The 1,153,433-nt window shown below is 44.8% G+C and overlaps 10 protein-coding genes, 5 long non-coding RNA genes and 1 pseudogene across 64 annotated transcripts; 8 read left to right on the forward strand and 8 right to left on the reverse strand.

Moving 5' to 3' along the window:
* The first annotated feature begins 372 nt into the window (after positions 1-372).
* Positions 373-5,276, forward strand: MED7 (mediator complex subunit 7). Its single transcript, XM_039483110.1, has 2 exons — positions 373-502; positions 2,676-5,276. Exon 2 carries the CDS (start codon positions 2,694-2,696, stop codon positions 3,384-3,386), a length of 693 nt encoding a protein of 230 aa, XP_039339044.1. The 5' UTR covers positions 373-502; positions 2,676-2,693; the 3' UTR covers positions 3,387-5,276.
* Positions 5,277-7,676: 2,400 nt separating this feature from the next.
* LOC120371176 (hepatitis A virus cellular receptor 1 homolog) lies at positions 7,677-33,759 on the forward strand. Of its 6 annotated transcripts, none has more exons than XM_039486765.1 (7): positions 7,677-7,923; positions 13,210-13,554; positions 28,538-28,588; positions 29,830-29,918; positions 30,536-30,662; positions 31,540-31,579; positions 32,065-33,759. In XM_039486765.1, exons 1-7 carry the CDS (start codon positions 7,842-7,844, stop codon positions 32,156-32,158), a joined length of 828 nt encoding a protein of 275 aa, XP_039342699.1. In that variant the 5' UTR covers positions 7,677-7,841; the 3' UTR covers positions 32,159-33,759. The 6 variants fall into 6 exon arrangements, with proteins under 6 accessions (XP_039342699.1, XP_039342703.1, XP_039342704.1 ...); XM_039486769.1 differs by lacking the exons at positions 28,538-28,588; positions 29,830-29,918; positions 30,536-30,662; positions 31,540-31,579; positions 32,065-33,759 and adding exons at positions 18,520-18,567; positions 19,862-19,941; positions 20,356-20,479; positions 20,889-20,928; positions 22,102-22,775; XM_039486768.1 differs by lacking the exon at positions 7,677-7,923 and adding an exon at positions 8,025-8,097.
* Positions 33,760-39,028: 5,269 nt separating this feature from the next.
* LOC120370695 (T-cell immunoglobulin and mucin domain-containing protein 4-like) lies at positions 39,029-61,472 on the forward strand. The gene is made up of 9 exons (XM_039485764.1): positions 39,029-39,153; positions 42,199-42,543; positions 45,841-46,068; positions 47,282-47,365; positions 51,096-51,215; positions 56,017-56,072; positions 57,852-57,942; positions 59,411-59,450; positions 60,751-61,472. The coding sequence occupies exons 1-9, from the start codon at positions 39,105-39,107 to the stop codon at positions 60,881-60,883; spliced, it is 1,146 nt and encodes a 381-aa protein (XP_039341698.1). The 5' UTR covers positions 39,029-39,104; the 3' UTR covers positions 60,884-61,472.
* A 72,031-nt stretch (positions 61,473-133,503) lies between these two features.
* Positions 133,504-645,376, reverse strand: SGCD (sarcoglycan delta). 14 transcript variants are annotated; one of them, XM_039484136.1, is made up of 11 exons: positions 645,298-645,376; positions 627,375-627,496; positions 412,767-412,935; positions 313,264-313,449; positions 232,726-232,827; positions 202,250-202,337; positions 198,987-199,106; positions 178,349-178,421; positions 173,573-173,641; positions 134,732-134,855; positions 133,505-133,823 (listed from the first exon to the last, which is right to left on the reverse strand). In XM_039484136.1, exons 4-11 carry the CDS (start codon positions 313,447-313,449, stop codon positions 133,650-133,652), a joined length of 936 nt encoding a protein of 311 aa, XP_039340070.1. In that variant the 5' UTR covers positions 412,767-412,935; positions 627,375-627,496; positions 645,298-645,376; the 3' UTR covers positions 133,505-133,649. The 14 variants fall into 14 exon arrangements, 13 of the variants coding, with proteins under 13 accessions (XP_039340075.1, XP_039340070.1, XP_039340068.1 ...); XM_039484134.1 differs by lacking the exons at positions 627,375-627,496; positions 645,298-645,376 and adding exons at positions 440,661-440,748; positions 525,331-525,644; XM_039484135.1 differs by lacking the exons at positions 627,375-627,496; positions 645,298-645,376 and adding exons at positions 440,661-440,748; positions 462,739-462,834.
* On the forward strand, positions 326,599-348,337 carry LOC120370068. 2 transcript variants are annotated; one of them, XR_005583593.1, is made up of 4 exons: positions 326,599-326,725; positions 334,591-334,642; positions 338,832-338,929; positions 348,109-348,337. It is a non-coding gene; the product is annotated as an uncharacterized LOC120370068 (long non-coding RNA). The 2 variants fall into 2 exon arrangements; XR_005583594.1 differs by lacking the exon at positions 338,832-338,929.
* LOC120370200 lies at positions 525,890-542,755 on the forward strand. The gene is made up of 5 exons (XM_039484532.1): positions 525,890-526,451; positions 526,805-526,865; positions 539,634-539,769; positions 542,455-542,592; positions 542,700-542,755. The coding sequence occupies exons 1-5, from the start codon at positions 526,225-526,227 to the stop codon at positions 542,753-542,755; spliced, it is 618 nt and encodes a 205-aa protein (XP_039340466.1). The 5' UTR covers positions 525,890-526,224.
* A 240,089-nt stretch (positions 645,377-885,465) lies between the features above and the next one.
* Positions 885,466-900,974, reverse strand: LOC120370320. Its single transcript, XR_005583702.1, has 4 exons — positions 900,866-900,974; positions 900,269-900,392; positions 887,624-887,715; positions 885,466-885,734 (listed from the first exon to the last, which is right to left on the reverse strand). It is a non-coding gene; the product is annotated as an uncharacterized LOC120370320 (long non-coding RNA).
* Positions 900,975-905,888: 4,914 nt separating this feature from the next.
* On the reverse strand, positions 905,889-914,753 carry MRPL22 (mitochondrial ribosomal protein L22). The gene is made up of 7 exons (XM_039484793.1): positions 914,636-914,753; positions 914,504-914,549; positions 912,040-912,175; positions 908,859-908,924; positions 908,320-908,397; positions 907,105-907,174; positions 905,889-906,173 (listed from the first exon to the last, which is right to left on the reverse strand). Exons 1-7 carry the CDS (start codon positions 914,661-914,663, stop codon positions 905,962-905,964), a joined length of 636 nt encoding a protein of 211 aa, XP_039340727.1. The 5' UTR covers positions 914,664-914,753; the 3' UTR covers positions 905,889-905,961.
* A 3-nt stretch (positions 914,754-914,756) lies between these two features.
* GEMIN5 (gem nuclear organelle associated protein 5) lies at positions 914,757-945,224 on the forward strand. Of its 3 annotated transcripts, none has more exons than XM_039484791.1 (28): positions 914,757-915,007; positions 915,833-915,987; positions 917,439-917,620; positions 918,806-918,957; positions 919,202-919,315; positions 919,917-920,049; positions 920,424-920,586; positions 921,225-921,437; positions 922,963-923,048; positions 923,752-923,846; positions 924,369-924,505; positions 926,176-926,249; positions 926,827-927,008; positions 927,834-927,973; positions 930,518-930,689; positions 930,961-931,179; positions 931,557-931,670; positions 932,171-932,299; positions 933,099-933,200; positions 933,500-933,637; positions 934,152-934,299; positions 935,153-935,272; positions 937,252-937,462; positions 938,440-938,697; positions 939,710-939,872; positions 940,771-941,329; positions 941,811-941,907; positions 944,573-945,224. In XM_039484791.1, exons 1-28 carry the CDS (start codon positions 914,863-914,865, stop codon positions 944,738-944,740), a joined length of 4,569 nt encoding a protein of 1,522 aa, XP_039340725.1. In that variant the 5' UTR covers positions 914,757-914,862; the 3' UTR covers positions 944,741-945,224. The 3 variants fall into 3 exon arrangements, with proteins under 3 accessions (XP_039340725.1, XP_039340724.1, XP_039340726.1); XM_039484790.1 differs by having other exon boundaries at positions 914,758-915,007; positions 919,199-919,315; XM_039484792.1 differs by having other exon boundaries at positions 914,759-915,007; positions 919,199-919,315; positions 933,105-933,200.
* A 1,677-nt stretch (positions 945,225-946,901) lies between these two features.
* Positions 946,902-957,691, reverse strand: CNOT8 (CCR4-NOT transcription complex subunit 8). Of its 9 annotated transcripts, none has more exons than XM_039485586.1 (8): positions 957,405-957,546; positions 956,864-957,014; positions 955,651-955,792; positions 952,141-952,334; positions 950,381-950,542; positions 949,393-949,537; positions 948,405-948,515; positions 946,902-948,108 (listed from the first exon to the last, which is right to left on the reverse strand). In XM_039485586.1, coding segments are annotated over exons 2-8 (906 nt in total). In that variant the 5' UTR covers positions 956,866-957,014; positions 957,405-957,546; the 3' UTR covers positions 946,902-947,958. The 9 variants fall into 9 exon arrangements, with proteins under 9 accessions (XP_039341520.1, XP_039341528.1, XP_039341525.1 ...); XM_039485594.1 differs by lacking the exon at positions 956,864-957,014 and adding an exon at positions 956,643-956,806 and having other exon boundaries at positions 955,651-955,777; positions 957,405-957,543; XM_039485591.1 differs by lacking the exon at positions 956,864-957,014 and adding an exon at positions 956,643-956,806 and having other exon boundaries at positions 957,405-957,543.
* A 107-nt stretch (positions 957,692-957,798) lies between these two features.
* Positions 957,799-982,348, forward strand: FAXDC2 (fatty acid hydroxylase domain containing 2). Of its 12 annotated transcripts, none has more exons than XM_039485576.1 (12): positions 959,032-959,184; positions 962,496-962,607; positions 968,894-968,957; positions 969,558-969,623; positions 971,721-971,768; positions 973,889-973,980; positions 974,082-974,185; positions 975,114-975,235; positions 977,573-977,778; positions 978,599-978,704; positions 979,484-979,650; positions 981,012-982,348. In XM_039485576.1, exons 5-12 carry the CDS (start codon positions 971,721-971,723, stop codon positions 981,166-981,168), a joined length of 1,002 nt encoding a protein of 333 aa, XP_039341510.1. In that variant the 5' UTR covers positions 959,032-959,184; positions 962,496-962,607; positions 968,894-968,957; positions 969,558-969,623; the 3' UTR covers positions 981,169-982,348. The 12 variants fall into 12 exon arrangements, with proteins under 12 accessions (XP_039341507.1, XP_039341517.1, XP_039341510.1 ...); XM_039485577.1 differs by having other exon boundaries at positions 968,897-968,957; XM_039485573.1 differs by lacking the exons at positions 962,496-962,607; positions 968,894-968,957 and adding an exon at positions 957,799-957,877 and having other exon boundaries at positions 959,028-959,184.
* Positions 959,781-965,452, forward strand: LOC120369779 (annotated as a pseudogene).
* On the reverse strand, positions 970,554-1,059,880 carry LARP1 (La ribonucleoprotein 1, translational regulator). 9 transcript variants are annotated; one of them, XM_039485564.1, is made up of 22 exons: positions 1,059,247-1,059,879; positions 1,014,211-1,014,272; positions 1,010,610-1,010,675; positions 1,007,198-1,007,369; positions 1,005,190-1,005,321; positions 1,004,478-1,004,630; positions 1,002,404-1,002,566; positions 1,001,336-1,001,480; positions 1,000,801-1,000,975; positions 1,000,065-1,000,234; positions 999,014-999,367; positions 997,531-997,623; positions 995,489-995,612; positions 993,527-993,732; positions 993,262-993,368; positions 992,463-992,614; positions 991,513-991,657; positions 991,060-991,169; positions 990,144-990,271; positions 980,955-981,051; positions 972,387-972,480; positions 970,554-970,676 (listed from the first exon to the last, which is right to left on the reverse strand). In XM_039485564.1, the coding sequence occupies exons 1-22, from the start codon at positions 1,059,713-1,059,715 to the stop codon at positions 970,640-970,642; spliced, it is 3,354 nt and encodes a 1,117-aa protein (XP_039341498.1). In that variant the 5' UTR covers positions 1,059,716-1,059,879; the 3' UTR covers positions 970,554-970,639. The 9 variants fall into 9 exon arrangements, 8 of the variants coding, with proteins under 8 accessions (XP_039341498.1, XP_039341499.1, XP_039341503.1 ...); XM_039485565.1 differs by having other exon boundaries at positions 970,559-970,676; positions 1,007,198-1,007,366; positions 1,059,247-1,059,880; XM_039485572.1 differs by lacking the exon at positions 1,059,247-1,059,879 and adding an exon at positions 1,057,837-1,058,052 and having other exon boundaries at positions 970,566-970,676.
* Positions 1,059,881-1,062,118: 2,238 nt separating this feature from the next.
* On the reverse strand, positions 1,062,119-1,068,538 carry LOC120370591. Its single transcript, XR_005583820.1, has 3 exons — positions 1,068,437-1,068,538; positions 1,064,624-1,064,758; positions 1,062,119-1,062,209 (listed from the first exon to the last, which is right to left on the reverse strand). It is a non-coding gene; the product is annotated as an uncharacterized LOC120370591 (long non-coding RNA).
* A 12,448-nt stretch (positions 1,068,539-1,080,986) lies between these two features.
* Positions 1,080,987-1,092,076, reverse strand: LOC120371144. 2 transcript variants are annotated; one of them, XR_005584162.1, is made up of 4 exons: positions 1,091,963-1,092,076; positions 1,091,334-1,091,476; positions 1,090,952-1,091,024; positions 1,080,987-1,081,061 (listed from the first exon to the last, which is right to left on the reverse strand). It is a non-coding gene; the product is annotated as an uncharacterized LOC120371144 (long non-coding RNA). The 2 variants fall into 2 exon arrangements; XR_005584161.1 differs by lacking the exon at positions 1,080,987-1,081,061 and having other exon boundaries at positions 1,089,859-1,091,024.
* A 33,229-nt stretch (positions 1,092,077-1,125,305) lies between these two features.
* On the reverse strand, positions 1,125,306-1,140,887 carry LOC120370818. Its single transcript, XR_005583964.1, has 4 exons — positions 1,140,765-1,140,887; positions 1,139,032-1,139,287; positions 1,136,702-1,136,904; positions 1,125,306-1,125,345 (listed from the first exon to the last, which is right to left on the reverse strand). It is a non-coding gene; the product is annotated as an uncharacterized LOC120370818 (long non-coding RNA).
* Between the last annotated feature and the right edge of the window lie 12,546 nt (positions 1,140,888-1,153,433).

The following is a 1,153,433-nucleotide window of genomic DNA, read 5'->3' on the forward strand; positions in this document are numbered from 1 at the left end:
GGCCACACGCATTCACCCCCCGCCGGCCAGGAGCAGGAGGTGCCCAGCTCTAGGAAGCTGCTAGGGCTCCTGAGGTGCAAGTGCAACTGGGGAGCAATGGGGGGCAGGGCTGGAGGGAGGATTAGCCCCTCCCCCCCCGTGTGACCCTGCCCTTTGCCCTGTGGAGATGGTCCCAGAGAGGGATACTGAGCCATAGACCCCGTGCGCATGCGCGCCAAGCACAGCTCCCTCCCTCGTTGGCATCCACTCCCAGCATGCTCCGCGCTGCCCCGGCGGAGCCTGCCACGGCCAAGGGGCGGGGCAGGTCTGTTACTGGCGTTGGGACGAGCCAGTCAAACGGCGACGTCTCCGCCCCACGTTGGTCCCTGCGAGCCAATGGGAGCAGGGAGGGCGCCGCGGTCGCCGGAAGTGAGGGCGGGACGGAGCGGTGGGGGCCGGCGGGAGGCTGCGCTCGTCTCTGCGGCCGGGCCGGGCAGGGGAGCAGCCGCTGCCGAGGCACCAGGTGAGCGCTGCGTCCGAGGGGCCTGCGCATGGAGAGGGCACCGCAGAGCCCCGCCGCCTTCCCCCCCCCGCTCCCCATGGGCACCCTGGAGCCCCCCCCGCCGGGCACCGCAGAGCCCCGCCGCCTTCCCCGCTCCCCATGGGCACCCTGGAGCCCCCCTCCCCGGCTCCCCTCCACCGCAGAGCCCCCGCCGGGCACCGCAGAGCCCCGCCGCCTTCCCCTGCTCCCCATGGGCACCCTGGAGAGCCCCCCTGCCTTCCCTCCGCCGGGCACCACAGAGCCCCTCCGCCGGGCACCGCAGAGCCCCGCCGCCTTCCCCTGCTCCCCATGGGCACCCTGGAGCCCGCCCCGCGGCTCTCCCCGTGCACCACAGAGCCCCGCCGCCTTCCCCCTCCGCCGGGCACCACAGAGCCCCGCCGCCTTCCCCCGCTCCCCATGGGCACCCTGGAGCCCGCCCCCCTCCCCCGGCTGCCCCCTCCACCGCAGAACCCAACCCCCCCAGTACCCCCCCGCACCACAGAGCCCCCTGCTGGGCACCGCAGAGCCCAAGCGCCTTCTCCCCCGGCTCCCCATGGGCATCCTGGAGCCCGCCCCCGCGGCTCTCCCTGGGCACCACAGAGCCGCCGCCGGCCCCCGCTCCCCATGGGCACCCTGGAGCCCGGCACCACAGAACCTAGCTGCCTTCTCACTTCCCACCCACACCCCGCTGGGCACCACAGAGCCCCTCCTTCCCCCCCGGGCACCCTAGAGCCCGCTCCCTCCCCTCTGCACCACAGAGCCCAGCCGCCCCCACCCACCCCTGGCCCCAGGAAGGTACCTGGCAGTTGTGTCTGGGGCCCACCTAAGATGTACAGGGCCTGGCACCTGAAGCACTGTGCAGCTCGCAGCCCCTAGTGGTTCCTCCTCACTCCCCTGCATGCAGCTGGGGACACAGAGCAGGGGGCAGTGACTTGCCTCAGGTCAGGCAGGAAATGAGTGGAGAGGTGGGCGATTACACCCGGGTGTTCTTGGTGCCAGGCAAGTGCCCTAACCCCTGCACCACCCTTCCCCTGGGCTCGGGCCTTGCTCCCTGCTGACAAGGACTGGGGGATGCTCTTTGGGGATGGGTGCGGCCTGTCACTGCCTGGGGCGACCATTTCAGGGTGGCGTGTTGTCAACTTAGTGCCCCAGCCTCACTCACAAGGATGAGAGTTGGGGATACTCCCTTATTTAGCAGCAAAGAGTCTTGTGGCCCCTTATAGACTAACAGACGTTTTGGAGCATGAGCTTTTGTGGGTGCCCACGAAAGCTCATGCTCCAAAACGTCTGTTAGTCTATAAGGGGCCACAAGACCCTTTGCTGCTTTTACAGATCCAGACTAACACGGCTCCCCCTCTGATACTTGACTCCCTTATTTAGGATCCTTATAAAGGAGGGTGTTTAAAGTTTGTGTATTTAAGTCTGATTTTTTTTTTTAAATTGATCCTTGGAGTGATTCCTCCAAAACTGGGGGCTGTGTGGTCAGGGGGATGGTAATGAACATGATGGAGCCTTTTATCTTAGTGACCAGTCTGATGTGGCTTAAGGTGGCAGGGATGGAAAGCGCCTACATCTGATAGCTGCTTACTGGCCTGTGTGAAATTTAGGAAGGTTTCTGCCTCGTTTGTAGTGGACAAGTATCTGACTCTCAAAAAACACCAAACATAAACACCTCATCTACAGTCCGAGCAGAGATCCCAAGCACTGAATGAGCGTCAAGCCTGAACCTACTTTCATCTCAAGAAGCCCTTTGAGACCTGGGTACATTAATTAGTGGGAGAAAAGCTTGCTCTGTTTCTAATGTTGCTATACCTGTTCTGTGGATAAACAGAGAACTTCAGATTGTAATTTTGATAGACCAGTCCCTACCATGATTGGTAAATACTAAATTTGGATCTAAAGAACATCCCTTGTTTTAAAAATATATCTTGTAGCATTTATAGTAGTCCATTTTCCTGTAGTTGCTAGCATAAGAAGTTATTAAAGAAATCACTGTTAGTATTGAAAGCCAAGAGATCTTGATGGGGTAGGAGATATCTTTCGAGCAGTGACCTTACATCACATTTGCTGAAAGGGGTAGCACACTATATTTAGATATGCTATAAAACTAATTTATAACTAACCTAATCCTACATTTTTATGGGGTATTCCACAGATACTTTCATCCGCCACAATGGGGGAACCTCAGCAAGTGAGTGCTCTCCCTCCACCTCCAATGCAGTATATAAAGGAATATACAGATGAAAATATTCGGAAAGGTCTAGCCCCTAAGCCTCCACCACCTGTGAAAGACAGCTACATGATGTTTGGTAACCAGTTCCAGTGTGACGATCTCATTATTCGACCCTTGGAAAGCCAAGGCATTGAACGATTGCATCCCATGCAGTTTGACCACAAGAAGGAACTAAGGAAACTCAATATGTCTATCCTGATAAACTTTTTGGACCTCTTGGATATCTTGATAAGGAGCCCAGGCAGCATAAAACGGGAGGAGAAACTGGAAGACTTAAAACTGCTTTTTGTCCATGTCCATCATCTTATAAATGAATATCGACCCCACCAAGCCAGGGAGACGCTAAGGGTTATGATGGAGGTGCAGAAACGTCAGCGTTTGGAGACTGCTGAGAGGTTTCAGAAGCATTTAGAGCGAGTTGTAGAAATGATCCAGAACTGCCTGGCCTCCTTACCTGACGATTTGCCTCATTCAGAGGGAGGGATGAGATTAAAAACTGAGCCCATGGATATTGATGACCACAACAATTGTATTGGACAGAATGAACAGCAGAGAGAGCGCTCTGGTTGCAAGAAAGATCAGGTTTTAGACAAAGATGCTGCTATGTGTAGCATTATTGATGAAATGACATGAAAAGACACTTTTGTAATTGTATAAAGTTCTTGGGGGCAAGAAGTGGACTTGATGCTAGAGGTCATATGGTGTGGGATTTTTTTGGTAATTTTTTTTTCCTTCTCCTTTTGGCGTCTATGGAAATAAACAATCACGGAATTTAGTGTATATAAAATAACCCAGAAGTCTTATTTTTGTAGTCCTAGGTAAGGATTTTGCAGGTGATCAAACAAACAGAAGCATTGCTTGATATTTTGTAGATGAAATTTGTATAGTGTACTGTTCAGAACAGAAAAGAATAAGTCTTATACTATTTTGTTGAAACAAGTGCATCACGTCAGTTGAAGTAAGCTTTATTCCATGGCTTCATTATATTTTCAGTCATTCATTTGCTGGTTTTATAGATGCACTTATTTTATTAATTTCCATGAAATATGGGATTGAGAAAAGATCAATCTCTGCAGGGAATCTGGAGTTGACAATTTCAAATAAGTTAAAGGTACCTTGTACAAATGTTATGGTAAATAACTATAAAACTATTCTGGTATAAAAGATGGGTTTATTATTATTACTGACAATGTTGGTAGGTCAAAATTTAATTCTCTCCTTTTTAGTTTTGTAAAGTCAATATAATTGTCTAAAGGAATGCTCACTTTGGTGGCTTAAAAATTCAGTGTTGGTAGCCTAACACTCATAAGTAACTCTACAATAAACTCTGTGCAGGAGACAATCTTGGTAACAAAATAGATTTATGTTTTCCAAGGACTAATGAGCAGTAATTCTTTTAAAACAGGAGATACCTAGATACTTACTCCTTTAAACATAACAGGAAATATTCTTTAAATGCTACTCTTTTTATTAAACGTGCACGTTCACTGAAAATACCTGAAGTGAGAGTACTCGCCACTTCCCTCTTAGCCAGGAACAAGACACAGAATCAAGCCCTGTGTAAAGACAGGAGGATTTAACCAATATTTTTTTAGTATTCATTATTTTCATCTTGAGAACACTAACAAATTAATCCCAGCAAAAATGCCGTTTTGTACAAAGACTTTACAACCTGTTTTGAATGAAACCTAATCTAATTCCTTTCAGTGACTGAGAGGTGAGTCAGGCCCTGGTACAGTACAATTGTTCAACAACAAAAAAAAACCTCTTTGTGCAGCTATTTTTCAGAATGTTGCAGCCTCTCTTTATCCCTCTCACATGCTAGATTCTGTGTGTGCACCAGTATATCCATGACCAATTTTTTTTCCTTGTTCCTTTTAGAAACATCATAGACTTTCAGGGAGTAATGTCAGTGCAATATCCATGCCCTTTGAAATGAAACATCATTGAGTACTATTTCCCAACTGAAACTAGAGAAACATACATGTTACTCCTACCCACCTATCCTCTAATAACATGCAGGTAGGAAAAACAGGAAGGTTCTAAAATCAAAACTTACATTTGCAAACAGATTAAAAGACTTTTCAGACTTCAAAACCCCTTGAGACTTGTCTCTGATTAAATGCTCTGTTTTTAAATATTTCACCCACCTTATCTTGGGCTTAATGACGGATTCAAGTCATAAAATATTTTTCATGCAAATTCTAGTGGATGCAAAAACTTCCTAGGTTGACAGACTGTTATAAAATGAAGACCTTCAACTATGATACTCCTCCCGTTGGAGTCATTGAGAAATGTTGACACCAAGTTCAGTAGGAGCAGGATCACACACTTCAATCACAAAAGTACACTGCTAGCAGTGCTGAAGTGCTTCAATTGCTGTAGTGAGTTGAGGCCCATGCCTGCCTCTGCCAGTCACCATGGTGATCTTTATCTTGTGGACAGTTGCTGAAATTAAACAATGCTTTTAATAAGTTTGTAGCAGATAGTGTTGAAATAAAGGTCATTCAACTGAAGAATCTATTAACCTGTGCTTTCTGTATAAAATGAATGTCTGGGTAAGCTCTTTATTTACTTCTTAACCCTGATTAGAGAGGTCTGGAAGTGTTTGGTCATAGCTAACAAGAATGACTAGATCCTGAACTTTGACATTTAAGGTTCAAAACCAAATGGTGTATGTCTAATCATACTTGCTCATTTATTAAAGTGCCCATTATCTCTTTTGGGTTTCAGAGGTTGTCTATGCTTTGTGGTTTCAAGGAAGCTGTAAATAACAATTTTGCACTACTCTAACTCCTTAGCTAAGAAAACGTTAAGATGGGTGGTTCAGAAATATGTTTTGTTGTTTTAAATCTATGGTCAAGGTTTAATTTAATTCTAAGAAATCTCGTATGCAGTCATGTAACATGATTACTGAAATTTTGGGGGGATAAAAAGTGATGTGTGTAATTTTAAGATCATACAATAAAGCTTCTCATCTAGTAACAGAAATTTTATATGGCCACTGCTGACCCTTTGAAGAGAGATTAGCAGAAAGCAGCATTTCCCATCAAGATTCCACCAGAAGAATGAAAAAAGTAAACCTTGGGCCAGCTTTACAAAGGTATTCAGGTGCATAAAGATCCAGACAGGCAGCTAGTAGGAATTTCAAAAGCACCTCCTAAGAAGGATACATGTTTAAGTCCTGTCGAAAAATTTGGCCCCTAGCCACATTTGGCTGGACAAAATGAAACAATTGAGCAATAACTGAAAACTACTGCTATTATCTGAGGTCAAGATGGCTTTCAGCTGATGCTGTGTAATTTAACCTTTTTAATGATGTGCCTTCTAAGTGCTAATGGGAAACATTTCCGGTTACTCTGCCTGAGTCCTAACGTTTCTAAAAATATAACACCACTCCTATGATCACATAATACACTATCAAATCTTTATATGGGCATCGAACAGTATAGATGGTTAGAGTCAACAGATTTATGGGATGGTTTGCATTGGTTACTGCCCCCGCCCATTCTTGATTTAAAAAAAAAAAACTTTTAAAGTCTTGCGCTCAAATACATTTAAAAATGCATTCTGGAAATACTGGACTCCTTGTACCCTGCTGAAGGGAAAGGTGCACTAGCAATGGTCCTGTGAAGTTGTCCAGTAGGCCAGTCACCTTACCCATTACTTGAGTGTTTTGTAATAACATACTGGATCTCCCTTTAGGCGACAGCGGTTTAGCAGGTGGAGTATTCCAGGTATTAATCATTCCTGGATGATTAATAATCTGCTGCAAAAATACTGTGACCAATCTATGTTCTACCACGTGGAAGTAGCCAAAATTACATTTGATCAAAAAATTAATAATTTGAGGTATGTTTGGGGGTAATTTAAATTATAAAACCTAGGGAATCGATTAACAAATACTGATTTTTCTCCTATCTTCTTTCCCTCTTCCATTCTGCAGTACATATTAGGATAATCACTTTTTTGATATCTATGCAGTGCAGCTAAGCAAAAGGAAAATGGGCAGAGAACTATCAATATTTTACCATCTGCCATTGTTTTGGAGCCAGTGCTGTCTCCTTCATATTATTTGATGTAATGTAATTATGTTTTCTTGTGAATTCAGTTTCCTTCTTATTTGTCAGAATGGGAAATTAAAAATAGTCATTTGTTGGGATGACAGAGTTGGAAAAGGGAATTTCTCCTGTTGGACAAAATTTTCATGCCCTCACTTAATTTAACAAACTGTTGCCTTTTCTTAATTTTGTAAAATTGTCCATTGTTGTTATTGGGTGTGAGGTTTGTCTATTTTAGGAAGAGAGGTCATGGTTAGGTCAGGATTACCCAATCTATGTTAGCCTTTTACTTAACCTTGATCTCCTTTTCCAGGTTAGACAAACCCTAATTTATACTGAAAATGGTTGGGAAAATTTTTTATTGGAAAGTGCACTACAGAGCATTCTGCCTCTGTGGCATCAGTAGGTGCTTGAGTGAGGAGTTTAAGCAATTGAAACATATTTCATTTCATAGGATGTTTATAGTACCAATTATGCCAAAAGTAGTTTCCTTTGAAATATAAGGCATTAATGAGTATCCAGAGCTCCCCGTATGCTGATGGTGTCCAGTGAAGGGTGGCTTTGGATCATCTGACCACCAATGACTTATTAAATCTTCTGTATAAAGAATGGTAATAAGTTTGAAGTGGAGTCTCCTATAGCAATTATAGTATGCTCGTTTCAATTACTGTTGTATCTTTGTCTGCAGGTCCTGCAGTATCAGGATCTCCACTGAGAGGAGTGGTGGGTCAGAATATCTTTTTGCCCTGTAAATACCACATTGTTGTGATGTTATTTTTGTTATCAATGTACTTGCCCAATCATAAGGGAAGCTATAGTTGCCTTCTGCAGTTACAGATGCTACTTTCGGTTGAAAGTTCCCCATCAAGATATATGCTTTAGTAACTCTTGGGTGAATTTGTCCCCTGAGGCTTTGAGGACCTGGGTTAAAATCTCCTGCGGTCAAGCAGGTTTTAACTAGGGTTTCTGAAATACTGCTGAACAGTTTGCTTTTGAAGTTAACCCATTTCGGCTGCAGCCATTGCTAATGTGGACAAGGAGAAATGAGCAGAGGGCTAACTATAGGAAAAGTCAACCCTCATTAGGACTATGCGAAAGTATTCAGTATGGTAAGTGTAACTGACATCATTTGGGAAGTGAAAATAGTAAGATTTTTTCAGAAATGAACATTTTTTTTCTTCAAGCCCTTAAAGTTTGAAGTAGAGCATTCTCTGCCACTTTTTCAGCTATCACCATGGCTCCTTGCTTCATCCTGAAGAGGATCCTAGTGGTCCTATTTACAGGTAACTAAGGTGAATAAGAGAATAACTGCTAGTGGATGGGGCTTCGATAGGCAACTACTGCATAATAGTTACTGAATTTTCCTGTAGAGAACTAAATATGGACTAAACTTGGTGTCTCCTAAATAAGGCTGGTGATGTGTCACAGTGTTGTAGTTTGCCACAGATTCTGCAATCTTCTGCAGTGTAAATAATAAGCCAGAGATGCTCAAAAGCCTTCTGTGGAGCTCCTCTAGCTTCCATTTTGTTTTATAAAAAATAAATTTCTGGGCATTATGATTGCAGAAATAATCATCCAAATGTGAACCATGAGCAGCAGGGTCTGAAAGTCCAACTGACAAACTTCATCTGCACAGAAATTTTTTTATATACTGTTTAGACTGGGTTCTGAGATCTGTATAGCCATGTCATTTAGAAATGTATTTAAAGACCTGATTTCACTTTTGTAAAGGTTTCATCAATATTCTGTCTGCATTATGCATTATTCCTATTGGAATGACTTTAACATTTGAGTGCCTTTTAAAAATGTACACTTAATATGTTAGGGAAAAAATGTGCACTGCAACTTTGCGTGGGGAGCCAAAATAGTGACGTTTTCTGTGTCTGTCATGACAAAGCTACGATTTCTGCAGTTCTACTCTACAGTAAACAATGAGCCTTACTCGGGGGGGGGGGGTGCTGGTGTAGCTGTGTTGGTCCCAGGATATTAGAGACACAAGGTGGCTGAGGTAATAGCTTTTATTAGACCAGTTTCTGTTCATGTGGGAGACAAGTTTTTGAGCCTCACAGTGCTCTTCCTCAGGTCTGGGAAAGATGCTTACAATTAGCATAAGTAGTTACCACATATTCTAGGGGACTATTCAAGGTGAAGTGGCCTGTTAACACTGAATAGTCAGCGGACAAAAATGTCTCCTGGCCAGGTCTACACTCACAAACTTAGGCAGCACAGCTGTAGTGAAGGAATTCCACCACTATAAGATCGCTCGTGTAGCCACTCTATGCCAATGGGAGAGAGCTCGCCCATTGACATAGTAAACCCACCTCAACGAGCAACGGTAGCTGTGTCAGCGAGAGAAGGTCTCCTGCCAACATAGCACTGTACACACGAGCACTTATGTCGGTGAAGCTTATGTCGCTCGGCGGGGTGGTTTTTTCACACCCCTGAGCGATATGAGTTTCGCCAACATAAGTGGTGGTGGAGTCATGGTGGACGAGCTCTCTGTAGATGAAAAGCTTGTCCTTCTCACCAACAGAACTTGGTTCAATAAAAGATACTATCTCAGCCACCTTGTCTTAATAGTAGGGAAATGGTGATGACATCAGTTGTGAAGATAGTGAGCCACATAATGCCATCAGTCCAGGGAGATCTGCTTTAAATTTACAAATAAAAATGGCAGGATGTGGTCCATATGCTGTAAAGTGAGATTTTTGTTTCAAAGCATTTCTTTTTGCTAAATAAGAGGTTGGATTCAAAAATGTTTCTTCATTAACTACAAATACAGTATGTTGTCAGAGCTGAGTTTCTCACAGGTTACTGTGGCAAAGTTGTAGTAGGAAACAGATTTATTACTGAAAAGGTCTTTTCCTGAAAAAAAGAAAAGAGGTTGATTAGCTAACACATCAATATTGCCCAGCTAAATCAAGGTTAAAGATGTTAGACTTTGTTTTCCCTGAGAAAAGGTCAGGATTAGCGTAACTAACCCCTACCTAATATTGATCTCCTTTCCCATACAAACCCTCATTTATATTGGACCAGTTTGGAAAAATTGCATTGGAAAGTATTAACGCCCACTGCAGAGCATTCTACTCCTGTAGCAGTTGCTTCAGTGAGGAATTTAGGGTATCAAAAGCCTTCTATTTTATTTGATAGGAAGCTTCCTTTTGAAATGTGAGGAGTTAGAATGAGTATTCAAAGCTCCCCTTTTGTGTGCCCGGTTAAGGGCTGGCTTTGATTGACATCTGGATCGTGTGACCAAGAATGACTTTAACACTCTTTGGGCAAAAGATTTAATGCATTGGAGGTGCAGTAAATACACAGTATCCTGGAACTGTTACAGAGAGAAACAGTCTAGCTGGCACAGAAATACTGCTGCTTCCTACAGCTCTTGTGTGCTGGTTTTATTTGTAAGTACACTAAACTTGCAGGGAAACCGAAAAGATTTTTACTACTGAATTAGGCGATTGGACAAAACTTCTTATACACAGAATGTGAATTAAATATAGAAATGAATGGGGAAGTTGTGTAATCTGGAGGGAGTGCAGAATGATAATCATGGTAATTCTAAAAGCAAATGCAGCCTGATGCCATGTATTCAAAGAGGAAGACGGTTATAAGGAGCACTGGGGATTTCCACAGCATTTTTAAAGTGAGTTCTGTGTTTTTTCCACTGTTCTATTGTCTCATGGAGGGTACACACATGTTCATACTCAATCAAGGAAGCAAGAGAGAGCTGGCTCACTAAAAGGTCTGTTACATTTTCAAAGGGTTTACACCACTTAACTGTCCACTTGCAAACACTTGTCTAACGTGCAAGTTCACCTGCCCGGCATTTTTCAAGGAAGGTGGAGCTGGAACTGAACATCTAGGATGAATCTGCTCCCTGTACATAGAACATAAGAATGGCCATGCTGGGTCAGACCAATGGTCCATCTAGCTCAGTATCCTGTCTTCCAACAGCGGCCAATGCCAGGTGCTTCAGAAGGAATGAATGGAACATGTAATCATCATGTGATCCATCCCCTGTCTCCCAATTCCAGCTTCTGGCAGAGGCTAGGGACACCCAGAGCATGCAGTTGCATCCCTGACCATCCTGGTTAATAGCCATTGATGGATCTATCCTCCGTGAACATCTCATTCTTTTTTGAACCCAGCAAAGAGTCCTGTGGCACCTTATAGACTAACAGACGTATTGGAGCATGAGCTTTCGTGGGTGAATACCCACTTCGTCAGATGCATGTCATCCATGCATCTGACGAAGTGGGTATTCACCCATGAAAGCTCATGCTCCAATACGTCTGTTAGTCTATAAGGTGCCACAGGACTCTTTGCTGCTTTTACAGATCGAGACTAACATGGCTACCCCTCTGATTTTTTTGAACTCAGTTATAGTTTTGGCCTGCACAACATCCCTTGGCAACAAGTTCCACAGGTTGACTGTGCACTGTGTGAAGAAATACTTCCTTTTAAACCTGCTGCCTATTAATTTCTTTGGGTGAAGGAGTAAATAACACTTCCTTAGTCACTTTCTCCACACCAGTCATGGTTTTATAGACCTCTATCATATCCCCTCGTAGTCGTCTTTTTTCCAAGCTGAACAGTCCCAGTCTTTTTATTGGATTCTCCTCACACAGAAGCTGTTATATACCCCTAATCATTTTTGTTGCCCTTCTCTGTACCTTTTCCAATTCTAATGTACCTTTTTGAGATGGTGTGACCAGAAGTGCACACAGTGTTCAAGATGTGGGAGTACCATGGATTTATATAGTGGCATTATATTTATTTTCTCTCTCCTTACCAGCCTGTAGTGGCCAGAATTGCCTCTGGAGCCTTTGTGTAAAAATTGGTGTTACATTATCTACCCTCCAGTCATCTGGCAGAGAAGCTGACTTAAATGCTAGGTTACATACCACAGTTAGTAGTTCTGCAATTTCATATTTGAGTTCCTTCAGAACTCTTGGGTGATACCATCTGAGCCTGGTGACTTATTACAGTTTAGTTTTACCACTTTGTTCCAAACCCACCTCTATTTACAACTCAACCTGGGACAGTTCCTCAGATTTGTCACCTAAAAAGAATGGCTCAGGTGTGGGAATCGGTGGCACATCCTTTTTAGTGAACACCAATGCAAAGAATTAATTTAGCTTCTCCGCTGCCTTCAGTGCTGCTTAGGTCCAGCACAAGTCGGCTCTTAAATGAGAGATGAGATTCAAACTGAGCAGGATGCAAGTGGTGCATATACTTTGTGCTGGATCTGTGCATAGGGGTGAATTTCACATGCCCCGAGGGCTATCTTGAGAGTCTAGCCCAGAATATGTGCCCACTAGGGAATTTTCAAACCACAGCATCTTCATGCAAGTGGAATTCAGCCGTCGAAGTCTGTCTCGCCAGTTTCTCCTAGTATTACCTCCACCAGGAGACCAGTGCATGCCAGCTGCCCTATGCTGGCTCATTAGACCAGCCGTGTTACCTTCTGCAGCCAGAGACAGACACTAATCTGGTTTGTGACCCTGCAGCAGTAACATGCTCCCACCTCACACTGCATCCAGACTCTGGCTCAGAAAGGACAGGGAAAGGGAGGGGAGGATCGTGGACTGAGTAAAAGCCAACCAGAGCCACTCATCAAGAACTACAAGGTATGAGTTTGCAGTTCCAGGTACTGCAGGAACAAGTCTTCCAAAGGTACTGGTGAGGCCCATGTTACTACACTGAACCCCTGTGAGTGAGGAGAGACAAGGGGTTCAGGAGAACTGCATGTGCACAAAAGCCGTATTATAGCTGTGGTGTTTATAGTCACTGCTGCCCGGTGATCTGTAACAGTTGTCTGTGGGAACCATCTAGGGACACCCCAGGTGTTGTAAGCCACTGTGCCTCATCTCTTCCATTAGCCTGGAGCAGTTTGAGAGCCACTGTCAGGAGGATTAGTCAGGATAGCTTCCCTCACAAACAAGCGACACCAACATCAACACAGACCTGTGTGCCTTTGTGTGGTACCCAAACTGTCCTGGGTTTTGACAACAGGACTCCCATTAGGTCAGGGAGTTGCTGAGAGAATCACCCGTCTGTAGGCTGGGAAGATCCAAGAACTGTTCTCCCTGCAGCTTCCTGGTTAGGGTCAGGAGGGTGAGGTTGTGAGGCTGCAGCATACATGAGTGCTTCCTGTGCTTGGACAGAACCACATCATGGGCAAACGCATCATGGCCGCACTATGTGTCCTGCTGTGATCCTCCCCTGTTGGGGGGAGGAGGGGAAACACACACACAAGTGGACCCACCTGCAATGGAGATATGTGGCGAGCTTACAGAGTCGGAGTTGTGACGGAGATGCCAGGCAGGTCCCATTAGCCTGTGCATTGTATCCTAGCCCTGTCTTAGTTACTCTTGTATCTTTGTCTGCAGGTCTCTCAGTGTCAGGCTCTCCAGTGAGAGGAGTGGTGGGTCAGAACGTCACTTTGCCCTGTAAATACCGAGTTAATCACCAAAATGACATCACAACAATGTGCTGGGGCCGGGGCAGCTGTCCTTCTTCTCAGTGTTCTCAGACAATTCTCTGGACAGATGGACGGAGGGTGACAGAGCGTCAGTCCAGCAGATACCGGTTAGAAGGGAATCTCGCTCAGGGGGATGTGTCCCTCACCATCGTGAATGCGGCAGAAGCAGACGGAGGGATGTACTGCTGCCGTGTGGAGATCCCTGGTTGGTTCAATGATCAGCTGAACAATCTGGAAGTTGTGATTGAGAAAGGTGAGCAGAGCTTTTGTATGAGTGTCCTTGAAGGGTAAAACTGCCATCTGGCTGACTTTCACGGCTTGTGACAGAAATAACGTAATAATGACCTGCAGTGTTACCCATTATGGCGCTGAAGCTGTACTGTTACCACTGCTGAAAGGAAGCAGCCTCTGCCATCGGGGTACCCCAGCAGAGCCAGTGCATGGGAATGGAGACTTCGGTCTTTTGAGCCAAGGCACATGACTCATCAGCATTCTTAGCCCTCGTCTACACTATGGAGTTAGGTTGAATTTAGCCGTGTTACGTTGATTTAAAAATGACTGTGTCCACACAACCAACCTCGTTCCGCCGACCTAAAGGGCTCTTAAAATCAACTTCTGTACTCCTCCCCGGTGAGGGGAGTAGCACTAAAATTGACTTTGATGGGTCGAATTTGGGGTAGTGCAGGCGCAAATTGACGGTATTGTCCTCTGGGATCTATCCCATAGTGCTCCATTATGACCACTCTGTACAGCACTTTGAACTCTGATGCACTAGCCAGGTACACAGGAAAAGCCCTGGGAACTTTTGAATTCCATTTCCTGTTTGGTCAGCGTGGCGAACTCAGCAGCACAGGTGACCGTGCAGTCCCCCCTGAATCATAGAGCGTAGAATGTTTCTGTGTTCCCCCTATCATCTCTGTCCCCGAGGTTCTCGCAGATTAGAAGGTGAAAAAAACGCACTCACAATGACATGTTTTCCAAGCTCATGCAGTCCTCCTGCACTGATGGGGCACAGCTTAATGCACGGAGGCATTCAGTGGCAGAGGCCAGGAAAGAATTAACTGAGCGTGAACAGGGCTGGCTCTAGGTTTTTTGCTGCCACAAGCTAAAAAATTTTTTGGCTGCCCCCAACCCCAGACCTGGGCTCCCCCTCCCCCCGGCCCCGCACTCCCCTGCTGCCCCAGCCCTGGGTCACTGGTAACTCGCTCCCAGGGCAGGTCATTCAGCAGGAATTTTGGATGTACACAGAACACAGATAGGATTGGTTCCCATATGGTTACAGAACTGCAGTAAAGTGGGACAATTTTCAGCTTGTGTGATTGGAGGATATCTGGATGCATATTATAAGACTCCTACATAAATGAGGAAAAGTTGAGGTGCCTTTATTATTCTTATGTTCCACTCTTTCTTTCTATGGGGAATTTGCCAGTGCAATATCACTGTCTTCCTTTTAAACAAATAAAACTAAAAAAAGGCAATGGCTGTTGAAAATAGCAATTCCAGTCCTAAAAACCACTGGGAAGCATTTCGTGCTCAATTTTATCCTACTTTTTCTAGAGCAAATTACAGTGGATAAGTATATTTGATTTGGGAGAAATGAAGTAACAGCTACCCAAATTGAGCTTGAGCACTCCTGAATTTTGAGAGTGTTCAAATCTGGAAGGCAGGTGCTCGATTCCCTTTCTGAATATTAGCTAAATCTGGAAAGGAAAAGTCAATTTCTGCTTCCATGGCTCAGAAGTGGAAAGCCTCCTAAGTGCCTGATACTGTATCTAAAGCTGCCCAGGTCCAGAGCCTCCCCTCCCTTACTTTTCATTTTAAATTCTAGTGGGATCCATGTACCTCCCTTGCTAGGCTTCAGATAGAGAGGGGCACTGTCCATTTAGACCACCCAATTCCTTCTTTGTGGGCTGCAAGGTGAGGTCACACCAGTATCCCTAATCCAGTCTGGGGAAGTCTTCTGAAGGGGATATCTGGGGCAAAGCCTTCTACTCCTTGGGCACACTTGTTCCCCATTCACAGTGCCCCCCCATTTTGACTCACAGCAAGCTGCAGCATGGCTCAGCTACCTCACTCCCTACCCCTCCCTTTCCTGTTGATAGCTGCCAAGGAAGTGCTGGGAAATGTAGTTCTTTACCTGCTCCAGGGCTGGCTCTATAGGCAGGGAGCTAGGCAAGGAACTACAGCTCCCAGAGTCCTGTGGGTTCTCAGCTCCCATGCTGGATCCCCAGCTGCTCCATAGCTCTGCTTCTGCAGGGTTGTGAGAGGGGAAGAAGTGAGTTAAAAAAGGAAAAAAAAGGATGGCCTGAATGCCGCCCCCTGCAAATGTGGTGCCCCGAGCACCTGCTTGTTTTGCTGGTGCCTAGAGCTGGCCCTGAGTGTGAAGAGCGGAGGCAGGACCCAATTCTGAGGCTAATTGGGGAGCAAACGGACATGATGAAGCATCTGTTGGAGCTGCAGGAAAGGCAACAAGAGCACAGACCCCACCTGCATCCACTGTATAACCGCCTTACCTCCTCACCTTACTTATATTCCATAGTCTCCTCACCCAGATGCCCAAGAACCCGGGGGGGAGGGAGGCTCTGGGCACCCAGCCACTCCACTCCAGAGGATGGCCCAAGCAGCAGAAGGCTGTCATTCAAACAGTCTGATTTTTAGTGTGGCTACAATAAGCAATGTGGCCTTGTCCTTCCCTCACCCCACCTGGGCTACCATGTCCATTATCTCTTTTTTATTTTATTTTAATTAATAAAGAAAGAATGCATTGTTTCAAAACAATAGTTATTTTATTTCAAAGCGGGGAGGGTGGTTGGCTTACAGGGAATTAAAATCAACCAAGGGGGCAGGTTTGCATCAAGGAGAAACACACACAACTGTCACACTGAAGCCTGGCCAGTCATGAAACTGGTTTTCAAAGCCTCTTTGATGCACAGTGCATCTTGCTGTGCTCTTCTAATCGCCCTGGTGTCTGATGCGAAATGATAGTCTGCCGTTGCTTTCATGGAGGAGGGGCGACTGATGACATGTACCCCAAACCACCCGCAACAATGTTTTTGCCCCATCAGGCATTGGGAGCTTAACCCAGAATTCCAATGGGTGGTGGAGACTGCGGGAACTGTGGGATAGCTTCCCACAGAGCACCGCTCCATAAGTCGATGCTAGCCACGGTAGCGAGGACACACTCCATCGACTTAATGCACTTAGTGTGGACATACGCAATCAACTGTATAAAATCAACTTCTATAAAATCGACCTAATTTCGTAGTGTAGACGTACCCTTAGCTGCTCCACATATTGCATCCAAGAGAGTGGGCCATGGAGTATATGTCTTTCATGGCTTATGCACAGTAATCTTCCCACTGATGCAGGGCATTTTTAGCAACTAGCCAGGTGCCCAAACCACTGCCAACTGCCAGTCCTGGAATATTGATTATTTAGCTTATTGCCAAGAGTAGCTATGTAGCAGGCCTTTGCAAGAACTTAACTAAGGCAAGCTGGGCAGGGGTTAGCAGCAACCCCATGGAGTAAACCTGACTCTCTCCTCTCTGATATGCTGGGGTAAGTGTCTGTGGGAAAACTGGAAGTCTGTCTATATTTGACTTTTTGGGGGGGGTGTTGGGGCCCATGAGACTGCAGACTCTGCAAAAACACATCTGTCTACCTAATGGATTAAAACGGGCTTCCTTAATGGTTTTTCTATGATTGGCACGTTGTTGAGGTAATCGTAGCAGTTACTAACACAAAAGGGGTAGACAGGTCTGAGGAATTTGGATTTGACCTTCTGGAATCTGGACATCTCTTGGAATCCCCAGGACAGGCGGATAGCTGGCCAGTTGAACAGTGTCATTTGACCACTCGAGACCCTTCCAGACTGTGGGTAACTATTGTTTGGGGGTGATCTATAATCTCTTGTGTTTGTATGTGCTTGAGACTAACTAAAGCAGAGACTCTGGGTAGAGGCATTCTGGTGAGAGTGCTGGAAAATAGTAAAGTGAAGGCTTTAAGTAAAAACACTTGATCTTGATTAATTTGTGCCAACCATGTAGCAAATGGAGGTGCTGCATCTCCCTGGGTTTATTTCCTGATACCGCCTCGCAGAGAGTAAAGTTAGCAGGAGCTTTGGGTTTGGGGAATCCCAGATAACACCACTAGGGCTGATCCAGTCTCCATTAAAGTCAATGGAAGGATTCCCATGGGCTTTAATGGTTCTGGATCAGGTCCTAATTCATACAAATGAAAAAGATGCTGCCTGGTGTCACAAGACGTGACAAAGTTCTGCAGGACTCCTGGCCCCCTAAACCGTTTGAGAGAGAGGTCCACCTTGCAGAATCTGCCCATCTTGGAATCCCAGGGATCAAAGATAACAAATCCTTACCCTGGTCCTGGGAAACCTGCTTGACTTACCTGCTGGCACCTGGAAACCTCGCTTAGTCTCTGCTCCATTCCACTGAACCTCTGTATCGTCTCCTATCGAGCATCATTTCCTTTCAAACTCGCTGCGCCAAATTCAGACCTAGCATAAATAGGTGCAGCCCCACTTTCACCAAGTCTGAATTTAGCCCTGTCTTGGCTGAGCACTTAAGTGGTGCATGAGCCTGGCGCTGGTTCTTCACAGGGGCGAATTCCGCCCCATGGCGACGGCTTACTCGTGCAAATAGTCCCGCTGGAGCCATGGCTCATCAACAGGAGCTACATTTGCACAACCTGGCCTTAAGTAATGACACATTTTCATGCTGGAAGTTTTATCTCAGCAGGGGATCTCTTAACATTTGGCAAGCTGCAGATCTAAAAGGCACAACCCCAGGCGTGGAAATCAGTAAAATCTAAAAGTAAAACTCTACCCCACCTGGGTTCTTTATCCCCAAAGGCAGAAATCCAGAGACTCCAGGAAGCCCAGTAGGGACTTTGTATCACTCCTGATTTTCTGTGGAAGCTGCTCAGATGCTCTGGCAGGATAAAACCCTAATATGGATGGGTGGATAGATATTGTAGCTGTGATTTTCATCCTGGTCCTTTGCATTGTATTTTCCTGAAAATACAGATGTTAGAATTTTTGTTTTACTTGAAAATATTCCAGGTGGTTAACAAGACACTTTTTTTGCTGCTTTTTATATCTTTCTATTATTAATAAAAAAAATTATTTCCTTCAGTTTGTGGGGTGTATCTTGCAGACTGTTGCGGTATATGTGGTTTTTGTTTTGTTTTTAACACCGGCTAGGATCTCCACCACAGCCCCCCACACTTCTACATTTGAACATAACCTCAGGTAATGTTTATCTAAGTATTCAGCCTCGCTGGTGTGTGTGAGCCTCTTTGTATGGAAAGGGAACAAAATTAGATATGGGACAAATGCAGTAGCTAAACTTTACCAAATGTCCCTTTTACAAAATCTTCTCCCTGTTATCTGGAAACCTGCCTCATCCAACCCCTACCTGACTTTCTTGCCTGCACATCATAACCTAGACTAGTCTCTGAGCTGTGTCACAGAATCTCCACCTTTTGCGCTCTAAAGCAGAATTTCCCTTTCAACCTTCTGGGTCCAATTCGTGCCTACCATAAACATTGCAAACACATACACACGAGTAACTTTACTCACAAATCGCAGGATTAAAATATATTTTATTGGTGTTCAAGTTAAGGTAACTTATTTTAAACGGTGTAGAAAATTATCTCCTCTGACCTGAGAATAAGCTCCTGGCAACAGAGGGGAGGTCTGTAGGGTTCTCCCAGATCTCTCTGCAAACAATTTCCGACACTCAAAAAATTACATGATTATGTTTGAATAAAATCTAATTCTTGATATTTAGCTTTGGAGACTTAAGTGCTTTGTCGGTTTTATCTTAATACCAGAAATGCCATTTACAGATTGTAATTGCTCTCAATTTCATCAGCTCAGTAACTTTAAAGTGTAACCACACAACTTACACTTTTCCCTTTCAGAAGAGGAAGTGAAAATTGGTGCAGTTGCAACAGAGGAGGCACCCGATCCTGGAATCCCCTTAATTTATACAGGAGGAGGCTCCATTTTCATTAGTTGTAGATCTTTGGGCTTGAGATTAGTGAGTTAGTTTCATATCTTTTGGGGTTATCCAATTATCAAATAGCAGAGCCATTGAACCATTGTACTAAAGATACTGCATTTTGTAGCCCCAGAGATTAAATGTTGTGAGGCTGGGCACTGGATCAAGATGCTGCAGCTGTGACTTTTGCAAGTTTTTTCACACTGCGTCCTGCCTAAATGTCACATAAATGTGATCTGGGCTGTATGACGTCCTGCTTGCATAAATTATGCAGCCTCCCTTGCCCTGGACAGTACTGCACTGCTTACTCTTTTAAACGTCTGACCCAAAACACATTGAAGGCATTGGGCAAACTCCCCTTTGACTTAGACGTGTGTTGGATAAGGCTCAAGTCTATTTAAATTGTGTTGTCCATCTCTTTGTGTATCATCAGGAGATGTTCATTTGCTTTAGATGCTCAGGGAAGTAGCGGATGACTAGCTGCAAACAAAGGAAGAACTGTCTTCTGTATTGAGTGATGTTTATTTTTTATTTGTGTAGTTGCTGCACATGCCACCCAGGTATCCTCTTCTGTCACACCAAGATGGCTATCGATTTCCAGTCCAGAAGCCCCCTGGGCTGTAAGTGTCTCTGTTGTCAATTAAATAGTGCATATATCTTCCCTACGGGCCACTATCCGCAGTGCTCTATTTTGATCGGAACAGAGAAATGTTCATAAGTAGTCCATTGGATCGACTTCTGTTGGGGAAAGAGACAGGCTTTTGAGCTATATAGAGCTATTCTTTAAGTCACCAGACCTTGAAAGCTTGTCTCTTGGTCCAGTGAACGATATTAGCTCACCCACCTCATCTATCTAATAGCCTGGGACCAACACAGGTACAACACGCTGCAAATCACATCTTTAGTCTGAACAGCTGCTGCCTGGGAAATAGTCCTCAAGCGTGTCTCTACCATATTTTTCCCAAGATGCCCAAATGGCTTTTGAATCATGTATATAATTAATACCCACTAATACCCGCATGTCTGTGTTTCAGTTGAATGTGTCTACATCAGTCCATCCACTGGAGGCTGAATCCAGGGGGACAGGGATGTATATTAAAATTGGCGTCATTCTGTCACTTCTAGTCCTCCTAATTTTGTCCCTGTTAATCTTCGCATGTAAGTAAATCAGAGAGAGACCAACTCAAGGGCATTAATAGTTTTATTTCTCTAACTCAACCAACAGCGACTTGTCGGGGGATGCATTGAATCAGCTCTTCCCCATGCTGCCCCGGAAATGGCCCTTCCCCGGTCACTGCTGTCCACTTTTCACACGTGCTGCGTGGCCAACCCAGTCACAAGGGGCGCTGCAGCTGCTTTCTGTAGCTACAGACATTACCTTCCCTGGGACGCTCCCCATCAGGGTGTACAGTGGAGTCACTCTTGGGTGAATTTGTCCCCTTATGCTTTGAAGACCTGGGTTTAAATCTCCCTCATTGAATTTCTCTCACTTGGCTCTTTTTCTTGTCCCTGCTGATTTTTTTAAAATTTTGTTGTAATAACCATGTGCTTCCCCCTCTCCCCCCAGGGTATTTGCACAATACATGAAAGTTGGAGAATTTGACCAGGTAAGTGCTATTCACTTTGTCTCTTCTGTAGCTATAAGAAGAAGCCAATATTGCTATACCTTTGTTAGGACGTGGTTGTTCAGAACAAATAGTCCCACACGCATGCTGGCTTCTCACACGTGCATTCGTTTAATTTGAGTGGCTTTTTCATATCAGGATAGATAAGCTTTCTTGCATTGTTATCTGCAATTTCATTCAATGAGGCATAATCACTGCTATTTGTTGTTAATAGGGCTGTCAAGTGATTAAAAAATTGTGATTAATCGTGTGAATAAAAAAATTAATTGCATGATTAATTGCGTTGCTAAATAGTCATGGAATAGCATTTATTTAAATATTTTTGGATTTTTCTACATTTTCAAATATATTAATTTCAATTACAACACAGAATACAATGTGTACAGTGCTCACTTTATATTTATTTTTATTACAAATATTTGCACTGTAAAAAAAACAAAAGAAATAGTATTTTTCTATTCACCCCATACAAGTACTGTAGCACAAACTCTTTATCATGAAACTTGAATTTACAAATGTAGAATTATGTATGAAAAATAACTGCATTGAAAAATAAAACAATGGCTCACACATACGTTGAAAAATAAAACAATGGCTTCTCACACGTGCATTCTTTTAACTTGAGTGGCTTTTTCATATCAGGATAGATAAGATTTCTTGCATTGTTATCTGAAATTTAATTCAATGAGGCATGATCATTGCTATGTGTTGTTAACCAGTAAACAAAATCTAAGCATAACTTTTTCCTTGCATTGTATTAAGAAGCAGAGCTTTAGGCTTGGAGTTCTTTATAAATACCCACGTATTAATTATAAGTATTGTTTGGCTCTGATTCCCATTTTCCTAGTGAGTTGATTGATTCCGCTACCCAGCCTGTTGTGTTACTCCCAAGACACTGTTGTTTAAAGGTCTGGGTTTATTACTCTTGCTCCAGCCCAATCTCCTTTTCTGGCACAAAACATGGAGGGATCTGAAGCACACTGGAAGCTGGGATCAGTGCAGAGGAAAATAAGTACAGGATGGATAGATAGATACTGCCTGTGACCTGGGAATGTGTCTGTCAGTTTATGCTCCTCATTTTGTTTTGTGACTATCATTTGTGGTTGTAAACCTGCATTCTGGGTTATAACCTCCATTTCGTGAATTATCCTACAGTGTGTCCTGGACAGAGAGCAGGTCTGGACTGGGGTGAGCTGGTGATCAGCGAGGAGGTGGTGGTTCTCACCTGACGCAGAACTAACACAGGATGGATCACCTGGATGTCAGCAAAGAATTATTGACTTGCTTATGACTCTTACCAGCTTCAGCCCCTCCCAACCATGGCTGGGACATGAGGTGTCACACTGGGGTTCAAGACCAAGTTTGTGTATATAAACGGGGGGGGGGGGGCTTCTGTGTAGAGGGAGCCACCCATCGCCAGCAGCAAGACAGATAAGGGAGTCTCCACCTCACCTGACCAGGCAGACCTCAGACCCAAAGGGAAGGAAGAGATCATCTGCGAGGTGGGGCCGTTGCATGCTAGGCCGGTGCCCACCTCTGCTGCCACTACCGGTAGAGTGGTCAGTCGCCATAGTGACTTTTATGTGGTGAATAGCTGCTAAAGTGAAACAAAGGTTTTAATTCGTGTGTTGCCAATGTCTGGTAGCAAACAGAATTAAATAAAGGTCACTTAACTGGGGAATCTATTAACTTGCGCTTTTGGTAGAAAATGAATGTCTGGATAGGCCCTTTATTTGGTTTTTAACCAGAGGTGAAAGTAAGCTGGTCCGAGCCAGTGTACCGGTAAGAAATTGGCTGCCGGTACGCAGCCGACCGTACTGGCAGGGCTGCTGTTGGGAGTAGGGGGGTGGGGGAGGTCGCAAGGCAGCTGCCCCGGGGCCCGGCGATTCAAAAGGGCCCGGGGCTCCCGGCAGTAACCAGAGTCCCGGGCCCTTTAAATCACCGCCTGAGTCCTGAGCGGCACGGGCTGGGCAGCGCCGAAGGGCTGGCTGGGGGAGTCTGGCTGCAGCCCCGCCCCTTCTCCGTGAGGTGACGCCCCCCCCAACGTTGCTCAGGACCACAGCTGTCCTGTGTACCGGTAAGTCATTTAAATTACTTTCACCCCTGTTTTTAACCCTCATTACAGAGATCGGCAACGGTTTGTGGTCACAGCTAACAAGAGCCTGATCTTTGACATTTAAGCTTCAAAGCCAAATGGCGCATGTCTAATCATACTGGCTCATTTATCACAATGCCTGATACCAGTGATGGGATTCACAGCCCCTCCCTGCATAGTGGTTTCAAAGTGGGTTGTAAATAGCAGAATTTTGCACCACTCTCACACCTCAGCTACAGAAATGTTGAGGGAGATGGTTCAGAAATATGTTTTTTGTTCATTTAAATCCATGGTCGGGGTTTAATTTAATTATGCACAATTTGTTGCAGAGTCGTCTAACCGATTACTGGAAAATTGGGGGAGGGGAGCTAATAGGTGCTAGATGTAGGTATTTTTAATTAAGATCATGCAATAATGCTTCTCTACTGATCATCCGGTAACAGCAACTCTATATGCCATTACTGACCCTGTGAGGAGAGAGAGTAGAAAAAAGCAGCATCTGCCTCCAAGATCCCACCGAAGAATGAGAAAGGGAAATCTGTTAAAGTCTTGGCCTCAAAGACACTTTTAAAGATGTTTTCTGGGAATTGTGCACTCCCTGTATCCAGCTGAAGGGCAAAGTAGGCAAGCAGTGGTCCTGAGAAGTCGTCCAATAGGCCAGTCATCTTTTCCCATCACTGGAGTGTTTTTAATGACAACATGCTGCAATCCGCTGTAGGCTACAGCAGTGGGACAGCGTGGGTCTTCCAATATTTTTTGGTGGTGGGTCCCACAGTCTTATCTGGGTGGTTGTTAATCTGGATGGTCAAGAGTATTTTTGCAACATCAGCCAGCCAGATAGAAATAGTCAGAAATACATTATTCCAAAGAATGAAGAAGTGTTAGGGTAGTCTGAATTGTGAACACTTGGGAATTCATTAATACCAATGTTTCTCCTAGGAGCTCCCTCCTCTGTGTCTCCTTTTCATCCATCTCTCTGCAGTACACATTCATGTGAACTCTTTTGCTATGTCTATGCAATGTGGCTAAACAAAGAGGGACAAGGGGGGGCAGGGAGAAACATCAAAAATATTCTGTACTTCACCACAGTCTGGGTGTAAGAAACAGGTCCAGCTGAACAGAGTTTAACTGCAAGTGGCAATAAGGAGAATCTGAGCTCAATGCTATTTCAGAAACTGTGGTCACGCAGGTTGTAACCAGGGCTTCTGAAATGCTTCTGAGCAGTTTGCTCTTTCAGTTAAAGCATGTGCACCCATTGGCAGCAACAGCTAATTGCTAGTGTGGACACGGAGAAAGAGAGCAAAAGGCTAACCACAGGAAAAGTCAACCCTGATTAGGCCTATGAGCAATATTCAGTGTGTTACGTGTGACATCATTTGTGACATTAGGGAAGTGAAAATAAAAGATTGTGTCAGAAAAGAACATTTTTTTCCCCCTCAAGTGCTTGAGAAGTTTAAAGAAGACTGTTCTCTGCCTTCTCTTCAGTTATCACCATGGCTCCTTATTTCATCTTGCAGTGGATCCTAATGGTCCTATTTACAGGTAACTAAGGTGAATAAGAGATTAACTGATAGTGGATGGGGCTTTGACAGGCAATTAGTGCATAATAGTTACTGAATTTTCCTGGAGAGAGAGTAAATATGGGCTAAACTTGGTGTCTCCTAACGAAGGCTGGGGATGTGTCACAGTGCTGTAGTTTGCCACAGACTCTGCAATTTGTGCAATGTAAATAATAAGCCAGGGCTGCTCAATAGCCTGCTGTGGAGCTCCTCTAGCTTCCATTTTGTTTTATAAAAAGGAAATTTCTGGGCATTACGGTTGCAGAAATAATCATCCAAATGTGAACCATGAGCAGCGGGGTCTGAAATACCTACTGGCAAACTACAGTTGCATAAAATTTATTTGTCTTTCTATCTTGTGATGGAAACAGTTGTGAAGATAATGGGCCACGTAATGCCGTCAGTACAGGGAGATCTGCTTTAAATTAAAAAATAAAAAATGGCAGGATATGGTCCATGTGCTGTAAAGTGAGATTACATGCTCTGTCTCCTTCCGTTTTTTATTTTAAAACTTTTTTTTTTTAAAAATAAGAGGTGGGATTCAAAAATGTTTCTTTATTAAGCACTAATACAGTATGTTGTCAGAGGTGAGTTTCTCACAGGTTACTGTGGCAAAGCTGCAGTAGGAAGCAGAGTTATTACTGAAAAGGTCTGTCTTTTTTCAGAAAAGAGGTTGATTAACTAACCTTATCAACCTTGCCCACCTAAATCAAGGTTAAAGGTGTTCAACTGTGTTTTCACTGGGAAAAAGTCAGGATTGGACCCGTTTGGAAAAATTGCATTGGAAAGTATTAACATCCACTGCAGAGCATTCTACGCCGGTAGCATTAGGAGTTACTTGATTGAGGAATTAAGGCTATTGGTACCCTACTAATCCATTTGATAGGAAGTTTATAATACCTGTTCTATCAAAAGCAGAGCTTCCTTTGAAATGTGAGGAGTTAGAATAGGTATTCAGAGTTCTCCTTTTGTGTGCTCAGTTAAGGGCTGGCTTTGATTGACATCTGGATCAACCGACCAGGAATGACTTTGATTAACACCCTTAACACAAAAGATTTAATGCATTGGAGGTGCAGTAAATACACAGGATCCTGGAACTGTTAGAGAGAGAAACAGTCCAGCTGGCACAGAAATACTGCTGCTTCCTACTGCTCTTGTGTGCTGGTTTTGAGTACATTCTATTTATAGGGAAACCAAAGGGATTTTTACTACTGAATTAGGTGACTGGAATTCAGCCGTCGAAGTCTGTCTCGCCAGTTTCTCCTAGTATTGCCTCCACCAGGAGACCAGCCCTTTCCAGCTGCCCTATGTTGGCTCATTAGACCAAACTCGTTACCCCCGCAGCCAGAGACAGACAGACACAGTAATCTGGCTTGTGACCCTGCAGCAGCAACATGCTCCCACCTCACACTGTCTCCGGGCTCTGGCTCAGAAAGGACAGGGAAAGGAAGGAGAGGATCCTGCACTGAGTAAAACCCAACCAGATCCTCCCGTTAAGAACTACAGGGTCTGAGTTATCAGTTCCAGGTACTGCAGGAACAAGCCTTGCACAGGTCCTGGTGAGGCTCATACTCTCCTGAACCCCTGTGAGTGAGGAGTCAAGAGGGGGGCTGGAGAACTGCATACGCGCAAAAGCCGAAGTATAGCTGAGGTGTTTATAGTCACCGCTGTCAGGGGATCTGTAACAGTTGCCTGTGGGAACCATCCAGGGACACAATAGGGGTCATGACCCACTGTCAGGAGGATTAGCAGGATAGCTTCCCTCACAAACCAACATGAAGATGGACTTGTGTGCCTTTGCACGGGTCCCAAACTGTCCTGGGTCCTGACAACTGACCTCCCGTTAGGTCAGGGAGCCGCACGCACAGCTGCTGGGAGAATTGCCCATATGTCGGTGGGGCGGATCCAAGAACTGTTCTCCCTGCATCGTCCTGGCCATGGTCAGGCGGGTGAGGCGGTGCAGCAGCTGGACACATCATTGCTTCCTGGGCTTGGACAGATCACATCATGGGCAAACGCACCATGGTCGCGCTGTGTGTCCTGCTGTCATCCTCCCCTGTTGGGGAAGGAGGGGAAACACACACAAGTGGACCCACCTGCAATGGAGATATGTGGCGAGCTTACAGAGTCGGTGTTGTGACTGAGATGCCAGGCAGGTCCCATTAGCCTGTGCATTGTATCCTAGCCCTGTCTCAGTTACTCTTGTATCTTTGTCTGCAGGTCTCACAGTGTCAGGCTCTCCAGTGAGAGGAGTGGTGGGTCAGAACGTCACTTTGCCCTGTAAATACCGAGTTAATCACCAAAATGACATCACAACAATGTGCTGGGGCCGGGGCAGCTGTCCTTCTTCTCAGTGTTCTCAGACAATTCTCTGGACAGATGGACGGAGGGTGATGGAGCGTCAGTCCAGCAGATACTGGTTAGAAGGGAATCTCGCTCAGGGGGATGTGTCCCTCACCATCGTGAATGTGGCAGAAGCAGACGGAGGGATGTACTGCTGCCGTGTGGAGATCACTGGTTGGTTCAATGATCAGAAGAACAATCTGGAAGTTGTGATTGAGAAAGGTGAACTGAGTTTTTGTATGAGTGTCTTTGAAGGGTAAAACTCCTGCCATCTGGCTGACTTTCACTGCTTGTGACAAAAACAATGTAATAATGTCCTGCAGTGTTACCCATTATGGCACTGAAGCTGTACTGTTACCACTGCTGAAAGGAAGCAGCCTCTGCCATCGGGGTACCCCAGCAGAGCCAGTGCATGGGAATGGTGGTTTTGTTCCCTGTGCCATGGCTTACCGCTCTTACTAGCAGTCTTAGCAGTACGGCATGTAGCATCCAGGAGAGTGGACAGCACAATATGCTTCTCTCGTTAGTTAGGCCCAATAATCCTCTCTTGTGGGTACATGTGTTCACATTCCTCCTTCTCAGGCAGATCCAGCGCCCATGATACTATTGTGCCTGCTGTGACAGAAATCACAAAGTTCTGCAGGGCTCCTGAGCCCTTGGTGACATGTTCTACTCAGAAAGCCTGGTCCTTTCTGATTTCTGGGATTTCAATGTTATAAATCCTCACATTGGTGCCAGGAAACCTGCCTGGTGCAGGCCCTGCCTGACTTTTGTTCCTGCCCCTAGAAACCTAGAGTAGTCTGTTCGCCATACCACAGAACCTCTATATCTTCCCCTACCAAGCCGCGTTTCCTTTCAAACTTGTGGGGCCAAATTGAGACCTGGCATCAGCAGGCGCAGCTCCATTGATCTCAGAGTTGTACTCTTGCTCCGGGTATGAATCTAGCCCTCTCTCTTGGCTGAGGAGGAGTTAAGTGGTGCCAGGGATCTCCAGATATAGGTGAATTCCAGCCTTTGGGGAGCACTCATGAAAGTACTTCTGTTGGAGCCAGTGCTCATCAACATAGGTCAAGTTTGTACAATCCAGCCTTAAGTAATGACTGATTTTTATACACGGAAGTTTAAGCTCAACAGGGGCTCCCCATCTGCTCTGTTGTCTGGCAAATAACAAATTTTAAAATGTACAACTCCAGTTGTGGCAACAAGCAAAATCAAAACCTCAAACTTTACCCCAAGCTGATTTTTTTTTTTCCCCAGAAAAGGCTGAAGTCCAGACACTCCAGAAAATCTGCTAGGCCTTTCATTATTGATTTTACATGGGAGGTGCTCAGAGGCGATGGTGACAGGTGGCAGGATAAACCCCAAGACAGATATGTCGATAGTGTAACTGTGATTTTCATTCTCTCTCCTTTTGCTGCACTGTATTGTCTTGCAAATAAAAGTTACAAAGTAATTTTCTTTTTGTAATAGACCAGATGGATAATGAGAGATGGTTTTATTGCTGGTGATATGTTGTTGTTAAAACATTTTATTTATTTCAGTTTGTTGGGCGCATCTTGCTGACTGTTGTTGTTTGTTTTGTTTTTAACACCAGCGAGGACCTCCACTGCAGGCCCTCACCCTTACACACCTGAACACACCTCAGGTAATGGTTAGCCAAGTATTCCACCTCTCTGGTGTGTGTGTGAGTCCCTTTGTAATGGGATCCCAGAAGGGGAACTAAATAACAAATAGTAGCTAAACTGACATGCTAGTGAGATCAGAACCGGGCCTGTAAACACTAACTGAAAATTATGAAATAAGGTCCCATTCTGCAAACACACACACACACACACACACACACACACACACACACAGAGTCGCTTTGCTCATAAATTGCAAAACTTTGCTTTAATATTAAAGATCTATTTTCATTGGTGTTGAAAATATTATTCCCTTGGACTTGTATATTATAAAATCTGAAGCCCTGTGATCTAACAATAATAATAATAATAACAATAAGCCCCAAGCAAAGGGGTCTTTTAAACAATTTGCAGCCCACTAAAACTGTTTTATGTAATATTTTTTCTTTATATTTTGCTTTTGAGCCTTCTGAGCTCAGCTTGAACTTGAAACCAGAAATGCCAGCTTCATTCATCCGGATTTTGTGAGCTCAGCAACTTTAACACGTTTCCACATAGTTCTGTTGCTCTCTCAGAAGAGGAAATGGAACCCTTTCTCAGCATGTGATGTGTCTCTAGCTGCAGTCTGTATACTGGACACATCCATGAAGGAGCCTCAAAAAGAGACAGACAGTTGTGTCACTTTGCGGTCAGGAAATGCCACCCTTTCCCAAGCAGAGACAGCAGCTGAAGCATTTAGAATCAGAGCATGCGGGAATGGATTTCAATTCCAACAGAGGAGGCACTTGACTCTGGGGTCCCCTTAATTTAAACAGGAGGGGACTCCGTTTTCACTAATTGTAGATCCTCAGATAGCACCTTTTCAGTCTTGGGATTGGTGGGTTGGGGTTACTGCTTGTGGGGTTATTCAGTAATCAAATGACAAATTCATTGAACCATATTCAGTGTAAAGATATTGCATTTTGTAGCCCTGTGTTTTAAACATTGTACGATGCCTTAAGCCAGGAAATAGGCAACACGCCAAGATGCTCTAGCTGTGGCTTTTGCAAGTTTGTCATGCTGTGGCCAGCCTCAATGCTACATAAATGTGTTCTCGGCTTTGTGAAGTCTTGTATGCAACACCACTTGCCCTCTACAGTGCCATCGAAAGCCCATCGATTCTCAGGAGATCTCAGTCAGAGAAGTAGGCGTTGTGTAGCTATGAAAAAGGAAAGAATTATTAGCTGTGCTAAGTGATATGTTGGTTTATCTTATCGTTGCTCAGCTGCTGCGAATGCCAGTGACACATCTTCCGCCATCTCCCCACAATGGCCATTGGTTTTCAGTTCAGAAGCCCCTGAGGATGTTTCAATAGTAAGTGGTCAGATCGGAATGGTGACTATATTGTCTCTGCAGATCATGTTCCATGATGCTCTCTTTTGGTTGGAAAAGAGAAATACTTATATTGAGTCTGTCCGCTTGGTGCCCGGGAAATAGAGCTGATGTGTTTTTACCAAAATGCAAACAAGCTCCAGTGACGTGCAGAAAGGGCTAATCCTGGAGTCATTACTCACGCCTTACTGAGCTGAAAGGGAGTTTTGTCTAATTAAAGACTGAAGTCAATAGGAATTGAAGGCACTTATCACTTCTCAGGATCAAGGCTTGAATAAGAACTGCAGGTGCTAAACGCAGGCTCTTGGAATGAAGAGCTGCTGCTTTAAACTATAAATAAAAATAATATGCACCCATTTTACGTAAATGAATGGGATTTGGACACCTCGCTCTGTTTAGGCACCTTTGGAAATCCCAACCGTAATCAGTGTCCAGTGTATGGAATCTTGGCAGTGTCTCCGTGGAAATCACGCACTGTCTCAAGTTGGGTGCATTATCTCAAGTGTGTGTTTACCATTTACCATGCAGCCGAATGATTTTTCAAGTTGTGTATATGATTTCTATTCCTGCCCCTCATACCCTCGTGTTTTGTGTTTCAGCAGACTATGCTGACATCAATCCATCAGCAAATGGGGCCAGAATCCACGCGGGCAGGGGTGCATGTTGGAATCAGCGTTTTTGTGGTACTTCTAGTCATCCTGGTTTTGGCACTAATTCTATCCAAAAGTAAGTGATTTGAGAGCGATGTAATCCAAGCACATGGATAGTTTTATTTCTCTGCTTCCCTAGGACCTCAGACGATCATGGCTATGCAGAGGATGCCCTATATTGGGGTGGCCAGACTGCAGCTCGGAATGGTGACTCTTTTACAGTTAAAATGCGGCTCCCAGAGCTCCCCCCATTCTCTGCCTCCCCAAATGGAGGGGGAGCTTGGGGCTTCTGCCCTGTGGCTGGGTGGAATCGATGGGGGCTTCTGCCCAACGGGGATGGGGGTCTCAGGACTTCAGCCCCACCGGAGGCACCTGTTGGGGCTTCAGCCCCAAACCATGGCAGGCACCTCCCTTGGGGCAGGATTTCAAGCCCACCACCCCGCTGCAGGGCAGGACTGGAGCGCTGGCAGGCGTGCCCCACAGGGCTGAAGCCTGAGCCCCAGCAGCCATGCCTGGCTCTCGAACTTGGGATCGTATCAGAGGGTCAGTACGTTTGGCCCCCCCTGCCCTGTATCAACCCATCTCAATGCTGCACTGGCCCTGCCGACACCCCAGGCAGTGCTGCCCAGTGGATACACTGCGCTCTCCTGGCCTTACCTCATCACAAGGGAAGCTGCAGCTGCTTTGTGCCACTACAGCCATGATGTTCCCTTTTGCAGACTGTCTCCCCTGGAGGCTCTCGGTCAGGGTATACACGTGAGTAGCCCTGGCCTGAGTTTGGCCTCATGTAAATAATGGGGGTTTCACATATTTAAAGGACCCACTTTAAAGCTCCCTTATTTCAGTTTTTGCACTTGACTTTTTCTCATTGAACCTGCTGCTTTTTAAAAAAATGATTTTAAAATTCATTTCTCCCCCCTCCCCCCACCTTTCCTATTTTGGATGCTCCTCAGGGTATTTCCCCAACAGACAGAAGCTGAAGACTTTGGCAAGGTAAATGCTATTCGCTATGCTATTTCTGCTGTAGCCGTAATCAAAAACTACCCCCCAAAATGTCTGCGCCACTGGTAGGACAGAAAGAAATGTGCCAAACAGACACTCCTGGACACCTGCTGACATTTCCAGAGCTGCTTTTGCTTTGATTGGCTTTGTCATATCAGGACAGATAATCAGACACCACAATGCAAAAAGAGAAATTCATTATCATTGTTATTCCTCATTGCTTAGTAAATGAAAATGAGCACAACAGTTCATCTGGCTCGTGGCTTGTATATCTTGATATCACATTAAGCAGCAGGCGATCTCAGGCCTGTGGTGCCTTATAAATACATAATGATTAATTATTACAGGTGTCTAATAGTAAATGCTACTATGGTTCATATTTTTCCAGTACATCGTCTGCTTTGGATATCGTGTTTCTTGTGTTTCTGTTTTGTTATTTATGTTTTAATGGTCAGGGTCTGTTCCTCTCTCTGCAGCTCAGTCTCATTTTCCAACGCAGAACATGGAGGCCTCCAGAGCACGTTGGAAGCTGGAGACCATGCAGAAGAGAATATTTATACGATGGGCTAAGGAATGATTGGATGCTTCCCTGTAGCAACTCTGTGGCTTTCGCCAGTTACTACAAAACCAGCACAGTTTATACAGCACTCTAAAGGATATGTTCTACTGACCACTTCTAACCCTTCTTTGATACAACTGAGGACAATGAAGAGGGGTGCTCCTGGTGGAGGGCACATGGACTCACAAACTGTTACTGGCATCATTCCAGTAAAGCAAGAAGTGTCTACAAATTCCAGGCTAAGACTTTGCCAGTCTATTGCAGACCCAAGACTCCCACCGTTTAGTGTCATTCTCAGAATCCATTCATCGAATGGGAGCGATATGCGTATTACATTTGTTATCAGATGCAAATTGCCACTTCTGATAGTGAATGAGAGCAACACCACAATGCCTAAGCAGCTGAGAAGAGAGAAGCGACAGTCCACTTTCCTATTTACCCGTGTCTCCAGCATTGTTGTCTCTCCCTTGACGCTGGATTTCCTGGGGCAGGATGGCACAGCCAGGAACCATGCTGTGCCATCTGCAGGGATGAGCAGGCTGTGGCACTTGTGATGATGTAGATGTAAAGAGGGATTTGTTTATGTGAATGTTTCAAGCAACAAAAGTTTAACTGCATTTCTGCTAAGGCAAAATATATTCATTCTTGGTTACCAGTGAGGGTTCAATCCTGCTGGGTCCTAAGTGCTTCCAGGAAGATGCTGAAACTCCTCAGCTTCTGAGAAGTCAATCGGAATGGAGAGTACTCAGCACTTCTCAGAAGGCACTCAGCACCTTGGCAGGTCAGGCTCTTAATACATAGAATATGGACATTTTGTTGGCTCAGTTAATTATGACTAAGCACGTTTTACTTTGGAAACAATACATCCGGTTCTTCCTCTGTGCTTTTTAAAAACCTGATATGATTCATACCATGAACCACATTAGTGACAGGCTCTCCCATTTCCAGAACTCTAGGAAACTAGAAAAAACACTAGCTACCCTGAAGAATGAATAATAAATTCCTCTCTCTGCTGTTACCAAGGGGAAACTGAGTCATGTTGGAAGGGTACGTCAGAGATCTTGGTAATGCAACAAATGTTGAGCTAAATTCTGCTCTCCACTTACATCAGTATAAATCCAAAATAACTCCCCTAACCAAACTGAAATTTGAATTGGATTTAAGCCGTGTAAGGAGACAGCAGGCTGAGACAAATTCTGCTTCCCGCATACACGGCTGTAACTGGCACCCCAGTTCATGGAACTGGTTTTGGACTTGTGGCCCCCATGCGTTTTGGTCGAGGGACACTGCAAAACAAAGAATGAGGATGTCCCATAATGAGCTGGATTGGGATGAGCCAGCATATTTCATTTTGTACGGTCATGCAGCAGAACACAACCTAACTGGTACAAATTCAGGTAGTTCTGGTGGGAAGAACAGTTTTGCTCAGCTGTTTTTTAAAACCCACTTTTTCACCAGCTATTTCTAGAAAACTAGAGCAGATTTCCTGAGACTGCAAAGACCTAGTATGTGCAAGAGAGAGCCAAATATCTCCTGATATAGATTCTAGGGCTGGAAGGGACCTTGAGAGGTCATCAAGTCCAATCCCCTGCCCTCGTGGCAGGACCAAATACTGTCTAGACCATCCCTGATAGACATTTATCTAACCTGCTCTTAAATATCTCCAGAGATGGAGATTCCACAACCTCCCTAGGCAATTTATTCCAGTGTTTAACCACCCTGACAGTTAGGAACTTTTCCCTAATGTCCAACCTAAACCTCCTTTGCTGCTGTTTAAGCCCATTCATATCAGTCAAGATAAACTTATTAGAGTTAGACGAGCTGGTGATGCAGAAAAGCCAATGTGGGGGGTACTTTTAAAGGAATGATTAGGAAAATTGAAGTAAGCAAACTTTCCATCCTCAGTCCTTGCTTTCAGTGGAGTTACACTAGGCATGGCCTTCATTCACTCTTATTGTCCACCAAGCCGTAGAGAGACAATAATGCGGAGCAATAAATATTATGGTGACAGTGTTGATTTTAATCACATCCTGCATGTGAGATTCGCTGGCTCAGAGAAAGTGTTTAGAATGAAAAGGAAATTGGGTCTGGAGTCCATCTCCCTAAACTCTGGGTTAAGAGAGAAGCATTATCTGTCAATGAGAAACAAAACACAGCACGAGACTGAGATTTAGAGAAACTTCACCTTCCTAGTGATTATTATTGTAATAGCCTAATTATTTTGCTATATCACTGGGATTGTCAGAAAACCAGTATGTGTTTTACTGAGACATTAGAATGAGCTTCTGGTCTCACACTTGCATTGCTCCTGCATTACACTGGTGCGAGTGAGGTCAGAATCTGTCTCTGAAAGTCAAAAAGTGAGATCCCATCCGTAGTCTGACAGCAGGTCTTACAGTAGCACTTCGGATCAGCTGTGTGTTGCACCAGACCGAGTCCTAACCAGTCACTCTTCCAATAGTTTAACAATCAAGTCTGCTCATCTCTTGCCAGAAATCACCTTGACTACCTGAAACCTCTTTGTGTTTGTTTGTTTTAAATCAAAATTACAAAATTTTCTATGAGAAGCACCTTCGAGGAACTTTGTACAAAATTATATACAGGTTATTTGATGATAAAAGTTATGGTTACAGCATCCTTCCTGTTTGTTTACTCCACACCTGTATCTCTAAAATGGATCTCTGTTAATGTTTGAGATTGTATAGTACGCTTATAAAAATGTGCACAGAGTTCATGGTTCCTTCTGCCTTTGCATGCCAACTGCAGGAAGTCTCTGAACCCCCCGATACCTGGAAGTTACCTGATAACAAGACAGGGTGGTTCCAACATTGGTCAGTAAACAATTAATGCTGCAAAAATTTAAATCGCTCCCCATCAAACATTGACGCTTGGCTCCGTGATACAGCTGGAACTCACAGCTAACGAACGACTGGCATTCCGCAGAAGAGGAATGCCTGGAAAATTTAAAGCAATATGGGCTGGCTTTTTAGAGGTCTATGATTAATGTAGATCCTGAACATAGAGATGTCACTTCCCCTCCCCTTCTTTTATCCTACCTCTCTTTGCTTACTCTGTGTATTATGATGAATCTGGTATTTGGATATATTTGTATTTGGAATAATAAAACATTATAAATATACAAAAAGGAAGGCCCTCATTCCAACTCCCCTGTAGTCATTGCAAACCTTTCAACTGATTTCAGTGGACTCTGGATCAGCCCCTTAGGGTATGTCTCCACAGCAAAAACACCCCAAACCCTACAGTGCTGAGTCTCAGAGCCCCAGTCAGCTGACTCAGGATTGCGGGGCTCAAACTGCAGGACTGAAAATAGCAGTCTATGTTTGGGTGAGGGGGCTGGGTCTCCGAGCGTAGGCTCCGAGGCTGGTTTTTTGTGGTGTAGACATACCCTTAGTGATCAACATCAGAGATGTCCAAATCTCCGAAGGAAGCTGTCTTCCTCTTAATTTAATGCGTGCTCTAAAAAAGAGACACGGTGGCAGTGAGCAAGAAGCACTGGGAACTGATCCTCAGGGAAGCTGGCGTTTCCTTGTCCATCTGCGAGAAGCCCCCACTAGGTAGCGGTGCGGAGGCAGACCACAATGCAGCAGTGTAGGGTTAGCTCTTCCCTGTGCTCCTATCAGATTGTCAGTTTCCAGTCTGCACAGCTGCTCTCCCTCATTCCGACAGTTTCTCAGGGCTGCTACAAAACACTGTGCTGAACTGCATCCTGTATTTGTTTTGCCCGATCCCACCATATACCGTTACTGATGAGTAACTGTCTGCTGTTTGCTATAAGGCAGACAGGAGCAGAGTGCCGTCTGCCCAGCCCTGCACATTCCTACATACTCTGTACTGCAGTGCATTAAAGATCTGCGACTCCAGCTGGTAGCCAAAGCAGGACCCTTTGAATACTTGGAGAAGGATCCAATGGTTTTGACTGGACTTTCTCTGCCCTGTGCTGACTGGCTGTTTGCTCCAACCCTCCTCTCCTCCTTCACAGTCCCGTCACCTATGTTTCACTACACTCCTGCCCTTCTTTTCCTTTTCTCCCCTGCCCTGTCCCTTTCATCCCCCTTTTCTTTCCATTTAGCTGACCCCCCCCCACCCCCCAACTCAAACCACCTGCCAGAACAACCCCGGACTAACGTGACGTGTGCTGTGTTCACATTGTTCGCTCTGCTTCCGTGTCTTCCCCCTTCCCCCACCCTGGGTCTGTCTGTAATTACCAGCTACAAAGCAACTCACTTGAAATGAAATGTGAATGAGCAGGTCAGGAATTGACAGACTGATTAAATGCTTTTTTTTCAGAGGTCTTTTTTGATCTCAAACCACATACTTTGCTAGACACAATTCTCATTTCAGCTGGACAAAAAGCTCTTACCTTAGGACCAAAAGAGAACAATTTACAAAGCATCCCACTGTCCAAGGAAAGCTAGATGAAAGAATGACGAAGCCAGTTATTTCCCTAGGGATTTGACTACAAATTAGTAACATAATGTTACCCCCTTTGACCCAAGCAGTTAACCAGTGTTCAGGGCCTTGTGGCTTCTTTCTCTTAGGGGGAGAAATTGATGATGGAGTCAGGTATTCTTTGATGCAATCTGGTTTGTTTGCAAAGAATGTACACAAAGGTCCTGTTTCCCTGAACACAGCATGTTCCGTTAGTCATTGGCTCCGGGGGTGTCCTCTCTGGGAGCTGCACTGGTTCTGGCCAGGTAGCCCGTACAGCAGGCTTGATCAAATTGCCCAACAAGACCACAAGACGTGGTTTAGTAGCAAAGCCACCTGGCCGAACGCAGTCCTAGCTCTCCGGATCAATGTCTACAGTTACGCTAGCACATGCATGTCCATTGCAATGGACCGAGCTCAGTGAATGGCAGGACTTTTCATTCCCAGCTCGGCTGGCCAAAGACCCCCCTCTGAGGCTCCTTTTTGTACACCGATACAAACAAGTTACGTGTTGCCTCGCTGACATGGTTAGTTACCACCCTTTACCTTGTACATATTGGTTTGATCAAAACTAGGGTGACCAGATATCCCGATTTTATAGGGACAGTCCCAATGTTTTAGTCTTTTTCTTATATAGGCTCCTATTACCTCCCCACCCCCTGTCCCGATTTTTCACATTTGCTATCTGGTCACCCTAATCAAAACATCTCTATCCATCACGCTGTCATCCGACCTTATCTGTAAGAGCGTGCCCTTGTATCATCTTTGGAGAGTGTGTTTGAATCATACTGAGTAGCAGGGTGTTCTGGTACCACCCTTCTGGAATGTGCTTGCATGAGTGTCCTGCGCTTCTCAGGAATGTGTGTTATTTTGCAATATCAGCCCTGTTCTTGCCAGTTTCTGTGAGCTTGCGCTCTGACTTCTGCCTACAGCCTGACTTTTGCTAACTTTGCTTTATATTAGCGAGGCTTGAACACTATCTTAGGCCTCATACCAGGCCTCTTATACAAGGCCTGATTTCTCATGCTCTCTCTTTCCACTACAGCATGAATCAAACAGCAGGAGGCAGATTGCTGGCAGTTCCAAGTCTCTCTTCAGCCAGCACTCTACCCAGAAGCTCTCTCTTTGGCTACATCTACATTACGAGCGAGGTGTGTGATTCTGGTTGTGTACACGTGCTAGGTGTGTGAGCTGGTTGTGGACACATGCTGACTCTCATTGGGTAGCCACGGTAGAATGGGTTGTGGCAGCAGAGGCATGGTGGGGCTGTGCTGAATACAGACCCACTTGTTTGAGGCAGGTTTGTACTTGTGGCTGCTACATGTGCTACCATAGCCACACTGTCGGTGAGGGCTAGCATGACTGTGTCCCCCCAAGCAAGGCAGCACCTGCCTCCCTCACAGTGCAAACATGGCCTTAGCTGCTTTCTCAGGATCATCCTACAAGTGTCTGGGGCTTCCTTGCTGCCTTCTCTGTCTGCTTCTGTCAACCTATCTGCTGCGCTGTCTCACACAACTCCCTCAAACAACAGCCAGTCCCCTGCATTTGCATTCAGCCCTCCGCCCACATAGCTAAGATTCCTGACAGGTCTTTCCTGTAGCCAGTATTTTGGGTGGTGGGTCTTACCGTGGCAGCATCTCTATTCCAGAAAGGAGCTTAATTGCTTTTTTTACATTTATCCTGAACGAAGAGCAGCTGCTCTGCCCCCCAGCCACAATGAGGTTTCACCCAAGCCGTGGCAGAGCAATAATTTCCAGCACACCAGGGTTGACAGAAATATGCCTGCTGTGCTTTTAACAGTCTGTGGTTGAGATTTGCAAAAGAGCTTAAGGGATTTAGGCACCCACATCCCATTGAAAGTTAATGGGAGTTGGGGGGCTATGAAACTCTGGAGGCTTTGAAAATCCTAGCCTGTAGTATTAAACAGGAAGGCTACACAATACATCCTCTTGTGAGACAAGTTCTGAGGTAAGTGAATCTCTGAGAATAAAGCCCAAAAACCAGAGCTCTGTCACCTGGTCCAAAAAAAAAAGCAAAAATGTTTCTTTTCATATGTGACCTGGCAAGAGTTTTGAGGAGGGATTTGAATCAGGTGAGGAAGTGCCTTGCTGAACAGGTTTTGAGAGGCCCTCCAGGCATGGAGAATGCCCTGGAAGAAGCATGGAGGCAGAAGGAGGAAATGAGGGGGTCATCAAACAGGAGGCAGCATTGGCCCAATGTAGGGGACCGGGAAACTCAGAAAGAGACAAGGTCAGAGGCATAGACTGGGTTGAGGAGTCGTGAATGCAAGGACAGGGAGCTCTGTTCTTCATACCCTGTGCAAAGGGGAGCTAGTGGAAGGACTTGAAGAGGAGGGTTACTTCCTACTGGAGAAGAGGAGGCTGCAGTATGTGAAGCCTAAAAAAAGAGAAATTACACTACAGCCAGGCTCACTCAGCATTTCTGAAAAGTGTACGGGCTGGTCCTCTGTCAGTTCTGATACATTCCTGGAGTTTCTAATCAGCCTAAATGGCCCATTCCCTGTTGCTTCGCTGGATCGTGCTACAGCTGTATATAGGTGAGTGTTTGCTTGCTTTTCCAGTGTATGTCTTCAGAAGACAAAGTGAGACTCATTTTCTTTTTGGAATGTTACAGAGCAAATGATATTCATTGTTTCTATTTGTACATACACCCCCTATCCACGTATAAGGTTGTAAACATGTATGTGACTCGCATTCATTGTTTCTGTATGTATATATACAGTATATCCCCATAGGCATATAAGATTGTAAATATATATGTGACCTCTTAGAAGACTGTAAAATTATTTGAATTAGTGCCAATGCAGAAGAATGTACTAGTTAATCAGTTTATTAATTATTCAGATGTACTATTTGGTTCCCCTTTATACGCAAAAGTTGTGTGTAGGTTCTGTTGGTTATTAAGATAGCTTTGTATAACTATAACAACAACATCAAAGTCATTTTTTTTTTTTTTGTAAATGTAACTTTTCCTGCCTGCCCTGAGCTGAGCTGCCAGCCCTAGGTTTAAATATTAATGGAGTAATGCTTTTATTAAATGAGACAAAGCATGGGATTTGGTAAAGCTCTCTGCCTTGGCTGCACTCTGTTCAGATGAACGTCAATGGTAAAATTCCCAATGAAAGTAAAGTGGGAGCAGAGTTATAGCAACACAGAGCATGTTCAGAAATCCCACCCAAAGTGTTTAATTATCTTCCATGTAAAATCTGGTGCAGAAGTACTACAAGAGATGCATGTTACAAGGAGAATTAGAAGAACTCGAGAGACTGGGTAGGATACTGGCCACAATTTCCAAACCTGGGTGCCTAGAGTTAGGCTCCTAAATCCATATTTGGGCATCTAGGGGGGAATTTTCAGAAGAGCCTATGTGCCTTAGGAGCACAAGTCTAACTTTCAGTGGGCTTTGTGCTCCTAAATCACTTAGGCACTTCTGAAAATTCTGTCCTAGGTGCCTAAATATGGACCGAGTAACCTAACCTTAGTCACCCAGGTTTGGAAATTTTGTCCATGGTGTATAGAGGTGTTAAAATGCCAAACAGGATGAAGTAGCCATTCTAATACTTACAGTAACTGCAATATTCTTAAATCACTATCTGACAACCAGGGAAAGATTTGGATATTGGTAGAAAACAGTGAGAGACCAGAATTGATTTTGCCCCTTCACCAATCCCATTGAGATTCAGCAGGCAAGATAACATAGCACCAGGGTGTCTGATGCTTTCTGTGGAGCCAGAATCACACTGGGATTTGCCACAGCCACAGAATATTTCTAACCCATTACCACGTCCATTATTGACCTAACTAGGAGGCCCCCATGAAGCTGGGGGTAGCATGGGCGGTTGCTCAGGCTACCATCCCGAATGCATCCTCGGGGTTCAGGCGGATTAGCACTCAGGCTAGGAACAAGGCCGGGTGCAGGGCAGGGTCTGGGCTGGAGCAGGGCAAGCACAGGGAGACATGCTCCTCCTCATGGCCCTTGTGCAGCACGCTGCTAGAAGTGACCAGGGACAGAATACAAGGAAGGTAGAAATAACAATTAAAACATCAGGGGACATGAGGCAGATCACACAGCCTGGAATAGACAGGAGGGGGCAGATCCTCCACTGGCTAATGTCCCCTCAAGTCAATGGAGTTAGGCCAGCAGAGAATTTGCCCCAGTATGTGAACTCTTCTTTTTTCTTATAGTGCCCTTAGCTAAAAGGACCATCCCTGGCAGAACCACCCCTGCCAGCTCTGATTTCAGAATCACACCCACTGCCCTCCAGCCGGGGGTGCTGTGTGGCAGGGAGACAAAGCCGGGGCTAACTGAGATGGGTTTGTCTATAAAGGCAAAGTAAAGCTGAACACACTGATAGCCCGAGCCTGCGCTTGCAGTGTCGCCCCAGTGGAGTCACTCCGGGTTTACAGTGGGCTCCGTGAGGAGCACCAGGGTCAGTGTGCTTGGTATTCAGGCAAATGCAGTGCCCAGGAAAGGTGCTGGCCCGTTTGATAACTGGGGGGTGGAGCCAGCTCTGCAGAATGAAGACCTCCCTTTATTTATTCTCCGAACAGGCACAGCATAAGCAATGGCAGAGCAAGCTTCCCGCACTGGCCTGCCAATGTACTTCAACCTTGAGTGGAGAGACCACCTCTAGACACACGTGGGTGATTTCTGGCCTTACTGCTGAGACAGGCATTTAGATCCAGTTGTAACACCTTTTTGGGGTGGGGGGGCAGGGATGGGGATGGAGTGAGACTGCCAAATTCATTTCACATCAGCTCACCAAACAGATGGCAACCACTTTCAGACCAATTTGGGCTGGGACTGAAATGGTGACCACAAGGTGAAAGACTTTTTCCTGAGTAACCTGGGTCCCATTTTCTCAGCTTCCCTGTGGAATCTGCGGTGCCCAAATACAAGTAAAATCATCTCCATTTCAATAGACGCCAATTGGTCAACCCACGGGTTTTAAAAGATGGTTGCTGTGTACTCCCTCCTCAGGCATCTCCTTTGCCAGGATGCCTGGAAAAAAATAAATAATAATAGTACTCTCCACAGCTCAGGAGAGATGGGAGCATTCCCTATCTTTGTCTCCCTCCCTTCCCTCAGGATACATGAGTATTGACCTGCCATCACCTTGTAACTCCTTCTCCTCCCACACTGGTGCCATTGGCTCCGTGTGCCTCACCTTGTTGGTTGAGTAGGGAGCAAGTCTGCTCATCCCACTGCACTGCACAGCTGCAGGACAATGAGAGCAAAGACTAATATACTACAAGCTGCAGGCCTCTGGTCAAGACTGGAAAGGCTGCCATCTTCTTTGCTAATAGCACTTGCTTATGTCCTTTCCCAGGGTATCTTAGAAGGTCTCTCAGGCAGGGCTCAGACGGGGATGACCCAAAGGGGTCACTATTCCACTATTAAAACAAAGTAACTAATGCAAGGTGCGTGGCGGAAAGGCAAAAGGAGCGTTCTCCCTTCTTACTTAAATATTTCCCTGACTGTCCTGTTCTCGGGATACGGTACTGCGTGAGATTGAGGAGTAGGGCTGTGTATCCATGGAGTAAAAGGTCTTGACTTTGCTTTTCCTGCTCTTCCTCCCCAGCACACAGCGTGTCTGACACGACAGTGAGAGCGAAGGTGGGGCAGTCCGTCAAGCTACCCTGCACCTACAGCGTTAGACAAGAGGGTGACCTCAATGTCATGTGCTGGGGCCGGGGCATCTGTCCGTCATCTAAATGCAGCAGTGAAATTGTTCGCACCGATGGGCAGAAAGTGATATCTAAACAGTCTGGCAGATACCAACTACAGGGTCCTATCACCAGAGGGGATGTGTCTCTGACTATAAGCAATGTGAACCACGAAGACAGAGGGGCATACTGTTGCCGCATAGAGATCCCTGGATGGTTCAACGATATGAAACGAAACCTGCATTTGCAGGTTTACAGAGGTGAGCAAAACTCTCTTCTCTGTCTGTAGAGAGAAATTCATTCTTCTGCCATTGAGGCTTAGACTCTGCACCTTAGAGAGTGGTAGCAAGGTGAAAAGACTTCCAAAGCCTAGAAAAAAACATATGGACCCACCTGTCACTTTATAGAGAAATGCCCCAATTAAAACTATGTGGGTGACACCAGCCGATCACTGTGATCTCGAAGGAACTTGCACAGAAAAATGATAAAAAAACAAAAACACTGTATCACCTGTGGGTGACCACTTTTCACAAACAAATTTATTTGGGGTTAAGCTTTATTTGGGGTTAAGCTAGAACCCACTTCATCAGACTCATGGAGTGGAAAATACAGGAACAGGTATAAATACATGAAAAGATGTGAATTGCCTTACCAAGTGGGAGGTTAGTCTAATGAGACAATTCAATTGACAGCAGGATACCAAGGGAGGAAAAATCACTTTTGTAGTGGTAATGAGAATGGCCCATTACAGACAGTTGACAAGAAGGTGTGAGTAATAGTAGGGGGAAAATAGTATTGGGGAAATTATGTTTAGGTTTTATAATGACCCAACCACTCCCAGTCTTTATTCAGGCCTAATGTGATGGTGTCCAGTTTGCAAATTAATTCCAGTTCTGCAGTTTCACACTGGAGTCTGTTTTTGAAGTTTTTTTGTTGAAGAATTGCCACTTTTAGGTCTGTTATTGAGTGACCAGGGAGGTTGAAGTGTTCTCCTACTGGTTTTTGAATGTTATAATTTCTGATGTCAGATTTGTGTTAGTTTATTCTTTGCGTAGAGACTGTCCAGTTTGGCCAATGTACATGGCAGAGGGGCATTGCTGGCACATGATGGCATATATCACCTTGGTAGATGTGCAGGTGAATGAGCTCCTGAAGATGTGGTTGATGTGGTTAGGTGCTATCATGGTGTCCCTTGAATAGATATGTGGACAGAGTTGGCACCGGGGTTTGTTGCAGGGTTTGGTTCCTGGGTTGGTGTTTTTGGTGTGTAATTGGTGGTGAGTATTTGCTTCAGGTTGGGGGACTGTCTGTAAGCAAGGACTGTCCTGTACTCCAAGGTCTGTGAGAGTGAGAGATCGTCCTTCAGGACAGGTTGTAGATCCTTGATGATGCGCTGAAGAGGTTTTAGTTGGGGGCTGTAGGTGACAGCTTCTTGTCAACTGTCTGTAATGGGTCACTCTCTTACCACTTCAAAAGTTATTTTTCCTCCCTTGGTATCCAGCTGTCAGTTGAATTGTCTCGTTAAACTGACCTCACACTTGGTAAGGCAACTCCCATCTTTTCATGTATTTATACCTGCTCCTGTATTTCCACTCCATACATCTGATGAAGTGAGTTCTAGCCCAGTGGTCTCCAAAGTGAGGTGCACGCACCCAAGGGGGTGCACAAGAGGAATCCTTGGGGGTTTGCAGCAGGAGGAGCTTTTTTTTTTTTTTGCTTCGGCAGTTCGGGCGGGAGTCTGATTTTTTTTTTGCTTCGGCGCGGCAGGGAGTGCGTGCTCAAAAAATTTTACTGATAGGGGTGCGCAATCAAAAAAGTTTGGAGACCACTGTTCTAGCTTATGCCCAAATAAATTTGTTAGTCTCTAAGGTGCCACAAGGACTCTTTGTTGTTTTTGCTGATACAGACTAACATGGCTACCACTCCGAAACTTTTCACAAAGCGATCACTCCAGATCTGACCTCTCAGTCCTCATCCTCAAAGAAACCTGCACAGCACTTTCAGAAGACAAGTCTGGGAGAATAAATTCATAACTTTGCTAGACACTAAAAATCATGGTCTTCATAAAGACACTGGATTTATGGCTTATTACAACGATCTGTAACCCACTCACCCTACTTTTTTTCCCGTGACTTCAGAAGTGTTAATGGGGCACTTCTTCTTGAATAGTCCCTTAGAGTAGGTGCTAACTACATATGTTAAACAAGCTGTTCCACCTTGACAGGTTTCAGAGTCTGTATCCACAAAAAGAACAGGAGTACTTGTGGCACCTTAGAGACTAACAAATGTATTTGAGCATAAGCTTTCGTGGGCTTTCATCGGAAGCATCAAATAAATTTGTTCTTCTCTAAGGTGCCACAAGTACTCCTGTTCTTGTTCCACCTTGTATCCAGCTGTGACACTCTGAGTGCCTTTCCCAGACCTGACAAAGAGCTCCATGTAGCTCAGAAGCATGTCTCTCTCATGGTCCAATAAAATATATTACTTCACCCTCCTTGTCTCTCTTTATAGAGAAACATGGGTGTGCTTGGTGACTACTACTGAACATTCAAGGCCAGTGATCTCTGCAGTGCTCTAAACTATGAGCTGACACATGTAGGCATACAGGAGTGAACAATCCTACCTCATCATGCAGGAGCTGAGTGGGAAATGGATTCTCATCCCATGAATGTTTTCAAGAATGAATTTTTTCCTTGTCTTGAATCAGGACAAAAAGTCAAAATCTTGAAAATAGTCACAAACCGAAAAATTCACAAACCAAAGAACTGTTCTTTTTTTTTCATTTCAGGTCAATCAAAACATTTTGCTATGCAAATTTTGAAATGTTTCTTTTTGGCTTTGACCTTTTAAAACCTTTTTCAGTCTAATTAGTCTAAATTTCAAAATGAAGAGTCATTCTGAACTGGAAGATTGGAATTTTTCATTTTGAAAAAAAAATCAAAATGTTTCCTTTTGACGCTTTTGAAATGTTCTTTTCTCAACCCTTTTTTTTTTAGTCGGGAAATTCATCAAACCCAATCCTGTTTCGTGAACAGTCTTGGTGTTCATGAATCAGCATTTTTCGACAAAAAAAATATTAAAAAATTCACAGCTGCCTCTAATCATGGGGAGGAACTAGTGAAGTCACAGCTCAACTCGGGATGATGGCTGGTCAAATATTATTTCTCAACATTTTTTTTTTTGACAGAAATTTTTTAAAACTTAACAAAAATATTCACAGAAAATGTCTGCTTTCCTTGAAAAAAATTGATTTTTCATCAAAAAACTGAAAATTCCAAACCCAGAAATGTTCGGCTTTAGGGATTTTGGCTGTAAATTTTCAGTTTTTGGATTGCCCATTTTTGGACCCAAAAAAATCAACATTGGCCATGCAAAAAAAAAGTTTTCCAACCAGCTCTATTTGAGACTCATTTCTTACCTAGTTAACTGGTCTTTTAAAGTACCTGTTCATCAGTCTCTCCTCAGATTGTTTGTTTAAGTTCAGTTGTGGTTTGGCTTTGTTTTACTTAAATTCTATTGAAGATGTTCTGATCTGGCTTCTCTTTATTTCATTTCAGCACACACTACTCCCAAAAAGACAACCACAACTGCCCTCCCAACACCCACAACTCCGCCCCTGATAACCAGTATTGCACTCCCAACATCCACTACTCCCGCAACGACAACCACAACTGCACTCCCAACAACCTTTCCTTCCCTGACAACCATTTTTCAGACAGCTTCTGTGTGCACTGAAGATGATGATTTCAATTTTTTCACAACAGAACATGTTCTCCCTACTGCAGGTATGAAAAGCAGACAGCTCTGAGCATCTCTCTCACTGTGCCATGGCGAGGTTGGCACAAAAAGGGCAGAAAAACATACCTTAATATGGAGCATTCCTGTTCCCCCAGCACAAGCTGATGAATTATCCGTTCTTTTATCTATTAAGTGAGGGATGCTTTCAGTCTACTTTGCCACCTATTTTAGACTGAAAGCTTTTATGTAACCTTGTTTCGTTTTGATGCTATTGAGCCATGTCCTTTCACTAATTCTGGTATAAATTTACAGTAACTCCATCAGCTTCAATCCTCTCCTGGAAGGCACTTTAAGAATTAATGTTGTAGGTTTCACTGTGCCCAGAGGTAGTGCTGACTCTTCTGTGTCATATACGCTTATCCCTGTTGCATTCATTCATCTCTCTCTGTGCTGTCTCCACTTCCCTGCTCCACAAGAGAAAGTCCAGTTCCACTTCCCTTCTGCTCTTTCTTGTTTTCCTCAAGCACCTTTGCGATGTGAACACCCATGCCACTTAGAGACTCTCCAGAGACTAGAGCCTCTTGTTTAGAGGCTGGTAGTGAGTGATGGTGGGACAACAGGGTGAAGAACCAAAGATCCATTTGGGCCCCAATTCAGGAAAACACCCCTGTTGAGGAAGGTTGCTTAAGCACCTGCTGTGCTTGATGAAGTCAATGGGATTCACGAACATACTTAAAATCAAACACATTCTTCAGGGCTTTCCTGCGTCAGGGCCTTGTTATTAATTAGTTGGCAGCACTGATAAACTACTTGCCCTTTCATTCATTAACGCTGATGTTGGTCTTGTTTATCTCCAATTTTATCTGTGTCAGTGACTTAATTTCCCCAGACTGATGTTTGCACACAATGCTGCTTGCAACTCTTTCCAGTTTTTATCTTGTTTGATACTCATTGTGACATGAACATTTTGGGACAGATTTTCACAAATGGCCTCCAGTACTGCATCCATAACTTTGTGCCCACAGTTAAAGACAGGCACAATTCATTATGCCCACAGCTGAATGCATTTCGATGGCTATGCACCAGAATTGCCAGTGAAGTAAGTTATCATAGTTAGGCACCTGAACTGCAGATATAAATGATGTCTACAAATTTTCACCCACATTTAGCTAGCAACTCAAAATTGCACTAGCAATTTGGAACATCTTGTTTTTAAAAAACGGTCTTTTTAAGCATCTGATTTTGTCTCCATGACTACAGAATCACCAGCTACAGTTCTGATCTCCGAGAGGACTGAAAATGTTGATTCTGCTTTCATTACAGAAGGTGGTGTCCTCAGTACAGGTATGTGTGATAATAATACAGGTGCAGAAGACATTTGATCACTGGGTTCAGAGCTCTGACAAGTCATCATAACCAGAAGTGTTGGCTGTTCTTGAATGTGTATCAAAGATTCATTTAAAGTTATTTAATCATCTGGAAACAATTTGTATCACATGTCCCTGTGGATGCTGACTCAGATCAAAATGCTACATCTGATAAGGAAATCAGTATGATGGGTGAATCCACATCACGGGTGAGAAAGGGGTAAAGGCCAGTTAGGCACATTCACTCCACCGGAGTGGTAATTAGATTGTTACTTGTCAGCCAGAGAGGGTGGGACTAAAGGACGATCAGCTGATGAACTCAACAGACACCTGGCCCTTATAAATAGGCTGAGGGAGTTCAGTATGGAGGGAGAACCTGGAGACTGGCTGGTTTCTGTGAAGGGGAAAAGTGCCAGAGACTAGAGGCCTCAGGAAAACTTGGGCTGGGTGGGCTGTGTTTGATATCTGACCTAGGAAAGGTGGGGAAACCCCTGGGAGGGGTTGAACAGGGGGCTCAGAGGATAGATTGATTCTCTGGGACTTTGGACTACACTTGCACATTTTGTTAGTCTGGAAGGGTTTGAACTAGCCGCTTCTCAGCCAGCGAGCGGGCTGACACACAAAGACAGATGGCCTGCAGGGGGTGCTGGAGATGCAAACCTCTGCAACACCGCACCCTGACACAAGGGGCACTCTTGAAGTGACGACGCACCATTACACACAGTTTCTAGTATCCCAATGGAAATTGGAGGCCGGTAGTTCTCTACCACAGGGTCTCTAATCCATGTCAATCTCTGTCAGGCTGTAACATTTCCCCACTTCACTAACTGGAACGGGCCTTGTTTGTTCCTGAGTCCTGTCCTGGTCCAAGGTACTGCTTTCCGAGATTTGAGCTGACATCAGTTCAAATGTGGCAGCCACCCTCTTGGCCAGCACACCAGGGACTGAACCAGGGACCTCCAGAACTAAAGGCATGAGCTGCTACAGCCTGAGTTAAAGAGCCAAGCCTCTGTAAGTGGGAGCTGCCACTGCCTGCATGGATCAGCCCAAAGGGCACCCTGCACCACACATGCACCAGTGGGTTGTGCAGGCGCATGGAGCATCTTACCCAAAGCCCATTGAAGTCAAAAGAAAAACACCCATTGACACTGGATCTAGCACAGAACATTCAGTGACATGCAGTATGTAGGCAACATCAGTCCCCTCCTATCTAAATTATTTAACTCATTATCGGGGCCGGCTCCAGCCACCAGCTTAGCAAGCAGGTGCTTGGGGTGGCCACTCCGGAGAGGGGCAGCACGTCCAGGTATTTGGCAGCAGTTCGGCGGAGGGTCCCTCACTCCCACTTGGAGCAAAAGACCTCCCACTGAATTGCCACAGATCACGATCGCGGCTTTTTTTGTTTGTTTGTTTGTTTTTTGGCTGCTTGGGGAGGCAAAACCCCTGGAGCTGGCCCTGCTCCTTATGATTACGGAAAGCAGCAGGGAATTACAACAACCCTCTAATAATGTCACCTCCAGTCCTCCTTCAAAGTAGAAATAATTGGGATGCAAAATAGACCCTTTGTCTCATAATTGAACAAACGAGGCCATATTAAGTCTGACCACGCTGGATCCTTCCTTCACCCTGGCCAATCATGCTTCAATGGGAGCTCTCACTGCTACGTTTATTTGCATATGAGCTCATTACTTTCTCATGAGGCACCATCAACTCTTTCCTATACTGCATATGATAACATAGAGGCTGCGATTTCAGTCCTGCAACACCACAGTTTCGCAGTTAAACTGATTTGAAACAAATGATGAAAGAAATTCAAACACTGGATTTTTTTTTTTCACAGAACAGTGAAAAATTCACAAGCTGCCAGAAAAGGTCAAATTAGAAGAATGACACTTAGAAAAGTGCCCTGTGTTTTTTCCCCAATGTCAATAGCCCACTTGTGGAAATGTCAGCAAATAAGGGCTTAAAAAAGAGGAAATCTGACCTTGGGAAAGCCATCGCTGTGGTCTTCAGCTAGCGCCATACTGTCTCCCAAGGCCCCAAGAACAACCGAGCTGAGAAATTCTCTTGGTTCATTCACTTCTTGTAGGCACATTTGCTTTCCTGTTTTTTCAGACACAGCTGATGCATGAGGAGGACGTGGGCTTTCCAAAAATGCTGTCTCACTTTTTGAGAGAAACATTTGTTCCGGCCTTGTAGCTCCCTCCCTGGTTAAGACACAAGTGAACAGGAGTTTGCTGGCCCTTGTGGATATTCATTCAAGCCCGTTAGCCCCCACTGGCAGGCTTTGTTCGGGAAAGGCTAAGAACTCGCGCAGCAGGAGGTGTTGCCAATCAGGACTGAGTAGCGATGGGTAGAGCTGTGAGGGAGAAGCTTACCCACGAAGTCAGCCCACACAGTTCCTAGCATTACACTGAGCTTTCAGCCCCTCATTCTTTCAGCGTCCGAAGTGGAGGCAAAGCACCATAGGTGTGTCCTGCACAGCCTTAGGTAGTCGGATCCTCAAGGGTCAGAGGTAGCAGGGTGAGGGGATGAAGTGTTTGAATCTAACCCTGATCTGAATTTTGTGGCTAGACTGAAATCCAGGGCTGGCTCCATACTCAGCTCTACATTTCACACTTTGGGCCCAGGCCTACATCCCGTCCCTTCCACTCTCCTTCCTTGTGCTCCATCAGCTGGGCATTGCTCTGCAGGGATGTTACTGGAGTAAAAAAATCATTTGTAAGCTGACTGCTGAAACATTGATTAGGTTACCTGGAGGAACCACTGAATAATATCTTCTCACATGCTGTAGCCTAAAGTGATTTATCTGATCGAGTGCAAAGAACATGTGAAAATGCTTAGCCTGTAAGTGGTAACCCATGTTCTAAATGGTCTGCAAAGCACATTGATGGAGTAGAAAAACATAGTAAAACATTGCAGCTTAAACTCCATAATCAGATCACTCAGTGTATGACTACACTGCAATAAAAACCTTTGGCGCCAAGTTTCAGAGCCCAGGTCAGTCTACATGGCTATTTTTAGCCCCGCAGTCTGAGTCCTGCGAGCCCAAGTCAGTTGACCTCAGCTCTGAGACTCATTGCTGTGGATCTTTTCATGCAGTGTAGACCTACCCTCTGTCTGTTTCCTTCTGCATTCCATGTCTGAGAAAGGCAGCAACAGGACAGATGAAATCACGTGTTGCCATCCTTCCTCTTCTGAGCTTCTGCATTCCCAAGCAGTGTTTACTCGAGGAACTGATTTTAGCTTGTTGTCTTCTTCTGCTTTGTTTCAGTGACTGCAGTTTCCACTGTCCAAACATCTACTGTGAGGACTGATGATGGTCACACATCCACAGACAATCCATTTGCTACATGGAGAGAGAATGTCACCATTAGCAAATATTCTGTTTACATGCTAGTGCCTTCCAGGGAATGAGCCAAATTGTCCTGTAAAGTGGCTAGATTTGATCTGGGTGTGGTCTGCCCTAGGGGGAATCAGTGGCTGGAAACAATACATTGTGGAAATGTGATCTGACAGTATTTGGACCTCTTCGTTACAGTGGCTCTGACTTCAGTTTGCTACACAGGCATACTGACAAAATGTGGCACGGCTTATTTCAGCAAAATAACAGGACAGGCCTACTGTCTTGTGCAAACTCTGAACTCTGGGGTGAACCCCAGGAGTCCTGGGACTCTGTTAGAAGTTTCTGTTTATTTTAATTCCAGGGACAGTTCCCCCGGTTACAGTCCAGACAGTCCCTGAGGCGAGTGAAGTGAATGCTATTTCTGACGCTACATTTCCCTTGACACCTGCAGGAGGCTCAGTGAAAGAGGGACTCGATGAAGGTCTGGAAAGTATAATTAATTTTTATATTTGCTGTAGCCTTGTAGGTGTGTATGGGTTTGCGGAGGACAGTGGAGTTGTCAGTGGAGATTCATTAAGTGGGATGGACATGCAGTTTAGGAAGAAAGCTGGAGAAGTACCATTTTTTTATATTATCCTGCACAGACAATAGAGAACCGGGACATGAGGAGAGGAGCCTGCTCTCAGGTGTACATGCGGGGTAACTCCACTGAAAGCTGTCTGACTGAGAGCAGAATATGACCCATGGAATTCAAATCTTTCTACTGCCCTTAGGAAAAGTACATTGCTTTATTCCTCATAAGGGCAGCCTGTGGCTGGGGCAGGAAATCCAATATATATGCATGGCCTGTACCATCTGCTGGTTAAATAGTTCATCTCTGCACTCCACAGCCTAATCTGTGGAGCACAGCACGGTTCTGCAGGTGGCTGCTGAGCAGTTCAGAGGCACATTTATTCTGTCTATGTTATTGTTGCAGTTTTAAATTCACAAGCCATTCATTTAGAGCAAAGGCCTGATTGCAATGAAGTAGGTGGCAAGCCCCGCCCGTCTCCCCGCCCCCCACGACTCCAGCGAAGCATCGTTTGTCCCTGAGTGTGTTGCTTCATCCTGCAGAAAGGAGAAGTGGGATTGTTGCTTCTGTAGGCTGTGCATTGCCCACACACCAGGGGCCCCTTGTACCCCCAACCCATGCCCATCTCCACAAGTTACCTGCACTCCCATCCCTCTCTATTTCAGGGACTCTCTGCACCCCCTGCCCCTCATGCCAAGGGCTATATGTACCCTCCATTTCCCCCTCCCCTCATACCAGAATCCCCATCCTCCCTCCCATGCCAGGGGCTCCGTGTGCCCCCACTCCCCAGTTCGCTCGGCCAGTACAGTAATCTCTTATTTCATACCATGAGGTTATTCCTAACTTAACTATGGAGCCTTAATTAGTGCCTGCCCAAAATTTAGAGACTCAGCCTGATAGCTAATTTGGATCTCTCTGGTTTAGTGAACACCCATAGTGCCTGCTCTTTGAATTGTCTTGTTGGTGTTATGAGAATGGAATATTTGAATTTAGTTCTAGGTTTTGGTGGCACATTTTGTATTTTTTTTAAACATCCGTTTTGTTTCAGTGACCATATTTTTTCCACCTGCTAGTCACAAGGATTGAATAAAAGTGCATCTATTTCTTATATACCCAACAAAGATCGCTCTATGGGTAGGGAGAACATTACTGAAATTAAATGCAGTGATCCAAGCCATTCTCATGACTACAACTGGTATTTATCATGTAGCAGGACTGCTGGAATTGAGACCTGCAGTATTCTGCCTACTGGGGTACTATGTCTCCTGATGGTTCTCATTTACTTTAGCAGGTCCTTGGATAATTGGACCTCTGCTGAAGGCAAAACTCTAACATGTTTTGTTAGAGCAGTCTCTTTAGTATAGCTAAGGAGGGATTTATGCCAGAAATCAGATGACTATTGCTTTTTGATCGGGATGGGAATCCAGCACAGATGGACCTGACCCAGCCCAGGAGGAAATGCAGTGAATGTGTTGTTGTGTTGAGTACATTATTCTACAAAAGGGCTGCCCTGCTGATGGTCTAGCTAGAACTCCAAATGGAACAGTGTGGTATCAAGAGCATCCACAGAGCCTGAACCAGCAAACAACACACCACTGTTTAAATGAGTCACTCTCTCACACACCCATGCAAAGGAATTATGACTTACCTCTCCCAAGAACAGAGTGAAGTAGATGTAAATCACAAAACGCTGAAGAGCAGCTGAATGATATCGAATAAAAAAAGAGAGGCCAATTTTTACCGCTGACTTTAATTCCATTTCTCATGCCATTGCATCAGGTCCTTTGTGAACAAATGTGTTCAACGCAATACATTGATTAAAAGCAAACTGCCCTTTAAGCATGGTATAAGTTAAGGCTAGTACATTGCTAGTGAAAGCGAGGATTGAAATTGACCTCTCTGTCTAAACAAAAATTTCAAATTCTGTGGGCTAAATGCTCACACCTAGCCAGTTGACCTGCATGCACAAGTCTAATATCCCCATCTAAATTCCCATGTAAAGCAGGCTACATTGGCATATGTAATTTAGGAGGCGGCAAACTGCTCCCTACTATTTTAATGACAAGCATCACACATCATTTCATTCACTGCTGTATATCCCTGCAAAAGCAGCACCTGGAGGAACATGCTTCTGGAATTGATGAACTCCAAGGTGGTGGAACGCAGTAGCCTGGAGCTGGATCAGACGAATGCTAGACGCAGGCCCCAACTGATAAAACCTTCTGTAGTAGGAGGTGCCCAGTCCGGAAGCAGTGGAGTTGTAAGTCAAGTCAGAATCGGGCCCCTTTTTATTAGCTACCTTTCCACTGCTCCACTCACATGTCTTTTTAAAAAAAATATTTTTGTTTCATTCAAGATAAATAAAAAGAGAAACAGCTCCAGGGGGAGCAAAGAGGACAGAATATTGTATCAGAAGTACAAGGAAAACTGTTGTCCACAATGGGGGATTTAATATACATAAAAACACAGCTTCATTTTTTAATATAACAAATTTAATTATATTTAGCACAGTAATTAAATTCTAAATAACAAACTTTCCCTCACATCCATCTAAATCTTCATTATAAATCGAAATACTGATGATATCTTGTTCACCACATCGATTGGCTTGAGTCTAGAATGGTAGTCAGTTAACTTACCATTTAGCGAAGTCCCACGCTCAAACACTTACCACACATGTGGTCTTAGGAAGTCTTTTGTATGTACGGGTGAATGTGCATGTGACTCATTCAGGCACCAGCATGTTTTTGCCAGTATAGGTTGTGTGGTTACTTTTATATCACACATTTGCCTTCCGAGCATGATCTGTAATGTCACTGCAGCAGTCTGTTTGAATATTAACATGCCCATCCCAGTACATTGAGTTCAGTGGGCTGCTCTTTAATCACAAGGGTCCCAATCCTGTGAGGCATTTAAGTGCCTCCTGTGAGGAGCTTACTGCTCTCAACTCTAAGACGTCAGCATCTTGCAGAACGGGGTCCATTATAAACTAAGGCCAGTCCATTGCTAGCACTATATCACCAGGGCATGATTTAAAGTTCACTGTGAACATGGTTTAAATAAGAAATGAGCAAACCAAGCTTTGCAGAGCGTTGCACCTTGTGATGCATCAGAAATTCACCGTGTCGGGACCACAGCTTCCTTATTTTACAAGTTAAAGAAAATACATAAGAACAGCCATATTGGATCAGATGAATGGTCCATCTAACCCAGAATCCTGTTTTCTGACAGTGGCCCATGCTAGATGCTGCTGGGGGAATAAATAGAACAGGGTAATTATCAAGTGATCCATCCCCTCTTGTCCAGTCCGGCTTCTGGCAGTCAGAGGTTTAGGGACACCCAGAGCATGAGGTTGCATCCCTGACCATGTTGGCTAATAGCCATTGGTGGAACTTATCTAATTTTTTCCACCCAGTTATAGGTTTGGCCTTTGCAACATCCCCTGGCAATGAGTTTCACAGGTTGATTGTGTGTTGCATAAAGAAGCACTTCCTTTTGTTTTCTTTTAACCTGCTGCCTATTAACTTCATTGGGGTGACCCCTGGTTCTTGCATTATGTGAAGGGGTAAATAACAGGTCCTTATTCACTTTCTCCACACCAGTCATGATTTTATAGACCTCTATCATATTCCCCCTCATTTGTCTCCTTTCTAAGCTGAACAGTCCCAGTCTTTAATCTCTCCTCATATGAAAGCTATTCCATGCCCTTAGTCATTTTTATTGCCCTTTTCTGTACCTTCTCCATTTCTGGTATATCTTTTTTGAGATGAGGTGACCAGAGCTGCGCACAGTATTCAAGGTGTGGGCGTACCATGGCTTTCTATAGAGGCATTATGATATTTTCTCTCTTTTTATCTATCCCTTTCTTAATGGTTCCTAAAATTGTTCACTTTTTACATTTTACAGCACTTTGCACTTTCTTGTTAGGCCCTCTTAACATTGTTTGGTTCTGTGTTGCTTAAGAGCAAGGGAGGAAAGCCCACCCAGTGCTTGGGATACTAACTTATGACTCAGGAATCCAGGGTTCAATTCCATACTCCACCAAAAACTTCTGTGGGACCTTGGGCAAGTCACTTAGTCTACCAGTGCCTGAATTTTACAGATGGGGATAATACCTCATTCCTATCTCACAGGGCGTATGTAGGCATAAATGCATTAAAGATTGTGAGATGCTCAGATACCCCAGTAATGAAAACCAGATAGACACCTCAGATAGACAGATCAAGCTGCAACATAATTGCAGGGGCATTTGTGGGAAAACACCTGACTCTACGGATTTTTCCTGTGATATTTTAAATCCTATTAGCATCTTTAAGTTACCGTGATAACACATAATTCTAACAGAAATTAAACGGAATGGTCTTATGCCTTATTCACTACATCTGATTTACTGGCATGCTCACCGGAGTGAAAATTTCATCACAGGAAGGTAAGTTTCTTTCTGCTTTTCTTCCCTGTTAGTTCTTGTGACTTCACCCTTTCCTGATGAATATCAACACATTTCCTGATGAATATCTGCCATTCCTTAGCTACAAATGAGATTCATCCTACAATTTAAAGTTTTTTTTTTTATTTGGGGCCAGATTCTGACATGCTTACTCACACTGAGTAGGACCTTCACAAATTTGACTTCATATATTTAGGTTCTGTTCGACAAGCGTATCAGACTTTGGTGCATGCTCATTTTATTTTCTGCTTTTTCTGTTGTCAGAGACTTCAACAGATTCAAAACTCCGGTCAGAGGAAAGTGTAGATAATCCAACACAGGTAAAAACTATTCTAAGTCTGAGAAGCAGAGCTGGGCAAAAATTTTCATGCAAACAGTTTTCCCACCAAATGCAAATTTGGTTTGACTGAAACCATTTGTGAATTTAGGCCACATTCGATGAAGCGTTTGAGCTGAAAAAAAAAGTTTAAAATCTATTTTTTGGAAATGTCAAAAACATTTTGCCTTTAGTTTCAGAAAGACATATTGTGCCAGAATGTAAAAAACTGAAAGTTTTAAAACCCTGGCAAACAAAACAAAACCTTCCAAAATGTATTTTGAGTTGAACAAAATTATTTCCTTTATTGTTATTTTTCAGCTCAACCACAGAACTCAAAAATCTGCTATTAGCCCAGCCCTGCTCAGAAATGTCTGATTAGCTAACAGCCTGCCTGACCTGTCAGTCATTTAAATAGTGTTTTATGTTAAGGTCACACTGTCTGCAAAGTAGCATGGTAGGTGGTTTAAAATTTTTACGTGGGAACATAGGAATTCCCAGACTGGATCAGTCCAGTATGCTGTCCTTGACAGTGGTCAGCACCAGATGGTTCCAAGGAAGGTGCAAGAAACATTGGCTGATGTGTTGTGCCCTTTTTCATGTCACCCACCTTTTGTCCTCTATTGTTCCATAGAGCAGCCTTTCTGCTAGTTTGTTCTTACAGATCAGTTGTGTGTGGATGACCTGTACCAGCTGAAATGAAAGGGGAGAGGGCTAGAGTAACTTAGTTAGATGTGTCATGCTGAGTCTGGCCAACTACAACATACAGATTTTTATAAGATCAGGTGCCAATGGCTGTGTGAGTGGCAAGGAAAAGTTCCCTTGCTTCCCCGGTCTCACACCCCGGAACTGTTCCAGATGTGCTGGGCATGGTGATTCTTTGCCACCTTCCCTCAGTTCCAGAATCAAGTTTTTCTCACTGTATAAAATATTAATGTACTTTGCAGATAAAATTCCTCAGATTCAAACCACGCTGTCTGGTGCCGTGGGAACAGGGCAGTGTTTGAAAGGGGCAAACATTAGGTAACCCATCTTTGAGGTTCAGCCAGTGGTGTTCACTGATGTCTTTGTGCCACAACCTGAGAATCGGACTTTTCCCCTTCTTGGCTAGTGAAGTCTAAAAATCGATAGTTGGTTGAGGTCATATATTTTATGGGCCCACCTTCTGTTGGTGAGAGAGACAAGCTTTCGAGCTACACAGATCTATACCTTCCCAGGCCTGCAGAAGAGCTCTGAGTAGCTTGAAAGCATGTCTCTCTCACCACCAGAAGTTGGTTCCATAAAAGCTATTACCTCACCACCTTGTCTCACTAATATCCTGGTACCGACATGGCTACAACAACACTTCATATTGTTGGTTGGGAGAGACGACCATTTCATAATGGGGGCCAGGATCTGGCCCTGTGGGTTCAGATAAACTGGGGCCTAGTTTGGGTTTGGGTTCTGCTTAACCAAAACCCACCCAAGGAGATTTTGCAAAAGCAACCTGTGGTTTTGCCAAATCTTCAATTTATGCAAAACAAAAATAAACTTGGAATTACCAGAATACACACTCCAACTACCTTTCAAAACATACCACAAAGTTGCAGGTAGAAGTCCTGATTTTTCTTCAGTATTAAGAAGGAAGGCTCAGAAAATCCATCCTGAAATTTACATTGCAAACTCCTGCTGATTGCAGACATTTCAGAGTACTCATCGGTTAGACCAACCAGACCTTAATTAAACTTACCAGAGAAAAAGCATAGTTTAAAAGTCTTTTCTGCTTTCTTCCCCGACCCATTAGCACCTACAGAATGAAATTCCAACAGTAACCATCAGTGTGGTAGTGACAGTCATTCTTCTCTTCACATTCCTGCTCGTAGTGTTTTTGACATGTAAGTATTTGAGGGTAGGTGTCCATCTTAATGTTCTGCATTGGCTGCTGGTCTGATGTGGATCCCTTTTGCATCTTTCTGTCCTCCAAATATTGAATTGAAATATTGAATTGCTGACACAAGGCAGATGTGAACTATACATTATATCTTGCTGTTCATTGCCTGAGTGCTTTTGATTCTTGCTGCCTGCAAATATGTGAGAACAGTTTGTTCTTGTTTAGTGAAGACTGGGCCAAAAGTGGGGCCTGGTCATAACCAACCCACTATGGAGAAGGAGCTTGAGTCTAACCTCATGCTAGTTTTACACAGATGTAACACCACTGACGTTAAAAGAGGAGAATCAGGTTGAAGGTATTTTGGAGCTGCATAACAGAAGGCAGATGTTGAATTGCAAATCCAAACATGGGGAAACTGATGCTTAAAACCTTATGCTTAATACATAAGTAACAGCACTACAAAACTGCAGAATTTATTCTTGGAAGCAGTTCAATATATAGATATGTACAATGGGCAAATTCTGCTCTCTGTTACAGTGGTTTAAATCTGGAGTGACTCAACTGAAGCAGAGTTTGGTGACTATACAGAACCTGTTTCTCCCAGCTGTGTTAATGGAGTAACACCTGTGTAACGGAAAAGCAATGTGAGAAGAGAATCAGGCTCACAGTACTTATTGCTTTTCAAAAGGATGATCTCTCCTGCAAGTGGCTAGGGGAATTAACCTTATCCCGGTGTTACCTTGATTCCACAAGTGAGGAGAATCCTGATGAATTGGCAGCCAGTAAAACCAGCACTGGTGAAGTTTTTCTTTACAAGTGCAGTGAACCTATTTCACTCCAGAACATTACTGGTTACACATACCCATGTGAGTTCACTCTGTTTAAGATGTTTTTAACCACTTCAGTGTACTTTATTCCCCCGGAGATCATACCACCCTGTTCGTTTGGTGGAGGTTTCCTTTCCTGACAGGCAGGACTGGAAGAGTGTAGGAGGAGTTCACTGCTGGCCGTGATGTGGTAGGAAGCAACCGCTAAGGACCCAAAGCCCGGTCATCACACTTGCATGTAACTGGCTTGATTCTGATCTGACCGACACAGGTTTAGCACTTGTGAAAATACATTGAGTTTACTGGAGTTACTCCTGACACAGGCCGGTATAACTGTGAGTACGTCTACACGGCAAAAACACCAGCAGCACCGAGTCTCAGAGCTTGGGGTAAACTGACTTAGGCTCATTTTTAGCCCTACAATGCAAGCTCAGCGACCCTGAGTCAGTTGACGCAGCTCTGAGGCTTGCCACCATGGGTCTTTATTTGCTGTGTAGATGCACCCTTAGATCAGGGCACCTGGTCCCTGCTCAGCTGCTATAAATTTTGCAACATTGTCTTTGTGTCCGAGTGCATTAGAATTTCATTAGAATTATGGGTTTGTTTTTCCTTGTCAGATTCTAATGAGCACTGCTTTGTTTCTAGATAAACGCTCGGGGAAGTATTGGCTGCTTATGAGAAAAAGGTAATCTGTTTTGTCATTTCCCAAGAAAGGGTCCAAGCTTGATCCTACTGAAGGCAATATGGGATTTGCCATTGATTGCAATGGGAGCAGGACAGATTGCACATGCTGTGTTAGAACACTGACCTCCAGACCCTTTACTCCAGACAATCAAGCATTGCTGCTTAGGAAGTGCACATAATGGAGTAACAAATAGACAACCAGAACAATGAAGAACTGCTAATGGTGGTGCTTGATGTCATGTAGTGACTTCAGTTCAGTGAACTAAATAGCCCACTTCAGGATTTGATCAAACACCTTGAGGAAATGGCACATAAGGACCCGACTTACCTGCCACGTGGGTGTAAATAAGGAATAATCCTTTTGGTGTTACACTGGGGTAAACTGGAGAGAGAAGAGAATCTGGTGTGCACAACTGGCCTGGTTCTCCTCTGACTTGCACAACTTTTACACTGGTATAACTCCATCTACTTCAATGGGGTGAGTTATGATTTACACCAGAGCAAGTGAAGGCAGAATCTGGCCCATTATTGTGCCCAACCAGGAAAACAGTTTCTTCTGCTGACACTTGACAACATAAGAGTTTCATATTCAGTCCACAGTGAAGAGGTGTTCATGCCAAGTAGGCAAAAGAGGATACTATGCGTGATGAAGGTCTCAACAGAGGAGTGAGGCAACTTGAATTCTTTCTTCGTAACGGGCTTATCTCACAGCCAACATATGGCTACTGTACAGTTTAGCATCCTCTTTGGATCCCATTGACATAAATAATTGATTCTTTTCTATGCATTTTAGGAGTTGAGATTTCTGATTGTTTCACCGTACTCTGAAATGTTTTGTTGCTTAGTCAGAATAGAAGATGGTCTGTAAACAATTTGACCACTAGCACATCAAGTGCAGATGTTTACCAGTAGTAAGTAGCTGAATTTTCAGTGGTAGACGGCCCCCAGCCATTTGCCTTATCGTGCACATAACCAATTCTACTGTGCTGAACATGGGAGAAGGGGAAATTCTTTTCCAATTCCCTATGGAGATCAGTTTACACCTACAAGCATGAGACTTCAAGCCCTGCACTTTAATGTAAATGGTCCAGCAGGTGTAAATCGTCATTACTCCATTAAAGACAATGCAGAGATGCCAATTAACATTAGCTGAAGATCTGGCTCAATGGTTTTCTCTTCCCCAAACTTCAATAGGAATTTGCCCAGGCAAAGTTTAAGTCAGGATCTCAGGATCTGGCCCACCATGATGGGCCCATGTATTTGTTTGCTACCCCAATAATAATCTGCACTTCTTGTTACAGCTCAGACTTATCTGGAGAACAAATTCCCAATGGAGTGGAAGAAGAGAATACCCTTTTCACTCTGCAGCAGATACCTGACAGCCATTCAGTATCACAGGGAACATGTCACGATCCTGTGGAATCCAGCATCTAAACGAGGCTCTTTCATGCTAGGCTGGAAAATAAGGATTAATTCCTTGCTAACCCTGGAAATAATGATGGGTACAAACCAAAACCCAGATCCAAACACCTGAACTGTGGGGAGTTTAAAACCTAGAAGCAGATTTTACTCAAAGGTTTTTAGGCATCTAACTTCCAGGGGATCCCCTGAGGATCTGGGCCTTTTCCTCTAGAGCCATGTTTAAAACTTCTGGATAAAGTGGCCTCTATTAGAAGATATTTTACCCATCGCTTGCATCTCAGAATTCTTAGTCTCTTAAACCCCAACCCTGGAACTGCTTGCTTATGAGTAACTTCAAAGCACATGAGTAATCTTGCTGAAGTCAACTGGACTACACATATCCTTAGGATCTGAGCCTTATTTACTAATAACAGCAGGGGCGCTGGAACAATTTGTATCATGAGGGTGCTCAGAGCCATTGAACCAAACTGTAAACCCTGTATGTGATGGAAACCACTTGAAGCCAGGGGGTGCTGTATTACCGCTGGAATAGATTTTACCTTTCCCTATATTCTCCTAACCCGACTGCCTGAATACATGCTGTGGCATGAGCAATAATAAAGAGAAGAACTAACCTGGATGATTAATAGTTTTGCAATGTCAAAAACCCAAAACATTAACTCTCATTCCTTTTGCAGAATCAAAGAAAAATTAAGAGATGAGGTGGCTCATGGTCTAAATCAGATGTGACCAAACTGTGGATCGGGGCCACTTGTGTTCCTTGGGCTGGACATCATGGCATTAAATGTGCCTGGGTTAATAACAATTTGTATTTGATTACAAATTGAAACTGTGTTCCCTGGGCCGTACCGTGAGACTTTAAAACGGAAGGGTGTGAATCAGTTACACCAGAGGTCTCCAAACTGTGGGGCGCACCCCCTGAGGGGGGCATTGAGGAACGTTTGGGGGGGACAGCAGGGCATGGACCAGCCCCCACAGCAGATCAGGAGGGAGGCCAGTTCTGCGCCAACCCCACCTCCAGCTGCTGCCCTGGCTCCCAGCACCATGCCTGGCCCCGCCCCCAGCCTCTGACCTGTGTCCTGGCTGTGGCCCCGCCCCCAGCCCCACCCCTACCATGTCCTGGCTGTGGCCCCGCCCCCATCCTCGTCCCCTGATGACCGTGTCGTGGCTGCAGCTCCACACCTGCTCTGGTCCCAGCCCCGTGCTTCCTCCGCTGGTGCCTGGAGCCGGCCCTGCCCCCAGCCTCGGACCCTGGCTAAGGCTCCAGCTCTGTCCTTACTCCCAGCCCACCCCCAGCTGCGGCCCCCTTACCCCATCCATGTTCCTCCCCCAACCCTGCTCCACAGACCTGACACACAATTATTTGTTGAATGCTCCGTTGCCCTGGAAAGAGTGGGATTAAAACCTGACCCAGGTGGAGGGCTGAGCGGCAAGAAGAGAGACCACCAGAGTGACTGTTGACAGTGGGAACGAGAGCAGAAAGGGCTGCTACACTGTGCCCTGCCATGAAGGGGCGCATCCATGGTGAGTCAACCCTTCTACAGGGTGAAACAACTAGTAAGACTTTGCATGTCCCTCGTGCATATCACCCTGTTGCCTTTTGTAGGTGTTCCCAGGGGACAGGCATGGCGATTGGGCCCTTTCAATGCCACTCAAACTCAGATCTGCTCTCTGAAGTTGTTCACTACTAAAGGATTGAGGCTGGGGGGGCTAATTTCCAGACTTAGTCTCCTGTGTATGAAAAGCCAGGGGGTGACTGTTTGCCATTAGGTGCCTCACACAAGTACTAGACATCTACAGTGCTAAAGAATGAAACACACACTTACCGTATTGCACTGGTATCTGCTCCCTGTGGTATTACATTATAAGACTAGGACAACATTGCACTGTATCATGACATGGTCAGTATTGGGATAAAGTTAAATTCTCCTTTGTGTAAATCCCTGAAAATGCTGTCTCTCCCTGGCCTGTAATGGAAGCGGTGCACTGTTAAACCTCTCTTCCAGTCAACTCATTGCAAGTGTAGCCCCTGTATCGCTCCAGGGCCATCTGATTGATACATTGCTGTAGAATGAAGTGCGTCATTTTTCTACAATAATCACCAGGCAGAGAACCTCTCTTCACACGGTGCTTTTGCCTGTCTGTCTTTCAACTAGAATTCATCTTCAGCTAAATTTGTACGTACTCTCATAATCAACTTGGTCGGGTGGCTGATACATTGGGATCCATTTTATACTCTCAGCTTGGAAGTGAAAGCAGGTCTGCAGTAGATAGGAAGGTTCTGCCTTTGACTATGATGTAAGTAGCATGGTTGTGTGGAAATGCAGGTGCAGGTTAATAGATTAGTCAATGAAACAGTTGAGCCTCGAAGGAAAGGATCATGAATTGAGGCTGGTACAGTGAGAAGTTCTTGGTTGTGTGAAAAGTTACATGTGTGGGGGTGTTTGTTTTTTTTAAGCTTCAGGTGGCAACTGTTTTAATGGAAAGTGATTTTCTGGAAATGCATTTGAGTGGAAGAAATGGCTTACTTGAATTGACAGGGCCTGATTTCCCCCCCAGTTGTTTATGCCAGTTTCATTGCTCTGTGTTCCACCTTCAGGGGCAGGACAGCGAGGTAGAACTGTAGTAACAGCGTGGGGAATGAGTCTCAAAGCTATTTAGGTGCCTGACTCCTGGATCAAAAGCCTCCATTCTGAGTCAGTCCTCATGGAAACCATTTTTGTGCCCTGGACTAGAATAGCTGGAGTATTGCAGCTGAGCTGTTCCTGGGGAGTTTACACAGCCCTGTCATGATATGCCTGGCTCCAGAAAGCGCTAGTGAGTATGACACGCTCTCATATGTTTAAAGGATAAGGGGGCACTCCTGGTTTTGAAGCAATTCATTAAACAACAAACATCTAAGAAAAAGTGACAGAGTTCTGTGGCACCTTATAGACTAACAGATGTTTTGGAGCATAAGCTTTCTTGGGTGAATACCCACTTCATCAGTCTCTGATGATGAAGTCAGTCAATTTTTCATTTCAACCAGAGACCAGTTAAGAGTTTGATCAGGTCCTCAGCTGGTATAAATCAGAATCTCTCATTTCAGTGGAGCACTCACTTCTGTGGAGTGAGACCAGTGTATACTAGCTGAGGATCTGGCACATGCTCTGTGATGACTGTTGCATTTATAACATTTTGGGGCACAGCACTAGAATTGAGGGATTTAACAGCCAACAAAGTCAGTTTGATCTAATCTGTCCCTGTGGAAGCAAATCCCAAAAATGCAACTGAGAAGCTATAAATAACTTGGGTTTCTAACAATTGTCCATCCCACCCACCCCCACTATTTACTCAGATTTGAACGTACAAAGGAAATGACAAGACAGAAAGGAACCTGGCTGGAATTTTAATGAAGTCAGGTGGGACATATTTAAATGGAAATGTGTTGAACTAATTCATGAGGAGCTGATACCAGCTGTCTGTGCATTTAATGAAAAGTTAAAGGGGATCTTTTGAGAGATGACTAAGGAAGCAGTGCTTTTCTCTAAAGAAAACAGAAACCTGAGGAATTCAATCCCAGAGTAGAATAGGGGGAAAAATCAGATCAAAGCAGCAGCTTTCAGAAAGGAAAGTGTTTAAAAAATGAGCCATAAGCATCTGGAAACTTTTTTTTTTTTTTTTAGAAAGCCTAGGAGAAGAGTCAAGATCAAAGGAAGGAGGATTAGGCATGAAGGTAATACAAAGCATTGCTGGCAGAGTTAACTTAAGGTGGTGCTTTAAAATCCTATGTGATGCAGTAGGAAACACTATTTACACTGTCCAATATTTGAGATTGCCATTAAGGAGTTAACTTGGAAAAGGCAGATTTCTGAGGAGGCCAGAAACTCTGTAAACTGATGGGGGTGGGGCGTTAATCTAATGTCTTTTCATTGAATAAGGGTCTTCCTGTGATATTCTGCTGGAGAGATCCCACTAGTCCATAGCTTCACTCCCTTTCAATCTCTTGCTCCTTCTAAGGTGTCTCTCGGCCTTTCCACACCCAACCCTCCAGGGTCTCTGCCCACTTGCCACTTCTGCTGGTGCCTGGCAAAAATGGGGCTCCGTGTTTCTCCCATGGGCATGCATGTGCCAGCCTGGCCAAACACCTTGCTTCTGTAACTGTTCCATGGACTGTCACAGGAACTGGGGGCCAAAAACATGCAGATGAGCTGTCAGATTCAGAGGAGCAGCCAGGTGCATTTTCCTACTTTGACAGCAGTGGGAAAACTCTTGCAGTGAAGGAGACTTGGCAGCTGGATCTCTGGTGATCAGCGCTTCTCCCCAACCCCCACTCTTGACTAGGCAGACAATGAAGAGGGGCAGGCAGTCAGTCCTCAACAGTAGAGCTGTTCAGGAACTGGGATTTCTGTTCCATGGGGACTTGGACACTTACAACGCCTTGTTCCAACCTGGAACACGCAGCCCATGTGGTGCTGGTCTGTATATAATTTTATATTAAAAACTAATATTTAATAGAATAGTTGAACAAAATGGAACATAACCCTGTTGAGACAGAACATTTTAGGCTTCTTTTCATCAAAAACAACCCATTCCTGCAGGAGGCTTTACTTTAGAGTAAACTGCATTTTTCAAAGAAAACTAGTCCATCAAAAATATTTGACCACCTCTACTCTGCAGCTGCTGCTGCAGGGCCACTGGAGGTGGCAATGATGCTTATCCATTCCATGCCCCTTCCTGCTCCTTCAGCTTCCCAAAAGTCAGCCAACCAACATACCCACTTTCTGCTTTAACAAAGAACAGTCCTGCTGTGATGCCAGCCACTGTGGTTTGGTCTTCTGAGCACGTTACCTTCCATCTCTGCACCTCCCCAGGCATCAGCATGCACAACCCTCATTGTGTTTTCTGCCTACTCCCAGGTGAGCCTAGTCTAGTGGAAGGAAAGGTAGAAGCCTGGAAGCTTTAAGAGACTCCTTCATCTCAGCTTGCCAGCAAGCCAAGCGGTTTGCTGCAACATTGGCATGTGTCTACCACGGAGCCCACGAGACTTTCTGCATCACCACCTTTTTAAATTAGAAAAGTATCCTCCAGCTTTAATGCTCCCCAACCAATCTGCATTGCTAAATTTACCGCAATAATGGTGGCATTACACTGGGAAGGTGCAGTTGGACCTAAGTGGGTTTTGATTTCTTTAGATTCAATGTCCGGACTAAATAGTATTTATATCTGGGAAGCCTAAAGGGAGGATGGCTCTGCTCCATGAAGTGATGTGGTTAATTAATCAAGGATTTACCATAGTAATCTTACATGGACTCAGCACTTGTGGGTGATTGGCTGTATCAAAATGACCAATTTTTACATTGGCTAAAAGAAGTCTGAAATGAGAAGATAATGTCTGAACTATACCAATTAGTATGGAGGAGGTATATTTAGGGATAGGACTGGGTAATCAGAAAACAGGAAAAAAACACTGCCTGGCTTTTCTGAATTTTAAGATAGGACTAAGAATCCCCCAAGAAGAAACCAGAGGAACAAATGAAAAGATTATTTTAAGATTAACAAGAGACCTCTCGTAATAGACTTATGGTTCCTTTCCATCTTAGTGGTGTATGTCATTACTTCCCTGTGCTTGGTTTCTGACTTTAATGTTCTCTTCTAGATGCTTAAATAAATAAATCTTTGTTTCAAAGCATGGTCTATAATTGCAGGTTAGGAAATAACACAAGAATGTTGCTGAGGGTGAGGGCATAGGGAATTAGGAGTAAAAATCAACACCATCCCAGGAGGTGAGGAAGGAACAAACAAATGCACGCAAGAAAGTGGAATATTTCAACCCTTGTTGAAATGAGTAGTTGGAGGATGTTTTCACAAGTGACAGCAGGTGGCACAAATGAGCCGTATAAACTTCACTGCGGAGCAGCAAGGATGACTAGGGTGGATGAGGCTGCTACTGTGCATTAGGAATTCACTGTGACTGAGCACAAGAAATGTGGACTTGCCCAAGTTAACTTGTGACACTGCTTAGGGTCGATGAGGTGCCATTAATGAGCCATAGAAAGCATAGCCTGATTCAAAGCCCATTGAATTAATCGTGAATCTTTTCAACTGACTTTGGTTCAGGGGCCTGCTCCTTTGGCTGTCTTAGTTCTACAAATACTTATAATTAAATATGTTCCTGCACCTGCACATCTCAGTGATGGAATTTCTTCCTGGAGCTCCTGGCTATGTCCTTGGGATTAGCGATGCATTGCATTATTCATTTTATTTCTCCTGATTTCTATCCTCCTTGAAGAGCAGCACCATCCATGGCTCTGGCTGCCCTAGACCAGTTAAAAAGAGTATGATTATTGATTCAGCATCTCATTGTGACAGGGTGTCTACTCCCCACACAGGAGGTGAAAAGATGAATGGGAACTGACAGGCCAGTTAACACACCTGGAGGGTGGGGCTTGCCCAAGTCAAAGATGAATCCCAATTGAGGGAGGACCTGGGTGGCTCCCATAAAGGGAGGAAGCCCAGAATAGAAGGTGCTACAGGGAAAGAGGGAAGAATGCTGCAGTCCCTCTAAGTACTGCAGAGCCCAGAGAAGCTACCTGGTGGAGCATGCTCCAGTGGTGAGCCCTGACAATGGGCTGGACCTCCAGAGAAGAGACCCAGGAAGGGTGCTCAACTGAAGAGGAGCTTTGGGAGGGAGTTTCCTCTCCCATCAGGGCCTGCACCACCAGGACGTATAGGAGGGGTGGACCATCCTATCAATGATCAGTGTTGCGTGGGACCCTCTTGGTATGGGACACAGATACCCCAGAAGGGAGAGATGTTAAAATTATCTGGCCAGAGGGCTGAGTGTGGGCGGGAGAGGGAGTGGGGGAAGAGGCCAGAGCTGCTCTCGGCAAGGGGCAATGAGGAAGGAGCTGCTATGCCAGGCCTAACCATTGGGGGCGCACCAGCAATGAGTCCATTCTACACTGGTGAAATCATTCCCCAGCTAGGAATAATCCAGTAGTGGCTGGAAAAAATGAACCTTTAACCATCCAATAGCTAGATTCCCATCCAATAGCCAGCCTCAAGATCTCCCCACTTTGTAAAAACCAGGGAGAAGGAGTGGCCTTATCAGCATACCCTTAATATTTGGGCCACTTCAGATCTGGGGGAAGAGTGACTTACAGAGCTGAGGCCTTTAAAGGACAGCTGAGCAAAAGAAAAACTTTTTTTTCCCAGTTTGGTGGCTGAACCAAAGAACAATTGTGTTCCACCCAAAATGTCTTTCATTTTGTTTAGTTTCCATGTGTTTGTTTTAAATAAACAAATAAAATGGAATCTAGCTACATTTCTAAACAATGTGACTTTGAAACTAAAGTAAAATCACTTTGTTTAGAAAATGTCTAAACAAAACATTTTGACTCTTTCACATGCAGTGTTGTAGCCATGTCGCCCCCAGGATATTAGAGAGACAAGGCGTGGGAGGTAAGTTCTGATATTTCTGAATGAAGATGTTGGTCCAATAAAAGAGAGTACCTCACCCACCTGGACTTTCGACATATTTCCCCTTTTATAGGTCAAAACCACTTACCCAGTTTGACCCAAATTCACAATAGTTGATCAACCTGAAAATGCTTGTGCAAATAAAATCTTAGTCTAAGAGTTTTCACCCAGCTCTGCCCCCCAAGGGAGTGCCTTGGCAGGAGTGTTCTGTCTCCTTCAGAGAGCACTCCAGCTGAAGGGTCCTTGCTGACTATAGCTACATCAGCATGGCACACAGAGAGATGGGGTCTCTCGGGAAGATTAGGGCTGGTCTACACTAAGGGGGAAAATCGATATAAGATACGCAACTTCAGCTACGTGAATAACGTAGCTGAAATCGAAGTATCTTATATCGATCACTTACCCGTCCTCACGGCGCGGGATCGATGTCCGGGGCTCTCCATGTCGACTCCGCCACCGCCGTTCGCGGTGGTGGAGTTCTGGAATCGACAGGAGCGCGTTCGGGGATCGCTATATCGCGTCTAGATGAGACGCGATATATCGATCCCTGAAAAATCGATCGCTACCCGCCGATACGGCGGGTAGTGAAGACGTCAGTTTAGTCCCAGAAAGAGTTACTCAAAAATTTGCCATAGTTTTTAAAATGCAACATGGGTATTGTCAATGAAACTTTTCTCCAAAAAAAAATCACTTTGTATTTTAAATCTCTCCCAAATTCCTGAAACTGCTGAGCAAAGAGTGAAAATCAGTATAGATTTTTGGCGGGGGGGTCTTGAAATGCTGGTAACATGACCAACTTCTGTGTCTAATTTTTTTCCCCCTTAGCGTTGTTTTTGTTTTCTTCCTCTCCAGTTGGAAACAGTCAAAGGGGTGGTGGGCATGGGAGGAGTAGCCTTTGGGTTTCCTTCTTTAAAACAAAAAGGGTCCTTGTGGCACCTTAGAGACTAACAGATTTATTTAAAGCTTATGCCCAAATAAATGTGTTAGTCTCAGAGGTGCCACAAGGACTCCTCTCTCTCTTTTTTTTTTTATACAGACTAACACGGCTACCACTGAAACCTGTCTTCTTTCTTAGCATTTTTAATTTTACCACAGTAAAACCAGTATTTCCCAAAGGGAATATTCCTATTGTCAGGCCAGCTCGAGTCCAGGGCCAGTTAGGTCCTGATCAGTAACAACCCCTTCTCTCTGCACCCCTTCCTCCTCCTCCTCCTTCCCCCCACAATTACCACCACCACCACCACACCTTAAAGTCAGCCTGGAAAGCAAGAGGCAGCCAGAAGCGATCATGGAGCACAGGTTTAATGTACTCAGGGCAAGATATGCTGCTTAATTCTTGAATTCTGAGCAGCCTCAGCACCACACTGGATCAGGCCCTTGTGGCAGGTACATAACAGTATCTTCCAGCCACATGAAGCTTACTGCACAGGGCAATATACAGCAGAACCAGTTAAAAAATGATGTATAGTCAGTTCTATGAAATTAAAACTCAGGGGGCCTGATTCTCCTCTTGCACATGCTGGTGCAAACAGGAAGTAATTCCCTTGAAAACAACGGAGTTACACCGGGGTAGAGTTGGAAGGAAAAGGGAATCAAGCTCAATATCTCTTTCACTGAGTAACTTTCGTGGTATGCCTTGAAATTAGCCTAGTGTTTCTCTTCACGCACACTCCCCCCGTTTGCTGCTAACACTGGAGCACAGCTCCCTGAAGGTAACCCCTTTTCATACCTTGATATACATCAAATCAGGATTAATGGCTTCAAAATTACTCCCAAGAACTCTGGAGCTGGTATCAATCTTAGCCAAGCTGTACAGTAGATAATACCCATCACACACACATATGCATATTTAATGCAAGGCAGAGAATTTCTATGGAGCAATCTATAGCTTTTAATCCAGTGATGAATCATTTATGGGATTTTGGATTATTCACTTTGCACTGAATTAAGTTGTCTTTCTTAGACAAAACAAGCCCCCCCTGACATGATCTGCGTCATAGACCTGGCTGAGCAACGATGGCTGTTGCCAGGATGAATTATTTATTGGAGTTTTGGATCACTCGCCTGGCAGTGAATTAAGCTGTTTAATTTTAAATCTGTTCAGATTCATTCCTAAATACATAAAAAGGATTTTGTGTACATGAAATCATCTCTGTTTTTTAAAAAAAAAATCTGCCATTGAATTATTCATGGAGTTCAGGCTGACCTAGCATTGCATCACGTCAAGTTTTCGTTTAGTGAAACAAAACCCATGTGCCTGACATTATTGCATGGCAGACCTAGCAATCCACCTTGCTTAGCGCTCGAGTGCTAAAGGCACACTTGTGAATTGCCTAAGCCTCGATTTTTTTTATTTTTATTTTTTTAACCTACTTCTAAAACTGTAGAATCTGAAGGGTAAAGACTGCTGGGCCAGATTGTCAATGTACATGAATTGAGCGAGCTCCACTACTGTACCAGTTTACACCAGTTGAGGACTTGGTCACTGGATCCACTTCTTAAATGTACAAAACTCTCACTGGCAGGGTCTCAACCATTTGCCCTTTTGACATTGAGCTCATCGGCCCAGAGACGAAAACTAAACTAGTGCCCCCTCGCTCTGTTAAATCCACTTCCAGGAAATGGGGAATCTCATTCTCAGCTGAGCTGGGAGTGGAATTCAAGCAGCATCCACTCAGTGTTTATGTCCTTGGTCCATTATCTATCTAATGTAGAAGCTGAGGAGGTAATTAGGGAAATGCACAAATCCAAGCCTCCTGAATACCAAAGAGATTCATGGTGATCCATGTTCTGAGAATACATAAGCACAATTAATTTGTCATGTGGGGAGCAGTTAAATATGAACAACTTTGTTATAGATCTTAGAATTGCCTCAAGCTGGGCTGAATTCTAACCCAAGGGCTTGGAAGAGGGTTTTAGGACCCCATCCTATAAACCCAAAAGGTCAAAGGGGGGATTGCATATGAATCAGGACTAATAGTATGAGGCCTTTCATTTAGCAACTGATTTGAAAATAAAATATCCTTGCTGGAACTCAGGGTGCTGCCGTACCTCCTGGCTTGCAGTGGTTTCCATCATATTCCAGGCTTGCCGTTTAGTTCAATGGCTTTCAGCACCCCCACTATACAAATTGTTCCAGCCCCCCTGATTGCTGGGGTTCTTGTTCCCACTGATAAAGCTTCTAAAACCATTGTTAGAAACACAATGTGCTCCAGCTACCTCCTCAGATCTGATCCCACTAACACTGACCTTGTTGGTAATTCTGCAGTTCTCTTTGGTGGTAGGACTCCCTGTTTTAGCTGTTGGACTAGATACTCCATCAGTTATGGCATCCCAGTTTTAAAAATAGGGTTGCCAACCTTCAAGGATTGACCTGGAGTCTCCAGGAATTAAAGATTAATCTTTCATTAAAGATTAATGCCAGTTGATGAAACCGCCAGGAACGCATCCAACCAAAACTGGCAACCCTATATAAAAAGGAAACCTCTTTAATAATGTGTAAGACTGCACTGTACATCATATAGCACTGTGTTGTTTTAACTGTTTCTTTATCTTTGGTAAAAGGTTAGTCTGCCAATCAGGGGCCCGCTGCCCAGCTGATGTCAATCCACACCACTCTCTTGGCCTCCAAATGTTCACGTTAAGGTCATTCACACTTTATTCCAAGATGCTGAAGAATTCCCAAGTATTCGTGGTAGTATCTGTCATCTGACTATCTTAAAGTGCTTTACAATCGTCCATTAAAGTTTCTCAAGAGTGTTGAGAGCCTAATGAATTATTGTCAAGCACGTTCAGTATTTTACAGAGCTCTCAGAACCCTAGCTGCTCTGACTTTGGGCAATCTGTTTATCACTGAATGACAAATGGTAAAACTGGCAGGAGAACCCAGGAATCCAGCCCTGACCTCTACATCATGGCTCCTCTCCTTTCTCCAGGTTAGCCAGTATCTAATTTAAAGCCCAAAGTGGGGGAGGATTATGAGGAGTCTGCTCTCCAGTGTTTGAGATTTATTGAGTGGGGTACTACTAAACTTCTCCATCTCTCTGGCAGTGGAGAATGTGAAGGCCAGAGATGTGCTCATTGGGGAGGGCGGCAGTGCAAATTGGTGCAGACTGAGTGTTGAAGCCTGGCCCTTGTCACAGGAGTGATGTATAGGGAGATTTCTGTGTCTTGAAATAGTGCTCAAACACAGGCAGCATTGTTCTTGGGTTTTGTAGGACCAATAAAACATCTTGTTCTGTGCACTGCAAATTGTTCCTTGTGTGCAAATCCTTAAAGCAGCTCTTAACAGCAGGTATTTATCAGAGGCTCTTGCTCTTAAATGTAGGCGTTTTCCTCCCTTACTAATTGTGAGTGATCACATGTGCCGTCCCAGTCTCTTTGTTTCTAGGTGCCAAGGGAATATACCTTGGCAGGCTACAATGTTTTCATTTCTATTTTCCCAGACAACTTGTAGCTCCAGCTGCCCCTCTCTCCATGGGTGGAAAAGAACACTCCCCACTCGTGGTCTTGTGCGGGGCCCATGGCTATGGCATGCTAGGAGAGACTGGGACATTACTTCAGTTCACTTCGGTTGCAAAAAAGGCTATGGGAGCTTAATGTAGTCGGGAATTTGAGAGAGAGAGAGAGAGCACCGCCAACAAACCAATTCCCACTGCCCATCTTACACCGTGCTGGGCCATTCGTTCTACAGTGAGTCACAACAGTGCCTATTGCAGCAACTTCCAATCCATGGAGTTGTCCCTTCCATCGCTTTGAAGACTGGACGCTCCAGTGCCAGTGATATCAATGGAACTGGCTTATAAGGTTTGAGCAGTTCTCATGAGAGGGACATAGTGATGAATGTAGAACCTGGGGAGGAGTAGACCACTTTCAGAGTCTGTGAAGGATATACTTTCTCATATCTGAGTGGTGTCAAATCTGTGAATTCATTAAGTCAATAAAACCATGTGGCCCATTAGCTGGAGAAGGCAAACAGAAAATTTGATCTTGCTTTACCTTCTACCAAGTGAGGGTTGCAAGTGGATAAGGACTAGCGAATAAGACCTTGTGAGGGTGGTGGTTGTGACAGTGACTCCAGGCTCATGTAGGGCAAAAATCCCTGGCCCACCTTTGGATGTCTCCCATGGATGTGTCTATATAATATTAAAAGAAGAGAATACTACTCTTCTGCGTCTCTCAGGTGCTAATGATGACCATATTAGTATTTCATATTGGCTCTCAGGCCCAGACCTTCAAAGGTATTTAGGTTCCTAATTCCCATTGACTTCAAGAGCAGTTAGATGCCCAGATACCATTTTTGGTTCTTGGACTCAGCCGAGGAAGCCTTTTTATGGAAAAAAAATCTATCACTTGCTGTATGATAAATCCTGTAGGAAGCACATGTGAATACAATGCAGGGAGATTCTGCCCCCACAAAACCCACTTACCAAAGCTTCTCCAAGCCCTTAATTAACTACTTTCCTCTGCACTTTGCCAAGCTTGGCTGGCTGAATATTATTCCATAGGGACAGCATTCACCAATTAACTTCCCCACTCCAGTTTTTCATCTATTTCCCCAGTAGAATTGAACTTTCAGGCAGTAATGACACTGTGTGGCACTTTTCAGTGTGACGTCTATACTTTCACAAATCTTGATGAAGAGAGGAACGTTCTGAGACAAAAATGAGAGTCACGATTTATTTGCATATAAACAACTCCCTGTATCTTATTATCAGCAGCGTGAGAGAGTGTGGAGATTTAGATTAAGCTTTATAATTCACATTGAAATTCATTGTATCTCATACCTCTTGTAAGAACCACATTTTGAATTATACACAGAACCCTATTAAACAGGTACACATTAAACTGCAACACCTTATAAATTCTTCCTGGGTTTTGGTGACAGTACACATCAAACACAAGCTGTTAAGAGCTGTTCATTTTCCTGGTAGCGTATGATCATAATGCATTACATGACAAAATAATGTGTTTACATGACAGATTTAATGCCTGATCTGCTGCAGGAAATGCCTTTGAGCACCAGAAGATAAGGGAAAAAAGTAACATACTTCCAAGTGTCTATTAATTCTTAACTAATAAATTACAGAGATAGGATACTGATAGAAAAGGATGCGAGAGCCCCATGAACAGTGGAGGAATTCACGAAGATTGCAATGAATACTAAATGCAGACCTAATAACTACAGCTAACATGAAGAGCTCTCCAGGTTGGGGGGAACTGCCAGACAAGCCCCCGACAGCTACTGCTGTTCACCCAATGGAGTTGGTTCTTCCTTGTCAGCCTGAAAGTCTCCATGGGACTTGGTGAAATGCATGTTGGGATAAACCTACCAAAAATGGTGCTGGCAAGAAATCCTGGCTGCTCCATTTACGGCAGCCAACAGACATGCTGAAAAGAAAGGTAATACTCGTAAGAGAATATCTGTGGTGGTTTCTTAGGGACAGTCAGTGGGCCTGGTTCTCAGCCATCCCATCTTGTCACATGCAATGACAGGGCAAAGCCACTTTTGAGCTCTCTGTATTCTGGGTCTGTGCCTAGACCCAAGTTAGAACAGCGCTGAGGTTGCTCTAATAAATTTATGCTCTGCTTCCATGGGCCCTGGGATGCAGAAAAGAGCTGTAATGTAGTACATGCTGGGTGCACATGGATGAGTCCTCAGCTTGCCTGTAAGCTTGGGACTGGGAGCATGGTCAGTGGAGAACCCTGGAGCCAACTCTGCACTGGCCTGGGGAGGGGGAGGTCCCCTCTGGGCAGGGCCAGCTCCAGGCACCAGCCCAGCAAGCAGCTGCTTGGGGCGGTCTATGGTGAGTGGCGGCACATCCGGGTCTTCCATGGCAATTCAGAGGTGGGTCCCTCAGTCCTTCTTGGAGTGAAGGACCAGCCGCCAAAGACTGAAGCGGCAGCGGTAGAGCTGCAGATCGCGATCAGGCTTTTTTTTTTCTTCTTCTTCTTTTTGCTGCTTGGGGCAGCAAAAACCCTGGAGCCAGCCCTGCCTCTGGGACTTAGAGAGCCATTTCCACCCACATTAAAGCCCACGTGGAAAGGGTTCATCTCCAGACTGTGTTCACCTTTAAATGCAGGGGAGTCAGCCTCTCTGGGGAAGGGGCATTTATTCCTGAGGCAGTTGCCATTTCAGTTCGGTTGCAGAACGTTGGCATTTCAGTTCAGTTGCAGAACGTTGGGCACCTTTTCTTTTCTTTTTGCTGCTTGGGGAGACAAAAACCCTGGAGCTGGCCCTGTCTGGCACTCTTCATATGAGGACAGGAAAGGAAAGGTATTAATTCCAGTTCTCTTCACCACATTCTACCTTCAGGAGCTACTTTAATTCTTTATGCGGTTACAACAGAAGTAACCGTTATGCAATGTTGCTCAGTGCTGTTAAACAGCTGCTGCCTTTCTCCTCAAAGGTGTCTGCATTTTGGTGATGGATTTAGTGATCTCATTATATAGTTGATATCTGTTTAGGTTTATAAGTGCTTTCACATCCCATGATAGACAGATATAAAATATGTATGTAATTATACATACAGAATAATATACTCCATAAGTAGCAACATTCCTCAAATGGTTATTGGACAAATATTTATGAAACTTACTCAGTACATCTGTTAATTTCTCTTACAAACTGTAACATCCAAGTGTATAATTAGCTGTTAATTCTCATTAATCATAGCCTCTGTGATAGTAAAGTATGGTGTAAATCCACCCTTTCTTCAGAGACATTGTGCATAAAGAGACAGTTATTACTGTGGTCCTTTTCTTTTCACCACCACAAGGAAAGTTTGGGATCACATTGGGTAGTATTGAACATTTATCAGAGTGATTAAAATTAGGGCTGTTGATTAATTGCAGTTAACTCATGTGATTAACTCAAATTAATCGTGATTTTAATCACACGGTTAAACAATAGAATACCAATTGGTATTCTATTAAATATTTTGGATATTTTTCTACATTTTCATATATCTTGTATTCTGTGATTTCAATTACAACAAAGTGTATATTTTTATTACAAATATTTACACTGTAAAAATGATAAAATAGTATTTTTCAGTTTCACCTCATACAAGTACTGTAGTGCAATCTTTGTTGTGAAAGTGCAACTTACAAATGTAGCATTTTTTTGTTACATAACTTCACTCAAACAAAACAATGTAAAACTTCAGCGCCTACAAATCCACTCAGTCCTGCTTCTTGTTCAGCCAATCGCTAAAAGAAACAAGTTTGTTTGCATTTACAGGAGATAATGCTGCCCTCTTTTTATATACAGTGTCAACAGAAAGTGAGAACAGGCATTTGCATGACACTTTTGTAGCCAGCATTACAAGGTATTTATGTGCCAGATATGCTGAACATTCGTATGCCCCTTCATGCTTCGGCCACCATTCCAGAGGACATGCTTCCATGCTAATGATGCTCATTTTTTTAAAAAAGAAGTGTTAATTAAATTTGTGACTGAACTCCTTGAGGAGATAATTGTATGTACCCTGCTCTATTTTACCTGCATTCTGCGATATGTTTCATGTTATAGCAGTCTGAGATGATGATCCAGCACATCTTGTTAATTTTAAGAACACTTTCACTGCAGGTTGAACAAAAAGCAAAGAAGGTACCAATGTGAGATTTCTATAGATAGCTACAGCACTAGACCCAAGGTTTAAGAATCTGAAGTGCCTTCCAAAATCTGAGAGGGATGAGGTATGGAGCATGCTTTCAGATGTCTTAAAAGATCAACACTCTGATGTGGAAACTACAGAATCCAACCAACCAAAAAAGAAAATTAACCTTCTGCTGGTGGCATCTGACTCAGATAATGAACATGCGCATGCATGGGTCCACACTGCTTTAGATTGTTATTGAGCAGAACCTGTCATCAGCATGGACGTATGTTCCCTGGAAGAGTGGTTGAAGCATGAAGGGACATATGAATCTTTAGCGAATCTGGCATGTAAATATCTTCCGACACTGGCTCCAATAGTCCCATGAGAATGCCTGTTGCCACCTGAAATTGAGATTGTAAACAAGAAACAGGCAGCATTATCTCCTGTAAATGTAAACAAACTTGCTTGTCTGAGCGATTGGCTGAGCAAGAAGTAGGACTGAGTGAACTTGCAGGCTCTAAAATTGTACATTGGTTTATTTTTAATGCAGGTTTTTGTACATAATTCTACATTTGTAAGTTAAACTTTCATGATAGAAATTGCACTACAGTACTTGTATTAGGTGAACTGAAATACTATTTCTTCTGTTTTTTACAGAGCAAATACTTGTCAAAATATAAAGTGGGCATTGTACACTTTGTATTTTGTGTTGTAATTGAAATCAATATATTTGAAAATGTAGAAAACATACAAAAATATTTAAGTAAATGATATTCTATTGTTAACAATGCAATTAATTGTGATTATTTTTTAAATTGCTTGACAGATCTAATTAAAATATTTGTAAGTGGCTCTTCTACTTCACCCTAGGGAATATCAGTGTAGAACTAGATTTGAAATATTGTATTGATCTGATAAGATCTGCTCTTTCAAGAAGTCTGTATCCTGGAAATAGGATGTAAATCTCTTAACGAGTGAAATAGTTCCTAAAACAAGAAGCAGGCTGTGCTAGTGAATCTATACAGGGATGACAGGGCTCGCTCTGGTGAGCTGATTAAAGATTTATGCTTATGGAGTACAGCAGCCTTTTTTGTGGGGGAAGGGGGGAGGGAAGCGACTACTCTTGTGTATGAAACATGCCTTTGTCCTCACCAATGCAAATTATAAATTCCTATTATCATATTATTTCATTTCCATTTTATACTGCAATGTTGGGTCACCTGTGCATTTCTGATAACACAAAACATTACTCACTTGTCTCATAGCACCTTTTGGTATTCCATTGTGTCCATTAGCACAGTCATCTACCCTCTGTCTGCTGATGTAGTGGTGATAGCTCTACTGTCCCTTAATAGGTCTTGCATCCCACTCATCCATTAAGCAGTCACATTCTGTCCGAACCTGAAATAGACTTTTTTCTGTGTGTTCCCTCGGTCTTGTTCTCATCAAATGCAAATGCCATTATCTCCTCTGGATTCCCATTCACAAGTAACACATTTGCAGGGTAAAAAGTGCCATCCCAGGTGGCTGGATCTGGGAAAGCTGAGGACAAATGCTCTTTTCTCCTCTTCTATTATGCTACCTTTCCTGACCCTCAGCCAAACTTCAGTGAGGTCTAAGGAATTTTCAAGAGGAGGGACCACACTGAGTCACTTCCAGGTGTACAGTACTTGGCCTACACTCTGAACTGCTCTCCTTTTGATTGTAAGCTCTTCAGGTCAGAGATTATCTCTTACCTGGTACAGTGCCTTGCACAATGGGGCCTTTATCTTGGTTGGGGTCTTTAGGCATTATTTTAATGCCAATAAATAATAGTACACTCCTCCTTTTCTAGCCTTAATTGGGGATGATTTCCTATTGACTATGGAACCTTCCACGCGTGTGGCCTGCGCTGGTATGGGAGCAAAGCCAAATAGTGAAATTGTTGAACTCACCCATGACCGTGTATAGTCTAAGGGGGACAAAGCCACTGCCCCAACAGCTGACTTGGGTACTTGGAGACACAATGCTCAAGAGTCTCTACCCGAGCGCAAAAAGGAAAGACCTCACTTTCTTAGTCATGCCCTAGTTCCAGATGGGTTGGATCAGGATTGCATGGTATGATGACAGGTATTACTGGTATAGGCAAGAATTGAGACTCAAACAAATGAGGCAGTCAGAGATCTCTTGGTTTTCAGCAGGCTGCCTCTTATAGGGCCTTAGTCTTTCTCAGTAGACCAGCTCAATCAGGTGAGGAATAAACCCAGGGAGATGAGGATTTTGTTTTACCCATTGCTTCCCCTCAAAGCTGAGCTAGATCCCCGATATGTTAAAATGCTTAACACTGGGGTGTCTTTCATATCAGGGGTATGACACAATCTTCCCTGGCCAATGCTTACTTCAGGTCCATGAAAATGGTATTGCATTAGCACGTGGATTATTTTTGCATGGTTTCCCATCAGAGAACAGCTGGGGTACATGCTCTTTTGAAGTCAAAGTAGCACTGACATGGGGACCCATTTTGCCAGCCCGTCTCCCTGGTCTCAGGTGCATCTCCTTTCAGGATGCCTTTCCTCCTATTTCAGCTTCCTGGACTAGACATGCAAGGATACTGCAGCACGACTGTCCTACATTGGCATTTCTCATTCTACTTTCAGACATCTACCAAGCATGCTCGCTAAACCAAAACCTTCCTTGGCTGGATTCACTGGGCAACAGTAGCCACATCTCCTCTTGTCTGGCTCTCCTTAAACCTTAGATGGGGCCAAACGACCCCTTCTTCCTCCCGCACTGCTTCTCTCCCTTTCTCTGTACACCTAATAATAAAAGTAAAGGAGCTGTTACACAGCACCTTCTACACTGTGGCAAAACAGCCTTCACTACCGCGGGATCGAGTTTAGTTTGTGGGAATATTTCTGTCAAAACCCAGGATCCTAATAATGCAACCACTCCAGCAGCTTCCTGAATTCTGCCACAGGACAGAAAAGAGTGAAATAGTGGAAGGACGTCTTGGTTTGGTTCAGAAATGAGTCTTCTGGCAGCTGTAAATAAGTCTTTTCCCTAGACACCTTGATGGGCTTTGTAAGTCTGGTAATGAGTGAGCACAAAAGCCTTGGAGATAATCCTCTTTATCTTTTTTAGGAGCACCAAGAACCCTCCAGTTTTTAATTATTTTGTTTTCCAGCTCATCAAGCATACTGGTCAGGTCTTTATTATCCTTATTTGGGCTGGAAATGAGGTCACGATGTCCTGAAACAGTATCCTCTGACTTTGCCATTCAGAATTCTGCCGCCTCCACTCTAGGTGTAAAGACAGCACCATTTCAGAAGGCATGCTTATTTCCTGTTGGGTGTTTTGTGCGCCAGTTCTAAGGTCCTGGAAGATAACACACTAATTTCTTGCATTTCAGTTTTCATCTGTGGTATCTCTGTTCTTACTCTCGACTTGCAATCATTTCTGCTGTGATGCTTTCACTGTGCTTCTCTACCTTGCCTTGTAATTAGTAATTATTGCTTTTATGACTGCTTAAAAATAAAGCTTTCCAGCTACTAATTTTCCTATATGACACTTTCTATGCAAATATGTTCAAGTAGAACCACAATACACCTCCCAGTTCACCATTATCAGCAGCATATCAGAATCTGAAACTGGACTAAATGGATCCAGAAATACTCCGGCACCTCTGAACTTAAGTGCAAGGAATTCCTAGGCTTCCTGAATTGCTGATGACGGTTGTCCATAGCAAATTTTAAATGTCATATCCAGATGATGTGGTGTGAAAACCATACCACTTGAAATAAAGCAGCTGTATTGGATACACAAATTGTCAGTGTGATACAGTTAGTGGTATCACTCCATTCAGACATTTTTAAAACCAGAAGGGACTGTTCTGATGGTCTAATCTGACCTACCGCGTAACACAGGCCGTAGAATTTCAACCAATGACTCTTGAATCAAACTCATAACTTCTGGCTGTGCTTGAGCACCTCTTGATTTAAAGACTTCAACTGATGAAGAAAAATTCCTTTCCTAAGGAAGTTGTTGGAATGGTTAATTGTCCTCTTTATTAAAAATAATAATCACATCTTATCAAGTCTTTTGCCCTTGTGGATACTTGAGCCACATCTTAACCTTCTCTTGGCTAAACTAAACAGATTTTGCTGCTTTAGTGTCTCTCTCAGTCTGTCTCTCTAAGGCAGGATTTCTGGAAGAAGGATGTTGATGGTTATGCCCAGTTGTACTTCATGAGTCTCCGTAGTCGAGGGAGCAGTAACAAGCAAGTATTTAAATTGTTGGCCCAGTTTCTGATATCAGAAAATAGATTTGCTGGAGGAAGGGAAGGGACCAGCAAGGGAACTAGAATCCAGCCTTCATCTTCTCAGGATGGATATGTTAAGTATGTTTCCTTCTCCCCTGGCTTCATGATTCAAATTAACAGGCAACTAATGGAAAAATTAATCAAAACTATTTCAGCCATCTCCTTCACAGAAAGGCAGGTGAACATTAAACTACCTTAAACATTAAATTTTTATGATCAAATTGAGATGCCGTAGAAATACATGTAATTAAAGTTTTAGAAGAGCATATCACTTCGATTTATATGGGAAGCTTGACTGACCATGGACTCTGAAGAGTTGGGGGTGTAAAGAGGAAAAGAACTTTAACTTGGCAGCCTTAATCTGTGCAAATGGGTTTCCTTTCATATACAGCTTTACAAATGCAGTTCACCATTCATGAAATAATTGTGCTGGAAAATGGGACCAAAGTAACTGATTAAAGAGGTTTTTTTTGAGACGTAGCACTAAACAGTCCTGGGGTGATGGGAACAGAGAGCCATTGTGAATAACCTACCAGAAAGGACTTTCCTGGAAATGACAGCAGATCACTAGGTTTGCACCCAAAATGAAATCTGAATTTTTTAACCCACTCCCAGGTCTCTTCCTCACTCTCACAGCTCCCAGCAAGCTTGGCTGTTTATATTGCACTAGAACCAAAGGACCACAATCAGGACCTTGTACCAGGTGTAACACAGGTATGCACAGGTGTAACAAAAAGATGGTCCTTTACACCCAAGAGCTTAAAACCTAAGTAAATCTGCTTGTCTGAAATGGCAGATATTTGGAACTCATTTGTACGAACTCTCATTCATGTGAGTGCGCTTACTCAACAGGGCTTTATGTGGCTCAGTAAAGGTAGTGCAACCTAGCTCTTAACTTTTAGGAGACTGGGTTTTTCTGGTGCGGCTGAGAGGATCCCATGATTTTAAGCAACCTCTAAGCAAGGACAAAAATGCCTCTTGCTGTGTGGCGTGTGTGTGGTTTTCGTTTAAAAAAAACAACAACAAGAGCTTTCTGTGGAAATGAGACACTCTGCACTTGAGTTAGTCATTCACTTTTTCTGGGCACTACAGCAACATTGTTTATACCCATTTTCCAGAAGGTTAGAATGTACATCTGCAAGTCTTTCTGCTATGAAATATTCATACAATAAATAGCAATGTTTCCGCCCCTTATGGAACTGATTTTTTTTCTCTTTGTGGAGGGCTGCTGAAGGATAACTAACTAACTGTATTTATATCTCTGGATATGTCTACATGAAAGTGTAAGCCCAGGGTTCAAAGTCAGGCTCAAGCCTAACCCAAGCTTCTGTCTACACACAAATTGCACTAACCCAGCTCCAACAAGGATGGAGGATCTGAGCCTGAGTCAAGCTGGGACTCAGGGTTCAATCCTTTTGCTTTGCAATGTAGACACAGCACGACTAGACTCATGCTCTGGGAGTCTGTTGAAAGTATCCCACAATTTTATGGACTAACTTTCTTTGTCCTCTGGACAGTCACGTTTTTCCACACTGCACCATGAACAAGGCCTAGAGCGGCCACATTTTGGGAGGCCGCTAGGAAGTCTGGGGTAGGAGTGGTTTGGACTTGGGCCCGCACAATGCAGTGAAGCTCCTGGTTAGGACCCAGGGGTCAACAATTCCTAACCTGTGGTTACAAACGAGTATAGATGCTCAAGCCCTAGGTTAGCAGACCATGGGTCTGCTAACTTGAGTTTTATTAACCCCGGGCTTACACTGCAGTGTAGACATAACTGTGTGTTTGTGAGAGAGAGAGAGAGAGAGAGAGAAAATAATCATGAGTAAGACTCTCCCCCTAAATACTGAGGGTATGTTAATCAGAGGTGGGTTTTTGTGGAATAGCTTAATTGTTCAGCCTCAGGCATGCAAAGCAAACAAACAGTTTATTCTGAGTTTACATTATGCAATAAGCATTACACTGAGTTATGGAGATGCATTTAGCTTTTGACTACAGTTGTATGGTACAATATAATTTGGTTTTCTGTAGTGTTTTTCATATATGAAGGGACCAGATCTCATGCTTCAGGCCTTAAACTACCTCTACCTAGTGGAGGTTAGGAAGAAAACCTGCCCCTAGGAAAGTTATCCCCAAACTGCCTACTGCATGGTTTTTTGTACTGGCTTCTGTCAGAGAGAGGTTGCTGGATTACTGTTTGATCAAGAACGGCAATTTTGGGTTCTCAGTTACACACGCCCAGGTACAGTTATTGAATAATGATCAATTTGCAAGCACATCTGACTCAACAGGTATCTAGCAAATTAGGTGCATGCACACAAATCACATGCCCATCTGTAGGTGCACGTGCAAAGTGTGCATACAGTTATACACACAAATGCAAGATAGTTTTATCTAGACCTTTTTGACCACTAGAAAATCAGAATGAGACCAGCAACACATTTCACGTTGTTATCACTTAAATGCTGTCCTGTTTTTTTGTTTTGTTTTTTGTCATTCTAAAGTGGTTTGATGGGCAAACTCTACACTGGCTGAGAAGGGGGTAAGTACAGTTTGAGAGCACTTTTAGCCCTACTTGTTCCAATAGGAGGGGGTGTCAGGCTCAAGGAAGAGTTAAAAAGGAGTTCAGTTTAGAGCAGGAGACCTAGGAAAGAGGGGATCTTGAGTTCCTCCTCTGTGGAGCAGGCCTGACAGGAACCTGGTGGAGGGGGAACCATGGGAAAAGTACAGGAGTGGAGTTAGCTCCTGTAATGGGTATTCCTGTGGGTTGGCGTTTGGCAGAAGGGCGGAGCACTGAGGAGAATTTAAGATGGAATCAAAGTTCTAGCCTGAGATGGGTGGAAGTTGCTTAATTTGTATTTTTGCCTGGTGGTTGGATTTTGCTGAGGGACTCTGAGCAGAATCTAGGGTGACCAGATGTCCCTATTATATAGGGACAGTCCCGATATTTGGGGCTTTGTGTTATATAGGCGTCTATTACCCCCACACCCCCATCCCAATTTTTTTCATACTTGCTGTCTGGTCACCGTAGCAGAATCCCTGTGAGCCACTGTCCTGGAAGAAGAAACTTGAGGGGAAGAGGGGGGGAAAGACACAGTGGTATCTGCCATTATTTTGTTGGATGTTGATGTTGATACCCTGAAAGGGGTCAAACTATCGTGTGATCTGGCCAGAGGGCCACCTCACCACAGTACCAGACCGCTGAAGTCCTGAGGAGGAGAGCAAGGTTGGGTTGCTACAATGCCATGTCACACCACAAGGGGGCTCTCCAAGGAGGTGTCGGAGGTGTGAAGACGGAATCCATGTTGTATGTGAAATGTCACAGCTAGGATACATATAACCACCCATAAGAAAATATCTAGTAGCAGGATTAACAAACCCCATATTATGAATACATGTAGACAGTATTTACACCGTATACATTCTTATTTTTCTCAGGAATGAGATGCATGAGATGGTTAGAAAACCATTGCCACCGTCTTTATCGAGTGAAAGAAAAGTTAGGGGTCTCTGAGGTAAGTGCTGTGGCTTGTATGTGTATGTGCAGGGCCTAGGACAGTAGGTCCTTAATCCTGATCAGAGCTACAATACAAAGTGTTAATTTAATAATAAGTAGAAAGATAAAGACGTTCTTTGGAAATACAGTATTCATTTGACCATTAGGTGCCACTATTTTCCAATATTTCAAACAGCAGATGCAGTGTCTTGCTTCATTTTGTTCATTACCACTTCCTCATTTTTCTGGGGTGCAAGAGTGTTCTCATCACAGCAGAGTGGTTTTGTGGATAGAGATAATGCCAATAAAATGAACTCCATCTTTTCTCCGTATCTTTGAGGAGAAAAACACTTACAGAACTTAAGGTAAAATATTTTTCTAACCAGACACACACGGCATTGTTTACCTTGAGTAAACCATGGATAAATGCTTCCTTGTGCTTTTATGTACATTGGGACTTCACAAGACATTTACCACTAAGAGCCTTCCACTTAATTCTGTCATGGGTTAATTTGCTCAAAACCTCATGAACCAAATAATTTGTATTAAAAATAATACAACTGCCAATTTATTCTAATCAGTTTTGATCTCTTTATGCAGGTATTCCACGATAATTCAATCATTGGTTCTAGAAGGTTATGATTTAATTTGAAAGGAAGGCTACATTTTTGAACTCAAAGAGCACAAGGAAATTGGAAGAGTAACTAAAGATTGTCACCACTCCAAAAAAAAAAAAACCAACAAAAAAACCACCTTTTAATTCAGACTCCTTATTCTGCCACTGACCTGTTCTGTGACCTTGGGCAAGTTACTTCACTTCTCTGTGGCTCTGTTTCCCCTCCCGCCTTTCATCTGCCTTGTCTGTTTAATCTGTAAGGTCTTTGCAGCAGGGACTCTCCTGCAAATTTGACACCATCAGCTCGGGATTAAACAAAGACTGTGAATGTCTTGCCAACTACGAAACCAGTTTCTCCTCTCTTGGTTTTCACACCTCAGCTGCTAGAACAGGGCCTCATCCTCCCTGATTGAACTAACCTCGTTATCTCTAGCCTGCTTCTTGCTTGCTTATATATACCTGCCCCTGGAAATTTCCACTACATGCATCCGACGAAGTGGGTATTCACCCACGAAAGCTCATGCTCCAAAATGTCGGTTAGTCTATAAGGTGCCACAAGACTCTTTGCTGCTTTCTCCTGCTTGTGTGTGTGTATATAGGGCCTAGCGCATGGGGTTTCCAGTTTGTTGCTACTGTAACTTATAATAAATAGGTACCACCCTGGGCCGTGCAAGCTGTGATGTGCACCCTTAGTTCCACCCAAGAGATGCATTCTAAAAAAGACTTGATCACGGTAATGAGGTGCTGTAGCAGCAGTGCAATACATGTACATAGCTCATTGTCTCCAAGAAACTTTTCCAGGTCACAGTTGGAATAAAAATCTTAAGAGTACCATGGAATCCAAAAAACCCCTGAGACATAGAAAGAAGCAGTTTGTTTGCAACGGACATATCCGTCCCTTCTTCAAGGGCTTGGCTCCTCCTGGCCAGTGCCCCAGGCTGGAGGGTCTTGGGCTTTCCAGGGTGCCAGCCCAGCCGGAGGCAGTGGGGGAAGGAAGGAGCTTGCTGCCCAGGCTGTTGGTGAACTGAGGGCTCTGACCAGAGGCTGGTTGTCCACACAGAACTGGGAGCACACCATGTCCCACTGGTGGCGATATGGAGGAGCAGTGGGTGTGAAGGGGCAAAGCAGGGAGAGGATAGTGAGAGGGGGAGCACATAAAGGGCTGATGACACCATCACCTCAGGAGTGCCTGCACTCACCAACCACCACAGCACGCACCGTCCAGAATGGGACAGGGGCCTTGCTGGCCAAGAGCTGGCATGCAGCGAGGGCTGTGCTGAGTGACCAGCATGGGGAGCAGCCGGCCCCATGCACTGTATCTTCACCCTGCCATCATAGAATATCAGGGTTGGAAGGGACCTCAGGAGGTATCTAGTCCAACCCTCTGCTCAAAGCAGGACCAATCCCCAGACAGATTTTTACCCCAGTTCCCTGCATGGCCCCCTCAAGGACTGAGCTCATGACCCTGGATTTAGCAGGCCAATGCTCAAGCCACTGAGCTATCCTTGCCCCCTTGCACCGCCACCCCCATCATTGGCCACTGGACCCCCCCACACACACATGCTGTTGGTGAGCGGGTGGCTGGTGAGCTGGGATCTGGCCAGCAGCAGGACCCACCCGTACTGATGGGGAGGAGATAGAGAAAATATGGGACAATTTGTTCGTTTTGAAGAAAAAGTTGGGACACTTGCAAGAGGGCTTAAAAATGGGACATCTGGTCACCCTAACAATAAAATGGTCACATTGTGACATTCCATAGTCATCGTCAGGTGAAGACTTTATTAGGCAGAATAGAACCACCTATGATAATCTCTTCACCATATTTTCTGATGGTCAATGCTACATATGTCCCCTCTTATGATTTAGAGCCAAACTGTCTCCACATGAGCTGTTTCTACATTGACATTCGACTTAGAATAAAAAAGTGGGTAAATAACTAGTCAGTTTTCTCACATAAGCTGCTGCTGAGCAGACATCTGCTCATGCTTTTGTGTCCTTGTTTGGTTTTTGATCAGTGTTATTGGGAAGGCTTTGGGTTTCTGCTCTGAAATGTATGGACAAAACCCTTCTTTTTTATATCTATTAATTGAGAGGGAATAGTTTGTGCCTTCTGGAAGCTGAGTCTCTATCCCACTTATACTCCAACCAGTTTTCAACCTTCTCTCTTACAACTATAATACATGCTTGGCTGTTTCACCAAAGAGCTGCTGTAGCTTCTCAGATTACATCCACATCGTAATCACACAATTGAGAATTATGATTTACATGCAAGTGGCAGTAGCATTAAATTCTTCTGCAGCATTTACAAGATTTGTAGCAAATTCACATCTCTGTTCCAGGGAATTAACTAGATTAGCACTAATTAAAGAATATATTTTAGGTTTTAAGAAACACATTCGCAGGGGAAGGGGGAGTCCTAGCTTTGTCAGTGCTTAATAAGGTTTTGTTAGTTGCTGGAGTCAGCAAATGGAAAATCTCATCTTTCTGCATCGTACCTTGCTGGGAAGAAAATTGTAAACATAAGTACTGAGAGAGCCTTGAGGGAAAGACATTATACATTCCTTTTTAATATCTACGTCTAAAGGACACTGCGCCCTGTGGTGACCCTCTCCCCTGCTGACTGAGTACATTTGCTGGAGGTCACTTATTTATTCCTGTATTTGTTTACTTTGAAGCCCACCTATCTTCTTGAATCATGCACAAGCACTCATGGGCCCAGGAACCCGCTTCAATTAGTTCAGAAAGCAGCCAGAGTTCAATGCTTTAATCAACTTCAAACTGCTGAAGTGTGGCACTCAGAGCCTGGTTCAGAGAGTCAGGGGTCCAGCACGTGTGATAACATTATTGTTCTTGCAGCAATTTACACTCAGTAAGAAGCAAACAAAGGATAAACTAACCACAGACTCCAGTGGGAAGCTGTCGGACCCCATCCCAATGTTTCTCTCTTCTTAATACCTTCAAGATAATTAAACCTGACAGAGCTGAGGCATATAGATCTAATTTCTGCTGGGAGGGCTTTTCTGTTCCTCTCAACTTTTTCAGAGCCGAGGCTGGATTCTGCCGTTCTTACTGTGGTGTAACTTACTCTGTGTGTAGTCCCTGCTCATGGAGTAAGGTGCTATTCAATGTGTGTAAGAGTGGCAGACTGCTGTATTGTTGCGCTCACGCCAATCTCTCTCGTATATAACTGGCTTATCCTATGATTTCTTTTCCAGTAGTGGGCCATATGCTTGGCATTCATAAACACATTTATTTATTGAGGAAAAACTGAATCCTTCTGCCCTTTACTTTTGCTTTATGTCAATATTATTGGTTACATGAGAAGGGAGATTAGGTTTACACATGATTCCTAGTGTGCCCTTAATTCTGCAGTGCGGTTCAAGAAAAGACCATATGAAAATATCCATGAATTTATGAATCACAACAGCTCTAGCCTCTCTGCTGTTCTAGTATCAAGCCCCTTCTATCAAAGATAAGTCAGTGATACTGTTTAACCACATTGACTCAGAAGAGAAACCACAGCTCCACATTCTTGTGTTAAGACACCCACACAGCCATCTATGAATTTCTGAGCTTTGAAATTCAACACCACAAAGATACTATTACTTTTTATGGATTTTCCACACAATCAAGACATTCATGTTCATTTTTTTTGGCAGGAATCTAGGTGGGTTTTTTCTATCCTTCTCTGCAAGTTCCACATTTAAAGTGAAGGACTGCAGCTATTTTGTAAAGGAGAATCCCTTTTTTTAGCGGTCGCCTTTGTTTTGTGGATTGCTTTTGGGTGTCTTTAAGAAAGTGGACATACCTGAAAGATTGGGGGAGAGGTGTGCATGAATAATGACCTGAAGGGTCATCTCAGGACCCATCTATGCAACCAGCAAGACTTTTAGTTGGTGTAAATTCCATGATTGGCCCACTGACGTCAATAGACCTATGATAACTTATATTAGCTGAGGTTCGAGCTCTAAACCTTCAACTGAATTTGTAACGAGTTACTGGTGTGGTTGATTATAAATGTGCTGGGTGTGTCCACAAAGTGCATTTAGAATCATCATACATGGTGGTCTTTGCTACCACTCTGGCTGGTAACAGGGCTTTGTCCCTGCAAATAGCATAGGTGGCTAGAGCTGTGTGGGAATCAGAATTTGTTTAGTTGAGAATTAAAAAATTTCAGAATATTGGAATGAAACCAAAGAATTTTGAAATTTCACGTTAAATGCTTACTTTAAACAAATGTTTTGGATCAATTGCAATGTTTCATTTCAATTTTTAAGTTTTTATTTTTTAGAATGTAAAATAAAATTTTGAAACCAAGTTGTTTCAAACCAAAAAAAAGGAATGTTCCATTCTGAAACTACTGATGATTTCAAAATGCTTTGTGTTGTGTTTTTTGGGGGTGTGTGTGTATGTGTGTTTTTTGTTTTTAAATTGTCAAAATGGACACATTCCAGTGGGAAAGTGTCAATTCATATGAAACATTTTCCGATGGAAAAATGTTCCATCTCAAACTTTTCCTCTAGCTCTAATGGTTTCTTACATTAGATCAGCATGCCATTTCTGTGCAGTAAATGGTATCCTCCTAACCAAGCCTGTGAGGCTTGGTCTGTGTTCCTTCTTCCCAGCTCTCTGACCACTGTGGTCTCCCAAAGGTCATTGTCCCACATGCTTCTAGTGTTGCTATATGCACATCCTCCATACGCTCTGTGCTTTGCTGAGGCACCATGGAGTAGCTGTCCAAATTTCCCAAAGGCGCACTAATTCAGAAATAGCTATGTTGCAAAGGACCCAGTTATAACACCTGTGCATTTGTATCTCTAGTGTAAACAGGGCCTACAGGAACATAAATGTTAACAGAGGCCTGGCCGAGAGCAGGTTCCAAGTTCAGGTGTTAGGACCAGGAGGGGAATTCCAGGAGTCATTTTCCTATGGAATATGCATGTCGTGGTGTAGACGGGTTCTGTGACACTACCCAGATCTAGCTGAAGAGTGCCCACAGAAGCATTGCTCCAAAACATGGAGATAGTTGGAGCACATGATACAGTAGAACATCAGAGTTACAAACACCTTGGGAATGGAGGTTGTTCGTAACTCTGAACAAAACACTATGGTTGTTCTTTCAAAAGTTTACAACTGAACATTGACTTAATACAGCTTTCACACTTTGCTATGCGGAAGAAAAATGCTGCTTTTAACCATCTTAATTTAAATGAAACAAGCACAGAAACAGCTTCCTTACCTTGTCAAATCTTTTTAAAGCTTTCCCTTTATTTGTTAGCAGTTTGCGTTTAACGCAGTACTGTACTCTATTTGCTGCTGCCTGATTGCATACTCCCGGTTCCAAATGAAGTGTGTGTTTGACCAGTCAGTTCATAACTGTGAGGTTCTACTGTAGTTTAGAAATACTCTGCACCATTGAAAAACCGGAACAAAGATACCTGGATAGTATTTGTATGTTTATGTAGCACATGGCCATCTTAGGCCTCATCCAAAGCCCACTGAAGTCAATGGGAGTCTTTCCATTGACTGCAATGGGCTTTGTATCCAGGGGAGGCTCCAGGCCCCAGCACGCCAAGCACGTGCTTGGGGCGGCACGCTGCGGGGGGCGCTCTGCTGGGAGGGCGGCAGGCGGCTCCGGTGGACCTCCCGCAGGCGTCCTTGCGGAGGGTCCGCTGGTCCCGCGGCTTCGGTGGAGCATCCGCAGGCACGCCTGCGGGAGGTCCACCGGAGCCGCGGGACCGGCGACCGGCAGAGCGCCCCCCGCGGCGTGCTGCCGTGCTTGGGGCGGCAAAATGGCTAGAGCCGCCCCTGTTTGTATCAGGCCCATTATGTATTGTGTGGTTATCCATTGCTTTAGATTTATTAAGGCTGTTATTGTACAGTAAATGCCAGTTGATAGTTAATCCTGAGCTATGTTTTAACAATGTAATTTATATATCTATTATATAGCTGTTAAATTGCAATGAATAATGGCTACATTTGTAAATTGGTATTTAACATACAGCAGTAAATGCCTTTATGAAATCTAAATTTAACCCTTGTTTGTTCCTCTGAGCTTATGCTCCAGAGACTGTGCCATGTATGTGAGGCAAGAGAAGATGTGGCTGTAGTGGCAGGATCAGAGTTGGGTATTTTGAGCTTAGTATCTCTCCAGATGGACAGGGAAGAGCATGCTGCTTCCACGGAGCTCAGAGACTTTGTTGGAGGAGGAATGGAGCATCTCATGCTGCTGTCTAGCTCAGTGTTTCTCAAACTGGGGTTGCCGCTAGTGTAGGGAAAGCCCCTGGCGGGCCGGGCCGGTTTGTTTACCTGCCGCGTCCGCAGGTCCGGCTGATCGTGGCTCCCAGTGGCTGCGGTTCACTGCTCCAGGCCAATGGGAGCTCCTGGAAGCAGCGTGGGCTGAGGGACTTACTTGCCGCTGCTTCCAGCAGCTCCCATTGGCCTGCAACGGCAAACCGCAGCCAGTGGGAGCTGCGATTGGCTGGACCTGCGGACAGGGCAGGTAAATAAACTGGCCCGGCCCACCAGGGGCTTTCCCAATGCAAGCAGCGACCCCTGTTTTTAGAAACCCTGGTCTAGTTGAACCCCAGCCAAAAACAGGTTCATTTCCCACCCCAGGCTGAAATCAATTAAATCTGGTGAACCTTCAGGGCAGGCTGCAAACCCCATCTCTTCTCTCTGGCGATTGGGGAGGGGAGAAGGGGAGGGCAGAGGGGGTGTACCCCTTTATGCCGTTGTTTATTGCTGAGCTATGGTGAGTCAGGGAGTGGTCGGGGAGGCTGTTGACTCGTATAACTGTATGTCTGAAACAGGATATCCAGGGTACCCAGCCGGAGCTGTGGCTGGGGGCTCTTATTGGCTGCAATATCTCAAAATAAATAACCACCAAATCAGTGCTGGCAGGATTTGGATGGAACTTGTGTCCTGCCTGTTTTGGGGAGTGAATACAAGGCAAGGGGGCTTTATATAGAAACAAGGAAGCAAGAGCTTGAATCCGATAAGGTTCTTTGTGCCCTTGACTCCTTGAGCTGGCAGGCAAGAGGGAGCCCAGCACTTGGCAGGCCCAGGCCCTAAAAGGGACTCGAGTGAACCCTGGAAGCTAGCATGTCATCACTGCTGTCTTCTGGCTTGTCCGTATTTAGCTCACACAAAGCCACTGAATAGCCTAGTGGGTGCTGTAGAAAATGAACCAATATATTTCAAAGGCCAGGAATTTTCCTATGACTTGGGTGGACAGTAGATATGGTGCTTACGTGCAGCCAGGTTATGGGCAGAAGAACAGCATGTGGATCAGCTGAGTTGAAATAGCTGACTACCCAGCTGACACAGGGTAGCTGGCCCCTGAGGGGATCAGGCAACCAACTTACCTATGACAGGCTCCGAGGATGAACCAGCCTGTTACTGGCCTAAGTAGCTGGGCAGCAGTTCATTAAGTAAGGAGCATCTGGACCTAATACAGGCTTATGAGGGGTCAGTCAGGAAGCCGTAGAGCAGAGGAAACTCTGCAGGAGAGGGACTCCACAGGGGAGCTGGTTAGGAAGCCGCTCCCAGTGGTGTCGCCTGGAGAGCAGGGGCTCACAGAGAAGTGTCCAGAGAAAGAATCCTCCCAGGCAAGGGACCAGAGCAGCCCAGGTACTAAACTGGGTCAAACCTCCTGGGGGTCACTAGGGACTGGCTCAGCAGAGAACGGCGTGCAGTCATGGGAAGAGTGGCATCTGGCTAAATGCCCAGCAGCGGCCTGAGTTCCAGGCAGGGAATTCAGCCTGAGGTTGCTTCATAATGTCCTTGTCTGTTAAATAAATGAGACCCTCTGAAGAGGGCACACAAGTCCAAGAAGACCTTTATAGGATTAGTTTATACCCTGGGTGAGGGGAAACTGAAGCAGGGGCTTATCTGCAGGGGACCTATGCAAGCTGTGCCTGAATGCATGCCAGGTCTAGACATCCACACAGGGAGCAACATGCAGATATAAAGCCAGATGAATGAAGGGGCTAATGTGCATTATTGTTTTTGGGCTGGAGATGGCACTGCAGTTCCTTTTCTCTGAACCACACCAAGACGGATGTCATGAGTGTTTGTCGTGGTCCAAAGGGCAGCAGAAAGGTCTGACCAAATTTAACTAAACAGAAGGGCACAAAAGGGATTTTGAACAAACGGTGAGTGGCTTATTTGCCCTGCCCACCCCTTCTCAGTTATGGAGAGCAAATAACTGGCAAGTAATGGATGTGGGGCAGATGTGGAGGGGAATCAAAGGTTCAGAGGCCAAGACTGTGAGCCTCGTCTGGAAAAGAACATGAATCCCGGATTATCTGTATAAATATGCTGTGCATACATTTGACACGTGACTCCAGAACAGGCCTAGCATCTGTGACACTGCTCATTGGCACATACTTCCGTATCTGGGGCCAGATCTTGGCGGGTACCTGAGTTGTACAGACCACAAAACAGAGGTGTTTGCAAAGGTGGTTTGAAGCTCCGCCTTACAGTCCACTGATCCTGCTCTCTGTAAGGGTCTCTTCCCCCCGCAATGTATTTGACAAGCCTGGGATTTGCGCCAACTCATGCTGGGCAAGACTGATGAAAAGGCAGCTGATGATGAGCATAGCAGAAGGTCATGCCAGCGCTGCTGCCTTTTCTCCAGCTATGCCCCTGTTCCTCTGCTATGCTGGCAGCTGGAAGGTGCATGGCATAAGTGCCCCTGTGCCTGCCAGAAGGATCAGGATGAGCTCCTTGCGATGGCTAAGTCCAGATTGCCCCAGTCTAACTTTAGGCACCCAAGTTGGACGACGTTCACACACATTTTAAAAAACGTAACTGTATCTAGTTGCCTTTATTTAAGCAAAGGTCACGGAAAAACCCAGTTGGTAGCCGAAGGAATGAATGCTATCTTTGGAAAGCTAAGCGGGGAAAAATATGTGGTGCAGTAGGCGAGGAGAGATCACCGCTCCTGGCTTGCTATTGCACTGCTGAATAACCCACTCTGGGAGTCGGTGCAGATCTGAGACGGTGAGTGGCCTGTTGCAGAAGGCAGGATCTTCCAGAATTCTTTAGCCTTCTCATAGTCATGCCCTGGCTCTCTGGCTTTCTTAGTGCAGTCTTGTGCCCAGTTTGCCCTGCACCTTGAGGCCACTGCCTAACCCAGCGTATTTATTTGGAGAATATCACTGGAGGCAAATAAGATTCTCCTCTGAATCAGACATGCCTCCGACTCAGTGTACAGAGCACTGTATTCCTGTAACACATGTGCGAGGCCAGTTTTCCATTAACAAGCCCTCTGCAGCTTACTGTGGTTGCATACAGTGCGGTCAAAGTATATGGACTGAGCTGATGGAAGTTTAGTTTAGATTGAAGCGCAAGTGATGTAAAGCATATGGATTGTTCTTACTATTACAAGATGGTAAATCTTCCAATTGTTAATTTTTTTACTATAAAAGAGCTGAATATGAAACAACTATTATATATAAAAGGCTTATTTCTCATACCCATGCAAGAATTGCAAGTATATTAATACTCAGAACAAACAGCTGGGCAGGACATCACTTTAGAAAGCGTAACATCAAAGTCATGTGCATCACTTAGCATAAAACCTAGGAACAAAACCACGGTAACTCAATTATCCAGTCGCAGGATACAAGAAGCTCCCATTGGCTTTGATAGGAGCTACCCATATCATTGGGTTGCAGGTATGAGTAATAAAAATAATAGTGCCTGTATCTTGTATAGCATTTTTCATGAGTAGCTCTCAAAGCACTTTACAAAAGATCAGATATTATCCTCATTTCATGATGGGGAAACTGAGGCATAGAGAGAAGTGACTTGCCTAAGGTCACAGAGCAGGTCAGTGGCAAAGATCCCAGATCTCCTGAGTGCTAATCTAGTGCTCTACCCACTAGACCACACAGCCTTGGGTGGTGGAAACCTACCCTATATTATATAGAAGGAGAGAAGTGAGCCGTAAAGCTGCCATGACCAACAGTATCCATGGAAACAGTAAGTAGTCAGCATCACTGTAGGTAAAAAATAAATGCTTTTTAAACACAGGGCATTGGACTACTTCATCTTGAATGACTTAATGTCACCCCGTGTGCTCCATCCATGGACTTCTCAGTGACCGCTGTCAGATTTGCTTAAAAAAATATGCAGGGAAAAAATCTTTGCCCTTTCCTGTTGCTCTGCAAAGGGACTGTAAAAATGTTTTAACCAGCTGCCCAGGTATTCCTCTAGTGTTGGGGGGATCACCAGTGGTGAGGAGCTGGTGTAATGGCTCTACACAACACTCCCCTCAGCTCCGGACATCAGGTGCAAGGGCTGAAAAAAGGCAGTGTGGCCAGGATGCTAGTGTGAGCTGACAATTCCCCATTGCTGGAATGGCCTGTTAGAGCAGCCGTGAGGCTGCCCCAAGTTGCACCAACCAGCTTCAGTGTGACCTCAGAGGCACAGAAATGTAAAGGTGGTATGAAGGTATCTGTGCCATCCTCTGCAGTCCTATGCTGGAGCACCCCGCCCCCCCGACCCACCAGCCCAGAGAATCCAGCTCTTGGGCAGAGGCTGAGCTGTTTTCTTTTTGCCAATACAGCCCTGAAAAACCCATTTCTCTTTATGGTTATGTATAAACAAACCAAAAACCCCTCTTTTTGACTGATAACATCAAGTATTGCTGACTTCAAGTTATATTAGAAATCTCACTGCAGGGCTAGGTTAGTCTGAATTATACCTTCTGTTCGGAAAGGAACGACCTGAGAGCATTTCCCTAGCATACGAATAAAGCTGCCTTTGCTAGCCCGACGTTTTCCGCGTACTCTTTAGGCAATAAGATCTTCGTGGGGGTCAATACTCTCTGTGCAGTAAACTCCTATCTGCCAAAACCTGTTTTCTAGGCCTCTTGCCCCTGGATTTTAGAATTGTTTGTGACAGAGCTTCAAGCTGCTGCTGGGGCAGGTAAAGAATTGCAACAACAGGCGTTGTCAGCGTTTGTGAGCTGGGGTTGGGATGCGGTTAGCTGTACCTGAGCCATGGATTTTGGAGTTGCTTGGATTGCCTGGTCTGGTTTGGCCTATGAAGCCTGAGTCATCCTGCCTGGAGCTGGGTGAGATATGAATCCCAAGTTCAGAATGTGGAGGGTTCGGTACTGGTGCTCCATCTTGATGGTGGTGTCCTCTCTGTGCACACAGTTCACTGGCAGAGACACAATTTGTGAGTGCCATTTAGAAGGCTCCTTCAGAAATGATGGTCCTATCCTCAGGCAGGCCTCTCGTCTTTCTCTAGGGAGTTCCCAGCTTCCCACTCCATCATTTCAGCATCCAAATGGCTCTTCACCTCCAGGGCTAGTAAGTGGGGCCCAGATCAACCAGAAGGATGGTTTTCCCCAAAGAAGGACCCCTTCTGAACACCCAGGAGAGGCTCTTCTTCCCAGACCTCCATGGAATAGACCGGGGTAGGCAACCTAAGGCACACGTGCCAAAGGCGGCACACGAGCTGATTTTCAGTGGCACTCACACTGCCCGGGTCCTGGCCACCGGTCCAGGGGGGCGCTGCATTTTAATTTAATTTTAAATGAAGCTTCTTAAACATTTTAAAAACCTTGTTTACTTTACATACAAGAATAGTTTAGTTATATATTATAGACTTATAGAAAGAGTCCATCTAAAAACATTAAAATGTATGACTGGCACGCGAAACCTTAAATTAGAGTGACTAAATGAAGACTCGGCACAGCACTTCTGAAAGGTTGCTGACCCCTGGAATAGACTATCCATTCTAGCTACTCTTGTCTTCCTCCCTCCATGGCGTCCTCAATCAGCTTCCCAGGTGCGACAACTTGCCCCCTGACACTACCCTGTCTGGGTGTCCTCTCAGCAAGGGGCCCATGCGCTGTCTGAATCTCCACCAGGGCAGCCTGTCCTTCCTCTCTCATACTCTTCACAACATGCCTTCTTTGGCGACCACTAGGATTCCCCCCGTGCACCTCCTCCACCAGAACACCCTGCCCCTGAGTTTCCCCTAACTTTTGGGGCTCCTCACAGACTTCCACAATCCTGGCAATGTGAGCTCTGTGGTCTCCCTGGCTAGGAGCATTTCTCAGTTTATTGTACACCTCTGACCAGGGCACTTCGGTGCAGCTGCAGTTGGAGAACGTGCTGGACCTGGCAAATATCTTCATCCAGAGCAGGGCAGCCCAGAGGAAGCCTGGGAATCCCATTGGGGAAATGTCAGGGAAAGAGGCGTGGGGGGAGGTGGGAGTGAGAGGATGGGTTGGGTGAGGCAATGAGATGAAGGAGAGACAGAGAATGGAGGGAAGGACAGACAAACCCTCTCCATGTTCAGAAAAGCCACTGAACTGAATCGCTGCACCTCCTGGAACTTGCCAGCACTGTTGTTTAATTGCTAGTTTTGTCAGTTGTGCAGCAACCCAGAGTAAATCTCCATGTGCTCAGGCTGCACTCAGCTCTGGAGACTAATGCTCATCCAGGCTTCCTAAGGATTGTTGTCTGCTGGTGTTGCTTATTTAGAATTGGTTTAGCTGCATAATGCAATGAAACCTCATTAAGAATGGGACCAACTCTCCCATAAAGGATAAATTCTGATGAGTGGGTCTTTGCTCTTCTCCCTGAGCAACCATAAGGGGGGTCTTGAATGAATTTCATTTAAGCAGCAACAAATACTGCTTAAGCAGCTATATGTTCTCCTTCTCCGAATGGCCATTTATCAGGACTTTGCTTTACTTCCTTATGTTTTACAGCAGAAAATTAACAAATGTTTTGCAGATACCATCTATCCAAGGTCTGCTGCAGTTGCAATTCACTCAGACTCGATGGCTATTTTCTTCATGCCTTTCTGATCCCAGGGACTTTTATCAGTGCCTGCGCATTTTTACAGTCACTGTTGGCATCCTTACAATATTATGACAATCATACTCCTCTATGATTGCTTCCAAACTGGAGGTGTCAGACCGAGAGACAACAAAGGACATGCCATACTTAGGGGAAAATCTAACCAGGGCACATGTCCATGTGTTGGAGACTTATGGCTCTTATGTCTTCTTTCCTGAGTACATCCCCTACTAGCACCACGTAAGAACAGTTTACCTGCTCACAAATGTTGAGGGTACCAGAGAGCTTGGCGGGATTGACAATGGGCTACAGAGACTCTCAGCAGCTGGTTCAAGTGAAGCCTGAGTTGGTAATGAGTAACTGCTTCCAACCTCTTGAGGTTGCTCAACAAACTGGTTTGCTGGTCTCACTCAACTTCGTAAGGAACAGGTGTTTCCATCAAATACTGTATTAGGGTGAAAGATCCTGGCCTTCTTGAAGTCAATGGCAAAACTCCCACTGACTTTAGTGGGGCCTGAATATACCCTTTGCCCTCACCACAGGCCCACTCCGCAAGGTGCTGAGTGCCTTCAAAACGGGAGTTGCGACTGCTCCGCATATTACAGGACAGAGCCCCTATATTTTGGACCCAATACTATGTTCCAGAAACTCTCCCATCAAAGCCAGTGAGTGGCTGTGTCATGCAGAGAATGAAATATTGGGTCTTTTACTGTGTTCCTGGCGTGCTATGCAACCCACCTAAGAGTCTACTGTTTGAGTCTACTACTGCTTCCGGCTGGTGGGCTTGGTCAGTTAGTCAAACTTTTTGGGCTCAGGAGCTATTTGTAAATGTTTATGGCCTGGCACAATCCAGGAAATAGTCTGAGGTGGAGGCCCTGGGGTGGTTTCAGTCAGATCCTGTCATGCCAGCTGGGCCACATCTGAGTGGTGCTGGGACCCCAGAGGTTGCAGTGCCTGGAGCCCAGCCAGCCATATGGGACAGGAGCTGCCATGCGACCCTTTGAAATAGTCTAGTGATTCAATTTTGGGTCCTAGGAAACCCTGATTTAGCCCAAGCCGTACAAGCTCATGCCTTTAGCTCAGTAGGTTCCAGGTTTCAAATCCCACCATTGATCTGAGAGGGGTTTACATTCAGACAGTTGTATTTTGTAGCGTTTAGCAGCTTTTCAATAAGCAACACAACTTTATTTTGTGACATACAAAATGGTGATAACACTGAGCCTCACTGTATATTTCTAGAAGTTATTATGGACCTCAACCGTGGATCTGCATTTGGGCCATGGGTCAAAACCAGACTCTTCCCCCTGCTTTTACTTTAAAAATCTCCACGAAGAAGACAGGCCCAGAACATAGAATCATAGACTATCAGGGCTGGAAGGGACCTCATTCTGGTACTACTTTCCACAATGCTATACAGTTACTCTTACGTCACCAGTGCTTTTATTCAAGGATCTCTAAGCAGTGTATACTCGTAACAGTGGCATTCAAAAGAGGGCCACAGCAAAGAGGGAGCGGTGCACGCTAAAATGGCTCTTTCAATGAGCACTGACAAAAATAATGATGATGGGGAATTTTAACTGTATTAGTGAAGGCGCAAGTGTATCTAGCACCATGAGGTAGCAAGTATGATTCGGATTAGCTGCCAGAAGGCTGGGATTTCATTTAAAATATCTGGTTTGGGGGAACATAACTCTGGGTAGCAGATGTGGATTATCCAGCTCAGAAGACAGGAGAAACACAAGAGCCGTTATGCCGAATGTGAGCTCCAGATGTGCCACTGTGGCCAAAACAGCTGCCTGATGTGATCCTGGGATGCATAAACAGGGGGATCTTGACTAGGATTCAGGGCCGCCCAGAGGATTCAGGGGGCCTGGGGTTGAGGGCTGGGTCTTTGGCGGCAATTCAGCAGTGGGTCCCTCTCAGAGAGAAGGACCCGCTGCCAAATTGCTGCCAAAGAATGAAGTGGCGGCGGTAGAGCTGCCGCCGATCGCGGCTTTTTTCTTTTCTTTTATTTTTTTTCCGCCACTTGCGGCGGTGCTTGTACTCACCGGGCGGCGCTCCGAGGCTTCGCCAGCACTTCAGTGGCGGATCCTTCACTCGCTCCGAGTCTTCCGCTGCATTGAAGGACCCGCCACTGAAGACCCGGAGCGAGTGAAAGACCCGCCGCTGAAGTGCCGCAGAAAACCCGGAGCGGCTGGCAGGGCCCCTGCAGGGCCTGGGGCAAATTGTCCCACTTGCCCCCCCCTCTGGGTGGCCCTGGTAGGATTAGAGGTTATTTTGCCTCTTTAGTAGGCCCTGGCGCGGCCGCTGCTGGAATCCTGTATCCAGTTCTGGTTCCCACAATTCAGGAAGCATGTGGATAAATTGGGGAGGGTTCAGAGAAGAGCCACGAGAAGGATTAGAAAACATGCGTTAGAGCGAGAGATTCAAGATAAATAGATTAAGCTCCTTAACAAAGAAAAGATTAAGGGGTGGCTTGGTTACCGTCTGAAAATATCCAAAATGAAGAACAAATACTTAATAATGGGATGACCTACTTCCACAGAGTCCCGAGACACAGCGTGCCCCTCAGAGGGTGACACTCTCTTATATGTGTTCTCTGTTGCTAGGCAGATTCTACTGCCACAAGGCACCAACTTTCCCACCTTTTCCTGGCTTTTGGCGCCAAACTTGAAAAAAGCGCACCAAAGAGCTGAAGGAGGAGTGCCAAGATGGAGGACAGGTTGTCCTTTTACCAATCCAAAATGGCAACTAGGTAACATAAGAATGGCCGTACTGGGTCAGACCAAAGGTCCATCCAGCCCAGTATCCTGTCTACCGACAGTGGCCAATGCCCAGAGGGAGTGAACCTAACAGGCAATGATCAAGTGATCTCTCCCCTGCCATCCATCACCACTCTTTTACAAACAGAGGCTAGGGACACCATTCCTTACCCATCCTGGCTAATAGCCATTAATGGACTTAACCTCCATGAATTTATCCAGTTCTCTTTTAAACCCTGTTATAGTCCTAGCCTTCACAACCTCCTCAGGCAAGGAGTTCCACTTGATAAATTGAACCTTTCCTACTCAATAGAGGAGGCAAACAAATGGGGTAGGAAGTGGGGGAGAAGGTAACAAAAATAAAGGTTGCCTGCACTGTTTAACCAACCAGGAAGCCCTGATCACAACTCACTACCTGTCTAGCCATTATGGAAATTTTCTGTAAGCATTACACCAGAGGGGTGTTTTGAGGAGGCACGCGAAGGAGGAAAAGGTGGCAGCTTTACAGATTTATTGAGATCAAACAGTGCCCAGTCCATGAACCTTCCCCCTAATTTAGAAACGTCCTAAACAGAACAATTTAATTGCATGCTTTCAGTCACTATTCCCAAGTTACCCTTGGTGTGAGGGAGAAATTGGATTTTCCCCAAGGATTCTGCATTCAGAAAGACCTGTCATGGAGTATCCGATACAAACAGAAGTAGTAAAACAGCAGCCACAGCATGTTTTAACAATAAATTGAGTACATTTAACAATTGCCATCTTATTAATTCTAAATGAAATGCTTGTTTCAAACACTTCATTTCAAGTGTTATCATGACACTTTCTGGATAACTTGAGTGTGTTATTTTTTCCCACTGTAAACTTGTAAGTGAACAGCTGGGCTGTGTCTGGAGATTTAGAACATGGCCATTTGCCTAATTATTAAAAAAAAAAAGAGAGAACATTGTGGTTTTTTTTCTAATAGAGTAACACTTTAAGGAGTTTCACAATTAGAATTGCTAATGTTCACATAGCGGAACAGCCAGGATACCATGGCATAGCCATTTGCCTTGGCACAACACGCTGAAGAATTATCAGGAATAAAAACAAATTCACTTTATTAAATTAGAACTGATGCCAGAGGCACTGGGAGTGTTAATAACCATGTAATTATGCAAAATATTTGGATTGTTATCAACAGAAAGCACTGCAAATATGCCAAGCATGAAAGCTAAAGGAAAACAGCCATAACCCAACCAAGGTACAGGGGTTAGCAGCATGTTAGCTCCCTTGTTTCCCTCCTGACAATGATGTTAACACTTTTGGTGATCAGTGAATGTGATTGGTGTTTAGGGATGCCTTATGTCGCACAGTGTGCCCTGTAGAAGAGAATGCAAAATCCAGGAATTAAGTCCTTAGTTCAGTGGTTCTCAACCAGGGGCACGTGTGCCCCTGAGGGTAAGCAGAGGTCTTCCAGAGCATACATCAAAATATCTAGATGAGTTGTTTAGTTCTACAACAGTCTACATAAAAAAAAGCACTAGCAAAGTCAGTACAAACTAAAATTTCATACAATGACTTGTTTATACTGCTCTATATTATACGCTGAAATGTAAGTAAAATTTTTATATTCCAGCTGATTTATTTTATAATTGCATGCTAGAAATGTGACCATAAGCCATTTTTCAGTGCTAGTGAGGCTGTGACACTTTTGTATTTGTCTGATTTTGTAAGCAGGTAGTTAAGTGAGGTGAAACTTGGGGGTGGGTGAGACAAATCAGACTCCTGAAACGGGCAAGGTAGTCTGGAAAGGTGGAGAGCCACTGCTCCAGTTGCTAAGGAGTATGGCTGAGCTGCTAGAGTGTAAGCCTCAGCGCTCTTATCAACTGACTAAGGCTCAGGGCTGCTGTCAATCAGCCAGCCACAATCAGTGCCCGCTGTCCCTCCTGGAGGAATAAGGCACTAGAGTAGCTGGGAAGCCCTGGCTAAGTGGACAGAGAAAATCAGATGTGACCCGGACGTCCATGAGACGCTGTGGTGCTAAACACATTTTCCCCTTTGTCTGACAGTGTCCTACTTCAGAGCTCTCATTGGCGACACTCAACATTTTTCAGGCTGAAATGTTGTCTTATTTTTGTCATCTCCCAGGTAAGGATAAACCTGAGTAGAGGCGAAGCATGTACAATGTTAAGGCCAGGGGTGAACAGTGATTAACCTTCACCACTCTCTGGCTTGACCCTTTTTAAAATCTGTGGTACTACCATACAGGATGAGACGGGGGAAAGGCGAATAAAGAGGAAGAAGATTGGGACGTTTCAGCCCAGCCAAATCGGACAAGGCTGAGCCCAGTGAAGGGGAAGGAACGTAATAGTATCTCCAGTTCTCTTTCCTGTTTTGTGTCGTGTATGTCAGTGGTAACGTGAAAAGCTTTGCAAGTAATAGACATTACTGCTCGATTTGTGTATTCTCTCTGTGACTTTAGGCAAGGGAATGTTATGGAACCATCTCAGGAGGCAATCTAACTTGAGACACCCCTCTGAGTCTTTCAAGAGTGGGTGGGGGTGGGGAGATGGTAATTTACCACAGCCACAAATTATTATTCCTCTCAGCCTTGTGCTGCAGCATCTACTCTGGCCAGTGAGTGGGGAGCCAAGTCTCCATCCTATTACTGCCCTTCCTGCTGTCCACCTGCTAAAAGGAGGAATTAAACAGACAAGTAGCCCTGCCTACCCCTGTGCACCTGCACCTATGGTCTGGGTAGTCTGCAAGGAAGGATTCTTACTCCCTCTCACTCCATTGCCTGGAGAGAGAGCCTCAGTCTCAATCTATCCTGCAGCTAGCCAGCTCCTGAAGCAGTAAAAGGAAAAACGGTGACAAAATGCCAGGCTTATGTCAAATCGACAGACCCTGGAAACTGGGACATGCCTGGTTCTTGGGGGAGATGTGGTGACCCTGTCCATTTGCTATATATCCAGGATAGCAAACCCCTGTTGGTAGCCCCGTTCCCTATTTTAGCCCAACTGCCAAGGTCTTGTGCTTCTTAGAAGCACATGGACAGGGATGGACTCTAATACTGACCTCTTCATTCCTTTGCTGATTTCACCCAAGGTGTCCTCCCCTTTGGATGCTGTTGCTTTGCTCACCTGTTAGGGTGAGGTGACCAAGCTGACGTTCACCAATCAGCAATTCTCTTTCTGTGGCACAGAAGGAAGAGGTGTGTTATGCCAGGCCTGCGGGCCAAGGTTTCCAAAAGCGTGACTAGTGAACCAGAGTGCAAAAACTGGACACCAATGCTTTTTTAATAACATGGCTGGCTTGTCCATTCATTCTGATTCTCATTTCTGTTGCCCTGGTTTACGCTGATTTAATTCCTTGACTTAAATGGAGTCACTCCTGATTCTTTATTTCTGTTTTAAGGATTCTCAGTGGAAATCAGACGTTTAGTCTCATTTTATCATGTATATTATTCTTTTGAGGAATTATGAAGATCCTTCATGTCATGTGGTCATTTTTAAAAGTCTTCCTCTGGCACATATGTCTTCTATATGTAAAAGTTATTTGGGTAGCAACTCCTTTTAAAGGGACAAACTATCTGCCATCAATAAACTGAGCATTTGTCTTGACGTGTGTGTGTGTGAACTGACCACAGCCCATGGTCCCAGGAAATATGCAATTTCCTTAACAGGCTTGAGAGATTAATGACATTTCATCAAAACTAACATGGTTCTGGAAGTCAAAACTCTCTTCCCTTGCCTCTCCCCCGATACTTTATATGCAATGCAATATGGGCAACAGAGTTTAATGAGACATCTCACAGCTATATAGAAAATATATTATTCTTCCATGTGATCAGTATTATGAGTAATTTTGACAGACTGTGTAGCTTGCCTTTTCTCTATGAATGGCACCCAGAGAAAACTACAACCTTTATGTGCAATCTTTTAAATATCCTAGGGGTCTTGTATGTTATGGGATTGTATATCCCCTCCTCTTACTGTTCTCAGCAAAGGGTTAGGATTCCCCCATAAACAAAGAGCGGAGTGATATTGACTGATGAGTAAAATAGCACCATCATGACATCTCACTGATCTGTTCCTTGTGCATCAAATCCTGGTCTGATTGAAATCAATGGGAGCTTTACTACTGACTTCAGTGGAACCCAGATTCAGCCCTGCTGCATTCCAAATAGCGTCTGCTTAGTCTGTTGAAAAACATTTGTATTATTGTTGGTCCCAAAGAGGCAGGCTAGTTGCTGACGTGTAAAAGCTGTATTCTAGCCTGTCTCCTACTTCACACCAACCAATTACCAGCTAATCCTGATTGCTGCTGGTGGTGATGCTGCACAAAGCTGAAAGAATACAGCTTAATTTCCAGCTACTGCATTAAACTGCGCTGGCTGTGCTGTAGGCAGCAAGACACAGGTTTTCTGTGACATTGTAAACCAGGCGAACTCAGCAAGGAAGGAGGTAGATGGAGAATAAATACGGAGCACTGAGATGCCATTTTGACAGTCACTCAGAGTGTTTATAAATTTCTTTCTCAAACCAAACAGTCCCACTTTGTAGCACTTCACGCAGGGCTTTGGAGCTGTAATGGTTTGACTGAAGTGTTCGCCATGTGACTGCCATTACAGCTAATAAGCCGAGTGCCAGCCACGTGATGTCTAACTCTGAAAATGTAAAAGTAAAGTAGCACCGGCCTTCACTGCTGCAGATGACAATTGTGTTCTTTAGTTTCAACCAGTTTGCCCGGTACTGAAGTCAGGCTTACTGGCCTGTAATTGCCAGGATCACCTCTGGAGCCCGTTTTAAAAATTGGTGTCACATTAGCTCTCCTCCAGTCATTTCATACAGAAGCTGATTTAAATGATAGGTTACAGTCTACAGTTAGTAGTCCTGCAATTTCACATCTGAGTTCCTTCAGAACTCTTGGGTGAATAACCATCTGGTGCTGGTGACTTTTTACTGTTTAGTTTTATCAATTTGTTCCAAAACTTCCTCTGACCCCTCAATCTGGGACAGTTCCTCAGATTTGTTGCCTAAAAAGAATGGCTCAGGTTTGGGAATCTTCCTCACATTCTCAACCGTGAAGACAGATGCAAAGAATTCATTTAGTTTCTCTGCAATGGCCTTATTGTCCTTGTGTAGACGAGTGGACTCACCCCTGCGGCACCTCCTGCTGGTGACTTCCAGGAATTAGCTCATTCCAGCTCCGGAGCACCCTCCGCAGGCCGGTGATCCACTTGTCTCTTAGCCCCTGTGTCCCTCCCAGGACCCGGTGCCCTGTTATCTGGGGCACTGCCCCCTGGCAGTAACCCCTCAGTCTTAGGGTCTCCCCTCCCCAGGGAACCCCCACCCACCTTGCCTCGGTGTACTGCTACTGCCAGTCATCATCTAGCCCCACGCCCTGGGGCAGGCTGCAGTATCAGCCACTCATCATAGGCAAGGTTGGGTTTGGACCTGCTGCCTTGGCCTACCTCTGGGCTGCCCCCTGCAACCCCTAGTACCCTTTGGCCTTCTGCTAGGCCACAGCCTGGGGCTTTCCAGGCAGGAGCTCCCCAGCTCCTCTGCCTGTCCCCAGCCCTGCTCCACTCAGGTACCCTGTGTCTAGCTCCCTGCAGCCAGGCCTGTCTCCCTCTACAGCCAGAGAGAGACTGCCTGGGCTTCTGGCTCACTGCCTCTTATAGGGGCCAGCTGGGCCTGATTGGGGCATGGCCCCAGCTGAGCCTGCTTTCCCCAATCAGCCCAGGCTTCTGGCCCCAGCCACAGCCCTCTCCTGGGCTGTTTCAAGCCCTTCAGGGCATGAGCAGGGGACCAGCCTGCTACACCGTGACTGCTCCTTTAGCATCTCGATTGTCCAGTGGCCTCACCGGTTGTTTAGCAGGCTTCCTGCTTCTGAGGTAATTCAAAATGTTTTTGCTATTACTTTTTGAGTCTTGAGTCTAGCTGTTCTTCAGACTCTTTTTGGGGCTTCCTAATTATATTGTTACACTTCATTTGCCAGAGTTTATGCTCCTTTCTATTTTCCTCACTAGGATTTAACTTCCACTTTTTAAAGGATGCCTTTTTGCCTCTCACTGCTTCTCTTACTGTGTTGTTTAGCCATGGTGGCTCTTTTTTGGTTCTCTTACTCTGCTTTTTAATTTGGGGTATACATTTAAGTGGAGCCTCTATTATGGTGTCTTTAAAAAGTTTCCACACAGCTTGCAGTGATTTTACTTTTGGTGCTGTACCTTTTTAATTTCTGTTTAACTAACCTCCTCATTTTTGTGTAGTTCCCTTTTCTAAAATTAAATGCTCCTGTGTTGGGCCGCTGTAGTATTTTTCCCCACCACAGGGATGTTAAATTTAATTATATTATAGTCTCTATTACCAAGTGGTCCAGCTATATTCACCTCTTGGACCTGATCCTGTGCTCCACTTAGGACTAAATCAAGAATTGCCTCTCCTCTTGCGGGTTCCTGTACCAGCTGCTCCAAGAAGCAAGCATTTAAGGTGTCAATTAACTTTCTCTTTGCATCCCATCCTGAGGTGACATGTGCCCAGTCAATATGGGGATAGTTGAGGTCCCCAATTATTACTGAGTTTTTAATTTTCATAGCCTCTCTAATCTCCCTGAGCATTTCACAGTCACTATCACCATCCTGGTCAGGTGGCTGGTAATATATCCATACTGTTATATTCTTATTATATGAGCACAGAATGACTATCCATACAGATTCCATGGTACAGTTTGGTTCATTTAAGATTTTTACTTCATTTGATTCTTTCACACATGGTGAATAATTATCAATAATTATATGGACGCTGATAAATTCATATATAAAGGGCTGTTTGAGATGACACGTCCCTCATTTTAGTCACAAATTTGGCTTTATGTAACACATGTATTGGGCAGCTCAATTTCATTATTGAAACTGTCGACTTCAGAACTGCTGAAGCAGAATAACAAGGTAGGTAGCGTAGCCTAGTGGAAAGAGCACTGTCTGGGGCATCGGAACACCAGGGCTCTGTAGGTCGCCTCCCTTTTCTTGTCTATTTATATTGTAAGCTCTTTCAGACTGAGACTGCCTATTGCTATCCATTTGTACAGCACTGAGCACCATGAGACACAACCTTGGCGTTTCTAGGCACCACTTTCATATAATATTTAAAAAAATTAATAATGTCCACACTATTTATGCCAGAGAAACTGACCCCATCAATTAAAAAACTATGTACAGTTGTGTTTTTATTTTATGGAGTACATTTGGGATGTGCGTGCCATCAGGTCAAGGGATTTGTGAGATAACTTTGAGAAACTTTTTTGGTGGGCAATGGATCCTTGCCTCAACAAATCAAGGTACTGAATGTATGTTGAATCATTACTAGAAATTGGGAGATGAGATTTCAAACCTGTTTCCTCAAGTGTCTATGGTTCTGCTCCTGCAATATTCAATTAATGTGTAATAGTACCATTTTTAGAAGAACTTATTTCCTTCATAGATTTTCCCTGGTATCAAACCAGCTCTCTTTGAGGCTTTGTAGAGACCACACTAATGGAGATGAAAAGATACTCCCTGACTTCAATGGTCACTGAATTGGGCCATAGCTTCTTAAACATTTTCTGTCTGCTTTGAGGACCATGTACTCCATTCCTACAAGGCTGGAAATATCCCAATGACTCTTGTGTTTTGACAGATCTAAAGTACTGATTTGTACATGGCTAAAAATGCCAGAAGAGTCTAGCATTAATGCCTCTTTGTAATTGCATCACATGATAACAGGATTCCATGCCTTGTGGTCTAGATCTTGAAAAATGACTAGGATTTTGTATGCTTCAGTTTGAGTGCTTAAGTTGAGGCCATTTAAGGAGTCTGGTTTTTTTTTTTAAAGAAGGTGCTGAGCTCTGAAAATCGGGACCTTTTAAGGCATCTCAAGTTAAGCATCCCAAAATCTGAGGCATCCAAAATCACTAGTTTCTTCTGAAAAATCTTGGCTTTTGTTTGAGCAGGTTAAGAAAGGGAGTGGTGTTTACCTCTATCTATAACATTGATTTATCTCCTTAGATTAATTTGTAGAGTAGTAGTCGTTTAAGGTATTGCTAGAGACATTAGTCCCCTCCCCGGCCCCGTCTTTCTCATTCTTTGGTTTATGGGTCTGCAAGGTAGAAGTAAAAGAACTAATTATTGTTTGGAAGAAGGTGCTTGGGAATAGCCTTATAAACCTAACTAATAATTATAATTAATGGAATAGGAGGGACACAATGGAAAAAGAATTGAACTCTTGAGTGCTGCATTCTTAACCAGGGACGTCCGATTTTTGTTTGTCAAAATAAAGGGACTTTCTAAGGGTGGGAATTATCTCCAAAGTTGCCTCAGTCTTTCTGATCCTCTGTGCTGTGACTGGGTCGTCAGCCATCTTGTCAGCCGTGAAGAAATCTAGTTGCGTTTGTTTATACTGCATGGACCAAGTGGAGAAAAAAATCTATTTGCAGCTCACGACAATATGGCAACTTGTTAACTCACAATGGCCTCTATGCTCTCAGAACATGCCACAAGAAGTTTGAGCTGATGGATATTCCGTTTTGAACAGCCACGCATAAGAAAATTACAGCCTGTGCCCCTCCCTCACTTTGGGTCAGCACAGTAGACACACACAAATTCAATTTGTGATGGATAATGCACATAAGCAGTGCTTGATTTTTACTGAGTATCATAAATGGCTTAAGTGCCAATGTATAATGCAGATGAGAGGCTGCCAAGTCGTGATGTCAATATTCTAGTGGGGAGAATAAAAGAAGAGGATAGAGTGACAACTGCGGACAGCAAATTCCTGAAAATAATCCCTCACAATGTGACTTTATACATTGTTAGACGAGAGAGTGAACAACTAATTGCAGCATTATTTTCTAGCACAGTGGCTCACGGTCTGTTCTCGGTTACATGTCTGCAACCCTACCAAACTAATTGGAATTGCACCTTTATGGCAGAAGGAGCTCGGATACCATGGTGATGAGTTACAGTCTAGGAACCTGGATAGATACACAGAGGACAGGGATTGGCTCAAATAAGTGCATTTTAAACCTTCTGGGGAGATTATCACCTGTGGCTCTTTTCCAGATCAGTCACTCAAACAATCTTTATCTAGCTGTTTTTATTGTTTGAAGAATTTCAATTTTGCTGAAAAATCCTGTTTTCTCGGAAGTCAGTGGAAGCTTTGCAATTATCAGTTGTGGTCTCATTTATTCTATCTCACTTATTACAAAAAAACCTAGACTGTATACAGCCCATCATTTGAAAACACCATAGCTGCTATATCAACCTGAAGAATATTTTTTTTAATGTAATGCCTTTAAGATGTGTAGGGTAGTAAGTGAATTTGAAAATTCAATTAATGGCACCTGGTTGCCAGGATTTGAAGTACAGATAAAAATGCTGTAGGTAAAGCTAACTAGCATGTGTGTATGGCTCACTGCTGGGAATGTCTGCTGAAGACCTGTTCCCCAGACACTGTCATTATAAAACACATATTTATTCATTCTCTTTCAAAATTACCTTTTTATATTTTTCTCCAGCTAACAGCTGAAACTCAAATAGGCTTAACAAAACTCTGCTTGTGTTGTGGTGTTTCCCTCCCTTCTTTGTGTATAACAGAGTGCCATTTGGAAGCGTCTATCTGGGAGTTTAAAATGACTGACTAAATTCACTGTTCTCTAATGGGCCACAGTTGCTACAGATTTTTTTTTCTGTTAATTCAAATGGATTGCACAAACAATCTCCAGCAGGTGAGATGCTGTGCCTCATATCTAGGTAGTCTGGCATTCTAAAAAAAAAACCAAATGATTTATGCCTCAAAAAAAGCATCCCCTAGAGCAGGGATCGGCAACCTTTGGCACACAGCGCACCAGGGTAAGCCCCCGGCGGGCCGGGCCAGTTTGTTTACCTGCCGCATCCGCAGGTTTGGCTGATCGCGGCTCCCACTGGCCGCAGTTTGCTGCTCCAGGCCAATGGGGGCTGCAGGAAGGGTGGCCAGCACATTCCTTGCCCCGTGCCGCTTCCCGCAGCCCCATTGGCCTGGAGCGGCGAACCACGGCCAGTGGGAGCCGCGATCAGCCGAACCTGCGGATGCGACAGGTAAACAAACTGGCCCGGCCCGCCAGGTGGCTTACCCTGGCGAGCCGCGTGCCAATGGTTGCTGATCCCTGCCCTAGAGCATCTGCCAAAATCTAGGGGAATAGAGTACTGATAGCCTGATCCAACTCCCATTTAAACCAATGGGAACTGGATTGGGCCTTCCTTAAGCAAAAGAAAAATAATAATTAAGAAGCAAAATGTTTCCTAAAGAAGGATGATACTCTTGGTGCATCTCCCAAGAAATTCATCAGGCTACAGAGAGAAAGGTATTTTCTTAATACATCACATAATTTGGATGTTCAACAGCTGCAGTTGTACCTGCAGTCACGGTAGTTTGTACATCCAGACTGACTGCAGGTACGACAGCAGCAGCTGGACACCCAAATTATGTACATGTATTTTTACATATGCAATTTCACAGTGTATGTTTGAATATCTGGACCATTGTTAATAACTTATGGAGTCCCACAGGGATGGATGGTGTTATACAGACATCTAAAAGACACAATCCTGAGGATCTTGCAATCCCTTGTCTTGCTGATTAAATATCATACACATTATGTACTGGTATATACTTACCCACTTGCAAGGATTTGCAGATTTAACTTACATAGATTAATTTAAAAGCAGTGCCTAAAAAACTGCTGCCTGAGAGCATGAATTTGTTTACACTTGCCTGTAGTCTCAGTTGTAGTATTAACATATCATTTGCATTGAAGCAGGAAAGTGCATTGAATTATAATGATCTTTAGCCACCACTTTAATCTGGAAACCTCCAGCACTGAGCTGCTTTGAGTTCATTTAGCCATATATTATATCAAAGCTCCTTTCAGTGCAAAGATACAGTGATGTTCGGCAACAAAATGAGACTATTGATACAATAGCGGCATGCATGAATATTTTTTAAAGTAGAATTGTAGACTTATAAAAGGATTATTAACCCCACAATCCATTATTAAAGGATAAGGTCATTGCTTGACAGGCTATCTCTGGCAGCTAAAACAGGGTGTTCTGATAGCACTCCCATAGTTAGAGAAGCTGACATTTTAATGTCATTAGATCATTCCTCCCATGCACACCTGGTTCCTCTACAGGCTATAAATCACCTCTGTCCTCGAGCTGCAGTTACCAGATTGAACAAGGGAGGCTAAGATTCCAATCAGAAATTGTATTCAGGATCTCAATTCAAAGGGGGCAGTAAATGTTGGGCAGTGCCTTTTATCCTTGGAAGGGACTTCAGGCTTGATTCAGGGTATATTGATTTTCTGCAAGTAATTACAATTTATGACATTTTCCTTTTGAAAGAAGCCAGAACTAATTGTCTCTGCCCTATCGGGCTCTGTTACTTCCTCTTCTTCCTTGCTTCTTTTTTTGACTCTTTGGAAATTTGAAATGGTCTACGTCTTTTGGGGAAGTAGAGAGATTATACTGCATAGGCATGTGGTGAGTAGCAGGGCTGTATCAGGCACCTGCATGAGTCTTGTGAAAGTACAGTTCCTGAAGGGCCAATATTGCAGAAGCACATGGCAGAGTTCTCTCTCTTTCTCTCTCTCTCTCTCACTCACACACAAACATTCCCCAAGGATAACAGGAACATACTGATCCCTCCTAAAAGATAAGGTCAGGATGACAGCATAATGAATATTTTCATCTATTTTGAAATTAATATTTTGATCAAACCAACATGTACAAGAAAATGGGTAATAACTAGCCATGTCAGGGGACCGTGACTAACTATATCAGAGGAGCAGTACGTAACTTGTTTGTATCAGGGTATAAAGAGGTATCTCTGAGAGCGCTTCTTGGTCCAGCTGAGGGGGGGAATGGAAAGTCCCGCCATTCACTGAGCTGTATCCATTGTCACGGGCCTACATGCCTTAGTATCCTCGTAGAGTCTGCCAGGGGCTATTACCGTGCTTTGTCGACAATAAACCTGGCCTGGTGCCTTTGTACCTTAACGGATCCTGTGATCATTGTGCGGTTCGCTTGAGGTCTGCTGTGTCGGCTGTCTGCACAGAGCTGGGGCAGCACACAGGGAGAACACGCACACTCAGCCAAACATCTAACCACAAACGGCAATAGTAAACCTGCACGATACCAGTGCACTGGTTAGCTTTGTTCTACAGCTGTTTCATTCTGCTGAATTTATTGTTTATGATTCTCAAAGCTGCCTTTTCTGGATGTTTTGCAGAATTATTCCTGATCAGCCTGCATTTCTCCCTCACAAACTGTGTACTGGTCCAGACTGTGAGGGCTAGCAGCAAACATAATTGGAGGGAAGTGGGCGTTTGACTTTACATAGTGATTTGCATGCCATGCAAGTTTATCGGAATGGGCTTTTACACCCTCAATTCTGCCAAGTACTTGGAGAAGCCCACTGTGAATAGTTCCATCGTCTGCATTGCATGGGTTCCTCAGAGCCTTCAAGGACTTGAAATTAGGCATGTGCTTAAGAACATTCGCAGGCACCTTATTTAACCTTGAGTGGGCCCTCCCTGCTCTGGCGGGACGTGAGTGTGCTCTCTGGAACAGGAACTGTAAGGACAGTGTCATCGGCAGCAAGTTTGTGGAATCCACGCTGTGCTTGGCTCCTCATAGGCTCGTTACACAATTTTTATGGTTTCCCAGCAGTGAGGCTTCCTAAATGAGCAAATAACACACTCGGCCGGAACGTCTCCAAACCTCTGCGCAAAGTGTGTGTGTGTGTGTGTGGGGAAACGGGCGACCTGCTGTTCAACTGCTTCGTACAGGCTTGGCTGCACTGATGTGATTTGCCACTCTCCGCACTTAGTGCCTGCAGCACTGTGGCACACTGTGGATTCTTAATACAGCTGGTTAGTAATCTGTGTGGGGTTTGGGCAGTGGGGGTTGTAGCAGCAGCTGCAAAGCTAATGTCGGTGTCCAGAAAAGAGCCAGCAGCCTCTCCCCAGGATGTGGTGCTATTTACCTAATGTACAAGTGCCAAATCCTATGATCAGAGTAGCGTTGGCGCTCTGTCTGACTCCAGGGTCTCTCCTCTGCAGAGTGGTAGCAGATGGCCGAGGCCATCAGGTCAGTTTCCTGGTGCAGGAGAAATCAGTGATGGGGAGTCTAGGTAAATTATAAGTGTAACTTGCTTTATTTACACCTGTGCACCAATCCGGAAATGAGATGGTCGACCTGCCTGCAGGACAATTCCTTCTCCCAGGAATCTAAGCCCATCATCAATGTCTGCTTTGCTGGGAACAACTCTGCCCCCAGAATTGATCCACTCAGAGGCCAAGGCAGAGATCAAACTCTCCTGCTGCTCCCCAAGCTCAATACTCTCCACAAATACTTTGCATACCCCTAAACTAACAAACACGTCATATCTCCCTATAAGTCGAAACTTGCATGCTGAGCCAAAGAACTTGAAAGACCATGTTCAAAAGGACTAGCTGGTGATGCCATAATATTATTTGGCTCTTCTGTAGCACCTTCCTTCTGGGGAACTCATAGACTCCTGGTTTAAGGCCAGAAGCGACCATCATGATCATCTCCTGCACATGGCGGGCCACAGAACCTCACCCCCCCCAGTCCGGTGAAAGGTCCATCACTTCTGGCTGCGTTAAGGAAGTCCTCATAGCTTGCTGTAAAGACTTCTCAAAGCACTTCAAATAGCTAAGAATACCTGTAGGAGTTAGGTAAGGATTACTGACTCCATTTTAAAGATAACTAAGGCAGAGAGCTGTTAAGTGACTTGCTTAAAGTCCCATACAAAGTTTTTGCCAGAGGCAGGGCTGCTTTACACAGGTTTCTTGATTCACTGTCCTATGCCTTAAACCACAAGACCATGCTTCCTATCAGGACTTAAAACTCTTCCTGTAAAATTGAGACTCGCTGGCTGTCCATAATGCCCTGGACTCTTGGTCACTTCCAGAGGGGACACTATTTGCCCTTGATCTTCTATCCTCTCCAGGTTTGACTGCTGGACTGGCTGCTACCCATTCAGCCCACACTACACTCAGCCAGGTTGAAACAGCACCCATGTGAAAGCTGCTTCCCGCTGCTCTAGCCTGGCTCTTTTCCCCATCAGCTCTTTCGCTGTGAGGGAAATCCCAGCGGGGAGGTGTCAAGATCCCAAGCCCCCCTTCCTACTGAGACCGTCCCCACTTCCTCTCAGAGACTGGGACACGAGCCATCCTATTTTCCAAAAGGACTGTCATCCTAGCACTGTTTGTTCAAGCATGGCCATGCTGCAATTAGAGCCAATCACTTTAAACAGCCACATGAAGTCACTGGCAGCACTGCTGCTGCTGCAGCGAACAAAGTGCCAGCACCACCTCTTCGATTTGCAAGCCCTGTTCCAACTAAATCATCAAAGTGCCAAAGAGTGGCTTTGAACCACTGATCTTTGATGGGAGAAGGGGCTAGCTCTGGCTTTTATGGATCTTCCTAGGCTATTCAAGGAGCCAATTCCCCCCCCTCAACCTGAGTCCAGTATGCCTATGCATATTTAAATTGATACATCTTTTATTGAACCTCATACCAGGAAAAAAAAAAGCCTTTAAATTCTCATTCCAGCCAAAACAATGCCAGACCTATTATTGAGAGAGCATGCGGGCTCAGGCACCACTTAGTGAGGGATTTTAATTCCACTGGAGGCTCCGGGTGCAACAAAAATATATGCTCCCAAATCTGCCTGTTGCTGGTTAACTAGAAAACATGTGCAAGGAAGGCACAGCTGTATCCATTTCTCACTATGATCCACCCCCCAGCCCATCTGACATGCTAGTTGCTGGCTCTCAAACCTGAGCTTAGCTGGAAGTATGGAAGCAGCCCACTGAAGTCAGTGCGATCACAGGCACTTGCCTGCTCAGACACAGGCTTAAGGAACTTGCTGAATCAGGGCCGCAGCAGAATCAATCTTTCATACTTTTTTTTTTTGGATTGCTTCCCCCTGCTTTTAATTTCTCCACTGACTGAAGAGGGTTAATGGTTAGAACAGAAGATTCCGGACTGTAATCCTGGCTGATACAATTGGGCCACTGTGCATCATGAGGGTGACCAGACGTCCTGATATTAGGGGCTTTGTCTTATATACACAACTACAACCCCTGAGAAAAGTGTCCTGATCTTTCCCACTTGATATCTGCTCACCCTCTGGGGCATCCCTTTCACAAATATGGTGTGCTGTTGTCGGCCATCCTGGCAGAAGGGAGTGACTGTAGCAGGAACTTCCTGTGTTCTGCAGCTGAACTGTGGTTTCCCAGAGGACTAAGATGCGGGAACAGTCTCCCCTTGACAGCAAGGGCTGGCTTTTGCAGTTATGTGGCACAAATGACGGCGTGCTTTATCAGCTAAACCACAGACATGCAGCGCTTGTTACATGCCATCCCCATTGGCACAGGACGTTACCCCTTAGCTAATGGAAGATCCTTCTAGGTGGCTGTGATATGAGGCAAGGGGAAACAGTTCTCATTTGGGGAATATGGAGTTTCATTTAGGTTAGTTTACCTGCTTCCAGTCAAGCGAGGACAAGAAAATCGTAACATCTGCATCCCTCCAGTGGGGGATGACACCAAGTGATCAGTACAGCACACGGCTTTTTGGTTGGAAAACCCAGGCTGTTCTTGTCAAAGGGGTGGCCCCTACAATCACGCATACTTCCCTGCATTCTCATATAGTGGCAGCCTCTGTCCTACTGAGGTCAATGGTCATTTTCCCAGTGTCTTCTGTGGCAGCAGATCAGAGCCATGATCATTACTGGCTATAGTGAATTCAAGTTGGATGTTGCCAACCCGACCAAGAACTCCAGGCTTTGGCAGACAAATTCCAAGTGGCTTTGCAATTTCTCAGCCCATCACTCACCTGTCTGCTTCCCAGCTCCAATTGTATTTCAAGTCCGCTGCCTGAGAGCAGGTACAATATGCTTCTGATCCTCTCAATAAATCAGTTTTTCTGCAATTCTGAAGTGTCACGGTACATTACATGCCACTGTGTAACCCACGGTAAGACCTCGCACGTGACACTGGGAGAGAGGTGCAAAGATGGCAGGATAAAAGTGAACCAAAACTAGGCGGGGGGAGGAGTACTGAGAGTGGCCTTCTGAAATCCAGCCCCCCCAAATGGGGAGATTTACATCCCCTTTCTGATTGATATGCATGTTATTCCATACCCTCAACTGTTTGCGCACGTAGTCACTGAGATGCAAGGGCCAAATCACCAGCTGGTATCAATTGGTGTAACTCCACTGAGTCAATAGTCAGGATCTTCAATGGAGCTGTGTTATTTACACCATCTGAGGATCTGACCCTAGCTATTTAGAAAGAAGCTCTTCCTTAGAGAGAAGCTGATCCTGTTTCATGCTGTGGTGCCTACCATAATACACCAACTAGCAAGATGGCTAATGTATATTTGAGGCTAAATATTTTTAAGGCATGTGCTTTGCTTTCTAAACTGTATCCCATGCAGCTTCTCAGAGTGCCTATCGTATTTAATCGTAGGCCGGGTGTGACTTGGCATGGCTCTATTGACATCAATGGAGCGTTGCCAGTTTACCCTAGGTGAAATTTTTGCCCACTCCATATTTTGGTACAGAACAATTGAACGTTCAGTGCTATAGTCTGACTGTAATGCCAGTGTGAGTTTGGATTCCTTATGTATGCATGAAAATTAGTTTGTCTGACTTCCGTGCTTAGCTTTACAGGAGAGTGGTTTTTTTTATAAGTGAAAACTGACAGGTATTAAGTGTTTCCTTCTTTAAGCAAAATCCCCTTGGGAGATTGCAAATGATCTCCTCTTGCAAGGAAAGCTTTGCATTAAGCAGGACTTACTGGCAACAGGCAGCCTGGACAATAATGTGACTGAATCTCTGCGATTGCTCAGCTGCCACGCAGAGGGGAAAGTCTGCGTCCCTGCAAAGCAGAACTAACATCAGATCCTGCTCCCCAGAACTAGCTGAGCTGTGGAGAGGGCGTCTCGCTGGACAGGCTACCAGCGCTGTGAGAAACTTTGCCAAAATACCCTGACACGGCATGCAGGGGAAGCTGGGATCCCCAGACTTCAGCATCTACTGTAGGGGTTCACATTCAAAACCTGGTGATCAGTTTCCAACCAATGGACATTTGACTTATGTGCAATCGGTAGCTGGCTGTGGTCCATTTCCTAGTATGTGGGTATGGACTGACCTTTCATCCCTACATGTGGTCCCCTCTAGGTCAGGAATGAGGGGTGATATGTGAAGATGCTGCTACTCTCCTCTCCTTGCGAGGTATCTTTCCCTGTGGGTAAAGAGAGGGCTTTGTTTTCCCTTGTCATTTGGTCACCTTTCACCAGTGCTGCTTTCCCTGTAGAAAGCGAAGGAGCAATATCATTGACTGCAAACTGCACTGCTGAATTATCAGCATAATTACATTTAGATCAGATAGAATTGTTTTCTAGAGTCCATTTAACGTCACAGCTGCCTGTCAGCAAAAGCAAATGTCTGCAACACATATGGCTGCTATACCATTTTAGAGTTTAGGCAGATCGAAAAGGGGGGTGGAGGAAAGCTGACCCATGGAAATGTTATATGAAGAGGTTCCTAGCAAGTTGCATTTTTAGTCTGCCTGGATACATTTTCAGCAACATTGGCTAGCACAACTGTTGACATCAAAAGCACCACAGTGTATGTATGAGTCTCAGCTCACTGTCTGTTGCCCAAATGATGGTCCAGTCTGAGTGACTCACTCTTCAGCTAATTAGTTTTTATGCACTGAAGGAAAAAAAAAGCACTTCTTTAATATGCAATTAGGGTCACTTCATACAGCTCTGCAACATTAACTGCATTTAACAGATCATAAATGTTATTTAATTGCAAATAATTCATTATAACCTATTGAATGCTTTTTTAAATCTTAAATAGCCTGCCTGTCTTCTTATAATCCTACCAATGCTTATCTTAAAGTCCTCCTTGCAGTCCCTATTCAAAGCAGGGAGGTAAATACTTTTATGAGCGTGGCAGCACAGTGAGTGACTCAGAGCTTATTCCTCTAGTTAACCATGCTCACAACAAGACTTTCCCCTCTGCCCCCAGCTGGGCTGTTTCCCCAGGGATTCGGATTCTCCGAAACACTGAGTGGAAAGCGTGTGAGTGGCAGAACGCTACTGCCCTCTGCAAAAGCAGGTCATCTTAGCGAGAGCCACACAGAGCGGGATTTGTCAGTTGCACTGAGCTAGCATCCCTGCATGCAAACACCTAGAGAAAAAGGCTGTTTCTGATCTTTCAGGAGTGCAGCTTTATCTTTAGCCTAGTCCTGCCGTTAAGCCGAGATGGTCCTTATTTTGTTCTGGTCCTAGGCCTGAACTGCAAAGACACTGAGCCAGACCCAAACCCAACCTCTAGATCCAAAGAAACGTGAAAGAATTTGGATCCCAGCTTTGCAGCTCAGGCTCAGGTCGACATTGGGTCTTTCACAGTAAGTTGGCTTCTCACTCCTATAAACGTTGGAGGGGCAATTCAGAGGTGGGCCCAGGCCCAGCTCCGCTGGACCTCAATGAGAGCAGCACATACTGAAACTGGGGATGAACGGGGGTTAAACTCTCTCTACCTCTGCTCATCTGTATCTTCCCCCAGTGGCTTAGCCAGACATTCATGTACCCTTCTAGGCCCCACCCCCTGCTTCATACAAGGGAGGGGCAAGGGCAGCAAACTTGACTCCAGCTTGACTGACATATGGGTGAGGGGGGTTCATTCTGCACGTTTGCTTCTGGATTCCATATTGGACTTTCCCTTGGGAGCCACTTTATAGAGATCCCAAAATCTAAATAAGGGAAGTAGTGCACTCAGGTAGGGGCAGCAGGGGGAATGGAAGTCTGGAAAACAGATTTTAAAGAAAAATATTAAAAAGTCCTTAATAGTTGTACGTCTCCGTACCCAAGGACTCGAGGGCTAGTAAAGGAGTATTTCCCCAATGAAAGGGGTACTATGAAATGAAAGATTTGTAGCAAAATCATTCCAGCTTTGCAAGGTCATGGATGTGGCCAATGTCAATGGCCATAGCTCACGGCTTTAGCAACAGGAAATGGTGCCAAACCAAATTAAGACACTTGTTAGATGTCATAGAGGCCTTTATTTGTACGCGGAAATAGCCAGCCAGTGAGAAGGGCCGTTAATCATTGCTGAAAGCAGGTGGCCGTGTCCCAAATATATGCTGCCTTTCTCGCTCCTGAGACTAATGTGCCTCACCCTGTCTTAATGTTATTTTACATTCTCCCGTGATACAAGATGCACATGCACATAAATCTGCAGTGTCCTTGGCCTGCACCTGCCAAAAAACATAAAGCTCTTGATAGGAGACAGGAAAGCTTTGCCTAACCCAGGAATCTTACTGGCTGAGCTGCACGACTCAGATGGCGAGTGCTGGATAAAGCAGGGGGAGCAAAAAGCAACATTTTTCTCAATTGGTTATCCTCACGCTCTCATGCGCTGCCTGCTGTATCCTTCAGCAGCTCTGAGCCGCTATGAAGCATGTTAAATGAGGGTGTGTATTTCCTGTGGCAGATTTCATACAGGGAGCTATCTGGCATCACATATGGGGGAACCTCATCTAGAAGCACTGAAGTCAAAGGGAATTTTTCCACCAACTTTACTGGGAGTAGGTGTAGGGTGGTAGTCAAGAGTAGCCCTCTTAAAAATGTTCATTTCCTTACTGCTTTTGGCCACTTCTCAGTGTTCACCGCAATGAAAAGGATCACTTTGTTGTAACAACTGAAGTTCAACAGCAAATAAGCTCAATGGGAGCTGGTAAAAAATAAATAAAGGGAAAAATAATAGTGCATAAAATTTTAAAATGTTGAAGCTGTTTCTATTCTCGCAGGGGTTGGAATGGTCCCACTTTTGGGTTTTCAGTTTTTTGTGACCTTTTCAAAAAGAACAGGACGGGGCTGTTTTTAATTGCCCCCCCTTTCTATTTCCCCCCATAGTTATTTTTTTAAAAAACTAATTTTTTCATAATTTATCTAGGGGAAAAGAAGGAGAAAACTTAGAAATGATTTAAGAAACGTAATATATAAAAAATTAAATGTGAAAACTGACCATTTTCTGTGGAAAAATTCTGATTTTCGGAGAAGTCAGGATTTTTTTGAGCAAACAGCTCCCTTTGCATTGAAGAAATGTTGACGTGCCATAGTCTTTACTAACTAGTAATTATCATAAGACATTGGATCATGTTGAGCTTTCAGGTTGAGGTAGCCTGTAGCATCCCATCCCATTAAAAACCCATCAGAGAGAGAGATGGGCAGGGGACTCTCTACAAAGATCCCCTTTCATATTCCCCCTCCGCCCCCAATCTCTTGTGGTGGGGCAGGGTTTCCCTTCCTCTGGAAAAAGCCTCACCCCTAGAACTGGCCACTTACTTTCCCAGCAGTTGTGGGGAGGGAGGTCTGTGGAAAAGATCATGTAGCCCCAGGCTGGAATTTGAAGGGGTTAAAATAGACTTTTCCTTTTACTGGGCTGACAGTTCAGGGGGAAATAATTTAATAGGGGGAAAAACAACTGAGCAAATGAGAGAGCCACGATCCAGACAAGAGTGTTCGACAGGCCAATCATGGGATTTCGTATGGTGGAATATGTTTATTTGTGGGGGGTGGAGACAAAAATCTGCAAATACACTTGTCTAAAATTTTGGCTGGACGACTTCCTGACTCCTTGGAAGGGGAAGATTATGGATAAGAGTTTCAGCATTGGTCCAGCTCTACTGCTATGCAAATCAATACTAAAACTCCCACTGACTTCAATAGCAGCAGAGTTAGGCCACCGCTGAGCCTACCCTGAACTGACAAAGTTGCTGACAAATTTTCCTTAGTTCTCGAGCTGCTGCAGGGCCTGATCGTGTGGCTTTTTCACCCAGTCTCCTCTTTACGCCAGTGGAGGTTGGCCTGATTAAGAGCTGCAGGACTGGGACTTGAATTTCTTTTGCTGGCATGTGCTTTACTGTTATATGAATCCTATTGTGTCTGGTGGACAATCAGATATTGATATTCCCTGGTATCATGCTGCCCTCTTTTGTCTAGTATCCAGAATATACTGCAGGAGTTACTCAAAATGTTTAGTTTATTATTTTTTTAAAAAGTGGTTTATTTTCAATGAGGCATTTTGCTGTCACTGAGTCTGTGATAGACTCTTTCAGCTAGTATGGCATTGTAACAACTGCATCGAACTATGCTACTGTTAGGGGTGAAATTCACCCCTGTGCCGAGGGCCGCAACACATCCTATTTGCCCCCGGGTTAATTTGCTGTGTTGATTTTTCAGTGGGCGTGGGGGCAGGTCCACTGACTTCAATTGAAGTTGTGGGCACTCCGCATCTAGCAGGATTGGGCCTGAGGCAGTCAGCCTATCAGATCTTCCTCACATATGTCATTCCTATGAAGTCACTGGGAGCACAGTCTTGAGTCAAAGTGAACCTAGAAATTATTCCTTTGCCGACTTGCTGAAAATTCTAAGCTGAGGGCAAGACCGTAGCTGCAGCTGCTGAAGTGGAAAAATCAACTCAACCACTGTTAACTAAAGACAGCGCATGAATGGGAGTAGGGAACGCCACTGATAGACGCCTGCAGAAGCCAATACAATTTGGTTAATAAACTGTGATAGCTTGTGAATTTTGGACATCTGGAGGCTGTGATTATTAGAGCTTGCATTTACTTTTAGTTTGGTAGGAATGCATGATTCGTCAGAGGGGCTGAATTCTAGCTATTGGTTTGGATAACAAACACCAATCAATCCTTTCATTTAATGGTGAAATTTATTGAAAACAAATTGACATTTAAAATGCAATCCCAAGCAGGATGATTTCTCTCACAAGTGTTTGCCTGGAATGGAGTCACCCATGAATAACTGATTAATTAGCCATTTAACATGACTGGCTGGATCGTTAAAACCATTGGATGAGTCCATCATTTCTCTATGACCAGGCTAAGAAGTGACTGGGGAAAGCTCAGGCAATTTCTCACAACGTGTAAGATTTCTAGAGCAGGCGAAGTTATTTCTCGTAGTCCAAAAAAAGGGGATTTTTTTTGGGGTGGGGGGGAAGAAAGCACACTCAAAAGGAATTTTTTTTTCAAATAATGCATAGTTGGCATGTGGAATATGTTGCCACCCGATACAATCAGCAAGACCCAGAAAAGGACTGGACATTTATATTGATAACAAGAACATCCAGACTTTTATAATAGTAAGGATTTAAAGACACCAAGAGTTTTAGAAGGAAGATAAACTCTCCTGCTTCAGGTCATAAGCCAAGCCCAGATAAAGGGGGTTAGGAGGAAACTTTCTCTGGAGACAGGTTTTCCCATAATTACCTACTGCAGGTTTTAACTTCCTCTGATGCATTTGGTGTTGGCCACTATCAGAGACAAGATATTGGACGCGATGGACCACTGGTCTCATCCCGTTTGGCAAACCCTAGGTACCTATAGAAGTTTAGGTTCACTGGTGACATGCTCCCACCCACTTTCCCCCAGCAAAAAAAGAACATTTCTTCCCTTCTTAACAATCATTATTTTATTAATATATTTTACAAGTTTGCAGTTGAAATCATTTAAATACAAATCTTTTTTATACAGAAAGTGTAATAAAGTTAAAATAGTTCCTTGTGTAATTCATAGCATTATTGCAATGCTTACAAAATTTTGCATAGAGTGTGCAAGGATTGATGTTATTTGATAAAAAAAAAAGCTTTTTATTTTCTCACACCACACACATACGTACATTTAAAAAAAGCGCCAAACAAATATGAATTTCTTAATGATAACCGTGATAAGAGTTTACACTCATTTTGTCATGTTTACACTATCAAGGTCATTGGTGGGTATTGGGATAGAGGTCAGAGAAAGCATTTTACTATCATAGATGAAAAACTGCTATAGCATATCGACATGCTGTCAAACACTAGAATTTGCATGAGGCAAGTTATTAAAATAAAGGGTGGGCAAGGTCAGAAAAAATGAATAAAAATAAAATAAAAATATGCATCTGAACTAGAACGTTGGATCCAAGCCCTCAAACTTCTGCAAACTCCAGATATGGATCCATATCTGGATATGAACGTTGGAGACCGGTTGCTGTTCTTTTGTGCCTTCCGAGTCCTAGATTCATTCTGTTGTTAGTAAATGAATTAATCCTCCTTTATGCTGAGTAGCATATGACCTCTTGAGTAGCCCCAGAGATGTGAATGGACAACAACCAAAATCAGTGCAACTGCTCATGTGAGTAAGAGCTCTTCACGGTAAATGCTGCAGAACTGGCCCTAAACTGAGTTCTTACCATAGTCAGCACAGCAGAGCCTAAATAGATGCAGAAGATCAAGCTGTATCCTCCCGTGCCTCATATGTTAGCTACTCAATTGCCAGCTAAATTCCGATTGTTGGTGATAAGGTGGAAAGCGGAATGAACATGCCTTGATTTTCAGATAGGGAGTTGAGGCAGCAGTTGAGAGGAAAGCTCGCCATTCCTCTTTAATTGGCCCAACATGATAGTGGGGACTCACTGATGGAGAAGGAATACAGAAATAAACCATTCTGCCACTTTGGTTTAATCTGATTTTTTTTTTCATTTCCACACCTCAATTAGCAGGCTGTAGTTTAGAGTAGGTGGCAAAAATCTCCTTTTCAACGTCATCAAAGGTGACAGGTTTTCTGGGCCAGATCCTCAGCTGGTGCAAATCAGCACAGCTCTGAAGTAACGGTGGAAGATGGCATTAGCTCCAGCTAAGAATCTGACCCTCTGCATGGGGCAGGACTTGGTAAACTGCTACCAAGCTAGAATCTAGTCACCCCATATCACCCTCATTCTTATTTCCATCTCAGACTGCGTGTCCAGCTAGCTCATGATGAGGCAAGTAAGAAAAAAAACAAACAAACCCAAAACTTCACGGGGTTCATGTTCATAGGTGAGTATTTGAAACATTTCATCTTTCCCTTTTCCTGAGCTTTCTGCACTTTTCTGTTTGTCCAAATAGAAGTATAATTAGAGCAGAAAGCAGAGTTAGTTTTAAGAACGGGCCCTGTTGGGCCTTCTGGCATTACTACAGATGCTTGAGGGATGTAGGGTGACCAGATGTCCCGATTTTATAAGGATAGTCCCGATTTTGGGGTCTTTTTCTTATATAGGCTCCTATTACCTCCCACCCCTGTCTAGATTTTCCCCACTTGCTATCTGGTCACCATAGAGGGGTGCAAGATGGCTAGCAAGACTAGGGTATAGTATTTCTGGTTGCTATTTATACCATTTAGGCTGTGTATACATAGAATCTGTAACATAGAATCATAGGGTTAAAAGAGACCGCAAGGATCATCTAGTCTCACCCCCATTATTAATACTGCCAAAAAGTCAAATTATAATAATAATAGTGTCCATATCTAGACCTGAAGAGGACCCCGATAAGGATGATTAGCAGGCGTGCCCACTCTCTTTCAAAATAAGATGCTAATTTCCCTACTCTGTAGGCACTACGGTATAAGAAATCTAGTTAAAAAGTTTAGGAGAAAAAATATCTGTAGCTAACAAGATGTGGGCGGCACCAGAACAGCAACATTTGATTTTTCAGCTCCTGTAATCCAATCATACATAAAAATGGGACCACCCATAAATAACTGGTTTTCTTGCTCTCCAATTCAAGCCTGCTTCAAGAGACTTCAAGGGTTCCATTATGAGAGATCTTTTGAAGGAATACAGAAATCACATTGCTTTAGAAAGTGATAATGCGTTTAGCAAGCAGCAGCAGGCTTCAAAATGCTTTCTTTCTTATCAGTGGTTAAGCCTTTTGGAGCGGGGGGAGGGAAATGCAAGAGCACAATACAATTTTAAATTCCTGTTACAAGCAAAGATGCACGTGAGACATGATTTGCGGTGGGCTTATTCCTATGATGGCTAATGTATTGGAAAGTTTCACCATTTCTGTTCCAGGAGAAGCTGATGAAAGGTCCCAAAGTGCCTTTTTAAAAATCTTTCTGATAAAGGATCTGTTTTCTAAGGCAGTATATCTCTATCCTAACTATTTGGGAGCAGAGCACAACGCAAATTTAATGGTTTTTTGCACAAATCTCTCCTTCCTATGCCCACGATCAATGGTGGAAAGACAAAGTGGAACTAACTGTAAGACAAAAACTTATATATAGCTCCTTAGGAGTCCTTTCCTTTTATTTATTTTTATCCTGATTAAAACTAACAATCTCACCTTTTCAAAAAGAGATGAGATGCTTCAGAGGAAACCCCAATCTCCTCTGAATAGGTAGCATGATGCTATTAACTTACCAGAAGGCTTGTGACAGAAAATCATAGGCATTGGATGACTCTGAGTGGCAACAATAAGATGAGACATTTCCTAAAAGTGACAATGATGCTGACTTTCGCACAGGAATTACACCTGTAGCAAAATTAAGTTTTCAGGCGCTCACACTTCTAGTTTAAAGTGAGGTGCCTGGGAAATCTCAGTGGAATTATGATTGAGGATTTTCCCCCTTTCTCTGTAGTTATATAAATATCCACCTTTTCTGCAAAAAGAGAGTGGCTTTTTTTTTAAAAAAAAAACAAGACTCAATAGAATGCAATTTGCAGATTAGGAAATTCTTAGCTTTAGAAAGCTTCAGGGCTGTGTATATATATATTGCCACATGCTTTTCAAATGTGACAATGTTTGTTTAAATACCAGTTAGTCCTATTTTTCTAACCCAATCCCAAACCATTGTGTTTAATGTGGATGGAAATTTGTCACCCTCATTAAACAAAAACTCCCCAACATTCTGACAAGAATGGGTCAGACAACAGCCTTTAAATGGGATCAGTAGCATTATCCCAGGTTGGTCCAAACAAGGATTGAATATAATCACAATCAGATCCATCCAAAATTTGTTGTTAATTCAAAGGTAATAGTGTAAACAGACAAAAGAGAATCACTTTATCAGTATCACTAAGGAGATATCTATTAACATGCTTTCTCCCTGCTTACTTCATCGCTGTGTGGGTAGGCCAATCTATGGTATCAATGCCATGCCAATTTCTAACACTCCCCGTGTCTCAACCATACACTCTGTTAGATCAGCTGTGAAAACAATGAGTCCTATGTAGATGGGTTTCTATAGAAGCATAGAGTGCAGAGAGGAAGGAAGAACGGAGTTTGAATCACACATCAATAGCGCTTTTTGCCTGCTTAAATATTCAGTGGTCATTGTTTAGAGATGGGCAGCAGGGAAAGGAGGGAGGGAAATTAAGATTTAAAAATGTTCTGTTTTGCAAAATTTTAAAATATTTTGAAATTTCCAGATTTGAAAATTTCCAACCGGCTGGTTGAAAATGCTTCACAAATCTATTACCAGCTTTTTTCCCATTTGTTTTTTGAATTATAAAATTTCAAACTTAAAAGTCAACAAAATTGTAGTCCAACAATAATTCTGTTTAACTGTACGTGGGTTAAAGATTGAGCAGTCACGGTGTAGATACTCTTCTGCACTGCAGGTGCAATTAGGTGTTCGTAGGTCCAACTTTCAGATGGCCTTTTGACAGCAAGCCAATCACTTGAACAGCTGAAGCATAAGCTTAGGGCTCTCCTTGATCTACACAGGCAAGTCTCACTAGCGCTGTCGGAGTTCCACACACATCAAGGCGAGAATGCACATGAGCAGCTAACAACATTCAGCTTATTTATCCCTCCGCACCAGAAATGTTGTGATATTAACAACCTTCTTCAATACTAATTTTTTCTTCTTTCAGTTTTTAGACCACTCTTTGCCTTTTGTACACAGCACAGAATATGACACTTTCTTTCCCCTATTAACTGAGTTTGTTTTCCTCTGTTCTAGTCTAGTGCACTGAAGCTATGCAATGAACTCTGGGTTTCCTGCCCAGTTCCAATAAGCACCATTAAGTTAACACAGTGGGTGCGGGGCAGCACTTCTAACAGTCTTTGGTCTGTGACTCACTCCCCTTTATGATACGAAACTTAAAGCCATAACAACAAATATTTAAAAAAAACACCCCTAACCCCCCATTTCAGACAAAAGCCAATTCCACTTAAGAGCCCTGCGCATTCAAGGAGTGCAACAATTACAGACCTGTTCATTCAGCTTTTGCATGGCTACGGGGCTCAAACGAACCTGACCTCTTCCCAAGAACCATAGGAATCTTCCTCTTTAACAATGGAGCAGTCTCGAAGACTGAATGGAGGCTTAGCCTTCTTTAGACATCACTTTGCTATGCTGAATGTTGCAGGTGGTCATTTAAGTTCATAATTTTTATTTTTTTGTACCATGTTGGTATTGAAGTTTAAAAAAAATTGAATTGAAAACACACGATTAAAGGAAACAAATGTAGACCACAGTTGCGCTACTTTAACCTTTCTAAAAATGTCTAGGGGAGTTGTAATATATCGCTTAGTAGTCCCTGGCTTTCCCTTTGCATGACAGTTCCTGTAGTGCTAACATCTCATTTGAACTCTCAGTGCAGTAATTATGCTGACTGCTGGATAATACATACTTTAAACAAATGAAATTTGGAGAGTGGATGCGGATATATAATCAGTTTTAGGAACTTTGTTACTAATGGCAAAGTCTTTTTGTTTTTAAAGACCGTCCTGACATACCTGTTATGGCAGGGAGTTCATACAGTAAATATGGATAAGGTATTGTGTAAAGACAAGCACTAATAGTCATTTTCTCTACTACTTAGTAACGGTGGCATTTAAAGCAAATGTAGCATGTTACTGAATCTCTATTAAAGTCAAGAGTTACAATACATAAAAGCATTTATCTTTAGCTTTAGTATTCATGGTTGCCTAAGGTATATTGACAATAACACAGTCCCTTGATTAGCAAGTATTTTGAATGCACATAGCTTCAGCGCAGAATTGTGTACACTTCTGAGTCTGGCCTCAATCCTGCAACAACTGACATAGACGGCAATGTTTCCATTGACTTCAGTGGCCTAAATCTGAACCCAGAAAGATCCTGGGCTGGATCCCGCAGGCACTGAAGTCAATGGTATATAACCCAATGACTTCAATAGAAGCCGGCTCCCTATCCCTCCCAGCCTGTCCTAAGTTGTGAGAGATAAAAGGAACCCTTATTTGAGATAACTATCAGCCCTTCATGGGCAAATGATGACAACTGAACCAAATTGTGGGTCCGATTCATAAAGAAATATATCAGTTTGTTGGCTGGCAATTTTCTTTTAACTTCTGTGGACAGTTTGTGTGTATAAAACTGAAACTAAGCAAGCCTTGAGTAGCGATCTCCTAGGAGATGAGTGAGCTATGGGCAGAAACAATCTTATACAGTGAAAATAATTATTCAAAGAAATATGCAAACTAAACCCACCAAATGACACACAGTGTTGTATGGTTAACAACTGCAGCACAGACTAGATCTCCATTTACTAAAGTACTACCGGCCACAGTGTACTGTTGTCTCCTAACAATAACCAACGGGCACCCTCAGAGTTTTGTATCATGTAACATTCCTTCCCTTTCTAAGCAAAGGTTTTCATTGTTTTCAGGCGAACAACAATCCTCCAGGGGAGTGGGAAGGGGATCCTTTTCTAGGAGATGAAGAGAGGGAAGAAATGAAATAGGTGATTTTTTTTGTGACCTGTCTTCCCATCAGCATTGAAATGGTAAAATTTAAGTCACTGCACAAGGGTTCTTTTAATCACGTGACTCCCATTAATACAGGAGCTGCTTGGCAACATAGCTGTGCTAAAAATGACCCCCCAAAAATGTACTGTACCTTGCATGAAGGTGCTTTATATATATATATATATGGATGGGACATACTATCCTCATTGGGCAAGGATGCTTTAGTTCAGTACATCACTTTTGTTGAACTTAAGTGTGTGCCTAGGGAGGTTGTGGAATCTCCATCTCTGGAGATATTTAAGAGTCGGTTAGATAAATGTCTATCAGGAATGGTCTAGACAGTATTTGGTCCTGCCATGAGGGCAGGGGACTGGACTCGATGACCTCTCGAGGTCCCTTCCAGTCCTAGAATCTATGAATCTATGAAACCGTACCTCAATCTTCGCCAAGCAAAGCGATTGCTCCTCAGAAGCTGCAGGAACTTACACACTCTGTTTAGTGAAGACCTTTTCTCTAACTGGGTGAAACTGACTACCGTGCAGGGGGACAACACAAGGTCTAGGAGACCATGTAAGCCCCAATGTGAGGATTTAAGTGGAAGTTAAGAGATGCATAAGTCTGCACAGGGGTGAATTTCACCCGATAGAGCAAAGAGATTTTTTTCTTTAACAGCACGTAATTTAACATTTTAAAAGCTAGAAACTCACTCTTTTCTATGTACTCATACGAAGTTGGGCTCTCCTCATTTATGCAAAACTAAGGTACTCTTTTTACCTGACAAAGAGGACCTGCACTAACAACAAGCTGTCATGGTGATAGGGACAGGTACTTTGGTCACCAGTTCAAATCCAGCCCAGACTGGTAAATGACAGAATGGCCTCAAGGCTCTCTCATGGCCTTTGTGAAATGAGCATGATGATCTCAGTTCAGTTTCCGGTAGAGAAGCATCTACATCACTAGAACTATCACTACACATGGCACTAAACTATCCAGCAGGGAGGGCAAAGACTGAATGAAGGTAAAGACTGAGCTTCCCTCCAACACAGGGGTGGGACCTGCTAGGCCAGGTTGAGGAATATTGGCAATGCAGTACAGGAAACTACACACTACCCCAGCCCTTCCCATGCCAGTTCTGGTGTTCTACCCAGCATCTTTCACCAGCACGAGAATCAGTCATTGGGGAGAAAAGTGAAATAAAAGCAGATCTTTGCACAATACACTCTTATTATTATATGACTTGAGAGAACAAAGCAGCAACCCGGGCATTCTGGCCAGTTATACCGTGATGTGTGCGTTGCTGAGTGGAAATCTTTGAAATTAGTGAGAAGAAGAGCTCTGTGTAGCTCGAAAGTGTGTCTCTTTCATCAACAGAAGTTGGGCCAGTAAAAAATTTTACCTCAGCGGAAACTTCATTATAACCTTGTGCACCCTTGACAAATAATTTTTTTTATGAATCGGCCCTTGCATATGATGTGAATTACTATCTAATACGAAATGAAATGAGAAAAAAAAAACACTACAGTAAATGTATTCCACGTGGGGCTATGGGTGGGACTTCAGCTATGGTCCGGAGCTAACATACATTGTCTTTTGTTATATTTAATATGGTAAAAGTCTATACTCACTCCAGCAGCCCTCAAAGCCTTTATGGATTTCACTTAAGTCTGCTCCATGTTGCACCATCGGCTCCCATTACATCTGTTGACAGCCGCCTCCCTCCCTTCCAACTGTCCCCCCATAAAATAAAGTAGTTTTAATAACAAGATAAATATGATGTGCTTCTCCTTGCTGAGTGCATTGACTTAAAGCATAGGCACAATTTCCCTCTTTGAACAGAGATGGTATAGTCCTATGTCCCAATACAACTGTTATCCTGGGTGACCCTTTGCATTAATTAACAAATAGTTTGAACTTGATAATTAACCTAACCGCATCACTAAGAAAATTGTAGAACTAATCGTTTTCAACCTCTGTCAAGTGTAAAATTTTATGGGTGTCCTCAAGTGTGCTTTGTTAGCGAGCAAAACAACCAGAAGGACAGGGGGGTTTTCTAACAGCCTGATCCAAGTTCCATACAAGTCAGTGGGAGTCTTTCCATTGACTTCAACTGGCTTTGGATTATGCCCTATATGTGCATTTAAAAAACCCCAGAAACCTGGCACTCTCGAGCCCCTAGGAAATACAAGTGACTCAGGTAGAAATTGGCCAAACTGTCTCTAAACATTTTGTTTTTGTGATATTTAATCTTGAAAATTGTTTGGGTGAAATCAATGTACTTTCAATATCACCAGAGGAATGCACAGGTTTGAGTATTTGTATAGGGGTAAAGTTTTCAAAAGCACTTAAATGACTTAGTAACTCAGGTCTCATTGAAAGTTAATAGGAGTTAGGCACTTTTGAAAAATTTACCATGTATGTTTTTCACAGGCTTCTGAAATGCCTGGGGGAGCCACTGATGGAGTTGAAAACCCAGTAACTATGAGATCTCCACACTGCTCATGGTATTCCCATTTTTGGATAATGGAAACAGTGTGACAAGATCAGATCTCACATTTTTCCTTTCCCATAAATGCCTCATGGAGGGAAAAACCTCCACTCATGAAAAACAGATTCAAATACTGAGTTATTTGGGTTCAAGTTCAAGATGACCCAGAGCCCAAGGCCTTACTTTTCCATGACCTTATTTGGTCATAATCTTTATAAAACATTTTTAAAAGTCCTGTTTCATAATCAGCATCTCTGATATTTGCAATCTCCATAAAAAGTGAGTGACCTCAGAGTGTCCTCCCTGTTTAAAAAAAAAATCCCTGCAGAGAATTTGGGTAATGCTTCTCTTTTGTGTGAGTTTCACTGTCTCTCAGACGCGTGCGTGCGTGCGTGTGTGTGTGTGAGAGAGAGAGAGAGAGAGGTGGTTTATTTTAAAAGCAGAATTACCCCAGACTCCTAGAGTGTAGGATTGAAAGCTCTAGGGTGAACTAGAACACCTGATGGCTATGTAGACCTGGTATTTTTGTAATTGCAACATTTTTCTCTCTCTTTTTTTTTTTAATTAAAGCGTTTTTTTTTGTTAACAGGGGATGTGGCAATCACACAGTTAGTTTTCCTGTTGATGCAAAGTAACGAAATAAAATGTCAGTTACACAAATAGGGATTACTATTGTAAACCCCAGGAAAACAGAATTAGCCTGAGTTTGAATTTTCTCCCAGAGGCAGTGACCCCCACGTACACGTCAAATTCCCTGATCTTTTATACCTCTATCTGCCAAGGAGGAATGAAAGGGGCCCCCTTCAGAGCCCATTAAACATCGCCCCTTCACTGGCTGAATGCATCACAGCTGAATGATGCATGCCATTCTCTACCTTCTCTGGGCCTGATCCAGCACCACTTAAGTCAATGGGAGTTTTGCCATTCACTCCGCTGAGAACAGAATTGGGGCCTATATTCCCTGTTTCCCAAGGCTAAGTGGTGGGAGACCAGCACTGGGAATCAAACCCAGTTTTCCTGGTGGCCAGTGTAGAGTCTCCTGATTAGCCTGCTCTACTTTAGATTTAAAATAGAGTGTAATTTAGTGACAAGCGTCTTGGAGTTCTTGAGGCCATTTGCTCTGTCTTGCCGGCCATTCTGTTGCCACTGATTTTTAATGGTGCAAAAATGATCAGAGTTGTTGTTCTCCTCTTGCCTGATGCTAGGAGTACGTCAGTCCATGTACTGAATCAGACATTGTTCCCATTGCTAGGAGGAGACGGTGAGTAATAAGGGAGGACCATTAGACTATATTAATACAGAAGAGTTCAGGGAGTAGTGAGTCCAATTTAACAGAATGTAATAGGGTCACCCTGGGATTCATTGTACTGAAACATCATTTTACACAGAGGATATATATATATTTTTATATATATATATTCATATATATATATATATATTCACACGCGCACACACACAAAAAAGTCTTTGATAGGCTTTCTGGGTTCTAGCAAAAATAGTTGGCAGCTGTTATCTGTGAGACCAGAACAGGGCCTTTGTGCTGCCTGCAATGCCTGCTGCGAACCGTCTCTTAAGAACAGATGCTTGTGTTTATCTGGCAGGTGGAGCTAGCTCCTGCCTGAGACAGGAATAACCTCCCATTGGAACACACACACAGCTCGTAGATTTTTTGCCTGGATCCGGTAGAGGAGTGGGATGCTAGAGGCAATCTAGGTAGTTTGATATTTGCAGCATTCAGCGTAATCTGAAGTGGGGTGTGGGGAGAGAGAGACAGAGAGAGAATTAGTGATGAGCTGTAATCTTTAATTGCTAAATAACGTTCATTGCAAAACTGAGATGTGAGCAATAGAATTTTTCATGCAGATGGGTCCAGAGTGGAAGCAGTGGCAGCTGTAATTACACATTTTAAAAAATAAATCTAGCTTACTTCAAAAGGAAACATCATTTCAAAATGAGAAGTTGAAATGTTTCACTTAGAAAATGTTGAAACAAAATGTTTCCGCTCTTTCAAAAAATATTTTCTTTTTTTGGGGGGGGGGGAGGGAGGGACAAAAGTATTTGCCAAGTTCAACCTGATTTTGCAGTTTCAATTTACCCAAAAGTGCATTTTGGGGGGAAAATAAACTATTATTCTGAAATTTTCCACCCAATTCTAGTTTTTCCCATTTTTTTAACCCTCTTTTTTCCTTCTGGTAGTTAACTGATGTAGCTGTCAAACTTTTCCTGACACTGTTCCCTCCAAAATCAAAACAGCCGGTTACAAAAGCTTTGCAGACCTATACAGGTGAATTAAGCTCCTCTCATTGCAAAATTCATGATCTAAGATTGAATTATGTTAGCCAAGTAAATCTCATTTAAACTGACAACCAAACAGAGAATTTAGGAGTATAGTGCAATTTTACAGCTGCATAAATCTCCTAGTACAACAGATGCTATTATCCAAGCACTTTAAAAATAATGAATCAGCTGAGCATTCTCCATGGAAGGAATCTAGTTTGCACACAATGTGTTCAGTCACTGCTATCGTATCTGGGCCAGCTTCACCATTGTTTTTAAACCACTGTGTGAAAGGGGGCTGCTAAGTGGATGAGGCAGTTATAAATCTGCAGGTGACGGTTGGTTTTGGTTTAGGGTTCCTTTTCCATTTCCTACCTCTCCATCTTTTGATTCCAGCCTCAGCTCCGTCCTGCATGTGGCTTCCATGTTGCCAGCCTCTGCGTTAATTTCAATTCCCTTTGGAGCCTCCATCACCAAAGAGCGTGTGGGTGACTCAAGTCTGTAATGCAGTAAAGATGGGATTATATCACTAGCTGCACTTGGATGGTCAAGCTGAGCGTTTCTTCTCACCCCGCTCAGTTCCCCAATGCCTTGCACCTTAGGTACTCATTGAGGGCCCGATTCAAAGCCCACTGAGGTTAGTGGCAAGACTCCATGTACAAGTGGGTATAAAACTTTACCATTCTAATGTGGTAGCATTTCGCACCTACTTTGCCCAGATGTAGATGAAGGAACAAGGTGCAAGGCACTGGAAATTCAGCTTCGCAGGCTGATCAGTTTGCTTGCTGTTCTCACAAGTTCAGACATCTGTTAAATAATCAATACCACAACCTGGGCATAATAGCAAAATGTTATCATTCTAATTCTTATCACTTGCATAGCACTTTGCATCCTCAAATCATCATACAAACATGAACAAGCCAATCCTCATGACATCTCTGTGAGGCAGGGAAGTGTTATGCTTATTTAAGTAATGGGAATACTGCAGTAGAAAGCTCTAAATGACTTGCCCGAGGCTGTGAACAAGGATTAGAAATCAGAAGGTCCTTGAAATGAAAACCTTTGGGGAAAGTTCAGCTGTTCGGAGCTAGGAAGAGATAAAGGGCTGCTTGTCCCCACTTGTCCAAACCCCACAGGGATGGGCGGACCTAGTGCTTTAACCACTCAATCGATGAAAGCTCCTGCAGGTTCAGAAGCATTCTAATCACAGAAGGGAGCCCGCTGCCTTGCACAGTGGGTACAGGGCATACACTTCAGTCTTGCATGGTGCTCCAGGCTCTCTGGAGAACTGTGGTGAGGGGCCCCTCTCCTGCTCCTCAGGCTGCCGGCTTTCACCTGACTGCATGGCTCACTAAGGCTCTGTCTCCATTGATGCAAAGGTGGATCTTTTACAGCAAGCTAACAAACCGGTGCTAGTTATCTCACTGTAAAATCCTAGTGTTCAGTCAGAGAGCTAGGCGAGGTTGGCACTATCCCTGCCCACCCTAAGCTGTGGTGGACCTTGCCTAGTTTTGCCCAGTAAAACTAAAGAGCTTTGTCTGAACTGTGTTTACACTGTGATAGCTACCATGGGTTAGTTACCTACAGTACAAATACACCTCTTTTGTCAGTGAAGCCATAGGCTCAGCAGTCTTCTTGCTGTTAGTTTCACCTGCCTCCCCAAGCGGGTGTGAAGGCACAGACATTAATGCTGCTGCAGTGCCAGGGAGAAAGCAACCCCAAATGGCTGTCCCCTGGCTTTGATTCACCCCAAAGCCCTGTGGAGCCCTCTCCCTCTCCCTCCCCACCCAGCACTGCTGTTAACAAGGAGATGCTGCCACAGGCAGGTCTGCAAAAAAACCAGCTGCTCCTTCTTCCCAACAGGCTGGTCTGCTTTTCCACGGGTTCTTTCTGCTCTGGTGCTCCCTGCTATGCTGCCCTAAGGCAGTTACTATGTATGTAGTTCTGTTCCTGAAAAATGTGACTTTAAGCAAATCCAATTTCCCCATAAGAATTAATGTAAATGAGGGGGTTAGGTTCCGGGGAAATTTTTTTCACCAGACAAAAGACATAGATACACACACACACAGAGTATAAGTTTTAAACAAACAATTTAATACTGGTACACAGTGATGATAATTGCGAAGCTTGGTTGAGGTGGAGGAGTCAGAGGGTGGGATATTTCCCTTACTGCTAAATGATGAACTAGCAACTGGCTGAGCCCTCAAGGGTTAACTCTCTCACTCTGCAAGGCAGCAGGAATGGAGGGAGATACGCGCATTTCCCCTTTAAGTACCCTGCCTTGTTAATTAGATCAGCTTGCTGAGACCCCAGCTACTGCAAGCTCTCTCCGTCCTGAGCCCTGGTGTGTCCCCCCTGCTCTATGGAAGATGTGGGGTGCAGGACCAGGGGGATGGGGACACTGCAGAAAAGGATCTAGGGGTTACAGTGAACGAGAAGCTGGATATGAGTCAACAGTGTGCCCTTGTTGCCAAGAAGGCTAACGGCATTTTGGGCTGTATAAGTACGGGCATTGCCAGCAGATCGAGGGACGTGATCATTCCCCTCTATTCGGCATTGGTGAGGCCTCATCTGGAGTAGTGTGTCCAGTTTTGGGCCCCACACTACAAGAAGGATGTGGAAAAACTGGAAAGAGTCCAGCGGAGGGCAACAAAAATGATCAGCAATGTAACAACGAAACAACGTTACCTGGGATGACTGTAAGTGAGGAGTTACCGTACTGCAATTAAACAGCCGCACCTGGCCCAGGTCACCCGACCCGGGCTTGCAGTACTGGGGCTCTGGGGCTGTTTAACTGCAGGGTAGATTTTCAGGCTCAGGGATGAGGGAGAGTCCCAGAGCCCGGGCTCCAGCCTGAGCCTGAATGTCTACAGTGCAATTAAACAGCCGTGGGCATTTCATTACAGTGCAGCCAGACCCCATGTCCTCTTAATCATTAGGAGAGACTGCGACCATCTTATTCCAGCTGCTCCGTGAACTCAGAGACATCCATTTAACTTTGTTTTTTAAAATCAGACTTAAGCCAAAGATATCGGAGACCCTTAAATCTGTGTAAATGAATGTGAGTGATGTCATTACAAACTGTGACTCTTTCAGTGAAAAGAAGACTCTGCTTCACGAATACACGTTTGTATTTATATTCTGGTCTCTGGGTCCAATTCTCCTCTCGCACCCATTTGATATTATTGGGACCATCCTGATATTAGGGGCTTTTGTCTTATATATGCAGCTATACCCCCTCCCCCGAAAAAAAGCGTTCCGATTTTTCACACTTGCTCTCTAGTCACCCTGCCCTCAGAGGACTTTATGCTGGTGGAAGTGAGAAAAGAATCACCCTACTAATTTTTGGCACTCAGGATTGCAGGAGGTTTATTGTATGATTTATTTTAGATCTCCTGAATGAATCCCTCAGACACCTGTCTTTAAACCAGCAGCAGAAAATCTATGCAAAGCCAAGCAGGGCAGCTGGGGATTTATGCACAAGAAGGGGTCTGAGTAATGTTTACAGAATACTTTCATTTGAAGCAATCGTTTAAGACACACACTGCTTTCCTCTGAGTTAAAACCTTATTGAGTCTCCCAGAGCAGAACCAATTTGGAGGCTAATAACGATAGGAGATGATTTAGCGATGAGCGGATCATTCAGAATCAACATTTGTTTTCCGGGGTGGCTCTGTGGAGCTTTCTGTGGGAGTCCAACCTGCCAGGCTGTGGGTAAGCCTGCACTTACAGCGGTGGAGACACTAGATCTCTTGTTTGCTCTTGCGCTTACGTTTTTCCATCCTAGTGACTGGCAGTTACGCCCTTTATTTTTTTTCTTTTGCTTTTGTGCTGAGGGCTCTTGAGGGCCTGATTCTGATCCTACTTACCCCAGTGTGAAGTGAGTGTGACTTCACTGAAGTTCATGCCGTTATCCTGGTGTAAAAGCAAGATCGGAAGCAGGCCTGGAGACTCTACTGCTTTTCCCAGACACCACTTCACTGGAGCTGCTTTTGCCCTAATGCAGGGGTTCTCAAACTGGGGGTTGCCAGGGGGTCGTGAACTGTCAGCTCAGTGGGGCTGACATCCCTGAGCCCCTATTAAATTAAATGAATCCCCCCATTTTTAATTATAAGTCAGAGGCTTGCTGTGTGAAAGGGGTCACAATACAAAAAGTTTGAAAACCACTGCCCTAAAGCATATGGGCTTAAAGGGCAACCCCCTTCCCGTTCTGCAAGACCTCTCCTCAAGGGCTTTCAGTGGGAATTAGATGCCTACGGGGCCTTTGAAAATCCCACGAAGCACCTTCTGCATCTTTAGGTACCTAAATACTTTAAACATTCTGGCCCCTGGTCAGTTCCCCACCTGGGATAACAGCGCTTCCCGGCTGCTCAGGGATGTTGTGAGGATAAATACAGTAACAAGTGAGATGCACTCAGATACTGCAATGATGGGGCCCAGGTAAGTGCCATGGATAGAAGATGGGCGTGGGGATACACCAATCTTTCTGCAAACAGCTGTTACCCTAATCAGCAGTACTGTCGAGGTCTTGTTATGAAGAAACAGAACATACTCTGCCTGCATAGAAATGCACGCCAGCATGTACATCAGTGACCTCCATCCTTCTCTGTCTCACTCATGCTTAATGGGCAGTGCTAAATGTGCTACTGAAACCCCTTCATTCAAATTTATCTCTAAGATGTCTCAGCATTAAAAATGAACAGGTGGCGGCAGTTGTGCGTCGCTCAGCAAAGCCTTCTTATGTTGGTGCTGGAAACTGTGCAGCCGTCAATCAACGAGAGTGCAAAACTTTAAACGCTATCCCAGGGCTTGCTTTCAAACTCCAGCAGTAACTGATGGGAGGTCAGCATATCCGTTTGTTCTGTAGTTCCAGTGAAATTCGTTCTCCTGGAGCGGTCATTGCTTACCCAGATTTCTACTTTTCATTTCCTTCATCATAAGCAGCCACATTAATCACTTCAGCAGCTTAGATCTTATTTTCTTCCCATATCCCCAGCACTCCCTACCGAATGAAGTGCTGCTTTTCTTACTATTATGAGCAACCTTCTGTATTCGGTGAGCAAGAAGAATTTGTTGCTGATGGTAAGGCCGGTTCTGCAGCAGTTGGAGGCTACCCTGCTACGGACCAGCAGTGCTTTTAATGCAATGGATGCTGTTCCCTAGAAGAATGCTTGATGTAACTCCTGCCTGGGGAATGTACTGGCATGCGGGCAGGTGTTGGATAAATACAGTACCGATGATTCGCTGACAGTGCAAGGGAAAGGTACTGCTCATCACTCTGAGCAACAGACTCCCTGTTACTGCTGAAACAAGGGAACTCGGATCTGTTATGTTCCAGACAGACACCAAGTTCAAGGGTGCAACCCTGCGGCACCTTTCCCCTCCTTATCACACAGAAGCCCCCCACCCAGTTGTACAGAGGGATCTGAGCAGGAAATCACCCAGAAAGATAATGGTGACAGCGAGAGCTTCATTTTACTAGCACTCTCCCTTCCTCATCGGTGGGAGCTTCTGGGGAGAGCCCGGCTCCTGTAGAAACAGGGCCGTCACTGTGGATAGGGGATCCAGAAAGTGTTTGGAGGACCTAGCATGCGACTGGAATGAATTTTAGGGAATACATGTGGTTAAGGGGCAACCCCTGACCCATTCTTTGAGCCCTCTCCCCAAAAGAAATGAACCAGCAGAAACTCCATGGGTGGGAACACAGTTTCCTGTTCCCCACATGTGACTTTCCTGCACAGGGAACAATCCCAGCTCTCTATATGGAAAAAGGATTAATTTACTTTTAATAGGTCATCGGCATATGATACTGTGCTGTAGCAACATGAGTTCATTTAATTTAATTGAGGAAACTGAGGATTGAGACTAGCCCATGTATTAGTGAAGCTGTGGGTCATTATTTCCAATGGTTCTAATTACTTTTTTTTTTTTTTTTAACAGTAACCCTTCTGGCCAGCTATAAGACTTCATGCTGGGCATAAAATTAGCCAATGTTAATATTGTACTTGCTTATGTCTCATACAATTGATAAATTATGCTAGTAAATAAATGAAGAGTCACATCCATTTGCCAGTAATGAACCAGTATTTTAGGATGAGAGTTTCTCTGTTTTGATTAGTTTGTTTCACTAAAAATCAATGGGATCACCCATTCATAATGACTTGTACCGTTACTTATGAGCCGTCTTCCAAAGGACCTATTTTTTCCCTTAAAAGAGAAAACAAGATTTTTTCCACTGATTAGATTAGAAGTTATTAGTTTTTGTTGAAACAGCAAGCAACCTATGGTTAATTTCAGTTTGTAGAAGGCCACATCTTTTTTTTTTTTCCCTCCTAAATTGTATTGTTTTAGTTCTGCTGGGTAATGGCACAGAACAGGTAAAAGCATCCCAACTAAGGAATGGGGGTTAAGAGATCCTTCCATGGGACAAACTATGACTGACTGTGAGGAAGACTTCACAGACTCTTCCTTTTGGAGTTTCCACCTAATTCTTGCAGCTAAAATGAGGCTAGGTGCAGGGTTTACACCCCACACTTCTCGCCAGTATGGAAAAAGCAGCTGGTTCAGTCGAAAACCTCACAACTTCCTAGAAGCTCAGGGCTGGGCCACTTCATTGGCTTCCGCCTCTGGCTGTCTAGCAGTGCCTCTGCATTGGTGATTCGTAAGAATGAAACTAACTAAAAACATAACACATATTTGGGATGGGGAGAGAGAAGGGAGGAGAGAGAAAAGATCCCAAGCTTAAATGGGGACAGAGACGGGGAAGAGTAAGTGATATTGGGACTGGAGAAGGTGGTTTGAAAGCTGACAGAGGGTGTGTATAAGGGAAGAAATTCTAGCAGTTTCTTATCCCTAATCATGATATTGTGACTTCCAGTGCATGTGATGTACAGTACTCAGCACAACACAAACACAGTAAGTACTTTAGAAGTTCACAGCTGACATCATGGCTAATAAAAACATTTATCAATGTTACTTTTTGCATGGCATTGATACAAATCTTGTTTTCAGTTATGTTCTAATGAAATGCATCAATTATTGTATGAGTAGCGACGTGCGATTGTAATCTCATTCAGTAGAGATAAATGTTATATATGCAAGGTTTCTTGAACTACATTAATTGCTGATGTAAACAAAATAGATTATCTTTGCATTCAACAATATTATTGCAACATATTCTTCTGTTTGGCAGCATTAATCACCATTCAATTTCCAACAGTTATGCTGCAAATCCATTATGCAAGTGACAACTCAGCTGCAGCTGCATTCTGTACTGTTTACTGTAGCTACATGTAATTCTTAGGGTAATCTGTAGAGGAGACTGCAAATGAAAATTCTTTCAGCTGTAATCTGCAAATCGTTGGCTAATTTCTAGGAAAAACCCAGTGAAGGTTGCTAGTTTACCTCTCAATACATGCTAAAGGCTACATTCTAATTATATTTGCTTGGAAGCATTCATATTGTGGAATAAGTCTAACTCAAACTGGGAAGGCTGCAAAAACTCTGCTACTTCTGTCCTGGGAGAGTGCAGAACCTAAAGGATTTTGTATCAAACTGAGCCAACAGAAAGAGACCAAGAATTGATAAAGGAATATGAATCTGCTCATGTGCTGAAAGTCACACATGTGCGTAGGTGCTTTGCTGGACTGGGGGCCTGCTGCACTTCTTAGGTGGAAAAAGGAATAAAACCTCATGTCTCAGACCGCATCTGAGTTATGTACCAATACCTACTAATACATGGCCTGTCACGGCTTATTGCTCAGTTCAACATTTTCACTGTAGTCTCTTCACCTCGCCTGTCCAGCCATCTTTCCTACCGCAGCGTCCTCTAATTTTAGCCTTCCTTCTGTTCCCAACCGCTGACCTCTCCGTAGAGTGCGTATGGAACAAGGTGCCAGACTGTGCGTTAAGTGCTGCCGCATCTGTCATAAATGTCAACCACTTCCCCCTGCTTCTGTGCCACTAAGTCAATCTCATTCCATGGTCTTCAATCTCACTCTAACATCTTCCTTTTCTCTTTCACTCACCATTGTCTTTTGCCACAGAGATGTCACAAACTGCAGATGCAAAGCAAAAGCAAAATGTATTTCATCCCAAGAAAGCATTATACATTTGCTGCTGTTTTTGCTAACTTTAGCTTAAGGTTGGAGTCAATTTTATGTTATTTCTTACCTTGAATTTCAGCCACTGTTTCTAGTGTACTTTCCCCAAGCATAGCTCATGTTAAAATAAAACTCTCCTGACCATACCCGGGAAACAACTTAAACTACTGCAGAGAGTAAATATATGAGAGAAGTGGTAATTGCCTGGCAGTTAACAGTTATAAACTATTATAACACAGGTTATAAATCATGATTAAAATAATGCTTAGTTGAAATTGATCTAAGGCCTGGGCGGTTCTAAACTAATGAGAGACTGGATTCGCATCCTGCTAGCAGGAACACGCCCCATGTGCACTAATGAGCTGGAGGAGCCCTTTGCTGGCTGTGCTAGGCAGGAGGGTCTCCGCTTTCATTTTAAAAAAGAGGAAACCTTTTATTAAACCTATTCTGGCGACCCACGAGGACCTGCCCTATTTTGAGTGACGCCTCATCCACCCCTCACCGTAGGGATGAAGTTCTTTATATATAGTTCGTGTTATGTCCCCAAACCTAAATACATGTCATGATTTTTATCCTCTAGGCACAGTTTACACATTCATAATGTTGCAGTAACTTACTCAGAGTGACCATAAAGTGCTACAAGCAGCAGAGTATACAGAAACAGAAGTGTACAGAATTTACTTCCACAGCCCTCCTTGTGATGGACTAATACACTGTGTTAGGGGAATTGCTGAAAAAGATGGAATCATGCAAAGTTGTCCAAAATGTTTTAGGGTTTTTTGAAATTTTTAATAACCTCTAGGGTGGTTTACATGAAGGCATATACCATACCTAAAAAGACACTAATCAAGATCAGACAGAAGATACCAAATGTAGCTAGTGAGGATATACTTTGAAAAACTACTGAGATATAGTTTTATTGTAAACTGGAGGACTGGCAGAAGGGTAGAGATTGTCTGAGAAAGAAAGTATGAAATTAATGTTTAACCAAGAGGAGATATGGATGTGAAAATTAAAATCATCCAGATAATTAAAAATCTTGATTGTAAATCAAGGAAGAAAGGAAATTCCCATAGAAACTGGGAGATAAGTCTAAAGTGATGTGTGATACATACTGATGTGGGTTGAAAAGATGGTCTGTTCAAATGGATGGGAAGGGATTTCCGAGCCAGAGTGACTTAGTTGTTGTTGTTGTTTTTAAATGTAAGGATGATGGCAATTCCACTTCCTCTTTGCCCAGTGGAATGTCTGCACATTGGTCTTGTTTAAAATCCCTACTGCGCCTCATGGACCTGAGCAGAGACTTTAAAAGATAGATTAGTTCCATTCTGTGGGGTTAATTCCTGCTGTCTTAAAGCTCTAACAGCCACATTTTGCACTGCAGTTTCATCAGAAATATTGGGGAGCCTTTATTTCACAGGACCCAGCTGTACCAGTGAGAGGAGGCCGACTCTCACGGCCCGAAACCTCAGCTGGTGTAACTCAGTTAACTCTGACTGAGCTATGCCACTATACACCAGCTAAGGATCTGGCCCCAAGTCTTTACCGGCTGACAAAACAGCAGTTTTGAGAACAGAGGAAGATGATGTAAGATACCATAGCAATTCCCCACGGGACAGAGAGGGAGGGCTTGGAGAGAAAACCGTGCCAGGTTATAAATCGCAGAAGGTACCGTGTGACACAACATGAGCGCACAGTAAGAGGAATCCCTGCTCTGGAGATCCTACGAGCTGGGAATGGAAGTGTGGACTGCTGGCACGTGTAGATTTGACAGATGCTAACTGACATTGACACATAGCAAGTACAATAATAGCTGCTAACTAAACTGCAGTCGTGTCATTGATACCGCTGTACAGAAGTTAAGAGCCTGTAAGTGTTCTGATTATAATTCCTTATCGTCAAATGTCTCTAACTTGGACTAAAATTGTAGTCCAGGCCAAAATTTGTCATGGAAGGTCTCAGCCTCCTGGTTATTTTGTGTGTGCGCTAATCAAAAGACTTGATGCTGTGACCTGCTCTGCCCCCTCAACTCCCACTGACTTCAGTTACTGTGTGTTTTTACAGACGCCACTGTTTCGCTACTTTATTTTCCCATATGCTCTCAGAATCACACACTGTACTTGCTGTCTTCATTTACCAATGACTTATTTTGGTTAAGGGTCACTGAATAGTTCCTGTCCAGCTTATCTACTGTACCTTGTTTATACAAATTTTTTAAAAAAATTCACCTTTTCTGGTATGTGAGTGCATTGATTTCACACATTAAGAAAATCAATTTATTAAATGCTACGTTACCACACCAAACCCCAAAGGCAGTCTTAGAAAGAAAGGTCGGGCTGTTGCTAATCGAACTTGGAAAGCTTTTCACTGAAAAGCGTAAATGGGAAGAGACCATGTCAGCCTGAATTCGGGAAGAAGCTGCTGTGGCTGGGTATTATTTTTGTGGGATGTTGTCAAGCTAGGAAGGAAACAAAGGAGGGTACAACACATTCTAGATCTTAAATGCCCCCCTCCACCCCTCATTCACAACAAGCTGTATCATGGTACAGCAGAAGTGACTACATCACAATGGGTACTGCAGACCCAACGGGAAGGCAACACATTTCATCCCAGCTATGAGAACATATAATGGGTGTGAGGAGGATAGCACTAAATAGCACTCTCCAAGTGGGCTTGTCCTTCTAGAACTTGGGAGAAATTCACCCCTGTGCGAAGGCACCACACACAGATTCCGTGCTACTTAAATTCCACTTAAGCCCTATTTTGAGGCTGGCTTTGTGTGAGCATTTTGTGTAGGGGTGAATTGCACTCGCTATCCCTCGTTACTGGTGAATTGCGGTGACTGAGCCATCCATGGCAGGATGGTCCTGGGTATATCATGCAGAATATCCTGGTTTCAACTTGGAAGCACCTCTACGTGATCGCCAAGGATTGGCCTAGTACGCTAACTCAGGCCAATCTACTATTGTTTTATTATTTTCTAGTCCCTTTCCATGGTGGAATACATGATGCATCTTCCATGTTTGTCATACAGTTCCTTGTTTGGGCGTGCCAAGTAATCTTGCTGACCAGACTAGAATTTTGTTGTTTATAGAGTTATTTATACTCAACGTCCCAAAGTAGAGCTGTTGGGTGACATTTTTCTAGGAAAATTTTTTTTGCCCAAAAAGTGCAGATTTGGGTCAACTGAAACAATCAGCAAATTCAGGTCAATTTGTGGATATGGTTTTGGCTGGGGGGAAAAAATCAAAATGAAATTTTTCAACTTTTTATTTTGGAATTTTCATCCATTTTGTTTATAAAACATCAAAAAAACCAAAACCACTTAAAATCAAAATAAAACCTTTTTGACATTTCGTTTTGCCAAAAAAATTGAAACCTTTTTTGTTTCAGATCTCTCACCAATGATTTCCCCCCAATTTTACGGTTTGGTCACCATACAGAAAAACCAGTTATTCGCAAAGCTCTAACCCAAATAATCCAGTCCTTTCGAAGTACTGAATTAAATGCTAGATGTGTAGTGCTTAGCAAATACAGCAGCCATTAGCCACAACCGTCTGCATGCAGACTTCAGCATCAGAACTGTTGCATCAGGAGAGGGAATGTTGACCCAAATAACCAGGTTCTCTTTTTGAAAACAATCATGGATTTTTAGTTGCCATTTGGACAGATGCAATGGAGGAGGTACAGGGTGTAGCTAGAGCTGTGTTGGTCCCAGGATATTAGAGACATGAGATGGGTGAGGTAATACCTTTTATATTACCTCATCCACCTTGCCTCACAGAGGAGAGTCATTTAAGTTAAAATCTCATGTGGATGATACAGAACAGTGATTTTTCAACCTTTTTTCATTTGGGGACCTTGAAAAAATTTCAAATGGAAGTGTGGACCCCTTTGGAAATCAGTCTGCAGACCCTGGGTTGAAAACCAGTTCTATGGTGGTAACAACCTTTTCGGGCCCTTTAGATATAGTCTGCGGACCCCCAGGGGTCTGTGGCCACAGGTTGAAAACCACTGATCTAGAATTTCAAAATACTGTATAATAATTCTGGGATAGTGTTTGTACTTTTCATTTTCTTCTGTTTTGTTACTTTTAAAGAGATGACAATTAATAAGAAATCACGAACAAGAAGCAAAGAGATACCAAAACCAGAATGGAGAAAATACTCTTCTGAAAGCTTAGAAATTTTAGGCTGCAAAACCGTTACAGAAAAGGGCTGTGTGTGCCTGTGCATGTACCACACGTTTGGGGGTGATATCCATATAGCAAATTGGAAAACTTGATTTGAAGAGCTTATTTAGCATGACCAAACGCCTACAGCCTGATGGCTATTTCTGCAAATGCACTTACAGACCTTACAGCGCAGGGATACTCCTGTGGTGTATATACATTGACTGCATAGTCCGTTTATAACGATAGCACTGAATTAAATCTGTATGAACAATCTTACTCATTTTGACCTTAGATTTTTTGTCCCCTTCTTAATTAACTTCAGTAATGAGCCAAGCACCATCTAGTACCATGAGCGACCAGATCTTTTGTTAGAGGCCTGTTGTTTATTTCATGCAACTTTACGAAAATGAAGGTTGAATTGTTATTTGCTAAATGTCAATTTTTACACTTCACTGGACCTTTTCTGAAGCTTGTCAAGAATGAATCTGTAGGAGTGAAGTCACTTTTTTACCTCTGATCAGAAATGTACAGAGGCTATAACAGCTTTTCAGTTAATTTTCATTTTTATGCAGAAGAAAATGCCATGTTCTAACCATACTGCACTTAGGCTTGCCACAATTTTATTTCTATTTTTTCATTATTTTGACAGATAATCTAGATGTCTATTTTTAAGCATTTTTTCAATTTTTGTCCATTTAAATTTTCACAGCTGCAGGAAATTATCAGTGGAGGGCAGACAATTATTTAATGACAGCAGGTGTTGAGATTCAAAAAGTTCAAGTTTTATAACTCTTAAAACACAAATTGTCACCATCCCATCAAAATAAACAAATTCAATATCTTTAAATCAAATTCTAGTAAGTTCTCAAGCAGCATTTTTCTTACTTTGCCTATATGTACATTTTGATTATTTATAGATGAGAAATATTGTTGTCAGTTTGTGTGTGTACAGTGAAATAAGCTTTTATCAACATTTACCAATAAAAATCTAATCCTTATAAGCCTTGCTATACTGCACAACGGGTCTGTAACTGCATCCATTCTGTAACTTAAAGGACACATATTTTCATGGAAGAAAATGTCATTTGCTATCCATACTATACTTCACAAAAGGGTTACTTGGGTGTAATTGTGGTTAGAATTTAGCTCAAAATTCATTTTATAAAACAAAAACATGTTAAAGAAAAATCTCAATATTCTTATATAATTTTTAAAAATCTATTTTACAGGCCAAGTGAATTAGACCATTAAATTGCCTATCAGCGTCATAGTTGGGTATGACACATGCAGGTTCTATGACTGCGTATTGAAACAGAGACCCTGATAAAATGTAAAACAATTCAGTGTTGAAAACAGTAGCTATGAGCTAGGGAAATCAAACTTGTTTTTTCTGATCATCAACCCAGTTAATTATCATGGGTTTGTCAATTCTTCTCAGATTTTAACTGTATTGTATTTTTGGAGTTATTGTGGAAATTAGGAAAGATACAGAGAAAAATCAGATGGCAAAATAAGGTAGATAATGCAGCAGAGAAGAAAACAGAGGGATTTTGAGGATCAATGAAGCCAAAAAAACATGTCTATAAGGCACCCCGATTGGACTAACTTGGCTTTATTTTTACATGCACTCACTCTTGAATAAACTTTGTGCTTTTTTAAAGTATAAGAAAATCTGTTCTCCAGCTCCAATCACTTTTGATAACATAAAAAAACATTGTGTAATGTTCCCCCGTTCCTCCAGCTCCATGTTGTTCCCCCAGACCTCCCTATTCAAGCAAAGCCATTTTTTGGTTTCTAAAGAGCTCCATTCAGTGATTTCTCAGCGGGTAGTGAAATGATGCAATTAAAGCAGCTAATGGGCAGGGGGCCGGGCACACTGAGGTGACCACGGGCAGTGGGTAGCATAGGCAGGGGGAGGCTGTGCCTCTCCCAACAGCCTGGCGTGACCTCTGCCCACAGGCCTCCTCCTGCCTGCTTTCTGTGCTTCTGTGGCCCAGAGGCTGAGGCAGGCAGGGTGGAGCCAGTGCACACAAGGCCTGAGGCTGGGAGTGCTGGGGCTGAGGCCACGTGTGCCACCTGTCAGTCCGCCCAGTGCTGGGCACGCTGGGACCGCGCTGCCCACCCAGCACTCCGGGGCTGGAGGCCGGGCTGTGGAGTGCTCCGTCCGTGCAGCCCGCCTGGGGCTGAGGGCGCTCCAGCCACACCGTCCACCCGCTGGGGCAGGGGGCGCTCTGGCCGCACTGCCCGCCCGGTGCACTCAGGCTGGGGGTGCGCGGGGGGGCTGGTGGCCGTGGGGGAGAGTGGGTGTGGGGGTAGAGGGGCTGGGAGCGGAGGGGTGGGGTCTCACGCAGCGGGGGAGGGAAGCCTCCCCCGATGGCTCGTTTACCCGCCACCCATGGAAGTGATGTCAAAAAAAATGGAACTGGTGTCACTACGTTCCAGCAACTCTCAGGGTACGTCTACCCTACCCGCCGGATTGGCGGGTAGCAATTGGTCTATCGGGGATCGATTTGTTGCGTATAGTGTCGAGGCAATAAATCGATTCCCCGATCACTCTCCCATCGACTGCCGAACTCCAGCTCGGTGAGAGGCGGAAGCAAAGTCGACTGGGGAGCCGCAGCGCCATGAGGACGTGAAGTAAGTAATTTTAATTCCATCTAAGATACGTCGACTTCAGCTATGCTATTCTCGTAGCTGAAGTTGCATATCTTAGATCGATTTCCCCCCTCCCAGTGTAGACCAGGCAGTGAGAGAAGCACAACAGCCAGCATGGGGCTTTAGCTAGGTTTCCATTTTACTTGTATTTTAAAAAAACAACCAATCAGATAAGAAGGATGGTCATGTAGTTAAGGAACTGGCAATCTGAGTTTAATTCCCTGTGTGACTGTGGGCACGCTGATTAATCTCTCCCTCTGTAAAATGGGTTGATAATAATAAGGCTTCCTTTCTCCTATGCTTTGTCTTCTTGTCTTGAATGTTGTGTGTGTCTTTTATATATTTATCCACATCACAGAGCAACTGAATGATTTGGCACCAGTCTCTGTTTGCTGGACGATTGGGAAGATTGGCCAGGGAGGTGGCAGATTGCCTCAAGCCCCATCAGTGACTTATTTTCATGAGCAGGGAGATGTGACCAAAAAGAAAAATAATTAAATAGTTCAAAGCCTGCTAGGTGCCAGCTGGACAGAGGAGGGGGTGCTGTTTCAGTCATACTTTCTATAACGCTCATGACCTTCCCCCACAGTGGGACATGGATGCATACCGGGGCAGGAGAATTCAGTCTGTAACAACTGTTAGGAATAGCCAGTTTGTGACTTACACCCTGTGTTGAGGGAAGCAGGAAATGCCGTAGCGCTCGGACTCCCAAGAGGCATTCTCACCCACTCAGCCAGAATTCTACCTGGGGCTCTGGAGTGGCACACAGTGGGAGCCGGTGCTCGTCCACCTTTTCTATCCCAATGCCCTCATCCCTTTTCTCCTGGTGCTCTTTGGGGTGGCTGCTGCTCACAGGCACAAGAGCCTGGGAAGGACTGCCGTTGTGGTGTGCTCCTGTTCTGCCCTCTCCCCCCAACCCTTAGGCAGAAAGAGGTGAATTGACTGTTGTGTGTTCTCTAGTCAGGACCCTAAATACCTGACTAGAGAACACACAACAGACCCGATATCATCAAGACAAAATGGCCATGTGCCTCCCATTCAGGGACGGTGCCGTTCCACACTGCCACCATTGCAGAGCTGTACTGATGTGGTACTTTGGAGCCCCGAGTCAGTAACCCACAATGGAACTGAACGGGAAGGAAGCTGTAAGGGTGTGCAGGTGCAGATGCAAGCCGTACTGACTTCAGGGGGAGAGCAGGACTATGAGCGGCCACACTGCATATTGTAACTGGGATTGGAATCTAGTCTTTAGAGTCAACCTGAATCCTTCCTTTGGCTGGTGCCCTCCACTCCTCCACAAATCAGTGGAGAAATACTGCAAGAGAAAACTTAAGGAGGGTTATGTTTAGAACCAGCCAGAAAACACACATTTCCATCCTGTGAACAACACTGAGATTTTGGGGAGGGAAAAATTGTCCCGAATCAGGAAGAAAAGGCTTTTTTTTTCATAAAGCAAAATTCCAAAATTTATTTTGGGTCAACTGAAATATTTACACCACCTCAGAATCTGGCAGGGGGCTGGACATTAGGAAAAACCAGACAGGTTGGCTTACCTCAGTGTTAGTGTAAGTTCGGGTAGTGATTGCCCTGGCTATGGAGGAACCCAGCATAACAGAACTGGTATAAGAGCTAGCTAAGTCTTTTTGCAGGTGGTTTCTCTAGGAACAGTGCAGTGCTAGAAGCCAATTAATTCCAATTCTGCCTTTGTTCTCTGAATCACTCTAAAATAGATAATGAACTTCCCTAACATGGATCAATCACAAATTTTCCCAGTGTTTCCTTTCATTTTTGGGATTAAGCATCAATGTTTCCCAAATGCCTAAACAAAACTTTTAAAGTGCTACCAGCATCACATTATGCATCTAGATTTGGCTGCTGTTTATAAAGTTAAAAAATACATCTTATGTCAGGGAAGTGTTGGAATCTCTAATCCCAAAGCTGCTGTTTGAAGAGTGATGGCTTCTTTCCAGTCTGCCTGGTGGTTATTTTTTTCAGGGGGTTTTTAGTTCCTGACTTTGACATTGAGCCATGCAGACAGGCTTTAGCAAAAGGGAGACAGTGAAGTTCTAGCAGCCACTTCACTATATGGTCTGAGTATTGAATTATAGACCATGAAGGAAACAGGTAAAAGCCTTGATTTCCTGTAAGCAGGGTACCATCTTCTCAAAGGACATTTTTCTCTACTTAGCAGCCTGTCTTGAGCAAGCAGTGTAGAGGCACTCACACTGATTTCTTCATGTAAAAGTCAGTGGTTCAGGACCCTTGTACGTAGAGTGTTAACTTCACTGACTTCTTTGCTTGCTAAATGCAAGCACCTAGACTGGTGTTTTTCATGATTACAATGTAACAATAAGTCTGAAAATCTTTCATCTGTGCTAACAGTTCTTTTCCATGACTGGTCATAGAAGGACCCTTGTGGTGTTGCATTACATGGATGAGATTGTCTTAGACAATCACAAATGTTACTGAAAAAAAACTAAAATTTAAGCTGCAGTCAGAATGTAATGCCTGTCATGAAGTCAGCAGAACAGTTTTATGTTGGACTATGGGCCAGTTTTTCAAAGGTATTTAAGCATCTAAAGATACAGATAGGTGCCTAATGGCTTTTCAAAAGCACCTAAGTAAGTTAGGAGCCAAACTCTCACTGATTCCAATGGGTATCTAATTTGCTAGGTGCCTAAATATCTGAAAATCTGGCCCTAGCTGGTAACATAATAGGTAACAGGGCCTTCTCACACCATCAGCTGTTTAGGGTTATCCATATCAGTTTTCATCCACTACCAAACGAACATTTTGGATGGTCTCTCTGGGAGAAATTCACCACTGTACAGAAGGCCAGTACAAAGCCGGGATTAGGTGGCTCCCAGGAGGTGCCTATTCCTTGAGCTCTGTAAAGGTTACATTTCACCATTTATGCAATGTCCCATCTTAATCCATACATCCAGGGATGTATTCTGGATTCTTCTACTTTATCTAAGGGCAGTAGTTTGCATGGCTCCCCCTTTTAATTAAAGGGAAAGCAGCACTGAACTGTACAATGCCACTGAGAGATGACTGAACAGTTTGGCAGGCAGCTTTGCAAACAGGCTGATCCTATTGGGATCCGGGAAGTGGGCAGGCGGAAGCCCACCCACTGTTAAAGGACCTCTCCTGGCCTAAGGGGAGGATCCACAAGGTCCGGGATCTCAGTTAATTACGGGGGACAACTAAAGATATAACAGGGACAGGAGTGAGGCCACAGGGCTAAATGAAGGGAACGTGATGGGGACACTGAGCAGAGAACCCCGGACAGCACCGACTGCTCCTCGAAGGTGTCAAGGGAGCCAGCGCCCAGAGGAACTCCACCCAGATGTGGGAGCAGATGGAGGATCAGAAATAGGCCCCTAAGTAGCAGGAAACCTCGTCAGCCAACCTCCTCTCCCTAGTCCTGGGCAGCTGTAATTCACTGAGGTCTCTCATAATCCGCTCCTTACCAACATAACCAGAAGACAGCATTCCAGCAACTGCTGCACCGAAGTTTGGAGCAAAAGCAGAGGCTCTTGTAAGATGCGTTGTGACAGCCTGGCATTCTTTGCTCCTGCAAACTGTGAAGGCTTCAAAAATGAGACTTTTTTTTGTTGTGAAAATTTGGCTGCCGTTCTCAGTCAACGCAATGTCCACAGGCCATATTTTATGATGGCAGGCAGGGAACCAGGTTTGTAATACAGTTTAGAACCATATTCAGAAACAGCTGAGAAGCAGTGTAGGCCACTCGATAGGACACTGGACTGGGGTTTAGGAAACCAGCATTCTATTTTTGGTCCACCTGTGTGACTTCAGACACGTCAATTCACCTCTTTCTGCCTAAGTTCCCCTCTTACCCTTCATCTGACTTGGTCTGTTTAGACTGCAAGGTCTGTGGGGCAGGGTTGTCTCTTACAATGTGTGTGTAAAGCACCTGGCACAATGGGACCCTGATCTCAACTAGGACCTCTAACTGAATATAATATAATTCATAACAGCACAATCTGGCCAACTTCACTCTCATCGGACAAAGGAGTTGGATGCTGATTTAGATGGGACCATAGCTGAAGTCATTTACTCAACCTATTTTGAACCATTAGTAAGACCTGAGTCTCTCCGTGCCCATTCCAAATGGAGATAATCTCAATGTCTTGTTTTAACACAGCCTGTTGTCCTAATGAATTTAGTTCTTGTGTAAGATACAAGATTAACGGCACAAGAGAAGGAAGCTCTTTTATCTACAGACTCGGTAAAGCACAGACATTAGCAATATGAATTTTGCAGTACTGCTTTGTCAATATAATTGGATCCTGGCCGAGAAGACCCACCTCCTCTGAGAAATGGGCAGTCCCTAGTTGGAATTATTATTCTAACCCATTGGATATAGGTTTGTACCCTTTGCTTCTACCCTTCTGTGACCCAGAGATCCCTCGGTGCCAACTGGGGTGCATAGGGATTTTCAGGGATCCTCTGGGGCTGATATCTACATACTAGTTACCCAAAGTGTGACACGTAAGATCTCTATAGAGAACGTGTAGACCACTGGTGGACATGGTAACTGCAAAATGTATGTAAGCATGTTATTTAAAATTTATATATCTATACTGAAAACTGTATTATTACAGCATGTAAGTTTAGATAGATCAGCAGACGGTGACAAGTAGGTTGTGGTCAAGCATGGGATCACAGACCAGGGCCGCCGGGGGGGGGGGAAATAGGGCAATTTGCCCCAGGCCCCAGGCTCTGCGCTCCGCAGGGGCCCCCAAAAGAACGGCTGAGGCTCCCACCCCGGCCCTGGTCTGACTCTGCCTCCAACCCTCTCCTGGAGCCTCAGCACATCCAGGAGCATCCCTGGACAGCTGCAGCCTGGCTCCGGGGGGGGCGGGGGGGGTGCCTGAGCTCCGCCCTGCTCAGAGCCCCATGGTAAGGGGGTGGGGCTGTGAGCTCCAGGCTGAGCAGAGGGAGCTCAGGCCCCGCTGGAGCTCGCACCCCAAAAGGCTTTGCTGTTCCCACTGTGATTGACAGGAGAAAAGCAGGCAAGCAGCAACTGGAATGTAATTCAGTTCAGAAACTCTGAGGACATTAATGGCGCTGCAGGCTGGGTGGCATGGAGAATAAACAGAGCTGAGCACTCAGAAAAATATATTTACATTTGCTTTCTGCTACGAGGGGCAGGGCACAGGGGGGGACTCAAGTCTGGAGGGGCAATGGACATGGCAAATAATGCCATGCACTCTTAGGGCCGAGTGGGTATCTTACCAGTCCCAACCTTGACTTCTCCGCTGAGGATGCCAATCAGGCACCAGTTATGCTGGTGATTTCTGTGATAAAACACCCGTCGGCTGGAAGTTGGCCCACCACCTTCGTTCTACATTGAAAATGTACAGTCATGTCTCCCTCATGCTAAATGACAAAGTCCACAATCTCTGCATGAGACAGGATTCCACCCTGCGAAAGGGAAAGCTCCGAGGCCTGACACCCGAGGGCAGGCACAGAGAGACCCCAAAAGGGGGGGCTGGAGGTGCAGCTAGCCCTGTGACTGTGGTGGCCCATTCACGGTGTTCTTATCATGTGTTGCATCGGGGTTATGGGAATAAGGGTCAGTGGCTCTAAAATAACTAATCCCAGTGCAAAAAAAAAAAAAAAAAAAAAAAGAGATGGAGGTTCAGTAAAATTTCTATGCTGATGGGCCGAGTGCATATTAGAGCAGCTCAGACTATTTATCTCTGAGAAACAGGAATGGCTCAACAGTGCTAATAGCAAAGCTGCCAGCGTGTCTCTGAGCGATTTCCCTTGTAGCAGAGGGTGGTATGCTAGTGGGCCATCTGTGGACATGACACTTAGTTGCATTCTATAGCTTCACTGACTATATGGCCATCGATACTCGTCGGCCGTGGAATGTAACTTTTCCATTGTCCAATCCTATCAATTCCTATAGATCACTCAAAGCTACTATCACTTTGTTATATACTACATTGTCACCGTCTCTCTGGGGGTATTAAAGTCTGAAATTGAAAAGACGGTATGTCACAGGGGTTGCTCTAATTTCCACCTCCAGAATGAAATGGTGACCGCTCAGATGATCAGTCATGCTGGAACAGTCACCAGCTTTAAATGCATTGAGTATTTCACTTGACTGTCGTGCTGCTCCAAGTCTCAAATTCACAGACATTAAACACACCAGACATTGGTATTTCTAATGAAGTCCAAGAGAAAAATGCCTGCTGCTGGGACACCCACCACCTGCAGCAGCACTCTCTACCCCAGCACCGCAACCCTCATCCTGACCTAGTGCAGAGGGGAGGCCCCAGAGGGAGGGAGAGCGAGCTCACCTTACACTCATCCTGCAGCAGCAGCTCCTGTCCTGTGGGGCTGGGCTCAGCTCCATCCCTTCACTCAGAAAAACGTCATCATTTCTCTCCTTACTGAGTGACAGTTGCAAGGCCTGGACTTGCTTAAAACACCCTTAAGCAAAGGTACTTGAGTGACGATTATTCCTGATGGTAACAAATATGCCATAGTTTTGCAAGCTTCTAGACTGCCCGAAGACCAAGTCCCTTCCAGAGCCTCTTCTAGACTCCCTTGGCTCACTTCAGCATTTGTCCGTATAAAATGCCCGAGCTGGCTGCGAGTTTGAAAAGCGACAAGTGATTTTGAGGGCCCACCTTGAGACCCCAAATATTTAGAAAGTGCTGAGCCACCCAGCTTCTTAAAGAGGCCTGATTTTCAGATGTCTTGAATTAGACACCCAGAAACCACTAGCTAAATAAACACCCTCACTAATAATAAGTAATACTAGATCCAGAGGTGACTTGTTGACTGATGTGACTCTAGGTTACATTGCTTTTTGCCTGCTCTGCTTTGTTTGTAATCTGTCTTCATACTTGATCATAGGGCACTTCTTTAACTCCATTATTCCAGTTTATGTCAGTTTTCAGGGGAATTTTGCATTTTCTGATGGCAATGAAACATAGCTAGTGTGGTTCTGATGGATAGCCTGTGTGCTAGGAGCTTCAGGACATTTATCTCTGAAAAACAGAACACAGAGTGGCAGTGGTTTGGATACATTAATAAATCACTGTCCCAGTTGTTAATTCATGACAGCTACTTGCAATCAAGGGAGGAAAGGGTCAGTTTTAAGGACTAGCCCTGCACACACCTCATAATCAAACTTTCTCAAGTGGGATAAACTTCAGCTATAGAAATTTCTCTCCTGCAAGACTTGACGATAAATTCTAGTTGGTTGCCATAACTAGTCAAAGGGATTGTTCAAAGGGTGACAAACACCCCTCCCGCCCACATACACACAGTCTACCTTAACGGGTTGTATATTTTTAAAGTTAATTTTATGCTCATGAAAGGGTCTAGTCTGACAGCGCTGAAAGCTTGAAAACATCACCTTCTCTATCCAGCAGGTAAATGGGCAGAAGCAAATGCACTGGTGTGCATCAGCTCTGTTTAAGAAGGGTGATCTCTGGGTGTGAAAGACTAGTTCACTCTCCAGCTCTCTTTAGCTCTTGGCGTAGTTGCTGGGACTGCCAGGTAGGGGCAGGAATCAGTAGTAATTGCAATGGTGGTTTTCTGTGCAATGTGGATACCTGCCCACTATGAACGGGACTGAAACCATCCAGCCATTTCACCGAGACCACTGAACAGCTGTCGGGTGGTAATTACTTTTGGTCACTACCCACTCGGTTTAGATTCAAAGTGGGGAGCTGGAGATGAAAGGGTCTGTATCCCATTACCAGCCCCCTGAGCCATCCACTCCATACATGGCACACACATCTAACAGCAAGGGTGGGAGGACTGGTTATGGCTCAGGGAATTGCTAATGTGATACAGAAGCCTTTCGTTTCTAGGTCACCAGTTTTGAATCCAGATCAGGTTGGTAGTGAATGAAAGTCATTACAACTGACAGCTGTTCTGTAGCCTCTATTTTGCTATTTATTATCCTAAGTAAAAGATGTGACAAAAAAGGATTTTTTTTTAAATTGAGTTTCCTTTGAAAATGTCAAACACTGAGTTATATTTGCTGTATGCTTGTATACATGCCTGCAAATCAGTAAATGCTGAAACCTGTAATAGTGTCTACAAGGTTTCTTAGAGAAAGGCCAAACGCTCACAAAATTATATTGTGTTTACTTGACTCTTTGCTCATAGCTGGAGATCAACCATCCATCTAAGGGAATGGTTCCTTGACGAGATGACTGAGGAAAAGAATGACATTCTCCGGTATCGCACAAATGCTGTAACATATGGCATGAATTGCAGGGGAAGTTATAATGTGCACTGTGGTAGGTCTTCACTCCTACGTGCAAAACTTCCTTCACATTGACACCATGGGTCCTCTCACATCACAGCAGTTGACAGGGTATATGATGTACTATTGTTGCATGTATCTATTAGAGGCTACTGCATAAAATATGGGAGTGTCTTGGAAATATATTTCAGGCGGGTGGCAGGCAGAGTGACTGGATGTGTGCCAGAGGTTTCTGATGAACTCCAAAGTGTCTTCATTTCAAAGGTGGCATCCCTTCTAATAGGCGTCCTTTATTGCTTGATTTGTTCTTTCTAGTTGTAACTAATCTTTTGACTCTTGTAGATTTAGATCCTTTTTGGATGTCACTTGAATAGGCAACCTCTGGTTTTGCAGAAGGTACTAATGAAGTCATGGTTTGAGTCAATTCCCTTATTTAAATCCATCCATCCATCCAGGTTTTTATGCTGGTGCTCATCACTGTAGTATCTGAGAATATATAAAGTCAACACATCTGTGGGCGTTCTAGAAAAGTTGGCAGGTGCACTGTAGTGTGAAAGACCTGGTACAGGGAGTAGAAAGCCAACAGAGTATCCATTTAGCTGCCATTAGCAGCTCCTTCTTTGGTATTTTCACAAGGAACACTGCTTGCTATGGATTAGGCTTGAACAGTCTCCTTTTCTGTTTTGTGAGGAAGCAAGGAGATGGAGACGTATGAAGATCAGTGTTAACGCTGTTGCCCAGAATCCATCTGGTTCCTGTGACAATGGAGGCTGAGTGTTTGTGGAAGTGTGCATTGCATGCATGGGTCCAAATCATGCCCTGTATAAGTGTGGGAACTGCAGGCCTGAATTCCAGGACCAAATTTGTACCTGTGTCTTCTGGATGAACAGTTCCTGCACAAATGTGCAGAGTGTGTTTAACCTGGTTTCTTGCAGTGAAGTCTATACGGATCAACAATAACCCACAAACCTCAGTTTTCCCTTCTGTAAAATGGGGTAACAATAATATATACTGGTCTATTCCACAGGGATCTTGTGAGGATTAATCATGTAGTGTCTGCAACTGTGCTTATAAGTGTAACCCCTCTGGAGGGGGTGCTCTTGAAATACCACACTGGGCTTCTAGGGGACTCACCTCCGGACTATACCCATAATTGTGGCAGAGGTTCAGGACTCTGCTTCCCAGATTGCCTGCGGTCCATGGCAGAGAGAGAACGGACTAGCAACCCTATTGGGACCAATGATAAGCCAGGAGAAAAGGGCCTGACTTTACTTTTTGTTGGCTGTGTTTGGAGTATAGCCAGGGAGGAACCTTTTACTCCACATTCCTGCCCGAGGGAAGATCCTTTTGGGATTTCTGGGACATTAAACAATGTCAGCTCAGAAAAGACAAGAAACAAGGAGCCTGAGATGAGAGTCAAGGTCAGGCTACCAAAAGCGAGCCTAATGTCACATGTGAATCCAGACCACAGAGCCACAAGGACAATCCGACCATCCTTTACTTTGCAAGAACACCCTTGTTTGTTTATTTTGATATTGTGTTCCACGCTGGCCACCCATTTTAGTGCTGCATCACCCATCAAAGACTGAACCTAAACTCGCCACTTGCCTAGGCAGGTGCTGGGAGGGAGCAGGCTGGCATGCATTGGCTGGGAGGGGGAAGAGTTTATGCATTGTTAATTTTCTCTTTCATTACCCTAATCCCTTTTTCCATTGTCCCCTATCCTGAGCTACCCATACCGAATATAGCCCCAGTTACTGTTCTGTTATTCTGGGAACTGAGATAACTATTTTATCTTTGTATGCTCTGATACTCATCTGTATGAGACTGGGTGTTGAGTATTTCCAAAGGGACAGGCCCTCTGTGTTCTCTGCACCAGCAGGGGTTTCTTTGGGGGGAGGCATCAGGCATCTTTATAGGTGAGCCCAGGACCCATACCCCTGAAGAGAAAAAGGAGAAGGCTGCAGACACACCTCAGAGCTGGGTTTCATAAGTGCTAAGGATTATGATGTTATGACTTCAAATGGGATCTTTCCTTGAGTAAGGATTAAAGACTACAGGACTTGGGCCAATAATACTAAAAATGTGCAGATGATTCCACATTACCAATGAAAATGGGGCATGAGAAAGTGCCAATTAATTAATTTATACTCCTGAGGGCATTCTGAGTACAATTCTGTGCACAATATTTTAAAATTCTGCAAGTTTCATTTGTCAGTAACTAAAATGCAGAGGCTCCAGCATGTGGTAGTGGAGAGCACGGGCCACTGGCCCCACAAACGTAGGAGATCACCCTGCAACCCCCTCACCCCAGGACACTGGCTCAGCGGTGAGGCTGCACCCGCCCCTGACACATCACATAGCCTGGACCTGACACAGAAACATCCTGCCCCTCTGTGCCAGGTACACCAGGTGTGGGGCAGGCAGACTCCAACTGTGGAGGGGCTCAGTGTGGGAGGATCCAGGTGTGGGGTGAGAGGATTCTGTGTGGGACAATGTGGGTGCAGGCAACTTAGGGGTTAGGGATGGGGGGATCTGGATGCACAGAGGTTTGTTGGGGGGGTTCCAGGTGCAGGGGCAATGGAACTCTGCAGGGGCTTCCAGGTGAAGGTGGTTGGGTCTCAGTGGGGGAGTCTGGGTGCAGCTAGTTGGGGGTCAGTGGCGTGGGGACTCAGGGGGGTGCAGGGAGTGGGCTCATCAGGGTGGGGGGTTGAGTAAAGAGAGCTCAGTGGGAGGTGGTCTGGGTGCAAGGGGGCTCCAGATGCAGGGGTGAGATTTGGTGGGGTTTGGGTATGGAGGGCTGGGGGGTTCTGGGTGTATGGGGTGAGGCTGTCTCGGTATGGGAGGTCCAGGATGCATGGGGCTTGGGGGGATGGTGGAGCAGCTCCCCACACAGTGATCCCTCCCTGTAGCTGAGGAGCAATGGGGGCAGGAAGCAGGGGAGGATGCTGAGCTTCCTGCAACTGGGGGAGGTTTCTGAGGGTGGGTCTGACACAGCCCCAGCCACTCCTTGCAGGGGGAAGAGGAAGTCCCATTCTCTCCTGCCTCCAGCCCAGCCACGACTGGAAGCTGATCCCGGCTCAGGGTAGGAGCCACTGGCTGGGGTGTCCCCAACCCTGTGGTGATTTACCTCTCGGCTGGCTGCCTGAAACAATGTACCTGCGCTGCTAGGGAGTGGTGCGTGACTGCTCTTGCAATTTTCTTTTGCTTCCCCATCAGAAAGTCATTTTTCTGCAGGGAAACAAAGAAATCTGCGGGGGACATGAATTCTGTGCACACGCAGTGGCGCAGAATTCCCTCTGGAATAAATTTATTACCTGCTGTATTATACAGTTCCGATCCTTTGGGTTTCATTATGAATAAATACAGACTACATGAATTAGCCTAGAACACCACTGCCAGGATTAACTTCTTCCATGGTGTTCCCAGCACAGTTCTTGGTGCCTTATAGGGGCAAGAGTTGGATAACTTGGTACAGGGTGGAGGCTTTAGCAGATAGAAATGCAGAGCAATTATGAGGGAACTCAAATATTTAGCCCAAAGGGGCAGTCAGAAATGTCATTTTTAATTGATTAGAAGGGTTTAAACCACATAGGACCTTGGCGCCTGTTCATGCAAGTAGATGTTACCCAGTGAAATCTACAATTGGCTTCTGGATCAGGACCTTACTGTTTCAGAACTTTGTCAGGTGTTCCCAGAGCTGGCGCTAGCAACTGCTTAGGGCCTCAGTTGACTCAAGGGGGTCCCCTATTTGCTTTTTATGATGTTATGTGTGGGGGTCCCACCAAATTATTCCTGCTTAGGGCTCCCCATGGGCTAGCACCACCTCTGGGTGTTCCTTCTAGCACACAGCTAAGGATTCCGCATGTAAAATCTTCGGGTTCTTGAAAAAAACTGCCGTCTTTACGAGTTATCTATACTCTATATGATATAAGCAGATTCTGGTAAGAGATCCTGTGTTCAGAAAGAGACTTTTACAGCAATTTGAATACATTACAAATTATTCCACACACACACAGACTCTATCTCTCTAATGTCTTGTGAGTCATAACACAAAGAATTTCACTTCAGAAACCTTATGATGCAGTAATAATCTTTACCCTCTGACATCTTTTGAGCAGATACTCCATTTCATCTATCAAAATGAACAGTTCTAGTAACATACCATTAACATCCATTTATATTTATTATGCCTTCATTACAGCTAGGACACCAAATCCTTAATAATAATAAAAAAAACCCATTTTATGTTCTTTCTTTCTCTTGTCTCTTAAAATGTTCTTGCTTAAGGAACCACGTAGGACATGCCACATTTTTATCCTTGTCAAGCAAAGTCCAGAGCTACAGGCATAAAAATGTTACCTCTTACTTTTTGGCCTTATTATATCAAATGTAAGCAGCTGTTCATTAAGTTCACTGGCAGAGAACATGTAATCCTAGCAGTAGTATCCCTTCATTACCCGAGCCCCTTTGTCGTACGGCTGGGGAAATGCCTTCCCTGCTTTATGACCTAATTCAGTACTTGGCTTGATGGCCGAAGACTTTTTTGTTTACTTTCTTAACTTACTCCTTACTTTTCTGACCTGTCAGACTGAGCCTTCCCCACCACTTCCATTAATTATAAGTGAAATTTTTGGTGGAGGAGAGGAGACTATTCACAAGTTAAAGTCGACTCAGTGTGACAGTAATGGAGGCAGACTCTGAGCCTGAGGTTGGAAACTTTTACTAGACTCCAGCTACCGTCTGATATGAATAAGAGGCAGCAGATAGCTGCTCCCACCCAGCAGAGGATGAACATTCGTTAATCCTCTCAACACCCCTGCAGGTGAGGGAGTGGTAAACTGAGGCACAAATGACAGCATGTATGTCTACACTGCCAACAGCAATGTGACTGCAGCACCCACAGCCATAGCCAAGCTAGGTTTGATCCAACTAGCTCCAATAACACCAGCAGTGAAGCTGTGACACCATAGGCAGCACGACGGGCTCTACAACCCCAGCCAGAGCCCTGCTGGCCCGTGCTGCCGCGGCTTCATTGCTAGTGGTGTCTGAGCTAGCGAGATCGGAGCTGGTTGGGTGTCACACCTCTGACTGCAGTGCAGACAAAGTCACAATTCTTCCCCTGCTCCCCTCCTGCACGGAGGGAGGAATGGCTTACCTTACCTCTTTCCATGGAGCAGGGGACCCCTCGCCCAGCACCCGAGGGACAGGCACGTGTGGTGGGCAGGGGCACGCTCAGGGCTCCTCTGTTTGCAGACAGCGCAGAGTACCGGGTGAGTAGCCTCCGCATGTCCCACTGGGGCTAGAGCCACAAGTAGGAGCGGTAATGACCAAGCCCCACGTGACTGCACAGCACCCAGCACACCTGGGCACCAGTCGGCTATGGCAATAGAAATACATGCATGCAAAACTCTACATTCAAAGAACAGTATTAAGGTTGCAAAGTCAAACACAGAAACATTAGGAAATGCCAGACCTAGGCATTCATTCAGCCCCTTATGCGTACGCACGGTGACACTGTCTTTTATTACATGATGACATAGCTGCTTTGCCACAGAGCCCCCTGCCTCCCTCAGTGCATAGGATGGATGGTGCCCAGTAGATGAGCAATTATTCAATATGAATAAGACTGGGACCTTTCAGCTTGGAAAAAAGATGACTGGGGGGGGATATGACAGAAGCCTATAAAATCATGCCTGGTGTGAAGGAAGAGTTATTTACTCCTCATAACACAAGAACTAGCGGGGATGGGGGTCACCAAATGAAATTAATAGGCAGCCAGTTTAAAACAAACAAAAGGAAGTATTTCTTCACCCAATGCACAGTCAACCTGTGGAACTCCTTGCCAGAGGATATTGTGAAGGCCAAGACTATAACAGGCTTCAAAAAGGAAGTAGATAAGCTCATGGAGGATAGGTCCATCAACGGCTATTAGCCAGGATGGGCAGGGATGGTGTCCCTAGTCTCTGTTTTCCAGAAGCTGGAATGGGCAACAGTGGATGGATCACTTGACGATTACCTGTTCTGTTCATTCCCTCTGGGGCACCTGGCACTGGCCACTGTTGAAAGACAGGATACTGAGCTAGATGGATCATTGGTCTGACTCAGTATGGTTCTTAATTTTGTTTTTGCCTCATTGGTCAATGGGTGGCTGTGGACCCTATTCACTGTACACTATTCAAACACTGCTCCAAAGACAGAATAATTAATTTCCTCATGGGCTTTTCTATGGAGCCCATCGCTATAGTATCTGAGTGCTTCAGACATTTATTAATCCCCTCTGCACCCTTCCAGGTGAGGGGTGGTAAACTGAGGCACAGATGAGCACACAGAAGAGATGATGGTCTCCCTGCTCTCAGTTCTGGAGCAGCAGCTCAGAGTTGCAATTGCAGGGAAAGTTCTCCTCAACCTTGGGCTGAATGAAATATGTGCAGTGAAGCTGGAATCTTTGCAGCTAATAGCTACAAAAATCTACCTAGTCTCTGCTGAGCATGAGTGAACTGTGATTTTTTTCAATGGCTTATAACTTGGCCGAATTTGTGCTGATTTTCACGTGGCCACCCTCTCTGCCAAAGGTCAAGTCCCTGCTCCAAAGCGAGAGCTTCTTGAAGGAACGGTCACCAGAATTTTTTAACGTGGGCAGAACAATGTACTTTACTCTAATCTTGTTAGAAAATGCTGAATCAGTTTGGTTGAAATTTTCAAAATCAAATATTTTTTTTTTAAAAATTCAGACTTTTGAAATGGAAAATTACTATCCAAATGGTGATAAAAAATTATGAGCAATTAAAAATGAGGGCAGCCATAATAACCACCCAGGAAGTCAAAATTAGTGGAGACAAATGCAAGGTGAAGCATTTTGGAAAGAATACGGTCAGTCGCACATTCACTTTAATAGGTTCTGAGTTAGTTGTAACGCATGAAAAAAGATCTGTGTCACTGCAGATGGTTCAATGTACAGTCATGAGAAAGGCAATCACAGCTTTCCAACATGCTGAGACTAGTTTTGAGGGCCTATCTTCATAAAATATCCTAAGTGTGGCACAGGCAGTACCCACATAATTCATGTTTATGGTAAAACAGGAGTTCCAATTATCTGCCATGCTGTATTTCCCTGTTCTGCTTGGACTACAGTCTGTTATTTACCTCGACATAAACTATAATTTGTGTTTTATGTAGTTTTTTTCCCTTCTCCTTTCAACTGAGCACGGCTGGCTGAAAAAATAATGACATTACATTTCAGCGCCTACATTGCCATTTGCCTTCTATGGTGGGAGGGCGGGAAGGGGTGAACATTAGGGTACAGCTGACTTCTGGGCTTGATCCTGCTGGGTGCTGATGTAGAAAGGTGGGAGGGGAGGCAAAGCAGAGGCACTTAGCGTTCGCTCAGAGGCTTCAGTATTGCACAGTGCTCAGTTACGTGTCTAAAAGCCGTACATCTACCATGTCTAATGGGCACGGGTGAGGAGGGAGGGAAGTGCGCATGTCAGGGAGTGGACAGGGCACAGTTGCTTAAATGCAATGCTAGGCATCAAGGGGATGCCCACGGCATCTTTTCATTAACTCAGCAAGACCCTGTTTGGGCGTGGAAGAGCTGCCCTTAAAAGGAAGTGAGACTCACATGGGCGCCAGCTCCAGAACTGCTGCCAATGGCTCCCAGGTAGCAGCATCCTCAGCGCTTCGTGACCTACGCTGGGTGCAGCATCCTGGACACCCCACTGATGCAGAGCCTGCTCCCCTCATTGGATGGCATGCTGCTCAGCGCCCCGGTCGATGGCTCAGCACTGCTCTCCCACTACCTCCACCTGTACGCCGCAGGTCAGAGCGCGCTCTCTGGAAGCCAAGCAGTCAAGCCTTGTTCCCTTTAATATTTTTTCAAATCTTCCCTATTTGTGGCTAACTCCACATCCTCACTGGACCTTAGAAACATCATGGTAATCGAAGAAGTCTGCTCAGACAAACCAACTCGATGGCCCAGATTCAGAGCCTGTCATGCAGAGGTGCAAATTACACCGCCCTGAACTAGCCTGGTGCCCCTGCATCCCAGGCACTCTGCTATATATGAACCTGAATATACTGCAGAATAGCCAGGGCACTTCCACCCCCTTCCTCCCTCTGTGTTTCTGCCTAGGGCAGGCAGCTTTGGTTTAGGGCCAGTGAGTGGAGCCTGTGTGTGCGTGCGCGTGCTGAACTGGCAATATCCTTGGTTGCACAGCTGTGCTTCTCACATCCCAACTAGCACAAACTAGAGTCTGTGAGCTGCTGGCCCCACCAGCCCAGCTACCTGATCTTTTAGGGAAAAAACTTCCAGTCTAGATTTATGGAGAAATCCACCATGATCCTTCTGCCACAGGGCTCACACTAGCAGATGCTGGCAGAGACCCAGGAGTGAACCCAGCCCAACCTTTTGTATTTGATGGTCTCCGCTGTTGTCTGACTAGCTTTGATAAGTGGGTCACACATTCAATAAACAAGTAAATAAGGCACCATATGAGAGGACTTTAGCAAGTAAACTAACAGTCAGTTCCCATAGACCTGACACCTTTTCATGGGGTAGCTCATACTCTGAATTACTCTAAGCAAGTGAGGGAGACGCCTTCTGAAGCTGCAGTCCACCCCCGTGAAATCTGCCCCTGTCCACAGTGAATCTAGCTGCATTTCAGAGCATGTTTTTCAGACTTTCTTGGAGCCACTCATCCACTTTCTGCCTATTACTGGGTTATAATTAAATTTCAGCTTTCATATCTTCTGCGTGGCCCTGAAGCCACATGACGCTATAAGAAATACGTGGCTATAATAGTCACTTGGCTTCTTCCATCCAAGGAGACATTGTCCTTGTGTAGCTAAAATGAAATGCATTGCCAACGAGGCAGTGTATGTGTACTTAGATATGTATTTATAACGGCCACTTTGGCTAATGGGAGAAGCAGCTGCTGCCACTTCACGTTTGAAGCTAATGAAGTTCAGCGTTTAACTGTTGCTTACACTTGTCTGACCGGAGAGAAGTTGGTCGCTCTTCTCAAGTAGTTGTCACTAAACTGGCACCTCCGGATACTGATTGCAGGGGTGTGTCAGTTTAGTAACCGGACTGTTAGCAGAGTTTGGAAATCAGACTGTTGACTCTTCAGAGGTGGGGTGATGCTGTCACATACTACGTGACCCGAGAGAGAGAGAGAGGAAGGAGTAAGGACTTCCCTTGCCGCAGGCTCCTCCACGGAGCAGGAAAGGGCCATTGGTTCCCCTTCCCTTTCTTCCTGGCCCATGCAGCTAAGCCACCTCGGGGCAGGGACTGATGTAATGTGTTACTGGCATAGGCCAGCAGTGAAATGCTGCACGCCCCCCCGAGAGCAGGGGAGGAATTGTGACTTAGAGGCACAATGCCTACCCGGGTCACTGCTGAGGCAATGCAACCGCTGCACCTTGCTGAGGTCTGTACCTAAAGGCACCATCCAGCCCTTAAACAAACCTTCCTAAATGCCAGGAATCCCAAGCACATTCACATTGGAAACCATAAGATTCAGCTCTGAGGTTTCACTATTTTTAAGGCTCAAATTTTGCTTTGCTACCCTGTGATGTGAAAACAAACCCCCACTTCGGGATGGGCCAATGCTACCACATTTGGCTTTGGGTCTGAAGGTCCCGAGGAGGAAGTGTGTTCGGGTCCAGGGTTTCTGGTTTAGTTCCAGCTCTCAAATATACCTGTGGAGAGTGAAAGGATCCATCTTCCCTGCCCATATCTGCTGATACATTTATAATCCGTGCCCATGGGATTTGTTCTGATGTGTGTAAAGAACCCACTCCATATACATTTTGAAATGACAGCTTCTTGGTTAATGTGCTCGCTCGAGCGTATTGAAACACCATGGTGATAAGACAGTCATTTCTGACACTGAGCTCATGTGGCGCAGGGCGGAAAAATAAACAAGCCACTGTTAGTTCAAAGCACTGTCCCTGAGCCTGATGGACACAGTCTGAGCCAGATTTAGAAATGGGTCCTCATTAGCTGTGCTGTCTCTGTGCTGCTAGGTAGACCCACCAAAACTGCTTTGAAAATTACAGAACGGGATTGCTCTTACATGACCATACGTGTCCCTATCTTAACAGAGATGCGAGAAAATTAACATGATGAAAAAGGCCAGGGCTCCCACAGTATCCTGTGGGTTAAATCTGCACAGGAATATATCTGAGAAGAACAGTTCAGGGGCAGCAGCCTGTTCTTAAAAGACAAAATCAATTCAAACCAGGTGAAAAATATGTAGTTATTCCTGCTTGATCTGGGAGGAAAAACAACAATAATTCATGCTATGTACAATTTAACTGAGGATAAAGACTTTGAACACATATTTATGATCCTTTGGCATGAATATACAAAACATGCCAGTTGAAAATAAAATAAAATAAAATCCCATTATAGTTTAACATGTACATTTTGCTTCTAGATATCACATAGTTATGAAATGGCTATTGTTTCCTGGCTGCAGTCTACAGTGCAAATAAAATCTCTATAAAATAGTTCTCTTTAACGTAATAAGAATGGACTGGGTACAACGCAAAGAAACATGCTCAATTATTAAGTATTTTTGCTTTGATAGAGTCTAAAACTAATTATGAATGGGAAAAAAAATTAAGAGAGGACATGGTGAGCACTGCTGGCTTGATCAGCAACACATTTTTGAGTTGCCTTTTGCAGTTTTGTGCCAGGTTAATTAGAAAGTCAGTTTTAAAGAGTTGGTTTTAAGGACCATGGCTGCTGCCCTTACTCAGGTGAATGTGGAAGTGCTTGCACTGAACTGTGTGTTGAAGTCAATGAGAGTTTTGCCTGATTAAAGTTTGCAAGACTGGGCCCTACATTTGCAGATTTTTCTGAACATGATTTTTTAAACCCCAGGAACCATGTCAGGTAAGCCCAAGACATTTATTATACCTGTTTTCCTCCACATTTTGAAACTGGCCTTTACAGGATCCTTCCAGATGAGATAAGACACATACTTCTGAGCACCTCTGATGGTTGAGGGAAGAGGGTACCCAGTTCATTCCCCATCCAAGTTAGAGAAGCCCCAGGGTTGCTCTATCTTGGGCTGAATGGAACAATCCCTCCCCTCCAATCCAAGATCACTGGACAGCCAGGTAGTCTGGCCAGGCCCATCTTTACCCCACCCTCTACACAGGGAGTGATCAGGAGCAGCTGTTGTAGAGCCATTTATGCCACTCAACAATTCCTCCATGCAAATCGAATCCCCAGTGCAAAAGGAAGTGAGCAGGTCTGAGCCTCTGACCCATGGAGTTGCCTCTCAAATATATTAGCGTGAGTGTATATGACACGCTCCTCTAGGGAGCGAAGATTCAGTTAATAAAAACAGACTGCCATTCTCACCAATTATCAATGAAATAATGTGTTTTTCTACACAAAACGCATGGTGCTTTCCATTCCTCGGGTTTAACTTCTAGCTGAAAGGTGCACTCAAAGTAAAATTTCCTCTTCCCTACAGGTGCCCTGACATGTGTCTCAGAATATTTCAGTCCCAAACAGAATACAAAGAAATCAAAGGATGTGCTGCGATTGTCATCACGGAACTGAGATGTGTGCATGCTATTTTCCACCCCACCCTTCACTTACTGTTTTATTCGAGGAATAGTTCTGCTCTTTGTGCAGGCAGCTATAATTTAAACATAAATGTCGTAGTGCTAATGATAGTGATTGGGAATCTCACAGTTTGTTAAAAATGTCACATCTCATACCGGTACAGGAACTGATTTACAGTACGTTACCTTTGGGCTCCCCAACGTAAATACGTCACTACAAATGCTCCATTGCAAAGGGGAACGAGGCACGCATCACAGAACTTGTACCGAAACAAACAAGCTGGCTTGCCTGCCCTCCACTCTAGGCAATTGTCTAATGATTGCTTTGTCACAACTGGGATGTGAGCTCTCTGGCCTAGCAGGACCAGGAGTCAGGCCTAGTGGTCAGTGGTCATCCAGTGTCCTGTTCACCTGGGTTCTAGTCCTCTGGATCCCCTTACATGCTCTTAGGATGTTTATGGTTTGAATTAGTCAATAACCTACAGATCCCATTATAGCTTGATGCCACAAAAATGGTGCTAAGACACCACAGATCAGATATTGCCCCTGGAGCATGAGTCATAAACTATTCTACGGCCACGCTTTCATGATCAACAAAATGTAAATGAAAAGAAACGCTTTCTATAAACATTTGCATTGCAGAAGCTGGAGGGTATTTTTATCATTTTCCATAGAACCTTCCAAAAAACACCACTTCAGGGAGTAGACTAAGCGAATAGACATATCCAGCACGTTAGAATGGGTGTCACCACATCCTTTTAATCAGTGCATCGTCAATATTCTGGATTATATGAATAACTAATTAGTTTCTCGATTTACTTCCCCAGTTGTTATTGAAAAATCTATCTGAGGAATGTCATCTGCACTTGAGGGAAGGACAAGCATGGTAATTAAGTATTAAACCATTTCACCAGTATGAGTCTGCCATGAAGTGTAAAATGGCTGTAATTCACATTTTCAAGGCTTGCATTTATTAGCATCTATTTTCTACTCAAGGTTAGTGGTGTGCAGCCCCAATAGTTTTTAAAAAAAAATCAAGCCTACTTCTGTAGAGAAGGGGTGTGTGCACATCTGTACAGATGTGGGGACTGAGAGAAGGAAGAACTGCATTAGATTCTACTGATGCATATGAATAAGTTTTTCTTATGTCTCAAAGGATCCACTGCTCAATCTTGTGAATCTAAACAAATGCTCAATCTGAGAGAGAGAGCAGGAATGAAGATTAATATCTCCAGAGAAACAGGCTTTTTTGGCTTATTGGAAACGTGTCTTCACTATAGAATGACTGCACAGACAGAGTTATGAAGTATTTTTTTATGGTGCAGCATCTTTGGGGCAACGTCATAGGTTAAGTATAACTCTACTGTGATTATGCTGCATGACTGGACACGTGAGGACAGTGGCTGGTGCATTTCATGACCAATTACCAAATCAGAGACCGATTTCCTTTGCGCACTGCATCATATCTGCCATATCATTTGGCACCAGTTCGATATGGAAAACCTCTAGTTAAACAGAATTGCCTGCCTCTCTTATTTCCTTATTCTCACTCCACACTATATTCAATAGGAATGGTCCCATAGCTATGGCGAAGCAGGCCTGTCCCCCCACCCAAGAACATACGCACACTATTGTGCTGAGGAAACAAGTGAATCTAAAGGCAGCTCAGTTGAGGCCAGTCTGACAGGAGCTTCTTAAATGCAAACTCTCACTACACTCGCATGGATGCAGGTGTTCGCTGTCCTTTATTCAATATGCTTAACTAGGTTCAAGCTAGCACCAGGGCTTCATCATCTACTTATAACAGCCTGAGGTTTAGCCTTTCTCCTTGACACAGACGTGTTACTACTAATTTAAATCAACATGGGGATGGGGATGACAGACAGCAACTCTGCACACCCTACACGGCACATTCAATGGGTTAATACACATTCAATGGGTTTATCTGGAGATTTGAGCCCTAAAATTCCACACTTTGCAGTGCGGCATTTTAGGGCTCAAATCTCCAGATAAAAACATCATCTTGTAGCTCCAAAAGCTGTCTACTTATACATTGTACATACTGAATTGATTAGAGAATCAGTCGGCTTTAGCATGTGTTTGTCTCTGATCTAGGAAGGATTACCATTAAAAATTCAGGGCTCCACTTGTGTGACTACAGCTGAAGGGGTGAGCAGTGAAGTAAAATTACAGCAGCAAAAAGCAACAAATCTTTTAAACTTGCGCCCTAATAAGGGAATTAACACAATTCTTGACCGATGAATTGCCAGGTCACTAACCTTTAACCTAAGTTGGTCTCATAAATTACACCGGTAAGGAATCATGTCATGTCTACTAGGGTTCGGGGTGAACAAAACAAAGTAATAGAGCAAAGCAGAAAAGTACTGAAACACGAGGGAAGCCCTCTGCAATGGGTCAAAATCTTTGACTATTGATTAAGTATCTTTAACTTTAAGATTACAGGGCCTTTAATTTGGTGTGGCTAAAACACAGCCCAGGAGTATCCTGACCCTGTCTGCTTTTCCCCTGCTACTTAGCTTCAAGAAGGGAATGTGGTGTAAGAGCCACCAAATTGGCTCTATGATCCTGTAAGTTCACCCTTCCATTGGACTGATAAGGGGTTCCTAGATTTTAAGGGCAGAAGGGACCATTGGATCATCTCACCTGACTTCCTGTATAACACAGGCTTTAGCATTTCACCCACTTATCCTTTCTTTGAGCCCAGTAACTTGTGTTTAATTAAAGCACATCTTCCAGAAAATGCAATGCCGGCTTACTCTAGTGATGCAGCACAAAAGCGGCATAAAAATGTGAGTCACAGGAGAGCTGGCAAGAACCACTTCTGCATTATTTCCAGACTCCAGTCATGTGACCTGAGTCAGCATTACAAAGCGCTAATACCCTAGTTATGTGATGGAAGCCAGTATCCCAGATAGATGCTGCAATTATGCTTTGTGTTTCTGAACCCATGTCTAGAGGCCTATCATCTGAGCAATTTTATCTGCACAGTCCCAATGAGTTTTTACGCTTAGAGGTGCCGGGGCTATCCTACTAGCAATCCATCTAGAATGACTCACTCAAGCTCTTGTAAGGTCGGGTCACTTTATTTTTCTCGTTAGAGCTTATCACATTTTATCTCAGAAACGTACTTGAGACACATTTGCTCCAAACGCCTCTTCCTGCAGTGCCTGCTTTCACTATTTATAGATGCTCTTGAAAGTTCTTACAGGAGGATCTGACCTTTTATGTGCAGACTTTGCGAACGAGGCCAGTGCTCTGATTTAAACATGGTGGGGCCAGTTTCTTAGATAAGCTCAATTGACTTCAGTGGCACATCACTGGCTTACACCATGGGAGAATTTGACCCCGTTATGTTTTTCCACTGCTAAAAATAGAGAAGAAAACTCCTTCATGGGCTAAATCCTGCCCTCGCCAGTCCTTAGAGGGAGAGGGGGGATGTAGGTGATTGTCAGCCAGGACAGGATTCCCTATAGCTACCTGCTGAAGGGAACACAATGCTTTCCCATGCAATGGGAGTAGGTTAAGAGAAACATGAATACCTCAGCAACTAGATCACTTTCACATTCAAAAGCCTGCCCGAAGATGTGCACCTTATACAGTGGACCTGATACAGAGCCCAATGACATCTCTGGGCTTTGGACCGGATCCCACAGCACACTGATAGTTGGCTTTGGAGAGCCACCGGGAGTGAGTTGAAGGCAAGGCGCTTCCACTGAGAAACCTCACTGCATGCTGGTCCTGGAAAACGCAGTCCAACTGCAAGACAGTCAAACTGCAAGAGCATCTCAACTAATCTAAGCTGTCATGAGGTGACTACTAAGCAAGATGTGGTCTCCTAGATAATTGGGCCTAAGAATAGGTTAGCATCCCTTTAAATAGTTTGAGAGTCCTGTAGTGGTGATACCTGTGTTCTGTGGTCTAGAAGCTTCCAGACACTAGAGTGTGTCTAGCACAGCCTGACATGATTGTGTCTATTTAGAAAATATGAGTATCTGGAACCCAGCTGTGCCCATGTGGCTTCTTCCTGTTGTGATAGTTGTGCGAGGGGCAAAAGCCGTAACAGCTTTGAAGATTATAACCAACAATACCAAAGAAAATGGCTAGCCATGCAGAGGTTTGAGGAAAGGTACAACGTGCTTACAAAAGCCTGCCCCACTCTCGCTGGAGCTGGCAGAGAAATATACAGTGATCCTCTGATGGTATCGTTTTAAACGTAAGAGTAATGGCACATCTTTCCTCACATCAACTCATATAATGTAACTTCCTACATCGTTTTTAAACTTAAGGGCCTAAAAGGTAAAATCAATGCCTTTCTCACGCTAGCCTTATATTAGGCTAATGTGTTGAGAGGCTGGAGGTGTCCCAGTTGTTAACAATGACTTACTGAAATACTGTATATAACTGAGAAAACAGCTCACATTACATGCAGTTTAGACAGTCTTGTTCCTCCTGTGATGATAACTTGTCCCTTGAGCCTGGAGAGTGCACTGGAATGGGTAAGAAACTTAAGAACTATACACTAAACTATGGTATTGATATAAATGACCAGATAACAGGGAGGATTCCAAAGGAATTCATCATTTGATTGGTCTTGCACTTAAACCAGGGGCTTGATTCTCCTCTGCCTTTACACCAGTTTGGCACCAGTGGAACTTCAGTGGTGTTAATGGCTGATTTATAGCAATGTAAGTGACGGGAATAAGGCGCCAACACAGGTTATGATGACAGAAGTAAAAGTCTCTCATAGGTCCAAATTCTGCTCTCAGTTAAATTGCTGCAATTCTACTATCATCGTCAGGGTTGCCTAGTGTAACTGAGAACAGAATCTGGCCCTTCGTGTTAAATGTATTAACATCTGCAAGGGCCAGACTCATACTTGGTGTCAATCACCCTACCTCCATTGACATCAGCTGAAGATTTAGCCTCATGTGTTTACTGCACACTTCTAAAATATGGCTTGGTATTACACCCTAATGAAGTGCTTCCATTTCCCACCAATTATTTCACCTTTCAGTACCATTTCTTAATCACATTTCCTCTTGGTTTTGACCTGTTAATCTTTATGAATGTGATGGATTTTAGACTGAGATATTATTTGTGTTCCCATTTATTGAAAATACCTATGCTGCCTAGTGAAACACAGATGAAACGAATCCTTAATTCACTGAGAATGATTATTTTACAAAATGAATATTGCCACATTAGCTGAACAATGTATTTAAATTGTTCTTTGGCACAATAGGTCTCACTTGGACTATTTAGATAGCTTAGTACTTTACATGGTACAGGAGAATTGTACTAATAAAATCATACTGTAAGCACATTTCATCTGCCATTTGGTATTTTTAGGGGTTCATAATTAACTTTGATTAAAATTACCTCTTCAGACACCAAGGGATTAATTTTCCCTTAACTGTGTTTGCATATTAAAGAAAGAGCAGTCGCCTAGGTTTGGTTGGCTTGTGCTGGATGTTTTTATGCTATAGCAATTGTGGATGAAATTCAGTCCTGTGCAAGGGACCACCAGAAGGCTTATGCAACTGTTAAGTCCCATTTAACTCCTTGTACTGCCCACTGCATGGATTGGATTTCACGCTGTATGACTTTTTCATACTTTGCTCTTAGCACTGAAGTACCTTAAACTCACGTGTCTTTGCCTAGCAGAAAGTTTTTGTGTTATGCAACATAAAAATGTGTGTGGCATCAGCATGGCTAATAAAACTATGGTATTTTGGTGTAGTTTTGTTCTAAGACAAGACCCACTTTGTTCTTAGTATCATCAATGGCTGATAATTAAATTCAACCCAGTATATGAGGAACTCATACTGCAATGCAAGGATGGGGTGAGGCATAGATAGAGGTTGTAGGTTGCCACAAGACATGTTTTTTGGAGGTGATCATGTGTGAAGGGTCCCAAAACAAATTTTGTTTCTTTTGGGGAGGGTGGTACGTGTATGCTAAGAAATGGCAACAGCACTACTAAATTTATGACATAATGATTGTGAGACAAACACTGCCCTACCGAGTCTCTTCCCATTCAGGTTTATCCATTTTCTGTTGCCTCTTTCCCCCCTCATTTCTTCTTCCTCATTCCTACGCTCCTAAGGCTTAGTCTACACTACCAATTTATGTCAGTATAACTACGTCACTCAGGGGTGTGGATTATAACATAGTTATACTAACTTCACCCTGGCATAGACAGCACTGTAGACAGGCATCTCCTGTCGAAATAGCTACCGCTTCTCAGAGAGATGAAGTACCTACACCAATGGAACAAGCTCTCCTGTCAACATAGATAGTGTCTTCATGAAGCGGTATAGTGGCGCAGCTCCACCAGTAAGTGTAAGTGTAGACAAGCCCTAAGAGTACATGAATGGCATGTGCCTCCACTGAGACTTCTGAACTTACGATTTCCAGACCACTCTGAATGACCATTTCAGGATATATGCAACTTCAGGCAAAGAAACAAAAACTAAAGGAAAGCGAGGTGATAGCTGTAGCTCTCAAGAAAAGGATCATTAATAGAGCAAATGTCAATCATTTGGGAATGGTTTAAAGACAACAGCTCCACAGAGAAAGGTGTTTCCTGTAATCAGCTGTGACGGGGTCTACCAGCCCCGCACTCGGCCAAAGGGGGCGGACCAATCAGTGTGGGCCCAGGAGGCCACGCCCCGACTCCCCTGCTGCACATGCTCCAGCTGGAAGAGCCAGATAAAAGGAGGCAGCCCAGCTCAGTCGGGGCTGGCTGCGGAGGACGTGTATTACTGGCTCCTCCAGAGGGGCCGGTGGTGCTCCAAGCGGTAGAGCCCGTGGACCGGGACTACGCTGTGGGTGACTTGCCGACTGTGCAGACTGACAGGGATGCCAAGCCACTGCCAGCCCAGGAGATCCCTGGGACGCAATTTGTGGTATGGGATGTAGTAGAAGCTGATGCCTAAACCCTCCGCGGGAAGGGCCGGGTTCCCCTACCACACCCTGCTAGGTGTGGCTGATGTTTGCTCTGAGTCCCAGCCCAGGGGCTCAAGGACCATAGACTGATTGTTGTTCTGGCCCACCCGGAACCCCAACTACTACTGCCACCTCCAGCCAGGAGGAGTGGGGGCCACAGACTATTTGTTTGCCCAACTCCGTCGGGGGGCTACAGACTGACCATTGTTCCATCCTACCCAGAAAGCCAGAACTCCAACTGTCGTTGTCAGCCCCAGCCCGGAGAGCCAGGGGCTACTGACTTTGTTCACTTGGCCCCATTTAGCAGAATATGTAGCATTAACAACAATCATCCTTGCGTTAGACAAAGCATTCATCATCTTTGGCATTCTCAACAAAATCAAAACTGATAATGGACCCATCAGGATTTCTGTTGGCTGATGGAGCATAAGCTTTTTTGCAGCATGGGCGAGATTAATCACAACTCATGTAAATAGATATAAAAAAAATAGCAATGTATCTCAGATGTATCTATGTGTACAGTACAACATCAATTCTTATGACCTTATGGATCTGCCGCACATAAAATGACAAATGCCACACCCATGTGTCTGATGTTTCAGAGGGATGCTATGAAACAATTTCTCTCCATCTAAGCCATCCCAGGCCAAAGACATCGTAAGATGAGAGTAAAAGATGACCAAGCAGAAGCTAAAGTTGATCAGCAAAGAACAGCTATATTGTCTATCTCTGGAAAGGTGACCAACCACTTGTAAAGCAGCCAGTGACTAATAACTGAAAAACCCTGTATGAACCAAGACTTTTCAGCAACAAGAAGGCGGCAGAAAGTCTGTTGAAAATGATGCTTATGTAATCATCTGGAACATATCATTCTGAGAGACAGACAGACACTAATAAAGGTAGCTTGGGGGATGGGTAGGGAAAAAGAAGGAAAGAGGGAGTGAGGGAGACTGACATTATGGGGTGTTGTCTATTTTAAGGAGAGAAATTGTTTTGTATTTGAAGCAGAGGGGAAAGAAACACAGATGGTCTGACTCCCCAGTGGTGACAAGAGCAGGTGGTCTCCTCTCTTTTTGGTAATGACAGTAGCTGTCACATTATTTTGAAGTCTCCTACAGGAAAAGTAGTGAAATCGATATAAAATCAAAAATAGCAAATTGATGTACTAGACAGTGAGTTTTAGTCATTTGGTCTGTGAAGAGTAAACAAAGCACATGGCACCTGGGATGCAAGAAGATAGGCCAACAACAGAATCATAGATTCCAAGGCCAGAAGGAACCATTGTGATAATCTAGTCTGACCTCCTGTAGAACACAGGCCAGAGAACTGTCCCAAAATAATTCCTTGAGCCGAGCTTTTAGAAAAACATCCAGTCTTGATTTGAAAATGGTGAGTGATGGAGAATCCACCAGAACCCTTGGAAAGTTGTTCCAATGGCTAATTACTCTCACCGTTAAATATTTGTCCCATATTTCCAGCCTAAATTTGTCTAGTTTCATTTTCCTGCCATTGGCTCATGTTATGCCTTTCTCTGCTAGATTGAAGAGCCTGTATTAAATATTTGGTCATCATACAGGTACCTACACACTGTAACAAAGTCACCCCTCAGTCTTCTCTTTGTTAAATATATTTTAAAAGTGTTTTTAATTGGAAAGGGGGGGGTGTCACACTCAGAGACTTGCTATGTGAAAGGGGTCACCAGTAAAAAAAGTTTGAGAGCCACTGCCTAGAGCAGTGCTATTTATTCCCCATAAATGTTGCTTTCTGTGGGTGGTATTTCTGTGCATGTCCGGGATAGTGGCATGCGTGTGCAGCTAGTCGCAGTTACCAGGTCAGAGAAGCGGTTCGCATCTCTATAAGGGAGAAAATTCTACTAGTGCATCATCCTTTTGCCTGCAGTCACTCTCCCTGATTGAATGTGGCCTCCAGTACCTTTAGTTGCTACAGCCAAGGAAATATTTCTATTTTCCTTTTTAAAGCCTGGCTAAGCAGAGGGTGTTACAGAGGAGAAAGGAAGCTCTCGTGACCCATGTTTTCTTTTGACTCAGTCAGAGATTTGCTTTACAGTGGCCTTTCATCTATTCCATGGCATTCACTCTGTGATGTTAGCGCCTGTAACCTCAGCTCAGGGCAGTCCAAAGGGAATTCCTTGACTGCTTGTGCAGGGCTAGAAATGCCGCCACTCAGGATGCAGAATTCCAACAAGGCGCCACTGAGTTATGTTTAAACCATATTCCAAAGTTTACCTTAGTTCCTTGAAGGGGTCTGCCCTGACACTGGGAGTTTCTATAGATTTAGGGAACACTGTGCCTTCTGCTCCTGAAATAACAAAACAGAACACAAGTTGTAGATGTTACAAACTGTAAGCAGGGGAGTGACTCTCAAATCACACTTGGCACAATTTACAGGTTATCTGACCCCCCTGCATGCCCCCACTCCATCCTCACAAGTAGCTGGGTTCAGAAGGCTGAGCTGAATTTTCAAAACTGGCTGGCTCGTTTGCCCCCAGAACCCGGATGCACTCTGCACAATGCAATCGCTTCTGTTCTGAGGATGGAAAGATTCAGACAGCCAGTTTGGAAAATCTGATCCTTCATTATGCATAAATGTCTCTAGTACAGATGCACACTTCATTAGCTAATACAGATGCATATCATGAAATGATTTATGTTTTCTTGCTGCAAGGGACTTAAAGGAGAGAACAAAATCCTGGGTTAATCCAAAAGGTTCGCAGTGACTTGCATGCTGAATAGGGAGGTGGTGCTGTCCAGTGAATAAGCTACAGGACAAGAAGGCAGGAGACCTGGGATCTAGTTCTAGTTCTGCCACTGATTTTGTTGTGTGACCTTACACAAGTCATCTGATCTCTCTCTGTTTCCCATTCCCATCTGTACAATGGGGATGATAATGGTTTACTTACCTTTTTCAGATCCCCAGATGCCCAGTACCAACTATGAGTCATAGATTTACAAATATTAAGACCAGAAAAGACCATAACGATAAATTAACATGACCTCCTGTATAATATAGACCATATAATTCCATCCAGTAATCTCTGCATCAAGTCGATATTTTGTGGTTGAACTATACTATAGCATATCTTTTAGGAAGATATAGAATTTTGATTTAAGTACTTAATGATGCAGAAATACCTTCACTGTTAAAAATCTGCACTTTATTTTAAGTCTGCCTTTATCTAGCTTCCATTTCCATGTTATGTCTTTGTTTGCTAGATTAAAAGCCCTCTACAATCAGAAATCTTCTCCCTTTGTAGGTACTTACAGAGTGGGATCAAGTCACCTCTTAATCTTCTCTTTGGTAAGCTAACTAGACTGAGTTTACTAAATCTTTCACTGAGGTCAGTTTACCAGACCTCAAATCATTCATGCTCTTTTCTGAGCCCTCTCCAGTTTCCAACATCCTTCTGAAGTGAAAACACCAGAACTAGACATGGATTTCAGTAATGGTGTCACCAATGCTTTATAGAGGTAAAGCTTATATATCCAAGAATCACATTGGCCCATTTACCCACAGCATCATATTGGGAGCTTATGTGTAGCTGATTATCAATCATGGTCTTTAAGGCCCTGATTTGTAAAGGTATTTAGGCATTGTGGGATTTTAAAAAGCGATGTAACACTTACAAGCCAAAATCCACAAGTGCCTAAATCCCTTAGGAAAATGAGATTTAGGCTCTTAAATCAGTTAGGTGTTGGAAGGCCAAGCACTGCAATGCCTAAAAACCTTTAAAAATCTGGGCCTAAGTCCTTTTCAGAGTCACTACTTTCCAATATACAATCACCTATCCTGTAAGTGTGACCTACATTCTTTGTTTCTAGATCCATGTCCTTGTATTTGACTGTATTAACACACATGTTCAAACGAATTCAGCTTAGCAAAAAGTCCAGAGAACTTTGCGTAACTATCCTGTATACCTATCACTATTCATCACCAGTTTTAATGGCATCTTGCAAACATTACCAGCAATGATTTCATATTTTCTTCCAGATGAATGATAAAAAAAGATATTGAATGGCATTGTGCCATGAACAGATTCCTAGGGGCCATGACTAGAAACCAATCCCTTTCCAATTACTTTGTGAGATCTATCAGTTAGCTGGTTTTTAATTCATGCAATACGTGCTACATACTGTGTTCCCCATGAGCTCCAGGAGCACTAACTTTGGGGCAGGAGGGAAGGCACCCTGTTCTTCAAGAACTTGTGAGAGTATCTGTCTTCTTATAAGGGGGTTTCTCTCTACTCTCTTCTTACTTCCCCTTAGTTGAGTCCTTGGGCCAGCTGGAGGATTCTGTAAGTGTTGTAGGAGCACTGGTTGGAGGCTCCGGTTGACCTGTTAGTGAGTGGGAGAGCCATGGATAGCTCCACCAGATGTCTGCAGAGTCTGAACTCCTGGGACTGCCTAGTGTGAGTGGGAAAGGAGCAGCAGGTTTCACTGATGGTATGTGTGATTCCCCAAGGACAGTGGAGGAAGCTCTAGTGTGGATTGCTTACCGGGAAGACCTGGGGGCAGACAAGACAAGGCTTGAAGCCTGGGATCTTGGGCGTGACTATTCTGAATGCTGGAGCAATAAAAGGCAGGTGGGAGCATTCTCTGCTAACTAGATATAAAACTACTAATTATCTAAAAGAGTCGTATGAGAATAAAAACTATTTGCAATAGTCACAAGTTAAAGATCGAGCAGCCTAGAAGGCTACAGATCCAGGAGTGGTCTGTGCCAGGGGTAGAAAGGACCTGAAGGGGCGGTCAGTCACAGCACCAGGAGGGCACAGGTGGGGACCAACGGACACTGCTGCTGAAGAAGTGCATGTGCACCCGCAATGAATACTACAGGGACCGGCACGCAAAGAAACACCTCAAGGTTACTATCCCCTGCTTTCTCCCCAGAAAAAACAACAACATGATGCTCCTTGCATTGAAACCAGCTTATAGCGGAAAAATTCCACTGGCTTCAATAGAGTTACATTTGGTTTACACCAGTATCTCTCACTCACTATGTTAAGGAAAAGTGAGAATTAAAACAAGTTTTCTATTATTAACACTACAAAACCAGACTCCTGCTTTTTAAAACACTGTAAATTCAAAGATAACGAGTAGTCTAAAGTTTGAAGCATTGAGAATTAAAATTGATCTTTATTGCTAGAAGTTGTCAAAAGTATCTGTAACTTGTGAACCCTGAAGGTTACTATTATCTGATTTGTCCTCTCCAAACTGTTTCCAACTAATGTACGTTTCAGTTTATCCTACATAATGGTACAAGTTATTAAGTTTGCAATGAAACTTAGCAAAAACAGATGCCTGCACATAACTGAATAATAAAATGAAGATTTTTGGGGTGGGGAGAGAGAGTGGGTATATTTGGGGGCTTGACAGTGGTGCACATAAATATTCTTGGTCATTTTCCACTTGTATTATTGTGTTTATGCTCACACTGTGACTGTTGTTTACAGTTATCATTTTCATTAGTTTGGGGTTTTTTTAATAATAAGTAAACTACACTAGTCAAAGTCATGAAGACCTGTCAATGGCCAGTGATGACTTGGGCCTGGCGGCTAAATTGTGGACTTTTATAATGGCCTGGAGTTTACCAGGGATTTGTTATTTAATTTGGGAGGGGGAAGCAGTTTTTGAAAAACAACCAGTGAAGTTTCTAATCCAAGGAGATTTTGGAAAGGCTCAAACTAAGAACATCTATCATACTTGAGTCAGACGTCCTTTCAGAAAACCAGCCATCTCCTTGTCTTCCTTCTCTGAGATTCATTGCTGCAATACCTTAAGCCCCACTTTTCCTCAATAGTGATACAGACACTTATACAGTGGGAACTGGAATGATCAAATCAATCCATGTCACACAGGCCACTGGCCTGGTCTCACACTGTTACAAATTGGGGTTAATTCCTGACCCGAGCGAGTTGGGAACAGATGACTCCATACTAAATGTGGAAAATCCTGTATCTCATAACCAGTCCCATAAGACGTGCACTCTTCCTAGAGCTCTGGCAGTGCCTGCTACTCCTGACTGGGCCACGGACAGGCTATGCTGGAAAGTGAGTAACCTGTGAACAGAGGTGGCCCAGAACAACTGGGCAAAAGGTGGGTAGTATTCAGAAGTTTATGCCCAGCCACAACCAGTTTGTTTCCCTTTGTTTCTGTTCCTTAACAATCTCAGTTATGGTTACAAATCGAAAAGAAAAAAACAAAACAAAACACGTATTGCACATACTTCTATTCCATACATTTTGTGCCTTCCTATTGTGAGAGTATCATTCTCCATTACTCCCTCCTGCAAGGTATCCTAATAACACTGCAACTTTCGATACATTTAACCACCAGGACTCCTCCTTGTTTTTGCTGACACATTTAACCAGACTGGGATTCCTGTAAAACTCTGGCCTGTTAGCTACTTTGGAATTCTGTTGCTAGAATTCAATAACACCATTGCAAACCTCTCAGTTCTTGTTTTCATTTTGCTTAAGTTGAGGAAAGCAGATTTTTGGCAAACGTGGCAAATGTACAATCTGAAAATTTTCACATGCATCCATCACCTCTCTCCCCAGTTAGAGGTATCTCAGTCTCCCTCCACTTTTATTGAATGAAAAGCAAAAGCAAAGTTAAGTGAAATTTACTACTAAATTGTTTTTGTCTCCTGGCTGATGTTATTAAAACAGTTCATATCTACTGTGAAAGATTTATAATATCAAATGCTGTTTCATTTTAAAGTATTGGAAGTATTTTTTCACCTTATAAGACTATTTAACATAGCACATCCTCATTTGTCTACAAACAGCCAGATAGAGTTAAGCAGACAAAAATCATATAATTTGTATCCGCATGTACTGTACGTCCCTAGATAATAAATTATTGTATTATTATTATTTCAGAAAGACTTCTATTAAAATCCATGCCTACCAATTCTTTCTTTCGACACTGTGTAATTTACCAGCGATAAATGTTCATAAACAGTTTGAGTGAAAAATCTATAAACCCATTTCAGCTTTATTTTAAATTCCATTTAATATCTCTCAAAAATGATTTCATCAATGTGTTTCCATTAGCTGGTTCTCTGTCCAATAACTTAATTCCACACAATCAATCAGGTGCTTATACAGCATGTGACAGGATCTATCTAAAGTGTTTTGAATGACCGTGAAGATCCACTCAAGAGTTATTTTTTTCTCTGAACTGGCATAAGTTGGTGGGGTAAAACCTGGCAAAATATTTTGCATATGCTGAGCTACTGCATTAGCAAGAAGCAAGACTTTGATGTTAAGGTAATGATTGCTGTTCAATTTCAGGTATTTTTTCTTCCATTTGAGACTGTATTCCAGGGGTGGGCAACCGACGGCCCGAGTGACGAAGGCAGCACATGAGCTGATTTTTGGTGGCACTCACACTGCCCAGGTCCTGGCCACCCGTCCGGGGGGCTCTGCATTTTAATTTAATTTTAAATGAAGCTTCTAAAACATTTTAAAAACCTTATTTACTTTACATACAACAATAGTTTAGTTATATATTATAGACTTATAGAAAGAGACCTAAAAACGTTAAACTGTATGACTGGCACGCGAGACCTTAAATTAGAGTGAATAAATGAAGACTCGGCACAGCACTTCTGAAAGGTTGCCGACCCCCTGCTGTATTCTATGGGGTAATTGATCTTATTCCCACACTGTATCAAGGGCCGACTTCCTGATACCAGCTCTGTTGGCTGGCTACCTTGTTACATCTGCTGCTGCACTGGTTTTCTCTCTACCCTTCACTCCACCACAGGAAAAACAAGCTGGGTGAGAATAATCTCAACAGCACACTTTAAAGAGGCAGCTGCTTGAGTTTAAATCGGGCTTCCAGATCCCATCAATCCCGGTCAAGAATTGAGTGCCACTGTCAGTTTCTATCCTTTCTGAATAGCTTCATCTGTTGCAGGTGGAATCAAAGAGTGGGCCCTTTATCCCACCGATGGAGGTAGGCAGTGGACCCAGAATTTGCTCTTACGCTTCAGAAGTGGAAGCAGCAAACGACCCAACATGCTGAGGCTCTGGCAGTTGACCTGCCCACTATGACATGAATCCAGGCTCCTGCACACAATGGGGCTGCTTCTTTTTTGCTCAGCACCATGTTGTGTGACATCTTATACTGTACCCTCGTAGACTATAAAAGAAGGCTCTATCCCTGATCTTTCATTTCAGAGTTGGCCGTTGGCACCTTTATCGGGTGAGAGTCAATGCTCATGCATTTCTTCCTCCATACAAAAATGGTGAAACCAGATTTCCACCTTTATTAATTTGCGTGTGCAGAGATGCCCAATTGAAGATGTTGCACTGGTAGGCAACTGGTGGATTATTCTGCTGACACTGCTTACTGGCAATCAGCTCATCAGCAGACAGGCCAAGATTTTCAAAACTGAATGACTAAAGTTGGACCTCTACATCTACACTTGGGCCTGTACACACTAGCACTTACATCGGTGTAACTTATGTTGCTCAGTGGTTTGAAAAAGGCACCCCCCTGAGTGACATAAGTTACACTGACCTAAGTGCCAGTGTGGACAGCGCTAGGTCAGTGGGAGAGCATCTGCTGCTGACATAGCTACTGCCTCTCACAGGTGGATTCATCATGCCGACGGGAGAGCTCTCTCCCGTCAGCATAGAGTGTCTGCAGTAGCCGTGCTGCAGCTGGCACTGCTTCGGCGATTCTAGTGTAGACTAGCCCTTAGACATCTTAAAAAGTAGCCAGTGGGAGCAGCAGGGTGCTCAGCACTTTTGAAGATGAGACCAATTATTTGCAGTGAGGCTAAATACAGAGTTAAGAGCCTAACTTTAGGCCAGTTTTGAAAATCTTGGCTATGAGAACTCAAAGTTGTGACTACAGTTCAATTGGTAGGCGCAAACTGCACGTGTACAAAGAGGAACAAGGTCACAGCCCAGATTAAAATAACCAGGGTGCATTTCCAAGTTATTTTCCACCCTTTTCTTTTTTGTGGTCAACATTTCTTTCTTGTTCCATTTGCTCTTCTATTAATAACTCTAAATCCATGGAGCACTTTTAGTATTGTACATCCCTGCTTTACAATAAAATAGGAGTCAAATTGTTCTATGAAGAGATTCTTAATTACTTTAAGCTTCTTTGAACTTCTCTTTAAAAAACTCCCTGTAGTTTCATGTAATCTGAAATTATTTTTTTTCAGATAGTCAGAGGAAAATGTGCACTGTGGTGATTTCCAAAAAGCTTCTGTGGTCACTATGATCGATCAGGGTGCATTCAGCAACTCACTCATTAAAATACCATGTAACTAGGTTCTCCTCTGTGGGTCCCAGCAGGTCAATATGCGAGACTCTTTAGAAAGTTAACAGCAGTGCCAACAGATCCAAGGGAAGTAAATCCAATACAATATAGTCAGTAATGATCTGTGCCTGCTTCTTTTAATTCAGAGCTACTTTAAAAGCCTTATTCATGCTTAATCTATGTTCTAAAATGGGTGAACACAGTAATAGTGATTGCTCTCCATGTAATCCCATCAAATCTGAAATCAATAGAAGTTCCATTCTGTGGCTCACCAATATAAAATGGTTAGGTTCAGCCAAGGAAGTGGAAAAAAGTCATAAATCTTCCTTTCTTTCTTTTGCAGACTAGCCATTGTTTTGGCATAACCAATATTGCTTCAACTCTGCTTTGTTCCCTTTGCTTTGCCACCATCTTTTTAAGACTTGTGTAAGAAAATTATTAGTACTCTTGACAATTGTGTTTATTTTTAATAAAAACATAAAATGAAATATTTTGAAAGGCCACAAAATCATTAAACAAGCCAAAATTCAGGATGATTACCTTGGTACCAAACAATTATTATCTGTATTAATTCTCTTTAAAGGGAAAAATGCCATAAATCTCATGGGCCTGATTATACAGAATTTTTTTACAAATCAGACAAATCAATTTTCTTATCTGGCACCAATCAAACGGATAGTGCAAATAAAACAATGCAATTTACATAGCAGTAAGTTATCTGAGACTGCCCTTTCTATGGGAAAGTCTCTTGGGCCCATGGATTTTGTTTTAACATACTGGCTTAAGGCAGCTGTTTTCTTGCTGTTGTCAGCTCCAGCCTTAGGGGTGAAGGACAAAGATGGCCACTGAGGGACAAAAACATTGAATATATTTCTTTCTACTTCTGTTCAAACTACTTAGGTAGATCCTAAAGTCCTTAGCCATGGCCAGATTGTGCCTCCATGGGAAAACCTATGGGAAGGAGGGAAAGGGGAGATCGCTGTGAGCCATTCCAGCCATTGTACTGGAAGGCAGGATCTGCTTCCTCACCACTTTCCCAATCACAAAGCCAGTGATGCCCTGAGGTCCCCACTGATGTCAGGGTATCAGCAGCAGGAGGCCAGGGGATCTGTGCTCTCATCTCAGCAGGCCCATGCAGTGCACTGTCTCAGGACTTCTGCAGCCCCTAGGGCACACCGTTAAAGGAGGATCCTCACTGCAGAAAGGGGTGCCAATGATATCAAAGCTGGCCTGACTATACTACCTTTGCGCTGTGAGCTCCACGGGGTAGAGGGGAGAGGATGTACCTTCTTCCTGCAGCCCACCCCCTCCTGTGAAGAGTCCCTGTAGCATCAAGGAACGCTGTTGCAAAAGTGGCTGAGGGTCCTCTCCATGCATGGAGCTCACGGCATGACTGGACCCTCGGTTTGTATTCAGTGCTGACTCAGGCAATATTTCTGAGTGTCACTTGGAGTTTGTCTGAGCAAACATCAAGACTTCAGGATTTGGTACTTAATCTGTTTTTACAGGTGCATGGCACATATGGAGGAGTTAAGTTTTAGCACATCTAGGTACTGTTTGAGTAAGGTTAGCTGAGTAACGGAACATCCAAGGATCTCAACTTTGTTGACTCTGCCAGTGAGGGAATGGGGAGGCCAGTTACCTAGTTTACCCCTTTAAGAAACACAGTGAGACACTGAAAGGATTGAACACATGTGAACATGGACCATTATCATTGTGTGGTGTGTATTTCTTCAGTTTCAACAGCCTTGCTGAATAGTTAGAAGCCTCCTATGAACCATAAGAGGAACAATAGAACTGAAAAGAACAGTTGTAAAAACTGAGAGAAGACTTCAACTTATCCTGACCTCAGGTTATTTCCAGCTTGGGTAGACTTGGGCTCCTTCAACAACTTCTCTGCAGTTCAACAATAGCAATGTTGTCACTGAGTTCTTTTGAAGCTATTCTTGGTGTTCTTGTCTAAAGTGCCAATGTCAGAGAGAAACTAAGGAGTGTGCCTACATAGGAGGAATATTCAGTGCAAATTTTATCAAGGAGAATGTTCTTCTGTCTTGGAACAGATTATATTATAAAGGATAAGGGAACTAAAGGAATGTAATATGCATCTGCTATGCTTTTAATCTTGATTTCAGTGTTTGGTAAATGTACAGTAAGTTTCTTTATTAATTCCTATGACCTTTAATCAATATTAATCTAATGCCGGTTGAACATATTTCAGCCTGGACAGTAAACCTGTATATGTATTACCTAAATGTTACCCTTTTTGTCTGGAATGTAGTACAATGTGAAAGCAAATACAAGAGAAACTTTAGCATTCTCCCCTCGGACATTATTTTGTCCTATAAATAGTTATGAGGCCAACTCCCTGATAAAATGCACTGAAAATAGTCTCCTGTGATTTAATATATATATATATTCAAAGCAGATGAAGAAGTATTTCTTCAAGAACAAAAAGACAGCTTAAGCTATTCATCACTGATCATTTGAATTTCCTGCCTAATAAAACTAGATACAGTCTGAGTTTGGAAAACAAAAAACTAGTTTCTTTCAATGTGTTGTCTCTTACCGATTCTAGATTTACTGATTTTTCACACCTGACTTTTCCTTTGATACAAATGTCTTCAAGGATTTATGATGTTGAAAATATTAAAGCACTTATTCAATAATTTTAAATGAATGGACCTGAGCATAGAGTATACATAATTTTAGTTGATTGAAACATTGTAGTTAGATCAATGTATATAGAAAGACTTATTTTCCTTGTCATCAATAAACTTTACAAACTCTACTTGATTCCTGTGAACCTGTTCCTACCACTTCTTCTCTAGCACTGGCAACCCTAGTGCTCACAAGTTTAGCTGCTTTTCATGTGAAAATGTGGAAAGTGGAAAGCTGTCCCATTCAAGTCAATGGAAGCTTTGCCATTGATTTTGGTGAGCATAGGATCAAGCCCCCAGAGATGGGCAAAGGGAACATAGGAATAGTCTTTATAATGAACAACAGAGTAGATATTATGGGCCAGATCTGCAGCTGATGTAAGTGAACTATGATAATTTACACCACTTGGGGATGTGGCCCATTTTATCTATGAAAGAGCAGAGCAATATTCGGTTTGCTAGTTCCTAACTTGTCACAGCATATCCATCATAGAATATCAGGGTTGGAAGGGACCTCAGGAGGTTCTAGTCCAACTCCCTGCTCAAAGCAGGACCAACCCCACCTAAAATCATCCCAGCCAGGGCTTTGTCAAGCCTGACCTTAAAAACCTCTAAGGAAGGAGATTCCACCACCTCCCTAGGGAACCCATTCCAGTGCTTCACCACCCTCCTAGTGAAAAAGTTTTTCCTAATATCCAACCTAAACCTCCCCCTCTGCAACTTGAGACCATTACTCCTTGTTCTGTCATCTGCCACCACTGAGAACAGCCTAGCTTCATCCTCTTTGGAACCCCCCTTCATATAGTTGAAGCTTCTATCAAATCCCTCATCATTCTTCTCTTCTGCAGACTAAACAATCCCAGTTCCCTCAGCCTCTCCTCATAAGTCATGTGCTCCAGCCCCCTAATCATTTTTGTTTCCCTCCACTGGACTCTTTCCAATTTTTCTACATCCTTCTTGTAGTGTGGGGCCCAAAACTGGACACAGTACTCCAGATGAGGCCTCGCCAGTGTCGAACAGAGGGGAATGATCATGTCCCTCGACCTGCTAGCAATGTCTTGGTGTTTGCCTCTACAGAACAAAATCTAAATAATGCAAGTGATTCAAGTAACTAGATTGTTTCTATACAATAGTGGAAGCAGAAAAGAGACTCTAAAATATACATAGCATTACCACCTATGGTGTCCAGGGACATTCACTAAACGTATCACTACAAGAAGTCTTAAGTCACAAAAGCACTTGCTGTAACACAGAGGACAGACACTGAGCTGCTGTATTTCAGTGTTACAGTGTGACAGGAGTCAGACACTGTATCTTTAATACCTATATGACAGGTGGATGTCCACTCGGGAATAATGACACATCTGCAGAACACAAGCTTGAGAAGTTGTGTTGTGTGAATTTGTGTGGGAGGAAAGAAGTAGGCTATGGTAACACTGAAAGAAAAAGGACCTAGAACTACTGTTCCCGTCTGGAAGCTATGCCCTGACATTCCGGCATCTGAAGTTCTGACTGTTCCCTGCTGGATATAACCATTCCATTAGCATAAGGGACATTGACTGCCCTAGTTTGGCTGAGACACATTTGTCAGAAAGCTAACAGCAGCAAAGGTATTCAGGACAGGAACCACTGTGTCTTTCAGACATTCTCTAAAACACCATCTATGTTTATGTCATTATGCTTATTACTGTAATTTGTGCTGCAGAACTGTATGTGAAAATATTTCAGAAGGGATAGAGGGAAAGATGAAAACCTTCAGCATATCCTATTCTTGGCTTTGCCTTAGTCTAAAATTTTCAGCCAGCCATGTCTTTTGTTGCTTTGAGTTTATGCTGATCAATTAAGCGGCTATTTTGCAGGGGAAAGCACCCTTCTTTCAAAGGGTGGCTGAATTGTTAGGTCATGGATCTAGACCAAAACCCATTGGAGCGGGCATTCCAATTTGTCCCTTAACCACCTCTGGGCATATAAATTTGTCCCTTAACCACCTCTTCCATCTACATATGGCGTTTCTCCCAGGTGTCTTACATCTGCCTACCATTCTAGTGTGAGACCCAGACTATTCTACCAGTACCATTAATAGGACAATGTGTAATTTTGCCTTAATTGCAAATTAGGGCCAGGTCCATCATACCCGTACTCACGTGACTACCACATCTGGGCCAGATCCAAAGTCCACTGAAGTCAATGGATAGACTCCACAGATGTCAACTGGGTTTGGATCAGGCGCTGTATGAGTAGTCTCACTGAAGCCAATAGGAGTACTTGCATGAATAGGGAATACGCTTGTGTATAAGTGTTGCAGGATCTGTCTCTTTCTTTGTGCCCCAGCCTCCACATTTGCCATTTTCAAATGCTCTGAAACATCATGTCATTGTGTTTGTTGATGGAGGCTGGACAGTTCCTAAATGGCAGTACGAAGATGTAATTTCCAAAAAAGGAATGCCCACTTGTGAGGGTGGAGACTCAAAGACGTACAGTGCAGGAGAATTCTCTTACTCAAGTCTATGTTAGCTGTTTTTAAATGCATGAACAAAATGCCAATGCTCTTGGAATGCTGGCTAACAAAAAAAAAAAACATAACATCCTCCCGCCCAACAAACAGCTAGAAGGATTTGAAGGCGAGGAAGAAACCTCATTTCCTCCCTCAACTCCACTGCAATTCATAGCCAAACAGTGCAAATGGATCACCTTTTCTCATGCCTCTAGTTATTGGCGGACAGTGTACTGATTTCTCATTGCATCCCTTTTTGCTTTATTAAATGTGAGTTTTTGCACCCTAGTGATGCAAAGAAAACACATTCGCGCTTTGATAAGGCTCCAGTCACATAGCTTTGTCTGACGAACAAAGGAAATGAAAACTATTTCCAGCCATAGTGCTGCCAAGGCTAAAATCTGTAATCTACACTTGTCACAATGTTTCATCAGTACCCTAATTTTTCTCTTTGTCCATTCTTCATCGCACTGATGGCAGAATGTGGCTCTCACTCCAAGGTGACATTATTAGTACTACTTAATGTCCTGAAGAGCTCAGTCAGAACTGAACAGAAACAGAGAATGAATGTTGCAGGCTCACAGCTGCCTCTTAAAGAAGTGGTCTTCCACCATCTACAGCAAAGTGCCTTGTTTTAATCAGACACAATCATTTTTAGAGCTAGCCGCTGGAACTGCGGCCGGGATGCTTCACCTCAGGAATACACACGCACAATCATCTCCATTTCAGCACTGGGACTCAAAATTGCTATTTGTCCACACACACAGCATTTCACTGGACATAACAGTGAGAGCACATGGTCCATTTCATTTTGACTTGTACCAGACTTGAAGCTTTGCCTCCAAAAGATAGGAAACTAGTGCGACTGCTCATAGTGCCATGCAGACTCCAGCCAAAAGCTGTTCTGAAAGCACAGTTACCACTGCAAAGGTTAATCGTAGAATATCAGGGTTGGAAGGGACCTCAGGAGAGTTAAGCAGAGGTCTTGACCCGAATATTTTAGATAGAAACAAACGGCCCTCAGAGAAGTGTATGAAATAAAAAATGACTATAACTCATAAGATTCTCCATCTCATTTTCCATCTCCACCTGAAAGGTCCTGAGTTTATCATTTACCTCTACTACAAAAGTAACTGACAAGCAAATAACTTTGTGACTAGTATTCATAACAACTCAGCTGTACTATTATACTCACTCTACTGTATAAATCTCAGCCAGCCCACTACGTAAAGGATATGCCAAGAATTTACTAAAAGTGCAACGTTAAAAGAATCAGGAAACTTCCTGGTTCTCTATCAGGCTTGGACAGTACTGTAGCACCTCTTTTGTTCCTCCCAGATCCCGGCAACACAAGACCTACTGAAAACGTTTGAGGATGCAAAGCTGTTGAGACAGCTGGGATGGTTTACACAGAGATATTAGTTCATCACATTCATATTAAATCATGTCCTCTTCCTGACCAAACTGAAAAGTGCTGAGGCCAATGCAAATTCCTTTTTCATCCTCTCTTGGGTAGTGACAGTCCAATATTTGTGAGCACAAGGTTGCAAATCCAAAACAGATTAAACCAAAAACAAACGTTTGGTTTCAAGTGATAGTTCTGTAAGGCCATTACGCAGAGAGTTCTTTAACCATAGACATGCTAGGTTATGTTGCTTTCCATTTGTATTGCTTATTAACTAAAACCTTTACGGTGTTAATACATTTCTCCTGTAAATAATGAAGTAGAAATGTGCTTTTGGAACAAATGACTACAGACCTATTAACAAATTGGCAATTACATTTCAGCACCTGAGACTCCACCTGAGTTACTAGACACATTAGTGAAATCAAACCTGCAGGAAAAACTGCTCCTAAGAACAATGATCCCAAAACAGAGAATGGTCGAGAAAGCAAGTGTGGTTAGCAACACCCCCAAATTCTGTATACTGATGCTGCACTTCATGGGCCACATGGAATTTAGCATGGGTCCCCCACTTAGGGCCACAGAAGGATGTGAGAACCGTAGAACCATTGCAGTTTTGCTACACAGACATGGCTACAGGAGAGGAGACAATGAAAGGGGTCAGCTCAGCAACAAAGGGGCTCTGACTTTCTGGTGTGTAGGGATGTACCGTGGGCAGACTGAGAGTTGGGTCAAACTCCCCTGCAGAAGAGCTACTGCAGTCATGAGCCTGGGAGGTTGAAGGGGCTGGATTCCGTCCCACCATAACCTCAGGAAAGCACAGACGCTTTCGCTGGGCTGTGCCATGGGGAGAAGGTTTGACCCAGTGTTTAGAAGTAGTAGCAATAGTAACTATTTATATTATGGTAGTCACATTTGGGACTCCATTGACCTGGGGACAATCTCTGCCCTGGAACTCGTATGTTTTATACAATAGGGGTCTTATGCAAAGCCCACTGAAATCAAAGGAAACTGTGAGATGTCTTATTAGTGAGCTTTGTCATACCACGAGAACCACCAAATATGGCATATGTGTACAGTGACTACGTCCCACTGCTCCTCCACCCGACTCCCACACATCTATATTGGTGCTTCCTCTACAATTCAAAACCAGAGACCAAAATGGGCAGTACACTGCATAAGCACGCTCCATATTGTCTCGTTTTAAGATCATCGCAATTCAGATGGATTTCCAGCAATAGTCAGTAAAAGAAAAACATCAATTCACTTTCCAGCATAAATATTAATCACCAGAGTTTGTTGGCAAGCTTTCCTGAAAACAAACTTTGAAATCTAACGTCCAAAAAGATGTCAAGGCCTTTGGGAGAACTGATTCTAGCGTGTCATCTGATGTTGTTTTAAAAGGCTAAATTAAGCATCTGACCACAGTTTAATTTCTGTAAAAACTCACACTAATTTAAATTGCTTTAGATTTAATTAAAAATGCTTTTGTACAGAGATAATAATGTAACTCTGGTAATTAGTATCAAGTGGCATCTAGAGGGCATATTTAAAAACTAATCTGGAGAATAAATAGAGCTAATTAACAGTTAGAATAATGCTTTATGATTATCCTTTGTTTATAAATGCTATAATGTTCAATGTGTTGCAAAACAAAATTGGTAATTAATGTATATCAAAGTTATTTTTCAATGTTCTTTACTGAAGCATCTCTCAGATGCAACATTTTTTAGATTATCATAATTTGTTTTATTTCAGAGGGGGGAAAAGGGGGATGTGAGACAGGGGAACTGGTTACAGCACTACATGTGAATTTAGTTAGCTCCAGTTTGTTTCTCCTTCCACTGTTCAGAGTGTGAGAGTTTATGAGCCCTTGGGAGAGACCCAAATCAGCTACAGATTGTCTTTTTGGTGCATGCCAAGCTGTACGGTGTGGGGGAGGATATAGGGAACCCTAAGCTAGCTCATGTGGAAGCCCCGACCAACCTAGAAGCCTTCCTCAGCCGCTCCATACGCATTGACAAAGATTGTGTGAGCGAAAGGAGGAAGGGGGCTGTGCTGCCCCCTCGCTGGCATTCCTCAATGCCCGTCTCCATTCCAGTCCCACAACCCATGCAAATCGATGCAGCCCATTGTCACATGAACCGCAAGGAAAAGGAGCGCCACCAACACCACGACGCCTGTTTCTACTGTGCAATCTGGCTATGCCCCCACTGTCTCTCCTTCGAGGCTCTCACACTGAAAAAGTCAGGAGATCACCAAGCCCAGTCCCAGTAAAGAGGGCTGGCTTGGGCAGGCCCCAGGGTATCCATCCCGCTGGCTGTCCCTACTTCTCACTGAAGCATGTCCAATGCACAGCAAGCCCAAACTGCATCACAAATCCTGATTTGCCTGCACGTTCCAGGGAAGCCCCAACAAATCCCCATGCAGTGGGTGCTCGTGAACTCCAGGGCTAAGGACAATTTTATAGATGTTGATATGGCACAGATGTTGGCTATCCCCATGCAGCAAAAACCAGCCTTGTGAAGACTACAGATGGCTCGCTCCTGTCTTTGGGCTGGGGAACAGTGCCTCTGGAAGTTGTTATCCACACCATAGAGAAATCCTATGGCTTGGAGTGATCCACTTGGCCCACTTCCCTCCGTGATGCTTGGTGTCTCGTGGCTGGCCACTCATGACCCACACGTCCTTTGGCATGAGTGGAAAGTCAGTTTCCACTCCGAATTCTGTGAGCCAGTTTGCTTGTGTGCACCACTGGATGAGTCTTGGCTTCAAAACACACCACTCTAGCTCGAGTCCAGGTCACCTGCACTCGGGCCCAGCTGAGACCACTGTCAGGGGTTGATTCCTGCTCTTCCCACCACCAAGTACCATGATTACATGGATGCTTTTGAGAAGAACGCAGATGGCCTACCAACACACCTCAACTAAGACCATCCGTCTGAGCTGCAACCTCAGACCAAGATACTGGTTCTTTTGCAAACTGGACTACCAGTGCCTTGGCCCATCCCTGATCAGGCAGGTGATCAACCCTGGGACCGTTCTGCCCAGATCCTTCAGGGTACACCCAGTGTTCCACTTATCTCTACGGAAGCCAGATGTGGACAACCCGTTTGTGAACTGAATCCAACTGCTTTCCCACACCTGTAGTTCAGGTCCAGGGTCATGGTGAACATTCAGTCCATGAAATACTGGACCCTAAAATAAAACATGGCTCCCTCTTGTTGACTGGGAAGGCTACGGTCCCAAGGAGCGATCCTGGGAGCCGGCGTCCCAGGTACATGCACCCAACTGCGTGGCGGCCTTCCATGCAGCCCAGCCAGCCAAAACCAGCTTTGTGGGGGCACCCCAAAAAGATGAGGGTGAAGTAAGGACCACTGGGACTTGCACCTGGGTCAGCAGGGCTGATAGGTAACCAATATTCACACACTGCCACCCCCCTGTGACCCACAATCCTCAGAGGCTGCGGTAAGAGGCTACTACGTTAAGTTCTGCCTCAAATGATCTGACTGCCAGTGGTGTTAGTGATCCCTGACTGGCTCCTAGAAGTGTCCAGGCAACAATGTGGATTCATAGAATCATAGAATATCAGGGTTGGAAGGGACCTCAGGAGGTCATCTAGTCCAACCCCCTGCTCAAAACAGGACCAATCCCCAGATATATTTTTGTCCCCGATCCCTAAATGGCCTCCTCAAGGATTGAACTCACAACCCTGGGTTTAGCAGGCCAATGCTCAAACCACTGAGCTCTCCCTCCCTTACTTAGCTGGCATGACTGTCCTGCTTCTCTGTCTTTGAACTCCTGGAATTGTCCTTGGCTCTGACTTAGATGCTGACTTCCATCGATCCTCGGAGCCCCAGCACTGATCCTGACCCCTGGTATTGACTCCCAGCCCAATTCTTGATCCTGTCTCTAGTTCTGTCTCTCGGCTTGACTCCCGACTCAGACTCAGACTTTGACCCTGCACTTGACTCCGACGCCAGCTCTGACCCCGGCTGCTGCTCCTGCCACTACTCCTGACTATCTTCACCCAGGATCCTGACCCTCAGGTCCTGACAAGAATATTGGAAGGAATACGAACATACAGTATAACATCTCCTGGTAGAGTAAGCAGCGGTGGCAACCACTTTTTGAGACACAGTTAGCTTACAGAAATGAAGGAGAAAAAAATCAAAGCCCAACACAAACTCTGAAAATGTTGTAGTTCAAGGTTACTGAAATACTGTATAGTATAACCTCAATTCTCCTGTCACAATATCTTTTCTTCTTTCATGTGTCTGCCTAAGCCTGATAAAACCTTGAGAGAGATTTTGCTGCAAACATAAATAAAAATGCATTCTAGCATTAGCAAGCTCCCCACTCCGTACGTTACAGTGACTAAAATGAGGCATAAACTCAAACTGATAAATCTAAAACTACTGCTGGTTCCTCCAGAGCAATTCAAGTAAATAATAGACAAATATTTTTCAAGCAATGTCATCTGAAAAGGAGTATTTGCAACCTGTGGAATACTTTTTATCAGCTAATTATCACTTTGTTTGACCAAGAAAAATGGTCTAAAATATCCTTCTATTCTGAGATCTCCAGGAGAATTCTTAGACTGATCATCTCCTGAATTCATAAGAATTGATTTGATCAAATATCTCTGAAAAATGCAGTGGAGGATAGGAGTCGTGTGTTCAGAGCCTAGCTTTGTGGGATATATTCTACTGCTCTAAAACTGCACGTTTGCTTTAATGGTCAATTTTTAAATTTTCTTATTAAAAAGACACACCATGAAGTCCGGAAAGCCTCAAATGACAAAATCCATATATATATATATATATATATATATATTTCATTCCATACAGAAAGTGATAGATATAGATAGGTATATTACAGAGATATGTAGGTTGTTTTCAGGGCCGGTGCAAGGAAGTTTCGCGCCCTAGACAAAACTTCCACCTTGCGCCCCCTCCAGCCCTGCGGCAGCTCCCCCCCCCGCCCTGAGGCACCCCCCCGTGGCAACTTCCCCCCCCCGGGAGCCGTACAGTACCTCCCCACCCCAGCTCACCTCTGCTCCGTGTCCTCCCCGCGCATGCCGCCCCATTCTAATTCTCCCAACTCCCAGCCCAAGCAGCAAGCCAGAGCAAGTCAGAGTGGGAGAAGGCGGCATGGGCGGGGACGGGAGAGAGAGGAGCTGAGGTGGGTGGGAGTGTGGAGAGCCTGAGCTCCCCTTCCCGCCCTGAGGCACCCCGCGCCGGGGGTGGCGGCTCTCTCCCCACCCCAGCTCACCTCTGCTCCGTGTCCTCCCCGAGCATGCCGCCCCCACCCTAATTCTCCTCCCAGGCTTGCTGCGCCAAACAGCTGATTGGCGCTGCAAACCTGGGAGGCGGGAGAAGTGGAGCAGCGACTGCGTGCTCGGGGAGGAACTGCTGTAAAAAAAAATTGGGGGCACTGCTTTTTGGCGCCCCCAAATCTTGGTTCCCTAGGCAACCGTCTAGTTTGCCTTAATGGTAGCACCGGCCCTGGTTGTTTTATTTTTTAAACAAACACTTAAATGCTCTTTTTTCTCAATTAAAAACATCCTCCACCCAACACTCCTTTGCAAGTCTACGATAACCAAACAGCAAGCACCGTACTGGAAGGCAACAGATTTAGGCTCATAGACTCTAAGGCGAGAAGGGACCATCATGATCATTTAGTCTGAGCTCCTGCACATTCCAGGCCACCGAACCTGCCTAACCTCTGGCTGAGTTACTGAAGTCTGCAAATCATGATTTAAAGACTTCAAGGTACAGAGAATCCACCATTTACACTAGTTTAAACCTGCAAGTGACCCAGACCTCATGCTGCAGAGGAAGGTGAAAAACCTTCATGCTTCTAAAGGGGTTACGATATAGAACTACGAGAAAAAAATGTTTAAAAATTATTAAAAACACCTCAACCGTCTCTCTCCCACCTAACTGAAATAAACACAAATGCTGCTCATACATTCCACCACTCGTACTCACAAGCTAATGCCAGTGTAAACTTTGACACAAGGACATGGTGCAGGTAACTCTGGAGAGCTAGCTGATCCAGGCTGCAGTGGCATAAAGAGACAAACCCTGGTTTATAGGGGAGGGGTTTTTCAGGACAAGCACAGCCCTCAAAGTAAATGAAGCTGGTCAAAAAGGAGCAACAGCAGAGGGATGCACCAATTCTGTGGCTTCCAACAGAGAATCCTGCCAGTAGGACTCCTATAGAGTCTGGTGGGAGTTCAAGTTACCCCGTTCTACCTTGAATTACTGAAGAACTCCAGTGGAGGACAACAGTGGAGAGGCTGGCTGCCTCTTATTGGGTCTAGCGGATTAAGCCACGCCAAAAAAAAATGCTGTACCGGGCTCCAAGACACACCAAACTCTCATATGGATATTAAGGAAAAATTAGGTAATATAAGATAAAGGCTCATAGAATATCAAGGAAATTAGTAAGGAGACTAAAAATACGATGTGGGCAGCAGTTCTTCTAAAAATCGTATTGCTTTGGAATGAGTGTAGGGTTGGTGAAAGGGACCAGATCAACAGGACCGGAGCCCTCTATTTATTCCCAGGACAGTGACTGTGGCCGTGAAAGCTCCTCCACACTGCCCCATCGTCATCCTTCATCTTGGACCCATAGGGTAGAGCGGGTAGCTCAGCCTCCAAAATCATCCAGTGTTTGGCCTCTCTGCTAAGACTGCCAAAACTAGTTATTTACTTCTCCAGTGAAACTGGATTGCAACCACCAGTAACTTATCATGAAGGCTAGCCAAGAGCCATCAGATGGCAGCAATGGTCACCACCAGCTTGAGGCACACTGAAAGCAAAGATGTAGGTACAAGGCAGTGAGTTCCCTTACCAATCCCATGAGCAGCCCAGTCTCCCAAGGCCTGATCCAACAACCCCCACTGATGTCAACAAGAGTTTTGGTGTTGACTTCAAACCGAGCTCGACCAAACTCTTAGAAAACTTTCAGGAAGTTTAAATCAGTTTTAAAACAGTTGATTTGTCTAAGAGCTGTTACCTAAAACTCTCAGTCTCTCTGCTCCCACGACCACTTCGTTGTCATCTGCAGAAAACAGCAATTTTCCAGAGAGGGATTTCACCTCGAATTTTTGGCTGTGTGCTTCCACTGCTTGGGGACCTAGAATGGGAGAAAAGATTTAGCCCATGTTTTCTGAAGAAAATCATACGGTACTTTTATGAATGCAATAAACTGATTGTTGAGATTATCCCAGTAACTCTGCATGTATGATCTACAATTTGATAGACCACAGGGAGATTTCTCCTCTTAAGAGTGTGACTTGTCCTTAGGAAAGGGCAATACAATGATGTTTAACCCGCCCTATAAAAATTACCATGATTTCTTCCTACGCCTTAATGAACATTTGTTGACATTACAAAATCACCAAGCAACTTGTCACAACTGGGAGTTTCTGCTAAAGAAAGACCCAGGCATGAAATAACAGAGAACGTTACCAGCCCTGATTTAAGTGCATTGGCACAGCTGTACCACGTACCAAGATTTTTGCAAGGCGTGAGTGTATGAAAAGGAGGAAAGGAAGCGAGTCCAACATCTGCCTTTTCTTTGCTTGGCTCTCACTTCCCTGTAAATCAAATTTACCCTGAATAAACTGATGCTGGTATCTGACACGCTCCAATCCAAAAGGAATATAAAAATCAGGAACAAGTGCTTCATTCTGAACTGTAGACTAATGGCCTGTTCCACTGAAATCAACAGGTGCAGATGAGGGACAGAACTAAGAGTCTGCTCCTGAGAAGTGATGAGCATTTTCAAATGAGCATCGTTCAGGATGAGGCCCCAGGTGACTGGCTTTCAAGTGTGTACAAGACAAAACGAAGGGCAGTCGCCTTTAACATTTCAGAAAGTTTTATATGCGTAATACTTCCCCAGTATTTAGCTCTTATCTTAACCCTACTGCTGTTTCCTGATACGCTCTGCACCTAGTGCTGAAAAGTCTCCGGTAATGCTTTTTGTTCCAAAGCCTGACAAACATTCCCTGCCCTCGTGGCCATTCCGTGCTGGTCTGTGGCTCAGCAGTGCAAAGAGCTGACCCTTCTGCCACCTGACCTGGACTCGACTTGTAAAAATCACCACTTCACGTTCCTCTCCTACCTATCCCACGCCACGCACAACAAAACCTCGTGGATTTGCCACTGCTCATGGCAGATGATCAGACCCAAGCGTTTCTCTCGCTGTCTCCCTGACTGGTCTCACTTCTCAGAAGAGAAAAGAAACGACTCTTGAAGGGCCAAGGTTTTTAAATGTGCGCTCACAATTGCTTGCCCATGCAGTTGTGTGCACTAGCATTTATGCACACCAATGCTGCCTGAGCACACAAACTATTGATTGTGTGCACAATGGTAGGCACAGAAGGTAGAAACTGTTTAATTCTGTGGGAACACTAAAGGAGCCTGCAAACCATTCTGAGAAAATCTCACAATTTTTGGCAGCTTTTAGGCTCAAATTTCTCTACCTACCCACGACTGCATCGTGCTCAATATGGGACTACATCTTAAGACCACTTGGAAACTGACACTGGTGCAGAATGCAGCACCCCTGCTTACTAATCAGAGTGTCACACTGAGATCTCACATCAGCAGCTTTCCATGAACTGGCAGCCTGGGAGTTCTCTGTGTGGAGTTCCCGATGTTGGTGTTAACCGGTAAAGCCCTATGTGGAAACCGGTTCCCTGAGAAGACAGCCTCACTCTTCATGCCACTCCACCTCAGCTAAGATTAGCAGAGTTGCTTAAACTGGAAATCCCTCAATTTAAAGAGATGGGAGCAGCTGGCAGGGTGTTTTCTATGAAGGCCTCGCAATTGTGGAATTCTCTTTCCCACTCCTCATTAAAGAATTTGTGTTTGAGACATGCTGTGTGATCCCAGCCTTCTTCTGAGGCATGTAAGGGGGATGTGGGCTGATGGACACACCGGATGCTACTATATTGGATTAAGATTACTGCTGTCATCAGCAGTTGGTTTCTAACCTATGGAGCAGGAGATTTTTAGAGTAGTTACATTTAGGTTCCGTTATATTATGTGGTATCATATAATTGACCATGACTTTTAAGTGTATTCAAAGATACCCAGAGCATGTGATGGTGTTGATTGCAGCCTTTATATATCAAAATAAAAGTATTTGGGTATTTATGTTGCACTGATCCCCGTGGTGAATAAGCATCTGACATTCCAAGCCAAAGAGGCAGGCAGCAGTAAGTTTATGATCTTTTCCAAAAGTCAGCCTCCAATACCTTCACTAGAGCGTGCATCTCTACTAGCCAGTTTGCTGTGTTGGGTCTCATGGTGTGTGACATGTTGGCATGGTGTGTGCATGTGTGTGTGTTACAGAGCTGCTGTAACTTCTACTAACAGCCCTCTAGACACTTCCAAGCTCTGGCAAAACAGAGTGAAACAAAGATTCCATGGGAAATAAATGGCAAATGACCAACAAAGTGAACAAGTTCCTTTTGAAGGGCAGAATCTGGGAGCTCAGGATTGAATTTATTTCCCTCCTCAAGGCAATTTTCACATGCGCCTTAAAGCATTGGTTACTGAAGCTGGTTAATTATTTAGCACTGTGACTGGAGGTCAGGTGTTACATAAGCCAGCCAGACAATCCAAACTCATGTAGAAACAACATGTTTATGGATTACTGGCTCCGCCACACAGCAATACTTCTCCCTGGCCGTAGACTGCTCTATTTGTATATTAAGCATTTTACATGCCGCTCTCTCGACACAAATCACACATGCTCTCAAAGACACACCCGTGCTGTGGGTTTCTGAAACATTGGTTTCCCCATCAAACATGAAGTGCTAATGCTCGCGAGAATAAGGGTTCTTTAGCAGCTTTGGGTTTGGAAAGCACTCAATTGCAGAGCATCTGTGCGCAGCTGCTGCTAACCAACAGAGTTCTAGAGGTCTTAGGCAAGTTGAAAGCATCTTGGGACAATCCTGTGTGAAATGTCAGGGTGAATATTTTCTTCCTGACCCTGAAGTCATATAACTAACCTTTTGTCTCTGGAGTGACTTTCAAATGACAATGATTTTCTGCTTCCTTATTAGATATGTGCAGCCAGCTTCTTCTCCGGCACAGCTCTAACCTTAACTTTTGTTTCTACAAAGCAGAGCTAACTTTTAACTTGTACTTTACTAGAAGCCTTAGCTACCCTCCTCCCTACTGTTTAATGATAGTAAATTATCCCACAGCACAGAGTCCTTTACATCTTCTTAATTCTTTCCTTGGGTGTTTTTTCTTCCTTACCTGTTACAAGACGAGTAAGGACTTTCGTCTTCTCATTGAGAATGTTCACTGTAACATTTCTGGCAGATTGGAAGTACAATGGATTGCCCTATAATAAGAGCACAAGAGAAAGCAAATAAGAAGAGAGCTTAAAGGAGGACACTCTTGAGAAAGCCTGTAGGATGTGTGCGCTCGGCCATGGTGCTTCTAGTTTTTCCTGATTTTTGAAAAATGGTCATAAAATTAGAAGCCTGTTTGAAGTGCAGGTAAGATACTCGTGTCTGTTAGTTTGTGTTTGGATTGCACCCTGCATCAGAACATGCACCAATGCAGTGACCGCGCAGTGGGTGTTACATATCCCCGCCAGTGTCCGGGGACAGGAGAATTCCGATCTGACAGCGTTTCACACCCACAGTGCATTCACTTTGCACAGGCCTAAATGATTAATCCCACTTCCCTCTTTACCCTGGATAGTGCACTGATGTCTAATCATGATTTAGGAACTGTCATGTTTATTACTGGTGTAATCTGACCAACCTCTTGTTTAAAAACATTTGTGCGAGGTGAGTCTGATTTGAACGTCCCAACGTTTTAGGGTGTTTGGATCTGGGGGTCGGGTTGGTCCTCTCCTTAGTTACTGCAGCATATTTGGTAATCAAAGCTATAACATCTGCATAAAACTCCAGATTAAATGAGCAGGTGTCATTTTGTGAGCGGGGTATGTGTGTTGTGTGAGTGTGTAAGGGGGGAACCTGAATGAGAGAGATTTTTGATAACATTTTAAAACAGCTTTTGTTCTCAATCCACTTCTGAAGCGAGCCGTGCATACCATTACACAGCATTTAAATACAGCCCGCAGTGCTGAGCACCCTGAGCCAGATTCAATGCATTGATTTCAATGGAGTTACACAGCTAGATTTGACCCTACTGCTTTACCTCACAGGCTTTTGGCCATTCTTAAATATTCCATTTTCAATTCATCAGCGAGAAAAATTAAATAAATAAATAAATAAATAAATAAGAGCAGCCACTGCAATGTGGGAACCCTATGGCTCCCCGGCATGGGCCTTTCCAGGTACCCAACCCACAGAAGGAAGCCAGTGGAAATTAGCTGGTTCCGTCTGTCTAAAAGCACATGCAGGACACACACTAGCCAGAGTTCTCCAACAGCTTCTCACTAACAGCAGCCACAAATCACACAGTCTTGATTTCTCAGTGGTTGCTGGTACCAAAGGCACCAGCAGGGTGACCATATCTGAACTTAATGCACATGGTGGAAACGATCTCTCCAGATGAGCAATCAGTATTCAGCTGCAGAGTGTCTGACTAGGTAACTGTGAGGGCTACTATTTCCAGAAGAGTGTAAGGGGGAAATTCATCAACTGCCTAAACCACACTAACAGTTAAAATTTGCACAAGAGCAAATCTGTGATTCCTTTTATCTAATGTACTTCCTTAGATGCCCAAATCTTTTCCCACTGAAGAGTGTTTCAAAGGCTTCCTTGACTTTAATGGGAGCAGAACAGGGACCCTGCCTATCATCATATATTTCCTTGTCCCCCGACCTTGCAGTCTGTAGCATACCTGACATTTAGATAGCACCTTTCATCCATAAGGCTCCCAAATCATGCTACAATGAACATACGGGATGGAACTTTCAACAGCGCTCTGGCTCTGCTCCCACTGAAGTCAGTGGGAGTTTTAGCACTGACTTTGACAAGAAGAGAGTAAAATCAATGTCAAACTGCTCATGGAAATCCCACCCACAGGGATCACTTAATCAACCACTGAAATGCAGTCACATCTTGGGTGGCAGGCTGCAGCCCCCTGCATTATTGGCATCCAGCACCCTGCACGGCAATGGGAGATGAGGGCACTCGGGCCAGCTCCTTTCCTTAAAAATATTGCCATGGGACTTCTAATGTCTATTAGAACTGTCAGTCCCCAGCTGGTGTCACCAAAGCTACAGCAACATACACCAGCTGAGTTCTGGCCCAATGTGCCAAGCTCAGGAGGAAGAAGGGCTCTCTTTGGCCATTATCTGATTAAAAAAACTATGGCCCTGGGGCAGAGTTGGGTGTAGAACCCAGAACTCCTTACTATCTATCCAGCATCTATGCACTAGGCCACACTGCTTCCCCTTTTATTTGGTGCAGTGGAAAACTGGGAAGCTCATGAAAGGATTCAGGGGGTGACGTGAACAGAGTTGTGTATGACTGGGCATGGGAGAGATAGGTGATAATGTACAAAAGATGTGCAGCTCATCTCTGTGCAGGATTATTTTGTGGATCAGAACCACTAAGTGTTTTGTCCAGGAGCTTAAGAGATGTGTCAGAGCAACTTTCAGACTGGTGGAAACTTGGATAAAGAAAGCACATCGTTATATGAAAAGTAATTTATTTTGCAAGACACGATCTGTATTTCTTTCACTCTTATTGCATGCATCTGTGCTGCATAACAGCTTTCTCCTTCACCACCCAGGCTAGCACTGAATTGGCAATGCAACAAATATTTCCATAAGCATTAAGGAAGACACTTTGGCCGTCTTTGCATCGCTTTCCATTCCCATTCTGCAAAGAGCACCTGCTGCAGGCAATGCTTGTGTGGAAAACGGGTCTTCGTCTGGGTGCAGGGATCTACCTATGGAGCTCTGTGCAGGACTGGGGTGTTAATGTGCACTTTTTGTGAACGCTGGAGTGGTCCAGTTTTCCCGACAACAATGTCTGCAGAAAGCCAATGCCAAACTCATGTGAACAAATATGCAGAGAACCACAAAATTAACTTTACAGACACAAGTACTGGCGCTACTTGTACCTATGTACTCAACCAATGCACAAACAGAAAAGAAAAGAATACCATGTGATTTATCTGACTGATCCTAATGAAGACACCCAGGTTAAATTTTGAAAATTCCCAATTCAGCTATAGAATAAAAAATGCAAAAGTATTAATGAAATAAACTTGAAAAATGCATGAACTGGAAGAAATTCTGATTTGATTAATGGATATTCCACAAGCATTAAAAGAGGTTACCTTTGTTGAATGAATTGTGAATTATTCGCTTTGTTCTAACCCAGAGTCTCATTTTGCTTGCCCTAGTAGTGGTTATAATTCTATGTAAATGATGTAGAAATAGCTACAGAAGTAAATGTGATGTCACAAATTCAGTATGGTAGCTTCCCTTCTGCCTCACGTAGAAAGAAGAAGGCTTGTAAAGGAATAAGCCCTTATTAAAACTCAGTGGGCCAGATCCTGAAATTCTTCCTCAGGCATAACTCCCAGTTAAATTGTTTTCCCAGAGTAAAGGACTTCTGGATTGGCCCATAACTTTGTAAATGAGCAAACAGGGTAAGAAGAATTACAGAAAACAAATGAAGTATAATAATAATCTGGAGACTTGAGCCGATTCCAGTCTTTACTGTCTGACCTTGGACAAAGCATTTACGTTCACTGTGTCTCATTTCACTCATCTGTCAGATGAGGACAAATCATTCTCATTCACCTTTGAGATGTGCTTGCAGATCCTTAGATGAAACGTGCAAAGTATGTAAGTACCAAGTATTATATTTTATTTCTAAGACAGCAACTGAACGAAAACCAGGGAACGTCTGAAAGTTTAAACAACGGAGCATCTCCAGCTAAACTCCCCCAGAAAGGAAAAGAGTAAAAGGGCACTGCCAATTCCTTTTTATTATTTTTTCCCATTTTACCCTGAATTATTTATGTTCCACTACCAAGGGCCTAGAAAGAAATATTGATTCTTTCTCCTGTATTTTTAATGGAACAGAAATAAACTCAGTGCTGCTTTATTATTTCCTTGTTTATGCATTAGCATCCTCAGTGACCTCAGCAGGGACCTGACCCAAACAGCTCTTGAAATCGTGTTTATTACTATTGCAAATTTAAATTTCACACTGACTGAAGGTTGGAGTTTTTAAAAAGACAGCTGTCTAGAATCCATACGAAATTATAGCCACCAATGACATCTTAACCATTATAACCACATTATAAACAAGGAAGGTCACATTTTTGACCTATCCCACTTGACTGTTGTTACTGGAGGGATGCAAATAGACTAAGCGTTTTGAAAAGGTTAGCATGCCTTTCAGTCTCCATTAAGGTAGGAAAATAGACAGAAGAACTACATGATAGGCTTGTTTTCAAACTCCGTTACTGATTTGCCTAATAACATGTTGTAGAGAACACAACTAGATAAGCTAAGAGGTTATGCCCACCCTCACCAGAGTACATTAGAGAATACAAATGCTGATCCCACTGCAGCTGTGTAGTTCACTGATTCAGATCTCTCTTCATGTGGCTTTCAGAAAACTAAATTTGCTTGATGGAAGAAGCATGCCTTTATTAGTCTATAGGGAAGGAATATTTCAAGCACTTAATGTAATGCCCGCTTACATTTCCATAACTCTCTTTCCATTTGGAAATGAATAAAAGGCTAGAAAAATATTCCCTGCTGCTGGAAATTGTGCACACTTTGCATCCTGTGTCTTTTACTTACACACACAATAACTCAATCATCTCTCAGACAAGGCCCTTTAAAAACTTCTTGTCCTCTTTCAGAAATTCAGGTAGGATCCCCCAGCTCCTTCATTAACTAAAGTAAAATCAAATGTTAGTGACTTACTTTTTTCCCATTCTTAAAACAAGTAATTAATCAGGAAATGGGATTAGGGAAAAATTCGTACATTTTTATTACTATTTCTTGTTAACATAGTCCAACATTAATTCCTCCGATGCACTAGAGCATATAGATCGATACAGTAGCATCACCTCAGTAAAAATAATTATACACAGTTTGGGCTTCAGAGCTTCAGTCCACACTAGAATAATGCTCACATACATGGTTTTGTAACCTACTGAATGTAAATTTAGAGTACAGGGGCCAGGTCTGACTATAGTCATAACAACGTAAGTATGAGACGCACCGAATCTCTAAAATACAGTATGAAACAGCTCTGGAAATGTGTATTTATGTCACAGCCCAGTTCTGTTCTTCCCAAGTGAATACTGATAAAGAGACAAGGGCCTGATCCAAAGAAAACTGAAGTAAATGGAAAGGTTCTCATTGACTTCAATGGGCTCCACATCTCTTTTGTATGTTGGGAAAAAACAGTGGGGAAAAAAGTCTCTCTGCATCTCCAAGATGCTTCATCTAGTTTTTTCAGAGCAGTCAAATTAAAGGTAAAATACACCTGGTGTTGCCATTCCCGTAGCATTATAATCTACACGATTTCAGTCTCTGGCTTTCCACTTTAGCTTCCTGCATAATGTCTGAGAGATTATGAAATCTCCAGCATTTCTCCCTTTTGTTCTTCCTACACACAATCAAACATGTAATGAAAGTTATCACCCAGGCCCCAGAACAACACTATGCCTTGACATTCAATCCATTTGCCAACATTAGTCCTATCTGTATGCCAAGACCTGGGCACTCTAACTTTTGTCTCCTTCCATCTACTGCCAGCTCACTTGGGTTATTGTGAAGATGTTGCCAAAAGCTGAAAATCTTTCATATCCTAATTATCCCGCAGCACTCACTGGATTGAACAATAGCCTTTGATTTAACTTTCTTTGCCCATTAAATCAGCATTCATCTCCCCAGCAGCACTATTTTACATTTTTGTTTCTTTTACGTGATTAATTCAATCAGACAGCTGGAGAATTGAAGGCCCGGGCTTGCACAAACCTCTCTGGGAGCAGGATGCCATCGCTTCCCCTATGCAGGTTTTCATGTCTGCTCCTGACGCATTTCAAGTATTCTCCTTGTAAAACGTTTAATGAAGGTTCCATGACATGCTGCTTCAGTTCCATTTCAGGGGGCAAGTCTAGGATGGGATTTTCAAAGCAAACTACGGAAGCAGGCTACCCACCTACCCATTTTAATGGAAACTAGGTACCTAATTCCTTAAACCCTTTGAAACCCCCAGTTCTAACCCTTTTCTCTAGCAAACATAAAAACTCCATCTCTGACTCCTGCTCTGCATTACCACCCCCCAATGGCATAGCACTAACGCAAATGTTCATGTATTAGTAGATGCCACAGATACTCAATTTATTAAACTATGGGGACATATGCTACAGGATATAGTATTTGAAAGGTGCAGCAAATATGCCAATACAATGTAGTTTGTTTCCTAACTAATCAGTGAGCTATCCACTAGAATATATGAGATTTTGCAAAAGGTATCGACTGATTGTTCAGAAGGCTCAATACATGGCAAAATGAATCATAACACTTTGCCAGGTGCCTTTCGCTGACTCACTTCAGACCAGATGCTAAAAGCTCCTTGATCAAAGATTACACCACCTTGACTGACAGCCTTGATGCACAGCCCATGCAATCCAAACCTATGCTCTCTTTAAGGGAATTAGATATTTTATAGAGATTTCCTTGGATTAGTTTTGGGGGATTATAAAAATAAGCAGGGAATCTTATTATTTTATTTTAAGAGGTAATTTAAAAGTAATACATCAACATCAATATTTTTACAGTCAGGAAGGTCAAAAAGGAGTACAGAAGCTCACCGACTTACGCAAGGCGTAACTTGCGTAAGTTGAATTTTGCATAAGTCGGGAACGTATCTCCAACAATTACGCAAAAAAAGGCTTACAGAACTTTTCCCATAAGTGCGGATTTCCGTAAATCGGGTTTGCGTAAGCCGGGGAGCGTCTGTAGTTTAAACTGGATCCAGTGGCACCCACGAATCTGAACACGAAGTTCTGGAACAAGTCAACGTGAAGAGGAGAGATAGCTGTTGTTACCTCCAGTCTTGCAGAACTCATGAGAAAAGTCCAACACAAAGCCATGAACCATAGTGGCAGCTGGCAGCCTGTAAGCAGTGCCTGTGTCACTACCATACCTCTCGCTGAAGTAGAGAAAGGAAATGACCTGCTATTAAAAACCATATCAGGATTACTGGACGGGAAAAGCTCATTTCAATAGCCTCCCACCTGCCTGGGGTGATCCACTCCCCCACCTGCAAGGGGAGAGCTCTAGAAGTCAGGAAGACTGGTCCTACTCTAGATCCAAAGATGTGGGGGGGGAATCCATTCACAAACAGACCACTCAGACCATCACCAGAGTGGTGCATATGACCCAACCTCCCCCACAGGGTGACCTACCTGTCCCCATTGCTACTGCTGTGAGGAACAGCTGACAGCTAAACGGCAGTTCTGCAGAAAAGGACCTGGGGATCACAGTGAACGAGAAGCTGGTTGAGAGTCAGCAATGTGCCCTTGTTGCCAAGAAGGCCAACGGCATATTGGGCTGCATTAGTAGGAGCATTGCCAGCAGATTGAGGGAAGCGATTATTCCCCTCTATTTGGCACTGGTGAGGCCACATCTGGAGTATTGTGTCCAGTTTTGGTCCCCCCACTACAGAAGGGATGTGGACAAATTGGAGAGAGTCCAGCGGAGGGCAACATAAATGATTAGGGGGCTGGAGCACATGACTTATGAGGAGAGGCTGAGGGAACTGGGCTTATTTAGTCTGCAGAAGAGAAGAATGAGGGGGAATTTGATAACTGCCTTCAACTACCTGAACGGGGGTTCCAAAGAGGATGGAGCTGGGCTGTTCTCAGTGGTGGCAGATGACAGAACAAGGAGCAATGGTCTCAAGTTGCAGTGGGGGAGGTCTAGGTTGGATATTAGGAAACACTATTGCACTAGGAGGGTGGTGAAGCACTGGAATGGGTTACCTAGGGAGGTGGTGGAATCTCCATCCTTAGAGGTTTTTAAGGCCCAGCTTGACAAAGCCCTGGCTGGGATGATTTAGTTGGTGTTGGTCCTGCTTTGAGCAGGGGGTTGGACTAGATGACCTCCTGAGGTCTCTTCCAACCCTAATATTCTATGATTCTATTCTATGACAGGGAGCAGGGAACATGATGGATAAAGAGGTATCTAGCTAAGGTTGGGGGGAGTGGAAGGACTGATGGTTTTGGATGTGTGGAGAGTGTGGAATTGATGGATTTTTTGGTGGTAGTCATGGCAGGGCAGAATGCAGCACTGCTGGGTAAGCATGCAAGAGAGAATGATGATACCACCTCACTCTTATATACAGCTTTTAATCCAGACATCTCATAGCACTTTACAGGAGAAGAGCATTTTACTCAGGAAATATTGCACCCTGACTGAGGCAGAAATTTTTTTGAAGGAGCCATATGTTGTAATTTTGGCAGCACATCACAGCTTATAATGTTCCTATGAACCAATGGTCGGACCAATGACATGTGTGAGCATCCACTGAGTCAGTACTGGGTGGAAGAAACACAGGGTAAGTAATATATGCCATACTCACATGTACGGTATATGCTGCTGTCTCTCTATCTACCAACTTCTCGCCTTGCCTGGGCACGCAAAAGAACAATGCCCTAGATGGCCACTGTTCCAATTCCATGCAAAATGTGATGAGTATTAATGCCATTCTGAATGAGGGGTGATTGTTCACACTTCTGCCTATTCTGAAGTGGCAAATAACCACTGCCTCTAAGTGGAAAGGAAAAGCAGTATTTTTAGAAACACTTTCACCTGCAACAAGAAGGGGAACCTTTTCCAGTGAAATCTCACAAAAACGTCACCTCTGTTCACTGCTCTGAATGCAACCAAGTCCACTGGTGGGTGCAGTATGGCGCACAGCATACGTTAGCAGAAGGGTGCTCGCTACTTCTTTTTGGATTCCCCATCCCCCCATAGCCATTCTGACCTACAGTGGAAGGCTGGCTTTGGAACCTGATTGTGGTCAATTTCTCACCTCCCTCCTGCCGTGACGCCAAACAGCACAGGTGGGAGTTTGCCCATAATACCCTTGGTGAACAAATTAATCATGTAGCTAAAACTGCAGATGTTACACTGAAAATACATCCCTTAATGTTACTAGAACACATATTTTGTTATTTAATCACTGAGCCTCTTCTGTTCTTGACTTTGTCCTTCAAACAGTTGAACATGACGTTCATGTAACTAAATGCGTTTTCTTAGCAAAATTTCCAACTTGACAATGTAAGCTTTTCAAAGAAGAATGAACATGATCTGTGACATGAATTGATAATACCAGCAGATTAAAACAAATTCTATTCAATGTCCCAGTACATGCCATATTTATGTCTGAAGATGGTTGCTTTTAGGAAGGAAGCAATAGGTTTAGCATAGAGGTAATAAAATGTATTCTCTATCCTTTTCCTACCATAAACAAATCTTTTTAGGAAGTGAAACACATCCATACCATGTAGCTGGGATCAGTGTGGAGCTGGTATACATTTTGACCTACAATTGCCACTGTTACGTCTAAGTAATTATGAGCCTTTTCTTATGTGAAGTATCTATTATGAGCTGACTCAACATGCAGCATGATAGCTTCATCCTTCCCCCCCACCCCCAACATCAGGTATTTCAATGTTTTAAAAAAAACACAATTCCCTCTTCCCCAGACAATAAAACTGCATATACGAAAGATACAGTAATTTTTACAGGAAGATACGTTTTAAAGTAGAATTATGGTCAGAAAAATTATTATGTAAAATAACATTGTATTAGAAAATAGAACCAATTCCTTTGTTTATAGCTGCTTACTTTATTTTAGTGACAAAAACAAATTATATACTACCTGTTACTCTTATAGCCAGTTTTCTGGTCCATGGCAGCACTTTACCTCTCAATCCATGACTACTTAGTTTCCTTGATAGCTTCTTGCTGGTCAAAGGCTTTGTGAAAGACCAAATACATTATGTCAACCAGTCCTCCTTTAGTCATACCTTGCTGACTTGCTTAAGGAATCCTAGTAGATTAGAGAAGCACAATTTTCTCTTACATACACAAGGCTGGTTTGCCCCATCAGTTTTTGGGGCTTCCCATATGTTTGAGCAGCAAATAGAACCACGGTACCTCAACCTTGATTGGAACTTTCGGACACTATTACAGTACAAATCACCATTATCCTAGCATATCCATGTAGGTGTTGACCCTTAGTTTCAAATGCAGAGCCAGATTCTGCCTTTAGTTATATCTGTGAAACCCCAAAGAGCTTACACCGGGAGCATTTGGCTAGTATGGTCTTTATTACTGTTGCCGGTGTAGATCCAGGAAGAACACAGTTTGACTGTCATATCCTAAGGAGAGTTTGCAGGGTTGGCAGATGGAAAATAAAAAAAATATTTTACTTATAAACTGAACATATTTGTTCTGAAAGTTATTGAAAGGCCCTAAACATGCAACCACCAGATGCCATTTTTACAGTCCCTTTTCAGAGCAGAATGGCAATTTAATTTTCCTGGAGTACAGTAGTGTTAATCCTGAAAGCATTTAATTGCAATCTTGAGGTTTAGGACAAATCTTTCTCAGCTCCTTCCTTAGCTGTATGTTTCCAGCTGTTAGAAACCTGAATTATAATTCAATATTCTGGGGTGAAATCATTATGGCCGTATGTATGTTGCTAATGGAAGGTGAGACTAGGTCGTTGTGTATATATTTTTTGCGCTGTTGAGATGACGATGGTGATTTGTACCAATGTCCCTACCACTGTGGTAACCAGGCTCTCTTTATCAGGGTTAAAAGAGAGGCCAACATCTTCTCCACAATGGAGATGATGCATTCTGTGTACCTCACCTGACAGCAACAGAACCGACTGCCCTTAAAGGACTGGAGATGACAAATATTTTATTGCGATGATTTAAATGTTAGTAAAAAGAATGAGATGATTTTTCTCTGGAAAAATATTACAACTATCTAATATTTCAGCTGCCTTTAACTCACTTCTCTGTTACTGTCTTACTCCTACACAGTATTGTGATCAGACGCTGACAGATAACGCAGAAACAAGAACTATTTTTGAAGGCTAGGATTTCAATAGCGTCTAGGAGTTAGGTACCTAACTCTCTTAAGCTCCTTTGAAAAATCTCAATGTAAATGTCTTTTTATGAATGCATTGCAGATTTTAAAGTGGAGTTTTTCAGAGAAGCTTCAACATAACATTTTCATAGAACAAAAAAACTCATGGATCTGGGAAATATGTTTACCATAGCCTGCAGAAAAATATAGGCTCCACCTCTAAGACAGTACAAAGGTGCCAACCACACACAGGGTAAGAAGAGTTCACTGAAACAAACCCATACTCTTCTGCAATGAACATACAGGAAGGAAAGGGAAAAGCAAGCATATCCAGAGACAACAGATTTAGCAAATACTTTGTAAATTGGGGATGGGGGGAATGGGGTGCAATTGCAGCTGTGTATTATATATGGACTGAAGAAGGCAGAATGGAAGCATACTAATGAGGACATTTCACTTCTATCACCCACAGCAAGACCGATATAGAGGAAAGGGGCCAGGGGTGTCATTACCATCCGGTCTCGAGCTAAGTGGCTGCAACAGGCTGTTAGCTCCAGAGGAGAGAATTAATGGAAGCAGTGAGCTCTTTGGGCTGAGAGAACAAGAGCTTGCTACTAACACATAGGGGCCAGCTACCAGTTTTTGACCCTCGTGACTAATTTCATAACCTGTGCCAGCGTGGCTGTTGGCAGCCCATGACTAAGGGGGGTTAGTTTAATGTATTTCATTGATTTTATGGGTGTCTTCTCCTGAGTTCTTAAATCAACAGCAACTGGCGGGGGAGGAGAGAAAGCTCAGTGGTTTGAGCAATGGCCTGCTAAACCCGGGGTTGTGAGTTCAATCCTTGAGGGGGCCACTTAGGGATCTGGGGCAAAAATCTGTCCGGGGATTGGTCCTGCTGTTGGACTAGATACCTCCTGAGGTCCCCTGCAACCCTGATATTCTGTGATTCTATAATTGCAACGTTTGGGCCAGGCCGTGCCCGACCCTTAAGCAGCTATGCAAGGAAGGGCATGGGGCAAAGAGCCTCCCCGACCCCAAATCCCTTCAAGCAGGGGACTGTCACAACCGCTGCCCTTGTGAGAAGAGCACCGGGATGAGTGCTAGCCATCCCAAAATGGGCCCTTGGCCTAGCCCCCACTCTGCACTGGCCAGCAGGTCTGGGCGACTGGGGAGGAAAGTGCATAACACAGCAAGCGTGCTCACCTTGCGCCCCAGGGAGCAGGATGTGGATGATGGCTATGAAGTATAATTAAAGCCATCATTGGCACATGTCTGGCATTGTGCGGATACTATGTTGACTGGATGTCCAGGTAGATGGGATAATCTCATCCCTCTAGACAGGAAGAAAGAGCAACCTGGGTTAACTGGTCCGGAGACACTGAATGTAATAAAAAGGTAGGGAAGGACAGCGGTATCTGCATATAGAAATACCACCGATAGAGGCTGGAGGTCTACATCAGCACACCTACACCTCAGCTGATACTTGCAGGGTCACCCAAAGTTTTGATCAGTTGTACTAATGACTGAGGAAATGAATGCAATACCGCCTACGCAAAAATGACACATTCCTTTTAGTCAGAATGACATACGTACAAGGAAATGGAATTTCTATTCTCAGAAATATTTGTATTAAATCCTTCACTTGTAAGTTCTAACAGAGAGAGAGACACACACACACATGATTCCAGGAATTAGTTAAAACTGAGTTAGGTAATGATATTTGACATTATTATTGATTCCTAGATACTACAGATATTGAAATTTTATATCTACTAAAAATCAGCTCTTTTTTTAAATTACATTTCTTGAGGGTTTTTTTAATAATGACAGAAACAAAAGATACATTAAAGCAATTATAATCAATGACTGTTTTTTTTAAAACTCAAAGAAGGCAGGTTTGTGATGTGAGATCTAAATGACTGGGCCATGCTTTTGGCTGGCAACCAGAGGGGCTTTGTATCCGTAGAAAAGATGTATTTCTGCAGTCTTGGGGTTTCCCTGTTTACAACGGTAGCTATAATATTACTAAATCTTGAACATAGTGCTTAGAGAAAGAGTCTGCTTCTTCTTCAAGATGCCTGATCAGCTGCTTTGTAGCGGAGATTTGCTAAAAATTAATTATATTTTGTCTGCTGATGTTAAAAACAAAACTAAAAAGCCCTGTTACATCTGGCTCAATTTCTTTGCCAAATTCTTAACTTAATTAGTCTGTAATTTGAAGAAAACCACAGCTGACAAGCTACAATGGATAGAAATATAAATAAAAATAGAATGTAACTGCTCATTTTGTAGTTCTAGTTCAGTAACCGTGTTGTTGGGGATCTGCATTTTTAACCTTTGAAGACTGCTGCATAGTTCACAAAATTTCCTTTATTGGTAAAAACTAAACTGCAGCACTGGTGGGTTTCCTGGACTGGAATCCAAAGCTGCAGGCACTTAAGCATGCTTGAAGCCAGGGTTCCACAAGCAAGCCACTCACAGACAATACATGCTCTGGAGACAGCAGCACCTCTGAAACTGAGTCAGGCTCTGATGTGATCTGTAGAATGACCAAGTCATTCCGAATATACTTCAAACACGTACATCATTCAGAACTCACCTGGGGACATTACAAGGAAACGGTTCAAATATACACTGACGACTAACTAAACTCATGACTGCATCACAGAGGATTTTTTCTTTTTTTGACACAAATTGAACAAAACAAACCCAAAGAGAACGAGGAGTACTTGTGGCACCTTAGAGACTAACAAATGTATTTGGGCATAAGCTTTCGTGGGCTAAAACCCACTTCAGAAGGGTAGTGCTTCCACATTCTCCAGAGCATGGTAACACTTTTAGGCAACCATCACTGTGTAGCAGAAACCAATCAAGAATTCCCTAAACATGCTGATTAAATTGAATTCTCCCTCAGGAATAACTAACTGCAATGGCTACTCTAGGACATGGTTTTATCCCACTATGTATATGGGGCTTACACTATGAGGACCAGGGATTTGTACTACTCAGATATAACCTATCCACTGCCTGAGGCAATGCTAGCTACATTCTGAGTCTAATGGTGACAGATCTCCCAATGAAATGAAGGCACTCTCAATGTGCATCAGAGAGAGAGAGAGAGAGAGAGAGCGCTAAGCTTTTCAAATATTCCAAATAGCTATTTCTATAGCTTCTACAGTGCTTAGATCTTTTACTCAAGGTGTGTGTGCAGACTGGGTGTTCATTTGTTTTCATTTTATGGTCTTTAGGCACAGTTATTTCCCTTCTTAAACATCTCTAAAGCTATTAATAAAACATACCCAACTCTCTCTCTTTCTCAAATATATTTAAAGACACTATTAAGACTACACGGAACTAGTAACGCTTCACTATCATGATGATTAGTATTAGTTATTGTTTGCATGATGATAGCATCTTGAGGCCCCAGAGAGGGATCAGTATCCCACTGCACTAGGTACTATTCACACGCATAACAAGACTATCCCCACCCAATCCCTCTCGGATGCCACTGAAATATAACTACTACTACTGCTACTAATAAGAACAGAAAACATTTCCATATGGTTAGATTCGGCAAGGGAATTCATGAGTGTCTGATTCATCTGCATCAATATGCTGCTAGGCATACAATACTTATGGACACACAGACATATGTGGCTTAGCCGGTAACAGAAATCAAATCAATCACTGATCACAGCATGCAACTTGCCTAATTATGACTAACACCTCACATTTTTCAACTACGCAAAGTTTTCTGTGAAAAAGCAGATGGTGTTGCTATGGGATTGTATCATCCTCAACAGTTGCAGATGTACAGCATTTATGAAGCATGCTGAAGACGGTCAGCATTCAACCTGCTTCCTAGGAGAGAGATCCAAATTAAATGCGTGTTGCCAAAGGAAAAATATTATTATTTACGTTTTGAATTTATATGATCCAACCTGCATGCTTACATCAAATATACGCACTAGCTTTGCCGGGATGGTATCTATATACCTTTAACGTCTCTAGGATGGAACTATTGTGTGCATAATCAACCCCAAAAAAGACTAAGATGCAGACCCAGCCTGCAGTCTTGTTCCAATACCCAAATGGTTTAAATCCACAAGTAGAATCAATAGGAAGAAGCCCTGCAAAGAAAGCAATTACATCACACAAGTAACTATTTTAAGCCTGGAAAGCAGGGAGACACAGAGGTAAGTATGGCCATCTTCACTTTTATGATTATCTACTGGAATTCTCACCTCTACCTATTGCTTCCATAATGTTAAGGCTCTATTGCTTCTGAACGTCCATTGACAGTAAACCCGATGGTAATTCCTATCATACTCCTTCACATCCCCCATCCCCGATCAGATTCAGCAGACAATGAGCAGAGCATGGGCCTCTAACTGGAAAACAGGTTTGAAGGGTTCAAAGTACTTCCCTTTCCCATTTTTCCATCACGTCCCTGCCAATGACCCAATGACCTAAAACTCTGGTCTTCACTCAACTTCTAGCTTTTATTAGTGGTGCTGAGCATCTGTAACTGGTATGTGCTGATCTAACAGACGTGGTGCTGCGCTGTAATAATTTATAAATACTGCATGTTGACCTGTATTATAAATACTGGTTATTGGGATGTTTATTGTATTCATGTTTCGGGATAACTCAATAGCGGGCTATGTGGGAAAGCAGGCAGAAAGGAAAAGAATGGGTCAAAACACGTCACCTCTTGGCAAACATTTAAGAATTAAGGAACAATAACAAAACTACCAGCTTTGACGACGTTGCCTCCTCTCCAGACAACCTACAAAAATGTTTTTGACGAGGAGAGGAAAAGACCTACAAACACAGGAGAACAAAATAATTCGGGGGGGGGGGGGGAAATGTTAAAAGGAACCTTCTCTCAAGAGCCTTATATAAGATAACTATGCATGTTAATGACTGCTTTAAAACCATTTTTCTCTAAATGCTTTGTGGCTATGGTTACAACAAACACTACTTTGGTTTAAGAAGGCCGTTTTGTCATTCTATTTACCACTTGGTCACAGTTCCGGAAAGGAAGAAACGCAGGTCCGAACTCAGTCAGACCTGCAGGATAATACTGATTAATATACAGAGGATGGTAGCCTTGGGGCCCGTCTAAGCATGGAAGACTTGCAAAATCCCACGCCTAACACTAGAGGGGATGCACTCCGAGAGCGCGGAAAGGGTCCTGTAGCCACAACAACTGGCTGCAGCACTTTAACCAGTGGATTCATCCAGGGTGCAGTGGCGAAATCGTGCTGGGCATTCTGACCCAGAAATCCCAAAGTTACCTGCAGAAATATTCTGAGAGCAAATAGTATGATGCACGTGCAGAGAAACGAGCAGTTAAGCAGTACAGGGGGAACTCTGGGGAGATCAGAAGTTGCATGTAGCTACTGCCAGTCAGCGTACTCTCAGTCTTCTCACAGATATCTGAACTGCTGTGGGGAAGGAAAGGAAATGGAAGCAAGATGTTCCTGAGATTGCATGGCTGAGGAGTGAACACAAAATATTCACCAACAGGCCAACAAGGCATTGGGGTTGGAGTGGTGGGTTTTTGTTTGTTTGTTGGTTTTTTTGTTTGGTTGGGTTTTTGGGGCGGGAGGGAGGGGGGTGCATCTGGTTTAGAAGAAGAGCTGCAGCTGTTCCTGGCCATGCAAAGCAGAGGAGGAAAGTGCGAGTTGCCAAGGCTGAGAGTGAGATGACGGGCAGGTGATTTGGGAGTAGGCGGCTGCATCACTAGCTAAGGAGATCAGGCCTGGGAAAGGATCACAGAGAGAGGATGGTGGGATTTGGGAGGGTTTTTGGGGAGGGGGGGTGTGGAGTGTTGCATATCCTCACCAGTCTCCTCTCCTTCATCCTCCTTATATGTCTCCAGTATGCTGCATAACTAAGGGGAGATCTGCAAAGAGAAAAGAGCCTGGGGCTTTCTCAAGTGAGTACTGACATCCAGGCCAGTAAGTTATAAAAACGGCCAAGCTCTTAAGGAAACATGTAGCGATGGTCAGTTAACAGTCAGCAAGTGGGAGCATGTGGGCAAAAGAGAGTTAAGCATCTTAGGTCTGCAGCATGGAACAAGATCAGTACCCTACTGAATTAGAAGAATAGATGCAATATCCTGGCTTTAAATGAAAGTAAACATGAAATGAAACAGCATTGACAATATAAGTGCCCTTGCACCATGTGGGGTCTCACTGGCGTTTACTTCAGTGTAGCAGCAAAGGATGCTCTGCAAAAATGAGAAGTGAAATGGACCAAACTAATGGGAGCCTGTTTAACAATAATCTTTGTAAGCCAGGAAGAAATGATTATGAAATCTTCTGATGAGCTGAGGATTGAATTTTGACCGCCGAGAAGGTCCAGCTGGAAAACATTAAGACAGATTCTCTGTCCAAACCTGACTCGCAGAGTAACCATCAGCCTAAAATACCTGAAGGTTAGATTCCTGCTGGCTCTGACACAAAGCTACGACTGATAGTCTGACAGACTGATCACAGGAGCTGCATTCTGAATACATCTACACCAGGAGCGCAGTGTATCGATATCTCAGGACACCAAGATATCAAAATAAATCCCCGCAAGTTCTGTGCTCAGTGGTCTTGAGAAGAGATCGCAAACAATCTCCCAAGAGCAGAATCTACGCCATTTCTGTGCTATCTGAACACCCGTACCACCTTGCAGCAACTCCTGGAGACTGCATATAAGAGACAACTCAGAGGGTTGATGAAATGCCATGTTGTTATAAGCTAGCAAAGTTTTATGAAGACTGAGGTCATTTCATCTTACAAACTGCCAAGGATGAAATCAACACAGGTTTCAGTTCAGGACATAACAACAACAAAACAGCTCAAACGAGCCACTATATTAAACTAAAGTAGTAAGAACTTCACTTTTCTTGCCTTTATTTACAGTATGATGACAGGCCCCTCTCAAACTGCCTACTAAAAAAAATTGCCTGGACACCAGTGGCTGTCTTAGTTCTATAGTGCCAGACGCTGATCCCTGCTTAGCCCTTTTGGAGTCAGCCAGGATGTCTTGGTATTTAAAGCAACTATTTTTTTAAGTGTATTATTTGGCCACCCACATGTGGTTTCACTTAAGTTTACAAGAGAGCAACGATTTTACTATAAAGAGAAGCTACATTATTTGCAGTTCTTCTAGGCCCTGAACAATTATACACCCATGCTTCTAAAACACCACAAACCCCCCCAAACCTGAAATATTAACTTTCACAAGAACGCTAAACCGTCAACAGACCCGAGTAGACACAATCAAAGGGAAGGAAAATAGAAAAAGAACTGGGAGTCCCAGGCGGGGAGTTATGCCTGTTCCCTCAGACAAATGCCACTATCTTATTCCCCAATCAATTTGATTGTCAGTAATTTTATTTATTTCTCTCCCTTAAGGTATTGATGTTTTACAAGGCTCCTCTTTACAAAAAACACATCTCAATCTCCAGGCGTACCACCTCAGGCTGGGATCTTGTCACATCTCATCAACGAGAAAGGGCTCAGCCTGCTTAGTATTTGGGTAGGAGACTTGCAAGGAAAAGCCAAGTGCTGCAAAGAAAGATGTGGGCGATTCAGAGAGGGACACTTTTCCCTCTGGCTCAGTTGCTAACCAGTTCTCCTTTTTAAATACAAGGGGTCTCTGTTCTGTTGGTGCTCCTGTGTTTCAGCCGAGGTACAGAACTGAGATCCTAACCGCTTGCGCTTATTAAATATATGATGACACAACCACTGTCATTTAAAACAGGGTATCCAGTAGGGTGCTCTATTCTCACCCAGGGAGTAAAAGAACTGCAGGCACAATATCAAAGCTCTAGGTGCCTAAGAAAGAACGAAAGAAAGAACGAAAACAAGATTTCTGGGATCCTTTGAAATGGAAGGTCATTTTCACTCTCACAGCTTTACTCTACAGACCTGAAGACTCTTGCAAATGGATTTATCTGTCATGTTAAAAGCCAATTTTAAAAAGTCAGTGTTTGAAATAAATGCCTTCAGTCAACCCTGTTGATGGGACAGCATAACAAAACGTTCTGAGGAAGGTTTCCACAGAGTGACTTTAAGGTTTGCAATAGTATTTAGGCAACATTTAACGATACAACAGGGAAAGATTGCTTTTGACGGCTAGCACTGGTGTCTCTGGAGAGAGGCCTCTTTTGAAATCTGTGGGAAGAATCTCTTCTGCTGGTTTCGCTTTATTATTCAGCTCCTCTCTTTATTACTCTATTTGCGTTGTCTTCTTTTCTGCATCTATTTCCCCTCCCAAATGAACAGGGTTAAAATCTCCCCGATGCATTAAGTGCCGGCAGCCTTTTGTAATTCAGAACCAGGCTTGTTTGCCCTCTGATCTGTTCTGTTACTTTTCTTCTCCTGTCCTTTTCGGGTTCTCTGTACCCAACCTTGCAGATTTAGCTCCTAATGCCCCGGGCCTTGGTTTGAGTCCCTTTCTTCCTCTCTATTGTTGAATTGTTTCCACACAGTCCGGTTATGGAGTTGTCACAACTTGTGGGTCTCTTGTCGCATTATCTCTAATCTGTTGATAATTAAATTATGGTGGTTTATTTTACACAGCAAAGTTCTAGACATACAAAGAAACCCAACGTTTGGAAAGGGGGTTGGTAAGGGAAGCCTAGAGAAGGGGTTCTACCAGGGACGGCTCTAGGCATTTTGCCGCCTGAAGCATGGCAGGCAGGTTGCCTTCAGCGGCTTGCCTGCGGGAGGTCCCCGGTCCCGCGGATTCGGTGGCACGCCTGCGGGAGGTCCGCTGAAGCCGCGGGACCAGCGGACCCTCCGCAAGCATGCCGCAGAAGGCAACCTGCCTGCCGCACCCGCGGCGACCGGCAGAGTGCCCCCCGTGGCTTGCCGCCCCAGGCACGCGCTTGGCGTGCTGATGCCTGGAGCCGCCCCTGGGTTCTACCACTGTGGCATGCTCCCTGGCTTCACCAAACCCCTCTAGGGAGGTCTGGCCGGCTCCTTTGGATTCTTGCCCCCAATCCCCAGGGGAAAGAAATGCAAATGAATTCAGCCCAAGGCTGCCTTCCTCTATGTGCTATGGTCCCCCAAACGATCTATGATACCTATATGGCATCCATCGCTGTAGTATCCGAGTGCCTCACAAGAGCTCTTTATATTTATCATCACAACACCCTGTGAGGTAGGGAAGTGCTGTTATCTCCATTTCACAGATGGGAACTGATATCCTGAGGGATGAAGTGACTTGCCCGAAGGTCACTTGAGGCGTCTGTGGCAGAGTGGGGAATTGACCCCAAGGCGCCACCAAGTACTCTAACCACTGCACCCTCCTTCCCTTTCTGATGCTTCCTTTCTGGTCTCTTTGGAGGAGGAGAAGTTCTGGGGACAAGGGTAGAGGTAGTCTGCACATGCCGTGCTACCTTGGGGAGCCCGGGGGAGGGATCTGGTGGCAGACGAAATTCAGGATACTTGGGAAGCCGTGGATTCAAATGGTGGCGCCTCCATCTTTTTCATGCAAGGCAAACAGTGTCCCTGCCCTGATGGAAGAATGTGAGTTGAAACACGTAGACTCTTCTCTCCCCTGTGTAGGTTATGCCCATGCAGAAGAGACACGGGGCCCTATCTCACTGCTAAGTATGGTTATTTGTCATCAGTCATGGAAAATCAACTAGCCCTTTAAGCATAAAGGTTACAAGCAAAATCAAATATAACCAGATATAGGACTGTAAACTAGTCAGAACAAATTAACAGGCTATATTTCGCCTCAAAAGTTTGCATATGAAGATCAAGAATGAAACAAACAAAAAATGGTTCAACGAAAACTGTCATTTTCCAAAAGAGCCATTTTTTGACTTAGACACTTTTTAATGTGTTATTTTTAATCAGTTTTACGCTAATGCTGCTCCCCATGTGAAGCAGTGTGGTCCAGCAGATGGAGCACTGATCTGCCATGTAATCCGGGGCAACCCACCTCACCTATCTGTGCCTCTGTTTCCCCTTCCATTTTTGTCAGTCTTATCTGCCTACTAGACCGTAAGCTCTTTGGGGCAGGAATCTCTCTTACTGCATGTTCATACTGAGCCCCACACAATGGGGCCTCAGTCTCGGTTGTGGCTTCTGGGTGCAGCTTTAACGTAAGTAATAATAATATTGCCTAGTCCAACAAAACACTTATACCTGTGCCTAACTATGCATGTGAGTAGTCTCATTGACTTCAGTGAAGCTACTCATATCCTTAAATTATGCACATGCTTAAGTGTGTAACTGCAGAGAGACTTAACTCACTGATTCACTTGCAGACCAGAGTCTATGCCCCTCTCCTGTTCCACCTGGACCCACAGTCTTGTCTTTTGACCACAGTACCATATAACATACAAACAGTGTCCAGATGCTGTGCATTTGCATTACAGCACTGTTCCTCTAAAACCAGAATAGAACAATGTTCCTTCCTGAGATGTGTTTCCAGATACAAGGACAGATGGGCCAGGAATATTCAGTAAAATTTCTAGACACTCTGAGATTCAGACCATTTGCTGACACTGAAAATAACTCTATTCCAGCCAGGACTAGGAAGCACAATGGAACACACAAGGTGCTTTTTCTTTCACAGACAGCTAGTCAAACTTTTCCAACTATCTCAAAAGGTTTTGTTCAAAGGAGTGAGAGTTCAAGATGGTTCTTATTTTATCCTAATTGCGCCCCTCATTTCTGAGCTCTGATTTCTATCCCTCAGGGATCAGCAAGACCTGTGTAATTTTTACTGCTGGCAAAGCAGTTGATAATGAGTGCCAGAAAAAGTCTGATTCTCTTTTCCTGTTACAAAGTAAAGCACTGAACTATCGGTGAATCTGGCCACATCTAGTTGAGTCTGGTAATGACAGCGCAGTTTGATGAAACTGATAACTCTCGTTTTGTAATATGTGCAACTCTGCTATTGAGACAGTTTTGATAGAAAGAACTGCTGGGGGAGCAGTCTTTGTCTTCTGAAAGGAGAGCAGGAGGTTTTGCTATGACAGCTTTCAAAAATATCACAGCCTAAGGAAAATCCATAGAAAATATGATTATATTTCTATCTAATCTCCGTCCCTATTTCTATTTGTCCAAATTTCCATTTGTCTACGTGTCTAACTTCTATCTATTCACATTCCTCTAAGCTCCATCACTCTTTAATGTTAAGTAATACAGCGGCTATTTTTATATTCAAGTATATCCAAAGCAACCAGCGTCCTGTTTGTCAATGTAGACGTCTAGACTTAATAAATCCTTAAACTCTCAGTTTTTGCCCTTGAGAGAAAGAAATGCAGCATATTGCAGCAGCACAGGTTGTCCTCTGAGCAGCTCTGAGTCTGACTCAACTCTTTGTAAGGATTGCTTCTCTGCGACTCTATGGTTTGGTGAGATGCACCCAAGCTACAAAATTCAAGACTTCATCTCAAAGTATAAGATTCAAGGGTTTGGTCCCATTCTGTCTCTACCCAACATCCAATCCAATTTCTCTCTTAACAGTCACTCCACCCAGTGCTACTAACTAAGCATTAGGCAGCCCAAATACTCATCTGTCCTATCTACAGACAAATCATATAGCCTAAGAGAAATAAATAGCTTTTGATAGGAAACTGAAGAGAGAAAATAGACAGAACTAGGAACGATGTATTGCCTCTACAAATTTGCTAAGGAAAAGGAATGAAAAGATAGCAGAGAAAAGTGATAGGCATGGCACCACCCCTGTTAATTTACAAAGGGGTTAACACATGATTGCCAGACACTAGACACGAATATCTAGTATTAAAATAAATAGCAGGCATTAAAATAAACTCCAAGTCCAAACCAGTCACTGAAATAGGATTCATTCTGTTCAGCAACTTTCTCATTTCTCATTAAATTACATCAAATATGTATTTACTTTTCAGGATCCCTACTGTGTCTCAGGACACACAACTCAAATGGCAACATGAGACTACCTGGTTTTCAACTTAGTTCCAGAGGAAACATAATACCATCACACACTTCCACACAGCTAATGGCCTCTCCCCGGTAGAGGCTCAGTAGCAGACCTGCTGAGAAGTTCATTGGGTGGAGGTTGAGACGCAATGCAAAAATCCATGAAGTAGTTAGCACCCAGTCCTAACTTAGCAGCTGGCCCTTAGGATGTGGTGAAAGTCCTTAATTTTATAACCACAAAGTTCAGCCCAAAAGAGAAACAAAACCAAAACCCAAGGTTGTTATATTTCACTATACTAGAAGAATATGAATCAGCAAAATTGTGGGAGTTGTTTAAGAAGTTTTCCTTCTGTCTCCTCCTCCCTGATGCTTGACTTTTGCGGATGTTAATTAACTCTCTTCAATGGAAAGAGAAGGCACTGACTAAAAGTGGTTTATTCAACTTATGAATTCAGATACTTCTGCAGTGGTCACAGCAGGTGTTTCCTTGCTGTACAACACACTAGCATTAACACAACAGAAGTACAAACACATTGTTCCAAGTGTTTGTTTAGAGGTGTGCCCACTATGAAAATAAAGACAGATGCCAAGGTAGATAGCCCAACTTGGCGCACTTGGTTGACTTTAATAGGTGCTGATTATGCTGCTCATATTGCATGAAATTAAAAAGCTTACAAATGTTATGAGCCGTTACCCTTCCATTTAAGGGAGCTTATGACATGTTAGCAACATTTAATGAAATTCTTTTCAAAATGCTTCAGTGAGACTTTACTTCGAAATGTAACCCATGGAATCATTTCAGAAAAGGATTTTATGGAAAAGCTTCTTCTCTGTGTCTTTTTTGGAGACTTGCACAGCATTAGAAAGAGGGACAAAGCCATGTAAGAAGTCCATTTTTCCCTTAGCACACGCATGTAACTGCCAGGGATGGCTGAGTCACTGCAGCAGTTGAATAAATGAAGAAAGGGGAATCTGCAAAACAAAGCTTAAGTCCAATGCCACGTTCAGAATTCCTTCAGCCAACATCTACGATTCTCTTGAACAATCAAATTTTGGAATGTTTTGACCAGCTCTGGTATCCATTTAGGACACCGTTTTCACTGTAGCTGTGAAAGCCATCTTAATCATCCAGCTCTTCAGCAGGTAGGGTGTCCCCGTGCCGCTAACTGTGTTCTTGCCCCAGCAAACAGACTGAAGTTCCATTTTGCGGACTTCAAACTACTTGAGAATGGAAATGGGTGAGGGGGGCATATACAGCTGACGGCTGAGCTGTCTTCTGCACAGCTGAACATGCTCCACACATCATGGCAATGAGGAGTCAGCATCAATTGCTGGTGCTTGTGCTGAGCCAACACTTCTTGCAATTCACTTTGCTGCTGGATTAAATGCTTCCGTCTGTCATGTTTGTGCTTCTGGTTGCCTGCTCTCTACCTCGCTGATAGCTAGTGGGCAAGCAGGACTCTGAAGTGACTGAACAAGAAGAGACAGTTGGAGTGGCTTTGAAGCAAACACACACACGACGATGCTGCGTATGTTTGATAGCCTCAGTCAGGGGAGTGGCTCTGAGAAGGACTCACTTTGTTAGAATTGGTAATTCGCCATTTTGTCTGTCAAGGTTTCTAAATAATATTCTGGCAACTTCTGCTACCTGACTTCTACTGAGACGGGCAGCAGTCGGTGGACTGTGTCATTGCAGGGGATACTGTACTTCAGACTCAGTTCCATGGCTTTGGGATTCATCATGAGAGTCCTGACTACCTAAGAGAATGTATTTCTTCTCATAAGCCACAATGGCTGCTGAGGTGCTTCTGCTGATGGCCCCTAGATTTAAAGATCAAGCATCTGACATGAAAGCGCTGTCAACAGAGGGCCCTCAGCACTTATGACTGACCTGTCAGAGTACAATGCAAGTTTCATTTGTTCTCTTAAGAGTTTGCTTCCCATGTCCATATTGGAGGAATTGCTCGCTTTAGTGTTGGCTGGGTGGTGGGGGAGTTCAGGGATTGGAAGTGGTGAGGGAATTGATGATTTAAGGGGGAGAAATTAACTTTTTTTTTTTTTTGCCTTGCATTGACTTCATTGGATTGTTCATGTGTTTAAATACTTTGCTGGATCAGGGCCTTAATCATTAGGAAACTAGATCAATATCTTTTTCTTGTCCTGTAAATACCGAGAAAGGAAGATGATACATTTTCTGCAAACACATTCCTCTTGTGTGAGCTATCTGAGCCTTAACTGAAAGGCTAAATTCTAACTCCACAGCTTGACTGCAGAAAGTTGCAATTATCTTGCCATCTGCACTTGCCTCTCATTGTGGGTGGACACTGCTTTTTAATCCAAATTAGTATTTTAGTGCTCATAAATATGTATTTTTGGCTCGGAGGCAGGTATGTCTCACTGTGGGTGCATGTCGCAGTTTAGTTCCACATGTATATTTTACTGTTTAAGAATGTGCAATTTTAACTTTGGAGCAGGTCTGACTGCAGAGCAAATAATATTAGTCAATGTCTGGATTATGGAGCTTAAACCACCTCCCCATTCCAAACATGTACACTATGAGACAAGTCATGTGCAAAATAATTATTTATCAGCCTGAAAAGCTTCCTTTATGGTCTGTATCATTGAAATGTTGGCCTAGGGAAGAGTGTTTACTAATGAAAACAGAATCGTTAATGGAAATGGAAAATGCATGAAATCACACTGTATGCAGCTGCTATTTGAGATATTGTATTGACAGCAACGGATTGAACTCTAGCAAAAAAGATAACCTTTGTCAGTTCCAATCCTACAACTGGATCTGCCATTGTGGACTCCCACACCATGCAGATTCCTATTGCCGGATCAGGCCCAGATGTTAATATTGGGTCTCATCCTGGTCCCACTGAAGGCAGTGGGAGTTTTGACAGTGTTATCTTCCATGGCCCTGACCCTGCAAGCTCCTCTGAACGGGCGGAATTCCACTGATGTGAACAGGACTATGCACAGGTAGATCAAGCCTCCCCCACTAATCAGCTTGCAGGATTAGGGCCCATAGCATCCTCTGAAAATAAAAATCAAGATCTCAGCACTAACCCTACTACTTTCAAAATCTGCAATTAACTTTTTAGGAACAGTTTAAAACGGTTCTAAAGATTGTTAAAAAAAAAAAAAAAAAAAAAGGAAAGAAAAGAACTGTGTTCCCAGGGCAGCGATGAAACTGATAAAATAGAATCTGTTAAATACTTCATAATACCAATCAAATTCTGCCATCATTTACACCAGTGCAACATCGTTATGTCTTAGGGTTGTCTGGGTGTCACTAAGGGGAGACAAATAGACACTTTTTTTTCCCTCCTGTGTGAGGGCTCAATCCTGTAATCCAACCTCTTGCCAGGTCCGATCCACCTGCACAGAGTCGCAGCGAAGCCCATGGGGCTCCGGGAGGGTATGAGAGTCGGCCTATATGGATATGATTGCAGGGTCAGGGCCAATACTTTTATAATGCATAAGTCCTGACCCTGCAAACACACACTTTGCTCATATGAGTACTCCTGTTGTATTCAAGGGTATTACTCGTGTAAGGAGAGTTATGCACATGCATAAATATTTGCAGGGCTGGCATCTAATTTTCTACATATTAACTAGAAATGATTACTGTAAAAGACAAAACCATCACTTGTTTTAAATAACATAAGCCGAATTGTCTTTACCTCTTGAATGAGGATTTGTGAATCCTAAATTCAGGACATGGGAAGATCTTTTCCTGTTTCCTAATGCTGAGATTATCATCTCTCTAGTTGTCAAATGGTTACTCAGCCAAGTCTAGACTTGTATTGTGTAACCTCAGCACACTATTTTATTTCTGTTATTATCAGGCAGAAAATAAACCACATTGCATACCAAACTCCCTTATATATTGCCTATAGACATGGAAGTAGCAAACCTCAAAACAAAACAAATAATTTGCATTGAAGAAGGCTAAAGCTTAGCTTAAAGGAAGTTTCAAGGAACCTGCCTATTAACAGCTCTTCTCAAAAGAGTTATGAAATTTTCACTTTTTAAAATTCTAGTCAAATCAAAACAACAGCAGATTGAGACCACAAAAAAACAACAAACAAAACAAAACAAAACAAAACAAAACAACCTGTTATCACTGCTTTCCAGCACATAAAATTAACACTTGTGATCTTATGTGCAACTTTCACTAGAAGTTTATTTGTCTTATTTTAAAAGGTAAGCAGATGGTTCACACAATTGTCCACAATAAATTACAACTGTTGGAAAGACAGTAACCTTTTGAGAGCAACAATGAATCTGGGCTGCAGATGGGCTTATAGATGACCCTTCCAATTTTTAATAATCTCCATAATTTATGTGCAAGTAAAGAAATGAAAAGATACCTAATGTGCCTTCTTGGCGAAGTACAAATCACTTTTATTTACTCAGGCAATACTTCATGGTCTAGTTAATTTCTTAATTAAAGGCAGCAAGATGCTCATGTTGCATGCAAGTGGCATGGAAAATACTGTTTTGTATACAATATGTTCAGCAGGGAGTTGAAGATGCTCTGCTCAATTCTGGAGAACCTGGGGCATCTATCATTTCCCTTTAAAACAAGGCTAAAGGATGCACTCATCACTGTAGCAAAATTAGTACTAGTTTCTCAAAATTACTACTAGAACAGCCTCGGTGTTCACGAAACTGCCCCTGATGCTCTGATGCCCAGTAATATACTGACAGTATTTCATAAAGGCTATCCCACAAAACATGTCTCCCTTTGATCATGATAAATCACATGCATCAGTGCTACATGTAGACTATGGACTATGCTTGGGTGCAATTTCACTGGCATGACCTCAATTGTGGGACACCTTTCCAGAGGCGATCAGATTGAACTCAACCACTCAGCACAAAGGGTGAAGGGCAGCAGGTAGCCAGTTACAGTTCCCTTATTCTGAAACCACCACAGCTGCTTCAGCTTCAGGGTAAATTAGAGCAGCCAAAGGGTTCCTGTACACCTTGTGGGGTTGTCCTTCTCCCTAACCCATGGCTTTTCCCCAAGAGGGGGCAATCTGGCCCCACCGTGAAAATTAAATGCATCTTTTAATGGAAAACTTCTGCTATCTTTAGCCTGGGGCTCTGATTTCTAAGGAAAATGTAGATGCTTTTAATCATGATCTATGATGGAATTAAAGATGCATCTGAGAAGGAAAGGAGTGGCTGATGAATAATAGAATCATAGAACCATAGAATATTAGGGTTGGAAGGGACCTCAAGAGGTCATCTAGTCCAGCCCCCTTCTCAAAGCATGAACTGAGGCTACCATCAGTTATCGAGATGCATTCCTAAGAAATTTCCACAGGGATTGCCCCGTTCTAACCACAGAGAGAGAGAGATTCGTAAGGATCGGGAGTTCTCTATGATTCACTCATGTGGTCAAGTGGAGAACTGGCACAACTTCACTGAGATCACGGGAGTGCAACTGCTCTCATCACGAGTCTGGCCCCATGATCTCTACTACAGACAGATAACACTGGATTGATTGCGTAACTATGCTACTAGATGAAATTACACTGAAATATCATTCTCTATCTTCTGCTGTACTTCGTCTACTATAAATAACCATAATTTGCAAGTCTGTTGAGCAATAAATAACACCATTAGCTAAGCTAGCAGACTGCACTCTTAGACTGTTTACTAAAACACATGAAAATATTATACATTAACATAGTCCTGGCATGTTTTATTATCTACCATTATTTAAAGTTCTTGTCTCTTACACTTTGTATTTTTAAAACCACATTTTGCACTAGCGAAAATCCTAAGTAACTCAATGGTAATGGAGTTATTATTGATTTTCAGAGATGCAACTGAGAACTGAGTTTAGCACTTAGTTTTTACTATATCCCTCAAGCTCAGTAATTGGTAATGCATTTCATTTTGAAAGAATGCTCTGGTTAGATCAGAAACAAGCTACTGCCAGTATATGGAAGATTATAGTTCTGGTAATTTAGAAGTACTTGCATATATTCCAAAAGGATCACCTTATGCAGCAAAGTCTCACTTGGACATGGTGAATCAAATTCAGAACCCTGGCATAAGAAAGCACAATTTCACTGAAACCAGAGTTGCACCTGCTGAACACCAGGTCTGAATGTGGTCTGAGAGTTGGAAAGATCTGGGTAATTTTTGCGCTGGCTCCCCCACATGCAACTCCACTGGGAAGTCAGTGGAGCTGTTCATGTGGGAAAGTTCCATACAGATTGTTAGGCTGATCCACCGCTCACTGAAGTCAGTGGAAAGACGCTCATTGATGTCACTGGGTTTTTGATCAGGCCCCTTGGATTCACAGCTAAAGTCTTCTCAGAACAGTGATATAATGGAAGGAGGGAAAAGTCCTCTATGGAAGTAACATTCCCACAGGGTTTGTATTACCTCCAGTCTGGCCTTCATAAAACCACCAATCATAGCCTGCAGTCTGGTATTATAGCCTCAACTAGCAGGAGAAGATATCTTTTGTCCTTCCACCATACTGACAGGTAGATTAAGATGATGAGGACTAAAGAATAAACTTCACAGTAGCAATAAATGCAGCTTGCTCTTTGTTTTCTTAAAATCAAATATTATTTCCAAAATCTAACAAAATAAATGTATTTATCTGATGCATTTCTTCATGTACTCCATGCTAAGTGAATGAATTTACACATATAGGGTTCTAAGGCTCTCCTTTAAATTCCACATGAAAACATTTATAGATATCAATATTTTTTCATTCGCTTCTCTTCCTAAACTAGAATGGTTGCACAAATCAATCAACGGCCATTCTAAAGGGGTTACAACCTTCAGTAATTACATTGAATATTGTATTGGATGTTGCACTGATTACTCCAAAAAGTTCCAATTCCTACAAGACCACTGAAATGTAGAGCTAAAGCGATGTTAATATTTAATTAGCTATCTGCCACTGTCATCAAGTGGGAAGTTGCTATCCAATTCAAATTAACATTTCTGAACAGGAAACGGGATGTATGATGCCTTCCATAAAGTATCAATAGGAAACAGAAGTTGAATATAACCTATTCAATCTTTCAAAGCTGCTTATGCCAAGCAAAGTTGCATGAGGATGGTCAGAAAGAGCTGACAGTAAATTAAATTTTACCATAAAGATACTGCTATTTTAATCACACTTGAGTTCCTCTGGATTTAGACTTTTATTAATTTTCCCACATTTGCTGTTAGTTTTAGCTGCATGTAATTACAAAAATTGCTGAGTCCTCAGCACCTTGCAGAATTGAGCCCACAGTAAGAAAGCGTTTACGGTGATTAATCATGGCTGAATCAGACCCGTATGTATTGATCACACATCTATGGTCTCAGGCAGTATTGATAAACTGCAGGGTGGATTTCACAACTATCTGCCATTTCTCTACCCATGAAAAGTGAGGAATTCTGCAATGAGGACTTAGTAACACATGTCCTACATCAAAAGGAGGAGAAAAGCCTATCTGAAATCTTAGATGTCCTGGAAGAACTTTATCTGCTCTTCAAACAACACTGCCTTCTCCTCATGCAAAAATACATGTAACTACACAACAGACATGCTACTGGCTCATTCCCCAAATTAGCCTTGCATAGTGTAGCCAAGCTAATGTATAGATGGGAAGTGGCTGGGTGCCATTGTTACGGATATATTTTCTAGTGTTTAGAGTACAGACGTGATCATTCTTTCGCTTTTCTGGATAACTTACTGGTCTGGACCGGATTTCTTTGGCGTAGAGAGGTTTCAAGAATTCTGAATCTCCTTCTAGCTTCAGACCTTTCTCTGTGATTCTCAGGTTTCCCATTCCATCCTGAAATACACACACACGCACACACAAAAAAAACCCTATTAGCTATGATTTCTAAACACCCGAGTGAGGCTGTCAAAAACCGAAACAAAGTTATGGTTGTTGTTTTTTCCTGTGCAGAAGAACATGTAAAACACTGGGAGGCATTGCATAATGCAATTACTTGCATTATCCTTTTAGCTCCATTTCAGAGAGGAAATTCTATTCCAAGCAATCTGCAATGCCCCCTGGTAAACCATTTACACCGATGAAAGATGCCCTTTTAGGCTAGTCATCTCTGCTCAGAGACAGAGAGATGATAAGGTGACATTCTGTGTTAACACGAAACTGCTCACTGTAATGTGTCCGTATGTTGATATTACCTTTCCACTCATGATGAGTTCACATATAGAACAAGTATCAGAGGTCTCTGTAAAAAAAAAAAAAAAAGCAAAGCATAGACTAACAGGCGTTTTGCAGCTTTTTGCAGAGAATTTTGCAGCACTTCCTTCTTACTTCATGAATACAAGACTCTTCACTGACACCACTTCTTGAGTTCCAACTCTTTTTTTTTTTTTTTTTTTTTTTTTTTTTTTTTTTGTTTTTTTTGCATTTAGTTTAAAAAAATTAAAAACAAAAATTGCCTCAGCCTGCAGCACCACAGTAAGAAGAAAGGTAATTACGGTGATTAATCAATCATGAATCAGACCCGTATGTATTGATCACACATCTATGTCAGCATTGATGTTTGATAAAACTGTGGATGGATTTCACACTTATCTGCCATTCTCTACCCATGAAAAGTGAGGAATTCTGCAATGAGGACTTAGTAACACATGTCCTACATCAAAAGGAGGAGAAAAGCCTATCTGAAATCTTAGATGTCCTGGAAGAACTTTATCTGCTCTTCAAACAACACTGCCTTCTCCTCATGCAAAAATACATGTAACATGTAACTTTACCTTGCATCCGTCTGTTAGTCTATAAGGTGCCACAGGATTCTTTGTTGCTTTTACATATAGAACAAAAAGACATTAATTCTTCAGTTATCAGACTAGTAAAAATGAGGTTTAACTTTATAAAAAACAATTTCAAATTGCAGTAGTTGTAGTTATGTGCTTATGTTACTTTTGTCACAGCACTGTAATTAAGTGCACTATGTAACTTAATCTCTCTCTTTCGTTTTATATATGGTTCAGCAAAGGCAATGCAATGCTTTGGCTCTTCCCTGAAATTATAAACAATAGTGAGAAAGAAAGCTATTTGAAAAGTTATGGAAAGTACTTTAACAGTGTCAAATTTTGTATGAGTTTTTCCTTATACCTTTTATATCGTACGACAGGAATACAGATGCATCAAAAGAAAGCAGAATAGGCTTACATTAACAATATTTCACCTTTACCTTTTGAAAGTCTTGTCATTTGTTCAGAGAGGTGTTCTAGTTTAGTTTAAGATGTAATTACCTGAAAAAAGTATGTGTGGGTGCGGGAGTTCGAATTGCAAAGATAAATGTATCAGCTAAGAAAATACACAAACGCTGAATGCCATTTTCAATATTCAGAACAATACTTAAGTTAGCAAGTAGCTGCTTTGGTTGCTGAGATAAAGCATATGGCTGAGATTTGCAAAGTTGCCTAAGAGATTTGAATGATTAATTCCTTTTTAAAAGTAATGGAAATTGCTGTCCAAATCTCCTAAGTGGCCTTGAAAATCTTAATTTAGGAGATCTATAAAGTTTCAAATATCTGACCATTGGTTAGTCCCCAGGTGTTTAAGCCAATTGGGAACTGGCAGTTTCCTGGGGTAGATAAAAGGTAGTGATGGTGGGGAATTCTGGGGGTTGCTCTACTGCTAGAAAGAAGAGTTTCTGGCTGCTGGGAGGTGTTGCCAGGTGAAGGCTTTTGCCTGGCATATGTTCTCCACTGATAGCACCTCTGTCTGGTGCTGGTTCTGCCTCCGCCTCCTCCCTCAGATGAGGCACAACAGAGGGATGGTGGCATCCTTTCGGTTCCTTCCACCTGGCTGGGACCAGCAGGGTGATATACAGCCCAGAGTTGTACTGAATTGGGAGAGGCAATTTTTTGCAGGTGGAGCTCACCTCTGTTTTTGCAAACCTGGCCCTGGGTCTTGCAAGGGATAATAAGACCAACCAAATTCCTTCCATAGGGGAAAAATGCAAATAATATGAACCTCTATTTCAACATATTCAGATTTGTTATTTGATCTGTGGGAGGCTCCTGCCTTTTCCACTAACCATCACAAAATCCCACTGATCAGGCATTAAACTACTGAAGTAATGCACATTTCACCCTCTGCCCGTTCAGATTTGATCTTCATAGCTATCAGTCCTCATCTTCTCTCCAGCATAGATTGTAATGTGCTCCCAGGCTCCAGGCCTACTCACATGATAGCTGCACACCGTCCCCAAAGCTCCTGGTGCTTAGATGTGAAAAATCTTTTTGACAAATGGTGTGAATTATTGGCTGAAGGCCTCCAGCAGATGACTGCAAATAGTCTGTTTCCCTTAGAAATTGTTTAGTTGTGTGTTTCCAAGATGTAATGAAATGTCTGACAAACTATAATAGCAAACAAAATATATGTCAAAATTCTGTATGAGGTTTTTCTTATGGCTTTTATACAATGAGACAGGTACACAGATGCATCACAACACAGTAGAAATGGCCAAAGTTAAAAACATTTCATCTGAGCTTGGGAGAGAAAGTCAGATCTTCTATTAAGACATGCTTTTTAGGCTCATTTAAGCTGTAATTACTTGAAGAAAAAAGATGTGTGGGGAGATTGTAAATATAAATGTATAATCAAATACCACATTTAAATGCAAAATGCCATTTCGGAAATTCAGAACGATTCTCAAGTTTGCAAAGCGCAAGGCAAGTAGGTTTACGTTGCTGAAGCCACGTTCTGAAGGCTATACAGACCCTTAAGACTGTTCCCCAGGTCCTCAGCTGGTATAAACTGTTCTAGCTCCATTGACGTCAACAGGCTATGACAATTTACACTAGCAGAGGATCTGTCTCCACATGTTTAATTTAAGAGAGAGAGTGAGAGAGTGAGTGTGTGTGTGTACATACATACATGTACTCCAATGGAAGGGAAAGTTTCTTTTCGTGTCCAGGTGAGTGCTCTCATTGGGAAGGAGTTTCCAATCGATCTCACCTCCATCTCATGTTGTTGTTTTTCCTACGCAAGGCAGTAACAGCACAGGGATGGTGGCATTCCACTGGGCTTTCAGGCTAGGGGCAGAAGGGAACAGAGCCTAAAGTTGCTCTGCCTAGGGCTGTCATCTACTACTCGGTGTAAGGGGAGGGTTGGGAGAGAACAGCTGGGGACAAGAACGGGGAGGGTGGTGGCATCTGTGCTGTGGGGAGAGAGGCCATGACAGACATTGAAGCGGAGGGTCCTGAGGGTTACAGGTGAGACTGGCCTCAGGAATTTGGGGATCAGGAAGGGTGGAAGAACTATACTGGTCTTTAAATATATCCATTGTCCTGGGTCCCCCTGGAATTCCCATGGCATCTTTGGGTCTCTTGGGACGGGGTGCTGATCTCTGAACCCTGCTAAGCAACTCCTCCAGGAGAGAAGATTTAGACAATCCAAGCAGGCAACATCTACTCTGAGCTGAATAGTGTCCTTCAATTAAGCTGCATGAAACAGAACACTGCTGTCCATTTCCCCCTTCTCCCGCAACTCCCAGCCATCTTCCTCCCAAGCAACGGATTGTGTATTCATCTGACAGCCCAAGAGGGGTGATTGCTACCAAAGAAGAAGGGATAATGCAAAATCCAAACAGATTTGTATGAATTATTAGCGCAAGGTGCAGAAGGAGACATGATTTTAGAGGGATAATATCAAACATATAGTACAAGCGCATAAATGTCCCAGCAATGCTGTTTGGAACAGCATAAACCAAGGTTGCCATTTGCCAGGTGTTTCTGTATTTCACTGAGGTGGCAATTAGAGCTTTTTCACATAGCTGCTGGATTTTGCAGTGGAATGGGGAAAGAGACTCTCTACCAGAATAGGATTTCTTCCGAACAAAGCCAAGCTCAGGGCTATGAAAATTAATGCCAGCATATCATTTAGAAAGGGAAATTGTACACCGCCTTTGAAAAGAGCCATATGCTGAGAACTGTACTGGTTGTTTGAAGGGAGGGATATGAGAAATGTAATAAAGTGCAAGTTCCTACATTCCTTGTCCCAGGTGAAAAATGCTGGCTTAGGGATGCTGAGTTGTTGTTGATGCAGAAGGGAGTACATTCATCTTAAGCAGAAGTATAAAGGAAAATGAGTGAAATATGATTAGGTTTGCACTGAAGAATTCAGATTAAATTTCGATAGTGGCATGCTCTGCTGTTCTGAGTGAGCAGGAATTATTACGGCTGTCTGCAGAATCTGCTGTGTTCAGGACTGGGAGAATTTGTGGTTTCTCCCCTGAAAATCCCCAACAAAGGAAGGGGGTGGTTATGAGACCTGGGCTGCAGGAAGGTGTATGGTCGGGTCTTACCAGCCACTTCTTGCTCTGCCTGTGGTAGACTCGGCCAGTCCTCTTTATGGTTTCCCTGCACTGGGCTGCTGCCCATTGACGTAACCAAGGGCCCTCTTCATTTTCCTGCCGTCCTTTGAGACATTTGCAGCCTGATTGTCAGACTCACCACAGGTGGGGAACCGGCCCCTCAGCTGGGGTCAGGTGGCCTAAGCGAAACCTTTCAGACCCGATGGATGAGGCAGCTGCAGTGCACGAAGCACAAAGTTCTCCTTCTGCAGCCTCTGGCAGGGACACAGAGCAGGAGGAACACAGCCTCACACCATCCCAAACTCTTTGGACCTTTCTCCGCCAGCCTCAGAACCTGTCATCTGAGCAGTCGGGAGGGGGTTGGGGGGAAGCCCCCTATAACTACAGACAGATGATAACCCACTCTGAGAATCTGCGGACCTCGCCTTGAGAGAGAACTGCCCTTTGTAAGGCTAAAAAAACTCTACAAAAACGTTCCTGAAATAGGTATTTCAGTGAGGTTACATGCTCTCAGGGGTTTCACAGTGCAGCCTCCTCTGTTTTCATTTGGAAAAGCTGCAGGACAAGCTGGTATCTTCCATGAGCTTTCTAGCTTAGCGCTGTAAGGTCAGTCATCTCCAACGAGACACAATCCTGAACTCCGCTGTCTAGTGCCTGACACGGTTATTCTACAGGCATTGACAGTGACACTCACTCCCATGGGATACGTTTTCTTACGTCTCTGTCCTCTTGTCTCCGTTTCTCTCTCCCTGCTATGTTTCTCTCGGCCCTTTTCACCCGAGTTCCCACCATGCGACGCTCATCGCCAATGTCATGCTTTGATACTTTCACCGAGCCCTGATTCAGTATTCTTCCTCTCTGCATCTCCCCCTCTCCTTGCTCCCAGCTCCACACCAAAACCCCTGCACATCAGATACCATGGGTATATCTATACTGCAATGTAAACCCCGGGTTAGTAGAACTCAAGTGAGCAGACCCTGGGTTTGCTGACCTATAGCTAGAGCGTCTACACTCATTTGAAACCCCAGGTTAGGAATTGTTGGACCGAGTCTCAGCCTGGGGCTCCAGTGCTTTATGCAGGCCCAGTCCAGCTACCAATATATCAGACTTCCTCACACCATCCCAAAATGTAGCTGCTCCTGCTCTTTGTTTGTGGTGCACTGTGGGAAAACCTGACTGTTCACCACACCTGACTGTCAAGAAAGTTGGCCTATGGGATTGTGGGATACTTTTGTGGGATTTTTGATAGGGCAGGAGTCCATTGGGGCTGAATCTACACTGCTAAGCAACAGGGCTTGAATCCTGGGGTCCTGGTTTGACTCAGGCTCGGACCTTCCACCTCTAGTGGGGTCCTGGGACGCTGGGTTCGAGCCCTGGGTTCCTGCGATTTGTGTATAGGCAGAAGGTGGGTTAGGCTTGAGGCTGAATTTGAACCCCGGGCTTACACTGCAGTGTAGACGTACCCCAGGTGGTCTAGGATCTGATCCAAATCCATTGAAGCCAATGGAAAGACACCTGTTAACGTCATTGGCCTTTGTACCCAGCCGTTAGTGTTTAACTCTAACGGTGTTACCATCCTTAACCATCTGATTCTAACAGTGGCACTCCCATTAAGGCTGGCTCTTTCTCATGGTGAAGTCATGGGATATGGCTAAAAATGCAAATGTCATCAGATCAGTTTCAACTAAAAAAGGCAAGTCCTGGCAGGCAGTAGCTTAATTAATATAAAGCCAAGTTTATGTTCCATTAGAAAAGAATTAAATAACTGTGACAATCATATAACGACATCAAAATACATATAAAATATAGTTAAATGTTTTTTGTGAAAGACTGGCTAGTGTGATGTGTTTTTAAAAAGCATGTTAATCATGGTTTAAAAGACACTTAAAATCCATACTCCACTATACTGAAGATATATAGAACCAACCCTATAAAAAATCATGGACCCTTGCTCAGTAGCAAGCTGGCCCGGATGGAAAAGACCTTGACTTCTCCATTAAAAGTTATGTCTGTAACAAGTATATATCCTTCTTTGCCCCCCAGGACACAAACAGTGTAACACTGAGTGACAGTGAGTGGCCGGGGCAGTCCCAAACATACATTCCAAGTCCCAGTCGGAAGGACTCCAGGAAAGCATTTGTTCTGGATTCCTTGAGGCACCGCTCTGCACCTGCCCAAGGCTCAGGGGCAGCCCCAGCCTCTTCCCAGTGGGTGGGTGGGGGGGCTGACCATGAGGCCCTACCTGCCCCCTGTTCCTCCTCTTCACCCCAGGCCAGACGCCAGAGCCAGGCAGTAGTAAGCGCTGCCCAGGGAGCCCGGGCTGCTGTGGGGAGCCCCAGACTCTCCACCTGCCCTGGGCCACGTACCTGCCCCCGGGGTGTGTGGCCCAGGGCTGCTCTTGAGCACCCTGTCCCGCCCCGCCTAGGGCAGGTGAAGGGTCCAGGGCTCCGAGCTCCCTGGGCGGCTCTTACCACTTGCCTGGCTCTGGCTTCTGGCCTGGCCAGGGGGCAGGGCCTCCAGGGGAAGAGGAGGAGCAAGAGGCAGGGCCACAGAGGGGGCGGGGCTCCTGCATGGGTCCTGTTTTTGCATTTCGAAAAGGTGCTCACGCTAGACAGGTGCTAGATTGGCTGGCAGTGATGACTATGTCTAAGTTTTCTTTGAAGATTTTCAGATGTAACCCGGGGGTGCCTGTTCGGTATACTTATTGCAATTGTGTCTTATGTCAAATTTTGTAATGAGCCAGGAGTGCGAGGACCTGATCAACTAAATTACCAAAGCACAGCTATAGTAGAACTGACCTCAAAGGGAATACTCAGATGCTTAAAGCTAAACACATGTAAAAGTGCTTTGCTGGATCAGAGCTTAAAGGCCCATTAAAGTCAAAAAATGTAGCAGCTGCACCTATCAGACTTCAGTTCAAGAAAGCATCTTAATATAGGATAGCACTTAAGCAGGTGCTTAAGTGACACTGAAGTCAATGGGACTTAAATATGTGCTTAACTTTAAGCACATATTTAAGTGCTGTCCTGTAGACGGTTGCTTGGCCGAACTGAGGTCTAAGATAGGAGAAACAAATGTATAAGCAATAGATACAGACATAAATGTATACAGCTATCTGGAAAACAGCAGGGAAAAGAAACTGCTTGGGCAGTTTCAGTTATCGTTTTGGGTTTTTTTGGTTTTCATAATATTTCCTAATTTTCAGTATGAATGAATGAACTATGCTGCTGGCACTTGTACAAGAGTTGCCTAGAACAATGGCTTTGTATTGAAATCTCATTTCACCATGCTGACCCTTGGCAAAAACGAGGTATTAGATCTTGGGTTACCTAGGGAGGTGGTGGAATCTCCTTCCTTAGAGATTTTTAAGGTCAGGCTTGACAAAGCCCTGGCTGGGATGATTTAGGTGGGGACTGGTCCTGCTTTGAGCAGGGGGTTGGACTAGATGACCTCCTGAGGTCCCTTCCAACCCTGATGTTCTATGATTCTATGATCTTTTCAACACCGCCCACTTTAAATTGTTCAGTTCTTCAGTAGGGTACAGTGAAACTTTCACATCAATGTTATCATCTAAACCACCTTTCTTTTTATATGATGCCTTCTAATGGGCAGGCATAAAAAAGTATGTGCTGCTGATGACTGCTATGTAGTAAAATGGGATGGTGATGGTAAAATCCTGAATTACAAAAATGTCAATTCAATGTTGCTGAATGAGAAAGGGTTTTTATTAGCTTGAAAGGAGCTCAGTTTAACAACCAATTACAAGATGATGGTGTTAGTGTAGGAGAAAGGCTCTATATTGCCCTGAATCATGTCTGCCTTGTCCATGCCCCTCCTCAGCCAGCCCCATCCACTTTTCAGACAGTGCTGACCTCCTACAAGCCCTTCCTGAAAAGGGGGCGGGCTGCCTTTTACCATTATCTACTCCTCTTGGTCGGCTTTCAGGAGCAAAACTGTCTACAAGGTTTTCCTCTGCATGGGAAAGCAGCTTTAGTTTTTCACGGGAATGAGCTGAAGTTAAGCTGGGTAATGTCTTGTGGGACAGAATTACCTTTGGAAGCTGTGATCTTGTCAGACTGCTGTAACATCTGATTATCATTGCTTGTATTATTGATCGTTGTGTTTGGCATTGCTTGCGGATATGTACAATTATTATACAGCTCAATAAAACCAAAGTTTACAGATAAGTTAATGCAGAACAGTTTTTCCATTGAAGGATTCCTGTGCTCCCCGTGGATCTTAGATCTGAGATTTAAAGCCTCCATAATCAATTCAGCTGCTCTACATTGTATCTAATACTCTTCTTCCTCTACCTGCCTACCCCCATTGCTCTCATGTAATTTCAGAATCAAATGCAGTGCAAGTATCTGGCTACCTATCTGCAGTATGATTTTACCATTGGGATCAAGAAGGCCTAAGCAGAGTCCAAAGCCCCAGATGTTTAAATTGAAGGGCCTAAAACACAGGCATCTCCAAAATAAGCAGAAGTCTGTGTGATTGCTTCTTCCTCTTTGACTGATCTAGGTGGCATCTTATTTTCAGAGCTAGCCACTTCTGGACTTGTCTTTGATGATCAAGTGCAGTTTAGAGAAGAGCGAAGCCAGCATGAATATCATAGTCACACTAGTCTTATGGATCCGTGTACATATGGTCTTTTTCTTTTGAGTACAGCTGAGTTCTGGCCACTCAGCTTTTGTTTTGGCCAGCACACCTACATCCAATGCCCAGACCAGAGTAGCTTTTTAAGTGCTAATTAAAGAAAACAAGACTCAACGGCAAAGTCAAATAAAAAACAACTGATTCCTTTAAATGCTAGAGACGTGTCATATGGAAAACTACCAGCTGCTTTGTTTTAACTAATACAAAATGCACGTTCACAGTGTTCATCACAGATGAACTGCAGGATGCTTTGCAATAAATTGCCATATCCTGAAATTTCTGAAGACAACTGAAGCAATGGCAACCAATTATTTATTTAATTTGGTTTCAAATGTGGAGACAGATTAGACACTGTGATTAGTAACAGTTCCACTCTCTGCTTTACTGTAACTCAATTTAATCTAACCTAACCTATGGTATTTCTAAGGCTGTTGTATCTCTGCCAATCAGGGACAGGCAAATGGCCCATCAGTTCCAACCTCCATAAGCAGATAGGGACATATGGTTTGGACCCATATCTTCAAAAGTATTCAGCTTTCTTGACTCTGTACAATCACACATCAGAATTGTGTGTCTATATGAGCACGTGCAAATCCTCAACTTGCACACACGAGCACTGGGAATTGCAAATGCAAGTCAAGCGAGCGCAATATAGTGGCTAAATACTCTGGTAGGTGCCATCTGAACTGACAATGTCATATAAAGCACCTTTGAAGTAGTATGATCTTAAAACAAAGGTGGTGCAGTTGAATAGTTCAGTGCATGTTAGAATAAGGGGTGCTGCACATTGTATCAGTTATATTCTGAGTTAATCAGAAACTCCGAGAAACAATGAATAATAGTCGTTGAGCTTTGAAAAGTCAGGGCATGCACTGCGGTTTTAAATGCCAGGACAGACTGCACACTGTGAGGAAAGAGAGAGATCCCTTCTGTTCACTGCCCTTGGGTTTCTGATTCAAATGCATCACAGATAAACAGGTAGAACTTCTAATTAATGGTGATTAATGTGGTATAGGATAGGGTGACACACCGTGGGCAAAAGCAGGGGAAGGGAGGAAGGTTTCCAAAATACTTAACCGGACTGCGAGGAGGTACATGTCCCATGTTTGGGGGAAGAGGGAGATTCAGACATGACATGTCCAGAATGCTAGCACCAAATCAACAGAGTAAAACAATACCATACATCAATGGCTGTTAGCCAGGATGGGCAGGGATGGTGTCCCTAGCCTCTGTTTGCCAGAAGCTGGGAATGGATCACTTGATGATTACCTGTTCTGTTAATTCCCTCTGGGGCATGTGGCACTGGTCACTGTTGGAAGGCAGGATACTGAGATAGATGGACCTTAAGTCTGACACAGTACGGTTGTTCTTATGAATCGTAACTACAACACTAACATGCAAATGGGAGAAACTGACTCACAGAAGGCTTTTCTCCATAAGCTGTTGCCAACCTGTGAGAGACCCCTCTGAATAATCTCTGCAGCTGAGGCAATCAGTCACAGGAAGGCTCAGAACTGAATTAATGAGCGAGCACCAGCTGTGTTAGTTATCCACTTCCCCACCCAAAAATGACCCATACAGGCTACTGTTGAAGCTTTATATGCTATGAAGTTATTGGGATAATGCAATGGACTTAAGGTGGCTGTTAGTAAACCAAAGAGTATTGTGTGAAAGGGAAATTGTTTGCATTGACTTTAGTGGGAGTTAGAATGGAAGGAATTTTAAAAAATTCCTTAAGCAAAGAAAAGAAAAATACCAAATGTACTTTCCAGTTACCTTTTCAATTAACTCACCATTGACAAAAGCAATTAAAAGTTTCCCAAATTAACACCAGAATAATTTTGAAATAAATCACTCTCCCAGTCCTTGAAGAACAATCAGTTCAGAAATACACTGCGTCATACTAGAGCTATTCTAGTGCATAATGTGTGTCTTTTAAAATCAGATCCCTAGTGAGATCACAGGGCTACGATGTATTGTATAGTAAAACCATTACTTCTATCAAATATGCCACCCAATTTGAGTGTAAGTTTTTACAGTAAAAAGGATTAGTTGACATGCTGGAAAACTGATTATAAATCCCAACATTGTTACTACAACAGAAAACCTATGCAGAATTTCTCTCTGGGGTAATAATTTCCTTTCCACTAATACTGTAGCAAATAGTTCACAATTTGTCATTCATGCATCCCAATTCCCTGCTATGGAACATTTTGCCACCAAAGCATTATAAAATGACCTATTTTCTCTTAAGCGTTTTTCTGCTTTTTTTCTCCAACAGCTGATAGTGAGGTTTCATACCCTAAATTCAACATTAATTCCAAACATGTCCATTAAATTCTCCAACTTTTTAGTCTGATTTATTACCATGCTCATGCTAATTAGAAGGAAGAAATTTCCACCCTACAGAAATTCGCTCTCTCTGAGGGAAAAAAAATTCTATTACTAGCAGGAACGTGCGCTGTACTTACTGTGCAGCAGTTTAATAACAAAACTACTAGCACATAAATTTGCCCCTAATGCACTAGGCATCTCAAAGACAAATTTGAGACATTATGTTCTTATAATCAGGAATTACAGCCACTGTCAATCACGGAGTGAAGGAAAGAGTAAACACATTTTTTTAAAAATGTGAATATATTGCGCCAAACTCATTCCTGGTGAGAGTCCTTGGGAGTCAAGAGCTTAACGCCAGCAATAAATTTAGCGCATATTGTTTTAAATCATGATCCTCTTTCTTTCTTTTTGTGGATGCATTTGTGGTTTGATCCAACTGCCTTTGAAATCAATGGGAGCCTTTCCATTGGTTAGATCGGACCATTAGCATTTCTCATGCCGCAGGGCTCTTTGCACTACCTGAAGACAGGTTTCAGAGTGGTAGACGTGTTAGTCTGTATCAGCAAAAAGAATGAGGAGTACAGTTAAAAGAACGAGGAGTACTCCTCGTTCTTTTAACTGAAGATAGACACAGTGCTAGTAGATGTGGTGTAAAACTCCCCTGGCTCCCACTCCCCAATACAAGTAGTTTTGCCAAAAGGTGGCAGTCCTGACATCGTACTTGCCAGATGTTCTAGTCCCTAGACCGCTTGTGAGTAAAGATGAAACAACTGTGACATATGATACACAATAGTTTTCTAACGTGTGCTAGGGCAGTGCCCGCTTCCCATCACTAATCTGGATAGGAGATGTCCCCCAGGATGCTGTGACCTTTTCTAGGGCATGCTGCTACAAGCTCAAGGAATAAGAAACGAAAGGAATACAGTACAATCCTCGTATAGTGGACCTTTTTTTCCTTCTCTCTCTTTTTTTTTTAAACAGAACAACTTCACTGTCAGCAGAGGGTCGGAACTGTACTTTGCCCACTGTGGCACACAGAAACAACCTGGAACTTTAATTCTACTGGAACATCACCATAAATGGATTTTTACTGTAGCCAAAAAACATGGGCTGTAATAGTGCATGTGTGTTTGTAACAAGACGACAAATAACAGGTTTTTTTGAGGGGAAATCTGCCTACCTACCTGAGCAATTAATGGTCAGTTAGTTCCACAGCAGGGTTAGTGGCACAGTCTGTGTGTAACGTCTAGTGCCAGTGATCAATGTAGTGATCCTACTACCATCATCACTGGCCACCAGCTAGCCTCGTTTAAGTGAAAAGGAGGGTGCATAAATCCTCCCTGATGGTACATAGCCTCTCCCCAGGCAAGCCCCTTGCAGCACCTCCTGAGCGGTACCAACCAGTAACTATGTCCTTGTGCGCCCAGGCAAATTCTGCAAGGGATCTCGGAGCAGAATGGGGCCCTAGAAGTGTAGTGAACAGGCCGACTGGTGTGTGGACGTGCCCTGACACTCACTAATCCATGCCCCTAGCTACTGGGTTGACAGTGAGGACCTCAATGGTTTCTATGGCAGACAAGGCATTACACTCTACAATGGCATAGCAAGTGGATGCAGGCAGAGACTACACCCTAACCCCTGCCAGTTGTCTTTTGAATGCAGGTCACTGGAGCACAGATGAACAGGCAAGACAGCATGGATGGCGTGACATAAGCCATCACACTAAAAACAATCCACGAGTGTGTTCTGATGATGGAAGAAAGTCTTACAGTGATGGGAAAGTGGCGAAGCAAAAGGCATGGTGACCCTGGCAGTCATAGTTGCAGATCTGCATATAACAGGCTCATGACACCAGTTAGCTTTGTGAAATGTGAAGACTTTACGCAGCAACCCTACCACCAGCTGACCTGAGAGAGGCACAGCACTTGTTGCAAGAGAACTGGCCATGTATAAGACTGACACTCCTGCACCCAGTAAAACCAGACTCCCTGACGAAGGACAACTCACAGGGATTGCTGCAGAGTCTATGTTCTTCTGGTGAGGTCATCCATCCTCAGAACCACAACTGGGCGTTGGTTTTGCCATTAGCAACTCCATTGCTTCCAAGCTTGAAAGTCTACCCAAAGACACAAGTTATGGTTCTGTGGTTGCCACTGAAACATAAGCAATATGTTAACCATCATCAGTGCTTATGCTTGTACCATGACAAATGCCGATGATGAGAAAGAAAAGTTCTTTAGTGGCTTAGACAAACTCTTCGTGTCTACATCGGTGTCAGATATACTGATTATCATGGTCGACTTTAATGCAGGGGTTGGAAGTAATGTGGTAATCTGGCAGCCTGCCATCAGACAGCCTGGGACTGGGAAAGAGAATAGCAATGGAACTCTCCTACTTAACGGGTGTATCAAGCAAATGATAGTATCTTATCGATGACATCATCAACCAGCGGCGAGATCTACAGGATATACAGATCGCTGTAAGCTATGCACGGGGCAAACTGCTGGATGAAGCACCACATGAGCCACCCTAAACTCTTATTAGTAATTTGGCCAGTGTGTTGCAAGTTATCAACTAAACCAATCAGACAGTTCACCAGAAAGTGATGACAAGATGAAGCTACCCAAGCACAGCTCTGTAGTAGCATTACAGCTGATTTGTCTCACCCTGCTGGCTTGGCTACTGGTGCTAATGTAAACAGTGAGTGGGCACTTTTTGTGACTGTATATCAAACTGCTCTCATCACTGTGGGTACAGCAAAATGACATCATCAAGATTGGTTTGACAAGAATGAGGCAGGAATTTGATAGCTACTCAATAAAAAACATGAGATGCATCATCAAATTCTTGTCTCCAGTATTCCTGTAGGCATAGTTATAACATACAGTTAGAACATACAGGTATGTGTGTCACGACATCCAATTGAAGCTTAGACATATTCAGGATCAACGGTGGAATGCCAAGGCAGATGAAATCCAGGGCTACACCGATTGTCATGAGACCAAAGACTTCTATGCTGCTTTGAAAGATGTATATTGTCCTACACATACCACTACAGCGCCTTTGAAAAGTGAGGTCGGCCTAACACTGGCAAAGGAAAAGTCCTTCAGAGGTGGCGACAACATTCGACACCACCATCCAACATCACAGATGAGAGACTAATATGAGTAGTGGATCAGCCAACATGTAACGACAACATGGATGTAACCCCGACCCTTGACGAAGTCAGCACCACAATCAGTGCCATGAACTTCAGGACTCTCGGATCTGATGGCATTCCTGCAGAAATATTTAAGTATGGAGGCGAGATCCAGGTAAGGTGACTGCACAGACTATTTCTCAATATATGGAGTACTGAAGATGTAACGTAAGACTTCAAAGACACCACCATTGTCACCATATACAAGAGGAAAGGCAAAAAATCCAATCGTGGTAACTATAATGGTATCTTGTTACTCTCCATCTCCAGAAAGGTTCTGACCAGAGTACTCTCTGATCATCTGCTACACAACATCGCTAACCACCTGCTACCGGAATCACAATGTGGTTTTAGACCAACACAAGGAACGCCAGTCCTGATATTTGTAGCCTGTCAGATGTAGAAGAAATGCAGAGAACAGCAACAGAACCTCTACACCGTCTTTACAGACCTGGGGCTAAAGGATTTGACACTGACAGCAGACCTAGGCTTTGACTATTATTGGGTAACTTGGACAACATTCTGAGGCTGTTTCATGATGGAGTGCTCAAACGAGCCTGCATAGTTAGAATTCTGTCTGACCCATTTCCTATCGGTATTAGTATTAAGCAGGACTGCGTAACTGGTCCACTCTTGTTCAATCTCTTCTATGCAGCAATGCTCGATGATGCTACAAGAGACATGGATGCAGGTATCCGGATACATTTCCAATCCTATGGAAAATTATTTAATTTGAATAGGCTGTGATCGTCAAGATCCTGAGTTTTTAAACATGCTAGAACCCAAACTGTCAATTGCTTTGTAGTCTCCATAGGTGCTGGAGGTGTAGCAGCACCCTCTGGCTTGAAAGTGGTTTCCATCATATCCAGGGTTTACAATTTGGTTCAATGTCTCTCAGCACCCCCACTATAAAAATTGTTCCACCTCAATCATTTCAGGGATTAATTTATTTTATTAATTTAATAGGTCCCACCCTATTCAATAAGCCTTAATGGGTAGAATTAACAGTTTATTTGTGTGTGATCGGTAGGAAGGAACTTGCCTTAAAATGAGATTCCCTGTGTTGAGAAGCAACCTTAGCTCCTTGATTAAGAAGCTGCCTTCTTGGTTAAGGAACAACCACAGAATTTTTATAGCTGTATTTGTCATGAAAAATATACAGTTTTGCTCTTTTACTATCAGAGTATACGAAAAAATAATTTAAACTGTCTCCCACCGTTATCTATAGTGTGTGTATGACATTGTTAGCAGGAAGGCTCTGGGGAAAGCATAGAAATGAGGGAACTGTAAAAGACTGTCCCAAAGAGTACATTGATTTCTATTTCTTTATGTACAAATGCCAACAAAGAATTACTGAAACAGGAAAAGTATATTATATATATTTGGAGTCCACTGTCACTATTTGTGGTAGCGGAGCAACAGACCAGATCCTTAGCTGGCATAAGATGGGGGAGCTCCACTGATTTGATTTCAATGGAGCTACACCAATTTACATCAGTCAAGGACCTGGCCCCTAGTTCAGTGAGAAACCAAACCAAGGAGTCTAGTTAGTGGGAGTTAAATGAAATGAGAAGAGACCGTTGAGTACTGACACATTAGATGTGGAAACTTCTGTGATTCAGTATAAAGAGGTATAAAGACGCTAAGTGATTTCCCCAAGGTCATGCAGGAATTCTGTGGCAGAACAGGAACTTGAACCCAGGTCTCTCACGCCCAAAGCTAGTGCTGTTATCACTGCATCATCCTTCCTCTCTTCCAGTGCTAGAGCTGGGAAACTCTGGGATTCCCGTTTGTGAGGAATAAAGGAAGAAATTAATAACTTTCAAACATGTGATAGACTGGAGAGCACACTGGACTGGCACTCAGGACACCTGGGTTCTATTCCCTGCCCTGCTACTGGTGACCTTGGGCAAGTCCCTTCAATTAGTCATGCCCCAGTTTCCCCACCAGTAAAATGGGGATAATGATACAGAACAGCGCTAGACAAGAGTCAGGTATTATTATTATTTGCTAAAACCTTGATTTGCATCTTTGAAATTTGTATAATGCTTATTTTCTGTGCCTTTATTAAAGTGAGCCCTAAAAAGTATTTGGTCAGAGCGATAAATAGGGATAAATTACACAGCAAGGAAATAGGTGCATTAATAGTCATCAAAAGCTGGAGTCCAGGCCCATAGTGCAAGATGCTGCCTCCTAACATAATTTCCAAGGTAGTTTAAACTTCCTAGAACTATGAAGCAAATGTAAGTCATGAGATAAGGACTTTTTCCTACTGTTTATTTTCTGAGAAAAAGGAAGGCAAAGAGTCACCTCTTTTCACACCAGCAAGCTATCTCTGCACTATTTTTAATTTCAGATAATTTATAGCAAGGGTGCTTCCTGAGTCATAGCAAGCTGACATACACTCCTGACAATCAGGAGTACAATATTACATGCATGAAAATCAGGCTGTTATATGAAACATACAAGAACCAAATGCAAAAATGTACAGGAGGATTTAGTTCCTATTGTACAGTAGGCCTGGGCTGCACATCACTCCCTTTCTTAATCACTTTTTCAAAGATTCTGGAAAGTGGTAGCCGGAGAGAGACATTTTGTTTTGGTTTTTCTTTTTTTTAACCTGAATCTGCCCCTAAAAAAGCACATTTCTGCATAGACTAGATGCAATAAATCGATCCCCGCTGGATTGTAGTGTAGACATACTCAAAGTGCCACCACAATTCAGTGACTGATAATAATAATGAATACTTATTGTAACAGGGTCTGGACCCGGTGCCCGCTATCTATGGGCAGACTGATCAGCCCACTCATCACAGGCCTCTGCAACCCTGTTGGCCCACTGCTGGCCTGGGGCTTCCCGGCTCCTCAGCCTATTCCCCAGCACTGCTTCACCCAGGTATCTAGTCTCAGCCTCTAAGCAGCCAGGCCCATCTCTCCTGGCTTCCCTGCCTTTTATAAGGCCCTGCACTTCCCAATCAGCCTAGCCTGAAGGCTGTCTTCTCAAGCCCTGCCAGGCCACTTTTTAAACCCCTTCGGGCAGGAGCAGAATCCACCCTGCTACACATATGAAAAACCTACACTGTGTATACTTGTATGTGTTCTCAGCCTTGCAAGGCTTAAGCAATTTAGACGGCTAAATCCCATTTTCAAAAGTGACGTAGCGCCAGATTTTTAAACATTTTTAAGGTGACTTAGTAACTAGTTTGCATGAACCAAGCAATTCTTACTTCTGCGTATTATGCTATATTAGTTGTGGGTTTCGTTCACCTAAAGTTGCCTGACTGGAATAGCCCTGATGCTTACATTTTTTCAGAGGATTTGTACATAGAGATTTGCACCCATTTTACATATGCATTGTTTCTCTGAATGCCTGCCTGTGTATTCAAAGACCAGCTTTTCAAGGCACAACAGCTGCACAATGCTTTGACTAACTGTAACAATGGCTGCTAACGGTAATAAATATCTCCTAAAAAGCAATGGGCTCAATATACAAGGGAACAAAAGGTGATTAGAGTCCAACCAGTCATACTTATATTAAAGTGATTGTGGCTTATAAAGGTGGAATAAATGCTTAATGGATGTTTTAATAGCAGTCAATTGTTACAGAGTGAGGTCGAGAGGTTGATTATTACCGTGGCTTATAAACATTAATAATGCCTTCTGCTGATGGGCTTATAATCATCTATAACATATTGTTATTAATTATTTGTATTAATGTAGCACCTCAGATCCCTAGTCATGGCCCAATTGTGCTGGGGTGATGGACAAGCTCAGAACAAAAGGATGATCCCTATCCTAAAGAGGTTACAATAAGAGTAAGACAAGAGACAACAGGCAGATAGAGACGGTCTGATGGGGGCATGGGGTGTAGAGGAAGCAACGAGACAATATTAGGCCATATGATAGGCAGTCGTCTCCTCTTATTTACACTTAATTATTTGTAAATAGAACCTTAATATAAAAGCGTGGACTGTCCAGTCTAATTATACAACTTCAAATACAAAGAAAGAAGCTTAAGGGAATCCTGGGTTTCCTTAATAACATTCTGTGATCCAAAGTATTGAATGGAGTGGTATATAAACTAAAAAGACGGCAGAAAAGAGTGCTCCCTAAAGCAGAGCAAATCGTTCCAAACCTCAAGCAGTGTCTGCACTACAGAAGAGATGAAATTCTCACTGAGATGAGTTATTAAAGCCTTGGGGCTTCAGATGTTCTTGAGGCTGAATGGTCATTGCTGTTTCTAGTGATCTCAGGTAGGTAAGGAAGGTTGCGATGATAATTGGCAATAATGTCCCTTGGTAAATTCAGCTTCTTCAGAACTGGAGTATTCACAGCAGATCTGAAACGTAGTGTGAGACTGTCAGTAGCTAAAGAAAGATTAGCTGTGTGAGTTAAAACTGGGCTGAGGAATTGGAAATAACCTTTCATGAACAATGGAAGTCAGAAATCAGGACTAAAACCAGTAGGCTGAAGGCTCAGGATAATCTTGTTTAACTCCACAGCATATAGCACATTAAAGTGAAGGAAATCTCAGCTGCTGGATTTACGTAGGCTAATATACACAGGAGGTGAAATCTAGTCAAACTGGACAAAATATATATGTGTGCATCCTCTGTCTTTTCAGCAAGACTGACGTTTTAGACAAAGCTCCACAGATGCTTTAAGTCAGACCTGACCCAATGGAGGGATCAAAGAGCATTAATAGCCTGAAACGGGGGGGGGGAGGTGGGGGGAAATGATTTCTAAGTTTCAAAAGCAAATGCAAGGAGATGGTGAGACTGGCCAACCTTGTCTGGGAAAGTTTGGGCCTGTCAGGAAGAACAGCCATGATGAGTGTTTTTCTTTCTCGTTTCTGACTTTCTTCCGAACTGAAACTCCTTAAAGTTCCCATTTGGCTGAAGAAAGTCTTGCTGTACTTTGACAGGAGTGTTAATCCACTCGTGTGAAACCACTCCAAGGACTGTCAGAACTAGGTCTCTGAATGGACGTTATCTGAGAATGATCTGCAGTGGAACCTTAGCCATCAGACTGGTGTTTATTATTGCATGGCTAGGACTTTTCCTTCCAAAGGAGGAATCACAGAAGGACAATGACAACATAATTGCTAATTAGAGTGCGTGGGTAGGGACCACAAATGCTAGCAAAGGAAGCTTTGCTCCTTAAAAGGACAAAACCCTTACTTCTACCTCTGAACAGAACTATCTGTGAGAATAACCATTCTCCAGGATGTACGCATTTCCAAGTTTAGCCCTTGTGATAAATGAAGGAGGGGGGAAGCTCCCTTTTATGGGCATCCAGAAGGGCTTCAGGGTACCACACAGAGAGGAATTCCCAAGTGCTCCTTCCTGGGTCCAAGGAGGCTTTTTTGCATTTGGGTGGTGGCAGTGTTTACCAAGCTAAGGTCAGAAAACAGCTGTAACCTTGGGAGTTTAATACAAGCCTGGAGTGGCCAGTATTAATTTTTAGAATCCTGCGGGCCCCCACCTTCTGCACTTGAAGTGCCAGAGTGAGGATTCAGCTGTGACAGCCCTAAACATACTTATTTTCTCCTCAACGTGAATGCACTTGCATTAGGCTCCAGTGATTGCATATTCTCTTCTGAAGTCATTTTGACCCTTTGGCTGTTTCTTCCCCTGCAGTTCTCTTATCACCATGGTTTTATTATGGGTTTATTATTATCATTATTATCCTATGAAACTGTACATTTAAAAAAACCGTAAAAAGAACAAACGCTGCCAAACTTCAGCATGTGCTTGGAGCTTCTGGTACATCAATGAAGTTTACAGGAAATCTTGCAACAGTTCCTCTTTCACAGATAATGAGCTGAACCTAAGTTTGCTACGCCATTAAAAGTAATTGCTATCCATGCATAGCAGCTACTTTTAAATGATTGATATTTCTGCTGAATCAAAAGCATATTTTCCCAAAGTATTAAAAATACCCGACCAGTCATGTTGTTTGTTTGCTGGAAAGGAAGAGATTTTCCAACAGCTAAAAAAAAAATCTCGTTTAATTATTTTAATTGTTGATCAGTCCGAACTGCAATGTTATACAATAAGTTATTTAAAGTCTCTGCTGCTCATCTCTGGCAGTACATTTGGAGAAGCCTATTTTCCTACATTATTAACTACTTGCAAAGTTTGCTATTGATTTTCAAAACTGGTTATTCTGAACTTTAAGCTTTCCAAGTTCTGGCTCCTAGCAATGTTTGGGACATTTCAAATGTCCTTATTATTCAAGCTCCACGTACCATTTTATCTGTCTCTAGAATCAATCAAGGAGGCGTTTTGGCACTAAACTGCCTTGTGTATTCTGAATCAGCCTTTCGGAAGAATTCAACAGAAGACATGTGACAGGCTCTTCTCCAGCTTATACATCTAGACTTCAGCCGACAGTTTAGTTATAGCATGCATTACAGACTTTCCCCATCTAGCACGTGGAGACCTGGTAGTAGAGGAACTCATGCAAGTTCCAATCGAAGTACTGGATTTTCTGAATTATTATTCAAGACTGCTTTCCACATCAGTTCACTTATGTAATATTAAGTTCTTCTTCACTCCTTTGCTTATATTGTTTTAAAAGTCTCTCAGGTCCATAGGTGACACAAGCTTGTCACCTAAAGCCTGGTCTACACCTAAAATTAGGTCAACCCAGCTACATTACTCAAGCTGTGAAAAAATTTGCAATCTGTGCAACATAGTGAGGTCGACCTAATGCCCACTCTAGACGCAACTAGGTCAACGGAAGAATTCTTCTGTCAACCTAGCTACTGTCTCTCAAGAGGGTGGATTTACTACAATGATGGAATAACACTTTCTGTGGCTTTAGTAAGTGCCTACACTACAGCGGCGTAGCGGTAGCTGTGTTGATGTAGGCGCTTGTAGTCTAGACATGACCTTAGTTAATATCAGTAGTTTGGGGGGAGGGATAGCTCAGTGGTTTGAGCATTGGCCTGCTAAACCCAGGGTTGAGAGTTCAATCCTTGAGGGGGCCACTTAGGGATCTGGGGCAAAAATTGGTCCTGCTAGTGAAGGCAGGGGGCTGGACTCAATGACCTTTCAAGGTCCCTTCCAGCTCTAGGAGATTGGTATATCTCCAATTACTTACTTTTTTTATTTACTTTTTTACTCTGAATATGCTTGTCATACACGCCAACAGCAACTTAGCTGGCCTAGACCTTATCTACACTATGGTTTCTAGTTATGCTGTAACTCAAGCTAACAGTTAACTCATGTTAGTGGACAAGCAAACATGACTGAATACACTAGTGTGGAGACTCTACAAAGGTTTGTTCCCGGAAACAAACGTGTTCCTGGTTGTGGTTCACTCTATGCTGAGCCCATTAAAATAGGTTTTCAGAGCATCTACACAAGAATTTAGTCATGTTCATTAACACTTGTTAATTGGTACTCAGTTAGCTTGATTTATAGCACAACCAAGAGTCTGCACTGCACATGCCACTCCCCTTGAGGAGAGGATGAGAGAACACATGACAGATGTTAGTCACGTTGTTTAATGCACTATTGGAAGGCATGCAGTTACTAGCATAGTATAAGAACCTAAATAGAATAGAATAGACCAAAAACTCTAGTGTAGACAGACCCCCAGAGAGTTAATTTCAACCAGTTAATTAAACCACGCAGCATACTGCTAGTAACTGTGCTGTCCAGATGTAAAATAAGAACTTCACCTATGATTACGTTTCTTTATATAAGGGATTTTTAAAAATTCTGCTTTGATAGGCAATTTGAATCGCAGAGCACCTCTTCAGTTTTTGTTATTACTGTTGCAGGGTTCACCCCAAGACTTTTCCTGCCAGACTGTTTTCATACAACTCATTTTGTGAAATTTGTGTGCCTCTGATTAAGCAAGCCTGAAGCCAGCATTACTGCAGATGCTCTGTAAACTTAAGTCTTCTTTTCTCCTCCTTTCAAAAGGGTAATATTTTATGTTTTCTAATGTTTATGCAGAGTCATCCTTATCTAAGGAGCAGAAGAAAAAAAAACCCTTTCCCATTTCATATCTGCTTTGATTTTATGATTCCCACTTGACTAAAAAAGTAGCATGGCCAAAGCCTATCTTTTTTGCAAAGTACAGCAATTTTGTTAAACAATAGTAGGAACAATTGTCAAAGATCTGAGACTGTCATCACAGCAAGGAGCAAAAGTATTTTAACAGAAAAGCACACAGAAGAACTGGTAATTCACTGCCTCCATCTGGATTGTTCAAATCTTATTTAAACCCTTCTGATCTGAGAATAAAAGGGGGTCAGTAAGTTAACAGTAGAGAAAAAGGCACACAGAGCTACCGCAGTAACTCTTTAGAATACAACTGCTCAAAAAAGGAACAAAAATCGGTTGCTTTCAATTTACTACAGTTCACAAAAATATCTGCAATAAATATTAATATGGGGACGTCCTTCACTACAAATGAAGACAAAGCAGTAACAACAGCTTTATATAAAGCTGGTACAACGACTATTTAACTAATTATTTTTATTTCATGCATAACATGAATACGTTCCTGTGAAACACATGGAACCCTCCTTGGTTACTGATGTTAAATAGGTAACTTAAAAATAATTAACACCTAAGAACTTTCAATGTGATTGTATCAAACTAACACACTTTAAAGCTCCTATCCACATGGATGGGGGGCATAAGTGTGGAATCCTTTAATGCAAATATAGATGATATTTCCCCAAATACATCTCTACCTTGATATAACACTGTCCTCGGGAGCCAAACAAATCTTACCACGTTATAGGTGAAACCGCGTTATATCGAACTTGCTTTGATCCACCGGAGTGCGCAGCCCGCCCCCCGCCCCAGCACTGCTTTACCACGTTATATCCAAATTTGTGTTATATCAGGTCGTGTTATATCAGGGTAGAGGTGTAACAATTCAGAGGGGCTTTGTTCTGTCCCTCTGCACAGGGGTGAATTTCACCCTACTGTGAACACAGGAAAGACATTGAAAACAGCCATTCACTAATATTCTTATTCCATCCACTCTAAAACAGCTGAGCTCCATTGCAAACTTGTTAATGAACCTACTCTAAAAAAGGAAACTGTCTTTTGGGTCTGTCTGGAAGCCTATCCACCTTCTGCCAGAGCAGCCTTCAAAGTTCCCAGATATAGTACTTGTCCATCAAAAAGGAAAACCATCCTATTTTTGGACTGTTCTATGTTGTAAAAAAAAAATAATAAAAGGCAATGTTAGGCCATCTCCAATATGAATGCACATCCGAGTAATAATGATTGCCTGACAGGCAGCAGGAATGTAAGAAATAAGAAGGGACTCAAATGAAGGGGAGGAATCCTCAGCATGGAGAGCATCAGAAATGGGCTGTCGAGCTCAGCTAGCTCTATCTAAAACAAGAAATGTATATAAATAGAGGGCCACATTAGCTTCTGTAAATCAGTGTAGCTCCATTGTCGTCCCTTTCAATGGTGCTAACTTGAACCAGCTGGGGACAGGCCAGAACTCAGCCAAGCACTGCACTGCTTGACCCCAGGGCCCCGGAATCCTCTGGGCGGCCCTGCCCCGTCCCCCACTCCCATTGCTGGAGGCTACAATGAGGAATAACAGAGATAGCTACTCTGGCTCTTCTCCACCTGGGGGTTCCATACTGCGGGGGAATTCTTAGCTACCCAGTTAGGCCAACTCCAAAACCCCTGTGAGCTGCCATACTGGAGCAAGGGATCTAGCCATTTGTCTTTATGTGGCTGGCCCACACATACCATTTTGCATCTTAGCATTCAATCATCTCGGCACAGCACTCTGCTTACTCTGAAATATTTTTTCCCTTCCTCCTCCTCCTCCTCTTCAGGCAAGCAAATGGTCAGGGATGATCTAGATAATACTTAGTCCTGCCATTAGTGCAGGGGACTGGACAGATGACCTTTCAAGTCCTATGATTCTATGAGATTCCCTAGAGAGTCCACATCATAGCTAAGATTGGCTGTAATATTGTTAGCACTGTTCAAGTAACCAAAAAGGCAAGAGCAATTTACAATGAGGTTTATATAGGTCTCCTGCCAGGATCAATTCACAGCCAATCTTAACAGCAGGGGAGATTTTTAAAGGCATAAATAGCTGAAAGGCATCTAACACCCAATGAGTTTCAATGGAGAGTTAGATACTTACCTAACATTTGTTTTTGAAAATCTACATCCATCCATATCTATTATTCCCAGAAGAAGAAAAATCCTTTCCCTGACTGTACAATAGCCACACAGGACAAGTATTTTTCCTCAGTACAAATGAACTGCGGTGTTGTTTGCTATGTTCAGTGGGAGGTTTGCCCAAAGAATGCAGAATCAGATCCTGAACGAAACACATGTAGGTAAGACTTCAATCTCCTTTTAATTCTCCTTTCCTCAAAACAGCAAACTTTCTGCCTCTCAGACAGTCTGTCAAGATTTTCAAAGGTGGCTAGGGATTTGGGGTATGCCACTTTTTTGGGTGCCCATTTTGAGACTGATTTTCAGAAATAGCTGAGCACCCACACTCAGAAAATTAGGTCCCTTTAATGTATCCAGGCTCTTGAAACTGCTAATCCATTTTTAAAATCTAAATCTTTCAGGATATTGAGCAAGAATCTCCTTGAAATGTTGTTTTAGACCCTTCTCTATAACTGTTCTGCTCATGTGTTCCAATTATATTGAATTTCTTGACTACTTATGATACAGCTGCACAGGAATTGATTCATAAACATTTTTTTAACAAGATCATACATTCCCAAGAAAAGTCACACATGCCATTCATTCATTTACCCCAAATTAGAAGACTCCATCTTTATCTCTCTCCCCCCAAATTTAACATTCACATTTTAATGGTTTCTTCCTTCGTTGTTAAATCAATATCAATCACCTCCTCCAGTTATCAGAACTCGCATCTTCCTGAAAATTATGTTAAATTTAGATGTTAATGAAAACTATTTATAGTTTAACCACAGAAATGAGGCCTCTATTTCAAACCATAAAAACTGTTAGTTATAATAAGAAACCTTAATTTCTTCCTCAATCTCCCTTCTACCATCTGCCACCCTATAAGATCCAACCAAGAAATCAGACTTAAAAACAAACAAACAATAACAAGGATAATTGTCAACTTCCTTTCATAACCCAGCTAACATTAAAAGAATTAAAATGAGTCCATGAACCATTACAATGAAAATTATGTTATAAAGGCAACTAATCCACATATGATAACATGCCAATATTCCTCCTCTCCAATCATCTTCCAAATAAAGAATCAGAAACTTACGGAACACTTCTTGTTGGCCTGGACCAATGATACCTAGTGGACCATGCTCTCTTCCTAATGTTAAAATCCATGGAAGTTAGGCAGCTAAATATCACGGAGGACCTGGGCCTGAGTGCTACAAGTGGTCATTAAGACCAATATTACGCGGTGACTTTTTGAAGTGGAGTATATTTTTTTCTCCTATGTAGAGATCTGCACAAGTTGCTACGTGTATTATTTTAATTTTGCTTTCTTCTGAAGCATCAGGTTCTAGCCACTCCCAAGAACTAAATATCTGTCTTATGTATTTGTAAGGTAGTTAAGTATCGTCTGGATGGACCAATATGGCGATTCCTATATTCCCAGTAACAGTAAATCAAGGAAGAAAAACGTCTTATGCAAAACTGTAGGAAAGCAAAGCCCTGGCTCAGAACACCAAACAAATTCCAAAAAGAAGTAACACACAGCTACTCAATGAATGCAAACCTGCACAATCAGAAAAAATGTTAGCATTCCTGTTTTGCTATTGGTACTTCACAATACGCAGAAACATGCACAAAGACCCATCATGATTCCCCATTTGGAAATGGCCTTAATACACATGTGAGAAAGTATTTATGTTTTTGAAAGGGCTTGAAGAAGGATTTTCTTGCTAAGGATGAGGTTTCCTATTCAAAGTGAGGTCAGTATTTGTGAATATTGCCAGAATGTCAGCCCTTAAGTCTGCAAAACAAATCTCGTCAAAACCAACACAGCTTGTGTGAAAAGGGTCCTCTATTGTAATTAATTACTATTATTTATTAATTGTACTACTTAGGAGCCCATGATTACCATGAAATTCTTGGAAAGCCATCTTACATTTTTTTCCATCAGACTTAGATGAGATACTTATCTGTTGTACTATATTTTTTGCTCCGTTACTGGTTGCAAATCTCTTTTTTCTTTTTCCAAATCCACTTCAGAAGAAGCATCTTTATATTTCTATTATAACAACACCACTAACAAAACGGTTCCAGTTGTGATTCACACATCAGTCATGTTCTAAGGACATTGCATGAAATCACACAAGCACAACCACATTATAACAGTGCTAAATAAAGTTCCATGAAGTAAGAAGCTAATAAACCCAGCTGAAAAATAATGCAGTACAGTGGTTTACACCATCTGGAATGTAGACTGAACATCTAGTTTACTCCTTGCTTCTTACTAAGTATTTAAAAGGAGAACGGAAAACATGTACCAATATGATCAGATGGCTCAAATTCATCCTTGGGAAAGCCCCAGTGACCTCCTCAGACTTACACTAGGGATATATTTGCATTAAATTTTGGAGGGGGGGTTGTTTTTGTTTTTTAGGAAATATGCCACACAAATGTGGTTACTTTTTAAATCTGGACAATTTAATCAGAAGCTATATTTTTTTTTACCTCTTGACTTAGTTAATTTTCTACTTCAGCTCTCCTACACACCTTCTCTAATGAATACGTGTTTCTTTGATTAAATTAACATTTTTGACTACCTAATTAGCCTGATAAACCTATGCAGAACTGATCTAGAAGCGACTTCATCACTGCTTATTGGTGCATGTTTGCTACCCATCACTGTCAAGTCAATCGGCTAAAGATTAGAAGAACATTAAGTCTGGCCAATTTGGCTTTCCATGGCAGTCTTCATGCTCTGACTGAGCAGCCAATCCAAGCACTGAATCGACCCTTTAGGACAGTGACAGATGGTTTAATCATGTGGTTTCATTCATTAGCACTCATCAGGCTGGTTGGCCAGGTTTGTGGCACAGAGTACGATTTGAAACAAAAACTAATTAAACGTAACCTTCCTAATTACCTTTTCACTTTCATCCTTTGACTGGTACAGTTCACGGGTAATGACAAATTGAAAATATAAATAAAGAACAGTCTATCCAGACTGATAAGTTAATAAATACAGTCACAAGAAGCTGCATCACTGCTTGTTTAGGAACAAAAGCACGAGTTGCTTAATATGCAATTAATGTACATTGGCTAATGAAATCATACCACAGCTAATGAAAATGTACAACTGGGTAGACAGCTGCCACTTATAAAAAAGTTACTAGAACCACCCTGCTCATTCATTTTGCAGAGACAATTGGAAAGGCCCTTTAAGACAACTGAATAGACTAAGCTATTTATTGTGAATATTATTTACATTATTTGCATGGTGCCATCAGTGTGCTAGTTGCACTACTCAGAGCAGTTTACTATCTAGATACCCCTTTAAACCTCTGTAAATTTGCTGGGATTACATAAAAGATGCAGTGATACAGACTCCCCTCGATTTAACAAAAATGCTATTTGTGTTAGAGACAGTTGCACGTGCACATGGGGATAAAGAAAGCCCATGTGCTGATAAGCTTTCTAGTGTATGATACAAATTTGGTACAACAGGCATGAACACATTGTCTCAATGAGGCTGCTGAGTGATTATATTCATTGCACCACTTTGGCTGTTTTGGTTTTGTGGTTTGGTTTGCTCATCGAAAGTCAGATCTCTTAACCTCTTGAATCATTAAATATTATTTTGCAATGAAGAGGAGTGGGCTGAGTTGGCTGGCAGGTCTTGCCCACATGTTCAGGGTTTATCTAGATGATCTACAGAATGGTGTGGACTGCACCCTAAGCAAGGTTGCAGATGACAATAAACTGGGAGGAGTGGTAGATACGCTGGAGGGTAGGGATACGATACAGAGAGACCTAGACAAATTAGAGGATTGGGCCAATAGAAATCGGATGAGGTTCAACAAGGACAAGTGCAGAGTCCTGCACTTAGGATGGAAGAATCCCATGCACTGCTACAGACTAGGGACCAAATGGCTAGGCAGCAGTTCTGCAGAAAAGGACCTAGGGGTTACAGTGGACGAGAAGCTGGATATGAGTCAACAGTGTGCCCTTGTTACCAAGAAGACTAACGGCATTTTGGGCTGTATAAGTGGGGGCATAGCCAGCAGATCGAGGGACATGATCATTCCCCTCTATTCGGCATTGGTGAGGCCTCATCTGGAGTACTGTGTCCAGTTTTGGGCCCCACACTACAAGAAGGATGTAGAAAAATTGGAAAGAGTCCAGTGGAGGGAAACAAAAATGATTAGGGGGCTGGAGCACATGACTTATGAGGAGAGGCTGAGGGAACTGGGATTGTTTAGTCTGCAGAAGAGAAGAATGAGGGGGGATTTGATAGCTGCTTTCAACTACTTGAAAGGAGGTTCCAAAGAGGATGGATCTAGACTGTACTCAGTGGTGGCAGATGACAGAACAAGGAGCAATGGTCTCAAGTTGCAGTGGGGGAGGTTTAGGTTGGATATTAGGAAAAACTTTTTCACTAGGAGGGTGGTGAAGCACTGGAATGGGTTACCTAGGGAGGTGGTGGAATCTCCTTCCTTAGAGGTTTTTAAGGTCAGGCTTGACAAAGCCCTGGCTGGGATGATTTAGTTGGGGATTAGTCCTGCTTTGAGCACTGGGTTGGACTAGACGACCTCCTGAGGTCCCTTCCAACCCTGATAGGCTATGATTCTATCTGATCGCCATATTTTGGGTCGGGAAGGAATTTTCCCTTGGGTCAGATTGGCAGAGACTCAGGTTTTTCGCCTTCCTCTGCAGCATGGGGCACAGGTCACTTGCAGGTTTAAACTAGTGTAAATGGTGGATTCTCTGTAACTTGCAGTCTTTAAATCATGATTTGAGGACTTCAAACACAGCCAAATGTTATGGGTCTATTACAGGAGTGGGTGGGTGAGGTATGGTGGCCTGCAATGTGCAGGAGGTCAGACTAGATGACCATTATGGTCCCTTCTGACCTCAAAAGTCTATGAGTTTGCAGGATGCCTTTGTGAAAAAGTGATTCACAGAAGGACAATGATTCTCTTGCAGAATAAGAGGTCAGGTGCCTTAGAGAAACATGGAGAATTTATTAAGCTGGCTTCATTTTCAAGAGATGGATAAGCACTAGCCAGTTAGAGTTCTGTATCCCTTGGCTCAGAGAAAAAAAATCTATACAGAGAAGCAGCATTAACTAGCACAGGGTGCAGAACTAGGAGTCAGAAGAGTTGGGTTCCGTTCCTGCCTCTGCCAATGACCAGCTGTATAACTTTGGGCAAGTCACTTCACCTCTCTGTTTCCCTCTCACACTCTTGTTTGTTTATTTAGAGTCTTCAAAGCTGGGATTATCTCTGATGTGTTTGTACAGCACCTAGCACAATGGGACCTGATCTTGGTGGTGGACTCTAGATGCCATGGTCACACAAATAATACAAATTTCCAAGGACACGATGATACTTTTGTCACGCTGTCTGGAGTGGCTCACGACTGTCAATGCCTGTCTCAGGGCAGAGTGTCAAAAACAGGGCAGACGCTCCAAACTGGGGGGCTATTCCATAATTATATTTCAACAAGGCAGTAACAAATGGGAACTCCTGGTTCACTGTAACAGTCTTATCATGGAGTCACAGACAGTCCACTTAGACTCTCCAGTCTATCTTGCCACCCAGACAAATTGGACTTAGTGATAAATGGTCACTTATGCCAAAAATCACATCACATTCAGGTTGCTTCCAATCCCAAGAGAACAGGTTGCTTCCAATCCCAAGAGACCAACCACATATCCCAGATCAATCAGTGCCAGGGGGATAGCTCAGTGGTTTGAGCATTGACCTGCTAAACCCAGGGTTGTGAGTTCAATCCTTGAGGGGGCCATTTAGGGATCGGGTTAAAAAAAATCCATCAGGGATGGTACGTGGCCCTGCTGTGACAGCAGAGGACTGGACTTGATGACCTTTCAAGGTCCCTTCCAGCTCTAAGAGATAGGTATAGCTCCATATTTAAATTAAAAAAAAGAAGGATCTTGCACCAAACACCACTTATAGCCATGTATTGTGATGTTCCTTGATGGCCCATCTGATTTAGTCAGTCTTTCTGGATGGGGAGGGAAGCGGGAGGACAATTCCCATGCCTGGCTTCACAAGTTCAGAGCAACCGTCTCAAAGTTATAAAGCAAAATGTATGTATTTTCTTACAGCATGGAATACTGACATTACAAGTGAGATTAAATGCACGCAGCAACTGACAAGCATTTCACAGAGTCTAAACACTAAGTACATTCTTACAAGATTAATACCTATTTTGAACAAAACTAACATACAGGTGAACTAGTCTGGTCTCCAGCTATGAGCTTGTTAGTTCTTAGCTTATGCCTGCAGCATGGGCAAGAGCTAGTATCTAGCCAGGCAGCATAACCATTTTTTTCTTTTTTTAGTATAACTTTTTTTAAATGCCCCCATGAATGGAAGACCTTTTCCTTGGCGGTATCACTACTGATCCCCCAAAAGCTATGGCAGTAGAAACAGGTGCTTAATAATATATGGTGGGGTTTTCAAAAGTGCATAAGTGAATTAGATGTTCAATCTCTGTTGTCTTTCAGTGGGAGCTGAGCATCTAACTCCCCGGAGTTCTTTTGAAAGTCCCTCCCATGATGGAGATATACAGCACCAAACATAATGGAAGTACCCAGAGTGTTGATAATCCCCACAGACATAGGTGCTCTCTGTTGGGGGACTTCTGTGCCAGTGCGCCTGAGCTTGCAGGGGTCTGTCCATATTATGCCCATTTCAAAAGCGGGGATTTTGCATCTTCCCAGAAGAAAAATTATAATGTGATGTCCCCTAATGAGCTCAATGGTGTGGTCTTAAATCTCCACCCCTCTTGTCTTTAGAAGAATTTGCACCTGTATTCAAGCCCTCTGTATCATAAGCAAGCAAACTTTCATCACCTGTGCTTATTAATGAACTTTTACAATCTTCTAGATAAATACGGGTATCTCCATTTTATACCATTCATTTGTTCACATCTTTTCACAGCGTTGTCTCCAAAATGTCCCAGTGAGACCATTTGGAGTTTGTTTTCATTTTCAGGCTCTGCTGAACTAAGCATTTGATTTAGAGAAAATAAGGAAAGGCACTGGGAAACTTAAGCATAACAGATGCTTATTCATCGACATCTGATTGAACTGAACTGAAACCCCTTGTCTAAATCCTAAATGCCATAAACATCAGCCAGCTAGAACAGAATAATAACCACGTATAAACCAATAGTTCCTGCCTCAAAATATTCAAATGACTCTTCTCATTTCACGGTTCCTACAGTCTCCAATAATTCTGGCCATATTGTATTTCACTTTTTGGTGTCACAAATGTATAGCCAACAGCTAATTGTTTTGTCAGTTGCATACGGACAATATCTGTACAATGATATCTGTGAACAATGATCTCTCTACAATATCCCAGTGAACAACGTAGGATCTGATCTCATACCCATTAAAGTCAATGGCAGTATTTCCATTCCATTTAATGGGTGAATCTCCTAGTCTGTTGCTGACCAGGCTTGTGGTAAGCCAACCTGTTGTAAAAAGCCTGTATATAGTTGGAGACTGGTGGTGGGGACTTGATCACAAATAAAGAGTACGGGTGTTGTGCCAGCCTGAAGCGTCCCTGAGTCTCTGAGAAGAGGAGGAGAAGAGCTGACCCAAAGGGGCACGGCGTGCGTCCCGTTACACAGAGATTTGGCTAAGATTTATATCTGAACTTCATGGCTCAGGCCCATCTGTAATGAAAGCCTTTACTTCCATGGATCAACTGTGCATACACAAAAATGTGGACACCTGAACAGCCCCCGATTTTTCATGACAATTGCAACATCTCAGCTAAGAAATAAGAATCAGGCCAGGTTGATTAGAACAGTAGTATCCCTGCTCTTTATAGCACCTTAGTTATCATTGGATAATTGATGAAATATTCATGCAATATACTTATACTTGTACCTAAGTTGGGTTGGTCTCTGAACTTGGTCCTGGTTGCACTTCAGGTAATAACTCCAACACAGATGTTCTCATGGGGTTCCTTGTGCTTTTCATACTATGCTGTGAAATCTCTTGGCCTCATGTACCAGATATGGAGAATTGCTGACTTTTTAAAATGAAGCTACAGGCTTAATCAGTGTTTTCCAGGACCCTAGCATTCCCAGGATGCTAACCCCACTACACTACATAGCTGTATCTATTTTCTTTAAGTTTTCAAACTTATAAGAGATCTCCCCTAAACAGACTCTCAGGCATTTGTCAGCCAGACACCTACTCTTCCTTAAAATCTTGGTTGTAAGCCCTATGGGACATATGTTTTAATTATACTATTTATTGGTCTAAAGTGGTCAGAGGTACTTGCACTAAGTCTGCTGTACAAAACGGGAATCTTTCCACTGATGTTAATGGGAGCTGGATTGGACCCTAAATCCATACCTGAGTCAAAAGGAGAGGTGATGGCTTGTTAAACGTGTAGCAGATTGGGTCTGGCTTGTGTGAGATGGGCTGCACATACTATATGAATGGTGGTGATTTTACAATGTAGTGTTCTAAAATTATGCTACAATAGACTGCCTGCATTTGCATGGTAATGAAGCATTCTCCCAAAGTTGAAGTCGTCAGCCAATGGTCTCAATGAGATTTTATATAAGCCTCTTAAGACAATATGCTGGTGTTGCACCCGTTAGATCAAAGTATTCATTGGAAGTGGGGAAAATCTTATTTAATACTCGCTGGTATCTACACCTAACATTAAAACAGGAAAAGAGGAGAATTTAGCATCAATCAATTTAAGGAAGAAATGATTAGCAAGGTAATATCTTTTACTGTACTAACTTCTGTTGGTGAAAGAGACAACCTGTTTTTCTTTCACTAACAAAAGTTGGCCCAATAAAAGGTATTACCTCGGCCACCTTGTTTCTCTCATATCTTGGGAAAAACATGGCTACGGCTACCCAGCAAAGAAGGAAGGAAATCAGTTTCATACAATGAAAGGTAACCTAACCAAGTTAGCAGTGTAACAGGAAGAAATGAACCACGCTCCTGTATCTTGAGTCATGAATTAGGTCATCCCACCATGGTGAATGGAGTGGGTTAGGCCATGGGAGAAAACAGAGTCAATGAGTGAGAGAGCAGAAAGAGGGAAAAGGAGGGACACCAACAGATAAGAGAGGAAGAGGAGCCATTAAAGGAGATACTGAAAGAGCAGTCAGCAAAGGAGGTGGAGAAACAAGACAGCAGTCAGAGAAGCCAAGAAAAGAGAGAAATATAACATTGACTAAGGGACATCTGACGAGCAGGGATGCAGTTTATAATGGTCAAATATCTTACAAACACCGGGTCAGATTTTGCCCTGTGCTACATCCCCTCTACACTACTCTGGCAGCACAGTGGGGATGGAACGCTATCTTAAAGGCAGGATCCATTGGGCGATGGAAGGGAGGACAGCCAGTCTACATCCTACCTGCGAGTGGTGTTATGGAGACAAGAGGGGCATAACACAAAGTTAGAGCAGCCCCAAGGATCATGCAGGAACAGTGGAAAGATGGCCAAAATCTACTTATCCCCATCAGAGATGTACCACACAGAGCACCAAGATTATCTGACCGCAAATACTGTTTGCTACTCCTAAAAAAGAACAGTAACTTGACGGGGTGGTTCTTGGAACACAGAGGAGAAGCCTGAGATCTTACATTTCAAGTTGGAGAAAGGAAACTTGTCGCACACTGATTGTGACCTCGTCAGCTGTAGCGACTGAATAGTCCTATTTGTAGGGAGGGATTTGACAGATTGGGTTCTCTCAGGTTTTGTGCCACTGATTGCATTCAAGGCAAGTTGCTGGCAGATTTCCTAACTTCTGCACGTGGACGTCTTCTCCTCAGTCACACACTTACAAATGCCAAACCTGCCACTGACATTCATCAGAAGAAGATGCAGCCAAGAAATAAAAACTACCTAAATCCTACATAGACAGCCCAACTAAACATCCCTGGCCCAAAGCAGTTAGCTTAGCAAGCCTATTAGAGGCAGGCAAAGCTAAGATATCCAGTGACAGGAGACAAACGGAGAAATTGTATCATCTTCCTTTTAAAATTTACATAAGGACTAGAAGGGACGATGGGTTACCAGAAAAGCATATGGTATGTAGCTGAAATATTACACATAAAACTATTGTAAGTTCAGCAAGAACACAAGGCTGTAACATTCTTTTTCCATTTGGGCTGTCAGTAGAAATATTCCTCAAGTCCCTGATAGGGCAAAGCCCTTCAACACATGCTTCACTTTAACTCTGTCCCACTGATTTCAGTGGGACTATGCACATGCTTAAATTTAGCATATGCTTAAATTGGATCACGTCTTAAGTGCTTGGCTAGATGGAGGCCTAAGAGTCAAACTCAGAGATGGCAAACAACTGTAACTCCTATTGACCTTTCAGTATCTGGCCCCAAATTCCCAGAAATACTTTTCTCACAGCCTTTGTCATGAACATACAGCTAAGAGTAGCATAAAATCCCTCCATTACCTGTAAAGGGTTAAGAAGCTCAAATAACCTGGTTGGCACCTGACCAAAGGGACCAATAAGGGGAGAAGATGCTTTCAAATCTGTGGGGGAAGTTTTTTGTTTTGTGCTCTCTTTGTTGTTCTCTCCGGGACAGAGAGGGACTTGGGCAGGAAAAATACATCTCCTAAAGCCATATCTGAAATAAGCAACTAAGATTACAAATTGTAAGTAATAGCAAGGAAATGCATTAGGTTATCTTTTGTTTTAGCTTGTGAATTGTCCCTATGCTAAGGGGGAGGTTTATTACTGTTTTTTTGTAACTTTAAGGTTTTGCCTAGAGGGGAATCCTCTGTGTTTTAAATCTTATTACCCTGTAAAATTACCTTCCATCCTGATTTTATAGAGGTGCTTCTTTTACCTTTTTTCTTTATAATAAAGTTCTGCTTTTAAGAACCTGATTGGTTTTTAGTGTCCTAAAAACCCAAGGGTCTGGTCTGTGCTCACCTTGTTTACCTATTTGGTTGGTATATTATTCTCAAGCCCTCCCCAGGAAAGAGGGTGAAGAGGCTTGGGGGGATATTTTGGGGAAACAGGAACTCCAAGTGGTCCTTTTCCTGAAGCTTTGTCTAACTCACTTGGTGGTGGCAGCAATACCATCCAAGGACAAGGAAGAATTTGTGCCTTGAGGAAGTTTTAACCTAAGCTGGTAGAAATAAGCTTAGGGGGTATTTCATGCGGGTCCCCACATCTGTACCCTAGAGTTCAAAGTGGGGAGGGAACCCTGAAAGCCTTAGATACAGCTACTTATACACAATAAATGATAGGGCACAGGATCAACAAGGCCAAACCATATGTGGTCTGCTGAGGCACGTGTTTCATTGTATCATAACACCTATCAGAACGATAATGCTAAAGAAGTAATTAAATAGTACTTTGGCTGTTCCACCACACTGATATTAATTTTCCCCTGCACTATAGTACCAGTGTATGACTTCTGAAGACAGTATCAAAAGTAATATCCCATTGCCACAGGGCAAAAACTTTCATTCTATAACGGTGTAATGTATGTTACTTTATGACAAGCATTACTGAAAAATCAGCTTCTGGAGGAGAATATCCTTAAAATTAATATTCTAAACTTTGTCTTAATATAGTGTCAATGAGGTTTTACCTTCAGAATTTATGAAATAAGAGGAGTGAGGCCTTTGAGGTGCAATAAAACCTTGGGGTTAAAACAGCAACAATAGTTCATTTTTTAAATTAGATTCTGCTTTCCCTGAGTCTCTTCTTTTGTCGCCTACTCATGGGCTGCTCAAGGTGAATGCCACTTTGAAAATAAAAACTAGAGTGTGATAGGTAGAGATGCCAACTGCACTAATGGTGTCTCCACCATGTAAAACCAAATACTTCAGTTCCCAGTTTACACAGAAAAAAATGGGTATCTTGTGTCATCTAAGGTGCTCGGCTAATGTGTTAGGACATTATTAATCAGTAGTAGTAGTAGTAGCATTTGCATTGTGGTAGTAGCCCAGAAATCCCAGGAACGGAGCAGGAGCCCATGGTGCCAGGTGTGGTACAAATGCAGAACAAAAGGACAGCCCCTGTCCCAACAAACTTACTATCATTATCACTTGGCAATCAATAGCTCAGAAAGAAAAAGGTTGAGACCCCTGGTTTAAATTACTGGACAGGAGAAGTAAAGCTTTGGCTTAGTGAATGTGTTTACTTCGCCAAGCACAGTAACGTCGTGGAGAATGTTTGGAACTTTACCTATGGTCACGAATGGCATCTGACTCATATTTTTGGTGCTGAAAGAAACAAACACCTTTCCACCCCAATGGCCTGTCAAACGCTACAAATATTGGAGGGATACCTAAGTATCATCCAGGTCTAAATCACGGATGGTGATCACGTGACTTACATTGTGTAAATATGTTCACTCAAGCTCATACCTCCTCGTCTACTTTCACGATTTCTTCATCTCTATATTTATTGTTTCAATCACATTGATGGAAAAAGCTAAAACAAAACACTCCACAGCAATAATTAGTCTGATTTTGCATCCATGCAGCCCACCCACAAGTATCTGGAGTCGCAGTATCAACCAGTTCTATATCTCAATAAGTAGGATATGAGGGCCGGATTCATGAAATTATTTGGGCACCAAAACTTGCAGATAGGTGCCATATAAGATTTTCAAAAGTGCCCAGCTCTTAATTCCCATTAATTTCACTATTAATATTAATAGACTCATACAAATTGAGGGTGAAAGCAAAACTCTATATTTACATACATAAACACAAGCAAATTAAATGGCTGTATTCCCATGCATAAATGCCTCTGCATACGTCTGTGCATGCTTGCATTTGCAAAAGCAGAGCATTAAATTTGGCCCTAACTATTTTTATTTAGACCAATGTTTTTGACACATTAAATCTTGTATTGCATATCATGAGAGAAAAAACTTCTTCAACACTGTACACGATAAGAGAGAAAATCTTTAGCCTATAATCTTTGCTTTTAGGCAATTGTTGGGAGCAGGTTTTCTCCCTCCATTTCTGTGCTTAGCTCACCAGATATAGGAAGGCCCTTTCCTTCCAAGAGAACATTTCTCTTTTCTTCAATAGTTCTCATGAAGCAATGCAGAGTACTTCAAACTGCCACAGGAATCTCTTACCTTCCTTACTTTATAAAATGCTGGATAATACTTAGAAGTTCTCAGCTCTCACTATAGCTATTTATCCTCTGGTGAACTTTACTTTTCTCTTGATGTTTCTCTTTCAAGTCCCCAAATTTCCAGGAATAAATATTGTTACTTTCATTGTTATTTTCTTTGTCATTAGCACATTGGATTCATTAGCTTGGAACGTATTAACTACTCACAGTTTTCAGGGCCTCATCCTGCAAAGGGCTGATCGTCTTCAACTTGGCACTGACGTCAATTTGAAAGTGTTCAGCCCCTTACAAAAGAGACACTCAGCACTTATCAGGATTTGACCCTTAGACTACAGAGCTGCTCTTCATGAAAAAACACACAGCATTAGAACTTCTGTTTCTTTTAGACAGTCCATTCCCAGGCACCCTCCCGGAGGACTTCTTCCTGTTACAGCTACCAGGAAAAGTTACTACCATTGGTGCAACTCCAAGCCCCAATTCAGCAAAACACTTAAGCCCATGTTTAAATTTAAGCACATGAGTAAATCCATTCTTACTTAGCAAAGCGCTGGAGTATGTGTTTAAATTGAATTCAACTGAGCTACTCTGGTAAGTGCTCATCAGCGTGACTGTGGGTTTCATCATTAGGCCCTGTATATTTGTGGACTCCTGTAAATAATCCTTTTTAGCTTTCACAGTGGAATGAGTAATTAAGCAGGTTAGTCGGACATACAATATACATGAGGAGAGCATTCTAACCCAAACCCCAAACCACCTACTTTAACAATTATTGAGAAGAAAGCACACTGAAAGAATGAAAATAAATGTAACAATACATAAACAAAAATGAAAGCATACAAAAGGTGCCAGGGTTTCTTGTTTGTTTGTGTTTTTTTCTTTTGTTCACTCCTTGAGCATTTCAGGATAAATTAAGAGATCAGGAGTAATTAACTGACACATGTTCTTGTCTGTATTTTAACATCGTAAGCTCATTGATTCTGGCAGACCTTTTTCCTCAAGGCTGCCAAAATCTGAAATCAATTTACAAAAGAAACAGTCATCAGTCATTAATTGATTTCTGATTCCATTTTCCCCACTGAATCAAATTAATAGCCTTTAGGTGTTCTCATATAATACAACTGCCGATCAGATACACTTCATAGTTTCCTCAGTCTCTTCCACCATCCAGTACACAAACATTTAAAGGAAAAATTGTCATTCCTTAGTTCACATGTGGTTGAACCAGCCAGACACAACTCCCACCTAAATGAAGCCAGTTAATTTTGCACACAGACTGTGTCAGGGGATTAAGGGTGTGTGTTTCAAGGACAGATACACACAACAGCATCTGCTGAATTTCCCCACGCTATAACCACAGTGGCACATGCAAATCAAATGGTAGTGACTACATATTCAGTTGTGCACTGTGTGGGTGACATTCACCCTGCACAAAGGCGAGCCCAAGACTTACATCCATCACCACTTTCTGGGACTTAAGTAGTACAGAAGCCATACAATAGCCCTCTGCACAGAAGGAATTTCATCGTCTTTCTCAGCATATGAATGTTGGCTAAATTACCATGATATGGGTGTATTTTCTAATAAAGTTGTGGCATATCTTTTTTTCCAAACAAGTACTGCATCTGTCCTCACTCAAGAATGCTTTTTGTAATTATGTTCAGTGTACCTTAACTATTATGAAGCAGATCCTCAGCTGGAGTAAATCAGGGCAGTTTAACTGATTTACAGTAGTTGAGGATTTGGTTTTTAATTCCACTCTCACTGTCTTCAGAAAGAAAACAAATACAAGTACGAATGCATTTCAGAGGCATCGGGCAAGCTGGGATTATGAATTCAGCAATCACTCTTAACCTTTACAATTAAGATTTCAGTCCAAACTGAGGGCTTGTAAGACACTAGTTTAGTAGTGCAGCTGTGTTGCTGGTGGGGAATAATCCACACCACCAACAGAAAATGCAACTGTCACAACACAACAGTTGTCATGATTTCAAAAGTTGAAAAATTTATTCCTGCACTGTGTAAGAATGGAGACCTAACTTCATCCCAAGGAGAACCGGGTGAAGTACAGGCAGTCCTCGCACTTATGACGTTCGACTTAAGTCGAATGACACTTACGACGCTTCTAGATTGACACCCTGATTCGACATACGACTATAGGTTTCGAGTTTACGATGCTCGTCCTGCAATGGAGTAGATTGCAGTTCCGAGTTCCAACGTTCCAACTTATGACACAATTGTAAGGAACCAATTGTCATAATTCCGAGGACCACCTGTACTCACTGCAAGCAATTTAATTGGCAAACATAGCCATTGTTTCTTGTTCACATGTCATGAACCATCACACTTCATGTTTTAGTAATGTAATTGTCATTTGCAAATGCAATTGTTTGACAAATACTTTACGCATGGATGCTTCAGCCAATGGGTTGATCATGAACTAAACACCTCATCAGAATTCAAACAAGTCCTTGTGACTATGGCTCCGCAGAATTTCCCCAGAATGTTAATACAGTCCTAAGAATGGTTAGAGTTGTTGCTATAGGTGTAGTTGCAAATGAAGTTTGTAAACTGTCTTCCCCATACTTGAGAGTAGCTAAGCAAAAAACATCATCTTAGTGCCCTTGTACTGGGAACTGTGCAAAACCCAAATACCAAAATCTCTCAACTACAATTTTCTTGAGATATTTTGCCTTTTTAAAAAAGATCCTAATGATGTTGTATTTCCTTCGTGCTGCTCAGCAAGCCATATATGCAAATGATATGTCTGATTTGATAAGGGGATGTCATGCATCAACATCTAAATCTTCATCTAAAACAGAGTTAGCAAAGAATATATTAGTTTAAGCTAGGCTGTTCCTATACTTTGGCTCTGCTCAAAGGTGCAATATATCATGACTGCAGGCCCTTTGGCATTAAAGTAACCTCCCATGTATAACTTGAATTAAAAAGGGATGACATTCATATTGCAATTAAAAATATCTTTAGTATTTCCTCAGGCAGCACTCTCCCCAATTATTTTAGCTCAGGATGCATTAATCTTCTTCCATGTGCAGCACCACAAAGACAACAGTTGTTTCTGTATCTAACATTTAAATTCTGAGTGTAGAGACTGAATGTGAATGTCACCACACATTGATTATACTTTTGCTTTAACACAGCATGCTCTTTTAAACAGAACCTTTAGAAGTCTTCACACATAAAAATACATCTTTTGGTACACTTTGGCTATATTACATTTCACAATGAAATGTGTGAAGCCATTTGCTACGGGAAATAAACAAGAGGAGAAAGGGGAATCATAAAGCTTGCAAAAAATAGTAGTGGTAACATTTTGTCTAGAAACAGAGATGAAACTGCAGTATGAAAGAAAGTAAGATGAAAACAGGGAATGAAGGAGAGACAAACGGTTTTGCACCGTACAAATAAACATTATACTGAACTCTGGACCTGCACTTTCTCCATGTGTGTCAAGGAATGCCATTATCTGCAGGTATTTTAACTTTGACTCTCTCACATCTCCAGGAAACTACATGCTTTAGAAGTCTAATTTTAGAGCTGCCCAATAAAATATTTTGACCTACAAATTGTTTTAATGAAAATGATCATTGTTGTTATTGTTGTTGCTTTTGTTTATTTTTATTACCTTTTTGTTTTTGTTTTTTTGGCAAAAAACATGCCCCGTCCTGTCCCCGCAAAAACCCTGCAAACGTTTGTTTCGTTTTCAGCATCTGAAAACTGATTTAAAAAAAAAAAAAGAAAACGGGTACTTTTTTGGTTTTCATCAAAATGCCATTTTTTGCTATCTTGATGAGAAGCGAATCATTTAATGTGAAAATCATTTCTTTTCGTGAAAACTTCCACTTAATCAAAAATCTGTTGAAAAATATGTTTCAAAGGAAAATTTTTAATCAAATCTACCTGATTTATTCATAAAAATCAGGCATCTTTTTTAAAAAAATCCACAAGCTTGTCTCAAAATAGTATTTAGATAAGATTAGGATTCCAGAAGCTACTGTACATAAATTACCCCCCAATATAACCATTGCCAACAAATACAGCAAATCCAGAATAAACTGACAGAAGTAAACATGGTAAGTATGGCCCAGATCATAGCCCTGTCAGAGAAAAACCTACTGGAAAGCCAAAGTCTGGCACAAATACTCAGTGGTTCAGAAAGTACAGAGCTTCCGCTCCATCATGCAGTTGGCAGAGTAGGGACCAGCCTTTTCCACTGGTCAGAGAGGCAGGGTTTCTGACCCTCCAAACCCATGCGATGCCCAGAGGCCATGAGGATTCCTGCAGATCTTGCATGAATTTTGGAGATCTGGGTATCTGTATGGTATCTGCAGTACTGCCAAGACCTCACACCTGGCCAAAACACCTCTTCTCAGGGAAATTTGAGGTTTTGGAGCAGCTATTCAGATACGCTTCAGTATCAATTTAGGAAAATCCTTTTTGACTTTCAGGGGAAAGTGACCGTGCCCTGGCTTCACCTCCCACCCTCAGCAACACTCCTATAGAATCTGCAGAAGCCCAACCACATACCGTTTGCAAAAAGGCCTTCTTCCAAGGTCCGAACAAATACTGCTATCTATCCTATCTATCTCATATTGTTCCCATCTCCATAATATCCGATGGCCTCAATCCCCTTTCTTTCAACAAATAATTGCCAAAAGAAACCTATTTTCTACTCCTTTCTTCCCTTCCATGGGGAATGTTAATGGGGGTGACCTGGCACTACATCATTGCCTTAACTGGAAGAGAGGGTCTGGCATCAGGAGAAAACTTATCTATTAATTCCTACCAAACTTTCCACTTGGATACTGGCTAAAACAGTACATGGATAAAAGAGAACCTGTTTGGTAGAGCAGTAAATGCCATATTCTGGTTAAACTCCACCTACTGTACAAGACAGCAAATGAATACCTCGGTTACAGGAATGCTCTGTGTTTGTATATGTGTAAATATTTAGTTAATAGGTAAGATGCCAGTAGCTGGCACTGATGAATATATAGTATAGTAGTTCCTGAGTTTTGTAGGACCAAAAACATCTTGTGAACTGCAAACAGCTTCCTTTGTGCAGCTCTTTGCATGGAGCTCTTAACACTTCCCTTAGTTACAACCTCATTCTGTAGTGATCTGGCATGCAGATACCATTCTCATACTGTACTGAATTCCATCACCCCAAGTAAAATTGACTTCCTAATGGAAGCTGTACAGTAAGAACTTGTTTAGTAATCTGCAGGCTTCGTTTGGGCTAGGTGGCACTCATGAAAGTCTATCTTCTGCAGAACAATCTCTAAAATATGTCTAGAAACTGATTTCTCCAACTGTATCTATCTTTGTTCCTCCTGTAAAATAATCAGTTACGCTAAACAGAATTATTTATACAGAATACTAAAGGAATTTTAGTACAAGAATTATGCTCTATCAACTGGATTAAGATCTAATAGGCTTTTCTCCCTAATAGTATAGTACTCTCTGATAGTCTATCAAACCTCTTATGTAAATTACCTTGCTCTTGACATCATAACTCAGATAAAACAAATATATTTCGTTTACAGGCTTTTTAATATATTTTAAATCTGTGGCATTACATCCAAATCTGAATTTATGGACTGATCTTACTTTTACTGCTTTTCCACAGCAAATCAAAGCCAGACTGAGTATGTTTTGTGTCGTGTATATATTTTTGTCTTTGCCCTGGAAAAATTAATACATATTTTTTCAACCAAAGGGGGGAAAATGAAAATTCTTTTCAGTCCCTGTGATGGGGGGATATTATTAGGGTAGGGCATGGACCAGGAAACCTGGGCATTCAGGGCTAGGCCTGTGGGATGGGAGGCAAGGGCTAATGGGCAGGGACTAGACGCAGCTAAAGCCTATTAGCCAGCCTCTCTGGAAAGCATCTTGGAGTCCAAAACAAACGTAAAAAGAAGTCAGACGTTGTCTGTTCATGGTGGGTGGATAAGTCAACAGATAAAGAGATGAAACTCAGACTATGGCTACACTTGCGCTTCAAAGCGCTGCAAAGCGCCAGCGCTGGGAGAGAGCGCTCCCAGCGCTGTCCGTACTCCACCTCCCTGTGGGGAATAACGTACAGCGCTGGGAGCCGCTCCCAGCGCTGGGGCTTTGACCACACTGGCGTTTTGCAGCGCTGCAATTTGCAGCACTGGAGAGGGTGTGTTTTCACACCCTGCTGCAGCGCTGCAAATTTGCAAGTGTAGCCATGGCCTCAGACTATCAATTTACAGGGCCCTGCAAATCCACGGATATTCACATCTATGAATAAGGATGCGGATATCCGTGGACCATATTCACAGATCAGATGTGGATACAAATTTTGTATTCGTGCAGGGCTTTATCTATTTAAGCCTTTCTGATGGAGGGTCACAGAACTACTGTACCTCTCCTGGAGTAAAAGGAAAAAAAGATGATTTTTAGGGCTCTACAAATAACTGATTTTTCAGTTTGATGACCTAACCTGGAGTGGGGGTGGGGGGGTGGGAGGGAAATCATTTCAGGTTGACCTGAATTGAAAATATTCTGAATTTTCAGCTAAACTAAAAAGTCCAAAACATTGTTTCATATCAAACAAAACATTTTGTTTCATTTTTGAGATTTTTTTTCCACCTGTAAATAAAACAAAACTCAAAACAAAAAGTTTTTGATGTCAAAAAATACAAATCTTTTGTTTTGAAACTTCTGAAATGAAGCATTTTGATTTTTTTTCCCAGAAATTGTGTGTACATGTATGATGTGTGAGAGAGATGGAGAGGTTTTTTTCCAGTCAGAACCATTAGGCAAATGTAACACAAATGTGCACAATGTTTTGGTTGCCCTGAATCTACATTTTTGGGCAAAAAAACCAAACCAAAAACGTTTCATCTGAAAATGTTTGTCCTGATCTACTATTTACCTCCTTTTTTCAGGAAGGCATCAGAAGTCGTGAGTCCATTCTCCATATTTACTTAATTACACAGAAATCTTTTTTCCTCCGACAGAAGGAGTGGTGCCAGGCTTATCCTAATAAGTATCACGTCAGTGACACGGCACTGAACCATCTCTAATTAATACTGAGTAAGTGATAGTTGTACTACAGCTTTGTTAAACAGAAAACAACAATACAGACCAAAAAGAAAAGTCCTAAACATTTAAAACAAAATCCGAATTATTTAAGAGAATTTTTGCTCAAAGAAAACAGAGTTTATTATTCCATGTAAAGGCTGATAACTACTTTTGTTGCCTGAGAAATAGGGTTGGGGGAGGCAAAAATGAAGCCTTAGCTTGATGATGAATCACTGTGGATATCAGTTTGCTACATCTTGGGACTAGAGTATCCTCTTATCTGTCTTTTTCCTCAGGACAGATTAAATGACAAGTAGAGTGTAGAGTTGCAGTTTACTTGCAGATAGGTAACGTTTTGTTCACTGAACAGCACTCATCACCTTATCTAGAGCCTCCCAGAATTGTTTGAAAGTTACAGGCACATACCAAGTAAATTATTTCCCTTCAACTCTTACAGTATCATCCAAATCCAGCGGATTTGACTCATGCAAAGTCAGTCACTGGGCTTCAGTGCCAAGAGCCAGCATATTTTAGTCAACAAGCCTATTTATGTGAAAGAGGCCCGAAGTATTTCACAGTTTCCAAGGATACCTGCTCAGCTCATTCTTCACTGGACCTGTACATGTATTTTGCTATTCTAAACAAATATTTTATTGTAGTTTACTGCTCATTTACTTGAGCCTCTTATACAGCAGAACACAATTCTCACCATACTATATGGCTTTGGTAAAAATATGTTGCTTTGAAACTGAAGCGAAGGGTAAACTGCAGCAAATGCTGAGCTAGATTTTAGTCACAGCTGTGCTTAGGTGGTGAGAAGGACCTGTACAACCCCAGGAGGATGCATCAGAGAGACTCTCTCTGCGAAAGACAGTCCCTCAAGGTACTGCTCTTTGCACACGAGTCTGAGCAATCTGCTCCATCCGTTAGCATATCCATTCCAGGAGAGGGAAGAAGTTTCAATTTTTGGCAGTACATGCTGAGGGTGGCAGGATAGTTTTAAGCCATAGGAGAACCTATATTCCTTGAACCCTATTTCAACAGTTTAAGTTAGATCTTTCTGAGCTCAGTGGTAACACGAGGAAAAGGTTTCTGTATGAGTCAGACTGTGTTTTTCCTTTTCCAAACAACACTGAGGATCTCTATGTTATCAGTGTCACAGGTCCCCTCTTGGACACTCATCAGACCGCTGTGAGGGGATCAGGTTTCTTGGATCCAGTGTGTTTTAAGCCTCCGGGGTCTGCACAGAGTCCAGTCACTGCCCCTGGCACGGGTCCCTAGGTACACTCTTGGAATGCAGATCTTCTATTGAAAACAGCCTCCTGAGTGTTTACACCACACAGACCACTGCCCAGTCCCTATGGCCAGCGCTGACCCCCTCAGACTCCCTCTGTTGCTTAACCACACCCTCTCCCAGAACTCCAGCTGTATGGGCGTTCTGGCTACAGTTTCACTGTCTTGGGGCACATGGCAAGGTGCTGCACATATAGACTTTGCACGAGATCCTAAACCACCAGCTGCTCTTTCTTTGATAGCGTGAGAAATACACAGATCCATACAGAAAGCATCAGCCCTACATACATTTCCCTGGCTCAGTTCCTGCCCCATGCCAGAGCATTCTTTGGGTTAGCATCAGGGTCGTCTGGGGCCATCCAGTATTCTGCTGCAGTGCAATGCTTGGGTTCTGACACATGGAGCCTTAGCCCCAAGCTCACCTCCTTTGACCTTGGCCAGTCCTCCCACTTCCCATCCCTCCTGCCCGAACTTAACTCTCTCCCTCTGGTAAAGTCCTTTTACAACCTACTGCTTGGTCCTAATTGGAAAGTTTCTACTCTTTCCACTCCCCCCTCTCTACAGACAAGAGGAGAATGTATCTTCTCCTACCCTGAGCAAACCCATTGTCCCAATGTGCTTCATCCTCAATAGATGGTTGTTGAGTTCTAATGACCCACCATTGTCCCTGGTCTGGCAGAGATGTAACCCAGCCCCCAAAAGGAGGCATCCACATTTCCATAGGGGCATGCAGTGAGGCAGTGACTTTCATAGTAACAACTTCATAATAATGTCACAACATCAACCCAAATTCACAAGTCATACATAAATTCCCCAAATCATCACAGTAAGTTAAAAATAAAGGCTCTAGGATGGGTGTACTCTGCATCGCATTGACTAGTCTGGTGGTGGACTCTTTCTATATCAGTCTGATTAACAATTGTGGGAATAGTGTTTTGAGAGCATCATACCAGACCAGGGCCCTCTGCCTCGTATGGAACAATGGCCCATCTTAAGGAATCTCATTTAGCTCCTAGTTTAGTGAAGTCTTGACTCTACAGGCTGAGCTTCACTTCTGTTCTCAAGAGCATCTCCACAGTTTTACACCATACAAACATCTTTGGAGACTGACTCTAAACTGCCAAAAGTTGTACCAAATGTATCTGATAGCAGGATTCAAGTGACAGGAGACTTTCAGAGCTGTCGGCATTCTTACTTCTGGCTGAAAGGACACTAACGTCTTCGGGGATTCTGCCCTACACTGCTTCCAATCTTCCTACTTCCTGGGAAGGTTTTGCATTGCTGCTTTTGTATTTCAAGTCATCTTGCCTTGGTTTGGAGGTATTGGTAATTGGGGACAGTACTGAATTTGGTAGCATTGTGTTAGGTTGATACATTGTGAAGAAAGCAAACTGGGGATTAACTGAATAAATTTATCTCAAATAATCCTCTTGGTGAGCTAGGCTGCCATGTTGGGGTAGGTTCTTTGTGAGCCCTTCTGTTAGGGATTGCTGAAACACACTTCTGTACACACAGCTGAGTAACAAGGAACCAAAAAGAGAACTGACAACCACTAATGTCGTGCTTGGATCTTGACTTGGTTAGTTTCAAGAAGAGTTTCTAGACTTCTGGATTAGAAGCGGTCACCTTACACATTAACTTGATAAAAACTACAGTGTTTTATGGAGGGTAACAGAAAACAAATACTGAGGTCACAGACCACTCAAGTGAGATGGTGAACAGATGTTTTCAGCGTCCGTTTGCATTTTGAAATGAAATTAAAGGGCACAACTCAAGAGTCTCTATTGCTTTAAAATTTCTGCCAACAACTTGAGAATGCTAACCAAGGACCTGGATGATTTTGCAAACTTGTCGTTTTGGGGAGTTAAGGTTTAAATAATTGAAGTAAACAGAAAAGAGAGAAGAAAAAAATATCCAATAACAACATTCATGAATTTTACAAACATGACCTTAAAACCCTAGCAGCAACAAAGTCTGACACCAGGCAAAAGTCCGGCAAGCAGATGGGTTTAATATTCTCTTGCAGGAGGAAACTCTACATCTAAATTTAATTTGATCAGATTTAGACTGATTTGCTGACTAAGGGCCAAGTGCACAGCTGGTGTAAACCAGTGTGGCTGCACTGACTTCTGTGCAGTTCTCCATTACAGTTTGCATCAGCTGAGAATTTTGCTCTAACTCTACTATTATTATTAGCTACTATTAGGGTCACAACTAGAGGCCCCAACTGAGGTCTGGGCCCTGGTGCACTGGATGCCATACAAACATGTAACGGCAACCCGTCCCTGCTCAAAACAAAGGTTATGGGGGGAGACAGAGGCACAGAAAGATGAAGTGATTTGCCCAAGGTCACACAGCAGGTCAGGGCCACAGCCGGGAACATAACGCAGGCCTCCTAAGCACTAGACCAACATTCTATCAGCTGGACCATGATACCTCTCCACTAGTCAAAAACCAATTGTGGGCCAATTTCATCCCATTGAATAGAGTGGAGATGCACCAGGGATGACTTTGGTGCTCTATCTTACCAAGGAGAGGCAGCTGCCCTGACTTCTTGAATTAGGAAACAACCCTCCGTCCCCAATATTTGGCATAACATTTTTTTTCCTTGTTCGTTGGATTTCTGCAGGTCCAGGTTTTGAGCCCTTACTGCTGGTTTCTAGCAGCCCAGAGACTGTTTTTTGTTCCTTCCTGGCTTGGTGTGGCTCAATTTTCCTTCTTCCATATCTGACACATATCTGTGCTGCTTTTTGAACTGTCCAGATATGGAAAACCACGACCCAGGTAAAAAACATTAAGAATAAAATCTCACTCTGGATGCACGAGAAGAGTAACACAGCAAAGGCAAACCTTGCTACATTTTGTAATAGTATCTTAACCATCAACCTTTTCAGAAAAACTCTACAGACAGATTGTCCCTGGTCCTAGTGGGCGTGCACAGCAAAAAGAAAAGACAGAGCACCTTTTGTCCTGATTCTCCAACATACTAATGCACTTGGCTAGAGAAGCAATCGGAGACCTCTTCCTCATGGTACCTGGATTCTCTGATGACCCAGCTGGTTGCTCAGATTCATTCCTCTCATTTATTCAGCTACATTATACACTGGAGATGGGCCCGAGTCAAAGTATGCACAGCCGCCAGAACTGAATGTGAACTTACCAAATGCTTGACGGTGTTCGGTTTACCAAAACCAAGTGAGTTCTCTTCGAGGGGCAGGGATGAATTGCAATGTTTGGAGCTGGACCTGAACTTCCCCAGCGTTTGAGGGATGGGGAGGCTGAATCTGGTGCAGACCTGTCTCTTCTGTATATCCTGTGGAGCAGGTGGACTTCTACTCTAATAGGCGTCAGTCCAGCAAAGTGGTTAAGCACATGCACAGCGCCACTGAAGCAAATGGGAATACTCACTTGGCCAAAGTAAAGCGCGTATTTCAGTGATTTGCTGGATCCAGGCCCTAAAACACATCTTGTTGGTTTTTCCTGGCTCTAAAACTTTCCATTTAATTCAGTTTTCTAAGGCACATGGCTTGGTTTTAAGAACAGAATGTTGCGTATTTAATGGTTCTCTGACAGTAACACGACAGAGTCACCCCTTGCTAAGTTTTGTAACAGTGTCTTATAGAGTGTGTGATGGGGCAAGGCCAGATGGCTACAGCAAAGTAGTAAGGAACAGGTATGTTAGCCCCAGGCTAAACAAATCCCTGGTACCATGGTAACCAAATGGCAGTTGCTCCAGGTTAATCAAGACACCTGGGGCCAATTAAGATCCTTCTAGAAGGCAGTGGAGATAGCGACATTGATTGGGACACTTGAAGCCAATCAAGGGTTGGCTGGAACTAGTTAAAAGCCTCCCAGTTAGTCAGTGAGGTGCGCGTGTGAGGAGCTGGGAGCAAGAGGCACAAGGAGCTGAGAGTGAGAGGATGTGCTGCTGGAGGACTGAGGAGTACAAGCGTTATCAGACACCAGGAGGAAGGTCCTGTGGTGAGGATAAAGAAGGTGTTTGGAGGAGGCCATGGGGAAGTAGCCCAGGGAGTTGTAGCTGTCATGCAGCTGTTACAGGAGGCACTATAGACAGCTGCAACCCACAGGGCCCTGGGCTGGAATCCGGAGTAGAGGGCGGGCCCGGGTCCCCCCCAAACCTCCCAACTCCTGATCAGACACAGGAGGAGTTGATCCCAGACTCTGGGTTCCACCAGAGGGGAAGATCTCTGAGGCGAGCAAATCCGCCAATAAGCGCAGGACCCACCAAGGTAGAGGAGGAGCCTTGTCACAAGTGCTATTGAGCAGAGCTGCCATTCCTCATTTTTGGCGAGATGGGTTATACTGTTTGTTTAAACAAAAGATCAAAGGAATTTGTTACAACAGACCACCTCAAACTTCTACATATATTTAAAAAGAGCTGTGCAATAGAAGCCAATAACATTTATTTTTCATTACTGAATATTATGCCACATCTTTTTCTGCTCCTGTCATAAGTGGGCCGACCAAGGATCCTGAACCCTTTGCTGGATTTATGTTGCTCTCTAAGAGAATGACTGAGAACTCTGTATGGACTGATCAAGCAACCCATTAATATTTCACAGCTGGGCTCAGGTTGGCTGGCAGTAATTACGCTACAGATTACTTTTTCATTTGTGGTGCAGCTGGTCATCCATTACTTTCTCCACAGCTTTGAAGGTCCAATAATTCCAATTATCGTTATCAACAGGAGACAGGTAAGCTGGCTCTGTAAAAATCTGCACTGACATGTGCACTGGGTTTTGGTAACCGGAAGCCACTTTCATTACAAAATCACTCTCTAGAGTTAAGATGCTTGGATATAACAACAAACTCCCTTATCACCTAATCTAGAACAGAGTATTTGTACGAATGTGAAATGCTGTCTCATCCCCAAAATGAGAAACAACCAGTGTGGTTCCTGTACATGTTGATCTACAATCCAGGCTATATCTGCTCTGCGGAATGTTATTTAAAAAAGTCTAGAGCAATAAAAGGAAGCTCACACTGCATTTATAGACTCTGCAGCCGCTTTTAACTCAGCGCCTTGTTCAGCACTGCAGATGCTGCCACAGGGTATAGGGTGCCTGAGGAACTAGCGTGCCTAGTGGAGGAACTGTACTGCAATATGTTTAGCTGTGTGAGGGCCAACATTACAGACTGGATTTCAGTAGAACCAGGGGTATACCAGGCATGCATTGTCTCACCCATGTTATTTAATGTTCTAATAGACTATCTGAAGAAAATGACGATTGAAGCCAAAGATTCATTTTTACAGGATCTCAAGAATGAGGATGACATTGCATTTTAGAGTTGAAACACGGTATATATTATTGTCCTCTGCTTAAGTACTTTGGTTAACAAGCTCTTTCTTCCTCCCAACTTGGTCTATGCACTAACATGGGCAGAGGTGAACTATCTAGCAGCGTTTCTACGTGCATATCCATTCACCAGAACCGAGACTGGCATGTTTATGAAAATAAGGCAACAAGATGACAAAGAACATGCAGAAGTTATGATGCATCTGCTGAGTCTGAATGTTAAAAGAAATGATGACGATGCACTGCAACATATTTTATGCAACGCTTGCATCATTTAAATGCAAAGATGATGCAACACAAAGCTCTCATTTTGGCATTCTCTCTGAAAATAATGCCATGCTTCCCTTGGGGAAATTGGAAACTCGCAGAGCAAAGGAACATGTCAAGAAGTGAGGAGGAAAAAAAACAACTACAAGACAAACAAGTCCAATGAATCAAGTTGCAGACATTGGGCCCTGAGTCTCAGTTACACTGGGAACTTACGCTGAGAATTACTCCTGACTGGCAGTGGAATGGGGCCATGAATCAGGCCTAGTCTGTGTTGGAAAACGTAGTTATGTACATTCCAGCTGAAGATAGGCAACTTTACCTTGCCTGTGTGGCATTCATGCAGAACAGCTTAGGAGTCCCTAACCCTCATGGTTATCACAGGGTCAAATTTCCATATGGACTAACTAGTCTCCAACAATTTCTCAGACTTTCATGTCTTCTGGCTCCAATTCTTCAGCAAGTGGGTATTTCGAACAATGCAAAGACACCTCTGCTCATCTATTCACACGGCTTCTGCTGTCTCTTTTGCAGTACTGCTGGATGGTGCTTCAGGCCAGGATTTTGTTCTAAACCTTTTATAAAAAAAGAAATCTGAAAATCTGTTTCTGAGACCAGTTCCACCAAACTGACAGTTCTGGTATGCACTGCTCTGCTTCAGCAGCAGCTCCATTTCTTTTATCCTTTTGATAGGAGTGAGATTGCTTATCTTCATCTCCGTGGGAGGGCACCTTCTGGATCATCTCATGCCACTGTCTAAGAGAGCACATGGGCAACAGCTTCTCATGCATTAGAAGTAACAAGATTTGTAACATTAACTGGGCGAAGATGTGCCGCTGCTTTACCACCCTTTCCTTATTAATCTAATCAAGTGCTTCTTGCCCAAGCACTGCCCACAGGTGAAGGCTGCTCTTTGTGACTGAACAGCAACAAGTTGCAAAACATTCATTGCTCATTATGGCTCCTGCTGTTCTTTTATACGGTAGTTACTAAAAAGGAACCCATGCTCTTATTAGAAATATAGCTTCAATGACGCTTCAGACAAACGATGTCCACAGGCCGATGCACAGAAGCATATTTCAGACAGTCTTCTTCATGGAATAGAGTCTAGTTGTTGTCACAATCCTGCCTTGCTGAAGAGCCTCAGCACAGGAGGATGTATAGGTTGGTATCAAGGCCTGCCCTGCAGTATTCCTTAACACATCTAGGGGGAGATTTTTAAAGGCAGTTAGACATCCAGGCAATGGTTGCTGGACACCTAACTTACCCTCTGTGTCTCTGAAAAATTCTCTTGAGCATAACTAAACATAATTTTAATTTCTCAGAATTTCCGATGATGGGTGGAGAAGAAAGAAACAGATTTATTTTCAGTAACAACTGTAGCAGGCAGGACTATGCCAATCAATGGCAACTGATGTTTGGTTTTTTTGCCCTGTTAATTCAAAACTGTCTCGTTATTTTCAGATGAGGTCACATAGCCCTCTCCTTCCACACAGTCCGACAGGCTTGGTCTTTATAGGCACACTTCGAGAGCCAAGCCTTCTTAACTCTAAAACATTAAGTGGCCATGTTCCAAATTCAGCTTGCTACAAGAAACGTAGGAATACTTTAGTGTGCGTAGATAACGAAAAGCGATCCGGTTTCTGCTATTTAACGCCTTTTCTGCTATCAGTTCAGGAAACATTAAAATTAAAATCAATTATTGATAAAAAATAGCTCCAACAGAAGTTGCTTCTTATGGAAAAGAGGAATATATAAATCATAGGTGGGAATAATTTCTAAAGCATGTTAAGACAAAACGGTAAACACGAAGGTATAATAAACCACTAAATACTATGGATACATGGACACAGGTCACAGAACAAAACCTATAGGTATGTTATAGCCCAAATTCTCTACTGTGGTTTAGAACTGCTCAGTCAAGGACAAGGAGGTTGTCAGGGAATCTGTTAAAACTCCCAGATTCTCATAGTGTATATGTGCTGTTCTTGGCATAGAATAGAATATCCTAGGAGCTGTTATGACGTATGCTACTTGGGAAGGGTCTCTAAAGCCAAAACGCCTGGGGTGAATACTATTTCATGGGTGCAGGTACCACAAGAGCATTAATCTGGAACCGGACCCTTCCTCGTGGAGTATGTCCCCACAAGGTTCTAGTAGATCCAGATTATCTGCTTAAATCCCGAGGCTGCCGCTCAGCAAACGGTAGCCTGGCGAAGAAGCCTGAGTTCCCATGGGGGACACATTACAAGCACAACACACGAACTGGCTGATGGTGAAGAAGCTATGTAGCTCCCTTCTTGATCCAGAGAAAGACGGAACTTAAATCAGTGTGATTGTTTGGGAGAGGTAAAAGGCTACACAAACTGCTGACTTACTGCAGCTCACTGAGGTTGAAGCTTCTAGCACTGAAATCCACATTCTGCTTTCCACTGATTTCAACAGACTTTGGATCAGGCCCATAATTCATCTATGATTGGGCCCTGCTGTACCTGAAAAGTCAGGGAAATCAAATATTTACCATATTGTCAGTGAACACACCCAGCTAAGAGGAATATGCAATTAAAGGCCTGCTGACTAATCAGACACCAAAGGGGAAGCGACCCAGTAAGGAATATGAGCATTCTGACACCGGACATCCGCAACACGCGAATCCAGGAATGCACATTAATGTCATCCTAAACGAACCTGGGACAACGTATGTGTAAAATACCCACTGAGAACATCTATTTCCAGGACATCAGCCTATACTGTCAGAAAAGGAGAGAAAGTTGGTTTGTTTTTTTTAAGTAAAGATACAACAGAAAGGGTGGGAGAGGGAGCACTTATGTCAGATGTCTGGTGGTCCCAGCTACAGAGAACCTGCAAATAAGGGATGATGTAGCTCTCTGGCATACTTAGAAAAAGGAATGTTCATTTCCTGCAGCCTTCTGTGCAAGTTTTCCTGCCTATGGATGTATGCATCAGACAAGCATTTCAGTTACCTTATTTCATTATGGGACTGACTCTAACATTTCCTACTCTAGCCAAACTCTTCAATGCCTGGAGGAAGGAATCCTGGGTAGGGTTCTCTCTTTGCACTGCGTGTTAGCCATCATTAGCTGAAGAGAGATGTGGGCTTGGCCACAGATATTGGGTTTTATGGGCATAACAATGATCTTGCCTGAGCAAAAGATAGTGTTTGTAATTGCTCAGCTGCCACGGTGATGAACGTGATATGATTAGATCAGATTGCTACATGAACACTCAGACAGATTAAGTGTGGGATTTCCAAAGACATCTATTCTTGCTAACACTCTTCTGCTCCTTTGACAATCCCAACCTAACCTTCCCGGGTGCGGATTTGGGATACACTAAACTAGTGGCTTCATGACTTTGTAGTAGCTGGTTACTTTCTGGTCAGACAGGGAAAAAGAGAACAAAGCAAAACTCCCTAACTTTGCATCATGTTCTATACCATGCAACTGTGCCACTGTCTGACACTGAAATTTCCTGAATTGCATTTTATAAAATGCAAGAATGCATCACAGTAGAAGACTTAAACATTAACGTCCAAATCCAAGCTGAGATTGTTAATCGCGCATTATACAATTGTACCAATTTATTATGTCATTGTCTATCTTCCTCCAAAGAATTTGTAAACACTGAAATTTGAGAAATACTCTATTCTTTATCAAAATGATAAAAGGTAAGCAATATCAAAAGAACCTACTAACACACAGATTGATCCAAAGCCAATTGGAGTCAACGGGTGTTTTCCATTAATTTCAGTGGCCTTTGGATCAGGCCCATATTTTGTAATTAAAAGGAAGAAAAAATTCAGTGAAGAATCTGGGTCACATTTCAAATTGGCCTCTGATATACCTCTCAATTTGAGCTATGTACCAAAATTAGTTGTCCAAAATTTGGATTTGCATGTGCAAAGCATGTAGCTGGGTAAATAAATACTCATCTGCAATGCTGCATGTGAATGGAAAAGTGCACTTTAAAAATGCATGTAATTTAAGACATACAAACGGAGAGGCTGACTTTGAAAACGTGGGTTCCCTGTGTTATAATATTAATGGCTAGTTCCTATGGCAAACTCTACTGCATGAATCCTCTGCATTATGGCATTTATGGATGAGGAAAAAGACAAAAAAAACATCGGTTTCCAACAAACTCCTCTGAACTGGAGGCAAAGTTACTCTCGGTCCTTATGATACTGTACATAGATCCTTAGACTTTTAAGACCAGAAGGGACCATTGTTATAATCCAGTCTGACTTCCTGCATAACACAGGCCATAGGACTTCCCTGAATTAATGCCTGCTTCAAGTCCAGTAGCTACAGAGATGGGTAAGTATCATCCTCTTTCTGTTTTTAAAGCAATGAGAAAACGGAGGTAGAGAGAGAACAAGTTCACACACAAGTCAATGGTATAGCAGAGAACAGGCCTCAGATCTGCTGACTCTCAGCTCCAAGCTTCACTCACTACATCACAGCTGAGCCTCTAACCACAGGCTGCTTTACTGCCAAAATAAAATTCTATTATCTCAGCTTCCAATTACATCTGCTTATGGGTTAATTCTACTTTTATATTTGTGCAGTTATGACTCCAGTAACACCATCATTTTTTTAGTTGTATACCCAACTACTACTATAAAATGGCTTTAATTTAACTGCATTTGGCTTATCCAACACCCATTGGGCTCCATTCCTGCAAACACTTATGCAAGTGTTTAAAATCAAGCACACACAGACATCTTTGCAGGAGTGGGGCCTTCCAGTGTAACATACCATCTCTTGGGTGAAGAAGTCCCCATGTCACCTTATGTATACTAAACAGGCCTATTTTTCCAAACTGCATAACATATGATTTGTGTAACTTTTCTGTAAATCACGCTGCTTCATAAACTACATCAGGCTAATTCTCTCCTCACTCAGCTCCATCACTTTACTGCATTTCCTTGCTCTTAAATTTTGCCAGGTGTACTGTCGGCACATCTCCATAACATTTAGTCTCCTGCAGAGACAATGTACTGGTTTTACCAGCTCAACAGCACAAGGTCACTCGAGAGTTAGTATTCCTCAGTTCAGGCACCCGTTTTTAAGTCTGTCTAACCTTTAAGAAAAATGCCCATTAAGTGCATATCACTTTAGACATAAAATACTTAATCATTAATGATTTAAAGCAGAAAGGAATTTAACTGAGTTAGACATCTTGTAACAGGCCTTTTGACTAGGGCCATCAGGAACATTTTCGTTCAATTCAGACATAATTTTTCCTCCTGAGTGGAATTCACCTGAAAAGTAGGCAGTTGCTTCTGCTCTTTTCTCCAATTTTTTTAAATATCCAGGCAGACTTTCAGATTTCCTTAATAGCTTGAGGTTATGAATGCCAGATAGCTTCCAGTTAGACATTTACTGCTGCTAAAACCCATCAGAACCCTCCTAAGGATAAATACAGGGCAGAGAGCAAAAGCAATAATTTTATATTCCAATCCCTGGTAGGTAAAGCCTGCTGAAATCACGTTAAATTAGCACAGGCATTTTCCCTTTCCATTTTTAACTCTACAATTAATTAGCATCACGGGCCAGATCCTCAGCTGTTACACAGCTCCACTGACTTCACGAGCTAAGAATCTGAACCAGAATCTCTGGAGTGGCATCTCCAAGAAATCTTAGATCGTTACAGCATGTGAAGAGAGAGTCTTATTTATATACATGATAAAAAGTTACACATGAAGCTATATAATGAGTCCTTTTGGCACCTATGAATGATTTTGCTGGTCTGGCATCAACTTATGCTGAAACTACTGTTAAACATACTGTTTGATTTAAACAAAAAACAGCTGTGTAACTTCCATTCTATAAAGACATCCACAATGGTCTCGATCCTGAAATCACTCATACGTCTTTTAAACTTTAAGCTAGAGCTAATCAAAAAAAAGAATTTCCATCCTGAGGGAAATTTCAAAATTTGTTTTTGTCCTGAATTGATACCAAAAAAAATATTTTTTTTAAATCAAATTGTCTCAATATTTAGTGGGACAAGCTCTTGTGAGTGTTTTGATTTTGACTAAATGACATTTTCTGATGGAGAACTGTTCCACCAAAAATTTTTGACCAGCTCTACTTTAATCCTTTGAATAAGTCCCGTTGAGCAAGTTAAGTATGTGCATAAGTGTCTGCAGGATTGGGACCAGAGTTTGCCAAAAAAACACCTCTGTGGGAAAGTCCTATAGAAATGAATAGAGAATGATATCCTTTCTAAAGGCCTTCTTGTAAATTCATGGAAAATTATACCCCTGCCATAGAACTGGGTAGGATGTTTTTTAAGAAGTCTACATAAGGCATATATTTATTGAAGTCTGTAGATTTTCTAGTGTTACTTCTAGAGCAGATGTGGACAAACTACGGCCCACGGGCCACGTCCGGCCCACGGGACGCCTTGCCCGGCCCTTGAGCCCCATCACATTGGAAAAAATAACCCCAACTATACATACAACATGATGGGGGCTAATTTAGCTACAACGAGTCAGGAAAAAGATCTTGGCGTCATCGTGGATAGTTCTCTAAAGATGTCCACACAGTGTGCAGAGGCGGTCAAAAAAGCAAACAGGATGTTAGGAATCATTAAAAAGGGGATAGAGAATAAGACTGAGAATATATTATTGCCCTTATATAAATCCATGGTACACCCACATCTCGAATACTGTGTACAGATGTGGTCTCCTCACCTCAAAAAAGATATTCTAGCACTAGAAAAGGTTCAGAAAAGGGCAACTAAAATGATTAGGGGTTTAGAGAGGGTCCCATACGAGGAAAGATTAAAGAGGCTAGGACTCTTCAGCTTGGAAAAGAGAAGACTAAGGGGGGACATGATAGAGGTATATAAAATCATGAGTGATGTTGAGAAAGTGGATAAGGAAAAGTTATTTACTTATTCCCATAATACAAGAACTAGGGGTCACCAAATGAAATTAATAGGCAGCAGGTTTAAAACAAATAAAAGGAAGTTCTTCACGCAGAGCAGTGTCAACTTGTGGAACTCCTTACCTGAGGAGGTTGTGAAGGCTAGGACTATAACAATGTTTAAAAGGGGACTGGATAAATTCATGGTGGCTAAGTCCATAAATGGCTATTAGCCAGGATGGGTAAGAATGGTGTCCCTAGCCTCTGTTTGTCAGAGGATGGAGATGGATGGCAGGAGAGAGATCACTTGATCATTGCCTGTTAGGTTCACTCCCTCTGGGGCACCAGGCATTGGCCACTGTCGGTAGACAGATACTGGGCTAGATGGACCTTTGGTCTGACCCGGTACGGCCGTTCTTATGTTCTTATGTCCGGGAAGCCTAGTCCCGAGCCCCTCCCCCGCTGTCCCCCCACAGCCACACCGCTGCACGGGCCACGCTCTGGCCCGCCGCTCCTGCTCGGCAGCGTGGGGAGCACAGCTGGCTCTGGCTGGCTGGCGCGGCTGTGAGCTCCTGCTGCTGGTAAGGGGGTGGGGAGCAGAGGGTCCTGGGGGGCAGTCAGGGAGCAGGGGGTGGTTGGATAGGGTGGAAATTCTGGGAGGTGGTCAGGGGATGGGGAACAGGGAGGGTTGGGATTGGGAATCCCGGGGCGGCTGTCAGGGGGTAGGGGTGGGGATAGGGGTCGGAAGGGCAGTCAGGGGACAGGGAGCAGGGGAGGTTGGATAGGGGAGTGGGATCCCAGGGCGCAGTTATGGGCGGGGGATCCCAGGAAGGGGGCAGCCAAGGGACAAGGAGAAGAAGGCTGTTGGATAGGGTGTGGGAGTCCTGGGGGCGCTGTCAGGGGGCGGGGGTGTGGATAGGGGTCGGGGCAGTCGGGACAGGGAGCAGGGGTGTTGGATGGGGGCAGAGGTCCCGGGAGGGGGCGGTCAGAGGACAAGGAGCAGGGGGCATTGGATGGGTTGCGAGTTCTGAGTGGGGAAGTCAGGGGGCCGGAAGTGGGAGAGGGTGGGGGCCAGGCTGTTTGGGGTGGCACAGCCTTCCCTACCCGGCCCGCCATATAATTGCGTAACCCCAATGCGGCCCTTGGGCCAAAAAGCTTGCCCACCCCTGTTCTAGGGCCTTATTGGTTTTATTCCTATTTATGTTTATAAGACTTTTCCATATGGCAAAACAGGGATGAAGACATATGGCAAAACAGGAAGGGAATAACGTTTCTGAATTAGACATTCCCAGTGTTCTGACGGGATGCTGCAAACACTGAAGAGTATATTGAAAAAACAAAAAACCTTATAAACATACTTGACCCGATGTCTTTTTTTATACAGCATATGGATCAGCACTGCACTTTGAGTCCAGAGAACTACAGTCCAATTAGGTTGATGGATGCCAATGGGGAAAAATGTATTTAAGTAGCAAAAAGTTAATTTATTTGATTATAACAAGAGAGTGTTTTAGCACCTCACTTGCTATGTCTGTGTCTTTTTGTAATGAGGGAACCCTCAGTAAAGACGGGATCTTATTAAAAATATAAACATTGGAAGACCTGTTATCTTACACTCAAACACAGATGAATTATGAAGACAAAGGGAATACAGGAGTGTGCTGATTCTAGAGACAATAATAAGTCCCTTAAACCTTTACTTTGCTGAGTGACTGCAAAGAGATGGAGACATCTATGAAGGGATTGCTTATAATTCTTGATCAGATCCAGAATAAAAAAGGGAGGTGCAAGAAAACCCTGATTCGGCCATTAGGACACAGGGATGAAGATTACTTGCCATTCACTAGAGGGCCGTTTGTGAGCCCTCTCAGATCTACATGGGGTGCTTGCAGGTAGCATCATGGCACTAAAATCTGGTGCAAGACAAAGGCTACACTACTGACTGTTTACATTTTAGTGGATTATTTTAGAAATTGGCACAGGAGGCTGGCAGCTTCAGTAAGTTGATTAGTGTGTATTACCAAGACATTTCACACAGCTTCTAAGGAGTCAGAATGAGTCACACTGGGAGATCTGCTTTCTACTCTATATATAGTAACACAAGAAGTGAAATCGAACTGGCAGGTTTTAGTGGGATTCTCCATGGTGAAACAGATTTTTCACATGCCTCATTACAGACTCTTGTTAAAACAATAGAAAGATCTAAAGATTAAGCCAGAGCACCCTGCAGGCTTTGCCACAGTATAAATTTCTATACATCTTGCCAACAATTTAAATGCAAAGGCTTTGGATAAATTTTAAAGATCAAACCGTGATGCATTTCATCATCTATACAAATTTGTTTTCAGTAAGGTTTTTAGCCAGATTATCCTTTATACGTACATCAATGATAATTGTAAAACCGAGCAGTGAATTAGCTTTTAACTTCACGTCTCTTATTAAAAGGAGTGGAAATGATATAGGTAAAAAAAGAAAATGATTACAACAATGATTTACTTCCATTTACTAGAATTCATGTGTTATTGCTCTATCGACGGCACATTCCCATGACATATGTTCTCCAAAACAGTGTGCTGGGAACCTTCTCCTATAAGCTTTTTGTGCATATAACTGTGGTTGATTTCAACAGGTGTCCCGTGCACAGAGGACTTCACGCTGAACCCTGCTATGTGCTATATGCTGCAGAGATTCCCACAACACATCTGTATTTCTTTTAGACTGGCAAAGTTAACAGGTGCTTAATGTGTTGCCACATTATTTATTGCTGACCCAAAGCAGCAATAACTTCTGTTCCTTATGGTAAAACAGCAGAGGTTTTTCTTTTCAATGGCATATATGCTGTATACCTTTCAAGGCATAAAACCCTTTCCTCTGGAATCTGCCTCAGCTTCTGGAAGTTGTTCATTATCTCACTGGATCAGCTTGATTCTCATCTCACTTAAACTGATGTAAATCAATGGAGTTGCTCCTGATTGACATCAGCCTGGGAGGAGAACTAAGTCGTGCGTCAGAGGAATGGTTGTTAAATAACCATTTAACACACTATGCAGGGAAAAAGAGAAATAAGAGACCCGTGTGCTTCACATACTGACCTTGTGCACACTGCATACATTTTTACAAAATCTGAACCTCACCATCTCACCATGGGCATAGTTTGGGGATAGCTTGGGGGGGGGCGTTGCCCCCCAAAGGGCAAGCCTTGGGCAGGCACGGAACTTTTCCTCAAACACACATGGTGCCATTGGTCTGACTGGAGCTAACCCCCTCTCCCCGCCAAATACAGAAGTCAAACTATGCCTATGCTTCTCACTCCTCCTTTGCTCCCAGGGGCAAGTCACTTACTGCGGCCCTTTTTAGTGGGTACAGATACATTCTGCCTGGTTGCACAGCCAGCTATGCTGGATGGTGCTCTAGTGGGCGGGGAAGAAATCCTAGGTTCCAACCCCGCCCCACCTACCTGCTTGGGGGAAGACAGTACTGTACTGAGTGCACGGCTCCTTTTCTCTTCCCACTGCTCCAGCTGCAATGTGGGAAGAGATAATGCAGCAGCATAGGTCGTAGTGGGATTCTTACTCTTCATTATTGGTGCAGTGTTAGGTAGGAAAACAATCCAGCCCTAACTGTTGAAGACTTAAACAACGAGGAGTTCGGTGGCACCTTAAAGACCAACAGATTTATTTGGGCATGAGATTTCGTGGGTAAAAACCCACTTCTTCAGATGCATGAGGGAAAATGACAGATGCAAGCATAAATATACTGGTACATGAAGAGAAGGGAACTAACAGAGCTACCCTTCTGTTGTTTAAGACTTGCATACTGCTCTTGTTTAAACAAAGGAAATGGCAAACCAGCACGACTTTTCCTCAGAGTTTCCTACTGGAATAGAGAATTTAAGAATAAATGCATCCCTTCTGTAAATAAGAGATGAATTATCCGGCACTGCCTTCAATTTCAGTTGACCTCTAACATCTATATTTCCCTCGGTCAATGCACAATACTGAGCGACCTTTAGGTCACTTACTAACTGAGACAAATATCTGTCTTCAATGCTTGCTGACAATTGCCTTCAAATTAAGATGAAATTTGCCAACCCCATTACACTGTTCTGCTTTCCTGACTATGCCTCATTCACTGTGTTAGGGGAACAAACAGCACATTTGGAACACAGACATTTCATTCCCATCCTTTCTGTATCCCAGCCACTCAGCTCAAGCTAAGTTTTTGCTTTTTTTTTTTTGCAAGAAGTAGAGTTATCCTGCACAATTTACTGTGTCATTTTCCCATTTGGTGAAACCCTTAATTCAGCAAATATATAAAGCACAAATTCCCTCTTTAGCCCATGGAAGAAATTCAGAATGTAAAAGGCGTTTATTCTTTTAGGCTTCCCAAAACAAATTGCTTTAATATTCTGTTTTGAAAGACTATTTGTTTCCAGACACCAAACCTTCCTGCTAAGTCATCTGAACCAGGATTAGCAAAACTGACCTCACCCACAACTATGCAGGACTAAAGGTATTTTTTAAAAGGCCTCTTAAGAAAAGCAGCCTTTTTACCATGAAGTGTGCCTGCTTCTTAAGCAAGAACACTGAAAGGTCACATCCCTTTGCAACTGCTAACCCAGAACAGCAGGATCAAGAGATCCCCTAGGATTTTCTATGTATGCAATTGGCAAGCAATGAAACTCATGTCTGAGCCAACTGCGGCACACTAAGCTGATTCTGAAAGGAGAACTCATTCCTGCTAAATATTTCATGTGTTTCATTATACATTTAACAAAATTGTATCCCTCAGGCTAATAATAAGACAGGCACAGGAAGCATGTTCCTGTTGAATTATATTACATTGTATGTTAATGAACCCTGCAAGAATACAGTCATGCAGAAGGCTTTTCAATATTCATACATATCTGACAGAGAATAAACAATGGGAAAAGGTGATTTATACTGCTTTAATTTATGGATTTTATTCATTTTTATTTGTATAGTACCTGTCTTTAGCTGTATAGTACAGGAATGGATTCTAATATGGTCAAAGGCCTTGTTTACAACTGCTGTGCCTCCAATGGAAGCAGCCAATGGTCATATGAAAGCAACAGTAGATGTAATTAGGAGAAAGTTGTAATTTAAGTGGGACTAAGCTGGTGGTTTTGTGTGTGATGTACTGTGATGACGTCTTTACCATATATAGTGACTTTCAAAGTGAAATCAAACCCTCTCAAAGCAAGAGGCATCGCTCCTTTCATAATGCCAAGTGGATGGTCTATAATCTCAGAGACAAATGAAACTAAAGTTTAAAATCCAGGCGCTCCCTTCTATTACGTGCCGCAGATGGGAACTGCACACGGTGACTTCGCATATGGGCGACAGCACACTCGCTGTGGAAGGAACGCTGTGAGAGGTAGCAGCACAGGACAACAGGAAGTATCAAAAAAGGGGGCATAGTAACAAGTAGGGTGGCAGGGGACTGGTCACCCACATCCATGTGACCTTGCTGACACCGATTCCCGAATCCAGGACATGATATGGGAAGGAACTGCCAGCTGTTAGCATTATCTCAGAACACTATTCTGTGCTTCTCTACCAGAAGCATGTCTCGGATGTGTGTCCTAATCACATGCCCACCGGCAGAGACTTTATGGTAGCAGGGTGAGACAGAGGCGTGCTGTACAAAAGCTCGAAGAGAGTCTATATGAGGTGTGTGCTCTGTAGGGTTTCCATGGCTCTATCTAGCTAGCCCAATGTAGGGATGTATATGGCTCCCATCACCAAAGTATCTGAGCGTCTTTCCCAAACTTAGTGCATCCTATGAGGGTTTTGGGTTTTTTTCCCCCCCAAGATGCTTCTCCACAGCCTTTTGCAGCAAATGGATTGGGATGAAAGTTGGTTACTGGATCAGGTTCTGATGAAAGAAGAAATAAATTTATGGCTATGTTCTCCAGGGCCATGGAAAGAAGCAACGGGCCCAGCCCAGCACGCTCTCCCACTGCAGCAGCTTCTCTACATCCACTCTGTCGGGTTAAGGATCCAGTGGATTTGCAGTTGAGATTGACAAGGGTGGGGAACAGCTGCTCTGTGCAGCACGCTTCCTTCACCACCCAGTGCATCCTGGAATCATAAAGGAAGCTAATGCGGCTCCTAGCGGCTCCACATGCAGGCCTGAGGGTGTTGTAAGAATTGGGCCCACATGTGTACCTCGCTTATTTATAAAAAGTGTTATAATAGCCTATAGCAATAAATATTGATGGGAAAAGGTGCAGAGGGGAGTCAGAAAGTCTGAATTAGTCCAAACAAAGAGGCCTCCTGATGTAATTAAAAGACGTGTTTAGATCATGTCTGGTAAACAAGAGAAGTGCAGGACTGAAAACTGGACATGTCGGAAGTTAGGCTTAATTGGTGGACAAAATAATGAGGGTGCAACGAACATGACAATATCCTGGATCAACCGTCCTGAATTAAATTAAATCTCACTGAATTAAGTTTAAGTACTTTAGGAGTTTATTGTATCACAAACGTTTATCCATTATCGTGGGATTGTATGGAATTTCTTTAGAAGGAGGAAGACACGATTAATGTTATCTCTGGGCAGCGTTATAAACGTCAGAGATCTGTTTGGGACAATCCACGTGAAGAGGATTTCCAAGGAGATCTTTCAAAGCTACACCCTGGGGAGAAAAACCCATTGTCTACTGATTACCTGCTCCTGGAAACTCCAGCTCAAGGACCCTGAACTGCAGAAAGGACGACCTACACTCTTCAAGTGTGTTCTTGTTCTGGGCTAAAGCATGTCGTGAGCTGAAACCACAGGAAAACCTCTGTGTGAGGGTCTGACAGACTGCTCATCTGCCAGAGATCATGCTAGAGTTACAGCCATGTCTGGTAAGCTTATTAGCATGCATGTAAGTTCTTTTATTCTTTTCAATACGTAGTCTATGTAATGCTTTTATTTTAAGCATAAAATGTTCTTGCTTAGAAAGAGCTCTGCGGTAACTTATAATTATGGCAGCGACATTGTGTACTGTCTCCGAAGAGAAGGCAAAAGAAGCCTGCTTAGGCATCCTGTCTTTTGCTGGGAATATCACCGTATAGTCAGGGAACTGTGCTGCCTGGAAATAGATCTGCTCTAGGAATTATTCTGGGGAGGTTCTCTGGCCGGTGCTATACAAGAAGTCAGACTAGATGTTCACAATGGTTCCTTTTGGAATCTAAATACCCCAGTCAGAAGGGAGAGAGATACTGAGGAGCCCTTGCTGGACCACAGAGGGGGAATACAGGTACAGCTACCCTGAACTGTGACAGAGAGGACAGGCTATTCTGCCCACCACACCCCTCTGGGGTCCTCAAAAAAAGACTTTGGAGGAAAATATGGTCTGACGAATGCCAACGCTGGCTGACTAAGAGACAAGGGAAGGAGAGCACTTCACCATCATGGCTGTCACCCCCACTGTCCCCTGGGACTCCGGACCTTCTTTGTCCTAATTCTAAGAGATGTCCTGACCATACCAGGCCAAAGAGGGACCCCAATGATATTGCCACCTCCACCCCTACAGGCTAAATCCGAGTCACCCCTTGAGATGTGTGACTCTCTCGCTTGCTCGCTCCTTTTTCTTCACCACTTTATTTCTTCTCTTTTCTATCCCTCTGCTTTTGCCAAATGCCGAACACAAGTCTGGCTTAGCCAGCCCAGGCTGCGTATTTTGAGACTGCTGTAAGCCTCCGACCAGAAACACAGCTAAAAGCAATGTGCAAAACAGCCCGACCCTGGTACAAGTTTGCCAGGTCTTGTGTGGCTGACGAGGCCTTGTGCCTTTCCAGCTGGAAAGTTGCAAGTCAGGGTCAACACCAGAGACAGAAGCTGTATTTTCTCTGTTATTCTTTTTTCTCTCTCTCCCACTTTTGTGCATGCTCATTTTGTTTTGTCTTAAAGGAAGCAGGGTCAGACATTTACAACTGATCCAGCCCATCTCAACTAACCTCTTTTCTTTTCCTCAAAAGAACAGCTTATTCCCATCTTTAATACCAACTAAGAGACTGTCAAACAAGGAATTTTTTTTCTTCTAAAGGTTCTCTCCAGCTAAAGGGAACAAGGGATGCTGTTAAAATGAAAACCCAACTTAATACTTCACTTTTCAATCGCTTTAAAGTGTTTTTCATTATTTTCTGTATCTTTAATAAAAGGTTTAAAGGATTTTTAATTATGTGTTTGGCATGGGACTAAGCAGGCTGAGCTCTCTGGATAACAAACCCCAAACCTTGTTTAAAATTGTTTCATGTTGCAGAGTTCCAGAGTCACATTAACAATGTTGACTCTCTGGACGCTTATATTCTGTCAAAATTAATACGGTATTCCTCAGATGGTGTAAATTAGCATCAGTGGAGTTAGACTGATTTTCCCAGCAAAGGATTTCAACCATTTTGTTGTTTTTACAGAATTAAGCTCCGGCTGTTTCTGCAATTACTCCTAGGAGAGAAAAATCAGCTGGCAAAGAGTCAGCAACAACTGCACAAAACTGTGTACATTTATAAAGGAAATGAAGCCCTTAACAGAGCTGCGGAAACAGATACATTTGCAACACTGTGCAACAGGAGGTCCCTGAATGGGCTACTGTGTAAATGGAATAACCATTTGGGCAATTAAAGAAGATTAAATATGCACATTTCAGAAACACACCACTGCCCTGGCTTTTGACTAATTAAACTTTAAATTAACTGGTTAAAACTATGCTAAAGAATCTTTTATCAAAATCCCCTGGTCATTTCTAATAGAAGAGTTTTCAGGGATCCATCTGAAGGAGTAAACTGGTTTTTGGGGAACTGAAAAGACTTCATTTAGAAGGAATTACTGGAGATGTAGAGGCTTACACTTTGAGGTTAAGCTGCCCTTCATTTTCTCAGGAGCAGCCTTTAATTAAATGCAAATAATCACAAATTCCATCCAGGAGATTGCTGTAATTTCACAAGTAGTTACTACAGTATCTCATTTAAAAAGGAAAAGATGAGGGCAGCGCTGTTGGGTGGATGAGAACATGGTGGGAATCCAAAAGGAAAAGGCTCAAATCCCTGCTAGGGTGGGCATACTTTAATCTGTTCCTCTTTTATAAATCTGTCCGTGCTCACCTCATTTTGCTGTTAACCAACCAGGTTGTCCCTTCATGACACTGCAATGGAGTGTGATCTCGCAGCTCTGAAAAAAGGAACTCTAGCGGGGGTAGGAACTCATCTGTCTCTAGAAGCAGACAGACCAGATTATTTTTAATTAATATTTTGCTGCCCGAGTTTCAAGCCAGGTACATATTTCAACAGAGATGATCTTTTACTGTGCTATTTGAGTCAAAGTCTACTTGTGATATTAACATCTCTTTCCTGGCCTCCCACTCCTTTTATTTAGACAACTGAAATCTAAAATCAGCTAGTCTGCAACAGTAAGGCACATAGATCGGTGCTTTGAGACAGGTGGCCTGGTTCTTCACTGCCTGCCTCCTTGCACCTCATGTAATAATTTAGACATACACAATGGTAGCATTTTCCATCCCCTTTGGCCAGCTGTACATGCAAGGAATAGGGTCCAAATGTCTAAGACGTAAATCTTCGCTCTTTTATACAAGTGAAATGAAATGGAGTTACTCCCCATTTACACCATTCTGAGATCTGAATCTGGTCCCAGTTCTCCTTCTCTCTCATCTTTCTTTGTGATCTCCGAAGCCCAGACAATGTTAAGCGGACTTCCCTAAATTCCATGCCATTCACTTAATACTGAGTTCACTGTACCCAGATGAAACAGGGCAGCAGAGTTGGAAGGAAAACAGTTTTCCTGTCCCACAAGAATTTGAAATTTCAGAAAAATTTCCCATTCCACATCAGGACAGAAAGTCAAAATCTCAAAAACTCTTGTAAAAAATAAAAATCAGGTCAACCGAAATGCTTTATTTTTATCATTTCTAAATGTTTTGTTTTCAACTTTTAAAAAAGTTTACTGTAAATTAATTTAAATTTCAAAACAAAGAATTGTTTCAACCCAAATGGAGGCCTATTACACCCAAACCCACTTCACGCTCAACTCTTCCAGTCAACAGGCACTGAAGGCCTGTTGCAAAAGGACAATTTTTGCTTTTTTTCAGTAGAGTTCTTTACAAGACGGCTCTGTACTTCTGGGCACATGGACACTGAGAGGGGAATGCTAATTGACCCAACCGGCAGGTTAGCCTTTAGGAAAGCCACATAGAAAAGGTACTCCAGAACAACTAAATTCTGCTTATAGCAATGCCTGTTAGGTGATTCATCCTAAAAACAAACAGGATATCGGAGGGACATCAAAAAGCACCAGATAGACCAGAAGTATCAAAACAACAGAGATTATCAAAACTAACTATCCAGATGATCAATTCTGTTAAGCAGTTCTTCTACACATTTCTAAATTAAGTCATTTCTTATACCAGAAGCCAAGAATATGAGGAAAATCAGATTATACATGATTCACAGAACAAGCCCATTGCCAGCATTTTACCAATGCTATACACCTTTCACAGGTTCTCTTAGATACAGATCTATCTCTACTTCAGACATTCTAGTCTGAAGATTGTCTTTTGCTGACACTTAGAAGAATGCGACTGTGAAGTCTCTTATTTCTTATGATGAGAGAGAAGTCCAGAACAAGACCCCAGACGTTTGGCAAAGGGGGATTTGGAACTGGAAGTTCATGCCTCATCCCTCTCTATAAAAATGGGCTGAACCAAGACTCTTGAAACTTTGGAGGAAATGAACGTTTGCATTCTTGGCCCATTTGTAGCAATGGTATTGATTCAAAGCGGCAAACTGTGGCCTTTCAGAACTGGCATAATGATCCCACACATTTTTTCATTCCCCCTCTCTTATGCTCCCTTTCTTTACGTCTCTCTTCCCTACCCTTCTAATTACTTAGATTACTGTCACACCTAGGAACCCTAGGGACGGACCAGGACCCCACTGTGATGGGTGCTGTACACACATAGAAAGCAAGATGATTCCTTCCCTCCTTCCTTGTCTTTTAGCCTTGTGTCCTAATGCTACTGCAGATGTAGCTCCTCCCCTTCTGACCACGCTCCACTCGGCTCCTCGCCCCACTGAAGCGCAGCAGGGAGAGGAGCACCAAAGGATCTTCCTTACGCAGACAGGAGTACTCATCAGCCGGCGCTCTCCGCCTGTAACTTGAGGGCAGAGCACAGAGGAGGGCACCGATTAGAGGGAGTGGTACGGGGCCTGCATGTCAGCAGCAGGAACGACGCTCCCAAAGTGCAAGAATTACTGTAAGGCAAGGGTGAACAGGGCCCAAGAAATTGTCAATGTGCAGGATCCTGGCACTGTTCTGAAGGGGTGAGAAGTCCAGTGTTCATGCCAGGTTAATCCTTGGCCTTTGTGATGGAGTGCAGAGGCCTAGAATGTGAGCCAGCTCTCTGGTCACTAGTAGTACTAACTCGGTTCCCCTGGAGAAGGCCTAACTGGAGAGAGGTGTACCAGATTACCAGGCCAGATTCAGGCTAGTCAGTCAATGAGCCAATCAGCCCAGTAACAGGGAAATTGTGTAAAAGGGCACAGGAAGGCATGCTCGGCGGGGGCGGGGAGGAGAGAAACAGAAGGCTAGTAGAGCCTCACAAAGGGAGTTCTCCAAGTAGGAACCTGAGATGGTGCTAGCCCACTGGGGCCCTAAACGGGAATATTTGTGTCCCCACAACACATCATAAAAAGCAAATAGGGGGCCCCTTGAGCTGCTCGGGGCCTCCCACCCCACCTCACCCCACATCTTTTAGAGAAGGGGTTAGAAAGCTGACCTACAGCATAAAGGTGTGGGGACACTGCTATGTATTGGTGGAGGGATTAAAACACTAAATCAGCAAGATGGCGGCGTTTACAAACAAGGAGGTCTCAGATCTGTCTGTGTTCCTGAAGGAGGTGGGGGCGTGACATGGCATACCACCCCATCTCCCTGGTCACTCAATAACAGACCTAAAAGTGGCAATTCTTCAACAACAAAAACTTCAAAACCAGACTCCAACGTGAAACTGCAGAATGGGAATTAATTTACAAACTGGACACCGTCACATTATGCCTGAATAAAGACTGGGAGTGGTTGGGTCACTACAAAACCTAAACCTAATTTCCCCCATACTAATTTCCCCCTACTGTTACTCACACCTTCTTGTCAACTGTCTGTAATGGGCCATTCTCATTACCACTACAAAAGTGATTTTTCCTCCCTTGGTATCCTACTCTTAATTGAATTGTCTCGTTAGACTGACCTCCCACTTTGCATGGCAACTCCCATCTTTTCATGTACTGTGTATTTCTACCTGCTCCTGTATTTTCCAAACCATGCATCTGATGAAGTGGGTTCTAGCCCACGAAAGCTTATGCCCAAATACATGTGTTAGTCTCTAAAGTGCCACAAGGACTCCTCGTTGTTTTCACCCATCAGTGTTCCTCTGGTGAACGTTGCAAAAAAGGATGACAGTTGTGATGCAGACACACCTCACTAGGAACTGTCCCTAGCTCATCAGATCCCTTCATCTACTGCAGGCCGCAGGATAGTTACTGGAGAACAACAACTTTTGGCTGGAAATGAACTTTTGAGTCAGAGTCCAAATGCTCCATATCACATTACAAATCTCCTGCTCCTCACCTCCCTTCCCATTCTATTTTTGTCTCTGTTCTTGGAGAAACTAAACAAAGCAGTAATGTATTTTTCATGTGGTGATGTATTTCCTTGCTGTGTAGATGTGCAGGAACCTGGCTGTTCTAACTCGATAGCTGGGCCTAGACACCAGATCTGCCAGACGACATTAAGTGTGTACGCATGCACTGAACTGCAAGCATATGTTGAAAGCACCACATGTTGCAGGTTTGTGATACTTTGCATTCTCTCATATGAAAATATACTGAGTGGGGGCGGTATATCTGCCCTTGTAATCTCTTTAAAGCACAGAAAAAAGTTCCACATATTTGATTACTGATCTCCTTTGTATTAGAAAAAATAGAAAATAGAAAAAAAAGAATATCAGGGTTGGAAGGGACTTAAGGAGACCATCTAGTCCAACCCCCTGCTCAAAGCAGGACCAACCCCCATGCAGATTTTTGCCCCAGATTCCTAAATGGCCCCCTCAGGGATTGAACTCACAACCCTGGGTATAGCAGGTCAATGCTCAAACCACTGAGCTATCTGCCCCCCAACTCCTGTGCCCTTTACATTTCAGCACTGGTGTAATCTGCTCTATCATTAAACTGACCGTTTTCATTCAATAGGTTGATCAGTGCAGCTCCCATCACAAAATCTCCCTTTATGTAGACCACCCTCCCCTCGAGTGATGGCAGAGGAGTTCGGACTGCTTGGGAATTCCAGTGAATGAGACATTTTTCTTTCAGTCTGAAACTTTTAAATTTAATTCGTGGAGTTAATTTTGGGATTAATAAAACTCAACTTTCTGAAGTCTGTGGGCCTGAGTCTCTCTGGCCTTATACTTTGCCTTATTTATATCAGTGCTACCAAATCAAACAGGAAAGATTGTAACTGAGTCGCTAAAAGGAGCAAAGTCCTTGTGCGTTATGCTGGAAATGTATAAACACAGAGCTGGCTAGAGAGGTCCCTAATCTTGTTCTCTGAGGCCTGCTCTACACACAAAACTGCATGACTTTAACTAAAAGGAGTGATTTTAAACCAATTTAGAAACGTGGGAGCAAGTCCGTGTGTGGACAATCCTTGATGGTTTTAGGAGTGTCTTAAATCACTCTAGTTTAAGCCTGTAATCGATTTAAGCTGAAATGATTTAAGAAGCTCTTGTACTGATTTAAGACCATCCAGTCACAAAGTAGTACCTACGTAATTAAATCGGCGGCCTAACCATATAAAGTCCAGAGAAGCTCTGGACAGAATGAGAAAGAGGCACTGACAGACAGCAGGGGAGTTGGGATGTAGTCATTAGTGAGAGTAAAATAAAGAAATCCTGTTAAATTAACAAACACAAATAACAATCAATCAAAAACCCCATCCCTTGTACATTTAAAGATAAAACCAAATTCAGCCTAGTAGCAAGGTTCAAGGAGCTATTCAAATCAATGAGGTACTCTTCAGAGGAGAGCAATTTAGCCCACAAAAGCAATAAAAAGAGCATAAACTATGGCAGGTGAAATGTAAGAAGGAAATTAGGAGCCCTAACAGGAGATTTGAAGAGCAAATAGCCAAAGGCAGGAAAACAAACAAGAAGTCATTATTTAAGTATATTGGAAGTAAGAAGGCTGCCAGTGAATCAATAGGGCCACTGGACCATCAGGGATAAAGGGAACAATTGAGGAGGATAAGGACACTGCTGACAAACTAAATGATTTCTTTGCAGTAATCGTCACAAGAGAGGAAGTTGGGGAGATGTGAATCCCAGAAGACGGGCTTTTTTGGTAATAAAGATGATGCAATGTCAGAGATTGAGGTGCCAAATGAAACAGATGAACTGAAGAGCAGCAGGTCCTCACGACTGGATGGTATACACCCCAGGGGACGGCAGAAACTTCGTAGTGAAAAGGTTGAGCTACTAACAAAAATGTGCACTCAAATCCCCTACTACACCAGATACCAAATGACTAGAGGCCATCAAGTATTGGATTTACCCTTAAAAAGCCTCTTTTTCATATGGGGTACAAGGAGATTTGATCTCTGATAATGGGGGGGGCGGGAATCATTTTTCATTCTACCAGGGCGTAAATGAAAACTTGGTGTGCAGAATTCCGAGGAAAAATCCATGGGGTGAAATCCTGACAAAACGCTCATTGACTTCAATGGGGTCCGGCTTTCAGCCATGGACTCTTTTGTTGTCTAGCACTGGAGCAAGGGCTCGCAAACGTCACTGCACCACAACCCCCTTCTGACAACAAAGTTACAACATGACCCCGGGAGGAGGGTGGAGACTGAGCCCCACTGCCCTGGGTGGGGGAAGCGGGGGCCACAGCTCGGATGCTGCCACCCTGGAGTGAGAACCACTGCACGAGAGATCCATACATTGCATTGCAGTCGCGGCTGGAGCCTGATAAAGATTAGGGCCTTTACATCGAGAGAAGCAGTTCTGTAGAACTTGGAGAGAGGTGAACTTGGAACAAGGTGAAATATACAAAGTGCCTGAGTGGAGTAGAAAATCTCAAAAAAATGTATTTCTCATCTTATAAAAGGAACAAAATGAATTAAGAGGGGGGAAATGTACAATTTTTGTGAGAGAGGGAGAAACGTGGCCCCTGCAGCAATAAAGCTGATGCAACTTTAAATCTAATTCCAAACCTAACCACTTTCAGCTGATTGATTACAGTAGCTGTAAAATATAGAGGAGAACTTTAAGCCGCAAGGCTGAGTATTTTTACTTCTAACGCTGGCAGAGCAAAATATCTTCTTACCTCTAGGGAGACCCCAGAGAAACCAGCGACAAGGGAGCCCAGACTGTAGGATCACATTTTATTCAGAAGAAATTTTTAATGAAAAAAATAATTAAAACAAACCCTATTACTTTAAACCATTAGTAAGAGAAGCCCGCCTATTAGCTGAGATGAGTTCTCCTAACTCTAATCCATCTTCACTGCTGTGTTATTACTCTACTGTTTTCATGTAATTAAAATGTGGCAGGTACTTTACACACCAGGGGGACTAATTGTATTAAAATAACTCTTTATAACCAACTTTACAAAGCTCTTTTTTTCTTATGGTCTTTTAATAAAGAAATCAGGATAGTATCACTACTCAGCCTTTATACCGCATACACAGCAACATTTAGCCTCTTTCTGTTGTTAACAATTCACTTGCAATATTTAAATACACATTTTCAGCTTTAAATGAGACTTCATTTATTTAAACAAAAACATCACACAGGCATTGGTCTGTTCCTCTGCAATGTTTAACTTTAAGAAATGCCAGACGCTGGAATTAAAGACCCCAAATCCTGTAAATCCTTGAGTGGCACAGGAAGGAGAATGGGGAGTTTCTGTGGGCTACGATTAGGGTAAATCTCTGACTGACAGGGGTTAGCAAGAATCTTTTGTGTGGGCAGATTACTTCAATTTCCTACAGCAGGATTCTAGTCGCTGTTGGAGATAGGCTATGGGACTAGATGGACCACTGGTCTGATGCAGTCTGGTAATTCCTATGTTCCATTTCCCAGAAGGTGAAGAACACAGAATGTAACATGGCAGGTATGGATTTGCAGAAATCAGGTCAGCCTGGACTTGCAGAAATCTCCACACAACACTCAAACTCCCTCTCTGCTCTTTGCATGTGATAAAGTCACACCCTCCTGTGCCGGGGGAAATGGAGGCAGGGTGTGGATGGAGCGTTAACGTGGCCGGGGAACCTAATCTCCCTATATTTGGGTTCTCCTACCCGTGTGAATGAGAGATGCTGGCACACATGCGTTTGGAAGGAGATACTGGCTTTACCCTGTGGTGCGGATTTGAAGGGCCAGCGGAACTTGGAAGTTACAAAATAGTTTCCTTGTAAATGATTTTATAGGATCTGCACTTTGCAGGAATTGTCATCTTGCAAGATGACTTAGGAACAAATACATGTATTACGATAATGTCTAGAGGCCTCAATCAGGGATCAAGGCCACTAGACACTGTACACAAATATGACAAGACAGCCCCTAACCACAGAGTTTACAATCTACAAATAGGATGAAATAACTGACTGCAGCTATAGCAAATAGGAGAACAGGGGGAAAATAAGCAAGCAGTGAGCCAATCCTGATTAGCTTTATGAGCAGAAGTGCAGTTTGGCATTTGGCATTTAATGAAGCTTATTGGCCATTATTCTCTTATCAACACTATTTAGCTGTCTTGCTGTTATCCAAGAGTCTCCACAGATGGGTCCCATGGGAAATGTTTTAAACTGTTACATTATTTGCAATAAAAGGCATCTGATTCTAGCTTTGTGGAAGGTGGCCAATGGTTTGTCATTCCTCATTCTATGAGCCTACCTGGCCTCATGTTATTTGAAATTAGGAACCTGTTTTCTTGTGTGCTTAAATAAGTACATCTTTTATTGTTATATTTGAAAATCTATACAACAGAACACTATTTAAAGATGGTCTAAATTGATTACAGTAATTGTCAAAACACAGGTCCTTAGCATCTAACTACCAAGCATATATGTACATAGGTATGTGTGTATTCATTAAAAGGTAGTTACCAGCAAGGTCCATTGTTAAAGAACTACCTTATTAGACATTATGAAAAGCGGAACTCAAATAGGAAGACAATTAGGAACTTGCGCTACAATCCTGCAATTGGAGCTCCAAGAATGAATCTTTGCCGATCCCACTGACATCATGCGGCTCTGCACAGGCATAAGAATACATGCCCACTGGACACCATGGGTCTGATTATCCTCTGCTTTGCATCTTGTGCAGCCATTCATTGCTGTGCAAACTGGGTGTCAAATCCTACACACAGGCGTGAATGACTTCCCCAGATGCAAGGCAATGGAGATGCAAGGCAAGGCTGCTTAAATCAGTCTGCAAAAAGAGAAGCGCAGATACTTCGTTTCTGTTTTAAACCTTCAAACATTTAACCTTACGAAATACCAAATTACATGAGTTAGGCATTCGTCATTCAATAGCACTGGTGTTCAAATGTCCCGCAGCCAAGACTCATTTGATAAAGGGCTGCACTGGGAAGAATGCCTCCGCAAGCCTGAATGGTGGAAAACGAGTAGGGTGGAATTAAAGAGGTGCAAAGGTATTTCACTTGATTTGGTGCAAATGGAGAAGATTGTTATCTCCATAGGCGCTGACTCTGGGGCTGGAACATCCACGGGGAAAAGTTGGTGGGTGCTCTGCACCCACCGGCAGCCCCCTGCCCCACCCCAGCTCACCTCCGCCTCCTCCCCTGAGCGCACCGCATCCCCGCTTCTCCTCCCAGCGCTTGCCGCCGTGAAACAGCTGTTTTGCAGCATAACAAGCTGTGGGAGGAACGGGGAGGAGAGGGAATGCAGCGCGCTCAGGGGAAGAGGCAGGGCCAAGGCAGGGATTCGGAGAAGGAGTCCAATAGGGGCAGGGAGAGGGGCAGAGACTTTGGGGAAGGGGTTGGGATGGGGATGGGGCAGGGGCGGGAGAAGTTGGTGCCTATGGTTATCTCCAGAAGAACAGCTCTGCTTTGGGAAGGGTTCCCCGCCCCCAACGCTGTCCTTTCCTCCTCCTTTCCCCAGTCTCCATTATCAGCATTCATTAAACTCCTGAGGTTTCCATAGCAGAAGGTTTGCTGTGCTTACTAACAGGCAATGAGCACACCTACTGGATATAATGTGCCCTTGTACTGCAAGGACCTCCCTGTGAAGCTCAACTCACTGGAGCTTTATGGGGTGAGCTGGGGGGTGGGAAGAGGACAGGGGGCAAAGTGTGACCTCATTCACTGCCTACCAGCCAAAGGCCAAAAAACCTCCTCCCCACTCAGCAGTGCTTCTTCCTTTTGCTGCAGATGACAAATCTCCTTCAACAAAGAGTTTTGTCTTTACAACAGAAGTACACAGTCCTTTTGGCAATTCCAGACATGTCATTATCATTCTGCATTCAGCGGAGAGACCTGGAACAAGTACACCAGAGGAGAAAGATCCAGGCAGGACTTCAAACCTCCTCCATCTCTAAAACACACTTCCTGACTTGTAGCAACCTTCATGGAACTTGGAGGGAAGATCATGGGTTGCAGGAGGGAAATGTCTGGAAAAGACACCAGGCATTCTGCGCTTCATGCATATGACAAGGGAAGTGTGGGGGGCGGGGGGTTAAACTGCAGTTTGAGCAGTTCCATACATAATTGATTCAATAGTGAGCCAGCTTAATTGAATAAAAATGGAATCCTTTCATGTTATTACCCTGGTTATTACCCAACCAGGCACATGAAACATGACTCACTGGCCCCACCCATTCAGAGATCAGGAGGAAAAGAGCATGGGGGTAAGGGGGAAGCATTCTAAAAATGTGTTTCTGGACCATCTCGGACAGTTGGGTAACAGAACTGATTATGCACGGATACCTAACAGTACTGAACTCTTTCCTCGGGGACTGATTCAGTCACTCTGAGTCACACACCCCTATAAGGGATTGCAATGCTTGGGAACAAAAGTAAAAATTGAAAGTACTGTGCCCACTGAAACACAGACTTCGCCTGGGTTTTGTGGCTCTGTGTCTGTGACAGAGTTTGGACATTGGTGTATATGTATATGTGCATTTCATTTCACGACGTGATTCAAATGTATTGGCTTATACCTGAGCATAGGTTTTACAAATCCCTACAGAACAGATCCCCTTTCAGGCTTCAGGATTTATAGCCTGAATTATTATCACCACAAACTGTTCACTGCCTACTAAACGTACACGTTATGAAAATGAATTAATTAAATACCTATTGGAATCTATTTTACCCTAGGACTGGTACAAAACCAGTCTCACAGAGTGGCCGGCCCTTTAAGGGGAATTGGACCCAGCCGTATCTGTGACCAATTAGCGGATGCTTTAAGGCCAGGGATCAGGTGATCGCTTGAAGATCACCTCTTCTTCATATAAGCCAGCAAGTAGCGCAGTTGAGCTGAACAGCTGCAGGCACTGCCAGGCAGGCTCCTGCAAGAGTCCCTGGGTCAGGAGGAAGAACCCAGTTTACATATCACTCAAGCAGAGTACAATCAAGAAGGAAGTAGAGGCTTGCCTGGGTTCACAGGGACATAATCCTGTAGGGCATAGATAGGCCCCTGCAGAAGACCTTGGCCAGGGAAGAAGGATACGATTGATGTGTTGAACGTATGTTATTTTGCAGAAATAAAGCTGAGTCTCTGAAGAAAACGGGACTGAAACCCAGTGGCTGGCGATTGTTCTTTGGTGCATAAGCTGGTGAGTTAGAACACTGGCTTACAACCAGGTATTAATAGCTGGGATAAGAGCAGTTTTCCAACACTGCAGCAATATTCATGTCCCAGCAGCTATTTTCTAAAATGTATTACTGTAAGAACACACAAGTTTTACTTAATAAGGGCACTAATCCCATCAAAGTAAATAACTGGTTTGGTAAAGCTTTAATCATTACTAATTTTCGCTCACCCCTTAGTTAACTATGGGTAATAGCTAATTTCTTCTAGATTACTGCTTTAAAAGGTTTTCCTCCCAAAGCACACATGCAGTACAACTGCATTGCCATTTACTGTACATCTTGAAAGTACAATTGTTAGAGCGCCACAAATTATAATGGCATAGTAAAAAGCAACAGAGTCCTGTGGCACCTTATAGACTAACAGAAGGTGCCACAGGACTCTGTCGCTTTTTACAGATCGAGACTAACACGGCTACCCCTCTGATAAATGGCATAGTAGTTAGTCTGTTGGACTCAACCTCTTCCGACTGTCAAAGAGATAACGTAGGTTAGGTCTGATCAGAGCTTGGACTGAATCAAGTGAAGAAAAGGGGGGAAAACAAAGACGAGATGCTTCAAAAGTGCTAATCTCATCAGGCCCCACAGATCTAAGAAACTGACCAGGTGGAATCTGATCTTACAGCTCTCTCAGGAGATAGCTCTGTGGTTACATTTTCAAAGTTAGCACCATCTAAAGACCCTGATGCTCCCAAGCAATTTCCACCTGACCAGCTTGACAAAGTTCTCTCTTCCTCAAGACGTAATCCTATCGTTATTACTCTGCTCAGCTCGCTTTCAAACTGGAGTCTGGTGAGTGGCTTTATAGCAGATCTTCCCGAGATGTGGATTTAGTGTGTCATGGTGCGATGTTTCACTGTACGCTGACTTTTAGTTTATCTCCATGTGTACTACAGGTGAACCTCACTCCCGTGTGGAGGGCCAACTAAAGGTCTATGCACAATTTAACTCCTCACAAAAGAGTGTAAATAGAATTGGCTCCAGAGGCTGGAATTGATTCCTGTGTAGTCTATCTCCCATTAGGTTTGACAGGAGTTTATCCATTGAACTTTGGTGGGAGTTGGATTGGGCCCTGTATCTGGGTCCCAGTCAGCAGGTGATTCCGGCTTGAAGTATTAACAGGAGAACCAGATGGACACTCCTGCATCCAGAGGACAGACTACGCTCTGCTAATTTTCATCTAAACGAGACACGCAATGTGACCAGCTCTTATGATTTTATCAGAAGTTACACAATTTTTTGGCTGTTTTTCATAAAGCCTCAGTTTCTGGAGACATGACATTACGTTAGAATCGCATCTTTCATTTTTTTAAAAAGCTTCTAGCTCTCATGAAGGAAAGCTGAAAAATGTAAAGCAAAAAGGCTCAAAAACAGAGACAAATAATAGGTAAAAAAACATGCCAAATTGAGCATGTTTTCAAATATGACTTTTCAGCCAATTTCATTATTTTGGGGGAGCTAACGCATGATTTTTGAATGCCTAGGCTTGATAAAACTGCATCCAGCCTTGAGAATCCTTCTCCAGGAGATTAAGTAGATTATTGAAGATCTTCACACTTGGCCCATAATATCTGGGAACCCAAACACCATGAAGCTGTATCTTAAATGATGCCTGAAGGAAATTTAATCGGCCTCCCCCAGGATTCACCCCCCGTTTTGAAAACCCCTACTTACAATTGTGAAATTCATAACCTTGAGAATCCAGATGGTCATGGCAAGGTTCACCAGGATTAAAATCATTAGGAGTAGCACAAAGAAATAGAGGCATCTCTTCCTCCAGCCGTAAATCCCCACTTTGTATACCTGCGGGCCTTCTGAGCTCTGCATGGCACTCCTGTGTGCGTACTGTTCCTGAGGCATCTGAAACAAGCACAGAAAAATAAGCATGACCGTTACGCTGCAGGACGAATCAGATGGTGAGAAATGGCTTGTGAGAATGACTTGTCTTGGAACATGGATCTATGCTGATTAGAGCATTTTTAAATTCAGAAATTACCAGCTGGACAGTGCCTCTCCCTGTGGCTTGTTTCTGTGTTGTTCCTCTCACAGCTCATTTTATATACATCATAATACAGTTTTTATAGAAGCGCACGCACTGTGTAAGGGCTTCCCATAGAGACCACTCTCCAGTGACTCTCTCAGCAGCTCCGTTTTTTGCAAGGCAGGCACTCCGGGCCCTCTCAAAATCTGGAGAGTAAAATTTTTGCATGCGCTTGGGCAAAAGAAGTTGAGTTCAGCAGTTTGGTTTGAAGACGCAATATTACTTCTCAGAGGCTTTCATTAAAAAAAAATCACCTCAAATAGAATTATTCTTGGTGGCCAAGAAAAAGGAGAAGTGGGGAGGAGTTTGGCTTCTTTATTTCTCCCTCCTCATCCCTACCCCCTGCCCCAGGGAAACTTAAAATGTGAAGTTCTCCAGCTGCGCATCCCAAATCAAATTACCGCTGAAAGATTTACACCGAACGGAGGTTTCTGTTATTGCTGGCTCTGCCACTTACACTTGCTTTGCTGAACAGGGAGGCACTGCGTGTTTGTGGCAGTGCACTGGGAAAGCCATGCAAGGGTCTTGGGGGTAAAAGAGGAGAGAGAGGAAAGGAAGTAGGTGTAGTTACTAAGGTGTCTCCAAACACCAGCTCTGTGGTGTTCCTGCAAAATGCACAGATTTTTTTTGATTCCACCAACAAGAGCCTGGTTGCGCAACCCGTAGTTTCTTACTCATGTGAACTCTCCCCTGGATTTCAGTGAGACTTCTAGCATGAGTAAAGGCTCCCATTCGTAAGGGGTGCACAATTTTGGTCACAGGAATAGACAGTAGCATATATGCCATAGTCCTGAGCAGGGAACCATGCAGAGCTGCACCCCGTCAGCTGGAGCACCAAGGAGTTTACGTTTGCCTGAGGCATGATCTCTTTTGGTGCTTTCCTGGGCACAGAGGGGGTGGGCATGTTGCATTAGTCATTGTCCACTCCAACATGCTGGCTTCCTGTGCCTCTTTGCACCCTTTTTCTGGCATCTTGCTCCCAAGAGAAGAAGGAGCCACTTCTGCACTTCCAAATCACAGGGGTTGGACGAGGCGCTGGCACAGCCCTTCGGGTGTAAGAGAAAGCTTGTGAGAGTGTGCGCGTGCAACACTCCTTGTACACCCCTTCTCCCCTGTGCACCCAATATAATGGTTGTCACAATCTGGCCCTTAACATCCTAACCACGGCGTGAGCACTACCTGCTGAACTAAACTACTGCTGTATAAAAGGTTCCCGACTCATTTTGCAACAATTTCATAGGATTTCCCCAGGGAACTGCTTCTTACGTTTGCAGGCCTGAAGGGACAAGCCGAAGATCAAAGAATCATGAAAATGTTGGAATGGAAGGGACCTCATCAGGTCCATTCCTCTGCACTGAGGCAGGACTAAGAATTATAACCATCCCTGGATAACTGAAAATTCCTAACACCAAGTAGTTTGCTGAATGTTTTGCAATTAGCCTGCTAGAGACAGATTAAGAGGTTACTGGGAGCTCTCTGGAGCTACAGACTCAAGGCCACTGCCTCCTTGCTCGCTACATTTTCCATCAGTCTTTGTTTTACATGAATTACAAAAGTTGCAACAGAGGATGAAGTGACATACGTCCTCCTCCATACAAGATGGTGAGAACAAAAACCTAATGGAAATGAGAAGTCATTTGGTAGCAACATCTTTATTACCACTATTAGAGTATTTGCCGGCTTTTAGGAGGAGTTTTGCTCAGAGCTTGTGTATTCCCTGGGCCAGGACTGTGCTATTAAGGCATAGTCCTCGGGAGATACTGGTGCAGAGCCTACCATGCGTCCCTGTGGGGCAAATTCCTCCTTCGTGTAACTCCATTTGCTTCAGGGCTGAAGTTCATGTTGCATCTTTGGCAACGGAACAACTCATTGCTCTTTGGCCATTTTGTGCTACCCGCCACAGCACAGGACACAGGTGATGGCAATTCTAGGAGGCAGTCTGAAAGCGTCTAGCTTAGGAATCACTACCAATCTCTGGCCTTTGTGCCAACTTTTGTGCTGAGATGGGAAACAGGACGGCTAAAGGGGAGCTTTTCATTCACAGAGTGAGAGGTCAGCAGGCGTTCCCTCCTCCTTCACTACACCTCACACCTGGGCTCTGAGTCACTCTACTCATCCATTTTGTGCCCCTCCAATTCATACCAATGACAGGTTCAGCCCCTGGCTCTGGTAAGGTGGCTTAGTGTCTGTACTGCCAACTCACGCATTCAAAATTCACAGGTCAGGCCCCCCAAAATGTGAGATTGGTTTAAAAATCACAAGATTTTGAAAATAATAAATGTTGGGGGGGGGGTGTTTATTTGTATTTTAGTTTTTAAGCTGAGAGTACACTTGGGTCACATTTTCAAACTTTTCTCCATAACCTGGAGGGCTAGACATTTGCTTAAAAAAAAAAAGAGAGAGCTGAGTCTCAAGTAATAACATGACTCCAGGAGGTGGGGCTTTATGTAAGACACCAACTATCACAAGAGTCCACAGTACAATCTCCTCTGCCTACTTTTGAGCCCTGCTCAGCGGCAAGATTGAGTTTACTATCTTTCAGACACGAGGGACTGTATTTCCTTGCAAAACTAAGCCTAGAATCATGTGAGGCACAGAAATGTCAGTCAGTAAGAATAGCCATTCCCAAGCAGGGATATCTAAGAGCAATCCAGAAGGTGGAATCTATGTCTCCAGAGATAAACCCAGAGACAAAGGGCCTGGGATTTCCCTTGCAAAAATACACTTAAATATAGTGTGAGGAGCCCCCTCCTGCACCCCAAGCCCCTCATCAGAGCCCTCACCCCCCTCCCTGCACCCCAACCTCCTGCCCCAGCCCGGAGCCCCCTCCAGCACCCTGAACCCCTCATTTCTGGCCCCACCCCAGAACCCGCACCCCCAGCCCAGAGCCCGTACCTCCGCCCACACCCCACACCCCTGCCTCAGCCCATACTCCAAACCCCTCGGCTCCACCCCCGAGCCTGGAGACCCCTCCTGCACCCCAAACTCCTCATCCCTGGCCCCATCTCAGAGCCCACACCCCTAGCCGGAGCCCTCCCCCCCTCCCGCGCTCCCACTCCCTGAGCCAGCCCAGTGAAAATGAGCGAGTGAGGGAGGGTGGGGAGAGCAAGCGACAGAGGGAGCAGGGATGGAGTGAGCGGGGCCTCAGCGGAGGGACAGGGCAGGGAGGCAGGGCAAGGGTGTTGGTTTTGTGCAAATAGAAAGCTGGCAACCCTAAGCAGGGTATCCTGGAAAGCACACACTAAATGCAACCTCTCCCTTGGAAAGCCTGAACTGTCTCTCTAATCTATTGAATCATGCTGCAGGCTCAGCCAGTCAATGAACCAAACACAAGTACCACATGACTTCAACACGTGACTTCAATCCAGCTCCAAACTCTGTGTACATTGCAAAAAAGTTTCCTCTTTTTTTTCCCTTCCCTGTGATTCAGAGAGTGGGGAAAATGTCATGTCCAACTTTGGTAAACGTGCAGACACCAAAAGATTTCTATGGGAACAGCACATAGCCACAGAAACAGGCTGATTGTGAGTATTTCTGTGGTTCACATTTTGTGCAGCTCTCTTCTGAACAGTGATGTATCACGTACAGTACTGCAGCATATATGGGGCCACCCTACGTTTATAACAAGAATATAACATAGGATTCATAGAGAAGGAACGTACTGCACTGACAACAAAAGAAAATGCTCAGACCAGGGCCGGCTCCAGACGCCAGCGCACCAAGCGTGCGCTTGGGGCGGCATGCAGCGGGGGGCGCTCTGCCTGTCGCCGGGGGGGCGGCAGGCGGCTCTGGTGGACCTCTCGCAGGCATGCCTGCGGATGCTCCACCAGAGCCGCGGGACCAGCGGACCCTCCGCAGGCACGTCTGCAGGAGGTCCACCGGAGCCGCGGGACCGGCGACCGCCAGAGCGCCCCCCTGCGGCGTGCCGCCCTGCTTGGGGCGGCGAAATTGCTAGAGCCGCCCCTGGCTCAGACTGTCCATTATCTAGAGGAAAAGAAAAACTGATGGACTTACAGTGCTGAGGGATATTAAACAAATGAGTAGAATGAAAAGCTTTGCAAGGCAACTGCAAAAGAAGCAAGAAGCATCTGCTATCAATATTCTACCCTATGTGTGAGAGAAAAATATGCTAGTTATAGTTTACATCTTGGCAATTTCTCCCAACTTAAACATGAAGCAGCAAACTAAGCACCACGAAGAAGAGTATTATCTGGAAAGAGTGTTTTGTTTTGCAAGGATTCTTCCTTTAGAACTGCATAATACTGGTTTGTAAAGGAACATTCAGAGGAGGGGTTATTTGTTGAGCTTTTAGGTTTTTGTTTCAAGACAGGATAGACATGCCTAGTGTTTGACTGTACGTTAGCGTGTGAAAAAGTTATATGCTAACAGAAGTGGTAAAACCAGAGAAGTAACATAGCCACTGAATACATCAGCATTGAAGCGTCCCACCTTTCCGCACGCTGGGTTTCAAGACACTTGCGTGGAGTATCAGACAGTCGCTGCCACTCTTGCAACCCTGCTCAAAATCCAGAACTGCAGAGGTTGCCCTTTACAACTTTCCGGTTTTGCGCCCGGCTGCCTCACTCCCAATATTAGCTGCTTACCCTAGAGACGCCTTATACCAGATACCACACACAGGGCCTGCTCTAAAGTCCATTGGAGCCATGGGAGCTTTTCCTCTGACTCAATGGGCTGAAGATCAGGCCCAGAAGGAGACAGCTTTATTTACTTCTCAGGCTAAGTTTACACTACAATCTAGAGATGTGACCCTGCAGCTCATGTCAGCTCTCATCTCTATTTATACTTCTGCTGGCTCTAGGGTGACCAGACAGTAAGTGTGAAAAATTGGGACAGGGGGTGAGGGGTAGTAAGAGCCTATATAAGAAAAAGCCCCAAATATCGGGACTGTCCCTATACAATCGGGACATCTGGTCACCCTAGCTGGCTCGCTGAGAGCTAGTGGGAGGATGCACACAGGAGCAGGGGATAGACATACCTTTAAAGGCCACTGGGACAGTGCCACACAGACTTCTCCCTGCAACTTTTTGCAGCAAGGCCTCGGTATCTGCAGAAGCCTTTGTAACAGTTGTTATGGGCTGAGGAGCGCCGAAAGCAGACTCGGCCGAAAGGGATCACAAATAAAAAAATTAATAGAAACCACTTTCTATAAATCACACCATGTCTCATTAGTTACAGTCTCACACGCGCCTTCTCGCTTTTATCAAGCCCTGCTTGCGTGGAAATAGCAGATTGTTGATTTCCTGTTTCATACAGCTGGAGCTAGTCTTGCTCAGGCTGCGTATCTGCATTATCAATTTATTGAACAGGAGTTGTTTTATCTTTACAGGGAAGGATTTAAAAAAAATCATCTAATAAGCAACATTTCCTCTGGAAACACCAGTGTCATCAGATTTCCCGCAGATTTACAAGCGGGCAAAGCTGTGTTGGCTAAATCAGGGCTCAGAGCAGAGTGAGTCCTAAGGAGGAGGAATCAATGCCATTCCTGTGCCTGGGGGGGTTTCTTTTATCTAAATCATTAATGTTTTGCACCAAAATGATTTCAAACTGAAGGGAAATACACTGGGAGCAGGGGAGTTCTGCCTCCGTTGGGAGGCCTGCATCTTTTGTCTCTGCAATGTCACCAGCGTTCTTGGAAATGACCCGCTCCGATACTGACCCACTCATCTGTTTGGAGCTGCAAAGAGCTGCTTGCTGAAGTGAAGAACTGAGGCAGACGCAGCTTCTCTTCTTACCCAATGCAGTCAGACCCCAGCCGAAGCTTTAATCTACTATACTGACATCATTCTACAGCACGTGTGTGTGTGTGTGTGTGTGTGTGTGTGTGTGTCTGTGTGTGTGTAAACAGCTGTACCTCTCTCTCTCCACAGCGCAAGACAATACAATTTTGGGTTTACTCTCCAGAGGGGGTGTGCACTTCAGTGCTGGGCAATTCCTAATTGAGCTCCCCCATGCAGAGCTGATCTCAGCATCTGTGTGAATATAGCTGCAGCTGGGTGAGTCTCTACCTGTGTGTGGTGCTGGAAGGGGGCTCGAGAGCCTGTCACAGCAGCACAGAGTATGGGGAACCCCGGCTGGTGGGGCAGGCGGGCTCAGTGGTATCCCAGTTGGAAGTGGCACCCGGGGGGGAACTCGTCACAAGAATCCGTGCTAAAAGGTGCTGACCCTCTTAGACACTCATCTGCAAGAGGGGCTCCTGATCTGGAACTCCATGGGATTTGAGAGAGGCAGCGTTTGTCCCTGCAGTTTCCCTGCGACAATCAAAGTGGGCAAAACAGCCATTTGAGCTTACAGGTAGTTGTTTGTTTGCACAAAACAAATGCATATGAATCAGAGGCTGGAGCTACAAAAATGGCTCAATACTTTTGCAGAATATTTATTTATTTGCCTGAGTTTGCATGAGCTAGTGGACTGATCAAGAAACTTTTAAATTCTAATCCCCAGCTGTTCTACTGATTCACAGAACGGGCTTGGGCACAGGGACATGGGAACTGCCATCCCAAAGACCATTATCAGAGGAAGGTGGAAAAATCCCCGTAATAGATAATTATTGCATAAATGCCCATAGGGGAAGCTCCTTTCTGACCCCCAGACAACTAATGGAGGGTTTATATCCTGAAGCATGAGGATTTATACCTCTTTTATAGCTCAACCTGTCTTATGTAACTATGGATACTCTCATTGTCTATACAAATGTCTAATCGCTTTTTTTCACTTCTCAATTCCTTTTCCCGCCCATGGCCCTGGTTTATAGGTCTTGGAGTTCCAGTCCTCTTCTCTTCAAACTTCTCTTGGCAGAGTCTTTCCATCATATCCACAGTCTTCTACGTCCTTTCTTCTGATCCTTTTCCTCCCATGCTTTCTTTGCTGGCCATTCTTCTCAAACGTCCAACTTACCTTAAATGTGTGCTCTCCAGCCTATCACTGAGAATCCCGAGTTCATCCTCCTGCTAATTTCTCCCATGCCTGCTCTGTTTAACCTCCACTTGCCTCCCAATCACCTTAGTATATTATTTGCTACTACCTGTATCTTCTTTTCTTCCATCTCTGCATGATCCACCATTTCCAAACCATACAGCAGGCAGGGACAAACACCCGCAGCACCCACATAAACATCTAATCCTTTTTAAAAAATCTTGTGAGTTCCACAGGTCAGCCATGCATTGTATAAAAACTGGGCCTCCACTCCTTCCCCTTTATGCCACTGCTGCATTCAAACACAGTGACCCATCCAGGCATGTCTCTTATGGTCAGAGGAAGTTTATTGTCTGACCTAAGAAAGTCTTAAGCAACTTGCAAAGGGAGCAAACTATGGCATCAAACCACATTCCTTACCTGTGTGAGAGCGTGTGGTTACATTTCTAAACACAACTACTTCCTTCTTGTTTTCCCCAGGTGACACCTGCAATAGTGCAAACTGTGCACAAGTGCAGGTTTCGTTAAGTTCCTACAGCTGCAAGTGCTGTACCATGATCAGCGGAAATGGAGTCAGGGGGCCCGTGTTTGCTGGAGTGACTGTTATTGCAGGACACCAGCAGAATAGGGAATGTGGGGAGTGACTCTGGAAGCAACTCATCCACATGGAAGGAGCCATGCACAGCGTTTAATAAAGTTCACTTGTTCAGCCTAACCTACATTCAGCTTCACTCTCTGTGAATGAAACAGGTGCCCCAAGAAAAGCAGTGAGCACAGGAGTCCGGTCCTCATACGTTGGTGCACGCCAACTATACATGGGAAGAGAGAGACGGGCACAGGGGATATAAAGAGGAGGGAGGGAGAATGGGGAGAGAAAAGTAGGGGACAGGATGAGAAGAAATAAGAGGACAAATAAAGGGGTAGGAGAGCGTGCTAGAGAAGGAATGAGACCAAAAGAGAGAAGAAGGATGAGTCACAACAGAGCAGTTTCAAAGCTGTTCCCTTTTCCCCACAAACCTTTAATGGATTTTCACACAGACAAAAAAATACAGTTCCAAACACTCTGGATCAAATGCCTCTCAGGTGTAATTCCAGCAAAGCTGCTCAAAGAAGTTAAACGGATGAATTTGGTACATTTCGCCACAACAGAACTATGCACTGGCAAAGGGTATACTATGCCAATGGTCCCTCCGAGCACTCGGACCTCCAACATTATTATGAGTGCAATGAAGACCTCTTTGGGACTTTACATTAAGACACCAGGCCATAATGTAGCTGTTTTCACTTGTCCCCAAAGGTTCTATTCAGAGGGAGGAGGCTTTAAAACCAAATTCTGTCCTAAATACATGTGGTCTAGGCTTTCAGATAGTGCTCATCACCACGGTGTTCAAAGCAATGTGAATTTCCTATGCACAGCTGAGAACAGAATTTGGTTCAGTTTTGAGCTACCAAGAAACCATGTTTTCTCTATCAATGGTATCCCTCTAGCCATGAAACACTCTCCCTCTTGTTGAGATGAGTTCCTGTCTGCATCCTGTAGAACTTGCCATACCAGTATTGCCCTGGCCTCTTCTTTTGTCATTCAGTGTATTCTATACCAATATGCATTTCCTCACCTTTTGCTCCCTACATGGTGTAAACTTTGCTTGTGTCAATCAGAAACACAAACAGGTTTTGCCTGCCATGTGCAGGCAGTGGTTTGTATTTGTAAGTATCAGTTATTACTAAATGCTGCATCTTTGTTTATAAATATTGTTAGTAGATATTTTAGTCATTGTGTGTTTTAAGTTTCATTAACTCTATTAGCTAATCATACACTTTGTAATTATCCCCAATAAAACTTTTAAATTGATTAAGTTTAGTGTGTGTGTGTGTGTCAGCCTGGTAAATAACAGGCCTGCATTTTCTTTCGCCCCTGCGAGTCCCCCTCCCCTCAGCTCATTAACCCATTAGTATCATTAGCCAAAACTATTTACAAAACCCATTCCAATTAACATACATTATTTATACCTGGGACAAACCACAGCACAAGCCGCCTCCACAAAGGATCTAGAAAGCAGCAATAAATTCCAGCCTCCAGCTTGCCTAACAAAGCCTGAACAACAAGAAGCAGATACAAGAGTGAAATATATACCAAGATATTTTACTCCTATGTCTGTTTTCTACAACACTGTCTAGTCCATTCTCTGCTCATCAGACATCTGCTTTTACACATAACTGTGAGGTGCATGGAGTGGTTTGGTGAAAGAACTGATTCTTATGGGAACCTTTTTTTTCTTTTTCAGTAACCCTTATCGGTGAGTTTCACTGTGAACAAAGGACATTATGCTCTTTCAAATACCCACCCTGATTCCGGCAAGTGTAAGGGTATCACTAATCCGCTTTCTGTCTCCACAGTCAGAAAACTTAATCTCTGATCTCCTTTGTACATTAACCTCTCTTCCTCCACGATCCTCTGAAATAAAACTGGTCAGGAATCTTTTGTCACAACTTTTTTTGGGGGGGAGGGGGGGAGGAAGGGGTATCAAAATATTCCAATTTGTCAAAACCAAAACTTTTCATGGGAGGTCAGTTTCAATGAATTTGTCGACTCAGAAAAAAACATTTTAAAACGTTTGAAATTGTCAAAACAGAACATTTTGAAATGTTCAGAATGAAGAATACTGTCTGTTCAAAATTACTTTTTGGTTCAAAAACTAAGCTTATTAGAATTTTTTAAAAGTTTAAAAAAATTAAAATGGTCAAAATCAAAACAACAGGTTTCAAAATTATCAAAAGAAACTTTTTGAATGTCTCAAACCATGAGTTTTTTTGTGGGGGGTGGTGGAGGAGGGAATTTTTCAAAAATTCCAAGATTCCGACTCTTTGACCCAATACGGAACAAGAATATTTTTTGAGACCTCAAAAATTTTCAAAGCCCCCCAAGCTCTATTTTGAAAACTCTTGATGTAAATGGACTCACTTAACACAGATTTAGCTCTTGATAGTCTCTGGAATCCAGCTCCTCCTCCCTTCCAGCCATCATCTTCTACAAACTTGCGTGTTAATGTAATTTCCATAGTAACTACAGGTGACTTTAAAGATGTGCTCTCCTTGCTCAGTGAACTGCACAAGCCTTTAAAGATGTGCTCTCCTTGCTCAGTGAACTGCACAAGCCTTTATTTTAAACCAATGTCTCGCTGCTAATGGACCAAATGAAAATCTGAACAATGCCACATGAATCTTTGCTCTCCAGCTGCTACGCCAGAATCCATGTTGGACATAGCTGTTGCTAATGGAGCTACAGTTTTCTGCATTTCCTTCTATCCTGGGATGTCACCTTCTCCAGAAAATGCAATATTTTATCCTCAGATGCCGCAGGAGTTTTATTTTACAAAATATGTTTCAAGCCCTCCTGGTGGCAAAGGAAATCTTGAAAACGTGACCTGGACATAACTTACGCACCAACGTCTGCCTGAGTCTGCAGACAGCCTCCAGCAAAGAAAGAAGCAGCAGCCAGTATAGCCAGTGAGGAAGCTGCCACACCTCCCCCATAAATCTGTCCCTCCCTGCCCCATTCTGAAGCTAGGGAGATACATGGGTGTGTTGGTTACATCTCTGTGAGACTGGCTCTCTCATGGTGCGATGCACCCCCCAGGGCTCCGCACCAATGCTGCCCAAAATTCATTCAAGGAACAAATCTACTTTACACCACTGCGTCTATCCACAGGTTCCTGACTATTCAGCCTTGCTCCGGCTTAGCCTACAAAGCAGTCCCTCATTGGCGACACAGAGAGAGGCTCCGGCCAATCCCACACTGGGCTTGATCGGCTCATTTTGTCACTGAGAATGGTGTGGGTCACCAAAGGGAATGGCCACTCGGCTACTGTGTGTTGGGTCCTGCTGGCCAACAGGAAGAGCAGGCTCTGGGTCTCTTTTCCTGTTGACTCAGCCCCCCGTTTGCCCCGTCCCTTTTGGTAATGCAGCGCTATCTTACCTTCCCTTCTTAACCCTACCCACATAGCCTGGCTCAAAAGCATCCTCGGCCCATCAAACGTCAGCTCGGCGAGTGTCTGAGGCGAGGCAGGCTGAAGCTAGGAAAGAGCCTGCCCTTCTGACATTTTCATTGGCCCTGGCAAACAAGCCATCCCCTAACTTCCAGACACTAACAGTGCATAGAAGGAGATGCTCTCACGGCAGAGGAAAGCCTCCAGCTTTAATGTTGCGACGGAGAGGATGAGGGAGTAAAGCACAAATCTGGCAGTCTGCTAACCAGGGAAATTAGTTGTCACTAATGTGTCTTAGTTATTCTTGGAAAGAAGCTTAATCCTAAGAAAATGTGCAACTAGAACAGAAACACAAGTTAAATTAAAGTCTTAGTTCTAATCTCCTAGACTGGGCTTTGTGTTGTCTAATGTGCTTTATTCGGCTGGTGCTCTACCAAACACAGAAGCAAGTGTTGGAAAAGAGAAAAACAATTGCTGAAAAATCATAAAGTGATGATTGGCATAGGACTACCTCCTGTTCTAACAATCTCGATATATTATTTGGTGAATCCGTAACAGGAACACTTAGTAATAGCCAATCCCTACACCCCCCAAGCCCATCAAAAACGCTACTTTCCATATGCATTTATTACCACTGCAGACAATGTGCTGTGTGTAATATCCACCGACTGCATTTCGACTACAGGACTTTTTGTCTTGTATTTTTGCTACACAGACACATGCTGATACCCTTAAAATGCTCTTTGGCTGCACTCAGACTTGTGTTAGAAAAACAAAAAGTTGGGAATCATTTGGTCAGTGTGTCTGCAAATATCTGCACACTCAGAGGCAAGAGCTGAATTGGCTGCAGGATTAGCGTGAAAGAAAAGTTAGAAAGAAACTGCCACCCAACCCAAAACTAGTGGGATTCTTTAGCAAACATGCCACAACCGCATAGTCCCAAATTCTTCCTCTCTAAACAATTTGCTGAAAGGAAACAGCTTCTCCTGCACCAGAACAAAAGAACAGCAAATCAAACCAATTGTACAGAGAAAGAACAATAGCCTTCTTACCTCTCTTTCAGTTCCCAGATGCAAAATATACAATCGTGGCGTGTGCTGGGGGTACACAAGAAGATGCTGCGTTGCTTTCAGAACAGCACGAGGCCTAGCCCGTGCCTGTGTTTAGAAGCTGCCCCTGTCAGATTTTCCACCAGCAGAATTGCAGCCAAGCCCCTGCCCATGCCTGAAGAATTTCCTGCACAGCATTCCCGTTCTTTTTCTAACTGCTTTGAAACTACACTCTGTCTGTACTTCAATAAGGCTTTGTCAGGCCAAGTTACAGCTACTGGTCTGGCTCCAGATATCAATTGAAAACACATGTGTTTTGCATTCAAGAACCCTTCCCCCTGACACACCCCTGCACTGAGCCTGGGGTGGGTGATTCTGCACATCTTGTGTTTGCAACTACAAAGCAAGCCATTTTGGCAACAAATTTGAATGTTAGAGTCATTTTCTTCACCAACTTTTCTTGAGAGTGGTAGGTTTTGCAGCTAATATCTCTACTGTTTCTTAACATTCTGCCAGTATCAACGCTCTAGGGCTGACCTGGGTTAGCAGGCAGCTTTTCCAGCCCCAACAAAAGCAAAGTAAGATAGGGATTCAAATTTCAATTCACCACCATGTTCCCCTTACCTTTGCCTCTGCCTCTAGTGAAATTTCAACTGCAAGAAAAGAAACGATATTTTTATCCCCTCTAGACTCAGCTCAGCGCATCAGAGCTGTACCCTAATCTTGACATACACTCCTATAGCTGCTTATACCAAAAATAATACAATTATTTTTCAAGCACTTTAATTCCTCCCTGCTCTCGAGCTGTGCTAACCCCTGAAAAATATTTAAAGCACTTTGAATCTCTTCTTCCAGGAAATTAACATTACTGTGGTCTTGGCTTAAACAAAAAACATAACGTTGTACCTTTAATCAGAATGGGTCCCAGTTCTTAGTATCTGTAATAATTTCCAGAGGACACCATAGGTCACCATAATGAACACGGCTTTCTGTTGCTTTAGATGCCCTGGAATTGACACGTGCCTGTGAAGGAGACTGGAGTAGATGTGGAAACATACATGGATGTCCCCCTCTTTCACCACAGTTAAGTCCCACCAAAGATGAAAAACAGCAGCAGAGTTGTCAAGGTAACAATACAGAAAAGAGACAGTTAAAGAGAGAGAGTAATATTTTTTCCCTTCACGTTCTCTTTCAAAACCATGTACACCAGTTTATTCTTTTCTGTGAGTTACTGAGGCGCGTAGTCCGGCTGGAGTGTTTATATGAGACTTAAACACAGTCAAGAGTCAAACGTATACAAACCTTGTAAGTGAGCGGTTTGTATACGGCCTGATCCAACGCCCATTGCAGCCAATGGAAAGTCCACTGACTTCAGTGGGCTTTGGATCAGGTCCACAGTAAGGACTTGTTCATCATTCAGGAAGGACCCTGTAAGCAGGATCTTGCAAAACCTCCCTGGGAGTTACCTGCAGGATCACATCTGTCCGCAGTGCTTTAAAAGACCGCTGACGTTACAATAACCGGGCCCGCTCCCAGTGTCTTGAGTGGAAGTGGGACTGGGCCCATGCTGTCACTTTCTGCAAGATGGCATCATTTGGCTCCAACGTTCCCATTAAGTAACTTCTCCAAACAAAGCAGTTTAAACCAGATATTGCATTTTCAAACGCGCTGTGCAGTCTACATACATAGAACAGATTCTGCAACCCTCGGTACCTTAATCCCACTGATTTCAACGGCACCACTTGTCTCTTAGCATGAGTAAGACCAGCAGGTTCTGGCCCAAAGTGAAAAAAATCCTTCAGTCTGCATGAACTTGCACAACACTAAGCTGAGCAAAAAGGATACAGCTGTCCTAAGTGTTACCGATAGCAATAGCATTTTATTCTTATTTGCACAGCTTGTAAGGATTCAACTCCTGATAGAGTATGAATCACAGTCTCTTCAATCCAAAATAGGAAGCACTATCATTCCAGCTAAAGGAGAGTCTCCTATAACTTTCTGCAATGGACACAATGATATCCTCTTTCAGGGCCTCCAGCCAATAACAAACCACCACCACCGCTGTAAAACCCCAGGTATCTGTTAGCATAAACAAACTAAAATAGAATAAAATGAACTGCAGATTCAGATAATGTAGATATTTTGTTATACTGGAATATCAGACACTTGAAAAAGTGATTGTCAGACTAAACCACTCCTTTGCCTTCTATCCTATCTCACCTGGACCCCCAGTAAACAACATACTTAAACATGGTGACTAACTTTCAATGGGACTTCTTATGTGCTTAAATTTAAGCATGCGCTTAAGTGCTTTGCTGGATCCGGGCCTCAGTGAATAGCAAGGCTCTAGCACAGAGGTCTCGAACTCCCGGCCCGCAAGCCTCCCCAATGTGGCCCGCGGGGCTCCAGCAGTTTTGGGGTCGGGTCTCTCCCTTGGGCCCACCTGCCACCCCCAGGCACTTGCCGCCCCACTCAGGGGCCTCGGCAGCGCAGCAAAGCTGAGTGAAGTCTCCCTGCTCGTTCCAGTGGCTGCCGGCCCCCCTCTGCGGCCCAGGGGCAGGGCGGGGTGGGGCTGTGCCTCTGTGCACTGCCCCTGCCCCAAGCACCCCTGCGGCCAATGGGACACTCCGGGGGCAGAAGCGCGTGGAGGCCCACCTTGCTTTGGAGCCCCAGGTAAGCGCTGCACCCCCGACCCCCTCCCAGAGCCTGCACCCCCGCACAGACCCCCTTCCTGCTCCCAAACACCCTCCCAGAGCCTGCACCCCATCCCCGCACTCCCTCAGCACCCAAATTCCCTCCCAGAGCCTGCACCCCATCCCCACACTCTCCGAGCCCCCAAACTCCCTCCCAGAGCCTGTGCCCTATCCCCACACTCCCCCAGCCCCAAATCGACCAGAGGAGCCAGTGAACAGGAACAGCTAATGGGAGTTTTGCGAGGCAGTGTGTGTGTGTGCGGGGGGAAGATACACTAAACATTTTTTAAAGCCATAAACACCCCCTGATTAAAAACAAAACATCAACAAAGCAATGAGCTGCAGGAGTAAAAAGAGAATGCAGTCTAAATAATAAGATCGATGAACTAGAGTGCCTCATATTAAATGAGGATATTGATATAATAGTAAATAAGGAAGCATTAGTTACTCCTTTTCATAAAACAAGAACTAGGGATCACCAAATGACATTAATAGGCAGCAGGTTAAAACAAACAAAAGGAAGTATTTTTTTCCACACAATGCACAGTCAACCTGTGGAACTCCTTGCCAGAGGATGTTGTGAAGGCCAAGACTATAACAAGATTCCAAAAAAAACTAGATAAGTTCATGGAGGATAGGTCCATCAATGGCTATTAGCCAGGATGGGCAGGGATGGTGTCCCTAGCCTCTGTTTGCCAGAAGCTGAGAATGGGCGATAGGATGGATCACTTGATGATTCCCTGTTCTGTTCATTCCCTCTGGGGCACCTGGCATTGGTCACTGTTGGAAGACAGGACACTGGGCTAGATGGACCTTTGGTCTGATCCAGTGTGGCCATTTTTATGTTCTAGAGACACGTGTTGCGCTCCCTCCTGATCAGGGTATCTCCACGCTGCACAGTTCCTTGACTATACTGTGATTTTCCCAGCAAAAGACAGGCTGCCTAAGCAGGCTTCTCTTTCCTTCTCCTCAGAGACTAACAACAGAGTAAAAGTCAGTGGTTATAAGTTACCACACAGCACTTCCTAGGCCATTATATTTATTCTTAGGGTATAAGCACTACAGAGAAAACATTAAAAACAATAAAAGAACCTACACGCATACTACTAAGCTTACTGGAAATTCCCCCCAAACCGTCTTCAGCCCGGGCCCTGGCAGGCAAGTCTCTTATACACCCAAAGAGGTTTCTTTTGTGGTCATAAGCTCATAACAGTCTCAGTTGAGAACTAGCACACACAGGAAAAGTGTAGTCCACCCTTTATACAGTTCCAGGATCTTTGATCTGAAGTTTCCAGGAGTACATAATTAGCAGACAATGAGTCTCTCCACAAAGCATAGTTTCCAAAGGCCTTACAAGCACCTCCCAAGAAACCCACTTCCTACATATTGTCCCAGTTCTTGCAAATTCCTAACATTTACATCAATCAAATCCCTAGAAAAGTTATAGATAATCCTACAATAACACAGAAGCAATTGCATTTTTAATACACTGGACACCAAAGGTGTTAAACCAAATACAATAATTCTGTAAAGCTTATCTTAATTTTGTAAGGTTAGTCCAGGATACGGTCAGTCTGTCACACCATAATTCCTAATTATAGCATATTTTCTGCGTTAATGGCATGATGGCAAGTATAGACATGGAGGGTTGACGGCATTAATATTGCCTCTCTTTTTTTTCCAATGGTATAATTAGTAGGCCAAGTGTATAAATATTGACATGAAAGCTGTGAGGCATCACACAAACCTCATTGGTACTTAAGGGCATCTGAATGTGAATTGCGTTTCCGTCTAACTATTTTGTCATCAAGAAACACATAAAAAGATCCTTGGAGCCCAGCCATTTTGCCGGAGTTGTTTTCATCCCTTCTCATTTGTACACATTATGTTCAAATGTTTTCAAGCCTCAGTACTGCGGCTTACAGGCACTTAGGTTTATAATTATTGAGCCGTCCTTTGTGTTCCCTCCAATGCTACCTAAGCTCTATGAACTGTGAAGCATAAACTTGAGATTATATTGACATAATTATCTACATACCTACCATTATTTCTCAGTGCTGACAGGGCTTGGAGGACTCAAAGAACACTGGAGATCTTTGAAATATCAGAAATAAATAAATAAATATAAAAGCTCCAGTATCCTAGAAATCAGAGATCAAAATGCGTCAGGATTTCCATTTTTTATGGCATAGCTTTGCTACCTGGCAATTCACAGAAGCTCTGGCTGCTGCACTAAAGTTATCCATGTAAGGTCCACAATAGTGTGTGTTACTGATAGGAGGCAAGAATATGCCTCCTTTATTCATACTGGGTAGCACCTTGCTCCACAAGTGGCACCTTTGTCTTCAATGGGACCATTTGTGTATTAAAATGTTCCTCAGTGTAAGGCCAAAATCAGGCACAAAATTGGCTGGAACCAGAACACAACAGGTTTAGAATACTCGTAAAAGGAGAAAGGAAATAGGAAACTTTTACTTAAAGTTTGTTGCATTTAAGCTTGACCTGTAGTCAGGCTCACAGTGTTATCCAGTGGTAGCTGAAACCACATTCTTCAGTACTTGCCACTGATATATAAGTACACAATTAATTCAGCTTAATGGATAATACCTATCTGCATACCACCACCACTACCCTGCCCCCTACACACACAGCTCTCGTGCTCTGACAGTTTCAAAGAGTGAGGTTTCCAATGCCTCATTGAGACATTCCAAAAGCTTTCATATAAAAACCACAACAAATCAGAAAGAAAGCACCTGCCAGCTGAGCTACAGTGTGTATGCACCTGAGGTGGAGGAAGAAATCAGCACAGCATTTTTAAATTTGGAATTAGATAATTCAGCAATCTCTAGTTTTTTCCCATCCTCTGAATATTCATAAGTATTAACCCATTAACTATTTCAAAATATGAGAATGAGGAGAAAAGGTAATTTCTCACACATTTTTATCTTGGTTTTAATGTCTTCATAAGCAGTTGCAGGCTTGGATCTTAGTTACAGATGTGTGACAATTATTCATACTTGATATATGAATTCATGTAGGATAAAAGTCTAGGATTGACAGAGCCCGGTCTCTTTAAATTCAGAGGTAATGTAGATGAGCTCTCTGATAAGATAACTCTTTTGGTCAGGGATAGCAACCAAAAGAAAGGAGATTATATTGGCTCTGTGAAAGGACTTCTCCCAGCAGTGCTCAGGGAGGAAGTAATCAGAAAAAAATACAGGGTCCCCATCCTTGTTTACCCAATGGCAATTATTACAATAGCAGGCCTTCATTAGTATTCTTTATTATTTGTATCACTGTAGCACTTAGGAGCCCTACTCATGGTCTGGGACTCTGCTGCGCTAGATGCTGTACAAACAGAACAAAAGAGATCATAGAATCATAGAATATCAGGGTTGGAAGGGACCTCAGGAGGTATCTAGCCCAACCCCCTGCTCAAGGGAGGACCAATCCCCAACAAAATCATCCCAGCCAGAGCTTTGTCAAGCCTGACCTTAAAAACCTCTAAGGAAGGAGATTCCACCACCTCCCTAGGGAACCCATTCCAGTGCTTCACCACCCTCCTAGTGTTGGAAAGCTTGAAGAACTCAATAGAACAAAGGATGTGTATCTACCTATTTCAGCTATTTGTTTATCAGCTTGTTTGGCTCCCCAAGTGTATGCAACTGTTTTCCCATGTATGTCTCCAAAGCATTTAGTACAAAGGGTCAACAGATGTATCTTGTTTCCCCCTTAGAATGATAAATGTATCCTGTGTATCCTATTATCCCCTACAGATACATTTACAGGTTTTATAGGTCAGCCAAATGACGTAGAAGGATGTAGGCTAAGTTGTTTGTTACTGGTTATAAAAGGGGCCTGTTCGGCCTTGTAAGGTGTCTCTCTCTTCTGGCACTAGCCGATGAGAGCACCCGCTCAGCTGACCGATCAATAAAGGGAGTGGTACTCGTCTTCCTGTATTCCGTGCCTCCTTGGTGCAATTAGGTAAGCTCCGGGGGGAACGAGCCCTTTTGGCTAACACTAGTGAAAAGATTTTTCCTACTATCCAGCCTAAACCTCCCCCACTGCAACTTGAGACCATTGAGATGGCAGTCCCTGCCCCAAAGAGCTTCTAATCTAAGTACAAGACAAGAGACAACAGGTGGTTACACACAGACAAGAAGGGGGAATACAAGACAATATTGGTCAGCATGACCAATGGGCAGTAGTCTGTAAAATATCCAGTGGATATTTCATAGGAGATAGAGAGAAACTCATCGGAGAAAAACCTGTATGTGTGATGGGGTTGGGGGACGAAGGAGGCGGGAAAGGATGCGATTTTATAACGAGTAAAGTGACTCCTGTGAGATCCAAGGGATCACAGGCTATAATTAAGTGAGGGCACAGGTCACCAGGGAACCAAAACCAGGGATTTGACTCTGCCTGGCTGGGCGGCCAAAAGGGTCAGAGGGGAGAAAAGGAGAAAGCACTCTCTAGAAATCTGAGGTACTGTTTATTCCCTGTAACTCAACCGCAGGGGAAGATACACAGGGGCTCGATCCCGGGCGGTGCGGAGCTTTCTGGCCCTGTGATAGCCACCTGGGCAGCCCCACTGTATCGGGATATGCACGTGACAGAAGATCCCCGTAGTGGAATGCTAAACTGTATTATACTATTCAGCCTCTCGGTGGTGGTGTGTACAACATGCCTTAGCGTTAAAGCACCTTGGGGTACCTCTACACTGAGATAAAAACCCTGGCATTGAGTCTCAGAGCCCTGGTCAGCTGGCTTGGGGAATACGGCTAACACCTTCAGTGTAGATGTTTGGGCTCGGGGTGGAGCCCGGGCTCTGAGACCCTCCCTGCCTTGCGGTGCCTCTCTCTCTCTCCTGGAAGGAAGCTCTGTTACCAGCCCATATCTGGTAAAGAAGCCTCACCTGCGAGTAGCAGCCCTGCAACCTGCCGTGTACAAGGCATACATGACAATCCCAGCCTTACCTATCCCCCGACTTCAAAGCATTCTGGATCTGGATCTGATTTTTGCAATTTGTCCCCATCTGTAGTTAACACACAGTAGCAGGCTGACAGCTAAACCGAGACAGGGTAAAAATGGGTCCACAGAATTAGACATCTTAAAAGCAGTGCTGACAGTAACGCTGAGTTCGTCCAGTAGTCTGAGTGGCTTCTATAATACTGTTAAAATAACAGACCCTCCAGCAGAGCCATTCTGAGAGGAACAAAAACTGAAATCTTAAAAGAGGACTGTGGGGCAGATTCTGCCCCCAGTTACACCTTGGTAAATCCAGAGTAACTCCAATGACCTCAACTTTGTTACTGGAGCCAATGGATTTCCCCCAGATTTAGATGGAAGCTGGCCCAGTATGCAGAGAGGTGAGGCTCTGAACGGCATGGTTTGCCCTAACGCCTGGGGACAACCCAGTGAAAGTGGATCCGAAAGGTACAAATCCTCCCATCTCTGATCTGTGATGAAGCACCACACCCTGCTGACACAAAACAAGCATCACGTTCCCAGGTGTTAGGCAGACAGAGATTTAGCGCATTGGCACTCAGCGTTTGGAGAATTATCAGGTCCTTGCCATTACTGCACACTTGCTGCCAAATGCCTGGATGTGACAGAGGACCCTTCTGCACTCCTGCTCCCACTGTCAGACAGGCACCCGAGGTGGATTAGAAGCCACGAGAGGAGGCAGTGGGTATGGTGAGGTATGTCTACATTGTAATGAAAAGCCACGGCTGGCCCATATCAGCTGACTTGGGCTCGCGGGGCTATAACATTGCAGTGTAAATGTTTGGGTTTGGGCTGGAGCCTGGGTTATGGGACCCCACATGGGGGAGGGTCCCAGAGCCCAGGCTCCAGCCTGACCCCAAATGTCTATACTGCAATGTGATCGCTCCGCTGCCTGAGCCCGCTGGAATGGGCCAGTCACGCTTGTTTTCTTGCAATATAGACACACCCACAGAGTTTTCATTTCCTGCATGGAGAAGGGCTGGAGGCAGGGGAGATTTCTGACTCGGCTTCCCAGGTGTAACCTGCCAATAACATGGACAATGTTCAGTGTTATACATGCTGACCCAAAGTACTTGTGTTAGGCGATTCTCCAGGTCGAGGACCTGTGAATTCCCTGAACTCATTTATAGATCATAGCTTCACTAATCAGAAAACCTCTGCATCATGTCTCACCATGGCTATTTCCCCAGTAGCTGACTGCCCCTTCAGCCAAACACAGATTGTCATGCAATACACTCCGCCCCCACCAACCCACACCTGCTAATTAGTCTGATGATTTCTATCATTTGCAGGTTCTTCATGGAAATAATTTAAGGCGTACAGACCAGCAGAGCTTGTTATTAGGTAATATGGAAAGTGTTCCTTTTCATTTCTCCAGCAACACTAATGTAATTACCCTGAATCATTCTCAGACTATGTAGGCTGTAATTTTCAAGGCAATATTACCATTAGAAAGTCCTGTTCCGTGCGATGGCATGGGACTTTCTTACATTCTAGATGACATCAATAGTATGAAATGTCTTCATTTACATTTTTAAACAGAAGGCATGTCCCCATACACAGACACACAACCTTACCCATCCCTCCCTCTATTCTTAGCAGGGCTGTCATGAGAAATGCAAAAAAAAGAGACCTTCAAGATTAATATTATACAGATGTAAGAGCAAATATTCTGTTGGCAAGGACAATAATTATTCTTCTATTAAAGTCTGAATGTTTCCCATACTTGTTACCCTTATCTGAGCAGCCCTGGCCTTTGTTCATTCAGAAATCAGGTTAAATGCATGCAGCTGCTCTACAAGCTTCATTCTGATATACTGCCCTGATGAAGAAAAATCTCCACCTTGGCCTGAAATAATTATCTTCCAGGGGTGAAAGGTTCGGTTTCCCTGCTGGTACCATCATGCTCCTCTTTCTGAGTACAGACATGTCATGCTACCTAAAAGTAATGCAGGTACAGTCGCTGGTCAAACTAGCAGTCTGTTTATAGCACAATCATTTCCCTTCCACTCCTCATTATTTTTATTCTGTTGGGAAAGAAAGCTCTGCTTGTTTCTGTTACTCTCTGTACTTGTATTATATCATGGGATAGGAGACCATCTGATGCAAGAGAATTTGGTTCTACAGAGCACCCTTCGTAAGCAGCATCTCTGTATTTTTACTAAGCAATTAGTGAGATATTGGTAGAACAGTAACTAGACAATCTGTTAGCCCACAGACTGCCTCGGACGCTGCCATCTAGTTTAATGAGCTCGGGTACATCATCCTGGAGGCCACGACTTGCAGATAATACCATGGAATCTTTCACTGCCTTCTTGATAGCTACTTGAGATGAGCAGAACTGACCGTGGTGCAGTGTGTCTAGTAGAAAGGGGAACACTCTGCTAAATGAGCATTGGCATCCCCCAAACCGTCTTCCCGCTGCAGTGTCAGCCACTGGCCATGAGGTCAGTACCCCACCAGGTGTGGGGTTTGTAATCCAGACCCTGCGGCAAGGAGACAACAGTGCCACTAACTGAGTGATACACACCTTTTGGCCAAATGTTGCAGATTCTTCTCCTCTGCCACCACCCCGCAACTCGTCAGTAAGAGGAGATTAGACACCTGCAGTGGTACATAGCACATCTCATGGCTCTATACAGGTATAGAGGAAAGGGCGGATACTGTGGTGCCTCTCAAGATAATATATCAAGTCTCAGTAAAAAGAGACTGAGAAGAAAGCCTTAAAAGGGCACTTGACAGGATCATCAAACTAGACCAATGTCCCCTGGGGCCCAGTGGAGAACAAAGGCAGTGCTCTAAGAAACCTTTCGATGACTGGCTGAGGGGAAATCTTGCCTGGTCTCGATGATTCCAGAACTCTGAATAGGGGCGAGGGATATATTCTCAGGGTGTTTACCTTGAAGGTCATGGAGACACCACTGGGCAAAAATTCCAGAATCTCACCAATCCTTACAGATCTGCATCAGCTCTGTTGATCCCTGAATCTGTGTTTAAAATCCAACCAAATGGAGGAGTGTTTTCCATTGGCACAATGTCCCATAGCATGGAAATCACTGGAATGGAGAATCCTTTTCTCTTCTGCTGTAACTGTTCTTTCTCAAACTCCAGGCAGATAAATTTTGCCTTCCAGGTTCTGGATGACCTACTGGCCCCCGAGTTAGGGGATCTTTTCTGTGTGGCAGAACCTTAGCAGTTCTGTCAATTAGAAGAGTCAGAATGGCAGCTTTTGGGGTTTGCTAGGAACAGAGACCCTTGAGACGGGCAAAGAAGATGCGTGTCTTGTGAATGATCTGGGGATTCAAAGAGGGTCTGTCTTCAGTTATCCATATCTTTCTGTTAAGAGGGATGATGCTATTGGATTGAGGCTCCACTTTGCTGCCGCTGAGTTTGCCCTTGATGTGGAGGGTGTGCAGGGATGGAAGCTTTCTCCCCCTACCAAGCTGGGGAGAGGATTGAGCTTTCCTGGAGTGGAGGATCAACCAGGACCCTCCCTGCCTAAGGAGATCTACCACAGCAACCAGACTCTTTGTTCTAATTCAAAGTCAGTCTCTGTCTTGTTTAAAAGTTATAAATAAAGCTGCCACAGCTCTTCCAGCCCACCGCACCAGACTGCTGCAGACTTTAGCTCCAGCGTGACACACGTTACACAGGGTCTTGCAGATGTAGTGTTATGGCAATGAGCTCCGGGCCCTTCCCAGGCAGAGGTGGAGGGGAAAAAACTCTCTCTCTCATCAGCGGGAGGGGCTTATGGCCAGATTTTTAAAAGGTATTCTGGCACCTGACTCCCATTGAAATCAATGGGAGTTAATCAACTAAATATCTTTAAAAATTCGACCGTTAGTCTTCACTCCAGTGATGGACAGGTCTGGTACTGCCCCAAATCTCTGTGTTAACTAAAGACCCCTGGTAAAGATCAATGGATCTGAATATGAAGAAGAATATATGGTTTCAAGCCAATAGTTGAAGTGGAATGTGTGTATTCCCTTCTCTTCCTCTAAAGATTTAAGATTCAATTCACTATTCAGTCCTTGCAATTTTCTTTTTCTTCTAAGCTTCTTTCTCGTAGGAGAGCCTATAATTATAATCATGGATTGTCTACGAGCACAGTGGTTCACACTCCAGCAACCTTCTCCTATACGAGACTGCAGAAATCTTTATTATGGCTCTGGAAGAACAGATGCACTTTAACTCCTTAACAAACTTCTGTGGATAAATACAAAGTTCATCTTTACATCTGGGCTTTATTCCTACTGTAACCAAATGCACAATACAGGTGGAAACCTCTCCAGGTTTGGCTGCTTTGCAATTTTCATCGCTGCCAACCACTGTGAACAGCAGTGACGCATGTCATGCCCTGCCCTTAATGCTAAAAATAACCCCCCAGGTGCTCCAGATACTCTCCAATGGGAGAAATAGGTGAGGAGAAGGCAAGCAGGGCTGGGGATAGCTGGGGGTTGGACTAGATGACCTCCTGAGGTCCCTTCCAACCCTGATATTCTATGAAGCACTGGCTCCTCCACCCAAGCACTCGTTGGGCAGAGTAGCAGGCGCAAAGGCAAGTAAGCCGTTCCTTTTCAAGAGTTAACATTACCTGCAGTATAACAGGGAGCAATGTCTCCTCAGGCTTCCCTGGGCTGGTGCCACTGACATACCACCCCTTGGAGCAGCGCTGTACCTAAAATCACAATCTAGCCCATAGAAATATTGCAGTTTTACCCTGGTAATTAAAAGTCCTGCATGGCATCCTCTAATCATTCGGAAATGCCTGTCCATCTCAGGTCACATCGTTTAAATGGTACGGTGGCTTGGGAGTAAACTTCCCGCACGCTCTAAGGAAATAAGATGCAGTTATATTCCAAAGTGTTAAACTAAATCCCTTTCCCACTAAACCACTTGCCAAATACAAAGTTAATCTAATGAATGGCTTAATGGTTTGCATCATTCTGCCTTACGGAAGAGATGCGTAGATGAAATCAATGTGGGGCATTTATTCACTATTGCTTATGAAACATTTTTTAAAGGACGCTGAAATTTAAGTAATAGGTAACCTACTGTGCCGCCACGATGCCATGTAACGTCTGCAGCAGCACCTACTGCTTGAGAAGGCCAGAGGTTGAGAGTTTCTCAATAGAGTAGTAAATGAGTATCTGAACTACTGGCCTGAAATAGCACTGGCCTGTTCTCACATCAGCCTCACTGACCATTCTCACTTAACTAGCACTCTGGCTATTCATCATCACAGAAATAAAAAAACCAAAACAGCACTGCATTGACTGTACAACTCCCGTCCGCACAACCACAGAGAGGTTAAATCCATTCACTGTAACAAAACAGCAAAGAGTTCCGCTGCCTTCACAGAAACCACACAGGCTGTTAGGCCTTCAAAAGAAAGGAAGTGGCGGGTGCAGGGAACACCACATTGAGTATTTTCTGGAACACTGCCAGAGTTTTGCAGGTTTTTCATCTGATACAAACTATCTGCCAGGCTTGTGCCCCCATTCACTTACCTGTTTTTATTATTTTACTGCAGAAACTCCACTGCAAATCTTTCAAAGGGTAACAGGCCTGTCCAGAAAGCATAAGAACCAGCCTTGATGGTCAGAATTTCCATGCCCTGCATTACCACAAGTGAGTTATTTCTATAACCGTTAGCAGCCCGCTATCACCAGCATCCCAGTAACTGTGTACGATATGACAGGGGCTGGTAAAGTTATAGTGCCTGACGACTCCAAAAACAAATCAATAGAAACAAACACATGCATTAGACGTGCTTTTGTGCGCTCAGGATTTATTTAATATGTCACGACATGTCCCAGAAACAGCAGGAGAAACCTACATGCTTCAAAGCAATAATTACTTTGCTGTGTCTCCTTATTCATAGCATCAGAGCACATAGTAAAATGAATACTTCATCCTGGTGGGCCTGTCATCTATGGATTCCTAAGCACTTTGCAAAGAGGTACCATCGCTGGGCCTGATTCTGACCTCACACCAATTCCACAGTGGTGAAACTCACCCTAAAGCTCTCTGACGTTTAACATGTTTGGCATGTGTACACTCCTGATATGGAATTAACCTCCTATAGCTGTCAAATTTAGCACGTAGCTATCAAGTACTTTTAAATGTGGGGAGTGGGAAATCTTCCATAAACAGATACATTCCTCTTCAGGGATATTTAGAATCATGTGTCTTTGCCCACAAAACAACTTTGGAATAATTTTGATTTGAAATCTGTTCATTCGTACAATTATTATTACATAATAATAGCGGCTAGAGGCTCCAACCAAGATCAAAGCCCCAGCGTGCTAGGTACTGTACAAACACACAGAGTAAGCCATCACTGCACAGGTAACTCGGGTCAGATTAGCCCAAGCGTGAGTGAACACCAAAGCCTTCCCCGTGTGACTGTATCCTCACTGTTTCTGCACTCATCTGTGTGTGTGTGTGTGGGGGGGGCATATCCCATAGTTCCTTGTGCTGAGATGCTCCAGGATTCTTCCCCAGTCAATTGTGTACATTGTGAGAGAATCTGTGTGTCCTCCTGGGCAGGGCGGGGCGGCGGATTGGGGAAAGACATGGGAGGATTATCAGTACTCACGGGATTTTAGCTGCATTCTCACTGCAAAATGGGCAAGTTCCAGTCTGAGTGAAAGCAGCGCTGAGGCTCTAACCAATGCTCCAGTCGGGTCAGCTAGCCCAGGCTTAAAGCACTGCTAACTCCATGTCAGAGGATGGTGTGTGTGGATGGCTTTAAGAGTCCCTGTAAAAGCCCAGGTTAACTGTGTAGTGAGGACATGGCTGAAGTGAAAGTGAATCCCTGTCCTTATTTACAGTCTAAATCAGGGGTTGGCAACCTTTTGGAAGTGCTGTGCCGAGTCTTCACTTATTCACTCTGATTTAAGGTTTCGCGTGCCAGTCATACATTTTAACGTTTTTAGAAGGTCTCGTTCTATAAGTCTATAATATATAACTAAACTATTGTTGTATGTAAAGTAAATAAGGTTTTTAAAATGTTGAAGAAGATTCATTTAAAACTAAATTAAAATGCAGAGCCCCCCAGACCAGTGGCCAGGACTCGGGCAGTGTGAGTGCCACTGAAAATCAGCTCGCATGCCGCCTTCGGCACCCGTGCCATAGGTCGCCTACCTCTGGTCTAAATAGACAAGACAGAAAAAGGGTGAGAGGGGCAAGAGATATGAAGTGACTTGCCCAAAGTCACAACAGCAGAAGCAGGATTAAAATCCAGGTCTCTAGACTCTGAGTCCAGCTCTATCCACCAGGCCATGCTGCTGCCAAAATTACCCATAAATCCCCAGTCTATTTGTTTAGGGTATTTTGCTAAACCAAATCACAAGGTCGGATCCTCAGCTGGTGTGACGCTGTGTTGATTTCAGTGGGACTATAGCCATTTACCCCTGCTGATGAGCTGATACTTGAACTTAATTAGTACAGTGACATCTATTGGTTCTATTTCATACCCTAAAGATAAAAGCTAAATATCTGCCTCAGTGATCCGTTTTTAATAACCATCCTGTTTGAATTTATTAACACTCGAAAAAATAACTGCATAAATCCTCCCATCTTCCTACATGCAAATTTGCATGATTAGCTGAAAAAAAATCCACACCTGTTCCTTTTAACAACAAATAGTGTTTATGATCAAACAAAAAATATCATTAAGTAAATTTAACTAATTTCAAAATAAACTAATTAGAAGGCAAGGATTGTCTCTTTATGGAACATAAAATGGGTCTACTCTTTCCAAAATACTATCAAGCTGTATATTTATGCCTAGGCTTTGCATGCCACATATTTACCTGAAGTTTATCACATCAGCCAACACATCCATAGTATTTTTGACATAAGACTGTAATTTCATAATAATTAAATGATAGAAGATGCTCTATGATTGTTGCTGAGTTCTCATCCTTGACAGCAATGCAGAGAGGAAGATTAAGTCAATAGGACTGCTTGTGTGTGTAAAGTTACACATAAGCTTAAGTCTGTGCAGGATCAGTGCCAAAATGTGTAGAAAAATGTAGCAGTCATGATGCCTTCAGTAATAGTCCATACGCAGCATTGGACACTGGAACCTGTGTTCCTCAGAGAGGGAGTTTCAATCCAATGAGATTTCACCCAGGTGAATAGTTTTTTAAGTACTTGTTAGGAAACTCCCCAAAGTAATCAAGCACACCAAATATCTTAGCAAAGAATCTAGACATGAATGCATTGGCAAAATACTTTTCTTCCTCCTGAGCTGATGCTTCAGAAGGACAGACATGAAATAAATTTAGCTAGCACTCTGTCTGCTTCTTCAATGCAAAGATTCAAATGATGAAGCTGTTCTGAATAGTCACTAATAAAGAAACTGCAGCAGTGCAAGAAGTTGCTATTGATTCAAAGTGAGAGAAATCACACTGGGTTTGAGTTAGCTGGCAAAGTGCTTTGAGAAGAATTTCCATGATGTCAAAAATCCTTTGCTGTCACTGATCTTGGCATTACTTCCTCTTGACTTGATAAGAAAAATGAGCTCTGATCATATTCCTCTGATGCCTTTTGTTGCTTCTTAGATGAATATTCTGCAAGTGCATATAAAATGTTTGACAGCAGCAATTTATTTTCTGTCTATTTCAAAAAAGGACTGCAGGTAGTAAGGGTTTGGTAGTGGGAGCTGGAAGCAAAGCCTCCCTTACAGCAATGAGTTTTCATTTTCCCCCCCTTTACCTTTTGCTACCAACAAGGAACAACAGGATGCACATTAAGAAGCTATTGGCTCTGACTCACAACCTCAGTGGCTACACCACCCCATACCACCCTCTCACTGGGCCAGGTTCTCAGCTTCACCTGGTTTGCACTGAACACTGCTTTGGAAGGGTTCCCCAAGCCAAATGGTCTGCTACACTAGCAGGCTGTGGCCCGAAGGCATAATACAACCACCAGGGAGGGATAGCTCAGTGGTTTGAGCATTGGCCTGCTAAACCCAGGGTTGTGAGCTCAATCCTTGAGGGGGCCACTTAGGGATCTGGGGCAAAAATTGGTCCTGCTAGTGAAGGCAGGGGGCGCTGGACTCAATGACCTTTCAAGGTCCCTTCCAGCTCTAGGAGATGGGTATATCTCCCTTTATTACTGGAGTGATGTGCGTTACATCCACAACCCCCTTCTCCTGCCACCCCCTGCCCCCCCGACACATCCTTTGGACCAGGGCTGGCCAAACTTACTGGCCTTCCAAGCCACATATGACACACTTCAGACGTCCGAGAGCCGGAGCACACCTGTTGGAATCGTGGGTTGGGGCTTCATCCCTGCTCCTGCTGAAGCCCCGAGCCCTGGCAGATGCGCCCTGCAGGGCTGAAGCCCCAAGAACCCCCTCCCAGCTAGGCAAAAGCCCCTACCGCACCACCCCGCTGCAACACAAGCAGCACTTTCAAAAGCACGTGGGTGCCTAATGCCCATTGCCTTCCATGGAAATTAGGTGCTGAGGAACTTCCATGAGGGGCCCATCTTTACTTTTAGACACCTAAATACCTTTAAAAATTGGGCCTCTAAGTGATTTGTCCACAGTTACCCAGAGAGTCTGTGTCAAAGCTGGGAACTGAGCCCAAGTCTCCAGAGACCCAGTTCAGCGCTTTAACCACAAGAGCACCCTTCCTGGGTACAGTCTGCAGACGCCTCAGTGTGTTGCTGCCCGTCCTTAGTATTGCACGTAAGGCAGAATTTGCAGCACTTGTGCACTGGGTGGGGTCAGAGTTGGCACATTCTCCCACACTCAGTGCACTCTGGAATAGCGGAGGCAGTTCTAGAAGGCCACAGCCACTACGAACTCTGATTTCAAGGGGAGACAGAGTAAGACTCCGACCAGAGAGAACTTGGCACGGGGTGTGGGTGCGTCCCATGAAGTTTTCAATGGGCTACCTATAAACTGAAGTCAAAAGGTTGCTTTGAAGCCCCACACAGACATGAGAGCAAATTCATCTCCACAGTGATGTCACTCAAGTAGGTAAGGGTACTGCAAGGATGAATGCAGCCTTTTCCCATATTGTGTATATTTTGCTGAGGGTTTTATTTTAGTATTTGACAAAATCATTTCTATTCTTAAAGTGGCTGCTCCTTGGAAGCAGGGAGATTGTGTCTGCCTTCCAACCTTCCTTATAGCTACAGATTTTTAAAGCCAGAAAGGACCACTGTGAACATCCACCCTGGCCTCCTGCATAACACAGAGCAAAGACCCTCACCCCATGCCCCATTCTTTTCAGGTGTACAACCAACTTAATAGGTGTATGGCTAGAGTGTCCCCCATCTATTCAGCTGCTGTATTCATGATGTTTAGTTCGCTTTTTTCTTTCATGCCCAATTATTGTTTTTAGGGGGCTGTTGGTCACTATCACTGGTCAAAGGTATGAAAGGAGGAAATGCAGATGCCCAAAATCCAGTCAGACCTGCAGGGTGATAATCGTCCACTATACACGGGGTACTGCAGCCGGGTCCTGGTCTAAGAGTGGAGAATTGCAGAATTCTACCCTGGGATAGATAAAGGCACACGGCCTGACACCTGAGGGGGCTGGGATCATTCAGAGAAAAGGCACAGAGGAAAAGCTAGCCCTGCAACCATGAATACCACATTTGAAAATCTAGCTCCAGTCATGAAATGATGAGCACTTTCAAATATCCAGCCTATAACTTCTTAATCATTCCCAATATTATAAAGCAGCTCTGAATATAATCTTCTTTCAACTGCATCATTCTCACAGCATAGCTCAGTTGACATGTCATCATATTTGACGTGGCATCTCTAGTTCGCATCTTTGAACTTTAATTACTTAAATGTAATAACGTACGGGGTGTGTGTATACATAGCTTTGTAATATTAAATTTAACCAACAGATTTTTCATTTTAGAGCTCAGTTTCTGCAGGAGTTCATGCTCGGATAATTAAAAATGTAGGAATAGCTAAAATCAGTATTAATTAAAACAAAAGTAGAAATTAATTCTACATCTAACCATTGTTTTTGCTTGAAAAAACTGACCTTGCAGACAGTATATCAAAAGCAAGTAGGTCATGCAGAGATGCATAGATACAAAAGGTACACACCACAGTAAAGGTGCTTTTAAACTGAACAAACATTAGTTTCAGAGCTCTTTTCCCTAACTCACTGGGATTCCATTTGATATCACAAAATTGCCAATCAAGCACCGAGAAGAAGACTGATTAAGGTGAAGTCAGGAGAACATAAAATACATAATGCTACTATTATGCTTATGATTGAATGTGGGATTAGAAGCACATGATTAACAAACTCAACTTTGTCTGTTTCCTGCTGCACAACAAAAGGAGCTTAGTAGTATAACTGAGAGACATTATTCTTCAGTCTCTCCAAAAAGTCTGAAATACAGGCATGCCTGAGCTGGGATTAAGTACTGTGCAATGAGATGCCAGTTGGCTACAACGGGCATGGAAGCAGAGGTGGTACATACACCTTAATTGCCTTAACTAAATTGAACCATGCTAAAAATTGAATTAAATCCTCAGTGTTAAAATAACAGCATGAACACTTGAAAGAATCTCACATTTTTCCACTGTTCGCCCCATGGGAAAATTATCGCTTCATATCACAAGAGTATGTGGGACTGGGACATGTGCAAAACGCCCGGAGTTCTCTACTTTCCAATGATTTGTATCTTGCTTTTGCTGCTTTGAAAATTCGAGGCTGGCAAAATCGATGGCACAGCAAATGAGACTAAGCAATCTACAATTGTGTCTGCCACATACTTCAGTCTAAATTTGCTGGAAAAGAAGAACCTTTTTCAAAACTGTAACGCCGCAGGAATCATTGGTTTTTTAAAATGTATTTTTATTATTATTATTATTTAATATTTATAGTGTGGTAGCACCAAGACACCTAATCCAGTTTGGACCCCATTGTGGTAGGTGCTGTTCAAACATATCAGGGCCCCATGTAGAGAGGGTTCAGAGAAGAGCCATGAGAATGATTAAAGGATTGGAGAACCTGCCTTATAGTGATAGACTAAAGCAGCTCAATCTATTTAGCTTAATAAAAAGAAGGGTAAGGGGTGACTTGGTTACAGGCTATAAGTACCTACATGGGGAACATATATTTAATAATGGGCTTTTCAGTCTAGCGGAGAAAGGAATAACATGGTCCAATGGGTGGAATTTCAAGCTAGGCAAATTCAGACTGAAAATTTGGCATACATTTTTAACGGTGAAAGTAATTAACCATTGGAACAATTTACCAAGGGTTGTGGTGGATTCTCCATCACTGGCAATTTTAAAATCTCTAAAAGATCTGTTCTAGGAATTATTTTAAGGATGTTCTATGGTCTGTGCTGTATAGAGCCAGACTAGATAATCACAATGGTGCCTTCTAGCCTTAAAATCTATGAATCTATACTAAGGGCTGGTCTACACTAGGGGTGGGGTTCGAACTAAGACACAACTTCAGCTATGCTATTTGCGTAGCTGAAGTCGAAGTATCTTAGTTCGACTTACCTGGCCGTCCTCACGGCGGCGAGTCGACTGCTGCAGCGCCCCCGTCAACTACACTTACTGCTCCTGCCAAGGTGGCGTACGGGCATCGATTCGAGGATCGATTTATCGCGTCCAGACGAGACGTCATAAACCGATCCCCGATATATCAAACACTACCTGCCAATCCGGCATGTAGAATAGATGTACCCTAAAGAAAACTAGTGGCCCTGAAAAATACCTATTAATTAAATGAAGGAAAGAATAAACAAATCTCTAATGGGAGTCTCAAGAATGTCTCTCTCTGCTGACGCATCATCAGCCACTTCCCAATAAAACACTGAAAATACCAGTGTGCCATCTCAGTGGAAACTTCAGTCTTTGGGAAAATGAGGCCAGCTAAATAGCGTAAGAGTTAAGCACTCACTAACTAAAACACTGAGAAACTTATACTGTAATGTTTGCAAACACTAAGAATGGATAACTGCAACTTTGGTCATGACTCATGTTCTAATTCAGTCTGGACAATGCTTCCACAGGAAACAAAACTGGTCCTCTGTCAAGATAACAATGCCAGCCCCTTTTTCAAATATCTCAAAAGTTCACAGGTTTGACCACAGGTCCCATCAAATTCAAATAACTGCTCTGCTCTATGTCACTCAGACCGGGATCCTCCAACACACTGTACTTCCATATGCCAGCAAACTGAAGAAGGAAGTCCATGTAATTTTCCCCGCAGCAAGCAACTCAGAGGAAATAGAAATGCTACGTTATATTTTAAATTCAGGACAGTTTTCCCTTGAAGACGTCAGGCAAATGACAAAGAATGATACTACTATAGCTAGTCCATCCTTCAAGACTTGCCTTTTCTGTGACAATAACACCACAATATTATTATTTTTCTCTGCTGCCACCAATAGCTCAGGCTGGAAAACAGACTCTTTGCTGGCTCAAGCCCACTTCCTATAGCCATTCACAGTCTTAACAGCTGGGTTTCATACTCACACAGGGTGAAATTCTCCTCTTGGTTACACTTGCACATTGAAGTTAACTGGGATACACCAGTGTAACTAAGATGAATTTTCCCCAGCGCTTCTGATCTTTGTTTAATATTATTCATGTTTTCAAAACACAAATGCAAAAAAGTACATCGAGGCAATACACGGTATTTTTGAACACGCAAAAAGTGAGCTAATACAAAGGCTCCCATGACAACCTTAATTACTAATATCATTTGCATTATAGCAGAACTTTTACAGTCGAACCAAGCGTGAGAGTTGGGGAAGGGGATATAAAAGAGGAAAGAAAATACAGAGAAAGAGAGACACAGGAGGAACCACTGGCAGACAAAGTAAGGGTGGTGGGCAGAGAGAAGACAAAAGCACGGGAGGAAGAGGTTTAAGATGACAACAGAGAAGAGAGAAAGGAGGAGGGTAAAAGAAATCGGAGCAGGGGAAATTAAAATAAGGAGCTGGGGTTCCAGGAACAAGGATTAATTTGTTTCCCTTAACTAGATTTATAACAGTATATAGCACATGATGGATATATTTAACAACAAGCAAGCAGAAGGCAAGGGAATGACCCTTGCATTCCTAGAATTTGAAGTAAGAGAGTTAGCATAAAATACATTTACCTCCTAGCTTTAGTTTGGGAGGAAGGCCGTTATGTGTGACGAAGTAAGATTGTAATGCATGTCTGCCTATAATTATTTTGGATACACTTTGTATTAAGGCTCCATTTATGAAACACTTACAAAGGGTTAATAGAGGTTACAAGCATATTAAAGATATGAATAGTATGCATGATAATAGGTTATGGGCACATGTACTAAGATGATGATAAGCAACACATTGACTTGTTGGACTCTAACACGATCAATTAACCATGTATTAAAACATCTGTTAATCGTTGTTAACCCTCTAAAAATTATTTATAAATGTATCCTAAGTAAAATTGTGACTGTTACTATGTTTTCTTACACATTTGTGTAATCTCAACTGGTTACTAAAAGGAAATGTTTTACTATAACTTGCAAAGCACAATAAAGAAATCAACTTAGGCAGTACATGGAAAACAGCAGGGGAATGAAGAAAAGATAAAACATTCTCTTTATTATGCTGCAGAATTTGTTTTCAAAGCCTGAAATGCCATATATTCTAGTTTATTCTAACCACAGCAACCTCTTATAACCTTCTACTTTCTTCACATAGAAACCAGAATTAGTACACTATTGACAAATACACCTGTCTGACACTACTACTCACACGAGAAGGAAAGGTTTTCCAGCAGAAAGGGTTTCACTCATGTTTTTTCTCTTTCACAGACACAGGAAAATGTATTCATGGATAACTCAGAGAAGCACTCAAACCCTTGGGCAACCAACACAGGCTTCCACAGACCATCTCCATAGACCTCTAGCTATCACGTAATGTTCTTCAGAGTTTGCCTGACTTTATGTGTTATGAACTACTCCTAAAGCTTCCATTCCCTAAAACTCAGCCCTCCAGCTGCTGCTGCAGTTATTGCACAGAATAAAATGGCTCAGCAACTACATACAAAAGCTTAAAAGAAAGTAGAGGTTATGTCTGAATCATTCTAATTCCAGAAGAAGAAAAAACATCTACGGGCCACAGATTATTCGGTGGCTGAATTTTCACATCACTGCAAGAGGAAATTAAAGAGATACTGTCAAATTTATATTTCTCTATCTGCCCTATGCTCATTGTTTTTTAGTGGGGTTTTTTTATGCATCTGACAGCTTGGGAAACAAATGTAGATAAAACAGATTCCCATTGTTAATAGTCTGTTTCTAGTCAATTTCACTTTCAGATTAGCAGGCACCTTCAAAACGATTGGGGAATGTTTTTAGGTTTGTGGGGGAAAAGTTCCCATTGGAATTTTTCTTTCTTTACTGGAAATATATCCAGTCAGCTTAGATTTCCAAAAGCTTGTTATTGCAAAACCTAAATTTGGGGCCAAATGTAACTTAACAGCATTACTTTAAGGTAGACAAGCTGGGTGGGGTAATATCTTTTGTTGGACCAAACTCTGTTGGTGAAAGAGAGAAGCTTTCAAGCTACACTGAGCTCTTCCTCAGGCCTGGGAAAGGTCGCAGCTAAAAGCTCGAACAGATAATTTAGCATAAGTTGTTAGCAAATATTCTAAGGGGCCATTCAAAGTGAAGTGGCCCATTTCTTTAAGGTAGAAAACTGGCAGTAAGTTATAACTGAACAGTAAAAAACATCATCAAATATTTTCCTAATACAGGCCAGTCAGAAGTGGCCTGTTAGTCTATAAGGTGCCACAGGACTCTCTGTTGCTTTTTCAGAAGTGACTGTGTGCCCCAAGATACACCTTAAAGGAGCCTGAGCAACAATCCTTTGAAAATCAAGTCCCTTTAAGGTGTCTCAAGTTGGTAACAGAAAATCACTTGGCACTTTTGAAAATCTTGGCCACAGTCACAGGGTTGCTCACCTCGGGCATTCAAAAAATCATGAGTCAAGTCACAAGAAAATCACGAGATTGGCCATTTTAAAATCTCATGATTTTTAAGCCAAACTGGAGTTATTTTTGTCTGACTTCTGAATGTTTGGACTACACTTGGGTTGCACTCACAAGCCACAAATGTGTGTCATGGGAGGGAGCGGGAACTGCTTGCACTCTACCCCTCCCCCATGCACTCTCAGAAACACCCGTCACAATCTACTTTAAAACCTCCACGAGAGGCTTTCCATCTGCAGTGATTGTAACGCACCATTTAAACTGACTGTGTAAATACTGTCAAACTAGATACATGGCATCACATTTAAGGTTGATTTTTTCCCCTCTTCTCTTAAAAAAAAAAATCTGAGCTTCTAGGCAAGGGAAAATAGAATGCGGAAGAGCAGATGGCTGGAAGGTAATTGGTACGTGGCTGGTGGGCTTGACACTGCTTGCTGGGTGAAAGCTGCTCATTAAAGAAAGGTGACTGTGTAATAATAGGAGATAATTGAACTGCATCTGAGCACATTTGATCCCGTGCTTGTCTCATGTGCACACCTGGGTGAGCAACACAGGCAGTGAGTACAGGCGCCGATTTCATGGGTGCTCCGGGGCTGGAGCAACCACGGGGAAAAATTAGCGGGTGCTCCAGACAAAATGGCGGATACATTTCCTTTTCAATAGAGCCTTATTATGTAATAACATGCGTGGACACCCAGTGCCCAGGCCTCTTATGTATCCATTAAGGACAAGATGTTAACACAGTCTGCTGGGCCAGGGGTTCTCAAACTTTTTCTTTCCGAGTGTGCCCAACATGCGATAAAAACTCCCTGGCCCACCCTGTGCCACAATAACTGGTTTTCGGCATATAAAAGCCTGGGCCGGCGTTAGGAAGCAAACAGGGCAATCGCCGGGGGCCCCACACCACAGGGGCTCCCATGAAGCTACATTGCTCAGGCTTTGGCTTCAGCCCCATGCCGTGGGGCTTTGGTTTTCTGCCTTCGGCCCCAGCGAGTCTAACACTGGCTCTGCTGGGCGACCCCCCTGAAACCTGCTCGTGGCCTCCTACGCTGCCATTAGTGGGAGCAAATTCCATCGTTAGGGTGCGGATCTAGGGATGGTCCACAGATGCATCCCAGCTGATCTCAGCAGTCACGGTGATGCATAGGAGAGAGCACAGTCTCGGTACACAGCCAATCTCCAAATATCGGTTGCTTTAGTATAGACTAAAATTCACACTTAGAATTGCACCCAGAAGCAAATGTGAAACCACTGCAGTCCACAAGTTTCAGGGATAGACTGCTTAGGTCAACTTGCTCCACTAATCAGTTCAGGCAGCTCTACTCTGCACTAGCTGAATCCTCAGTGTCTTAATTTTTCAGACATTTACGACAGCTGTCTATCCCAAGCACTCAAAAACCACAAGTACAGACCCGCCCCCAAAAAATCATGAGACTGAAGTAAAAATCATGAGATATTAAAATAATAAATAAATGTGGATTCTTTTTATTTGCCTCCAGGTTTCTTGGCTTTTGGGATGCACTCACTCTGCATTTTTCAAGCTTTTCTCCATAGCCATGAGGGCTAGAGAATTAATTATTTTTAAAGAAAGGCTGAGATTTCCATGCAATCTTTTGATACCAGCCACTAAGGTTGTAAGAAAAACAGAGAGCTGCAATCAAATCATGAAAGTTGGCAACACTTTACGCACTTAACACTTCTAAATATCCCAGCCCAAATGCACCTGAAATATTATTTTCTGCAGCTTGTAGAGAATGACAAGCAAGATACCAATTTTCACGTTGCAGGTGAAACTCATGAAATTCCCAAGCTCAGGAGTCAGAGTGGTAGCCGTGTTAGTCTGTATGAGCAAAAAGAACAGGAGTACTTGTGGCACCTTAGAGAAGTGGGTTCTAGCCCACGAAAGCTTATGCTCAAATAAATGTGTTAGTCTCTAAACTCAGGAGTGTAATTATAAACTAAGCAGCAGAATCCCGAATGGGCAGCTGCCACTTTTAAAATCCCCCCCTCATTAAAAAAAAAAACCCCAAACCCTGTAAAATGTTTTTTGTTCACTTTATTTTCAGTTAAAACTCTGATAACACAAAAATATGCTACTCTCCACACGCCTTATTGGCACATCAAGTGCTGCAGGAGAACTCCCCACTGAAACCAACAGGCGAGTTAGCTTGAAAAATTCAGTGTGCAATATGGCCCCATCTTAACGCATTTTTAAAACCTCAGTCCTGTGCCAGAGATCATGTCACAAAATGAGTTTAATACCAGATGCAATACAAATCTTTTCCACTTTGTTAGAATTTTTTTAACTTTATGGGCCAGTTTCAGCTGAGATTTGTGTCATTTTTTTGATGGCACAGATCCCGCTCCGTAACCTCTGGGGCAGAACGTGCACCAGAAAAGGGGACTGCAATGGTATAAAGCTGCCACAACCTCTTACTCCTATGAGGCCCACAAGGGACTTCCTCAGTGTAGCCCTGAAACTAGACAGCCCCTCAGTGACTCATCCATCTCAGAGACTTCCTCTCAGGTGAGCTTCGCAGTCTCTTGGAAGTAACAGTAGATAGTTAAGAGCTGATTGGGTCATGATCTATAGGTATCAATATGAGGAGCTCAAGCAGCATCTGGAAGCAGCAGCATGTCGCCCCTCCAGCTCCTACGCGAAGGTGCGGCCAGGCGGCTCTGCGCACTGCCCTGTCTGCAGGTGCTGCCCCTGTAGCTCCCATTGGCTGCGGTTCCCGGCCAATGGGAGCTGCGAGGGCGGCGCATGGGGCGGGAGCAGCATGTGGAGTGGAGCCCTCTGGCTGCCCCTACGCGTACGAGCTGGAGGGGGGACAGGCCACTGCTTCCGGGAGCCATGTGGAGCCATGGCACACGCAGAGTGGGACAAATCTCTGACCCCACTCCCCGGCTGGAGCTCGAGGGCCAGATTAAAACATCTGAATGGCCGGATGCGGCCCCTGGGCCATAGTTTGCCTGCTCCTGCTCCATTTGCTAGAAAAGTGCTGGGATAGTTTCAAAGCTTAGTGCAGACAAGGCCTTGGAGACTGGGAAGTTGCGGCTATCTAAAGAACAGCCAGAGTTTACAGGTTTTTATGATTGTATTCAGTAAAGTGAATGTCAATATCAAATACAATGCGATTGTTGAAAGACCTAAGTTTTGTACAGTCTCGTTGTCACTGTCGGCTTTGCGTACTATAGCATGTATACCCTGCTTATGCACCTATTAATACATAGCTCCTAATAATGAGATGCACCATTATGAAAGTGCTGTAACACAACCTATCCATGGGATATAACAATTACTTTGAGATCTGTTTATACAGTTAAAAAATAAAACACCCTTCTGCTTCCCAAGGAGGCAATTTTATCTATTGGTTGTCACATGGTGAATTTACCATCTCTTCTTAGACATTGGCCAAATCATTCAATCTCTGTGTGCTTCAGTTTCCACATCTAAAATAGGTATAATAATCCTGAGTGACCTCACAGGAGCATTGTGAGGCTTAATTAAATAATTAAAGTGCTTTTAGTTGCTTGGATGAAAACTGCTACATACATATCAAGTATTATTATTAGTGTAGGTGGCTATACATGGCGAGCTTTATGGGATCATTTGGTAACAGGCTAATTTTTATTCTGAAAGCAGTCGTTAAGTGCAATACAGCAGTGGTGTAATTATTATCATCAGATCCACTTTCTAAAATTAATGATGAAATGCTGTAAATGAAAAAAAATCATGTTATACAGCAACTGAACAGTGGCTCTGATTGGTGATTCTCTGTTGGGTATGTTAATTAAGAATGCTGTTGAAATGTTACTCAGTAATATTTCTTAGTGGAAATGCTCAGTGCTGGAAGATTAATTATGTGTTTCATGTCTAGAATGGTCATTACTAAGATATAAGCGGTAGATATTCATGGTATGGGTGCCTTCTTTTTCACAGCAATTTTATCTGAAGTCTGGAACTGGAAAACTGCCAGAACATGTAGAAACTTCTGCTAACGTAAACTACAGTGTATTGTACAGCTGATTTCCCACTACATCTTGCATCTACGAGCACGTTTCTTCCAAGTGCTAGCCATTCTTGTTACAGCGTCAAAGATCTAATTCAATTATGAATGTGACCAGAGGATGTTGGGGTTACCATCAGACAATGCACTATTTCCTCAGGCTACTGGCAGATGGTAGTGAGAACAAGCAGGCCAAATCCTCCCTGCTTTACTCAGATGAGTAGTCCCATTCTGCTCAGTAGGATTACTCTCCTGAGCAAGGCCATTAGGATTTGGGGCCAAGGGCCTAACTCACAGTGGGTCTGATTCTGATCCGACTCACGCTGCTGTATAATGCATTTGACTTCGATTGATTTTCTCCTGCTTTACACTGGCATGAGTGAAATCAGAACCAGGCCCACTGGATGGTTTACCTGAGTACAGCAGATTTGTCTGAGTAAATCATACTTGGGCCCTAAAAAATGTCAGTGGCTATGCTTCTGCAAAAGTGCACTGGTAACCAGATCCTCAGCTCCCATAAGTCAGTGAGCACCGCAGATTTCAATTAAGCGATGCCAATTTACAGTAGCTGAGGATCCAGCTCCAGACTGCTCTCAGTCATGGAAAGGTTCATAAAAGCTATGACATGATGCTGTGAAAGACTAAGAGGGCAATTCTCCCATCACTGTGTAGGGGCTTTTCATGCTTGCCACCAATTAGTATGAGTGAAAGTTAGCTGCATCAATTGCCTATACAGTGACAGAATAATAAACCCCTTAAGAATTTCATTTGCCTTCCCACAAGTGTTAATGGTCCACATAAGTATTTGGTAATTTAAAAATATATATAAGTAATATTTTTCCCTCACAGAAAATGTTCCCACCGCTATGTTCAATAAATATATGTGTGTGTGTGTGTGTATATATATATTTAAAATCTGTTCGTCCTCAGCTACCAGCTACTTGATTTGTTTCTATGATCCTGCTATAAAGCTAAGAGGAACATGTGCTTAGCTCATGCAACTCCAGCTGACTAGAGAGTACGCTCCATAAAAGAACAGGGAAGAAATACAAACAACATCAAATATTGATATCATAGGAAAACATCAAGAGATGCTTGTGTGGCTTGTTCTGTATATATTATGTATGTAAATTATGCTTAGTAGCTCCTCTTCATAACTTCAAGCTGCTGCTAATGTGTCAGATTTTTACGGCAGATTGAAATATTGGTGAAAGCAGTTATCACATTCATAGAAATGATTTATAGTTATATCTGAACTAAAAGTCTGATCTCTAATGCTCCGACGAGTGGCCTTTGACTCTGTCAATTGAGGATGAGTCTCAGAGTAATTTGTACCCCAAATTTAATGGCAGTTTCAATGTAAATCATCCTCTGTTTTAATGAAACCCAGCCACATTTGATATTAGAAATGAATGCATGGTATCAGCTGGTGGCTTGTGCAGCTCAGGTTTCACTTACACTAGGCTGGATACATGTTTCAAATGATTTTATTGAAAAATAAGATTTGCAATTAAATTATTATAAGTAAAACTGATGGAGTCTGGGGGAAAAAAATCGGAAAGTAGGATCTCTCTCTCCTCCCCTCCCCCTCCAAACAAAGTTCTCCGAGGTGGCCCCAATTAAAATATTTGATAGAGAAATGGATAAAGATAAAGACTTTTAAAGTGCTTAAGATGTTGGTTTGGTTCTGCCACTGTGCTGTTTCTACTCTAACGACGGAGTAGCTGTACGAGTGCATGGCCATCCCTCCCTGTCAATCTCGGAGGAAGGCCACACTCCTACGCTACAGTAGCATTGATACACGATATAAGGTAATAAGGATATAAGCACTTATTATGGTGATATGTTCTACAGGCAAAAACGGATGCTAATACTATAAGATATGGTATATGAAATAGAGGATCCTAAATACACACTCTCACCAACAGAATACAGTGGACTCTAGTACAAGTGGATGGTAAGCATCTGTATCTTTCAAACCTGTGCTCAGACCCTCATATCTGTGAGTATTCAGAAAACAGGAACAAATTCAGCAGATGAAAAATACAACTATTGTATCCAATAAACTCCATCATTAGATGTTTCCCATGCTCCCATAAACACCCCTGCTTGTGCTGATGAGAATATTTGAACCCAGGACAGTCACCACTAAGGCCCCAATTCAGCAGAGCACTTAAGCATGTACTTAACATTAGAGCATGCTTAAGCCCTATTGACTCCTCACTGAAATTCCAATGATGTGCCTAAAGTTAAGGACATGCTTAAGTGCTTTGCTGAACTGGGATGTACTCTACCGAGTGCTTAAATACTTCATTGCACTCAGAGCCTAAAACCATAAGCCTCTATTCCATGACCTAGAGGAGAAGAGCCTTCAGCCGACAGCTGTAGTAGGCTCTTATTCTGTTTGGGGGATCAGACACTAGAGAGGGGGGAAAACCCACAACTCTCCTAATAGACTTGTAACTGATTTTTGCTTGCAGCTGATTTTTTTTTCTTATATAATTTCAGCTAAGTAACAACCTCAGCCATATTTGATGAATGAGTGGTGTGGGAAACAACTGTTCCTATTGTAAAAGCGCTAAGCAACTTTTTCAACAGCCAGTGGCACTGCATGGGTTTGGATTTCCTGGTGAGGCGCCTTGTTAGAACTGTTTCAGAGTAGCAGCCGTGTTAGTCTGTATCAGCAAAAGGAACAGGAGTCCTTGTGGCACCTTAGAGACTAACAAATTTATTTGAGCATAAACTTTCGTGGGCTACAGCCCACTTCATCGGATGCACAGACTGGAACATACAGCAAGAAGATCTTTATACATACAGAGAACATGAAAAGGTGGAAGTAGCCATACCAACTGTAAGAGGCCCATCAATTGAGATGAGCTATCAGCAGCAGGAGAAAAAAGTTCTTGTTAGAACTGCATTTCATTGATTTAGTCCTTTCAACACAAAGGCCTCATTCTAACAGATATTGGGGTTTGTTAGATTTCCTTTGGAAGAGGTTGAAACAAGATTCTCTGCTCAGTCACCACAGTGCAGCTTGGAGAGGATTTGCTCAGCACACACAGATTTTGTTTTTAACAAGTTAAAGAAAAAAAGTTGCTTTGATGAGTTTGTTTTGCAAACCTCGGGCTAACTTATGATAGCACAGTCTGTGCATCGGGGTGCAGAGAACATATGCCCAGCAAGGGGAGGGGCACACCCACCCCCTCAATCTTGGTGCACTCCAGATGGCCTGAGGATCAAGATGGTGCCACAGCCACCACATACCTTCTTCCAACTCTACCTAAGGATTGCCAGGTGCCAATCAATCAATCCTGGAGATCCAGCTCCATATTGATTTAGGAAGCTTCTTAGCTGGCAAGCACCAAGTGGCAAAGGCTAGTAAACTGTGTCTTTGACAAACAAATTTAAATTGTACTCCCTGCATTCCGAAACAGAAGTGCCTGAACCAGGCTCATTTCTATGGCAGGATTGGGGCCCCACCTCCCTAATACTCCCTCATCCCTCTGGCTTCAGGAGCCGCTCTGGTGTGAACCAGGGCGGCGCTCTGAGTAGCTGCTCTCCTTTCCCTGCTGCATTACGGAGGACAGAAGACAAAGCAGATTTTGTCTGCACTAATACCCCTTCCCTGCTCCCTTGTGGGAGCTCCAGGGAGAGCAGGGTAGAAGCTTGACTGGCTCTGCCTCAGCCCAGGGCAATAGTTACATCTAGGCTTGGTTCAACATTTTCCATCTAAACTGGTTTTGCTATTGAAAATTGGGTTTCTGACATACAGATTTTTTTTTTCTTTGCAAAACGTGTCTGTTTTCCACAGAAAATTATGACTTTTTGTCAAAAAGCCAAACACCCGAAAACCAAAAGGTTTCCACCGAAAACTTCAATTTGGAAAATGCAGCTGTGGTGCCTTATGGGATTTGTAGTTCAGATGCCTCTTGTCCCCATTCTCCACTATGGGCCAGACTCCCCCGTTGGACACAGGGTGACCAGATGTCCCAATTTTATAGGGACAGTCCCGATTTTGGGGTCTTTTTCTTATATTGACTCCTATTAACCCCCACCCCTTGTCCCGATTTTTCACGCTTGCTGTCTGGTCACCCTAGTTGGACATCTCCCCTTATTTACTGTGGCATGTGATTTCCATGACACATCACAAAGGTTGAGTAAGAGGGGAATTGTTGGTGCATCATGGGAAATGTAGTCTGGCCCAGAAGCCCCACCCATCTATTAAAATAGAAGCATGAGGCACCTGAACTACTATTCCCAAGGAGCACTGTGATAGCATTTTTGAATAAAAAGGTTTCAGCTGAAAGATTTTGTTTTTTAATTTTTGGCCAAAAAGTTGACATTTCCAGCAGGGAAAAAATGTTTTTGACCAGTTTTAGTTAAAGTGGCCCCTTGACTTTTCTGAAATGATATATTTGGCTTTCAGATCTGAAAAGGCTGGACACCACTGCCATAAGCTAAAGCACACGAGAGAGGAAAGGGTGATGGACAAGTTCATATGCTGGGCCAGAACCGCAGCTGGTGAAAGGTGAAGTGAATGGAGCTATATTGATTTACAGCCGCTGCAGATCTGGCCTGTTATCTTAACTTTTTTTTTTAATTCAGTAGAGCTCAACTCATCAAAAAAGCTGTGGATTTGAACAATGAATTCCTGAACTGAACTTTTATTTTAAAATCAGGGTAAATGGCCAAAAGAGTGAGTTTTGTTCTTAATCTAGAAAATAAACATCACGTTTTGCACCTGACCAAATCCCTAGAGATTAAATTATTGACATTAAATCCCACAGATGGGCATATTAAATAAAACTTGATCAGCTTAGTGTCACCTACAGAGATGGCCTTTACAAAAAACTTTCCAGTTGACTTATATCTGTACTATGTCGTATATTTTCCTACATTTCCAGCACGTGCTAGATCAAACCAGACCCAATTAGTCATCCCTCCTGAAGCACAACCCAGGTATGTGTCAGTGGCATCTGTGCGAGGGGGAAAGGATTTGTCTTCCTGCAGAGCCTGCCGAGAAATGTCATGGAGCAGCGGGGTTCGTCTGCATAGAAGCTCAGTATCCCTCTATACCTTACTCTCTAGCAGTGCAGCTCCTTTTCCAGCCAGTGAAATCCCTTGGGGGACCCCCTTCAAGGGTGACTGCCCTACCTTGAGCCAGTCCACGCTCCCATGTGGATCCTTCGACAGCGTGACCTAAGAACATCTGCCGCAGTGGCGTCTGGAAGGGAACAGTAGTTCTGATGGGCAAAGGCATGAGCTGCCCCTCACATCTGAGCGTGGCACTGACTAGAGCTGGTTGACATTTTTTCCTTTCAGATTTTTTTTTTTTAAACAACATCGAAATGGTTGCAGGAGGCAGCCTGTTTCAACAGCAAACACGCTCAGCGCAAACAGGGGAACAAAATCCCATTCCCAGACAGTTCTGGTGTTAACTTTTAAGACTAAACATGCTAAATTCAATGTCATCATTGTCAACTATTTCACTGCTGATCAAATCACGTAGGGAAGGAGAGGGCAATTGTATCACGGAGATCTGCACAATCTACCGTGAGTGGCATGTCGATTTTGTGCCAGGAGGAGTAAGCAGTGTCTGGTATGTGGGCACAGCTTGGAAAAGTGTCAACTTTGCCCCCCAAATCTGACCACATACAGCCTTCTGTGGGGCCGAGGCTGGGATGGAGAACTCTGCTCAGGGGAATGTGACCCAGCCCACCATTTCTCATGTGGAAAGAATTATACCCCTCCTATGCGGTGTTAATGTTCCATCAACGATATTTCCACTGCTGTGCACATCATTAAAAGTGCAGTCTGGCCCCACTGAAGTCGATGGCTAAACTCTCAGTGACTTTAATCAGACCAGCTAAAGAAATGTAAATGATCTGATGTCTGTATCATCACAAAAGAACGGCCTGCAGCGTGCTTAACAGGTCATCAACAATCCACGCAGAAGGGAAGAAGGGAAGCTTCCTTCCTCAAGTTTCCAGTTATTCTAGTTCACCTGAGAAAGGTGCGTCTTTGGAGGGGCGCTATGATGTCATAATCTACACAGAATGCAGCCATTTACTGCTGTCTGGCCTCACTATGTTTTATAGTGGAACGATCATATTCATTAATTAAAATCTCACATTAGGTTAGGGAACACGTTAAACACTTCAGGGTATTTTCCACAGAGCATTCCACATAGAGGCAAAATTGTTTCAACTTAAAGCTTTAACCTTAATATTGTGGGGGGGGGGGGAGAGCGAGAGGAGAAAGAGGGGGAAGAGACATTAAAGCATGAAGTCAGTTCACAATCAATGAAAGGAAAATCAATCTATGTCAGATCCTCTGAATTATTCTGGTGGCCCAGAAAGGTGTATTGGCTCATGGCCATCGGCAGTCCTGTCACAGTTTGCATGGTTCCATGCACTGATCTGAAATTTCTCCTATGCACTATATTGGAAAATGTAGTGTTGAACTGTCAGACAAACACAGAGGAAGAAGTGAACAACAGAGCATGCCTGCCCAGAGGATTCAGGGGGCCTGGGGTACTGAAGGCCCCCCCCCACCGCCAAAATGCTGCCGAATACCCGGACCGCCACCGGGCCAGGGCTCGCGGGGCCCCTGTGGGGCCTGGGCAAAATTACCCCACTTGCCCCCCCGGACAGCCCTGTGCCTGGCTTTTGCAAAACATGCAGCTGATCACTTTCTAATTGTCGATTCCCTTAAGGCAAAAAAAGCATGTGGAGGGGAACAAAGGCCATGGCTACACTTGCAGATGTGCAGCGCTGGGAGTTACAGCTGTGTTCGTACAGCTGTGTAGGGAAAGCGCTGGTGTGTGGCCACACTCACAGCTACCAGCGCTGGTGTGTGGCCACATTTGCAGCATTTGCAGCGCTGTTGGGAGTGATGCATTATGGGCAGCTATCCCAGCGTTCAAGTGGCAGCAACGTGCTTTTCAAAAGAGGAAGCGGGGGGGAGAGAGAGAGAGTGGATTTTTGGACACGACACTGTGTGTCAGCTCCCTGCCTTGCAAAATCTGACCATTTCTCGACCCCTCATTCACACTTAACTGCAAATAGCCTGCAGACCAGATAAGCAGCTGCTCCAACGGACTCCCGCCCCACCCCTGCTGTTTCTCTCCTCAAGCAAACACTAGCTGTAGACATTCATTCCCCTGCCTGCCTCATTCACAGCAAACAAGAGCTGTGTTTGTTTTTTAGATAAGCAGCTCCCGGAGCCCCGAGTTCACAACAAAACAAAGAGAGGCATCATAACAAAACAGAGTAATTTAGTTAAAAGCATTCTGGGATATCTCCTAATACCCTGGAGGCCAATAACAGCGCTGGTGTGTGTCCACACTTGATGAGCAGCGCTGGATCACCAGCGCTGCACTCGCTACACCCCAAGGAGACCAGGTGTACAGCCAGCGCTGCAGCCAGGGAGTTGCAGCGCTGGATGTGCCTTGCAGGTGTGGACAGTTACTAAGTTGCAGCGCTGGAAAGCCTCCACCAGCGCTGCAACTCTCCAGTGTAGCCAAGCCCAAAGACATACACTGGCACGCAGCCTCTGCATTCACTCTCCAACCCAAGGCCTCAGAGACTAGAGAGCCATCCAAGGTTGGGGCTAGAAAATGAAGTACAGATAGGGGATATGTGAGTACCTGGGACCAGGGGCGGCTCTAGGCATTTTGCCGCCCCAAGCACGGCAGGCAGGCTGTCTTCGGCGGCTTGCCTGCGGGAGGTCCCCGGTCCTGCGGATTCGGCGGCAGCCTGTGGGAGGTCTGTCGAAGCTGCGGGACCAGCAGACCCTCCGGCAGAGCGCCCCCCGCGGTTTGCCGCCCCAGGCACGTGCTTGGCGTGTTGGTGCCTGGAGCCGTCCCTGCCTGGGACTCCACACCTTCAGCTACCAGCCATTCAGCAAAAAATGCCCCCTTCATGGTCCACTTCATCCTCGTGTCCCCGTCCACGGCAGCATATGAGGACCAGCAACAGCACTGCCATAACTGCAGGCCCATTGCTGCCCTCAGGGAAAGCTCTGAAAACTAGTCACAGAGCATCCATTTAGAGCCAGTGCTGTTTCAAGCACTACTCATTTTCCTCTGGTTGAACTGCAGATCTCTTGCAAGTCTTGGGAAAGAGGAGCAGACAATTTATACAGGCCCTGCCCTCATCCCTGGCCCCACCAACATTCTGTGCATGGCCAATGGGCTCTGCAGACTCCCGCCCCGCAGGGGGAATGGAGGATATGTCATAGGGCGAGGCTAGAACCCTGAGCCGCAGCCATGTCCCCTCGCTCACTGTGCTGTAAGTTAGCAAAGAAACTGCCTGGAGCAGGAGGATGAATTGGCTTCTTTAGGGCTAGTCGGTGATACCTTTAATCACTATTCATTCTGGCCCCATTGACGTTGATGGCTAAGCTCTCAGTGACTTTAATGGGACCAGGATTTCACCAGCTGACCTCCTTCAGCAGTGCCACTGAAGTCATGTGGAGCTGGGATGCTATTCAGTTGAGTTAGGGCACCCCAGTCTGCCCCTCCAGTTAAAACAATAATTAAAAGGGGGATGTAAATCTAGGCCATTTTGATCATAAGGGGAAATTATGCTGCTAATTTAATTAAAAGAAATCTGATCTGCTGTCACTGCTCTGTTACTGGGCTTTGGCCACATCAGTATCCCCTGACCTGTTTGCACCTCTGGCATGACAGCAGGATATGCTCTCCTCATGCCCACTAGATCTCAATTTGCCCCTAGCTGATTGTGCCAGCCTCTTACAGGAGCTCTCGTCAATCGGCGAACTGAGATACAGTCAGCAAAGCAATGCACCTTTTACAATGGATAGCAAGATACACATGCTGTGCATTGTTCTTGTTATGACGTTTGACTACTGAATGTTAAAACAGAAGCTCATATAGAATGCACCTTTTAATTACTCCATTTTATTGAAGTATATTGGGAATACAGGAGTTCTTCCAGGGCAGTGCAAAAGTTTGCCTTACTCCTTATAAAGCCTGAAATGTGTCACGGTGCCGTCTATAGCCTCTGGGTACAAGCCTATAACAGTCTTGCACATCTTACTGTTATTTTGCTATATTTTGCTACACTGGCAACACCGTGAATGGCAAAGAACAGTTATTAGCAAGTTTCCTGTGGTTTCTTTTAATTGAAGGGCATTTCTTTATGCACTTCCAAATGAACAACACCTCGTAGCTAAAGAAAAATCAACGGAACAGTGTAATACAGACCCTCTCCCCAAGTTACAGCTGACCTAACTAATGCAAGTACACAGAAAAAGTAACAAATTATGGATTTTGGCCTGAGTCTTGCAAGAGCCTCTCTCTTAGGGGGAAAACATCTACGTGATCCTGGGATTAGGGAAAATATCAGAAAGAATTTAAATGATAAAACTATCATCCAAGTATGCATAAAACAAAATGAGTTCACTATCTCTACAAAGCCCCCTTTCACCTTCCTCTGAAGCGTGGAGCATGGGTCACTTCCTGTTTTGAATAAGAGTAAATGGTGGATTCTCTGTAATTTGAAGTCCTTAAATCAAGATTTGAGAACTTCAGTAACTCAGCCAGAAGTTCTGGGCCTGTTTCAGGAGTGGGTGGGTGAGGTTCTGTGGCCCACAATGCACAGGGGATGAGACTAGGTCAGGGGTTCTCAAACTTCATTGCACCATGACTCCTCTTTGACCATAAAAATTACCGCATGACCCCAGGCAAGGGGACCAAATCCAAAGACCAAGGGCTTCAGCCCGGGATGAGGGGGCCTGTAACTTGAGCCCCGCCACCCAGGGCTGACGCCCTTGGGTTTTGGCCCCGGGCACTGGAGCTCAGACTTTGGCTTTGCCCTTGGGTGGTGGGGCCTGGGCTTCGGTTCCAGCCGCGGACCCTAGCAAGTCTAACACCAGCCCTGGCGACCCCATTAAAACAGGGTTGTGACCCATTTGGGGGTTGAGAACCACTGGACTAGATGATCATGATGGTCCCTTCTGGCCTATGAGGCTCTGAACTGCTACAGGGACATGATCTATTAATTGTCAAAAACTCCAGCTGAGATTTCCGATGGAACCTGAGGGAGTTAGGTGCCCAGCTCCTTTTGAATGTCAATTGGATTTGAAAGTGGAATTTCCAAAAGCATCTAGGTGAGTTTGCAGAAGTCATCTCACCTTTCAATAGGGTTTGTGGTTTAGAGTTTCAAAGGAGCCTAGAAGAGTTAGGTGCCAAACCCAAATGAATTTCAGTGGAATTTGGGCACCTAACTCCCATAAACTGCCTTTAAAATCCCAGTCTCTGACAATAAGCAAGTCAAATCACACCAAGAGCATTCAATACTATTACTTAGGTAGCAATGCAAATGTTCACTGTCTCATCCCAGTAGATTGAGTCACCCAGGCTAAGGGAAATGGGACCATCAAAATCAAACTGCAAAGTAATAACAACCATAATCAAGAACTAAAAGTAAGCAGACAAGCAGTCTGTTTATTCCAGTAGTTGACGCTGAAATGGCAGATTCAAAGACTGACAATAAGATTAACAACATAGCCAAATAACCATTCACAACTCAGCTTTATTCTGCTTCAGAATGACCTGTGAATGCATATACTGACTATGGCCAGCACTGCACCTCTAATGTTTGAGGGAGACCAACTGCCTAAGGACGTCCCCCAAGCTGAACAATGCAAATTATACAAATTATTAACAGGAAAACTGCTGTTAGGTGGCCAAATACTGACCTCGGTTGTATCCCTGCAGCATCATTAACTTCAGTGGAGCAGCACGAGTGTAACTAAGGGCAAACACAGCCCCCTATACCCTTGCACCTAAGGATCTCAAAGCTCTTTACAACTATTCACTTAAATAATTAAAAACAAACCTCACTGCACCCGAATGAGGTAGTTCAGAGAAGACAGCCCATCAGTAATGCCTGCTTGTGTGATTCTGAGAAACAGGGGTCCTTGTTAGTTTACACCCTTTCTTGTGTAACTTTAGTGGCACCTGCTACAGAAGTCAAACATAAGCATGATGTGCCCAAGAAATCTCAAGTATTGCTGACTATTAAAAGGTATATTCCTTTGGGAATAATGACAAGGAAGCATGAGCCTGTAAAATTCAGAATTTAAAACTGGCTTCCCATGATCTCACCCATGCGTATGTACGTAACAGAAAGAAATGAAAAGGAAAAAACAATGCAATAGCATGATACTGTAGACTCTCCCCAAGTTATACATATAGTAGGGGGGCAGTCAGAGAAGCCAGAGAGAAGGAAGATGCTGTAGGGGTGGCACAAGTTAAGGGGCTGGAAAATATTTTACTGGTGGCACTGGAGAACGATGCATGCACTTGGCAGGTGATGTGCAGAGAAAACCGGCAGGGATTTAGTAGCAATCTCAACATGTGGGAAGAGTAAAAAATGACATCGTAGTTGTGATTCTGTGGGACAGGGGAAGGTGAGGGAGCTGCTAACATTAATGGGAAAAGGAGGGTGTCAGGAGGATTTTGAAGGCAAGATAAAGAGTTAAGTGTCTGAGCTGTCAACAGGATACCCCGGAGGAAATGTAAATCTGATGCGAGAGGAAGAGGACATAGAGTGGAGAGGTGAGTCTATGAGTCATCAGCACAAGATGGTAATTAAAGCCAGTCCCTTACTTCCACCCCATGAAGAGTTTTGTCGGGCCAGGAGCCTTTCCAAGTGCAACTATGTGAATGGAAGCTGTTTAGCATTTGGTACTTTCTATCATCTTTCCCAGGTAGATTAGCACAACCCAGCCTTCATGTTCTATTTCAAAGTAACCTGAATAAAAATAGAACAGCACAAATCAGAGTTACGGGACTGTTGTGTTGATCTCAAGGGCCAAAAGAGTTAAAGGTGTTAGAAACTCTTCCACTGTCCAACACTGAACGGGCATTACAAAGGTTCGGGGGAATTCCTACAGAGACCTTGGTTTACTCAGTTTCTGGGGAAACCCCCCAAAGCATTCATTCTAAAGTTGAAAGTTTATTGATTAAACACAAGGAAGAAGCAGAAATCAAAACCCACTATTACACTGAAACAGATATCATTTAATTATGCAAAACAATCAAAACCTATTAAAGTATTTCTCCTGTTGGCAGCAAAATTTCTGTCTCTTATTTTCATCAACAACCTTAACAACCTTTCTTTGATGAAAAGGAAAGGGTTCATTCTACTCTCAGTCTTGATGTGCGAAGGGTATTCACTCCTCCTCTTTGCAACAGACAGACGCAAGGTAGAGGAGAAAGAGGATAGAAAAAGTGGGGGGAAATAGGGCTTTTGTTGAGGTTCTTTGAACACTGGGTAGCTGGCCAATCACAAATGGGTGCTTTGGCTGGCAGCTCAGCCACAACAACTGTTGAATGGACCCTGGCTCACATTCCAGTCAGAGATGTCATCTCGTTGGATCCTTTCTCCTCAAGCAGGGCTGAGCCGGATGGGCCGTTTTATCTCACTGTGATAATGTGTGCAGTACAGTTGATATCAGGATCCATTGAAAAGCTGAGAGAGAGAGAGAGAGAGACACACACAGAGACAGAGAGAATGAAAAACAGTGGGGCAGAAAGTAACGCAAGAGGGAAGGGAGGCAGAACAGGATCTTACATGCTTCTGCAGGGCTGACAATCAGGTATCCTCACCGCCGGGCTGAGGGCTGGGTGTCATGATGATGTAATGCTTTTCCGGTGAAAAACAAAGTTCCTTAAACAAGAGCAAGGCCTGACGGCCTCCTCTCAGGAGGAAACCCCTTTGGTCTGGTCTGGTCCTTCTGTCTTGGGACTGGGGAAGATCACACAAGACAAGCTGTGTTGGGATGAGATAAATTGAGCAGAGATGCTTTAGGGTGGGATAGGAGGACAGCATATAAATAAATAATTTTCAAAGTCTCTTTTAAGAACCCCAAATGGTGAGGGTAAGGAGTGGGTGGCATAGTTGATCCTTTCATCATTTTGTCCACCAATTAGGCCTAATAGCCACCACATTGATTTTGGTCCATTAATTTCCAGACTCTTATCTTCTTGTTTACAAAGTATGATTTTAATGCAGTACTTGAGTTATTTCCACAGCCCTTTTCTGTTTCTCGGTCTGGTTTTCATGCACCTGCTTATAACATTCATTATTGAAGATAACTTGACCTACTTTTCATGGTCAATTCCCAAGCAGGTTATAGGTTATTGTGACATCTTACAAACTTTCACGTACTTTTTACAGTTGAGCACACAATTAGGGTAAATTTGTAGACCCAGAGGCAGGTATAAATATGGAGGGAAGAATCAGTCTAGAGATAACGAGGTTAGTTCAATCAGGGAGGATGAGGCCCTCTTCTAGCAGTTGAGGTGTGAACACCAAGGGAGAAGAAACTGGTTTTGTAGTTGGCAAGCCATTCACAGTCTTTGTTTAATCCTGAGTTGATGGTGTCAAATTTGCAAATGAACTGAAGCTCAGCAGTTTCTCCTTGAAGTCTGCTCCTGAAGTTTTTTTGCTGCAGGATGGCTTCCTTTAAATCTGCTATTGTGTGTACAGGGAGATTGAGGTATTCTCCTACAGGTTTTTGTACATTGCCATTCCTAATATCTGACTTCCGTCCATTTATCCTTTTATGTAGGGACTGTCCAGTTTGGCTGATGTACATAGCAGAGGGGCATTGCTGGCACATGATGGAGTATATTACATTGGTGGACGTGCAGGTGAATGAACCGGTGATGTTGTGGCTGATCTGGTTAGGTCCTGTGATGGTGTCGCTGGTGTAGATATGTGGGCAGAGTTGGCATCAAAGTTTGTTGCGTGGATTGGTTCCTGAGTTAGAGTTACTATGGTGCGGTGTGTGGTTGCTGGTGAGAATATGCTTCAGGTTGGTGGGTTGTCCGTGACTGAGGAAATTTCCACTACATGCATTCGACAAAGTGGGTATTCACCCACGAAAGCTCATGCTCCAATACATCTGTCAGTCTATAAGGTGCCATGGGACTCTCTGTCACTTTCTACAGATCCAGACAAACATGGCTACCCCTCTGATACTTTGTAGGCCCAATTATCACAACAGGACAAACCCAGGCCTCCTGTTTGTCCTTACAGTTCCAGCATCCTGAGCCCATAGGACTGACTCACGTCAAAGCTGCTAACAATAGTGCATTGATCGGGGCTCAGGGTTTAGTTCCGGGGATTGGGAAGCCAGCTGTTTAAATAAAGACATAAGTGCCTTTTTACACAGTCATTTCTGGCATGGTCACTCAGAGGAGCCAGTTGATCTGGATCATAGTCAGATTAGTTAGCCTGCCTTTGAGGCGTAATGTGGTAATTTATTACAGCAGCTTGTGGCTTATCATTGCACATCTACTGTTTTATTTCCAAGGACAATACTACATCATTATCATTTCCAGCACAAGACTAAATCATCCGCTTGTCCCTCTTTCGTCTGGGAAGAGTCACAGACTTACGACACTTCAACACTCTTGGCATGTCAATGACTGAAAAGGTAAGAAACATTATTTATATGCCTAACTTCCTCAGCCAATACCACGATTGGGCTGCATCAAATGACAGAACGCAGGCTATTTTCCCAGTCTGTTTTCTATCTACACCATCCCCCCTTCATGGCTTAATCCCTGGCTGTCATACTTACTACTGGTTTTTGAAGCAGATGTTGTCTCCTCCTCTATAGCCAGAACCCCTGAGGTATCTACCATCTGACGCCCAGGCTAGGTTCTGAATCTGTGCATCATGCTTCCTTGGGCAACTGCAGTATAGCAGGACCATGTGCAGCCTTTGTTAGACTTGCAGTTTAATACATTGCTCAGGGCTGGTTTTATATTGCACAGCAGGGTCGCTAGAAGCTACGGTTCCTTCAGTTGAATCTCCATTTGGCATTAAAGCAATTACGGCACAATTTTATGTATGATTAACCCTTATTCTCTATGCAGCTTCTTCCAAGCTTCCTAGATAACTTTAAATCATCTCTGAACAATCTCTCTTCGGAGATGAAGGGGAAATGTTCTCCTCTCTAAACTGACAACAGATTGCATTAGGCTTTTTTTCCCTTTCAATCTAGCCATGCTGTTGCTGTACCAGCATATTTTTCAGCAAATTTTTCCCTGTGTACATCAAGAATGCATTTTCCTCTTTGCTAATCATACAAGGAGAATATTGTATAATTGTTTCCATGATAAATTCAGTTCTGAAAGCATAACCACAATGGTACCTAGTGAAACTTATCCCTGTGAAGACAGCAAGCACAAGTCCTATGAACAATTGGTGCCCTGTTTTAAATGGTGCATCAGCTTTGTGTTACAGGGTGAACGCCACCTTCCTTGCTTACAGCCATATTCAATGGGCCACCTTTTGCCCTTATCCATGAACATCTTCACATGAATGGATGCTGGCTGTCCTTGAACCTTGAGGATGTCACTGGAAGCATTACGCAGCTTGGCTCAGTTTTGGGTGTTGAGAGGATCCAGCTAATTTCTTATCAAGTTTACCACGGAGAAGCACGGAAGACATCTGGGAATCCTTTATTTTAGTTGGAATACAACTCACAATTAAAGTTAAATGACTTCTTTGAAGGGAAAAAAACCGAGAAAGAAAGTAAATTGAATGCAGTGGGCATAGAATGCAGATGGATGTCAGAATCAAAAGTGAAGCTTAATGGCATTTATTGTTCAGAAACAATCCTGTCTTGTGATTATTTTAGTATGTTTGCCAGACTTGTCATTACACGCTTTAGAGTTACAGTATTAGTGCCAGACAATTGTGTTATCTTTATTCCTCTCTGCAGGATTACATGAACATATTCTTTGGAGTGCATATCACACTGGGCTAAGGTTAAAAAACAATCAAGGCATGTAGCAAACTCCAAGGTGCCTTACCATCTCTCTGAAATATAAATCAGAATCCTGAAGAGAAATGATTCCGTGACATAAAAAAAATCTGAAATACATACCCATAAGGTCAAAGCTTTGCTAAGCAAACAACAAATAAAACTGGAAGCTCTCTTTCCAAAAGCCTTGAATCACAATGACAGCTACAATGTGTGTGAAATTACAGTACTTATAAAAACCCCTACCCATCCGTCAGAAGGTAGTGATGCACTGGCTTGTATTTCCTGCTATAGATTGATTCCAATTTACACACACACACACAAAATAAGCCTTTCTTAGAAACTTTTATATGCAGAGATAGCATTTCAGGAACCAAAGGTTGGAGATCTAATACAGTATTATAAAAGTGACACCAAAGGACAAGTCCTTACTAACTTAGAAATGCATATCAAATAAATCAAGGCAATTCTTCCAGTAACATATAGTCCACCGTCTGTGACATTTTCAAAGTGAGAGCAATTAATATCACTGGAGGTCAAGCTCTTGCGGTATAGGGTCAATATTCAAATTTTGCCTGTAATCTGCAAAAACTTCTTCCTTTATAACCAGAGAATAAAGCTACTGCATGTGGAGGCAATGACTTGAGTGGAATACAGTCCATATTTGTGATGCAAACATTCCCTATGTGTGACGTAACTGCTCGTGGACTCCAATCAGTACAAGACTGTGGACACCATTCTTATGCCAAAAATCAAAAACCAAACACATTTTTAAAAAAAGAAAAGTGGGGCAAAGTCTGCCCTGGCTTTACATTCCTATAACCTATTTGACTTTAGTGATAATTCACCAGTGAAAGTGAGGGCAGAATGGACAAATTACATTGTAAATTTGCCCCAGAATTGAGACGATGTACATTTTGATGGCTTTAACAAACAGTCCCCTTTCCTAAGTGACTGCAAGGTGCAATGCCAAGAAAGTCAGCAAACTAGCTGATTTTCCTTCACCATGATCCAACAAACATGCTAGGCGTTTACACCATCTGCCGTACACGTCAGTCACAGGAGGAATCTGGACACCCAGTGACATCACTCTGGAAACACATTTGAGAATTGAAATATTGATCCAACTGGCCAAGGACCAAATAGACAAGGACCCTAGGTAGATGTGAGGAAAAAATGCAAATCCTGTCTCTTTTAAACCGTAGGTTTCATTCGTTTGAAATCCAGCATAGCTTTCCTTTCTTAGGCTACAGGCATTCTTGGGTGGGAGAAGTGTGTCTATGAGATACCAAAGAGTAGCACCAGAGTTCTGGCCTGTTCCAAAAAGCACAGCATACAATATAACAAACCAGACTTTTACGGAGACCTGGAATAGGAAGAGCCAATAGGATACATTAAACGATATTTCCTATTGATACAGGTTCCAACAAACATAATCAAACCTCACTGCTGTAGCTCATTCCCTCAAACCTCAGAGCCAATACACTCCTATTACCGCCCCCCCCTTACAAAGCTCTGGAGTGGCTACTTACAAGAATTTTCAGAGAACGAAGTATCGTGATTTGAGCCAAATGCGTATAGTCTGCTCACTTTACTACAGATAGGGGCATTGGTGGTTTGTTAACCTCAAGGGTGTCAGTGGGCTACATGTCTCACTGTCCATGCGTCTTAAACTCCATTTCAAATGAAGTGATCTAGACAATATTCATACTGAATTTCAAAATGCTATGATTTAGCCAACTAAGATTTACATCTGGAGAGTTTCATATACAAAAGCTAAAACAAAATAAATATTCTGAATCCATGCATGAAGGTCTGAGGGGGAAACAAATTAAAAACAAGCTCTGATTGTAAGGCCAGATGTACAAATCACATATAAGGCTAGAAGGAATGAGTAAGATTCAGACATTTGCTTTATTTGTCAATGGCAATGCTTGCAATCCCAAGTGGAGGTATTAATAATGTTTATTTTTATATATCCTCTAATTCAAGAGCATTTTAATATTTACTGGATTCAATAAAGAGATGGTTTTAGGATTCAAAGATGAAATCGTTCCTTAAAACGAATACCCCAGTTCAGCAAAGCACTTAGGCAAGTGCTTAACTTGAAACTCGTATTGCATTCTTTATATACCCAGAACGTCCAGGAAAGTCAATAGGAATTTACACGTGTAAAGACTGCAGAAAGGGCTTTATCCAAATGGGTCTCATTTGGGTTCATTTCCAAAGCACTGCAATGTTTTGCCCTAATTCTAACAAAATGGCATCATAAATGCATCTTCCATTAACTTATTCTACAGGACACCATCTCAAAGAAAGGTTATTACTGTTGACACAATATATCAATATTAAAATAATTAGTCCGGGAATTTTTTGCTAATCTTCCAACTCTTCAAAGATGCTGCAAAATAATTTTCTTAAAAGTCTGATTTGACTTTGAGAAAAACCTATGCATATAAAATGTTCTTCTTTGGCACTGTAAGGTTTAAAACAATCAAACTACTATGAGGCTCAGTAAATTAAATTAAACTTGATGCAGTCATTCCTAACAAAAGTCCCTTTATCAACAGATGTACACATTTGGAAACTTAATTGAAAACTTCAGAACTCAGGCATGTAATGCTTCTGAGATTGTATTTTTGAAAAGCATTTCACCGGATGGATATGAAAATTCACGATAGATGTCTCAAGGTTTGTTTCTAACACAGGTTACTATGATGATGATTCCTTGGCTTTTTGTGCGTGTGTGTTTTTAACCTCTACTGCTTATAGGTCAAAGATCCATTTTATTGTCGGAATAAATGCGAAACCCTTGCTTTGCATGCTCTTTTGCCATGAGAAACATGGGTGACCACGATAAGGTGACTGATTTCCTTTCAACCGAAACCAACTCACTGAACTACGGAGCACAGCACAACAATGTGAAATTGCATTGGTGCTGCCATAGAATGGTTGCTTAACACAGCTGTCTTCCAAGTAGCTAACATAGGTTCTGCTCCCAGCCAACAAATGCAGAAGCCTTCTTTAAATACAGCAGTGAAGTCCAGTTAGTAGAGCAAAGGACGGAAGTCAAGATGATATCTGGGGCCAGATTCTCGGCTGAGGCAGAAGATCCAGCCCTAAGGTCCACTGAATGTCCAAACAGTGACCTCAGTCAAGTCACTCGGCAACTGTCTGCCTCAGTCAAACCAGCCAGTAATTAAGTTTTAAAAAATAAATTCAGGAAGGCCCTGACCATATACTGCAGATCAGCTAAACTTTCCTGAGTTAATAAATTACAGACAAGAGAGACCTGGAAAGACCAAAGGGACCTATATCTTTTCAGCGGTGGAAAGGTATCAAGATAGAACAGGGTTTGGTAACTGGCCTTGCTACAATCTAATAAATCCTGCACTGTACGGCTGCCCTTTCCAAAACCACCACTAGGATCCTGACACCCGGTTTACATTAAGATGAATGAGAAATGGGCGTCAAGAGCGTCCAGGCAGATTTGAAAATGAAAGTCATTATACTTGCAAAGCAGATTCAAAGCTTGGCTACAGCCAGATCCCTATTAAATCAGTCATTCTGACAAGTGACAGTTGAAAAATCAGCAACAACAACACTTCTGGTCTGTTTAAATTGTGAACATTTGCAATTGCTGTTTTTATTTTTAAATGGACAGTGTGTAGCGAGAACTCTATGAAACTTTGGAAAGATATGCCAGGGAAACTAATGGTCTCTCATTTAACTTTATACACCTGACATTGGGTTAACTGCTGTCACCTTCTCCTCATTTTTTGGAAATTTTTACAGACCCTTTGCTAAAACTTCAGTTACAGTAGAATTATTTATAGACAACTCTCCTATCTGACCAGCTTTAATGAGGTTCAGCTACAGTAGATGGGTCACCTCACCAATACATGTGCCTTAGATCACCCGGCTGTCAACACAGATCCAATTGTGTTCAAAGAATTAGAACGAAAGGAGGAAACCATACGCCCCCCTACTCAAAAACTTCACCTACAAAAGTTAGTTTGTATAGTAAACACCCCAAAGGTTGCTAATAAGAATGGCGCACAGAACAATGTTATGAAGACTGGCAATTTGTTTGCAATTATTTATGTAGATATACATATAGGAACAGTCCATCTTCTTCTCCAAGGTGCTGTTCTCCAAGGCAGGGCCATTGCACTAGGCTGCACAGCAAGCTGTTCTCTGGTGGCCTCATTAGCCATCTCTCTCAAGCTAAGCAGCAGAGCAGTGCCCCAGATTTTCACATACCAACTCTGTCATTTATAAAGTACTTTCAGTCCTGACAAGATCAAAAACTCAGCATTCTTTCAAATCTCATAATAACTCCCAAACACCCCCAGCTCAGGCTGAGAAAACGGAAAATGATGAACCTCTTATTAGATAAAACCTGGCGAATTATGGGATTCTTTCCTCTCCCACCACCCCCAACACAAGGCATTCATCTGATTTCTGCAACGCTCTTCACTCTTAGAAAACACTAATCACATTTCGTCCTCGACAAGACTCATTTGCAATCATTACAGTCCTTCCTATCTCTGCTGCTGGCACGTTCTCTATCGCTTGTGGCTTTGGGGGCTTCCAACCAAAAAGCTCCTACGGTTTTACTTAAATGTCAATGTGAGACAACTTTGCTTTGCATATTAGAACAGAATGCTCTAGCTGTGCTGCAAAGGACGTTGTGTCAGCATTTTCCTTCTAAATGCCTGCTCTGAGCTAAAGCTCAGAATAAAGGAAACATTCTTGTTTGATACATCTTTCCATATACCAATGCTTTTTATTGGTGCTCCTATAACTTTAAATAGCCATAATGCTCTGAAAAAATGAGTTGCATTTAGGAAGTTGAAAATAGAGAAGAAATAAGAATCCTTTACTTACTTTATATTATACAGAAGATATAGATAGAGAGGCATATCCCTTAGCTATTGTGCATTCATATATATATATATATATATATGTATACACACACACACACACACACACACACACCAATGTGTCTCATTGGTCCCATGGGCTTCCCTCCATCACCTTGTTCTAGCCCATTAACATCTAGTTTTCTCCTTTGGGGCCAAGACGATCTCTTTGGTATATGTTTGTCCAGACCCAAGCACAATGGGCTAGGCACTACCACAATACAAACAATAAATAATTCAGTGGGACACATTCTGCTCTCACACCATTATAAATCCAAACTACTGACTTTACTCCAGGTTGACACTGATGTAACAGACAAGAGTTTGGCTCAGTATTTTCCTGCATACATCCAAACACTCTTTGCCAGAAATACACAGCACATTAATATAAAAATTACCACATTGGATCCGACCAAGGATCTGCCTAGTTAAGTATCCTGTCTCCAACACTGGCCAGCAACATATGCGTCAGAAGAAAGTGCAAGAAACTGAAGCAGGCAGCTACAGAACAATCTGCCCACAGGGAAAGCCACTTCCTAAACCCCCATTAGTTAGAGTGCCTTATGTCCTGGAGTCAGGAGGGTTTAAATCTCTTCCAAACTCTTGTTTTGTTTTGCTTAATCCTTACTGCTGTAACTCTGGATTTTCTTTTAATCCACATAAACGCCCCATCCCTTTTTGAATCCTGCTAAATTTTTGGCATCGGTAACATTCTACAGCAATGAGTTCCATTCGTGACCATGCTGATTGGGTGAAAAAGTATGTTACAATACATGAATCCCTTGTAACTGATGTTTCATCTTGTGCAAACTCTTACGTGAATAGCCCTACTGAAGTCAACGGGATTACTCGCCAGAATAGGACTTTGCATGGTCTGGTCCCTCGCGTATACTGATGTACACAATCAAAGCAAAACAAAAGGAATTAGCTTCATGGGCACGTGAGCACAGACAGGAACTAGGTGAAATTTTCTGGACAGTCACTGAAAAAATGCAGTGTCCAGTCGACCAAAACAATTTGTCACAAAGTCGTCCAATAGTTTCATCCCAAAAAATGTTTTGGGGGCTAAATTCACAAGGGGACTTAGTTGCCCTTTTATAGATCCCCCTATAAACTATAGCCCTCTGGTTAGAGTATTCATGTGGGAGGTAGGAGACCCTCTTTCATGTCCCCACTCTTTGACGTAGAGACAGGATTTGAACATGGGTCGTCCATGTTGTAGGTGTGTGACCTAACCATTGAATTACAGAGTATTCTGGGATGGGTCCCTCTCAATCACTCCTACTGAAGTTGTTCCACTTTGTATAATAATTAAATATTCACTAGGCCAGAGACAGGGAGAGAGAATGACCCCGGAGCTTGGTGGTTAGGATGGTCTCCTGGAAACGGGGCACCCAGGTTCCAGTCCCCGCTTCTCCTGCTCCAGTTTTGTAAATGGCTTTTCCAATTTTGCTTGCTTTTAATTAAAAAAAAAAAAGTTCAAAATGCCCAGAATCTAAATTAAATGTTTCATTTTGGGTCAACCAAAGTATTTTTTTGACTTGAAACAATGTTTCCCATTTTTTGTTTCACTAAGGAAACAAAAAGAAAAGTGTGTCCACGTGACCCAAATTAATGTGTGTCCCCACACACACTCATTTTTCAGCTTGGTCAGCAAACCAAAAGATCAATTATTCATCCAGCTCTAGACAAAAGCACAGATCTGAGGCTTCCTGATTGGGACTTAACATACATTTGGTGCCACTTCTCTCTCTGAAGATGAATTTTCCTTCCCTTTCATTGATTCAATGGTCCTTTAATTTTATTTATTTATTTTTATTTCCACCACAGCTCAGCTATTAAATTCAAGCTGCTCAAGAAATACACAATTGAAAACACTTCAATTTTAAACAAACAGTTTGGAGATTTAATATGTGGAAATCATATCTCAAAAGCAGGTACTAACTTTTCAACCAAGTAACAGGGGAATGAGGCGGGAGGAGTTTTTAAAAAGTAACACTGTGGACCTGGTGAATAGCACTCCAGCACATTAAAAAAACCCTGACAAACATTAAGCAGAAAACAAGACTTCTAATTAGCAGAGTGATGTATTCTATAGAACAAAGCTCCTTGCCCCTTTGTTAGAGCCTCAGGTGTGTTTGTGTGACTTATTAAAATGGAATCCTTCATTCATCCTAATCTGGGTTACTGTATCAAGAAGAAAATGTGAGTTTTGTTTACACAGCTAAATAGTGATTAATGTGCACCATATGGAAGCATGTGCTCGCAGTAATGAATAGTCCTCTCTGTATGGAAACGGATAATGGCTTTGTAAAACAGACAACCTGGCACTTGTTAGGGAACAGGATAAAAGATCAAAACAGAATATTAACCAAGTGGCTAGCAACTCTCAAATAGCAACATCAACAATTAGAATACATAAGGCCATAAAATAATCTTTCCAACGAGGAAACACTATTTTGGTAGTGGTTTTTATAGATACATTGGATAGCTAGGATTTGGGGAGGGTGGAATGGGGTTTATGCTGTGTGTTCTTCCCCCAGTATAAGGAATTTTAGCAATATTTTGGCTGGTAAATTTTATAACCATTCTGGAAAATTAAGCGAGACTATTAGTCTTAGCGGTAACTGCATGGAAAAACAGAATGCACTGCAATGTGAAAGTGGAAATATGAATGCAGTGATGACAATTTACAACAGCTGAGGATCTCCCCCTAAACGTTAAGATAGTTTCAACGTTAACTGAGCCTCATTACATATTCTGTACCTCTTATGATACAGATTATTAAGGCTTATATTGATCTCATAAATAAAAGAGGAATCAACGATATGACCAACGTGCATCATTGCTAAGTTAACATTGTAGAAACAACTACATCACCTGGAATTTCCAGTCTTTTCCGTGTCTCCTATCCCTTTGCTGCATTTCTTCTATTTTGGCCCCAGTCCTGGAATCTGATCTATATACATGGATGCTTACGCCCATGCAGCATCTCACTGACTTCAGTGGGGCTTTGCATGGATTTGATTGTAGGATCAGGGCCCTAGACTATAAGAGCTTTGAGGCAGGGACCTCTAGTGTATTTTGTAGCAGAGAAGAGACAAGACTCAGATGTAATTAACACAAAAAGGAGATCTCTTATTAAGGTTAATGGACACAGAGCACCTTCTACCTGCAGTTCTACCCGGTTCTCGAGCTCCAGTACCAATTAAACACATCCTGTGCTGCCGGATGTCACCACACAGAGTCTCCTTAAGACCTGGCCAGAATAAAGCAACCACAGAATGGAGTGCTGACTACACAGTACAGTATTTTTGGGTGCCTTATAAATAATATACTGGGAAGAAAAGAAAAAGACCATAGATATTTGGATTGAAAAACTTACAGTTGCTACTGGCTTCATCAGAAGAACTTACAAAGTTTCTTGACACTGAGACTATGCTAAACAGTCTCTGGCCCAGAAGCTCCTGAAACGCTTATAAGGTCTGCAGACTTTCAGCCCTGGTGACTAATAGAATCGTCAACTGACTTTCTAAAATATAAGGTCTGAATCTGCATGCACTTACACCAGTGTAAATCAAAAGTCATTCCAGTTAAACCAGTGGTGTAAAACTAGAGTAAGTAAACACTATCAGGATCACACCCATGGTGTTTGATAGAGAGCTATTCAGACATTGCAAATTTGACACCATCAGTTTAGGATTAAACAAAGACTGTGAATGGCTTGCCAACTACAGAACCAGTTTCTCCTCCCTTGGTTTTCACACCTCAACTGCTAGAACAGGGCCTCATCCTCCCTGATTGATCTAACCTCCTTATCTCTAGCTTGCTTCTTGCTTGCTTATATTTACCTGCCCCTGGAAATTTCCACTCTTGCATCCGACGAAGTGGGCATTCACCCACGAAAGCTCATGCTGCAAAACGTCTGTTAGTCTATAAGGTGCCACAGGATTCTTTGCTGCTTTTACAGAACCAGACTAACACGGCTACCTCTCTGATACTATTCAGACATTGGAACTGAAAAGCTTGCTTAGCTTCCAGCAAGCTGCAGTTATTTGGCTTGTGGTACACAGCTAGTTCTGCTAGCTTTATCAGCTGAGTGGGGTGTTCTGAGCAAGTGTGCCATTAACAAATGCACCCTTACAATACCTTCTAAAAAACCCCAAACTTATCAGTAAGTTCTAACATACACACTCAAAATTGCTGACTTTAAAGTTTCTTAATGATAAAGTACTGAACTCACTTTCTCTTGCTTTTTAGCCTCAATAAAAATCTGCAGAACAAGCCAAGTTTTCTAGATACAAATGGGTTTTGTGCTACCTTATCAGAACTCTGGGAAATTGTCTTTTTTTCCACATTCTGAATCATTTAAAAATGGTTCACTCAATTTTGTCCAATTTAAAGAACAAACACACAAACAAACAATATGCCTTTGAGTTGAGGCTCTGATGTCACATGATTATGGACAATATCTGCCCAAAAGGAATTTGAGTGTTCTAAGCAATACCAAGGGCCTGATCCTAAGCCCACTCAAGTCACTGGGAGCAAACAGCTGCCTTAATCACAAAGAACATGGTTACAGGTGGCACTTCCCATGGCAATCTCCCCAGAGAGACACAGGACTGAGTGAGTATGCTATGGAAACTTTATTAATCTCTCATCCCTAGAGGTGGCCTTTCCAGGCTTGGGTTGAGGCATCAATCTCACAGTTTGAGTAAAGTTTTCTACTTCCTGTCTTATTATCAGGTACCCTAGTTCCAACTGCTGATAGTCAAACGCGTTTCACCAACGCTGAAATTCAATCTACAACAAATTATTTTCGTTTATCACGAAAGGCTGATTGTTTTCGGTGTACAGCAGATGGAACTTCACTCAGATTTTTTGGTACCCGCTGTAGGCTTCTATCTCCCAGCCAGGTGCTCTTCCAGCTGAGCTGTGAGACTGATTGGCTGATTCCAGCTGAGATGTGAGCCTGATTGGCAGCTCCAATCCTCCTCCTTGAGCACTGTTTGTAATTACTCTCCTTTAACAATGTATTCAGAAGATCTCTAGGGTACGAGCATATGCAAAACAACTGCTGGCAAATTCTCACAGTGGCTTTTTATTTCTCGGTCTTTCTGGTTTTGGCACTAAGAATATAAATCGGCGCCCAAAGTGACTCTGGAAATGAAATGAATTTGTGGATGACACCAGACTGTTGGGCCCGGTTGCCCCCAGGAAACCGCCAAATATTCCCACATGGTTAATTCTGATTAACATTTTCCTTCTCCCCACGGTGAGCACTGCAGCATATCAGATTCAAAGCAAGAGGGACGTAAAAGCTCTATAAGGACATATGGATGGAGAAGACTCATCATAGCTCTCTGGATTTCATCAGCCCTCTAGGGCAGACAGAAGAGGGAGAGGCTTGGGAGAGATCGGTGATCACACAATCCTTGGCACTGATGTACACTATACGGCATCTGGCCTTTTCAAAGCACTGCACCAGGAATTACTTAATAAACTATTCCTCACACCATCCTTTTCTGGCAAGGAGGTGATAGGTGACTACAGACACAGAAAGAGGGTGGGTCCAACACTCATGCCATGGTAAAACTGCTGACTTGTAGGTCCCATCACTGAAAGACACTTGGTGCTACGAACTCACTAAAGAAGTTATGTACATGATAAATTCAGCCCCCCTCTCAACCCCACTTCCCCACCATTGTAGTCCCAGTAAGAAAATCCAGTGAGATGCTAAACTACTGCTTTAAAAAACAAAATACAGTGGTTCGGATTTTCAAAGGAGGATGCCTGAATCCCACTGAAATTCAATGGGATCCCTTGGGTCCCTAATTCCCTTAGGCGCTTGTGAAAATCACAGCCAGCAAAGTTATGATAGAGGAGGTTGGATATTACCTGAAAGTGTCACTCATGCAAGCGTGCTTAGACTTCACCCAAACTAAGCAAACCTGGAGTAACAATCAGAGTTTTGTTAAACTGTTTTCACGACACCAGGCATAAGATTTCTTATGTCTGTGGTGATGCCTATGGCTTTGTACTGAGCATCAGTGAGCAGTGACAGAGAGCTGGTGTGAGACTTTGGAGAAGGTTTCGTAACGCTGACAAATGCCAGCTTGTCTCTGGAGAAGAAAAATCTCTCCAATGGAAGGCTCTATGTAAATGCAATCACTTGTATTGAATGGGGGAAAAGGGAATATGCCAATTTGCCAAAGTTAAAAAACAAACAACCCCCCCCCACAAATAATTATTGTTTCCTATCAGTCTCTCTCTCTCTCACACACACACACACACACACACACGCTTGGAATCTTGGCTGGCATAAAATCATAGGTCTGGAACTAAGGGTGCAGGGGGTGCTGCTGCTGCACCCCCTGGCTTGAAATGGTTTCCATTATATGCAGGGTTTACAGTTTGGTTCAATGGCTCTCAGCACCCCCACTACACAAATTGTTCCAGCAGGCCTATACACGATAACAAATGAGTGCATGGAGGAGCAGTGCCCATGGTCTGCAGCACCTAGTCACAGCTTCACCATCTTGATCCAAGGAATAAAGAGCGAGTCATCTGCATACACCAGTCTGCTCCATGCTCCATGCTCTTCTACAGAGGTGTGGCCAGGGTTCCTGCCAGCTGTCTCTAGAGGATAGAGATTGGGGCAGGGCCATGACTGCCTGCCTAGATGCTCCCCTTTCTGGACTGCTACAATTTCTAGCTGTACTAACCAGCCCCATCTGTGCTTGCAAATTACGATTGCCTCCTGCAGGGAGGAAAAGAAAATGATTCAATGTACCATGTCCCCCAGTGCACCAATTACAGCTGCCACAATCTGACTGTAAAAAAAAAAAGTGACAATAGAGGGGTGTATGTGTGCACCTTCAACATACGTCTCCTTATTTCCAGCACACACAGCCTAGCTCTTTAGGGAAAGGCTTGGTGAACAGCTCAGCGGGAAGTGCAAAACAGAATGAGTCTGCGAGACTCCGATCTTTGCTGAACTTCATTATTTTACAGATTTTGGAGGAATCTGCGTGGAGCCATAAAGCTGAGGAAACACACTCCATTCTGCATTTCCTGCCACCTTCTCCCTCCAGCCTAGCCTTCCTCTGAAAAAACAAGGGACTCTTCTCCATGTGACTAAGGTTCCCTACGGAGACCGTCAAACCACTTTCTCCCCTCTGGGCCCTCTGCCAGCATCACCTTCTCCCTAATGTGGTGCTCAGAGGACTGTACTATAAAAAGACCCAACTACCATTCCAGTTCAGAGATGTCTGGATGCTAATAAGAGCACAAAGGCTAATCAGGCCAACAGGCCAACGAAGGACTGCACTTCACTTCCTCCTGACTCCTTTCCTTTCCTCACATTTTTACTTGATTTTGCCCTTCCCTGTTTGGAAACTCATCTAATGGTCACTTGCTCTGCTAGACGTCCATTGTGTGCCTGAAAACCCCTTTCTTGGTAAGAGATGTGCCCCTCCGTCATCTCTCTGCTCGTGGAAGACATTTTCTTAATGAAGTGAACTTTGCACTCAACATTCCCTAATTATCATTTCCTCTTCCGAGTGTGTTTCCATGAATTCGCTTGGGACACAGGGCTTTGCTCTGAATTTTTACTAACTCGGTTTTAACCCCAATAAATCATCATATTTTGCAAAAATTTTAACTAAAACATTCCTATTTTGCAATCAGCTCTATAAACCATAAATTTGGCCCACTGTATGATTTAAAAAAAAAAAAAGGCTGGCAACATTAAATCTGGGACTCAGTGGCATTTGAATGTGGTGAGTCATTTACAGACCACATCGGACTCTCTGTTACATCGTGGCAGCCATGTGTGCTGAGTTCCCCTGACTACAGAAACACGGCTGCTACTTAAGAACTAAGAAAAAGTTGTCAACTCAGGCTCCTCATTTTGCATTCTCTGTGCTAATAAGGGTGCCAACATGGATTAAGAAGGTGACGGTTATTTTAATATAATTTGAAGAATAAGCAACCTGCGTTCTCTGTGAAAATGGGAATATGTCGCAATATCCTCCATTACGCCCCTTGAGAACCACTGAGGGCACAAGCTCAGGACCCCGGTGGTTTCTTTGCATTGCTCTGATTTCAACTGAATGGGAAAATGTACATGGCCACTGTCCACGCGCTGACCAGGTACATGGCTCTTCTCATATGCTGGTAGGACAGCAAAGGGGTAATGAGTCATTGTTCATGCGGAAGGATGTCTGCCACTCTAACAAAAGTGCTGGTCAGCTATGAGAGACCAAGTCCGAACTCACTGGACTAGGCAATTTGCCTACGATCAACAAAGGCTCCTGATGTGCTGCTCTCGCTCTCTCTCTCCTGGGAGTATTTCCAGTGCTGATGTTCTGCAAGGGTAGGAACTTCTCGAATGTTGGCCCTCGGATCCTTCCCAGCCTTTGATGGTATCACAGTCATTCAGTCCACGTAATGATGTAAGGAATACAAAGCCCAAAAGACCTGTCACTCTATAGAAAGACCATAAATAGGCACAGCATAAGCTGTGTTATGTGTTCAGAGAAGACAAGGGAAAGAAAAGGAGAGGAAGGAAGAGAAAACAAATGGAGATTGTTACTGTTCTATGAAATACAAGATGATTAAATACTGCCAGGCTTTAATTCCTGCTGACAAGCAGAGCTTCCTGAGAGATATCGGTTGATTAATTATTAAGAAAAAAGGCTATGACATATGCATATGATGCAGATGTTCCAAAACCAAGTATATTTGTGAAAATAAAGGAATCTGGCTGATAAATGGATATAGACTCCTGGATAGCCCCCTGGCCTTTCAGCCCTTGAATATACTGGTCTTTGCATTGCAGAACACTAAAAGGACACCCAAAGTCAGAGACCCTACAATGACATCTGGATCCAAACCTTTCAACTTTCCATACAATTTGTGATTCAGTCCACTAACATATACAGGAAAGAAGATGGCTGCCTCAGGGGGCTCAAAGCCTGGCAGAGAATATAAAAGGTCTTGGTTAGGTTTGTTTTTTAATAGGAGTAGAATCAGAGCTCTGTGCAAGCAGCAGCACCTTCGGTCAATACATTGGGATATATTATCAGCGTCAGTAAAGCAATGACTCTAGACAAGCCGGCTCAATTTAGTAGAACACAGGTGGACTGCTGGCCAAAAGTCAGTTGCAGAACGCTTTTCAAAGCATGAAAATAAAGGTCTAGAGAGAGACATGGCAGGTGTTGTGAAGCCAGATGAAGAAAAGAAGATGCATTTTCACTGAGTTCCGCTGGAGATCAAAGAGGCAAATGTTATTGTTGCCCCTTTTGGCCTGAGCAGTTAGCCAATATTCAGGCCTGTCCTCAGTTGTTTGCATTAAAGAGAACAAATTTACCATGGAATGAGGTATTTGATGGATTCCTGTTTATTTACACAGAATGTACACACAGGCCTGTTTCCCTGAATACAGGAGGGTCAAACAAGAGGAAGCAATGTCCTTGTTCACAATTCCAAGCCCGCTTTTCCAGCCAGCACTCTGCCCTTAAAGCTTGGCTTTCTCTCATGGCCATGCTATCAGTAGGTTCTCTTGCTGTCTTCTGCTTTCAGGCTGCTTTTTCTTGGCTTTTTGTCTGTCTGCTCCCTGGCTCCCTTTTTTATTCATGCACACATAGACAGCTGCAATCAAATCAATCCCCAGGCCCTACATTTGCATTCAGCCTGCTCTTTGAGCAGTGGCTTTCATTGTTTCAACTATCACTAAACAAAGGAATATGTAGTTGTTCCCTCCTTTAGCCTGGAAGGTGGCTTGCAGCCTCCTCAGCTTCCGTGCGGTTTATGATTGCCCATAGATAAGGCGACATGTCTGTCACAGAGGTCATATAAGTCATGGATTCCATGACTTTCCGTGACTTCTGCAGCGGCCTGGGGAGCCCCTGGGCCAGCAGCAGTAGCAGTTCGGGTGTAGGAGGGAGCCCAGGGCTGAGTCAGGGGGTTGCAGTACAGGGTGGCGCTTACCTTGGGGTGGGGGGGGCTCCCTGGCTACCACTGGCATGTCCCTGCAGCTCCTAAGCGGAGAAGCCAGGGAGCTCTGCACGCTGTCCATGCCTGCAGGCTCGCCCCCTGCAGCTCCCACTGGCTGCAGTTCCCAGCCAATAGGAGTTGCGGAGCCGGCCCTTGTAGCGGGAGCAGCACACGGAGCCCCCTAGCTGACCTTCCCCCAGGAGCTGCAGGGTCAACAAGGAGTCCTTGTGGTACCTTACAGACTAACAAATTTATTTGGGCATGAGCTTTCATGGGTTAAAACCACAAGGACTCCTCGTTGTTTTTGCTGATACAGACTAACACAGCTACCCCTCTGGAACTCCAGCAGCTCAGGCCTCATTGTTCCATGGCATGTTACTTGAAGTCCCATCAAGGGACCGCTGAGTGGCACACTGGAAACATTTCATGATCAAACTGACAAGATTTAAGTGAGATCTTGTACAGTAGTTACAGAAACCGGACTGAAACAATATCTGCCACTGGCCCCACTAGGATACCCCAAGCAAACCTCTTTAAAATGAAGCTGAAACTCATTGGGCAAGGTAGAACAGCTGCTGGGATGGATACTGTATTCTGAAGATGGATTAAAAACGATTGTGCTTTAAAATGGGAAATTGAACTCCATCCAGGCCACTGTAGGCATCAAAACCAGCTTCATCTGTGGGATTCTGGGGGAGGATTAGGACATCACAGAGGTTGTGCATCATCTTATTCCTAGTTCACTTGTAGATGGATTTGTCCTTGATGAAGGCACCACTACAATGAACACCTTCACATCAGTGAGGATATGCTGACTTGAAATACACATAAGAATACAAGAGCAACCACAGTGGGTCAGACCAAAGGTCCATCTAGCCCAGTGCCCTGTCTTCCGACAGTGGCCAATGCCAGGTGCCCCAGAGGGAATGAACAGAACAGGGAATCATCCTGCCGCCCAGTCCCAGCTTCTGGCAAACAGAGGCTAAGGACACACTGTAAATAGGGCTAGATCCTGGAGTATGGCTGATTTACACAGAGTGCAGCTCAGGAGTTGTGTGTCACAGCGGCTTAGAGCTTCTCCTTACGCTCCAATGGTCTGGTACAGCTCTGTACAGCTGCTGCCTGCCTGTGCTGAGTTAGAACAGCCATACAGCTCCTGTCATTTCTGACTACACCATGAGGGGGAAATCTGGTCTCTGATGTTCAGGGAGATTCCTGCTTTTTCACAATTAAGCCAGCTGGGTTGACTGGAGCACTAAGAGATCAAGAAACACAATGTGTCAACAGCTCAACATGGATTAAAAGTCAGGATCCTCCTTAATCCCCATGTTTACCTTAATGACTAGACAACTCACAACTTTATTTGCATGCCAATTCAATCACCAAAAAAACAACAACAACCCACCAATAAAAGAAAGAGAAGGGAAGGGAAAGAAGATAACAGAGGAAAAGGAAGAAAGGAAAACACAGACAATTCATTATGGTCTCATAATTTCATTCTGCAACGTTTCAGTCAGCACGCACCAGTGATTCAGTTACTGGATACGGTTTTACCCTTCAGCAGAGGTAGAATTACAGAAAAGCCATTTGTAAAAGGTTAGTGAGAGAATTTTTCATTGGCAGTGACCTTCTAGGAGGGGCACGTGATGTAATGTGGGTAATGCACTTGACTTTCTCCTTGGATCCTAAATTCAAATCTGGTTTAGGTCACAAGTGAATTACGTCTGGTGGTCTCAACCTATTTTCAAACAGTCATTTGCCTCCATCACAAAACCACCACACACTCTGGCCAGCGTGTCAAGTTCTGCTCACAAGGCTAGGCCGGGGATCATAAAGCATGCACCCCGGGCGAGGATGGGTAACACCCTACAGCCCATTTCTGAGTAGGGCACAGGATAGATGGACATGGACTAAATATCCACAGGGTTTGGAATTCCACTTCTTGTCATGGAAGACCACTACACAGGCTAACGGGCCTGATTTTTAGGATATTTTACACCTTGCTCAGTTTCATCATATGAATTCTAGTTAATTCCTCTCTGAACCATCTCAGATAAGTCCTCCTGCCAGTCTATCTTCATCTATCCATAGCTGGTTTTATCGCTCAGTTGTCATTTTATCAAGCTACACATATTTGGGGCTAGATCTGTAACTCAGAGCATTCTCTAGGACTACTCTACATTGTGTCCAGCTTCCTGTGGCCCCAAAAGACCGTTTTGCCTGGGGATCATCAGATTTTATCTGAAGTATTACTTACTTACTACAATAGCAGCTACAATATTTTGAAATGAAAGCATGTTTTACAGACTGATGGTGCCTCTTTAAAAAATGAAGTGGAATTACTAATTCATTTTTTTCTCCTAATTCAAATCTGCAGTATATTGATATTCAAATAGCATTATCCATAGGTATATAGAAATTCATCCTTAGTTTTCACAGCCCCAGCTATCTCCTAGACATGCTTATTTTCAACCTTTGAAGCACATCGTTATGCCTCACTGTCGAGAAGCTCTCAAAAGTGAACAACAAAGGAATGCATGTTAATATTCAGATCACATGACTTAATTGACTTGCGAATGGCTGAGTTAACAGGAGGCCACCAAGCACGGATACTGACGCAAAATGGGATTAATATCACTATTTACATAATCAGCAATGCTAAGACAAGATAAAGAAACATTGAAAGTATTACTAATTATATTATTCTAAACTTAGCTCACAGTGTTCTTAATGCAAAACTGTCAAACCAATACATAGTACTTAACTCCAAGGAATTTTTCTTATTTTTTTTTTAATCGGCTAAATTATAGCCTTCCAAAAACTCTGGGCAAAATGACAATTTATTTTTTGAGATGAGTGAAATATCATTGGACGAGTGAAATATCAAGACCGTTTTCATGGAATACATTCCTATTTCCCATCCTAATTAAGAGAGGATTAGTTAGTGTCATCTGAATTATAATAATTTGTCTAAGTAGCAGTTTTTTAAATAAGGATGGAAACTGTGTTCATGAGACACCCTTTCAAACATTATTTATACATACTGTAAGTCTGTTTACTCTTCATGCATGAGTGGCTGATTCATCCCTAAAGATCCAAGCTAACATGATAACAAGGATACCTATAAACGAACACACACTTTCATCTTTCCTCGCTTACAATCATTTGCATTTACAGGATTTTCATCATGCTAATGAATGTCTGCCCCTTGTCATATTGTTGCATTTTAACACAACAGCAATGTCTTCCCTCTCGCCTTTCACACACACCTGAGTGACGTGCTAAGGGAGCTAATAGAGAATACAGAGCCTCTTGCTTTCTAGGGACCAACTGGAACCTTCGCCTGTTTGGAAGTGACAATCCCCTTAAAGGGGAATCCCCACTGCAGAGGTGGCTCCTCAGAACAGGTAACAGAGCCCCAGCCTGTGTTACCTTTCTTATGCATCCTCTGTGCATGACTCCTCCCAGCTCTGGCCCCACCCAGTGTGGGTTGCCCACTCCCTGCCTCCAGCCTGGCCAATCCTTGTCCTTCGCCTGAGCTAATCCTGACCCCACTGCTGGTGCTATAGGAGGGGGGTGAGCCCCCTTCTGTGCACGAAGGGAGCGAGCTGTGTGCGGAACAATGAAGCACGACTCCCCCTTTCGCCCCAGGTGACATTAATGCATCATTTCAGCCAAATAAATAGGGAGAATCATAGAAAGGTAGAGCTGGAAGGGACCTCGCGAGGTCAAGTCCAGTCCCCTAGACCACCCCTAACAGGAGCGTGTCCTTACCTGTTCTTTAAAACCTTCAACGATGGGGATTCCACAACCTTCATTGGAAGCCTGTTCTAAAGCTTAACTGCCCTTATAGTTAGAAACCTAAATGTCTCTCGCTGCAGATTACCCCACTGTTTCTTGTCCTACCTTCAGTGGACACAGTGACCAACCAATCACCATCCTCTTTATAACAGCCCTTAATGTGTTTTGAAGACAGTTAATAGGTCCCCCCTCTAAACTGTTCTTTTCTCAAGACTAAACCTGCCCAGTTTTTCCCAACCTTTCTTCAGAGGAAATAACTCCTTTGTGGTCCTTCTCTAGCCATTTTTGACGTTTTCCAGTGACAAGGATTCCCCAGATGGTTTTGAAAACAGGGGTGACAGCTGTTCCACTCAAACTAGCAACCACTGTGAAACGCAGACCGTAGCTCCAGAAAATCACTTGGTGTCCTATATGCTTAAAATGCTAGACCCACTCTAGTACCATACTTTGCGTATAGCTATATTTTATAATTCTCTCCTCCTCTGGACTATTAGCAATACCCTTCTATGAGCCTTGCCAGTCAGCAACCATTTCCTTTACTGTCTTTTGAACAAAGATCAAATTAATACTCTGTGGCTTCGGTCCTTTTTCTCCTTGGTTGCCATCAATATCAGAAGTGCTCTGAGTAGACTGTGGAAGGTACTTTTTTTTTTTTTTTTTTTTTTAAACTTACCCTTGTGCACAATGATCGCTTGGCAACTGAGGGCTGAAATTAATTTATTTTACCAATTTTGGTTTTGTTATTTTGGGTTTGATTTTTTCCCTTCTGAAAAAACTAAACTAAACTAAAACGATTTGCCCACACACCACTCCAAAATTTCGATTGCGAGATAATGATCTGCCCGGAGTAAGGGAGCGGTAGATCTCTTGTGATCCCACAATCTCCCACTGCTCTTGAAGGAGCGTTAACTGCTCTGGGCCTGTATCCAGCATGGGGTATTCTGCCGGATGTACCAGCATAGCCCTGTCACCTAGCACACTGGAAGGTTCCAGTCATTCCCAAACTCCCTTAAATCCCCTTCCCTCCATCTGCACCAGGACGGATAAATTGGCTATGCGGATCCCACGTTGGCACCCCTCACATCAACAGCACATGCAAGGGCACCCTCTTATGCCCCTACACTTCTGCACTAACTGGACCACAACTAAACTAGTATGGGGAACACCTGACCAAACACGCTGCTTTGGGAAAGTTTCCCAGCATTTTTAAAGATTTTTTTTTTCTTTTCCCAAATAATTTCCTCCCTGTGGTGGTGAACAAAAACTGACCACTAATACACAGCAATTTTTCCTTCACTCGCACGTCAAAATGCTTAAGCCAAACACCCCCCCATCGCAATAATAAAACAATAACAATTCTTTGTACGTATGCAGGCCCAGCACCTGCAATCAGAGCCATGCGGCAGGATCTTTTGCCTCATGTGGAACCAATGTGACTGTGTGCGCGTGTGCAGGGGCCATGCCCGCGTTAATCCAAATGTAGGATCGAGGCCATAGTGGAGATTTTCAAAGCCACAGAGGGCAGTTAGGTGCCCAACTCCCATTGGAAAGCACGGGGGAGCTGGGCACTTAATTCCCTCAGCCATTTTGAGGGTCTCTCCCATAGTACTGTTCATCCAAGGATCTCTCCCAGAGAGAAACATGCCAAATAGTCCCAATTAAAGGGAATAGCTCACTCAGGATTTCAGTGGGGGAGGGGAGGAGTATGCACCTTTGTTTTGAATTTGAAAAATGAGCCATTCTGACAGATTTTGTGAAATTTTTACAGCCCATTTTGAGCCAAATGAGATCCTGTCTCAAGCACTTTGCTGACATTACATAAAAGAGACAACCTCAGGCTGTCAACACAGCTGTCATTAAAAACCTGCGGCTGGCTCGAGCGCTGTTTAATTGCAATGTAGACTTCCAGGCTCGGACTGAAGCCTGAACTCTGGGACACTCCCACCTCGCAGGGTCTTAGAGCTTGAGCTCCATCCCGAGCCTGGAAGTCTACACCACAGTCACACACCCCTTAGCCCAAGCCCCAGGCAGCTGGCATGGGCCAGCTGTTGGGTTTTAATTGCAGTGTAGACGTACCCATTATCTCCACTGCCACATGAGTCATAACAAGCCACGGAGAGGCTGGGCGACTTGTACCACATCACACACTGAGTCAGAAGGACAGAACCCCGGAACTGAGACTCCCACATCCAACTGTTATAAAGGGATTAAGGAGGCGCAACATACTGGAAGAGCTACAGGGTGATAATGTGAAACGGTGCAACAGTGAACCTGAGTAACAGCTTAACATGTCATATAAAAAAACAGGGGCCCCCTTCAGTATGCTACTCTGACGAGTTCAGGAAACCGGCTGGAGCTACTCAGCAATAATTTGCCTATTTCCAGAAAACAAACCTCTTGAAGTTCATGCGTGTGATGACTGCTCATTACTGAAGGGGGAAACAGGACAGCTGTGTTAGAGATAATCAGGAAACCTGGGGGCAATTAGGTTTAATATCTGACAGCGGGAAAGTCCATAAGCCCTCTGGCTGCGGCCACTAACACCTTAGCTAAAAGATCAATTATTAGACATGAGGCTTAGAGCTGTTTCTTTGGCATATTGTTTTTGTGACTGCAGGAGGAAACGCTTGCAAATTTGTGGCTTCAAATCTTGGGTTCGTAAGCCTAATCGGCAGCAGTATTAATTATTGCCGCATTCTCCTGCTTAGCCGAAACTCGGCGTTATCCAAATCCCCTCCTTGTCCCTCAGCGTGAGATACACACCCTCTGCAGCACGGAGCCCATGCTGGGGGATGAGGAAAGGATTCGGATAATACGGAGGTACAGATAATAGAGCAGAGAGCCCGGCCAGGACTGAGAGGAGGAGGAGGACCACGAGCAGCACAGGGAGGGGCTGTATCACCAGCCCTCCGGCAGAGCAGGGATCCCTCTGCAGGCCCCCACCCCCGTCATGGGAGTGAGTGAGTGGAGCAGAGACCCCCGGCCAGGGCTGTGAGGAGGAAGACAACTAGCCCCAGTGGCCAGGGAGGTCACTCTGCTGCGGAATGGCTCCTGCCCTCTTGACTCTCCGAATAAAATCCGTGCCCCCACTCCCATTATTCAGAGGATTGGAAGTGTGTTGTATTACCCACCTATCCTGGGTGTGGCCCCCATTACTGCTCCTCACAATCTATAACGTCCTGATTCTCACACAGCCCTGCACAGGGCTATCTTCCCATTGCACAGGTGGGGAACTGAGGCACAGAAAGACTAAGTGACATGCCCAAGGTCACGTGAAGTCTGCAGCAGAGCATGGAACTGAACCCAGATCTCTGAGTCAAGACTAGAACCCTCACCCCTGACCCATCCGTCCTCTCTATTACTGTTGCTCTGGTGCAATTTCACTTCCATGGTTAGTCAGAGATTCTTACAACCTGTGTGCCGCATGTAACTTGGACACAGACGCAGATCAGGGGAAGTTAGAAGCCTACATACCTGTGAGGATCTGGGCCTGCGTAACTGATTTGAATGTTTTTTCCTCTGAATAACGCCCATAGCTTAGGCTCGAACATATAAAATGATCATTACTATCATAGATAAAAGCCTAACACATTAATATCCCCATTCCCGCACCGTCTAGATGGTAACTAGTCATCAGAGCCGGTAATTTTCATGGTGTTCTCCCAAGCACGGTGTTCTGCAACCGTTAAACAAGATGAAGCTTCGGCAGAACTGAGTTAAATTGGTGGCTCTGCCACCAATTCCACAGGTGACCTCTGGCAAGTCATATAGGGCCAGATTCTGCCACTCTTTAACAGAATAAGGTAACTACTCAGTAAGAGTACGGGAAGGGAGGGGCAGAAATTGACCATTAATCTCCCACTGCCTCGGTTCCACCTCCGTGAAATGGGGATAATCATATTCCCTTTCATCTACACTTTGCCTTGTCTATTTAGACAGAAAGCTCTTGGGATCGGGGATTGTCTCTTACTATGTTTCTGCCATGGTGGGACATAAGGGGTGTGTTGGGGCAGGGAGAGGTGGGGAGCAGGTGTATTGTTTTGGGGAGGGGTACAAACACCACCCATGCTGCTCCCCACCTGGTGAAACAATCCCTGTATCACTACTGCTTAGGCTCCCCGATCAGGGGAGCGGAAAGGTGACTTGGAGCCACATTTCTAACATTCACTCAGTCGCGCTGAACACAAGCTCTGCACAGCTGAGGGTCTGACCTGTCCTGTTTTACACGCACGTGGCACAGGTGTAAATGACAACCCAAGGCGCAATGCAGGGGAGACTCAGGTTTCTTGAGCAGACAAAGGTGAAATGATGCTCTGTCTTCCGCTGTGCCGGTCCCTTTTTATAAAGCGTCCTTTGAGATACAAAGCTAATGCCCTTTGGCTCCCATTCCAGTGAAATACATTCTGGAGTCCCACATCACAACCAGCACTATCGGTCAAACATAAAATACAGAGCTTCCTAGAGCAGCCTTAAAGGGAAGGGAACAAGGAGTTTATGCCATTTCCTCTCCTGTGTTTCCACACAGATTTCCCTGGCACCAGCGGTTTATTTTATACATAAGGCACTTAGGCATTCTTTTGACATTTAACATCAGCCAGTGCTGGAGGGTGTGGCCATCATCTATCAAGCTCTCTGCTGAAGTCAGTTTCCAGGAGAAGACTAATAGGTGCACTTGTGCTGTCACATAGTTGTCCAAAATGTCAAGGAAAAAAGCCCTGAATATTAACAACTCCCTAAGGAAATCGACTTTAAAAAAAAACCCAAGACGCGCAGGGCACTCTCCATTTTTATCACAGATCAGTTAATGCAAGAAACTGCCCTTTAACATAGCCTGCATAATAACTATACTTCCACTACGGTACTAGGCAAGCACTGATCCTTTAGCTTCCACTGAGGTTTTCATTTTGTCTGGGTAAAACAGTGTTTAAGAATGTTGGTTTCTAACTTCCAGGATCCAAAATTAAAAATGATCTTCTCTTTTGGAAATCATTCATTAAGAGAGACACATCAATTTGAAGAGGTAAGTGCAATCTCTTACCAGGATGCTTCTATTAAGATTCAAGGACTGCAGTGTGATGATCCTAACAGGCAGTGTAAATCTTAGCAGACAATAAGGGGGAAAAAAATAATAAAGAGAAGCTGGAATCAAAGACGACAACACGAAATGCTCAAGGTCAGACAGAAGAGAAGGTCAGACATACAAGCTCTGATCTCCCTTTAAACAATATTCATTACGGCTTCCCCACACAATCCCCACTGTTGATTTTGCTAAATTTAAATGTCACCTAATCAAGTTTTCAAAGCATATTAATTGTATATATATAATGTATGCATCTATAAGCACACACCCACATTCATTTTTCCTATGTTGAGCTAAAGAAATCAAAAACCTTTTTGAAAAAAAAATCCAACAGAAAGAGGAAAAAATAGAAAGGAAAAGCAACAACACCTGTTCTACAAATCCTGCACTTTGACTTTGAAAGTAAATTTTGGAGATATGTGGTCTGTAGTCACAAATATATATGAAATCTGAAATGGGATTATGTAAAAGTCTGCAGAGAGCTCTCATCAGGCAGTGAGGAGCCTGCAAAAATTGATAGATGTTTGCAAATTTGCTAGCTGCAAATGTGGAGGACAAAAGCTCAAATGGGATTGATGAATGGTGATATATTTGAGAGTTCTGCCCAATATGTTTTCATAGGATGATCATTTTATTCCTGTACTCACTGCAGTACAATGAATAAGTAGAAAAAAGGTCCTTGTGAAAACAGTAAATAAAACATCAGTTAGACTAGAAGCAGGAGACAGGCTCAGAGCTACCTAACATCAGTCAAATCACCTAAACTAAACAAAGAAATCCCTACACTCTTTAAAGGCAAATGTGTGCTGCACATGAGATACGCACCCAGATTGAAAGATTCCTTATCAGCATTTAAGTGCTGTGCACCTTTAGGGATTTCTATCAAAGTCAGTTCTCAATTCACTTGGCCCAAATCACAGCACACCGCTACCTCGATATAACGCCACCCGGTATAACACAAATTCGGATATAACGCGGTAAAGCAGTGCTCCGGGGGGGTGGGGCTGCGCACTCTGGTGGATCAAAGCAAGTTCAATATAACATGGTAAGATTTTTTGGCTCCCAAGGGCAGTGTTATATTGAGGTAGAGGTGTATTTATATATCATCTTATATTGGAAATGAACATGAGGCCTTATTCACACTTGGTTTTGCATACAAATACCAGCAGCTGAATACAAATTAGCAGAAAATACTGCAAAGCTGCCATTCTTGTGGCATTTCCAGTATGAACGTGCTCAAAATACCACGAGGAAAGTGCTTCAGATTGTACAAATGATGCTGGCATGATTGCTCAATGCCATTTTACAGAGGAAACTGCCAAGAACCATGTGGCTGCCAGGGTCAGATGAAAATGAAAATAAAATAAAATACATACACACACATAAATACTGTGGACAGAAATACAGAGGACAGAAACAGACTTTGAGGAGAACAGAAGGAATCAAAATAAAGAAAACCCACAAACGACAGGACGCACCCCTCGAAATATTCAGCCTTTAGATAAAATATTCATATTTATTCCCGGGACAAAAAAAAGTATCTCCATGCACAGCCTAAGTACAGTAGATATGAGTTTACATTTACTGGTGACTGTGTCTCTGCATTTAAATTCCCTCACACTAAAGGCTGCAAGACTGTAAATAGACTCATTTTAGTTATTTTATCAAATTGCATTAACTTTCCTCCTCCGGCATTCTCAGAGGCAGGCAATTCTGAGACGTGCAAGAAATGCAAATCAAGCCTTTTGATATGATAAGAGTACCCGTGAACCGCATCCCAGAAATCAGCTCAGGATTATTACTGAGAGTTTGCTGAAAGGCACTTGGCTATGGCTTCATGCCAGGAACGGTAAATTTCAGCTGGCAGGTCAGTGGAAAACAGTCTCAGGTCTTGGGGAAAGAAGGTGAATACATACAGGTACCTGTTGGTGCACAAAGAGAGTTCGCACAAACCTCAAAATCAGTGGGCGCAGGGTCAATAGATATAAAATGAAAAGACGGCAACAAGTGTTAAAAACATGCCGTGCATATTTATAGCGGGGAATATTTGTTGGAACTACAGTATATTAAATATGTATACCCACCTAAGAGAGAAGCAGCAAAGAATCCTGTGGCACCTTATAGACTAACAGACGTTTTGCAGCATGAGCTTTTGTGTGTGAATACCCACTTCTTCGGATGCAAGCAATGGAAATTTCCAGGGGCAGGTGTATATATAAGCAAGCAAGAAGCAAGCTAGAGATAATGAGGTTAGATCAATCAGGGAGGATGAGGCCCTCTTCCAGCAGCTGAGGTGTGAAAACCAAGGGAGGAGAAACTGGTTCTGTAATTGGCAAGCCATTCACAGTCTTTGTTTAGTCCTGAGCTGATGGTGTTAAATTTGCAGATGAACTGGAGCTCAGCAGTTTCTCTTTGGAGTCTGGTCCTAAAGTTTTTTTGCTGTAGGATGGCCACCTTAAAATCTGCTATTGTGTGGCCAGGGAGGTTGAAGTGTTCTCCTACAGGTTTTTGTATATTGCCATTCCTAATGTCTGATTTGTGTCCATTTATCCTTTTCCTTAGAGACTGTCCAGTTTGGCAGATGTACATAGCAGAGGGGCATTGCTGGCATATGACGGCATATATTACATCGGTGGACGTGCAGGTGAATGAACTGGTGATGGTGTGGCTGATCTGGTTAGGTCCTGTGATGGTGTTGCTGGTGTAGATATGTGGGCAGATTTGGCATCGAGGTTTGTTGCATGGGTTGGTTCCTGAGCTAGAGTTGCTATGGTGCGGTGTGCAGTTGCTGGTGAGAATATGCTTCAGGTTGGCAGGTTGTCTGTGGGCGAGGACTTGACACCTAAGAGAGGTCTGTGTCCAACATCCTGCACACATTAGTAGAATAAAACCTATTCAGCAGAGAGACGCATATAATACATATACAAGCAGCAGCATCTCAAGGATAAGGTTATATATGGGCATGAACATCATTACCATCATTTTGATCTAGATTCTAGAATCCTTATTATAGAATCATAAAAATGTAGAGTTAGAAGGGATCTCAAGAGGTCATCAAATCCCACCCTATCATCTTCTTTCTTGCCACTTCCTTATTCAGGGCTTGTGACTTGTATAGCCTTCTTCCAAAACTAGTGATTGTATGTCTAGCTGTCATACAAATTGATCTCTCTACGGTTTGCTGATATCCTGTCCATGTACCGAGTCCTTGGTCTCCCTGTTGGTTGTCTTCCATCCACAAGCACTGCCAGGGACATCCTATCAATATAACTGTCAGGGCTCCACTGGATATGCCCATTTCAGTGTAGCCTAGTCTTGTATTCAACTGGAGCAACACACATTAGGCCCCTCCTAATCTCTTTCCATTTCCTATCATAGAGTGTCCAATGAACAGCACCATTTGAACCCTCCGTCTCTGTGTTCTGCATTCTCTGTCAGAGAGGATTCCATGACCACCTCTGCTGCCAGGGAACCAACCGTACCACGGCCAAGGAGTCGGCTATGAGCTTGAGGAGTAAGAAGCAAAGGGCTGCACAGGGGTATCCGCAACCCTTGGAAACATTCAGGGCACTTCCTAGTTCCCCATTCACCTCCCCCCCCCCAATCCTATCGGCAGCGTTTCCTGACTGAAGGAGAATAAATCAGCTGGACTCGTTCTCAGCCACTGAGGCGGCTCTGGTTTACGTGCCCCTTCCGCGAGTGTTGATGTTACATGCACTCTTTCCATTGACTCCAATGGGCTTCGTATGGGGTCCTACAGGAATATGGCAGCTTATACTGCATATTATCTAACGTTATGAACCCCCCAGTTCCTTTCACAGAGGTCTTTATGGAGAATTCTTCAAAATTACTTTGTCTGCATAACAAAAGATGTTGTTGAGCACTTGACACTTGAGTGCCAGGAATGCTATGACTATGTGCATCGCTGGCTGAAATTCATTCTTCTGGAAGTCCTCCATTTTGGATGTTTACTATTGTTTTTAAATTGTTTGTGCGATTTTTCCTGTGTGCCTTCCTCTGTTGTATTTCCTTACAGAAGACCAAAAGACTGTGCTGTTTGGATTCAGGTTTATGGAAAGCCAGTCCTACATATAGCATCTTTACTTTCAGCTGTTAGACTGTGTTTGTTTTATGTTTGTCTAAATAATTGTGGTCTGTTTTCAATATAAAACAATACATTGCAAGGTTCAAAAAAAGTCAGCTCCTAGACAGTGGAATGCACAATAAATTGCAAAATGCAACTTCATGTTCAAATGTGCCGTATCCCAGATTTTCCATTAACAGTTCCAGAGGGTGAAAAAACTGCAACATGGAAATGGCTCCTGTTTGCCCTTAAATCATCTCTTGCAATTCGAATACCTTTAAATCTGTAAGTCTCAAATCAAGCATGTTTAACTGACCAGAGTAGGTCAGGTCCTGTTGATCACTCCTAATGCTGATAAATGTTCTCCTATAACAAAGGCAACAAGAGATGTAAATACACAGCTCAATTACTAAAAGTCTTGCTGGAAAAAATGGTAATATTTATAACATTCAAGCTGTAATGTTTTCCATGCCGTTTCTGCATCCCCTGGAATTCAGATTATCTGCTTGGTAATTCCTTGGTGGAAAGGGGGGAAAAAACCACAGGTACACCTCTACCTCGATATAACGCTGTCCTTGGGAGCCAAAAAATCTTACCGCGTTATAGGTGAAACCATGTTATATTGAACTCGCTTTGATCCACCAGAGTGTGCAGCCCTGCCCCCCTGGAGCACTGCTTTACTGTGTTATATCCAAATTCATGTTATATCGGGTGGCAGTGTAGTAAGAATTTGGATTCTTCTTCTTCACCAAAAAGTATAACCGTGAACTTTCAAAATACAGTCAAGAGAGGCACAAGTCCATTTACTACTCAATTATTAATCCCGAGCTCTCTCATTCTGCAATATATTGTGTCTGGCTTTCCTGCTTACAGTGCATTTTGTGCCCTTGCTTCAGAAATACTAATGGTGGGGCCATTATTCTTGTTGCTATAGGAATAATACAACTTTGTTACTAGTATTATTATTATTATTTCTATTACAATAGCACCTAAGTGCCCCCCCCCGCCCAAGGTCAGGGCTCTATTGTAATAGACACTGTAAAAACACAGAACAAGAAGATGGTCCCTGGCCCAAGAGATTTACAATCCAAGTATGTGGATATTACTCTATTTTTAAGACAAGTGATGGACCAGTGGACCATTTCCGGCCCTCAATCAGTTTAGCTCTGCTTTTTCCTCCATGTTCCCTCCTCCAAAATCCATGCCTAGGGCTCCTAGGCAGAGGCGTAGACCTCTAACTGCGCAGCAATACATATGCTAAGTAAAAGGTAGGGGCTATAGTGTAGTGTTTAACTTATCCAAAATCTCTGCCTGAATGTTAGTTCCCCACGTTCTAGTGTTTATTCATTGACTCTGCTCATTAACATTCTACCATAGACAACTGAAAAGTATTTTCCCAGCAGAAATCGTACACGTGATTGCCACTTTTTTATTTTGCATGTAATGTTAGCAAATCAAAGGGTTTTCAAATGGGATCAAATAATCTAATTTCTACCTCAACTCAGTCTCCAGGACAGATTCAAAATAAAACAACATTTAGATCCATGCATACAGATGAATGGTCTTGTGGTTCGTGCATTAGAATGAGTCAAGTGAGCTGGGTTTTGGCTCTGCCGCAGACCTCCTGTGTGACATTGGGCAAGTTACTTAACCACTCTGTTTCTTGGTTCACCTCTCTCTCTCCCACCCTGATAAAATGCAGCTAAAAATACCTATCTCAACAAGAGGGGGTAGTGAGCATAAATTGATTCATGTTTATGAGGTGCTCAAATGCTATGATGCTGAGAACCACAGAAAGCCAAATAATAGATAAAATAAACCCACATCATGGTCTTTAGACAACTATCAAAAGCTTATTAGCTCCAGAACTTGAAAACCTGTTTCAAGTAGCCTCGAGTTACAGGCAAACTGCATTAACTGAAGCTGGTGAATATTTAAAGATGGGTAGCTACAGACTGACTTGCTTTTAGATACTTTTTTGATGCTTGGCAAAATGTCACTTTAGAAACGCGAAGGAGCCTCCCAGCTACTTAGGCAATGTGAAACCAAGGCAGTTATCTTCCAGGAAGCATGGCCTGCTTGACAGGTCTTAAATGAATAAAAGTGATATTATTACAATTATCATTAGAGGGAGATGTCCCTCATCAAAATGTGTCTGGATTTTAATTGACAAGGTCTGGGTTAATGCTGTGAAAATGCCAACGAAAGCAAAGCCTGTGGCTCAAATTAATTGTCAGCACTGAGAAACCTCAACCTCTAACCCTTTACAGATTTATCACTCCACGCACACTGTACCCATGACAAGGAATGTTTGAATTAATCATTAAGAAGTAGAAATTCTTCCCAGACCGAAAGCAGTAAGAGTGCATGGCTAACTAGCGCCCCTTTAACTTTGTCCGCAAGCTAGTAGAGAAGCAGCTTAGCGCTAATGACAAGCAACCCAACCCTTTTCAAAAAGCCTTGTCTTTAAGGAACGTGTGTGAGGGAAATGTTTAGGACTCCTGAGAGTAAGAAGATAGAAGCACTAGTCTGAGTCAGCTGTAGTGCACCCAGTGCTGCTCATCTCCCTAATTCTAATTTGCAGCATTCCTCGTTATTCTAATGCTGGCACCCACACAATGTACTTCAGTCTCAACTGGCAAGACCAAGCCTGTTCCAGTGTCCCCTTCTCCAACTTAGTCAATGCATCTTCTTCGACCTGCAGCTCCCGTGCTATCCCAGACACTTCTGCCAATTCATCCTGACATGCAGCACCTGCTCTCCTCCGATTCCTGCGAGTCTCCTGAGCAGAGATGAAAGATGTACTGACGCGTTCCAATTTGTGTCATGGTTGTGTGGTATTGTACCAAATGACTGGGCTTCCATCACTTCCCTTGGACTATTTCACAGTCTAATAGATCTGAATGTCAAGTTTTCCTTTCTTAACTTTGTCCTTCTATTCCTAGTTATACATCTGCCATGGGAGATTATGGAAGCTCCTTCATGGGACGTTTTCCAAAGGAGGCTGGGTAGCCATCTGTCCTGGATGGTTTAGACACAACAAATCCTGCATCTTGGCAGGGGGTTAGACTAGATGAGCCTTGCGGTCCCGTCTAATCCTATGATTCTATCTGTGTATCACACCAAATAATTCCACTCCCTGCATAACAGTGACGCTCTTCACAGATCCGCACTCTGTTACCATGTATTATTAGTATTTATACGTGTCCCCACAGTGCCCAGATACCCCACGGGGCTACACACAGACATGAAGTCAAAAGACAGTCCCCGCTCCAAAGAGCTTACCAACCTGGTTTATGGTAAGAGGTTCAAACAGACAGACAGAGGGGGAGACCAACACGTTTTGTACAGAAAGCAATAGTCACAGCTCAACACCTGCCCAGCAATGACAACTGCTTAGTTATTTGCTACAAAAACTTCACTCTTTCCTCGTGAATCAGTCTCTCCAGCAGCTTGATCACTTTGGCTGCTTTTCTCTAACCTCCAACAGGCCAGTGTCTTTCTGGTAACATCGGACCTCCTCCAAAACCCACTGAAGTCCAAGGATCAGGCTGCAGCCACCAGAACCAGAGCCCAGCGCTGTTGTTCCAGAGCTGTACAGAGAAAGATTATTATTGCCCTGCTTCAGTCATCAACAAAACGACACTCAGGAACCAGTTCTCAGTCACGTATCATCCTCCGAGGTCTGCTACGGAGCTGTGCGGTCAGCATTATTTTTCATACCTAACCTGGTACAAAAGTGGATATGGTAATGTTTGTGAGCGCTGCCAAAGTCACATGTTTTATTTATATTTATTCCATTGCAGTATGTGAACCGAGCGTACAGAACCTCAGGGGCATTGCCAGGCCTGGGGCCGAAAGCTGAGTGCCTCCAGGACTGATCAAGGCGAGAAGGCTGCCAACGTCATGGCATGCTTTCCAGTGCTGTTTTTATTGCCCTTACAATCCTTATCCTTAATCTTTGGGCTTGTGGCTTTTCCATCTATGTGGATTACGGTCTCATCATTACACAGCCTGAGTGCACAGAAACAAACCAGATTGCTCCCTGCAGGCCAAGCCTATTATATTACACTAGATGCGGGACTATAATTCTTTATAATTCTACACTAAAACTGCGAGGAAAAGTAACGCTGGGAGTAAAGGAAAATGGGTAAGGAAGGAAGTGGCAAAGGAATCACGGGCCAAATCCTCAGCAGGGATAAAGTGGCATCAGTCCCCTGAAGGTACCAGCCACTGTAATTGATTAGCTTGAAGTAAATGCAGCTCTGTTGATCCACCCGGCCCAAACATGGAGAGAGGGAAAAGAGAACTGAAAACAGCCCTTTATAATTAGGTTACTGGACAAGAATAAACTCATACAATGATAACACTCCAGCCACACAATGCTGACTGTGAATTCAGTCAGACTGAGCGTCCAGTGGGGAATGAACAAAAAATTACCAAGCTTTGCCGTCTATGCACTCCAGTGTCATCCATCATAGAGAAGCGGCCAACAGGGTTTCCACTGGCTTCCTTCCCAGCGCTCCACAGGAAGCTCTGCTGTGCACTTTACACAAAGGAACAGCAGTGGGCTGTTGGCTTCAAAACCCTTTGTTTCTCCCAAATATGAAAGACAGGAGGTCATTTCTCTTTCCACCAGGTATTCAGCCTTTTTGGTTGTGCTATTTTCAACACATTCTTTTCAAACCACAGACTTGAAAGTAGGCATTTCTATTAAAATTATGCCAACAAGGAAAATAGCTCACTAGTTAACATTTAGTTTGCTTTTCCTGTGGCCGTACACAATCTCCCTACCATTCCCATTTCTTTTCAATAGGGTTGCCTTTTTTCCCCGTAAGAGTAAAACGTCTTTGTGATAACTTAATAGACATCTTAATCTAAGCACAGCAGGTCTGAGCTTCCAAACTAGGCCCCAGTGCTACAAGGCAATTACCAGGATCAGGGTCAAAGTATTAGGAAGAAGTCCAGGCAAGGAAACAGCAGGGTGGGGGCAGCAGATGAGCTCAGGGAGGAAGCTCGAGTTGTGGTCCAGATCCTCACTGGAGAAAATCAGTGCAACTCCACCTTAACACATGGGACTAGTCCGACTGGTGACAATGGGGCTGTGCTGACTTCCCCCAGCTGGGGTTGTGGCACTTTCCCATTCAGTAATTTATTGTAGTGTTGCATTCCGGATGGGTTAGTTCTGAGTCAGTAACTGGGGATTGGAGTTCTGCTGTTTCGTATGCACTGGGCTGAAAGCCTGAATGGATTAAGTGCCATTCTCCTGTGGAAAGAGACTCCACATAGCAAAGAAGGTTCCATGCCTCTTCAGCACATCCCTAACACCACAGTTGCACAAGGGTTGTTTCTATTAGACGTTTCAGACACCTTCTTGGCTTGCTCTGAAGTCAATGGAATTGCTCACATGTGTAAAGTGAAGCGCGTGCATAGCTGTTTGTTTGGGCAGGGCCTTAGAATATTTTGAGTCAGAGAAATTAATGTTCAGAGCAACCTTCTTTGATGTCAGCTACAAGGATTTTCCAAAACCCAAACTTCTCTATGCTCTCCCATGCGTAATGCATAACTACCAAAGAAAGTATGTCCTTGGCATTCAAAGAGACTGCATGCACTGTGTCAATTCCCCAAAGCTCGACTAATGCTACAAGAATAGGACAGGTAATTAGAGAGTTTGGCTGCAATCTAGACCATAAAAAGAGTTAAAGCTTTCAGCAATTATTTCTGTTATCCTTAAAACAGTCAGTTCATTCTGGGATACAACTGTTCATTTATGTAATTAAATTTCAGTCTATATGGTGTCTGTCAAGCATTTTAATTATTTTTTTCCCCGTTACTGGCCAGCTTTTGTGGCTCATTATGAAACAAATGACATGTCATCCTAATGGGAGTTCTCTCATTAACTCTCAAATGTGAACAGCTTCATAAGACCCCCCCATAACTCATCGGCTTATGGAGGTGCCAGCTAATAATAAAGGTACCACCATAAAGCAAAGCAACACAGGAAGCTGCACTTGGGAGGACAATGTTTTTACAGACTCCTATGGGATGGACCCACCTTAACTGTAAAATTTCACTTTCAAACATCACTCTTTAAGTGTGGTTTCTTAACGTGGTTTCCTTGTCAATATCGCAGCGATCATATTACTGTTGGCTTGTATGTGTGTTATACTGGAGGCGGTATTATGCTGAAAGATGCTAATGGATGCCAGCAGGTGAGATCCAAAGACACCCACAGACCTCATTAAATGCCAGTGGCTGATCCATGCACGGTCATTCAGGTTCCACAAATGGAACAGTCAAGCCCCTTTACATAGTTAAAACAGCTGGGCAGTTACTGCCTGAGGCATCAGACCACATGGCAAGCTGGTGCTAAACTGTGTGGACTGAGGGATTTCCCAGGTTGTAAATGCAGGGGGTTAGGATCCTGGCTGCAGCCTGTGCATGCTAGAGGCAGAGAGAGTTGTGAGTGTGACCCTGAGAAGCAGTGAGATGGAGGACCTTGGGCACAGAGCTTGCTGGAGTGGCAGACCAGGGAATTTCTGAGCAAGGAAACTGCCTAATTGTTGTTTCTACTGTGTTCAGGCAAATAGGACTTTGTGTCCATTCTTTGTAATCAGGGTGGCCCGGGGAGAGGGAGGGGGCAAGTGGGGCAATTTGCCCCGGGCTCCACAGGGGCCCCCATGAGAATATAGTATTCTATAGTATTGCAACTTTTTTTTATGGAAGGGGCCCCCGAAATTGCTTTGCCCCAGGCCCCCTGAATCCTCTGGGCAGCCCTGTTTGTAACCAAACAAGATTACACTAAGAGTACACCTGACTCGCAAATTGATATCTCATGCTAACGCAAACAACTCTGCAAGGCCCCAAATACTGGCTAACCACTCAGGCCAAAAGGGTAACATGATGTTCTACAGAACAGTAGTCTCTGTTTAAAAGTCAACATTTACCAACACTTACTACACAGTGCACTGAATATTCGGCCATTACTGTACAGGACAATGCCATACACTCCAGTAACCAAATGAATAGCTGGATTGTACTTATTTATTTATTCTTAAATGAATAGAGCCATAAATTCCATGGAGAAAAAGGATCACTGTGGTCATCTAGACTGACCTCCTCTGTAACACAGAACTTCTCCAAAACAATTCCTAGAGCAGATCTTTTAGAAGAGTATCCATTCTTGATTTTAAAATTATCTGTGATGGAGAATCCACCATGACCTTTGGTAAATTGTTCCAATGGTTAACTACTTTTACTGTTAAAAATGTATGCCCTATGTCCCATCTGAATTTGTCTAACTTCACCAGCAGATTGTCTAGCTTCACCCTCAGTGATAATTAAAAACAAAAAGTTAAATGAACACTTATTGGCACTACAAAAAGTATTACTATTACTGTAAAGAAGTGTGATATATGCCATCATGTGCCAGCAATGCCCCTCTGCCATGTACATTGGCCAAACCGGACAGTCTCTATGCAAAAGAATAAATGGACACAAATCTGACATCAAAAATTATAACATTCAAAAACCAGTAGGAGAGCACTTCAATCTCCCTGGACACTCAATAACAGATTTAAAAGTGATGATTCTTCAACAAAAAAATTCAAAAACTGACTCCAACGTGAAACTGCAGAACTGGAATTAATTTGAAAACTGGACACCATTGAATAAAGACTGGGAGTGGATGGGTCACTACAAAAACTAATTTCCCCCTGCTGATTCTCACACCTTCTTGTCAACTGTTTGAAATGGGCCATTTGATTATATTGGCCTCTTTAGCACCACAAAAGTGATTTCCACCCCTTCTTGGCTCGTTAGTACTGACCCCCCACTTAGTAAGGCAACTCCCATCTTTTCATATGCTGTGTATTTATACCTCCCTACTGTATGTTCCACTCCATGCATCTGATTTAGCCCAAAGCTTATGCTCAAATAAATTTATTAGTCTCTAAGGTGCCACAAGTACTCCACATTGTTTTTGCTGATACACACTAACACGACTACCACTCTGAAATCTGTAAAGAAACAGCCTTCTAGTTCTGATAATTTCACCAGCCTTCTGCAAATCAGGGCTACAAGGTACTGTCAACTGTAATATACAGTAAGTATTCTGGAGTCCAGTTGGAAAGAAGGCATAGCATTTTAGACTTCAGCTGAGGCCAGGTCTACACTAAGGTGCTTCACTGGTTTAGCTATAGTCGTATACTATACCGGAAAGCATGCCAAGTGTGGACCCAGATATATCAGCAAAGCAGTGCTTTGTACCCACAGACTAATGCCCCACACGCTCCACAAGCAAAGCAAGCTCTGCCAGTAAAACTGTAGTTTTGCCAGTATAATTGTATCTACACGAGGGGCTTCTGCCAGCACAGCTCTGTCAGGCAGGGACCACACCTCTTCATACCCCTAACCACAGAGCTATGCTGGCAGCAGCCTGTAGCGTAGACATGCCTGAAGACTGAGTGTGCTCAGACTTCTAGAAATACCTCAGATATTCTCAGACTGGCCATGCACAGATGTTTAGCAGGGATGTTAGCATAGACATTCCTATGCTAGTCACTGGATACCCACACTCTGGATGATCCACCCCCAACTAAGGAGATCACTGGGTTGGTCTGCAGTAGCTGATGGAGGTGGGCACGTTCCTCCCCCTCGCTCGGCTCTATTTGCCTTCTCTGTTCTTGCACGAGAACAGGACAGTTCTCAATGCCCTTCCTGTGCACAAGCATCAAGTAGGCGGCTGTGGAATGAGGGGACAGCCTAACATGCAGGCCTGAGTCCTGAACTGGTGAAGCTGGTATGGTGCTTTAGCCTTGACGCTGCCCCTTGGGAGTGCTTTTCCAACAGGATCTTGAAGATTTTGTAGCACTTTTTAAAAAAGTTATGGAAGACAAGGACTACTCACTCTGAACTCAGAGTGCAAGTGGAAAACATGGAATTTAATTCAGGTTTTCAGGTTACAAGCCGCAAAGGGTTTTCCCTGTTTAACTGGAAAGGACCTTGAACTACTAAGATAGCACAAGCCGTAATGTAGTATCAATGGCCCGTTTTGTTTATATTTTTCGGTGAAGAAGCCCAAAGTGCAACTTTACCCTGTTATTTATTGACCGACTGACAATAAAGAAGACTGGACAGAAAAGGAAGGTCACAGATGGGGAAAAAAGAGGGAGAAAGGAGAGGATTTTGAGAGCTTGTATCCTTCAGCTATGGAACTTGATTTATTTGGACCACTAAGGTAATACAAAACACATGGGCATTGTAAGAGAAAGAGAGAGGGAGAGAGACCCATGCAAATACTCCAGTTCCAAACACTCCTGACCTTTGCATCTTGGGTTCATGTCTATTAAGGACCACACTGGACCTGCAATTTGGGGACAAGTGCAAGGAGCAGAAGCCAGACACAGCTGCAATCCTTGTACTCCCTTGAGCAGAAGGGAGGCAACTGCTATTGAAGCTACCCACTCCACAACAGGGGCAGGGAGGAGGCAGGCTAATGAAGCAATGAAAACGGCCAGTGAGAGACAGGAGTGCAAATCGTGTCTTCTTACGGGGCAGCAGCATCCGATTTGTCCTTGCGAACATGGGAATTCTGGTGGGCACGTTCCTCTGACCAATCACTGCGCTCCACCAACAGGAGCTTATGTCTACAGACAGTAAAGCCTATGATGTACAGTGAAGCAGACATAGCTGCCCAATTTAAGGGTAAGCTAGCCATTGCCACAGCTACAGATGCTGCAGAAAGTGTACTAAAGCGTCCTGAATGGTCAACCCAAGTCCCACCCCTGAAGTTTGCCCTCAGGTCCTGCTCAGGCAAAATTCCCACTGTTTCAGGAATGAATCCACAATAGTCTCATCTTTTTCGGAAACACTGGACAGAGAACTTGGATAACAGAACTGGCTTGAGCACAGGGCAGGAGGATGGCAGAGCATAATTAATTTTCCACTCTGAATATTCGCTGCCCTCCTCTTTGCCATGATCTGAACAGTGAACCACCACTCGGACACTCACTGAACGCATTCCCAAGCATGCGTTTGCAGTAGAGCATGAAGTATCATGCTATAAATTATCAGTATTATTTAACATCTAACTGCAGGTTAGGCAACAGAATACATTCACCAGGCTGGGCCCCAGAGTGCAAAGTGCTGTAAAAACACACCATTTATGGCAGTCCCTGCACCAATGAGCCTACCATTTTAAAGACAAGACATAACACATGGAAGAGATTAACAAGCAAGCCAGGATACAGGTCGGGGAGGCAGATGGTTAAAGGCTGAAAGCAGACTGGTTGTTAGTCAAGCCAGGTAATTTCAAAATGTCTGTGGTCCCACTGTAAAAAAAGGGAGCGTTTGTCGTCGTCTCTACTCAATGGCTGATTCAGAGAACAAGAGTTGTGAAGTGGTGGAAAGAACTGGCACATCATTCACGGGAAAGGAACTTTCCTTCATTTTGTTAAGCTCCGTATTTGTAAATTATAAGAAAGTCGTCAGACAAACTTCTCCACTGCTAGGATACAAAGTAATTAAAACCAGATTTTCAACTCATTGTCGTAAAGTAACATAAAACATGTCACATAGGAGAAAATAAACTCTAGCCTCATTATATTTTCTGAAGCGACACTGCATCTGCAAGCCACGGGGTCCTGAAGAGACTGGCAGTCAGGGGACGACCTCAGATCTATTCCTGTGAGAGTCACTGTTCTGCCCTCTGACCTGGGGCAAGTCAATTAACCTCTGTCTCCCCCTCCACACCTCTGCTATCCTGTATGTAAGCTCTCCGGGGCAGGGATTCTCTTCTGTGTACGATGGGCCCAATTTTATTATATATTATTTGTCTGACAGCGTAACCAACACCACATACCAAGAACAGAATATGCTTTATGGTATTTTTAAGTATAGGTCGAAGGACTATATGACTGTCATCAAGATATCATTTGTTTCTTGATAGACTTCTTGCATGTTAGGTTTAGAATTCCTTATAAATTCAACTTAGTTCCACTGATGATATCCTCTCTCACTCAACCGAGATATCTGTTATTAGAGAATGTGCTCCAATATACATCAGTGGAACAGAGTCAGAGAAAGCCCTGTCAGGACTGGTTGGGTGAACTGGGCTGCAACAGAAGTGCCATCGGAAGATTTGATATGTTAGTAGCAAGGCTGCTGATCTTCCAAGAAGTCACACAGAATATAAAAGCCACCCCATTCCCACACCCTAGAAAACTAAGTCCAGACAAGTGCTTGAAAAGATTCACTTATTTTTTACTTGCATAAAAATGCTGCATACCTTTATTTGTGAGACACACACAGGAAAGGCTATTGCAGGCCTACTTCCCTAGAACAAAGTCTTTGAAGTACTAAAATGTGATCAGCAACCGTAGGAAAGCATTAACTCAAAATGGGGTATTTAATTTGCCTTTGCTATTGTTCTGGAAATGGGAGGCGGTTAAATTGGTACTGCCCTGACTTATATTGAACTAGTTGAATAAACTGAAATGAAGAAAATCTTCTTCTTTCTGCATGTGCATTAGAGGCTACTGGTGTCAAAATCTGGTTTAGCACTTCACCGAACATGGTTAGAGGTGTTTACCCAGTGACTGCCACCAGTTCAATGATTTAATTGTCTTTAAAACTTCAGCAGCAAACGGGTACTGCTTAATGTTATTCTTTTCCTTTAATGTAAATGGTTTTAGTATATGTCAGTAAATTTAAATCTTAATGTAGGTTGTCACAATTTCAAATTTAATTTTCAAAAGGTGTATTTTTAAACATAAACCCGTATTTAAATTTAATAAATCCGATTAAAAACATTTAAAAGACCGATTTTTATCCACCATATAAGGGAAGGTTAAACTCAGATAACGACTTTACCTGAAAAAGTGGAACATGTCCAAGAATCAATGTTCCAAAGACAATTAACTGCTATATGAGCTATAAAACACATCAAATGAACACAGATTATTCCACTTATACTTGCAAGATAAAATTTAATAACTACATTTAATGGGCACTTAAAAAAATAATTTCCTATGTATTAATTAAATGCACTTCTTCAGCAAAAAAGAGATTTTAAAGGGTTATATAATCCCTACTAATCTAACAACAAGCAATTTGAAGACAAAATATTAGCGTGTGTGTTATCTGTAGATCAGTTTTAAAAAATTCCGTACACAAGATTATCATGAGCACAATTACATAAGTGTTGTTAAAATGAAATCAGCCTGTCACACACGAGCAAGCACCAGCGTTTTGCAAAGATGAATGTCTTCAGCTGAGCGTTATTTAGACATATGGTGTCATTTCCACTGGAGTTACAGAGCAAGTGGGGCAATATGCAGGACTTGGGGCTGGCTACAGCTGGAACCTGAGTGCTGTAGCTTCAGTTCCATGGGGAGCTGAGGTATGAGAAAGGCAATTCCCTGATTCTGCAGTAGTTTTTATTCCAGAAATGCACAAATGCAGCCAACAGCTGCTTTGGGTTATGGGAGGAACCAAAGGTGAGGGCCTTGCAGCCTGACTTGTTTCTCACCTGTTCATTCCTTTGCTTCTACAGCAGTCTCACAGGGGTATTGTAATCCCTTAACTGGTGATCCTTTCACTGTTGCTCAGGGAATGTAGACAGCCGTACAAGGAAGGGTACAGGAAGGAAAGATGGTTCAGTGATTAGAGTGGGAGCCTGGGACTAAGGAGACCCTTCTCTGTCACAAATGTCTGCTGTGACCTCAGACAAGTTTCCGGGCCTCAGTTTCCCATCTCTAAAAGGGAGACAACAGCACTTCTCTCCCTCCCTCCCGAGGATGTTGCTAGGTTATGTTAAAGATTGTGAGGCACTCCGAGACTACAGTAAGGGGGGGGACATATAAGTGCCTGAGATGGATGGATTTGATGTAAAATAGCAGCACTGCCAATTCTCATGATTTTAGCACAAGTCTCACAATATGAGGGGTTTTCCTTAAAGCTCCAGACCCCAGATTCATGTGATTCCATGCGAATCTCTGCTTTCTTTATCAAATAAAGTTTCCAGCTCTCATGACTGCAGAGAAAAGTTTGAAAAGGTGACCCAAGTGCAGTCTAAATGCCCAGAAGCCTGAAGGCAAATAAAAAGCACCCCCACATGATCCTTTTGAAAAATCTCCTATTATTTTGGGACCTGACTCATGATTTTGGCATGCTTGAGGTTGGCAATACTGAAATGGGAACAAGCAGTTCCTAGGGCAAATGCAGAATAAATCTGCAGCGGGGAAACCCTTGTTTAGGAAAGGTCTTACTCCTATGCAGCAGACCCCGTGACATTCTGCCAATTCTGCACCAGCATCATACTCAAATCATAGCATGCAAAATGATTCACTCCTGGCAACCTCTTGTTGGCACTGCAAAATTCTACTTGCGCACATGGCCAGGGTGAATAAGCTTTTTGGACAGGCACCATTAATATGATAATAATGGGCAAGTGAATAGCTCTTGTGCATGGGCTGGTAAATTGTCATAACATACCACAAGGCCATTAGGGGGGAGGGATAGCTCAGTGGTTTGAGCATTGGCCTGCTAAAGTCAGGGTTGTGAACTCAACCCTTGAGGGAGCCACTTAGAGATCTGGGGCAAAATCAGAACTTGGTCCTGCTAGTGAAGGCAGGGGGCTGGACTCAATGACCCTTCAGGGTCCCTTCCAGTTCTATGAGATAGGGATATCTCTGTATATTAATGCTATTGCATAGATCCTGGATCAGAGCTAGAAGGACAATTCCTCAATTCTGATTTGTTGAAGCTGCATGAAAATCAGATAATGGTCCTCAAAGCGCTGGCGATAGATCACTGCCCGTCTTCCGGCGCCTTGAGCTTTCCCATAACAGGGCAGCCGGCAAAATACACACATGGAAGATTTATACACTTTCACTTAACAAATATAAAAGAGAAATGTGCAATAAAACAAACTGATTTGATTTCTAGGCTACAGCTGTTTAAAATATTTCTTTTTAGGACTGAAAGAGTTCCCTTGATTGCAAAATACTCCACCTTTAGCCTTCATCTCCAGACAATGTACTCACAAGTTTAGCAGCGACTCTTGTCATTATGATCAGGCACTATTTAGACAGATTAAAAAGCTTGCAATACTTACTATTTATTTCCATGGGAGTTTGTTTGTAAGCAGTGTAGACTCCTGCAGAGTATGTGGAGCACTGCATTTGATTATATCAGTACAGACGCTTGAGGAACCAGAGAACAATGGATCACTGAATGGCAGTGCAGAGAACTACAAAATAAATGTGCAGCCATGCCCTGGCATTGGCTGTTCATATTGGCCTTGGGACTTAGCCCTGTTATAATTCAGCGTCACCATGCATTGGTGCAACATCACCACAGCATCACAAACAATGTCACACTAAGACTGGGGCAATTCCATTCCGCCCCATAATTTCTCTCTCATTCCTTTCTCCCTACCCCAGGCCCTGGGAGTGAAGGGATTGTCTTTCATTTCCCTCTCCAATCCTTCCTCTTTCTCGCTGCACTAAAGGTAGAAGAGGAGCTTCCCGCAGCTCTGAGCCAGTCACTGTCTTACGTGGAACCCACTCTTGTGGTCTGTACTTTTATTGCCAGGCCAACAATCAAGTCCAGTAAGCAAACTATGATCTATACAGACTATAGTGTGGGCATAGACGGTCTGAACTCACTCTAGTCTTGTCGTCGTATTTCTGTACTGCAGCCATTCCAGAACTGAATGTAGTCTGTATGCAAATGTTACAAATGAAACTCCAGTGAGGTATCTGAATTAAATTTCACTATTTACAGAACAAGTGGTATTAGACTGATCACACCAAAAGAATTAATGTAAGAGAACTCCACATTTTCTTGGAGACTTTAAAAATATATGAAAATCTAACTTCTGTTTGGATTTTTCAACACTCCTACATTAAGCTTGAACACTGTATTGCTACTGCAGAGTGTGTAGGAAGTCTCTCTCTCTTGTTCAGATGTTAATGAGAATAAAACACATGTACGTTTTATCACTTTATCATTTGATACAAATCCATGCAGACCTAGGAACTAAGGTTTTGCATTCACTCTTCCAAAGATTTTTAAATGTGTTTCCAGTTGATGATCCAAACATATAAATAAACAAACCCAATTTCCTTCCTAGAAATAAATTGGATTAAACAAAGGGAGATGGGTTGTCATAGACCGTGTTATTCTAAGTGTTCCCCTGCGACTCTGGGCTGTTTGCTCTATGCCATGTGAGTTTCTGCTTTGTGACATCAGAATCTGCACACAAAATACATGAGCCTCCTATCCAAGGGACTATCATGTAACAAACCAGTATAGTAAATTTCATCCTAGGCCAACAATGTTGAAATACAAGTGACAAAGAAGAGTATGGCTTTTGGAGAACGATCTCTCTTTTCTTTGTTTTTTACATTTGTTTGGCTTTTATTTCATTTTATTTATTTATTTTTGGTCTCTGACCGTCTAATCATCAGATATTAGTGGTTTTCAAAATCCAGGTGCCTTTCAACAAGGCTACTTTACAAACCACCATACACAGGCATAAACGAGTAGGTTATTCAATAAAGGCACTTGACATGTTCTTCATCCACACAGTGACTTTAAAAGCACTTTAACCTTGCAAAGTATTCTCCAAATCAAGGAGTACAGGGCATTCACTGAGGCAGTTTGTGGGCTGCATTTACCTACACATAAATATGCAGAACCATAGTTACAAGAGCCATAGACAGATGTTCAGAAAACATGCAAACAAAGGCAAAAATCACATACCTTAGCAAACCTGATAGTTCCGAATTCTGGCGACAATTAGTTTCGGAGCAACATTGGAGTGAAAGGAAGTTCCTCAGGCTACCACCAACTGGAAGTCTTTTTTAAGTCCCACACAGGCTCTAGCTCAGCCCGCTGTATGTCCCCGAGGATGTTGCAGTATCCTCCAGTTCTTTGGAGCCGGAGCAGAAAAGATGTCATTGAGAAAGAGAAAAGAGAAGAAGGTGCGGCATTAAATTCTAGGGTCAGTCGTTTGGCAGGTTCAGACTAGAACGTAACAGAACATCTGATAGCAATGATATGTCAAGCCAGGGCAAAGAGCCGGTGACAATCCATCTTGTTTGGCACCTTTTCAAGGAAATCTTTGAATTCAAGAACTGTGGCACAGGACTATTGTTGCTTTATGGTGTTTTAAATGTGTCCCTAACCCAAGAAATGAATGAATGAATGTGTCCCTAACCCAAGAAATGAATGCCAGCTTTATTTCAGTCAAAGCTCACAGAAGTACAGTAACGCTCCTGCATAACTTTAGAAAACATTCTTATTCATTACAGTCTTTCATTGGGAGAGCAGAATGTTCAAATTAAGGGATTTAAAGTTAAAAACACTGACAAAAGCTCAAGCAAACAACACTTTGATGCACTTGTACAGTGCAGTTCGTTCACAAATCTCAAAGCTCATAAGGAAACATTAATTAATTAGGCCTTATGGCATCTCTGTGAATTAGTTACTGTTGGGCAAAATGTTCAAAAACGGGTTCCCAGCTTAGGCATCCGGAGTCATCTGATTGTTGAAAAAGCTCAGCGCCCAGCAGCACCCACTCACACAGCTGTGAGTTTTCAACACTTCTGAAACATCGGGTCACTTTGATTTAAGTGCCTAACCACAGGCAGCAGGGTTTGAGAAATTCAGCCTGAGCAATTTATTGGCAATCACACCTCGAGCGGGGGGAAGGACTTGGAAAAGGAGTCAGGAATTCTAACCCCCGTTATTATTATTAGAACGGGAGTTAACGGCCCAAATCGAAATCAGAGCTCCCCTGTGCTACCAACGCTGTACATACATACCGTAAGAGACAGAACTTGCCTAACGAATTACTATCTAAATAGACAAGACATAGAAGGCGTAGGAGACCACAAAGTAAGGGAGTGGCAGAGCTGGTGACAGAACCTAGGTTTCCTAAATCCCAGTCCGGTGCTTTTTCTGATGGACCTTGCGATCTCTGCCCTGGTTTGAATTTCTGGGTACCCTTGCCTCAACAGCTGCAATGCTCAAAGTGGAAAACGGAGACAGACAACGCCTGATACAAACACGTCCTGAAGCCACATGTAGGCTGGTGGGCTGGTCATCAGCCTGGGACAGACAATCAGCCACACCCGGTCAGTTTGTCGCCCTCACCTTAGGGTCTTGTTTGTTCTTCAAAACAATAAACAAAAGGGACCATGGAACAACATCATCAAGTAACCGTCCTGTTCCCCACCGAGACTGTGGGGTGCTCTGACCTCTGGCAGCTTAATGGTCAGAACTTTCCCCCCGCCCAACGAGTGGCCTGCTTGGCTTCTCTGCCCTCTTGCAGCCATCTGTCCCCCCACAGCTTCTCCTCTAGGCTCATCATGGAGCTGGGCCCTGCAGTTATATCCCCAGGCCAGGCTGGGAATCCTCAGCCCCAGGCACTCAATGCTGTCCAGCTGGGGCAGAGGATTCCCAGCACCTAACTACTGGGCTCTTCTCCAGAATGGGGCTAGCTGTAAAAGCAGGCAGGCCGCCCGGTTGCACCCTACTTCTGAGCTAACACAACCTGTGTCACATCTGTAACATAGTCTGAACACGGCTGCAAGAAAGATGTACAGATGCTAGTTTTGTGCCAGGAACAGTAAGAAAAAGAGAAGATCACAAAAACAACAACAACATACTCCGTGCAGACAGCTCCAAAGGGGTCAAGGCTGAATCAGCAGCCCCCGAGCACAGCACCCATTACATCCTCCCACAGCTTCCCCCAACACACACCATTGGGCTAAAGAGATGTAGAAAACTGACTCAGGCAACCTACAATGGAAAAGCAAACCCAGGGGGGTGCGAAGCGAGGGGGCTGGGGAGTGAAGGGATGAAAGCATCCGCACCGCAGCTTGGAGGCGGAGCAGTTTTATCAATCCGGGCAGTGAGAGGAAGTCCACTTGGTAACCAGAGCCACTGCGGACCCCATGCCCAGGGGCATGCAATCTGCTCTGCACCCCGAGTAACCCCTTCTTCTTCAACAGGGCTGCTCGTGGTGCGAGCTGCAACATGAGCTAGGGTGGCAGACCCCGCGTTTGCCAGCAGTTTGTGCGTCGAGAAGGGCTTTAGAGGGAAGCACTATTTTTATTTCAGACTGCTTCCCTTCCGCCATCCCATGGGCTCAGGTAGGAAGGCAGAAAAGTAGAACAGCTTCAAATCTTACATCCCTTGCCAAGGCAGGCGGAAAGCGTTTCTTCTCAAACAGCATTTGTAGAACCAGTCTGGCAATGCGAGACTGAAGTGGGTGTGACGTGTGGGTGTAGGAATGGCTGACGCCGCAGGAGCTTGGTCTGGGAGTAGTAGCGAGACCTAGTTTCTCTGCTTTTAGGTGATGTTATCTTTGGGGACCAGAAATGCAAATACTTTTGTCTCATGAAAGTTGCAGTGCAAAAAAAAAAACAAAAAACGGAAAACAGACATTATTTCCCCTCTTTTTACTTTTAACAGAGCTGAAAGGCAAAAGACCAAACTTGACAACGGGACTAGACTGTCATTGCAAGCTGAGCGTGAGAGCCCTGCCTCTGGTGGGGAATGATATGTATTTTGAAAGTCTCTGTTTAGTGCAGCCTGCCAATGCTCATCCTAAGCAAAGCTCCTGGGTGAGGAGGACTTGGCGCATTGCCTTAATGCACTGCTATGCATGCACTCAGGGTTTCTGTAGTGTCTGAATTCCTGCACTACTGGGTGGATCATAAATTATGGTGCAGGCAGGAAGGTGCTTTCAGCTCTTGGCAAAGAGAAGAAACCTTCCCTTCGTCCTAACCACTACCGTTACAGGAATAAGAGCACAGCAGCAAGGAGCTGGAAAACGCTGCTGCAGATTTCAACAAAGCATTCACCAGAGCCAGCTGTTGGGCGGATCTCTCACATTTTCTCTCCTCGGGTGTTACTGCACTTCAGCACTGGGAGATGGGGACACAATGGGAAAAATAACTTCAGTCAAATTGAAAAGTAATGACTGCATACAACTGCCACCCCTCCAGCTCCCATTTCAAGTGCCTGTGATGGTGGAACATCCACATGGAGTATAATTAAATGCAAACTGTTATAAGCATTGCTGCAAGCAGCAGATCCAGTGCATCAATCCAAATACAGCACACCTGGATTGCATTTGAAGAATTTCTATCACATAGATATACATGGATGCAGGCAAGGAAATAGTTTCTGTCCAACAATATAGTTGGGGTTATGTTTCTATGTTGTGGGTTACTGGGAAATAATGCACAAGCTGTAACTTCTAGTGGCCACTGAGTACACCTAAATTAATGAGGTATAATGGTAGCTATCATGAAGATTCTACATGACATGCAGAAATCTCACTCTACTTTGTCCAACATGAAAAAATAACATGCATCACCCAAATGTACTGTGCTATTCACCACTTTCTGCCTTACCAGTCCACACTTTTGTATTCAGTGTCTGAAACCCTGGATTAAATTTTATGCAAGGGCCCTAAGTGAAATGAGTCTGATGGCCTTTGTTCAGTCTCCAGGCCATGAACACAAAAACCAAACTAGCACATACATGTTCTTCTTGGCTCACAGAGGCAGAAAAGTTCACTCCGGGAGCTTGCACACTGAGTAACTAGAATCAAGCCTGAATTTCCCCAAAATTTACCAGTATCCAGATCTGGGATTTAGTCCAGGAGCATTTTTACGAGTAACTTGTTCAATGCACATTCCTCCAGAGTGAATGCTTCCTGCTCAGGGATTACGTCTCCATTGCATGAATCATGGACTCAAAGCCCTTCTTAAAGAGAAGGAGTTTATTATACAACACAACTCAAGCATCCACACAGCTCAAGAACCATGTTGGTTCCACCCCTTCCCTCGGCTACCAGTCACTGCACCTTGTCTGGAACACTCTATAGTATGCAAAGTCACATCTGTCCCAGTTGGTCTCGTCTCTTAAAATATTAATTACAATCTACTCAACTGCAGTTGAAGAAATTATATAGGGCGTGGAAAAGATTAAATACTTAGGGGATCTGGAGACTTGAAAATAACTGGACCTGTATGTCCTCCAGCTAAATATTCAAGATCTTTCTCTTTACTGCCAGTCTGGACTTCAAGCACCTAAACGGGAGAGGGATCGCACACACAAGTATGCATATGTACATTCTCATAAATTTTCCTCTTTAACCATAGCTGGACTTGGACAAGCACCTATGACTGATATGGCAGAGCAGTACTGGTGGGGCAGGGGGCAACAGGGGTGCAGAACTGGTAGAGGCTCCATTCTCATCATGAAACATTTAGTAGGGTCATTTCTGCCTGTCTAGGTGGAAACTGAAGATCGCAAAGCACTTCCTGGAAGTAGATCGAGATTACATCAGCAAATATTCCTTCTAACTGAAAAAGGGTCTAATGATCAAGGCTGTGTGTAAGATACAGCTGACTGCGTAATGGTTGTATTAGGCCTGAATGAAAATATAGCAGATAAAACAGTTATGCTAACCTGACTGAAATCAGGCTAGCAAAGGTTTTGGATAATCCCAGAGTGGAAAAGTATTGAAAAGCAGCATTGTTTAACAGAGCCCTGGAAAACGTGAGACAAGCCTGAGATAAACCAGGGATTGCATGGCTGGCATACCATTAGCTGTGCTAAGGACAGTGTTTGAAGAGCTGATAAGGAACTCTAGCATCCCACGGTTCAGATTCTAACTTTTGGTTGAGTTATAGGTTTGTTTAAAAACTCCCCTGTATTTCTAACTTTTGGGTGTTGTTAAGAGATAATTAATAATCTAAAGTTGTAGACAAAGTCTAGGCATGTGTGTATATTAAAAGTGTCTAGTTTTAAGTTGTTAAACAAAGGGGGGTGGGTTTTGCTCAAGTGAGTGATGTATGACGTAATAAAACTGTCTATATAGGCTAATGCTAAGCTGTAAAAAGGGCCTGGTTCTCACTGGAGACGAGCGGCCTTTTGTTGATGCGTGCACTTGTCAATAAAAGGCTTTTGATCGGACCTTGCTGGTGTTGGCTGTCTCTTTGTGAACAGACAACGAATTTCGCTGTCGGGGTTAAAGTCCCCAACACTTCTGAACCCCTCCTTCCAGAAGACTAATGTTAAAAACTTGGTAGCACTGCAACTTTGGAACCTCTCCAACTACAACACTTAGTACACCACAGACAACTGTTTCCCTGCCAGATTTTGTCATTTATAATGGCTTGGTGCAAAACATAAATAAAACAAGCGTCTCCAGCAATACGGAGACTTGGCTGTTTTGTGGTGTTTTCTCTTCCTCTGCAATAGAAAAATAGGTGGAACAGCAGCACTGTAATCCAAGGGATGTGCAGATAATTGAAGTCTCCCTACAATGGGTAGCAAGTAATTGGAAAGTGTCGTGGGGTGCTGTGGTCTGATAGGTTAGAGTCTGACTTATTCTGCAAATTAATTAAGTTAAGGGATGTTGCTGCAAAGTAATGACAGAATGGTGCGAAGATGTAGAGATATGAATCTAATGAGATATTCTGATTCTGCTGTTCTCTTTTTTTAGTGCAGCCCAAGGGTGTCTGGGTAAAATGAAATAAGAACACTGGTTAACCATGCTTGTTATCTGATTTATTCTAATCACTTCACTGCAAATACTTTCCAAAGCTGCAACTTGCTCAGACACTGTGGCGGGCATGCTTGTTACTGTTTCCAAAGAATAAATAACTTCTGCAAAAAGAAAAAAAAAACCAGTGGAAATATTTGCAATGTAAATTAAAAATGTGCATCTCCAGAAGAAAAGAGCTTGTATTAGCAGCGCTACAAGGTCTAGATTCAAAAGACAGAAGGAGGTTTGCCGTGCCCCAACTTCTAACACTAGCCAATATTATTAAGTATTATTATTACAGCCCTGTTATTACCTATACAATACAGAAGGTCTCTGGGACAGCAATGCAGGAAAGCACTTTAAGTACACAATTTACATCCATCCCTATTGAGAAAAGCACTTCAGCGCTTTGAGCCTCTGAGAAATTTGTTCCATTACTGTTTGTTCTGTTAGTTCAGTTGAAAGTAAATGCAATAAAGAGGGGAATTATGGGAAAATATATTCACAAGTTACACAGTGACTGCCTGGGGACTTAAGCATACCTGCTTATGTGCCTTCTTGAACCAGGGCCTGGGTATTAAACAACATGCACTTAACCAGCCAGATCTTCCCCACACACAAATTCCAGTTCTCTCAACGAGGCCCAACATTCATATCTGAAGATGCTTTCTGAGCTAATGTGCATTAAGACAATGATAATCATATGTGTATTCCCCCTATGTAAACGCCCCCCTTCATCCCAACTGAAAGTGAACATGAAAGTAACTAATCTAATTGGTGAAGTTAAATTAAAAGGTTTCTTTTGTATGTTACATGTGTTATTAACTGGCACCTTTAGATCTATTCAGAACAAGCTACAATCCATAGAGCATTATTGGCTCTTCATTCCTGTACCACCAAAGGAGATATTTGGAAATTCACAAAGCAAAGAAGAAACATGGTTCACTGTCCACTTCGCCTCCAAAATAATAGAAAATATTCTTTTCAGTGAAAGATCTATGAAATGTGTTTTTTCTGACAGCTACAGATCTTTGAGAAATAATCAAAAAAGAAACAAGTATTTTGAATATTGGGAAGGAATATTTGGCCAAACTTTTCAGACTCTGATTGTAACAATGTTAGATGATGTATGCTCACTCCTCTTACAAGCCAAGAGATCCAAACAGAAACAACTTTCAGACTTTATCCCCCCTATTAACTAAACTAAATATTGCCCTCTCTCCAGCTTGTTGTAAAAGTTGTTCTTAAAAGGCATCCCTTTTACATTTCTGACGGATCTGCCCCTATTGGCTGGTTTGCAGAAGACCGCAGCACTCATTTTAAAATTATTGGGCCAGGGACACAATTTTTCATAATACCTGATCTTATTCTCCCCTTGGTCTTTACCACCACAGTAATCCACTAAAACGATAGCAAGGCTATTCATTCTGGCTGCTAAGATAGTCATCGCTCATTCCTGGAAAAGAAGTTCATCATCAAAGGCTGGATCCTGCATCCCAAAGTGAATGAGAGTTTGCCATTGACTAAAATGGATGCAGGATCAGGCATCACAGGAGGAGCTGGACCAGCTTCATTGGACATGTTTTGTCCCTGCTACAGAAAGCTTTTACCTGCCTTAAAAGATAAACATGGGGACACGTTTCCCATTCTATAGCTACATGAGTCATAGCTTTCCTTACCACTGGAAGAAGACTCAAATACACTTAGGCACCGGTACTACAACAGACACCATACAGGTGGATCCTATTATAGAACCTGAGCATTAACAAGTAACCTTCACATAACCAGAGGTGGCCTCTCTCCCACAGCTTTGCATTAGTATCCTGTCCATTCTGCATTACAGTCGTACTTGTCCTCAGGCATTTGTGTTTCATTAGCTAAGCCTGTACAATGATTTCTATTTCTGCCACAGCTACACTTCCCTCCCCCTCCACCCCCGTAGTTTTTTTCCCTTTTGATTTTTCCCTCTAGTTCACGGACATTCCCTTTTTCACATTTCAGGTGAGATTTTCAAAACTGGTTGCCAGTGGCCTAACTTTCCTCCCACTGAAACCAGGGAGAGTGTTATCACAGGGCACCCTCATATTGTTCATATGAAAATGCTGCCTTGCTGCACGGCAAATCTCTAGCTGCCTAGTAGCTTTTGTCCCTGTGTTACAGGTGAACCCTTCCTGGCTTTTGATAAAATAAATGAAAACATTCATCTCCCCTGATTTTCAAATGTCACCTCAAAACAAATCTTATTTGCTTTGAACTGAAGTTCAAATTAAAGTTTGAAGTTTGAAATTAAACTGCTTAATTTCTCTCTCCAGTTATTTTTTTTAACTCTGTAACTTTAATCTTTATCTCTGAGAAACATATGAAAGTAAGTTGGTATAAAAAATGCTATAGGAAGTAGAAATGTACTGGACTTTATGATATATGGGACATACCATTGCCAGCTTGCTATTATCGCAGAACCACATTCTCTGAGCAGGTTTTTCCATGATAAACTCAGATTCTCATTTTTAATGTCTCAACCACTTCAAATCACATGTAGCATAAAGCTTTGCTCCATTAACTGGGAGCCTGGATTCTGATTCTGTTTTAAAAAACAGGGTTTCAGTCTATTACGCCATTTTTAGTCATATAGCGGCAAAAAAAATGTTACTTTCCCAACTTCCAAAAAATTTTTCAATGAGCTACACTTCTAGACAGTTTGGGGTTACTCTAAAAAAAAAAAAAACCAACAGGCCATGACTCACCAGTGCATTACTCCAGTTTTACACTGGTGCAACACTGGGATAGTGCAACCGCAAACCAAGCCTATAAACAGAGAACTGAGAACAGTGAATGAAGTCTCAGACAATGAAAAAATCGGATCCATTATGTTGAAAAATGTGTTGAAATGGATTGATACAGTAAAACCTCGGAGTTACGAACACCTCGGAATGGAGGTTGTTCGGAACTCTGAACAAAACATTATGGTTGTCCTTTCAAAAGTTTACAACTGAACATTGACTTAATACAGCTTTACTACTCAGTAGAAAAAACATTGTTTTTCCTTTATTTTGTTAGTAGTTTACATTTAACACAGTACTGTACTGTATTTACTTTTTCGTGTGTCTCTCTCTCTCTGCTGCTGTCTGATTGCATACTTCCAGCACAAATACCACACCAGGTTTGTGTAATGCAGTTCCTCAATCTATGTGCTGCTTTAAATGTTTGTACCAAAATCAGCCCCGTATTCCTTTGGAACTTTAGGCGAATTAATTTCAGTCACCAGTATAAAAGGACAGGGATAGGGGAGCAGGAGAGAGGAAACTGCAGAGGTCTGACAAAGCACCAGAAAAATGAGGAAGCGAGACTGGATAAGGGTTGGGGCAGCGTAGTCAATAGCAGAAAAGAGCTTTGATGGGTGGCCTGGGGAACAAGGGAGAGGACCGGAGAGGACCAGGAGTTCAAGGGGAGCATCAGAGAAGTCTTGGGGAAATATCGAAGGGTTTGGAAAATGTTGGGAATGAGCCAAAAGATCATCAGGAAAGAAACAGAGCATCTGTGAGCCACAGAAGCCCGTGCTTTCAGAACTTCTGCAGGAAGAAGCTGTTTTCTATGCACAACCAGCTTTTCACAGCTGATTAGCACCAATATGTTTGCAATTGATAAATAAAGGTGGAACATGAGAATTAGGCTTTCCGTAATTGCTTTTCCCCCATACTCTCTGTTCCATGCCATGCTTTCCAGCCCAGAATATCTAGTTTTAATGCGTTACCTAATGAAAAACTTCAGTGAATAGTAAAGCAACAAAGCGGCATTCCTGCAGAAGGCATTGCAGCCCTCGGCACTGCATAAATCTTCAATGCCTCCGCCACTAACACATGCTGGTAGCAAATGGAAATAATCTCGGCCCAATTCACCCATACAATAGGGCAACTTCACATCTCTTCAGTGGGGCAAAGCTGGCTTTGCCAGCCACTGGAATTGCCCAAGTGGAGGAGAACAATAGAAGCAGCCCCTTCCGCTGTATGGCTGGGCTGTCCTGCGTATGGCAACCCCCAGCTGCTAGCATCAATCTCTTAGGGCTGTTAGTAGCCAGCCTAAATTAGAGCACTCTTCGGGATGTTCTAATTTGTGCCGGGAATCAGAACATCAAAGGAGGAAAGCACCAGAATCAGGGGAATTTAAAATTACCATTGTACAAAACACACACACACACAAAAACCATTGAGCATTCTTTGGTCACAGCTCAAGATCCAGGCCTCTGTATGAAATCTCAGCTTAGTTGTACAACACATAGAACACGCCACTAGCTTCCAGTAGAACTTGACCTGAGAGGACAAAAGCCCACTGCAAAGAGAACTTTGTGGCTAGTTTGTAGAACTCAACTGAGCTCTCATTCAAATCGAAATGTGGCTGATGTTACATTAAACACCAAGTAAGCATTCCTGAATTCACTCACTTCTAGAGGGGGGTGTTGGGAAGCAGAGAAGAAATCTTCCTTGCCAGCAATAAAAAATTTAAAATCATTGGGCCCAATATATTAAAACAATCTCTATTCCTGAACATTTGCATGCACAGTTAACAGAACTCAGAAGCCAGCTGTGCCTGTAATCAGGCATTAGGTGTCTAAATTCTCTTACTTGTACTCACAGTTCGTTGCACCTGCAATTTACTGTGTTTGCACAATTGGAGACTTCTTAAAAATATGACCCATTAGCTAATATTCAGGGGAGCGTATTTAGCTTTGCCTTTTGAAAAAGACACTTTAAAAATCAGAAATTACACTGTGGGGAAAAAAAATTCTATAATCAAAACTGTACTATAGCCCTGTGTGTATTTAAATCAATTAGCCCAAATTCCTCCCAAGGTAGAACCATTTTCAATCCATTCACCATTAAACAAATTGGATACTGCAAAATAGAAGGTGACTGCAGCTATGTATCTGCATAACACTGCAAATGTTCTGAACACTAAAAGAAAGTTGCCTGACCCAAATTCATCTCCAGTATAACTCCTCTGATTGCTGTGGGCTTTCACCAGTGATAAATTTGCCCACTGGGGATCTGGTACTTTAAAACTACAATGAAATCACAGATCGTAGAAATGTCAATTAACTTGTTTGTGCACGTGCCTATGCATCAGGAAACTCTTCTCATTACAACTCTGCAAATCTTGGGCAGTTTGCAAAATGCCTCTCTTAGTAACATTTTGAACAGTTAGAAATAGACTATTCGGTCTATGATGAATTACATACTGCAAAGTCTGCAAGATTAAAAATGTCTATAGCTCTGTTATCCCAATATGGGCTCCCAAATTTTGTTTGATCTGAGATTATTTTTCACTTTTGACTTTCTTGGTTGTGTGTGGTGTTTTTTTGTTTGGTTGGGTTTTTTTTAAATCATCTCACCCAGTTTGTTTCCTGACTGACAGGTAAAAACTAGAGACAGGTCCAAAGCACAACCTCAAATCCTAATACTGTACCCCTGAAGCTGGGAAAATTTCACATCTGGATCTGAACATTGCAGGTGGCTCCTCACCTATAGAGTGACTGGATCCAAACCCCTAATATGAACTTTCGAGTTTTGGACTGGTCAGATTGGATTTGAACTTAGAGGCTCATGACCTGCTCTAACGAAAAAAAAATATGTTCAAGATATCTATGTAGCCTCTAAAATGTTGCCATCCGTAGTTCATGTCCAAGGTACAGAGAAAGCAAGTCAGATATTCATATCTCTTATCTTTTCTTCCACAGTTAGCCCTGATTGCTGTGTTTGCCAACTAAACCCAAACTTGAGGACTGGCTTGGGAGGATGGCATATGTACAGCTGATAAAGCAAGAAGAGAGAAGGCAGCATGAAGGGAAAACTGCAGGGCCAGATCCTCCTCAGCTGGCACAAATTAGCACAGCTCCATTTAAGTCAATGGATCTGTGGCAATTTCCATCTGCTAAAGAGCTGCACCACATTGTGTCTTCACGATCAAACCAACAGAGCGTGCCGATAACTTTGATCTAGTTCCTTTTGCAGTGACCGCTACAATAAGACACTAGCAATTGTCTCCATGCAAGAGCTTGATGTGCAGAAAGTGTGTCAGACCCCTTTGGTTTTCTTTTTGTTAATGTGGATGGACAACAGAAAGTAGTTACAAATATAAATTCGTGGTTCTTTGAGTATTTACTTGATTGCATTTACTGCAGCACATTTTCCTTCCTGTCTTTGTAATTAATCTGACCAAGAAAAACAAATGTATGTCTACAGTTTGCATCATTATGAGCTCAGCTCATTTGATGTGGAAAACCTACAGTTTAATTGCTTGATTTAAATTTGGCTGGTAAAATGCATACTGAAACATTACTCTTTTAATTATGTTAATTTACAACTGAAAAGCTAAATTTACAAAGGCAATAACATTAATTATTTACTTACCCATTAAAGTTGAATATATATTACCGAACTAATTGGCTTCCTAAGTCTGCCCAAAAAAATTAAAAACAAGTTTATAAACTGATTTATACGGCCTCTCTCAGCAGGTTACTTGTATTCAATGGATTACACTGATATCTGTGTAAAACACTTCTTTCATTTACAGATTGTCCCCCAAAGTCGCCTTTCTCCTTAAAGTAGGTACCATACATGACAGATGGTGAGTTTCCTGCACCATTCAGATCATGGAAGATATGCATGCAAAACTCCATACAGGGTGTGACAGAGAGCTGCTCTGTAATAATTTATGAATACTGTATGTTGTCCAGCTTATTGGAATGTTTACTGTACATATGCCTACAGTGGGTTAAATCAACCAGGCTGTTGTGAAAACAAGGAGGAAAGGGAAACTGTGGCTCAAGATAAGCCACCCCACAATAAACACTTCAGGATTGTTAAGAGACAATGCCCAAGCTATTAGCTGAGGAGATTCTACAACCTGCCACACACAGGTTACACTGGGAAAGGAAGACCAACTAGGCTATAAACAATTAAAGTCTCTTTCCAGAGAAGCAGGAGTAGTTGGGGAGCTGTTTAGGCTGACATAGGACCTGCTGAAGCAATCATCAAGGGATGGTTACATGTATGGATTGTTTGTTGTTTAAAATCCTTTTCTCCTAAACACTTTGTTCCTACTATTAAAACAAAAAAATACACTGGTTTAAGATGGCTGTCACCGTATATGACTGCTGATGCTGAGGTGCTGCTCTGATGACTGGGGGATCGCTGAGCGTTGTTCGGTCACCTAGTTGATGGCATTCACTGAAAATTCTCACATAACAGAGTGGCCTGTGTGAAGGCTGCCATATTCCACTCAAGACCCGCAAGCCTTTCTGGGAACATCTGTTTAGCGTCATGCAATCAGGCTACAATCAGGAGGAGGCTTGGAAAGCAGATTGGGCTAAACAAGATTTAAAAAATAAGCACCTGGTGCCGGATCAGATGCAGAAGGTTCCTGGTTTTGACCTTCCACGGTCATTTTGGTCAACTCTGAACTGAATCCAAACCACCCATAGTAGATACAGACATCTAATGCACAAATGGAAAATCAACGACTCCCCGGCATGCAAGTGTGGCTCCCCATGACAGACTATCAAACATATCACCACCTACTGCCCAATTTACAAATATGAAGGAGACTTTACTGCAATAAATTCTGCTACCCCTTTATGTAGCCATTTGGCTCCCATCTTCAGGTGAAATTGTAATTGCTGCTCTACACCAGCCATACGAAAGATGACAACTGGTCATGGACATGGAATTCCATTCCTGGAGAGGTAAAGGCATGAGGCCTGACCCTTTCACTCAGAGAGACGAGGTGTTATGCCCCTCAATTCCAGGGTGTTACCACAGAATTTTATCAGGTTAATTGCAGCTCTATTGTGTACATTCATCCACCAGGAATTAATAAAATAGAACACCACATAGTTCTGGGTTAATTTGGACAAGCAGGGCTTTTGGAGGCAAGGTCAAATGCTAGCTGCAGGCTTAAAGTTTCTGCTAATTAGAATGGGAGGCAGGGAGAAGAGTAAACAAATTATGAGACAAAGATAATAAGTGGATGGACACCTTGAGTGTGGGCGCCTTTGATATAGAAGCTTATTATGGCTAAGATTGTTAGGAATGTTTTCCTGGTAAGTAGGTGATTGGAGTTAGAAGTGATGACCCAGTAGGGGTGACTGTGAGCTATGTGTTTTGTAAAAATTAGTTATAAAAAGACTAGATAGCAGTGTGTATTTTGGAGCAGTTCTCTGAAGCTATCCTGAGATACTTTGTTCCTGACAGCACAGTCCCCAGCGGGGAAGTGACAGGCCATCGCTGCCCTGCTGCCAATTACTCAATACCATCTCAGATTTTAGGTAATTATCTGGGATGTTCTAAACCTATTGCTTATGTCTCTGTGTGCTTAACTCTAATAAACAGTAGTTTTAGATAAGAGCACACTTACTTGTATTAATCTTTCATCAGCCGGAAGCGCTGTGTTCCCATTGATTTATTCCTCATACCGCCAGGAGTGAAAGTTAAGTTACCCCTGCTTTGGGTTCTGAAAACCCTGGGTAAAATAGGAAGGGCCAGAGATGTAGCTAGCCCTGCAGCCATGACACCTGGCAATCATACCCAGTGGGCTGCGTAATGGGCCAGATCCTCAACTGATGTAAACTGGCATAGATACATTGAAGTCAGTAGCAGGGAGTAAACATGTTAGTCTGTATCCACAAAAACAACAAGGAGTCCGGTGGCACCTTAAAGATTAACAGATTTATTTGGGTGTAAGCAATGCCTGCATCTGTAGTTTTCACTCCATGCATCTTAAGAAGTGGGTTTTTACCCACGAAATCTCATGCCCAAATAAATCTGTTAGTCTTTAAGGTGCCACCAGACTCCTTGTTGTTACTGAAGTCAGTGGCGCTACCTGAATTTACACCAGTGGGGATCTGGCCCAGATCCACAAACCATCCACCCCTCATGTTGTTTTTGCTGGTCTTTGGCCTACACCAAAAAGATGGGCACCCAAAATGACTCCCTCTCTACAGCTAGCATGGTATTCAGTATTTTAGCTGTAAGCGCCTAAAATGGAACTATAAGCTGTGAGTCTTGCATGGCAAAGCAGCAAAATATATATATATATAAAATAAAGTTGTGCTCCCATCTCATGTGGAATTTTGCAGTATGGAAACATATTCCTTCATGGTGACGCTTGAGACTACATAGCTGTATGCTCTGGGTACGTAATGAACTCAATACACTTCTGCAAAAGATTAGCATCAACATCTGACCATAACAAGAAACAATTAAGAAAAGCTTTTTAATTAACTCTTAATATAATTTCAGAAATTCATATTAAAGTCTCTGTGATTGAGGCAATGTCCTCATTAATATTTTAGCTTCGTTCTAGATAACTAAAATATTCAACATTTATGTATGCATCCTGAAAATAATAAAATTAGGTTACTAATGGTTACAGAGCAATTAGTGTTACATTAATGTGTGATGAAAAGCTAATTTGCACTTTGTCTAAAAGAGTATTTAAATTCCATTTGCACATGTCTAAGTCTGGCTCCTGGTAGATACGGTTTGTTTCTACTGGCAACACTTGTGCGTTTGTGATACATCTCCTGGTGTAATGGACAATTAAAAAGACGTAGTGCCACAGTCTCATAATGCAACCGAATGGAACACTGCTATCTTCATTTAATCTAGGCTTGGTCTACACTACCAATTTGTGTCAGTATAACTACATCACTCAGGGGTATGGAAAATCCACACCCCTGAGCAATATAGTTATACCAACCTAACCCGCGGTGTAGACAGCACTATGTCCACGGGAGGGCTTCCGTCCACATAGCTACCACCTCTGGGGGAGATGGAGTATCTATGCTGACTACAGAAGTTCTCTCATCAGCGTAGGCAGCATCTTCACTGAATGCTACAGCAGCGAAGCTCCACTGGGGCACTTGCACTGCTGCAGCGCTAAAAGTGTAGAAAAGCCCCTGATGTCTCCAGGCAAGACTCTCATTATACTGGGGAACTATAACGCGTTAAGAGGTCCGCGTTAGCACACAGGATAAAGAGACTGAAATAAGGAATGGGTGTGGTACAGTAGGACAGCAATCACAGATTGTTGGGAGAAGCACAGTTCAGGTCCCGAACAAAGGGTGTTACCATGTTTCACATGCCGTGCTTTATATTTGGAATGATACATGGGGTAGATGGAGGAGGGGGGTTGGGGCAGTGACTGCTGCGTGTCTAGCAGAAGAGCCATCCTGTACGGGATGGCTCAGAGTGGGCTGCTGCAACACACTTTCCCTTTGGAAAGGAGCTGTGTGCATGCCCTATTTGCTAGTGCTGCAAACAGCATCTAGCACAGGGGTCGGCAAACTTTCAGAAGTGCTGTGCCGAGTATTCATTTATTCACTCTGATTTAAGGTTTCACGTGCCAGTAATACATTTTAACGTTTTTAGAAGGTCTCTTTCTGTAAGTCTATAATATATAATTAAACTATTGTTGTATGTAAAGTAAATAAGGTTTTTAAAATATTTAAGAAGCTTCATTTAAAATTAAATTAAAATGCAGAACCCCCCGGACCGGTGGCCAGGATCTGGGCAGTGTGAGTGGCACTGAAAATCAGCACATGTGCCATAGGTTACCTACTCCTGATCTAGTAGGTGGGGGCAAGAACCAACCGAATGCTGGCAGACCACATCCCCCTAGGGCCATGGTGTTCCAGACAGGCCTTCCCTCCTAGCAATCTCTTGAAGATTAGGTGAATCTGTCGTTTGTGGGAGGATCGATTGCCTACGTCCTCTTGTTCCAAGAGTACCCATAAACCACGCAGCAGAATCTAGCCTCAAGTGTTTCTAATGGAATCAAATTTCTTGTGAACTTACATATGCTTGGAGATAAGAAAATAATGGACATAATTATACTGTTTCCAAGTCATGAGGTACTTCCACCAAACTTATACAAACAACTGCTGAACACTGAAAATAAACATGGGGCTCAAACTGAGCCAAAATCTCTTACTTCCCACTCTGGACAACCCTTCTAAAAAGCTCCCAATGTGTTTATATAGGCATTAGATTTAAAACAACAACATTAAAAGGAGTAAGGGCCTGATTCTGAACTCACACCAACTTTACACAGGTATAACTTCACTGACTTCAGAGGAGTTACTGATGATATTCACCAGTAAGAGATCCGAATCAAGCCCTAAGTTTGCATCCAGATATGGAATAAAAAAATGTATTTATAAAGTATAGCGGTTCTTTGACCTGATGTTTTGATGAAAGTCCCTCTCTGTATACAATGGACAGCACAAGTGCTCCAGGTCGAAAGTCTGGCATATCTTTATAAACTGTGCAGGAAACTGTTCCCGACACCAACTGGGTAGATATATTTATATCACTCAGCACTGAATAATTCAATAAAAAAAAGAAGCACAGCACACACTCACAAGTAAACATCACAATGCCTACGAGTTATGGCAACAGACAGTATGAGTTCATTTCTTTATGCGTAAGGGCCCATTTGTTTTGCTAAATTATTAAGAACCAGAAGGCAAGTTTGAACAACAAACGCCAACTTGTGATGTTAAGGTTTCACCATCTTGACAGTTCAACGCAGTGCCCACAAAATGTAACCCACAAATGAAGGCGGTAGAATGATGATCATGTTAAATGAGACAGAAATTAAGGCAACTGGTTCACAAACACCAAATGTATATTTTGTATCTTCTGCTGGTAGACCTGATCCAAAGCTCACCAACGTCAATGAGAATCTTTCCTTTGATTGACTGGGATTTGGATCAGGCCCATATGGAACAGGCCCTTGCTTGCTGTTCGACTCATGGCCACAATAAACTACCTGTGCGTTGAAAAGGCACAAGCACTGCTACTGCTTTCTGTGTTATCTGTCTAGTGTTTTGCCTGGTTTTGCTCACATCTGTATGTCCCCCCCATGGGTTTGGCAGGTAATCTGATCATAGCAGCACATATACTGAAGATGTGTACAGCTATAGTGAACACCATGTGTATCATACGTATCTTAGTTGCTTAATCATATGTCACATATAACATCACAAATAAAGAACTGGAAGTGGATAGTTTCTATTAAAGCAAGCTGATACTATATGGCAAACAACTAATATAAAATGGGAAGCAAACAGAAGATAATTGTTTAGCAAGTGTTATTTTTAGCAACAATATATCAAAATGCTTTAAGTTTGCCACCCAGCCACTTAATCCTCCGGTGGCTTTTGTTTATGAGTAGGGCTGCACTGTCTTTCTACAGCAAGATTCACAAAAGTCACTTATATTTAATGTTCTTTGTAAGTGGTTTTGAGTACGCACTGAGCATTCAGGAGAATTTAGCTATCACAGTGCCAAATTCTTCCAGCTAAGTTATTACAACTCTTTTAATTTTGCTATAACTCAGGATCATTGCAACAACTCGGTGCGTTCTATGGATGTGTTTATTACAGAACACAAATTTTGCGCTCACATAACACGATGCTGGACTGTTTAGTCTGCAGTGTTTATCCAAGAGCTTGATACATGTTAAAACACGATATCTTTCAGAGAACTTTTTAAAGACTTACCCTCGGATTTCCCCCCACCCACTTATTACATTTTTGTATGATGTTAGATAAGCTTCCCACATGTGATACTCCACTGAAGTATAAGCTACTGCCAGAGGCAAAGATCTTTTATGGTAAATCCACTGGAGATGGAGAGAGAGAAAGGAGCCAGAGGAGTGTGCTGCTGTACTTGGCAATTTAAGCTGAAAATAAAAAGACATTTACAAAAATAGGTAATTATTAAAAAAAAAATCTCTACATACAGGCCAAGGTTTTTTTAAAGTGTGCATGCTGAAGTGTATGCAGACCCAGCTCTGTGTGTATACATATGTGTGGTGCACATGGACACCACTTGAGGAAAACAACCTATCCAGGAAAGCACTTATCTACCGGTTTAAGTTCCACTGGAGTAAAAGTTAAGCACATGCTTCAGTGTCTTCCTGAATCACGCTATGCATAAGTATACGCCTGTGTAAATCCCTGTGGCTCATGAGCACGCATGCACACGCACACTTTTAGAAAATGTTGACCCCAATGTCTAGGCAGCCCCCCTAAGTTTTTACATGCCTTGAAACCAATTTAGAAGGCCACACATCGTAGGCAACATCCCATTTTAAGGGACTGCCCCACAGTATCCTCAAATATACCAAGAACAATTCCTCTCACCTTGATTTGTCGACCCCCCTCAATTAACTAACTATAGTTGGTAGTTTCCTGAGCAGCTCTGAAGTCCGGTTTCCCTATATACTTTCATTAAGTTCCTAGGTGGAAGAATTAACTCAATGCAGATACACTCAAATACTCAGTCTTTGTAGCATCCCACAAATTTCTCCTTCACTAACCATCCAAACCCCAATGTTTTTCTGAGCTTACCACATCTTCCAGCTGAACACCCACCCAGGCCAGTTAACTAAGCAGTACTGGGGCAGTTTACAGTTACAATCCACCTGCTCACACCCCAAACTTTGCATGTTCTCTGCTTTAACTGATCCAGAACTCTATGGTTGAAATTGACAATGGTGCAGAGCGCCAGCACACGGCTCACGCACCACTTAAGTCGCCCTTACACCCACAAAATAAGGGCCCGCAGCACTGGGATGAATTTCACCTGTCCACAGAGCACGGTTTGGATCTCAGCTAGGCCACAGTTTGTTCCCAACTCCTTGCTATGGATTTAAAAAACTACAACCTTAAATCAAATCAGGTATTATTTTTCCACGAAGAGGCAAAAAGTACAGTCATTGAAAACAAATCTGTCTCGTGGGTTGACACCCTTGTTTTAGCTCATGCCATTATGAAAAGTACATTGGCTGAGTGGCTGCAGCGCCGCTCAGCAAGGCTTTTATCTGTACCAGCTCGGTCAGAAACCACTGACAAATAAAGAACGTTCCGACAGAACCTCAACAAGCAGTGTAATGAGGTGCTCCACTGCCAGGCCGGTAATACCCCTCAGGGATGCATTAATATTGGGGCCTGATCATATTGGGCTCAACAGTGGCTTTGCCATGAACATGGAGTATGGGGCGGCTCAGAAAGTTACAATGTGCCTCCCAGCGCTCAGGGGAGGACATACCATACACCAATGTTACACCCCGGAGCAGCGTATGACACCCCCACGTCAGTGCAGTTGTACTGGCTAGCACGCTGTGGGGATGGAGCTAAGACTTTCCTATTCTCCCCTGCTCACTACTCTCTTCCGCTCAGATGCCCTGTGTGGAAGGGACATAGCAGCTTATGGAGGCTATTTCACCCCCATGGAATTATTGAGGGTATAGACAGTCAGCACTGGGTAAGATGGGGTACTGTAGGCTCCCTCACTCATCCATATAGACATACAGAATGGGCCCCAACCTAGCCCAAGTAATTTTGAAAAGAGCATCCTATGGTGATATTTCCCTGGGATAATTTTACACTAACACTGATGTACCAGTAAAACTTTACCAGGAGTTAGTCAACTTCTCCACTCTTTAGCTGAACGCATTTTCTTAAATGATTATTGCTACTTCCTTCATGGCGGATCTTGCAGTTCAATACATATTATCTACAAATAATTGTGTCCTGCTCTAGGATTGCAGTCTCTCAGTTAGAATCCTTAATGGAGCCAGAAACTAGTGACGTATTTTGTGTTCAGCTAAAGTGACTGAAATGCTAACTATCATTCTGTTGAGTAGCAAAGCTTCAGCTTTAAATCTTGAATGAATTCTGGATGAACATTTGTAGGACGTTTATTAAAAGAAACCAGGGAAGTAGACAATGGCCCGAAATGAAAACACACGTTAGCGCAATGCCACTGGCAGAAGGGTTTGCATTTGTTCATTTACTGGATTTCTTTTCATTTTCCAGACAATGTATCAAAGAAATAAGAAGCATATTTACAGGAATAACCATTTAATGGATTTATCCTAGGTTCTAGGGGCTGATTCTCCACTGCCCTGCACCTTGGGTAGTTATTTATAACAGTGCAAAATGAGTATAATGTGTATGCAAGGCACCACCATTCCAGTCTGGTGCATTTTGCGCTCTCTTTGCACTGGTGTAAATGACTGCACACTATGCACAACAATGGATAATCAGGCTCCTAGGGCCAGGTTTTAAAAGGAATTGGGCACCTAGGCAATGTTGTAGATCCCACTATGTGCCTATCTGCAACTTAAGGCACCTAAATAACTTTAAAAACCTGGCCCTTATTGTTTAGAGAGAGTTCACTGAGCCTTATGCCTCCAGAGAAAGTGAAGCGAGTGACCAGCCTGAGTTACCAGCCTTTAATTATGCTGAGTAACAGATGTAGAATACCCACTATTCACCCACGAAAGCTCATGCTCCAAAACGTCCGTTAGTCTATAAGGTGCCACAGGATTCTTTGCTGCTTTTACAGATGTAGCTTTCTGTAGGAGCAAGTAGAAACCTCACACTGTGAGGATGGTGTGGTTAGGGTTACTGAGTTCAGGCTGAGAGAGAGATGCTATTTTGTGGCTCTCTGGCTGTATCTCTCTGAGAGTCGAAATGCAATCCCCAGTGAGCAGAAGCTCATCAATCAGAATCATACTGATTTTGAACAGTCCCCTCAATGTGATTATGACTAACCAGGCCCCCATCAGCTCTCGGTTCAATGGTTGCTTTCTTTCTAGATCCCAGCGGAGTATCCTTTATAGTTAAAGTGAAGTCCCCAGTGCCCATCCCAATGGTACTGATCTAAGTCATGGCCTTTAGATTCCACTGTAATAATTACAACCATAATGATGCAAAGGCATTTAGAACATGGGTGATTTTTTTTAAAACCATCATCTTATATCTCATGCTTAGTTTCAACTTCAGACAGGATACCTCGCCTCCTTTGATTAATTTCTTTAATTTCTGATCTCCTTGTGTGGCGGCGAAAAATGCTCAAATCCAGGTTGCTCAGAAATATTTAAGTGAGACATTGGCCATTTGCAATATGCTATTTTCCCTTGCTTATAACTTCTCAATTTCATAACCTGTCCCATGGTACTCCCAAAAATCAGCATAACCCACATTCCTCATTGAGAACTGCATCAGATGCCTCTTTTTCAGGCATCTGAACTTCCAGTCAATCCACCATCTTGGTTTCCCTACCACCATCTTATTATTTTTGAGCCTTTGTCCTCTTGAATATTCCAGTAGCATAAATTTTCTCTGTACCATTTGGATTTTTATACACCTTAGTAATGACCCTTCTTAATGTCTTCCTTTCTAATGAATATAAACATATAACCTCTCCTCACAGTTGATAACCCCTGAAATCTTTTATCATTCTGTATCCATAATTAGGCTGTATTGGAAGATCCATAGAAATTTACAAAAAAGTGCCTACTTAATACAAATTGGTACCTGACTACACCCCACATTCTACGGGACTTTAAGGGGTCAGTCTGAATTCTCAGTGCCCTATCTATAGGCCATCTGGATGACTTCTCTCAAATGATTTAACTAGATAGAATTCTCAGGGCTTCAGTGATTTTTGCTACAAGAACCTCTCCAGTTGATAGCTGAATACTCTTTATTATATATACATATATATAGACAGATAAGTGTAGGATCCTCTTATCTGATAAGATCACCATTCTAAGAACAGGTAGGACAACTTAGCAGTCTTGGTGACAAAACTGTGAAAAGTGATATAATTGTGATAGGCCTACAATACTCATTGTGGCTAACATCTGTTGTTTGTATAAAAAATCTTGAACCCTGCATTGATAGGCAGAGTAACAGCCTGACTACTATGGATAAGGCGGCAGGTGAAAAGAAACACACAGGACATAGGAGATCAACAAGTTGGAGTGTCTTGCTGATGCCTTTATAGGTTATGCCATACACCAGATTAAAGCAATGATCTGTCTAGTCTAGTACCCTGTCTCTGACAGTGATCAAAACCAGACGCTTCAGGGAAAGGTTCAAAAAACTCTGTAGCAGGCACTTACAGAATAACCTAACCACTGGAAAAGCTTCTCGCTGACCCTCAATTACTCAGAGAACAGGTTTACACCCCGAAGCATGAGGATTTACACTATTTCCAAACTTTTTTCTTTGAATTCTTACTACCATGAGTTGGATGTTCTCATTATCCATTTAAGTTTCCAATCCCTTACTGAATCCTATTAAGCATTTGGGCTCAATGATACCTTGTAGCAATGAGTTCCCCAGTCTAATAAAACTTAAAAGTTCCACTAAATCTCAGAATTCCTTTCCAGAGCTAGAAACTGTGCCATGTTTATTTCCATTTTTACACTGAAACTCCCAGAGTCTTCACAGACATATCAAATGGTCTGTTCACCTAAGAGACTCCTGACAATCTTGCTCATATATTAGTAAATCACCTATTTTAACATCCAATTCCAGCTTTTACTACATTTACACTGCATTTACTTCATTTAATATAAAAATTAAGTTTCCAATAAAAACATGCCTGAGGAAGAGCTCTGTGTATAGCTAAAGCTTGTCTCTTTCACCAACAGAAATTGGCCCAATAAAAGGCATTAACCTCACCCACCTTGTCTCTCATGTTCTAGGATCAACACAGCTAAACACCACCACAAAAAGCCTGCCAGTGAGGAGGCATTCTATTTTCAGAGCATGACACAGTTATGTAGGAGGAAGCTTACTTAAAATCTTCAAGAACACAATGCTGTTACCTGTTGAAAATAACGTAATGATCTATATGAGCATAAATACTGAAAATGAGACCATTCATCCTTAGCATGCTTTTTAATTACATACCTGCTACATGACAGATGTAGCCAGTCACAACAACCTGAAGGAGGAAAGAACATTCAAAATAAATTGCTGCATTCACCAAACTTATGATACTGGTATTCCCTGCCATTATAGGCTATTGGAAGGTGATTACTATGAGGCAATATGTGCATATCTTATTCTACCTGGCTGCATGTCACAGATCAGATAATAATGAATCCCTGTACCCTGGTAAGAAATCTTCACAGTTTCTGCTAGCTCTTAATTTAGTAGTTCTTTATTAACAACAAACCTCCTCATTATTTACCTAGGCAATTCCTGTCCTGCTCGGAGCTTCATTCTTACTAAGAGAGAGGTCATCCTGCTATGGTGGTGGTAACACCACACTCGGCCTCTGCAACTTTGGTTTGGAAGAGTGAAAGTAGCTGGCGAGTTACATTTTCACAACACTGTACAAATTAACCAATAATCAGTCCTCACAATGCCCTGTGACATACGGCAGTTACATCTACCCATCTGTGCACTTTCCTGCTCTCACTCCTGTGGGCCCTTTGATTCTCCCCCAGCTAGGAGGCTGAAGGGAGAGAATGTGGATGAGGGACTGGTTACCATGTCTCCCCAAGCACCTTATGCTCAAGTCTGGTTTCGTCTCTCCCCAGGTTATGCACGGTGGCCACGCTCTACCGGCATGCATCTCTGCAGTGAGCAAGGGGAAAGAAAAGCACAGCGTAAAGGAGAACTCAGATACAGTGTTTCCTCCTGTTGCTCCTATTACCCTTGCACAGAGGGGGATGAGTGATGCTTTTTTTTTGTCCTCAGCCTCACTCCTCCTCATCAGAGAAGGGACTAAAAGCCAAAGCCTCAGCACCCATACAGCTAGAACACCTTCTGCATTCCAGGTTCTTCTAGCTAACAGCAAGGATGGATCCCAGGCACTTGTATTAGTTCAGCAATACTGAGCATGCTCTAGCACAGGGGTAGGCAACCTATGGCACGGCACCGAAGGCGGCACACAAGCTGATTTTCAGTGGCACTCACACTGCCCGGGTCCTGGCCACCAGTCAGGGGGGCTCTGCATTTTAATTTAATTTTAAATGAAGCTTCTTAACCATTTCAAAAACCTTATTTACTTTACATACAACAATAGTTTAGTTATATATTATAGACTTATACAAAGAGACCTTCTAAAAACGTATTAAAATGTATGACTGGCACGCAAAACCTTAAGAGTGAATGAATGAAGACTCGGCACAGCACTTCTGAAAGGTTGCCGACCCCTGCTCTAGCACCATCTAGTAACTCCAATGATCACTCAGGTCATCACATACCCATGAGTTTGGTAGTCACATTTTACAGATGGAGAGACTGAGGCACAGAGTTTGAAGCCTGAATTTTCAAAAAACTGTCACTAGTTGCACTAGTTTTTGTGCTCCCTAATTTGAGTCTGCTTGGGCTTGATGATTTTCAGCAGTGCAAAGGCCCTGTGGTCCCATTAACTTTAATAAGAGGCCCAGGATACAGCAACGAAGGGAGATTTAAAAAGGAAGCCCCCAAAATCAGTGGCCACCCTTAAACAATTGGTCCTAAGTGACTGGCCTAAGGCCACACACCCAGGATTTGGCAGGATCGGGTTGAGAACTAAGACCCCAAACCCCAAGCTCAATCCACTGGAGACCCCAGTTCCGTTCTGAAGTATGGACGGGATGGTGCAATAAATTAGCAGCACGGAGAACACTTAGAGAAGTTACTGAGCATTTCTTTTCAGGACCAAACCCATAATTTTAATAGAGTAATTGAGTAGTAGTCTTATGTACTAATACCCTAGATGATTAAAATGGAAACAAAAGTCTCCTGGGTATTTGCTATTACCCTTCTCATAATTCGTTGTTTGCTAAATTAATAATTCATTTCATTTTCCGAAGGAGAGGATGTTCATTTGGTAAGTCTAACGCCAAACTAAAGGACAAATTCTGCCCTGGTGCTACAGTAGTGAAATCAGTGGAGTGAAACTGATCATATATATATCACTGATGAGTTTGCTCCAAAGTACACAAAGAGGATTGGGAATTTCTAAAGCATTTAGCCTAATTCTGCTAGCATTAAGCCAATGGGAGTTTTTCACCACTGATGTCAAAGGGAACAGAGTTAGACCAGTGCTGAGCACTTTTAAAAAACCACAGTCAACCTGTTTAGATCCAGAATGATTCACTCTTGTGCTTCCCAAATTACTGTATGTGGTGTCAAAAGAGAAACTGGAAAACATGTAATGGAACTCACCAGAGAACAGTAAAAGCGGTGTTATTTGGCACTTTACCAACCGGAAAGCGCTATGAACTGGCATTTCTGATCTTCATTGAAAGCCCGGTTTATAATCTGGTTGGCGAGGGGCCGGCAGGCTCCCCACGTGGCTCAGCATGGCTCCCCGGAAGCGGTGACATGTCCCTGCTGCTCCTAGGCAGAGGAATGGTCACGAGGGATTCAGAGTGCGGGAGAGGGTGTGGGCCGTGGGCTCTGGGAGGGGGTGTGGGGTGCTTGATCTGGGGACACTCACCTCGGGCAGCTCCCTGCAAACAGCAACATGTCCCTGCTGCTGCTAGGCAGAGGCGCAGCTAGGTAGCTCTGTGCGCTGCCCCGCCCCGAGTGCCGGCTTCACAGCTCCCATTGGCCGGGTGCAGCAGGGACATGTCGCCACTTGTGGGGAGCTACCCGAGGTTAGCGTCACCTGGATCTGGCACCCTACACCCCCTCCCATACCCCAACCCGCTGTCCCGAGCCCCCTCCTGCACCCAAACTCCCTCCCCTCTTAGTTAACCGGAATTTATCACTTACCTGCACCCCACCTTTCCCTGACATGCCGGATAACAAAGCTTCTACTTATCAGAGGGGGAGCCGTGTTAGTCTAGATCTGTAAAAGCAGCAGAGTCCTGTGGCAACTTATAGACTAACAGACGTATTGGAGCGTGAGCTTTCGTGGTGAATACCCACTTTGTCGGATGCATGAAAGCTCATGCTCCAATACATCTGTTAGTCTATAAGGTGCCACAGGACTCTTTGCTGCTTTTAAAGCTTTTACTGTAATGTAATAAGTAGGAAAGATTGTTTATAAAAATCACCAGTACACAAGGCCCAGATCATGTCCCCATCGAAGTCAATGGCAAAACTCCAATTGACTTTGCTAGAACAGGATTAGGGTGGTCATAGAGTGTGATCCAAAAGTCAATAAATTCATTAACAGTGTTTCCAGTGACTTCAACAGGCTTTGAATCGGTCTCAGTCTGCATAAGGAATATATCACTATTCAACAGAGGATAAGAGATTTGCCTTCCTCCGAGGGTTACTTTACTTAGGAGTGAGTTAGTCATCTAATAATTATGCTGTCAGTGGTCAGCACACCCCAAGTTTGCAGTGCCAAATACCACAAAATGTCTTTCATCTCTATTGTTCTGTGCAAGAATCATCTTGTTTTTCCTTTCCTTACTCCCTTCGGCCGAGACGTGGCAGCACAATCTGTCTGCAGATAGGAAAGCTGACAATTTTTGGTTCAATGCCAGAGATTGGGACAATATGTTTATGGAGAAGGAAATGGAGTGGATCTCTCTCGGCAATCCTTCTGGCACAAAACATGAAATAATACACCCAGAAAGATTTCCCAGAGAAAGGATATGGTTCAGAATGTGCCCTCTGCAAGGAGCTTAGCTTCAGGTTTAAACATCATGGGTTTACTGGCTTACAGATAATTTGCAGCAGACTGGGCGTTTGCTTGTACATGTGGTTCAGGAATGACAAAAGAGCCATTTCCACCCCGAGGTCAGAGCTAAGTGAGGGTGAAGGTCACGCTTCTGTTCAGCTATGTGGCCACCAGTCTGGATAATACCAAGCTCTCATGGAGCACTTTTCACTTGTAGGTCTCAAAGCACTTTGCAAAGGAACGTAAGCACATTTCATAGCTGAGAAAACAGAGCAGTAGGAAGGTGAAGGGATTTGCCTAAGTTCTTGCAGCTTGGCGGGGGAAGAACTGGGGACAGACCTGGGCCACCCCCAGTCCACTTCCCTGCCCACTGGGCCACAATTATGCCTTGGCTGCTTATCTAAAACATGTCCAAACGTCTTTGGCCTGTAAAGTGGGTTGATAGAGAAAATCTAATGAAATTATCTCCTAAGCCATAAATACTGGAAGAACAGACTCACCGAAGAGTACACGACTACTGCCTCTGGCTGAAACAAGGGGCAAGGTAACAACACATGAAGAGATGCTCAAATGTATTTTCATTTTTCATTTTAGGCGGTCATTGGTTAGGTGAAGTCTCCCTGCAGTTTTAGCTGGGCAACTACATACCCATGAAGTCCTCCGAGTAAGATCAAAAGTCTAGTTGATAGAAGCGGGTTGCAAGGCACAAGGCGCTGACTGGCGAATTCCAGGCCATCTGCAAAAACAGGAAACCCTTTCTTACAGACCTGGCTGGCTGCTGTAGAAAATAAAACTTTTCTTTTTTTTTTAGTACTTGTGAAAGATGCTGTCTTGACAGCCCTGAAGAATGAAGAGATCTATTTATCCACAGTAACACTGGCAGGAACAGTACGAATTTCACACACAGCTCTGCCAATGTGCCGAATCCCATATCCAGTTTCAGTTCCACAAACAAGCTAAAGGTTAACACTGTTTATTTAAACCAAACCCACACGGCATCTAAATTGACCTAAATTATTGTCTGAGTTGTAACCTTTCTGTGTTCAAGACCCCAAGGGACTGCTTCTTCCTTCCAATCTCAAAAAATTCCTCCTTCTGAATAGGGGAGAGAGTAAAGGAGCAGCAACCGAACATGGAAATGGGAAAACAGAATCAAGGTGGGCAGAGTTCTGCTCCAAAGTAGCCCCTGTAAATGTTTGTGGCTACCGCAGACCCCAGGAAAAATGACAACCTAAGGGTCTCAGTTTAATTACATGAAGATCTAGTAGGCAAGGCCTCAATCATAGCAGCTGTTGCTGAGGAAGGAGATCTCAGTGTCTTGGAAGTTTTAGTGGATCTCACACACACACAAAAAGTATTACCTATTTCTGTGTTGCAACTGCAACGAAAAAAACCAAAAAAGGTGGATCCAAGCAGTGAGTACACTACAAGGGTATAGCTTATGGGTAAAGATCCTTTGTGCAGGAGACTGAACTTTCCCAGGTTCGGGTCGAACTGCAGGGCACATTTCTCTGACCTTGCTTTCTCCGACATGAATATATAGCAACGCGTACATTTAGATAAACAAAAAACCCTACCAAAACAAGACACAAGCACTTGCTTCTCCCTCTGGGGTGAGGCTGAGAACAAACGAAATGCGAGAGATGTATGATCACGTTGCTTAATGCACTGGAAGGCACTCAGATACTACGGTGATGAGCACAGTATAAGTACCTATAGAGAACAGAATACAGAAACAATCCTTTACAAACAATGCCGTCTGTGCCAGGAGGCCAAGAGGACTGAAAAGGAACTGGAAGCGTTTGCCGTCATGCATCAGTTAACAGGAGCAAAGTGACATCCCAGGGGTGAAACTACTCTCAGAGCTGATAAAAGGAAAGCAGCAGCATCTGGCCTGCACTGTTCAGCTTTTTCTACACATTGTAATGCTGCATGAAGCATGATAGAAGAGAAGTTTCTTGAGCCCCCAGAGGTAGATGGCATGTAGGTGTGGAACACAGCAGCGACGTCACACGATGGAGGGCTTCTAATCGCAAAATATCTCTGTTAGTTAGTCCAACCACACAATAATATAGGACAGCTCACAGATGAGACAGAAAAACATGGAGATGGATTGGAGCCAGGAAGTTCATCCTCCTCCTCCTCCTCATCTCTGGACCTCAACTTTCTCAATGTTCAGGAGCATGTGGATGCTGGGGTTAGCTTCAGACCATCACAGTGATAAGGGCCAGCAACACCAAGAACTTCTCAAGGGTCAGAAGTCTTCTGAGATGGGTTTTGGTTTGGGCCTATCCCTATAAAGACATTTTTGGCTGAGAATTTCAAAGCTACCTAAGGGATTCGGACACCTGATTCCATTAAAATGAATTGGAATTGGGCATCCAAATCCCCAAGCTGTCCTCTCATTTCGGCAGGGCACAAATTCCTGGACCCTGGAATTCACTCCCACTATTGGCCTGACCAAGCACAAGGCTGTTGACTTTTGAGGCACGTTGCAAGACCTCTGTCTGTCTGTCCAGGACTTTGGTCTGAGGAAGTAGCCCAAGAGAGTCAAATTTCATTTGCTGTTTGGTCAGCATGGGAGAGGGGAATGCAGACATTCTCCTTTAACCTAAATGTTGTACTTTGCTCCATGCTGTTAATTGCTGCCCACGTGTTCCGAGGCTGAGCTGGGTGCATTTGTAAGGATATTGTGTAGAGGAACACCAACCAGCCGATGTAATGAAAGTGCACCCATAAGATCTATGAAAGCCCTTCACAGCGAGACTCTAAGGGCTTGTCTACACTACAGGACTATTTCGAATCTACTTAAGTCGAATTTGTGGATTCGACCTTAATAAGTCGAATTTGTGTATCCATACTAAATACACAAATGTCCACATTCACAGGGCCAGACAGTTCCGCTGCTCATTTATTTCCCAATGCATGCTGGGGAAAAATGGTCGTCATTGAACCGTCAATCCCGCCCTCCTGTCTTCCTGAAATCTGTTCGCGCCCTTCTCTGGTCGGTTACAGCGTGGACGCCACAGCACTGCGAGCATGGAGCCCGCTGCGATCATCGCTGCACTTATGGCCATTGTCAACTCCTCGCACATTATCGTCCACCTCTTCCACAGTCAGATGCTGAGAGACCTCTCACAAAGCAGGGCGCCGGGCAGTGGAGATCATGGTGGCAATGGGTCAAGTTCATGGTGTGGGCGATTCTGGGCCCGGGAAACAAGCACAGACTGGTGGGACCGCATAGTGCTGCAGGTCTGGGATGACACAGAGTGGCTGCGAAACTTCAGGATGCGTAAGGGCACTTTCCTTGAACTGTGTGACTTGCTGTCCCCTGCCCTGAAGCGCCAGGACACAAGGATGCGAGCAGCCCTGACTGTGCAGAAGCGAGTGGCCATAGCCCTCTGGAAACTTGCCACGCCAGACAGCTACCGGTCAGTAGCGAACCACTTTGGCGATTGCTGTCATTCGAGCAACTGCTCTCAAAGGTAGTGACTGTCGGAAATGTCCAGGCCATCATAGATGGATGGGACTCACATCCCTATCCTGGCACCAGCCCACCAGGCCAGCGAGTACATTAACCGAAAGGGCTACTTTTCAATGGTGCTGCAAGCTTTGGTGGACCATAGGGACCAACATCAACGTCGGGTGGGCGGGCAAGGTTCATGACGCGTGTGTTCAGGAACTCTGGTCTGTTTAGACGCCTCCAGGCAGGCACTTTCTTCCCGGACCACAAAATAACGGTTGGGGATGTACAGATGCCTACAGTGATCCTCGGGGACCCGCCTACCCGCTAATGCCCTGGCTCATGAAGCCCTATACAGGCGCCTTGGACACTGAAAAGGAACTCTTCAACTACCGGCTGAGCAAGTGCAGAATGGTGGTGGGGACATCAGCGAAAAGAATATCCCCATTGCTGCTTGCTGTGTGCTCCACAATCTCTGTGAGAGCAAGGTTGAGCAAATCGCCTGGCTGCTGTTTACGATCAGCCAGACACCCGTGCTGAGAGAATATCCCAGCTATGCATCAGGAGGCTTAGAGCAGGGTAACCTGTGACTGTCCACTTGATTTTAAGAGAGCCTGATCATAAACCAACCCCCACTTCCCAAGGACGTTTTAAAACTAAGGACATGTTTTAGTAATTAATAATAAATCTTTCGTTGACTTTGCATTTCTGTTTATTCGTTGAAACATGGAAGCATTCTGTGCTGGTTAAGGTGTGCACTGATGAAGGGTGAGTATCTGCCCCTGGATGAGGTCTATTTTTCCAAATGCATGTGAAGGAAGCCTGCCTTTACATTCGGGATGTCAGGCACCAGGACCCTGCAAGCATACACCTCAAGGAAAGACCGGGGCAGCATACACCACACAGACTGTCCCTGGTGCCTAGTGACTGCAGTCTGTGTGTGCCCTGCAGTTGACCCTGCAGCCAAGTCTGTAGCATGGCACTGTGGGCTATGCAGTGACATTACAATTACCCCACAGAACAACAGAAAGTCTTCTGACACCAGACAGTCAGTAACACCAAACCGCTTTTAATAATGTAATACACAGTGGGGGGTTTGAACTTGGAGTTGGGACTGGTTGATGCTGTAAAGAAAGAGCTTGTACAAATTACAGTTGTCTCTCCGTCTTGTCACTTTGGGTGAGGGGACAGGACTTCTTGGCGTTGGGCGGTTGCAGATGCACTGCAGGGGCTCTCTCCTCCTGACTGCGGTCTTGAAGAACATCTACATCATTAGACCAAGCAGCGTTTGAGTCGCCTGCTGGTCTTCCTGCCGCCACCTATCCTCCCGTTCCAGGTGTGTGCGATGCTGCTGACACAGGCTCTCCTCGACTGTCTCTGCTCTGCCGCCTCCGCTCTGGAGCTGGCCATCAGTTCCTGGAACATGTCGCCCTTTTTCTTGCTGTGTGATGTGAAAAAGTAGGTGATTTCCTTGAACACATACATGTTTGCCAACAGTAAACACAGTCTAGTCAGTTTCAGTGAACAAGACCAAAGAGGGAACCAAGTCTCAGGAGATCTCAGAACTAGTCCGAGATTGAAAGATAGCTGCATCCTCTTGCACAAAGTCCTGGTAAGCCTTACAGTACAGAGTGCTTATCAGTTAGTGCTTAGCTGTGCTCTCCTGCTGGAGGCAATGTGCAAAGCAGAAAAGATGAAAGACCCTGTATGCTTTTCCTCTGAGGCCTGCCACAAGTGGCTGTGCGAGGTCATTCTTATGCAAAGTAAAACTCTGTTAAGCGAGGGTCATTCTTATGCAAAGTAAAACTCTGTTGCGAGGTCATTCTTATGCAAAGTAAAAGTCTACCATGCACAATAGTAACAGTACACTAATTCCACTAATTAGATGCAGCACTTCCATCACCCTGGGCGCAGGGGCGCACACAGAGAGGCGATGTTTAACAGAAGCCTGCACAGACCAGGACCCTACGCTGCCATGCCCTGAGGATGGCATGGGCACCTCTCCCAAGAAACCTCTTGCTGAGGCTTTTCCAGCTGCTCTCTGAGAGCTTTTTTGAACTATCCCCAGAGGACTATTGCTCCATTCCTATATGTGTAGACCTGCTGTTTGTATAGTTTCATATTTAAAAATTTTTATATAGTATTTCTATTTTTTATATATATCCCTGTTTCTTAAAAAAATAAATGTTTCCCTGTTTATCTCTGTGAGGGTGATGAAGAGATCCTGGCTGTCAGGACCCTTCCTCATCTTCCCAGGAGGAACTGTCTATTCCGTCCTCGGAGTCCACCGTCACTGGTGGGGCACTGTGGCAGACCCACCTAGAATGGCATGCAGTGCCATGTCTGGGGGGGGGCTCCGGCGCGTCCCGCGCGCTCTGACTTTTTGATACCCTTGTCTTAGGTCCTTCACTTTCACGCGGCACTGCGGCTGTATCCTTTCTCTTTCATGGCTTTAGAGACCTACACAGCGATCAGATCCTGGACTTCCCGTCCAGTCCCATGGGGGACCTCTTCTCTATTCTGGATTGCCGGACTCCTCTGCTGGAGAGCTCTGCATAGACAGGAAAAGCGTCAACAGAGTGGTGCACTGAATTAAAGTCCTAGTGTAGACCAGGCCTAAGTCTGGTAATAATACCAGATTACTGGTGTTATTACAGAGATAAGGGGCACATGGCAGTGAACTACTAAATTACAGCCTCCTGCGTGCTTCTCTTTACAAGGCATTAGTTTTAATTTTCATCTAATTTTTATGAGGCCCTGCTGCATTAGTGTGTCTGCGCAGGGGCATTGTATGCTCTGAAGACATCGACCAATAACATTTTCGCTTTGGTGCCAGCACATTTTTTGCAGTGCTATTTAAAAAGTTACAAGAGCGACTGAAGCTTTATTGTAAATATAACCAAAGCTCCTATTAAACCTATTTCCTTAATAATTTCAAAGCATCAAAAATAAAACTGCTCCTGCAGCATGATCTATGTAGTAAGATTCCAGGATTGTCACTCTGAACCTAGAATATCTGTTGAGTCAGTGTGAAGGAAAGAAAACAGCTGCAAAGCATCGCTGAGCCATCTTTTTGTTTAAAATATCACCAGGTCCAATCATCACTGGGATTTGTGATGTCTGTTACTGTCCAATGTTTAAGTTCTCAGACATTTTTCACTTTTTTACACCCTACAAATTACACCCATGTGACAGCATGGGATTTCACGTAGTACTGAATAAGAAAAGGGTTAGAGCTAGATTGTTGTAATTTAGCACCACGTACGCCTAGCCCCGCAGTCCTCAGACACGAGTCCAGGGGATTCAATGAACATTTTGCCTCTGTGAAAACTGCACGATTGGGTCCAGATAACTGCTGCAGATTTCCTGATTCTGGGACAATGGCAAGCAGGGATTTGAAGATATAGTTCATTCTATTCAAATAATGGCTGTGCATATCATCACTACTATCCACCATTTAATTAAGACTAGCACATATTACACTGATGTTACTGAAATCTTGCTGGATAATGCCCCTGACCCAGGCTCCAATCCATAAAAGCAGTTAAGCACACGTTTAAGAGCGTGCTTAAAATTAAACATGTGCCTAAATGTTTTCCTGAATAGCAATGGTTTCCTGAATCCGGGCCTTTGACAAGGAGGATAGTCATTTCAATGTTAACTAAGGGTGGGGTTAGGGTTGTGCATATTGCATTTACCTTGATGGGCTTTGATATACATTTCTAAAACAAAATAATCCTCACATATCTGAAATAATCCTAAAACAATCCAAAAATAAACAAACCTAATAACTCAGTAAAATAAATCCTGTTTTACAGTTGTTTTTAGATAAATGAGGGGTAACAGGAAAGTATTTTCAACAAATATTAGTATAAAGCTAAAAGTGTTATTAAACACACCAAAAAAAAAATCTATAAAAACGTGAGGCTTCCATTCAAGGGAAGAAATACAGTTAGAGAAAGGGGATTCCCGTTCTGAAGTAGTAAAACTGGGCTGGATGGGCATTAACTCCTAACAAAAAAATTTTAAGCACTGGAGCAGTGAGTCCTGATCGAGGAAAATATTTCATTAACATATCAAAGAACGGAGATATCAGAGTAATCCAGAGGGTAATACAAAAGAAAAGTTTAAGGAACACCTTGCAATACGTTTCCTTTGAAGAACCTCACTTTATATAACAGGAGGGTTATCTAAACATGCCCATCGTGTCATTCCAATTATTTTATTAAACTTCCACTTAGAAAAAATGGATTACACGAATAATGTCTTAATTAAAGTGGAGAATACGCACTCCTGCCTAATTAAGTAACTACAACCAGGTGGAGTTAGAATCAAAGCCATGCAGGGACCAGAGCCCTATTCCAAAGCTCACTGTCTGCAGTCAATGAACTCCCACTGACTTTGGATCAGGCTCCTGCATTCCTGAACTTGAATCTGTACTGCCACGTTAATGTAGAGCTCTTCTCCTATTTTCTTTTGTTTTTCTTGCTTAAGGCTTGGGTCAAACAGAGCATAAGGATATATTCAGAAACATCTAAATTGTGGCAACAAGAAGCCACCACAAGGTCAAGGCCAAGGCCACATTGCGCCAACCATTAAACAGACACTGTACAAAGACAACAAGACATAATTCCAACACGTGCCTTTAGGACATTCCCTTGATGAACGTGAATGTAACTGGAGAGAAGGGCCCTGGAATGGGAAAACAGCCCCTCCCCCCATTTATACTTACTAGAATTTGGAATGTTTCGCATGCTACATTCACTCAGCTTGTCTAAGCTAAGAAAAGGAAAGCTTTGTGTAAATGCCACCCAGCGTGGTTTGATCCTACATTACTATGCAGCACACTCTCACACAGAGCTGCGGCATTCAGGGAAAGGGCCTCACCAGCGTCTGCATTTTAAACTCTGTGCTTCGCCTCCTTGAATCTGAGCGGAACTATTTGAAAGCATTGTTCTGTTTGGATGGCTGCTACGACTTTTTTTGTTTCTGAATTTTTGGTTGGAGAAATATAATAGTGTTTTGGTTGTTTTAAATGTTTTTATAGTCAGGTTCAATTTAGCATCTAGCTTTTTATTTTTTTCCCCCAGTGAAACGAAAATGGCATTAACGTCTTACTTTGCATTGTTCCATTCTGCTGTTTTAAGCCAAATGCACAGTAAAATAGCAGAGTTACTAATGACACTGACTTTAAGTCTTGAGTTCTTTACGCCCGAACATCTGATTCTTCTGCTGTGCTATAATCACCTAGGAATGGCTCCATATGATGGAAAAAGCCGAGGTGCATGAGAGAATATCTGCTTCTGTTAGTGAAATAGAAGCTTTTACACAGAGCTCTTTTTCTATCCTGGGACCAACACAGCTAGACCAACACTGCATCCATATGATAGATGCACACAGTTCAGGTACTGTTACAGTGCTCGGTACACCATCCTGTAGGGGAGACATTCAACAGTTCTTATTCAGAGAGTTTTGTCCTGAAGGCTCATTTGTACCTCAGCCCAGCATGGCCACACAGGTGAATAAAGTGGCATATGACATCACCCCAAGGTTCGGCAATGCATGGACAGCTCATGAGTCTCGGGGGGGAGGGGCAGGACAGCAGACTATTCAGGGCTGCTACTTTCCCAATATGAGTGTGTGGAAGGAGAGGGGTAGCAATTGGGTGGAGCAATGACTGCTCCCTCCCAATACTCCAGTCAGGAGCTGAGCTGATGCCAGAAGGAAGTAAATTGCACCCAGTAAATTACATCTTACTGCCTGCTGGGAGCAAGGGGGAACTAGAGAAGGAATTATGACAATTCCTTCCCTGGGATCCTCTGGGACATGAAGCTATGTTCCATCCTCTTATTCGGGATCTAAGCAAGGGATCAATCCAGCTCTGGGTAAGGACCGAGCAAGGTCTGCTGTATTTGAACAATACCTCCACAGTGTGAACCACTGGACGGCTTTGTTTCAGTGCCGTGTATTCGCCATGATATTAGTCACTTCCGGCTAACCTCCTAGTACTGTACTGTGCCAATATGCTACAGCCACATGGAGGATGTGATAATCTGAGCCAAGAACAGACCAGACAAGTAGCCTAATAATAAAATAACACGTAGCACTTACATAGGGTGTTATGTATTCAGCGTGCTCTCTACACATTAACTATTAATGGTAACAGCTGCCAACAGAGATCCAAGTTTGAGTCCTAAACTTGATATCCTGCTCCGCACAGGACGGAGAGCATTGGGACAGTCACAGAGGTGTCACCTGCAACTCCAAGGCGGGGTTGGGATCTGAGCTGCTACCCCTATAAGCAGATGATGATGTGGCACTCCTGAGTCTCTCTCACTCATTTAGAGTAGGGGGAACAGGAGAGCTTGTTGCAAAGTGCTGAGGACAAACCTACCAGAAGCACAGCCGGCACATTTCTAGAACTGCTGCATCAAAGCAGAGCAAAAGCCTTAACTCAGAATGCCCTTCCTCTCATCAGCTTAACTTGGAACCTTAACATCTGGTTTGTCCTAAGGGACGCCATTTTCTATACCAGAGGCTGCTTATTGCAGCACTGGGCTGAGAAATGACTCATCTGTAAACAGCTTGCAACTCTTGGCAGTGCCTTGACGCTTTCAAATGGCCTCATGCAAATCAGTGAGGAATCACCATCATTTTAATCCATTTTTTACATGCCGTTCATGATGCTACTTTATATAAAGAAATCACTAGTCGGCTACAGCATGACAACGACTGTTCTTCATGTGGAGCGCCCCAAGAGTCCCAGGCCCATCACAGCATGAACAGGAAGGCAGGCTCCTTGCGCTTCCAGTGTAGTTTCAGACATGACGTAACAAGAGGGTAACAAGCTGTAAGGAGGGGGATGGCACAGTACGGCACAACAATTGTATATTATTTATTTATGCAGAAAAGTGTCTTTGGCTCATTTCTTACACGCCTCATGGCAGACGTTTGAATGAAGGGAGACTATTGGGCTGGAGTACCAGTGCCTCACCCACACAAGGTGCTGTGGAAAACAGTCAAGAGATGATTATGGAGGAAGTGGGCAGAGTATTGAGGCTGGCCTCACTGGTGGAATGGAGAAGGTAGGGGCAGGGACTCAGAGTGTAAAAGGTCCCATAAGCAGGGAGAGGAAGTTGGATAAATTTAGCAAAACTCAAAGAGAGAAGGGGCATTTCTATAGCTATCAAGGATATCCAGGAACTTATGAGCTAATGCTAATAAAAAAGGAATTGTGGAAGACAGGATGTAAAACCTAAATGCTTCAGATTTTAAAACAACCTCTAAATATGAAGGTTTAGGACGAGATTTTAATTGGGGGCGGATTATTCCACATCTGCTTTCTGTGGTGGTTCTTGCACCTTTCTCTAAGTAGCTGGGGATGGCCTGTTTCACAGACAGGATGCTGGGCTAGGTGAACTTTGGTTCTGATCCAGTCTGCGAATTTCTATGCTCCTACAAGGGGCCCTGAAGACAAGGGGTACACATTCCAGAAGCACCTAAGTGAACTAAGCACTTCGGGGCCTAAATCTCATTGAAAGTCAACGGGATTTAGGCTCCCAAGTGCCTAAAACATTTCAGAAAATGTTACCCAATGACAAGGAATTTGAATATGCAGCAGAGAAGAGGGAGCTGGTGGAGGCTTTCAGGAGTTTCAGCTTCATGCTTGTCTTGATATCTTGTGGGCAAAAGGGGAAGAGGTTTTCCTTTGTTAGTGAGTGTTGTACATACAAAAGCATATCTCAAGTATGTATTTTTTCCTACTAAATTGATCCTCTTTCTTGATTATAAAATCTAGCATCCTCAACAGCACAGTAGCCTGGTGGTAACTGAAGCATTCACAGCCAGTGCAGTCGTATTAACCTGAAAATGGTTTCATTGCTCTGCATCTCATCTCATCTCACTTCCTTGTTTTCTCTCCCTAATTTTTTATTTTTTTCCCATTTTCACAGGCTGCGCCTGTCTCTGATATCACACACAGCAGGTAGGAGAAGATCACTAACAACTGTTATTTCACACATGAGTGGTAATATTTTCATTTTCCATCTATTGTGAAATAAAAGCCTTACGGTCTATTAAAATGGCATGAATAAGCCTAGAACTAAAAAGCAATTCTTTTACTGTCACTCTGAAATCACAGTTATCGCATTCTCTAGATGTATTTACTTGAAGGTGGTATTATATTTGTGAAACCTGGGGATCAGTCCCAACATTGTATTTTTTTTAAAAACAAAAACAAAAAAACAACAAAGAACCCACCACAAACCTGCAGCAATTTCTAGAATAACTTCCGTTAAAGACATAATTCCATTACTGCGGTGAGTTGGAGAAATGGCACTGACAACAGTTGAGAGAAAGGCAAAGGAGAGATTTCCAATTTGTCTTTCTTGGAGAACATACACTTGCAGAGTTTCTCCCCACCAGCAGACACTAAGCGATACAACCAGAGGCTTTGGTTGATGTCATTCCCAGATGTGGGACTTGCTTACCACTCCACACTGCCCAACTGCTTAAGCCTGCATCAGACAGACGTGTCTTTGGCTACTGGACTCGGCTTTTTTTTTTAAGGACTCTAATATTGATGGGATGGAATTCCCATCTCTAGAATGTAACAGACTGGCTTGTATTTGCACTGTGAAAATAGCTACCTTGACAGAAGACATATGCAAGAGTTTGGCAGCAGAGCCAGTACCGTAGCAGCCCCATCTGGTGGGGTACAATTTGCAGGCAAACGTGGACCCATTACACTCTGAGTGATTCTTCGAAGTACCTCACTGAACAACCTGCCTCCTCTGCAATTCTATAATTTCATTTTCTCTATCAAAGACGCCTACGCTCAGATTGTCATCTCTCAGCCTAGTGGATTACTCCATACTGGATGTCCTAAGAACCAGGACAGCAAAACACATTTCCACCTGTGTCTGGCTAGAAGATCACACTCACGCTCCTGAAGACAGACACGGCTATGGTGATGCCCACATCTGTGACCTCTGGGCAACTTGTATCAAGGAACAAAACCAGACACCTTGAAAAGCTCCAACAGGTACAAAATGCAGCAGCCACTTGTACAGCAGCACAGGTTACCATGATTACATAACCCCAGCGTTCTATGCACTGCATTGGCTCGCCAGTGAATGCAGGGTCCAGTCCTGACTCCACAGGACTGGCCCTCATTACCAGAGATCACTTCACTCTTCCTGGCCACGATGGCTCACAACAGCTGCATTCCATTACGCCAATGAGGCTTATAGCCAATAGGGGGAGGTTCATGTATGGGGAGACAGAATTGTCACAAGAGCGGGATTTAGGCTACAGAAGCCACTACAGGAAATAAGAGTGACCACGGGTCTTGCTGGTTTCACAACTAAATGCAAAGCTCATCTCCTTAACATAGTGTCTCCTCAATAAGTTCTTCACACACAGACATAACACATCCACTGGTATGTGTGTGCGCATGTACACACACACACCAATAAGCTAATCAAGATCCACAGGCAGGCTGGGAAAGATGGAATACAGGGAGACTCTTATTGACGTTTTCTGGGGAACAGCTGCCGTAAGGGAAGTAATGCAGAGCACTAGTTAAGCAGCCAAAAGACGCATGGCCACTGAGATAGTCATGCTGCCAATGTTGGGTTTTAGGGGAGACAGAATGGCACATGGAGGGGCAGGCACTCAAAGGAGGTGCCCTGAAATATGCAGGACTTTGGCAAGGGTTCCCTGGGGCTCCTCACACCATGCACAGTTGGAAAGGCTATACTGCCTACCATCTTTCCATGATGCCACTAATCTCTTGCACCAATAATAAACCAAGCTGCACTCCAGGACTTTCAGTGCTCCGGTTCAGTGTCCACACAGGACATTACTGCATGGCAAGCTGGTGCACCGTAGATTCACAGCCTAGCTTGAAGCATAGTAACTAGCCATGTACCCCTAAGCATCTTTTTTTAGGTCATAGGGGTAATTACTGGCTAAGCACAGCTGGATTTTAAATCTCTACATAGCTAAAAAGATTCAGAAATTGGAAACGCTCTCCTTGTTTTATAACTTTAGTTTCAAGAGTGTAAATTCTGAATCCTGCCCCTTTCCTTCCTCCCACAATCCCACACAACTCTCCCTCATCTCTCTTTTGTGATCACTTGCTGACACAGCTTCAGTTGTGTGTCCGGATATTATCTGCTTGCCTGACTTGCTGCATTCAAACGGAATACATCAAAATGAATGGAGGCAGCAATTCATTTCTGAAGTTCCTTCTCCAATGTATGTGATAGACGCTACAGATATCTTCAGACGACTGATCATTGGATGTGGATCAAATACCTTGTAGATATTATCTTTAGATGAAACTCAGTTTGGAATCTTAAATGGAAAAGGAAATTAGATAATTAAAACTCTGCTCCTAGGAATACATTTTTTAAAGTGACAAAATCCATAAAAACTTCAGGCAGAAATATAAAGTGAAGCTGAAAGAGATTCAGAGAAAACTAAATTAATATTTTAATTCTGTCAACACAAAAAGGTCCCTGAGACAAAGGTCAGGACTAATATAGAGCAGTGATTTATTGCCCCATCTTCATAATTTAAACTACTGTTTCTCTCATGTTCACTGAATCCCTCCCCTGGAGTTACAGCCTTAGTCTCTCACCAAGGAACCGACTTGCATTTGAAGTGCTTTTTGAATTGCTTTAGAGAAGAGGGTGTCCATAGGAGAAGGATCCAGTGATTTTCCAGTAGATGTGTCTAAAGGCGATTGAGTCAAGGGACTGGATAAACAGTACATGGAATTAATAAAGAGTTCTCTCACCTTTGTAGCCCTACGGTTGTTTCTCTCATTCTCTCCGGGCATTATGAATTTGCATGTCTGCCAGGCAACTTTTGTTAATTAGACAATGATAAGCTTTGAGGAGTACAACTAAAAGCACCTTTGTCGCGGGTGTCGAAACAAGGGGAGGCAGAGGACCAGGGCCCCATCACTTTTTATCTGCCTTAAGGTAGGATTACCAGATAGCAACTGTGAAAAAACAGGACGGGGAGTGGGGGGGTGGTAATAGGAGCCTATATAACAAAAAGTTCCAAAGAACGGGACTGTCCCTTTCAAAACGGGACATCTGGTCACCCTACCTTAAGGGAGAGTGACAGGGAGGAGGGGGCAGAAAGGAGCAAGCCGGGCTGTGGCCTCGGGGGAAGGGGTGAAGAAGGGTAGGGCCATGGTTTCAGTGCCGGAGCCCCTCCTCTGCCTTCCAGGGAGCTTACGGCGCTTCTGGCCTGTTTATCTGGAACTCCTTACAAGACACTGAAAATCACACGTTAACGCCTACATTTTCATTACACACACTGTAAGTAGTATCTGTTTGGCTTTCATTAAGTAGGAAGCTTCTCAAACATATTCCCTCAACATTCGTGGGACACACATAACATGACACTACCACTCAGCGCTTTTCATCTGCACGGTATTGTCAAACATTAACTAATTAATCTAGACACCACACTGGTGAGGCAGGGAAGTATTAGCTCCCCCATCTTACTTGGCTACGGTCAGTATTATAGTCCCCAGTATTAGTCACTATTTTACAGATGGGGAAACCGCAGCAGAGTTTAAATGATTAGCCAATGGTTCCATACAGTATCGTCAGAGCTTGGATTAAACCAATCAGATTTCCCAGCTCCCACTCCTGTGTTCCTGTAATACAGGTGAGAAGAGGAAAGATACGGGTCTATCAGAGGATGCTGGTGGAGGTCACACCCATCAGGGTTAAAAACATAACACATCATACCCTAAGCCATGCTGCACTATTGAAGAAAAGTGGCCAAAACCCTTCCCTATCTTTTGGTTATATGAGCGTATAGCGCCTAGCACTGATCAGGGACTGGGGTGTCCACACAATACTTCAATAAACAGTAGCAGCAGCAGCTACCAATTGAACCATGGAATATCGGTATCAACAGAGGCAGTAGATTTTCTAATTCTCACCACAGCCACCTCGCAAAAAGAGGAAAGGGAGACTAACTAGTGACAAGTCAGCAGCCAAAGTCTCAGGTATCTGGCTTGACTGCTTTGCAGTGTCTGCAATAATCATTTAAAGGGAGGTTGCCAAAGCTGCAATTTTAATTATGCTAAACTTGAATTATTCAATTAATTTATATTTAATAGAACCAAGTGATGTACTGTGTGTTTATAGAAAACTGATTAAAAACATATTTAGCAGCTGCCTACACATTACATGCTGATTCATCTTTAATAATATGATTTTAATATTCAACTGACATTTAACCAACAAACAATCGCTTTTATTAAATGTGTGTAATGATTGCCATCACAATGCCAAGCCTTTCCTGGGCTCCTGCCATATGGGGAAAATAAAATTTAGGGAAGCTATTTTTACCATCAAGTTTCCTGCATTTTGTGCGCTAACATAATTATACCAAAAGAGCCTTCCATGGCAATATGTCAGGTGAGCGACAGGAAAGAACTGCACTGATAAAGTTAGCTGTCAGCTGTGATCCCCTTCTTTGTGTGTGGTTCCCCCAGGTTGAAATTCATCCCTGCCCCAAGCAGAAGGTTCAATCAAACAGGGTTATTATTATTTTTTATTTGTATTATCATAGTACTTAGGAGTCCCAGCCATTGACCAGGGCCACACTGTGCTGGGCAGTGGATCGTCCCTGCCCCAGAGCGCTGACGATCTAAGTATAAGACAAGAGACAACAGATGGATACAGACAGACAGGAAAATACAAAGGAACCATGAGACAATATTGGTCAGCATGAAAGGCTGGTCTCAGCCGAACAGCAGCCGAACCGAAGCAATTCCGCCCATGTAAGCCCTGTTTTGGGAGTGCTCAAAATACGGCTTACATGGGACTTGAGCAGGTCACAGGCCTTGTGCCTTTTCCCTACATAGTGGTGAATTTCACAACTAGTGCACACCTAACATAGTAGGCATCAGTGTAATCACGTAGACAGCTGTTGTACTTAATATTACTCTGAGCCATGGAGTATTTAGAAAACCAATTAATAATTCAGTATTGTCTTTTTAACAAGTTATATCTTCCTGTTTCAACAAGGCTCAACATGAAGGGTCTAATTTTGAACTGCCTACTCATGCACGACTGAATTACAGGAATGTGGGAATAAGTGAGATGAAAATAGCTACTATGCACTTCCTAATGTCGAATTTTAATTGTATCTGTCATTAGCTAGTAAGTGAAAGTCAAATTAGAGAGTTTAACATTTTAAGGAACAAGGGCCAGATCTCAGCTGGTATAAACTGGCGCAGCTCCAGTGAAGAGAATGGAACTACATCGATTTATGCCAGGTGAGGATTGAAGGATTAGGAATTTCAATGGGAACTGTGTGTGCATATCTGAAGGCAGAATTTAAAATAAATGAATAGATGAATAAAAGCCAGACTCACAATCGAAGAGAAAGTATCAGCACAACAGTACTAAAGTTACACATCCAATTAGCACTCTCCATTCATGGCTGGTGAGAATTAAGGAACCAATGATGCACACATGATTTTGCACAGTAGAGCATTTTAATTAAATCGCTTGGTGTACAATAATATTCCTGGGTCTAATAAGCTAGCTAATCAGACTAATAATTGTATCAAAGAGTGAGATCTTTGAATGTTATCAAATCAAAAAAATGAACTGGGAACACATGTTGACATTCTGGTTTATTTTGTCTTCAAGGAAAACAAAAATAAGGTCACTGATATGCCCTTTACATTGAGTCTTACATTTATATGCTCCTCTTCCTTTATGACCCTTAGACTGTCTTTGGATAGTTGTTTGGTTTGGATAACAACTAGAACTGCTTTAACATCTATCTCTGACTGGGGCCACATGCTGTAAAAACCACCACGTACGTTTGAGTCATTAACATAACACCGACATACAGTGAAACCCCGCTATAACACGATGTTCGGGGTCCAAAGAATTCCATCGTGATAAATGCGGGGTCGCGGTATAACAGGGTTTCAAGCCGGTCAGTTTAAGTCAGGGGTCCCCAACACGGTGCATTGATGTGCGCCGCCTAGTGCCCAGTGCCCAGCAGGGGAGAAAAGCCGTGGCCCCACGCCTGCCGGGGACAGAGAACTCCAGGGCTGCGGGCTCCGGTGCTCTCTGTCCCCGGCAGGCGTGGGGCCGCAGCTCCTCTTGAACCCTAAGCACATGCTTAATTTTAAGCATGCAAATTGTCCCATGGAAGTCAATCCTAATTACATCAGCAGAGAAGTTGGCTCGAAACATTTATTTTATAAGTACGATTCTATTTCAGTATTAAATGTTCTTTAATATCAACAAGAGTAATATGACTGTTTAGAAGGAGAGAAAGTGACGGCAATCAGTTTGAAAACCCCAAAGTGATGTTGCACTCCAACCTCTCGTGGACAACATTCAGTGCTCTCCTGTCAGGCATGATTAGAAATCGTCTTTGTGTTAGACGCAGAAAAAGTTATCGGCATTACACACCAATCACTGGTAAAACTAAGCTCATATGCTGATAGACTGTCTAGCATTTAGATGCTAGGACTGCTGCTGTACCAAAACTTAGTGTGACATAAGGTTGAAGAAACAGGAAAGTCACATAGGAAGATGAAGGGAGTAAGCCCCTATCCGTTTATATAAGATTTACGGGATGCCTAGGTCTTGTGTTGTCCTTTGATAAATTTCACGCAGAAAGAAAGAACACAGAGCACCCAGAAAGCATCTGTTCCACAAACTTATTTCTAGAGTTTAAAAAAAGACTTTCAACAAAAGCAATTAATGAGCGTACAGAACTCTTGGGAGGAAATACGAACCGCCTCGCCCTGTTGAACTGGCTAGTTAATAGCAGTAGTGCAATGAGCTGCAAAACTTGCAGCAGCGTCACTTACTTTTGTTCTAAATAAAAGAAAAAATAGGGAAAATGGAAATTAAAAGCTATTCACTTTGGATTTCAGAGCAGCGTGCATTTTGAAGCACTGTTGTAATAACTGAGGCATAGCAGGCCTACTTTTTGTTAGTCTAGTTGGTAAAAAGTGGGTAAAGGTTCATGAATTGTTACAACCTTTTGTTGTAGAAAACTATTTAAGAAAAGATATGAGGAGACAGAATGACTGAATTGATTTAAACAGAAAGCATCTACTAGTTCCACTCAAGGATTGCGTTCAAATCATGCCTAGTGAACAAGAGGAATAGAGGATGAGAAATCAATGAACTAAAATTGGTGTAAAAAATTAGGCCAAATAGATGGACAGAATAATGAGAGGACAGATTATTTCACCCATCACCCTTCTGGGGGCCTGGGGAAAAAAAATCCTCTGGGGAAGGAAAAAAATTTTTTTTGCCATCACCGCAACTGTGGCAGAAGGATTGTTGCCCTGACACCAGATCACTGATATTCCAGTGGGAACACTTGACTATGGTCTCTGCACTAGCGAGTACCCCAATATTATACCCTGGAGGTCCTAATTGGTCTTGCCCTCTCTCATGTGCTCCTTTCTGCACCCATCCTCCTTCTTCCTGTCCTCGCTCTCAGCTTTTCTCCTAATCCTGAAATCAACTGCACAGCAAAGCAACGGCACAGGGAGGTGAGACAGCCCATCAAGCTCTGCTCAGCCCGAGACGACGCAGTGAAGGACACACACCTCACAAATCAGCCAGACAATATCCCTGACTGGGGAGATTAGCCAGGGTCTAGAGCAACAGCTGTTGGTCAACCTGTCAACCCAAAGCATCTGTCCATGACTGACCAGCCATCCTGTATCCTGACAACAACAACAACAACAACGGCTGTATTTCCCCCATCTTTACTGTCCTATCTCTTCCCTCCCTTCTGTGTCCGACTGTTCTGTCTAACGCAAAAAAGTGACAATCATTCTCAACTCAGAATCGAATAACAAAACTAAGCCCTTTCTTCACCACTCAGAGGGGCTTTTTAACTAAATAAAAAACCAATATTCACTGTATTCAAAAAGGGAGTTTAAAAGGTTTTAATAAAGGTTGCTTTGCATAATCACTGAAGTTCCATTTCAGTACTCTTTATCTGGGGGGGGGGGTTCTCCCTTTTGTGCATTTCAAGCAATTTTTAACCTTTGGTGTGAATTTTATAGTGTGTTTGCCATGGTACTAAGCAGGCTACGGTCTCCGAACCTTGTTTAAAATTGTTTAACATTGGACAGTAACAAAGTCACGTTAACACCTTTAACTCTTTGGGATTATTCACTCCATCTAAATTAATACAACAGTATGTTATGTCCAGACACATTATCTAAAACGCTGAAGCAAGCTGTGAAAGCATATTCACTTTCTTATTAGTGGGATTTGATCTCATCACACTACAGCATTCCTAACTTTGTTAGAAAGCTCTTAGTGAAAGGGGAATTGGCTAACACAGTCCTTAGGCAAATTGAAAAATGAGATCAATCTCAGTTCCATTAAAAGAAGGGGGATGTAGGAAACAGGAAATATTTCCATGCCAAGATCCTAAGAGGACCCTTTGCAAATGTTTCAGATGTTTTCATAGAGTAAAGAGAGTTGCACCTTCTAACATTTTACTTTATATGAATACAGTGTAGTGCAAATAAAATGATAATGTGAATGGATTACCAGAATAGTACACCACTACCTCGATATAATGCCACCCGATATAACATGAATTTGGATATAACGCAGTAAAGCAGTGCTCCAGGGGGGCAGGGCTGCACACTCTGGCGGATCAAAGCAAGTTCAATATAACACGGTTTCACCTATAACGCAGTAAGATTTTTTGGCTCCCAAGGACAGCGTTATATCAAGGTAGAGGTGTACTGTCAAAACCACTACCTACCTGTCCCATCTTGGCATGCAGAAAAATCAACTCTCCAAAAGCTAGTTGTTTAAAAGGGCTATTTTATTTATAAAAAAAAATTTACAGAGTAAGAGACAGAGCTATGCTGATCTTTTGCTGAATGAAAGAAATGACAGTTAAAAAGGAAAAAAACTTCACTGATTTGAATGATTTAAACAAAAATATATTACAAAGTATCTTTTCCCACGGGAATGTAAAGGCTAAAGGAATCTTTATTTGGTTCTATTCTCTCTTTTCATCCGTGCAGGTATTATATATGCTGTTTTCATGACACTGCTACTGATTTGTTCACTGATCTCATGTACGTCACTCAGGGATGAATCCAGTCAATGTATCCAAAAGCCAAGGGGTCTGGGCAGCAGCAAGATCCCTGATAACATTATAATGCACCGTCGCTGCATAAGAAATTTCACTGGAGTTGATCAATATTTTTCAACTGAAGACTGCTTTTTTGGTTTTCTTTTTAAATTGGAAAATGGGCTTTTTTCTAAAATGAAAGATTTTGCAAATAACCTGACTTTTCCAGACTGCATCCTCTTCATGACATTTTTCAGTGAAATTATTATTAAAATGTCAAAATTGTTACTTGTTTTTTTTATTCACCAAAACCCAGGTTTTAAATGAATCATTTTTTTCTATAAATGTTTAATGATTTTGAGTCTTCCTGACTAGTGATTTAAATCACGATTTAAATCAAATCCACTCTGCTTGTGGTAGTGGTGGCACATGTGCAGTTCCATTAGCCAGACACCCCATTGCCCTCTTATGTACTATTCATCATGCTTTAAAAGGGCCCGTCCAATTTATTTATAGCACCTAGCTTAGATAACAGCTGCCCCCACAATTCATACTCAGCTAGTGAAATTAGGCTGCCAGATACTGATCTTTAGATGGAATGATAAAGATAATCAGCCTTAGTCTTCACAGAAAAAGAAAGAAAAACAACCCTGAGAGGAAGGCACACAGTAATAAACACTATCAGTTGTTGCAGTGTAATAGAATTTGGAAACACCTTCACAAAAAAGCAACAGCATGCAACTAATCTGTCCTGGATCACATTATTGCCTGAGGATACTATAAGAAGGAAAGAGAGAAACTCAAATGTGAATGAGGTATTTTGCTAGAACTTCCCAGTACAACTTGCCGTTTAGGGCAAGCCATGCATGCCTGGTAATTACAGAAGAGTCTGAGGCATAACATTGAGAGAAATTATTCACGCTAAGATTGTTCATGTGAAAACGTTACATCCTCTGTAGTGCTGCAAAAGTCACTGACATCTGCAACGAGCTAGTGTGTAAGACAGTCTTTAGGCCTCGGATTTTTTTTATTGAAATTGAAAGACTGCGCTACATTTTCAGAAGTATAATCTGGTTTATGCTTGTATTTTAGTGCCTGTTGCTCAGATGCTGGCGCAATTCAGAGGTACAAAGATTCAGATTTCCATCCATCAACAATGAAGCTGAACTCCATCTGGCTGAAAATATATCCAGTTTGTCTCCTGTGTTCCTTCTATGTGCTTAATTAACTTCATCTGTTTTAAGTACCTATATGGCCATCGTCACCAGAACATCTAAGCGCCTAGCAATCTTTAATTGATTTACCCTCACCACATCACCACTGTGAGGCAGGGCAGTGCTAACTCCTCTGTACAGTTGGCGAACTGTGGACAGAGAGTCACTTAAACCTCATGCCTCGGACGTTGTGACCTTGGACAAAGGAAGTCCGTGGCAGAGCAGGGGATTGTACCTAGTTTTCCCAAATCCTCGGCTAGCGCCCTGACTCTCTAATGTCAGAGGACTTAATCCCGGTGATGTCACCGGGATTACTCAAATGAGTACAGTGCATGGGCATAAATCACTGCAGGGTTGAACCTAATTTTGCAAATCTCTCACAAAACTATTCTTCAATGGCAGCCTCAATCAGCTGCTTTAAGGATGAGTCTCACAGTCTTGAAGGACTTTCATCTCCTCTTTCTATCAGAGACTTGCCGGGATGTGTGGAGTTTTGTGAGAACAGAGATTAAGAGTATGAGCCAAAACCCACTGAATGAACAAGAGGCTTTCCACTGATTTCAATGGGATTTTCAACGGTTCTTGGTAAACAAGATCTACCGTTACTTCTGTGGTGTTGTTATCTACACAGCAGCCTGCAGGAGCCATCCCATGCGGTGGCCGCCCGGTCTACATCCCCTGTCTCGACGAAGAGAGCGCTGCCTTGCTCGAGCAGTATGAGGCATTTGGTGACCCAGGTGTCACTGACCATCATTGGACACTGCTCGCCAAGCCAGATGGGAGGAGACAACCGAGATAATGAGCTTTACCCACTCCAACTGCAAATGCTGGAGTCAGCGCCAATGCCTTGGAGCAGCGCAGCAGCCACTTGCACTCTGCCGACCCTCAGTGACACCCAACCAGGTAGCCAGACACCTACCTAAAGTGGCCGGAGCACCTTTGAAGAAACAGGTGTGAAAACAAGTGAGGAATGAACGGCGTATGTTGAAACGTGTACACCAGATCAGAAGCTGCCCAGAACCATCCACTGTAACAGACATTGGGCAGCATCAAGTGTGGAACAGCTGCGGATTATGACAACATATCTCCAGAATTCCTGAAAAACCTTGCCCCTCCCCTCCCACAATGCTCAACTTTGGCTTGTGAAATTCTTCACCAGGATCATCAGTGAAGGGGGGCTTCCGAAAATATGGGGCACCGCAAAAGTCATTGACCTCCTAAAGCCCAGAAAGGACCCAAGTCAAGCATCAAGCTATCATCCCATATCATTATTGTCGGTGTCCTTCAAGGCACTGGAGTGCTTGGTCCTACAGTGCATATTACCCAACGTGGAGAGAATTCTGAGCCCTGACCAAACCGGCTTTCGCCAAGGCCGTAGCACATGTGATCAAGTACTCACGCTGACCACATGTGTTGAAAATGGCTTCCAGAGAAATTTGAAAACAGGCACTGTTTTCATCGATCTAACAGCGGCGTACAATAAGGTATGGCACACTGGCCTGCTCGTGAAGGTATCACGGGTCCTGCTACCTTGGGTCACTGGTGTCGTTGAACTGTTCCTCCATGATAGGCAGTTCAGACTCCATATGGGGGAGAAGACGAGTGCTTGGAGACGACAGAGCAAAGGGTTACCCCAGAGCTCTGTGCTGTCTCCAACCCGGTTCAACCTTTACATCAGTGGCCTGCCAACAGTGGAGTCACGAAAGCTCATTTACGCAGACGATATCTGTTGTGTTACCCAGGCTCGCACCTTTCCAGAGCTTGATGCCACCTTAAACCGGGACATGATAAAGTTAGCTGACTACTGTAAAACTAGGCGCCTCCAGCCAAGCGTCATAAAAACAGTCTCCAGTTTGTTCCATCTTCATCAGGCCAGCGCAACCCGAGAACTGAATGGTCAGAAGGTGAAGCAAGAAGTAGAACCAGTCCATCTAGGTGTGACCTTAGACCACACACTGAGTTAACATGCCCACCTGAAGAAGACAGCAGCTAAAGTTAAGACGTGCAACAATCTTCTTCGCAAACTGGCAGGTTCGTCATGCTCGTGCTCCAACTTTGCGGATGTCGCTCTTGCCACCTCGTGTTCGGTGACAGAGCACTGCGCACCAGTTTGGAGTCAATCATCACACACCAAACTGGATACACAGTTACATGCTCCCCTGCGTATCATCTCCAGCACCCTGCACCCGACACCACTCCCATGGCTCCCAGTTCTGAGCAATATTGCTCCTCCTCATATCAGATGAGAGGTTGCCACTAGCACATTACTGGAGAAAGTACGCGCCAACTCAAGCCTGCTGCCACACAATGACCTCTTTAAACCACCAGCTGCACGTTTGCCATCACGTCGCCCATTATGGTCTCATCCGCCACACCAGGATGTTAGGGCGGAAACGCTCTGGTGAGAGGAATGGATCTGTTATAATCCCCAGCCAGTCCCTCGTTGCCAACCCTACAATTTGCCCGCCTGGCTTTGACCTGCCCCATCGCCAATGGTCCCTGTTGAAAAGGTTCCAGACCGGGCAAGGTCTTTGTGCAGCCAACCGGTATCGCTGGGGCCTTCGTGACAGCCCTTTGTGCAGCTGCGGCGCAACACAAACGATGACACACATTGTCGATGAATGCCTGCTGACTAGGTTCAGCGGTGGCCTAGAAGAACTGCATCACACCACTGCAGAGGCCATTGCTTGGCTACACGACTATACACACGCTAAGTAAAATAAATAAATGGGTCTTGGATCAGGCTCTATAAGAAGAGGTAGAGATACTCTGAGGGTGTGTCTACGCAGCAATTAAAAACCCGCAGGGCTCGAGCTGCAGGGTTGTTTAATTGAAAAGTAGATGTCTGGGCTTCAGCGGCAGCCCGAGTTCTGGGACCCTCCCACCTCAGTGGGCTCTAGAGCCCGGGCTCCAGCCTGAGCCCGGACATCTACACAGCAGTTAAACAGGCCCACAACCCAAGCCCAAGTCAGCTGGCACGAGCCAGCTGTGGGTGTCTAGTTGCTGTGTAGACATACCCTCAGAGGGAACCTCCCCAGACAGGGAGACACAAGTTCTCCTATTTGTTTTCAATAATCGCTTTTTGCTCCATAAACAGATAATTTAATATCAGCCCCACTGTAAAATTTCCAGAGCAATCATCATCCTTATACTGATCATTCTGTAATCTGGCCAACTTTACCCACAAACAAGCAACATTTTCTTTATTCAAAAATAAGGAGGGGAGGTGAAACATTTTTGACAAGTTTTTTCCCTAAAATTTGGAATTTGGCTGAACAGCTGCTTTTTGATCTAATCAGCTGCCAGGAGCTATGTATATTCTTCTGTCAAGAATAATCTATCTTTTATCTTAATTTATTCTGCATCTTTTCAGAAGAGCCATGTATTATCCAAAGACACCAAACAACACAATCTGCACACACATCATTAAACATCTGGGAGTATAATTTGCAAACCAGCCTTTGCAAACAGCAGACACTAGAGATTCCACCAGCCACTACTTGCCACAGGAATTGGATCAGGATCAGTATTAGCAGCACTAAATAGCCATGGATTTTTTTAAAAATTCTATGACTAACTAAAGCTGTGTTATGTATTGTACAATAAAATAAGCCAGATCTTCAGCTGATGTAAACTGGCCTCAGCGGACGTAAATGCAATGAATTGAGATAGGCTAGTTTACACCAGCTGAGGATTTGGTTATTTCAGGCTCAGCTGTAACTTACCCACAAGCCCGGGCACGTGACAGTGCACAGTTATGCCACAGGAGCAGACCAGGAACCAGATGGTGACTCTGAGGGTACGTCTACACTGCAAAAATAGCCCCACAGCAGAGAGTCTCAGAGCCCAGGTCAACTGACTCAGTCTTATGCTGTGGGGTTAAAAATAGGCACTGGGACTTGAGCTCTGAGACCCACTCCCCTCACCAAGCTGCAGAGCCTGGGCTCCCGCCCAAGCCGAACATCTATACTGCTATCGTTAGCCCCACAGCACAAGCCCTGGGGGCCCAAGCCAGTTGACTCGGAGACTCACTGCCACAGGTCTTTTTGTGCAGTGCAGATGGACCCTTAAGAATCACCATCTGCTCCTTTGTGCCTGTCTTGCTTGGGGCAGGAGGGGGTGAGTCATCTATGTCAACCCTACATCTGGTGCATGTTACTTCCCCTGATGCGCCAGTTCAGCGATGCTGGATGGTGCACTGGAAAGGACAGATACAGGGTGCCACTCCCTCCCTCCCATAGATGCATGAAGGGGGTGTTTCAGTTCAATGGAGGCTGCTCTTCCCATTGCCAGCATGGGTACTTGTGGAGTGAGGGAGCGCAAAACTGAGCCGTTCCAGCACGCTGGATAGGGCAGATGCCTCAGCAATGGCTTCTCTCAAATACTGACACAATCTTAACCATGGGTGTGGGCACCAGGGATTCTTGGATAGCAGGGGCTATGTAAATGCAGAGTTTAATTATTCTAATTCATCAGCTATGAGCTGGCTGCTTTAGAAGAGCTATAAAAATAAAAGTAACAATTTCTGCACATAAGGACTAGAAAACAACTGGGGTCCCTGGTTTCCGTCCCCCCGGGTGAGTGTGGGGAAGCAGCTCGGCAGATCATTGATGGAGTTGAAGGAAGTGGGGGGGGGGATGGGAAAAGTGCCACTTCTGGAACATGCTCCCTTCTCCCTACCCCAGAGGAAGTGTTTCACGGGGGCTCTGCTGAGCTTAGGCACTGTCTCTGGGAAGGGACAGGAGGTTTGCTGGTTTCTGCAGACCTTCCCCAGGTCATACCTGAAAGTAACCCATGCTGTTTCCCCCTTCTGTGCAGTGCAATGACTACGAGAGGAAGGATCTGGAGATAGGGACAGGTGTGGGGTTCTGTGGCACCACAATTCCTACAAGACCCTTACTGACCTGCGGCTGCAATTAAATAAGGTGGGGGGGAACCAGGCAGCAGAGCAGAGGCAGGGAGCTGCTGCCTGTTAGCTTCAATCTATCCCTAAAATCCACAGGAGTAAGGGGTGAAACTCTTAGCCGCTTCCTCAGGGGACAAACCCTTCCCTACAGAAGGACACAACAGACTGAGTTAGAAATCAGAGATTTCCCACTCCCCTGTGTGGGTTATTTCACAGATCTGGGACAGTATTTATGCATGTTTAAAGAGCTACTGTGTCATTTACTAGAGGTTTGGCATGAATGTGCTGCTCTTTATAGACTACTTGACTATATAGCTAATCCACTTTTACTAACCGAGGGAATACATAGTTTAGTAAAAATACTGTTATTGAAGAGACTTTTTTTTAAACCAAACAGTGTCACCATTATTAGCCTTCAGATGAATACTGTTGCAGCACTCTTTGAAAAGAAGATTTGCAATCTATTCAGAGCCTTTAGAGACGATCATGTTAATTTGGCTGCCACACATTCACCCTCAGGGCTGAATTCAACTAAAAAAATATAGACATTCTGTACTGCATAAAGCTGCAGAAGTAGATACCTTTTAGGAATCCCTGGTGGAGAATCAGAATTTTATTTTATGGGGCTTTTTTTGTTACTATAATGAACCTTAAATCAGTGTGCTTACAGATTCTTATAGTGGTTTCAGTATACACAGCTAAATGTTAAAGTTCAGTGTGTCTGTCCAAATTCACACACTGGAGAGAGCCTAACACCAGGTTTGCTCAGGCCACGTCTACATGTTGAATTACTGTGCACCAAGCCAAAGCATGACTCTATAACACACCAGCTTGCTATGGAGTCACAACCCATGTGGACCCTGCTACAGCACAGTGAGAGTCCATCACACTGCTGAACTGTAGCAGCATCCACACAGATGCGTCAGTGCAGCAAACAGGTGCGCTATAGATTCACACCCTGTGCTGCTGGACAGTAAGTCGCCATGTAGACGAGCCCTCATGTACATTGGGTATTTGGATGCACAAGCAAGAAGAATGTAAGTGTGAGCATTGTGCATGTCAACACATATATCGGCCTTATCTATCATAATTCAGGAGTCCCTTTGCTCCCAATCCCATGCTTTATCCACTGCTTTGTACTATACTAATCTTCTGGGGGTGACATCAATTGCTCAGAAGAGGTCTCAGCTCACCTGCAAGCATCACCACTAACTGGTCCACCCAAAATCAGGGGACCTGTGCCATGAGATTCACAGATCCTAAAGGCTATCCCTGGCAGTGACAGACGGTGGGACTGCTGATCTTCAGGAAAGATCAAGGACACAAATTCAGCTCCCCAGCAGTTGGTTTCTGCAGGTTTATTTTGACATAGCTAGCAGAAACATATGACCATTTTTAAATGAATGCTTCTTCTTGTGACAGAATGATGGGCTCACTCTCTCTTGAACCTCTCTCTGGAAAACCCTTGAAAATTCTACAATCTAGTGTTCCACATATCTACACCAGCGACACCATTATAGGACCTAACCAGATCTGCCACACCATTACCAGTTCATTCACCTGCACGTCCACCAATGTAATATACGCCATCATATGCCAGCAATGCCCCTCTGCTATGTACATCGGCCAAATTGGACAGTCCCTACATAAAAGGATAAATGGACACAAATCAGATATTAGGAATGGCAATGTACAAAAACCTGTAGGAGAACACTTCAACCTCCCTGGCCACACAATAGCAGATTTTAAGGTGGCCATCCTACAGCAAAAAAACTTCAGGACCAGACTTCAAAGACAAACTGCTGAGCTTCAGTTTATCTGCAAATTTGACACCATCAGCTCAGGATTAAACAAAGACTGTGAATGGCTTGCCAACTACAAAACCAGTTTCTCCTCCCTTGGTTTTTACACCTCAGCTGCTAGAAGAGGGCCTCATCCTCCCTGATTGAACTAAACTCGTTATCTCTAGCTTGCTTCTTGCTTGCATATATATATACCTGCCCCTGGAAATTTCCACTACATACATCCGACGAAGTGGGTATTCACCCACGAAAGCTCATGCTGCAAAACATCTGTTGGTCTATAAGGTGCCACAGGACTCTTTGCTGCTTTAACCATTTGGGTTATTCCAGTTTTCTGATATGCTCTTTAGTCTGATGCAGACTCTAAGGAACTTTGCCTCTGCCTTTTACTCTGCCCACAGGGTAGATAAAAATCAATGATTTTTGTCAAAAATAAATAAAATCAGTTTTTTTATTTACATCTCTTTTTTAAAAAATTAATACAAATACAGGCGGTTTTGAGTTTGTTTGGGTTTTTTACAATAAGCCTATTTAAAATTTAAATTGACAACCTATATTAAAGACTTAAACTTATTATACCCTATTAAAATCATTTAAATTAAAATACAAAAAATAATATTAAGCACTATATGTTTGTTGCCAAGTTTTAAAGAAAGTCAAACCACCAAGTGGAAGTTGCTGGCATAAGCACCTCGAACTACAGTTTGCTGAAGTGCTAAACCAGCTTTTGACAGCAAGTTGCCTCACCTGCAGGTACAGAGAGAATATTTTCTTTATTTCAATTTATTCAGCTTGTTCAGTTCAATGAGTACTTCATTCAAAGCTAAGAAATGGATTGTGAATTGAAAAAAATAGGAAAGCTTGTTTTCCTCTTCCAATCTATAAATAAAGACTAGATGTGAGAATATGAGATCTACTAATTCTAAAACTCTGAAGGACATGGTGATCACAAACTATCAGTTCAATTCACTAACTATAGAAAATACTTCCTTTGTTTAATAAAACACTTAATTTTAAAAGCAAAACATCTTTTGATATGCTTTTTGATAAACTTTTCTTTCTTATGTATTGAGCACATTTAGTTTTATTTACTAAAAACAAAATAAATGCTGTTTGTGTTCTTAACTGAATTTCCATCCAAACAGAGCTGACTCAAAGCACAAGCAAAAAATAATCATTTAGTAAATAAAAAAAAAAATCCATCATTCATTCTTTTCTAGCATGATAAAAAGATAAAAATTGAGAATCTGAATGTAAGTTAAACTATATAATTGCTTAAACAAATGTGTATAGCTATAGTGCATCTTCCTGGTCAGCAAAAAGAAGCACCAAATTTATTGCAAAGGTTATATTTAATTGCAAATAATCATGCTTTAATGGTTACCAACCAATGAGAGTCAGCCTCTCTTTAAGAAAATAACTAAAGAGTACAAATGCAAAACAAGATTAAATTAAATTATTTAAACTTGTCTGCTTGCTGATTTAAATCGATTAAAATTGGTGATTTAAATTTATTTGATTTAAATCAATCATTCTGTCTGCTCTACTTTTTTCCCTTAGCATCAACACCACCAGTCTAGTGTATTACTTCTATGGTGCTAATGCTAATTGGTTATTTCTCTCTTTGAAGTCTAATTGGTTAAAGAAATGAAAAAAAGAAGCAAACAGGAAAGGAACTTTGGAGTTCATTGGAAAAATATGGGACTGAAAAAGAAAAGAAAATAGAAGGCCTTTATAGAGAAAAGCACTCAACAATGTGCTTAACTTTAAGTCTGTAAGTAGACTCACCAAAGTAAATGTTTATAAAAACAAAAGGTAATCGTGACTTTTTCAGATTCCCCTCTATTTTTCAACAATTTCCTAATTTATAAACCATCTCTCATAGTGACCTTATTTGGGGATGTAACCATTATTTGCCAATAAAAACCTAGCTACATGAAGTTTCATCAGTTCAGATAAGTGCTAAGCGTAGGCTAAAAAGTCCTTCATATTTGTTCCAATGCTTCTGAGCTACTCAGACACCTAGCCATTCTAGATATCCCAATCCCCCGGTCAGCTTCCCACTGCCACATGGACGAGAATGACAAATTATGAAGTCACAGATCAAGGGCTGCCTTAGAACGGGGTCATGTAAACATATATCAGAAAACATTCCCCATAGCTCGCTTTAAAATAAATGCCGAAAAGCACAATTCCTGATCATGCCACTATACTGCTACTCTCCAGTGACAAATAAAAATAGCAGCGAGAATCTGTTTTCTGGTGAAATGTTAGAGATAATGTCGTATGGCCTGTTACTTGAGTTGGCCCTTTAAAATAAAGTGGTGGGTTTTTTTTCCATATTGTAATGTGCAAAACAATTGCATGAGTCACAGGCATAATGAAATTATATGGGAACTCAAGGTCAAATCGTGCCTTGATTCACACCCTGTGCAAACCTAACATCAGATCAGTGAGAAATTGCCAACCTTTCTGTTCAGTTTTGCATTTTTATTTTAGGTTATCTTTCCAAGGAAAGGGCTAGAAACAGACTCTGATTTCAATAAGAGATGTGCTCTGACCTGATATAGCTATTTATGTCCCTCAAAGGTCTGTCAGGGCAGAGTTTGGCTCATAGTATTTTGATTCTCTTCTAGTGGCAGTTCTAATGGTAACTTTTCTTCTCATAGGAAACGTACACTAACCAGAATGCTTACACGGAAGTTGGTGATGGTAGACCAGTGGCTCTCCAACTTTTTTACTGGTGACCCCTTTCACATAGCAAGCCTCTGAGTGCGACCCCCCTTATAAATTAAAAACACTTTTAAATATATTTAACACCATTATAAATGCTGGAGGCAAAGCGGGGCTTGGGGTGGAGGTTGACAGCTCGCAACCCCCTGAAGGGTCCCTAGTTTGAGAACGCCTGTGGTAGAGTGAACTTTTAGAGATACTTAATGTATGCACATACTGCGCAAGCCCGCCCATTTCATCTCCACTCTCCTGGGACAGAGAGAGAGAGAGAGAGTGTGTGTACGTTAACAGAGCATACGTGCTAATCATCACCCTAACCATTTTGCTTGTACATGGTATCCAACTCCCCCTTCCTTCCCGTGTTTTTATGTTTAGCCTGTAAACCATTCCATGCAAGAGTTGCCTCTTACCATGCATTTTTACAGAGTCTAGTACAAAGATGCCCTGATCCTGAGTGGGGCTTTGGGGTTTTTCTACAAATAACAAATAGTAATATTAAGTGAAAAATAAAGCATAATAGACTGAAAAACCTCAAGATCTCCATTAGCCCCCCCAAAATAGATTTACGAACAATATGCCATGCAATAGGAATGAAGGATTAGAAGCAAGTTGCCCAAACTTCTTGATGCTTCAGTGTATGGGTTTAAACTCACCAGAATGCACTTCCTGTGTAACTGCACTGTATGCAAAGTCTAACAGGCATGGCTCAGAGAATGTTATCCGGATCAATTGCCAAGTGCCATGGAAACAGTGCACAATCTAGAAGTTCCCCAAGTAAGAAAGAAAAAAAAAATGTCAAACCTGATTAGATACCTTGCTTGGAGTGAAAGCAAATATCAACATTAATGTACTTCTTCTGGCCAATCTTTAGTATTTTCCATGATAAGAACAGAATTTCTAGACTAGAAGTAGAGTTGACCTAATGGTCTCAAACTTTTGGATAGTTTACTACACTACTTAGCACAATAAACTAAAGAAAGGGACTATACTGACTGAGACATGTCTATGACTGGACTCCATATTTTTTTCATGCTGTAATGTTTTAGTCAATCAATCATTATACATTCAGGATTTTTTTTGTGCCGGTAGGTAGGTCACTGGAAGATCAGTGATGCTAATTTGTCACTGTTCTCAGACAATTGTCTCCTTATTAAAAAGTCAGGAACCACGCTGCTATTTCAAAATACATATCACCTGAGGCAACACAAGTGCTGAGGACTTATAATGACCTTATTGTGTTGAAAGTAAAAAAGTCCTACTCATTTGTATTACAGATGCCAGTGTGTATCCCTTGTTGCATCAAATACCAGAGTTCTGGCTCCAGAGACTTTTTTTTTTTTAAATATATAACGGGAAGAACAGAGGAAACAACATTTTGGAAGGTCTATTTATACCTGATTTTGTTCTGACTTCAGGCAAATAATTCCATGAATTTTAATATGAAAATACTATTCAAATGCTGTTTTTAAAAGAAAATTCTATATTTCACATGGAGAACAGGGAAATTACAATTCAAAGGTGTGTGTCAATTTAGAAGGAGGAAAAAAAGAAAAGAAAGGATTGTTCTCTGCTTTGAAGGGTCCAGGCCCAGGGAAGCATAGAGAAAGTAACTATACAGTTGCTTCTTTCTAATAATTTTTTTTAAAAAGAAAAGAAAAAGAAAATGTGATTGTTGTATCTAATTTTATGCATCTTTTTCAGCATGTTCTGTGCATCACAGTCAAATACCAATTTGATGCTTCACACACTTTTTCTTGGGATACATTTTGTTTTAGCCCGTAAAAAAAAAATGTTAAAAAAACAACCCCAGCATACAAGCATCTGAATTAAAGACACTTGGGCCCCAGTTCAGCTAAGCATTTAAGAATGTGCTTAAGTCCACCTGTATTCACTTAAGCACGTGCTTAAATGGAGATGGATTTCTGAATCGGGAATTCAAAGAAAAGAGATTGCTGGCCACCCTTAAAAAATTCCACTGCAAAAAGACTAACAGTGCTGAGATACCACCCCCTTCCATTTGTTCTAACATTCCAGTTGAAATGAAAAGTTGACCTAGTCTTCTCTGTGCCTAGATCCTTTAGATGGAAGAGAGATGGGATAAATTCAGGAGGTGGCCTGTGGTAGTGAAGACAAACCAGTTCTTTAACCAATACTCAGGTCTACCACCGAAATTAGCACAGCTGAGCTCAACAAGAGTAGTACTGAAAACCAAACGGCTGATTCTGCTCTCACTTTTACTCAGGTGAATCCACAGTAACTCTGCTGAAGTCAATGGAATCACTCTGGTCTCTAACTGAAGTGAGATCAGAACCAGGGTCCAAAAGTAAATAATAATGAAGAATACCTAGCTAGATTACACTGTTCAGAACCAGCCATTCTGTGTGTGCTACATCCTTTAGTTAACCAGTGGGATGCAGAAAGTAGGAATATTTGGCCAGCCATTTTAGTTTGGATGAACATTAAACCTTTATTGTAAGAAGTCTAAGCAACTGTTTGAGACTAACAGTAGCATGTAAAAAGGCCTGAAAAGGTAAACGTCTTTCTTTCCCACAAGCTGGAGATATTTCAGTTTTAAAATGCTTTAAAAAATAGTAATCATATGTAATGGGAAGCAGTGTAAACTCCCTCTGAACTTCCTGGACAACTGGTGGGAAACATCCGAATGAACTCTGCTCTGTTTCCCCTTTGGTATACAGTGTAATCTCTGAAATATCACAAAGTCACCTCCTGTTCTCCACAGTGTGGGGTATAACACCTTAGAAATTACATTCTCCTTCAGAAGCCACTGCTGTTACTTGTAGTTTACATGCAGTGTGATCGCTAAGACTGCATTAACATCAGCATGATACATCTTGTTCTCTGCTGTATACAGTAAACAGTATAATCCCTGGGATTTAACTGTCAATCAAAGAGAGACAATTCTTATTCCCTACAGAACATACTGTATTATGCAGTGCAATTTCCAGCCCGGAAACCCTGGTCGACAATACATCAGCCAGTTCCTCTTCCTGTTCCTTTGTTTCTTATAAAACAATACAAATCTCTCGAGCTCAGAGATTCCTCTATCTTTCCCTTAACTGCAGCAAAAACTCTCTCTCAGAGTAGTCAGCTTGCGCTAGAGTGAAGGGCATTAACAATAAAATGTTTTCACCGCCAACAAAGTATTTACCCACAGCCTCACCACACCCCTTATCCGTTAATCTTCTGCTGTCTTCTTAAAGGGGGGTAGGTAGAGCGGAGGAGGCAGCCATTCCTTCCCAAGATTTCTTCTGAAGGCAGCAAGATGGCCCCTGTCTTCCAAGAGTGGCCAGTGCCAGCTGTTTCAGAGGGAATGAATACAGCAGGGCAAATATCTCGTGGTTCTTCCCCCGTCATCCAGTCCTGGCTCCTGGCATTAGAGATTTAGGGACACCCAGAGCATGGGATTGCATCCCTGACCTTCCTGGCTGATAGCTATTGATGGACCTGTCCTCCATGAATTTATCTAATTCTTCTTTGAAACCAGTTATATTTTTGGTCTTCACAATATCCCCTGGCAACGAGTTTGACGGGTTGACGGTGTGTTGTGTGAAGAAGTACTTTCTTATGTTTTTTTTTTTAAATGTGCTTCCTATTAACTTCCTTGGGTGACCCCTGGTTCTTGTGTTATGTAAAAGGGTAAATAAATTTCCCCTTTTCACTTCCTCCACATGATTCCTGATTTTATAGACCTCTATCATATCCCCCTTAGTCACCTCTTTTCTAAGATGGACCATCCTAGTCTTTCTAATCTCTTCTCAAAGGGAAGCTGTTCCATATCCCTAATCAATTTTGTGGCCCTCCTCTGTACTTTTTCCAATTCTAATACATCTTTTTTTGAGATGGAGCAATCAGAACTGCACGCAGCATTAAAGGTTTGGGCATGCCATGGACTTATATAGTTGCATTATGATATTTTCTGCCTTCTTATTCATCCCTTTCCTCATGGGTCCTAACATTGTTTTTTTTTTTTTACTGCCACTGCTCATTGAACAGATGTTTTCAGAGAACTATCCATAATGGCGCCAAGATCTTTTTCTTAAGTGGTAACAGCTAATTTAGACCCAAAGGCACAGAGGCTAGGTAGGCACTCATCTCCCTTTTGTGCCTTTGAAAAATTTCCCCTAAAGACATTGGAGATACACAGCAAACAGACTTCTTGTTTGGATTTCTTTTAAATTTAACCTTAACTCTGAATTTCTTGGGTTTCTAAATATTTGGTTTGGAATAATCCCTGTAATGTTTTTTTACCCTGAAATTATGTACGCTCAACCTTACATCCATTTTAACACAGAGTTCTGTCTAGGAATCATAGATAATACATACATCAAATACACAGTCTCCAAGGGCTGAATGCTTCCCATTTCAGTATAACTATAGAAAATACCGGGAAACAGAGGATCCCAGAGCTGCACTGCCGATGCAGGGCAGCATGACTCAGGACATATGCACAAGGATAAACCTTACATCTCCAATATTCTAGCACTAGCTGGTGCCCACATCATGCAAGCCCTTGACCACCATCCCAAGTCAATGGTGGGATGAACGGGCAATGCAGCAGAGAGATTGTGGAATCACTGATAATCACAGCATCACTTCCAATTTTGCACCTTGAGCAATCTCTGCTCCCTTTTCGATTTCTGTTTGTCCCCTTATTTCCCATTGCTGCAGAGTTCACTGAGTTTTCTCATCAGCCCAGAACGTTCAGTGGAAGGAGTCAAGTTTATTTTGTTCAATGTGTTTTTGCTAGATAAGCATTTGGGGCCTGTTATTTGTCTTGCAAAAGTCCTGTTTCTTCTTGATACAGGCTGGTAGCAGGAAAGCTGATTTCTGTAGCATTCTACTTAATTGCGAGTCTTGATTCTAGTCAGTCTTCATGATTCTAGTCAAGCACTGTCCGGTCTTGATATGCATGCAGTTACACTTCTGTCAAATGTATTTATATTTGAATATTATAGTTCTTTGTTGAGAGCAATTTTTTTATCTTTTTTTTGCAGAAGAATTGGAATGTATTACATTGCTGTAAGGTGCATACTAAATCCCCAGAATGCAGAATTGCACTGTCACTTTTTTATGGTGAGAGGGAGAGTAAAACTACAAAATGACCTCTGTATTTGAAATGCACAGTCATGCCCGGAGTATAGGTCCTTTGTATATATTTAGGATTCTTATCTAGGTACTAACTGATCAGAGGTAGTGATGCAATTGGCATTACTTGCCAAAGGTCACACAGATCAGGCTCCCTTAAGGAAGGAACTTAAGCCTGCCAATGGTAAGGCAAGTAGAGAACAGCAGGTAGAGATCGATCTATCGGGCATTGATTTATCGAGTCTCGTCCAGATGTGGATAAATCAATCCCCGAACGCGCTCCCCGTTGACTTCGGAACTCCAGCTTGCGAGAGGCGGAAGCGGAGTCGACAGGGGAGCAGCAGCAGTCAACTCGCCGCCGTCCTCATGGCTAGATAAGTCGACATAAGATACATCGACTTCAGTTACTCTCCCCGCCCCTAGTGTAGACCAGGGCCCAGATGGGCAGCTTGTAGCGAAAAAGATACAAATCGCAAGCAAGACAAATAGTCTTCTTTCCCTTATTCCAATGCCTTCGCCCTATGTCCAAACCAATTAGCCACATGCACTGGGTGGACCGATTTAAATAACTGATTTTAACCATGATGTAAAACAGCAAGCAGGAAACTTTGATTTAAATAATTGAATATTGTTTTGCATTTGTACTTTTTAGTTGTTTTCCTAAGGAAATGTTGATTGTCATTGGTTGGTAACCATTAAAATATTGATTTTCAGCTAACTATATTTGGTGCTTCTTTTTGCTAACCAGGAAGATCTATACACATTTATTTAAGAAATAATGTAGTTTAACTTTTTATTAGATTAATATTTGCTTGCGATTTGTATCAAGCTCTATTTAAATGGAAATTCAAACTCAATTAAAATGCACAAAACGAGCATTTTTTAATTAAATAAAACTAAATGTGCTGGATTTATATAAAGGTTTATCAAAACATGTTTTACGTTTAAAACTAATTGATTTATTAAACAAAGAAAGAAAAAGTTAGGGAACTGAACTGATTGTTTCTGGTCACCAAGATTTTAGAACTAGTAGATCTCACGTTCTCACATCTAGTTTTTATTTATAGATTGGAAGAGGAAAACAAGCTTTCCTATTTTTTTTTCAACTCCCAATTCATTTCTTAGCTGTGAATGAAGTACTCATTTAATTGAACAAGCTCAATAAACTGAAATGAAGAAAATATTCTCTCTGCATCTGCAGAAGACGCTACTGCTGTCAAAAACTGGTTTAGCACTTCAATAAACTCTGGTTCCAGGTGCTTAGCCAGTGCCTTCCACCAGTCCTTGGTGCTATGACTTCCTTTAAATCTTGACTGCAAACGTGTACTGTTTCATATTAATTTTGTTTTAAATTTAAGTGATTTTAATAAATTTAGGCCTCAGCATAGGTGGTCGATTTTTAAATTTATTTTTAAATAGGTTTTATTTAAAAAAACCCTGTATTTAATTTACATTTAAAAAAATCCAATTTAAATTAACAACTCTGATTCTTTTTATTTATTTTTTTAAATCATTATTTTTAATCCATCTTGCAAGTGCCTCCCACATGTTATGGAAGGTTACAAAAGGCTCTATTGGTCTTAAAGAGAGTCATTAACTCCTGGCAAAGGCACATAGAACTCCTCAGAGGTTACGTCTACACAGGGATAAGAAACCCATGGCTGGACTGGGATCGGGCTTGCAGGACTTGTGCTCTGGGGCTGAAAAATCACCGTGTAGGTGTTTGGGCTCAGGCTGGAGCCGGAGCTCTGGGGCTCTGCGAGGATGGAGAATCCCGGGCTCAGCCCGAGTCTAAATGCCTACAGAGCAATTTTTAGCCCTGCGAGCCAGAGTCAGCCAAATCAGGCCAGCCGCAGCCATGCTGCGGGTCTTTTATCCCTGTGTAGATGTATCCTCAGCCACTGAACAGGTTCACCATTTTTAAAGCTAATGTGAACAATTCTGAGCAAACCTTAGGCCCTGGATGCAGATACAATCTATTTTACATAGCTCACAAGATCAGAAGGGTACTCGTATTTGCCACTTGGGTCATATATAACAAATCATGATGCACCAGCAAGGCTGTTTTCTACTTACAGTGAAGCTAACTCTGGTCCCCAGAACTTCACCACATCAGACTACCAGTTTGTTACTAGCAGAGCATATGTGCACACTTAAATACAAGACTCCATGGACTCTGAAGCAAGCTTGACTTAATTCTGCAGCAAAGGGCCTGGATTCTATGATGCACTAGTGTAGCAGAGTGGAAATGCCGTGCAAGGCTCAGATAAATTTTAAAATGGAAGGATTTTAAAGGCTTGATCGAAAGCCCGCTAAAATCAATGGGAAAATTTTCAATTGCTTTCAGTGGGCTTTGGAGGACACCCTTGCAGAACATGAAAATGAACAGTTAAATCAATACTGTCAATTGATCCTTGTGTTATCTAATGGGATATTTGCAGTAATTAATGCTGTCCTAAATTTTTAACTTTCAAAATGCTGCAAAAGTTTGTATCGAAAATCCCTGAGTGTGTCAGAGGAATTGAGAGGGGAAAACTCAAGTTTCTGGCAGGAGAAAAGTGATTTAGGATTGCAGGTTAAAATCTTAGCTGGATATTTTAGCAGTGAAATTGACAACAATGCTGACATTAATGGTTGTAATGAAGGTGTCCACTTTAACATCCCATTGAGATGAATAGGGCAGGACACATCTCCCCTATAGCCGTTGTTTCTGGCTCGCTGCAGACTAATGCAGAAGGTTTTCTTCACAACCATAGGGTGTACAAACTTGGTTGGTTGGTTTTTAAGCCTCACTTTAGATTCTGCAGCACATCTCTGTGGCAAAGGGTAGATTTAGCTGCATATTCCACAATCATGGAGCACCTGGTTGTTATGTACGTGTCTGATTCCCAAAGGCACCAAGTGACTGCAGGTGGAGCTGTTTGTGCTCAGCACCTCTGGAAATCTGGGTCCTATATAATTTATTTTAAAATCACTCCCAGGAGGTAAAAAAAAAACAAAAACCACATTAATTTACAATGAATAGCTGGAACTCTCTTACAGTGAACATTAGAGTGAGCGTGAAGTAGAATGGAGTGAACATCTTCAGTTGCTTAAGTGGATTTCAATGTTGTTTCACTCCCTATAGAGTGAACCTCCATGCCATTCTAATTGGTTCCCACTGGGCTAATCACATCAGAAATCAGGTTATAATCAGGCACACAAGTGTTCAATGCTACAGTCCAAAGGGATCATCACCTTTCTGTAATCCTCTGTCCTAGCTGATAGGGAGGGGAAGAGAAGCTGCTCATAGCCAGATGGGTAAGAAGGAATCCCTATCTCCTTGCTGCTCTGCAGAAGCTCCTCAAGAACTGAAGATAAGGGACCAGATTCTGCTCCCTGCTGTGGTCCCCAGCACAGCAGTGAGCTAGGACTAGCACTGGGAACCCTGTGCCACCCTCCTGGGAAGCCCCCAGCAGAAAGATGCACCAGGAGCAGGAGGGGCCAAGTGGCCAGGGTGCCACATAAACGGGACGACGTGTGAAGTAGAGTTTCGCTAGCGTGAATAAGGGTGGCGCAGTGTGGACCCAGTTTAGGACAAGAGGTAACAAGTAGGTGTAACAAACATATGAAGGGAATGTGAGAGGAAAGAGGAGGGTGACAGCCCTCTTCCATCAACATAACCCCCAGTGTAGACGCAAATGCAGACTAAACCCTAGAGTAGCCCATGTGTACTTAACGCAACTGAGATGATAGTCTGGGGGGTTTTAAGGTATAAATTATTAATAAATAAATATGATAGCAAACCCCACCCCGCCTAGCTGTGGCGGGCAAAGCAAGATCCAAGCAGCAAGCTCTGGGATTGCAGTAGCGTGCGCAGGTCGGAGACAGCACTGGCTGCAGTCGGTGTCTCTTTGCTAAACAAAGCATGACATTCAGATGAAACCCCGGCAGGCACTTTTGGTTAAAGGCAAGTGCAGTTGCCCCGTTTGGAGACCGACAGCGAAATGCAGCAGAAAAGTTCTACTTCCAGCAAGAAACACAACCTAAGTAACATTGGTTTCCAAATCTTCCTGCAGTTTGAAATGTTCATTAGCCAGGATGAGTAATAGGAATATTTCTCTCAGTCTCTCTCATATCCAGCCTGGGCTGGGCAATAATTAAATTTTCTGTCACTGATCCTCACCCAGTAAATTATTGCATTTATTGGATTAATCCTTGCTCACTGGCAGAGACCTCAGAATCTCACCTCCATGCTCCTTCAGAAATAAATGACCAGGCTCTGCCATTATGGCACAGGCCTGCACATAGGCTCTAGATTTTCAGCAGTGCCTAATATGCAGAGTGCAGGGGAAGAGACCCCAATGAAGGACCCATCAGCAGCTCCTCCACTGTGAGGCTGTTTCTATGCCAGCCTGGTTCCTAACACACTTTAGAGCAGCCTCGGTACCAGTATACTGGATAGGGATTTCCAAAGCACAGTGGTGGTACTCAGGCCACGTTCCTTTCCTCCTGGCCATGGCCCAGCATGAATCTTAAACCAGGGGCTATGGTGTAGGAGCCACCCAGGGATTCCACCACACCAAGAGAATCCCCAGCTAGCTGGTTAAGCCAGTTTGCTGGCTGTTCTGCACTGGAGCAGGGGCCAAGGATTAAGGCCCAGGAATGCTGCATAGACACCCAACTGCAGGGCAGACTCCACCAGATAAACTGTTCGCTGCTCACAGTTTGCTCAGCTCTAACAATGAATATTCCAGAAGGATGAAACCATTAGGACTCTGCTGCAAAACATCCCGTGGGCCAATATCATCTCTAGTGCATTCCACTGGATGCCAGGGAGGAATGCACTAGATGCACTGATGCCAGACAACACCTCTGGTAACAACAGTCTCCTGACAATGCCTTTGTCAAAGGGCTAGTGAATGAGACAGTGCTGAAAGGACTGCCACTGCTTGCATCCGAAGAAGTGGGTATTCACCCACGAAAGCTCATGCTGCAAAACATCTGTTAGTCTATAAGGTGCCACAGGATTCTTTGCTGCTTCTACAGAACCAGACTAACACGGCTACCCCTCTGATACTTGAGTGCTGAAAGGAAAACAAAAGGAAAGATTTACAGAATCAAACCAAAAACTCAGATGACCCTGCAGTCGCTGTTGAATCAGGCTTGTCATCTGCCATGCAACGCACTTATCTTCTCGGTCTATTTTGTGAATAAGATTCAATCAGAACTCCTTGGCTCCTCGGGGAACCAGTGCTTTAGTATGACTGCTACCACTCAAAAGTAATGGAGTGCGATTGCTCATGCCATTACCTTAAATGGTTGGAGGCCACACAGTCCCCAATTTCATTAGCTGCATTTATATACAGACCTTTCACTTTATGCTGTGGAAGCCAGAGGTGCATCAATGGTACATGGCATCTCCCCCTCAAAGCAAAAATAAAGAACACCTCGTAAGCAGAAGTGCAAGGTAAAAGGTTTCAAGTTAAACTGGGGAGATGGGGGGGGGGAGAGAGTTTTAATGTACAAACCCCCTCGCAACATTTTTATCTGATTGACTGTGGTTCACAATCTTTACTACTGTGATGTGCAATGCTTTGACAGATGCAATAGAAAAACTGACATCAATGCGGCTTTGTACAGCTAGCAAAGATGCTAGCAAAGCATGCTAGCAAAGATCAATGAAGGAGTGGGATTTAAGGACCAGGAGATACAACAATTGTCTACACACAGAGATGCACCAGTTTAAGTTGCGATTTTTAATCAATTTAGTTAAACTGATGCAAAAAGCTGTGTGGATACTCTCATTCTGGTTTAAACCAGAATTACTCTGCTTTAGCTTAAGTCAATTCAGAACAGGTTTAAGATACACCAAATAAATCACTCTGATGCAGATATAACAGTGTCCACACAGGGGTTTAGACCAGATTAACTCAAACCAACGCAAACTTGCATAGGCACATGTCCATGCTATGCCACTTAATCTCTCTAAAGACAATAAAGGAACAAAAAACTGGAAAAAGAATACAACTCCAAAGAGACAAGCATGAAAGCCCTTCCCTTTTTTAATATACAAATCTTGAACAATTCCATTTTAAACTGATATACACTAGCCTAAAGAATCTTCATAATGGGATAAAAAGAAAATGCTGCAGATGGACCTAAAATTATATAAATTCTTTGTTTACATAATTTTATTAACAGAAATAAAGCTGTATAGGTAATATGTAGAACTCTCAAGGCAATTTAGCAAGAATTATACAGATATGTTAAGTTGGATGTATATTTATGAAATACAATTATGGGCGTGTTAATTTGGTTTGTACTTTTGTTGTAACAACAATAAAATGCTATTATAGAAAAACAATGAAATTAATGAAGCGAGATTCTGATATTTTTTGTTTCATTTGCTGTAAATTGCAAATAAACAACAGATGCTGTGAGCACTTGTCACTTACTGGCATTTTTTTTTCTTGTAGAACAGATTTTTTCACTTAAACAGCTGCTATGGTGGTTTTGAACATGGACAATTAAAACGTTTTTCTATTACCTACAAAGGACTACAGTGATTTGTTTGATCAAAAAAAAATAATCTAGAGCAGATTTTTATCCAGACATGCGGTGTGAGGAGGGACGGGCTGCTGCTCTGTGATGTAGATCACCATGTGTATGAATGTTAGGCCACAAACTCATTTGAGATATACAGGCGGAGAGTAACAAGACAACTCGGTGCTGCGAGAACAGCTTTGTTGAACTAATTTGATGTATTCTCTGTACAGCCTGCACTGGGTTAACAGGGGCTGAGCAGGCTCAGCAGCACACAGTCAAATTGTGGAACTCCTGGCCTGAGGAGGTTGTGAAGGCCAAGACTATAACAGGGTTTAAAAGGGAACTAGATAAATTCATGGAGGTTAAGTCCATGAATGGCTATTAGCCAGGATGGGTATGGAATGGTGTCCCTAACCTCAGTTTGTCAGAGGATGGAGATGGATGGCCGGAGAGAGATCACTTGATTGTTACCTGTTAGGTTCACTCCCTCTGAGGCACTTGGCATTGGCCGCTGTCGGCAGACAGGATACTGGGCTGGATGGACCTTTGGTCCGACCCAGTGCAGGGTCTTTGGGTGTGCTATGAATGCAGTGTCACTTTACAACTTGGCCTCTACGGCTCCTAACTTTGAGAAAAGGAGCAGAGATACCTTCTCTTTCCGAGCCATGGAGCTCTGGGTCTTGGACTGTGCTTAAACGCCTGAACCTTAAAGGCCTACTTACTCGGCTAGCCCCAGAGACGTCAGTCGGTTTTAATATTTACTCTCCACTGAGAAACCACCGCCAGGGAAAAGGCTTACACACCCCCAAAGCCAAAAGCAAACTCGGATATGATGGGCTGAGGAGTTCATTCATTATATTTTGAATTCTAAAGACACATGAGCGTCACAACCAACACATTTAATCTACACAGAACATTACTCTCTACAGAAAGAGAAATCATCTCTGAAGCTACGCTCACCTCTGCTTGAATGAGCGTTTACAATTCTAGGTCAGGGAAGATCTGAGAGTTTCTTTACCTCCCTTATAAAGAGGGGGTTCATTTTTAAATCACAAAGAAAAGAAACTGCCACGCCTATTTATCTAGAGAGGTACTTATACAGCCCACGGCACCATACTATCTGAGCGCCTCACAGTCTTTAATGCATTTATCGTCACAACACCCCATTGTACAGATGAGGAACTGAGGCATAGAGACTAAATGATTTGCCCGAGATCACCCAGGAGCTCTGTAGTAGAGCAGGGACTGAACCTAGCTTTCTCGCATCGCCCTTCCTGTCTGCCTTAAGCCTAGCAGTGTAAAGTTGTGACCTACCCAGGAACCCCACAGGGAGAATGGCGGAAGTGAAAGATAAGCCGTTTTTGAAGGGAAGGCGGGGGGGAGGGGAGGGAAGGAGGGGGAGGGGAGAAAGTGAGCCAGGGAATGTTCGTAGTACCATGTTGGCTAGCGGACAGTAAAATGAGCACAAAAAAGACGACCCATCACATCCACCTAAGCTGCAGTGATAGCAATGGGGTGGGGAGGGCCGGCACGGACCCCATACATTTAAAGAGTGAAAGGAGAAGTCTCTCAAGTACAATATTCACTGCCAACGCAGGATTCTTTTTTTATGTTCATACAGTTGCTTGACCTTGGGTACTCCCTCCGCAGTACTCTCTGAGCAGCTCAGAGCTCTTTCCCAGTGCTCAGCGGGGGTAGTCCTTCCAGGCGAGGAGACGAACTGACGAGACTAGAAGCAGACAGCCTCAGTGGATAAAAGGAGTCCTAGACCACCAGATTCTCCCTTCCTTCTCAGCTCACTGGGGATTAGGCAGAGTGACCAGATGTCCCGATTTTATAGGGACAGTCCCAATATTTGGGGTTTTTTCTTATATAGGCTCCTATTACCCCCCATCCTCTGTCCCAATTTTTCACACTTGCTGTCTGGTCACCCTAAGATTAGAGCAGTCGACGGGACTATTCAACTTCAAGAACTATCCACTGCAGAACTTCAGGGACCTTATCCTGCAAGGCAGCGAGGACCCTCAACTCCCAGTTTCTCAGCACCTTACAGAATCAGAGCCTCCTTCAGCACACAGCTGCCTCCAAATCCCCATGATTTCCCCATTTAACAGTCATGGAGAATGTTTCCCCTTCTTTGGTCAGTATTTGTTCATGGGAGGAACCATGTAAGGGCAGGTCAAGCCTTCCTGGAGTGGACAAGGAGAACATCTTCCAACAGAGCAGCCCCCCGCCCCGCCCCAATCTTCATGCAGCAGCTGATCTCCACCGGTTTAAGTAGTTTGTAACAAAACTGGAAGCACAACTTCCCCCCTACACACTACCCAAAGGCAATTACCCTTTGCTGTACAGAACTATGTTGGCTAGAGGACAGTAAAACGAGCACAAAAAAGACGACCCATCATATCCACCTAAGCTGCAGTGATAGCAATGGGGTGGGGAGGACTGGCACGGACCCCACGGGCAGGCAGATATTTCTAGAACTCCTTTTGACCCTGAACAAAGGGCCTGCAGTGAAACAGAAACAACTCTTTTATATGAAACAACTGTCAAATATCAGAAACGGCCGCATGGGCAGCAGATCTGTGTAGGTATGCACACCGTTTGGAGCACTACTGTAGCAAGGCACTCCCTTACACTGGTATCCCAGATGACCAATTAGACTGTGAGGGTTTACCCAGGGTTTACTCTCCTGGCATCAAGCATGTACATCTTGACCATATTCAGGCTTTTCCACGACTGCATCTGAACTAAAAATGCTGAATCATTTTTTAATGCAAAAAGAATGTGGATTCCAAGGATATCCCCTTTGGATAGCTACCAGTTCATCAGGCCCAGCATGGAGAGCATTCCAGATTATATATAGCTCGCACGTGGCATGGAGAGAGCACACTTTGCACTATAAGCCCTTTAGGGCAGGGAACATTCCCCTTCTATGTTTGCACAGCATCCAGCAGGCTTTGGGTACTATCACAATGCAAATATTTACTTAATAACCATACTAATATACACTGGATATTGCAACGATATCTAAGTCACAAGAACAGATCCTCAGCTCATGTACATGAGCACAGCTTTATTGGCGTAGAAAGAGCTAGACTGTTTTACACCGGCTGAGAATCTGGCACGGAAGCTTTATGAATCATTTAGTTTTATCTCATTTCTGGGATTGGAATCCAGGTCTCCCAATGCCCAGTCCCGCCATGTCCTGCAGGGCTGCCTTCTATGGGAATAACTAGCATTCGGGGGTGCTAGGGAATGGGGCAGGGGTAGGGTGACCAGATGTCCCGATTTTATAGGGACAGTCCCAATATTTGAGACTCTCTCTTATATAGGTCCCTATTGCCCCCCACACACACACACACCCACACACACCCACCCACCACCCCATCCTGATTTTTTCACACTTACTATCTGGTCACCCTCGGCAGGGGAGGAGAGGAGCAGGGCCAATGGATCTAGGATTGCTCAGATCCAGTGCTCAGGAAGGGAAGAGGCACCCACTGCCGGGGCTAACGCTGCAATAGCAGCCATGGAGTAGCTATGCTGCTGCTGCTCTGCAGCCTGTGATGAAGAATTATTCCCCAACTCCCACAGCCATACCCAGCACAGACTCTGGCCACTGGAGCTGTATCCCAAGTTGCAGATAAGCAGATAGCCTTCGGGGGCGGGATAGCTCAGTGGTTTGAGCATTGGCCTGCTAAACCCAGGGTTGAGAGTTCAATCCTTGAGGGATCTGGGGCAAAAACTGGTCCTGCTAGTGAAGGCAGGGGGCTGGACTTGATGACCTTTCAAGGTCCGTTCTAGGAGATTGGTGTATCTCCAATTATTACCTTTTTTTATTACCTTTTCTTTCACAGCTATTCAGATGGGCAACCTCTAAGGTATTAGCTCAACATGCAAGCATAAAAATGCATTAAATTTAAATCTGGAAGGCCACTTTTCCAAGGTGACCAGACATCCCGATTTGACTTCTGGAGACCTAGTTTTTAAAATCCCAATTCCTGGGCAGCTTCTGCCAAGACATCCATTTGTCTCATGTCTCCTCGCACAGTCATTCTTGAATTGTTTAAAAAAAAAAAAAAAACCACAACAACCCCACGCAGTAATTCAACATCAGGGTCTGCTGCTTATGAGAACCAAGAAAGAAAAACACATCAGAATTAATCTAGGCTAGTTCATTTGAAGTGCAAGTGATTTAGGTATGCAAAATAAAATGCAACTAGTGACTTTCAAATAGTGTCAGATCTATGATAATATAAAAGTTGACGATGGAATGAGAATTCTGGGGTGGTTATCAGTGAATTTCACTTGGCCTATCATTTGTATTTCATATTGCATTAGCATCTTCCATATTACATTGGCAGCATGGAAAAAAATTATTCCACCTCTCCCCTCGTTCTTACTCTGCACTCTCTGTCTAGGAAATCTCGTCATCCTGAATGATCTTGAGTTCGGTGTGAAATATTTTGTCCTTTCCCAGAAGAAAAAAAAGTTAAAGTCCCAAACTGACGTTGCTCCGGTGTCTTAAGACGGAAAATAAACTACTGATACAGTCGAAGCTTTGGGAGAACATCTCAGAGGCATCCCAGTTGCAGCAAGTTATTAAGTGGCCCAGGAGGTCAGCGTGTAATCCATTCATGTCCCAGAGACCTGGGGTGAAATCCTGACCCCACTGACTTCAGTGGGACTTTTTGCCATTCATTTTACCCAGGCCAGGACTCCACCCCCAGGTTTGAATATTGGCTTTGGTCCCAAGTGAGAATGACTCTGTGGCCTTGTGCAGTAGTACGATTTAGTGAGAAATGGCTCGTGTTCCAATGTTAATCTCCACCCCAGAGAGCCCCAGGACAAGAACAGCACATGCATAGGAGGCAGATGGGGAGTCTAACTACTGAAAGGTTATTGTCCTCTTCTCAGGGATCTGGGAAGAGCTGCAGTGATCTATCTAGATACATTCTGAATGTTTGGAAATGTCTGGGAAGTGGCAGCTCCGTATTTAATCCCCTTTCAGTGCTACTGGTTACAAATTCCTATTTCCAGAATATCCACATGACACCGGCTAGGATTTGGCTTTCTGCTTTGCAGCTCCAATTGTACTTACCATTTCAGTTGCATTCTGATTTGAATCCAGACCATAATTACAACCTACTCTAATGACACTCTAAATAGCAAAAACACTATTAGCATCAAAAAAATTTTAAAAGGACCAAGTTATATGTCACCTGCTGCTCCTACGTATGCCTTCCCCACCCAGTCCTGAATGCTCAGGGAGCGAGTATAAAAACGAAGCAGATTCAAAAGCAAACTCTTTTTAAATCCTCAGCCTTTCTGCTCCTCCTTCCCCCTATCCTGAATTAAAGTGCCTTCCATGGAGCCTATATATAAAACACAGCTCCAAAAATAGACATGCTTAGAAAAGCTTTGATTTTTCTCGGTTAAGCTTGAAAATCTGGGCTATTGCTCCATCTCTGACCTATGCAGCTGAGATAGGGGGAAAAAAGTAAAGGGGGGAAGGTGGCACAATCTGTCCAGAAACAGATTTCGGAGTAAACAGACCAGATTTTCAGAAGTCAGATTCCTTTGTGAGTCTAGCCTCAGGAAAGGTCTAACTTGCACGACCAGAACTTATCCGTCAAATACCCCAAACTGACAGTGACCTTGAGAGTATTACAATGGCAACGCTTTCATTTGGATAAATAACCTTGGGCAGCCTCTCCAGCACTCTGACATACACAAACACTTTCCAGTGATATTCTAGGAGTTATATTTTTTTTTAAATTTTTTTAGTGCATCCAACAGTGTATTGATTTTGAACAGCCCCATCCAGGTGAATGTGAGCTCTGTCCTTTCCAGAACGTGAGCTGAAGCAGAGTCTTTCTAACCACTGCCTGGTTTGGCTTGGGCTTCCCCTCAAACCCCTATTTAGGTTTCACATTTATTGATTTATTATGGGCTCAGTCCTGCCACCCTTATTCCAGCTGAGAAGCAACTTTCCCCTGGAAGCCATCCCATTGATTTCAATAGGCCTACTCACAGAGTACTGCAATACTCTGCAGGAGTAAAGGTGGCAGAATATGGCCCTGTTATCTGTACATTCCGCTGGCACCTAAACATCCCACCATGGCTGGGATTGTACAAGGCATAGGACAAACACACAACTAACCACTGTTTGGGCCAGATTCGCTCTAGGTTCACTCTGGGAAAGGGAGGGGCTTCTACCTGCTTGCTCCCTTTGTTCATGCGCCGTGGAACGACAGGAGATGATTACGTCCTCACCTATACACCAGCCTGCCTATAGTGGGTGCGTAAGCGGCACCCCACCGTAGCAACACGATACCAAGTGTTCATGAGGGAGATCTGTGTGGAATTTTGCTTCCCAGTGGGCGAGTGCCACCTGGTTCTCCTCCAGGCTGGCCCTTAGTTATCCTTAAATTCTTTGCCCCCAATCCTACCCTTATTCACACTGAGTAATACTTTGTTCCAGGAGTGGGATCAATGCAACAACTGACCGGTAAGGTAGTTCCTTAACTTCAGGGTGGCAGAATCACGCCCTACGCCACGGCTGATAGAGAAGCCTATCTCCTCTATGCTCAAACGTGGTCATAGCCAATGGCCGGAGCGTATGCTGAGCCCGTGATTTCTGGGAAAAGATCAGGAGAGCACTGAGCACATGAAGGAGGAGGATGAGATAGCAAGAAAGCTGTGAAATAGTTCACGAGTCTGTCTTAACACAGAGTACCAGTGATCTCCGGGAAGAATACACTAAACACAACATGGAACTCAATTCATGTGTGTGTTTCTCTCGCTCTCTCAGCTTGCAGGACTGGCTTGAGTCAGGCATAATGTGCACAGGAACAGTAAAACGTTGCTCCACTTGTTTTTGCCAGTGAATCATAGTCCTGAACTGCTACTAGGGCTGTCCCGAGTGGAACTGGCTGAGCAGATCTGAATTCCGTCAAGGTTTTGTAGGTTGCACAAACAGGGACCATCATACTCAGTTTCACTTGTAGCTCACGAGGATCATGTGCCGCCACTGGGCCACCAAACCCATCACTTGTCCTTTCTTCCTCAGTTCTGTTGGTAGTAGCAGGGCTTATTTACAGCAAATCAATAGTAATTACCGTAGCTACAGTTTCCCTTACAACCAAGTTCACACAAAAATATATCAATATTATAAATGCATTCCTGCAGGATTTTTCTCTTTTACTTCATACATTAAATTTTCAAGGGGACCCTTGAAAGTCTCTTCCAGCTTTTCACACCACACTTTAAATGAGGAAATAAAAGGGCTTGGCAAACACATCAACAATGGGCACAACATCAGCACCTATGAAAATGTGCTTTCAAAGCCTGTCCCTTTTCCTTACTAATAAATACACTTAGTAATGCAAATGCTTTTTAAAGGCTCCATGAAATAGAAACTTTGTCTTCAAAGTAAAGGGGGACCTGGTTACCACAGCTGATCGAAGAAGAGGACAGAGCAGAGGTTTGATGCACTAATTGGCCTATTATGTGTGGTGAAAACTCACACTTCAAAACTGGAGAGAGAAAAACCCCATAAACATAACCATTGCTAATCCAAAACACCCATAAGCAAAAGCTCAGACACAAATATGAAACAATCATGCAAGCTGATCCTAATTGCTACTGGAAAATAGGCAACATAAGGTCACTCAAGAAGTCCCACTAGGATTTCCACAAATGAAGCTCGGAAGCAAACTGGTGAAAACCTAGTGGAAACGAGCAGAAAATACATAGCAGTAGTGTCTCTCAAGTTCTTCAGCATGTAGAGTTTGGAAAATTCAACTACACGTCATTGGTTCATCCATCAAATTATCTACCTTTGGTATTTCTAAGGAATTTAGAAATCAGAGGGCCAGCTCAGATTCCTCACACAGTATGAAAAGCAGAGAAAGCTGTGAGGTTTGTACACTAGCCCCGTCTTAATGGTAAATTATGGATGGAATTTTCAAAGGGGTTAGAGGCGCCCAAATTACACAGATGGGCAATGGACGTTGCTTGCCTAACTCGCTTAGGTTTCAGAGTGGTAGTCGTGTTAGTCTGCATCAGCAAAAACAACGAGGAGTCCTTGTGGCACCTTAGAGACTAACAAATTTATTTGGGCATAAGCTTTCGTGGGCAAGAACCAACTTCATCAGATTCATGACGTGAAAAATACAGGAGCAGGTATAAATACATGAAAGGATGGGGGTTGCGTTACCAATGTAAGGTCAATCTAACTAGATAAATCAATTAACAGCAGGATACCAAGTGAGGAAAAATCACTTTTGAAGTGGTAAGAGAGTGGCCCATTACAGACAGTTGACAAGAAGGTGTGAGTAACAGTAGGGAGAAATTAGTACTGGGGAAATTAAGTTTAGGTTTTATAATGACCCAACCACTCCCAGTCTTTATTCAGGTCTAATCTGACGGTATCTAGTTTGCAAAATTAATTCCAGTTCTGTAGCTTCATGTTAGAGTCTGTTTTTGAAGTTTTTTAGTTGAGGAATTGCCACTTTTAGGTCTGTTATTGAGTGACCAGAGAGACTGAAGTGTTCTCCTACTGGTTTTTTAATGTTATGATTCCCGATGTCAGATTTGTGTCCATTTATTCTTTTGCGTGGAGATTGTCCAGTTTGGCCAAAGTACATGGCAGAGGGGCATTGCTGGTACATGATAGCATATATCACATTGGTAGATGTGCAGTGAGACTCCAATGAGAAACTGCAGAATTGGAATTAATTTGCAAACTGGACACCATTAAATTAGGCTTGAATAAAGACTGGGAGTGAATGGGTCATTACACAAAGTAAAAACTATTTCCCCATGCTAATTTTTCACCTACTGTTACTCACACCTTCTTGTCAACTGTTGGAAATGGGCCATCCTGATCATCACTATAATTTTTTTTCTCCTGCTGATAATAGCCCACCTTAATTGATCACTCACGTTATAGTTGGTATGGCAACACCCATTTTTTCATGTTCTCCATGTATATATATCTTCCTACTGTATTTTCCACTGCATGCATCCGAAGACGTGGGTTTTAGCCCATGAAAGCTTATGCTCAAATAAATTTGCTAGTCTCTAAGGTGCCACAAGTACTCCTCGTTCTTTATATAAATAAAGATGATTCAACAAACCACATCACAAAAGCAAAGTGTTTTCCTGGCCTTGTAAGGACTTGAAATGTCTGTGCTGATTCATTTGGGACATTCCATTGATGTTTCTTTGGGAGTTTGGCTGAGCTGGGTGATTGTTCATGACAGTGACCTCTGGGTAAAAGGATTGTAATTGGAGACATGTAAGGCTTAATCCAGCCCTAGGATATGCTGACTTCTTCTGGTGTATTTCAGAGCCCTCAGCAGCAGAAAATCCATTTGGATTGCTGTCTGTCTGTGTGGTGGTGGTGGCGTGGGGGGTGAGGTGGGAAAGAATTTTGCAACAGATCAAACTGCTTGCAAACTGCAATCTTACGGGGAAAACACTGCCCCCAAAACGGGTGCACTGATGGGAGGTATCAGTCCAAGCTGTGGATGCGCAGCACCTATGGAAATGAGGCCACTTTTGGGGGTACCTAGATAAGAATTTAGGAGCCTAACCCTTAGCCTCCAGGTTTGAATTTTTGTCCTAAAACAATTAATATAACTTGCAAAATCTCCTAACAGTAGTTTAAGTCTCCTTAAGGACATCCTTCTAAGCCTGGCCTCTTGGAAATTTGCTTCTGAATTCTGTTTGTGGCCTCTAAATCTGCTTCAGCAAATTAAACGTGAACAAAGCAAATGGTCCATTCATTCATGTGACTACCTCCAAAGTCAATATTTGATGCATTCCGTAATGTCATACATAAATCTGAATGGCTACAATGTTATGAGTATTCAGAAAACTTGCACAGGTGTTTTGAAAAACTAAAAAATATAAAGGCACATTTAAAAAAAATAAAGGCTTGAAAATGTTTTCCCTGTCCAACTTCATGTGTAGTGGATGGAAAAAGAAACCTCACTTTTGACAGATAAGGGTAATTTTCCATCATTATGGAAGCCTTAAACAACCCCGGCCTACTTATACCATCATCTCTTAGGATCCAAGCAAATTGCAGTTATTTGTTCAAAACAAAACAAAAAGGCCCATGACATAATAGAGCAATTTAAGCAGTGAAGAATACAACACCTGTAATTCAATTTCATGGCAGCTGGTTTCACAACATGTGTCTATGGCACTGTTATGATATAGAAAACTTCTCTCCAATACAACAATTCTTCTTTGAGAAAGCCAGCCCTCAAGAGACAAGTCAGCTTTAAACGAACAAAGCCTGCACACAATGAGCAATTTGCATCTCAGTTCCAGACCTTTCAGCTGCTCAAGCTTCAGTTAGTTGCCTACCCCCTGACAGTTTACATTTCAGTTTCTTTGTATATTGTGAGGCTGTTGTAGGAAGTGCTAAGAGTCAAAGTCACCATAAACCTCCAACCTGGAGAGAAATTATGGGCTGAGGAAAGTCCCCACTATTAACATTGGTCAACATTTGCACCAAGGGAAAAAAGCCCACGGGAAGGAAGATAAGAGACCCCCAGATCCACCCCCCAAAAAAGGCAGGAGAAAAGGACAATACGAGCAGCCACGGTTGCTGGGCGGGGCAGGGGGAAGGGGTGTCAAGAAAGCAAAAGTATTCTTCCAACAGGAGGATTCAAATGTTAATTCTTTCATTAAAAACCTGCAGCCATAAAACATACAAGTGGGATCTTTTCAGATCCTATATACTGAGCAATCGGACAAGATTAGTATTTGGGTGGAGACATCGTGGGAAAGCCCACTTTAGGCGACACAAAATTTGGTGCTTGTAAATACGTAGGCGACACTCTTCCTTCTTACCTCAGACCTGAGCCAATGGACCATCATTCCCTGATACACTGCAAGTTAGAAAGGCCTGAGTTTAAAGGAATGCATCCAACGTGGGGCATTATTTTCCCAAATAACTGAAGGAAACAGTCAACCGACGTAGAGACAAGAGTAAACTGATTGGTCAGGGGTTGCTGGGGGGAGAAGGGGGCCAGGGAAAAGCTGAGAACTCCCAAGAAAGAAGTCAGGCTAATAGTACCAGTAGCTGTATCCATTCCCTCACAAAAATCAAACTCCTTAATATTTAGATCAGTTACCAACGTGGTATAATTAAAACAATTTCTGAAGATAAATATATGAAAAGGAGGTTAAAGTCAATTGGACTCATTTCATCCCGACACCCTTAGTTTGGTTCATTCCAAACCCCATACAGTAATCTGGTCAAGCGTCACCGTGGCCGTTCAGGCTTGAGCAAAGACTGTTCTTTTAACTCAATAGGAAATGAGCAGCTTTTTATCTGAAGATCCTCAGTCTGTACCCATCAGTGATTTCCTCCCATAACCTATTAATTTACTCTGTGTGCGGCTGTCTATTAGAAACGTGAGAGAGACTCCAAATGAACATTAGAGGTCTCTGGATGGCTCCAAAAATCCATAGACGATAAAATAGCCATTTTGTATTCATCTTCTGAAATATAAAGGAAGGTTTATGCAGAAGGCTGATGAGTAATGGCATATTAATTTGCACAGATCCAGATTAATGTACTGATTAGCAGGAGCTTTGTCTCTTATCCTCAGGCAGGACACAGGAAAGACAGGCCAGGCTAGAATGGTTTCACACTTAAAGATAGCGAACGGCTGATCACGGCAGCTTTTAAGCTATGTCAAAGCAAGAATGAATAAGCCCAGCCTATGTTCTATGTGAAGGGCTCCATTGTGGTGTATTATTATTTTATTTCTAATCTTACAGTATAAAAAAATATTCAACAAAACCTTTGAATGATTCAGAACCTACTAACTGTGCCCACAGCCGGCCTATGGAACCAGGGGAGCTTACCACTGTGATCCTACCTCGCCATTCCCCATTTCTTCCATTTCCCACACCCTGGTGCAAAGCAGGTTACGTCTGCTTTTGAATTAGATTCTAAGCTCGTTGGGGCAGGAGCGGTCTCTCACTGTGTAAGTGTAGAAAACCCAGCATAATGGGGCTCGGAAAGGGTGCCTCTAGGTGCTCCTGCAATGCAAATAATAAGCCACAGCATGTGGTAGGGGCACCGGCCCAGCGGGAGCTTGGAGAGCAGAGGGGTGGGGGGGGGAAGAGAGCACATCTTTAACAAGTTACAGGATGTGCTCTTCTGACACTGGCTCTACTTTGCAGGACCAGGCAGAAGTGGACGGGGCCCTGGGTCCCGTCCCACCCCCTTTGGAATTCCTAGTGCTGCCAGTCCATTAAGGGGACACACCAGACATCCCTTTGCCCTAATACAACAAATAGTCTCTGGTCCTTCATTCTGCCCGGGATTTGCTACTGGGGCCTCAGGGCTCCACAGAAGACTGCCCAGAGAGCTGAGGGGCTCATTTGTATGAAGTCCCTGATTCACAGATATGCATCGGGGCAGCTATGAACCTACTCCCAACGGAGCATACGCCTCCCCCTCACACGCTGTAGCTCACCATCCTCAGCGCTGGCTGGTCCAGTGACAAGTAGGTTTATTGTGGTGGCAAGGGACTTATTCTCCCCTTACTGTGCTAGAAACCGGTCTCAGGATTTAACAGCTCCTCTAAGACCTGACTCGGCAGGCATCTCAGCAACTTATACTTTGGCATGCAGACTTGCCAGCCCTCTGGAGACAACAAAGGCACGTATCGGGCAAGCACTCTGACCCAATATGATGTTCCACACCTCATTTTAACCTGAGAACAACGATAATGCTGTTTGGTGTTACTGATTTGTTTCTAGGCATTTTTCTGAATGAAATGAGACAGGAGAGACTGGCACCTCCATTTCCCTGCAAGCGTAAAACGTTTAGCAGTTACGATATTGCCTGTGCGGTCTGGCTTAGAACCTCCTTTCCTGCCCTGCGAGCTCCAGGGAAGAAGGAATCTTGTAGTCCACTTCAGCAGTTCACCTTCTAAACACCTCAATCCTCATCTGCTACTGCCTCCTCCTCTGCCAGAGTCTTTCACTGTCGTGTGTAGCTACGCACTGCAGAGTGAAGGCAGCCTGGCTTTTACTGCAGCGTGTAGCTACACATACCGTGCATGTCACTGCCAGTGTAGACAAGGCCTTAGAGTGAAATCCTGTCCCTATTCTAGTCAATGGGCATTTTGCATTGACTTAACTGGGGCTAGAATTTCACCCTTAATGTATCTCTATCTCAGTGCTACATAATAGCGACCCAATATCAGTTGAGGCCTCTAAGAACGATCATAACACAAAAAATCATAATTGCTGGCTTACTTCTGGGTGGTCAAAATCCATGCAGTAAAACCCACTGCTTAAAGAGAGAGTCTTTCTGAGCCACCTTTCAGCCCCATCATTACAGCAACAGATATACCACACAGAATGACAGAATATCAGCGTTGGAAGCGACCTCAGAAGGTCAACTAGCCCAACCCCCAGCTCAAAGCATAACTCAGACACTATTTCAACAATGGATAAATGGACACAAATCAGATATTAGGAAAAAATATAAAAAAAACTGTAGGAGAACTTCTCAACCTCCTGGCCACACAATCCATCTGCCAAAAAAAAAACAGACCCAGACTTCAAAGAGAAACTGCTGAGCTCCAGTTCATCTGCAAATTTGACACCAATCAGCTCAACAAAAAAAAAAGACTGTGGTGAAAAACCCAACAACAGACCCAGTTTCTCTCCCCTTTTTTTCACACCAAACAAGCCAGACAACAGCCCCTCCCTCCCTGAACCTAACTCTCTCGTTATCTCTAGCTGCTTGCTTATATATATATATAAACCTGCCCCTGGAAATTTCCACTACTTGCATCTGAAGAAGTGGGTATTCACCCACGAAAGCTCATGCTGCAGAACGTCTGTTAGTCTATAAGGTGCCACAGGATTCTTTGTTGCTATTTCAACAATGGATGCTGAATGACACAAAGTCTGGTGTTTACTAATCATTTAATCTTTTCAAGAGCTCTCAGTCTTTTCAGATGATTCAGATTGTTATTTCACTACTAGGCCAAATGCTGGTTAAAAATGCTTATCCTGACCCAGTTTACCCCCAACTAGCTCCTACCATGTATTTAATTTTCCTAGTAGACCTTGGCATCGGCAGAAAACAGAGCTTATTCCATCTTTCTAACACAGGGAAGGACCTGATTGTATGACTCCAGCTCTACTGTGTTTAATGTCTCACCCTACAAGAAGAAACGCTAATCTATTTTACAGAGGTAAGGGAGATCACCATAGTGCTCCTGCACAAGGAGGGAGTTACCAAGCCTCCTCAGATGGATATGAGAGAGAGGCCAACCGACCTGGCAGGAAAAAAGCACACTGTTCATTTTCTGGTGGAATCATTTTGTTTTAATTTAAATTAGGGACACCCAGAACTTGGAATTTTTGGGAGGGATCCTGAGGAATCTACCTTTACTTCCACCATGTCACAATGGCCTTTCCTCTAGCAAAGGAAGGAGGAACAACACTCCCTCCAGAGCCTAGCAGCGCCTGGCCTCTCAAACCCACAAAACCATCTCAGAGCCTGTATGAGGTAAACACCTTATCAAACCTTCCTATAACACCCCCACCCTCCAAAACAATAGCATTTACACATGCAATTCTCATGTGTGTTCACAGATGATGGCTTTTTCCAGGAACGACAACAGCGTATACAAAATTGTGAACCCAAATTTAGGACCCAATCCTGCAAGCTGATCTGCACAGAGACCCAACGGGGTACCACTCAGATGCAGGGGCCTGGCAACCTGGCTCAGATTACAGGATTGGTGGGTGCCACAGAGGACAGCGCAAAGGTCTCTGAAAACACGATCCCCCAAGTTAGATACAGAGCAAATAATTAAGCAGAAATAAAGCGTATGTACAACAAATGCCTTTGCAATAGGAAACAGACTGGAATCCTGGTCCCACTGAAGCGAGAGCAGGGTCAGGCTCACACCGAATGAATGAGAATCTCAAATGGTCATTTTATGAGCTTTAAAAAAAAAACCAAATAAGTAACTTCTTGACCATCAGTGTCAGATAAACTCCAAAGGGGTCACCTACCTGTAAACGAGATGATATGAAAAACTTCTGTTACAAATGTGAGCGTATCTGAGGTAATTTACAAGATTCCCACTTCCTCACCCAGTCTGCCTCTCCCAGGTTAAAGGGTCCGTTTGTTTTCAGAGAAATGAAAGCAAGTCCAAGTAGCTGAGGACACTTTGTTGTTATTCATTATCTGCATTACAGTCCTGTCTACAGAATGCAACTGAGCGTGGGGCTCCATTGTGCTAGGTGCTGTGAAACACAGTAACAGAAGCCCTGAAGAGTTTATCAAGATAGACAAAGGTTAGGGAAGGAAGGGTTATTATATGCATTTTTATAAACATGGAACTGGGGGCCCGAGAGATTAAGTGACTTGCCCAAGATCACCCACTAAGTCAATGGCAAAGCCAGCCAGTGACTCCTGATTTTCTAAGTTCCAGTCCATTGCTTTACTCATAAGACAATCCTTCACCTATATTTGATCTTTTCATTTCCTTTTTTGCTGGCCACATCACTCCCTTGTGCACCGCTGCCTATGAAATGGACGTGCCTTAACCACGTCAGCCCAATGAGCCACTGGCTCGGGGGAATTTTGATTTTTCCTCTACACTTTTCAAATGGCCTGAACATTAATTTTTCAAACTCTGATTTAAAAAAAAAAAAAAAAAAAAGACAACTCTCACAGACATTTAGTATTTTGAGCTCCAGTTCAGAGCAATTTCTTATTTTCCCTGTGGCTGAAGGATGAGTTACCCTGAATAAAATAGTTTGACAGCCATTTCTTTTCTTTTTCTCTTGTGAAGTTTTACAAAAATATTGGTCTTTAGTGACCTGGTAAAAATACCATGGTATATGCAGGACCTTTATGACTCATATTACATGTTTAAACATCCAAGTTACACTCATGAGCTATATGAGCCTTCTCAATCTGTGTTTTATTTTAAAGCCTCATCGTCAAAAGCTGATTAAATCTAGTCAGGCTTTATTATTATTATTATTTATTATTCATTGGTGATAAATGTTTCTAATGCTGACAGTAATCTAGTTTTAAATAAGCCAGATGCAGAGTCTATAAAATCATCTTTAGCAGGCTAGTAATCGCTTTTATAGATTTACCAGAAGCAATAAGAATGATGTGAGTCATGTGCATTAATAGTTCAGTACGCTGGCACACCAGCAACAGATGGTTCGTGTAGGACTGCAGCAGACTGTCAAGCAGCACGGGTTAATACGGACTAGCTTTGGTGTATTTCAGCAAATTACGCATTGAACCCCATAAGGTTGAAAGTCCAACTTTCAAAGGGAAGAGGGAAAACTTGAAAATGTCTACCAGGAATAGGATAAAGAGCTTTCTTTCTCTAGTCCACCAGTTATTAAACTGGGGCACCTCCTTCTTAGCCTCTGCTAAATGAATTTGTTTACGTAAGCTGGGTTCCTAGTGAACATGTGTCCACCATCGCGCATACACACACACACACACACACACAAAGAGATTTTTGGACCCTCGTCTCTCAAACTTGCCAAGACCGAATGCTCATGGAGACTCAACTTCCTTTTAACCACAAAAAGTTGGTTCCTCCAAGAGCAGAACTGTGGCAGTGTAGACAGGCTAAACCTGCACTGCCCTCTACACATGGATAAAGGAAGGACTCTGTTTTCCAGGACTGCTAATCTGGCTCTTTCCATGGACATTAAAAACACACACACACTTTTCAGAAGATAATGTCCCTTTTTGCAGGTGCAATTTGTATCTGCATTTTGTATACACAATTAAGTTGTGGACACAAATCTGAGAACACCTCACACTACACAACTGCAGCCGCCGAACCAGGTAGTTAAAGGAGGAAGTACTCACAGTTTGGCTCCAGTTCATTTTATGGGACATGTTGAGTTTCCCCCAAAACGAATGTGGCATCTCAGTCCAGGTAAACATTCACCCTTCAGTATCTAGTGTTAGATTCATTTCCTGCCCCCAGCGTGACCGGTGTTGTTATTCTGGCTAACTCTGGAGAACAGCTGGAGGGCTTTAACATCTGTTTTCCACCTCACACAGGCCTCCTCCCATTTCTAGTCAGTTCCATGATCCAGTTCCAGTGCTGAGTTTAGACACCAGAGCTTTCCACAGCACCTGACTATACGGTCACCAATACAGGACTGCAACTTCAGTATCGGTTCAAGCAAAGCGGAAAAAAACACTTGAAAGACAAATTTTAAATCGGAGACAAATGCCCTCCCGTCACCACGAGAGTCACTTCAGAGCACAGCAAACTGCTTCTGACAAAACGTTCTCTGTTTTAAGTTAATCCCCAAACTGCAGATATGCTCTGAGGATCACCTAGGGTATGTCTACACTGCATACTGAGCCCGGGCTCTGACTCCGGTTTGAGCCCAACCACCTTTTCTGTCCACAAGCACTCAGGACACAGGTCCATCCTGCTGTGATTTGGGTCCAAACCCGGTCATTTTGCAGGGGGGATGCTGGATAAGCAGCAGACCTGAGTCAGATGGTCTGCATACTGCAGTATGGATATGTTAGCAGGGCTGAGACACCCAGGTCCAGGTTTAGAATGCAATGGATGCTCACGCTTGCGCTGGAAACAAGTGACCAGGGCTTAGTGTGCAGTACAGATATGCCCCTACCAGGTGTACAAACGAACCCAAAAGATTTTTATTTTCAGCTGTGTGTTCACCTCAGCTATTGGGGAGGTTCTGAAAAATCAAGAGTGTTTCACAGAAGACAAACAGTCTGTTCTGCAGCGTGCTCAGCTGAGTTTTCAGTGTTCCAAAAGGTAAACAGCCTTTTCAGCCATGGCAATAACATGATGCAGTGCAATCACCAGTCATGTTGAATTGCCATCAAACGACTGACATTTAGTAAATTAAAGGCCCTACGCCATCAGCAGTGCTCAGGGCCCATTTCAACCTGGGAGCATTCCATTGCACTTTTCAAAGGAACTTCATCTTTTCAACTTGGGAAAAAACGCAAGTGAGTGTATTCAGCGGGTAAATAATAGAAAGCACAGACGTGTTGGAGAGTGAGAATGAGATGCTTGGAAAGCAGCAATAAGGAGAATGACCTAGGTATGATGATAGTGGAAAAATACTCACTATGATCTTATAAAATAATTTGGTGCACCCAAAAGCATTACATGCCAGAGCCAGGAGGTACTAGCCACTCTGTATATTGGTTTGACTGTATACACCACTTATAATCTGGGTGAGGGAGGCTCCCGCTGGGGGGAAAAAAAGGAGACTTTTCCTGGAAATCAGATTTCCACACGGGATACAAATAAGGAATTTGAATGGACAAGTTCTATGCAAATAGCACGTGAGGGCTTTAATCCAAATTACACCCAAATCTCACCTATGGGGACTGAGGAGACAGAAAAATCATGGAAGGGCAAATTTTTAATTGGTATATAAAAAAGGGCCCTGACTTGGAGAACCAATTGCCATATCTTTAAGGAAAAATCAGAACTAGCACTCTACAAATCTGCCATTAAGTGTCACAAATGAGGCAATGAAAACCCTTAATAAGTATTTGAAAATTCATGCCTAAAATTAACACTCAGTCGCTCAGAACAGTGGAGAGGAGAGTATAGATTCCTCTTCTGCTGTGGAAATTATGGCAAGAAATCAAGCCTGTTTATGGAATGGCCTAATGAACGTGTTTGTAATAGATGTAAGTCTTCCAGTGGCCGCGCTTCAAAGATCGGCTTTCGTGACCTAGCAATGACGATAGAAGAGATTCAGTCAGCCTGTTTAGAGATGTGTTTGGTGGAGCTGATAATTTATTCACTGACTTAGTAGTTCAGCAGGGGTTTTACAGCATGGGGTCAGACTTACCTCTTGGATTCTACTGGCTCAAGCCTGCAGAACCCGGGATGCACTCACCGGTAGCGAAAGGCCTGCCTGGATATGCAGCAGTGCAACTCATGCTGCAACCTCCACTGACCAGTGCAGCCCCGTATTACACCTACAAATATGGAGTTTGGGCTTCTAGCCTCCTGAAAATTTACCCTACGTAACAAAGGCATGAGACAAGAGTGGTTTCCCTGAAGAATATGGCGATCCAATCCGCGGGTGCTGGCTTTCTGCTGGATGATGTAGAACTAAAAACACCACTCAGAACCCAGCTTAACCAAAGCTCGAAGGGGAGCACAAATGTATTAACATTTTAGCAAGAAGATAAACAAATTGTTTCCATGATGCTTTCAGAAACTCTCACCTTGTCCTAATCACGAAAGCCTCATGAGACACCAGCTCTGGCATCTCATGCTTCCGTGATTAGGACAAGGTGAGAGTTTCTGAAAGCATCATGGAAACAAACAAAATATCATAGAATACACAAAACTGCTGCGTCAAGCCTCCACTGCTGGGATAAGAAGGGGGACATAAGCTTTCCAAGGCAAATGGTTCCATGATCCGCAAACTGGGTTGTGATGTTTCAGATTTCAGTGACACCAGAGAGAGGGCCAAATGCATCGTTGGTGCAACATCCCCCGCTGTCAGTGGGATTTATGGTAATTTTTCAGGCGTGGCCGAGAACGGTTAATGCTACAAACCCTCAGGCCTGGTTCTTTGTTATTGGTGTGCTGGTTTGTTTATTATTTTTATTTTCTAAACTGAAACTCAAAAGCGGCTGTCAAGACAGAAAATTCAATCTAAAGAGATTCCCTAAATACACTTATCCTAGGGCAGGCCCAGTGCTTATTTCAGGATGACAGCTGGCACCCACGGCCTTCGGTGAAAGACTTTCTGACACTGATGGAAGGGGACAGGTGGCTGGGTTGGCACAACGTGCCACATTTGATTGATAAAGTGATCTAAATGTCACAGGCATATAGCTTGTCATTAACATTCAACTCTTCCTCTGGGCAGGAGGCACACAAGCGAGCCCAACAAAACACAGGCAACTGGGAAAGGATGGACAGTTCGGAAAACAGCATCCATACATGATGGTCTCTTAGTTTTCAGAGCGCCCCTGTTTTTTCAGGAATGGGCGATGAAATGCACAATACAGAGAAAACACTGAGAGAACTAAAGCAGAAACCACCATCCTGCTTGTTTCTTACATTGCAATAACTTCCGATATGCAAGGTGGGTTACTTAACTCATCAACTAACTGGACAGCAAATACGTTAGGCAGTTAACAGAATTACCCATCTTGACAAAGTAAATGTTAGATGAAGATCATTAAGAGAATGGTCATCATCTTCCTTAGTTTTCTGTAAGAGGGAACTTTTGCTGTCATGTTTCCAAAGTCAAGAATGTCCTAGCCTTTTTTTTTTTTTTTTTTTTAAAAGCATCTGTTTTTTACCCCATAGAGATAACTCCCTTTTGATTCAGAACTGCCTGGCCTTTAATGAAAACTGTAGGCGTCCACAAGAAGTGAACTAGCAATAAATTCATATGAATAATAAATCGTTTCTCTCCTCAGGGTTTCCCTCTGTGTCATATCTTCTAGTCTAAGTTCATTGGGACTAGAACTCTTTATTTTGTGGTCTCGGATAGCCCCAAGCACATTGTTAAATAACTGTAACAATGATCACTTTGTCACGGGAAGGACTAGAACCTGACAAGCGGATCTCACCATCTCAAAAAACCCCATCCTGCCCCTTTATTGTTAAAAGAGGGTGACATTTTCAGAAGCACCTACTCCCACTGACAGTCCCTAAGTCATTATGGATACGTCTACGCAGCAAAAAACCACCAAACAAACCCGAGGCAGTGAATCTCAGACTGACCCGGGCTCACATTATGGGGCTAAAATAGCAGCGTAGACATTCGGGTTTCGGCTGCAGCAAACAAACTATACATAAACAAACTAGGGAAATACAACCTAGATGAAGCTACTATAAGGTGGGTGCATAACTAGTTGGAAAATCGTTCCCAGGGAGTAGTTATCAGCAGGGGCGGCTCTAGGAATTCCGCCTCCCCAAGCAGAGCGGCGCGTTGCGGGGCGTGCTCTGGCGGTCGCCGGTCTTGCAGACGTGTCTGCGGAGGGTCCGCTGGTCCCACGGCTCCAGTGGACCATCCGCAGGCATGCCTGCAGGAGGTCCACCAGAGCCGCGGGACCAGCGGACCCTCCGCAGGCATTTCTGCGGGAGGTCCACCGGGGCTGCAGGACCAGCGGACCCTCCGCAGTCATGCCTGCAGGAGGTCCGCCAGAGCCGCCTGCCGCCCTGCCGGCAAAATGCCGCCCCAAGCGCGCGCTTGGCGCGCTGGGGTCTGGAGCCAGCCCTGGTTATCAGTGGTTCACAGTCATGCTGGAAGGGCATAACGAGTGGGTCCTGCAGGGATTGGTTTTGGGTCTGGTTCTGTTCAATATCTTCATCGCTGATTTAGATAAGGCATAAAGAGTACACTTATAAAGTTTGTGAATGATACCAAGCTGGGAGGGGTTGCAAGTGCTTTGGAGGATAGGATTAAAATTCAAAATGATCTGAAAAACCTGGAGAAATGGTCTGAAGTAAATAGGATGAAATTCAATAAGGACAAATGCAAAGTACTCCACTTAGGAAGGAACAATCAGTTGGATACATACAAAATGGGAAATGACTGCCTAGGAAGGAGTACGGCAAAAAGGGATCGAGGAATCATAGTGGATCACAAGCTAAATATGAGTCAACAGTGTAATGCTGTTGCAAAAAAAGCAAACATCATTCTGAGATGTATTAACAGGAGTATTGTGAGCAAGACACGAGAAGTAATTCTTCCGCTCTACTCCACGCTGATTAGGCCTCAACTGGAGTATTGTGTCTAGTTCTGGGCGCCACATTTCAGGAGAGATGTGGAGAAACTGGAGAAAGTCCAGAGAAGAGAAACAAAAATGATTAAAGATCTAGAAAACAAGACCTATGAGGGAAGATTGAAAAAACTGAGTTTGTTTAGTCTGGAGAAGAGAAGACTGAGAGGGGACATGATAACAGTCTTCAGGTACATAAAAGTTTGTTACAAGGAGGAGGGAGAAAAATTGTTGTTCTTAACCTCTGAGGCTAGGACAAGAAGCAATGGGCACAAATTGCAGCAAGGGAGGTTTAGGTTAGACATTAGGAAAAACTTCCTAATTGTCAGGGTCATTAAGCACTGGAACAAATTGCCCATGGGAGGTTGTGGAATCTCCATCATTGGAGATAATTTTAAGAGCAAGTTAGACAAACACCTGTCAGGGATTGTACAGATAATACTTAGTCCTGCCTTTGAGGGCAGGGGACTGGACTAGATGACCTCTCAAGATCCCTTCCAGTTCTATGATACTATGATCTTCCCCAGGTTTCAGAGCCAAGGCTCCACCCTGAGCCTAAACATCTACACTGTTTTATTAAGCTATGTGATGAGCCAGAACAAGTTGACCTGGGCTCAGACTCACTCCTGCACGTCTTTTCTGCAGTGTAGAGGTACCCGTAGGCACTTTTAAAAATCTCACCTTATATCTTTTAAATAAACTTTGTTTTTTTCCCCTAATGGCAGTAGGCAAAGAAAACCCCAAATGGAGGAGAATTAAGAGACTGACCCTGCAATATGATAAGCAGAGGCGGACCCTTGTGCAGAACCCCACTGAAGTCAATGGTGCCAGATTGCAGGATCACAACCTTAATTCTTACAGAAGATGTCTCATTGTTTGTGATGATCACTAACTACATTATTAAATACTTATGGCTGGAGGAAGAAGCAGCTTTACGAGAGAACCAAATGAAGCTGGAAAGCATGTATAGTAATTATGCTTGCGTTTACCTCCCTATGTTCTCCAAGTTCACTGAGACCGCGTTCCGCAGGCAAGCATAATTAAAGGCAATAGGAAAAAAAATTAGGCAATTAAAAGTCACTTGGTTTATTACCACTCATGTATAGTCTGAAGACTGGACAGAAATCATAAAAAAGCCATAGGAATAGAAAACACTATCCAAATCTTTTTGAAAAATAAATGAATTTCTGCCTTACGGTTTTTCTGGGGGAATAAAAAACAAACAAACAAATGGTGAGTTGTTAATGACTCTGTGCTAATGAATCCCACTTGCCACATTAGTTAAGCAGGCACAAAATGAAGAGATAAAATTGGGCCATTATAGATATTTCGTATTTAAATATTTTATCCTAGTGATAAGCTGAGACTAGAATCGTTATGGCCAAAGGTAAGAATTCCTAATGAGAAGGGGCTGTGTTATGCTCTTCTCTATCACTAGGAGTTCCCTGGGACAGGCAAAAGAAGAGTGTCGACTCCCCCGCTTTCAGGGACTTCTTTGAAACAGAATATCAATTTGCATTTCTTCTCTTTGGTCAGGGGCTAGCGACTGCTGGACCTTACCCCACACTCCTAGGTTGAGAAGGAAAATGGTCTTGGAGTTTAGACACCGGACTAGGATTTAGTCACAGTTCTGCCACAGCTGCTTGGTGTGACCTCAGTCAAGTCACTTGGGTGAAATCCTAGCCCTAGTGAGGTCAAAGTCAAAATTTAACTTTCACTCAGTGGGGCGAGGACTTCATCCCTTGTAACTTAGTGCCCAAGTTGTAAAAATGGGAATAATAATAATAATGCTTCCTTTCTCTTGTCTATTTAGTTTGTGAAGCCCTTTGGTGGTAGGGATTACTGTGTGCTGGTACAGCCCCTAGCACCATGGGGCACCAAGACTAATAAATACAGTTAACAACAGGTTGGTCCCAAGAGCTAGTTTCTCACCCCTGCATCCAAATTATTTACCTAACACACAAACCCAAAGGAAATAATCAGAGATAAGTAAGAATGGTGGTCACTCTGCCACAAGGCAGAAGGAAAATCTATGAGAATGGTAGAGCATCCACCAAGTGTGTGTGTGGGGAAATAATATAAATGACATTTAATGTATTTTCTTACCAATTTTGTTCTAGTCGATAGAGGTTTTACAAGTAACTCCGTCATCACCATAATGTCGGAGAGCCTTCAGTAGTGCCCTAAGTGACATGACTAACATCTGTAACCTCAGTGTTAACGCCTCACGCTTTCACCGAGTACCTAATGTAGTGGAGCTGAAGCCAATACGGCTCCCTTATATTTATTTATCTGCGTTCAACATCTTCATGAAGAAGCTGTTTAAACATCCAGAAACTCTCATCCCTCTGGCTTCTAAACAGGCTGACACTCATCTCTCCCATTTCAACTCAATTTTGGTTCAAGTGGGGCTGTAATATGCTAGTGCTGCTTCACTTCGGAGCCCGCGATCAAGGAAGTCTGCTTCCTGCGTGTGTGTATCACTTTTGCGAAGGAGATGATAAAACTTATTCAGCGGTTCTTAAGTCTCCTCACACAGAAAGGCGTGTGGGGAAAAGAGTCTTCTGTAGTTCTGAAGCTCTATTCCAAAACATCTGTTTGTGTTTCAATGACTTTACAGCTCAGTTCCCGTAGCCTGAAGCATCCTTCAGAGCTCTGGTTTAGCTATTTTCAAACATCTTCCTAGCGTCAAACATACAGGCCTGGGCTTAAATAAAAAATGTGATGCTTCACCTTGCTATATTTTCAGTGCTCAAAAATTCAATTCCACAAGCGGTTTTCCCCTTAGAACCTATTATGACTTTTAGGCAAGAGAGGCAACTCATATTGCAATTCTTCTTTAATATAAGGGGTTTTGGTTCACAGTCCGCATCAGTCTGCACCGGTGGCATCAGTTACAGACAATTAGTTTCAATGATAGATTTGCTTCTCTCTCCATATATTCTCCCCCTCCCTCTTCACCCTCTCGGGGACAGAGAAAAACATGAGAGTTATTTTACTTTCACACCACAAAGCCCAATTCGCCAAACATCAGCAACTTTAACAGGATCTCCAACCCACCACTAGGATGCTCAACTAGGTATCTCTGAGCACAGCTGCCACTTTGTGCCCCTAAGAGGAGCTGTGGCATCGTAGGCAGGTGCCAGGGTTAACAAGCTGGGCCCCTGGCACTGAAATTCTAAGGATGCATAAATGCCTAGCACAATCTTCAGCAGAGATGGGAGCACTCCAGGGAAGCCTGAGCTTTGTGGTCATTTAGAAAAACCTGGGAGATAAACAAGTGAATCATTTTCCAACTTCTAAAGAAGTACGTGGATCCAACGGGTGAAAATCGGCCTCACTCCACTGAAGCCAGAAGAGCTGTGTCAATTCACGCCAGCCGAAGATCTGGCCCATAATTTTTTGATCCCAGTGGAAATTATTTCCAAGGCAATGACGACTGTTTCCAACACCCCAATCAGAGTGGAGCAAAACTGAGAATACTGGAAATTTGACATCACTTTGGCAATTTCTCTGTAATTTTATATTCATTTTCCATTTTGTTTCCAGTGCAGCTTGCCTTGTGGCAGAAATATGTACAACTGCTTTGGCAGGAGACATACTGGAGAGGGGCTGGCAGGGGATGACTGACCTTTTAGAAACCAGGCAAAAGGCTGAGATTTGCCAGTTTATTGGCGCTTTCTTGGTGATGGATTTTGGCTTTGGTATTTCCCCCTACAGGAGCCTGTCTCCTCTCTCTTTCCAGGCCTTGTCAATAGAGTTTCCCCAAAGGTTAGTTACCGCTAGGAAATTTCAAACCATATATATCAGAGTAGATCTGAAAATCCCCAAAGTGCATACACTCCCCCTCCCCCAGAATTTAAAGGCTGTTGGCTGACGTGAGAAACATTTCAACAAGATTTCTGCCTGATCCTCCCCAAATAAATCTCCTTTGCTACTCTACCCTAATTGAAATGAAATGGCATTCTCCACTTCCTGCATATAAATACAGATTCTACCATGTGTCTTTCAAATGCCTCGCAAGGAATTGTAATTGCATTTCTTGTATGTATAGTGAGCGCCATTAAAATCTTGACATCTAGTGCTCACAGCAGTTAAAAAGACCTGTCAGCTTAAAAGCCGTTTGTTGTAAATATAATTTCTTGCAAACCAATTTCTCTACCTTTGCTACTAATAACGCTCCAGATTCACTGCTACAGAGTATTTAGTTACTTAGTAACAATGTTACTAAAGACCCCAAAATCCGCTCCATGAGAACAAGGGAGCAAAAGGCACATGGGGAGTTCTCCCTACTTCTTTCATGGCAGGTAGGGGGCACAGTTTGATTCCCAATCCGAGAAACAGCATGAAGGGGTCTGCCCTGCAAAGACAATAGATCTCAACCCCCCTCCTGCCTCCCAGCTGTTCTGCAACAGAACAACTTTGTGAAGTAACTTATGCCATTATGCCTGGTGTTTGGTGAGAGATGGAAAGAATCTAGAAGAGTGAGACCTGCTCTCCCAACTCCCTCATCAAGAGAAATGGAAAACCATGGAGCCCTGTGCAGGACTCAGAGACAGAGGAGCTTTCCCGAGAGGCATCACTCCCCTCTTAAATGCTGCAACCGCAGTCAAGATCCATCTCCCCAAGCAACAGGGGAAGGCACAGGAATCTCTGTCACTTTTCACTCTTCGTGGAGTGTGTTTCCTTTCAGCATGGACAATGAAAATCAATGAGGTCCATTTCCAGTGTTGCGATATTTGGGGCTCAGGGGATGGTTGGTTAGTTTGTTTAAAAACTACCATTTACAGTGAAGTTTCAATAACAACGGAGAAATTCCTAATGACAGCAGGATTTGTAAAAAGCTCGATGTTTCAGAATCTAAATTTGAGACAAATGTGGAATGGAGTGAGTCCACTGAAACTTCCTGGGTAACTCCTCATGCTGGAGATGGAAATGTCACACATTCAGCACATAAAATAAATACCGCAGGGCAGTGAATGTTGAGATACTAATGTTAGCCACTGCAATGGAAATGAACCACTGTGAAGGGACATCCATCTTCTTTTGAATTTTCAAGCTGTGTGAAATACTTTCAAATATCATTGTTCTTTTTTCTTCCCCTCGTTCTTTTTGTGCTGACCAGTTTGCATTCCAAGGGGAGTTTTGTGCTGACTCTAAGAATCATGCAAGAGTTAAGGGAATGATGTTCCATATTAAGGCTGTTTTACAGAGCAAGCTAACAGAGAGGCATTCCTTTGCCAATATAATCATTAGATGAAACAGACATCAAAAGTGGGCTTTTATGCCATCTAAATGTTTGTCCTGAGGAACACGTTCTTTGAAAGTTTCAATCACTCAGACGGTGCTGAAATCAAGTAATATTTATATCAAAAGAACTATTAGTGTCAGCTGCATGCTAAACCCCTACATGTTCCCTAAAACAATAAGGATCCAGTGTCTATATCTATTGGCAAAAGCATCGTACAGTACTCCTTTCTGATGCTATGCCCACTGAATGGGACTTTAATTTTTGTGCAGCTCATTCTGAAGTTCCATTTTGAAATGCCACCCTCTCCAATACCCGAAGTAGCTGTCGTCTCATGCACCGCACCACTAGGAGGTCAATCTTACACAGACAGTTTTTTAATTTCAAAGCTCATTTAAAAGCTGTTCTGTAATGGAAAAGTCCCTATATGAAGAGCATTTCATAGGTGAGTGAAATGCATGGGGAGAAATGGACAGTACACCCTAAGCATAACCTTATCTTTAAGCCAGTGTGACAATCAGAGGTAACAGCTCAATCAGAATCCCCTGTGGTTCCTCTATTAATAAGAGCTTTACCTACAGTGCCTAAAGCGGACATGGGAAATTGTGTCAGGGTTTGTATGGCATTTAATATTAGCTGGGGAAGTGATACTGAAGGTCAGAGCAAGAGCACAGGATTCGCCTAAACATTCATCGACAGTACCTGAAGATTAAGCACCTACCCTAAAAAAATCAAAATCCAAACGACCTCTTGGCCTTCCCCTACGCAGAAACCTCCCTCCCAGTCCCAGACCCAGCACCTCTTCAGTCAACTCTCTTTTAACAACCCACAAGAAAGCAGTTTACCTAAAGAGATGGGATGGAAATTTCCAAATCAACTTCTCACCATTCCCTGGAGTCTCCTATGTACCGGCTGCTCAGATCGCCAGCTCTCTGGGGCAGGGCCTGTCTTGAGCTATTTTTGTGTTGCATGCAAAAGCACCCCGCATATTGATGGTACTTAAATAAGATCCTGGCCTACAACGTAAGTGTGATCAGTTAGGCTGCAGAATCATTTACCCAGGTGCAACCCCCCATACCTGAGGGCACTGAAATCTGGGACTCAGCAAAGCTTACTTGACTGTAAGGTAGTGTCGCAGTGGGCCCCTGGGGAGCGTGTGTGGGGAGGGGCATATGCACACGATCTGACAATAAAAAAAAGAGAGAGCTTCTATGAGAACAAGTTGCTGGACCTACAGGCTAAAGAATCTTAGAAAGTAGAGATAGGGAAACTCTACTAGGTCCCATCTACTTCATCCACCTCACAACCCCTGAGCCGTGGGACCAGTGCACCGTTGCCGGCGAGATCTCAGTGCAGGCGTCCCTATCTCTGCAGGTGAAATTGCCAAGCCAGACTCTCAGCTGCCATTCAGGCACTGGATCTGCCAAGACGACTCTTCACAGAAAGATAAGGGCAAAGCAAAAGCCCAAGAGAAGCTACAGGAGCCAGAGGGAATCTTGTTGCCTAGGATACTGGAGTGGATGATCCAGCAGGTACATGTATGGAATCTAGAGCTCAAAGCTGAGTCCCAAAGAAACATGTCCCCGTTCTCGCTACTGAATGACATTTCCCTCCAAGGAAGATTTTAGAGTTTGGGGCTGGGGAGAATCAGTGGTTTAAGAGTCATTTAAGAGGGGGGATAAGGGCAGATCAGGAATTTTATTTTTGAAGCAAACCAACACTCTGCCCTCCGTTCCTTTGAGTCTCAGAGGGGAGGCAAGGATCCAAGTGGACAGAACAGGGCAGTCAGTTGTCAAAGCGACAGACACGCAAGAACATCCTTCCCTTACTTGCTGCCGCCCGTCTCTCTCCGGGCCAGAGAAATGCTGCTCACAGGACATCTGGATTGTAGAGTGAAGCCATGAGAGCCAGGGCAGGGGCATCAAACTCAGCCCCGGTCGGAAAGAGGAAGATCTCTCTCTGAACGGGTGTATTGAGCTGAGATCATAAGGCCCCCGGTGAGCATCCCTAGAACTGACCCCAATGCACCAGGGTCTGGGGGAGGGCAAGGAGTGGCTTGAAAATAATTCACAGGAAGGGATAAGGGAAGGACAGGGTTGGTGCTTTGTCTTTTTGTTAAAGGGCAGCAAAATCCTGGCCTGGATTCTTGAGTGTGGGGTAAAGAAAGAGCCCAAGAGGAGGGGACGGGATCAGAGGAACGAGCACAAGGATGGCAACACACACACCAACTCCAGCACGGAGGAAGACGCCGCTCTCATGGATGGGCACCCTGAGTCTAAGGACATAGACAGGAAGGATCACCCAGCATTGAGACCACTAGCCTGGGACTTGGGAGACCTGGGTTCGGCGTCCCTGCTCTGCCACACACGACCCTGGGCAAGTCACTCAGTCTCTTGGTGCCTCAGCTGCCCATCTAAACAATGGCTTCCTCACCTCACCAGGGCGTTGTGAAGGTCACATTATGAGGTGCTCAGATGCTACGCAAATGGTGTTCGTGTAAGTGCTGTCTACACAGACGCAGCACTCCCAGTAAGTGAAGGGGACAAGCACCCAACAACACTCAGCTCTCCACTCACGTGGGGGATCTCCAGGAAGAACCCAGGAGAGAGGGGTGTGAGTAACTCGACAGATGGCTCTCCCTCTCTGAGTTCATATCCCAGAGCACTGCTAGGGGACGCGGGAGGAGCATGCTCTCCTCTCTAGTGATTGCCCCAGCACAGTGTGAGGGGACAAGGTGCTGCTGATAAGGAGCATAGTGTCCCCTAACACAGTGTTTCTCAAGCTTTCCAGACGACTGTCCCCACTTCAGGAGTTCGATTTGTCTTGCGCACCCCCAAGTTTCACCTCACTTAAAAACGACTTGCCTACAAAAATCAGACATAAAAATACCAAAGTAGCACAGCCATACTAGTACTGAACAATTGCTGACGTTCTCATTTTTACCGTATAATTATAAAATAGATCAATTGGAATATAAATATTGGACATACATTTCAGTATATGGTACATAGAGCAATATAAACAAGTCATTGTCTGTATGAAATTTTAGTAGTACTGACTTCGCTAGTGCTTTTTATGTGCTGTTGTTAAACTAGGCAAATCTCTAAATGAGTTGATGTGCCCCCCAGAACAGTGGTTCTCAACTGGGGTCTGGGGCCCCCTGGGGGGCTGTGAGCAGGTTTCAGGGAGTCCACCAAGTAGGGCCAGCATTAGACTTGCTAGGGCCCAGTGCAGAAAGCCGAAGACCCACCACATGGGAGCCCAGGGCCCTAAGCCCTGCCACCCAGGGCTGAAGCCGAAGGCTGAGCAACTTAGCTTTGTGGGATCCCCTGTGGCATGGGGCACTGGACAGTTACCCTGCTTGCTACCCCCTAATGCTTGCCCTGGCTTTTATATGCAGAAAACAAACAGTTGTGGCATAGGTGGGCCATGGAGTTTTCATAGCATGTTGGGGGAGGCTGAGAACCCCTGTCCTGAAAGACCTCTTCGTACCCCAGGGGTACACATACCCCTGGTTGAGAACCACTGCCCTAACGCATTTGGGTTGAGACAGAAATCCAAGATCCTGCCGCCTTGTGACCATCACACACCTGGAAAACGTCACAAAATGTGGGGCATGAGATCCAGTGCCCTGGACAAATCCTGCAGGCTCAGGCTGTGGAGCTGGCCAGATCCAGCTTTGAATTCAAGCACCAGTTTTCAGAGAGACCTGTTAATCCTGCACTAGCCCCTTCACCGAGTCTCCCATTGGCAGCAGGTCAATCTGGTGTGCAGCCTCCTCCCCTTTTCTAAACTGTTCAGTGAATCCTGCCCAGATGGGCCAATACATGCTCCTGTTAAGTTGCAGAGATCCAGTTGGTCAAAATGAATAGGGACCCAGAGCAGCTTAATATGCCCCCAGCAACGAGGGCTGGACTAACCAGCCGCCTTGTGCTCATGCTCACATTTCTGATGATCTGCTACAGTCCAACAGCAGCTTACACCTGAAACCTCCTCTGTATTCTTAACCCTAACCTTAGCTGTGTCCTGTGACCATTATTAATTGTTGAACCTTAGTTGTCTCCGGTGGACGTGACATGAATCATCAGGAATTCCAGTCTAGGTTTTGCTGTGTTTGGCTTTCTATATTGATAAACACTGATAAAATAGTGTAGTGTTATCAATTCCTTTTTAAGCGTACAGGAGCGTGACGTCAGTGATTTAAAGAGACAGTGGTTCTATACCAAATGCACACTCCGGAATCTGCTATCAATGTGTCAGCAACTGGTACCGTAAGTGGAGAAACTCAATGTAAAACACTATCTCTGCAAGAGACTAAGAAAGGAAGGTTTACCAAATGCTGCTGCAGTCATTTCTCAATGTACGCCCCATTGTGTGTTGCTAGTTTCTTTTTTCTCAACACAATTCAGGCTGAATCCCAAAAAGGTCAGGACACATCCCTGGCATAATGTCCTGAGAGCCTCAGTTAGCATAAGCGTTCCCCGTGAACTTTAGAAGATGGGAAGGAATGGTCAGAAAATTTAGTTCTATGGCTCCGCTGATCACAAGAGAGAATTAGAAAGTGAATTCTGTTACTAACATTGAAGGAAGGGAAATAGGCACTGTGAGCAAAAACCATAAAAGCATCAGATATTCTCAGAAGACAGAATTATTTAGAAAGAAACCAAATAAAGCTGTAGCTAAAGAATCCCTTGAAGTAGGTGAAATACTAAGATATCATAGGGATGACTGCATTGGTAGGTAGTGGGAAAACAAGCCTCTCTCTCATCAGTTCAAATCCAGCTCAGCAGTGACCACAACTTGGTATCATCCAACAAGATGGCAGCTCAATCCAAATCCAGGGAGTCAGATGGACACGGCACAAAAACCCCTAATCTAATTGGCACCCGTGGGAAGTCAGCAGAGGCCAAGGACTGACTATGGCTGGAAAATGAACTAAGCGTTCACCACCGCTTGAGATAGTGGACCAGCTCCTCCATTCTTAGAAATCCATGGATTCATGCTGGTTGACATCAACTGAAGATCTGGCCTGATACAGAGTTAGGTGCACTGGGTTGTGGGTAGTGTGAGAAATCTTGCAAGTCACTGTCTTTGCTGTAGCTTTTGTGGATAGCGGAAAGTTTCTAGGATGGCCAACCCAGTGCCTTCCGCAACAAGAAAAAAAATTTTTTTTAAAAGTACTATTGTGATTATTATTATTAATGATGTTTATTACAGTAGTGCCTAAGGACCAATTAAGGATGGGCCCCTCGTGTGCTAGACCCTAGTCAGTCCCTCCCCAGAAGGACACGTTTTTCAAAACAAATGAGAACAATCCCAACTGGGGACTCAAACGGTGCAGAAACTGCAGCTTAGCATGTTTAGTGTTTGCACAGGAACAGCCTGAATCCTAATCTGTCCACCTCTTAAAGGGGAAAAAACAAACTTTCAGACACCTGATTACACCTCTACCCCGTTATAACGCGACCTGATAGGACACAAATTCAGATATAATGTGGTAAAGCAGCGCTGGGGGAGGGAACCCTGCGTGCTCTGGCAGATCAAATCAAGTTCGATATAACGCGTTTTCACCTATAACACGGTAAGATTTTTTGGCTCCCGAGACAGCGTTATATCGGGGTAGAGGTGTATTTATCAAATGGGCACATGGAAGCAGGAGACGGAAAGAGGCAACAAATGGGATTTTTCAGCCCCTCTTGCCTTCTAGTATTCTAAAAATCTGCTTCTGTGCAAAGCTCAAAACTCAGAGCAGGCCCGGTTTTCATAATGTAGGTGCTCATAAAAGGAGAGGCTGTGACAGATTGATAGTATTGGAAACAGAAGCCTTCCTGTTATTGACAGCTATATATTGGTTCTGCCAAATGCCTTCCCCCTTGAGGAAGAAAGAAATTGAGCCAGTGATGGGTACAGCATGCCTAATGAATAGGCGCACACACAGTACCCAATGCCTTCCTGGATATTTTACAACGCTTCCCCAATTTACTACATTTCTAGGGCAGAGAAGTGTCCTCACACACCATTTAAAGCAGCTCCTATCAGACTTTACAGTAGTTAATTCTCCTCCTTTAAAAGGGAAGAGAGTTAAGCTCTGAACCTTAATCATATGAATAGCCCCGCTGACAATACAGATCACTGAAGTGGCATTTTATATGTGCCCATAAATTAGTGATACAGTATCCCTTTTTCAGAACAGTACTCCCCTTAAATACAGAGTTAACATTTCACCCACGGCACTGTTTACATTTTAAAATGTATTTATTTATAAATATATTTATTTATTTATAGGTAGATCCGCCTCACATCTCATTGCTGTAGACCCTGATTTAGCGTTTAATAATCAATTATATTATTTTGCTGTACAGCAGACATTTTATTACCACCTTTGGGCTGTGACAGACACTCGTGCAACACTTACGTCTGTCTTCACCTGAAACTGATTCATTTACCAAAAAAAAATCTATGCAAAATTGATAAAATAATATAGCTAAATCAAGGTGCTTGCTCTTTCCCCAGAGTGACTATCTTTCAGACTTCACTGAAGAACAAGCAAGGACATTGCTCACGGTAGCTCAACAGTATGACAGAGTGATGGTGATGTTTTGTGGCATTTATTGCCAGTTCTGTTACTATGATGGATGGGTTTTCCAGTACAAGCTGTCTCTTCTAGATCACCCTTTCTCCATAACAATGACCACCATGTTCCAAATGTCTCAGAACGATTTACCACTCAACAGTTGCAGCGACCGAGTACGTACCAGTAGGAGGAAAACCTTGATCATCAGGAACAGGGGATTTAATGGACATTTGATCTTGGCATGTTGTGTATCCTTGTGGACCAACTTTTAAATCCCATTCCACTGCTGATTATGCAGTGCATTCGTCAGACAACAGTGGTGATCTCTGCTCCCACCACAGTCTCAGAGAAGTCCAAATAACACCAGGTGTAGCAGGTAAAGAAAGAGATGCCCTAACAAGAGCTGTAAGCAATACATGTCCCATCCTGGTTACAGCTTAATTTTATCAGCCCCACACTTTTGAAGAGACCTAAATGCACTAAAGCTTCCACAAACCTACATAAAGATTAAAAATAGAATAAAGTTGATAGAGTAAATGTTATTTCCTTTTTCTGCACATCTTTTTCCTGGTGTAAGTCATTAGTTTTTCTCTTCTTCAAAAGCTATCTTAATGCAAAATATTCCCAAGCAAGTGCTGTGAGTAGTGACAGGATTCTGTTACCAAACAGTGAACAGAGCTTTCTTCTTTAATTATATGGCTTTATTTTTTTTTCCTTTTATACTTGGGAAGATAAACTAACCCATATGGATTGAGCACATATGGAGCTTGCAAACATGTAGGAGGTGCTGCTTAACTGAAGATAAAGAATTGTGTCAAATGCCGTCTTTCAGATGTCTGTTCAATCGTTAATTCGGTGAAATGTTTCCCCCAAATATTAGCATATCCAGTTTTCAAAAAAACAAACACAATGTGCCTGTATTTAAAGACAGCCCAAGATTTTCACATGTGACTAGTGATTTTGGGTTTCACCATTATGTATTTTCTGTGTGTATGTGTTAGTATCCCTGTATTATAGGGTATCATCATCTAGAAAATGCAGTGGACACATAAGCCCGGCAAGTAACGTAACCACCAAAAATATCATTATACTAGCCACCAGACAATCTCCTTTTGAGGAGCGAATATCACAAGAAAACTGGCTCAATAGTTTTAAAGTTAAAAATGTTTAAAGCCAAAAATCTGACATTTTCTCTCCTTTTTTTTTTCCTCCCCAGATCAGTTCAAGTCAGAACATAGGACTGTCTCCAGCTGGGATGATCTTCAAACTCTGAGCCATCTCAAGCAGAGGATTGTTTTCAACTGGAGTTCATCTAAAACTTGGAACTCTCTCAAACCCAGGGACTTTCAAATTTACAAGATCATAACTTTAAGATTAGATATTTTCCCCCAAAATTTGGCTGCTTTAGTAGATCACCTTGAGACTGGAGACCAAGTCTGAGGTCTTCATGTACTGTATATTATTCTAACTTTCAATCAGGCTGCATAAGAAAATCTATTTTAATATACTATGTCTTTACATAATGACATGGTCAACTATTGTCAATAGTATAAGAGAGACCATATTTGAAGGCAAAAGCACCAGGGGACTGAAGTATGATTGAAAAGTAGTCTTAACTCTACTTTTCCTGACTGTAGATCGTTCTGCCTTAACATGGCATAAACATTTTTTTTGCATGATAAATAAAACAGTAATATTTAAACTGGTATCATTATTCTTTTTTTCTACAAAGGGAGAAACATCAAACAAGTATCTCTGGTACAACTAGCTGCTATCACAAGACATCAAAACCAGTTTGATACATTTTTATGCAGAAGATGTGTTAACCCCTTTCCTGAGCTATAAAGCCCAAACACTTGTGCAACAGGTTGAAAACAGGCGAAGACACACAATTGAGCTGAGCCAAACAATTCCCTTAGACAAGAGCTAGAACTAAAGAATTCCTTGTTGTCTATTTTATTCCTTCCTTCCTCTTTACATTCATATCCGAGTCACAAATTAGCTGCATTTACCCATTTTTCCCTGCAGAAGGGGAAAAAAACTCATCTGTAGACAAGCTGATAGTAACTGTGAATTATTGACTCAAATAATTTGTTTATTCACTTGTACGCATGTGATTTCCACATGGATTCCTTTTAACTCAGTTAGGAGAAGTACTGTTGTTTCACTTATAATATTGCAGCACAAGCAATTTCTTTTACTCATGCAAGATCAATTTACTGAGCTGATAAAACATTTTAAAATTAATTTTTAAAAAATGGAATTTAAAATCAAAATATCACCGTTTGATTTAAAGCCACAAAAGGAAGGAAACTTATAGGAAGTCTTTTCTCCCAAAGAGCAGTCAATTTCCAGACCTTATTGGGACAACCCCATGCTGCTCACACAGGCATTAATGTTACTGCCAGATATTACTATGAGCAGAGTAGCAGTGACGACAGGGCTCTGGAGTGAGGGTGGAGTCGTCGAGGGCCACAGGTTGTGTTCTTGGCCATCCTCCCAGTTGATGGTAAAAGATCCAGGCAGGTGCATATGCATGCTGGAGAGGAATGCATGGCTGTGCAGATGGTGTCAATTGGAGGGCTTCGGCTTCTTCGACCATGGGATGCTGTTCTGGGAAGAAGGTCTACTAAGAAGAGTTGGGGTCCACCTGACCAAAAAAGGAAAACAACTTCTCCATGCACCGACTAGCCAACCTGGTGAGGAGGGCTTTAAACTAGCTTCAAAGGGGGCAGGTGACAAAAGCCCACAGGTAAGCATTAAAAAAGGCAACCTTACTAGGGGGCTAGCTGTTGTAGGGTGACATGGAAAATTACAATAGGTCATCGGAGCAACAGAAGGTATAAAAGTGGGGGAACACTTAGATGTTTATACACAAGCGCAAGGTGTATGGCGAATAAACAGGAAGAACTGGAGGAATTAGTACATAAACTCAATGATGACTTAATTGGAGTCACAGAGACTTGGTGGGGGTAAGTCTCATGACTGGAATATTGGTATAGAAGGATATAGCATGTTCAGAAAGTCAGGATAAGAAGTGAGGAGGTGTTGCATTATACATCAAGAGTATAAGCATGCACTTGTTCTGAGTCCAGGAGATGAGAAGCAGATTTATTATACCCTGGGACATTGTGCAGTAGGAATTTCCGGGGTGGGGGGAGGACAACACTTCTAGACTGTTTATCCCTGTCCCTAGAAGGGCCAATGGGATCCAGCAGAGTGAAATGGCTGGGGGACTGGAGAGATGGAGAAGAGGTAATGCACATTTACTATCTTCTCAATTAAATAAAATCTACGTTCTTGGGACCTGTAGCAGGGTGGACCTCTGCTCCCGCCCTGAAGGGGTTAAAAACAGCCCTGGGAAGGGGCTGTGGCTGGAGAAAGCAGCCTTTAGGTTGGGCTGATTGGGGAAGTGGCTGCAGCTGGGGCCACGCCCCAAACTGAGCCACAGGGCCTTATAAGAAGGCAGGGAAGCCAGAAGCCAGCCAGTCTCTCTCTGTCTTCAGAGAGAGAAGGGCCTGGCTGCAGGGAGCTAGAGACTGGGTACCTGAATGAAGCAGGGCTGGGGAAAGGCAGAGGAGCCGGGGAGCTCCAGCCTGGAAAGCCCCAGGCTGCGGCCTAGCAGAGGACTAACAGGTACTGGGGGTTGCAGAGGCAGCCCAGGGGTAGGCCAAAGCAGCAGGTCCAAACCCAACCTTGCCAGTGATGAATAGGCTGATACTGCAGTCTGCCCCAGGACGTGGGGCTAGACAATGACTGGCAGTAGCCATACACTGAGGCAAGGTGGGGATAGAGGGTGGGGGTTCCCTGAGAGAAAGGGGTTACTGCCAGGGGGCAGCACCCCATGTAAAAGGGCACCGGGGTCCAGGGAGGGACTCGGGGCCAGAGGACAGGCGTATCACCAGCCTGCAGAGGGCGCTCCGTGCTGGAAACAAAGGTAATTCCCCGGAGTCACCAGCAGGAGGTGCCGCAGGGGCGAGTCCGACCCGTTACAGGACCGCACGGAAAAAGGGCCTGATTTAAGATGATTCAGAGAGAGGAAAGAAGTTGTATTATCTCCTGCCTGCTTAGCGACTTAGTAAAGGGCTTTGCCTAACAGTCTGAGGCCTGGAAAGGTCCAGGGCTAATAATCTAACACTTTACAGACAAAATCTGCATTTTACTGGCAAAGGCACAAAGCTCATCTAGAGAATACACAAGAAGCTCTAATTGAACAGACACTTCAGAGCCAACCCACTAAAGCAGCAGTGCTGACTGGCAGATGTGAGAGAAGTTTCCAAATAGCTTTTTGGAAAACAAGCCAATGATTTATATTTAGAGACTTTATCCAAAAGCTATTTTAAGAGCTGTGTAGAATGAATGGCTCTCCCCAACTGAGAAGGCACCAATTTGAAAACTTTACTATAAGATTTCACACATGGAGACACACACACTTTTTGTTTGTACCTAGTAAGTCTTGGGGTTTCAATTGCCTTCTCGTGCTACTGAAGAACTCAATGCAAGAAGCCACCAATTAATTCAGAGGAGCAGTGGCTCACAGCTCTTGATTTCCTTTGAGACACTTGTACATTTTTATAAACTAATTTTAAAGGAAAACAAAGGGTTTGCCTATAGGGGACCACTCCGGAAAATTAATCTGAATTAACTAAAGCTGTGAATTTGAAGTGGATTAGTTAAACTGTATTAAACCCCTGTGTGAACACCCTCATTCAAAATTAAAGTGGCCTTAATTCAGTTTAGTTTAATTCACTTTGGAAGTGAAGACAAGCATTCAGACTCTTAACTGCCCAGCAGGATACTACTAATCACTCCACGGGCAGGCAGCAAAGAACTGTTTTACCAGCTTTGCTATCCCTATCGAGGCAGGAGCTGGGTTGAATTGTTGCAAAAACGTGGAGGCGTGCATCTTTATATAGTTTCAATCTTCAGAATAGCACCCCCTAGCTGAGATGTCATCCATACTAGAAATGAGGACTCTCTAGGAATATTTCACATTAGTAGACATCTACTGGGACTAGATTGTTGGAGGTGCCTCCTCTAAGAATAGTCTTGATGCATTAGTTACATAATTATGGAACTGGATCCCTCCATCATCTGGGAAAATGCTGCATTTCCCTTCGGAAGGGACTGAGGATGAACCAAGTGAGTAGAGGCACAGGTTGTTCTAGCCTGGCCAGAATATGTTGACAAGAATGTGACTGTCAGCCTACGTCTACACTACCACTTTTGTCCATATAACTTATGTCATTTAGGGGTGTGAAAAACACCCCCACCTCCAGTGACATAAGTTACAACAACAGAAGCACCAGCATGGACAGCGCTATGTTGGCGGGAGACGCTCTTCCGCCAACAGAGCTACCGCAGCTCGTTGGGAGTGGATTAATTATGTGGAGAGGAGAGCTCTCTCCCGTCGGCATAGAGTGGCTATACAGGAGACCTTACAGCAGCACAGCTACATCGGCACAGTAAGGTCTCTAGTCTAGACATGGCCCCAGACATGTTTATTCCCCTGCAGACCTTAACAGCAAGCTTGAACCTTGAGCGGGCCATCCTCCTTCGTGGCACTGCTCAGAAGTATTAACCGTCACTTCTGAGGTCTGACCTCCAGGATAGGAGATAGCTTAGTTCAAGAGAATGCAGGCCATGAGTCATGGGCTAAATTTGAAGAATTTTGCTGTTCAGACAGAAAACCAGAAGCAGAGCAGTTCTCTTCTTATTCAGACATGATAGCCCGATTACAATGATTTCAACACTTTACCTCTCCTGCTTTTCTCTGCAATGCATACCATATTATTACGCCCCGAGAGGCCACTTTACACTTCGCTGTCCTGCCTCTCACTCCAGCTTTGTTATATAAAAGTCAAATGGAAAATAATATCTAAGTGGCTCCAGGTCCCACAGGGAAGTTGCCTAAAATGTCATTCAGCTATTCTGAACATTTTCATACCACTAGAAAACACTAAAATCGATCCATTATTATACCTGAAACCTGACAGCTATTTTTCAGCATGAAAACCAGAAATTAAGCAAAAATGTCTTTATTCAAATGCAGGGTTTCACGTACCACTAGATTTGTGGCAGTTACAAAGACGACAGAAACCTGCGATATCTGACTGCATCTCCCTATCGTTGCCTTGTTATTTCAGGGAACCTGGAGGTACATCCTGACGATCAAATCTCTCTGTTCTAATTAGAAGCTATTGAAAATGGACTTCAGCCAGGACACCTACTTCCGCTTGCTATAGGAAACCCTAGTGCAAAGGCGCACAAACTAAGTCAGAGAGTAGGAAGCATTTCTCACCAAGTATCTCAGAGTAAAAGTTCCAGATTTTAATAGACTAGCTGGGAAACCCAGACTAAACACTGATGTTTAATCATTAAACTTACCAGTTATGTTTGAGATGTTGAAGATTTTAGTTACAAACCACCATTACAAACAGTTGGAAAGGATTGTGCAGGGACACTCCTGCTGGCCCCTGCACACCCCGTTATGGTCAATGGGAAGGGGATTCTGCCCCACAGATATGCACATGGAGACCTTCTGCACATAGCTATTTCCCTATAGCTGCCACCACATGGAAGGGGGCTCAGCCAGCTTTAAAGCACCATCCCCCGCTGCCACAGAGGCCTCTCCTCTGGGTCCAGGGATCATGCAGAGATGGGGTGAGTGAGAGGAAAAAAGTGCATCAGCCAAGAGGTACATAACCCACACCCAGAAGAGTTTACAAGGAAAAACTACAGAGTGGCTCATATTGTCTTTTCCCTCCACACTGGGGCTCGCTTTTAAGGAGGTCTCCTGAGCAGCCATAGCCAGAATGTGTCACAGCTCACGTGGCCAGCTGAGCCAAACGCTGGCGAGAAGACAAGGGTTATATAGATTCTGGCTCCCTGCTGATCCCCCAGGCTTTACCATGGCAGGAAACAATTCACTCTGACATCCCTGTTCAGCAAGGTGGCCATTATCGACAGCTGTCTCAGAAACGAAGAGCATCATTAAAATCTTTATTTTCGAACACATTTAATCTTTTAATTTGTGGTGAGAATTGATTTTTACCATATGTGTTTGCAAGAAAACAGTACTGGCTTCCCTACAAGAATCACTCTGGAAATGAGATTTCTTCCCATCCATGATGGTAGATTACTGAGGAGATTTTTCCCTGGTAGGTATCCAATGGTTCATGATTTAGGATCAGATGTTCCTTATGTCTCTGCTACTCAGAGCCAAACAACACACTGGAGCATCTTGACAGCAGGTATGAGTTCGGCAGTGAAAGAAATCTAATCCTAAACTAACAGTACTTTACTGGCCAAAGCCTGTAACACACCCATCATACATTTAAAATTCCCTAGAAGAATCTTGAACGATCAGTTTTCACCTATGTACTCTGGAAGCTCTGTTTGATTTCCAAGTTACCCAGCACCAACAGGTTAATGAATTTAAATGGCTCCACTCACAAGGGTGCAATTTTTGTTAAGTTCTACACAAGCCCATAACAGGCCAAAGCGGACACAGATTTCTTTTTAATTAAACAGTCTATATTGATGTCACAATTTAAGACCACAAAAAAAAAAAAAGGGATGATGCTACCATCAGTTTAAGCAGCAAAGAGTCCTGTGGCACCTTATAGACTAACAGACGTATTGGAGCATGAGTTTTCGTGGGTGAATACCCACTTCGTCGGATGCATCCCATGAAAGCTCATGCTCCAATAAGTCTGTTAGTCTATAAGGTGCCACAGGACTCTCTGCTGCTTTTACAGATCCAGACTAACACGGCTCCCCCTCTGATACTTGACACCATCAGTTTAGTAAGTGACCAGACCTTCGTGGACCATTTTCTCCGGTGGTGTAAATTGGCATGAAGTCAAAGACGCTCTGCTGATTTATCCTAGCTGACAGTCTGGCCCTACGTTCCACCCCCTCCAATTTCAAACACTGAAAATGAAACTTATGTCCTTGGCCTGAAACAAGCAATAGCACTTACATATTCAAGTGACCTTCACCTGCAATTGAAAGAAAACTCAGAACTGACAGTATGCTGGGATCCTGTCCCAGATTTCACAAGCCAAGCAGGGTGGTTGTTCTGGGCAAGCGATTTCAGTGTAGGAGTCCTATAGGATCACATATGTACTGCATGCAGTGGTACTAGTGATTTAATAGGGAGCTCTCTTCCCTGTCCACTTCTGGCTGTTAAAGAACCCATCACCTTTTTCACAAGTGGGGTGTTAATGCCAGGGTCAGTCCAGGTGAAATTCCAGCCTATGTAGGTCTAGTCTGTCTCCCTACATTCTCCTCTGGTAACTCATACTGCAGATCAGGCCCAATGACAGCAGTTCCCGGCCCCAGGGCAGAATAGTCAATGGGCCTCCACAGACGCTCAAGACGTGGACACCATCCGCCTGACATTTGGGTGGTGCTGCACCTGCGCTGGCTCGTGCCCAGCGAGCTCTTCCGGCGTGGCCAGGGCTTCCACATGCCTGCCCGGTAGGGTTGCCAACTGTCTAATCGTGCAAACCCAGAGTCCCTTGCGCCACCCCTTCCCTGAGACCACACCCCTCTCCTGCCCCTTCTCCGAGGCCACACCCCCTACTCACTCCATTCCCCCTCCCTCCGTCGCTCGCTCTCCCCCATCCTCACTCACTTTCACCAGGCTGGGGCAGGGGGTTGGGGTGTAGGAGGGGACGCGGGGTGCAGGCTCTAGGAAGGGGTATGGGGTCGGGCTCTGGGAGGGAGTTTGGGTGTGGGGTACGGACTCTAGGCTGAGGTTGGGGTGCAGGAGGGGATGGGGGGGTGCAGCGCTTACCTGGGGCAGCTCCCGAAAGCGACTGGCACACCCCTCTGGTAGCGGCTTCTAGGTGGGGGGCCCAGGAGGTCTCCGTGCGCCACTGCCCGCAGGCACTGCCCTAGCGGTTCCCACTGACCGCAGTCCCCGGCCAATGGGAGCTGAAGAGTTGGCGCTCAGGGCAGGGGCAGTGCGCGGAGAATCCCCCTCCCCAGGGGCCACGCCCGTCGCTTGCAAGAGCAGTGCAGAACGAGGGCGGGCAGGAAGCCTGCCTTAGCCCTGCTGTACTGCCGTCACCAGCGGCTGAGGGCCCCCATTGGCGGGCCTGCTGCAGATGGCTTCTGCTGCATACTGTGGCTCTGCTTTGTTAAACTCCTGCAGCATTTCAGCCATAGGCAGATGCAAACCAGTATCGTGTAGAACAGTGTGATAAAGGGCTCTGGGGGTTGGGTTTAGTTAGAATGTGTAGCCAACTGGTTCATTTAATTATTCATTTATTTTGTGATGTCATAATTAACAAATGTGTCATGTTATATGTAATCATTGTATGCTAAATAGACTGAAATTGTAGGATTATAGAAGTATAAGATTGATTAGCAGTCAGAAGGGATAAGTATGTATCTAAGTAAGTAGTGCTGAAATGCAAGGCTTGTAAGAGTCAGCTTAGCCATACTCAGTCATAGGCTTAAGAAATGCTTGACATAAGTCAGTGACCAAAGAATGACCCTATGCCACAAGATTATGGGAAAAGATGTGCCTGTGTGTGGTATTGAGAAAAATTAACCGTAAGAATAATTTTAACTGCAAAATACCCAGGAGTCACATTGTTCTAACACATGGCCAACCTGCAGGGTGCAGTAAGCAATGCGTAAATCCTAATGAGGATAAAAAGGAGCTATAAGCAACCTATGAAAAATGGGGGACCCCAATATTCTTGGGGGACACCATACAAATAAGGAAAAAGCGGGGGCACCTTCATGCACAGACGCAGACAGTAGGAGCAGTCAGAATTACAAGATAAAAGAAGGCTCCCAGATTGGGAAACCTGAGTTCCCCTATGGGAAAACTCCAGCAGGAACCCTTCCTTTACTGATGATCAATTGGCAAGGCAGCCATCAGACCCTAAGAATATCGTTAAGGATGTGAGTGAGTTATGACTATATGTATATAGGTCTGTACAGAATTTCTATAGGCTTGGGTAATCATAACTTTAATAAAACTTATAAAACAGATGAGACCTTGTACTTGTAAATGTCTGTATGGTCACTATCCTTGGTCTTTATGTGCTCCTAGAGACTCTAAATCCGAAGCAAGTAGCAGAGGTAAATTTCACTCTGTTGAGCTTCAAACTGTAGGCACCAGAGCCGAACCCACGGTGGTGTAAGACAACGTTACTAAATTCACTTTACATAAAATAAAAGGCTACACGGGAAGATAGCAATTGCTGTACAGGATTGGGGCCTATATCCCTTCTACATTTTTATTCTGATTACAGCATCAGAAAGAGGGAGAACACTGAATCCTCGGGAACAGCTGCTTCACCTACAAAGATAAAGGTACCACAGCAATCCGTGTTGTTTTACCGTAGCTGCTTTCAAGCCATTTTCAATTACCTTGTTACAGTAATTGGTACTAACACTGCAAGCTGCCAAAATGATGACATGTGGAGACCAGCCAAAGGTGCAGCCTAGATTAATTTCCTTTTGAATATGCACTAAATGATTGTGTACATTTCAGCAAGCTGCTACGTGAACCATATGGATCCCACATAATCCCACATCACGTCAGGAATGGGGGAGGGGATAAATCAGGATGACATCCTGATCTGTTCTTAATTATAGGAAGTCAACATCTGACAGCAGAGATTTTGGTGCTACACTGCAGCTAAGACCTCACCTGCTTTTTCATGGTAAAGGCCAAATTTTCATGGATTTATAAACGCGATTCCATTTGTTTTATTTGGTTTCTGTAAGGAAACAACCCACAGTAGCTCCCACTTGCATAATATTTGAGTTTAGCTTTTGCCCGTGAATTAAGCAATATAGTTCACTCCAACACCATTTTATATGCTGGCCAGAGAACATATGGACTACTCAAAGCACCACTGGCCAGGAGTGGATTTACCATGAAACAAACCAAACAATGGGGCCCCCAAAATGCAGGACAAATCTCCTCTGACAACCTGCCCCTGAGTCCCGGCAGGCAGCACAGCAGGGCTCAGGCAGGCAGGCTGCCTGCATGCTGTGGTCAGTGGCCCCACACCGCTCCTGGAAGCAGCCGGCTGCTGGCACATCTTTGTGCGCCCCTGGCAGGGGGGAGGCAGCTCCACCCGCTGCCCCCGCCCCGGGCAGCACACGGAGACCCGCTGCCCCCTCCCCGCAAGGGGCGTGCAGAGATGTGACAGCAGCAGGGCTAAGGTGATGCCCACTCTGCCTCCTTTCCTCCGCACTGCGCCGCTCCCGGAAGTGTCTGGCATGTCCCTGCAGCCCCTGGGGGGGAGGGTGTCTCTGTGCGCTGCCCCCCGCCCCAAGCACTGACTCTGCAGCTCCCATTGGCTGGGAACCGAAGCCAATGGGAGCTGCAGGGGTGGCACCTGCGGGCAGTGGTATGCGGAGACTCCCCTGCCCCCTCCCACCTAGGAGCTGCTGCCGAGGGGTTGGGGGGTTGCTCTGGGAGCCGCAATGCCTGAGATAAGCACCACCTCACTGACCCCTCCCGCACCCCAACACACTCCCCCAGCCCAGAGTCCACACCCAAACTTCCTCCCAGAGCCGGCACCCCTCACCCCTCCTGCACCCCAATCCCCTGCCCCAGTCCAGAGCCCGCCCCCAGAGCTCAACCCCCGCACCTCCATCCTGCCCCAATCAAGGTATCTCACTTTATTTTCATTTACTTCCCATTACTTATAATATAGGAAGAGGATGAAGAAAAAAAAGAATGAAAAACTGGGGGGGAAGATAAGAGAGAATCTTCTTTTTCTTGGCTGGGTCCTCAGGGAGGGCCCCACTAACTCTACATCCGCCACTGCCAGAGGCTTAGCTCTGGTCACGTATCTCAACACCTCCCCAACCCCACCCCACCATCTGAGAGATACAACAATGATACGAATGGGCTCAAGGGCTTTATCACTAAATATTTGCTGATGGGGGGAAAAAATCAAAACAAGAAAAATATCTTTTTAAAATTTAATTGTCCTCTAGCACTCGGCTGTTCAAAAGGAACAATCCTATGTGTACAGTATAGGCTCTCACTTCAAACAAGCTAACAGGAGCCAACAGCAGTACTGCTTGACTCCCAAAGTCCCAAAGGATTCTGTTTTCATTATTGTTGGTCCAAATTGGCAGTCCCTTTATCTGTGAAGTATGGACTTCAAATGCAATCACTGCTGACTTTTGAAAGCCTGTTCTATAAAGACTATTATTTTAATCTCTGTTTCCTTACCCAGGATAAATGGCTGGATAGACCAACTAGCGCCTAAAAGCACATTGCCTTGTGTTTGGTTTGTGGTGTGTTTTTTTTTTAAATCAAACTATGTTTTAAGTAGTGACGAGCCCAACCACAAAGCTCAAACCTAGATTCAAATAAACTCAAAACTGAGGTATGTTCGCATGTAGAAATTTTGGTTCAATACCATCTTTATTTAAGACATGTCAAATATCCATCAGTCAGGTCAGCCTAAATTCTAACACATGTTTTTAAAGTGCTGAGATCCGTTCGCTGAATTTTCACTCAGATTTCCGTAGCACAAGCGCTACTGCAATGTGCCATGGGTGCACACTACAGGCAAGCAGTGTGCAATTTACAGCATCATGAGTTGCTCACTCATACAGCTCTACAGCTCTTGGTTTCCCTCTGGGAATACAAGCAATGATAATTCAGTGAAATTAACCTGGTGATCTCCGATGCCTACTGGCTCAATTAACAGCAAGCAACAAATCCATATAGGAAAATCTCCCACCATATCAAGTCAAAGATGTGGTTCAAAATGCAACTTCTATTGATGGGAAAAACCATGACAGGTAAATCATCATGCACACTGAATAATCTCACATATCAGGAGTATGCGGCCTCTTGAACTTGACTGGATGTTTAATGGCACAGCCTGGAGCAGTTCAGCCTTTCAGTCTGCAGCTGCCTAGCTTGTAGTTGCATTTCTTATATTATCCGAGCTTTACCTTGCTGGGGACATACGCTTGTACAGAGAAAACAGGCAACGGAAGAGTAACGTTCTCAAGAATTATTTTGTGATGTTAGTGATAACACTAGTGATTTACACAAGTCTGAGGCTTACACAAAGGGTAAAATATTCAGGTTAGGTTGGAAACGCAAGAGTATTTCCCCGGCATTACTTAGCAGCTTGCATCAAGAAGATCTAGTTATTTAGAACCAGAACAAAACTCTCAGCCCCACTAGCCAGCTCATTCATCAAAACTGGTCAGTCTAGACCTCACAGGACTCCTACTAAGACAAAGCAGTCGCTTCTCTCTAGAGAGAGGGGCTGTACCCTTATGTATTTGCAGCTACACACACAGAGAGTCCTGCAAATCACCATGATAAGGAATCAATCCCCTTTCGCCATCACTTGATGCTGAAGGAAGGTAACCTAGATACCAAGAAAGGAAACCGAGACGAATATGAGCAACAAAAAACAGCGGTGGGTGGAATAAAGTCACAGCTGGACAAAACTTCTTATTCAGAGCTCTTGTACAGGTAAAAATATCATAGACCGGGGTCGGGAACCTTTCAGAAGTGCTGTGCCGAGTCTTCATTTAGTCACTCTAATTTAAGGTTTCGCGCGCCAGTCATACATTTTAACGTTTTTAGAAGGTCTCTTTCTATAAGTCTATAATAGATAACTAAACTATAGTTGTATGTAAAGTAAATAAGGTTTTTAAAATGTTGAAGAAGCTTCATTTAAAATTAAATTAAAATGCAGAGCCCCCCGGAGCAGTGGCCAGGACCGGGCGGTGTGAGTGTCACTGAAAATCCACTCGCGTGCTGCCTTTGGCATGCGTGCCATAGGTTGCCTACCCCGGTCAGAGGGTTTTTTAGCCACTTAGCCTATTAACATCCAGTCTGCCTCAGAGGAGAGAAAACGCTGTAACTTCCCCAAGAAGGTCACATGTGATGCCAAACATGGTCAAAAAATTACAATGCGGGAATGGGGGCAGGATACTGCAAGAATGAACAAACCGAATCACCTGGATGCAAGAGTTAAGATAGGACATGACAGGAGGTTTCTCCCCTTTAAAGAGACCCTTAAAGAGGATGAATAAGAAAAGGGTATTTCTAGAAAGGTGGAGAGCAAAGAAGATAAAAGCCTTCAGAATTCTGCAGACATCCAGCAAATGCCATAGGACCTCTTCAGCTTGAGGGAAACATCCTGACAGATCAGAAAGGACAATGCTACTATGTCCTCTCCTGCCCAGCTGCTTCTGTTTCTGTTCCCTGATGCCAGCAACCAACCAAGGTGAGCAGGAACAAGGAAAGGAGCAACAGTGAGGCAAAACAACAACTAGGGGGCGGAGCTGCAGGACAGGGGAGAATGGGGTGCCAAAAATGTCTCTTATCTAGACTGACTCCTTGCCAGATTGAGAGCACAGGAGGAACACAGTGTCAGCACAAACTGAAGCCACATTACCCTGGAATATTCCCTATTACAGTTTCCCTGGTATTTTTTCCTCTTAGGGTGTCTCAAGCAATGACATCTTCATACTACCCTTTGAAGATTATCTCACAACCTAATAGATGCCAATAACAGGAAGGTTTTCCTCATATTCAGCCTAAAATTCCCCTCTCATTTACATGATCCACACACAAAGCTGCACTGGTTTAACTAAAGGTGTTATTTTCAACTGATTTAGGGTACATCCACGCTACCCGCTGGATCGGCGGGTAGCAATCAATCTATCGGGGGTCGATTTATCGTGTCTTGTCTAGATGCGATAAATTGATCCCCAAATGCACTCCCCGTTGACTCCCGAACTCCACCAGGGCGGGAGGCGGTAGCGGAGTCGACGGGGGAGCGGCGGCCATTGATCCCGCGCCGTGAGGATGGGAGGTAAGTCGATCTAAGATATGTCGACTTCAGCTATGCTATTCTCGTAGCTGAAGTTGCATATCTTAGATCATTCCCCCCACCCCCGAAGTGTAGACCAGGCCTTAGTTAAATCAGTGCAAGTGTGTTCATGAACATTCAAACTGATTTAAGAGTGTCTACACTACCAAGACTGCAATGATTAAAACAGGTCTAGAAGCTCATTTAGTTAAATCAGTGCCCAAGCTATATGTGGATGACTTCTAAATCCCAACACACCAATTACACCCCTATTTATTGTGCTTAAGTTTCTCTTCCTCCTGGATGTTTACTCCCTTCGAATATGTATAGACTCTTAACCAGCCTTTTTTAGTTTTCATTTAGCTAAGCTATAAATTGACCTCCTTCTAACCACCTAACCATATTTTAAAATTTATCATTTTTTTTAAATTGACATTAAAAATAGTGAAAAACAAATGATCCATAATAGCACAAGCAAAGACAACTAAACAACTTGGTGATAAAAAGAAAGTCATGTATCCCCCAAAAGGGGGACATTCACACGTTTTGGCATACAACATTTTGCTGTTTAAAGAGAAAATAATCACTTAATCCAGCTTCTTATGACTATATCTCCTCTCTTATTGTAGTTTAGACAACTGATTGTGTACTCAAAAGGTAAAAATGCTGTTAATTTCCTTTTAAATGCTGCTTAGCATATGAAATATAAAAGTTTGTTTTTCAATGGCATATCTTTATTTTTAAACTACTCCAAGTATTGTTCCTATATGCAGCTGAAAATCGTAAGTAATTTAGCATTAAAACACTGAATGATCAGTATGGTTTGACATTGCTCCTTTACAAATCATTTCTAATATGTGACGATTCAAAATGCAGGTCAAGAGAGCATTGTGTTAGTGCTGTCATATGCAGAAAAGAAAGCAGTACACATATGAATTCTAGCTTTAATATGTTGTAGCAGAGTTTATCATTTTTTTCTAATCTACAACCTTCCCAAAAGCCCATTCCCCAACATCAGGGGCATAAGAAACCCTTTGACTTGAAACGTGCAGGGCAGTATGTCTCTCCCATTCAGACACATATAAAAATAAAAGTAGTAAAATGAGTGTGTGACAGATAATGGTATCTGGATGCAAAAGTTAGAGGGATGCACGTTTTCCTGGCTGTTAGTCCATGAGGGATGATTCAATAATACGTTAACAAAAGACCCATCTTAAATTGTCATTTGGAATCATTAAGCATTGAAAGGTAGGTTTGCAATGGCAGGCACTCAAGGTTCAAATTGAGCTCCTGCTGAGCTCAGTGTGGCTTGGATCGGCCCCTTAAAGAGGATATTGGCTAATATTTGTATCTTCTGGGGAAGGAGGAAGAACCTAATGAGAATGCTCTAAAACTGGTTTCAGACACTGTTGTGATGCTTATTGGCCTGAGTTTCCATAACCAGATTTGGGCACATGCAATCGCATGCCAAGAACGTGCACTTCACCTGTGCATGCAAAGCAGGGATAGTCAGGGATCTGCCTAAGCACAGATCTGCACATGGGCATGGCCGTGATGTGTTCCACACACAAATTGCACAGGGGTATGCAAAAAGGAAAAAAACAAAAAATCAGGCTGTAAATGTCAGTGTATGTTTGAAAACAAGGAGACGTTGGCTTAGCATAAGCTGACAAGTGAAGAGAGCTATAAAAGAAAAAAGACCTCCGCTTACACTCACTACTTCTAAATAAATGACACTCAGTGATGAAAATGACAGACATTTCTTGGTCAAACCAAACTCTGTTCTACAACTTACAATTTTCAGGAATCTGAAGGAATTCTTCCCTGTACTCCCCCAGCTGAAGCTGTTAGCCTGCTTAGCAGAGCTTTTATTAGCCCAGGCTAGTGTAAATATCACCCAATCTTTTATTGCATTATTGTTTATTCCTTTATGTCCATGATGTGCATTATAATTGGTTTAAGACAACTGGAATTGGATCTTGGAGACAGTTGGGGATGATCACTGGAGGATGCTTCAGAGATAAGCTGACATCTCACCTTGGGGAGGACAAAGAGACAGAAGTAGACAAGCCCTTTAATACAAAGTCTCCAGCATGACAGAGACGTTTACATCCATACCCTGATCGGGCTGTAAGGATATTGGCATAGGTTAATATGGGCACTGGAAGAGCCAAACAACCTGAAGGTAAGTAGGACCATTTACAAGCTAACTGTGAACAAAAATTACCCCCAAACCAAGGTTTGTAAACATGGCGAGTTCTAGCTGTATATTATGAATGCTGTGACGACAGATAATGACTATTAGCACTATTCCTGGGAGGTTATCCAGCCAGTGCACCTTGAACTTTTACTAGATTGACTTTTTCTGTGGTCCTGAAGCAATCATTAGATAAGGATGCCAGCCACAGAATTAAAGCTACAGTGTCTAGGGAAGTTCTGTACTAAGCCAGCACACTTCTTTACAAGATTTGATAGCCCTGATAAGTAAATGTGTTTGTTTTGCACTAGACCAGACCAATCAATCCAATGTCAGTATAACATAATGAATGAACTTAGGAAGCGAAGCACCATAAATGTGAAAGGGGATTTGCATGCAAATTCAGCTGATCACAGATGGCACAAGGCACTAAGGAGGAAGGAAAGAAATTTAAGATGCACAATTTGCTGATATGACAGTTTGGAAGATTGTGGAGGGGACAACAAATTTTGCTTAACTAATAAATGTTCATCTGGGTCACAGAACACAATCTCCCTCCGCAGGGACTGGGATGGGTAAAGCTTATCTCAAAGGATCACTTAAAAAAAAAGAGCAGAATTTTGTTTTTATGATTTCAATTGCCAGTTCCTACAGCAATACTTTTAAATGAGAGCCCCCATTTTTAAGGGTGCTACATCTTCAGAATCTCCAGCATCCTCCTGTTATTAGCCACGTCTTATTCTCTGTAACTGCTGGAATCTGAATGCGGAAGTCTGGTGCGAAGGTCTGCGTGGCATCCCCTGATATGGCTCAGACTAAGCATTTGGATTTCTTTGATGCTCAAATGCTATCCAGCTGTGTTCGAAGTCCCATCAGTTCCCATCCATCGGATGGCAAGTACAGTAGGAATCCAACGAAAGCACTACAAAAGGCAGGTTCTCTCTATAAGTGTAGATATGAGCTTGTTTCCTCTTCTGAAGCAGAGAAGCAAAAGAAAGCCGCAGTGCCTCAGAGTGCCAGATCAGCAGACACAGCCATAAGGTGTGACTGGCAAGGTAGTATAGTACCCACCGTGTCCCAGTCTCAGCTCTGCCAGAATATTCCTGTCTCCTCTTTTCCTCTCCCTCCGTTGACACCACCGCATGTTAATCCTCAAGAATTCTTGTTATTTAATAAATGCATTAAAGTCTATTGATTTTTAACAAATAGGAAAGGTCAAATAAAAACAAAGAGAGAGCATTTTGTAATGCCCAATGGTTATAAGAAAAAACATGATTAGAGTCAGCAATCATTACACAGGTTAAAAGAAACCCCCCAAAACTCCCAGTTACATCACTGCAAGTGCAAAGTAAATCCACTATGGGCCAGATCTTCATCTGATGGAAATCTGAGCCATTGACTTACGTGGCATTACTTTAGATTTACACCAGTGTAACAGAGCTGATTTTGGCCCTGAAACCTATCTGGTTCCCAGATTTTAAAGGCTAGAGGCCAGAGAATGTCACCCAATAATTTCTGATAGATTGATCGATTTTAAGGAAAATGTTACCAGCCACTCCTAAGACTTGCAGGGGATTTGAACCTGTGCTCCCACACACTGCCGCTAAAGTTACAAGTCTACATCAACAACAAGCCATGCACCAAACAGTCCTGCAACAAATCACACACAACCGTATTCCTCATTTTGAACAGCTAGGTGCTATTTGAAATATTCATGTAAGATAAAGCCCTTGACATTCACGTTTTTTACCTCATACTTTTTTGGTCATGTTCCATCTATCTCTACTCACAATGCTGTAATTAGAACACTTAATTACTGTTCTGCAATAAAGTTTATGAACCAACATTTTATCCTTACTCTGCACGTTAGGTCTTATTTATTTTTATATATGCATAAATATGCAAAGCCATTAAAGTGATTATTAATTGCTGCAGAAAGCAATTTGGTGGCTTTCAGCAGATACAGTCATTGAAACTGTATAAAGTATTCGCTGTTTTTCAGCTACTGTCATCAATTATTTAGCTTTTAGAGGAACTCAGTTATCATGATATAATGGATCTTCTACTTAAACACTGTTTCTGCTTAACGGAAAGGAAACTGATCTTTTATTAAATTAAGCTCAACAGTACAGCGAACTGCTTCATTTTAGAAAATCTTCATAAAATCGCAATTTCATGAACAGTCTGACCCGTCTGATGCTCATGGCTCTCCTATATCAATTAAATCCTATGCCACAAGGCTACCACCTTTCTCTTCCCTCCTAGCCCCTATTTTTTTTCCTTTAAGCTGAGTCACAAACTTTCTGCACTGTGGATTTTTTTAAAGAACACCAAGGAACTTTAACATTCACTTTTCTGACTGGCCTCTGTGGAAATGGCAAATCCTGCATCTATGTCAGGAGAGAGAGTATTTACAAAGCTACACTACACGCTATAAACACGCATTCCAAGTATGCCTTTTTCGAAGATAGTCCTCAAGAGGGGGAAGCTCTTTTTACAAGTCTGCAATCTCACTTCATTACTATTTACTGCACATACCTAGCTAGCAACCACTTACTGATGTTTAACCATCATGCTATAGGAAAGTGGGGATGTTTTGCCTGACTTTTAGAATCTTGTTTGTGACTACTAAAATTTAAATTAACTCAATGCTTTTCAGTCCAGTGGTAAGTGCTCCCTTTTAAGATGACAATCTGCTTTGTATTCCATATTTTTAAATAGTTTTGTTCTACCTTGACCTTCCTCCCATAGCGTGGTTCCTTTACTTTGCATTGCTGCTGGTACAATCTGCCCACCTTTCTACTGGCACAATCCCTGCAGCTATCACTGGTCATGGGATATACAGTCCCACCTTCGAGAGTTCAGCATCCTAGAGCCATACCAGATCCTTCAGCGCCGGCCTCTGTAACTATGTGGGGAAAATAAATATCACCCCCACTAAAGCAGCTCAGTGACTATTCATAAATGCTCCTGGTGTTAGTAAAGAGATTTAAATGACAAGGAAAATGTAATTAATGGTCCTATTTTCTTTTCCTAAAGGTGTATCTACTCGTCCGCCTTGCATATAAAGCAAATGCATCTCTTCAAAAGGAATTTAGTGCCCAAAGTGGCTCTTTAAAATATGTGAAATAAGAATTTATCCTTTGGTTTCCGAGAGAGAAATGCAGAGCGACCCTGGGTTGTAGCTGGCACTTACAGAGGGACATGTAGGTAGCTTCCCCAGCTTACGAGTGCTTGTAACAATTGCAAGCCCTAGGTCTTGTGCACTCCTCAGGGAGGGGCCCCAGCTCTGCTCCCCTCTCCACCAGGCCGCAGACCAATAGGGTGACCTCCCCGACCCTGATTTAAGGGATGTTCCTTGACCATTTAAAACGTTACATTCAAGTGTATGATAATTGCATGGTATGCTTGACAGCAGTAGAAATGTACACTCGAGAGAAAAATATATGCTGTACTAAGAGAAGTGATGCTTCCCTAAAGGGTCCCTTAAGATAAAGCACTGTTCCTTATTTTGTGTTTTTCCCTTATTTCTACACAACAAAGGTGGTCACCCTACAGAGCAAGCCAGCTGCACTGGTTCAGGGAGAGCCAGCTGCAAAGATTCCCTGAGTACAAAGGGCAGGCTCATCTCTGGTACCAGCACATGGATGGATAGGAAGCAGGTTGTGGCCTCTCCTACTGACCGTATGTGGGAGCCTGAAGATTGCCCTAAATTCTGCCCTTAATGTAGTGGTCACTTAGATCCCTGCAGTGGCCCAAAGGGCACAGATCTGTCCTGGCCACGTTCCCTCCTGCCCTACCTCTGTCCCGCTCACAGGGATCATGTCCTTGCACCTAAGCTTCCTGGGTAGATTCTGTACAGCATGAGTACAAACCCCTCCAAGCTGTCCGGCCACCAATCAATATCCTTGATCTATAGAATGAGACAGTCTATTCTCAGTGTTCCCAAGATGAATGCTAACTATTGATATCTGTGGTAGTTTTGGATGCAGACATCTGTCCACCAATTTGTTTCCTATGTACCATCAATCATAGGTCATCTACTTTCACTTATTACCAACCTGGCTGGATTTGATCCAGTAAGTACAGGTGAAAGCATAAATGAAGTGAGTTTAAGGCTATTAAGAAGCTTGAATCCTTACTGGAAAACTATTTCTAGAAGGACGCTGGGATGTTTAACTGACTTTTTGCAATTTTATTTTATTTGTAATTTCAAAATTTGTCATCAATAAAACAATTCATGAAAAATATGACAAGCATATTCCACTAACTGTCAAGGCAATAATGAAGAATAAAATAATACAAACTCATCATGAAACCTTCATATCACTTTGAGTAATAAGGCTCTATTAAATAAAAAGGCTATTTACTAAAGCCTTTCATTTCAGAATTTAAGAATTTACCACAGTAAGAAAGAACTAAGCTGAAACTTTTTTTAATCAAATCCCAGATACATAATTTCTTCTGATTCAATCTGAAAAACTCACAAGATTAAAAGAGACTCATTAATAAGATGGCAAGTGAATACAAACATAGGGCTTTAATAAAAAAAAAATCAATAGGCTATAGCTGCTTTTTACATTCATCAGATATATTCTGTAGAGAAGCCAACAAAATTAGACCGCTTTTGATATGATAATATGTAAACATAAAACGTTTGATCTTCCAGACCACATAATTTCATTATGAAATACTAGCAGAAAACAAAGCCAAAACTACATTTTGTATCAATCAAATTCCAAAGAAATCAGACCTGATCATTGAACAAGAAAGCCTACATAGACAGACACTTCTTTCTATATCAGGTAGGTCTCCATGTTTCTGGGAAAATAATGGGTTTACCATTATAAGAAATCCTTCCTTTAGATTGAAAAACTAATGCCTTCAATTGTGCCCCATCTAGGACAGATCCACAGATTAGATTACAATAACAACGTGACTCAGAGTGTTAGAACCAAATAGAATTCTAGCAACAGTATTTCTATCAGGAATCCAGAGATATTTCCAAATGCTTAATAGGAGTGTTTAAAGATTTAACTACATACAGAATTCAAAAAAAGAATTTAGGTACCTCCTTTTTAGGTTTATTAGTAGATATGGGAAGCCCAAAGATGCTAATACCATACATCTTGGAAAGATTTTGTGAAGACTTAAAGTTAAGACAGAACTCGTATTTGTGATCATCTCTCTCATCTCCTATTAAGCATTTAGAAATATCTCTGGATTCCTGATAGAATGCTAGCAACAGTATTTCTATTTGGGTCTAACTCTCTGACTCACATTGTTATTGTAATCTAATCTGTGGAGCCTTCCTAGATGGGGAGCAACTGAAGGCATTAGTTTGAAGGCATTAAAAGCAGCTTCTTTAGGTTCCAATCCTGCAATCGGATCTGTGCGACTATACAGAATCCCACTGATTTCTACAGGGCAAATGGGCTGCCTGAATGCATTGGACTGCAGGAATATTTGCAATGGGACTATATCCTGCCATTTTTAAAGAACTTTCTATTATTTTTACTCTCTCGCCACCACCCAAGATTAGATATTTGATTCAGACACAAATAAAATTATGTGGAATTATACGCAGGCTGCTCTGGCTGGCAGACCTGGCTGACCTTTTCAAAGGCCTGAAATAGATTAAAACTCAACATTTCAGGCAAGGCGAGGAGGGGCAGGAGGAGAGAGGGGTATCCTATCTAGTAGCACTTCCCTCATGCAATCATTCAGGCTGTTGTCCCATGGACACGCCCTCACAGACCAATCTGAGCACAATGGTGAATTTTATCCTGAGAAATAGTGACTCTGAAAAAGATCTGAGAGTCATGGTGGATAATCAATGGAACATGAGCTCCCAGTTCAACACTGTGGCCAAGAGGGCTAATGCAATTTTGGGATGCATAAACAGGGGAACCTCAAGTAGGAGGAGAGAGGTTTTTTTAAAATGCTTTTGTTATATTTTTAATGCTTAATAGGAGTGATTAAATATTTTAGTATGTACAAAACTGCAAAAAGCAAAACAAAATTAGACACCTATTAGTATAATATGTAAACAAACATTCTATTTTCCAGACCACACAACTTCATTACAAAATACCAGCAGAAAACAAAGCCAAAACTGCATTTTGTATTGATCTAATTCCAATTAAATCAGACCAGATTACTGAACAAGGCAGTCTACACAGACACGTTTTTCCTTCTAGATCAGGTAGGTCACAGTATTTCCGGGAAATAAAGGGTTTGTTTACCATTGTAAAAAATCTTTCCTTTGGCACGGATGTAACCACTGCTGGAATCCTGTGTCCAGTTCTGGTGCCCACAATTCAAGAATTATGGTGATAAATTGGGGAGGGTTCAGAGAAGAGCCACGAGAATTATTACAATATTAGAAAACCTGCTTTACGGTGATAGTCTCAAGGAGCTCAGTCTATTTAGATTAACAAAGGGAAGGTTAAGGGGTGACTTGGATACAGTCTATAAGTACCTTCATGGGGAACAAATATTTGATAATGAGCTCTTCAATCTAGCAGAGGAAGGAAGGTCTAACACAATCCAAAGGCTGAAAGCTAAAGTTAGACAAATTCCATCTGGAATTAAAGGTGTACATTTTTAAACAGTGAGAGTATAAAAAAAATAATAATTGGAGACTACCAATCTCCTAGAACTGGAAGGGACCTTAAAAGGTCATTGAGTCCAGCCCCCTGCCTTCACTAGCAGGACCAATTTTTGCCCCAGATCCCTAAGTGGTCTCCTCAAGGATTGAACTCACAACCCTGGGTTTAGCAGGCCAATGCTCAAGCCACTGAGCTATCCTTCCCCCCAGTTAATTAATTAATTAATTAGCCAAAGGAACAACTTACCAAGGTCGCCGAGGAATTCTCCATCACTGACCATTTTTAAATCAAGACTGAATTTTTTTTTCTAGAAGATCTGCTCTAGGAATTATTTTGGGACGTTCCCTGGTCTGTGTTCTACAGGAGGACAGATTAGATGATCACAATGGTCCCTTCAGGTCTTGGAATCTATGAATCTATTAAAAACAGCAGGAAGGAAAAGGGCAAATCTCATAACATCAGATTGTGGTGGGTCTTGAAATTCAAATGCTGGGACTCCTGGACATACACGATTTAACTGCTCTGTAACAGAGCAATTCTAGTCACAAAGATGAGAAGTCAATCAAAGCTCACAAAGACAGGCTTTTCCAGTTCTCCTTTGGTAACTCTGACAAGAAGGTTTCTAGCAGGTCATACGATGTAAAGTGGATGGTTTCATAAGTGATGGCGGCTACAGTTACCAGGAAAAACCAGAACGAACTTCTCCAAATGTTCTTTTCCCTCATAACTAAATAGAATGGGTTCCATTCAGACCTGGGGTAAGCAGGTACAGTTCAACAAACTGACTCTGGGCATTAATGTATGGCGGTTAGTTAAGAAAAGGCAGCACCCGAAAGAAAAGAAGATGACGCAATGGGGAATGGATATGGCTATGTTAGTAAATCCTGGGATAACAATCTCAGATAAGGCAAACTTTACTTCACTGTTGCACTATCAAATTAAACTTGAGATACCGTAATTTTCTCACCTCTTGTGATACAGCAGCACTTTATTTATTTGTTTAGGTATAAAAGCCTCTTGGCTTTGTGTTTTATTGCCGTTTTGACAATGCAGGTTTTCTTGCCATGCTGCTGTATCTCCTTTTGCCCCTCTGTATCACGTTCTGTTAATGTTTCACTGGTTAGATTTGCATTCTTTAACTGAATATAAAATGTGTAAGTAAATCAATCAAAGTAACCCAATCTTTGAAGGGAAAGGTAGGCCCAACAGCACATTCCCAGAGTCACCCAGCCTCTCTTCAGCTGGCACTAACCTCCATATTCCTATTGTCTGTATATCATCAAGTCAAAACAGGGGTATCCGGGAGAAGCCCAAATAACCTTCAAGCATGGGGGAGTTTCCATAGTGCCCCCCTCAGGTATAAGCAAGACTTTTCATGGTCTACATGTGCAGACTGCAAGGTAAAGAGGAGGGATTGGTGGAAGGTGTCTTTGCCTCTGTAACGGATTAGTAGAATTACATGTAGATGCTTACAGGAATGAATGCAATTATTTCACAGACCAGGATAGCTCAGATCTGAACTGGAAAACTACTATGCAATAAACTGGATTTGTTTACCCCATCCTGGTCCGACATTGCTTTTACTGGGCAATCTTCTGCTTTGCTAACCAAAGTCAGGAATGGGGGAAGCCTTAAGCCTAGCCGGCAGGGAAACCACTTAAAAACCATTACACAACACAAACAAGAACACATTTAATTCAATTTCAGAAATAGGCGAAAAGGGGCAAATAGAATGGGAGCCTACTGCTTCATGCCAGCGTGAGAAACAGCCAACTGTGACAGGCAAAGAAAGGCAGCCAGAACGGAGCTGTTGCGAGAGGCATCTCTCGCTGCTATTCTACCAGAATTCAAATCCCGTCACACTGGAGATCTTGCTACCTAGCCTTTTTTATTATTGTTTTTCCATTTTCTTATTAGCCTTAATTCTCCTTTATTTTAGCACTGTTGCAGCCTGTACCTTAGTTCTTTTAACCCTGACAACACTGCTCTTTTGTAGACTGAGCTTCAGCAAAGCACAGCACAGCACACACACACACACGTGTATCACATTAATTGGGTGATGTGTATCAAAATCAAAATCTGTAATCACAGATTACATTATCATATTAATTGGGTGATGTTGATATAACTGAGTAGCCTCTAATTCTGCAAGGCAGAACTTTAAAGACACAAGTCATCCCCGTTGACTTTAATGGGATTAGTTATGTGCTTAGAAGTTAGGCATGTGCTTAAGTGCATTACTGAATCATGTCCAAGTCATTCACTCTTTCCTCCTCCAGGCTGCTCCCCAAGACTCATTCCTCCTGTGATGCTCATAAGAAGCGAATCAACAGAAAATATTAAAATATATAAGGATCTAATTCCATGGTCCTTTTTAAAGCCAAACTCCAGCTGTGCTGAGTGGGAATTTTGCTCAAGTAATGGCCACAGAATTTGGCCCAAAATAAGTAAGCAAATAAACCCATGTTTTGCCTCCTCTGGGATTCCCACTGCATCCATTATTATTATTGTTGTTGTATTACAGCTGTGCCCAATCCAGGATTAGGGTCCCACAGTGACAGGCGCTGTACAAATAAGTAACAAGAATATGGCCTCTGTGCCAGAGAGCTCACAATGTAGGCACCCGTTCTTGCCCATGTCAATCTTATTTCGACTGTAAATTCCATGGGGTAGAGATTGCCAGTATTTTGCATCTTATTCAGCACGGAGTATATCGTCAGCACCTAATATTTCCTCAAACTCGTTGTGCCTGTTTCCAAATTGTGTGGGTTTGAAATTTCATCTCAATCTTGAATTCTGCATTGAGAAGAGACTGAAAATTGAAGAGAAGAGAAGAATCTGATTTAATAAAAACAGGATGAGGGGACCGAGTGAAAAGAAATACAGTGGGAGAACTCTAGAAAAGAGAGGGGTGGCTCCGACTGCATTGTTCACTCTCGCTTCGACTACGTGAAAGGTGCCCAGTGAAGGGACTGTGTGTGGGCAAAACCAAAGAAGATTGGTAGTGGGAGATAAGTAATTAAAAGAATTGGATTAGAAGCAGAATAAAATAATGCAGCAATCAGCCCACTTTGATTCTCAGCATTGCTCCCATTGTTCCATGTAGCTTGTACTATACAGATTGCATGAATGGCTGATCAACACAGCACCATAGTAATCACACAAAACCTTAGCTAATTAGTCCTGTCTGAGAACGACTGAAATCCTGGAAAAACTAAGAGGTCAAATGCTCTGAAGTGAAGGTGTTTGTGTTGCATAGCCTCCACTATTTTTTTTAATTGCTTTAGCAGAATATTAGGATTATTGTTCAGCTTAGACCTTTTTCTTTACAAGCCACAGGCTCTTGCCACAACAACTACAAGCCAAGCCTGATAACTCATTTAACAAAACAAACCACTGTCAAAGAGCTACTGTCAGTGTGTGCTCTGCTGTCTGCAGACTTCTAATCAGGGCCTGCAATTTAGTAATGGAATTGCAAAGGCAAGACCACAAAAAACATGCATATAAGTGACAGAGAGAAAAAAAAATCCTTTTATCCACCATGATTTGAAGCGGCAGGTCTGTAGGCAATTTCTCAAAACCAGCCGCAAAGCTAGATCCATAGGCTTGATCCAAGAAATACAGAGTGAAATTCTATGGCCTGTGCCAGTCACCATGGAGCCAGAGGTGATATGTCAACATAGCACATGTAGTGCGAGGACTCAGAGCTTGTCTCCACGTACAGCTGCACCGGTGTCGCTGCGCTGCAGGAGCACTTTAGTGAAGATTCTACTACACTGACGGGAGAGCTTCTCCCATTGGCGTAATTAATCCACCTCTCCAAGAGGTGGTAGCTAGGTCACCGGGTGAAACTCTCCTGTCGACAGTGCTGTCTACATCAATATAACTAAGTTGCTCAGGAATATGGATTTTTCACACCCCGAGCAACATCGATATAGGTCTGTAGTGTAGACCTGGCCTCAGTGAGAACAGTTCTGCTTCTTTAAAAGAGTAGCAGAAAGCTAAGCAAAGGAGGCCCGCAGAAAGCTCTGCAGAAGCTCTACAGCGAAACAGAGGGACAGAGTAGTCTTAGGGACAATACTCATACTACACTGAAAGGTGTCAGTATAAAAGCTAAAAGATAGAGATAGATAATGTGCTCCATATATTGAGACAAGTTCTGCTCTCAGGAGATTTTCTAAAGTAACAAATGCAAGTTAGGTACTCAGTGGGGCCAATGCATTCCAGTGGGAGTTGAGTGCTTAACTACTTCTGTGCCTTTGAAAATCTCCCCCTTAAGTCCCATGCAAACACACTGGATTTTTTTTCAGATGGGAAAACTGAGGCACGGAGCCATTCAGTGGCATGCCCACGATCACGGGGAGAGCCCGTAGCAGAGCCCCATCTCTAAACACATTTTTTCATCTTTCACTTTCTTTTATTCTCCAATACCCACCTGAGAGACACACAAGTTAGGATATCACCGTGAGGCCCAGTACACAATCCATGGTGTTACTGGAGACACTAGATGTTTAAAAATACCATAAAAGCTAAGGAAAGGATGCAACATAAGAAGCTGATTGTAATCAGCAGAGATTTTAATTAAATATAGAAACCTCTTATCAAAGGCAGCCTTTGGTCAGAAGCAGTAAGTATAATGTATTCAGTTTAATTAATAAACACATAGCACAGAATAGATACAATTATTATGTTACTTTCAGACAGACAACCGTGGAAAAACAATTTACAAAATAACGCACAGTTGAAGTCTCAGGCTGATATACTTTTTGCTGAACATTCAGACCCCATTCCAGGATTCGTTCATGTATCCTGTAGTATTGCCAATCGCATGCTCGCTCGCTCTCTCTCTCAAAAAAAAAAATCATCAAGAATCAGGCCTCAAAAACTCATGAGAATAGTTTTAAAACCGCAGGATTGTTTTAAAATAATATATTTGGGGGTTCTTTATTATTTGCCTACTGTTTTTTGAGCTTTCGAGTTCATATCTTCAAACTTTTCTCACAACCATGTGGGCTAGAAACTTACCTTAAAAAAAAAAAAAAGGTGAAATCTAAGATTCCCACATAACCACCTGACTCCAGTGGCTGGAGGTTTATTAAAAATATTGAGTATTGTGAGACTTGTAATGAAATTGCAATAGTTGGTAACACTGGATTTGATAGGACACTGCATGATTTTGAAATGCTGCTTTTACCTATCAGTATCAAGGCACCCTGCCTTCCTCATGTCCAAGTAGGAGACACACAGCAGTGCAATCTTTCCGCAGCATGACGGTAGCATTCCAATCAATTCATCTCCCCCTCACCCCTTAAGGTCACCACCAAAACATCTCTCGTTTCTGCCTACCAGCAGAAATATTTGTCCCTTTTCTGAGCCTTTTACAATCTAGGCAGGTCTCAACAATATTACTAACCCAGTGAGAGCGCTTGGATAAAGAGAGTCTGCCTGAGTGCCTCAATTTATCAGAGCCTACAGACATGAAAGAGTAAATGGGTGCAGTCAGCAAAGCTGAGCTGCAAAAGAAAGAAAATAAAACCATCAACTAAATTGCACACACAAGCCATGAATTCAGAATTCAAGAATATGCAAAACACAGCACCCCGATTAATCAGAACAAGGTAAATGTTCTCTTTTTAAAACTGGAAACATAGTCACTTTATCAACCTGAAAATTTACATCTGAGATCAGGTGGTCATTTATTCCCATAGCTTCAGTGCAAGTGCAGAGAATATTGAATATTCCAGTGCTGTGTCAGACCTCTGCTGCCATCCCCTTTATATATGACATTGAACATGAACCATTATGGACCAATTTGCTGGGACTGAAATAAATGGGACTGGCATGGATTCTGAACCTGACCCTACAAGGGAGATAAATACTGATCTCATTGGTCAGGCAAAACTCCCATTCAAGCAAATGGAAACGTGAGTATGGGTTGCAAAACTTGGCCCTATGCAAAACTCAGAAGAGCTCAGCTTCCATTTAGGCACCAAAGGAAACGGCCAAATTTTCTGATAGCTCAGCACACTGGGTGCACATTGGGCACAGAATTCTTATGAAAATCTGGACATGTCACTCAGAAGCTGCTGAGTGATGAGCATTTTGGGAAGTGTGACCTTGATGGTGAGTGCTGAGTGCTTAAAACTCTGATTTTGCATTCTTTTGAAATATACTGTACCTTGGTTCCCCCATTCGAAGTCACTTTTCCTTTCCTGGAACTAAAATCAGTTTTGCACCAGTGTTCACAGTTACATTTTTCCTCTTTTTCAAGTACTCTGGAATACAAAGGGTGGAATCTGAAATTGCTATCGAAACCTCTCAGAGCTTCATTACAGCATTCTCCATTCCATGGCATGATACAATCAGTTTTCAGCTTTACGTTAACAAAAAAAAATCTGAAGCTTTTTAAAAAAAAACCACAGTATTTATACTATACTCTCTGAACTACTCTCAGCGCAAAAACCAGAGCATTAATTTATCTTAATTAGTCAATACTCTTTCAAAAATCCCCACAGGGAACAGGGGCGGCTCCAGGCACCAGCGCACCAAGCGCGTGCCTGGGGTGGCAAGCCGCAGGGGGCAGCCTCCCGATCGCTGTGAGGGCGGCAGTCAGGCAGCCTTCGGCGACGTTTCTGCGAGAGGTCTGCCGGTCCCGCGGTTTCGACGGCAATTGGGCGGCAGGTACGCCGAAGGTGCGGGACCGGCGGACCTCCTGCAGGCACGCTGCCGAAAGCCGCCTGCCTGCTGTGCTTGGGGCAGCAAAATACATAGAGCCGCCCCGAAAGGGAAGCAGTATTAAAAAGGGAAGCTGTTACCATTAAAAACATTCCGTGGATAAGAAATTAGTATGCTGGAGGCACACGTAATGAAAATGTATTTTTATATAAATCTTCTTGTTTTGCTTGGATTATTTTGCAATGACTCTGCTACAGTATATATTAATCTAGCCATCAAACTTATTGTAAGTCAGCTTTCTTTTTACACTTTATTAGGAACACAACCACTGTGGAATCACCAAATGATGGTTAATATCACAGCAATCCCACAATAAAAATAGAAAAAAAATAGACTTTTCAATTTTGGGAAGATGCCCATAAAAACATGTACAAAGGAACTCTGTTGTGCTCAATGAGGTTAATCTTTTTCTAGAATTCTTTGCTGGTCATCACCCAGGCTAAGCCCTCTGGGTGGGCCTCTGTCACACAGTCTGGAGGGGCTCACAACCATGAGTGCCAACCTCAGGGCAGACTGACAAAAAGCAGGGCAGACACCCCAAGCTGGTGCATCCTATCATTAGATTTCACTAACCTAGTAACAAGCGTGAACTCCTAAAGCACTGTACCAGTCTTCCCATGGAGTCACAGAGAGTCCCTTGGGCTCTCCCGTCTATCTTGCCACCCAGGCCAGCTGGACTTAGGGATAGCTGGCAGCCTTACACCAAAGGTCACAAAAGATTCTGGTTGCTTCCAGTCCCAAGAGACCAGGCACTTATCCTAGGCCAATTTGTACTTCAGATCTCATATCAAAGCCAATGCTTGTAGCCAATCCTATAGTAAACTAACTAAGGCTTTACTAACTAGGAAAAGGAGATGAGAGAGTTATTTACAGGTTAAGGAAGGCAAACATCTCTAGACAAAGGAGTACGTCTATGGTTTAAAAGATGACAGAGTTGTAGTAATCTGTCAGCACGGAACATCTTTTACGGCTGACCCAGGTTGACCCTGGGGATCTCTGCTTCTGCTTCCTAGCTCCAGCCCTGTGAGAGTCCAAACAGCAAAGAGATGAACAATGTTCATGTCAGCGATATTTATTTCCTTCTTCCAGAATTCAAGCTGATGGGACGAGTCCTTTTGCACAGAGCTGTGCAAGGGAAATTAGCCAAGTCTTGTATTGCGATGTCCCACAACGACCCATGTAATTTGGACGGTCCTTCCTGATGGGCAAGAGGTAATACCTTTCACAGGGATTTAGCACTAGGTAAAGATTTTTCTTGTCTGGTGAGTTTCATAGTTCAGAACAAACATTTTTATGTAGCAAATACTTAAATATTACCTTATGGTATGGGATAAAGGCAGAATCAGTTAAATTAATATATGTAGCAACTTACAAACAAGTCTAAACACTAAACATTGTTGTAAGTCCAATACTCATTTTAACCATACTAAAAACACACAGGTGAAACAGATTGGTTTCCAGCAATGAATCTGTCTGCGCTCAGCTGAGGCCCTGGCAAAAGCTGGCAACCACCATTCGCAAGATTGAACCTCTGGCTCTGTCAGGACACAATGGACCAGCAACAGCAAACTAAATGAAACTGGTGCTGCTACTTGTCATTCCCCATAGAAGAGGTCTACGCCATCCATTCAGACAATGAAGTATGCTCTTAGGGTTACCCAAGAGGGCTCTCCACCGGGAAATCTGATTTCTATTCCTAACTCTGCCATAGACTTGCTACCTTATGTTCACTTACTCTTTCATAATGTCCTCACCTGTCCAGTGTGTGCAATGATACCCACTTACTTACATACTTAGTAGTGGTTAGTAAACCGCTTTAGAGCCCTGAGGGCAGATGTGAAGCAAGTGTACAATACTGTTATAACTGCAGGACAGGTTGCTGGATCCAAGGGTACACAAAGTGGTTTAAGCATAAATCAAGGGAATGCTGGGGATTTGTATAGGTTTTAAAATCCTAGGAAGGTTGCCAGATTAAACACTTTGCAAAATATCAGACCAGACCATCAGGACAAAGTTAGCTCAAGGAAGGTGGTGCAAGGCCACGCAAAAAAAGTGTTTTATTTTCGGACAGCGTCGGGGAAAAGAGGATGGTGGTGGCATATTTCATCAGACACAGACTCCACGTGAATTTACCTCTGGGCAGTTCAGAGTTTGTGGACACAAAAAATAACAAAGAAAAAATCAATTTAAACTATTAAATATTTCACCAGAAATGAGATTTTTAAACTATGTATGACATAATTTTTCATACCTCTCCAAGTAGCTACCAATGGCTACTGCATCTATGCTACTCAGGTGCTCTTAAGATCATGAGAAACCACAAATACAAAATTTGCATCTTTCTTTTAAACAAATGTGCTAGAATACTTACTAGAAAAAAATAACTTAAAAAAAGTTAAATACACATGTCAATTTGTTAATGTGATTATAAGGAGCAGTCTTTGAAGTTCTTGCATTTGAAAATTTTAAATGCACATTTGAGATGATCCTTAAATGGTATGGCTATACCACTAAAATAGGTATAGTTATACCAACAGAAAACACTGTTCCCTTTGATGATTCCTGAGCATATAGGATCCGAGGCAAATAGAGCAACATTTGCAAGCCAAATACAGCATATTGGAATCTATCATTTAGTACATGGAAACAATTTTTGATAAACTAGAACTCAAACAAAGCAATCACACAAAATAGTTTCTAAAAAACAACCCTGTGTTATATTTCCAGTCAGTGCATTACATAAGGTTAAACAACCAGGAGTGCTTATAGTAGATCATGCTACATGCCTGGTCATTCGTCAAGCTTCCAAAAGTAAAAAACCTGAAACATGTGCTTTCGCCCTGTTTTATCTCTGATTTTTGCATAATGCAAAGTACACAGTGGGAAAACTGTTCTGTTGCTTAAATTATGCAATATCAATATTTTGTCTTTGAATGTTTGATGCACAGTTAGGAAAACTCACTAGCTATACAAAGCGGAGAGGAATTGGTCCAGACAAGCAAACAGCCCTTAGCCACTTACACAGCAGATAACTCTGAACTCATCAACCTCGGCAGTGTTATAGGGGGCACATTTTCACATGGATGAACTGTCCTTGAACAATATTCCTAATGCATTAGACACAAATAGGCTTTTCTCCAACATCAGGCATGTATGTCTTCCTTTTCCACATATTTCTTTCAAACAATATTAGCTGAGGACAATACACAAACGTCTGGGTTTTCATGTTCCTAATGTCCCTCTTGCAGTATAAGTATAGGGGGCAGTTCAGTGTTGGATGAAAAAAACATTTAATCAACACTTCCACCAGACTGAGCTCTTCCAAAGATGCAACCTAACATATAGAAATGCTAATGTGTTTCTAGGAGGACTGGAAGGATCAAGGGAATAAGAATAAGAATAAAAATAAGGTACAGAGCTATTCATCTCTAAGTCACCAGTTCAAAACCTGCAGAAGTCAACAGTGACCAAATGTTCTTAATGGATAGTAGCTGTTTAGTGGCCCATAACACAAGGCATCATCTCAGTACAGTAACCTTGCAGATGTCAGCCTTAGAAAAAAAAAATCACAACCAGAATCAGCACCTTTTTGGGCAGCCACAGCAATCAAACCAAGCAATTAGCAGCCATGGGGACTGCACCACTCTCTGATTCCCTCCAAGTCAAAGCTGAAGCACCTTGGTAAATCAGTGTGAGGAAGTGTGAACTAACACTGTCTATGCATCTCTTCTAAGGATACCCATGTACTTCTAGGTCTGTAAATCCCAGGACCTTTCACTGGCACTAAATTCATATTAAAGCATAAATCCTGGTAGGGGTAACGATCTTGTCCATCCTTTTGTATACCAAGTAACCTCACCGAGACACAAAGTGGGTGAGTGTTGCCTGATTTTAGGAGGTTAATATAATTAATCTGGATATGAGTTATAGGCTTGCTAATCAATCTGATCAGAAGATAATAAGGTTCTTATCCCAGAATCAGGCTACACAGAGTTTGCAAGGACCCTCGGGATATATGACAGGATACTCACACTAAGACAAATGTAGCCTTAAAGACTTTTATTGAGATTAATGGAATAATAATCAAATAGTAATCCAATGGTGAAATAATCAGATTTACAAATGCAGTAATATTATTCTAGAGAGCCATGTGATATTATGTACTATAAAGCTTTTGATTAATATACTCACACCCTTCCTTGATAACCTGGCGGTAAGAAACAAAGGACCAGCCTTAGAAACTTAGATGCTTCCTTGGAAGGTGGCCCTCTTATAGAGGTTGAGCACTCGGGCCCGCCTTTTATTTCCAGACTTGGTTTCCTCACTCACAAAATGTCAAGGGACACTTTCTCCATAGGCTGGTACGTTTGTACGTATTGATGACATATTCATACATATGAATGACATTAACTCATTCTCACATCTGTTATTTTTGTCCTAACCGGTTATTTCGGTTCTTTCCTTTTGGCGTACCTGTTAAGTGTAAAAGGGTATGAACTTAGGAAGCCCCCTATGCCAACCTGCTTCAGCACATCCTTTATCTATCTATGTTAAAGGTCACAGCCATATACGCACCTTCTGCTTTAGCCCATCACCACTATCTAGGTTAAAGGTCCCAGAAATATGTATGCTAACTTTGCTATCTGGGTGAAAGGTCCCAAACACATACCTGCTAACTTTGCCTTAGCTCATCATACAGGATGTGGCCCGTAGGTCCCCTGTGTTACAGCCAACATATACTCTAATATAAACCTATTATAATAGGTTTATATTAATCAAACCCATCAGAAACTAAGAAACCTATAAGAAAAGATATATAGGCAAGCAAGCAGGCTAGCCCTATGTTACAGTGAAGTAATATGTTTTATTGGACCGACTTCTGTCGGTGAAAGAGACAAGACAAGAAAGGAACACAGAAGATGACAATGACGACGAGAAGGGGTAATTTCCATCAAAGTCTGTCCTTCCAGCATCTAAGAAAATGGTTCATGTGGAATATCCCCATTCCTTCCTCAAAAAGCCATTGCTTCTGTTGAAAGGAATTTAAAGTTTACTGCCTTTTTTAGCTGATTGTGCAGCACTGCTCTGTGATACATACTGTGCTTTTAATATTTTTTCGCAAATAAAGGTCAGAACGTACAGGCTTGCTTAATTCTCCATCAGCTCCTGTTATGCAGCATCGTATCCACCTGCAATAGGGTTTTTTCAGAGCTTTAACACTTGACATTTGAGATGAAATGTCATGAATAAAATTGTAAATCTCTTATTTTTTCCCTTTTGATATTAAATCCTTAAAGGCATCCAGTGCCTCTCTTGTGCCACTGCCTTCCTTCTCATGGCCTGGTATTGCCTGGAAAGCTGGACAGATTATTACTCACCTTCTGTGAAAGGAGTTCACACTGTACAGGAAGTTCATGTGCTTCTTGCACTACAGCTGTGTTATTTCCTTTGCCATCCACCTTGCTAAGAAGTCACCTTCTCCGCTCTGACCAATTCCTTCTCCTACAGCCGACTGCCTCTTCTCCATCCTTGATTCACTCTTCAATGCCACCCACTCTCTGCTCAGGATCTTACCAGCTTCTTCAAAGGGAAAACCAATGCCAGCTGCTGAGATCTAAGCCTCTGTCTTCCCTCCACCACCTTTGCATTCTCCTCCCCTGCTTTAGCCCCGATTCCAATGAAACGTCTATCTTCCTCTCTTTTGCTCACTTACCTCCTGTGCACTCCACCCCATCTCTACCCTGATCTCCCTCACTTCTATTCGTGCCCTCATCCCTCTCCTGCATCTTCAAACACGCCCTTTCATCCTATTCCTTCCCTTGGACCATCCTCTCTTCTGGAAGCTGGCCCTCTCAATACCTATTATTTATTTGTATTGCTATAGCAGCTTGAGGCCTCATAATGCCTAAATGTAAGATCGAGTAGAGAAAACAGTGGCGTCTCTATTCGGTCAGAGAGCCAAAACCACCTTAGATTTTATTAGTATCAGTTCTGTGCCTTACTTCTGTTATTATCGTATTGTTCCATTTATCAGTACAATAGGAGGGAATGTCCACAGTCATTGTTCGGCCACTCCTGTGAGAGGACATCTATGCCAGTCACCCTGCTGACCCCATCCCTTGAGAAGCAGACTTAGGACCCCGCTGCTGGGCCTCCTGGTGAACAGGTCATCCTTAGGCACGGCCTCACCTTCCTGATATTCAGTGAAATACACCACTTTCCAATTTAGGCTCCGTTCGGGTGACTGGACTGCCAGCCTACAGACCCTGTCTGCTTCAGAGAATTCTGAGAATTCATTTGTTCTTTGTCCATCTGAGAGCCTCCTGAAGGAGATTTGAACTGCTTGTTACCCCCCTGCCAGTTTATATAAGCTCTGGCCATGATGCTGTCTGGCATTATTAAGACATGATGTCTTGTAAAGAATTCCTGAACAGCTAGAAGAGCTAACTTGACAGCTCTGAGCTGGGAAAAAATTTACGTTGCATTTCTTCTCCTCCAGTCATTTGCCCTGTGCTGTCATGCAGCATAAGATGGCCAAACTGGCATCTGTTATCAAACCCCTTGTGGGATTCTCCTATCAAAAAAACCAACACCTTAGTAGGAGAGTATGTGCTACCTATGAAGATAGCGTGAGGATTCTGACCATGCTGTGTGGACAGCTCTCCCAGGTCTTCAGAAGGCATTTTTGTAAATAATGTATAATCTGTCCCAGGGTATTGTCTCAGTGCAAGAGAGCACAGAACTTGAGAGATGAGATACACCCATCCCTAACTCTGGAAACTTCAGTAGAGCTGTCTGCATTTTTAAGAATCCTCTGAGAGAAGCACTCTTCTGAGGGGAGAACTCATTTTCTACTAGATAATAGCTCCCTTTGTTGTCTCTTAAACTAAACTTCTGAAAGACGTCCTTTCCAAAGGTCTCCTACAAAGAGATACAGAGATATAATTGTGGCATCAGGAGCTCACTAAAAACATTCAGAGCGGTAGAGATCCCAATGGAAGAACACAACTGGTGGCGCTCATTGTGGCAGGTGAACTGAATAACAGGTGAAAAGGTCAATAGGACCAATGGAAGGTTTTCCATCCAAAAGCTTGAATTCCAATTTCATCTACTTATCCTCTTTAGATTTTGTTCCCCTTATGCCTCTGGATTTCTTTGACTCTCTAAAAGCCATAACGAGCAATTCTCTGATCTCATTAATTCTACATATAAAAGCGATAGGTTATTTGAGATTTTAGTGGAATCAAACACACAGAAAAAACTGTCCATAACTCAATAAGAGAGACTGGGGAGGGGAGGAGGAGGGGAAGAGATATTTCCTTTATGTCATTCAAGACTTGTTCTTGATCATCACAAACCTGGTCCTTTGGAATCTTATTCAAGCTTTTGTTTCCAACCTCCACATTTATGGCTGCCAAAAAAAGTGATTAATTCCTGCCTCCAAAACTAAAATGTAGGTGTACTCTGGTCTGGGCTGGTCACATTTTTTGTCAAAAAAAAATTTTTTTTGATGGAAAACTGTTTAACTAAATGCTTTTGTTGTTGTAGGTTGGCTGGTTGGGGAGGGGAGGTTTGGTGAAAAGTGCCACTTTCTGCAGCAAGTTTTGATTTTTTGTCAAAATATCAAATGCACAAAACCCAAAATATTTCAATACCGTTATCTCACTGGGCACCTCTTGGGAGTTGTAGCTTCGTTTTCTTGTGACTCCATTCCCCTCTCTACGTACATTGCACATACAGTATCACAGTCCTGGTGTCAGCTCCCTGCTCCCATTGAAGCTGCACTCAGAATTAATTTGGCTCAAAGACTGCTGTCATGCACACACTAGCTGATGATCAATGTGTATGTTGTGGTTCTGTTCATTTTGTAAATAGACTAAAGTAGCAAGCAGTTCATTGTTACCTCTGACTGCACAAAATCCTGTGGGCGTGGGAGAAATAGGGGAAAAGGGAGAATAAGATTTGCAAAGAAAATTTAAAGTCAGAATATGTTTTGGAGACTTCAACTAAATTTATTCAGGGTTGTACAACTGATTGTTTTTTGTACTAATGTTTATGATTGACACTGTGAATGTGCGATCAGTAGATTCTCCAATTATATATAATGTGACACAAAATTATGCACTATAACTTCTCATAAATTCTAATAAAACAATAATAACCTCAAACTAAACTGACCACCAGAAATCCCATGATGTAATTAAATGTCTAATGCCTTCACAATACAGCTAGAAAATAAATTGTCTTGGTCTAAGAACAGCAATGCACAACAAAATTTGATCCATCACTTATATCTGAAGTAATTGTAAGGGGAACTTTTGCTTAATATGCAAGTCACAATCATATATTAATAGATTAAAGGGTCTTGTTTCATTGAGAGAAATATTTTAACCCATAAGAAATTCAGAGCTATTCTTTTTGTGCTTGTATGTTCAGCGGGATGAGGAGCCGATATAAACCGAGAAGCATAGGCAAGCAGCCAAGTCAAGTCAGCTCTGAATGTGGAAGAATGTCAAGGATAAAAGAGAGGCAACAATTCCCCAAAGAGACAATATAATTCAGATAGGAACCTTTCCTAATCCTCAGGGAACACTAGTTCTGCATGAAAAATGGGACAGCAGATAATGTATTAGCTCCTGCAGAGACCCTTAGCCTCCACATCAAGGAAGGTTGCATGAAATGTGAAAAGCCATTTGGAACGTTGCCTAAAAGCCTCGAGGCTTATCATCACTATAGTCACCACAATGAAATATTTTTCAAGCATCTCTATAGTTGAAGGTTAAATGCGGGTAGAGAGATTACACCACGCTGGAGAAGGGGTATTATTAAAATCATCCATCATAATAGTTCAGTTTCCCCAAAATGAAAATTAAAGGAAAAAGCTTCGCTGGAAGGGAACTGGTATCCATCACAATTTTGTTTCCAAATGGTGTCTGTGTCACAGAAGTAGTTGAAGATGCACTTTCACCCCACCACATACTAGCTATGAAATTATCCAAGCATCAATGTAACCCCGTCTTCCTTTCAGCCACCTCTGCCCCTTTCCTCCCCTCCCAGGACCAGTGGAGCACACTGTGTAAAGCAACACTTCGCAATCCCAGAGATCCATTTAATCCAGTGGGTAACACTGATCTTAGTAGAACAATGAAAGTATTGGCAAGGACGTTTTGCTAAGCAAAGCCACTCCCAATAAATCTGCCTAACTCACAGGCAGAAATGGAAGGACGGGGACTAGTGTAACCTGTACTAATAAACACACTAGTGCTTGAAACCAGTCCAGCCAAAGTTAAAGGACTCAGGTACCGGATATCTGAGCAAAGGGATATATGCATTATAGAGAATCTGCAGTGTTGTAGCAGTGTTGGTTCCAAGTTATGAGACAGACAAGATGGGTGAGGTCATATCTTTTATTGGACCAGTGTCTGTTGGTGGAAGAGACAAACTTTCGAGCTTCCGAGAGCTCTTCTTCAGGTCTGGAAAAAGTAATCAGAGTGTCACAGCTAAATACAAGGTGGGGCAGATTGTTAAACATAAGAGGTTCACATATGGTGCAGGGACCATTTAAAATGAGGTGGGCGATTAACCCCTCTGCACTCATAGGACAAAAGAAGCTTAGAGGTTACAAATTGTTGTAATGAGCCACAAAACCAGTGTGTCTGTTGAGTCCATCATTTTTAGAGTCTAGCAAAGTTATGAATTTACCTCCCGGGCTCATCTTTTGAAGATACTGAGCAGGTTTCCTTTGAAGATGAGGCCTAAGAGGTCAAATATGGAGTGATCGCTTTGTGAAATGTGTTTGCCAATGGGTGGTAGGGAGTTTTTGTCTTATTTTCCTGTGAAAAGTTCATTTGAAAGCATAGTGATTATCTATTTGCATCCACAACGTAGTTGTGGTATATCACATCCAGTGCATCAAATGCCACATGTTGTGATAGGCATGTGCGGGACCCATGGTTCTCGTAAGCTGTGTAATGGGGAATATTGCTCATTGTAGCAGTGGAGATGTGTTTGCGGGTTTTCCATCTGTTATGTCAGGGTCTGGTGCTGCTTTAGGTTGGTGTATCCTGGTCTGTGGAGAACTTGCTTCTGATGATGAGCTTGGAGAGGTTGGGAGTTGTTTGAAGGCCAGAAGAGGAGATTCGGGAAAGATTTCTTTCAGGATGTAGTCCTGCATCAATTGTAATTGTTTGATGGTACCCCATATGGTTTCAGTGTGAGGTGCTAGATGACAACTGGGGGTGTGCAGTCAGCAGGACTTTTTTCCCCATATTGAAGCAGCTTCTTTTGGGTATTTGGGTGGCCCATGCCATGATGCAATCTACTTCTCTGGTGGAGGGTCCTTGTTTGGTGAAGGCATCAAAGTTGTGTATCCCAGACTTTCTCCTCAAAGCATATTCTGTGCTATCGTAATGCCTGTCTGCAGAGAACCAATTTCTTCCTGTGTTTGGGGTGGTTACTGGATCTGTGAAAGCAGATGTGGTGAACGATGGGTTTCTTGTATATAGTTGTCCGTAAAGATCCAAGCTGATCATGGTTTCCAGGAAGTTGATGTTGGTGTGGGAGTGTTCTAGAGAGAATTTGGTGGAAGCAGGGGGGAGGCGGGATTTGAAGTTGTGGTGGAAATCTATGAGGGAATTTAGGTTCTCTGTCCAGAGGATGAAAAATATCATTGATGGATGTATCTCAGGTATATCATTGGTTTCATGGTTCATTTTTCCAGAAATTCTTCCTTGAGCTGGCCCGTGAAGAGGTTGGCTTATTGGGGAGCAGACTGGATACTACATATTTTGAGGGAAAGTGAGTAGTTAAGCATGCTGATGTTTGTATATACAAAGGGAGGTGTCAGAGGGGATGGGGAAAGCATGGGGGCCCTGGGCTGGGGCAGAGAGGAGTCACATGGACGGTCACGTGGGGAGATCATGTGCCCCCCCTTGTGTCCCTCCTATGAGTGCAGTACCGGCAAGAAATTATTCCTACTTGCACCACTGTGACCAGGTCACCTGGTACTGGACTCCATCATAGAATACCAGTGTTTTTCCACTGAAAGGCATGGGAACAAAGGGTTCCCGCCATATGCAAAAGCCATTTAAGGCAGGGGAGTGATACCATCATAGTTCTTCTTCATTGACTCTCCGCCCAAAGGAGACGCTTGGAAAAACCTGAGAAACAAGGACTGAACTGGGGGAGAAGGGCCGAACCCAGGCTAGAGGGATTTCTAGCCTGTGAAAGGTATATCTGGGGTTTTAAGCTGCAAGCAAGTGAAGCTGGCCCTCAAAAATCTCTGCAAACTGCCTAAAACAACATTTAGGGTGAGAATCTGCTACTCATATCCAATGTCTTTAATATATTAAGCTTAGACTGTGTTTTTGTTTTATCTGATAAGTAATCTGCTTTGATCTGTTTACTATGCCTTATGATCACTTCACATCTATCTTTTGTCGTTAATAAATTTGTTTTTGTTTTGTCTAAAACCAGTGTGTGGAAACCATAACTGGGGGCAGAAAGCTGTTATGTATCTTCCTCCACATTGAGGAAGGGGCAAATTTCATGAGTTTTCACTGTACAGTTCTCTGTGCAGCACAAGACAGTAAATTTTGGGTTTGCCCTCCAGAAAGGGGGTGCACCTCTGGAGCTGGTTGGTGCCCTAAGTGTACAGCCTTCCCATGCAGGGCTGGCCAGAAAGCCTGTCTACATGTTATTACAGCTGGTTGTGTCCCTACCTGTGTGCTGGTGAAAATGTGAGACCGGGAACGTGACTGCAGCTTGTCACGTCATTACAGGGTGAGTGGGAGCCCAGGCTGGTGGGTTGGGGGGGGCTCAGTGGTACCCCAGTTCCAGGCAGCACCCCAAAGGGGGGCTGAGCCTATCACAGCCTGCTCCGAAAATTTCACATTAGCATGTTTTGTCACCAGCTGTTTTGATTTTGACAAGAGTTCCAAAAATAATGGCTTTCTCCTTCCCAGCATTGGCCCATCCCATTGCAAAATAGGAGAAGAGAAGTCAGAACCCCTGGATTCCACTCTTGAGCTTGCCTCTGACTCACTGTGGGTACTTCGGATTCCGTCACTTTGCACAGTACCTTGCTCCTCAAGCAGTCTACTGCAGTAAGGCACTACGCAGCGTGAGTAAGGATGGCAGAATCCAGCCTGTAAGCTCTCACAGGCTCAGTTTAGCAACTGCAAAATGGTTATGCCAATGTTCACAGCTCCATAGTGCCTGTCTCACAGTGTTGAGAGACTTCAGCAGTCAAGGGAGAGCTCTTCAGAAGTCCCTAAGGGATTCAGGAGCACAAGCCTTATGAAACACTTCTGCTCCTAAATCCCCTAGATGCTTTTGAAAATCTCCAATATTGTAAAACGCTCTGAGATTCAAAGTGCTGTGCAGTATATGTACAAAGTATTATTACACCACTATTGTTGCTATGACTGTTTTCAACATTATTCCGCCTACCAGAAAAATACCTACCAAAAGTAAGAAAAAATAAAGTAGTCAACTAGCCCATCTCTTAGGAAGAGCCTTTTTTGATTTGTTTAATTAGAAAAACCTTTAACTGATGTCAATCCTGTACTTGTTAAGCTCAGTCCTGCCTTCCCTTACATATCTGCAGGTCACCGCTGCCCAGGCAACACTGCTATGTTTAGCACGCAAGCTGGAGTAGAGCGAACAGGAGTATGTCGCACAAGCTGGGAATCACACCCCTAGCTCAGAGTACAGATGCAGCCTACCATATTGGTGAGATTGGATCTTTAGTTAGTAGTTTCCCAGTCAGGAAAGTCTAGGTGACCTAAGTGATGCCATAATGTCATGGAAACCATATTTTTCCCATTATTTTATAGCCACTCATCTTGAAGTGACACTGTACAGCAATCCTCACTGTTGGTGTTAGATACCATATAAAAATCCAGAGCAGCCTCAGCATCTTCTGGATAAAAACATTTCTATGATTAACTTTAAGAATGTTAATTGTTCGCCTTGCGCAGTATTCAGACGCATTCATCAGTTAGTGACAGTCTTTCTAACAGAACAGAAAACGTGTCCTGAATAAGCACGGGGAAGAGGACAGATCAAACATTTGACAGCAGCTGCAGTCACGGCAGGCTATACTTTTCCTTTCAGAAGTAGGGGTGCAATGATTTCAGTAGAATTCTGCAACAGAAGAAGTTAAAAAGATTCTGGTAATGGGTTTTTATGACAAATGTAACTCCATATTCCTCAGCTCTGCCCTGCAATTAGGAGGATGATACATAGAAATATCTGAAGATGCAAGGGACAAGAAAGAAGAGCTGATTCTTAACTCGTCTTCTCTTTTTATGTGGTGCATTCACTGTGTTATCAGATTAGGAGCTTCTTCCATTACCATTCTCTATAGATTTTGAAATTTCCACCATTAGAATGTATGACTTGAATGTTATTTTTAAACCCTAAATCAAGTAAGGCAGCCAGGGTGTTATTGCAGGGGGGGGGTCTCTTGTTGTTTAAAATCTTATGGAGAAAAAGCACTCTTTAGGGGACTGTGACAACTGAATTAATCAGCGTTCACTGTGCTCATCGGATGTGCGAGAGAAGAAATGAAAGCTTGGAATGTGTTCTCGCATTTTCAGCTTAACACTTCTCTCTCCACGACTGGTGTCACATATATGTAGTCACTGATATCAAGGTTAAAATATTAAACCAATTCAAGGGACCCAGTTCTTCACTTCATTGCACTGGTATAACTCCAATGAAGTCAATTGGCCGGATTCTCCACGGCACCCAGCTTCTGCTAAGCGCTGTTGAAAAAGGAAGCTAGTTACAGTTCCCTGCTCCTTGGGGCAGTTCTGCCCCAGCCCTCATGTCAATTAGAGCAACTACGAGGTTCTCTAATTTCCTTTGGCTGGCTGTGGTCCCCAATTCCACAGCCCAGGCTCGAAAACTCCACCAGGGGAGACTTGCAGCTTTCTGCTCCATTTGTGCTGCTCAGTGGCACACAGGGAGCCGGGTAGAGAAGCTGAAACTTGTTATACCAAGTTTAGAGGCCACTCAAGCACTGGGCTTGAGAGTCCACTGAAAACTGAAGATTAGGGACTTTACGTTGTTTAGTGGGGGGGGGGGGAATCCAAATGAAACAACAGGGGGAAACTGGAGCAGAGACGTGTGCGCAGCATGGGACTAATACAGAGCGACTGTGAGAAGAGGAAGAGGAAACAGTAACTAACGTAGAGGTGAATACAGTGGATATACAATGTACACCATACACTTGTGCTGCCCTAGCTTATATTTTGTAAGGGTTGGTTCTCCTATTCTTGAATAGGCTTCCTTTTAGCTCAAAAAAATATGGAATAATTCTGCAGAAACCAGTAATGCGGGCTTAGATTACCGGGGGGGTTGGGAGGGAAACAGAGCGATGAGCTAGATTTATTCATCTAACAAATAGTAAAACTATTCTTTCACCCTGGTCTTTGGGTATCTATTCTGAGTGCTGCTCTGAAGACCTATATGTAGAACAGGATCTGTCACAATGTAAGCACTCAACTTCTCCTGAGGCTGATGAGGCGAGAGGAACTGGGAGAAAGGTGAAAACTAAGACATATTGTCTTAGGGAGCTCAGAACTGGCCAGAGACAGCAAACTCAGTAAAGAACAAAGTTCCAACCTTCACTTTTTATTCCTTGGGGGAGAGAAGGGAACACGACGACAACTGTTTAAAATAAGTGATAAATTTCCACAGCCATGTTTAAAAATAAGCACATCAGCAATGGAAGCAGATGAGCTCTGTTCAGTTTCTCAATACTGTCATTTTGATGAGCCAAATCTCTGCAAAACTATCTTCAGCTACAGTTTATTTTTTCTTCTCTGAAGGGGGGGCGGGATGTCCCACAATGGCTTCAGCCACATGCAACCCAAGCAATCTTTAAAAAACCAGCCAGGCTCAGGCAAAGAACAGAGTCAGAACTCTGGCAAAAATCCAAGCAGAGAGAAACACTGACTATGCCAGAAGAGCAAGAAAAGAGACAACTTCCCTCCAAAGTGATATTTTAATTCAGAAAGGAACCTTCCCTAATCCCCGAGAGCCTTTATTATCATCTGTGTAGCAAAAAGGACTGCAGTTGGTCTACATAAAGCATTGGCTTCATGGGGCATTTTAGACTTTAAATGATGAAGGACCAGACTTAAACCAAAAGTCAGCTGGAACTCTGCTCTTGCCTTACATTTGATTTAAGCACACCATAAGGCAGGAAATGAAAGTGCAGAAATAACGGACAGTCTTCAGTGGAACGTACAGTGTATTAGGTATTCCCCTAGGCGAGGTACTATACTGGAATAGATTTATGTGCCAGATTTCCCTCCTGCTGGATTGTCAAATCCCTGCAGTCACTAGCTGGCAAGTACATTCCTTCCCTGACCAACAGCAGAGACATTGATAGACACAGCAGTTACACCTTCCTAGAGTAGAAAACAGAATATGGACGGTGATGCTGTCTAGCTGAAAGGAGGCTAAGCATAAATGCGTATGACACTGGAAATAACTGACCTCACTCACAACATGCAAGGCTGTTTTGCCAGGCAGTCCACAATGTATTCTTCAGCGTATCCACAGTGTTATTGATAAAATACCAGTGAGAGCAAATTCACTAAGTGAAATGAACTGAGGAGCAGATTTGAGGGCAATCTGGAAAAACAGTGAACTCTCAGAGGCCAGCCCCTACCACACGCCTCTCATCTTCTCCCCCCACACTATGGACAGAGTCTTTTGCCTGAAATGCCAAGTGACACTGATCATCACCTGAACAACAGGGGTGCAGGGAAGCAATAAGACTTGACATGCCTTTGTGTTGGTTACTAGTAACTTTTTCACCACCGTCAAGCACAGGACACAGTGCTCAGGAGTAGCACGCCTCTTGGAGAGTGACCGTCACAAACATTTTAGAATAGTTTGTTGAAATAAAACTCCTCCTAATAGGAGTAGGAGTTTGAAGCCTTGAAGAGAAGAAGGTTCTTACAGGCCTTGTGATACTGAAGGAGCCAGACAGACATTTCAGAACATTTCCTCTTCAGAGCTGTGAGTGTGAGAGCTGCACCCATAATCTAAAGCTTTTAAAACTTCAACATTTTCATCAACTCGGCCACAATCTAGACAGTAACATATACCGGCTGGGGCTGAGGTGTCTTGCACAGAACTGCTGCCCCATGGGCGACACAGTGGCTACCCAATGAAAGCCGCATACCTCACTTACGGCTTATTGACTTGCCTTCGACGCTGTGCAGCTCTTGGTGCCTTTGGACACTTTGGGCTTGGCTACACTTGCAAGTTAGAGCGCATTAAAGCAGCCCGGGGCGCTCTAACTCCCCATGTGTCCACACTGGCAAGGCACGTAGAGCGCCTGGACTCTGCAGCTGGAGTGCTCCTGGTAATCCGCCTCCACGCGAAGCACAACACTTGCTGTGCCCCGGCTGAAACGCCCCAGTGTCAGTGTGAACAAGGCATTGCATTACTGCGCTGTGATTGACCTCCGGAAACATCCCATAATCCCCTGAAGTCAAGTGGAATCGGCTGCAGGAATGCAGATATGCCCTTTCAAAGCTCCGTTTCTGACAGCCAGCATGCTTATCTGCTCCGGGACAAAGCAACCATTACTGTGGAATGCTGCTTACTGTGAGTGTGAGAGAGGCGGGGGGCAGGGGGGTCTGCTGCTGTCTGAACTTACAAGACAGCATACTGACACACTCAGCATCTCAAAAACCCACTCTCTCCCCCACCACATACACACAACACACTCCCTGTCACACTCCACCCCACAGTTGAAAAGCACGTTGCAGCCACTTGTACGCTGGGATAGCTACCACAATGCACTGCTCTCTGTGGCATTGCAAGAGCTGCTAATGTGGCCACAGCAGTGCGTTTGCAGCTGAGAGTATAAACACTCGGCAGCGTTTTCCCGGCTGCGGTCTCCAAAGGCTGGTTTAACTCCCAGCGCTCTACATCTGCAAGTGTAGTCAAGCCCTCTGACTCATCCACGTGTTCGCCGAGCGGCTTGCTCCCATTTCTGGCTGCCCCTGCCAAATCATGACAGTCTCACTCAGTACCCAACCCTGTTCCCATTGACACAGAGGAATTCTGCCCCGACTGGGCCCTTGGTAGTTCCTTAGGAGTCAATCCCGCCAGGTGCCCAGCGTTCAGGCAAGATGCTCAGTGCATTCCACTCCAGGAGCTGTGCTCACTCGGCACTTCGCAGGGCTGAGTCCTTCCTGAAGTCACTGGGAGATCAGCCCCAGTAAAGTCAGTGTGAATTGTGGCAGCAGAGCATCGTGAGGTGCTCAGGATTTGGCTCATTAAGGATGCTCTGCACTTACAGCGTATCATGCCTATTAGCAAACCGGCCTGTAATCTCCAGTCAGTGCATGTATTTTATATGCCCTTGGATATATGCTATATAGCAGTGTTTCCCAAACTTGGGAGGCCGCTTGTGTAGGGAAAGCCCCTGGCGGGCCGGGACGGTTTGTTTACCTGCTGTGTCCACAGGTCCGGCCGATCGCGGCTCCCACTGGCCGCGGATCGCTGCTCCAGGCCATGAGAGCTGCTGGAAGCAGCGCAGGCCGAGGGAAGTACTGGCCGCCGCTTCCAGCAGCTCCCATTGGCCTGGAGCGGCGAACCACAGCCATTGGGAGCCGCGATCGGCCGGACCTGCGGATGGGGCAGGTAAACTAACCGGCCCGGCCCACCAGGGGCTTTCCCTACGCAAGCGGCCCCCCAAGTTTGGGAAACACTGCTATATAGGTATACAGTAATACCTCAGAGTTATGCACACCTTGGGAACAAAAGTTGTTACTAACTCTGAAATATTTGTAACTTTGAACAAAACGTTGCAGTTCTTTCAAAAGTTGGCAACTGAACATTGATATTATACGGCTCTGAAACTTAAGTTAAATGAAACAAGCACAGAAAGTTTCCTTATGGCATCAAAAATTTTTTTTTAAACTTTCCCTTTTTTTTAGTAGTTTACGTTTAACACAGTACTGTGTTTGTTGGGTTTGGGGTTTTGCTGCTGCCTGATTACATATTTCTGGTTGCAAATGAGGTGTGTGGTTGACCGGTCAGTTCGCAACTCTGAGTTTCTACTGTAACTTCGTATCACCAGTGGGACTCACTTTTCTAAGGGCTTGTCTACACTTCCAGGGGATCGATGTGCAGCGATCGATGCATCCGCAGCTGATTTAGCGGGAGACCCACTAAATCGACCGCAGATCACTCTCCCATCGACTCCTGTACTCCACTGGATCGAGAAGAGTAGGGGGAGTCAATGGGAGAGCATCTCCTGTAGATATTGCATAGTGGGGATCCTGCAGTAAGTAGATCTAAGCTACGTCAACTTGAGTTACACTATTCAGGTAACTGAAATTGCGTAGCTCAGATCAACTTTTCCCTGTAGCGTAGACAAGGCCTGAATCACACCTCGCAGTACACCCTTGTCACCTCTCGTTCGAATGTTTACTCACCTATGTGATGCCAGCACACATCGACAATGATCACATGGTGTGGAATGGTAACCGAGAGTTAAATAGTATGATACCATTCCTCCATCACAAACCAATTAGGCATAAACCCACATCCAGTCAATATGACATGCCCAATCCACCATGCTATCACCGCTTTCCATTAGTTGCATGAGAAACCTTAAAGAAACATTTTGAGTGCATGAATTATAATTCATTGGGTTTTCGTCCAGCCAGGAGGTTGCCAATCAAAATGATAATCCAAAATAAATGAGGAGACACGAGCTGAGTGGTATGGCTGTGTGTGCTCCCCAACACACAGTGCACATTCTACCTTCTCTCTTCTTTTCATCACCCAGGGTAGTGAGCATGACTAATCTGGCAGGGATTATTCCCTTCTGTTACTCAGTTGCCAGTCAATTAAATCAAGCTGTTTAAGGCTTAGTGTAAAAATCGGTTTATGTAAAGAAAAAAAGATTACCTGGTAATTCAAGTTGTGAAATTCTGACCCACTAGTCCAAACTAACGGATTTCCCCCCTGGGCCAACTACATAGACAAATCCATCAACAGCCACAGATTTTTGGCAGGGATGCTTCCCCTTCCATTATCTCACAGCCCTCTCTTCCCCAGTCAGGCGCTTCCTCAGCTCATCCAACAACTAAAACGCACTTAAGGCACTTAAGAGGGGACAGATTTTCAAAAGTGCTCAGTACCAAATATGCTGAGCTTAAAAAACAACAGTTTAGCCTTTTATTTGGACCCAGTTGTGGGTTCAGAGCTATGCTTAAAATTCTCACCTAGGCTTACAAAATCTACTTCTCTCCAGGAGGTGGTTAGGGTCTGAGGACAAAACAGATTATTTGCTGTGCTCTTATCACTATCGGGGCTCCAGGCAATAAATCTATTTAAGGCATCTCTGTCGCTGTAGTATTTAGGATCTGTGGTATCTAACAGCTGTCTCTCAGGCATCGGAGCAAAATCTCTGGTCCCGCACATGAAGCAGAGGTCAGACGATGACCACTCATCCATATGCCTCCTTATGAGGGCAAGGGCACAATATGTGACTCATTTCTTCAGAGTCATTGGGGTCAGCTACAGCTCCACAGTGACTTTGCCAAAAGGCTGCATGCAGGTTGTACATTCAGGACACCATTTGCTTCTCTCTCTCTCTCTCCCTCCACCCCCTTTCCTGTCTCCCTAAATAGCTGCATGGCTTCCCAGAACAGACAAAGGAGTCCCTAGCAACTTAGCACCTCTGTGTACTATCATTTTGCAATATTCATGACTGTGCAAATGTGATCAGGTGTAATGAGGCATATGATGCCAATGCCTAACTGCTGGCACAAGGGCAGGGCCTTCTGCAGAAGAGATGGCATTTGCAGTGTTGGGCTAGCTATCTAAACCTATCGGTGCTTGGCACACATGCTACGGAGAGATTTCCTACCACTTTAAAGGAGGCACCATGCCATTTGAACAGGCAGACATGAGGCTAGCTACATAAAAAGCCATGGATGTGCATCACTTGTACGTGCTGAGGATAGGATTCTAAGCCAACAACTTCCAGACAGCTCTACCTTCCTGTGGGGATGTGTAACATCTGGTGAGAAGAGAGATCAAATATATCCAGATGTGGTAGGGGTTTTTTTGAGGGGGGGGAGGTGTAAATGGCTTACATTTCCTATGCTGCGCCTCCAAGAGCAGGTTCCGAAACAGCTGAATCACTTTAACTTGCAGCCGTGGGGAGTATTACAGTTCAGAGCCAGCCATTAAAGAAAAAAGAAAACATTGTTCAGAATGCAAATGCCCTATGCAGCAGAAACTTCCACCCCCTATAACCAGCCACGTCACACAGTCATATTTAATCCAGCATAGAAAATCTGGCAGCAGAATCTGCCGCCAATCGTTCTTCCCAGAAACGGATCATGTGTTTGTGTACCACTCAGGAATCCAGTCTTACTTAGACCAGTAAGTAGGAAAGTGCACCTTTAAATAAAACCACGTATTGCCAATTCCTAGAGACTCTCAGGCTAACACTGAACAGAGTTTATCACAGAAATGCAGACAGTAAAGGGGAATTACTCAGAAAAATCCTTCTTTCCCACAAGTCACATGATGGATACTTTTTAAACCAAATCTTGTTATTTATTTTTTTTACATGAAAACGCTTTCAAATATGCACCTCACGAGGGGAGCACATTAACGCTAGATCATGCTTCATATATACCTTTTGTACAAATTTACTTAACCCACAAGTCAACTATTAGCCAAGCATTGTAAACGATTCAGCTTTTGATGCTATGTATTATTTAAGGTAATAATGCTTTGATCTCCAAAGACAAAATGCTGCCTTAAATGTACAATTTCAACCAAGGGCTGAAATGAGACAGAGAATGAGCTAGGATTCCGAGAAGAGCCCAATACAACATTAACATTCACAATGGGTGTTCTAGGGCAGTGGTAGTCAGAGTGCCTGAGTTGTCATCCTTCTTCATCTGGGCAAAAAAAATAATAAAAACCAAGCCGTGCTTGCGCTAGGTCAAGTCTTTAATTAAGCAACAATTCTTGACAAATCATTGCTACAAGCAATAAATGACTAGTTTGTTAGCTAATGTGACACTAGCATTATTTAAGGCCATAGCTGCTCCGTCATGAGCTAAAGCCCCTTCTTAAGGCAAGATAACCTATTTCAAGAGGGTCACTAGCACTAGGAGTGCTTTTCTTTCAGCAGAAAAATGAGGAGTGGTTATTTGAAATAAAATCACAAATGTGAGCGTGATAAAATTCCAGGAGTTTGACCGTCCTAAGTCAGCGGTTCTCCAGCTTCTCCATACTGGAGCCTCTTCCTATTTAGTAATATGGGGAAGCGTTGTGTTAACTTAGATGGAATATATGGACCAGAGATGTTAATACAACCCAGTCACTTTTCAACATTTTTAACATTGTTAAACAAGGTCTGGGATTGGATACATAGAGACCTCAGCCTGGCTTAGTACCCTGGCAAACTCACCATCAAAATCCTTTTAACTTTTTATCAAGATGAAGAAAAGAAGGAAATACAGTTAAAGCATTTGAAATGTAAAGTGTTAAATAAGGCTTTCACTTTAAGCACATCACTTGGTCCCTTTCCCTCTAGCTGGAGAGAGTTTTTAAGAGGAAAAGGCCTCTTATTTGACAGTCTCTTAGATGGTATCAAAGATGGTAATAACTGGCCTTTTGGGGGAAAACAGAAGTTAGTTGAGATGGGATGGAGCTGTCATTGCTGCTGCTGTTACAATCCGATCCCGCTTCATCCCAGGTGGTATTTGCAATTCAGATGCAGTGGGTAGAGGTAGCAACATCATCTAGTTCCTCCTCTCTGGGCCAGTCTGGTCAGGACATCTCCCAGGATTAGGATGAAGGCCTAAGGTCCCAGGAGATGCTGGCGATGGCAGCCATAGTGGTGAAGCTTGTTCCACTAGCCTCCACCAGTTATTTCCCCCACTGAAGTCTCTTTCTTTAAGGACCCAAAAGTGGAGTGACAGATGAAATAGCCGGTCCTCATTATTTTGTCCACCAATTAGGCCTAGTTCTGACACCCCAATTTTGTTTCATTAGTTTCCAGACCCACATTTTCTTGTTCACCTAGCATGATCTCAACATTGCCCTTGAGTTAGGGCCCTACCAAATTCACGGCCGTGAAAAACGCATCACGGTCCGTGAAAGCTGGCCTCTCCCATGAAACCTGGTCTTTTGTATACTTATACCCTCTACTATACAGGTTTCACGGGGGAGACCAGCATTGCTCAAACTGAGGGTCCCGACCCAAAAGAGGACTGGGGGGGGAGGTCACAAGGTTATGGGGGTGGGAGGATGTCACGGTAATGCCACTCTAACTTCTACACTGCCTTCAGGGCTGGGCAGCCGGAGAGTGGTGGCTGCTGGCAAAGGGCCCAGCTCTGAAGGGAGCACAGAAGTAAGGATGGCAATACCACGACCCCTCCACAACCCTTTTTTGGGTCAGGATCCCTACAGTTACAACACCATGAAATTTCACATTTATATATCTGAAATCATGAAGTTCACCATTTTTTACCATGAAACTGGCCAGAATGGTCCGTGAATTTGGTAGGGCCCTATACATCAATAGGGGTTTTTGTTTGGACTAATTTGTTTGGACTAATTCTGCTTTTCTTGCACCTGTTTATAACACTCTGCATTAAAAATAACTAGGATCCTACCAAATTCAGGTGCATTAAAAATAACTAGGATCCTACCAAATTCAGGTCCATTTTTGTAAATTTCACTGTCTCAGCATTTTAAATTTTTTTGAATTTCACTATTTCAGATATTTTAATCTTAAATTTCACGGTGTTGTAACAAAACATGAATATGTATTTAGAAATGGCAAAATATAAACATGTAAAGCCCTTAGAAGTCAGCGTTTCTCAAACTGGGGGACTCGACCCAAAGGGGGTTCACAAGGCTATTGTAGGGGGGTCATGGTATTGCCACCCTTACCGCTGCGCTGTCTTCAGAGCTGGGCAGCCGGAGAACGGTGGCTGCTGGCCACATGCCCAGCTCTGAAGGCAGCATTGCCACCAGCAGCAGCACAGAAGTAAGGGTGGCAATACTGTGACCCCTCCTACAATGGTTTTGTGACCCCCTTTTGGGTTGGGACCCCCGGTTTGAGAAACACTGTGTACTTTTGTATACTTTTATAGTATAGGGTGAAAGTACACAAGAGACCAGATTTCATGGTCTGTGACGCGTTTTTCATGACTGTGAATTTGGTAGGGCCCTAAAAATAACTTGACCTACTTTCTATGCTTAATTCCCAAGCAAGAAAAGACTTATAGGCTCAATGGTCACAAACAGGGCAGGGTGGATAATGACCTCCTGACCCCAGGGTAATAATACCAAGGTGGTTGTGACCCCCAGGGTGAGAACCCAGGCCCTAGGTTATTCATTTCTTCCACCCCATGTTCTCAGCACAGCCTGTGCACTAATCAGCAGCAATGATATCCTAATGATATTAAAATACATCTTTTAGAACCAAAGTGTGTGTGTTTGCAGGAAGTAGCTGAAAATGACTGTTTAAATTGCTGAATAGCAGCTTCAATTAATAGATGTATTTTCCATCTATGGGAAGGGGATTTGCTTGTGTAGCTCCCATTAACACTAACAGAGATAGGCTTATAAATCCTTACACATGATGGAATACTGTAATCCTCACTGTTGTAGACTTGGCTGAAGTTATAATCAGAGAAATGTCTGTTACTAAATTTTAAAATCTGTCCATTTTCCATCCTATACTTCTAATCTCAGGAGCTTTAAATTTAAACATAAAAGCCAATCAGCATTCTTCTTTAAAAAAAATTTACTGTTTTGCTTTCTTATCAGTGTGGATAATGATCCCAATAACACAACTATAAATTGACATGAATAAGGAAATTAAGTGTCTCAATACCAGTATGTGCAGATTTATCTAATAGATTTTATAGGTCAATTTCCTTTTAAAGCAGCCTCTAAATATGCAAGCCTAAAATTATGCCAAGGATTTGAACACTGTTTTCAACACACACAAAATGTAAGCCAGGGGTTTGTGATGTGTAGATCATGTACCCAAAACTCACTAAAAATCAGTGGGAAGTTAGAGCATGCAAGGATTTGAGGATTAGGTGTTATGGGTGAGATTTTCAAAAGCACTCAGCTTAGGCCTCTCTCTACTCCCATTGCTGTCAGTGGTACCAGGGAGGAGACTGAGGCCAATGCTGAGTTCTTTTGAAAATCCTACCCTACATTTGTAAGCCAAGCTTTAAAAGTGCCAATTTGCATCCCATACTGCAGACTCTTTGTAACTAGATAGAATTCCCACTCTACTCTGAATGGAACCTACACTCTGGGCCTGATTTTCATGTCCTTTACACCAGTTTTACACCACTGATTTCAACAGAATTGCTCCAGATTTATACTGGTGTAAGAGAAAGGGAGTGATCAGGAATTCAAAGCTGAGTCCAAAATTATCCCTTTCCTGGGGTTTGGCCTTATTGGCAACTCACATAACAATAAATGATGAAAACATAAACCTCACTCTAACCTACCCCCTACCCTAAGCTTGGCAATTCCCATCTCCCTTACTTCCAGGGTGGAGGTAAGGTGCCATACTGACAGCAGTGACTTGGCAGGAACCAATTAGTATCTTCCAGCAGCAACAGCTGCTAACAAGGTGGGCCAAGAGAAGAATCCTACAGATGTTCAAAAAGGAACTAGATAAGTGCATGGAGGATGGGTCCATCAATGGCTATTAGCCAGGATGGGCAGGGATGGGTGTCCCTAGCCTTTTTGCCAGAAGCTGGGAATGGGCGACAGGGGATGGATCACTTGATGATTCCCTGTTCTGTTCATTCCCTCTGGGGCACCTGACACTGGCCACTGTCAGAAGACAGGACACTGGACTAGATGGACCTTTGGTCTGACACAGTATGGCCATTCTTATGTTCTTATCCTCCCATTCCACTCCTTTGACAGTAAGCGAGCCAGTATGTTCCACCCAAATCAATGAAGTTAGACCAATTTTTATACCAGTGTAATTCACTCGCCTACCACAAGATGGGATTTTCAATGGAGCCTAAGGGAATTAGATGCACAACTTCCACTAACGTTCCCTCAAACTGGGTGCCTAATTCTCTTGGGATGCTTTTACAATCTGAGCCATAGATGCTAAACTACGTATAAACCACAGACACTAAGTCATTGGACCAGATTCTCCTCGCACATACACTGCTATAAACCAGGAACAATTCCTTTGAAGACAACTGAGTTACACAGATGTAAATAAGCAGAGAAATGGGCCCAATTTTTATTCCCTTAGAGGAAGGGCAAAGAGAGAGCAAGAGAGCTGGGTCACTGAATCGGCCATTGGAGGCCAGTTTAACACAAGGCTAATTTTTAATCAGAGTTTCTGGCAATGTATTTATTAATGATTGTCCAAAGTGGTGTTCTTCCACTCAGCGACATTTTTCCACAGCTTCTTATAGTCTCTCTCCTCTGGTAATGGATCACAGCTTCCCCTTCCAATCATGCAGCTTCGGCGTGCACGTTTATTGGCTGGGTGAGAGCTTCGAAAGAAGACAGTAAGGCTACTTTAAGAAAATCTTGCATGTGGTTTGTAAAACTAGCATCTATTAAACAATTTCTTCCTGCCAAAAACCAGAGGGGCAAAATATCCCTAACAAAACCCCATGGACCAAATACTTTTCCATGCATAAAGCCTGAGCAAAGAAGCTTTGCACAGGGAGATGTCACCACAGCTGGAGGTAGCATCTGTCCCCATTTTGCCTGGCTGCAAAGCGTCATTAGAGGAGCTACTCCAGAGCTGCTACCGCTCCTTGGCTGAGGGCTGCTCCTGTAGGTAGGTTAACCCCTACAGTTACAATGCCATGAAATTTTAGATTTAAATATCTGAAATCATGAAATTTCCCATTTTTTAAATCCTATGACCATAAAACTGACCAGAATGGTCTATGAATCTGGCAGTGCCCTAACCATCGTTGAAGATCCACTAGCCAGAACTCCACCCAACCCACACCCAAGGCCCTACTCTGACATCACAGGAGTAGCTCCTTGACACACACCAGGGACAAATCCCGAAACTCGCTCTCCACATCCAGGCTCCCTGCTGCACAGCAGACCATCACCTGTACACCTGCCCTGGACCTTACAGGTCACAAAGTGGGAGGATGTGTCCCCAGGTGTACACGGTGACAGCTGTGAAGTTTGAGACCAAGGAGTATCAAATATACTGTACCTTGAAACTATACCTGAAAGTTGACAGGGAGATGACTGTATTGTCTCAAGTAGCACAATGGGCATGAGAGGCAGCCTGTCTCATATTTAGATCATATGTGGCACATTATACACTGACAGTTTGTCATAATATTGTAGTGATTTTCCCGGACTTTCATTTAAAAATCTCTTATATGCTAATTGCTTCCTACAGATGTTTTGAATTATTTGAACTGTTCTGGTCTGACGCAAGGAACCAACAGTTACATGACTTGTGATAGTGACGCAACAGAAATTACAGAACTGAAATCACACTGGCATGAAGTTCTGCCCCCAGTTATTCCCTTGTGATCCCAGTAAAACCAATGGGACAAATAGGTGTGGTTGAGGATAGACCTGAGCTTGTTCTTTTCCAGCAACTACAGGGGACAGAGCTGCAAATTTAACAACACCCGGCTAGTCAGAGACGGATATGAAAAATGGAAACACCAAGCAAGGTTCAGCGACAACACTAATGCCAGCACTGGAGATAGCTGGAAAAGGGAACTTATATCCCACAAGAAATTCCAAAATATCAACATCTGTTTTCACTCCAAATCAAAAAGTCAAAATTTCAAAAATTTCTCAGAGAATGAAAATTCTGAAAAATTTCAATTCTGAAACATTGAAACGTTTCATTTCGGTAATGTCAAACGGTTAGAAAAATTAAAAATATAAGTGTTAAATGTATGGTGTATATCAAAAAGTCAACAAAATAAAACAAAACAAAAGAGTTGGAAACAAAACATTTTACCTCACCCACGTTTCAAAATTATCAAAATGAAAAAGTCAGAATAATTCATTTTGACGTCATCTTGTCAAAAATGTTGAAGTCAACAAATTCCCACAGAATGTTTAGATTTCAGTGCAACTTACAAGAAAACCATTGCATCTAAGATTTTCCAACTAGTTCTATCCAGCACCCTCTCACTTCCCAGAAGCTAGACTGACGTGAAGCTAGATTTCTCACTTGACTTAATCAGGGGGCCTTCATTTGCCCTTTCCCCATCCCCTTCCCATTTTGTATTTGCTGATGGCTAGGAATTTGAGTCCTCTTTGTAGCAGGTATCTGGTAATTTTTTTAAAAATGTTAAAATGTATTACTAGCACGTGAAACCTTAAATTAGAGTGAATAAATGAAGACTTGGCACACCACTTCTAAAAAGGTAATAAAGGTAATAATTGCAGATATACCAAACTCCTAGAACTGGAAGGGACCTTGAAAGGTCATCGAGTCCAGCCCCCTGCCTTCACTAGCAGGACCAATTTTTGCCCCAGATCCCTAAGTGGCCCCCTCAAGGATTGAACTCACAACCCTGGGTTTAGCAGGCCAATGCTCAAACCACTGAGCTATCCCTCCCATCCTTTAGGCTCTAAAACAGGGGTCGGCAACTTCTGAAAGGTTGCCGACCCCTGCTTTAGAGCCTAAAAGTCCACTCAGTCCTATTTCTTGTTCAGCCAATTGCTCAATCAAACAACTTTCTTTACAAATGCAAGAGGTAATGCTGCCCTCTTCTTGTTTACAGCATCACCTAAAAGCGAGAACAGATGTTCGCATGGCACTGTTGTAGCTGGCAGTGCAAGATATTTATGTGCCAGATGTGCTGAAGATTCAGATGTCCCTTCATGCTTCAACCACCATTCCAGAGGGCATGCATCCATGCTAATGACAGGTTCTGCTTGATAACAATCCAAAGCAGTGCAGATTGATGCATGTTCATTTTCATCATCTGAGTTAAATGCCACCTGCAGAAATTTATTTTCTTTTTTGGTGGTTTGGGTTCTGTAGTTTCCGTATAAGAGTGTTGCTCTTTTAAGACTTCTGAAAGTATACTCTGCACCTCATCCCTCTCAGATTTTGGAAGGCACTTCAGATTCTTAAACCCTGGGTTGAGTGCTGTAGTGATCTTTAGAAATCTCACATTGGTACCTTCTTTGCGTTTTGTCAAATCTGCAGTGAAGCTGTTCTTAAAATTAACAACGTGCTGGGTCACCATCCGAGACTGCTATAACATGAAATACATGGCAGAACGAAGGCAAAACAGAGCAGGTGCCATTGAACTCCTGGGGGAGCATTGTGTCACAAATTTAATTAACACATTTTTTTAATGAGCATCATCAGCATGGAAGCATGTCCTCTGGAGTGGTAGCCGAAGCATGAAGGGGCATATGAATGTTTAGTTTATCTGGCACGTAAATACTCTGCAACGCTGGCTACAAAAGTGCCATGCGAATGCCTGTTCTCACTTTCAGGCGACACTTTACGTAAAAAGCAGGCAGCATTATCTCCCGTAAATGTAAAGAAACTTGTTTCTCTTAGCGTAGCTAAACAAGAAGTAGGACTGAGTGGACTTGTAGGCTCTGAAGTTTTACATTGTTTTGTTTTTGAGTTCAGTTATGTAACAAAAAAAATCTACAATTGTAAGTTGCACTTTCACAATAAAGAGATTACACTACAGTACTTGCATGAGGTGACTTGAAAAATACTATTTCTTTTGCTTATTTTTACAGTGCAAATATTTGAAATAAAAAATAATATAAAGTGAGTAGTGTACACATTGTATTCTGTGTTGTAATTGAAATCAATATATTTAAAATGTAGAAAAAATCCACAAATATTTAATAAATTTCAACTGGTATTCTACTGCTTAACAGTGCAATTAATACTGTGATTAATCGTGATTAATTTTGAGTTAATCGCGTGAGTTAAGTGCCATTAATCGACAGCCCTTGAAAAATATTTTTTTTTCTTCTTCCCTTCAATTGAGTGGTGAACACAAACAAGTCTTGGAACAGCTGCTCCAAGTTATCTCCATTGAAAGTAGTTCTAGAGAGGAACACATTCCATTAGACCAAGCATCCACACGCACCACGACGTGAACCAGAGGCACAGAGACGCCATCTGTGAGAAAGGGGGAGCATCGGCAGCACTGGGATAGGCTGGTGGCATTGCAGGAAAACTTTGGACAGCAAAGAGAAGCTGGTGACTGACAGCAGGGGTGGCACAAGTAAGGTGGGCAGCCAAGCAGTTCTCCTCCACCGTCTAGACCTCTAGCATGACTGAAAAGCACCACAGGATTCTGGGAGGTGGAATTAAAGTGAGCAGAGGGAGAGGATGACAGAATTTGGCAGCACTGAGATAGTATACCTTCCAGGCCCTTCGATAAGGATGTACACACCCCAGAAGGAGACAACGGCCCCAGAGTGTGGGAAATCATTATAACCATTTATGAATTGCAGAGAGGGCCAGATTTTCAGCCTGGTTTCAATGGCACAACATCAATTCCCAACACAAAGTTTAGATGCTGCAGACAAGTGAACAATCGTGTATTTGAATGGCCAGGAGTTTCATTAGCAAAACTGCAAACTGTAAATGAGAAGAAATCCAGCTGCTCTATAATGTTGGTAGAAACCAAGTGGCCAACAGCAGCGAATGCCTGACCGAACAACAACACAGGAAGCAATATTTTAACTTTTCACATAAAATGGTACTTTTACCTGAAACATTTTAACGGGTCTTGTTGGGAATCTGAAATAGGGCAAGGATTTTTTTCCCTTCTTTAAAATAGTTACATGAAACAAAGAAAAATGAGAAACCAGATAGTCACGAGACTGACTACATATATTTCAATACAGAGGATCTCTCTCATTAGGCTTCATATATTGTTCAATGCTGCAGCCGTTCTACTTCTTACTTCATCTCCGCATCCCTAGTGGTTAATGAACTTGGTGGAATTTTTTTTAAAATGCTAAATAAAGAGCCTTTTGGGTAGAGGAAATATGCTGTTATAACAACATGCCATTTACCATCAGAACGTTACACATACTGTATCACCTTATTTGTATTTCACAGTTCATCTCCCAACTCACAAAAGTTTTATCGGATCAGAGGCATGTGCTGTATTCCCCTCTATAAAATTTTACAGTTCCCTGCTATCTTCAGTGCTTGTTTTATAGGCACAATTTGCTGCCTTAATCTCACCCAATTGTCATGTTCTAAATCATGGTGTATAAAAATGTCTTAAAAGGAGAGATGCGCTGAAGGGTAGTACTTAATTACACTTCCTCCCTCCCTGATTTAAATGTTATCTGTGCTTTGCCAAGTGCCAGGCGTAGAGTAACCCAGCAGTGCAAATGTGCATAAACGAATACAAGCCGTTATTGGGCTTTTAATAGCAAATGAGTTGCTCTCTGACGAAGGTTTATTCCTTTTCCTCTCCCCTCAGCTCATGTGCAGATTAAGAGGGAGTGAAATTACCTAGGTCTTTCTAGTCACTCTACACTTCCCTACTTGTTTTATTCTCATCACTTTGCAGAGGCCCTTTCTCAAGATGGTTTTGATGGTCATCTTCGTGATTTGAATTTGCCCTTGTGTAAGTGATGAACAAGGAATGCAGAGGTGGCAACGAGCGCACAGAAAATCCATTTGATCAGTAACTCCAAATGCATTTTTGTGTTTTTATCATTCAAGAATAGATTAGGGTTTGGGTTTTTTTTAAACAAATACATTTTCAGACAATTAGCCCCTCTTGTTGTCTTCTGCCTTTTCTTGTTTGGGAGAAAATTACAGACCAAGGACCTGATTCACCAACTGCATTTTCTCAATTCTATACCAGTATTTGAAATTTAAGGTGCTCTAAATTATGCAGGGGGCCATTCCCACTCAGCCCCAGGATCGGGGAGAAGAAAGGTGGTGGAAAGCACAATTTCCTTAGAGTCACCTTGCTTCTTCAAAGCCTAGGTTTCGGGCCATGCACAGCTCGGATGGACCTGGGCACATAACCTACACTTACAGGAACACCTTAATCAAAGCACTAGAAAGTAGAGGAAAAACAAGCTTCATAACCTAAATTCATAAGAATTGACCAGCAAGCTGAGATAGGAGTACGGCCAAGACTGTCAGACAGCCTGTCAACAGCTTCTTTCCCTAGGCCTAACACACTAACCAGAGTTGATTTATTCTTTTCCCCCTTGGGTACCATGCCACAGACCCAGGCACATTGCTCATCACTGCCAGAATTCTGTAAATTGTAAAGCTTTACTATGAGTTAAAACATTCCACCTCGTGCTGAGACTCTAGGAAGTGTGATGTGACACAGCATTGGTGAGTTAATCCCACAGACCCCCAGAGCATTTTTTTAAAATGCTACTTCCTACTTTGTTCATGGTTAGAACAATGTCGCAGCAGCAGTAATTATGCAATCCACTCCATAATCATTTACGTAATACTGTTCTAATAATGAAGCATTAACATTTGCTAAAATAATTAAAATAAACATACTAGAACATTTTTTCCCTTACAGGAATATGAAATATGTATGAGCTATCAGAGCAGTTGCAGCTCCTGCTTGCAATGCTATATACCTATAATAGCCTGAGCAAAATTACAGTATGCTTAAAGCCCTCCTGGCTAAAAAACTGACATGTGGAGCAGAAAATCAACTCAAAATGGCTGGATATTGCCTCACATGATGTGAGTTTTTGAGAATCCCTTAAAGGCCAATCCTGTGAAGCACCGAGCACCCTCAACTCCCACAGATTTCAATAGGAATTGAGGCTATCCAAGGCCCCACATGGGAGGTGTTAAGCACCTCACCAGGATCTGGTCTTCAAAGGGAGATTGGATGGCTCAGGATTGCTAATAGGCTGCTCTTTTGACTCTCGGACACTGGTTCCGGCAAGTAATTAATGACCAAAATATTTGCCAGCTGTTTGGTGATTCACTGTCAACAGTTTTCACATTGTGATCTGTGGATCACTGGCAAATCAGGCCCTTCTTGTTGGCTTGGGGAAACAAAAATTTTGAGAACCAGGTACGAGAGGAATGAGGATATTGGGAAGAGAGGAGGTGCACAAGGGGGTTTATCATGAAAAAGCCGTAAAATCCTTGGATTATAAGAAATGAATTATTGCTGTCAGCCTTTCCCCTAACTGTGACTATAAGATGTTAGACAAACTCCTGTCAGGGATAGTCTAGATCAGGGGTGGGCAAACTTTTTGGCCAGAGGGCCACACTGGGGTTGCAAAACTGTACAGAGGGCCGGGTAGGGAAGGCTGTGCCTCCCCAAACAGCCTAGCCCCCACCCCCTATCCACCCACTTCCCACCCCCCTCAGAAGCCCCGACCCATCCAAACCCCCACCCCCCACTCCTTGTCCCCTAACTGCCCCCTCCCGGGACCCCCCACCCCCATCCAACGCCCCTGCTCCCAATCCCCTGACTGCTCTGACCCCTATCCATACCCCCGCCACTTGACAGGCCCCCCGGGACCCCACACCTATCCAACCCCCCCCATTCCCCATCCCCTGACCCCTATCCACACTCCCTCCCCCAATAGGTCCCCCACGACTCCCATGCTTATCCAACCCCCCTGGCCCCTGACCACCCCCCAGAACCTCCATCCCATCCAACCGTCCCGTCCCCTGACTTCCCCCCAGAACCCCCCATCCCTTATCCAACCCCCCAGCCCTGGCCCCCTTACCAGGCCGCTCAGAACAGCATGTCTGGCAGCCAGCGCTGCCTGCGCAGCGGCGTAACTACAGGGGAGGGGGCCGAGGGCTAGCCTCCCCAGCTGGGAGCTCAAGGGCCGGGCAGGGTGGCCCGTGGGACGTAGTTTGCCGAGCTCTGGTCTAGATAATACTTAGTCCTACGCTCCCATATGCAAAGACTCAGCAGAATGGCCACAGACTAAATGTTTATGGGCACAGCACAACCCAGCCACCCCTAGGGTGGTTACTCCAAGACAGAGTTGAGGCACACTGGTGGGGTTGGAGAGGGAACGCTTTAGAGAACTACTGATTCTGTAGCCTCCTCTGGATAAAGGGCTTTAGTCTCCCAGGCTGTCAAACCAGCATCTTTAACAAGGACAAAATCCTATGGATGATCTCCAACCCAAAGTCAAGATTCCAACATACACAAAGTTTGACAACACATCCTGATCTCAACTTTGTGCCTTTGGTCCACATATAATGAATTCAGTTTTTAAGTAATTAAACTAATAATATAGAGTTAGTTCTCTATAAACTCACCCGCCTTTGAAACATCTACAAAAGATCAAGTGAAATTTCACAGATAAACACAAAACTCCTTTCTAATTAAGGTGTGCTGCTATCAGCGAAGGACTCGGAGGGAGGGGAAGAGTGAGAGAAAAATAGCCAATTAAAATACTGCTTCTCTGACAGGAAGGGAACTACAGCACAGAGGAAAACAAGAGGAACTCACCACCCAAGTCATTATTTTAATTGGCTCCTCAAAAATAGCACATTTTGTCAGTGTCAAATCTGTAGAAAAAGTATTAACTACCCAAGGTGTTAAAAGGCCATGATGAAATTTTGTAAGCTGCTTCTACCATGTCGGGATCTCCACTACCTGCTGTCCTGTTTCAGAACGCTGGTGCATAGGGAGTTTATCATTTTAGAGCAAATTCGCTGCATTCAATAAGTTAATTTTCAGTGATAATTAGAGAGGGAAGGGAAAGCTCCTGTTTTTGTTTCCAGACAGTGATTATTATTCAGTCAAGACGAAAATAAACTATCCAAATGCCAGGAGCAAACATTTTTGTTTTTACTACCCTTCATGACACAAAGCACTAGGAAAGCAGTCATGAAACAGACATGGGTATAAGCAGACGCATAAACTTCCCTCAGCCCACAGATTGTGGCCAATTATATCCTACATAATTTTCATGTATCTGGCCCATCAATATTTGTCTGTCATTCAGCCTCTGGGGTCAAGATGCCAATATCCATGTTCTCTTGGATTCTCACACACACACACACACCCCCCTAAAACTCATACTTTTCTCCTGAATTTTTTAGCAGAAACAAAAGGCCGTTTTTGCCAGTGGAATAGGGTCATTCTACTACCATCTCTCCACCCAAAAATTGGGAAACAGATGTTTCTCTGTGAAAATGGCTAGCAGTTAGCTGAGCTCTCACATTAACCTTTCATTAAAACTGAAGAAGTTTCTAGCCCTGGTGGGTGATGGAAGACAATCTTGTAAAGATGAACCATAAAAGCTCAAAAAGCAGACAGCAAAAAGGACTTGTAGCTCATAGGGCTAACTTGCCTTTATTATATTCCGCAGCAATGCAAGGAACCTACAGGCCTGTATCCTGTAAGACATTAGCTTCAGCAATTTTAGCATAAGTCTTGAGGACTATGAACTTTGGCACGGATAAACAGCCCATTGGAAAACCCCAATTATTGGGGAGCTGAAAATAGTGTTTAAGAGGAATTTCTGACCACAGGAACATGAGTCCAACCACAAGAGTGTCATAGCAACAAACTGATGTACATAACAAAAACCAGTACATGAGTTACATCCGCAGATACCTAACCATAAGAGGGCCGTGGAAATGAATGGTGTAACATATTATAGAAGTTACATCCCAGCTTATGGGCAGTAGGAGAGAGACATGTAGCTCTTGAGATATGCCAGGATGATGGCCACTGGTGATGAGAGGGATGGTGATGGTGATGAGGAAGATGATGGCTAGCATTTCAGGTCGTTCTGCAAGGGATGGTGTGAGCATATGGATGTTCAGAGGTACATTTTGTCGTCTCTCTAGCTACCTTACTGAGTTGGAGTGTTTGTGACTGTACTAAATATATTAATAAACTATTTATAAATATAGAGGAGTTCCTATATTGTGAGTGTTGCAACTGTGCACATCGGGGTTCCCAACTATATAATAATTTGAATAATACTCGTCCTGATCTTGGAACAAGAACCTGTCAACCCTCAAAGTGATAACTGGGAATTCTTAAGTAATCAGTATAATTCATACATAATCTATAGATCAGGCTACAAACTTAAAACATTTTAAAGTCAATCTCATGATTTTGGAAGTCTCAATTCAAATTACTTGAGTGCTTGTGGTTGAGCATACTGCAATTATACCATCATATGATCTAGCGAAGCAAGCCCTAGGCCTTCTGGTTACAACCCAAGCCTAACACAAAGCACTACACTTTTTGAAGTGATGCTATAGAAATAACTGTTTTTTCTTCATATCTAATTAATTGAAATCTCAATAAAATATAATTAAAGATGACATCGCCTCTGCGAACATCTCAGAATGATGAAGATGCACCCAGGAATAGACTGAAATTCAGTTTTAATGGAGGTTTTCATACGGCGATAGCATCTCCAATACATCAGACTATTATCCTGGCAACCAAGGCCCTTCTGAAATGGAGCAAGCCAATTTGCCAGAAGGAGTTTACATGAGGTGTTCTCAAAAACATTCTCCTTTCAGAACATGAGACAATAGTAAACTTTGTTGCTAACACTGCTGTTCTGTTTATTTTTCTCCTGTGAGTACCTAATTATGACTGGCCACATACAGACACCACAGACTGCACATTTACAGCACTGAGCATAGGAAGCATTAAGAACCTTTGTGGTTTCAATATTTGCTTCTATCATTTGTACTGAACGATGACTCTATGAGCAGAGTGGCATTAAGATATATATCCAACATAGGTCAGATGCTAGACCACAAGCCTAACATTCCACCCATCCCAGTTCATGACGCATCTATGCCGGGGTAGGTAACCTATGGCATGCGTGCCAAAGGCGGCACGCGAGCTGATTTTCAGGGGCACTCACACTGCCCGGGTCCTGGCCACCGGTCCAGGGGGTTCTGCATTTTAATTTAATTTTAAATGAAGCTTCTTCAACATTTTAAAAACCTTATTTACTTTACATACAACTATAGTTTAGTTATATATTATAGACTTATAGAAAGATCTTCTAAAAACGTTAAAATGTATGACTGGCGCGTGAAACCTTAAATTAGAGTGAATAAATGAAGACTCGACACAGCACTTCTGAAAGGTTGCCGACCCCTGATCTATGCACTAGCTAGTACATGATGGGACAAACTGTCAAAAATAACATTTATATTTTCATATTTTTTCTCCATGCAATTGTCTGCATACATAAACCCAGTATTTAGCCATCTGATTTCTTAATTTCAGTGCACAAGCTTCTATCTGTGAAATCAAATGGAGGTCTGACTTGTGCAAAGTTTATAGGAGTAAATTTAGAGATCAGGTTAAGCAGCTTTGAAAATTTGACCCTATTGGTACTAGTGGTGACAAACTGAATTTAAATAAAACTGCCATGAACTAAGCAACGCTTGTAGAATACTACTATGAATTTCTTTTTCCAGTAAGAGCTATAATGCATCTATTTTAAAGTTCATTTAAATTATCTTGAATTTATAACACTGACTTTCTGGGCTTTGTAAAGGCATTTACCTGAAGAAGAAAAGAGTAAATTAAGTAACAATTGCAGGATCTGACTCATGGCCCAACTATAAAGTTAAGAAGCTACAAATCCAATGGCAGAAATCATTTTTATTGTTCATTTTTGTTCTGGAAGTAAGGCAAATGTTACAGAGACAAAACATACATGTCATTTGTAAGAAAGGAAAAATGTCGACAGATGCTATTACTCAACACCATGACTCTTCTTTAATGTGAAACTTGCTTAGGGGAATACAAAAACTGCATTCAGGTTCACAGTTCATGGTCAGAGAAAATCCCAGCTGGGTCGGCAACTGCATAGAGGTTGCAAGAACCATCTGCATTAAACTGCATTGTATCTTGAACAAACTTTTAGATTTTTAGGACAATAGATTGTTATAGCGGAAAACAAATGACTTTCAGATTGGATGAGTAACTGACATCGGTGCTGGAATTAGAGGTGCAGGGGGCTGCTGCACCCCCTGGCTTAAAGTGGTTTCCATTATAGGCAGGGTTTAGAGTTTGGTTCAATGGCTCTCAGCACCCCCACTGCCCCTGGTGACTGATGGCAATATTGCCAGCTAGACGTCATGTTTTCAAACACAGGGGGGTACTTGCCTTTGATGTAACTATCAGTAACTATATACTGTATTGCTCGCTTTATAAATCAAAGGGAAAAGGAGTAAATAGAGAAGAATTTCTCCCTCATGAGGAGCTCCTTCCACTCCTTCACCAACCTTCTCCTCCTGGGGAGGGGGGTGGGGTGAGAAGAGATGGGAGGCGACTGACCATAACACTCCTGCTCCCGCTTGCATATCACTCCTGCCCTATAGCATTGCAACAGGAATTTTGTTTTCTTCTCAGCTGTGGCAGCTAGCATCCCACAGCCACAACTATATTCCAGACTCCTCTACATGGTCGCTGTCACAATACAGTGAAAGCTATCCATTAATCCTGCCAACCCTCATCCCTGTGACTTAAAAGCCCAATCCAGCACAGTACAGATCCCTCCACTCCCGATGAACTTGACCCAGGTAGGAGCTGAAAGACCTCAGCACACCATAGAAGGCACGCCACACCATGCAGGAACAGGGCCCAGGAACAGACTGTTACATGGCCATAGGTAGGTTAAAGGGGTACTGAAAAATTGGAAAGAGGTTCAGAAAAGAACTACAGGAATGATTTAAAAAACAGACCTGAACATGAGAGACTAAAGGGAGTTAGATTTCAGAGTAGCAGCCGTGTTAGTCTGTATCCGCAAAAAGAACAGGAGTACTTGTGGCACCTTAAAGACTAACAAATTTATTTTAGCATGAGCTTTCGTGAGCTGCAGCTCACTTCTAGGCACCCAACGCCCTTCTGTGGCTTTCAGCATCTCCCCCAGAGTCTAGTACAACAGAAATGTATTGGGCTCAATGAAGGAATTGTTAAGTAAATTCTATGTCCTGTATCATGCAGAAGGCCAGACTAGATCATCATAATTGTCACTTCTGCCCTTAAAATCTATTAATTCAGGTCTCTGCAGTCCAAGATTCTCCTCTCATCTCTGCAGCATCTCCTTTGAAAACCTACAATGGAGCAGATAATCAGGATATTCAAATTCTCACAACCAAATATGCAATTTAAGGTGTCACCCATTCATATGATCAGAATTTTTACATCCCTAACTTACAGCAAATATCCTGCCATCTGAAATATAATTGAGAGAGAGATAGAAAGAGAAACAGGTCCTTGTAATGGACATTCACACAGCAGAGATTATGCCAACAGGGCTGTCTTGAGTACATGGCTGTATTTGAGCCAAAATAAAGAAATGCTTTTAAGAATAATATCAATACAAATCACTTTGATGACACTGTTTCTTGCAAACATAGCTTTCATAACTGCATTTTTCCATACTTGGCATATTTATCCTTTGAAATAACTCTCCTTATATTGTATGTCTTTTTAAAAAAAAGCCTCCCTGTCTCCCACCCCTCTGTTAATAGAAACCATCTTAAAATATAGCAGTTCTTGAAAAAACAGCATTCTAGTGACTGTAAACTCACATATAACTCTCTCTGGACCTTATCTTGTGCAGAGTGTATTGTCACAAAGCAGAAAATGTAGTTTGTCTCGCATTATCTGTAATAAGATAGACAGTCCTTCATTTTAACAAGGTGCCACTGCCAATATCGGCCCTGCTGTGTGAAAAGCCAATGCACTGATTTCTTTATGTATACAAGTGAAATGAAACCCAGTGAGACCCGAGGCAATGGATGATACTTTCCACCAGCTGGCACATGTTGTGTACTCATGCAGCACCTCAGTAAAAATTATAGCAGCAGATTAGATCCTGTGTGCGATGTATCAAGGCATCCACTGACCTACTTTCACAGAACTGCAGACAATTAGTTACTGAAGCCTTACACAGTCACATTTACATGGCAACTGTGAAACACATACGTTCAAATCCATTTGAACCAATTTATTTCAGAGCAATGGGGAGTCCCTACTGTAGCTTCTTCAACAGGGGTGATTAATTGATTGCTTTGTACACACCCAAATCTCTGTTAACAACTCCTGAAGAAGTGGTGGCAGCAGAGGTAGACAAGTGGGAACAACTAAAACAAGGTGTCTGCAGTGAAGAGAGAACAGCTTTCTCATGCAAAGAGGTGCCATCACACGGCAGTCAGCTGCTCTCAGTCACTCACCCTTAATTCCAGGGTCACTCTAGCGCAATGCTATTGAAGGTCAAGTTGAGTGGACAAGACTTAGTTGTAATTATGTGAACAAATGAATTTGCAGCAATTATAAATGGGTTATTTGAATCCCTATAAACTGAGAATGGATCACTCCTCTTTGCTTTTGGTTGCATAATGCAACTGGAAACCTATTAAGACTCAGAACCAAAACTACCTGTGGTAATTTTCTCCCACCCCCACACAATAGCTAATCTGTGATCCACCGAAACAAATTTCTACTCCAGAATCACACTTCAGGTATATTTTTTCATGTGCATGTTTAAATCTCCTCCTTCCATTAAACTGTCTGGCAGCTGTATGAAAGATCATGAACTATAAACATAAGGACAAGCAATTAGCACTACAATCAAACGGAGCAGACAAACATTCATTGGCTCAGGGCATAAAAAAGCTCATCAATGATTGAGAGTTCATCTGTTCTTTGAAGCTTGATTGAACTTGTTGTGACTTATGATGGCTATCTATTAAATTTTTCCACAAGGCGGTCCTGGAATATTTTTCTATGATCTATCGAGGACTTCCTGCAAGATTCTGGGGTAGGGGATGAGTGCCTATACACGCAAATATGAGTGTGTGTCAGCTCGTTCAGGGATGGAGTTAGGTGTCTCAGTATGAGACCCAAGCATGGGAGAAGGTGATGATTGCTTGGTATCCTCCTAGAGTAAGTAAAAGTGGTAGAGGGCACAGGTGTGTGCATGGGGTATGCCAGGTACACCCTAATGCAGGGATGGACAAACTATGGCCCAGATCCGGCCCCTCAGGGCTCTGGATCTGGCATGCTGGGCCTCCCGGGGGGGGGGGGGAAGGGGGCAGAGGGCTCCGTGTGTTCCTCCAGGCACCACCCCCTCTGCAGCTCCCATTGGCCGGAAACAGGGAACCGCGCCATGCGGTGTGGGGCCAGGGAGCGCGCTGCTGCCACCCCGAGCTGCTTTAGGTAAACGGCGCCAGGCTGGAGCACGAACCCCTCTGGGAGCACAAACCCCAACTCCCTGCCCTGAGCAACCTGCCTGCACCTCTCACCCCAACCCCCTACCCTGAGCCCCCGCAGCACCCCTCCTGCACCCCAACTCCCTGCCCTAAGCCCCCTGCCTGCACCTCTCACCCCAACCCCCTGCCCTGAGTCCCCTCATACACTCCGCACCCCTCCTCTGCCCCAATCCCTTGCCCTGAGCCCATTCCTGCACATCGCACCCCATCGCACTCCCTCCCGCACCCCAACCCCCTGTCCCAGCCCTGCATACAATTTCCCCACCCCAATGTGGGCCTCGGCCCAAAAAGTTTGCCCACCCCTGCCCTAATGTCTCAAAAGTGGCTTTGCGTTTTAATTTAATCGTATGATGCGCTCTTTTAGTTTTAAAGTATGGCTTGTTGTATTATGCAATAAGCGCCGAATTGCGTAATATAGATGTTGTAGAAAGGTATAGAAAGCCCGCGTTCCATCGCAGCATGCGTCCCCACTACTGCGACGCCGCATTACCATTGGTCCCCCCCCTTCCCCATCCGACTACTATTCCAGAAAATTCTTTAACCTATATAAGCAGCCACGTCAGGTGTGCCCAGCACAGTGTCTACAGTGTTTGTAATCTTTGTCACGTGTACTCTACTGAAATAGCATAACAAGCCTGTCGCTTTACATTTTAATTCAATCGTATGATACCCCCTTTTAATTTTAAAATATGGATCGGTTCATTGTTAAGATAAGAAAAGGAGCAGACAAACTGAATTATAATGAATGTGCTGATAGTAGTGCAAATACCTTGGACTCCTCGGTTAATTACTGTGTAAGTAAAGTTTAGTTGTTAATTTAAAAAAAATTAAGTTGAGTTAAGTTTTAGTTTCTTTAGTTAGTTTGACGAATAAAAATAATGTCCTTTATGACTGAGTATTCAATAAATGTTTGCCTTTAAAAAAAAAATTCCCTGGGTGCACACCCTGATGAAATGTGCTGTGCACGCCTATGAGGGCATTCAGTGAAGGTGTGCATTAGGTTAAGGACTGAAAATGGAGCTAGCATCCTTTGAGAGAACCTGCAGCCCCGACTCTGCTCTAACCCTTGATTGATACCAGCACATAGGTAACTCCACTTAATCATTCAAATCAAGCCCAACATGACATGATTTTGGTGTCTATGTCCAAGAGACACCAGCAGACAGTTTCCACTTTGAAATTCTATTCCTGTCAAGAGCAGCAACTTCAAAGGCCATGTCACGTTTGTGTCATACTTTGAAGCCCTATTGTCTATGGCCCTAACAACTAGAGTTAGACATGTTATTCTCCGTGGCACTAAATACACCAAGATGGCGCATGTCTTTGAGATCACAGCTGGTCTGTGAAGGATATCTTGTTTATCTTCTAGCTGCTGCTGTGCAACAGTGGTACAGTAAATATCAGAAACAATAAGGGAGTTAGAACAAGGAAACAAAGTGGAAATTATTTCCTAATTTTATGATAGGATACCACTGCCCAGCTGCCTCTATTAAATCATGTGATTTAAAAACCGCTATGCAAGCCTTTTTAATAATATCCCTGAGATAGAATAAAAATACAGGATTTAGCATTAAAAAAGGAAGCATATCCTTTCATAGCAAATGAATGGCCCTTTTTAATTGAGCACTGTCAGTATGTGCTTGATAGAACAAGACTTTGGATGCAGCACTGATTTACATTGATAGACTTGTGTCACCAGCCTAGGACTTTTCTCCCCCTAAGCAAGGATATGATTCAGTGAGGAATTGTTTTGTGTTGCTATAGCTGAAAGGTTTGATAGGTCTATTAGTCTCACAGTATAAGGTCATGAGGAGTTTATAAACAAAGACGACCCATTACTCAGGGAAGGATGTACAATGAAAACAAAAGGAAGGGCTTGAGAATGAGGTGGTTATTTATAAGTGTTGGGTGATTTTCCTTCACTGCGTTTCATTGCCAGATTTTTTATATATTTCAGATTCTTGCACTGAGAACACAGATAATCTTCTAACATAAAATTTTCTATACAATAGCGTTATGACACCAGGCCACTGACGCAGGCTGGCATCAGAACACTGCAGACCTTGTATTTTGTTGTAGTTTAAAGAAGAAATGAACAAAGATGTAGCAAACCAAAGAAAGGTTCCCTTTCTCCCCATCCAGTAAGAATTCTTCCTTTCTGGAACTTTTAAATCCTGGAACACCTACCAACCATCCTCTTTAACCATGGAGATTCTGAGTGTTCCTGCCCAGTTTCATTGCTGAAAATGGAGATAGCCTAGTAAAGGACCTGGCAAGGAACAACTTTTGAAAAGTTTGGAGAAGTATCATCAGGGTGATTCAGCCTATGTGAGATGGAAATTAGAGTCTAATTATAACAACGTGAAGGACATTTCTCTAATTTCTAGCTGGCATGGAATCAAAGAATACATAATGAAAAATAACCTTTGGTCTTATCAGGGTAACAGAATGGGAAATAGTGCATGAAGTTTCTAATGATGGAATAGGCTAGAACTCCTCTGAAATCACTTCATAGAAGTTAGAAATGGAAAAGTACTACAAGGTCATCTACTCCAGCTCCCTGTCATAGCAGGATGGTTTTACCATGCATTCTGAGGCTGACTTGATGCTGAGGCAGGGGGGGGGAACAGACTATCAAAGAAATGCAGACTCTAGAGGACAAAATGTTGCTCATATATGAGACAAGAGTAAAAACGATGAAATCTCGTATGTGAAAATTTTCACCACTTCATTCCTTACAATTCTCGAGTCTCTAGTGTTTTATTTTTTGCAATATTTTGAGGGCCTCAAACTATGTTTCAGTGAATGGTTCACAAAATCAACAGCTAACTTGAAACACTCCAATTTTAAACTCTCAGAATTTCATACAGCAGTGCCCTGGGAGCCACCTTAGGCAGTTTTGATCTATAAAGAAAAGACAGGAAGGGTTAAAATGACACAAAGACAAACTTACATTTATAATTCTCTCTCTGTGTGTCTCACAAACACACACAGTTAGGAAGGGACAGAAACTGAGAGGGACATAAGCACTCTCATTCCACCTCCAGAAGCTTTATAGATGCATAGATTCCAAGGCCAGTAGGGACCATTGTGATCATTTGGTCTGATCTTTGCATAACACAGGCCAGATCATTTCCTCACAATAATTCCTAGAGCAGATCATCTAGAAAAAACATCCTATCTCAATTTTAAAATGGTCAGTGATGGAGACTCCCTCATTATGGGCAACAGCCCCTCCAATGCAATGGCTAAGCCTGGATAGACAGACAAAGTGAAGCATCAGAAGCTGCAAGTGAGGGCAGCAGTTGGTAGATATTTCCAGTGAGGAGGATACCCAACACGGGTCCAGATCAGTCTCCCGTCCCTGTAAGAATGCTCTCACATGGATCTCCTGATCCTAGTTGTTCTAAGAGACCCAGATGACAGGAATTCTGATCACTCAATACAAGCACAGGCTCTCCCCCAATCAGAGACTTTATTGTCCTGCACTTGGCAATGCAAGTGGTTCGGGAGTCCAGAGTAGTCACTGAGGGCATCTCCTCCACTGCATTGCCAATAGCAGGTTCCTCTTTTTGGCCCCGTTACTGGTCCTACCACTGCAAGCTCCTTTTCCCCTACAACTTTCAGATGGTCTTGCACACTCTGCTGCTGAGGGATGCTAAAGATGTAAAGGTTCAGCAAAAAAAAACAAAAACAAAATCTGACATTTTTCAGCTGATGAATATCTTTGGCTTCGGTAAAGGCGTTTTCTTCCCTACAAATGAACTCAAACATAAAGAAAAGACAAATGCCCTTACTGTACTTTCCAATATTGAGAACAATCCTTCTACACAGAACCTCCTAAATCACTAAATCACATAAGAAACACGATTGTTATTTACAATGCTTCTACTTGGGATCATTCCTCCAGGTATTTAACTGAACACATACAGCTTCACACCGTAGTCAATTAAAAGGACATTGCCAAGGACACTGGCACTCCCCAAACAGTGGTCTCAGTTTCATATTTAAGCCTGTACTTTATACAAAGCAGATGAAGTTTTTAAAATAGAATATGCATGGCTACCAATAAACTCATGCACATAATCTGTCTTTAATATGTTGTCACTTAGATACCAAAGTAAAAGGCTCCTTAGGAAAAAAGATGGGATAGATGCGCATGTACTAGTTTTAGAATTTGATGCATTTCAGTCTCGCAAAATCTAGTTTGTACTTTGGGGGAGAGGGGATTATGGGTAAGTAAAATATCATTCAATTTTCACCATCATCTTCCTCACCAATTTAAGAAATAGTGTTAGTTGAGAAATGTGCAGGCCAACAGCGTATGCCTGATACTTACATGAACATCTCACCTAAACCAGTGCTTTAAACCAAGCCAGCCATTTAGTATCTTGGTCCCCACAAATGCCCTTGTTCAAAAAAGCTAGGCCCAGGGTACTGCACAGAGCCAGCATTTGCCTTCCTGAAGTGCCTAAGCTGGCACCATGAGAGAGCGCGCTGGTGCTGGATCAAAGGTGCTAGCCAGAGAGACAGAACGGCCTGTGGGTGAGAGCAGAGAGGCAGCAAAGGCTGAAGAGACACAGCCAGTATGCATGTAACCAACACTCCACAGGATTCATCCACCCTCCACTCCACACCACCTCATTGCCAGCGTAACTCTGGGGTAACAGGCAGGGGAAACAAAGTCCTTCTTCCAGCCACCAAACACCAACCCCAGACTCCACTCCAGGCTGTTTACTGAGATCGGAGAACCCAATCAATGCAACAGCCAATAATTCTTTCCTCCCACCCCCGTTTTCATTCAATCACTTATATGGACCCCCCCCCAAAAAAATCACACAAATACACTGGGGGACGAGAAGAAATCAATACACCTCTACCCCCATAAAACGCGATCCACTATAACACGAATTCAGATACAACGCGGTAAAGCAGTGCTCCGGGGGGCGGGGCTGTGCACTCCAGTGGATCAAAGCAAATTCGATAGAACGCGGTTTCACCTATAACACGGTAAGATTTTTTGGCTCCCGAGGACAGCGTTATATCGAGGTAGAGGTGTACATTCATCTAACAACTTCAAGGAACTCTGCACCCATCCACCAGCTTCACACCCCCAAGCTATCGCCTCCCTCCCCCAAACGCACCCCCAAGCAACTACACCCCCAGCCTGTCATCCCCTCCCAGAACTGCACCCCCAGCTGGGAGAATTCATTGCAGGGAAGGTTTTTGGCCCCCAAAGGATAAAAAAAACCTACACTTGTTAAAGAGCGACATTTGACTGGTATTACTCTCACCACTAATAGACATTTGTATTGTTGTATGCCTTGCACAAGGGGACCCTACTCCACAACTGGGATCTCTAGGGACTATCACAATAGAAAGAAAGATTATTTGTCTGTCTATTTTACCATTAGCAAGAGAATACAAAGACAATGACAACTTCGTGAAATTAAGAACTTAAGATGGGGCTAGCGTGATGGCAAGTCAAAAGCTTCTTTAAGAGATGATCACACATGATTCTCTCTCACAGTATGACCCAGGAAGACCAATAACATATTTCAGCATCTGAGAAAGGACCTTCTGGAGGAATTCGTCCTTTTAACCTAAAAAAAAACAAAACCTAACAGACTTCATACCTGCTTTATTGCTCTCTGATCATGAGACCCAAACACACAGCCTTCTTTTGCCGAGTTCTTACTCAGACAACAAGAGGTAAATCCTTAGTATATACTGGACTCAAGAATAAGTACAGTGATGGGTTTTGATTAAGGTATTCTGTTGTTTCCAACTCAAACAACTAACAGCCTGTAATGTTCTCCACATGTTTACCTTAGAATATTTTAATACAAAATGGATTTTCTTTTTAAATCTCTTATCAGAAGTAAGAGTATTACAATGAAACAAGGAAGTGTAATTGGTAATAATGCTTAAAACCACTCATCTCTAAACTCTGCTAACTTCCACAAAAGGCCTTCCGAAAATGTATCCATCTAAGATGACATCATTACCTTCGTTTTCAATAGTTTTACTGTGGATGCACACATTTTTTCCCCCGACAGACTTGGAAAGCTTGTTATCTGTAACGCTAAATGAAAGACTAAACCTCAAAGTGATTTTTCTGTGTGTGAAATTAAAGCGTGTAACAGCATGCTGGGCTCCATTCTACCCAAGTGATCTGGGCTACGATTCTCATTAATAAAAAACAGACCCATTTTGGCAGATGAATCTGGAAGCTGTCCTTGCTCAGCAGTCAAAAAGCTCTCTCAGTGAAGATTTAAACAAAACAAAAAAAAAAATCAAATGACAAATTTGTTTCTTAGACAACCAAGCCAATGCAGAAAAGTCTTGTATTCACACTTTCAGAAACGATCATCTCTTAGTAGTTAATGACTCCAGGCCTGATTCTGCTCCAACATTTCCATTGACATCAATCACAGCAGAATCAGGCCCTTCACTATTGGCTGGTTCAAATCCAGCTCCTGAATACCTGGTTCAAGTCTCCTACATCCTCTATCTATTTCTGGCAACATATAAAATAATAGACTAAAACAATCAATTTATCATCAAAGCATCACACTGCTGTTTGATCATCCTCCCCCCACATTAATCACATTTTTGTTTCATGCAAGGCAAAGCTGCAGTAACATACCCTATTAAACAGGAACAGAGGGCAAAGAGTAGATTTCCTATGCCTGCCTCAAAACAGCAATATCGCTAATGATTTCATACAAAATGCTAGCGTAGGCTCTCTGCAAATGAAATTGAACAACAGTCAAGCTATTCAGGACCATTTTGCATCAGAATACCAAGCCATACTATGCAAGATCAGCAACCCATGTGCGGTCTTAATGACGTGTGGTGGAAAGTGCAGTCCAGGTAAACATCATATTAGTCTGATGCTTCAGAATCTAGATTTTGGGAAACAAAATATAAGCAGCAATGTAGTTTAGATGCTACGGTTCTAGGAAACTGGATGATACTGGATAACTAAAATCATGGTTAAATTTGTACATGGTCCTAAGAAGAGTGAAATTCACCCTTGAGAGCACAAGATCTATCTTCCACTTACATTCCCCTTAAACCCAGAAAATAGATCTGAAGAGGTGTATAGACATGCATGCTAACCTTTTGTACCAGGAGCCTCTTTCTTAGCATGTACAAACCATCTCACAGGTGAGTTAATTCAAAGACTAGAAAAACTGAAAATCTCTGTTCCACATTATTTTCAAAAATCAAGTCAAGCCTTCCATACCCAGCTATACCCATTGCCGATGATTTGTCAGATACACCTGGAATAGTCTCAGATGCAGACAGAGCTTCGGTCAGCGAGGCCATTCTTTAGATCTTACATTTGTAACAGACCACACTGAATCTTAAAAGCTGGAATAAAAATCCTGGGCTGTTGCTATGCACAGGTTTGATAGACTTCAAAAAGTTATTGGAGTGGGACAAACCGTGTGAAATGCTTTTATCAGGAAGTGAGGCGAGCAGCGGTCCAGTGGCTCAAAAAAAAAAAAAAACCTCATTTAATTAGCTCTTTGCCAAGTGTCAGCAAGGCTGTAGGAAACGTCCAGTGGTGGTTCCTCATTTGTGATCCAAATAGCTATAGCTCCATTCCTGCCTGAAACACAGCTCATTATCCAGCAGAGATGAACCCTCCTCAGGAGAGAGGTGTTTCTGCTGCCGTTAATAGCATTGGTTCAATACAATAGCTCCCACTGCCTGCTTCTAGCAGAGTATATCTGATATGTGAATGTGATATAGGAAGCTTGTGCACTGGGATAGAGCTGGCACATCCAGGCCAGAAGCGGTGATATAGATTGGTTTCTAATAATGCAACAGAACTAGTTTTATCTGCAGACAGGAGTCAATCCTAAGAAGAAATCCCAGTCTTTGGACAGTGGAAAACAGGAGGAGACAGGAATTGTGTCTATGGCCTGAATTAGTATTTATGAAGGCTATAGGGAACAATACCCACTGCTGAACAATCCTTGCCAAGGTGGCAACTTTTAGCCCTGGCTCCCAGACACTTCCAGAGAGCACACTGTTTGCGCTGAGATTGGAAGGCACTAGATTGTACCAAGCTAGCAAGTTTCTCCTAAAGAAGAGGCCCCAAGAGGGTTTTAGTCACCTCACCATCATTCTTTGCAATTTCTCCCATCAAACCCTAAAGGAAACTTTCATTTATTTATAAAATATTACACTATCCATCCACAACCTTTGCTCAAAGAGCGGTGAGCATTTTGCCCCAGCCCCATCTAAAAATGATCATCACCACTCTCTGACATCTCCTCGTGGATTTTTAGCAATGAGCACAACTGCTAAAATAGAGGAGGGAAGGATGCTGAGCTTCCTGCAGTTGGAGGAGGTTTCTGGGGGTGGGTCTGACACACAGGGACATCCCTACCCATACACAAAGTACGCAGCTGTGTAGGGCACCAGGGAATTTGGAGCACCACATTTCCTGGTGCCCTGCACAGCAGTGTGCTTCTCCAACCCGTTCCACCTCTTTCCCATGGCTTCTACCCCTGCTCTGTCCAAGCCCCACCCCCACTCCACCCATTCCCCAAGTCCCCGCCCCTGCTCTGCCCTGACCCCGCCTCTTCCCGCCCCTGCTCTGCCCCCACTCCCCTGAGGACTGCTGCAGGGGTCGAGCCTGCATTCACCACGTGGTAAGTGGAGCAACCCGGCCCCAGCCTGCTCCACTCCCCTGGTTCCAAGTCACGCCACCAGCGAGTGCTGGGGGACGGTTCCCCCCTCCCTCCAGCCCTCTCCCCACAGAGGCCTAGGGCCAGCCCCCCCCGCATGGAGGCCGGGGGCCTGCATAGGGCACCAAAATGGCTAGGGACAGCCCTGCTGACACAGCCACAGCCACTCCTTGCAGGGGAAAAGGAAGTTTGGTCCTCTCCTGCCTCCAGCCCAGCTGGGACTAGCAGCTGAGCCCGGCTCACGGTAGGGTGTCCCCAGCCCCACGGTGATTTACCTCTCCACCGGCTGCTCTGTGTGCCTGAAATGATGTACCTGCACTGCTAGGGAGTGGTGTGTGACTGCTCTTGCAGCTTCCCTTTGCTTCCGTCAGAAAGTCATTTTTCTGTGGGGAAGCAAAGAAATCTGTGGAGGACATGAATTCTGCGCACATGCAGTGGTACAGAATTCCCCCAGGAGTAGTATTATCTAAAACACACAGGTGTTTGTGTAACCTGTTCTGCAAAACCTCCAATGACAGAGATTCTACAACCTTTGTTTCTTCCTGTATTTCTGCATCCAGTGCTATGGAGGAGCTAAGTATAGCACATACATAAATTTTACTCTTGTAATCAAGTACTTTGTCCACTTCCATAATAAAAAAAAAAATTAAGGGACTCTTCAAAACATTCAAGGCCAGATCTTCACCTGGTGTGAACTGGCAGATCCACTGAGCTCAAACGAACTACAGTGATTTTTGCCAGCTAAGGATATGGTCTATAGTGCAATAATGCAGGCTGCTCATTTTTTGTATTTCAAATAATTCAGTTCATAATCTTAAAAAAAAAAAAAAAAGGACAGATTATTCCATGTGTGTGCAGTGAAGCTTCAGTCACAAAAGGCAGAATCCTGCAGCTCTTAGTCACTCCGTCCTCTGTTGGTTCCAGTGGGAGATTTGCAGAAGTATAACACCCCGGCTTTGGCCCAGGCTTTTTAGTTTCAACTCTCTGCACTGCCAGCCCAGTAGCCCATCAGCCTGCACAGTGAGGCAGTGCACTTTGATCAGGACGTGAAATAAAGGAGAACGGCTTTAGGGATTAGCTTTAGAAACAGAAACAATCTAACCCATAAAGGTCGCCTTGGTGTTCCCTTACCATGATGCTAATCTGGGTGACATGGACCTTGCTGCTGGAGCTCTTTAGTGCCCAGCCGTGTCTACTGAGCAATCCACTCTCCCTCATCTGAGCGATACGAGGAGTAATGCAGCTTCCGCAAAGCAGGTGGGCATAGAGTTAGCTTGCTTGGACCACCACAAGGGATCCCTACTACCTAGGTTGCCACCAGAAAAGGCCTGATCTTATCTAAGGCTTTATCTACCCAGTCGTTTTGCCCTGATTCCAGCTATCAGCAGCAGCCAATCACTAGGTTAGCTGCACTAGTGCAAACAGCAGCTTAACCTGTCTCCAGTAAGTGTATGTGCCAGAACAACTACCCCGGCTGCTGGTCAATAGGAACCGTAATCAAGGCAAATCCCCAGCATAACACTGCTGTGGCCTTGTGTAACAGTACAATTAAAAAAACGCTGACGGTCATATTTTAAAAAGAGTAACCACAATGCACTGTGTTGATGATGTGTCCTCCATAAATGGACTGGCAAAACAGCGCATTGTAATTTTACATCCGAAAGTTTACCCTAGACTGACAATACCAGGTGTTAAGAACTCATCGCTGCTCCCATTTTCAGTACTGGTGTAAACATTTAGACTGCCCAATCTGACACACCTCATCGCCTCCAGGGGCAGAGAGAGAGCCACCAACATGAATGCAATGCATCAAAGATGCACATTTCAAAACCTTCGCATTGTTAGCGGAACTGACACGGCTTATTGTTAGTGCTCAGCTGATGATCCATGCCCTAGTGCTTTGAGGTTGCATCAAAGGGAAGCATCAAAGTGTACAAAATTTAGATACACTTCCACCGTCTCTAAGCTTCCTTGAAACACCATCGCATAGCCCGGAGGAGGTGTGTCTGAAAAGGCAGCTCAGTAATACAGAAGCAATCTTTTTCATCTTCTCATCAAATATTCTAAAAAGCCACCACATAACTCTGCTCTATAAATGTACTGGAATTCCTGAGCTCTACGAGATCTCGCCGTGACAGATCTTGCAGTTGCATTCAATGTCTTTGGGGACCATGCTGTATTGAATCTATGAATGGTTTACATAGGACTGTGTTCTACTCCATGGGGGAGGGTTACTACAGCCCCTGGAGGAATGAAAAAACTGTGGGTGGTGATTAAGGTGAATCACTGAGACTAAACGACTTTAGAGAGGTGCTGCCCCCAGAATGATGCGGGTAGACTGGTTCGATCTGGGTTTTCCAGAGACTAGGAGAGGATGAAGTTGAACTGATTCATGGCCTGCTTCTGGATCCAGCAAACAGACGGGACCTTCTGCCCAAGGTGAGGCCCCAGACCTAGCCTAAAGGAGGGAATGATTTTGACTAACTAATGCCCCATAAGACTGATGGGTGACCTCTGGTAAGGAACTTGCGTGTAGGAACTTTTATTGTTTTTATATGTTTTATCGGTAATGCTTTTGCCTTAAGAATCAATGTGCTTGCTTAGAAAGAGCTATGTGGTAACTTGTAACTGCCGGCAGTATACTGTTCGTAGCCCTTGGAGAGGAAGCAAAGGCACTGGCCATTAGGCAGACTGGCTTGCAGGGGATATATCATAGTGTAAGGCAGAGCTGTGTAGCCTTAAAACCCCTAGGTCAGAAGGGAGTGGGACAAGGGTCCCTACCCAGAAACAGGTGACAGCAGGGACCTGAGACCTGACTGGGAACTTCTGTAGTGGACCACAGAAGGGAGGATACAGGTGCAGTAACTCCAGCTGTGATACTTGCAACATGAGATTCACAAACATTGACATACATACAGGAAACTTGCAGTGTTCACGCATGATTTGCTGATTAGACAGGAGTACGTCAGAAACCAAGAGAGAAAAAGTCAAGACTGACACCAGAACTGTGATTTTAAGCCTGATCCAGTTTAGTCAATTGAATTATTTCAACTGATTATACTAGGGGCTGGCCCAGGCCCACCAAGGTTTCATAGCTTAAGATCTGCCAGAGCTAGAAACAAAGGCCAAATTCTTTGCTGGTGTAAACTGGTGCAGCCCCATTGCATAGCATTGCACCAGTTTATACTAAGCAGAAACTTTTGCCCAAATACTTCCTCCTATTTGGAAGCTGAGATTCACACTGGTTCCTAAAACATCAGGCCATTATTAGTGCCTGGGATTTATTATCATGGGATTTATTATCATGCATTAGTCCCAGATTGAGCAAATCACAAACTTTAGATCAGAATAATTTTAAATGCCTGATAAAGTGTCATATAGTTAAAATTTATAGTCCTGTCTAAAATACCCTGAAAAATATCGAACTTAAAATAGCCTTTACTGCATAAACATTTACCATTAAATTTTCAAACAAGAGCAGACATTTTCAGAACCACCTATCCCATCAGAATCAGTGACAGGGAGACAGGTTATTAGCTGCATATAGTTTTGAAAAGCTATGGGGTTAAATGCCAAAAGTTGCTGTATATTCATTCTGAATACAAATATTCAACCCCTTTCAATTACCTTGTAAATCAAAGTTTGTCAAACAATGCCTAGAGTAATATGGTGTCAGGGCCTTCTAGTGAAGCATCAGTATAGCCTGTCAATTACTGTTTTGCCAATCACACATTTAAGCATTTCTTAATGCTTAACTAGGGCCTACTTGGACTTCTTGCTCTTTCAGGTTCTAGTTGCTCATGGTCCACAATGTAAGAGGACTGAAACAGAAACGCACTTCCTCTGGCAGTCAAAGAAAAATTAATGCAGATGGTGATGATAACACAAAAGCTTTTAGGCAAAGATAGTTCCCATTTCAAGTGTATCTACTGGATTTAAAGAAATCAGATGAAGGAGCCCGAACTTCCCACACATGAAATAAAGTACTCCTGGGGAAATTCTGCACCCCTGTGCATGCGCAGAATTCATGTCCCCACACATATTTCTTTGCTTCCCCACAGAAAATGACAAGGAAGCAAAGGGAAGCCACGGGGAGGGAGGGGGAGCTGGGGACGCCCATGGGTGTTGTTTGCAGGGAGCACTGCCCCCAAAACAGAGTCAAGGTATAGGGACCACACAGGATCACTTACCACTGCCTTCTCCCCTCCTCCCCACTGCATTTCTGTGAGCACAGAGCTGCCCAGCTGAAGGAGGATGCTGCTCAATTCGCTGAGTCTGCAGCTGGACACCGCCTCCTGGATCCTAGCACCGGACATCCTACCCTCCTGTGTCCTGAGAGTCATCCTGTTTTCTGTACTACAGTGAATGCCCGTGGTGGGGCAGGGCAAGACGGGGCAGAGGAAATGGGGGGGGGGATGGAAGATGCAGTGGGACAGAGCAGGGGGGGAATATAGGAGTGAGGGGAGAGGGATAGGGGCAAGGGACAGTGGGGAAAAGGATGGAGCAGTGGGGAAGGGGATGGGATGGGAAAAAGAAGGGGATTGGGGAATTGGGAGCCTGGCATACAGCATCCACACGGAAGCAGCAGCTGGAGCTCCCCCATTAAGCAGGCCCATTGAACCCCAACCATGATGAGCCCCACCTCAACGAGCCCCTGGAACCCAGACCCCCACGCCCCCAAGCCCCCAACCACCTTCACCTGGACCCCCTCTGCAGAGTTAAATTGCCCCTGCACTCGGAATTCCCCAACAAGCCCCTGTATTTATTGACAAAATTTGCAGAATTTTAAAATATTGCATACAGAATTTTAATTTCTTTGGCACAGAATTCCCTCAGGAGTAATAAAGGCAGGAGATGGCTTGTAAAGTAATCTTCCCCTAAAAAGCTTCAATGCCAGATATGTGCCCCAGAGGTTTTATCAATGCACATTAGTCCCTAATATACTTCTTCCAAAGTCATCAGAACAGTTCAGTGAAATATCAGTTCCTTCTCAGATAAGCCCAGCATAGAGTTACCATTTACCGGTAGCAAAGTAGCAAAAGAATGCATTACGATTTCAAAGAAGAATGACAAGACAGACAATAACAAAAGAACCGTATAAAGCATATAACAATCTTTCAGTTAAGAAAGTGTTATACTGATTTTTAAGGGCAATTATCACTAAATAAAAAATAGCCTAATTGGGTTTTGTTGATGCACAGAAAACATTTGGAGATGTATTAGCTCACAAGAAAGAGAGGACAAGGTCCCATCACATACTATAGATATATAAAGGCATCTCCATATACAGAACCTTCCTCTTTCTGAGGGTCAGGCAGAACCCATCTGCACCACTGCATACAATATGCTCTTTATCTCTCTCCATCAAGCACCTTTTAATGCACCCCCTTTATAACGCATGTGTACTGTATCAACGTACATCATGGTCACTCCAGCACTATAGGTATGTTATAAGGGAAAGCAAACATCGTATAACTGTAAACATCTGAACTGGAGACACTGGTTGCCTGAAGTTTGTAGGATTTCTTTCTTGCTCTATTCTGAGGTATTGAGATTTTCTAAATCATCCAGGGAACTTACGCGCTTGCATCCCTGTAGCAGAGCAGACTCACTCCTCCCTCCCCAGGAGCCCCACAGAAGGCTGGGAGACCATCTTCTAGCCCAACACCTCCTGCAATTTGTTTAGTGTTCTTTTCCACTGCCTTTATACACTATGTAGCCTCACCCCAGCAGTAACATGAAGCCCTCAGCTCCTAAAGCAAGGAAGGGAGCACGCTCTCTCTCATGGCTCTGGCTCTAAGAGCCAACTTCTCTCTCACTCCTTTGCGCTGCCTTCCTGTGTCCTTTGTACCATTTGGGCTAATGAGTTAATTAGCCTTTTAACTCTCTCCATCCCATCCCAATCTATCAAATGGGCACAATTCTCATAGTCAGGTGTGCTGCAGGGCAACCATTTGGAGTTGCAGTGATCAGATTACTGGTTCAGGTGCAGTTCCTCACCACTATCATACTTCCCTTGAAAGTCAGGGAACCTTTTTATCAGCTCTATACATAGTTTGTAACACTGAGTGTTTGTTGGCAAAACAAGAAAATTGTCATGGTAACTTTTTTCCCCCAAAAAACAATTTATTTATTTTTTGCAAAGAAAGTCTTTGCAGATAACAGAGAAATCTAACAACAGTTGCAAATGGAATACATTCATACTATGCAATCCATGATTCTTAAGACCGAACAGTAAAAATTACCGGAAGCTACAAATAGCAAGTGTGAATAAAGTCAAACTCTTCTTTATATTCCACTGTGAGAATTTTTAAGAACTTAAGACAAAGCCCATTTTCCAATGGCAAACAGAATATTGTAACATCTGTATCTACTCTAATTAGAGAGTTTAGAAATGAAGCTGTTTTTATAATGTATTTCTGACAGATGAGTCTCCTTTACTACACCCAATCTTGACTGTACTGAGCCAAAATGACACCTCTTATCTCTCTCAAGTCAACTTCATTTTGCCTCTACTAACACTCAAAATAAAAGCTCTTTCTAAACAAGGCGGCTAGAAATATGGGACCAGATACTCATTTGGTGTAAAGCAGGGTAGCTCCATTGAAGTTAATTGAGCTATACCAGTTTACACCAACGGACTATACAGGGTCCTTTACAGAACATGCTCCTGTAGTGCAGGTCATGTGAGCAGATTTCTGTGCTTACCTGTATGATGTCACAGAACAAGCATGCCTGCTAGCATGCATATCTAGTTCAGAAAGCTATTTGTGGCTGACCTACGCTGCCCAAATATGGCTCAGAAGTGCTCGTTTTTCTTTTCAATGAGACATCACGTAGGTGCTGATTTAGTGTGTCATTTATCAACCTTGTCCAATACTAAGCAATTAATTTTGATTTAATCTGGACAACTGAATTTGAACCACCCCCGCCCCCAAAAATCTGAGATACCATCATGTGAATGGGTGTTTTCAACAGCTGACTTAATAGAAGACAACTGACTCAAGGGAGTTAGGGGCTGCATAACCACATGATTATAGTATTTAAGCTTTTTTACCTTTTAGATCTTGAATTTACAAATGAAATTAGAATAAAGGCACTTCAATAGTCATTCTTACTGCTACAGATTCAAGAGTATCTGCTAGAATAGCAGTTGCACTTTCAGAAAAGTCACCAAAAAATTATTAAGTGTCATAATGCAACCAACAAGCTCCTGAAATTCTGTGGTTCATGATTCAAAGTCCATTATTCTCCCTACATTTTTGCAATACGAGGAAAAAACACACATTACATTTATAAGACAGCAATCTGCAATCTTCTATTGTTCCATCTAAATGGCATCTCAGCAGCTCTGAAGTTCATGTCATCCTTGCAAAAACAATTAAAGTGATTCAACGAGGAGTTTTCTGTTTCGCGTCACATCATCAGGACAATGACATCTGGACAGCACACAGCCTAGAATAAGTCAATTGGAAGGGAAAGCATATGTCTCCTTGTCCAGTCAAGATACTACATAAAAGCAGTGGCAGGTGTCAATCAGGAACCCTTTCCCCCGCACTCCCACCGAGGAATACAGACTGATCAGTTGCCAACACACCACCTGTTGGTCACTGCCAAGCCAACCAGAACCATTGCTTCATCCTTCCGAAAGCTGTGCAGTGGCTGCAATAACCAGAGCCATGCGTCCCTTGCTCTGTGTCAAGGTACAAGAGTTTTCCCATTGGCAGTGACTTCAGCCCCACCCCTGACTCATTTCACCTGCTGCTCCTCCACTGCCAACTCTCTCTCTGACTGACACTCACACAAACACTTTTAATATTCAGCCGGCATGACCTGCCTCTAATGAGTTCCATTCTGCAGTCTACTTCTCTCCTGCACTGTTTCCACTGATCACTAGCAAAGTACACCCTGTGCTCCAGTGTCTCCAACCTTTCCAGATTACCCTCCCCCTTTCAGGAGTCTGATTTGTCTTGTGTACCCCCAAGATTCACCTCATTTAAGAAACGACTTGCTTACAAAATCAGACCTAAAAATACAAGTGTCACAGCCACGCTAGCAGCGAACAATTGCTGACTTTCTCATCTGTACCACATCATTATAAAACGAATCAATATTTGCATTTACACTTCAGTACAGAGCATATAGATCAGGAGAAACAAGTCATTTGTCTAGGAAATTTTACTTTGTCCTGCCTCGGCTGGTGCTTTTTGTGGAGCCGGTTGTAGCAGCAGGCAGACAGCTGGCTGAGTGGCTGTCCCCGCTGGAAGGTCTCTGGGGGTACGTGCACCCCTGCTCGAGCCCTGGTAGGGCACAGACCCACCTGTGCTCCTCCGACGGGCTTGCCAAGGGAAGCCTGCGGTGCAGGGTGCCTGGCAATGCCGCCCGGGGCTGCTACCCCGGGACAGCCAGGCTGGGATTTGCGGGGGGGGAGGCGGCTCTGATGCCGAGCCCACCCTCGGACAGCGCCTTGCACACTAGCCTCCCTCCCAGCAGCACCCCCGGGCGCGGAGCCTCCCCCGGGAGCTGCAGCGGCTGCCCGGGAGGGAGGCTACAAAGCTAACACCGGGCGGGCAAAAACTTCCCAAAGTGCCCGAGCCCCGCGGCGGCTGGGAAGGGAAGCGGGGAGGCGCCCGCCCACCCGCGGGCCCCAGGGCGCTCGGCGCGGTACTCACCCCGGGGGCCGGCCCCGCCCGGCGGGCAGCCCAGGCTCACGAGCTCCGGCCGGCGACCGCCGCTAAGTCCATGGGGCAGGAGCGAGAGAGACGTAGCCAGCCCCGTGCGGAGATCATGCCTGGGGCAGCATGGGGGGGGGGGGGGTCCTCCCGGTGCCCCGGCCGCGAGCAGGGGCAGGTGCCTAGCGCCCGAGCATCCTTCCCGGAGCCTCCATGCAGCCGGCGCCTACATGCATTCAGGCCGGGGGGGGGGGAGCGGGGCTTTGCCCTGCAGGCGCGCCGGCTCTAGGGTCCCCCCTCTCGCTGCCGCCTTGCCGGGCTCCCGGCACACACTGGGAGCGAAGGCGCTAGGCTGGCTGCAAACAGCAGCAGCGCCCACGTGCCGGCTCCTGCTGCGCGCGTGTGTGTGTGTGTGCGCGCGAGACAGCTGGACTTGGGGGGGGGGCGCCAGGATTCCCCCCCTGCAGCTCCAGGAATCCTGGGTGGCAAAGAGCTCTGCAAATCTTGCAAGCTGAGGGGAGGGTGGAGCCGCTGGCGCTGCCGCTTCACCCTGCAGGAGCCAGTAGCTGCTGCCGCTGCCTGCCTGGCTCTAGCGAAAAGGGCTCCGTGCATTCCTCACCCATCCGCCTCTCACACCCCCAAGGGTGGCGGGAGGGACCAGCCTTCCGCGGAGGCGAGTTGGGCTCCCTGACTCAGTTGCTTGTTCTGTTCAAATCGCGCCCTGGGAGGTGCATTTAAATGAAAGAGGCTCCGGCTGGGAATCAAGCTGCCAGCTAAAGGACAGAGGCTGTAAAAGGTGGTGGGGGCTGGTTCTCCCTTGCGAATCGAGAACAGGGGGTAGTGTGAACACCCCTGCTAGGAACCCCCCGGGGTTTCCCTATGGGTCAAGCCTCGACTGTCCCTCCTAGGCAGAGGCACCCCAGAGGGAGGTCACAAGAAGAATTATACTCTAGAGGCTGGGGCCCTGGGCTGAGGTTCTGGAGACTTGGTCTCAGCTCAGCCAGAGACTTCCTGTGTGATGCTGGGAAATTTACTTAATCTAGCCTGTTCCTCTGCCCCCTTCCTGGAAAATGGGGGTAATATTTGCCGGAAATGTTGGGGAGATAAAATCCATTAGCAGTTAAGAGGCACTCAGTCTCGGCTACTACACTACTAGCCATGTAAGTACGGGGATAAATAGCAAAGCTGACAACATTGGCCTTTAAATTTTAATGGGGGGAGGGATGTAGGTGGAAACACTGATTTCCACCTAAAGAAAAGTCAGCAATTTTCCACTAGATGCAAACATCTTGTTTTCTACTAGCTAAAAGTTGGTGCATTTCCTAAGGCAATAGAAAGTGTGTATTACTTTAGCTCCAAACATTTAAATACGGTGCAAAACACACCAAAGAATTATTTGCCAAGAGATTTTAATCTTATATCCACAAAGTGTAAAGTCTCCTCAGAGAAATATGAACTCAAAAGCCTCGGTCCCAATACAACCCAGGAGTCCTCATTCCAGTCAAGTCAGTGAAAGTTGTGGCTCAGGCAGGACTGTGGGATAAGTACCACAGCTGAAGCCACTTCAATGTTATTACACAGGGAAAATGTAAGAAACAAAATGCTCAGCTGAAGACATGACACTTTCTAGATCATCTTTATACTTCCCCTCCCCGCCAAGAGAGGAAGGTGTGTGTTTGTTTTGAGGAGTGGGAGCGTGCAACAAAAAAGGATACACAAATAAAAGGTTTCAGAGTAGCAGCCGTGTTAGTCTGTATCCGCAAAAAGAACAGGAGTACTTGTGGCACCTTAAAGACTAACAAATTTATTTTAGCATGAGCTTTCGTGAGCTACAGCTCACTTCTTCGGATGCATCATGCTAAAAGCTCATGCTAAAATGAATTTGTTAGTCTTTAAGGTGCCACAAGTACTCCTGTTCTTTTTACAAATAAAAGGGATTGCTTCACCTCTCCATTTGATCCAGCAAACAGCTGCCACTGTAACTGGGAGGCAGAGACATCCATTTGAGGCATAGAAATTGCACCTTACAAATGCTGATCAGGAATTCTTAGGGGACCTTTGTTTTTTATTTTGATTTAAATGCTGCCCTCCCTCTCACAAAATGGAGACCAAAGGATGAAGGGAAATTAAAGGGGGAAATCTACCGGATTAACACAAGTCCTGCTCTTTTCCTTTATACACACACACGTGCCTAGTGGTATCCCTGGATGCAAATACTACAGCTGTTAGGATCTGATCCAACTCCCTTTAAAGTCAATAGGAATCTTTCCTTTGATTTCGGTGGGAATTGTTTAGGAGCCTTGTGACATTTTATGGACCACCCTGATCAGTGAAGAGTCCTGTCGGCCCCTGCCCAGTAACTTTTTGTCACAGGCCTTATTGCCCCTCACCCTAGTTGAGTAATGCCTCTAATCCACTACATAGTGAGCCCAACTCCTTCCTTCCTTGCACACCCAACATTCCTGTTGGCATCAATGAATGCTCTGATTTTGCAAGAAATGTAGGCTAAGGTCCTTTACCATTAATTCAGGCATGAATCCCCTGTTCTACTCCTAGTTCTATGTTAACCAGAAGTTTGCTCAGCTTCATGGCAGTGTTACATACAGATTTGCCATGCAGAAATGTCTGGAGAATTCTGACATTTGCATAAATATTTGCTAGTTCCTCCCTCCCCTATGAGAGATGGGGGGGTGTATTTCTGCACAACACTAAAGGACCAATATTTCTGGCGGTATACTTGCACTAACCTCCATGAAGTTATGCCAGCAAAGAATTTAAATCCTAGAGTTTTTGGATTTCCCTCGTAGTTGCATTTGAGTTCTTCTCTCCTAGAAACTCATAACAAGTTGTCTCTGCCTCTTGCTGATCATGCCACTAAACTCTGGATTTAGCAGGTTGGTTTGTTTAGGTTTTTTGTTTGTTTTTTATTTATTTATTCAAATTAGTTATCCAGAAATGCAATTGCTGCATGGAATGAGAACAAATAAATGTCAATCCTGAGTGATGAAAAATCCTGACCCTCTGTACATGTTTAGTTAAAAAATGGTCTTAAATGTCACCAGTTTTTCCAATGAGAAATAAAGAGGGAAATGAATGACTATAACAGGCAAGCTAAAATAAAAATGACAGGCATTTCCCAAATCCAGCAATCCCATCCCCTGAATGTAATACTAATCCAGTGGAGCTGTGGGACTTAACCTCCATCCCAAAAGTTCTGCAAGCCCCAGTCACATTTTAACTGTGCCATATAACCACACAAATGCCATGCAGCCCTAATAAACACTGTTTACAGTTCTGGATCAGTGACAGCAGCTGGTGCTACCAACCCCAGGTGAGTCAATGTCCTGGTTAACACAAACTGTTGTTCTGTGATTGCCTAGAAAGATGTAGTAGGATGTTAAATTGTCCTGCATTTTGCTGCTGCTAAGCTACCAGCTGACCACGGACAAGCTTTGGTGCAGAAGCAGAGGAAACATAGGGGCAGGCTTTCCAAACTTACCAAGAGATGCTACCTTTGCTGCTAAGAGATAACCTCCCTCTTTCTCCAGCCTTTGGAAGTGGACATTTGAGGAAAACTTCCTCAACAGCTATTTCAGTATTGCCAAACCCAAACACTAGAAATCATGACTTGGGACCACAAAAAGAGTGTGCCAGGAGAGCACTCTCCCATTGACAATTACTTTACCTCCATGAGAGGCAGAAGCTGTGTTGGTGAGAGCACTTCTCCCATTGACATAGCGCCAGTGTGGCCAGTGCTTAGGTCAATGTAATTGATGTCGCTCGGGGGATGTCTTTTTTACACCCCTATGCAACATAAGTTACATTGACATAAGCAGTAGTGTAGACCAGCCCTGTGAAACAAACGTCCAGCTTAAATTAGAGTAACCCAGTAAATTACTGTACCCCATAAAGATACACTACTTAAAGAAGAAAATGTGGGGAGTCCTTCCTGCCTTCCTCACTGTGTATGGAATTGGTTCCAGCGTCCTTACTGTGAGTTGTCATGATCAGCAAACCAAGTCAGAAAATTCGTCTCCATTCCAAACTTCTGCCTCCACTTCAGTGGTGCCATTCTAGGTCATTACGCCCCGTACACTACGGTCAAGAACATAATTCTCCCCATCTTTTTTCATGCCATCTTGGACCTATATTGCTTGCTTTAAATGGTTATTCAGACATCTCAGAGATAGTATTGATCTATGCGCTCAAGTGGAATTGATTATTCAGCATGCCACCATTAAAATATCCGCTCATTGCTTAAGCCTTGCTTCCACATACTGGAATGCTCTTTTGTCAACAGCTTGTAGTCAGAAATTGCAAGATTAAATCTGTGCTAAACAGGAACAGGTCAGGCCACATGGAAGTGCTTTGAATTAGATTTTGGGATCTAGCACAAAGCTGCAAGGGTGCGTATCTGAGTGTGTTTGTAGCAATTTGCTTCCACAAAGAGGGGGAAAAATTAAATTGTCTTCTGCCATTTCCTGCTTGCTCAGCAGAGAAAGATACATGTACATCAACTGGAGCCAGTTGAATTAAGCAATGTGGCTTATTGCACATGTAAGGTGAGGTTGTAGCCTTGGGGGGGGGGAATAGGAGGTAGCTGGGAGGGGGCAGTGGCGTGAGAAGAGGGGGTGGGGGAATTTGGGATGTGCAGGGCTGCAGTGGCCAGAGAAAGAGGTGACTTTCCCCAGTTCCAGGGCTGCAGCTGTCGGGGAGAGATGGCCCTCCTTCCCAGCCCAAGCTCAGGGGCTGCCATGGCAGGGGAGAGAGGGCACATCCATCACATTAGAAAGGTAAGACTACTGATATTAAAATATGAGTTGTGTGCTTTTATTTGTAGAACAAAAAGCTATTACTTTTTTTATATAGCGCTTTTATCCAAAGTGCTTTACAATAGTTAGCTAATAGTACAAGCAACATTTGGAAAGATCAAGTGGTCCGCTGAGACCCTCAGCAATTTTCAAGTGGTCCGTGGAAAAAAAAAGTTTGAGAACCACTGGCCTAGAGGTCCCAACCAAGATCAGAGCCCTGTTGTGCTGTGCACAGGTACATTCAGTAAAAGACAGCCTCTGCCCCAAAGAGCTTACAGTCTAACCAGGAAGACTAGACCACAAAGGACTATTGTCCCCATTTTACAGACAGGGAATAGAGGCACAGAGAAATGAAGTGACTTGCCCAAAGTTATAGAAGGAGTTTGTGGCAGAACCAGGAACTCAACCCAGATCTCTTGAATCCCAGCTCTGTACCATAAGTAACTACAAGACCTTCCTTTCTACAAAACCACCGTTGCTTGATGAGTAACAGGTGGTATATGACAGCACATCCTAGGAACAGCCCAAGGGAGGCTGTGTGACTCAGTCACGTTTCCTCCCCGGTCCCCTTTTCCTTTGGGGCCAGAGTAAGTTATTGCAACCCTTGAAAGGTGCAGCTTATTTCCCTGCTCCAGCCAGCAAGTGGGTGGAGTGTGGCAGGGGGTGTGGTCAAGGCTCCACCCACTCTCTACTCCTCTCTGCTCCTCCCCATCCATTTGTTCACAGGAGGATGTATCCAAAGATCAGGAGCTGCACTATGCACCAGATCTGGATCCAAGTACACCAGGCAAGGGGGAAATACAAGGTGCCTTATTTCCCTGCTCAACCAAGTAAAAAAAATGCACAATTTAACCCTATGTTAGTTGGATTTCAGTCCTAGTCCCATTACGTCAATGACATCTTTGCCATCCACGTCAACATGAATAGAAACTGCCTTTTTCTGTGTGCCAGAGCAAGGGTACAGCGCCACAAATCCCTGTCATTCTTTTCGTTTCCATGGTTAGCTGTTTCTCTTTGTCTTCCTTTCTGCTAGAATTCACTGTTCTTATAGTTTTTTTGCTGGGAAGAGCACGTGCATGAGCCACCCATGTGCGCACACACACAGAGTACCCAGCTTCCTTTTTATAACCGCATTCTTTGTCTGTCTATAGTTATTAATACATTGATACTGGCTTTTACAAAGAAGATTGAATGTTCACCTTTCTCTGCTTCTCCACACAACACACACACTATTTCCTGAAATGTACAAGTCATAGAGTGTAAGGAACCACCAGCTCATCTACTCTGACCTATATGTCACAGGCCACCAACAGCAGCTGCATACTAAACCCAACCAACAAGTATTACAACCCACAAAAGACTGAATGGTTATGTGCCACAGGGAGAGAGAGGGGCACTGATGCCTCAGGCCCCCACAATGCCAGGGAGATTATTAAGCAAGATATAGCCAGATAATCCTGGCAAGGGACCTGCACCCCATGCTGCAGAGAAAGGTGAAAAAAACGCAAGGTCACAAGTCTCAGACGTACAAAGAATTCAGATCTTTTGACAGTCCACTAGTATAAGTTTCCACAAACGTTGTTTGCTGGCCCCTGTGTTGTGAGGGTGTAAGTGCAAGAGATTTGTCTATCGTGCACAGCAGATTTGCATTCTGTGGCTGCTTGTGTATTTTTCAAATGCTCCCTGAAACAAGGCAAACCTGGGGCCTATTTCTAACCGAGGCACATATTCCTCTGTTGTCTCTGTTTCAGCAGCAATTGCCCCTGAATTACACTGATTTCCATTAACTGATCATTCCACAAGCTGGTTTCATGAAGACAAACAGAGAACTACTGTTTATAATTCCAAACCTACAGGCCTGTTCCAGTTACCATTTGCCCACCAGTTGCCAAGGCAAACTTCACATATTTAAAAAAAAAATCAGATTAAAAAGATCATCTCTATTCCTTACCTTTAGAAGCAGACTTCCTCTACAACTCCCAACTACTTTTACTTTGCTGGAAGTCAGCAAAGTATTTTTAGCTTGCCTCTGGGATGCCATATATGGGGAGCAGCCCCCTCCCTACTATTGCTAAGCTGCCTAACATAACAGCAGGACACCTGCTGTTAGTGAGTCATGTTTTGTGTGCTGCAAGAAGTGTGTATATATAGGTCCAAAGAGTGGTTTAAAAAAAAACAACAGAATGACAACTGCTTATTTTACTCCACTTCCTCTGTACTGTTTAGATCTTCCTCTAATGTAACAATTTTCTAATAAAAAGTGAATCAGATCTATGCAAAAAATGAAAAAAGCCTGATTATATGTAAACAAACATACACAATAAAAAGACATATTCCCCTCTAAGCCTTACTCCAAGTACTTAGGCAGAAGAAATTTAGCAGTTGCACTTGATACTGATGGGCTGGGTTCCCTGGTGCATAAAAGGAATATTCACTATTTGCAGATTATAGGGATCACTAATGTAATGAAAAAGGCAGTGTTAGTGGGAAGGCTCTTATCTATACACCACACAAAGCTATGAATTTCAGAGTTAAGGGTTCTGTTCCCAACTTTGACTACAGTTCATAGTAGATACAGTAGCATCTCACATTCAGGGCCAACCTTAGGGCCACACAATACATTTGAGTGTTTGGATCCCTGAACTTTGAGTCTGGCCCATCACTGAATAGGCCTGACTCCACTCCTGAGTGGAAAAATCCTACAGAATTCAACAGAAAATGTGAACCTTTCTGTAGGCTTTTCAACCCATCCTAGAGAAGCTAATAGAGAATCCTGTCTCTAGAATTCTATAGGATGGTTCAAAAACACCTATAGAAGGATATGCATTTCCCATTACATTCCATACATTTTTCAGAGCTGTTTCTATAGAACCCTTTTCATCCCTACAAGACTATTCCATAAAGGACTATCCCTCTCCAGCTGAGGAACTAAGGGAGAGAGGAAGAAACTCTTTGTCAGTCCAGATCCTTCCTAATTCCCCATCAATGAGTGGCAGGGCTGGACAAGGGGGTATCTCCTAGCCAGATTTCCCCCTCATTGCAGCTCGGGGCCCCATTCCCGCATAAGATCACATACATGTAATTATTTAAAGGTATAAAGATGCTTAAAAGGGTGCCTCTCCTCCTCCATATACTCTAGCCAACCTTGACATAACTTAGATTGGATGTTTTTTCTCAAGAGTGGATGTTTTTCTAACAAGATCTGCTGTAGGAATTATTTTGGAGAAGTTCTCTGGCCCGTGTTACACAGGAGGTCAGACCAGATGGTCACAATGGTCCCTTCTGGCCTTGGAATCTATTAATCTAGAAACACATCTCAAGTGCAGTTTAAAATAACCCACCACAAATCCCCCTTCCCATCCCAAAAGGACATTCCCCTCATTTCGAACGCATGGGACAAAAGAAGAACCTCACCACATGCCCTGAATGTCATCAGATTTGGGCTCTAATGGACCAAGGAGGGACAAGAACTCCACAGCAGTGAGGCCTGGCCAGCAGCCCGCTCTCATTTATGCCCATGAGGTTTCAATTTAAGTTGGTCCCATTTGTGGCCTGGTCCCAGCTGTGGCCTGTTATCGCAAGAGGTGGCATCTCAGGCAGAGAGGTCCTAAACCATTTTGGGTTCAAATGATAAGCTTGTACCTAGGTAAGCTACCCATACAGCATGACAGTCTAGTGACTGGGCTACGGAGAGGTTTATGAATCAGCTACAATCTTTGAGCTAACAGAGCTGGTTCTTTTCAGCTCAAGCAGTAGAGGCTCATGCTTTTAGATCCAGAGGTCCAGGGTTCAGTCTCCACCCACCCACCCAGAAGCATCTCCTTACACCTGGACTGATCTCAAACTCCAGCAATACCCAGGCACAACAGGGTGAGTTATGAATAGAGTGCAAGGGTCAATTCAGCATTTCTATGCTTCCTTTCAGACCCTAAGCATTCCATTACCATTAGCTAACATGACAGCTCTCTGCTAAAAAAAAGAAAATAAAATAAAAGAAAAAGTGTGTCTGCCTTGAATCCCAATTAACACAGAATTGTTTGCCTTAATTCTAGATGGATTTAGTATATGAAGCATATATTTCCAAAGAATGTTTTGTATTTACAGCATGTCTGTCTAGTTATACTGTTGCAATAGAATTGTTTTCCTGCTGAGAATTATAGCAGTGAAGTTACTCTGGGTACCATTACAGCTAATTATAGTCTTGCTTTGGAATTTAAGGGCTCCCCTGCACAGTTCCCTCCTCCCCCATTTATACACAAAGGACTTGGAGTGCATTTTGACTGCCACCCATAATTGCTATGATTGAGCTCCTGTAATGCCATTGCTAGATGTGTGACATTTGAATGTTTTTGTGGGTAAATTGCCAGAAATGGGCCGGAGTTGATGGGAATGCTGACTTCTAGTTAGATGGTAAGTGGAAAATAATGACTATAACAACACATAGTTGATAAAAACCTGTAAAGGGAGTGCTAGTGGAAGACAAGTTTGAGAGGATGTGTAAAGTAAGATTTATCTTGAGCTGTGCTATGCAGTGAATTTAGAGCACATGAAGGTAACCAACAGAGACTGGAGATGCAGCAGGCAGATTTTTGAGAAGGAAAATCATAGAATTAGGGCCAAACAGTGAATTCTGTGAGAAAAGCCATCGCATTCAGAACCATTAGTGAATGCATCATGGGTAAAATCTACTCCTGTGCTGAGGAGGTCTGTGCACCAGACAAGCCTTCAAACTAGGGCTGAAACAGGAGAGAAGAGGGGACCAACAGGCCCTAGGCTGACCCTTTTCACAGTGAGGGTGAGGGGGGAATGTCATTGCATGTTTCTTACAAGGGAACAGTTCTTGGTATTTTTTCATAATTGTAATTGTTTCTTTTTACTCGGGCTCTTAGAAGCTTCAGGCTGCAATCGGTTTGCTTAATAAATATTTTCCCCTCGATCACGGCGGTGTCTGTTGGTTTGTTATTAGGTTGCTGGCAACATGGAGCTGGGCACACGCCGGTGTTAGGGTAAGTTGTTCATGAGCACTAGATCCACCATCATGGACCCTTTGCTGGATTCCCGCTGGAGGGCAGAGGCAGAAATGATGCCTGTCCCTCTAATCTCTCCCCAGCTGTGGATCCCAGACTTCACTTAGGCCTGGTCCACACTAAGAAGCGGGGTCGAACCAGGGTACGCAAGTTCAGCTACGCAAATAGCATAGCTGAACTCGAAGTACCCTAGTTCGAACTACTCACCCGTCCAGACGCTGCGGGATCGAAGTCCGCGGCTCCAAGGTCGACTCCGCCACCGCCGTTTGCAGTGGTGGAATTCCGGAGTCGACTGGCGCGTGCGGGGAGTTCGAACTATCGCGTCTAGATTAGACGCGATAGTTCGAACTCCGAGAAGTCGAACTCACTGCGTCGACCCGCACGGTAAGTGTAGACCTACCCTTAGGGAGAAAACCAGTCTCAAAAGGAGGCAGCAGTCCAGGGGAGGCAGTGTACCCCCATCTACTCTATGCAGAAAAGGGTAGATGTGTGCAGAGGGGATTCTCCATGTGGTTATTATAGACCAGAGGTTTTGCCCTTTGTCCTTTCTCCCCACTCTATATTGGAGCTCCGCAAGAAGATTGCAAGTTTGGCCCTCAGAACATAATCCTGACCCTCAGTCATTCAGTGCAAACTGCATTCATGGCAGTGGAATTATTCATCCCTTTTAAAAAACCTCCGACAAACTGGGTGTAGTTAGATCCGGAAGAGCATCTCTGAGCTGGCATTATTTTCCCATGACCATACATACGCAGATGGTGCGGCTACAGGAACAAAGGACTGCCCTTGCTGTACAGCACCATGTGTTTTAAAAACAGAATGTCAATGAGTTTTCCAGATTAAAACATTAAAAATGTATGAACAACTGTCATGCAAGGGAGCTAACAACACGTGTGGAGGTATCCTCCCCAAAAGAGGAGAATTCAGTCTTAGTAATGATGAGTTCTAATATGATCAGTAAAACACTTCCAGTATCTCCTGTCATGCCAAAGAAACAAGTTCGTAGGCCATGATTCAATGAAGCATTTATAAAAATGCTTAGACCCACTTCAATGGGATTTAAGCACAAGCTTAAAGTTAAGCACATGCTTATAGCCCAACACAGCAAAGCACTTAAGTACATGCCTCAGACCTTGTATTTCAGTCCCAGTGGGGTTTAACCATGTACTGGTGTGTTTTGCTGAATCAGGGCCTTAGCACATAATGAAAATGTAAGTTTATTTTACTAACATTATTGATCCATTTAAAAAAAAAATCCATCAGGACTTTTGAATCCAAAAAAGGACAGATTTTTTTAAAAACATATTTGTAAAGCCCTCTGGTTCAAATGCAAAATGCTGACTATTGTAAAGGGGCCCGTCAGAAAGAAGGCCCTCTCCAATGTAACTTTGCTTACACTTCCCTTTGTTTTCCCCTCCCCACGCTTCCCAAGTCTATTTTAAAACTACATCTGATTTGCACAATTCTTACGTGTGAAGAACCTCAGAGGGAAGGTGATAGTAAATGGAAAGTATCATTATTATTATTTCATACTCCCACATGAAGGTGTTGTCTAAACAAGAGATGAAGAAAAAAGTTGGAGAAGTCAACAGAAGGATTAACCTGTAGAAAGGAGAATTTATATTAGAGAGAATTAAAAATTAAGGATTTTTTTCTAAACTTAAAAGCCTCGGTTCAGGAAAGCAGTTGTACACATGCATTTTAACATTAAACATGTGCTTAAGTGCCATGTTCAAAGGGATTTTAAGCACATGTCTAGGTGTTGTCCTGAACAGGAATGCTTTCCTAAACTGGGACAGAAGTGAACTCCTACACAACATTCTGTTCTACAGCCTTCTTTCATAGATTTTAAGGCCAGACGGGATCACAGTGGTCATCTAGTCCAGGGGTGGGCAAACTTTTTGGGCTGAGGGCCACATCTGGGTGGGGAAATTGTATGCAGGGCCGAGGCAGGGGGTTGGGGTGCAGCAGGGAGCTCAGGGCTGGGGTGCAGGATGCAGCAGGGAGCTCAGGGCAGGGGGTTGGGGTCAGGGGCGACTCTAGACATTTTGCCACCCCAAGCACGGAGGGTCCGCTGGTCCCACGTCTTCTTCCGCCGAAGCCACGGGACCAGCGGACCCTCCACAGGCAAGCCGCCAAAGGCACCATGCCTGCCGCCCTAGCGGCGACCGGCAGAGCACCCCCCACGGCTTGCTGCCCCAAGCACGCGCTTGGAGAGCTGGTGCCTGGAGCCACCCCTGGTTGGGGTGCAGGAGGGGTGTGGGGTGTACAAGGGGGCTCAGGGCAGGGAGTTGGAGGGCAGAGTACAGGAGGGGTTCAGGCTCCGGCCCAGGGTTGCTTACCGGGGCCAGGGCAGGCTCCTGGGGAGGGGGACAGAGGGCTCCGCGTGTGCTGCCCTTGCCACGCCTCCAGGTACCTCCCCCAAAGTTCCCATTGGCTGCGGTTCCCCGTTCCCCGCCAATGGGAGCTGCGGGGGCGGTGCCTGGAGGCAAAGGCAACGCATGGAGCCCCCTGCCCCCCCCCGCCCAGGGAACCCAGGGACATGGTGCTGGCAGCCTGATCCAAAGCCCTGAAGGGCCAGATCTGGCCCACAGTTTGCCAACCCCTGATCTAGTCAGACCTCCTGCGGAACAGACCATAGAATTTCACTCTGTTATTCCGGCATTAAACCCAATAACTTGTGGTTGAGCTAGAGTATATCTTTCAGGAAGACATCTAGTCTTAATTTAAAGGTGTCAAGTGATGGAGAATCCACCAGATTCCTTTGATAAGTTGCTCCAATGATTAGTTATCCTCACTGTTAAAATATTATGCCTTATGTCTAATCTGAATTAGTCCAGATTCAGCTTTCAGATGCTGCCTCTTAAGAACATAAGAGCAGCCATACTGGGTCAGATCAATGATCCATCTAGCCCAGTATCCTGTCTTCCAACAGTGGCCAATGCCAGGTACCCCAGAGGGAATGAACAGAACAGGTAATCATCAAGTGATCCATCCCCAGGCTGTCGCCCATTCCCGGCATCTGGCAAACAGAGGCTAGGGATACCAGCCCTGCCCATCCTGGCTAATAGCCTTTGATGGACCTACCCTCCGGGAATTTATCTAGTTTTTTTTAACCCTATTATAGTCTTGGCCTTCATTACATCCTCTGGCAAGGAGTTCCATAGGTTGATTGTGCGTTGTCTGAAAAAATACTTCCTTTTGTTTGTTTAAACCTGCTGCCTATTAATTTCATTTGTGATGCTTTTGTTTGAGAAAATAAAGAACCCTCTACTACAAGATATCATCTATCCACGTTGGCACTTATGTCCCATGGTCAAGTCACCTCTTACTCTTCTCTTGGATAAATTAATCAGTCTGGGTTTTTTTATTCTCTCATTGAAGTTTGGGTTTTCCAGACCTCAGATGGTTCTTATAGCTCTTTTCTGAACCATTTCCAGTTTGTCAACCTTTTTCTCCCTCTGTAAAACCGGCCAGTCTTTTTTATTCACCACTCCACCATTTGTGTCATCTGCACACTTTACCACAACAATTTTACACTTTCTTTCACATAATTAATAACAAATATTGAATAACATTGGGCCAAAACCAGTTCCCCACAGGGGCTCACTAGAAATACCCCCACTGGGCTATGATTCCCCATTTGCAATTACTTTTTTACATCGATCATTTAGGTATCTTATAATCCATTAACTATGTGCTACTTTGGTTTAGTATAAGTGCTAATTTTTTAATCACGTCTAAGTATATTATTAAATCAACACAAGTATCTTCAACCAAATGTCTAATCCCATCAACTACGATATCAACTTTGTTTGACAAACTTACTTATAACATTGTTTTTCTAAACGAAGGCACAGTAACTTTTTGTTCTCTCTCTCTTTTTTTAAATGTTGTTCCCCTTCCTTCACTCTTTTTCTCCTATTTCAAAGAGCGAGAGAGAGAGAGACCCCTCACAATTTTCTTTACAAGGGCTCAAGAATAACTTCTACTTCCCTCCTAACCAGACTGGGAAACGAGCATGTTACTGTCTGGTTTGTCAGTATGCTGCTGCGTAGACCTGGCAATGCAGCAGATCCCAGCTGTGTGTTTGGTTAACAAACTTCTACATTCTGAGTTAGGCTCTCACATATTTCTGCACTTGTGCAGTATGAAACAGTCACCAGAGCTATTACTGGCTGACATACAAAGGCCTTTAGAAATGGATCTGGCTGCCCAAAGGATACTAAAGCCGGGTTCTATGTAGCATCCATCTCCATAGATGAGAACTTCCCTGTTGTGGAATTTCTCTCTTCTTTTTTTTTTTTGAAGGAGCCTTTTGTTTCAAATGAGCCTAAGGGAATTAGGTACCCAACTCCCAGTGGAATAGGGGCACCTTACTCCCTCTGGCTACTCCCAGTCTGATTGCTTTTAAGCAAGTGCATGTCCTCCAATTAGCACTGTGGCTGCTTATCTCAGCAGTTCACAGAGCCAAAAATATACCTAAACCACATGGCACTCAGCAAGCGAGCAAAAAGATCTGCAGATTTTGCACATAAAACACAATGGCTGTTGCTATTCGGGAAGTCGTGCATGATTAAGCCAAGTCAGTGAGCAAAGCCAGGCACACCACTGAAACCTTCATACTTTACCAGGCATACTTCATTCCTCTGCCGTCAGTACCTCAAAATCCCAGTGAGGGGAAAAAATAATTTTAAAAAAGAGTAAAATGATCTACAACCTACTGGATTTATCATTTGGCTTTTAGCGCACTATGGATTCCTGAATGATCTTTGTCAAATCTCGTAAAATAAACAGCGTTTTGGTGATGAATCCTGCCAGAGGTATTAGACCTGGTGCTGAAAGAAGAAGAAAAAAATAGAATGGGGGAAAGCGGTCTAATTTTATTAAAGACAATAGCTGTGCCTTCATTTTTGTCATGGCTGCCACGGGGGTGTCCAGGGACCTGGGATGTTCATGGGCAGCTGCAGTTGTTGTTGTTTTATTTAACTCGGGCTTTTGACATTTTGGTTTTTTTTTTTTTAATTTATTTAATTGGATGGACCAGGTGGATGTGATGAAAAAACAGCTGAACCACCTTTGCTGAGAGACCTGAGAAATGCCAGGGCAAAGGCGGAGCTGCAGGGCCGTTAACACAGGAACAAAGTGTTCAGCAGGAGTACTGCAGTGCCGAAACCTTGCAGAGAAAGGGCAACAATTGACCAATCCGATAAGGTGACAATTACTCCACTGATTTCAATGGAGACGTGTGCAGTACATTTTGCTTTCCAGTGCTCTCAGGCCCGCATCAATGGTTTGGACATTTTAGCCTGGTTTTGTGCTCTTTGTGTGCTGAGTTCCCCAGGGCTCTCGTTTATTTTTGCAGGTCCTTAAGATTCACTAAGGACCTAAACAGCGACTGGGAATGGTTGGGTCATTACACTAATTGAATCTATTTCCCTATGTTAAGTTCTCCTCACACCTTCTATGGGTCATCTTAATTATCACTTAAAAAGTTTTTTTTTCTCCTGCTGATGATAGCTCATCTCAATTGATTAGACTCTTCCTGGTGGTATGCATACTTCCACCTTTTCATGTTCTCTGTATGTATAAATATCTCCTGTCTGTGTGTTCCATTCTATGCATCCAAAGAAGTGAGCTGTAGCTCACGAAAGCTCATGCTGAAATAAATTTGTTAGTCTCTAAGGTGCCACAAGTACTCCTGTTCATTTTACTATAGAAGCTGTAGAAGTTCTGTGCACAGAGGAAGAGGAAGGATTTGTGCAATTCTTGATGTTATCTGAAGGGAGCAAAGCAAGGTGGAATGATGGTCTTGTGGTTAGAGCACTGACTTGGTGCCTAAGAGAGCTGGGTTTTACTCCTACCTCTGCTCAGTCTGCCCAGAGACCCTAAACAAGAAAAATGAACACTCAGTGGAATAATTGGAATAATACTTCCCTGTCACTGAGATGTGTTGTGAGATGCTCTGATGCTACAGGGATGAGCACTACTGAAAAGCTATAAATAAACAAATTCCCCGGGAAGAGATGCATATGGTTTAAGCAGCTCAGGCTTTTAATCATAGCTGAACTAAGAAACTGTAATACAAGACGTTTCCCATGTATAATCTTCTATCTCAAGTCTCTAGTCTAACACTAACCATTGATCAACATTAATTCCATGGTGGCTCGGGACTTCATTTCTTCAGCCAGGACGCTTTGACACCAGGAAATGAACCATCTAACACTCCCGCTGACTCCTTTTTTGGAGGTGATTTTTTAAAAATTATTTTAAGTGGTAAAAGAACCCTCCTAAATATTTAGCAGCAGGTGGGTGAAGACTGGAGTTATTGGTCTGTTTTTAGAAAGAGTTTTTGCTTCATCTTCCTGCTCTGCTCTTCACTGATGTATTTTTAAATGAATCCTAACATACACATCAGGTAACTATTAAATTAAAATTATGAATGGCATGCAGACTGTGATATTCCTGTGCACAAGAAGATAACAAGACTCCAGAGACTGCCCTTTACATTCTGCTGCTCTTGCTAACTCCAGATCTGGCACAGCAGGTGCAAAGATTCCATGAAGAAGGGTGAATCATAAGCTCAAAACAATACGCTTGGAAACGCCTGAAGAGCAAGAGATCACAGCGATGATAGGGATGCAATGAGCCACAGCTCCCCCATGTTCTCAATTAGCTAAGTGGTCAGACATGCACCATCAGAGATCCCAACTCTATCACTTACAGGTTTTCGGTGACCTCAGATGTTTAGAGATGAAGCAGCACTGAACTCTCAATGCCAACAGATTGGAGATAAGAATTAGAATTCTAAAGGCTTTTGAAGACAGGCTCCCACCCCAAGGCACAATAAAAGAATAGCTTTTAGATCACTCCTGGCAGAGGAGTTGGAAAGCTGCCATATTCACAAAGTAACAACGGTAATCCATATCGGTTTTCAGAAATCATCTTTAGTGTACAGGCTTTTAAGCCTTCCGAAAAGCTTTCTTCTTAATCCACTTAAAAAAAAAAAAATAAAGACATTTCAAGGTGAAGAAACAGGATAAACAGTGGGATCCAAGCTATTGGATGGAAGCTAGGTCAACTGTATGAGTATGTGTCATGGAGCACCACGCCTGGAATCAAAGATAGCGCCCCCTGAGGTGCAGGTATGTCACAAGAGGAAATGGAAGGGTGGTGATGAGAAGGAAAGCACCCTACACTCTGTCTGTGTATTTCACTATGTCTGAGGTCATCCATCATCTGCAGGGAAGACCACACAACTAAGATGTGCTGCAGAACAACCATGTATAATTGCTTTGATGCTTAGGTAATTGAAAGCAGAACAACATCAGTCAAAATTACTAAGCACAAAGGGCCCAAGTCTGCTCTTATTCATCCTTGTGTATGTGAGGTCATAATCAAGCCCAGCAATATCAAAATAGTGCATCCAAGAATAGGAAGGGCTTTGAAAACATTTGGAGCCTATTTAAGGCAAACTCTGCCCTCTGTTATGCCCGGGCTTCACATACATTACTTGGTAGTACAAGTGTAACTGAGGACCAAAGAACTTGCTGTTACAAGTCACTTCTGCAAAGTTGGGATCAAACAAAAATAAGTGCCCTTGTCTTCATTCACATCCCAATTTTTGCTGTGTCTAGGTCAGGCATACTCAACGGCCCAGACGCTCGGGCCTAGTCCAGTTGCTTTACACTGCTATAGTGATGCAAAGCAGTCCACTCCCTCATGTATCCGTCCCCCCAGATATTCCGCCTGTGTAAGAGTGATCCTTGGCTTCACCAACAGGCCCTTGGAGCTATAGACAGCTGGGCATAATTTGAAGATAGTCTCTGTCAAAGTTCAAGGAGGTGCAAAATGGCATAAAGTTATATTTGCCCCTACCTCTCCACTGAGAGTAACTCAGCTGCAGATGAAGATTTAGCCCAATAAATAGTACCTTTTAAATTGCTTAAGTAAAGAGGTGGCATGTGATCATTGGAGGGGGTTATACTGCAAGAGAAGCTCTAGTTAGAGCTAGTAAAACTGAAGTTCCACTGTAGCTCCATTATAAGAAGAAAATGTCAGAGTGACTTCTGTATGTTTCTTTAATTCACTAATCCTCTCCACGCTGGACACCATACTCATGCTTGTGCAGGCAGTGAAGTCTCCATCGTGTCCAGCGGAATGTTCAAACCAAAAGGTCTGACATGTGATCCTTATGTTGAAGGACCAAGCTATGAGAGATGGTCTCCAAGACTGTGCAGCTACCACAGCACACAAGCTTATGCACACTTTCTTTGGTACCGAAGGTTTCCGTCTCAGTGATGTTTTGTCATCTTTGTTTCTTCACATGCAAAAGTGCCGATGGGGATGTGCAGGCTGCGTTTGTAGACTCAAACAAAGCAGCTGAACACCTACCTATCCAGTCTGCTCGTGCAATAACATTTTTTGTGTGTGCAGCAATATCTAACTGTCAAAAATAAAAATGTGCACAAGCACAAAGCTTCACAAATTAGGGAACCAGATCTGAAGACCACTCAGAGACCCCTTTTCAAATTAGTCCTTAACCTATCCACTTACACTGAACTGTACGGCAGTGAAGATACACTGAATTATTACGATTTCAGTATTCTGTTACTTAATCTTATTGCCCACATATATTAAACTTGCTCAACATTTGGGTGTAGCTACAGTTTATTTGTTGATGTTCTTCCCCCCATCAATTTCTGTAATTTGCTAATAAAATAGGCTTTTACCTAAGAAACTGGATTTGGGTCTTAGATATGGCCCATTGGGTTAGTCGCTGACAGGCATCTCAGAGAACAAGAACTGAACTCTGTAGAGGCCGACTGACACGGAGGATAATGACTTGAGTACCAGGTTACAGGCAGAAGGAGGCACAATTCCCATTTTCAAACAGAGCTGGAAAGACGCTGCTGTTGGCAAGTTGGGAGAGGGAGTTGGGCATAGGCTGAATGGGGTTATACATGAATTTCATTGCTATCAATTGTTTTCTCTTCTGGGACCCCGTTCCCTTGCTGTTCATCGGTAACTGCATTCTAGTCCCTAATGCTTTGGCCAAAGGAACCAATGGTGTGTCCAGGGCCGGCTCCAGGCACCAGCCAAGGAAGCAGGTGCTTGGGGCAGCCAATGGAAAGCGGCGGCACGTCCAGGTCTTTGCTGAAGAATGAAGCGGCACGGTAGAGCTGCTGCCAAAGTGCTGCCGATTGCGGCTTTATCTTTTTTTTTTTTTCTGCTTCACCACTTGGGGAAGCAACAAAGCTGGAGCCGGCCCTAGGTGTGTCAGCCTTCTCCCACACGGTCTACTGTTTCCAAGGATCCAGCCATCACCGGGTAGTAAAGAGCACACATTATGTAACCACTTTGCCAACAGACCACAATACCTTCACAATGCTGCAAAGAAAAAGATTCGCAGAACACTATGTTGAACTCATTGTGAAGCATGGTGCAACACCAGCTAAACCAATGGAGTGGCTTGGAACAGAGTTTAATTCTAAATTGCGGTGCCAATTTAGAGCTATCCCTGTGCTTCTAAGGCCAGCTGCCCCTGGATGCAAACGAACAAATAAAAGAAACAAAATTTCCAATTGGCATTTGCAAATATTTAATTTACATATGCAAACTAGATGTCGTGATTTGGGTCCTCTCTCCTTGATTTTTTTCAGACTCTCCTTGGCTGTAGTTAGCAGCATAGAAAGAAGTAGGACATCTTGGATTTTTTTAATGCATTATTGTACCAGCCAGTTCATATATTAAGCCTGCCACCATGACAGATCTTTGGGCTTTCACCACTTACACAGGAATTTGTTAAACTGTCTGTCTGCTTTTCAGTTTAAAGGGAGCATTCACTATTGGCCACTCACAGCATGTATGCTGACTTTGAGATACTGAATTATACCCTTTCAAGTAGATACCTGGCATTTATTTGACTTTTATTACACATTTCATTGCATTATTTATTGGATGCCAAACATCTGTTTTTTAAAAACAATCCTGTCCAGATAAACTATATTCAACTGTAACATGTGTGTGTGAAAAACAGTGGTAAACACATTGCTTCATTTTGATTGGTAGTGATAGCTCAGGTGAGCGATGTGATATTTGCGTGAGGAGGCAATTTCAGGCCCTCTTTAGCATCATTAGAGGGCACTGTCTCTCTCTCTTCACCAGGGCCGGCTCCAGCTTTTTTGCTGCAGTGGATCACGTCATTGGTCTGTCATGTCCAGTAGCCTGTTTCCAGCTGCAGCCAATACCTAATGTTTCGGAGGAAGGAAAATAATCCTCCAGTAATGACTGTACAATTTTGCATAGAGAGGAAAATTTCCTTTCTGACCCCTGCAGAGCTAATTTTATGCTTTGAAGCATAAGCTTTGATTACCATTATCTTAGCATGCAAAACTACAAATAATAGTGGTCATAACATCCATCCCTTGTTAAAATGCAGCTGGAGAAGATAACCACCTTTCTGAGTGAATTCCATCGGCTGACTTCACTATGTCTGAGAAATTGCGCTGTTACCTACCATCCATAAAGTGCTGGTAATGCTGAACGGCAGGCTGAAAGGCCAACCTGCTTTCCAATTCTTGGTGGAATTACCCTACAAAAGCTTATGAGTAACATATTCAAAAGTTCCTAAATCACTTACGAACTCAAGGTCCACTGAAATGGAATTTAGGTGCCTTTGAAAATTCTACCCTTAACCATTAAGAACTGCCATGGATATTATCTAACAATTTGATATTGCTACTTCAAGTCTTATTTCTGCAGCTAGCAACTTCTTGTTCATGGGTCAACTGTGCCATTGTGCCTTTGAGAGCATTCCGCATTTTCTTGGGACACCAGGACCCAAGGGAATGATTTATAGTTAAAAAACGGATCAATGAAACATTCAAGGATCCATGGTGGTGTTTGTTTGGTCCTAGTCCTGACTACGGTTTTGCAATTGTTTGTTTTTGAGATTACAGGAGTGTGAAATATCCATAACCCCAAAGGAAATCTGGAAGCGACGTCCAGTTTACTCCCGATCCAGGATTAGCTGTTACAAGCATAAAACTAGCAGAGAAGCAATGATTCCATTAGTAATTATTATTTGGAGAGTGCCCAGGAGCCTGCTAGGTGCTTTACACAGGGAGGAAACCAGGCCGCAGCCCCAAAGAGTTTACGAGCTATCACCAGGCATTGTGCTTACTACTACTCATGGTACTAAGCACTACGCCTGGTAACGTCTGTGGAATCAGCTTTGCTGGGGGTATGTTGGGAGAAAAGGAGAAAGGCCAGGGCGTGCTGTGCTGACTATTCGTTTGGGGGCATTACAGGTGGCCATAAATTACAGCAGCCATGTGATTAATTTTTCCCAGGGGCTGACTTGGGCCCCAGCAGCCCCAGGGATCAGGGGAGCATAGAAGTAGCATGAAGTCACCTTTTCCATCTACCCTAGTCCTGGGCCTAAGATGCTGTGCCATTGGAAGACAAGCAGGCCCTAATGGCTCGCCCTTCCCCATCATGGCTCTTCCAGTAAACATTGCGTCTTTCCACAACTCAGCTCTTCTTTCTCTAACTTAATTTTCATTGTTTTGAAACTGGCTGTTTTCAGATTCCTTTGGGTCCCCTATGCTCCATACTATACATCCAAAGTTCTTATTTTTTCTTAGTCACTGCATTGTGCTGGAAGCTCATGTTCAGATGGTTATCTACCACAATCTCCAAGTTCTCTTCCAAAATAGCCCCCCAGCCTATAAGTATGACCGACATTCTTGATTCCTCAACATATGAGTTTACATTTGTCTGCATTAAAATGTTGTTCGAGTGAGCCCAGTTGACCATAAGATCCAAATCACCTTGGAGAATTGTTTTGTCCTTATATTATTTATCATACCACCAATTTTTCTGCAAACTCTACAAGCAATTATTTTATATTTTCTCCTAGCTCATTGATAAAGATATTGAAAAGCACTGGGCCAAGAACAGAACCCCACTGGAAACACTCCCCCGGTTACATTCCCAGGTCCATCAGTTAGCTCCTGTTATATGGCTATTTTATGCAGCTATTTTTAATCATAGAAATGTTATTTTAGTTTATTTTTAAAGGTTTTTATGGGTCCCTCTGAGACCTGTGAAGTTGGATTTATGGTAACTAAGACACATGGTTTTAGCAGGAGCAGGTAGAACAATACAAAATATAACACTAATTAAACTACATACATCGAAACTCTTCAGCAAGGTTTATAAAATCGGTTTTCTGCAACACAACGAACATTTGAGGTTTATCTTAGGGAACCCTCAGTCTGTTTTTCTCCAAGGTCTGCCATCTTTCTGTGTTTCAGGTATTTCTGTCCATTGGGTTCTTGCAGTTAATTTCAGTGTTTTTAGGGGGAAGACACCTCAGCACAGGAAGTAGGAAGCGAATATATTTGGTAGATCCCCTTTCATAGACTCCTGGATATTGAGTTAATGTAAGAGGAACCTACATTTGATAGGAAAGAGGGGATGCCTGGATTCATGGAAGATGAGGGTAAGTGTACATGTTATACACCTATAATTCCTTCTGAAATGTAGAGTCCATATCTGGATTACTACATTTCACTTCCTATTCAGTTACAATATATTGCTATGCAGTATTATATCCAGCCTGGTGCTTTAATCTGCCTACGCTTCATCTCACATTCTCCTCTAGTGGATCCTGATGCAAAATGGCTGTCGAAGAAATTAATTGGACAGCCTATGGGATTGTTTTGGAGCTTTCTGAACACCCGGTGGGAGTAGCCAGATAAAATCCATTTACAAGGGGCAAAAAACTCCAGTCTTGGCTCCATCATTGATTAGCACAGGTGAAAAGGGCTCACTAAGAAACAGGAAGTATTGTCGCATTGTGACATGACTCTCTCCCAGCAAACTCTTCCTGACTTAGTTCAGTGAATACTTTTCAACTGTGTCAGGGCTTTAAAGCCTGGAGCGAAATGGGGCAGTGGAGAGAAAATTCATTAAAACATACCTCTTGGTTTCAGACATATGCACTGAGGAAGGACAGGAGAAAAGTTCCTCCTTCTTAAAATGGTTCTACCATTTTAGATTTGGTGAAAGTTACCAGTAAATATTGAACTGCAGTTTCTAGAGCTGGTCGAAAAAACAAGAGAAAAGTTTCAAAACAGTCATAACATTTTATTCCGTTTTTTGTTTCAGTCAAAATGCTAACAATGATTTTTGGTCAAAATTTTAACTGGCACTAAATAATTTCCTATGTAGTCTGAATCTATCAAAATGACAGTCCCTTCCCCGAAGAGCTTCCTGTCAGAACAACAACATACCAGGTGGATGAGACAAACAAGTGGGTCAGGGTAGTAAAAATAATAGTTTGTGTGTAACTCTTAACCAGTCATGAGCAGCGATCACCACTCACCACATGGCTAGTCTGTATCAGGTTGCAGCTTCATGTGTGCATTTGGGGAACTTTTCCTTCTTGCAAAGAGTGACCTGGGAGCTAGCGTGGAAAAATGAGTTCGGAGCAGTCCCACTGAAGTCATCTGCTTAAATTTAGGGACATGTTTGTACTTGGCTGAATTGGTGAGAGAGTCTCCAAAACACTAGTTTCCCAATTCCGTATTTCTAGTCTTTACAGTCAGAACTTTTCATGGTTCTTGGGCATTTTTGGTTCTACCCTGCCGGCAGACAGCTTCTTAATAGGTGAGATCTTTCTAAGACTGATACAAAAAGGTCATATGCTTCTCCTCCGTTATGTGATTAATGTGATTCAATTTTAAACAAATAGCAAAAGGCCACTAATTGTCAAGGTTTCAGTGAGCGCCTAGTGAATTCACTGCTGTCATTAGGAGACAATTTGCCATCCCACAGATGAAGCAAGGAACAGCCCTACTAAAAGGAAGAAATTGCAATAAATCTAACAGGAAAATATCAGAATTTTTGCTCACTCTTCATAAAAAATCTCTCTCCTTTGGGCTAGGACTATTTATCAACACCACGCTAAACTGAAGCCTGCAAAATAATGGTCAAGAGGATCTTTCTGGAGAGCTAAAGTAGATGTTTCTGTAAAGGAGCAAGTTGAAAAGAGGCTTTTTATGCTCCAGATTTGACCTGCCTCGGAATTCAGTAAACAGCATAGAAATTAGAAATGGAAAGTACCTGTTTAGCACAGTCACCCTGTCTATCTCCCAGCCTACGAAGTGCAATACTAGGACATTGTGCAGAGTCTTTCTTGAATCTCCTAATCCACCTCTGCCCTCAGAGGACCATTCCATAGCCAAACAGATCTGCCCCTGAGAAACTTTTCCTTAATTTTCAGCTTAAACATTTCCTTTCTTAATTTCCTCCCCTTACTTCAAATATGAGAACAATTCCCCATTCTGCGCCATGGGTGGGGGGTGACTCCCTATCAGATGTTCTGGAAGTTGGTCATCCAGAATTCTCATTCCTAGAATGACTTTTAGTCTCCAAAACACTTATCTCCAGTGAAATGCTCCCACTTCTGGGGTGCAAGAAGGCAGCCATCTGGAACACAGCACAGCACTAAGGATGGGGCAGGGGAGAAAGAGACAGAGAGAAATTTTGGCCAGGTATATAGGAAGGCAAACCCCGTATTCTAGGGTGACCAGATGTCCCGATTTTATGGGGACCTATTACCCCCCATCCCTGTCCTAGTTTTTCACACTTGCTATCTGGTCATCCTACCATATTCTTACAAAATAGCAGAGCAGACTGGATCTTGGTTTTAGGGTCTCAGACAAAAGAACGCCTCCTCTATTCGATCAATAAGCTGCATGGTGACTCAGCTGATTTGCCTTGCAAGGATGAAGGGCTGAGTCAGCGCTAGAGGTCACAGACTTGCAGGTCCCCTCTTCCTGCATGGGCAATCCTTGAGAAATAGTCACTTCAGCTCGACAGTGCATCTTGGAGAGGAGATTTTTGTCCACAGTGATTATATCCTGCTAAGGATCTAGCTGCTCACCAGAAGAGAGGTTTCAGGAGCTTTGGCAGATGTTAGACTTGTCTCCTCCCCAGCAGAAATCAAGAAGTAAGGAGTGGTGGTATCTCTGCTGGGGTCTATCCCCCACTCCAGAGCAGGAAGGTGTTATGAGGGTGCAAACCATCCCTGAGATTTAAAGTTACTTTGCTGCTTACATAACTTGATGCTACATTTTTTTTTTAATTTACATCTCGGTTACGAAGGATTAACAACAACAACAAAAATCCACAATAGACCTAATTTAGTTAGATCCTACATAACTGTGCCGCTTACAGTCTCTGCAGCAGCAATTAATTAAAAAAAATGCTATTCCCAGAGCCATTCTATCATCAATTAGGCTAGCGCGCAAAGCAGTTTGGCTATGTAGGGCTCTCTCCATTAAACTACCCAGACCTATTTATTTTTGCTGTGCTCATTAAAAACAAAAACTCAGGGCTGGGAAAGGGAGAACTAAAGCAACAGGCTTAAATCTTTTTTACGTCCCAAGTTTACAAACAAGGAAAAGACACGGATGACAACTACAAACAAATGTACTTGAAACAGTCTCCATTTTCGACATCAGCTCTGGGGCCAGCCCAGCGGTCTTGCCTAGTGGCAGTGGAGCGAGGCGCAATCTTTAGCAGCAGGGAGGGTGGTTGCCCTTACGGCTATTTTGCAGAACTCAAGCTGAGTGCATGTAATAAGCAAGGAACAGCACTGACAGGTCGCAGCTGTGAGGAAGCTGGTAGCTGATGCAGTGATGTCTGTCTTAGCATACTTCACTGGGAGATAATGGCATTTAGAGCATTTGGATAGCACAAGGGAATGGAACCCTAAAGAAACGTGTTTCACCATTTCTTGAACACATCTCTATTAAAAAAAATCCTTCAGCCTCTTTTCCTAATATAAACCAGAGCCAAGAGTACGCCCTGGACGGAGGGGTGATCAGAGGCATCAGTATAAGATGTTGTGAATCACTGACTGCATGAATAATGGGAATCTTTCTACTTCTGAGCTTTTACAGAACTTTAAAAAAAGATGAGGCCAAGCAACAATTCTTAGATCCAGACTTCAAACACCCCAAAGAGCAGTGGGATGTGGAGCTGGAGTTGGGATCCAGCATGTTAAAAAGATTGAAAAATTAGAGGTGATGTTTTCATCAGGACTTATTTTCTGACAACCCCACTGGCTCCAGGATATCTGGGTGGGATAGTTTAGGCACATCTCTGTTTTCAAACAGAGCAGGAAACAGGGCCCTTCGTTAACTGCTTCACAACTGGCTCATGTAAGAGGAAACCAGGGCAAACCGAAATCCTGGCCAGGTACATGAAACGTCCTCACTGAAGAGCGATGGGTGCATTGAAGAACATGGTCACATTCTGCCAGAGTGCAGAAACTGACACCAGCAGGGAATGAACCAGAGTTAGCCCCAACCTCTCATCCCCAGCCGGCTCGTCTCTATCTGCCACTTCGCATCCTACTTAACACCTAGACTCTGAGCAATCCGAGGCAGGGACCTTCGTCTTTGTTACTTGTCTGCGCAGCTCCTAGCACACTGGGGGCCTGATTCTTTGTTGTAGTTTGTAGAGCCTCCATAAAAAATAAACTAATAACTAATAATACAGGAGTTAATTGTGCCTTGCCATTCTGCATCCCCCGACATTCTCAAAGAGCCGCTCTCACATCCTTGATATAGATTTGGAGTTTGAGTTTGGGTTACTTTGTTGTTTGTAACACTCTTAGAAGCTTGGGAAAAATAAGTTTATCTTCCTAATTTTGCCCCTTTCCACGAGGGAAACAATGATATTTCACCCACCTTCTGTTTATGCTAGACCATGGAGCCACTATAGCTTGTTTTCTTCCAAGTTCCGTTGCTGTACGTTAGGATGCCAATATAGTGTTTTCTGTACAACAACAGAATAAAGGTATTGCAGGGCCATCCAGAAATAGCGGCTCTTGTTTTGTGCCCTGATTTCTCAATAACAGTGATGCATAACTGCTGGAACTAGGATACTGGGGGTGCTCCTACACCCCCTGGCTTGAAGTGGTTTCCATCATATACAGGGTTTACAGTCTGGTTCAATGGCTCTCAGCACCCCCACTGTACAAATTGTTCCAGCCCCCCTGCAGTGATGAGTTTTACATACGTAAGAGAGACACCCACTCTGACAGGAGAGAAAGGACAAATGAGCCTATTAGCTGATCAGCTAAGGAATGTACCAGAGACTTTACAGGAAGGTGTAAGATATTCCATAGTGGACAATTATGAAATAACCTGTCCATAGGAGAAGTTACGGGCTAAGCCCCATCAGTTAGTGGCTGGTTTATGGCCAGAAATAGGAAGGTTCATATCACTTGTAAAAACATTCTTTTATCCTGTCTAAGGTCCCAATCTTGCATACACATATACTCGTGCCAACTCTGACTCCTACTGGCTACTCACAGTACGCAATGATACTATTCTTTGTGTAAAGTTATACATATGCATATGCTTCTGTAGAATTCAGGTCTAAGGTACCTGTTACGTAGCGTTCTCATTATTGGTTTAAACGTTTAACCCTTTTTGAATCCTGCTAAGGTCTTGACCTCAGTGATATCACATAGCAGTGAGTTCCACAAGTTAATTGTGTGTCCAGTAAAAATGTACTTCCTGTGATCAGCTTTACATTTGCTCCCTGCCAATTGTTCCTTTGTTTTGAAAAAGGATAAATTTATCTTCTCTGTAACACTCATTTATTTTATATACCCCTGCAACATCTCCTTTTTCATCTCCTCTCTGAATTAAACAGTCCCAGTCTTTTCAGCCTCTCCTCATGCAGAAATCTTTCCAGGCAACTAAGCAATTTCATTGCCCATCGTAAGACTTTTGGCCTGAAGCCCGTTCACTTAGGAGCAGGGACAGTCTTTTTATTCTGTGTTTGTACAACATCTAGCACAATGGGGTCCCAGTCCGTGACTATGGCCCTGGTAGGTGCTATGGAAATGCAAATAATAATAATAATAATACTTCTGTGAGTAGTTTTCCTAGTACGGACCAGGTAATTGATTAGCTTCTTTGTACAGCTTCTACTGCATTGCAGGTTCAAATGGACTAAGCATATATTGACTGGCCAAGCCTTCTGGTGCAAGGGGACTTGCCTGTTTTCTTTATGAAACATGACCCATAAGTTCCTTGCTAGTATGTAGTCAGCAAAGCACCTCATCATCTCAGTGGGACTCTGCTGTGCTTTCAGGCAAGATTCCTTTACTGTAAATCTTTTTGCAGGATTGAGTATTATCATGTTTATGACGGAAATAAAATGGATTAGCCCTCACACATGAGGTTTTTTTCCCCCCAGTGCAATTTACGTATCTTAAAAAAGAGAAGTCTTCATCAAAAGCCATCCCCATCCATGGTCTCCATTAACCTTTCCAATTGCAGCCGGAACAGCCAACTGTGCATTCTCCAACTAATGAAACATTCCAATAGCACCTGGGGCAGGAAGAATTGTTATCTAATTGACTGTCCGGGAGGGAAAAGCACAGTGTTTCTTATATCAACAAAACAACCTTCAAATTCAATATTTCGACATCAGTCTTAATACACTGTTGGTCTTGAATGTTACAATCTAACAGATGAGTGTTGTGATCGTGCCTCTAGATTAAGCAAAAAGCCGAATCTCAGGAGTTATACTTGCTCCAGCAAGCCTAAAGGCACACTGCACCAGATGGCAAACTGCTGCGGAAAGAGACCTTCCCCCTCTTTTACCATGCAACCTGTCAATAATCCCTCCAATCTGAGTGTACCAGAGGCTTAAATAGGACGAGTGTATTTTATAAAAGGTTGTGTCTACATTAAATTAATGTCTGTAAAAGGTGCTGAACTGACAGCACTGAAAACTGAAGTCATCTGTTTATTCACAGACCAATGTTCTGGTGCTTGGAGAACTGCCAAAATGTCAATGGCTAGATAGGTGGCAAGCTGCGATTACTGCCTATTGTGCAAAAACTTGTTCTACTGCTGCTTCATCTCATCCTGTTGTCTTGTTTCATCTATGTGTTGTTTCTGCTCGTAAACCAAGTATGTAAGTTCTCAGGTCTGTTTACAGCACGTTTGAACAGTGCCCTGATTGGGGCCCCCAGGTGGTAAAAATAACAAATAATATTCATTTGTTATTGCTTTAATAAAATAAATATAACAAATCAGTAAAATAATTATAATAATTCCTAGCTCTTATATAGCATTTTTCATCAGGAGAGCTACAAAAACTTTACAAAAGGCATCAATATCATTCACCCCATTTTACAGATGGGGAAACTGAGGCACAGAGCAGGCAAGTGACTTGCCCAAAGTCACCCAGCAGGTCAGTGACAGAGCTGGAAATAGAAACTGCATCTCCTGACTCCCACTCCAGCACTCAATCCATTAAGTCACATGTCTTTAAAAAGGAACCAGATGGTCCAAGGTTATCCAAGTTAATGTGTTCTAAGTGCAGGGAGGATTTAAAAAATCCATTATTTAAATTTAAAAAAAAAAATATATATATATATATATATATATATAAATGCAGGTTTGTTTAGTTTCAAACAAACCTATTTAAAATTAAATTTGAAACTGATAACGTATGTTAAGGCCTACATTTATTATAATCTATTCAAATAAATTAAATACAAAAATAATATTAAACGGTACATGTTTGCTGCCAAGTTTTAAAGAAAATCAAACCTCCAGTGACTGGTAGAAGTCACTGGCTAAGCACCTGGAACCAGTGGCTGGTGAAGTGCTAAACCAGCTTTTCACAGCAGTAGCCTCTTTGGCAGATGCAGAGAGAATATTTTCTTCATGTCAATTTATTCAACTAGTTCAGTTCAAATATTGATTCATTCTAAGTTAACAAAACAATTGGGGGCTGGAGAAGCAGGAAACTTTGCTTTCCTCTTCTTCTAATCTGTGAATCAAAACTAGATGTGAGTGGATGAGAGCTCTTAGTTCTAAAATCTTGAAGGACGATGATTAGAAACAATTAGTTCACTAGCTAAAGGTAATACTTCATTTGTTTAATAAATCAGTTTTAAATGCAAAACGTTTTGTTTTGGGGGGTATTTAGCACATTTAAGGTGGTTTTATTTAATATAATAATAATAATTAATAATGATGATGGTGGTGTTTCCCCGGGATGTTAAAACGTTGTCGGTCAGTGGAGCACAGCATGTATTGGCTCTACCCGGCTCAACTATAAGAAAAACAGGAGGAAGATTCTTCTTTACTGGACCAGAAGAGGTGGAGGATCTGAACCAAAGGTTTTTCCCACTGAAGGTTGCTCTGAAGACCAGGCATGACACTGCTTACCAAGGAAGTGATGCACATAGGTCTGCTGGAGGCCCGACTTCTAACATCTCCTAGCTAAGAATGCCTCTATCTCCCTGCTTATGATGTTCTCTCCAAAGAGTCAGTGTTTTAAGATCAATCAATTTTTAATGAATGCACTTCATTTCCTGTTTGGGGTGAAATTCACCCTGTGCAAAGAGCCCACACCAGGTCTATACCCCCACATTCAAGTGCCACCTATGCCACAAAATAGGGTGCTTCACAAATCAGTTTCAAATGCAAAATGTTTTGACTTTTTTGGGGGTATTTAGCACATTTAAGGTGGTTTTCTTTAATATAATAATGATGATTATTAAAATGTTTTGTGCATTTTTAATTGAATTTGAATTTCCATCCAAGAGCCTGACAGAAATCAGAAGTAAAAAGTTAAGCTTTATAATTGAATAAATAAATGTGTATAGATATAACATATTCTGCCAGTTAGGAAAGAAAGCAAAAGCACCAGATAGAGTATAAAGGCTATAATTAGTTGCAAATCAACATGTTTTACTGGTTACCAACAAATGAGAATCAACCTTTAGGAAAATAACTAAGTATAACAAATACAAAGCACAATTAAAATTGCTGATTTAAATCATGATTAAAATCTGTGATTTAAATTGTTCTGATTTAGATGAATCCACCCTGTTTAAGAAGCTTCCAGTTTTGTCACCAGGGTGCCAACCAGAGCCCAAGATTCTTTCCGGGTCAGACAGAACGAGTCACTCTCTGGAGCAATGGGGAGAGCTGGTTGTCTCCCCCGCTTCCTTTCTAGATCCTTCTGCATGCATCACATCTGCCAGTCGGTGGCCAGATGCTAGAGAGGACTTTAACCAATGAATGGAGTCCCTCCCCCATGGCTCACTTCCCAGTCTGTCTTTGTCCTGTTGAGACTAGCTCCGATGAAGTTCTTTGCCCCATAAACATTAGCAGATGGACCAGAGAAATGTCGTTGAGTTGAGTGTGGAGCCTCACTTCACTTGGCCAATGACAGCAACGCCTGGAAGTCTGTCGCAGACCAGGGCCCTGTTACAGTAGGTGCTGTACAAACATATTAAAATGACTGTTCAGGGGAGTTTACAGTCCTGGAGCCCAGTCCTGCAATGTGATGTATCCATGCAGAGCCCCTTGGATTCAATGGGAATCTACCGGTGCTGGATCATTGCAGGACTGAAAAATCAGGCTATTCTACAGAAGGGAAATCATACAAATATACATGTGTGCGCCACGTCATGCTGTATTCTTCACTTAGGCAAAATACCCATTGATTTTAATAGGAGTTTAACTGCGTGAGGAGTGGCCCATTACAATGAAATATCACAGAATTAAAAAGACCCAGCAGTTATCATTACATGGCAGCATTTATTTAAGGTCCCCATGCAATGGTATCTGCCATACCGCTGGTGATTCCTATTCTATGTACAGGGTATTGTGGTATTTCGCATACCACTTTCCATTAACATCCCCCCGGCAACCACTGTGTAAGGGCCACATCTAGACTAGAGCTGGTTAGGAAATAGTTTTCCCATCCCATGAACATTTTCAAGATTTAAAAAAAAAAAAAAAGATTCCAGTCCAAACCTGGGACAAAGTTTTGAAATCTAGAAAATTTTCACAAACCAAAAATCCCTAGAAAAATTCAGTTCAGGTCAATTGAAATCTTGTGTATTAATTTTCACCATTTTTAGTTTTTTGTTTTTTTTTAAAAAACTATAATTGGCTTAAATTTGGAAACAAAATGTCTTTCAAAATAGAAAAACAATGTATTGTTTAGAAAATGTGCATATGGGAGATTTCAACAATTCTGAAATTTTTTCCAAAATTTTTTGAAATGAGAAATTAATTGTAACCACAGTTCTCTGTGAAGAGTTTCAGTTTTGACAAACTGCATTTTCCACCAAAAATTATTTCTTTGAAAATTCCCGGCCAGATCTACTGCTGACCCTCATGGTTTGCAGAGAAAAGTTTGAAAATGTGATTCCCTAAAGACTCAAATATCAAAAGGCAAGTAAAAAGACCTACCTCTAAAAAAATATCGTATCCAATCTTCTCATGAGTTTTAGAATCTGACTCACGGCTTTTGAATACAAGATTGGCAATACTGAGTAGACAGAATCCTGTGTCACTCTTCTTCTGATGGGAGAGAGCTACTTTATCACAGTTTTATGTAGGTTCTTCCTCCTCCTTTAGTTAAAGGGAACAGTTTCTATTTCTAACTGGCTGTGCACTTATTTGTTGACATTTTTACTAAATTAGACTGTGATAAATCTGTCTGCATTTATGTTTATTTCCTCTTCATGTTCAAGTATTCAAAGGACACTGAAGTAAACTGTTGTGTGCATTAAATGCATGGCCAAATTCTTACAAACGTTTGGGGGTGAATTAAGTCAGAGCACAGGTAAACAAAAACGATGAAAAACCAATATAAACTTCAGAAGTAGCCTGAACCCCAAATGAGCACCCTTTCTGCACTCAGCAGAATGCGACGCTTTTAATTCCCCCCCCCCCAGTTTTACAAACTGATATTTTTAATTTATCTGTACCCAGTGCATGGAGTTATTTGAGCCCCAAATACAAGTATCAGAGTAGCAGCCCTGTTACTCTGTATCTGCAAAAAGAACAGGAGTACTTGTGGCACCTTAGAGACTAACAAATTTATTTGAACATAAGCTTTCGTGGGCTACAGCTCACTTACTCTTACTCTAAGAGTATTTAAGATTAAAAATTAACTTTAAACTATTTTCATTGTATATAACTGTCACAGTCATAATAAAATAAAAAATAGCATCAACATCATCATCTAACATTTTTCATCAGTGGTTTTCCAAATACTTTACAGAGGAGACAAGTATCATTATCTCCAGGAATGGCGACGTGACTTGCCCTAGGTCAAAGAGCAAGCTATCAGCAGAGGCAGGTCTAGATCCCAGGTCTCCTGATCCCCATTCCCTATCCACTGGTTCATTTCTCATTGATTTTATGGCAAGGAAAGTATCTCACATATTCATATGATATGAGGCTTCTTCCTAAAACTTCCATGCAATAGAATTTCTTAGTAGTGCCCTTTTATCATAGACCTGAAAGTAACGAAAAAGGTGTGACTTAGAAGAAACCAGAATGATCAAGCTCATTCAAGGTTAAGGCTTTTGTTCTGTCCACAGCTCTCTTGCCATCCCTTGGTATTTCAGGGGTCTTATATGAGTCACATCTGGTATCATGCAGCACATGTGCTACATGACTCAGAGGCATAATGGCACCAAGTAAAGGAATGTGTGGCTACTGTAATTCTAAAGCTGGCCACTTGCCGTGAACCTGATCGAATGCATGCTGAGAAATTCAGTCCAGACACTCCAACTTTAGAGGACTTTGAATGCAAGAAATTTTTGCTAAATTACAATGTCCAGAAATTGGCAACAGCACAGTGATTATGCTTCATTGTGACGGTGATGTCCTTGGCTATGGAGCTTGGAGCCAGCACAATGAATACAGCACTACCGTATGTGACTCCAGAATGACTGATGACAGTGTGCCACGCATAGCAATTTTGAAACAACTGAGAAGGATGATAAAGAATATTACCTTAAAACAAGTGTATTTGTGGTCTTTCTGCTTAGGTAGAACTTACGTGTAACCAAAGGGCATCACATTTTATTACATGATATGAATTTAGCTAATAGAGGAGCAATTTACAGCTGCATCAAGCAGTTCATACTAATCCATCTTGTATGCACTTTGCCAGTGAATACTGAAGACACATAATAAAAAAACTTGGACTATCTGCGATGCTTAGGGCTGGAGTGGGGATACTGATGGGCAGTCCCTTTGTATTCTTCGGTATGTTTTCACCGTTGGGACAGGAGCCCAGAGTCTAGGACGGGAGACAACATTGCTATAAACAGATTATCAATTCAGATAAATACATTAAATCAAATAAAGCATTTTACAGATTCTCTCCTGCACTTGAGCTGCTTTTCATTGCTCTGTCAGCACAGTTGATCAAGAGAAGAAATTGCCAGCATAGAGGAAGGGTCCTTCAGTGGCATAGCACCTCCTGTACCACCCCATTTTCCTGTATGTAGCCAAGGATTCACTGTGCCCCAGCAACTTATGGTTGCTCAGCAGTATAAATTACAGCAGTCCTGGGGCTGCTCTATATTACACCAGGGGATCACCCTGTTGCACAGTCAGCCCAGGAGTGGGGAGCAGAAAGGTGGCTTCACCCCAATTTTGTACACTTCACACCCCCAAAACTGTGCTGTATATTCCTTGTCCACAGAGAAGGATCTAGCCCTATATAAATAAGGTTAATTTATCCTCCACTGACATAAGCAACAACAATAAATGCAGATGGAAAAAATCCCTCTCTTGAGCACTACTCTGAGAAGGAAAACTTATGGAACTTTACAATACAGAGGACATGCAAAGAGCAGCCCAAGTTAGGCAGGGATGGTAGAGCCCTTAAAACTTTCAGAACCTATAGAGAAGAAGCTTTTATGTCTTACTAGAGGTCTACAAGTCAAACCTATTTCCTTATTGGCTGGTCCCTGAAACTTGCTGCAGGGGCAGCATTGAGCAGGGATGAAGAAGTTCATCTATTTTTAAAAAAATTCAGATAAAGGCAATTTAAACCCTTGCAGGTAATTTGCAGAGATCAAGGCAAATGTAATCTCAGCAAAAACAAAAACAAAAAAACCCAACTATTTCCAATCTAGCTGCCAGAACAGCTGTATCTGAAAACTGCTCTGCTGAGGGGGACATAAATATTTGACTTCAAGAGAGGGGAAAAACAAGAAAAGGAAATTGGTTACCTTCAAGATTAAATAGATTATTGGAGAATTGCTCCCACCCCCTTTGCTTTGTGGATTTTCAGAATTCCTGAAGGTACAGGGTAGGGCAGTTCTTGTTTTTAAAAATAGTAAAGGATTTTTTAAAGTCAGGAATAATGTCTTTCTAAAAGAGATGCTCTAATTCAGTGGTTCTCAAACTTTTATATTGGTGACCCCTTTCACACAGCAGACCTCTGCGTGAGACCCCCCTTATAAATACTTAAAAAAATATATGTAGACCTATTTTAAATGCTGGAAGCAAAGCGGGGTTGGGAGTGGAGGCTCACAGCTCGCAACCCCCCACGTAATAACCTCGCAACCCCCTGAGGGGTCCCAACCCCTAGTTTGAGAACCCCTGCTCTAATTCAACCACAAGTTACTGGGCTCAGTGCAGGAATTAGTGGGTGGAATTCCCTGGTCTGCATTATTCAGGACGGCAGACTAAACTATCATAATGAACTCTTGTGGACTTAAACACTATGAAACTGTTACTCTTCTTTGTTTCCTCTCATTATTGCAGAGGCCAGTGGAGAACATCAAACTAGCGCGGTGAAATCTTTCCTTCTGGACACATGAAGCGCATCCCAAGGGTTTTCTCGTCTCACGATTTCGGCCATGAACTGGTGCAGAGATGATGGTGGTGTTTCCCCGGGATGTTAAAACGTTGGAGGATCTGAACCAAAGGTTTTCCCCACTGAAGGTTGCTCAGAAGACCAGGCATGACACTGCTTACCAAGGAAGTGATGCACATAGGTCTGCTGGAGGCCCGACTTCTAAAATCTCCTAGCTAAGAATGCCTCTATCTCCCTGCTTCTGATGTTCTCTCCAAAGAGTCAGTGTTTTAAGATCAATCAATTTTTAATGAATGCACTTCATTTCCTGTTTGGGGTGAAATTGACTCAGTGCAAAGGGCCCACACCAGGTCTATACCCCCACATTCAAGTGCCACCTACGCCACAAAATAGTGTGCTGCACAATTTTGAGGGCTTAAGTGGTGCCTATATCTCATGCTGGTCCTTCCGCAGAGGAGTGACGTTCACCCTCAGTTGCTATCACAACCATTATCGCTATTGCTGCTCTGAGAAAGAAGTTTCTGCATGAGAAGGGAAGAGAAAAAGTTGGGTGGTCTTCAGCGCTGATGTGCTAATAGGTTTGGGGATCCAGCTCAGCTCATCTGATTCCATACTCCATCACTCTCCTCTCTCCTAGATACCTCTGATTCGTCGCTCCTCTCCCTTTATGCTCCCCTGTTCTTTTTTCTTCCCCTGGCCACATGCACACTTTCTTTCTCACTGTCTTTAATTCTTGGCTAGTTTCACAAAATGACCAGGCTGACTCTCACTCCTCGAGAAGAAATAAGTGGCTGCTGGCACCCTTCCATAAACAGAGCTGCATCAGTGATCTCATCCAAGGCTATCTGTCTATCTGCTTTCCTACACACCTTCATTGCAACTATATTTTAACAGCACATCATATCTGCTCTCCTTTATGGAGCAGAGCCATGGAAATCTACAACAGAGATGCCTATGAAGATTGACTCATTCCTAAGTAAATGCCTGTGGAAGATCTTCAGAGGAAAGAGTTTCTTGCAACATCTGACATTCTAAGTAGAGCAAACCAATCTAAAGCATCATATCTGGTCAAATAAAGAAGGGAGACATATTTACGGCACACTTTAAGGATGACATCAACACAACTTCCATGTCAAGTGATAATGTGGACACCACTCGGAAAGAAAAAAAGAATATTGTGCAGAAACAGTAAAAAAAAAAAAAGAACAGCACAAGACTGAAATAAATGATGGAAACTGGTAGACGCCCTGTGGGGGCAAGAAGATAAAGAAAGAAGAATCACTACCATATCCGTGTGCATCCCAATTAACAATAACCTCTCCCTCTTTAGGAGAGAGTTGTGAACAGGTTGCTGAATTCTGTGTGAATGTGTAAAACGTATTGTGGGAAAGCTAAATCAAGGATGAATTTTGCATGACATTTCAACTGTGCTGAGGTCAGGGGTCATTCTTATCTCTTGCTTCCCTCGCTCCTGCTTTTATTCTTTTATTTTTAATATGAGGGAGGAGGGTTTCTGCTTCTCTGGAGGGGACACTGAGTGCTCATCCTCAGCTGTGCCTGACATCTGCTCTGCACCAGGACCTGAGGGAGGGAGGGAGGGGGAAAGAGGTGATCAAAAAGTGGTTTTAAGCTAACTTTATGTAAACCCTCATTCTAGAGCTGGCTGGGGGCCAATCTGACCCCTGATATAATTTAGAGCAGCATCAGGGCTGCTCTAATTTGTGCCCATCTGTCTACAGCCCAAAGGGGCCATCTGGAAGCCAGGGACTGTTGGAGTCCTATGGCACTCCTGCCACACCCCTTCTTCTCGCTCCACCAGGACTGCAAGCAGGATGGTGTAGAGCCAGCGATGCTCTAATGGAGGATTCTCCTATGCCAGGGTGGCCAACCTGAGCCTGAGAAGAAGCCATAATTTACCAATGTACATTGCCAAAGAGCCACAGTAATACGTCAGCTACCCCCTCCCCCCAATCATCTCCCTGCCCCCCTCTCCCAGCACCTCCCACCCACTGGCAGCCCCGCCAATCAGCTCCTACCCCTCCCTCCCCGCACCTCCTGATCAGCTGTTTTGTGGCATGCAGGAGTCTTTTTGGGTGGGAGGAGCAAGGGCACAGCAGGCTCAGGGGAGGGTGTGGGAAGGGGTGGAGTGGGGGCAGGGCCTGTGGCAGAGCAGTGAGCACCCCCCGGCACATTGGAAAGTTGGCGCCGGTAGCTCCAGCCCCAGAGTCGGCGCCTATACAAGGAGCCGCATATTCACTTCTGAAGAGCTGCATGTGGCTCCAGAGCCACAGGTTGGCCACCCCTGGCCTGTGCGAAGGGAATCCCTAGCTGGCCAGCTTGATGTTTGCTTTGGGCTGCCAGAGCAAACAGTGGGAGCCATGTCCTGTCCCTCTTTGCTGAGTGTAAAAGTTATTGACAGTCTCGCTAGAGTTCTTATTGGGAGGGTTTGACATAACCAAAACCATTCGTTACTAAGCGGGATATAAATCGTCAGTGGTAGAACCCCAAAAAGCATAGAAGCTGAACAGTTTCTAGATAAAATACCACCTCTAAAGAGGGAAAGTACGGCATGCCTTTTAGAACCACTTTCATCTACCAACACCTTAGAGCTGTGCTACTGCTAAGCAACAAAAGAATCCCTGTCTTGTGAGTGGCAAGAAAAGCACATTCAGCACAACCCTGGAAGCAAAATCGTGCTAATATGGCAAACAGCGGAAACACTAACAGGTCAGAGGCCCATTCAGGTGAGTGCATTTGCATGTGTGTGTCTATCTACGAGCGATCCCAATAGCTCTGCTGCAATCACCACAGTGATCCAGACAACCACACCTTTCCACTGTCAGCAGGGCTGGCCTTAGGGAAAATGGCACCCTGGGCAAACTTGTATTTGCCTCCCTGGTCCTCGCTGCCTCCCCGGGCTCCGCACCCATCCCCCCAGGCCCTCCACACATTGCCCCAGGCCCCCACTGCTTACCCCCCATCGCCCCGGTCAGCGCTGTCTCCCTGGGCTCTCCACCAATCCCCTTGGCCCCCGCTGCCTTCTCTGGCTCCCCTCACCCTGGCCTTCAGGCTTTGCTGCCTTCCCTCTGCCCCACTGTCCCAGCTCCCTTCCGTGGCCTCACACCCCAGGCCTGCCCTGCTCCTGGTCTCTTGACTAGTGCTTAATTTTTGCCAGGGATGAGCCCCGGCACCTCTGGGTTTGGCGGTTCATAGCCCGGCACCTCCGGGCCTGGCAGCATCAGTTATGAATGTAAAAAAATTGCTTGTGCCCGAGCACCTCTTTCATTACAAATTAAGAACTGCTCTTGACCCTGGCAGGTCACCCACCCATAAGGATAGCCCTGAATTTCATTACAACAGAGGTGCAGTCCGCATACTTCAGAGTGCACAACACTGCAATCAAATTCATCCCTTTTATGATGACCACCTGGCACACATCAGAATAATGCCCCACTGACCTGTCACGTGGATTCAAGCAGGGGTTTGATTTGGTTTTATTACCGGCAGTGCAATGGAAGCCCATAAATCTAAACTCAGTGATGTATCGCTAGGTTATAATATCTATTTTTCCAATGGTAATTACTATAGAAAAATCAGTTCAATGCATCAGTTTGGGGGATTTTTTTTCCCTCCTGTACTTTTGTACTTCACAGTCTCACTAATTGTAGCCCCTGTGAACAATTATGCAAAATTATGTAAAATGTAACATGATCAAGGTGTTAGACCATTATTATCCCCATTGCAGAAGCATGAATCATTTCTAAGAGCAGCAAAACACCCAACATTTGCTGTCAATTTGAGTTCGAGGGATTTTGGCTGGTTTTAGTTTGGGGTTTTTTGGGGGTCTATGACAATTAAACTGGACCTTGATGAATTTAGGAGAAACAAGCACAGTTCTGATGAGCCGTCATGAGGAAGCAGAAGAGTGGCTTTGAAGAACTGTGCTTGTTTTGTCATTTAAATAATCAACAAGCTTCTTGGTATCTTGTGCAGGCCTCTTTTGAGCAGGTGTTTGGGGAGGGCTGAAAAGGAGGAGGGATAATCACTCTGTGGTTTGAGCATTGGCCTGCTAAGCCCAGGGTTGTGAGTTCAATCCTTGAGAGGGCCATTTAGGGATCTAGAGCAAAAATCTGTCTGGGGTTTAGTCCTGCTTTGAGCAGGGGGGTGGACTAGATGACCTGCTGAGGTCCCTTCCACCCCTGATATGCTATGAAATGGCTGTGTGGTGGGAGTTCTTTTGGGGATAAGTAGGGTGGGAGTTTTTAGGGAACATTCCTGAAAAAACTGTGAATCATTCCTTCGTGGTGAGTCTCCGTAGGACAGATGGAGGGGGGCTCACTTTGGGAATGACTGGTCAGAACTGCAGCAGTTAGGGACTATTTGTAATTGAAGGCAGGGCACCTAGAGCTTCGGATTTTTAAGATGTGAACACAAATGGATCCCCTGTCAGGTTGTGTGTGGTCAGGTGTTGGTCCCATTTCAGGCGTGTGACTGGAGAGACATTTGTCCTTGGGGGTGTCTGTGAAATGGGCACCTTTGGGGGCAATTATCAATCAATGCAGTTTATGACTGCAATTTTGTAATAGAACTTGAAGTTAAAAGGGCTCCAGCTGGGTGAGATCACACAGATCAGATGGCAAGCTACAGCCTGTTCTCAACCCTGCTGAAACATAAGACCAACCTCCATTGACTTCCGGAAGATTAAACTAGTATCCCAGGGAAGAGAGAGTTGTGGACCATATTTTTCCCCCTTTCATTTTTATGAATTTTTCCAAGGATCAGTATAATTCACACGTAAAGTACAGTATGTAAGATGAAGTTTCAGAAAAATCACACAAGGAATTCTAACAACACAGCACACTGAGCCTTGAATCCTAAGAACCATAAAGAATGTAGGATGATGTTACAGAAACAATAGGACCTCAAGGTCATGTGGGGAAAACAGAAAAGTGTGACAGAGCCATGCTCCGTAGAGAGTACTGAAAGGTTTAAGAAAAGGACAAAATACTGATAAATAGGTAAAGAAAAATAGATTTGTCACTAAAATAAACAAACCACTATAAATTGTCCTATTCCTCTGTTCAATCTTCATTATTTATACACAGATTCAGAGGAAAGACATTGTTGGCTTCAATAGTAAAGCTCTTGCTAATGTGTGGGGATTCTGTGTAGAGGCAAGCTATTTTCTGCAGAGGAAAACACAATCCATTCACCTGTCATTTGTGTTCCATGATTTTGCTGTTGTTGCCACATCTGTGTTTAACCAGGACTTCTGCCTTCCTTCTCCACTTCCTCCTCCTTCAGTGAGGTTTACTAACCTTCTGACATCATTCATTGCCATGTCAATATTTGCATCACAAACACAGCACTAGGGCTTCACTGCAGAAGAAACTGAACGAGGAGGAAGAAAACTCCTGTTCAAACACAAATAGCTGAAGTAACAGCAAGGGAAACAAAGAAAATGACTGGCCAAGGAAATAAATTTTAATATAAACTTTCTCCTTTTGTTTCAGTTCAACATGGAAGTCACACTCAAATGACAGTCACTTGCCATGCTATAGAGAGCTGTGCTTTTTAATGAAACTATAGCGAAAAATAAAAGCTTGATTTTCTCATTCATTCAGTCTGCTAGCGGGTGCTAACGCTTTCATTGACAACCACAAGCACTGGCAACAGCACTCAAACAGATTTTTATTCTAGAGGCAAAGCGTTCACTATTCTATTGCCTGAACAGAAAATCAACCAGGCTTTAGGTCATAGTCTAAAGAGATCAGCAGTAAAGCTGTTTTATATGTGGAGCCTAGTTGGAAACGCCCAAGTCTGCATTAATTATGTAACTGTTAAAGCCTAGCCCGTTAAAACTTGAGTTCAGTGTTAATAAACGTAAGAGAAAGCTATCTACCTAATTGTCTGCGAAAAGCAGCAGCCCTCATTTACAAGAATAAGAGAATATTAATCTTCATTCAACAGCATGAGGTTGCTGTTTAAGGTCTGAATTTTCCTCATAGGGGAGAAAAAACAGAGGAGTGGAGAAGAGAGGGGGGAAAAAGAGCAAGTGTGATATTAAAATGCTAATGTTGTTTCATTAAATGAATTGTGGAGGATGAGACCGAGATCGGCATTCTCAAAGAATAATTTCTTTAAATACCTTGAGCTCAGATTCCCCTCTAGGCAACATTTCATCTTTCTTCATTAAAAAAAAATAGTATTAAATTTTATTAAAGAGTCCCAATTAAGCTGGTAACTTGCTTCAAAGAGCATCCAGGCTTAGGGGGATATGTTAAACGTTAATAGAGATGGGAAGATTTGCCCGTAAAGCGGACTTTAAAAACACCATCTTCCTGACTGGTACAATTTGGCTCACACACTCCTTCAGGCATTCTCCCAAACTTGATTGACGCTTATTTTGGGAAACAGCACATAAATGCTCAGCTTTAAGGTCAAGTATATTGCAAAGTTGTCTGGTTCAGGTGCAAACTTTTCCTGACAGCTTTGGAACACAAGAAAGATCTGCTTTATTACTGGAAGCAAAGGCATTCTTATTTGGATCCAAGACCAATTTAACTCCAGGGTGACTTCAGACACAGATCTGAAACAAACCATATGAATTTAGCTTTTACAAGCAGTGTATTTGAGGGGCACTTTAAGTTGCATGTGCTGCCTTCTTGTTGAAACGTCAGTAATTATCATACAGGTCCAGAGCATGGGCAGCTGGTAGCAAGAGCCTGTGAGATACCTGCTCAGAATGCACTCCTAAAAACAATTGTGGTGGCAGAAAAGTTGATATTAAACCACGCTCTAGAGGCGCAGTCAGCTTAACCAATTATTGGTATCATGATTCAATGTCATCAACTTTTCTTCCATCACAATTGTTTTTTGTCCATACCTAGCTCTCTGCCGAACCATGTTTTTAAACGAGCGTTCTGGACAGGTATCCCATACACACTGTTGGCACCAGGTGCCCATGCTACAGAATTCCTTTGCAGCTCCCTCGCACTTTCTTCCTAGGATGATGGCATCTCGCATGCAAATCCCTCCTCAGTAAGGGGTCTGCCTCCGGATCAGAGCGACCATTGGAGATCTCGGAGACCTTCCTATCACCACAAATGGACACATCCTCCAGTTCCTCTATGTTAATGCTTGACAGCATGAAAGCAGAGCATGACTGATATGGGAGCAGCATCCGGGCCACTGAACAGGAGGCAGAGATAAAGGCAAAGGCCCGTGATGACTCTCTGGGTGCAGTCTGAGTAGAAGGACCTGAGCGACTGCAGCATCCACTCACCCCTGCAAGTGTCTTGGAGAAGCAACAGGAGTAGCCGGTGATCAAGTATCAAAGCTGTGGTGTAGTGGCCTGAACACAAAGCTGGGTTCTAGCCCTGACTGCTACTGACTTACTACATGACCCCAGGCAAGATACTTCACTTCTTTATGGTCATAATTACCCCATAGATAAAATGGGAATCATGATTCTTACCCACTCATGTAAATCAATTTGCAATCTGTGGATGAAGAAATCTGTATAAGCACAAAGTATTATTATTAATACCTTGGCACAAATGTTTAGAAGAGGTACAGAACATCAGGTACAGACATGCTCTGAGGCCCTGGAATGACAAGGCACAAGACTGCTGGCTCCAGGCTGAACTCTGTTGAAAAATTGTTAGGAGGGTACGGGGAGGATCAAGGAGAACATTGTCCTTTGGGGGGATTGCATGCTTCATGCTTTTAGACAGAATCACCAGATAAAGACGATGGATAGAGAAAGTCTGCGACACTCCCAGGCCCCTGCTGACCCAGGAGGAGGATAGGAAGAGAAATCAAGCCAGGATCTCCCACATGGCAAAACAACATCAATAGGCCATCATCCCACCCTGGGGAATCTATTCCATTCTGCTCCCCTAGCAGGTCTTCTCAGCAATCTCTGCTCTATAAAGCCAGCTATACAAATGCAGTCATACAAATGTCACATTCCTAGTTATACAGTAGTACAGCCTTGCTTTACATGCACAACCTGTATTTCCTTCATTTCTAATGGAATGCTAATTTTACATTCAATTCTTCACAGCCAGATTTAGACAAGACACCCAGTTGTGCATACTTGGGGTTTTTTTTAATCCAGGCGTGTCATATCCCAGGTTAAGGATGTGCTGCTTGCAATGTCATTATGCATGTGGGATAATGCTCATGTTGACTAGGGGCTTATAAATCAATTGCCTATTGTTTTATATTTGCTGTCAAAATGTTTTAGAAAAGTAAAGCTTATGCACCACTATAAATATGGGCCCTGCAGGTGAGGGGAACGGGATCAGAATACAGTCAAGCTGGCAATTCTGTCAGAGGGAACCGTCACCTCTTTCCCATCTGCCTATTGCAACTAACAATCCAAGCAAAGTATTGACAACAGAGGAAGGTAGTTAGAGGTGCTTAGCAGTAAATACTACTTCAATAAGATACAACAGGCCATGTTTCATGAGGACACTAACATACTTACGATGCAGAGCAAGGCTCATGTGCCTTCAGCTCCTCAAGAAACATATTAATACTCAAGGAAAACAACAGCCTCTCAGGTTTGGCATCTTATTTTTAATTTCATATAGAAGAATCTGGTTTAAAATTTTATTGTTCTCCTGGTTTCAAGGAGGCGGCATGTTGCACAATGGAAAAATCCATTCTAAAGTGGGAGCGGTGCGTACTGTGATAGTCATACCGCCTAATTCTCCTCTGCTATCCATTTTACATCAGGCGAGCTCCATTGCACTTTATAGAATGGGCAAATCCTCAGCTGGTGTAGCGTGCATGGAAGTATGACTATTTACAGCAGCTTAAGGGGTGGTGAATGATGTATGCAAGAGGAGAAATAGGTCCATGTGGGAATATTTGAGTGCACACAACATGTATTTGTGTCTCAACAGTGAAAGTCTGGGGGGAAAAGCTCCTCAAAAGTAGTAAAAAAAAAATCAATCAATCAATCTGTTCAGCTCTTACGAGCAGTTTTGTTATTCTGGTGATTTTCACATCGTCGTCATTTTCCTTCCTGGTCCTTTCCCTTTTGTGCACCTTCCCACTCTCCTTAACCAAAAGCTAGTGGCATTCTTGGAGCCATCCTCAAGTCAGTGAACCTGCATGGATTCACACTGTCTAAGAATCTGGTCCTTTAGTCTTTTACCCTAGTTCCTCCCTATCCGTAAATGGATGTTTCCTTTAGTCTGTAACAGAAATAATCTCAGGTGATTTTTAAAATTTACATCTCCTGTATTGGATCTCACTTGCGTCATTCCTGACCTGGACCCATCAAGTGTTCATTCTACTTGCGGAGAAACATGGATCTTACTTGTTCTGGCACAAAACTAGCCTCTTCTCCTCCCACTACTGATGTAAAACATAGCCCATCTGTCACCCCTCTACCCCTGTCCCATGAATGGAGACTGTCAAGGAACTGCCCCCTGCACACAGGAGGCCATCTCTAGGTGGGAATCTAGAGGGGAAGGCAACCATATTTTATGTTCTTCCCCTCCCCTCCAAATAGCTGCCTAGAGACTCTGCATTTGTATCTATTTCATCACCCTTCAAGACCTCATGGAGAATAATCAGAAAGGATAAGTCAGCTAGCAGGTGAATACATAGGAGTAACTGGCCAATGGGTTCGGAACGTGCCTGAAATGTACCTTTTACTGCAGCTGTTATCTATCAACATGCTTGTGATAGCAAAACGTGCTGACTTGGTGTCTAGCTTGATTCAAACAACACAACGCGGTTCACATTCCATCTCCTTGTCTCCCTATTCTTAAAGATATACCAGAGCTGCCTGGCAGTTTAGCATCATTTTGTTGGTATAGGAGCGTTTGCCTTGCACATTAGACTTCACCTTACCCAATTTTGTATATTTTAATAGGGAAGCTGATAGTCATTAGATTTTACTAAAAAAAAGACAATGTTTTGCCTTCAGGCAAAATGAGACCTTTATTTTCATGATTTTTAAATTTCATTGACCCCACTTTGCATAGTCTTATCAACATAAACTGTTTTTTGCTATAATTCCCTAATGTTTGAAACTATTATTTTTGATCACTGAAAATGTCTGTGTTGAGCTGGGGCCAGCACTGTGCGGGGACAGCAGTGAAATCTTTCAGTTATTCCAGAGTCATCATTTTGGGGGACCCCAGACAATCACCCTACATTGGGAGGCAGAAATCCTTCAAGCCCTTCATCTCTGCAAAGGAGGAATAAAACGTGGAAATGTTTGAGGCTGAAAAACTAGCCACCGGGAAGATCTCAGCTCCACTAACAGAAATACCTTAACACTCTTCAGGGGAATGAGCATCAAGGAGCAGTCTTGCTTTAGTAAGGGGACACAGTGATCAAAAGAATTGGAAATTATGTGGCCTAGAGAATGGAACAAAGTATGAAAACGAAAGAGGCCTCTAACTCAATGGTGAGAGATGCTGTACATATGTCAGACTTTGGCTTCCGTTGGCCGTGAAGGCTGAACGCATCATTAACCCCAGGCAGTGGTTTTTAATTCACTCACGGGCTAGACCTGGCTCCCGGATGCTCTACTGACGGCATGATCTGTAGCAATACCTGTTCTACAAAGCAAAATGATGATTAGATTGGATATTTTGGCCAGGAGGGCACTTGGGCAGTGACCGGAAAAGCAAAACAGGAGGAAGAATGTGTTTTTTGCTCCAGAGCCTAAGATAACCTTAGAGTGGAAACTTCACCTTTCATGTTATGCTCCTCTCTCCACACAACCACCAGGTTCCTAAGGTGCATTCTGCTGGCTGCAGTTTCATTTTACCATCTTCATGGTGATGAAAACCCAGGCCTGGGTTTTGAGTGTCTTTTTTTTTTTTTAAGTAATATCTATAACTGACTCCTGCAGTGCTATAGCAGCATTCACTGAGTGAATCGATTTCAAATTGCTATAATAATACTGCAGAATTCCTTTATTAGTGCTCCAGCACATCATGGAGAACCCGTTAGATTGCCATCCAGGATAATAAATTAAAGGCAGCAATTTTACAACCATTCTCTCTTTTGTTCAGTCTCTCTTACAACCACTAGGCCATCATTGCTATAAATCAGACTAACTATAAGAGTCATTTGAAAGAACCTATTTTTCATACCCAGCGGATGTGCGTGAATAACAAGAGAGAGCGAACTGTGGGGAGAGAGGGATTGCTGCTGCTTTGCTCAACTAGACTGAATGGTTAATTGCCGCTTCATGCTGTAATTAAGGTAACAAGCCAAACTCTTCTTTCAGTCGCATCAGTGTAAATTCAGAATTCCTCCTTTGGCCTCAGTGAATGACTCTGGATTTAGAGCTTGATCCTGACACCTTTATTCAAGTGCAAAGGGTACGATCCAAAGCTCAAAGAATTCAATGGGAGCCTTTCCATTGACTTCAATGGACTTTTGACCAGACCCATTGTCTTTATTCTTGCAAGTAGTCGAACACAGATTGGGCCCTAACACTGTTGTAACTGAGAACAGAACCCTCCCCAACTGATCTGCTGAATTCAGTCAACAGATTATTTATTTAAAAACAAAATGTTCATTCACAGAAGACTGTGTGGCAGAAGCTGTACATGAACCCATCAACAAACATGGCGCCAGAAAAAGACTGAGCCATGGACAACACTATTACTATTATAGTTGCTTATGTTTTAAGTTCTCTTCTAGATTAAGTGTTCTGAGGTGTTTTATTGAATCATTTCTAACAGAAGAGAGAGAAAGGTTGAATTTACTGTTTCTACAGTCGTGGTTGTTCCAGTCCATACAGCAACATCGCAGATCCCGTCTACAACACTATGCACCTGTTAGTCTCCTATTAAAATATAATTAACTTATTTTATATACCTAACACCACCTTTAGTTTAATTCAAACAATTATACCCTACAGATTCACTGGTGGCTGCCTTCCCTTTCTGTTGAACTCCAAAGAAGAGTGCATTAAGGAACATAAGGATGCAAAAAAAGTACACCAGTAGCTTGTCCACAAGATAAAATTAACATCTGATCACCAGAATCAATATGTGGTTGGGTATCCTCTCGAGATCTTTCGCCCTATTACTCCAGGGAGAAAGGCTTGAATGCAGGATGTCTGATTTGTCAATGCAGATCATCTCATTTGGCACATTGTTTCTTTGATCTCCTGGATAGGGACTGGGTGGTCACAAAACTACAGTAAAGCCTGGTCCCTGGCCAGGAGTCTCTGAAACACAGAGAGCCAGTTGGATTCACTAGATCCCAAAATTCAGGATGTATCTACATGAGTTTCTAGGGTCAGCACAGTGTGTCAGAATCTAATGTGCACAATGATAATTAGTGGGTGTGTATCTCTTAGGAGTTACCCTAACTCAGTCACTAAACAAGGATTTTTCCCACAGCAACAACTGCATCCTAGGATTTCCTTGCTACAAACCCACGTTGGAAACGTTCTGAAATGATACATGCATGAAACGACTGTTGACTCTACTTGGTGCTAATAACCCCAGCACACCTGAAGTATCTTCTACCCCATGCAAAACATGTCACATTCATGTGACCCTTGGGGGCTAATGCAACATTTCTGCCCTTTTCATTTTCAAAGCATCCCACTTTCCCCTTTATTACAATGATCACAATAATCAACTGCTCCAATGAGGCACTCATTGTCAATCGCACAGTAATACAGTGGAGGAGGGAAGCTTTGATTACACTCATCTTATAATCAATAGATTGGTACCACTGCCCCTTCCTTGGCCTTACCCCCAGCTGCAGTGCCATTAAATGATGATGCAGCTGTCTCAGCTGAGATCATTAGATAGTAATTCACACACTGAGTCGGTGTTTCCTATCAAGGGTTTGTGACATGGTACATTCCTGAGACTTTAAAGTTGGGGTAACTACCAGAAATTTGGGAAAAGCAACAGCTTGGGCTATGCGGAGGGAATTTGTAATTAAACTGAGCAAATTGCATCTGAATAAAGCACCGTCTTCACCATCCCACTAAAAGGCTTTGCTACTGAGTGTCCATTTCAGTCTATTAAACAGTATTAAAAATGGAATTGTAATCTACCCCTAGGTAGTAGCAGTCTCAGCAATACGCTTCCATTCTGTGTACATAAAATGTTGCAGAAGAAACAACTGCACATAATTCAGACCATAAATTGTCAACTGCTGCAAGCAATTCCCTTCTCCCGCCATTGATATTTTAAAAAGCACAGCACCCATTCATGGTGGATGAACTACTGCAGCTAATCTGACTCCATGCCTCAGAAAGGACAAATGCATCACTCTAACCTCTCTCCTCTTGGGGATGCAATCTTAAACATATCCTTGCTTTTTTACAATCTTATCTGAAAAGACCACATTTTTATTAGCCCAGGGCCTTGGATCACCCTTCTCCTCATCTAGTTCATTTGCCCACTAGTCTCTCATTCTTAAATCTACTCCTGATCTTATGTGCTGCATCTTATACTCCAGCAAAAACTGCCGTCAAAATTCAGTGGAAGTCGACTGTTTGTTTCCCAAAGTGACACAATGGAGAAATACCAGCTGAGGTTAGCCCTAGTTCTGCAAAGTAGTATTCCAGTTCTGTGCGCCCTCGACCTTAAAATACATGTAGGAGATTAGCAATGGTAGCAACTTGGGAGAGCTCAGTTGTTTGAGCATTGGCCTGCTAAACCCAGGGTTGAGAGTTCAATCCTTGAGGGGGCCACTTAGGGATCTGGGGCAAAAATCTGTCTGGGGATTGGTCCTGCTTTGAGCAGGGCGGTGGACTAGATGACCTCCTGAGGTCCTGTCCAACCCTGATATTCTATGTACATGTTTCCTTTCCTCCCCACAGGGCCTAGACAGAGTTCAGCTCATTAGTTCATCTCTCTGTGTAATGTACACTTCTCTTTGTATGGCTGGGGAAGAGAACAACTTCTCGCAAACAAGCAACAGGTCTGCTATTGAACAAGTCTAAAGGGGGAAATCTCAGTGCTCCCTCTTCCTGCCAACTTCTACAGTTCCCAGTTTGAGCCCCCGCACAGCAGCATAAGAACGGCCATATTGTGTCAGACCAAAGGTACATCTAGCCCAGTATCCTGTCTTCTGATAGTGGCCAATGCCAGGTGCTTAAGAAGGAATGAACAGATTAGGTAATCATCAAGTGATCCATTCCCAGCATTTTACAAACAGGCTAGGGATGTCATCCTGGCTAATAGCCATTGATGGACCTATCCTCCAGGAACTTATCTAGTTCTTTTTTGAACCCGGTTATAATCTTGGCCTTCACAACATCCTCTAGCAAAGAGTTCCACAGGTTGACTGTGCGTTGTGTGAAGAAATACTTCCTTTTGTTTGTTTGCTGCATGGAATTCCCTTCACAACCTACCATCTCACTTTCAATCTAAGTAGACAAGACAGACAAAGGGTGGAAGAAATACCATTTTACAGAGAGAGAAGTGAGGCACTGAAAGATTTAACAAACATGCCTTGAAGTCAGGAACCCATTTTACATAGTTCCTTTTCTTTTTGGAAAAAAGGAACTTCAGATACTTCTGGATTGGCTGAAATTTGGATTAATGCCTATGTGAATCCTGCTTAATGCTTTGTAGGTTATTTTGCTTAGCCACTTGACTGAGTCTTGGCTTTGTTAGCCACTTTAGCACCCTAAGTAATGATATAAGAACAATAGCAAACAAAACCTATGTTCCAGCTCTCATGAAAAAAAATAAATAAATAAATCACTAATTCAACAATAAGTGCAAACACCAAAACAAAAAAACCCAACATTAAGAGCATGGTAGATTACAAAAACATAATGGAAGCCACAGTTAAAGCTGAAGCATGTTATCTTTAGCTTTGTTTACACTTAAAAAAAACCAACTATCTGCTGTCTGTCATTCAGTGCATTCCTAACTTGGAGATGTGAATCCACCTAGACGCACACTACAGAACTGACCCATATGGACTCCGGCAACACGAAACCCTTAGTTCATGACCTTCTTTCTGTCCCCACCCCACAACTCTCCAGAGGTTGGGAGGTGGCTTTCACAAGTGCTGTCCCATCTACTTCATCCCCTCCCAACTGACTTTCACTTTAACTTTCACATTAAAAACTAAAGATGGGCCTGTACCGTGAAGTCTGAATATGGATTAGAACTTTCAAAGCTCAAAGGGGTTTGGATCCAGCATCACTATTCCAACTCATCTTACAGAGATAGCTGAAATTGAATCCAGATCCAAACTGCCCCAGTGTTTGAGGAGATCTGGATCCAGTAGTCTGTTTCAAGTCCACCTTCATGCCACCACTTACAGAAACTAACTAGCCTCCATCTAGAATCCTTCATACAACTGACTCTCTGTGTGATGGATGGCACATAAAAAAATTATGGGCAGAATCTGGGTGTGTAATTTCCATTAAATTTAATGGGAACAGGGCATCTAAATCCCACCTTTGAAAATCTCAGCCAATATTACTAATGCTCTTCTAGTACATGATAGCTAGAAAGCCCTCGCTCTGCTATTAGTGATGTGGTTATGTATTATGTAGCTTAAAGCACCCGATGTGCATTGGCAGGCTTGCTTATTGCTCATTTTGTCAAACGCCACAGCTAACAGGAGATCAGTATATAGATCTTCATTTAAAAAAATGAAATAGTCTGTTACCATTGGTTCATTTTCTTGCCTGGCAAGTTCCATAAGAGAAAAATAATGTCTTTGTTGTGATGATTTGAGAATGGTTTCATTTTAATTGTAATCATCAATATGTACTGCAGAGCATACAGTGTAACAGATGTGACCATATTGCACTGCCATACAAGGATATCAAAGGGAAGAATTTTTCAAGGGTCATTGTAGACTTTGCTGACTGTCAGAATAGCCAGATTACTACCACATTAAATTTTTCATCACCATTCTGCTTAATTTACTGAAAAACTGCAATTTAGCCAGTGTGCTTGGCTGGAAAAAGAATGCTTTTTTATTTTGCTCAAGTAGTGTAGGTTTTACTGGGTAATGCTGTAAATCTCACCTGATGGCAATACTCTTCATCTTCACCTTACAGGCCCTTTTCAGATCATAACAACCTGAGATGGCCAGGGGGAAAAACAGAAACCTGAGGTAGGTTACCTGGGCAGATGGGGAGAGTGGTGGGGTTTTCATACTGTTTTAACCTTCCTGCTTTTGAGAGGGGCTAGAAGAGGCCTTTTATAATGTGGTGCTTTTGATTGCTGGAAAGGTATAATTCCCCATAACAAATCTGATTCTGCTCAACACTCATTGCTTTACTGCTAAGTTTCCTCCAGCTGAGACATACCTACCTCTTTATGGTGGAGAGTTATACCCATGTGGCTTCTGGACTCCACAGTCATGCATTTAGAGACAGACTCGAGGTGGCTGGCTTTTCATTCTTTTTGCACCACTACTCTGCTCAGGCTTCCCATACTTGATAAACTGCAAAATCCAGTAGTCCTCTGAAGGCCTGCCCATAACTCATGTGGATTTAAGAGGCGCTACTTTAATGCAGAATGGCAGCGCTGTATGCATTCAGACTTCATTACCATGTGCTACTCATCCAGCTTAAGGAAAAAATAAAAGCAAAATTGTGTGTGTGTGTGTCATTTCCACGCTTCAGCTGCAGGATTAAACAACTTGCTTGGGCCTTCTACACGCAGAGCTAAAAACATACATAATTCAGTGCTGTTAATTTAAAGTTCAGGTTTCCTCCCATTGATTTTTTAAAGTTTTTTTGCTTTGTTTTATTTTCTTGTTTTTACAAGAAGGATCCTGGTCCGAACACAGAGGCCTCTCTCATTCCAGCCCCTTTGGGAAATGGAGGCAGCAATCCTTCTGGGAAATCAAGTTCTTTCACAGAATTTTTGGATTCCCCATTGCTGCTTGTTTCAGAAACTAAAACAGGCTGAGAAACATGCCACCTGTGGCAGGATCTTTGACTGGCACAGCAGGGAGGTGTGAAGAAGGCCGGTAGGTATGAAAGAAGGAGGCTGGTTGGGAGGCAGGACATGTGTACCTAACGCCACACCAAGTGGAGCTGTGGTGACACAGTGGGGAGAAAGGACTGGAAAGGGCTTTTGCAGGTATCTCTCAATGGGAAGCTACCACAGAAAAGTCCCACTAGAGAGAATGAAAAATAGCCGGAGTCCTGGCAAGGCTGCAGCACTCTTCATACCTCTCAACTGTACCTCACTGAAAGTCCACGTTGCATTCATTCTAGCGCCAAAGGGGGCAGCATTGTGGTCATCGAACTACGCAGACTCTCTGGATCCACAAGTTCCAAGTCAAGCAGACGGACACGGCTCTTCATCCTTCCAAGATAGATCAATTGAGTTTCCTGTGATTCCCTGTGTGGGAGCCTTTCAAGTGAGATCTGAGCAAGGGCGTGATCCAAAGTTGATCGGAGCGAACAAACCCCCTTTAACTTTGGATCAAGAGATAACTGAAATCCTGCCAGTTGTGTGTGTAGATGCTATGGAACTCTTCAGAAGAGTTCAGCCTTGCCTAGTACTGTAGCCAAATTTCCCCTCTTGCCCATGGTCAGGATGCCATTGCAGATGTACGTCATGAGCATAGCCACTGACGTCTGACGGAGCTCAGTTTCAGGAGCAGTGATACCCGTCATGCACCTTGACCCATGTTCACCTCTACAGTGCCTTTCATTGAGCTCTCTTTGCAGGATAATGGAGTAAGCCATCACACACCATCCGGATGTTGCTGCCCCACAGGAAAATTGGGAATTTAAAACAAATCCATCCATGAGCTTGATTGGCTAGCCAAAGACATACAGCATTTTAGTGAGCGTCTGCTAGGAAAAAGCAAAAACTTTCTGCTTTAAGGGAGTGATTGTTATTTGCAGCTAGAAATTTTGCAGCCTTTATTTGTGTAAAACAACCCATTGACGTCAATGTGGGAGTTTTGCCCAAGGGAGGCCTGCTAAGGACTTCAGGATTTTCCCCAACTATTGCCTTAGTGTGACTCCAATATATAACAAAATGGATCTCCAGCTGCATTAATATTAGTCTGACTCTGGTTTAGAGGAAGCAGGTATGCTGACAACACCATTCCAGCAGGAGACATCTGAGAGTGGCAGAAATGTGTCTGGTTTAGGATGCTAGAATTAGTCCTTTTCTCTGGAAGTACCACAGCATGAGAGCTGCAGAGGGATGAGGCTAAAGAATGAAATGGGTAATGCAGACAAGTGGAAATGCTAATGGTCCTTTACTTCTTCAAGCAGACAGCACCCAATTCCCTGTGCCTATGAAAGGGTGAGATCCGTATGTTTCTGCTGTGCTGAGAACCAGACGCCCCTCCACTGCCTCTGCTGGGAGCACCGAGAAGGACTGGGGTTGGGGCGTGGTGACTTGGTCTATGTGCAGATCTACAGAAATCTGTACCCTGCCTCCTTGTTGTGGATAGTGCGAGGGAGGATAACTGGACATCTGTGCAATGCCCTTTAACTCAGGCTTTGTGCAAAAGCGTAGCATCTACCCACACTGAGTATGTATCTTCATAAGTTACATAACATAATTACAAGTAATTAAAGTGGAGTAAAAAGGCTTATCCAGCCAGTGTGTCCTCGGGACACCTCACAGAAGCAGATACTGACATCCTCAGATCAATTATTTTCTTTTCTTTGAAGACAAAAGATGAAAAGCAGGAGCAGCTGATTTTATTTTTTATCTCCCCGACATTTCCTGCCTTTATATTCGGTTGATAAAGCAGAGGAAAGAACCAGTTCTGGATAAAATGTCAGAGACTTCAGCTGCTCTACCTCCATGTTCCAGTGAGACACGCAGGGAATTAAGGACAGAGGTGCCAAAAAGGATTCATTCAGGACAGAGCCATGATAGGAGGAGAGCGGAATATGCATTATCTTTCCATTTGAGATGCCCTTTGAATTCCCTCAAGGCCAATCATGCCCCATGTTGGAACCATGCAGTCCACAAGACATGGGCAAGGTCTAAAGGTAATAATTGGAGATATTCCAATCTCCTAGAACTGGAAGGGACCTTGAAAGGTCATTGAGTCCAACCCCCTGCCTTCACTAGCAGGACCAATTTTTGCCCCAGATCCCTAAGTGGCCTCCTCAAGGATTGAACTCACAACCCTGGGTTTTGCAGGCCAATGCTCAAACCACTGAGCTATCCCTCCCCTCTAGGTGATTAGAACCCAGATACCTACATATCTATTCTCCTTTCACCCTTAATGCCTACACCTGGGTCTTATTTCTTGATCCTTTTTCTGCCCTGTCCCAGACAAATTTGGTTTTGTGATAGAAACAGCAGTTTTTCTAGTTGGCACAATCTATTTCCCCACACTAGGCTTTTTTTGAAAAAACAGTAATTACCACCATGAGCTTTCTACTCTTATCAAGACAGTCTCTAGTGTTACTGTTATTAGACTAAGTCAGTCACATCACCTTATTGGGCCTTAAATCTCTGCTTTGAAGGCTGGTTGTTAAAACTCAGAAGTGCTTCTGCATAATAGGGAATGACACAAATGGGAGGAATCGGCCCACTCAGAACGTTTTGTTTTTCTTTTTTTTCCCAATACCTCTAAATTATAGCCATCAAAGCAACTTGGCTTCAGCCTGCAACGACAGCACTGTGGCTGCTAGAAAAATGAAAAAGCCTTGCAGCTATCTGTATATTCTGCGATACTCCTTCCACTTTGGCTTGTTTCCACAAGAGGGCAGAGTATAAGGTTTTGTGGTTTGTTTGCTATTATGTATTGAGGGTAGATGACTGTAGAGTAACTATTTGGCTATAAAGTGGTGTCAGCTCATGTATTATTCATCTATATCGGTTCAAAGAATATTGTGATTAAAGGACTATCCACAAGCGTATATTGCTTGACTGTATGTTATGCTTGTCTACACACAAATCATGTAGTCCCAGTCTACCCCTGCTGCATCGCTACTCTGTGCCATTGCGTAACTTGGCTCTTTGCATAGTGAACTAAGGTCCAACTGCTGCTCTTAACAGTGAGGTTGCTCAGAATGAGTAAATAATCAGTGAAACACTCACTAGATTTTGGTCTGACCATTCATTTATCTCCCCACCCTTCCATACCCAAGAGCTGTTACGATGTGCAGTAGGATACAAATGAACTGCTGGATTTCATTATGAAAAGCTTCCTTATTTCTCTCAGTAAAAATAAATAAGAACAAAATGTCAGCATTCCTATTCTGAATAGGAGAAAAAGCTGCTGTCATGTTGGTAAACTACATAATAAAATACAGGACTGTATCAGCCTATTTATGAGTCAGTATGTTTTCTTGTTAGTTATTATGGATTCACTTACTCAACGTGCATTCTAAAATAAGATCAGTATTGCAAATAACATATTTTTGAAAAATGTGTATTTTCATTCTCACTGTAATGAGCTTCAATAATTGCAGAATGTGCCGACGTGCGTATTTTAAACACACATGGGAGAGAGCTAGATACAGATTTTTGGGAATGCTCTGGTGGCTGGGCACATGAAATTAAAAGGCCAGATTCTCTGAGTCACTAGGGCAGCTTTGGGCGGGCCCTGCTTGCTACCCTCTAATGCCGGCCCTGGCTTTTATATGCAGAAAACAGTTGTTGTGGCACAGGTGGGCCATGGAGTTTTTAATCGCACATTGGGGGTGGGGGTTGGGGGGTCAGAAAGAAAAAGTTTGACGAACCCCTGGTATGGAGGAATCCTTCAGTTGCATAGAGCTGTTGTAGTAGCTCTTAACTCCAGCCTCCCTCCCATCCCATAGTTCAGGGGTCATAGCTAGGGAAATGGAGCACAGCCATACACTTCACAGCAGAGGTTTGCACACTGTGGGCTGCACCCCCCTAAGGGAGCTTGGGCCCGCCCCACATGACAGGGTTCAGGGAGGGAATGCCACCTACGTCCCTGACGGTGGGAACGGAGGTGTAGGTTGGGGGCAGGGGAGGAACAACCAAAAATGGTAACTCAAAAAACTTGAAAACCACTGCTTTAGAGCAACCACCAGCATCTCAGCCTAGTCAGAAAGCCCTTTCAGGACAGGAATTCAGGCAAGATGCATGGAGACACATAGAAGGAAGACTCTATATAATTACCCAAACTGTAACCAGAGTATCATACACGGATACTGTTTCTTATTCTTGGCTGAGGCAGGAATGACGCATCATAATTTCATTCCTTCAGCCCAACCTAGGAGATTTTGCACAAATTTACAAACGTAGCATCAAATTCCTCTCTTTCTGCCCACAGGGAATTCCATGGTAGTACCTCAGCACCCATAGCAGCAACGGCACTGGTGCAATTCCTCTGGCAACTTCTGAGTTCTGCAGGGAGTCCTTTGGCCCATATTTTTCAGCCGTGGGTATTTCATTTTGCCATCCAACCTTTCGCTCAGGTTATTGAGGTTGCAAGTGGGGAGAAAGGATTCAGCTGGCAAATTGTGCTAGAATACAAGGGAAAAGGTCAGCAGCACACTGAGCGGCTTCTCTGTCTTTCACAGGAGAGAGGAAGAATTAAAATTCTGACACCAGAGCTCAGTGCCGAGAGGAGGAAAGTGGCACCACGTGAATACGCGGCTGGGAAAAATAATCCTGAGAAGAGGGAGAAATGGTACGGCACAAACTTTACTGGTCCTCATTCCAAGCTTAAAATCCTAACCTTAGAACTGGGGGTTAGTCACAAAACAAAAAATTTAAATAGCCTCAAGCAGCTTAGTCTCTGTATATCCATAATCCAAAGTCACAGCACAACTGAAAGGCAGCATGGTCCAGTGGACAGGCCACTAGGCTCAGGACATTCTAGTCACACAGAAGTGGCAGACCTGGGACCTTGGGCAAGTCCCTTCCCGTGCCTCTGTTTCCCCTCCTACCCTGTGTTTGTATTGTCTGTGTAGACTGGCGCTGGGGCTGGCTTTACTATATTAGGTGTTTGTACAGCACCTAGCACAAAACACTTGCAATCTCAGTTGTGGCCTCTAGGCGCTAAAGTAATACAAATAATAATTTTGTAACTTCTACTCAGGAAGAGGGAGGGGCATGAAGGGGCTCAACTAGAACAACATGCCTATTGCAGGTCAGCGCAGAGGTTAACTGGGAGATGTGTATGCCTCTTCCTGGGCACTCACCAGGCTGCTGTGAGGGAACCAACCACTGGATCCTAAGTGCTTTAAGCCTCCAGAGCCTGAACAGAGTCCAGGGACTGGCCTTCTCAGGGGTTCCTAAGTACAGATCCTATATCTATCACCCACCTCCTGGGAATTTAGACCCTGCAGTCTGGTGCTGACCCCTCGGCTTCCCCCATAGCTCTGGGACAGGATGTGTTTAAACTCCAGCCACATGGCTCCACAGATTAACCCTTCAATGGCACATGGTAGGCGTAACACCACGCACACACAGCCTTTGCACAGGATTCTAAAACACCATTGCTCTTTACTTATGAGATAAAGCACAGAGAATACAGATCATTTAGAAAACAAGCCTCCTGAACACAATGCCCCTCACTAGCTCCCCTTGCTTTGAGAGGGTAGGGTACCCTCTGCTTCATCAGGCTTCTGCAGCAGCTGCCCTCTGACTCGGTGAAAATGTCTGAAGACCCTAAGCAGAGCAGCTCCTGTCATTTTACAACTTTCCTGTTCTTCTGTCAGGTTCTCCTGGATCAGCCTCCTCAGTTGATCACAGACTCCTACCAGGTGACTTATTTGCCCATCAATCTCTCCCTGACAAACCAGCTCTCCTTAGTGGGAGCCAGTCCATTTTCTAGGATGTTTGTATTTGAATAGAGGATCATCCAGAGATCAATGCCCCCCTACTGTCAGACCTGTATCACTAACACCTGACATTTATATCCAACATGGAGATAAAAGAACAGTGAAGGCATAGGGCTGCACATTCAAAATTGAGTTTGCAGCTTGGTTGGGTGGTGGTGGTGGGGAGTTCATAATCTCACAGAATTTATAAATTGTATAGACATATTCCCCAAATCACAGTGTGTGGAAGTCCAAGGAACATGCAGGGCATGACTGAGGTGGCATTATTTGGCAGAGCTGTTTGGAAGAATCTTGCATTGTACCTGGCCTCCACACTGTGTCTTGCTTTCCTGAGAGCCAGTCACTTGCAAACCAAAGACAAATTTAAAAAAAATATATCCAAAGGTCTCAGTTTAATCAAGCAGCTTTATGGCACTGCAGGGAAAACCTCTCATCTCATTGTGTTCTTTGCACACACACAAAAAAGCTAGGGAGAAATATGAATATAATGCTCCAATAGTCCATCTTATTATACACATAACAATATTGAATTGTGAGATATTGAAGATTTAACCTTTGAATTGATACCAACTTTTATTTGGCAGCCAAACTTATGTTACAGGGAAGAACTCTCAGACAGTCTGAGTGTCTAAGTGGAATGTTCCATTGCTAAAGTAATAAGGGATGAAGAATCAGAATAATTCTTTAACAGTTGTCACAATCCTAAATTAGCCACTAGCCAACTGACTGGTAGGCAGCTCCGCGTACTTAGTTACCACCATCTTTTGAAGACATGCAAAGTTCTGTGTACTCCGTGGGGTGATGTTGTAAATGACTGGGGGGTCACTTTTCAAGCTGTAGCATCATGCCCTCCAAGTACCACTATGGAGGAAATGAGGTTTTGGAGGAATGGAAGGGCTGAGATGATTTCACCACAAGAAGCGCAATGTTCAGTTTCACGCATGAGTTAGGGAATCCAGTTCTGCACATGGATGTGCAAAAGCCAGACTGAGAGGCCGGAAATAGGAAAGTGGAATACCAAGTATCAACACAACGGCTCCAAGACAGAAGCAACTGCCCTTAGTGCCCCTCCTTTTGGAAATGTAACACACAAAAATGTACCCACCTGGAAGTGCTGGTACCAGGGGCGCCGGAACAGGAGTGGCCAGGTAGCCATGGCCTCCCAACTTTTCAAAGTGGGAGGGCTATACGCTCCCATTGTTTACTGGCCACAAGGGTGCATGGCGGGGGAGGAAGCGGAGAGGAGAAAGCAGGGGCGGGTGGTTATTTGGGGTGGGGAGAGGCAGCATGGGAGCAGAGCCTTGGGGGAAGAGGCAGTGCCTTGGGGGGAAGGGGTGGTGCAAGGACGGCAGCTCGGGGAGAAGGGGAGGCATGGGGGCAGGGCCACGGTTTGGGCACCTGTGCACCCACCACTTTTAAGGCACTTCCACCACTCCTGGCTGGTCCCCACTCGATCAGCCCAGGTTCATGTGTCTCTGACTAACACTGAAGGTGGGTACTTCAAAGCTAACTGGCCATTACATGGGAAAGGGAACAGTAGGAGAGCTATAGTGTAGCCCTGTGACTAAGGATAGTACAGCACAAAGATGAGACAGACCTTTATGTAAGGTTCCAAACTGGCATTTGAAGGAGAACCCCTGGCACTGAAGGTCAGCTCCTTTAGGTAGGACTAGATGACCTCTCCAGGCTCCCTTCCAGCCCTACGTGCCTGTGATTATGCTATCACCTTCACTGCTGGACTGCACTTCAATTCCCATGCTGCCGTGGAGTGCACCAGCAGCCTTCCTTTGAAATGTTACCATTCAGATGATGTGCCTGGCACATCCACCAGCATCTGATGTGAATTTTGCCCATGGCTCTGCCTTCTCCACTCCCACTTTGGGATGCTCTGCTCTCTAGAGGGGGTAGAGAGGGAGCAGTCTCAGAACTTCCTGGAATTCAGGGACTGCAAGTATAGCGGACTCATACGTGGGCAACATACCAGGTGGGCCAGGCCCCGGATCCTCTACACCCAGCAAACTCATGGAAGAGCCAGCCACAATCTGCTCCTACAGTAGCAGATGTCTGAAAAACAACTTTGAAAATGGAAGTGAAATCCTGGCCTCTCTGAAGTCAACAGCAAAATTCCCATCAACTTTAATGGGGTTGGGATTTCACACCACAAAGTGCAAAGAGTAAGTTTCCCTTGTTACCAATGTACTTTAAAAGTTAGTGAGAAACAGTCAATATTTGCATAAGGGGCCTTAAATGAGATAATGGTGTCAGGACCCGAGTTTATCATCTGTGCTATTTAATCCCTGCAGCTTTATACACTTTTATTAGACCATAGGTAGCCCTTTTCAAAGAGTCAGTTAATGATGGGACTGATATGGGTAGGAACAATCATTAAGCTACCAGAATTAGAATGCAGCCATAACTTTCTGACAACTCTGCTCCCAGGAGACCATTTTCATACCTCCGCTGTGTTTTTCCCCTCTCTCCTCATTTATTAAAACTGTATCAAATGCTTAGCCAGTGGACTTCAAGTTCAAAGCTGAAGGATGATGTATTTTTAGCTAATGGCCTCTCTCAGCAACTGGTTTGAAAGGAGGTGGTAGCTTTAAACAGCAAGATAAGCTTGTAATTAGTGGGAGTCATATGGGAACACAAGACTGATAGGCTGTACTAGGAAAGTGCTGGGAAGAGAATGGAATGGGGGGAAGACGGCACGAAAGGAAAACGAATACAAGACCAAGCCTCACAGGCTGAGAAAAATAACTGGAGAAACATCAATGATTTACAATAACTGGGCAAAGCACAGCACATTGCGACCTGCCTGTGACTGACAAGTGGGAAGTGATGGATTGACTGATCATGGAAAGCTAAGGCAGCCCAGGCCTTCTACTATTGGCATCAGTGGAAGCTGGCTCGGGTCCATAAAGTCTACAGCCATATTGAGTGTGCGCCTCCGGATTCAGTCATTGTACATTAGTTGCCTACTGTGTCTTTCAGTTGTCTATTCTCTACCTACATTTCTTAGCCCACCGACACACACACACTCTCACGCTTCTGTCTTTTACAGGAAGGGGCATAACACCAGCCCCACAGTACTGAGTTCATGACATGGCAGAAAATATCGTGATATAAAAGCCATCGGCTAATTGCAGTGAGCAGAGTGATTATAGTGTGTGGCATTTCATGATGTTTTGTGATACTGAACAAGGTAATTCAGCAGTTAGCTCAAGAAAGCCCTGTGTACGGTCAAGTGCAATCCCACTAGATCACAAATAATGCTGTTAAGAATGCTGCATAGATATAGGGTCAAACTCCGCTCTCAGAGACACAAGTGCAGCTCCATTCACCTCAATGGAGAGCAGACCTTGGACCTCGCCGTATATCACAGAAATACCAGGCAACTCTCTCCTCATACCCATTACCCCCACTGACTACCCCAGCGTATGTATGTAGAGAGCAGGATTTGGCCTGTAACTAGATATAGTTCTGGGCATCTCCAATAGCATAGTTGCCCAACATTTTTCTGGGCATTCCTCACCTGAAAACAAGCCAAGCATATAACACCACCAGCAGCATTCTCACCATCAATGATCATTTCAGACCATGATCTTGTTTGGTTACCTGGCGGTGGTGAACTCGGAGTCATGCTGAATTCTAATTAGGCTAATCCTGTAGAGATCAGAAATGAAAAAGAAACTTGTCTGGATTGCTCTAGCTATACGTTGAGACAGCAGATAGCTAGAATTTATCACGAGGCACATCCACCAGGTGTCTAAAACCATTTCTTCCATCTCTCTCTCTCTCGCTGCCCAAGGATACATTGGATTAAGTGTTCAAAGAGGATTCAATCTGGCTTCTGAAAGTTTCAATGCAAAAAACTCTAGCACTGTTTAAAACCCACCCTGTAAAACTGTATGTGCCAAACATTGCATAGACAATCTTTCACAAGTACCGTGTAAAAAAAAATAGAACATGTGTGTGCAAACAGGGTAGCAAATGTATAAAGCATCTGACTTGTTTTTTGCACACAAAAGGCTGCACATACAAAAGAGTTTCCCATCTCAAATTTAGGGCTTCATTTTACAGACAATGTGGCCTGTGTGTGCTTTCTGTTTGGGAAGTTGTTAGAAGTGAGAAAAATAAATGTTTGCTTTGTAAGAATAAATATGTTCTCACAACTGAATGTGAACAGTTTGACATATATTGCTATTATTCTAGTTGCAGTAATGACCACACTTCCCTTTGTTTTAGCCTATCTAGACTAAAGCAAGCTCAGGCTATTCCCATTTTTACTTCCCAGTCATATCTGTAAGATATTGACATCTAGAGAGAGTTTCATTTGTTAGCAAATATTGAATTACATCTCTTGGAGTGTTTTGTCCCAGCTGCTACTTTAAGAAACCAAACATTGTTTATTGTTATATGTTATTTACCAAATGTAAGGTATTTATATCTACAAAGCTAAGAGCTGATCATAAACTTTGTGCAGAATTTTTCTTCCTCCCCAAAATAGTTTTTTCATAACATGAAAGTTTTCTTGAAAAATGTCCAATTTTATCAGCATTTTGCCCAAAATCAGATTGGCAGCGACCCTGTTTGGGGGGTGGGGTGTCACCTTCCTCCACGTGTGGGTGTGGTCACTTGCCAGGATCATCTGGGTTTTTCTCATTTAATCATCTCCCCGACATTGCAGGGGCCTCCAGCACAGGTGCTCCTCAGTCCCTCATATTCTCCGCCTGTGGCAAATCATAGTCTAGTCTCCTGTGGGCTTCAATGCATTGCTCTAATTTCAGTTGTTGGGCTTAGTGTGTGGGTGCTGGTTGTTGGTGGTGGCCTGTGCTAGACAGGTGGTCAGACTGGATGATCTGGTGGTTCCTTCTGGCCTTAAACTCCATGTCAGCATTTGCAGCTGGGTGTTGTCAGGGAAACAAAACATTTCCACCTGTGTTTGGGTGGTTTTTTCCTCCAATGAATCGCTGAAAAAATGTGGGGAAAAATACAACAAAAATAAAATATGGTCATTTTCTGGGTGGAAAAAAACATATTTCAATTGGCTGTGATGGAACGTTGTGTTTCTTATTTAAAGGTGCAGTGCTGGGGGGATGGGAAGGGTAGAACTTTACACCATGCTGGGAGGTCTAATTTTCTACTTTGAGGTATCCTAGATTACTGAGAGCTTCTTTAATTAAACACATGAAGAACAAAATTCATCCCTAGAATAACCCCTGTGGCTTCGCTTGAGTAACACCATGGATTAATTTAACCCATCCTCTCGACACTGAAGTAGCTATCAACTTGATTAGACATATCTGCATTGTCTGGATATTTACCAAATTATTTCCAGAGTCCTATCTTATGCCCTGTTCTCAGCATATAGTTAAGGTGTAGATTCTTTGGGGTCAGTGTTCATTTGTTCCAAAGCCCTGGTCATGAAAAAACTTTTCACAGATGTGTAATCTGTGGTCATGAAAAATCTGATGGCACTTTTAACCAGTTATTGATTCATGAGAGGACCTTCCCTGTTATCCAATGACTACTTAGTTTCCTTAAGAGCCTTTGGTGAGGGATTTTGTCCACAGGCTTTCTGAAAATCCAAGAACACTACATCACCTGGATCACCATTATCTACATGGTTGCTGATACCCTTAAAGAATTCTAATCGATTGATAAGGCATGATTTTCCTTTACAAAAGCCATGTTGACTCTTCCCCAACATAGCATGTTCGTCTATGTGGCTGATAATTCTGTTCTTTACTATATTTTTAAACCACTTTGCCTAGATACTGAAGTTAAGCTCACTGGCCTGTAATTGCCAGGATTGCCTCTGGAGCTTTTTTTAAACACTGGTGTTATATTAGCTACCTTCCAGACATCTGGTACAGCTTGCTTGCTGCAAGCTTGAAGTTTGCTTGCTTCAGCGATAGGTTACATACCACAGTTAGTAGCTCTGCAATTTGAGTTCATTCAGAACTCTTGGGTGAATACCATTTGGTCCTGGTGACTTGTTACTGTTTAATTTATCAATTTGTACTAAAACCTCTGCTATTTACACATCAGTGTGGGATGGCACTTCAGATCTGTCATCCAAAAAGACTAGGTCTCATGTGGGTATCTTTGCTGAATGCTCCTTTAGCCCCTCTGTAGTCTAGTGGCCCCCCTGCCTGTTTGGCAAGTTTCCTGCTTCTGATGTACTAAAACAAATTGTTAGTTTTGGTGTCTTTAGCAAGTTGCTTCTCAATTCTTTCTTGGCCTGCCTTATTATACTTTTACACTTAACCTGCCAGAGTTTCTGCCCCATCCTATTATTCTCACTAGGTTTTGACTTCCAAAATTTTAAAGGATACTTTTTTGTCTTGAATGATCTTGATTATTCTGGCGTTTGGCTATGGTGACATTTTCTTGGTCATTTTATTGTCTTTTCTGATTTGGGGTACATTGAGTCTGAGCCTCTGTTATGGTATTTTTAAATTGCCTGAATGTAGCCTGGAGGCTAATAACACTCGTGATAACTTTTCTTTTAGAAGCATAGCTTGTGTTTTCCGTTACCTTTCGCTGTATATTGGCTTATGCACCAGCCATTAGGACTCTTATTCTTCTGCAGAAGGATCTTTGGCTTTGAAGGATAAGAAAACACCACAAGACACTAAAGAATCGACACTGCATTTTTGTGCTTCTCTAGGTAGCATTGACCTACATACTGTGAACAGAAGGAGAAAAATGCAAATACAGCTCTCCCCTCTGAGTAAAGTGATTCAAGACAACAGAAATCCAAAGGATCTGAAAGGTGAAAGATAATTTATAAGGGCAGATGTAGGAATGTTCCTCCTATTTACCCAGCTGTGAATTTATTAGATGTGCACAGCTGTGTCCATCTTTCAATGGTTTGAACTGCCGGTCCTACAGCCCACAGACACATTTCTTTGAAAAAAAAAAAATCTTTGCTTCCCCTGGAGGATTTTTTTTTATAATAGGTATTACAATAAAAGGGGGTGGGGGTGGAGAACCTAAATGTCTGTGTATTGGAGGCAGAGTGGAATGATCCTGGCTCAGAAACAGACTCCTTTCCCTGAAATGTTTTTTTCTGCAAAGAAAAAATTCCCTCAACATTCCATCACCTGGTAATTATGCACAAATGCTACAATTAAGTTTCTCAAAGCGGATAAGTGGCAGGTGAAAAAAATTAAACCCACTTAGGCGAGGCAGGTTTAGAAAACGTGTAATGAACTGAAATTGCTTCAGTAAGTCCCTTCTTTTGGTTTGAAAGCCCAGAAATCATAATCGTTTCAGAGCTTTTCCTGCCATTTTTTCCCCAATGTGTTGCAATTAAGCAGCAATTTGTGTCATCTCTCAAGTCAAACAGGTTTTTCACTTGCAATCCCAGTAAAAAGTAAAAGGGTGTAGCCAGCACTGTGTATCGGCTTAACTAAGTGGCTCCTTCAGAGGTTTACAATGTCAGGGGTGGCCGGTCAGCTGGAAATGGCAGAAGTGCCGGTAGTATGGTTTTTAACAAGGGGATGTTATAGGTCCCTCTGCAAGAGTGATTGTTGGCATGGACTCAGGTGCCTGTAATCCTTGTAAGCCACTTCACATCCACGCACAAAAGTGCTCCTAACATTCCAACGGCTACAACGCCCATTCCAATTCTAAGCAAGTCTTGCAAACACCTCCACCCGCACCAGATCTAGTCGACTTGTTCTTTCAGCACAGTACCACAATGCTCCTGCCAACAGCTCAGAGTAGTGGCTCTGCCACCTGTCAAAGCACACACCATGCTCCATGCAGCAGCCAAGTGAATACTTAGGGTAGGGTGCATCTATACAGCAAATGAAGGTGTGATTGTAGTGCAGGTAGGCATACCCATGCTAGCTTTAATCTAACCGGCACAGGTAACAATAGTGGTGAAGATGCTGTGTCACAGGCTTCTGCGTGGGCTAGCCACCCCCAGTATGTGCTCGCCAGGAACCCTGGCTATGTACTCAGGTTGCTAGTGTTCACTGCAGCCCAAGCCAGTGTGTCTTCGCTACCACTGTTACCTGTGCTAGTTAGATTAAAGGCAGCAAGGGCACAGGTACCTGAACTACCATCACACCTTCCATTTGCTGTGCAGATATACTCTTTAGATCAGTGATTCCCAAACTTGTTCCGCCGCTTGTGCAGGGAAAGCCCCTGGCGGGCCGGGCCGGTTTGTGTACCTGCCGCGTCCGCAGGTTCGGCCGATCGTGGCTCCCACTGGCCGTGGTTCGCCACTCCAGGCCAATGGGAGCTGCTGGAAGCGGCGGCCAGCACGTCCCTCAGCCCGCGCCGCTTCCTGCAGCCCCCATTGGCCTGGAGCAGCGAACCGCGGCCAGTGGGAGCCGCGATCAGCCAGACCTGCGGACGCGGCAGGTAAACAAACTGGCCTGGCCCGCCAGGGGCTTTCCCTGCACAAGCGGCGGAGCAAGTTTGGGAACCACTGCTCTAGATGATGTTGGCTCTGCCAGGTATATGCCATCCAAGAGAAACCAAGGTGGTCTACTGTTGGTCTCTGCACAGCAGAGTACTCCTCTGATCCTATTCCCTGCTCTTCTATTAACTCACTGTGTGCCCTTGGCATGTCACTTAATCTCCCTCAGTTCCCCCATCCATAAAATGGAACTATTAGCTGCCCATCTTTGGGAAGTGCTGTAAGATCTTTGGATGAAAGGTGTCGTATAAACGCGCTAGGCAGTGTTATCATTCATGTGATACGCAGGGAGAGGGAGGAAATAATCAATAACATCCTCATCTCTGTTTTAAAAGGATAAAAAACACTTCCTGTGCTAATGTGTTCATTATAAGATGCATCATAATTTGCTACCCCCATCCTGTGTGCTATTCCCGCATGCAGCTTGTTAATGCTGACAGTGTCCAATTCACCCGTGAACTCGGTCGTAGCTTTCAGCTGGCCTAGCAGAGTAAGATACAATACTTTTCGTTCATGAAGTAAAGGTCGTGATCCTCACTCAGCTGTTGTAAATCACTGTGGCTTCATTGAAGTCAAAGCTCATTAGGCTCATTTATACTAGCTGAGGATCTGGCCCAAAATACGGATTGATTTAAATATTCTGATTTACAATATGGGGATAAAAGAGGCACAAGTAACTCCTATCACCACAGTGTTGACTATTTAAATATTTCTGAATTTTAGCAGGATTTTTCCAGCTTAGAAACTAAGAAATGGTTGAAAGATCAAGACAGCTGAGGCACCTGAGCCTTTGTGCTAAACTTACAGGGTTTGAGGGAAGGATGGATGGGTTTGTGGCTAACACGCAAAATGGGGATCCAGACCACCACAATTCTCATCCAAGCTCTGCTACAGACCTGCTGAGTGACCTTGGGCAAGTTGGGGGTACCACTTGGCAGCCCACAGAGTGGATCCAGCCCTTGGGATGATTTTGTCTGGCCGCGGGATGCATCTGCCCCATGGCGTTTTGCTCTACAAAATGGCATCTTCTGTGTTGCATGACCTCACACACACTGCACAAAGTGGCATTTTGAAAGCAAAATGGTATGGCGGGCCGTGAATGCTCACGAAATTGGGGTTTGGCGTGTGGGAGGGGGTGAGGGCTCTGGCTGGGGGTACAGGCTCTGGGGTGGGGCCAGAAATGAGGAGTTCAGGGTATGGGAGGGGCCTCTGGGATGGGGCAGGGGGTTGAGGTGGAGGGGGGGTGAGGGCTCTGGGGTGCAGGAGGGTGCTCCAGGCTGGGATTGAGGGGTTTGGAGGGCAGAAGGGGGATCAGGGCTGGAGCAGGTCATGGGTGCAGGCTCCAGGCAGCACTTATTTCAAGCAGCTCCTATGCGGAGGTGTGGCCAGGTGGCTCTGCGCACTGCCCTGTCCACAGGCGCTGCCCCTGCAGCTCCCATTGGCTGTGGTTCCCAGCCAATGGAAGCTGCAGAGCCGGCACCTTGGCAGGGGCAGCGTGTGGAGCCCCCTGGCTGCCCCTATGCATAGGAGCTGTAGGGGAGACACGCCGCTGCTTCTGGGAAACATGGCACATGCTGAGCAGGGCAAGCCCCTGGCCCCGCTCCCCGGCGGGAACTTGAGGGCTGGATTGAAAGGTCTGACAGGCCGGATGTGGCCCCCGGGCCGTAGTTTGCGCACCCCTGCTCTAGGAGAATAATGGCTATGCCCGAGGACCCTGGAAAAGTGTTTATTCTTGACAAAAGGGAGGCCCAAGGCAAAGCACAGAGCTTTAAACCATTAGAAATTGTCTCAAACCCTGCTGCTCTAGGGAGAGAGGACTGTACCTAGACCAGAGGTGCTGAAACAATGTGTGGTGTGGGGGTGCTGAAAGCCATTAGACAAAACCATAACCCTGTAAATTATGGAAACCGCTTCAAGCCAGGGGGTGCTGCTGCACTCCCAGCACCCCTAGTTCCAGCACCTCTGACCCAGACTCTCAGATTAAAGTTTGTAAACTATGGCTGGGGTTTGCCTAACTCCTTTAGGCTGTTCAAAACTTCCAGCACGACACACTTGTTTCTTGGTTTTAAAAGGAAAAAAAAGGCAGCAGTTGTTAGCTAAGATGTCAATTCTCACTTCACTCCCTGTTATCCCGAGTCATTTAACATAACACACTAACGCTGTTAAAAACACCTTTTAATTATCTCTCAAGCACTTTTATTAAGCGATTCAGCCAAAGCTCTTAGTGCCTCAATATTTTGCTTTCCAATAGTCCGTGCCGTGCAAACCTTTTCTTCTGCTCCTTATATCCCTACGCTCTCTCCCTCCCTCTCCTTCAACATCCTTCTCATGCACTCATGCACTGGAAACTCTCTATTCCTACAGGACCAGCTTGTGGCAACACTCCCAGATGCTAAAGTCAACTGTACCTCTCAGGGAGCTGCTTCACTACCTGACAGCATCTGGGAATCTTAACTCTGCTCTATAAATGGTTAAATTCAACTTGCTGACAAAGATTCAGTTCATTATGACAAATGGTAACACTTGTCCCCTAAGCTAGTCCTACAGCAGTAGCTACAATTCAGCTTCTGTTCATAAACTATCAGAGATATTTTGTCCTGTTTGTGTTGGCAGGGCTAGTTGATTGATATACAATGTTATATTCAATCAGGGTTTTTTCAATCAGTCCTATATTTACAAAAGTTTATTAGTTTAGAACAGCATGCCAGACCCTCTGCTTTTAAAAGTTTTTAAAAATAAACTAAGGAGGATACATATTTGATGTGCACTATTGTAACCCAATAATAAGAGATCTGTTAAAGAGCTGTAAAAATGTTATGTTTGTTTTTTAAAGCCTATCATTAGTATTGTAAAATGAAGTTATGCCTCTTTGGTTGGCTGACACAAAAACAACCAGAATCTGAAAGAAATCAAGGACTTTAAGGGATTGTAAAAAATAATAATCTTCTTAAATTGACCCATTCCAGAAAACGACCCACGCCATAAACCATTTTCTTAAAGCCTATAAAATATTCCTGCAGTACTAGCTGTAAATAGGTTAGTAGGCAGTTGAGACCTCAAAAATGTAATGCACTCTGTCTCAGTTGGATGTATGGTTTCCACTGTTAAAAAGGAAAATAATACCTGCCCGCAAGAACAAAATACTGCTAATTTGTTTACTTGTTGTATTAAATCTAGAACGGCACTGTGAGGTAGAAGGTAAGACATATTCTCGGGGAGGGGAAGTTTTTGCTCTGTGGGGTAGTTTCTGTAACAACTTTACAGGAGCTGGATATGTCGGCGAAATTTTAACCAAACAGCATTGGAAAAATTAACTGGATAATGTGGTGATCTATTTGACGGCAATTTTTCTTTTATTTCATTTTGTAAATCTCTGTTTTTTCTGAGATGGCTTAGGTTTGGAAATAGATAACAGCAGCCCCATAAGAACCACGCACTGCCCAGCCTAGTTCGCAGGGGACTGTAGAATTCAAATAAATACATTTTTAATGGAGGGAGAGCCCACCGGAGAACTGTACCCGGGATGGGTCACAGAATACTGTTTGCATAGGAATCTCACTAAAGGGGATTGGACAATGGCACATGCATGTTAATGCTAGCTTATCTGCAGCTTTGTTATGGAGGAAGGCTGGGGAAAGGGAAGATGAACTAAGATACAGAATCTTCATACCTGAAAAGTCTCTGTATTAGGCAGAGATTGGAACACAGTATTTTGGTGTCAAATCCTGGGGCAGCCTCAAGAAATGGTTGGATTTACAGAAAGAAAATCTCTTCAGTCTCTTAAATCAGAAAATCCACTGCTCTGTGTTATCCTCTGACTTTGAGCATGTTCCAAGTTTCAGTTGGAGTTGGTGATAGGGAATGGATTAAGTGCAGCTTGGCTTTTATACTTAAACCTTGGGCATTAATTGATTAGCATACCAAGATTTTCTTGTTGAATTACTTGCTATTCAAACTGCTGATAAACTACAAGTTTAAGCTGTTGATAACAAGTAAGCGTTCACATTAAAAAAAAAGGGGGGGGAGGAGTTGGTCTTGAAGGGGAGGGAGGAATCCAGCAAAAGGGCCAGAATCAGATGGATCAAATAGACTGGGAAATAATTTGCCATCTGGCGAGGAGAAAATGGGGGTATTACCATCTTAAAAGCATTGTATCAGAAGGTCTATTTGTGAACTATCACAGAAGTGGCATATGCTGAGCATCAATACCTGCACATACTTCCCTCAGATCCATACTGCATACAATGGGAACCCTCAAACATTCAATTGAAGGCACATCACAGGAAAATATCCTTCATGCAATCACCACTTTTTACAGGGGGATCCAGGGGCTAGCATATTTAGGATCAATTCCTGAGAGCTGCTGAGCTCCTGCAGCTCCAGCTGATGTCAACACCTCTGGATCTGATTCACAGAGGTAAAAAACTGAATTAAGACCCATCAGTGCAAGGTGTAAGGGTAGTTGTGTGTGTGCTTCCCTCATATGGGCCCTGTCACTATTCACAGGTTGCAGCAGCACTGATTCTTATGTCTTTTGCTTGCAGGTTGTGGGTGGGTGACGCTACCTACTGCTAAACTAAATAACTGCAGTAAGGTGAAACTGATTCTCTGTAAGAGAAGAGCATGGTCTGGTGGATAGGGGGCTAGCCAAACTCAGGAAGCCTCTTTCTATTCCTGGCTCTACCAATGACTTTCTGTGTGACCTCAGGCAAGTCACTTTGCTTCTTTGTGACTCTGTTTCCCAGTTGTCCGTCTTCACTGTTTGGACTGCAAGCTCTCTGGGGCAGTCTCTCTGGCCAAGTGCCTATATCGCACCTAGCACAGATTCCAGATGGGGATTCTAGGAATTATTGTAATCAATAGGACAACAGAAACAGTGGCTGGCAGGAGTGAATCACTGAAGAAAATAGCATGAGAATCAAATTCAGCTTCAGCAATCATAGAGCCAAACACCAAGTTGAACACGGATAGAAAAGAGTCCACACCTAAGTACACAAAACCTATTACAATTGAATGTCCCAAACTAAATTAATCTTAACCTTGAACCAATTCCCTACATTCATAGCCTTCACAATATTTCGGTGATTCCTATTTCTCAATATCACTGAAGAAGATGTAAATACACCCTAAAACAGGTTTGACAAAGAACATCTCATATTTATCCATAAACAATTACATTGCACTCTGCACAGTACACCCTAAACGGATTAGTATCATTTAGCCTCTTTCCTTCAATAGACATTGATGCCCTTAATGTTTACATGAGTGCCCAGTGTGTATCCTACTGAGACAGAACAACATGGCAGAACGGCATAAAAACCTCACACATGGTATTTTAGAGAGTCAAACTTCTGTCTCCCAAGACATTAGTTGAAGTAGCTTACACTGCCAATACCAGTTCTCACAGCTTTGTCTTTAACTTGTGTTTTTCTTGGGGTTAATGTTAGATGCCAGTCCTGTTGGTTTGAATTACCTGTATTTACAATATACGTACACAGTATATACAACATAAATGCAATCAGCAACTTAGAGACATCGGGGTTTTCAAAATTTTCAAAAGCACCTAAGTCCCATTTTCAAAAGTGATAGGCACTTAGACTACTGAATCTCATTGCAAGTCAACATGTCATTGGGCAAGATTCACCACCCAGGTGCCTCCTGCTGGCCGTGCTGGAAACTAACTCTTGGTTGCCAGTGCGGATTCCTCTAGTGGTGTCTTACCGCCATTACTTCTGCTCCACCTCTAAGACCCGCATCGTTTCCCAGACCGTGGCGTCCTCTTCTGTGCCCCATTCCGCTTTCTCTCCTCTTCCAGGGGAACCGGGTGTCTCTAGGTCATCCACTGGCCATTATGGCCTACTGCAGCCTTCAGTCTAGCCCCTCACCTTAAGGGATAACCTTCAGTCCAAATACTGGCCACCCCTCTCTGTGGCAAGTGGGGGGAAAAGGCGGGGTTACCCCATAGCTAGCAGCCACATGCTGCCACTTCTCCAACTCCCACAGCTTATTTCCCTGGGTCACTTCCCCAGAGCCCTAGCACCTTCCTGGCCCTTCATATCAGGGGCCTCAATCTGGCAGTTCCCAGGCTGGAGCTCCCTATTGCTCCCCTGACCCTGCCAAGCACTGCTCTATCTAACGTACTCCTCTAAGGCAGCTAGTCCTTCTCCCTTGCACTCCATGGCAAGACTACCCCTGCTCTGTTGAATAGCCCTTCTTATATGGCCCTCCCTGGCCCTGATTGGTTGATCCAACAAGCCTGCTCCTGATTGGCTCTCTACAAGCCCTCCTCCCATTGGTTGGGTTTTGCACAGCCTCCCTGAGGGCTGCTTTAACCCTCCGTCTACCTGTGTGGGGCAGCTGCCCCACCACACAACAGAACCTGGGAGTTCAGCTCAGTCCACCACCTAACCAACACACCACACTGCCTAACCCAAATGACAAATATGGCAGAACAAATGAGGTGAAAAACACTTCCTACTTCTTGGTTCCTCAGTCTGAGATGATCTGTTTCTCCCTCCAGTTCTACTTGTGTAGCCATGCCCCTCACATCAAAGCCCATGGGAGAAGTATAGATAAATCCGACCTTTCTAAAAGTACAGCAGGCTCAGCCAATGGCATCTGTTGACCTCTGCACCTTGGAATTTGACACTTTTGCAGCAGGTAGTTCCCCTTTTTCATGGTGGGTTTCTTTTATGCTAATCAATTGTTTTTCTGAAGATGAAAGTCTCTCCCCATTCCCCCTTTTTTTTTAATTTAATTTTCCAGTACACCAGTCTTCCCTTCCCTTGGACTTTTATAAAGCACAAAATCATCTGCATGAAAATACTTTTGTCATTTAGCTGGAAAATTGTTTACCATTGTGCCTGAGAGTGAAAGTGGTTTCTTACTCTCAAAGTGCAGGCAAACTGTACCCCTGAGTTTCTCGTTGTCACATCAGAACATATGCCATTTTTAATCAAACTGCTTCCCCGTTTATTAATCTAAACTGCCAAACCAATTTAAGGATTGAGGGGTGGCAGGGAAACCCAAACAACAAGTTTACCGACTTGTCTAATAAAATTTTAAGAGCCACTAAATCAAAAGGTCTCTGTGAAATCAATCAGGCCCCCGCTGGGAAGCTGACCTTTACCCATTGCCTCCAAAATATTATTGGTGATGGTTTTTAATAGTGGAGATTTCTGCTGACTGGTTAGGCTGGAACCTTGATCAACAAGGGGTCATACACTGTATTTGTACATTGGTAGAACGGCTGTCTGAGCACAAACAGCAACTCTTTAAAGATGAAGGTTGTTCCTCTTAGACCTCACGCCAGAGTATTATTTCTTATTGTGCCTCTCACCAGTCCCTGTTAAGCAGCACTGTTTTTTAGTCACCCTTCTGAATCATCTCAAGCTTGTGCAATTGTACTTGCAGTAGAAGGTATACCTGGGGGTTGATTTGCAGAGGTACTGAGACACCGTTCCAGGAGACACCGCTGGGAGCTGCAGGTGCCCAGCATTTTCTTATAAATCAGATGTATAATGGGCCAGATTCTTCTCTCAGATACTAATGTGCAGCTCCTGCTCGCTTCAATGACAACTGTGTATTTGCATCTAAGAGCAGGGACATGAACTTACAGACTATCCAAGAGATATTTGGTTGAAACGGATAGTCTTATGTTCCTTTATAAAGCTTCAGGTGGGGCCATATTCTCCAGAGTCGGAGGAGAAGAGGGATGGGAGAAGGGAGTTTTTACAGCCCTAAAGTTCTGCTTGAGCTTCATTCTCAATCTCCAACAGGTTCCCGGGATGATCTGGGATGTTACCAGATCAGGCATTAACAGCAGCGAGGTGCTCATTAAAATCACTGGGCCCCATGCTGGAATCCACACAAGAGAACAGTGTGCTGCACCACATCAGCATGTATTTAGTTTTACAGCAATATCAAACCAAGGCCTGTGCAATGGTGTTTTTCAGCAGAATGAACTGAAATGTTTAATCAAGTTAACGCCTAGATCTGTGTTCTGAGTTCACCTTCTCTGAAGCACCATGCAGCCAACTGATCTAGACTGTTTTGCACTCTGTTAATCAATATGCCACATACATACATACATACATACATACATACAACAGAGAGAGAGAGAGAGAGGGGAGCAGGCTGCAGAAAAGCAGCCAGGGAAACTGAATAGCTACCTGAGTTGCTGAGGGAAATGATATTCAGGGACACAGAATAGATGATCATGGCGCTCCTGGGCATTCCTTGCTGTGATGTGTGGGGAGCTATTCCAGCCCGGAATCCCCAGAGAATGAGGCATTAGCATGATCAACACAGGCCTGATTGCATTTCACTGTTCATGAGCAGTAAGAGGTTACAATGATTAACAAGGACACCGGAGCTGTTCAGAGGGCGAACTTACAGCCTTGGACAGTGAGAAATTATTGTGATTAGCTATTCAGAGTGATTAAAAGTGCACATGGTAAATTGAGACCCATGGACAGAGAGAAACAATGATTAAGTGGGCCGCGTCCAGAGTTTCTGCAGGGGGGAAGAACACTTCATGAGCAATGAGATGGTTATTAACATGGCTACAGCAATAGTTATTAACCTGGTTGCATCAACATTGTTCACAGCATGAACTTAGCTTCATGGGGAGAGAGAGGAAATGATTAACAAAGGATCTTAGCACTGCTCGCAGGATGAATTCAGCTCCCCGGGCTGAGCCCAGGATTAATGCGGACACATCAACACTGACCGCAGTGTGACCAGATTCACAGGCAGAGGACTCAGGTTAACATGGCCTTGTCAAAATCAACATGCCAAAAGACCCCTCTTTTCTGGGGTTCGGGAGATGGTTATAACGCCCAGAATTCAAGGTTAATTTAAACCCGCTCACAGCTGGATATTTTAAAAGATTGGACAGAAATACTGTTCAGCTCTGCTGCCAGTGGGAAAGTTTCCCAGTTACAATAATTAAGGATTCTGAGAGGGCAGAAAATGATACACCGAGCTGAACCTGAGCTGAAAAACCTAGCTCTGAATTCTTTCAACAGCGAGGAATGTTCAGGGACAGCGCTCGTTATACAAAATGCACACTCAAAGGGAAATGCAGGGCAGACATTTGCTGCATTATTGATTTGTTGCAAATAATTCATCCAACAAAGTTGCCCTTTTCTCTGTGTATGTCTTGTAGCCGTTCCTCCCTGTCAGGTTTGGAGGGAGGCCACTCTGGGTCACCGTGGCAGGCTGCCCTAGCAGTCATTCACCAGTCTCTCACCCTGGCCCTCTTGGCGGGCAGAGTACCGCACAGTCTATAGCCACGGCTTCTTGGCTGGGCAGACGATAATTAACAGTCTCCAGGTGCTGGCCCTCTGGGCGGGGCAGCTCAGCAAGCAGTCTTTAGCTTCGGCTGAGGCTGGCGCAAACCGCAATTACAGTCTAGGGCTCTGGTCCTCTGGGCAGGGCAGAGCAGGGAGCAGTCTTTAGGCCAAGCTGTCAGGCTGGAGCGAATAGCACCATAGTCAGGGCCCATAGACCTCCTGGCTGTGGGCAAGCCACAGACAAGGCACTGGCCTTCTGGCCTAGGGGCAAGTAGCCCGCTACCCTAGGAGTGGGATTGATGGCAGGTGGTAAGAGGACCCAGGCCCACCCTACTCCAGTGGGTCCCAGCCCAGGATCCTTACACGGCAGATGGTTACGCCACTGGGTCAGCGGGGATCCCACTGAAATATGCTGACTTGCTTTCCACCAGAAAAACTAGACTAATGTCTGGCTTCTCTGGGCTACTTTCTACCTCAGTCTGGGTGTAGGGCTCTGTAGTCCAAGGGTCCTCCGTCTCCTCAGGGTACATGGCTGACGATAGTCCTGGCAACTCCTCTCCCCGTTGGTCTCTTCGGGGTGCAAGGTGCCGCACGGCGCAGTTTCAGCTCCAGTTTTTGCCTCCTTCCCTGGCTCCCATCTAACTGAGCTAAAGGCCCCGCCTTTTATACCTCCGGTCCTGCTCCCGTGCTTCCAGTGTGGGGGAGGGGGTTGGGTTGGCTCCGCCCACCAGGGGGCATGGCTCCTCCCCATCAGTTCTGGAGGGAGCCCACTCTGCCTCACTACAGTCTAGATTACAGTTTTTGCTCATTTTACCTCACTAGCTGATTGCCACTTAACTTCAGTTGGCCAGTAGATTTGTAGAGGCTGGTCTGGACACTCTACCAATGTGTGTAATACAACACAAGCCACTTCTACTTTATTGTAGGCTGGACGTGGAGTTTCTAGACTAGCATTTACAAATGGGTTAGTTAACTTGAGAGAACTGGCAGTCAAATCAAGTTAAAACAGGAGGAAAATCTCTAGTTTAGACACACCCATGCCAACTTATCCACAATGGGCTGTGATTGATCACACAGTGAGGTTCAGGGGTCATGTCATCTGTCTGATTGTCCTGTGACAAATACATCAATTGCTTACACAGAAAAATAACATTAGAAAAGTATTTGATTTTTGCCTGTCTCTACTGCCTTGTCCTTTTTGAAAAAAAATGTGAATCACATTGGGTGAGCTTTTCAACAGCTCAGCGGATAGTTAGGTGTTTAACTCCTATTGTAAATCAAGGGTTTATATGTTAAAGAAGGTGACAAGCCATGGGTAAGGGTAGTAACCTATATGCATCAGAATAACTAGGCCTATGAAAGACCAATGTGAATCAATGCATACCTCAAAAAGGTGGGCCTTGGGAGCAACATACAAACAAGACAAATGACGTACTGGACCGATGACCCTGCAAGATAGAAGAAATCCTATTTCCACAGGAGGTACAGCCACAAAAGCTTTCCTTTACATGACCTAACCCTGATCTGTGCAACAGACATACTGGCACAGGGTCTGAATGTTGTTCACACATGTAATGGGGATAGAGTGGAAAAAGGTCTGTTTTTCTCTCTGGGATTGCAGAACATTTCCTTTAAAGATGAGCCCCAAATCCATACCTTTGATGCTCATGTGTACTCATGCTGGGGGGATGCACTCTGAGTGAGCTGGAATGGTATGAAACATGAAGTTAAAATTAATCCTCATTAGCAAGAGATCTGTTCCAGCCATGTTGTTACTTAACCTGAGTTTTCTGGACAATGACCTTTGCCCCACTATAACTTCTTGTAAATCTACCATTTGAGTATTTTAGCTGATTGCGTACTAAGCTATTCCCTTAACTCTAGGAACACAGCAGTGATGAAGATCCTTAGGAGAGCTAGTTAGGAATGTATGGCAATGATCTCTGAGGTGGAAAACAAACACATGGGTCTATCCCGAGACCAGGAGGTGGCTAGGAAAGCGAAGTCAGCAGGAGAATTGAAGTGCTGGGAAAACCAGTCTCCTCCGGACTGTGTACACAGAATTGCATTGTAACAACAGCTAGCTAATTATTTCTCACTGCATATCAGCAAAGGCTGACCTGATTAAAATGATAAATCAGGCAACACCTCAATTTTTATGCTGCAAGAGTCCAGGCCTCTGTTTACATGCTAGGTAATCAAAAATATTTGCTAGAAAAGAAAATCGATTGTAAACTGACAGAAGCAAACATTGCACTCCAACTTTTTTTTTAAAATCTTCTCTATTTACATTTGCCATTAGAAATTGCGAGCACATTCCAAGCCATCTGTGATTTCCTTCTTTACTATTTAAAGATAAAATTACCACGTCATCCCATATCCAAGCCCTTGCTTTCACCTGGTGGGGGAAGCATGAAAAGTGCTGTCTGGATGTAAAACTACATAACTTTTATGGGTTCCAGCATGTATTTTCTGGCTCTGCTTCCCCATGCGATGCAATATCTGATTAATGTCACCGGGCAGCACTGCTTAGAGTATTGATGTTGAAACATTAAAGATATTTCATCAATACCAGGGTTGTAGGGAGGTCACTTATAAGAGCATTTATCTTGGCCATCATAAAAATCTCCAAGGGTCCTAGTATTGATGCAGCAATTCCCATAATGTCATTAAAAGAATGGCCCCTTTCTTCCCTATTAGAATGTTATTGCTAAGCCGTTTGTAAGGGATACGATCAAGTCGGTGGATTCCAGCACCTGACAGGCACTCTTGTCCTGGGGTCCATACGCTGCTCTCTGTCGGTTTTCCTACGTGAGGAAAAACATTTGTTAACCAAGCCAATCAGGTCTTTCCCCCTTAAGAGCAACAGGACTCTACAAAGATATTTCCAACAGCAGCATGTTCAAATGCCCTGGCCCAGTTAGACGGTACAAAGAACCTGCAAACGTCTTGCTTTTTCTTGACCTCATGTTATGCTAATTCGACAAGGGACACAAGGGTTTGGGTTTTCTTTCTCCTTTTTTTTCATTTTGCTCTTACGCTCCAACTGTCAAAGTTTAGCCTTCTGGGAAAGGGCCAGAGCCAGAGTTTACGTCGCCATCTGAGCAGCAGCCTGCAGCCCTGTGGCAAAACATGAAAACGTCTCTCATGGGGAAGTAACGCGATTGCCTTTAACAGCTGCGGCGCAGCGCACAAAGGAGCCGTTACCTGTCACCTCCAGATGCCAGCTGCTGGCTGACCACATATCGAGCACTAGTATTTCAACACGGCATCTACAGCCCCTCGCCCCGGGCGGTTAGTTCTGGGAAGGACACCGCAACAGCTCATGAAATGCTATTTGCTAGAGCTGAGCCCGCTCAGCCCCATCTCCTTTCCTCTCATATAACCACACTGGTGAAATCCTGGCTCCACTGAAGTAAAAACCAAAACCAAAACCAAAACACATTGACTTTAATGGGCCAGGATTTCACCCACTATGGTGAAACTCTGGGCCAGGGTACATGGGCCTGCCCACACAGGAGACAAACTGGCAGTTTCCTACGTGTACCCCACTGGCCCAGTTTGCAATTATACCCCAAAATAGATGCATGCAAAGCACTCCAATACTTAAGGCAGCAGGTGCACACACCGCATCTGTCTGGCCACAAGTGAACAAGAGGTGCTTCTGTATTTGGTTGATGCTACAAGTAACAGTAACAAAGACAGATGGGTTGAGCCAGTAGCATACACCTAATCCCAAAAAGAGTGTTTGCTTTTTAAACTTAGCTGTGTTATCCCTATTAAAAAGTGACAAAGCTCGACCTGTAATGAAACGCTCCACTTAGTGCATCAGCTGTCCCCTCTGTGCATTACCTCTAAGATAACATTGTTCCATGTAGGGAATTTTGAACTGAGTAATAAAATCCCCTCAAAATGGAGGGGTGAAGGGAAAGGAGGTGGTGTGATAACTGGGCCTACGAGTCTATCCTGACTGTGGGCTCAACTATGAAAAGGGAAGGAAAGTTCAAAAGGCATCACAATAACCTGTAACCATAAATGCTGATGGTGCAAAAGCAAGACAAAGCCTGAATTCGTCCAAATAAAAAGGCCTCCTGATATAACTCGAGGACTGTGTTAAGATCACGCTGAGTAAACAAGAGTGGAATTGGAAATCAATGAACCAAAATTGGTGTGTTGGAAACTAGGCCTAACAGGTGGACAAAATAATGTGAGGATGGGCTGTTCCATGCAACACTCCCTTCCGGAGTCCTCAAAAAGAGACTTTGGGGGGAAAACGAATGGACTGTGATTCTGGCTGGCTAAAAGACGAAAGAAGAGGAAGGAGTGAGCTTCACCATCATGGCTGCTCACCATCTCCTGGGCCCACAGTCCTTCTTCGTCCCGATCCCGAGAGATGTCCTGACCAGGTGGGATCAGAGAGAGGGAGTCAGATGACATTGCCAGCAGCTCTAGCCAAATCCCAAACACCATCTGGGTTGTGAGGTTTCATCTCCTCCTCCATGTGTTCTTTTTCCTTCCTTACCTTGTTTCTTCTCTTTCCTATCTCTCTCCTTTTTCCTTCTGTCTAATAATCATCTGGCATATCTGGCCAAAGCTGCATATTTTGCAACACTGATGTGAGCCTGTGACCAGAGAGGGCAACTAAATGCCATACTTTAGACCTCCCATTGCTGGTACAACTTTGCCAGGTCTTGGAGTGACCGATAAGGCCACGTGCCGGGTCTGTGTTTTTCCAGCAATGAGGTTGCAAGTAAAAGCTAACGCCAGAGACTGAAGCTGCATTCTCTCTTTGCTGGTCATTTCTCTCCCCCTTCTGTGTGTGTTTGTCTTGGTTTGTTTTCTAGGAAATGGGATTGGACTTTAAGAGCAGCAGCAACAACCCAACTAACTTTTCTTTTCCTGAGAAAGGACAGTTATTACCATCTTAATACCACCTAAAACTTTGTCAAATAGGGTGTTTTTTCCTTCTAAAAACTCTCCAGCTAAAGGGTGAGGGAACAAGGGGTGTTGTTAAAATGAAAGCCGTATTTAAAGCATTTGAAATGTAGAGTATTAACTTTTTCATATCCTTAATAAAAGCTTGAAAAGATTTTTAATAGTGCGTTTGCTGTGGTACTAAGCAGGCTGAGGTCTCTGTATACCAAACCTCATTTAACAGTGTTTAATGTTGGACAGTAACAGGGTATTGTTAACACCTTTGACTTTTTGGACCCATATATTCCACCAAAAATAATATAACAGAGGGCAGGGTCTACTTATTTTAGCCACAGGTGTGGCATGGCCACTAGGATTTAGGATAGAAAGGGACTTGCCAGGATCTAGATGAAGAAATTCCAGTTGAGGAATGCAGCCATTTAATTGTAAAATACATGCATTGCCATGGGTGCAAATGCAAATGCTAACACAGCAACTGAATACTTTAAACCAAAGATTAAATCCAAACAAAAGTTTTCACCAATATAATTATTCACTGACGTTGTCAAAACAAACACAATCATTGCGCAATCTTAACACAGTCTGTGTCCCCAGAAAGTAATTTTTTAAATTTGCTAAACCTACTTATCTGCCACAGCTCCTTAAACTGCCCCTCTTTGAGAGAGCCAAACTTTAGCTGCTCTGATTCTTCTGATTATGTTACATACATACATACATACAAACAATCAGGGAACAGATCAATTGCAACTAACCAACATAGCTTGAATTTTGAGTATCGAGCATTGATTACTCACATATTCTTTGTAGTCAACCCATGAAACCAAGCCAAGAAATTGAATCTAGTTCATTCTAGTAACAACATAAGTTTAAAAAACTCTAATCTGTTCAGGAACATTTTCTGAGCAGAAAAAAAAAGACTAAATTTATCAGTTATTCACTGTGAATTAGTCACTCCTATTGGTTAATTAAGAAACACTTTTTAAACATTAATCATGATTCTGTTTTTTATCCCCTAACATTGAGGTAAATTTGAAACCAGATGGTAAGTTTTCTGGGGCAGGTGGTCCCCTTTGTCATTTGGGCTCTACTCCATGTTTGGGATCTCTGGGCACCACCCTAATATAAATAAGCAACACCAATAATTTGTGTAGCTAACTGTAGCAGAACCAAACTTCTGGCTGTTATAATGAAAATCGCCGCTGACTATAAAGCATCTAATGAGTCAAACTCCATTGATTATATCTCTTTCCTAAATCTATTCCACAGTAGCCTCTGAAATGTCTGCTCATTACCTTCAAGAATCAGAATTAACTGGGGCCTCCTGATTAATGTGAAAATACATCAAGAAATTCTCATGACTGAGGATAATTTAGTCTGCCACATAGCTAGAATTTTCAGGCCTGGTTTTCAGATATTCCAGCATTCAAAAACATATGCATAAAAGAGTTAAGGTGACGCCATTTGCAAAGCCTGGCTTGCGGCTTGCCTTCATTGTCTGCTCCCACACTTCCCACTATGTTTCTCATGCTTTCTGTCTGTCTATCCTTTCTTGGAGAACTGCGTTGTACCATTTCCGTCAGTGTTCACCATCAAAAGGAAAATAAATTCTTTCAGTGAGATATTCTAAAAATAAGATTCACGGCAGGCTGAATGGGTCCCATGGTTACTGTAAAGACCTGACTGATTTTCATCTTTAGCAGGGAGCTGTCAGTCTTCATAGAGCTGGCTTTAAAACTCAACACAGTGCTTTTTCCTTGTGCTACAAAGAAGCAGAGCTGCATTGCTTAGCTCCTCACCCCTTTTGGACCATAATTCAAGAGTCTCCTTTCACTCCACTATAAATAGAACAAGAGCTTTTCCAAATTAGATACATATCTGGAGCTGTGTATGAGACCAAAGTCTTGATATCAAGATGGGACATCTTTCCCAAAGATATGCTCGATTTCAACCAGAAGTTATGGGGTTGATGCAGGCACAGCTGGGTGAAATTCTCTGACCTGTGTAATTCAGGTCAGACTAGATGCTCATTAGGGTCCCTTCTGGTCATAAAATATAGGAAATGATAAAGAACAGTATTTCCTAATACCCTTGCAAACTTGGATTGTGATTTCAACAGACCTGATCAGCAAGTTGACCTGGGCATAGTCCAGGTTTGGATTGGGTAGAAGACCATAAAAAAAAAACAACAACCCCCAAACCATTTGCTTTAGGAATTGGTGGTGTTGATTCACTATGTCATATGTCATTTTTGTTGAGTGGCTGCTGAATACAGCAAAGAGAATACAGCAAATAGTTTATTCAACAAATTTTGCCTTTTTTTCTTGATGTACGTAAATTGTTTATGGTGGAAGGCTCAGATGTATTCATTGTTCAGAATTATTCACGTCATCAGCAAATAATTATTGGTTGGAAGATTATTTGAATTATGAATGTTGCAATCGAGCATAAAAGCATGTTTGATTCTGATTTGTGACAGTGTGTGATTTCCTGTAACTGATGATGTGTATATTTTATTGTAAAATTCACAACAACAGTGCAAGTTGGGACTATACTTTTCAGACTTCGATTTTGGTGAATATTTTAGATAAATATTTGCGTTTGAAAAGTACTTATGCAAGTAATTCTCGAGCAAGGAAATGTGTGCAGAAAGCAAGCATAAAAGGGTCATGAATACAGCTGAATCAAAATTCACTGTGGAATTGAAACAAATGTTAACAGAACTCCTTTTCCTACTCTTTGCTCAGCGCTAGCAATGAACCAAAGCCCTGGGTATGGTTAGCGATACCTGGGAAGTTTACTAGCTGGCACCATGGCAGATTTACATGTTGCTGTGCTAGTCTATGCAATAGCCCCAGCATGGTGTCAGTTGAAAATACAAGTCCTGACCACTTATGAATATGTAAAGATTCACATCAGTACCATTTACAAAAGCAGAGCCACTATTTACTGATGTCTTAAACCTTCCAGCTTGGGTAAGTACATTCAGCCTACTTAACAATCCCCTTATTGTGTCAGTTGGAGAAAGTATTCTTCCCTCTTCTAAAAGCTGTCTGGTACTAGCTGTTACACTCCACCCCAGATGCTGATGAATTTTAGTGATAGATGAATAAGTCTAGTCAACTTTTATAGTTAAAGCTGAGATTAGGCCACGAGTCCAAAAAGCTGCTGCACTGATTCACTAAACCACCTAATTCCTTCTCACCGTATGGAAGTCTAACAGAAAATTAATGTAAAATATTATTGTTATAGGTCAATGCTGTCTAAACCATGCTTCATTGACTGCTGCATAGACAACTTGCCAGGAATCCAATGGCCTCATCTAATTAGCTTATAGCAGAACAGACCACATCCTCAGTCACCTTTAACAGAGGGGCTTCCTGTGTAGACTATAGGTTGCACACGTCACTGCTCCACCTGGATCCAAGCAGCCAAAAACGGTAGCAGTCTGCGGTAGTGTTGGAAATGTTACTGTTGTTTCCATGAGCCACACGTCTGGATAAGCAAGTGCTGTGGCTAGGGACAGCCTCATGAAGTTCTAAACGTTAACCACCTTCTTATAGTTCTATCCAAGATGAACGAACACACACTAGGTGACGCCTGACTGTCCAATGCCTTGCATAGTCATTTATACCTGTGCAAAACCGGTGACGGTTCCCCTTCCCCCATAGTCATTTTTTTTAATTAAAAAATTCTGGAGGAGTACATTCTATCTGATGGAAGTAGTTGGTCTCAGTGGGGATGATATTAATCCCTAGATGAGATAACATCTTTGTTAACTTTCAGACTAAATATTAAGCATTTCAACAATGTTAAAGCCAGCCTATCATGGCTACTATACTATAGGTCATGGTAGGGTGTCCTTCTTCCAAATAGTGCATGCTGTTTATTGCTAATCATCCTTTGAAAGACTGATTACTGCGTTAAACTTTGGACATAAAACTACTGGTATTGCTCGACAACCCACACAGCTGGAGAAATTAATCTGTTTCTGTTCATGTTGAAGGGAAACCAACAGCTATAGCGTAGCCATGAAGTTAGCTCATTGTGAACAATGCCAATGGTCAGTATTTTTCTTCCTTGCTATTCTGTTGGGGCATTTTTTTAATGTATTGGTGCATAACTCATTTATCATTATTTTTGCCCCAAGAAAGAGCCACATAGAACAAATAGACCAGCAGAACTATCTTTTTAGTGAATATTGCCTACTAGGGAATGCAAAAGGGCATGCATAAACTTTGTAGGTTCATTTACTATTCTAGTCAGGTTCTTAGGACACACCCATCATCATGCTAGCCGAGCACAGCGCAACGATGCGTTAAGCAATGTGACCAGCTCTGGTAACATGTATCCTATTGTCAGTGTGCCTAATAATCCAAAGCAAAGATGGAAAAGCCCTTTTAAAAGCTGTTCAGCTTGCACCTGATGATTCATAACTATAATGAGCATCACTCTGCTAAAATTCCCCTTCTTCTGCAGTCACCAGCTAAAGGAGCCTAGTCGGGCATCATCAATACACAGAGCTAAGTTGTGATTCAAGTCTTCCAAACATTACAGCCAGGCAGAGTTTGACCAAATGGAAATGGTGGGCCATATTTACCATGTTACTTTCCTGCTTAAGAACGCAATTGGGGCATCACATAAGCACACACTTAACATCAAGCATGACTGCAGTGTGAAGTGTGTGCTTAAGTGCTTTCCTGAATCGGGGCCCTGTTCAGGAGAGAGTTTAGTAAGTCTAAAGGCTCTAAACCAAAGCCCATTTAAGACTCCCATTGGCTCCAGAGGGCTTTGGATGAGGGTCAAAGAGAACTGTAAGCCAAGCTTGCAGGTGTCTGACAAGTCCACACATATCAGCATTATAATGTTCAAAAAAATGGCCTAGAATTTAAATGCTACAGTTCTCAGGGAGGAGAGAGAGATGAAGCAGCAAATAGTTAAACTTCTTTCCAAAGTGAATTAACATCATTCACTGCTCTTCACCAGCAGGATGTGGAAGGAGACTAGCCAGTACATAGGGCTTGTCTTAGAGACTTAGCACAGACGTGGACTCCTCGCAACGTGAGAAACCTTGCACGGGGGGACAGAATGATACACCAGACACGCCGTGTCACCGCCTTATGCTAGCTTTGACTCTCGACTCTTTCTACAATAGACAATTACATCACGCTTCTTCTTCTTCACTTCATCTCTCTCTCTATAGATATAAACTCACCTCTGTATTTACCTACACAGCAAACACTCCAGCTTCACCACAAAGTGAATGCTGCAGTTGACAAACTGCTATGATATTAGGTGTGACTTCATGATCCAAGTTTGATAAAACACACTTATAGAAAGTACATTTAGTGCTAGGGAACAGTTTCTGATTGACAGCACCCCAAAGGAATCTGTCTATGCAAAGAAAGGGAGCTTGGCCAATAGCAGAGCCACAATCCTCAAATGTTCCTCTCAATTTGTCTCAGCACCAGTCTATATGGACCACAGTGGAGTTCCCTCTCCATGGCCCATTCAGAGCCAGATTCAGCCCTGGCATAAGTGGGCACAACTCCACTGAAGTCCTTGGAGTTAACACCAGGGCTGAACTAAGCCCTCGACCTCTTTGCTGAAAGTGACACTCCCTAACAGTGGTTCTACTTATAGCCAATTGTAATAGCAGTTTGGAGAATATGGATGCTTGTCTCCACGTAAGAACTTCCTAAGATGACCAACTCAATTTCACACAAGCCACTAAGCAAACATTGGATGCCACAAATAGTTCAAAGGTGTAACAATTTTTTCAAAGAGCTTGCGATGACTCAACGCAGTCCATAAGGTGGCATTCTTGGGTTCTCTCTGGGCAGTATGGAATCTCTGCAGCTGATTGAGAAACTTTTGGCCTGGTTTATCTGAGTTTCTGAACACCTGCAAATCTGATGGATTTTAGTTGGAGTTGCAGGTGGCTAGCACCTTTGGAAACCTGCCCAAACTTGTCTTGTTTTGGGTCAGTGAAGTTTTCTGAGCAAAAATATCAACTTGCAAAGCTCCTAATGAAGCCTTGGAGATGGGGGTAGAACAGGTGGGTCCCCACAATTACTCTGATGGAAGCACCACTCCTTTTCATTGGTAGCATTGCATCACTGAGCATGTGCCTGCTTCAATTCTCTGCATAGTCACTGCACTGCTGGTCCCTAACTCATTTCTTTGTAAAATTCTTTGAAGTACCCACAGGTACTATACAGGACCCAAATTCTATTCTATTGTAAGTGTCTGTACCTAGGGAGTCACTATTCATCCCTTCTCTACCCATTTCATATATTGACGACTGAGAAGATACATGAATAGTCTGTATTTACCATGGACTACTCCCTGGTGGTATTATTAAACAATATTGAGTTTAAGCATTGGAGTGCATCAGCAAACATTATCCACTCTGTGCAGGTTTTATCTTGGGGCAAAGGGAAGGTATGAAAAATCCCACATCAACTCCATGTCTGCATTCAATAACCACAATAGCAATAAAGAATAAATCTACCAGAGCTATGGGAAATGCCCCTGAAAGCTTCTTTTATTTAGATTCACTAAAGATAACGTTATTTAGGCAAATGACTTTGATTCCCCTAAGTAACTATAATAAATAATATGCGAGAGGCATAAAATCGCTATCCACTGGAAATTACAAGGACTAGTTTGTGGAATAAATGACTCTGTCTTATTGCCTTAAAAATAAATGTACAAATCATTTAACGCCTGAAGTTTCTGTGGTAGGGATCTAACAGAGATTTATGGGAATTTTTAAAAATTAACAGTAAAGGAGAATGAAAAATGCTCTCTCATCTGGCTTCGCATTAGTTTAAACACAAAACCAGGACACATTACTGATATCTAAAAGAAATATTTTCTCTCTCTTTCTGTAAAGCTTGTAAGTAAATTTAAGTGCTTCTAAATGTGAGGGAGACTAACAGTTTGGCTAGAGTCAATAGCTTTCACTAGTGTCAATAGCATTAACTAGCACAAATAGGCATTATGCAAACTTTCTGTGCATGGAGCTATGTCATTGTACCTCAGTCCTGAGCTCCAGCAACCTCATATATAGTGACCCAGACTCACCCCGCTCCATTCGCTCAATGCAACACTGCCATGACCCACATTTCTCAAACCTGGGTCCGCAGGGTCTTTTGGAACAGCCAGGCTCCAACTCTTCATCTGGCAGCCTGCTGATGCTTGCTCACCTGGAAGCCATGAAGCCCAGCCCCAGTTGAGGATCTGCCCCTGCTGTGCTATTGGCCGAGTCCCAAACAGCTGACTGGCCTGCTGGCCCTACTCACACTAGCAGAAGGAACAAGAAGCTGTCTGAACAACAGGGCTCCACCCTGTTTTGGATGGTGTGCCTTGTGCATCCTGCTCCTCTGGCTTGACTGGCCACCTGACTCCTAGCATCTGATTTGTGGTTCTGACCTCCTAATATCCTGACTTGGCCTGACTCTGGTTCCTGACTCATGGTTCTGACCTCCAGTTTGTCTCCTGCTTCTGACCTCCTGATATCCTGACCCAGCTGACTCCTGTCTTGTGACTCTGGCTCTGTGAGGCATAGGCACCTGTGACAATCACAACCCAGACGATGCCTGACGCTCCAAGTCATAGACTATCTCTGGGCAGATACAAACTGTCAGGTTAGCTGGACTATGAGTTGGGTTTGCACATGTTTTGCACAGCACTGAGAGTGACATGCAGTAACTTCTAAGGACAAGAAGCGTTCTCATTCCTTCCTCCTGCAAGATAAGATGCACCATGTCCTCAGCCTATAGCTCTGCTGGTTGGAGGGAATGCACAGTCTTAATTCCACCAGCAGTTACATGACCGTAGCCCACATATCTTGAACTGGAAGCTGGTAATTAATCTGAAACATCCTGTAAATCTGTTTTTACATTTGGTAACTGATTTGCATTCAAGGGCTATAATATCATAGATGACAGTATTTTGACTATTTCCTGTTAAAATCCCTAAAGCTTTAATTGAAAATAATCAGCGGCGGGGGTTGTTTTAACAGTCCACACTCATTGACGTAAACAAACATAAGACTTGAAAGCTGTGAATGCTTCTGTTTGCATCTGTGGCTCCTTCACCACAAGGCAAGTTGTTGATTCCATTTATCCCAAACACAGAATAAATGAATGCTTAATTTGGATGCCTAAAAATAACAAGCACAGTAAATCGCAGCAGCATCAGCATCCAAAAATAGGCTTGAAATGATGTTCCTGCGTCACTAATTCCATTAAGAATTTCTATACGCTCACACCTCTCTACACAAACTTGGAAGCTGACAGGTAACTGGGCACCACCCACTCCAGAATGTCCCCATGTTATAACACAGGCTCTGACAGCTCCCAACAGCACACCGCCTCCTTATGAATTACATCATGATTATAAAAATCTTCCTTCAACATCCAAGGATGGTGTTAAACAGAAGGTGGAAGAAGAGTAATGGAGAATGCCATACGAAAAACTCTGCCTCTACTGACTCTCTTACTGTACCGGCTGGATCATATTACAGGTGTTTTTAAATTTTAACACATTTTGGGGTGAATCTCATGTTGTGGCACACAACCTCCACTCTTAACATCATCCCTGTCCTGAGCGACAGCAGTTCATCACACTCCCAGCCTGTGCTTTTTTTAAGCAGATGCAGCCAGTCTTGCCAAATTGTGTCAGAATCATGTTTGGTGGACTCCCGGTGACACTACTGAGGTCTAGGAAGAGATGTACCCCATCGCTATTGGTCATTCCAATCAAGGGCTGAACCCAGCCCGCCTGGGATGCCAGGATACTGCATTAGGGAACAAAGCAGCCAAAAGATGTAGGGCAGGGTCAATAAAACGATGTCGGTTTACATCAGCTGACCTGTCTCAACCTGATCGTCACCAAGTTTGCCTTTCTGCACCGCAAGGTTGCACAGCTGAGGTCACAGGAACAATGTGGACACAAGAACAAATGGATATAAACTGGTCATCAGGAAGTTTAGAGTAGAAATTAGACAAAGGTTTCTAACCATCAGAGGAGTGAAGTTCTGGAACAGCCTTCCAAGGGGAGCAGTGGAGGCAAAAGACATATCTGGCTTCAAGACTAAGCTTGATAAGATTATGGAAGGGATGGTATGATGTGATAGCCTAATTTTGGCAATTAATTAATCTTTGACTATTAGTGGTAAATATGCCCAATGGCCTGTGATGGGACACTAGATAGGGTGGGATCTGAGTTACTACAGAGAATTCTTTCCTGGGTGTCTGGCTGGTGAGTCTTGCCCACATGCTCAGGGTTTAGCTGATTGCCATATTTGGAGTCAGGAAGGAATTTTCCTCCAGGGCAGATTGGCAGAGGCGCTGGGGGTTTTTTGCCTTCCTCTGCAGCGTGGGGCACAGGTCACTTGCTGGAGGATTCTCTGCACCTTGAAGTCTTTAAACCACAAGTTGAGGACTTCAGTAGCTCAGACATAGGTTAGGGGTTTGTTACAGGAGTGGGTGGGTGAGATTCTGTTGCCTGCATTGTGCAGGAGGTCAGACTAGAAGATCATAATGGTCCCTTCTGACCTTAAAGTCTATGAGGAACATCTAAGTACCAAACTCTGCCCTCTTTTGGAAAATAACTCACAATCAGCCCCACATTTTTGTAAGCATGGATATTTACTAAAACGTTTAGAGACCAAACCATCCTTTCCCCCTCTTCCAGCCTGACTGGTCTTTTCCCTTGTCCAGCCCAGCCAGGCATACCTCGCTCTCATGATCTGGGAAGTGGGCTGCGAGTTTACCAGATGCTGGAGAGAGGAGTGGGATATCCCTGACAGACAGCCACAAACATCCAGCTGTCCTGAGAGTCCCAGAGCCATTCACAACGTGTGAAGTAAGGGCGTGTTGACCTCATGCGTAACAACTCTGCAGTTATTTGTGCATAGAGGGGAGTTTACTGGCCCAGCATCTTCAAGCAGAGCATGGCATGTTTGTGTTTTCATGGCAAACATATCAGAGTTGATTTCTGAAAGGCTGCAGATTCACAGAACAGCCTTAACTATTTGGATCTTAAGAGTGCAGGTAAATTTTGTCTGGTTGAGCTAGGAAAGTAGGGAGGATGGAGACAGCCAGCGCTGGGGGTGGTCCCTTTCCCCCTAATGCAGTTTCTACACCACCACCATGCACAGTTTCTAAATTTGAAGACACTCTTCTGTTTAATTGGCTAGTTAGTGCTTGTTTTCCTCCTCTTCTTGCCAGGAGCCTAGCCCTAGGCCAGTAATTACAGACAGGACAGGTCAGCTGTCACGTTTCTACCAGTTCCCTTGCTTTTGTTGCTATCACATGATGACAGGCTCATCACATTTTCAGAGCAGTTTGGGGAGGGCTGTGGGGGGGGGGCGGTGGTTAGTTTTTGTTTTGTTTCCCTTGAAAGCAGGTCAATCAGAGTTTCTGCCAAGGATTTAATTGCACTTGTTTTCGTTAAGCCTGGCAGGATCAGCTGTGAGGCTTGCAGTGATAATATGCACTGCTTGTCACTTTGGTTCACGTTTAACACAAATCCCCCACTTACTTCCTACTCCCCATTCATTTATCCTTCCATTTTCCCCTCTTATAACGAGGCTGTAAGAGTATCGACTTGTGCTTTTAATATTGGCTTCCCTTCGCATGGTCATAGAGTCAGCCAGTACAATAGAACCTCAGAGTTACGAACACAGTGGGAATGGAAGTTGTTCGTAACGCTGAACAAAACATTATGGCTGTTCTTTCAGAGTTTACAAGTGAACCTTGACTTAATCCAGCTTTGAAACTTTACTAAGCAGAAGAAGAATGCTGCTTTCCCTTTATTTCTGTAGTAGTTTACATTTAACACAGTACTGTGATAGTGTATTTGCTTTTTTTGCGGGGGGTCTCTGCTGCTGCTTGATTGTGTCCTTCTGGTTCCAAATGAGGTTGGTGGTTGACTGGTCAGTTTGTAATTCTGGTGTTCATAACTCTGAGGTTATACTGTATAAAGCCAGAAGGGACTGCCAGACCTCCTGTGTATCACCGGTCACTACCACCACCCAGCTACTGGTGCTTGCAGATCACTGGTGATGGGGCATTAAATGAACCAAGTATGGACATAAAGAACTTTCACTTTTCTTTTTCCACTTAGCTACTCTCCTCTCCTCTGAATTCCTGTTGATAGCACAGAGTGATCCCAATATCTCATTCCCAAATGACCAAACACTTCTGATCAATGAAATCAATCTCTTAACTACTCATAACTGGCTCTGACATATCCCTTCATGACACAGAGTTGACATGGGTGAGATGTAAGAACCATAGCCCATTAAGGCAAGCACTGCAGAGGGAGGCTGAGGGCAGTGGATGGAGCATGGAATCAGGGGTGGGGGGAAAGGAATTCCTGGAGCTCACTCGTCTCTCTCCCCACCACAGGATAGCGGTAACTCCTCCTGAAATCAATCCATCGTGCTGTACAGGGCCCCAGGTTCTTAGAGAAACCGAAATACCCTTTTCTCTTTCCTCCCAGTGGCGATCCCTTTACCTTAGGGTTTAGGCATGTTGGTGATGCATCTTAGGTAAGCCTGCACTGCTACTCCTAGTACTGTATCTGGTCCACGAATAAATCCATGTGGATCTTGCACCTTTCATTAACACTAAATTTATCCCTAAATGGAAAGAAATGGAGTTGTACAGAGAACTCCAAAGCTGTATGCGTGAGCAATATAAGCCTCTGCAAGGGAAGTCTTCTTGCCGACAGAGCCAAACAGAGATGACAATCCCTCTGTTTTCTGACCTTGCGTCCTTCTTGGCCTTTCAAGTCTTTGGAGGAGAAGAGATGCACAAAGCCCAGTTTAGTTTCGGGGAGGGGGTAGGAGATAGAAGCAAGAGGAGGGGGTGAAAGGAGCCCCTCTCTTTAGAGGATTGCCCGAGGGCAGACAGAGTACAAGGCCCAGAGAGCAAAGTGTGGAAACTCAAAGGGAACTTCTGATAATGAATGATGATCCTGCAGCAGTGAAATAATTACAATAGACCAGGGGTTCTCAACCCAAGGCCACAGGCTGCTTGTGGCCCAACTGGCACACAGTTGCGGCCCCTGCGATATCCTCAGGGCCATACAGGTAGTATATAGATTGTGTGTATGCTGCCCACATAACACACAGAGCTAAACATGCGTCTCACAATAGGTTGAGAACCACTGCTAAAAAGAAAAATCAGTGTCCACACTTATAATTTTGGTAGATCTCCTGCACAGCGACCTTGAAGCTTGCTTGTGCATGGGGCTCTCTCAAACAGGCGCCGAAACATCCCCAAAAAGGAATTAATTTTTGGTACAGTGGAGACCATCCGGACAGCTCCCATTGTGAGAGTGGAAAAAGAAGCCCTGGGTAACACTTAACAGTAAAAGGCTTTCAAGCATGAATTTAATGAAGATTTAATAAGACATTTATAGTATCTTAAGTAGAACTCACTAGATAGTTCGCAATATTTATGTTTGGCGTAAAGAGCGCCACAGCATTTGCCTTTCTAGGACCGTTATCCAGTCTGCAATCAAAATGTGTTTTTACAGCTACACAAACTACTGTGTATCGAAGGAATAAAAAATAAATATATAAATAAAGTCGAGCTCATGGTCCATTTAAATGGAAACACTTCCCAGGGCTGAGCTCCTAAATAATGCTGTTTCTCTCGCTCTCATCTTCTGGTGTCTTCCTTCCTTCCGCACCAGCTCCCAGCATTACTCCCAGCCTCCTCACCAGGCCATTCTTAATGCTCCTGCATAGCCCCATGTTGTTATGCTTGCTAATCTCACCTCACCTCACTGTTGCTATAGATGCTTACCAATCACTTCCTCTTCCCTCTGAACCTTTTGCTTACAGTGATTCTCCCGGACTAGTTACAGGCCAGTTGGCTGATTGGAAAGAATGACTGGACTGTTTTGCTCAGTCTGAACTCCTTCTCGCCATCCACCTCAGCCAAGCTTACTGGAAGACCATTTCTTAAAGATGAACCTGAGTAGATTCTCATTGAGAATTTCCTCATTTCTGATGGAGAAAGTGAAATGTCTTTAGTTTGATTAGATATAAAATTTCCCCAAATTGAGTTCTTCCACCCTTACTTCCTGCCCTCACTCAGAGGTATATTAACAATCCAAAGACTCTGATGCAAGAAAACCAAATTCAAGAGATTTGGGGGCATTCCCATGGAGATCCAGGATTACACCACTCCAGCTGACATAGTGCCTTGCAAGTCTTGGAAGAACCAGGATCCAATGTCAAAGCCCCAGAAAACAAAGGGATCTTGAAGCTTCCTGTATAGATATAGGCAGGGGCGGCTCTAGGAATCCCGCCGCCCCAAGCAGGGCAGCGCGCCGTGGGGCGCGCTCTGGCGGTCGCCGGTCCCGCGGCTCCAGGGAACCTCTTGCAGACGTGCCTGCGGAGGTTCCGCAGGTCCCGCGGCTCCGGTGGAGCATCCGCTGGCATGCCTGCGGGAGGTCCACCAAAGCCGCGGTACCAGCGGACCCTCCGCAGTCATGCCTGCGGGAGGTCCACCGAAGCCGCGGTACCAGCGGACCCTCCGCAGTCATGCCTGCGGGAGGTCCACTGGTCCCGCGGCTCTGGTGGACCTCCCGCAGGCATGACTGCGGAAGGTCCGCCGGAGCCGCCTGCCGCCCTGCTGGCAAAATGCCGCCCCAAGCGCGCGCTTGGCGCGCTGGGGTCTGGAGCCAGCCCTGGATATAGGATGTGTTGATACAAGAGACCGAAGATGAGAAGTAACTTGGAAATTCCTGTATAGATGAGACTGTGGTGGACCCAATAATCTGCATGTAAGAGGATAGATTAGTTTAAGATGGGCCCATGCTAAAATATTATGGGTAAAATCCTGCCTCCATTGACTACAGTGGCAAAGCTCCCTTTGATTTCAAGTGGGGCCAAGATTCCACCCATCTATATCTTCTGAGAACATGTCACCATACTAACAGGAGACCTGAAGACAGTGGCAATGACTATGGATTGCAGGAAGGAAAGGGATAGTTTTGGAGATTTACGGCTTGTCTACATGAGGAAAACCTGCAGTCACTGGTACCACTCACTACTCCACACTAATTCCCCATGCGGACACTTGTCACACCCTAATGGCCCCCTCCCTCAGGGAGTCCCCAGGGAAGGCAGATCAGCATCATATGTGGCTAATGCTGTTGCAAGCATCACAAAGCATTTTGGGGAGGGTCAAAGATGTGTGAGTGGCGAATGGAATTTTCCTTTACAGGAGTACGAGAGGCCAAGGGGGTGGGGAAGAAAGAAGAAGAGCAGAGAACGGGTTAACTCCACGTTCCTGGTAGGCCCGAAGATAAAATGCTCAAGGCCACAGCACACATCTGACTCTCGGCTGCCAGCCAAGAACGAGAGGGGCCTGGAATGGAACATACACAGACCTTCAGAGCCAGCCCATAACAAGCGAGGCAAGCGAAAGCCAGCACAGAGGAAAACAAAGACAACAACGGAGTCTAGCCGGTGTGTTTTGGGGAAAGTTGAAGATACCACAGAAAGCCGGTTTGAACTGACACAAAAAGCACCAGGAAAAGAGGTCGTGGAATGGAACACCCCCAAAGGAGCCCAGGACTTAAAACCCTCCTGAGAGCTGAAGCAATTCGGAGAGCAGAGCAGATTCTCAGACGCCCTGGGCCCAGGACAGCACTCCCGTCCATCCTTCCCCCCACCCCCTCCCATGTTACACCCAAGCCTGGCCAGCTTTGGGGTAGTGTTTGTGGGAGTATGAAAGTGGATTAGGGCTCTAATGCTTTCTTTCTTCCCCTGAGTGACGTGGGAGCATTCCCAGCACTCTCTGCTGTGATTTTATTATTTTATCAATAAAGCTTTAAAGTCTAGACACTTGATGTGTTTCATCATCTCCTCCCCCAAATGATCCTGCGGCGTCAGCCTGATCACCTGACGCATCAGCCTGATCACCTGACGCGTCAGAAAGATTGGTAATGAAAATCTGTCACAAACTCTAACTGCATACTAAGAGTGCCTTTGTGCGCATAAGCTTAATGCACCTTGAAGTACACTAAGCTAAATCCTCCGAGGGCACTCACCGTGTGCTCTAAGACTGTTCATATGGGGAGTTAGCACGAAGTAGCCAGTGTACTTTCAACTCACACCCTAGCTTACCGTGCATTAACTTCCCAGGGTAGACAAGCCCTTACATTGTAGCTCTTTGGTTCAGAAGATCTCTCTCTTGTATGTAGGCAGGGCTCCAATTAATCAACAGACAGAAGAAAACAAGAGAACTGAAATTACAAGAGGAAACTATGTGGAGCTGCTCTTGAATTAAAAAATGAAATCTCATAACTTTTATTGCCAACAATGCATCAGACTTACTGTCACACACACCTTGTCCAGAAGGGTAAGGTAGCACCAGAAGTGTTTTATGCTGTTGCTAACCTGCTGCAAAAGGTCAGATCACTAGATAAAATACTAAAATATGGAACGTGAAGTTGCTCCATGGGGAGAAGTTGGGACGAAGGCTACGAGGGTGGAGATAAAGGGGTTGATTTGTGTAAATAAGGGAAGATTAAAGCCAACTCCCGAGAACTGGGCTGTCAGTTAGGGGATCCAGCCAGAGGCAGAACAGCAGGCAAAGCTGATTACTGCCAGCCGACTGCCTGCTGGAGGGGCCTAGGCCGTAGGAGAGAGGGGAAAGTCGAAGATCATGTTCCCAGCGCACTCTTCTCACTGAGCTAAGTTTGTCACAGGGACAGGTAGGGTAAGTTCAAGTAGGATCTATACCACCTTTGCACACCTTGTATTCCAGGGCTGATTTGCTCCTGGGGCGAGCTAGGGAAGCCTCAGAGGTGCCCTAATGTGTGCTCAGCTGCCTACGACATGCCATTATGACAACCAGAAATAACTGGCATGCACCAGTAGCCTTGCCAAGTGCATTGTCTCTGGTCTCCCCACCCCCTGTAGCCCTGTCATACGTCTTCCCTGCCTGGAGCACCCTTCCTACAGCAGGCTGCGTCACAACAGGCACCTCTGCCTCAGTTTCCCTCCTTCAGAGTCCCCAGACCACCTCCCAGCAGGGCCAGTGAGTGCATCTCTTGAGGGTCTGGGGGGTGCTGGGCTGTGAGGGGGTGGGGAAGATTGTGTTGGGGTTGTGGGTAGGGGGGCACTGGGCCAGGGTGGTGTTGTGCAGGGTGCTGTGCATATGTGGGGAGGATTTGGAGGGGGCTCTGGCTATAAGGAGTCCGGGGGGTGTTGGGTGGGTGGGGGCTGTGTGGCGTGGCATGGGCCCGCCCCTGAGGGGAAGGGCCAGGCGGGCCACTGTGTGTCTGGCAACTGCCAGTCTGTAAATAGTGCCCTCGCCCTGGGCTGGGCAGAGCGGGGCTGCCCCTTCATGCCCCATTGCCCCTGGCTGGCCCCTCACGCTGGGGACTGACCTCCCCGTGCCATGCTCCATTCCTCCATGGGGGCCCACAAATACGTTTGGCACCGGGCCCACAAAAGGTTAATCCGTCCCTGTTACTGGCTCCCACACAGATGTGGTTACCCACGTGTTCATTGTGCTGGTAACAACACTCTAGCTTGTGCAGAATCACAGCCTTTATAAAGCGCCCGAGTGGAGCGAGCGTTCGCTGGTCTGTGACAAGACGGATGCTCTTTCCTTTGAAAAGCTGACAGCTGAACCTTTCCAGGGGTAAAGTGGCCCTTTAGTCGGAGCTAGGTTAAGAATGCCTGATAGCAGTTTGAAAATGAGACCAAAACCTACTCTTGCCTATCTTTTCATGCGCACGAAGGTCTTAGGAAAAAGTACGAGTTCTTAGGCTTGCTTGTTCAACAAAACACTTGTTATTTTTCCTCCTTCCAATCAGGGGCAGCTCTAGGTATTTTGCCGCCCCAAGCACGGCAGGCAGGCTGCCTTCGGCGGCTTGCCTGCGGGAGGTCCCCGGTCCCACGGATTCGGTGGCAGCCTGCGGGAGGTCCGCCGAAGCTGCGGGACCAGCGGACCCTCTGCAGGCAAGCCGCCGAAGGCAACCTGCCTGCCGCTCTCATGGCGACCGGCAGAGCGCCCCCCACGGCTTGCTGCCCCAAGCATGCGCTTGGTGTGCTGGTGCTGGTGCCTGGAGCCGCCCCTGCTCCAATGCTGTTGGAAGCAGCAGAACATGAAGGAGAGAGAAGCAGCCTTTGAAAATACCTCATCATTGTGTCAGAAAGAGGGATGGGCAATGTGCATTGGGTGAAATAGAAAGTGACTCAGACTTTTGGCTAAAAAGTGAACCAAACCAAAATTAACCCTGTATAGCGGTTACACAAATCTGTAATCTTCTTTGAAGATGGTTAGCACCAAACAGTGCAGTCCGCAGAGATGAGCAGTCAGACTGGAAATAAGAAATCTTGCAAATCTTAAAGAAATTACCAAGATGTACCCAGGCCCAGTGAGAGAGACCCAATTAAATTTGAAAAATCAGAAAAACCTTAAGATAAGTATCTGAACTTTTGGATGCCTATCCAAATGGAACCTGAAATGCTTCAGTGTCTTAACCACCTTTAATAAGCAACTCTGTAAACTTCATGAAAGATGTACTGTGTGTACTGATAGCATCGCAAAGTATGACAGCTTTCATGGTTGTTCAGCCATCAATTACCAGCTGGATTATGGTTCACTAATACTATTAGATTTTTATGAGACAGAAGGCTGCTTTCTACCCATTTGTTATTTTAATGATGAGGAATTGCACCAAAAGCCTTGTTAAACCTTCATTTAATTTATTGCAAACCTTTAAAACCTTTAAAAGTGAACATAAAAAAATCTCAGTCCATCAGAGCAGAAATTATAGAGTGTTTGAGAAACTTTAAAGGACCATCACTGGTTAAGCCGTGACTTCATTACAGTTTAGAAGTATCTACATGGGGAGCCAATATTTAATAATGGACTCTTCAGTCTGGGAGAGAAAGGTGTAGCAAAGGCTGGAAGTTGAAGCTAGGCAAATTCACATGGGAAATAAAGCATAAATTTTTAGCAGCGAGAGTAATTAGCCACTGGAACCAGGGTTATGGTGGGTTCTCCATCACTGACCATTTTTAAACCAAGATTGGATGTTTTTCTAAATGATCTGTTCTGGGAATCATTTTGGTGAAGTTCTCTGGCCTGTGCTATATGGGAGGTCAGACTAGAGGATCACAACAGCTCCTTCTGGCCTTGAAATCTATGAATAAAATGACTATCCTGCTAATTAAGTGACTGCATCTCCGCAGTTTGTTAGCAGTGTTGTTGTTAGGCCACATTGGTAATACAGACGAGCTTTCGAGCTGATACCATGTAGCTCAAAAGCTTGACTTTCACCAACACAAGTTTGTCCAATAAAAGAGATGATCTCACCCACCTTGTCTCTCTTCTCAGGCCTCTCTTGACAACAATGGCTGCAATACTGTGAATATGCACCTGTTTCACTGGGCACTGCATGCTTAACTCACTTAAGCTCCTCTGCAAATCCATCATTAGGACTTAACAGTAAAGTTTTACAAGTGATAAGCATGGGAGGGAGGAGGATCCTTTTTCTTCTTACCAAGCAGAAGGAGCTGATCTACAAGTAATTTTTGTCAGTTTTTAGCCCTTTGCTCTAGTGATATAAAACATCAACTATAGCTCTCTCTCTGGCTCAAAGATACAAATACCATCAATCAATCAAATTATGAATAAATAAAAATCTTTTTGTTGGAGTGGATATAGCACATTACATGTTAAATACCCAAGCCCCACCAGTAAAAAAGAAACCGTGTAGCTTGGGGTTGCTCTGCTATGTTTGATGTAAAAATAAGTTCTCTAGCCTCTGAAATCTTATCTGTGAAATACAAAATCTACCAGCTGACCGATTGTTTTTAAGCCTTCCACTTATGGTGTTTCTTCTCCCTGTCCTCTCCAGCCATGTAACATCGTAAAATATTTAAAACCATTTTACATGGTTCTCTCTTGTAAGAGACTGTCAAGGTTGTAAATTGGTTGCCAGCTATTGATGGTCAAAACGTTTCACCAAAAAGTGATTTTGGACCAAACAACCCAAGGATAATTGGTTCAAATGATCATTAAAAATGGAATGATAAAAATACCTAGATGAAAATTATATAATCAGGAGGCACCAGGATGGCTTCGGTAAAGGAAAATCGTGCCTTGCTAACCAATAGAATTCCCTGACAGAGTCAGCAAAATAATGCAAACCAGATGACATCACTTACTTGGATTTTCAAAAAGCCTCTGATTCATGATGTCTTGGAAAATACTTTAAGAAACTAAGCAATCTGAAGAGTGAAGTTCTGTTGTGGATTAGAAATTTGCTAAGGGACAAAAGGCAAATAGAAAATAATTGTCTGTTTTCACCACTGTAAAAGGTTAACAGCGAGTTGCCCCAAGTTTCCATAATAAGATTAGTTCAAGCCTGTCTCTAAAATGCAGGAGATTATGGGCCAAATTTTTACTTTCAGTTTTACCAAATTAATGGGCAGACATTCCACTGAATTACCTGGAGTTACTCTAAAATTTCACAGCACAACCAAAGACAACATTTAGCCCTAGGACATCAGAAATAAATCAGGTAGGAAGGGAAGCTTGACAAATGAAAACACAAATACATTCAATAATAGCAAAGAAAGCTCAGAACAGTTGCCGTGGGATTTCTTTTTGTGTGAACATCTCTTTTTTTAAGCTGTTGAAGTCCATCTTAAAAGCAGGTAATGTTAGTTATATATTGCCAGCCTCCCTTCCCCAAAATTGTATATTGTATTATTAAACAACCCAGTCATTAAAACAAATTAAGTGCATTGTGTCCAGAGATAAAGTGCCCATCTGGATAGACTGCTTGTTGGTGATTAGAAATAAATTATGCATCTCATCTCGGATACTTAACTTATCAACATGTGTCAGATCAATCCCTGGCCTGTTCAACTGATAGCATGAACGGGGTCCAAACTCATTTTCATTTACACTGCTTATGCATCGCATCAACCATTGTCACATCCTGACACACTGTCATGTTGTTTTACAACATGATGCTTTGTAAGATGATATGATGTGAAGATATTTCATTTAGATAAGCTTCCTAATGCCATTAAACTCCTAAGCAGCAGACAGGATGGAGAGGGAGGGGGGCTTAAGCACCTGATCTGAATTTATTAGAACAGGTGGAATCAGAGGGAAAAAAACCAAGCCTGTGTTGTTTCCAGGCTGTTCTGGGAAGTGTCCCCCGTTCACCTTTCACTAAAGTTGTATTAGGGGAGTCTGCACAGCTCCGCTCTTTTTATATTAAGGACTTTTGCCAAAGCACGTCACATGGCTACTGCAAAACACAAGAGGGTGTATTCCCCGTCTCACGTTCATGCACAGCCTCACGAATCCTAGAGTTGCTTAACTATCTTAAGGTTTTGTCCCTCACCCATCACTGTAGTATCTGATCAGTGCCTAGTGCCACAAATCTCAAACCCAGGGCTGCAGGGCTGCCAAACGTCAGCCTCACACTCTATGCCATTGTACTGCAAGACTGGACATGGGAATTGCAGTGGGATCGGATGATTAGCAGCAGACTGTTGATTGGACACCATTTGTTATAAAGCTTCCTGCTCTACCTTTCATCTGAGCAGCTAGTCTCTTAGGCCTGTTGCTCCCCAGACCACCTGCCAACACCAAACTCCTGCTACCCAAGCCAGCCTTCTGACCTGTGGTACAAGGCTGGACACCTACCAAAGAGAAACTGTACCAAGACCGGGAAGTTGCTTCACGTTGGCCAGTGAAAAGATGTCAGCTGGCAATGATTTTTGGTCACTAGCACCATGGACTGGATTCCAGCCAGTCACTTGACGCAGAATGGAAAGAGCCCGTGTCTTGTTACCAGTCCCTTGAGACATCCAGATACCAAAATAATACTCATGAATTTGATAGTCCCCCAAAAGACCTTTTTGGAAGAGGCACTGCCATTCCTACAGTACCCGAAAGCCGTAAGCAACAGGACCAAGTCCACTTACATGAAAACATAATGCAGATGTGAAATCTCCAGCTAGGGCCAATAGAATAGACATGCTTTGTGCTCATGTTCTGCAGATTCTAGAGAGCCGTGGGGATCAAGAGTTGGAACTTCATTTATTGTTGAGGCTTTTTGCAACTTCTGTGATTCAATAACTGGGTTTGCCTCTCATGTAAGAAACAAAGCTCTCATATATTGAAAGAGGTTCCTTGCTCCGGCACAAGTAACATTTGAGACTCATCAATGGGCTTCTTAAAGTGGTCAGGATTTATGTACAGGTGAGCGTAATATCCAGGGCTTATTTACTGCACCTTTGACTAGGATCTGAGGCAATTGGCAGCACAGTGAATGCTATTTACATTAAAACACAACACTGCTGCATTTTTGGTTAGTCAGATAATGAGGATCCACTATGAATGATCCAGAGAATCCTTGAACGTTTAATATTACTGCACTGAAGAGGGCAATGACATTGGGATGGATGATGGAGGATCTGTTTTGAGCTATTGTAAATCACTACAAACTAGAGCTCTCCTTTAACAGGCATGCGAACAAGGAAGATCAGTTAGTGAGAAACCTTCTGAGTACTTCATTGTTATTTATTGGTACTAAGCTTGCACAAAGACCCCCATCGCAGTAGGCACCATACAGAGAAACATAAAAAGACAGCCCTCTGCCCCGAAGTGCTTACAACCTGATTCGAACCAAGACCTAAGAAGTCAGTATTGTGTAACAAACAATAGGTGTTGTGTGGCATGAAAGGAGAACAGTTACAAGATCACATGGTTAAATAGGTTGACCACAGTCCTGACTCACCCAGGTCCTGAAGCAGGTGCAGAATTTTCAGAACATGAGAAGTCTCATTGATTTCACTTGGACTAGTCACATTCTTAAAGTTACACACATGCTTAAACACCGGGGTGAATCCAGCCCCATTCATATAATCTGATGGCTCTAAATCATTTGAAAAGTATTTTTTAAAATTAAATACATTTTAAAAAACTCAGCTACCACTGCAATTCACTGTCATTAGTCAGTTGGCTCTTTCAGGGCATCACAGCATCGGTCGGAGAGATTAGTGCCCTTACGAATTAGTTCAGGAAGAAGGCTGCTCTACGCACAAGGGCTGCACGGAGGAAGACATGGAGAGGTTTGCGGGAGAAGATGACAAATGTGAATTCAAGGCCAGCACCCCGTCAGAGCAGAGGCGGACGTGATAAGAGACAAGACTTCTTCAATTAAAGGTAACCTTATTTCAGCAGCACAGATCATTTCAGTGTGGATTTTGGTGGTGTTACCAAAGTATACCATGCTCCACACAAGTCCTCTTACCTACCCGCTACTCACCTTATTTCTGGGAGCCTACTCCCCATTATGATCTGTTATGTTATACACTTGCAGATGCTACTGAACTATAATGGTTGAACCCCAAAATTACTAGGGGTGCCCGAGAGGTAATAGCGTTATATTGCACTATGAGTTCTCTCTAACTCCAGGGCCAGCGGACAAGAATAACTCACATTTTGCCTAGGCTGCATTCTTATTCAGTTGTCCCTTCCTATCCAGAAAGACAGATTTTTTAGCTGAGTGCACTTGACAGTGTTCCCAGGTTTGGCCACCATGCAGGCAACTGGCTTGATGACATATTCTTGCCATCACCTGCAGAAATACTCAGAGTTCCCAGTAGCGGTTGTGGGAGTTGATTGGAGCTGACAGTAGACTGTAACATCATATTGACTTGTGTAAAGTTTTCTAACGCATAAGGATTTTTGTCATGTGTCAGTGCTACTTATGTGAAGAGAGCCATTAGGAGTGCAATGATCTAAAGAAAGGTCAGCTGTCACAGTTAATGCCAGAAGTGTCACCTTTATTTAAAGTGATATGGCACCAAACTCCCCAACTTACGGGAGTGTGTGTGGGAATAGGATGGTGCTGACTTCTGTATTTTAAAAGCTGACGGTACATAATTAGGTTGGCATGTGTGTAAAAATATAATCAGGTGAGTCACTGGAAGAAGGTTGCAGTTGCAACATGCACTATGAATATTATAGCTAAGGTTGTAATGTACAGTTCTAATTGAAGGAGGAAGACAAAGAGCTCTACACGTGAGCACAAAGTATGGGCAATGTTTTGCCATTTTCTAGGTATAATGTTTCAAGCACAATCTAAACGGCCTTAGTTTCCATTGCTGATCTATGCCATCACAAACAACATTTTGCCGTTAGTGGGGACATAGGAAATGAGTGGGATCTCACAACAAATTAAATCGGGAGTCAGTGTGTTGAAGTCAGTGGAGTTACACCAATATAAACAGGATCAGAATCAGGCACATACTATGCTGTACTGCAGCTGTTACCCCAACAGAAGAACATTTACACCTACGGGAATCAGATAAGCCCTGAAACTTGCTTCCTTTGATGCAGTAACATGATTGATGTCAATTCTGAGACCTCGAAAGGGTTAATGTATGACTGAATCTCAGATTTATTCCTGGCCTACTAATAATTGATGATGTTGGTTCATGCTACTAATTAGCTATAATATTAAATGTTTAGGGTGACTAGGGGTCCTGATTTTATAGGGACAGTCCAGATATTTGAGGCTTTTTTAATATTGGCTCCTATTACCTCCCACCCCCATCCTGATTTTTCACACTTGCTATCTGGTCACTCTAAGGGTGACATCCCAGTTCCACTAAATGAATGGCAAAACTCCCATTGACTTCAATAGAGCCCATATGATGTAAGCAGTACCCATAATACTTTGCTAGTTGCACATTATGGCTGTATTACTAGTGCATTGTCACCAGAACTTAATTATCTGTTTTTCTGACAAGCTGGTATTTTCTCCAGCTCACACTCTAACTGCACCACATTAATAAGCCCCAGGAGGGTAAAACTCTTTGTACAGTGACTGTATCATTTGGAACAAACCAGGAGGAAGATCTGCATAACAACTAATGCTGTGTTTTAACATAGATATGCCAGTGTTTGAGCAACTGTGAAACTGATACTTGAATCAAAGCTTTCCAGGCACCATTTAATGTTGCATGGGCTTGTAGCAATGAAATGTCATTTTTAGTTCAAAAGACTGAAAAGTACATTTTTGCAAATTACAAAATTCTATACAAGAGATGGATGCTGTTGCAGAGTGGGAGAAGTCTGTCTCGCCAGGGAGCACATGTAAGCAAAGGGGAAGCTCTGGAGATCTGAGGGATTGTTTTGGGGGTCTTGGGGGTCAGAACTACAGAGTCTAACATGTTGATGAAAAGCCCAGACAAGAGGTCTGAGCCTGGGCATGTGCCCTGCAGACAAAGAACTACAAAGAGTGACTAGACCAGGGGTCGGCAACCTTTCAGAAGCGGTGTGCCAAGTCTTCATTTATTCACTCTAATTTAAGGTTTCACGTGCCAGTCATACATTTTAACGTTTTTAGATGGACTCTTTCTGTAAGTCTATAATATATAACTAAACTATTGTTGTATGCAAAGTAAATAAGGTTTTTAAAATGTTTAAGAAGTTACATTTAAAATTAAATTAAACTGCAGAGCCCTTTGGACTGGTGGCCAGGACCCGGGCAGTGTGAGTGCCACTGAAAATCAGCTCGCGTGCTGCCTTCAGCACCCGTGCCATAGGTTGCCTACCCCCGGACTAGACATTACCCAGACCTGCTGGCTTAGAAGCACATTGGACCCAATGATCCACTTGCAGTGTCAACCTGGCCTGGTACTCTGGTGCAGAGCAAAACTCTATATCCAATCCCTGCAAAACTGGGGAGAGGCGCTCAGCATGAGCCTCTGTCAGAATGCTACAATTGGTCAGTAATAGGCCAAGCCAAAACCTCAGATCAAAGCTTTCCTAGCCTCCGAACTACACAAATAAAAAGGATACCTGACAAACAACATCTGTCTGAATTAACAAAAGTTCACCACAGAGTGAATACTAAATTGAAAGCGTTACCTCTAGGGCTCTGAATGTCAGGAAATGAATCCCTGCTATTACTGGTAGAAGCAGATGCTCTCTTAAATGTAACTTCAAAAGAACAGGATGAATGTACTCACCTTTACGCAACTGAGAGAAGTCTTAGTTCAGCAATGTGATTTTGATGACAGCTGTTATTAAAAGCTTGATAATCCAGTCAAACTTGGGTGTCTGCTCCCACTGAAATCAAAGGCAAAGGTCCAATTGATTTCAGAGAGAAAGTTCTGGTCCTAAATCTGTGCAACAGAATGAAAAATAAATAAATAAAATAAAATAAGTAAATAATAAATAAATCTAATAAGAGGAATGAACTTTATGGGCAGAAGTATCAGAGGGTAGCTGTGTTAGTCTGTATCCACAAAAACAACGAGGAGTCTGGTGGCACCTTAAAGACTAACAGTTTTATTTGGGCATAATCTTTCGTGGGTAAAAAAAACTCTACTTCTTCAGATGCATCTGAAGACGTGATTTTTTTTTTAAACCCACAAAATCTCATGCCCAAATAAATCTGTTAGTCTTTAAGGTGCCACTGGACTCCTCCTTTTTATGGGCAGAAAATTTTGGGGTTCTCACATTTTGCCATTTTTCCTCACCAGGAAAAAGATGCATTTCTCTATGCTTTTATGTAGCCATCTTTCTTCACCACCTTATCCATCAGGTACCACCTCAGTTCCCCGCTACATCCATCACCCCCGCCCCCCAAAAATATGAAAATATACTTGCTTAGGAGAAGGCTGTGTCTGATTATTTCTGAACCATACTGAAAATCTCTATTAAATTGTATTGGAATGTTAACAGACAGGATTCTAGAGAAATATAGTCGGAATGGCGGTCTAAAGAATCACATGGAAAATGCTAACCCTTCGATAGGTTCTTTGAACCATGCTATACTGCTATAGAATGTTCCAAAGAAATTTATAGAAAGGTTTGTATTTTCTATTGAGTTCTATAGTATTTTTACAAGAAGTGAAGCTTAGTGGTAGATTGCATAAATCTGCTGGGAGATAATTAAGAATTGTAACATTCTGTAAGAGGAGTAAAATACTATGCTTTAAAAATACAACATGAGTGGCCTGATATTCAGAGGTGTCAGGAATCCCATTTTCAAGTCAATGGGAGAAGCTGGTCCTTAGAACTTCTTGGGAAAAAAAACCCATAGGTTCTTGATTCCTCCTGACGTCTTTAAAAAAAAAAAGACCAAAAAACGTGTATCTTCACGGCCCATCGGATATATAAATTCACATATGTTTGAGGTTACTGGAAGTGGAAAAGCACATTTCATTCTTGATTGATTTTTTTCAGTAGATGGAAATGCTTATTTAATTGTTTTTTTGGTATTTGACCTTTCTATTCCATTTGGTTAATCTCCATGATTATTAAATGGCATTCATAACATTCACACTGGGTAACTAGTGATGACTGGAGGATGAATGCTGATATTCCTAGGGTGCCCTGCTGCCGCAGACACCCTAGGAAAGAAAGAAAAGACACAAACAAAGGAACTTGTCCCAAGTCTTTGACATTTCTAAGGGATGGATTAAGAGCAGTTTTCCCACTGTTAATGATGGGAGGGGGAGGCTAGGGTGACCAGATGAGAGGGAGAAAATATTGGGACACATTGGGGGGGAAGGGAAGAGAGGGGGTCCGCTGGCGAAGAAAAAAAAAAACCCCGAATGCTGCTGGCAGAGCAAAAAAACATCTGGTCACCCTAGGGGAGGCGCATGTGGACACGTGCACCAGCACTATACAAATCAACCCATGTTTAGCTGACCTATTTCAAGGGATGGAATGCTGGTCGTGTTTCTGATCTCTGGACCACCCTCTGTGCGGGAGAACTGTACTCTGGAAACTCTTTTCATTAGCATAAGGATATCATTCTCTGTTTGTACCAAGCCAGAGCTCTGTTGCAATGGGAGTTGCTGAAACAACGAACATGAGGAAAATCAAAAATATTTTTTTTTCCTGGCCAGGTTTAACAACGCTATCAGGTTAAGCAAAGACTATCAATTATTTTCCAACTGTGCGATGGTTGTACTAATGTTCTTGTAGGCTATGGTAGGAAGAAGTGTGTGGGGGGGGAAAACAAACCCAGCACGGAGAGGCACAGCAATATTTGTGGCACCAGTTGGTTGTTGTGCAATGCCTGGACTGCCATAGAAAAAATACTAGTCGATAATGGGTGTCAAGATAGGTTCAGTTCCACATGGTTTAACTGAGAAAACGTCTGAAGGTATTCTCGCGGGATGAAATTCTGGACTGTATGGAGGGCCAGCAGAAGGCCTGGAACCACTTAAGTCCTCATACAAAGGTTTAAGTGGGAATTAAATGGCACAGAGGCCCCCTGCTGGCTCTCAGCCCAGTGGTGAATTTCTCATTGATGGGGTCTAGTATTTTGCTTTCGCTGTTTGCTGTCAGTACCAGTGTTACAGCACGAGGGCCTTTTTCCTTCCCTCACTGAATGACAGGTTTTACTTATTCATGAAAATGAGAGGCAGTTACTGGAATTAAGAGCATGGATGGGAAAAAAGAACTTTTCACCTTTAAACCACAGGAGGCTGTCTAGTGGATAGGGCACTGCACTAGGACTCAGGAGATCTGGGTTCTCTTTCTGGCTCTGAGAAAGATCTGCTGTGTAACCTTGAGCACCTTACTTCACTCTTCTGTGCCTTGGTTTCCCCTTCACCCATTTACACTAAATTCTTTGGGGTTGGACTGTCTCTTAATATTGTTTATACCTAGCACAACGAGGCCCTGAGCTCAGCTGGGAGTTCTAGGAACTACTGTAATAATTATATTATCAAAAAGACTCCATCAAATGATTACTTGTATTGAGGGAGCAATCTTGAGCTCAGGATAAGGACTATTAGTTACCGGGCACAGCTTAATAAATCTTAAATTGGGTACAGGAGTCCAAATGATAAGTGGAGGGTCTGCAAGATGCGTTAATGCAATTCCCATGTTAGGTTTTGTGGTTCAGGGCTACACAGTTAGGGCCATATCCTGCCGTGCCCTTGATCCAGAGCAGAACTTCTCCGGTGCTGTGAGTGGCCACTTATTCCCCTTCTCTCTCACTTTTCCTCCGTCCACGGGAAAGGGCTAAGGCCGAGGCGGAGACAGACAGAGAAAGGACAGTATTGCAGGGGAATGGCTACTCCTAACCCCACCCCCCATCCCTCCTACCTCCAGCAACAAGGTATATTTTTCACTAAGAGGATCAGCAGGGAAACAGGTACAATGTCCTGGCCATTCTGAGCTCACAGACTGCAGAGATCAGAGAGTTTGCTGATGAATGCAGTCAGGAGATAGATGGCCAAAAATAAGCAAAACACAGCATCCCAGTATGCAGCTCTGCACTGAGACATTACCCATGCTTTGAATGGGCTCATTTGACCAATTGGCTGTTTCTAAACCGTCCCAATCATGTCTAATTTGATGGAAGGAGCACCTTGCAGATCTGCACAGTGTGACACCCAAGCACCATGTGCACACGGAGGAATCAGGCGGTATACTGGTTCAAGTGAAACTGCAGTAGGGCAAGAAGTTACCATGTTTCAGGTGTGAGCTGGCAGCACTTCAGCGAGGGTGAAGCCATGTGCCGTAAAAGGTTCACCCTGTCATAAAGTAACTGCGACGTGGGCATGCTGCTGGACCCATGGCATAATACCTGAACTTCACACACACAGACCCCATCGCTGTAGCAATATGTCAACTTTTTGTCTGGGCTCGGACTACTGGGAAGGTATCATAAGAGTGGAAGGAAAGGATCATCACCCCACTTTCAAAGGGGAAAGGCCCACAGACTGAATGCAGAGATACAGGCCAATAACTCTGTTTTCTGTCCCAGAAAAGGGTCCTACCTGCCCAGCTCCAGCTCCTTGTGATACACTGATGCTCTGAGCAATCGGCTTCACTGCTGGGCAATTTACAATGGACGCTATATTTGCTCTTCATCTTTTATCTGCAATCCATTGTGAATGCAATCATCCTTTGACAACAGCATAGGTAGGTCTAAAAGCAGGCTTGGATTCAGTCAATAGAGCTGCCCTGGGGAATACCCTATGAGGCACTGGCGTTCCTGACACCCTCTTGATGTTAATTCAAGATTTACGTAATGACTCAGGGGCACAGGTGGGATGTGGGACCCATACGTCTGACATCTGGGGTGAAGCAATGGTATGCCCTGGCCCCAATCCGATTGGCTCCTCGAACATATCTCTGCAAATACCAGTAGAACAGTCAGTTCAACTTCTTTTACCAACCTGGATTACGTGGATGATGCCAGGATGCATAATGACCTTAAAGATGCACTGGAGAGCTTCTAGCATGAGGCAGCTGCTCTTGGGTTAGGGGTTTCTTGAGCAAAACCAAAAATCCAGAGTGAACAAAAATTGTGATACAAGATATCTGTGCTGCCGGACAAACCCTGGAAGTAGTGGATGATTTCATCTATCTAGGCAGTAAATTGTCCTCAAATAGGGGCAGCCAGCAGCAACAAATGGGCATAAGATGGTTTGATTTTTAGCAGTAATAGGGATGTAATATTGAGAACTAGCCTCAAAAGGATTGAAGTCATCATTGGCCTCTGCCAGCTGGCCATTTCTGGTCATATAGCCCGCCTCAGAGAGTAAGTCACCACACGTCAAGCCCTGAAGATCGGACTTGAGCTCTGGGATGGGAGGGGACATTGCCCGGATATGGACAGGTGATGGCCACACAGTTAATGGTGATTAACCTGGCTGCACCAGATCAGTAATAACCCTGTGGAACTTTTAGATGCCTGGAATAAAGCTACACAACGTGGTCATGGATGTTTGACACGACGGACCCTTGCTGTCTATGTGTATTGTTATTGTTCAAGCAATCTCCGTGTGTTGGTTGAATAGCATTGGAAGGATGCAAAGTGCTTTGAGATGAAAGGTGATAGGTTGTCTAGATGCAGTAGCATTGGGCAAACCTTGTCTTTGATGTATCTGCACTGACTTGCACCAAGTTCCACCAAGGATGAATTCAGCCTTGTGTGTCTGTAGGTTCATATAGGTATTAGTTTGCTAGACAAATGGACCTCTTTTTAAAAATGGCTAATGATTTGGGGATTCCTCAATACGTAAAGGGTTTTGACTTTCAGAATGCAGGTACTCAGCACTTTCTGAAGGTCAGGCCTTTTAAAAGCTGTCTCGAATTTGGGCATCCCAAAACCGAAACAGCCCAAATCACTAGTTACTTTGCTGCTGCATTTTCAGAAGTGTTGAGCACCTACGACTTCAGATCAAGTCATCAGGAGCTGCCTCAGTTCATCATCTCAGGCAGTCAGGCCCCTGCTGTATGTTTACATAGCATTAAACCCATACGGATTCCAAAACATGTTTGGAGAGGGTGGGTCTTGATTCTCTTAGAGCCTTTCAATTAGTTCCTTTTATACCGGATGTGGAATTCAGTGAAATAATATGACAGGTTGACAGCCATCACTTTCCACTTTTAAGCTCAATTTTTTTTTAAATCAGTAGCGAAAAGAACATTAAACCTACACACAAATGGTGAGTTTGGAAAAATGTTTGCTTTAGCAACAATCCACTTCTGAACCTAAAGTGAGTCAGAAAGCCATCAGCTGTTCCCCAGGCACCATAGCAGCTGTATATCCTGCTGCTTTTGAAAGCTTTTTGTAACAGAGGCACAATGTTTTTCCAACATGAAATATATATATATATGTGTCCATTCTATACAAAGTCATTGTTATGCTTTTTGCTTGGTGTCTTATTTTCTTTTCAGATTTGTTTATTGTATTAGACAACTCTGTGCCCCCAAAACAAAAAAAAATGATGCTTTTGAAAGCAACATGGCACATGCTTGCTAACATCTGAAAGACACAACAGGGAGGTGTGCTGTGAGCAGCAGGACACTTCTTTTAACTTGGACTAGGAGAGATTTCTGCAGGGAAAATGGTAAATATTATGTTTGAAATAGAAGGGCTGTTGGCAGGAACTAGATGCATGAGGAGCAAGAGTCAGTTTTAAGGCACATGCATGCATCTGTTGGAAAAGACTGAGATTCTCTTTATTGTGAACAAAGGATCAAAGATCTTTTAATCAAAGGAGGTTTGGCGGAAGATATGTAAATAACTGCTTGAGAGAGCAGTCCTAAAGGCTATTCTGAAATTAGAATTCTGCACCCCCATACATCACCTCCTAGCTTAAACCTACCACTCTAATTAAAAATTCTACATCTGTTATTTTAAAGATGGGGTGGAATTTGAGTGGACAAGGGGAGAGGAACTAGTATACACCCAAGATCTGCCTAGAAACCAGTCTCCAAATGAGACAGATGCCAAAATGGGATGCCACGCACCGTAGTTTGTGCAGTTCATAAGGAGTCTCTCTTTCCTGCAAGCAGTGCTGTCATCCCTGGGGTTATCATCATTAGGATTCATAGACAGGACACATATCAAGTAGAATGGGGAAATATCGTCTCAGGCTGTCTGCAGACTCAGGCAGAACGCCCTGCACTGATTTAGCTTCAGTTCCCAAATAAAGGTTTTCTTCGCCCCCTAAGGACTAGAGACTCGATGTCTTTAAATGGAAGCTTAGGTTATGGAGCACCACTCAGCTGCCTCCCACAAAAGAAAGGCAAAGTGCCAGCTAGCCCAGTTCAACCCATTTTAAAGACAGTTTCTTCATGGGGTGTTTGCCAAGTTTCTGTGCTTATGTTGCAGGAGTCCTAAACCTTTAAAGCTCTGGTGCCCCCCCTTTTTTTTTGCGGGGTGGGCGGGGAAGGGGTTCCATCAGCTTTTTGTAAAGAAGACAGGATCTAGGAAGGACGCAGCACCTTGTGCTCTCCCTGTCACAAGGGAGAGAGAGAATGAGTTACAGATACCTGACACTTCCATAGCACCTTTCAGCCAAAGGTAAAAAATGCTGCAAAAACATCAATCAGCTGAGCCTGCCTCCCATCTGGACACATGGTCACTATCATTGAGAGAGAGAGAGAGAGAGAAATGAAATGACTTGCCATGATATCTCAGTGAAAAAGAGGCAGAACAGGGAATGAACCCAAGACTCCTGAGTGCCATCCCTTGCTTTAACCATCAGACAATACTTTCTCCCATCCACACCGTTAGTGGATTACTTCAAATGTTTGTTCTTTTCCATGATACAGTATGGAATCTGAATGTAAAAATCAAAGCCTTCAAGTGAAGCTAACTGGCCTGAGGCCAGAGGGAAAGCCTCCAGTTTTGCTCTCATTCCAGAGCACAGCTACCTAAAATGCAGCCCAGGACCCCTTGCAGCCCTCAGGCACGTTACTCAGCGGTGTGCAGAAGAAGAAACAGTCACACATGCAGCAGCTTTTCCACAGTGTGCAATCAACTACCCATTTACTGCTTATTCACAGAGCAAACCGTGACGGAGGTAGGACAGGGACATGCACATGCTGGTGGTGAATGTGTGGCTGCACAGGTGGCGTCAATAGGAGAATTTGGCTTTCTTGACTATGAGATGCTGTTCCAAGGAGGAGGAGTGTTGGGAAAAGATGGGGTCCACTTGACCAAGACAGGCAGGAAAAAAAAATGGGAGGACTTGTTGCATTATACATCAAGAATATATACATACATACAACTTATTCTGAGGTCCCAAAGGAGATGAGAGGCAGACCAGTTGAAAGTCTTTGAGTGAAGACACACAAGGGAGGGGGGAGAACAGGGCAATGTTGTAGTAAGGGGTTTGAGCATTGGCTTTGCAGGGTTGTGAGTTTTGAGAGAGAGAGAGAGGGGGGGGGGGGGAAGGGGGGCAGTAAGTCCTTTGGTTGGTGGCAGGCAAGGAGGCAGGGGCTGAACTCAGGGACCTTTCTAGGTCTAAGTTCTCAGTTCAGGTCTCTCTTCTCTATATATATATATATATATATATATAATATATAGGAGATGGAGGTGGATGATAGCAATCAAAAAGAGCAAAACAAAAAAAAACAAAAAGTAGTAAGGGGGGGGGGATTACCCAGACATCAACATCAGTTGGAACACACAACAACAAACACACAGTCCAATAAGTTCTTGGAATGCATGGGGGACTGCTTTTTGTTTTGGAAGGTGGGAAAAATAGCCAGGGGCGCTGCCATTTTAGACTTAATCTTGACTAAGAGGAAGGAATTGGATGCAAACTTGAAGCCCATTTGGGTGGCAGTGACTGCGAAATGATAAATTTAATGATTCTAGGGAAAGGAAGCAGTTAGAGCAGCAAAATAGGAAAATGGGTTTAAAAAACCCCAGACTTTAACAAATGCAGAAGAAAAACTTCCCAGGGGAAGAAAAACTAAAGGAAAAAAAGAGTTCAGGAGAGCAGGCAATTTCTCAAAGAGACAACTATCCCAATGTGAAGGAAAATTAGGAAGAATAGTGAAGTGCCAATATGGCTCCATCAGGAACTCTTTAATTACCTGAAAATCGAAAATGAATCTGATACAAAGTGGAAACATGGACAAGTTGCTATAGAAGAGTATAAAAGCATAACACAAGAATGAAGGGACAAAATCAGAAACGCTAAGGCACAAAATGAGTTACACCTAGCAAGGGTTATAAAAGGCAATAAGAAGAGGTTCTATAAATATATTACGGTCAAGAGAAAGACAAAGGAAAGTGTAGATTCTCTACAGAGTGGGAAAGGAGAACTAATAACAGATATTGAGAAGATTGAGGTGTTTAATGACTATTTTGCTTAAGTATTCACTACAAAGATTGATTGTGACTAGATACTTAACACAATCAATATCAGCAAGAAGGGGGAAGGAACATAAGCCAGAATAGGGAAAGCGCTGATTAAACAATATTTAGATAAGATAGATGTATTCAAGTTGGCAGGGCCTGATGAGATTCACCCTAGGATACTTAAGGAGCTAGCTGAAGCAATCTCAGAACTGTTAGCAATTATCATCAAGAGTTCATGGAGGATGGATGATGTCCCAGAGGACTGGAGAAGGGCAAACCTTTTAAATATAGGTACTATGAGGACCCAGGGAATTATAGACCAGTCAGCCTAACTTTGATACCTGGAAAGATAGTGGAACAAATTATTAAATAATCAAATTATAAGCACCTAGAGGATAATAGGGTTATAAGTAATAAGCAACATAGATTTGTTCTTGACAAACCATCCCATACTAACCTAGTTTCCTTCTTTGACAGGGTTACTGGCCTAGTGGATGGGGGAAAGTAGTAGATGTGATATATCTTGGTTTTACTAAGGCTTTTGATTCAGTCCCACATGACATTTTCATAAGCAAACTGGGAAATGTGGTCTAGATGAAATTAGTATAAGGTGGGTACAGAACTGGTTGAAGAAAGTACTCAGACAGTATGTATCAATGGTTCACTGTCAAGTTGAGAACATGTATCTATTGCGGTCCTGGAAGGGTCAGTTCTGGGTTCAGGACTATTCAATATGCTCATTAATGACTTGAATAAGGGAATGGAGGAGTATGCTTATAAAATTCATGGATGGCATTAAGCCGGGAGGGGTTGCAAGAACTTTGGAGGGCAGGATTAGAATTCAAAATGACCTTGACAAATTGGAGAATTGGTCTGAAATCATCAAGATGAAATTCAAGACAGACAAGTGCAAAGTACTACACTTGGGAAAGAAAAGGTCAAACACACAACTATAAACTGAGGGATAACTGGTTAGATGGTCATACTGATGAAAGGATTTGGGAGTTATAGTGGATCATAAATTGAATGAGAGTCAACAATGTGATGCAGTTGTGAAAAAGGCTCATATTGTGGGGTGTATTAACAAGAGCATCATATGTAAGACCGAGGAGAGAATTGTTCCTCTCTGCTCAGCTCTGATGGGGCCTGAGCTGGAGTCCTGTGTCCAGTTCTGGGCACCACACTTTAGGAAAGATGTGGAAAAACTGAAGAGTGTCCAGAGGACAGCAACAAAAGTGATAAAAAATTTAGATAACCTGACCTATGAGGAAAGGTTAAAAAATTGGGCATGTGTAGTGTTGAGAAAAGAAGATGGGGGGGGGACCCTTCATAACAGTCTTCATATATGTTAACGGCTGTCAAAAAGAGGATGGTGATCAATTGTTCTGCATGGCCACTGAAGGTAGGACAAGAAATAATGGGCTTAATCTGCAGCAAAGGAGATTTAAGTTAGATATTGGGAAAAACTTTCCACAACCACCCTTGGAAGGCTATTCCAGAGCTTAACCAGAATCCCCATCACTGGAAGTTTTTAAGAATGGGTGAGACAAATACTTGTCACGGATGATCTAGGTTTACTTGGTCCTACCTCAACCCAGGGGGAATGGACACCATGATCTCTAGAGGTCCCTTCTAGCGCTATGCTTCTGTGATTCTATGCTTCTCTGAACTCAGTACGACAAAAGAAAGAGCGTTCTGCCACACATGGAATGCAGGATAAAAACTGATAGGGGCAGGCAAAGACAGATCTATAATGGCTTTATGATCTTTGTGGCAAAAGCAGTGACCCCTGGCCCCACATCTGCCAGTCAAGCCCTGACTTTGCAGTGAACTGTTACAGTACACAGTATCACTGCTTCACAGATGGGCTATATACCATGCCCAGGGCAGCATTCTATTATACTCCAAGACCAAGAAAGGTAAACTCATTATTAGTTATTTGTATTGCAGTAGTGACCAAAGATCCAATCAGGATCCAAGTCCCATTATGCTATGCACTGAACAGAGTCTTTCCATGGTGTGTGTGCACGCAAGATAATATTTATAAAGCGAACAATGAAATGGTGGCATTATTCCTCAGTACTCACAATGGGGGACAGAATTTCAATAGTGCTGAACACACACACACACACACACCGCTTCAGTTAGGGGCCATGTGGCAGGGCTGAGCTATTTCGAAAAAAATCTAGTCCCCAGTTCCCAAAATGAGTCAGACGAGGGGGGAGGGGAGAGGGCAGGTAAAACCCACCTGGACAGTCAGGTGGAGTGTCCAGAGGTGGTCTCAGGCTTCTCAGTTGCTGTGGTTAAAACTGATCCATTATCGCCACTGTTGCTACCTGCTCTAAAATGAAAAAGTAAAAGTTCCTTAAAAGCCAAACCAGCACCTGTTGCTTTGCACAGGGGATTTCTATATGCTCATCACCTTCTTCATTTTCACAGTCATTCCCTCACTCCTTAGACTATTTCTAGGGCATAACAAGCTACTTAGGGTAATACATGTTCTATGATCCTTTAAAAGCATTCCCAAACCAAGTGAGACTGGCCTCGTGGGCTCTCAAGAAAGTTCTTAAGTCACAAGCATTTACCTTTATAAATTTACTCAAACGTATTCTGTATTTCACAGAAAAAATGCTACCATGGGAACAGACAATTACTAATATTTTCATTGAACACAAGTAAATCAACCATCAGAATTTGCTAGCAGTTGGTTCCAAAGCCGTCCCAAGCCAATGAAAAATAGCCCTACGGTACCTTGCACACATCAAGGTTAAACTTCCCGACCACCTTCTCACCGTCGCAGCTAGCCATTTCTTTCTGAAAGACCGCGGCCCTGCAGGCAAGGTGAACAAACTATAAGGAGCAGTGGTTTGATAGAATTGAAATCAGGCATAATTTAGGCAACAAACTGCATTCTGCATTCTTCTAAAAGGCCAAAAAAGAAAGAAGGAAATCCAGCAGAAAATGGTCGCTTTGTAGGAATCAGGTCCAGTCGGAAAAAAAGACATCAATCTGTTCCACACAAGTAAAGAAGCCTACAAACAGCCTTAATCAAAAGGCTGATGAAAGGAGAAGGATAACCTTGGGGGCAAAATGCCCTTTTTGCTTTGTTCTTCTCCAGAAAATGTGAAGCGAAGTTAAAACGGATGGATCATTTTAAGAACAGTGGGTGATATAATTGCGGTGATGCTTTTGTCCTTTCTGAGGTCAATGTGGTGATTAATCCTGCAATGAATTCTATGTAGGCAGATCTCCAGGCCTGCACAGAAATTATTGCAGGGCCTCTGCCTTAGTGGAATTCTTCTGGTTCTTAGCAGGGGATCTGGAAAGCAGCATAGGTGGACACAGAGTTCCAGCCAAACTCTTTTGGATGCGGCATGTTAGGGTTAGATGGGTGGGATCCTCTTAGTCTGTTAATACAACAGGAATATGCAAGAGGATAATTTGTATTGCACCTGGGTTAAATACTTCTCTGCTTCAGAAGAGGAGCTCCAGTTTCTGTAAAGATTTATGCGAATTAACTAATTTCTCTTCCCTAGTTATTTGGTGGAGTGTCTAGGAGGCCACATTGAAAAACAGGGGGATGACAATGTCTGCTCTCAGCTTCTCCATATTTACACCAGGTGTAGCCACACTGAAGTCAGTAGAGTCATTCCATATTTACAGTGGTGCCACAGAGATGAATTGGGCTCAAAATGCCCACGTGTGGTTTGAATAGACGTTATCACTGAGAACATTGCTCCTGGGCAGAGGAGCAGCTACACCAGACGCACAGTCCGGCGCCGTAGAGTTTCCCATGGACTGCTATCATGACTGTCAGGATTCTTGGGCCAGATGCAGCTGATCAGGCAGAGCAAAGCATCCAGAAAGCTGCTCTGAAGAGGCAGCTAGAGATTCCCCCACCATTCGGGAATCCTGGGTAATATAATGCCACCTGCTCCCCCACCTTTGGTGTATGGGATTAGCCAAACTATAGCTGGTGGCAGGAGGTATTATGGTTGGAGCAGGCCGTCTTCTAGCAATCCCCAGCCAGCAGAACGGTCCCTAGGGGATTGTTTCAGCTGGCATACAGAGCTGCTCTCAGTTACAATGGGCAGGATCAGGAGAGTACCTCTCACAATGTGGGCTCCTGTGCCAAGCAGTTTGGCTGGATCCGCAGAATCACCAGGGCAGAAATTTAATGCGATGTTTTTTTAAACTCACAGTGTACACGAGTTATTACAGCCCATGGCTACCTAGCCATGGCTCTTTAGCTAAACTGCTGCAGCTCATGCTTTTAGCTCCAGAGGCCCAGCGAAAAGGACAGTCGTCACAGTCTCATATTCTGTCCTTTCTAATTTGAAGAGGAAATAATGAAGATGGGGAGATATTTCACATATGTGAGTGGCATTAGTGTCCCCTTAGCACCATGACCTACACTTAACCAGTGCTCAGAAAGACACAATTTGCAGAGGACACAAAAACTGGTGGAGGAATGATAAATAATGAAGAGGACAGAGGTCGCTGATTTAGAGCAATCTGGATCATTGGGTAAACTGGGCACAAAATGTGCATTTGAATATGGCTAAATGTAACCGTATACCTCTAGAAACAAAGAACATAGGTCATACTTTCAGGATGAGGGACTCAGTCGTGGGAAGCAGTGACTCTGAAAAAGATTTGGGGGTCATGGTGGATAATCAGCAGAATATGAGCTCCCAGTTCAATGCTGTGGCCAAAAGAGCTAATGCAATCCTGTGACGCATAAACAGGGGGATCTCGAGTAGGGGCAGAGAGGCTGTTTTACCTCTGTATTTTGCATTGGTGCGACCACTGTCGGAATACTGTGCCCAGTTCTGGTGCCCACAATTCAAGAAGAATGGTGATAAATTGGAAAGGGGTCAGAGAAGAGCCATGGGAATGATTAAAGGATTAGAAAACATTCCTTGTAGCAACAGAGTTCTAGCTATTTAGCTAAACAAAGAGAAGGTTAAGAGATGACTTGATTACAGTCTATAAGTATTTAGATGGGGAACAATATTTAATAACAGGCTGTTCAGTCTAGCAGAGAAAGATAAAACACGATCCAATGGCTAGAGAAATTCAGACTGGAAACAAGGGGTTTTTTTTATGGTTTTTTTTTTAAACAAACAGTCAGGGTAATTAACCATTGGCGCAATTTACCAAGGATTATTGTAGATTCTCCATCACAGACAAATTTTAAAATCAAGGTTGGATGTTTTTCTAAAAGCTCGGCTCTAGGAATTATTTTGGAGAAGTTCTCCGGCTGTTATACTGGGAGGTCAGGCTGGAGGATCACAATGGTCCCTTCTGGCCTTGGAATCTATGAATCAATCCAGCACAGAATGGAAAGGCAGGGCACTTTTAGAAGTGAAATTACTGGGTTGGTCTTCTTAAACAAAAATCACTTTCAGTTTTTTTGCACATATTCACAAAGTGATCAGATAAGAAACACACAGTCAGACCAGATGATCTGGAAAGCAGGTTCTGATCAGTGTCCACAATACTAGAAAACCAACTAACATAGGTTTTAAGAGCAATAAACAGTTACCATCTCCTACCAGTTGTCTATCTATCTGTCTTATCCTCTACTGTATCCATCATGTCTCTCTAGAGTGGATATCTAATCAATCCAGATCGGTCAGTCTACAGTATGGGATTTTGTTGCCTTCTGAATGTATTTGTATCAATGAGACATAAAGGGCTTTAAATATATTGAAAACAATAGGTCTTCCTAGCTTCTGTACTCAATGAAAATTAAGACTAACTTCTGATTTGTACCTCCTTAAGTCATTTCAAATTTTGAAACACCAAAAAGCTTGTGAAGTTAAAATGTCCAAAATAAAAATGGTAAAAAGACCAGAAATCAACTATGATGTGTTTGAGTCATCTGTTTATTTTAATTGAATGATTTATAACTTCAGGCAATTTCATTTTTCTCCCAAGAGCAGAAATGCTGAATGAAGGAGCAAACCTCATTAACCTCTGAATGTCAAAAATCAATATTTTTCAATAAATTTAAGCTAATATGTTTCCAATAAATCTCACAAGCAAGCTTGGCTTTAATGTTGTATGCTCTGAAGCTATTCAGCTGTGGGATATTGTAGAAACTTTTGCTGATTACTTTTAGCCATTTACTTACAATACCTTGCATTTGATCTAAAACTAAATCTTTGCACAGGTATTAAAGGTGTTTAGGTTTGACATTTTGTGGCGCAAACAGTAACAGTTTCCCCGTGTTTATACTTGCTTTAGAGCAACAATGCAAAGACATCCCTTCAGAGAGTTCTCCTCTTATTTTTAGCTCTGTTTGGGGTCATTGAATCCTCCTCAACCACAGAATTGATTTCTACAAAATAGAAATGTTACATGTTACAGATACCACATCTTCTCTCATTAAATTCTGCAGCCATATCAGGCAAAAATGTCTTCCTGCTCTGAATATGAATGTCTAGCTTTCCACAAGAACTGACCCCGCCCCCGCAAACAACTGGTGTCTGTGGGCATGATGAAATGGGGGCCCCATTTTGTCAACATTTACAGTCTCTCCTTTCCCAATGTTAAGTGATCAGTGACAAGTAGCTAATGAGGTGCTGGTGCCATTCGATTATTCCCACTGCCTGCCAGAGGATCTGTGCATTAAGCATTGTTACACTACAAGCGGAAATCCATTTCATAACTCAGTGAAGCACAAAACGGACACACTGCAGGACTAGTTTGAGATTTCTGCGGAGTCAAGATTGCTGCACCTCAAATATTGGTTTCACGATGAATCTCGATAAGGAAAAAAGAAAATGAGGGGAAAACAAGAGGTACCAGTCTCTCCAATGGGAGAGATCCTCAGCTGGTATAGATCAGCATAGCTCCATTGACTTCAGTGGAGCAATACCAGTTTACATCAGATGACGATCAGGCCCATCAACTCTGCGATACCAAAATAGGTTATCTTTTGGGATCACAGGAGGCTAAGTTCTCAGATATCAGGCTATAAGGCTTCTAAGACAACATCTGCTATGGAGAACCAAGGCAAACAGAAGTCCTTCCACCTGTTGGAAAGCAACAAGACCCCGAAATGGCTCTGTTTAGAAAGTGGGGTCTTGGAATGAGAAAATGAGGGAGGTGACCCAACAGAGAAGGTAATTTTGATGATATTCAATGTAATTTCATCAGGAGTACACTGTCAGCTGGCCTAATGGGTTGGTGGATGGAGCACTGAAAACACAGTTCATGTTTGGGAGCAAGCTAAGACTCCTTTGGGGTTGTGGGATCTGGGGGCAGCCAGCCCCAACTGTCAGGCCCACAGAGATATGGCGGCAAAGTCTCAGACAGAGCATCTCTGTCGGTCAGGGGGACCAAAATTCAAAACATACTGCAGCTGGCTTTGAAACGCTTGCCTCTCACTACCTGTTTATTAGCTGGTTTAAGGGTATTTTAAGTGTGTATTTAGAGTTGCTGTTAGGTGCTGAATTGGTGGCCCTGGAAGCCAAACACCTCTTTTTATCCACAGAATCGGTGTAGCACAGGCGGTGGCAGTGCGAGCTACCCAGATGCAGTCATACCAACATGCCTCAAGCCTAACCTGCAGGGGATGCCTCTTTTGGCAAGAGGGAGTTCAGTCTTTGGCCATTTGGTCCTTGGCTTCTCTGCTCAGAGTGCTAACTGTAGTAGTGATGGCGGTGGGGCGGGAAGTTATTTGTGATGTGGACATCTGCCCACTTGGAACCTTAACTCATTCCACATAGGCCATCTCTTGTAATATTTGCCTGTGTGAATGCCACAGAAATGCATGTTCTTCCAAGGGAAATAAGAATAAAACCATCTGAGAAATCCCACTTATTTAACTTATTCCCTGGTACAGATTTCTCAGGTTAAATCAGTCCACCAATAAGTACCCTGCCCCTTGACTGACTTTAAGAACTTAAGTATCAGAGGGGTAGCCGTGTTAGTCTGGTTCTGTAGAAGCAGCAAAGAACTTACTGCACTCAGGAGAAGAAAAAAACAAAAGAATTAAATAAAAAGGTCATGAAAGTTGCAGCCACCTTGTGACAAATTTTTAAAACAATTGAGCTTCTGCAGCAGAGCCTTAGTGGGAAACAACCAGCTCAGTATGAACCATACTGTCAGAATAACGTAGCGCAACAAACACCATGCAGTGCAGTACTGTGGACAGCAAGAGTTACAACGCGAGAGCCTGCTTGTGGTGACTCAGCAAAACATACCCAGGCAAAGTACACAGCTTGCAAGAGGGGGAAATAATACACTGCTGCTGATCATCAGCCTAAAGGGGCAAAAAGGAAGCATAAAATCTTCTGACACCCAGCAGATCCCCGCTCCCAGTCCCCTTTTCAAGGGAGAGGAAGTGTTCATGTTAGACAACCATTATATACACCACATGTCCAGCCTGCATGAAAAGCCAGTGCTCTGGCACAGCAAACAGTAAATATTTACCCCGAGGCAGGAGAAGGTAGTGAACTCTCAGGGCTGACCGCAAACAGAATGTGCCACCTTCTTATAATAGGCATCAAAGAAAACTTGGCAAGAAAGAGCAAGCTTAGGATTTGCCAGTGGGATCCAGTTTCCAGAGATAGAAATGAAAGGAGTGGATTTTTTTCAAGCAGGTGGCAAGGTTTTCTTCCCCCCGGCCCCCTTTTAAAAAGGGAACATATGACAACAATAGCAGGGCATTTTGGCTATTAGTCTTTTCAAATACAAATTGCAAAGGGCTCGCTGTATGGAAAGACAATTATCAGCACTGGGTATCTCCGAAAATGAGGCACTCTGGCTGTGGACTTCATCTATCCCAGTTCTTTTACCAATGATATGTGGCACATGAATAGACTCGTCTGAAGGCTGCCATGCTCTTTTGTATGCTATTAGGTGCTGCATATGCTGTCAGCTTAAATTTTCATTCAACTAACTTATCTCAGTGGCTCTCCATTTTTCCTGTGTGGAGTTGAAGAGATCTCGCTCAGTGCAGCTACGACAGTACATCAGAACACAACATCAGGTCAGATCAAACTAACAGACTATATAATTTCCCACAGATTTTTCCCCAGTTCACTTTTTCCCCACAGTCACAGGATTTCTACTGGAAGATTCATAACCGCTGACAAATCCTTGACTTTACAACAGTGATTGCAGGGCAATTACCCAAGAATATTACCCATAAATGTTTTCTAATACAGGAATCACTTCACTTATGCTTTGGTTGAGAAACTCAGGCAATATTGAATAATCTTCCCCACTGACAGCTAAATCTCCTGCTTAACAGCAAACAGCTTGGAACCTGGAAAATGGAAGCACTTGTCTAACTTAGCATCATAAATTCAAGCCAGACTTTGGTTTAGGTCCTTTTTTGAAGCAAGTCTATGGAGGCAGAAAGCGTTATTGAGAGGAAGTATGTCTGTTAGTTAGAGCAGGGACCTGGTAGTCAGGACTTCGGGGCAGTGTGACCACCTGTCCCTTATTTTAAGATGTATCGAAATATATTAAAACCGATACATACCATTTTAAACATTAAATTGAAACTTATGTATACTTGAGGACAGTAGACATATACACGTGAGAGAAAAAAATACATGATACGCTAAGGAAACACATTTTCCTTAAAACGTCCCTTAAAGCATTGTCCCTTATTTTTCATGTGATTTTCCCTTATTTCCACCCAACACAAGTGGTCACCCTACTCCTGGTGTCTATTTCCAGCTGCATGGTGAGTGGAGCAAGGCGGAGGCTTAATTAGCAAACATTTGAAAAGCACTTTGATGAACTACAGTGTAAGTGTTGTTATTGCTACAGTCACTTCTGGAGATCTGGGTTCAAACCTCAGTTTAGGTAAAAATGAGGTACAGCAATCTCAGCCTAATTCTTATTCATTCATGTCACCCAACTGCTTTAAAAGGTGACTCCATTGGGATAGCCAGAGGACGTCAGGTTATGTTTACACTAAATTGGCAGTGCTGAATATGGAAAGGTTGAGCAGGCCCTGTGTAAGCTGCTTATCTCAAGCCAATACCATGTTTTCCCCCCAAACGATATTTTCTTCCCCTCGTCTTTGCGTCTTCCCTTCTCTATCCTCTGCACCAATCACCTGTTGCTGCTATGTGTTGCGTTGTCTACTTTGGTGTGTTCTGAACTAATTCATAATCATTTTAAGGGGAAAAAAAGAAAAAGCTTTTGTAAAGTAATTTCTCTAGATCTTATTTTAGAATAAATCAATTCATGCCTTGTTCATATGAACCATGCTCGTGTCTGTAGAGCGCTCTACCAGAGGTTAGCCAAAGGTCTTGGCCAGAATGCCATTCAGGAGTCACTACCTTGGCTAATGATGCAGCTTTTCTTTCATGCAGCTGGCACTTAAAGGCATTTTTTCCTTACATTGCAATATACAAATAAAATCTGAGCTTCAGGAAGCAGTTCTAGCTGCCAGCACCAAAATGTTACCAAGTCCAATACCTTAAAATAGAATTCCTCAAAACTAAAAAGCATTTTAAAGATGAATTTTGCTCTCAGTTACTTGCATGGAAGTCAGATTTACTCCTGACTTCTACAGAGCAGAATTTGGACCAGAAAAATGGTCCATGGAGCCTCATTCAAATTATGGAGCCCAATCTTTCATGCCCAAGACTTCCATTGAAAAGTGAGAGTGAGAGATGTGTCAAATATGCCCAAGATGAGCAGGATACCAGCATGAGCCCTGAGGTTCTGATTAAAAAACAAAGTACAATCAGCTGTCCACTTAAACAACCAGTGCATTTTTCAGTGGTGGAAGCTGATCTCAAACTTTTTTGAAGTTTAAAAATTACTTCCTAAATTGTATTTTTTTTTTAAAGGTTGCACTGAGCAGCTCATGGAAGGGAAGTTTCCATGTGCCACAGGTGTTTGTTTATGTTAGGGAGGCTGTCAAAACTAATGCTTTTAAAATAAAATTGTAAAGCTTTATGGTAATTTTATGTAACTGTACTAATGGGGGTGAGGATTGCCGTGGTGATGATGTGTTTGTCTCATGTCATACTGGAAAGCTGGCTGTTAAAGACACTCTTGATACTACTATTATGGCAATTGTGAAGAAGATTTACGCAGCCAAGTATGCATCTGAGGCTGTTGCACAGTACAGCAGACTTATCCATCAGTGTCAGTACAGCTCAGTTAATAGCCCTTCCAGTATTGTGTTCATTTAATTTGAAAGGCTGAAACAGCCTGGGTGCTGCTTTTCCTTAGCTCCAGTTTCATTCTCTGGGACCACCAGTCCATCCCTGCTCTGAGGAGGGCAATTTCTTTTTTAATTGAAAAAATCAAGTGCAGCATACTGTAATTGGCATGAAAAAAAATCTAAGGCCACTATTGATACTTTTAAAAATTCCTAAAATACAAAATGATGATTGCCAAAGGAAGGCCCCAATTCAGCAAAGAATTAAACATGTGCTTCAGGTCTATCCCTTTTCAGCACTCTTAAGCAGGTGCTTAAGCGATTTGTTGAACAGAGATGGACTGTGGAAATGAGACCAGAGTGAGCGAATCATCGGTCTTGAGAACTTCAGTTAAAGAGAGAAAAGCAGCGTGGGGTTTTTTCCTCCGAAACTTTACATAAAAAATACAAGTTTATTATATCTCGTTTAAAGTTATTGAAGGCTATCAAAATAATTTTGTTCCAGCATAGATTCAAAACCACGGGGTGCACTATCAGCATAATTAAAACAAAGGGATCTCAAGCTATTTTCCTATCTTGCTTTCATATTATTGTCTAATTGTTCAGAACGTCTGTTTGTTACAGGCACAAAGCAATTAAGCACAGCACGTTGCAACAACAGGGGTCATAAAGCCAGAGTTGGCTACATTAGCAACATGCGTATCAGCATAAGAAAACATTAAAGGAAGGATCGTAATTGTAATTGAAAATAATTGGATGACACACTTGGTTTAGCTAACATCAAAATCCTTTGTGCACGTCAGTGCTTTTCAGCATTGGAAGCCACCTCTTCACCTGTGCTCTTAAAATGGATCTTAATCTGGTGTAATATTAAAGCTATAATTGGACAATCTATGGCTTGATATTCAGAGATGAAGTCATACCAACTTGGATGTGAATGATAAGAGCTCTGAAATTCAGGCCATTAATTACAAAGAAGAGTAAATCACCAATCTTGACTGTGCATGCCAGATTTCACCTCCAACATCTGCAGGCTTGGATCCACTCAGCTGTGCCAAGAAACGAGCCACTTGTGGATTCTCTGTATAAGAAACAATGTGCTGCTATGAGCTTTTCCTCTCCAAGGGGTAAGCAACACAGTTGTGGAGTCCCTCGGTAGGATCTTTAGAGACCAGCATGCGTGGTCAATCAGGAAAGACATTCTTCTCCTGATAGTCTATCAATAGGTTGTAAACAAGTTATTATTGGGAAGCCCAACTTGAATAGCAAAATGCAGGAGGTTTTTCCTCCAGACCGGGCTGCCGGGCTCATGTTTCATGATGGATGCCTTCCGTCTTTCCTGATTGAACCTGTTTAAGAAGTATTCAATCCAGATGGCCTCTCACCAGTTACCGCCTCTTTGCACAGAGATTAGACATATACTAGACCATTTGCTACATCGGAATTCGCGCCTGTCCATTAGTTCAGTGAGAGTACACTTGGCTTCAATCGCTGCAGTGCACCTGCCCGTGGATGGCTTTTCTATCTTTTTCCACCATTTGTCAGATTTCTAAAGGTTCTACTCAACATCTCTCTTACTGTGTCCAATCTAGAGCCTTTATGGGATCTGTGTCTTGTCCTATCCAGGTTAATAGGTTCCCCCTTCAAACCTAGGGCAAAAGCTTTTCTACCATTACTGTCTACAGCATTTTTGGTGGCGATCATCTTTGCAAAGAGAGTTTCAGAACTTCAGGCTCTTCTGTCTGACCTTCCTTTTACAGTCTTCCATAAAGACAACGTTTTTCTTAGGCCACACTCTAAGTTCATGCTAAAGGCAGTGTCAGCTTTCCATATGAATCCACAATCCATCTGAGCAATATTAGCTGAAACACTCACTAAATGGAGGCTGGGCATACAAGTCAGTCTTAAATAATTTGCCCCCTTTCTGGCAGGACACTTCTTTCTAGTGTCAAGATATCCTGGGAGCAGTGGAACCAGCTGTTCAGAGGAGACCTGGGAAGACTACTAAGCTATAATGGTGATCATCAGTTTGAATGATCAGTAGCAGCATCATACTGCCTGGCAGTGCTAGGAATAGGATGGTCCCTGATGCATGAAAGATGAACACACAACTAGGGGGCAAAGTTCACATCCAACTGAGTTACGCCATGTGGGCCAGGTCTGGATTGCTCACAGCCAACTTTTAAAAAGAGAAAAAAGATTTAACAAAAACATTTAAAACCTCAAAAATAGATATTGGCGGAGGTTAAAAACTAGAAAGAGGCTGATCACTATTTTTAAAACAGCATTTGTAACCGTTTGGAACAATCCCGTTATGCACTTTGAGAGACTATGTAACTACATAATCTTACCGCTGTCATCTTCTCTCCTCCTCCCCCACCCACCTCCTTTCCCTTCTACGGTAGCCTAATGCACAGTATCTAACACAACAGGGCTCAGATCTTAACAGGAGCCTCTGGCTGCTACTGTGTTACCAGCAAACAAGAATGGCCAAGATTTTCAGAATTCAGACACTTGGAGACCCTCAACTTTTGGGTGCTCAACTTGAGAGCCCTTAAAAGAAAATTTCTCGAAGTGCAGAAGGCTTTATATCTATATCCACACACACACACACACACCAGGCTCCTTTTGAACATATCTCACATTTTAACCAGCATCCAAGGCAGCTCTGCGTTGTATTCCCAGACTGAACAGAGTTCAGACTAGGACCTACGGAGAAATACTTCGTTTTATGAAATTTGCTGTAGGATCTTCAGCATCTACAAAGCCCAATTAGGCTTTAGTGATCATCTCACATAAGGTACAATGTAAAGTAAGAGCTCAGGTAATGTATAGCATCTCCCCCTTTCTAAAAACAGTTTCACAGCCCATGCTTATGATGTGCCATCGCCATGTTTCAAGTTGCCACGGTGCAAACATGGGACACAATATGTGACTAAAACGAAGTAACAGAATTATTCTTGCAGAAAACCTAAAGCACCCTGGGACTCCTTCCTACAATGTAAATAACTCTTTCCATAAGCTCGTGTTCTGATTTAAATAATTTTTAAACAAATAAAAGTGAGGGGACACTAACTTTGTGTGGAATGCAGGTAACTTTGGGACTAAACTGGGTGATGCCCCTTGAAACCAGGGACAGTAGAGAGTAGAGCTGGGTGACATTTCAGGTGAAGCTATTTTTCCAGGCGGGGAGAAAGGCAGATTTGCTGACATTGAAAGATTTTATGAATTCATGTTGCTGTTGCCAAACTGTTTTGGTCAAATGTCTTTATAAAAAAAAAAAAGTTTTGTTTTGACATTTTTATACATTTAGTTTTTTTGGTTCCAAAAGACCATTTCAAAATTTCCTTTAAGTTTATTCAACACAATAAAAACTGCTTTAAACAATTCAAAATGAGACATTTTGTTCAACCTCAAACAATTTTCCTTTCTGCAAGTGCCAGCAAACCAAACAATCCATTATTTGCAATTAGGTCTAGTTGAGAGGTACTAGAATTTTTGCTTTGAAGGATAATTATATTTACTTTTGGTGGGAAGAAAAAAGATATGAACTTTGGGAGGAGTGGAGGTCACATGTTTTAATTTAAGAAAGGATGATCTTGTAATCAGGACACCTGGCTTCTATTCCCAATTCTGCAACAGACTTAATGTGCAACCTTGGGTTTGCAAAATATACAGTCTTGGCTGGCTAAGCCAGACTCTTATTAGAGAGAAGGAAAAAGGAGAGTGATAGGAAAGAGAAGAAATAAGATAAGGAAGGAAACTTTTATACGGAGGGAGTGGGGTTGGGGGGAAGTCTCATATCCCATGTTGTGTTTGGGTTTCAGCCAAAGTCACTGGAGGTGGCAATGTCATCTGGCTCCCAATCTCTGACCCGGTCTGGTCAGGACATCTCTCAGGATTAGGATGAAGAAGTTACAGGGTCCTAGGAGACTGCGGGGGTGGTAGCCATAATGGTGAAGCTCATTCCTTCCTCATTTTTAATTGGCCAATGTTGCAGAAGCCATTTTCCCCCGTAAAGTCTTTATTTTTTATGAAAGGACCCATAACAGGAGTGATAGGCAGAATAGTATCCCTTCCCCTCTTTATATTGTCTGCCAATTGGTCCTAATTTTCAACACACCAGTTTGGGCTCACTGATTTCCAGTCTCTCACTTTTCTGGTTTACCAGGCAAACCTTAACACTGCCCTCGAGGTATACCAAAAGGCCTTTTTGTTTGAGTTCATTCATCCTTCCTGTCTTCCTTGTGCACCTTTTCCCATCGACATTTATGGTTATCAGTCATTGTGACATTTTATGAACGGTCACTCACTTCTTAGTTAGGGTAGCTCATAGCTTGGGCAACTTTGTAGGCCCAATCATCACAACAGCGCCTTAGCTTGCTTATGTGAAGTCAGACACAAAGGAAAGAATGAGAGGCAGCTAAGCTTTAGAGAAAAAGGCTCTTCTGAGCTTCATTTACGAACAGATAAAGTCCTCTGTGGAAGAGGAGAGGAAGTGATTTGACACCGCTATGCAGTGGCATTTTAAACCTGCCCGTAGATTAGTGCCTGCATTCTGGTGGAGGCCGCTGGGCACTTTGCTTTACCATTCCGTTCTGTTTAAGGAAACTATTACATGATTCAGTTTTCCTGATGGAAACAATGACTCTTGGATAGAGTCAGGCCACTATAATAGTCAACTTGTTTATTTGGCCATTGAGCAATTGCAACCAACACATTTACCATTAGCAATTCAGCCTGTAGGGAGTTGGGAGGTACATGACAACTTCATTTGTCTGAATCAACCACAGCCTAGATAGGCTTGGGAGGTGGAGGTGTACGAGACTTTGGGTCCCCTAGTGGATGACTAACAGAATGTGATCAATCCAGCCCTATACAACTAGGCACAACATGAACGAATTCCTGTTGATGTTGTCAAGCCTCTGTCTCCCAGGCACTCCTATTGCTGCTCGTAAGTCACCTTGGCTGTATCAGGAGTACTCACTGAAAAGCACTTACTGCCTCCACGTGCTATTTTAGCAGATCATTGGTGTGGCTCTTGACTAATTAGTTAAGTCATGGCAGGAGACCTCTTTGAAGTCCACTTATCAATTTGCAGCACTCTCAAGACTGTAAGTACCTTTTTATTGCTAAATAATTGAAGCCCTTTCCCAACAAACTGTCCACACAGTTTATAAAATGAATTCTCCCACGCAGACAGTTTTAGTGACCCACTGGGACCTCGTCAAGCTAGCAGCCTTGTGCGGTCATGCAAAGGTTAATCAGAGCATCTATGTTAAATGAAATAAATGCTAAGTTGATTCAGATGCTCTTTCCTGAAGCTATTATGTATGGCTGTTAAGAGTGGCAGCCTGGCCCAGTGGGCGTAGCAGTGGGCTGGGACCCGCTTGCTTCTGCATTGTAACTGCAGCTCTTCCATGACTTACTTGGCCTTGCCAACACTGAGAATTTTCAAGTTCTTCCCTCAATTGTCTAGCACCAGTGCAGCTCTGACTGGGGTGGTAAAAATGCCTGCTCCTGATCCACACCAGTGTTCCGGGTGTTAACAGCAGGGGAGCTCCTCTAGAGATAGAATCTCAGAAAATCCTCAGTGCAGACACCCTCCATGCCTCAGCCATCTAAACTTGAAAAATAGGGGATAAATACTTGCAAATTGTTTAAGTACTAGGGTTATTGTGAGGCCAGACTAATGTTTGTGCAGTTCTGAATGTGTAACACAGTACCCTGCAAATCGCTAGATGCGATACAAACACACAGGAATACTCTGCCATGGAGAGCTACCAGCCTGAACAAACAGCAAGAAATTTCAGATTTAAATAGCTGAAATCATGAAAATTACAATTTTTAAAATCCCATGACCATGAAATTGACCAAAATGGATGGCAACTTTGGTAGGGCCCTAGTTATGTACTAAATTCTCACAAGACACTGAATGGTATATAGCCAGAGAAGTGCGGCATCAGAGGTAATGCAGCTGGAAACGATGGCAGTTCTGCAATAACCCTGGTGGGGTCGATGACAATTCAGGATAATGGCTTCGACCCTACCCAGTACATAAGACACCTAGTTTGTATCATTCTGAAGGCCTTAAAGATATTTTCTATTGACCTCCAGCTTAAAGGAAGGAACTGATCTAGAGGCTAGTACCAAGAGCAAAGATGATCCTAGGATATATAGTCAGTCTGACCCTGGGCAAGTCCCTTGACTTCCTCGTGTCAGTCACCCAGCTGTAAAATTAGTAAGTTAGCAGGACCTTGCTGGAAATCAGATGCTGCATCTAGCAGAGTTTTCCTAGGGTGGGGAGGAAATCACATAGGCAGTGAGGGTGCAGAGTTCTGGCCAACACCTGGGATGCTACAGACTCCTGTTATTCCATTCCTAGGGGCACCTTGTCAACTGTGGCCAATGGGTACTCTGGCCCTAGAGTTTATTTCTGTTTCTGTCAGTCAAGAACTCAGACCAGCTATTTCCACAGAGCTGACAAGCTGGGGCTCTTGGTCCAAGCAAGAATGTGTTTGACACTAACTTGTCACAAAGAGAACTGACACAAATCCATGAAGGGATTAGTTTACCAGTAGTCCAGAAAAGTACCTAAGTATCTGCTTAAGTTTAAGTGTATGAGCAGTTCCAATGCAGTCTAGGGCACAACTCATATCCTGTGTTTTGCTAGATCAGGGACAGCCAGATTTCACAGTTCTGAAAGCTTGATATTTGGTTGGAAATCGAGACAGTGCTACTACCTGGCATTTTTCTTTTTGCTGCTTTAGAGAAGTAAATTCTAGTCCACTTTATATACTGCTCAAACATCTCTAGGCTATGGCTGTATTATCCATCAGTAGTGGAGAGTGGTAGAGAATCAGGCAGCAATAGAGTGATCTGGAGAAGGGGTGGTGAGACGGTGCTCGTGCCTATGGCTAAAGCACCGTTTTGGCACTGCCTTGTGCTGGGGAGGTGGAGAGCGCCTTAGCATGCAGCCGGAGCATGCCTGCTACTATGCCCCCTGCAGGGGCTGCAGTATGCTCCTCCCTGGCTGGTGTGCAGGGAAGCATGGGCCTGCCTCCTCCTTGCCTCCATCATGATCTCGCTACCTAATGGGAACAAAGTGAGCAATCCCTGTGCTCAGGAAAGAGCAAGAACTACAGTGAGCCCAGCCACTGCACCAAGACGTAAGGACAACTGCACCCGTGGAGCAGCTGGGCAAGGTCTGCCCCTTAGGCAACCTCTAACAAAATGCTGATCTTTCTACAGAACATGCATATCAACCATTTTACGTGGGTTACTCCAGTGGCTTGAGGGTAGTGGATAGTTTTCTTCTTTCTTGCTCGTTTGTGGGGTGAGAAGTCATATTCAGCACTCTTTGGGTACTAGAAGAACTTTGTTTCACCAGGTCACCAATAGGTTTATGCACCCCCAGCTCATCCATGTATAAAATGGAACAGTGGGTGGTTATAGAAAGCACAAATACACCCAGAATGAGACTGGCCACTGGAGTATGTGGAGTGGCATAATTACAAGTGGTGCTTTGATTTTGTATTATAGTGTTCATGGGTTTCTGGAGATAAGCCAGAAACTCCTGAAATATGAATGCTGCCTTCTTCCTTGCATAGTTTGGTAAGTATATGCATATTTTTCCACACTGCCTGAAATAACACTAAGAAAACACAAACAGACATGCTAGAAAAGGTTTAGAAACAACTCATCTGGCTGAATGTTCTAGGTCCAGACACATGCAACTCTTACCATTTAAAAAAAAACAAAACATTACCCTTGAGTGAAGTCTTCTCTCCATGTAAGTGATAAATCAACAGGACTTTACATTTTATAGCACATGTTCCTTAACATTTCCTTGTTCTCTTGCCACTGCTATATTTATGCATGCAACTGGATTAGGTGGGCAGGCAAGCAGAGCGGGCACATGGAAGCTGTGCCAGGAGTAAATTGAGGCAACTATGGCTTTGATGGACAATTGTTATACGAGGGATGAGAATGGCTCAAAGTCCCAGTGAAACATGCCAGCCTCCCCCTCCCTGTAGCCCTCCCACAAGAGCCTTTGATTAGTACTAAAGATTGAAGAAGCTCTTTTCTCTGCCATACTGGAGATTCTCTCTCATCCTGCACTGGAAAGAAAAACCAAACACCAAAGTGTGAAGAAGAGACTTTGCTCCAGCAGTTGCCCGAGAGTTACTGACAGCTCACATGTCTGAACAGTAAGGGCCTGATCCAGAGCTCCAGTGAAGTCAAACAAAAGACTCATCGACTTCGGATCAGGCCCTAAACGTGCTAAGATTGAAACTTTTTTTCCCCCCACCAAGTTCCAACTCAATGGACTCGGTGCATGGAAATAAATGAGGACAGGGGACACAATTCGCCTCCTAAAAATCCTGAATTGAAGTTTCAGGTGGGATCTTGGCCACTATTCAAGCCTATAAACTCAATCAGCAACTATAGCCAATATACCCCTTTCCCGGCTAGGGACTGCAGGGCGGAGCAATACAGTGGCAAAAGCCGTGCAGACCAGTCCTGAGGAATCTCCCTTCACACTCGGTGGAGGGACAGTTGTTTTCCAACCCTTTTACAGTGCTAGAGTAGTGTTAATGAGACGCACCCAGTGGGCCTGCCCAAAAAGAAGTCAGGGTCACTTCAGTGGTCCCACAGACCAGTGTCTCTCAACCCGTGGCAAAAAAGTTGCCCTGGTTTAACAAACTGGTTTTTCATTCAATTTAGTTAAACTGGTTCAAATCCCTGTGTGGACACATGAACCTTCACTTTCAAGGCCCTTCACGACCTACCCCTACTCTACCTATCACCTCTCATTCAGTATTAAAAGGTTGACTCCTGCCTCTGATTGGCCTGTGATGTCAGCCTCTATCTCCACTTGTGAAGTTTTCAAATAAGCACCTTTGTGCTTTCTCCCATGCAGCTCCTTGTGCTTGGGAGGAGCTCTCTCTAAACGGCCACAAAACTCTCTCATCCTCCTTAAAGCTCTCCTTTGCCATGAAGCCTACAAAAATACAGACAACATTTAGGCTGCTGGTGTGTGGAGACCACAGCCTATCACACTGACCACATTGTCTCATTGTTTCCTTGTACTCCCCATCTGTCTGTATCCAGCTGTTGTCTTGTCTTATTTGTAGATTGTGAGCTTTTAGTTCTGTGCCTGTAACAGCCCCTAGCACAACAGGGTCCTGCTCCGTGACTGGGGGTCCTACATGCTCCAAGTAATTAATAATCATTTTAGCTTCATTAAGGACCAATTTTAAACTTTTGCAACTTTTGTGCTTTGACAATGCTGGTTTGTTTTTGTCATCTGCTATCCAGCCTTCCCAGGCCAGGCTGCTTGTAAGGGCCTGATTTTCCCATGCCCGACAGGGGGAAGGTGGAGGTGTTTACACCCGTATGGAGTAAGTGTTCTGAACTGGCAGTGTTTTTAAGTGACCAAAGTGCACGACAGTGGAGGAGCAGCACACCTGCAAGACAGAGATCCTGCCAATGTTGCACTTGAAATTTTTTACTAATAAATGACAACATTTATGAAAAACCCTCTCCTCTGTGAGGGCAGTCAGGGGACTCACCTGCACGTCACATGCAACACAAATGTAATAAAATACCCCCTCTTTTCAAGGGGCAGGTGTGCCTGAAAGCTGCTGGAGTAGTACAGGGTGATTTGTAAAGATTATCAGTAACAGCAGATAGTTTTGGTAATAGCAGAAGCAAGTTCAGTTGGCTGTTCTTTGTGGGGTTGTGATAGTTTTTGATTGTGGGGATTCATGAAACAGATTGTGAATGTTTCACTAATTTTAGCATGCATGATTATTTCTCTAAGTATTCACATTTCAAAGTGTGTTATTCACTATATGTCATTCTCCTGCTTTAAAGATTCAGTCATCCAATCAAGGAGCAGAAATACCCTCGTGTTACTTAGCTGAGTAATTATCACAAATAGCAAGTAATCAAAATGTACCTTCCATAGGCTGAAGTTCATTTGCAGAAGCCAAATACTTAGGGAAACTAAACCCAGAGCAATCAGGTTTGTTTTGTGATAAACCCACTAACAGGAAAAATGGCTACATTCACAACAAATACTTCAACCAGCTCTACTTTCTATCCTAAATCTTGCATCCCATTGTGAACTTAGTACTATCTGTTAAGAATGCAGCTGAACACAATACATTTTTCCTTAGCATTTTCTTCAGCAGTTTGACTTGAATACAGGTGGTAGCCTGCAGAGTCTCTGCTATTTTAAGCACATTGTCTCACTTGTGTTAGGTCATGTTACTGGAAAGTGGCGAGATAGAACATGACATGACATAATACCGCATGGTGCTGGTGAATGTGATGCAACATGTCAAAGGCATCTTAGTACAGGATTTGAAAAGGAACAAGGATGATAACATTAATGGACACTGCTAGCCCAGAGCAGGCTTAAGAGTTTCAGAAGTTTATTTTGGATAACTACCAGGAGTCTGAATTCTTCATCTGAAACCTGCAGAGCAGGGGTTCTCAAACTGGGGGGCGGGACCCCTCAGAGGGTTGTAATTACATGGGGGGGTCACAAGCTATCAGCCTCCACCCCAAACCCTGCTTTGCCTCCAGCATTTATAATGATGTTAATATATATTAAAAATATATTAAAAATGTTTTGAATTTATAAGGGGGTGGGGAGGGGGTCGCATGCAGAGGATTGCTATGTGAAAGGGTCACCAGTACAAAAGTTTGAGAACCACTGCTAGAGAGTCTCCACAGACCATCTCCCATACATCTTTTCTCTGCCCAACCGAACCATATTTTCCCTACTTTTACCCAAGTCCATTCCCTGGCACAGAAAAGTCTCTTCTCCCACTACCAAAGGTTCAAATAAAAAACAAGAGTGCTTCACCAATAAAGGGTTTGATCCTGCAACAATGTCACATGTAGAATTCGAGCCAATCTCAACAGCAGTACCTTAGGAGGAGGACTTTCCAGGATTTGGCCTAAAAGTTGTCTCTGTTTTCTTGCCATTGGCTATTACAGCCTGCAGCAATCCATGCACCAAGTGACTAAGTAAAGCAAACTAAGGGACAGAGTCTGTCATCCTTGCTCATGGCAAGTAGCACCTCGTTCACTAAGCTGTTCCATTCATTTCACTGGGACTGCGTGAGGAGCAAAGTATCACTCAAGGGGTGAAAATCGTCACTCTGCAGAAGCCTAGCACATGGCTTAAATCCTACTTAATTCCTATCTTGAGGTCTTAAGCGGTGGAGAGACTTCATGCTGGTCCTCTGCAGAAGAGTGAATTTCACCCAACATCAATACTTGTGGCAGAATCTGGCCCTAGATAAATATAGAAGATGGAGACATTGTGTTGTTAGACAATATAGGCTGTACTAGAGAGATCAATAAATAGATTTTCAGTCCATTACAATAGATGCATTAAGAGAGCCAGCTTCTCAGCTCTTCCAGCAAACGTTCAGCTAAGCCACGTATGCAAAGTGTAGCTAGTCCAGGTACACTGGCTGCTCTGTGGTAGGAAGATAGAAAATCTACTTGCCTGCTCCCCTTCCTGGGGCACTAGAACATTTTAAGATGAGACTCTCATAACAAGGGTCTGAGCACGTGACACTCAAACAACATTGGGGAAGGAGCCAGTCGGATTACATAAATTAGATAGAATGGATTAGACAGATTCGTTTTTAAAAGTGTCTGAATGACAGCCTTTGAGACTACTGCATGACCCTGAACTCAGACAGGTTTTGCATCTGAACTGTTATGGAGCTAAGAAGCTTTTACTGTAAGCTTCTGTTTTGTCTTTTTTTTGCAAAGGATACAGACTCAATGGGCCCAGTCCTGCTCTCCATTATATCTGTTCAAACCAATAGAGTTACTCTGGATTTACACCAGGATAAGTGGGAGCACGTGTTGGCCCAGACCACCACCACAAGCACACACCCCTACCTTTCACTTTGCTTCAAAGGGTTGTGTTTATCAGTCTGCGAAGTCTCCAGCTAGCAGTCCTGCTTCCAACTTCTGTGATCTTGGGCAAGTCATTTATCATTTCTGCTTCGGTTTGCAGATCTGCAAAATGGGAACAACAGTTCAAACCCCTGCTCCCCAATGAAATAGCTTTGAGCTGGAAAGGCATTCTGGGTACAGAAATGCAAGTAGTACACCATATATTCCACTTCATTTCCAAGCTTCTGTATCTGGTACAGACACATGGCGACCCAACGCTGCAGTTGTTGCCCAAAAGCTGCCATTATGGAGAAAGGGAATTATACGTGCATAATGGCTGCAGGATTGGGCTCACACAGGATAGCTTTTAAAGTGCATAAATGTCTTAGGGCAGTGGCCATTAGGCCACAAGGAGGCCTCCCATTTTATAGTAGCTGAGTGGCAGCCAATAGGTATCTGGATGCCCCCCTTTAAAACTTGCCATCAGTTGGCGTGTTGTTTGCCTTGCATCAGACCTGCCCCTCTGCAGCATTTATGATTCACACTGATGCTACCAATGGTGAAGAGGTTCATTCACATAATGAATCAATGAACACTACTGACTATGGAAGAGAGAAGTAATTATTATACATTACCACTCCTGCTAATGGCAGAGTGGCTGATGACTACTCCCAACATTGTATAATCAGGAATTTAAATTAAGAAGTTCTGCTCTCGATGATTAAGGCACTAATAACTGAAACATTACATTCCCTAATTCTTCCCTATTCTCATTCCATAACCCAGGGGCCAGTACTTTAAACTGAGCATGTTATCAGTGTCAGAAACAGCACAGATGCAAAGAATTTAAATTTTCCAAGACACTCCTTATTTCTGTGAAAGTGTGGCCTTTTTAGCAAGTATGAGACACAAGAGGAGCCATCTCCTGCCCTCACTGGAACTGATGTGGAGCTGGGGTAACCCACTGGCTTCAGATGTTACTGCAGAGACACCCCACTGTAATGGACTGCAGATGTCAGCAGTCATCCCACAGGTGTGTGCTATAGTTAATTTTTAAAGGGTTTATACCAGGGGTAGGCAACCTATGGCACGGGTGCCTAAGGCGGCACGCAAGCTGATTTTCAGTGGCACTCACACTGCCTGGGTCCTGGCCAACGGTCCGGGGGTCTCTGCATTTTAATTTAATTTTAAATGAAGCTTCTTAAACATTTTAAAAACCTTATTTACTTTACATATAACTAAACTATTGTTGTATATTATAGACTTATAGAAAGAGACCTTCTAAAAACATTAAAATGTATTACTGGCACGCGAAACCTTAAATCAGAGTGAATAAATGAAGACTCGGCACAGCACTTCTGAAAGGTTGCCGACCCCTGGTTTATACATTGCTAAAAACTATAGCCCAAATACTACAGACTGCAGAACCTTCATACTGGTATACTCCTATTGACACAAGCAGGGTCCTATTTAATAGAACCCTACTGGGAATGGCTAAGGTTTTCACTGAGATTAGTGATTTTAGATGCCCAATGTGTGACACTTGTGAAAATCTCATTTCCAAAAAATTACTTGTTTTGCATCAGGACAAAACCAAGACCTTGCAAAATCTTTTGCAAGAGCCAAAGAGAGAGAGAGTAACCCTAGGGCAGTCAGTAGCCCAGAACTTAGGGCACTCACCTGGCATGTGGGGGATCCAGATTCAAGTCAATCAGTTATGCTCCTTCTCAATTGTACCCTGAACCTGAGAACGGTTTCTGTTTTCACAAAACGTTCACTGGGAAAGATTTGTGGGGAAAATTTTGGTTTTGATGAACTGATGTTTTCCAAAGAAAAACCGGTGTGTCAAAAACTTCCCAACCAGTTCTACATAAAGTCCCGACATTCACAAAATGCTGAGCTCCTCACCCCCTCTGAAAATTGGTCTCCTTTAAGACATCTCAAGTTGGGCATCCAAGAAAGAACCCACTACCTTTGAAAATCTTGACTGTTTATCTGTATTAAATTCTAAGAGTTGTTTCCATATGGGAGCAAAAGATATGTAGTCCCAGAAATATGTAAATATCAACAGTAAATCTGGTTCTGGGATTTTTGTTTTTCAAACTCAGACAGCTCTCCTACTACAGCCGATTGCTGTGCATGGGCTGTAAAAGACCATCATTTTCCCTTATAGTTGTTCTGACTTACAGCGTGTCTCAAAAACTGCACACTCTTCATATCCATCCAGCTGTGTGCAGCAATAAACACGATAATTATGCAGATAAGTCTTAAATTTTGTACACATAAGGGTAGCTGAATACATTGTTAGCAAAACAATAATTAACCCTCAACAGGGCTCAATCTACACTGCCCTCTACACCTTCCCAAGATGGGCAAACCGTGGCTGGGGCTTCGCATGTTACGGGAGGATGTCATAGGTAAGGACAGCTTGCTGTACTTCAGAGGAAGCAATTTCATTTTTTTGTGCATCCAAAAGAGGTCAAGAACAACAAAGTCAGCCAGTATCTGTATCCTGACACTAGGGCTTGAGGGTATTTCAAAACAAATGCCAAAGGCATTACAGGCAGTAGAACAGACGTGCAGAGTATATGCTGCTAGAACAAACAGTTGCAAAGACGCAGAGGGAGCGTGCTCCAGGAAAGCTTGGAATAGTATAGCAATTCAGCGAAGTGCCTTAGTGACAGATGTGTGAAAAAGGAGGCCAGTAAAGGTGGTGGGGCAGATAGCAGGAATGAAGGGAAGAACAGTCAATAGAATTATTTAATGAAAACGTAAGTCTGACACTATATAAAAGAACAGTGACCATGTTTACTCTAATGTATCACCACTGTATTGTGTTTAAATCCATGTATCATTGTATCTGAAGTTCAGAATATATGCAATGCGTTTATCTCAATCTTGTTGTGTTTTTAGGTAACACCCACAAGGCAGATTTACATCTAAACTGGCCAGCTAGGTGTTTGTTGATGGCCCATTAAGGAGAATCAATTCTTCCAGTGGACCCCTCTTTAAGACTGCACGTAGGCAATGAACAGTGCATGACTCAGCAAGGCACATGTGACCAAGACTCCATGTTTATGCCAGTAATTTTCCATGCACCTAGGCTAAGAGGTGCCAATTGCAGACTGCAACATCGTCTCATCTTTATTCCTGCTCCAGTTCTCCAGACTGATTTTCTAACTAGGAGGAAGCTTTGAAGAAAGGACTGATGACCGCTGCCCCAATCTTTTTGGGTGACCCAGAGAGACTTATTGCAAGCAAGCAGAATTACGGTCACTGGTATCCTGACCTACAGACTCTGAAATCATTTGTAATGTATCTGATTCCTTGAAGCCTTCACATGCATCTGACGAAGTGGGTATTCACCCACGATAGCTCATGCTTCATAACGTCTGTCAGTCTATAAGGTGCCACAGGACTCTTTGCTGCTCTTAAAGCCTTTAATAACTCTTCTTTTCCTTTTAAATACATCTTGAGTTAGTTTACTAAAGATTGGCTGCAGTGTGGTATCTGATGAGATCCTGAAAGTACATGTTGACCTGGGGTGAGTGTCTGATCCTTTGGGATTGGAAGAACCTAATGTGTGGTGAATTTTGGTTTTAATAACCTTCCATCACGTAGTCCAGTTGTCTGGGTGGTAACCGGGGCTGGAGTGCCAGGGACTGTTGTGCGGCACTCTGTGAACTAGCGTAGTGCTACACGAGCTCACTTCTGTTACTGGCTTGGTGAAATCTTAAGCTAGATCTACCACCAGTTTGGGGTACATGTCCTGTATTTTGGCATCTGACCTGCGATTGGGGCTCTTAGTTATGGCCTAACACCAGTAGCACTATTGAACTTAATGGGGCAATCCGTGTTCATCAGTGTGAGGAAGGGTTATGCAAGTTAGCCTTACGCAGATAACAAATCAAGTTCAAGGGAACTTTCTTCTTCTAAAATTGCTCAGATTTAAATATGATGCCTCCAAAGGTTAAAGGTGAGCAATGAAAAAACCTCATTGTGATGCTAAACCAACCTTCCACACCTGCTCCACCTTATCTAGGAGAATTTTATATTTTCTGAGTCAGAAGTTCATTTGCTTTTTCTCCATATCTAGGCATCTCTAAGCCAACTCTAAATAGTGCATCAATAGAACATTCAGCAGTGGCAGTATTTCAGTTCCTCTTCTTCACAGTGCGTTAACTGTCTCGCCAACAGACGACAGTTTAGTTTACATCTCACAGGCAAACCAGGGTCTGCTCCCCGTGGGTTTCTCCCATCTTTAGGCCTCCCAGCTAGAGTTCTGTGAATGATGGATTTTTCCATTCTCTGGCAAATCCAAAAAAAAGTGTTTCAGAATGAACCAAAACCCCATTTTTTTCTATGAATTGAACAATAAAAATAAATTGCTTTGGGTTAAAGAAAAATGTTTTGTTCAACCTAAAATAAAAATTTCATTTAAGTTTTGAGTAGATTTTTAATGTTTGCTTTCTTTAAAATAAAACTGAAGAAAATTTCAAAAGCACAAAGTCGCTTTGAAAAAGAAAAATATTGAAGTGTTTTGTTTCAAAAGTGTCAACACAAGACATTCAGACTTTTTCCACAGATTTGCCTTACACAGACTTCACTGAAAAGTGTCACCTAGCACTACTCCCAGCCCACTAACCCTCAGGCTTTCCCACTACAGAAGCTCCCTGTAGACCCCTCTGACACACCCTGGCATCCCAATATTCACCACTGTCCTGTAATTAGGATGTGTTTGTACAAAGTCTGCCTGTTGGTGTCATTCTAAAAGTATCGATCTGCTGGACATTAATCTCTCGTTGGATTGTAGGTGAAGTTTGGCTACGTGTATGTATGGTACAGCGGTAAAAAGGCCAAACAATGTTAATGGCTTATTGAGGAAAAGCCCACAAGGATTACCCCAGGAACTGTGTACAACAGAAACCTCTCAGAGAGAGCACTGCACAATGGGAACTGTTTGACCCAGGTTACAGCAGAAGAGCTTTCCAGCAAGTGGGAAAAAGATATAAAAGGGGGAAATGATATAATGATGTTACTTCTCTCTCCCTACAACACCACACCTAGAAACACCTGAGGAGCAAGGACTGAACTGAGGGATTTCTAGCCTGTGTATGAAAACCTGGAAAACCCAAGCTGAAGAGCCAAGGCAGCTTGTGCCTTAAGAATCTGCCAGCCTATCACTCAGGGTGAGAATTTGCTAATTCATAGCCTACCTATCTAGTGTGTTAAACTCAGTGTGCAGTTTTGTTTATTTACTAGGTAATTTGCTTTGATGTGTTTGCTATCACTTTTGTAGTTAAACTTATTTTATGTTTTAAGCCAGGCCAGTGTGTGTTTTTGACTAAGGTGTCTGGGTAAAGTCTCCTCTTAGTTACCACAAGTGTGCATGCTCCTCTTCACACTGAGGGAGAGGCAGACCAGGTGTTAAATCCATTTGCTGGTCAGATTTGACCAGGGCAGGATGTACTGCTCTGGGGTCCAAGGCTTGGAGTTAGAGAGTGTGCATGCAACTGCAGCTGGATGCGTCCCTACCTGTGTGAAAGTGCAAGCTGGAGGGCTTTGCAGCTTGTCACGGCAGTACAGTGTGAGAGGGAGCCCAGGCTGGTGGGTCAGGGGGCTTAGTGGTACCCAGTTCCAGGTGGCACCCCAGGGGGAACCAGTCTCCCCCTCCTCCTACCAGGCTTCCCACCTGAGGTAAAAGCACTCCTTTGTATGCCCAGTGGACAGTCACATGACTCAGTCACCTGGCTCCTGTGATGGCTGGATCTGGTGATAGTCTCTCCTCAAAGTACCAGGCTCAAACACCTGTCCTTAAAGAACAGGTATTGGAACAGGGCTGGCTGGACCCAGGTCCCCACATCCATTTTTAGGACAGACCACCCTGTTACAGTACCTAGTATGGCCCTCGTCACCATAATATCTGCACACCTCATAATCGTTAATGGATTTTCTTACCTTACAGGAGTATGATGGGGATAAAGGACCACCCCCCATTTTGTAGATTAGATATGGAAGCAGAGGGTGACTTGCCCAAATCTGTGGCCTGAGCCAGGAATTAAATCCCAGTCTCTTGATTCCCAAATCAGTGCCCCATCTACTAGATTATCCTTCCTATGGCACATCCATGCAAATGCCAAGCTGATGTTAAGGAAATCCCACCTCATTCTTTAACAATCAGGTTTTCAGTTACTCTTTTATGGGAAGAGTCCTGCAGAATTTAGCACAGAAGGAGAACCTTTCTGTAGAAATTTTAATCCAACCTATAAAAATTCTAAAGCAGGGAACTAATCTTGAATTCTAAAGGACTGCTTTAAAGTTGACTAAGAAGGTATTTACTCTATTACAGTGGTTTTCGACCTGGGGTCTACGGACCCTTACGGGTCCTCTGACTACATCTAAGATTTCCAAAGGGGCCCACAACTCTCATTCAATATTTTTCAGGGGTCTGCAAATGAAAAAAGGTTGAAAACCACTGCTCTATTACGTTCTCTAGGGTTTTAAAGAGGAAAAAAAACATTTCCATAGACCTCCTACTGTCTTCATATGCCTATTTAGGTTGAGATTTTCAAAGACACCTAAGGGAGTTGGGACCCTAAATCCAACTGGATTCCAATGGGTTTGAAAACATCCCTGGTGAAATTCTTCAGATTTTGAGAAGGGTAGTGCTGCTAGAGAAAGTCCTCTTATTTATCTCAGCACCGTAAAGTGATGCGTCTGTCAAATGTCTTTAGAAAGAAATGCCCATTGATTCTGACTCCATCTGTGGGAGGCAAATCAGTCGCCACCACAACTGACTTGCTCTGATGGCTGAAAGGACAAGGGCGGGAACAGAGCCTACAGAGGGCTCTTCACAGTTAGGCCAGGTCACACTGAGGCTAAACCCGTGATTCTTCTGTAAAGAGATTTAATTTTAGTGTCACTCTTACAACTCGTTTCTCCTGGCTGTTTAAGAAAGCGTGCTGACGGACCTGCCCACTTGTGAAGGGCTGGGAGTCACCACTTCTCCTTGGCCCCATCTCTTAGGCTTCACACTCCGGCTTCTTTGGTATTCAGGAGTCCCCCCGGTGCAGACTTTGAGGGAGAACTGAAGAACCCCCCAGAAATAAGACTGGGTTTCTGAATCTTTCCAGAAGGCTGTCTGATGCCCTCACACATACACAGTGTAACTCTTTGGAACTCTAAAGCTGGCCTCAATTCATGTGGCTACTTGTGATCCACACAACAAATACTTCTCACACTAATAACTGTAGGAAATCTAATGTGGTTTGGAACAAGCCAGCTCCAGTACCTGACTGTGAAAGACATGCACCTGGAGGTAACAAAGTTCCTCCCACATGGGTGAGAAGATCAAACACCACGTGAAGGTAGCACACACTCTCCAACATGGAGGAAAAATAACATTCCCTCCTTCACTACATATTACCTTCTTTAAAGGTAATATGCCTCCCATTCAATCCAACTGCAGAGTTCAACCAATCCCCAAGTACCTTTACTAAATACATACTTATTTAAATGAAAGCGAGCAATTAAGAAAATGAGAGGGAAACGGGGGTGAAAAATGTTTAAAAATAAATTGTGAGCCAAAGAGAGCGTAGCAGAATCTCACCTCCTGCTGAATTGGAGCCAGATGCTGCCTCAGTTTCCCCACTTCCACAGCCAAACAACCACCAGCGCTTTGGCATTGTTTTCCCCTTCTGGGAAGGGGGTTATTAATATAAAACAGCTCAACTCAAAGCTTGAAGTTTTCAGCTGTATCCACCAGTCCATTATACCCCTCTTCGGCTCAGCAATCCATTACACCCTTCTTAAAGGTTTTTCCTCAAGCCCCTCAGCCAGGCCTTTCTTTCTGACTGGTATGGAGGATTTCTTCCCTGATTCAGTCTGGATCCCTTGCAGGTCTCTCTTGCTGCCCAAACCACCTGCCTGGGAGCTAAGGAGAGTCTCTCTGCATAGACCAGACCTTGGTCTGAGTCACAGACTCCCATCATGTGACCCCAGCCTCATTTCCTTCACCTGGGGAGGTGGGTTAAGCTGAGCCCAGGTGCAGCTGAGCCCCAGCCAGCTCACCCTGTGATAGAGGGCATTAGGCATATTCTTCTGGCTAACAAGAGACTAATGTTCTCCTGTTACAGACTAAAAACAACCACAAACATCACTGCTCTGTGCTTTCCTATTTTTCACCTCCACACTTGAGGCCAGTTCTGTTTTCTGTTGCACAAGTATAACTCTCGTAAAGGTACTGGGGTCCCTGAAAGCAGAATCTGGCTCCCAGGTTCTTTTGTAATCTCCAAAAGGAAGCAGTAATAGGTCCATCCATGACTATTACCCAAGATGGTCAGGGAGCAACCCCATGCTCCAAGTGTCCCTAAACCTCTGATTGCCAGAAGCTGGGACTGGATCACTCACTAATTGCCCTAGTCAGTTCAGTCTCTCTGAAGCATCCGGCACTGGCCTCTGTCAGTAGACAGGATACTGGGCTAGCTGGACTACTGATCTGACCCACTCTGGGCACGCTTATGTAGTGATACTTCACACTGATTTCAAAGAACCCCACCAATTTTGCAGCTAATGACGTGCTAGTTAGCAGTTCAAAGAATTAACTTTCACAACAGTGAAAAGAAATACCTGTTGCTGTTTCATTATCTCTATTACTGGAATGGCTCTGTCAGTGGAAGCTGCCATATAACAACTGGGGGCTCTGGTCTGAAGATGCAAAAGGGGAGTCAGAACCCCTTTAAAAATGGGGAAACAAAGTCTCAAACTTGTGATGAAGTGTGTTCTTGTTCTTTTGTTTGTATGTGTGTTTTGTTTCAGGGATGCAAATTTGAAAATGATAAATTTTAACCAGACCCAGTAATTCTTTAAAGTTCCTGCAGTCTCAGACATACAAACATTCTCAGTGCTAATCTCGGTCAGGCTATCAGAATGGAAGCATCATATCTGATTGTTTGTTATATTTAAGACACAACACTTGATTTATTTATTTTCCTGGCGATTTTCTCGTCTTTGTAATTAGATGCAGCAATGGGAACTGTTTTTATAGTACACTGGAATTTTGCATTGACGGTCTCCTGAGTCCACCCGCAATCTTATAGCCACACGCAGAACGGCTTTGGGAGCCCCTGGTAATCTGTTCATTTTACATTTTAAAACATCTGCTCCCTAAAGTAGAAGCCTGACTCTGCTGTAACTTAGCAACATGACAAAATGCCGACAGTGGCAAAAGAAAGCCCTAAGACTCATCTGGTCCCTTGTCGCTTTTATTTATTTGCAACAAGTATGTTACTGACTGATAAGTGAAGCAAACAATGAAATACCATGACATGCATGTCTTACATTTACTCATCAGTTTTCCTGTTGACGGAGAGTCATAAACAAGCAACTAATAAAGCCCTGTATACACATGTGGAAGTTGACATCAGTAATATCTGTCAACTGAGTTAATATAACCAACTTGCTAATTACATAAGAAATATTGTGAACTAGAAATAAGTCATTTGCTTCAAAGAAGCTTAATTCCCCATACTGAAGTGGGAGTACACATAACAGACTAGATATTCTTTTATATAGTCAGTACCTAATACCCGTTTCCTGCGGGTTATTTGATCTACAAAAATATAAAATGGAGTTGGTTGGTTGGCAATGGAGTGTAAAGTCTCTACAATAGGGAGCGGGTGGGTAGAGAAGAGGGAAAGACAAGACTTTCTGGCTTTTAATGGATGCCAAGATTATGCCATCACTGCAATAACTCTGTTTTAGTTTCTTTTATTCATGATTGAATTTTGTCCTGTTGAAAAGTGCCAGATTCAGGCCACTGGAAAAACTGCAACTTCTCTCATCAGGCTCAGATTTTCAAAGAGAGAACCCAAAATGTCAGCTCCTAAACCTATATTTAAGCATCTGCCTGATTTTCAAATGGGAACAGTTGAGCATTCAACACTTCTGAAAATCAGGCAAGTCTTTAAAGGTAGGCACAGGTGCTTATTTTAAAGCTTCACTTTTTAAAAATCTTGGACTTAAAGTTCAAAATCAGTGCAAGTCTATGCTACCAATAAACCTGAGTCTTAACCCGAAGGGGCCAGCCCAGGGCTGGCAAAGTAACTAGTGGTTTTGGTGAAGTGAAAAGCTGTCTCCTGCAGTAGGAATTGGGCTGGAGGCAGCACCAACTCCTTTCACATAAGACCACACCGAAGAGCTTCCAGATGACAAAGATTTCCAGAGAAGAGCTCAAGAGGTGAAAGGATCCATATCCCTGATCCATTCTCTAATGCACCCACTTGCATCAGTACATAATCCTGCATGATGATTGCTGCAGTGCTGTCCGAAGATGCACTATTCCTTAAAGCCTTACACAACAAGGCAGATCCTCCACTCCAATCTGCCCTCAGAGCACCAGCTCTAAGCACACAGGTGCAGATGCCACCAGAGTGTGGAATCCCAGATGACAACGCTAGACCTATGCCACCTCCTTCTGATACCCTGACACAGCTGAGAAAGACATGCCAGAGGGCAGCTGCACTCTGGCAATCCCCAAGTAATGTAACTGCCCTTTGGGGGCTGTTACCAGTTGGCATAAGTTAGAGCAGCCTCAAGTCAGCCTTAGGAGGCCCAGGGATTGGAGGAGGACAGAGGTGGCTACAGACAGCTCTCTCTTTCCCGCCCTCCCCAGGTCCTGTGCTGAGCACAGCTCAGCCAGACTCAAGGAACTGGGAATGTCTGACAAGCAAATAAATCATGCATGCATTTAGATGTGGTGCCATTCAGAAATGCTTTGCTTTACTGAATTATATAAAACAATGCACATCTACACAAGGCTGCGCTAATGTCCTGTGTCACACTGGATCCTGTCCAGGTTTTGTGCTGTGTTCAGTCTCCTCTTGGAGCACGACACAGGGGACTCCTGAGTTGAGCTGTTGTCTGTCATAGCACAGGATCAGACATCTTTTTGCATCCCATCCTACAACACAAAGGCGGTGGAGTAATCCAGTTTGTTTCATGTGCTGCAGGGGTGCTAATCTGAGCCCTGCTCAGTGTTTTTTGACAGTGGTCTCCACCATGAAGTTTGCAAATCTCCCAACACAGCCACCATGGCCCTGATATCATTCTGTTCTCATGCCATTTCACAACCTCTAGGGCAGTTCTCGGAGGACAGAAGGGAGAGGAAATGGTTATATTCACGATTCACTCATCTCACTGTTAGCCATGAAGAGCTTGGGTTCTTTCAGTCAGGACATACGCTCTCTTGTTGACCTTGGGCAAGTCACCCAGACTTCCTCGTGCCTTAGCCAACAGCCCAGCTAGAAAACTGGATACGCTTCTGAAAATGAGCTGCAGCAGCTGAGATGAGCTTTCTTGGGTTTATCAATTCTTGTCTCCCTGTGGCCACTCCCTGAGTGATTCAGTCTCTCTCCCACGACTACAAAACTTGCAGATAGTCTCTTTAAAATGAGCAGATGTCCTTGCTTTCAGAGACACAAGACTCTAGACTGAACAGAGTACTTCAACATGTGCTCTCAGCAACACCCCCCCCCCAACTTTCATAAACTCGTTGCACATTTGTAAGAGGTGGGTTTGTGATGATGGCATTACAGAACAGAACTTTGTACTGCACTGTCATCCAGTCCCAGAGCAATTCATGCCAATGGGGGGCAAATTGTCCCCCAAGTTCATAGCCCGAATAACCAGGCTGAGAGCTGGGATGTTCTACGAGGGCTGACTGGAAAGTACCCTCTGCTCCAGGCTGTATTGCTTAGCTGCTACCCTGCCCGTGACACTTCAGAGAACCCAGAGCTCCAGCACCTCCACTCTGCATGGACAATAGCCAATAGATTTTTGTAGTATTAGGTCCTCCACCTTTGCCCCATATCCCAGTTCTCACACCATGCATCAATGCACAGGCTCTATAACATACAGGGAGTGCACATCCCCTGCAAATCAACCCCTCCCCCCCCCACATGCAGCAGCATCTCACCGGTTTGCTGTCTTTGGACCTCTGTGCCCACAGAAGGGAGAGGAGGAAGATGTGGCAAGATTTCCACATATTTAGGCCTTACAACGTGCCTGTTAGGTATTATCCTGATACCAACAGAGGAGCTGAAACAAAGGGAGGTAAATTACTTGCCTGTGCTACACAGCAATTATCAGTACCAGAGGTGAGGAACCCAGGAGTCCTGTCTCCAGGACCCAGCTTTAGCAACTACAACATACTCCCCCCTCCCCCACCTTCCTATCCTTGCCCCACATCCCTCTCCCCACACCCCTAGTAAGAGAACACAGTCTATCCTTTGCTCAGTTTCCTCTCTGGTTGATTCTAGACCAGTAACAGACTTCAAAGGGAGTCCACTGTATGATATGGGGGCTTCAAGGCTTAGGGATGGGTAGCAAAGTTTGTATGGGGTGGGGGGAGGATCGGCTCCTCAATGGAAGGGAAGCTGGGGACCCTACAAGGAATAACTATTACAAAACTGCCTGTTTTTAATAATTTGAAATGGCTTAAGAAACCAAACCCAGCCCTGGCATAAGGGGGTGCAGGTCCCACTGAAGTCAGTAGGAGCTGAACCTGCTTATGCACATTTAAAACAAAACAAAAAAGTCACTGTACCTTATATTTGAAACAGCAAAGAAATGGACTGATTTTTAGGCACTACAACATGCAAATATATTTTGTCTATCTTCCAGTACATAACTTACAGTAACAATCTATTCAATATAAGTGATTTATTCTATTTTATTTATACTCACACTGTAACTGTGCAGGACTCACTGCTGCAAAGCCTCCTGCTGGTGTCTTCCAGGAATTAGCTCATCCAGCCTCTGGAGCACCCTCTGCAGGCCAGTGTCCTGCTGCTGCTTGGCCCCCATCTCCCTCCCAGACCCAGTGCTCCTTTATCTGGGGTGCTGCCCCCTGGCAGTACACCCCTCAGTCTCAGGGTCTCCTCACCCAGGGGAACCCTACCCCCTATCCCCACCTTCCCTCAGTCATAGGCTACTGCCAGTCACCATCTCACCCCCACACCCTGGGGCAGGCTGCAGTATCAGCCACTCATCACTGGCAAGGAGGGTTTGGACCTGCTGCCTTTGCCTACCTCTGGGCTGCCCCCTGCAACCCTCAGTACCCATGGATCCTCTGCTAGGCCGCAGCCTGGGGCTTTCCAGGCTGGAGCCTCCCCAGCTCCTCTCCCTTTCCCCAGCCCTGCTCCACTCAGGTACCCTGCTCAGGTCTCTGCAGCCAGGTCCATCTCCCTCTACAGCTAGAGACAGTCTGTCTCTGGCTTCTGGCCCCAGCCCTCTTATAAGGACCAGCTGGGCCCTCATTAAGCCAGCCTCGGCCTGATTGGCGTGTGACCCCCCCAGCTGAGGCTGCTTTCCCCAATCAGCCCCGCTTTTCCTTCCCTGCCTCAGCCCTCTCCCCAGGCTGTTTTAAGCCTTTTAAGGCAGGAGCGGGTGACCACCCCACTACCACACACACAGTATACAGAGAGAAAGACACACATATAAATATACACACAGATTATACAGCAATTTCCCACTGTTTTTTATTTGATTGGAAACCATAATGCCGTGAAGCAAGAAGGAACCTGAAAGCTCCCACAGAGGAGCTGCTCGCACATCGCCTTGAAATGTGCTGTCTGTATCAGGAAGGCATTTTAAAGATTTAGACTAGGAGATATAAATGGAATCTCTCTGGAGTTAAATTATGCTACCTGTGGGCCTGATGTTCCTCTGGTTTGCCTGAGGAAGACAAATGTTTCGTCCTTATCTGTGGATTTCTTTGCTAATTAAAATGCATGAACTACTTTAAGCTGTATTTACCCGAGGGGCACTTCAACACTGTTCTTTTACCATTTAAAAAAAAACAACTATGGATGTTTTTAAAGATGTCACGCCCAGAAGCTGTTCATTAATATTCCTTAAAAATAATATCAACAGAGCAGGATATTAACACTGCAGGTCTATCTATGCAAAACAATTGTGAATCTAAACAGATGGCAAGGAGTGAGATCAGAAGCAACCAGAAATAGATGCAGTGATCGAGCTTAGATGTTGTCAATTGCCTTAGATAGCTAAATAATTTTGTTAGAATTTGCATTGTTCCCTGGGTGTTCCCAATAGCGTATAGAGGGAACTTGGCAAATGCTGGGGTAAAATTAACTAAGGCAAAACCGTGAAGATTTTAAGCACAGCTACTGACAATTATATTATTTACTACATTAAATGAGAAAGGCAGGAAGATACAAAGGCAGCACCTTGTTGAGGAGGGAAGTCTTCCTTCTCAGGCTGAAGGATGGAGCAGTATTTCTGAAGTCTATTCATGCCGGAGATGTCACAAAGCACCCTACAAAAGACAATGCCTAACACTAACAAGCCATGATACATAAGGGTACCCTTTCTTAGCACTTTGCCTGAGCCCAAATGTCAACATTGCAGTTTTATAGCCCTGCAGCCTGAGACAGCTGACACGACCGCGGCTGTTTAACTGCTATGTAGACATGGAGGATCTCAAAGCATTTCAGAAACATGAAGCCTAATAACTCCCTGCAAGACAGTTACAGTGACTGGCACTAAAAAGTCAGCATTTCCTTCAAGTTACCCCAGTGTGGCAAGCACTTTTAATCCTAGTATGCCCGCTTTTCTGAAAGGGGAACAGACAAAGAGAGGTTAATCTGACGAAGGCCACCAGTAGAAGGAAGAAGAGAATCCATGAGTCCTGACTCCTGCTCACATAAGCCAATTTCAGAAGCTGAGATGCTTTAAAATAATCTTCCAGGGATATAAATTTGAGTCAGAGTCTAAAACCAGGCCATAATCCTCTGGGTAAATGGCCAGAAAGGACAAGACGCTTTTTGGGCAGATACCCATCTTCTTATGTGCCTGTACAGCACCATGCATAGCTATAGTAGGCTGTATTGAGATAGTGCCTAGAGGCCACAGCCCCCCAAGGAGCTCACCTTGCCAGGGTAAGACAAGAGACAGCGAGTGGACGCAACAAACGGAGGGAGCAGACCTGGAACCTTAAAGTTCCAATTGTCCATAGTGCACAGAACAACTGTCAGCACAAACAAGTGAACAAAAATGCCACCTCTTCCTGCAGCACAGGAAATTTAAGATGCTAGGACTGCAAACAATACAGGAAGGGGCCTAAAACCACAGGGCCTGGTTTTTTATCTTTTGTTAAATGGACTCTGTTTTTGCATCCACAATTAGTTGACAGCACACATGCTACCAATCTGATGTCTACCAACCAGATTAGGCATGCAAATAAGGTAGCTCGATGTCTAAATGCTAACATCTGCATCCACAATTAACTGCGGGCACAAATGTGCACCCATAGAAACTGGAGGATGGGTTGAGGTTCCTTTAAAACGTTTGGCCCATAACGTCTTAAATGTCACTAAGTCAGAGGAGGGAGCAAGGCCACAGGAATATCTTGAACACTTCTATGAAGCTGTGTAACTACAATTAAGTTCAATGGGATTCTAGCATCTAAAACTCTGGGGATTGCTTTGAAAAGTAAGGATTTGATTTCAGAGTAAGACTTGCAAAGTCAATTCGTGTGTGTAAGAGAAGCCTACTATAGGAGTACCGGGTGCGAGAAATATGGTCTGTTCTCCCCCTGATGCATGGGGATGGGGGAGTTACAAGAAGCAGTATTACAGACCAAAGGGAGAAGAGAGCCCAACATTTAGAACAAGGGAGAAGTCTGTCCCACGGAGTTCTGGAAGGGCTACCACAATTATTAGAGATGAGTCAAGAAGGCCAAGGTTTGGGTTTTGCAAAACCAAAGCCATGGATGGCTCAGGGCCAAATTTCATTTTATCTGAACCAGCAAAAGCCAGTAAAATGGGACGAGGGTGCTGAATAAACGTTCCAGTCTTGATCTAATTCTAATCAGCAGGAAACTTTTAATTCCAGATAGGACTCTGGACGGAAAGCTTTGACTGCTTATTCTTGTGGATTCCAGCAGCAGTTGGACATACCAACTGAGTTCAGGGCCCTATGTGCTAGGCATTTTACACAGGCACATTAAGACACAGTTCCCGCCTTGAAAATAATCTAAGGTCTTATCTGTACAGGAAAATTACATCACGTGACAACATATGAACTACGATGGTAAATATGATTCAGCACTCGGTGTTGGCAAGGATGGTCATAGTTAACATCATGTCAATTTGTTGTATTAATTTTAGGGTGGATCTAGGGTTAACCATGACCAGCATGACACTCCAGGGCCTGAGTCTCATTTACACCAAGGCTCCTTTACACCATGTTGGCAATTTAAAGCGGTGTAAAGGGGCCTTATGTAAATGAGAATCAGGCCCTCGCTGTTTTGTACAGTACTAGTCACTGTAATTTTTCAGTGTGGACAAGCTCTACATGGACAGTTTACAAAAACGGGGAATTGAGGCACCAAGAGATTAAATAACTTGCCAAAGGTCGCACAGGGAGTCTGTGACAGAGCTGGGAATTAAACTCAGCCTTCCAGAGCCCTAACAAGAAGTCATGCATCTGTCCTCGCATGAACTCAACCAGGTGAAGAATGAAGACGAGAAGAGAGGAGGACGAGGGAGGTTTGTAACATTCCTAGATGCTGGAGCAATGCAGGCATTTCCAACTGCTGCACTGACAGTCGCTTCACAAAGCATGAGAGGAGAAATGTACAGGAGAATAAATATCTTCTCTCTGCTGGTATTTCCTCCACAAAGCCATCAATTAGTAATTCCATAGAGAAGCTTACTATTGAGAGTGGCTGGGAATGACATCTGGAGGGGGGAGAAATTGAGAGTTCCTGTTGAGATGGACAGTCAAGCCCACACACCCAGGCAACGTTTTAAGCCAGCTCTCACTTGTGGAATTGCTTAGATGAAATCCTTGCACACTCTGATATGATTGGTTATGTTGTCTGCTGGGGTTGAAGGGAATTTGCAGAGGCCAAATGTTGTCGATTATTCCTCTCTTGCCTCTCGAGTGAATAGAAGTGTCAGAAGAGATTAGCTGCTGTGTGCTATGCTACACGTACAATGCACATTTCGCTCCCATGGTCTTGTGGGAAATGGCTAAGAGTCATGGTGGAAAAAGAAAAGTGCTGGGAAACTTTACCTTAGACATTGGATTTAGCACCAGCAGTGAAGGAAACCAATCTCGGTGTATTTAAATAGTACCTGGATCATCTCTGTGCATATTACAGGCTCAAAGTGGGTGCAGGGGAGGGTGGAAAGGCTCCAGGATTCCTTCCCCACCCCGCCCATCCCGCACAAAGGCCAACACAAAACAGTGTCCATGCTTGGGCATGTACAATACCCTAAAGGGGGCAGAGATGAACAGGGAAGAGGACCGAAGCTGTTCCAGCCAACACTAGTGACCAAGCTGTAAATATAAAGCTGAAATCCACTTTTCCCTCCCCCCCGAAAATCAGGCCAAGCACAGGAACCAAGCAATGGAGAAGCAGGGCCAATGGGCTGGCAGCTGCAGTCTAGGCAGACATTGGCTTCCCAAAGGTCCCCGACGTGGAGTTTGTTGTGATGGTGTGAGCTCAACATTACAGAGGCCTGGGTGTGGAGCTTGCATCCAAAAGGAGATAAGTAGAACTGGTTAAAATACAAGACAACATTTTCATCTCCAAATGCAAAAATTGATAAAAAAAAAAGGTCCATCAAAATTATAAATTTCATGTTGGACCAGTTGTTCTCACATCTTTCTGGGGAAAAATCTGCTCCCAGCCGCAGCTGCTTTGCAGCTCGCCAGAGGCAGCCTAGAACTTAACAGAACTCCAAAGCTGTGAGCCTGCATAACAAAGAGATGACGCTCTCCCTCAGCCAGGGACCTTTGCCCAAGTTTACCCAGGAGGTGTCAGCTGTTCTTTAACGGATGTTCTTCACAGTTCAGTAACGTACACAAAGAGCAGCAGCTGACATTACAAGACAAACGGTCCATCTCGCCAAGCTGTAAAATGGCTGGAGCATTTTTCACACACATCAACAACAGCAGCACAAGCGATTCTGTGCTGGGAAGGAATTTCAACTGTGGCACCATATTGGGTAGGGAGACAGTAAACCTGAATTCAGTCTCTGCATTGGATTTGATAGGCAAAATATGGGTTAAAAGACAGACTTATGTCTGCAAAGGATAACCCGGTTCTTCAGCTTTCTTCTCTGCAGATATCAACACTACCTCAGAAGGTAACCATTCATGCATAAAATTACTAAAAGAGACCATCTATCTGACAAATGTCTGTTCTCTAATAATTTATACCACTTGATCTATTTTCAGAGGTTAGCCTTACATTTAAATTACAGTTCTGAATAAGGTCAGCCTGTTACTTAAAGATAAATTTACTCCACCTCCTCATGTTGCACTGTTGTGTTTGGATAATGACATGCTTTTCATTCCCATGTTCTTGCCCCTTTCAGTAATGATGTCCCAGACTGTCATCCGTGACCTAACCTGCCTGCCCCATACTGCAATCTCCTCTTCTTTTGGACTCCCTGTCACTCAAACAGCATTAGTGTCTCCGAGTTACAATTTTTCCCATGCTTTTAGTGGATGACGAGGTAACACCCAGAGCCCTCGGAGAATGGATGAAATAAATTATGCACCAAGGCCAGAAAGACCTCGGAGTTTTGTGTCGCTAGGTGAGATAACACATTGCATAACCAACAGCATTAAGTCCATTTAATTAAAGAATAATTTGTGTTGCTCCTTTCGATGAGTAAAGCAATAAAATGTCAATGTTTAAAGTGGAGATACTAGTGCAACATTCACGCTTTTAAAAGCTACCCAGGAGAAGCTCATTGTAAATATACCTGGTAACAGAAAGTTCACACTCTTCATGCATGGAGGCATTTTTCTGGTGGTAATTTCATATAACTGAAATCATTTGGAAAATTACTGGATAGCAGAAGATCTTTTGAAAATTGCTATTGTGAGTATTTTTCCCCACTCTGAAGAGTTGTCCAGTTATAACTTGGCGATCTGCATCTTTTTTCATTTGTCTAGGGAGCACCTCTGTGTTTTTAAGGGAGGAAAGGGTTTTTTTCAAAGAAGGTATGTGATATGCACATAGGTTAATGCACTAGTCTTTCACCTCTGAAGTTTGAGGCACAGGTGAAAACAAGCTTGGTGATTTCATCCTATAGGCCTTTTATCCACATCACAAATGCACACAGTTCTGCATGACTGGTGGTTTCTGCTTTGAGATGCTTTGAGGTAAAGTGCTGTCTGAGAGAAAGGCTTTAGTTTGTGTCCCTGCTGCAATAGTTGGCATAGAATAACCAGCCTGCACCAAAAAGGTGCCCCCTTTCAGACAGCTACAGTATCAAAACCTGGATATACTATTAAAAAACAGCATCCAGAGGTCCGTCATGGAGGATTCTCCATCACTGACCACTGGATATTTTTCTAAAAGCTCTGCCCTAGGAATTATTTTGGGGACGTCCCAGGGCCTGTGGTCTACAGAAGGTCAGACTAGACTATCACAGCGGTCCCTTCTGGTCCTGGAATCCTTGAATTCTATGACCTGTCTCTCTTCCACACAAAAGTGTTTGGCCCCCCTTTGTTACTCTCCCTTGCAGTCTTGGATTGTGGCCGTTGCCTCGGGCTGACAACGGTGCTGCTCCATTCCTTCAGCAGCCCTGTGTCAATGCAGACAGGTACGAATAAAAATATTCCCCCAAGGGATAATTTGGGTGAATTGAAGCAACTAATTTGGTGCCTTTTGCTGTTCCCATTACTTGGATAATTCCTGCAAATGGAGGGTGCACGATGGCTTGACAGATGTTTAAAGCTTGTGGCTGGCTGGTTTCTTTAGCGTCCAGAAGCCTATTTACTCATTTGTTCACTTGATTAAAAAAAAATAAAAATCACCTTTATGCTGTTGGACTGTGGATTGTTCGTTTTGCATTGGCCATCACGAGTGACTACGTACCCTGGTGCTATTCTCCTCTATGCAATAACTGAGAAAACTCCCCTGCTGCCCACGTAAAGCATTCTCCTGTAGGGTTTGCCCAACAACTGCGCTGAATGTCCCAGCATGCACGATCCTTTCTGGAAGACAGATCCAGTTTAGAATTTGGCCAACAACATCGGCCAGAGGAGCCAATTGGCTGAACTGATTCTCATTGAGGGCTGTAACTAGTAGGTGAAGGGAATGGGTACTGTCACAACGAATCCATCCATTATCAGGAATCAATGGAACTTAACAATGTTTGCAATGGTGACCAATGCAAACCAGAGATGCTGCCAAATCATCTGGAGGAAGTTCAGGCACTAGCAACTCATGGAAGAGAAGGGGAAGGGGGAGAGGTGCTTGGAAATACGAAGACTAATGGGATGAAATTGAGAATGGAGAAATTTAGCTTGCATATCAGGACAAACTGTCTAGGAGTGACATCTAGTAAACTGGGAAATAGTCTCCTTCAGAAAGTGGTGGAAGCTGTGCAAGGGAAAGTACTTAATCCCTCCTGGAGACCCTTCTGAAGGGATGAATTAAAGAAACAACTATAGGAAGCAGGAAAAGAAAAGTTCTCAGGAGGTCAGTTTGATGCAGGCAGCTGGGAATGTGTCTTAGTGCTGCAATTTAAGGATCCTTGAGAACAGAGCTACTTTAATTACATGGGCAGGAGCTCCCCTTTCCATTTCTCCTCACTCCATGTGAAGAATTTGGGTGACACCTCTTCTTGTAGAAATCTATCCCCATGCTGGGGAAGTGATGCCTGGCACACACGCTGCTGAGATGGACAGCCACCCAAACACTAGGTAACCTTGGCAGGATGAGTCACTTGGTCTAAGCACAGACTCTGGACCAAAGGTTTCAACTCCTCCATGCCATGGTAAGTTGGTGAAAATCTGCATTCCTTGAAGTTCATCTGTGCACTGTTGTTAGAAGATTTTTGTTTAGTTTTGGTCAACAAATTGCCCTTTTTATAACATCCAGATCTCTGAATGTATTTAATCAAGAGCAGGACTCATCAACGAGCTCACAAAAATCTCATTAAATTGAGAAAGCACAAATAACTTAGGCAAAGTACTAGGAAATATCCAAGGAACTAATAAGCACTGATTGCCGGTGGGAGGGAACAAGGGGGATTTCTGTATTTCGACTATTGCTATTTTTCTTCTATTAGGTGAGATTTCCACCTTCAGAACAAAAGTCTTCATCTCGATCTCTCCATAAATTCTGGACCCTAGCCCCATCCCCAAAGCCAATGTGTGAATTGACTAGTCATAGAAACTATTCTCTCTGTTGCATTTGACATCCCATCTCTGACCCCATTATATCTGCAGCTACCCAAGCCCATTTCACATAGAACCTTCTCTGCACTGACAGGTGTTTGTCAAAACCCTGTGATACACCAGCGTCTCTCCTGCCACATTGCGTTCTCTCCCAAAGTGCCCCCTTCCATTGCTTCATGTGACATACCAAGTACAATATCAGTTTGTTTCCCTGAGGATATTTGACGTGACTGACTTAGCCACTTCACCTCCAAAAGGCACTATTTAATCAATGACCAACCATCCGAAACACTAGATGGATTTTCAGCCTTCCTGATCTATGACAGGCGGATGAGAAGAGACATGATGCACGTAAATGGCACGTGTGTGTCCTTGGCTGAGGTGTTGCTGCCCGGGTACATTACTGAGCATCTAACAGATCTGCAGATAGAACCTTGGAAGTGAACTCTCTGCAACAGATTGTCCATCCATGAGCCTGCCATACACCAATGGGGTTTTCCACAGTGGATGGAGAGATTTACTGCCGTGGTAGGACGAAGGAGTAGCCATCAGTAAATATACACACACAGCCACAGAAATGAGTTGTGTATCAAATCGCATACTGATCTGTTGTCTTGTACAGTATTTTTTTTGCAAGCTGTAAACTTCCCTAATGGTTTTTCAGTGCCCTGGACATGTAAACAACGGAGGTTTGATTATAAGTATCCACACAAAATAAGCTAGCCCATCGTATCTGAAAATTCCTGTCCCTGGGCACCAGAGGCACCCTACAATAGTGTGACAATGTCTCTCAAGATGAACCTTCTGCCTCCATTGGCATCTGTCCATATTAATGTTGTCAGCATTAGAGCACTTGATGAGGAAAGGGGCGGTGGGGACACAAGCCACAGAAGAGCGGGACCGCTATAAAGACAAGCCTTGAATCTTGATGTTGCTTTGTGCCTTCACCTAGAACCAGGGCATGCAACCAGTGACCTGGAAAGAAAGAGCATTGATGCAGGAAGGATGCTCCTCTCCCGGGCCTCGGATATAGAAGCAACCATCCCTTAGCACAGACTTATCTGAATCTGCAGCCTGGTGTCTCATCCAGAGCAAATGACGGATTCTGGCCAGAAGAATTTGCCCTCCCTACTCATTATAACTGGCTTTGTGCTATCCAAGGGTACTGCTAGAGTCCATTTTGGGGGCAATGGGAAGGAAAATTGAATTAGACTTTTTAAAGAGTTTGCTAATGAATTATTCAAACAACATTTTAAAGGGCTGAGTTTTCGATCAAACACCAGCACAGGCTTCATTAACCACTCACCTGTGACTTACACAAGAAACGTCAAAATGCTACTTTACCATTCTTAACCACCTTTCTTCCTGTCTCTCTGTCTTAGAGTTTTGTGCTGCACCCAGCATGGCATCCAAACAGATCTTCCCCATTCATTAGCTTGGCAATAGCAAAGTCCTTAGCAGACTTCCAGGAGAGTCTGGCTTTTCTCCCTTCAAGATGCACGCTTCATTGTATGTTAAGTGGGATGCAAAAGAGCTAATGTATTTCAGCCCGTCTCAGTATTCAAGAATACCCAGAGCTATAAAAGTTAATGTTAACAAAGTTCTGGAAGAGATATTAAACCTCATACTCCAGGGCTCTAACTACTGGGGACAAAAAGGCTTCTTGCACCTTCCTCTGAAGCACCTCATGCCAACCACTGTCAGAGCAGGTGGACCAAAGGCCTGATCCAATCTGGGAATTCCTATGTGTGTGTGTGAGCACCGATGACTGACTGGTAGTACAGTGCCTAGCGTATTGGGGGTACTTAATTAATAACGATGGGTGAGATCAGTTCAGCTGCGGATCCATCTCCCCATGGGAACTGGTGCAAACCCCGTAACTGGGGACACTGAGTCAGCAAAGCTCATGGGTATAGTTGACTGTAAGGTCAGTGTTGCACTAGGTCCCTGGGGAGGGGCATATGCACAAGATGTGACAATGAGAGCAAGAGAGTTTCTATGAGACCAGGTTGCTGGGCCTACAGGTTGCAGAGTCCTAGAAAGTAGAGATGGGGAAAACCCACTAGTAGAGCTGGTCGGGATTTTTTAAAATGGTTTTTCAATGGAAAATACCAATTTGTTGTTGAAACAGCAACTTTTCACGGAAAAGGGTCACCTCCCAGGTGAGCGCTATAACTACCTGGACAGTCTGAGACACGTGCGTCTCTTTTGCTCTTGTTTTCTGCAAAAAAATTCGAGCGGCCTCGGTTTTATCCCAGTGCGGAACGGGAAAGTTTCTGAAATCTTGAAAATGCCATGCTGCTCAATGGGGGGTGGTATTATTTGTTTTCAGTAAATGCCAGCAGCGTTCGTCACTCTACAAGATACAGAGTCAGCTGTGGCCACTGCTCAAAGCAGCTTATAGTCCCAATTAGACACACAGGGCACTGGGTGACTAGACAAAAGGCCAGTTTCAAAGCAGTGCGATTTAAATAAACAGAACAAAACCAAAACACCAGTCTCTGGCTGGTGGATTAGTATTGGAAGATTCTGCGGCAGAAGTGTCTTTGACGGAGGGATTTGTCTCACTTGAAGTCCCCTGCGTCTTACTGGGAATGAGTTTAAGAGTCGACAAGGATTCCACCGTGCGCAGATTTCCTCACTTCAACAGAAGATTGCACTTACTAGTCCGGTTTTCACCCCACGGCAGCATTTGTTCACTTTAAAGCTCGTAAAGTTCCTTAGTTGGCCATGTGTAATGGAAGACTTCATACCCAGCGCTACAGAATAGAACAGGAGGTGGCAGAGGGCAGAAAGTGGAATCTCCCTTGGCCCTGTTTAAAAAGCCAACGGGTGAATCTTGCTGAGTGTGTTTGATCTGTGTATGTTTTACTGCTGCAGAAACTGAGCTCAGCTACAGAGTAAGCAGTGGTGGCAACAGGTAACGTCTCCTGTGAGTTCTTAGCTGGTTTAGCATGTGTTTTAGATATTTGAGAATTTAGCATCCTGCTCCCTCCCCACTCCTGGAGAGGATTCATGGAGCACACAGGACACCTTAACGCCACTGTCAATACCAAAGGAAGCTGAAGACACTGACTAAAATGGAAACTATTTTTCCCTCCCCACAACCAAAAGGTTAAAAAAGACACTACAGAAAACTGTGTCTGCAACCAAGAGGCAATGTGTCTGCTAGCTGGACACAGGATCAGATATCAGGCCTCCTGAGTAATACTCCCTCCTGTGCCACGACGAAGTGGGTATTCACCCACGAAAGCTGATGCTCCAATCTGTCTGTTAGTCTATAACAGGGGTAGGCGACCTATGGCACGGGTGTCGAAGGCGGCACGCGAGCTGGTTTTCAGTGGCATTCACATTGCCCAGGTCCTGGCCACCGATCTGGGGGGCTCTGCATTTTAATTTAATTTTAAATGAAGCTTCTTAAACATTTTAAAAACCTTATTTACTTTACATACAACAATTGTTTAGTTTTCTATTATAGCTTATAGAAAGAGACCTTCTAAAAACATTAAAATGTATTACTGGCACGCAAAACCTTAAATTAGAGTGAATAAATGAAGACTCGGCACAGCACTTCTGAAAGGTTGCCGACCGCTGGCCTATAAGGTGCCACAGGACTCTTTGCTGCTCTTGTGCCACTGATTCACTGTTTGACCAAAATCAACACCCGGATGTCTAACAGTAGATGGTACCTAAAGAAGATGGCTGATTTTCATTGATGCTGAGTCCCTGCAGCTCCCATGGAGGTCCTCAGCATCTCTGATAATCAGCCCACTTATTACAGTAACCGTGGCTTATGTTTCCATCATCAAGTGCCTCCGTTGCCTCAGTTTCCCTTGTTCCCTGGGTAGTTTAGCCCTCTGGCCAAACCAAAAACTGTCAGGGTAATGACAATCCCAATAGCCATTCTTCACTAAGCTCTCAGGGCCACTGCCTTCTCTCGGGGATCTGTCAGGCCATTGCTTTCTTCCAGGTTCTCACAGCAGCAGCCCCCAGGGATCCCTAAGAGACACAGGGAAGCTCACACCTTCCTTCCTCTGTGAATTCCAGCCCCGGGACCTAAATAACAGAGAGGTTGTCTGGCCTGTTCCCAAACTGTGCCCACTTCCCCCTACTTGCAGGATTGCCTTAAACTCTGCCCTGCCCCAGGTACCCCAGGGAACTCTCATTACCAGCCTCCAAGGAGAGACCCTGACCTCCTGCTGTCTCCCCACAGCCAGCTCCTGGCTGCAGAGGGAAAGGCGAGCTCTCAAAATGCCAACTCCAGTGACAGAAACCCCAATTTTCTCCTCCTCTATTCACAGTTTTAATTCCCAAAGTCACCTTGGGGTCATACCCTCCTGCCCCAGGCTATGACTGGGAAGGGATTCGGCCAGTTCTGCACATAATAATCAGATGCTATGGAGAGGAGTGTGGTATGATACACAGGCAGGCAGACGCAGGAGGCAATTTATAATAGTCCTCGCAAGAGCCCAGTGCAAACTCTCCTAGTTATGCTAACCACTCTATCCCAGGCAGGACACGGACCGGTTTCCCCTAGGTATGCCATCTCACACTACCTAACTGAAGCCCCTGATTTTAGGATTAAAGTGATTAGTGGTATTCGAATGGAAAGAGGCTACCAGAGAAAATGAAGCAATTCATCCTGGGCCAAGTGCCGAGGGCTTTACTTAATCCATATTCAGCAAGTGGAGAAAAAAACTGAAGGCCAAATCCTGGCCAGCCTATACATGGGCATAGACGGGAACAACTCCAGCTCTTGTGCCTTTGTCCAGGGAGTGGCCAGAATCCCGATGGGAAGCGCTGCTCCTTGTCCTTCCTCACACTAGGTCCCTGATGGCGCACAGAGAAGCAAGGCCATAGCGTCAGCTGACCGGGATGAGGGCGGGTCTAGCCTAGTGGTTGGAGCCGGCGTCAGGAACCAAGGACTGGGTCAGAGCCAGAGACAACAGTCAGAAGCCAGAGGTCAGGAACTGGAGCAAGCAGAGTAGCAGGCAAGAAGGGGTGCAAGGCAAGGGCAGGACAGAGGGTGCCGGGGTAGGTGCAAGGCGGGAGCAGTAGGAACAAGGTGAGGCAGGAGCAGGCACAGTGGTGAGCATGAGCATTGAGAAGCCATGGAGCTGCTGCTGCTGCTGCTGCCGGCTTAAGAACTGGGTGCCGGCCTGCTAGGCTCTGCAGCCAGTCAGGTGGGGGTAGCCAATCAGGCAGCCTGTGGCAGGCCAGCTGTGTTGATGAGGCTGCCTGGAGATTAGCTTTGCTGCAGACCCTGGTTCCTGATGCATAGGCCCACCCCTTTTTGCCCCCAATCAGGAGAAATGGCTGAGCAAGGAGGTGACAATAGGGTGCAGCAGGTGAGTCAACATTCACTGCCTGGGAGAGCTTGGGAGGAATTCTGTCTGCCTCAGCCAGATCTCTTCCCAGGGACTCTGGCTACAGAGCCCACCTTCACGGCTCCCGAGACCAAACAAGGAGGCAGCTAAACTGGAGTGAGGAGCCCAGCACAGTGTCTCTGCTTTTAATGGTCTCCTTTTGATTCCCATGTAATCTTTAATGTCATTGTGATATCAGAGGGACCATCCAGCCTCATCATCATCCAAGCCAGAGCGAGGCTGAATGTGACGCAGGGGCTCATAGTACACAGAGCACCACTGAAAAGAGCTGACGTGCAAGATGTAGAAAGTCAAATCCCAACGCTCTGGCAATCTATCCTCCCTCAGTCAGAAACAGGCCTCGGCACCTGTGTCTGCTCAAGCATTACCTGGTGAATAATTGATGCACTTCCTTGTGTTACTTTATTCAAATGGGTCTTTGACGTTTCGGAACCCCTGTGGCAGCGGTATAAATTTTTTTGGCATTTCCTGGTATTCTTGAGGATCAAGAGTTGATAACAGCAACTTCAATCAAAAAAGAGTTCACAATGGCAACAAAGAAGAAAAAGAAGAGTGAAAGAAAAAACAAAGGCAACTCAGAGCCACTGTGGGTGCTAGACAGACACTTCCTTTACACTGAGCTGTCAGAAAGCAAAAACATATTGTGGCAGGCCGTAGTTTACCTATGTACAAGAGCAATCATCTGAGGCTCGGAGGGACTAATTATGAAAATATGATTATAATAGATTAGTAATTCTGTCAATCAGAGACATGCATCAGGTAACAAAAAAGCAACGGGTGAAAATGCCACAGGACAGGAGAATTCAATGCTGTGGGTTATACCAAATGCCTGTCTCTTGGGGAAAGGGAGGGAGTTGAGTTGTGGTTGGGGAGGGTGGCAGGGATTATATTATAATAAGAAAACATGCATCAGTTGTGACACTCAGGAAAGGATTAAAAACCAGCTGTGAACCCATAGATGGCTCCTTGGACCACATGGAAAAGAGAAGAAGTTTTCAAACAGCACTAAAAGTTTCCAGGCTTTTGGAGTAAATCAATATTGTAGATGGCACATGAACTTCTTCTGCTTACCAAAAGGCAGGAAAAGGGGAAGTTTCTTGTAACAGTCAAGGAAATTGTGACAATTTAAACTTCACATTCCAGAACCAAAGGGCAAGAAATGCTGGGAAAGACAGGGTGATTTGGGACATTAAAAGCATGTATTCAAAGGAGTTTAACAAAATAAATTCTTTCTCAAGGTGGTTTACAATAATCTCTTGCAAACCTAAAATTGAAATCTGTTTCCTTACTGAACCGGATTTTCCTCCCTTTCAAACATACCACTGGTTTTATTGTAGGTTTGCCCAGGAGTGCGGGGCCATCCACACCATGTAGTTACAGTAGGATTGTTGGGAAGGAGAGTTTGGGGACTGCCACTTACTTGTAGAACTCTGCCCTACTAACTTTGCAAGTCTCTTGCTGGTTGATAGGTTAGTTCATTTTATTGCACCATTCCTGATTTGCTTGGTAGCAGGGACAATGCATGCATTTATGGGTGATCTTGGAAAGCAAACATTCCTCGCTAGGTATCAGTGATGGAGTAAAGGAGAGGGTCCCTCCTGACAACCTAACTGAGAAGCTGCTTGAAAACAAAGCAGTCATTAGGCTAAGGAGGAAGCACTTCATCAACAGCACCACAGAGGCGAGACAGACATGCTCACAAAGGAGACAGGGAGCTGGCCAGGTTCTGGACCCCAAGCAAACTCCATTATTCCTGTGGTGGATAAATACTACCACACTCTGGTGCTGATCTACAAAGATACTTGAGCAGCTGAAGATTCTGAATATCTGCATGAATGATCAGCTGGGAATTCTGACTAGTTCCATGAGAGCACTAGGTGTGGAACATTTTTGAAAATCTGACCAAAAATAGTATCTTCTCCCACACAAGCTATTTACTCATGGATTAGCAGTTAAGGTCTCATATCTGACCTGCAGCTTGACCCCAAGGTTATGATCATCTGTGTTTATCTTGAACAGAGGCTTCTGAGTAGTGGATTCATACACAGGAACATCTCTATAGAAATGGGATGCCCCTTAAAAGTGTAAGGGCATCCCAGGAAGCAAGGAAAATCAGCTCCTTTTGTGATGTCATTCCTACTCAGAGGAGGGAGATGATAGAGGAACCATGTGGGGAGAGCAAGTGACAACGCAGGTAATTAGTGGCAGCAGCAACCAGAATTGATCATTTGAGGGTCTAAGAGGACACCCCAAACAGACAGACACTACTTACATTAGAGGCCAGACTGTGCATTGCACACTCTGCTTGTTCTAAATTACACCCGAAACACAAAGCTTCAAGAATTCTCCTTAGGCTTGAGGGGTAATTGTCCCCCGTGTTTGCCATTATGGAACACACTATAGAGATGTGCCCAGATACATGATCAATAATTTACACTGCATTCAGATTGCCAGTGAGTTGGAACCTGGCACCAGCCAAGCATTGATTTTCAGGGTTGCACATTTCACTGTGAAGGACTTTAATAGGTTCAATGAAGTCGTTAAGAATTAGATACCTCATTCTTTACATGAATGCACCTGAAATAACTGCTGATGAGTTATAAACAACAACTTTGCATTTCATTTTATTAGGCTGTATCATTTCTGATGCCTTGGCATCTATGTGCCACAGGACAAAACTGTTATGGGATCCTATTTGACATGATGCCAGGTAGAAGCTGATCCAGACACTTCCGGTATGGGTCTCCAGGAGGAAGGGGATGGAGAACTCTGAGCATCACAGAACTCCCCACCCACCACTCTTGCTACTTAAACAGGCCAACTGAACCTTCCCTACAATGCCTCATGCCACAATATAGGAACATACGCATTGCCACTATGGACCATTTAGTCTCGTATCTTGTTTCTGACAATGGCCGACACTAGATATGTCAGAGGAAGGTGTAAGGAACCCCTAGGTGGACAACTATGGAATAATCTCTGATAACCAGGCCCCTGAGATTGAGGTGCCTCACTATGAATATAAGGAGTCCAACTTTAGACAACCAAGTCTGAAGTGTTGATCTACGTGATGTGCTCAGGGTTACAAAAGCCAGTGGCAGAGCTAGGACTAGAAGAGAGGAATCTTGACTCCTAGGCCTTGGCTACACTTTGCGTTACAGTGCAATAAAGCTGCCCACAGTGCTGTACCTCACTCCCCGTCCACCCTGGCAAGGCACGTACAGCGCTGTGTCTCCGCGGCTACAGCGCTGCTGGTACTCCACCTCCCCAAGAGGAATAAAGTTTATGGCGCCACCGCTGCTGCGCTGCGGTGCCAGTGTAAACAGGGAGTAATGTTATTATGCACTGATTGACCTCTGGAAACTCCCCATAATCCTTTTAACAGAAGCATCCTCTCTTGTTTTGTTGTGAACTCCAGACACGGAAGTGCCATTTCAAAGCTCAGCGTCCGGATCAGACCCAAAATAATTATCTTCATTCTATTGTGTCTACTCGCACGGTACAATGGGAATTATTCGCAGGGTTGGCATTTATTCAGATTCAGCATGCACAGTGAAGGCTTCCCCAATTAATAGCTGATAAGGAAATAAACCTAACAGCAATGCAGCTGAGTGCCAGTGCCAGGCCTACAGGAGGGCTCCACAGCACCAGTGGTAGGATTATTAATAATGGCATTAAAGGTGTAATTACTTAAACGTTTCTAGGAAAAGCCAGTCTGAAAAACATCTGATCTTTGCATTTCTGAAAGGAAAACTGCAGTGTAACATAAAAGATATTCTAATGCTGCACTGAATTACAGAATAAAGTAAACCACTGAAAATTATGTATTAAATATTATAAAAGGAAAATAATTAAAAATCAAAGGCTACATCCTAACCAACCTCTTTGCTTCTTGTACCTTAACTGTTTCTATCCTACCCATCATATTTGTCCTCCAAATTGTTGCAGGTTTGATTATATAACCAGCATGTTTATCATTTTTTAAATACTTCCCCACAATTAAGGGTCTCTGTTACCATCCTTTCAAACGATGGTTGCTGCTGGTAATTGAAAAGAACAAGTGTAACAACTGTTTATTACCACAGTGAAATATAACAGGGCTGTCCCATACTGGAATTCAGATTTTGTTGTCCAAATGCATGTTGAGCCGTACTTAGAGAGTTGCAAGTAGGACTATTCAGGGAGTGAAGTCCTACTCGTTGTGAACTCAGGTGACCAGACAGCAAATGTGAAAAATCGGGACGGGGATCGGGGGGTACTGAAGCCTATATAGAAAAAAATCCAAAAAACGGGGCTGTCCCTATAAAATCAGGACATCTGGTCACTCTACTGTGAGCACATGCGGTAGATTCTGGCTCACCACTGGGCGAGGGAAGGGAAACGAAAGATTTTATTGGAAATGTTTTATTTCCGATTAGAAGCTCCAGAAAATCAGTCTTTGTGAAGCTCCGGTAGCTAATGTCTTACAGTCTAAGTCAGTGAGTGGGCATAGCTTGAAACAGATAGCTTTAAAAAAAATAGCTGCAGATTGGACTGCCTGGGAAGATTATACCCCGAATCATATGACCGTAAACCAGCAAAGGCAAACATATGAAAATGAGGAGTCCGTGTTTAAAACATGAGCTACAAATACAGTAGGATCAGGGAGACTGAGAACGTGCCATTGAAAAACAGGAGGGTTTGTTTGTCCCATGAAATAGTTACAATTTTTTTACAATGTAATTTGTATCCAAAGATAGCCCAAGACTACATAAACAATGCATGCACGTACAACCCACCAAAACTGTGCATACAAATTAGGCATACACAGTGATTTTTTTTATCCATGAGTCTGGGCTTTTGAAGTTTTGGAAAATCAGGCCCTCTAAAGACTCCAGGTACAATCTATTATATATTCTGGGCAATCATTCTCTCAGTTCAAACTGGGCTCTAATCCTCTCGCTTTCTTTCTAGATATGGAAGAGGTTTTGGGTCTAGCACAAGTATCATCAGCACATCATCCCTGCTGAGCAAGCGTCAGTGTAGGGGGTCATCAATTATTTTTGGTCAAGATCCAAATTTCTTGGACAAGGTATAGTCAAGGTCCGGACTCCAGAGAAACATTTTACACACCGCAATAGCAATAACGTTAGTAAATAAAGAAAAGGATTTTGCAGTCCGTTCAAAAGCATCTGGCGGGCTGCATTTGGCCTATTGACTACCCTGGTATAAAGTGCTGATCGCTCACCCTTTCCCTCGTAACATAAAATAGTCAGTCAGGGCCTCTGGGCTGTTTAATGGATTAGGTCTTATTTTAGTGACTGCCTAGAGCATAATAGCTAGGTCAGGCCTGCCAATGGGGGGGTGGGGGGGCAAAGGGGGCAATTGCCCATTGCCACTGGTGATTTAAAAGGGTCCAGAAGGCCCTGGCTGCCGGCTCCTAGGCGCGTGCTGGGTGGTGACCGCTCCAGGCCCCATGCTTTGGCCCCACAGGCCGGTGCAACTGGCCGGTGTGGTCGGTCCCGAAAGTGACGGATTTGTCACTTCCACCCCAGGCCCCGCACTCCCCTAGAGACGGCCCTGGACCCGGAATTGCTGTTGGTGGGCCTGGCCTGGAGCATAAACAAAAGAGGGCAAAATCTGACAGAGATGTTTTGCTAACTCTAATTGTATCTATAGCTCAAGTAACTCACTTTTATGAGCCCTTTGGGATGAGGGAAAAGCCAAACAGCTGTGGTGTAGCTGCATTTTCACACTGTGATATTGGCGTTAGTCTTGCTATTGCTAGTGGGTGTCACTCATTTGACACTATACCCAAGAGTCCTTTGGCTTCACTATTCCCCTCATCTTCTTTCAGTCACAGAGATTATGACCCTCTGGCGAGACCTTTCATTCTTCTCAATTATTAAGTCGTTATTGCTTGATCAGGATTAGGTGGAGGAAGGTTATGGGTCAAATCCTGAGTTTTTAAACCAGTCCTTATCCAGGCAAAACTCATCAACTTCAATGGGAGCTTTGCCTGAGTAAAAGCTGAGGAAGGATGTCAGGATTCAATCATATATATTAGCCAAAATGCAATGATTGATTCCCCAGGATGTGTTACTAGCATTTTGGAAGGAAAGAGGCTATGAGAATCCATCTTGTACATCCACTTATAGCTACTGGGCTAACGGTGGTGATGGCTGTGATGCTGGCAGACCAGGTGCCAGCCCTTGCCAAGTCTTTAGGCCTCAGCTGAGCACTGACAAATTCATTGTGGTAAATCAGTCTGTTTTACCCATATGCTAATAGGGCTAAGATGGGTATTGGACTTATAACAATGTGGTTAGTGTTTAGACTTCACGAAATGCTTGTAAATTGCTGCATGAGTTAATCTCACTGATAATTTCTTTATCACTTCCTATAAGGGAACATTTCCATTTTTCCTCTATAACTATAAAAAAAATTTTTGCCTTGAAACTGTGAACCAGTCAGAAGGGATTGTCTCCTGCCCATCAAGAAGGCCGATCAAATCTATCAAATTGTGGGACATCACAATACAAAAACTGTTAATTTCCCCCTTATGCCCACGCACAGGCTACGTGCAAAAGGGCTTGTCCCATAAGCTTGAATTCTGGAAGAAGGAAATAAAAATAGCTGAGAAGAATTTTTTTCATCTTTTTTGCTGCTTGGACTCTCACAGGGCTGGAGCTACAAAACAGAAGCAGAGATCCCCCCAGGGTCAACCCTGGCTTAGCCCTAAAAGACATTCAGAGCTGACACATTATTACAACTCTGTCACCTTTTAAAACCATAGACTAACTCGTGTGTGTGTGTGTGTGTGTGTGTGTGTGTGTGTGTGTGTGTGTGTGTGTTTGTGTGTAGGCCTGCTTTAACCTTGTAATAAGTCTCATTTCTTCTCTTAGTTAATAAATCCTTAGATAGTTTATCATTGGACTGGCTACAAGAGTTCTCTCTGGGGTGAGATCCAAGGTACAAATTGGCCTGGGGTCAGTGACTGGTCCTTTGGGACTGGGAGTAACCTGACTTTTTTGTGATCTTTGGTGTATAGCAACCATCTATCATTAAGTCCAGCTTGTCTATGTGGCAAGAGAAACTGAAGTGCCCAAGGGACTCTCTGTGACTCCATGGTCAGACTGGTACAGTGCTTTAGGAGTTCACACTTGTTCCTGGGTTGGGGAAACTTAATTATAGAACATATGATCGGTTTGGGTCCCTGCCCTGCTTCTTGACAGTCTGCCCTGGGGTTGGCACTCATGGTCATGAGCCACTCCAAACAGCGTGACAATGGTGAATTACATTTTCTTACTACTTCTAGTCCCATGATCCCCATCTTTCCAGGAGCTGTCTTGCAATCCCTATGTAGCCAACAGACAGATGTCAGCATCAATCACTTTCGGACCTTGCCCGTGGGAGTCTGCTCCACTCGTTCCTTACCCTTGATGCAGACTTATTTCTTTTAAACTCGCTTCATGCCCAGTGCTTTCTTAGCTACCGTGTGCACTTCCTTGCTTCTGAGCCTGTTGCTCTGTGAGATAGTCTGAGTGACATCTAATTTCTCTGGGCATTTCAGGCCTCTCTGCATCTCCTCTCTTCTAATTAAAGCAGCTTAATTTTTCTAACTTTTCCAGACAGCAGTAACTTCTTAGTCTTTATCATCTTTATCAACGTCTTCTGGGGGGAGGGGTACTATTTCTTCAATATCCCTCCAATAATGTGGCATCCAAATTACAAACCATACTTCAGCCTTGTCTATCCTCCAAGAGATGATTTAAAAACAAAAACTGACTTAAAAAAACCATTTGCAAATGTTTTTGGTTTGATTTTTGAAACCATGGAAGCTTCCTTTTAAATTACGAAATGCATCAAAAATAATTGGCTAGTGTTTCTGGCAGGGTGACACCAGCAAACACTCCCACCCTTTTTGCATGCAATAGTGTTGGGAGACTGGATAATGACATTGATTTTGTGTATAGAGCTGCACCCAGGGCTGGCTCCAGGCACCAGCGAAGAAAGGGGCAGCATGTCCGGGTCTTTGGTGGCAATTCGGCAGCGGGTCCCTCAGTGCCTCTCGGAGCGAAGGCTCCACCGCCGAATTGCCACCAAAGAACGAAGCGGCGCGGCAGAGCTGCTGCCGAAGTGCCACCGATCGTGGCTTTCTTTTTTTTTTTTTCTGCTTCACCACTTGGGGCGGCAAAAAAGCTGGAGCCAGCCCTGGCTGCACCAGTATTAACCCTAGATTACTAAGGGCTAAATCATCTTTGCTGCATTTGCTAGGCAGTGACTGATATGTGTACTTGAATTAACTAACTGGTGAAGTTCTCCATCTATCATTCTGGACATACTATGATAATATTGCTTAGCAAAACCAAACAACTAACACACCACACAGCAGCTGACATTCAAGCTGGCATCTTTCTTGTCTACAGACACAGCTGCTTTGCCATTAAGATAAAGGTAAGCATCCCTCTGGCTGAGCCTGCAAAAGCTATGCTAAGCTTTTTCTGAGCTGGGAAAAGGATTGCAACAGCACACGCATCACACAATCTCTTAACAAAAGTAAAAACCCTCCCACAAAACCCTAGATCCTTCTCTAACTTCTGCTGCCACTAATAAGAGAAGTTCAAGTATTGCGATTGCTTAATTGACCATGACAGCTTGGATTGAAAAGAAAACATGGATACTATGACAAGCCCTGTGAGAGGCATTTGCTCTAAAGGTGCAAACAATTGAGTCCCTGTGGCTATTCAGAAGTTTTGAGTTTACTAGAGCATTTTCTTTCTGTTGCAACATTTAGCAGTATAATTTCTAATAACTGAAAATTCTCCATACAAAGTGAATCTATCCCTAATGTCTTGCCCCTTGCTGAGGTGAGCAAGGCGTAATCTTTTATGGTTAGGGTTTAAGGTCCTGCCAGGGGTTTCAATTAATCATTTTCCAGGGCAAAACCAGGCCTCTAATCTGTCCAGTTCATATAGTGTGCCATTTCTAACCAGTAGATTTGTAAGAAGTTCTCTTCACAGTGAGATTTGCCGAGGCAATGCTACAGAATATAGCCCACTAGAGTTTACAAACAGTAGGAAGAGGTAGTTTGTCTAGTATCAAAATAAAAAATATTTTGGGAGGAAGAAACCTGAGAAGACTAACTCTTGAATAAAACCAGACTCTTCTTATCTCCGTATATGGAATCTTTGCTACACCAGAGGTTGTAAGTGCATGATGGAACACGCTAGTCCTAGCTGAAATGGACAAAAAAAAAATCAGGTAAATGACTGCTGGAAGTCTCATAGTTTGTGCTCAGGTAGGCAGTATCTTCTAACAGAGTTTTCCTGTGGGAATTTTTGGTCTGAGGGAGGAGGGAACAGAACATGTCTATCTACCGTTAAGCTTTATTCATAACACGCATAATTCAGAGGTACCAGCATCTTCCATCGGTATTCTAATACAGCTCCAATAGGCCTAGGTTACCACAATCATTTCTAAATGAAATTAACACACCAACCTTCAATGATCACAAACAGAACAAAGCACTCAAGATTTCTCTTATGTCAGTGTCCAGGTGTGGGTCCCAATTAAAATAGATAAATAAAGCCTGTGTTAGTGGATCTAGCCTAAAGAAATAGCATTTCACTACCTAACATGACCTTCCTGCTTTTAAACGAGTTCCAAAGAGCCACGGCACATGCCTGGCTTGACTAAATCTGTGCAAATAATCCAAGAGCAGACTGGTTTTATATGAGGAAGATGTTGAGCAAGTTGTTGTGAACAAAAGGAGCCACATTCAGAGGTTCTACGTAATGACTACCCTAAAGTGATAAACCCTTTCTAAAGATAATCAATTAGTTACTTTGCCTGGGTCCCTGCATCTCTTCATAAGGCTGCAATCAAATGAAGAAATATGCTACTTTCGCCTTTGTAACATTCTTGGGAAGCAATGATTTGTGAATGTTTATATTGCTGCAGTGACCAGAGGCCTCAGTCAGGATCTGGGTCCTACTCTGTACAAACACATAGGAAGAAACAGTCCATACCCTAAAGATCTTAGAACCTTCAGTAATCAACCGCTATTTTTAATGGTAGGGAGGGAAGAAGGATAAGACATTGGAGATGTAATATATAAGTAGCAATACTGTAACATTTCTACCAGCCTTAGTTAAGTTTCTAGCTGCATATTTAATAAAGGGTCAAATCAAGTCAAGTCAAGGATTTTGCTTGAGTTGTAGGGTATAAAATGATAAATGATAAAAAATCCTGAATTATTCATTTTCTACCTAAGCAAAACTGACAGCCAGCTGGGAAACCCATTCCCTGCCAATATTAGGTTACCACGACTTTCCTTGGAAATTCTCAGATCCTGGAGTTACTTTTGTTCCTTTTTATTTTCAGTCAGTCTTACATGAACAAAGGGATTTTTAGTCTATTAAGCTCCATGGGCTCAATCCACCACTAGAAGGTATAATGTGTGATGTTCATAATGTTCAGTAAACTTGCTTCTAAAACTGCCACTGCAAGCAACCAGAGGAGGAGCAGGTACCCAGTTACAAGTAGCCTTTGTCTCCTGATATCGGCTCTGTTCATTGGCATTATACCCTAAAGGTCCAGGCATATAAATATAGCACTACTTATGCTGAACAGCATCTTCATTCATTGTACACAAGGATTTCCAAACCGCAGTCGAAAGAATCAAACTCTGGACCTTGGAATAGATAAGAGAATCAAATAGATGAATGAACAAATAAAGAAATAAACTACCTGGAGTGGTATTAGGCAGGTGACTCATCCAACCAATGTCCCTTTAACAAGACAGAAGACCTCTTTGTAAAATTAATTCCCCCTCTAGATTATTGTCTCCCAGAGCAATAACACAACTCCAGCTAACATTTAAACAAAGGGATATTCTATTTGACAAATCAACAGATAGTATGTTTGTCTCCTGCAGTTATAAGTCATGCATTCAAGACCCAGCTGAGGGAGGCCAGATGTCACAGGGTAACTAAGAGGATTAACCTCTGAGAAAACAAAAGATGATATCAAGAAACCATTTAGGCAGGAGCTACTCCGGAAGCAGTAAGCAGTTATTTCAGTATCCATCCCCATTCTACCCTCGGCCTCCCAGCTGCCATTGGTATCAAGCATCCCACTGAGTACTCACAGGGACAGTGTAGGTTTTTTAAAAGTAGAGACCTGCTCATCAGAGGTAAGACTGTGAACACTGTTTTGTGTCACCAAAGTGTAGCCAGCTGAAAAAGACTTCTCATCACAACTGAAGTCCGGCTTGTGACCTAGATTTGAAAGCCTTCCCAACCCATCTCCAAACCCTTTAAATAGCCAGTCCCCCCCCCTTCTGTCAAGTGCCCATTTTTACATGCCTAGGGAAATTCAGATACCAAATGTATGGACACACGTTGCCGAGAGAACACTCAAAGTGGAGCACAGTGGTGTTGCTGCTACTATCTATCACCCATTTATGTTACCATGATCAGGTAGTGCCATTTTATGTTAAATTGGCCATTCATATGTGGTTCAGGTTAACTGTGAAACCAGCCTAAGCCTCCTGAATTAACTATAGCTTGGACCGGTACACGTACCAATTCAATTCCATATATCCTACCTTCCTTTGGAGGAAGACTCTGATTGTAATGTGGGGTGGGGATGAATTCTACTTCAATGTGTTCACTATGTTCCTCATGACAAGAAAGTCCGTCACCAGCTTTAATAAAGCAAGTGGAAACGCTGATTGACTCAGAGAAACAGTGAACCCAGAGAAAGCACAAGAGAACCCAGTGAATTATATTTTAGTCAGTTACGCCCACTCTCTGTTTATTCAACTCTTAATCAGCTTGGGCTAATGTACCATGTATGGCTGCACAAGCATTTGCTGATCCTCCCAAGTTAAAACTAATGTCCCGAAGCTCAGTGACTAGTGTGACACTGGACCCCATATTCCTCAGTGATGTGATTATATGATTATAATCTGGGGTTCTTCACTCCCCACACAAGACGACTCCTGGAAACACCTGAGGCACAAAGAGTGAACCGGGGGAAGTGCTGGATCCAGACTAAAGGGATTTTTAGCCTGTGAATGAAATACCTGGGCTATAAAACTATAAAGCAAGGGCAGCTTGCCCCTTAAGAATCTGCAGCCGCTTGTATTATCTCTTAGGGTGAGACTCTAATATACCCAATAGACTGGATATGAATAGCAATCTTAGGTTGTGTTTTTGTTTATTTGCTAGGTAATCTGCTTTGATCTGTTTGCTATCACTTATAATCACTAAAAATCTCTCTTTTGTAGTTAATAAACTTGTTTTTGTTTTATCTAAACCGGTGAGTTGGAATGAAGTGTGTGGGAATCTTAGCTCTGGGGCAAAAGGCTGTTGCATATTCCTCTCCACATTGGGGGAGGGGTGAATTTTAGGAGCTTACACGGTACAGCTCCCTGTGCAGCGTAAAATGGTATAATTTGGGGTTGATTCTCCAGAGGGGGTGCATGCCTGAGGAGCCGGTCAGAGAGCCTGTGTGTAACTGCAGCTGGGTGTGTCCCTACCTATATGTATGCTGGTGAAAGTGCAGGTTGGAGGACTTTGCAGACTTTGCAGAACACAGCAGCAGAGTGTGAGACAAAGCCCAGGCTGGTGGGTCAGGGGCCTCAGTGGTACCCCAGTTCCAGGTGGCACCCCAGGGGGAACCTGTCACAACTAGTTGGTGCAAGGACTAGCTACGACACTTGACTGACTCATTCTTTAATTAAACCAAAAAACTTCCCACAGAGATAGCTGACCTTTTGGGAAGTAATAAGCCACGTATCAGTTCGGGACAGAGGAAAAGCACTGAAGGATCTCTCTTACTTCACTCGTGCCTTGGCCTAGAACTGCCAATGTGTGAGGTTCCCCAGCTGTTAGCTGCCCCCCAGAGCAAACAACATATTACAAGAGTCGCCCATTAAGCTGCCAGGCTTATCATATTTGGATATTCTTGCAGATTACAGCAGCTGAACCATGACCCATGTGATATAAAGGCAGCAGTTCTAAGAGGTTGGGAACTAACCAAGCAAGTGGGAGTGATGCTCCCACTGGAAGGCACTATCTTGCACCACTTTGCAAGGTTGTCTGATTTGTACCCAGATATTGTACGGACATAGCTCAGGATTGGCTCATGTCTGGACAGCCATTTCTTTCTGACTATGGTAGCTCGATTCATTCCTAGTCTATCCTGCAGAAGAGACCATGCCTAGATAAGGACACTGTTCGAGCCTTTTCTCAGGAGCTCCATATATGGACAGGCCAAGTTTTGGTACAGTAGGAGTTATGGCAGAGAGGTGAGAGGGCTGCAGAGCATTGCATCACAGATCATCATCATCATGGTAAATCCCAAAGGGATGTGGCATTCTTGCACATCGAGTGCCACCCAAAGGTGGTCTGACTGGATATTCAGTTTCTGTCCATCACTGGCAGTTTTACTGTGCCACTGAAATTTTGGGTCCTGGATGCATGATCACAGGCCATGTAGAAGCACAACTTAGTACAAATGCTTCACAATTCATTGGTCTTCCATTTTATTATTATGTCCATACCAAGAAAGCTGCCAAAACTGAACTAGCACTGATGGACACAGTTACTGGGTTTAGCTTTGAATATTCTAATTTCTGATCTTGTTCTGCTACTTAATATGGAGCTGCTGACAAGGATAATGAGAATCAAAGATATCAATCTGGTGTTCTTCAGCCTTCTGTGATGAGTACGTTCATGTCATGAGGATGTTTATACTGAAGTTAACCCAACTGTGACAAACTGGTCAATTGTCCTTATAGCTGAAATAACCAAGAGTTTCTCTGCCACTGAGGCAAAAATGACTTATGCAACCTTGTGAAATGGGTAATCTGGTATTCTGTATGTTAGTGCCAAATGCATCATAAATAGAGCTCCTTATTTCTGTCCTCTAAAAACTAAAACAAATTTGTTAGTCAATGAGATCCCTCTAAAAGAATTTTTAGCTCAGTGGATTCCAGAAATCTGTGATATAATTCACTGTGCATGATACACCAAGTAAGGAAGTTTACACAGAGTATTTATTTTTCCATTTAAAATACTGATCTTATAAATAATATATGTGAATTGGTATGCAGTGAATGATGCTGTACATAGAATACCGACAGTAAATAAGGCCTGTTTTCTTAAAGGGAAACTGGAAGCCATTTAACAGCAGCCACACAGTCTACTGCTGAAATGAGTGTAAGCCGGAGGTGCTTCAGTCAGGGAATATAGCTTTTCAATTCAGGGTGTTGCTGTGTGCACAGGGTCACACCAAACAACTCCATTTTCAAAAAGAAAGCATCGTAATGCCCTATCAGCTCCCCACAGCACTTGTAACCAGGGATGGGCAAACCTCAAAATGCTCAGAAGTTCAATTTGCACGAGTAGGGTCGCTTCCAAACCTTCTGAAGCCTGCAGTATTGGCTGGAATAACACAAGAAGTGGCTCTCACACAGGACTGCCAGCACTCCGTGTTCCAGGGGGGGCAGATTTACCCCCAAAACAGCCAACTTTGAAGTACATTTAGGCTTCTGACCAATAATCAAAAACCCAGCCTCACAAGGAATAGGCACAGACACTGAGCTACCATGGTGATAAGTGCACAATCAGAACATGAGTAAAACAGACAGGTTGCACGGTGAAGTTGATTAGGCCGCACTCCTTGGCCATATAAAAAGATGGTAGAATTATTCTTCCATAGACAAAATATTTGCACTGGTTTCTCAAGTCACTACAGGAGAACAATGGTGCAGCTATAACCCCAGTAAGGGGGCTAGTTCTCCACCACACCAAACCAGCAGCATGATTGCGCGTCCTTTGGCTTTGTAAATGCCTTTAGGCCACCTGTGTAGAGTGCTACCAGTGTTCACGACTCTTTACGGTATCCGAACAGTGCCAAAGCAAACCAGCAAGCACCTGCCCCAAGGAGCAAACAGTCTAAAGACACAATAGGGACAACCAAGGAGAGCAAGATAATGGACACCGACTGTCAAACGGCACGTGCTCGTCACCAGAGGAAGGTAGCTTTCAGAAATCTATGTAGGGGGAGGAGGTTCTGAGTCTGCAGGGATGAGGTCATAGAAGTCCAGTCCAGGACTTCACTCTGTCACAAAGGAAAGAATTAGCTAACGAACCCCATGCTAGTGACAGGCAGGGAGAGGCACATAGTCCAACATTTACATTGTTTAATTCATTTCGAATAATTCATTAGCAAGCACTTTTCACCTCCGACAGTCACAGGTAAATTCCAGGCTGATGTTTTGGGCCTCTCTCTAGCAGCACCAGAGAGATTTAATCTGTTTATCAGTCACTAATTAAATCTTCCAGAGTGATTAATTTGTTGAGATTAGTTTGCATCTTTTTGGATGCAGATTCACCTCTGGAGTATTATATTGTTTTCTGCATTCTTTATTAATGGGGTATGTGGATATATTAAATACAGGTATTTTTAACCCTTCCCTTCTGTGTAGGTGTACTGGCAGTGGCAGGTTTTCCCAGTACAGTCTATGTGACCCAGGATAATGTGGGGGTGTCTCATGCAGCCTGCTACCGCTGCAGGTGATTCCTAGCAGCTGAAACAGCCATGCTCAGAAGTGTATCAGTCTTTGAGCTCAGACATTAAGAGCAATGTATGGGACCACATGATTGTGGTGACACAGTCCGGATAGTTGAAATTGTTGCTATCCCATGTGACTGCAGGGAGATCATCATGATCACCTGAAGGCCACCTTTTGCCTCCAACATGGTGGGGAACCTGGTCGTGGCTTGAACCTGCCATTGTCAGAGTGGAGCTATTCTCGGTGTCCTAGAAACTGATTTCAACAGGCCTTTGTGATGCATCATTAGCCACTGGGACAGGCCTTTGCCAGGGTTTTCACCAGAAAAAGAAGGGTCTTCTTAACTCAAGTTAGCTAGTACGAGGTAAAATCCTAGTGCAGACAAGGCAGTTTGTAGTTTTCCATGAGTTAACAAGGTCAGGATAAACCTTCGCTTACATCATAGTCTTTGACTTGACCTCTTAATTCACATGAAAACTAGCAACTGCCTTGTCCACACTAGGACTTTACCTGAGCTCGCTAACTTGAATTAAGAACACACCCTCTTTCCCAGTGAAGGTCCTGGCAAAGGGTGTTTGGGGGCCACCTGTTAGAGGTACCAACACCAGGCCAGAAGCGGAGTCAAAAATCTGGTCCGGAGTGTGTGATCTCCAGAGACCCACCCTACCCCATGAAATTAGCTAGGGAAAGAGCTGCCTGTTGCTCTCGCAGTAAGACGATTCTAAATGGGTGGGTTTTGCATTCCGGAACAGATGGAAAAGGGAGAAACAGAAGAGGGATGTGGGTGTATGTACAGTGAGGGGGAGATATGGTGGGAGGAGGGGCAGTGGATACATGTAGGTAGCCTGGGTGACTGGTCTATATTGTTTGACCTACAAAACTGCTGTCTCCTGCTGAAATAAGTGGATTAAGCTTTTGTTTGTTTTTTTTGCATCTCGTTACTGTTACGTTTGCTAAAGCAAAAGATTTATTTATAAACTGCATGGGGTATTTTCCCCACCACCACCTTCCAGTTCTGGAACATTCCTGGCCAGCATGGGAGGGGCTAGTTTTAGGTTTATTAGCGCTCTGACTCCAATAGTAAGAAATAGGTGGATGCGTACAGAAGGGCCAGGTCTTTATGAGGGGCAAACACAAATCTGCTTTTCCCCCGCTGAGTTTCGTAAGCCCTGAATGAAAATAACCCATTTTTTTCCATTGTTCATTTATGGCACATCAGGTCCAAGGAGTGAAAGTCACCTTCATCCACTAAAAACATATTTGAGTTTTTATTGCTATAAGGAAACAAACACAGCAGTCACTGCAGGGGCCTTTTGCTGGACTCTGATGGCCACTCCCAAATAAACAACAGTAAAAGCACTCGGCACATTCCATCTTCAAAGCCATTAATTCAGCCCCACAATACACCCTGTCATACAGACAAGCAGCAGCACGCCCATTTTGCAGATGGGTTAAACAGAGGCAGGAAAGTGACTTACCTGCTCCTACAGAAGGAGTCAGTAACAGTGCCAGGATTGGAGCTCCGCGCTGCACAGATCACAAACCCTTCGCTCATCTGCCAGCACAGAAAGATTGGAATAGATGAGAGTTGTGACATTAGCTCTGGAGCGCACTGCTAACCCTCTCTCATGAAGGACACTATAGCTAGCAAATGGGAGAAGTCAGGAGATGGGCAAGCATCTTAAGGATCCATTATGCCTGATTTCTGGACTAATTGTACTTTTACACTTGACTTGCCAGAGTTTATGTTCCTTTCTATTTTCCTCAGAGTTTGACTTACAATTTTTAAAAGACGTCTTTTTGTCTTATCTGCCTCTTTTACTGTTTTTTAGCCCTGGGGCAAATTTTTTTTTGTTTGGTCCTCTTACTGGTTTTTTGGGGTTTTTTTGCAGGGGGTATATATATATATATATATATATATATATATATATATATAGCTTCACCGTCTAATACTTTTTTGTAAAGCTTTCATGCAGCTTGCAGGCCTTTCACTCATGACTGTTCCTTTTAATTTTTGTTTAACTAGCTTCCTCATTTGCATGTGGTTTCCCTATTTGAAGTTAAATGCTACTGCAGGGGTGGTGGTTGTTTTTTGTATTCTCCCCCCCGAACAAGGATGATAAATTTAATTACATTATAGTCACTATTACTGAGTGGCTCGGCTATATTCCCCTCGTTGATTTTATTCCCTTTTTGTCATGCTCCCTTTCCACTGTGTTGCCTGCCTTCATTTTTTATTTATTGCACTTCACCCCATTACGATTTCTCTCTGAAAAGATTTTATGTGAATGCTGCAAGCTCACCTCTCTCCTGACCTGCTGCTACGAATTGATGGACAGCAGTCCTCATTATTTTATAGTCACTCTTTACTCAGAGAACCTTCATTGTGAGAGAGAGAGCACACATCGGTGGGTGGAGGCGGAGAAGGGATTTGTCTGTCAGTGCACTAAAGTCTTCTGCAGTGGAGAAAGCTAGTGCTGATCAATTATTCCCTTCCACCAGAAAAATGGGGCCAACTTCCGTGGGGGAGTCAGTATACACTGCTTCAGTGGCCCATCTATTCTACTCAAGAATCTCTCTGGAAATGTTAAACACAACCAGTTAAATTCATTACTCATAAGAACGGCCACACTGGGTCAGACCAAAGGTCCATCCAGCTCAGTATCCTGTCTACCGACAGCGGCCAATGCCAGGTGTCCCAGAGGGAGTGAACCTAACAGATAATGATCAAGCGATCTCTCTCCTGCCATCCATCTCCACCCTTTGACAAACAGAGGCTAGGGATGCCATTCCTTACCCAGCCTGGCTAATAGACATTACTGGACTTAACCTCCATGAATTTATCTAGTTCTCTTTTTAGTTCTCACTTCCATGATTTAACATCTAGGGTAAATTTAGCCCAACAGGCTATTTTCAAAGAGGCCCCAAGTCAAATTCTAATGCTCTGGATTCTATTTTGTGCACCTATGTTTTTGCTCACAAAGTAGGTCATACTTTCGCCCACATGAAAGCCTGAATTTAGAAGCACACGCTGCATCTGTTTACAAAGAGGGCCAGTGCTCACCATCAGAATGATTGGGCCAAGAGACAACTGGGCCTGAAAAATTGCCTGGGCACAGCTGTGGTTGGATCACATTTTCCCCACAATATGACAGGGAGATTCTGACAACATGGCCCAGTGTATTTTAGAGATGGTACCAAATGAGTGTCCCCAGAGAGTGTCCCGTTTAGAACTCCTGAGTCAGAAGCCTGGCATACATTCCACAGAGCCATGCAAGAGGGTGATAAAGCCAAGAGAAATCTTCAGGATTCAGATGGGGAAAACTATGTGAAACAACAAGATGTCACTTTTAACCCTCTGAAGCCTTATGACATGGCATTTCTCTAAATGAGCAAATTGCCCAGTAAAATGTGAGAGACGGCGCTTCCATTCATATTTAATGATTTTCAGGCAAATCAGTTACACTCCTGGAGAAGGCAGACAACTGAAGAGAGTACTGCTAGGTATATTGAGAACTAAAGAAGAGAAACCCAGCTGTACTGTGCAAAGTGACACAGTGAGACACCTATTAGAGGCAGGCACTTTCCCCTAGATTACAGCAAAATATATGCAGTAATATTGCAGCGCCCGGTCCAGGCCATTTAGCTGCACGGTTAGGCTATTAAATATGCATTTCTGTGTAACAACAGAAACACGTGCCAAAAGGAGAAGGAAAACAACATAGGTGCATGATGTTCCCAGCATCAAGGTCGCATGCCGAGTAGGTTTCCACTCTATTGTATTTATTTTAAACAGATATAGATCAGCAATACCAAAGCAGATGGTTGCTTTGAACATAATATAAGCACTTATGGCTGCTTTTACTTGGGGAAAAAAATAAAGTAAGCGGCTCCAATGGGCCATCTGTTTCTTAATTTTAAAGTAAAGGGCAGAGAGAGCTTTGAGATCCTAGCAACTATATCCACAGCCTACCCATTCAGCATTAGTAGTTTGCTCCATGCCATTTTGATTTGATATATTCCTGCACAATGCCTGAGAATCACAAGTGATTATTCCAGGTGTCACAGCAAACATCTTGATAGAATATTTCCTCTTTAAACCCAGAAAGCTTTATTTGCAAACCCACAACTGACCAGTAGCTGCAATGAAAAGCTTAGGTTGGCTCTGTGCCTAGTTATGCACACACAAAGAAGAGGAGAATTCAGCTACAGTGGGGATATGTTGGAGATTGGAGTTCAATGGCAGGATTAGCTGATGGAGCTATGTCATTGTGGGTCCACTGATAATATCCCTCCTCTGGCCCATCCTTGTCTTGCCTCCTAAAAGGTCCTCTCTTTTAGGTTACAGGGAGATCATCCCAAGCCACATGCACTCCATTCAGGGACTGCCACGTGGCCAGAAGGTGGCAGGATCTTCCCTTGAGTAATCTCAACTAACTGGAGTGTTAGCACACAATTTCTCCTGTTAGGTTCCTGAAGTGTGACACACAACGTAATTACTCATCAGACATCTCAGCCTCATGATGTGAGGCACACAATTACATGTGCAAGAGAGAATTTCCAAGGTTACCTGAGCTTTCTTCTGCAGGCTTTTCTTTTTCTTTACAAAGTGTATTTATAGAGACACATTTCATAGTAGATGTGCAAGGAAGATTAAAATATCTAATTCACCTCACTAGGCACAGGCATTTAAAGCAACCTTATCCACTTGCCCATCTACTAAAAACTAAATTATATGAACTACCTCACTGACTCAAGTATCAGACTTGCATCCGAAGAAGTGGGTATTCACCCACGAAAGCTCATGCTGCAAAACGTCTGTTAGTCTATAAGGTGCCACAGGATTCTTTGTTGCTCTCACTGACTCAGAATGCATGTGTCCCTGATATTTTGAACCAATTTTTCAATCAGCCTCCTTCTGTTGGTGCAAGCTGCACTCATGATACCTGTGCACTGGCAGGTGAGGTCCTGTGTCTCTAACTACCCAACTGAGAGTACAAGTCAGATACTTGGAGGCAGAAGTGCTACAATTTATGTATGCAAATCACTCTGTGCATGCAAAATTGTGGGCATGAGAACAGAAGCTGGGCCTCAGCCCTTTGGAAAACTGACTCTCTAGTACACAAATATGCAATAAAAAAAATGAAATGCATTCCCATTAAAGTGACGAGCAAAACAATGGAGACTGTGACCAAATGAGCCTTCCTCTATAAGGAGCATTGTGGGCCTATTTTAAAAGGGAGGGTATTGCAAACCAGCCTCTGGTCTATAAAAAAAATGTTCAGGTACCTGCAAATTAATTTTACACTTGGATAAAAAAAAATTTAAAAAGAGCACATCGCTGAGTGTCTTAGTCATTCTCGTATTTTGAGTGGGTAGTTTTGTTCACATAAGTGTTTTTCCTTCATGCCCAGCTGTTCCTGCAGTGAAGTCATAATCTGTGTTTTCACTATTGCAGCCTTTTGGCATGGCAATGGTAGGAATGCCACCACGACAGCATCACAGAATTCTGCAGAAGATTGCCCATAGAGCTTTGCGTTCTCACAGGCTAAGAGATGAGTCACCCAATCAAAGCCCTGAAAAAAAAAATCAATTATCTCTGCTCCAGGGACACTGAAATGCTTGATGCTGTCCCACTACAAACTGATTGAGAAACCTGCCTTAAGCAACCACTTAAGAGAGCAACAAAAATCTGCTGCTTATTGGAGATGGGTTTCCTAATAAAGGTGGAAGAGGATTGTACTGAAAGAGCTAGATGAGGTGACTCTACCCTGTCTCTGTTTGTGTCTCCCTAAATATCTGCACTTGTAATTAGAGCAATTAGTAGTAGTTAAACCTTATTATTCGATTTGCACAGGTACTTAGACATCTAACTACTATTTGCTGCCACAATTAATTGCAGGTTTAAAAAAATTCAGACTAAAAAAAATTTATGGATGCAAAATTTCTCCTGAAATGTGAGACACAATATAATTACTCTTCAGAACTTCTCAGCCTTGTGATGTAAAGCACACATTTACATGTGTAAGAGAATTTCCAAGGTTACCTGAGCTTTTGTCTGCAGGTTTTTATTTTCCTTTACAAAGTGAATATCTATCTATCTATATATTACACACACACACACATTTTGCAGATGCAAAATATCATCCACAAAATGCAGGCCAGCCGTGGACAGCTGGCACAGTATGTCTGGGGATACTTTGGCATGGTCTCTGATGACCAGATTGTTTCGTGCTAAGTGGGGCCTCTTGTACTGATTTCACTGTATTGTCAGAGCTTCAATGACTTTGTTTCAGCTGCGTTCATCCTCCCCCCACCCCCCACCGCATGTATTTTCCACCATTGTTTAAAGGAACTGAGTTTCTCTTGCATTAATATTTCTCAGAAAGCAAATGTTAAGCTTTCATGTACAAATCATGCTCAAATATTTGAACAAGATAGGAGAGTGGTTGACACTGCACAGAGAGAGGGTTCCCAGAACTCCTCGCTTGGCAGAGACAAGTCAGATCAGGATCCGAGCACACCTTCACAACTAGGATTGTGCGTACACACATGCACTTCCTGTGATTGTGATGGGAGAAACCCTGCACCCAGCCAATACATCTGACATTAGCTTCATTTGGTTAGGAACAATAAATGCCTTATGTTGCCCAGATATAAATCTTTTCCTGTGTTCCTAAGATTTCCTAAATCTGCTGCCTCTCCCTAAAGTGCTCCTTCTCCCTGAGCAATTCAAAGCACCAATGGCTTCCTCAAGCTTTCCTCCTGATAATAACAGCCATAGTCTTGGAACAGAAACAATGCCATCTGATGTTCATACCCAGTCACAACCAGCCAACAAGCTGTACTAGAAGAGTCTATCTAGGGCTGAAGGGGTCTCCATGCTGAAAATTCTTGGCCCCTACACTGAGAATAATAAATAATAATAATAATTATTATTATTATAATACCACAACCTATTTGTTATATAGCACTTTTCATCAGTAGATCTCAAAGCCTTTGCAACCTTTAATGTATCTATCTTCATCACCCCTGGGGGCAGGGCAGGGTTATTGTCCCCATTGCACAGATAGGGGAACTGTGGCTCAGAGAATGTAAATGACTTGCCTAAGGTCACACAAACTCCATGGTTGGGCAGGGAATTGTACCCGGATCTCCCATATCCTAGACCAGTGCTCCAAGCACTGGACCATCCATCTCTCCCAAGAAAAGGAGAATGCCATCAAAATGGGTAGCTGTATAATATGGAAACCTGTCCCTTAAGAACCAGACTAAGGCCCATGTACACAGCTCACATAAGGGCTGCAGATGGTCACAAGTATACACCACTCTGGCAGCACTGAACCAGTGATTTAGAGATGTCACTACCATTCCCTTGAGTCAGCCAGTTCTCCCAGCCTGAGTGCTCTGAGTCAGGGCTAAGGAAACCTACCTCACATTTAATTACGGGAATTTAGAACAGCGCAGACGAGAAGTACTTGATGTGAGAAAAGATGTCACAGTGCTAACACAGTAACTTGAAAGCTATTTGTTTGGCGTAGGGGGTCGTCTATAAAGATCCTCTTGCCTATTTTGGCCCCAGTTCAGCAAAGGTCTTAACTTTAAGCATGTGCTTACATCCCACTGACTTCAATAGGACTTAAGTGCTTAACACTAAGCATGTGCTTATCTAAATACTTTTCTAAATCAGGCCGTAAGGATTCCCTTGTGCCAGAGACGTTTCTGGCCCTTTTATAGGCTGTACATGTTAACATATTTTCCATTTATTTATTTATGAAAGCCTCCACTTTGCATAATTTAAAAAGAACATAACTAAACCATCTACTTACAACCCATAGTACTCTTGGCCTTTTCAAATGTTAACATCTGCTTTAGCAAAGACAGATACACAACTTCATACATGTGCATCCTATCCCCAATCAAACCCAAATGACACACTTTTACAAACTCGAAGAGAATGGATCAGCAAGTGTTTTGTACATGCTTCCTAGCAAACAGGAAATGTACAAAACACACAGCGAGACACATGATTCTACTTGATCTCGTCTACAATTACCCTTTAGACAGTGAGGTTTGGTTTGCGGTAAATCTTTTGCTGCCTTTGGCTTCAAGGTGCTTGTGTGTAACAGCCCATTATTAGGGTGTACGGGTGAGATAGCAGGCTATTGCATTTGTAAAAGAACTAGATTCAAATTGAGTCTCTTTCATAATGGTGGGGTTTGAGTATCAACTCAAACTCTACGAGACCTTTGACTACCTCACACAGTTCAGCAGCACGGCAGACTCTGCTTAGAGAGGACTGGAAAGAAGTGGTATTGCAGGTCTGAAAATGTACTGACAGAGCACTTCAGGGCAGGGCCGGTGCAAGGATGTTTCACGCCCTAGGCGAAACTTCCACCTTGCGCCCCCCCCCCGCCCTGAGGTGCCCCCCCGCCGTGGCAGCTCCCCACCCCACCCTAAAGCACCCCCCCGCCCCAGCGCACCCCTGCTCCGTGCACGAGCACCCCGAGCATGCCATGAATGCTTCACTTCTCCCGCCTCCCAGGCTTGCAGTGTCTAAGCTGATTGGCGCCGCAAGCCTGGGAGGCGGGAGAAGTGAAGCAGTCATGACGTGCTCGGGGAGGAGGCGCGGTAGGGGTGAGCTGGGGCGGGGAGTTCCCCTGCGTGCCACCACCCCCCTTACTTGCTGCAGGCGGCCCTCCCCACGCTCCCCTGGCCCAGCTCCCTCCGCCTAAATGCCGGCGGCGACTGGGGCGGCCGAAGATCCGGCCGCTGCAGTCGCTGCCGAAGAAAATGGAGCCCCCCAAATCCCAGCACCCCAGGCGACCGCCCAGGTCACCTAAATGGTTGCACCAGCCCTGCTTCAGGGAACACGGCTCCGTAGTTACCCGTAGAGTTGACTCTCACCCTCAATTCCAGGGCTTCCAGGTTCTTGTCTGTAGAGAAAAGCCTGAGACATCGAAAAGCTGCTGGAAACAAAGAGGATGTGCCAGGCTACCGACGTGTACTGGGGATGCTGCTACATAAGGAAAAGTGGAGGAAATAAACCTCCCTGAGGGACCAGAGCCACCCGTGGAAATGCAACTGCCAGCCACAAACAGCATAGGCCTGTCCAAAGGAGAAGGGAACAGGTCAGTGTGTCTGGGGGAAAGTGACCCAAGTGGCAAAGGAATATATAAGGGGAGAGGAGGAAGAGGATGACAAGGTAAAGGGGAGTATGTGCAAGGGGAGGACGAGGAAAGAAAAACCAGGTAGCATAAGAGCCAGGGCCACGACTTGGCCAAGTCTAAAGCAGAGGTCCTTGAGTAAACAGCATCTGTCATCCCTACCTCTGGGGCATTTTCCTGCATATTTTCCTCTCCTAGCAACAGTGCTGCACCGTAACAAAGGTGCTGGGCACAGGAGCACATGCACAGAGACTGCGGTTTCTGTGCACTTCAGATTGGAAGGAAAGCTCACGGATTCACAAGTCGCAAGAGAAACGAAATATAAACCCAACAGCTGTTTGCCTTTTGGCAAGAAGCACACTGAGTGCTGCTGGGTTGCCACCCCTCCAAGTCAGGCCCAACAGAGCTGATACCATATGCACTCTGTGGTTGGACCTTGGTATCCATGCTGCTTCAGCTATCTAGTATGGAAGAATGCTGAGCACACAGCAGTTCCCCTGGACATCAGGGTGAACCAAGGGTGGCCAGAACTTTGGAAAATTGGGTCACTTATTAGGACCCTAAGGGCTTTTCTACAAACAAAAGTCACGCCATTTTAACTGTATCAGTGTAGTTAAAGCGGAACGATCCCCTAGGGTGCCTGCAGTTTTACTAATATAAAGGTGTTTTATACTAGAATGGGCCTGTCGTGTTCTGGGGTGCAATCCAAACCAGGGAGGGGTTGCTTCATCGCCTGGCCTGTAACCCTGAGTGTCTCAAAATGCTCTGCTGTTGTGGTTCTCTTGCTTGGATGCTTCCAGCCAGCAGACAAACTGGCAGTATTCTGAGTGTCTCTGTACTATGCAATCCTGGTGCAGTGATCTGACCCTAGCAGCCTGCCTACAATGCAACCACCCCGCTCTAGTCTCGGTCACCCAGCTACCTTCTGCAGGAGTGACCCCAACCCACTTCCAGTCCCAATTTTCCCAAAGCTGTATGCTCAGCAGTGTCCAGACCTCTCCTGGACCTCAGAGATATTAAGGTTCATTTGTTCCTTTAAAGATACAATACTCAGCAGCTTGCCACATTACCTGAAGTTAGCATTCGCTTTAAATCAAACACAGCACTGAGCTGGCTTAGATAAAAGTAAAACAAGTTTATTAACAAAAGGAGAGAAGATTTTAAACAAGTTCAGGTACAAAGGATAGAGTTAGAAAAGGCTGCCAGCAAATCAAAGTGAACAACACTTTCTAGAGGCAAAGACTTAACAGAAAAAGCTACAGCCTTTGTTCAAGATAGTTTCCTTATCAATCTACCTTCCAGCAAGTTGGCTAACCAATCCCTCTGGTCAGGCTCTCCCATAAAGTCCAAAGGGCTCAGTTCCTTTGTCTTCTTGGTGGAAAGGGAACTTGGGGTTCTCTGCCCCTCTCTTCATAGTCCAGTGAAGCTTTGACATGGATTCTTCTGAGACGTACTCCCCAAAATAAAGTTCATTCAAGCTGTGAGGAAGGCGACATGGAGTCTCCCCAGTGAAGGAAGTTTCATGCTGGTTTCTTCCTCTACTGGTGTTTGCCAAAATGCAAATTGATCTATTGCCGCCTCTCTTTCTTTGCTGTCTCGCTGTTCCTGTTTACCTTCTATGTAATTTGCACTCCCATTGTCTCAAAGTACTTTGGAAATTCGTTGGCGACAGCAGAACCACATTCCTTTGTCCAGGGTGGAGTAACTTTAGCAGTGCCTGGCAGACGTGCTTCGATAACAATTTCCAATGTCTGTCATTGTGAATTTGTCCTCCATATATACACACCATGTAATAATATTAATGATCAGTGTTATTAGCTTTCTATGGATATCTTACATGATGCCTTTTAGATACACATTATGACATTAGTGAGTTGGGGCACACAGAACTGATCTGGTCATAAGTTTCAGCTGGCCTGATATCAATGATTCCCTTCCACTGGGATGCAGTTACGATCACACTGCCATTAGCTGATTCTCATTTCACTGGCAGTCATGAAAAATTCCCCCCAGCAGTTTGTTTTGGGTCAAATGAAATGTTTCGTTTTCAGGCATTTTTAACTTTTGGTTTTGTTCTGTTTTGTTTTACATAAAAGCAAAAGGACATTTTAGAAAAGAAGGGCTAACTCCACAAAATGGAAATGGTGGTGCCCCATCTCAGCCTCGGTGAGTGCCTGAGCCACTGAGCTATTGGCGTTTCTGGATGGGTCACTCTCAATCCCTCCTGCTCGAGTGATGCCACTTTATATAAATAATTATGTATTCTTTGGGAGATGGAGAGAGAGACAGAGTATGATTCTGTTGCCTGCTGGCTAGGGTGCTCACCTGGGGAGGGGGAGGGACACCTGGGTTCCAGTACCTACTCCCCTGACTATTAAATTATTAATACCCACCCCAGAGCAGCTGATAGGCTAGAGGCCGGGGCACACACCGGGAGGAGGGATTTGTTTCAAATCTACACAAATTCACTAAATGTTTTGATCAAGCCAAATCTGCATTTTTTGTTGGAAAAAAAAAGTTTTGGACAGAACATTTCACCCAGCTACTCCCTTACAGAACAGGGAACAAACTATCCAGTTATAAGGCATCTTTATGCTGATATAACTATATCCACATTAGGGGTTTTCCTACTTTAACTATTTTGGTAAAAATCACACCCCTCACTGATGTAGTTTTTTATACCAGTACAAAATGTGTGTGTAGACCAGGCCAATGTAAAAATTTTGGCTTAAGACACTTCCTTGCCTCTTCAAAGGAAGTGATAGTAATTACATTCTATTTAAATAAGAGCCATGCATCTTGAGTTGAAGACCCTTGGTAATGAAGTCTCTGTTAACTCAATTGTTGGCAAGAACTGATAGACAGTGTTTAAGACACTTTAAGAGGAGAACGAAGAGTTATTTTCAAGCCTCCTCCTTTACCCTGACTTGGGACAGGCAACAAAAATCTAAAATACATGACAATGTCTCTTTAAATAATTTAACAGGGATATTATCAAAGTTAGCTGGCAAAATACTATGAGCTAATCTATTGTGGGTCTGAGTGCAGGTGGGATGTAAAATTGGTGAAAATATGGAAGCAAATATCAAACATATAACAAGCCGAAAGACAGAGTCCCTTGTTTAACTCTCCACAGTCCCATTACCATCATCAGTCTGACAAGAAGATCAGAAAGGAATACAACAGTAACCTAAAGGGCCTTCTGCATCCTGTCAAGGTAAATGTCTCTCACAGAATAGTACATTTATCTTCAAATCACCTTAAAAAAACCCAACCAAGTCATTTTTGCTCTTCTCTGGTGAAGGAATCAGTTGTCCATGGATTATTTAAGTTAGTTGACAGTTTTATCAAAGCCTTCTCTCCAGGAAAAAGAAATAATGCATCTTTAAATGCCTCTAACTACGAGACAGTCAAAGATTTATGGTTTACTCACTTGTAAATACCATTCTTCATAACTGATCCCCAGGAGAGTTTGAGGATGCTCAATAACCTTTCTCCAGGGAATGCAAGTGAAACCATCAGTGCTATTAGAAATCTAGTTTACTCATCAAGCCAAGAGTGCTAGGTCCGGAAACTGACATCAGCAATGTTGTTCCCCCTCTCCTGCATCTGCAAGTTTTTGTTAGTGACGGTGGTATTGTGATGATGCATTCTCACAGCCAACACTGAACTGTAAAAGAACTTAGAGAGTTTTGCAAGCCAAATGCCACTAAGCTGGCCTTGAGGACACAGCAGGGAAGATCCAGTGTGCACTTTTGGCTCTGCAGGATTACTACTAGAGAAGCTCTTTCACCTTGAGCTAAAAGAAATACTAAAAATTTCTACTGAAATGGGACAGTGGTAGGGAAGATAAGAGAGGAAACCACCTCTGCTATGAAATCAATGACAGATTTTGCAACATAAGCAGCAACATCACCAGGATTCCCATGACTAGGGCCATCGGGGGGGTGGGGGAGAAATCACAATTTCACAGACTGAGCAGAAATTGCAAAATTAGCCCAATACCATGATTTTTCCAACAGCAAGGGGGAAGAAGCAGGCATCTCTGTACACAAATCCAGTGCAGCTAGTAGCGCCCCCGCGGCCAAAAAACCTGCTGCTCTGACATGGTGCTGCCCTGAATTATGAGCCACACTAAGCAAGAGACTGGTGCACTGCCTCTTCAGTACTGGAAAAATTGCAGCAGTTGGGAGACAACCCAGCAGCCAGTTTTATGCAAGGAATGGAGCGGTGACCTTTCGCTAACTGCATCCCATGCATATCCCATTGTAGCCTTTGATTAATTGAGGTTGCAAAAATGCACATGCACTAATATCAGGTTCTTTTCCTCAGGCAGCTATTTGAGATTTGTTATAGGAAATGAGATTGTTGAGTCACATACACAGAGACATGAAGACTGTATTTTTGTAGTAAATAAAGTCACTATGTCTCTATGTACATGACTCACCAATTGAAACCATAGAAAAGATAGATAAATATAGCAAAACGTCCTCCTTCATTGCTCATACTCAAAACCTTACAGAGACCATCAGAATAGAAGATGCAAAGAATATGAAGCACCATAAGTGTGATTAGGTTTCCTCTCTCCTGTCATCCCAACGTCCCAACTAGGGGTTGATCTAACAAGCTTGATCTAACATCCCTGGGACCATATCTGCTTAGGTCTCAGCCTCTTGCCTGTGTTTGTCATTCCAGGGGACCATAATTAGGGTTCCGACTGCTAACGTAAAACTATTTGCAGCAATACATTTCCCAACCATTTCAATACGTAAATGTGGCTGCTTCACGGCTACATGTACCAAAAAGCCTCTAAAATAAATCTAATTTAATCTCCAACTGCTATTTTGTAGTTTCTATGTTTATTACAAGATACCAATTGCTAAATCTTATAACCATAAGCACGGAGCCTAATTATTCAAATTTTATGCTAACTGCTAGTCCCTCTTCGGCCTCAAGCTCATTGTAATGTCTGTTCCAAATACTTTTACATCTTATTGTCCCCTATTTGCATTATAACTTTAATGGCTGTTATTATTATGTCCTTAAACAACTTAGTTTTTCTTAACATATAGATTATAGTTTGACCCTAGTTGTGGTCCTCCAAAATCAGGTCAGGGTAAAGATCGACACTGTGAAATTCGCTACTTTACCCATGACACTATCATAATTTTTTTTAAACCTGTACTTGTCTCAGGCCCTACCCATTACTAACATAAAACCAAAACAGGGAATTGAATGAGGAAGGGTTAGCGGATGATGCTGTTGCCAGATATATTAGTGGAAACCTGCTCAGTTGAAGCTGAAAGGCATGCCCCAAATACAACACACTGGCTGGATGCTGCAGAAGAAATAGCTCTAACACCGATGACCGTGCCCAATGTAAATGAGTTTTCCCATTGGCTGATGAGAGTTTTGCATCTGCCCTACCCCCACCACACACACTGATCCCAGAAGATGCACAGTCCCACCCCTTCCTTCCCAGTGACAAATCTACATGTCAAACAACCACCCTTGGATCTTTTTAAAAGCCACAGTTAGGGTTGTTATGTTCTTTTATGAACCTAACTGTAAATAGGGTGACCAGACAGCAAGTGTGAAAAATCGGGACAGGGGATGGGGGCTAATAGGAGCCTATATAAGAAAAAGACCAAAAATCGGGACATCTGGTCATCCTAACTGTAAAGGGAATGACACTTCAAAGCCATTCAAGTGTGAACTCACAAACAATGTTGGGCCAAATAATTCCGGGGGAGGGATAGCTCAGTGGTTTGAGCATTGGCCTGCTAAACCCAGGGTTGTGAGTTCAATCCTTAAAGGGGCCATTTAGCAATCAGGGGCAAAAATCTGGTTGGGGATTGGTCCTGCTTTCAGCAGGGGGTTGGACTAGATGACCTCCTGAGGTCCCTTCCAACCCTGATAGTCTATGATTCTAGTGTAACAACACTAGAAGTTAATGAACTGATTCTGGTGCATATGCTGTAGGTGGATTTCTTTAAAGCCACTATTTCTGATTATCTCCAGGATCTATTGCAATTATATCTATTTATTGTGGTTTTGCATATTTACAAACTGTAATACCACAAACTGTGCCCTAAGAGCACTACACATGGAGGGACACAAGACATACAGCATATGCCCAGCGCAATGGAAAAATTCTGTGATACTGACATTGCAAATTTGAAAATGTAGTGATTTTAGTGCCCCAATCAACAGTGCTGTGTTTGTCTATATATTTGAGGAACAAACAGCAGCAGCACACTCCCACAGACACACAAGGGTCAGCTGAAGAACGACTGCCTGCACAGCAATCCAAATTCCTGCAAGATGTGTTCCCATTACTCACTTCAAAATATGCTCCTGGGAGACTGGTCCCCATTAGTTGCCTGCAGATTAACCTTTATTTAAAATTGACAGCTGGATGCTGGATACAATTCCAGTTCCAGGTTAACTTTAACCTAGACAGAAAAACCCTCCGGGCTAGTTTCTCTACACCTGTGGCATGGTTGAAAGGATTTTACCCTAAGGCAGAGATATCCTGTCCCCATGAGCATCACCCTAGTGTAACAGTGAACCCACAGGTGGCATGGAGCTGCTGACAAAGATCTTAAGCCACTCCTCACCTCCCTCCTGGTAGCACAGCAGTATGGCTGTTAAATGGGGCTTCTGCATCATGCGGCTCTCTGGCTCTATTTCCAGACTCTGAGGCATTAGAAGCACAACATTCAAGCTGCGATACCTCCATGCAAAGGGACAGCCTGCCCACAGCATCAGCAAGAAGATCAGGGCAATGCCACGGTGTGCTTCATGCCTCCTTTGCATCCATTCCTGCCTTATTTACACACAGTGCAGTTTGGCCAGAGCCAAGGATCTGCCCCCCTCCAGTGGTTTATGCTCGCTGTGAATTTTCAAATGAGGCACAGAGATAACATTCACACTTTGCTATAGAAATAGATCAAACTGTCATGACAATTTGTTTAAAATAGAAATGGACGTGAGCCTCCCTATCCAAACTCCCTCAAAGTTCCAGGGTGTCCTGACCCTGGATTACAGTTCATAGTACCCATCTTAGATGGGAACATTGAGAGTCAGGAACACCTAAGACAGATGCAAATAGCTCCACCACTTTAAGGGGCTCAGATCCGGTGTTCCAATTTCCAAACCATCTCTAACTTATGCTAACATTAAATCCCACCCGTAAGCATCCATCTGTTATTTTTAGTCACCCAGCACGGAGTAGAATATTTACGGGGTGATTTATGATTCTATTTATTTTACATACCTCAGAACAGAATGTGCAAATAGCTAAATATTTTTAAACTAACAGTTCAACAGTTCCCATGTGCCTGCCAACATCTGCATCCCTCTCACCCACACAGAAGAAAGGCTCCAGGTTTTTAAGAAAGAAAATGAAGTTTTAAATAATCATGTTTCCAAGGAAATTATTTTCTTGTGGGAGATAACTCGCCCTTTAACGAAAACAAAAACAAACCCACCCCCTTAAGAATAATGCGATGAAGGGTTGAAAAAAATTCTTAAACTCCAAAAATAAGAAATAAATAAATCTATAAATAAAGGTCAGAGATGTTTGACGTTTACCCAAGTGTAAATACCATCTGCAATAAGTGATATTCAGGGGAACTGGGGATACCAGTGACCTTTCACCACACAAGAGGCAATAAATGATGCCTAAAACCTGGGTAGGCAAAGGTCTCGGAGCATAAAAAAGGATGCACATACACTAATCTGCCTGTCCAGTTGCACACGCTTGTTTGTTTCCACTCATCTCTCTGCCACAGAGGAACTGCAAAACTGAAGCGTGGGTGAGGGAAAGTCCCTGCTGCTGCTAATGTTGTGATTCACGCACTGAATAAGGGCAAGTCTACACTATAAAATTAAGTCGACATAAGTTACATCACCATACGGTCACTGCCGTAATTAAGTCGCTTTGGCATGTCCACACTACGCTCCCGCTGTCAGCCGTGCATGTCCGCTGTTGGTGGTGCGGGAGCGCTTGCACCAATTTAACTGTCAGTGTGGGGGCATTCTGGGATAGCTTCTGAAAGGCAGCAACAGTCAATGTAAGCAAGTACATCAACCTAAGCACTATGCCTCTCACAGAGGTGGAGTTATTAAGTTGGCGCAGTGGGCGTGTTACATCAGTGGGAGCTACATTTTAGTGTGGATGGTTACTGAGTTTTATGTCAGCCGAACTCTGTAGCGTAGACTAGGCCGAAGCCCATTCAGATTGGCTAGTTATTTTAGGTGCCTGTACACGAATGCAAGAAGCCTGGGAAACAAGCAAGAAGAATTGGAAGTCCTGGCACAGTCAAGGAACTATGATGTGATTGGACTAACAGAGACTTGATGGAAACTCACATGACTGGAGCACTGTCATGGATGAGTATAAACTGTTCAGGAAGGACAGGAGGGGGAGAAAAGGTAGAGGAGTTGCACTGCATGTAAGGGAGAAGTATGATTGTTCAGAGCTCCAGTATGAAACTGGAGAAAATCCTGTTGAGAGTCTTTGGGTTAAGTTTAGAGGCGAGAGCAACATGGGTGATGTCGTAGTGGGCATCTGCCATAGACCATCAGACCAGGAGGATGAGGTAGACAAGGCTTTCTTCAGACAACTAACAGAAGTTGCTGGGAGAGCAATACAGCAATGCACAGACAATCCAGGAAGTTTTTAGAGAGTGTTGGGGACACCTTCCTGGTGCAAGTGCTGGAGGAACTAGACCTGCTGCTCACAAACAGGGAAGAATTGGTAGGGGAAGTAGAAGTGGGTGGCAACCTGGGCAGCAGTGACCATGAGATGGTCGAGTTCAGGATCCTGGCAAAAGGAAGAGAGGAGAGCAGCATAATACAGACCCTGGAGTTCAGAAAAGCAGGAACTGATGGGCAGGATCCCCTGGGAGGCTAATAGGAGGGGGAAATGAGTCCAGGGGAGCTGGCTGTATTTTAAAGAAGCCTTATTGAGGGCACAGGAACAAACCATCCCGATGTGCAGAAAGAATAGCAAATATGGCAGGCAATCAGCTTGGCTTAACAGAGAAATCTTTGGTGAGCTTAAACACAAAAAGGAAGCTCACAAGTAGTGGAAACTTGGACAGATGACTAGGGACGAGTATAAAAATATTGCTCGAGCATGCAGGGATGTAATCAGGAAGGCCAAACCACAACTGGAGTTGCAGCTAGCAAAGGATGTGAAGGGTAACAAGAAGGGTTTCTACATGTACGTTAGCAACAAGAGGAAGGTCAGGGAAAGTGTGGGACCCTTACTGAATGGGGGAAGCAACCTAGTGACAGATGATGTAGAAAAAGCTGAAGTACTCAATGCTTTTTTTGTCTCAGTCTTCACAGACAAGGTCAGCTCCCAGATTGCTGCATTGGGCAGCACAGTATGGGGAGGAAGTGAGCAGCCCTCAGTGGTAAAAGTGGTAAAAGAACAGGTAAAGGACTATTTAGAAAAGCTGGACATGCACAAGTCCGTGGGTCCGGATCTAATGCATCTGAGGGTGCTGAGGGAGTTGGCTGATGTGATTACAGAGCCATTAGTTATAGTTATCTTCGAAAACTAGTGGCGATCGAGGGAGGTCCCGGACGATTGGAAAAAGACAAATATAGTGCCCATCTTTAAAAATGGTAAGAAGGAGAATCTGGGGAACTACAGACCAGTCATCCTCACCTCAGTCCCTGGAAAAATCATGGAGCAGGTTTTCAAGGAAACCATTTTGAAGCACTTGGAGGAGAGGAAGGTGATCAGGAACAGTCAGCATGGATTCACCAAGGGCAAGTCATGCCTGACCAACCTGATTGCCTTCTATGATGAGATAACTGGCTCTGTGATATGGGGAAAGCAGTGGACATGATATATCTTGACTTTAGCAAAGCTTTTGATATGGTCTCCCACGGTATTCTTGATTGAAACTGAATCACAAATTGGCTCTGGGGTGGATTCCTAGGATAATCATATGTAACATATATCTAGACAGAACTTAATGACATTGTAATAATTCCTTCCTCAAGTAACGGAACAAAGCACAAAGCAGCTGGCTTTTCAGGAAGGCAAATGAACCATAGAGAAGGGATCAGGAAATGTGGCACATAGTTCATGAGATTTTTTTTCCATGCATGAAAATTGTTGGATGATACACCATGGTACTAAATTCCCAAAATCTTCCTGTTTGTTGCTTTTCTGAGAACAGAATTTTCGTGAAAAGCTTCCCAGTAGCTTTTCCTTTAGCTTAATTACAGAGTGTGAAGTGGCACCTGGAACCTCAGCTGAGGCTTGGTGGAGCAGACATCCCATAACCCCAAATATGAGAGACTTCCGTTGATACCATGGACATTCCAGTAAACCAGCTACTTTTGATCCAAATGAGCAGCCAAGCTCTTACAGCAATAAAGTTTAGCACGTACATTGGACTTTCCATTCAAGGATCTCAAAGCGCTTTATCGACCTTTAAACCTCACGGATCTCTGGGAGGGAAGCATGAGCAGCCTTGTTTTACAGACGGTCAAACTGAAGCACAGAACTTAAGTGGCTTGCCCAAGGTCATGACGCAAGTCAGATGCAGATACAGAGACAGAACCTAGGTGTCTTGATTCGTGGTGCACGGCTCTAACCAGGAGCCTCTGCTCATCCACACCGCATGCTTACAAGAGGTCAAAAGGGTAGACTGGGTGTTTCTTAGTGAGGACCTTCTAGCATAGTATATCTATGTGTTGCCTCTCCTCACCCTGTTTCTCTGCCATTGGCATCTTTCTCAGAGGATACCATTGTCACCTCTGCAGACACCCCAAAAGGAAAGAATTTATTTTCCCCATTTCCTGCATGGCAAGCTGGCTCTCCAAGAGTTTCACTCATGTCTTATATTTACTCTTGGTCATGAATCCAAAGGAAAGGGGAAAAGACTGATGATACTATCTTGAAACATGAAAAGGTCGGATAGGTCTACAGTCCATCCTGGTATGAGCAAGGACATGAAAAACCACAACCCCAAGGAATTACTGGTTTGCTGACCTTTTAGCTGGAGCAGTAAATTATTTCACTTGAGGGGGAACTGGTTCCTTGGGAGAACCCGTGTCCATATTTTGAACAAAAATAAACTGCTGCTTTAACTATGCTGCTGGCCCAACATTGACACAAAACCACTAGTAGACATGGATAGAATATTAAAACAGAGGCAGCAGCCAGAGGATCTGACTTTTCAAAGGGAAGACGCTCTGAAAACACATAAGAATCAGACAGGAGAGGTCCATGTCGATATAGCTCACAGAGTAGAAATTAAAAATCCATCTAGGGGATTCAAGGATTGGCAGTGAGAACCTTCTTCTTCGCTGATTCAAATCTGGCCTGGCTTGATAGTGTTTGGAAAGCTGTTGACATCTGCTGCCTGTGAAATAAGCAAGTGAGGTCTCCATATTTCTGGTTTCTTAGTGAATAGTTGTCCCCATCACTTAAAAGAACAACCACCACCCATCAGCACAACTGGCACTAAATAGCAACACTAAGGCCTTGTCTACACTACCGCAGTAAGTCAACCTAAGTTATGCTACTCCAGTTACATGAATAACGTCACTGGAGTCGACATAGCTTAGATCAACTTACCGTGGTGTCTACACTGCGCTGCGTCCATGGGAGACGCTCTCCCATCAACTTGGTTCTGGTGGAGTTCTGGAGTCAACCGGAGAACGCTCTGCCATCAATGGAGTGGGTTTTCACTAGACCTGCTATATCGACACCCGCTGCATCGGTAAGTGTAGACATGGCCCTATTTTGAGCACAAAGGACAAATAGTGAACCAGCATGTAGTCTGAACTGCCCTGTCATGCCTGTCAGTTGTCCCTCCTTGTTAGGGATGAAACACTGACAGGGTGGCACTGGGGTATTCTCACTGACCGCCTATTTTGGATGTAAATCAAGGACTTTGACCTTCACCGTGCTTCATCTGGCACTTCACTCTGTACACTGATGTCAGGGTTTATTCACAAAAAAAAACAGGAGTACTTGTGGCACCTTAAAGACTAACAAATTTATTTAAGCATGAGCTTTCGTGAGCTACAGCTACAGCTCACTTCTTGGAGAACACACACACATGACACACACAGGATATATACATACACAGAGAAGAAATGAAAGAAAAGAGCATGCCAACAGGCAGAGTCTAATCAAATGAGATGAGAGTTGAGAGGCAGGAGGAAAAAAAAAAAACTTTTGATAAAGATGATGAAGAGAAAGAGGTGTGAGAGGAGAAGAACTTAATAAAAAGATTCAAAAAATGTAATGGTACCCCCCCATTCCCCCTTTTTTTGTAGTTAATTGTATAATTGTATCTTTTTTATATAATTAATTTTTCAAGCAGTCTTTCTTCTTCTTTTTTTTTTTTTTTTTTGTTGCAAAATTGCCACCTTCAAGTCTGTCACTGAGTGGTTAGAGAGGTTGAAGTGTTCTCCCACTGGTTTTTGAATGTTATGATTCCTGATGTCAGGGTTTATTCAGTTTCGAGGACAACTCTCTCTCTCTCTTTTATGCCATTCAACATTTAGCTTACACCTCTCCTGAGAGGAAGGAGCACTGCCTAGGCAGCAGGCTTAACATAGGGAGAGGAGAGATGCAGTAGGGTGACCAGATGTCCCAATTTTATAGGGACAGTCCTGATTTTGGGGTCTTTTTCTTATATAGGCTCCTATTACCCTCCCAATCCCTGCCCCAGTTTTTCCACACTTGCTGTCTGGTCACCCCAAGATGCAGTCTCTTGGAGCAAGAGACCAGGACAATGGATCAGACCCAGGTTTCTCCCATGAGTATAAGGGCTACAGCTAAAGCACTGGGTCAGCCCGTTATTTCATGTTGAACGTGGTAATTCCTTCTGGCCTGAATTTGGCATGATACAGATGCAAGTGATTCTGAACAGCAGCAAGAAAACATGTGGCTTTTTATAGACTAGAAAATAAAGTAGATTTCTTGCTTTCTGCTCAATATGAAATAAAATTACATTTAAACATTTGAAACCTAAAAGGGAGGTGGAAAGCATAATACCAGAGCTATTGCTCACATCCACTATCGAGAAGCAATGGGCCTGGGGGAAAGGTATCTTTTCTGAAGGGATGGGAAGGTCACTCTGTCTCAGTCTTTTGTATTAGACAAAAGCCAATACATTTCCAAACTTGGGCCCTGACCCTGCAATGAGCTCCATGCAGAACCCTTGTCCTCGCATGAAGCCCCTTTCACTTCACCAGGGCACTGCCTGCACAGAGCTCATGGCAGGATAATGGTCTTGAATCTGATCTTAGAAACATGTTTTAACACACTCAAAGATGCCCAGTCTCTGTCACGACAACCCACACTGCAAAACCACCATGCGGGGCAGACTCACTCCAAAAGGACTTACCCAGAAATGGGACGACAAGGGGAAAGCCAGGATTCAAAGGCAGAGACCGAAGTGTTTGGGAACCTAAAGCCAGCTCTGTGGGGGTGCATTGTCTGAGCGGGACAGGGTCTAGATTGCGGGGTATTGTAGGGGACACTTACACCGCATAGCCAGCCCCTCACTTTCACAAGCGCTAAATTCCCAGAGGCATTTAAAGCTCTAGTTAGAAAGGGGATTGTGAAGTTTAGATCAACACCCCTCAGAAGGCTGAATTTCATTCCCAAAATTTGCACCAGGTAACTACATGGATCACCCCATCTTCAGATCGGTGCAGCGTGTCTTCATTAGAAGTCTGCCCTAGTCTCAATGTGGTTACGCTGATGCAAAGTTTGTAGCTCTTCACATGGGGGAGGAAAGCCAAGCATATGGACTATTGAGATTCTGATTCCTGAGCTCATATTGAAAAGAAACAAAAAGTATCAGGGATGCTGACATTAGCAGACGTTCCTTGACTGAGGCTGCGTCTCTTTCACTTACCGTTCTTCTGACAAACCTGATCTTGGAGAGGAGAGGAGGAGAGAAAAAAACATCTCTGACTGCTCTTCTTCAGAGCATATCCGGCTGTTGAAAAATTGGCAGTAGAAGGGCTTTCAATCCAAGCGCTCATTACCCCACAGTCTAATGACCACAGCACACAGAGGACTGCAGCCTGCGGCCATGATCCGCAGAGAGCCCGCATGAACTCCTAATGATGAAACAATGAGAGAGAACGCAGGCATTATCAAAACATTTTATCAGGCCAATGCCTCTTGAGAGAGCCTAGCTCATTTTCAGAAGTCAGCAGAGTAAGACGTTTACTCAGAGCCTCGATATGCCCACGCAATTACTTGTTTCAAATTGAAATCTTGGGATTTAGTACCTGGATGGACTTTTCTTGTTTCTTAGTTCCCAGAAGAAATTATCAAGCATATCAACTGATGTCAAATCAAACACAGTTTAATGGAGAAAAGGGCCAACTTCTATTTGGGGCTGCTTACGCAAATCCTTCCCTCCAATTAAATCTAAAGGTGCTTTTCTCCCCAGTTTCTCAGCAAATGTGAGTAACAGAAGGAAAATCACTCTCTCAAGTGATCTGAACTCTGGTCAATCAACCTGCTCACAGTCCACTCAAACAATTCATCTGATGGTGCAAAGAGTCAAATGTATGATCCGAGAGCCCCACACATTCAAAGGAACTTCTGTTATCATTATTTTGTAATAGTGGTAGAAGAATGACAGCAGATCAGTCCTTCTCCCCCTAGGTGCTGTAAGTACATGAAAAAAGAGATGGTCTCTTCCTGGCAGGGGTTAGAATGTGCCAAGACAGACTAAAGGGTGGGAGAAAGGAAGTACAGTTATTGCCATTTCACAGATGGGAAACTGAGGCTCAGAAAGATTAACGTCAGATTTTCAAGACAGCTCAGCTCCTATTTAGGCTCTTTTCCAAACGTGCTCTCAGGTGCCGAGTGGTTTTTCAAAATCTAACTACTTCATTAGCTGTGTAAATGTGAGCAGAGTTCTTCTGAAAATCTGGCTTTAAGTAATTTTCCCAAGGTCATACACAGAGTCTATGGCAGAGGAAGAAATTAAACCCAGAGCTCTCCAGTCCCAATCCTCCTACCCACGAGGGCATTTTTCCTTCTTCTTTCCTAAACTGTTCTCTTTCAAATGAGTCTCCTAAGGCACCCAGTACTATTTCAGCTGTACATAAATAATACATTGCAATATAAATACTTTATTCTTACCAATGTGTTTAATAAATAATAACGGTCAGTGATGAAGAATGAATAATAAGCGTTGCCCACAATACTTACCCATGAATGTATTTTCTTGCACAATCCTTCCACGTGGACATGCAAAAGTGATGCACTTTCAAATTTGGGGGGTGGACGATAAGCAGCTCCTTTGAAAGCAAGGCCCTCTCTTCAGAGACAAGTCACCGAGCCACTGCTGATGTTTATCTCGCATGTACAAAAAAATAATGTATCTGAATGTAGGTGGTTTGAGCTCAGTTTGTCTGTGAGAGCCCAGTAGATTGATAATGTGATGGCTGATGCCACAGACCGATCTGCCAACAGCTCATAGGGGAGGGACCTTTGGAAGAAAGTATGACTTCTCCTGCTAAGCAATCTGAGCAGGCCTCATCACACCTCAGTGATTTAGGATAGCTCATGCAGGGGTGCCAGAATGTGGGCCCCAGGGACCCCTGGCCCCATCACTTTTAAAAGTGGGAGGTCTATGCCCTTCCACTTTTTACCTGCCTTAAGGGTGAGTGATTGGGAGTAAAGAGGAGTGAGCGGGGGGCAGGGCCTCAGGGGAAGAGGAGGAGTGGGGGCAGGGCCATGGTTCAGGCACCGGTGCCCTGCTCACTTCTAGGGAGCTTGCAGCACTCCTGACCTCATGAGGTGCTGTTTATTGACAGGCCATAGAAAGCCAGTGCAGAAAGTTCTCTCCCCTACACAGGCTGATTGGAAAATAAGCATTCGAGATCTTAGAATCATAGAAAAATAAGGCAGGAAGGAACCTCGAGAGGTCATTGAGGCAAGACCAAGTATACCTAGACCATCCCTGACAAGTGTTTGTCTAGAGTGAGACCACAATACTGTCTTTGCAGGCGGTTGGCAGGATTTCAGTTCTCCACCACACATGAAAGATGGCCAGAAGAGATTCTGCTACAGCCTATTTTTAAAAAAAACCTTCCAATGATGGGCATTCCACAACCTCCCTTGGGAGCTTATTTCAGAGTTTAACTATCCTTATAGTTAGAAAGTTTTCCTAATATGCAATGTCAATCTCCCTTGCTGCAGATTAAGCACATTACTACAGTGGACATGGAGAACAACTGATCACTGTCCTCTTAATATATTTGAAGTCCATCCCTGCATTCACTCTTCTTTTCTCAAGAGTAAATATATCCCTTTTTTTAAACATTTCTGCACAGGTCAAGTTTTCTAAATCTTAAATCATCTTTCGTTGCCCTCCTCTGGACTCTCTCCAATCTGTCCACATCTTTCTTAAACTGTGGCTCCCAGCATTGGACACAAAACTACAGCTGAGACCTCACCACTGCTGAATAGAGCAGGACAATTACCTCCCATGCCTTACATACAACACTCCTGTTAATACGTGCCAGAATTATATTAGCCTTTTTTGCAACTGCTTTCCATTTTTCCTTCCTCAGTGTAGAACTTTGCACTTGTCTTTACTGAATTTCATCTTGTTGATTTCAGCCCAAATCTCCCATTTATGAAGGCCACCTTGAATTCTAATACTGCCTTCCCAAAGTGTTTGCAAACACTCCCCGTTTGGTGTCATCCATGAATTGTATCTGTATACGCTCCACTCCACGAACCAAGTCATTAATGAAAATACTGACTAGTGCCTGACTGAGGACTGACCCTTGCACATCCCCACTAGATATGCCCTCCCAGTTTGACAGCGAACCACAGATAACCAGTCTTTGAGTTCAGTCTTTCAATCAGTTGTGCATCCACCTTATAGTGATTTAACCTAGACTACATTTCCCTAGTTTGCTTATGAGAATGTCACGTGGGACTATGTCAAAAGCTTGACTAAAGTCGACATAAATCACATTTACTGCTTCCCCACAATCCACTAGGCCAGTAACTCTGTCAAAGATGGAGATTAGGTTGGTTTGATGATTTGTTCTTGACAAATCCACGTCGGCTATGCCTTATAGTCCTATTATCCTCTAGGTGCTTACAAATTGTTTAATAATTTGTTCCAGTGTCTTTCCAGGTACTGAAGTTAGACTGACTGGTATATAATTCACCAGGTCTTCTTTGTTCCCCTTCTTAAAGAAAGGTACTATGTTTGCCCTTCACCAGTCCATTGGGACCTTACCCATCCTCCATGAGTTCTCAAAGATAATTGCTAATGTTTCCAAGATTGCTTCAGCTCGTTCATTAAGTAGCCTAGGGTGAATTTAATCAGGCCTTGCTGACTTAAATACATCTAAATGATTTACATATTCTTTAACCTATTCTTTCTCTATTCTGGCTTATGCTCCTTCCCCTTTTGTGTTTAATATTAATTGTGTTAAGCATTCGGTCACAATTAACTTTTTTAGAGAAGACTGAAGCAAAATAAGCAAGAAACATTTCACCCTTCTTGAAGTCATCCGTTATTAGCTCTCCTTCCCCACTAAGGCCTGGTCTGCACTGCTGCTTAAGTCGATGTACGTTACGTCTTTCAGGGGTGTGAAAAAAATCACTTCAGAGTGACGTAGCTTACATCGACCTAACGCGGTGTCTACACCGTGCTATGTCGGTGGGAGATGCTCGCCCATCAACACAGCTTCCACCTCTCGGGGAAAAAGGGAGGAGGTGTTGCATTGTACATCAACAGCAATGCCAGTGTCCTCACATATCCTTGTCAAGCAGATTGGAAAGAAGTTCATTGCACGATCAGGGCTATAGTTCTTAACATGATCTTCTGACCATTTTTTAAAAATAATTAATATATAAACTAAACTTTAAAATGAATCTCTGTGCGTCCTAGAATAATAACTGACTACTCTAAATGAAGCATGGATGCTGTTGTAGGCATAAGAAGCTACCTTTGCTGCTTTCCTGATTTCAAAGCCATCGCTGCATTCTGTATCTATTGAGAACATTTCTTTCTGCATTCTCCACAAAAAGATTTGTAAGGCAGGTTTCTCATTTTCCTACAGCTGGCAAATTCTGAAGTGAAATTCATTTTAAAAACATTTTTCATCTTTACCATTAAACTTGAGGGAAAGCCCAAATAGCGTTTTGGAACATATGCAGTTTTAAAAGCTCAAGGTGTATGATTGCAAATTGAGTGATGAGTCTAAAACAAGTTCTGAGCTGTGTAGTTATAAATATTATTGTACGACCACAAGCCAATCAAATGACTTATTTTCCCCACCCCCAGCTGATTTTTTTTTAAGTCTACAGCATATTACCTCATGAGCTTCCATGTTCGTTATTTATGATGGCAACTTTCAAATACAAATGAGGACACAATTCATTTATATTTCATTGCATTAATAGGGACATTACAAGTGTGACACTATAAATGGCAAGTTTAACAGCATTTAGCTTTTTCTTGCACAATGAATTAACAGGAACTGAAATGATCAGAAGGTGCAGGTCAAGGAACAACTTTTGCTAATTAAGAAGAATTTGTAGTGTGGTAAAGACGTGATGAGCTAGACAAAGCAAAGAGGATTGGCAAGAAAGAATGTGCATCAAGAACATGAAATCTATTTGACTATCAATCTCCAGACTATTTTGTTAAAAATGGAATTGCAAACAAATCCCTGTTTGCATAACTCCAGTGTTGCCAACTCTCATGATTTTGTCAAAAGTCTCATGATAATTATTGTTTCATTAAAGCCCCAGCTCCTGGAGTCAGGTGGATATGTGATGATTTCAGCCTTCATTCTTGAAGAAAAAATAAAAGTTTCTAGCCCTGGTGGCTGTGGAGAAAGCTTCAAAAATCTAACCCCAGTGCACCCTAAAGGCTCAAAAAGCAGAAGGCAAATTAAAAAGAACTTCAAATCTATTGTTTTCACATCATGTCATGATTTCTGGTGAGCTGGACTCCTGACTTTTGAACACTTGGGGTTGGCAATACTGTATTCTGAAATCTGATCCTGCAGAGAGTGCACCAAAGACACGCTTGAGGCACTCACTGCCTTGCCTTGGCTTGATATTCAATAGAACAGAATTCTCCTCCACCTTATTAAACCAGTAAAAGAAGCAAGTCACTAAATCGGTGGGATGATTTTGAGGCGTGTACAACTTATGGATTCTGATGGTTACGAAGTTAATATGAAATTGTTGCTATGAAAATTGCTGTATCATGCATGCCCCTTTATATGTGTACCCACCGTGAGCTGACGTGACTTGTGTCACGTCCTCCTAGGTCAGGGTCAATGGAGGGTCATTAGAACTCAGTGATCACTCATGGAGGTGAAAACAACTTGGAACAATAGTTGAGCTCAGGCCTGGGGAAAAACAAAATATGCCCCCCCACACCTCCCATCCCAGTTTCCCCTTCCCCCTCAGAAAGGTTGGGTAAAAGTGGAGAGTTGAAATTTATCAGGAGCAGAACCAGGGGCGGCTCCAGGCCCCAGCATGCCAAGCGCATGCTTGGGGAGGCATGCCACGGGGGGTGCTCTGCCGGTCGCCGGGAGGGTGGCAGGCGGCTCCGGTGGACCTCCCTCAGGCGTGCCTGCGGCGCGTCCGCTGGTCCCGCGGCTTCGGTGGAGCATCCGCAGGCACGCCTGCGGGAGGTCCACTGGAGCCGTGGGACCAGCGACCGGCAGAGCGCCCCCCCGCGGCGTGCCGCCGTGCTTGGGGCGGCGAAATGGCTAGAGCCGCCCCTGAGCAGAAACAAAGAAGCCAGGGCACCAGTTGGGGTTTAAATAAGGATCCACAGCTGGGAAGACCCATAGGAAGCTTGGGCAGGAGAGGGAAAAGAGACGGATAGCCAAGGAGACAGGAGGTGGGCTGAGGGGACAAGAGTCCACGTTTCACATACCACAGATGTACTGCAACAGGCTGCTGGAGGGGCCCTGACCCCAGCCCAATGAATGCTCTGAAATGTTAGGGAAACTGAGGCAAGGAACTGCATGTAGGGTTTATTATTTTTGTATAGATCTGTGTATTTCTTGTGGGATTAAGTTGTGAGCAACAGCACTGTAGGGTGTGAGTGAGAAATTTACTTTCTGGCAAAGAAACAGCTGGTGGTTCCCATCCCCACAGACTTTGTCTCCTGAACCCCAAAAGGAAAGGATTCTCAAAGAGGAGGAAAAAGTATAAGAAGGAGGAATAGATGCCCCAAGTGTTCCCTCCTTTTCTCTCTATGCATAGCAGCCACAACTCCTGAGGCACAAAGAAACAGCCTTGGACTGAGGGAGGGATCCTTGCAGAAAGGAATTCAGCCAGTAAGATTGCTGAAGCATGTGATGAGAGAGACTGTTGCTTTGAATTCAATTAGCTTGTTAAGTTAGATATTAGTTGCATTTACTTTTATTTTCTTGCAACCAATTCTGATGTTTATGCCTCATTACTTGTAATCACTTAAAAACTATCTTTCTGTAGTTAATAAACTTGTTTTATTGTTTTATCTAAATCAGTGTGCTTGGACTGCAGTGTTTGGGAAACTCCATTTGCGATAACAGCATCTGGGCATATCATTTTCTATTAATGAAATGATGGACTTTATATGAGTTGTCCAGGAGGGGCTGGGGAGTACAAGACACACATTTCTGGGGGAAAGTCTGGGCCTTGGAATTTGCTGGTGTTGCTCTGCAGTGTAATTCAAGAGTAGCTGGCCATAGCACTCATGAGGTACAGCTGGGAGTAATTTACACGCTGGAGGCTGTGTGAGAGCAGACCAGGAGTGGTTGCTTTCACAGTAAAGCAGTGTAAAAGGCACCCCAAGTTGGAAAATTGAGGGGGCACAGCTGTTCAACAGTCCAGATTGCACCCAGAGTAATGTCACAGAGCCTCAAACTAGGCCTGGGCTTCATGAGTCCTAGGTCAGCAGTTGTCAGCAGGCAGCCAGGTGGAGAGTTGCTGAATGGCTGCTCATGTAAACCCTGTGACCCGGCTCGAGGCCTGTGGGTCACAACATTCCCGTTAAAGTCAACAGATCTCATCCCCAGTACAGGTAATCTCTCTTTTTTCCTAAGCTTCATTTTATATACAGAGGTGGGTATCTGTGGTCTGCATAAAAGACAGTCAGGACTCCTAGCTTTTATCTCTAGCTCCCACCATTGACTCACTCCTCAGGAAAAATTACTTAACTTCCCTGTGCCCATCTGTAATATGGGTGCAATGACTCACATGGGTATTTTTATTTCAGTAGAGATTGTAAAATGATCATCAAATGCACTGAGCTCAAGCCAATGCCCACTAAAGCCAGTGAAAAGCCTCTGTTCTTATTTGTATTGCAGAAGTGCTCCGTTGTGCCAGCTGGCATACAAATACACAGAAAGACAGTCCTTTCTCCCAAGAACTTACCATTTAAATAGACAAAGAGTGGGAGGGGAAACAGAGAGTGGAGGTGACTTGCCCAAGTTCACCTAGCTGGTCATTGGCAGAGCCAAGAACAGAACCCATATCTCCTGACTCCCGGTCCTGGTCACTAGACCATTTAGAGTTTCAAGGAAATCAGATGGGAATTTAATTGAATCTAGCCCTGCAGAAGTGGCTATAAATGAAACACAAAATTATTCAGAGTAGTGTTGTGTTTCAGAATGCCCACACAGCAACACAAGGACAGCATCTTTATTTTAAACCCATTTGTAGGCCTCGTTTGCTTTTTGAATTGTTGCTCTCTGAATTCATAATTTTTAACCACAGGGGAAGCACAGAGCAGTTGCAAACTGGGGGTGCTTACAGGACTGACCACACCAACGAAATAATTAGACTGCAGTAAGCGGAAATCACAGCACTGCAGAGTTCTCAGAGAAATATTTATGGCAGCAACCATTCCTGAAATCTGGATCTCAGAAAAAAATTTACACTCATGTTCCCTTAAGATGACATTTAAGGGATCGAAATGCAAAAAATAAAGTGCTTGGTCCTTGGAAGCTCTTCTTTTTTTTTTTTTTTAACATTTATGTTCAAACCATGAAGGAAATGGGGAAATATTCGCACTTCATGGAAATCCTCCTAGATCTTTAATATTTCACTTTGCCTCTCTTGTTTTACCAATATTTTTGGCTACCCTGAAGATTACATCCCTGCAAAGCAATCAGAACTGCTGGGAGAGAGAATAGCAGGACCAGCGAAAGGATTCAAAACCTACCACCACCCTCCAGGTTCACGTCTTCCTCTACACTACAAGGTGGCCTATTTTGCGGGATGCAGTTGCAACATAGTTGACCCCAAGATGGTGAACACACAATTTGCGGTTGTAGCCAGAAACTGCTCTCAGTGCCCACAAAGCCCCAGGGCCTAGAACTGCTGCAGATAAAAAAGCATCTAGCCCTTTCCCTTGCAGATGTTTGCTTTGAAACTACTAAAAGGTGCCAACCAAAGTCAGCTGAAAGTTTGTTGCCGCAATTTCTCCCCAAGGATCCAACATTGCCAACCCTAAGTGTTCAAAGATCATCAGTCAGGAGATTGGCTTAAAAATCATAACCTTGTTTATGAAAATACACACACGGGGTTCTTTTCACGCACCTCTGGTTTTGGAGCCTTTAGGGATCATGCTTGGAAGCTTTTTTCCTGAAAACATGAGGGCTAGACACTCTTAAAATGAAAGCAGAGATTCTTATGCCATTGAAGGGCTCCATGGGCTGCACACCAAGAAAATGACCAATTATCACAAGACTTGTTAAAAAAAACCCAAGAGAGCTGGCACTCGCCTCAAGTTATCCTGGGTCCCTGCACATTCAGTATTGCTGCTGCTCAAGTTAGATGCCTACTTTCATAATGCCCATAGACAGTCTCTTGTGTGGAAGAAATCAAGTGATTCTAACACTGCTTTCTTGCAGTCACAGAATCTTCCTGCTGTCTCTAGCACCACCTTCTGATTGCAGATCCTCATCAATAGAGCTGTACACAATGCAACTCAGAGGGATGGGGGTAGCAGAAAAGGTGGCAGAAGAGTCATTGTTGTACTTGCCCAATCCTGCTGCCGTTGCATGGGACTGGTGCCTCTGAGCTGAGGCAACACAGCCCGAGAACGGCTCTCTAAATTATGTCAGGCCACAGATGGCCACAAGAGCCTGAAAATGCAGCCTGGCATTAGCACAGTGTTAGTTACCCCAGCCCCACCCCCTTCCTCTGGCCACCCCCCTTTTTGCCTGCTTCCTCCGCAGGAGGAAGCGTATCCCTAGGCTAAGGAGCTGCATTTCAGCAGTCCTTGCTCTGGATGATACTCCAGGGGCTGCTTACACCAATGTTTGGGCCAGATTGCACCTGCAATGGAGATAAAAACAGTCATGTCATGTAGCCCATTGTATGCAACTACGAGCACATAAACATCTGTCGAATAAACTAATTATAGCGGAGATTTTCAAAGTCACCTACTGGTGTCTTAAAACGCTAAATAAAATCAGTAATTTCCCAGTCCCTTGCCATTCCACTCTGCAACACAAGCTTCCCAAAAACGCAATGCTCATCACAGGCTCAGGGGTGAATACCTCCAATGGCAGCACACTGCTTTTCAAATCCAGCTTCCTTGTAGGGTACTACGCTACCTCAGAGAACAGATACTCATGGGTGGGTTTTTACAACTCTGTTCTACTGCCCAGGCCTTCAAAAACAAGCCAGATGGCATGCGCACCCTGTGCATTCAGTGAGAAGAACTCAAAGAACACACGAGCAATGAACCTCTGGTGTCCTCTCTCAAGAGCTATCATCCTAGTGTGGAGCTACAGTAAATCCTGCAGAATGGAGCAAACCCGACCTTTACAGATAAGCTGTTAAGTATCAGAGGGGTAGCCGTGTTAGTCTGGATCTGTAAAAGCAACAAAGAATCCTGTGGCACCTTATAGACTAACAGATGTTTTGCAGCATGAGCTTTCGTGGGTGAATACCCACTTCTTCGGATGCAAGACTTGCATCCGAAGAAGTGGGTATTCACCCACGAAAGCTCAGATAAGCTGTTGTGCATGCATGCATGCACAACAGCTTCTGAAATCTGCCTGACTGCAGTCCAAGTATTTAAGTTAATTTCAGAATCCAGCGCTATCATGTAAGAGGGAGAGGAAAGCCCTGGTTATTCTTTCATCTGCATATCACACTGCAGCAATCTCAATCCCAGACATCAAAACGATCATTAGGGTCATTACCTGGACTTCCCTAAAAATGGTGATCTTCAGTGCCTGCTTGTAAATTAATTCTGAGCCTGATGCCAAGCAAAAGCCTTCTGCCAGCATCCTCCATTCTTCCCCTTTTACTTTCCTGGTCCCTACAGACCCAACACACTCCCTCCAGCCAAGGCAGGCACGGAAGCTTGTTGACACTAGTTCATAGGTTAGACAGAGAGAAGGGACTCAAAGGCAACATAGAGCCGGCAGAGGTTGAGACGGCTGTCTCAAGTATTCCCAGCTACTGCCAACCTACAGCGGGAGGGGTGAGACTGAGACCTGAGTTTGGATTCCTGATTTAGCATCACATCACAGCGCCACTGTGCTAGGCCCACCTCTTGCAGTTCTTTTAAAGCCCTAGATTGCATCCACTTCTCTGCAGGACAGGCTGAGCAGGAAAGGTTAGAGGGATATAAATATTTTCACTGTATCACTCAGCTATTTACTGGGTACCTAATTCCATCCATACCAGTCCTTCGGCAACCAGAATGAGGACAATTAGACTGGTTTGGGTTAAAGTTCTGAACATGAGGAGTTTGGGAGATTCAGATTATTCCCAAGTCTCAGAAGTGGCTCTGTCCACTATGTGATGAGTCTTTCAGAGCACCCTACGTTCTCAGCACAACGCCTGATTCCACCTCACTTCGCAAGTGGCACCTCCTCTTAGGCGGCACCTCTGGAAGTGCAAGTGGTATCCATACAGAAAGAATTTGAACTGACAATATAACTAATAGCCCAATCCTTTTACTCCATTCAGCAGCTTGTAGGAGTTCTCTTTCTTGCCTGCTAATCTGACATTGTCTTTTGCTCTCCATCGGCTTTGATAACCTTGTTCGTTAATGGGATGACCTTGCAGCTACTCCTAAGGCTTGCTATTGCTGGCAGGGGCTGGCTGTGACCCTTTACTAGGCAAAAAATGAACCCAATTTATACCAAGACAGGGAGCATAGATTTGCCTTGCTGTCACGTTTTCCACTAGTTACGCCAAAAGTCAGAGTAAGGTAAAAGGGGAAGCAGAAGACATGCAAAGAAGGCCAAGCTAGAAATAGTTTTCCAGTGATTTACTGGAAAATCCATGAGCCAAATTAACCATGTGATACAAAGCACCTTCTAACTCAGCATAACTATAAAGTGCCTAAGTGGCACAGAGCAATGAGTCTTGCCTCTCATATGGAAAGCGATGTTAAGAGACAGTGACCACCAAGTAATTCTCCTACTCTGCTTTTACCTAAACCAAAGCACAGATCCCACCACCTGTCTGTGACATTCAGCCCAAGATTCAGACAAATAACCTGTTGAGAAGTCAGTCAATCAGGGGATTTTTGGTCCTCAGGATACCCAAAGGCAGGTATTGCCCAGTGCATGTAATAGCATCACCGACAGCCCCTGCAAGCAGCCATTATGATGGATACAGCAGAGAGCAGGGGAAAGAAGAAACCAACATGACTCTTTTGTAGATTTCCAGAGAATATTCCCATTTCAGGGTTCCTCTGTCAGAAACCTTGTCTGGGGGCATGATCCTGCATTGCCTTGCCCCTTGAGGAGTCATGTATCCCATGCCAAGTGAGTATGAAACACTGCCAAGTCAGACCCATTTTAAACCCACTTTGCCCAGGTGTGAATGATGACCCAATTTGAAAGGCAGTGGAAATCAGGCTCTGTGTCCTCCTTATGCATTAAGAATTCATTGTAGAGGGAAAGGTTTAAACTTTAAGCATGGGACTCCTGGGAATGTAGGTGTTTTGTCTATAGAAGAACTGAGCTGTCAGAAGCTAATATGTTTTCAATTTGTGAAAATCCATGAGATTGGAGCAATCCTCACTGGGAAAGCTTTATTTACTTCCTTCCCAGCAAAGTCCAATTACGGAGATGCTCCATGAGTGATGCTCCCAGCCATCACAGGTGACAGCCAGCTCTGCTGGAGAAAGAAGAGGCTTTTCTGGCTTTTGTGGAGGGATCCATTTTATCCTTCGGCAGCTGGCAACAACAACAAAAAGCTAAACATCTTGGTACTTAAGGCTAGTTTTCTGTGTATGGAAACTGCAACAGAGCTATTGCTTGGTAACATTTCATTAACCATACAATGGCAAACAGCATTTGATATAGCTGGTTTACATCACACAGGATGGCTCGTGCTAAGATGCACTGGTTTTCAGGGAGATCCCTGCCTGCTTACTGACACAAGAGAAGTGACAACGTTTGCTTAAAGTCACACAGTGTATTAGCAACTAAGCCTTTGAAGATGTCATTGGCCCCTTAGCTCTTTTCTGTAATCACCAGATCATAGGGCCTCTGCCTTTGGCCTTAGCAGCTTGATTACATAATCAGAGTTAGAAAGAGGACTCAGAAGATATCAGGTACACCAGGGAGCTATTCCCATATTCCTCCCCCACTTTCTCCCCATTGCCTATTCCCCCCGCCAAAAAAACGGCATGTCCAGAAACAAAGGCAACAGTTATAAAACGAGCAAGATCAGCAGCTTGCATTAGTGCTTGTCCCAGTGTGACCTGGATCAATTTTATAAAATTAGGTGCCAATTCTTTTCCTTGCATTAGGGCTCCGCTGATGCAAAGATGCCCTTCAGCCAGCCTAGCTGACCATAGGTGAATCGCCCCAGCTCACGGGATCCTTGCAAGGCATAAGAGCTGCCATAACGGGAGAGAGAGAAAACAAGAAAACTACAGAAGAGGCATCCTCCATTCCCCTGCCCTTATACTGCCAAAGTGGCAGAGAGACATAGGCCCTGTTATCTCTGGGGAGGGACGGCCTTAGCGTTCTGGATGGAGAAGCCAGCAATCCTTGTTAGAAGAGCAAGCCATGTGAGCAAGCCGTGGTGTCCAGAGAATGGATAGCCTCCCGCCGAGCACCAGATATGCAGAACTGTGCCAGCCTGTGGAGCTGAATGGGGAAAACCAGCAGCAATACTAGCTTTGATTTGTTCTTTGTTTCATGGTGGCTGGTGTTGGCAGCCCCTTACTTTCTTATCTACCGGGCAGAGGAGACTTCGTCCCCCAGCGTAGGTTAGGGCAGCCCTGAGCACTGCCCTCAATTTGTGCACCGCTGCCCACAGCCCCTGTGGGCCTTGTGGCTGCTAAAGAACACGCAGGGCACAGGCCTGCCCCAGCCACCCCCTCTTCTACCCCTGGGATGCCCACCCTCTGCCTGTCTCCAACACAGCCTAGTGCTGGGACGTGGGAAGAGCCGGCTGAGCATTAATATTTCCTCTTCATAGGCAGTGGCTGTAGAAAGCTGCACTCCTGTGAGAGAGACACTGCCCAGAGCAGATCTAAAGCTAGCCCAAGCAGCAGCAGCAGCAGCAAACGTTCCTCGGCAATAAGAGATAGAAAGGACACTCCCACACCTTACAACAAGAATGACTGTCCACAGCATAGGTAAGGGAATTACTGTTTTATGTGACCCATGGTCTACAAACCACAGTTTCTCTGTCCCACAGATCAACCAGCTGAAACATCTCTCCGCCGCACAAGGAGAAGCGTAATAAAGAGGAGTGTTTGGTTTCTGCTTATCTCTTCCCCACCACCCCTACCTCCCCACAAATTAAAAAAAAAAAAAAAAAAAAAGACTGCCATTCTTATCATTCCACTGCCTTGTTGGGTTGGAGTAAAGAATACACACAACATCTGGTCTGTTTTCTAAGCACTTACACTTCACAAGGAGAAGGTTGTTTGTGAGGAAGACAATGCTGGCTTCATTCCCAGCTGATAGATTTTATCCCCTTTTTACATACACACAGTTTTTTCATCTTTAAACACGGGAAGAGCTGCTCACCAACAGGGGCTGACACAACACATGTGTGAGAAAAATAAGTATTCCTGAAAGGAAAGGAACAGGGACCTCCGACATACCTTGCAGGTTTGGAAATGAACCATGGTCGAACCCAAATATTTGGTTTTTAGTGGCAATGTTGTATCTCAAAGACCTCTAGAAGCCATGGTTCGGTGGGCAGCGATTGATCCAGCGGGGATTGATTTATCGTGTCTAGTCTAGATGCGATAAATCGATCCCCTAGCGCTCTCTCATCGACTCCCGTACTCCAGCGCCGCGAGAGGTGCAGGCAGAGTCGACGGGGGAGCTGCAGCAGTTGACTCACCGCTGTGAAGACAATGCGGTGAGTAGATCTAAGTACGTCAACTTCAGCTACTCATGTAGGTGAAGTTGCGTAACTTAGATCTATCTCCCCCCTAATGTAGACCAGACCTAAGCCAACAAAATGCGGGAGAGGAAAGAGTCACAGGGAGGGAAAATGACTTGCATAAGGTCATATAACAGGTCAGCGGCAGACCCAAGAACACAAGTCCTGTCTTCCGAGTCATAAATCAGTGCCCTACCACTAGCTCACACTGCCTACCAGCACAGCCGGCAATGGTAGTTGTGATGACGTCGATATCTGCTACCTAGAAACTAGACCGAGTTCAACAACTCACTTGACATAAGCCTCCAAACAACTATTAGGACTTTTGTTTGCTATCCAGCTAGCTGGAGTAGAACTGCTGATCCTGAGGTTAAACGCTTTATACGGCACTATCGGTCATGAGCAACACAGTTTACATTTCAATTTGTATTTTCTCCACGCACACACAAAATTGGCCCGGAGCGGTGGGGGCGGGAGGGAGGCGGGGAAGAATAGGTTTTTCATTGTGCTTAAAATTTAAAATAAAAAGAGCAGGATAATTATTAGGTATTTGGAACGTATCTGGGAACACTCAGGTGATTTAGACCTAGCAACGCTGTAGTATTTAATATTTATATTTCACTGTTGTATCACAAGGGCTGATGGAAAAGCCATTAACAAATTCTGCCTACACTGTATTAGAAAGGCTGCCCATATCCAGGCTCAGTTGGAGCATAACCTGACAAAGAGGCTTAATACCATAAATGCTTGTTTGTGTTTGGAAAGGTCTTGGGGCTTAGCCAAACAATCAATGCGTTGAGGAAATACTGAGAGACAAGGGGCTGCTTTTAAAGCAATCCTTGTCTGCAGGTCAGTATTATCCAGAGTGACATGTTGTCAAAATACAGTAATAACACATGGTCCTGCCTGCTGCTGAATGCAAAAAGCTTGATGGCAACGCTTGTGCTTCTAGGGGGGTCTGGACTGTGACGGGTCCCTGTACTCACCACTGGATGATGCCACCTCCTGGCCGTTCTGGAGATTAGCTCAGTCAGGACGATGCCCCTTCCAGCAGTTTCACCCTGGCAGTTTCTCCTCTGCAGCCCCTCTCTCGCTCTCAGGAGCCACAGCATCCTCTTTGCGACTGTGCCCTCCGGCCAGGTCATTATTGCGGTTTCCCCTTCCGGGGGAGCATACCAAGGCTCCTTCTCTCTAGCAGTCCCAACCAGTCTTCTGCTTCATGGCCCCACAGTGCCACTGCTGCAGTACCTGGCAGGAGAACCCAGGCCCACCCTCTACTCTGGGTTCTGGCTCAGGGACCCTCTAAACTGCTGCCAGGGTCCGTTTCCTGCATCTTGCTGCCTTTCCCTGAACCACTTCCACGCCTCCTGGCCTTCCTAACTCCTCTCGCTGTGCCCTCCCAAGGCGTAACTTTAGGCAACTTGTCTCTGCAGCCCTCCAAAAACTCCTCCCTCTTCCCAGGGAGTGACTGCAGCCTTTCCCAGCCACCCCTTCTGTTATCCACCTCCTGGTTTTTGTAGAAGCCCTGTCTGTCCCTCACGGGTGAGCTTCTCTCTAATTAGCTGCCTCCAGCCTAAAGCTCCCCTATTTGCAGCTTAATTAGCTGATTGGGCCCACCTGGCCTAATTCAGCTCTTGCAGGGCTAGTGAGGGGAGCACACCCCATCACACTGACTTGAGAAAATTTGTTCTGCTTAAAATAATATTCTGACTTTCCTATGTATACATGAGCTGTTCTTCAAACAAACCAAATAAAACATTGTATCTGTCCCATTTCCTTTATCCCTCGGTCAAAGAAGGTTGGCGTCTGGGGTTGAGAAGTTCTAAGGGGGAGTGGGAGAAAGGACCCTAAGAGTAGTCAAGCCTGGGGAGAAGCCTTGGGCTGGAGTTTGAATTTATTCTGAACTGCCTTGATAATAAACCCAGAAAGGGTGAGGTTTGACCCTGTACAGAGCGAAGGGCCTTTCTTTGGGGGAACAGGGCAGCAACAGCATCTGCTTGTACTGTAACAAACCAATATATCATTTTAATGCCCTTCATGAGTAGTTAATTGTGTACAGCTACGCCTATCTTAAGCACCACTTACAATAAACAGCCTTGTACAGTACCTTGGGTACAATCTTTGGATTCCTTTTTGCATTGCTCCCTTAAAGTTCTGCAGCGCCCCATAGCAGCTAGCTGTGGGCCCATCACTTTTACTGTCTCACACTTGACAGACCGTAATTCCATTATGAGTCATACAGGGGTGGAGTATGGACGGTTAGCCACAAGCCCTGAGCCAGGGCTGGAGGCAGTTCAGAGCTGAGTCTCCCTGAGGGAAGAACTGGTGAGATGTATCTGCTGCTGGTTACTGCATAGAATGCTTGCTACCCTCTCCCCGCCTCACCCCACTGCCTGGGTAGGACCTGGAGATTACAGTGGACAAGAAGCTGGATACGAGTCGACAGTGTGCCCTTGTTGCCAAGAAGGCTAACGGCATATTGGGATGCATGAGTAGGAGCATTGCCAGCAGATCGAGGGACATGATCATTCCCCTCTATTAGGTACTGGTGAGGGCCACATCTGGAGTATTGTGTCCAGTTTTGGGCCCTCCACTACAGAAAGGATGTGGACAAATTGGAGAGTCCAGCGGAGGGCAATGAAAATGATCGGGGGGCTGGGGCACATGGCTTACAAGGAGAGGCTGAGGGAACTGGGCTTATTTAGTCTGCAGAAGAGAACAGTGAGGGAAGATTTGATAGCAGCCTTCAACTACCTGAAGGGGGCGTTCCAAAGAGGATGGGGCTAGGCAGTTCTCAGTGGTGGCAGATGACAGAACAAGAAGCAATAGTCCCAAGTTGCAGTGGGGGAGGTTTAGGTTGGATATTAGGAAAAACTAGTTCACTAGAAGGGTGGTGAAGCACTGGAATGGATTGCCTAGGGAGGTGGTGGAACCTCCATCCTTAGAGGTTTTTAAGGACCTTTTCACTGTTACAGACTAGGGACCGAATGGCTAGGAAGCAGTTCTGCAGAAAAGGACCTACGAGTTACAGTGGATGAGAAGCTGGATACGAGTCAACGGTGTGCCCTTGTTGCCAAGAAGGCTAACGGCATTTTGGGCTGTATAAGTGGGGGCATAGCCAGCAGATAGAGGGACGTGATCATTCCCCTCTATTCGACATTGGTGAGGCCTCATCTGGATACTGTGTCCAGTTTTGGGCCCCACACTACAAGAAGGATGTGGAAAAATTGGAAAGAGTCCAGCAGAGGGCAACAAAAATTATTAGGGGACTGGAGCACATGACTTATGAGGAGAGGCTGAGGGAACTGGGATTGTTTAGTCTGCAGAAGAGAAGAACGAGGGGGGATTTGATAGCTGCTTTCAACTACCTGAAAGGGGGTTCCAAAGAGGATGGATATAAACTGTTCTCAAGAAGCAATAGTCTCAAGTTGCAGTGGGGGAGGTTTAGGTTGGATATTAGGAAAAACTTTTTCCCTAGGAGGGTGGTGAAGCACTGGAATGGGTTCCCTAGGGAGGTGGTGAAATCTTCTTCCTTAGAGGTTTTTAAGGTCAGGCTTGATAAAGCCCTGGCTGGGATGATTTACTTGAGGTTGGTCCTGCTTTGAGCAGGGGGTTTGACTAGATACCTCCTGAGGTCTCTTCCAACCCTGAGATTCTATGATTCTATGGTCTTGTCTCTTCCTAGCCTCTTTCAGCCACCTTCCTGCCTGGGTGGGGGAGGGAGGCAGGCAGGCATGTTTTGTCCTTGTGATCTTCAGAGAGCAGGGGCTGCTATTGTGTCTGCCCAGGAGTAGCAGCACCAGGAAGTGGGGGCAGCTTCTTGAACACCCCTTGTCCTGTGCACATAAGTGCATGCCACGGAGAATCTGGCCATAACGTGACAGGCAGACGGAGAGGTCACAACTGGCACAAGTGAGTTCCCTTTTACACAACTTCCTGTATCGTTCTGACTGAGTTCACAAAAGAGTTTCAGGCCTTTTTCCATGCTCGGTAAAATCTTAGTCACAAGAATTACTCATTACCGCAAGTTTAATTTTCTGTACACTCTGGCTCTCATGTACCTTCATTCCAGAGATAAGGGACAATACACCAAGAGGAAACTGGACAGAATTAACTCACTCTAGGCTCTTGACAATCCACAACAATAATAAAAGTGAAAGATGGCAGAAAATTAAACTGCTCCTGACAAAACTATGACGACCTCCAAGAACACCTCAAAAATAAGATGTCCTGGTAATGGGTTCCAGATTGTAATCTCAAGGATATTCTTCGGATACTCTCACTGAGGGATTTCTAGCCAGTAGTTAACAAGTCTTTAATAAGAATCAAATGAAAGAAAGAGGTTAGCAATAGTATAATTACCAAGGCAATAACCTGAAAACAGAGTGGTCTGATTAAATATGAATATACGGTAGAGTGAATCAGGGGCATATTCCAAAATGCAATAGAAGAGTAGCTTTAATCTGGATTATTTGTAGCCCTGATTAAAAACAACTTGAAGAAGTTGTACAATGGGACTGCCCAGATCCATGTCAGACTTAAGATAGCTTTGCTTGTTTCAGATAGGAGAACAGCCTTAATTAGTCACTGCCAGAAATAAATAGCATCAATCAAAGGCAGTACAACATTAGAAGGAAGGGCAAACTCAGACAGGGTCAGTCTCTGGAATAAGAGGATTCATAGATTCATGTCCAAAATCAAAGTGTTTCCCCTGAACAAAAAAACCAGGTGCCTTATGTGCAGTCTCTTTTCTAAAGATGATCATGACATTAAATGAGAGAGATTAAATGATTCGCTCAAGGTCACCCACGAGTCTAACAAGCTAGAAATTAAACACTGATCTCCTGAGTCCCAATCTGTGCCTTAAGCACAATACCATCCTTCCTATCAGATGACCAATCATGGTAGATTTTCTGGATAAGATATGGAATTCTCTTCAGGATTCCTGTACAGAAAAATACTGAGAGAGCCTCAGTACCACTCTATATGAAACCAAGAATGTCATAGTTAGTCGTCAGGATAAATCACTCACGGTGAACCAAATTTGGCTTTCAGTGATATGGATGATACTCCCCCACTGACTTCACTGAGAGCTGCACACAAGTATGTAACACCACAAAACTGGGCACAATCTTTTCCACCTCCGTTGGCTATGTCTCAGTCAGAGTCAATCCCCTAAATGCTCTGTTAATACCATTCATGGGAGGTAGAGCAAGAACTCTTGCTTGTTCCATGAGCTACGTTGCAATCATGCTGTCATAGGTCTCACCCCCACTTAGAGCTGTTGGGTTCCAAAATGGGGACCTGCATGGACTCCTCTAAACTAAAATCCTAGTTTAGATCTGGTAAAAGCTGCCACCACCCAATAATGTACGTGTATTGGGACACAGTCCTTCCCCAAAATCCTTGGGGATCCCAAGAGCCCCAAATCCATGGAGTTCTTACACCCAGGAGAAATAAACCATTCCCCCCTGCTTCCTCCCGCCTCCCTTTTCCTAGGAGAGATACCGGGATCCAACTACAGAGGGATGCCGTCCTCCTCCCTCCTCCCCTTTCCCTGAGAATTCACCCAAGGAAAGATCAACCAAGTCCTTAACAGAAAAGATTTATTAAAGAATAAAAAGAAAGTAACTGTCTCTGTAATACCAAGATGGAACAATACACAGGGTCTAAACTTATCAATCTCTGGAGAGAATCCCCCCTCCTTTCTTTCTCAGTAAAAGCAATAACAGTACAGAATTAAAGAAATTCTATAGCAAAACACAGAATTGCAAATACAAAAATAAAAGTATAAGAATACTAGTTCCTTGCTAATACTCACTAGCTTGAATAGAAGAATTTATTGCAGAAACCTGGGAGGACTTGATTAAGATGTCTGGACTCCCTTAACTCCCAAGAGAGACTCTCTAACACAAAGGATACAGGAAAAAAAAACTTCCCTCCACAGGGATTTTAAATTATCTTGTCCCTGATTGGTCCTCTGGTCAGGTGTTCACAGGTACTGCTTGTTAGCCCTTTACAGGTAAAAAACAAACCTTAACCCTTAACTAACTGTTTATGACACATGCCAAGTGAAAAGAGTAGGTACTTTTATTCCTCTGCATCAGATCCCAGTTCTTTTCTTTACAGCTCTTTTGATAAGAGTTGGCTTTGATGCAAAAAAAGCAACCTGCCCTAGAGACATGGGAGATAGCAGAATTCTGGAAGGTACTTGGATCCCTGTGCTGTAATCCCAGGATGAACCATTAGACAAAGAAAGGTCAGAATATGTAGTAAAATAAAGGAAATGGTTGGGAGCAAAATGCAGTTAAGACTTGAAAGTCATTTAACATATCAGAAGCCAAATCCAGTATCTGCTGCCACCCTCTACCCAATTTCTTAAAACTGATTTTGCAATGAGCGTAAGGGAGAAAAGCCCGGTAATTTCAATAGCCCTTTCTGAGTGTCAGTTAGATTGATTACAGTTTTCTGCAAACAATACATTTTAAATAGTTCTTTATAGGATTTGTTTTGCGCCCAACATTTTTCTCTATTACAAAAACCTCCTAACAAATGCAATCACATTTCTATTCACTCTCTCTCAAAAGTCTCCCTCCACTCTTTGTCTCTGGCCACCTGTTAGCGCTTCCTTCTCTATATTTAGCTCCCTTAGCTTTGTTCTGTAACCTTTCCCTTCTGCCCTTCTGCCCTCATTATCCTAATTCTATTCCTGCTGCAGTAAAACTGTGGCTCTTTTTTTCATTTAGTCAATAAGGTTTATTTATGGAAGTCATCTCCCGTTATCAGATTACTTTCTCCCTACCTATGATGACTTGCCTTTTACTAGGAACTCACAATGGAACTATAATGATGGGTTATATTATGATGCTTCAAAAACTTTGTCTTGCCTGATTTCCCACTAACCTGCACCTTGTGTAGTCATTTACACCAGTGCAAGATAAGTGGGAAAACACTGCCATTCTGCTTTGCTAGTATTTTACACCCACTTTGTACTTGTGTAAATGAGCGCATTAGGTGCAGGTCAATGGAGAATCTGCTTTCCATTTAACTACACCACAGCAAAGTCTATGGAAATATCTTAGGAAATACATTAGTAGGAGGACTGCAAAGAGCTGCAGGGCTCCAGCTGAGACAGTCTTACCAAGGTTTCTAATAGCTCAGCCAGAAGGCCACTCCCTTTTGGCTCTCCCACAGCCTACAAGCTAAAGGGTCCCAGCTCAATTCTTGGCCGTGGTGGTATGCAGCATGCATACTTAGCGAGCTGAGTCGCCGGTTAGCAGCTCTGCTAATTGGTGATGTCGGCTCCAGTGTCTGGCTGCCAGTTGGCAGACATAAAAGTTAGGAAGAAGAGCAGATTAGAGAATAAATGTATTGTTCAGGGAAAAGAAGGAAAGAGAATTTAGAGTGAGCGGAGTTGTGGAAAAATGGCTTTGAGCTGAGAATAGGGCAGTTTTAACGGGAGAGCTTTGTCAGCTGTCATTTCCCATCAAGGATAATAAATGGAGTAAATTCATGTCACTGAATGAATATGTTGCTCTAAATATTTCATTTTATTTGTCATAATCTCTTTTCCCTCATGGCATCTCCATCCAACATATACTCTGTGTACTGGAGCTTCTTACTCAGAGCCTAGAAATACTGACTCCTAGGCTATTTCTAGGCTTGGCAGAATTTTTTTTATTTTTTTTATCATCTCGACACCTGGTTTTTTTTTTCAATTTTAACTATTTAAATTCCAATTTGTGCAAAATTAAGGGGTTTATACATTTTTTATGTTTATTGATTTACATTTTCACAGCTGCAGTAAATTCTGGGGGCAGACAATAGGGGAGCTCAGATAATTATTTAATGACCATTGACGTTGAGGTTCAAAACATTAAAGCTTTTCAACTGTTAAAATGCAAATGGTCAACGTCATATGTCAAAATATACAAAGTAAATATCCTTAGAACAAACTGTAATAAGTTCTCAGGCAGCATTTATCTTATTTTGCCTGTCTGTAAATTTCAATTATTGATGGAAATATGTTTTTGTTGTTGTTTTCTGTGTGTGGTAAAATCAACATTTACCAGTAAAAATCTCACCCTTCCAAGCCTAGCCATTTCATTGTTCATCAGCCTGTTTGCAGATGGAGAGAGAAAAACTGAAGCTGGGAGGCTGCACCATAATAGAGACCAAGGACCCATGGGGAAACTGAAGGCCAACCCATTACCTTTAGAGAGGAAGGATGGTTAGTACCTTGGCCTAGAAATTAAGAGACCCAAGTTCAAGTCCCTGATCTGCTACCAGTTTTCTGTGTGATCCCAGGGAAATGTTCTAATTTTTCCACTTCACTTCCTTGTCTGTAAAACAGGAATAACACCACTTCCTTCACGGTCTTGCCTATTTAGATTGTAAATGACTTGGGGCAGGGACCGTCTCATGCTGTGTGGGAGCACAGTCCTTAGAACAATTTGGCCCTGATCTTGGTTGGGTCCCCTAGGCACTACTGAAGTTACAAGTAACAGCTTCCACCAATTTATTGGCAACATTGCTATAAGATCCAAGTAGGAAGCACAATGTATAAGGAACAAATGACATTCGTCTTCCTCATCTTTCCCAACTCTGAGGACTCTTGCCATGGGATCTGAATACCCAGGATCACTGAACCTACACGTTCTGGTGACATGAGTGAGATGAGCTGCTGCGATGTTATTTAAAGTTAGCCATCCACAGAGTTTCCACCTAGGTGAAAGGCTTTTATTTGCAAATGCCTGGTGTGTTTTGGGGCATGCTGTAATTTGACATGAGCCAGTGAAATAAAACATGATTCCCAGCATTGACTTTGGTGGTGGGAAAAGATGACAACTGGCCATCCTGACAGAGATGGATTTTGCTCCATGCAACCAGGTCATTTCAAGATTAGGGTGACCAGATGTCCCGATTTTATTGGGACAGTCCTGATTTTTGGGTCTTTTTCTTATGGTCACCCTACTTCAAGATAGAAGCAGAAATCATGGGGACTGTTCTATCTGTGAAAAGCACAGCAGCGCCCTGCTCACAGAATAGGCAGAGACCTTTTTCTTGTTACACTGGCCATTTCAATAAGCAGGACCCCTGGTTTTGACCCAGTTGTACCAACTATGGTGGGGGAAAGCAAATCCCCTCCTAATCAGATAGTGATTTTGCCTATTTTAGTGTGCAACTCTATGACGTGGATACATCTACACTGCAGCTGGGAGGGTGCTTCCCAGCACAGGTAGACAGACACGCAGTAATTCTGCTTGAGCAACCACACTAAAAATAGCAGAGCTGCTGGGGGAATTATGGGCAGCGGCTGGTGCTAGCCATCCACCCACGTATGTAGCCAGGGGGTCCAGGTGAGTTTGCACACTGGTGATTAGCCTGAGCTGCTGCCCGTGCTACCTTGGCTACACTGCTATTGTAGCATGCTAGCCCATGTCTGTCATGTCTGGGAAGCACGCTCCAGCTGCGGTATAGACGTGCTCTGCGGGCACGGGAGTAAACATTGCTCAGGCCCAGAGTATGTCAGTGTAATCACTAAAAGCAGCAAAGAGTCCTGTGGCACCTTATAGACTAACAGACGTATTGGAGCATGAGCTTTCGTGGGTGAATCCCCACTTCGTCGGATGCATTGGAATCACGGGGGCCAGTGGAACTCCATCAATTTCAGAGGCATTACTCCATTATAAAACTGGAGTAGCCCAGTGGGCAGTCAGGGCTACTGCTGGATAAAGAGATCATAGGCCCCTGGGCCAAGACTGTGCTGGTGACATTGTTGGAGCATTTTTTATTTGTTTGTTTTTGTCCATTTCCTCAGTCAATAGATTCCCTTTATACAGATAACCACGGCATGTCTATTCCGGTCATATTGCTGCACAGATCAAATGTTTTGTACCTCCCTTTCCCCCCCTCTCATCCCGAAGCCAGTGTGTGCGTTTCACAGCTGGCTTTGTTCCAGGCCTAAGCTAGTCAGAATTTATCAAGTGACACCATTGCAATACAGGTCCAGTGAGTCAGTGACCCAGGCCAGCCACCACCAAACCTCTGCTCTGGCCCCTTAGCAGAGAGATGGAAAGGGATGGGGTGAGTCCTGGCAGTCCCTCTGTAACTCACTTTCTTCTTCTCTGTGGCTGCTAGAGCCAAGGGGGAGAAAAGAGGCAAGTGAAAATCTGAGGAGGAAGAGGCAGAGCTCAGCTTTTCTTTGACCTACGCCTCCACTCCAGAAGAGGCTGTTCTAAGAGCTTGTCTAGACATGGACATTATTATTCTGGAATAGTTATTTCAGTGAATTTCCAAGTGTGGACTAGGCCTAACTTAGGTGGAGCAGACCAAAGAAGGGAGCCAGAATGGCGAGTGCTTGAGTATTCTGTGGCCATAATCTTACCACAAAAAGTGTCCCATAAAGAAACTCAAAATAGTACACCTTCAAGCACTTCATGAAGCGATGCTGAAGCACAAGCAAACTACACCTGGCAGCAGATAGACATGCACTCAGCTCTCCTCTTTTACCTGCTGAAGGAGCTAGAAAGATTAGTATGCAAATTAAGCTGGCTGCAGGTGGGAATATACCATTTATATTCCAATTTCACCCACAGAAGGACCTAGAGAACTTCTGTTCCCCACCCCTTGAAGTGCCGCTTGCAGGGATTTTGAAAATATGGCCCTCTTACTACTGGGACCCACGGGGAAGATATTCTTAACAGACCAGAGCTGCTTGCTGACACGACACCAGGCACTGGTTTAATTTCGTTCTCACATCTGCTTGAAGCCAAAGTGAGTCATCTCCCCCATGAAATACAAATCTGTACACAACACTGGCTGTTAATTACCTTTCTTGTCTCCGTTAAAGAGTGAAGTGACAATTCCAACCTCTCCCTGGGTGACCACTGTGTACTCTCACGCGCTCTTCCCCCCCCCCCCCCCCGTCAACACTGCTGCTATAACTCAACTGGCACTTGGAAAATTCAATCTGGCTTTTCAACAACAGCATCACACCCGCTGATTTGACAATGAGACTCCATTTTAGATAAACTCAAGCCATTCATGGTAGCAATGGAAAACGAATATAGACGTCTCTCCTATCTTTTCATTATCCTCCAGGTGATTTACTCTGCTTGTCAGTAGAGTGACTGTGGGGCTGAGCGGTGACCAATGACAATGGAAGCTGACTAGCTTCCGGGCTCCGGAAATGTCACTGAGTCAGATAGGGTGTCATTTTTTTTTAAATCTACACTATGTACGGGAGTCCTGCTATTAAAATCAAGATAGACCCAGCCACACACAACCTGCTCCAGAATACTCCTGCTCAGTCCACACAAGAAGAGCTACCCAACTGCCACAGAACCTCCCCCACCATCAGGAGCCCGGAGAGGAGCAGCAGTCACCCTTAGCAGACCCATCACATTGCCCTCTGCCGACTTTGGCCAATTTGTTGCCATATTATAAAATGTTAAGCTGCCTGTTCACCTGCGCACGGTGAGACAGTATCACAGGTGTTGTCAGTAGCTACCGGTGTGGTGCTCTGCTCTTGTTCGATGATAACAGTCGGCTGCGTGCGTGTTCCCTCTGTGTGGTGCCCCAGTTCTGCACAGATCGCTGACACAGCAAACCCCGAGAGAACCCCCAAAGACCACAGACTCTAGTAAGGTACGAAGGAACCCAAGCCAGGTTTATTGTCAAACGAAGCACAGTAATAGTTTCCTGTAGACTCTACAAGACCTACTATGAATATGTGCCCCCTGGCAATGGGCACAGCTCAGTCAGTGGCGGGACACTCCACTGCCCCTTAAGCGGGACAAAGATGCACACTCTGGGACCTACTTTTATACAGTTACAGGACAGATTACTCATCCCTACTGACGTATTGAAGTACAGCCCCTTGACTCATTGGGGGCTGTGTCCTCCTTTGATCATGTTGGTTCAAACAAATCTATCCATCATGCTGTCCTTTTGACCCTGTCTTTAAGATGCACCTGCCTGTTCCTTGTTATCTCTATGGAGTGTTCTGATGCCATCTTGGCACAAGTCCCTCTGATTAGCACCTATGCGTGGATGTACCTGCTTCTAGCAGCCCTCTTCTTGCCAACTTCTGTGAGTGGGGCCTGCCTCTGGCTCACAGCCCAGCTTTTGCTTAGCAATGCCTGGAAGTACTTTGGTTCAGGCTTCAGGCCTCAGACTGGGCCTTTGATACAAGAGTTTATGTTTCAGGGCCTCATCTTACTACAACAGGGTGACTAGCCCTTTAAGAGGTAAGGGGTCTAGCCCCACCTGTGACTCATTCAGCCATTACTGCCAGCTGGGGAACATTTGTGTAGCCACATGAGAGGATTGGGCACTATCGGAAGACAGGATACTGGTCTGACCCAGTATGGCCCCTCTGATGTTCTTATATCCAGGTAAGTGGTGAGGAGTTAGAAAATCAAATATCTTACCCAACTTAAGCAGAGAGAGCACTGTACCCATGGAAATATTGCACCAAATCATATTTCACAGATGCCACCACAACAGAGGCTTCTTTTCAACTGGAAGAGTTGACATTCAGATCTGGTTTTTAATTTCCTCTTAAGCTGTTATTTTTGTACTCTTGTTATTCGAAAACATCAAGTTGCCACTTTTTTCATGACAGAGCAGGTTAGAGATAAGCTTCAGTTGGGGAGCTATGGATGCTTTTTGCACCGGTGACTGCAATAAGGAATGTCATTACATCTCCATGGTTTGTGCTGGGAGCAAATATATTTGAAGAGCGCGATGGTCAGGAGGAAAACTTCTCCTTTGCCGAGATGGGGTTGGCTCCCCTCAAGCAAACTAGGCTTCCACAAACATTCCCCTTCTGCTGCCTCATCAGATTTCTCCAAACTTTGTCCACAGAGGAGCAATGAAAACATTTAGCGTCTAATAAAAATTAATAAAGTCTGGAACTCATCCTGACACATGTCCAGCCACTGTACTAAGCTGCAGATCACCTAAGCAATCTAAATACACTGAATGATGAGGGCTTCAGTGTCCTTGCCTGCCCCCCCACCCAACTCCACCCATTTCTTCTTCACCACTGGACAAGCCTGGATGGAGTCCATAGCCATGAGCTCTTACGGCCCTCAGGACTGAGTCAGGAGGATCTGAGAGTTTGCCGTTGTGCCTGTAACAACCAGCCAAACAGTTACGCATCAGTTACACAGGCTGAGGAGGACCCAAACACAAAATCAGAGAGAGGCTCTTGGGACAAGATCCCCAACTGCTGTAAATCAGCATAGCTCCATTGATTTCATTTACCTCCACTGTCAATTTACGCCCACTGTAGATCTTGCCCCCAATTGACAGGGGAAGCACAAGGCTCTGAAACAAATTCTGAGGGGATTATTCTAATCAGTGAACAGCTCACATCTCGCTGAGCAAAAATAATGGGCTTGTTCCTCTCCCCTGCTGCTATTCCCCTCCTTCTCCCTAGCTGACAGTTATACAATTATTACAGCCCAAGCCTGCTTTTGGGCAGAGAGTTAATCCATCTTAATGGCTGTGAATTCAGAAGGATGCCCTTGTCTGGGGTCTTTGGGATGACTGACCCCTTTATAAAGTCATAGGAGATCAGGGTTGGAAGGGACCTCAGGAGGTCATTTAGTCCAACCCCCTGCTCAATGCAGAACCAATCCATAACTTTTTTTTTTTGCCCCAGATCCCTAAATGGCCCCTTCAAGGGTTGAGCTCACAACCCTGGGTTTAGTAGGCCACTGCTCAAACCACTGATCTATCCTTCCTCTCCCACCCTCTCAAGGTGCTGCACTCTGAATCCACAAACCTCAGCTTTGGTGGCTGACGAGTTTTACCTTCCAGACGACTCAAAACACTATTCATCCTGCATCTGGACTGCTGGCTGGATGTGCTGGTGGGCCGAAGCCCCTTTAGCATATAGATGCTCTAGCAGTTATATGTGATGCAATAGAAATGGCCTAATTCATTGACTGTTATATCCCTGCATGCTGCTTTGTGGAACACCAGTCTTGGGGTGCTAAAGCTGAATTCCCTGTTCTGCTGCTAATGCTTCAATTCAGCATCTAGTGCTCAGTGGTAGTGGTAGTGCTAATCATCAACAAACATCTCCTGTTCTTTAGCTCATAGGTGCATCCACTGCCAGGAATGAGGGGGAACACGAGTCCCTAGATGTTTACTAACTGGGGGAGCTCTCCCTCTGGGCAGATGGAACACAGATGAATTCTCACCCCTGGCCCTCCCCAGCTTTATAAAGTGATTGCATCACTGTTCACTGCTTTCCTTGCTGCCAACAGATTGGTGCATCTTGGAATGAAAGCAACCGTGTCCCAATGGAAACACATGCTCTTCCGTCAGCATTTACTGCCACTCTTCTGCCGTATTATCAAAGTGATTTTCCAAGAAACTGGTTTAAATGTAGAGCCTGCAAACAGGACATCAGAGCTGGGGAAACCCCCAAGGATTTGTGTTTGCCAAATCCAGGGCCCGTGTGGCTTTGCAGCTCTGGAAGATGTGAGAGAATCACAGTGAATTCTAGGGCAGGAGAAGGGAGGAGGAAGATTTTCCAGTGGGGCTGGAAGGCATGATCTCTTAATACATGATTGCTTGCAATAAGTGGCTGAAAGTTTTAGGGAATTTAAGATCAGGAAACTACTGTTAAGGTGACAGCAGCAGAGAACCCTGTACTAGTTGTATTGTGATAAAGTGCCACAGTTAATAAATTGCCTTCTGCCTGTACTTTGCTAACCTAATTTGACTGTAACCTCGAAGGATAAGAGTGAAAAAGAAGCATTCATAAAAAGCAGGAGATATACATACCACCAAGATTCTTCTGAGGCCTGCAAATACAAGATGGAAAATGCCCATTGGTGCATTAGGTTCATCCTTCTTTCTACTCTGCTTCATACTAGAGACATCTATCCAGACTACTGGCCTATCCTCCGGAGATGATTATGTATTGTAGATACACTGTCAGAAGATCATTGCTCAGATGTTTGATCTCTTGCTTTAAGTTAAACTAAGGGATGTTTTGAGTGTTGAGGATGAGTGCCAGTTACCAGCCAATACTTTGAGAGCAAGGTAGCAGGAGTAAGGAGGGGATGGATACCATATTATGAAGGGTTTTAATTTCCAGGATTATCATTTACTGTCTGCCTGTAGAACCCTTTTATCAAATACAATATTCTGTGTAGTGTGAGAACAGCAGCTTTACTCTGGACACAGAATCCGGGTGCTGCAGAAAACGCTTCTGAAATAGGCCCCTGACTCTGAGGGTGGATGGACAGAGCTCCAGCCCTGGCTCCCCCAATATCAAACTGATAACAGTCTTGCTCTGGCCACAGCCACCAGACAGCACCTCTCCCTCTGCACATTCCGTGATCCAGGGTAGGCTGGGTGGGAGATTATTGAACTTAGTAAATCTGGCATGTAGTGATCTGTGCAGCATTCATCCACTTACTGATCAATCATTCATAACCTAGTTTGCGCCGAGATGTTCTCAGGGGCTCTTACGCTTATTACTAGGACCTGGAATGCATTGTAACTGTCACATTCAGTTTGATGGCACCATCTGTGTGATGTGCCCTATTGTAACTGTCACATTTGCTTTAAGAAGCTGCCACCATTGGTGCTATCGTTTGATTTCAGCTGCACTTAGTGACGCGTTTGCTTTCGGGAATAGATGCTGTGGACTTGTTGCGTCCACGTGGGCCGAGGAGGCCGGTTGGCAAAAGGAAAGAGGGATAGAAAGAGAGAGAAAGATGTAAATGCTCTCATGTCACACTGAGTACACAGTCTGGCCACTGGAAACTTGGCTTAGTTTTACAGTGTTGCCTTTTAACAGCAGTTCTAGCCACTCTGCTAGAAAGAAGAGAAGGAAGAGCTGTTCCCCGAGCTATCTCCCAAAAAGGAACAGTCGCTTCTGTGAACAAACAATTGAATACATACAATTTGGAGCTGCAGCCCGCTTGAAGTGGCTATCTCAGGTCTTTAGTGCAGGACATGTCTTCCACAGGGAGATGGAAATTCCAGTCTTCAGGATGCCACAGAACTTTTGATATTTTACTAGTCACTGGGGAAATCTATTCTGGTTTGAAAAGATGTAGTGTGCTTGAATTCACAGTTATGAATTCATCCTTACAATAAAAGTTTGGCTATTCAGCGTGCCACTAGGCAAGGCTGCTGAGGTATTTGTCACGACCAGGAGGTTGGGCCATCTGACCTAGTGGTCAGAGCTGGAGTCAGACCAGGTCCAATACCAGATCAGAGACTGAGGCCAGAGGGCAAACCAGGAGACAAGCAGGGCCAGGTTACCAGGAGAGGTGGTAGTAGGCGCAGATATTGCTAAGAAAGCAGTCCAAAGCAGATGATTATCCAATTGCATTGACAACTTCCTGTTCCTGTGCTTGGTTTAAATAGAATCTGGGACCCAATTAGGACCTCCTGCTTTCTGCCAATCAGATCCCAAGATTGGAGTCTTCTGTCAGAGTTCAGCTTCTATTGTGACAATTATTGGCAGCTAATGGGGTAGCAGGTTGGACTGTACTAGTGCCTCAGTGCTCTATAAACAAGCGTTCAAGACCCGCAGTCCCTGACAGTACTTATAGCAACTGCAATTTCTAAACAGCTGTATGGTTGGGCAAGATGACTGCAAGTACCTTACGTGGGATAGTAAATGAGGGGACACAGAGTTTTCTGTTCATACTTTACGGATGCGCATTCAGGTGAGGTCAATCACGATGACTAACAGTTATGATCCAATGGCAGTTTGGTGGCCCCCTATGAAATGAATTAGAGGTCCCAGTTCAGTTCCGATTATCGACATTTCAGACACACTCAGCACCCACTGGGCCAGGGAAACCAAGTCTGAGCAAGGTACCCCCTCCAGGTCGTGACTGAAGCTTGATGGGGCAGTAGAGAATCTGGTTTAACTGCTGCTGCCCATGCAGAAGGAATATCATCTTGAAGAGAGCGGTGCCGATTCAGATGATCGGGGCCATATTTTCTGCATTTCTGTTCTCTTGTTCTTTAGCCTTAAGGATGCTTCCCTGTATGCACCTGATTCCTTAAAAAATCACGTTCTACTACAACTTATTATCCAAAGTGGGGTCACAACCATCAATGTGGCTTCAGAGTGTGACAAGGTTGGGACTCACCACCGCAGCGCCTCCTGCTGGTGACTCCGGGAATTAGCTCAGTCCAGTGGAGCACCCTCTCCTAGTGATGTCCCCGTTGTCTCGCCCTCAGTTGGCATCTGAGCCCGCATCGCTCTCCAGCTCGCAGCGTCCTCTTCTGGACCACTGCCCTCTGGCAGTGCCCCTTAGTCCATCCACACCCCCTTCCGGGTGGGGGGGGGGTTTGCTCAGCAGTCTCTCCGCACTCCATCCACCATGTACAACCACACACCCCGAAGTCTAATCCCTCTTGTCAGGGATCTGGCGTAGTCTATAATGGCCACTCCCTATGGCCAATGGCTGGGTGTACTGCAAGGGGGGAAGGCAGGAGACCCAGGCTCACCCACTACTCTGGGTCCCAACCCAGGGACCCTCTAGTGGCAGCCATCCTGCCCTCCTTCTCTCCCTCCATCTGTCCATGTCCCTGGGCCACTTCCCCTTCAGCCCCTCACACTGGCTAGGCTCTTCCCCTCAAGGCCTGCAGCCTGGCAGACACCGGGCTGGAGTTTCCTTCTGCTCCACCGGGCCTGCCCAGCACTGCGCTGTCCCTGGTGCTAGTCTCCCAGCTCTGGAGACAGACCTTCCCCTCTGGAAGGCCTGAGACAGACTGACTGCTCCCTTCCTGAGCAGCCTTTTTATAGGGCTGAGCCTGGCCCTGATTGGCTGCCTCCAATCTGGGCCCTGATTGGCTCCCAATAAGTCCTTCTCTAATTGGCTGCCCGGCTGCGCAGGTGCACTGGCCTGCTGCAGCCCACACTCTCAGGGAGTGGGGCTGTCCGGCCCATTACACCAGTCATTTTCATAGCAGCCCTCTGTGAATCAAACCTGTGACTCAGAGGTGAGACGTTCCATATCCTTTTACCCCTCCCATGGGCTAACAGGTCCCTCTCATTGAACATTTCTGCCACAATTAAAGTGTTACATTATTAAGCATCATTTGTTTCTCCTGTAGTTCTGCTTTAAATATTTAAGCCATGTCAGGGCTCACTTTACAACAGAGACTCTTCATACAAAGGGAAGAGGGAAACATTAGGTCAAAGATTGCTCAGGCTATTGGAAAGGAGCTGACAACGAAAATAAGTAATGGTTTGTTGCTATGAAGGGTAAATGCCCTGTGCCCACAGGCATAACACAAGAGAGGTGAGCTGCAAAGCTAAGGATGGCACCACCAGCTGTGGATACCAAGCCCTGTCCAGCAATGAAACATAGTGAGTGATTGAAGAGTTTATCCTGGCAAATCAACAGGGGACACTTATAAGAATGGCCATACTGGGTCAGACCAATGGTCCATCTAGCCAGGTAGCCTCCCCCAACAGCAACCGGTACCAGATGCTTCAGAGGGAATGAACAGAACATGGCAATTATCGAGTGATCCATCCCCTGTTGTCCAGTCCCAGCTTCTAGCTGTTGGAGATTTAGGGACACCCAGCACATGGGGTTGCATTCTTGACTCTTGGCCAATAGCCATTGATGGACCTGTCCTCCATGAACTTCTCATTCTTTTTTGAACCCAGTTATACTTTTCACCTTCACAACATCCCCTGGCAATGAGTTCCACAGGTTGACTGTACGTTGCATGAAGAAGAACTTCCTTATGTTAGCTTTAAACCTGCTGCCTATTAATATCATTGGATGACCTCTGGTTCTTGTATTACATGTAGGGATAAATAACACTTCTTTAGTCACTTTCTCCTCACCATTCATGGTTTTATAGACTATCATATCCCCATGTAGTCGTCTCTTTTCTAAGTTGACCATTCCCACTATTTTTATTCTGGCCTCATGTGGAAGCTGTTACAAACCCTAATCATTTTTGTGTCTTTTGATAGCTGCTCTTCGATTTTATTTTTTTTACCTGCCTAACTATACTTTTACTCTTGCCTTCCTAGAGTTTTATGCTCCTTTCTATTTTCCTCACTAGGATTTGACTTAACCATCTCTTTTACTCTAGCCACGGTGGCACTTTTTTGGTCTTCTTCTGATCTGATTTAGTTGGAGTTAGTCCTGCTTTGAGCAGGGAGTTGGACTAGATGACCTCCTGAGGTCTCTTCCAACCTAATCTTCTGTGATAAGATCATGGTGACCTGAACCTAAGAGCAGGCTGGGGAATGGTGGGTGCCTGTCTGGGGAGGGAATATTTTCTAAAAGTTCACCAGAGCCAAGATGAAAGGCAGATTATAGTAGACTACGACAGGGTTCACTCACCGCAGGTGATGCCTCCTTGTGACTGCTCTGGGGATCAGCTCTTGCCCTGTCTGGTGCCCTCTTCTCTTTGTTATTCAAGCTGTGACCGCCCCCCCCCCACCTCTCTCTCTTCACAACTCAGGGTGCTCCCTCTTCATGACTCGACCTTCCAGCCAGGTCATTATATAGTCCTTCCCTTCCATGGTAACAAAGCCTCTTGGGATCAGCTGTCCAGCTGGCATCTCCAATGCTCCTGTGCCACTTCCCAGTGGCTGGTAGGGGAACCCTAGACGAAATTAAGTGGAAGAAATTAGACCAATGCTCCATGGGAGAGCACCTCTCTGTATAACTTGCTGTCTTTTGCTCTTATTCCATCTGTAGAAAACCCTGCTGTGCAAAGCTCTGTCAGGGAAAGAGCATTCTTAAAGAAACAGGCATGTCATCTCCTCTGTCAGACACCCATGCCTTCCCCCTCGATAACCACTTAAAATTAACAGGTGACAAATGCCGCGGTGCCAAATGTGGCAGAAGACCCATGGGACTCATCTTTAGACACCTCTGCTAGTAAATGAAAGTGTGACATAATGGCATGACAAGGCATTAAGAAAATTAAATCATGCCAGACATTCCCAGGAGGTGCTTTTGCTATGAGACACTGGCAGGCAGCGCCGCTGTTCATGACATGCCACGGCCCCAGATTTCCTTGTTTTACAAGAAATGGATTTCTCTGGTTCTTGAATCTTTAATGTGACAGGAGAAAGAGACTCCAACTTCACTGCTTTACCAGTGATATGGTGCAGAGGGTTGGGTTGTGGGTATACAAGGTGCTTTCCACATCTCTCTTGGGCCTGCCCCCTGCATAGGAACCAACCACAATCTAGGTAGGATGGGTAACTGCTCTCAAAAAGAAGCTAGCTGAGGGGAGAGTGGCCAGTGGACTGTAAGGGTGGTAAAGCAGAAGCAGTCAAGTTTTTTCCAGGGACTCCCACTGGTCTCTAGTGCCTCTTAACCCCTCCCAGCACAGCAGGCAGCTTAAAGCTATACTGTCTCCTGGATGTCTGATGTCTCTTTGGGCCACCATCATCATCCTACATCTACAGCCAGAGAGCATATTTTAGCCTCTGACAACTGAAGCCGCGTTGCAAATTGCTGTCTTCTTGCTTTTTCTACCCACCACTGTAAAACATTCCCCAGAGCAGCGCTTAAGAGAAGGCATCTACATCACAAAACAAAACAGGTCAAAGTTGCAATTATGATCAGTGAAGCAGGCATCGGTATGTTGTGCATAATTAAAAGGCTTGTAGGACTTCTCCATAAATTTCAGCCGGAAGTGTGTGTCTATGCGTGGGCATAAAAATGAGGTGAAGGCAGCAGCCTGTCCTTGATGTGACAAAGTGACCTTGGAACAACTTTGTTGCCCCCATGCTAGAGTAAATTCCTTTTTGTTCATTCATTTGATTGTCCCCCTCTTGCTGTCAGCTACACCCAGGTTCTCACAGCAATAGACATGTAACCATTGTGATACAGCATGGCCAGAGGGCAGCAGGAGAGGGTTAGCAGGGAGCCTTATTCCCTGCAAGGGGAGGAAGGTTTGCTATAGATTAACTAGAGCACCTGAAGCCAATTAAAGCACCAGCCGTCAGTCACATGATATAAACCCCTGCTTCAGTCAGGCAGTGTGGGGGTTGGAGCAGGAAGGTTTGGTTGGAGCAGAGAGCGGTTTGAAGGAGTTGAAGCAGAGAACAGTTTGGAAGAGAGACAAAAGGAAAGTTTGGAAGAGTGCTGCGGTGGGCTGAGAAGTCCAAAAAAGCCCTAGGTAAGGGGCACCTGGCTTGTGTAGAAGGAGGGCAAGAAGCCCCTCCACAAGCTGAAGGGCAGGAGAGGGAAGTAACTCAGGGGAAAGAACCACCAGTACAAGTGGTTCACCACTAACCTCAGGGCCCCTTGGTTGGGACATGGAGAAGAGGGCGGGACCAGGTCCCTCCCTCTCCACTCCCCTCCTCAAGGACACTAGTGGGGTAATTAAAAATACCGGTTCAGAGGCAAGCAATGGTGCCCTGAACCTTCCCCAAAGACGAGAAAGCGTGAGACCCAGCATAACAGTACCGGCAGTTTGCCACACCACGAACTATGCAAGAAAAATCCAGAGATGTCCATTTCATAAGGGCTGTTCATTGGCGTTTTCCCAAACCTGCTGCCACAAAAATTCTGGTTTATCCCTTTAAAACTCCCAACCCACCTCTGATATGGAACGTGCTAAAGATGGAAAATGGATCCCCCACAAAGCTGGTCTCACACGCATTTTTAAATGTTCTACTTGATGCCCGTCGATCTTCCCCATCAGTGTTCTCAACTGCTTAGCAGTAACAGAGCAGAATCTTTCATGCTGTTTCCTCAGGCTGCTTTCTGGGAAGTAAAATTCATGCACACTCTTTCTGAATATGCAAAGATGATGGGAAAGGAACGTTCTAATAGGCACCCTTTTCATAATCCCACCTTTGACTTAATGCTATTTTTAAAATGTCTCAGCTGGGGATAGCTAAACAGACCTACAGAGTCACTCTGAATCTCCCTTTGTATTTGCCAGACAATACAATTCCCCTCTGCTATCCTGGCTGGGGATTGCCCAAGAGGGTCCTAAAAATTTAGTCATTTCTATGACTTATGTTGCCTCTCAAGGTTGTAAATACCACATTTGGCTTGAGTTTAAACGAGGCTAAGCAGACAATTGAGCTAGAAAATGGTTTAGACACATTCAAAGAATTGCATGGGAAATAATTATCCAATTCTGATTTTAATGGGAGCTGCATGGCTAAGAATCTTTTTACAGTGTATCCTTAGCTCAATTTAAGCCCAGCTAACATAGTTGTTATAAACAGATAAACAAACTAGTAGAAACCATTTTAGCTGTAACCACACTTTAAAAAAAAAGTGTTTTTTCAAGTGTATTTAAAGGCAGGGGTGTGTTGCAGCATTGTTACACCTGGGTGATTTGTAACAGGCTGCAGAAGTTGTATCTGTTGTAGGAAGGTGCAACGGTGATTCCAAAGCTCAGTTAAAAGCTTAGCACCGAGGGGGCCCTGCAACTCTCTGTAATGTTGGCGAGTTGCAGGGTATGTGACTGTCACAGGGTGGCTGGCCCTTCCAAAGGGAGATAGGTCTCAGCCCACCTGTGACACAGCTGATATGCCTCCTAAGGTGGAGAATATGCAGCAAGTCATGTGACAGACAGTCTTGTGACTTAACCAGGCCTCTGGGTGGGGGTAGAAAAATCAGAGGTCTGTGGACAGCCAAAAGGTGGGAACTGCAGTGTGAAGTTGCCGGGGAAGACAGTCTCCTGCAGTGATCCTTGAAGAAGGTTGGTGAGGTTGGGTAGAGATCCAGCTGGAAGTTGTGTTTCCTTTTCGGGAGACGGCAAAGAAGGCTGGCCAGGTCTCGTGTCTTCTCCAGTGGCACAGAGGAAGAGACAGTGCCTTCATGAGGAAGCTTTCGGCTATGGTCAGCTTTTGGTTGGGTGGAAAACTTTTTCCCCTGTGTGTTTTGAACTTTGTCTTAATAAAACCAGACCCCAAGAAGGGCTGTTATTGGACTTGTGAAAGCCTCTATTTGTGTTTACTGAGGAACCAAGAGGGGAAACTGAGGCAGGGTGATGCAAAACCACCCCTGGCCACAAAGGAGTGTGTGGGAGGTGGTTGACAGTGGCACATTTGCTATTCTTGATCTGCTATTTATGCTGCACAGTTGGCCATCTACATCACATTTATGCAGGAAAGCAGAAATACAGACTGGGGAAGCAAAGGCCTCCAGGGAAAGAAGAGAGGGGAGGTCTCCCAGCATGGTCTGGGGAGAGGTGGCTCATGCCCTCTCCTCATGGATCTATATATTTAATTCTTTTGGTCCTGGTCCCCTGCCAGCTGGGCTCATATCCACAGATCAGTGGGATTTGTGCTTAATCTGCCACTGTTTGATAGTGTCTTGGGAAGTTTCCCCTCCAGCTGCATAGACCCATCCAAGCCTGCTGCTTCCTGACTGTGCCCACAGAGCTTTCCGGGGGACACCATGAATATTCATACACCATGATTGTTCCTGACACTTTCCAAAGGCATTTCTGCAAACAAGCTTCTTCGTACAAATGGTCACAGAAAGGGACTAAGATGGGCTGCGAGTTTGACCAAAACATGTTGGCGAGTAACTTTCTGCAGTGCGCTCCTGGATCTAGGTAGGGGATACGACTGAGACCCTCCTTCAACACAGCACCCATGTGCACATTTAACTTTAATCCCATTAATTTCTGGGGCCAAAGCTAAACACGTGCTCAAGTTCTTTCCTGAATCAGGGCCAAGCCAACCGGCTAAACAATGAAAACATAAGACTCGCAATGAAATGTTTATTTAAAATGTCTCATTGTTTCCTTGTTGCGCCCTGCCCCAGCTGTCTGTCTCCCTCCACCTGTTGTCTCTTGTCTTATACTCAGATTGTAAACTTTTTGTTTTCTGTTTGCACAGCGCTGAGCACAATGAGGTCCTGGACTAGGGATTTTGGGTGCTACCCCAACCCATAAATAAGTGATCTATCTTCGAGGAACAATGTTGATTTTTTAGCAAATTTATCAAAGATCACAGATACACCCACAAAGTCCATGGTGGAACTCATTTGTTCTGTCACCTGCACAATTGTGTCAGAAAGTGCTAGTTCAGAAGTGAACGATAATTCACACCTGAAAAGCCAAGGACCGGCTCCATTAGAGAATAACGTCCCTATCAATAGACAACATTTGAAAAGCAGCATTGTAGAGATCAGTGAGACAAGGCAATGGGCAACATACATAGGGAAAATGTAATTCTAGCCAGTCCAAAATACAAATAGATACTTTAATTGATCGAATTGCTCATTTCCCATTCAATTAGCTAATTACCCCCTTTTTGTTCAGCATAAAGGTGTTACAAATTTATATTGACCCAGTACTAGTCTCAAGGGGACTTCTGATAATTTTTCCATTAATTACTGGGTTCTAGTCAAATACTTCTTGGGCAGAAGGGAAATATCAGATTTGCATGTATACTATAATATGGAATGGAAAGGAAAGACCAATGCATTGTTCTTGACATTGCAGTGAAAATGTCAGGCGGATGCAGAAAAGTGGTCAGAAAAAGCAAACTGTTAATTGGCATTTTAAAAAAGGTCTAATGAAAACATTGTAATGCCTCTCTCTTCCCCCCCCCTCCCCATGCAGTGTCCTTCCCTTGAATACTGTATTCAGTTCTGGACACCCCTTCTCAAAAAATGATATAACAGATAAATTTGGCCACAGAAGGATAAGAAATGATGAGATAATCAAACCTTTATGCTCCTTTAGTAAAGGAACAGAAATATACCATGTGACCTAAACGTCTAATCCAAACTGATTTACATTTTTAATATTAAACATTCACACAGAAATGTTCATATCTAGTCCACAAACCAAGATTTATTTGCCATAATTAAATAATTTAGAGCAATGAATTCAAGAAAATTGTGATCCATTTGTGAGCCATTCACAATCTGGGAGAGGCAAACTGTGCTGAATAAATGAACCAGTATGAATTATTTGCCCATATGAAATATTAGTACACTGGACAAATTTCAACAAGCTGTTAAATCATGAATAAAACACACAATACGGTAAAGTGCATCCCAAAAAAATCCCCAGACAGATATACTTATTTTGTCTAGATCAAGTATGCAAGTTTAGGATTTTTATTTTTCTGGATATAAACAATAGTGGCTCATCTGAAATGGTTATCCACTGAGAATAAAGTGTAGAAGGCACTAAAAACCGAGAAGCATATAACACACGATTTATTGATGTGGCATGGTCAGGTCAGTGTATTTTTTAAAAGGTGTTTTGTTGCTAAAGCTTCTGCTGGGAATTCATCCTAATAAATTCCCTTTTTATGGTCTGTTTCGGCACCAATATCAAGAAGATGTTATGAGAAGATTCACGCTGTTGCTGGAAGAGCCAAATGGAGCCCATAACCCCTACAGAAAAGGGCACAACAGTGTCTTGATTACCCAAACAACTTGTCAAATGCCAAACTTGACTAGACACCTGGGTGTTTATGGCGAGGGAATCCAGAAGCAGTGAGGGATGCTGGCGGGTTGTTAGAGTGTGGAGCTTGGTGTATAGCTTGTAGGAAACCCACAGCACAGGGAGAACGCTACCAAGCCAACTGGGCTTAGCCAGGCAGCACTGAACAGGGACAGTGTGACCACAGAGAGGATAAGGGAATCTTGGTTAACTGGGACTTGTGTTAACTGGTGTTTGGTCAACTGGGGTTGCATTGAATGGACAAAAGGATCTCTTTTCTCATTGGCTCCCATTCTCTTGAGTTCAGGACCAGAGAAATACCGTCTTCTATACCTTGATTCCATACTAGAAGGACTAATTAAAACTGTGACAATCATCCTGCAAACGAGCAGAATGTGCCGTTTCCCCCCCTTTATAATTTATTGGTTTTCAGTTAAATCCATGAGTATAGACAAGAACAGCGGACAGCTTTCTCTACCCTGGAAAAAGGTGCAGGCTGCAGTGAAACTCTGCACCTGGGAGGAACAAAGACATAACATCACAAGGAACAAATCAAAGTGAGTTTGCAGCATCCTGACACCAATGACACTGTAACCTAGTGCTGTGCTAAATAAAATAGAAGAAATACTCTTAAATCTGTGTCTCTACAAGGTATTTTTCCCAGTGATCCCACTTGCATCGTTCACTCAGCAGGCTGATTTTCCAGGAGCGCTCTATGTTTTTATCAGGTCAGCTGTCACTTGTTACTTGAACTCCAAGATAAACGAGCCCTACCTACAAATGCATTCCACTGTCAAAGCCTGTTAACTCCCCATCTGCCATTTTCCATATTCCTCACTGTAGGGAACTCGACCCCCAGCCAGCAGGGTGGTGGGGCACCACCCCACCTCGCTACACCCTCTTTGCTGGGTGGGGGAATATCCAGTCTATGGCCCAGACCTTCAGGCCAGGACTGAGCAAATAGTTCAATAGCAAACCCCAGGCTCCTGGCTCTGAGTGGCCAGGGAGAGGCTGCCACCTGTGAGGTGGGTGGCGGGGGTGGGGGGGACACAGGCCCACCCACTCCACTGTGTTCCAGCCCAGGGCCCTAGCAGCAACAGAAGACCCGCTGCTGTGTCAGTGGGATCCTGGCCGCAACACACTGACATGGGCTCTGGCAGTGCTGCAGCCAGACTAGGGTCGGCTGCCCCCGGGCTACTTCCTAACTCCCCCTCGTATGGTACCTGGGTCTGGGTGGTGTCCTCAGACGGTTCCAGCACCATGGGGTCCTCCGGGTAGCTAGCGACGGGTAGGCTTGGCAGCTCTTCTGGGTAGGTGGCGACAGGTAAGCTTGGCGGCTCCTCCAGGCACCGGTCAGCATTAGGCATTGGCCAGTCCAGCCAGTCCTCGGGTCAGCCACGGATTGCTGGGGTTTCCCAAGCCAGAGCAAGGCCACAGGCATCTGGCCTCTCCGGTGGCTGCCGCCTAACTGAGCTCTGCATTTGGGCTTTTATACTTCCTGTCCTGCGCCTTGACCTCTGGGGGGGCAGGCGCATGATCCACTGGCTCTGCCCACTTTAGGGTCTGGGGAGGTTCTTCCCCCAGCGGGGTGGTGGGGCACCACACCGCCTCACTACACTCACCGTCTAGCATGAGGCAGACTTGGTTCAAGGCAAGCAACATGGCAACAAAGACAAGACACCAAAGCTCATTTCCTTTGAGCTTATTTACAAGTTTTACCATTAAACCTGCCCGCATTACGCAACCAGCTTGCAATCTTCCCCTAATTCTCTGACTTTAATGATCTAATTGAAAAACCCAAAAAACTCATTTTTTCCAGGAAACATTAAACATTACCATCTTAATGAAATGGTCCACTCTGCATGCAAATGACTGGCAGTGGATTTTCCATTGTCTTATCCCATTGCTAGGCAAAAGGACAAATGCCCTCTCTTTTGTCAAACACTCGGAGAGGCAACACACTGCTGCCATTCCTTAGTTGGCTAGCGCAAAGAGACTTAGAGGTGGGATGAAGACAGATACAAGGAAATAATTGGCGAAGGGTCAAGAGGTGTGAATGAAGTAAGAACTGTCCCATATTCAAATCAAACCTTTCAGAGGTTTAGCAAAGTTCCGTGAGACTGATTTAGCAAAACATTTAAGCATGTGAGTAGCCTGACTGGAGTCACGTGCTTTGCTGGATCAGGGCTTGAATGTCTCTTTACTTCCTGGTTTCGGCAAGACCCAGGAAGCATGGGGCAGACTCCATTGCTCCCCTACACTCAGAAGGGCCCCCAACTCAAATGAGCATGACTTCTATCTCATCAGGAACGAGTTCGGTAATCAGCTTGATCTTGTCTAAGCCCCCATTCCAGCCAAATCCTGGGAAAGCAGAGGCACTGACCCTGCCAGAGTGGATAAGCACTTTTCATTCTGGAGAACTCCAAAATGCTTTAGAGACATATATAAATGACTGGGCCATATGGTGGGGAATCCATGAGAAACTGCAGAGGCATGTGAAAAAACTGCCCTTTTCATGCATCTTCAACTGTCTCGCCTGCTCTCTGCCCACTGATCTATTATAACGGAGTCTTAGCTTTTTATTGCATCAATTGGTTGGTAGAAAAGCTTCTTGTCTCAACATTTTGTGGCCCATTTGGTCCGATGTCATACTTTGGCATCTGCATGGGGGGGACCTTTGAGGAATCCCAGGAAAATCGTTAGGATGGAAGATGATCCAGGAGCCATTACAAATTTGATTCCTTGTGTTGAATTAGGATTTGAATCTTGCAATACTGTTTTCCAAACACAAATCTCAATTTTATTTTATTTTTTGCTGTATTTGTGTTTTCATATATGGATGCCTTCAGTTACTCAACTTCTTGTACTGTACTGCACGACTCCCCAGACAAAGAAATTCTAGCATGAATCTTTCAGGGTGCAACAATTCCTTAGCTTTAATTCATGCTCCTTAGTTTTTGGTTTTGATTCCACCTCAAAGAACCTGGGAAAATCTTTAATTTTTATTCCCATCAGAAATGTGTAGAGCTCAAGGAGGTGACCTTGGCATTTCTGTTTTTGCAAAGGATACAGGCCTCACTTGTGCACCTCTGAGTCGGCCTGCCTGCCCTTCTTTTGACTCTAATACTAATATTCTTTCCAGAGAAAGGAGTCCAGAACAGCACACAGTGTTCCTAATGCAGCTCATTCTGTCTTCTGGAATTCAGATAAGAGTCACAAGGCTTCAGTGGTTTTCTCCCACATGTGTTCATTAGCTCCATACAGTCCAGAATTCATTTGTTTTCCCTTATTATGAAAATATATTTTGCATTTAGTGTCCTACCTACTCTGAGCCACAGCTCCTTCTCAGATCCACTACTATTAATCTTCTTGCCATCTCTTTACAATAAACTATACCCCCGGATCCTTTTCCTGATTTACATTCTATCCTGCAACCATACCACCTCAGACTGTGATCCTATCAGAGCTTAAGCTAAAGAGAGCTAGACAGAGTCACTCACTTCAAGGAAGATGTAAAAGGAAAACCTAGGAGCTGCAAGGAGTTGTGTTTGAACTTCAGTACATCACATAGCTCTCAAACAATTACCAGCCAATGCTCTGGCACTACCATAATGTAGATGGCATATGAAGCCCAATGGTGAGCATTACAAAGAGCAGCATGGGATTTTTAAGAGTAGGTGGGTTAACCCGAGTCCTAGTCAAATTCCAGTTTGGTCATTACATTCTACCTGCCTAGATTCATCCTGTGATTTCAACTTCCTAGCCTGTGCGCTAGCATGCAGCTGATGTGTGTTAATCAGATGCCACATTTCACCAGAAGTGGCAGCACTTTGGTAGGCAGAGAGATCACTGGGAATGAGGGTATCCGACTCTGGCACAAAATATAGTGAATTGTACCTTATTGCTCTCAGAGTCCCACTGAAATCAATGGGACCACTCCCTGAGTGGAGTAAACTACTTCTCAGTATGAATAAGGGGATTAGAATCTGGCCTTTATGGCCCAATCCAGCTCTCATTAAAGTCAGTGGCAAGAATCCCATTGGCTACAGGGGGAGTTCCATTAGACCCATAGTTCAAGGAATGCCTTCGAGCCAGAACACTCTGCAGGAAAAAAATGCATCATTATTCTCTAGAACCCCAGAGCCACCTGCTGCTCTGATTTGTGTTTTCCACTGTATGATTCACGCTCAGTATATTCCCTGGTCATGTATTTTTGTTTTTGGCACCATTTCTGTACTCTACATTCCTTTGCAGTGATAAGCATAAGCCACTCATCTTCCCCTTGACTCCTGCTTTCTAAGTCTTTCTGAACACAGTTGCCCCCAGCTACCTACTGAGTGCCCACTCCAGCTGAATATCTCTGATGAAGTTTATCACCTTGTCTCCTTCCTATTCGTAGACTACAGCTCTGATGGTCACAGGTCTCACCCCTCTCCACTGGATTATGTCTTCGCACCTGTGACATCTGCATTTTGTTGCCAGTCCAGCTCTTTCTCCACCAAAGGGGAACTGCACTAACCTGGTAAACCTGGGGTATTGAGACCCTCTCAAGCTATGCAAGGTTCTCCAGTCTAGTGTGAGATTGCAATTCTCCCTTCTTGTCATTTAAACTGTTGCCTTTTTTCCCCCTCCAATAGGAGCTCAACTTGAAAAAACAATAATGTGTTATTCTTACAGTTAAGAAGCTGTGAGTGCTAGGTATTGCAGATACAATGACCCCAAAGTCAAGCACATGCCATTGTCCCATTTACTGTATGTATATTTTGTTTCTTTTTCCATTTGGTTCTTCTGCTCTGCCCACTCTCTGCTGTTTTTCCACCTGATTTTTTCAATGCTTTCTCTTTGCTTCTCTTACACGTCCTCTCCTAACACAACACATTAGCATTGATCTTTTGAACCCATGATGTTCTCCTTCAGTGCTGAACACACAAATTCACCCCTCGCTATACCCAGATAGCTTGCTCCCTTTGGCATAGGTTTGCTGTCTCCCCCCTCCCCACAAAAAGCAAATAACCTAGGTGCTACTCAATGCATTGGCTTTCCCTTTTTTGTGGGAATCAAGCCTGTGAAGTCTTACAAAGTACTGGAGTTACCAGGGCCGGGTCTAGGCACCAGCAAACCAAGCACGCATTTGGGGCGGCACATTTTCAGGGGTGGCATTCCGCCCATCTTTTTTTTTTTTCTTCCGATGGCAAAAGCCTAGAGCTGGCCCTGGCAGTAGCAGGGCGTCGTGCACAGGGGGCGCCCTGGGGCCGCTGCGGTTCGCGCCGCGGGGGAGCAGCGCCTGCACCTTGTGGCCGGGCAGGCTCCGAGCGGGGGACACTCGGGCTGGGGGCCACCTCACGGGGTGCACGGAGCTGCCTGCAGGCGCGAGCAGCCCGAGCCGCCCAGGGACTGCGGCAGGGTGGCCAGAAGCACCAGCAGCGGGGCCCATAGAGGGCGGGGCGCTGCCATGGGGGGTCCGTGTCCTGCTCTCCGGGGCTCCGCTCTCTCTGAGGCTGCCCTGCCCCGTCTCCTCAGCCCCCTGCCGGGGCGGTCCCCCGGCTCTGCCCTCCCAGGGCCCGGCCAGTCCTGGAGGCAGGAGCCCCGGCTGGAGGGACCCTGGGCTGAGGCGCGGCCCGGGAGCCCCGCTGCTCACCCCGACCCTGCCAGCGCTGGACTGGCTGGAGGTGAGGGGGGAGTGGGCGGAGTCAGCACTGGTGGGGGGGGGAGCCCAGGGCTGGGATGGCAGGGGGTGCGGGTGGGGGGGGGGGGAGAGAGAGCCCAGGGCCGGGGTCGGGGGCAGCCAAAATTTTTTTTGCTTGGGGCAGCAAAAAACCTAGAGCCGGCCCTGGGAGTTACAATGGAGTTCGGTATCAGGCTTTTGGAAGGTTACATGGGATAGTCATATAGATCCGGTGGCAAATATATGACTGGAAAATTGATACCACATGTGGAAGCCTTAATCACTAGCATATACGTCGTTGAGGACAAGTTTTCAGCCTCTAAAGCAGTATGTCTCTTGGGCTGGCGATGCCTACAGCTTATAAGGAGTAAAGCCCCATGCTGGTGAAAGCTCAACTGGCTGCGCTAGATTCTGTGTAGATGAAGGAATCCTTCCCTTGGGCTGCAGTGTGGCTCTGGGCATAGGCACCAACTTTCCCTGGCGCCAGCAGGGGCTTGTGCCCCTCCGGCTCTGCCTCAACTTCACACTTTCCCTGCCCTGCCCCCATTCCAACCCCTTCCCCAAAAGTCCCTGCACTAACTCCGCCCCTCCCTGCCCCTGTTGGACCCCTTCCCCAAATCCCTGCCCCAGCCCCACCTCTTCCCCGAGTGTGCCGTATTCCCCTCCTCCCCCCTCCCTGCCTCCCTTCCAGCCGCGCAAAACAGCTGTTCTGTGGCGCAAGCACTGGGAGCTGGGGGGAGGGGAAGCTAAGCACCCACTCATTTTTCCCCATGGGTGCTCCAGCCCCGGAGCACCCACGGAGTTGGCACCTATGGTTCTGGACCACACCACAGGGACTACTTCAGCCTACAACAAAACAAAGGATGCAAGCAGTAGTGGCTTTTCTGGGCCTGCCCCTGCCTGGACCAGCCTTGCAGGGATCCCTCTCAGAGCAAGATTCCACGGTCTGCAGCGGGTGCACAGTTCTGGAACGTGGCAAACCCAGGGGCAGCCCCAACCCTCATCCTTCCTTACACAGCAGAAGCTCAACGGCTCGGCTGCCAGGGCAACACTGGTGGCAAAGGAAGCAGTGCCAGGGTTGGGCAAAAGACACTCCCCAATGTTTCAGAGGCCTGCTCAAAAAAACACTGAACGTAGCCCTGCAGGGAACCCTCTTCTTGATGGGCGATGTAATTCTGGCTGAGAAAGAGGCCCTGTTTCACGAAGGTAGCATGCTAACAGCTGCCTGTCCCCTTCTCCCTTCCCTCAGCCGAAAGGCCACTGTAAAAAGTTTCCTCTTGCAACTCTCACATCTCATTTACATATTTGAGATAGTTTAGATGAGGCGAGAGGCAACAGTGTTATTTCAGCTAATGAGAACATAATGTTTTATTGTTGGCTTCCACAGCCACTTAAATACATCCCTATCTAATTAATTTTGGAAAACAGAAAGTGACTTGCCAAACAAATTCCACAACAGCCTGTCAGCCCGTAAAATTAAACGAGTGAATGTTAGCTGGGAAAACAGACAGTGTGTGTGTGGGAAATGAAAACTATTTCATAAATAATTGATTTCCAGAAGTGCCAACACAAGGAGGAAAGTGGGTAGAAAGAGCCAACAAATTTCCCTTTTCCCTCCAGGGCACTGCTTGGCAGGGGATTGGCAAAAGTAGTAACACCCCCTCTCTCCCGGCCATGAGGAGGGTTTGAACCGATGATCTCAGGCATGAGAGGATAGCACAATCCTCAACTTGTGGACAAGCCCCTAGAGACAGATGCACTGTACCTTTGTTGGAGTGTTATACCCGTGAAAAGTGTGCACTGTTCTGCACATGCTCAGCTAGCCCCCCTGCCAGTGGTGATGCACACACATATGTAGACACAGGTGGAAATCAGGGATCGCATGTATATTGGATCCAGCAAGCCACTGAACTGGGCAAAACCAAGGCTGTTTGTTTATACTCCATTTGCTGCACATTTTCTCATCACAAAAGTGTCCTTTCCTATTCCTTATCTCACACAAATAAGCAAATACCCCCATCTTATCCTCCATTCTAGAATTGTAGGACTGGAAGGGACCTTGAGAGATCGTCTAGTCCAGCCCCCTGCACTCATAGCAGGAGTGAGGCTTATCAGACCATCCCTGACAGGTGTTGGTCTAACCTACTCTTAAAAATCTCCAATGGTGGAGATTCCACAACCTCCTTGGGCAATTTATTCCAGTGCTTAACCAACCTGACAATTAGGAAGTTTTTCTGAATGTCTAACCTAAACCGCCCTTGCTGCAATGCCACCTCATTCACAGATCAGAAGCATTTCTGAGAGGTCTCTGAAACTAGTAGAGTTACTGGAATTAAAACTTCTTAAAGGGGTAACTTCAGGTTAAAAATCATATTTAGGAAAACAAATGTCCTTTTGGTGTAATTATATATTCTCAGTTACATAATCTATCAGATTCTTTCTGTTTAATTGACATGCTTTGGGGAAACACAAAGAGCATTTTAAAAAAAACCCAGTCGTGCTAAGATCTCACAAAAGACACCTGGATAATGTAAGGAATAGCTATACAATTCAGCTGTTAGTTGTAGAAGTTTGCCATGTGCTATGTTGCTATATGAGCTGATTCTGCCCTGTAGTGCACCTTCTGGAGTCATTTACGTCTGTGCAAAGCAGGTGTGAAATGCTATCAGATCAGTATAGTCATGTTTTATGCTCACTTTAAACAAGTACAAACAACAACAAGGTGTCAAGAGCCGCCAAGGTAATAAAAAAAGAAAAGAACACACACACCACATTCGATTAATCAAACTGAACTTTTTTTAAAATCCCATTTATGTTTCACTCTTTATGCAGTTTGTCTGCATTTGCATTTCTCAGAGTGTGATTGTAACCAGACTTATCCATTTTGCTTTTGTTTGTAACCGGTTCCATTTCATTTCACACACAGGGTCTCAGGCACTCTGCTGCAATGTTTAGCTTCTAACCAAGGCAGGAGTTTGTTTGCTTGAAATGTTTCCATTTTCTTTCTGCATCACCATCACCCCGGATGTCAGCACTGATCTGCAAATAGCTTGGGTCTGTTTGCTGAACAGCCAGTGCAGATCCAGCTCAGCGTGCTCCAAGCCACGTTTAAGGTATGTGCCGGGGGACGGTAAAGAAATCTAGAACTGTTATGCAAAATGTGATCATGCGCTAATTTGCACATTGGTCAAAGACACATTGCCTTGTTTGCGCAAGTGAGAGCAAATGTCTGCTTACTGGAACTTAAACCTGACTGCATGGAATGGGCTTTAGAATGCAGGAAGCGTTCTCCGGCTGGCTGCCTCTAGCATCTTCCTAGTTTGATCTCCGAGACTGTCTATGGTTATTCCTTGTCCTGGGCTGAATGGAGGGCTGGGTTGGGTTGCTGGCTACTTGCCCTGTGCAGGGAGAGGGTCTAACTGTTTCTGGTCATCAGCTGAAGGATGCTGTGGCTGGGCTGCTAGCCCCTAGCTAAGGCCATCCTGGCTTCTCGCCCCCTGGCTTTAGGGAGCTCTGGCCGTGGGGGAGTAGGGGATGATACACTAGGCTACCTCTCTGTGGTTGGATTCCTCTTGGTTGGGTCTAGACACCTCCTAACCATAGAGACCCTAACTAAAGCAGCCAGAGTCATGGAGATGCCATCTAGTGTCCCTCCAGCTCTTCAGATCAGGCTATTTAAGCTCCTAGGCAGAAGCAGCCCATGAGGCAGTGTGGCCTAGTGGAAAGGGCACTGGCCTGGGCGTTAGGAGATCTGGGCTCTGTTGCTCGCTCCGCTGCTGGCCTCCGGATGATCTTATCCGGGGTGCTCTTTCCCCTCCCACCTTGCATCTAGTTAGGCTGCAAGCTCTCGAGGGCGGGGCTTCTCGCTATGGCTACGTCTGCGCCGGCCCTAGGACGGGTGATTCCTGGCTTGCCCAGAGCTAGGCACGTAAGCGCTGCTCCAGCCGGCGCACTTCAAACAGCAGGGTAGCTTGGGCCAGCCGCCCGAGCACAATCCTGCCCCAACCCCCCTAGGCAGGTAGATGGCTGGCTTGCCTGAGGTACTACCTCACCTATGCTGCTATGCAAGCTGGGAAACACACCTCCCCGCTCAAATGAGGGCATCGCACAGAGACACAGGCTGGGACTAATGCAATGGGGGCTACAAGGAAGAAGTGCCTTAAAATAAAAGTCATGGTGACAGCGGTGAATTTAAACAAGCCAGATTAGCCTTGTGGCCTTAGCGGAGCCGGATTTTTTTTCAGCCATAATTCAGGATGTGAAATTTAGGTTATTTAAGAACATCTGATTTTATTGCTCATGCAGCCTCTAAGTGACTCCAAAGAACGTTTCAGCTATAATTATCTGAGTCTGCAAATTGCAGGCAAAAAAAAAAAAAAAAGGGCCAGCGTTGGGAATTTTATCCCAATTAATGTTTAAAAACCCCAGAATTGATTCTCCTCAGGATTGTAATATTTAAAGGCAGGCTGAGTCTGGGGCTAGGAGCTTCAACCATTCTATAAGGTTCAACTGCGGCCCTTCATTAAGAAATGAAGTGATAAAACCAGTAGATTAGCAGCTCAAGTCTACAGACCTTATTCAGGCAAAATTCCCATTCACTTTACCTGAGTAAGGCCCGGAAGAGAAGCTGCATAGGTATAATCTACCCATTTTAGGTAGGTCTCAGGAACCGATCACCCTGGTATCAAACGGAATCTGGTACAACAAAGAAATTCTGTGGGTTTTGGAGCTACACAATCCTCAGTGTGGCTTCAGGTTCTCTTTTAGGGGAGTAAGAAATCAAGTGAAAATACCAGTGACTCTTGTTTACTCGCCCAGCAGGGAATCATGTTGCTAATCTGGCAGTAAGTGTAACCACACTCTGTATTTGTTCAGTATGGGTGGACTGGTCACCAGTAAAACACGTAGTGCTTTCCGGGTGACAGCTCTGAGCGCAAGTGACCATTTTGTAACAGGGGAGGGAAAAGGAAACGTGAAGGCTGAATCTTTAAGTTCACTGAATACCAGAAGTGCAGCAGAGTTCACACAGTGGCATCATGCAAAATTAACGATGAGGAGGGGAAGAAAGTTTGAGAAAAAGGGAACTTCCACTGGAACAGAACCTCAGGAACTACTGCAGGTCTGGAGGGAACATTACTGCCCAAGGCAGCAGTTAAATCAAACAATACCCCAGCCAACCATTAAAAAAATATAGGAAAAAGAATTCCCTCCCCCATCTGTCCAAGTGAACATCCCCCAATGTAATGTTCAGCTGCACAGCCAGAGCTTTTACTCCTGTTCTGGGTAAACATTTTCACTTAGATCATCTAAATTACAGTGACAGCTGCTTAAAATGTTTGCTATCAACCTCTCCCCTTCACTCCCCATGCCAAGCTCATACTCATCTTCCCTCTCTCTACAGCCAATTGCATCCCTCTTCTCCCTTCAGCTAGCACTAAAATGCGCCTACGTTTTGCTTTAAACATCAAGAGCCAGATCATAAGCTGGGATAAAGTGGCACAGCTTCAGTGACCTCAGCTGGAGCGATGTTCATTTTAGTCTGGCTGAGGAGCTGGCCCCAGAACTTTTTGTGCTTGGCCATAAAACTTGGGCTGCAATGACCTGATTGGGTCAGGTCAACACATTCTTGTAATACCTCCGAGAAACACCCGGGTGCTGCATAAAAATGGTGCTAGTGATTCAGTAGCTAGCATTCTTCCCTCCGAATCAATCATGAGCCAATGCTCAGCACAGTGTTAAGGATGGAGACAGGCAAAACGTGATGGGTTTCATGCACAGGGATCTAGTCCAACAAACCTTTTCCCTTATTTCACATAGATGAATTCACACGACCAAATCTGCCTTGAGGCTTGAGTGCAGGGGAAAGGGTAGAGGAGGGAACCCAATACAGACTGCTTGAGGCTGACTCCAAGGTTGGATTTAGATTTGGCCATGTTGAGAGCTCAGAAGTTTTCAACCCCAAGAGGCTGAAGAGTCACAAGATTAGCTGTTCTTGCAACATTTCAGAAGCTTGAGAGTCAGAGGGAAAACAGCTCCTTTCTGGGTTTGGAGCTTGTCTGGAACCCAAGCCCTAGGGATGGGTTTGAATCTAGATAGGCAAATCTAAGCCCCTTGACATTTGACAAGGGTGAGAATCAAGGCTCTGGCCTCTCTCTGGTTGTGAGGCTATATCTACACTTAAACCACTACAGCAGCGCCACTGCAGTGTTTCAGCAGAGACATTCGCTATAGTGAGACGACAGGTTCTCCCATCTCTACAGTTAATCCACCTCCCGGAGAGGTTGATGGAAGAATTTGGTCTTTGACCTAGAGCTCTCTACACTGATCGGCTTAACTACGTCACTCCGGAGTGTGGATTATTCACACCCCTGAGAGATACACTTTGGTTGACTCAACTTTAACAAATCAAGTTTAACAAATCCACTAACCTCAATGTGAAACTCAGACAAAACCACCATGTGCCCATGTACACCCTAGCAAGAAGGGAGAAGAACTACTCCATACCCGAACGTTTGGGAAGCTTTTCCCACCTTCCCTCCTCTAAATTTTTCCAGGTCTTGGATTTCATTACAGACATTTTTCATGGCGCTCATTAGGAGGAATTGTGTTGCCAGAGGGTCTGTCTCAGAGGAGATGATGATGAAGCAAGGACCAGACCAACACCTAGTCAAGAAGTGGACAATATGCCTTTTGACAAGAATTAGGTCAGTTATTTCCACTGTCCTGGCAAAGTTTTATATTTACCATCTGAGCTGCCTACTGTAAATTACACTGTTTTCTTCACTACCTGCTCTAAAGTCTTGTGCTGTGGTTTTGGAGCTGATAGTCTGTATTCCACCCCAGAAGCAGCTGCATTTCACTATATGATACAGCACACTCTCTCACCCTGAATATACAGAAATCTGTAAAGCAATTTTGGGTTAGTCTTCTGAAGCAAGAGCATGGCAGAATATTATAGGGTTTGATCCCACCACCCTGGCCCTGATAATAGCCCCTCCTTTCAATGGTCGATATATATACGATGTCACATGAGTAAGGGTGATAGAATCAGGCCCACTATTATTCCACTGAGGAGTGGTCTTCTTAAACCACATCATCACGAATCTCTTTAGAGCCTCTGCTTAAAAAGGGCCTGATCCTGGCATACATTAATGTCAATGAGAGTTTTGCCATTGACTTCTGCTGCAGCAGGACTGGGGCCAGACTTCGATGGCTAAATTAGCCAGTGAGGAATCATGTAGCTGAGAAATTTACCTACTTATTTTCCCTCTTTAAAAATATGTATTTTTAGATAGTTTGCCATGACCAATATTTCTGCCTTCTCTGTTTAAATTGCATTGCACCCTTATCTCTCTCTCTGCTGGCCTATGGGCATGAAACAGAGCTCTTCTCTCTGTGTGGGTGTGGGTCCCCATTGCTAGGAATGTCTCCTGAGTTAACTAATTAAATTCAAGTTGTTTAATTGAAACATGTTAAGTGCTGTGGCTGTGTCCAATGCATGGAGAGGAAGATATAAAATAGTGTATTCAAATCATCTGGGTTTGTTATTTATTTTTTACCCTGATTTTAAAAGTGACGCTTGGAGCAATATTATGGAGATTACTCTAATTTCTACATAAGAGCAAGAGAGAAGATATTCCTTTTGTATAACAGTTCTGTAAATTTTGTTTAGCTTGCGTGGGATACAGTTAATTACAGTAATTTATCAAACTGGCACAAGGTAGTATTCACACACAAGGCATTTTTTCCTGCAGTCAGAATCCTTAGTTTTATATGAGACTGGATTGTGCTAATTGAATTTTCATTTGGGTAGATAAAAATCTTTAATAACTCTAGACTAACTAAATGCTCTTTGTTCAGTGATGTGGATCAGGATGATTTACAGCACCTTTCACATAATCATGCTAATTTTGCTTTCATATGATTAATTAAAACAATATGTTCTTCCTTCGTAAAATGGTATTAGTGCATCCAAGGCACCAGGTTTCATTGCTAACTTCTCTTTCTGGTAATAAAAGCAATTTTCACACAGCATCTTTTTGGCAAAGAGACGTAACATGCTTAAGTGGGTAAGGAAATGGCATTAAGGATCAAATTCATCTGTGCTGTAATGGTGGTGAATTCAGTGGTGTTACACCAAAGATAATTGAGCCTTCAGGCTCTGCAATGGGGCAGGTCCATATTAAGCTAGTCTTGTGGGTCTGGAAAGCAGGATGAGGTGCTTGGTATCACTATTTCCTATAGAAAGAATGTCCCTACCATTTCTAAAGCAAGGCGCTCTGAAGTGTCTGCAGCAGAACCTGAAACTCATCTGCTTTCAGGTTTTGGTCCACACTGGATTCAGCTCAGGTTTGCTGAAAGGCTCAAAGATCTTTCAAGATCCTCTGGTCTGGTCTGTGTCCCCCTTTGGCAGCACAAAGCAGAATTAAGGCCAATTTATAATGGCTCCTATATCAAAACAACCTTCTTAGTTCCCAGCATAGGGGAGCATCTAGGGCAACAAAGAATCAGCCCCTCAGTTGCTGGGACATATTCCAGGATATTGGAGTCCAATTGATAGTGCAGGGCAACATGGCAGAGAGGGAGAGAGAGAGAGAGAAAGCACATAGAAAACAAAGCAAAGGAAAATGTGCCCAGTTTAGAATATTTTATGCATGACCCATTGTCCTGAGGAACAGGACCCAGAGCCTAGAAGTGAGCTGGCAGCTGCGGTTTTTACTTTGCAGTGTAGACTTACCCTTAACGGGCCACTTGAATGGGCCCTTACAATATGTGCTAACTGCTTATGGCTAAATGTTTTGTTCAATCTTGTATTTAGCAGCATATGCACCGACTTCGCCTCCTTCCCGTGGGCGCATGACCCCTCCTCTGCCCCTGCCCCCACCTCCCACTCCACCCCTTCCATAAGGCCCCACCTCTTCCCCAAATTCCCACCCTGGCCCTGCCTCTTCCCCACCCCCTCCCCTGAGCACACCACATTCCTGCTCCTCCCCCTCCCTCCTGGAGCATGCTAACGCTGCCAAACAGCTGTTTGGCGGTGACCGGGCAAGAAATGCTGGGAGGTAGGCAGAGGAGTGGGGATGCAGCACGCTTCGGGGGCGGGGGGTGAGGGGAGCTTGGTCCCAGAGCACCCACGGAGTCAGCGCCTATGTTTAGCAGTGACAATCTGAGTACCTTTCTGTAGCAGGGTGGTTACCCCGCTCCTGCCCAGAGGGATTAATACAGCCCTGGAGAGAGCTGCAGCTGGGAAAAGAACAGCTGATTGGGGAAGCAGCCACAGGTGAGGCCACACCCCAATCAGACTGCGGCTGGCCCTATAAGAGGGTTGAGGGCCAGAGACTGGGAAGGACACACACACACACACACACTCACACTCCTCTCTCTCGCCTTTTGAGAGAGAGGGGCCTGGCTGCCTGGGAGCTGAGCAGGGTACCTGAGGTGGAGCAGTGCTGGGGAAGGACAGAGGGAGCTGGGGAGCTCCAGCCTAGCAAACCCCCAGGCTGAGTTAAGGGCCCACCAAAGGGTACTAGAGCTGCAGAGGGGCAGCCCAGGAATAGGCAGAGGCAGCTGGTCCAACCCCCCCTTGCTGATGATGAGTGGTTTACGGGCTGCCGTCTGCCCCAGGGAGTAGGGGCTAGATGGTGACTGGCAGTAGCCACTGAGGCAATGTGGAGATAGAGGGTTGGGGGTTCCCCTGGGTGGGGAGACCCAGATTGTAGGTTATTGCCAAAGGCAGAACCCTGACATAGAGGGGCACCGGGGGGCCAGGAGGGACATGGGGGCCAGCAGCAGGCAAGACACCGGCCTGCAGAGAGTGCTCCGGGCTGGAAGAATTAATTCCCAGGAGGTGCCATGCCGGTGAGTCATCGCTCTGCCACACTTTCCCAGACCCAAGGAAGAGCTCTGTGTAGCTTGAAAGCTTGTCTCTCTCACCAACAGCAGTTGGTCAAATAAAAGATATTACCTCACCCACCTTGTCTCGCTAACCCGCTCCTAAGTGAATTTTAAAGTCAGTAGTCTTGACACAGAACCTGCCTGGAGAGTTAAACTGAGTATTCATGGCATCGTAAGAAACTAACTCCCAGCTGTGTGTAATACAAGTCAACTCCCTGACTGCTTTTGTGCAGCAAACAGCTACAAAATGTCCATATATTACACCGTGTGCCTCGGCTGGACATGCATCAACACTTGGGATGGGACTTTTTCCACACCTTGTGCATGCAGGCTGGAATGTGTCCCCCTTAGGCTGGGAGTTCTCTCTCCTGGTCTCAGGGGTTTTATGGGAACCACTTTTAAACACTCAGGTGTTGCTTTACTGATTCTAAGCTAGTTTCAGGTTTTCCAAGTTCGTCAAGTTGCTCTAGGTTTTGCTGTTTAACCACAGCTATTCAAACAGCAAAACAGTCTGAACTGGTGAGAGTTAAATATCTCTTCAGTTGTAGCTACTATGAAAGGTTTTTCTGTTAAACCAGTGGTTCTCAAAAAACAAAATTTCCATGGACCACCTGAAAATTGCTGAGGCTCTCGGCAGACCACTTAATGTTGTTTCCAAATGTTGTTTGTACCATTAGCTAACTATTCTAAAGCGCTTTGGATTAAAGTTTTTGTTCTACAAATAAAAGCACACAACTCATATTTTATGATCTTACCTTTCTAAGGTGATGGATGTGCCCTCTCTCCCCCACTGCGGCAGCCCCCGAGCTGGGGCTGGGAAGGAGGGGGGGGGTGTCTCTCCCTGGCAGCTGCAGCCCTTGAGCTGGCGAAAAGTTGCTTCTTTCTCTGGCTGCCACAGCCCTGCACATCCCAAAATTCCCCCTACCTCATCTTCTCACCCCAGTGCCCCCTCCCACCTATTCCCTGACCTCCCCCCGAGACCACCACCTCATCTTACATGTGCGTTTTCTCTAGGTTCAGGCACCTAATTAGTTTTGATTTGATTATTTACAGACTGGACCATAAACACTGACCGAATGCCACTTGCTAATGAAAGGCGGTTACAGGAGAGCAGCGAAGCAGATTCCACAGGGGAGCAAGTTTTCTGATGGCAGAGAAGTTAGCAGGGAGTCTCCAAGGAATCCCCAGTTGCCCCAAAGGGGTAATTTTGCAACATGGTGCATGAGGATTTAGCTGCACAACTACCATTAGCAGTAATAGAAGTCATGTGCATAGCTCAATCCCCTGCATATTGCACTAAATATTTACCTGCCAACTGCTCCCTTGTGTCTCATTTCACTTCAAGCATGGATGGAGGTGACAGGCAACTAAGGTTACCTAATCAGAGTTTCAGAATTCACTGAGATCATGGCGTCCTCTCTCTGTCTATGGAACCAGCCCTATTCCCAGATCTAACCCGTGCATGGAATTGTGGAGGAGAGCTTGTGGTTTTCCCCAGTTGAAACCATAAAACACCAGTGAAGCAAAAATGGCTTCTTTGGTCAATCACTAAGACTCACAAGCTGTTTTGGCTGCAGTATTCAAATTTACAAAAAAGGGTTTTCTCCAGTGAAAATTGTGTGTGTCAATTAATGGACACATCATGGTCAAAGAGGTAACAAAAATATGAAATTCCCTCCTATATAGAGACAGCACAAGGCCTGGGCACAACTTAAGTCCTACATAAGCCCCATTTTGAGGGCTTAAGTAGTGTGTCAGTTTTGGGTTTGCCCGCTGCACAGAGGGAATTTCAACCAAGGGGAGTCCCTTTTTCCAAATACTTCTGCTCTGCAAGTTAATTTATGGTAAGTAAATAAATTTAAAAAGCATAACTGATTAAAATGAACCAGCTGTATTTATTTTAAAGGGAACAGAGTATATAAACCCAGGTCTGATGTCTAAAAATAAATGACCCTTAGAACAAATCAGGAAAAAATGCAAATTGTAATAATAATAAAGTGGCAGCTTTATGTGTCTCAGTAAACAGAGACAGATCCCAAAGGATGGCTGTGCAGGTCTTATGTCACACATGCCTTGTAACCAGGGCTGACAAGAGAGGGAAGAGGGGGAACAATTGTACCATGGCCACAAGGTCAGGGGGCCCAAACCATCTGTAAACATCTGGTAAAGACAAAGGTGGGAGGAGGTGCAATCCCAGGAAACACGATATACCAGACCCTCAAATGTCTCTCGGTGGGCCTGCCTGTGACTACATAAGTAACTATGCAAACCCAATTACATGGGATCTGGAGTTGAACCTCACAGCATTTGTGAGCTTGAAATTAGTCAAAACAAATTTGCCCCCCCCCTTATTGTTCTTATGAATGTGAAAAAAATATTGATATTGATCCAGTTTAATCAGATCGTATGTTCTTGTATGGTCTTGACTTTGGTCTTTTTTACTGCCAGGGTCACAAACACAGTAACTTTGCAGCAAGTGGGTGACACCAACCAAAATCCCTGCAGTGCCACTGTTTGACATTTTAAAATTGTATTTTGAGCCACAGTTTGCATGTTTGTATTTTAGATGCTGACATGCACATCCCTCCAGATGTGCTTTCACGCTGCTGTAAGGAGAAAAAGGACTGCTGCTTTCTTCCCATAGAATTAGAGAACAGAAGATCATATGACACCAAGGAGATATTTGGCAACCAGAAACAAAGATTTGGGCCTCAATCCTGCAGACCACTTCAGCCCATGTTTATCTTTTAAGCATATCAGGAGACCCAGTGATGTTAATGGAACAACTCTACTCACCACTAGGATGGCACCTCCTCCTGCCCATTAGCTTTGCAATGTCAGCATCTCTTCCCATGCACACCATCTCTCTGCCCCTCTCTCAGTCTCCAACTCCTCTCTCGCTCCACAAACAGCTGCTGCTGCCGCTTCATGACTCAGCCCGCTGGCCAGGTCACTATAGGAGTTTTCTCCTTCACAGGGTATCAAAGTCTTTCCTCAGCAAATCTTAGGCAGTCTTCCCACACACCGCCTCATGGACCTCATCCTCAGTCTTAGCCAGGCTTCCCCTCACTGCCCCATGGTGTCATGTCCTCAGGGCTCAAGGGAAACCAGGCCCACTCTCTACTCCAGGTTCCAGCTCAGAGACCCTCGTCACAGCAGCCAAGGCCCATTTCCTTCTAGACCTTACTTTCCCTGAGACCTTTCCCCCATCACTGGGTTCACCTTCCTCTCAGTGAACAACTGCACCCTTTCCCAGCCCCTGTCTGCTCTGAGCTCCTGGGCTTTATATAGGCCCCTCCTCTTCCTTCACAGGTGAGCTTCCTCCCAGTTAACTCCCTCAGTTGCTGCTTAATTGACTGATTGGACCCACCTGGCCTAATTCAGCCCTCTCAGAACCAGTGTGGGGGGCACACAGTGTCACAGGAGGATCAGGGCCTTAGCCCAGTAACTGCACCTGAATGTTTGTGTAACACTGACAGACCCCGGTTGTCAGTGGGCGGGATTGAACCTGGGAACTCTGGAGCTAAAGGCATGAGCCTGTATTGCATGAATTAAAAGTGATATCCACTCCATATGGCTAAATGCAGTGCCCTGCGTGGTGTCAAGTATCTGATACTTAAAAGTGATATGGCTCTCAGCTAAGGCTGTAGAGCAGACAATCGCTCTCTCTCTCTTCGTGTTCTCAGTGCCACTAGATGGGACAGAACACCACACCCAGAAGGTTTGTGGGGTACATTTGCAAACTGTCTGAAGACACCAACCCATACTCTAGAGTCAGATAAATGTTTTTCTACCTCTGTGGATGAACTGGCCTCCCTGGGAAGGAGTAACTGTGCAGCAACTAAGACAGGCTGAACTAAAATGATGGGGGGGAAGGGAGAACAAATAAGCTGGACAACTCCACTCCTCAGGCACAAGGAACTTTCTACTACAAGGCGAAAGCTCATTGGTGCAGGAGCTAGAGCTTTCTCGGGGGCTGGTTCCAGACAGCAGAACCAACTCCCCCAGCAACAAGGAGCCATCACAAACCTCACCCGCTCCCACCTCAAGTGCCAGGTGCACTCCCTCAACCTGCCTTCTCTAGACACAGAGCTGGGTGGGCATTAAAAAAATAATAATCCTACTGAAACAAACCACTGAGGTGAAAGAACTAACCACGCATGACAGATGTTAGCCGCGTGGCTCAGGGCTCTCCTGGGAGGCACTCAGACACGACGGTGCTGAGGTGGTATAAAAGCCCATCGAGAATCAAACAGAAAAGGGGAAATAAATATTTCAGCTGCTGGTGACTAAGATTTGTTGTGAACAATGCAAAATGCAGACCTTCTTGCCAGTCCCTTCCGGGCTCCGGCCTCAGGGAATCCAAAGCATTTCACATGCCACACATGTCAGCTCCTCCTCTAATGTTTGCCATTTTCTGATGCTGTAAAATTAATGTGATGACTGAATTAAACTAATAATTACCTAATTTCCACAAACAGTCTCCTGGTGCACTCAGCTTAGAGCTAGCTTCTTTTGGGAGGTGCAGGGGGATCCAGCTATATTATTGATGGAATCTGAGCTAATTTAATTAATTTTTGATGGAAAGTGCTCAATTTCACAGACAGCCGCTGCCTGTTCCTCCCACAGACAGAGCCACGCACAGTCACTGATTTCTCTCCACCTCCCTTTGTGATGTATGAGATGATAAAGCCCAGATTAATAAAGTCACCTTGGGGGAGAGGGTCCTTTTTGTCACTGGGAGCTGTGAGTGATTTACAGTTTTGAAGAATTCTGGTTTCCTCATTTTTGCCACGGCAAACAAGCTCCCTTTACAACAGGACTTGTGAAGGCAACCAGATAATCAGAGAGGCTAGATTTCTGCACTGTCCCTGTAGAGTGGAAGGACAGTCACAAAAGTGACTGCAGAATCCTATTCTACATTTACATGATTATCATTTCACAGTGAGTGTTACATCCAGTTTGCTCCATTTAGAAATCGGGTCAGAGTTCCCCTAAATGCCAGCGACACAAGAGCAACCAAAGCATCTGAAAAGATTCTCTGTTTACTTACTGCCACTCACTAGCACCATAAAGAGTCTGGAATCTGAATGTAGCTGTCTGCTATGTGGAGAGAATGCAGCATGAGGGGTGGGTGAGCTACTGTGTCATTGAGTCAAGTACATTCAGTTACCTGAAGAGAAAGCAGACTTGTTACTAAGGCACTGGACTGGCACTTAGCAGTTCTGGGTTCAGGTTCTGCTCTGCCCCAGACTTCTTATGTGACCTTGGGCAAACCACCTAGGGCCAGATTTTCAGAAGAGTTCAATACCCACCACACTGAGCTCTTTTGAAAATCTGACCCTTGATTCCTCTGTGCCTCAGCTTCCCACCTTTAAAAGGGGGGTAGCAACACTGCTCTCCCACCCTCAGTCTGTCTTGTATAGTTACATTGCAAGCTCTGCAGGCCAGAGACTGTTGCTTACTATGTGTATTGCAGCTCCTAGAACAATGGGGCTCTGATTTTGGTTGGGGCCTTGAGGCACTAGTGTAACTAGTAACCCCTGCCTGGTTTTCACCCAGACACCCAGCCGTGTGTGTCCAAGTGATGTTCGACGAGCCCTGGTGTCTTTTTTTTTTAATCTGGCGGGAAGAGGCAGAGAAGGAGACGTGGCCTCAGGGGAAGAGGTTGAGCAGGGGGCAGGCCTCAGGGTCCAGTTACCCGCCATTAGAAAGGTGGCAACCCTAAGTGTAACAGGAATGAAAACTGAGCCTGTCGTCCCCTAATACCTGGGGCCTTTTCAGTGTTTTGAAGCCGGATGAAAAATGTCACCTAATTCTTACAGCCCAGAAAAGCCCTGGTTGACTCTTGAGTTCACAAGACATGAAACAAGGCAGTAAAGGTGAATCTCAAAGTCTCAGGTCCATCCTCAAGGGTCCAAGCAACTCATAGCTCCCAGAAATTATGAGAATTCACTGAGCTCTAAACCATGACTAGTTTACATTGGTAAGGGGAGTATCTAGTATCTACAGTCACAAAGGCAAGAAACCTTCTTTCCCCGCTGGACAGAGGCACTAGATCCGGGTTGCGTCATTTCACGTATGGAGAGGGATGATCTAGCCAGGGAAGATTACAGACACGTGAATTTAGGAAAGCCATATGGAACAGACCTTTACAATATAATAAAGAGACTTCCCCTACGTCCTTTGAGCCGCCCTGTCGAATGCAATTCACTGAGAATTCTGTCCCAGCCTTCGAATTCCATTGAATAGATTTTAAAAAACCACCTCTAGAATGGTTATTTTATATAAAATTCTGTAGAGTTTGTAGTTTCCATTGAAACCTATCATATTGCTCTTAAATCAGATCGGTTTCATCCCTATTACATTCTACAAGACTTTTCCATACGGGAAGTGTTGGGAACTGGAACGCCATAGGCTGTGTTGTATCCTGGTTTGGCTTTGGGAACCAGGAACTGATCCTTTACTGACACTTAGAGCCAGCTCCTCAGTTGGTGTAATAGAGTGGAGTTCCCTGGATGTCAACAGAATTGCACTCATTTACATCAGCTGAGAATCTGGCCCACAAAATGGAATCACTGGTAAGTGTGTTATATGTCAGCAAAAGAAGCTTATGATATTCACATGAGACTTTGTGCTTTACAGGGCATAATATCTCAGTGTAATCTGTCACTGATGATTTTTGCTGTCAATTCTTTCCCAGTTCATACTTACGGTGAAGTGTTCATTGTGGACATTTGCTTTCATTAATGAAGGCTCATACCAGAAAATATGAAACCCGAGGAAAGAGAAGCCCCCAGTCAGTGACAGTGGGTAACAAATTGGTGGCAACCATCATTGTACTTTACACAGAGCCATGTAGAATTCCCATTGGGATGCAAAGGAGAGTTCGAACAGAAGTTTGGCTCTGCTGTACTGACATTATAAAGCACCCAGTGTAAAATTAAATTACAGTCTGGGCGCTCCTGCTAGGAGCACACACTGTTATGTGTAATACAGTCGAACTGCACTTGAAACGAGGGCGTGTGAAAGGAATAGACTGCTATAAAAAGAATTCATTTTCTGTGCACCAGCTCACAGCCGTGGCAGTCAGGTGAGTCCTTGGGAAGTGAACAGCTGAGAAGGGATAAACCTATTACAAGAATAAACTTTTACTGCATCAAAAAGGTAAAATATTGGCCTGTCACATGACTGGTTCAGTTTTCTGTTTCACAAATCAAAGCCCATTTCTCTCTTGAACAAATGCCTCTTTTAGGAATAGGCTTGTTGGAAGTGGAGCTTGGCTTTACAGCTATGCAATAAGCTGATTTTCACTGAAAAAAGAAGTTATGGGCATATTTAGAGAGCAAAAAGAGGATGGTCAAAAACAGCTATGCCTGAAATTCTGAAGTGGTGCCCAGTCATTGGTACATGTAACATTGCTGGTATTTAAAACAAAACACTGGGAGGTGATATGCAGCCCTGGGCAGAGGCCAAGCATGGGGACCAGAAACTTTTTTTTTGTGTTAAGATGAAAGCAAGATTCTCATGGGGTCATATGGCTCCAGGAGCTGGAACTTTAAGAAACTCATGAAACATCACAAAGCTTATAAAATTTGCAGACAATACCAAGCTGGGAGGGGTTGCAAGTGCTTTGGAGGATAGGATTAAAATTCAAATCGATCTGGACAAACTGGAGAAATGGTCTGAAATAAAAAGGATTAAATTCAATAAGGACAAATGCAAAGTACTCCACTTAGGAAGGAACAATCAGTTGCACACATACAAAATGGGACATGACTGCCTAGGAAGGAGTACTGCGGAAAGGGATCTGGGGGTCATTGTGGACCACAAGCTAAATATGAGTCAACAGTGTAACACTGTTGCAAAAAAAACCCAAACATCATTCTGGGCTGTATTAGCAGGATTGTTGTAAGCAAGACACGAGAAGTAATTCTTCCGCTCTACTGCACGCTGATTAGGCCTCAACTGGAGTATTGTGTCCAGTTCTGGGCGCCACATTTCAGGAAAGATGTGGACAAATTGGAGAAAGTCCAGAGAAGATCAACAAAAATGATTAAAGGTCTAGAAAACATGACCTATGAGGGAAGATTGAAAAAACTGGGTTTGTTTAGTCTGGAGAAGAGAAGACTGAGAGGGGACATGATAACAGTTTTCAAATACATAAAAGGTTGTTACAAGGAGGAGGGAGAAGAATTGTTCTTCTTAAGCTCTGAGGCTAGGACAAGAAGTAATGGGCTTAAATTGCAGCAAGGGCAGTTTAGGTTGGACATTAGGAAAAACTTCCTAACTGTTAGGGTAGTTAAGCACTGGAATAAATTGCCTAGGAAGGTTATGGAATCTCCATCATTGGAGATTGTTAAAAGCAGGTTAGACAAACACCTGTCAGGAATGGTCTAGATAATCCGTAGTCCTGCCACGAGTGCAGGGGACTGGACTAGATGACCTCTCGAGGTCCCTTCCAGGCCTATGATTCTATTAAAGTTGGCAACATTGGATATTTGAGTACAAGTAATGGGAAAAATTCACCCTTGTGGAGAGGTCAGATGGTGAGAGGTTTTTCCTCTCTATCCTTCCTTGACCAGACTCATTAGAAGAGCCTGATGTGGATAAATAAATCCTGTTTGGTACGTATCTTGTATCCAACATAACAGGCTGCAACCTTTGCTAGCTAATCAAATTCTCCACACTGGCTACCCATGGCATATAAATATTTAAAAATCTCGGGGTGATTTAGCAAACTGTTATTTTTTCTAAGAGTTAAACATAATCGCATAAGCAAGTGGGACACAGGTGATTCCACATTGGTCCAGTTTCAGAGAATTCTGGTGGGACCAGCACACTCTGCCAACAAAAAACAAAATTGGAGCTGGTCAAAAAATTGAGAGAGGAGGGGGAACAAAAAAAACCCAATGTTTTCTTTCCTCTCTTTTTTCCCCATTGACATTCAAACGGTCAATGAAAAAATTGGTCAAAACTTCAAATTTTGACCAGCTTTTGTTATTTTCTACTTGGCAGCACATGCACAAGGAAGCTACTGAGACTCCCATTATGGTTGATAAAATAATAATAATACTTAGCTCTTATCGTACAGATCTTTAAAGTGCTCTTCAAAAGTCAATATTCCCATTTTACAGATGGGGAAACTGAGGTGGAGAGAGACTTGTGCAGGGTCATCCACCAAGCCAGTGGCATTGTTGAGAATTGAACCTAGGTCTCTTGAGTCTTCCACAGACTCATAGTCCCCTTTTGAGCAGCCATCAGATGTGCTGTTGACACAGCCAACCCAGCCTATCTCAAGTTCTGCAGGCGTCAAGCCAATGTGGCTGACCATGGGGAATTCCCTCCTCCGTCAATGTGTATAAATTAGCCTGCATTCTTTTTAAGGAACGCTATTTTTCATTTGACCTGCTTTAATATAATAAGGTGGCCACCATTTTATTTTAAATTTTCATCTCTACCCCAGGGGGCTCTACCCCCCACAAGTCCAACCTGTACCTTGTCATGGTGGAGGGGGTGTAACATCTGAAGTAGGGGATTGCCCGTTGGAGCTATGCCATCAGTGATGAAGGCTTGTCCGAAATATCGCCTTGGGCATTATACAAGGTGGACAGATCCAGCATGAACCCTGAAAATCATGGCTAACACCAGTGGCAAAGATGCAGGGAAGCAGCTGCACTTAGCTACCTGAGGCGAAGGAGGTCGCTGAGAAAGAGTCAATGGCTCGGGCCACACAGTGTGAAGCCAATACTGGTAGACCAGGAAAAGGGTCGTGTTACTGCACCTCCGTCTCATCCCAGTGGGACAAGGTATTTCCTGGGATCATTTGCTCTTGTTTTTTTTACCATAAATAACCTAGTGCTCAGCACCAGGGTTAAAGCCTTGCCTCACTTTCAGCTGTAGATGCCTTGTTGGTGCCATCTCCACTCGGTGCAGACCTGATGGGTTTGTGCCAAAGCCCCCCGGGGACGCGCGTCCTCTGATGTCGGCAGGCACGTCTGCAGTACATCGTGACCGTGCATCCAGTTGTATCTGGGATCTCCGACAGTCCACCAAAATTGTCACAGGCATGATCATCAGGTTGCTGTCTCACGCGAAATGGATTGTCTTGGTATATCAATCGCAGGACTAACAGAAGCAAGGCTGATAGATCACAGACGTCACAAGGTGGAAGATTCTTTCCTTCTGTATTCTGGCAGCACCAACCATTTATATTGGATAGCACCACAACTGCGAGGCAAGGCCAAGTCCTTCCTGACAACATGGATGCCCGTGTCTCCTCATTTACTTACTGCACGTCTTAGACATTGGCATTGTTACCTCACTGTCATAGTAATCTAGGCGCCAACAGAGGAATCTGTTGACTCAGTTAAAGATCATTTCAGCGATCAGTTGGAACATCTAGTATGCTCAAGTATCAGAGGGGTCGCTGTGTTAGTCTGGATCTGTAAAAGCGGCAAAGAGTCCTGTGGCACCTTCTAGATTAACAAATGTATTGGAGCATGAGCTTTCGTGAGTGAATACCCACTTCGTTGGATGCATCCGACAAAGTGGGTATTCACCCACGAAAGCTCATGCTCCTATACTAGTATGCACAGTCCCTCCACATGATAATCTTGTGATCCTGGGTGACCTAAATGCAGTTACTGGCTCCCTGTGAACTGGGTTTGAACAGGTCATTGGTCATTATGGTTCAAGCACACACAATGGTAACTCTTGCCATTTGCTTACATTCTGTGCCTCCCAGATTCTTTCCATTCTTGGGTCATGGTTCAAGCGGTGACGCATACACCAGATGTCATGGATCTCTCATGATGGCGTCACTCAGAAGGAGTTGGATCATATCGTTACATGCAATAGGCATCTCTTTGCCTCCTGTAGAGTATATCATGGTGTGGAATGCGTGGCGAACACACATCACCATCTAGTGGTCGCCTGTATGGTGTTGATGCTCCAATGAGCAGGTAAGCCTTCTGCGATGATGAAGAAGTTTGACATCAATGCACTCCATGTACCAGGGTTAGCCAACAGGTTTTGTATTGACATCAGCAACAGAGTCTTGCTCTAGCTAATCTGCCAGATGATGTGGAAGTTGCCTGGTCCCTGTTCACTTCTACCCTCAACCAATCTGCTGAGCAGACGATTGGCTACAGGCATCCAGCATGTTGACTATGGCTATTGGAGGAGGCTTTCCAGATAATTAAATTGAAGGCTGCAGACTGCCAGTGTGGTGATAAGCGCACTCGTAATCTGCTGAAGCAAAAATTTAACACCCAGGCACTGTGCGATCGCGAGGCATATTATAACCAAGTGGTGGATGATGTCCAATTTGGCTTAGCCAGGGGCGACTTGAAGCCAGTATTCCATGCCATTCGCAACCTCAGCAGTCAAGAGGTAGTCACTACAAACGGCATCCTGAACGACAGCCAAAGCCATCCATGTAAATGGGATAATGACTTTCTCTCACGCTGGGTGGAACATTATCACAGTGTCCTGAACCATCCTCCAGCTGCCACTTGTTCAGAGCTGGATGATCTGGCAGTCACTGCAGTTCCGGATCCAGATATTTGTACAGATGCACCAACAGTGGATGAAGTGAAGTGTGCCATCTCTAAACTGAAAAATGGACATGCAGCCGGTGCTGATGGCATCCCCTCAGAGCTGCTAAAATGTGTTATTGTTCCTGTAGCAGAATCACTTCTGGCCATCTTTCATGTGTTGTGGAGAACTGAAACCCTGCCAACTGCCTGGAAAGACAGTATTGTGGTCTCACTCTATAAGGGCAAGGGACCGCGCAGTGAATGTAAGAGCTACAGGCCTGGCACTCTGAAACCTTTGCTATATCAGAAGCTTCATCCCCAACAGCCAGGATTTACGAGGAACAGGTTCACATTGGATGCCATCTTGGCCCTTCACTTATTGTCGGAGATACATCACAAGTTCAGGAAGACCCTGCACATAGCGTATGTTGATCTCAAGGCTGCATTTGATTCAGTAGACCATGTCGCATTATGGAAGCCCTTAAAGGGTGTAGGTGTCCCTACCACTCTGCTGGACTTGATTAGAGAGCTGCATAATGGAACTACTGCCCGTGTTTGTCTGGGGATGTCAGCGCCTTTTAAATCAGTATCTGGTGTTAGGCAGGGTTGTGTTCTGGCCCCTGCACTCCTTTGTTGGGCAATGGATTTCATAATGCAGCATTCCGTCAGGTCCATAGGCATTGAGATCGGCGATTTCTCACTCACAGACCCTGACTACGCTGATGACATTGCTCTTCTAGTACAGAGCCCCAACAGGTTTCGTGAGGCACTCCAGCATATGGAGGCGGAGTCAGCTAAGATTGGTCTCCATGTTTCATGGTCAAAGACAAAACTGCAAGATCTAGGACCAGGTCCACCTGCAACTCCAATCTCTTTGAACAACGAAACCATCAAATCAGTTTCCAGCTTTTGCTATCTGGCTTCTATACTTACCAGCTCCTCCAGTTCTCACACAGAGGTTCTCCATCGGATTGGCATTGCAGCATCTGCCATGGGCCGTTTACAATGGATATGGAATCAACATCATCTTAGTATGACAACCAAGTTCAGGATTTATTCAAGCTGTATCCTCCCCATAGTGTTGTACAGCTGTGAAACATAGACACTGTGCTGCGCAGACTGGACAAAGCTGGAGGCTTTCCACACAAAATGTCAATGTTGTATATTGACCATAAAGTGGAATGATTTCATCTGTAATGCAGATGTTTATGGTCGCTCAGGTCTACAGACTACAGGGGCCATTGTCTGCAGGCGGCGCCTTACACTTTTTGGCCACGTCACAAGGATGCCACAAGACGTTCCAGTGAACGCTGCTCTCTGGGTAGCTTGTAACATCCGGGATAAAATTCCACCAACCAAGGGGTGGAGTCTCAAGCCGTCAAGCCTTTGCAGTTGCGCAGGAACTGACCAAATGGCAAACGATCACTACAACCAACTGTCTGACTAAGCGTTGAAGGAGAAGAAGACGCCAGGGAGCTGTCATGTGTCATGCATCAGCAAAACCAATCCCCTGTTGGTTCTTTTCCAGGATTCACAACTCCAAGACAACAGCCTGAAACTAGCTCATTCCTTCTATTCTCTCACCTCCCATCCCCACCCCCTAAAAACCACCTTCTAACTTTGCTAGACCAAAAAGAGGTTTGCAGTCAAAAAGTTAACTGGGCCTTGGGAATGCAGCCAGGGCCATAGAATTCAGAGAGGGACATATATGTTAGGTTATCTAGCCTGTCTCAACCAATGCAGTTCAGTTTCCTAGGGCATATTCTCCTGTGGTTTGTCCATGTACTGGAGTAGAGTGTTTGCTTGCAGTTGTTACATTTCTGCTCACCCAGGCTCCGGTGACCAGATGACCTGCAGGATGTGCTGATCCCCCACCTGGGGAAGATGTCCTGGGTCAGGGATAGGAAGGAAGGAATTTTCAGTGTGTTAAGGGATAGGCATAAAGGCCTGCCGAGACAAGTGCCTGAGATTCCGGCCTTCAGTGCACAAGCAGCACATTCATTGAACCCATGAGCTCTGCTAACATCACCAGCGTTTCAATACCCAGTCTAGGGGCTGGTGTGTATATCCTCCTTGTGGATTTTCAGAAAGATCAAGAGGCTGGAATGGGGGCTGACTGGGAACAAAACCAGCGCCAAGGATCTGAGTTACTTGTCAGCTCTGCGAAAGAGCTGTTAATTTATAGAGGAGAAATGGGGAGGTTCTTTCAGAGCCATATGTCAAAGCCTTCTCACCATGGTACTGAGCTTGCCTCAGCTTGTATTAGGGACCAAATTGGATTTCTCTGGTTGTGGGCAGCCAGTGTTGGGGTGCTGCACACTGTGATTTATTAAGTGCCTGAGTCTAAATTTGTTGTGACCTTCTCACACTATTAAAACCCGAAGTAAATAAGTGCACTGACTAAAGGTTAACGACGCACCAAACAAAACCCAGGCAAACAGAGGAGACGGCCCCTCCATCTTCCGTGGCTGCTGTGTGGAGCAGGAAATGGCACTGCTGAGAGCTGCAGCAGCACAGGGAAAGGGCCAGGACAGGGAGAATTAAGATGGGGATTTTAACCACACAGGAGCAGATCATGCCCCTGCGACCTACTGGCTTGCGGGGGGGCGGGTGTTACACGTCCCACTTTGTGTCTTTGACGGGTACTCACTGCTGGACGATGTGGTTCTGGGGATTAGCTCGGTCAGGCAACGCTCCTGCCAGCAGTTACACCCAGTCAGTTTCTCCTCTCCCCTCCCTCGCTCCAGGAACCAGAGCGTCTTCTTCACAACTCAGCCCTCCGGCCAGATCACTCCTATGGTTTCCCTTTCTGGGGACGGGGGGTAATCAAAGTTCCTGCTGCCTGAGACTGCTGGACAGTCTCCCGCTTCACTGCCCCAGGTGCCACTCCCGCAGTGGCTGACTGGAGAACCTGGGTTCCAGCTCAAGGACCCTCTGCTACACAGCAGCCAAGGTCCATTCCCTGCACCTTCCTGCCTTTCCCTGAGACACTTCCATAGCTCCTGGCCTTCCCCACTCCTCAAGGTTTGCCAGAAGAGAATTAACTGCACACCCTCCAAACTCTGCTAAACGCCCCCCGAACAGTAATTCTGGATAGCCTCCTTTAGTCGAGTTTCCGGCCTCCGCCTGTTCTCCAAAGAGAAGGCTCCGCTTCCTGGGTAGCAGTTGCCCCTCCACAAAGGACCAGCACAAGTTGTCCCTGCCCAAGTGGCATATACTCCTTGCTCTGCCCCTCTACACAAGGGCGCATTTCACCCCAGGTCACTTTGCAATACCAATACCAAAGTCTCTTTGGGAAGGATGATGACATCATAATTATTAGCCTTCATGAATACTTCCTTTGTTCTTATGACAGTACTTATCCTTTGCATGATCGTAGTGCCTAGGAGCCCTTGTCATGTGCCAGGACCCCATCACTCCGGCTGCTGTACAAACATACAGAACAAAACGACATCCCTGCCATACAGAGCTGACAATTGATTTGTGACCCGTTTTAACCAGTATTTAGTCTCACATTTCCCACCCATAGAGCCATGACCGAGGGGAATGGAAATCTATTTAACACCTCCGTGCTTTGCTCTCGATTACAGCCAGCTTCAGACCTGGTCTATTTTGGCCATTCACAACATCGGTTGATCACTTTGCTTAACTGCATTTCCATCACACACAGGCTTCTAGCCACTAGGATTCACACACAGACTTCTAGCAGAATTCATTTTGAAGAAATAAAACCCGAAGTGTCTTATGAAGTCAAACTTCTTCATATTTCCACTGATATCGAGAGCTCATTGACACACTGAATAAAATAAAGATAATAGGTTCTACTGTGCTTCCTTTCTCCTCCTTCGATGACTTGAAATCATATTTTTGCCCCAAGAGTCCTCATAAGAGCTGGAATAGATAGCTGCTCTAAGGAAAACTCAGTACCATTTGCTTACATGGTCTCCAGTGCTCATTGTTGGCATTAAAGTAAAGGAAGAATTCTCTTCCTAGCAGTAGTTTCAGTACAATCGCTAAGGGTGTCCTGCTGCCAAAATAACACCCTAGCAGGAGATGAGTGGGTCTTTCAGATTCAGTGGAAGTGGGATGGGTGGGCTGCGGATAGGGGTTCTTCAGTGGCTACCGAGTTCTCAGGCTGATTCTGCTGAAACTGATCCATGGGACACTGGGAACTCTTATCTCTCTGAGTCCAGAGGTCCCACACATATTGCTGACGCCATGAGTAAAATGAGCCATCCCTAAGGTAACTGAGAATGATCTGGTCCTATTTTGCACAGTGCTGAATCTTTCCCTACTTACAAGGATCACGAGGAGGCAAACAAGAAGCAAGAGAGATTTTTCCATTTCCTCTCATCTCCTGGTTCCTCAAACAGATGGGCCCGGATAGCTTTGTAAGAATTCAGGTACCTACCTCCCCCAGGTACGATTCCTGAGTGTCTTGTTACACTTCCCCCTATCCATCTGGGGCAGATTGCAGGCAAGCATTCCCCACATCTACTCTAAACACAGCCGTGAAGGAAGAAATGAGGTAGCAGCATTGAAAAATCTGAGTGACTGGCACTGTGGTATCATCTGGACAAGTCCACTTATGGAGTCCAATCTTGTGGCCAACCAAGAATATGGAGGGACAATATTAAGCAAGACCTAAGAGAAAAATATGCCTTTGACAGAGGTGAGGGTCTATAGAGCCATGGAGTAGAACTACCACTTCCAGAGGTATTTCTGGGGCTGGTAGCACCACCCAGTACTTCAGCAAATCATCCAAACGCGAGTGGCATTCAGAGCCATGGGTAGCATGGCATTTCCATTCAGCACATGGAGGATTGGGCCCCTTAACAACACTAAGTGGGGAATCAGTAGCAGGAGCCAATGATCTCTTAAGGGCAGGGGTGCGGGAACAATTTGTGTAGTGGGGGTGCTGAGAGCCTTTGAACCAAACTGTAAACCCTGCATATAATGGAAACCACTTCAAGACAGGGGGTGCAACAGCACCCCGCGCACCCTTAATTCCAGCACCTGTGCTTAAGGGTGAAACATCCAGCTGCCAAAAATTTGGCCCTAGTTAGTACAGACCCACCAAAGAGAAATTCAGAAAATACAAGAAAGCCAGCTTGCCTCTAAGAAAAAAAAATGCAAAATTCATCCCTGGACTAAACTGAACTCATTGGATGAGGAGCAAGGCAGCAGTGTGGAAGTTATTATAGTTACCAGCGCACCAGTAAGTACTCGTTTCCAGCTGAAATATGGAGCAGATGGATTTCTTCTTAAGAGACATTTTGGTTTCCTCAAAATGATTTTTTGAAAATGACTAATGTGACAATTATATGGTCTGAAGACAACGGCCTTACATTAAGAACTAATCTGGCTCAAAGTTTTTTATGAGGGGGTCATTGGCTTTTTGCAACTACATTTAATTTAAAGGTTGGCTTTTTGTTTGTTTTCTTTTGAAAAGAAAAATACCCTTTTAATGTCACTATTGTTCAATAAAATGCTATGCCTGGGACATATTTCCTTCTATTGTTTTTCACTCTGATTTTCAGCTTACCAAATAAAAGATAAAAATCCTGCTAAAAGGAAATGGAGAAACGTCCTTTGAAGTGTGTGTGCGCGCGCACACGCACACACACACACACAGAGTCACAGGTAATGACCCACAGTCAGTAAAGGGATTGTTACAATAATGCTTTACAGCTGGTGCATTTGTGTGTTGCAGGGAATGAGTTCTGATCTCCTGGAGTTGGTCATCACAAACATTTCCTACATAAACCCAGCAGAAAGCATCACAATCAATGGCTCCAAGAAATGTTAGCACCAAAAATATGGATGGAGAGTGCACAAGAAACCAAACACGTTAAAGAGACAGAATAAAATAACTCCTCTAATCAGACCATTTCACTTGGGCTTATTATTACCACTTAGAGAATGAAGATAGCCTTGGCCTTCTGACTCCAGTGTCCTTTTCAGACACCAGTGTTGCCCCTTTGCCAAGTGGTAGCAGATGTCCAGGGCCTTGCAGGACAGCATCCCAGTGCAGGGGAAAGCAGTGATGCAGCTTGTCAAATAGCATGGAGGGCAATCCCTTCTTCTAGGGATCTCAGCCCAACATCAATACCTGGGGGCAGTTCTGCATCAAGAATTGACTCTAATCAGAGCCCAAAGCAGAGAACAAACTCGCCTGCTGCTCACACACTTGCCTTTACACACAAATCTTGTATAACCCTTAACAACACAGCCTGTCTCCCAAAGAGTCAAAACTTGCTCACCTGCTATGGCTTCAGTCCTGCATTCAGATCCATGCAAGTAGACCCCACATCCATAAAGAGCCCGTGATCACGAAGAAAGCTCAGCAGCAGTGCAGTGGTCTGCCAATGCTTATTTGATCCAATACTGTTTCCTGAAATGACTGGAAATGAGGTAATCCATAAAACTGATTATGTAGGCTATAGAATCGCTCTCCTTCTGTGAATGAAACCCTGTTTACTCCAAAAGAGGATGCTAAGAATTTTGAGAGAGCTGGCTGAAATTTTCTGAATGAAACTTTGTTCATTGAAAATGATCTCTTTTCAAAAACTCAAATTTTCATTAAGAAATTAATTTCAAAAGGTTCAGTTTTTGTCACTGATGAAACCCTAAAATGAAAAGCTTTTGGTTTTCAGTTTTTCCCTCCCTTCTCCTCCCCCGACCTGGCAAAATGGCAAAAGGCAAAAAGGAAAGAAAGAGGAGGAATTAACCACCCCCCCCATTTTGAATTATAAATTTAAAAATAAAATAAATGAAAATTGCGCTGTTTCAAAACGTGGAGAATGAAACGATATTTAGAAATTTTTCAGAATATTTGGAAAACGTCCTTTGCCATTTTTTAATAATTCTATTATTTTTAACCTTCAGATTTAACTTGTTTTGATAGGCCAATAAAGTTCTGTAAGAGACAGAAAGTAGCCACGAGAGGTTAGAATTAGAACAAGGGTCTGCTAGAGATTAAAGTATCTCCCAAGTTTGAAAATATTTGGGTCTGGAGTTTTGGCTCAGACCATCTTTAGTGTAACGCCCAAGCAGTTTTTCTGCTATAGATATATTAATAAAGACTACAAAGAGTCAGGTCATTAGAGCTTGCTTCGATATTCATGCTACTAGCACTAGTGATAATAAATTCATTATTTCCATAATTGTTCCATTATGATTTAGTAATAGGTTCACATTAATTTCACAGAGCTTATTATGAAGCATGATCCAAACAAAACAAGAAACAATGAGCATGGAATTCATTTAAAATCCCATTAAAATGGTGGGTTTTAAGGCAAAAAGTTTGATTTTATTTTGTGTCATAATTGCCTGTTTTCTGTATTTGTAAAATAAGATCCCTTCTCTCAGAAACCCAGACACCCTGGTGAATGGGCTAGACAGACAGACAGACAGATTTCTGTCTACATTCAAAGCAATAGACGGGACAGAATACTGAAAGCATTTTAAGGGGAACTTAATTATTCAATGTCACGGTTATGGGGCTAACTGCATGTCTGATCCCACCTGGTCTCAGTCGAGTGCACCCCTCTCAAGTCTCAAGCTGTCACTTCCTCAGAGTGGAATCATGCAAATCTCCCACCGACCGGGCCCTGCGCCGCAGTCCCCCAGAACTAACCGTGATTACCTCAGCAGGTCCGCAGTACCTGGAGTTCTCTTCCTTCTGGGAGCTCTGACCAGTGGTACTCAGTCACCAGACATCTTCTGAAGCAAAGATTGTTTATTTAGAACTGAAACATTTACGAGAAAAGGTCTGAAATCAATAAACCGTCTGTCCGCATGTCTAGCTTACCGGGTGTCTATCCATCTTCCATAAGGGGATTCTGTTAGGCCCAGACTTCCGACTAACACCCCAAGGCCTCTGGGGTCTGACTGGCATAAGCTGCTCCCTTAACTCACAGACCAGTTCCTGCTGCTTCAGGGAATGTGTTTTTAAGTCCCGCTCAGTCTTTTGACCATCCCCATTCATAAAGTCCAAGTCACATTTTAGCTATTTACCTTTGAATGGCAAAATTCCAGCACTGGCACAACAAGGCTTGCAACTTCATTGGAGACAGGATGCAGGATCCTTGAGGCTAATAGCTTTCCCTGATGTCTTTCAAGAGTATGCTGGGATGTTCTTCCCTAGGAGCTCTTGTCTTCTTCTTGGAGACAGCCCGGATTGAATTAAAGCAAGATAGGTGTAGAATATTCCACTTACCTGAATATAGTTACACTGTCTCTCTGAGTAACAACGTCATATATAGTATTTATAAAATTCTGACATAGCCACCCCACATCCGCCACACTCTAGTCAGGGATCTGTCTCAAAGGATACAATCTGCAAATTTGGGTGCCTTCATTTGGGTGCCCAGTTGTGCATTTGGGCACTTACGCCCATGCCTAACTTGAAGCCTGGGAGCAGTGCACTGAAGCCAGTCGCACTCCCCATGTGCTTGTAGTTAGGAACCTGATGAAGTACCTTGGGGAGCGGAGGCCGTAGATTGGAAATGAGATGCCCAAATGCCCCTTTCAAGTTTCTAATTGCTGCTCTGAGCATTAACCTGTGGGACTTTGTGCCGAAATGCGGGCTGCCTCGCTTGAAACTGGAGCTCGCCATGTCAATCACATAACAAAACAGTGCCAGGCAACTATCCTGTGACAATATGCGCTCAACAAAAAATGCCATAGACTCTGTCCCGTTCAGGTGAAGTGCTTCCTAGCAGCAAAATCCCATGTCAGAGTCTTGTGTTTTTTCTGGTCATTGTAATTGTTATTAACTTAGTACTAAGAAGCAGGGGCCAGCTCCAGTTGCTTGACTTATTATTTCAAGATGTCGGGAGGACTGCTGGGCAGAGGATTCTTTGGACAAGTTTCCCCATTCCCCACCCTCATTTGCCCCTCTCAGAGTGGGAGGGGGACACATGCGCACATCATGCAGACATTCTAAAACATTCTGCAAAGCAGTCAAGCCCAGTGCTGTATGCCGAAGGCACCAGGATCCTGTCTCTTCCCTCCTGAAATGACTCATTAGCTACATTTCATTCGTTCCAATTCCAAAATCCTCAAATTCAATTGAGAAAACAGAATCCCTTTGATCGTTCATTGCCTGCTAATGCATAATTGATAACTCAGACTGGAAGAAAAAAAAACCCATCACCATTAGCCTTCAATTTAATATGTTCTGGTGCTTCAATTATGCAAAACCCAAACTCTCAGGACCTGACCATATTCCAAAATGAGAGCCAAGAGGGGAAAGAGAAAAACCCAGACTGAATTATTCCAGCTGTACATCGCTTTAAAAGCATAGATGTTGTAAGAATCATATTCAGCACTGAGCAATTCTGTTTGTTTTCTGAGCTGTTGCTTTGTAGAATTCCCAGTGCGTCTGTTAATGACTTCAGAGCAGATAAAAATAGACAGAAACATTCCCCTTTTTCACGATTTTTTGGTCAGGGAATTGTACCAGTCAGTACAATGATGTTTCTGTATTTGGTTGTTTTTGGCCCATGGCACTAAAAGCCTCATGCCATTATATGGCCTACAAGGCAAGCCACTGAGAAAGAACAATTAATGAAGAGTCATTTTGTCCTTTGCTTTGGAGAAGACAAATTCTTACTTCTTTTTGAAAAGGATTAAATTATAAATGTTGAGGAGGTGAAAGTGGGGAAGGAAACAGAAGCCCATTTCAAGTTTCTAAGTGCTCATCTGAGCACAGTAATACACAGACATATTTTTCTACCAGGGGACTTCGATGAAAGCAGTGCTACTTGTGTGGACTTGGGTCAAGGTAGCACGCATGCCTGCGTGATCTCAGGTACATTATGAGCATGCAGGAGTACATATGCGGCACCACAGGTGCTGACTTTTTGGTTTTGCTGGTTCAGGGTCTTCCCCTGAATTCATGGACTTAATGAAAGAGAAGGTCAGGCTGAAGTCAAGGAATCTCCATGGTATCTCTCGGCCTCATCTGTCCTATTTCTGAACCCAGCAATCCTTGAGAGAAATTCATGCTGGAGAAACCTGGTTTTATTGCAAGACTTGAAATATTTTGGTGACTTTTTTTTCACCCCAGACGCCAGAGTCAGGTGATGACAGTAGAAGCTCAGCGTGCTGTTTGTTTTTGTGAAAGGTAATTATCAAACCCTCTTGGGTTGAGAAAAGATTGAAATCATGAAAATCATGAGACAAATCAAAAGAATCTCACGTTTATTACACTGCAGCCAACACATGTCAAAGTGTCACGTGGGCCTCATCTCGTTTCCTGTCATCTTTTTATTTTGTTAGACTATTATCCGCGTACAGGGCTGAATCTGGTTTCACTGCTCCGGATTTCCCCCTCCCCAATGGCCCATTCCTAGTGCACCCTGAAATCCCAGGCACACATCGCTGTTGTTATCTAGCACTTAGAAATATGATGATGGGTGCTATAAATAGAGAAAGACGTAACTCCCCCACCACTACCACAGCCCCCACCCCATATCACTCACCCTCCCTCCATTGTGGTCACTTCCTACAACCCTCCCTTACTCTTATCCCCTCCCACCGCTACACCTTCCTTCCCAGAGTTCCCACCCATGCAAGCAACAGGTCTCGTAATTATGTAGCTCATCGTCTTCATCAGCATTCGCAACCTTTGATCCAGAGTCCAGCTCTTTTCCTCCAGTCGCTGCATCACCATCTTTGCTGAATTGTCTCCTTTTAATTTTATTTCTCACAGACAGCTGTCAAAAGAAAAATAAACCAACCAAACCCCCTGCACTTCAAATATATTTTAATAATTCATGCTGGACTCCAGTTATGGCAAGTCTGATAAACAAGTATTTAGAATCGTTTCCTCTAAGAGCAGAGGCTTTTTAGGAGGGGGAAGTACAATCATTACCTCTAAGAATATGCATGAATAATACAGTGTCCTCCTCTCGCTTTTAGTGTTTGTCTGATTTTCATGAAATCATTCACCAATGCTCCCTTTGCACTTGCTTTAGCAGAAGACACTGGTTTTAATTGGACTGAATATTCAGTTGAGATAAATCCTTAATTCATATGTTGAAAAAGCTTTTACAGAGCAACCAGCTCAGCCTGGACTCCATTATAGAAAGAAGGGGCATTGAAATGAGATTGTTCCAAAAGTCTGTTAAACTCGCAGGGAAAAGAGATTGATTCCACATCTATAGCATCTCTCTCTCTTTCAGGATGACCAAGGACATGTTCGAGATGTAGATGACAACATCCAGCCTTCCTGCATACACCTGTTGTCCGTGAAGCACAAACATGTGAATTTCCAAGTTAATTTCAGACCTGAAAGATGACTTGTTCTGCAGATAGACTGTAACTGAACGCCGGGCTCCCTGAAATAGATTTTATTTACAATACGGAGTCACAATGTCTTCCATTTCTATAGCCCCTTTCATTTCTCAGGATGCTTTGCAATCCCACATGGGGTTCAATTTAGCACTACATGTTGTGACAAAGTTCCTCCTCTACCTTGGTGGGTCCTGCGCTTAGTGGCAGATTTGCTCACCTCAGTGATCTTCCCCACAGTCTGGATCAACTCCTCCTGTGTCTGATCAGGAGTTGGGAGGTTTGGGGGGAACCCAGGCCCGCCCTCTACTCCGGGTTCCAGCCCAGGGCCCTGTGGATTGCAGCTGTCTGTAGTGCCTCCTGTAACAGCTGCATGACAGCTACACCTCCCTGGGCTACTTCCCCATGGCCTCCTCCCAACACCTTCTTTATCCTCACCACAGGACCTTCCTCCTGGTGTCTGATAACGCTTGTACTCCTCAGTCTTCCAGCAGCACAGCCTCTCCCTCTCAGCTCCTTGTGCCTCTTGCTCCCAGCTCCTCACACACACTTCCTCTCCTCTGGCTCCCCCCCGCCTGACTGGAGTGAGCTCCTTTTTAAACCCAGGTGCCCTGATTAGCTGCCTTGATTGGCTGCAGGTGATCTAATCAGCCTGTCTGTCTTAATTGGTTCTAGCAGGTTCCTGATTACTCTAGTGCAGCCCCTGCTCTGGTCACTCAGGGAACAGAAAACTACTCAGCCAGTGACCAGTATATTTGCCCTCTACCAGACTCCTGTACCCCACTGGCCTGGGTCTGTCACAATGGAAACAGCAGAGAATGTGGGAGCTGGTACAAAAAATAAAAAAAAATCCAGTCATTTTAATACATATGTGGGGGTTCAGATGCACATTACCTTTCTACCACAAAGGGCTCACTTTTAAATCCTGGTTTAAATCTCCAGAGGAAAATCCTCCGGTGATCTCATCCTGATACCCCAGCAGACTCTTGGCAATGTCACTGCCCTTCAGCCTGGACCAAACCCAGAGTTCCTTACTCTGCTCAGAGCTCAGCTGTTGCTTTGCCATGAGCCCCAAGCAAGGCACAGCCGATTGTCAGACTGCCCCACAAGCACCTCAGGAAGCAGCCTGCGGCTCTGGGAAGAACAACCGGCCTTCTGGTTTTTCCCTACTCCATGGAGGAAGCATCCTGCAGGCCTGGTGCGGTGCAGTGCAGACCCCCAGCATTACTATGCTAGCTGGTATATTGGCAGGGTGGAGACCACTCCCCGCCTTATCATACCCGTTCTTGCCCACTTGCACAAGGTGGATATGTAGCAGACCCTTGGGTGCTTCTCCCCCCACGATGCTCCTACCTGCGATCTGGCCTAACAGCCCCGTGCTCAGCCTTGCAAGCCAAGCCAAATTTGGCCCTCTCTTATTACCCAGTCCTTACTCAGGCAAAGCTCCCAGTGATGTCAATGGGTGTTTCATGAACTTTAACCCCGAGTATTAATAATGATTATGATCCATATTACAACAGGTGTTTGGAGTTCCTAGCTGAGATCAGGGCCCCATTGTGTGGTGCTGTACAAACACATGGTAAGGGTAACACATGGCCACCAGGAGCCAACAATCTAAATGGACAAGACAGACGGAAGGAGGGAGGGGGAACATAGGCACCCAGAAATGAAGTGACTTGCCCAAAGACACCAGCCATTTAGTGGCAGAGCTAGGAATGGAAGTCAGGTCTCCAGACTCCCAATCTAGTGCCCAGTCCACTAGCCCACATTACCTCTTTTAATCAGATGCTAACTAGAGGTTACCACACACTCTAGGAAAACACACGAGTCAGCAAACCTGCACTGGTGATCCCCCAAAGACAAACTTCTTCCTGAGGTTTTCTGTTCTGCCGCTGCTCCACCTTGCGGCATTGAGGGTTCCAGTTCTAGCTGGAAGAGCGAAGCAAGAAAATGAAACAATACAAACATTTGTGTAAACAGTTCCAATTCCTGGAAAAGGTTGAGTTTGGTTCTAAATCTGAATACAGGGGCAGATTTCTTCTAACCTGACCAATTCCCCAGAGCCAAATCCAGGAGCTTGGCTGAGGAGACGGCTTGTTTCCATTCCCGGTGCGGGTGTTTTCCTTATTGTTGTTTGTCTAACTAAAAGGCCAGCAGTTTGGATTACGTGCATCCCTCCCTCCACCCCTATTCACTGGAAGAAAATGGGAAACCAGAAGTGATCTAGTATCTTTATATCCTGCCTTACAGTGTTTTGCTGAGGAAGCATGATGATAACAAAAAAACACACAAAAATTAAGTTAACTATTTTCCAGGCATAATGACCCTGGGAACTGTTTGATGGGAGAGGACAGGAGAAGGCAGCATTTTCTGCTTTCTCAGCCGGAAAAAACAGAGCCCTGTGTAAATCCCAAGTACGCACACTGAGGTTGAGGCTGAATTTTCAAAGAACTCTTCCCCCACTGATTGCCCTGAGGCGAGCTCATCCAGAACTCCCAGAAGAAGCCTTGAAGTAGCTGTCGCCACAGGCATTGCCTTGCTCTGCATAGTTCTGATGTGCTTTCTCCCAGGCTCCCCGTCCCCCCGAGAGACAGAATGTTTAACTCCAGTGCAATGAAACAAAGACCATGATGGAGCAGCAGCAGCAAGAGCACTCTCTCTGCACTGTGAGAATAAGACAGAAGAGCACAGCATTCCCTTCCTAAATGCTATTCCAGGGGTAGGCAACCTATGGCACGGGTGCCGAAGGCGGCACATGGGCTGATTTTCAGTGGCACTCACACTGCCCGGGTCCTGGCCACCGGTCTGAAGGGCTCTGCATTTTAATTTAGTTTTAAATGAATCTTTTTAAACATTTTAAAAACCTTATTTACTTTACATACAACAATAGTTTAGTTATATATTATAGACTTATAGAAAGAGACCTTCTAAAAATGTTAAAATGTATGACTGGTGCGTGAAACCTTAAATCAGAGTGAATGAATGAAGACTCGGCACAGCACTTCTGAAAGGTTGCCGACCCCTGAGCTATTCCAAACAATCATCCATTTGCAATCTAGCTGGAGAGGTAGCGACAACTATAGCTACGGTTACCAAAGCATTTCCATTTTAAGTCTCTGTTTTTAGTTGCCAACTAATGAGTTTATTTGGATGATCCAGCCTAATTTAGGAGTTCTCTTGGGGGTGCTGGGGGTGTGTGTGGACTTGCTACCCAGCATTAACTGTGCAAAGGGGTCCCTGCTTTCTTTAAAGTTTATTTATACACAGATCAAATAAACAGAATTCCAGGCGCTTTCAATTAACTTTGATGCCAAACTTTGATGTTTCCACCCTTTACAGTAATCATTTTTATGTGCATTTAATTTTTTGTAGTCCACACATAAAAAGACCAGCTTCATTTGAAATACAGAGCATTTCCGCTATTTGAAAACCTTGCATTTTTAATTCATTTCTTATCAGTAGCGTACTTCTGGGGCAAAGAGAGAACATCAAGTTTTTAATGTGTTTCAGTTGATTTAAATTAATACTTTATGTTCAGATTCAAAAGAACTGGATAATGGAAGGGGCTCTGACATTTTCCCACTCTCTCTTTCTCCGGCATGCGCTCTGTGAAATGGAATGATTATTGCTCAAACCCCCGGTGCTTTGCTCCATGATGAATACCCAAAAGATGAAAATTATACACAATTTAGTCCACTTCGATCATCGCTCAAAGGCCCAGTCACCGAGCTGGAGAGAGGGGCTGCAGGCTTTCAAGATTAAGATTTACCAGATGATGTGTCAATCTGCTGCTTAAAGTGTATGTGTGTGTAGGGAAAATTATTGATAATGTAGGATTTTCTCACTAGTTGTGTAATTCTAGCCACCTCTGTTCCTAGGAATGTTGAGAGCCAGAGATAAGAATGAAGCTTTTAATGAAAAGGGGCCTGAATGATTTCTATTGCATTTAACAACCACTTCATCACTGTCACTGGGTGAAAGTACTAGATCGGATTCGGTCGCTGACAGCACTGCAGAGCTGCAGGATAGTCATCAGTTAGGAAGCTATACCCCTTTCCTTACCAAGCGAAGGGAGAATGGATTATCTGAGTCAAGTCACATGGAGTCTAGAGAATTATGTCTGTGTGGTGTCATGGTTTCAAAGGCCTCTCAATAAAGAGCTGCCGTCATTGTTTAAGAAGGAAAATTTCAGAGGACTCTGCTAAAAAAGCCAGGAAGTATTTCTGGAAGGGCTCCCATTCAAAAGCCGTGTGCTTTCCTCTAAGCTAAGCAGCACTCAGGGGCGGCTCCAGGCACCAGCGCTCCAAGCGTGTGCCTAGGGCGGCAAGCCGCGGGGGGCGCTCTGCCGGCGCTGGGAGGGCGGCAGGCAGGCTGCCTTCGGCGGCTTGCCTGCCGAGGGTCAGCTGGTCCCGGGACCAGTGGACCCTCCGTGCTTGGGGCGGCAAAATGTCTAGAGCCGCCCCTGGCAGCACTACACACCTACCTGTAGCCTCCAGGATGCGCCAAATAGATACATGCATGCCCTCTATGGATTTGGATGAAAAAAGAAAGTCTCTGGTTAGTTCTTGGGGTTTTAGCCATGCTGCCCCTATTTAGAAAATTGCAGCTAAATGTCTAGTCACTAAATCAAGAATATACATATACCTGTAAGCAAGTGCATTCCCACTCTGCTCCTTACACACACTATGCAGCTGCTCTAAACTTACCCCTTCCTGGAATGTGCCAGAATCCATCTAGTCCACTGTCCAAGAAGACCAGACAAAATGGAAACATTTTCCTCTCTAGAGCTGAGGAAGGCAGAGGAGAGGCCTGAGATGGAGACCATTAGTAAATAAGTAGCTGCCTGCAAAACTTGGCAAAGCTGCCTCAAAATGTTTATGCTGTCAATGCTATGGATTATGCTAGTCCGCCAAAACAGTAGCTGTGCCAAAGGAACTACCAATTGTGGGATGCTGCTGCATTTCACCTTGAAGGTATAGATGTAATATCTGAACCAGATTTCATATGCAGGTCTACTTTTTAAAAAAAATTCAGATGTTTATAGTGCTGCCTCAGACAAAAGGATTTAAACTGCTAGAAAACTAAGCAGAAATTGAGAGATGTGTATGAGCTGCAGACGTAAGTTGCAAGGACAACAGCTATCAGTTTGTCCTGACAAAGTCAGAACTGAAGCTGAAAATTGACATGAAAACTTCTTTTATTTTGCTCTGGTCTAAAAATTTCCACAGGAAAAAAATCCTGTTTCCAACCAGCTCCCATTTGAGGACTTCCTGCCAAACAAGCTGTCTTTCCTTAGATCCCCAGAGGGCTGGGGATAGATATAAAGCTCAAACAAGCCTCAAATCAGAGCCCCCAAAAGGGGTTAATCCAGCTCAAGGGGACATTTTTGTTTGTTTCTTTGTTTTCAATCCCTCACTTATGGATCAATCCAATTTACCAGAGGGAAATCTCCTTCAGTAATATTTGATGAAGGCTCTGACCTAGCTTGGAAAGATGTGTATTGCATACTAACTTATGCAGATGATTTGTACACAGACAAATCTTTTTAGGGCCCAAAACTGCAAGGTTGCTGGGTGCCTTCCGCAAATTGCTGAGCGCCTCCAACTCCTTATGGAGTCGAACACAGTCAGCATCGCTCAGGATCAACTCCTAATCACTATCTGATTGAAAAGCCCAACTGCTAAATGAATAAAATCCCTGCATGCTAGATCAGGACCTAGAAAGATTGCATGCATTCCTGAGAGATTAAGACTATCAAATGAATAAATCCAGAATGTGATAGATAAAACAAATACCCATTAAAATCTAAATCTCTCTTAACATTGCAAAAAGAAATGCATTCCCAACACAGACACAAAAGGCCCCCAAAGAAACAAATATCCAGCATAAGAACAGATGGAAAAAGACAAGCTAAATAATTGGTTCAAAACCATCCATCCCTGCAAAAGCAGCAAGCACGGGCCCAAAATAACACAGATATCCTCCACGAAACTAGCAAAATACAAGCAAATAACATAGACATCTAAGAACTGATGGGCACAGGTGGAGAATCCCCAATTTTAAATGTAACACTCTGAAGACAAAAGCAGACAACTGCGGCTATGTAAACCAGGAGTTCAGCCTGGTATTGACTCAGTCAGCAACTCAGATGCAGCTCAGATGAGGGCAGCCGTGCCAGATACTTTCCCTTAGCACACTCACCCAAGTCTGAGCTGGGTTGAGCTCGGTCATTTTCACTAGTCCTACTCCCAAACTTCATTGCCTTTAGAAATTATCTTTGGCAAACACTTCCCCTCTAAGAATGCTGCAATCCCAAATGTTTTGCATAGGGTAGAATGGTCTTTATTTTGGCAAGTAAGTTTCAGTCAAAATAGGAAAAGTATTCAAGAAGGAGTCCACATTTCTGTAGTCAAACTGCACATTTGCCTAAGGCCCCGTCTATACTAAGGAGGAAGCTGTTAGCACAGATGTGTTTAAACATGGTTGTTACTAGCAGTGTACTGACATGGCTTTCCTGAGCCATGTAGACAGAGAAATGTTTCTATCCAGGCTGCAGACTAGCCACAGGTAGAATACAGTATGGATAGTATAGTTCTATAATAGCTATAACAGAAGGGCAGATGGTTAGCCTGCTCAAACTAGAGCAGATCCGTTGTGTATTAGTACTTTCACAGGGAGAAAATATGAGGCCCAAACGGGCTCTTTAACCTAACATAAGAACATAAGAAGGTCCATCTCTACCTAGCCCAGTGTCTGTCTGCCAGTGCCCCTGCCCAGTGCCCCAGAGAGGTAACAGGAACCAGACAGGATCTCTCTCTCTCTCATCTCCATCCTCATCCATCTCCATCCAGGGACAGAGGCAGGGGATTATCCCCCATTATATCTATAGCCATTTTATTTATGGACTTAGCCACCATTAATTTATCCAGTTTTTTTTATTTATTGTTATAGTCCCTAGCCTCCCTCCTCAGGTAAGGAGTTCACAAGTTGACTGACTGCTGCAAGAGAAAGAGATTTTTTTTTTTTTTTTTAAAACCTGCCTATATTTCATTTTTCATTTGGACCCTAGTTTCTTGTATTATGGAAAGAAGTAAACTTTTTTCCTTATCTTCTTCTCAACATCACTCATTTTTTTATATACTCTATATCATCCCCCTTAGTCTTCTCTTTTCCAAACTAATCTTTCCATTTCTCTCTCTTTTACCCTTTCTTTTTCCCTACCTTTTCTTTTGCTTTTTTATCTTTTTTTTTTGAGAGTTTTTTTTTTTATCTGGGGACTTTACTGGTACACGTATTATTATATATATTTATTTATTATATTAATCCTATTATATTCTCTATCTATTCTATATTTTTTACCTTTTTTTTGATTCCTCCTTGCATTTTTTTTTTTTGTTAACCTCACTCTGATTTTCCACATCTTTAGATAACTCCTTTATATTTTTCCAAACTCTTTTTACATCTTTGTAGCTTTTAATTGGCCCATTTTGTCTTTTTAGTTTACATTTATTTTTTTTTTTGCTTTTTTTTTTTTTATTTTCATTTTTTTTTTTTTTTTTTTTTATTTTTTGTTTTTTTTTTTTTCCCTTTTTTTTCTTTTTTTTTTCTCTTCTTTCTTCTTTTTCTTTTTAGTTTCAAGTTATCTATTTTCTTTGCTTTTTTTCTCTCTTCCCTTTCTCCAGATCATTTATGAATAAATTGAATAAGATTGGAATAGGGACCCAGAGTGACCTAACACCTACCACTACCCCTATTTCTTCCTCCTCTATTTCCCATTCTACCCTTAATTCCTGTCTCCTTTTCTTTTCCTTCCCATCCATGACCTTTCCTCTCCTTTTTCCCATGACCTTTCCTTGAATAAGAGCCTCAAAGGCTTTGACCTTGACAAGGCTTTCTGGTTTACACTATACACTTGTCCCATCCTTTCCACATGTCCACATGTTGACATGTCCCTTCAAAGAAGATTTTAAATTTACAGAACACGATTTCCTTTTAAGAAACCATTTTGACTTTAAGCTTTTATGTTTTTTTTATTTGTGTTTCTTTTTTTTTTTATTTTTGTTATTGTTTCAATTTTTTTATTTACGTACTGCTCTTACTGCCGGGATCATGCTGGAACACCCGGACCCCCTTTTTAAATATGCCTTTTACATTTTTTTTAAATTAGTCTTGGTCATACATAGCGATTATTAGGATTTAAAGGACTTTTTTTTAATAGTTTTTACCAGTTCAGTTAGTCTTTTTTAGTTCTAGGTTGTGAATGCCATCTTGTGTTCTGTTTTTAATGTTGAGTTTTTCAATTAGTTCATCAAACTCTCCCAGTGACTCACTTAGTGACTTCAATCTGTGACAGTTCAGCTCAGTGTTGCCAGCTCAGGTTCAGGATCCTCTCCAGCTCCCCTCAGTGAAGAAAGACTCCAAAGAAAGCTCCATTTAATTTAAGAATGACTTTAGTTTTCTTCGCCTTTCTTTCTTTTTTTTTTTTTTTCCACTTTTGATTTTGGTGTTGTGTAGCAGGCTTTTTTTTTGATGATAAAAAAAAAACATTTTTTTATTTTTTTTTTTTTTTTTGTGCGTTCTTCAAACTCTCCTCTCTCTTTTCTTATTACACTCTTGCACTTAAGTTTTGTGTTGCAGTCTTCCTTTTTCTATTTGTTTGACACTTTTTTTTTTTTTTTTTTTTTTCTTTTCTTCTTTCTTCTCTTTTTTTTCATTTTAAGCCACGGTGTTTTTTTTCTTTTTTTTTTTTTTTTTTTTTTTTTTTTTTTTTTTTTGGGTATACATTGGGCTCTCTATTATCTTTAAAAAAAAAAAAAAAGACACTTTGGATTTTTTTTTCTTCACTCCTTTTTTTTTTTTTTTTCTAACTAACCCCCTCATTTTTTATAGTTTCCCCTTTTTGAAATTAATGTTCTTCCCACCACAGGGATGTTGAGTAGAAAAGCATAACAAGAACCAATGGCTTAAAGTTAAAGCCAGAGAAATTAAAACTAGAAAGAAGGCACTTTTTTTAAACAGTGAGGTTGATTAATCATTGGAACAAATGACCAAGGGAAGTGGGAGATTCTCCAACTCTTTAAGTCTTCACATCAAGCCTGGATGCCTTTCTGAAAGGATTTGCTGTAGTCAAAAGTAGGTCCTTAAGCTCAGGGTAGGGGTAACTGGGTGAAATTCTATGAGCTGTATGTATTATGCAGGAAGTCAAATTAGATGATCTAATGGTTCCTTCTGGCCTTGAAATCTGTGGATCTATGATCATCTATTCTCATGAGTTTTTAGCTGTATCTGCAATAGACCTGGCAAGCAAACCCTTTCCCACTTTTGGAGCTGTCCAAAATGGTATAAACAGGAGCAGATCCATGTTCTAGCGCACAGCATAGCACATTCTAGGTCTGTTCTTGAGCAATCCTACTATTCCTAAGAAATAGGAATTCTTCAATTCTACTGCTTCTTCCATGGGAATCATAGAAGTGTAGGACTGGAAGGGACCTCAATAGGTCATTGTGACAGGGTCAGAGCAGATGGCTACAGGAGACTAGTGGAAGATAGATACATTAGCCCCAGATTAAGCAGGTCCCTTTTCCCTGGGTAAGATAACAGGGACTATTCCAGAACAATAAGAAACCTGCTAGAACCAATTAAGGCAAGCAGGCTAATTAGGACACCTGAAGCCAATTAGGAAGCTACTAGAACCAGTTAAGACAGGTAGGCTAATCAGGTCACCTGGTTAAAAAGAAAGACCTCCCTTCAGTTATGGAGAGGTGCGCAAGGAGTAATAAGACGTGCTGCTGGAAGACTGAGGAGTACAAGCATTAGCAGGCTTCAGGAGGAAGGTCCTGCGGTGAGGATAAAGAAGGTGCTGGGCGGAGGCCATAGGGAAGTAGCCCAGGGAGTTGTAGCTGTCACACAGGTGATACAGGAGATGTTGTAGACAGCTGCTATCCACAGGGCCCTGGGCTGGAACCCGGTGTTGAGGGTGGGCCTGGGTTCCCCCAAACTCTCTATCTGACACAGGAGGAATTGACCTGGTCTGTGAGACACACCACTGGGGAAGGTTTAGTTTGGAAAGGGATCTGGCCTGTCCCCAACCCACTATATGGGACAACAGAGACTGCAGAGATTGTTCTCCGTTTCCCCCATGCTGGCCCGTGATGAGGTTAGCTGAGTGAACAGCAGGTTTGAGCCACTAGCAAAAGCAGCCAAACTGAGGGCTGCTGTGAACCTCTGAGGCGAGCAAATCCGCCAGAAAGCGCAGGACCCACCGAGGCAGAGGACGAACTTTGTCACAGTCATCTAGTCTAGTCCCCTGCACTCCAGGCAGGATGATGTGATAACTAGACTATTCCTGACCGGTGTTTGTCTAACCTGCTCTTAAAAACCTTCAATGACAGAGATTTCACAACCTCCCTAGGCAATTTGTTCCAGTGCTTAACTACTCTGATAGTTGGGAAGTTTTCCCTAATGTCCAACCTAAACTGTCCTTGCTGCAATTTAAGCCCATAGCTTCATGTCCTACCCTCAGAGGTTAATGAGAACAATTTTTCACCATAACAACCTTTTATGTACTTAAAAACTGTTATCATATCCTGTCTGAGCTTCTCTTCTCCAAACTAAAGAAATCCAATTTTTTCAATCTTTCCTCATAGCTCATGTTTTCTAGACCTTTCTCCAATGTGTCCACATCTTTGATGTGGCTTCTTTGATGTCAGTTGGCGCAACGTCAGCTTACACCAGGTGAGAATCTGGCTCTCTATGTATATATCAATTTTCAGCAGTAGTAAAGAAAGTCTCAACTCCGGGATGGATCTGGTAGGGCACTAATATCCAACTAGAGGTGAAAAAGTTCCTTAAAGAGAAGATTTTCTCCATCCCCCACAATGCCTCACCTCTGATTTCCAGACACACGTGAACAGTTGCATGGGACTGATCATGAGAATTAAAATTTGCACTGAGTTATTCATGAGAAAGAATTCGGGTTGGTCAACATAACCACTGCTCCTGCACTAGGGCTGGGCTGAGAACCTCTTGCTACTCACGTGAGTCATCTCACTAGAGCCGCTCTCTGAGTAAAGTGCCGCTCACCATGAGAAATGGAGACAGAGCCCAGCCCCTATAATTGCAAGCTGCTTAGCTAGGCATGAAGGATCGTGCAGTGGTTAAGGGTTAAGGCTAGGACTTGGCATGCCCTGGCGCAATCCCTGCTCTACCACATACCGCCTATGTGACCATGGGCAAGTCACTTCCTCTCCCTGTGCCTCAGTCATAAGAACATAGGAACGGCCATTCTGGGTCAGACCAAAGGTCCATCTAGCCTAGTATCCTGTCTGCCAACAGCGGCCAATGCCAGGAGCCCCAGAGGGAATGAACAGAACAGGGAATCATCAAGTGATCCATCCCCAGGCTGTCGCCCATTCCCAGCTTTTGGCAAACAGAGGCAAGGGACACCATTCCTGCCCATCCTGGCTAATAGCCATTGATAGACCTACCCTCCATGGACTTACTGGTTCTTTTTTGAACCCTGCTAGAGTCTTGCTTCACAACATCCGCCGGCAAAGAGTTCCACAGGTTGACTGCGTTGTGTGAAAAAATACTTCCTTTTGTTTGTTTTAAACCTGCTGCCTATTAATTTCATTTGGTGACCCCTAGTTCTTGTGTTATGAGGAGTAAATAACACTGCCTTATTTACTTTCTCCACACCAGTCATGATTTTATAGAGCTCAATAATATCCCCCCTTAGTCGTCTCTTTTCCAAGATGAAAAGTCCCAGCCTTATTACTCTCTCCTCATAGGGCAGCCATTCCATACCCCTAATCATTTTTGTTGCCCTTTTCTGACCCTTTTCCAATTCCAATATATCTTTTTTGAGATGGAGTGACCACATCTGCACGCAGTATTCAAGATGTAGGTGTACTGTGGATTTATACAGAGGCAATATGATATTTTCTGTCTCATCATTTATCTCTTTCTTAATGATGCCCAACATTCTGTTTACTTTTTTGACTGCCGCTGCACATTGAGTGGATGTTTTCAGAGAACTATCCACAATGACTCCAAGATCTTTCTTGAGTGGTAACAGCTAATTTAGACCCCATCATTTTATATGTATAGTTGGGATTATGTTTTCCAATGTGCATTACTTTGCATTTATCAACTTTGAATTTCATCTACCATTTTGCTGCCCAGTCGCTCAGTTTTGTGAGATCCTTTTGTAGCTCTTCACAGACTGCTTGGGAGTTAACTATCTTGAGTTGTTTTGTATCATCTGCAAATTTTGCCACCTCACTGTTTACCCCTTTTTCAACATATTCATAAATGATCTGGAATAGGACTGGTCCCAGTACAGACTTCTGAGGGACACCACTATTTACCTTTCTCCATTCTGAAAATTGACCATTTATTTCTACGCTTTGTTTCCTATCTTTTAACCAGTTACCAATCCATGAGAGCACCTTCCCTCTTATCCCATGACAGCTTACTTTGCTTAAGAGCCTTTGGTGAGGGACCTTGTCAAAGGCTTTCTGAAAATCTAAGAGCACTATATCCACTGGATCCCCCTTCTCCGCATGCTTGTTGACCCCCTCAAAGAATTCTAATAGATTGGTGAGGCATGATTTTCCTTTACAAAAACCATGTTGACTCTTCCCCAACAAATTGTGTTCATCTATGTATCTGAAAATTTTGTTCTTTACAGTTTCAACCAGTTTGCCTGGTACTGAAGTCAGGCTTACCAGCCTGTAATTGCCAGGATCACCTCTGGAGTCCCTTTTAAAAATTGGCATCATCTGTACAATGACAAATGCCCTGCCCTGCCTCACAGGGGTCTTGTGAGGATACATACATTACAGATCGTGAGGTTCTCAGATGCTACAATAATAGGGGGCTCTCTAAGTAGTTGGATAGATTATGCCACCCTTACACAGCGTGCACTGTACCTTGTATCCACTGCAACCACCCATGGAATAAAGTTCTACTCCGGGCCAGTAGAATCGGGCCCTTTATCCTTAGTGGTTTAAGTAGTCTCACTGCCGATTCTACCTTAAGAGCTTTAGGATACGCACAGCATGAGGGAAGCAGGACTCGCCTGTGCTCAGTCTCAAGCTGTTTCATTATACCTGATTTATGACATGACAGTACTGTTCTAGCTCATAACCTTGAGCTTGTAAAATACATGGGGAAACTTACTAACTACTGTGTTCATCTTAATACACTTGGGAATGTTTAAAGTGGGGGGAAAAAAACCCTAAGAACTGGAGATATCTAAAATAGCTAATTAGGAATAACAACCCTTTAATGGCTGGGTACAGTCCATTCTGTTTTCATCTAATTAAAGTTTTCATTTACATGGACAGCATATAATAAGGGCTTCTGTTTGCCTTCTTCTGCAGGTGATAATCAATAGGTGATACGTGGATTCATTTTGATGCCTATTAGCTGCTCACGCTGATGCAGTTTTACTTTAATAACATGTACAAATGCCTTCATTCCACTCTTGGCCAGTCTATAGTTTTGATTAATAACTCAGGACAGAAAACTGTTTTGCACCCTCCCATTCAAAGGAATGAAAGGAGAAGCTAATCCAAGCCACCCAATAATTTAGTGGTGACAGAAGAGTCCTCAATTATTGCACTGTAAAAAGGAATCAATGCTGGAATGCAGGATCCAAAGTCAGTGATGGAAGCTCTGGAGAAGAACAGATGACCTGCATCTGGCTCTGAAGGTCACTGTTCTGGTCCCTATCTATAATAGGGTACAATAGTTTGTTACTATTGTATGCTGTGTGCCAGGGTATAATAGTCCCTTAGTAATTCCACTCTTGTGAAATTCTTTGGATCTGATTTTGATCTCACACTGGTATAACCCTGGAGTAACTTCATGAAAGTCAATGGAGCTGAATTCACTTTAAACTAGCATAAGTGAGGGGAGAATCAGACCATTATTTTCCAAATGCATTTACATTCAGCTGAACTTTAAAAGAAATTGAGCAAGTAGTCCAAGTGTATAAAAATAATAATCACCAGAACCTTTTGACTGTAGCACTCTTTTAATCTACATGAGCCACGTTCTTGGATTATTAACAGGAGAGCGACTTCTCAGCTTTACTCTTTATGTTCCATTCCCAGCAGTGAAGCATTTATACTTCACATATCTATATTTCTGAAATTAACTTGTAAGCCTTTCTTGTGGATACTCAACTGTAACAAATTACATCTAAATGGTGTCTATTTCACACCTATATTTTAGCATCATGTACAAATAACACAAAATCAATTCTAATGCTATGGTGTTTTTTCCCCCTCAAACTAGAAACCTTTGGATAAAAATGCCACCTTGCATCATACCGACACACACAGCTGGCAGTCTATAGAGGCATACATAAACATTCATACTGTCCAGCCACACAGTCTTCCCATTGGTTGCAAGAATGCTCTGCTCTTGAAATCAGCAGGGAACGGGGGGAGAAGGGGCAAAGAACTATTCTTACCAAGTCAAATTCTCAACTAGTACTCCAAGGTGGGCTATGTTAGCCCTACTGAACAGAACTGTGACGCTGTCCTTGGCCTGCTCTTTTCAACGGCAGCCTGCCCTCTGTGTTAATGGACACGTTTCTTGAAACAAGAAGAGAATGTTGATGTTAGCGATAGAATACAAAATTAGCTCTGTGGTTGCCGAGTGCACCCTGGAGATCCCCTCTGTTTCTTACTAGAGTCTTAATGCTCAAGAAGTCAGTCTCTAGCTGCAGTTCCAGAAATCACTCCACCCCCTTCCGTTTAAGAGATTTCTCTCTTCCCCTCCCGCCCCTTTTAAGTTGTTTTCCCTAGGTAACACTCCAGCAAACAGTAACTTGGGTAATGACCAATGCAGAGTTGATTATTGTTATTATAGACTCTTATTTTTGTTTAATTAGTAATTATTTTAAATTACATGGCTGAAGTACAGCTGGCTAGATGTCGCTCAGCAATCAATGGCCTGTTCTCTAGAGAGCCAGAATTATAGGGGTATTTTCAGCAAGGTCTATAGAATATATGACAAAGGACGTCACTTTTTTTTGTTGTTGTTCATCAAGGATATTAGGCTTAACCTTAGTTCTATTGAAAAGACAGTTCTGCTCGCATAGGACTCTCATCATCCCCGCTGGCTGCTTTTCATAGGGGTTGGCAGAACCTAAACACCATTTCATTTCTTTGCACCTTTAATCCAAGGATCTCCAAGTGTTTTATAAATGTATCTCGTCATGCCTGTGATGTAGATGGGATTATGTACCTCATAGAGGTGGGTAAATTTGAAGCATTCAGAAGTTTAGTGAGTGACCAAGATCACGCAGTGAGTCAGTGCCGGATACAGCAACAGTGATCGGGGTACTAACTCCCAGATTGCAACAGAACTCAGGAGTAGCAACTCCCAGTACCTAATTAACCCCTAGACCACTTGGGCAACTCAATAAGGATTAAAACACAGGACTGCTCTAGTTGCCTTTGCTCTCCTGACTAGACAGACAGGATTATGGGCAATGCTTGATCTACACTAAAACTACTGCATTCCAGCAGAACAATGCCCATGAACGCTGGCTAATGGCAGTCAGCGACCAGCCCCTAGAGCCAGGGCCGGCTCCAGGGGTTTTGCCACCCCAAGCAGCCAAAAAAAATAAAATAAAAAAAAGCCACGATCACGATCTGTGGCAATTCAGTGGGATGTCCTTCACTCTGAGCGGGAGCGAGGGACCCTCCGCCGAATTGCCGCCGAATCTCCAGAGGGACATGCCGCCCCTCTCCAGAGTGGCCGCCCCAAGCACCTGCTTGCTAAGCTGGTGGCTGGAGCCGGCCGTGCCTAGAGCAGCCAAAGGCCACTATTTCAGAGTCACCTCATCCCCAAACTGGACCTGCCATCTGAGCCTACAACCAAACTCATCCAAGAGTAACTCTGTGGTGGTGTCTCTTATATACAGCCAAGGCTAAGAATGGCATTGGCCACTATCCCAGTGGTATATTGCAAGATCATATCTAGTTTATCATTCATCACCTTCAGATTGCTCAGTCTTCCATCTTTCAAAATAGCAGCCTGATCCCCTGACCTTGCATCTAAACTGATTATGACTTCCCACAGTTAGTTCAGTGAGCTCTCTTGATGGTGACTATTTAAAACCAAAAGGCTGCTCGCCTACCTGAGCAGATGCTTGGCTGAAATTGAATCTACACTGAAGGGTCTTAAGTTTTACTGAAGGGTAGAGAACCTTCAATTTTTCAGTGCACTAGAAAACCTGGGGACGCTTTGAAAGGTTTGCTTATTGGAGAAGGATTTGAGCAAAGTTTCATTGTGCATCAAATTTCCTTCCATTAAATCACATCCCAGAGTCCAGCTCTAAATTCTAAATCTCTCCAAGTCCCTCTTCCTTCATGCATGCTTGCTTGCTCTCTGTCTGTATCAATAGATATACATAATGCTGAGTTTATATTGTCCTATGCTTCACTAATACAATTAGTAGAGGCCAATGTATTGATCCCAAGGTAGGACTCTATTCAAGAGTATTATTTAATTGGAGGTCACCATCAATGATCACCTTCTGCCAAAGGCTTGTTACAGTACTTGGTACAGGATTTTCTGTCTGGGCTTGTCTCAAAACAACCCAACTGAAATTCAGATTATTGACTGGGAAAGCACCGTAGAAAGTTTAAAAAACAAAAGCAGCACCCAAAAAACATTATATATATATATATGTATAGCACTTGACAGCATAAAACTTTGTAGCATTAGCGCTGTAGCGAATTTTCCACAGCTGATTCAGATTAACTCTTGCATTAAAGCTCTTATGCACCAAGTTAACATAACCAATTCACTGCTGAGCCATTTCTGTCCTATTATTAGTGGAAAGATAGCAGCCAGCCAGCCACACTAACCCAGGCTCATTCTTTCCCCCAAATTATCCCATTTATCACATTGTAAGGTGGACAAATGCATCAAGAGAGCATAGTAGACATTGCAATGATCAGCTGAGAGCACAACGACCTTGTGACAAGGGAAAGAGGTGTTATGGAAATGAAAGGTGACCTGTGAAGGAATTTTAGGATATTGGGCTTGTGCTTCTCTCTGATACAGTTTTTCCTGCTTGATATTTCTTTCGTGGCTTCCTTTTGCTAAGAAGAAAAACGAGAATGACAAACTGTTCTTTCCTGGGTCTGCTGCACTTTGCAAAGCATGTGCATTGTGAGCAGCCCACACCTTAATTAAAAGGACAGGAGCATTGACTCTAATGAAGATGTTCACCCAAAACGTTAGGTAGGGGTGTTAGCATCAGGAACTAAGAGTTTTAAACCATGACTTTAAATTCCTTTCTGTTGCTCAGACTTGCCTTTTGCAATGTCACCATTTCAATAGTTCCTCATTTATCATGAAGCATTCCAGGCCAAGCACAAACAGCATTTCTAATGGGAAATAAAAAAAGGAGAGTTTGTTTTAAGCTTTTGGGCTGTACTGCAGTATAAAAAAGCCAAAAAGAATATAAACATTGCCCCTCATGTTGCACATCGCATTTAAGTAGAGCAATGACATTCCTATAAGGAAACAACCTTGTATGGAGGTCACATGTACATCTGAAGGGCAGTTGAGGACAATCTTTAGTGTGCAAGAGACAGCTAACTTGAAAGGGTATCTGGGAGCAGACGTTACAGTGCTTAATAAATGACAATTGGTGTTTAATTTGGATGTGTGTACATTATAGTTCAATGGTCTTCCCTCCCCAGACAAAAGTGACCCCAAAGAGATTAAGTCATCTGAGTGTGATAACTTACCTTATTAAAGATTCAATGTGATGCAATGCAGCAGGAGTTTTAAAAAAAATACATCACTTCACCTGGATTGGTGAACTGCAGCTGCTGCTAGTAGTGTATAGCTACTTTGAGGAAGGGCTTCTCCAATGTGCATCAGAGATTTGCAAAGGAGGATGCCTTTTCTGTTTTGTTAGGGTTGCACCACTCAGGAAAAACTAAAACGGAATCACATTGATGATACTGTGATAGGATGCACCTGGCCCTTTGAAGCCCCATACTGGAGGCCCTGTGGTCCTTCTACACCCCACCCCAGGAAGGAGCAGCAGAGTTGGGTCCTCCCTCCAGGCATGGAAGCAGCCAATCAGAGACCAGCAGGCTCAGCTAAAAGGAGCTGCAGGGCATGACTAGATCAGTTCCTGGCTGGGACCAGCGCATGGAAGGGGGTTTGTTGCTGGTTTGTCACAGGAGCACAAGAGAACCAGAAGATGGGTTCTAGTGATACTTGAATTCAGCAAGGAAGAGAATTTGAGAACTTCAGCCCTGAAGTCAGGGTGAACAGTAAGGGGTTACATGGGAACAGCAACAGGAAACTGAAGGAAGCAGTCCACGGCTGTTGTGTGCAGAGTCCCTGAGCTGGGACCCAGAGTAGCGATGGGCCCAGGTCTCCCCTCTGCCGTCCTACTAGCAAAGTGACCTAAGCCCTGAGAAGAGGATATGGCTCTGTTGGGAAGCCCAGGTGAAGGGTCAGGCAGAGCATTGAACTTTTTTCTACCCAGGAAGGGGTTTGTCTATTTTTGATTGAGTGGCTCAACTAATGAAGAGCCATCAAGTGAGGCTGACAGCTTACCCCGGGGGGGTGGGGGGAGAGAGAAGGAGGAAAGGCCTGCAGTACCACACCCAGCCACTAGGATGCACTCGCTAGGCGAGTGACCCTATTTCACAGATACGCTGCTCCTATTGCATGAATTCAAGACAGCATTAGCTAGTGGACAAATAAGCACTCATTGATGGTACTGGTTTGGGAATACATTTCCCATTTCTTCAGAACGACTAGCACCACATATTGCTTAAGTTTTAGCACCCAAGACAGATGCTATGTACCATACCTCTTGGCAGAAGGATGCTATGCTTTAGATTGAGATATTCAAGATTATAAAAAAACCTATCCAGGAGTTGTATAAAAAGGTGCAGTTTGTTTGTATTCTCATAGCAATCTTTATCTTCCAATTGTTATAGAAACTTAAGCCAGGCAGGGGAAGAATCTAGTGTGATGAGTGCAGTATAAGAACTGAAAATGAATCTCTTCCATTCCACTCACAATGGGTAGCTTCCAGAGGTGGAAAGAAGGTCTGGAATCCAGACATTCGTGGATGACATGCTACAGATCATTCTGAGAATAGGGTTGTGCTTTATAGATGGATACCTCCTCCCTACCAGTCAACAGAAGTTTCTCCTCACTACCTGATGCTTTGAACATGAGAGACCAAATACAGTGTGACTTTGGGTATTGAACCTTAAGCTCCATAGAACCTCACACTGTATTTGGTCTCTCATGTTCAAAGCATCAGGTAGTGAGGAGAAACTTCTATTGCCTGGTAGGGAGGAGGTATCCATCTATAAAGCACAACCACCCTATGGATTGCATAATATAATAAACCATTCCCCATTAAAGTCAGAGCATTTCATTTGCCTCAGTATCACAAAAAATTCTCAAAGGCACTATTTGGTCTCAAGCATGGTATATAAAAACTAGTTTCCTCCTAGTGACTAACAAAGCACTAAAACTTTGTTCCATGTTGTACTCTTGCTACCAATACAAAGCTTCCAATGAGATCAGCTGGAATTCTGTGCATGTATCAGTTAATACCATCATGATGGCCAAAGAATGAGCTTTAACATGTTACAAGTTTTCAGCGCCATCCTACCACTCACAAACTAGACAGTGCCACCTACTGACTCAATTTAAAGCTCCCAGGCTGAACTTTGACTTAATTTTCTACTCAGTGGCAGCTGATCTGAAACAGGCTCTAGAAATCATATCCCTTCTTTCTATAATGTGTATGAGGCACTAATGAAACTGCAGTTCCCTGCCAGAGAACTCCTGGATTAAGTATCTCAACATTCCCCCTCCTCTGATCTCTTTTGGAGACTTAATGCATAGTTGAGAAGTTTGCAGTCACACAATGATACTTACTCAGGAGAAGGTATGCTCGCTGCCTTTCCAAGTGTTACATCTCTGGTGCTATAATTAAATAGTAAAAATAAGCTTGTGATCCCCCATGCATCATGCAGTGGATCTTGCATAAGCCAACAGCAAACTGAGAATCAAACAATGCCAACTGTCTTACAATCTTATTTTTATTTACACATTTTCAAACTATGAAGAAAATATATATACAGCTGGATTAGTGTGTCATAGTGTATGAATAATGGTTCTGTTTCGGAGCTGCTGCACATATTCCTTAGCTTGGTCAAATCCAGTCTTTGGTGCTTCTGGAGGGGGAGGTGGGCCTTCTACCAGCTTCACAAAGTAATGGCATTTGACTTTCTCCATGATGCCAAACATGCCTCGGCCATGGTAGCGAATCCGTTTCAGATAGTGGCCTTTTCCAGAAAAGGAGTCAGCTAGAAGAAGAGGAAAAGAAATGGGAGAGTCTCAGAGTGTGAGGGAGCTACTGGAACCTTTAACTGGACATTGGGGGGGAGGGTTATTTTTTATAAGCACCCTCAAATTCCCTTCCCTCCAGACATTTTTTTCCATTTTATTTCATGCATAATGAATTGTTATAGAGTAGCTCATGACTGAGAGAATTCTTTAAGTCCACTAATGTTAATTATAAAAAGCATGCACATGTAATTTATTCACTTTGCACAAAGTGAATGAAAACACCAAAAAAGAGAAGCTAATTTTGGGGCCTACCAGGTTTTACAGTGTCCCTTTAATGACTGCTCCAACTTCTCATCAGTAACAATTAACATAAGGTAACAGATTCCGGTCTCCTCCATTCTTAGTGGAGACTTAGATTCCATTTTGTCAAATCTCTGCTGCCCACAGCACTCAATGTATTTACCAGATATTTTCATTATTTGAACACCCAACCATGCACTCATAGAGGGAATGTCATCAGATCTTCCTCGTGTTACCTTAAAGTGACTTTCGTTGCACAGCAGATAGGCCCATATATAGGCTCCAAAGAGTCAATCAGGCCCATATAAAAAGAGCCTCAGGGCAGAGCATGGTCAGTAGCTACCTGGAGCTTGAGGCAGGAGGACTGCATCTGGAGTAGGCCGCAACCCTGTAGCACAGCGGTCCCCATATTTTTTCAATCACCCCCCTTACCCAGTCCACACCCCCTGGGAGCTGGGGCAGGTGGTGAGTGGGGCAGGACAGGGGGGAGCAGAGAGGAAGAAGAGTTGAGTGAGGCAGGAGCCGCCGGTACCTCTTGCCAGAGCAGTCACTGAGTGTTCCTCTAGGTTCCAGCAGCAGCTGCTCTGCCCGCCCCCCGGGTGGCAGAAGCAATTTTTAAAAAAATTTAAGAAATAAGAAAAGTTTTACCTATGTATAAATTTGATTTGAATTCTACATTGTGTTTTCTCACTGCCATTTCTTGAGCTTCCAGAAGAACCTATAGTGAAAGAAAATAAATGTTGAACATGAATTACAGCAATGCAATTTCTCGTCTCCGTAAAGATACCTGTAATTGTTTTCATTTTTAAATTTAGTAGGATTTGAAGATTTATTTTCTGCACTCATTCTAGTTTTTTTCGCCAAGTGCCACCCTTTTTTTTAAACACCCCTTCACACAACACAAGAACCAGGGATCACCTAATGAAATTAATAGGCAGCAGATTTAAAACAAACAAAAGAAAGTACTCCTTCACACAACACATAGTCAACCTGTGGAATCCACTGCCAGGGGATGTTGTGAAGGCCAAAGCTATAACTGGGTTCAAAAAAGAATTTGATAAGTTCATGGAAGATTGATCATCCTGGCTAAGAGCCATTGATAGACCTGAGATGCAACCTGATGCGCTGGGTGTCCTAAGTCTTTAACTGCCAGAAGGAGTTGGTGACAGACAGGGTTGGATCACTTGAAAATTGCCCTGTTCTGTTCATTGCCTCTAAACACCTGGCACTGGCCACTGCCTGAAGACAGGATACTGGACTAGACAGACCATTGATTTGACCCAATATGGCTATTCTTATATTCATCTTCATGAAGTGTCCCACTGTAGACTAGAAATGCAATTTGAGGTTGTGCAGGATTAACCACTGCAGTTCACTATTTCAAGGTGAAAAGGGACATGCTTTACTTCAGTATTTTCGTACTGAAAACTGATGCCTCCCCTAGTGAGCAAGCGGGTGACCTGTTTAAGAGGCCTATGACACTTGCAACAAAGACAACAACAGAGATTTTCATACAAGACTCAGCTGTTCTCCCTTCTTGTAACCTACAATTTATAAATTCAAAACATGTTTTAAGCTATAAGCTCAGAGACATGAGTTTAAATGTTTTTAAAGGCTGGTCATTATGAACAGAGAACACTCATATGCACTGTATTACCACTAGTTACTAAAATATTGTATGCAGAGGTCATTAATGCCTGGACAAATTAAAGCAGAATAAATTAAATTAATTACTGTAACCAATAAAATTGGATCAAAATATTCCAGGTGGGCTTAATGGAATGTCTCTGGAAACTCTGATATAGGTATGAGTTTGAAAAAGTCTGTTTGGACACCGAACTGCTGAAGAATTGCACAATATACCTCTTTCATCACCTTTGCCCCCTTCTTGTCATTGAATTCCAGCTGAGCAAGAGCCTGATCAATTGACATTCCTTTTACCTGGAATTAGGAAAAGTTTACAGAAAAATTAAACCCTTCTGAACAAAAGGGAGAAAAAAAAGTTATTTAAGATTGCAGTGCCAGGAAGAATGCTGATATTGTAATTAAATTTCAAAGATTTTAGCCCCCCAGTCCCAGCCACCACACAAAAAAAGTCTTTAGTGCAGAAGCCAATTGCCATACAATTTTTCATAAGGGAATGATGGTCCTTGACCAAAATTCCTACCACCATCTGCTGCTGAACAGCGGTTAGTTGACTCTACAGAAATGCAAAATATTAGTCATCTGCACTCGATGAGCAAGCTTATAAGAGTTTTCCAGAGATTTTACAATGCAAAAGCTGAACAAACTTGCTGATTCAGGTTTCTGCTTATCCAAAGCAATAAGTTAGAAATATAGGAATTTAAAAAATTTACACTTTCCTACCAAGTACATTGGACGAAGTTAAAATTTTCTCTTACCAGTTTTGCCAAATACCACATCTTATCCTTACTGTATTTTATGTCCCTTCGACAGTGGAATATTTCCTAGGAAAAAGAGATTTTTTTTAAAGCTATAATACTGGTGATTTGGCTGTAAAAGTGAGAAGGTGGAATGTTCATAATGTCTCGGGAACAAAAAATAATCGTACAAGATCAAGGCAAGCCAAACATGTCATTTGTATCTGGTCAAAGCATGTTATTAACGCTTCTACATGCTGGTGCTATAATTAACCCTTCAGAAGCAGGATGGTTTCTCAATCAGTGATTGTTAAGAAAAGCTGTCTCCAAAGAGCCACTTGAGCACCACTGCTGTACCAGCAAAGGCTAGAAACAGCAAGTAGAATTTAACACATCAGTGCAAAATTTTAAAGGGACATTCCTTAATTAAAGTTTCATTCATTTCATTACTCACTGCACATATTCTTAAGGCTTAAGATCAAAGCTCATGTCCCACACAAAATAAGGTGTATTTTTTTTAAAAGTACATCTACTATTCTTTTGAGATCTTAAAAGTAGCATCACTCCTTCCTCCAGTGCCCAGCCTTTCAATATTTAGTTTATCTAGTTCCACATAAAACACAAACTGACAGAAAAAACTCTAGTGGTAGCATATCTAACTACATTTCCAACAGGGTGGATTTGATTTTAATCAAATTGATTTAAATCATGATTTAAATCACTAGCCAGGAAGACTCGATTTAATCATGAATTTCTACATAAAAGTGCATTATTGTTGGTTGTTCTAACTTTAATATATATTCTTCACAGCTCAGAGATAGATGTAGGTTTCATTTTTAGAAGGTACACACAATACATTTTTAAAGTGATTTATTTTGAAAAGTTTTCAGATTCTTTTTACAGCTATATCAGAAAATGAATGATTGTTTGGTTATTTCATTTACCAAAGGTAACTGAAGCAGATATTTATGAAGTCATTGGGAGGTGAACTATCTCCAATTCAATAGGTTAATCCAGGGGTTGTCAACCTTTCAGAAGTGCTGTGCCGAGCCTTCATTTATTCACTCTGATTTAAGGTTTCACGTGCCGGTAATACATTATAACGTTTTTAGAAAGTCTCTTTCTATAAGTCTATAATATAATTAAGCTATTGTATGTAAAGTAAATAAGGTGTTTAAGAAGCTTAATTTAAAATTAAATTAAAATGCAGAGCCCCCTGGACCGGTGGCCAGGACCCTGGGCAGTGCGAGTGCCACTGAAAATCAGCTCGCTGCCGCCTTCGGCATGCATGCCATAGGTTGCCTACCCCTGGGTTAATCATTAATATTTGGAGGATTTTCTTGCCATGCTTTATTATGAGGAGAACATCACTAGACAGACATCTAAATTGTTTTATTTAACTAAAATAACATTATGTATTCTGGATTTTTTGCTTCAACAGCAAACATGATTTTTTGAATACAGTTAAACATTGAAGTTTTTTTAAATCAGGTTTGTTTTTATTAAAATTGTTTTTAACTAAAATAGTTAAATGAAATATTTTTAAAAAATTAAAATTTAACTCAGTCGTCTTCACCATTTTCCTGTTTGTTCATAATCTGGAAAAGAAAAAACAAGCTTTCCTGCTTTTTCAGGTCCCAAACGATTTCTCAATTTGGAATGAATTAGAATATTTTCTTCCTTTCGGACTTCCTACACCAGCAGAAGCTACTGCTGTTAAAAGAGAGATCACCACTTCAATAGTCACTGAATCCAAGTGCTTAAGTGACTTCCACCAGTTCACTGGTGTGACTTTCTTTAAAACATCATCAGCAAACATATTTCTTGAATTGGTCTCTTTTACGGCCTGCTACCGTTATAGGTTTTCCCTTCTAGTGAGAGAATGGTATAGTAGATCTCAAATCAATGAAGGCTACACTCAAAGACCTCAGGACTTCTGGAATATGCAGCTCAAACAGTTTCATTTTTGTTTCTACTGCCTGTCCCTCCCTTCTCACATTTATCTCCAGACTTCTCCTTGCCCAGATCTATTCCACCACCAAAAGTCTTCTACTCATTGAACTTTTTGAAACCTTGCACTTTTAGAGAGAAGTAAGGGACTGACTCTGTGTACACAAATTCGAAGAGGGACAATAGGGTTGAGGTCTGTTATTTCTCACCTCTCTATATTATGCATGTATTTATTTAAAAACAATTTTGCTATTAACAAGCATATCTCTGGAGACACAAATCCAGTCTGAGAACTGCAAAACTAAGCATTTCTGATGGTAACTTCCAGACTGAGCACTGAGTTCCATTGGGTAGATAGAAAGATTAACCTAAATAATCTATACAGAAACCCTTGGAACACCATAAGATTGGGCCCCTAATCCATCAACTATTGGAACTCATTTACAAAACTTTTCTTAAACATTACATGAATATATTCTCATACTATAGAACTAGAATTTATAATCCCTATTCCATTATGAGATATCTTTGAGCTATAATGTATCTATCTTTAGATGGGATTTTTTCCTCCCAAAAAAAGCATCCAATTTTGTTCATTTTTTTTTAAATCATTTATTTTTATCCACCCTGATTTCCAGCTCTTAAGTGGCCAAAGGAAGCAAGGTAGGAATAATCACAATTAAATTTCAAATCTTAAAAAATAAGCCTATTACGTGAACTGAACTACATAAAACATTCTATTTTTCTACCAAGTGAATTTGACTCAGCATGCACATAATTAAGCTAGCTTTTCCCACACTATCTTAACTGGGCAGCAGAGGAAGGATATATTAAGGAAATAATTAGAGAAAGGATTCTCATGTTGCTTTCCTCAGTCAGTTCAAGGCTCAGCATTTAATTAGTTTGGCAGAGTGACCAACAATATAAGGCTTATTTAATTTGTAGCTTTGTATTATGCAAAACACATACATTAGTTGACCAATCAAACTAAACAATAACAGAGCTCCAAGCTGAGATTTGAAGATTCAGTAGCTCTTTCCCATCTCTGAATTCTAAGATTAAATGAACCTCCTTTGCTCATACAGTTACGAATAAGAGATGCCAAAGATACCTAAATCTTGGACTGAGTCTGCTAACTAGTTATCATATGTGATTGCCTTGTGGAATTAGCCAGAGATAGGCAGCAGTCTGTTTGGAAGCAACTATTTGCTACATATAAGTAGGTAGAGAGATTTCAAAGGTGAATTCTTACTGCTGGTCTTCGAGGCTCTCCTGGCAGCTGTGGAGGATAAACTATTCTGTTCTTCTTCTCCCATCTCCCCGCATTCTGCAGATACGTTCTTGTTTGGATATTTGACAGAAGAGAAATACTGCAAGACGCTAGTAACCTGCAAGAAACGATATTGTAATCGTTTGGATAGGATCACACTGCACAGGTCCAGCAGCAGCAGATAACTGAAACCGACTGTAAGCTAAGTCACTGAAACATCAGAATGTACCAGATGAGTTTAAACAGCAAAGAAAAATGTTAGTTTGGTAAACTTACATGCATATTTAACATGGGCAACTGGCAAAAGGAAATTATAAGAGATATGCCTTTATGTCAAGGGCATTTCTCCTGTGCGTATGAGAAATTTGGGTCTCATTGAGATGAGCAGTGAACCCTCCTCTACAGCTATTCCAAACTTAAGTGCCCATCAATGCTGCCAAAGTAATTCAGTCCTGATCAATAACACAGCCAGCACACCTCGTTCCAGATTTAAAGACTTAATCCATTCATTTGTCCCTATATATAAAAATGAACTCATCTGAAAGAATCCTATCATCTGGCAAGGAGACACTAAAACTCCTGCAACTTAATTAATTCTTGCCCACTTATTGGCTTTTTGGCTATTGACCTTATAGCAATAATAATGTTTTTGCCCTTTTCAACAGCTGACTGCTGATTTAGAATCAAAAGTTGTAAAGTAACATATAATAGCAAAAAATGTGCTTCCTACTGAATTTGAAATGAAAGCTACTATTCTAAAATTACTTTCAAAACACAGTGAAGCCAAATTTTATCAGATGGTTCACAAGGCAAAATGAGACTAATGTGTATTTTACAGAGAGAAATTTCTGTGGTTTATCAGTTATTTCCTAAACTAAGAACCAGACAGAAATATTCTTAAGTAAAAAGGTGTCCCCTGCTGGCCAAACAACAGAATGATATTTTACAGCCATCCCTGTTGAACATTGGGACTGAAGTTGAGTCCACAGTATGGAAATTGGAAAATGAGAAGCTAATTGCAAGAATAAAAAGGGAAGCAGACAAGATTATTATTTTTTTAGACTGCATGACTACTTAATACGCTGTCTTAGGAGGTTTTAATCAACATGCTTATTCCTCAAGACAAACAGTATTTAAATCTCTGGATGATTTACTATCATGTAGCACTTTAATCAGACTTACTTTTCAAATCTATCCTAGAGTCTTAAGTGAAACTAATATAGGCTTCATCAGTATAGTAATACCTAAGCAGTTACATCTGAAGAAGAAATTTGTAAGACTAAAGCAGAATAAGCACTCTGCACACCATTTAGGAACAAGGTTCATAACCAGGAAAACAGTTTTGTACAGAGAGTCACTGAAAGCAAGACTGATGAGGTAAGAAAATACACCACCAAAAGCTCTTATCCAAGTGCTTGGATTTAACATTTTGTTACACATTAGAAAGACATTTTGCCCAAGATATTTCATTTTCTTTTACTCTGACACTAGCCATTTCCAAAGCATTACTTCTACGTATTTTTGTCAGAAGAGAACCAAAAAAATTTAATTTGTATCACCACCCATGAGTCATGGTAACACTGAAGAGTACAACACTGGAAAAGCATTTACAACTTTTTATAAACTAGTAAGACAGAGTCTCAATCTTTTGATATATATCAGATGAAATAAAGGTGCTCCTTCAGAAAAATAAATAGTGTCTTCATAATCAGCAGGGGAATTAATACTACATAAGATAAGCAACGCGATCTTGTGCTACTCCCCAACTCAGAGTGATTCAAACCATTCTGGAGAGAAGGAGAAAGGGGATTATATTGCAAGCCAGGCAGAGAAGGGAGGAGTAAGAAGAGAAACATGAATATACCGTAACAGAAATTGAGCTGATACATAATCTATATAATAATATTCCAAGATTGTCAGTCTGTCTCTGAAACCTAGAACATCTGTTGAGTCAGTGTGAAGTGACTAACAAGCCACAAGCATAGTTCAGAGCTCTTTTTGTTTAGAGCATCACTAGGTTAAATCATCACTGAGATTCACAGTCTGCTACCATCCAATTTTTTAACTTTTTAGCCATTTTCGTTTTTCTTTTATACATATGAATTTACACATTTTGTTGTGACAGCACAGACTTTCAGCTACTAGCACCGTTATGAACACTGCAGGAATTGCTATGTATCAATTGACGAACACGGGTGTGAAATAACGGTATGAACACCACGTGACCAAATCAGTCAGGAAACTTATTCTACGTTGGGTTACAAGGTTTTTCCATTTGAATGAACGGATCTAACGTATTGGGGCTGGGGTCTGAGCCACAAGACAAGCCCCAACCACGGCCGCCCCCACGCAGCACGCACGCACGCCGCCCCCTCGAGGGGCAGAGCCTCAGCCCGGGAGCTCCGAACCAGCCTGCAGAGAGAAGGGGGGGAGGGGTCAGACTTACCTCTCCGGCCGGGCCCAGCTGAGAAGGTTCCGCGCCCAGGCGGCCCCTACAACGGCGAAGCGGGGAGTTAGTGAGGAAATGGCGGACAAACGCCTCCCCCCCCATCCCCGTCTCACATCCCCTCAGACTCACCAGCTCCGCTCACCACCTGCGCCGCCATCTTCTCCGGCTCGCTTTACAGCAGCTGCTCTCCACGCATGCGGAGCGCCGCCAGTGCCCCCCCCCCAAGCAGGCTGTCGCGCGCCGGGAGGTCAGGGGTCGTGTTGCGGCAACGTGCGAGTGGCGCTTTGCGGCAGCGCCTGGTAACGGCTGCCCGGTGGCGGAGGAAGCGAGCGTGACTGCGGGCGCTGCCTGAGGAGATGGCGGCGGAGCGGGTGCTGCCCGCCTCCCCGAACTGGTACTGCAGCCGCTGCTGCGACACCTGCGGGGCCGGCCGCCTCTTCGGCTTCGGGGCCAGGAACAGCGTCTGCCTGCTGGAGATCGGCGCCGCGCCCGCCTTCCACGGTAGCGCTGCCCCGCGCGGGACCGCGCCCCCCCCTCACCCGCCGCAGGGGGGCGCGCCCAGATCTACCCCCGGTCTGAGACCGAGCGCGGTGGGCACCTCAGCCCGGGGCGCGGGGGAGCTCGGAGTCATCCCCTTCATGGCCCTGCTTCCCCCCGGCGGCGGCTCCGGCACTAGCCGCGCACCCGCTGCGCCCTGCTCCCCGGAGAGCCCGGGGCCGTGGCACGTGCGAGGCGGATGCATGTACCCTAGGGGCCTGTCTGCACTTGAAACTGAAATTGGGGTTCGTTAGGGGGTGAGTGTAACGCGCAGTCAGTATTTCTGACTAGCTCTTTTTGTGGGGACTCTTAACCCAGAGTAACTTGTTCCCGTTTCGCTTAATCCAGGTTTATTCCAGAGTGAGAGTGTCCACACGTGGAGTTACTCAGCAAGGGTCCCACCTCGTGGGGTGCTAGGGCTCCTGACGTCTATACCGCAGTTAAATAGTCGCACCCCACGAGCCAGCTGGCATGGGCCAGGGATGGGTTTTTAAAGCATGTAGGCATACCTGGAGTGTTTTAAAGCACGTTGGATGTCACCCGGGCTTGAGAAACCTGCCCACATCTGAGCTCTCCAACAAATGTGGGACCCGTGGCAGTGTTCTCATAATCATCCTGCTTTAAACAGCTTTTGCAGCAGTAGTCAGTGGATGTTGCAATGAATGATGTTTTGTCTTTTGTGACATTAAGAAGCTATATCAAAAATATTGTTATCTCGATTTAGAAAAACATTTGTGTTTCTGAAGCTAGAATTTGTTTTGTGTATGTCTTTTGCTTTTGCAATCCTAGGGGAACTGGTAGGCCATACAGAAAGGGTTTCTGGTTTCACGTTTTGTCACTATCCTGGTCAGAGCAACTTCTGTGCCAGCAGCTCTGACGATGGAACTGTGAAAATCTGGGATACGCAGACGCTGACTGTTGTGACTGAGCATCTGCTGCATCAGGTATAGTAGCCTATCACCCTGCCTGTGGAAAAGCTCTAAAACAAGGTTCCAAAATCTTTTCTTTTCTTAGGCAAAGACAAAGTTGTATCAATTTCTCAGTGCCTGGAAACCAGCAGAGGTCCATGGAACAATTTGCAAATAGAAACTGTAGAATAGAACTTTGAAAGCTTCATTCGTTTAGAAACTCATTTAAATGACATCATTTGCCTTTCCTACTGGAAGCAGTAGAAGAGCTGTATGTTTTGGTGTGTCTGTAATTGTACTTCAGCCTGTGAAATAACCTGAAACCAAAATCGAGAGGTGTCTCTAATTCTGATTTCTAGGTAGATTTTTCAAAAAAAAAATTATGTACAGTAGTAAGATTCCAGGATTATCACTTTGTGTGTCAGGCCGAAGCCTAGACTATCTGCTGAGTCAGTGTGAAGTAATGCAACAGCTACAAGCATGTTTGAAAGCACTTTTTGTTTAGAATTTCACCTAGTTTAATTATCACTGGGATTTGCAGTCTGTTATCCAGTATTTAAGTTCTTGGCCATTTTGACTTTACAAAGTACACCTGGAGTTGTGGAGTAGAGCGGAAGAATTACTTCTGGCGACTCTCTTACAACACTCCTACCAGTACATCCCAGAATGATGTTCACTTTTTTTGCAACAGTGTTACACTGTTGACTCATATTTAGCTTGTGATCCACTATGACCCCCAGATCCCTTTCTGCAGTACTCCTTCCTAGGCAGTCATTTCCCATTTTGTATGTGTGCAACTGATTGTTCCTTCCCAAGTGGAGTACTTTGCATTTGTCCTTATTGAATTTCATTCTGTTTACTTCAGACCAATTCTCCAGCTTGTCCAGATCATTTTGAATTTTAATCCTATCCTCCAAAGCACTTGGAACCCCTCCCAGCTTGGTATTGTCCGCAAACTTTATAAGTGTACTCTCTATGCCATTATCTAAATCATTGATGAAGATATTGAACAGATCTGGACTCAGAACTGATCCCTGTGGGACCCCACTCGATATGCCTTTCCAGTTTGATTCATGGAGTCTTTCCTGGCCACCTATCAAACAAAACACTTGCGAACCAAACAGTGGGGCTATAGGGGAGGTGGCCCCATGAAAGGATCGTCCTCTCACAGTGTTGTCTACAATAGTTGATGTCAGTGGTTTTCAATATTTTTTCATTTGTAGGCCCCTAAATATTTTCAGATGGAAGTATGGACCATTTTGGAAATCTTAGACATAGTCTGTCGACCCCAAGGGGTCTGCGGATCAGAGGTTGAAAACTCTGGTCTACTGCTTCTGCTACCTTCTAGCTGCTTAAACAGACTTATCCATGTGCTTCCTGCTAGTGTGTGTTTGTAAATTATTCCTTTAGACAAAGGACCTACAGAACAAGCCTAGAGACAAGGCTTCAGTAGGCACCATTGATCAGTCTGCATTCTATTTTTTCAGAATACGATCTCAGCCTTGCATTGGTCATCTCATGTGAAAGATTTGGTTGTGTCCGGTGATGAGAAAGGGACAGTCATTTGTTACTGGTATAACAGAAACGACAGCCAGCAGTTCTTCCCAGAACCCAGAACTATATTCTGTCTAGCTTGTTCCCCGCATCATGAGAACTTGGTGGCCATCGGGTAAGTACTAGTAACATTGTGTCTCCCTTTTATTTTGCAAGGTAGATATTGTGTGTTTTGTGACATTGACGGCTTAAAGGATTTTTTTTTTGTTCTAGTTGTTTTTTAAGTATTTGATTGACCTGGTGTATGACATAGTGGTTTCTAACAACCCCAAATGACATTTGTGGTACATCTACACAACAAGTGGAATCCTGCGGCAGTGAGTCTCAGAGCACAGGTCTACAGACTCAGGCTCACGCTATGGGGCAAAAAATAGCTGTGTGGACGTTCGGGCTTGGGCTGGAACTTGGCCTCTGAAGCCTAGTGGGGTGGGTGGGCTGTAATAAGATAACTGAAGAAATTATTAACTAAGAAAAGAAATGAGTTATTTACAAAGTTCAAACGGGAAACACATGCGCGCACACAGGAGTTAGTGTTAGATTTAAAAAGGTAATATAAGCTTCTATAATAAGCAGCTCTATATGTCCTTTAGGGCTGACCCATGCCAAGCAGCATGAAGATCTCTTGCTTTTGTTTAGGAATCTTTGCCTCTCAGTGTCCAGACAGCATAAAGACCCAGTTTCTCCTTGTCAGGGATTTGTATCCCATTCAGTCTAGAATCCAAACTGATGATGAGTTCATGCATAGTCCTCTCCTTCCTGGAAGGAATAAGGCATTCAATCAACAAGATCTCAGTCTTTTGATGCTACACAATACCTCATTTGTCTTCAATGGGGCATCTTGTGTACATGATGAGCACTTTACGTTAATGCTGCTTTTCCTCTTTAGTGAATTACACAATTACAGAGGTTTACAATGCAAACATTCAATGTAACTTTATACCAGGGGATACTGATATTATAAGTAGGATTAATACATGCAGCATCCTACAAGCATTCCATAAAGTCTAAACATGTTCTTAGAACACTAATATCTGTTTTAACTCTACTAACCCACAGGTAAGCCAGACTGGTTTCCAGCTGTGTATTTGTCAGTGTTCAGTGATGCCCTGGGCCTTGGCACGAGCTGGCACCTGGTCTGCCAGTGTCTCAGCACCATCAGCCCCGGAGGCCAAATCCTCATTTGGTGTAGCTCCTTTGAAGTTAGTGGAGCTGTGCTGGTTTACACCAGCTAGGAGTCTGGCCCTGTGTGCGTATTTGAGAATCCAAGTATTTCTCCGTTAATTTAAATGTTTGTCTTTAGCTATAAAGATGGCATGGTGGTTATAATCGACATCAGCAGGAAAAGAGAAGTTGTTCATAGACTGAGAGGCCACGATGATGAAATTCACTCTCTGGCATGGTGCCCTGTGCCTGGTGAAGAAGTGTTATACAGTCGTCAAGAAGAGCTTCAAGGTAAATAAATGGTTAGGTGCTTTCAAAGTATCTTGTAGTTCATATGGCTATCCAGCTAGTACCAAATAAGTTCCTTATTTCATTAATAAAAATGCATTAGCTGATCTAAGGCAGCCAAAGAGTTGAAAATTAAGTTTATCTGACACGGGACAATGTAATTGCAGTTGTTAATATGTACAGTGCTGTACGTTTTCAAATGCTATGCTGTCATTTCAACACCACTGAATGTTCCCTTTGGAAGAAGGCGAGGTTCCAAATGGAGAGCTAATGCAGGAGGCAGCTGTAACGAAAGGCTGTTACCTGGCATCAGGAAGCAAAGATCAGACCATCCGAATCTGGAGCTGCGCTAGAGGCAGAGGTAAGTCCAGTGGACCTTTCTAGAGCAAATTAATGCCAGTGCGTGTGGAATGATAGTCCACTCTCTGTCTACTAGCCTGCTAGCTCAACAATGCGATGATGGTTCATTTATATGTTAGTAGTGTCTAGATGCTCAAATGTGATCAGGGCCCCATTGTGCTGTAATATGCTCTGCTCCTAGTGTACCAAATGCCATGTTTTATTGTCAGCCTAGATACTTAGCTTCCTGGGCCATCCAGGGCTGGAGTAAGTGTCGGAAGGGGCACCCTCCTCCACGTCACAGAACATGTCTTACTGGAAGTAAAGAAATCCTGACCAATTCTGGGGAGTGGTGGCTCTGACCATCATTCGAGGGATTCCAAGAATTGAATCTAGAGTGCAGAGGACTCCACGCTGGGGAACCCTCACAGTACATTGTAGATTTTAAAAACAGGGAGATAGACACTGGCATACTGGGAAATTGTTAAAAATCAGTTGAAAGGACACATGGGGATGCACTTGGGGCTTTAGTCTGAGGCTTCGTGTTAGCAAGGTCTGGCAGCCTCTCAGAGGACTGTCTTGTGCTCAGTGGCCAGATTCTAATTAATCTCTTGATTCCGTAGGGGTGATGACCCTGAAGTTGCCCACTCTGAAGAGAAGAAGTGGAGGTGTTGACCCCGCTATTAAAGAGCGCATTTGGCTGACTGTTCACTGGCCCTGTGGCCATCCCACAGAGATTGTATCCAGCTGCTTTGGGTGAGCAGATTTTACCAGCTTGGACACGTTCTACAGCTTTGGACATTTTAATTGCTAGCCAAGAAAGCATTGAGTAGGAAACCCTGCTTCCTGTGTGCTGGGGAAGAAGGCACTTCTGATATTGGAACTAGTGTGGGGACAGGATTTTGGCCTTATCATGTGGGTTAACTTTTATAAGACTAACTTCTGTGTTTCCTGGGACTTGTCCTAAGATCTAACTATATATCACTGCTAATGATACATGTTTGTCCATGAGATCCCTGAGGGAGAAAGCTGTGACACTCCCTCTAACTTTGGTATGACACAGGTATACATATATGCGTAGAGCTATTTCTTGTGCAGAGGAAAATAAAGTGTGTGCTTTCCTTTCACAGAGGTGAGCTGCTGCTATGGGATTTGACCCAATCTGGGAAACGCAAGTGGACGCTTCTGGGATCTTCTTCGGAAGGGCAAAATCACACAAGGATTGTGTTCAATTTATGTTCAGTGCAGGCACATGGGAGAGAGCTACTTCTTTCCATTTCAATGGACAGGGATGTAAGGACCACTTGTCATCTTACAATAGCATAGCAATAGCTGAGACCATTTACTTCAGCTAAATCTGAATATCCCAAATTTTGCTTCTAATTGAGTCGAGCTGGGGCAGGTTGTATGTGTTTATGTTGTTGACTTACGAGCTCAGACTTTTATTACAATGAGGTTGATGAATCTCGCTCTTCCTCTGGGCTTGAAGGAGAAGTGTTTAACAGTGGGACATGTCCATTTCTTCTTTTTATATATACATTTCTCTCCTCGTTTTAACAAGACCCAGTTTCCCTGTTAAAATCACATATATTAGCGCTGTAATATGCGGCTTGCAGAGCCTAGATCATTTTAAAGTGCTGTCTTGATGGGTGCCTTTCTTAAAGTAGCTAAGAAGTCTGCAATTTTTGGAGAAGGGCCATGAGGATGAGTTAATTTATCCATATGGACTGCTCACCTTTAACAAATGGGCACATTCGCACATGATACAGAGACGTCCCTATGTTGTGTACTCCTCAGAAGGGGGGACCAGGCATCCTTGGTATAGTCTTGAATTTGACCCTTTTGGTATCTGTCTTGCTCTCGTGTTCTTTTATTGCCATTACATTACTAACTCATAGCCTCGCTGTTTCTTGTTTCCCAACTTTCTCCAGGTAAAGTGTTGGGACCTGACGACTTTAGATTGCTGCTGGACTCTGCCTTCTCTCGGGGGCTTTGTCTATAGCCTGGCCTTCTCCCCTGTGGACACAGGCTGCCTTGCCATAGGTGTTGGGGACAGCATGATCCGGGTGTGGAACACCTTGTCTCTGAGCAATACTTACGATGTGAAAACATTCTGGCAGGGCATCAAATCCAAGGTCACAGCTGTGAGTGCACTTCTAGTTCTCTTTTCTCTTGCATTTTGTTTCCTGCTGTTCGTCACAGTTCAGGCAATTGCACCTGTATTCTCCCTTTGTGGTTCAGCAAGGACACCACTTTAAGCTTCCGGCTCCTAGCCATCACCTCTCTTGAGGTGAGACCCACATCTCACTCCCTCCTGATGAGGGATTTTAAGGCTGCATAGCTCCCTGCCTACACCGGGATAGCCCCAGTAAACTAGACAGCATCAAAGGAATAGCGTCTGTGGTTTGCTTTCTTTCCGAGGGCTGTGACTAGTGTGTTGCCTGCAGGTATAAGTTACCCCACAGCTCCTTCTAATCAAGCACATGTATTGGTAAGTAAAAGTTGTTACAGAGAAAACATATTACAACAATAAAAGGACCTACACACTGGCTAGAAAGCTTATCAGAGGTCATCCCCAACCTCGGGCTCTGGTAGGTTTTAGTCCATCAAAACCCATAACTGGGTTTTCCCTGTGGTTATAAGTTCATCTGTTTTAGATCCAGAACCAGAACAGAGACTGGGCAAATCAACCATTTCTTTATACAGCTCGGGGCCTTTGATCTTGGCCTTCTGTAACAGCTAATCAGCAGATAACTACCCTCTCCTGTGGGCATAGCTTCAAAAGGCTGGGGTTTTGCATAACCAGAGTTGGGGAATTTGAATTAACATCTCCCTGGGATTCCCCATGAAATCCACTTCGCACTTACTGTCCCAAAAGTCCATATTTGTCTGTTTATATCTGTCACATCTCCCCCCACCCCGAGAGGTTACATACAATCCTGACCCACAATAATACATACATTTAATATAATGCGGTCTTTCAAGTCTATTGCCCATATCTGTCACACTTACTCAGTTATCCCTCCCTTCTAGAAAATGTCTTATCCACCTAATAGATACATAAAGCCAGTATATTGCCCAGGTTCTCACATGTGTGGATTCATTTGCAAGCAGCGTATTTCTTCATGTCTAGAGACAGAATTCTAGACACTGATGCAGCTACAGGTGCCTGTGTGACATGTAGGGGAAAACGAACAAAGATCCATTTATATAGCATTGTATTTCTGGCCGTTTTTTCCCCATTCTCATCTTCCAACTCTGCCTCTAGGCTTTCCTTTGGCACCCTGCTGTGAAGGCATAGTTGACCACAGCTTAGCGAAAGGTTCCTGCTCTGTGGCGACTGTTAGGATCACTGATGGCAAGACAACAGTATGTCTTCAGTAGAAATGGCTTTTGCTACTCTGAGCATTCTAATTCCCCCAGCTCTGTTTCTCCCAACCCACAATAAACGGAGAGGGAGCCGTGGATATTCTCAACAAGAGATCAGTTTAAGTGTCTAGCTGGAGGGCCTGGTAGCAGGGGGTTGATCTATTAAGGATGGTGTACCTCCTCAATTTCAAGATTTTCCTCACATTTTCTAGTTAATCCCTGGAAAAATTGCACTAGGGGATAGGAATTAGCCATATGCCTGTATGGTTGTTTGACCTTTTATTACTATTTTGTTTGCAGTTATCCTGGCATCCAACTAAAGAAGGCTGCTTAGCCTTTGGAACGGATGATGGCAAGGTTGGCATGTACGACACCTACTCTAGCAAGTAAGAAACTAGTTTTCAAGTTGATCGGTGTTTTGATGAGCAAATTATAGTCGCTACAGTGATGGGAATAATGGAACCTTCTTAAGTGCATGGGCAGTTAGAAGTGACACTTTAACTTCTCGCTTATTGTTATGCTTCTAGTGATGATTTTCCATTGCATGCATTCAATAGCATTAGATAAAGATAATCAGTATCACTGCCAAGGCTGAAAGTCAGTGTACATTATCCCTCTTCTCTGTTGCGGTGTCCTTAGCTTAGGCAAGCTATTGCTCAGAGCGTAGGATTAAATTACAAGTAGCCATAGAGCATAGTTGGTTGGATCTGGGGTGTGTCCCTCTTGCCAGTATCTCCCTGCTGTGCCTAGTAGCTCCTGATGTAAGTTTGCTTCAATTGCCCAACCAAATATCACCTATGGGTGGAGACCAGACATAGAAAATTTCAGCCAGAAGAACTGTCCAGGAAACTAGGAGCATGTGCAAATGTGGCATACAAGAAAAGTCCGGCTATAACCTTAACTGTAGCCAGCAGTGTACCTGAGGATGCATTTCTGCTTGTTGGCCTGTTGAACTGCTGCTTGTCCATTTTCACTTATGGCTATTGTGCTTTGAGCTTTCTCTGTATGTGAGATTTGTCTGGGGATACTCACTGCACCTCTCCTGAAATCTGACTTATTTTGCTCTTCCCTGCTCCTCTCCATATACAGCATCAAAAATAGGCCGCCTCAGATCTCCAGCACCTATCATAAGAAGACTGTGTACACGTTAGCCTGGGGACCTCCAATTCCCCCTCTCTCTTTTGGTGAGTTTTGGAACCATACTATAGCAAACGGGAAGTCTTTTCACTTGTACAGGATGTGGATACTGTGGAGATGGCATGTCAGCCCTCCTGCTGAGTCAGTGTGCATTGGGTATGATGCCTATGCCCTTGGAGATTTTTTAATGGATTCATTCTCAAGAAGGAATGAGCAAGTAGTGACATACGCATAGACCCTGCAGTCATAATTGAGGATCAAACCTGGGACCTTTAGCACCAAACCCACCAGCCTGTACCACTTGAGCTAGACGAGCAACTGAGTTGACCCTTGTTAAATAACAAGCTCTTAATGTTGCTCAGGGCCAGCTGCTAGAGAGAGGTAAACCCCATGCACAGTCAGTGTGTTAAGAGGTGTGTGTACTTTTAATGGGTTATAGCAGGAGAATCTCTTACTGCCAAATCGCATACGACTCTTTAAATCAGAGGGTATATTTTGCTGGGAGCAATTAGCCCTACTTAGGCCTGTGTAGGAAAAGGCTGTATTTAGCTTTTATCTCTGTTGTATAGGAGGCGATGGTGACAGGCCCTCTGTAACATTATACAGCTGTGCAGGGGAAGGTATTGTCTTACAGCACAATCCTTGGAAGCTTAGTGGAGAGGCAAATGACATCAATAAAGTCATCAGAGACACTAATTCAATCAAAGTGAGTATAATTCTTTATGGGTCATGGAGTAGAAATTACTTGCATGTTAACGTTCCATCTCTGTTTTTTCTTTTCTGTCCTGCTGATGAGTCTATAGCAAATAAAATAAAGCATCTGAAATCATTAGCAATTCAGAGACATTTAAAGCATCTAAATACATCCACTTTTGTCCCTGAAGGAGTTCTTTCTCTTTCATTAAGGCAAGACAGCAGATCTTCTCACTATCACCAATTGTTTTCTGTTTTTGTAATTTATTTACCCAAGAAAACTCAGCTGAGTTTTCTATCTTGTTTTCAGAGACGTACTTGGCTTTCTAAAATTAATACTTGATTCTTATAGCGCTTTTCATCTTCAAAGCATTCGAGACATTAATTAAAATCCATAATGCCCCCCTGAAGCTGGCAAACAAGTATCCTTAACACTGTTCTGCAGATCAGGAAACCAAGGCAAAGCACTTGAAGCACAGCTCTAGGTCCTATACTCAGACCACAACTCGGTCTCATTTTTGCATTCAACTTCCTTGGGCACAGTGGGAGAGATGTGCAGAGGCACAAATGGCAGGTAGGACTCTAACATCTGAAAATCTCCCCCAAATAACTTGGCTGAGATCATAGTGAATGAATGTGGGTCAGACACCTGAGAACTCAAAATGCTCCTAGTCCTTTGCTTTGAACATTGGTCCTATTAGATCACTACCTCTCTGAGTGCAGTTTACTAATTTGTTTGTAATGAAATGCTGTTGCAATAAGGTTACTAAGCACTGCGGGGAAGTCCATCTCAAACCATACTGCAGCTGGAGCAGAGAAGGCTGTTTTAAGTGATCAGATCTGGGAAGCGGGGTGGTTAATCATGCCTTGGCAAAACAAAGAAGTAAACACAGTGGGCTAGTCCCTCACTTAGTATAAATCAGCAAAGCTCCATTGATGACTTGGAGCTTTGCTGACATACACCAGCTGAGGCTCTGGTCTAGTCTTTGACCAAAAGCATCATTCGAGATAAAAGGGTGGAAATCCATGCCTAACAGGAAACAACAAGCATCTTACATTGAGAATTACCAATAATGTAGGTCTGGATGGGGGGAATTACAACAATAGTTAAAGTCTTTATAAACTTGAAATAGAAGTTAGGAGTTTGTTCACAGAGGCTTGGATTTTCAGTGGGGTTCATAGAATATCAGGGTTGGAAGGGCCCTCAGGAGGTCATCTAGTCCAACCCCCTGCTCAAAGCAGGACCAGTCCCCAGACAGACTTTTGCCCCAGATCCTTAAATGGCCCCCTCAAGGATTGGACTCACAACCCTGGGTTTAGCAGGCCAATGCTCAAACCACTCCCCCTGGGTTAGATGCCCAGATCCCACTGGATCCCAGAGAAACTTCCTCTGAGATTTTTAGAGTCTAAATTGATAACCCTGAGTCACCATTTCCTGCAGTAATTAGTCCTGCTATAAATAGGACCTATTTTATCATCACTCAAGCATGCATCTCTGTTACAAAATGTGCTCTGGAAATCTGACATTGGGGATTCTCTTTTTATGGACTTTTTCTAATTGCCAACACTCAATTTGAGTACTGGTTTAATTCTCTTGAATTAATGGAAGGAAATAGTTTAGGGTTTGCAGCAGTTACTGCTAATAGTTCTTTGTTTTTTCTTTGGTACATTTTCTTTCTTTAGTACAAATTGCCTGCACGCACTGAAATCAGCTGGAAACCAGATGGAAAAATCTTGGCTCTTGGTAACGAAGATGGGTATGTTTTCTTTAAGGCATAGGTTAATGCTAATGTCATAGAATCATGGAATATCAGGGTTGGAAGAGACCTCAGGAGGTCATCTAGTCCAACCCACCTCTCTGATTTATCTCTGACCGTCAGCCCTGTCAGTGTATCTGAGGGAGGAGAAATTTCTTGTTTTCATGTCAGTGAAACAGTTAGTTCTACCTAGAACCAGTTATGCTGTAGGCAGGTGTTTCCAGCATGGCACTGCCAATGCATCTCAGTCCTGATCGGTAATATTCTCTACCATCCCAGAGCTGGGTCTCTCATGAGCACACACAACCCATCATGCCACAGTGTATGTTGATTTTTACAAGTGACTGATAAGGTTCAGGACGCTTGTTTTCACCTGTGACTTGAGCCAGGTTTATGGAGGTGAAAATCTCATTAATTTCTTGAATCACTCCAACCCACATTCTGCCACATACCCTGTTAATGTGCAGTAACAACAGAATATTCACATTAGGGATGAAACATAGATCCTTTAGCACATCCCAGTTTTCATTAACCTGTGAGTTTCTCATGTTGTATTTTTTGTTTGTTTTAATTACAGATCAATTGAAATATTTCAGGCTCCTAACTTGAGATTGCTCTGCACCATCCAGCAACATCATAAACTGATTAACGCTATTCGTTGGCATCATGAGCACGGGACCCAGCCAGAGCTGAGCTACATGATAGCATCAGGCTCAATCAATGCCATCATTTATGTGCATAACCTAAAGAGTGTCATAGGTAACTGCCTGGGCTTATACTTTCAGATGTTGCAGGAATGTGATTTTTTTTTCCCTCCATTCAGTATTTTCCTTTCCTTACACAACCTAGGGGGCTCTGCGACTGTGTTTCACTACTTGACTCTGAAGGGAGTTGATTTTGTCCTTTTCCTTACCTTTTTAACAATAATTATTTGTTTTGGGGTCCCATTCTCATGTTCGCTTCCCCAGGCAGCAGGGCTTGGGACTGTTGGCAAGGACTGCATGCATATAACCCCTGAACGGGGAGAGGCGCCTTGTATCTCATCAGGGATCCCTCCCAGGCCTGCGTAAGGAGCAGAATTGATAGGGAGCTGGCAACAAGGCTCTGATGGGGTGTAGTACACCCTTCTGATTGTAGAGGGAGGGTCACTTGTTTTGGTTCTCTGAAAAAGTTGCCTATTTCACATATTTCACAGTGCTGTTAATTTCCAACGTGCACGTGATGCAAGAAAAATTTCAGTTGCAATATGGGGAGAAGTGAATTAGTGTGATTATGGTATGAATGCAGCCAAGAGAAAGCAACTTTCTTTTGCTTAGTCCTTTGTGCACATCCTCTCCCAAAACTCTTGACCGAAGCTGCATTGTTGAACGTTGTAAGCCAAGCTTTCAGTACACAGGGTTCAGGTGCATGTGCAGTGGTTCACCTACATTTGCACATGCAGTTTTGTCCACTGCTTTGCTCAGACAAAGGAAGCCATGCCCCAGGGTTCCTTTCCAGCTGCGAATGTGGCCTGATGTGACAGTTGCCATTCCACTGGAGTGACTTTTCCTCCCAGCCTTATTGACCTCCAGTGTTTGCTTTCAGAGAGCTCTTCAAAAACCCCTGTGACGATAACAGAGCCTTTTCGAACTCTGGTGGGGCACACGGCTAAAATCACCAGTCTGTCATGGAGCCCACATCACGAGGGGAGATTAGTATCTGCTTGCTATGATGGCACAGCACAGGTATGGTTGTGGGACCACTTAGTATTACATTTCTTTTGCTTTCAAATCCACCTTCCTCTGCAATTTTTTTTAATACCAAGTTGACAGCAGAGTATTTGGGGATGACTCCTTTGCCAGATAACTGTGGTATTGCTGAAAACTTCTCTGCGATAGAAATCTGCTAAAAAGGACAGCGTGATTTTCCCCTACTTTTCTGTTAGTGCCTGTTTCCAAACAGTAATCACCTTCTGTTTTTGCAGAGTGAGAGATGAAACCATTACTGGGAATCACTGTAAGTCTAGCAACTGGGAATGCAGGAGTCTGCAGGATAAAATTGTAAAGTGATAGACTTCTTGGCTTCCTTAGCAGCACCAGAGATGAATGGTGTGGAGAAAGTGAATAAGGAAATGTTATATGTAGGGATAAATAACACAAGGACCATGGTCGCCCAATGAAAAAGTTAATAGGCAGCAGTTTTAAAACAAACATCAGGAAGTACTTCTTAACATAACTCACAGTCAACCTGTGGAACTCATTGTTGTGAAGGTCAAAACTATAACTGGGTTCAAAAAGAATTAGATATGTTCATGGAGGATAGGTCCAGCAATGACCGTTAGCCAAGATATAGTCATGGATGCAAACCTGTGCTCTGGGTATCTGTAAACTTCTGACTTCCAGAAGCTGGGACTGGATGACAGGGAATGGATCATTTGCTAATTGCCCTTTTCTGTTCATTTCCTCTGAAGTATCTGGCACCAGCAACTGTTGGATACTGGGCTAAATGGACCATTGGTCTGACTCAATCTGGCTATTCTTATGTGTGTTTTTGGTTGGAGGAGAAAATGAAATAGGAAAAGTAGTAAGGACTTCCTGATGATGCCTCTGTCACTGAAATAATTGTGTAGAATGAAAATGCAGAGAACTGCACTCAACATTTTTGGAGGAAGTAGACATCTAGAACTGGTTAGAAATTGATATTTTAAAATTTGTTTTCTTCACAAGTTGGGACAGTCAAAATATCAAAATGTTCCGTGGAGTGAAAATTTCTAAAAATATTGATTGGGAAATGTAGAAACTAGACATTTCAACATTCCAGAATCAAAATATTTTATTTCAGTCTGTTGAACTGAATTGAAACATTTATTTTTGTATTGAATCAATATTAATCTAGTTCTCATGAGCTGCTGTTGTGCCTTTTTGGGAATTGTGGTTCCAGTGCCTCATACACCCAAGCTCCTCTGGGCTGCACTCCCTGGCTGAACTACATCTCCCATGATGCATCATGGCAGTTTGAGCAGAGAGGAGACTGCTGTGGATTGCGTGTTAAATGTCTGATGAAGTTAAACCAAAATGTTTTGATTTGTTCAACCTGACCCCAAATTGAATATTGTGTTTAAATTTTCAAACATTTCTGGCAAAACCTGAATTTTTTAATGGAAAATTTTAACTAAATGGGAACCGTATTTTCCACTAGAAAAAAAATATTCATTGGACAGTTCCCATCCAGCTCTGTAGAAGTTCTGCAATGGAAGTGCAGAACTTGGCACTATCTTCTTATCGATCAGTACTGCACAACTCACTTATGGGAAAATATTCACACTACACTGATTCTACAGCAAGAAAACCACCACGATGCCTTAAAGATTAACTAAACATCTAAGTGCCCATGTGATGAATAAAAAAAAGTTGTTTACAGACATTCCTATTTTAGAGTCAAATATTTGAACATCATCTCCCTTTCACTTACTTGCCAAATTTTGGACCTAAAGAGGAAAGAGAGACAGACGCACATACAACTATCTCTGTTTTAGATGCCAGTGATCACATCTCTCAACAGAAGGAAAGTGCAGAATCCTGGCCTGAGAGCAAGGGAATGGGTTTTCAAATAATATATTTGCAACGTCGTCTGATCATCTAGTTGAAGTCTGAGTTTACACTGTGGATAACAGAAGCTTTGATCTTATATTTCAAAACACATCCAGTTTCAAGTCTGCAATGCTTTGCATAGCATGAGATATCTCTAACAAATAAAGGCCTCTTAATTTGGCATCCGGTCTTCTGAAGGTATCATCAGTTTTGACACTGAAACTTTTCAGGAGTGTGTTTTGAATTATTAGACTCAATCACTTAATCCTATTAGAGAACTCCTTAGCTCTAGGGTTATTTATGGGGTCTTTTTCATATCTATTAAGGGATATTCTTTTGTACCATGTTTCTGGACCGTGCTTAATAGTTGCTGTGTGTTTAAAGCCCTGCATTTTAGTAATGGTAAACTGATTCACAGGTTCAGTGCATCGGCGTCTTTCATCAGCACTTTTGGATCCTTCAGGATGAAAGATGTTACGTGAATGTACAATTGTTATCAGTAGCAACAAAAGGGAGTATTCAGCATCTCCTTCTGTGTGTTGGGTTTGGATTACTGGTTCTTGAAACATTCTAGACTACTTTGGAGACCTTTCAGTGTAAAGCTGCTGGTGATGGGTGAAGATGATGATGCAGAACATTAGAGGAATATCCGACTTGTTTAGGTATTTGGTTTCTCTGAAAAACGGCTTTTGTTTTTAGGTATGGGATGTTCTGAAGGAGGAGCCACTGTGCAATTATCGAGGGCACCGGGGTCGGCTGCTTTGTGTTCAGTGGTCACCAGTGGATCCAGATTCTGTTTATACAGGAGCAGATGACTTTTGTGTTCATAAATGGCTAACCTCAAAGCAGGAGTATACCCGGCCCCCTCAAGGTCAGTATACCTGAGCAGAGGATTCTGTACTGGGCAGGTGAGGGGATAGGAGTAATGAAATAGTGGTAATATTTGTTCTAAATTCAAATTTGCCCTTTAGTTCTTAGGCAGACCCTTAGTGTCCTGGATCAACTGGAGCTGTAGATGGGACCTCCAGCATTATAGTCTAGGAAGTTAAGCCAAAATGGGAGCTCTGCTCTCCAGAGGTGACGTGCTGATATCTAAACAGATTGCTCTTTCTCATAGACATAATTATTGCAATCTTTTCCAGGCAAAAAGAGCACAGACTTGGAGAAAAAAAGGAGCTCTCAACCCAAACCCAAAGCTAAGAAGAAGAAAAAGCCCGTGGGGAAGGTTCCAGCAAAGCAGGATGTGAGCGACACAGTGAATGGAGAAGAGGTTGTAGACAATTTGTTACATGAGAATGGGATATCAGACCCTGAGGAAGAAAAGGAAGTGCAGGAGTTCTCTGACAAGGTCTCTCTGGCAGGTAATTACCCGTCCCAACGTCCTCTTAGTTAATGGAAGAGGCTTAGTAGCCTGCAGAGCTAACCTGAGATCATGGTCGTGAGATAGCATGCCCATGGGCCAGATTCTCGGATGTGCCTGGGACAGCTGAAGAAGAGAGGGTGGCTTTGTGCCACATTCGTGCCCCTCTCAAGTGATCCTGGAATCAGCCAGGCTCTGGTTTGTCCCTTGACCAAACTTGGAGCACCTTTTGCAGATTCCCTCTAGATTACTGATTTCAATTAATACTTCAAACTACAAGAAGTTAAACCTACATTGGAAACAAAGATGCTCAACCCATCACTGACACTACATTAAACCTTATAGCTTCTTGTTTCTTTCATTCATTTAATCCCACAGTTTCGAAGGAGCTCCCTTTGTGTCCACGTGTTTGTTCTGTGTCTGACCTGCCAAAACCTTTCATGAACCATAAAACCACTCCCGTGAAAAAGGATCACCCTAAAGAGAAACCAGGTTAGTACATTTCATGCACAAGTGTCATGACACAGATTGAGTTTAAGGGACCAGACAGAGCCACCACACTTTGAGGCTTGTTTCCTGTAAAAGAGCAGCTTCCCATATTAATGTTACATCAGCTAAGCAGTGTCTGGAGCGAGAGCTTTCAGAACTATTTATCATGTTAGTTCAAACTACTTTTGATTTAACTGACCAGCCAAGCAGGAAAAATGGCTAAGTTTAGTGTGATATGTGAATGTCTCAGTGCATGCAGCTTCTATCTTCAGTGTAAACCAGGAGGCAGAAAAACATTCGGTTTGTGCATAGTGATCAGTATTCATAAGGCAGAAAGACCCTAAAACAGGTGTCGGGGTGCTTAGGCATAGTTTCTACAGCACCCTCAGTTTCCATTTCTTACTCTGTCATGAGTTGGTTTCTTTTATGGGAGGGAGAGAAATGATTATGGCTAGTGCTGGAACTATGCAACAATGACTAAAATGTGACTAACTTCATTCCAGTCCCTGATGCCTCTGTGAAGAAGAGAAAACCTCGGTCTATCCTACCCATCAGCACATCTATGGACCAGAGGTCGAAAGACGAATTGCATCAGGACTGCTTGATGCTGGCTACATGCCTAAGATCCAAAGGTACAGGAGACGTGCTGCACTGAGAGCTGCACTTCCTCTTCCTGCTCAGCTAGGGCATTCCACTCCACCCCACCCCAAAAGGATTTTGGCCAAGATTTTCACAAATGAGTGTCAAAGATAGGGCTCCTGGATCCATATCAAGGCACCTAAATATGGCTTTCGGAGATGGACTTTAGGCATCGCCTTGTGAAAATCTTGGCTGTTACATAGGAATGGGTGAACAAATCTTGTTTTATTCTTCCCATAATGCTTCATTCTTCTGCCATTGTGGCCATTTTTTTGAGACTGGGGGATTGGAATACCCTTACAGTACTGGGCACATTCTAATCTGGGGTCTAAACAGTGCAGGTAGGAGAAAACTTTATACCATAGGTGTGAAAATTCATGACTTTGGCTTTCCCCGTAAGTAGCCTACTCTGTGTTTGTGTTACAGATTTTATTGTTTACAGCAAACTCAAATATTTATTGATTCATAGCAATGGATTAGTGTCAAACACAAGATTATGACTTCATTGCACGAGAAATTGGGCTGTGAGGGAGATGTCTCTGTTCACACAATGATTTACTTAGATGAACAGGGCACAAATCAAAATACTAACTGAACTTGGTTTTGATAAATATTCTTGATCCACCCTGAAGGTCCTTTAAATCGGATATAGAAGTGGCGAGCATATGAGAACCAATTAGATCTGTTTTGTATACAGGCCAGGGAGCAGAAGCCATCTGCTATACGTATTTTTGAAGGTAAAGTGGAGTGTAATTATACAATGGATTTGAAGCTCTCTCTCTCTCTCCTCACTGATAGGCCTGAATGAGGGTTTGGCCCCAGACTCAGGGGATCACGTTCATTTGGGGATGTTTACAGATAGAGCTGCACTGTATAGGATGATGGAGGTGGAAGGTAAGTGGGATAATGAATGAGGTGTGAATCATGTCTGATTGTTTCCGTTATCCTCCAGATATGGAGAGCAACATGAATCTTGTTTAATTTGTGAATGTACTGTCCATTAAAACAAGGGTGCAAGAGCACTGGTTGGAGCCAGGCTTGGTGCTTGGATGAAGACATTGTGCTTGCTTCTCTCAAATGCAGACTTGCAGCCTCTGTTTTAGTCCTGGGTGAACTCACTTTCCCCTGTGCATTATAGGGCACTATTGGTTCGGTACCAGCATGAGTGCAAGAGGCATGTTTGTTTCAAATAGGAAAAAGCCACTTGGAGAATGGGCACTCGGAGTTGTTTCAGCAGCTCATGTTGTGGAAAGGAGATCTGAAGGGCATCCTCCAGTCAGCTGCTGAGCGGGGAGAGTTGACAGACCAGCTGGTAGCAATGTCACCCATGGGTATGTTTGTTCTTCTAACATGTGAGCAAATGGATTTAGCTCTTAAGGGTATCCTAGTGTTAGTTGTGCAGGACCAGAAGCAGGTCTTGTCTGTAACACTGTGCTAACAATACCTGCATACAAAACAGACAGACAAAAATCCCCATAGACAATCTCTGGGACTGGGGGAGGAGGGAAGGATGCCCAATGAATTCCTTTTGGATTCCCAGACAGGGCAATCATCTACTTCCAAGCACAAAAACAAATTGTCCTCTGACATGTGATGGTCCTTTCAGTCATTTGATTTTTGTTTATTTAAACTTGTAAGAACTGATCCTGGTACCGTCTAGCCCTGTGGTCACTTCCAAACCTTTTCCCTGTCCCATTGCTTAGGTGACTCAGTTTAGAATGTTTAAAACATAACGAGCAGAAAAGGGCTATGTGCAGAAGTCGCCGAGTTTAGAAGTCAGTTTTACAGGGAATCCTTCCTAAGTGTAAGTCCTTGTCTTTAGCTGTGCTACCTTCTGTATTGCAGCTGGCTATCAGGCCTGGGTGTGGACAGTAGAAGTTTTCGCGAAACAGCTGTGCTTTCAGGAACAGTATGTCAAGGCTGCCTCCCATCTCCTCTCCATTCACAAAGTGTACGAGGCTGTGGAGCTACTGAAAACGAACCATTTTTACAGGTCACTGCACTGGACCATTTTGACTGTTTTTAATGCAAATGGAGAGGTCTGACTGTTGTCAATTTCACTTCTTGGCTCTGATGTACTAGTATGGTACTATAACATCTGAATCACGGATGTTGCAGGGGACTATTTAAAAGGAACTAGACAACTTAAAAATCAGACTTTTGTCTGAATTTATATAACTACTGCTACAGGTAACTCCTAAAATCACTGTAACTGAAAGAAATTAGAGAAAAGATAATTAATTTCTTTCTTTTGTGAATTTGGCAGTGCTTTGCTTTCAGTCAGTCCCACTTTTTCCTTGTTTCTTGACTGAGAAAACATTTTACAAAATAGAGAAATAGACAAAATCATAATACTTAGTGGGCCAGGGGACCCGGGCAGGTTTTTCGTCTGTTAAACTACTGTTAACTCATTATTACTTTAGTTTACTGGATTTCAAATTGGTGTTCCTTTTTTAAATTAAATAGGGTGCAGTGAAATAACAATGCATGGAAACATTCTCATTACCATTAGTTATTGTAAACAAGATACATATTTTTAAATAAACTTTCCCCTAGTCATACCGCATTGCAGACCTAGCCAGGTGTGTTCACATTTTTTGGTTTCCACAGAAGCATCAGGTATTTGCAGCTACTGGAGGCGGAATCCCATAATTAATGGAACCAATAGCTTGATCCATTGAGAGAATTCTCTCCTACATCTTGGGCCTAAAATACTTGAGCCAGTTTCCTTTTGAAACCCCAGGGAGACTGTGGCTGTGAAAGGAGTAGGCATAAGTGTGTGGTCTTGTATGCAGGTAATATTTTAAACTGGATTCTCTCATAAGCGTTTCTCTTGTTTGCCTCAGGGAAGCGATTGTAATTGCCAAGGCCAGATTGCGTCCAGAAGATCCAGTCCTGAAGGATCTCTACACCTGCTGGGCAGCAGTACTGGAAAAAGATGGTCATTATTCCACAGCAGCCAAATGGTAGGTGCCAGCAAGAAGGGAACAACATTGTCTTACTGGCTAAAAGAGAGGACGTTCCTAGCTCTTCTTGAGAGACTATTCTAAACATAATGGCTGAGATTTTTGAGAAATTGAGTGTTCGTTTTGGTGGCCCCATCTTAAGTTTTCAGAGAGAGGAATGAGAGATAAAATATATTACCTCACCTACCTTATGGGACCAACTTCTGTTGGTGAAAAAGACAGGCTTTCGAGCTCCACGGAGCTCTTCTTCCGGTCAGGGAAAAGTACTGGGAGAGTCACAGCTAAATGCAAGGTGGAAGAGATTGTTAAGCATAAGGAGATAACATATGTTGCAAGAGACCATTCAAAATGAAGTAGGCGTTTAACACCTCTGCAGTCATAGGACATAAGTGGGATACAGACTTGTAGCAAGCCATAAATCCAGTGTCTCTGTTGAGGCCAGGATTTCTGGTGACTGTAATTACACGGCCCTGATTACCTTAGTATCTGAGCACTTCAGTCTGTATCTTCACAGACCCCTTTGAGGTAGGAAAGTGCTGTTATCTCCATTTTACAAATGGGGAACTGAGGCATGGAGACTGAGGCCTGCTGTACACTACCGAGTTAGGTCGATGTAAACTCTACACTGCTGAGTTATGCAAGCGTCTACACTACAATGTCACTCCTGAAGTCGCCCACTACACTGACTTAATAACTCTACCTCTGTAAGAAGCACAGTGCTTAGGTCAATATAGTTAGGTCAGCGCAATGTCAGTGTAGACACTGCTTTGACTGCTCCTGCAGCCCCTGGTGGCTGACCGCCCAGAGCCCGCAGCTTGGGGCTGGCAGCTCTGGGCAGTCAGTGCCCCTACTGTCCATTAAATCGGTGGAAGTGCGCCTGGTGAGGATGCATACCACTGACAGAAGGAACATAGGGTAGCCAAGAAAAATCTATTACTGCTGTGATTGTATGTTGACTTAAGTCGACTTAATTTTGTAGTGTAGACTTGCCTTGAGTGAATTTCATGCAGAATGTCTGGGGTGGAGCAGGGAACTGAACCCAGCTCCCAAGTCCCAGGCAGGCATCCCAACTGTTGGGCCATCCTTCCTCCACCTCAGCTGTATCCAACTTGAAACTCCCACCTGAGGCTCCCAAAGTCACAGATCACTTTTGAAAACTGTGGTCAATCTGTCTGAATAGTTGTACCTCAACCCGCCAACTTTCTCATTTGGTGCCGATGCTGACTTCTGAGTTTAGGTGGTGATCTGATGTCCATGCTTCATAAAGGATGTTGCGAAAATTGGAAAGGGTTCAGAAAAGAGCTACGAGATCAGGAAAAACATGTCTCGTGGCAAAAGACTTCAGAAGCTCAATCTATTTAGTTTATCCAAGAGAGGCTTAAGAGGTGACTTGATATGGCTGACAAGTACCTACGTGAGGAGGAGATTTCTGATACTAGAGGGCTCTTTACGCTAGTAGAAAAAGATCTAACAAGATCCAGTGGTCAGAAACTGAAATTAGACAAATTCAAACTAGAAACAAGGTGCAAATTTTTAACTATGAAGGTAAATAACCATTGAAACAACTTACCAAGGGACTGGATTCTCCGTCACTTGAAGTCTTTAAATCAAAATGGAATGTCTTTTGAAAAGATACGGTACAGCTTAAATAGGAATGGGCAGGTATAACTTTCCTCCCCCAGAATCTCTTCTTTCCTATGCCTGGTGTGCATGCCATCAGTCATTTCACTTCAAAGTATGCAGAGATATCTGCAGGTGATGTGACTGCAGGTTTTCCCCTTGGAGTCCTGCACCAGATCAGCTGCCACCTGTTTGCCATAGATCTTTTGAAAAGGGAAGGTGAGGACAGCTCTCAGAATGAAGAAGTTGGGGGGAGAGAGAGAGACTACTCCTACAGCGCAGGTTGTGGTTGCTGCAATATGTAGTAGGAAAATGACAATACTAACCTGCTGCTAATTAGTTTTCATCTCTCTCTTTAGTTACCTGGCGGCTGCCTCTCCCTATGATGCAGTTAAAGTGCTGGCAAAAAAAGGGGATGTGGCATCCCTTAAAACGGCTGCAGAGCTGGCTCAAATAGTTGGAGAGAAGGATCTGGCGACAACGTTTTCTTTCCGATGTGCTCAGGAGCTGCTATCGGCCAGGAATTGGGTGGGGGCACAGGAGGTCCTTCAGCAGCAGGAAAGCTTATTGGTGAGTGTGCTTCCCCCTATAGCAGGGGTGGCCAACCTGAGCCGGAGAAGGAGCCAGAACTTACCAATGTACATTGCCAAAGGGCCACAGTAATACATCAGCAGCCTCCCAACTGCTCCCACCCACCGGCAGCCCCACTGATCAGCGCTTCCCCCTCCCTCCCTGTATCTCCCGATCGGCTGTTTCGTGGTGTGCAGGAGGCTCGCGGGGGGGGGGAGCGAGGGCACAGGAAGGAGTGGAGTGGGGGCAGGGCCTGGGGCAGAGCAGTGAGCACCCCCCAGCACACTGGAAAGTTGGCGCCGGTAACTCCAGCCCCGGAGTTGGTGCCTATATTAACTTCTGAAGAGCCGCATGTGGCTCTGGAGCCACAGGTTGGCCCCCCCTGCCCTATAGCAACAGGTTCCTTCCAGATACAGACCCACTTAGCAACCACTTGCCTTGCATTAGAACAGCCTCCAGATATTGCAGTGATCCCTTCGGGGTTCTTCCTGACTGAAAGGTTTTGCCCGAGGTTTATTTCTATAGCACCGTGTGTGTGTGATACTTTGCAGACATAAGCAAAGGGTCCCTGTCATGGGTGGTTTGCAATCTAAGATGGATAGGTATGAGTGAGGATATCCTAACATGGAGGAGTGGAAGGGGACCTAAGCAGAGGTCAGCAGTGGAAAGCATAAGTAGTTCAGTATCTTCCTAAAAGATACCCACTAGCTCAGCCAAGCCTTAATATTGCAATTAGTGGGCGAAATTCTCTGGCCTGAGTTCTGGAGGAGGGCCGACTATATAATCATAAGGGTCCCCTTCTGGCCTATAAATATCATTCCACAGTAGCGATGGCTGGAGCATGGAGCTTGTGAAACAAGATTTCACTGAACTTACTTGCCAGGGGGGTTTATTCAATCTGCTGTCATATCATTGAAGGTTTTTCTTTATCCTCCAATTTAGCAACAGTTCAGCGCATTCTTCCATTTCGCTTGCAGGGACAAAGACTAGTTTTCTGCCTTAATGAATTGCTGTGCAAATGCCTTAGTGAAAGGAACCCAAGTGAACGGAAAAGCTGCTCCCTGCCCTGTTACCACAGCTGGGTTGTGAGGAACCAGGGCTCTTTCCTGGAGATGGTGAGCGAGGTGTGGCGGAGCGTGTTCGGTGTGAATACCACTGAACAAGCCAAGACTGTATTTGAGCAGCTGCACAGTATTGAGTATCCTCCTGCCACCAGCAACACACATCCCAAACAGGTAATTTATTTAGAATCTGTGCGTACTAGCACTTGCGCCTCTGAAAGTGGGGAGAGGGTGAGGTAATAGACTAGAACCTTGATTTTACAAATGCCAATCTTACGATCGAGCAGTTATATGAACCATTTTCCCCAAGGTGGGGAGGGAGGGAGGGAAGAATCACATAATGAAAATGTCTGTGAAGAACAAGTCTTCCCGTTCCGGTGCCTTCATTGCAGTGGTGTGAAGGGCGAGAAGAAAGTGAGGCAGTGCCCCGACCCATACTGCACCTTATGCAACAGACCTACAGTGATTTTGAGATGTTCCATTTAATAAGTTTTTGATTTTTATGAACTCCTCAATCTCCAGTAGGGAGAATAGGGGTTCTACTGTAATGCAAACGCAACTTTAACTATAGGACTGGGGTCACAACAGCACTAACTATTCACTGTGTGGCAGATTGGATTAGCTCCCACGACCAGGTTGATGGTTCAAGACTGTATAAATAGATGCTAGGAGGGGAAGAGTGCTCTTAGGGCTTGTCTACATCACCCGCAGGATTGTAAGTGAAGTTGCGTAACTTAGATCGATCTGCCCCCTCTTCCTCCCCCAGTGTAGACCAGACCTTAGCGTTGAAGTACTAGATTGGGACCCAGGAGGTCTCAGTTCAGTGTCCAGCTCTGCTCCAGACTCCCTGTGTGACTTTGGAGGAGTTACTTAACTTTTCTGTGGTCCTGTTTCCTCAGCTGTTGAAAGGGTGCATGCTTGCCATTGTAAAGCCCATAGTCCTACTTGCTGCTCTAAAGTGCTTTGACCTCCTCAGCTGAAAGAGGATCTGTACATTGTAGCAGAATTAAGTGGGGCATATGTTAAGGTTGGCTGGGGTTAAGTGATGTTTTGAGGGACTCTACTGGGTTCCTTTTGCAATGAAAACAACCTGTAAGCCTTGCATATGGCTGCACTTCTGTTATCCTGAAGACTCCTTCATGGCTTGCAACAAAACTCTTAACAAGGACTCTGCTGCTTTCTCTAGCTCCTGTTCCATATCTCCCATGATCTGACCCTAGCAGTGCTGAGCCATGAGACAGCTGCATGGGATGAGGCAGTAAAGGCTATTCTTGGAGCTGTGACCCGCAGCTATGATGCCGGAAACTTTATTCTTATGCAAGAAATCTGCAATCTCCTCCTTCCCAAAGGTAAAGCTGCTCCTTCAGTTTGCTGGCATTGTGAGCAGCTCTTCAGTGTGGGATCTCCATAAACGCCAGTCCCCTCAGTGGGCTTTGCTAGGTCTTAGTAGAACTCAAAAGAAGGAGACATTCCCATCAGCACATCCACACTCACACTAGTTAGGCTAGAACATTGTGTAAGGGTGATCGACTCTCCAACTTCAAGATGTAAACCAGGGGTCAGCAACCTTTTGGAAGTGCTGTGCGGAGTCTTCATTTATTCACTCTAATTTAAGGTTTTGTGTGCCAGTCATACATTTTAACATTTTTAGAAGGTCTCTTTCTATACGTCTATAATATATAACTAAACTATTGTTGTATGTAAAGTAAATAAGGTTTTTAAAATGGTTAAGAAGCTTCATTTAAAACTAAATTAAAATGCAGAGCCCCCCGGACCAGTGGCCAGGACCCGGGCAGCGTGAGTGCCACTGAAAGTTAGCTCGTGTGCCACCTTCGGCACTCGTGCCATAGGTTGCCTACCCCTGATGTAAACCAACCACTAACTGCCTGGGGTTAGGAAGAAATTTTCTCTATAACCCGGTTATTCCATAATTGTCCTCTGCAGGGTTACTTGCATCTTCCTCTGAAGCATCTGGTATTGCCGGAGTCAGAATACTGGCTAAATGGACACCGGGGGTGATCCGCTATAGCAATGCCTATTGTATAATTTAGCTTCCAAAACATTGGAATTTGTGGGGGTCTCTGTAAATGTTAGGAAACTGTCCCTAACTGCTCACTGCACTTCAAAGCTAACTCCACAGTGAATCTGGGCCCCCTGTGTAGCTTTGCAAAATATGGGCATTGGGCAGTTCTGTGTATAGTTTTGGAGAAACCCTTTTAACACAGCTCTTTTCCAATCCCCTTTCAGGCTGTGATCACCTGAGAGACCATCTGGACAGCACAAACACTCAGAGCATGGCGGCTTACAGAAGTTTAGAGGGCTTTGTGGCTTATGGGCTGCTGTATGATCTATGGTGGAACCTACCCAAGGATTCCCTTGTCTCAGTACAGGCTGTGCTCGATTCTGTGCCATGTCCTAGTGAGCAGACAGCTGTTAACCAGAGCTACCTTACAGCTGTCTCTTCCCCTGAAGAAACTACTAATCAAACTGAGATGGAAGAAAACCTACCCAGCGCAGACCATAACAGCAGGACAGAAAGAAACAGAACAGATAGCTTAAGCGATTTGGGGGAGAGGCAGTTGAAATTGAATGGCTATAAAATGCTCCTTTCTGAAGTGCATGCTGCTTTGCAGAGCACCCAGAAGGATGTATCTGAGGTCCAGCAGACATTGGCAGACATGATCCGCCAGCACCAGCGGAGCAACCTCCAGGAAAGCATAAAAGACGGCGCGCAGGAAAGCAAGATGCATGTGAGCTCTGAGATCGAATCAGATGGGCTGGTGCCCCCAAGCAGCCAGAGCCAGTGGTAGGTTTCAAAACAGCAAGGTGCTGAGTGAAATCAGATTCTGCTTTCTCAGTTTGCAGTTGCTCTGGCCTCTAGCTTAATTCACTCACTGTAGCAGTCCTGAGAAACTAAAATCACCTGAAGCTGTTCACAAGCCATTTCAAAAACTTGAACAAATGAGAATTCACGTCCGATGGCAAAGGATTGTCGGAGAGCTCTGAACTGAACTGCCACACTCCTAAGCTTACTGTAGATGAGTAAATGCCCTTAAAATACAAAATGCCTTAATGCTGCCTAGCTTAAGCAATGCATGAGAATGGAAAGGGCATGCTAGATGGAAGAATTTCTGTCTCTCCATTGGTGCATGATTTGTTTGGCCTGTGTCATTCAAGAGTTGTACGTGGCCATGTTTGGTTTAGTTCACCCGTCTCCCCTGCTTTGAAGGTGGAGACAGTACACTTAGGTAAAGCAGTTATTGTAACATATGTTATTCTCTTGACAGTAAAGAAGCAGCAAAGGAACCAGTTTCCCTGCCTGAGCTGATGAAACAGCTTACAGAGGCAAACCAGAAATTAGCAGAATTTCCAGAGAGTTTAAAGGTAAGGTTTAAAATGGGAAAATACAGGTCAATAAGATGACAATCTTTGGTGCTTGCTAATAAGGTAGTTTCTTGGCACTTGAAGTGTTATGCTACTATTGCGCTCTCCAGTTCTGCAAGTTAACGGCCTCTGACTTCTGTGCACCGGGAAGCAGCAGTCTAGATTTAGGTTAGTGTAGAGATGAAACACTTGAGCAATCTCAGTATCCTGTCTTTGCCAGTGGCCGGTGCCCGATGCTTCAGAGGGAATGAACAGATCAGGGTAATTATTAAGTGATCCATCCCCTGTTGTCCAGCCCCAGCTTCTGGCAGTCAGAGGTTTAGGGACAACCAAAGCATGGGGGGTTGTGTTCCTGACCATGTTGGCTAATAGTTCTTGATGGGCCGATCCTCCACAAACGTTTGGGTTTTTTTTTCTTTTGAACCCAGTTATACTTCTGGCCTTCACAACATCCCCTGGCAATGTGTTCCATGGGTTGACTGGGTGCTGTGTGAAAAAGTATTTCCTTTTGTTTGTTTTAAAGCTGCTGCCTATTGACTTCATTGGGTGACTCCTAGTTCTTGTGTTACGTGAAAGAGTAAACAACACTTACTTTCTCCACACCATTCATAATTTTAAGACCTCTATCATATCCCCCCATATTTGTCTCTTTTACTAAGATGAACAGTCCTAGTCTAATCTCTCCTCACATGGAAGCTGTTCCATACTCCTAATCTTTTTTGTTGCCCTTCTCTGTACTTTTTCCCAGTTCTAATGTATCTGTTTTCAGATGGGGTGATCAGAACCACGTGCAGTATTCACAGTGTGGATGTACCATGAATGTATGTGGAGGCATTATGATGTTTTTTGTCTTATCATCTATCCCCTTCCTAGTGGTTCCTAACATTCCATTTGCTTTTTTGACTGTCACTGCACATTGAACAGATGGTTTCAGAGAACTGTCCCTAATAAGTCCAAGATCTTCGTCTTGAGTGGTAACAGCTAAAGTACACATCATTGTTTTGTATGTATAGTTGGGATTATGTTTTCCAATGTGCATTACTTTGCATTTAGCAACACTGAATTTCATTTGCCATTTTGTGAGATCCCTTTTTAAGTCTTTGCAGTCAGCTTTGGACTTAACTATCTTGAGTAATTTTGTTTCATCTGCAAACTTTGCTACTTCACTGTTTACCCCTTTTTCCAGACCATTTCTGAGTATGCTGGACAGCACCGGTCCCAGTTCAGATCCTTTAGGGACCCTACTGTTTACCTCTCTCCACTGTGGGAACTGATAATTTATTCCTACCCATTGTTTCTTATCTTTTTAACTAGTTTCTGATCCACTGAGAGGACCTTCCTCTCATCCCATGACTGCTTATTTTGCTTAAGAGTCTTTGGTGACGGATCTTGTCAAAGGCTTTTTGAAAGTCCAGGTACACTATATCTACTGGGTCACATTTGTCCATGGCACAGAGACTGATTTAAGCTATGCTCTTACTATTCAACCAAGGTATTTTTACCCATAGAGATTCTATGATACTGCTTGATTCATTTAAGATTTTTACTATATTTGACTTTCACAGATAGTGCCACTTCCCCACGAGCACAACCTACTCTCATTCCTGTATATTTGGTACCCTGGTATTACCATGTCTATTAATTATCATAATTCTACCACGTTTCTGTGATGCCTATTATATTAATATCTTCATTTAATACATGAACTTGAGTTCATCCATCTTTGTATTTAGATGTCTTGCATTTGTAGACAAGCACTTATAAAATTTGTCAATAGACTGATGTAATTGAATGGAACTCTTTTTTCATTGTTCTACCTGTACTTTTATCAGCTTCTATCCTCTCTGGTTTTGTAGGATATAAAGTATCCTCCTTAATAAATCCTCCCCTAAGGGATGTGTCTGTCCTCCACACCTGTGAGCTTTTCCCTATGCTTTAGTTTAAAAACTCCTCTGACCTTTTTAATTTTACATGCCAGCACTCTCATTCTGTTTTGGTTTAGGTGGAGCCCATCCTTTCCATCTAGACTCCTCTGTTCCCAATAAACCTAAATCCCTCTTCCGAACACCATCATCTCATCCATGCCCTGAAACCCTGCAGTTCTGCCTACCATGGACATCCTGGTCTTCAATCTCTTACCTAACAGCGGCCTTGAGGACCTCTCTCTCCAAACTTTGCCCCATGTCACTGGTTCCTACATGTATCTTGACCAGTGGCTCCTCCCCAGCACTACACAAGTCTGTATAGATGTCTCGAGAGGTCTGCAGCTTTGCACCTGGCAGGCAATTCGCCATGTGTAAATAAATACTTCTTACTAGCTCAGCAATAATAACAGCTGAAATTAAATGATTAACACATGATATTTAAAAAAAAAATCAATATAAACCCATGTGTGCTTAGAAGAGGGGAGTAAAAGTAGAAGGTGGCTGTAGTTCCTGAATACAAGCTCAAGAAGGAGGAAACAAACTTGGCTAAACACAAATATTCTGTACTAGAAAAGGGAATGCATAAAACTGCAGCAAAAGATTTGCTTTTCCCAAGTGCTCTTCCACTTTGTGCTACTGTCTGCAATATTTCCACAGATGGTTTCCCTCTCCCTGAATTACTTTACATGCTAGTACCCCCCGCTTTAAAGAACAGTTAACATCTATGGTTCTCTTTGCAGGTCTTCCCGTTCCCAGATGTGCTGGAGTGTGGCCTTGTGCTACTTCACATTGGATCCCAGTGCCCCACAGAGCTGAGTCCAGAACTGCAGCAACAGGCCTTGGACCTGGTTAGGAAATACAGCAGAGCTAAAGTTTATGAAAAAATCTGCAGAAAGTTCTTAACGTGAAGTTATATTCAAGCCTGGGCAGCCTGAGTTACCAGCAGCTGCTCCAAGCCAGGGCTGTACTGTTCTTTTTGAAGTGAAGAACTGTCTCTGGTCACCATACTTTGGAGAATGCTTTGTTCTAGAAAATGGAGTACCAAAAATCAAGTATACAGACAGACTCCCACTAACTGTCAGTTACTAATGGCCCCTTACAGCTGCATAATTGATACTGGGCTTGTAAAAGTGGAAAGCTAGGGCCCTTTGCCTTTAATATATACATCTTGTCTAAATTAACTTTTTCTAAAAGTGTGGGGGGAGGGGAAATTATGCCAGAGGAGCCCTTGAATTTACATACACATTTGTAACCAAATTAGACCGCTACATCCACACTTTGGCAGTAAAAAGGTAGTAGTTGCTATCTAATTAAAGACCAGTAACTTGATTTAATTTTAAGCAACCTACTAAACCCAGTTTGTCTTGGGCACATGAGGTTGTTTTTTTTGGGGGGGGGGGGGAAGGGGGGTATTGCTTTCTCTTTAAATAAAAGTCTTACATTTTGAGCTTTTGAATTTATTTTGAAAGGTGGTTGGGGAGAAAAAAACCTGAGGTTATTTTTTAAGGGTATTAGTATTGAGCTGACAGTCAGGTTTTATTCACATTGTACCATATGCTACTTTAGGTTCAATTCTGTCAAACAAGAAATTTTCCTGACTAAATGAAGTCTCTTCATGTTCATCTTAGGGGAAAGGTAGGAGTGGCAACCTTTTATGAATGTTTGCTGAAGAGGAAAGTAGGTTCCTCCTGTTGCTACATTGATGGTATATTTGGCTCTAACAGTAGTGCAGGTGGGATGTAAAAATCAAGGCCTTTGGTATGTGTAATCAGTCAGCGTTAGAGGTGAACTAAGTAACTGTTGATCCTTTGTTTCATGTACAACTAGCCTCAGGATTCACATAAGGCTTTGCTTGTTTTAATTTGAAATGTCAATTCTTCCCTTGAAGCCCAGACTTTTGCCGTCACAAAAAGCTGAGCAGCAGCCTAAGCGTGTTTTGCTGAGTAAGAGTGCAGCATGCAGGTCCAGTAACCCCTGTAACTGAGACCAGCAAGTGTGCAGAAGGATGAATTTACATACAAGGGCAAGGAAATTCAGGATGAGTAAATCTGGAGCACTTGTTCTGGTCCAGCATGTAAACTTGACCTAAAGGGATAGAAGGGAAGGTTTAATAGAGTATTAAAACTGCTTTGGCAGAGCAGAGATAGGGAGCAGTATATTCATTATGCTAAGGAAAAGATCATTTATAGACCTGAAGTCCCAAATATTGGTCTGATGAACCCTTGTAGGTGGTCCACGGAGAACTAGGTAACCCTAGAATCATGGTGGTTGTGTGCAAGGCAAGATGCCTGGAAACGAGAAGAGGGTGCTATTGCTCCATAAGGAAGTGCCCTTCACCCTCTGCCAAGGCAGGCATAGCTGTGCCTGGAGGAAGCTGCTGCCCTCACCATAAGACAAAGATACAAGGGAAACAGTCAGCTTACATACTGGCAAGGCTCCAAGAGAACACAGCATAAGAAAACTCTGCTCTGTTTCTCACCTCAACAGACCGGGGAACCAACAGCCCCCATTAACATGTATTTAGGGCTGGGGTACAGCTCCCCTCTAATCATGTGTTCATTCCCTTTTCTGAACTGTAGAACCTCTCACATTCATTACAGCCAACATAATCTGTCCCAAGATACAAACTAGGCACCTGGAGTTGGTTAAGGGGTATCCCACAACCAGCAATGTGCAGCAGGTAAAGATCCATTAATTCTTAGATGAAGCACAGTTGCGTTAGTCTGTCTGGTCAATGCTGCCATGCTCATATCCTGCTGCATTTACCTATAGAAAATTTGGAAAAGTTAATGTAGAACTGTTAGTTGCTCTCCATGAGGTACTTGGCTGCAGGTTCAATAATTGCAGTAAGTGTTAGAATTAACTAGAAAAGATCAAAACCGATAAGTGGTTTAAAAAAAAATCTTTATTTTACAAAATTAAAAACATCAATAGTATTTACACACATTTTAAATACCAGCTTATAACATTTTAATCATTGCAAAAAATCAAGAATTTTTATAAGCTTGTTAAAATGCAAGACTCGGAAATAGAGTTTTAATTTGCTCTGGGCAAAAGTTTTGGGTTTTCTTTTAAACATAGTTCCAAGCTGTTCAAAAATATAGGTGTGTGCTTTTAGAATATCTAATATTTTAAAAAGTCAGAATTGTGAGCCTCCCACCCTTGGGATATTCTCTATAAAAGGGAAATCCAATTGCTTTGCCAGGCTGTTAAATAACTAAAATATAAAACTAGAGCCACTTTTTCACATTTATGCACCTACTAAACTTGCTCATGCTGTAATGAAAAGGGTAAAATCTTCCACATTATCAGGTAATATCAAGTAGCTGAAGTAAACATCAGTTTTGGTCCAAACTGTTACAAATCTTCTGGAAAAGGCAAACTTCTAGGCCATTTTAAACAATTGCAGAACAGTTTATTGTATTAATCCTATGAGAAGACAGATGAGTCTTACAGGTGGGACACACCTCTCTGGCACAACAGTACTAAAGAAAGTGGGAAATTGTACTGAATTAGGAGCTATGAAGGTGGTTGCCTTAGCTTCAGATACACCATGTCTGACTGTTACCAAGACAGATCTATTTCAATGTTTTAGCTCCAGGGAAAGTCTTTTACATTATCCTGTCCCAAAACTCTGCCATGAACGAGTGGGTCATTTCTACAGAATACACAAAGATAAAAACAAGCAAAGGGTGAGGGGCAGATGTCACCCTTACAGCCAACCAAAAAATTTAAAATAAGCTTCTTAAAGCACAATCTGCAAATGCATTTGTCTCTGATTTCACTGGCATTTCAGAACCTCAGTTGTGCTGAATATTCTGGAGTAAAGTCTTCCTTGCAGATTCAGTATATTTTAAAAGGAAGAAAATAGAGGTATATACATTAATTCTCTCTCTCTTGTCCTTGGTACTAAAAAGATGGCAAGTCACCAATGCTGCCATTGTTATAAACTCCCCTCTTCTAAGTTTGAACCAAAATGAGGAGCATCTTTTGTCTTCAGCAAATCTCTAGTCCTCATGCCAAATGCATACTGTTGGACGTCATTTGGATGAGAGAGACTGCTGGAAACAGTTTAGGACTGCAGCTGCCACTCTGGGACCATATCTTGCCGAGTGGTACCCAGTTATCACTGCTGCAAGTTGTTGATAATAGCCAAGATGCTCATCTTCTCTTGGGCTGTGTCCACATCCTCATTCTGTTTCTGTGCCACTCCTGTGCCAAGGCCATATAACCGCCCACAGTACTTTGCATCATCAATGGTGTCCTCAAAGAACAACTGTAGGGGGAAAAAATTTCTCCATTTTTTATAGTGCCTTTGACCCCAAAGTACAGCTCTGTTTAAATGCCATCCTCCACCCCAGAAGTGGCTGCAATCAACAAACCCATGGGGGGAGAAGAAATTTTTGCCAACGCTACTGAGTTTCACGACTGCTAGTCTAAGGTCTAAAGGGCTGACAATAAGGATCCAAAAATGAAAAGGCCAGGGAGTGCATGCAGGGGAGGGGAAAGTTAGGCCATAAACTATGTTCCCCTCATCTTGCTGTTAGGAGGAGGAGAGGGACCTAGGGATACCTCTTTCATTCGGAAGAATGCCATTCCTGTGAGCAGAGAGTCTGATCCTGCCTGATGCTGTCGTCCAATTCGTTGCAAATCCAGCTGATCTGCAACTTCTTGAAGGCCTCCCTACAATGAGAGAAAACACACTGACTTAGTAACCTGGAATCGCTCCCCTCCCAGTGCTACCACGTACCATGCTTCCGCTAGACATGAAGGTTAATGGCTGCCTTTAGAGTTAATCACAGCTGATGTGCCAGTATTGATTAAAAAAACAAAAGAGTGACAAATGCTAGGTCATCTGAGCACTGGAACAGCCAAGTTCTCAGTTCAATATCATAGAAAGATGACGATGAATAGCCCCATAGGTGCTAAATATTAAAAAACTTTGCAAATGTTAATACAACCTCAATGCAGCTGGGAAATAGGTACATGTTCTTCCCATTTTGCAGACAAGGGAAGTGAGGCAGAGAGGTTAAATACTTGCCGAAAGCCACACTGTCAGAATTGGGATGAGAACTTGGGCATTCCAGTGCTCAGATGACATACCACAGGAAACAACAACTCAGCTCTGGGGAACGGAAAAACTCTGGGACTGGAAGTTGATGAACTGATTTCAGCTTTTAGCAGTTTTCCAAGTTATGCAGTAATTCGTTTAAAAGGAAAATGCTGATCCACGTCTTTTCAGAGAGAGGACAAGTATGCCCAGTCTCAGCAGGCTTCAGAAATAAATACCCTATGGATCCTGTGAACTATTCCCTAATTGATTAGTCAAAAGAGCAGAGGAGGTAAAACAAATCTTTCTGTCGTATGTAAATAGTGCCATTACATGGCTACACTTACCTAAAGCCAGAGGAATTACCCCTCACCACCAAATTTTAAAATATTGTACATCTGCAACCAACCCCTATTTTGGCTTATTACACACTTATGAATAGAATGTTATAAACAAGGCAAATCCCAATACGTTCTTAGCTCAACACAGTTACTGACAAGAACTAAATACCTTAAGGTTTTTGCAGCTCTTCATTAGATATTTGACATCATAGATGGATGGGAAGAAGAGGTTCAAGATATGGAAGAACTCGTGTTCCTCCTCTGGAAGCCTGGAGTCCGTCAACAGTTTCACCATGTAGCCAAAGTCATAGCCACTGAGAGAGAATTGTGCAAAAGCTGGTAAGTCAGCAGCAGCCACAAAAAAAGCAATATCCCTTCCTCACAGTGATGGCTCTCTACTGCATATCATTCAGACCCTAACATCTCAGGGGCTTATCAAATTTTACTCACTTCCCTAAGTGGGAGCGTAGGGCTTACCTCAACCACCTACCTCAAGGTAGGACTTCCTACCACTTGCCTTGTCTACCTAGTGTAAACTTTTTCCTAGTGTAAACTTGGCCTCAGTGGCTGGAGCAATGTTTAATAGGTCAGATAAGAAGGCATAAAGCGTAGGATCCCATGCCTTTTATCCTCACCTCCAGGAGTGATACCTGGGTGACCGACAGATGAGAAAGTGGCTGTGCACTTAAGTGGTTCAAGAGCCAACTACAAGAGGGGCAATTCAGCTACACAGACCTCTTCCTCTGTCCAGTAAACTTGCATACTAATGATGCTCATAAAAGGGAGAAAGCAGCACTGTGGTAGGGTCAGAAAAACAAACCCTTTAGTTTACAATGCACATGAGTTGGGAGTTTAATAAGCTGTTCCTTAGTCTTTTATTTCAGTTTTCTGTTAATAACTCCTGCTTTCAAAGGGGAAAGTTTTCAAAGTCTAGAGTTTAGGGCAAAGGAAGTTCCAACACCAGATAAGTTGGATAGGAACAGTTTGTACTTTACATAGCTGGAAAACTGAAACTAGAGTTATAAATTCATCTCCTTAAAATCTGTGTTTTATTCATTAAGATCAAAGGTGGGAGTGAATCTGACAAGAAGATTATTCATTTCGCTGCTTCAATGTTCTCTGATAAGCAACGCACTTTCAATTCCTCTGGCACCAACCTGTGAAATGAGAGCCATTTCACATTGTCGCAGAGGACTACCCCTGAGGTCATGAGCAACTCTGCAAAGTGCAAGGTATCAATCCCTTCATCCTCATGCTTCTGGAACTGCAGCCCAGAGTTTGCAAGGAGGTCTATGGAATCCTGTGAGTACATGTCCTCCCTAAAAGAGAAAGGCAGTTTTGCATTAGATGTGCTGATCTGGCAGGCTCATAGCTGAAAAGAAGAATTCTCCAAATACTTCAGTTCAAAACACTAGTACAGTGACGGACAATGGCATCACTGGACTGTTTTTTATGTCTCAGTGAACTTCATATCAATTCAGATTACAGGTAAAAGTGTTCTCTAAACTGCTGGTGCTGCAACCGCAACCAACCGTCTTTCTGGCTTATGCAACACCAACAATAGCGATTCTGCAATTGTAACTTGGTTATTAATTCCACAGCTGATGTCCAAGCCAGAAGAACCCACCTTTACTGTGTTGGCTGACAGTTTCTGAGCATTGTTGTCTCTGCTAGTTAGCAGAAGCAAAACAGATTATTGTCACAGAAGTGAGCAGATGTGGCTCAAATACGGTCAGCAGAGTTGTGAGAGTAAAGGCCATTGCACATCTCTGCATGTATTACTCTCCTTCATCTCCAATGCCATTTGAGAAATCAAGTTATATTCCCCCCCCCCCCCAATTATTGCCTATTCTGTGGCTTCCCAAACAAGACCAGGAAGGAGGAGAAGGGATGCATCACATAGAGCTTGGCAGGAACAGGATTTTCTGTTTCACAAGTTAATTTTTTTCCCCATTCTGAAACAGAATGGGAACAATGATTTTGAAGTTTCCCACAAAATGAAATCTCAAAACAAAATTTGTTTGGGGTCAATCAAAATGTTTCATTTGTATTGACATTTTTAATTTTAAAAATTGATATTAAAGAAATATCAAAACAAAAAGCAGATAAAAAATACAGAAACATTCCATTCCAAAAGTGATAAACCAGAACATTTTGACATTATTGAAAGGCTTTGTCTGTTTTGTTCAAAATGAAATTTTGCTGGAATTAATGCATTTCTACAAAATGTTTAGCTTTCAAAAAATTGCCATTTTCTGACAGAAAAACATTGTCACAAAATGTCCAGCCAGTTCTACTATCGTGCACACCCACCTTTTCTTTATGGCTAGATGTGAAAGGGTGCTGAAACTTATTTCTGCTGTTACATGGAGTCATGATATGGAGAAAACTGAGAATCACTGCCCTGTTCTATTTGACAAGATTAGTGCTGCTGGACAGCTAATGGAATTTGGTTAATATTCTTGGCTTAGGTCATAGCTTGTACTCCAGCACAGCTCTGGGAAAAGGCATAGATTTTAAGTGTTGCAGAACCAGAAGAGAGCAGATCTGTTATTTCTGGACAACAGAGATGGAGTTTACAGAAAATCATAACCAGGAAGAGTCTTTCAGGTTCCAAAAAGCAAATGTAAGGTACCTCAAGGTTTGGAACTAAATTATCTGGTGGTAATCTCAAGCAAGCAACATGTTATGAAGCTCAGATCCAGAGCAATATTTTAACTAGGCTTTGACTGAGTATTACAACATCTTTCATGGTGTCAGAAAGGCTTACAACTTAGTCCTTTTGTGCTGAGATCTGAATTTTCCTGGTGCAGCCTCAATTGCTGGCAATGGACATGCTGAAACATGCTGTCACCAGGTAGAAGTATAATGGGAAGAGCAGGGAGTAATGGATTGTTCTCTGACTCAGAAGACTTACGTAAGGTTGAATTTGAAGTTAAACTGCCAGGTGTTGATCCCAGAAGGATATTCCCCCTTCTCATTCGTGAAAGTTAGGCCCAGCTGGATGATTTTCAGTAGATCAACATTACACCGAAGAAGTTGATACTGATAATCTATGGAGCTGCGGAATTCTCCAATTGGCCTTACTACAACTCCTGGAAACTCTGTATCCTAGGAAAGGAGCATGAAAAGTTAAACCTTGCTATAGCAGCAAGTTGCACATTCAGTTTGACACTAGCAGCTCTCAATGCTAAACTTCCCAGCCTTTATATATATGTACAAAATTACAGTTTTTGCTTTATCAGCTTTTTCTCAATGCTGTTTACTACACAACCTTAAACCACTATACAGCAACCAGGAAATCCATACTTAGCCCCCTTAGCAATACAGATGCAGTACAGTGGGCAGGAAGGAATACTAATACATAAGATCTTATCATATTTAGAACCAAAATGTAAACTCAGACAGGAGGAGGAAGTAAGGTAAAGAAAACTTCCCCATAATTCAACTACCCTGAACCTAGAGCGATAGCTCCACATAAGAAATTTTGCCTACCCTTAAGATTTACCTGCTTTTACAAATTAGTACATTAAACAAAGGTTAAACATTTGTATGAGGGAGGTAAAGAATACTTGAGCTGAACAGCTTTTACAGCACACTTTAGAGATCCTAGGGGAGAAGTATGCACACACAACCCATCAACACTAACATACTGAAGAACAGGGTCCTTAATCTATTCTGGGCACACATACTCAAAGTGATATTATAGATCACATGATCCAAGTATTCCCATGACTCCTGTATTACCAAAATGGGATATTTTTCATTGACTGTATACTCCCATATTAAAATATGGAGGATGGATGATGTAGCTGATAAATCACAGGATGCCCACAGCTAAATTGTTCAAGCATTTAATCTCAGAATTTTACAGGCATTCCTGTCCATAACAAAACTTTCTGTATGGAATGGTAACACTGGGCCAAAGAGTACAATACCCTGACTTGATGCAACAATCACTCCATGTTTCTGTTTCCCAATCTGTCTCATTAATAATAAGCAAAATCACGTGTGTGGGGGGAGGGGGAGTCAGGAAGCTGGGAGATAAATTCAGGAAACAAACACTCGATAGGTTTACAGTCATTTCCTACTGAAGCATTTTTCTTTTCTTTGCTATGTTTTTTAAACCAGCACCACACACCGCATACACTATACTGCTACTGATTTAAACATTTGTAAAGGAAAAGTACAAAAAATTAAATACCCCTCTCTGAATGGTTTTGGTGCTTCTCAGGGAGAGTTGCCGTTTTACTTTTATTTCCCAGCCAGAAGGCTAGTCTGCTCACAGTTTTAAAGTCAAATCCTCCAATTATATTTAATAACTAGAACACCTGATGGACAATTCATACCCTTTGAACAACTAGAATAAAACTGAATTAAGTGAACAAAAAGTTTAGAGAATGCTAAGAGAAACTACAATTTTAGATAATTTCTATTTCATAAACAGGCCTTCGTTTAAAAAAAAAAAAAAGATTCTTCTGTGGTGATACAGTTTGTTAGCTCCTGCTACTATTCGCTTATCAATGGTGCCCTTTCTTTTAGTTTATAATGTTGCTACATATATCTAGAAAAAAAAAATCCCTCCTGGAATAAATCCTTTATCTCCCCAATATCTACTAAAACCTATTTTATATCTGATGACCACATGTTGTCCTAAAAACACTTTAAAAATCAGCACAGTGGTTATTTGTTTGTGATCTCCCATGTTGTGGCAGATCATCATTGCTTCTGGGAGACACTACTACTAGACAACACCCCAGGTGCCCTAAACTGATAAACTTCTGCATGAACAAAATGTAAAGAAAGAGGGACATTAATAATGGAGAAAATATATAATATATGAAAAACAGTTTATCTGGCCAGTAATGTTTGTGTGTTCTCTACTATTATTTCAGATTTGTGGGGTAAATTCCACCCACAGATATGCTCATGCATCTTCTATAGTCTAATTCAGGGGTCGGCAACCTTTCAGAAGTGCTGTGCCGAGTCTTCATTTATTCACTCTGATTTAAGGTTTTGCGTGCCAGTAATACATTTTAACGTTTTTAGAAGGTCTCTTTCTCTAAGTCTATAATATATAACTAAATTATTGTCGTATGTAAAGTAAATAAGTAAAGTAAATAAAAATGTTTAAGAAGCTTCATTTAAAATTAAATTAAAATGCAGAGCTTCCCGGACCAGTGGCCAGGACCCGGGCAGTGTGAGTGCCACTGAAAATCAGCTCACATGCCGAAGGTTGCCTACCCAGGTCTAATTTAACGGGAAATGCAAGTGTATACAAGAATTCAGCCTGAGGTATTTGACAGTCTCTTCCACAGCCCAACATCTCCTTTCTCCCTGATTCTACGTCAATCATGCATGACAGACACCAGTTTGGCCATGGAATTGTCATGTAACAAATTCTACTTAAATTTCAACTTTGAAAGCTCAAAAAGGAAGAGGTTATAGATGGGAAAGGAGGTAGCTCCTGCTTCAACACCTTTACAATCCATCCAGAGGTATGTGCATTTCAGTGATGATGGAACTGATTCATAATTACACACTTGCATAGTGGGTGCCATTAAAAATTGTCTCTTTTCTGTACCACAGTATATACAGCGCTCTCTACCTTCAAAAGGCAAATATGGCTATTGATGGTAAGTGTGGATTCGTAAAGGAATTTGGATACCTTGGGGTTTAGAGATGCTAAGTGAAGATAAAAGGGTTTGGGGTTTTTTTGTAAATACTGTAACTATGACATACATCATGAAGTAAAACATACAGATTTATGGGTTTGGTTTTTTTTAAGGTCTGAAAGTTCCCCCTACAAAACTCCCCTCCTGAAACTGTTTCTCAACAAGATTCTTGGACCTTTTAAACAAATTTATCTGAATAAGTCAACATAAGATTCGAACCCAAATCATGTTCTTTCCTATAAGGGGGCAGTATCTGGCCATTATAAAAGGCAACCAATCCTATTAGCTAACAAGTTGTGACTTGTGTGCCTGTTGCCATATATCAGCATGAAGCCAATATGAACTAGCCATTCAAAAGAAAAATATGCTAGCTACATTAAACAGCTTATAACCAACTAGGCATCTTAATTATTTTTAAACTCTATTATATGAACAAAATACCACATTCCTACTTGTTAAGCATTAACAGATCTCAGCTGCTCAACGTGGCCTCAAGCCTCACTGTATACTTGTGTGATTTCACAGAGAATCTACATAAACGCTAAGCAAGATATTGGAGGAAGACCATATATTAAAAAAAAAATCAAGTAACATTTTAAATGCCAAGCAGCTTTCCAACTGTTCCCCCACTTACTATTCAGTTTAAATTTACCTTAGAATACACTTATATTTACATACAAGCAATAAAGCTACCCCCATTGAAATTTCTCAGTTTAGTCAGGTAGGTGATCATTGAAGTACAGAATATTTACCATTGCAATGTAGCTGTAGCTGAGAACTATTTCTCGAATTTTCCTCATTTCTTCTTCCAGATTGTTTGCCCATACTTCACAGATAACCTGACTGTTCTCCACAATTGCTGCTGGCATCTTGCCGGAACTGGAGTAGAAACACCTGATGTCAAAGTTGGATGGTAAGTAGGATAGTGTAGAACTGCAAGCTGCGTAATCTAATCGGCACAGTGCAGTAAGCACGTACAAACGCGTTACTTTATATTAATACATCTCAACAAATCAGATCACAACGACAGACAGTAAGTTAGAATGGCATGTTCTTAGTTTGGGGTATCAGCTTCAGCTGGCATATTTGAGTTATTAAACTAAATTCTTTCCTGATTTTAGAATATTCTTGCAATAAGCAGTAAGAGAAAAAAGCAAAACCTGTTTTAAATTGGCAGAAGATATCCAGGACTACTAAATCCAATTGATACAAGCCAGTGTCTCTCCTTTTTTAGGTCTGCACTCCAAGTATAAGGCCTATTTCTACAAGCCTAAAGGGAATGAATACCTTAATTTTGTACAGCTTTTGCAACAGTGTTGTTCTGTTAGGGCTAGAAAGTAAGAGTAAATAGCTCCCTACTACACTGTTATTGAAACATGTGTGCTGCTCTCTGTTTCAATTCCCCAAGGCCTGTTCTACAAAGATTTTGTAGAAGTTGAACTATTCCAGTAAGGAGTGAGCTTTTATGCTGATACAGTTACATCAGTACAACCTCTAGTGTGGACAGTTACAACAGTAAAAATTATTCTGATACATTTATGGGACTAAACAGATTGGTATAACGGCACTCATTAGGGGATTGTGCTGATAGTTAAAGCAGTATGAAAACCAGGTGTAGACAAGCACTAAGATTATAGCAAGTTACAACATGCAAAGCATCTGGGGTTATTTACAGAAGCTGCAGTGAAACTAAACAGTCCACCAAAAACTTCATGAAAACACCTGCTGATCAATATTGTTTTACCTGCCAAGGAATTAAACTTTTGTTAAGTTTAATATTGTCAATGTAGGCCTTTTGGGTCTTGCCATCTCTAGTTTTCCCAGAATTTCCTTACTGCCATGACAGAGAGAAGAGGAAACACACCACCCTGGAGAGTATGCTGTTCCCATCCTTGGCTTTTTGGCAGCCTATAAGAGAGGAGATACTATCTGTGCCCCCTTATGAGTGGGCAGATCTCCACGTACATGGCATACCTGTTGGCAGCCTCAGCCAAGCCTCCCAGGATTGGTGGGCAGCTCAGGAATGGGGTACACAGCCACAGGGGAAGTTTGCATCGACTGCTTCCAGTGCACTCTGCCCCCAGCCAGAAGCACTATGCTTACTGTCTCGAGGCTGCTGTTCCCAAGAAAGAGGGCACACTGGTGATCTGGGACAAGGCCGCCACCCGGTTATCTAGCAGGAGCCTGTCTCCTGAAGGGACAGATAAATCCCCTTTCCGAAGAGGGGCTGCCACAGGCCACAGGAGGGCAGCCCTGGGCCGTGAACCAGCCCCCAAGAACCGTCCACGAGCTTTCCAACAGGGGACGGGAGCTTTCTCACAACGGAAATAAAAAGGCGCAAAAACAATCCAGAGGCACCTTCCCCCCGCTAATGTCACCCGCACTGGCAGCGCCCAGCACTAGCCCCGGGGGGCAGCGGCTGGGGGGCTCGGCTCCCCATTGCATCCTTTCCTACCCCCCCCCGCCCCCCTCAGGGGCCGTCTCACGGGGCCTCCCCCCACGGCACCTGCTCTCTCCGCCAGGGCCGTCTCCTCACAGGCGCACAGACAGAGCGCGCGGGCTGGGGAGGGGAAGCTGGGCCCTGAGCCGCCACTTCCCGCCGGCCGCTCTAGCCCCTCACTCCGCCTATGCTCGTCTGCTCCTCCCCCCCACCCCCTAAGGGCCGGCGGACCTCGCCTGCGCAGCTACGCCAGCGCCGAGCCGCGTCAGAACTTCTCGCGAGAGTTGAGGCTATGCGGGGAGGGGGGGTGAGAAAGGAGGCACGCCGCCCAACTGCCCCTGCGCACCGCTCGTTCCAACCGCGCGAGCTTCGTAAAGTGATTGGTAGGCTGCCCGAGTGCGCGTGCGCAAGGGCGTGACGGACAGCGGAGCGTCTTGTTCGAAGTGCGCATGCGCAAGGGGGGAACGGCTACTGTAACTTCCGGCAGCCGCTCTCCTCGGAGGGCCTGGTCCCAGGGCTCCTGCTCGGCGCTTCCGCTGGTGGGCTCCTGCCCTAGGCTGGAGGGGGGAGCGGCGCCAAACGCTTTGGGGGGCTCCTGGCCGGCCTGGGGGAGGCCACGCGGCCTGACCCGGATCCCAGGGGCCCACTCGTCACCGCCCCCAGCTGGGGCCTTGGGTGGCAGGTCCCCGAGCCCTGCAAAGAGCATAGGAGCGGCCATGTTGTGTCAGCCCAAAGGTCCCGCTTGCCTGGGGTGACCAGACAGCTCCGGGGAAAAATCAGCAGGGGGTGGGGGTGTAATAGGCGCCTGTATAAGATAAAGACCCAAAATGGCTATAAAATCGGGCCATCTGGTCACCCTAATCTCGCCCAGTGTCCTGTCTTCTGACAGCGGCCAGGTGCCCCAGGGGGACTGAACAGAGCAGGGAATCATCACGTGATCCATCCGTGGTCACCCATTCCCCGCTCCTGGCAAACAGAGGCTAGGGACACCATCCTGGCTAATAGCCACTGATGGACCCATCCTCCAGGAACTTACCTAGTTCTTTTCTGAACCCTGTTATGGTCTTGGCCTTCACCACATCCTTTGGCAAGGAGTTCCACAGGTTGACTGTGTGTTGTGTGAAAAAATACTTCCTTTTGTTTGTTTTAAACCTGTTGCCTATTAATTTCATTTGGTGACCCCCTAGTTCTTGTGTTATGAGGAGTAAATAGCACTTCCTTATTTACTTTCTCCACACCTGTCATGATTTTATAGCCCTCTATCATATCCCCTCTTAGTCGTCTCTTTTCCAAGCTGAAAAGTCCCAGTCTAATCTCTCATAGGGCAGCCATTCCATACCCCTAATCATTTTTGTTGCCCTTTTCTGAACGTTTTCCAATTCCAATATATCTTTTTTTGAGATGGGACGACCACATCTGCACACAGTATTCAAGATATGGGCGTACTATGGATTTATAAAGAGGCAATATCTATGTCTTAGCTATCCATTTCCTAATGACTCTCAACTTTCTGTTAGCTCCCAGCTGGGACCCTGGAGGTGACAGGACCCAGTTCTCTCCTTCCTACGGATGTTAGCTGGGGCCTTTGGGGCAAGGTCCCCATGCGAGGGTACTCACACTACGCTCCCAGCTTGCAGCCATCATCTCTACCTCTCAGGCACAGACCCATGTCGCTTTCCCTCCTGACAGGTTGTCCAGGCTGTGCAGTGCCCTGTCTACACTGAATTCCCAAGCGAGCCAGGTGATATCTACAGGGAAAAAACCTTGCGGGTAGCGAGTCTCAAGAGCCAAGGTCAACTCACGTGGGCTTATGCCAGAACGTCCCTGTAGATGTTCCTCTAAGCAAGTACATTTATTCTTAAAGTGAAAAGTATCACACTGAAATAAGAATCTGCACACATGGTAAGCAGCTTACCAGAGATCACCTGCCCTTCCCCAGTAAGGCAGGTGATCAGTCTTTCAAACCTCGCCAAGGGGATTTTCTGTGGTCACAAGTGTATAGCAGCTTTTAACTCAGAACAAGCACTCCCGTGAATCTATGAGTCACACCTTTATACAGTTTAGGCCTCTGATCTTGTCCTCATGAAACAGGTGAACAGCAGACAAAAGTCCCCTCCTACGGGGGTGCAGCTTCAAAAGTCGGGGTCCAGAGCTGTGTCATTTTCATTCATCTCCTCCCAAATTCAATTTTGTCTGGCCCATTATTTTAAAAGAGTCCTTGGAAGCTCATAATACTCCCCAGGGTTTACGTTAGTCATGTCTCCCTCTTAAGGAAATTACATACAATCCCATCATAATTTACAAACATTTGCATTTTTAATACAATGATCTCATAAGCTATGTAAACTTAATTCAATAAGGTTTGTCCAGGATATTTCTATACATGTCTCAGAAACAACAGGGCCTGGTGGACTGTGCCCCATCCCCTTAGGAGCTAGACCCATGGTGGCCCATCTGGATCTAAGCACAACCAATAGCTACAGCGGACTCCAGTCTGATCAGGGTATTTCTATCTGTGCCAGGGTTCCTTGGAGCCTACAGGCCCAATCCCAAGCCTGTTATCAAAACATCACTAACACATTCATCCCCAGGAAAGCCAGCTGCCAAAGCATAATTCCTGTCCGAGAGGACTGTGCTCTCCATTTTGCCTCTGGTTTTGCTGCTCTAAATTGGATTACGCTTGAGTCTGTCTCCAAGGGAGATACGTGCCTATCTGCATCTGGCTTTACTGAAGGCACAGAGGCCCTTGGATCCATGGGTCCCACCGTTGTTATAAAACATGACAGCACTTGCTGTTCTCTTCCCACAATTCAGGGTTAGGTGGCTTCTTTCCTCCCACTGAATCTCAGATCGGTGCCTTACTTGGACAAGTTTCCTTTCATATCAGTTTTATTTCAATATCCCAGTCCTAACATTGATCCCTTCACACAGACAGCTTTTCAAGCACTATGAAAGTCATTTATTTAACTATCACCTTCCAGCAAGTGACCTCTTCCATGTCAGCATATTCTCATGGTGTCGATCTCAAGCAAAGAAATGGAGCTTTTGTAACTCAGTATTTACTGAACTTAATCTTTGAGGTTATTAGGGATTCAAAGCTTATCGTCCAGATTAGTTGTTTTTCGTTCCCTTTTTGTTTTCTCAGCTGCATCATATAGCCCTTGATTTGCATGAGTTAGACATTACATGCATTACATGTACTCCTGGGGGAATTCTGTGCCAAAAAACTAAAAATTCTGCACATGATATTTTAAAATTCTGCATATTTTATTTGTCAAAATAACACAATATGATCACACCAGTTTCAATTATTTTGGTAATTTATTTCAAAATACCTGTCAGCGAGTATGTCTGTAACAATACAGACCAAAAAAAAAGATTCAGACAATGTTTTTTTGACAAATAGATTCCTTATTAGGCATATCAATACAGAACTTTGAGTAATAATTCATTTGAACTACAATACAGAACTGTATTTCCTGCACCCCTCAGAAGCAGTGCAAAGGCTTGGGAGAGTCCGGGGTACTGAGGGAGAGGGAAGTAATTGCTGAGAAGGAGCCTGGGTGTGGGTGAGAGAAGTGTGGAACAGGGTTTTTTGGGGTGGGGGGTTGTTAGGGAGTTGGGGAGCCTCCCCCATGCTGACCCTGGCTGACCCCTAGCCTCTCCCATTCAATCAGGCACATCTGTCCCTGTTCCTATGTGTCCCTGTATCCCCTCCATCCCTATGTGTTTCCACACCCCCACTCAGCCACCCCCTCCCCCATGTATCCCTGCACCCCCCACTTAGCCATCCCCTACCCCCACTCCCATTCAGCCATCACCCCAGTCTGTCCCCCCACTAGCTCTTTTGAACCCGTCTATGCGACCCCCCTTCCAGCAGTCCTGTGTGCCCTGTTCTGTCTATTCCTCACCCCCCCCCCGCCTCCCTCTCCCCCAATCCTGTGCCTCCTCATCTGGCCCCATGGGCAAGGTGCTGTGAAGAACGCAGACTCTCCTCCCTATCCATGGTTGGCTGCTTTGACCCGTGACCTGGCTGTCTTCTGTTCTGGCACCACAGCAGTCCCTGGTGGGCAAAAGGCATAATTGCAGCACCTGTCCTGCAGAATGTATTTTCTGTGGAGAAAAAAAAATCTGCAGGGCACATGAATTCTGTGCCTATGCAATGGTGCAGAATTCCCCCAGGAGTAGGCGCTGCCAAAACAGAACTGTCACAAGCAGTACTGAGTGTGTGTATGGCTGTATTAAACCATTGCAAGGACATGAGACAACCAATCTTTTCATGCAAAGAGTTTCCTAGATGGGTCCAAGGTTTTTCAGGAGCAATGGTGATTTTTTGTGAGGTGGATACCCATCCACTGGGAACCAAACTCATTTCTGATGGGACACTGAATAGCCAAGAAATAGGAGATGCTTTTGGTTACTGTCAACCTGGATTGGATTCAAACTAGCAACTTGGAAAGTGAAAAGCCCTTATCTAGCTCATTGCCCACCCTCTGTGCCATCCAGTCCTCTGGCAGGAGAGTGAGTCAGTCAACAACAATTTCTTATTTAAGTGACAGTTAAAGGAAAACACCAGAGTCTGGAATTTGGTGAGATTCCAATGGCCTTTCACCTACTTTTTCATGCATGCAGGATAACCCTCCCACTACAAGAACCAGTCAGAATGAAGCTCCGCTCAGTGACTCTGTCCTCACTCAGTCTGTGTATTTCCATTCTGTGCTGTGTTTCTGCTTGCGAAATGTGGCATCGCTTCTCCTTGAGTCTATGAGGCTCCAGAAAACTACAAAAAGGAAAGAGCCCCGCCCCACCACGGAGAAGTTAGTGTCAGTCAGGAGAAAATGCTATTGAAATGTAACAGCAGGTTAGCTCTGAAATAAAGTCACGGCAAGTGGCTGAGTACTAAGTGGCCCTCTAGGGGTAATGTGGGAATGGAGTTTGAAGAGCTGTCCCTCCCGCAGAACAGGGCTGGGTGAAACATGTCTGTGTGGTTATGAGTACAGGGTATTAGCCACAGACTATGGGACATTTGTGATTCTCATACTTGTGGATCTGTCTGAGCTCTAGCCACCATTAACTGAGACGCTGCTTATTTGCCTTGCAGACCTGGCAGGACTAAGTGGAAGTGTGTTGTGGTGTCTCTCTTTCTTCCTCATACAGCAAAGCCAGGAAGTGGTGATGGATAACAGCACCTCTCCTGGAGCTTGGATCAGCTGCCACACTATCTGCTGGAATAAGTCGCATTTTCTGGGCCCACACCTACATACTAAAAGTGAGGGCTGCCACAAGTTACTTCTTACCAGCCCTGCACTACCCAGTGCTCTCATGTACACCACAGACTTCACTACGTGTAAATACTATTGTTAAGCACGAGGAAATCCCAATTTAATCTTTTCTACATAGATAGGACCGATATCATGCTATAGCCCTTTTAAGTCATTGTTCTCTAGTCCTGCTTATGCAATGTGAGCGAACAGTCATAAGATCATAAAAATAACCATACTGGGGCAGACCAAAGGTCCAGCTAGCCAGTATCCTGTCTTCTGACAGTGGCCAATGCCAGGTGCCCCAGAGGGAATAAACAGAACAAGTGATCTTTTCCCTGTTGCCCATTCCCAGCTTCTGGCAAACAGAGGCTAAGGACACCATCCCTGCCTTACAAGTCAGACTTGTAGTGAAGACAGGAGGCCAAGGACTTAAGCAGCGTTGCCCAATAACTCTCCATGGTCCCAATAAATACACTTTTGACCTCTTGAATTGCACTGGTTTTAAATATTTGTGCTCAGGGCACTGGATGAGGGCAATATGCATAATCTACAAACTTATGTGTGACTTGGGGGTTGGACTAGCTGACCTCCTGAGATCCCTTCCAACCCTGATATTCTATGATTCTAACATGAAAACAAAAGTGAAAAGATTTTTAATGATGTAGCTAAATTACTTTTACAGCAAAAATAAACTCCTTGAAGAACATGCTCCTCTCAATCACACACTCACACGTGCGCTCTCTTTCAATCACACACACACACACTGCCTCTCTCTCTTTCAACTGTCTGAGTGAAAGGGCACAACAGTTGCCAGCACCAGTAATGGCCTAATGCTGGCTTCACATGACCTGCCTGGGAGGAGACAATCAGCTGCTCACTTATAGACACACCTCCCTCCTCCTTTGCCTGAGGATGTGATAAAGGGACCGACAGCAGCAGTGGCAGGCAGGGAATTGAGTTCTGGATTGGGCTCTGGCCAGCGACCCAGGGCAGCCTGCAGGAGGTGAGCAAAGAGAGGGTGTCTACTGAGCACCTTTTTAGGTGTTTTCTCAGGTATGTGGGTCCCCAAGGTGGCCAGTCTATAGCTGCCTCCTGTGGTGTCACAGAGCGTAGGTGTCTCTTTTTGCAGGTGAGATTGTTGTTCCAGCAGCTGACTCTCGGCCTGTGTTGATGCCAGAGGGGTCAGGAGAGAGGGCTAAGGAAAAGGAGCTGTGTTATGGAGTGAATCCATTGCCACAGACTTGCCCAGTTATTCAGCTCCTGCACCTGCCAGCAACAGCTGGGTCTCCAGTTGGTGTCTGCAAAGAGGGTTGAATTGCAGCCTCAGTGTAATTAGACGAGGGCAGCTGTTCAGCCTCAGGTTGGAACCTAGGTTGCTAACAGTAAGTTGGGGGGAAGGGCGGAGACTCAAACTGATAAAATAAGTGTTTGAAGAAGTGTCCGTGATGCTATAGTTTGCCGGCCGGTGTCGCTGAGCCTGTGCCTGGCCTGCCATGGCTTCCTGGCCGCCCAGCTCTTCCCCACCTGGGTGCTGCTGAGCAGCAACAAGAGCAGCACGCTGGCACCAGCTGGCAACCACAGGAGAAGAACATCGTCGGGAAGCAGCAATTTGAGTGCTAGCACTGCAAGGCTAAGTGCCAAGGGAGAGTGATCCAGATGCACGGTGTGAAGAACATCGTCCAGTATTTCCTTTTGGATGGAACCGGGGATGTCTGTGATGGACAGTCCTGCAGTTTGCCTGCAGCGCTATACCCTGACTGCCCAGCTCGCTGAGATCATGGGGTGCAAGCTGATGTAGCACAACACCCAGCTGCTGGAGGCCCTCAAACCACCACATAAATACATGCCGGAGATCCTCCTTGATGGGGAAGACATGGACGCTCTCCAGGGCTGAGCATAGGTCACTCTGTTCAAGATGGCTTGACAGATGTACAAGGAAAAAAAGCCAACTGTCTGCAAAGATAAGGGACTGAGTCCAGCTGTCCCGAAGACTGAAGCTCTGCCTGAATCTCTACTCCCGGCGCACCAGAACTTGGCATTGCAGTTGGGGTGACCAGACATCCAGAGCCAGCTGGACATCTCTTTTTACCTGGCATGATTTCAGCGTTGGGTCTATGCCCAGGGACTAGGCAAGAGTTACATCTGCTGTAGTTGGGGGCAGTTCTGTTGTGAATGTGGGTCGGTATGAAGGGAGAAAAGGCACAAGATGGTTTGAATCTGGAGATGGGAATTCCAAGAAGCCACTCCTGAAGGGTGTCCTGGGGAGAGTCAACAGCTGGAGAGTTGGCTATTGGGTTAAGCGAGCCAGTTCTGCTGGATAGGGACATCTGGTCCCCCTGGCTGAGCCATCAGTGTCACTGGCTGGGCGGGGATGCTGATTCTTTAGCCCAGCATGTCAGAGTATTAAATACACAGCATTGACTTCGCAGGAACGACTTTCCACATCAAGGCACTCCCCAGGCCTCCCTCCGTGCACTGCCGCCTGGACTCTGCAAAGCTTCAGCTACATGAAATAAGGATGATACATTCTGTCTTGCTGTCCCTGGGAGCTGCCCCTTCCCTGGGCTGGCACCTGCATGTCTGACTGATAGACAGTCCAAATGAGGGATGGGACCCTCCCACCCGCTCTTCTTCGCCATGGCCACCTCCAGCTGCAGGAGTGGCTGCAGCTCTGCGAGACCAGTCCCCAGCCTTTTCCTTATGCTGCGCAGACATGACACAGGGGGGCTGTTCCCCGGGAGGGAATGCAGCTCAAATGCAACAAGGGGCGGGGGGGTTTAAACAAAAAAAACCAGTCCTGAATCCAAGTTGATCTTTGAGGTAAAATTACCAAAAAACGCCAGCATCTTTTAAAAAAAAAAAAAAAAAGGCCATGCCATCCCCCCCTCCCCTCAAAGAGAAGCCCCAAACTGATTAAATCAGCAAATAGCGTGGAACTATACAAAGTGTCACAGCAAAGTAGAGTTTGAGTTATGGTTCGTTTGCCCATAACTGATGCTTTATGCACACAAGCTCCCCCAGCCCCTCCAAGCACTGACTTCTCCGTTTCCCCAGCCCACCTACCTTGCCAGCTGATGGACCAGGGCCGCCCAGAAACGGGCGCAAGTGGAGCAATTTGCCCCAGGCTCTGGGCCCCACAGGGGCCCCGCGAGCCCTGGCCTGGTGGCGGTCCAGGTCTTTTGCGGCATTTCAGTCGCTCCGGGTCTCCAGTGGCAATTTGGTGGCGGGGGGGCCCTTCAGGGCTGCCGAAGACGCAGAGCGACTGAAGGGCCCCCCCCGGCCGCCGAAATGCCACCGAAGACCCGGACCGCCCCCAGGTGAGTACAAGCGCCGCAGCTCCCCCGTTTCGCCCCAGCCCCCTGAATCCTCTGGGCGGCCCTGAGTTGGACACAGAAATGAGCAGAGCTGATCCTGTTTGACTAGGTCCCATGCCTCTCTGCTTCTCTTTCCACCCAAACAGACTGGTCCTGCTGGCTCGCCCGCCTGATGGGCACTCACTTGTCTTTGCTCTGAGTGTATTGGTGTCGCAACTCCAGCCTCATGGGACCTAGGGGCTAGGAATGGCCTGCCTAATGAAGCCCACGAACATGGGAGTTAGCTTTCAGCTAAAGCGTGTCTCATGGAAGCACAACCCCACCCCGGGAGATGCTTTTTGCTGTGGCCGTGCCAGCCAGTGGCACACCAAAATTGTGTGTATGGTGTGAGAAGAACGCTAGCCTGCTCTGGAGGGGCTGGGGCTGTCTCCATGAGCTCTGTTGAGCTCAGGAAATGTTCAGCGTATTTAAGTCTCGGCTTGAGTTTACCGTCGGTTTCACTGCAGTGGGTTTGGCTTTGGCTAACCAATTCTGCAGTATCTGCTGAGCTCAGCTGACTGATAGCAGCTGCCCTTTGCCTTCTGTGGTGCTCTTTGCAAGGGCTTGCAAAATGAAGGGAAGCTGCTGATCAAGCCTGCACCCTTGAACTGCAAATCTGAGTCTGGATGACCCTTAGAGGACTATCATGCGGGGGGGCTGTTCCATCTCATCCACCCCACCCCATTGAGAAGGACCCACTTTTCTCTCTCTCTGGATGCTTCCTTCCACAGCCAGTGCAAGAGGCTTGGAAGCGAGACGGTTGTGAGCAGAGACTTAGGGGGCTGCTGTGGGTAAGCAGGTGCTCAGATGGTCCAGAGGTGCTGCAGTATGAAACCCTAAAAAGCACAGACTAGAAGGCAAAGCCAAGCACGTCATTCTGCCGCCAAAACACCGGCAATTCCAGGCCAGGAAAGCCTCCTGGGTGCCCCTGTGCCTGCAAAGAATTGCACCCTCCTATTTTGTAACACTGTAGTACTGTATCACTTTTCACACACAAACTGGATGCCTGGGCTGCTTTCAGTGGCTGGAATGGTAAATGCTGTGAATATGGACTTCTTGATGGGGGAGGGACAGCTCAGTGGTTTGAGCATTGGCCTGCTAAACCCAAAATTGTGAGTTCAATCCTTGAGGGGGCCATTTAGGGAACTGGTGCAAAAAATAAGTACTTGGTCCTGCTAGTGAAGGTACAGGGCTGGACTCAATGACTTTTCAAGGTCTCTCCCAGTTCTAGGAGATAGGTATATCTCCAATTATTATGGTCCATAAATGGTTGTTGTAGAAATCCAGACCCACTTTGCAGGAATAATTATTCAGATTATTGAATGGTTTGTAGACTGTTTTTTTTAAGTTTGACATGTGATCATTAGACATGCCTATGCTCATGGCTTAAATTCTCATAGTATAGTTCCCAGCAACCCCCCCGCCCCCCCCGCACTCCCTGCCCAAAAGCCTGTGTGGGCAGGGGCTCAGGGCTTCTGCCCTGCATCAGGATGGTGGGGCTATTGGCATCTGATGCAGGGAGGGAGCATTGGGCTTCAGCCCCCATGTGGAATGGGGAGGGACACCATGGCTTCTGCCTTGCATGTTTGAAAATATTTACTGGAGCTCTGCTCCAGCCAGTGCTAGCTGAATTGAAGCCCGGGCTGTGCTAGTATTTTACTTCGGGGGAGGGGGGGGGGGTGAGGCCTTGGTGCTCCTGCCTGGGACTGGCTTGGTTTTAATAACAGTTTCAAACGCTTTGTAAAAATTACTTTAAAAGGCAGATTTAAAAAAATTAACCAGCATCAGTTCCAGGCATCTCATTTCATGTCAGACTCTGCTATGACTGCAGCCAGCTGAGCGGGCTAATGTTTGGTTGCTTGACTACTGCCTGGGCTATAAGCCAGGGGAAATTCAGCATCCAGTGGCTTCATTATTTCTTTGTTTAGTGGAATAGCCCCAGCTCAGTGACATACGTCACTGTTTAGTAGGTGCATCCTGGGCCAGCTCAGCAAAAATGCTATGTAGTGTGGTGCTGGGAGCAGAACAGGAACGAGCTAAATTTGGCTTTTGCCTTTAAATGTAATACTTGATCTCATGGTGCCCTTAAGTCAAAGAGGAACGCTATAATTTGATTACAGGGCAGGACGGGACCCGGCCATGAGGCATCCCAATGGTTATTTTAACAGTTCCCCAAACGCGCAAGAGATGAGATGGCATTGGGCAATCCTGCTGCCCCCCCCCCCCACGGACTCGACGCCATCTTGCAATCGTTCCAGCCTTCTGACTTGTTGGAGAGACAGTTCCAAGGGGATTTGAGCCACTGGATCAATATAGAAGCCGTGTTCTCAAGCACCAGCTCTCTAGCAGGTTGTTGTGCGTCAGGTCAGAGCAGTGAGGCGCTCCCTTTTAAATACACCTAGCTATCTAGGACCTTATAACATTGCCCATCCCCGTAGCATCTGAGCAATGCTCAGGCCTCTACTCAGTCACAAAAGGCCATTGGGCTAATTCGATACTGTCCTAGGAGAACAGTTTCAGTTAATATGTTCTTCATGGCGCAGCCATTTCAAAAGGGTTTCGTTTCTTTGACCATTTTCTTGTATAAACGGCACAGCGATGAAGTGACGTCTCAAAAAGAAATTGCCTTTTTAAGCAGAAGCTGTTTATTGTACAAGCTGTTTCACTAAGGCCCGTGCGTGCAGCTGTACAGCTAGATAACATCACAGAGATAATGGGGTTATATTGGGATGAAGCAGAACAGCGCAATGTGGCTTGCTAAGTACATTACAGAGGGCAAAGGGCCTTTTGCAAAATAAGATAATCTGATCCTGCAACAAAGATATTTACACTTGTTATTCTCAGGACAGCAGGATCCTTCTGTTTGGTAGTCTGAGATACCAGCCATTTAGTGTGTTTATCAGAACCATTAGAGTCAAAAGTCATTTTCTTTTTTCAGAAGAGCCCTCGCTAGCCAACGAGGCTGCCAGTTGGAAACAAACAGCGTGTCGAGGATTGTACAGGTTGGAAAGAATAGCGCCCCACGGCTCAGCAGGGAGGGGGCAGTTTGAGTTCAGGAGGCAGAGGCTAGCAAACGGGACGAAGACACTAGTTTAAAATCTAAACAGCTTCCTCTTAGGAGGTGTCTTTCACTGGCTCTTTTGGGTCAGCACATCAGAGCTAGCGCACTCCATTTGCAATTCTGACTTTTAAAACGGCTGGTTCCCCCCCGTTTGTTAATGTTCAGCACAGCCAGCACCTGCCCTTGTGCTCCAGCTAAGAGGCTGCGAGTTAGAATTGCTGGATTCTGGTCCCACCCCCACCACAGGGACCTGGCAAGTCATTTAAGGCCAGATTTCAGTGGTGCTGGGCGGCCGTAGCTCCCACTGAAACCATTTGGAGCTGTGGGCATGCAGCAGCTCTGGGAATCAGCCCTTCCCTTTGTAACCTGTCGGTAGATAACACCCCAGACAGAGAAGTGCATCTGATTTTGGACTATAAACCTTCTGAGCTGAAATACTAACGAGCTTTAAGGGGTGGGGGAAAAGGCATTAAAGATTTACAATTTCAAAGCTGAAATGTGGTTGCCAAGCTAACGGGGTGATTTCTGTGCTTGTTGACAGCCTGGTCCTTTACCTGGAAACTCTACAAAAGCAGCTCCCAGCAGAGGGAATATTAGCATCATAAAGGTAATGCACCGCCACCTTCTGAATGATTTATTGTGTCAGTACTCGGTGCTCTGTGTAATACAGCCGGTGTGCTCCTACCGTAAAGGAGTCAGCGTGTCACCGCCGATTCCAGCTGAACTCCTCTCTTAAGAGTTCTCCCTGCGGATCTCGGGGGTGGTGGCGGGTGGGTATTGCTCCAGCTTATGCTAATAGGACTTGGATGGCCAGATCCAGGAACAAAGGCACTGAGCTGAGGAGCTGTACAGAACCCTCTGTACTAAACCAGTGACTTTGGCTGGGCCCTGAATACAGACTAACCGTTGTGTTTCGACTTTTACTGAGGCACTGGCTGTTCTTGCCTCGTAAACAGACAAAGCTCTGCTGCTGCGTTCTTTGGTAGTGGCTTGTGTTGGTATTTTGGAGAATGCCATTTAGAGGGTTTACTGTGCACTCATCTTGTATGGCCAGCAAAGCTCCTATGACCGTGACTACAGTAGGGTTCTGCCGCAGTAAAGAATGGAAGGTCCACCAGAAGACCTAGTAAAGAATAAGGCCTTTTTCTTGGCTACATTGCTTAGTTCTAAAAGAACCAGGAGTCAAACTCTGCCCTTCGTTCCAGCCATGCAATCCCATTAATATCCCTGGGGGGGCCAGGGTTTAACCAAGGGCAGAATCTGGCTCGTGGCTTCTGGGTATTGGGTGTTATAGTGTCTTAGTTGAACATTGATGAAGACTCAGTAAGGAATATTTTGTGTAAGTAAATTTGTTGCTGGGAAAGGTTGGCCATCCAGGAGATGAAAACTCCCCAGGTTAGGCCTGCAGTAGACGCTGCACATGCACCAGAAGTACAAGGTTCCCCACGCCAGCACCTGACCTCTAGGAGCGCAAGGTAGTTCAGACTTTCTTTCTTTATTCAACCCTTGGCTTCTCTGCTGAGCCTGTCCGCAAGGGGGCTGGTTAGAGCTATGGGCCAGGCTGGTTATGATGCTGACACTTGCTCTGCTGGTATCTGAAGAGCCAGCAGCTGGTAACGATTTTCAGTCATTCCCCCTGGGCTGGATCTGAAGCAGTGACCTAAAGGTGAAAAGCTCCCTTAGCATGTTACCAGTGTTTGGTGCACAGGCCCCTAGGGCAAACCTTTTGGCCCGAGGGCCACATTGGGATTGCAAAACTGTATGGAGGGCTGGGTAGGGAAGGCTGGGCCTCCCCAAACAGCCTGCCCTGCCCCCTCCCACCCCCCGCCCCCTCAGAACCCCCGACCCATCCAAACCCCCCTTCTCCTTGTTCTCTGACTGCCCCGACCCCTATCCACACTGCCACCCCCTGACAGGCCCCTGGGACCCCACGCCTATCCAACCCCCATTCCCCATCCCCTGACCCCTATCCACACCCCTGACAGGCCCTCCCAGGACCCCAAGTTTATCCAGGCCCCCCTTTCCCCATCCCCTGACCCCATCCACACCCCCACCCACAATAGGTCCCCCAGGACCCCAAGTTTATCCAACCCCTCTGTTCCCCATCCCCTGACCACTGCCCCCGCTAGAACCTCCACCCCATCCAACCACCCCTGCTCCCTGCGCCTTATCCAATGCCCCCCCCATTCCCTGACTGCCCCCCAGGACCCTCCACCCCTTATCCACCCCCCTGGACTCCTTACCAGGCTGCTCAGAGAAGCATGTCTGGCAGCCGCACCAGCTGGCCGGAGCCAGACATGCTGCCACGCCTCCCAGAGCACCGCCGGCGTGGCAGTGGGGGACGGGGGACAGCAGGGGAGGGGCCAGGGACTAGCCACCGCAGCCAGGAGCTCAAGGGCCAGGCAGGACCGTCCCACAGGCTGGATGTGACCCACAGGCCATAGTTTGCCCACCTCTGCCCTGGGGGCTGTAATTTAAGGGCACAGGGTGAGCTAGAATTTTAATCCCTTGCCCTAGTGATTTACAATGTTTGTGGCCCGAAGGCCTGGGACAGCCACTGACCACAGCACATTCCAGACCAGTCAGGCCCCCGGCAGAGAGCTGTATCATAACCTGTGACAACTTCCTCCAGGGCTGCTTTTCTCCCCCTCCCCCTTTTCTTTACAGCTCCCTATTCACTCACTCGCATCATTTATTATTTTAGATGAAGGGAGATGCTGCATATTCCACGGTGGGCTCACGGCAGAAGCAGGTAAAGACTCAAAGCTGATGTCTCGACTGAAATGTAAATTGAGTAGCCGATGCTGGGTGCTATGGAGCTCTGTGATTGGCTCTTGGTGATGCTAAGTGAACAGTCTCTGCCCTGTGGCTTGTCATTTACCCCTGGACAGGGCAAAGCCCTAGAGAACTTAGCAAAAGGAAGAACCTGGTGCTGAGATGGGTTAGACGAACAAAGAAATCTTCCCCACGATGGCAGCTTGACAGAGTCCATAGCGGCTGCCGCTCTACGCTCCTACTGTGGAGTGGTTCTGTTAAATGTGATTGCTGGCTCCTTTGATATGCATGATAAAGGGGCAGCGATTAAACAAGGCAGTTTCTAGTCAAAGAGCCTCTTAATATAGATACACAAATTGCTGAATTTCTGAGATTGAAGCCCAGGACTGGGAGTTGTGCAAGACAGGTTACGTTTGTGGATCAGGCCCTACCTTGCTGCATAATCTTGGCAAATCACTTACACTTTCTGTGCCTCAGCTCTAAAACGGACAGTTACTTTAGGCAGCATTGTGAGGGTTTATACATTAGCCTAGGGAACTTTTTAAGATCAGTAGCTGGAAGGTACACAGTAAGACTGAAGCATTGTTCTATCTACCTCAAAGCTTGCACCGCACTGGATTCAGCGCCCTGGAGGAGGTTGGCTTCAGCAGAGTTTTTCAAGCAGCTGCTATGTAAATCACACCTTTTGTCTGAGATGAAGCCAGATTACCATCATGTTAGAACGCCCTAAATCTGCACTGGGTACCGTAACCATCTTCTAAAGCATGTGCAGTGTGAACTAGGATATAGTTAAGGACAATAGTGTGTTAGTGCTGAGAGCCAAGGGCTTTGATTTCTGATACGAGATTGTAGGGTTCTGAAATTTTGAAAAAAACTCACAGCAGGGCTTCTTTAAAGGGTCTTCTCCCACGCCCCTGAGAACGGGCTGATTGATCTAGTTTGAGCCTAGTATGAGCTGGGTTAAACCTCGGTAGGGGTTAGTTAAACCCTCATTGAAATTGATGGCTGTGACTGCGCCCTTGGTTTTAAGATACAGAGTAAGGAGAGTTAAGGGCCTCACCTAAACCAAGGCATAATGAGTCTGCCCAGAAATTAGCACCCTGCGAATGGAGGGTTCCACTGGGTATTGTTTGGGTGGGTGGAAAGAAGAAAATAGGGTGCAGCCAAGCACCCGAGACTCAGAGCAAGGCAGACTGCACGAAAGCCAAGCATGGCGCGGCCCTGGGCGAAGCCTAGAGAACGGCTCAGGTTCAGGGCTGTAAGCTGAGAGCAGCTTAGGCCTGTAAGCAAAGAAACTGCTCCTTTTGTGCTTGGTTCCTCCTCCGTTCACAGCAGCAGGACGCTGTAGATTCCTGGCCAATAACCAAGATTGTGTCAAAGAAAATACCACGTGCAATCATCACGTTCGACTGCCAGCCGCAACCACCCCCAGGGCCTCAAACTTTGACTAGCCCCTTGGACCGAAAAGGGCAAACACCCGTCCACTTGGGGGTCTTCAGGGCAAATGACCTAAATCCTATCCAACTCCAGAGAGTCGTTTCCTAGGCATCCTGGAGCAGGAGTATTAGAGAGGCTGATGCTGGAGAGAAAGCCAGGGGCATAGCACTGAAGGAAGGGAGACTCGGGGCTGTTTCTTACGCCACACAGCTGCATCCAGCCTGTTGTAAGGGAATAAACATCTCTTGTTGTTGCCCGTCCTGTGGCATTGCTAAGAGAGGAGATGAGTAGGGCAACTAATGTTATTTAATTATAGAAGCCTAATGAGTGTTGCTGTTTCGAGCTGTTTTATCTGTTCATCATAATGACCTGTGACACACGAGACGGGAGGAAATCATAGACCGATTGCTATCTGGATCCAGTTTAACGTGTATTTCTTTTACCACACAGATACACCCTGTAACATATATTCAGAGAGTCATCGCGACACTCCTAGCATTTGTTGACAGGGTGGATAATAACTTTACAGAACAGAGTGGAGGCGAGTGCTCGTGACAGAAAACAAGGGATCCTAGGACTGGATCGTCCCTTGATTTCCTGTGATTTAAAGCACAGGCTACTCCAGTACCTAGTGTAATCGCTTCTGTTTCCTGCTCTCAGGAGGGGAAGCTCTGGGACTCCATGAAGACAACTGGCTTCATACTGGGCACGAGCCTGTTGCTGTTTGCTGCCTTCAGGAACTCTGTCACTTGGTAAGACCGATAGCTTGAGAAGCAACATTTCAGTGGGTGGGGAGATGAGACGGATGTGATTTTTGCAGTGAAAAGCTAAAGCCTTGGGCCTTTCTCCCCAGGCACTTGCAGAAGTTCTGGGGGGCTTCGGGCGATTTCTGGCAGGCCCAATGGGAGAAAGTGCTCCACTTGCTTGGCGGAAATGAATGGGCAATTTTCTTTCTAGGTAAGTTGTTTTGAATGCCAAAGCTCGGCTGCAGGAAAGCCAGATTCTAGCTCTTCCCCAGCTCTGCGTATCAAAAATATGCATTGCCTCCAAATCCCTCCCATGCCTCCCCAATGGTCAGGGTCCAGCCCCCCTTTCCCCTGCAAGTAGTTGTAACCCCCAACCCATCCAGGACCGATGTAAGGTTTCCACCGCCCTCGTTGGGCTAAAGTGGAATTACATCCCAGGTCCCGCTGGAGTAGTTCTTGCCAAAAGGATAGAGCAGTGGTCCCTAACCTTTTTCGGCTGGTGGGCGCCAGATGACGAGTCACAGAGGACGGTGGCAGGGGATGAGCATCCACTGAAATTCCGCCGACAAGCGGCAACGTCAATAGGCATCACCGCCGACAAGTTGCATCATCGCCGAAATGCCGCTGAAAATCGGTGGCATGGCGGCAGTGATGCCTCTGGATGACCCAGCTTGTCGGCAGATGCTCATCCACCAGGCAGTACGCGGGCGCACTTAGACGCCCTGGCAGGCGCCATGGCACCTGCAGGCAGCGCGCTGGGGACCCCTGGGATAGAGGATAAGGCTACAGACCTTAGTCATATTCTAGCAGTGGTGGTACCTGTATTGCAGCCGAGTTTCCTCCTGGGGCAATGTCTACAGGACACAGCCTGGTGCTAATGACTTGGTGGCAGGGACAAGGTGCCTGAGAGCAGGCCTGGATTATTGTAATCTCATCCCCGCTCCTCTCCTGCCCTTTCATCCCATTCAGGAGCGGTGTCTTTGCTCTGAGACTCTCATTTCTGTCCAGGGCCTAGCCCAACAGGGCACTGGTCTCTGCTAATGGCCTCCAGGCACCACTGCACTATCAATCGTTTCTGATAGACAAAGGCTCCCCTTTCTTCAGCAGTCTCTGCCCATCTCTCTCCCCTTCTACCACAGGCATGGCCGTAGTTCCCAGCCTTGTTTACTGGGGCTTCAACGGACTCCTGATGGTGGCGGATGTGACCGGAAAGCCAAATTTCATCACCCGTTACCGAATTCAGTTGGGCAAAAACGACCCTGTAGGTATTTCTCACCATGCCTGCCGAGCTGGACGAATACCACCTGGGTTTTCTTACGGGGAGGCAGAGCCGTCAGTCTCCTTCCCCCCGCACCCTCCCGCTCTTCCATACTGGGGCTGGCAAAGTAAAAATCAAGGCAAGAATTCTACATGGCATGAAAATGTAGAGGGGACGGATGGTTCCGTGGTTAGGGCAAAGCTTAGGCCGCAGGCCATCTGCGATCAGTTCCCAGCCCTGGCACAGACGCCCTTTAGCCCTCAGTGCGCCCCAAGAGCTAGGTGTCACACGAGCTACGTGCTGAGAAAAATCACTATGATTCCCCAAGCCTGAGTTAGGCACCAAACCTCCTGGGGAGAGAGGCACCTTAGACTACGATCCACAGCAGCGAGCTGTGCGTGGGGGAGGGGGGCCTAAGATAGCCCAGGAGAGATGCCAGATAGAGGCAAGTGGAAGCTTGAGCTGTAGCAGATATGCTTCCTCCAGCCAGGGGAGTGGTTTTCCTGTTGATGTAGATAATCCACCTCCCTGAGGAGCGGTACCTAGGTAGACAGAAGCACTCTTCCCTCAACCTAGCTGCAAACACAGCAGGGCTTGGGACCACATAGCTACAGAGCTCAGGGGTCTGAAGTTAAGTCAACATAGCTGCAGTCAGGGGTGTGAAAAACCCACCCCCGACAAACGTCACTAGGGTGACCTAGTCCCCACTGTCAACATAGCTGGGTTAACAGAAGAATGCTTCTGTCCATATTGGCTAATGTCACTTGGCAAGGCTGTGTTCCTACCCCCTTAGAAACACCCCTTCCCATCAGCATAGGCTACAGGTACACGACGGGGTTATGCCGGCGTTGCTACGCCTGTATAGCCTCCATAGAGTGTAGACAGCCTAACCTATGTCTACACTACAGAGCCCACGGCAGCATAGCTCTGTTGGCCTCGCCCCCAGCATAGAAAGAGCCTGCACTATCTCGCCGCAAAGCCTTAGCTAAGGCACCAGAGGCTAAGTCTACATTGCTAGGGTATGTTCCCCTCCCCCCACCCCTTTAACCTACACAATTTTGGCATAAATTTTAAGCACAGACCATGGCTAACTAACTCCTCCTTTTCCCCCTACCTTTGACAGCAAGCAGTTGCACCAATGCCCCAGTATTCTTCACTGCATGCAAAAAAGGCAAACGCATACACCAGCGTGAGCTGATTGCTAACCTGAACAGCAGTTAATAAGCTTATGCTGTCAGACCAGTGTTACCAGCCCAGTTTGGTAAATGGGACAAGTTTCATACCTCGGGGCACTGCCAGGTCCAGGCAGACAGCAGCTGGCTGCTAGTCATATCACATTTGGAAGGTTTCTTCATAATTGTGTGGGCTAAAGAGTTCTTTCCATGGCCTTTCGATTGCTGGAGTGGAGTCGGGCAGCCCTTTAAAGCAATTCACAGTCCCATGGCTACATAACCACACTGTGCACACGGCCCTGGCCACAGTGATCAACAGGGCATCAGAGAAACCACCACCAGAGGCAGGGACGGTTTCTACCCCTTTCCTAGAGCCACGGGGCTGCAGGTTAAAGAATGTGCAGGCGAGCGGAGACATATTCCTGTAGCACCAGACTCGGACTCCTGGCCCTGGCAGATGACATCCGATTGTACACTAAGGTTTTTATTAAAGAAAGGAACATTTCAGCCACAGCCCTTCAGCTGTTTGTCCCAGGGGAGCGAGCAGGAGCAGGAAGTCATGGGGAAAGCTGGAGGGAGACCATTCAATCGGGGATCCACAAGGGCACCGAGCTTTTTTATTGCTCCTCCATGAAGCAAGGTGGAGCAACGCACCCGGGGGCTGACAAGAGTCAGTATCTGCCACTGCCGAAAGGTGTCTTTACAGAGAGATTCCTGACTCGCTATAAAACACCCACTTCTTCGCAGTGAAGACAAAGCCTTTAAATAACGAGTGGTGCCTTATATCAGCATGGCCATGCTGAGCCATAAGCACAGGAGACGGGCTCACTTTTAATCCGGCCTTGGAGCTGCTCAGGCTGGCATGGGAGGTGTCCTGCTCAGAGAGCAAAGGCTGATCCGCTGCTTGGTACCGAAAGTGTGTTTCGGTCAGTCCTACCTCTCGCCCCTCACCTCCAGTTCTGTGCTTCGCCCACAGCAGAGCCAGGCACTAGGCTGCCAGCGACACACAGAATGAGGGCACGGAACTGTAGGCAGATCAGCTTCTTGTTTATTTGCCTACATGTGAAACTTGGTCCAAAAATAACTTCCCACAGCCAAGGCCTGAGTCCTGGAAAGGTTCCCTCTCCCCAGAGCTGCATGGCTCCATGGTTAGTCTCCTCTCTTGCAGGTGGACCCAGCGAAGCTGCGGCGGGCTGTTCACACAGTGCTGCTTAATCAGGTTTTCATCTCTCTCCCAATGATGATGCTCATGCTCCCCATCATGAAGTGGCGGGGACAGCCCTGCAGCAAGGAACTCCCCACCTTTCACTGGTTCCTCCTGGAGCTGGCCATCTTTATCCTGGTGGAGGAAATTCTCTTCTACTATTCACACCGGTGAGCTGGGCAAGAGAACTCGTCTGTCCTGTGGCTGCTTCTTCCTCCTTTAAGCTCCTTAGGAAATGTGAACCGCTCTGTCCTGAATTACGATCGTGCCCTCAACCAAACACCTCCACTGACCTTGGCCAGTCAGTGGCACCTGCCTTTCCTTTGGGAGCTCTTGGTGGTATAATGCTACCAGGGGCCGTGTTTAACCAGAGATTATGAAAGTGAGAGGACTGACATGGACTGGCCCACAGGCTAAGAGAGGGAAAAGACAAGTTGATTTTATATGCAAACTATAATCTAAAGCACTTCACCCGGGCTGGGGGAGGAGGCTGTAGCTATTGCTTATAGGAGGAACTATACACTGGCCAAAGAAATTCTACAGAGAGTGTATTGTGTATATGTAGACCAAAAAGATTGTGAACTCCCCTGTCAAGGACCATGACCTCCTATACACGTGTACAGCGCCTGGCACAATGGGGCCCAACTCCTGATTCTCCTGAGCACTACCACTACACAAAAAAACCCAAAACAGATGCAGAGTAAAGTCAAAAGGAAAAAAACCCACTTCATAGAAAGAGAGAGAGGCAGTTTAACAGCAAAACAAAGCAACTGTGGGAATACACACAGGCCAGGTAAATTGCCCAAGGACTCCTGGGTTCTATTTCTGGTTCTGCCTTGACTCGCGAGTCCTGGTGGCTAGCCTGCTCTTTAATTCACTAGGCTGCTCTGAAAATCTAGACATTAGAAAAGTATTGAGGTTGCACCCAGACTGACACTGGTCTCAGGGGTGACTGGACTTGAAGACTTCATTCTGGTTCTCTCCATGCAGGCTTGTTCATCACCCGCTTCTGTACAAGCGCATACACAAGCAGCACCATGAATGGACAGCCCCCATTGGTGTAGTCTCCCTCTATGCTCATCCGGTCGAGCATGTGGTAAGCGGGCACGCTTGGGGGGTCACTGCCCAGCAGCCTATCAAGTAAACCCGACTCATGGCTGTGGGCTTTGCATTTCCACTGGGTGAGGATTTGTGGGAAGGGAAGAGTAGCTACACTTCATCTCCAACAGAAAGGGTCTGAAGCTGGGGTTTGCAGTGTCTCCAAAAAGCTGCTGTAGTGGAAGTGTCTGGTGGCTCTTTGCACTGGGACTGCAAACTCATAGGGTAGAGCCAGGTAAAACAGGGTCAATCTACTGTCAGACAAACTGTTTGGGAGCCAGGGCCTCCAGCAGGTTTGAGCACGATGGAATGGGGCCTCCTTGAGCCTGATGGAAGATCTTGCTGCACAGACTAGGGAAGGTCCAAGTGACCAACGCTGGCTGCTTCATCATGAACTGTCCCAGCCAGACACACATGCCAGGGGGTAAGCAGCAAAACCTGAGAGAGGGAGTTGAGATGCTAAAGCAACTTGAGTTACAGTGGGAGTTGGCCTCTCTCACCTCCTTTATCCTAGTCTCTTAGGTGCATTGGCAGAACACTCCCAGTGACTCTGCCATGAGTCTCCCACAGCAGCACTAGCTAACTTAATATCACACCTCCACAAGATGCTCAACTCCCACGATTCCACTTCAACCAAGTGCCACGTTCAGCAACGGCTGCGCCGGGTTCTAGGTGCTCCTGTAATACAAGCGACAGGAGGAGACACCAGCTGCGGCCTGATGAGCAGAAGGTTTGGGTGTGCATGCTAATGAGGCAGGGCTTGTGTCTGAATTCCAGTTTTCCAACATGTTGCCTTCGCTGGTGGGTCCGATAATCCTGGGATCCCATGTTGCTTCCATCATGGTGTGGCTCTGCCTTGCTATTCTGGCTACATCCATCTCGCACTGCGGCTACCACCTGCCTTTCCTCCCCTCGCCGGAATTCCACGACTTCCACCATCTCAAGTAAGGTCACTGGACACTATCGGTACAGCTGCCCTTCCCTCCATGCTCTGTAGACTGGGTCCCCCCATCAGTGGTGGAGGCGGGACGTAGCTCATTTGTGAGGACCAAACAGTCTCACATGACTACTAGTCAATCTACCCCTCCGCAGTCTAGCTCACCTGAAGGCAGCTTGAATGTGTCCAGCCTCCTCACCCTTTGTAAACCAGGAAGCACAGAGAGGTCAGAGCAGAGGACCGGGCCTCAGGCAGTTCCTGCTTCCTTACCTCAGCTCAACCACTGACCTACCATGCAACCTTCAGACAAATCACTGACCTTTTCCCTTCTGTTTCGCAGTCAGCCAAGCTGGAAAACCGGCTACAAAGCAGAAAACCCTGAGCTCAGGTTTCTTGGGTGGATTAGACAGAGGAAAGAACGTGCAGGTTCCAGAGATGCAGGATAGCCTGGGCTTTCCTAGCAGTGATCTAGGGCATCAAGGACAATGCTTTGTGGAGCATCTTTCTGGCTGCTCAATTCCTTCTCTGTCCAAAGACAGCAATGGAAAAATCAGACATTCCCACAGCTGAAAAGCCTGATACCGCAGAAACCAGGCTTTGCCTGGTCAAAGTGCTGCATGCACACATGATCATTACCCCCCCCCCCCAGTGGAGGTGAAGTACTAGCACCTTTTTACAAAGGTGGCACAGCAAAGCAGTGTCAGGCCTGCAGGTAGAGTTCCCAGGGCTGTGCTCTGTTCCCTGACCATGCTCGCTGGCTAGCATCGCTTCCCGTTTCCTGCAGGAACGGGGACGACAGTTCAGTTCCAGCCTAAGGACAGGGTGATACCTGATGTATCAGCCAGTGCGCATCACCCCCACCTCTCCAGGACACTGATCATGCTGTATGCCAGGAGCACGGATCACCAGGGACATCAGAACCTATGGCATTGAGCAATGCTGTAGGGCCAGCTCATAACTTCCTTGGCCATAGGCGTGTATACAGCCAGTCTGGTCTTCCTGCGGCCTCAGGAGCTCACGTGGCTTGGAGTTGTGGCTGTCTGGTGTAGAGTCCCACTCTCCCACTCCCTGGCTGGTGATGGCTGCAAAGGCAGCCTGCAGTGCCTGGGGATGGAGAACACTCCTGGTTCAACACCTCTCCTAGGTGACTATGTAGCAGAACGGGCAGGTTCTAGGCTAAACCCCATCGAGTCCTGGGCAGGCTGCAAAGCAAAGGCTGGGAGAGACAAACAGTAAAGCAGGATTGCCAGGGCTCTGATAGGGACACGGGCTGTGGGAGGGGGTGAAAGGGAAGAGATCTGCATGGCCTACCTTGTTTCTCGCCTGTAACCTCCAGTACCATGTGGTCCCTTTCTGCTTGGCTGCCAGGTTCAATCAGTGCTACGGAGTCCTGGGGGTGCTGGACCGCCTGCACGGAACAGACACGCTCTTCAAGCAAACCAAGGCCTACGAGAGGCACGTCATCCTGCTGAGCCTCACCCCGCTCACGGAGACCATTCCCGACTCGCCCAAGCAAGCCAAGTGAACCCACCTCCCCCGTGGCTTGCGGCACGCTCACAACGTGGGGACTCTCGAGAGCTTGGAAAGATGATTATGCCAAATAATTTTCTAATGAGAAGCAAGTTATTGTTCATCTTATGTATCAAAGACAAAGCAGAACTGTAACCCATTGCTGGTGAGATTTGCACTCGCTTCCCTTCCGCCCCCACCAGCCCGGAGCGCAGAGCCCGGCCCCAGGCTGCAGCCCTACAGCTGGGTAGCCCCTGAAGTGAGCGTAGGGTTTTCTTAATCCCCTGGATCAAGCTGCCCCCAGACTGCCCCAGGCAGGTTCCCTTCCAGCCCCCCAGAAATGGCTGCTGTCAGATCTCCATTTCCTGCTTGAGGCTTTTGGGCCCAGGACATCTCACCTGCACTGCATGGGGAGTCGCAGGGGAATTCGCGAGCACCGTGCTCCAGACAGTCAGCCTGGCCTGATCTCACCCCAGCACTCTGGGCCTGGGAGGATCAACCTGAACACCCCATGGAAACACACTGGGAGCACTGAGGAGGTTTTATTGTTTTAACCATTAATACAGAGGGTGAAACCAAAATGCAAGTCACTAAGGGAACTTTCCAGGAGGGAGGCTCTGGAGCTGAAGTCTCATTAGCACAGCCAGTATGGACTGACCGCTCCATCCCACCGACACCCACCTCACTTCCAGCACAGCAAAGCAGGCAGAGGGAAACCCCTAGGATTGCATAAAAAGTTGTATGTGATGGAAGAGCTCCCCGCCATCACTGTTCTCCTGAGCTGTTTGGGAGGGAGAACTGCAAAACCCTTAAAGAAAATGGCCTCCCAGTCAGAAAACCACGACACAATTAGACACAACTGAAAGTATCCCATGGCGCACTGGGAGCGGCGAGTGCTGCAAGTCAGGACTGAGGTGTGTTGGCAGAGCAGTATGGGGGCCCGGGGCTGGAACAAGCAAGGGAAGAGTGCACTGGGTTGAGACTAAGCAGTCCTACAAGAGCTCTTCTGCGGAGAGCTTGTAGAGTGCCTGGCTGCAGCGTACTGGTCAGGTGCCATCAGTCTCTCAACTTCACGAGTATTCATTCCACATGAGACGTGTCTGATCTGTTGCTCAGACCCTTAGACCCCAGAGAATGACGGAGGAGAGAGTAAGGAAGGTTGCAGGGACAGGACAGTCCATACCACACTGTCTTTTGAGGTTTTTATTTTTATACATTTTTTTGTATTAAAAAGGAAAAAGCATAATTACCACAAATTACAAAGGACTAAAGCATTACTAGAATAATGAATCACATCAGCCTAGAAAGCAGATACTCTGAATAATATTAATGTTATAATACAAGCTCTCGTTCAAGTATTTTACATTTTTTTTTGTTGTGGTTGTTTTTCTTTTCCTTTTAAATGGGATGATGATCCTAGCACACAAGTCAAGATTATGTACTATCAACAGAAGATGGATCACAGAGTGGGTCGTATTAACAAGATTTTCCTCCCCTGTGATAAGTGGTCTGATAAGTCATTTTAAATTTGTCTCTACAATAAAACGCAGCTGAAGAAGGTTGCAAAACACTTTTTGTCTTTTGTTTTTGGGAGTAGAGGGATGCGGTTGGGACAGACAGAGCCTGGTTGGGAAGGGCAGCCAGATCAAACTAATAACCCCTTTTGTTCTGGCTGAGTGATTGGGCATCTAGACAAAAACACTGGCTCTTTATTGAAAGGCAGGTTATCCACACAGCTTTGAGCAGTTCAGAGTGAGAACTGACACCGGAAAACCTTCCCTGCTCCAACCACTTCCAGTTAAAAGCTCAGTGTCAATTTCCGAGTCGGAATTTCCTGGGCTGGGGTTCCAACCCCAATGATAGTACATTCCGCAGGGAGCAACCAAGGCTGGGGTTGGAAAGGGAGGAGAGTTCGGCCATCCTTTCCCACAGGCACACAACACTATGCCAGGAAGACTCCAATGGATGAAACGATACCAAGCCCCCCTCTCCCAGGGATATCATTGGTACAAGCCAACCTATTGTACAAGACTGATATTCTGGAGGTGATGAGAAGTGGGAACGTACCACTGAGGAATAAAGAGGAGGGGTTGGGGTGTTAGTTGAAATACATCTGACTTTTGACATGAAAGTGCCTATAAAAACCAAAATGGATAGGTTTAAGCCCATGCCCTTTCACGCTTTGAGAGCTTCCAACCATAGGGTGTGCTTGTCACAGATACGTCGGTCCTATGTTCAAGTGTCTTCAGAAAGTGAAGATGTAAACGATTCTTTGAAACGTTACCCCTAGAATTTTTTTTTTAAAAGTCACTCCACCCAATCCACATCAGAGATGAAACTGTTTTCAAAAAAACCCACTCTCCTCTATTATTATAGGAATTGGAAATTAAAACTAAAAAGTCAGTGAGGCATTTAACATCAAGTGTAGCAACCCTCTCCTTAGTAAGAGCCTAACGTTGATTCCAAAAGAAAGTGAGCAGACAACCCAAAGTCTCGGAGAAGAGAGACACACAGAATATAGAGCATTGCAAACAATTTGCTACATTTACAGATTTGTGTGTGTTTTTGCTTGATAAAACAAAATATAGATCAGAAAGGCATTAACAGCTAAAAGGCTCCCCTCCGCATTGTCGTATTGTACGTGTACAGAAGTATGGCAGAGTTTTGAGGTTAATATGTCATTTGTTACAGTACAGTCAACCAATCAGAAGCAGTGAGTGAATACAGAACCTGGACAGAATCCAACAATTACAGATAACCACCGGGAGGGGGGAACAAGCCACGAGGAGCAGACAGAGCAGCAGCACCTAGATACGTATTCCTTTAAAAAAACCAAAACCAACCCCACCTCTGTGCAAACCCTGAACCACAGTGTTTTGGATCCTGCCACAGCTACCTGTATGCAAGATGGACGTCCAACGCCCAAGAGAGAGGAGATGCACATGATTTAACAGACACTTCTTCCACCTGAAATGGTGAGGCCAACTGCACCCCCACTTGGGGGTTGTGGGGCAGACTTAGCTCTGCATTAACAGCTGCCTCTGACTCCCACTGCAGCAGACACGGCAACCGCAAGCTACAGAACCAACCAGCACATGGGAGAACCTTTTTAAAGGAGGTGAGATGGTCAAGATGGACCATCCCTGACTAGAACGGAGATCAAGTTCCTCTCAGGAAAGTGGTGGTGGGGGAAGGAAATCAGGCCAATGCAAATATCAGACCATCTGCTCTTCTCTAGAAGGGAAACGTATTTTAACAGCCAGCTCCCCGCCTCGGAGGCGCGTTTGGCCACATGCAATCCTCTTGCTATATATTCTACATAGAGGTGGGTCTCACAGCTTTGGGAAGGTGCGTCCGGAGACTCGTCCCATGTGCACCATGAGGCATGGCAGACCTCTCTGAGGTCAATCCTAGTGTTCAGTCAGCCCTGGTACCCACTAACCAGGCTGTGGGGCTCTGTGCCTGTGGAGACAGGCTAGAACCCTATGCGGTCAGCCCTCGTCTCAGCAACGGTGCCAGAGACTCGTACTCCCGGTGCCATCCAACGCTAGATTGTCCTCCCCTCTTTGGAACGTGGCCTGCATCATACACTGCAGGCAGTAAACAGCAAAGGTCTCCTCTCCCTCTAGAGCAGAGGGTGAAACAGGACCTTGTTGCCTTGATTTGTGTCAGTCTTCAGGACCATACGCAGGATGCAACGCAGCTGCCTCTCTCGGGTTCATTTCCACGTCTCCTCTCCCTCCCCCAGGTATCTGGACCTGCCTCACACAGCAACGTGCAAACACAGCTCATACTTGACCCTATTGTAATCTGCTACAACTCAACGGCATGTCAATCCTGGGCTGCGGCACAACTGCTGGGATCTCTCTTCTGGGCAAGCTTCTCCCGCAGGGAAGACTTCCTAGACAGAGGCCCCATTCACACTGATGACAAATGACAAACCACTGACTAAAATGGGAAACAAACTGCTCTGGGCTGAAATTGGAAAGGGTGTCGCACAAACAAAAAACAGCCAATCAATCGGTTTGGATTTCTGAAGCTCTCTGGGACATTCCTGGGTACTTCTGCCATCCAATGGCTCCTCTAGCCTGTTGACTTCACTAGCAACCACTCCTCAAGGCGAGCCCATTTTTCCTAGTTTCTGGTTTGAGTTGTTCAGATGCAAACAACTAGTAACAAAGAGATCATGTCCCCCAGTAACAGACAGCTGTGTCTCCACAGTCACTGCTCAATATCCTCCACCCCCATCTAAATCCCAACACGCCTACCAGAGGGAGGGTCTGGCTCCAGCTCACAGGACTAGGGAAATTCAAAGTCAAGGCTGAAAATCAGGGCTGACGCGCGATCGCGCTGCACCTGTGTGTTGGGGCTCTCCGTGCTATCCCAGACACAGCAGACTAAGGCAAGGACTCTGGGCAGGCCTGTGTGTTTAAATCATTAGCGGGCTTTAGCTGCGGAATATACCAGGATCTTGATCTGAGGAAACACTAAGTACCAGCCACTCAGTTCCCTTGGCTGAGCTCTAGCTTGTGGCAGCTCCTCGGCTGTAGGGTCACCCAAAGCTGCTCTGAAACAACCAGCATCTTTGCCCGCCCCCACCCCCCGCAGCCTGTTTTATGCAGTGTAACTGAGAAGCTGGTTGCTTTCACTGGACAGGGCACATTAGCAGCACATGGACCTCTCGCTACCCACCTCTGGCAATGCCAATACCCAACGGCGACAAACACTGGCTGATCCACCCAGCTCACTGTACTGAGCTTTGCCCCCCAGCACTGTTGGGCTTCCTGTCGGTACAGGGCAGGGTTCCCAGCTGCTAAGCAGCATGCAAGGCCTAGAGACACCCCCTTGCCAGGAGTGGTACTTAGTACGTGAGGCAGCCCTCAATCAGCGGGATGCTCAGAGGTGACATGCCATTGCATGAAAAGCTGATGGGGCAGCAATGACCTAGGGCGGGTCCTACGCTGCCCAGACAGCAGCAGGTCAAGGTAGCAGCATCTGCAGACATTCTTTTCGATACCCATCGAGCAAGGTCTTCCCTGGCTTGCAAGGCCAACACACAAAGGAGATACAGCACAGAACCCAGCAAAGCACATGCGTGAGCACATGGAGGCAGAGCATATTACCAGCAAGGGAAGTATCCCTTCCCCTCCCAGGGAATTCACCTCTGCCTTCAAGCCTGAATTCCACATTGCCTCGTTGCCGGGACGCAGGACACCTTGCCAGCTACAACTTCCTTCTGTGCCATCTCAGCCCCGTCTGCTCCCCACCCTGGTCAAATCCCACCAGACTCAGCTGGTGTTCTGGAGAGTCCGAACGCAAACTCTGGGGGGTGACTCGCTTCCCGAAGCAGTCTCATGCTGCGGTGTGGTGCCTGCCGTGCACCCTAATGGGGGGGAAAGAGGAGCACTGAATGCACCCATCTGTAACAGGGAAACCTGCACTGTGACCACATTTCGCAGGCAGCCTCCTGAATTGAGACCATCCCCACCCCACCAGCCCCCTGGGTCAGCGCTTGTCCAAGATGGGTTTCTTGGATCCGCCTTCCTCAGCTGCTGGGCCACAGCATTAACGTACTCCGGGACATTCACATTTCTCTCAGCTCCACACCTCCCCTTAGTAGTAAGAAATCCGGCCACTGAGGCTGTCCCCCACACCCCGCTAGGCTCCTACTCTCCCAGCAGACTGAGCAGACCGATAACCCCACCAGTGCTGCCCCTGCTTATTGGGCTGGTGGAAGAGGAAAGAAAATGACAGTGCACCTGTAAGTCTGAGTGAGGCAATAGCACGGCCAGTTGCTGTAGCAGGAAGGACACTACAACAGTATATACATTACATCGGCTTCAACTACTTAGGCTATTAAGTCTTAGATTAAGCTGCGTCAGCACCGCTTCCTCTCCAGAGTGGGCACTAGAGCCCACCTCCAAGGGAAGGGGGGGGGGATCGTCCTGCATAGTCTGTACAACGTCCCTCTCGGCTTCAGAAAGCAGCTCCGGTGTCTGTGTCAATGCAACCGGGTTGCTGGGAGATCGCCAGCCGTTCCCGCAGGAGTCTCCCAAAGGGAGGCGGTTACGGAGGGGCTCCCGCTGCTCGGCCGAGGGTTCTCGTCCCACGCAGACGCCACGCCCCGAGGCCACGTGAGGAAGTCCGGTGGGTCACAGAACTCCCACTCCACAATAAGGCAACATTTTTTTCTTTTTTTTTTTTTTTTTTGAACAATTATTTTCAAGGAAGAAAGCCAAGGGAGAGCAGTCTGTGTAGAGGGGTTTTTCCCCCCCGCGTGTGTGTTTGTGGTTTTCAAAAGGGAGAGGAAGAGAAAGCTCCTTCTTCTAGTGCGGTCAGCGTTCCTGCTCGAGCCTGCAGCTCCCATCCTCGCTGTCCTCGCACAGAAAGGTTGAATGAGCCCATCGCGACGCCTGGTCAAGGTCCTTTGGTTGACTTCCAATTGTCCATGATGGAAGGGCTAGTTGGGTGGAGGGAAATGGAGCTGGCGGGAGGAGGGGCAAATACAATCAAGTCTTTCTGTATCGGTTGGGTTTTTGTTTGTTTTTAAAACGCATCCTTGTATTCGGAATGGGTGAAGTCAGCCGGGTCAGGGACGTCGGCGGTGCCACAGGCCGACTCGACACGGAACCTGGTAGCTTTCCGAGCAGGCTGCATAGCTGATCTGAAGGGGTGAGTGTCGGGCGGGGAGGGGCTGCGTAGCGCAGAGTGATTTTGGTAAATCCAGACGAACTTCTATCAATAATTTAAAACTTGATATATATATAATAAAAAAAATATCTCCCCCTTCCCAACCCACCCAGAAAGAAGCTAAGACATGAAAGTGGGGGCGGAGGGGGTCCGGCTCCAGTCAGTGACAGACAGCAAGCAAAGGATCCTTTTTGGATTGTGATCGTCTTGTTTTCCAGCCACAAGAGAGGCCGTGTGCGTTGAAGTTTCCCCCAGCAGCCTATTCCTGGACACCCACGTTCCGACTCCCCTTCTGTCCCTCCCCTCCCCCGGTCAAATTCCCCACCAACCCACCCCTTCCCCAACAGGAAGCAGAAGCTCCAGCTTCTCTACTTCCCCAGTGTTTGAGATTCCACAGCCGCTGTGGCAAGGGCATGGTGGCTCAGGTTTTTGGCATCCTCTCTCGCAGGCTGGCTGGATGAGGCATGGGCTTGGCTGGATGAGGACTGGCTGACCGGTTTGCTGGAAGACTGGGAGGGGTAGCGCTTCCTTCCATCTCCTCCCGACGTTGACGGGAATCGCTTGTGACCACCTTCCTCTCCCATGGGTGGCTGAAAGAGAACCGTCCTGGCATCAGAGCAGCCATCTCAAAGCAAGTCACCCCCATGCACACGGCCACGGTCTTGCCTCCACCGCCCCCTCACATCCGTGTTCTGCACCTGTCATCACCTGGGAAGCCCCATCAACAGCTGCAAGAGTCCTCCCTGAATCCCAGGGAACAAGGAGGGGGGGGGGCCCCGCGAACCTTAGCCCAGCCTCCCCATCCACTCATGCAGGTGCTCGGGGGAGGGCTGCACTCTGGCTGCATTAGGGAGCCAGAGGGAAGAATTCTTGTGGGGCAAACTGGCTTCAGACCCAGGCCGATTCTCGGCCTGGGGAAGTTTTCGGTCTCCCCTTCTTGTTATAATCCCGATTCCTCTCTCCAGGAGGCAGCAGCTCGAGCTGCTTTTGCTTCCTGCTGAGTCATGACAGCGGGCAAATCATTCGCACTTCCCGACACAAGCTCCCACTGGGATGCAGCCTGCTCGACAGACGCTGACGGTTCCAACCCACCACCGCCAAGATTCATCCCCTAAGTGCATGGGGGCCTCCAGCGAAGATTCAGCCTCTCTCAGCAGAGTACAGTCCAGCGGTCCGGTGCAGGACAGAGTACCAGCTCTGGCTACCCAACCTGGCCCCACCAAGCAAGCCAGCTAACTTGGTGCTGTGTTTTCATCATGGACACAATGGGGAGGAAAAATACATACCTGTCTCCCTGGGGACAGAGGGGTTAATAGAGTAAATGTTTGTACGAAGAGGCTTAACCTGGCTCCCAATATGCAAACCCAGTGGTACCTTGTTTCTCTGAGGTGGAACCCTCAGGAGCGCTGGGCATGGGGGAACGGGCTGGCAGGTACAGGAGGGTAACTGACCTCCTATTGGGGAGGCCTGCGATAACCCCTGAGAGCTGAATAACATGCCAGCGGGGCAGGGTTAGCTTTCCTGGCTCCACCATACCAGGCAGGCTCCTCTCTCTCCTTATCTAAGGCTGGCTGTTCCTCTGTCCTGCCCCGCCTCCAACACCCACACACTCTCTGTGCGGCAGCCTCCTGCCTAGCCCCCTCTTTATTTCAAAGTTCATCTGAAATTCTCTCTCCCCTGCCCCGACGCTTCCCACGCCTGTGCTGCCGGCCCCTAGACTGTCCAGCTGTATCCGACTGTGCTCAAGCTCAGCTACTCCTAAAGTCACTGACTCATTGTCAGAGATCTAGGGTGAAAATGCCACCCCACCGTAACCCATTCACAGTGTGTGGGGGAGCATCCCCAGGCCTCTCCCACGCAGCCCGGTTACAAGAGAGCACATGGGATCAAAGCAAGGCCCAGGCTTCTCTCCAGCAGGGAAGCCCTTCACAGCTGTTCAGAGCCGGGGAAGCAAAACAAAGCTAAATGTTATTCCATGGAGTCAGAGTAGCCAAGGAATAGCCTCGTATTCAGCGGGCCCTTAGGCACAGAAACCAAGGGGAATGTCGTTATTCCCCCACCCAGCTGCAATGACCTGAACACGACACATGGGGTCGCTGCTGAGCTAAACCTGGCCCTGATTCAGACTGAATTTCCACCCACCGCCCCTGCTCTGGGAGAAGTGGTCAAGGATTGGGACTGGGGTGTGTGTCTGTGTGTGTGTTGGGGGGGCGGGGGGGGAGAAGAGAGAAGAGATATGAAGAGCAGAGAGCTGAGGGGAGGGGGCAGGGGGGAGAGTGATCAGCTGCAGCGCCTACTCACATCCACTCGGAAGTCCTCGAGGCGCCTGAACTTGCTGAGGTATTCTTGCAGCTTGCGATCGATGTCCAGATTTTTGGCTTTGGAATATTTTAAGTAGGCCCAAAACTTTTCCAGCCCATAGAGCTGCCCTGTTACGAGACACAAAGCTACAGACATCAGAGCTGTCCACGAAGGGCTCCCCCAGAGCCTAACGAGCACTCTCCATCCGCCCTGGCCGAACACAGACACCATGCGGACGGGCCTCTCACAGGCTCACTGATACACTGCACTTCCGCCAAGGGCACGCGAGGGAATTGCCTGTAACCACATGGCACCGCCCCAATGGGTGCCGAGACTCCTCAATAGACCCTTTGGGCCTGGCGCAGCGACCGCGCGGCACCAAGAGTGTATCTTGACATGAAGTCGCAGAGGAGGGGCTGCCTGCTTTCCCCACATGGAGACCACCTTGGCCTGTCACTCCCTAGGCCAGCATGGGCTATGAGCACAGCAAAGCCAGCCTGGCTGAACCACGGGAGAGGAGAGGACCCCTCTCACTACTGGGTGATTAGCTCTGGGTGCAGGGTATGGGGGCAGGGTGTCCTGTTCAGTCGGAGGGTTGGGTCACTGCAAGCCCTCAAGAGAAACTCTGGTCCCACAAGAAGAGTGAATCTGGAGAACATCTACTATGGCCTATTTCCATTAACCTTCCCAGCGCCAGGCCCCCCAGCCACCTCTGTGTCCCGAAAAGCCACAACCCTCAGTGACTCCGGGCCCAATGTGCTCTACTCCGCACAGCCCTTGGACGGTCACAGCCGTCATCATTACCACAGTAAACCCGGAGCATGGCCGGACTTCCCAGAGGAAGCCCCTGGACAGCCGGTCGCAGAGAGCAGGGCTGGATGATAAGATTCAAGGAGCGGCTGAAGGAACCACCTACCAGCTTCATAATCCTTGATGGTTTCTTCTTGGAAATCCTTAAATATGTCCGGCCGGAATTTCTTCTCCAGCCCGTAGCTGTAGTATCTGAAAAGGCACTCTAGGCCGTACCTGCAGAACACAGCAGCTCGTGTGAGAAGCCTAAGCCAGAGCAGGGCTCCTGAACCCAGCCCTGTGTCAACAGGGAATGACAGCATCTCTCAGGGCTGGGAACACTCCCGAGGGACACACCATAGCTAATACCCTGCTTTTGTGTGAGGTGGCGTGTGAGCGTCTCCCCCGTTCCTTCCCCAAGGTCACACCCGCTCTGTCTGCTTTAAGACCTGCCGGCATTTACTCCCCAGCCCGAGGATGGGCCCACCCCACTCATGCTCTCTCACCCCTTAAACTGAACGCAGCCTCCCATCCCAACTCACAGCACAGGAGCCCGTACCCACATCGGCCACTGCCCTACCTGTATCCCTCCTTCCCATCTTCCAATGCCAGCTGCTTGAATTCCTCGTACATTTTCTTGTTAAAGTGATCTCGGAGGAAAAACGACCAGAACCGGAAGAGCGTGTTCATCTCCTGGGACTGACCAATGCCCAGTCGTTTCCGCTCTGTTTGGGGGAGAAGGAAGGAAGGCAATTACTTTGGGTTCCAGACCAACGGGTAGAATACCCCTGCCTTGGAGAGCGTGTTCAGGAGCAGGGGCATATGGATGAGGTGGTAAGATGCCCTGGATAAGCTTACAAGGGCATCCAGCCCTAAATGTAACAGCCCCCCTTAAGAATGGCCATACTGGGTCAGACCAACGGACCATCTAGCCCAGTGTCCTGTCTTCCAACAGTGGCCAATGCCAGGTGCCCCAGAGGGAATGAACAGAACAAGTAATCAAGTGATCCATTCCCTGGTGCTCATTCCCAGCTTCTGGCAAACAGAGGTTAGGGACACCATCCCTGCCCATCCTGGCTAATAGCCATTGACAGACCCATCCTCCATGAACTTATCTAGTTCTTTTTTGAACCCTGTTATAGTTTTGGCCTTCACAATATCCCCTGACAAGGAGTTCCACAGGTTGGCTGTGCTGCCAGTTGATGTAACTTCCACAAAAAGTCAGTTCTCTCTGCATGCATGGAGACGGTATGCTAGCCACCAGTAACTCGGAGCCCTTCTTAGTTTACAATGCAGGGTCAAGGAGGGTTTATATGCTTGGCTTGTCCGTTCGATGTCCCTGCCCCCTGGCTTAGGCAGCAGCGGAGTCTATTGTCCAGTGCAGAGAGCACAGCAGCAGGACAATATGATCACCCATGACCCGTGTAGCTAAGGTGTGTGGCTGCAGAGGGGGTGCTCCCACACTCTGCTAGACAGAGCGAGAGCTCCGGCAGCCCTGGTGCGAGCTCCGCAGGGCCTCCCCCAACCCACCATTAAGGCAGCGCCGCCGGTACTTGTGATACACATGTTGCGTGAAGCCGTTCTCCTTGAGCAGCTCGTGGGAAGGATGCTGGAACTTGGGCAGCGACTGAGGGGTGCAGCCGTAGCTCCCGACGGCAGGGGTTCCTTCCGAGGGGCTGGAGCTGAGCACAAGACACACCAATCAAACCCCCTTTCCTTCCTTTGGGCACCACCAGGTGCAAGCCCGAGCCACGGCATCACTCATGGGATGAGGGGCTGCAGCCGAGCGAGAGGGGGAGCACCCCAAGGGCAGGACAGCACAGCAGGAGGAAAGCAAGGTTCGGGTGGTTTGCACAGTGGCCTGGAGCATCCTGCTACCTGATCATACAGGGGGTAGCCTGGGGAGGGGCTGGTGCATGAACGCCTCAGGCCAGGGCCTTCCCCGTCTTCAGTCTATAGCCTCGGGGACACCCAGAACACTACAGAAATCAGACACGATTCGGAGCTGCAGAGTCACGGGCCACGTGAACGGGCCCTTCTGACACGAGGGCACGTTGGTTTAGCTGCTCTGATGTCTGTGTCACACATACGGGCGACAATTCTCTTCCTTCCCTTTAAATGGAGCCCCAACCCCGTCACCAACCCTCCCGCAGAGGCAGCTCCGCCGGACGAGCGTGCTACAGAGGGGAGAGCCCTCTAACCCGGCTGACCACCGTGCTTCTCGGGCCAGAGGGCGCTGGGGCTGCACTAGGGGCAGACAGCTCCTTGGTCGTCAGCTCTACGGGTCTGTCTCTGGCCCCTTCCCATCCTCCTCTGCCCTTCTGAATACCTGATGGAGGCCGTGCGAGGCCTGTGCTCCCGGGAATCCATCACCCAGCCCACATGGCATTCCATGGGGGGGTTCGAACTGTGCCGCGTCTTCCTCTTCCGGGGGGTCTGCAAGAGACAGCGGCGTTAAGTCTCTTTTCTCCTGGGTTGACCCCTTCTCCCTCCCTCCTACTCCTTCGGCCACCCCAGACAGGAGCAGGAGTCCCAAATCCCTCCTGGGTAGCTGAAAGCATCGTCACCCGCACACGCAGCCCGGGACATCTCACCTTGGCATCTATCGTCCTGCCCTCCTTCACCACTGGGTAGAACCGGGGCGTCTGCGTTGGGTCTTTCAGCTGAGGCGTGCGAGGGGTCCGGGGGGTCCTGGCGTTGCGATAGTTCGGCGATTCTGGCACAGTGGTTGGCAGAGATCGGGCGATGGTTGAAGGCTCGGGGACTCCGAATAGCTTATTGGCCAAAGCGTCGGTAGGAACTGCAGGAAGGAGAGGGGGATGGGAACAGCCCCCAGAAACCAGCTCACACCGAGCTCTGGCTGAGGGGAAGGGGCCCCACTGGTTGTACTTGGAACCGTGTAGCAGAGATCTCTCCCTCTGAAGCCTGTTCAGGAGATGGCCCAGACACACAAGCTGCTGTCCCCTGCAGTTCTGACTTTTCACCGAGCGCCTCCAGAAAGACAACACCAAGTGCCAGGCAACTAAGCTGCCTTGGGTGGAAAGCTGAGAAGAACCATGTGGGGCTAAGAAGAGCACCCGCAGTTATGGGACTAGGGATCTATGGTTCTGCCAGTGTCCTGCTGCAGAGCAGCTTCTCACCAGCTGGGACTAGGGAGAACCCCCTTCCCAGATAGCCCTTCCCCCCCCCCGCCCACAATGCATCACTTCCCTGGCCAGGATACTGGACCAGCTCCACCACCAACCTGGTCCCACATGCAGATTCCTTCATTTCATTCATAAGATACATCCAGTAGGTCTGACTGTGCAAATCACCTCCCTCGGAACAACAGATATCACCTGGTAGCATGACCCACAGGCGAGACCTGTTAGAGTCTCCCACATCGCCTGGGAGACCCTTGAGTTTGAGCTCCCCCTGCTCCCGGGACCCCGAGCTGCGCGGCTAGATGGGAGGAGGCACGCTAGGCCACGCCTCTACGGGTAGACTCCTGGAGGAATTCTCTGCAGCATGCGCCGCCTCTGTCCCAATGGAACCGGGAGGGGACACATTGCTCCTGGTTGAGGGAGCAGCAGTGCCTGAGCAGCTCCAGCGTGAGGAGCTGGGCGGCTGGTAACCGTGGAGGGACCCAGGGCACTGAGCTCCACGCTGGGTTGCAGGCAGCTTGCTGGGAGGTGATCTAGGACACTCCCGATTTCATCACCTTGTGCTGCAGACATGACGGGTGGCACGACCAGTGCGGGACGATGGGGCAGAGCCCCCTCTGGTTCAGAGGTCCCCGAGCAGGACGGTTGGCGAGCACCCCCCTACACCCCCCCTCCCCCCAGTGGGGTCACCAGAGCACTACGCTCCGCCCTTATCCTGATCCCCGGCTCGGCAGCATGCCAGCCACAGCATGACCGAGGCCACCGCTCACGGTGCTCCAGCTGCTCGGGCGGCAGGGGATGGGTCCCAATAAGCACAGCTCGTTACCCACAGCACCAAGACACCCTGCCTCCCCTGCTCAGCAGAGTCACTCCAGGAGCTCCCCCCAGGGACAGCTGCCAGGCCAAAGACACCCTGCCTCCCCTGCTCAGCAGAGTCACTCCAGGAGCCCCCCAGGGACAGCTGCCAGGCCAAAGACACCCAGCTCTCCCTAGGCAGATCAGGCTCCAGCTATGGTAACACTTACCTGATGTACCTAAGTGATGGGAAGGCACATTTGGCAAATGTGCTAACGGCAGCACAATGCCACCAGCACCCAGGGCCGGCTTTAGGCCGATTCCCTGGAATCGGGCCCCATGCCTTAGGCACCTTTTTAATTTTTTTTACTCAACCGGTGGCATTTTGGCAGTGGGGGGGTCCTTCAGTGCCGCAGAAGACCCAGAGCGAGTGAAGGACCCCCGCTGCCGAAGACCGGGACCGCCGCCGGGTATTCGAATCGGGCCCTGCAGTTCCTAAAGCCGGCCCTGCCAGCACCATCTCTCCAGATTTCAGGCCCTGGAGCAGGAACAGCCAGCTTTATTCTCCAGGGCCAGAAGTAAGCTACATGAATACGTCCTTAATATCGCGTCTCTTACCTTGCTGGAATCTGGGGGGTCCAGGGGGGACTTCCTGGTTTGGATCGACAGGGGGCTCCGGGGTCAGAGTATCGAACTGCTCCCGGCTGATCATATTCACTTTCTTGAAGTTCTCCACTTCTTGCTGCATTTAAAGATCAAGAGGATGAGTAGCCAGCACAGCTGCCCTGCCCACGACAGGACGGTTCATCCCAATTCAGCCGAGAGCCTCCTCTGGGGCTCACCTCAAATCAAGCTGTTCCCTCCCGTGGACATGCCCTCACCCCTGCCCTCTCCCTGCGGGTAACTCCGGTGAGGGGTCAGTACGGCAGCGCCTGCCCATTTACACTGGGAGAGGGAATCTGACTTAGTCCATGACTTGCTTTTAAAGGGGGCCCCACCCCTTCGTGCTAGTGGCAGTTCCCAGCACCGAGGGGCATGGCCCCCCCCACCCCGCGCCATGGACAGGACGAGTGAACCCTTCCATTCTCTCCCTACACGAGCGATTTGTGCTGCCACGTGCACCCCTCGGCCAGCACAGCTCCCTGGCATCTCCGGTTCTGTCCCAGCTACGTTTTTTCTGGAGACGGGAAAGGGAAACCCTCCCATGACAATGTCCTGCAAGGACGGGGCCGTTACTGTCTCATTGCTCTTAGCCAGCCCAACTCTCAATCCAACCTGGAGCTCTTCCAGAGCAGCGCCATGCTCATCTCTAGGAACGACGGCCCGGTGCCAGGGCACAAGCCTAGGCCGTAGGAGACCCAAGACTCGATTCCCAGCTCCGGACACTTCCTGGTGACCTTGGGCAAGGCACTTAAGCCTCTCTGTGCCTCAGCACAATGGGGACCATACCAACGCTTCCCTACCCTCTCAGGGGTGATGTGAGGATAAATACACGAAAACACTAGAAGACACCGGCATCACCACCCCCGTCCTGCTCCTTTCACACTCACCTACTTGGGTCACCTCTAGAAGGTCTTACAGCTCCCTTGGGCTCCAAGGATACTCAGGGACCAGCCTCCCCCAGGCCTCCAGCGCCTTCTTCACCCCCCAGCCCCTCTGCTCTCTCAAGGTACTTACACAGGCTCTGAGTGCTCCCAAGCAGGCGCCCAGGTGTCCCCCTCCACGCACCACTGCCGCCCACTCACTATGTGCATCTGCCTATGGCTTCCCAAACAGCACCTCCCACAGGCCCTCTCCTCCTCACCCTCGCCCACTTCCGCCTCCCCATTCTCAGCTTCAGTCTGCCCCCCACAGGACAGCTGTATTTCCCCTCACGGCGTAGCACCAAGCACGGCGCCGCCGCGTATGCCTGGGGAACCATCACTGACGTCCACGGCAGTCATTTCTGTGAGAAGTACTCAGTAAAAAACTGTTCTACAGCACCCTGCAGACTAAGGCCTTCTTGGGGGTGGGGGAGAGCATGTTCTTATCCCGAGTGAGGTAACTTGGGTCAACAGCAGCGAAGACACGATACCTTGGCTTTTAACCCCACGTCAAGCCCACAGGGAGCCTGGATTGAACTAGAATTGCTACAGCCTGGTCTACGCTACAGTCAGCTCGACATAAAGCAGCTTAAACCAACCTATCAGTGACTACACTACAGTGCTGCTCCCGCCGATGTAAGTCACCCACTAAACCGACTTGGTAACTCCACCTCCGCGAACAGGGTCCTGCTAAGGGTGATGTCGTTTGGACGAGGCAGCGTCCGTGTAGACACTGCGTTGCTTACAGCGCCTGTTGGTTGTCAGCCCCACGCGGGGATCACAGCTGGAGCCCCGGGGCAAGGAGGCTCCAGCTGTCAGTGCCCCACATAGTTAAGTTGGTGGAAGTGGCAATGGGGAGAACGCGCAGCACCACCAGAGGGGGTGTAGCATGGACACGAACCACCACAGTCATTACTGCCGCGGCTGTACGGTGACCTAACTTAAGATGACTTAATTTTGTACCGTAGACAAGGCCTGGCTTGAGTCAAAAGCCAAGTTCCAGGTCTTCCCTGCCATTTTAATCCCATGTAGGTGACCCGAGTGAGAAACATACCCCCTTAGCAAGTGGCTACCCACCTTCACAGCCCAACTAGCTTTCGCTCCCTGAACTGCTGTGCTGCTCGTTGGGTTGAAGTTAGAGTCTTGGAATCGGCTGCCCAGAACGTGGCACTTCAGAGAGAACAGAGACCACCTATAAAAAGCCTGAGTCTCTGGAGATACGACAGGTCGTTGTGGCAATGAAAACAGAATAAGGACCCAGCAACAGATCTGGGGCTGTGTGTGGGGAGAGGGGTCACTGAAAAGAACTGTAACCAGTACTGTATTACCAGAGATGCAGTATGATCCTGAAAATAAGTGACCACAACACACAGGCATAAAAGGGGCCGCTTTAAACTGGCACCTTCTGACTTCTGAAAAGCGCGGCCTCCATGCAGGAATTTTTTGGGGTGGAATGATCCTAACCTGGCTCTCGCGTGCATGGAGAGACGAGCGTGAGGTGTCTCTGACAGCTAACAGTACTGCCCCTGCTCCCCTGCAGGGAGGTGTCAGCTCCTCAGACTTCACAGAGAAGCAGAAGCACTTTGCAGCTTGCTCTCCTCAGACCCTCCCTTCCCAGCGTCTAGCTGCCTCTCCCTCAGCCGTGTCACCCTGACTTTACCAGCTGCAGCTGGCAGGCGGTACTGGCACGTCGGCTTCCAATCTCGTTTCCACGGCCCAGAGTTCCTGGCTGCCAGGCCTCTCGCCACGCAAGGAGGGCAAGCCCTAGGAAGGCTTACACACTGCCAGAGAGATTATATGATGCTCTACAAAGCCTGAAACAGACTCCAAGGTGCAGGCCAGTGGCGCACGAGGAGGAAGACAGAACAGGGGACGGGAAAGAGTGAGTTTTATCGAGCGATTGGCCGAGAAGGTCAGGGGCTGTCAAGTACAGGAGGCAGCATGAGCAGAGATGCACAAGCAGACAGTGGGAGCAGCCCAAAGGAGCGAGGACAGGACACGGTGAGAACAGAGGTGAAGCGGGGAGGAAATGAGGCAGTTTGGGGGGAGATGGCCAGAAGCACAGATCTGCTGCAGGTCGAGAAAGGAAGGGGGAGATATAGTCCAAGTGGCATGAAGGGAGGAGGAACTGGTGTGACTGGCTGGCTCCTGGCCAACTGCACCCATCACTCTAACTAAAGCCATTTTCCCTCCCAGGGGTCGTGCTACTGCGGGATGAAAAGGAGGCAGGGAGCCTTACGGGAGGGCTCTCCAGGGCATGCTCGGGGCCGGGTGCGAAGCTAGCCATGCCGCTCCCTGTGACCCTGTTCGGCGGGTAGGGGTCCCAGATCCAGCACTGTCGGCTGGATGCCTTTCATGAGCACCATGGAATGCCCTCGCCCGCTCCTGTCTCAGAGCTGCACTGTTTCCGTCTGAACCAGGTTTATTTCGTTTCGCATAAACAGGTTAGGAAGAGGTTTAAGTCCAAGTGAAATAAGCCAGCTACTCAAACTGAAGTGAGAGCGTGTCCCACGTTCGGTTCGCACTGGATTAACACTGGGACACAGGTTCTAGCTCTCACCTTGATCTGCGAGTATTCAGGCTCAAACTGCTCCGTCCACAGGTCCTGCTCGTAGTAATACAGCCCGTCATTGATGACCTTGGCTAGCTCAGAGCTCATTTTTGCCCTGGAGGTGTGATTGCCTGTGCGATCCCCCCCAGGGTGTCGGCGCAGGTAAGGGGGCGTCTGCGTCACAATCAGGATCTTGTTCACGTCCCTGTCGTCGATCTCGTAGTCTGAATCCTCGTCCGACCAGTCGGTGAAGGTGTTCTTACGGCCGTCTATCTGCTCCATTTCCTCGTCAAATAGGAAGTCCAGCTCCTCAGGCTCGTCTTGGTCCTTCTGTTTCTGTGGTGCCTTCGACTCCTCCACTTTCTAAAGGCAAACAGAGGAGAGGAGGAGCTGGAGGCCCTGGGGGATGCAGCTAGGACTCTGGGAGAACAGACACCGCGAGACCCGCTGGGTTTTCAGGTCAGGAGCCAGGGAGAACTGCACATTTCTGCCCTTGATAGTTAATACTGGTCCAGCAAGACCCTGGTGCTGATTCAGTACAACACATGGCGTGATCCTGCTGTCCTAAAGGCAGCAGACTCGGTGTTGCTGAAAGAACAGGCCCATCTTCAGCTCACTGCTTTTTCCTGTAGGCCACACGAAGCTGACCGCCCATGTTCAGCCAGGAACGTCTCACATCAGGCAGCGACTCCATGCCCTCAAGGCTGAACGCAACGGGGGCAAGAGCGAACAGGGAAGCCACCCACAGGAGTCATGCCCCTAGGGTGACCAGATGTCCTGATTTTATAGGGACAGTCCCGATTTTGGGGTCTTTTTCTTATATCAGATCCTATTACCCCCCACCCCGTCCCGATTTTTCCACACTTGCTGTCTGGTCACCCTACATGCCCCAGAAGCCAGTCCAGTACTAAACCTGCACCTGACTCATTGCGAGAGCTGGCCAGACAACTGCCAGCAAAACCCAGCCATTTCCCAGACGCTGCCCAGCTCTGTTCCCACCTGGTGGCGTTTCGCAGTTCAGCCTGCTACGGGGGGGAGAGCCACACAGGCCGCAAAGTACCTTGGGTCTGGCTGGGGAAGGCCTAGGCCTCTTCTTCACTTCGATCCACGTCTCTGAATCCAAGTCCGGCAAGCTGGCAGACAGGCCTTTGGGCATCGTCTTCAGGTTGCTGATCTCCTCAGTCTTAGTCGCCACAGGGCTGGCAGAACGGGGAGAGCCGGGCGCAGATTCTAGAGACATTTTGGGACAGACAAGGGTTTTATACATGGTATGTACGTGTTTGCGCGTCCACCCACCCACGCAGGAAAGGACGGCCCCAGGGCAAGTAGCAGGAGTCTGTGCGCATTCAAGGGTCTTATTCTCAAAAGAACCTGGAGAGAAAATCCCAGAGAAAGCTGCCACAGCAGCAAACACCAAGTCCAGAGGAGGGAAAGGCCTCGTAGCAAGGAGAGGCCTGCGAAGGGGAACCCTCTTGCCAATGCAGGACTGCTCTGTATGTCGCACTCTCCATAGTTTGTCAGGTCTAGATGGAAAGGCTGAGATTTGAAAAGCCACTCAGGGGATCTGCACACTCATTCTCCATTGAGTTTAGACAGCCCTGAGAAGTCTCAGCCCAAAGGGTCTCGAGTGCCTGGCCCCTCCTCCATCTTCAGTAGGACCCTTCCCAGGAGAGTCAATGTCTCAAGAGGACAAATTACCAAAAACCCATCCACCCGCTATTGATGGCACTAGACAGCTTCCTCCCCCAGTTACACACGCGCGCGCACACACACCCCCCCCAACACGCCCCTCTAACCTGTTTCCTTTTGGAAGCTCTGCCGGGGGACGAACTCGGGACAGTTGATGAGCTGAGAGAAGTCAGTCTGTGTGTGGTCCGCCATGGGGGGGCCAGGGAGAGGCCATTTTTCTGGCTGCTCCTTTCTCCTGATCTTCTGGTCCACAATCTCCACCACCTTGCTGTCTTTCAGAGCCTAGAGACCAAGCCCCCCCGAGCGGTGTTAATTCAGCGTACGCCAGCCTGGCGGCTAAGGCTGCCTTTGCAGGGAGGTGGAGACAGAACCCCGGCGTCTGCGCCGGGGAGGGAGCAACGTGCTCCCATTGGCTGACGTACCCTGAGGTTCCAGCAGTGGGGCAAGGCAGGAAGTCCGACTTGCTTGGCCTCCCCTTGGGCAAGTCCCCCCACTGCCTCAGCACCTTCCCGGAAGTCAGCGGGGAAGCCGGGTTTGAGAGAACTGGGGACCGGACAGGACGGCAGCGGCTGGAGCTGAGCTTTGCCCAGCGGCCGCGCGGACCAGCCCGTTCCCGGAGGCGACCCCAGCAGGAGCCCTCACCTTGACGATGAGGCCGACGTCCGTGGTCAGGGCCTGCACCCGGTGGAAGCTGGCGATCAAGGTGATGGGGAGGAAGCCTTCCGTGTCCATCTTGCGCCGCAGGAAGAAGTCCCGCTCCAGGTTGTCCACGCTGAAGTAGTACTCTCTGCACGGAGCACCGGCAGCAAAGGAGGGAGATGCAGACTATCACCGCCTTGCTCAGGCCCGCAGACCCCACGAGCCCCCTCCCACTGGGAGCTCCAGCCTTTCCTGTGACAGCAGGCGCCCTGGGAGCTCAGGCCAGGCCCTGGAACCGCAGTGAGATGCTGGAAGCCAGCCCTGTGTGGCCGCCAGCCGCATGAGGAGCGGCTCGTTAGCGGCGCTGGGCGAAGCAGAGCTCAAGCGCAATCCCTGCCAGGGAAGTTACGGGACTCTCCAGTAGTGGCTCAGCTCTGAGGGGCCTAACAGTTCATGCATCTCCCCAAAAGAGGGCTGGACCCGAGGAAAGGCTTCACCCCTGTACCTCCCTGTTCCCTCGCCTCTACAGCCAGAGTCATGCACCTGCAACCTGGCCTGCTCACAGCCAGACTGTTAGCTCTTACTTGTATCCCAGGGTACCTGAAGGCCCCAGCTCAGCCAGGGGTCCTGTCAGACTAGGTTCTGTGCACAGAGTCCCTGCCCCACAGATCATGGGTGGGCAAGAGACCCAGTTTACAGGTGGGGAATTGAGGGACAGAGAGTCAAGAGCCTCGTTCAAGGGAGTTTCTGGCAGAGCAGGGAACTGAGCTCAGGTTTGGAGTCAGTCCCATGCCCTAGCCACAAGCCCCTCCCTCCTGGGTTGGGTAACTCCATGGCAGACAGAAGCATCGACTGCCAGGCCGTGGCAAGAACGTGGCTGCGTTCCCTCCCGAGGCAGCGACTATTGAGTATCTCAGGTAAGTCAGGTGCCACGTTTTGAGCCGATTTCAGCCCCCGTGCGGGCTCACGGAGCTTCGCTGCCCCATGCGACACCACGGCAAGAGAGGACAAAACCCCAGTCCCTGGCTCTGCTGGCTAGGGACGCCGCCAGCCCCCAGGGGAAGCACTTACATCTGCCGCTTGATGTAGTCCTTGAGCAGCTCCTGATCCACGCTGTACAGCTCTGTGCTGCTGACGTTATCGAAGTAGTAGGTGATGTTACTGGCGTACTTCTGGGTGCGCGAGCCGTCCGAGCTGTCGAATTTCCGGTAGCCGTACTGGTAGTCAAAGTGCGCTGGGCGAGAGGAACAAAGGCAGGCCGTTCAGGGGGGCACGTGACACCTACTGTCCCCGGGGCTTCATGATCTTCCTGAGGGTGCGGCTCTGTGACACAACCCAGGCATTACCGCCATCACCAACCACCCCAGCTAAGGGCCCAGAACACAGCAAGCCCATGCTGCTCCCAGCAGCATGCTGGACAGTCACAAGGGAGAACGGCACAGGAGCCATTCCAATACGGATTCCTGCCCACAGGCAATTCCCTAAACCTGTAAATACCACGGCAAACAGAACAAGGGCTGATGGTAGGTGTCCAGACACTGCAGCAATTCCAGCCCCTGCTGCTACCAGCCGTCTCCTTAAAGAGCAAGGACAGGGACCCAGGCAGCACGAGGAGCTTGAAAAACCCACGCCCGCCCTGCTTTAGCCATCAGGAGAGCGTTCTGATTCGGCTGGAATGCTGAGCCCGTCGGGCAAACAAAGCACTGGCTGCTGCCACAGCAAAGTCAGCTGGATTTTCATGACCCCAGCAAATGACAAATCACCACCACATGAACTAGCGGGCTCACGCAGCCCCCTCCCCTGGGGGCTGTCCATCAACCAGGAGTCCTCTCTCCCGATGACGAACACGAGGAAGACGACTGAGAAGAGAAGCTGCAGCTCTGGGCTGAAGCTCTCAACAGCACATTGCAAGTCACGTGAGGGGCACATCTCCACATTTTCCTTTCACGCCCTGTCTTCTACACTCCCTGGCCCGGCCGGCTGGCCAGGGCTTTGGAGCCCCTTGCTGGAATGGGCATGGCCAGCTCCCCCGGAGCAGCTGTCTCCCCCCGCCAGAGACCCCTCGCTGGGAGCAGCTATTCTGTCATGCTCACGGCAGAGACCGGCACCCAGCCAGGGGCTAGTGGGGAACTTGCATTTCTCTGAGCGGGGCAGGGCTCCGGCAGCCAGAAACGCAGGGGGTCACGGCAAGTTCACAGCGCTGCACTGGGAGGGCCCGGTGCCACCGCGGGTACATTCTATCTCAGGGCCTGAGGACGATGGGAGGAAAATGTAACCAGACTAGTGCTTAGGCTCATACTCAAAGCAGATCCAGCCATGCGCTGATGGAGGAGCTAGCCTCCTACTGAGAGGAGACGGGTGACCCAGTGCTGACCTGGGTTTCACCAGTACTGGGTTCAAGTCCCTACTCTGCCAGGCTTCCTGTGTGACCCTGGGTAGGTCAGTCTCCCTGGGCCTCAGCTCCCCATTTCCAGAGGAGGACTGCAATGGGGACCATATAAACACTTCAGAAAGGCCAGTCCTTAACCCTCACTCGGGATGCTCATCCACACGACTTATGGATCCCACGACACTTCTCAAAACACCACGCAGCTCTGGTATCCTGGCCAACATGCCCTCCACGGCCGCGTCCGAGGGGAGAGTTACTCGTGATCCCGCCCCGGTGCTGCGCTAACCGACAGTCCCTGAATTGCCAGGACCGAAGTCTGTCTGGCAAAACGTCGAGGTTCCCAGAGCACGGACGATACTTTTCTCTGTCTGTGCACGATCCACTTCTGTGGCTGACCTGTACCAAACTAGGCCTGTTTATCAGCTCCACAGCTACCATTCCACGTGATGGAGTTACATTATTTCCTAGCTTGGTGGGTTTTGGCCTGCGGTGAATGCTCACACCCCAGGTGACCTGAAGAGACAGGGCTACGAGGAATGAGATAGGCCTGACCGTTCCCATGTGCACTCAAACACCGTCACCCCCAAACCCTTTCCTACCTTCCCAAAGAACAACCCAGCTCCAAGCCCCCATCACTCCAGCAGCAGCAGTCAGCCAGTCACTGGCCCCTTACAAAAGGGCTCTGAGGACGGGGTGCAGCCCATTGCTGGCTGCATCATGCCCAGTTACAGACACCCAGAACAAGGCTATACGTACAGCGAGTGCCTCCTCGTCCTCGGCCCCGGCCCCGGCCTCGGCCCCGGCTCCTGCCCCGGAAGGCTCCTCGCACTGCTCCTCCCTCGCTCTTGACGCTGGAGGTTTCGTCGTGATCAGGCCAGTTCCGCTCGTGCTTGTTATCCGGGTGCCAGCCTGCGGAGGAGCCAGGGAGGGACACTAGAGGTGAGGTCAAAGCACCCTCTGCTGGCTCTGATGTGCAATCAGGCCTGGGGATTGCACCCCGGCCGAGGGACACTTCCCCCTCGTCCTTTGGCAGGGACAACAGTGCCCTGGAAGGAGTCTAGCATCTAAGCAATTCCATCCCCTGTGCAATGCTCCCTGAACACGTGACGCGGCCAAAGGCCGTCTCTGCTCTGTGCCCGGATGAGCTCTCTACCTCGAGGGCAAATGCTGCAGAGGCCGGGCTTTCCCCGACCCTCTCCTGCGTTGGAGCAGAGAGGCTGGGAAAGGGCCCACCTGGCATTACCGTACCACGACCAACACCGTCCCCAGAGCTTCCCTTTGGATGTCGTTCGCCGTGTGCCCCTGACCGCAGCGGCCAGGAGCCGCTTTCTGCCCCTCTTGCAAGCGCTCAGATTCCGGTGATGGCTGTGGAAATGCCACAGGCAGGCTGGGAACGCTGCAGCAGCGCCACCAGGTGCCGAGAGGCGGGAGCTACCGTCTGACCCTGCCCCTGCCCCAACCCACCCACCTTTCAGTTCACTGCGGTTGTTGGAAGGGTGCCTGTGCTGCTCGTTCTGCCGGTTGTTCCGAGAGGCCGTTTTGTCCCTGGGCGCCTCCGCCTTCATGTCTATTTGCAGAGGGACCCACTTGTGCTTGTTGCCTGAATGAGGGACAGGATTCGGGCGTGACACAGCTTTAAAAGGAAGAACAAATATTTGCTTCCGTCCCCACCCTCCTCCGTCTCCCTGTATGTTCAAGCAGGGACAGAATCTAGGATGCATCCAATTCCAGGCCAGAAGACGCTTGAGCCTCTCACACAGATCCCTCTGTGCAGCGCCTGCTGGCCCAGTGCCCTGAAAACAGCCTCAGAGAGACTGCGAACCACAGCACAGGAGGGCTGGGTGCTGCACCTTTCCCCACAGTCTCTGCCACTCTGGGGAGCTCAGGGCCATGGTGCTGCTGGTAGAACCACTGGACTTCAAAGCTTTCTGCCCATGTGTTTGGCACTTGCACATGGCTCCAAAGTCACATGTGGACCTTGGACCTGACCTGGTGAACTTCAAAGCACAAAGAGGAGACCAAGACTGTTCCTGCCACTGTCAAGTATCAGAGGGGTAGCCGTGTTAGTCTGGTTCTGTAGAAGCAGCAAAGAATCCTGTGGCACCTTATAGACTAACAGACGTTTTGCAGCATGAGCTTTCGTGGGTGAATACCCACTTCTTCGGATGCAAGACTGTGTGCCACTGTGTGCACCTGGCTCGCTGCCGGACTGCCTGTTGTGCCCTGGGATCGAAGCAGGCTTCCCCCTGGAAAGCCACCTCCTAGGGTCAAGTGCACAGCCAGCCACTGCCCCAGGAAAGATGATGAATGGGGCCCATCCATCCATCCATTCGAGGCAGGCTATGGTCTTCCCAGAACTCATCAAGGTCTAAAGAAAGCACCGAACCCAGCGGTCCCACTGTCACTCTCCTGATTTTCTAGTTCTGCTGATTTTTGCAACCTGCTTCTTTCAGACGCATTTGTCCCTCTCTGCAGTCTCATGGGGACTGTCCCTGCAGCATCAGCCGGCTGAGGGCTGGTCTACACTGGGAACTGACACGGGCATAGTTACATCTCGCAGGGCTGTGAAAAATCCCCATGCAGACAGTGCTAGGTCGACGGACGAATTCTCCCAGGGAGGTGCATTTACTACGTCAATGGGAGAACCCCGCCTGTCGGCACTGGGGGTGTCCTCACTGAGTGCTGCAGCTGGGCCGCTGTAACAGTGTAAGTGTAGACATCCCCTTTGCAACCCCGGCTACTCTGAGAGGGAACAGGAGCGATCCCAAGACTGCTGGAGGGCAGAGGTGGCATATGCAGAGATTCCAGGCCTGGCACCAGCTATCCCCTCAGATCCAGGGACAAAGCCTCACTCCCGTCCATGCCTATCCATTATCTCTTGTTTACAAGCAGCTACAATGGACCCTGGACCAGGTTCCACATGCCCCTAACATCGTCCGGCAATAGACCCCCCGTCGCCACCTGATCCCTACCAGCAGAGACTAGCTAATGCCCTCTCCCCAGAGGCTGTAGGAAAGAGAAAACTTCCCCTGGAGATGGACAGAGCTGGACTAGTTTGGATCAAGCAGAGTAGGGGAGCGAATCCCAGAGCAGAGGGACCCCACTCAATAGCTGTGACTGCACTGGGGAGGAGTCTCAGGTTGGTAGGTGCCAGGCCATTCAGGGCTTCATAGGCCAAAAGCAAATCACCAGTAATTCTATCCAGCAACCCAAAAGGCAGCCAGGGCGGATGGCGAAACAGCCGGACTCTCTGCAGAAGCAAGGCATGGCGCCTGCTCAGTACCAGCCTGTGAACGGATTTCAGACGCAGCCCCGAGGGACGCAGGTGACCATCGCCCATCTGGATGTGGCCAGAGAGCTGCGATAGCCAGGACAGCAGGACATCAAAGACCACATGGAAACTGGCTCGGCCAGAACCAAATCCCCAATCATCCGGCAGCCCCCTGGAATCTCGCCCACCCCGCCCCCATCCTCACCTTTCTTCTTCTGCGCCAACTTCTGGTTGTCGTCGTCCCCGTTCTTCTCCTCCCCGGACTCGTCCGATTTGGTTTTCAGGTTCTCTTTGCCTTCACTCCCGTCCCCCTTCTCCTGTTCTTTCATGTCTTTCTTGATGGGCAGCTTCCGGAGGGGCTGGGGTTTGGGTGGCTGCTGGAGACAAGAGCCAGGCAGGTGAGGCAAAGGACGGTGGGAGCTGGCTCAGGACAGACTCCGCAGAGCTGGTCAGAACCACGCCCATCTAGCCCCGCAGAGGGGAAGCCGGAAGGACAGTCACTAGTCTGGGGACGGGATCCCTGCATCTCACCTTGGGGAGACATCAGGTCCTGGTAAAGAGCAGCTCAGCTAGCAGGGGCTTGGAGAGAAGTCAGAGTGAGCTTTGCATGCGCTATCACCACCCCCAGTGCACACTCAGGCCTGGTACCAACAAGAGTCCCCACCCCCACCCCCCGGAGGGGGAACAGTGGGGAGAGGATTCCCAAATACAGGGAGAGGACATAAGGGATGCTCAGAGGTGCCTGTTGCATTGAGATGCTGGGTCTGATAAAGATTCTCATCACGGGGGGAGAGGCTGGGTAGCAGCAGGGCACCGACAGACAGCAGCTCTTGCACGGCCAGGAAACTAATGCTGAAAGGAAGGTGCCCAAAAATAGAAGGGCTTTGACAGCCTCAGCATCTTGGCTGCAGCAGCGCGGGGCCATGCCCCTCATGAGTGCCAGTGTTAGCAGGCACCAAGCCACGGGCTGCTCTGCTTTCACCTGGGTAACTCGACCCCTGTCACCAGAGGCCTGGCTTACTGAACTTCCCTGCCCGACTCGCTGTGCCCGGGGTTCAGAACAGGATCCAGGCTCCTCGTCCCAGAATAGCACCGCTGAACGAGGGAGCCCAACGTGCAGGGAATCCCTAAAAGGAAATCCTCTGCACCCGGGACCACAGCAAGCTATTCCTGGCTGCCTCCGGAGGCGACACCCAGCACCCCGAAGAGCCGCTACAGCAGGAGAGAGGCAGTGCCCACAGGGCCATGCCCTGAACCCCAGCTCTGACAGACACACACCCCATAGAAACCACCACCAATGAACGCTCTTGGCTGAGATTCCCCTGGGGCCTCCTGCCTCCGAGATGAGCAGTGCCCAGAGGGGCTCTCCCATGTAACGTACCGTCCAACACGTGCTAACACAGGGAGAACATACGTGGATTACAGCCAGCCAGGGGCTGCTCATCTATGGAAGTGACAAGGGAGCAACCTGGAGGGCATGAGCCTTCCTGGCACACTGGCAGCCCCAGGGGCTAGACGCAAGCTTTGCAGGGAGCTCTGGTCAGGCCCTTCTCCCAGCAGGAGGGTCATCTGTGCTGACACACTGGCCAAGGGAGTCATGAAAGTGCCGTTTTAACCAGCATGGGGTCACCAGCTTCACAACCAGGCCACTTCCTTCTGGCCTGCAAAGGTCCCAATCTCTATCTGTTTCTGAGAGTAGTGGGCAGGGGAACATAGGAAGAAAAAACAGTTTCACCTCAAGGGTTAATTCTAGAGGACAACAGTGCAGAACTGGCAGGTCAGGGAAGGGGAGGAACTCTAGGCTGAAAGAGGAGCTGGGCTAGAGGAGAGATGCCATCTCACCTCCACTTCAGGAAGAAGCATGTTGTGATACCAAACTTCAGAACAGCCGCACAAGCTGAGGGCATCTGGCTTCATTCCTCCCTCGGCTTGAGAAGGCTGCAGGAGCCTGGTACGTTCTGAGCCACAGGGAGGTCGTGTTTAGAAAGCGGCATTCATCTCCCCAGGCACAAAGGTCATTGTAATTGTGCTGATTTCGGGTATTCTGAACAGCCAAGTGTCTTCTCAGTGGGCAGATGAAAGTGCTTCCAACTCACACAGGCAAGTGGAAGCTTTGCACAGAATGTTCCTCACTGACTGCTCAAACTGCTGCTTTAGCTTTTTTTTATTTTCATTATTATTAAAGGACAATCCAAGTCCAATCTCAAATCTGAACCGTGTAAAAGCAACCTTTCACCCAACACATCCAGGCTTGTGTTTTTGTTTGCAATTCTGACAAACAGATGTTTAAAATATCCATTCCCCTGCTCTTCCAACCCAAACACTGTAGCCTCCAGAACTGGAATGCAAAACCACTTAGGAACGTAAGTGAAACAAGACCAGCAGGATCTATGATTTTAAAAATAGAGGAGATTCTAGCTCTTATGGTTGCAGGGATCACCTTTAAACATCACTCTAGCATAAAGCTGATGCAATGCCATCTTGGTAAGTCTGCCCGCAGCCTCAGCACCTCCGCTGCTGCTCAGAGCTTTGCTCAACAGCAGCAGCCTGAAATTAATAAGTGCTTGGGTCAATTACATGGCAACAATTCAGAACCCTGTGGGTTACAAGGAAACTGACAACAGGGCCAATTTCACCGTGCTGCTGGGAAAAGCAATGAGTAGCTGAAACATGCACTGGTGCTCTTCACTGGGTAAAAGAAAGGAGGCTAAATTTAGCAGACAACCGCTGCTCCTTTCCAGTAACAAGAGGGGGCTTCAAACTCAGGAATCCACTAGCAGGAGACTATAAATGATAGACCATGCCCCGAGCAGGTCCAGAGGCATCACCTTGGTAGGAAGCTAAGGAACAGCCGGCTGGCTCGAGTGCTGCCTGAGGGCAGCTGGGCCTTTTCGGACGTTTAGTTCTCTGGTTACTGGGAGGCTGCTGAATTTGTCAAGAACCAGAGGGTGTATAAGGGAGACAGAGGGGACCCATTAAAGGTGAGTGGACTTAACGGGGGTGGAGATTGAAGGGAAGCAGAGCAGGAGCTGAAGGATTATGGGGCAGGTGGTAGAGAAGAGTATGAAGAAGAGCCAGAGAGCGAGAAAGCAAAGAGGAAAACAGACACTGAGAACAGGACAGGGAAATATACGCTGACCTGTTATGAGAAAAAGAAAAGTGATGGGAACAAAAAGCAACTCTCACAAACTTACATTGTAAAGGCATTAGAATCTGCCCAGAGAAATACAGTTAAGAAAGATACACTAACAGTACACAGCTGTTTATTCCTTGCATTCCAGGGAGTAGCAGCCTAGCTCTTTCCACTGTGGCTAGCAGGACAAGTCCACCAACTAGCAGGTCTCAGGAAACTTTTCCAAACCCTGCTATAATAATCTGTGGTGTTATTGGTAAAATAGGCCCTGAAATGTGATAAAGGAAGATTTCAGCTGTTTTAGGGACAGAGAAGCCCTCAGAAGACCTTGCTTCCAGAGGAAAAGCTCACAGGACATCTTGGTCTTGAGCAGTCAACTTTTCTAGAGCTCTCTGCCTTCAGAGAGAAGAGGGGGACACATCACTCATTCGCCAGGGAAAGCTCGGCTGTAGAGGTGTTTTGTTCGCAAGGTCACGCTTCTTACCTGGATGGTCTTGTGGGCTATTTCTCCAGGGGTTGGCCAGTTCGTGGCATCACCAAAGTCACCAACCTTTATTCAAAAAACACAGAGAGATCTCGTTAGTACAGTAAGCTCGAGCGCTGGTTCTGAAGGGCTGCTTCCTCGCATTCAATAGGCCAATATCCCTCCTCCCCCTTCCAGAGCACAGGACCTGGGCTAGAGGATCGGACCAACAGCCCCTGGCCCCATCTGGCAGCATCCAGTACCAGATGCTTCAGAGAGAGAGAGAGACACACACACACCCCTCTCATGGACAGCCATGGAATAACATGCCCAAAGGGGAAGTTGCTGCCTACCCCAGGGGGATCTGAGGTTTGTTTATGCCCTGAAGCCTCAGGGTGTATAACCCTTAAAATCCTGTCTAAGAAGCGTGGATAATTATTAGCCACACAAAGCATCACCCTCTTTAAAATCCTGTTAAGCGCCTGATCTCAATGACCTCATGGGCAACAAGTTTCACCGGCTAGTTATACATGGCGTAAAATATTATTGTCCAGTGGTTTTAAATGTGCTGCCTTGGAGTTCGCTGAATATCCCCCTATTCTTGGATGATGGATGAGTGCACCACAGACCGACTCTGGGTGCTTCACCGTACCTGCCTATGCTAGCTGGCCAGAGCTGGAGGACCCTGCTTTTAGCTCCGGGTCTTTTAGCTCCGACAGAAGACGGTCACATGTTCAGAGCCATGAGGGTCAGGTTCAAGCCCAAGAAACAGCTGCTGACATCCTCTTTATACTCCTCGCTACCGTGTGGAACGATCGTCTCCTCCCTAGGATAACCCGCTCTCTCCAGACCCCTAGGCAATTTCATTGTCCACCTCAATCTCCTCTATTTCTGCAATCAGATGTCTGGAGCTGAACTCCAACATCACCCTGGTGCCGCCTGGCGGGGTCAGACCACAACTGCAAGGCTCCGCGGGGTTTCAGGACAGCCCTGTTTCCCCTTAAAGAGGAGCAGAAAGAGCACCAGGGCCTTCAGCGCTGTTAATCCAGCGGGGATACCGAATTCACTTTAAAATTCATTCTAAATGCTTGCGCCACCTGGCGGCAGATGACTGCAGGGCTCACACACATTGAACAGCACAATCGCAATCAAGTGCTGCCAATTACACGAGCCAACAGCAGCACAGAGCAGCAGAGCTCTGTGCTCAATTGACGGCAAGAACAGGCATCTGGTTTCAATTCAATCCACCCAGAGCAGCCTCCAAGGCCACTCACAACACACCATTCATGCGCCTTCCCCCGTGGGGCTGGAGCTTGCCGGCGAAGCTGTTTGGTTTGCAGGGCAGTTATACCATGTATTGGTGTCTCCACTTGATCTACTTTTCAAACCTGATTCTTTGAGAATGAGAGGTGTTTGCAGGGGGAAAAAGAGGCAGGGCGTGGATGTCGCTTCCCAAACAAGCGGAGGAGGAACATTAAACGCTCAAGAAAGAGGACCAGAAGATCATGTTCTGGGGAAAGCACAGCAGCCCTTTGAAGAGGGGCAGCCAGTGAGGAGTGCAGGACCCCCGGAGCGTTCAGGGGGAGCGTCACACAAGATGTTACACTATTTTGCTTTGCAGGGCAATTCTCTGTATTCTCCCCCAGCAGAGGATTTGTATCGGTTGGTCAGTTTAAAATGGGAGTCTAGTGGCATGGTCCAGCTCCTCTGCCACCGCACCGTTCACTTCAACAGCCCATTCCTGCATTCAGCAGCTCACAGCCCGCTCACAGGCAGGTGCGGATTTCAAACATGCTACCCAAGGGCTGCGCCAGATGAGCGGAAGAAGAAAAACCTTAGCTCACAGGTGGGCAGCACTGGTAGCGTCAGGATCTCCTGCAGGGTCTCTGGTGTCGACAGGACTTTGCACAGTGACGAGGGCCTCCGTCAACTCAGTGCGGCAGGCAGAATATGGGAAGGGCTTGACCGCTCGACATGAGCTGGGGCCCGACTCCCTGACGGAGGTGTCGAGCCGCCCAGCACGGGTCTTGGCTCTCCTCCGGCCCTCTCCTTTCCCTTACGAGAAGTAGGAGATCTTCCCCTTGCAGACCTCTTGGGCTTCTTGGCCAGGGCCGGGGAGGGGGAATCGGTGTCCGCTCGTAGACGGCACTAGCGGGGCGCTCCAGGCCGAGTCGGGCCTCTGCTCTGGTGCTGGGGTCAGTGCCGACTCCATCAGGAGCATCCTGAGACGGATGTCTCTCTCCTTTTTCATTCTGGGGTTGAACGACTTACAGATGAAACACTTGTCGCTTATGTGTCTCTCTCTTAGACACCTTAAATGGCTAATGTGTGGGTTGCTGATGGGCATGGGGCACTTACAACGATCACATGGTTTAAAGCCTGGGGATCCCCGGGGCATACCCCATCCCTAGGCTGAGTCCCATCCGGGACCAACTACCCAGAACAAATACTAAGGGTAAATACTGAACTATATATAACTACAGTATTTGACAAGAAACGTTTGAGACACACTGAACTAGGTGAAAGCTAGCTGAAGCAGCAGATGTTCCCGCACCATCACTGGCAGCAAGAAGGAACCGAGGTTGGGGGGAGCTGGCAGCGCCCCTTATATTGCGCTATGTGGGCACCACTCCAGAGGGTGCCAGAGCTGGTCCCCTACGGATACTGCTAAGGGAAAAACTTCCAGCACTGGTGCACACAGCGAGCACACACCTAGTATGGAATGGACATGAGCAAGCACTCAAAGAAGAAACAACGGCCTCCGAGGAACAGCATGGAGCAGGTCCAAGCGAGTGGGGAATGATGGTCATGCTAGGCACCCACGAAGCGCTGTGCATCATCCATCCGCTTCACCGACATCGATCCATTCGTGCATGCACGTGGGCTCACACCCGCCCCCGGGAGGCAGGCAGGCATTGCACCCAACATACGGGTGGGCAGAGGGCACCAATTTAAGTTGTGCCCATCACCGTGGCACCTAGGCACAACTCCTGCCTCTGAGGGTGCTGAGAAGCTCCGCTGTGGTAGAGCCCTAGGAGATGCTCTGACAACAGATGCTAGGCAAGTGCCTAGCAGGACTGACAACCCGGAGTCGCAAGCTCTTATAAATGCAGCAGCTGGGAAAAAATTGCCCTCTGCAGTGCTGCACGGCCATGGAAGCACCATACGCTGCGGGAGGCACACTCAGGTTTCAAGCAGCCACTCATAACTGGCGGCTGTGTGTGGGTGAAGAGTCATCCCTGGCTGATCTGGAGTGGAAATGCATGCACTAGTCAGAGAGCTTGCTCCCCGGTGATGTAACAAAACTACTGCCCTAAGTGGCATGGGAGGCAGCATAGTCTAGTGGACAGAGCAGTGACCTGGGAGTCCAGGAGACCTAGGTTCTAGTCCCAGCTCTGTCACTGAGCTGTCAGGTGACCTGGAGCAAGTCACTTCCCCTCCAATGCTTTGCCTATCTCGTCTGTGAGGCTAAGCGCTCTTGGGGGCAGGGACTCCGTCTCCCTACGTGTATGTACAGCGCCCAGCACACTGGGTCCAATCGCAGCTGCTGCACTGCAGAAGACAAGCAGCAAGAGCCAGGTAATACACCACCAGAAACGGGAAGATGTCGAGGCAGACGTACCTTGCTTCCTTTCCGCGGCCTGGGGTTTGCGGCCCTCACCACTTTGGCTGGAGTTGTATGTTCTGTGAAAGTAAAACAGAGGTGTTAATACGCAACACCAAGCGTTGCTAGAGCATTAACCTCAATGGACAGTGGAGGGAGGTGGCCATGTGCTGGCACCGGCTAAGTCCTCTCCCTACCTGGGCAGAGTCCTGCTTAGATCTTCCCAATGACCCTTCTCTTCCCCACAGTGCACCAAGGTGAGTTACTCATCCAGCCCTTAGAAAGGAGATGGGGAAGGGGCCCACGCCCCAGTTCCATCCACACACCAATCAGCCCGACTCGGGTCAGCAAGCACTGGGTCTTAGGGCTGGGTCAGAGCTGCTGGGATTCAGGTCGAAGCCCTGGCATTTTGCAGTGTGGAAGCAGGGCCAGCTGCAGACCCGAGTCAGAGTCTGCATAGTGCAGCATGGACACGTTAGCACAGCTGTGAGACCGGATTCAGCCACTGTAAACCCAGGTTATGAATGCAGTGCAGACAGACAATCGCGGCCTTGGAAACACCGAGTCCACTCAGCCAGGTTCCAGTGTCCTGAGCTTCGCACGCAGCAGATATACCCTACGTGGCCACATCCGCAAGCACCCAACTCCTCTCGTGGGGGGAGGAGGCGGAGATCCCAGGAGGAAGTATAATGAATGGGACAGGCTGGACCTTGTGATTCTGAAAGGAGCTTGCCTGCTCACTGCTGGATTGGCGGAGTGCAGTCTCTCTTAACTATTTGCTCTGGAGTCCAACCTTCTCCGCTCCAACCCAAAATCAACAACCCAGATCACTCCAACAGAGAGTCCCCATTTCACCTCTGGGTGCACGGCAGAAACCGTCCCAAACCTCTACAGATGCTGGGCCACAAAGACTTGAAAGGTCACCTACCACAACCATGATCACGGAGGCTGCAGACCCTGGTCCAATTCCCAGCACCCCCCACCCTTCCCCAATCCAAATCACCCAGCCCCCAGGCAGGGAGAGTTACACTCCGACTGACAGCCAGTGTTTCCTACAGGCCAACACACAGTTCTCCACCTCTACGCTGCACAGCCCATTTACATCAAGGGATCTCTCCCTGCTATGCACGTGTCGGGGTCAGTCTCAAAGCTGCAGCTTTGCTCATTAACGGGGCGCCCCAGCCTGCTCAGCCCAAGCGAGAGATGGGAAAGGAACCAGGGACACTAGGCCTTGGCCGCCTGGTGTCTCCCCTGAATTCACAAGCAGAACGGGACAGCCGGGAATTCGGGGGGGCGGGGGAATTTAACACAGACAACACCTAGGAAGTGTGAGCACACAAACCAAAGACAGCGACATTACTGCACAGGGGTCAGTCAGGGCCCTTCCCGTGAACATGGAGGGACAAATGCCCACCCCCACCAAGGCTAGTAAATACGGACAGGCCTGCAATGGCCATTACTGAGGGAGTAAATGCCAGGGCCGGCAACAAGGCAGAATTACACCCAGCACGGCAGGGCTGACAGGGACAACGACCAGGGAGCGAAGGAACGCAACGGCGACTGAATTAGGAGGGCTTTATAGTATCACCAAAGCGCTCCTAGTGTGGACGCAGCAACACTCCCTTTGTACCAGTGCAATAATCCTGCCTCACCTCCCAAATGAAACAAACTACACGGGTTCGGGTGCACTGTTTGTCAATTCAGCTGTATCCACGCTAGAGATGTTTGCCTGTCTCTGCTGGTCACCGATCGCACCCGACCACACAGCTATGCCAGCAGAAGTCTCTGGTGTAGACCCGGCCTTAGCTTCCAATCTGCAGAGTTTGAAGCATCCACGCAAAGGCCCACCTGAATAATCGAGCTAGGCGACCCTGTTAAGGCTGTAGGGAGTCTAGTGGTTTATCTTGCAGTACAAACAGGATTCAGCCTGGTTCTGCCATCCATCTGCAAACCCCAGCACAGCCTAGGCTTGTTCGCATGGTTAGCGGCACGACCGCATGGTGGTGTGATCTGATCTACGCTGCAGGAGGGCACACCACTGGCCATGGTGCAGGCAAGGGGAATTATCCTGCTGCAACCAGCATCTGCAGCAGGAGTGTTTCTGGGACGGGACTTGTCCTCAACACACAGCCCCTCCCACACTCAGCATGACTGCCAGCTTGCTCAACTCCCAGGCTTCGGAGGAGGGGCAGTGAAGTTCTGCTTGTTCTGTAAAGCGCCACGCAAACTTAAATCTGCTGCATAAGCAGCAAAACAAGCAAGCCCTCAAGCAGCTGGGCACCAAAATGGCTTGATGAGCTTGGCTTTTCCCGAGAGGGTGGTGGAGCGCTTTTAATGAGGGACACGTGGCCCTTGCTGCCCGGCGAGTCGTACGTGCACCCGGCTCCTCGCAACTGCTCTGATCTCAGCACGGTCCCAGCAAAAGGCAGCAGCTGTGCGAGCGCCCTCTGCCAGGCAGCAACTGGAGACACAGAGCTCCATGGGACGGGAGCAGCTGAGGCTGCTCCTCCACCTGCCAAACAAATTGCGTTCTCCACCGGCCCTCCTCTTGGCTTCCGTCCCCTCCCCTAGCAGGTGGGCAGTCAGCTGCCCTGGACTGGCCGGGACAGTTTGGATCGGGACTGCACGGTTTCAAATAGCTGCCCCACTGGGCAGGATTGCAGCACAGCTCTGTGGGGTATTCCTGTTTGAGTGGCTCCATGGACGCTGGTAATCCCCCCCTCCACACTGCATGTGCGGACCCCCGGCGCATGCCCTGCACAGGAGCATCCGTGCAAAGAGCAGCATGCGAGAGCGCAGATGCACCCGCTGCACACACAAGCCTCAGTTTTACAATCACAGGACTCTTTTGGGGCTGCCCCGGAAAGGGAGAGGTTCAGCCATAGCCTCTCTCAAGGCAGGCCGGGTAAGCGCTGCCATGGGTCATGGCTGCCACCATTAATTTCAGGCTGCTGGTAATAACTATGGTCTCCATTCAGTAGGACACAGAAGTACAGAGCAGCATCCATGACCCGCTGCACAGGTGAGGAAGGATGGGCTTGTGGATAAGGCACTTGACTGGGGCTCAGATCCTGGGGCTGCCACAGCCTGCCTGTGTGACCCTGGGCAAGTCGCAATTTCTCTGTGCCTCAGTTCCCCATTTGACATCAATCACCAGCTGTAAAACGGTGATAATACAGTGTGGGTGTGTGTACAGCGCCTAGCACAATGGGGTCCCGATTGTTTGTTTTGGCATAGCAAGTGGGGCCTCCAAAACAACTTCCTTTCTCCCACTCTGTCTATTTTGACAGCAAACTCTTTGGGGCAGGGACTGTCGCTCAGCACCACGTGAGCCTGGCACCTCTGGGCACTAGCATAATGACAACAAGTAGCTGCCCAGGAGCGAGCGTGGGAGGTGGACGAGCCTTTGGGGGAATTAAATGCTTTTCCTCTCACCTACACTTGGCATTTCCCTCCCTCCCCCCACCCCTGGCAGAGAGAAAACTCTGTCCCCCTCCAACATCCAGCAGATGCCCTGCATTTCACTCCTCTCGACAGTCGGAGAACAGCACTAGAGTGGGGTTTTTCAGCTCCAGCTTCTCTGAGCCACTGACCCCACAAATATGCTATGATTCTATAGCCACCACGAAAATATACCCGGGCTTAACTCCAGCTCCACTCCAGCTCTGCACCTCACCTTTAAGGGGCGCTGGGCCCAACATTTCACCCCCAAAACTGTATCTGCGCTTCCTCCCAGGCACTCGCTGTCCTGCCCAGAGGAAGGCTCGTGACCCAGTTGTTAAAACGGTTTGAAAACGATTCAACGTCTTTGAGTAAAGCCTGGGCCGGGGGAGCACGATGCCGCCGTTGTAACATCTGGCTGGAATTTCAGTTGTGAAATTGTTTTACAAGGTTTGATGCGAGCTGGTTCAGAGGTGGTGGCTTTAAAAGCAGGGCGGGTCACATACGGGATGTCACACATGCTGGCAACCATGTCATATCGTACGTTGATCGTGTCTCTAAACCTAATTTTTTATTATTTTTTAAACACCATAGCTTAACTCCTGAAATTTTGAAGCTGGTTTCCCGTAGGGGGATTATTTTTCCCCATAGCCTGCTCCCAACTGATGTTTTAAAAGGTTGCTAAACACGTGCTGTGGGATGGCTCATGTGGCATGTGCATGCGCTTGACTACAGACGCATTTCAACGATATGCGCCCCTCTCCCTGCCAATACTTCTCCCCAGCACTCTGCCGCACACTCCTGGTACCACAGGCAGAACACCACACTGCAGCCAGCCAGGGATGAAAACGAAGGTCACACCTTCGTTCCATTTTACCACCCTGCAAGCTCCATGGCAGCCTCGCAAGCAGGCAAGAGTTCACACACACCAGAAAGAACCAGCTCTGCAAATAGCAAACCTGCACATCCATGAGACAGCCAGCAACCCCCCACCCCAAGACCCATCCTCTGCTGAGGGAGGGGAAAGGGAAAGGTACCGTGCACTCAGCACCCCCCATTCCGGAGACAAGCCCAGGGTTCTGCAGGGGTGGAGTGACGGGCACTGGTACCCCTGCAACACTGGCTCGCTAGCTTTACTCCAACAGGGGGAAGGGCAGGAAGAAAGGGGGCTGGAGGAGCACGAACCTCCCATGAGCAGCACCAGGCGACTGCAGATTAGACCTGGCTGGGAGCCGCGCTGCGCCACAGAACACCCTGGCTGGTTACCCCTGGAAGCTCCCTGCTTTTCAGAGCCAGCCTGCGTTACACCGGCGCTCAGACCAAGCGGTCAACACGGTCTCTTTGCAGGCCTTAGTGCCCAGGAGCGGGGCCAGGGTGCCGAGCTGTGCACATTGAAGCGCCTATGAGCCAGAAGAAGAAGCGGCAAAGCAGAGTTTTCCCTGTCAATTCCCCTTTCAAAGGGTTCCCGAGTGGGATTTCACAGACACCAGCTCCCTGGTTCTGGAATCCTCCTTGCTAGCTGGCAGGCGTCCACCGTCCTCGTCCTCCCACAGACGGCGGTGCCAGAAAGCCGAGCCCGCAGCACAAGCGCCCGCTCGGTGGAGCAATGCTCACCATTAGGCTTTTACTTTCCTTAGTGTAGGCAGCAGAACTCTTTCCAAACAGCCCCTGAATGCTCCACTCCACGCCCACAGATGTCACCAGCTAAATATAGCTTCAAAAGGCACCTAGAGATACAACAGAACCTCGGGGCCTGCTTTCCAACATCATCTGGAGCTCTCGCTGACTTCAACGGTAGCGGCGAACAGTCAGCCCCTCTGAAAACTCAAGCCGCTAACACAGCCAATTAACTATACGGCACAGCGTCTTCAATTTACACCGTTAGCAGACGTGTCTGGGGGTGAGGGGGACCCCCTCCTTCCCATCCCCTCCCTGCTGCCACTGTACCAGATATAATCCCTCTGGCCCTGCCCTGGGCTTCAGCTCTCCCCCAGGCCGCAATCCTGCACCTAGAGCTCAGTGAGACACCCCAAGACAAATCTGATCCACCAATTTCATAGGTATGTCCTCAGGGGATGCCCAGCAGCACCAATGACACCACTAGGAGAGACCCTCTTCCCCAACTAGCAGGAGAGGAAGGCATGGTCGAGAGGAACGAGCACAGCACAGGGAGCCAGGAACTCGGCTATTCTGGCTGCTTTGAGAGCCATCATTTAAACCTGTCCTAATTTCCTCATCTGCAAGATGGGAATACTACTCCCCTATTGTACGGAGGTGCTGGGAGGAATGATGTTTGTGGGCGCTTTAAAACCGGAATGTGCCAAGCATGGTCTTGCCATGAGAGTTTTGAGCCCTCTGTTCCGCTAAGATCTATGTGGAGAGAATACACAGGATAGCAAGAGAGAGAAGGGGGTAAACTGCTACCTCCGGACAAAGGGCTCGAGCCCCAGTTCCGTTTGGCATAGGCAAGACATGAGTGGATCGCACAGAGCCCCTTCCGACAAACGAGAACACAGAGGGAGCATGACCTAGCCAACTGCTGCATATCATGATTTATCTACATACACACGCAGCAGCCGGGGAGCCTGCAGACTGCTCCAGGGATAAGCTACTGCTGGAGTATGAGCAGCTGCACACTACACCATCCTCGGCTCGTCTAAGTCAGCCTGGTGGATCCTATGTGCCACCAGGAAAGGGCGCTGGTGCGAGAGAGTTTACTCAGTTGCTCGTCGTGGCTGGGTTGCTCAGCTTCTTGCAAAGGCTTCAGCCGAAATTAATACTTTTTTTAAAGCCAATGCATATGGAGAGCTGTGTACCATAAAGCTTTGTGAAGGAGACATTCCAGTGAGGCCCTTCCTGCCCACACCCACGCATGGTAAAGAGCCCAGGGCACATGCCTCACAGGTATCACCAGCCTGGATGTGTCTGCACTAAACTAAGCTTTTTTTTGGTCCTTTGCCCACCTGGTTGTTCTGGATGGAGGTGCTGGCGTACATAGGGCTCCAGGGAGCCCCAGTGTTTTAGCACCAGGTCATCTAAGCCTAGCGTAGTCCACGCTCTAGCGTCCCTCTCTCAGCAGCGACTCAGTGACTTATTCCTGGGCCCATAAAGGCGGCTGCACTGGTCTATGAAATCCCTGCACCACCCGTAAGCAGCTCCTTATTTTGCGAATGGTATAAAAGTCCTGCTAACAGAGCCACTCGTGAATTCCAAATTAAACCCAGGTCTGAATCACTCCCTTTCTGCGCATTTATCGTACGCCCAGGGAACGCTAGAACCCCCCAGGAACATTCGCGGCACTGCACTTTGTCCAGCTCCATTACGCTACAGCGTGCACAGGGAGAAAGAGAAAACCAGCACAGCAAAAATGCCAGAGGACGGCAGACCCCACCCAAGCCGGCCCTGCAGAAACCTACCCAGCCCAACCCTGGTACACTGCAGGCATTGATAGAGCAGCTCGCACGCTGAGGAGAGGGTGGAGCGTGCGATCTTTATGGAGGAGGACACCTCAGATAGAAGCCCGCACCAACTGCCTCGCAGCTGGACTGGGGACAGGTACTGGGGGGGGACAGAGAGGAACCAAAGTAACACGACGGCAAACCTGATTTAAGAAGTCAGGAGACTTCTGGCAGCAAGACAACAGCTCCCTGGCGAGGGTGGAGCAGACATGCAGCTTTCCGTGAGCCCGATCATTTGCACCAAACGGATTTGGCTAAAGCCGCACTAGACCTCAAAGCCACAATTCCTTTGCTAGGGCCCCACTGTGCGAGGCGCTGTACAAAACACTAACATGAGAGTCCCCCCACCCGGAAGAGTTTACAGTTGAAACAGACAAGACAAAGGACGGGAAGGGAAGCTAGGGGCCAGAGATTTTGCCCAAGGCCACAAAGCAAGTCAGTGGCAGAGCGAGGAACAGAACTCAGGCCTCAAGCCGCAGCCCACAGTGCTATCTACTCCCCCACGCTGTCTCGCTCCTGGGGAATTTCAGATCACAGTACAGGCCCCACCATTTCTGGGTCTTGCTATTTTGCTAGCTGGTCACTTCAGTGGGCTTGGTGGGTGAGAATGACACAAAACTGGTTTGGCTTCCCTGAATGGTTTGAGGAGAAAGTAGCGTTGTCGCAGGCCGACACCACAAGTGGGGAAGTCCAACCAGGCTTTCAGGTGAATGAACCGTATGCACTATGACAGCCACTGAAACAGGTACCAAGAACAACGCAGCCCAACGCCGGCTCACTAGCGTTTGTAACACGCTTTGAAGATCAATCGCACTATGAAATGGTGACGTATTACGCTGCGGCTTGGAGACATGTTTACTTATTCCCTGCTTGGGGAAAATCAAAGAGAGCTTTAGCCAGCCTGACTTCTTCTACAAGCAGTTCACAACAGCTTTCTACAGGGTTGAATCAATCCACGAGGCACAGCTGGTACTGCAGCACAGGCCATGCAACTAGATAATGGCACATTGCCACACAGGTCCTGCAAACTATTCCAACAGTGCGGGAAAGGGCTACCTGATGGGTCCCGGGCATTTCAAAAGGAGCCTAAGATAGATAGGTGCTCTTAGCCCACTGAATTCCAACAGGAGTTGGGTGTCTTGTGCACCTAACTCCCTTAGGCTTCTTTGAAAAGACCACCACTTTTAGACTTCCTGATGCTTAACAAGAGGTCTAAAACCCAGACATTTAAATGGACAGAGAGACCATCCCACCACCACGACTGCCCAGGGCTTCGGGAAGCGCTTACTCCACGGGGTATCCCCGGGGCAGGTGCACTCATGTGTGTATAAGCCACTGGTACCGAGTCGGGGGGAGGAGGGGGGGGGCTACAGGGCTCAGCTCCCTCCCCCAAAAGCCCAGCTGCCCTGGCAACTCTCCCTGGCGTTCCCAGCACAGTAACATGCTGCTGCAGCAGCAAGGTTAGCCCAGCCAGAGGAGGTCAGGGATTCTGGCAGTCTGCCAAGGCTGTCCTAAGGAAGGAAATGGTGATTTTTAACAGTTCATCTCTCAGCCAAATCCGAGAGAAATTTAATTGGAGTAAGAGGAGGAACTTCTCTAGCCCAAGGAGACTCCCTCCCTCCCCCATGAATACCGCAGGCCTGCTGCAAACAGTGGAGATGAAAGAGCTTCTTGAAGAATCCTTGATAATGGAAAGTGTTAGACAACCTAAACCTAGGTCAGATCAGCTCTCCCCTATAATACAATACATAAATCCTCATGTGTCAGGGCACAGGAAAGCCACCAATGGGGAGGAGCGGAGAGGAGACTCTCTCTATAGACAGAGTATTCCTTAACTGGCTATTCAGAAGAAGATGCAACAATCCCTGAAAGCAGCTACCAGATGCAGGACAGCAGACTAGAGGCAACACTGGATATTCCAGTTAGACAAGTACTGGGCTTTGCACTGACTCAACACCCACCCTTGCCAGGCAATTCATGCAGCAGATGCAAGCACCAAAGCTTGATGGAGTGTGTGGAGCGTGGAGCTTGCACATGGGGGGAGGGGGGTTCAACAATCAAGGAACACTTTGGAGAAAGGACGTCTTTGTTAAGAGACACTTCCCACCTGCCCTCCATCTCTGAAAGCAAGGTAATGCCAGCAAGACTCCTGCACTTGCAAGGAAGAACCGATTCCACACTTGGGATATTTCTAAAAGATAAGTAAATATTTTTTCAGAGTCTTTTTATGCCAGCTTTATACATTCTAAAAAACAAACAAAATGTAGCCAAAGCCCCAAGGTTTAAAAATTCTTTAGGCACAAAGTCAGAATTGAAACCTACTTTAAACTGCCAATTTGCCTCCGTTACAGCCATCAGTGCAAATCCTTAGTACAGACAGGCAAAGCTGCAGTTATTTGCCCCACTGCAACATAGCTTAGTTTCCCGGGAATGACAAACTGCACTGACACAAACTGTGGCTTGGCCCATCTACGCTAGCAGATTGCACCAGTGTAGCCACTCTGTCAGAAATCCTCAGTAAATGAGGTGCAACAGTCCCAGAGAATGAAGCTGCCTAGTCATTCACACAACAGATATTGCACAGCTACAGAACTAGCTAACTATCGTCTAAATCAGCCTCTGTGTAGGATGACTGGAGGATAGGCAACGTAATGCCAATTTTTTAAAAAGGCTCCAGAGGTGATCCTGGCAATTACAGGCTGGTACGCCTGACTTCAGTATCAGGCAAATTGGTTGAAACTATAGTAAAGAACAGCATTATCAAACACACAGACAAACACCATTTGTTGGGGGAAAAGCCAACATGGTTTTTGTGAAGGGAAATCACGCCTCACCAAGCTATTAGAATTCTTTGAGGGGGGTCTAAAACATGTGGACAAGGCTGAGCCAGTGGACACAGTGTAGTTGGAGTTTCAGAAAGCCTTTGACAAGGTCATTCACCAAAGACTCTTAAGCAAAGTGGACAGCCATGGAGTAGGAGGGAAGGTCCTCTCATGGATCAGTAACAGGTTAAAAGGTAGGAACCAAAGAGTTGGAATCAATGGTCAGTTTTCAGAATGGAGAGAGGGGTAAATAGTAGGGTCTCCCAAGGACCAGTGCTTTTCAACAGACTCAGAAATGACCTGGAAAAGGGGTAAACAGTGAGGTGGCAAAGTTTGCAGATGATACAAAAAACCTCAAGGTAATTAAGACCAAAGCTGACTGTGGAAAAATTACAAAGGGATCTCACAAAAGTGGGTGACTGGGCAACAAGATGGCAAATGGAATTCAATGCTGATATACACAAAGTAATGCACACTGGAAAACATAATCCCAACTATACCTACAAAAAGATGGGAAATAAATTAGCTGTTACCACTGAAGAAAAAGATCTTGGTGTTACAGGATAGTTCTCTGAAAACATCTGCTCAGTGTGCAGCAGCAGTCAAAAAAAGGAGAACACTGTGGGAATCATGAGGAAATGGATAGACAAAACAGAAAATAGCATATTGCCTCTTTATAGATCCATGGTACACCCATACCTTGAATACTGCATACAGTTCTGGTCACCCCATCTCAAAAAAGATATCAGAATTGGAAGTAGTACAGAGAAGGGCAACAAAAACGATTGGATGTCTGGAACATGAGAAGGGATTTCTAAGCTGAACAATCCCAAGTCTTTTTAAAGAAATGACTAAAGGAGAATATGATGGAGGCCTATAAAATCATGATTGGTGTGGAGAAACCACACAAGGCAGTATTATTTACTCCTTCACTAACACAAGAACCTGGGGTCACTCAATGAAGTGAATAGGCAGATTTCTTCAGACAACGCACAGTCAACCTGTGGAACTCATGGCCGGGGGATGCTGTGAAGGCCAAAAGTATAAACTGGGGCTTTGAAAAAGAACTAGGTAAGTTCATGGAGGAGGATAGGCCCATCAATGGCTATTAGCCAAAACAGCCAGACACAACCCCATGCTCTGAGTGTCCCTAAGCCTGACTGCCCGATGCTGGGACTGGACAGGAGATGGATCACTTGCAATTGCCCTGTTCTGTTCGTTCCCCATGAAGCACCTGGCACCGGCCAGTCAGAAGACAGGATACTGGGCTAGATGACCCACTATGGCTGTTCTTATGCACACACAATGGTGGTGCAGGCTGCCCTCCCACCCGCCTCCGGAGAGGAGGGACCTGTCACCCTCCCCAGTCAGGGTTTGGCCTCTTTTGTGACCACCAACCAGCTTGGGGGCTTAGTGCCAGACACAAAGGTAGCTAATGCTCACACCTGGCTGCAGAAAGTCTGGTAAGCCTAATGGGCCAGAGATAACCTCATTCTCCCCAGCCTGTGACTTGGCTGGAAGTCTGGCTCTGTGCTGAGAAAGGAGATGGGGGAGGAGAGACACACGTAGGTGCCAGCTCCCACCAGGCTTTGTTTTTCGGCTGCCTGCTCTCAACAGTGCTCAGTGCCTCCAGCCAAGGTTTGCAAGTTAACACCTTTGCGGGTGTGGAGGGTGCCCTTGTTTGGCTGCAAACAGACCCTGCTCAGGCTCTCTTCCCAACCGCAAAAATCCCACCCCCCCTCCAAAAAAAACAACACAACAACAAAAAAACAACCCTTTTCATTCAGAGAAAGAAAAGCAGCAATGTGCCGGGAGACCTTATGATGGCAATGCTGCTGTCTCCCAGCGATACTCATCCAAAGGGCAAACAGATGGCCTACAAAGCTTGGGAATCACAAGATACAGCTTAGAGAACATCCCCAGTTACACTAACTAGGATTAAAAAAAAAAAAAAAAGAAGAAAGAAATGCAAGCCCTCCAGTTCAGAGCATACATCCACAGTGGACACAGGCTCCCTTCCCTACGGGCAGGTTATTCCAGAACGATCCCTTACAGAATTTCTTGCACAACCCTCTGAAGAATCAGGAGGCAGCCATCGTCAGGGACAGGATACTGGACGCGATGGACACCTGGTCTGAGCCAGTCTGGCAACTGCTATGTAACTTCACGGGGACATTAGCAGGAGAGCCCCTGGGAGACATTTGCAGGGAGCACAGAATCTCCCTCCCCCCCCAGATTATACAAGAGCTTTCTGAACCCCCAAAGCACCTGTCCTCAGTGCTCAATGCTCCTGGGGGAAGCTGATCAATTTCCAAAGGCTAAGCACCACATTGTGGGATGCAGTCCGGTGGCATTTGCAATGCTTGTGGCTTCCTGTACATGCTAAACACAAACTGCTGCGGGCAGCGCTGCTTAAGTCAGATCCAAGTAAGAGGCCTTGTCCTAAGCATCAGAGCTGAATAGCACAACCAAGGCTTGTAGAACACCTGTTGAGCAGCAGCACGCCATGCTGCAGGCGCTGGAAACTCAAAGCATTCAAACCAATTTGCCGCAACTCCAAGAGTAGACCGATCCCTCTCTCACAAGTCCTACTGTACCAGCAAAATAAGCCAGGAGCTGCCTGCACCTCTCTACAATGTACAATTTAAATTATGCAACTGCTGCAAGGATCACCTTCTAAAAATAACTTCAGAAAGGGTAGCTGACAGACACGCAGGGAGCACATGGGAGGTCTCCTATCTCAGTGCCCTGGAGCTCAGAGATCTCAAGCTCCATGACAACACAGTGGAATTAAAGTCACGAATACAGTGCAATGATCAGAGCCGGGGGCTGGGAGCAGGCCATCTCCGTTCTATCTGCAGCTCTGCAACAGACTCTCTGCATGGTCTTGGGGAAGGCACTTTAATGTAGGACTGCACCCCTTTCTTGCTGGGCAGGCTAAGCGAGGGCTTGCCTACGCTACCGGCCCTGTAGCTAGGCCACAGTAGCACCATAGCGTAGACCAAGGGTGGCCAAACCGTGGCTTGCAGTTAAAACGCAGCTTGCTGAGCCCCCCAGGCCCTCATTCTCCATCTACCAGACTGGGAGGGAGCTTGCGGCTTCTGCTCTACGGCAGGTGGTGGGGTTAGGGGCTTCTGCCAGACATGACTGGTGCCTGCTGAGAGCAGGGGGCACAATTTAGAGGTTCAGCCCTCCCAGCAGCTGGAGTCATGCCCTCCTCTTACCCTCAGCTGCCCCGCCCTGCAGCTCCCAGGTGACCTTCCATGCACCCATCACCTCTGGTTCTGCCCAGCAGGGAGGGGAGGTCTCAGGGCTTCACCCCACGGGGCATGCCTGCCGCAGCACAGCTCTCCAACTTCTGAAGATCATCATATGCGGCTCAGAGGGTCAGTAAGTTTGACCACCCCCGCGTAGATGCTTCCCACAATGTAGGTAACCCACCTCCCTCAGCGACAACAGCTAGGTCAACAGAAGCATCCTTCCATCGACCTCACCGCGCCTACACCAGGGGTTGGTTGGCACAGCTACAGTGCTCCAAAGAGCGTCCTCCCCGCCCCTCCCCTGAGTGACGTAGCAACATCCACCTAAATTTTAAGTGAAGATGGGCCTCACTGGTCAATCACCACCCCATAAATATAAACATGGGTGAGTTGAGCCTGGAGATGTAGGAGCCCCTCCAGCAGCTGTCTTCTCCCTCTGCAAAGAAAGGCCTCACCCCCAAACCTGCTCAGGCCTGCTTGCACAGCGGCTCTAAGGAAGTAGCCGCCACAGGCCTGCACCTTAAAGCAAGGAGAACCCGGGACAGCGCTGGCAAACACATACCCCTAATAGGGCTGGCCCTAGGGAGGAGCGGGGCCTGGGACATAGGCGCAGGGTTTCTAATCTACTGGGGCAGGGTGGGGTGTGCTCCCTGACTTCACCCAGGCCCTGCCCCCACTTCACCCCTTCCCCCAAGGCCCCGCCCCACCTCTTCCCTGCCCCTTCCCCACCCACTCCCCCGAGCGCACTGCGCCCTCTCCCGCAGCACCTCCTGATGCCGTGAAACATCTGATCCGTGGCAGGCGCTGAGAGAGAGGGGGAGGCGTTGATCGGCAGGGCCCGCTGGCAGGCAGGAGGCGCTGCGGAGACGGAGGAGGTTCTGGTAGTGGGGCTCCTCCTCACCCCGCTCGCCTGCCCCACCTCACCTCCCCAGCCGCCTCCAGAAACACGGGGCCCGGGACAGTCACCCCGATTCACCTACCCACGGGACGGCTTTGCCCCCAAACGATGGGAGAGGGCAAGGAGACCTGGAAGGCGCGCCTGTATCTCCCCCGCCACCACCAGGAACCAACGCCCTCCCCCAGAAATGGGATCAACGCCGCTTCTAAAACCAAAATGGCTGACTGGGCAGAGCTCAGAGGCCCTGCTACTGTGCGCCCTCACTCAGGAGCAGCTGCTCATCTGCCTTCCCCTCTTTATGACCCCACGGGGAGAGTCTGTTTAGATCCATCCATTCCCAGGCCAGCTAATGTAACCTCCTGTATAGCAAAAGCCAGAGAACTTCCTCACAAGAATTCCTAGAGCAGATCTTTTCGATAAATATCCAATCTTGATGTAAAAATTATCAGTGACGGAGAGTCCACCATGACTCCCCCATAAACTGTTCAATGGTTAATTACCCTCACTGTTAAAATGTATGCCTTACTTCCGGTCTGAATCTGTCTAGCTTCAACTTTCATGTTATGTCTTTCTCTGCTAGACTGAAGAGCCCATTAAATATTTGTTTTTCCTGTAATCAAGTGGCCCCTTAACTACCTCTTTGTTTAGCTAAATCGATTGAGCTTCTAATCCCTCACATGGCTCTTCTCTGAACCCTCTCCAAATTTATCAACGTTCTTCTTGAGTTGTGGACACCAGGACTACTGGACACTGTATTTTAGCAGCATCCACACCAGTGTCAAATACACAAATAAAATAACCTCTCTACTCCTACCTGAGATTCCCGTTTATGCATCCAAGGATTGCATTAGCCCTTTTGGCCACAGCATCACACTGGGAGCTCATAGTCAGCTGATTATCCACCACAACCCCCAAATCTTTTTCAGAGTCACTGCTTCCCACGACTGAGTCCCTCATCCTGAAAGCATGGCCTATATTCCTTGTTCTTAGATGTATACATTTACATTTAGCATATTAAAATGCATATTGTTTGCTCGAGTCCAGCTTACTAAGCAATCCAGATTGCCGTGTCCATGATCTGTCCACTTCATTATTTATAATTCCCAATTTGTCTGTCATCTGTAAACTATGATTTTACATTTTCTGCCAAACTATTAAATAAAAAATGTTAAATAGGCGTAGGGCCAAGAATCAATCCTTGCAGGACCTCACTCAAAACATAGCCATTGAATGGGTAATTGTTTATACACCTCTACCTCGATATAACTCTGTCCTCGGGAGCCAGAAATTCTTACCGTGGTATATCACACTTGCGTTGATCCACCGGAGTGCACAGCCCCCCCAAGCACTGCTTTACCGCGTTATAACCGAATTCGTGTGGTATCGGGTCGCGTTATATCAAGATAGAGATGTAATTACATTTTGAGACCTAACAGTAAGCCAATTTTTAATCCATTTAATGTGTGTCATGTCAATTTTATATCTTTCTACTTTTTTTTTTAAATCAAAATGTCATGCAGTATCAAGTCAGATGCCTTACAGAAATCTAAGTATATTACATCAACCCTATTACCTTCATCAGCCAATCTTGTAATAGCAACAAAAAAAGATCCTGTCAAATTAATCTGACAGGATCTATTTTCCATAAACCCATGCTGATTGGCATTAATTACATTGCCCTCCTTTAATTCTTTGTCGAGTCCCATCAGCTGCTCCATTATCTTGCCCAGGATTGAAGTCAGACTGACAGGCCTATGATTACCCAGGTCATCCCATTTACCCTTTTTAAATATTGGCACAACATTAGAGGTCTTCCAGTCTTCTGCAACTTCCCCAGTATTACAAGACTTATTGAAAATTAACACTGATGGTCTAGCAAGTTCCTAGGCCAGGTCTTTTAAAACTCTTGGATGTGAGTTATCAGGACTTACTGATTTAAAAACTACATAATCCCCCAAAACAGAAATATTTACTGAACACTTCTGCCTTTTCTGCATTATTGATAATTCTACCATTTCCATCCAGCAATGGACCAGTACCAACATTCGGATTCTTTTTGTTCTAAATATATTTTAAACACACCTCCTTACTGTCCTTAGCTCCTCTGACTGCAGGTTTCTCCTTGATTAAGACTCCTTGTTCATTCCCACTTCTGCACACATACCTGGTGCCTCTCTCAGAGCAGGGAATATACATGGCACAGCGAGGAGCAACCTCGCTTACCCACAGGCCCCAACCTGCACTGAAGCAACATTTGAGGTATCAGGTAAACTAGCGGAGGCAGAAAACTGACCAGAACCTGCAATTCCACCTTTACCCTATTTATCTGCAGAGACACATACAGAATTATTTAATGCACCTTAAAGTTATCATAATTCACGGAAGTGTGTACTTCTCAAATCAACACAGTACTGGCCCCAAAGAGATATTAACTGTATAAATAGTTACTTTAAATACACTAGTAGAGAGAACCCCCTACCTAATACCTGTTTATCCTATGGATAATTCACAAGGATCATAGGGACAAGATTTCAAAATGCATTTTGGTGGCGTTGGTGGGAAATGACAAGGGAAAAGGAAGGCACAAAGCAGAGTCACAAGCACACAAAATATGCTCATTTGTTACCTAGTGGTACCCCCACACCGCAGTCAGGACTGAGGACCCATTGTGCTAGGCACTGGCATTGTACAACACCTGCATTAACATCGCGCCTGCCTCAAAGAGCTACCTGCAGTTTTTAAAATGCAAGTAACAACTACTGAAGCACAACTTTACCCACACGCACAGGCCCGATCTCACATTATGAGCCAAAAACCGGTCCAAATGCCATTGAGAAACAAATGCCTTGTGAGCCAGTGCGTGCTTTCTGGTGGGGAGCTGAGGAGCAGGAAAGACGACCTCAGTTGTACTGAAGATGCATTTAAAAAAACTGAAGTTATCTCCAACTCAGGACAGAATCCTATGATGTTACAGGCACATTATAAATCCTAAGTACGTGGGCTAAGAATAAGAATGCTGCTGACAGGCTCCCATAGCTGCAGTGCTATCAAAAGCACTGCTAAGAATTAGTCTGTGCACATGCAGGAGGGGGAAGGGGAGTACAATTATTTTTTCAATGCAGCAATCTGAAAAAAAGTTAAATTCCCCCTTCCTCCACCACCCCATTCTACAACTAAGCTCTTTACCAACAATGATTTCTATGAATCTTTATTCATAAAAGGTGCACACAGCATGTGCCCGCTCGTCCCTCCTGCGCCAATCTCTGCCGTGACCGGGGGTGAGATGCGTCAGAGAAACTCCAGACTCCTGGAAGAAGTTTGCCCCACCCCCCCAATTTAAATAAATAAATGTTTTTCCAGGAAAGCTCACATCAGCTGCAGTGTCTGGTCCTCAGCAAGCTTCCCACTGGGTCTGACTGTTCGCTAACCTTCCCACAGTTACCCAGGAAGTCAATGTGTTCAGCACAAGCTAGATCACGCTGCACCCTAGTACTCTGAACCTCCACACCACAGTAACTGCTTTTGGAAGGGGACAGGGTGGCTCTTGTGGGACGAGTCTGAGTGGGCAATTCGAGCATGCAAAGGGCAGACGCTCCAGCTGCGGTCAATGGAGGCCTGGACGTCACAAACGCAGACGAGTCTCTGGTCAGCCAAGTTGTACAACCAGCAGGTTCCTCTGCTGCCATGACAGGCAAGGGATCGAGACGTCAATGCCTGCGGCCTAATGCCTTGGAAGGTACCTGGACAGGCTCTCCTGCCAAATGTAGAGTTAATGAAGGTGGGGGGGGGGGCAGAAGCTGGACAGTACTTGTCGCCCCTGGAAGAGAACCGTGCTCCCTGCTGAATGCCACGTTAGCCCTCCCACCTGTGGCCATCTATCAGGTGTGCTGGGGCTGCAGGACAGGTCCTGGGAAAAGCCAAGTGTTTTTCCAGCTGTCACTCAGGGAGGTGAGGAGCCGTGAGGACACAGTCACAGCCCCGCTCAAGCCAGGGATTGTGTGGGGGAGGAGGGGGGAATTCCAGGAAACGATCCTACCAAGACAAGGGCGAGCCCCCCCCGGAGGTGTTCTCCCCTCAGCACTCCAGCAAGGCTCAGGGAGGGAGCTCAGAGAGAGGCAGGCTGTACAGAGGGCAAAGTCACTGGAAAGTCTAAGGGTTAATCTTCCTCCTAGCTGACAGTTCCCAACCCAAGTGAGCCACACGGGACAGCACCCCCCAGCCAAGGGCAGGACGCGTGCACAAGACCAGGCTACTCCAGGCCTCCCTGCCACACAGAGAACACCCAATTTACAAAATTTAATTAAAACCGAGGGGTGAACGAGGAGATGACCCAACAGCCTCAGCCTCCACACTCTAGGGGGGCGAGGGGAGACACTCTCCTCCACTCTTGCCTACCTCTGCAGAAGTCCACACGGCTGGCGTCTGCCAAACTCTAATGCAAAGCTAGTTAACAGTTAATTATTACCCATTCAGATACCCGATCCCAGCCCTGACTGACGCCCAGGAGAGGATAAACCCTCACGTGACTCGAAAATCCTTGCCTTATGTCAACTATATTTAGTTCTAAAAACGATGACCTGACAGGACCACCCCCCAAGCTACCGCCTCATCAAGATCCTGCCACTCCATGTGCAAAGCTAATCAGCCCCAGCCGAGCCCAGTTAGGTGCTGAGAATGGCAGGCTTGTCACTTGACTGACAAGAGCCCGGGTGGGGTTTCTGCTACAAAAGGCTAAGCCGTCCCATTGCCCGGCACTTCGGAATAGAAAGTGAGACTGAAAGTGGGTTGTGGCGAGGAATCATGCACCAGGTCACCTTCTAAGCAGGAAAGACTAATGGGCACAACAGGTGGCACTTAAATTCTGAGCCCAACCCAGGGTCCTGGGCCTCGGCTACCATGACCTACTCTCCCCTCTGTGATCTGGTGCAGCAGCTGTGTTCGCAGATGCTTTGGTTCCTGGACCCCAGCATGCAGGGGGCTTGCAGTGACAAAGCATTCAGTACCGGGGAATTCACTCCTGCCAGAGGCCAGGCTGTGCCCACCACCTGGCTCAGATTCCTTGCTTTGGGTGGGCATTTGCCAACCTTGCACCCACTCAGAGCAGACCCTAGTATAGAAAGGTGGCAGCTCTGAGAAAGGAGGGAAGTCCAGGGAGCTGTGCAGAGGTATTTGTGCACTACAGAATTACCTTAAAGATGCCCAAGGTTCGTAACAACAAAAGTTAGGTCTGCTACTGCCAAAGGGAGTATCATAATTTCCCCCCCAGGAGCATGCTTCAAAGAAATAAAAAAAGACTCAGACCCGGATATTATTAATCTCTTGACGCCACAAGATGGGTATTCTCAGCCCGCATTCCACTGCGGCTGATGGGACACACCACAGCCATCGGTGCCCAGAAGCTACGTGTCAACATATCACAGCCAAGCCCGGAGCTCTACACAAATTCAATCCCTTTAATGGCCGTCAGATCTCCTCTGCCGCTGCAATAGGGGACTTGCAATCCGCCAAAACCTTGTTCTGAAGCATCCTACCTTTTACTGTTAGGTATTTAACCACCAACGCATTTCGGACAGAAATAGAACGTGCCCCATGCGAGCAGCACCGCCAGTTCAAGTTGCTCTTGGAACCTTCAATTCTGCAGCTCTAGACTTTGCTGAATTAGACGGTGAGATTTTGACATTTATTCCGTCACCAGCCAGAAGAAGAAAAAGCAAAAGGTGTAAAGAAGCAGGATTCTCCCCAGAAAAGGCATTTCTAAAGAAGAGCTTCAACTCTGCCTCCTTCAATATGTGCCCCTACCTTGCCAGCCCCAATACCTATGCAAGCACAAAAAGGAGGCCACTTTCTGAACGTCACGCCCTAGGATCTTCTACATTCAGGACTCAGCTGCACAATCACAGGTTACTAGTAGATATATTTGTTTCACTAATTTAAGACAAAACTGGATTGTGCGGTAAGCATATACTTACACAAAAATAGCGCATGCTCTTATATCTGGGACTGAATAATTTTACACCCATCCAAGACCCAGGACTTGACTCTTGTCCAGAAATAAATATAGCTAGAGCAAGGGGCCAGTGATCATTTTAAAAGGTCCAAGACCATTAACCAGCCAAGCTATGAACATGTGACTGGCCCCCCGCTTAACTCCTGCCCTTTTTAAGGTGGATCCCAAAGCACTGATTTCTAACTAGGGTGCAGGAAGTAACTCATGTTACTCATGAAAAGTAATGTTTAAACTGAAGTGGGAACGAACTATCTGCCCACCTCCCCCCATCTAGACAGAATAACTTCTGGAGAACCTGCTGCGTCTTTTGTCCCCTCTGCGTATTTGGGGGGAGGTAATGGGGGGCTGTTTTACTCTAAGAGTGACTTATGAGCTTGTCACACAAAAAACCTGCACCAAAAATCATTTTAAAATAGGTTTAATTAAACCAGTGCAGACTCCTGCATGAATTCTCAAACAGACATAAACCTGATTTAACAGCGTTCACACAGGCCCTTTTCACCGCTTTCACGAAAGGTGCATAGCTACACTAAACCTATTTAGTTAAAACTGGTGCTAACTCCTGAGTGAAGACAGGCCTATGTAAGCTTGTGAGCTAACCTGTGTAACTGTAGTCATACGTCATTAATATTCTGTACCTGTTCTAGTCGCTTCCTTGGCACTCCAGTGCAACTAAAAATCCTCTTTAAGATTATGGAAGAGTCCTAATGAAATTTCTGTACAGGCTGTGACATGAACTGAAGTCCTGGCTGCCTCATGATAGGTCACTGGATGATGTGAGGCATCAAATCAGTTTCATGGGGCACAATGGCATCAACATGCAACACCACACTATCATTCAAGGTGGTGTATGTCGCTGCTGAAGCAAGTCTAGATCCCCCATAGGGGCAGGATCTTCAGTTATTTGTTCTGCTGTTAATCTGTTGGGACGTTGTTGTGCAACTTCCTGGCTCTGGGGAGCAGAATTTTCTGACACAGGCATTACCAGACACCCTAAAAATATAGCTGGAACATTTTCTCTGCAGCCTCTCCAACCGACTGGCAGCTTTGGTTTTCCAGCTTTTTGAAAATCCTGTTTGGGGACAGGAGCGACTTGAGGGGGAAAGAGAGGGAGGAGCATGGGAAATCCCGAGTTACAACACAATGTGTTAACTCGCATGCAGGAAAGGATGCGCTGTACAACCAACAGCTATTTGCCACTTAGCCCTTCCTGCAGAGAGTCATCAGTCGCTTTCCAGCAAGGAAGTGGAATACGTACAGCTCTGAGCTGGGGCACCGACTGACATGCAGACAAGGACCACAGAGATATTGGGGGAGGGTGGGGGAAGAGAAGAGAGAAATTTGTAAGATATTGTAAAGATACAAATAAAGATTCTTATTAAAGAGCTGGTGGGAGGGAAGGGAACAAATCGATTATTAATCAATGCGCCACACGGCACAATCCTGCAATGACAGGGAGAGAGATTATATAGTCTAACAGGCCTTTTAAACTTCCATGGTTCGAAGGTGCCCACTACTCCTCTCTCAGGTTGCTTTGGAGAGAACGTAGCAACAGCCCATTGGCCGTTGGCAGCTGAAATGGAGAAGCTACTGTACGGCTCTTTTTAAAAGAAAAAGCTTTCAAAAAAATGTTTCAGGTTTATATTATCACAGATAAGAACCACCTCCAGCCCCAAAATTGGTCTGGATTCCTTAATCACTGCATGCTGTGGAGACAGCTCACAGGCTTGGCAGAACTTGAATTTGTTTTCTTTTTTTAAATAATTTCCACTGATAGAAAGAGTTTCAGAATAAACATTAGCATCGTCAATTTAAACTTTCACTGCTGTGGGAAATTATAGGAGGTCAATTATTAACAACGACAGAAGACGCTAAGATTCAAAAAGTTAAAGCTTTCTGAAAGCTGCATCATCATCTGCAGCTCTAGGTTCGTGAATGCTGGAGCCAGCTGTTTTAGCAGGGCTGTAAATGTGTGCTCTATGCTGCACTCATTACAACAGGGGTTGGCAACCTTTCAGAAGTGCTGTGCCGAGTCTTCGTTTATTCACTCTGATTTAAGGTTTTGCGTGCCAGTCATACATTTTAATATTTTTAGAAGGTCTTTCTGTAAGTCTATAATATATAACTGAACTATTGTTGAATGTAAAGTAAATAAGGTTTTTAAAATGTTTAAGAAGCTTAATCTAAAATTAAATTAAAATGCAGAGCCTCCCCGATCGGTGGCCAGGACCCGGGCCGTGTTAGTGCCACTGAAAGTCAGCTTGCGTGCCACCTTTGGCACACGTGCCATAGGATAACGACCCCTGCATTACAACATGTTTGATACACATTAAGGCGGAACTCTAACAAGTTCTCAAGGAGCTTTTTCTTACTTTGATCAGCATCGATTAAATATTTTTCCCCCTTGGTCTCTGTGTATATGGTGGAACTGATTTTTACCAACAATTACCCCTAAAAAATTTAACCTTTTCAACCCCATTTATCTTGCAGCAAGAGTTCCATTGACCATTGACACCTGTAGCTAAGTCACAGCCATGCTAGTTACCACAGTGGCAAAGGAAGTGCTTGTTTTCCGACGCAGCTTGCATTTGGGAAGAGATGGTTCAGGATTTGTGGAACTAGCAAGATCAAGATGGTTATAATGAGCAGGACAAAAGGATATAGACCAGCAATACAGCAGGTAGGAGGGATCTATACTGCACTTCAGGTCACCCAAACCATGTTAAAATTTACTTCACTATACATAGTGCCACACCCAAATCCCACCTTCATTCCCTTTTGCATTTCCAGCCTAAAATACAAGGCCTCCTAGACAAGACAGCTAAGATCCTCTGGCTTCTTCCTCTCACCCAAAGTTGCTTTGTTCCTGCAAAGGAAATGCCAGCTATTGTATACATGCAGCCTCTGAACAAGTTTCCTCCCATCCTTAGCAGGTCAAGCTACTGAATTTGCCTTGGGACACAGAGGGGTCGACAGTAACACCCACCACTGGCCCCAGGGTCAGCAACACCTCATGCGATTCAGTGCATTTGGAGTGAGCACGAGAGAGGGAAGGACACGGAAGCACTAAAGTCTGACTCACCTACAAAGAACCTGCTAGAAGTTTAGTGCATCTCCCTGAACTAGGCCACCTGGGTAAACAAGGTGCTCTTCCCAAAACGGGATTAAAAACCACTCATCTTTAGGCCAGCACCCCTGGGACTGTCTCCTGCTAGTGAATACAGCAACACATCTTGTGAGAGACCCAGTGTGGCACCTGGGAGTTGTTGCACCCTTTTGCAGTCTAAGCCAGCAACAGTAAAATTAAAAGATTTTTTTAAAAAGAAAAGAATATTTGAATACAGCAACATCCTCTCACAGTAGACGCTCCCTGGCTTTCATTGCCATGACTTACTGTAATCAAGCATGCTCTCAAACCCTTCCTAAGAACAAACCCTAAGAATACAGGTGCATTTCCCATCTCTCTCTCTTGCAAACACACACTACAAGCCATTATCAGAATTACAGGAATTTAAAGAGAGGAAGAACAGACTTCGTTTAAATAAAGACAGATCTTTACAAAGCATGAAGAACACGCTAATCCTTTCTTGCAAGAAGGCCACCACCCACATGTTCACACACAGAAAGGCCTTCCACAAAGCCTAGAGCATGAAGCTAACAGGGGGTTACTCACTGTAATGATATTATCTATGTGTTAGTAAAGGGAAAATCCCACCCCTCCAGTTCTGGCGGAGTAATGCAGTGGTGCGCAAACTTTCCCAGTCATGCCCTGCCCTGCCTCACCGTTAACCAAATCTGTCAGTGCTCCCCACCCCATTACTGCACAGCCGAGGAGGCTTCCTCAGAATGGAGCTTGAGCTGAAGGCAGAGCTGGGGATGGAACTAGGCTGGGGCAGAGACAGAATGAGGGCATAGTGGGGCCTCCCACCCCGCCCCCCATGGGGGCTGGCAAGGGCCCCTCCTGAACATTCCTCTGCACTCACCTATGGGGATGCACCCCACAGTTTGGGGACCCCAGTACCACACAGCACACTTCGGGCAGGCCTACATTGCTACAGAAGACCTGCGGCATGGCCGCAGCGGGCCCAGGTCAACTGCCTCTGACTCATGAGGCTATAGAGTTGCAGAGTAGATGTTTGGGCTCAGGCTGGAGCCTGGGCTCTGACACCCTGTCAGAGGGGTGGGTTTCAAAGCATGGGCTCGGGCCCGAATGTCTACATTGCTATTTGTAGCCCCACAAGCCTGGAGTCAGCTGACCTGAGGTCCCAGACTTGGTGCCATGGGGCTTTTAAATTGCAATGCAGACATACCCATAGAGTACCAAAAACTGAACCCAAACCTACCAGGTTTACATTTCCGGAGGGGCCATTTCAACTCAAAGATTCCACCCACCTCAGACACGGACACCAGTGGTTATGGGAAAGGCTCTATCCACAGAAGAAGCAGCTAGAGATATGGCACCACATGGAATAAAGTAGAAGGAAAAATACTCCACCAGCACATGAAGCATTTTCCTTGGAACTTTAGAGCAGCTTTATTTCCAAGCACTATTATTAAACAACCAGGATATGGGCACCACCACCCACCCACCTCTATTGTGCTTGTGACACTAGGTACAGGGCAGAACGTCTCCAGAACCCATATATTATCAAGCACACACCCTGGAACATAGTAGGTTGCTGTGCTTATAAAATGGCTATTTTAATATTTTGGCTCAAGTTCCAAACCCATGTGGATTATGGGTCTTGATTATAAAGAGTTCAGAATTCTTGCAAGCCAAAACAGATAGGTTCCTCAGCCTAAACCAGATTGCAAATCCCATATAGCGAGGAACTCCTGGACAGGGAATTATCTTTGAAGATGGGCACCAATATATTTTAAAGAAACATTTAGTGCCATGGTATCATGACTAGTGGTCTTTATGGAGTTATTTCCCTGGACCAACCCCAGCAATGCAAGTTAGACTAACCAGGACAGTCAGAGACAACCACCCCCCAACACAAAATAAGAACTCCACCAATATTAGGCTGGTACATAGTAAGCAAGTTCCAAGGAGACCCCTTCCCCACAGCCAGAGATTCTCCTTTTGAACTTGCTGCATTTACAGTTGTGGGAGTTTGAAGATAGCAGGGTTTCAAGATAAGCTTAACACAGAGAAAGTATAGCTGCTGCCTTCAAGGACTCTCTGAACGATGGCTTTCTGTAGGTCCCAGACTGGCTGCCAGAGCGCAAGACATGGCCATACATAGAAGTAGCAATGTTTTAGGGCTGGCAGATCAACCTTTTCCCTATTTACTGTTTTTAAAAAGTGATACTGTGTTTGTAAAAAAACTTAACCCTAGGTTGAATTTTAGGCAACGCTACTTTGTCGGATAAGTTGCATGTACTGAGAAGCACATATTACTATCATTTACTGCAAATATGTGAGTTTGTCCCACCCCAGAGACACTCCATAATGTCTCTGTAACAGGCTCCTAGAACAGGAAGAATGTCATGTCTAGCAGAGCAGCTCTGCCAATCTGTGCACTCTCAATGATTTGCACTAGCACCAGTCCAATAAATCAAAGTCTTGATCATGCCCTAGAGGAGAATCCCATTTTCTTCTAATGTTGTCAGATGCATTATTCTTTACGTAGTTGTAGCACCCAACATCCCAAATCTGGACCAGTGATCCAATGGGCTAAACACACAAGACAACATGATACCAACCCCAGCAGTGCAGCCTACAAAGTTCTCAGTCTCTGGCACATTCTGAAAGCAAAGAAAAGTGGGTTGGGAAAAAACCTGCAAAGCTGAGGTTTACATCCAAGTGCCGAGACCAATTTTTGTAAAACATAAGCAGGATCTGTTATACCCTACAGCAACTTATCCTAGCTGGAACACTGCATAAAAGCTTCTCATTTTCTTCCTTTGATGAAGCCAACAATAAATTTGCCCAATGTTAGTTATACAGACCTTGAAAGAAAAAAAAATTGGGTTATTTCACTAAAAAAACCAAAACTTTTTTTTATAATACACTGGGGTCTATTCAGTACTTATATAGCCCTCATCACTGTAACAGAGAACCTCACAATCATTAATGGATTTTATGCGCACACACCCTGTGAGACAGGGAAGTATTATCCCCATTTTACAGATGAAGAATAAAGGCATAGGATAGATTGAGCTAGTCACTTAATCCACTTAAAGTCACACAGGGACTTGGTGGCTAAAGTGGAAACTAACCGCAGGTCTCCTGTGTCCTATTCCTGTGCCTTAACCATAAGGCCACCCTAACGTCAGCCTCTCGCCAACATCCTATTTCAGTGGCTGTAATCAGTATTTCTAGCAGAAGACCAATCTTTTCTCACCAGAGACACCACAATGGAGCAAAAGCCTCCAGCAATTGTGAAGATGCAAGAATTAAGACGCATCTTTAAAAAAAAAAAAAGTGTGGGGGGGAGAAGAGGGGGTACTATCTCTTGCCCTTATGATTACAGCCTCTCACTTCCAAAAGTGGAAAGTGCCCTCTCTCCCCCTCAAACTTGCTTTCTGTCAAAGCCTGCCTACACTGCTCTCCTTACTAGTAAGTCCTCATAGCTCTCTAACCTGAGCCACTCTCAGTCACGTTTGTCCTAGTTATACTGTGTATGTTCTTTGGGCCAGGGGAGCTTGACTTTCATGTGTTCTGTCAAGTGATGTGCACAGAAACGCAAATACCCATGGCATTATTAATATATGTACATTGGAGAGAGCAAGCTTACAAATCACTTTAAAACTACTAATTGAATCAACAAGGAATTTCACTTTTTTTAAGGCGCTTTGGGATCAAATATACAGATTAACATACCTAGATATCTAATAAAATAATTGCATAGTATAACATTCTCTGAGCCACATTTTTATGTTTAAACTTTAATGTTAGGTGTTGAATTATGTTCAATCAAAAATTTAAACCACCCAAAACTTTTAAATTGGAAAGCTTCTTTCAACCTGCTTCCTAAAATATGCCTCCTGCGGTGGTTTCAAGAGGGGCAGCCTGGCCTTTATTATGATTATAAAGAGGTGTCTGAATGGGTCAGTAATATATACAGATTGTGTATTAACAGGGAGGGTCAGAAATTAGAGCTTTTATTTTTCTTTTTTAATAAGCCACCCACAAATGCTGATGCAGTGGAAGTTTATACGTTTTTGCTGAATCAGCCTACAGCCTACAACTGTAATCAACATTCAGAAGTGTAGTTTTAGGGTGTTTTGGTCCCCTTCCCCCAAAAACAAAACAAAAAATCACCCAGTACAGCTGGTCTAGTGTATACACACCAGAATGAGCTACAGCTGGGAGAAGTACCTGTGAAAAAAGAAATATAGGATACAGCTGGGGTTTGAATTATATTTAGAAGGTTTTGGATTTACTTAGGGTTTCTTAAAACTAAAACAGAGGAAGTCCTTTCTTAGCACTGCCAAGTGGAAATTGATGTCAGTGTGTCACTGGCTGGAACCCTTCATCAGTTCAATCAGTTTTCATATGAAAGCAGAGTTGTTGGGTTTTGGGTTTGTTTTTGTTTTTTTTGGGGGGGGAGCGGGCGCGATTAAGCAAAGGCATTTACAACTCACAAGCTCTACTGGTTGGACACCCTTGTCATTTCTTACTTTTTAAACTGGCTTCTACAAGCACAGGTAGTGGGGACAAGTGCTTTTTGTACCAGACGACAACGGGAAGAGAAAAATACACTTGCAATTTCTCTTCCTCTGTGCAGGGAGCAGGTGGAGGGAGCTCATGCAAATCTGATAACTGAGAATAAAGGGACCAGAACTGTCCATGTGCCCAATTACCCAATTCACATTTGCAATCCTATGAGGTGCACAGTTGAGCACCTAAGTTTCCTGCAAACCTGATTCCTGAATTAGATGTTGGAGGACTGAACAGACTGGAACCAGCAAGAAGCTAGGTAAGCCACCACTGCCAGAGTCACCACTGTTCAGAGGATGTGAAAAGTTGTGCTTATTTTTCAGCGATTTCCCCCACAGCTCCCCCTCTGCACTTGGAAAGGAAGTTAGAAGATCCGGTTAGAAATCTGTCGTATTGGTCACTGTTTAGGACATTTGATTTTAAATCCAATCTGCTGTATGGCTGGCTGAGCAGGTGGGTGGCAGGAACTGCCCAACAATTTATGTCCCTTCAAAACAAGGACTCTTTGCAATGGCCAATGGCACATGTCGCTCACATTTGCCCTGGCACAACTCTGCCAAAGCAATGAGGTGCTGCTGCACAGATACCATTTTCCAGTTCTCAATACCCCTTGATTTGCAGCCATTCATGTGTAGGAAGGCTGAGAACACCACACTCATTTCACCTGTGACTAAAAGGCAGACTTGAACTCAGCTTCCCAGAGATAAGAGCCAGACTTTGAACACACAGGCAGCATCTCCCTCCTGCCCATGGTAGAGAACAGCCATAGAACTATTAGTAAACTGCACTTGTTTATTTGCAAAGCTGAATAGCAACCTGCTTCGAGGACATCTGCAATCTTGAGGCATGGGAAGCCAAAGGCTGCCTGACAGGATATCCCTCTGGGATGCACCGTCCCCAGCTCCTCCCTTCAAGCACAACTGACAAGATTAGAAATTAGCTTGCCAATTAGGAACAGCACCTCATGCACCCAGAGGAGTCTAAATCAGGCAACACTTTCTTTTTCCACACCTGCCACAAGGGAAGGCAAGCACAAACGCAGATTGCTGCTAGGTCAAAGACAGAGACAGGGGCTGCTCTCCGAGGAGCATGCATAACAGATTTCCAAAAACGGAGGTTTCTGGGAGAGTCAGACTTTCCTTTGCCAGCCCACCTGCAAACATAGGCAAGGCAGATTAAAAACATGAAGCACAAAAATACAGACAGAGCTCCAGGTTTTCACATCAATCTGATACTGCAAGGGCCCTGCCAAGATATTTGACCCAGACAGGCTCCCTGACCACCATTTTTTCCCTTGATACAATTAGATGTCCGCAATCCTGATCACCACATTTGTGCCACATCACATCATTCCAAATAATCAGCAAGCAGTGGGTAGACAACATCTTAACGCCTGCGAAGTGAGGAAGCACCAGGAAATTTCGGCCTGTTTCCTTCTCCTTCCTCTGCACCTGCACTGGATTTTTCAGCTAGGGTCCCAAGTGCTGGCTTTCAAAAAGAAGAATTACACCATTGCAAGCACCAAGGATGCCTTTTTAGTAGCAACAGCCTTGCCAAAGTGGGCATTCAAAGATGCCAAGCAAACTAAGGGCTGGTCTACACTGGGGGGGGGGGGGGGGTTCGATGTAAGATACGCAACTTCAGCTATGGGAATAGCGTAGCTGAAGTCGACGTATCTTATTTTGACTTACCTCCTGTCCTCACGGCGCAGGCTCGGCGGCTGCGGCTCCGGCTCCCCCGTCAACTCCGCTACCGCCTCTCGCCCTGGTGGAGTTCATGAGTCAACGGGGAGCACGGCGGGGATCGATTTATCGCGTCTCGATCCCCGATATATCGATCGCTACCCGCCGATCCGGCGGGTAGTGTGGATGTACCCTAATATCCCACCCTATTCAGGATCTTATACTGCACCAACCAATGCAGTTATCTATGTGCTTGGCCCTATGACAGGAGTGTAGGATAGTTCATAAACTCGGAATTTGTTATCAATGACGGGAAGCCAGCAGTGTAACTAGCAAGAGCTTAGGGAGGGCACTACACATCATTTGCAAGACTGATGTATAAATGTGTGGGCATGCATGTACACAGGCATCTTGTAACCGTTAATGTTTGTACACAGCACCAAAACTGGCGACATCTCCAGCGGCCAGCACCAGAGACCCAGAGCTGGGGCTGATGGGAGTGCTGTAAAACTTAAGCAACCTAGGAAGATCTTTATTTTTTAGTGTGTGGTGGGGGGAGAGGAGGGCCCTGATTCCCAACTGTCTGCAGGTTTTGGAAAGAGAAAGAGCTTGCATGAGAGTCTAGGGCAATAGGGCCTTAAAAACAAAATAAATTGAGTCAAAAAGGCCCTTTGCCAGCGCTGCTCTCTGGCCTCCAGAAGAAGCTGACAAGTCCAGAAGGACACTCAACTTGCAAACCTGCATTACAAAAGGAGGGCATATTCTGTGTGCTACTCCCCTCCTTACTGCAGAAGCAAGCTGCCCATCAGGCTTGTTCAGAACAGTCACTATCCTCCGTCGGTACCAAATTCAGACACCCTTGTTTCGTGTCTGCTTTCTACCCACATTAGCAGAAAGGTAAGAGCTATAGCAAAAAAGGCACAATGGGCCTGAATCACCTGGTGTCTGTCCTCCTTCCCTTCTGCCTGGAATGCATGTTCTCTCTCAAACAGATGCCACTTCTTTGAAGAAGAAACTGGGGGATGGGAAAGGCTGAAGAGAAGCTCATTAGGCCTGACGCAAGAGGAACACACTGACTCGTTATTACTGCAATCCACGATTGTAACCGTCAACCTGGTCAGCACTGCCACAAACTAAGCTATGGGAAGAGACAGGCTAATTCTGTACACTACGCTACCCCGACTTGCGGTTACCTTTCCATCTCACAGGATGGAAAATCTTAACACACCTTATCTCACCTGGGTGTCCCCACTAGAAGGCACAAGCACCGGGTGGTACCTGTCACAACATCAGCACAGCAACACCTCATGCAGGTGGCACAGCAATAAGGTCCCTGCATCACACAAGAGTGCAACAGAGACCCACACACATTCCAAGTGTCAGCTGCCATAAGGATGACAGTTTAAGTACTTTGCATTAACACACTTTACATCGTCACACAAACCCCTGTCCTGATTTTTCACACTTGCTGTCTGGTCACCTTAGTGCTTACTGCCCTGCCTGGTGATCTTTTCAAAGCTGCTCCAGGAGGGAAGCCACTGTGCAGGGGTGGATTTTTACTTAGGACCTGGCTTCCACAACCATTTGTTAATGAGGCTAGTTGCAATTCTGGCAAGCAGTATAAAAGGTGTTTACCCACAGTGCACTATGCACCTTAAGCTTTGGAGAAGTGAATTATAAAAGCCTTGATGAGGAAAAGGCAAAGACAGACAAAAGGTTTTTCCACTGTAGTCTAGGGGCTGCACTCATTCCATCTGACCGATAAAATAAAGGCGTTTCCAAACAGATAACCCTGTAATTCCAGCACATGCCCAAGAGAAAGTAATGGTATGGTCACGGCTGTTTTTTCTCCCAGCCATTTATCAGTTCTTGTACTGGAAAGTACGACACTGGATGTTCCCAGCATTAACCTCTCCCCCACTCCAGGGCCAATAAGACCTGGCAAATTGGATAAGCAGTAAAACCCTGCTGCCTCTCTACCAAGACAGGAGCTGCTGAAAAGCTGCAGGGAAAGTATAAGGCAGCTTAGAGGAAAGAGCAAGAGAAAAGTAACGTCCGATTATCACTTCCGTGAAGCAGCTGGTGGCCCGGCTCCCTGCCTGAATAAGCCTGAAGCGATACCGTTGGAAACATGCAGCCATCCAGGTGGTCAGCAGGAGGCAGTCCCTATATGGAAGTTGGGGAGAGGAGTGCCGAGGGGGGAAAACACTGCCTAAAAAAAAAGAAAAGTGCCGCATTGGTTGTACTACTGCATATTAAAAAGGAAACAAAATTAAGATGCCTCCACAGATATTCCCAATAAAAAGGGACAATTTAGGACCAATCCAGCAGTTTTCAGGGCATCAGTGGCTGGTAAACTTTGGAGATTTATCCCACCCTCTGATGCCAAAGGAAAGCTTGCCAAGAAGGAGATCGCTAGAAAGCTAGGGGGAGAAAAAGTGGGGCTCAGTGGAAGGGAATATTCCAATCTCAAACCCCTGTGGCTACATTTCCAGCATTCAAATAGAGTTAAGACCTGTTCATAAGCACAACCAAATACCCAAAACCAAAGTCTCACGGTCATCTCATGGCCTAGGACTGTCTGGGTGACGCACTGGCACTGCTTGCATTAGAACATGGTTCCAAACATCACTAGTAGAGAGTCAGCACTCTGCCAGTGACCTGCCCAGGAGCTGGAAACGGCAGAGCTCATTTCACTACCGTGAAAAGACCACCTTCTCAAACATAACTGGGGGGGGAGGGGGGTGAAGCCATGGGTGAAGGAGGCTTTCAGGTAGGCAAGGCACTCAACTAACCTTCATCTACAACAGGGACTGGCAACCTTTGGCACGTGGCCTGCCAGGATAAGCCCCCAGTGGGCTGGGCCGGTTTGTTTACCTGCCGCGTCCGCAGGTTCGGTTGATCGCGACTCCCACTGGCCGCAGTTCGCCGCTCCAGGCCAATGGGGGCTGCAGGAAGCGGCGCGGGCTGAGGGACGTGCTGGCCACTGCTTCCCACAGCCCCCATTGGCCTGGAGCAGCGAACCGCAGCCAGTGGGACCTGGCCCACAAACCGGCCCGGCCCACCAGGGGGCTTACCCTGGCAGGCCGCGTGCCAAAGGTTGCCAATCCCTGATCTACAACCACTTGTGCTTGTTTTTACTGATACTCCAGGTGCTACAACAGCACTGCAGCTGCACCACTGTAGCATCATAGACACTTGCTACAGCAACAGAAGGGGCTTTTCCATTGCTATAGTAAATTTCACCCACCCCCACCCCGAGAGGCGAGAAATCTTCCGTTGGCCTAGCTTGGGTCAGCTCAGCGGTGTCTCTCAGGGATGTCAAGCAATGTAGCTAGGTCAACCTACATTTCAGGTCAAGAAAAGGCCTCAGATAATCCTCCCTCTTGCGTGTGATTTCTGGTTCGGCTTTAAACCAAGTTCTGTAGTTTCTCTGAATTATTTCTCCATTTTGTCCTTGTATGGTTCCAGTTCTGTTGTTGTTAATTAGATCAAGCCAGATTTCCACTGAGACTTCAACTGCAGAGTTATCAGACTATAATCTGTCAAGTCCCTCTGAAACCTCCTTCAAATTGCTTTGGTAAATTTAGTCCCTTGCTTAAAATATGGGCCAAGTTTGCATCAAATTCCTTCTTCCCATCAGCGCAAATGTCAACACAAGTATTGCACTTTGTGTGGGTCTTCATTTGCATCAATCTTCCCATGCGTGATTGCAAAGGTTGCTGGGAAGCCGGCACATCAATCCTCTTTTCACACAACCAACCGTGAGGCCAATGGTGGCTATGTTGGAATTTTTGAACTTTCACAACATGGTTTAAGAACTTATGTATTATTTCTCTCTCAAGGTTTAGACAGCATGTGGAGCATCCACACCTAAGCAGCTCAGAATGACTGCACCTGTGAAAAGTTACATTTTTCTATTTTCGTTATCTGAGCAAATGACAAAGAAATCCCTGATCTAACTTTTCTCTGCCTTTCTAGCAGAGAAGGCAACTTGTGCACAATATTCTGCTATTTCCTTGTCAGACAAAAGTAACAGCTTTAAGTAGAAATGTGTTTCTCCCCCGTATTTATGGTGGCCACTACTAGGTCATTTCTCATGTTCAACTAACCATCTTCCATTAACGTCATCCTTTATGCTTTCAGTTCTTTGCTTTAATTTTTCTGCCGTTTCTTCACTTGCAGTAACTTGTGCACAACTTGAATTTTCCCTGGAAGTACTGCTCCAGACAGGTTCAAAGTACTTCAGCCACTACTTAAAACTTCATCTTGTGCTACACTAATGGCAGTGTTATCATAGAAGGAAGGCCTGGAACAGGGACTTGAAGATACAATCATGGCTTCCTTTCTAGCATGGCGGTATAAAAAGTGTCTGGCTTGCAGAAACAAATTTGATGTTCCTGTTCTTTCAATTACACGCAAATGTTCCATTTGACCATGAAGAATCTGAAGCTGCTGATTTTTCTGCAGTTTGAGATGAGCACGAATCCCTTCATCTCATTACTTAACACCTTGAATTTTACTTAAAACTATAAATCAGTTTTCGTTACTTCACTCCACTGAATCATTTGTTTCCACTTCACCTTTAGGCATAGTGAGTCAGATTAGTGTAGTCATGTATGTTTGGTAATCACTAATCACCCTTTTGCAATACTGACCAGCAGGTTTCACGTTTACTACAGTTAGAATGAGAAACCCTTATGTGGTGAATTCAAACATTGTGAAGACTTCGGGGGGGGGGGACCCATAGTGAACTAGCCAGTTTTGTATAGAATCACATTGTCGTATGTCCTACCCACTTTCCCATAGCTTCTAGTTCTAGCAAACTTTGCCCGTCTTACAGCACGCAACTCCCCCTAGTCCCCTTCAACATCCTATCACAGCCAACTCCACCTAGTAGCCATCTCCTATCACCAACAACCTGACTCATTCCTCTTCTCCTGTAGGTTTTTGATAATTCTGTAGTCTTCTTGTCTCCTAACATGCTTAATGGGCACAGTAAGAACCTTGATGTTCTCAACACTCGCCTTTTAACCTTTTAGAATAGCTCCAAGTTTTAATTAACAGAATTAAATGACAGCCTAATGCATCTAGTATTTAAAAACATGTTAAGTTCATACAGGTACTAGACAGTGAGTCCACAAAAAACTTTACTACTACTGGGAAGGGGGTGGGCGGGGAGGACAGAAGAGAATCTGCTGGGTCTTTTCACCCACTTGGGAAGGAGAAGGGGTTCCATGACTGTTTATTAGCAAATAAACTATTCCGTTGCACAGGTCCTCTGCCAGTGCACTGAGGACTGTGAAGTGACTCTGTAAGAGAGCTGCACACATCACTGCTCAGCTGGGAAAAAAAGTGTGCTCCAAACGTACCCTTGACCCAGACCTCGTCTTCCAAAGCCTCTTTCCCCAACCCTCCAAAAGTTAAGTCTGACGCTTTAACCCCAAGATACCTGGCTGGCAAACCAAAGTGCAGCAGATAAGACAGTCTACAATTGGCATGAGGGTCAACCTCTTCCCAGCACTTTCTACAGTTGCCATTAGAGTTCAAATTTCCCTTTGTGCACAGCCCCAAGACCATGCCTAGCAGTCGGCATCCTGCCCATCCCACACCAGACTCTTTCCAGAGCCAGCCAACACCACTGTATTTGACTGGAAGGGTAACATTCTCCCTCCATGACCTCCCCCCCAAGGGGAGCAGGAAACTGACTGTCACCCAGTTTCCCCACACAAGTTTCTCCCACCTCTACTGCATTACCAGCACTCCACCACAGCAGGAAGACAGGAGGCTAGGAATGTAAGTAGGGACACTTGGCTAGGGAGAGTAATCACACCAGCCACATCCTTTTAAAACACTGCACCATCCATCTCATTCAGATACTACAGAGATGTGCAAAGCAAGGACTTGACTGTGCATACCCAAAAGCACATGCAAAGTTAGCAATACTGGCATTCAACACACAAAGCGTACCTACCCAAAGGCTGAAAAAAGAAAAACAGGCCCTATGTTTCTAAATCAATGGAATTAGTTGAACGACGGCAACTGCTGACACTGCCAGCATCAGCTCATGCTCCCCCCATGGTAAATCCCAGTGCACAGGAACTACTACATTAAAAGGGTCTTTTCCATTTCTAACTGATTCGATTACCCAGTCCAAAAGTGCCCAAAGCCACGGGGAGGTCTTGCAGCGATGGCTGCTCTTCATTGTTTCCAATGCTGAGTCACATCAAGTGGAGATCAAAAAGGATCAGAAAAGAGAGGAGAGAAAATCATCTGCATTTTAAGTACACTCAGCTGCCGGCCATGTTGCACAGCACCCCAATGCAAGAAAGCTTTGGGGAAATTCCCCACTGCAATGAACTTCTGGAATAAAGCCGTATTAATCAGCTACTAACCTGGTAAAGGTAAGGTACAGGTCTGAGACCAAGGCCATTAATTCTCAGCCACCCTCTCTCCCCTTGCATAACACAATACCCCAAGCCAGTGTTCCCTCTAGTTTTCCCCACACATGTACAGAATGAATTTCGCTATGTGCACCAATATGGAGGTGGTATGTGACATCACCTCCATATTGGTGCACATAAAATTCATGTGACGGGGGTGGGGCTGAGGGGTTCGGAGTGTGGGAGGGAGCTCAGGGTTGAGGCAGAGGGTTGGGGTGTGGGGCCGAGGGGTGAGGGCTCTGAGGTGGAGCCGGGGATGAGGGGCTCAGGCAGAGGGTTGGATGCAGGCTCTGGCTGGGGATGAGGGGTTTGGGGTGCAGGCTTCCCTGGGGCTAGGGCAAGGAGAGAGGATTCCCCCGGCTCTCTCTCCCTGCAGCGGGGCCTGGGCTGGGGGGGAGGGAGGGCGCCTCTCCCCACCACAGCCGCTCCGGGGCTGGGCCTGAAAGCTAGACACCTCTCCCCTGGCCACAGCAGGTCCGAGCCAGGGCTTAATAGGCTGCAGCACAGCAACACAGTTTAGAGAGAACTTGGTCCCTAATCCAGCAAGCATTGCATGCAGGAGTTCTTACCCCATGCGACAGACACTAATCAAAATACAATGAAGTGCTGGGTAGGGAAGCACAGACCCTTTTCGTTTTTATACATTATAACCCCCAACAGCTCAAAGCTGTCTTGGAACTGGCATGCTGCAGCCTTCCAGCCCCCAGAGCAGCAGCCTGGGAAGGGGCGCGTGCAGGCATCTGTCCACACTAGTCCTCCACAAGCCACCCCATCACAGTGCAAACCATGCAAATTCAGAGGAAACCCCAGCTAGGAGTTCAGAAAAACGCGGCAGTGACGTTTTCTGAAAACACGTGGCTCATCCTATAAACATGTTGACACTGAATGTGGCCACAAACCAGCCTCCACAACCATACCTACCAAGCCAGGCCTAGGAAGCCATACGCCCTGCACAGTCTCACTACGGCCACCAATAGACCCAGTTCTCCAAAAGGCTTTTCAACCTAGCAGCCATTCTGACACACACACACACACACACACACACACCCCTTCCGTGAGCCAAGACTCCCTCGGCAAAGAACCCTGCTAACCGACTTATTCAACAGCCACATTCAGCTCCCATTTGTTCTGACCAGAGACATTCAAACATGCAAACAGCTGTTTTAAATAAGCTCTTGCTGTGGCACATTAACTTGTTACAGACCCTTCTCATCTGCACTCTCCCCTCGCTTACCTGCTAAGCGGTCATGAGACTATCATTGGCTACCGGATTTTACTTCAATAGCTTCCCCAGATTTACTGTTGAGAATATAGATTCATAGACTTAAGGTCAGAAGGGACCATTATGGTCATCTAGTCTGACCTCCTGGACAACGTAGGCCACAGAATCTCACCCACCCACTCCTGGAACAAACCCCTAACCTATGTCTGAGTTACTGAAGTCCTCAAATCGTGGTTTAAAGACTTCAAGCTGCAGAGAATCCTCCAGCAAGTGACCCGTGCCCCACGCTGCAGAGGAAGGGGAAAAACCCCCAGCGCCTCTGCCAATCTGCCCTGGAGGAAAATTCCTTCCCGACCCCAAATATGTCCATCAGTTAAATCCTGAGCATGTGGGCAAGACTCACCAGCCAGCACCCAGGAAAGAATTCTCTGTAGTAACTCAGAACGGACCCCAACTAAGACCATTGGGCATATTTACCTGATAATAATTAAAGAGCCTAATTTTGGCAATTAATTGATATCCCATCATACCACCCCCTCCATAAACTTATCAAGCTTAGTCTTGAAGCCAGATATATGCTCACCAGGTACAAAGCTCTGCATAGGTTTTCAGCAGAATTTTAACAAACCCTTGGATTCAGAGAACAGGAAGTTGGGACCAAAACACTGATCTGAAGTGAAGCACACAGCAAAAGCAGATGCCAACACGAAGAAGTGGAAGACCACAAATTTGTACAACACATCCACACCTCTACTTTAGGCCAGGCAACAGCACAGGAGATGTTGGAGTCTTGAAGCTACCAGCATAACAACGAGATGTCCTAGCACATCAACTACAGAAGATCTCAGCTCTACAGTAACTGCTCAGCCTGCCCAGTGGATTCACTGAATATGGTTTTATAGCACACCTTCCATACCCAAGAGAGCCTCAGTTGCATACCAAACTGGGAATTAGATCTGCAGACAGTGAAACCAACATATATGTGAGCAAACATGGCAACTATTAAGCGCACTCAGCAACTGGTGTGTCAGCCTTGGGCATGAGAGCCTGTAATATTAGAAAGGGGGGCGGGGGGGGGAAGAGAAGAGAGAAGATGAGAGTTCCCCATGGCCACAATGGAAGTATGCGCCAGAGCTGGGAATGGATCAGAACCCAAGTATCCTGATTCACTGAGGTCTTGAGGTTAAAAAAAGAGCACAGAATTGGGAGCCCTTGTTCTCTTCCTAGTTCTCCCAAAAAGTTAAATGCATGGCCCTCAGCAAGAAAAATCCGTGCCTCGGTTTACCTGTCAGTAAAATGGGGGTTATACTTATCCCACAGGAATACTGTGAGGCTTAAGTTTGTGTTTGTAAAGCAAACCAAGATCCTCTAGTGTCTGGAGTTAGGCACATACTAGGTTTATTTTTCCACTAAGGTTCACATCTTTCTAAAGTTACCCTATTTACAGATGCGGGCGATATCTGCACCTGGAAATATGGTGGCTGTGCCTTTTAAAAAGATTTTACAGTAAAGTGAAAACACCTGATCTGCCCTTATTACAAGTTCCAGTGGACCTGGAGAAGGGAGGTAGACTTGGAACATTTAACAAAAATGATGAATAAAGGCAGTCCCATATTTCAGCTACTCAGCACCAAAACTGCGCCCTGTTTAGGATGTTGTGTGGTGTGCCCCAAGTACAATTTCACATTACTTACTGGAATGCCAAAGGATTAGGTATCATAATAGGGAAAGGGCGACAGAACCCTGCAACCAATACCCTGGTTGCCCATTTAGTGTTGCAGACATGTCTGTGCTCAATTCATTGGGGGGGGGGGGCGCTATCAGAAATATTAACGGGTAGGATTTTCAAATGGGTCTAAGGGAGTTAGGTGTCCAATGCAAATCTCAGCCTTAAATGATCACCAGTTTCACAATCTGCATGTACCACAAATGTGATGCCAAAAAAAGTTGGAAAGGTTTAAAGCAAAGATTGATAAGAATCACTTGAATTAATTCCTTCGTACTGGAAATCTAGAGCTTAGCGTCATATCAGGGAGTTCACGACTCCCAGCAACAAGGGGTTACGAATCAGCTCTCACTGAATACACTGCATTCCCCAACCTTCCCTGAAACAAACAGTGCAGAACAGAGCAAAGGTCCAGAATAAAGCTGAAGGGCATCAGCGTGTGGGGGAGGAGAAAAAGCCCTTTAACCTTTCAGGGCAGGAAGTTCCAGTCCCCTTACGTAAAAAATTACTCAAACCTGAGTTGTGCGATCAGGACTAATGGATAGTTCAGAAGAAATGAAATCAAGGGGAACAGAACTCTTGCTGTGACGTTAGGTCTTTGTTTCAACAAAGCCAACAGCGCTACACAGCTACATGCCGTGACAGAATAAGAGTTGCCCAACACTTTGGAGATCAGCGCGTGCTGGATTACCAAGCATTGGCTACTTGGCACAATAGCCGTGACTAACTTTCTTGTGTCTAATGAAAAGTTATCTAGATGAAAACATGCCAACGGCAAAGCAATTTTCTCACTTGTGTCTCGTCTCCCTGGTGGGGGCTGGTTCCAAGTGCTTCTCCCCAAACCTTTGTGGGACACATCCCCACGGACAGTCGGGGAGGGATGAAAGGGAGTGTAATTGCAGTGTAGGTTTATGCTACTTCTGCCCGCACCGCACCTCTCCTGCGCCAAGTGTGCTTACCCACACATTATTTGATGCCCTTTCCAAACAGGAGTCGGTTGACATTGATGCATGTGACAAGGCACTAAGAGGTGTCTTTTGGTAAGCTTGACTGGCCTTCAAGATCAGCTAGAAAGAGAGCATACACCAGACAGTGAGCTAGAAACTGCAGTAAAAAAAGAAACTAAAATAAAAACACAAAACAAAACCCACCACTGCAGGCTACATCTACACTAGAAAGTGATGTACAGGTTTTCCAGCAACAGTGCACTTGCACCAGGGCAGTTAATAGCGGAAGAGCTGGTGTAGACAGAACTCAGCCATTTTTGGCACTGCCATGAAAACCCTGCAGGTCTTGGCTCCAACAGAGGCTGTAAAATATAAAATACGGCAGTTCTTAAAGAGCAGTAAGTGCCTTGATACAATGTTTCTTTAAGCAAGTGCAGCAGTTTTTCACAACTGGGTGCTAGAAACACTTGAACCTTGTCCACAGTAGTGCTTACATCATTGCTAACACCCATGCAGCTGCACAACTGGGGGAAGATTCACACAAAATATTTTAGGAGGAGATTTGTTAAAGGCTACTCTTCAGGTCATATTCCTTTTCTCCAAAAAAAATTACCTAGGAGATAAAGAAAATCTTGATACATCTGAAGTTCATATATTAAGTTTCGTGTATAGCCACCTCTGGGAAACACAAAAGCACTACCCTTTTCCTTAGCAAGATATTTTTCCTTTCATCGGTATGCGCTCTATTATTATAGGGCTGTCTATGCAAGATAAGCTACTGACTTTGTTTACTTAGACTATAAAAGTGCACGCATAGTAAGTCCTGTACCAAGGGGCTACAATTACCTGGATCTTGTCACAAGACCGCAATAAGGAGAAAAAGAAAAATCACCACCAGTCTTGCCAGAATCACTGTAAGTTATGAGACCATTCAGATACAAGTCTTACTGCATTTGACAAACATTACCATTGTGCTAATTTTTAAGATTAAACTAAATATTTCCCCTGGCTTCCTTATACCTCTGAGTCACTCCCCAAATGCATAACTAGTCAAAATTCTAGGCAAAGATTTTCTGAGCCTACAATACTAAAAGAATCTGAGCAAATTCACTGCAACTTCTTCTATGCCCTAATATTTTTACACCAACATTTTTCTGATCCAACCTCTTTCCTAGAAGTCCAAAAAGATATTATTCAGCCCCAGCACTCACTCCTGCATGGCACATGCCTTAAAAAGCCACCTCAGCAGGTGCACGAGCCCTTCACCTTTGGAGATTCTGCTGCAAATCCTGCTTTACGGTATCCCGCCAGAGCCCGAGTACACGTACCCCTCAAAGCCACTGTACAACACAGGACAATTAAGCAATTGTGTGTGGGAAATACCCAGACCTGGAACTGTAGCGGTGTTGCAAGTCTGGATTAAAATACCATCAGCACAGAACTGTGTCTAGAAGCTTGGATCCTGAGCACAGGCCTTTGCCTAAAGAGCATCTTTTGTCACCTAATTCTGTTATACTATCTTACAGCATGTGCATGAAGGAGTTAAAATGATTTTTCTTACTATTTAAGGCCCCAAAGTCTGCAAAGGCAATTCATGTGGAGGGAGTCTTGTACCTCTGCAGAGCTCTGCCGATGTCCACAGGTCTCCACAAGGGGTAGGGTGACCAGACAGCAAATGTGAAAAAATGGGACGGGGGTGGGGGTAATAGGAGCCTATATAAGAAAAAGGCCCAAAAATCAGGACTATCCCTATAAAATCGGGACATCTGGTCACCCTAACAAGGGCTCACCCAAGCAGACTAGCTTGCAGGGATCAGGTCTAGGATACTTTACGCTTCTAGAACTTAAATGCAGCTTTGAAAGCAGTTTAACAGTAAGTTCTTAGTCATTCTGGGTATTTTGAAAAATAACTTTAGGTTGCCTCAAATACTTGAGCTTCAGAATGCCACCATTAAACGTGCAAAAAATCAATTTTCTTGGAAGACCTTTAAAGACTGTTCTAACATGCAGCCTAAAACTTTACCTAACCCACATGTATCTGTGAAACGAGCATACAAGCTTTGTAAAATTTCCAGGAGCTTTTGGTGAGTGTAAGTAACAACTTGTGGTAGAGGGTTTAAGAACTTTTCTAGCTGCGACTGAAACCTACAAATGCTAGGAAATATATTCAAGATGGAGCCCATCAGGGAGCTCTCTGCCATGAGTCTGTCCATTTGGGTAGTTTATGACAAATAAACAAACAGGAAAGCTTATGCTCAAATAAATGTGTTAGTCTCTAAGGTGCCACAAGTACTCTTGTTCTTTTTATGACAACCATGTTTGTAAAATAAACACCTTTTTCTCCTGTTAGTTAATAGGCAGCAAAAGAAACAATGCCCCAAGAGCAAAAGAGCGGAATAATATTGACAAGGCCTGTACTGTGTGAACTATAGGCAAGGCTGCCAACCTCCAGAAAATGCCCCACTAGTCAATTTCACTGTTTAACACCTTAAGGAATACTCTGATTCTGAGTGGAACAGAATTCAGGTTGTTACAATATTATTCCCTTTCAACAACTAATTTCCGCCACAAGAACAAGTTGTGGAGGTTTTCTCCCCCCCCCCTCCAAAAAACCCAGTAGTGTGGCAATTCAAGTGCTTAACACTGGTTGTATCTTTCTTGAAGCACATGTTCTCTTCTCCCCCCCAAGAAAAAATAGTTTTCCCACCCTGATAACAGGACCAATACCAAAACATGCTGTCTTTTGTCCTTTAAAACCTGAAATATTAATGCATAAGAGATGAAGGCAAGTCAAAAAAGACATTTATTGCAGATCTTGGGTATACTTTCAACCCATTCTCACCAGAAGTACTGTATGTAGTTGTATAGCTTTAGAGTTTAGGATAAATAGTGTAATTCACAAAGCTCTACATAGATGATATGCACAAAAATTCATATATGAAGTCTTATGTTCTGCTTACATCACAACCAGCTGGATCAGCCTTCTGAATCACAAAATGTTTGCACTGCAAATTGAAAACGCTGCAAGTGCTAAACTCTAGAGAATGGCTATTACAGAATATGGCCCAACAAGGCAGCATTATGAATCCTCACTGTTGCATGAAGGTGTAAGATCAGCTTTAGGTCATACAACAAGAAGTAAACTGAGGCAGCAAAACAGTCAGAATTTTGTTAGGACAAGTCATTCTTATACCATTCCATGGTTTCACAGACTAAAGCAGTTTGCCTCCACGGAGATTTTTGCTGTGGACTATTAAGTTATCTCCTATATGCTTTGCCCCACTAAAAAAAGTATTCCAAGCAGATACTGCAGAGCTGTCCATCTTCCAAAGATCAATAACTATGATGATTCATCATGTTAGATGGTACCAACTTTTGCAAAATGATGGTACACGCACTGATGAGAAACCAGATGTCATAGCTGGGAATGCAATTTAAAGTTTGCAAGGGAAGGCTGAAAAATTAAAAAGCCCTCATAAATGAGATATCCATTTAAAATTCTCAGTATTTTCTCCTGGTATGGGTTCCCTTCATGCTAAAACAGTTTGTTTCTCCTGATGGAGGTAATATCTATTACAACGTGCAAGAAAATGCGAAGTGTTCAGCATTTCCAATCTTGGCCTAAAAAGAACGGTGGGAGGAAGAATGCACAATTTAAAAGGCAGTTGTTACTAAACTACAACTGAACCACACACACCTCAGTAACTTTTGGGGGAAGAGGGGCTGAAGTTACACCACAGAATCAGCATTGCAACATGCACGATTACCAGAAAGCTACTCGGAATGTCCTTTGGGCCAAGGATTTATTCCAAAAGGGGCCGGGGGTGGGGGGGGGAGGGGTTGTTTGTCCAGCATATTCACCCTCCCTTTCCCATCCTCCACACAGATTCAATGCAGGGAAGAGAGGGTTACGCACTCCAGTTTATTTCCAGCTCTGGAACTGCACAGAAATGAAGGACTGAGGCCTACATGTCACTGTGCCAGCAAAGCAAGGGAGACAGGAGTCAAGGGCCCAGCCGCATTAAGCTACAGAGGAACACGCACACGTGGGGAGGAGAGAGAGAACTACCTTTCGCACACACGCAGGGCCGCTGTGAGAACGGAGAACACGTGGGGGTTAAGGGGAATCCCCCTCCAAAAAAAGGTGTAGCGTGCTCCGATCAATGGTGCACTGGATCAGACACACGAGAGACAGGGTAGGGAATGGGGGATGGGCCAGGGCTGGCAGATCCCCTCCCCCTCGCGCCCCCTCCAGCACAGCTTGTCTGTCACCCTCTAAGGCTTTGCAGATTCTTGCTGGGGCGCAAATCGGCGGGAGAGGGGGCGATTCGTGCCGGGAAAGGGGGAGAAGGAGAAGGCCCCGCGGTGAGCCGGAGGGGGGGGGGGCGGAGAAAATCACATGCTCGCAGCAGAAGAAACCACGTTGTCTTTACTGCTGCAGTGGAATGCCGGGAAGGGGAGGAAGCTCCGAGCGCAGCCGCCCAGCCCCACACACGCTGCCCCGATCGAACGCTCAGTCCTCCGCCGTGGAACGTTCGCACCGCGGCCTGGAACGTTGCAACACGGCTGTGGAACCTTCGGCCTTAAATCCGCCCCCCCCCCCCCAAAGCCGCATGGCCGAGCCGCTCCGCCGGGGCTGGGCGCCGCTCCCCCTCCCCCGCACACACACGCTCTCCACCCTCATGGCTCCCTCAGGCTGCAAGAAGCCTCTCCTTTCCCAGCGAGCCGGGGCTGCTACAGAAATCCTAAATCCACGTTCCCCAGATCACCCCCCCCCACCCCCGCTTCCCCTCCACACGTGCGCCCGGCTAGGATTAAGGCTGAGAGCGGCGGCGTGCGATCGGCTCCCCCTCCACTCGCCAAGGCCACATGACACGTTTAGTTCTCCCCACGCCGGGTTACATCCAGCGAGTCCCCATATTCTTGGCACCCTGGCAAACTTTGGCACTCGAAGCCAGACAGCTGGCGAGGGAATGGGGGGGGGGGTTCATTCCTTGTCTGGTCCAGGCCAAATAGACTCATTCAACATTTACAATATGGGAAATAAGGCAACGCTGAACTGGGGGGGGGGTGATCTATTCCGAACAAACCTCCCCCCGTCCATACACAGACGAAGGGCCCCCTTCTCAATATATTTATTATGTCCCTGGGGAGGGGGGGGGGCTTTCATAAAAAAGGCAGGTCCTGTGAGCCCTGGGCGAGCGCGTGTGGGAGCGAGGCCTTGCGATCACGCTTCCCTCCGGCTGCCCGCAGCCCCACGCACCCCACCCTGGCGTACTCCCCCGGCTAGTGCACGGGGGCTGGTCGGGGACAGGACCCCGAGGCAGGGGGTAGATCCAACAGCGACGGAGCCAACTGGGGTGGGGTTGGAGAACAAAAACCCCCGAGTCACTGTACTGCAGACCAGCGATTCCCCCCCCACACACACCGCACCCCGCCCCGGCTCAGGGTCCCCCCCCACCCTCACCCCCGCACCCACCTGGGGGGGACTGTCCGTTGACTGTGACCACGGCCACCGGGGCGTTTTTAGTCCAAGGGTTCACCTTGGGCGGGGGGGCCTCGATGAATTCCTTGCGCCCGCCTCCTCCCTGCTCGCCGCCTTCCTCGCCGCCGCTGCTGCCCCCCGCCTCGCCCAGCAGCCGGTTCTCGCCCCCGCCGCGCTGCTGCAGCAGGTTCTCCTTCTCCTGGTTGTTGCTCTCCTCCTTCTGCTGCTTGATGCTGGGCGGCCTGGGCGCCGCGCTCCGCCGGGGCTGCTCCCCCGCCGCCACGCCGCCGCCGCCCCCCTTGGGGCAGCTGTCCGGGGCGCCCCCGCGGCCCTCCTCCCCTTGGGGCATGGGGGGCTCGCCCTTCTCCCGGGCCCCTTCCTGGGGCTTCTTGATGAGCAGCCCGTGCTCCTCGGCGGGCAGTAGGGGGTTGCCGGGCAGGAGAGCCTCCACCTGGGTCGCCATCTGCGCCCCGGGCCGGCCGCCGCGTCCCCCCCGCTCCTGCTCCAGGCGCTCCCCCCGCCGGGCGGGGCCCTGCTCAGCCGCACGCAGCCCGGAGCGAGTGGGGGGGGGGGGCTCCCTGCACCAGCTCCCCCTCCCGCGGCGCCCCTCCAGCTGCAGCAATATGGAGAAGCACGGAGACCACGCGACTGGCACGGGAGCGCGCACCCCCCCCCTCGCGGCCTGCCTGCCGCCGCCGCGCGCGCGCACGTACCAGCGCCCGCTCCGCCTCGGCGGGTGGGGGCGCGCACGCGCCTGATGCAATTCGCGGCGGCTGGAGGAGCGCCTTAAAGGGGCAGCGCCTGCGGGACGGGGAGGAGCCCGGGGGTGCGGGGCAGCCTCCGTCTCCAGCCTGGGCCGGCACCAGCAGCACGCTGGCCTGGGCCCTTGCTCGCCTCCTGCCCCCCAGCTCCCCTCTGGGCAGCCCCCCAGTTGCCCCCCAGGATCTCCCCCTTGGAGATTTTATAGGGACAGTCCCGATTTTGGGGTCTTTTTCTTATATAGGCTCCTATTCCCCCCCCCTCCCGTCCCTGTCCCGATTTTTGCTGGTCACCCTCCCACCCCACCCCACCCCACCCCGAAAGCTCCTGGCCCCTGCACTCCCCCACCCCTAGCTGTCTCCCTATACCCAGCACGCCCCTTTGTATGGCTCCTAGGGAAACTTTTAGGGGCAGGAAGGGGATCTGAAGAGCTTGTCATCCTGCTTTAGTATTCTCCCTTGTATACAGGTACATACATTTCAGGAGGTTATGCTAATTATTAACTAATCTTCAGTATTTTCCATACCAGACATTTCAAACCACTGTATAATTTAATTGTTATTGGTGGTTGTCACCCTGATCCTCCCAGACTAACGTTTCCATCAGATTTAATGCAGTTCACAGGGGAAGTCCCTAAGAAATGGGCTGGTGTGGGGGGCTGTTTCATTTTTTATTGCCACAGCTGACAAGACCTGTCTAATACCACAGTGATTTTCAGTAAAGGCATCCTATAATCACGACAAGCCTCATGTGATCCCATATTCTATATTTAATAGATAAGGCAATTCTTTACTTCTCTACAGCACTGCCTTTCATCTAGAAGAACTGGTATTTAATGTATCCTAGAAGCTGCGCTCACAGAGTCAAGACACCCCTAGGAATATTGAAAGCATGACAAGTTGCAGCAACAATTTAGCTTCAAGGTAGTGGTGCATGGAAAGAAGGGAAGAGAGGAATTTTAAAGTTAGCGGTTAGGAAGAAAGGGGAAAATGAAAGAAAAGTAATAAAACAAAAATAGGAAAGAAAAAACATTAGACAAAGTCTTGGGCAAAGAGATGAACTTTGCACCCTATTCTGAAGGGCAATAGGGGTTAAAGTTCTAACAGACCCCCAGCGGGAGTTTCAAATAGCCAGGAACCCTCCTCTGAGAATGTCTTGCCTCCAGCTCTCAAAAGTACTTGTAGCCCATTGGTCATTATGTCCCCTTCTGCACCCGGTCCGCAAAGCATGCAAGTCTGTTACAGCCTCCAGCTCAGAACCTGGCTCTTAGCTCAAGCTGTAGAAACGTGCTTTCGGCTCTGGAGGTCTCCAGTTCAATTCTCCATGTGGTGTCTGTCACAGAGAGACACCTAGGTACTGTTGTCAGGAGCAGTACAGCTAGCGTGGTGGCCCACAGGGCAAGAGAAGGGTCCTAGGGGTTACTCTAACCTACCCCAGCGGCAATTGCCTGAGTGCACTGTGCTTCCACCATGCTAGGGCTTGATGTGGAAATAGAGCGGGACCCAGCTATGCTGGCTCTGTGCCAGCTGATCAGTCCCCCCCACACTGGGAGAATTCGCAGCTGGCCAAATCTAGATGATTTCTGACCCCTCTGTGCTGCCAAAGAGGCACAAAAGAATCAGAACCCAGGAGGGAGTCTGGTTTGTGGTCTCGAAGACAAAGAAGGCCTTATAGATTAAAACCAACAACTTCAATAGTGTCTAAAACCAAACCGGAAGCCATGCAGCATGTGGATCAGCTGCATTTCCCCCGCTAGCTAAAGGTTCCCAGTTATCTTAAGGGTCAGCCCCAAGTAAAGTTCACTGTAGCAGTACAACCCAGAGGTGCCAGGATTGTGCATGACTGTGGGGAGGTCCACATCAGTAAGAAAAGGTGGCAACCTCCCAGCTAGGAAAAATATGTGGGACCAACCACCATCGCCATCTAGGAATCCAAGAGCACTCAGATACTTGGACAAGCAAGAGGCACAGAAGTGCCCCAAGATTGTGAGCATCTTTGGCACAGAGCGGGCAAACTCCAGCAAGAAATGGAGTCATTACAAGGCCCTGTCAATTTCTCAGCTTGTGCTCCCGCCCCCGTCTCCCCACTCTGATCATCATCATCACCTCTCTCTTGGGTGGATGGAGTCTCAGCCAGTTCATTCTTACTGAAGTCCTTGGCCAGGCACTGGAAAAGCAAGGAAACTGCAAGGTCTGGATCTGATGAAAAGGACACAGGTGTGTGTCACCAGCATTTCTCAGTCTGCTCTAGCTGCTTCAAACAAACAAGGAACGGGAGGGGGGTGACAAAATGCAACCATATGGGGTCCCACATGAGAAAGCCATTGGGGCTGGGGGAGAGGGGAAATGAATCCTTACCCACCACCATCCTCAAGAACCTGACGCCTTCCCACATACAGATAGCTCACATGTAAAAACTTGACTGTCCAGGTAGAAGCGTCAGTCAAATTATAGCTACAAAATTGCAAGGAATACCTATAGCCACTGCAACTGATCCTATTTAACCTCCCTTAATTCCAGCCCCATCGTAGTCATTTGTCATGTCCATGCCACACCTAAGCTTGCCACTGTAACAATCTGCTCTGCACTGCACAATCATAGAAACCCACCCTCGGGGGAAAGGGTGCCATTCGGATGTGACTATTTCCAGGGCGCGGTGCAAGTGATAGATAGGCATCTCAGGAGCTTGTTCTGGGTGCGCTAAAAGGAACGAGAATACTGCTTCCGCTATCACCACCTCATTTCTGCTTATGTAACACTTACCTGTCAGTGTTTTTTGGGCACAGCTGTTTCTATATATAGTCTGCAAAACTAATGCCTGGATACCAAAAGATGATGTGTTTATGATTATGCTTTCAGTCCCAGAAAAGAAGGACCGTGGAGACACACATACTGTGGTCCCTGCCCATAACTAGGGCTGTAGGCACTACAGTAATAACAAATAATAAATATAGGACAGACACACTCAAACGTACATTATGCACAAAAACAGTATACAGAAACACAACATTGGCATGCACACACACACACACACACACACACAAGTGTGCATGATACTTGTACACATTTTATTTCAGTCTCTTCCTTTAGTGTGATGTTCCGAAGATTGGAGGTTATCACCCCAGCAGCACCTCTATATTTTAAGCTGTCATTTCCATTGCAAACTTTGGTTTTCAGTGGGTTAGTTATTCAGCAGTTTTTTTAATTTGGACTGAAATGTCTGGGAGTTTCTATGGTAAGAGTATAAAAATCTGAAAACATTTAGCCTAAGTTTTGCCCTGTACAACCTGTGTCTATTTACAGAGAGTATATTATTTACAGAGCACCGTCTGTGTCTAAGTGATTGGCATTTAGGTCTTTTACCTGCCTGTTCTAGTGCTTACATTAATAGGAGGAGACGGTCTATGGTAAATTGTATTGCTATAACCCATATGGACCAGCCAGACAGCTGCTCATGTCTTCATGGTTCTGTGAGTGATCACCTCTGAGTCCCTGTAAAGCAGCTTTATGAGACTGCTCCAAGAAAAACTTAAATAAGGTTTGTTTACATTTGAAGTAAATGTTGGTGAGGCTTTGTAAGAACAAGCACGATGGAATGACAGAGGGAGAGAGAGCGGCTAACATTTTAATGCTCAACAGCAATCACTGAGATGGGGAACGTACCATCAAATACCACTGAAATGCACTGGACTCACCACGTGGAGTGGAAATATGAAGTTTGAAGAACTAGCAGCTGTGCTTTCTTTGCGGTATTTCAGCACCGAATGCACACAGAACGGCAGCATTCCCACTGAGGTGCCCGGCTTTAGAGAGTTTATCTGTCAATTTCATTGAGATTCTTAGGGCCAAATTTGCAAATAGTGGTGCTCAAGTGGTACATTCAGAACCCGTGATAGTGCTCTCAGTTACCTGTTATCATGTGCGAGTTAATGCAATTTTGGTACCAATATTTCAGAATTTGGCCTTAAGGATGAACTGTAAAGCAATGAAAAATGAAGGCTAGATTTAAGTACTAAATGACTCCATTAACCAGGCTGTATGGGCCATTCAGCACACAGGCATGTTTTATCTAACTTTTTTAAATCACTTTTTCCCTCTCAGATTTTCTTGGTCCTTCTTGAGTCCCTGAGGGTTTCCCAGATCTGCGAGGTCACAGTATGATGCAGCCTCATGGATTGCGGTGAGACTTCTGGTAGTATGTGTCACATTCTGGGATAGCTTTAGGAAACCAGGACGTAAATCACAAAAGGGAAAAAGGAATTTTATATAAATTAGTTACAACTAGATAGACAGGCCCAGGCAAATGTTGGAGTATCCAATCTGAGCTTCTCCCAAGGTTCAAGGGTGTTCATATATGGGATTTGGTTTGCCCCATTTCTGGCTAAAAAAAAAAAACAATTCTCATTTTTGCTGTGCAGGTCATCTGAATTCTTGAGAGCCTAGTCTGGCATGCTATGCAATTCCTATTGGTTTTAATTGGCTAAACTTCCTGTGATGCTTTGAAATGTACCTCAGTACAGTTCAGCAGGTATGTTTGTGTTTGTGTGTGTGAGAGAGAGAGAGAGAGAGACAGAGAGAAACAACATTCTTCCTTGGGAGCCACTTTTACATACCTACGAAGTTGATAAATGGCTTTGGTCCAATTACTGTGCTTTGCGGGTCTTCTCTCAAGCATCACTGTTCTTTAAGAGAGGAATGTTCTGAGCCCATTGGTTGAGGAGAGTTCCTTCTACCTCTCTGCAAGTGAGCTGTGTTCAGAGCAGGCAAAGACTAAGTTTAGTGTAAACAGACTCCTAGCAACCGGCCCATACTCCAGTCCTAACTCTACTTCCTCAGCTCTCGGATGCTAGTTGAGTTCCCCTCCTCCATCCCCCACTACCCAGCAGGGAAGACTTGTTGAACTACTAGGTATCTCACTGACTATGCTACAATGGAACCTAACTAGGCTCAGTTCGTTAGCAAACCCAGTAGGGCTGGGGCATATGCCAGGAGCCCACCTCCCCTCAGCAGCACTGTGGCAAGGCGTATGGAATGTCTACAACCAGCCAATATTTGGGGCTTTGTCAGGTAAGAGGAGAAAGTGATGTTCCGATGAATCAGGTACTTCTTGGGTACAATCCTGTTTCATGACAAAGAATGCACACAAAGCCCTGTTTCCCTGAGCACAGGAGACATAGACAGCAGCAGGCAGTTTCCTTGCTCAGGATTTTCAAGCCACTCCCATGCCCCAAGGAGCTCCTGTCTGTGCTCCCTCTCAGGGCCATGTTCACAACTGCTTCTAAGTTCTCCCACTGTCTGCTGGCTTTTTGCCTTTCTTTCTGCCTCTGACACACAGAGACCAACGCTGAGCCACTGTATTTGCAATCAGTCGCCAGCTTTGTATGCAGCCTACTGCCTTGGATGGTGGTTTCCATTGTCTCCAGATATCTTAGTCCATATAGGAGCTTACTTTGGTAAGTACTAAATGAAGCTGCACTGGGGTAAATCCCAATTTGCCCTGGTCCAGCACAGCTACATTAGGGGGAGGAGTGTTGCCATCTCACAATTTTATTGGTAGTCTTACGAGATGCAGCGTTTTTCTTAAAGCCCCAGCTAACATGTTTTAATTAAACAGTATTTAAAAACATGTTATCACTTAGGCCTGGTTTAGAGTTAAAAAAAAAAAAGTATTTTTTTAAAACCAAGTTAGCTACGATGACTTGAAACACCCCTGGATGCCCAGCATAGACACAATTTAAACACCTTTACAATCATGTTAGTTGGTGGTGGTGTAGCCTAGCCTAGTCCCTCTCCTCTCAGAGTCGACCATTAACACAGGTGTTTTTTAAGGAATTAAATGGTGTCTCCACTGGGTGCTATCTGGTGTTCTAAACTGTTAGATAATTGCATTAAAAAAAACCCCAAACCCTGTTTTTTCCTAGTCTAGACAACACCTAGATTCTAGGGTTGACCATGACATCTGTTAAATGTTGTCTTGTCTACATTAGATGCTAACACCTTTTTAAAACACCACTTGGCTACCAAGTTTTAATTAACTCAAATGTTGTTTTTAAAAGTGTTCTCATCTTGTGTGGACAGTGTTTAACACTTGTCAGCCAGTCATGGTCAACCTTAGGGCCTTGACTAGACTAGGGAGCAAAGTAACAACATGTTTGGTGATTTCTTTCCCCCCACCTCCAAATTTTGCCAAAAATTTTCAATTTTCTCTCAGGAAAATCTAAAAAAAGTGGTTCAGGAAGACCCAAATCAAAACGTTTTGAGCGTTGAACCACACTGAACCTTTCATTATGAGTTAGTTTGATGTTCATCTGCCAAGTGCAACGGTGCATGATGGAAGATGTATTTCAGTTATCTCATATGCCTCATTCTTCCCTATGAGCCGGGCTCTCTGGCTGGACTACATCTCCCATGATGCACTGCAGTCTCTCCTCTGGCTGGAATGACGCAAGGGATGTAGTCTAGCAGGAGAGAATAGGGACATGAGGCCATGGCTCAGCTGAAGATTAATATTGAACAGGCCCAAAATGAAAGGTTTTGCCAACTCCAAATAGAAAAATTTCACAGCATTTTGTTCAGGAAAACATTTCGATATTTCAAATTTGTGTCCCAAGTCAGGATGAAGACACAATGCCAAAATATCAGAATTTCCTGTAGGACAGAAATTCCAAATTTTTTATCAGCTCTAAAAAATACAAGCAGGTGCAAGTAGAGATCAACCTCAGACACTGTGCCACACTGCAGGGACCTGCGCCTGGCATTGTGGAATAGGTGCGACGATCCACAGGCCCCATAATGCTATCAGGAAGCGCCGTGTGTGGCTGCAACACACTGTGGCCACTGAAATCAGGATGGCTAATGTCCCTGCTGCTGCACTGTACTTTCATTTGTGCAGTCCCATCAGTTAGTTTCCCAACAGTTCATGTCTCTAGTCCAGACGCAGCCATGCTCAAAAGCAAAATCAGCAGCCAAGCATGCGCCCAAGTTCTAGTCTGCATTTTAACACCAAGGAACGACAGGCAGATTATAACTTGCGCTGCCATAAAATTCTTTACCTGCAGCCATGTGATTCTCAGAAAGGTGTAAAATTCTTCCCTATGAGATGACTAACATTGCTTCCATGCAGATCCTTATAACCCAAAACCCCATTGATCAGCTTGAAAGGCAACCATATCCAGACCAATAAATGGCTTTGGGAAAGTAATTTTTGATCCATGGAATAAGAAGATCACTGCAAATGAATCCTACTGTATTCCCATAGAAGAACTTTTGCTGAGGGGGACACCATGGGCCAGGTTCTCAACTTTGCAGTCTTAATCTTCCAGTCCAATATGTAGATGTGTTGCATGTTCACTATTCCAACAGACCCGCTCACACTTCCCTTCACTCAACAAATGTGCACATGGCCACAGTTCAACAGGCCATTTACCCCCAGCTAGAAACAAGTGTTGTAAACAACCTCGTATCCTAGGGACAGCAAGTTGGGACGATTCACTGTGGCTTGCAGATGTTTTCCCTGCCACTAAAAATGAGTCACCGAGACAGCAGTCAGAGAACATCCCAGGCATTCTCTATTGGAAAGCTGCTATTCAATCTTTGCCATTATTTTGCTGTAACTGGATTGGGGAAATCTGTCAGATTAGAAGAACAAAGGACTGGAAGGGCCCTCCTGGATCATTCAGTCCTGTCCCCTGCTATCGCAGGCAACCCCCTAATATCGTCCTGTTAATAAACTTATCAAGTTCCATCTTAAAACTAGTTTGGTTGCCCCTCCCTGCCCCCCGCACCAGTACTCCCAATGGAAATACTGTTCCAGAACCTCCCTCCTCTACTGGTTAGAAACTTTCCAATTTCCAATCCAAATGTATTCCTGCCCAGTTTATACTCATTTGTTCTCATGCCAACTTTCTCCTTAAGCTTCTTTTCCCTCCCTGGAGTTTATCCCCCATATATTGACTGAGATCAATCATCTCCCCTCTCAGTGTTCATTTTGCTAGGCAAACCAAGGCCAGGTCTTTACACTAGTAAAGACCTGCTAGTGTAACCACAGTAGCAAGGGCAGCAGTGGCAGGGGCTAGCCGCCTTGAATATGTACCCACAAGGTTCAGGTGGGTTTGTACTTGGGGCGGCCAGCCCATGCTCCCACTGCCCTTGCTACCGTGGCTACACTAGAATTTTTAGCATGCTCGTTTGATGAAAGCTGGTGCAGGCTGGGAATCACACCGCTAGCTTGCAGTGTAGACACAGCCTCAGCTTCCTCTCAGAAAACAGGCTCAGTTCTTAGCAGCTATTCTCTGCACCTGTTCCAGTTTGAGTTCCTCTTTCTTGAACATGGGTGGCCAGAATAGTGCACCGTATTTCAGCTGAGTCTTAGCCATGCCTGGTATAATGGCAATAATACTTCCTGATCACTACTGAAAATATTTCACCTGATACATCCAAGGATTGCATTTGCTTTTAACGGACACGTTCTCAGTCATCCTATAATCAATTATATACCCAGGTCTTTCTCCTCCTCATCTCATTTCCAGCTGAAGAGCCCTGAGCTTAGAGCAGAAATGCTTCTTGTTAGTCCATTACAAATAACTACCTTATTGTATTTAAAAATCTGTCATTATCAACACGACTGTCCCCCACCACACACAAGTCATTATTTGAGTGGGAACGATGCAGAGCTAGTATATCGTCTTGTCTACCCAGGGGAAATCTTCAAAAAAGTTTTCCCCACTCCCAGTTACCAACATCAGCTGCAGAAACTGACACCGTGGGGGCTCAGCTTCTTTGCAAAACAGGCCACGTATCTGTGTGCCTCAATATGGACTGGGCTGCCTAATTGGAAGTTTGTAAATGTAGTCGTTACTGCATAGGGGCAGCCTGGTGGCAATATAGCGGGGGGAGGTGGGAGCGTGACATAGGTTTACACTAGGATCTTGGCCACCAGTGTAGCTGTGCCAGTGAAAACCCTTAATAAAGGGGTAGTTTAATCCACCAGTTTGGCACCAGATGATGCTATATCCCTCTCTGAGGCCTGAATGATTAGGGGTGGTGGGTGCGAACCGGTTACCCCAAACTTGGGGAGCCGAAGGATGCACTGCATGAGCCTGGGGACTTGTGGAAAAAGTAGCACGTGATCATGTCCTCAAAGATGGTATCAGGTGTATGCCAAGGGGGCTGAATTAAGCCGGCACAGACAGCCTGAAGTGCCGGCTTCGCAACCGTAACATTCCTTTAGCGTGGGCTTTATAAGTGTCATAGGGCTGCAGGTTGCAGTTCAGGAAGCTCCTGGAGCTCTGGTGTGGGGTGGGGTTTTTATTTCCCGATATTCTCCCGTCCCTGCTCCAGAGGTGCTGAACTGAGCTCAGTTTTCCAGCTTTTCTTATCCCAGACCTCCAGGGCCACACACACTCAGGAGCTGAGCTGGGGAGGACGTGTGGGGAGAAGGGAAAGGGACACTCCCACTTCAGCTAGCTTTCCCCTCACTGCAATATCACTGAGTCATTGCTGCACGCTCTCAGTCACTCTCTCCGGCCTGAACATGCAGTAGCTCTGTGCTGCCTGTTTAGCTGTTAGGGATATTTCAGTAAGAAACCCGGGGAAAGGAGATCAGGCACAGCTCTACAAACCCATCAAGCAACTATGGCGTTTCGGGCTCTAAATGGAAGTGTCCTGCAGTGGGTTGGGTTGGAGGGATCAGGGAGGTTTGGGTGGGAGATGAGCTACCTCAGCCTCACAGGCAATTAATTTGCTTCCCCAAACATTAAGCTCCTGCATCATCGAAGCCATCAGATCATTGAAGCGTGAGCTGATCCACGACTCCCCCTCCCTGAAGCTGAAGATCCACTAAGCTAAAAGGCAACTAATGCAGAGGACATGATGCAAAACACACAGGTCTTTCCCCACTCCCTCTCCTGGACACCCTCCACCCTGTGCCACTTAATCCAGCTGGGGTGTCCCCCCCTCTGACCCTTATGACACTGTGGCATGCCCAGCTAAACAACTCCAGCCTTGCAATAACACCCTGTCAGCAACTGGGCAGTGAATCAGAGGTAAAAGGGTTTCAGTAATGAAGTAAAGTGCAGTGCCAGCAACAGGCATGGGCCACTATTGTATGAGCACAGGCTATGGCACACAGAGCAGGGATTAAGAGATCTATGTCATCAGCGTGCCTGCATACATAAACATTGCAGTGGAAAGGGTTTGCGTTGATGCACTATCCCCAATGAAGCCATCTGTGATAAAAGTCGAGCTTGAAGTGGATTGGCACACAGTGAGTAACTCCATCTTAGCCCCACCCACTGCCCCACAGGATGGAAAGAACCCTGGCCTGCCATGGGGGGAGGGGATCATTAGGGGGTGCATCCGTTCAGGGGGAAGCCAGCAGACAGGTACTGTGTAACCCAACTTGCACACCCTGCACCAAAAACATCCCCCTCCAAAGAATAAGCCCCAGTAGGCCAGGTTTTGCCCGGCCCAACGCCCATGCAACCCCTCTGAAGGAGTCAGGGGTGCTGCCTGGGATCAACCAGAGCAAAATTTGGCCCTGTGTGCTTAACTGGGGTCTTGGTCTCAGAAAGGTACAAAACCAAATTCTGCCACCTTCAGCTGCACTCTGGCAGCCCCCTTTAATAACTGCACAGAGGTAGCAGGTTTTGCTTTGCTGACTTGGCTTGGCAGCCTAATGCAGCACTCTGCATCGCCACGCAGAAGAACCAGATTCTCTTTCAGCTGAGGAGTGACTAGACTGAATAGCTCCAGCAACAAGCCCTGCCCAGTCAACCTCTGCTGGGAAGCTGAAAGCTATAACTCAACTGGAATGGAGAAGGGGAGAGAGACCCTAACACCCAGCCCTGCCTTCCTTCCTAGGAATGCACCTGAACAGTGTGGGTCCCCTATGAAATGTTTAGCTCATCCCACTTTAGGCCATGTTAGCTAATGCGATATAAATTCATTCCATAATTTCAGGGTCTCATTGTTCATGTCTATCACAGCATGAACATTTAGTAGGAGAAGATTCCAGCCATGGACTCTGGGTTTAGAACAATGACACAGCACCTGAAAAAACGTAAGCAAGGTCCTGGCTGTACACGGATACTTAGAGAGCTCCAGAATCCAGCCTGTCTCGCCAGAGGGAAGCAATTATTTAGTGAATGCTTTTAAGCTCTGCTGTAGCCATCCAGAAATTGTCACTGCATTAGAGAAACCTCAAGCGCAGTAGCCACAAAAGCACAGATCAGGGTATTTGTAATTAACACCTCAAAGTAGTATGCAGACTTCTAGAGCTTCAAGAGGCAAAGAAGTTTAGAGCACACTAACTAGCATACAGCAGCAAACCCACTGGATACAGCTCTGACTCAGCTTTCATCCAGAACTGGCATCGGGATGGTGGAGGAAAAGGCTTTTCTGTGCATTCAGAGGCCCTGTTTATGTTGTTGTTATTATCGGAGATGTACCAAGGGGTAATGCAACTGAAGATGACTTTGTCACCCCTCTGCCTCCACACTTCCCCAGCCCCTGGGAACTGACCGCAAACTGAGGAACAGTCACATCTTTGAGAATAAAGCACTGCGGGGACTTCCTGCGGTTTCAGAGTTGTGTCAGTGGAAGTTAACATGGTCACAGGATGGCATTCCCCAGCAGCTGACTAAATACCCAGGCAAGCCCGGGAAGATTATTTTCAATGCTGGAAACAGCGATGCTGGGACTGTATCCTAGTGCAAGCACTTTATTTTTAGTAATGCACGTTAAATAATGGACACAGTCAGCTCCGCAGCAGCAAGTTACTCACTGTACCATTATTCAGTAGCGGCATTCTGATTGGGGCTTGGGTGCTCCAGCCAATCAGAGAACATTTCATCCCAACAAAGCACAGTTTTGGACCCAGAGTTAACTGTCAGTTTCTCACGGGCTAACCATAGTTTGGGGAAAAGTTTCTGCACAATACGAGGCGAGCCACTTGTATGATGCTAAAGGAGTTATGGATGGTGCTGATACATACGGTAATGGAGAAGTACTAGAAAAGATTCCAGGGGAGATGAAAACAAGGTGTTGGGAATAAGATGCTACAGACTCTTGTTCACTGTAGGGGTAACTAATAATGACAAACTTGAGACCATTGCCTGCCATGCTGACCAGCGTGATCTCACTGTTTCCTTGTACTCCCCCATTGGTTTGTCTGTAGCCATCTGTTGCCTCTTGTCTTACGGGCACATTGCAAGCTCCTTGGGGCAGGGACTGTATTTCTGTTGTGTTTGTGCAACGCCCACCACAATGGGATCCTGCTGCATGGTTGCAGCACCTAGGCACTATTGTAAAATGAAATAAAATAATAAGGGACTCTCTGCCCACTGCAGGATGGCCTAGTGGCTAGAATGCTAGATTGGGACTCTAAAGCCCTTAGTTCTATTCCTGGTTCAGCCACTGTTCTCCTTGGGCAAGTCATTTCACCTCTCTGAGCTGCTGTTTCCTTATAAAATGAGAACAATAATGCTGACCTCCTTTGTAAAGTGCTGTGAGACCCACAGATGAAGCAAGGGGTAGGTGCTGCTACCCATCACTGCGCCCACGAGATGGGTGTCTTCTTTCAAAAGCACAATACTCCCCTCCTCCACATGGGCTTTTTTAAAAATCGCCTTCCCCTGAAACTGTGCTGCGAGACCCGAAGGCATGATGCCCAGGTGGGCCACGGAGTCCATCAGTGAAGCATTTGTTTGTTTTGGCTTGGTCTATTAGGAAGGTACCAGTAAAGCAGGATCATTATTCCACAGTGTGTGGGAAAAGGCTCACACAATGAGTGCAATAGCTGTAGGCCAACAACTTTTGCTCTCTGTTCCTGGAAAAATCCTTACACTTGTCCTCACTCTGCTCCACCCTCCCCTTGTGAAATGTCCTCGCCCAGAGCAAGCAGGCTTCACTGCTGGATGATCTACAATAGATGCTACACTTGCTCTCTGTCTGTTATCTGAGATCCATCGTGAAGTCAACTAGCCTTTGACACCAGCACACATAGATGTAAAGGTAACCTTCCATTCGGTCAACAGGGCAAGGCCCTACAAGGCACCAGTGTTCCCAACCTCCTCCTGAGGCTAATTCAAGACCTACAATATGGCCCAGGGATACGGGTTCTGTGGAGCACCTATAGGCCTGTCAAGTTTCACACTAGTTCCAGGGTGAAGCGGGATGTGTCCTGGCCTCAGCCCTGCTCCATTGTGCAGTGGACTGGCTCCCTGAATATCTCTGCAAATATGGGTCTAACGGTCCGTTCCACTCCTGTCACCAACCTGGATCATGCAGATAATGTCGTCCTCTGCAGTCAGGATGCAAACAATCTCAAAGGAGCACTAGAGAGCTTCCAGCAGGAGGCAGTGGCTCTGGGGCTGTGGATTTTTGGGCAAAAACAAACATCCAGAGTGTCAGTGCAAAAGTTGTGATACAAGACATCTGTGCTGCTGGACAAACCATGGAAGTAGTGGATGACTTTACCTGCCTAGGAAGTAAATGGTCATCAAATGGATGCACCCTGCCAGACATCCTAAGGAGAATCAGTGTAGCAGCCTCATCCATGAAGGACCTTCATAAAGTCAGGAGCCAAAAGAAGGTGAAGCTATATATGCGAATACAAATTTATCACACCTGGGTACTTCTGATCCTCTTATACGGCTCTGAAACGTGGACTTTGCTCACACAAGACATCAGGTGGCAGGAGGCATTTCAGATGTGTTGCCAGCGCCGACTACTAGGCATAAGATGGTTTGACTTTATCGGTAGCAGGGATGTATCATTTAGAACTGGCCTCGAGAGGATTGCAGTCCTCACCGACCGCCGCCGGCTGGGCCTTTTCGCTCATGTTGCCCGCCTTGGAGACAAAGTCCCCGTCCATCAAGCCCTGCAGATTGGGCTCTGATGTCAGAAGGGATCACTCACTGCCCAGCCACAGACTGGTGGCGGTCACGTGGTTGCCTGTGATTAACTTGGCTGCACCAGATCAGTAATAATCCTTTGGAACTCGTAGATGCCTGGAATAAAGCCACACAGTGTGATCACTGGACCTCCGCTGTCTTAGCATATTGTTGTTGTTTCTCTGACACATCAGGGATGGGCCTGGCTAGAGATGAGCGATGGATAGGGTGGGCCAGGTCACCGAGCATTCTCTCACTCAGGGGCTTGGCTTGCTGGTTCTTGCTCACATGCTCAGGGTCTAACTGGTCGCCATATGTGTGGCCAGGAAGGAATGTCCCCCCCAGCTCGGATGGGCAGTGACCTCAGGGGTTTTCCTCTTCCGCTGCAGCATGTGGACATGGGTCGCTTGCCAGGGTATCGCTCACTTAATCATTTAGCTGCTATTGCAGGAATCTTGGGCAGAAAAGCTGCATTTTGGTGCTGGAATAATCAAAGCCAGGGCAGAAGGTTCTGGCTTGTCCCGTCTCTAGCTCTAAAACCCCACCCCAAGGATTTCCATAATGCAGTGCAGTCAGATCTGAAAAAGCAGTGCCTAGGTAACAGACTACTCCCATCTTGTGTAATCTTGAGCCTTATCTCCCTGTCTGAGATATAGACCAATGCAAACTGAGCAATTAAGCATCTCCTGTAGCCATCTCTGTGTCTCTTTAAAGCCACAGAGAGGCCCACTAGAAAGCAGTCCCTTCTCCCACTCGGATTGAGGTCAGGGTCACCCGGGGGGGGGAGGGAGAGGAGGAGGGTGCAAGTGGGGCAATTTGCCCCAGGCTCCACAGGGCCCCCCACAAGAATATAGCATTCTATAGAATTGCAACTTTTTTTTATGGAAGGGGCCCCCGAAATAGCTTTTCCCCAGGCCCCCTCAATCCTCTGGGCAGCCCTGGTTGAGGTAGCACCTCTCACACATACACAACTCCCCCCTGCAGATGTTCTATTTTCCAGCAGACATATTTCCCTGGAAGGTAGTTGTGGCTGTTTCTTTTGCTAGTATCAGTTTTATATTAGGGTAGGAATCAAATTAAGAAAAATTCAAACGTGGGGACCTACCGGTAAGCTAGGTGGAATAGATGCAACTTTGACTTTTTATTCTCTTCTCCGCTGTCCATCTGTTTCATCGCCTCTTTACTTGGGGACATTCTCTCTCCTGCTACAGGACTATAGATGCTGTACAAAACAGGGCCCCTTTGGGCAGAGATCTTGTGTTTCAACTTTCCTGTACAGCACCATATACACTTACTGTACGTCACAAGATAAAGAAGCAGCTTAAAGAGAACTCGTGACGGACTTTTTGTGCAATTCTGATGCCTGAGGCAGCTTCGCTTACACCAGTGGTGCCCAGCCTTATTACAGAGGAGGCCCACGTTAACCTAAGCACAACCTTGGGTGGGCCTAACAGAGACTACATATTTTAATAAGATTTAAAGTCACCTGGATTGATTTATATTTTAAGTTCAGCTTGTTTCGTATGTATTTAGATAGGTTGTTTCTATGCACAGTATTGACTATTTACACGCTTGTGTAAACGAAAATGATGTAAACATGATGACAATACACAATGAATTGCTGTTAGTATATTGTGTTGAAACAGGCCGTTGGCTTTATGAAATGCTCTGGTGGGCCGTGTGCGGCCCATGGGCTGTAGGTTGGGCACCCCCAGCTTATACAATAGTGCAGGGGGTTGTTTGCTTGTTTGTTTTTCTACTTCCTTTTGAACCTTAGAAATCTCATGATTTGAAGGCTGCTCTTCCCTGGCTTTGCTGCAGGACTTCCTGGGTTCTGATATGTACTGGGAGCGTCTCACCTTTTAATTGAAGCGCTAGTGGGGACTGTCTCTTTAACAAAGATCTCCAGCCTCCACATTGGCCTAGACTTTTAAGTTAAATCAAAATGAAACGAACACAAAGTTCTATACAGTCCGATGAAAATCTCTGTTTCTCAGCTTCCCATTTCTTGTGCTGTCATAAGCCCCCTGGTGCTCCAGATCCCAGAGTGTCCCAAGGCAGACAAAGCCACAATATAAAACCCAGCAGAACAGCCCAGCAGCTTTCAAGCCTGCCTTATGCATCAGAGAAAAGGAGAAGAAGGCACAAACCTATTTCCCTGCAGGCTTTGTAGGTTACCTTTAAATTCTTGCTGTCACACAGAGCCCCTTTCTCTGGGTATCAGTACTGCCAGCCAATTAGTATTGATTGTTTAGATTACAGTAACAACCAGACTATGGTAGGGGCTTTCCAAACACAGTCCCTGTCCTAAAGCATTAAACCAAAAAATGAAGTGTTCTCCCATGGACTGAGGGGAAGGGGTCACCTTCGTCAAAGCCTGCAGATCTGGTGAGAGTCCCCGAGATACTTGCTCTTAAAGAAGAACAGGTGGGAAGTGCCATGGCTTTCCAAGTGTGGGTTTATTGTCTTTTTTCTTCCCTCCCCTGCGCATGCCCCAAAGCCTTGACCACACTAGAACATCCCTGTGTCTTTTGAGCTCAGAAGAGCCGTGCATGCTGCAAGGAAGCCCCAGAGAACTGAAATGAACCAGTCAAAAGGGCTGGAGGGGAAAGGAAAGTCTTTTCGAGGGACGACCCAAGCACAGGGGGCATTAACTTAAAATTGGGGACAGGAATCTGTGCTGTAGACAGTGAATGTTCATAGTGCTACGCACCTTTGTAATACACAGCACCTGAAGCAGTGTCTCTGAGCCTTTCCAGACGACCGTCCCCCCTTCAGGAGCCTGATTTGTCCTGCGCACCCTCCAGTTTCACCTCACTTAAAAACTACTTGCTTTACAAAATCAGACCTAAAAATACAAAAGTGACCCAGCACATGGTTACTGAAATATGGCTCCATTCTCATCTTTACCACATACTTATACAATAAATCAGCTGGAATATAAATGCTGTACTTACATTTCAGTGTGTAGTTTATAGAGCAGTATAAACAAGTGAGTGTCTGTATGGAATGTTAGTCTGGCCTGACTTCGCTGGTGCTTTTTATGTAGCCTGTTGTAAAACTAGACAACTATCTAGATGAGGTGATGTACCCCCTGGAAGAGGTCTGTGAACCCCAGGGGTACGCATGCCCCTGGTTGAGAACCACTGGTCTGAACTTAAGTAGAAGACTCTGTGAGGTGCCAGCTAAGTGAACAGTCATGTGAGCTGGCTTCTAATTTAAAAGCCCCGCTGGCCAGGTTGCTACAGGTGCTGTGTGTGTTTTATACTTGTGGGGGAGGGGGGGGCATCTCTAGATTAGCCTGGGCTCAGAGCACAAATGGAGGAAGATTGGCCTGCTGGGCTGGGACTCCTGGGCTTGTTCAGCACCTTTGCCACGGGCTCCCTGGGAGATGCAGTGTTGCCAATCCCATGCATGAGTCAGGTGGGGGGGAGGAACCACCCAAGTGAAGGGGCAGGGGTGGGGAGTGTTGTGGTGCGGCGAGGGCCCTGTGTTGCCTTAATCCAGTCCTGCACGCACAGAGTCATTCCAGGATTTTCCTACCTCTACGGGCCAAAGGTTTGTAATAGGACTGAGGCTCTTGGCGGGAAGAGGGTGACAGAAGGGCCATGTTATCATTAAAGCTGCTAAATGCTAGTGCTATTTGTGTTGTAGGCGAGTGGTTATTGGAACACCACTGGGTCACCTGTAACACAGCTGAACTCTCCAGGGCCTTCTCACACTTCCCCCCAAGTGAAATTAACCTGGAGTAGTGACTTTTACACCCTGGCTAGCACAGCTGGCTTGCCCCGCTGCGGCTATTCCTTCTTGGCTGTGGCCAGGGAGCTTGTTTGTCTGCACTGGGTCATTGAACCGGCCTCTGACCCCAGACCGCCGTGCTTCCTTCGCAGCAGCATCCTGTCCTCTCACAACCAGTGCACCAAAGTTGGGAAGGGTAAACCGCCTTCTCCTTTCTTTGATTATAGTAAAAGCAGGAGTCCCCCTTACCAGTCCCCCAGCATACACTACACCATTCCAGGGCTCCGACACGGTCAAAACATGCTCCGTTCATTGGGCTGTTCTGAACAGCTGCAATAGCTGGGAAGCATGGAAGGCTGATGCTCTAAGAATCATACAGAGGTGCTAGCACTTGCTTCACTTCAAACACATTCAGACATGTGCATCACATGGCAATTCTCCTTGTGTTTTTTTCTGCTTCTCTTATGGTCATTGTCCACTCCAGAGCATATATTGCACCTGGCATGGCTAACTGTCTGCACAGCCTTTCTCCTGGGAATAATTTCCCTCTCGCACACATACACACTATATATATAAAACCCTCACAAGCCCAGTAGATCATAAAGTCTCCGGTGGAGTCTCTGTAACATGAAGTCTAACTCATGATTTGAGGAGTTCAGTAACTCCATTCTGGGGCCTGCGACATGCAGGTCAGACTAGATGATCATGATGGTCCCTTCTGCCCTTAAAGTCCCTGAGTCTATGATTCTTATTGCACTGGGTTTGAAGGCTTTTGTTAGGCAAGTTCCCCCCAGGATACATAACTAGTCCTCTGTGGTGTGATTAGTGTTCCGGCCCTGGTCATCCATTGGGCTTTATTGCCTTAGGTTTTAATTTCATAATTTAGTTTCTTAGGCCTTGTTGCGGCACCCAGACCCCTTTGTGCATGTAGCGACAAATGGTTTTGTCATCAATGATATCCAAGGTTCCCAGCACACTGATGGCGCGCAAGCTGACAAAGTGGTGTCTGGTAGCATCTTTGGGTTAGTCTTCAAAGAACATGGATTCAGCTTCCCAGGACGCTTTAGCCAGAGATTCTCTGCACCGCTCAGAGGCCCCGTGGTGTTACTCCTCTGGCTCACCCACTACACAACCCATCCAGGCCAAATTCATCCCTGGTGTAACTCCAGGGGCTCCCCTCCTCCACCAGAACCCAGCCTCATTACTCATCCTTCCCCACTTTACTGTTTGCCTCTATTGTCCCAGTGTTTATCTCAGGGATTATTCAAAGGCTGGATAGCCAATACTCCCTCTCCCTTGGTTCCCAGATTGCAGGTTCAGAGTTTTTGAGCTGGCTGAGTGAATTCCTGTCCCCAGGACCAGTTTTCAGCCACCAATAGGGTTTCAGTCTTCACTTCTTCCCAGGGATTGAACTTTCCCTTAGTGCTGGTGGGCCTAAGGCTAGAATTTGCAAAAATGCTCATGTGACTCAGGAGCACCAGTCCCAGGATCATCTAGGGATCTTGTGCTCCTGAATCACATTGAGCTTGTCTAGATGGGGAAAAAGTTAGTGGCAGAACTATACCAGTATAATTCTACCCCTACAGTTATACCGACATAACTTGCCACATGGATGCTCTTATTCCAGATTAAAAGTGCCTTTTCCCACTTTAATTATTAGAGCTGAGTGAATAGCTGATATTTTTGGTTCTGTGGCAAGTCTGAAAGATGAAAAATAAAATTGTTTCAGATTGAACCAGAAAGAAATTTTCTGAACGTTTTGGCAAATTGAAAAGTTAAAAAAAAAATTAACTTCAGGTCAAACAAAATGTTTCATTTCAACACCAAATGAAACCTTTTGTTTAGCTGTCAAACATTTTTTAATTATTTTAATTTCTTAAAAATAAGACTAAAGGAAAATTTGAAACAAAATGTCATTTCAAATTGAAAAATCGAAACACGCTTCATTTTGGAGGTGTTGAAACAAAACATTTGGATTTTTTCAGAATTTTTTGTTTTAATTTTAGCTTCAACTGAAACAATTCAACAAAATTGACACGTGGTCACAAAATGTTTCCATGGCACCAAATCCCCATTTTTCACCCCCCAAAAAAGTTCCATTTGAAAATTGTCTCCCAGCTGTAATAATTATACCACTTTCAAAGTGACATAAGCAAAACCAGAGAACAGCGAAACCAGAAAACAGCGCTCAGATTCCTGAATCGGCGCATCCACATGGGGAGCCGCCCTGGAGTAAGGAGAGCAGTGTAATTATACCAGTGTAGTTCTGCTGGTAAATTTCCCTTGTAGACAAGCCCTTAGGTACTTTTGAAAATCCTGCCCACTACTGCTGCAGTTGGACTCTGTGCAGATTGCCACTCTCTGGCTCTTGAGGTTGGTAGCTGTGTCCTGCTGTCCCCTTGGTGATGTCCTAGGCTGGAAAGGCAAATTCCCCCAGGGAATGGGACCAGATGGCAACAGCCAAGCCGGCAGAGTCCAAACTGAATTCCAGCCAGCACTGGTTTATGGAGAGCTGCCCCTTTAATATCTCCTCTCTCGGGCCTGACCCGCGTGAGGGCAATACACGCAGAGGCAGCTTCTCGGGTTTGGCTTCTCCGGGACAAGCCAGGGGAACAGAGCCAGGTCTGTGCTTGGCTTGCAGGTAGGCTCTGCCGTCTCAGTCCGGCCATGTGAAGCTCTGCCATTTTCCCACTGAAAAGCACCATACAGCTGAATGTGTCTCCTGGGCGGCATTCAAGCTCTTGCCCCCCCGGATCGAGGCCCATCCACCTTGAAACCAGGCAGGCACCTCCCTGCCTTGCCCACTCTGCCATCCACCTCGCTCTTCCCTCCCCCAGCTGGCTGCATCCAACAAACTGAGATTCAAGTTTAACCCTGCGATCGCTGCCAAGGGCTAGGGCCCGGAAGGGACACAAAACTGGGGCAAAGTCACAGCTCCCAGCCCTCCCAAATGTGCTGACTCACCATGAGGATAGCAGCCTTGGAAATCCCTGAGGCAGAGCTGAGAGATCAGAGCAGGAGATACCGACTCTGTACTGACAGCTGCCCTGTATTTTAATAATGAATAAAACAGGGTGCAGCACCTTTCATCCAGGGAAATCAGTGCATTTTATACACATTAATTCATTCATGCTTGGGAGACCCCATGTGGAATTGGTATTAATAGCCCCATTTTACAGAGGGGAAAACTGAGTCACAGACTCACAGTATCAGAGCTGGGAATAGACCGCAGGGGCCTGATCAGTGCATCCCATTCCATGCATGTGCACAAGTCCCCACAAAGTCAAATCCTTTGCCAGGGTCTCCCGGCTCCCAGTCCGGCCCTGTAACTTTTACGCAACGCCCCCTGCATTTGTGAGTTGATGCTCCTGAACCTGGCTCTTATTTTTCCATCTTCTAACTCTTTCTTCTTGCGCTCACCCTGGGGAGGAAGTGAAAAAACTGCCAGAGGCCCCAGAGCACAGACATGGCCCCAGGAGTAAGCTAAGGCACCAGTCAGGAGGTGAGACGTGAGATAATGAGAACTGGTCAGAGAATTAAAAGTGTTGCTGAGAAAAAGTTTGACAGAAACAAAAAAAATCCATTTTTTTTAAATTTGCAAATTGTTTTTCAATGAAAAGCTGGAAAAAAATTGGTTATTTGCAAACCAAATTTTCCTTCATGCTACGGGTTTTTGTTTTTTTTAAATTACCCCCCCCAAAAAATTTCAAATGAAACAATTTCCCCCCAAAAAGGCCATTTTTATCAGAAAAAAGTTCTGATGGAAAATTTCTGACCCCCTTCGGCGATAACAAACCTTCCACAAGGCAGCGACAGCCAAGTCTGCACACAGACGTGCACCATTTTAACAAAAAGTGTGGTTTGCACCCGGTTTTGCTAAACGGAGGCAAGTTTGTGTGCGGACGTTACTAGCCGCGATAAGAGTGCCTCACAGCGGGTTAGCGCCAGTCAGTAAGAAATGGACTGACGCTGAGGGGTGGCTGCACTAAGAAAAAGGTGGGTTGGGTTGGGGTTTTTTTAACTGAATGTTAGCAAACAGGTGAAAATCCCAAGGCGGGGACAAGGCTAACGTGCAGTTTTAACATGGGTTAGTTGGCTGGTCAAGGTAAATCTCAGGCTTCCCCACCTTGACTATGTTAAACTGCAACTTGCTTTGTCCAGACTAAGACTGTCTACACTTATACACTGCAGCTGCACCGCTGGAGCACTTCAACGTAGCCACTCGGGACAGCGAGCGAGGGAGCTAGGTCGAGGGAAGAGCCCTGTCTACAGCAGGGGTTAGGTCGTCAGCTTCACTCATGGACTTTAAGGTCAGAAGGGACCATTATGATCATCTAGTCTGACCTCCTGCATAATGCAGCCACAGAATCTCACCCACCCACTCCTGTAACAAACCCCTAACCTATGTCTGAGCCACTGAAGCCCTCAAATCGTGGTTTGAAGACCTCAAGGTGCAGCGAATCCTCCAGCAAGTGACCCGTGCCCCACGCTGCAGAGGAAGGCTCAGAGACAAATTAGAGCTCACGAGTCTAAGCCTATAGCAAAGGTGCTACCTGTTCAGCAGTCCTTAAATGACTTCATGTAACTGCTCGAACAATTTTCAGCTTAGCTGGATATAATCACCACAGGAACTATAACGGAGTACCTCCTAGCCCGTTGGATGATACGTGGGATTCAGTACTGCCGCAGAGTGTACACAGAAGGCAATCCAACTATGTTGATCAGGGTGTGGATTTGTCACAGCCCTGAGCCACGTGGCTGGGTTGACAGAAGATTTTAGTGTAGGTCGGGCCTAGGATTTTTAACACATGGTCTTTCCTAGGGTGGACGTAGCCCTGAGGAGCTTCTACCAATGTAACCAAATCAGCGTAGATAAGGCCTAAGTCTAATGAGAGGGTAATAAGGGAGATGTCAGGAGCTGCCCTTGGGCATCACTAGGGATTCAGCCGGAGGTCTCCAAGGGCAATGCCTGGGACGATGGTTCCGTTCGGAGGTGAAAGGGCTCAGTGGTTAGAAACAGAGACAGGCCCAACCACAGACAGGCTTGACCCTGAGTCTGCACCTTGCTGCTTGATAAGCCTCTCTCTGGAGAGCAGCGATGGCAGCCGCACCCCTGGGGAGAGGAAAGCCCTCAGCCCCTGGGAGCCTTTGGGTCTGACTCCCGGTGCCCGACCCATTGTGCAGCCATTGACACCCGTGCCAAGTGGGCGTGAAATGCTGCCATCCCGGGCTGGCGGCGTTCTGCATTCGCTCTGGGCAGGTTTCAGTGACAGGATAACCGAGAGCCAGGCCTTTCACTTCCCACGACAGCTTCCTCATTTATGGCCTGCTCCCGCTCCCAACCAAGTCAACGGCGCCAGCCTAGGAGCCTGATTCTCGTCTCAGGCCAGTTTAAGTCAGGGGTCATCTGCTGAGGTCACTGGGGCTCCCCCAGTGACAAGTGGCACAAGTGAGCTCAGAGCCAAGCCCTGTCACTGCTGGCCCAGCCCACTCGGGCAGCACCAGTCCCCCAGCAGCGTGGAAACGGTCTCTGTTTGCTGCCAGGGCACACTCCAGTGACCCTGCCCAGTGCTCAGCACTGCCTGTGTGATAGCTATTTGCAACCTTCCTATCTCCCGGGACCCAGGGAGATAGCTCAGGCAGCGTGTCCACTCAGGGCTCCGGGGAGGACACGGCCAAAGAGAATGAATGAGCCAGCAGCGCTCTGCCCACGATAAAGCCAGCTCTGCATGCTCCAGGACCAGAGCGCGTAATCAATGGGTGGCAGCCACAGTTGTTAACCGCATCTGCCCAGGCTGGGTGGGGCCGCAGAGACACTGAACAGCCAATGCCCCAGAGATAACTCGGAGCCCTAGAAGACAGGCAGAGAGAGAGAGAGGCTGTGCGTAAAGCAGGGCAAGCTCCCCATTGAAGCTCTGGGAGGAAGAGGGTTGAAACCCCTACAGTAGACAAGGCTCCCTCCACTGCCAGCTCTTAGCAGGGTCAGACAATGTGGTGTTCGAAATGCTGGCTGCTGTGGGCATCTGTGCTAGCCCCCTCCCCATTGCTACCATCTGGAGAGCGAATCCAGCATTAGCAATGGTGGGAGACAACTCCCTGCCCCCAGTAGTGCAGAGCAGGCTGGAGAAAGAAAGACACAGGGAAGACCAGTGTACGTTGGGGCAAGGGGGACAGAGTAGGGGGGTTTCCAGCTTCTCTCCCGCATGCAGCTGGGGGTCACCCAGTAATGGGGCCGAAGCCTTGCCCAGTGGGTGTAGTGCGGAACTGGGTGGCAGGACTCCTGCACTGTATTTGCCCGGCCCACCGAGGACCCCTGGGTAAGTCGTTTCACCCCCCGGTGCTCCTGGCTTTCCATCAGCAGACAGTCATAGCTACCTCGCAGTGAGGTGACGCGCGCTGAGATCCTCACGTCCCTATGCCCCCGAGCCAGGGCGTCAGGAGGATCAAACGCAAACTCTGTGCTCTAGGAGCAGGAGACTCTACGCACAAGCCCTGGGCTGTGCACTCTGGTTTGTTATTGTAGGGTTACTGACAGCCCAAGAAGCACACACTGGTCTGATGTCAACAATAACAATATTGTGTAGTTGATCATATGTCCAGGGCTACACCTCTGAGAAGGGCAAGCGTGGTGCTATGCGGACATCTCTGCAGATCACCCCAGAGATGAGCTCCATGACTTCTGTAAAATCTCGACGAAATCAAGATCTGCCTCCACAAAGATACTGCCTCCACCATGCTAGAGACTATCGTCTGAGTCTCCTCTTCCTCACACATGTCAATCAGGAGTAACGCCGCTGAGATCAGTGGAGTTACCCTGGGATTAAATTTGTAAAAGGCAAATTAAACCTCTGGATAAAATAGGGGCAACTGGGGGATTTTGCTGCCCCCTGCTGTCCAGAGGGAGCAAAGCCGTTTGCAATGAGCCAACTCCCCGCATTGTGAAACTGCTCTCTGCCCAGAAAGACTCAGAGAGACAAGGAGATTTCCCCAGTTTGGAGCTGCTCTTTGGTCTCCTCAGCTAAAACAAGCCCTTTCCTCTCTGGATGGGCGAGCAATCTGTGGGCAAAGCCAAAAGGTTCATCTGCAAGCCAGCCAGTCCAATGCAGGTGAACAATCTCCATTCGCAACAGGGCCCGCGACCCGAGTGCACCAGCCTGGCTTCCATCCAGAAACAAAGCTCCGAAGAAACACACCAGGACATTTGCAACCTGTCCCAAGTGATGTATTTACCTGCACAGTACAGGTCGAAACGCCCTGGTTCTGTCCAGTACGCCACTCGCAGCTGGGCAAAACATCCCAGCCCCCGCAGGAAAGGGAGAACAAACAAACAAATCAATCCGCCTTTTCATTGGGTTCACGGAAAGGGAAACATTAAGTCGTTTTTTGTTGCCATGTTTCCTGCGCAAGCTTTTCTGTCCCCTCCTCCTCCCACTGACCCAACTTTCATCTCTGCAAACAAACTACCTGATGCGGGCCGCGAAAGGAGGTCAGTGGACAATGGGAGGTTGTTCAGAAAAAAAATGCAGGTAAAACGGTCACTTTTGGGGTGATTTTGACAAGGCTGATGAGGCGCGCAGGAAATTGCTTGTAAGGCTCTGAAGTCTCACACATAGGGCAAGGCTTGAATCCCAAATAAGCACCACCAGGTAGTTTGGCAGTGCCCTAGGGGTCTGTAGCTCATACATCTGCCAAGAGACAGCCCCTCGCTCTAAGGTGGCTCCCAGTGCCAGAGTATTTGAGCTCCTCCCAATCTGTAATATTTATCCTTACAACATCCAGTGAGGCAAAGCAGGGTTATTGCTCCATTATACAGATGGGGGCCTGCAGCCCAGAGGCCGAGTGACTTGACCAAGGTCACACAGGATGTCAGTGGCAGAGCAGAGACTTGAAACAAATCCTTAGCCAGTGTCCTAACCACTGGACAATCCTTCCCCTCAACACACACCATGTTGGAGCCAAGACCAGACTGGTCAGTTTCATGCTATGGCTCTCGTGCTAGGCCAGAGGTTCTCAAATTTCATTGCACCACGACCCCCTTCTGACAACAAAAATGATGACACGACTCCGGGGCGGGGGCTGAAGTCTGAGCCTGCCCTGGGTGGAGGGGCCAAAACCTGAGGGCTTCAGCCCCAGGCAGGGGGCCTGTAACCTGAGCTCCACCACCCACGGCTGAAACCCTCAAGGTTGGGTTTTCGGCTTTGGCCCCAGGCCCCAGCAAGTCTAAGCCAGCCCCGGCCACTTTGAGAACTGCTGGGCTAGTATAATGCAACAAACGGTCTCAGAGGGGCGTTTAAATCAGAAATTCAAATTAAGCCAAAAGGAAGTACAAAAGCCCAGGGACAGCAGCACCAGAGTTACTAACTCGCATGATTTTATTGCTAGATTTCAATATTTGTTAGTTTTCTTCGAGCCCAGCCCCTGGAGAAAGGATTGGGTGGGAACCTCAGCTTTCAAAGTAAGTTTCTAACCCTTAGAATTCAGAGAAACCCTCGAACATGTGACCTGGATGAGCGCACGACCTAAAGGCTCATAAACCAGAGAGCAAAGAGAAAGAACCACCCAATATCTATTTTTTAAAATGAGAATTATGATGATTTTTCAGCCAATCACATGATTTGGGGGCCTGACTCGTGATTTTTAGATGCTGGCTAACCCTGCAGCAAGCTGTATATCCTGCTCCCTACCCCGCCCCGGACCCCAGTGGTTACTGCCAGGCCCCATTGTCTGACTCAGCTTCCCCATGTCCCTTAAACAGCGATGTCCAGGGGGATCCTGCGTCCCCCACGTCACTTCTCTCACCCATCACCACTGCCCGGTATGGCATGGGATGGGGCAGCTGCAGCAGCTACTTTGCTGCTGAACATGGGGGTCATGAGAGCCTACAGCGGGCGGTTTAGCGCCCCACATTTCAGGCCTGTGCTGCCCAAGAGTGCCCCTTGCCAAGCCATCTCGGAGCTGTTTGAGCAGAAGAATGGCACCTCCAAGGTCTCTGACAACGAGCCCCACTCCAGCAGAGCACCGCTGCCCAGCAAACGCACTCCAAGGGCCATGCCAGCAGATTCAGCCACAGGGCTTTGATCCTGGGTTGGTGCCTCTGGGGACAACTGCACAACCACACAGAACATGACACTGCTTAATTCCATTTGCAGTGTCCTTGCAGCCTGGATGATTTTGCATTTTCATGAACGCTTTATGCCTGCAGCCCTTTGTATAAGAGGGTGTCTCAGCCATTGTTTGCCTGGGATAGATGTAACAACCATGTAGACAGACACACGCCTCTTATGGACTTGCTAACATCTCCCGGAGAGGGGGGGTCCCACTTGGGTGGGCCTCCTGAGATCTGTCAGAGCAGAGCTCCCCTCCTGCAGACCCTATAAGCCAACGCAGTGAAACTTTTGGTGCTCAAATGAAAAACAAAACATGGAAATTCCTGCACAGAACTTCGTTAACCTGCATTTCCCTGGCGTCCAGCTAAGATCTAAGCACAGAAATTCACCATCTTAATAAACAAATTCTACACCTTCAAAAGAAAGCCATGGTAGGAAGTGTAAAAATGAACAAGTCAGGACACCAGGCAGCTGCTGCAGAACCCCTCCTCACTCACTATTACTCCCCCAAAGGTGTGTACGCTCCATTGGGCCAGCCAGGGAAGGGCAGATTTTACTAATCCTTAATTTCCGTCCCAAAATGAGTATTTCTAGGCTCTTTTCAGGAGCTAATTCTCCACATGTAACGCACCCATTAACATCAGCAGGAGTAGCCGCCATGGAACGAAAGGCACAGTAGATGCCACCAGCCCAGATTTCTCATGAACCCTACAAACACCACCACAGCTATCGCCCCTTCATGAACACCCTTTCAGCGAGAGAACACCCTGATGGGGCCTTGAGGAAAGGGTGAAGGTCTGCGAATCTGAAGGTGGGGATCTCGTTCTATCTCTGCTACTTGATCGGCTGGGCGATGGTTGGCAAGTCCCTTCCCTTCTATCTAGATTGGGGCAGATGCTGTCTCTGACAACAGGTCTATGCAGGGGTGAGCACAGTAGGGTGCTGAGCTCATTGGGGGCCCCTCGATGCTATTATAATACCAATAATAATGCCTAGCCCAGCAATAACAGTGCCTGGCTGCATCACACCTGAGCAGCCCTCTATTAACCAAGCAGCGTGCAAAGCTCACGGGCAACCTACCTCAACAAACTACCATGCCTGACCCAGCAGGTGCGAGCCACCGCACAACAGCAAATCAGCATGAGGAAGTTCTGCCCTCCGTGCCAGTGTGTTAAATCTAGAGTCACTCCGCTCAGGCCAACTGGGTTCACACTGGCAAAACGGAGTAGAGCATCTGGCCCAAGTGGAGGAGAAAACAGTTGTAAGGGAACAGGATGAGAAGGAAGGGGAAGCAGACGCCAGTTTCAAGCTGCTCCGTTGTTCTCCTAGAGGCGCCGGTTGAGGCGGAGTTGAGTTTTGCACTTAAGGCAGGGTTCACTGGTAAAGCAGGAGGAGACACACACTGCTGCAAAGAAGGAATCGAGTCTCAGAGCCGGTCTCTCCCCTTTTGGCTTCACTTGCGCTCAAGATGGGACTTGCGGGTTGTTTCCACTGCCCGCTGTGGGGGTGTTCGGCTGGTTTGCTTGCTCGCGGAGTCTCTCCACTGTCTGTAGAGCGTGTTGTTCCTTCCAGCCACTGCCCCAGCCAGAGGAACAGCAGTTCTGCTGCAGTCTCACCAGTGGGACAATAGCATCCCCCACCACCTCTAACGCTAAGTGCTTCAGGAGGGGAGGGGAGGATCTTGGGCTGGCGGTGCGGAGCTGTGCTCCCGGCCTGCACACACAATGCACACACAGCCGCCCCAATCCGACACCCAGAGGTGAGTGAGTAACTGACCCCAGCCGAGAACACCGGGGCTCAGATCCCTCACAAAGCCAGTTCCCGGGAAGCCAGCTCCTTCCTGGCTCCTTGACCCGTCCTGAGGACAGGATTCTGAGACGTCCCTGCCGTGCTCTTGTCAATGCCCGCGGCAGTGTAAGGACAATGATGGAGACTTGGCTCCAGGATGGGATCTGCAGCTGGACTAGCAGCCCTCTGGGAGGGCAGCTTTATATTACACCTGGGGTCCCACCGGCAGAGGCTGCCCAAGCACGTGTTGTCTCAGCCCATCTCCTCGCCTCACCTCTCCGCCTAGCGCTGGGCACTTCCAGGTGCTCCTGGCAGAGGGGACGTTGCAGGCATCTTGTGCCAATGCGAACCCCCTCTCCCTGGCTTGGGTTCTCTGCCTCTCTGGGGGCCCTGCACCTGGCTAGCGGATGCCAGAAGAACCCTGGGCTAAAGCCCCCCCATCGCCTGGACTTGCATGTGGCACTTAAACATTTTTTGGAAAATGGTTCACAAATATTTTTCATCCCCCCCTTTAAAGGCAGGTTCAGTCTGAAGCCTGGCCACTTTGACACTAGCCTTTTCGTACAAGGGCCCAGCAGAGCTTTTCGTTTATAGCCTTCACCTTGCCCCCACCATCCCCCTCATCCTCCCAGGCTGGCCTCGCGTGTGCAGTGTTTGAACCCATCCTTGCAGCTCACAGAACTGGAAGCCAGGAAACTCTAACCCCACCTGGCAGTGACTCCGTCTGCAGCTGGGGGCAGGTCATTTATGCGGCTGGCCTGAGGGCCCCTCCTGGTTTAATCTGAGCAGTGATACCGACCAACCGTAATCACCAAGAGCGGGGGAGGCTGCCCTTTGTTGACATTTCCCTTACACTCTGGAGAGAAGAGCCCACAGCTACAGAGTCTAGTTGCGTGTGCAAGTGACCAGCGGATCGGGCCATAGCTCATGTAATTGCTAGAAGGGCGCGCGTAGCAGGGGCAAATGCACGTGCAGATTAGGTGTGCAATGGGGTTTTGCAGCTGTGCACACATTTTTCGTGAAAACAGAGGCCAGCAAATATGAGGGCTGTGTCACAGCTGGATAAGGTAAGGGCAGTGCAGACAGAGTCTGTGGGGTAACGTAACGTGGAGGTGATGCTGGGAGGGAGGGGATACACGTCTGAAGGAGCTCACGGAGGTCGGAGTCGGGGACACACATTTCCATGTTGTGTTTAAGCAGCCGAACAAGAGAACATGAAAGCCGCTTCCAGGGATTTGCTTGGCTGGGGCAATAGTGGCTATCGATGGGATTTGGGCTGCATGCGCGGCCAGGTGGGCTGCTGAATGTAGAGTGCAATCAGAGAGCGAGGAAGTGCAGGTGTTACAGGCGAACGGGGGAGGATACAGCCCATGGCTGCAGAGGCTTCTGGCTGGCAGCAATGGCAGCAGGTGGGGGGGAAACAGCCCTGCCTCCCACTGGAGGACATTGTGTTCCTGTGGCCTTTGATCCTTCACTGGGGTGCATCCTGTGATGCCCCCCGAGTCCGGCCCACCGTCCGCCCCTGCAGACGCAGTTTCTCCTCATAAATCTGCTCTCTCCTCACTTGCTCCACCCACGCGGGCAGAGCAGCAGAGTCCGAGTTCAAAGCGGTGCTAGGAAGTGCGATTTGTCCTGCTGCGGGGCTGTAGTGTCCTCACAGACCAGAGCCTGGGCCACCCACTGCAGGACAGACCTGGGCTTCTTGGTCTCCAGAGCCAGGATCTGTCACTGCCACCGTGGGCCAGTGGTCCCAACCCCGCTCTCAAAGGCATTATATTATCTTAATCAGCTCGTCCCCGCACACGACTCCTTCCCCGAATGCAGCGCCAGCAGCTTCCAAAAATCCTCCTCCGCTCCCCGTTCCAGATTTTCCCAAGAGCCCTCTGGCTGGGCCAGATTTTAGGGCTGCTCAGTGAACATTAGCAAAGAAGTGCAGGCACTGGTTTGGGGCGGGTGTGAAAACTCCCACTGCTCACCACAACTCTGAATCCTGAGCCAAAGCCCCTTCTGCTATTTCAGACCTGATCTCTCTGCCCCCAAATTCCACCAGCGTCCCTGAGCCCTGTTCTGCAGCACCTCCTGCTATGGTACCCATAAGGTGCTTCTGAGAAGGCAGAACCACCCGTGGCAGATTATGCGGCTCCAAAGTTTGGACAGGGAGCTATGGGAGGATGTATGTTGGTTTTGTACAGGGAAAGAAGACACCAATCAAAAACGAAGAGACAAGACCAACATGCAGGCCTGTGAAGAAGATAATGAGGCAATGGATTCCCCATGTTACGCAAAGAAGGGATGGCAGCTGCAGAACAAGAGATGGATCACCAGGTGAGGAGATGGGAAGACACGTGAGGGCTTTGAGGGACCTCCGGTCAAGTCTGGCTCAGGAGGGCAGTGTCATAGTGAGCTCCGTCTCTACCTCCCATGCTGGCACACATCCATGTTCCTGGCATGCACAGAGCTTGGGTTTGGATAAAGACACACAGCTCACCCTTTAAAGACAAAAGGATCAAGAGAATCCATTGGCATTCAGCCACACTGCTGGGGCTGTAATGCCACGTCATCATGCTTGGATTCTCTCTCTTGGAGGGGTCAGATCAATGAACGGAGACCTGGTCTCGTGATGTCCTCTTGCAGTAGCACTGTGCGGTATCATCACACCCTGACACCGGGCTGTGACTCAGAGTTAACCCCGGGATCACATGATGTGGGACAGACCAATGAAAGATGGTTCTGGCTTGCAGGTTTCGGGTTAGGTGCCACCTGCAGAACAAGGCTAGTAAATGGAATTGTAGACTTACCAGGGGCCTGCTTCGCCTCTCACCTTCACTGGTGAGAATCAGGAGGGACTCTGCTGATGTCACTTGAGTTACATGGATGCTGGTGATGGATGAATCGGGCACTCGTGTTGCTTCCCATGGGGGTCACCTGCCGGCCAGCCCCGCTGTAAAGACACAATGAATAACTAAGATACCCTGAGCCTTTCCTGCCCTGACCCTGCAATTTCTTCTACTCATTGACAGCAGGTGTCCACTGGGTGGCACATGAAGTTTGCTGAACAGACTCGCCAAGCTCAGCAGGTCTTCGGCACTGTGATGGTCCACGCCCCTAGGGTCAGGGCAGCGTGGCCTATCGGTCAGAGTCTATAAAGCAGCCCTTCGGTTCAGGGCAGTGTGGCCTAGTGGCCAGAGTCTGTAGCACCACCCTTCGGTGCGGGACAGTGTGGCCTAGCAGCCAGAGTCTGTAGCATTGGGGTGCCCCTTATGGGGTGTGGCAGCCCCAGTAGGGGGCCCAGGTCCATCCAGCTCCACTGGGCCCCAACCCAGGGTCCTAACAGTGGCATAGCGGCTATGCCGCTGTCCTACCGAAACACGCTGAGCTCCCGAGTGGGAGGTACCACTCCGTCACCCTCCCTGGGTCACTTCCTAACCTAGTCTGTGTTGAGGTTTCCCATGAGATGTTGGGTCCTCTGTGTTCAGCAGGGCCAATCACCTCCAGGGTTTCCTCCAGTTGCCAGGGTGCAGGCAGGCCATGGACGGCTTCAATTCCCAGTGCAGTCAGAGGCTGTGGCTGGCCCGCCCCAGGCACTTCCCAGGCAGGTCCTTCCCCTGCAGCCTCCAGCCCACAATGAGCTGCTCTCCCTCCCTTTATACTACTAGAGCACTCGGAGCATGCCCAGTCTTGCCAGGGGGCGGGACTCCCGCTGTCAATACCATGGGCTTTACCCTGTCTGGGCTAGTGCGAGGTAAGCAGACCCCGTCACAGTCACCTACAGTGGTGTGTTTGGGCTGTAGCTGGGGCTGCTAAAAGCCCCGGGGCTGAGTCTGTGGCCCAGGGAAACGCAAGGTAAAGCCGCCAAGGATAAAGGTAAATGGGAGCCGGAGACGAGCTGAACGCGGGAGCAAATCCCCCTTGGTGCTGCCAATGTCACAACTTCAGAACCTCCATTAGCGTTTGGGAAGAGGATCGGTTACTTGCCTGTGGATATTTCATCTCAGACCACCAGCCCAGACGGTGGGATCGCCTCCCCTCCCCTGCCCTGCCCAGCTGATCGGAAACACTTGCTGATGCTGGGGCCGAGGTTTTCTAAGGCAGGCACCTAAAACTTGGCTCCCGGGGTGGAGGGGGGGATTTTCAAAAGGACCTAAATCACCTAGGAATGCGAGTCCCTTTGATTTTCAGTGGGGCCTGTGCTCCTAAACCACTTAATCACTTCTGAACATTTCCCCCCTTCAATCCTTATTTAGGCTTCTGCTGTTCAAGGGTCCTGAGTCTTGCTCTAGCCCCCGAGGCTGCTCTAAGTTACGTCAGGGGTCAGCTCAGTCCCGGGGTCGCCCTAGGACCAGGGGAAGCAGAATGGTGGCTCACGGCCTCCTTTCCCCCGCACTGGGTCTGATGCAAAGAGCAGTTTGGCCAGACCCAGGGCCCCGGCTGCTGAACCTGCTGCATGCTAGCCAGGCTGACTAGTGCGGCTCCGGTGCGCCAGGTCTGTAACTGCTCGGCTTCGCTGCGCAGGGCAGCGCTGCTCGCTAGTGCGGGGGAGGCTCAAGGGGGTAAGTGGTGAGCACAGGCAGCGTTTGGCAGTGCCTGACTCTTCGGCCCAGCTGGGAGCCGGTGGGGTGACTCAGCAGAAGCAGAGCCCAGGTGCAACAACCAGGGTTTCCCCCCAGGGACCCGGCTTAGCTCCAGAAATCAAAACACACGCACAGGCGGCACTGGGAAAAAAGAGTCCTGGAAACTTCGCCCCTCCAGGCTGCAGTTCAGCCCAGTGGGAGCTCCCCTGCCCCACAGCAGCCAATTTCGAGCCCCTCCCCTGAGCCTCTGTCCACCGGGAGGGGGCAGCTGAGCTGAGGTTAACCCCTTATACACCAGGGACCAGGCAGTGCCTCCAGAACCTGTCGCCCCAGTAGCCTGCGCAGTTCTCGAAGGAAGTGTCAGAGGTGGCCGAGATGCGGGGCATGCGAGCTGTGGTGGTGGCTTTCCAGGCCAAACCCGAGGGCCCATTCTCTACGGGAGTTTACGTTTACGGCACCAGACCTTTGAGCATGGAGCTGCTCACTGAAGAGCCACTGGCTAGGGGTGTTTGGTTGCTCCTTGGTCCTGCTCTCCTGCCACTGAGGGACAGGCTCCTTTTTCTCTCAGTGTCTGAGCCTTGCTCACGCCTCCTCTCCCCCTGCTGATTCTCAGCCTGGCCTCCCAGCGTGGCTCTGCTCATGTCCAGAGCGCCAACCTGCAGCACCTCGGCTCTGACCGTCCTGAGCCCCTTTATCGCGTTCCCCCTCACTCCTGATCTCTTCCAGGCTGGGTCCCCCCCAGCTCCGACCTGTGGCCACTCCCCCACGGCATACACACGATATCGTGCTGACATTTGCCCCCAAACCCATCGTTCCTGTCTAGACGCACACCTCTCGCCATCAATGAAGTTCACTGCAGCTCCCCAGGGCCGTCTTCCAGGGGCTGGCATCCAGGACTTGCTTTCTGCTTTACAGGTAGGCTGCAGGTCCAGGTTTAACCCTGCAGCCTGAGAGTGGAAACGGTACTTACCACCCCCAGCCTCTGCTAGCTCCTTCTTTGATGCAGTTAGTGACCCAGAGCTCCTTGGGCTGTATGCCAGCTCCTCCCTGCTTTGCAAGCCCCTTCCGCTAGGGAGGGATTTTCCATGCACCTGGAGGAAGGGTTACATTGCTCCTTGCCGCTCCTCGCTTTCCTCACCTGCTTCTATTCTTTTCACCAGCTCTCCAGAAGTAGATTTACTTGGGGCCCTGAGAGTACCAGGCCCTGCCCCACTGCTGTCAAAGGGCCTTTCTACGAAGTAACGAGTCACAGGAGCTCGGTTACTTTTCCCCGGGCTAGCAAATTGCAACAGACACATAAATCCTGGGAGCAACAAACTGCAGTGACAAGGTACATTTCCCTTGCCCGGCTGCCCTGCAACTGGGGCCATAGTAACCAACAAGCCTTCCCCTTTGGCCAGTCGAGTCCCTGGGGACTGCAGTGTTTTGTACTTGGGCTGTTGATGACTCGTAACCATGGACAGCAAGGACCCGTCCATGATCCGTGTGAGCAGCAGCAGAAGGGGCCAGTGCTTTGAGAGCCATGGTGGCCCAGTCTAGGGGCATGGGCACAGGGTGGTGGAATGAACACAGGGCTGTGAAGGAACATGCAGAGGAAGAACATAAGCTCCAGTCCCTGGAAAGGGTCACTTCTTTAACGCTGGATCAGCTGAGGCTGCTGGAGATGTATACATGGTCCACAAGGGGCACTACCCCTTTCCTGCCTGCCCCCCCTCCAACTACAGCTGCTGGGAACTAGGAGACAAGAAGGTCTCTGCAGCCTGTCAACTCAGGTGACCAGGTTCCTTGGGGTACAGAATGGCCTTGCACCCTGTCATGATCTTCCTGCAGTAAACTGAAGGCCAGCGATCGCTCCAGCCCTCTTCAGTCCTTGGCCAAGACAATCTGAGAGTGCACGTGGCTTTCAGAGGGATGTGAAACATCAGCCCTTAATGCAAGCGCTCGGCTCAGTCTTAACTATGGGGTCACTGGCGCTCCTCTTTAATAGAGCACCTGCGAGCATGCAGCCAATTCTGCCACTTGCTCAGCAGCACAGAGACGATGCTACTCCATGCAAGGTGGATCATGGAGGGATGCAGTGGGGCTGCTGATGGTGAGTTTTATGTGAAGCACATGTGGGTGAGTAAGAAGATTTCAGAGCACTCACGGGGCGAGGGCTCTTCTGACCGGAGTCAGCTGAGTCCTGGAGCATCTCACCCCCCCAGGTGAGACACAACTACTTTCTTCTCTTCACAGCCCTCTGGAGCTCACCCAAGGTGCCCTGGTGATTGGAGCCAGCCAATCGTACCGGAACTTCCCAAAGTTTGAGGGCTTGATTCTCCACGGCGTGGTGATGGCTGGACACTAGCGCAACCTGCCTGAAAGACAGTGCAGAACTGGGCCTTGGATGTGATGGGATGTCGGGGTTTGGTTCAGGACCATTTCATTGTGTTGACCTAGAACCCCAGGTGCTTTCTTCCTGAGGGAGAGCCCGGTCCAGTGTGCAAAATGCAAAGGGGAAACCGGACGAGAGGGAGGTAGGGCTCAAAGGGAGGCAGCTGTTGCTTCTCTGTTCCTGGATTGTAACTAGAGCTGGATGAAAATACAGACAACTCAGCTGAGGCCTGGGGGAACCTCAGGTCTTGTTATCAACTTTAAAGCCACCCCAGGTTCCCCAGGCTTTAGCGGGAGCCTGAGACAAGTTGGGAGCGAGTCTGGGATGATTTATAGATTGAGGTGGTATCTCCCTTCCCCTGCCCCACACTCTCAATCCCCCTGTCCCCAGCTCTGCCAATGCCCCTCAGTCCTGGACATGGCTTGGCCAAGCCGCCGAATTTAGTTATGAGATGCTGGGTCCTCTGATGGTGAGGATGGTTTGCAGGCCTGTGAGGAGTGAACCCCAACAGCTGGGAAATCCCCCTCACCACCCAGCAGGTAGAACCGGCTGCATTTCAACTCGCTCTGTCCTCACAGGAGGCCCTCTGGCTCCCAGCTGCCTCCATGCCCATCTGGGAGGGCACCTCCAGGGCAGATGAGCACCCATGGCCAGCTGCTCGCCAGCTGATGGAGGTGTGGAACTCCAGTGCCATCCCGTGGCCAGACAGGGAATTCCTTCTAAAGAGCTGTGATTGTTGTAAACGTCTCCCTGAGAGATGCTGCAGGGAAACATTACAGCATTGCCAACTCTCGTGATTTCATCCTGAGGCTCACACTATATGGTGATTTTTCTTGAAGCCCCAGCACTGGAGTCATGTGATTTCATTAGAATTTCCTCTTTCACTAAAAAAAAAAAAGGCATTTCTAGCTCTCATGTTTGGGGAGTAAAGCTTCAAGACATGTCCCAAGTGCCCTGTGACACACAGGGGCTCGTTAATAATATTGTATCTGGATCTGACACAGGTGGGTGACTCTGTCCCGTAGATGGGAATGGACATTTCCCCCTTGGGCTCTGACTGGATAGCAGAGCCAGCCCCCCCGTGGAAAGAGAGGGGATGCCCTTTCTAATAGTCACTCCAGGGTTGCTAAGAGACAACGCCAGAGCAAGTAGCTTTGAAGTACAGCTACACTGCAACAAAAGACTCGTGGCCCGGGTCAGCTGACTTAGGATGCAGTGTAGATATTCGGGGTCAGGCTGGAGCCGGGCTCTGAAACCTCATGAGGAGGGTGGATCTCAGATCCCAGGCTACAGCCCAAGCCTAAACATCTCCACTGCTGTACTCTGAGCCTGGGAAACTGGAGTCATTTGGCCCAGGCTTGGTGCTGCAGGGTTTTTATTGCTGTGTAGATGTAGCTGTCACGCTGTCTGGAGTGACTAGGAGCATGAGTGCCACCTCAGGGCAGACGGCCCAGGTACAGGGCACAAGCCCCAAACGGGCCATGTGTTCTACACTTCAGTTTCACCAGCCAAGAAACAAGTGTAAACTCCTCCGGCAGGCTACAGCCTTACCAAGGCGTCAGAGACGGTCCCCTTGGGCTTTCCAATCCATCTCGCCACCCGGGCAAGTCTGCCTCAGTGAGAGAGGGTCACTTTACACCAAAGATCACAAAAGAGTTGGGTGACTCCCAGTCCCAAAGGACCAGTCACTGACCCCAGGTTAATTTGCACCTTAGATCTCACACCAAAGACAAGGCTTATAGCCGGTCGTCTAGTAAATTAACTCTTTATTAACTGTGGCTATGTCTACACTATAGCTTACGCTGGCATAACGTATGCCACTCAGGGGTGTGAAGAAACCACCCTCTTGAGTGACGTAAGTTACACTGACATAAGCACCAGAGTGCAGAGCGCTACGTTGGCAGGAGCGCTTCTCCCGCTGACACGGCCGCTGCCCCTTGCAGAGGTGGTTTTATTAAATCGACGGGCGAGCTCTCTCCCATTGGCACAGAGCGTCTTCACCAGATGTGCTGCAGCAGGGCAGCTGTACATATAGCTACGCCCTATGAGAAAGAAATGAGTGTTGCCTGCAAGGTTAAAAGAGGTGAACGTACATACAGAAATGAGTTGTGCCATGGTTTTTGGGGAGGGGAGGGTCCAGTGTTTCAGGGGTTGGCTTGCTGCCTCTCTGAGCCTGTTTTCCTCCCTCGTCCCAGGCAGGCTTGCCAGGTGCAGAGCAGAGAGTGGGTGCCGTGGGCAGGGCCACGGAGGCGGTTTCCGATGGGATTACCCCGACAGGAACGGCTTGCTTGGGTTGCTGCATCTGACATTTACTAGGTGCGAGCGAAGGGGCGGGCCTGGCGCTGGCCCTGAAACCTCACAGGAATGTTAATTGGCTTAAGCTGTGGCCAATGCAGAGCAGTGTGGGGCCTGCCGGCCCAACCTCTGTTTGCTATTAGGTATTGAGGGTTTGATTTTGTATTGATTTTTATGGGCGGTGCCGGCGGCTTTGCTCCTTGGCTGCTCTCCAGACAGGGCAAGCGGCAGGAATCCCATTGGCTTGCAGATGGCTCGGGCCTGGGTTTACAGAGCAGGGTTTTTACAGAGCAGCCTGGCGGGACGGATCCTCACCGCGCCGGTTTTTGCAAGGCTACATCATGCTTCTGTCACACCTGTCCATGGGGGGGTCTCTAGGCGCTTTACAAATGAGACTGAATTAAGCTGTGCAATGCCCCCCGGATGTCAGTAACTTGAGCAACCCTACAATAACAAAGGACCATGCACAGGCAACCACATAACAACAAACCATTTTCTGTAGCCCTGGACATATGATCAACAATACATTATTATGCCAGCAACAACCCACGGAGCACAGCACTCATGAGTGACCCTCCAATACCAACCCAGCGAGCACAGCCCAGGGCTTATGAGTGACCCTACAATAACAAACCAGTGTGAATGGCCCAGGGCTCATCAGCAACCCTCCACAGCAACAAACCAACATGCACAGGACCAGGACTTTCTAGGAGAATGTGGGGGAGCAGGAGATGGAAAACAACACATGGGGCCACCCGGGACACAGGCAGGGAGCCAGTGAGGTGCCTCTGGGCCAGGTCAAGTCCCACGGTGGGGGAAGCTCTAGCCTGGGGGATGGGCCTCTGGCAAAATGACATTCCTGCCTGATACACTAACAATAGCACTTGACAAAGGACGAGGCTTCACCAGCATATCAAAGGCCTTGGGTGCATTGAGAGGTGGGACGCCCAGTCCATCAGCTAGATACCATGGTGATAGAGGCTGTAGAGATTGGATAGATAGATAGAGTGTCTGGGGATGGATAGATAGATAGATAGATAGATGGGGTGTCTGGGGATAGATAGATTAGATAGATAGAGGGGGTGTCAGGGGATAGATAGATAGATAGATAGATAGATAGATTAGATGATGGGGTGTCAGGGGATAGATAGATAGATAGATAGATAGATAGATAGATAGATAGATAGATAGATAGATAGATAGATAGATAGATAGATGGGGTGTCTGGGGATAGATAGATTAGATAGATAGAGGGGGTGTCAGGGGATAGATAGATAGATAGATAGATAGATAGATAGATAGATAGATAGATAGATAGATTAGATGATGGGGTGTCAGGGGATAGATAGATAGATAGATAGATAGATAGGGGGTGTCTGGGGATAGATAGATTAGATAGATAGAGGGGGAGTCAGGGGATAGATAGATAGATAGATAGATAGATAGATAGAGTATCTGGGGATAGATAGATAGATAGATAGATAGATAGGGTATCTGGGGATGGAGAGCCAGACTGATGGATGGATATTCTTGTGATTTCCCTTCATGAAGCCGATTGGGGCCTTTAAGTGCCCTTCAATATACATATTAAATAACAGTGAGGAAAGCTTTTGCCCCAGGCATCCTGGCCATTGACTCCCGGCCTGCAAGGTTACAGCAGGAATCCATGTGGACTGAGGACCCTCCTTCGCCAGTCCCGTTCCTTCTCCGTTTATCCCCCCAAGTGCCATCCTGCAGGAGTCCCGGGTGGCTCTCTGAAGCGAGGCGCTGTGCAGAATGTAAGCTGGGGAATAGGGACCTGGAGACATACAGGCCTGGCTGGAGTCTCGCCCCGTCTCCTCCCAATGCCACTGGTGCGATGTCGGTGGAGTTACTGTCGCTTTACAGGGATGGCAGAGCCGAATGAGGCTGTGGCTCTGCCGCTGGCTCCGCTGCAGGGTCCCAGACAAACCACCTGGGCCAAGGTTTGCAAAAGCGGCTGTTGATTGTGGGGACCAAACTTGCGACAGCTTAAAGGGGCTTGATTTACAGAGACTGGGTAAAACTCAGGCCCCTTGCAGAGAACTCAAGTTGCACCCCAAAAATCACTAATCACCCTTGTAGAGCTCAGCCTTGGCTGCTGCCTGCCTGTCCCCCCAGCTGTGGCTTTGCTTTGGGGTCCTGGGCTGCAGGTTGCTATCAATGCAAAATGCAGAGATCGCAGCCTCCGTGCTGGTCACTATTGTCTGACTGGTTCTTGGTCCGTCAGTCTGTCAGTGTCCCCATGTCATCGCTTGTCCGACAGCATGAGCTCCTGGGGCAGACGTGGCTTTTGTTCTGTTTGTACAGCACCTAACAGAGTGGGGCCCCGGGGCATGAATGGACCTCCTAGTGCTACCGTAATACACCTAATAAATAATGTACAGCACCTAGCACTTGGTCCAATAGCTGGGGCTCCTAAGCTCTACCATAATACACCTAATAAATAATAATCAAGTGTTATTATTCCTGCTCTGGTCAATTTCTAACACCTCTCCCCACAGCTAACACCCTTGGCTCTCTGTCCAAACACCCAGATGTTCTCTTTGTTCAGAACCAGCTCACCTGCCTGCCCGCCCAATGGCCCACCTCCCCAGCGGGCCCAGGGCCCCTCCTTTGCTGCACGTGGCCTTGCTGACTGCGGTTTGCCTTCCCCTGATGCTGGTGTTCAGGCACCCCTCTGCTAGGGTGTCTCTGGAACAGACCGCTGGGATGCAGGGCCATGGAGTCGACTTGGATGTGCCCAGTTTAATGTCTTACCCGGCTGCTGCCCCGAGCGTACCATGGGCAAAACTGGCACCGCCACCAGCTGCTCTCAGACAGCACCACCGTGAGCTAGTTTAAAGGTACAGCTTCTGGGAGCTGCAGAAACCCTGCTGCATTACCACCACTGTGGGCCAGACTCTGACCTCCTGATTTACACCCGGGCGACCTCCCCCACCCCCCGGACTTAACAAAGATTTGCACAGAGTGTAAATCAGGGCAGAATTTGGCATACGATTGGCGGGAGGGGCAGGTGTTGGAAAAGAGAAAGGCACCCACACTTGCTTTGCAGGAATAAGGCTCATAGACCTGTACATGACTGTGCATTATGGTTTTCATTTGGGTCATTAGTCCCTCGCTGCAGGGGCAGTGATTTCTCCACAACAGGGCGTCGAGGGGTTAAGAGCTTATAAATACCAGCCCAGGCGCTAAACAGCTCCTTGTGTTGTTGAAAAATGGCCTGGACATCGACACACACCAGGAAAAGCCAGGCGCAGCATTACACTCCTGCGCCTCCGTTTGAATTGCATTGATCAGCATTTAAAAACACACCCACACCCGGCAGCGAGGAATGCGAGTGCCAGCAACAAAGGGGGAAAGAGAGGAAAGGGGGCGGAGTGGGGCACAGAAAGCTTGTGATTTGTTTGGGAAGAAATTTACAGCCAGTGAGTTCATAAAATCATTGGCCTGCTGGGTTTGTCACGGCAGGCTGCCCCCTTTACAGGGCTCGCTTTCCTTTTTACAATAGAGAAATGCTTCAAAAGAATCGTCGGCAATTAGGGCTCACAACGGGGATGGAAACCAGATGTGCATGTGTGTGTGTGTGTGTGTGTGTGTGCGTGCGCGTGTGTATGCAGCCACGCAACAGGGGCATAAAACAAGGCAGGGGAGAGGAGAGAGAGAGGGCAGCCCTGGAACAGACCCGCAGCCGGGGTCCCGTCACCAGCAGACACGTTGTGCTGGTGGGATCGACCTCCCCGGCCTTCCTCTGGCTCAGGCGTGGAGAGCATCCCACTCTGGCAGAGGCTGTGATGTCAGTTTTACCTTGGGCTCCAAGCGACTTCCCACCATCCTGCCAGGGAGCCAAGGGAGAGCTGAGCTGGGCAGATCCAGCTGGGGACGCCGCTGATCTGATCCACCCACAGCAGCTGTAGAAAAATAAAACCTTTATAACACACATTTCGTTTGGAAAAACTACTTTTCATTTGACCTCTCCAGGATCCATAATGTCCCGGTCCCCAATGCCCATGGACGGAGCTGCCCGGCGCCCCTGTTCCCAATGCCTACGAACAGAGCCACCCAGCGCTCCTGTCCCCAACGCCCATGGAAGGAGCCGCCCGGCACCCCAAACCCAACACCCACGGATGGAGCTGCCCGCACCCTTTTCCCCAACGCCCACGGAAGGAGCCGCCCGGTGCCCCTGTCCCCAACGCCCCATGGATGGAGCCACCTGGCACCCCAAACCCAATACCCATAGATGGAGCTGCCCAGCGCCCCTGTCCCCAACACCCCACGGACGGAGCTGCCCAACGCCCCTATGCCCCATGCTGGACCTGCCTTATACCCCAAGCACAGAGCTGTATCTCTGTCCTGGCACCACAATATTTTCTGCCCTCTGGCTTTGATTTTCCGGTGTCCTGTAGCACGTTAACGAAGCTGCTGAAAATCAGAGCAGCCCGAGTGAGGGGCGGAGGAGCGCGAGCCGGCCTTAGCTGCAGGCTTGGTTTGCGCTGGGGGAGCACTGTGTGCTGACGTGCAGAGGCCCTGAGTTCAAGTGATGGTCTCGCGCTGATCCCCAGCCCGGCCTGGACGAAGGGTGAGGAGCCCCTTATTACCACTCTGCGAAACAGCCACCAGGTGGCGAGAGAGACCAGCCTGAGCCCCCCTGCCAGCCTTCAGCAGAGCACCTGATCCCGCTGAGTCCATCTGCCCAAGGTCATTGCAAAGCGCTGGGCTTGCTGCCTCGGCAGTGAAATGCTCCCTGAAGGTCGTGCGTGAGGCAGGGGCAGAGGGCGTGCGCTGCCGGGGCTCACCCGGCTGGGGAACGGATTCCTGGCCACATCTGGAGCCAGCGCGAGGGTGGAAAGAGGCTGAATCCCAGCTCCTGGCAGTGGCTGGGTTCTGTTTGTGGGGTGGCAGGAAGCGTTTGACTCTGAGCAGACCGGTCCCTCTTCCTCGGGCTGGGACATCACCTCCACAGCCGCCCGCCGCCATGGCCCAGCCAGCTGAGCACTCGGCAGCCTGGGGAGTCCTCGGACCCCAGCGCCTGCATTCACGCGCGTCCCGCCAGTGCAGAGAGAAGCGAAATCCAGACACGTCTCTAACTAGTCCGCTTTCACCGGGGGCTCAGGAGGCCTGGGACGCAGCTGGCAGGAAGCAGCACGGGGGGAAGAACCAGAGGCAAAGGATGTGAAAAGAAGCGAGGGGAAATGTGGCTGGACGAGTGGGAGAAAGCCTGGCCAGCGGGATGGACTCAGCTGTGGAATAGTCCACCCAGGGAAGTGAAGGGAGGACGCCTCATTGCTTAAGCCAGGGATGACTAGGCTGACCAAAGGAAGGTGCCACAGGCACTGACCGTGCCCTGGCTCAGAGGACAGGCAAGCGGAGCAAGTGGGCCTGTGCCATCTCGATGGGCTGTTTTCCTCCACGAGCAACCGCTGTATTTGACAGGAGAGGAGCAGCTGGGGTCCTGCTTTTAAGGTATCAGACGGGCGGCTGCAGAGTGATTTTCCTTCCCTGCCGGGGCTGACCCTGCGATCGCAGCCCTTTGATGACACAGCCCCAGCACGCTGGCAGATAAACCCCGTTACCCGAGGCGATGGCAGGCCCAGACCAAGGAGAACCCGAGCAGGAGCCTGGGCTCCAGGAGACCAAGGGGAAATCCCCGGAGGAATCGAATCTAGGGGAGAGGCGCGATTCAGGTGTCCCTGGGCATGGAAAAGGGCCAGAACGGGACACGGATCACAGTGGGGGCAGGGCCTCAGTCCCTGCCTGCTGAGCGGGAAGAGTTCCTGAGTGGGACACGATCCCTTTAGGGGGCACTGAGATTGTAGGGCCTGATCCGAGTGTAAATGAAGAATGACCCCACTGGAATCAGTGGGCCCCATCCACTGTTGCTGTAGGACCTCTTTGTGCCAATGAGGCTGGGGCGACGGGGGTGTAGGGCAGGATACCCCAGGAACAGGGCCCCACGACCCCGGGCACAGAGCCAACTGCCAGCCCTGGCTCCCCGCCGCACCTCTTCAAGGCACGGGGGACTTTCTGGGCTGGGGTGGGGCAGGCCAGAGGAAGGAGTGGGCCTCAGGTGGACAGAAAGCAGCATGGCCAGGGCAGAGCTCGGCCCCCCGCAACTCTGCCCTCCAGCAAAGCGCCGTAGGGATCTCTGGAGGCCTCCGGGCTGCCCTTGGCTGCACTGGGACCCCTGCTAGCCCCTAGCCGTCCCTGAATAGCGTGAGTGGGAGCTGCCTCCCCTCTATCCCTGCGTCAGTGCCTGCACAGAGACAAATTGGCCCGACGGCGTGAAACGGCAAAGGGCCAGCGTACGAGAGATCCGAATCAGGGCGTGAATCTGCAGCCCTCCGGACGTGCTTGCGATGCTGGGTGGTGATGGCTGGAGCTGGGATGACGAAAGATCACTCCAAGCCAGGGAATTCACTAACTCCTGAATTCTGGTTTGACAGGCAATCACTGAGGCACAGCTCCTTTGCCGTGCCCACAGGTGACCCCCCGGTGGCCCAACGATGGAGCTGCCTGCGTGGCAGGATGGGAAAATAAAGGATGTGATGAAGCTCTTTGGACCACCCTTGGGATTAGAGCAGGAGAAGCAGCCAGTGTCCTGCCTTCATGGGCAGCTCTGCGGTACAAACCCCGTGCATGCGATCGAGGAGGAACTGATATGGACACATTTCAGTGCAGACTCCCAACGGTGTGGTATTAGCAGCAAGACGTGGTCGCAAGCCAAAGCTCTAAACACACCTGAGCTCTGGGGGAATTTGAAATCTGGATTTAGATTCAAATTTTGCAAGAAGACACCAGGGTGTCTGAAATTAGCTTTCTTGGCAACTCAGCCAGCTTTATAAAACGGCCGGGAGGAGGTGCCTTTCTATTTAGTTACATAAATGATATTTATTGTTATGAATTATTATTATTAATTGAAGCTCTAATTTCAAATAAAGAGACCCATCAAACTACCAAACAAGCTAGGATTTCCCCCTTTTTGTTTCAATTAAATGTTTCCAAACTCAAAGAGCACTTCAGCAAATCAATAACACACCCGTGAACATGCGGTTTGGACTGCTGCCCCAGCCATACATCCCTAGTGCCAGCCTCAGCCAGGTTTGATCGCATACACGGAACAGTCATAAAACCCCGGCTGGAACAAGAAGGGCTGCTTTTGCAGGAGTGGTGGAGTTTCTGACTTTAATGACCCTCAGCCCCTTTTTAATTTCTCTCTTTAAAATGCCAAGAGGCACCAAGCCCAAAATGAGTTTTAGAAAATTCCTATAAAAGAGCTTGTAAGTTTCTAAATGCCTCGGAGCGTCCCTCTCTTGGAATTAGAAAGCCACTTCCTGAGCTGGTCTGGCGGCAGGGCTAAGAGACTCTGGTCTATTCAGGTGCTTATATTGTGCTCCCCCACCACGGTATCTGGCTGCATGTCTGATGAGCTTATCAGTCCTCAACAGGATGAACCTCAGAGCGGTTTACAAACCTGTCATGAAGCATGAAAAATTACAGGGACACGGTCAAGTCGTTCCACAATGCAGGCTGCCAAAACTAAGATGGGAAGTAGATGGCATTTGCAAAACAGAAGAGAAAAGTTCTCCTGCTTTGTGGTTTTGCTTCAAAGCTCCTTGCAGCGTGGGAAGCCCAAACTCAGCATCATCCTGATGCTGCATGAGAAGCAGGAAGTGAAATTGATTATAAGTAGTGAAGAGAAACTTCCAGCCTAGTTCCACTGGTCAAGCTCCGTGAGGCGAGAAAGAGAAAGAAACAGAGCAACTGGAGACAAGTTAGTTCAATTTAAACAAAAAACTTTCAGGGTGAAATTTCCCCCCACGCAAAGGGACCAGCTGTCTGCACCCTGCGTGGCCCCCAGAATGATTTCATGCTTCTTCTGAATGTTGCCACGTTAGGGAATTTCTTTGTTGTAGGGGTTTTTTTTAAAGCATTTGGCGATTTCATTTTAAAAACTTGTGTGGGCAACTCGATCCAGCAAAGTACTTATGTGCCTGCTTAACTTTAGGCAAGGGAATTGCTCCACTGAAGTCCGTGGAACGACCCACAGGGATAAAGTTAAGCACGTGCTTAAATATTTTGCTAGGTCAGGGCCGTTAATGTCAGCACATGCCAATGTCTGAGTGCTTCTCTTTGCAGCCATGGCCCTGAGGTAGCAAAGCACTTACGGGGCAGAGTTTTAACAGTCAAGGTAAGGAACCTTTGGGGATATGGCAGCTTCTCCATCACAAAGTCTTTAAATCAAGATTGGCCATCTCCTTCGCAAAGATACGCTCCAGTTGGGCGTCATGCAGGACTCCCAGGATGATGGTGTCTGGGCCAGGCTATGCAGGAGGTCAGATGAGAGGATCACAGTGGTCCCTGCTGGCCTTAATCTCTATGAACATTAACATGGGAAGTGAATGGGCTACTCAGGAGTCTGAAGTTAGGCATGCGCTTCGGAGCTGTGCTGGACCAGGACTTGTATGGATTTTAACGTAGCTTTGTGAGGCCTGGTAAAATGCTGGTGCTTCTCTTTCCCCCTTTGCGTGAGCAGGGCATTAACGCCGTGGATGGGATTTTTCCAACTGATGGAAATGGAAGGCAAAGAGACATTGCACTGGGCAGACTTGCACAGGCTCTGGCAATGAAGAGCTCTTCCATCCCCACCCTGCTCCCACACGTTCCTCTTCAGAAAGTGACTCGGAGCCAGCTCACACACCCAGCCACACTCAGGGCTCGGCTACCCGGGAGCATGTCAGCCCCTTCGGCCCAGGGAGTTCCAGCATGGAGGCAAGAGAGCTAATGTTAGATCCCCAGGAGTCCCTGCCACTGGCGCCAAGGAGCCGACCCACAAACAAAAGCCAGCTCAGCGGGCGGTTTGGTTCGTTTTCCCCAGTGGTTTGGTTGTGTTAATACCTTTGGGTTTGGGGTCAGCAGTCCCACGAAAGCTGGGTCCCATTTCCTTGACGCGCATATTGGGGGCTGAGACTCCTTGCCTCCCCACTGTAACTCTTCCTGCCCTCCTACATTCCCAGTGATGCAGAAAGAAAGAAAGAAAGAACCACCAGCCAAACAGTTTGAAGCAGGCATCAGAGCAATTGTAAAAGTGCTTTCTGCCAGCTGCTAGACTCCTTGTCACCAATCTGATTGGTAGACTAAACAGCAGGGACCCAGCCTGATCTCTCTCTCATTCTCCCCCCTGCAGTGCAGACAGCTCCGGCTATCTAGGAGAAATCAGCACCAGGGCGCTCATGCGTCTTGCTTAAAACAGGAGTTTTGGTGGGCGCAATGGTTAGCATCAAAACTGGCAGCAAAGTCATAACGGAAAGGGCCGGGGGACTCATCAGGCGGCTTGATTGGGAACAGGGGCGCGGGGAGGGGAGCAGCCTGTCTGGTCCAAGCAAAGCCAGGCAGACCCAAGAGAGGGAAGCCCTCGCCACGCTAGGTATGAAATGTCCAAGAATCCTGACGTTGGCTGAGCGTTCCCCTCCCGCTCACCTTGGCGGTGGCTGGCGTCGCCTCGGGCAGTAGCCGTGGAATGTTCCATGGGCGCTATCGACGGGGGGGTCCAGTTTCAGTTTGCCAGGGACTGGCTGCGTTAAGGCATGCTGTCCGTGGGCAGAGCGTCCAATGAGCCGCATGTGCTTCTGCCAGGGCCAAACAGCGTCCAGAACGTCTCTCCTCCCGACGCTCGCAGCTGGCTGGTGCACCATAGCCAGGTGGGTGATAGAAGGGGGACGTTTACTCTTTGAACACCTGTTGCTGTGATTACCTGAGTCATCCTTACTAGCACTCCTGGCTTTGTCTTTTGCTAGATAATATGGGTTACTTCCATGCGTTCCACGTGCTGCTAGGGGCTCCTACGAACAGCTGGCTGCTGTCGTCTGGAAAGGACTCTCTTATCTGACTGCCAGTTTCAACTCATGAGGAATCAGCACCTCTCAGGTGAGGATGGTTTGTTTGCCATCAATAGGGGAATAGCAGGGGGTGTTATCTCACTGGTCACCTTGTCCTCTGGAAGAGCAACATCAGATATCAGGACTAGTATCCCACTGAGGCACAGGAGGGAGCCTGGGGGCTCGGACCCAGGAATTCCTGAGTTCCCATCATGGATCCACCACTGCCTTTCTGTGTGGCTGCAGGCGAGACACGTACACACTCTGTGCCTCAGTTTCTCCATTTGCGAGATTGGGATAATAAACTGAGAAGCCTCCCTCCATTCTCTCTTTATACATTCACTTGCTGTTACCGACATCTGTGTGGCCAAGGGTGTATATAACACACACCCCCTTCCTGCTGCATCTTCCCTTGCTCATTGGGAGAGTCCCTGTAAATAACATGACTGAGGTCAAATCCACAGGCTAGCCAGTCCCATACCTTCCTCTCCTCTCTCTGAGCCATTGCTATGCCATGGGGCGCTGGGTTTGCCTGAGGCACTGGTTGGGTGCTGCTCACTCTGGAGGGTGCCAGCACCATCAAAGCTCACTGTGGTGGCTTGGGCAGAAGAGACAATCCGCTCCAGTCTCCGGCTTCTTGTCACTTCAGTTTGGTGCTACCTAAAAAAGCCAAGCTGGGGTTGCCGTGCCCATCAGCTGGCGACACGCTTGATCATGCTGAAATCTTAAGCAGTAGTAGCCGTGTGGATAGATATATGGCTTCTATTGCTCTTATCTCCTTCCTCCCGGAGGAGTAAGGTTTCCATAAGGGCCCTGTGCGGTGACACTGTGCACACTCCACGGGGAGACGTGGTTCTCTATAAATCACAACTTCCCATGATTTACACCGAGGCTCACAGGTTAGGTAAGTGCAGTAAACAGAATAAACAGAACTCAGGCTGGATTTATGGACCAACCCAAGGACCTTTAACCACAAAAGTAATGCACTTTAGAGCCCCTTTTCGGTTGGTTCGCCCTTCCCCACCCCCACTGCCCAGCAACTAATGGCTTAAATGCATCTCACAAAACCACCAGGAGCAGAATCTGGGCTGGGATCCAAATGCTACTCTATTATCCGTGTTATCCGAGTAGGACACCTCCCAATTCACCTCTCAGCTACCCGCTCGCACACATGCAATCCCAAGTAACCAGGTAGTGGGGCCAAATTCTCAGCTGGCACAACTCGTTCCCTTCATCAGAGAATTTGGCCACGAATGCAGATCATTCAGAGAGTTCATGCCTAAAAGCTGTGGTCACTAAGTGCTCATTAGATTATTGCACAATAACCATTCCATGAATGCTGACTTGATTTCTAACATGTAGGCTACGATGGGAGGCGCGGGCTAGGCGTGCTGCTGAGACAGGACAGGACGGGTTTAACTGGCTTCCATGAGGATACATCTAACCACCGTGAGTGAGGATCCCTGTGCCCAGGCCTTTGAAGGGGGCAGCTGCCATTGACTTTGCAGGGACACAGACTATCTGATTATCCCCTATATTTGGAGAAGCATGTTCAGATACGTTTATGAGTCTCCCTGAGGTTGGAACTGGAGCATGCTTGGGGTCTGAAGTGCATTAAGCCAAATACAAAGAATCTGAAAACAACTTGACTGACATACGCCAGGTTTCTGCCATGAAAAAGGGAGTAGAAGCGAGGTTTAAAATAATTACTAATCATAAATGCTTAGCACTTCCATCGTGCTTTCTATCCATCTAGCCGTAAATCTCCAAGCGCTTTCCAAAGAAGGTGAGTTTCAGATTCTGGTTATTGTTTCAGAAGAGTAAATACATTTTCTGTAAGGGGTCTATATATTCAAACACCGCACCCTAAAATATATACAAGTTCTAGTGAGAAATCCTGTCACTAGCGCAGATATAAACCTGAGTCCTACAAATGTTCCTGTCTAAAGCTCAGTCAAGATTGTTATCTTCTGCAGAAAATGAATTATGTTTCACAAATAGTCAACATGTATTTTTGACTCTGTCCCTATGGATCTTGTATCACAAGGATATTGATCTTACCTTCTGGAACTCAACATGCAAATGGCTGGATTCTTCTGCTGCCTTTCCCCCCCCGCCCAGATCCCTTTCAAAGCATTTTTCTCTGTTTGCTTCACGGAAGCAGATCTTTCAAGGGACAGAAGTACAATGCGTTAAAACAGAGCCAGAGAAAAGTAGCCTGTAATTTTCCTCAGATAATCACGTCAGCGGTCTGTGTTTCTCTGAGCATTCTGGCACTTGCATGTGCCAAGCCTTTAACTTGAGTGTGCAAATGATAGTGAGTGCAGAAATGAAAGAGCAGAAGCCAAGCTGAAGACGTTGGAAAAATTGGCCTTTACCATAGTAGCATGGATGCATCCACACACGCATCTACGCACACATACGCATCCACCATTCAGAGAAAAGACTGTAGTTCAAAGTTTGTTCCTGGAATCCAACATTACTAACTCCTCCCTCACTATTTTAAGGGGGAAAAGCACCCAGGAAGGCTCTGCCTTCCCTCCGTCTTGCACATCTTTATTTAATTGTATTTAAAGCTAGGTCCCACATTTGAAACAGAACACTTTAAATTCACAAATTGTTTTTAGTCCAGGAGAACTGCCAAAAACTTGGTTTAATACATCTTTAAACTGCCCTTTCCTCCTGTTTCAGGGAGCCAAGATGCAGTTATTTAATTACAAGCACAACCTCTAGTTAAGAAACCTTTCTAATAAGGCTGGCGTGGAAACGCATCCAGGTTTTTCATCGTCCGACAGAGACGCTGTAGTTAGCACGTTGATCAGGTGTTTGCATTTGGCAAGAATTGGTTGGCGCAGCTTTGGGGGAACAGATGAGTGGCATTGCCAAAGTGATCCATAAACTCTGGCCTTCTTGGTGGGGTCACAGTAGCCCGCTGAGCTACCCGTTAGAGGAGACTGAAGCCAGACGCCTCCCGTGGGCTGGAGATTCCTGGAGGCTTTTTCGTGCGGGGAGAAGCTGGGACGGGCAGAGCTGAGCTCTCCACAATGCAGGCCAGCAACAAGAGACAAACGGCGAAGGAAAAAGGGTGGGGAGGAAGCGTAAAGTATTGGCTCTGGGAATAGCCTTCGGGCAGCATTTTCTTTGCACCAGTGGCCATGGAGCAGCGGAGCGGCCCAAGGCGAATGCCAAGTGCAGACAAGGAAAGCCATGATTTGCACTGGTTGAGCTACCCCCTGCTTCTCTACACCTGGGGGGAGCTACAGCAGTTGCTGGGCCAATGCCAAGTACTGACAAGGTCGCCAGCACTCGGCAGGAGTTTGGTACGTATGACACCCGCCATGTAACTCTTTCCTCACCCGGGCTGATTAGGCCGTGCTGCTTGCTCATTACCAGTCCTTCGCTCCCAGAGGGACTGAGGGACCCGCCGCCGAATTGTCGCCAAAGACCCAGACGTGCCGCCCCTTTCCATTGGCCGCCCCAAGCACCTGCTTCCTGCGCTGGTGCCTGGAGCCGGCCCTGCATCCACATGCACTGCTGCTGAGATAGAGCCAGTCACAGCCCCGCAGTCATGAAGGGGTTAAAGAGCTGCTGAAGCCGCCTGGAAAACCATCGCTGTCAAGGGGTCAGATCCCCAGCTGGTGTAAATCAGCGTTTGCTCCATGGAAGGGGCTATACCAATTTATGCCAACAGAGGATCTGGCCTGATGGGAGCTGCGGGGGCTCAGCGCCTCTGAAAATATGTCCCAAAGAGGGTCTCAGATTGGGCCCCCCAAATCAGAGGAGCCTAAACTTTGATCCAGAAAAGGAGAATTCTTACAATGCCCTTCATTGCGGGCGTGCTGCCAGGCCCAAGGCAGGGCTGTAACCTGCTTTGGGGGTCCTCAGATGAAAGGTGCTGTGCAGAAGACGCTGAGCTGCTGATCTTACCATGGTCACCTTGGGCTGGCCTCTCCCCTTCCCGCTTTTCATCCTGCTGACTCACATTCGCTGTGTCATGCAGAATGGAGGCTGGAAGCTTTCTGGGGCAGGGAGCTTGTCTGGACTTGTCTTTCCATTGTGAAGGACCTAGCACATGTCTGGGCACATAGAATTCATAAAAGAATAGTAATCAATATATTTTCTAAATAGAGTCTTTGGTCAAAATTTGCCCTGCAGCCCCCTGCAGCTCATCAACCCAGTGGAATGCCAGGATATAGCAAAGATGGCCATGCGCGAACAGCCTATCCCAAATAGCCCTGGCAGCCAGCTGCCCTCTGTGGCCCTGTCGGACACAGACCTCCTTCTGAATAAAGGGAGCAGGAGAGAAGAGAAACAATGGAAATGGATACAAGCAGAAATGTGTCTAATCTAAACAAGGCTTTCCACGATTTCCCATGAGGCATTAGTGGGTCTTTAATGGAACTGGAGGACCAAAGTTCTTCTTAAAGGAGACTTTCCCCGCTGGGGAGGAAATCTTTCCTGTACTGTCTGTCATGGGCCCCTGCCATATTGCTGAGGAAATAGCTGTCTCCTCCTTCCAAACCCTGCACTGAAGTCATCATGCTGTGATCATGATATCAGCATCATCGCCAGGACAATCAGCATCATCTGCAGGACAACGGGCTGCAATCCCCGAAACACAGGATTCGGCTTTCTCGGTAGGGTCAGGCAGAAGGAAAAAGCCTGAGTGTGGAAGGTGGAAATGCTCATTGGCACACAGATGTATGCTGTACCCCTTTGGCACCATATCAAAGGCAGCTGGCAAGCTGCCATGTACATTAAGCCAACTCAACGCAAAATATGGAGATACTGGACTGTAGCCACTGGAAGCCAATTTGAAACATGAGAGCCCCTCCCGGTCCATGGCCTGACAAGGCAGGATCCTCCTCCCACAGGTCTCTCCACACATAGCCTTGCACTCTCTTGTGCTATCAGACAGAACGACAATCAGTGCAGGGCCGACACATCACCACCCCCAGCTCCATACCTAGACTCCAGCAGCGTATCACAGGCAGCAGCTGACGAAAGCCACCGGCTTCACTCATTCCACTGAAAGAAGCCGGCTTGGATCCAGAGTCGCTCCCAGCTGGCCCTGCAGCCAAAGGGAAGAGGTGTTATTTCCCCGCCCCCAACAATAGTTTCATCCCAGAGGGCAGAGGGACTAAAGTTTTGTGTGTGTGTGTGTGTGTGTGTTAAACAACACTGGGTTTGTGAGGACAAAAATCAGCTGTCAGACAGTGACCAGCTTTGGGAACAAGGGCCTGATCCCAAATCCAGGGAAATCCAGACAGGAATGAAACCAATTTTTTTTTTCAACTGTGATTCACTGGGCCTAATTCTCCCCTGCCTGGGCCCTGCTTTGGTCAAAACGCTTGCAAATCAGGACTCTCCCCTCACTGAGACAGCTGCTGACGTTGAGGACTGGCTGCAGTGGTGGGAAAGTGGTGGTAAATTGGGCCCCGCTATATTCCCTGGTTTGCTTTGGCTGCCTCCACCAGCGTCTGGGTGAAGCAGAGCCACCGCGTACTGAGTGGCTGGCCTGGAAGAACGGGATCGCAGGGTGGGCTAGATGCTGAAAGGGAACCTTGTCAACATGGGAGCAAATCATTGCAGCGGAAGGGTGCTGAAATCTGCTATCGCAGCCAGGCTGAGGGTTCATCTGGGATTCATCTGGGAAGGGGCCGGGATGGAGGCAGCATTTTCTGCCCCTTTCTTCCCCCTCCCCAGCTGCTTTCCAGCTTCTAAACAAGCATTCCAATGGGCTTTGGAACAGCTAGACTGTCTCGAGCTCCCAGGAAGCCACTGGGCCATGGTGGAGCCAGCCTTCTCCCCATCCATCATCCTTATCAGCGGTCTCTGGCAGCGCTGCGGTCCCTGGCAGCAGGGCCTGCATGGACAGAAGGATGGGGCTAGATTGAGAGTGGAGCCCGCGTGGAGACAGGGAGGGGGCATTAAAGTGATAAGCAACACTACAAACAAAAACAACTGTCCTCATTGGAAACTTCAAAGCACCCGGACCTGAAATTTATGTGGCTGAAGAATGCTCGAGCCTGCATCGATACCGACGCCGAGGTTGCAGGTTTGCAGGGCTTTGCAGGCTTAAATCACTAAGCAAATGGAACAGAATGGGGCTCCAGGGAGCTGGTTTCGTATCTACCCCGGGGACCCTTACGTACGTTGCAAAGCAATGAATTGGGTGCGCTGCCATCCTGCAGCCACTCCTCAGGCCAGTGCAGCAGTGACTCCTGCCCGGCCTGGGCCAGAAGAAGTTATTTTATTAAGACACAAATACCCCCCACTCCAACTCCCACTAGAGGACCTGGGCATATACCCAACAGTGAAACTGGCTGTGCCATGCTGAGAGGAGGAGGGGGCTGCATTGGCAGAGATGCCCTCTGGCTGAAACATTATATTGAGGTCTCTGCCCTCGGTCACTGCGGGGTGGGTCATCTAGGCAGAATTTTAAAGTCCCCCAGCACTTTTTGACCAGCGCAGTAGCTAACCCCAAGTCCTGACCTGCTCCATAAGACAAGGTGCAGGGAATGCAGGGCTGCTACAGGTACACATGGCAGGCAATATGGGCGTAGCATAATAGCATTTTAAGCCAGAAGGGGCCACCAGCTCATCCAGTGATGTCCTGTAGAGCACAGACCACCAACTCCACCCCGCGCCCGTGCACTAAACCCAACAACCGAACTAGAACAGGAGACCCTGAGGTGCACCAGTGCAGGGAAACGGCTACGTGAGATACACCCTGATAATCCTGGCATGCGTCCTGCACACACACGCTGCAGAGGAAGGTGAACCCCCCCCAAGATCGCTGCCAATGTGCCCTGGGGGGAAATTCCTTCCCGACCCTGAATATGGTACTCGGTGAGCCCCTGAGCATGGGAACAAGAGCCAGCCAGCCAAGCCCCTGAGAGGGGGAATGCCCGGGAGTACCCCAAAGCTCTGGCCCACCCCACCCAGTGTCCCATCTCCAGCTATGGCCACCCCTGCTGCTTCAGAGGAAGGAGATAAAAAATCCCTCCCAGAATGCCTTTGCACTAGCTCGCACGCAGCTATCGCCCCGTGGGAATGCATTTCACTGTGCGAGGGATTAATCCCGCCAGCGCTTTGTCATCTCAAACGGCCCCCGGGCAAACAGCAGCACAACGACCCCAAAGCAGGAGCGCCCCCAAATGTGTCCTGAAGCCGCAGGAGGGCTGCGCTGTGGCACACGTTCGCCCTGACCATTAGCATGGGGCTGCGGCTCTCTCCGTCTTAGAGGCTGCTTGGATCTAGGCGTGCAGGGGGACCTGTCATCTCAGCCAGGCTGCACTGCTGCGTTAGGGCTCCGTCACTTGCAATCAATGGGAGCCGAGGAGACACGCAGGATTCTGCCCTAGAAGAGGCTGGCTAAAGTCTGCTCGTTTGATGCAAACTGGACGCTGCCAGGGTCCTGAGCTGAGCAAAGTTTTTTTCCCCCTCACCTGTGCGGATACAATTTGGAAAATACATGAACAGAAATAAACAGAGGGAGAAAACACACACACACAAAACCCCTGACCTCTCCCCCAAATAAGTCGCACAGCTGAGGTTGCTAATTGTAGCCTGGACAAGTCAGCACCTGCTGTTCAGCTTGTCTTTGTTTTTAATTGCAGATAATGTCATGTTTGGAAAGAGAGCCTGACTGACGGTAACGGATTTGCATGGGGAAGGAAGGACACCTGCAAACACAGGGTTGGTAAGCAACCCCACCCAGAGCTAGAGAGCTCCTCACTGTTAACGGCATGCAAATGAAAGCCAGTGCTAGTTTAATCCTTCACCGCAGTCAGGCAGTACAATAACTCTCCCCAGCCTTTGCAGCAACGGTATAGTCCATCTCCCAGCTGCCTCAGGCCTGGTCTACGCTTGGCACTTTTTCTAATATAACTATGGCAGTTAGGGAGGTGATTTGCTAGTTATGCTGGTACATCCCCTAGTGTGGACACAGTTAGACCAGTATAAAGGTGCCTTATGCCATATAGTTATTCCCATCCCATATGGGAATAGCTTTAGTGGTATAAAACCCCTTTACACTGATGGAATTGTGCCCACATTAGGAGGATTTTACTGCTGTACCTAAAGCCATACAACTTCCTAGTGTAGACAAGCCATTAGTGTCTCACCAACCGCTCTTGATTCAACTGTGGCTTGTTGAAAAACAAACCCAACAATAACTGGACCCGTATATTTTAAGTTTAAAGTTATCTGAGCAGATTTCAGCTTGTTCTCCATAGAAGAAAAAAAAGAGATTAAAAATGGTTCTGAGGCAAATATCTTAGAAGCAATGATTAAGCAGATCTGCCTAAGAATGGCAATGGCAGATACACAAGCAAGGATAAGAACATAAGAACGGCCATACCGGGTCAGACCAAAGGTCCATCCAGCCCAGTATCCTGTCTGCCGACAGTGGCCGATGCCAGGTGCCCCAGAGGGAGTGAACCTAACAGGTAATGATCAAGTGATCTCTCTCCTGCCATCTATCTCCACCCTCTGACGAACAGAGGCTAGGGACACCATTCCTTACCCATCCTGGCTAATAACCATTAATGGACTTAACCTCCATGAATTTATCCAGTTCTCTTTTAAACACTGTTATAGTTCTAGCCTTCACAACGTCCTCTGGTAAGGAGTTCCACAAGTTGACTGTGCTCTGTGTGAAGAAGAACTTTCTTTTATTTGTTAAAAAGGATAAAAAAATGACGGGTGTTACTATCTCTCCTCATGCTTCAGGGCACAGGCTGATAGTTTCTAAGGGTCAGGGTCAGGATGAAAATTAAGTTGAACGCTGCACAATTTCCAGCTGAAGTCTAGGTTGTTTTTTTTCCTGCCTTTTAAACTTGTGGTACCAGAGGAAGGTACCTAGATTAGATGGAGTATTGGCCTGAGTATGGCAGTTCTTGTGCTGTTTAACCAAGATATTTTTGGATTGAGATCATCAAAGCCTCATGTGAGAATTACCCCTGAATGGTTTGTTAGAAATAATAATGCCCATTTACTTTACATGTGCAATCCTCTTCACAGAATGAGATCCGCTCCAGTACCTACTTTGGAAAACTGATCTGCTGACGCTTAGATTGATAAATACCAACCTCACAAAAAGCTGTCAGGTTAAGTTTGCTCCAATGATTAACCCTTATTCTAATCGGCTAATAAGGGCCAGAGTGTAATATCCGTACACATACTGAGTAGTACCTTAATCCTCGAGTAGTCCCCATAAAATCAGTGAGACCCCTTGTGGAGCAAGGTGATACACCATGTGAGTAAAGGCAGCAACATCTATCCTTTAAACATTCAAAATAAAGGAAATAACGTCAGCTATTTTCCATTATTCCAGCAGCTCGTGTAGCAAAATTAGTTAACGACACTATTGACATGTAACAGCCGACCTTTTGTGCTTCAGAATCAACCATAACTCTGACCCAGATGACAAACTCATGAACATTTTCGCCTTATCTACTGCTAATAGAGCTATATTTTTGAGTTTGTACAGTACTTCTGGTGAATAATATTGTCTCCGTCAGCTTGTGCAGCATAAACAGAAAGATCTGATGAATAATGGTAAAAGTAACTTTTAAGCTATTCTTTTTTAAACACAGACTATGTCTTTGAGATTGTGTTTAGATCTACATCTGTCTAAAGCTTCAAGTGTGAAAACCAAACCAGAAACTTGGACCCTATAACCAAATAGATGAGTTACAGTGGCACAGACTGTGTCTTCGTGTCTGTACAGAGCCTAAAGGTCACACTGGATTATGTGGTAGGAAAATCATGCTCTAGGGTCAGATCCGTTAGTGATGATTGGCCCTATCTGGGCCTTGCTGTACGTTGGTTTTCACACCGAGGGCAGGGCACCGTTTCTCTCCTTCTCTCACCCTCTGTTGTTCTCTGTTATTGTTTCTAACGCCTTGGCCCTCTTTCACCCTGTTACAGTCCTGTATTCCTCTTTCCGAATAGTGCCACTCCCTCATTCTTAGCTGCCAGGATTGTGTCAAAGTACTATGTATCCATCTGCCCCTCCATCACCAATGACCTCCGGTTAATTTACATATATCCCTACTCCTTTTATACCTATTGCCATGCAGCCTAGCCCGCCTGCTACAATCTAATTGGCTGGCTGAAGCTGTGGGAGGGGAAAGGATCAACTTCGGTCTCCACCCCGCTGGTCTTAAAGGACTGGCAGGGTGGAGACGGTGTTTCTCAAAATTCGGTTCCACTGGAGAAATCTCAGCCTTCACGGGGCGAGCAAAACAAAAGCTTTCCAGCAGAGCTTTTTTCCTTCCTCCTCAACCTTCCAGCTAGATGAGAGTGTGCATGCACATATACATACATACATACATTATTATATCTTGTTTTAATTACATTAAAGCAAATGACTCTCTCCCCCTGTGGTTTATATCAGCTCTTTGGGTTTGTAATTTATCTTGGCACAGTCTAGACTGGAGCCACTTTGAAGCCATTTCAAACAGGATGAGAACAAACAATTTTTCCAAAGTGGCTGGATTAAGAAAACTGGCCGGCCATTCATCTTTCGGGGAAGGATTGTGTCACGGCGGTGTCCATGCTGGAGTCATGCCAGCTCTCTCTACTGTCCTGGTAGGAAAAGGTCCTAATCCCGCCTGGGAGAGGGGAAAAAAATCACGCTGTCGGCTGCCGACCATGAAAAGGTTTAGCACAGAGTGGATCCCGGGTGGCAAAGGGTCTGTGCCGTGAAGGACCTGGTTTATTGCTCATTGTTTACACTTAGTAATTTATTTCAGAGCACCAGGGAATAGACAGTCCTGCAAAGCAAATTTGCACGGTTCAGCCACACAGAAAGCAGGTCTCCAGTCTGTGCAATAAGCTGGGTAAAAGGAGAAGCCTGATTGGTCAGATGAAGTTCTGAACCACGTGAGTATCCCTATCCAGTGCAGAACCCCAATCTCTGTCTGTCTTTCTCCATTTCTACAGTAGCCATCAGCGCAGTATTTAGGCACCAGACACACAACAAAGTGTCAGTCACCTTGTTTCTGGAAGTAGCTCCTATATTCATCACCCTGAGCATCATGCGACTAGTCTGCAGACAGTGTATATTCTGTAAAGCAGATCAAACATTTTTTGCGTGAGCTTTTCTAATAAAAAAATGGCCTTATAAATAAAACAAAACCTCTGTGCTAAACATTGTCAACATTAAAGACATTTTCCCATTTCCCTCCTCTACATTCTCCTCTACATATCCTTTTTATCAAAATCATTATCAATGTTTTTTATTTACCCCACACTGTGTTTTCTTACAGAAAACTTAACTTTTTGGTAAACAGTAAATGTTGATCACACTATTGAAAATGACTTTGGTTAAAAAAAATCATAGACCATTTAGCAAAAAAATGGAAAATGGGTCAATTTTGAACGTTGTGAAATGGAAACAACTTTGAAATTTCGAAATTCTTCATGAAATTGTATTCCCCATTTTTTCAACCAGTTTTAATATTCTGGGGGTGAAATCCTGCCCCTTTTGATATGGGAGTTGTGCCACTGACTTCAGCGGGCCAGGATTTACCTTAGTATCTCTCCTTTTCCCACTTTTCTTTCCTTTCTTTTTCCCCACTATGCCTTTTACCATCGTCTCTCTTAAGCAGAGCACCCATCCAGTGAGATTCAAGCTTGTGTTGAAAATTCAAACCAACAATGTTTTGAGAGGGTTCAAAATTAGGTCAGATTGGTTCCCCCTTCCCCAGTGTAAGCCTCAAAATGATATGATGGTTCTGTGTCTGTCACATCCACGCTGAGGGTTGTGCCTTATTCTGCAGGGGGCCCCATTGAAAGCAGTGGGGCTGCCTGCGCAGTGCTACTCAACGTGAGTAAGTAGAACTGCAGGAAGAGAAATTTACAAAACACCCTTTGGATTTGATTCCCCCAAATTCAAAATCGAATTGAACGCCCCAAATTTGAAAAGTTCCAGCCAGCTTGACCATTGGCTAAAAACTGTTGGGGGATAAGGTGAAAATTTCATTGAACATTTCCAGGGTATTGGGGTCCCCGCCCCCCAAAATTTGAAATTTCATCAACATTTTGAATTTTCTATTGGCGCAGGGGCAGGATCCGCTGGCAAGACCTGAGGTCCGGACTCCGGGCTTCCCTTGTAATGGTGATGCCAAAGCACCTAGAGCTGCACGAGGACACGTGCAAGAAAATACCGCCCCACTCAGTGTTTGTGGGTGGCTGAGAGACTAACAGCTGTTGCATGGCTAACGGAGAAGCAGCTGAATTCAGAGTGTGGGCTTTCGGTTGGGTTTTCAGTTCAGCTTTCAATGGAACATACCACTGCTCTGGCTGGCGGGGTGTGTGCCGAAGGAAAAGCTGAGCTGAAAACAGGGAATCTTGTCTTTTTGTTAAACAAGCACAGTTAGAGAAAGCTATCGTGGCTGTATAAGCCCCACTGCTCCGTGTGATTTGCTCACCCAAAGGACACCCCAGGTCACATCCCCAAACTAGGAAATCAAGGCTTGGGACAGGCCCATGATAATGGATTTCAGTCTCTTTCAATTCTGGGTCTAACCTGTCCTGGTCTACAGTGACTGGAAGCCATTATCACCTGGGCACTGATGGGCTATTGGCTTGAAGTCTGAGTCCAGCCCCTAATGGGCAGATGTCTGCATTACAAAAGCAGCAGCAGCACTGGGTGGTCCTCTGGGTGGTGGTCTCAGCAGAGAGGCCAGGGTCTGGCGGGGCCCTGGTGACTGACCAACCCTCTTGCCTCTATCAGGGCCCTTCCAGCGACACAAGTAGGGCCGTGACGGCAAAGCATGTCCAGCCCACGCTGGACCCGAGTCCGAAAAAGCCCGTCTCCAGGGCTGTCAATCTGAGCCGCAGCATCGCTTCTTAGAGCACAACAACCCAAAGAGAAGCCCCCCCCCCCGCAAACAAACAAACGCAGCTGTCTGCCTTGCCACACACCCATCACGCCCTGAGCAGCAGTGCGCACATGGGAAAACATGTGGGTTCTATATTTTCCAGCCAAACGCTGTGTTTTAAATATTACAGCAGCACCGTTTGCTCAGCGCAAGCTGCCCGAGTTCAGGATCAATCCTTCTCTTTATAAGCTGTAAATATTCTCTCCCGGCTAAAGTGTAGCCCGTAAAGGAGCCTGATCCCCCACAACTTGCCTGTTGTCTCCAATTAACCCCGGCAATAGGCAACCACATAAATAAGGGGCTGGGTATCCCTGGCCAGGAACTTATTTATTACAATGGTTTCAATGAACTCAGCCATTTAAAAAAGCTACAGGTTTGCGAAAGAGCAAAGAGAAGGCCCAGTAAATACAAGTGAGCAATGCTGCCTGCTTTTCCTGGAACTGAAATCACGAAGCCTGCTGCAAGTCAGAGGGAGGTTTGCTGCTGATCTCAATGGGCCAGGATTTCACTCCCCATTTGCCCAGTTCCTCTATCCAACGGTGAGGCTCTAGCCGCATTTACTTTTCTTTTTAGTCCCGTCTTCCTTCCTGGCCAACTCCCTCCTTCGCCTCTGGCAAACTCTCCCTTTGGCCCCAATTCAGCAAAGTGCCGAAACACGGGCTTTGGGGCCAAACCAAAGTCCCTGGAAGTCAATGAGAAGTTTTGATTGCAATGGGCGTTGGATCAGGTCCTGGGTCCCATTAAAACCAATGGAACTTTTGCAGCTCTGTAAGTTCTCTGCTGAGCAGGGGTGGTTTGCGGAATCAGGCTCCTTCTTCTGTAGCCCCTTCCTCTCTTCCTGCCAAACTCCCTCCAGATTCTTGCTTTCACTTTCTCTAAATGCTCTTTTCCTCTCCAGCACCCCGCTTCCTTCTCCTCTAGACCTCCCCTCTACTTTTCCTTTAGAGCTCCCCCTTCCCTCTAGATCCTTTACCCTCTCCTGGATGCTTCTCCCCAGGAGCAGTGGAAGTGCCCTAAAAGTGTGGGGGGTGGGGCACAGGCACCCGAACCGTGGCCCGGCCCCCTGCACCGCACAACCTGCCTGAGGCCCCGCTCCCATGCTGCCTCTTCCCCCCCAAGGCCCCATCCCCCGCTTGCTCCTCTCTGCACCCTCCCCCCATTGCTCGCCCTTATGGCCAGTAAAAAATGCCCCCCCGCCCCTCCTGTTCCAGTGCCCCCTTCCTCTCCCTCCAGCCCAAACCTTCCTGCACCAACCCTATCCTGTGGCTCAAAGCCATAACTTCTCAGATCATAGAATATCAGGGTTGGAAGGGACCTCGGGAAGTATCTAGTCCAATCCCCTGCTCAAAGCAGAACCAATCCCCAACTAAATCATCCCAGCCAGGGCTTTGTCAAGCTGGGCCGTAAAAACCTCTAAGGAAGGAGATTCCACCACCTCCCTAGGGAACCCATTCCAGTGCTCCACCACCCTCCTAGTGAAGTTCCTGGTAACAGCAGCGCGAGCCGGGCCAGTGAACAGTATGTAAAAGGTGGTACCAAGGAACGTTTTCATGCAGCTACGAGGCTGAAGCAATGGCAGGACAGGGATGCTGGTGTGCTGAGATCACTATCACACTGAGCAATATTGCCTCCTGGGATTCTCTCATCGGTCCGTCTCCATCTGCTGTTTCTTGTCTTATTCTTAGATTGGAAGCTCTTTGGGGCAGGGACTGTCTTTTTGTTCTGCGTTTGTGCAGCACCTGGCACATTGGGGCCCTGCTCCCTGGCTGAAAGGTTGCTCCTGTCTGCATGTTCATTTGTTCATTCATTCATTCCATTTCTCCCTTTGCAATGGAAAGTTTTAGGAAGGATTGTTTGGGAGGATTTTATTCTGCTGCCCATCACAGTGGCATCTGGGCACCTTTCAAATAAAATCAACAGCAAAGTCCTTAATGGGCTTCCTGAGGCTGTATCACAGCTCCCTTTTCAGGGTTCAGCTCTATTTGGGATAGGGTTATTTCGGGGTACAGGACAGCTGAAGACAAGGGTCTTGTCTTCCCTGTGGGTATTTTGGCAGTCCCTGAAGGTGCTGGGCCCAGCCAGATATCACAACACCAGCCCCTTCCTAATTATCATTGTATACAATCCGGTCTGTGTGTGTGTGTGTCATGTCAGGCACTGAAGATGGTCTCTGAAGGGAAAGCAGCTCTAGTAGATTCAGTATCTGGTTTAACAGGTGGGTTTAATTATCTGGGGACTGTCTGATTCTTGAGATAAACTCCCACCCACGTGCCTCTGCTAAAAGGCCTGCTTTTACCTTTAAAACACCAGCGAGCGCTGGCGTAGCACTTTTCACCCACAGATCCCCAAGCACTGCACAGCCTCATCGCCATTTCACAGCTGGGAAAACTGAGGCGCAGAGCAGTGCTGTGACTTGCTCACGGTCACCCAGCAGGCCAGCGACAGAGCTTGTCCCAGTCCAGTGCTCAGTGCCCTCCTTTAATAGCGGTCCCCTTTGGCCTTGGAATCTCTGAATCGGTAAACTGGAGAAAGGGTTCCGGTAGGCAGGTTACTAGCCAGGCCTTCCCTTGAGCATGGCAGGGGCTTGCACCAACGAGAGAGGGGCGTGAGACCCCAATACAATAGCTCATTGCTTTAAGAGTTTACAAACCCATCGACATATATCACAAAGCAACAGCAAAGGGCACAGGCGACATTGTTTCATAACTTGCTTCGACTTGGCTGTTCCGCTTTCTGGCTGCAGCTTTGCTACGTTCCATCCCGGTGGATGATTACAATCCTTAAAAGTTACTAATGGTGGCACTCCCTGCAAACACAGGCAGCGTGCGCTGTCACCTGGAGACACCGCGATAAATAATGCCTTAGCCCTGGTGGTGGAATTTTTCCATGCGGTGGGAGGCAAAGGGTGGGGGGAAGAGGTCCATTTACGAATCCCATTTCATTATGCGTTCTTTCTCCTTACCCGCATTCTGGAGGTGCTTCTTTCCAGTGGAGCAGCTGTTTTCTGTCACAGCACAGTCAGGAAGGAGACGGCTGCATGGGGGGGAGGGGGGAGGTGTTTGTACATTGCAGAGGAGTTATGTTTATTGCTTGCTACCAACTCTGCACTTTGCTTAGCAGAAAAGAGTCAAAATGGCAATAATTCAAAGTCAAAACTCCCAGGACAAGGTGGTAGCCAATAACACTGGGTTTATAGAGGCTGGCGTGGACTTTTGTTACTCCTCACTTCAAGGGCTTTGCTTGCAGTTCTCTTATGGGAAAAGATATACGCTTATGGCACCCATTAAAATAAGAGAAATAGATTTAATTTGCAAGGGTAGGGTTGCACTTTTCCAGGTGTCTCTAGACATTAAAGGCCAGAAGGAACCTTGCTCTTACATTTCACCAGAGGCACTGTCTTTCTGAGTTGCCGGGGGGGGGGGGGGAAGGTGCTCGCCCCAGGCCCCGCCCCCACTCTACCCCTTCCCCCAAGCCCTATCCCCGCCCTGCCTTTTTCCACCCCATTCTGCCCCCTCCCTCAAGCGCACCCCACCCTCGCTCCTCCCTCTCCCTCCCAAGTGCCCCCTGCACGCGGCTGAACAGCTGATCCACGGTAGACGGGAGATGCTAGGTGAGAGGGGGAGGAGCTGATTGGCAGGGCCGCCACGAGGCAGGAGGTGCTGCGGGCGGGGGGTGGGGAAAGGGGAGGAGGGCACCCACTGATTTTTTTTCCATGGGTTCTCCAGCCCTGGAGCACCCATGGAGTCAGCGCCTGTGCATTTCACCACCGCAGACGCACTCAAATACCCTGCAGCAATTTCCCTGACTGTCCCAAGACTGAAATGACTCTGATGTCTTGTCCTCGGTAGGCTGCATGGGTGTGAATTCTAATTATGGCAGATATTTGACTATGAAAACTGCATGTTCGGCTAATAAGACAGACTGGTTTTTGCATCTACCAGGTGTGGCTGTATGTGAGTGCATGTGCAGATCGGCATCTTTAACCCAGTATGTGTTACATTTCCCCTCCTCCAGTATCTGACCCACTTAAGGGGATAAAAACCTACTACTGTTACCAGCTAATGAAGTTCCTCTGTTAGTTCAAATAGTTAGGGCCTGCGCTTTGTGCTCCAGGCACTGGATCCCATGCCTGCTAATAACCCCATGTGAGGAGTCACACGTGCAGACGAGCAAAGGGCAGCCTTTAGAAATACACCCCTTACAGTGCAGTGTTGCAATCTCACAGCTCAAGAAGATAACTCCGAATTCCAGCATAACTGTAAACTGCTAATAGAGAGCAGGGATCTTACTGAACCCTACTGGGTAGGAATGGGTTGGGTGACTCCTACAGATATCCAGTCCCCAGATTCCACTAGGGGACAGTGACACCAAGGTATCCTAAATGTGTCTCGCTCTGGCTGACTCTGGAAGAACATCTGTGATGCTATGTCTTTACTGTGTTTTAATCTGTTCTCATCATTGCTCAGGGAACCTGGTGCTGCTGGTGGATACTTAATCAATCAATCATTGTTCTCCATCTCAGATAGGAAGATGAATCGTGCTCTGGTGGTTAATGCCGAGGCCTGGAGATCATGATTCCTTGGTTCCATCCAGCTCCACCACACACTGCCCACCCACATCGCTTGGGCAGGTCAGTTAATTGCCCCATGCCTCAGTTTCCCCAGTGGGGATAATAATTCTGATTTACCTCACAATGGTCTGATGTGAGTCATGAAGACTGGAGCTGGAATCCAAATGTCTCTGACACTGGGTTGGGTTGGATTCAGCGGTCTGGTTGAGCCCTGGGTAGAGAGAGGGATGAGGTCAGAATCAGCAGCTGAACGTCTCCAAAGCTTGGTGGGAGCTGAAGGCACAGTTCTAGTATAGATCCAGATCCATCTCTGCAACAGACCCATCAGGAATGAGCACTAGGAGCAATATTAGTAGCAATGGGGTTATCCCAGGTGCCTTCCTACCTTACTGTCCTTTCGTGCTTCTCTGCTGTTCCTTAACCCTTTCACCTAACTCTATTAAAAGCCCAAGAAGCTGCTGCCAGGGAGTCACTGGTGCAAGGTGAGCAGCAGCGGGGTGAGAAACAGCCTGCAGCCCAGTAATGCTGCTCAGGCTCATCCCTTTCTGGCCTTCACTAGTGCCGCTCTCTGACGTGCAGCAGGTTGAGTGATGGCTTGGGGTGGAAGGGCCTAGCATTGCCCTGTAAGTCAGACAACCATCCCCTTCGTGGAACCACAGCCCTTTCGGCTCGGCGCGGTAGCAGCTCCATGCACTGGGGGGAGCACGCTCAGCACCCCTGCTAAGGCCGTCACTAACATACATCTCGGCTCGTTTGTTCACCTCCGGGCGGCCCGATGACAGCGCTCCCCTCTGCTACCAGCTGCAAAAACCTGGCAGCTGATTTAGGAGAGCTCCCGGGGCCCAAAATGTAAACCGTTTTTCACCAGGAATGCATAAGCAAGCCATAAAATAAGGGATTTGGGTCTGGTCACATGGGACAGGCCTCCCATAAAATTGAAGCATTGATCTCTATTTTAGAGAACAGCCTCTAAGATGCCTAGATGATTGAAGACCTGAGCTTTAACAAACTCTGTAATCTCCCGCCATACATCTGAAGTGGCATGTTTGAAGTCAGAGGATGAGTTATTTATATTATTTATATAATAAGCGGTGAAAGGACATTTGCCAAAACTAAAACGCCAATGGCATATATTGCTCATGGACAAACCAAGAAACCCACATGTGTGTAGCGATGCTAGGTGTGAAACAGACGTGTGCTAATGCTGCGTATCACCCCTCTGAATAGACATACAGGTATAGAGAATCACTACACTGGCCTGTATAATATCCAATTCCCCCACAAAAAACATAGTGTTAAAGTTATTTCCTCACAGCACAAACACTAAGGAGCAAAGGGATTATAAATTAAGGCAACTGTCAGAAGACAGGCTCCTGGGCTAGCTGGCCCATCGGTCTGACCCAGGATGGCTGGCCTTGGGTTCTTATGCTTAGCAACCCCACCCAACCCAATACCAGACTCCAAGCATGAACCCAACCCCATCACAAGACCTCACCACACTAGCACCTGGGCCTAAGCCACTCAACTTCCATTCACACAGGACAGAATGGAATGCAAATTCCTCTCTCCCATAACCCACTGGGGTTATGCCAGGGATGCATTGGGTCCGTTACACGCAGACTGTTTGGTGGTGTTGGGGGGGGGTGGTTTACACATTTTTATGGCCGTGACTTTGAGATGGCCACATTATTCATGCACGGCAGAGTCACAGCTAAGTGGCAGGGAAACACTTTCAAAGGTGCCTAAGTGATTTTGGAGTCATTTTAAAAAGCAATTCTGATGCTTAGGAACCTAAGTGTACTCGAAGTCCATAGGACTTAGCTCCAAAGTCATTTACAAAGTGATCGACATAGATAGCCACTCTGTCTGTGTCTGTACAGCACCTTGCACAATGGAGTCCTCCAGCTGCATAGCTAGGGCCCCTAGGTGCTATGGTAATAAACACATAAACAATACCTGAAAATGTTCCTCTAGGCTATTTATTCCAGTTCACTCCACATTATAGTGAGGGTTAAAGCTGACAGCTTTAATGAGAATCCCAACTTTCAATCATCTATAACTTTCTCCGAAATGTCCCTTTTGGAACAAAATGGTCCCTTTTTTCACCTCAGCTGTACAGCATTTTTTAAATTTTCTAATTTTGATCCAAATCCAATCACCCATTTTTGAACTATCTGAGGCTGGGGAAAAACAAACCAAAGCGCCACCAGCTCCTGGGCCTACCAGACAAAAGCATTGCCATGTTTTTTTCATACACAGCTAACTCAAAAGCCATAGGGCCAGGGAACTTGTCTTTTGCATTGTTCTCGGCTAGGTGCAGACAGCTAGCACACGGATGATACATAAAAAGGGTCTGGGCTTGCAGTCCCTTAGGTAAATGGTCCTTACTCACATGGGTAACCCCAATGACTTCAAGAATCAAGACCCCAAAGGCTATATTCAGACAGTGTCCCGACTCAGAACATTTTAAGAGCCTTGTCATGTTCACCACAGGTACTATCTGCTGATCTGCCTGTTCCTTGTTCCAAGGAACTGATGCCCGTTCTATGCAGCTGTGGGATCATTGCTAACCACATGCTTTAGTGGATCCCTAGCTTCTTGCACTGTACAGTATGTGCACAATGTACCATGATTTGGCGTTTATTGTTCCTGCTGATGACAATACCTCTGTTTTCCCTTCGCTTATGAAATTCACTCAGAAAGGTATCGCCCACTGATTTATCACGTACTGTAGCTGAGTCTCTGTTTGAGATTTGCTGAGCTCTGTTTTGGTAAGGCAGACTCTTTTCCTACACAGCACGGTTTTGTCAGCAAGCGTCTGGAACTGTCTTTAGCCACAGTTGTATTCAGTTATAAAGTATCAGTGAAGTGTAATTAAAGAGGCATGACTGTATCTCTTCAAGCTTGAGTCTTTCTGTTTTTTCCAACGCTCCTGGCAGCAGGGGCGTAACTACAGTTCATGGAAAAATAGAAAACGACTCTTAGGAATTCAGAAGTGTTTTTTCCATTCTGTCGTGTTTTGCAATGGGTTGATTTTTTTTGTTTGTTTGTTTTCTGAAATTGTGGGTGGATCGCTGAAATTGGAAATTTTCTAGTTTGAAAAGCAACAACAACAAAACCCACCATGTGGTTTCCCTGGCCAATCAAAACTAGCAGTGTCAAAAAACAAAACCGGGAACACATTTAGAAGAACAATGCAGAAGCTGAACGTTTTCTAAAAGTCACGTTGATATTTATAGTAACAAACTCTACGGCCACTGTTGGAACCAAGGAACTCAGGCTATTTGGCTTAATCAAAGAGAAGGTTAAGAGGGAACTGAATCATAGTCTACAAGTGCCTCCACATGAGAGAATGTCTCTCATGCAAGAGGGCACTTTACTGTAGCAGAAAAAGGAATAACAAGATCCAGAGCCTGGCAGCTGAAGTCAGTAAAATTCAAATAGGAAATTACACACATTTTTTAACAATAAAGGTAATTAACCACTGGCCCAACTTACAAAGGGATGTGGTAAATTCTCTATCACTCGATGTAAGCTTGGATGGCTCTTTCTAGAAGATACACTCTAGCTCAGTTACAAGTTATTGGACTTGATGCAAGAATTATTAGGTGAAATTTTCTGGCCCGTATTATACAGGAGTTCAGACTAGATGCTCACAATAGTCCCTCGCGGCCCTAAAAATATATGAACCTATGAACTAATGATAACTTTACATTTTGTCAAAGCTTAGGAATGTCAATGAAATAGCGACGCGGGCTGGTCAAAAGTTTTCCATCAGTTTTGATTGCAAATCACACTTTTGACTAAATTAAAATGTTCATGGAGAGCATCGATTTTCATTGAAACATTTTTATTTCTCATTGCAAATCAGTTTGTTGTTGTTGCTGTTGTTTCAGCAGTGTCAGCCGAAAAAATTGGTTTTGGTTGGGGAAAATGGAAAGCATTTCATTCTGAAGAACATTCAACATTTTCCATTAAAAAAACATGACAATTTCCAACCACCCTATTAACAACTAATTGTTAAAATAGATTGAGGCTGAGCAAATGAGGTAATATATGCATAGTTACTGGTATGCTTTTAACAACTAGTAACCAGTCTGTTGCAGCAAAATTAAAGACTCTCTCTCCTATAAATAGAGGGTGGAAAGGCCTGGGCCATTCTGATTAAGCCCAATGGAAGCTCTGTGTTTAAAACGCCTGCCCACTTAAGGAAGGCTCAGCACTTGAACAAGCAGTGAAGCATATTTTAAATGCTTTGGACCAGATTCTGGTTGCCCAGTTCCATAGCTCTAACTCCAGAGAACTCCCACCGCAGTGCGTACAGCTACTCTGCCTTGCCCTGGTGTAAAGGAGCTCAGCATCTGGCTCGGTTTTGTTTTGAAGAGCTGCCCAGAAAACGACAGGACTTCCCAAAATAGCTGGTTGTAACTCAGCCAAATCCCAATGCACGTGGCTCCTCCCACTCAGCCGCTGGCCGCGCCTTTGGACTTTGCTAAATGCCAGTGCTTTCAGGGGCATGGCCCGCCACGGCCGTGTCTGCCTGTGTGACGCTGGGACATGTCAGCAGCGTGACATCCGCTTGGCCTATGTCACATGCCTCGTCCCTTACAGAGGCATTGGCTTCACGGGCCTGTTGGCGCTAACCATAATGCTGCAAGCCCCAGCACGACGGGCAGGGAGGAGGCAGCCACAGCTACACTGGAATGGCCTCCTTTGGGCCCACTTCTGCTCCCTCTGGCTGAGCGCGGTGTTTTCCTCCAGCCGGGGAGGCAGAGTGGAGGTCAGTGTGACAGCAGTTAGCTTGGGAGAACAGGGCCGGGGGGTCTGTTTTGTCTCAGGGCTGGAGCTCTGGAGTGGGAACGACAGGGGAAGGCTGGGGAACGGGGGACGCCGAGCAAGGCGGCCCAATGGCTGGCTCCTACCAGATCCCTTGGCAGGCTAGCGAAGGAGGCCCTGGCACCAACCTGGTGATTAGGAAAGGAGGGGGAGGGGGCAGGCAGGGGAGAACTTGATAATGATCACAGTAGGAATCGCTCTTTCAAAGAGGGGTTTGAACAATACAACTGGAAAAGGGAGTAATTAAGTAGGTGCCTCTTAAGAGAAAGATTAAATGTACGGCCTGATAAGGGTGTAGGAAGGTATCCCCCCCCACACCCCCTCCTAATGACCAGATAGGATATCTCACAGTCACAGGCTCAGGGGCTGATCCTGAGTGGCGCTGAGCACTAGCAGCTCCCATTGGTGTCCAAAGCCACCCAGTGCAGGGACTTGATGCTCAGGATGAGGCCCTTAAACCGGCTCTTTGCTGCTGCTTTCTTCTCGGGATTTCTCGAAGGAAGGTGGCGCGGCAAAGCTACAACAAACGACAAGAGTTTCACGCCATTGGGAAATTGTTAGGACGTAGGTTTGCGGGGGTTATAGCATCGCTTTAATAATGCTGTTTTTAATGAGACAGAGCGCGTGTGTGTGTTTGTGTTTGTGTGTGTGTGTTTTCAAGATGCCTGTGACGTTCTCTGTCCCAGGGAGCCTGTTCCAGTTCACCATTTAGCTTTCTAAATGACAGTATTGCCAACCCTCCTGATTGTATCACAACTCCCTGATATTTGGTGTTTTTCTTAAAGCCCCAGCTCCTGGACTCATGTGATTATGGGAGAACCTCATCTTTCTTTCTTTTTTTAAAGTAATTTATTATTATTTTTTTAAAATCTCATGATTGTTAAATCAATTTTGTGAGTTTTGGTGGCCTGACTCATGATTTTTTTCTTAAATATGACAAAAATACAGCAAAGCTCAGTGCATTTAAAGGGCCAGATTCTCATGCTCTCAGTGGGGTTGTGATCTTATTACACTATTCTGTTGCATCAATCATTCTGGGGACTGTAGGTCACCTGAACTCTGTTAAAATGGCAATCTGAGAAGCTTTAAATCCCTTTATTTTACTACGCTAATAGCTGAAAATGATTTCTGACAAGGCTGCAGCTCTAATAAATGTTTTAGTTGTTTAAAATTTTTGGAAACTTAAAAACCATGTTCTAGGCCCCTGTTATTTAGAAAATCCCCTACAGATGGACTGCATTGAACCACAAGCAATTATTTTCCTCTGCTCTCATGGGTTAATGAGATCATCAGAAGTCCGTTTTGGAATTATTTCCTTGCAGTTCTCTGCAGCAACTCTCTCCTTCTATAACCGCAGGCTACATTAATATTAAAACCTTTGCAACCGCTGAAGGGATTGGGGACAACTGCACAGTTTGCTATGATGCAAAGCACTATGGAGCAGAAGGCAGACAACTGTTTCTGGCAATCCAGAAGGCAGTTATCAGCAGTTGGGACAGGGTAAAGAAGGTGTCGGGTCTTTTCTTTGAATGTGTTTGGATGAATGTGGTGGTTGTGAAAGTTAAGAACTCAAAGTGCTGGCTGGAGTCAAAACTGAGCATGGGCTCCCCCAACCCAACGCTAGCAACACACCTTGATTCAGGCCTGCTGCTGAGCCTGTGTCGTAGCTGATTTTGGTGCAGCGGATGAGACTGAGATGAGTAAAACTTGCTTCATCCCTCTCCTAAATCAGACTGGCATGTGAGCTGCTAGCAGAAAACAGCTAGTAATTTGAGAGAGAGGAGGAGAGATTAATAAGACTGGGACTTTTCAGCTTGGAAAAGAGACGACTAAGGGGGGATATAATTGAGGCCTATAAAAACATGACTGGTGTGGAAAAAGTAAATAAGGAAGTGTTATTTACTCCTTCTCATAACATAAGAACTAAGGGCCACCATATGAAATTAATAGGCAGCAGGTTTAAAACAAACAAAAGGAAGTACTTCTTCACACAACACACAGTCAACCTGTGGAACTCCTTGCCAGAGGATGTTGTGAAGGCCAAGACTATAACAGGGTTCAAAAAAGAGCTAGATAAGTTCATGGAGGGTAGGTCCATTAATGGCTATTAGCCAGGATGGGCAGGGATGGTGTCCCTAGCCTCTGTTTGCCAGAAGCTGGGAATGGGCGACAGGGGATGGATCACTTGATGATTCCCTGTTCTGTTCATTCCCTCTGGGGCACCTGGCATTGGCCACTGTCAGAGGACAGGACACTGGGCTAGATGGACCATTGGTCTGACCCAGTCTGGCCGTTCTTATGTTCTTAATTTACAGTCTGATCCTGTACCCATTTAAGTCAATGGCAAAGCTCCCATTTACTCCAATGGCAGAAGCAGGCCTACCACCAACTGTGTGTTATTGTGCCACCAACCATCCCCTGCCCAGCCTCCTGCTCCCTCAGCAACAGCGCTCCAGTTGTTTACATTTCTTTCTATTACTATGCAGCTGGGAGTCCTGTTAGAAGCAGAAGGTAATGCACACTCAGTTCACTGGCCTGTCCATAGCAGAAAGTGGCTTAGGTCAGCATCCTTATCAGCAGCAGAACCCTAATTACTGTACTAAAGTATAATTCTCCAGACTCAGCTGGTACCTTAGGGGAATGATTCCCTTAGACAGAAGCTGTTATTGTCCAGATTTGCGGGGAGGGAGGTTGAAATCTTACAAACACAATCCTATCCTCAAAGGGAATTTCATTCTCTGAAGCTTCCCTAGACAAAGGCACATTTCTCTTGTGCGTTTGTGGCTGGAGCTGGCTGCAGAAAGGGCCTTTCTTACCTCTGGAATTAACTGAATGGCTTGCTGCTGCTGCTGCTTTTCGATAATGAATGAATTGTGGCTAGAAATGCGTATGCTTATGGCTGTGCAGGAGCAGGGCGGGAGAAACTAAGCTATTTTCTCTATGGGCTGATGATTTGGTGGGGGTCAGGGCCTGTTTCATAAGTGCTGGCAACTGACTTTTAAAGTAGGAAACACACAAACGATATTTTTGCATTTCTAGAGCACTTCTCATTGCAAGAATCAAAGCCCTCGGGCACACCCATGTGCAGAGAGATTAAGTGTCTTGGGCCTAATCCTGCACCCAGCTCCTGGAGCTCATGAAGAGACCTATTGGCTCCAGTGCAGGATCAGGGCTTTGCGCAAGATCCCAAATTTCCCATTGTTGCTCTCCCTGGGTCAGCTCCGCCAGTGGGAATGCTAGTACAGGAGAGGTCTGATGGGCTCGCAGCGGTGGTGTGTCTACCACAGAGGGCACGAGACTCAGGAGACTGGGGTTTCTATTTCTGGCTCTGTCGCTCATGACGGTATGACCACGGGCCAATCACTGTAATGCTGTGTGCCTCAGTTTCCCCTCCCAGACTTTGTCTGTGTAGCCCGTAAGCTCTGCAGAGCAGGGACTAACTCTCATTCTCTGCACACACAGTACCCTGCACAATAGGGTCAAAGTTGGCTGGGGCCTCTGAGTGCCCTTTGTTACCCAATTAACAAAGAATAGCACAGGCTGGGCTCCAGGCAGAGGCGAAGGTTTTATGCGCGACGGCGTCCGACTCTGCTCACAGCGGGTCTGCGTGACCTGGAGCTTAAAATGCAGGCAGCAACCAGCACCATCTCGCACCAGCACTCCCGCCAGTGTGGCTGATCTGAAGAGCGAACTGTTGAAGTGACCAGCTTGGGAACGTGCCACAGGCTGAAAGTGGTTTGCATGAGCTTCTTGGCAAATCTCTGTGAACAACAGAAACGTTCACAGGAATCAGGATCAGTTTGTGAGTGATTCACCTACTTATATATATATATGTGTATTTTAAAGGGCTAAATTCATTGGATGATTTCTTAGCAACCAGTGCTTAACCAGTTCCCACAGCACTCGGCCGGCATGGCTCACGCACTGGGCAGCAATTGCCGAGACAAGCAAATGAGAGGAAATTGTGTTAATTTTTGGCCTGAAATGCTCAAATTGCTCCTTATCAGCATCCCATTTTGAGAAAGCAGGATGCTGCTTGGCTCCCATTGAGGTCAACGGCAAATCTCCCATTGACCTCTCTGGGTGCCCCGTCAAGCCCTTCTGGGTTACAGTAATCAGTGATTTAGAGAAGCAATCTGACCATATGTAGCTCGTTACGACAATGGAATCAGTGACTTTAACGAGCTCCTGCACCAAGTGGATTACTGCGCCCACTCATCCATAGTTCATTAGAGCCTTAGAATGGGAATCCAAGAGAAGCCACAAACTAGGATCTCCTAATCTCTCCTAAGCAGGAGCAGCCCTGTTCTAAGGGAAACAAACTTTTAAAAATACTGGGGAAGTGAATAAATCTTGGTGGCACTAGAAGGTAATGAAAGCAGACCTGTTAAAGAACTAGAACTGCTAAATGGATGCATTTTCCATGTGCCACAGAGCCCAGACGTCACAGCAGAGCAGCGTTCTCTAAGATGAAGTGGTTAAAGGAACACAGCTTTGGGTTTTTCCCCTTCATGTTTCTAACAGTGTTCTCAGGATTTCTGAGAGCAAAATAAAATAAACAGTCCAGGAGAATGACTCAGGCAGACCTGCTGTGACAAGAGGGATTGGAGAAGGTCAAACCACAGCCTTCAGCAGGGTATCTCTAGCCTTTCTTGGCTAGACCTACAGCCTCAGGTGGCTTCTCAATGTCAGGACTCTTATGTTTCATCCTCCTAAATTGTGGGTTTGAAAGCTCATTTATTTATGCAAAGGCACGTGGTATCTGAATACCAAGAAAACATTAATGTGTCGATCCTCACAACGCTCCTGTGATGTTGGTAAGGATTAATATTCCCATTGTAGAGACAGGGAAACTGAGATACACAGGGCCTGATCCAAAACCCATTAATATCAGTGGAAGTCTTTGCATAGACGTCAATAGGATTTGGATCAGGTGCTAAGTGACATGTCTAAGGCCACACAAGAAGTCTGTGTCAAAGCCAGGAATGCAATCCAGATCTCTCCTGAGTCCCAGCCCAGTGTCTTAACCATGAGACCATCCTTCTTTTCATGGACCATTGCTGCCTAATTTTCCAACCACTGTATGCACAAATACACCCCAAATTTTCTTGATTGTGTGGCCAAAAGGAAAGCTTGGGTAATCACTCATGCAAACAGTAGGTTCGATAGACTCAGAACCTGCTATTTGCATGAGCAATCACCCCTCCAATGTATGCAGTAGCAGTAACTGCACATGCAAATGAGAGATCTGATGTAATTTTTAATTAAAAACACACCGTTTACAGAATCAAGCCTCTCTTCAAATAGTCGCAGGTCACTCGTCATTGGTTAAAGACTTATTGATTGGATTGCTTCTTTTAATTATCAAGAGGAGCTAAGCTTCTGCAGAGAAGGCGCATCCATGATCCCTGCACCCACCAAAACAGAGACACTGCATTTTAAAATGCAGCCTCAAATAATTCAATCTCTGTGGACCAATGTGCTTAGCTGTGCACAGACAGATCTCTATATCCCCTTCAAGTGCGCACTGTAGATAAATCCCTTCAGAGCTTGCCCTCCCATTTCCAAGTCTATCTATCTGCTCCCAATTGGCTGGAGCAGGGTTTCTGCTAGTGTGGGGTTTGGGCTCTGGAAATCTTGAGTTCTAATCGCATCTCTGCTACTGACTCACTGTATGACCTTGAGCAAATCCCTTCAGATCGCTCTCTCTCTTTCTCTGCTTCACTTTCCCCATCTGTACAATGGAGACAATGATATTTACTTCCCTGCCTGCAGGACCTTTACAAGGATTAATTACGCAGTGCTTTGAGTGTGGGAAGGGCTATATTTTTCTAAGCAGTCTTATTACCGAGCAAATTGAGGGAGCCCTTCTCATTCATGAGCTGAGTGCATGGCCTCTGCAGCTCTATCACAACCCCTGCCAGCCTGAGATTGGGAATGAAATTCAAACCTAGGTCCTCTCCATGGCCATGACTCCCACTGGGCCATCAGGCTGCCTCGCTTTAAAGCAGTTTGAACTGGATTCTTCCCCAGCCCCTGAGCTTGGGAACATCTCGGTGCATCAAATGGCAGTGCAGCCACGTGTGAGCTGCTGGGAGGCAGCCCACGCCAGCCTGTGGATTGGATTACAGAAGACAGCCTGCGAGGGAAGTAGACAACAGACGCAGAGAAACAAGCATTGCCAGAGAGGCAAGAGGAGCGAAATGACAAAATGAATCCATACGGAAGTATAAACTACTCCGGCCCTGATCCAGCAAAGCACATACTTAACTTTAAGCACGGGAGTCATCTCACTGAAGCCAATATCAATGGGACTACGCATGAGCTTAAGTGCTTTGGTGGATCACGGCCTTAAAGCTTTTTCAATCCCCTGAACATCTGGACACTGACCATCCAACTCATTCCTTGGCTCCTTCCACAGGCAATCGGGTTATCTAAAGGGGAAGGAAACCTACAGCTGAGTTGGTCCTAAAGTGCAGCTTCAATAAACCCTCATTCTTCAGATTTCCCATGGGACAGTTTGAAGCTACGCGGCGGCGTGGTATAAAAGAATGTCCAGTGATGGCCATGGCTTGATGAGACACCTCTGAATGCAACAGCTCTGCTCTGGGAGCCGAAGCCAGGCTGCTTCCGGCGGGGTCAGGATCATTCCCACTGCCCAAAGAAGAGCAAACTCATGAGTCAGCTTCCAGCACCTTGTCTCAGGTAAGAGATTAAAATACTCAGCTCACCTGTGAGTCAGCAGCCCTCCCTGTCTTCAGAGGTATCAGCCCAATCATCAGATTGTTCCCTATGTGGCCAAGAGCCTTTGCTTTTAACATTCACCCTGCTGGAAAGTGTAAGTAGCTCGACCTCCAGGAAAAGGTACCGTCTGATAGCTCGGCCATAAACAGCCAGCCAGTCACCTCAGAAGGCGCAGCATAAAGTAAGCACCCTGGAGAGAGAAAGACAAAAAGAGGGAAATAACTGGAAGAGAGACAGTGAGAAAAGCTGCGTGTGTCTCTGCATGTGACTGCATGAAAGAAACAGAGGTTGGTGCTGAGCAGTTGTCCCTCTGCTCCCTTTCTCCAGCTAGAAAACTGCAATCACTTCAAAAGCTCTGACCCAACGTCCACTGGCGTCAATGGGCTTTGGATCAGGACCTTAGAGTCAGACTTTTCCAGGTATTTAGGTGCCTAATTCCCATTGAAATCCTGGGGAGTTAGGTGCACACGTACCTTTATAAATCTCTCCCTTAGTTCCTATGCTGGCCAGTCTCAGCGTTCACAAGGGGGACAAGTTGGCAGCTACTGCATATGGTGGGGGGGCTTTTGCAATGTGGTCACATGTCCTCTGGGCGCTATACAGACAACATAGGAACTGCTGGTCTGGATCATTCCTCTGGTCCATCTAGTTCAGTATCTTGCCTCTGTCAGTGGCCTGTTCAGATGCTTTAGAAGACGTTTCTTTCTAACTCTAGGGAGCTAGTGGTTGCCTGAAGCTTCCCTGAAGCTGAGAGATTTACAGTCTTTATAAATCTCATTGAATGCAACAGCGGGTGTTCTGATTCTTCGTTTGTTTTAAACAGCTGCAAACCCAGGAGGCTCTGTCACCGCCAGCTCATCAGGGCCAGATTTGCTACCTGTAGGAGCAATATGTAGAAAAAGCCCCCCTGACAATAATATGAACGGCCATCTCAGATAACACTGGAAGAGTCTCTCTCCAGGCACTTACAATGGACATCTGGGCAGTAATGCATGGGCAAACAGTGTCATCATGCGTCTCCCCCAGACTGAAGATGTAGAGTGATGTCAGCGGGACTGCTCAGGTGAGTAAGATACCAGGATTTGTCCCCCTGCCAGGAATCCTCTCTCTTTACATCAATCTTATAGCACTGAGAAAAATCCAACACGGGAGTCAATTTCCAGTTCGGGGCCCCAGCTCTTCACTGAACGCCACATTTAGGCATCCAGGGAGCCGTGCTAGGCACTCGTGATGATTTGAATGGCCATACTGGGCTGGTTGGGGCACCATCAGTTTGCAGGGCAGTATACAGATTACTCCTGTGCTTGACTTTATCCCTTGGGTGTGTTACAATGCAGCTGACATATGTGCTGTACGGGATAATGCTGCTGTACATCTGTCTGCCATGTATCATTCACATCCTGCATCAGCAAGTGTTACCTGTGAAATGCCGCTGAGGAAAGCTCTCAGTGAACGCAGTATATCGGTGAGCACACAGCCTGGAGTCTGACAATTACCCTTGGAGATGGTCCTATAGAATAAATGCTTTTCATCCTGATATTTCCAAGCAGGGCATTGGTACCTCTGGAAAAACACAGGCTTGTGCAGACTCCAGGCTAAGAGAAATGTTTGACAGAGAAGCAAACGTATTCCAAACATTGTTTGATTCATGTTTTAAAGTCTAACTTGCAAACATACTTCCGCAGCTCAAACATCAATCACTGGAAATATGTTCTTATAAACAAAGCAATACAGACTGTCTCTTCCACCGATACCATATGCAGGTCATTGGGTAGCACCCCAGGAAAGCAGCTTTCAGGCAGCACCAGATCTGAATAAAAGCCTTACAGAAAAAATAAGAAACCCAGGTAGCTTGAAAAAGAGGGCTGGAAACAGAGCATGAGTGACATGTTAGCACCCAGAAAGACTAGCACCTCGCTTTCCAAGAGAAAGAGAATCCGCCATCTAAAACAGGGTTCATTTGCATTACATTGCTACCTCCATTGAGTTGACCTGATGGTGCCGCAAGCATAGGTCCAAGGGGGGACTGTAATCTACAGAATGAGGCAGTGACCAGCATTACCTTGATCTGTTACTGAATCACCTACCAAAAAACACAGAGTCCAAGGCTGTCTCCCAGAGCTGGGTCTCTGCAGTTAATTTACTGAGATGACAAGTTCTGGGCAACATTTTTCTTAGCATGGAGGACTTTTAAATGTCACTGGCTGTGTTTCCTGATCCTTCCCTGATTAGAGGATGGAAAACAAGAAGGAAGTGGCTTTTATCTTCCAGCTGTAGTGATTAGTAAATACAAGATCTGTAACAAACAAGATCTTACCTAGTATTTAATGGTTTGATGCTTCCATTTCTGCTGCAGGCACATCCAGGCTTGTCTGAGTCTCTCCTGAAACCGCAGATCTTCTCAGCATTGGAGGGCCCAATGCCTTGGACACCTCTAAGACTATGAAGTTAATTCATGGCCCATTAAACCGTGGGCCCCTCTGCTCATAGTGTTCACAAGAGTGGCAAGTTGGCAGCTACCACATCTGGTGGTGGGGATGGCTTTCGTGATGTGGTCATGTGACTTCTTGGCACTGTACAGACAATGGCAAATCATTTCAGACAGAGCAATGAGACAGCAACATTTCCATATACTACTGATGTGGTCCATAGCCAAACCCATGTCCTCCTGGTGACAGACTCCATTAAGAGCCCCCTAAACCAGTCATATCACCATGAAGACATCATACAAGACCAGCACCACCTCCAATGTCTAATATCAGCTTAAACTCTCATTGATAAAACCTCAAACTGAAGCGACCGTGAGGACAGTGATGGAAAAAGGGGTGAATGAGTGGAGGGCTCCAGAATTTCAGTGACTGTCACCATTATTATTATTAATAATGTGCAGTGTTTACAGTCCATGTCAGGGATGACGACCCATCCTAAATGCAGCAAGTGACCTCGATAAGGCGGATGGCCGTCCTAAAGAATTTAAAATCATAATAATCATTTCTGGTGCCAAGCAACAATATCCCTTCCCCTTCCTGCCAATCCTCGCTCCTGGACATTGCTGCCTGTACTGGAGTCACATAAACCAGGCAATGCAAAGCAAACCGTCTGCAGCACAGTCATGGCCATGCAAAAGCCAGTGTCTACCAACCACACCATGCAGTGGTTTCTGATGTATCACAGTTTTCACCTGCACTCCAACCAGGTGTTTCTCAGCAGCTTCCTCCCCCAGAATTCAGTGGAATCACTGAAGGAGAGGTTCTGCCTCTTCTCCAGCACATCAACACCAGATTTCTGGGGTCAGACCTCATGCCTTCTTGAAACTTAGTAGGAGCATCTGAGAGCATGTGACACATTGGATGAAAACAGTGGAGCTACACCAAATTGCGTGCATCCGAGAGGGATCACAGCGCTGCAAAGTCAGTGGGGCTACCCTGATTTACACCAGCTGAGGATCTGACCCTGTAGGGGCAGCACAGAGTTAAATTTCCACCAGCGTAACAACTTTGGTTTGGTGTTTCACCAAGAAAAGAAAGCTCCCCTCAAAAAACACATAAGGCCAGTTCCTCTGCTGCTGTGAAGCTCCACTGGTCCATATAGCCAATAACAGCCAACAGGGCTGTAGCCTTTTGTTATGGAATTTTTTTTTAAAAATGCTGAAGTCTGGAAATCAACTATGAGAAACAAGGAACTTGCAGATGACCAGTCTGCCTCAGACGTCTGCCTCAGACCCATCTCCTTTATGTTAGTTACATGGAGGTGACTGGAAATGGAAGGAGTCTCAGTCTGTGCCCTGTAATCACTTGATTTACAAACACAATCGACTTGTGTTTATGGACCTCGTAGTCTATGGACCTAGGAGACAAGATGCTTCTGCAGGGAATAGTTCCTAGCTCCCTGAGAAGATGCAAGAGACACAAGGTGATAGAGGCTACAACCACTGCATATAAGAAAATGCAAGTCAGTTCTTGTAGCTAACAGGGAATCCCAGAGGAGCCCTCTGCACTTCTGGACATTGAGCCCAACCCTGCCACTGTTAATCCTGGGAGTAATATTTACTCATTGGAGTAATTCCATTGCAGATTTACAGCTGCTTTCAGGGCTGGGAACATCATTCAGCCTTCATGGCTCGTTCGATCTTGGGCCAGCGAACAAGGATGCCAGCTGGTGCCAGTTGTGACGGTAACTTTGCAACGTGGGTCTCTTCCCACTGGGAACTGAATGCAGCCAGCTCCTTGCATGCAGACACTGAAAAAGCAATTGGAGAGTAACATTTGCATTCATTACTGGCCTGGGACAAAGTCAGACGAGTGACCCTCTGGTGACAGGTTTCATATGCTGAGCCAACGAGGCCACTTTAATGATCACCCCTCAACAAAGACTAGATCAGCTTGTGTTGTGGTCAGACAAATCCCCCAGAAAAATATCGCCTCTTTTTAGCAAGTTTTTGTGCTAACTTGAAAAAGTTTCTTCTATACTCAGGCAAGTTTTAAAAAACATCACATTTCAGTGTCCCACCATTTCATCAACCTGCGTCTTTCACAGCTGGGCAGTTTCAAAGCTGAGCTAAATTTTGGTTTAAAATATCCCAAGGCCCCCTAGTGCATCAGGTTTTTATTCTGCAAACCTAAATTCCAAATTGGAGTGGGGAGGGGACCCAGGCTCCACTGTAGCCAAAGCCCAAAGGTTCGAGAAGGTTTGGATTAGTAAATTCTGGTTTTGCCATGTCTGTGCCTCTTCCCGTCCTTTCATTTCCCAGCATAGCTGGACACCATGTCATTCATATGCAAAGAGCAGTTATCAGCCTGAATCTGCCCCCTGAGTCATCCTGAAATTGACTACAATGACTTACATGCTGGATTGGGATATCACTGAGTCAATCAGCTGGTGGGAGGAGGAGAATGATTAGTGAGGAGACAGTTCCTATCTGCACACAAATGCCTTAGGGATTAGGAAGGCTGGGGATGGGAAACCCTTACATGAGTTTGGGGCAAAAATATGGTAGGGGTATGGGGGCGGGGTTCATTCCTATTTACCAGAATGTGAGAGAAGTAGCAGAGAGTCTGACCGCTCTGTGGCAGTGCTGGTGAATGGGGTCATTGGGGAGGAAAAGCAAAGGAACTGGCAAAAGACGGAAGGTCTTGTTGTTGCAAAGCTATTATAGGGCCTAAGTTATCAGCACTGGACGATCTGGTGCTTTGGGGCAAATGCGAGATTCTTTTGCTATTGTCATTTTTTTCCAGCCTATTTTCTCCCCTTAGTTATTCAGTGAGGTCCAGTAAACAGAACACCGGACTGGGACTCAAGAAACCAGTGCACGATTCTCAGCTCTGCCACTAACCTGCTCTGTGACCTTGGACAAGTGACTTCACCCCTCTCTGCTTCTCCTTCCCCTCCAACCCTTTATCTCTTTAGTTTGTTAGCTCTTCAGGGCAGGGACAGTCTCCTGCTAGGTGTATGTAGAATGCCAGCACAACAGGGTCCTGATCTCAGCTGGAGCCTCTAGAGGTACATAAATAACAAATCAATAATCTGCCTGTATCCATCCATGCTCCAGCAAGTGAGATAACAAAGAGTTACACAATCCACTCACTGACACGACATCCCCCGTTCTTCTCTATCCAGATTCATCATGATCATGCGTTTAGAATCCGCAATGTTTCTTTGCAGAACAGGGTGCATGGACCACAGAGACCGTGCCCATGAAGATATCCTGAACAATACCTAGACTCGGAAAGAAAATGACATGCCACCATCACCAGTAGCAGCAGCAGGAACAGCACATACAGATCTTAACAAACCAATAGACTAATATCTGCTGTGTCGGGGAGCTCAATAGATAACAGATAATTTTGCCTTAGTACTGAACTATCACACTTCACGCCTCCCGGCAGGATTTTGGCTCATAACTGGAATGCAGTACAAGACAGCTGCAGCATTGGCGCTGGAGTCAAAGCTCTCTGCTCGTATTTCTCAGACCATCTATTCAGGTATTAGCTAAGGCATCGATGACACTTTTCTAAAGGAGCCGGGCTAGTCTGAAAGTCCTGGACAACATTTCTTCTCTCGGAAAAGCCACGTTATGACATCATCCAAGACTATGGGAGAGTTACCATTGAGCAGCAAACCATACCCTGAGCTTCAGGTTAACAAAGGTGTAGAAACAGCTCCTAGGAATATGTATCTGACACAAACACAAGTTCTCATTGAGACTGATGTGGCCAAACTACTAATTTTCCCATGAGCTTTTCTCTGGAATAAAACCCCTGTGTTCTAACAAATTCCATTTGGTTGTACGCAGTAGGGCAAGCCATGGGGTGGAGCAGCCTCTCTTACTGTCTTTGGAGAGGCTACATTACTCAGCCGAGATGCCTTTGTCTAGGGAAGATCCACAGTTCAAGGAGGCTCCGAAACAGAATCCAGGTCAATTGCTTTATTACAGTAACAAGCAGAAACGAAAAGCTTCTGCTGCCATCTGGGAGAGCTCAGGACGTTGCCTGTGTCAGCAGCTATGGAAGCCTTGCGAGATTAAAGCATTCTCCGGGGATTTCCCCACTGGAATGTCACCGGGGCGGGATGCGTTGCCTGACTTTGCTGGGGGGAACATAGCGGTGGGCACTGACGTGTTAGAAGAAAGGCCAGAGGGGGGCACCATTCACACGTCTGGTAGGGGTCAAGAAAGGCTCCTACCTGCGCAGGACCGTCCTGCATTTCAGGTCTCCTCCTTGAGCCTCATCTCCCCCAGACACTGGCCATCATTTCGAGGTGGTATGATCCAGCGGCCATTGAAGTCAATGGGAGACTTTCCATTGCCATCAGCTGGAACTGGACCAGGCGCATGGGACCTCTTCCGTGGTGGTAGTGTGTAATCTACCCCTCCCTGAAATGCATGTCACAGCCTCTCACCCCACGTTTACACAGCATCATAAACCCGCTGCTCTTGCAAAGGCATGTGCAGCTGAACTGCTGTTATTTATTATTTGCATTGTGGGAGCGCACAGAAGTCTCAGTCAAGGGGCAGGACCCCACCGTACGGGGCCCAAAGGCAGAACTCTGGTGTCGTATTTATTACCTCCCTGTTACCCCAGTCTAGCCTTTCCTGGCCCTTTGTTTCAGAAACCCGCCTGGACTTTTATTTGTTGAGATTTCAGGGTGCAGGCCAACGCTCCCTGAAGAAAATGAGTCTTTGCTCTGAGATGAAGAGGGGTTGGACCAAGTCCTTTGGGAATGTCCTCTTTTAAAAGTTTAATATATTTTAAATTGGCTACAACTATCGCATGTGCTGGAGGGCGGGTGCTTTGCCAATATCAGATTAATTATTAATCTGTAGCGAGCCTGTGTGTGTGTGAGAGAGAGAGAACTGGTTTCCCCAAGTCCCCTTGCGCTCAATAATAGCATCCATATGAAGAAAAACGAGGGAACTGGACCCACAAAGGCCTTTATCTGGCATAATCAGAGAAACATCAGCTGCAAAGCGTGAGGAAAATGTGCTTTACACAGGAGACGCGGCCTGTCTAGGGTTTCGGATCTGGTTAATGACACTGTAAATTAAGCCTGTCATCTTTAGAAATGATTTTTCTTTCAGTTTGGGCTTAAGAAAACAACAACAACCTTCCAAAACTGAGATTCCACAGGAACCGGCCTCCCTCCTTCCCAGCAAAGGGAAAGAACCATCGTGACGGGGTCACAATGGGCTCCACCGTTCCCTCGGAAGATGACACCCTGGGAGACCATGACCAGACCCAGCAATGAGTGACTGAACCCCGCGGTAAAAAGCGGCCCTTCTCAATGGGATTGTCTTTCCTACACGTAGCGGATGAAGTCGAGACAGCCTCCTTCAGCAATTTCCCCTCCAGAATAATCCTAGCGAGTAACCTTTCTGTCCCAGAAGGATCCCAGAGCACTTCACAAAATAATTTACTGACTCGTCCACCCCTGTTATTTATACATATTTCAGTAGAGCCTAGCGGTCCAAGCTAAGACCAGGGCCCCATTGTGCTGGGTGCTGGCGAGCATCTGGGCACTGGGCATTCAGACACGTAGTACAAGACAGTTCCTCCCTCCACAGTTTACAATCTAAAGCCCTGATTCTGCAAATGTGACTTCCCTGGGGCTACTCACAGAGCATAAAGTTAAGCACATGACTAGGTCTTTGGGGGACCAGGGCCTACGTACACAAGACAGACAAACGGGGAGGGGGGGGGTGTAAAAAGGAAATATCCTTATTCTCTCTTTACAGATGAGAATCTGAGACCCACATGCATTAAGTGACTCACCCAAGGTTGCACAAGAAGTCTGTGGCAGAGGCTGAACTGAGATCTCCTGACTCCAAAGCTATATACTGTTAAAGAGATGCCATATTTCACCCCAGAGATGGCTACATTTCAGTGGTGAGTGACATGATGCCAATACATGTGTGAACATGCACTGATCCGTGGTTAAATGGGAGACTCTATGCACATACATATCTGGCTCTTTTCACTCAGCACTGAAATGCAGCCACCTCTGGAGAAAAATGTGCCATCTCTTTTAACAGCGCAGAGCAACAGGCCAGGCCAGGAATCAAGAACTCTGTAGCAAACTGAAACTACAGGCGGGAATTAGAACGTAATTACTACACCTGTAATTTGGCCAGGATACCAGAGTGAAGACTCCAACTCTTTGTAAATATGTGCAGAGGAATTATTAAGGGACACAACCGCTCATGACCATCATTCTAAAGGCTCATCCAAAAGACAGCACCTCCTCCAGTGGTGTGAGTGTTCTCTGACACCTTCCTGGGGCATTGTCTCAATATTGACTCAGAAGGAAAAGCATCACCTTGTAAAATCGCCAGTACCCATTCCTTTCACAACCAGCATTTTCTTGGAGATCCTTCTGCCAAGTAGTGACCAGTTTCAACCCTGGTTAGTTTAGTTATCTGGGAAATTTGGAGGAATTTTGTTCCTGTGAAAAAGTTTGATGAAAATGAAAAAGTTTTCATTTTCATCAAATTTTTTTCAGACGTTTTCAGGTTTTTGTTGAAAAAATACAGAAACCTAAATCATAGAAGATTAGGGTTGGAAGAGAACTTCGGAGGTCATCTAGTCCAAGCCCCTGCTCAAAGCAGGACCAACACCAACTAAATCAAATAAACATTTTAGTCAAATTCCCCCACAGAAATGCCTCCTTTGATGAAAAAAAAATTGGAAAAAAAAAAGCATTTTGCGTAGGGCTGGTGGAAATATTTGATATTTTCTAGAAAAAACAATTTTTATTTTTTTCAGTTTAAAGCAAAACATTTTGGGCTTTCTTTCTTTCTTTCTTGATGATGAAAAATCAAAATTTCCCACAGGAACTCTTTTATCCATTTGGCTCTAATTTTAAACAAAAAAATTCAACTAATTCTACTGTTTAATTGATGAGCTCTAATGCGCTCATAGCTCAAAAATAAACATATTAAAAAAGTAAAGTCTTTCTCCTCTGAAGACTGGGATCTACTCTCAGATACTGTGAGCATCTTCATCATGTGTCCACATAAAAATGGGGTGGAGGGGTCTCATGGCTCAGCATTGATCACTTTTATGAATCAAGAGTGGAAATGACCAACTCTGAAGTGATGTCTGGCCCAGGACCTCGGAGGACAGGAAGATGGTGGGGAAATGCATTCTCAGGAGTGCTGGGATTAGAATTGGGAGACTCAGACTCAATACCTGTCGAGGATCCCGACCCTCACTGTGGGAAAAACAAAACTGAAAAAGAATCCATTGAATGAAGCTAACTAAAATAACGTCAGCCAAGGGCTTCCCTACAAAGTTGCAGTCAGGAAAAATGCCAGTGATCACTATCTTGTCTCTGTTTAACATAAAGGGCCAGGTCTGTAAAGGAGCCTTAAGATTTGTGTCCACAAATTTGGACACAGTGTTTGTCATGCAGGAGGAAAAAAATCTGCTCTTGCACATGCAAACTGATCTGCCTGCACAACGGCTGTTTGCTCACACAACTTGGGGGCTTTACACACACATGCTGTTCCACACCTGAAACGACAGGCTGTTTGGCCACAAATATCCACATTACAGCCCTGGATAGAGAAAGAAACATACAACCTCAGTCATCTCCCGAAACCTTGCAAAGAGAGGTTTGACAACCTTCCCTTTGCACCAGGCAGCTTTTTGCTCATTTTCCAGCATTGTGGAAGATCTAGTGACAATTCCACACCCAAAAGGAATTATCATTGACTTCACCAAATGACTGGCAGGATTATTTGCTCTACCACAATCATTGCTAAAGAAACCAGGGAGAGGAAACTAGGTTGTCTGCAAAAAACCCTATTACTTACCTGGGGCTTTATGGGCTGGCTTGTTACTCTGGTGATTGTTTTCCAGAAGTTGTGATGCTCTACAATGATGCATTATGGAGCATCAGCAGCAAACCTGGAACTGACTAGTGGACTTTGCAGGAACTCTAGGAATTAATTTACAAGGTTAATCTAATATGTCTGTGATGAACGGCCTTTGTAGCCTGGCTAGTGGAAGAACGGACACATATTTCCTTGTCTTTGCTCCCTTTGCAGGTCTCCTTAAAAGGGAACCAAAGGACATTCTGGCTTTTAAGATTCAGTCAAGATGACTTTTTTTTTTTTTTAACCAAACCAACTAAGTTTGGTTTGCTGGTGCTGACAGACAAAACGAAACAGAGAAGGGTGACACAGATAACAGCGTCATGTAAGCCACCTTCTTGTGATGTCCATTCGTACTGTATTGTCATGTCTGTAATGCTTTTCAGATTGTGTATTTCAAAAACGCATTCCAGAGTAATGTCTGACATGCCGCTGGCCTTGGAACAATAGCTCTGTACAGGCAACGGAGAGCATTGTTTTTAAGTGACTGGCTCAGCTCCTCCAGTCTTCCACAGCTGCTGGCTTCTTACTCTTTTTAACAGAGTTTTATATGGGCCTGATTTAGAAAACCAGGTGCGAGGACACAGAGATATTGCTGTGGAGTAAAGCTGGTCATGTTTTTTTTTTATTTGAAACTTTTTTTGATGAAAAAGTGGCCTTTTTATCCCCCACCACCAAAAAATAAAACCAAATTCAAACCCACTTGCAAAATCTTCCAGTTTTTGAGGGGAAAAATACGGGATTTTTTCAATTTTTTAAACTAAAAATTAATTATTTCAGTTTTCCCCCACTTCTCTCCTTTTTTGGGTGCAAACTCGGGGGGGGGGGAAGATGGGGGGCAGAGAAGGACGAAAAAGGAAGAGAACAGGGAGGAGGGGGAAGGACTCCAACTCACACATTTCATTTTCACTTTTGGTGGGGAAAAAAGTTTTGGTTACATTTTTTATTTTTTTTTTAGATAAATATATTTTGAATGTTGTCATGAAACATATGTCCTAGCTTTCGGCCAGCTCTGTTGTAGCAGCATTTTCAGGATAGAAATGTAATAACATAGCAAGACAAAAAGGAGACGTGTGCCCATCGCTAACATCTATTCATCTGCCTGGCACTTATATCCTATAATGTTCTATCGTTAAGCATGTGTCTAATTCTTTGTTGATCTTAGTCCCAAAGAGCGGCTGCTACTGCTACTATAGAGCACTGTCCTACCCATTTCTTACAGCCCCCCCAGCCCCCACCAGCAGTTTCCCTCAGTGCTTTGGCTTTGCTCAGTTTCTTTTCATGCCTCTAGTATTTGAGTCTGTTCCCCATTTTAATTCGTTTTGTGGCATCTGCCTTTTCTCTACCCTGGAGAATGTTAAAACAGCTGGTTTCTCCCCCACACTCCCCAATTTTCTACCAAATCTAGGGAGCTGCACAAATTACGAGAGCCCCTGCTGAACTGTAACATTGCCAGGGCTCCCAAAGCAGGAAATTGGTCCCTTCTGGTGCAAACGGGGCCTGTTTTTGACCTAACATATCCCATGGCACTGCCATTGGAGGCATGGGGGTGCACATCAGAATTTGGCCCTGGTACACTAGGTAAAAACTAAGCATGAAAGGATGGGACATCGTGGAAGAGGAGCACAGCAATATTTCATGTCAGATTCATTCATTAATATATCAAAGTATTTAGAGACCAAGCAGTTGGATTGCTAGATCTAGCTACGGCGCTCATCCGGCCGCATCACTGTAGCACAATCTGTAATGTATTTACCTTTGCACACACCCAGGAGGTATAGCAGTGCTATCATCCCCATTGTATAGATGGGGAAACTGAAGCACAAAGCAATTAAGTGACTTGGCCAAGGTCACATAATGTATATGTAGCAGAGAAAGGAATTGAACCCCATTCTCCAGAGCCCCGGGCTAACGGCTTAACCACTTGATCACCCAAGAGGGGAGGTAGGTGGAAGAGCTGCTATTTGCAGCAACAGCTCACCAAACTGGTGCAAATTACAGTTAATCAAGTCTGTTAACTTGTGTGGGCTCCCTCTGGGTACTCCACACCACCTCCGACGGGGATGCTCTGGAGGCAGAGGAGTCTCTCCAGCTGAGCTCTGCTGCCAACAAACCACTGAGTGAGGCCGAGAGGGACAAGGGGCCAGTCTCCCCTTTACAGAGGCACTTGGGCACCACAAAGAAAGGTCTCCTTGCATGTGCAGGGTGGCAACCCACCTGGCAGTTCCAGGGGGAGGAACAACGCTCTTAGCCCACTCCAGGAGCTCCCCAGTGCCTGCAGAGAGGAGCACGTGGGCCTGTGTTTTTATATGCTAGAAAAGAAATTCCCTGGGATGGACATTACAGCTGATCAGGTTGCCAAATCTATGTTTCAAAAAGCTGCTACATGCAAATATATTGCCCAGCCCTGCATTCCTGACAGTAGAACTCCAGCGAACACCAGTAACACATTATAGTGACCTCCAGGCCAACTGTGTCCCACTCACTTTCCTTCTCTCTCAGAAGAAACCCACCCAGCTAAGCCTAAATTTCATTGGTAATTAAAAAGTGGAGACCACAATATATCCAAAAAGGGGGGTTGACAGCCCAACTGGCGATTTGTGTCAAATATGCTCTGCACATAAAGCACTGGACAAAAGAAGATTTTCTTTTGAAGAAAAGTGAGACAAATGACACCTCACATGAGTGAAATCCACCTGCATGCACATAACTCATACACCAAGAGCCCAGTTAACACTGAGGATGTGACACAAAGCCAACAAAAAACTCAGCATCCAAACTCAGAGCCCCTTAGCGAGCCGCCTTGTGGTAAGCAGGAGGTGCCAGCCCAGGGACAATGCGGACGTGGAGAACAAAGAGGAGGGGATAAAGATGCAGTCTGCCTGATAAACCTGAACATTAATCCTAATGGTTGTTGCGTAAATATCCATACCCGACTGTCCCATAGACAAGGAAAGGACGTAGCACATCAGAGCAACGGTCCATCTCGTCTAGTATCTTGTCTCCAACCATGGCCAGAACCAGATGCTTCAAAGAAAGGTGCAAGAAACTGCCCTACAGACAATTATGCAATAGCGTTCTCCTGTAGTAAGTTTCTTCCCTATCCCCATCCACTGGCAGCTGGCTTATGCCCCTTATAAATGTGCTTAAAGCGAGGAAGTCACATTTGGTTATTGTCATACCAATACCGTGCACTGCACGGTAGCATTTCCCCGACTGCTTGATTGAATGGGACAGAATCAGTTTCATGTTATCATCCAAACGCTGCACAAAGAGCTAGAGTCTGGTCTCAGCTCCACCTGCGTACATTGGGAACAAAGCCAACACCTTGTGTAATCAGAATCCAAATGTTGCCCAGTGGCTTGAAGGCTGAGATTACCTAGGATGCTATTCCTTTCTCACTGAAGTCAAGGAGAGTTTTGTCATCAGCATCAAGCGCGTGCCCAGGACTGGTAAGGCACTTGCATAGAAACAAAACAAAACAAATTCCCTCTGTACCAGCAAGTGAGTCCTTCCATTGACTTCAGTGGGCATCGGCTCAAGCCCCACATGAGTGATGCTGTTTGAAATAAGATGCAGAGCACCCAAGCCAGTTTAAAAAAATGGGCTTGGGATTGTTTCCTATACAGGACAGTGAGCGTGCCGTCAAATTCCCTTTCCCTATTGTTTGCGTCCAATGTCATTTGAAATCAACCTTAAGCCTCTTTGGGGAACACCTGCTCTGCTCCCTCAGCCCTACGACCCACTGTTGACGTGGCTGCAGCAATTTTCTGAGTTAATTTATGGCTGCCAGGCCACATTAGCGGCAATAAATGTGGAGACTGGGTTTCACCAAAATTGTGAGTTATGATTTTTCAAATAAATACATTTTCCTATAAACCAGCACTCTGTTTAGTTTGAATGTTCCCCGCAGACACATCCATCTACATAAAATACACAGCAGAGGAAGCTGAGCTGTGACTTTGCTCTGATGACATAAAAACTTCTGTAAACACATTGTCATTTACAGTATTAGTTAAGAGGGGAGGGAAATAACCGTGAGCTGCCAGGCCTGTCCCTCCTGGAGCACATGGAAAATTTAATATTCTTTTTCCATAAAGCTTTGTTTGCGTTTTGATTTATCCAGGCCATTAAGAGAGGGTAGTGGCTGGTTTACCATAAATAGATTGTAGTTCTTTACAGACCAATGTTGCACTCAGTGTTTATGCAGCTTTTTGAGAAGTGTATACAGAGGAGACGCCATAGATAGCTGGCTGACAAAACAGCCAAGGGTCAGGGCTTAGCATCCTCGTACCACCTAGAGAATTGTCCAACAAATCAGAGCTGGCCAAATCTTCTGCCACCTGCTTTCAAAGGCCCCTTCTCAACTGCACTGGAATTTACTCCAGAATTTCTCTCCTGTCCTTTGGTGTAGCTCTGATCACTGAAGGCCTGACCCAAAGCTCATTGACACCAATGGGAAAACTCCCACCCACCAGCACTTGCATTCAGGTAGTACCTCACTCCACCGGGAGTCTCACAGGTTTCACTCTTGGGCACATAAATCAGAGAAGCCGACTCATCTTGAGTTCAGTGGGGCTAACTTGATGAGGAAGGTGCCAGTCAGCATTAGAGCAGCAGAATGAGCTTCTTCAGTGCCTGTGGTTGTGGGACTCACTAGCTTTGGGCTAGTTTTTTGTTTGTTTTTATTGTTATCTGGGGAGGGAGGGGGAGTAAGCGGGTGCTGAAGGACTGCATCGCGAAAGGGCGAAGCACAGCTACACGATGTTAAGAGTGCGGAGAGTAACAACAATTATGCTCATACACGGCAGCTGTGCAAAATTCTTCTCCCTAGGGAAAGTGTATTTTGGCAATTGTCATTTATTTTGCTAATTATAAATAAAGTATGTTTTTTTATCAGGCTGACAGTGAGCGATCAGGTTTTGTGGCTAGGCTGCCAAAGGTCTATGCCAGTTTTCCATGGCCACCAATTATATGAGAATACAATATGTGTATACACTCTCTCTCTCTCTCTTTCTCATATAATGGCTCATATTTGCACAGCCCTTTACCAAACAGAGGGATGTGTTTTTTTCCTTGCCACAAAGAGCTGACAATCCAAATAGCAATTATACTCTAGTGCATCTGTTATATCCTTGCAGGCTAATGGGAGGCAGAGACTACTGGCCTGAACAGAGGACTATAGGTGGGGTGGGGAGCTTGAGTCAGCATTGATTTACACCCTTTTTAGGTTGGTGTCTTTCCTTTGACTTCAGTGGAGTTACTCCTGATTTACACCGGGTTAGGCACATAAAGGTGAGGAGGATTGATCTCAGTTCTGTGATCGAGCCCCTCCTAGAGGTGGGTGGGTGATGGTTCGTCACTTCACTGGCCATTTTGAAAAATTCAAGAAAAATATTTCAGGTTCACCAAAGCATTTTATTTGGATTTTGAGCATTTTAAAATGTTTACAAGTAAAACAAAATAAAAATCAAAGGCAATTTCAAAATGAAAAGTCATTTTGGACCAAAAGAATCAGAATAGATTTCACTTTTTTTCAGATGTTAAATAATCCTCTCCTCCCCCAATCAACGATTCGGCCAAATCTGTACCAATGAGTGAAAAGATTCCCAGTCACCACAGCTGCATTTTAATTTTTTTGTGTGCTGAAAAACAAGGTTCAGTTGAAATGTTTCACTCAGCTCCAGCCACACCTGATGTCCACCAATGGGAGGGTGAGGGAGGTCAGAGTCCAAACCGCTTCCCTTCTTCTCCTGCCTTTCACATTGACTCCCCCGTGCCTCAGTTTCCCCACCAATAAACAAGGGAAATAAACCAACCTTTCCAGGGGAATAAGTGTTCGGGAGGGCCTCGGTGATTGTTATTATTGGTCCCTTATTGATCCGTGGGCTATAAATACCTACGGCCCCCTTAGCACAGCACAGCTGTACAGGAGACACTTGTAGGGAGCTGGCTGCTGCTCAGAGAGGGGGATGCAGGATTCCTAGAGTGGAAAGCCAGCAGATCAGCATCCCTCCGGGACAAGCCGTGCCAAGGGGCTGGAAGCATGAGAGGTCTGCGGAGCCAGTAAGGAGGGGTGGGAGCAGAGACAGCAGCATCTGTGCCCGGACAGAGCTCAGTGTCCCGGCCTGATCTTGCGTGCACCCCCCCCTTGCCCTCCCCCTGCTTCGGATGGAAGCGGATTGACATTATTTATACCTAGGAAAATATTCAAGGGCTTCGCCCATTCCTCACGCTGGAGGGGCCTGATTTATGGGATGTTACAGTGAGACATTCATACACAAGACAGGGGGAATATTTTACGGGGCTCCAATGTAAACAGCGCTGGAGCAGAGCCCCTTTTTATGGAG

Source organism: Mauremys reevesii, linkage group 8 (assembly GCF_016161935.1).
Source record: "Mauremys reevesii isolate NIE-2019 linkage group 8, ASM1616193v1, whole genome shotgun sequence".
In the NCBI taxonomy this organism is placed as follows: Eukaryota; Metazoa; Chordata; order Testudines; family Geoemydidae; genus Mauremys; species Mauremys reevesii.

Bases quoted from the DNA above. Each gene is read 5' to 3' on its own strand.
- FAXDC2 (XM_039485573.1), top strand. From the start codon at position 959,149: ATGCCAGAACGTCCCTGTAGATGTTCCTCTAAGCAA. The intron at 969,624-971,720 runs GTAATGCACCGC...TTATTATTTTAG, and splicing joins GGAATATTAGCATCATAAAG to ATGAAGGGAGATGCTGCATA. The intron at 974,186-975,113 runs GTAAGTTGTTTT...CTTCTACCACAG, and splicing joins ATGGGCAATTTTCTTTCTAG to GCATGGCCGTAGTTCCCAGC.
- LOC120371176 (XM_039486765.1), top strand. From the start codon at position 7,842: ATGTGGACAAGGAGAAATGAGCAGAGGGCTAACTATAGGAAAAGTCAA. The intron at 7,924-13,209 runs GTAAGTGTAACT...CTTTGTCTGCAG, and splicing joins ATGCGAAAGTATTCAGTATG to GTCTCTCAGTGTCAGGCTCT. The intron at 13,555-28,537 runs GTGAGCAGAGCT...TTTTAACACCAG, and splicing joins GGAAGTTGTGATTGAGAAAG to CGAGGACCTCCACTGCAGGC.
- SGCD (XM_039484136.1), bottom strand. From the start codon at position 313,449: ATGCCTCAGGAACAGTACGCACACAGGAGTGCCATGCAGAGCTCAGAA. The intron at 232,828-313,263 runs GTAAGTAGGGGT...TGTGTATTTCAG, and splicing joins AGGTTATGAATTTCACAATT to GATGGAATGGGAAACCTGAG. The intron at 133,824-134,731 runs GTAGGAAATGGA...ACCCCACTTCAG, and splicing joins TGGAATCAAAAGATGGAGAG to ATTACGCTGAATGCTGCAAA.
- CNOT8 (XM_039485586.1), bottom strand. The intron at 952,335-955,650 runs GTAAATATTCTG...CTCCTTTCCTAG, and splicing joins GCTACAGCTACATTGCAATG to GATACAGAGTTTCCAGGAGT. The intron at 948,516-949,392 runs GTATTTAGTTCT...CTCTCATTGTAG, and splicing joins AGAGCTGCAAAAACCTTAAG to GGAGGCCTTCAAGAAGTTGC.
- MRPL22 (XM_039484793.1), bottom strand. From the start codon at position 914,663: ATGGCGGCGCAGGTGGTGAGCGGAGCTG. The intron at 908,925-912,039 runs GTAAGAATTCAC...TCTTTTTCCTAG, and splicing joins GAGAGCCTCGAAGACCAGCA to GAAATATTCCACTGTCGAAG. The intron at 908,398-908,858 runs GTAAGAGAAAAT...TCCTAATTCCAG, and splicing joins TGTGGTATTTGGCAAAACTG to GTAAAAGGAATGTCAATTGA.
- GEMIN5 (XM_039484790.1), top strand. From the start codon at position 914,863: ATGGCGGCGGAGCGGGTGCTGCCCGCCTCCCCGAACTGGTACTGCAGC. The intron at 917,621-918,805 runs GTAAGTACTAGT...GTTTGTCTTTAG, and splicing joins GAGAACTTGGTGGCCATCGG to CTATAAAGATGGCATGGTGG. The intron at 923,847-924,368 runs GTGAGTTTTGGA...TCTGTTGTATAG, and splicing joins AATTCCCCCTCTCTCTTTTG to GAGGCGATGGTGACAGGCCC.
- LOC120370200 (XM_039484532.1), top strand. From the start codon at position 526,225: ATGGGGGACCCCAATATTCTTGGGGGACACCATACAAATAAGGAAAAA. The intron at 526,452-526,804 runs GTGAGTGAGTTA...TTCTGATTACAG, and splicing joins CTAAGAATATCGTTAAGGAT to CATCAGAAAGAGGGAGAACA. The intron at 542,593-542,699 runs GTAATGGCCACA...GTTGTATTACAG, and splicing joins TGAGTGGGAATTTTGCTCAA to CTGTGCCCAATCCAGGATTA.
- LARP1 (XM_039485564.1), bottom strand. From the start codon at position 1,059,715: ATGGCGACCCAGGTGGAGGCTCTCCTGCCCGGCAACCCCCTACTGCCC. The intron at 993,733-995,488 runs GTAAGAGACGCG...TCCTTCCTGCAG, and splicing joins ACCCCCCAGATTCCAGCAAG to TTCCTACCGACGCTTTGGCC. The intron at 970,677-972,386 runs GTAGATAGAACA...TTTCACCTTTAG, and splicing joins AGTGCGGTGCAAGCTTTGAG to GTCACTGCTTCAGATCCAGC.
- LOC120370695 (XM_039485764.1), top strand. From the start codon at position 39,105: ATGGCCCATTCCCTGTTGCTTCGCTGGATCGTGCTACAGCTGTATATA. The intron at 46,069-47,281 runs GTATGAAAAGCA...CCATGACTACAG, and splicing joins ACATGTTCTCCCTACTGCAG to AATCACCAGCTACAGTTCTG. The intron at 51,216-56,016 runs GTCTGGAAAGTA...TTCTGTTGTCAG, and splicing joins GAAAGAGGGACTCGATGAAG to AGACTTCAACAGATTCAAAA.
- MED7 (XM_039483110.1), top strand. From the start codon at position 2,694: ATGGGGGAACCTCAGCAAGTGAGTGCTCTCCCTCCACCTCCAATGCAG.